General features: G+C 38.1%; 3 protein-coding genes and 2 pseudogenes across 4 annotated transcripts; 2 read left to right on the top strand and 3 right to left on the bottom strand.

The window, feature by feature from the left end:
- Positions 1–32,226: 32,226 nt before the first annotated feature.
- On the bottom strand, positions 32,227–32,670 carry LOC110217806 (oligosaccharyltransferase complex subunit ostc pseudogene; annotated as a pseudogene).
- Positions 32,671–348,696: 316,026 nt separating this feature from the next.
- On the bottom strand, positions 348,697–876,604 carry DISC1 (DISC1 scaffold protein). Of its 2 annotated transcripts, XM_078156230.1 has the most exons (13): positions 876,177–876,603; positions 797,338–798,299; positions 787,221–787,290; positions 744,144–744,291; positions 736,936–737,065; positions 728,653–728,888; positions 689,690–689,744; positions 685,253–685,355; positions 656,669–656,857; positions 455,222–455,282; positions 402,412–402,694; positions 370,186–370,303; positions 348,697–353,168 (listed from the first exon to the last, which is right to left on the bottom strand). In XM_078156230.1, the coding sequence occupies exons 1-13, from the start codon at positions 876,274–876,276 to the stop codon at positions 352,999–353,001; spliced, it is 2,625 nt and encodes an 874-aa protein (XP_078012356.1). In that variant the 5' UTR covers positions 876,277–876,603; the 3' UTR covers positions 348,697–352,998. The 2 variants fall into 2 exon arrangements, with proteins under 2 accessions (XP_078012356.1, XP_078012355.1); XM_078156229.1 differs by lacking the exons at positions 348,697–353,168; positions 370,186–370,303; positions 402,412–402,694; positions 455,222–455,282 and adding an exon at positions 531,062–531,947 and having other exon boundaries at positions 876,177–876,604.
- Positions 876,605–965,013: 88,409 nt separating this feature from the next.
- Positions 965,014–990,556, bottom strand: TSNAX (translin associated factor X). Its single transcript, XM_021000459.2, is given in 7 exon segments — positions 965,014–966,850; positions 966,852–966,875; positions 967,950–968,077; positions 982,673–982,803; positions 984,424–984,538; positions 989,648–989,752; positions 990,281–990,556. Coding segments are annotated over 7 exon segments (873 nt in total). The 5' UTR covers positions 990,297–990,556; the 3' UTR covers positions 965,014–966,496.
- Positions 983,471–983,571, top strand: LOC144458060 (U6 spliceosomal RNA; annotated as a pseudogene).
- Positions 990,557–1,075,089: 84,533 nt separating the features above from the next.
- On the top strand, positions 1,075,090–1,152,624 carry EGLN1 (egl-9 family hypoxia inducible factor 1). The gene is given in 7 exon segments (XM_021000417.2): positions 1,075,090–1,076,100; positions 1,076,102–1,076,323; positions 1,076,325–1,076,702; positions 1,136,248–1,136,367; positions 1,141,267–1,141,408; positions 1,148,983–1,149,045; positions 1,150,101–1,152,624. Coding segments are annotated over 7 exon segments (1,368 nt in total). The 5' UTR covers positions 1,075,090–1,075,722; the 3' UTR covers positions 1,150,166–1,152,624.
- Positions 1,152,625–1,153,433: the final 809 nt, after the last annotated feature.

Raw genomic sequence — 1,153,433 nt, 5'->3', positions numbered from 1 at the left:
GCTCTGAAGGAAATTCAAGATTCCAAGAGTTAATGATAAGGAGAAAGAGCATTCTAGACAAAGTAGACAGCTTGTGCAAAAGAACAGACACAGGAGCCAACCGAGTTCTCTTGGCAGCACCCCCATCCAGATATATAGATAGATATAGATACATAGATATAGACATTAGTGGCCACTAAATTTGGTTTTGTGTTTGCTGTTCCTTGCATCAATAGCTAGGAAAAATTATAGCTTGGAAAACTGGTAGATCCAGCTATTCCTTGAGCCACCCTCCCCTCCCCACCAAGAGCAGAGAGGCACCTGAATAATTATGCCTTTCCATGGGAGATTGCTAACCCAGTGGTGCTGCGTCTAATAGTTTTCCTTAGCTAGCCCAAGGTAATAAGTAGGAAAATTATTTTAAATAGAGAGAGATTGAGAAACTGATAAGAATGACATAAATTTCTTTTAGACTAGTAAAGGACATGTTTTGAGAGAGATATGCCCTTGAGGAATCCCTAGGTGTCACATTCCTGGCTTCCTTCATTCAACATTACCTCCTCTATCTTATTTTATGAAACATGTTTATTTTTTAATTACATATGGCAACTATTGATTACATGTGGATAAACTATTACACTAGTAACATTTCAATTCTCCTTAATGATAATTTTATCCTTATAAGGGTAAAGGAACTGATTGGCAGAAGATTTGGAGCATTTTGGATCTGATTTTCACTAATAAGGATGAATTGTTTGTAGAGATAAAAATGATAGAAACCTTGGGGAAAAGTTACTATTCTATCTTAGAATTTGTGATAGAAAAGAAGAGAAAAGCTGGGCATAGTCTGACGTGCACCCTAGAATTTAGATTTCCAAAAAGTTCAGAAAAAGTACAGGTAGCATCTCATAAAATTTTACAGAAGTTAGCCTGGGAGAAATTAGTAGATTTTAAGAATGAATAGAAGACAAACAGGGGAAGAATTATAATGATGAAGAAATGGGGCTGTTTAAAGATGCCAATTCATATACTCAAGGCACTCATCAACCAACAGACTTAGAGAAGATATTTGCAAATATTATCTTATTTTATTCTCACAATAATCCTGGGAAATAGGTGCTATTATTATCCCCATTGTACAGATGAGAAAACTGAGACAGAAGTTAAATGATTTGCCCAGGTGTCACAAAGCTAGTAAGTGTCTGAGACCAGATTTGAACTCAGGTCTTCTTGACTCCAGATCCAGTGTTCCATCCACTTCAATAACAAGTTGGATAACACAAAAGGTGTGTGTGTGTGTGTGTGTGTGTGTGTGTGTGTGTGTGTGAAGCATGTGCAGAAGCTATTTAATAGAAAAGAATATCAAAGAAACAACTTCTGCTTGTTTCAGATGGGACAAAGATAATGAATAACAGAGGGAAGGCAGAGATACTTTACATCTGCTCCGATTTCCTCTGTCTAGGGGAATATTCTTTAGACTGGATAGGACAAAAGTAGCTGATGTGGAGTAGGAACCCAACATAAATAAGGAGGTAGTAAATCTTATTGATTACAAGTCTCCAAGTTGATATGAACAATATACTAGTAAGCTAGGGCAGCTAGGTGGCACAGTGGATAGAGTTCTGGGCCTAGAGTCAGGAAGACCTGAGACACTTACTAGCTGTGTGACTCTGGACAAGTCACTTAACCCTATTTGCCTCAGTTTCCTCATTTGTAAAATGAGCTGAAGAAGGAAATGGCAAACCACTCCAGTATCTTTGCAAGAAAACCCCAAATGGGATCATGAAGACACAACTGAAATGATGGAACAACAGTAGCAGGAAGCTGGCAAATATGATGATTAGTGTACCAGGGATCTTTGAAAGAGTGGAGAATGGGACAGTTACTGCAAGATGGGAGAAGGTCAAAGGTTCCAGTCTTCAGGTCAGGATGAGAACAGAGCCAACTATCATCTAGCAAGCTTAACTTTGACTCCCAGCAAAATTCTAGAACTTACAATTACAGAAATATTAAATATTTAGAAAAAGAAGCTGTGATCATAAAGAATCAGCATGATTTCATAAAAAACGGATCATGCTAGACTAATCTCATTTTTTTGGACAGAGTTTCTGTGCTGGTTAATTGGGGGATGATATTAGCAAAGCATTTGACAACGGTTCTCGTTCTTGTATTAGGTAGAAAATGAAGAGATGTGCGATAGACAGCATTACTGTTAGGTAGATTCAGAAATATTTGAATGACCAGACCAAAAAAGTGATCATCAATGGCTTGATATAAATTCAGAAGGCAATCTCTTGTAGAGTACCCCAGGGATCTATGCTTGGCTTTGTGCTGTTAGAATTTTTATCAATGACTTGGATAAAAGCACAGGTAGAATGCTAATCAAATTTTCAATTGACAAGATGCTGAGAGGTACAGCTAACCTCCTGGATGACAGAGTAAGAATTCAGAAACCTTGACAGGCTAGTTCAATCAGCTGAATATGATTAAATATAATAGAGATATATGATAGGTAAAGTCTTTGCCTTGAGTCCAAAATCAAATTCTCAAGTATAGGATGGAGTTTATTTGAAAAATATCTGGGAGATTTAATCGTAATAGCAAGCATTTTTATAATGCTTTAAGATTTGTAAAGCACTTTACATATGCTAAGTATGACAGTAAAGGTCTGGAAAGGCATAGTTTGGGAGAAGTGATAGACACACTCATCACCCACTCCACCCTGCCCTTCATAGCCCTGGCAGCAGAGTGGGGAAGCAGTTAGTAATGTGCCTTTCCATGGGATCCTCAGAAGAACTCTGTGAGGAAGTGCTATTATTATCTTCATTTTATAGATGAGGAAACTAAAGTACAGTGATTTGCTTAGAGTCATACAGCTGAGGAAGTGTTTGAGGTAACATTTGAACTCAAGGCCTCCTTATTCCAAGTCCAACATTCTATCTACTATACCACCTAGCTCTCCAAAGCTTTAGTATACTTCAAGTTCAATCTGAGTCAATAGTGATAGAAAGGCAATGAGACCTTAGGCAATGCTGATAGAAACCTAGTATCCAAAAATCCCATTGTTCCTATCTTTCTATCCAGAGTTCCCCATACTTCATTTTATGAACTCCATAGTCCTGTCAAACCAGATTATTAGCTCTCCCAACTTTACATCTGATCTCCCACTTCTGTGTGAATTCTTAGAATCTTTTCCATGTGTTCTCTCTTCATCTCTACTCCTAGGTTCCAGTGTTTTCTTCACACTTAATTTTTTGTATCATAATTAGTTGTATGCATGTTCTGTCTCTCCAGGAAAAATATAAACTCCTGGAGGGTGGGGGCTGTTTTGTTTTTTCTTTGCATCTCCACATCCTAAGCACAATACTTTATCCAAAGTAGGTGCTCAAAATGTTGGTTGAATTTGAATTTGTACTCTGGTCTACTCAAAGTACTTCTGGAGTAATAATTATTATAATAGTAATAGGGGAAAGGAAGGGAAAAATGCTTATGTTGTACCTACTAATGTGCGAGACACCTTTTTAGGAACTTAAAAACCCCCCACAAATACAGCATTTTATGTTTTCAAAGTGCTTTACAAATATCTCATTTAATCTTTTTAGAATTTTATTCAGTTCTGGGCTGTCCATTTTGGGAAGGCTGTTGACAATCTAATTCAGGCAGGGGCAGCCAGGATGCCAAAGGGATTGGTAATGATAGAATATGAGGAATAGTTAAAGAAACTGGCTTCAGACTCACCTCAAGACAGTGGATTAAGTAGAACAGCTTAATTTTTTCACAATGACTTTAGCAAAGCAGAATGTAAATAATACCAAACTTAGTAACAATCAAGAAACCCAAAGAAAAGACAAAATATGTGCATTTTTCCAACAAAGAGACAACCAGAAGCCTATGTGCACTAGGGAAGTCTGGCCTGGGAGTTCAGCTCACAGAAATCTTCCAAATCAGACACCAGAGGAAAACTATGGAAGCCTAGAGCCTGAAGCTGTATAGTCAGAGCAAGGAGACAGGTGCCTGTATCAGAGCATAGCCAATGATTCTTGGATCCCACAACAGTGTTGATCTGATTCTGAAATAGAATTGGGAGTCAACAGAGCTCAGACTGGGAGGGCACTGCTCAGGGTGTATTCTGGATCACACAATCCTGTACAGCTTACAGCTCATTGTTAGAAACTGCTCCTGAGGTCTTTGAAGAACACAGTGCTATTACTCAGACCCCAGAGCAGGACCAAAGTAGGTCTCCCCACAAAGTCTCAATTTAGGAAGCAAAGCTGGAAAAAATGTGTGAACAGAATAAGAATCAGATGTTAAAGAAATATTATGAAATTAGGGACATTTAAGACAGACTCAGAGAAAGGTAATAACTACACATTCCCTACAACCAAAGCTTTAAAAAAATGAAAAATTTGACACAAAGCTCTTCTGGAATTCTAGGAGGAAATAAAATTATGGTTTAAAAAATTAAAAATGAAACGAGAATTCTAGAGGGAAAAATAGGAGACAAATAAGTACAGGAGTTACAAAACGTTGCTCAAATAAAGACTTGAAAATTAGATTAGACAAGATAAAGACTTAAAAATTAGATTAGACCAGAGACAATGACTCCATGAGACAACAATAAATACTAGAACAAAGTTAAAAGATAAAATATAAAGTATCTTTTTCCATGAAGCTGGTCTTCAATGAGTTGAAGTCACCAGGCCCAGATTTATTATATTACAGAGTCATAGATAAACTAGTAAATGTGTTTGTGGAGCCATTCTTGGAAATCTCTGAAAAATCATTAATAGGAGAGATAGTACAATATTAAAAAGAGGGAAGAAGGTAGATTCTGCAAAGTATAGACTGATAAGCTTGACTTTGATATCTCCTAATATTCTAGAATATATATGTATGTGTATATGTATATATATATGTATCTATATACACATATGTGTATGTATGTATATGTTTGAATGCTTAGAAATAGAAATGGGGATCACTAAGAGCTAGCACAGTTTCACTAAGAAGAAGACATTTCACTATGATAAGTACAATGACCAACCAGGACTCCAGAGGACTTATGATGAAACATGCTACCCACTTCCAGATAGATAATTGATGGACTTAAAGTACAGATTGAGACTTTTATTTTATTGTTTTGGATATTACCAATGTAAGTTTTTTGGTTGTGTAATTGTTTTTCTTTTTTTGCTTGACTATACCCATTTGTAACAGATTTTTGTTTTTTCTTGCTTTCTCAATGGTAGGGGGAGAAGAGATGGGAGGAGAGAAGGTGGATCTTCATTCAAAAAATCATTGAAAATAGAGCAAGTTATTACATTTGGTGTAGTTTCTCATGCTATCCTTATAGCCAAGTTGGAATATTGAAGTCATACTATCGTAATGAGCAATTACGTAGTTAGGTGGATATATTGTTTGAATGCTTGCACCTAAAGCAGAGTCATAAATGTGTCAGGTCAACTTGAGGGCAGGTCTCTAGTTTAGTGCTCTAGTGCACTGTCCTTAGACATGTACTATTCAGCATTTGTTTATTTTCTAAATCAGTGATGTAGATGGAGAAATAGACATCATGATTTTGAGATTTGCAGATGATATGAAGGTGGAAAGCAAGATGAGTTGGAATATACAAAGATTTTAATAGGGTTAAAAGGTGAGTCAAATCTAATAAAATTTAATAGAGACAAGTTTTACATCTTATTAATAGGCTCAAAAAAATTAGCTGTATAAGTTCAGGATTGGGGAGGAGTAATAGAAATATAATTTCTGTTCCTGTCTGGAACTGTTATAATAGAAATATCTGGAGATATTAATGGACTTCAAATTTAATACAAGTCAACACTGTGATAGCCAAAATATCTATTTGCAATCACAGGATGCATTAAATGAGGCATGGTACACAATAAAAAACTCTTCTAGTAATGTTATAGAGAACAGAGTGTAACAAACTTTGAAGAATTAAAATTGGAATTTACCCAAAGAGCAATGAAGAGGTTTGTAGTGGTATGAGCATTGCCCACATTTAATTGTACAAAAGAACTGATTTAAAAGATGACATGAAAGAGGGAAATGTAAGACCAGTATGCCAGTGATGGCGCAAGACTGATGGGCAGCTCAGGGACAGCCCATAATGTCAAAAGAATAGAGCAATACTTTTAGAATGTTGAGTGATCACCATGTTGAAGATTTATAAGATCCACATGACCAAAGGTTGCATAGAATCAGGCACATGAATGGGTTGTGATTAGCTTACTTTGAGGAAGTACCCATATTAGTGAGTGATCACAGACACATTTAACTATTGAAGTCCTGGCATAAGTACTCAGAACAAGGAAGGTGATAAACCTCCTGTAGTTTTTTTTTTTTTTTTGGCGAGGCAATTGGAGTTAAGTGACTTGTCCAGAGTCACACAGCTAGTAAGTATTATATGTCTGAGGCCAGATTTGAACTCAGGTCCTCCTGACTCCAGGGCCAGTGCTGTATCCACTGTGCCACCTAGCTGCCTCTAAACCTGCTGTATTCTGCCCTGGCCTGGTCACAATACAACATCTAGTGTACATGTTTAGTTCTGGGCACCTCATTTAAGAAAGGAAGTGACAACCTGTATCATATCCAGAGGGAGGAAACTAGGATGGTGAGGGTACTATAAAAATTTTCATAGGAGTATCACTTGAAAGCACCAGGGGTGGAGAGGTATGTAGTCTTGCAAAGAGAAGACTTACAAAAGAAGGTATTTGAAGGACTATTATATGAAAGATAAATGGAACTTGTTCAGTTTGGTTCCCATTGGGCAGAACCAGAGTGAATGGATAGAATCTGCAGAGAGTAATAATCTAGTGCAATATTCATATACACATAGACATATCTGTGTGTACATATATACATATACACATGTGTATGCATGTGTGTATACATATATGCATATATGTGTATACGTTCAATTAGGAATGGGCCATCTCAGGAGGTAATAGGTTCTCCAGCATTGGAGGTCTTTCCAGTGGAGGTTAGATATTTACTAGCTAGGAGGCTGTGAAGGTCTTCCTTTTCATGGAAAGAGGTGTCTGGATGATCTCTGAGAACCCTTTCAATTCTGAGATCCCATGACTCTGAGATGTTTAGCCTAGAGAAGAAGAGACATGATGGCTGTATAGAGGTCTGTGAAAAGCAGTTGTACAGGAGAGGAACTAGATTTATTTCACTTGATTATACAGGGCAGGACTAAAAACAATGGCAGTAGTTTTAAATTTAGGTTTGCTATAAAGATAATCTTCCTAATCATTAGAGCTACCTCAAAGTGGAATGGGCTGTTTCAATGCTTAGCATGTTCCCCATCTTTGGAGGTCTTCTAGCACAGTCTGGATGAATATGCATTGGAGATTTAACAAGTGTGGCTTCTGCCCCACCGAGGGATGACTAGAAGACCCCTGTGGTCATCTGTAACAGAGGTTCTGTGTTTCTTTGATTCTATGAACCAAGGAGATGGGGAGTTGTGAGGTCCCTCCATCAAATTTCATTGAAATCAGCTCTCAGTATGAAACTACTAAGGAGGAACATATGTGACAGACAGAAAGAATGATTTTATAATCCTTTGTTCACAGGTTTAAAGTACTTTCAATAGTGTCAAAAGCTTCTAAAAGTAGAAAGATTAAAGACACAGCTTACAAAGATTTGGAGCAAAACAAGTGGTGAATGTGCTTAATAACAGATATTTGGGCCCTCAAGGATATTAACATAAATAAAAATTCATCATGAAAAATAATTAAATTCTCCATTGTGGCCCAAACTCCAATTCTCCTGGGCACTGAAAAATAATGGGAAGGTTAACACATTTCTCACATTTCTAAGCATGTAATTAATTCTTGCTTACACAAAAATTACATGAAAGCAATCATTTGGAATCTGGGTATAGATGGCACATTGGATGCCAGCCTCACTGAAATAGAAAAGCAATCTGGCATTGCTGACAATGTTGTCACAAAAATATTGCATTTTTAGGAAGGGAAATTTCTCAGAATTCAATAACCACATGTTTAGCAACTAAATCATTTGTTTGCATATTGTAGGAAAGCAAAAATACAATTATTTCATTTTTTGCTGGCTAACAGGGTCTCTCAGGACTGACTGCATGGAAACATACTTCCTATTCTTACTTTTTTGTCATTTTCTCCTCTCTTCCCATCTTCCTCCTTCCTCTGTCCCTTTTCTCTTTTTCTGTTCTATCATCGATATTTTTCTGTATTTGGCTTTCTCCTTGTTCCCCCCTACACACACACACAGCTTTCCCTCTGGGGTTTTGTCTTTTTTTTTTTTTGCTTGCTAAAAGCTACTCTAGATTCTAAGGACCCAATTCCAAGTTCTGGCAGAAAAACAGGTTACCACTGAGAATTACATTAATGAATCATGGTTCCTACTAGTTTGTCTTCAATGGTGTTTCCACAAGCTGGGTCTTCACAGTCAAAAGTAAGAGAACTATAGCAGTTACTTAGATATTCATTAATTGAGAAGAAAAATGTAGGACTGGTGTTTGTGATTTGGCTCCAGGGACCGGACGTGATAAAAAAAAAAGTAGTAGAGAATTACCTTATCACTTGCATAATGGATTCCAGAAAATGGAATTCCATGGCCATTCATGATAATTGTTTCACTGCTTAGTGATCCCCATGTCATTAGGGTTCTGTTGGGTACTCCATTCAGTTCTTGGTTTAGATGGAAAAACAATCACATAGCAATGTCATGTGCCTGCAAATCACAGAATACTACCATTTCAGAAGAATGCAAAATGCAAATAAGCCAAAGGGAATAATGGGTGTTAGTAGACTTCAGCCTGTTACCAACATTGACTTAGGATGATAGGAACATAGATTTAGAATCAGAAGAGACCTTAAAGTCAAGTCCAAAAGCATTTATTAAGTGTGTACTATATGTCAGGCACTCTGCTAAGCACTGAAGATACAAATAAAAGCAAAAACATAGCCCAGAAAGCCTTCAAGGAACTCACAGTCCAATGGAGAAGACAACATACAAACGATGAATATTTACAAACAAATTATACCTAGGATACTTTTGAGGTAACCACAGAAGGAAGCCACTGGCATTGGGAAAGACCTCTTTCAGAAGCAGAAGGGATTTTAGTGGGGATTTGAAAGAAGCCAGGGATATAAAGAGGTAGAGAAGAGGAGGGAGAGTATTCTGGGCATGAGAGACAGCTAGTGAAAAGTCCACAATTTTGGGAGATTAAGTACCTTGGGCAAGGAACTGCAAAAAAGTTTATTGAGTCCAATTTCTTCATTTTACAAATGAGGAACTTGATTTCTAGAAAGGTGAAGTGACTAGTAGCATATGAACCAGAGTCTTTCTGACTATATTGCTTTGTTTGTACATGAACATGCTGCAAAAGGACCCATCTGCCCAGAAAACAAAGATAAGATTGGTTATGAAGCAATAATGAAAAATAAAAGAGAGACAGACTGAATGATAAACAGGTATCCACAATATATGGAAGGAAGCCAGTATTTATTAAATGTCTATGTGACAAGCACATAAGTACTAAGTACTCTTACAATTACCATTTCATCTGATCTTTGCAACAACCATGCAAGATAGGTGTTATTATTATCCCCATTTTATAGCTGAGGAAATTGCCACGCCTAAGTGTTGGAGGCCAGATTTGGAGAGGACCAGAGGAAGGTATACATTTATAGAAAGACATGGTTAAGATTTGCACAAAAAGAGAAGGCACAGAGAGTGTACAATGTTGCCCTGAAAGAGGGAGTATCTGCTCTCATAGGATCCATCCAAGTGTTTAAGTAAGTTTTGTTTCTGTATGTCATGTTACATTTGGGTAACAAGACTCTCCACTTGAATTTAAATGAAAGTAAACATACTTTTAAATCAATAAACATCGTGTTTTAAGAACTATCTCTAAAATTTCATGCCCTGGAGGAAGGAGTATCTGAATTTATAGGATCCATCCAAGTGTCCAAATAAGTTTTTCATCTGTATGCTATGTTACAATCAGATAACAAATGTCTCCTCTTGCATTTTAATGAAAGTAAACATACTTTCAAATCAATCAATTTTTAAAATTATTCTCAAACGCTGTAAAATACAAAACTTCATGGAAACTGTATAGACTTAGTTTACTCCTATAGTGTCAATTATCACCTCTCTACAGGTGACTTCTGTAGCTATACCTCTATCCTTACATGACATCTTTTCTGAGCCTCAATCTTGCATTTCTGACTACTTGTTAGACCTAGATTATAATTTTTCAAGCATTTTAGTAGTGTCCAACTCTTTGTGACCCCATTTGGGGTTTTCTTGGCAAAGATACTGGAGTGTTTGCCATTTCATTCCCCAGTTCATTGTACAGATGAGGAAATTGAGGCAAACAAGGTTAAGTGACTTGCCCAGGGTCACACACTTAGTAAGTCTCTGAGATCATATCACAACTCAGGAAGATGAGTCTTTCCTGACTCATGGCCTGAGACTCTATCCACTGTGCCACTTAGCGCCCCCGATTATATTTTTAACTTGAATACTAAAAGGCTATGCGACCTTTGTGATACAATTGACCACTCTTGACCTGAGTTTCTTACAAAATGAAGTGATTGGTGGGACTACATGATTTCTAAAGTACTTCCAGATTTAAAATTATGATTGTATGTTCACTGCCACACAATAGTAACATTCTGTTTTAGCTCCCTGATTCAGATTTCTTCTTACTTCAATTCATTAACCATCCACAAAGCCACCAAAATGATTTTCCTAAAACATAGGTCGGACCAACCCTCCCCATCCACTACCTGTAACTACAGAGGCTCCCTATTACCTTAAGGATCACATATAAACTGCTTTGTTATGCATTTAAAGAAAGGTAGGAGTCATAACTTGATGACTATCTGCCTCTCCAGTCTTATGGTACAGTGGAAAGGGCAGAGAGACCTTGATTGAAATATCATTTCTGGCCTTTTACCAGTATGACCTAGGGTAAGTCACTTGACCCCACTTGGTCTTAGTTCCTTACCTGCAGGCTGAAGTTTGGATTAGATGGCCTCTAAGGTGGCTTCTAGCTCTAGATTGGTGGTCCTGTGATTATGGAGCATTGCTCCCATTCACCTACACTATAATCTACACACACACACACACACACACACACACACACACACACACACATACTACTCCATTTCTCACGTCTGTGCCTTTGTACTGTAGCTTGCCATGCCTGGAGAGCAAAGAAATAGTAAAAGGACCTATGTGTACAAAATATTTATAGTCGTTCTTTTTGTAGTGCCAAAGGATTGGAAATTGAAACAAGGTCCATCAGTTGGGGAATGGCTGAACAAATTGTGATATATGATTATGATGTAATCGTATTATGTTATAAGAAATGATGGGGGGGGGGAGTTTAAGGGGGAAAAAAGCCTGGGAAGATTTATATGAACTGATACAAAGTGAGTGAGCAGAACATTGTACACAGTAACAGCAATATTATAATGTAATGATGATCAACTGTGAAAGACTTAGTTACTCCAATCAATACAATGATCCAAGACAATTGACTCATGATGAAAAATGAGAGAGAGAGAGAGGTTTTGCATGACCTGGGTATAATGGGTATCATAGTGCTTGTCTTCTCAATGGATGAGGGAGGAGCTCAAGGGATGGAGAAAATTTGGAAACTCAAAATTTTAAAAAAGGATATTTAAAATAAAGAAAGAATGTAAGCTCTTTGAATGCCAGAACTGCTTCATTTTTGTCATTTTATTTCCTGCACTTGGCATATTGTCTGGCACATAATAATCACTTAATAAACATTCTTGTTGATTGATGAATGAATTAATAATGGGTAACTACTTACTTCAGAAAACATTCCAGTCATTTGAATGTGTAAAAATTGTCAGCAACTCATTGATTTCAGAATAAAATACAAACTCCTTATTCTTGCACTTAAATCCCTCCACAATCTGGCTCTAATTTGATAATAATAGCTCCTACCTCACAAAGTTGTTGTGAGGATCAAATGAGATAATGTATGTTACTTATTTGGGGCAGCTGGTGGCAGATAGAGTGCTGGGCCTTTAAATGTATATGTATATGTATATTTATATGTATGTATGTAGGGCAACTAGGTGGCACACAGAGTAGAGTGTTGGGCCTGGAGTCAGAAAGATTCCTCTTACTGAGTTCAAATCTGGCCTCAGACACTTACTAGCTGTGTGCCCCTGGTCAAGTCATTTAACCCTGGTTGCTTCAGTTTCCTCATCTGTAAAATGAGCTAGAGAAGGAAATGGCAAATCACTCCAACATCTTTGCCAAGAAAACCCCAAATGGGGTCATGAAGAGTTGGACATGGCTGAAAAACAATTGAACGAAATGTAACTTGCTTTGCCAACCTTAAATCACTTACATAAATGGCAGTGATTGTATTATTTAATTTGTGTGTTTCCCTAACTCACACAGCAGTTTCAGGTTTCTCTGACCCCAGTGTCTAAAAATACCTGAAAATAACAAGGATACATATGATTATTTGCTTTTATTGCCATTTGGATTATTTAAAAAAGATGTAGGTTGTTAAGAACAGGTTTTACTGAGTCAGGAAAGTAATAATGCACTAAAATAAATAGATACTTTGAAATACAATAGCTATTATAATGGTAATGGGAGGCTTCATTAAGTATTTACTGCATCTATCAGTAAATATGATGTTCCATTCATCTGATGTGAAAAAGTCAGCTTTAAAATGTCATATATTTTATATACAGTTCTATTATATCAGCGATGAAAATAAATTAGAAACCAGAGCTTAAATAATGTAGTGTATTCTCCCTTTGCATTTGATCCCCTTGAACACATATTTCTGTGGAGGAATTAAGTATATTTATTGTAGGCAGATACTTGCATTCTCCTCACTTAGTAACATAGAAACCAATGAAAGGAAGTGAGGATGGCTAGCTGAGGGAAGAAGTGGCTCTCTCATTGATTTAAGTGTGTTCTTCTCTTCTAAAAGGCGTAATCTCCTTACCTTTCCCTTTTATTCCCTACCATGACCACATTTTTCTAGGATCTACTTTGTAAGCTCATAGGCCACAGGGGCCATGCCTTTTACTTTAGCATGATTCTCAAACTTTTTTGAGTGATGGAATCAGTCCTTCACCATAGATGTTCAAAAGTCAAGTCAACTCAGCATTTATTGAGAACCCACTATATGCCAAGCACTGTTTATTGATATCCTTTGTCTTTACATAAATTGTTTCCCATCCAACCCCCAGACAGCACCTTTCCTGTGACAAAGAAAAATAAAAACACCTTACTTAACAAGTATATAATATCATGTTTTATTATTACCCCTTTTCTCTGTTGTAAGGGGAAAAAATGAATGAGAATATAAGCAGACAACTGATATTGTCTACTAAGACAAGCTGACAGTCAACATATTTTTTGTTCACTGATTGATTCTAGATCTATGAATTAGGACATTAAGGCATTTTTAGGGCAGCTAGGGGTTGGGCCTGGAGTCAGGAAGACTCATCATCCTGTGTTTGAATCTGGACTCAGACACTTTAGCTGTGAGACCCTGGGCAAGTCACTTAACCCTGTTTGCCTCAATTTCCTCATTTGTAAAATGAGCTGGAGAAGGAAATGGCAGACCACTCCAGTATCTTTGCCAAGAAAGCCCCCAAATGGGGTCATGAAGAGTCATACATGACTGAAACAATGGAATACAAGATTGCAGCATTTACTTTATCTATAAAATGAAAGAAGCATACTAAATGACCTCTGAGATCCTTTTCAACTCTAAGTTCTGTGATCCTATGATTCTGTGGTTTCAAGCACTCTCTAATGGTTTTCTGCATCAGTTGTACATACAGAGCACTTGTTACCAACAGTGTTCTGCATGTGCTTGTGCATCACGATAACATTACATTTTTACATACGTGACAATTTTTTCTTCATTGCACCTGAGGCTTCCGCAGAACAGCTAGAGAAATATTGTTTTGAGAACCATAGAGTGAATATAGTGGGAACTAGAGAAATCCCCCCTCCCCTTTTTGGATGAATGAACAAAAAAGTAGTTGGAAGGGATAGAAAAGAGCATGTGCATTTCCTATTGTACGTGTTTGTAGCATCTAAGGTAGATGAGAACTTAGAGATCATCTATCTCAATCCTGTCGGAAACAATTTTTTCTTGTCTGTCTTCTTTTTATGCTCCACCAATGTCTTCTACTCCTCTTCATGGTTATTCCATTTCTGTCACCAAGACTGGAGCTAGAAAATGTCAAATGCCTGTCATGTTTCAGGAAGAGAGTCTTTTAAGGCATGCAGGTGGCAGATGGGGTTGAAGGAAAGAAGACATTTGGTATTATTTGGTCTTTGAGGTTGAGAGCAAGGTTCTCTGGAAACCATTGTCTCCAGGCTTAAATTTGCATAAATATAAAGCCATGGCAAAGTTTCATGGCAGATTCATGTGAGCTATTTCCATGCAGGAAAGGTGTTTGGCCTCATTTGTTATGTATTTCTCAAGGGAAAAAAATATAAATTAGGCTCAAGGAAGAGGAATGTCTCCACTTCTTTGAAATGGTGCAAAAGTGTGTGGGCTGACAGCCAACACTCGGTGATCCCAAGGAGGATTATCTTCTTTGTGAACTGGTGGCAAACCTTGCTTTCAGGTTTCATTGACATAATTAAGCAGAAAAAAGTTATAAAGTTATTTGTTGACACAATTAACTATCTCTTATTTACTTATACTTTCACCTTCACCCTGATATCCATCAGGAAGTCTCTTATGTCAAAACACACAATTAGTTCCCCAGCCCAGGAAAGTGTGAAGAAGAACAGCAAAATAATAAGTCAGGTTACCAGCAGCTCATTTTAGGTTGGTGTTTAGTCTAGATAAAGCCCCCAGTGTGCTTTTGAAAGGTGGAGAGGGGAGAGTACTGAGCAGGATCTTTTTTTAAGGAACTCCTACCTTCACAGAATGAATCTGGTATCGCATTTGATGTGTTATAAATTCATAAATCTTTGAAGACATATTTAACCTTAAGTAGAAGGAAAAAATCCCACAACCAACTATAATTGCTATGTGTACACACACACACACACACACACACACACACACACACACACACACACACTTTGGTATAGCTATGATTTCATTGGTATAGGCACTCTCTCCATCAATACGATAACCTCTCCATGCCTTTTTATTCTGTATAACTCTTTTTTTTAATAGTTAATGAAATAATAATAGCTAGCATTTGGTTTGGAAAAGGCATTACAAATATTATCTCATTTTATCCTTACAACAACCCTGGTAGGTAGATATTAGTTTTATTCCTACTTTACAGATGCAGAAACTAAGGTAGATAGGGGTTAAGTGACTTGATCAGGGTCACACAGCCAAAGTGTTTATAAGGCTGAAATTTAACTTAGTTTTTTTTTTCCTGACTAGTGGTCTAGCACTCTATATACTGTGCCACCCAGCTGCCCATTCTCCCATAAGCATTTCAGGAGGACCTGCTCAAACTCACAAATATTATAGCTTTGGAATGAAAAGGGACCTTAAAGATCATCTTTCTTAACTTGTTTATTTCATAGATGAAGAAACTGAAGCTTAAAGAAGTCACACAGGTAATAAAGCAACAGAGCCTGCCTTCAGACTAGTGTCCTTTCCACTTTATCATGCGTTCGTCCCAGGATTATAAATTAAGAGCTGGAAGAGACCTTAGAGGACATCTAGTCTAACCCCTCTCATTCTACCAATGAGAAAACTGAGGCCAAGAGATACTAAGTCAAGCCCAAGATTCCATAGTTACAAGTGACAGAGGAAGGATTTGAACTCAGCTCCTTAGTCTTCAAGGCCATCATCTCATTTCATTTGTTTCTCCCAACAACCCTGTGACACAAATGCTGTTATTATCCTCACATTACAGATCAGGAAACTGAGTCTCAGAAAGTCTTAATGACTTGTCCAGAATCATGTAGCTAATAAGTGCCTGAAGTGGAAATCAAACCCAGGTCTTTCTGACTAAAAATCCAGTGTTATATCCAACATGCCCCATTATTTCTTGGTAATTATGGATTATGAATACCTTCCCTTCCTTCAGGGAGTGACTCAGGTGTTACTTCTTCCATAGGGTCTTCCTTGTTCCCCAAACTAGTTTTGTATCCTCTCTCTGATTCCTAAGTGCAAATGTTGGGACCCAAGAAATTGTCTTGGGACCTCTTCTTTTTGTCTATATAATCTCTTTGTGTTATCTTCTGTTCCTATGAGTTTAATAATTGCCTCTATGCAAATGACTCATATTACATATATATATAGTATATATGCATGCATGCACATATGCACATATGTGTATGTATATATGTGTGTCTCCCACTCTAATCTTTCTGTAGAAGCCCATTTCCACTTAGATTTTCCCACCAACTCCTCTGATATATGCCTCAAATTGAACTTATCATCACCCCTTTGAACTTCTTTTTCTCATTTTTTACATTTCTGTAGATTTCATCAGCATCTTTGGAGTCCCTCAGGTTAAAAATCTTGGCTTCATCTTCAAATCTTTTTTCTCCCTTACTACCTACATCTAAGGAATTGTAAAACCCGCTGATTCTATTTACTATAACATTTCTCCCATCTACTTGCCTTTCTCCATTCACACGACCATCATTCAAGTCGGGGCCCTCATTACTTCTCACCTGGATTGTTAAAATAGCCACCTAACTAATCTCTCTGCCTCAGTCCTCTCTAATCTATCCTTCACTTAGCTGCCAAAAGTAATCTTTTTTTCCTTGTACAAGTCTGATCATGCCAGACCCCTGTTCTAAAATCTCCCTTTTCCTTTCAGGATAAAATATAATCTCCCTAGCCTGAATTTCTCTCACAATCTGGCTCCCACCCTACCCTTCCAAACTGATTTCATTCACTCCTTTTTATATGCTCTGAAGTTGAGTCAAACTGAACATTCTACCTCCTGTGTCTGTGCATTTCCCTTGGCTATTCTCCGGGTTGGAATTTACTCACTGCCCTAGCATTTCAAAATTTACTCTGCTCCATTCAGGCACCAACTCCTCTTTGAAGCCTCAACTGAGACCTACCTCCATCTTCCTTTCCTCAAATTTTCCTTGGGCTCTTTGTCTGGAAGGGACAATGTGGCATAATGGATAGAAGGGTAGTCTTAAAGCAGGAATACTGGGTTCAAATCCAGCATCTGACAGATACTGGTTGTGTGTGACTCTGAACAAGTCACTTTAACTTCTAAGTGTTCCAGGCAACTCTCTAAAACTAAGTTGAGATTCAGTGGCCTGAATTGGTGGAGGTATTTCCTACACAAGTAAAATCACAAAACCAGTCCCTATCTCTGCTTTACTTGGACTTCTACACACTCCCCATCATTCCTCATTGTGCTGTATACTCATCCATGTTCTTAAGATGTCTTCCCCAGTAAAATGTATGTCCCATGAGGACAGGGATTGTATTTTTAAAAAAATCTTTGCATTTCCAACACCTCATGCAATAGATTTCACATTATAGATGCTGCAAAAATGTTTGTTGGATAAAACTATATAAATATGTCATTTCTTTTATTGCCCATTAATTTGTTCTGGCCCTACCTTTTGTATTTGTCTCACTTGCCTTATGTCATCTTTGCATGAGCACATATCTAACAGAATTAAAGAACTTCAGAACTAGACGGGACCTCACCAGCCGTTTTGACCACCTGTTGCGTAGAAAACAATCTTTTCTAAAATGTACATGAGAGTGGTCATCCAAACTTTGCTTCGGGGACTCCAATGAGAAGCAGTCTGTTCTACTTCAGGATAGCTCTAATGATTAGGAAGTTTTTCCTCACACCAGTCCTAATTTGATCTCTTAAGCATCTTTTCCATATTGTTCCCAGTTATTCCCTCTGGAAACAATCAGAATAAGACTAATTCCTCTTCCTCATGACAGCCTTTCAAGTAATTGAAGACAACTACCATATCCTTTCTTGAACCTTCTCTAGACTAAGCATCCCCCCACTTCTTTCAACTTTTCCTCATCTGGCATGGATTTGAGGCCCTTCACCCTTCTTTTTGCTCAATTTGGGACACTCTCCAGCTTATCAATGTAATTTCTAAAATATGGTGCTCAGACCAGAACACAGTACTCTTCATGTCCTGTTCAGGGCAGAATTCAGTGGCACCTTCTAATTCCCAGAAACTATGCCTCTCAATTTGAGGCAGCTAGGTGACACACAGGATAGAGTCCGAGGCCTGGAGTCAGGAAGACTCATGTTCCTGAGTTTATACATGGCCTCTGAAACTTACTAGCTGTGTGACCCTGGGCAAGTCATTTAATCCTGTTTGCCTCAGTTTCCTTATCTGAAAAATGAGGTAAAGAAGGAAATGGCTAACCACTCCAGTATTTTTACCAAGAAAACCTCAAATGAGGTCATGAAGTGACATGACTGAACAACAACGAAAAAGGTCTCTCAACTCAGTGTAAGATTTCATTAGCTTTGGGGAGTTATTATATCACACACTCATATTGATCTGAAAACACTGTGAAAATTCCAGATTTTTTTAGTTAAACATGTGAGCTTTTTGAGGGCAGGGTCTTTAGTCTCTTTTTGTATTCCCAGCACTTAGCACAGTGCCTGGCACATCATAGGCATTTAAAAAATGTTTATTGATTGATCATGCCTCCTCCACCTTGTATTTGTGAAGTAATTATCTTAAAATGAAATGTAAGGCTTTATATCTTCCTGAATTAAGTTTTACATTATTTGATTCAGCCCAATTCTTTAGTCTGCCAATATATTTGGATCTTGACTCTCATCCAATGTGTCATCTATCCTACTTAGCTTTGTGTCATTTCTGAATTTAACGTGTATACCATTTCTACTTTTGTCTAAATTATTGATTTAAAAAAGACTAACTAACTAGCACACAGATCTGTGTAGCACTTAACTGAATTCTTCTTTTCAAGTTTATATGGAATAATTAATCATTACTCTTTTATTTAACCAATTGTAAGCAATCTAAATTGTACTATCACCTCTCCCCCATCTCTCCGTTTCCCCCCTCAAGAATAGCATGAAAAATTCTACCAAATGCTTTCCTAATGTCTATTAGATCGTGATGCTTAAACTGGAAAGAGCAAAAAACAGAAAGAAAAACTATAGACCAACTTCCTTAATAAATATTGTTGTAAAAAATTTAAATAAAATGCTAGCAAGGAGATTACAGCAATATATCACAAGAATCATACATTATGACCAGGTGGGTTTTATACCAGGAATGAAAGGCTGGTTCAATATTAGAAAACTATCAGCATAATTGAGCTTATCAATAATAAAACCAACAGGAATAATGTGATTATTTCAATAGATGAGAAAAGGCTTTTGACAAAATATAACACCCATTCCTATTTAAAATACTAGAGAGCATAGGAATAAATGGAGCTTTCTTTAAAATGATATATAGCATCTATCTAAAACCATCAGCAAGCATTATCTGTAATAGGGATAAGATAGAAGCCTTCCCAGTAAGATTGAGGTGAAGCAGGGACACTCAATATAACCATTATTGTTTAATATCATATAACAAATGCTAGCTATGGCAGTAAGAGAAGAAAAAAATTGAAGGAATTAGATTAGGCAGTGAGGCAACAAAACTATCACTCTTTGCAGGTGATATAATGGTATACTTAGAGAATCTTACAGAATCAACTAAAAAACTAGTTGAAAGAAAATGTTAGATTGTAATCTTTATGAAGTCAGTGACAATGGTGACTACTCTTTTATATCTTTTATGTCTAACCTTTGTTACCTTGAATACAATAGGCAACTAACTAATAAATGTTAATTGAATCCTGGCTCTTGTAGATACTGAAGTGTCAGTAGTGGTAAAAAGCGTTAGTAACATCACTGGTTTTAGAGGTAAAAATACGAGTAATCTGTCAACAAGCATTTATTAAGCCTCTACTATGTGCCAGGCACTCTGTTAGGTGCTAGGGCTAAAAATACAAAGCATGAAACAATCTCTTCTCTCAAGAAGAGTATGTGCTATTAGAAGAGACAACAGGTACATACATACCTACATAGAAAATAATTAGAATGAGAATAAATTAATAAACACAAACAAATATAAGGTAGTTAAATAGCAGTTGGGCAAAGCAGGACAGCTTTCATGTAGAAGGTGTTGCTTGAGCTATGTATTGGAAGAAAAGAGAAATTCTACAAAGCAGAGATGAGGAGGGAGTAAACCCAATGGCATTTTGGAGATCTGTCCATCCAGAGATTATCTATGGAAACTGAGCCCATCCATTTCTTAAGAGCCAAGGGAAGCTCTTCCCCTCCCCTTCCCACTACACGTTCATGGAGAACAGTCAGTGTAAATTAAAGCAATGAGACTGAGGAGATATCAGTGTCCAAAAAGGCGTACTTGGACAATGGCTGAAGAGGCATTCATGGTAGAGGCCACTGAGGAACTGGAGGAGTATGGGTCATCAGCAGTGTTGGTAGCTGAAATGGTAGCTAAAGAAGATGGTTAAAGAAACATGAGGAGAGGTTTCAGGTTCCTCCCTATGAGTGTAGGACTTGGGACCACCTTCCTGTATCTTGTATGTAATTTCAAGAATGGAAATGAAATTTCTGACACTAAAAGGTGTCATGGAATCACATGCTTTTGATGACTTGAGGAAATCCTATATTATAGAGTCCAGCCCTGTTTTATAACATCTTATATCACACTGATTAGCTCTCTAGTCATTGATCTGGGCAGGGAAAAAAAGAAGAAAAGAAAAATTACTACTATTACATTTTTAAAATTTGGAAATGCATGACATACACCAAAATTACAAGCCAGAATTTTTAGATCTCCTTTATAGTATGCATCTTTGCCCATACCTGCTCAGAAAATGGGGACCAGTCTAGACTTTCAGGTATTTGAACCGAGCCAATCAGGAGGTAGGGATGCTTATGTCTTAGAGACACCAGATTTTCTTCTGAGAATGATCCAAATTGAGAGGCACTGCCTACTGAGAAAGGAATTGCTCTGGGAGGCGTATCTCGCTACAGTGAAGTGCATGAGAAGAAGCACTGAGGATAAGTTAGGCAAACACCGGTGCAGCTGCCTGCACTTCTTTTTTTAAAATAATATTTTATTTTTTCCTGAATTACATGTTAAAACAATATTTAAACATTTTTTAAAAGTTTTGAGTTCCAAATTCTATCCCTCCCTCCCAAGGCTTCTAGTCCTAACCTCTCCTACTTCATCTTACATCCATGTTTTGATATGTTTGTGTTTAGTGAGTACCATATAGCTGTTTGAATTAATTAAATATAGGCCTTAAAACATTTTATAATGACTCTTTCAGGATAGATTCTTTTGGAAATCCCACCAATTGTTCTCAGTTGCAGGATTTTGGAATCTTAGATGGAGACCTGAGTAACTCTGTCAGTGCTCTACCCTGGAAAGTATATTTTTTTAAAAATACTTTGCATATATGTATTTTGTGTCTAGAGCATGGTATGATAGAAAAAGAATTAGCCTTAGACTCAGGAAGACTTGAATTTAAGTGTAGCTTCTAGTGCATAGTAGGAGAGAGCAATGGTGTAGTGGAAAGAGCACAAAACTTTCTTCTTAGATTAAAAGTGATGAAACCTGAGTTCAAATTCTGATTTTACCATCTACTATCTATGGGCTCTTGGGCAAGTCACTTCACTTTTAGAGGCCTCAGTTTCTTCTGAAGAACAACTGAAGGGGATAGATTAGATGACCCTTCTAGATTTATGATCTAGGGCCTCTCTGTGCCCTTAGTTACTCCTGAAAACTTTAAAGAGGATAACGATTGCTGATTTGCATTGGTAGAATATGTTTCTTTGACAATAGTTTCTAAACAAATGAAATGTTGTTGTTCAGTCATTTTTCAGTCATGTCTGACTTCACATGATTCTTGGCAAAGATAGTGGAGTGGTTTACTGTTTCTTTCTTTAGCTCATTTTATAGATGAGGAAACTGAGGCAGAGTTAAGCGACTGGCCTAGGGTCACACAGCTTTGAACTCAGGAAGATGATTACTGATTCCAGGTCTGGTACTCTAACCACCATGTCACCCAGCTACCCTACATACATAAATGCAATATAAAAATATATATACACATATATGTTACATAGATATTATATAATATTACAAATCATATATATATGTATATATATATACAGTGTCCCCCTAACAGAATATAAGCTCCTTGACTATTTATTTTTGTTTTTGTATCTCCCCATCACTCAACACAGTGCCTGACACATAATAATAATAATAGTAATGATGTTGATATTGATGATGATGATAACAACCATTAACATTTATACAGCATTTATTATGTGCCAGGTACTATGCTAAGTGCTTTACAATTATTATTTCATATGATCCTCACAACAACCCTGAAAAGTAAGCCCTATTATTATTTCCTTTCTACAGTTGAGGTAACTGAGGCAAACAAAGGTTAAGTGATTTGCCCAGGGTCACACAGTCAGTAAGTACCTGAGGCTGAATTTGAACTCTTGTCTTTCTGACCCAGATCTGTACTCTATTCACTGTGCCACCTAGCTGTCCCATGACTTCCTAGACACTTAGTAAATGCTTGTGGAATAAATGAATAGCTGGGTCGACAAAATCTGTTATAAGGGAAATCCTTTGCATCCTACAGGTACCTCAAGAACAAAGAGCTTTTAGCTCATGGAAGGAAAACCCAACCAAAGCCCATTAAGAGCTAAAATAGAAGCATCACTGATCTCCTAGTCAAAACATCTCATTAGATTTTTTGTGACTACCCACCAAGATCTACCATATCTCTCCTGGTAGTGAGAAGCTACATCATTTTTAAGGTATAGGGAAACTGGCTTACCAAAGATAATATTGTTGGAGAATCTACCAAGGGGAAACTGGTGCCTGCTTTATTTGTTCTTCCCACCCCCAACAGCTTCATGTACAAATGCAATAGACGCGCCTGAAAACAAATCTCTCCATACAAGAAGCCGTAGATTATGCACACCCTTAGATGTAGCTGGCAAAGGCTCAAAATGATAAATCATGTCAAGATAAGGAAATCATTTGGTTCTTTAAAGTTGAAAGGAAAATGTGATTTAAAATGTCATCCTGTGGATAAACGAGCAGGTTTCCTATAATCAGTGGCCCAAAATAAACCATATTGTTGCAGGGAGAAAAGCTAACAGATGTTTAAGACAATGAAGGAAGGCTGAAAATATCTCCAAATATCTAAACGGCTTTTTTAATGTCTATTGATCTGAAGAAAAGGAGAGTGAGAGGCTCATGTTTATTTTGCAAAATAATGTCCTGATCAAATCCCAATGCTCCTATGGGACAGATGAATCCTATGACATGTATATATTGGTCCTGATAATCTCTACCTTGTAGCTTAGAAGAGAAACTACTAACTATAAACATAAGATGTCCAGTACTTTAATCTAAAAAGACATTGCTTACAGTAGAAGGGAATTTCATTATATAGCTTCACAATAATAGACTGGAAATCCCAGATAAGCCAAAGGCAGGAAGATTGGAGAGACTGAGCACATTTGGATTCCAAACATATTCTGTAACCATTTCGCTTTGGGATATTAAATAGGGGGTTCTTTTGGGGATGGAAGCAGTTACTATTGCCACATTTAACTGCTTTCCTGCTGAAATAACTTCTCTTTCATGAAGGACTTTTAGTTTCTCACTGCCTCTTTTGTACTCTCTGCTTAGAGCCTAGAGGGAGCACACACCCACACTCACATGCTCATTGCCCCCCCTCCCCTCCCCTACCCCAGAGTAAATCCAAATACAGAACCAATAGGTGAGAGATACTAGAATCTCCCTCTTTGTAGAAACTGGGAAAGGGCTGGAGGGGGTGACCACAAGTAGTAATACCACAAGGGGTCATGGCAAAACAATATGATAGGGTCCAGGGCCCAGCAGAAAAGAGTTCAGAACCACTTTCTCATGCATCCATCATTCTGAAGACTGGGGGATAGAAATGGATATTTGAGTCAGGATTTGGAGTTGGAAATCACAGCTGAGCCCTCTGATGCCTATGTCCTGTGGTTTTCGAAGGATGCTCTGGCCACATTACTTTCTGCTCCTCTCTTCTAAACTAAGCTCAGAATGGCAGACAGAGAATAGTTTGGGCAGAACCGCAGAAGAGGGTCTTCTTCTTCCTGCTCTAGATGGGCTTTTTACAAACAATTTTCAACTTTTTAAGAAGGAGGCAAAGCCTTTCTGGGTATTCTGAAAGGTGCTGCAATTTCCCCATGCCATAAGACAAACTTTGCAGCTTCCTTGGGAGATGTCTGCATGATGTTTCTAGGGTCAAGCCCAGGGCTCTTTCTCTGTCAGATGGGTGACCACAGTGTTGAAGGTGGGGAGAAGCAAAGAGGGAATTCTTTCAGGATCTTTAGTTCTGTTTCCCTATTTCTAATCAAATTTAAACTGCCTTGAAACTCTAAGTCACCTTATCCTCTTATTTTGATAGCTAAGTAGAGTGGTTAGCATGCTGAGTTTCCTGGCCCAGTCACTTACTAACTGTGTGACCCCAAGCAAGTCACCAAACCCTGTTTGCCTCAGCTCCTCATCTCTAAAATGAACTGGAAAAAGAAACGGCAAACCACTCCGGTATCTTTGCCAAGAAAATCCCAAATAGAGTCACAAAGAGTAGGATACAACTGAAACAACTGAACAACAACAAAACAAACTATGCTAAGCACTGGGGATACCAAAGGAGATAAAAACGACAACAACAACAACAACAACAACAACAACAAACCTCTCCCTGCCCTTAATGAACTCACAATCTACAAAAGAAGACAACCCGCAAACAAACAAATACATACAAACAAACTACATGCAGGATGAATAAGAAATAATCAATGGAGGGAAGGCACCGGGATTGAGAGTTTGGGCAAGGCTTCCTATAAAAGATGGCATTTTAGTTGAGACTTAAGGGAAGCCAGGGAAATCAGTAGACAAAGTTGATGGGGGAGAACATTTCAGGCATAGGAGATGGCTAGATAAAATGCCCAAAGATAGAGATAAAGAGTCTTATTTGTGGAACAGCCAGAAGACCAACGTCCTAAGATCTGAGAGTACGTGTTGGGGAATAAGGTATAAGAAGACTGGTAAAGTAGAAGGACACTAGATTATGAAGAGATCTGAATAGAAACAGTGTATTTCATATGTGATCCCTGCTAGGGAGCCGATGGAATTTATCGAGTATGGGTGAATGATCGGGATAAGTCCTTTACATCCCATACTTAGGGTGTTTATAACTGGTCAACTTGTGGCCCCAATAATTGTTCATCAAACATCTTCCTTAGAAAGGATGATGGAGGGGAAGCTAGGTAGCACAGTGAATAGAGCTCTGGCCTTGGAGTCAGGAGGGCGTGAGTTCAAATCCAGTCTCAGACACATGACACTTACTAGCTGTGTGACCCTGGGCAAGTCACAACCCCGATTGCGTCACCAAAAAAAAAAGGCAAAAAAAAAAAAGAAAGGATGATGGAATATAGAACCTTTTTTGAACAGAATCTGATGGGGGCAACCAAGCATCTGGAAAATGGTTGGTTGTTGTCCTTTGTGCCTGAAGAGGATCAAAATGGCATCACTATGTTGGGGTTGAGGTACAGTGTATCTGACTGGTTGATCAGTCCATTATAAGCTTGGAAGGCTCTACCACATGTCGGATACCAATAGTCTACATGAACATTTGGAGTGGAGATGTCTCTAAATATGCATATCTCCTGTTTCTTTTGAGCTACTACAATTCTGCTTTACTCATAGAGCACAGTACCTTCTTTGATGAGGGCATACCACTCTGGGTGGTCCTGTTCCAGTGTCTTCCATCTCTCACAATCAATTCCAAAGTTCTTCAGAAAGGCCCTGAGAGTGTCCTTCTATTGCTTCTTTGAAGCTAACCTCCATGTGAGTGCTTGCCTTGTGCAAATTCTTCATAAAATAGTCTTTTAGACAAATGTACTTTTGGCATTCAAACAACATGGCCTGTCCATTGGAGTTGCGCTCTCTGTAGTAGAGTTTGAATGCTTGGCAGTTCAGTTGGAGAAAGGACTTCAATGTCTAGTAACTTATCTTGCCAGGTAATCTTCAGAAGCTTCCTAAGACAATTCAAATGGAAATGATTCAGCTTTCTGGCATGACACTGTCCAGGTTTCACAGGCATACAATAATGAGATCAGCACAATGGCTCTGTAGACCTTCAGTTTGGTAAGCAGCCTAATACCTCTTCCCTCTCACACTTTCCTTTGGGGTCTCCAAAATACTGAGTTAACTCTGGCAATGTATGCATCAACATTATTATCTATGTATACATCTTTGAGAAGTATACTGCCAAGATCAGTGAACTTAGCCACAGCATTCAAAATTTTTTCCATTTGCTTTGATGGTTCCATGTATGAATGGTATGGTGCTTGCTGGTGGAGAACAGCTGGTTTTTTGCATGTGTGGTGTGTGTGTGTGTGGTGTGTGTGTGTGTGTGTGTGTGTTAATTGTCAGGCCAAAATTAGCACAAGTGGCAGAGAATCCAGCCTCAAAAGCTGCATTGAGTGCATAATTATCTACAAACAAAAAGTTATAAACCAGCTTTCCTTCTGTGTAAGCATCAGCTTATAGACTTTTCAAGTTAAATAATTTACCATCAGTGTGGTAGCTGACCTTGATGCTGTTTTCATCCTCATTGAGGATATCTAATAACATTGCTAAAAATATCATGCTAAAAAGAATGGGAGCAAGTACAAAGCTCTGCATTGATGACTGAGAAAGTGTGAGCATCATCTATTATCTAGAACCCATGAAAGCATGCCATCATAAAACTGATGTACAATAATGACGAACTTCTCCAGGCAACCAAATTTTGCCATTATCTTCCACAAGCCCTCATGACTGACAATATCAAAGGCCTCGGTCAGATCAATGAATATTGTATATAGACCTCTGTTCTGACCCTGGTGTTTCACCTGGAAATGTCAGGCAGCAAACACCACATCAATGATTCCTCAGTCCTTTTTGAAGCCCCACTGGCTCTTGGATAGATTACCATCTTCTAGTGAAGGATCAACTTATTACGGAAGACTCTGGCAAGAATCTTGCTGGCAATGACTAAGAGAAAGAACTCCCTCCCCCCACCCCATTGTCATAGAACAACCTATTTCCCTTTCCTTTATAAAGATGGATAATGGAGGCCTCCTTGAACCCCTGGAGAATATCCTCCTCTTGCCATATAACCCTGTAAGATTTCAGTCAGCTTTTATATGAGCAGTGAATCCACCACCTTGTAAATCTCACCTGGAATAGAATCAGCACCAAGTACTTTACCACACAAAAGGAGCCTAATGACATTCACTATCTCCTCTTCAGTTGGAAGTTTAGCTAAGAAGGGATTGACTTCAGCCTGAGTTATGCAGCCAGTGGCTTCAGCATTGGTTGATGGTGGTCTGTTGAGAATGCTATGAAAGCATTCAGCCCATCTCTCCACTGTCATGTCCTTATCACTAATCAATGTGGAAAATAGAGGTGGAGATAGAGGGAGGATTAGAGACCAGAGACTTATGCTACTCAGTCATTATGTGCTTTTGTCCTTTATTAGAATGTATAGGTTTGAATTCAAGTCTTCCTGACTCTGGGTTCAGTGTTCCAACCACTGCTGCACCCTGCTACCTGATGTGAAGAACAGCATTTAGGTCACCAAAATTGGGCTTAGTGTGTGGAGGGGAGTAATGTATAAGAAGTCTGGAAAAGAAAGATGGGGCCAGGGGAAGGCTCTGTGATTTCCTCAGGGTTGGGAAGCTCCCTCCTACTGTATTACTTCCCTTCACTAAGGCAGCTCTCAGCCCTTCAGTGACTTAAAAATCTTACTTCCTTTCAATTTATCTTGTATATACCTACATAGTTGTTTACATATTGTCTCTGTGACTGTGAGCTCCTGGAGAGCAAAGACTATCCTCATCCCCCCTTCTTTATATTTCTAATGCTTAGCACAGTGCCTGGCATACAGGTGCTCAATAAATGTTTACTCACTGACTGACCACCACTATTACCTGCTCCCTAAAGGTCTGCATTAACTGTCCAGAAAGACCAACTTAAAGAATGAATCCTCCTAAAAGCTATTAATATCAGAAGTACACATTTATTAAGTGGCAGACAGTGCACCAGTGAACTAGTGGACTAGTGAAAGGGTCATATGAATATATTCATTGCACATAGAGATAGCCTCCTATCCCTAACCACTGGGTTTAACTGCTTAGGGGCCACACCTAAGCCTACCAAATATGGCGGTGGCTGAAGGCAGTTTCAAGGATGCATCTAATATTATAGCCTTCATACTGATTGAGGGACCTCTACTCCAAAGCTAGGAAGGATTCTTTAAACGAGTTCAAGGATCTGTCCAGCATTGTTCAAAAGGTAAAGGGAAAAGAGAAGTATGTTCTGAACTGGAAGGTAGCAAGTGAACAAGATTGTTTAAAATGTATTGGAGGCTGAGGAGGCAAAAAGGGGGGAGGGGGCCGTAACCTAAACCTCTTGAAAAACAGTACAAAAAGCTCCTAGATCCTAGAAGGAGGCTAAGTCCGTAAGAAGGTAGGAAGAGAAGCATTAGTGATGAAAAATGACCTGAGTTCCTTAGATATCTCAGGAATAGTTAGACAAGACATGTCTGTACCGGTCCAAACTAAAGAGTCCTCATTTTCATTCTCATATTCATGAACAGTGAAACAATTGTGCTACCCACTAGCGGCCGAGACAAAACCCACTCATTGCAGTGAAGGACAAACGCGTTTGCTCGTTCAGTAGTACTGGTGTCTGGTCTCTAATCCTCTCCCCATTTCCTCTTTATTTTCCAGATATTTGGATACCCAGTAATATTTTGTTTAAAAAGGGTTTTATGATCCAAAATCTTTTCCAAAGAAAATACTTCATGAAAAAATTAATGGGACCACAAATTGACCAGTTATGAGTCTTGGAGGTGTGAAATGCAAGGAACTGAGAAAATGAATAGAGGTCGTTCGGTGAGCCAACAAGCATTTTTTAAAGCACTTACTATGTTCCAGGCACTGTGCTAAGCTCTGGTGATACCAAGAAATGCAAAAAATATGGTCCCCATGAACATTCTAATGGGGGAGACTCTATGTAATTAACTATGTGTAAATAAGACATATACACAGTAGATGGAAAGCAATCTAAATCTAAACTAATTTATCCTAGAAGGTAATTTAAAAGCAGAAAGCATTAGCAACCAAGAGTACCTGGGGGATCGAGCAGAAGGTGGGCTTTAAGCTGAGACTGGAGGGTAAAAAATATAAATGTTTTCTGTAGTAAATAAATCCTCATACAACATGTATAATTACAAGCTACAGCTGTTGTCTGTATACATTGGATGAAAAGACAAATGAAATAAATTAGGGAGATATTAAATTTCTAGAAGCAGTTACATTTTATAGGAGACAGAGTACTTGTCTTGACATTGGGATGAACTTGGTTTGAAAACCTCCTTTGACACTTACTGGCTATGAGACACTGAGGAAGTCATTTAACTTGTGTCTCAGGTAATTTCCTACAAGAAATCTTTTAAGTCACAGAAGGATAGAGGGAAGTGACACACTGGGAGGGAATTTCCTAACCTTGAAGAAATCACAGGTCCCCAACCTATCTTTCCAGACTTCTTACACATTACTCCCCTTCACACTCCAAGTCCAGTGTTAATGGCCTATATGCATTTTCCACATAAGGCAGCAAGGTGCAGCAGTGGCTGGAGCACTGGTCTCACAATCAGGAAGATCTGAGTTCAAATCTAGCCTTAAACACTTAATAAGCTGTGTGACCTGGAGAAATCACTTAACCTCTGACTGCCTCAGTTTCTCCATCTATAAAATGGGTATAATTATAACACCTACCTACTTGGGTTATTGTGAGAATCAAGATATTCATAAAGCACTTAACAAACCTTCAAGAGACATATATTTATTAGTTATTCTTATTTCCCATTTCCATGCCTTTGCATTGGCTGTCCTTCATGCTTGGAATGCCTCTATTCTCACTTCTAGTCTTAGTCTCCAATACTCAACTAAAGAGCCAGCTTCCATCTAATGCCTTGTGTGGTTAGCCCAGGTGCTAGGTTTTTCTCTCCAGTGTTACCTTGTATTTGCTTTGGATGTATGTGTGTGTGTGTGACTACGTAGAAGCAGCTTGGCATGGCAGAGAGCAAGCTGACTTCAGAGTCAGGAAGATCTGGTTTCAAGCACATTCTCTGACAGTGGCTCAGTGACACTGGACAGGTTACCTGACCAGTCTGTGCTCTGGGCAACTTTTTAAGATAATAAACTAAACAGAAGGTGCCAACCTGCATTCTTCAAAGGGAGTTCCCAATGCCAGTGCAATCACAGGTTGCATTCCTATTAGATCATGTATGCGTGTATGCATGCATGCACATGTGCACATATATGTATATGTGTTTATATGCATATCGTTTGTATATCTGTGTTCATGCATATATGCATTACAGGCATATGCAACACATTGTATATATGTGTACTTGTATGTATATTATAGCATGTGTATCTGTACTTATATGCAAGCATGCATGTGCACATGCATGTTGTATATATGTGAATGTATGTGTATAATGCAGGCATTTGTTTATGTATGCATGTGTGTCTACATGTATGTGTTATGCATGTGTCTACATGTATGTGTTAAACATGCATGTGTGTTCATGAATGCACACATATGCATGTGTATTTACATATAGGTACACGTACATGTGTAGGTATATATGCACACATGCTGTCTCCCCCATTTAAATATATGCTTTTTGAGGGGAAGGACTTTCACTTTCGTCTTCATGTCCCCAGGCACCCAGTGTGGGGCCTGTGATCAATAAATGCTTGCTTGCCCACTGGATTGGTTGACCTTTGTACATTACATTTCTGTTTTGAATTCCTTTGTGATTTAATTGAAGTTAAGCAACAGTGCATTTCTTTACGCCTTTTCCATGAACGCATTAAATGCACTTGATGTAAAGTCTAATAGGAACCAGCCTGAAGATCCCACGCAATTAAAACCATGTTCCCAGTTACTGTCTCGTCCTCTTCTGGGTGGCAGCAACAAGAGACCTGCTTTACTGAGGCAGCAGAAATTGCAGTGAGAAAGGACAGTCTGCAACATAAAATAGCCTGTGGTGTGTCTCATTCTGTATTCCAGTGAAAATTGTAGTTGTGCTGGGGAAAACAGAAATAGAATATAGCTAATCTAAATATCCTAAGAATTATAACTTGAATGCACCTTAGAGCTCATCTATTCCAGCCACCTCATTTTATAGATGAGGAAACTGAGGCCCAGCAAATTAAATGGCTGTCCTAAGGTCACACAGTTACATTTTTGGGGGCACCATAACAATAATAGCTCGACTGTATTTTGCACTTTACAGTTTATAAAACGCTGTCCTTATGATAAGCCTGCAAGTATTCTCATTTTACAAATGAAAACACTGAGGTTGTAAGCAGGTTATGTGACTTTCCTAAGGTCTCATAGCCCATGAGTACCAGAGTCAGGCAGGGATTATAAGATCAGAGGTAAAAGGGACCTGTCTTCAGCTTTGGGGGACACTAGGACCACTGTCTAGAAGTTTCTTCTATCTTTGTCTTAAGGCAGGACTTCAGAGACCATTTAATTTAAGCCCTCCTTTTTCACAGACTTTGAAAGCTATACTTAAAATAATGTAGGGTCAAGGCAAAGCTGATCCCCTCAATAGAGTCATCAGCTCTATTATAGGTGTTCTGGTTTCCCAAATTTACTTGTGCACATCTTCACCACAAGTGCCTTTTTCCTGAAAAGGTGAAAACAGCCTTGTAGAAGATAATGAAATGTTGTATTCAATACATTCATTATACAAAGGAAAATATTTTCCCTGAAAAATAAGGGGAAAATAAGGGGACAGAAGTGACTACTTGGTCAATGTGGAAAAGCAGTGGTGCTATTACTATAATTATTGTATCACATCAATGGGACCAAGGAGGTTTTCTTTTCCAAAAGATAGACCAAACCTTTTGCATTTTTACACTAGACCTTTCATTATATCACTCTGAGACATAGACAATCCATGTTCCAATTTTTTGTCCTGGAGAGCAGGAACAGCCTCTGAAATGTCATTAAAAGGGGCAAATTCAGTTACTATTGTGTCTTCACAAAAAAAGAACTCTAGCCCAATAGATAGCCCAGCAGTTTCAAGAACATTTTCTCCATGAAGAAAATCAAAAGGACATTCACACAGTCAATGCATAGAAGAATGAACCTATTGATCCTGGGAGTATTTGTTGCCTCAGATAGGTCTAGGACTATGAAATCTAGACCTCTTATTGTAAACAGGAAACTAGTTGCAAGTCCTTCCATAATATATTGTCCATTTACTCTATATGACAAGAAAGCCACCAATTTCTGGTGTCCATGTCCATCTGTCATAGATCCAACATTAGGAGGTTCCATAATGTTATCACAAATTATCTGTCCAGTGATAAGACAGTAAGACACCATCACTAGAGAGTGCACCACCATAGCCAGTGGTATATAAGCCCCAGACGGCTTCTTCAGCTTCAGGCTGGGACACTTGAGAACCACAAAAAGCATGTAGTACAGCTTCTCCATGTTGGTGGTGGCGTCTCGAAGCCCAGACTCCCTCACTCCACAGCACTGGCCCTAACATTGCCCCAGTTCAATGTTCTTTACTTTGGGCCAAACCTATTATGATATAAGTAGCCATAGTGTCCATGGGTGGCTCTCTGGTTGCACTGAACTCTTGGAGAGGTGCCCTACCCAGGCTGACCCTCCCAGACGATACCTGCTCTGGACCAAGCAAACTTTCCCTCTTGTGTAGTAACCTATTTCCTCTCTCTGTTCAGCTTCTGTTTTCCAAACTAATCTGATAAAGATATTTAGTGCTAATCTTTAGCGGGCACTAATGGCTTTATGGCTCATCTCTCTCAGATAATGTATTTGGAAATTTAATGAGGGCCTCTGGAGAAATTGCCTTTACTACAAAGAATAACACAAATGGTGGGAATTTTAGACACTGAGCTGGCTGTTAAGGAAAACATTTTAGGGTAGGCAGGCCTTTGGGCATCCTTCAAATTAATCAATCAGCCAATGAGGGTATCTTAACTAAAATCCCACTCCATAGGTGATCAACTACTCATCTTGCTAATAGGGCCAGATCTGATCAGCTATTCAGTGGGGATTGGGGGAAATCTTTAGTTCATGCAGATGACAGTCAATCTAATTCATTCCAAAAGCACTTATTAAGAACCTACTATGCCCTGATGTTTGGGGTGGAGGGAGAGGCTTATAAAGATGTGAAGCAGGGAGGAACACTCAAAACATTAGATAACACAGAAAATACAAATGCCCCAAAAGATAAGAATGATAAGCCCAGACCAACAAGGTAAAATTCATTAAGATAAATGTAAAATTTTACATTTATGCTTTTAAAAAATGAATTACTTAAATACATGGTGGGGAAAATTTATGTAGAGAACAGTTTATATGAAAATAAATTAAGGGTTTTAGACATAGCTATAAGTAGCAATTCTGACAGAGTAATCCAGTTGAGGTGGGGAGAGATCTTGAGATACTGCTCTGTGTGGGATGAGACAGAAATCTTGGTACATTCCCCTCAGGGTGCCATGCAGCCACTTCTAAGAGAGCTACCATGAAAGAAGAGGAGCGAGACCAGTGGACTGCAAAAAAGCCCACCCTATTTTTTTTTTCCTATTATCATGTACACAGTTAATTTGTCCAATTATTTCCACGTCATCTCCACCATTAGATTGTGAACACTTTGAGTGCAGAGATCATATTTCTTTCTTTCTTTCTTTCTTTCTTTCTTTCTTTCTTTCTTTCTTTCTTTCTTTCTTTCTTTCTTTCTTTCTTTCTTTCTTTCATATCCCTAGTGCTTGGCACAGCAGTCATTTAATCAATGTTATTGACAGACTGACTGATCACGTTTTATTTTTCAGTTGTGTTCTATACTTCATGACCCCATTTGGAGTTTTCTTGGCAAAGATACTGGAGTGGTTTGCCATTTCTTTCACCAGCTCCTTTTATATATGGGGAAACTGAGGCAAACAGGGTTAAGTGATTTGCCCAGGGTCACATAGCTAGTAAGTGTTTGAGGCCTGATTTGAACTTGGGGAGATAAGCTTTTTCTGACTCCAGGCCTGACACTCTAGCCAGCATACTGCCTCACTGCCCCTGACAGATCATACTTCTGCTTTGCCCATTTTTTTTTCTCTCTTCTTTTCATCTTTAATGCTTGGGGTCTTAGAGTGGCTAGGCTGTGGGTACCCATATCAGTCTGATACAGTGAGATTCAGAAAAAGATACCAACTTAAAATCCATCTACAAACTCATTGCCATAAAATACATGTGTGAATTAATTTTTAGGTTTTACTTTTAAAAAAGTGAAATTTTCCCATCCAGCAAAGCTATTTGGCTAGATTTGTCATTTTAGGCAGTCCTAGCTCAGGTCAGTCTAATGATTCAGCTTCAGGACTGGAACAAAGTAAAATACTCATGAATCATAAAATTCAGTAAAAGTAAATTTCCATATAATAGGATCAAAATGGATACAATTAATAATAAAAAGAGACAGTGCGCCCCTCCACCACTAGATTCACTAAGGCAGCAGCTGTGGGTCAGAGAGAAGTCCTACAGGCCAGCAGGAATTCCATTAAACCTCAGGAGCAGAAGCTCCCCATTAGACTGCGCTTTTTATGCCTCAGGCAATAAGGAAGCAATACCCTAGTCCCCAGACCAACCAAATCCCAAGAATAGACTCTTTGCTCTCTTACAGGGAAACCGACTAAGTCTACTTAAAACAGATGCCTCTCTGTCTGTGTTATATTTAAGTCTCATGTGTATGTTAGATATATACCCTCAAAAAGAAAAAAAGGTTTGTTTATTTATCCGCATGAAACACACCAATATGAAGCAGTGGTTTGCAGTTCTTTTAAAGCAGTGTATTGTTTATATCACCTCCATTGCTAAATACACCCTTCCCCTTTTCCCTCCAAAAAGCCATCCCTTGTAACAAAGAATAAAAAAGAGGAAGAAAAAAGGCAGTTCAGTAAAACTAACAGATCAGTTGAATCTGACAGTATACCAACTTTTCACACCCTTAATCTCCCATCTCTGTAAAGAAAGGAGGGAAAAATAATATTCACAATGACTATAACAATGTAAATGGAAAGAATAATAGCTCCCAAAAGAAAAATTGCAAATTATAAAGAACAAGCATGGCCTATCCCCCCCAAAAAAAGATATCAGTAGAAATCCCTACCCCACTCCTTTGCACAAATGGGAGGTCTCTGCGTATGGAATACTTCATATATATTTCAAGCTTTTTTTGATGAATTGATTGGTTTTGCTGATTTTTCTTTCTCTTCTCTCTTTTTTTCCTGTCTTTTAAAGTGTTATTTGCAATATGATATGGTTCTCTAGGAAGGGCAAAGGGAAGGGACACTGAAAGAAAATGGATGACGTTAAAACAAAAGATTGCAATAAAATTATATTTTAAGAAAGCAAGGCACATTTCCTCCTCCCTTCTTCAATATCTCCAGTTTTTTTCTTTTTTAATGAAGAAGCAAAAGGTAAACATAAAGATTTACTTAAAAAAAAATTCTAGTTTTATTGACGTCCAACTGGAACTGAGAACACGAATAGGATGCCTTTTAAAAAATAGCATTACTAAGTTGTTTTCCTGTAGTGAGTGAGCTACAGGCTATTCTCCATGGCCAGCCCTAGTCATGGATTGACTTACAAATGAAATCATATTCTGCCAACTCTAGGCCTCTTGGTGAGCTTCTGTGACTACAAAGTGGAAAGAAATCACAGCTGCACGCTTGAGGATTTTATAGCTTAGCTTGAAGAAGGCAAGATGACATGTTAGTTGGAACTACTGAATATTAAAATATTTCAGTAATTAATTCATAGTTTTCTGACTTCCATCATAGTGACCTCATTTGTAAAAAAGGGTTGGACTAAAATGACCTTCTAATTTTAAATCTGTAATCCTATGAACCTCTGACCTTTCATTCTTAGGACAATCTTGATCCCTTTTTATGTTTTTCTTCTTAGATTCTTTGGAGTCTGTCTTATACAATGAGAAAGAAGCCATTTTCTTTCCTCATGTGTCCTAAGGGGTGATGGCCTCCTCCTAGAAGCTGATCATTGACATTACAGCCTGTAGCAACATATGGTGAGACTATTTTGATCAGCTCATCTGTAAAGTAAGGAAATGAGTTAAGGGCAGTCTAACCCTCGAGTTCTGTGGCCCTTTCCCAGTGCAGCAACTTGGATTTCAGATAAAGCCTCATATTCACTATAAAATGGTAGGTTAACTACCTGATGAGAGAGAACTTTTGAAGCCTCCTTATTTTATCTTATCAAAGAAAATGTCTTATTCTGAACTTCAACACCAAAAAAGAGCATTTGCATACATTTAGTATAAAACAAAAACAGGATTCTATAAGAAAGTGTAAATCAATAGTTCATAATGTTTGTTTAAAATAAAAGGTATATAATAAATTTTCATGCTAGTTTCAAAACTGTTCTGCTTTTCTGTTTCTTTTGAAATTCTTTCTATTCTCTTCTGTGCATCTTAAGAAGGTTACAATGGTCCTCTCTTTTTTTCAGGGGGGACATCACCCTTTACAACAACTTTCTCAACAATACCATCATTCTGTAACCTCATTAGCCAAGACAAAGTCCTTTAAACAAATAAGAATAATCAGATAGTCAGACAAAATGAAGCTTCACAGTGGCCCTGTCTGAAAATGTGTATTTCTGTACCTTGTGTTCATTACCTCTTTGTTAGGAGGGGGTGACATGCTTCATTTTAGGTCCTCAAAGGACATGTTTGGTTGATAAGAATTATTCAGTCTTTAAAAACCATTTTTCTTTACAATGGTAACCATAATTAACTATGTCAGGCTTATTGACAAGACAATTTAAAATGATCCAAGTTCATTATTATTCTGCCACTGCAATTGTAGTTATAACATTTTTGTTGTTCAGTCATATCCAACTCTTCATGATCTCATTTGGGGTTTTCTTGGCAAAGATACTGGAGTAGTTCACCATTTTCTTCTCCAGTTCATTCTGCAGATGAAGAAACTGAGGCAAACAGGATTAAGTGACTTGCCCAGGGTCACACAGCTAGTAAGTTTCTGAGGCCATATTTGAACTCAGGAAGTGATTTTTCCTAACTCCTTCCCGGCACTCTATCTGCTATGCCACCTAGCTGCCCAGTTTTGAAATAGCTTATGCTTATACCCCTAGTCAGAGAACAAAGAATTTTCTAACAATAATCTAAAGAGTTGACATCCCAGGCCTTCTCTAGGAAAGGTCACTCTTCAGGGTGCCTCTCAGGGCTGTCTCACACCCTCAAGCCATAAACAAATGTGCAACTAGGAAAAGTAAGGACAATGTGTTTATTTCGAGTTAGATTACATCCCTCAAATTAGACCTGAGTAAAAAAAGGACACAATCAGAAATGGGTTTCAATTGCACCTAGATAAAATAAGGCAAGAGACAGAGGTAAAGACCATTAATTCTTTGTGTCTTGCTTTTAGCACTCCAGCTGAGTACCTGAGTGTCAGATATATATAGATATATAGATATAGATATAGATATAGATATAGATATAGATATAGATATAGATATAGATATAGATATAGATATAGATATAGATATAGATATAGATATAGATATAGATATAGATATAGATAAATATAGATATACACACACACATATATACATATATATTGCACACACACAGACACACACATACACACACACACATGCACACCAGACCAGTCATATACCTCTGCACTTGTCTGTTTAGAGAGTATCTCTCATGGTCTTTTCTGGAAGCTTGTGTTTGAAGAAGGTGACTATAGATATTATTACCACTAGTCACCAAGGTTACTCTGCTGTTCCATGTGTCTTGGTGGTGGGGAAGACTCCATTAGCTCCCTCTTGTCTCTTGTCTCTACTCTCTCTCCTTTGGGATCCTTAAAATTACTTCTGTACAGGGGGACAAACACTATCATTTTGTTCTTATATTAGGTTAGATTCCTATCTTCCCAATCTGGAAAGAAATGCAACTCACAGGGTCTTTGTGGCTGGTGTAAACCTTGCAGAAGAACTGTACACAATGTTGCTATTCTTAGGTCATTTGCTCTGTTTCTTCTTACTTCTGCTCACTCTATATTAGCTCATACTACCTGGGATTCTCTGAAATTGTCTGATTCATTATTGCTTATGATATAAAAATATTCCAACATATTCATATATGATAATTTGTTCAGTCATTCTTGAATAATCTAAGAGGCAATCTAAGGCAACCCTTATTTCTAATCCGTTTCTTTCTACCCACAATCACCTTTCTGACCACTCTTGGGGTTCCTCTGGTGAGCCCTTCTCTCTTGCTCCCACTAGACAGAGCCTTCTATGAGCTAGGCAGCTCAACAGATAGAGCACTGAACCTAGAATCAGGAAGACTTGAGTTCAAATATGGCTTTAGACATTTTATAGCTATATAGTAACTCTGGGCTAGTCACTTAACATCCACCTGCCATAATTTCCTCAGCTTTAAAATGGGGATAATAATAGGATCAAATGGAAACTATTTGTTAAGTGCTTAGTACAGTGCCTGGCAAATAATAGGTGCTTAATAAATGCTTGTTTCCTTTCTCCTCTTCCCTAAAGATATTCCTGTCATTCTCTGGTCTAGCTAGAAGGCTGCTCTGTCCTGGCACTGGCTTTGTTTGGGGTCTGGGAAGGAGAAAGGCAGTTAACATTTTGTGCAGCTCTAGGATGGAAGAATTATTAGATTTTTTGATCATTTTTTGGTGAACCTGAGGGTTTTGCTTGAGTAGATATGTGGAGTTGGGATATCTGCCCTGGTTCAGCTGACCATTTGATATTGATTACAGTGTTGGGTGGCCCTTTGTTGGGTGGTATTTATGAAACAACATGGATAAGAATCACTCAGGATGAGAAATCGGAAAGAGTACATGATTTTCAATAATGAAAAGAGCAAGAACTTTGAGTAAATCACAAATTCATCAAAGTATCTAATTTTGTATATATACACAGCATCATCTCTAGCATATAGTATGTGCTTAATAAATACTGGTTGGTTGATTTCTATTCAGTTAGATTTAACATTTATTATGCAATGTGTTCATATATTGAATTATATATGCAATTTTAAAAAATTATTCATTTTTAGTTTTCAACATTCACATCCACAAGATTTTGAGTTCCAAATTTTCTCCCCATCTTGTCCCTCCCTCAACCCCAAGACAGCATACATTCTGAATACCCCTTCCCCTAATCTGTCCTTCCTTCTATCTCCCCCCTCCTCTTATTCCCTTCCCTTTCTATTTTCCTGTAGGGCAGGATAGCTTTCTGTACCCTATTTCCTGTATATCTTATTTCCCAGTTGCATGTGAAAACAATTTTTAATATTTGTTTTTAAAAGTTTGGGCTCCAAATTTTTTCCCTTCCTCCCTCCTCACCCACCCTTGCTGAGGAGGCAAGCAACTTGATACAGGTTATACCTGTATAGTCATGCAAAACACTTCCATAGTAGCCATGTTGTGAAAAACTAAGTATATTTCCCTTCATCTTATCCTGTACCCCATTTATTCTGTTCTCTCTTTTGACCCTGTCTCTCCTTAGAAGTGTTTGCTTCTGATTCCCCCTCCCCCAGTCTGCCCTCCCCTCTATTATCTCCTTGCTCTCTTGTCCCCTTCCCCTCCCCTATTTTTCTGTAGGTTAAGATAGATTTTCATACTCAATTGAGAATGTATGGGATTCCCTCCTTAAGCCAAATCTGATAAGAATAAAATTCACTTATTCCTTCTCACCTTCCCCAGTTTCCCCTCCACTATAAAAGCCTTTTCTTGTCTGTTTTATGTGAGGTATTTTACCTCATTCTACTTCTCTCTTTCTCCTTCTCCCAGTATAATCCTCTCTCGCCCCTTAATTTTATTTTCCAGATATCACCCCTTCATCTTCAACTCATCTTGTCCCCTCTATCTATCTATCTATCCATATATTTTTTCCTTCCAACTGCTCCAATACTGGCAAATGTTTCATGAGTTACAAATATCATCCTTCCATGCAGAAATAGTTCAACCTTTATAAGTTCCTTATGATTTCTCTTTCCTATGTACTGCTTCATGTTTCACTTGAGTCTTGTATTTGAAAGTTGAATTTTCTATTCAGCTCTGGTCTTTTCATCAAGAATGCTTTAAAATCCTTTATTTCACTGAATGTCCATTCCTCCCCCCCCCCCCGCTGTGATTCAGTCCTCTGACACCTGCTCCAGGTTTGCTGAGGCCTGCTTTGCCTGCATGGCCACACTGAACTGCATTTCTCTCCCAGCATGGTGTGATAGACCTTTCTAATCAACAATCCAGGTTGTCTTGGGCTGGACATTTGTTTCACTCTGTCTTTTTATGGGTTCTACTGCTCTAGAATTTGTTTAAAGCCGTTTTTTACATGTGTTTGGAGGGATTTGGTGGAGATCTCAAGCAAGTCACTGCTTTTATTCCACCATCTTGGCTCCGCCTATGTGATGTTTTAGGGAACAGGAAGAGGAGAAAGATGTATTGAAGAATTCTATGTTCAGTTACCCTAGATTCCAGAGTTTTGTATAATTGACTACAAAGTAAAAGTAGAGATGTAATTCATAGCCCTAGGAACTAATGAGGTCCTAACACATATTTTATTATTTTTCCCCATAAAACCAGCTAGTTCTAGTTTCCTTTATTCAATTTTTTCTTTCAATTTTATTGATCTCTCTTTCGATTTTCGGGATTCCAATCTGGTGGGGATTTTAGACATGTCTAAGTATTCTGAAGTTCTACTCATCTCCTTATCTTCCTTCTTGTTTATTTTATGATTAGATTTATCTAGTTCTTAAATGGGAAATTAAGTTCCTAACTTAATAGTTTTACTGTCTAATAAAACACTAATAGTTTTACTTTGCATTTTCTCCTGTAACTCATTTAACTTTTTAACTTTTCCTTCAAGGATCTGGATGTGATGACATTTGGTGCTATGTTCCATATTGATATTACCTCATTGTCTATGGTTCTTTTTAGCAAAAATGTACTTTCCCTGAATGTCTCTGTTAATTAGGTTCTTTTTGCTTTTGCTTTGTCTCAGATCATGATTGTTACTCCTGATGTTTTTACTTCAGCTGGAGCGTAGTAGATTCTGCTCTAGCTCCTTTTTTTTTTTAACTCTTTGGGTGTGGGATTTTTTTTTTCTATTTCAAATATGTCTCTTGTAAACAACATATTTGTTGGATTCTGGTTTCTAATCCATTCTGCTATCCATTTCCATTTTATGATGAGCTCATCCCATTTACATTCAAAGATATTATTGCTAACTGTGTATTTCCCTCCATCCTATTCTCTCTTTATTGTTTTTTTTTACTCTGTTCCCTCCTCAAAAATTGGTTTAGCTTTTAATCACTGCCTCCCTTAATCTACTCTTCCTCCTCCCTCTTACCATCTCTCTCTTTCTGTCAGCCCCTTCCTCTCCTACTCCCCTATTGGGTAAGACAAATTTCTATACTCAATTGTGTGTGTGTGTGTGTGTGTGTGTGTGTGTTTGTATAGTTTCTTCTTTGAAGCTGTTGAAATAAGAGTAAGGTTCAAACATTGCCCACTATCCCTTTCCCCCTCAATTGTAAAAACTCTTCCTTTTTTATGTAAGGTAATTTGTTTCATTTTTCCTCTCTCTTCTCTCTTCTCCCAGAACACCCTTCTTTCCCAACCTTCTATTTTTTTGAGATTATCCCAGCATAATAGACTTACATCTATGCCCTCTGCCTATATAGACTTTTTCTAACTGCTCTAAAAATGAAAAAAGTTCTTAGGAGTTACAGATTTCATCTTCTTATACCAGAATGTGCAGTTTAACCTTGTTAAGTCCCTTATGATTTCTTTTTTATGTTTACCTTTTTATGTTTCTCTTGAGTCTTGTGTTTCAATGTCAAAATTTCTTTTTAGCTCTGGGCCTTTCATCATAAATGCTTGAAAGTCCTCTATTTCATTAAATATCCATTTTTCCCTTTATGTAGGATTATACAGTTATGCTGGTATTTGGTTATTCTTGATAATAATCCTATCTGCTTTGCCTTCTGGAATATTATATTCTAAGTTCTCTGTTCCTTTATCATGGTAATTGCTAATCTTGTGTAATCCAGAACTGGTGCTACTGTTTTTGAATTATTAGTTTCCGGCTGCTTGCAGTATTTTCTCATTGACTAGAAGCTCTGGAATTTGGCTACAATATTCCTGGGAGTTTTCATTTGGGAATCTCTTTTAGGAGGTAATTGGTAGATTTTTTTTCTTCAATTTTTGCTTTGCTCTTTGGTTTTATGATATCTGGGCAGTTTTCCTTCATAATTTCTTGAAATATGATCTTTAGGATCTTTCTTTGATCACGGTTTTCAGGTAGTCCAATATTTTAAATTCTTTCTCCTCTATTTTCCAAGTTAGTTGTTTTGCCAATGATATAGTTCACATTTTCTTCTATTTTTTCATTCTTTTGATTTCATTTTCTTGTTTCTTGATGTCCATTAGGTTCCACTTGACCAATTCTATTTTTTTCTAGATACTATTAATTACTTTTTAAAAAAAAATTAATTTATTTTGATTTATCAACAATCATTTCCATAAACTTTTGAGTTCTAAATTTTTCTCCCCCTCCCTCCCCAAGATGGCACGCAATCTGATACAGGCTATACATATACATTCCTATTAAACATATTTTCAGATTAGTGATGTTGTAAGTAAGAATTGGAATCAATAGGAGGAACCATCAGAAAGAAGAAACAAAACATAATAGAAGAAAAAAATAGCAAATTGTATGCTTTGATCTGCATTCAAACTCCATTCTTTGGATGTGGATAGTATTTTCCATCATGAGGCCTTTGGAGATTTCTTAGATCCTTATATTGCTGAAAAAGATGAAGTCTACCAATATTAGTCATTGAACAACGTGGCTGTTACTGTGTACAACATTCTCCTGGTTTGGCTCACTTCACTCAGCATCAGACCATACAAGTCTTCCCAGGTTTTTCTGAAGTCTGCCTCTTCATCATTTCTTTTTTAAAAAAATTTAATTAATTTATTTTGATTTATCAACAATCACTTCCATATGCTTTTGAGTTTAAAAATTTTCTCCCCCTCCCTCTCCCCTGCCCAAGACAGCACGCAATCTCATATAGGCTATACATTTACATTCCTATTAAACATATTTTCACATTAGTGAAGTTGTAAGTAAAAATTAAAACCAATAGGAGGGCCCACTAGAAAGAGGAACCAAAGCTCACAGAAAAGAAAAAAAAATGATAGCAATTCAACTTCCGTAGTTCTTTCTTTGGATGTGGATAGCATTTTCCACCACGAGGCCTCTGGGGGGATGTCTTAAATCCTTGTATTGCTGAGAAGGGTTAAGTTTATCAATATTAGTCATTGCACAACGTGGCTGTTATTGTGTACAAAGTTCTCTTGGCTCTGCTCACTTCACTCAGCATCAGGCCATACAAGTCTTTCCAGGTTTTTCTGAAGTCAGCCTGTTCATCATTTCTTATAGAACAATAGTATTCCTTTACATTCATATACCACAACTTGTTCAGCCATTCCCCAATTGATGGGCATCCTCTCAATTTCCAATTCTTTGCCACCACAAAAAGAGCTGCTGTAAAATTTTTTGTACACATGGGTCCTTTTCCCATTTGTGTGATCTCTTTGGGATATAGCCCTAGAAGTGCTATTCCTGGGTCAAAGGGTATGCACATTTTTATAGACCTTTGGGCATAGTTCCAAATTGTTCTCCAAAATGGTTGGATCATTTCACAACTCCACCAACAATGCATTAGTGTTCCAATTTTCCCACATCTTCTCCAACATTTACCATTTTCCTGTTTTATCATGTTGGCTAATCTGATAGGTGTGATGTGGTACCTCAGAGTTGTTTTGATTTGCATTTCTCTAATCAATAGTGATTTAGAGCATTTTTTCACAGGATTGTAGATGGCTTTAATTTCTTCATCTGAGAACTGCCTGTTTACATCCTTTGACCATTTATCATTTGGGAAATAATTTGTATTCTTATAAATTTGACTTGATTCTCTATATATTTTAGAGATGAGGCCCTCATCAGAGACATTGGTTGTAAAAATTCTTTTCTAATTTTCTACTTTCCTTCTAATCTTGGTTGCATTGGCTTTGTTTGTGCAAAAACTTTTTCAATTGAATGCAGTCAAAGTTATCCATTTTGCATTTCATAATGTTCTCTATCTCCTTTTTGGTTATGAATTCTTCTGTTCTTTATAAATCTGATAGGTAAACTATTCCTTGCTCTCCCCGTTTGCTTACAGTATCAGCCTTTGTATCTAAATCATAAACCTAATTTCACTTTATTTTGGTATATGAGATTTTGATCTATGCCTAGTTTCTGCATCATACTCTTTTTCAGTTTTCCCAGCAGTTTTTGTCAAAGAGTGAGTTCTTATCCCAGAAGCTAGGGTCTTTGGGTTTATCAAGTAATATATTACTATATTCATTGACTACTGTGTCTTGCATACTTAACCTATTCCACTGATCCACCACTCTGTTTCTTAGCCAGTACCAAGTAGTTTTGATGATTGCTGCTTTATGATACAATTTAAGATCTGGAGTGGCTAGGCCACCTTCCCCTGCATTTTTTTTTTCATTAATTCCCTTGATATTCTGGACCTTTTGTTATTCCAAATGAAACTCATTATTATTTTTTCCAAATCTATAAAATAACTTTTGGTAGTTTGATTGGTATGGCACTGAATAAGTAAGCTTGGCCTACCCATGAGCAACTGATGTTTTTCCAGTTGTTTAGATCTGACTTTATTTGTGTGAAAAGTGTTTTGTACTTGTGTTCATACCGTTTCTGGGTTTGTTTTGGCAGGTAGGCACCTAAATATTTTATAATGTCTACAATATATATTGTTCCCTCTTAAACACACTCCTGATGAGAGTAGGGTTCCAGGTTTAAAAAAGTTATTTTCTTTAGTGAATTTTTTATACCTTTTTTACTAAAATGTTAAATCTCTTTTCATAATTTTCTTGCATTGTGCTCAATTCTTTTCCTACTTTCCCCTCTGCCATTCTTATTTTATATTTACATTCATTTTTGCTCTTTTGAAAGAAATGTATTTCTTTAGGTTTTCTAGGAGTTTTTCTTGGGCTTGTGTCCAATCTACATTTTTCTTTGAGGCTTTGCTTATAGTTGTTTTTAAGTCATTGTTTCTTCTGAGTTGTGTCTTAAGTTTCCATGTCACCATAGAAGATTTTTATGGTCAGGTTCTTTTTTTGTTGTTTGTCCTTTTTTCAGCCTAGTACTTGAATTTGAATTTTATGTTAGAGCTGGGCTCTGCCTACTTTGGGGAAGGGGGTGGCTGGCCTGATTTTCTGTGGCTAGATCCTGGGGTCTGCAGGTTTTTTGTATTTTTAAGTTGTTGTGATCCAGTCGAGTTCTGGTCACTATTCCCCCAGTATGCACTTTGGTCCCTACCCAGGTAGGGTCTCTGATCTCTCACAATGATGTACTATAATTGCTCCTCTCCACCCTGGAACCAAGACCTAGAACTGGGTAATGAGCAAAGGTATTACCAAATGGCACTGGATCCTGTGCCCAGTACTAACACAGGGGTCCCCAGTAATATCTTCCTGATCAGGTGTTTGGTCCCTTTACTATCCTTAGATATTGGGTATTCCTGGCATCACTGTTGCTGCTACTACCACAGCCACTGCTATTGCTACCTCCATGCCCCACAACCACAGCCATTTCTGCTATGCTGTGCTCTTGGCCAACTCCCATTCCAGTGTTGTAGACCTCCCTTTCTGCCCTTTATGGTATCCTGGCCTGGAAAAATTAGACATTAAGACCTTTTTTGTTATCCCACTCAAAATTTGATACAAAAGACCCCTTATTTATAGGGTTGGGTTGGAAGAGTGCAGCAGAAATGCTGAATTCACTCCACCATCTTGGCTCTGCTCCCAAGTTCCCCTTTATCAGAGGTCCTTAGGTTGCATGACCACTCATTAGGGATTCTGTAGAAGGTCTTATTTCCATTGGGCAGGATATTGGAATAAACTACCTCTAATATTCTTTCCAACTCCAGGTTTCTAGGGAACTGAGCAAACTTAAGTAAAATTAGACTTTCTTAGACCAGGAAACATAGGCAAGTGTTTTCTCAATTGTACCAAGTATTTAGTAGGAAAATAAACGCCTATGAGCCTCACTTTTGTTTTATACTTCTCTGCTTTCCAATATACTACTGGACATATAGTAGGAAATGGAACAGCATTTGCTGACTGATTGAAGAAGTTTATGCCTAGAGGGATCCTAGAGTACTCTATCAGTAGATAGAATACTGGGTCTGGGGTCAGGAAGACCTGAGTTCAAATCTGTCCCAGACACTTACTGGCTTTGTGACCATGGGCAAATCACTCAACCTCTCTCTGTCTTAGTTTCCTCAATTGTAAAATGGGCATAATGATAACATCTTCTTCCCAAGATTGTTGTGACATAATGACAAATGACATAATGTTTGTAAAGTGTTTTACCTAGTGCCTGACATATAATAGGGGTTAATAAATGCTAGTTTCTTTTTTTATGGTCATAGAATCTCTGCTATATAAAATCACATTTGGGGCAGTCCATACACATCATAGAAACTTGGCATATTAACAACAGAAAAAGCCATGTTCTAGACTCAGAACAATATAGTAGATAGAGTGAATTTGGAGTCAAGAAGATATGAATTTAAGTCTAGCTTCAGATTCTTACAAACTATGTGGCAAGGGACAAGTTACTTAAATTCTCTGATGCTTAATTTCCTCATCTATAAAATGGGAATAATAACACCATCTAAGGGTTGTTGTGAGGACCACCAGAGAGTATACACACACACACATACACACACACACACATGCACATACATACACACACATACATATACATATATATACACACACATACATATATATACATTATTTTGAAAACCTTTAAAGCACTATATGAATGTGAGTTGTTATACTGTTATTTTTATTATTATCATTCTAATTATATATTAGATGGGATTAAGACATAAATTGGAGTTTATATCCTGATATTTTGCTTCATATTTAAAGTTCTACATACTTTTGTGCAGACTGATAAAATAATTGTTATTTGTAGTTGAATACAATATTTTTTATTTTAGACTTAAATACTAAAACTTAAATAAACAATAAGAAGAGAAAAAAGAAACATATAAACTTAAATACCAAAACTTAAATACAAAATAAAAAATAAAAAGATAGCATTGTCATGTGTGCAGCAGAATGCAAGAGAGGATTCAAAATACACAGCAATGAATTTCTATTTCAAAAGAGCCTATATGATAAATACTACTCATTGTGTTCAGAACTGTTCATCTTTTCTTTGCTTCCTTGAAAGTTTTCTTTTGTTCTTTGCTGTGTACTTTTTACTTTATTCTTTTTTCCCCTTCCTCCCCCCAGAAGGCTACAATTAAGAGCAGAGGTGTTATACATACACACCCACACCCACACCCACACACATATACATACACACGTGTATAGACATACACACAACAATATATATACATACATGTGCCCATACATCTATACATTACCTATACATATACTTAGTTATCTGTAATCATACTCATATATAAAATATACATTCATATGCATCTATTGAAGACTGTACTATACTTATTTGTCCTCTGTTTCTCTGAGGGTAGATAACCTTTTCCTGCATAAGGCCAAGTCTTTCCATATTTTTCCAAGTCCACCAGTTCATCATTTCCTACACCACAGCAATATTCCAACTTTATACTGTCTAGTTATTTAAATAGTCCAAAACAACATTAATGAATATGGCTGACACATAGTATAGTTTCCCTATTTTTCTCTTTGATTCACTCTATTTTAGCATTAACTTTTTCTGAGATGATGATTATCACCCCTGTTCCTTTTTCCCTAACAAATTCTTCTCCTGATCTTTATTTTATGTTTGTATGTTTTTCTTATTTCCTATCCCTGCTGACTTCTCTACTTTACTTCTGCTCTGCTACCTTGCCCTCCTATTACTTAACCTACCCCCATACTCCTCCCTGATTCTCTCCCCCCTCCTTATCCCTTTAGCATTTTGTTTCTTCCTGAATTTAGAAGGCTTTTATACCTTTCTAGATATATATGTTTTGTTCCCCCTTGAGCCCATTCCTGATGAAAGTAGGTTTTCTGAACTACCAGCCCTTCTTCTCCATCTAATTCCTCTATGTTGGTTCTTCCTCTTGCACCTCATTTGTATAATGGCTTTTTTTAGCTGTTCCTAAATGGTTTTACTTTTAAAAATCACATCATTCTCAGGTCTATCCCACTCTTTCTTATGAACTGCCCAATTATTAACAATAATCTGAGACATATGTTTTACATTTTCTCATATAAAAAGTAACTAGTCTGTCCTTATTGAATCTCTTGTCTTTGATATGTACCTTATATTTCTCTTGGATCTTATATGCCAAATCTCCTATTAAGTTCAGGTTTTTTGTTTTGTTTTGTTTTTAGGTTTTTTGGGGGTTTTTTTGGGGAGAGGTTAAAATTTTTTTTCAGGTTTTTTTTGTTAAGCAAAATCCTGAAAGTTTGACAATTCATTAAATGTCCTTTTTTTTCTATTCAGGATTATGCTTAACTCTGCTGGGTATGATATTTTCAGCTGCAACCCCAATTCTTTTGCTCTTCAATGTATAGTATTCCAAGACCTATTGTCTTTTAGTGTCACCATTGCTAGATCTTGTGTGATTCTAATTATGGCACTGCCATATTTAAATTTTTTTTTCTTGCTGCCCATAATATTTGATCATTGAACTGGAGGTTTTGGAATTTGACTATGATATTCCTGTGGGTTTTCCTACTAGGATCTCTTTCAGGTGGTGATTGGGGGATTTTTTCTATTTCTGCTTTCCCCTCCTAATGCTGCAGGACAATTTTCTTTACTTATTTCTTGTATTATTGTATCAAGATTCTCTTTTTGATCAGAGTTTTCAGTTATTTCAATTATTCTTTCTTTTCTGTCCAACATAATTTTATTTTTAAAAGTCTTCTCAATATATCAGAACATTAAGGATACCTTCTTCTAATCTTGAAACCAGCAAGATTAGACAGAAAATTAAACTTAATTTTTTCCATTAGTAATTTCTTTCTCCTCATAATTGTACTTAAGGAATAAATTCATAATTGTTTTCATAGAAAAGTGGGCACAACCTGAAAAGCACTTTTCTTAATGAAAATAAGCAAGAATGCATCATGTCACAGTACAGCTGCAGCCCGTCCTCTCCTGAAATGTGTATTCTCAGCTAACAGCCCCCTTGGATGCCACTCCACAGGCAGAGGGCAGCCCTCAGCTCCCAGGCTAGGATGAGGTTGGGCAGGGGGTCTGGAGCCATGGCTTACCTGCTAGAGAAGACAACACCCTGGAAGGGAGAGGCCACATGTGCGCAGGCCCAAGGACCCTTTCCTACAGTAAGCATGTTGTGAGCGGGAGGTGCTGCTGTTACCACCACGCTGACAAAAGCATGGCTCACCTCCCAGGTGCCAAATACCAGGGGCTTGGATTCCATAAGACAATGTACCAATCAACCATCAGTAAGGATTCTGCAATTTCCAATGTGACATAGGGGAAAGTAGGGGACTGTTTAGTTGCAAAATCCTCTAAACAAAGTCTGGATTTGTGAGGCCATGTTCCAAATTGAAGCCAGCTTGGCAAAGTAAAGAATGTAGACCAAGCCTTTCTCTGGACCAAGTGCTTCCTCTATTAGTGGTTCAGACTATTACCCTTTTGGAGTCAGAAGGAAAGACCTAAAGCAGGTTCACCTGCCATTTTCACAAGAAAGCCTTGTTCAAGTGTAGAGTTTGACTTAGCATCCTATAAAGGCAGTCACCAAGAATGTGGGGAATTCCCACCAAGAATGGGAACACCAGCCACAGTCACACTGTGGGGACCATCACCCTCCCAGGGACAGGATGAATGAGACAATCAATGGTGCTAAGACTGATATCTGCTGCCTGAGTGTCCACCATGCCAGGCATGCTGAGATCTGGGCAGAAGGAAGGGGATGCCCAAGTAGAAGACATGGGACCTGCCCTCAGGATCTTAGAGGTTGGCAGGCTGAAAGCGTTTAAAGAACTCTTGGAAACCACAGCCACGGTTTGTTTGGATTCAGAGCATTTGATTTCAGCCTGAGGGCCACATGACCAGTTCTTTTACCCTGGAAATCTTCATGTTTTCATGAATCAACCATAAGAGTTTCCCTCTCCTTCCCAGGCTTGTAGTCTGATTATTCTTATGTTTCTTCTTCTTGATCTCTTCTTCAGATCAGTTGTTTCTCTTATGATATGTTTCACATTCTCTTCTTATTTTTTCATTCTTTACATTTTTTTAAAATTTCTTGGTTTCTTATGACTTCACTGGCTTCCCTTTGTCCAATTCTTAATTTTCAAGGAGTCATTTTCTTCCTTAAGATTCTAGATCCTCTTTTCTAATTGGTTGACTTTCTTTTCATAATCTTCTTGTTTTTCTTGGATTCTTTAAAAAAGTTTTTCCTCAATCTATCTCTAGTCCTGGGGTATGGGGAATGATGCTTCCGGCCTCAGATCCTCCTTCAATTCTCCCCTCTGGCCTGGAACTTAAGCCAAGGCCTCCAGCCTCCTATAAGCACCCACAGCCAGCAGCATCTCCATCCCACTGCTTCTGCACTCACCACGCATGTACCGGTTCCTTCTTATCCAGGGCTGCATCTCGGCAGTACAGCTGTCTCTGGCATCCCTTATCAACAGAGGTTCCCTCAATTTTCCCTGACGCAGACACTCAACTCCCCTCACTATTTAGGAGGTAAAAGTTCCTGTGGCTGGGGCTGAGGCTGCCTTTGAACCAAGCTAACCCCAGGGTTCACTGCTTGTTATTTAAGCAGAACTAGCCTGGAGGTGTTTATTCTTCACAGAGACCAGACTTCATCCTGAGATTTTTCTTCAGATCTCCGACTGTCCCAGGAGGACCACTGTTCTGTCCCTACTCTTATTTATTTTTAACCACTCTATGCTCACCCTTAGGCACTATTTTATCTCATTTGTGGGGAAAATCTGGAAAGCTTGGAATTTTCTAACCTACTCCACCATCTTCCCAGAATCCTCTCCAGTTGAATATAATTATTAGAATATCAGCTTATTCTCTGTAGACTCATATATATATCATCCTCCTCCCACTTGATTTTATCTTGTCCAGGTCTCTATATTTTGAAAGCACTTTATTTCATGTGGCTTGGAGTTTATGAATATTTGGGATGAGTATTTAGAAACATTATTAAAATATTATTCTTTAGATTTTATGAAACAATGACTCAAGTGTCTGATGCCAGCATAGTTTATTGATCGAGTTTTCCAGAATATTTTGAGGCCTGTGTTTGTAGTACAAGGATTTGTTGTCTGCCAGTACATGAAAGATAGTAAACTTTTGATATATAATTTCTAACTGTGAGGTCACGTCTTGTGAGACTTTTAGTGTTTGTTAAATCTTTCAGCAAACTGTCGCACAGCTTACATTATTTCCTTCTGAAGCCTCCCTTTGAGTCACCAGAAAGCTTAATATAGGTTTGTGTTGGGTTTGTTGCTTATCTTTTCATTAAAGTCAGGACAATATGTTTCCTGGGTTCACATCTCTCTTTCCCTCTACTATTTCAGGGAGCTAGTTGTGGAGAACATTCATGGAATTCAGAAAGCCTTGAGCTCCCAGACCAGGGAAGAAATTTTTTTATTTTCCTACCCACTGAGCAAAGATTGGCCCCTCTATTCTACAATACATTATGAAAAATATCTCCACAGGCCATTGTTTCCCCGTTGTACCCATTACTCTACAGCAAACACTTCCTCAGAATCTTGTAAAAGTCAGCATATTTTATCTAAAGACAAAACCTATTGTAAAAGTACAGACAGCAAATAAACAAGGCTTAAGAGAACAGGAAACTCCAAAAAGTAATGCTAGTTCACAAGGCAGTGATAAGGCAGAGGGAAGTCCAGAAGGAAAGTGGATATGTTCGTGATGTCTCAGAAGTAATTAGATGTAGTCGGCACAGTCAGCCAATCAGAAATTTCTTTCCCAATAGTTCACTCCCTAAGCACTTCAGCAAACTAGGCAGGGATTCAGGTGCTCACAATTCTAGTCAGATGGGTTAATATCATCCTTTCTCTTGTTATTGGCTCCCACTGCAAATGCCTGTAAGTATAGTCTCAAATATATTGAGCCCAGCTGCTTTACCCTTCTCTGTGCTGTTGATATTGTTGTTTCTACTGCTGCTGCTATGTGGTAAAGCAATGAACAGATAGACAGATAGACAGACAGATTTTTTTTTAAATAGCCACCCTACTGCTACTGGTTCTGCTTAGTAAGCCAGTACTGGCACTGTCCCTCAGGGTACTTTTTGCCAGGCTGTCCCTGGCCTAACCTCAAGGGCACTCCAAATCCCTCTCTTATTTAGAACTTCCACAATGCCCAACTAGAGTTCAACCTCTTTGACCTGTGAAGTCAGCAACATGCTCCCCTTGCCCCATAGGGTTGGGGGGTACCGTGTCTGCAATCTACATTGATTGCTGTCTGGGCTCTGTAAGGATAACCCTTGTATAGTTTCTGATCTAGTCCTGAATTTCCATCATAAGCCCTTTGATTCTTCAAATCCATGTGACTAAGTCAGTTTGAAGCTTCTCTGCTGGCCTATTGTTATCTAAATTTGGGAGGACCATGGAGGGCCTTTTTGTTCTGCTTCTTTTGTTGTTATTGTTGAGTTGTTTCAGTCATGTCTGACTTTTCATGACCCCATTTGGGTTTTTCTTGGAAAAGATACTGGAGTGGTTTGCCATTTCCTTCTCCAGCTCATTTTACAGATGAGGAAACTGAGGCAAACAGGGTTAACTGAGTTGTCTAAGGTCACACAGCTAGTAAGTGTTTACAATCCAGATTTGAACTCAGGAAGATGAGTTTTCTCGACTTCAGTCTCAGTACCACCTAACTGCCCAAGAAGTCTTGTGTAGGGAAGGAAAATAATGAAAGGGGGGAGTCCTCAATTTCTCTACTTGCAAAATGAGGATGGCCTCCTTTGTATTCCATCTACCTCAAAGGAATGCTGGAAAGATTTTAATATGTCTGTGGGATAGATTGAGCTTCCTGGAGTTAAACCTTTATAAGCTGAACTTATTACATCGAATCAAAAGAAGGTGTAATCACTCACAAAGAAATCACATTTATCTAATGATTAATCCAGCCAGATGAATTAGAGCAAGAAACCAATATTAGGGAGGTTTGAAATTGGATCCTTTATTTTCTGCAAAATATGTATTTTGATTTTCATTTCCTGTTTTGTTTACCCTGCTGAAATGGGGGAAAATGAAAAAAAAAATTAAGCCTCTGGCAAAGATTACGTTAAGACATGCTCACATTAAAAATCATATTTATTCTCTTAGCTCCTGGTGACCTCTGCGATACTGTGGGTATTATTCACTGTGTCCAGGAAAGCCAGGGATCAGTGAGCAGAGCAGATAGACTGGGCAGCTGGAATTTTATGAGTTTGTTTTGACAGTACCAGAGGCACTTGTCCACATTACTGACTAATGGCTTGCATGAACATCTCAGTTTTTCCAGTCCTAATTCTCTCACAATCCTTAGCGGGTAGGGGAATGGAGAGGGCCATTACCCTCTCCATTGGAGGGAGAAAGAAACTGCAGGTGCATCCTTTGGATGCCTGCTACTTTCTATCTGGTTTGGTTCTTCTTTCACTATGAAAGGAAGGCTGGAGAAACACTGTGGAAAATCTCGAAAACTGTAATTTTTGAATGTGACCATTCTGTATAGCACTGAGAGGAAGTAATCGTGTTGATGGGTTAGTTGGTGCTAGAGATATTAAGTACTCAAATGGAATAATCAGGCTATCTATGAAAAGAAATGACTCATACGGGGCAGTGCCTAATGATGAACATGGCACCTATAACAAAGGAGTAAACATTAAATAAGGAAATAAAATAAGGAAATACTGAATTGCCACACTTATGAATGCATACCTTTTGATTAAGCAGCAAAGAAAGCTCTCACTTCAACCAGGACCATAGAAAGGCATTTGATATTAATGGAAGGAAGGAAGGAAGAGAGGGAAAAACAAGGAAACAAGCATTTATGAAGCACCCACTATATGGTAGACACGATGCTAAGCCCTTTATGATATTGCCTCAGTTGATCCTCAGAACAACCCTGGGAAGCAAGTGCTATTATTGTTATTTTACAATTGAGGAAACTAAGGTTAAATTACTTGCCTAGGGTCACATAGCTAGTAAGTGTCAGATTTGAACTCGGGTCTCCCTGACTCAAAGCCCAGAACCCTATCCACTGTACCCAAACCACTGCACCATCACCTAGCTCCTCTAGGCAGCTTCAGAAATTTGGCACAAATTGTAAAGGAGGAGATCACTCCCTTTCCCTTTTTTCTATCAATATTACTAAGTTGAGAATCAACATTAAACCACTGACATTATCTAATGACCAGTTAAAACCATCATGGGTTGACCTGATGCTGATTAACATTCCAGGAATGCTGGAAGATGCTAAATTCATCATCATTCTCCTTTTCCTGTCTTCTTCAAATTTACCCTTAGAAAGTCCTGGCCTATAGTTCAGATAATTCTGATTCCAGAAACATTGGAACAAGAATAGTCAATACTGAATTTGCTTCTTTGTATTTTCCTTGATACCTTATAAGTAAAGGTGAGTTGTGGGGATGGGCGTGGACTTCCACCTGGGGTCTGAAAATCACCAAATAGGGCACTGTTCCAGTGCAGTTATAGGATTTTCAACCCATTAGCTGAGTAAATCTTTAATTTTTTCTTAACTTACTTAACACAGAGAGTGTCTGTTCTTTCTAGACCATTTGAAACAATCATATTTTCCAACTCTAGTGCTTCAAGATAAATCTTTCAGAAACAAGGAAAAATACAACTGTGATATATACATTATTGTTTTACATATTGGCATTAATCCCTTATGACCTATGGTCAGTGATCTCAGTTCAGTCATATTCAACAAATGTGAGTGCCTACTATTTTTTGCAGGTGTTTGCCTTCGCCATAATAAAAATAACCAAGATGTGGTTCTATCAGTTACTGGCTTACGAAAATCTTACTTTCATTTTTACCTTTCAATTTCCATCAACTGCTCTGCTAGGTTTCAACTCCAGGAACATCTTGCTTCTCCCAGGATAAACTGATGACCTGAAATCTCGTCATCATGGAGATCGATCTAACTTTGATACTCATCACCTTCTCAACAAACTCAGCAGCCTCTCCCTTCTGATTAGAAGACTAGAGAGCAGAGCAGTAAACTCTTCCCAAAGCCTTCAGAGGGCCCAGAACTTTCCAAATTAACTAATTTCTCATCATCTGTTCTTACAGGAACATACTCCCAGGCCACTACCCTCTGGTGTCACTTCTCTCTTCTCCCCACCTTTTCAGCTTCCCTTCGTGTATTGTCTTTCCTCATTGAACTATAACCTTCCTGAGGGCAGGGCTTCTCTTTCTTTTCTTTATTTGTATCCCCAAAGCTTAGCACAATGCCTGGCACATAGTAGAATATTAATAAATGTTTAATGACTATGCACTATGAACTTCTTAAGAGGTAGCTGAGTCAGAGGGGTTGTGGTCTGCTCACACCAGCAAGAAATAACTTTAGCTTATTAAAGGGACAAAGGGATGTTCATCTGGAGCGAATGCCAAGGACAACTAACTTTCCTTTTCCTGATGGAGCTAAGCTCTTGTTCCTCAACTGAATCATTTGGCATTTATGATGCCTGTCCATTCTTGATGTCTCATGTTGTCTCAAGAACTGTTCTCCTGTGGTTTGCACCAGGAATCTAATCTCACATTGACTCCTTAAGGTCCACTTCTCTGTGACTCTTTGGTAAGGAGGCTATCTCCCTCTCTGATTTAGCTTAAGTTTAGTGCTTCTGGTCCCTGTTTTTAATCCAGGATTAAGGTTTTATCTTTGAGTAACTTCCACCTAGTAATAAACTGCCTTCCCAGAGCTTCCATTCTAAGGCGGCTTTGAGACTCTTCAGTGCCACTGGTGCATTGAAATGTTGGTCTCCAAAATTAAAAGAAAATTATTTTGTTCTTGATTTCTTCCTTTAACTGAAATCCCTACCTAGTTCCTTGTTCCAGAGACCAACAATGTAGAACTCAGAAACCAGCGCCTAAATTAATTTGGGTTTATTGCCACAAATGCAAAGTTTAGAACCTGTCAATTTCTACCAAAGTTTCTATTTGATCTTGGCCTGTGGATGGAGAATTGATTATGGATGACTATAGATGTACATATGCAAGACATAAGTAACAGCAACAACAAAATCACCACTGTTTCAACAGATAGAAACTATTGGTAAATCTCATAAGATTTCAGGGATCCAAAAGGCCTTAGGTAATTGTATAGTTTGTACATAGTAATGGCAAAATTGTTCTATGATCAACTGTGAATGACTTAGCTATCCTCAGCAGTACAAAGACCCAAGAGAATTTCTAAGGACTTATGATGAAAAATGCTATCTACCTCCAGAGAAAGAACTGATGGAGTCTGAATGCGGATCTAAGCATACTATTTTTTACTTTTTTTCATGGTTTTTTTTTGCTCTGTATTTTCTTTCACAACATGACTAATTTGGAAATGTGTTTTGCATGACTGCACATGTATAACCTATATCAAATTGTTTGCCTTCTTAGTGATGGGAAGGGGAAGAGAGGGAGGAAGATAATTCGGACATGAAATTTTAAAAAATGAATGTTAAAGAATGTTTTACCTGTAATTGGAAAAATAAAACATTTAAAGACCTTAAAAAATAAAATTGTATAGTTCAGTATTTTTATCTTACAGAGAAGGAAACAGGCCCACAGAGGTGATTTAAATCCATTCATTTATTCAGTCAATAAGCATTTATTAAGCTCCTATAGTTCTATTGTGATTCTAAGATCAATGTTCTTTGCAGGGAGCTGTTTTCTTTTCCTTACTCATGATTGATAAAAGATGAAATGGAGATTTAGCAAGGTGCTTATTTAATTCTGATATTGATATAACCTGTCATACTAGACCCCTCCCTTAGAGAGAAGAAGGGGAGGGGGGGTCTTATTGACTAAGACAGAGAATAGTTCATGAATGTATAACCTGATCAACAAAGGAATACTATTATGTCACATATATGTCCTTATCCAGTTTACTCATGATTTATACATTTGTACTCTTTCTGGACTCCCTTTTCCAACTCCTTCTTGCGTACCTGGTAGGCCGGATCCCCAGAAGCAGCCAGTTTCTACTCTTGTCATAGTTTGAGAGATAATGCTGAGAGGTTGGGGTTTTTAACACTGTGGCTACTGAGTTCCCATCTGATATGCTCATTATTATCAATAAATGAGTAGAACTCTGTTAATTTTTAGAAAAAGGATTTCCTAAAAAAGACATCACAAGAACAATAGTTACAAAACGATCCCTCTAAACCTAGGACATAGCCTCCCCTTGCACACACAAAGTCTCTGGGGAAAACAGAATACAAATACAAAGGCAGTAAGACACGTAGGTAAATGGTAAGCAGTTCTCCCAACTCTTGGAAGTCCTTTTTGTTCCTTTTCCAGGGGTTTCCTTTAGATTGAGTTCTCTGCTAGACTCTGGGTCTATGACTTTTAGGGCTTATAGCTATCATTTGATATGTCACATGACAGTCACTCTGCAACTGATAGGGAGACTTCACTACCCATGAAACCACTGCTATCCTCTAGCAACTTTTTCCATGTCCATCTGCAGGCACTTTCTCTCTCTTGTCATCCATCCTTATGAGTTGCTAGTGGGACCTCTGATGACTCTTTTGACTATTCAAAGCTCACAAAATCTAAACCAGATCAGTTCCACTTCTGTTTACTTAGTTGGCTAATATTAGGGAAAAACAAGCACAAAAGAAATAGAGGTACCATATACTCACAGCCATATGGTGCTTGAATCAGAGAATGCAGTTTACTGTCACTCCCCACTCCAGCAATTCATCATAGTCCTTGCCTCACTTGCCCCAGGAAGGCAAAGACCAAAAGCATGACAGAGGTGGTAGATCACTCCTTTTGCATCACATTTAGTTCCATCTCAATAGCTCATGCACATACAAGTATATAAAAATATTTATAAGGAAAATACAAAGTAATTTTGGTTTTTAGAGAGGAGAGAAAGTCTCATGGAAGAGGTGGCACTTGAGTCATCTTTGAAGGAAGCTAAGGATTCTAAGAGGTTATGCTGATATACATTCATACCTGAGCAAGATTGAGATTCAGGGAGAAGGTGAAGTGAATTAGTTCTTTTATTCTTTTTGTATGCATGCATATACCATCAGATGCTTCTAATGCATTCAGCAAACCTAATTGTTAGTAGGGGAGTGTGGAATAATGTTTCTTTCTTGAGATTCTAAACTGGATAAGCACAGCTAACCCTAGTCCTCTGGTTGTAAGTCCTCCTGAGCCCTGTGTTTATGTGACTTCCATCAAATTACTTCCTCCTTCTGTGAGTCTGTATTCTCCTGGGTAGAAGTAGAGAATTGGTAATATTAAAGATGCTAATGCTGAGCTGAGAATTAAGTGATTTCAAAGTCATGCAAAGCACTTTGCCAATATAAAGTGCTGTTGAAATGGGTAATACCAGTCAATTAAAACAAAATCAGTTAGGCAAAGAACCTGTTCCTAATATTTCAAAGAGTCACTGCAATTAGCTTTTAAAAAATTATTTCATTATCTCCTCCCTGTCAATTTACCTGCCTTGACCCAATGTAATTTCATTGACTCAAGGGAGAAAAACTCACTACTTCTCTCTGGAGGCTATTCCACAGCCTAATAGATCTTACTCTTTAAATATTTCCTCCACTAACTAGCCTGTACTCTCCTTCTGACCACAGTAATAATAATCTGACAATAGAGGTGAAACTGTGAGACCTTTCCATGATGACTTATAACAGGGCGCCCTATCTCCTGCAGCATTGTGAGCAGAGACCGTGTCCTATCTAGAGCTTGGGTTCTTTGTTCATCAAAGTTTTCTGGTGGGGTCAGCTCATGATGACAATAACTTACACTTGTACAGTGTCTGACATCGATCATGTGCTATACATTGGACAAGTGATTTAGAACTAGAAAAAGTCTTAAAGGTCATTTAATCCAGTCCCTTCATTTTATAGATGAGGAAATCAAGGCCAAGATAAGTTATTTAACTTTCACCTTTGGCTCCAAGAAGCTGTAGTGTATGTAGCAGCCACACCCTGATAAAACCATCTTTGCAGATGGGCCAAACCAGGTTGAGGGTAACAGACAGTCTCAAAGCCATTGGACAGTTAGGGGATATCTACCCCAAGCACGTGAAGATTTTCCCTGGTAGAATGGGTAGATGAGAACAATTCGTTCCAATGGCCATGAAGGTGACTGAAGCAAGTTTGGTCAGACATGGAAGACACCAAAATCATCCACTGCATCCTGGACCATCACTAGTCATCCTGACTTTTGTCTTGCCACTGGACTTCAACTCTGGAAGAGAGAGTGAGGCTGATGACTTTGCTCAACTCTGCCTCACTTAAATCCAATTAATGGGCAAGTCAGAATCTCACCCCATGATGTTATTGGTCCTCTTCAAAAATGAAGGAGAAACAACAACAACAATACCAGGACTAAACTATAGATCCAGGATTGAATCTTCTAAATCCAGCATGCTTTCCATTATCATACTGTGTCTCAATACCTAGGGGACTATAAGGGCAATTACCTCAGTTTTATAGACAAAGCAGCTTAAGCTTGGAGATTAAATCACTTGTCTCAGGTTACACATCTAGTAAGCGAGAGAACCAAACTCAGGTATTCTGACTGCAAGTGTAGTAGGGTTTTTTCCCCTATTTTCACCATTCAGAATTTAGTCACCATCAGTTATCAAGCATAATTGAGTGATTGTATGCTATAAATCAGAAAAAGACCTTAGAGATCATTCGATCTAAATCTTCTAGCTTAAAGACAAGGAAACTGAGTCCCAGAGAGGTAGAGAGACTTGACCATTAAGCTATAATCGAAGGAAATCATAGAGTTTTTGTTTGAGACAATACGAGACAAAGAAACAAGCATTTGCTCAGGAATCAGAAGACCCAAATTCATATAGAAGTATGTATAGAATGATTTTACATGTATAAGTATGAATGTATATTTGTGTGTGTGTGTGTATATATGTATACATATATATACACACACATACATATTTGTGTCTAATGGTAGCCATCTCTAGGGCAAGGGGGAGGGGAGAAAAAGAAAAAAAATTTTACATGATAATTTTATTATTTATTTAAAAGGAATAGCAAGTTGTAAATAATAGATTTGCAGTTTCATGTGCAATCATCTTTTTTATACTATGTTATGGAAGTGCTTGTTTTATTCCATAAATTAAAAATAACATTTAAAAAATTAAAAATAAATTCTACTTCTGATGCTTTCTACCTGCTTGACCTTAGCAAGTTACTCTATTTCCCCAGTTCTCAGTTACCTCATATGTAAATTAAGGGGGTTGGACTACATGACCTCAGAGGCCCTTTCCAGCTTTAAATCTGTGATCCTGAAACAAAGTGTTTCATTTTTATATTGCCTTTTCATGGGCAGCAGGGGATCCTTTCTACTTCCCCTCTGCATTGACATCTTTTTAAATATAGACCCTGGGAACTGTGCCGTGCTATTTTCCCTTTTGCTTTTAAGATTACATTAGTTGGTTTCTAAAAGTCCTGCTAAGACACTTTTCTAAGAGTGAGCTTTACTGTGTGCTCTGTTTTCCAAGAATCACTAAGACTGGAAGAAGAAAGTAATACATTATGTGAACATGACCAAAGTTCTTTTGTGCTTTTTGTTTTTTTTTTTTGGTCAGAAATTGGGTCATCAATCCTTTTTTTCCTCCCCATGGGAATGAGGGCAGAAGGAGCTGCATGGTAGAGAAACCTCTTTTGGAGGTCAATTTGTATAGTGTGGGAATCTGTTCAATGATGAGAGTATCAGCCACTTCTTATAGTCACAGAAGTAATGTATACTCATCAGTATTATTGATGAATGTCATTATACCTTATTCTTTCTCTGACAACTAATGTGAATGAGAGTTACAGGGTGAAAAACTAGAGGGTATGCCTCTTTGCTGTAGTAAATGGTTTAGCTATGGACCCTATGGAAGGGGTTAAGAAGCAGTTTGATATAGTGAATAGAATGTTTCTTCTGGAGTCAGAAATATTGGAATTTGAATATTGCCTCATATTCAGACATATATTAGCTATGGAACCCTGGGCAAGTCAGAAGATCCTAGGGAGAACATGGCCATTAACTGCAGAAGATAATAAAGCATTGATGGGTTGCAATCTACACCACTGAGGGAAATAACTACACTTTTGATCTCCAAGTCCTCCCTCACCTAATACTGGATTCTTATGGTTTTATTTTTATTGTTTTATCTACATGTATAAAAGAAATTACTGGCTATCAAAAAATTAAGGAAAATACAAGGTTTCATCTTTACTTTAATAGAATATAAACAGAGGCCATTCTCAACTTTGTTATAGAGAGCCAGAAAACAGTAAATAACCACAGAGAACAAAAACTTTTTCAGGCAGTGTTAACTGAGGTAGAATTTCCTTAAGAGGATGCTATATGGGTTATGCCACAGGGGAGAAGGAAAGTGAGGTTTTTAGACATGGTTAAAGAAAACACCCTTGTGTGGCTAAATATAGTCTTAGTTGATGGACTGTGTGTTTATTTCCTTGGTTTCTAAAAGTATCCCTGGGGAAGAGGTCCCTAAGGGAGAAAAATATGATCTTTGGGGATGCTATGTAGTGAAAAGCAGAGAAGGATCCAAATGAATCAGTGAAGGTTCTGGGAGGAGGGAATCAGTGCATCCTGGACTCTCAGTTTCACAGAGACAAATCGAGCTAGGAGGAAGTGTATTTACAGTCAGAGATGTAGAATGTTCCCTAGAGAGGGTGAGACATAAGGCTTCTTTCCAAGGCTCAGCTGTGAATTATGGAAGAATATGATATGGGGACAATCCTGTGAGGGCTGGGCATTTCATCTGGGATTAGTTAGATAGATAGATAGATAGATAGACAGACAGATAGATACACATATATACACACACATATATAATGTGTATATGTATATGTATATAGCTGTATCTACATATAGATCTATCTACATATAGACATAGAGAAAGACAGAGACAGATAGATGGAAAGAAAGACAGAGACGAGTGACAGGGAGAGGGAGGGGAAGAGAATTTTAAAATTTATATTGCCATTCTTTCAGAGAAAATGATCCCCAACTTCACAGAAGTACCCCCTTCCCCACCACGTTCTCTTAGACTTTGCTGCTGAGTATTGGAAAGAGGTAAATGACCTCCTTGCCCCATCCAAACAACATTTTGCATTTTTAAAAATTATAAATACACTTCTTCCCAGTTACCAGCTTGATTTGTCTCACTAAAATCAGAGGTAAAAAAGTTGAAATAGGGTTTGTGGGCTATCCTCCCCCAAAAGGATTAGTATGAGAAGTGATGACAGTAAGGAAGAGGTTTGAAAAGGGAAGGAAGAATGCTTCCTGTTTCTCTCTCCCTCCCTTCCCTTACCTAGAGATTTGCTTTCAAAAGAGCTGCAGCTAATAATTCTAGTTCCTGGGGCACATTCATTTAAGGAGGATGAGAGTGGCTAAGGTAGGACATGAGTCTAAGTTTATTGTTTCCCTGTTCAAAAGAGTATTTAGTGTCCTCTGGGGTAAAAACACACACTCAGCCTAGCTTTGCAGGCCCTGACAATCCTTCCCTTTTTAGTTTTATTTTCGTGCACCATAAGTTTCAGCTAAACAAGGCTCCCTTCTAGCTTCTGGGAATCTTGTGTTTTATCTCTTGCCTTTGTGGTTTTCTCTATTCTTGGAATGCACTTGACCTTATTATGGCCGTCTTTTAGAAAGGCTTGGTCTAGGTGTCACCTCCTCCATAAAGCTCTTTCTTGATTTCTCCTTCTAGTAAGCAGTGCTTTTCCCCTTCTCAAATTACTTTATGTTGGCTTGTCTGTGTACTTGCTGTGGGTCCCTAGAAGAATATAAGCACCATTCTATCAGCACCCAGAACTTTTCCCCTCACCTGAACTTACTAAGGCCTTGAAAGGATTCTACCCCGGGACCAAACCCCTATTGAAAATAAAAATTGACCTGACCTCATTCATCGGTGAGTTCATCAAACTCTTCCCTGGTCATACCTTCCCTATCCCATTGATTCTGAACCTCCAACTTAAACTCATTCTCTGTTATGCACTTTTTGACCTTTTATTCCCTTTTCCTCTAAGCCAACCTCCCTAATATCCCACTCTAAAGCTAGCCATCCTTTCCACTGCACTCTCTGGAATGCTTGTTCCATAGATAACTTTCTTTCTTCTTAAATCTTTTCCTTTCCCACTCCTTCCATCTTCTTTTTCTCACTAAGCTTTGACTTCCTTACCATGACAGCTTCCCTAGTCTCTTTTTCCAGCCCTTGTTGCACTTTCACTGATTCCACTCCCTGCCCCAACTCACTGGTTGAGGTGGAGGAGTTACAATACTTTTTGCTCCACATTGGCACACCCAAGTTCTCCTTCCACCATTATTACTAGGTAACTTTGCCTCTTTTGAGATTATTCAATCCAGATCAACTACCCAGTCAAAATTCTGGTAGCTATTGTACACTGACCTCCAGAATGTTTTCTTAATAAATTCAGTGCCTGGCTCATAGGTTTTTCTCTTCTCTTTAACTCTTTTTTTCTTTTTTTAAAATTTGTTTTGTTTTGTTTTTCTTTTTAATTTATATATTATTAGTTTTCAACATTTACTTCCAGAAGATTTTGAGTTCCAAATTTTCACCCCATCTCTCCCCTCCACGCACCCCAAGATGGCATGCATGCTGAATATCCATTCACCTAGTCTGCCCTCCCTTCTATCTCTCCCCCGCTTCTCTTATCCTCTTTCTCTTCTATTTTCCTGTAGGGCAGAATAGATTTCTGTTCTCCATTTCCTGTATTTCTGATTTCCCAGTTGCATGTGAAAACATTTTTTTAAACATGTGTTTTTAAAACTTTGGGTTCCAAATTTTCCCCCTCCCTCCCTCCTCACCCACCCTCATTGAAAAGGCAAGCAACTCAATATAGGTTATACATGTGCAGTTATGCAAAACACTTCCATAGTAGACATGTTGTGAAAAACTGACTCTATTTCCCTTAATCCTATCCTGTCCCCCCATTTATTCTATTCTTTCTTTTGACCCTGTCCCTTCTCAGAAGTGTTTGCTTCTGATTACCCCCTTTCCCAATCTGCCCTCTTCTCTAACATTTCCCTGCTTTCATGTCCCCTTCTCCCCCTATTTTCCTGTAGGGTAAGACAGATTTCCATACCCAATTGAGTGTGTATTTTATTCCCTCCTTAAGCCAAATCCTATGAGAATAAAATTCACTCATTTGCTCTCACCTTCTCCTGTTTCCCTTCCACTGTAAAAGCCTTTTCTTTTCTGTTTTTTTGCGAGATAATTTACCCCGTTCTACCTCTCCCTTCCTCCTTCTCCCAGTATAATCCTCTCTCATCCCTTAATTTTATTCTCCAGATATGACCCCTTCATCTTCAATTCACCCTGTGCCCTCTATCTATCTACCTGTATCTATATCTATATCTATACATACACATAATTTTTTCTCTCCAACTACCCTAATACTGACAAAGGTCTCATGAGTTATAAATATCATATTTCCATGCAGGAATGTTAACAGTTCAACCTTAATAAGTCTCTTATGATTTCTCTTTCCTGTTTACCTCTTTATGTTCCACTTGAATCTTATATTTGAAAGTCAAATTTTCTATTTAGCTCTGGTCTTTTCATCAAGAGTGCTTGAAAGGACTCTATTTCACTGAATGACTATTTTTTCCCCTGAAGGATTATACTCAGTTTTGCTGGATAGGTGATTCTTGGTTGTAATGCTATCTCCTTTGCCCTCCGGAATATTATGTTCCATGCCCTGTGGTCCCTTAATGTAGAAGGTGCTAAATCTTGTGTTATCCTGATTGTGTTTCCAAAATACTTGAATTGTTTCTTTCTGGCTTGTAATATTTTCTCTTGACCTGGGAACTCTGGAATTTGGCTACAACATTCCTAGGAGTTTTCCTTTGGGGATCACTTTCAGAAGGAGATCTGTGGATTCTTTCCATTTCTATTTTGCCCTTTTCTTCTAAAATATCATGGCAGTTTTCCTTGATAATTTTTTGAAAGATGATGTCTAGGCTCTTTTTTTTTTTTTGATCATGGCTTTCAGATAGTGCAATAATTTTTAAATTCTCTCTCCTGGACCTATTTTCCAGGTCAGTTGTTTTTCCAATGAAAGTTTGAGAAGCAAGTAAGAGAAGTAGACAAAAAACTGAGAGTGATGCAAGAAAATAGTGAAAAACAAGTCAACAGCTTGCTAAAGGAGACCCCCAAAAAATACTGAAGAAAATAACACCTTAAAAAATAGCCTAACCCAAATGGCAAAAGAGGTCCAAAAAGCCAATGAGGAGAAGAATGCCCTAAGAAGCAAAATTGGCCAAATGGAAAAAGAAGTCCAAAAGCTTACTGAAGAAAATGCTCCCTTAAAAATTAGAATGGAGCAATTGGAAGCTAGTGACTTTATAAGAAATCAAGACACTGTAGAACAACTCCAAAAGAATGAAAAATTAGAAAACAATGTGAAATATCTCATTGGAAAAACAACTGACATGGAAAGTAGATCGAGGAGAGAGAATTTAAAAATTATTGGAGTATCTGAAAGCCATGATCAAAAAAAGAGCCTAGACATCATCTTTCTCTTTAACTCTTGCCTTCATCTTAGGGGACTTCAATTCATTCTCTCAAAGAACCTAACTTCACAGTTCCTTAACTTATTCATTTTATATGACCTAGTCTTTGACCTTCTTATTCACACAGAAAAATGGTCATACCCTTTATCTTACCATCACCTACAAATGCACCGCTTTCATGTTCATGAACACTAAAATTCCTTAATCTGATCAAAAATTATTGTCATTGCATTTCTCCCCCACCTTACAACCCCAAAACCTGTTTTTTGGCATCACCTTAACATCCAGTTCCTTGACTCCTCAGTTCTTTCCCAGGTAATCGCTCTTGCACTAGCTATACTCTCTTCCCTTCCCCATATTGACCCCATGGCTAACTGGTTCAATTCTATATTGTCTCCTTTTTTTGAGTTCCTTGGCTCTTGTCATATTGCCAACATTGCCCTGCAAAGCTTTATCCTTGGAATACTTCTAGCACCTGCCACCTTCACTCTCACTACACCAAGACAATCCTTTATACCATTGCAATTAACTATCCAATTCACCTTAGCAGCTCTTCTCAACTTTTTTATCTCTATTCAAATATCCCATGGCTCCCCTTCCTCCTCCCCTTTCACCTGATAACCTTGCCTCATATTCCACTGACAAAATGATGTCATTCACTGAGAACTCCCCTTTTCTCTTCTTTCTCCTCTCACACCTCCCAGATGCTTTCTGCCACTATCTCCTTCTTCACTTTTGTCTCACACAAAGAAGTAGCCCTTTTTCTTGCCAAGACAAATCCTTCTAGATGCAAAACTAATCCAGCCTGTCTTCTCCAGTTGATTGCCTCCTTCTTTATCCCAACTCTTTCACCTATCTTCAGTCTCCCCCTGTCTGCTGGCTGCTTCCATATTGCTGACAAACATACCCATGTGCATCCTCAAAAAGTCCTCACTTGATTCATCCATCCTAACTAACTATCCTTTGACATCTCTTCTAACTTTTGTGGCTAAACTTTTTGAGAAGACCATGTATAATTGACACATCCATTTCCTTTGTTCTCACTCTTTTTTAACTTTCTATAATCTGGGCTTTGACCTTATCATTCAGTTGAAGCTGCTGTCTTTAAATGTACCAATGACTGTTAATTGCCAAATCTGATGAGCTTTTAAAAATCCTCATCCTTATGGGGCAGAGACAAGATGGTGGAGGAAAGGCAGCAACTCACCTGAGCTGTCCCCAAATACCTTTCAACACCTTTAAATAATGCATAAAACAATTCAAGGAGCAGCACAACCCACAAAAGGATGGGGTGAAATAATTTTCCAGCCAAAGATAACTTAGAAGGTCAGCAGCAAAGGTCTCTCACACCTGGGTGGGAGTGAAGCACAGTCCAGAGCAGACCATAGCCCAGCCCTAGCGCACTAGGAACAGACCTTGGGATCCACTGAATCAGCAGCAGCAGCAGCATCTGCTGCTTCTGGAGCTCTCAGTCCACAGACAGGAAGGGGATAAAACAACTAGTCACAAAGAGATTATAGGGGTCTCTTTGCTAGCCCTGAGGTAGGACTCTGTTGCTTCACCCATACTCAGATTAGGTTGCAGTCTTGGATGCCAGTCCCAGGGCAAGGAGGAGCACTAGCACACCACAGCTTGTGGCCCCAGTGGAGCAGGGACCCTCAATCACAGTTCCAAGGCAGAAAAGAGTGCTTGTGGTTGCTCACAGACCACAGCACAGGCCAGGAGAAGAATAAACATCTCTCCTTCTACCATACTACCTTGGAAAAACTGAAAACTTGCAGGTCCCTAAAAGTATCTCTGAAAACAGCTACGCAAAACCCCTGAAGCTTGAGACAGTGCTTCCTCCACCCTGGGAGGCAAGCCTTACTTTAACAAAGTCAGGATATAGGCTGGGAAAATGAGATGCGACAGGAAAAAATTCTGACCATATAAAGTTACTATGGTAACAAGGAAGATCAAAATACACACTCAGAAGATGATAACTAAGTCAAAGCTCCTACATCCAAAGCCTCCAAGAAAAATATGAATTTGTCACAGGCCATGGAACTGCTCAAAAAAATTTTTGAAAATTAAGTAAGAGAGGTAAGGGAAAAAAATTGAGAAGAGAGATGAGAATGATGAAAGAAAATAATGAAAAATGAGTCAAAAGCTTGGTAAAGGAGACACCAAACAAAATATCCTGAAGAAAATAATACCTTAAAAAAGAGACTAGGACAAATGATAAAAGCAGTACAAAAAGCCAATGAGGAAAAGAATGCTTTAGAAAGTAGAATTGGTCAAATGGAAAAGGAGGTACAAAAGCTCACTGAAGAAAATAATTCCTTAAAAATTAGAATTGAACAAATAGAAACTAATGATTTTATGAGAAATTAAGAAACAATAAAACAAAACCAAAAGAATGAAGAAAAACTGAAGACAGACAATGTGAAACATCTCATTGAAAAAAGCAACTGACCTGGAAAATAGATCCAAGAGAGATAATTTAAAAATTATTGGACTACCTAAATGCTATGATCAAAAAAAAGAGCCTAGACATCATCTTTCAAGAAGTTATCAAGGGAAATTTTCCCAATATTCTAGAACCAGAGGGTAAAAAAGAAATTGAAAGAATCCACCAATCACCTTCTGAAAGAGATCCTGAAATGAAAACTCCCAGCAATATTATAGCCAAATTCTAGAGGTCCCAGGTAAAGGAGAAAATATTGCAAGCAGCCAGAAAGAAACAATTAAATATCATGGAGCCACAGTATACCTGAGTATAATCCTTTAGGAGAAAAATGGATATTCAATGAAATAGAGGTCTTTCGAGTATTCTTGATGAAAAGACCAGAAATGAATAGAAAATTTGACTTTCAAATACAAAACTCAAGAGAACATAAAAAGGTAAATAGGAAAGGAAAATCATAAGGGACTTAATAGGGTTAAACTGTTTACATTCCTGCATGGGAAGATGATATTTATAACTCATGGGAACTTTCTCATCATTAGTGCAGTTAGAAGAAATATATATATAGACAGAGGACACAGTTGTGAATTGAACATGATGGGATGATATCTAAAAAATGAAATAAGGGGTAAGAGAGGAATGTACTGGGAGAAAGGAAAAGGGAGAGGTAGAATGGGGTAAATTATCTCTCATAAAAGACCCAAGAGGGGCAACTAGGTGGTGCAGTGGATAGAGCACTGGTCCTGGAGTCAGGAAGATCTGAGTTCAAATATGGCCTCAGATACATAATTGCTTCCTAGCTGTGTGACTCTGGGCAAGTCACTTAACCCCAATTGCCTTACTAAAAAAAAAAGAGGCAAGAAAAAGCTTTTACAGTAGAGGGGGAAAAGGAGATATTAATGAGGACTGAGTGAATCACAATCTCATCAGAATTGGCTCAAAGAGGTAATAACATACACACTCAACTGGGTATAGAAATCTATCTTACACTACAGAAAAGTCAGAGGGGAAAAATATAGAAGAATAAGGGGATGATAGAAAAGAAGGCAGATTGAGAGGGGGGTCATCAGGAGCAAAATGCTTTTGAAGAAGGACAGGGTGAAACAGAGAGACAATAGAATAAATGAGGGAATAGGAGGGAGGGAAATACAGTTAAGAATAGTAACTGTGAAAAAGAATTTTGAAGCAAGTTTCTCTGACAAAGGCCTCTTTCCTCAAACTTATAGAGAACTGAGTCAAATTTATAAAAATAAGAGCCATTCCCCAATTGATAAATGATCAAAAGACATGAACAGTTTTCAAATGAAGTTATCAAAACTATCTATAGCCAAATTTAAAATAAATACTGTAACTCACTGTTGATTGGAGAAATTCAAATTAAAATAATTCTAGGTACTACCTCATATCTATTAGTTTGGCTAATAGGATAAAAAAGTAAAATGAGAAATGTTGGAGGGGATGTGGGGAAAATGAGACATTAATTCACTGTTGGTGGAGTTGTGAATGGATTCAACCATTCTGCAGAACATCTAATTTGAGAAGGGTAATAGGCAGTTGGAGATGTGAGTCTAGAGGTTAGAAGAAAGATTAAGGCTGTCTAAGTATATCTGGAATCATCATCACAGGAACGACAGTTGAAACCATAGGAGCAGATGAGATCACCAAGTGAAATAATATAAAAGGAGGAGAGGAGAGGGCCCCCAGAACAGAGCTCTGTGGAACATCCATGCTTAGCAGGCAAGACCAGGATAAAGATTCATCAAAGAACACTGAGAAGGAACAGTCAGACCAGACCATTTTTAGCCTTTTTACCTTATCCTATCTCCACTCCCCCACTCTCTCCAATAAAATCTGTGATGCAGGGACACTGGCCACCCTGTTCTTCCTATCACAAAATATTTCTTCTCTCAACTTTGTGCATCTTCACTGTGTGTCCCTCATGCTAAGAATGCTTGCCATGCTCATCTCTTCCTCTTGGCTTCTTTTATATCCCTGATGATATCCTGCATTCTGCAAGAAGTTTTTCTTGATTTCCTGTACTGTTAATGCCTTTCCTCTAGTAATTATTTCCAATTTATCTGGTACTTATTTCATTTGTTCATGCTGTCTCCCCCATTAAACTGTGAGCTCCTTGGGAGCAGGGACTATCTTTTATCCTTCTTGGTATCCCAATCCTTACACAATGCTTGGCACATAGTAAGTACTTCATATATGTGTATTGTCTGACTGACCAAGGGATAGGATTGTTTCATTTTTGTTTTTGTAGTATCATGCCCTGCATATAAGTATTTGTTGGCTTATGCTGAATAATAAGAAAGCATTAAATTTACTATTAGGTAAAGCATTTATTAAATGCTAATATATTATATATCAGGCACTGTGCCAAGTGCTATGGATACAATTGCAAGCAAAGAAGACAGATTGTATCTTAATGAAGCTTATATTCTGCAAAGAAAGACAAAATATGAAGGGTAACCATGGGTGGGGGGTGGACTAGGCTGGTGGTGAGGAGACAGAGCACTATAGAGAGTAAGATGCACTGAGAGTGATCCTCACAACTCTATAGTAAATAATAAGGAATTATTAGTCCTACTCTTTACAGATGAAAAGGCTCAAGGAGGTCAGGCAGCTTGTCCAAGAACACTGGCCAAATAACTGTTGACTAGGATAAAAATTCAGATTTTCTAGCTTGCAATATTTTTTTTCTATAAGCCTGCCTTCTAAATACTGGTGAAGTGAGTGTGGGAATGAATGAATGAACCATGAATTAGCCATGCTTAGTTTAAGAGAGACGGGGAAAAGCAGATTACTCTACAGATGGGCCAAGTGAGAGACAGCAGATGGCTGCCACCTGAAGATGAAAGTGTGCAGTTGATAGTGTAATGTCTCCTTTCATTTGGTGTTTAAGTAATGATTTTGATTTAAATATCCAAAGGAAGGGAATTTGGTATCTGCTAGTTCAACATAATTTTTCTCACGACCATCCCAGGTTTATAGACTGTGACCATTTTGTTTTAACTGTGCAGTTACAGTGCCATTTCTTCCCCTCCCCCATTTCATCAGAATTTAACTCCACATTCCAAATTTCTGTAAGTAGAATTGCATTGAGATTATTAGTGATGGGAGTGGGGTGAGGAGGCATTGGAGGAGAATATAAACTGGAGGCCTAGATTTAGCTTAACATAAGAATATGATTTCAATTTCAATATGGCTATTAATAGTTTTGTCTTGGTGTCACTGAGCAATAATCTTTATTTTTAACTTGAATATAGATATTTGGAGCTAATAACTAATCCCCAAGAAGAGAAGCCTCGTTTAGTACCTCCAAATAGATGGATAGGTAGGTAGATAGAAATATTAGATGGATAGGAAAGAAAGAAGCTAGGTAGGAAGGAAAGAAAACCCCAAATGAGCTCACTAAGAATCAGGCATGACTGAAACGACTGAACAATGACAAATTTATGACTCCGAAGACAATGTTTTTCCCCACTGTATCACGTTGTCTCAAAAGCAGTAGCATCCATTTTCTCTTGACATTTACAATAATTAGAGGTAACTGACCTAAAGCACAAATGCCAAAGGAAGAACTCAGTCTGAGAGTCCTGAAGGACTGCCATCTCTTCCCCTCCCCCACTTCATTCCCAACATCCAGATTCAACAGCCAGCGCATTATTTACTTTGAAGAGTTGGGAGTCAAGGCACTAACAATCCCCTCCCCCTCCTCCTTATGCCCCCTCCTTGCTCATTCAGTATTAGAATCAGCCAATGAGAATTATACAGGCATCGGTTTATTGCTGCATGCATGGGAACACACACACACACACACATACACACACACACACACACACACACACCCCATACTAGAAGGAAGAAACAGCTAGAACATTGACAGACTATTTTTTGAAGGAGTGTCAATTCCTAATCTAGATATTTCATCAGATATTCAAAGCTGTCTCCAGTTGCTAGACAGGTGAATTGAGTCAAGGAAATATTATAAAGATATTACAAAGACATCAGCTCAGCCATTGTTTTCAAAAGTGCTATTCTGTTCCTGAAACATTGATCTAATCTGTTCCTTTCCTCCACGGCAACAGTGAAATTTGAACACAGACATACAAACTGGTTGGACCATCTTGACTGGTTGGATTATAGCATTTAATGTCATTTCTGTTGACTTGGCAATTTATCATGCATTGTCTTATGGCACCTTTTTTTAAAATATAGTTTTGAGTTGTTATTTAAATCTTACACATTTGGCCATTTATATCTATCACCCCATAAGGACTGTAAGGTCTTTCATAGTAGGGACTGAGTTTGATGTTTACTTGTATCCCCACACAAAGCTTAACACAATGACTCACATATAGTAAAATATTGAATATTCTATATTCTAATATTCAAAATATTAAATAAATATATAATCATCAGTTGATATCCAAATAATGAGAACTTTTAAGTAGCCCCCCCCAAAAAAAAACAATCCAGATAGATGTAGAGGAGAAATCCTGACCTCTATTTCCCACAATGCTTAGGGCTGAAAGATACTCTTTCAATAAAGGATACTCTCTAGATTACATTTTTCAGAAGGCCATGTATGAATCCAATATATAGTAGTGTTTCCTGGTGTGTACTCTAATGGAGGGAAAGAATCTGCAGCATGGTTGGTTGAAAGGCAGCATTTGAAGCCAAATGAGCTAAGTTATGGTAGAGATGGGAGTGTTAGGGGAGGACACAGAGGTGAAGACCTTGCTATCACATTCTGAAAGCCTGATTTTCTGTCTGGTTTCTGAGAATTGACTCCAGTGCTAAGTAAGATAACTTACTAAATTGTTGCACTGAGATTGAAAAGGAAGTGTTTAACCAGAGGAGCTTTGAACTCTAACCTTCAAGCAGTGCCATGAGTAATCTGTGTGACCCATTTCTGCCATGTTGAAGAGACAGATGGGGAGCCAGTGGGATTAGTTGGGTGGTTAACTAGTGTTTTCTTGGAAGCATGGGAGTTGGTAGCTCTTCGGTACAGCTGCAAGGAATATTTTCTGCCTGATTCAGTTCTTTGTTATTAATTCTCTTGCTATTCTGTGTCACTAAATGACTTTTGTGCTGAATTCTTGTGGCATCTAGCATAGTCTAGAATACATAAGCATTGGTGAGAGCTTGCAGGTGTGGATTTGAATAGATTATGACACAAACAATATTTTGAACTTGGGTGTAGCTGAAAGGGATGCTGTACATACAAACAGAATATTTGAAGCCCTGACCTCTTTTTAGCTTGCTTATTCTCTTTTTCTTTAGTCACCAGCATCAGTTACCTCTCTAATATCTGCTGCTCCTTTAGTATTTCCCTAGGGCCAGACTGGCCCTCTCCCCACTCCTCCCTCCTCCCACCCCCAACAATTAACTATTTTAATAGCTGGTCCTACGTGTCCTGATTTTATATTCTGCAGTAGCAGCCACCCCTGAACATGATCCCAATCTCTTTGGGCTTTCTTATGCATGCAGACTACATGCCTTAGGGCACAATGGCCTTGTTGGGAAGTCTGAGTTTCATACAATATTATCAACCAATAGGAAATAACTTAATGCATAGAACTTTTACCTATTACTCTGACAATGAAAGAATACCCATTTGTGTATTGTGTACCCCACACAATCTGGGTAATTTTTTAAACCATCTAGGGATATTATATTTTACCTGGAAATGAATAGAGAGGCCCAATGCAAACTTGGAGTAGTCTATATAATGATAATAAAAAAAATAATTGCTAGCTTTTATATAGCACCTTAAGGTTTTCAAAACACTTCATAAATATTATCTCCTTTAACCTCTCAGCAACCCTGGGAGGTAGGTGCTATTATTATCTACATTTTTTACAGATGAGGAAACTGAGAGAGTTAAGTGATTTGCCCAGGGTCACATTGTTAGAAAGTGTCTAGAACAGATTTAAACTTGGGTTTTCCTAACTCAAGTTCAAGCACTCTATCCACTGTACCACCTAGCTGCCTTGATGTGTGGCAAGACCTGAAGAGTCTCAGAAAGTGCCTGAGGACTCAAGGGAAGGAACTGGATTAGAGATTCATTTTTCAATTCTGTTAGAACAGCCATGCAGGCAACACAGTTGGTGTGTCAAGGTGGAAGGAAAATAGATGGAACTACTGAGGTTAATGAATCTTCTCCCAAATAGAACCTATCAAGGCAAGTCTGCCAATTGTTTCCAGGCCCACTCCAACTTGGAATTAGTTGGCTCACTCAAGGGCAGCTGGGTGTGCTGTTCTTACAGCACCACGATCTTCAGGAAGTTTTTAGTGAAGACAGTGTAAATGATTTTTCTACACGTCATGACTATTGACCTGTCTGATATCTCATCACTCTTGTAGAAGTCAAAATGAACACGGGAGACAAGTCCTGTGGGAATACATGTAAGTCAACTTGAATAAGAGGTTATGGGCCTTGGAATAGATGGCAGAAACATCCCTTTTTTGAGGGGGAGGTGTTCCTAAGATAGTGTCTTCACAGGTTATTAACAGCAAGAAATTGATGGTCCTGGGTTAACAAGATTATAGTTTGAAGCCAACACCTTTCATCATTACAAGTACAGGATGAGAGGAGATGCAGTTAGAAAATGGTTCATGTGAAAAAGCTGAGGGTTTTAGGGGACTGTAACTTTAATATGTATCAGTAGTGCAAAGTAAAATAAAACAAAAAACCCAAACTTTTTTAAAGGATAGCATAGTATAATGGAAAATCATTGGATCTAGAATCAGAAGCCCTGGGTTCCACACTCTTTGGGCAACAATTTCCTTAGCTTTAAAATGAAGGGGTTGGACTAGAAGTTTTCCAAGGCCAATCCAATGGTCCCTCCTTCTCTACCACTGACTAGGTATGTGACCCTAAGCAAATCATTGAACTTCTCTGCACCCTTGAGTCTGCTTCTCTAAAATTAGAGCAAAGGTACACTACCTACATAACAAAGTGATTATGAGGTCCAAATATAATTATGTTAGTGAAATATTTTATGTTTGTAACCTGAGATTCCAGTCAAGCCTAAACATTTTGCATGAGACTCTCCTTATTGGTGGAAAGAATGCTAGGGGTTACATTCTGTGATTTTGTGAGGGGCAGAATTGTTGTGAGAGCTTTGAAGGACAGAAACATTTTTCATCCTTCTTTGAGAGTGAGACTCTCACAGTTCCAGAATCCCTTTGGTACTGTGTCCAAGGAGTTGAAAGAGAAAGACTCTCTTGTAGACATGTGAGGGAATCCAACTCTTCAACATCTTTAATTTCCTACTTACATCCCCAGAAATTTCTCCTTGGATGAGATTAGAGCCTCTCTCTTGATGGAGTGAGATCCCAGCTCACTCCCATCTAAATAGAGGTCATTCATTCTTGTGTATTTTCTGGCATATTCTAATCCGTAGAATTTCTCTAATTTGTAGAAGTGTGGTTACCAGCCTGCTACTCCCTCCCCCCACCCCAGCTCTTTTAAGTATTATCTTTTAATATTAGACTCTAAAACAGGGACTGTCCTTGTGTTTGTATTTCTATCCCCAGTGCTTAGCAGAGTACCTAGCACATAGTAGGTCCTTAATTAAATGCTTGTTGCCTGCTTGCTTTCTCTGCTTTCTGTTTGTGATATGCATGGGCAAATGACTTTATTTACCATTCACTATTCATGATGGTCTTTTGTGTAATTAGCATTTGTCCAGAAAGAATCAAACTGGTGTTACCTAAGAGCTGTTATCTCTCCCTTCCCTCTTTTAAGGAACCAAGAAAGAAAGCAGCTTTTTTTGGTTCATTTTGAAACTAAAATTTTGTGTCCCTACATCAGCAATTTTTAGGGGGCAGCTAGCTATAGTTTTATGCCAATATACCTGTCAGACAAGAACAGAGTAGCCAGGCTTCTCTTGCTACCTTGAAGCAGGAATCACAATCTCTCTTGGAGAGGATATTTATTAAATTCCAGAGGTATTTATCAGTGTCTTCCTTTACTTCCTGTCTATATATCTAGACATCCCATGTGAACATATGTAAATTGCATTGACATCTTACGCACACTACATAGAGCACAAAGCCCTCTAAAATTTGGAGCTCAATGTTACATTGCAGTAAGGGCAATAGTTTTGGAGTCAGAAGACTTCTGTTCAAACCCTAGTTATATTATCTATCATCTCTATGACTTTGAACAAGTCATTTAACTTCTGGGCCTTCTGTAAAATGAAGAGGTGGAACAAATGCTTTAGAAGACCCTTCCAATTCTTTGATCTTTTGAATCCCCACCTTTGCCACTCACTAGCTATATGACCTTTGGCATATCACTTAACTTTTTGAGCCTTAGTTTCTACAGCTGTAAAATGGGGATAATCTTATCCATACCACCTACTTAACAAAGTTATTGAGAGGAACCAATGTAATTATATTTGTGAAGTGTTTTGTAGATGAAAGTGTGCTTAATAAATGTAAACCAAATGAAATGATGTATGAAAATTTCTTTACAAGCCTTAAACTGCTGTATAAGTGCTAGCTATCATTATTAATGATAGTAGTATTATTAGACGGCACTAATAGTAAAGTGAGAATACTGTCCTGAGCAAGGAAGAAGTGCAATATTTGAGTGGTACTTTGCTTTGGTCAGGCTACATCTGGAACATTTTGTCCATTTCTGGGCAGGTATTTTAAAAGGGAAATTGATGAGCTGAAACATGCCTAGAGAAGGGCAACAGGGATGGTGAAAGGAATAGAAACCATGCCATATGTGCAAAATTTGCAGGAAGTAGGAATGTTTAGCTTATAGACTGCTTGAACCAATTAACTCTGAAAGAGATCAATTACACAGTAATAGGGAGAGATTTGGGAGAGGGTCATAAGTCTGTCTGGGAAGCCTGCTGCCATCACCTGGAAGGGGGAAAACACCTAACTATTAGATATTTTAAGGGCAACTTCTCTATTGTTAGGGTGGCATTGCAGGGTGGTTGCTCCTATTCTCATAATTTTTCTTCCACGTGATACATGTTCTGAGAAGAATACACTTTCTGTGCTCTGGACTTTGGAACAGGTAGAGGTGAAAAAGGTAGGGGGAATAAAGTCCTTATACACACTGAAGTAAGTATAACTATTCCAGAAGGTCACAAAAAGCCCCAGTTCTGATTTTTTAAATGTGGCACTCCAGATTTGTCTGAAACAGATCATGTTCCTGTGGCTACCGCACAAGCCTGGCATGTGGGATGCCAGGGAGAAGTTAGAACAAAGAATGTGATCAGGCGACACTATTGACTATAACAGATACGATAATGTTAGCTTATTGGGTACAACCTTTTTAAAAAATTGACTTTAAAAACACCTTTAAAAAAAACTAATGGCCCTGGCCAAGGGGGAAAGAAGAGGATAAAAGAAATCTATGACAAAAGGAGATTATTCCATAGTCAGTCCAAAGGCTCCCTGGTTAGCCCTGTGTGGGACAACATACGTGGGCCTCTAGAGTTCTTGAGGCATTTTCACAATTTCAACCTGCGTCACACTGATGAGTTGAGAGCCAGTTTTCCCAGTAAATGTTATCTCACCCAAGTCATAAAGTGCCCCTTAGCCCATCCCTGATTTCTCAGTGCTCCCAGAGATCTAAAGGAGAGCCATGAAATCTTCAAGACTTCCTTCAGCTGACAAAGCCTGGGGGTCATCAGGGGCCAGAGGCATACATAGCCTTTGGTGCTCCAGGATCGCTTTTTCTTTTTTGAATGATCAGTCATGTCTGCCTTTTTGTAACCCTATTTTCTTGGCAAAGATACAAGAGTGGTTTGCCATTTCTTTCTCCAGCTCATTTTACAGAGGAGGAAAGTGAGGCAAATAGGGTTAAGTGATTTGCCCAGGGTCACAGAATCTATAAGTATCTGAGACCAGATTTGAACTGAGGTCCTTCTGACCCTAGGGCTGGTGCTCTATCTACTGCACCACCTAGCTGCCCCAGCACTCGTGTTTATATAGGTCTAATCTAGTCTGATGACACTCACTAATGCAAAAGCCCTCCTAAGCCTTTGATGAGCACTTTTTAGGAACATTTATCATCATTCTCTCTCACAAACCTGGTTACCTATTGAGTCTGCTTAGAACTTAGAAGGGCCATAGTAGTCTATGACGTTTAAACCGTGTTCTCTGAAGTGTTCAAGATTACAAAAGAAATATCTAGGTTCCATTAAGAAAGGTTCTAATGATGCCTTTAAGTTCCAGGACATATTGAACAATAAGCAAAGGAAGGCCTCTGTTACTACCTAAATGACTGGAAGGAGTTCCAAAGCATCAGGTACAGAAACAGGTAGAAGACATTCATGTTGCTTTAATTATTAAACATTTCTTACACAAAGACCCTGAGTATCCTTCAACTTTCCAGAGATCATTGCCATATCCCCCTCACCCACAAGGAGAGGAAAATAGGAGGATGTTATCAGGAAGCTCTTCTTAGCAAAGCAGAGTAGACAATGCTGGGGGTGGGGGGAAGGTGGAGAGCAAGAAGAATTATATTGCCAGGTGAGTACACTGGTATTTCTGTCCATTCCAAGGTTCCATTGATCTGGCATATTTAAGAAGAGAAAATAATGCTGACACTGCTGGCAGCTTGGGACTAGCCGTTCTGTGAGTGTAGAGAATTCCACTGAGAAGTGAAAGCCAGAAGGCATATAATATTATAGTTATGGTTACGCTACCTATACTATTCATGAGCCCTCCAGTGTCTGCCCCATTCTGTATGCTTTTTTTTGTTTTGGTGCTTCCTACTGCTACATTGACCCTCATAGTAAGGCAACTGGGAGGGTAGATGGTGTATATTACCCCCAAGGTGTCACATATGCTGTGGCCACACATTGTTCCATATTCTGGGCATAGTAGTTTAGGATAACCCTGTTTGGTAGAAGTGGTACACCTATTAAATCCTGGCAGAGACTATTCCCTTCTGAGGGTATGCACAGTGGGAGCTAAGGGTATGACAAAGTCTTAATTATCACACTAAATTCTTGGGCATAGGGTACTGTGTAACTACTTAGATAATCTACTGAAAGAGTGAGAAGTTGTCCTATCTTGCTTAGATTAAAACCTTTGATTAGGAAAGAACATGACAGAGAAGGGGATCATTTGGGATCACTCAAAACCAACAAACTTTGAAAAGGGGGCTTGTATTACAAATACTTTTACCTCTGATTTAAGCAAGGGCAAAACTGAATAAACAAATTCTTCTATAAGCAGGAATTACTTTTAGATGCTTTCCCCTTACCTTTGAAGCTCTCAGTAAATCCTCAAAGCCTATGTGTTCTGCAAAATACCTTTTGATGAATTGAATTTGGACTTGTTTATTATGCTTAGTTCAAGTCAGAGGAAACATAGAACAATCTGTGTTAGAGAAAAAGAAGGAGCAGTAACAGAAAACAAAGGTAAAAATAGATCTAAAATATGAGGTAGCCCAAAGATTTTAGTGCAATTTTAAACTACATTTTATACAGCTATGTAGGAAAAGTTAATAGCCAGTGATTGGGTTATTGATAATTATAATATCTTCTCTGTCTTCCCTTAACCCCTGTTCCCTTTCTCTCTTTCTCTTCTTCTTCTTCTCCCTTCTCTTCCTCCTTTTCCCCCACCTCTGTTTTCTTTTCTCTCCCCCTATACTTCCCACCCTAGAAGTATAGCATATCCTTACAACCTAACTCCATGCTTATCAGCATGGAAACTGAGACCTCTTCTGTTTCCAACTTGGACCAGTTCACTCCCCCTTAGACAGCCTGCTGGCCACATTCCCAGGAGTCCACCATATTGGTACTAGACTTAGTGCAGGCATTTGATTGACTTGCCTCACTGTAGCTCAGAAGTCCTAAATTCAAGAAATCCATCAGCTTCAGTCTCCCCAGTAGCAGAATTACAGGTTTGTGCCACCATGCCCAGCACACTATATTTTCTAAAGAAAAAAAAAATCAGTACACATGAGTAGACAAAGAATATTTCTGTTGCAAAGGCTCCATAAAAGTGAAGCCTCAAAGGGGAATACAAATTGGTCTCATGCCCAAAAACTCTTGGAAGAGCTCAAAAAAGATTTTTAAAATCAAATAAGAGAGGGAGAAGAAAAATTGGGAAAAGAAATGAGTTATGTAAGAGAAGTCAACAACTTGAGAAAAAAAGGACAAAAATTGACTGAAGAAAACAATTCCTTAAAAATACAATTTGCCAAATAGAAAAAAAAACACTGAAGAAAACAATTTTTTAAAAATTACAATTGGCCAGATGGAAAAAGAAGTACAAAAGCTAATTGAAGAAAATAATTCCTTAAAAATTAGAATTGTGCAAATGGAAGCTAATGACCCTGTGAGACATCAAACAAAATCAAAAGAATGAAAAAAATGGAAGAAAATGTAAAATAACTCATTGGAAAAACAACTGTCCTGTGAAATAGGTCCACAAGAAGTAATTTAAGAATTATTGGTCTACCTGAAGGCCATGATAAAAAAAAAAAAGAGCCTGGACAGCATCTTTCAAGAAATTGTCAAGAAAGATTGTTTTGATATCCTAGAACCAGAGGGTAAAATAGTCATTGAAAGAATCCACCAACCACCTCCTGAAAGAGATCACAAAATGAAAACTCCAAGGAATATTGTAGCCAAATTCCAGAATTATCAGGTCAAGGAAAAAATACTACAAGCAGCCAGAAATAAATAATTCAAACATCAAGTAACCACAATCAGAACTACACAAGACTTAGCAGCTTCTACATTAAAGGACTAGAGGGCTTGGAATATAATATTCTGGAAGGCAAAGGAGCTTAGATTACAACCACAAGTCACCTACCCAGCAAAATTGAGCATAATCTTTCGGGAGAAAATGTGGACATTCAATGAAATAGGGGAGTTTTAAACTTTCTTGATGAAAAGACCAGAGCTGAGCAGAAAATTCAATCTTCAAATGACTGAAGAGAAGTATAAAAAAGTAAACAAGAAAGAAAAAAACATGTTATTCAATAAGGCTAAACTGTTTGCACTCCTACATGGAAAGATGATACTTATAACTCTTGAGAACTATATCTCTGTTAGGGCAGTTAGAAGAAGTATACATAAACAGAGGGTGTGCTTATAAGTTGACTTTGATGTGATGATATACAAAAAATAAATTAAGGGGTGAAAAAAAGGATTGTACTGGGAGAAGAGGAAAGGGAGAGGCAGAATAGGGTAAATTACATCACATGAAGAGGCACAAAAGATCTATTATAGTAGAGGGAAAGAAGAGAGGGGGTGAGCATTTTCTGAACCTTACTCTCATCAGATTTGGCTCAAAGAGGGGATAACATACACTCAGTTGGGTATAGAAATTTATCTTACTCTAGAGGGAAGTAGGAGGGGAAAGGGGAAAGAAAAGGTGGGGTGGCACTGATAAAAGGGATGGCAGATTGAGGGAGGTGGTGGACAGAAGCAAAATATTGGTGAGGAGGGAAAGGGTGAAAGCAGAAAGAAAAGTATAAACAGGGGGAAATAGGGTGGAGGAAAATACCTAATTAGCAATCATAACTGCGAATGAGAATGGGATGAACTCTCCCATAAAATGGGAGCAGATAACAAAGTGGATCAAAAATCAGAATCCTACAATATGTTGTTTACAGGAAATGTATTTGAAGCAGAGATATACACACAGAGTAAAGGTAAAAGGCTGGAGCAGAATATATTATGCTTCAGTTGAAGTAAAAAAAGCAAGGGTAGCAATCCTGATCTAATAGATCTAATTAAAACAGACAAGGAAGGAAACTACATCTTCCTAAAAGGTACCATAGACAATGAAGTAATATCAATATAAACACATATGCACCAAGTGGTATAGCATCCAAATTCTTAGAGGAGAAGTTCAGGGAGTTACAGGAAGAAATAGACAGCAAAACTATACTAGTGGGAGACCTCAACTTTGCTCTCTCAGAATTAGATAAATTTAACCACAAAATAAACAAGAAAGAAGTTATGGATGTGAATAGAATTTTAGAAAAGTTACATGGTAGACCTCTGGAGAAAGCTGAATGGAGATAGAAAGAAATATACCTTTTCTTTGGTGATACATGGCACCTACACAAAAATTGGCCATGTATTAGAGCATAAAAACCTCACAATCTAATGCAGAAAGGCAGAAATATTAAATGCATCCTTGTCAGATCATGATGCAATAAAAATTACATGTAATAAAGGGCCATGGAAAGATAGATTAAAAATTAATTGGAAACTAAATAATCTAATCCTAAAGAATGAATTGGTCAAACAACAAATCATAGAAATAATCAATAATTTCATCAAAGAGAACAATAATGAGGCAATATGCCAAAATTCATGGCATGTAGCCAAAACAGTTCTTAGGGGAAATTTTATATCTCTAAATACATACATAAATAAAATAGAGAAAGAGGAGATCAATGAATTGGGCATGCAACTAAAAAGGCTAGAAAAAGAACAAATTAAAAATCCCCAATTAAATACGAAATTAGAAATTCTGAAAAATCAAAGGAGAGATCAATAAAATTGAAAGTAAGAAAACAATTGAACTAATAAAATTTAGAGTTGATTTTATAAAAAAAACCAATAACATAGGTAAACCTTTGGTTAATTGAATTAATTAAAAAAAGACAAAAACCAAATTGCTAATATCAAAAATGAAAAGGGTAAATTCTTCACAAATGAAGAGATTAAAGCAATAATTAGGAGCTACTTTGCCCAACTGTACACCAAGAAATCTGACAATCTAAGTGAAATGGATGAATATCTGCAAAAACACAAATTGCCCAGATGAACAGAAAAGGAAATAAAATAAATAACCACATTTCATTGTCAAATTTATTTGCATAGAGTTGGGCAAAATAGCTCCTAATTATTGTTTTAATTTTCTCTTCATTGGTGGTGAATTCACCACCAATTTGGTTTTCTTCTTTCCTTTACCAAATTACCAATTTGGTAATTTGGTTTTCTTCTTCCTTTTTTTAAATTAAATTAAGCAAAGGTTTACCTATATTGTTGGGTTTTTTTTTTCATAAAACCAGCTCTTAATTTTATTATTACTTCAAAAGTTTCCTTAATTTCAGTTTTATTAATCTCTCCTTCAGTTTTCAGTGTTTCTAATTTGGTATTGGGGATTTTTAATTTGTTCTTTTTCTAGTTTTTTTTAGTTGCATGCCCAATTCATTGATCTCCTTTTTCTCTGTTTCATTCATGTATTCATTTAGAGATATAAAGCTTCCCCAAGAACTGCTTTTGCTGCATCCCATAAGTTTTGGTATGTTTACTCATTATTGTCATTCTCTTGATAAAGTTATTGATTATTTCTATGATTTGTTGTTTGACTCATTCATTCTTTAGGGTCAGATTATTTAGTTCCAATTAATTTTCAGTCTATCTTTTCATGGTCCTTTATTACATATAACTTTTATTGCATCACAATCTGAAAAGGATGCATTTAATATTTCTGCCTTTCTGCACTGGATTGTGAGGTTTTTATGTCCCAGTACATGGTTAATTTTTGTGTGAGTGCCATGTGCCATTAAGAAAAAAGGTATATTCCTTTCTATCTCCATTCAATTTTCTCCAGAGGTCTACTATATCTAACTTTTCTAAAATTCTATTCACATCCTTAACTTCTTTCTTGTTTATTTTGTGGTTAGATTTATCTAGTTCAGAAAGGTGGAAGTTGAAATCTCCCACTAGTATAGTATTGCTATCTATTTCTTCCTGTAACTCCCTGAACTTCTCCTCTAAGAATCTGGATTCTATACCACTTGGTGCATATATATTTAGTAATGATATTACTACATTGACTATGGTGCCTCTTAGCAGGATGTAGTTTCCTTCTTTATCTCCTTTAATAAGATTTATCTTTGCTTTTGCCTTGTCTGAGATCAGGATTGCTACCTCTGCTTTTTTTTTTTTGCTTCAGCTGAAGCATAATATATTCTACTTCAGCCTTTTACCTTTACCCTGTGTGCATCCCTCTGTTTCAAATGTGTTTCTTGTAAACAACATATTGTAGGATTATGGTTTTTAATGGCCGTATTTCAGAAAAAGAAACTGAACGAGCCATCAATGAACTCCCTAAGAAAAAATCTCCAGGACCAGATGGATTTACAAGTTAATTCTACCAAACATTTAAAGAACAATTAATTCCAATACTATACAAACTATTTGAAAAATAGGCTAATGAGTCCTACCAAATTCCTTTCATGACACAAATGTAGTGCTGATACCTAAATCAGGAAGAGCCAAAACAGAGAAAGAAAATTATAGACCAATTTCCCTAATGAAAATTGTTGGAAACTTTTTCAATTTTAAAATTAAAAAATGTTACCAAAGAGATTACACCAATTTGTCATGAGGATAATACAGCATGACGAAGTGGGGTTTATATCAGGAATGCAGGGTTGGTTCAATATTAGGAAACCATCAGCAGAATTGACCATATCAATAACAAAACCAAGAAAAATCATGTGCTTATCTCAAAGGATGCAGAAAAAGCTTTTGACAAAATATAGGAGCCATTCCTATTACAAACAGTAGAGAGCATAGGAATAAATGAACTTTTCCTTAACATGATAAACAGTAGCTATCTAAAACAAACAGCAAACATTATATGTAATGGGGATAAGCTAGAAGTTTTGTCAATAAGATCAAGGGTGAAACAAGGATGCCCTTTATCATCATTACTATTCAATATTGTACTAGAATGTTAGCTTTAGTAATAAGAGAAGAAAAAGAAATGGAAGGAATTAGAATAGGTGGTGAGTTAACAAAACTATCCCTCTTTGTAGATGATATGATGGTATACTTAGAGAATACTAGAGAATAAATTAAAAAACTACTTGAAATATTTAAGAACTTTTGCAAAGTCACAGTATATAAAACAATCCCACGCAAATCATCAGCATTGTTAACAAAGCCCAGCAGCAAGAGATAGAAAGAGAGATTCCATTTAAATAACTGTAGACAATATAAAATATTTGGGAGTCTACCTGCCAAGACAAACCCAAGAACTAAAGGAACACAATTACAAAACAATTTTCCCACAAATAAAATCAGATCTAAACAATCGGAAAAATATCAATTGCTCAGCCTACCGGCTGAGCTAATATAATAAAAATGACAATTCTACCTAAATTAATTTACTTATTCAGTGCTGCGCCAAACTCCCAAAAACATTTTATACAGCTAGAAAAAAAATAACAATATTCATTTGGAGGAACAAAAGGTCAAGAATATCAAGGGAATTAATGGGGAAAAAATGGGAAACAAGGTGGGCTAGCTGTGCCAGATCTAAAATATATTACAAAGATGCAATCTTTAAAACTATTTGGTACTGGCTGAGAAATAGAGGTGTGGATCAATGGAATAGGTTAGGTATATAAGACATAGTAGTAAATCATTATAGTAATCAATTATTTCATAAACCAAAAGACTCCAGCTTCTGGGATAAAAAATTCACTATTTGACAAAAACTACTGGGAAAACTGGAAAACAGTATGGCAGAAACTAGGCATAGACCAACATCTCACATCATATACCAAGATAAGGTCAAAATGGGTACATGATTTAGACATAAAGGGTGATACCATATGTACATTAGGAGAGCAAGGAATAGTTTCTCTGTCAGATCTATGGAGAAGAGAAGAATTTATGACCAAACAAGAGGTAGAGAACATTATGAAAAGCAAAATGGATAACTTTGATTACATTAAATTGAAAAGTTTTTATACGAGCAAAACGAATACAACCAAGATTAGATGGAAAGCAGAAAGCTGGGAAACAATTTTTACAGCCAGCTTTTCTGATAAATGCCTCATTTCTCAAATCTATACAGAACTGAGTCAAATTTATAAGAATATAAATCATTCACCAATTGATAAATTGTCAAAGAATATGTGCAGGCAGTTTTCAGGTGAAGAAATTAAAGCTATCTATAATCATATGAAAAAATGCTGTAAATCACTATTGATTAGAAAATTGCAAATTGAAACAACTCTGAGGTATCACCTCACACCTACCAGATTGCCTAATATGACAGAAAAGGAAAATGATAAATGTTGGAGAGATGTGGGAAAATTGGAACACCAATGCATTGTTGGTGGAGTTTTGAACTGATGTAACCATTCTGGAGAGCAATTTGGAACTATCCGAGGGCTATAAAACTGTGCATACCTTTTGATCCAACAATACCACTACTAGGTTTGTATCCCAAAGTGATTATAAAAAAAGGAAAAGGACCCACATGTACAAAATATTGATAGCAACTCTTTTTGTGATGTCAAAGAATTGGAAATTGAGGGGATGCCCATCAATTGAGAAATAGCTGAACAAGTTGTCATGTATTAATGTAATGGGACACTATTGTTGTATAAGAAATGACCAGCAGGATGATTTCAGAAAAACCTGGAAAGACTTATATGAACTGATGCTGAGTGAAGTGAGCAGAACCAGGAGAACATTGTACAAAGAAACAGCAATGTTGTACTATGATCAACTATTATAGCCTAATTCTTCTCAGCAATACAATGATCCAAGACAATTCCAAAAGACTCATGATGGAAAATGCTATCCACGTCTAGAAAAAAGGCTATGGAATCTGAATGCAGATTGAAGCATATGATTTTCCCTTTTTTAAAAAATTTTTTCTATCTTGTGGTTTTTCCCTTTTTTTCTGATTCTTCTTTCACAACATGACTAATGCAGAAATATGTTTAACATGATTGTACATGTATAACTGTATCAGATTGCTTGCTGTCTTGGGGAGGGGAGAGAGAAAAAAATTTGGAACTCAAAATCTTATAAAAATGAATGTTGAAAACTATTTTTACATGTAATTGGAAAAATAAAATACTATTAAGTGGAAAAAATTTATTGACGCTTTTTGATTTTAGATCACCATCAGTTTTGGACATATTCCTTCTCCTCTTTCCACCTTGCAGAAATATAATTGAACCTTTCTTTGTAACCAAAAAAGGAACAATTAAGCAAAAAGAATGGCTGTTAAGTATTATGTTTGACAATGTATACAACATTTTCTCCCTGTTGTCCTCCACTTTTCTGCTGATAGGGAACGTTGCATTTTTTAGATGGTCAACAATACCTTATTTTTATGTTGGCCTACATAGGATGGGCTCTTTGATTAGAGTTATCATCAACTTTCTCCACTGCCATGCTATCATTGTACTACATGAAGAAATAATCCACATGCAACTACAAACACATACGACCCCAGTTGTTAGACCCATATTTCATCAAATAATCATACTTCTTTGGTCCATGATGATTCTTCTTCAACTTCTGTAGTTTCCAATCTATTATGACATTTATACTTTAACTATAATGCTTACTATCTACATTCATATTGTCACTATTTCTTGAAATATTGACATTTCTAGGGCATTTTGTTAATTTAACAAAATGATAAATCAGGATATTTGAAATTAGGACTATCCCAGAAAATCTAGGATATATAGTTTCCATACTTATTAAAACATTTAGATATAGAAATAATTTAATATCTTTATATAATAATAATATAACCTGAGAGAAAAGGATAACTGAAAGCACTAACAACTCTTTTATCTATAACACTTGAAGATTTACAAAATGTTTTATTCGCTGTAACAATGTCTTGGGGCAGCTAGGTGGTGCAGTGGATAGAGCTCTGGCCTTGGAGTCAGGAGGACCTGAGTTCAAATACAGCCTCAAACGCTTGACACTTAACTGGCTGTGTGACCTTGGGCAAGTTACTTAACCCTGATTGCCTAGCTAAAAAATAAACAAATAAATAAATGAATGAATGAATGAATGAATGAATGAATAAATGCATGAATAAATGAATATATAAATAAATAAAATGAGTTTTAAAAAAAATAACAAACAATGCCTTGCACACAGATGGCCATTAATAAATATTTGTTGAATTGCGTTGAACCACTTGAGATAAGCAGTGCAAAGAATCAGGAAGATCTGAGTTCTAATCTAGCCTCAGATACTTACTGGCTGTGACCCTGTGCAAGTCACTTAACCTTTGACTGATTTAATTTCTTCCACTTAAAATGGGGATAATAACAGCATCTGCCTCTCAGAGTTATTGTGAGGATTAAATGAGAAACATTTTTTAAAGAGCTTGATGCAGTGATGATATAGTATCATAATAGATACTATATAAATGGTTTTTTAATTTTTCCTTCCCCGTCCTCCCATCCCCATTTTCTAGATGAGAAAATGGAGGCTGAGAGAGCTTAAATGACTTGCCCATTCTGACATGTCTGGTATCCTACAGTATGTTCTAAGACTCAAACCTAGATTTCCTGACCTCAAACCAAGAGCTATTTCTACTGCTCCACATTGTCAGAGAGTGATGCCTTATGGCGAGAATAAATGCTACTGTAGAAAAAGTGGAACATAGAATCATAGCATATTAGACGTTTGAGTGATATTGAAGCTTATCTGGTCCAAACATCCCATTTAACAGGTGAGGATATTGACTCCCAGAGATCACCCTCAGACAAACATCTTAAGTTAGTAGATAGTTTAGATTAGAAGCTAAACCTCTTTATCCTTTAGCCCATTGTTTTTTCTGTTATGTCTGGCAACCTACAAGAGTTCTGACTAAAACTAAGTTGTGTGGCCTTCTGTGTACCCAGGCAAGAATATTTATTTGAGGGGATGAGTTATTAAGGCATGATGTTTGCATCTTGATACAGTCCAGAGATAAGAATTCACAGGGATTTGTGCGATTATAGCAAAGGCAAGCAAAGAAGATTGAAATGGAAATGAGGAAAGCTTGAATCTCAGAAAGCTGGCATAGAGAGGAAAAAAGCTTTTTTTTTAATGAGTCTTAAAAGAAACACTAATAATAACAACAAAAGGACAGGGATAATCTTGGAACTTGTACCATTAAATATTCCCTGAAAAAAATTAGGCTACATCAGCTGGCTTACTCAAAATCCTCTTGAAGGATGATGAGAGAAAACCCCCCAGAAACAAAAGCAATGGATCCCCAAAGGGAATGACAAATTGCAACAATAGGAGATGACACAAGGAAAGCTGAAGACTTAAATGAACACAAACAAAATGAACATCAAAGGATGCATAACACCTAGCAATCCAAAGAAAGAAACAGTGGCTTCCCAGCACCCACAGAAACCCATCTATGACAAGGTGCATACTAATGAGTCCTCTCCAAATGCCACCTTAGTTTTCCTATCCATTATTCATGGCTTCAGTTTCTGGGAAGTGCCACACTGCAAAAAGCAAACAAAAAAAAACATGATTGGGAGAGAGGTGATATCTGGAGTGAGGGAGGGGAAATGTTGGGGGATGTTTTCTTGTTAATGGATTTATTCCACATTTATCCACTCATACAGCAAATGTTCACTGAGTGCCTACTATGTGTGAGGGACAATTTCCCAATGAGATTCTAAGAGTTACCATGGCACATGTTCTAGAAAAGTAGGGAGGAGGCAGGAAGCTTCTGGAGAGTTTCTAGCAGAGACAGATTTTTAAATGGAGGAAAAAAGTAGTAACAGAGGTGATGGTGATGATGATACTGGTTTACATTTGTATAATACTTTCTAGTTCACAAAACAATTGGAAGAACACTGTCTCAGGAGTGAAAGGAACAGAATTTAGATTTCTCCTCTGAAGCTTAATATTTATCTGGCCTTGGACAAGTTATTCAGATTCCCTGGGCCTCCGTTTCATAATATACAAAATGAAGAAGTTTACTAGATGGCCTCTGAGGTCCTTTCAAGCATTAGAATATAATTCTATGATCTATAAATCCTAAAGTTCTAGAACTGAAAGAGACCTTGGGACTCATCTAATTTATCTCTCTTAATGATGGGCAAATCCCCCCTAGAACATTACCAGCAATTGTCCATCCTAACTGCAATGTGATGAAATATATAGTGAAAGCATTATTTCTGCTGATTTTCAAATAAGGAAATAAATTTCCTTGATAAATATCACATAGTGTGTTCTAAGACACAAACCTAGATTTCCTGACATCAAACCAAGAGCCATTTCTACTGCACCACATTGTCAGAGAGTGATGCCCTATGGCAAGAATAAATGCTACTGTGGAAAAAGTGGAACATAGAATCATAGCATGTTGGAGGTTCGAGTGATGTTGGAGCTTGATAAATTGTTTCTAGAATATTAGACTACTCTTCTGGATATCGTGCCTTGCATTCTTTACCTTGCAATCTTTATTTGTTTCACTTTTTGCTGTTTTCAGTCAAAGTAGAGCTGAGCTTAGACATGACCCCTCATTCAGTCATCTCACTGGGACTTGAAAAATGAGTCCAAAAGATACAGGGGAAAACTATATGATAGGAAATTTGGTATGAATGTTTTATGCAGGAACAGGAAATTCTACCAGTCATTAACATTTATTAAGTATCTACTTTGTTCCAGGAATTTTGATGAGCCCTTGGGGGTACATAGAAAGATAGAAATAGACCCTGCTATCAAACAGCTCACAACCAAATGGAAGAAACAACATGCAAATACTATGTACAAACTATGTATGGGATAAATTGGAAATAATCAATAGAGGGAAAGCATCAGAACTCAGGGACCAGGAAAGGCTTCCTGTAGAATATCAGATTTTAGCTGGCATTTGAAGGAAGCAAAGGAAGCAGGAGGCAGAGATAAGGAGGGAAAGAATTTCTAGGTAGGAGAAAATGCCTGGAGATAGGAGATGGAAAGTCTTGATTGAGGAACAGAAAGGAAGTCAGTGTCACTGGATCTCAGAATACAGGGTGGAGAGGAGGTGTAAGGTGTAAGACTTGAAAGGTGTGTGTATGGACAGGTTATCAAGGGCTTTGAACGCCAAGCAGAAAGTTTTATATTTGATCTCGGAGATGATGGGGAGCCACTGAATTTAACTGAGAAGGGGATGATGTTGACATGGTCAGATATGCTTTAATATCACTTGGCTAGCTGAGTGGAGATGGATTGGAGCGCGAGAGACTTGTGGTAGGAAGACCAATAGGCAGGCTACGGTAATAGTCTAGGCATAAAGTGCTAAGCGCCTACACCAAGATTGTGGCAATGTCAGAGGAGAGAAGGGAGCATATGTTAAAGATGTTCTAAAGGTAAAATTGATAGGCTTTGGTAGCAGATTAGATAGGGGTGGGATGGGGCAGTGAGAGAGTTAGGAGTTGACTATGTTACCTAGATTTTGAGCCTGGACAACTGGGAGGGTAGTACTACCCTCAACAGTAATAGTTAAGTTTGGAAGGGGGAAGGAATTAGGGGAAAGATAATGAGTTTAGTTTTGCGCATGTTACATGTAATATGTCTACCAGAAATACAGTTCAGTATGCTCAATAGGCAGTTGGGATGTGAGACTGTAGGTCAGGGCTGAATAAGTGTATTTGAGAATCAGCAGCATAAAGATGATAATTGATTCTATGGGACCTGATGAGATCACCAAATGAAAAAACTACTATATATAATGTTTGGGATTTGATTGACCCATATTTGAATGGGACATCAGAAAGCATTCCATTCAACCTCCTAATTTTATAAATAAATGTAAGGGTTGGGATCATGGAGTCAACCAATCACTCCACTGCACTTAAAGAAACTAACAAAATACTAGAGTTTTAATGCCTTTTTTAGATTAGAACATCCCAATTAAATCAATTAAACTGAGGCACGGACTTGGTGTGAACAGGGCCTAGCTGTCTCCACTATTTCATTCAATCAAGGGCATTAGACCAGACATGAAAAGTACTTGATCACTTTGGAAGGAGAGAAAGCCTGGACAAAATGGACCTATATTTGGATTGGCTGAAGAAACACAGTTGTGTCGTATGGGTTTTATACAAAATAGAACAATTTGGATCCCAGGATTATGGTTGTCTAGAGAAGAGAGCAGTTCCAGCCAAACTTCTGATAGGGAATCACATGAGGAGAAGGAGGAAGCCTCTGCCTCTTGTCCCGAGGATGGTCTTGTGAACTTTAGGGAGTTGTTGGATCTGGACATCTCATCAGCATCCTAAACTGTATGCCTGGAACAGCAGTGGCTGGCAACAGTGTCTGCATTAGGAGCTGAGGATAAACCATGTACAGTGAAAGGTGTGTCTCTTCAAGACACTTAAATTTTTTTTGATTTTATTTTACTTTTATTTTTCTCATTTGCATGTTAACAAAAATTTTAAGATTTTTTTAAAATTTTGAGTGCCAAATTCTCTTCCTCCCTCTTTCTACTACCCCCACCTGAGAAAACAAGCAACTTGATATTGATTATTTATGTGCAGTCACGCAAAACATTTCCATGTTATCCATGTTGCAAAAGAAAACACAGACCAGAAAATGAAGTCAGAAAGTTAAAAAGTATGCTTAATCTGCACTTATATGCCATCGGTTCTTTCTCTGGGGCTAGATAACATTTTTCCTTTGGAATTATTTTAAATCATTGTTTTGGATCATAGCTGAGAATAGCTGTTTTTCATAGTTGATCATCGTATAGTGTTGCTATTTCTGTGTACAATGTTCTCTTGGTTCTGCTCATTTCACTTTGCATTAGTTCATATAAGTCTTTCAAGGTTTTTCTGAGAGCATCCTATTTGCTGTTTCTTATAGCACAGTAGTATTACATCACAACCGTATACCATAACTTGTTCAGCCATTCCCCATTTGATGGGCATTTCTTCAATTTCCAATTCTTTGCTACCACAGAAAAAGCTGATATATATATATATATATACATATATATATAATTTATATGTATACATATATATGTGTGTGTGCATATACACATATATTTGTACATATGGATCCTTTTTTCTTTGATCGTTTTTGGATACAGACCTAGTAGTGGCATTGCTGGGCCAAGGGGCATTCTATAAATATTTTTGTACTTCAAGACATATCTTGGCTTCTCAAGGAGCCCAGGAGAAAGCTATACCATGCCCGAGGAGAACTTCATGAGAACCCCACAAATTGAGGAAAAAACTTCTAACACCCAGTAGATAGATTAACCCCTTTGCCACATGCCCTTTCTAAGCTTCAGTACATTTCCTCTGGATCTATATGTACTTTCAGGATGTAGCATCAGACTTAGAAGGGATAAAGATTTTGTACCAACTGCTATCGTTGCTGCTGTTGAATTGTTTTCAGTTGTGTCTGACTCTTTGTGACCCCATTTGGCATTTTCTTGGCAAAGATATTATAAGAATTTGTAATTCCCTTCTTCAGCTCATTTTATAGATGAGGAAACTGAGACAAACAGGGCTAAATGACTTGCCCAGGGTCACACAGCTAGGACCAGATTTGAACTCAGGAAGATGAGTCTTTCTGACTCCAGGCCCAACACTCTAATCCTTGCACAGCATAAGTGCCCTTCTTGCTATACCACTTTATTAATACCCCCATGCCATCTTAGTAAACACCCCCTTTCCATAAGTTAATTAATGCTGGCTGACTACTTGATGTAAACTGATAATAATGGGAGAAATACAATGTTGGAGGCTTATGATCTTTAGCATTAGGAAACCACTTACAACACCTCAAGCTAGCCCTAATACTCTGAGGGGACAAGTAGTAGCTGCCCTCTGGGGACTCAGCATACCACCATGAGGGGTTCCAGAACATATACTATGCAAGGAAACTGGGACCCAGGAAGATTAATTGCATGATGTGTTGGTTAGTTTATTTTAGTTTTCTCTTTTTAAAAATTCTTTGTCATAAGGGATGTCTCTCTGAGAGGGGAGGAGTATATTGGGCAATGTGTGTGATGTAAAAACAAAAAATAAATTTTTTTTAAAAAAAGGAAATGAGAAAATACTAGCTAATTTCTTTCTCTGGATTGATTTTTTTAATTGTCCCCTATTCTAGGGTGATAATAAGATAATTGTGATCATAAGAAAACCGACAGAGACAAAAAGAAAAAAAATTGCAAAGGAAATGACAAATTAGTAAAGCGTTCTTTCAAGAAATCTAAAAGAATTTGTTTATTTTACAATTTAAAGTAAGAAAACTTACCCTACAATATGCTTGGCAATGCTATTCAAATTCCCACATAAATCAAGGTCTTTGAATAGCCTTCTCACCTCGACCACTCTTTTAATCAGAATTGTAAATAGGTAGTGATCCATCTATTTTCCTTTCCCAGACCAAAAAAAAATACCAGCATCATCAACCTTTCCTCATCCATCTAATTTTCCAACCTTTCCATCCTTTTCGTTGCTTTTTCTCTTTCATTTTTTCATAATTAGTTGGCATGTGGCACCACTCTGCCTTTCCAGTACTTTGGGAAGAACTGGGACAGCGACTGGCTGCTCCTAATTTTATCTCTCTGGTAAGAATGTAAACAGCTGGAATTTGCTCCAGTGCGTGGGCCAATCCTGTTGCATGTGAGAGGGAGCAGTCTCTATCCCTGAGTGTTACCACACCGACCACAGAATTGTGGGCTCTGCTTTCCAGTCTCCGAACGAACACAGATGTTTCTTATAATCCCTTTGCCTGTTTTACATAAAAATGGCATTGAAATTATAGTCCCCCAGATCAACTTCTTATAATGGTCAGGTCTTCTAAAATGATTAGCATGAGAAGTCCCTTCTTGAACACTAACAATTCTACATGATGAAATGTGAAGATATGGCCAATGGGGTGGAGTAGATTTTCCTGATAACTCATTTACTTATCTGTACTCAGCATAAACCAATACTAGTAATGCCATAGCTATGGTGCCCATACAGAATATATGCATTCGATTCTGTAGCTGGGCAGATATGCATATATTCCTCATATAGCTGCAGTATCATACACAGCCATTTTGAAGTCTGCTGGTATTTGCCCCTAGCTTCCTTCAAAGCTCAGCTCAAATGTCACCTCCAGATGAGGTAACATTTCCTCATCAATCAGAGATCATTTATCAAGCTCTACTATATGCTAGGCATTGTTCTTTCCCAACCGCCCAAATAACTCCTCACCCAAACTACCTTGTATTTTACTTAGCTTATTTTTTGTGTATGTGTTGTCTCCCCTGATTGAATTTAAAGTTCTTAAAAGCAAAGTGTTTTGTTTTGTCTTGGCATATAGAAGGCACTTAAATGATTATTGATTGATTGGCATGGGGGGACAAGAATAACACCTATATTGTTGGCAAACTGTGTCACAGTTACACTGTATTTCAGAAGATGTGAACAATGTGAAGGTAGTGAAAAAGATTCTGGCTTGGAATTAGAGGGTCCAGAATTAAACTTTGCCATTTACTGCCTGTGTGACTTTGTCAATTAATATGCCTTGGCTTCAGTTTCCATATCTATAAAATGAAAGAGTTGAAATGGTGACTCATGACATATATTTTTGCTCTGAATCTGTGATCCTGTGATTTGTCTAGGGTGTTTCTGAGACTGTGTAATTATGGAAATAATTATGCATAAGTTTTTTTTCAGTCACGTTTGACTCTTCATGACTCCATTTGGGGTTTTCCTTGGCAAAAATACTAGAATGGTTTGCCATTTCCTTGTCCAGCTCATTTTATAGATAAGGGAACTGAGGCAAACAGAGTTAAGTGACTTACCTATGGTCACACAGGTAGTACATGTCTGAGACCAGATTTAAACTAAGGTTTTCCAGGCCCAACACTCTATCCATGGGCCACCTAACTTCCCATATACGTTTTACCAGATTTAGTAATGATGCTAACAATTGAAATATTTCAGCAGTGATATTTTAATTTTCTCATTGATCACATAAAGCCCTCCTTTCTTCCATTCTCCTCTTCTCACTTTCCTTTTCTTTCTCTTTTCCTCACTATGTCAAAGAAGAAAGAAAAGGGAAAGATCTTGGGTCAGTCACATCAAGAGACTGAAACTCAGTTTCCTCATCCATAAAATAATAAAGGTGGACCAAGATCCTTTCTAAAATCTTGTTATTTCGATAACAAGTAAATATATGTTAGAAGGATGATAAAAGATGTCTGTAAATAAGTCCCTGACTTCTAGAGTTTTTGATAGCAAGAACACAGAAAAATAGGAATTGTAAGATGTTGTTTATTTCAGAGTAAGATGAAAGTGTAACAAATCTGATTCAGAAACTTCTCCCAAACCACAGACCATTTGCCATTGGTCACTTTACTAATTTTGAAGAGAAAATAAACTGGTTTCATCACACTGTTGAGTTTCTTTGTGATGGAATACCATTGTGCTGTAAGAAATACTGAGCAAGTTGATTTTAGAAAAACATGGAAAACCTTGCATGAAAGAATGAAGAATGAAATGAACAGAGACAAGAGAAAGTTGGATGCAGTAACAACAATATTGTTCAAAGAATTACTGTGAATGACTAAGCTATTGTGATTATTATAAACATTCAAATCAATTATAAGGGACCCATGAAGGAAGATGGTAGGTAGGGAAGGAGGGAAGGTAGGGAGGGAGACAGCTTGGAACTTAAAATGTAACAAAAAATAAATTAAATTTTAAAAAAAGAGAGAGAGCTTCTTGGGACAGGGAGAGGTGGTTCAGTGGGAGCTTTTTGAAAATGAAGACTGTGGATATATCATTTGCTTTACACAAATTTATTCAAAATACCGGGATCAGTGGCATGTATCTCTAGTACAAAAGAGGAACATGGAAAATTGGGGGGGGGATAAAAATTTGCTTCAGTTGCATCAATAAGAGAAACAGCATGTAGCAGTGGATAGAGTACCAGGCTTAGGCTCAGGAAGGCCTGGGTTCAAATGCTGCCTCTGACAGTTGCTAACCAAATGACCCTGTATACATATCTTAACTTCTATGAACCTCAGGCAACCTATAAAAGCTTAGCTACTAATTGATGGCTGAAGTTATGATCTATTTTTGTGGTATGTGTTCCCAAACTGGGGGTTCTCTATGCAAACCTTTTGTGCATTCATATTATTAACAAGGTTTGGCAGTGATCTGAAATTCAGTCCAAATCACCGATAAGTATGAGGTTCATCTGGGCTCCCCCAAGTAAAACTTTGTTAAGAGGAGCCACCTCCAAACAACTATCATTAGAAATTCTAGGTCTAGGCGGCAGCTAGGTGGTGCAGGGGATAGAGCTCTACCTAGGAGTCAGGAGGACCTTAGTTCAAATCCAGCCTCAGACACCTGACACTTACTAGCTGTGTGACCTTGGGCAAGTCACTTAATCCCAATTGCCTCACCAAAAAGCAAAAAAAAAGAAAAGAAAAAAGAAATTCTGGGTCTGTGGTGCTTGTCCAACATACACACAACAGTAGTAATAGCTAATATTTTAATAATCCTTTAAGATTTGCAAAACACTTTACATATATTATCTCATTTGAAACTTATAGTTCTATGCATTTGGTACCACTATTATTTCCATTTCACAAATGAGGAAACTGAGGCTGAGAGCAGTTCAGTGATATATGCAGGATCACATAGTAAGTATCTGAGGTAAGTTTTGTCAGGTCCTTCTTACTCCAGATCCTCTACCCACGTACCACCTACCTGCCAATGTGCCAATGGATTTGCTCAATTGGCTGCCTATTCAACTGCATATATACTAGTCTGGAAGACAGACACTTTTCTTCTTGATTTTTCCTCTGTAACTTGTTAGCCTAGTTTCTGAAATGACCACAGATTTTGCTGTGGAGGCCTTGTAATTAATGTGACAAGGCTTAATGGAGTCGGATCTGTGCCACCCGGAAACAGAAATATCTGTTTTAGCTCAACAAACTAGGGATCCCTTTTCCTTCTGGATTGTGACAATATTCAACGGTCTTCCTTCAGAGCCAGGCTGCTTTTCTTCCAAGATTCACCCTGCTTCATTTCTGTTTAAATATGGACCAGGTGGAGGTCCGTAGATGCTGGCCTGTACCTGGCTTGTGGCTGCTCTGCTAGAGCATCCTTACAGGTTTGGGCATCATGGCAGAAGCACAAGCACAGATGTCCATTGTGGCTTCTGTTGCATCTTCACAGTTACAAACAGCTTCCCAGTTTAATCTCTTATTCTTCATAACTACCTTTTCAGGCTACTCATTATTTCATCCTCCTCCCATAGTATGGAAAGTGATAATTCCTAGTTATCCAAGCCAGGATTCACACTCAGGTTTCCTGTTTATCCTATAGTCAGGCTTAAAGGTAACAAAATGTATGGCTCTTCAGACATCAGAACAGATTTCTCTCTTACTTTCCCAGGTCTGGCAACAGCACATGCAGTCATTCCCATGTTCACATTCTCTGCACGAGGAAGAACATCCCCAGAAAGGACATCCCACTTTTATCCTTGATTTGCTTGTCTAAATACTCATAGCCACACATTACCCAAACTTCAGGGGATCCTTTGAAAATCACTGGAGTTTATGGTTATCCAAGGACACATGTCTGATTTAAATGGAACTTTAAATCTAATTCATTTCATATTTTTCCAAGTTTATACAAAACCTACATTCAGGCTATACATTATCATCAACTCTCAATTGTCCATGCATTAATTACCCAATTTAGGGATTATCTGTGGCTAATTGTTTTTATCCTAGGTCAGCTTCCCTAGCCATCCAGGACATTCCCAGTTGTTTCCATCCACTACTAAAGCTACTTTGTGCTCTAGGATGTAAAGCAATTTTAATATTACCAGAAGCAAAGTATTATTAGGGAAGTTAAGTGCTCCACTTATTTGTCACTCCATAATCTTCTGCATAAAATAAAGCTATCTTTCATCTTTGTACAGAGAAAGAGAATATGAGAAATATAGATGCAGAGAAGAAGAGAGACAGACAGAAAGGTAGACAGAGAGATAGAAAAACAGATGGATGAGAGACACACACACAGAGACAAAGAGAGAACAAGGAATATATATATATTATATATATATATATATATATATATACATACATATATATATACATACATATATATGTGTGTGTGTGTGTGTGTGTGTGTGTGTGTGTACAGACATGTATATATGTGTGTATATATGTATTTTATGAGAGGCAGTGTGATTAAAAACCTGTCCTCAGAGTCAGAACAACCTAGATTCAAGTTTCTCCTCTGACACATATTGGCTGTGTGCCCCTAAGCAAATCACTTAAACTCTCAGTGCCTATACCAGTGAAATCATGGAATCAGACTGTTTATCTCTCTCTCTCTCTCTCTCTCTCTCTATCTATCTATCTATCTATGTTCATCTATCTATCCACAGAGAAGCAGAGAAGATAGGAAAGAGAAGAGAAAAAAGCTTTTTAAATCTAATCAATTCCATCCCAGAACTTTTTTTAACTTACAGTTCCCCACCCCTCCCACTCACACCCCCAATTTGCTCCTTTTTGACAGCTGACCTTTTGAAGTGCCCTTCCTAAGCCTAATAAGCTCATCTAAGCTAGTAACTTAAAATTACATTAGTCCTTTGAAAAAGTTCTATAGGAACCTTTAATGCTGTAATGTAATAGGCTCAGGGGAATCCCAAGTAAGGCCTGACCTGTGATACAGATGTTTTATGCTAAATGGATCTATAATATTACATATTTCAAGATTCTGTAATGTTCTCCCATTTGGAATTAAATCTGTCTTATTAAATTTCTCCATGCCTGGGATGAGTTGAAGGTGAAGCAAGAGTCATTTTCTTGGGGAGCAGGGAGGTGGTGCAGTGGATAGAGCACTGGCCCTGGAATCAGGAGGACCTGAGTTCAAATCCAGCCTCAGACACAAAATATCCCCTAGCTGTGTGACTCTGGGCAAGTCACTTAACCCCAATTGCCTCACTAAAAAAAGAAAAAAGTCACTTTTTTTATGTACACTAGACACTGATTTGGACAGGTGGAGAGTTAATGTTAGCAAACTTTTCAGCCAATAGTACGTGTTTTGTAAAAAAGAGGTTCCCATTTCCCAGATTTAGGCATAAATAATAATAGTAGTAGTAATACTAATGTGTTTATATTGTCCTTCATTCTTCAAAAAACAATATCCTTTGCTGTTACATTACCTTAATTTCAAGTATACTTCTTCCCCTCCTCACAAGCCATTTATCATGCCAAAAATAAAAAGAGAAAAAGGGAGGAAAGTTGTTTTTTTTTTAAGCAGAAGTACCCAACATATCAGTTGAGTCTGACAGAATATATAATTTTCCACACTCAAAGGTCCTCATCTCTGCAAAGAAGGGAGGGAGCTTTACTTTCTCTTTTCTTTGGGACCCAGTAGGATCATTATAACTTCACAGCTGTTGTTGCCATTGTTATAGCCAACATAAGTATTATTTCCCTGATTCTGTTTACTTCACTTTGAGTCAGTTCAGATCATCTCCCCACGCTTCTCTGCATCCTTCTTGTTCATCATTTCTTAAAGCTCAATAAAACTATCCTCCTACTTATATATGTGTTAAGCAATGGTAATTTGTTTTCAATTCTTTGCTATTACAAAAACCACTTGATATTTTCTCGATTGCTTTCATATACGTTATCTAACTTGACCCTCATAAAAAGTTTGGGAGGCAGGTAAGGCCCCTTCTCCAGCTGTTGAGTTCTTTCCCAGAGCTTTCATTTATAGGAGTACCCAGGCCTGCCATGCTCACTTTTAACCTGGCTCTGCACTTGACTCTATGGACTTTTAATACCTTGCTTCCTTATGGATATCTGACCTACTCCTCTTCTACCATGAGTTGTGTTCCTCTATCACAATGTATGATCCTTGAAGATAGAGATTATCCTTCTCTTAGCTTGTATTTTTATTCCCAGGATTTAGCACAGTGCCTGACTGACTAGAGTAAGGAGGGGCTTAAAAAATGATTAATCTAATATAATCTAAGGCCTATTTTTAGATGAGGAAAATTGTACCCAGAGGGATTAGTTGTAAATATCACATAAGCAAGGGCAGAAGAGAAACTAGAATCTAGGTTTTTTGACTCTTCACTCTAGTACCATTGTCTCTTAAGCACCCAAGGTGATCTCTCAAGACATAGGAGAGGGCATGGCAGAAGGAATGTCTTTTCTCCTCTAAGGCTGAGAGGAATAGACCCTCCTGATACCGAAGGCAAGATCAGTGTCTAACATCGTTTTTCATCTTTCCCAAAAAAGAGTTTGGGAGGATGAATTATGTGATATCTGCAAAACCTCTTGAGCTTTTCAGAAGAAATACCAATAATTGATTGAAATTATGCATGCATGTCTCTGAGAACGTTAGAAGATTTTGTGGATGATTATTTTATATATCCAAATTCTACAGTATCTCTAGGAGGAAAGCCTAGAGAAATTACTTCTCCATTTTATAGATGAGGAAACTGAGGTTCAGAGGAATAAAGCCAATTGCTCAAGACAGCTGGGCAAGCCAATAGCAGAGCCAGAAATAGCCTAGATAGCCTGTCTCCTACCCTAATGCTCCCTCCTGGGAACTATGATTGTCTTTACATAGTGTATATTGCAAACTGTTTTCTGTTATTGCCTGATGGACATCAGGGAGAATGAACTCAGCAGAGAGAATGTATATTAAAGTCTGCACAAGCAGGCGGAAAAAACATGAAATAATTCATCCAAAGTAATAAACCATTTGGGCAACTGTTCTAAGGTTGACATTTGTGTGTTTACTGGAATTGCAGAGAGTCACTAGAGATGTTGCAATGATAAAAGAGAGGGCAGTGTGTGCTTGATGAGAGAGTCCTAGGAAGCCCTAAAGCTAATTTTGAAAAATGACTTGGAAAGATTTATATAATTATGTTAGTCAGTATCTCCATGGTGTGTGAGAGTGAACATGGTTTATGTGTTACAGCCCTTTCAAATAAAGCCCACTGTGTCTAAAGCACAGAGGATGGGCTCTTTAAAGACTAATTTCTCTGTCCAGCAGATCTTAGGAAATTCCCTGTGACACATACAGTCTCTTAACAGAAATGGCCTTTTTCACAGAATCACAGGATTTGAGAGATGGCAGGGACCTTTGCTACCTAGGGTTAGCCGTCTAGTCTAACCTTTACCCACAAGAAAGTCCCTTATAATATAATCAACAAGAGCCCACCCAACCTCTATTTAAAGGAATCTAAGGAGGGGGAACCCATCACCTTCCCAGGTAGGTCAGTACATGTTCAGATAGCTCTAATTATTAAGAAGTGTTTTTTTTTCTTCTTCTTCTGACATTAAGGCTAAAATTGTCTCCTTTGCAGCTTCTACTCATTGCTCCTGGTTCTGGCCTTTGGGTCAAACAGAATAGGAATAACCCATTTTATAGACGACAAATCTTCAAATAATTAAAAATGTTTATCTGCTGCCCCTGTTTCCTCACCCAGTCTGCTCCAAATTCTTCGATTGAACCTCATATAACAAGGACTCAAGGCCCTTCAGTCTTCTGATTTCCTTCCTCTGGACACCATCTAGCATATCAGCGTCCTTAAACTGTGGTGCCTAGAACTGCACATAATATTCCACGTGAAGTAGAAGACAGAGCACAGGGGTCCTATGACCTAGAAGTGAGGCCTATCTTAATGCATCTCAAGGTCATGTTAGTTTTTTTTTTCTTCCTCCTTTTCTTTTTCCTCTTTGTTTCCAAATATGGATTGTGGGGAAAAAAAGACTTCAAGTTGGAAAAGCAAGCAATTATTTTTGAACAGGGGAGCCAAGGCTCACCTTCAGTTTCTTGCCATTAGCTGTGTGTAAAATTAGTCACCAGAGTCTACCCTTTTGAAGGAAAACTTAAATCTTGCTATGTGATTATATTTTAACACATTTGTTCTGTGTTGTTCATTCATTTCAATTGTGTCCAACTCTTTGTGATGGCATTTGGGGTTTTCTTGGCAAAGATATGAAGTGGTTTGCCATTTCCTTTTCCAGCTCATCTTACAAATGAGGAACTAAGGCAAATGGGGTTAAGTGACTTGCCCAGGGTCACATAGCTAGTAAATGTCTGAAGTCAGATTTGAACTCAGGAAAATGAGTCTTCCTGATTCCAGATACTGCACTCTGTCCACTGTGCCACTTAGCTGCCACTAATACATTTACCTGGCAGGAAATTGATGGCACCCTTTGGAGTAGCATCCTAGATCTCCAGAATCTCCTTCCTGCCTTTGTCACTAATGTTCTCTGACCTCCTATAATAATAATAACTCACAATTAATCTAAAGTGTCTTCAGATTCATAAAGCACCTTTCATGCCCTATCACATTTGCTCTTCACAATAATCCTACGATACACAAACAGCTGGATTTTACAAAAGAAGAGGCTCTAAGAAAGGAAACTATTTGCCTAAGGTACATAGCTATTCAGTGGCAGTGATTCAAATCCAGTTTCTCTGACTCTAAACTGGGAGTTCTCCACCCCACCATATTATTTTTTTTTGTAGCACTGTCTATCAGTACCACACAATTTTACACTCAAGCTATATTATCTTCTATCATTTCATGTAGCAAAGTAGGATAGTGAGTAGGTCTGGCTTCAAAATCAAAAAGATCTGGGTTCATATTCTGCCTCTGAAATATACTAAACTAGCTTTTTGACCCGATGTGACTCACTTTAAACTTCTTAGTATGCTAGGCAACTCTCTGAGACTATAAATTGAAGAGAAGGTGCCAGAGTGCTAACCAGAATTGATAGAGGGAGTTTCTTCACTTAGAAGTTGTCTGCAGCAATGAACTCACAGGTCTAGGTTAAAAATTCATTTCATGCATATTATTTTTATCTTTCCAACTAGAATGGAAGCTCCCTGAGACAAGAAAACCTAAGTGGGTTATCCTATTTTATTACCTTGCAAAATGCCGAAAGCATTCAAGATTCTAGATGAATCCTAATAGATCAAATGAAAATCACGTAGAGTGAAGAAGTGCCAACTCCTGTGGACACTTCTTTCTACTCGGCACAACCATCAATCAACAAACATTTATTAAGTGCCTACTATGTGACAGGGAGATGAAATAACTTGTCAAAATCATTTGGTTGTCCCTGCTAACTCATCACCTATTTGTGAAGCTATGAAGCAAAAACCCCCAGCTAACCAAGAGTGAAACAAAGACTAGGAAACATCATTTGCCAATGAAGGCAAAAGAAAAAAAAATCAGTCAGTACCAACCTCAATTACATCCTTTGTGTTTCCAGCTATTGGTTTTCAGGCTCTTCTGGGAGTTCTTTGGAGCCTTGTGAAAGTAAAATAGAATGAGGGTGGGCAATATCTATGTTAAGTACTTTTCTGGGAGAACTTGGCATAAGCTTAAATTCCTAAACTAGGAGGCTGAGAACTGGAAAAAGGTCTCTCCAACAAAGACTATTGTCTCTAATCTTTTGTTTTTTAAGATTTATCCACAAGGAACCTTGGACTGAAAGGACATTACAAATTCATACTAATCACAAGGTAAGCAAATATGACCTCCATTTGACAGACAAGAAAATAAAAACAATGAGATACTAAAGGATTTTTTCAAGTTGTATCTGCTGCAGAAATGAAATGAGAGTTCATGTATTTAGACTCTCAATTGGGTATTCTTTCCACTAAACTATGTTTTTGAATTGAAGTTTCCAATGCATTGTGGACTTTATAACAAACATATCAGGTCATCCTCTTCAGAAAAAAAATTATTTCATTATTTAATTATTTTAAACTTTCTTTTCTTTTTAAATTTTGAGTTCTAATTCTTCTCCTTCCCACCTCATTCCCTACCCACTGAGAAGGCAAGTAATGTGGCATCAATTATACATGTGAAATCATGTAAAACATATTTCCATATTAGCCAATTTTTTAAAACCAAGAAAAATAAAAGAAAGTGAGAAAATTGTATTTCAGTTTGCACTCAAGAGTTCATCAGTTCTCCCTCTGGAAGTAGATCACTTTTTTTTTTTCATCATGAATCCTTTGGAATTGTCTTAGATTAGTGTATTGATCAGAGTAGCCATGTCTTTCAAAGTTGATCATCATTACAACATTACTGCTACTGGGCACAATGATCTTCTGGTTCTTATCACTCTACTTTGCATTAGTTCACATAGGTCTTGCCATGTTTTTTGGAAACCACTCCCCTTATCATTTTTTATAGCACAGTAGTATGCCATCACACCTTATTCAGCCATCTCTGAAATGATGAGCATCCCCTCTATTTTTGCCACCACAAAAAGAGCTACTATAAATATTTTTGTACATATAGGTCCTTTACCTTTTTTTTTGATCACTCTGGGATACAGACCTAGTAGTGGTATTGCTGGGTCAAAGGGTATGTGTACTTTTATATCTCTTTGAGCCCAGTTCTAAAGTATTCTCCAGAATGGTTGGACCAGTTCATTTACACCAGCAGTTCATTAGTGTACCTATTTTTCCCTCATCCCCTCCAGCTTTTGTCATTTCTCATAGGGGTGAAGTGGTACCTCAGAATTGTTTTGATGTGTATTTCTCTAATCAGTATTGATTTAGAGCTTTTTTTTATATGACTATTGATAACTTTGATTTCTTTTTCTGAAAACTGCCTATTCATATCCTTTGACCATTAATCAGTTGGGGAATGGCTCTTATTTTCATAAATTTGACTCAAATTCTGCACTCAGTATAGATTTGAGAAATGAGGCTTTTATGAGAGAAACTGGATGTAATTTATTTATGTTACTTCATTGTCTATAGTCCCTTTTAACATAATGTAGTTTTGCTTTGTCTGAGATCATATTTGCTGCCCTTGCCTTTTTTGCTTCAGCTGAAGCATATTAGACTCTACTCCAGCCCTTTATTTTAATTCTGTGTATCTTTCTGTTTCAAGTTTATTTGTTGTAAATAACACATTGTTGGATTTTGATTTCTAATATGTTCTGCTATCTTCTGTTTTATAGATGAACTCATTCCATTCACATTCACAGTTATGATTACTAACTTTGTATTTCCCTCCAAACCATTTTCTTCTGTTTCTTCTCTCTCTCTTTTTATCCTGTCTCTCCTCAAAAAGAATTGTTTTGTTTCTTACTGCCTCCCTTAAGCTATCCTTCCTGTTATCATCTCCTCCCTTTCTTTTATCCCCTTCCCCTGCTATTTCCCTATTGGGTAAGTTGAATTTCTATACACAACTGAGTGTGTATATATGCTCTTTTATGTATATATGTTCTCTCTTTGAACCAGTTCTAATGAAAGAGAGGTTAAAGCATTGTACTTGGGGCAGCTAGGTGGCACAGTGGATAGAGCACTGGTCCTGAAGTCAGGAGGACCTGAGTTCAAATCCAGCCTCAGACCAATAACTTGACACTTACTAGCTGTGTGACCCTGGGCAAGTCACTTAATCCCAATTGTCTAAAACAAAGAAACAAACAAAAAAGCATTGTCCTTCCATTGTAATAGCCTTTCTTTGTGTGCTTCTTTTATGAGAGAAAAATTTCCCCATTCTACCTCTCCTTCCCTTCTTCTCCCAATGTATCCCTCTTTTTCACACCTTGATTCTTTTTGGAGATCATTCCAACATAATTGACTAACACCTATGTTTTCTGTATATGTAAACTCTATTTAGCTGCCCTAATAATGATGAAGTTCTTAGGGATTATGTGTATCGTCTTCCTGTAGAGGAATGTAAACAGTGTAACCTTATTGAGTCCCTTATTATTACTCTTCTATATTTACATTTTTTAATACTTTCTCTTTAATCTAGTGTTCGAATGTCAAATTTTCTATTCAGTTTTGGTCTTTTCGTCAGAAATGCTTGAAAGTCCCCTATTCCATTGAATATCTATTCCTTACCCCTCCACCCCGATGAAATATTGCACTCAGTTTTTCTGGGTAAATTATTCTTGGTTGTAATTCTAGTTTCTTTGCATTCCAGAACAGCATATTCCAAGCCCCTTTGCTCTTTTAACATTCAAGCCACTAAATCTTGTGTGATCCTGACTGTAACTCCATGATATTTGAATTGTTTCTTTCCAGCTGCTTGAAGTATTTTCTCCTTGACTGAGGAACTCTGGAATTTGGATATCATATTCATGGGAGTTTGGGGATCTCTTTCAGGAGGAAATTGGTGAATTCTTTCAATTTCTATTTTATCAACTGGATCTAAGACATCCAGGCAGTTTTCCTTGATAATTTCCCAAAATATGATACCTAGGCTCTTTCTTTGATCATGACTTTCATGTAGTCTAATAATTATTAAATTATTTTTCCTTGATCTGTTTTTCAGGTCAATTGTTTTTCCAATGAGATATTTCACATTTTTCCTTTTTTTTTTTATTCCTTCAACTTTGTGTTATTGTTTCTTTATGTCTTGTGGAATCATTAGCGTCTACTTGCCCAATTCTAATTTTTAAGGAATTATTTTCTTCAGTGAGATTCTGTACCTCTTTTTCCAATTGGCTAATTCTGCTTTTTGAGGAGTTCTTCTTTTCAGTGGATTTTGTGCCTCCTTTACCATTTGGCCAATTCTGTTTTATAAGGTATTATTTTCTTCAGTATTTTTGTGCCTTTTTAAAAACTAAGTTGTTAATTCTCTTTTCATAATTTTCTTTCATCACTCTCATTTCTTTCCTAAATTTATCCTCTACTACATGTATCTCTTTCTTTATCTCTTCCAGAAATTCTTGTTGGGTTTTGATCCAGTTGGCATTTTTCTGTGAGGCTTTTTTTGGTAGCTGTTTTCACATTGCTGTCTTCATCTGAGTTTATGTCTTGGTCTTCCCTGCTACCATAGCAGCATTTTTTGGTTAAATTCCTTTTTGTTGTTTTGTTGTTGTTGTTTATACATTTTTCCAGCTTTTTTTCCTCTTTTTTTACTTTGAAATGTATGTTTAAGTTGGTCTTTCTTCACCTGGGTTTGGTGAGGCATGGTCTCTGGGCTCTCTCATGTCTTAGAGATGCTTACAACCTCTAACATTGTAAATTGCCAATAAGGTGCTGACATTCATTGGTCATGTTCTTCACTACCATTTCCCATCAGACCTTGAAGGAGATGACCCAAGACCCTTAACCCAACAGCCCTAGGGAAAAGCAAAGCTTCTGGGCCAGTATCTTCAGCCATCATCTTGGGAAGCCCCTGTGGAGATGCAGCTTGGCAACAGCTCCTGCAGGTGCTTCAGCCATAGCTACTGAAGATCCAGAAAAGAAAGCTCTTGCCACCAAAGTCCTTGGCACTGTCAAATGGTTCAAAATCAGAAACTGATATGATTTTAACAGAGGAAGTGCCATTAAAGAAGAAACATTATCATCTGCTTTGTCACAGCAGTCTAAGAACCATGGAACCTTTCTATCTGGTTTGCAACTGAAACCTTCCATGTGTTGTCTCCCTCATTAGAATATTAGCTCCTTGAGGGCAGGGATTGTTTTACTTTGTTCTTAGTAGTGTTCAACTCTCTTGGACTTATTCTCTACAATGCCACAGAAACCTCCTCATCCTAGAATCTCACATCTCCCCTGGATTTTCTCACATTGAAATTACCTTCCATCCCTGTGACCTCTTCTTCTGGTTGGGTGGTTCCTCCCAGAACCTGCATTTAAGGATTATGCTGAGGTCAACTATTCTTCCCCAGGAGGAACACTGGACTTTTCTAGACTTGCCCTACAATGCTCCCACTGTCCTTCTCCAGCCTCTTCAACTTCCTTTTATGGGTTATCTTCCCCCATTAGAATGAAAGTTCCTTGAGGGCAGGAACTTTTTTTTTCTGCTTGTGTTTGTATTCCCAGTGTTTAGCACAGTGCCTGGTACATAATAAGATCATAATAAGTATTTGTTGTCTTAACTTTTCTATTTGTACCTGCATTGTTTAGCATAGTGTTTTGTACATAGTAAATGTTTAATAAATGCTTCTTTCATTCATTCAATGATAAAAGAATTTCCTTACCCAGGAGTTTCCTATGTCAATGAAATTACAGATCCAATCCCTATGATTTACCCCTATGAGCTCTATATATTCAGATTTAATAATGAGAGTGCATGTGAAGGCTAGGTAAATAATGTCTAGGAAAAATGAAATTTCACCTTAGTTATTGACTTTCCTCATATGTGCTTTTGACTCTTCAGAATGAATTTACCCGTGGTACTTATCCACATAAGAAATATTTGTCATGTTATGCAAACCTGGATTAGTCAACCCAACAAGCCATTTTCCCCCCTTCCCTACTTTTAAAGCCATGTTGTCTGTTTTCATTCACCAGACAATAGTTGATCCAAATGTACCAGTCGCTCTTTAGGTTGTCCTGGCTCCCCACCACTATGCATCTATTTACTAGATACTGATAGAATTTTCTCCCACCCCATGATATTGGTAGTGTTGTGCTGGTAAATATTTAACAACACACTCTCTGGGTGTGGGGAAATTTGCATGACATACTTTTAAGTTTAATCTTATTATTAATATTTTCTTCATCATATTCTTATGAATAGAAATCAAGAAAACAATAAATTGAGCCTTGATTTGTAGTGTTTGTGAATTTCAGAAGTATAAATGCTCACAATGAAAATTTTATATATGGTTCTCACGAATCAGTAGTAGGTGATTCCAGAACAACCCTATATAGGTATTGGAAGTTTTAGAGTATTTTTAGTTACTACTTCTATATGTAGACGAAATCAAATTTCTATGTTCTTTAAATGCAGATGTTATGGCTTTCTATAATTTTGAAAAATAATTATTAGGCTTGAAACATTGAGTGTATTTGATGGGGTACAGGGGGTTTCCAGGACTTGTACTCCATCATATCCTCACCTTGGTCTGCTTAAGGAATAATAAATGCTACTTCTGTGTTAAAAAAAATAATGTGTTAATACCCTTTGCTGATGTTTTTTATATCACAGTTATTTCCTGACATGCTTTCCCTGCTGCTTTGAAGCCTCTCTTGAAATAAAGAAAAAGAGTTAAGCAAAACTGGAAGATACCAAGAAATGCAAAATTCAACAACCATACTCCCAAATCTTTGGACTGAGAAAAGTAATGTGTATTTTGTCTTCTGCTCTCTGGAACCACATTGCAATCAATTTGAGGTCAACTTCGTTTAGAGTCATTTTCATTTATTCACATTGAGTAGTTGTGTAAACTGTTATCTTGCACCTGATTTATTTATTTGTTTGCTTGTTTGTTTGTTTGTTTTGCTTTATATCACATTATAGGCAGCTTCCCAGGTCTTTGTGCATTCCTAACAATTTTTTTATTTCTTAAAGTGCCAAAATATCATTTTACGTTGCTATCCCACAATTTATTTAACCATTCACCAAATGACAGCTCTTACTTTGTTTCCATTTTTTTCTACCACAAACAGTGTTATTATAAATATTTTGGTAAGTTTGAGATCTTTCATATGTCTTTCACCTTCAGCATAAGGTCAAATAGTGGGAGTGCTAGGTCAATGGAATTGAACACGAGTTATTTTCCATGAATTATTCCAACTTGTTTTCTGTAATGTCCATATAAGTATCCTTTTAGAAGTCCTGTCTGCCTTGCAAAGAAGCCTAAGTCTTTAAAGAGAAGCCATGGCCATTATCCTGACCTATGTCTTGCCACTATGACTCTGGAGGAGAGAGTGAAGGTGATGACTTTGCTCAGCTCTGCCTCACTTGAATCCAATTCACTTGCAAGTCAAGACATCACACTCCTAATGTCATTGGTCCTCTTCTAGAATGAAGAATAAACAGCAATCTCTAAATGGTAGTGGCTGCCCCCCTGGGGAACAAACTGGCCAGTTCCAGTTGGGCAATACTGCTATTTTCTTCTTCCTTCCTTCCTTCCTTCCTTCCTTCCTTCCTTCCTTCCTTCCTTCCTTCCTTCCTTCCTTCCTTCCTTCCTTCCTTCCTTCCTTCCTCTCCACCTCCTTCTCCTCCCCCCCTTTACTCTCTTCCTTCTTTTCCTCTTCTCTTCTCCCTCTGAAGGGGATTTGGACTTTTGGGGTGCTGGGACCCCAAGATCGTGGTACTGGGCCCTGCTGAATGAATTCAACTCAACTCTTTTTCAGCCAGAGGAAAAGTTTATTAGTGATAAATCTCATTGACCAGGTGACCCCCGTAAAGACAAGCAGGCATGAGAGGTTCTCAGCCTTGTGGGCATGAGATTCTCAGCATCTGAATGGGGGCTAAGGTGGATCTTAAATACTAAAGTAACTTTGGGTGGCCAGAGAAGGGGGTTGGGAAAAGGGTCTAGGTAAGAGTTCTAATTGGGGAGGTCTGAGAGATTGAATAGACAATGGGAATAGATAATGGAGGGAACAGGAAGGCAGAAGTTTGAAAGGCATCTGCACAAAATCAAGGTGGGGCTAGGACTTTCAAAAGGAGATAAGGGGAATTGAGAAGGAACAGTTTGAGAACAGAGAGGGCCTTTCAGGGGCCTATAGATAAAAGGGAGCCAGATTCTTTTAGGGCACATCTGAATAAGATTAAAAGGTAAGGCTAAGGCTTTCAAAGGGAGATGAGGGTCTGGGGCCAGTGAGTCAGATTCCCTTCGGGGCAAAGGGAGAAGATCTTGGTGTGGGCCCCGCCCCCATCACCTCTGGCAATGTAGGAAGTTATATCCTTACGTGTGGGTGCTCTTTCCAAAGAAATAGAAATTTTGATTGCTCATACTTCATGGGATAACTGGGTTTGGGGGCTAATTTTTCCCCCTACTATTTATTCTATAATTATATTTTTTTTAACTGAGACAATTCTTTTGTCTCATGTTGTTTTCATTTATAACTTCTTGAAGAATAGCTCTGAAAAACAGGCTTTCATAAAGCCCATTGGGATTCAAATAGAGCTACTTGACTATGCCTTTAAAAAATCATTCTGACTTTCACTGATTGGCCAATCCAATCTTAGGTCCTTAGCCCAAGCCACACTTGCTCATTGTTTAGATTTTGATGGCTCAGAGTGAGTTTAAATAGCAATTGTTTTTATTCTGGCCAGAAACCCTGAAGGTCTTACCCCTCCCAGATTGATTCTTTTGTGAAGGCAAACTAGGCCATCTTTTGCCTCAATTCTTACTTAGCTTTTAATCACTGAATGGGTGTTGCCTCAGACACTGAGACCTGGGAAAGACCTTAGCTTAAAAGGGCCAAGGTCCCCCACTGCATCCTGGGCCATCACCAGTCATCCTGATCTATGTCTTGCCACTGGACTCAAATGACTCCTGAGGAGAGGGTGAGGCTGATGACTTTGCACAGCTCTGCCTCACTTAACTCCAGTTCATTTGCAAGTCAAGACATCACCCTCCTGATGTCATTGGTCCTCTTAAAGAAAAAGTACAACAGTCTGGCTAGAGGGTGATGGAATTTTTGACCACACTCACTCACAAAGCTCAACTATTAAATCATAGAGGTGTTCCAATCAATGATGAGGCTCACATTGAAGAAATCATGGATCTTTAAGCATTTATTAAGTACCTATGGTATTGTAGGTATATACAAGTTTCTGTCTTAAGTCTTCACTGTTTTTCTTCTATGCTATCTCTCTTGGTGATCTCATCAACTCCCAGTGGTTCAGTTATTATTTCTATGCAGATGTTTCCAATATCTATATATTGAGTCCTGGTCTTTTTTCTGAGTTACAGTCCTGCATCCCTAACTGCCTATATATGTTTTAAACTGGTTGTCTCATAAGCATTTCGAACTCAGCATATCCAAAACAAAAACCATCATTTCCCCTTCAAAATCCTCCCTTCTTCCCAACTTCACTATTATTGTCAAGAGCACTATCATCCTCTCAGTAATCTAGTCTTGATGAGGGCAGGGCCCAAGCCAAGATCTTCACCCTTTGCCCCAAAGGGAATCTGAGTCACAGGCCCCAGACCCTCATCTCCCTTTGAAAGCCTTAGCTTTACCTTTTAATCTTATTCAGATTAAAGGCCCTAAAAGCCTCAGGCTCCCTCTTGTCTATATAGGCCCCAGAAAGGCCTTCCTTTGTCTCCTTTTGAAAGTCCTAGCCCCACCTTGATTTTGTGCAAATGCCTTTCAAACATCTGCCTTCCTGTTCCTCCATTATCTATTCCCATTGTCTATTCAATCTCTCAGACCTCCCCAATTAGAATTGTTACCTACACCCTTTGCCCAGCCCCCTTCTCTGGCCACCCAAAGTTACTTTAGTATTTAAGATCCACCTTGGCCCTCATTCAGATGCTGAGAGTCTCATGCTGAAAAGGCTGAGAACCTCTCATGCCTGCTGGTCCTTATGGGCGTCACCCGGCCTATATGTTTTACCACTAACAAACTTCCTCTGGCTGAAGAAGATTTGAGTTGAATTCTTCCAGGCAGGGCCTGGTACTGCGATCTTGGGGTCCCAGCACCCCAAAACCCCTACACCTCTTCAGTCTCACACCTGTGTCATCCTTGACACTTCACTCTTATGCATCTCACACATCCAATCCAATGCTAAACTTTGTCAATTTCACCTCTATGTCTCTCATATATGCTCCCTTCTCTACCTTCACTTAGTTATCAAACTGGTTCAGGCCCTCATCACTTCTTGTGTGGACTATTGAAAATGCCTTCTAATTGCTCTTCCTGACTCAAATCTTTCTCCACTCCAGTCCATCCCCCACTCAGCTGCCAAAGTGATTTTCCTAAAGCATAAGTTTGATCACATCACTCTTCTATCCAATGAACTCCAGTGGTTCCCTATTACTGCTGGTATCAATATAAAGTATGAGCTTAATATATGCTTATTGACTGACTAATTAAGCTAAATGGCTGGGGGAATTTAAAGTAGTTAAGTATTGGCCTTTACCACAGAGAGTGCAACAAACTAACTACAAAAAGAAAGGACTCTGAGTAAGTAATTTACTAGGCAAGGGGGTTTTTTATACTAATGCAATCATAGGCAGCTCCCCAAAAGTGCCTGTGCAAATACATTTTTAAAATTTAGGAATATCGTTTATTTCTATCACCTTAATTTCTTTTTAAAAATTTTTGGTTCTGAATTTAATGAATACCAAAACAAGAACATTTTCATATGTGAAGTAGAACAGAAATAAAATTATGTGAAAATTATCTATTTGTGCGTGTGTGTGTGTGTGTGTGTGTGTGTGTGTATACACACACATGTATTATTCCTTCTCTGGTCTGAATGAAAGTAAGGTTCATGTAAAACCTACTCCCTGTACCTCTTCTTCCATGTTTATATCATCTTCTCATCACATACCTCAATTATATGAGAGAATAAGTTGCATTCTCTTCTACCCTCCTTATTTCCTAGTATATTCCTTTTTCATTCTTGTTCCTTTATTTTTTATACTTTACATCACCAAAATGTAACAACTGCTTCTAAGGTCTTTGTCATATTACCTCTATATCCTTGAAGATATTAGGGTTCTGAGGGAACCCTTGCTTCTCCTCCATTAAAATGCTTCACCATCATATAGTACCTTCCAATGGCTTAAATGCATAAACCTTTCTATGTTTTTCCTGAGTCCTGTATTTGCTTTTTAAGGCATTCTTCTCCTCATTGGCTTTTTGGACTTCTTTTGTGAATTGGGTTAGGCTATTTTTTAAGGTGTTATTTTCTTCAGAATTTTTTTGGGCCTCCTTTAGCAAGCTTTTGACTTGTTTTTCATTATTTTCTTACAGCACTCTCATTTCTCTTCCCAGTTTTTCCTCTACTTCTCTTACTTGCTTCTCAAAATCATTTTTGAGCTCTTCTATGGCCTGGGACCAATTCATACTTTTCTTGGAGGCTTTGGATGTAGGAACTTTGACTTTGTTGTCTTCTTCTGGTTGTATGTCTTGATCTTCTTTGTCACCAGAGAAAGATTCTATGGTCTGACTTTTTTTCTGAGGTTTGCTCATGATTTCAGCCAATTACTTGAGTTATCAACTCTTTGTTAAGGTAGGAGTCTGCTTCCAGTGTGGAGAATGCACTGTCCCAAGTTTCAGGGGGTTTGTGCAGCTATTTTCAGAGATACTTCTAGGTACCTGTAAATTTTCAGTTCTTCCAAGGTGGTATGATAAGGGGCGAGGTGTTTACTCCTTTCCTGGCCTGTGCTCTGCTCTGTGAGTGACCATAAGCATTCTTTTCTGCCTTTGAAATGTGAGGAGGATTTTCTCTCACCACCACTACAAGCTCCACCACACCAGTGCTCCTCCTCACCCAGGACCACCACCCAGAACTGTGACCCAGATCCAAGCACAAGCAAAGCAAGGGAATCCTGCCTTAGCAAAGAGATCCTTGCAATCCTCCTCTGATCAGCCACTTGATTTCCCCTCAGTCTGTGGACTGGAAGCTCCAGAAGCAGCTGCTGCCCCAGGACCAAGCACAGGGACCGGGGCTGGGACCAAGCTTTTCTCTCACCGCAGTTATAGACTTTTCCTACTGACCTTCCAAGTTGTCTTTGGTGTTCTTGGCTTGAGAAGTCTGGAAACTGCCATGGCTACATGTGATTCAGTCCTCTGAGGGCTGCTCCAGGTTTGCTGAGGTCTGTTTTGCCTGTGCACCCACGCCATACTGTGTTCCTCTCCCAGACTGGTGCACAATATACCTTTCCCATCAACCATCCAGGTTGTCGTGGGCTGGAAATTTGTTTTACTCTGGTTTTTTTGGTGGGTTCTGCTGCGTTTGAATTTGCTTAGAGCCATTTTTACAGGTATTTGGAAGGGTTTCCTGACTCCTGTATTTGCAACTCAAAGTACCTACTCAGCTCTGGCTGTTTTTTAGAAAACCTCTACTTTAAAAAAAAAAAAGTTCATTTTCCCCTCATAAGATTATACTTTACCAGTTAGATTATTATTGTTTGTAAGTCTTGCTTTTGCCTTCTGAAACATCTTATCTCAAGTTCTCCTCTCCTTTATAGTGGTAACTTCTAGATGGCATTTTAGCTGATTCTAGCTTTTTATTACTTGAACTCTTTCTTTTTGTGTATTTTCAGTGTTTTGGCTATGGCCTTCTTGGGGATTTAAATTTTTTTTTAATGAGGTTTGTTTCTATTCTATCTTTCTCTTTGGTTCTAATAAATCTGGTCAGTTTTTGTTCATGATTTCTTAAAATGTTATCTAGGGTTTTTGTGGTCAAATTTTCAGGAAGGCTCTTAGATTATCACTCATCAATCTATTTTCTAGGTCATTTTTTTATAGGAGATATTTCACTTTTTTAATTTTTTTAGTCTTTGTATTTTGTTTTAATATTACTTGTTGTCTCAAAGAGTCATTGATTTTGGCTTGGTTCAATCAAATTTTCAAAGAATCTTTTATTTGAGTAAGGTTTTTCTTTTTCTAATCCTACTTCTTTTCTGAAAAGTTCTCATTTCATTTATATGATCATTTAAAAAACTCTCAATTTCTCCCAAGAATTCCAGTAGACTTTATAGCAAAATTAGTGTTTTTCTTTGAATGATGATATGATATATTCTTTTTCCCTCCTAGGTTTGTGCCTTGAGCTTTCCGGTTCTGTAATACTTCTTTATCAATGGTATTTCTTTATGTTTATACCTAATTTATACCCAACTTTGTCAGGGCCTGGCTCTGTGTACTGTGAGGCCTTCTTTAGTCCCAATCTGTATTATCCAGGGTATAAGTAATAAGCTCTTCAAAGACCTCAGGAGCAGTTCTAGCCAAAACACTGTGCCAGTATGGACTTTGTGCAGTAGAGTAGCTGTGATCTTTAAGTGGTCTGCTCTGGGGCATTCTAATGGAGAGGTTGTTTGCCCTAGAGTAGTATTATCCAGGGCATACTCTGATTGTAGCTCTTCCATCTTAGCACTGCAGTCTTCTGACCCCAATTTGAGGTCAGAGTGACACAAATGAAGCCCTGGGTCCTTGGCTGGATAGTGATCCAGAATACCCCAGCACTCAGTTGCAGGCTACAGGCTTCCTTGGCTCTCTCCTGATCTTTATGCTGGAAGACTTTCTGTGCACTCCAATTGGAGGAGCTCTGGCTGGATTCCTTGCCTAGGGCCTTCAAGCTTCTATTTGTCACTTGGTGTCAAGCTAAGCTGGAGAAATTATATACTGTAAGTTCTCCTTAGGAGTCTTGTCATTTCTTGGTCTGGTGATGTTTTTTTAAAAATCCTTTCTTGAGTAGTTGTGGGGTTATTAGACTGTTTCCTCTGATTCCACCATCTTGAAGAGATTTCTCTTCACCTTTATTTTCAAAAATGTCCCTCTCCCTTTCACTCCTCAGAGAGCCATCCATTATAGCAAAAGAAAGAGACACATACACACACAGAGATAGAGACACACACAGATAGAAACACAGAAAGACAGAGAAAGAAAGGGAAAGACAGAGAAATATGGAGGGGAGAGAGAGGGAGAGACAGAAATATGGAGGAGAGAGAGACATGGGAAAAGAGAAAGAGAGAGAGAGAGAGAAGGAGAGAGAGAGTAATCCATAAAAGTAAACAAATATATCAACTGACTCTTACAGCATGTGCAGTGTTCATACCTAGAGGCCTCCATCTCTTCCAAGAAAAGAAGGAGGCAAATTTGCTCTTCTTTTCTTTGGCTTGACCATTATAATCATAGTGTTAGGTTTAGGGTTTTTTTTTGTTGTTCTTTCCACATACATTGTTGTATTCATTGTGTACAGTATACTGTTTTCCTGCTTCTCTTTACTTTTCTTCAGTTTGTATGTCTTTCTATATGCCTCTCTCTATTCCTCATAGTTATCATCTCTTTCAGCCCAGAAATATTCCATTACATTCATGTCCCTCAGTTTGTATAGTCATTTCCCAATCAAGGGGCATCTACATTGTTCCTAGCTCTTTGCTACTACAAAGAGTAGAAATATGGATATTTTGATGTATATGTTTAAGCAATACTTTTAAAATGTGTAAGTTCTGTTCTTTCAACAAGGCCCAGACTAAAGCCATCTCCTCCATGAAGTCATCCCTATCCAACTCCTTTGAATTCCTATAGAGCTTATTATCTATTTCTTTTTTGTCATTTATCATATATTACCTTGCAGTGTTATCATTTTATGTATGTATCCTTTTCCTCCAGCTAGATTTTCAACTTTTTGAGAGCAGAGGCTGTTTGTCTTGTCCCTATTAAAGTGTCCTATCCATAGTAAATACTAAATATTTCTATTTCCTTTCCCTTCAATATAGCTCTCTTCCTAAGTCATAGTCAATTAGATCAAGGTATAGTCTCATCAACCTACTAACTCAGGAAATTCATCTGGCAGAGAAAAGAAAGCATTTTTATTTTTCTGTTTTTCCAGTATGATTTTACATTATTTCCTTTCACATTATGTTCTGGGTCAGACTAGCCTACTTGCCATTCCCTATTTATGAGATTCCACTTTCCACTTCTGTGTATTTGCCCATGCAGAGAATGTTCTCTCTCATCATTCCTGACCCTCGGAATACCTAGCTATCTTCAAAGACCTAAGTATTACCTCTTTCACAAGGTCTTTTCTGATCCAGAAAGTCATTAGGGCTCTCTCCACCCTGAAATTGCTTTTATTTACTTTGGATAGATTAGTTATTTCCTTATCTGTGTACAAGCTGTATCCTCCCAATCAGTTTTGTTTTGCTTTTGTGGCTTCAGTGCCTAGCATATTGCCTGACATGGAGTAGATATTTAATAATTGCTTGTTGAATTGAATGTTGAATTGACTAGGTAATTTTAAGTTTCTGTTATTGCAATCCTGGGAACAAATAGCTTCTTTCTTTCCCTTTCTTCTAAGCTAGAAGAGTTGCCTTGAGAAGTCTGGTCAAACAGAATGACAGCTTGTAGACCTATGTGTATTTTACACAGCTTGACTTTTGCTGACTCCTTTGGGAGAGAGGGAAAAAAAAGAACAGTGCTCAAGCATGAAAGAGAAAATATCTCTCCTTCTCATCCACTTTCTCAGCCTTGAACTTTTCAAGGGAGTCACAGATGCAGTTTCTGCTCCCATGAGATACTGACCACATAGCATGGGAAAAGCCTTATTTAGACAGAGACATGTGCTGGTCAAGGGTTAGTGAGTGAGCAAGTAAGAAGACAGCCTAGATTGCTCTACATTCACACAGTTAAAGCACGCACTAGAAGCTTGAGTCTGTTGCACACTGCTGCTTTGGCAGGTGATAGGGTGAGTTTGGGATTTTCTTTTGGGGCTCTAGGGACAGGAGGTACACGGCAGTGGTTGTGGTAAATGTCCCTTTGGCTTTGTTTTAAAACTTTTCATACTTCAACTCTTCCTCTTTGTAAAAAATTAGGGGAATAGTGTTCTGATGCTGCATTTCAAGTCCATTTTCTTTTTTAATCAGGACCTGGTACGGTACTAAGAGAACTTGAGTTCAAACTCTACTTCTGTCCTGGCTATACCTGTGGCCTTTGACAAGTCACTTGACCTCCATGAACCTTAGTTTCCTCATTTATAAAGTGAAAGGGCCAGATTTGCTCTTTGAAGTTTCATTCCAGCTCCTGACCCATGAGCCTATGATTGTATTTTAATGGTTGACAGCCCAGTCCTCAGAGCATGCACAATATTCCCTACCTGTTTCCAACAAACATGCAGGGCTTGGTAACTCCAATTCTGTACATACATAATGAAGAGGCTTTTCCCTCTACATAAAGGAACATGGAGGGATCTTCTGACTCTTTCCTGAGGATGACAAGCCTTTTAATTGTCTGCTGAGTTGGAAATGAGTGTGTATAGAAAGGTCTGAGTGGATGATCTCTCTTTTCTCTCCTGTGATCGATTTTGGGGAGGAGAAAATAAAGACTGCTGCAAGCTTCTGGGGAGTGGTGTTAGGGGTGGGGAAGGGGCAGTAGCTTTTGCTGCATCTGTCTCCTATCTGCTTGCCATGTGCCAGTGGATACATTGTGCCTCTGTTCCTGTTGCGTTTCTATTTTCTGGATCATAAGTTTATGATTATCCTGAGATGGAAGTGCCTAGGCAACTAGTGAGACTGGAAGATCCATAAGAGTCATTCAAGGTACCTTTGATAACCAGAGTCCCAGTTTATGGCAGCAGTAAATGGAGTGCAGTGATGAAACAGTATAGTATCCCTGAGTAGCAACCAATCCAGCAAGGACCAAGCTCAGTTAGGCAAGGGGAATATCTTGTTCGTGGGCTATGCCATGCCTCAAAATGAACTTGGTGAGAACTCCTTGCCAAGGCCAGGCGGTATGCTGCTCCTGGGCTGGGGATTGGATTACAGATACCACTTTAAGTATGAGAACATAACTGGGAAAGGAGCTTACCCTCTCAGTTACATAGATACTACATAGCCTGTACATAGTCATTTACTTCCTAAGGAGCAAGTAGTTATATAGAACGGTAAGTGTTCTTCCAGTTTGAGGGAAAATGTTCTCCTTCAGTCCCTGTTATGCTTTCAAAATAAATATCCCTTCATAAAAGTTAATTATTATTAATTTGATAGTTTATATTGGGGAGATGTTAGCTAACTAAATAATATTGTAGAGGGAACACATCAGATAGGAACCCATGAGTGGTAATATTAGAAGCCACAACCTATCAGGGTTACCACTACAACTCTGAGGGAAGCAGAAACCAGTCAACCCCTAGGAACTAAACCTAGTTGTACTTGTGAGAGTTGGGATAATGAGGGTAGGGCCAGAGTTAACTATCACCTTGTGATTTCATTGGTTTTGAGTATCCACCATTGTAGATAGGTATTTGCTCTATAACTTACTGTCTTAGATAGTTGTCTAGTATACCAAAAGGTTAAGTAACTTGACCAGAGTCATTCGACAGGTTCCCTATCTGTGATGCCACATTGCCTATATTTTTCTGCCCATTACTAGTTGAAAATCTGTGTTAGGTAGAAGAGGACACACCCTTTTGTTAACACCAAAATACACCACAGGACTTGTTAGGTTACTAATTATCTGGGTTTCCAACAGATCTTCTATGTCCTTTGGGAACTATGGTTCCATTTCTGCCAAGTCTTGCCGGTGAGGCATGTTTCTTCAAGTTACTCCTTGAGGAGGCTTATGGGAAAGTTTGGAAGAAGCTCAGGCAGATCCCAAAGGAAATGACTATATAACATACAACTTTCTGTGAGTCCCTACACTGAATTCCCCAAGTCCTCAGCCTTGAATATTTCCAGTAAAAGTTGCCTGGGGACCTCGTCCCAAGATGAAATGGAACATTGATTACCTTTCTAGGAGGTCATAATAGTATGCACACTGTGACTTTTACCTGTTCTTGAATGCCTGTGGGCAAATGAGTATTTAGCAAGCATGCATGTATGTGTTTAGTACCAGCCCCTTCCAGCTGTGGGTGGTGCAGGAAGTATAACATAGACAATAGATAGTTCTGTGGAATGCAGTGCCAATTATCAAGACTGAGACGTGTTCTGAGCATTGTCAGTTCTCATTTGATGATGGCTTGTGATGGGCTTGGCACAAATCTGAAGTAGCTATGCTCCTGGACTATCAGGAGCATCCCACCTAGAATAGCAAGGTAGACACATGAAAGAAAAAGTGTGGGGGAGAAAGAAGCCAGAAATATGAAAAAGCAAAGAGATGGCCAAACGTCAGTTAGAATAAATTATCTTCTTATCACTTAATTTTGATGGAGGGCTGATTGTGCATTAGGGACTGCTCTAAATGTGTGTGTGTGTGTGTGTGTGTGTGTGTGTGTGTGTGTGTGTCTTTTTAGACAGTAAGATGCATTTACCTTCTGGGGAAATTGGCTTGAAACTTGAGTGTGTTCTATAGATGCATTTGTAAATGCTTCATTTTCTTGAGGAGGCTGTCTAAATGGCAGGATCTGCTTACCACAAAGCAAGGTGATATAAAGTGGTCAGTCCATCTTTGCTAGGACCCCTCCACCCCTAGCTTGGTCTCCCTAGACTCATAGATAGAAAAAAAAAACCTCTTGGCAATAGTAGGAGTCTCCTAAAACCACAGTTTTACAGCTGGAGGGGACCTTAGAGATCATCTAGTTGAAAAACCTGAAACCCAAAGAGAGGCAATGACTTGCCCAAGGTCTCACAGGTAATAAGCATCCAAGGCAGAATTCAAACTCAGGTCTTTCGACTATTCCCCTGTACCACACAATGGAACTTCCTCATCTTTTTACTACCAAGCCTTTGAGTGCTTGCTAATCTGATACTTATACTCTTGATCGTTGTCACATCTGAAGATAATTGTTGGTGGTTATTGACAGCTTTGTTTTCCGTGTAAGTGGCTTATATTATTGGGATATGAAAATTCAGTGTTCCTAAGCTATGTTCTAGTCCTTGGTAAAATTGAGAAGGATGCCGACTGTCTTTCTTTTTCATTCCAGAAGTCCTTTCCCTCCCTTCTCATGTGCCTGTTAGCTTCACATGCTCTTCTTTTCAAAGCCTGATCTCAAGAAAGTATCTGATACTCATTCTGATTAAGAGGGAGGTGATCAACTACAGGTGAAAGTATTACATCATAGAGGACAGTCCTGTGTGTACACATGAATGTTGGGTCTGTGAGTCCAGTGCTGTCTACAGCCTGGCCTTCTGGGCTGGACAAAAACTTTATCAAGCCAAGTCACTTTCTCTTTTGTTGTTTTCAGGGCCATCTGCTCCCAACTGCTTTTGCCTCCCACAGATGTTGCTAATTAGAGAATGGACAATAGGGCCATCAGGAAAGAGAAATTGAGGTTGTTTAGCTTCGAGAAAAGAAATTTAACTTCTTAGTCACTGCTTTTAAGTATTTGAAGGGTTCCTTATGATAAGGAGGATGTGTCACTGTTCCCCTGCTTCTGTAGAGTCCCACAAATGGAAAGGATATGGAAATGAGTTTCAGGAAGAGAGAGTTTAATAATACAGGAGGGAAAACACCTAGACTGTGAGGGTGATTCTACAAGGAAACTGAGGCTCCCAGGGAAGATCAGAGAATCTTTATCCCTGGGATCTTTGAATCATAGGAAAGACAATCTCCCTTTGACTGCTTCATTGTTGATCCACCTGGAGATAGAGGTTAGGCCAGATGACTTTCCGTGATTCTTTCCAGTTTCTCCATTCTGTGAAAGGGCCAACATGATAGAGCGGAGTGCTTGTTGGCATTAGAGTTAGAGAAGAAGGTTTAAACCTGCTTCTTCCATTTACTTGTTTGACCTTGGTCAAACCATTTTTAATCTCTCTGGGCCTTAGTCATTTTTTAAAATTCAGATGACCTTTAAGGTCCCTATCACATGAGGTCCTTACCAGTCCCTACAGATCTATGATTTGAAATGGACAATATGTCAAAACAATTCTGAATAGCAACATATTCTAAAGGACTTAAAAGAATTAAGCACAGACATAAAGCAAGGCAGACAGAGGGCCTCGATGAAACTTCAGGAATCTGAATATCTTTTTTATATCTGTGGTACAATGGATAAAGAATTGGCCTTGGCACAAAGTAGACTTGAATTGGTCAGTCAGTCAATAAACATTTACTAAACACTTGCTATATGCCAGACACTGTGGTAAGTGCTGGGGATACAAAAAAAAAAGGCAAAAGACAGTCTCTGGATAACTGTGGGGACAAGTAATTTCATTTCTCAGTGTTCTATGGAACTCCTTAAGATTAGCTTTCAGAGAAGGTGCCAATGTGCTTTGGTCGAGGGAGTTTCCTCATTCTGGAATTTCCTATTCCAGGCCCAGTCCCCTATGTTACCTTTGGCATTTTCCTTTCTCTCACTTCTCATATTCAATTAGTTACAAGATCCTGTTAGTTCTACCTTTGCAATATCTCTTGAATCTGCTTCTCATTCTCTAGTATAATGGCTACCTTCCTAGCACAGTCCTTTATTACTACCTGCCTAAATAGCAACAATAGTCATAGGATTATAGGAGCAGATTTAGAGTAGGAATGTGTCTTAGACCTCATTTCCTAGACATTATTTTTATCTTCATTATCTCTTCTCTATAAGCCACCCTTCTTCTGTTGCCTGACCAGTTTTCCTAATGCGGAGATTTGGTCAGATCATCCAATGCTTCTTTGTAATACTGAGTAAATTTCAGTTTTTTCAATCCATTGTTCAACATCTGGAATCACCTTATTTTTCAAGCCTCTTCTCATAGGATTCCATTCCCTGGATTTCAGGCTCCAGCTAAACTGTCTGTCCCTCTGTCTTGCTTATCCTCTTCTCTCTGCCTGCAATGTTCTTCTCCCCTTGCTCACCTGAGCTGTTGAATTATTGCCTGTTTTTCAAAGCCCAACTCAAAACAACCTCCTCACTTAAGTTTTCCCTTGTCTTCATGGTTATTGTCAACAATGGTCTTTTCCCCCTGGGATCTTATACAACATTTTACTTTAAACTTTTCTAACATACTTTATCATGCACAGCTTTGTATTATAGTTTTACTCCAATAGATGCCTGATTATGGTATGTCATTGATTATGAGTTCTCAAGAACTATGGCCATGGACCACAAGTCCTAGCAGCTCCTGCCAAGTTAGAAAGGCTTCAAGTATGGGAACATAGATATGGCAAAGGACTGTATGTCTGTGGTCCAAGGACTAGCCTAGCTAAATTGAGAAAAGTTCAGTCAACTGGCCAAAGAGTGATGAAGTTTTTGGCCATGACAACTCTCAAAGACAAAGGTCACAGATGTTGTTGAGGTTTCAGTGGAAGGTATACCCATTCTAATGGAATCAAACATCTGTTGAGCAACTTGTTTATCCAGCCTGAAACTCTAAGGTCTATGAGGGCAAGTTACTCTACCTTATCTAAACGTTGTGTCTTACTCACCTCCTAGCAAGTTTCTGGATGAAATAGTGGTTTAATCAATACTTCGTATTTTTTTGTTTTTAATAATAATCTCTGTCTAGAAGGAAACCTTGGATCAATTTACTAGAGATAGATGTATGTGTTGTCTTAGCCTAGTGAAATGAGAAGGTGGAAGGATATAGAGCTAGCAGGGACTTAAGAAGCTGTCTAGCCCAACCCCTTCATTTTATAGATGAAGAAAACTGAAGACCAGGGAGGCTAAATCATTTGCCCATTGTCACACAGATAATTCCTCATTAGATTATAAGCTACTCATTATATTGTGAGTTTCTGAAGGGCAGGAGCTGTCTTTTGCCTTTCTTTGTATCACCAGCACTTAGCACAGTGCCTGATAAATAATTTGAGATGAGTCATTGCTGTTCAGTCACGTTCAACTCTTTGTGATCCCATTTGGGTTTTTCTTGGAAAGGATGCTGGAGTGGAATGGTTTGCCATTGCCTTTTCCAGCTCATGTTATGGATCAGGAACTTAGGCAAACAGGGTTAAGTGACTTGCCCAGTCTGGATTTGAACTTATGAAGATGAGTCTTTCTGATTCCAAGCCCAGTCCTCTATCCACTGTGCCACCTAGCTGCCCTACCTGACACATAATGTGTTTATAAAAAAAAAATTTTTTTTTGAAAGTACTAGGCCTAGAGTCAAGAATACCTGAGATAAAATCCAACCTCAAATACTAGCTATGAGACCCTGGGCAAGTCATTTAACCTCTGACTCCTTCAGTCTCCTCTTCTATAAAATTGAATAAGAATAATAATAATACTACTTCCCAAGGCTGTGGTAAGGATCAAATGGGATAATAATTGTAAAGTGCATAGCATGGTGTCTGGCACATAGCAAATGCTATATAAATATTAGCTATAGCATCATTAATTGACTGACTAAAATGCTGGAGTGTTTTCACCAAGGTCCTGTGATTCTGGAGTCAGTGTTCTTTCATACTGTCATGCTCCCAGGTGAATCTGGCATGACATTCAGGAAACAGAGATACAAATACTGTTTATAAGTCTCCGGGTCCCACTCAACAATAAATTTGAACTTTATTAGTGCTTGAGTCCTTGGGATGGAGGCAAAGGTAATGTCCCTTGGCCTCTCCCTGCAGATGTAGCACTAGAAGCAAATGAAGTAGGAAACATTGGCTATTCCATAAGATAAATTTGAGAAGGACAGGAATCAAGGCCTTTTATGACCCTCCCCTCTGTTCTTTGATGTTGAAACCTCCTGCTCTTGACCATCTGTGCTAGAGTTCATCTGAAATGCTTCCCAGTAGGACTCAGAAAATTTTAATTCCTATTCAAGTTGCACATGTATTAAAAAAAAAAACCCTCACATCTACAGGCATTTATTTTGATATTCTCAGAAGGGTTAGTTTCACCCTTGGGATATGTTGGTATTGCTGAACTTACACCAAGGCCTCTGATACAAGGGTGAGATATAGAGAATGGAATCTTCCTTAAATAAAAAAAAAAGCCTCAATAAGGTAAGGTCTGATGAAGATCCCAGGGAACCACTGCCTCTTCTATGCATACCAGTAGGATCCTAGAGTCTTGGAAAATTTATTCACTTCAGTTGTGTTTATACTTGTTGCATGAAAGAAACTTAATTATGCTGGCTCACAACAATTGGACATGGTGTTTTGAGAAGCAAGATAATACCTTGCGTTTGTGGTTGTCATTATTTGCCTATGTGACAGAGTTACAAGCAGGCTTTATGGTAGTTTATCTTTAAAAAGGTAGTGTATGAGTGTCTGTGGGAAAATCAAGTTTCTTTCTGGAAGGAGAGTGTCAAATTCATTGTCAAAAATCGAGACATCTGACGGACAAGTGGTTTCTGGGAGACCTCTGCCTTCTTTTCCAAAAATGAAGATTTGAGAAGTATTTAAGAAGTACAAACATTCTAGCAAAGGATAAAGGATAACTGGTATTATATATATATATATATATATATATATATATATATATATATATATATATATTCTATAAATAAATATTCCTTAACCTATATATTTACCTAGGTAAAGATTTGTGGCACCTGTTTGGAGGCACTCTCTGTTAGTGCCAACTTGACAAGTTTGTTTGGTTTTTTATTTCAAGTTTTTAGGTTGTGTACTCTTTGTTTAGAGGAAAGTAGGGGGCAGGTAGGGGAAGTCCTTGAAAGACTTTGGACTTATCTATAGTTTAGAAATTTCTGGCTTTGTCAGAAATTTAGTTATCTCCTTGCTTTCTTGGCTTTTAGGTATACTGGATTTGGAATGAAAGGATCAGATTCTACCTCTGCTACTTATTAGCTGTTTTCACTTTGGGCAAATTACCTACTCTGGGACTTAGTTTCCTTATCTGTAAAAGAAGAGGATCAGAATAGATGATGTCTAAGGTCCCCTTAATATATAAATCTATTACAATGGAATCATGGTATGCCTTGATAATGTGTCATATGTAGGCTACAAATGGCGTGAAAAATAGAAAACAATTTCTCCTTCCCTTGTAAGAACCAAAGGCATGTAAGCAGTCTTTTCTCGTGCTTATTATAAAAGGTCATAAGTCTAACATTCTCAAGGGACCTCATCTATGTCAAAGGATTACAATTGGAAAGGAAAACTAGGGTATTTCTTGAGTAATGACAGTGTCCTGCCAAGTGTATCCAGGTTGATTTGACAGCATATATGTTTCCTTCTAGCTGGCTTCCTTCAGGCCCTATTTCCCCCTATTCATATATCCCCCTTCTCTTCTGTCTTACAATTCCTTTTCCCTGTATTTTCTTTTCAGCCCAGGGCCTCTTAAACCCATAAGGATGTAAGTGCCATCTGGCTACTGGAGCTGTAAGTGACCACTGGTTCATTAGTACTCTTAACCTCCCCCTCATCCCTTCCAGGAGCAAGAACAGTTTGTTTTGTTTTGTAAAATGCACACAGGTCAAGATAATAAGCACTCTATCAGTAATAAATGAAACGGAAGATAGGAGCAAGCAAGTCAAAAGAAGATGAGGTGGAAAGCAAGCAAGTCAATTTTCATTTAATTGCCCTCATATCCATAAATGTCAAAGGAGCAGCAGCCCTGGAAGGTTCATATTCAAAGAGTAGGGAAGAAAGATAATGGTGGGAGAACCTCTCATGGAGGAAAAAGGAGAAGATGCCTGGTTTAATAAAAACAAAGCTTGCTCATGCCACTCAAAGAATGAAAGACCCCTTGTTATTGACATCCGTGGATATCTCTAGGGTTGTGTTCACATAAAGATCAGTTTGAAAACAGTCAGTGATTCACTTAAAGTCAGTCAAACTGTAGAATGTAAGCCCCTTGAGAACAGGGATTCTTTCTCTTCCTTCCTTTCTTTCTTCCTTCCTTCCTTCTTTCCTTCCTTCCTTCCTTCCTTCCTTCCTTCCTTCCTTCCTTCCTTCCTTCCTTCCTTCCTTCCTTCCTTCCTTTCCTTCCTTCCTTCCTTCCTTCCTTCCTTCCTTCCTTCCTTCCTTCCTTCCTTCCTTCTTTCTTTCTTTCTTTCTTTCTTTCTTTCTTTCTTTCTTTCTTTCTTTCTTTCTTTTTCTTTTCTTCAGAAAAGTAGCACAGTGCTTGACATATAATAAATGATTAACAAATGTTTGCTCATTTGAACTATTGAAACCAACTTTTGGACAGATAACAAATTTAGGCAAACTAGTTATGAATCAGTTATGAAAGCTATTCATCAAAACTGGTTTTTAAATTAATGATTTGGTTAACCATAGCCTTTTCTTTCTTTCCTTCCTTTCCTTCCTTCCTTCCCTTCTCTCTCTCTCTCTCTCTCTCTCTCTCTCTCTCTCTCTCTCTCTCTCTCTCTCTATCCCCCCCCACCTTCTCTTCCTCTCTCCTCTCTTTGCCTCCCCTCCTCTGTCTCTGTCTCTCTCCTTAGGGGATATAAGAGGGAAAAAAAAAGTTTGATAATTTCATCTATCTGTACCAAGTTCATCTTCACTCATCAGTAGAATAACAATTTAAAGGAAGGAGCATTGTTAAGTGGGGCAAACACCACACTGATGGCTGTGGATGACCGCCAGATTCATCTCTGCCATTGATCCACTTTGTGGCCATAGACAGACCCCTTTTCCTCTCATTATAAAATGAATAGTTGAATAAAATTATTTCTAAGGCATTTTCTATGTTTCTAAGCAGATGATATTATTTAAGTATATTTCATTAATCCCAATATAATAGATTTATAAAGCTTAAGGATTATTTTATTTTAAATGTGTATTTTTCTTTTTAAATCAAATGAGGTAGCTTCCACTCCAAAACTGATTTGTTGCTATTTTGTTTTACTTTGATCTCCATTACACTGAGGATGAAGTTATCAAGAAATCCAGTATAATTCTATTATAGTCACTATGATTTGAAACTTCCTATTTGTAATATATAAAAATTAATAAAATATTTCTGATTTTTAAAAAGTTTACCATGTCTGTTGATCTGATGTTCCTTTATTGTTACAATTTAAGGAATTTGTTGTTTTCTTAATGCTGTCATTTTCTTTAAAATCCATGTGAGACTGATACGATGAAATTAAATAAAAAATCCTATTAAGGAATTAAGTTACTTGGTTTGCCCAATTCCAAATTACTACTTATTTCATTTCTGTGTTGACCTAATCTGTTTTCTTAACATTGTACAAAAACACTGCGAATATCTAATCAATTCAGTGAAAAAAAATCAGCCAAGTTATTAAGTTTTGAACAGCATATTGTCCAAGCAATCAGTTGAGTGATTTTTTTCACTTTTAACCCAGTTATATATTATTCTATAAAAACATAGGATGAATTATTTTCAACATTTTGTTCTTCTCACTTAGTTATACATCAATTAATCAATCACCAATAGGCATTTATTAAGGGCTTATTATGTATCAGGTGCTGGGGATACAAGAAAAAAAGTGTAAATAGCCTAAAGGAACTTATACTCAGTACTCCAAAAGATTTATGATCTTATAGATATGGGCTGCATTCTCCCCTGTACAGATCAAAACCCATCCACACTTCATCCCTTGAAATTCTTGTCCATAATCTTCCATAAATCCCCCTCAGAAGATATACCTTACATTCTGGAGAGTTTTCTCTAGTCTTTTTATATCTCCTGCGTACCATTGACTTGGTCTGGCCAAATTTTGTCACTTACTCTCATCATATGATAAGCTTAGCTCCTTTTTTGATCATACATTTCCTCAATGAGATCCCAGAGAGCAGAGTGCTAGAGTTGGAGTCAGGAAAGACCCAAGTTTGAATGCAGCCTCTGCCTAGTTATGGGACTGTAGAAAAGTCACTTAATCTCTCCAAAACTCAATTTCCTCCTCAGTAAAATGAGGATGAGTATAGTATTTACTTGGATGTCACATAGGCATCTCAAACTCAGCAATCAAGAACAGAACTCACTGCCTTTCCTCTTAGCCAATCTACTTTCCTAATGTCCCTATTTCTGTCAAAGGCACCACTATTTTTTCAGGCATCCAGTTTTGCCAACTTGGAGTCACCTGTAACTCTTCACTTTCCTTCTCCAATAACCTGGCATATCCAGTCACAAAAATAAGTTTTCCACTGTTGGAAAGGGCCTTGGGAACCATCTAATCCAACTGATACTTTGAACCTCCATTACTGCATATCATACAAGTAGTTAGCCAGCCTTTGTCCAAAGACTTGCAGGGAAGGATAACTCACAACCTCCTCAGGATGGCCATTCTACTGGCTGTTAATTTTTCCTTTCCATGCTCCAGGCAAAACACCCCAGGTGCTTCAATCAATCATCATATGACATAGATTCTAGGTCCTTCACCATCTGAGTCCCCTCTTCTGGAAGTCTTCAGCTTACCAAAGTTCAGCCGAGGATGTGGTGCCCCAAACTGAATGCCAAACTACAAATATAGTTTGACCAGTACAGAGTATATGGTTGCTATCACATGCCCTTATCATAGAAGTTCTTTTTCTCAATGAAGCCCAAGATTCCACTAGGTTTTTTGGCTAGCATATCACATTGTTGACTCATAGAGAGTTTGCAATTCACAATAACTCCCAGCTATTTTTTAGACAAACCATCTCTAAACTTGCCTCCTTTATCTTGTACTTATAAAGTCAATTTTTTGAACCTAAATATAAAACTGATTTATTCTCATTAATTTCATTCTATCATATTTAGCCCAGTTTTCTAGCCTGTCAAGGGCTGTTTGGATCATGATTCAGTTGCCAAATCTTACTGATTCTATATTCACTATAGCTATCCTCTTTTCTTTAGTCACGTGTCTTCTACCCTATTCCAGACCCTCATCTCACTGCTAGGTGGCACAGTGGATAGAGCACTGGCCCTTAAGTCAGGAGGACCTGAGTCAAATCCGGCCTCAGACACATAACACATACTAGCTGTGTGGCTGTGGGCAAGTCACTTAACCCCAATTGCCTAAAAATTAAAAAAAAAATTAAAAAAGGGGTAGCTAGGTGGCACAGTGAACAGAGCACCAGCCCTGAAGTCCGGTGGACCTAAGTTCAAATTCGACCTCAGACCAAACACTTGACACTTACTAGTTGTGTGCCCTTAGGCAAGTCACTTAACCCCAATTGCCTAAAAAAAAAAGTTCCTGCAATAGTTCCTTAATTTGTCTCCTCACCTTGAATGTCTCTCCTCTCCATGGCACCCCTTAAATAACTGCAAAACTTTTATTCCTAAAGCATAGGTCCAAACATACTATCTCCCTGCTCATGAATCTACAGTAGCTCCCTATTGCCTCTAGGATAGAATTTTTAAAAAAATTGCAATTTAAGTTCTATACAATCTTTCTCCAATCTCTTTCCATACTGATTTGTCTTTCAGAATTCTGCATTCTAGCCAAACTCTCTTACATTCTACTTCTCAAAGGGAACATTCAATCTCCTACCACCACAGGGTAAAAAATCCTTGCACAGATTATCCTTCATCTCTGGAATTCTTCTGTATATCTACCTCTTAGTTTCATTCAAGGCTCAGCTTAAGTTCCCCCTCATACATGAAGGCCTTCCTGATCTTTTACTCTCTGTCTCTTTCTATCTCTGCCTTTCTCTCTGCTCTCATCTTGTTAATGTCCTCCTCCCTACCCTAAGATTACTTTACATTTACTTTGGATACTTTCTATTTATTTATTTGAGAGTGTGTTATTTCCTCCAAGTAGAATGTAAGCTCCTTGAGGGCAGGAATGTTTTTTTTCCTTTTTAGCCCTAACATCTATCACATCATCTAGCATATAGCAGTATCTTTTAATTAATGCTTTTTAAATTTAATTGATTAAATTTCCTGTTAGGGTTATGAGGATCGAATAAGAAACTATATCTAAAGCATCTTGTCATCCTTAAAACTCAATAAAATATCAGCTTTTATTATTCTTGTTATTCTTGTTATTTATTTTAGTGGGGAAGCCATCATTATAAATATACTGTGGCCAGCTTACACCTACTCTGTGTTTCCACTGAGTTTGGGTAACCCACAACTTTGATTTTTCAGAGCCTAACTCATTCATCCACTGTAGTGTCTCAGATTTGTTTACTGATAAACAAAATAAATGAACTGGTTTCCCAAGTGTATGTCACAGTCCAGACAGTAAACATTTTTCATTCATTTATTTATTTTTATATATGGATGTTAGGTTCAGCTCTTGTGAGTAATCATGGTTCTCACTGAGAAGGCCTTGTATTGCTCTAGGGCTTGATGGCAATGAACACAGTATCATATAGATATTGGAGCCTCTGGAGGAGGTCCCTGTCTATAGCATATCCTTTCATTTGGATCTTGAGTAGGACATCTTCCATAAGAGTGGTTGTTATCCACTTGTAAGAATGTTTTCTTGGTTTATTTCTCATTTTTCCTCAATAATTATAAAACAAACCATAACATCTGATTTTCTTATTACAAAAAAACCCCAAATTATTCAATGTCAGTGTATGTTGTTTGAGATTCCCTACCACCACCCTTGTACTGTTAGCATTTGGAATTTAAAATTTAAAATTTTATTTGGAGATATTTAAATTCTTTTTTTTTTGCCCCTCAAACCTATTTTCACTTTTCCTCCTATCAATTTAATATGCAGTTCTCATTCATCTTGGCTTTTACCTGTAACTACCTAAATTGCTTCCATTAATGTCTCTAAACATATCTGGACTGCCACTGGTGTGCAAATAAGCCTCAATTTCAATTTTAATGATTTTTTGAAAATCCTTCTGGATAATTAAAGGATTACTTATTGGCCAATTACTCTTGTTGTTAGTTTTTTTAATTTAATATTTTATTTCCCCCCAATTACATGTAAAAACAACTTTCAACATTCATTTTTGAAACTGAGTTCTAAATTCTCCACCCTCCTCATTGAGAAGACAAGCAATGTGATATAGGTTATACATGTGTAAGCATGCAAAATATGCTTTTCTATTAGTCATGTCATAAAAGAAAACATACAACAAAATAAAAACCCAAGAAAAATAAAGAAAGTAAAAGAAGTGTGCTTCAATCCATCAGTTCTTTCTCTGGGGATGGATAGCATTTTTCATAATAAGTCCTTCAGAGTTGTCTTGGATCGTTGTATTGCTTAGAGTAGCAAGTCATTCACAGCTGATCACCTTACAATATTGCTGTTGCTGTGTAGTACAATGTTCTCCTTGTTCTACTCATTTTACTTTGCATCAATTCATGTAAGTCTCTCCAGGTTTTTCTGAGAGCATCTTGCTCAATATTCTTTCAATTTCTATTTTATCCTCTGGTTCTAGGATATCAGGGCAGTTTTCCTTGATAAGTTCTTGAGAGATGATACCTAGGCTCTTTTTTTGATCTTGGCTTTCAGGTAATCCAATAATTTTAAAATTATCTCTCCTGGATCTGTTTTCCAGGTCAGTTGTCTTTCTAGTAAGATATTTCATATTGTCTTCTATTTTTTTTTATTATTTTGGTTTTGTTTTATTGTTTCTTGTTGTATCATAGAGTCATTAGCTTCCACTTGCTCAATTCTAATTTTTAAGGAATTATTTTCTTCTGTGAGGTTTTGTACCTCATTTTCCATTTGGCCAATTCTATTTTTAAATGAGTTCTTTTCTTCAGTGAATTTTTGTGCCTCTTTTTCCATTTGGCCAATTATGCTTTTTAAGGAATTCTTCTGTTCAGTGAATTTTTGTATATCTTTTTCCACTTGGGTAATTCTGCTTTTCAAGGCATTCTTCTCCTCGTTAGGTCTTTGTGCTTCTTTTACCATTCAGTATAGTCTGTTTTTCAGCATTTTTTTGTGTCTCCTTTACCAAGCTATTGACTTTTTTTGATTTTCTTGCACCACTCTCATTTCTCTTCCCAATTTTCCCTCTACCTCTTTTACTTGATTTTTAAAATCCTTTTTGAGTTCTTCCATGGCTTGAGATCAATTCCTATTTGTCTTGGAGGGTTTGGACTTTGGAGCTTTCTTGGAGATTTGACTTTGCTATCTTCTTCTGAGTGTATGTTTTGATCTTCCTCATCACCATAGTAGCTTTCTACGGTGGAATTTTTTTTTCTGTTGTTTGTTCATTTTCCCAGCCTATTTCCTGACTTTAACTCTGCTAAAGTGGAGTTCTGCTTCCAGGTTGGAGGGTGCACTGTCCCAAGCTTCAGGGGTTTTGTGCAGCTATTTTCAGTGCTACTTCTAGGGAACTGTAAGTTTTCAGGTTTTGCAAGGTGGTGTGATCTAAGGAGAGGTATGTTTGTGCTTGTACTCCTTGCTTATGCTTTGGTCTGTGAGCAATCACAAGCACTCTTTTCTGCACTGGAACTATGAAGAGAGTTTCTTCTCCACTGCAGCTGCGAGTTCTGATGTGCTGGTGCTCCTCCTTGCCCTAGGACTTCCATCCAGGATTGCAGCCTTGATCTGACTATGGGCAAAGCAGCAGAGTCCTGCCCCCAGTGCCAGCAAAGAGACCTCTGACCAGTTGTCCAACCCCCTTACCATCTGTGGCCTGAGAGCTCCAGAAGCAGCTACTGAAGCTGCTGATTACTCATTCCCAAGGCCCTGGTTTTCTGGGGCCTAATCTGCACTGGCATTGGACTATGCTCCACTCTCAGCCTGGTGTGACATCATATCCTGCCAAACTTTTAAGTTGTCATGGGCTAGGAAATTATTTTATCTTGTCCTTATGTGAATTCTACCACTTCAGGATTTGTTTTAGGGTATTGTTTAAAGGTCTCTGGAAGTGTTCGGGGGAAGAGCTCAGGCTAGTCCCTGCCTTCTTTCTGCCATCTTGTCTTTTCCCTCTCCCTCTTGGTTTATTTTTAAACTTCGAATTGAGTTGAACTGGATTATAATCTAAATAAATCTATTGTTAGCATTTTTCTATCCCATGTCTCTATCCCTTGGGCTATAAAAATAATCAATTCTGACATTTGTATTATGGGTTACTGAAAAATATGTAACATCCTTTTCATTTTTTAATTTCCATGTATCAATCGGGCCAGTTCTGGAAGTACTGCATATCTTTTAGTTTTTCATTATAATTTGATCTATTGTTCACTATGAGTCATGTTTCTTTATAACACAACCAGTATATGGTTGAAAATCTCTACCCTAAATCAAAGCTGATATTCTGAGTGCTATTGTTTTTTAAGAGTTTTACTGATAGGCACATGTGAACACGTAGAATATTATAATTATTTATCTTAGCATTATCTCTGGTGAATGTGCAGGGTTGTAATAGCTAGGTTGCACAGTGAATAGAAAGCTGGATTTGGAGTCAGAAAGACTTGAGTTCAATCCAGCCATAGTCATTTACTAGCTATATAAGTCATTTAGACTCTACCTGCCTCAATTTCTCCATCTATAAAATAGGGATGATAATGATATCTATTCCCAGGGTTATTGTGAGGATGAAGTGAGTTAATATTTGTAGAGTGCTTTGAAAAACCTTAAATCTTTACATAAATTCTGATAGTAATGATGATGATGATAATGGTGATGGTGGTGGTGGTGGTGATGATGATGATGATGAAGAAATTTGACTGATAACTAGGCTAACCACTTTTCTGAAGATTAGAGCCTGGGTAGGAAACTCATAGTCTGATAGCATGGCATAGAATACAGGACTGAGAGTCAGAAGTCTCAGGTTCATCTTGGCTCTACCATTAGCTGACTGCCTCACTTTCAGACTTGACTTTCTTATCTGTAAAATTTCAAGATTGAACCATTAAATCATAAAGATATCACTCAGATCCAAGATTCATTGTTTACTTCAAGGGTTGCTATGATATCGTTTTACAATTTTTTTAATTCACTGTGAATTTCTGTTCCTGTTTTGCTCTTTGGATCAGTTTTTATACCCTGTAATAATTCTAGAATGGATTTTCCCAGAGCTTCTATACTAATGAAGGATTGCCAGTGTTGAATACCTGTTTCACTGAACCAACATAGCATCTTTTCAGCCTATAAAGGTAGAATCCTTTTTCCCTAGCTCCCCCTCCCAGGAATGGGTTCTGGTGTTGCAAATTAGAGGGAAGAATAACAGGAAAATGATAGAAAAAGTGTAGGAAAGAAAGGTGCTATAGGGATTCAACTCCAGTGCTAGAGTTCTCAGGCAGCTAGGTGGTACAGTACATAGAGTGCTGGGCCTGGAGTCAGGAAAACTCATCTTCTTGAGTTCAGATCTGGTCTCAGACATTTACTACCTGTTTAACCTTGGGCAAGTCACTTAACCTTGTTTGCCTCAGTTTCCTCTTCTGTAAAATGTGCTAGAGAAGGAAATGGGAAACCACTTCTATATCTTTGCCAAGAAAACCCAAAATGGGGTCATGAAGAAATGGGGTCAGTCAAGCATGACTGAAAACAACTACAGCTGTCATTAATAGCAAAAAAAAAATTATATTTTTGAATCCTCTCCCTTTCTTCCCCCATTAATTCCCACTAGGCAGGTATTGTTTACATGCCTTTATCTTTGCCCTCCTAGCCCACTGTTTCCAACTATTGCTTTGTTTCTGTAGTACTGTTTTGTGAAACAGGCAGCAAGAATCCTCTCTTAAGTGGAGTGAATTCTAGCAGCATTAATGTGATCACCTAAGAAGGCGACATTAGAAGTTTTCTGTTCTCTCATCTATCCACCTATTAGTTCAAAATAATATAGAACTTCCTAATTTTTTTCAGCAAGTTAATCCTCACTTAGTTCCATGATCAGGAGATAATCAAAATATGATAACAGTTGACAAGAACTTGGATTAAAACTAGATAGAGCTTGTATTAGAAAGTTTTCCTCTAATTTATATGACATGGTGATGTAGTCTTACTGATTAGGAGTTGGTTTGGGGTCATTATAAAAATTGAATTTGGATGAGTCAAGTGGCAACATCGTATAACTATGTACAAGGTTATCTCTCCATGGATGGAACCAATTTTCTTGGCTATCTATCAATACTTTGAAGCTTCCAAGCCATACTTTGATGCTTGGATTGATAAATTCACAGTCTCTTGCACTCACAGTCTAAGGGAAGAAACAATATACATATGGATAAGTTAAAGATAATATGAGTCAAATCAACCTGAAACCCAAGTACATACATTAAGACCCTTGAAGAACACGGCCAATATAACATTGGTTCTATTCACTACTGCTAGCATTATACAGGAATTCTACTTGAAAAAAAACTGATATTGCCTGAATACAGACTGAAATGCACTATTTTTCACTTTCTTTCATTCTTTTTTTTTTATTTGAGTCTTCTTGTACAAAATGATTAATGTGGAAAAGTTTTACACATACAAATGTGTATCTAAACATGTATATCAGATTCCTTACCACCTCAGAGAGGAGGGAGGGGAGGGAGAGAGGGATAGAATTTGGAACTCAAAACTTTAAAAATGTTTAAAATTGTTTTAACATGTAATTGGAGAAAATAAAATATATTTTGAAAAAGAGAATTCTACTGCATTGAATACGTTCTCGAATAATTTATAACATTTGTTGATTAAACTTTTATTTTCTTCATGCAATCTGAGGTGTCACCTACAAATTTCACCTGAAGAAGTCCCTAAAGGTCAGATATTCCCTTTTCCTTCCTTCTCTCTGTGAGGAAAAGTAGTATTGGAAATATTTGAGTCATTTGTTTCAACTTCAGGATAAATCATCATCTACATCACAGTGTGTGTTAACATCTGAGAATAACAAAAAATTAACCTATTGTTTTGCTTTGAGAGTTACATTATTAAATAGTACCCCCAACAATGTGTTTTTGCTAAAAAGTAATAATTCACCATTAGGGGGCTGCCCAGGGGTATTAAGCTGCCATGGAAACTATCTGGTAATAAAAGGAAATCTTTCACTCTTCCCTCTAAGGTGACTTTCCCGCAGCTATTTTCCACCATTTGGATGGAAAAAAGAAAAAGCATAGAAGCTGTATATTTAATACATTCTCCATACTCAGTAAGTTGCCTGTTACTCAAGTGCAGCTCTGAAGGAAGATTCTGGCTTCCATCTCTCCATGATGACAGACTGATCGTCAGGCACTCCACCACAGGCACGATTAGAATGATAAGACTGGCTCCACACCCAGGAAACCAACAGATGCAGGTTTTCCCGGACTTAAAAAGGAAAAGGAATTCCAAAGTTGTAGGCTCCACCCTGACCTCCAGCTCTCTGGAATTCATCTACAAGAACCTGGGATTTCAGAGTAGAGCTCAGCTGTTATAAGGGGCCTGAGGTCAGAAGAGGTGACCTGTGAAATAAATAGGTTCCACTCAGACCTGAAGCATGTGCATTGGTATAGAATTAAGGAGACAGGGAAAGAGAGAAGTTGTTACAAGTGTTTCCTAAAAGGGATCAAAATGCTGATAGTATAGGAACATGTGGACAGAAGAGGTTGAGGTCTGAGATGGGGGTTTTTGTTTCTAAACAGCTAGTGTGAAAATGGAATGATGCCCTTGAATCAAAATGTCTGTATTTTTATTTATCAACTCCCGAGAAAAAATTTCGTCTTAGAAACACAGAACATCTATTATTTCAGAAAAAAAGATCACATAATAAACTTTTCAGAAATGATGTGGAAAGAGCACAGGCTTAGGAACTAAGAGACAGGAATCAAGTCAACAAACATTTATTAACTGCCTACTGTGTGCCAGGCACTGTGCTATATATTGAAGATTCAAAGAATGGTAAAAATAGTCACTGCTTTTAAGAAGCTCACAGTCTAATAAGTCATGGGACAGGATTGCATGGGACAGGATTGGAATATCTGATTGTGTCTTAATTCATCATCTGCCAAATGGGCATGTTAATACCTGTCCTATCAACCCATAGGGCTGTTATGAGTATCAAATGAAAGTTCTTTGGAAAGTAAACAACACCATGCAAATAAAAAGTGTGTCATTATTTATCAAATGAGATCATGAATGTAAGGTAGCTTTCCAGCCTTAAAGCTGATCATAAAAATGCCAGTTATTATTTTTTAAGAGTAAGTATGGTATTGTAAATAGAGGACTTTACCCTGGAGTCAGGAATATTTGGGTTTGAATTTTGCCTATGACTTGCTGTGTCTGTGACCCCCCTCAGACAAGCAACTTAACTGCCCTGGGTCTTAGTTTCCTCCTCTGCAAAGTAATGGGTTAATGGGGCATGGTGGGTAGAACACTGGACTTTGAGTCAGGAAGATTTGGGTTCAAATCCCACCTTGGACACTTGTCAGTTATATGATACAGGGCAAGTCACTTAACTTCTTTGGGGATCAGTTTCCTCATCTATATTAGTAAGAGACTCTAGGGTCTGTAACTTCCCTTCAAGTACTAAATGTATTGTCTTAGCATTGTATGAGTATATAGCCTTTGAGGTCCCTTTCAGCTTTAGGCATATGATCCTATGAACATCTCAAGTCTGCAAAACTTTCAGAACACGTGCTGACCTGCAATGATAGAGAATTTTCTCAGTTTCCTCATCATGAGTTTTCATATCAATGAAATCCCAGGTCTAATTCCCATTGCCCCCTCACCCCCAAAAATGTTATTTAAACTTGATTGTTCTGGAAGTTTCATAATTTTTGCCCTGCTTGTTATCATTGCCATAATCACACTTTCATTCCTTTTCCACAAGTTAGATCCAAAAGAAAATGAGCTAGCTTCCCAAAAGAATAAGAGCCATCTTCCTAGCAAAAACCAACCCAGAGAAACTTTTGGAAGTACTAACGATTAGGAGCAGGCTGTATAGTTTATATGGTTTATACGCATTTTTTCATATGTTTATATGCACTTATATGTATTAATATGTATATTATTTGTATGGTTTATAGATTTCTATCATATTCCTTAGTTAACATATAAGCAATCAGTATATTATCCAACCAGTATGATTCAGGGGCATTATGATTTCCTAACTAGAGTGCTGAACTTAGAGACAAAAAGATCTAGATTCGCATTCCAATTCTGACATTTAATAGTTGTGGTCAAGTTGCTTAACCTCTCTGAGACTCAGTTTTCTCATCTGCAAAATGGAGATGACAATACCTGTCATTTCTATATCCCAAGATTGTTGTGAGGCTCAAATGAGCTATGTGTAGCCTTAAGAACTAGAAAAAATAAATTATTATCATTATATCACTGATTGGCATCTAAATTACAAAAAATCATTCCATCATTCCATAGACAGTTTTGCTTTTATGTTTTCATTGTGAACTTCTATGCTTTGTATTCATTCATTTCAAGTATAATTGAGGAATAAAGAGGAATCTAATAAGCATTACTAAAATGCCTACTATGTGAAGGTCAGTGCTAGGCCTGGGGAATCAATCCAAGGACAAAAACAAAGCAGTGTCTGCCAAGGAGCATAGAGCAGGCTGGGCAGAGGCTGGACAACAATTTGTCAGCTATGCTATAGTGGGGATTCCTTTCATGTATTGATTAACTATGTCACCTAGTTCTCTTCCAAACTTTCAAATTTTATGATTTTGTGATAGGATTATTTGAGGAAGGAAACTTGAGAGATTCAGATAAGAATCCAGTAGGAATTCTTATTGGCTGTAGTAAGAAGTGTCACCTGATGGGAACCTTGTTGGGAACCAGGAATCCCATAAAAACAGAGGTGAGACAGGAGTTCATTCTGAAGAGGTCTAGGACTTTGGGGCCCTGCCTGAAGGAATTCAACTCAAATCTTCTTCCAGCCAGAGGAAAAGTTTATTAGTGATAAAACACATAGGCCAGGTAATGCCTGTGAGGACGGGTGGGCATGAGAAAGTCTCAGCCTTTTGGGCTTGAGATTCTCAGCCCCAAATGGGGGCCAGGGTAGATCTTATATACTTTGGGTGACCAGGGAAGGGTCTGGGAAAATGGTCTGGGTGGGAATTAGGATTGGAATGTCTAAGAGATTGAATAGACAATGGGAATAGATAATGAAGGTACTGAGAGGCATCAGAATGAGATCAAACAGGTGGGGCTAGGGCTTTCAAAGGGAGATGAGGGGCTGGGGCCTGTAGACAAATGGGAGCCAGATTCCCTTTGGTGCAAGGGGCAAAGACCTCAGCTTGGGCCACACCCCATCAATTCCAGGCAAGGGAGAAAGCCTGTACAGAGCAAGGATGGCCTCTGCCCAGCCTACTCTATGCTCCTTGGCAGACACTGCTTTGTTTTGTCCTTGGATTGACTCCCCAGGCCTAGTACTGACCTTCACATAGTAGGCATTTTAGTAATGTTTATTAGATTGCTCTATATTCCTCCATTATACTTGAAATGAATGAATACAAAGCATAGAAGTTCACAATGAAAACATAAAAGCAAAACTGTCTATGGAATGATGGAATGATTTTTTTAATTTAGATGTCAATCAGTGAAATAATGATAATAATTTATTTTTTGTAGTTCTTAAGGCTACACATAACTCATTTGAGCCTCACAACAATCTTGGGATATAGAAATGACAGGTATTGTCATCTCCATTTTGCAGATGAAAAAACTGAGTCTCAGAGAGGTTAAGCAACTTGCCCATAACTATTAAATGTCAGAATTGGAATGTGAATCTAGATCTTTTTGTCTCTAAGTTCAGCACTCTAGTTAGGAAATCATAATGCCCCTGAATCATACTGGTCGAATAATATGCTGATTGTTTATATGTTAGAGAAAACAAAATGCAGAAAAGATGGACTCCACTCCCTTCTTTCTCCTATCTTCCTCTCGTTAAACCTTCCCTTCAAACACTCACTACTATAATTTCTTCACAATTTGGCTCAGAGCTGAATGCTAAATGCTTTATTAAACACTTGACATTGAGCAGCAATACACCAACTACACATGTTTAGTAACTATTTACACAACATTAATTAATTTCATCCTATTAATTATTGTTAACAATTTTTCAGTCACTTTCTCTAAGTCCTCAGCAGGATTCTTGATTCTTTTATTCTCATTCACATTACTTCTCATATATATGGTCATGTTAGTATGTGTTCTATTCTTCAGATTTTTTTATTTTTTCTTTTTTTTACATTTCATATCATAAAGTCATTTCCAGATTTTGTTGTATTTCATATACTTGTCAGACTGAATTGCTTTATAGTGGTCTATCGTGTTTTCTGGGTTTCAGTGTTTTCATCTATAAAATGAAGTATTTCTATTCTTTTCTGCTTTAGTATCTTCATCCAATAAAATAGACAGCACTTTCCAGTGCTTTCTCAATTCAGTTTCCAGTAGATATAGTGAAGTTAGTAGGCATAGTTAAAGTACTGCATAAGACCCCTAACAAAATCATTTAAAGAGTTAATCACTTTTTTTTGGGGGGGGGAGTTAGGTGGGTTATACGCTTTCATAGTGAAAGTCTGATCTCATTTGTCAGCCCCAAGAGCTGCCTACAGAAGCCACAATGAATCCCCCCTATTACCATAGTTTCCAATTTGGGCCATTCTCTTGGTCACCCTAATTGCCTGTGCCATTCATCAGTCTCTCCAGGTACCATGTCATCTCTCAGATAGTCAATGTCAACACCTTTGTCAGTGAATGGCCCTTAAACAATAGTTGCAAGGGGCCAAAGTAATGAAGGGAACAACATTGAACATCCTCACTGTGTATATTACAAAAGCACACCACCTCAGCCTTTTTAGCATTGTGAAAAACACTACACCCAACAATTATACACTTTTGTGATCCATATGCACTTTTTAATTAAGCAAGTATATCAAACCTAAAAAGACACTGGGTCAAAAGCAGACAAACTATATGAGCCTACTTGGGATAGAAACAGTTTTAATTGATGCAATTTGCAGCCATTTAAATGTTTCATATTTGGTTATTAACACTGCAGGGAGGGATCCTGTGTTTTGGGCTGACATGCTGGCTTGAAAGGAACTTCTGGATGGGAGATTTTTTTTCATGCTTAGGTTAAATTTGGCCTGGTGTTTACAAAGACTTGTTTGGGTCTAGTGCCACCACCAAGAAAAAAAGCTCTTAAGCACTGATATTTTATTTTCAAATCTATACTAAAAAAGAGCAGTAATTAGAAAAAGAACAGAAGATTTTTTAAAAAAAGACAATTCAGAGGTACTATTTTAGACTCAAGGAAAAATCAGAGCTCTGTTAGCAAAATGACTACTCCTTTATATTATTTACCAATTTTTCTAACAGGACATTATCGAGTATGGTGCTTGCATTTCATAATTAGAGAATGTGTACTAAATCAATTGTTTAATTAGAAAATCCTGGCCAGCAGTGAAAGGGAGACTAGCTTGGGCAAAGCATTTCCTAATTCTGTTTTCTGGTCTCTAGGCACCATTGTGTTTCTTGGAGTCTTTTTCTTTTTCACTTTTTTTTTTATCTACATCAATCTAGATTTTGCCCTGGGGGATTGGGAGTGAAATGCAGGATGTTGTGGAGCGAGGCAGAGGGCATACAGAATTGATTATTCAGCTGTTCTTATCCCCTAAGGACAGAACAAGAGAAAATCAGCCAAAATTGCAGCTGAGGGGATTCAGGTTGGATATGAGAATGAACTTTCAGACAGCCAAGATGATTAATCACTGGCTATCATTCCCAGGAAAGATCTTGAGATCATATGATAGTGAACTCTTCCCATTGATCTACATGTGCTATTCCCTGCACAAAATGGGAGAGTGGATTAGATGACTATGGAATACCTTCCTTCTCTAGTCTTGCAGATCATTTTTGAAAATTGTTAGATAGCAAATATTCTTATAATCAGGAAATGTTGCCATTGAAGGGTCATAGGATCATAGGCTTAGAGCTGGAAGGGACCTTAGAGACCTATGAATCTAACCTCCTTATTTTACAGATGAGGAGACTAAGGCACAGAGAGGTTAAATGATTTGCTAAGGGTCACACAGCTGATATGTATTTGAGGAAAGATTCAAATTCAGATCTTCCTGACTCAGTTCCACACTGTACTCATTATGGTATCTACCTACCTGAAGGGATCTTAGAAGTTTTATAGTACAACATCCCGTAATTAGAAGAAGCTTCTATTATAGGAAGCCTCTTTTGAATATACCTGATCAGTGACCATCTAACTCCTGCTTGGATACTTCCAGAGACAGGGAGCTCATTTTATAACAAAGCAGTCCATTCCTATATTTCAACACCATAGTCAACAGACATTTATTAAGCACCTATTATTTTAACAGGAATCCCACTCAAGTACAGAATCATACTACTACTAAGGTTCAGTGTAGGGGCTAATATACATCTCAAGCCCCCCATTTGGTGAATTTTTCTCCATCTTGACCCAGCAGCCCTAAAATCCCAGAAGATCTCTCTGCTCTTTCTCTTCTTTCCTCTTATTGGTCAGTTCCTTCCAAAATCTCCATTTTAAGGAAAGTGCCATGCCAGCCATCTTCTCTGGGCTCTGTTTCTGTCTCACCAGACTTCTTTTCCCACCAAATCCAGCAGCCTCCTCACTTTGGAAGATCATTTATCTCCTTGCAGTCCACTCTTCTGATTGGTTGGTTCCTTTTGGACCCTCCATTTTAAGGCAAGTGCTCAGACTAGCCATGGTTACTCCTGACTTTCCAGATTTTTTTTCCCTTCCCCCTCCCCACCACGTGCTTTCCTCTTCCTTTTATGTGTTGTCTTACCTCATCAGAATATAATCTCTTTGAGGGTTGGGACAACCTTTTTTTTTTCTTTTTGGATTAGTACTAGTACTTTGCATAGTACCTGTCAAATAGATTAAATTTGTTAATAGTGCTTCATAAATGCTTGTTGATTTGATTTATTGGCTTTATACCAAAGTTCAGATAGGAACCAGATATTAAATAACAAAACATTAAATTAATTCAGAGTAACAAAGTAAAAAAAAAATAGAAATTCAAGAGATGGAGTCATTGTTAGTCCTTCTCATATTCCACCCCCCTTCACAAATGAATACAATCTCTTCCAGACTCCTACTCCAAAGAGGGAAGAAACAAATTTCCAGGAAACTCATGTTGTTAGGTGAGAAAATGTTAATTGGTGGCTGGAACACCTCTCTGGCCAGTATTCTTATGGTTCTGACTCTTGCCAGCCAATTCATCTCTCCCTTTTATAGACTGATTATTCAGTTCTTCTCTGGAAGACAGATGTATAGTGGATTAGAATTTATATTGTGTGTGTGTGTATGCCCTACTCTTAGTTTTTGTCCTTCCCTCTTGAAGAGGACCAAAATGACATCACTATGCCAGACACAAGTTGCAGTGCATCCAGCTATGACTGATCAGATCAACATGAGCTCAGAATGCTCTATTACAAGTCAGGTACAAATAGTTCATGTGAACATTTGGGATGGATTCTCTAAATTTGTGCATCTCATATTTCTTTTGAGCTGCTTCAATTCTGCTTTGCTCATACAGCACAGCACCGTCTCTGATGAGGGCATGCCATGCTGAGTGGTCCTGTGCCAGTGTCTCCCATGTCACCCAATCAATTCCAAAGTTCTTGGGAGAGACTTTGAGAGTGTCTTTGTAACACTTCTTCTGACCACCATGTGAACACTTGCCCTGTGTGAATTCTCCATGAAATAGTCTTTTTGGCAAGCATTGCATGATTTTTGTGTTCAGAAGCCCTAGATTCCCTGGTCACTTAATGGAGAAAGGGTTACTGATAGTAATAATAATAGCTTTTGTAGCACTTTAAATTTTGCAAAGTGCCTTACAAGTAGTATCTCATAACAACATTGTAAGGTAGGTACTGTTATTGTTCCCATTTAACAAATGAGAAACTGAAGCTGAGAGGAGTTAATTGTCTTACTCAGCACCGCAGAGCTAACAAGTATCTGAGGAAAGATTTGAATTCAGGTTTTCCTGATTCCATGTCCAACACTATCTAGTGAGGCACCTAATTATCTGTGGTATGAGGACTCCAAGCTTACATCGACAGGTTTGACTCCTTCACAACAAATGCTAGTTATACCAAAGACTATCACAAGTAGTAAATAATGAGTAAGATCACTTATCCAATTCAATGACACCAGAAATCTGGAAAGTTCTGTAGTTTGGAATATACCGTAAATTTCACAAGAGTGAATGGATTCTCTAGATTGGAGCAATTTCAGGCAAGGGAAATTTTTCTGAAATTCTAGGAAGACCAACTAGAAATCATATTGAGGAGCTGACTCTCCCTTACAAGTTTGCAATGGATTCTTTCTCTTTCTCTTCCCTGGAGTGCTGAAGAGTTTGAAACCACTAATAACCTTTCTTAAAGCAGGAATGAAGAAAGTCTTTCCTCTCTAAAGCTCTGAAACTGTCTATTCCTCACATAGACATGCACTATTGAGTCATCATTCCTTCCACAGATAAAGAGTATCTTATGCAAAATGCTCCAGGCTTGGCTGGAAACTCAAGTTATGCACTTGAGGAAAATAATCTTGTCCCTCTTAAGTATTCCATTCTTTAGACTGCACATTTCCAGTGCCTTCAACTCTTTATCATAGGATAGTTTTTAGTCCCTTTGCCATCTTGTTTACTTGCTCTGTATGTACTCTGGTACAATTTTGTGGCACTTGAACTGAAAAATTGGCCCGGCCGGGTTGTGGGACTGAATGAAGAGACAGGTGGATTCATGATGGGGCCTCTTTAGTGGTCTAACCACAAGAGCATCAAAAAAAGATGCTATATGTGAAGTCCTTCTCAAGCATGAAAGTACTGTATAAAGGCAAGTTTCATCAATGGTCTAGTGGGTAGAGTGCTAGATTCAAGAGTGAGGAAGACCTGAGTTTGAATCTCAGCCTTTTTAGTAATTCAATGTATGAACATCATTTTCCTCCTTTGTAAAATGGTGAATGATAATACCATAATACTTCAAAAAAGTTGTTGTGATGATTTAATATAATAATGTATGTGCAGTTCTATGTAAATATTAATTGCTATTATTGCCAATAAAAATGTTGACTAGGATGGTGATAAAGCCTATCCTGCATTGGAGAAATCCCTTCATTCTTCCACCTAATTATATATTTATTTAGGTCTCATTTCTTCATTTCATCCATAAAGCTATGGATGATTGGTATGTATTAGGTGCTTAATAAAGGCTTCTGGACTTACTGACTTGGTCATAGCTCTTGTGGAAAGCCAGATAAACCATGTCAATGACATTCCCCTGATCTATCATTCTAATAACACAGTCAAAAAAGGAAATGAGATTGATTTGGCATGCCTTGGTTTCAGTGAATCCATGTTAGCTCTTGGTGAAGCATTCCATTGGACCTCCAAAAATCCCCTCCCAATTTACCTTTCCCTATGATCAACCATTCCCCATATCACCATGCTAAAGGAACATAAGCACTGAGTCACAGTCCCCACAAACACATTCTCATAAATTATTATGCACACAGGAAACAAAGAAGGGAGGCAGAGGATACTACATTTTTCATTAGGTCTCAGGCATGTAGACCAGGGATTTGGTTTCTGGTTGCTTTAAGAATTGGATGCAGAATGCTTAAAATCTATAAGTGTTAACACTGGGTCGTCTGGAGCCAAAGACAATTCCCTGCTCCATAAGGCTATTGTTTCTGTTCCATCTTTGGGAGTCTCAATGGACTCCAACTTCCTCCACTTAATGGGTACTACTTGGCTGCATTGGACTCTCATAGAAAATTATATTCTCAGATGCTAGTCTTCCGTAGAATATAAGAGTTAAAGACTTCAGGGGACAAATCAAAAAAGGACACTTGGGTTTTACTGCTTCCCAGCTAAGAAGAAAAGTTATTTCTTAAGTGTATAAGAAAACAGTGCTCTGGGGCATCAAAAGATAACTTCTTTGCTCAGACTGCCCTTTGAATCCATGGAGAAAGCAGGCAGCTACTCACCAACTCTTCTGTGAGTTCTTCATGCCCCAGCTTTTTCAAATAGTTTGTAACCTGGGGTCACTCATGCATTAACTTTTAGTCTCTCCACAGGATTTAGCTCCAATTTCCCCAGTATAAATGTTATGCTATGAATCAGACTCAGGGCAGACCCTTTGGGAAGCAAACTACATGTGCCGAATACCTAGAATCTTTCCCTTCACAGCCCTGACATGATCCAACTCCCCGATCTGGGAACTGGAGGCTTGGTTTCTGCTGCTTTTGCTAAGTCATTTGCTCAATTTTTATTTCTTTTGATGATCTTAATAAACACTTGAAGGCAAGCATTGACTTTGCTGTTTCTGCTTGGTGTCTTTTTTAGTTAAGACCCCGAGAAATGGGTTGTGAGTTTGTTCGTTTTAAGACTGCCTAATTTCTCCCTTGTCATAGATGTGATTTTTTTTCATTGTTTTTCCATCTCTGTTGAGGGAACACAAGAGAAACAAATGTTTTGGGGAGTGGGATTTGTTGAAGGTGGAGTATTTTTCAGCACTTTCAGAAAAGAATCCTAAGCATCCTATTGGATGCTCTGTTGAAAGTTTGGTCCAAATACACCAAGTGAGATAATTAGAGAACACCTGGTCCAGAGTAGTCATAATTCATTCCAGCAAGGGCTGTAGACATTCTGAGGGAGTTTTCATTGGGTTATTTAGAATAGGAGTACAGAATTCTATGCTTTTCAGGTTCTGATGTGATAAGAACTAATTCATCTGGCGAAAGGAAAAGAGATGATTGAAAGAGGAGAATGAATTCCTTGGATGTGAAGGGAAAGATTATGTGTGTCTGTTATTGAGAATATACTTCAAAGGCTGTACCCTCTCTGGACACCCATTGAAAGCTTGTTGTTTGTCAGCCAAACAAATATATTGTTCATAGAGTGTGGATCTGTTGCCAGGTCTATCCTTTCCTGTTTGCTTTAAGCAATAATTGTTCTAAATGACCAGCAACTGAACTCTAGAAAGCCAGGAGAAAGGATGGTTAAGGGCAGAGGTGTCAAAGACATGCTGGCAGCAAGCCCACAACCCTCCCAAGCACAGTTTGAACGAGAATAAAATAAAATTGAGATCTATTTACAAAATAAATAAAAACACAATAAAATGTAGATAATACTGATATGTATTTTTTGTAAGGCAGCAATGTTTCCATAATTAGGGCCTTTTCCAGTTGGCTTCTGATCTATGGTTTGCCCTCCTCATTCAATTCAATTTAATTTAATTGAGTGAGTATTTTTTGAGTAACTACTCTGTGCTAGGCACTGTGGAGGGATTTAAAGGAAGAAGAGGCTGAATTCCTGGACTCACTGGTGTCTGGTGGGTAGGTGACATTCATGGCACATGAGGAAGCATTTAAAGGTCATTGATATAGACACACTAAATTAGGTTCTTAGTGTTAGAGGTCACCTAGTGCAATTCCTTCATTTTGCCATTGAAAAAATTGAGGCCCAGAGAAGCTAAGGTCTTCTGACGGAGCACTCTTTCCAGTGCATCATGGGACCTTCCTTGATCAAAATACTATGGAGTCTCTGTTACGCAGTAACTTATACTAGACAAATGACATTTTGTTGTAAGGTAAGAACATAAGGAGATATTCTGTGGGGTACAGCTTTCCCCTTCTGGGGTCTACCCCATAACCAGAGTCCCTTAACTGAAGTGAAGGGCTAATTACCCTTTCTACAGACTTGACTGTGACCATGGTCAGGGTGGATTCTATGCCCTTGCACTCCCTGCCCCATGCAAATTTCTACCTTCAGCAATTTTTGCCCTAAGAAAAATATCTCTGCTAGAACTCCATTCTGAAGATTTTGGAAATGTTTATGACTTGGACTTCCTTGGTGTTCAGCATAGGAGAGTGAATTAGTAAGATTTAATGGGTGAGAAAAGAATTAGCTCTACTTGCTGGTCTGCAACTGATATGTGGGAGGTCGGGGCTGAGGGAAGCACCATCATTCGGGTCATGCTGACATCAAAAAAGTGAAGTAGAAAACTAGCTTCTCTCTCTCTCTCTCTCTCTCTCTCTCTCTCTCTCTCTCTCTCTCTCTCTTTCTCTCTCTCCTGAAATAACGAGTGGGTGAAGACAGAATAATTAAAGTCTGAATTATCAGGTTGGCTTCAATTTTTTAACTTCCTTTTGCCAGTGTTGATCAATTCTTTCTAAATTTCCCTATTTGAGAAGTAGGAATAATATTTTGCCCCTTTTTCTTCCCTAAATTTAGGATTAGAGATTTAGAACTGGAAGTGATCTTAGAAGCTGTGAGAAGCCAGCATTTTCCTGACCCCATCATTTAGGTGAGACTAGGTCTTCTCCAGCTGGGCATCTAGATGGTGCAGTGGATAGAGTGCTGGGCCTGGAGTCAGGAAGACTCATCTTCCTGAGTTAAAATCTGAGTTCAGATATTCACTAGTTGTGTGACTCTGAGAAAGTCACTTAACCTTGTTTGCCTCAGTTTTCCCATCTGTAAAATGAGCTGGAGAAGGAAATGGCAAGCTACTCTAATATCTTTGCCAAATGGGTCACAACAAGTTGGACCTGACTGAACAACAACAGTTTTTCACCTAAAAGTCAAGAAAGCTGTCCCCAAGACTTCATTGACCCAGGCTCAAGCCACCTAGCTGTTGATAGCTGCTAACTGTCTCAACTCATTTTTAAGTGGCTTCTTGTTCACTGAAGGGCATGAAAGGGCCACCCACATGGAGTCTAGGATTTGAAGGTCAATCCTGAGACCTCCCATGCACCACACTATGCCCTTTGACACATACGTGTTTCCATATGGGGACAAGGAAATCTAGATCTACTCGAGCTGAGAACTGTATCTTTACTGAGTACCCTTTCTGTGCCACAGCTAAGAAAACGTTTTGTTAACTGTTGAATGATACATACGTGTCTCATTTCATTTGGATTTTAACCTACACTACCAAGAGATCAGCATGAGTCAAACCCAACCCATCACAAATGGTGCAGCTGGTAATTGGAACACGACTGTTTCGTGGTATTTGAAGTAAGAGAAAATCATTGCAAATGCAGAGGATGGGAGGGTCAGACGGCCAGCTACGACACGGCGGCATGTTGTAAGAAGGGCCTTTCTGTTGGTATATGGAGCCCTCTCAATGAAAAAGAGCAGGCCCTCACTGATGTGGAGTGATTAGCTTAGCGTGGGGATAGAGGACTCTGACAGAAAAGGTAAAGAAAACACGAGGTCCAGCATTTCTTGGTTGTCTGCATTCCTCTCTAGGCTGCACCCTTACTCTCCACAGGACTTTTTTCTAATATGCCATTGAAACTCCTTCACTGTGGAAGCTCACTCTACCTCTGGCCTAATTTTCTCATTGGAAGTACCTTCTGCCCCAGCCTCCTCTCTCTTTGATTGACTAGTTCCTTCTAGAACCTCCATTTTAAGGAGGCCCAGGCCAGTTATATCTACCCTCCTCTCTAGACTATCCTTCTGATAATCTGCACAGGACTTTCTTTATCGTATTCCAATGCTGAGTAATTTCCCCTCACCTGTTCCCCCTTCTCAGTTTCCTTTTGTCTGTTGTCTTCCTTGCGTTAGAGTGTAAGCTACTGGAGAGCAAGGACTGCCTTTTTGTGACTTGCCCAGGGTCACACAGCTAGTATGAGGTGAGATTTGAACTCAGGTCCTCCTGACTCCAGGGCCACTACTCTATCTATTGAGTCACCTAGCTTCCCAGACTGTCTTTCTTTTTGCTTATATTTGTATTCCCAGAGCTTTAGCACAGTACTTGACACACAGTAAGTGCTTAATAAATGCTTGAGGACTCAATTCACTTTTGGCCATCCTAAAGAAAGTAGAAGAAATACTTATAAGAAAGCTTCAAAACTGTGCAGTATAAGAAAGCTTCACGTAAACTGTCCCAGTAAAATCAGCAATTAAAGACAGAACTATTGCTTTTTAAGGAAAATATAACAAAAGCCTAGGAACATCAAATGATTCTAGTAACCACATCAGTAGGGGGGGAAAAGTGCTGATAGAGATTAGCACCAAGAGGCTATGGGAAGGACCAGTAGGCTACTGGTGCAAAGAACAATCTCAAAGCCAGGGGTTTTAATGTATCTCCTGAGATCAGAGCCCTTAACAAATGAGAGTTGGGGGGGGGCGGCAGCTAGATGGCACAGTGAATAGAGCATTGGCCCTAAAGTCAAGAGGACCTGAGTTCAAATCCGGCCTCAGATACATGATATGCACTAGCTGTGCCATCCTGGGCAAGTCATTTATCCCCATCAACTCACCCCCCCAAAAAAAAAAAGAAGTGAGAGTGGGGATGAGACTTGGGAACCCTCACTGTTGCTAAAAGTCTTGAACTCATCCTATTTAATATTTAATATAGATCAACTCATTTCATAGAGTTTAAACCAGAATGCAGGGATTTAGGGTGTCCCCAAATGCAGAGATATATTTAGATAGCTCAAATATGATCTGGCATTCTATGTTTTTGAAGGAGACTGGTTTCCACCTTAGGTAGAGTATGAAAATTGCCATGACCAGGAAAATCACACTTTTGCTCCCTTGCTTTGATATTCAAGGGCAGTTAGTGGTGCAGTGGGTAGAGTGCCAGGCCTGTATTCAGCAAAATTATCTTCCTGAGCTCAAATCTGGCCTCAGAACTAGTTGTGTGATCCTGCGAAAATCATTTAACCTTGTTAGCCTCAGTTTCCTCAACTGTAAGATGAGCTGGAGAAGGCAATGGCAAACCACTCCAACATCTTTGCCAAGAAAACCTCAAATGGGGTCATGAAGTTTGACATGAGAGAAAAGACTTAACAACAAATGTTTGGGTTCAGCATGAAATCTACTTTCCTTGGTTGTTCCAGGTAGGAAGCATCCCATCTTAGACCAGCAGGGTCATACTTAGCTTATTCCTGGCCAGGCTAGTTCCTTCCCTCCAAACACTTGTTACACAAAAGTCAATTACAGTTAGCTAGCAAGCAGGCCATTTCATTTTCTTAAATGAACAGAAATCCATGTCAATATGTCCTAAGGTTTCCAGGAAACTATATGAACTGTTAGGCAGTTTGACCTTTAGCCCACTAGACCAATCAAGTCTTGGAGACAGCTTTCTTGGACCTCAGGAAAAGAGCTAGCCTAATCTTCATGACAAGGGAGTAGAGGGTTGGGGAAGGCGAATGACCTATAACGTTTACCCCTTGCTTGCAAGGTCCTAAGAACCTTCTACAGAATTTTCTACCGTTTAAATGACTTTGACATTGTTACTAGACATTAATCTCTTCCTTTCAATGTTCCCCAGACCACCAGCCAGTACATTCTCTTCTATGATAATTCTTATCAAGGAAAGAATACAAAAACTCTGCCACTTTAGAGGACTTTACAAAGAAGCTGGCCCATTCTATCTCAGCATTTGGATAATGACTCATCAGTACCTTCATCCAGGAATTCAGCATTTATCAAGTCAGCTACAATCTTCCAGGGGATTATAACCATCAATCAATCAATAAGTATCTTGATTTCCAGCACCTGCCCCTCCAGAGATTGCTTAGAGTGGACTTTTCCAATGAGATCAATCTTTCCTTGGTTGAGTTGAGATTGTGTTTCAGTCCTGAGTCAGTGTTCATTTACTCTTGCGTATACTATTCTCTACCCTAAGCTGTATAACTTCCCCAATTTCAATTTTACCATTTGCTTCGTTAAATATGCTTGCCGCTACTGATGTTGTTGAGACATTTCTGTCTTGTCTGACTCTTCGTGACCCCATTTAGGGTTTTCTTGGAAAAGATGCTAACATATTTTGCCATTTCCTTCTCCAGCTCATTTTTTACAAATGAGGAAACTGAGCCAAACATGGTTAAGTAACTTGCCTAGGGTCACACAGCTGGTAAGTGTCTGAAGCTGGATTTGAACTTGGGAATTCCCGACTCCAGTCCAGCACTCAACGTATTTCCTACCTAGCTGCATTTTCAGCTCAGACATCCATAAACACCACAAATCTGTGCTTGATTTATTGCTTTGTTGATCGTCTAGGCTTAAAGTGATGAAGAAAATGTTAATAACACAGATTAAACCTGAAAGTGACCTGTGTGCACTTATTTTTCAGGAGTTGGCTGTTAAGCACTTAGCAGCACTAAAATATAAACTGGACTGGTAAATGAACCAGACTAAAGGTCCAGACTAATAGGACTTCTTGGAAAAGGAGGCAGGATTTGGGGCAGGCCTTGAAGGACAGATGTGATTTAGATAGGCGAGGAAAGAGGGAAGGCATTTCAGGAATACACAAAATCCCAGGATAGCTCAAGGAGCTGCAACTGTAGGGTGAGTACAAGTCATTGCAAGAGCATTTCAGCCAAGAACACTCTGGTGAATAGAAGTTAATTTTAAGTAAGAATGAGCCGGGAGTTATATTATATGCACTCAGAATAATTTATTCATTCTATGAACTGTTAGGGAGGAAATCAATCCTCTGGAGACTCATGAGAGCATATACTGGGGCATCCAAGTCCTTGCCTGTGGAATTCTGTGGCAGAGAGAATATAAGTGCTGTTGTATCCATTTAAGAGACAGAGATGCAGAGATGTGGCCTGAAGACATGGTGAAAGACTGATCAGAATAATGTGATGCTTCCATTTTAATTATAATTTTTCAGTAACTAACTTCTAAGTGGTTCCTTGGTCCCTCTCTATGTAATGTAGGTGTTGAGAGAAAGAGAATACTTTAATTAAGCTAAAGATTCCATACAGCAGGCTTCCAGGTGGTAGTTAATGTACATGAGACCTAATATAGTTGCCAGTATACGCAGCTCAAAGTACCGGAGGCCCCAATAGGAAGGGGTCCAATTAGTCTATCCCAGAAATTCTAAAAAAAAATTCTAAAAAATAATAATCCCTTATCTAAAGGCTAGAAGAATGAAGTACTGAAAAGCAAAGCAATGAGAGAAGTGTCTGTGACCCGGGAAGTAATACTATACTGCTTAACTCTAAGTCAGATCTCATACTTAGTAGTCATATAACTCTGGGTCATTAACAACTTAAGTGTCTCTGAGACTTAGTTTCTTCATCTTTAAAATGAAGATAATAATACCATAGCACCTACCTCTGGGGCTATCATGAAGTTCAAATGGGATCGTGCATATAAAGCATTACTGCAAACTTTACAGAATTATGTAAATGCCAGTTATTATTACCTACCCAGTATAAGGCAGCATCAGGGTTCACTGGGGATATAGTAGAATGCCATCAAGGTACTTTATAGTAAAGTCTTTTTATAAATTAATAAAACCATCTAAAAATTTTACCTTCTTCCCACCCCTCTCATTCAACACGTTGATCATTGCTTATGGTAATACAATTCAATTCAATTCAACACATTATTAAACACCTACTCTATGCAAGGCACTATGCCAAGTTCTGGGAGTACTAAGACAAAAAGTGAGATAGTCCCTGACTTCCAAGAGTTTGCATCCTGGAGGACTGAGTGCAGTGGGAGAATCAACATGTGTATAAGTTAAAAATGAACTATATACAAAGTAATATAAGGAGACAGAAACAGAGATGGAGAGAGACAGACAGAGATGATGGGAGCCAAACTATGGAGGGCTTTAAATATTAGGCTGAGGATTTTGCATTTTATCCTAGAATCAATGAGGAGCTATAGAAAATTTTTGAATAGAGTATGATGTGGTCACATCTATATTTTAAAATGTCAATTTGGTAGCTATATAGAGCAGTATGTCAAACTCAGATAAAAACAGATCTTTGCAGGATGAAAAATGAGTTAGAAAAATACAAATTAACATTTAACACAAATTAACAATGTAGCATTCTCTATGTTGTATTACATTTTTATTTATTCCGTTAAACATTTCTCAACTACATTTTAATTTAGTTCAAGCCCCACTTTGGTGAGTCTGACACCTCCTTTTAAATGACAAAAAAAAATCTGTAATAATCTCAAATTCTTCTGTAGATTCACTACCATATCACCTCTTTCCTTTTGTCTGAAAAGATGAGATGTCCTTTCTCCTTTCCAATGCTAATCCCTCTACTTGTATTTTTAATTCCATCCCACCCATCTTCTTGATTCAGGAGTTTACTTTTAAACCATCCCTTCTATCTTCTAGCTATCTTCTTCCCTGGCTCCATTTCCTCCTGCCCAATAAATAGAGACATACTTCAAGGCTCACTTCTGAGGGTGTCTTTTCTCCATTTCTATCCTTATTCCCTCAGAAATCTCATAAACTCTAATTCCAGCTATTATTTTGATATATGATATGATATAATATATAATATATTGTTATTAATATGTATTATATAACATGTAATAACTCCTCATCTACACTGATGCCACTAATATGGACCTCTCTCCTGAATTGCAGCCCCAAATATTTGTTTCTGACAGTTTGGGGACCTTTCTATTCTTGTCATGAAAGGCAGATGTCTATGCTAACAATACCTAGGATTAGTCTTGATATTGGGAGTAAGTGGGTAGGTGGGATAGAGACAGGAACTGTGATTTAATCAGTACTTTCCAGGCAAGGAAATTCTTTCTCCCAGAGAAGGTCAGTATCCTACAACTTAGATTTTTAAGGCAACTAATTACTTTGAGAATTTGCCCAGGGTTATGGAGCCAGTATGTTTGAGAGGCAGTATTTGAACCCAGGCTTTGTTTCCTTTGCAGCTAGTTCTCAATCCACTATACGATGCTGCCTGGTGGATAAGTAGAGGGTAATTGAGTTTTGTGTCTGGAGTTTAGGGAGGATGAGAGCCACCCAGGTTACTTCTCTCCCCTCTTCCTTCAGGCATAGAATAGCAATATGTGCTAACTTGCTGAGAGGATTAAAGTAATAATTACAGAGTGCTTTGAGCTACTCAGAAAGAAAAAAGAAAGAAAGAAAAAAGGAAAGGAAAAGAAAAAAGAAAAAAAGGTATTTTTGAAATGGAGACAGTGTCCAATTAATCCCTCCATCCAGTGGCTGTGTACATTCCACAGCACAATGTGGAACTCAGCTTTTATAAACACTCATGTAGTGTGTTTATTGTGACACCTGGAGTATCATAAAGGCAGCTCTTACTAGACTTTGAATGCTGGAAATTAAGCTCATGTCTTGCATGGATGGAAGCATGCAGCCCTGGTGAATGCAGGCTTATAAATTTTACAACACCCATGAAATCATGCTTTTGCAACAGAAACATTACTAAGATGGTTAAACCAGACCCCTCAACTCCCTTGAGGGAGATTTTGATGCCCATTTATCTTAGAATCAGGCACTATTTACAGCTATAGTAGCTATCTATATGCAGGTGTATATGTACAGAAATGAAAGCAGCATGAAACACACAGGATATTTAGAAACAATTAAGCAGGCCTCTACCTACGGTTAGATGGTCCTAGGAGAGCAGAGCCAGCTTACTCATTTAGGAAAACATTACTTCCCTCAAAAAATGGTTCTCTCCAGAATAATTGTTACTTTCCGAAATTTGCAAATAATATTTTGGGGGAAAAAAGCAATTGCAAATTCCCTAGGGCTGAAAATAACTGATTCTATAATATGGCAGGAAGTCATCACACTGTGATGGCTAAGACAAATGCCTTCACTCCTTTTTATATGCCTGAAGACGTTGCCGAATAGTACTCATCTCTGCAGCACCTAGGGGAGTTTATATATGGCAGTTCAATGTAACATAAAATGTTACAGTGTATATTCTACCTCATTTAGACTTTCTTTTCCTTATAAAAGTTTATTGACCCCTTCAGGGGCTCAGATAAATGTTGCAAACTCCTCACATTCCCCTTCCTGTATTGGAAACATGTTTCTACAACTGAAAGTTTCTATTCTTTCAGACTGTCATGTCTCAGACTCTTCTCTGTTTAGTTGGGAGCATCTGAAGGGTTTTGTATGCTTTCATGTAAGTCAGATTCCATCAGAATTTTAAACTTTGTTTTGAGAATCAGATGTGGTCTTGCACATAGCAGATGCTCAACAAATATTTCTCAAATGATGAATACTATTTTATATGTTCTCTTCTATTCCTCACAACAAAGTAGTGGAAAGAGAAAAGGACTTAGATTAAGAACCCTGAACCAAGATCCCAGCCCTGGTACGTACTCGCTCTGTGACTATAAATAAGTCACTTAATCTCTCCAAGCCTCAATTTCTTCATCTATGAAATGGGAATAATATTCATAGCAACGACTTCATATGACTGTTGAGAGAAAAATATTTTGTTAACTTTCAGTCAGTCAATAAGCATTTATTAAGTACCTAAGTGCCAGACACTGGGCTAAGCACTGGGGATACAAATAAGAAAAAGAAAAAAAATGGAGCCTGTCCTCAAGGAGCTTACAGTCTAACAGGGGAAGACAACACACAAAAGGCCCAAGAAGGCTGAAAGGGAGAAGGTAGATCTGGGGAAGGTACTCAAAGCAGGAGCATGTTGGAAAAGTCAGAGAAATCCCAGAGTACTGCAGCCAAGTGAAAAATGACGTGTTCTGAGCTAAGCTCCTTCCTTATATTCATTCAATAAGTGAATAAATGGAAAATGTGGATTCAGAGGCAGATCCTTAAGCTCCATAGTGCTAGAGGGATTGGTTTTTATTCTTGGTTTTACTACTTAAGAGATGGTAGTGTGGCACAATGGTAAAAGTCAGGGGAGCCAGAAGACCAGGATTCAATTCCTCCTGACACTCATTACCTGTGTGATTTGGGATAAATTGTTGAACTCCATCCAGGCCTCAAATTCCTTATCATTAAAATAAAATGGTTAGGCTTCTATATGACCTTTATGGCCCCTTTCAGCTTGAAATCCATGATCCAATTAGTACTTGTTTCCCTCTCATCCAATGTTAGTTAGAGTGAAATTATGATGCAAACACTCCTTAGCTTCTGTTCCAGATGTGAATGTTAAAATGTTTATACAGCAGTAACAACAACTACTTAAAATAACATTAGGTTTAAGGTTTGGAAAATGCTGTATGTATATGATCTCATTTGATACTCACAGAAATCCTTTGAAGTAGGTGCTATTGTTGTATACATTTTACTCTCAGACTCAGAAAACTTAAGTGACTTGACCAGGGTCACACATTAAATAAGAGAAGCAGGATTCATACCCCAGGTCTTCCTGACTTTATGTTCAGTGCTCTAAGGGAGATTAGATCAAGATAGAAAGAAAAGTTCCAACTTGCTTAGGTTAGTCTATTGTAGGTATTTTAGAGCTGTTATTGAGTAAATTAACTTCGCCCTCTCAGAAGACTATGGAAAGTTTCCCTTCACACCATTCTTAGGGCATTGAAAATTCCTAAATTGGAAGAGATGGAACTTGCTGACTAGCTAAACTGGAACTTTCTCTTTTGATCCATTCTGTTGTCAGGCATAGACAATCTTTCCTGAAATTACATCCATACCAGTGTAACACAGGCTACCCAGAAGTTATCCCTTCCTCTCCCTATGTGACCAGCCCACTTCTTAAGTTCTTGAGTCTTTCAAAACTGTTTATTTTTATAATATTATTATAGCACAAACTGTGCTTCTGGTTCTGCTCCCTTTGTTCTGCCTTGGTTCAATGTGATATTCAAGTGAAGCCCACTTCCCCCACTCCTTCCTAGTTTGTATAGACTTCTATCTGTGCCCCTGATAATGTGATATGTCCCCTCTTCTTCCTTCCTTTTTCTTCCCTTTGTTTTCCCCTTCCCTTATTTTCTTTTTTTTTTAAGATCATCAAGGTGTAATAAAAATCACTCCCAGAGTCATCATTATGACCCTTGACCCTGACATCACGGTTCTTAGAGGATATATGTATCATCTTCCTTTGTCCCCATTAGAATGTAAACACTTCTTCCTTCTAAAGGGTGACTGCTTATTCATAGTTACCTTTTATGTCTCTGTTCCTGTGTTTATAGTTCAAAACTTTGACTAAGGCCCAACTTTTCATCTGGAATATTTGTAATTTCTCTGTTTCATTAAAGGTCTATTTTCTTCCCATAGGATTATACTGAGTTTTGCCGGCTAAATTATTCTTGGTTTTAAAACTATCTCTTTTGCCTTTTGGAATATCATATTCCCTGCTCTCCAATCCTTTCGAGTGGCTGCTGCAAAGTCTTGTGTAATCATAACCATGATTCCTCAGGTTAACATCCTCATATAACTGCTTTCTTTCTGGAAACTTGCAAGAATTTTTTCTTCCACCAGGAAGTGTTAGATTTTGGCTATGATGTTCCTAGGAGTTTTCATTTGGGGATTTGATTCAGGAAATGAAACAGTACATTCTATTTTCACTTTGATCTCTGGTTCAAAGAAAATCTGGAAAGTTTTCCATCATGATTTCTTGAAATATAGCCAGGATGTTTGTGGGAGTAGGGGGCAGGGGAGTAAGAAAGGGCCATAGCTTTCAGTTAGTTTTATGAGTCTTAAGTTATCTCTCCTTTATCTGTTTTCCAGATAACTTGTTTACGATATGAGATAACTTACATTTTCTTCTATTTTTTCAATTATTTGTCTATATTTTCAATATGTCTAGATCTCATGGATTGGACAACAATAGGTCCCTGTCCAAGCACCATTCAACATTTATTTTTGGGGCCCTTCTGGCTCAGAGTGAATGTAAATAGTAACTATTTCTCTTTCGGCCAGCAACCCAGAGGGTCTTCCTCTCCCAGTTTGATTTTTTTAAAGGGCCATTCCTTGACTCACTTCTTAAAGAGGCCTATTTACTGAATGGGCATTGCCTCACTCAAAATGAGAACTTGAAGACCTTAGCTTAAAAGGGCCAAGGTCTCCCACTGCATCCTGAGTCATCTCCAGTCATCCTGATTAATGTCTGGCCCATCTGTTAATTCTTTTTCCAAGTTTCTCTCCTATAGTTGTTATTTCTTTTCCAATTCTTTTCTCTAGTACTCTCATTTCATTTGCACTGTTGTTAATTCTTGCATAATTTAATAATAAGAAGAATAATTAATAATAGCTAACATTTATGTAGCACTTTTTGCTAGACAGGGTGCTAAGTGCTTTACAATAATTATCTCATTTGATCCTCACAACAATCCTAAAAATAGGCGCTATTATTGTCCTCATTTTACAGACAAGGAAACTGAGGCAAAAAGAGGTTAAGTGACTTTCTCAGGGTCATACAGCTAGTAAATATCTGAGACCGGATTTAAATTCTGCTCTTCCTGACTCTAGGCTTGGCACTCTATCCACCGTGCCACGTAACTGCTTCAAAGAAAGAAATAATTTATTCTAAGAATTTGGATTTATACTCCTCTTCTGGGTTTATGTTTTGGGTATCTCTGGTCTCATCTTAACTCTTTATTTTCTCTCTCTCCCTCTCCTCTCTCTCTCTCTCTCTCTCTCTCTCTCTCTCTCTCTCTCTCTCTCTCTCTCTCTCTCTCTCTCTCTGTCTCTGTCTCACTTTTAGCAATCTGAGTAACCTTTCATTCCTGACCTTGTTAAGAGCTCTTTGTGGGATCAGTCTGTGGGCCTGTCCCTTGTGGGAGATTCTCCTGCACTGTCTTCCTGGCCTGGAGGCTGAGTGTAAGATCTGCTCTGGGTGACCCTGGACTACAGGTTTTGAATGCTGAGTTCATGCTGAATCTGCATATCCTTCCTACTCCCATTTTTATTTTGTACATGACTTTATAGGACTTAAACTCATTGCAGCTTCTTGCATTTTTTTTGCAAGTCCTTACTTTAGTTTCTCATTAAAATCATTCACAATGTTATTGCTAGATCTTATTTTTGAGAGCTTCCCAGTCCACTTAGGGTCTCAGGCAATGAAATCATACCCATATTTTCTTTTAACAAAAATCAAATAAAAACCAAATTCATCCTTTGTTTTTGAAGGGAGTTTGAGGCACAAGCACTACATTTCAAACTGTCCCTAAGTCTGTTTGAGTAGTGACATGAGCATTTAACATGATAGATGTTATACTTGGCAAATTTGCAAATGACATACAGCTGGGGGAGTGGGTTATAGGAGTAGGAACAGCTAATATATTGACATATGACAACTAAGGATATAAAAAAAACTTGACAGGTTTAAAAATGGGCTGAATCTAATAAGAGAAGCAAATCTTTAATTGCATAGTTGGGTTCAAAAAACCAGCTTCACAAATATAAGATGTGGGAGATATGGCTAGACAGCAGCTTGTGTTAAAGAGACTGGGAGTTTAGTGATTACAAACTCAATATGGATCAACACTGTAAGTGGAATCCAAAAAGAGTTAATGTTTTTTGAGGCTGAATTGAGCATATGGGAAGTGACAGTTGTGCTACATTCTGTCCTGGTCAGGGCAACTAGGGGTTGCAGTGCATAAAGCACTGGGCTTGGAATCAGGAAGACTCATCTTCATGAGTTCAATTTGGCCTCAAATACTTACTAGCTATTTGGCCTTGGACAAGTCATTTAACTCTGTTTGCCTCAGATTCCTCATCTGTAAAATGAGCTGGAGAGGAAATGGCAAACCACTCTAGTATCTTTGCCAAGAAAACCCCAAATGGGGTCATGGAGAGTCAGACACAGCTGAACAACCACTGTCCTGGTCAGACCACATCTGGAAAATCTCCTCAGTTCTTGACACCACATTTTAGGAGAGGGCATTGCCCCACCTCAAAAAAAAAAAGATTAGGAGTGTGTCCAGAACAGGGATTCAGGAACTTGTCATATGAAGGAACTGGGTGTGTTTAGCCTGAAAAAGAGAAATGGGATCAGGGGAGGAAGCAGTGAGTAATGAGGGGGTGTAGGAGAGTAAAACATAATGGATGTCTTCAAGCATTTCAAGAAATATCATGCAGAAGAGGTATTAAACTTGATTTCCATGGCCTTAAAGGGAAGTACTTGGAGTAGCTGGTGGGGTATTTGCGAAAAGGAATCTTGGCTCAATGCAAGAAAAATGTTCCTAAGAATTAGAAATGTTTCAAAATGGTGTGAACTGCCTTAGGGGTGGTGAGGTTCCTCTTACTAGAGTCTCTCAAGCAGGAGAAAGGCATTTATCAAGGATGTTGCAGAGAAGATGCTCTTTCATGTATGGCTTAGACTGCTTGATTTCTGTTGTCCCTTCCAAATCTAAAACTCTGAGGAATTCGTGATTCTGTAATTCACACTGAACAAAATCTCTCAACCTGTGCAAATAAACCCATGGTTTTCAGAAGCAAACCTAGAGTAGTAAATGATCTACCTATCTTAAGGCATCAATTCTCATATTTAAAAGTCTTTTAGTGTGGCTCTAAGTATTGGTAACTATAATGCTGAACACACTCCAAAAATCTCTTTAAAACATTCATTCATTTATTTATTTATTTACTTATTCATTCATTTATTCATTCATTCATTCATTTATTTATTTATTTATTTATTTAATTATTTTCAACATTCACTTTTATAAGATTTTGAGTTCCAAATTTTTTCTCCCTCCCTCCTCTCCCCCCTCTCCAAGATGGCAAACAATCTGATATAGGCTATACATGTACAATCATAGTAAACATATTTCCTACATTGGTCATGTTGTGAAAGAAAAATCAGAACAAAAAGAAAAAATATGAGAAAGAAACACACGCATTCAAGAGAAAATGGTATGCTTTAATCTGCATTCAAATTCCATCGTTCTTTCTCTGGATGTGGATAGCATTTCCCATGATGAGTCTTTCGGAATTGTCTTAGGTCATTGTATTGCTTAAAAGAGCTAAATCTGTCAAAGTTGGTCATCACACAATGTTGCTGTTACTGTGTACAATGTACTCCTAGTTCTGTTCACTTCACTCAGCATCAGTTTATGTAAATCTTTCCAGGTTTTTCTGAAATCCACCTGTTCATCATTTCTTATAGCACAATAGTATTCTGTTACATTCATATATCACAACTTGTTCAGCCATTCCCCAATTGATGGGCATCCTCTCAATTTCCAATTCTTTGTTACCACAAAGAGCTGCTATAATTTTTTTTGTATATGTGGGTCTTTTTCCCTTTTTTATATCTCTTTGGGATATAGACCTAGTGGTGATGTTGCTGGATCAAAGGGTATGCGCAGTTTTATAGTCCTTTGGGCAGTTCCAAATTGTTCTCCAGAATAGTTGGATCAGTTTACAACTCCACCAACAATGCATTACTATTTCAATTTTCCTACATCTTCTTCAACACTTGTCATTTTCCTTTTTTGTTGTATTACCAAATCTAATGGGTGTGAGGTGGTACCTCAGAGTTGTTTTGATTTGCATTTCTCCAATCAATAGTGATTTAAAGCATTTTTATATGACTACAGACAGCTTTAATTTCTTCATCTGAAAACTACCTGTTCATATCTTTTGATCATTTATCAATTGGGGGAATGACTTTTATTCATATAAATTTTACTCAGTTCTCTATATATTTTAGAAATGAGGCCTTTATCAGAAATCCTGGCTGTAAAAATTGTTTCCTAGCTTTCTGTTTTCCTTCTAATATTGGTTGCATTGGCTTTGTGCAAAACCTTTTTAATTTGATATAATCAAAATTATGCATTTTGCATTTCATAATGTTCTCTATCTCTTGTTTGGTCACAAATTCTTCCCTTCTTTGTAGATCTGACAGGTAAACTATTCCTTGCTCTCCTAATTTGCTTATAGTATCACCCTTTATGTCTAAATCATATACCTATTTTGACCTCATCTTGGTAGACAGTGTAAGATGTTGGTCTATGCTTAGTTTCTGCCATATTTTCCAATTTTCTCAGTAGTTTTTGTGAAATAGTGAGTACATATCGCAGAAGCTGAAGTCTTTGAGTTTATCAAACAGTAGATTACTATGGTCATTGACTACTATGTCTTGTGTACCTAACCTATTCCACTGATCCACTGCTCTGTTTCCTAGCCAGTATCAAATAGTTTTGATGATTGCTGCTTTATACAAAAATCTTTCTTAAATGATACTTAAAAAAATAGAAAATGTAAGTCAATTTGTGTCCAAATTTGTATCATAGGTCATTATTCAATAATATCAATTTTAGATTTTTGTTTTCATAAAAAAGTTTGTTTCATTCAAGCAATTTTATTTTGTTTCTTTTGTAACTCAGGCTTGTCTGGACACTGCCAATTCATCTAACATGGAGGCACCCTTGAGGGGTCTTTGGAGCATGTCCAGATTGCCTAACCTGGAGATCTCTGTGTCCCCTACCACTTGGGTGGGGGTAGGCTCCTTTGATTGGCTACCTGTGTCTTTACAACTGGCAAGATTAAGCCATTAATTCTTCTTTGTTGCTCTCTTCCTCCACTCTCTTTTTGGCTGCATTTATCTACTATGTCCAGAGAGTGATGATGACTGAATCAGTGACAGGGGAAGAACTTTCTTCCCCTGCCATACCTCTCTGAGAAATGGACTGGGTAGGGTCTGCTTCTGTTCTGTATTGTTTGTCTTCCTCAGTTTCAGGTGCCAGAGGTGATCCCCATGGGAGTTTGAGCTATGATAACCTTGGATTCAGGATTCTTGGTGGGAAAATACAGTCAGTTAGCCTGTCACGGAAGCCTTAGAAACCAGTGTGCCTAGTACTTGAGCTCAAGGAGGATTTTTGACTTGGAACTGGGTCTATAGGAAACAAGCTAAGGTAAGCTATGAAATTAATCCCTTTCCCCAGAGACTGAGGTAGTACAAAGGTAGGTGGGGAGAGGAGTAATTAAACTTCTCACGTGTTGGGTAAGTTTGTATATTTGTGATTACAGCTTTTGAAGTCCTGATTGCAATGAGTGAATATTTATAGCAATTGTTTCTGTTTTGGACAGAAACCCTCAGGGTCTTCTCTTCCCAGATTTATGTGTGTGTGTGTGTGTGTGTGTGTGTGTGTGTATGTTTGACTAGATAAAAGAGGCCATTCTTTACCTCATTTCTTACCTAGCTCTAATCACCAAACCGACATTGCCTTAGTCAAACTGAGACCTGGGAAAGGCTGTAGCTTAAAAAGACCATGATATCCCATTGCTTTTGGGGCCATCTCCAGTCACCCTGATCTGTATCTTGCCACTAGACCCAGATGGCTCTGGAGGAGAAAATGAGGCTGGTGACTTTGAGCAGCCCTCCATCACTTAAATCCAATTCATTTGCAAGTCATGGCATCACCTTCCTGATGTCATGGTCTTTATCAAGAATGTCAGACAAACAACAACAACTAAATAGCTTTTGAAGTAAGTATTCCTTTGTAAAAGCTAATCTAATTGTTAGGGGATAAATAGAACTGTGGCATGGGGGACTAACCCCTACACTTGTGGGGGGCATCTTAATTGAGACTGAGCCATTTGCAGAGAGCCTAAACACTCCCATATACCCAATCCCAATATATTCAAGGATGCCAGAGAATCCTGGGGGAATGGTGAAATGCAATGTATGTGACCTTCAGATAGTTGGGGTCAGGATGGGCAGTGACAATTGTCTGTTTGAATATCAGGTTCAGCAATTCTGTTCTCAGTCATCTCTCTTATATTTTGATTTGAATGTAAGAACACTTGTAAATTGAAATTATTTGGGTCACTGTTACATGTTAGCTTTCTTTGTTCCTCTCTCTTCTCTCCTAAGCTTACAAGAGGCTTTTCACAAAAGGAATTAGGAAAAAGGAAACTAAGCTCTGAATTTTAGTATATAGAGAAGCAGCTTATTAAAAACACAGTATTGTGGATCTGGGACCGATGCCTGCTCCCCTCACAGCTAAGAGATTAATCTCTCCCTATGAGGGTTCTTAAGAATCATTTGCAGAAGAGGCATTTGAAACGCTTCAGAAATCAGGAGAAATTTTATCCAACAATGAGTTGGCCCAGGAGCCTCCAATTAGACATATATTTCATCTGTATCCATTGATGTAAATTCCAGTCTGAGAGTCTGGTATTAGGCCACTGAATTGTAAGCACTCCTCACCTACTGGAGAACTTGCTGTTTTGTTCCACGATACTAGAATTCCACCATTTACATTAAGCTCATCCTTAAATTGAAAGCTCCTTGAGGACAATTTTTAGGGTTTCTATTATATACCTTATGGATTATAGAAGATAAGTATTCAAATAACTTAATTGCAGAATTAATAATGAGTCTGTCTGATCTGGCTGAGGGTATATGATTTGGTTCCTTGAAGAAACCAGAGTTATCCCAGGATACCCAATGGTGACAGGGAAAATATTCTAGCCTAAACCTCTTTTAGCAAAACAGTAATAGCTGAATATAGAAACCATTATTCAGGTAATTCAGATAAAAATGATTCATTCTGTTTGCTTATTCTTTGAAATTATATTGATAATAGCCTCAATTCCTTTCTTCCATTTAACTGACTTAGGTCTTCCCTTATATTCACCTCCTTAGGGTCGTGAAGGCTTCATCCCTAAAAGGTATATGCAGGCATGATTCATTATTTTTCTTAAATCATTGTTGAAGAGGAAGAAGTGAAAATAGTCTGAATGTGTGTGTGTGTGTGTAGTGTGGGGATAGGGGTGGCCAGGATTAGGTAACTACTTACTGGAGGAAACCAAAGTGACATTTGGGTTCCCTGGGATAGATGGAAGCCAAATCTCTCAAACTTGGCTCTCTCACAAAGAGAGGCTGAAGGAAGGGTGAACAGGGGAACCTACCCACTTCTGAAGCTCTCTTACCTCTAAGATACAATTTGCAGAAAGCCAGCTAACCCTGACCAGGGCAGCCACAGTGGTTCCCAGGCTGCTGCTGCTTAAAAAACATGCCTTAGTGCACAGATGTGTGATCGCTTTTGAAATTGGTGCAGTCTCTTCCCACCTGCTGTGCTTCATTTCGGAATCTGTGCTTTCATTTAAAAGACAAAGCCTGATTAGCTTTTCATCTGTGAACCTTATTGCATCAATTGCCACCCAGAATTGCAAGTGTTTTGGATTAGATGGGGGTGGGGGAGAGAAGAGAGGGGAAAAAGCTTCCTGCTTCTCCTAGAAGGCCTTCTCTTTTAGCTGTGTTCAGTGATGACGGCCAGTGGGGAAGCATTGGGTAGCCAAGCCCACCCTGCAGCTTTGTTAAACTCTCTCAACCCAAACAACTCCAGCAAAAAGTCTCTGATGGAAAGCCCAGAGGATTCAACAATGAATGCTGTGTTATGGCCATGAGACGAACGACTGGGGAGGAAATTCAAGGCTATCAAGGATTCAGCAGGACTTAAATGGATATTCAATGAGTGGTTGGGACAAATACACACACACACACACACACACACACATACACACACACACACGCAGAAGATAATGATGAACAGTTTTTAAAATGAAAGTCAAGCAGATCAGGAGGCAAAAATGCTAATAGGAACATGCCTCTACATTGGAAGTAGCCAGATGCTGCAAGGCCTGAGTAGTTAGGGCTGCAAAGGAATGTAACCCATTCCAAACAACAACAAAAACAAAAACAAAAAAACCAAGCACCCTCCAAAAATGAGAGACCAACAGATTAAATATCCTACAGTTGCTTCTCATAATTAAAGTTTTCTGTCTACTGTCATCCAAAGCTATCTTAGGCAGACAGTGTGGGGAATACCATCTATCTAATATGCATCTATCAAATCACTAGGTCAAGAAAAGAATGGTCCCTAGGAATTCAAAACAGAGTTAGGGAAAGAGACTAGAAACTAGATCTGAAAGTCCAGGAGAAGAGACCTGGAAAGAACATTAAAGGTTAGGATCATAGGTTTAGGACTGAAAAGGATTTTAGAGATCTTCTAGCTTCTTCTTCATTTTATAGATGAGGAAACTGAGGCCAAGAAGGGCTATATAGCAAGTGGAAGAGCTGGTATTCAAACCCCAGTCCTGTAATTTAAAATCCAATTCTTTTACAATCAGACAATAACTAGCTCTCCTTCTTGTTTGCTTGTTGCTAGAGAGCTGTGGCTAGAGGGGGTCTTGAGTTATTCAGCACTAGGCTCAGAATTGTGCTAGTTGCTATGGGGTCAAAGGCTTTACAACTAACAATTAAGGGCATATGGCATAGACTCATGACATCATCAAACACTCAGATTGCATGGTATATGATTAAGTAAAAATTGCATGGTGACAATATGTCAGCCTCATGTACATTCTCCATTATGTTTTGCTCTGTTCTGAATGGTGAGGACTCCTCAGATCAGTCTGTCTCAGACAAAAGTCTATAGGTTAGGCTCCATCACAGTCCACTAGTATTGTGCAGTTCTTTAGGATGTCCTAGACCATGGCACAAAGACCAACCACCCCTGAAAATATAAACTGGTAGGTCATCATAATAGGACTCCACTTTCTAGGGAACATGAAGAAGACAGACCTACTCTGATCTGACTGAAGCTCTCTCCCTTAGGTAGAATGCAGGAAACCCAAAAGGAATGTGGATTAAAGGTAGGTTATCAACTGCTGCAAGGATGCTGTCAGATTCTAGGGTCTTGCCTCAAAGTTACTGACATATAATATCTGAGTGACCTTGGATTAGTTATTTTAGCTATTGAGGCCTCAGTTTTCTCATCTGTAAAATGAGGGTATTGGACTGGATGGATTGTAAGGTCCCTTTGAGCATTAAGTCTATGACTCAGTTATCCTCTGGTAGAACTATCCAATCTCAGTTCCTGCACAATGGAAAACCTCAATGAACTGCACTCCAGAAATGCAGGGATGATAACCAGCAGGGGAAGAAGCCTATCTGCTGGTTATCACAGTGCTTGCCATCATAAGTGGACAGCCTCCACCCTTCCTGTCCCTGTTGGTAACCAGACACACCCTGCCAAGGCAAGAAGCATGCCCTGCCTCTTTTGTGTAACTGGTAGAACTACCTATCCATTCATTATTTCATTCATTTACTCAAACCCCTTCTATGGCGGTGGTCTGCCTGTTCCTAGATAAGCATATATGCTTGGGAAAATCTCTCTCATCTCTCTCTCTCTCTCTCTCTCCCTCTCTCTCTCTCTCTCTTCTCCTCCTCCTCCTCCTCCTCCTCCTCCTCAACCTCCTCCTCCTCCTCCTCCTTCACCTTCTCCCCTATGGTTTGTATCAATATAAATCTGCCAAATTTGTTTGACCTTCAGCAGTCAGTAACAACATAAGAAAAAGAAAAGCCTCCAAAAATTCCAAATAACATTAGGATTACAAGACAGTGCTAGAGCAAAGAGAAGAAGACAAGAAAAAGGGGAAAAATAAGTTAAAATGCTAAGGAATTTGAAAGTTTAGAATTTGGGTCCTTTACTTTCTCCATTCTTGATTTAATAAAAAGGAAGACTATTTCTCCCATTCTAGATTCTATAGTATGTGTTTGGAAAAGAACACTAACAGTTATAGTATACTTATACTATAAGTATACTTAAAGATTTAGAAAAACAGATAACTAGAAGGTACCTTAAAAAGTCATTGTATTCAAAGCCCTATTTTACAAAGGAAGAAACTGAGGCCCAGAGAGGCTGACTCATGAAAGGTCACGCAACTTATGCTAATGAAACTAAGTGACAGACCCAGTAAGAGACTCCAGGGGACTGGTACTCTGTTGCTTCATTCACTCATTCCTCAAATATCTATCAAGTGCCCATTCTGAACAAGATATTTCTTTCTTTGCCTGTGTTGCTCCCATGCTCCAGGCTAATGTTTGGCAGGTGGCTGGTGCCCGCTGCTTAGTCCTATGTCCTTTCCAGTGACAGGCATCTTCCTCTCCCTGCTTGGCATCTTTGTTTCTGCCTGGCTGACCCTACCTGCTGTCTGCCTTGTGTGGCAGGGCTAGTACTAGCAGAGGTCATGACTGAAAAGCTTTGGGTAGTAGCTTCCGGGATGGATATATTGGCTGACTCCTCCATGAAATCTGACAGCCCCAGCCTCATGACTATCTCCACACAGGAGTCATGGCCAACTCAGAAATCACAATCATCAGTAAATCATGCTCTGGCTTAACCAGAAACAAATTCTGGAAACATCATTCCCCTTTAATGTAATGTTTTTACTCTAAAAATTTCTCATTGTCCATAGTATGGTATAGTAGAAAGAACAATATCCTGGAAAAAAGAAAGAAAGGAAGGAAGAAAGAAAGAAAGAAAGAAAGAAAGAAAGAAAGAAAGAAAGAAAGAAAGAAAGAAAGAAAGAAAGAAAGAAAGAAAGAAAGAAAGAAAGAAAGAAAGGAAGAAAGGAAGGAAGGAAGGAAGGAAGGAAGGAAGGAAGGAAGGAAGGAAGGAAGGAAGGAAGGAAGGAAGGAAGGAAGGAAAAAGGATGGAAGGAAAGGAGGAAAGAAGGAAGGAAAAGCAAAAAACAAGAACACAAGCTCCTTGAGAGCAGAGACTATTTAATTTTTGTCCTTGTATCTCCAGTGACTAGCATACCTGAACATAGTAGTTCCTTAACAAATTATTGTGGATTAATTTTGGTGGGGGACTAGAGCTATTTTTCCTTGGTGTGGGGAATACTTTCTGATGAAAAGACTCCCTCAATAAATGCATATGAGAACCACTGTCCAACTTATCTTAGAGAGTTTCCTGAGGACACTGAGATGTTGTCTACTTTCTAGCCAGTATGTGTTACAGATGAGATATAAACCCAGGCCTTCCTGTCTCAAAGATTTATTCTCCATACACTGCCACAAACTGTCTCTCAGCTGATTGATAATTGGGATATTAGATATTCTTCTTCAAATTGGTTTTTACTGTGTGGAGAGTTAAATGATACTCTTTCGAATGGTTACAGATCTCATTTAGAAGCCTTTGAAATTCTCTAGACATAGCTATAGCCCCTAGATCTAGTCCATCAGTCCATGTATCTTAATGAGACACACTGCATGAATGGTAAAATGGCCTCACAATTGAATAGGAGCAAGAGAACAGGTGGTTTTATGTTTGGGAACTGGCAGGATGCTTTACTGGGCCCAAGCTTCCCCTTGAAGTAATAGCCTCTTTAAAAAAGTCACCATTCTTCCATGCCCTGTGGCTATGAATAATAGAATGCTACAATCTCTGAAGATTTTTTTTTTTTAGGCAACTGGGGTTAAGTGAGTTGGCCCAGAGTCACACAGCTAGTAAGTGTCAAGTGTTTGGTCTGAGGCCGGTCCTGACTTCAGGGCCGGTGCTGTACCCACTGTGCCACCTAGATGCCCCCCAAAGATTTAAAGTTTTAAGCCAACCAAAAGGCAGAGGAGAACCATGTGGTAGGCATGAGGAGGCCATAGTACATTATCAAGAAAGTGCTGCTGAGGAGAAATGAAATACAGTGCCTTACATATCAATATTTTTAATGGAATTGGATATAATTAAATAGGAAATGGTTTAGTGAGAAATATATAAATATAAGTAGAACTCAAAGAAAATAGAGATCCATAGGGAGTTAGCTTAGCTAGGGAAGACTGTGTGAAGGAGCATTTTGAGCTGAGCCTTGAAGAATAAAAAAGAACACTCAACTTTTTCTGAAATGGGCTTCAGGATTGGAATACCTCCATAGGCAGGCAGGGTAAAATCTGATGTCAAGTGGCTGCTGTTCTCCTCAGCACACTTGTCCTGAGTGTCTGTGAAACAGTTTCCATTGTAGCCTTATAAGTGCAAAGACACTGGTTTTGGAGCCAAAGGACTGCGTTAAAATTCTGCCTCTCACTCTTACTACCTGGGTGACCTTGGGCAAGTCACTTTATCTCCTTAGGTCTCAGTTTCATCCACAGCAAAATGAGATTGGCTTAGATGATCTCTGATGTCCTTTCCAGCTTTAGATTTATAGTCCTAAGCTATTGAATAAATTTCCAATTGGGTTTTGGAGCAGTCCTGCCTAGGGAGGTGTTAAACAAAGGATGTTCACACATTTCTGATTTCTTCCTTTCCTCTTATTAGGACCAATTAGAGACTCTAGTGGAAGAAATGATTTTTTTTCTTTTGCATATTTTCATAAAGTTTGCTCCCTAGTAGCAAATCACACAGAGGAAAATGACATAGTAGAAAGATAAAATGAAGATAACTACATCATAGGGTAAAAGTAACACTTTATAAGTGATAGCTTTTTAAAAAAAACCCTTTTTTCATAAACTGAATAATAATTTCAAAAAACAATGAGAATTAGAAATAAAGATAAAGTCTTACATAAAATCATAAATGCCAAATAGTTTACAATCTGATAAAGAGAAATAGGTATATACATATGCACAAAATGTATGTCTGTATACACATGTATGGTACATATGTGTATACATACACATACATATACACATACACACAAATTCAAACATGATAATAATATCTTATTTACTTGGTGTAGCATACTGATTTCTTTTCTACCTGTATGCACATCTTTTAAAAACTATTTTCAATGTCTATGCTGTTACTGCAAACCTGAAAGTGATACATAAATGTGAGCTATTGTTCAGACTGTGCATTCTTGACATTAACAGATGATATAGTGGTAATCTGAGGGCTCTATAGTTGGAGGACATCCTGAGGGGTCATCTGGTCCAGTCCAAACAAACTTCTAATGCAACTGGGACAGATGGCTGCCCATCAATAAGACAATGGGAGGTTTTCAAGTTCTTTTGGATGAAAATTATATTTAGCATAAAGTATAACAATCCCTCAAAATCCACATAAGGAAGGGAATGTGGATATCATCTTGTAACCACTAATTCCTGTCTCCCTACAAGTGAGAATTCCAATATGAGAAACCCATTAGTTAGGACCTTTGAAATTCAAGATGACAACATAGCCAAGATATCTAAGAAACTGACACAAATTTATAAGACTAGTAGCCATTGCTAATGAATAAATGGCCGAAGGATATGAATAGGAAGAAATCTAAGCTATCAAGTAACATATTTTCTAAAAATTCTCTAAATCACTAATAATTAGAGAAATGAAAATTTGAGGTTCTGCCTCATCCCCATCAGATTGGTAAAGAAGACAAAAGTGGAAAATGAGAAATGTAGAAGGGACTGTAGATTAACAAGCACGCTAGTAAGCTGTTGGTGGAATTCTGAATTGGTGCAGTCATTTTAGAAAGCAATTTGAATCCATGCCCCTAAATTCACTAAACTTTGGTCTTGTTTATGCCACTACTACATCTATTCCCCAGAGATGAAAGAAAAAAATAAAAGGATTCATGGGTAAATATGTGTGTGTGTGTGTGTGTGTGTATGTATATATATATGTGTGTGTATGCGTGTGTATCGGTTCTTTTCACAGTAACAAAAAACCAAGGGGCTGTCCCCCATTGGGGAACAGATAAATAAATGTTGGTATATGAATGTATCGTGTTATAAGAAATTTTGAAATGGACAGTTTCAGAGGAAACAGAAAACCCATATGAACTGATGTCAAGAGAAGTAAGAGAGCAAAACTAGGTCAATTTATACAATGACTACAACATCATGTAAAAGGAAAAATCTACAGTAACAACAATGTAAGCAAATATTTGGAGTTGTAGACATCAGGATTTCTGAAGGGCCACCACTGGACATAATTGTATCACAAAAGACACAAGAGTACTTCCATCCAGCTGTGACCATGATAGTGTTTAAACTTTAGTTTTACATTTGCAAGGGAAGGACTTGAATAAACCGTTCCATTCAGAAGGACAGCTTTCCTCCACATCAGTGAAAAGACAGTGTTGTTCAAGGCTCCCCCATCTGAGGTATCTCCAGCTAAATCTTTGGGTTCTGATAACTACAGGCTTCTTCTGAATGGGCTCCAGTGAATGGCAACCCCCTACAATGCTAGACCTTGCACGCAAAGCATCACGGTGGAGTGAAACTGCCTATGGAAGCAGATTTGCTCAAATTTTCAGCAGCAGAATTTCTTAAGGTTTGTCTGCTCAGAATATGAAGGATGCATGCAGAATATTTCACTTGTGTCAGCAGCCCCAGCCCTGTTTCATTCCAGGAGCAATTAATGGACTGTGCCTTTAACTCTTCCCTTTCCCATGGCTGAGTAAGCTCTCTTTTGTCCACTTATTGTATGTGTGTGTCTGTGTCTGTGTGTGTGCATACACACACACACACACACACACACGTAATTATATTACACGTGTGTGTGTGTGTGTGTGCACTTATTGTATGTGTATGGAGTATTTATTCTAGGGATGTATGAACATAGTCTACAGCCTTCTCTTATCTCCTCCTCACTTTCAGTATTTTGCTCTTCTTAATCCTTTGGAAAAATATTGCAAGTGGGTCTTGCTGTTGCTAAGTGCAAGTTGGGGTAATTGTAATCACTAAGACCCAGCAGCTTATGTTTAAAAACAACAGTGAACATTGGCCTGGACTCATCCTGTAACCCAGAACATTTTCAGATTCATCTCCAGGTCTATGATTGTTTCCCCCATCAGGTTTGCCTGCATAGAGAAAACATAAAAATACACTGTCATTAATAGATTATCATAACAGAGTGCCATTACAGATTTGCCCTGAGAAAAAGAAGAGGATGGTGCCATGTTTCGTTCTTCATCAATTCAGACAAGTCTGCCTAAGTTTCTATAAATTTTTCATATTTTCTGCTTCTTATACCTTAGTAATATTCCATTAAATTTATATATCACAAATAGTCCAGCCATTACCATATCCAATGGGCACTTACTTTATTTCCAAGTGTTTTTTTTTTTACTCTAATAGTAGACTATGTTGGTATATATGGAATCCTTCCTTTTGTCTTTGAAATAGGTATTACCAAGTAGTGGAGTTTCTGGGTCAAAGAGTATGAGCACTTTAGCAATTTTTCTCACAGGACTTCCAAATTTTTATCCATAATGGTTGAATCAATTCTCTGCTTCGTCAAAGGTATATTGTTGTGCCTGTCTACTGTCCAAGATTAACCATTTTCCTCTTTTGTCATTTTTGACAATTTGCTGAGTTCAGCAGTGTGTTAGAGTCAGCTTTTATGGGCTTGGAAGAGCTGATTGTTAAATTTTTAGCATAAGCATTTACGCCTTAGAAATTAGTAAATGCTATAAACAATTAACATTGTTTTTATTGATTATCTAGAAGAGAAAATCTTAATACAAATTAAACAGTGTGGTACGTGATTTTTCCTTCAAAGTGCCAGTTAAGCATCAACCAGCACATCCCTGGATGAGCTGTTAGTTGAAATTTCAAAGGTTTAAAATTTTTTCATCTAACAATTGGTGATTTGGAGCAGTATTTCATATGATTGCTGATATTTTGAGATTTTTGTTTTGAAAACTATTCACGTCCCTTAGGGAATGGCTCTTTTTTTCTTCCCAGCAAATTTTGTTATTCTCTCTAGCTCTACAAACCTTTGGTGGTTTAGTAGAGCACTAAATCTGCAAATTAATTCAAGTACTACCATTTTTACTACATTAGTGTGGCCCAACCATGAGCAATGAATGTTCCTCCAATTATTTGTCTTCCTTTATTTTTGTGAAGACTGTTTTGTAATGGTATTTATATACCTTGTGTTTGTATTAGGAGATAGAGTTTCAGATGTTTTATGCATTGAATGTGATTTATTTGTGGAGAATGGAGAGGGTAACAACCTGTAATCATGAAGACCTGTGGTCAAATCTGCTCTTAGACACTCACCAGCCGTGTGACCCTGGGCAAGGCACTTAATCTCTATTTGCCTCAGTTTTCTCATCTGCAAAATGGGGAAAATAATAGCACCTACCTCTCAGGATTGTTGTGAGCTATTTAGCTATCATTTCTTCTTTTTTTGTTTTGTCACTACCATATACAGAAATGCTATTGATTTCTGTATTTTTTTTATCCTTCTACTTTACAAAAAACTCTTCATTTTCTCAATTATTTTCTTTGCTTAATCTGTGGACTTTTGCAAGTGAGCCTATATTTATGCTTCATTTTCCTGACAATATTGGCCTGAGGTAGTGTGATGTTCTAGACAGAAACCTGACTCAAGTCAAAGGATGCATACATGCCTTCTTCAACAGTCTTAGTCATTTGGAATAAGGAGCTGGAAAGGACTTAGAGATCACTTAAGCCAATCCCTTCATTTGAAAAATGAGGAACTTTATCCCTGTGGAGGTCAAGTAACTTGCAAGGATTTACACTGTATATCTCACACCCAGCTCTAGCTTTCCTTGGAAAGCTCTCTTGAAAAGGTTTTCCTAATCTATTTGTCAATTGTTGACCCTTGGTAAGGCCTCACTTGGGGGAGAGCTGTTCATATCTTTCATACTACTCTACAGTAGTCAGTCAGAGGCTCTTCTCCCTTTTCTCTGAGGTCTCAACATCCTCAAAGTCCATTCCACAAATATTAATCTTTTTAAGGTTGACTTAAGATACCTATTCACTCCCAATAGCACCATAGTGATGGAGATAAAAAACCTGGTCATGTGATAGGGGTCATTTTCTCAGCAGCAGTTTCCTCATCTATAAAATGGGGATAATAATAACACCTACCTCACAAGGTGGTGAGAATAAAATGATATGTAAATCACATTGCAAATCTTAAAGTTCTATGTAAATAAATTCTTATTTAAATGTTAACAATTATAATTAGCTAACATGATGATAAGGTAAGGGATAATGATTGGTGTTCCCTTTGTTTTGGGTGGGGATCCCTTGAATTCATATTGGTAATCTGAAAGAGATTAGGACATGTTAACTATTGTTGCCTATGTTCATCTAATTGCTTATATGTGGCCCTGAATCACCTCATGCTTGGAAAGGCCTTGTGTCTTGCTAACAATTTCCTTGGTCTGAAACGTCTTAGGGATATTGTTCATCCTGGCAGAATTGGATAATATATCACAATGAGCTCTTGTCCAAAAAGACCACTCAGAAGTTCTCTCATTTGTCAACATGACAGCTGGCAACATGGCCATTCAATGCCTTGTCCAGGAGCCTTAGATTTTCCTCAGATATCTCTTTCCCCAAAGAGTATTGTTATGTCTTGAAACCTTCAGAGCTGCTTATTGTTCAAATTGAATAGTATTGGTTGGTATTTATAATAATAAACTGTTTCAGCCTCAGTTTCCTTATCTGTAAATTAGTATCATCATTTTGCTTGTCTTCTAATCCAGGCTGCTCCATATCAATAGGGAAGGTATTAGTGCTAATCAGGTCTAAAAGAACAATATTTAACCTCTTTGTCCATGTATAAGTTCCAAATGTATATATCCTTAACTGGCTTCTAAAAGCTTGCCTCAAAGAGTTTTATTGGCCTTTACATCTTAGATGTATTGCTTCAAGACATTACTATAATGGTAAGGTTAACAGTTGTCCTAGGCTGGGTGTTAAGGGCTATTGAACATATCACCACATATCTCTTCAGATCCAAAATTTTAATGATCAGGTTCTCTCATGATGATTAGTCTCCAAGAAACACTTATCATTGCCCAAGCTAAGAATTCATTCAACAGAAGACTAATTTGTGAGTAGAATGTCTCTCTATTTTTAATAAGAAATACATAAGTCCATTCATTGAAATCACCTATCTGCTCAGGGCATCTCTTTTATAGTGGGTAGATGCTATAAGCAGAACAAAATTATATATAGTTTGTAAATTATAGACATAAAGTTACTTGATGAACAAAGAAACACCCCCCAAAAGGAATGCACATTAGACTAATCAAGTTTTATTACTAATCTACTCTATCATCTTAGACAAATTATTTAGCTTCCCTGAACCTTAGTTTCCTTATATATGAAATGAAGAATTTGGAATAGATAATCTCTAATGCTTTTTCTGACTCTAACATTCTATAATCTAATATTGTCTTAGTCTTTTCCAGTCATCATATAGTGACAATATTATTATGGGACTGTTATGAGAGAGTCCTGTCAGATTCTGTATCTGTATGCCAAATTTCTGTTTTCTGAAATGTGTACAAGGGAAGAAATGTGAAAGAGCAAAAACTGAAAATAGGGAAGAACTTTAATAAAAAAAAGAAAAGCTCTCTAATTGATTCTTGTAGGTATCTTGTAACAAAGGACTAAAGCAGAGGCTACCAGTCAAACTCATCTCATCAAAGACTGAGAGAAATTTTTTTAAAAGTCTGTTGTTTCTCCAGCTTCCCCTCCTTGCAACTCCCCAGTAGGCACTAATATATTCTGTTTGCTTCTTTTACCTGAATGTTTCTCATATCCTTATCTAGTATTAAATATAGAAAAGCCAGAGTTTAGCTGGATACACACAAATTTAAACCTGAACAACAAATCAAACCTTTATTTTAATGCTAGAAATGTTCTTAACTGGGGGCTCTGAGCTATTGTCATTGTATCATCTCATTAAAAACTGCATAAAGCACTAAAGGAGGGGGTTGTGTCAGTCTGAGGGTCATCACATTACCCTTAAGTTCAAATTATTGGTTGTTGTAACAGTATGAGATTGATTAAATTTCCCCTTTCCTGCTGTGAGAAAGGAAGATGCGGTAGAAACAGATCAGGCATAGATGAAAAGACCTGGAAAACAATTGATAAATGGTCAAAGGACATGAACAGGCAGTTTTCAGATGAAGAAATGTAGTCACATGAAAAAATTCTCTAAATCACTATTGATTAGAGAAATGCACATCAAAACAACTCTGAGGTACCACTTCATACCTATCAGATTGGCTAACATGACAAAACAGGAAAATGACAAATATTGGAAAAGGTGTGGGATTGGAACACTAATACATTGTTGGTGGAGTTGTGAACTGATCCAACCATTCTGGACAACAATTTGGAACTATGCCCAAAGGGCAATAAAATTGTGCATACTTTTTTACTCAGCAATACTACTTCCAGGTCTGTATCCCAAAGGATCATAAAAATGGGAAAAAGTTCCACATGTACAAAAATATTTATAGCAGCTCTTTTTGTGGTAGACAAGAATTGGAAATTGAGGAGATGCCCATCAATTGGGGAATGAGTGAACAAGTTGTGGTATATGAATGTAATGGAATACTATTGTTCCATAAGAAATGATGAGCAGGCAGACTTCAGAAAAACCTGGAAAGACTTACATGAACTGATGCTGAGTGAAGTGAGCGGAACCAGGAGAACACTGTAATCAGTAACAGCAACATTGTGTAATGGCTAACTTTGATAGGCCTATCTCTTCTTAGCAATGCAAGAATCTAAGACAACTCCAAAAGCCCCATGAAGGAAAATGCTATTCACATCCAGAGAAATAAATTTCTTATGGTTCCTCCCATTGGTTCTAATTCTTCTTCACAATATGACTAATGTGAAAATACGTTTAATATGAATGTGTATATAGAGCCTATATCACATTGCATGCTGTCTTGGGGTAGGGAGGGGAGGGAGGGAGAAAATTTGGAACTCAAAATCCTATGGAAGTGATTATTGAAAACTAAAAATTAACTAATTAGTTAATTTTCAAAAATTAGGAGAAAAGAAAAGACTAGGGAAGATCCAACTTTTTCTTATCCAGAAGGGAGAATAGAGTAGAATGATCAAGTGCCTTTCATAACACCACCCATTGATATTACATACAGTAAGCAAAACTCTAGACTAGTGGCTTCAAACTATATTTTCATATTCATTTTGTTTATAGCTCACACCTACTATCTAAATCTTTGTTTCTTTTTATAAAAACTATATTATGACCTACTTGTTCAACTGAAAAATAACACAAGATAGTCTATGGTTAAGCACAGAACAAAGGTTATAGAAGTTCGAAGAAGGAGTTACTATGGGCTAAAAGATCTCAAAAGTTAAACTCCTTGGTCTATAGTTTGAGTACTCCATTCTCTTTCCTTTAAAAAAATTGGGACATTTGCCCTTCTCCAATCCTTTGATACATTTCTTACTCTCTAGTCTTTCAAACATCATTCAAAAATATTTATTAAGTGCCTACTGTGCACCTGGCATTGTGCTAAGTGCTAAGGATATGAATAAAGGTAAAAGATGGTCCTCTCTCTCAAGAAGCTCACAGTCTAACAGGGAGGTGCAACATGTTAAAATATTTCCAGCTATATTCAGGATAAAATGGAGATAATCAGCAGAAAAAAGACACTAGCATTAAGAGAGATTGGGAAAAGCTCCCTGTAGATGGTAGGGTTTTAGGTGGAATTTGAAGTAAGCCAGGTGAGCCAGAAGACAGAGATAAATATGAAGAACATTCCGTACATTGGGAATAGCCAGTAAAAATGCCTAGAGTTGAGAGATAGAGTATTTTGTTCAAGGAATAGCAAGGAGGCCAGTATCATTAGATTGCAAAGTGTATGGTGATGAGTAAGAAGTAAAAAGATTGGCAAGGTAGGGGCAGGAGTAGGTTATAAAGTGTTGTGAATGCCAAACAGAGGATTTTATATTTGGACCGAGAGGTGATAGGGAGTCACTGGAGCTTAGGGGTTTGACATTGTCAGATCTGTGCTTTGGAAGATTACTTTGACAGCTGAGTGGAAATGGACTGGAGTAGGGAGAGACTTGAGGCAGGGTGACCAACTAGCAGACCATTGCAATAGTCCAGGCATGAGATGATAAGGTTTGAATGTTAACAATGGCTGAGCAATCACAGCTGGAGAGATTTTTAAAAATAACGTTGTTCAAGGCTTGGGATGGGATCCATTTCATACTGAAAGTACCACTGTAATTTTACTATTTACTTAAGGCCATGTTTCTAGGAAAAATCTGAAGTTCATAAACATAGAACAGTTATCAAGCATGGTAGAATGATAAGTTAACTACAAGTCTCATCCAATCAGTACTTCTCAATGAGGAGGTAACAAAGGGAAACAAGGGTGGGGAGGTAGATGTAACACTAAGTTGCTCCATCTAGTCCTCCTCTGAGTTTTCCCTGCGGGATTTCATAACTTTTTCTCCTCAAATGGTTATGACAAAGTATGGTAATCCACACCCTATTGAAATCAAAGGGAAGAAAAGGAAAATCTAGAACAATGGAGATTTACAATCAATCTAAAATGAAGCTGTAGAAATAAAGAAATGAGCATAGTAAATAAATAATCAAATCACAGAATCTAAGAGTTGGAAAGGGCTGTAACGGCCATGTGGTCCAACCCATATAAAGAGGGCATCCTCACTATAATAAATCTGACAAGTGGTCATCCAGCATCTGGTTGTAGACTTCCAAGAAAGGACATCCTACCATCTCTTAAGGCATCCCTTTTGGACATCTCTGCATATACATTGCAACATCTTCTACAGAGACTACATAAGCCAGGACTTGTCTCTTTGCCCTGTGTCTACATGAGACTGTCCTAAATGGAGTATCAGTTGAATTAGTTTTGGGCCAATTGCAGTTTATTGATCACTTCTGTCTTTCCTTCTCAAGCTTCTGGCTGAATCATCTGACTTGTAACTCACCCTAGCACCCACCCTCTTAGAACACTCTTATCTGAGAAGAAACCCAGCCTTATATCCTCAGTTTCCCAAGAGACAGAAACAAAAGAGGAAGTTAGTCTTTGCTTTTTGCCTTTCATTTCTAATATCTTCTGGGCAGCAACATGATGTGACACATTCTTTCATCTACTTTTCAGTGATTCTCCTTAGCCCACTGCTACTTCTTCCTTCAACCTGTTTTGTACCTTGTCTGGAGTTCTCCATTATATAGAGAGTTCTCAATACCTTCCCTCCACTCCCTCCAAACCAGTCAGTGTGAGTACAGTAGCAGATATCCACCCTGGATTGACAGCAAAGAAGTAGTGGGTAGAGAAAAATGGTTCCTAAGCACGAGTGTGCATGTGTGTGTGGGTGTGTTTATTTCAGCATAGTGAGCTACACCTTTTCTTTTGAGTGAGGAATGAGGTATGTAGGTTAGGGACTCCAGGGAACTTTGCCTGGTGTGGGACTCCTCCTAAAGTGTGATGCAATATGGAATCTGGCCCATGAGACATAACTTAGTAACTAAGCACTTTTAACAACTCACCTTGCAATGTTTTCCTTGTGATCCCGTGAGGTCCATAGTGTGTTTTATAATGATTTTGGACTGGAGCAGTAATTTTGTTGATATGGGGAACTCCCAGTGAGGAAACACCCTCTATCAATGCCAATTGGTACCTTCTCTGCCTGAGAGCACTAAAAGGCTAAATGATTTGCCCAGGTCACCTAGTCTCTATGCGTCAGAGGTGAGATTTGACTCTGGGACTAGCTCTCTACCCACCACGCGATGCTGCCTCTGTCCCTATTTTTACAGATGAGCAAAATCAAGTCAGAGGGTGAAGTGCCTGACCCATCATTATACATCTAATACATATTGAAGCTGGGATTTGAACCCAGGTCTCTTGACTCCAAATCCATGATAATGTCTACTACATCTCTGTGACAATCAATATTAAGGCAGTGTCATTTATAAGATTATTCATAAAATCCCTCTATAGAGCAGACATTAGTGGAGTGGAAAATGGTGAGGAATGGAAAAAGGTATGGAATCATTGCCATCAAATTATTTGCAAATTGTTGGATTAGAGTCACTCTCTATTGTTGGGTACCTGGGAACAAGACCTGGGCCTCCCATGACCAATTGAGGAACTCTTTCATTAGGGTGCTTTGAAGCCTGTTCTAACTAGCTCAAGAAAGTTGATTGTTAAATATTCAGTGTGAGCATTTACACATTGGAAATCCTCTGCAAACTACAAATCGAGGATTAATTTATTTTTCAACTTATTGTCTAGACTTAAAAAATATTAATAATGTAGACTAAAGTTAAAAAGGACATTTTTCCCTCAGAGAGATGATTGTTAAACATTTACAAGAACACCTATCTTTCTTCATAATCACTGACTAGGGTCAAATGGTTTACTATTTTTGATTAACTTATCACTGAACCAAAGAAATTCAGCAATTCCCACAGGACTCACTTAGAAGAATATGGGAAATGAAAAGATCCGCTTAGCCAACCAGTGAATCATTCCACCTAGTTGGGATTAAGATGGAAAGAAAAACATGATGGAACTCATCAAAACAGTGTGATAAAGAGTTAAAAGGGGGCTCAAGAAGAGCTGAGAAAATACTTCAAAAGAAGTATTTGTTTGCAAGATTTTTGCCATGTTAATGATTACCATCAGGTAGCACAGTGGTCAAAATGAGAAGGGAGTACTTAGTTGTTTCCTTCTAAGGCTGAAGTGTTTTAATAAAGGCAATATGGGAGAAATTACAAAACCAGGTATCCTTTAATAAATCAATCACAAAGTATTTATTAAGCACCTACTATAAGCCAGGTACTATGCTAAGTGCTTAGGATACAAATACAAGGGATAAAACAATTTCCTACTTACAGGGAGCTTAACATTATAAAGGGGGAAGCAAGGAAGAAATATACGAGTATATCCACAGAAGTTAGGAAGGGCTTTCTCTCTTTCAGCAATTAATACACCAGTTCGCAAAGCCCTTCCTTCTCTCATACCAGGTAATCTCTAACTATACTAGCAAAAAATAAAAGTGACTTTTTTCATTACTGGATCAAAACTGTGCTCTGGTAAACTTTTTCCTTCCCACCCCTTCCATATCTCTTCTCTCTTTCACATCCATCAAAACTCTTATTGGGCTATAGGAAGCTGCTTTCATGCTCCCCCCCCCCCCCGTCCACCTCCTCTATTTGCTTCTTCCCAGTTTTTGGCCCTTCTTCATTTCCTCAGTCAGAACTAGGCCATGAGGATTCATGAGTAGTTAGGGAAGTGAGACCTATTTGCCTGCCTTCCTGTAAATGTACTTATGAAATGATTCTTACCATGACCTTTAATAGAATCCCCTGTGTTTATGCAGACTCAGTTATAAACTGACTTCCCATGAAAATGAACAGCTTCCTATTAAGACTTTTATAGTATGCAAGTCCTGTCTTCCAATATCCATCCCATAAATGGCTTCCTTTGCCTTTCCATTGAGTCACCATAATATAACCAAACACAGATCTATTTCAGTTCAAAGCATTTTAAATCTTATCATTTCTTCCTTAGTTCTAAGCTCTATGAAATATGGAAAAAAAAGATCAACTTTTAGAGTGTAATGGAAGCACTGACCTCTCCTCTGCCAAACTATGCCTAGCACTTGACAGTCACTTAATATATGTTCACTGAACTAAATAGAATCTAATTGTCTTGTCCAGGGATACAGTAGCCCAATGGGAATAGGATACCCCTGTCAGGACCCCATACTTTTCATTTAGGGCCATAATCTCATTGATAGGTCTCACAGCAGTATCTCTAAAGCAGGCAGATGATTGGGCCATAGGAGGGAGTTTGCTGCTCTGTTCTGTTTCAAAACAAGGAGGCCTTAAGGAACACCATGGCAGGGATTATGCTGAGGCAGAGGTGTTTCCATCTTCCTAATTGGAATAAGGCTGCTGCTATTAGCAGATTTTCTCCTCCACAGTTAAGAGATTATTTACTTAGGAGAGAGAGACAGAGCTACAGGTTCTTCTTAATAACACCATTAGCTTCCTCAGGCCCAGAGAGGGAAAAAAAAAGAGAGATGAAAGCCAAAGACCCCTGTGACCTCTGCAAGCTTCATGACAATCTCAAGAATGATCACAGAGCCTTAAGAGCTGGAGGGGGATGGAGGGGTCATCTAGTCCACTCTCTCACAGAGCAGGTGAGAATGGGATCTTCCCTGACAGCTCTGCAGACAAGGAAATTCATCCACTCACTCCAACATGGGGATCAAAATTAAGCCACTGTATTCTTTTCAAAGGGATGGGTGGCAGCTGCACTCACTAGAATGAGAATTGATCTTTGAAGAAGTCAACTCCTCTTGAACTCTTAGACAGAAAGTAAAGAGGACAGCAAAAAATGATGATGGGAGAATATAAGCAGAAAAGCCCTTCCCCATCCTGTGAAGAACAACCTCAATCCCCCTTAAAAACGGGCAGTGTGGTACAGTATGCTGAATTTGGAGTTAAGGGGCTTTTGTTCAAATCCGCCCTCTGGCACTTACTGGCTCTATGACTTTAGATAAGTCACTTACCCTTTCTAGGCTTTAATTTCCTCATCTATAAAATGGGGGTGGGGTGGTGAATTTGACAGACTCTAATATACCTTGTGGCTCTAAATTTATGAATCAATGAGTCTATGAATAAAGAAAGTCCTTTCTGAGGAAAGCACTCCACAGGGAATAAAGACTCTCAGTATGTTTCTAAAAAAAAGATCTCACAGTATCTTCTAGTTTTGGGGGCCAATCTAAAGTGGAGCCTCACCTAACCACTGATTTCGCATCTGTATGTTATAATGCTCATAAGCAGTGCCTCAGAAAAGCCCAACAAATCAAACAATAAACTCAGATTCCTTAAAAGAGGGACATTTCGCTATCCATTGAAGGCATAAAGATAAGTAGTATCCACATGAAACCAGTTGCCCTCTACCTTTCCCTTCACCCTACCACATCCTTCATTTCCCTACTGTTTTTCTTTTTGCTTGAAACAGCCAATAGATATGTGCACTGAATTATGATAATAGATTCACATTTGATGAAGGTCTTAAGAAGTCATCTCCTCCAAATTCTCCATTATATAGATGACTAAAATGGAGTCCAGATACATTAAGTGCCTTGTCCAAAGTTACAAATTGACTAATTAACAAACATTTATTAAACACCTAGTAAGTGCCAGGCATTGCGCTCAGCACTGGGGTACAAAGATAGAAACTAAATAGTCCTTCCTTGCTTATAAGGAGTTTGCTAAGATAGCAAGGGGCAGAGAAGAGACATGAATCCAACTCCTATGCCTCCAAATCGAGTACACCTTCTATACTGTTTTGTCAGACATTTATAGGATTACAGATTTAGAGATCTAAGGCACCTTAGAGGCCATCGGCTCCAACTACCTAATATTACAGATGAAAAAAGCCTAAAACAGGGAGATTTAATCAATTGTCCAGGGTTGCATAGCTAGTAAATCTCCGAGGCCGTAATTGAATCTGGGTTGTCCTGAATCTAACTCCATTACTCTGTCCACTATACCATATCATTCATTTTTTCCTACAGAAGGAGGAACCAGGTGCTTAGGACTCTTATTTCTAAGGTCTGGTTTAAATTCAGAAGATAAAGTTAAAGCAAGTCTTAAATTTCACGTAGAGGATATGACCCTTTTTTATGGTTTTGTAACTGCATGTTACACAGACCCTTTTCTAAAGAACTTTGGCACATCCTTTCAAGAAACAAAAAAAACCTCCAACTTTATAGCATGCATCCCACAACCTACAACCACATATACTAGGCAGAAATTCAAAAGCACCTTCTCCCCTTCTCCCCTTCCTCATATTATAGAATCAAGTCATTTCCATATATTAACTACGTTATTTGATAAGAGATCATTCAATTCAATTCAATTAATTGCATTAGAGCTGGAATGGATTAGTTTTAGTTCTAGAAGGAATTTTGAGCCTGTCCAATAGAATCCTATATTTTTCAGAGGCACTTCCATTTTCCAGAGAGAAGAAGTGATTTCTCAAAGGTTGTAAAAAAGAAGTATGTGGCAGGGGCTGGATTTGAACCCTGATCTGACTCCAAAACGAAACCTTTTCAATTTAATTTTAAAAAAAAGCATCAAGCACCTATTATGAGCAAAGCAGCATAGGATGCTGGATAGACAGCTGACCTCAGAGAGTCAGGATAACCTGGGTTTATGTCTCATCTCTGATACATGTCGCTCAATCTCTCAGTGTCCCAACCAGCTCTCCAAAACTGTAAGGTGTAGAGCTCTCACTAATCTGCATTAGGAGAGGTAGTTTTCTCATTCACATTTTGCTTTATCAATGAAATTTAAGTTTAGGAATGCTCAAAGAACAAAAAAAGTGTATAAGGCAGTGTGCTGGCTATTAAGGATGTAAACATGGACAAATGACACAGTTCCCTCAACAAACCTAACTGGGCGTGGCATGGTGGTGGTAGAGGATGGATATAAAGTGAACACAAATAGATGAAACAAGTGAGAATGATCCAGCCAAACTGGCCTCTCCTCTTCCTCACAAATATCATTCCATCTCCCCATACAGACTCTTTCCCATGCCTGGAAAACACTTCTCTTTTTCCCTGTGCTTCATTTCTTCCTTGAAGATACAGCTCAAATACCACTTTCTATATAAAGCCTTCCCAATTTATTTCCCTGCCCCAAGTGCTAGTGACATCCCTCCCTCTTTATATTAGCTACCTTCTATTTATTCAGTTTTTATTCATCCTCTCTATATTTATATACGTACATGTTGTCTCTCAATATAATGTAAGCTCCTTGAGGGCAGGGACTTTTCCATTTCTGTCTTGGCACCTCTAGCATATAACACAATGTCTGGCACATAGTAGGCATTTGATGGAGGTTTGTTGATCTACTAATAAGTGAACAGGATCTGTTAGAGAGGCACATAAGAGGGCACCATTTATATTTGGTGTATGAGGAAAGAATCCAGAATCTACAATGCAAGGTAAGCTCATTGGAGGAGTTGGCACCTGCAGCATTTAGTGGAAAAAACACTTAATTTGGAGGAAGAAAGACTTTGGTTTTACTGCTGGGACTCTTAGTAGTGATATAACCCTAGATTAGGCACCTAACCTCTCTCAACTCTGAAATGAAGCTAATAATAATATTATGAAGCCCAAATGAAATAATATATGGAAAGGGTTTTGAAAACTGTATTTATGGTTTGCAAATTGTTGGTTCTGCTATAATACATCATTTGTCTTTCTAAAAACCATTGCAGTATGCAAAATCTTGAAATAATAATGACAGGGCTTGTGGGGAAAATGGTGTTTGGGACACAAATCTTAAAAACTTCATTGGTGATATGTAAGGAAAGATAGGAACCTAATAAAAACAGTAGCAGTCCTATACATATTACATGATTAAGAAATAAAAAAAATACTACAATTGATAGAGATGTCTATTAATTGCTCCAGGCCATAGGGCAGGTGTGGGTCAGTGGCCATGGAGGAGGATGGAGTGTGGGTAGACTTTGTCTGGGATACAGAATAACCCTCCTCCAACCTCCTCTTACTACACCAGAAAAAATACAACAAATATGGTGCTTTGCCTTGAAAAAAGACCTGAAGTTTATGGAAATGGGAATTGAAAACATTGCAGCTTATGAGTTATTCTGAAGAGGTACAGTTTTCTTCTTTCTTGTTATTTTGCTGGAACAAAATTTTCAATAGCCAAAGTCAAAATTTGAATTACGTTCAAATCACCCTCTAAAATATTAATCATGTTGGAACAAATTCTCATTTTCAAAATTAGTGTTATAACAGAACTGACTATAGATGTTAGCTTTTTGTATTATTATTATTATTATTATTATTATTATTATTGCTTTAAAAGATAATTGGAAGTTCATACAAGGGCGCCATGTTCCACTGGAGTTCTCAGATTATTCAAGTCAAATCAGAAACCAATCACTAAGTGACTACTATGTGCCAAGCATTGTGCTAAGTGCTGGGGATAGAAAGAAAGGCAAAATAAGGAACTCAAAATATAATTGAGGAGAGAAGAGACAACATGCAAACAACTCTATACAAATAAGATATATACAGAATAAGTTGGAGATAACCAATAGAGGAAAAGCATTAGAATTAAAGAGGGTCAGGAAAGGCTTCCTGCAGAAGTTAGAGTTTTTCCCAAAAATGGGGTTTCAGTTGCTACAGGGAAAAGCTTTGATCATCAACAATGCTATGCAATTTCCTAAATGCAATTTAGCCCCCTCTCCTCTTCCTATCCAACTTGGGGTCCAAATTACTGTCAATGGGCTGTGGTTACCCTAAATGTATGAATTTACAGACTAATTCAATGAGCTGCTGATCCAAATGCATGTGATAATCTAAGCAATATGCATCCTTCATTCATTTGGTTTTGCCCATGTGGATAGCTAAACTTCTTTTCTTGGCTATAGATCTTATTGATCAGGGCCTTTATTCCAGGAATCTCTTTGCAGTCAGCAAAATATCACCTGGAAACAGACACACCTGGTGGATATCATCTACTTGATGAAGCTGTGCTATGCATAGTACATCGTCTATGACATTGGTAATTACCTTGGTGGGTATAAGTCTCCCTTTTTTGTCCCTCATTTGAAATTGCTAATTAGAGTATTATTGATTAAAGATATCTCTGTGCTGGGAGAAAGAAAGAAAGAAAGAAAGAAAGAAAGAAAGAAAGAAAGAAAGAAAGAAAGAAAGAAAGAAAGAAAGAAAGAAAGAAAGAAAGAAAGAAAGAAAGAAAGAAAGAAAGAAAGAAAGAAAAAACAGGATTTTAGCCAATACCTGAAGGAAGCCAAGGTCAAGAGATAGAGACAAGGAGGGAGAACCTTCCAGTCATCAGGGAATGAAAGTTCATGACTAGAGAAGTGTTTCTAACTTTAAAATCTTATACTTCTTAGGGGAGAAAGAGAAATAATATCATAGATTTAGAGCATAATCTTGTCCAACCCTCTCCTTGCACAGATGAATAAACAAGGCCAACAAAGGTGAAAAAACCTACCCAAGGTCACGCAGAGTTGTGTGTTATAAATGGCATTTACATTTCTCACTGAAGCATGAGCACTGTTATTCATCCATTAAAAGAAAGTCATACTGTTTGCATTCTTTCAGGATCAAACCCAGGTTGACTCCAAGTTCAGGGCTTTTTCCGCAACACTGCATAAATACAAGATGTGCTTGCCATAGGCACAGGCATAGCTTACCTTTCAATCACATAAGCCATCCTCAGCTAGGCTGATTTTACGTATAGATTACAGTACTGGTATGAGATGGCTCATGCACCAAGATCTGAGGAAAGTATCACCAACAAGGTACCCTCTCACACCCAGGGCTGATATTTTGCATTTAAATTTTTGCTTCAGTTGATAGGTTTCAGCAATCTCCTACAGCAGGCAGAGCTTTCCCTATAAATTCTGCATCTGAGGAAACTCAAGACAGCAAATTCTTCCTGCTTAGGTCAACATTAAGTGGTGTTCAAAATATTTCCTCCAGATCCACCTGTTTCAGAGAGAAACATATAAATAAATGCTATTGGTACTACTTCCACCCACTTCCCAGTTCACATTCTCTTTTGGGGATTTGCCATCACAGATGTGGAAGACATGCACATAATCACTGGAGCATGAGCGCTGTTGCTCACCAATTAAAGGAAAGCCACAAGGCTTGTTTGCATTCTTTAGTAATCTAAGTGAATAAATGTGAGAAAGGATATGTGCACACATGTGAGGTGAGAAGGGTGGAGGCGAGTGGGAGCGAACAGAAGAGTGATGAGAGAGCAGGTCCTAAGCAAGAGCAGCATGCATTGTTACTTGTATAATTTAAGCAGATCCAAAGGGGAAAAAACAAAGGAAAGGGAAGAAGCGATACAGAAACCTGGGAGAGACAGGGAACAGCTATGAAGAATTCAGCATGAAGGCTAATGTTATTCCTCTAGTAATAATAATTATACTAGTAATAATAACTAGCATTTTTACAGCCTTTAAGGTTTGTGGAGCTATTTACATGTTTGAAAATTAAAAGGGTCAAAAAGTTATTAAACTTAAACATAAGTTATTATGTGGTTTGGCTAACTAGAAATCTTCTGATTCTAAAGTCAAATTATTTAATAGTTTACTGCTTAATCTGTGTGGGCTCCAAGATTTTAGAAGCAAACCATTTATAAAATGTCACCTTCTTAGTATAATTTAGCTTGTGGGTGTAGGAAATGCTGAATTTGAAAGCTAATGGAGGCTTCCTGGATCCTCCTGAGGTTTTGAGCCAGTTGCTGCTTGCCATTTGTAATACAGTATTTGTGAGCTACTCCATCTATTGATTTTTCTGAATTAGGCAATTTTGACTCATGCCTTCTGAGAAAAGAATAATAGTACATCAGTTCTACCTTGGGTCTCCATGCCAAGCCTCTCCAATGTAGTAGGATTTGGCAGAGATGATACTTTCCTGGAATAGCCTTTGAGAACTCAGGGTCACCTCCACATCATGATGGGACATTGGAGCAGGCCCTTCACGGAGGGAAGATTTATTTTATATGAACACTTAAAAAATTCACAATAGATTTTCCTTAAAATAGGGGTGAGGGAAAAAAGGAAGGCTGTAGCCAAGGTTTTACAGCAGTGATGAGTCAGAGAGAGGGACCAGAGGTTCCTGAAATAAACTTCACCTGCTTCAGTATTTTGTCCTAAATTCTCAGGGGGAGATGTATTCATTAGTCCATGAGTCTATACATATCTACCTGGAGGAATAAAATGATTTTTTGCTAAAAATTATCCCAAAAAGAGAAAAGTAATTTTGTCCATAGTTTTAAAAAATGTCATATTACAAATTTGATAATCACAACAGATAGAATCATATAAATGTATAAAATGTGGAATAGAATTCTATTTAAAGCTTCATCATTTAATAATATACTATCAAGTAGAATACAAGCTTCAGGAAGGCAGGGATTATTTCTGGATCTTTTGCATCCCTAGTGTTGTGCACTTGGTAAGTGCTTAATGAATATTTGTGGAATTTCATTGAACTAAATATGTAAACAGAAAACAAGCAAGAAATTTATCTTCTCTGTATCCTTTTCCAAGTAAGTCAATAAGAATATTTTAGCCGATTTTAATTTTTTAATTAACAGAAATCTATTTACTTTTTCTTTCACACACTACCTCACTGGGAAAAAAAGATAAAAGAAAAACAAATTCTTTGTAATGAATATGCATCGTCAAAAAATGAGCTGTTATACAGAAATGTGTGTGCGATTCTGTACCCTAAATTTCTGTCAAGAAGTGAATGGTACATTTCATCATGAGTCTTCTGGAATCATTGACGGTCATTACATTGATCATAGTTTTTAGAGCCTTTAAAGTTGCTTTTCTTTACAATGTTGTAATTGTATAAATTTTTTTTCTTCCTGTTTGTTTCATTATCTGGGCATTGTGCTAAGAACTGTGAATATAAGGAAAAGCAAAAAACACGATCTCTGACCTCAAGGAGTATATATTCAAATGGAGGAAATAACATGCACGTCACTAGGTACATACAAGATATATACAAAGAAGATGGAAAGTAATCTGAAAGGGGAAGGCATTCTCTGTTGGAGGAACTAGTAATAGCTTCCTGCAGAAAGTGGGCTTTGAGCTGAGGCTTGAAGAAAGCCAGGGTGAAAAAGAGGGGAGGTGAGGGAGCATCAAATTTGAGGCATGGAGGGACAGTCAGTGCAAAGGGCCCCCAAACGGGAAATGGAGTTTTGAGTCTCAGGAACCATAAGTAGTTTAGGGCTAAGAGATTGTGGAGTGTGTGCAGTAGAGCAAAGTGTAAAAAGTAAAGAACCAGTAAGAAGATTGGAAAGGTCAGAAGGGGCCAAGCTAGGAAGAACTTTAAATGGTAAGCAGAGGATTTTGTTTTGGATCATGGGAGTTGGCCTTCATTTCGTTTTCTTTAGAAGTGGACAGTATGCTTCAACATGGATTCTCTGAAATCATGGATGGTCATTGCATTGATCGTAGCTCTTACATCTTTCAAAGTTGTTTTTCTTTTTCTTATAGTTATTTTTCTTTACAGTGTTTAATTGTATAAATTCTTTTTCTCCTGCTCATTTCATTCATCAGTGTATTTAAGTCTTCAAAGTTGTTTTTTTCTATAATGTTGAAGTTTACTTCAACTGTTTACTTCATTCTGTATCTTTCTCTGCTTCTTTGAAACCATCATCTTTTCCCTCATTTCTTATAGCACAATAACATTCTATCACATTCAGATACCCTAACCTATTCAGTTGTTTATCAATTGGTGGGCATCCCTTTGCTTTCCAGTTTTTGTTCATGGACACCAAGTTAATATATGTCAGGGGCAGGCCTTGAGCCACCTTACTCCTGACTTCTCAGGATGCTATACCAGGATGCCTGTCTACATTAATATAATATATTCAGCCATTCTCCAGTTGCTCTGCCTACAATTTTATTTTTGGTATACACATAAGTACAGTTTCCCCCATCTTAGGCTGATAAAATAACACATACAAAATTAAACACAAGAAGACATCGACTGTGTCCAGTGGTCCCTCTAATTTGTTTAAAGTGCGAATTTAAAAAAACAACATGCCATGTGATCATTATAGTATGATGGTTGAACATATGAGAAGTGAGAGTAATCATAATCCAATGAAATTTGCTGCAAAGCTAATCTAACAAAAGCTTAATGAGATGCAAAATTGTTACTGAATTGCTTGGTAATTGGGGGTAGCTGGTAAGCAGTTCATGTAAATGCTAGAACTGGTCTTACCTTTATGCAGCCAAATCAGCCATCTGATTGACGAGGGGTAAAGTGGAGGAACGTAACCAGGTAGAGCAGGAAGAGTCTTTAAGACCCCTCCAGAGATGGTTGCATCACTAAACCACCATGCCCATAATCCAGGTGTCTTTTTGCTCCATGATAGGTATGCCTTTACAAAGTGTTCTAAAAGTCTTAAAGCTGTTTTCAGCTTTCATAGCTTAAAACTGCATAAAAATTTTGAAACATCATATCATGGGAACTGGTACAAGAAGTAAACCAAGATCCCCCATGATACTTAGATTAAAGCAAGGTACGCTGGTTTCAGGAAGCGAGTATCTGTATATTTTTCTTTTCTTACCTCACTGCCTCCCCACCCCCTTGCATTTAAGACCAGCCTTACATAGGTGGTCTGATTTCAGTAAAAGAAAGCCCTTTTCCCCTTGCCATCTCCACCTTTCCTCTCCCTTGCTCCTCCCACTCATACCAAATCCCTCCAAAGGGAACTTTTTTTTTTCTCCCAATAATAAGCAAACATCATGGGTAGAATTGTAGCATGTGAGGTGTGGGATCACACAACTAGTAAGTATTTGAGGCCAGATTTGAACGCAGGAAGATGAGTCTTCCTGACTCCAGGTCCTGAACTCTATCCACTATGCCACCTCGCTGCCCATAACAAATATACCTCTTTGCAATTTCTACCTGTGCCTCCTAATTTTGTTCTTTTTTGGGGGTGGGGGACGTGCAGCCTCGAGGCCACATGTGACCCTTTAGGTCCTTGAGTGTGACCCTTTGACTGAATCCAAACTTCACAGAACAAATTCACTTAATAAAAAGATTTGTTCTGTAAAATGTGAACTCAGTCAAAAGACCACACCCAAGGACCTAAAAGGCCACATGTGGCTTCAAAGCCCCTGAATTTCTAGCTGGACTTAGGTAGAGAAAAATGAAATTTAGTAGGAATAAAGGTAAAATTCTAAATGTGGGTTTAAATTCTAAATGTGACTTGTATGGACTGATGCTGAGTGAAGTGAGCAGAACCAGGAGAACATTGCACACAGTAACAGCTATGTTGTATGATGACTAACTTTGATAGACTTAGCTGTTCTCAGCAATGCAACGATCTAAGACATCTCCAAAAGTCTCATAATGGAAAATGCTATCTACATCTAGAGAAAGAACTATGGAATTTAAATGCAGATAGAAGCATACTATTTGTTCTTTTTTTCCCTCTGTTTTGTTTTGTTTTGTTTCTTCTTTCCTGTCATTCCTCCTATTGGTTTTAATTCTTCTTTACATGACTAATATGAAAATATGTCTAATAGGAATATATATGTAGATCCTATATCAGATTGTGTGCCATCTTGAGGATAAAGGTGGGAAGGGAGGGGGAAAAATTTTAAACTCAAAAGCTTATGGAAGTGATTGATGAAAATTAAAAATAAATTAGTTTTTAAAAAGGCAAAATCAAAATTCAAGATGGAGTAGATATACTGAAGGATCAGTTTTTAATGGACTCTATGCTCACTACACATCTATAGACAATAATGCAATAAAGTGCCAATTAGAAACAAAAATACATCTAGAAAAGATGTTGACCTATGTGGAGAATTTTTTAAATGGCTTGTTGAACAATGTCCAAATAAAAGAACAAATTCTAGAAACAATAGCAAATTATATTAAAAATAATCACACCACCATCATCTTGCTCTCTTGTCTCTCTCCAACAGTCACCACCACCTCCAGCTGCCTGCCTCAGACTTGCTTTCTGGCCAAGGTGGATGAGATGGTGTTGTAGGTCAGTCATGACCCTCTCTCCTCACCACTCCCCCTTGCCCCCACCCTAGCCCTGCAGAGAAGTTTCAATGAAGGAGAAACTGTCTTTCTTTGGACCTTATCAACTTCAATCCATCAACCAGAGAAGACCTAGGAGCAATAGAAAAGAGTTACAAGGGTCATAGGGATTTTGGAGAGGGCATTCCTATATAGTCCATTGAGCAGATACAGTGTAAGGTAGCAAGCTTCAACACCAGGAAGATGCAGATTCAAGTCTGGCCTCTGACACATATTGGCTGTTGGGTACTGGACAACCTAACTTAACTTCTCCATGCTGTAAGGCGCTCTATTGGTCTGTAACCTGCTACGGTGTTAACTTGGTGTTAGCAGAGGGAGTTTCTTCATCTGGGAGTTCTCTATAGTCAAATCAATTCAACAAGCATTAATTAAACCCCTGCTATATGGCTGGCATTATACTAAGCCTTATACTAATGAATCATTGGTCCAGGACTTTGGATGAAAAACCCCCTGAGGTCCTTTTTAGTTCCAAGTCATATCTTTGCTTTAGGAAGTCACACATTCTTTAGCATAAATGGCCCCAGTTCCTTTAATGGGTCTTCTGAGAGCTTGATCTCAAGTTGCTTCCCTATCTTGGTTTCCCTTCTCTGTACACTGTCTAGCTTATTAATATCCTCAGACATTCTGTGTGCTTAGAACTGGGCATAACATTTCCAGATTGGTCCAAGTTTGGAAGAATCTAGGACTTTCACTTCCTTAGTCAAAGCCTTTTGCTTTTCCTAATAAAGCCCAAGATTACATTTACTTTCATAGCTTCTATATCACATCGTTGATTCATATTGAACTTTCTGTCTTAAAATCACACCGTTCTCAGCTAGACTGCTGTCTAGCTACATCTTCCTCATCTTGTATTTGTATACCTAAATTCAAGTCTTTATAATTTTTTGTATTAAATTCAATAAGGCAACACTCTTTTCCTTCTCCTTATAACTGATTTTATTGTATTAGCTTCAGAATTTAATTCTTGAGAGCTTCACATCCCTGCTGGGTTAACATACCCTATAAAACAGGGGTCTTTCATCTTTCACTATAGGGTCTTAACATACCCTGTAAAACAGGAGTCTTTCACCATTTGTGTGTGTGTGTGTGTGTGTGTGTGTGTGTGTGTGTGTGACAGATCCCTTTGGCAATTTGGAAAAGCCTAAGAACTCCCTTCTCAGAATAACGTTTTTAAATGCATAAAATATATAGGATTACAAAGGATAGCGATCGTATTAAGATAGGGATGTATTTTTTTTCCTGTCCGTGTTCATGAATTGAGTTACTTGGACTCCAGAGTATTTAACACAAGGAAAATCAGACAAATCAATTGAGTAAAAGTGTGCATTAGAGGCATTCTTAAATCATAGACCTTTCAGAACCCCTGCTTTAGGATTTTCAGAATAGGATACTGCTTATCCTTTTTCTGAACTCTCAGAAATCTACTATTCTAAAAACTAAGGGTGTTTGTCAGATGATGTCTGGCTTTCTTGTCCTCTTTCATAATATCTAAGATGGTGTACAAATTTCCCCTTATACTTTCTATCATTTCTACCCCAACAACTAGCTCTTCCTCTTTGATAGAAATTAGATTCAAAACCAAAGTTCCTTGATTATGACACCATTTAAAGGATGAAAAATTATTTTCCAGGCAAGTAAAAAAGTAACAATTGTTAGCTGTTCTGCTTTGGTCTGAGAGCTCTCCAGGAGTTGTCAAGATAATTGATTACTTCAGGGACATAGACTATCTTTGGGGGCAGCCTGTGTTCAGATCCATACAATATTTAAATTCTGGGCTGTTCAAAAGGAATGGTTATCCCCAGGGATAATTATATCAAAGAAGATTATAATTCTGCTTAAACTTAGACAAGCTGGAAACATTCAGTGTCATCTTAATGAAAGATTTCATGAAGATTTGCTGGTAAGGAAATAGATTTAGAAATGAGAGGCAGGAAAAGGCTATAGAACAGAAATGGACCAAATTAGTTAAAGCTTATAGCAGAAGAGCTAGGAAGTGGGGAGAACAAAGAGATAATGCCAGCAAAAGGGGTTAAAGAGAATAAGCAGGGCTTTTTACTAATGTATCAGGGGAAAGAAGATATTGGAAAGAAAATAAGCCCACTAATAAATCAGGATGGGCATGAAATTAATGGGGGCTCTGGAATGGCCAAGATATTGAGCTCGTTCTTCAAAGCCATCTTTTGCAATAGAGATGAAAAAAAGGGAAATACAGACAATGAGGAAGTAATGAAGACTTTGCAGAAAGTAGCTATTGACAAGAAAAAAATAGCAAAGAAGCCCTGGCACCTCTAAGTGTGCAGCTAAGAACGAGCAGGGTCAGTGGATGTCTGAGTGACTGCAGGGTGAGGATGAAATAGTTGATGGAGTGATTGAAACACTGAGGATTGTCTTTTAAATCAGAAAAAGCTGAAAGGAGGAGAAAGAGGTGAGCAGAGATACAAGACATCTGGCTGGGTGGATAAAAGAAGAGAAAAGGAAAGGTGAGAGGCAGAAAGGAAGGAGAATAAGGGCAAAATGGTCCTGGATTAAGTTCCATGTTAAATACTAGCCAAAATAATGAAACATATAATGGGGAAGATCTGAGCAACAAAAAGAGAAAGAAAGCAATATGTTTATTAAAGTCAAATCATACCAGAAATGAGCTTTTATTCCATAGTAAAACTGCCAAAGTGGTACTGCAAGACATTGATCATGTCTGCTTGGATTTGTAATGTGTATTTATGGCAAAACACTGGAAGGACATATTAGTTCATTAGCTTTCAAAACAGTTTATAATTTCTCACATCTGTCTTTTGAGGTATGGGATATTTACAAGGTACTAAGCACAGGTCAGACAAAGGTATCATTTGAGACATCCTTCACTCATATGTGGGGCTCTTGGAAAAACTACTAGAGTCTCAGGGTGTTTTGAGTTTCCACATCCATTCAAAACTGCAGCTTATGAGCTCCCACTGGTAGGTTCACTTTTGCTAGATAGCCAGAGGACACAATTAATTCAAATGACAAACCTTTAGTGAAATAGTATTTTAAGAAAAATAACAAAGAACAACCCCCCTTACAAACCTGGGGCACACTCCCACCCAAACACAAACATGAGCAATATGTGTTGCATGTATTTGCATGTATTACTTTTTGTTCTGGCTTCATTTCATGTGCATATCAAGCCAGAGAGAACCTTGAGAATTTCTACCTCTCAATCTGTTGTCTGGGACTAAGTAGTGCATGCAAAGAGGTCTTGCAAGGAGGCACATATCCAGTTAGTTAAGCATTGAAGTGCTTACAATGGGCCAGGAACATGCACGGAGGGGCAAATCATGGCTGTGATGTAGTAAGACCTTCCGGTGTTATCACCATGTTGCTCTCTCTGGGTTTGCCCCCATGCTGGACATTGCTTTCTGCTGTGTTCTGCTGTGTCTGTGCTTCTCATTGAGTGTTATGTCTCTGCTGCTCCCCATCTCTCACCTTCTCTTGGGCTTTTCTTCCCTTTTTTGAACACAGAACCCCCTGATCTGTGGTAGATAATGCTACTGGCTACCATTTTCATCTCTTCAAGGCCATGAGTGATCCATCTCAGCTATAGACTCCTAAGCTGTCATGACTGGAAAGTCTGGTAAAAATGGGCTCTTTTGTCATAGCTAAAGGCTAAGAATTACCACATCCAAGTAACAAAAGCCAGGCAGAGTATTCCTAAGATAAGACTGTCTTTAAAAAAATCTTAATGCAATACTTTGTCCCAGACAACAGATTGAGGGTTAGTAATTCTCAAGGTTCTCTCTGGCTTGATATGCACATGAATTTAAGCCAGAACGAAAAGTAAGCAAAGGAGGTAAAATGATCATTTTCCATTCACCCAGCCCAAATCACGATTCAGAGCTAGAAAGAATCTTAGAGGCTGTCTAGTCCAATATCTTCATTTTACAGAAGAGCAACAGAAAAGCCCAAGGGCGTTAAGTAACTAGTCTGAGAGACAGGTCTGGAGGCAGCAAAAGTCTATAGTTTTGAGCTGTCATTTTGGTTGGTAGGAAAAAAGTTACTGTCTCTCTACAAAAAGACATTTAAAAAAAAACAGAATTACTGTCTTCAAGGAGCCCATAATAGAGATAAAATAATAGAATAGTATAAAAGATAGCATGTCAGACTTAGAGCAGGAAGACCTGAGTTCAAATCCCACTTGAAGTGCTTAGGAGCACTGTGATGGTAGGCTTCAGTGATCTCTGGGCTTTTTTTGTCTCATATTTAAGATGAGGGAAAATGATACCTAGAGCACCTACCCCCAATAATGAGACTCAAATAAGGTAATGAATGAAAAATTATTTGTAATAAAAGCTAGCAAAAATGCCATCAATCTTCATCATCATCATAATAATAGTCTTCATTATCAAAACAAAAGAAAAATATAAACTGTTTGAAAATAATAATAGAGGAGACAGGAATTTATTTCAGTCCATGAAATCAGAAAAGGCTTCAAGAAGGTGCTGGTGCCTGAGTTGGGTCTTGAAAAAAGAGTAGTATATCCACAGGCAGAAGTGAGGAGAGGAGGGAGTGCATTCCAGGGATAAGGAACAGCTTATGGGCATGCTCTGATGTCAGATAGTGACGGTCATCAGTGCATCCCTGTCCCCCTGCAAAGGTGTACAATGACTTCCTGCTTCCCTTTTACACCCAATGCCCCTCACTGTTTACCACTGTATGGGCTTCTCTTTTCTTCCTCCCAAAGCATCCTATTCTAGGACTTCCTCTCCCTCTCCCTCTCTTCTCTTCCATTTTCTTTTTTTTTTAGCAGTTCAAACAGTATTATATTTTTTACAACTACATGTAAAGACAATTTTCAACACTTATTTTTTGAAAGATTTTGAGTTCCAAATTCTTTTCCCTCCTTCCCTCCCTTCCCTCCACCTTCCCCAAGACAGCAAGCAGTCTGATATAGGTTATGTATGTGCAATAATGTAAAACATATTTTCACATTAGTGATGTTGTGAAAGATATCTTCTCTTCTCTTCTCTCTTCTCCTCTCCCCTCCCTCCCTCCCTCCCTCTCTCTCTCTCTCTCTCTCTCTCTCTCTCTCTCTCTCTCTCTCTCTCTCTCTCTCTCTTTCTCTTTCTCTTTCTCCCTCTCCCTCTCTCACTCTTTCAAAACATTGCTTCGATGTCTCATATTTTCAATGTCCTGTGTCTACCAGGAAACTAAAATTAAACTATGCCAGTTAGTATTCATAGATTAATTCATTAACTTATACACTGGTAAAATATTTACATTTTAAGAAAGTCCTTCTGGAGATAATTCTTTAATTTAAAAAACTGACTAATGCCAGAGATTGCACTTACTATGTGTTAAGCATAGCTTTCTTTTCTTCTTTTTTGGCTTCGATTTTTTTAATTCTTTCTTTCTCTTCTCATTTCTTTCATTTTTAAATTTTTCTCCTTCCTTTTCTCTCTTCCTCCATTCCTCTTTCCCTCCCTCCCTCTCTTCCTTCTTTCCTTCCTTCCTTCCTTCCTTCCTTCCTTCCTTCCTCCCTCCCTCCCCCCTCCATCCCTCCCTTCCTTCCTTCCTTCCTTCCTTCCTTCCTTCCTTCCTTCCTTCCTTCCTTCCTCCCTCCCTCCCTCCCTCCCTCCCTCCCTCCCTTCCTTCCTTCCTTCCTTCCTTCCTTCCTTCCTTCCTTCCTTCCTTCCTTCCTTCCTTCCTTCCTTCCTTCCTTCTTTTCCTTCCTCTCCTTATTTTACCTAGGCAGGAAGTACAGGGTCCACTTACAGGTCTGGTCCTACTATTCATCAGCAGCTTTGACCTGCTCTGTTTTTGACTTAAGCTGGTTTGCCCATCCTTATGGCAACCCAGACCCTTCTGTTCCTGGAAGTACATCAAACTGATGCCAGACTTAGTGTAGAGACCCAATCAGCATCACCTACTGTAACGCAGAACTCCAAGCTCAAGAAATCCTCCAGCCTCACCCTACCTGGTAGCTGGGTTACAGACATTCACCACAGTGCCTGGCTAGGGACTGCTTTCTTGATTTAATAGTATACCTTCTCCATGAAAGTGAAAAACCATCCCAGTAGATCCTCACTGGGAATTCCTTCACTCGAAAATCATATGGTAGGAAGTTCTCTAAGTAACATTTTACTTCTACCACCCCCAGGCAAACAAGACTATTAGGATCTCCCCTGAAACCTTCACATTCCTGTAGTACTCACGAACAGGTCTTCCATGCCCCCTGAGGTTTCATCCATCACAGGGCACCTGCTCGCACAGAGGGATATTGAGAGTAATAAGGGAACATCATCACTGCAGGATGTAGTCTCAAGCATGTATAGTGGATCAGGTTTCAAAACCATTGCTTCTAAAGAGTACAAGAATGACACTTTCACATGTTTTGTCTCAGCAGAATGAGAGTAGCTAGGCTACAAGTCGCCGGTGCTAATGGATTGTTAGTGATGCTTTATAGACTTCGTGATTGTTCTCCTGCAAGTATAATGACTGGTGATATGCATCTCCCCATGCTTGCATCTTCTTCCTTCACTGAAAGTCCCCATATTAATACAGAGATGTGTGTCTGGTCCTGTCTCCAGAGTCAATTAAGGCAATATTTGAGGGTATTTAAGTCTTTGCATATTCCAAAAGTCATGTATTGGAGGCAGCTGCCTTTGAGAAGAGTCGCCCTTACCCAGGTTATAAAGAGTCATTACCTAAAGCAGTATTAGTAGCATGGAGTAGCCACGTTACATTTGTGTTCTAACCTTGTAAATTAATTATGATATCCTATCTTAACTGTAGAAGAGAATTTTGTGGTAGAAGACTTTATTTTAATTGCAAGAAACAATAAGATTAGAAGTTGAAAGAGTTAATAAACATCGTGCATTTTTTTGGGCTATAACTTTACTAGATTTGTTACAACACACAGATGAAATCAGGCATGTATTCATTATTTAACCCAGCAAGTATTTATTAAGCACTACATCTTAGGCACCGGTAATCCAAAGACAAAAAAGAACCCTCCTCTCAAGGAAATTATATTTTTTCCAGGGGAATAGCATATATACAAACAAGCACAAAGTGCTTTTAATTTTTGCAGCTATTAATTTCTCATCTGCTTTTTTTCTTAATTTGACTTGTTTTGTATTTAAAGAATTCAGTTCCTTGGAATCATAACTGGGACTTTTTGCATTTGCAGCAAATTTATTTGAGTGACAGGGCAGCATAGCAACACAAAGAATAATTCTGATTGTGAAATTTGGATAGGTAGTAAGCAAAGAAGGGCTTAACAGAAGGATCCCAGGCCAGGGCTGGCAGAAGACTTTGAGGCAAGTGGTTGCTATGAAAAAGAAGCATACCTTCCTCTCTGCCCACCCATCACCCCAATATTATTCCATACTGGTTATAGTTCTGGGATTTCAATACAAAGACAATGCATATTACTCATAAATTTGTGTAAGAAGCTTTATGTGGTGCTTGTGTAGATATGTGATGATAGTAAAAGGAGATCCTATCTCTTGCAACTTGCATGAAGTATCACTGTGGGACATCAACATTTTCTGAATACATTGTTTGCTATATCCCTTCTCCTGCCTCAAAACTGCCTGCTTCATTTCACTTGTATTTCTGTCTAGATTCAGGGGAAACACCACTGAGATATGTTCTGCTCATTTCAGCTAAATTGGGCAAGGCAAGGACTGATAATCTCAGAGATTTTGCTATTTCCTGCTCTGCTTCCTGAATGGGAGCTTTTGGAGTCTTCCTTTAATCTAATGGGTCTATAATGCAATAACAATGGAGAATCCTGACATTTCCACTGTATTTGCCATTTTTAGCTACACTTATTGATTCTTCTCTATGCATACTCCTCATATATTGTGGGTAGATCTAATTAAATACAGGCATTTGCACATAAACGCAGGTATGAAAGCATAAATAATATACCTTGTTTTTCAATAGGTACTCTCCCAAAGAGACACTGGGGAATATATATATATCAAAGTGGAAGATAATAGCAGATAAGTCATAGAGACAGACTCCAAAAAGGAGTGAGGAGAGGAAGAAATGAAGAACAAAATGGTATTATCACAAGGAATGATCATATTTCATGGTAAACTATGCCATATTATTTCTCCATGAAATTAAAGTTCCAAGTACAATTATACTTCATTAATCCAAGAATGTGTGATTTCTGTCAAGGTGGTCTAGTCTTTCTGACAGGCTTTCAGTGTCCCTTCACTGCTGCATATTGTAACACCTTTAGGGACTGAGTGGTCTTTGAAAGTCATTGTCACAAAAAAAAAATCATCCCACTGAAACTAAATAGCTCAATGGACAGAGTTCTGGTTTACAGTCAAGAAGATCTGAGTTCAAATCTGACCTCAGAAACTTACCTCTATCTGCCTCAGTTTCCTCAATTGTAAAATAAGGATAATGATAGCACCTAACCTCCCAGGGTTGTTGTGAGGATTAAATGAGATATTTGTAATGTGCTTATCACAGTTCTTGGAACAGAGTAATTATTTAATTTTTCCTTCCTTCTTTCCTATGGATTATCTAGTACCAGCTTCTCCAAACTAAGTGAGACTGATCTCTGGATGACAGACATTTAGTTTGTCCCCAGTTTCAGACTTAGAGTCTGTCCAGTATTTCAGAGCTGCCAGAGCTTACATTCCATTGTCATAGAATTTGGGCACCCAGGGTCATCTTCAGTGTCTGGCACATCGTAAACACTAAATAAGTGCTTGCTGACTGACTGATGCTACTATATCATCAGTAATGTAGGTGCTATGAGTTGTTTTTGATGAGTGGTAATAGGTTCACATTAATCTGTTTCCCCAGTCCCTCTTAAGCAAGGCCTTGCATCTTCAAGATGGGATGCTTGAGTTAGGAATGTTGTCTTTGTTCAAACACACAGAGAAAGCAACTGGCCCTTACAGAGAAGGAACTCCAGACCTTGCTTTCATCAATCTCATGCTCTAACAAGCTGCCCTAAAGTTTTTCAGAATATTTGGCATTTGAGAATCTCTGTTTCAGTTAGAAATATTAATTCTTCCCTACCAATGTGTGAGCTGCCCCTTGCTGCTCCAAAATTTCTTCTAAACTACTCATTGTTTGACCTTCTTTACTCAATAAATCCTTTATTTTCTCAACTAGTTCCCAGCATGGGGTATGTAGCTACACTGTTTCCTAGATTCAGCTTCCTACTCATTGGATTTGGTATTTTTGAATTATCCCATAGATATGAGTGGTCTCCCTAGCCCTGATCTTACTATGACATGTTTTGCAGCCTCCTAATTCTTTCATTTGCCTTTTTATTATCCTTATAGTGTCCTTATTTTTATTCTCTAGGTCTACTCCTAAAATTAGGAGACCTCCCATGTGTTTCCAATTCAAAAGCATCACAATGTTTTTCAAGCAATTTATACCCTTCTCTGGTCAACAGATTGATGCATAATGGCTATATTCCACAAACCCGTAATAGAGAAGTAAAGTGGACATGCAATATTATAACACAATTAATATAAGAAGCAGATGCTGTAAGTGGCACTTAGCAAATAAGAGTAAAGCAATTATGCAAATTAGCAATGATGACAGCATTCCATTTTCACACCAACAGGCAACTAAATAATGTTTAATGTTGTAATTGGCATCATGGAATTCAGGCTTTCACATGCAAATTCAGCATAGCAAAGTAGCAGAATAGATGCTATGGACGCAGTTACAAAGAGGAGACTGAAAAATTAAATACTAAATGAAAAGAAAAACAATGTTCAAAACAAAAAGAGAAATAGGATTCAAAACAAAAAGCAAACAACACTTCAGTGAGATAGAAAAGAAAATAACATAAAAGGAGGCAAAATTGTACTTCAAAAGAAAATGAAATTTTGTGCCAAAATTATAAAATCTGACAAGAAGCCAATCAAAATTATAAAATTCAACAAATAAGAAAAATCTTCCCAATGTTAGCAAAAGTGATGAGGTAGCTAGGCAGTGCAGTGGATAGAATACTGAATTTCTATAGATCTGGCCTCAGCTGGGTGACCCTAAGCAAGTCACTTCACTTGTTTGCCTCAGTTTTCTTATACATAAAGTAGTACCTGCATCCCAGTGTTGTTGTGAAGATCAAATGAGATAATTATTGTAAAGAACTTAGCACAGTGCCTGGCACATAGTAGATGCCGTATCAATGTTAGCTATTGTTATTAAATGAAATAACTAATGTAAAATAATTTGTAACCTTGAACGAGGATACAGAAAAGTTGGTTAATATTATTTTGAATCTTCCCAATATTAGCAAAAATTCAAGTTAGGTTCAACTCTAAGACCAAACCATTAAAGAAAAAAATGAAATAACATAAAGATCATACAAAATGAAAATTCTAAAAAAAATCTAAAATGTAATTTTTGTAGGAAACTTCCAATTTCTATAGCAATAATTGTGGGAAATTCTCTTTAAAAGAAAGAATTAAAGTAGTATATAAACTGTCAAGCAAAGAAAAAAAAAGTTTAAGGAAAAAAGTTGAAAGAAATTCTTCCCAGAGGACAAGCTTCTATTTCTAACAGTGGCTGGGATAGGAGTTATTTCTCCCTGACCCTTAGTGTGGACAGAACTACTTTTTCCCAGATACTCTTTTGGGAATTTCCTTGAGCATGACTTTCTCTTCATTAGCTTCTTCTTTCTCTCTCTATTCCTGGGGAATGAGGTGGATGGGCTCTTTAACCTGACAGAAGATGGGAGGAGGGAAGGGGACGACAATATAGGGAAATTTACCTGAGGCCACTGTCTTAGTTTGGCTTTTCCCAGCTTCTAATTTATCAAGTCTTCTCCCACCAGAATAATGCTGACTCTTTTTGTGTCCAGGGGAATCCAGCATAATCCAAATGCTCTTAACCTGTTCTCTGCTTTTGGGGAGCTTCTATATAATACTATGTAGCAATAAAATTTCTGGTTCATCTGAAGCCCGTAGCTGGTAATCCCAGCAATTAAAAATCGAGCCTCCCCTTTGTGTGCCTTGGTGGGACCACAGTTTTACCCAGCTACTGTAAACATCATCCACCCACCCCATCCAGGACAAACAGGCGCACAAGGAGCAAATTGATTTCTGTCAAGTATATGTGGTGACATAAAAAACAAGGATTTTTTTTTTTAGGCAGCTGGGGTTAAGTGACTTGCCCAGGGTCACACAGCTAGTAAGTGTCAAGTGTTTGGTCTGAGGCCACATTTGAACTCTGCTCCCCCTGACTCCAGGGCTGGTGCTCTATCCACTGTATCACCTAGATGCCCCCAAAAAGAAGGAATTTTTAAGATGGGAAAACAAAACAAAATAATAATTCTTCTCTCCCTTGAATGTATGGATTAGTGAGCTGAAGGGAAACAGAGTAAATAAGATCACCTGCTCTGTTTTCAGTTGCCCGAAGGTATAGTTCTATGCATCAGCTCTGTCTTCTTCCTTTATCCCGAGTTAACAATGTATGATATTGAAATAAAATTTAAAAAACAACATATTTTAAAAAGTATTTGTTCAATTGTTGGTACTTGTTATATTAGATATCAGGCTATTTGTTATATCAGAATATCTTAGCAATTCTGATTATGTGACTTCATATCTTCAAAACCTACAATAAGCCCCTAGGGCCTGCAGAAAAAAGTCCAAACTGCTTAGCCCAGTATCTAAGCTCCTTCATACTCTAGCCCTGACCTACCTTTTCTGTCTTATTTCTCTTTACTTTTTTTGCACATCCTCTATGTTAGCCAAGCAGGACAACATTTCATCTCCTAAATATGTCCTGTGATTTTCTATTTCTGTGCTTTTGGACACACTCTTACATCAACCTGGAATGCCTTTTCCTTCATCTCTGCCTAAAACTTAACCAACATTCAGTCCCATCTCAGACTAAATCTTCTCCATGAAAATTTCCCTGATTCTTTTTCTTTTCTATTCCCCCACCCTCAAGCACTGGAAGTAAATTCTACTTTTTCTAGGTTCCCATAAGGATTTTGTCATATCTATCCTGAAGCACTCCATTCCTTTTGATATTTTCTTCATTGTTTCATTTCTTCTGCTAGATTGCAATACTCTTAGGGTGAAGTAGGGAATACCCTGTCCTCCGAATCTCCTATAATGCTTCACACATAGTAAGAATTGAATTAATGATCATTTGATTGAATTGAATTGAGTGTAGGGTTTTAAAATAAAAAGAGGTAGGATTCAGAAGAAATCATGTCAGTGGTATTTTTACCAATTACCCTTCCCTTTCCCCCTTGATTCTCTACATAGCCTATCTTGATTCTCGTGTTTTCTCTTAATCCTGCACTCACCCCAATACCTCTGTTTACCCTATGTGGAGTTAAAATAAGCATTCAACAGTTTCTGAGCTCAAGAGCTAATAATAAATCATGAGTAAGAGGCCTTGGCAATATTTTTCCTTCTCATCATAAAAGCATTGGACAAATTTCCCTAACCAGCACGTTGCTCCAAGCAATGGCAGAGCTGACAAGCTCAAAATTAGTAGTCAGGAAACCCTGAGTTTAATCTCAGCTCTGTCACTGACCTACTGAGTGACTCTAGGAAAACTGTAAATCTCTATGGGACTCAGTTTCCTTCTCTGTAAAACAGGGTCAATAATGCCTGTCTTTTCTAAATCTAAGGGTGGTTTTAAGGATCAAATGTGATTCTTGATATAAAAGCTCTTCAAATATGTAGGTATGTACATGCATATATATGTCTGTAATATAGTACAAATTGGGCAATATTATTATAATATTATTAAAATACTTCTTTAAATCAGACTAGTGTAGTTGTTGGAACAATACCATGAATGTTATCAGTCTGTCCCATGGGAAAAGGGGGGGACTAGCATAATAAAGGCACAGCCTATGACTAAGTTCATTCCTTACTATGGGCTAATGGTATTCTTGTGATATATTTATCTTTTTCTACAAAGGAGTTGCATCACTCTGTGGGTGATAGGGAATGACCTAGATCACATCCAGAAGTAGAATAAAATAATAACAATTTATATTTGTATAGCACTTTCCACATGCATTATGCCATTTGAACCTCACCACAAACCTGCGAAACTTAGGGCCAGTTGTCATTATCCCCACTCTACAGATAGGCATATTTAGGTTAATGACTTACCCAAGGTCACACAGATGATGAGTATCACTGAAATACACCTGTGGGCAATGAAATGCTAGTAGCAAGAGCACCAGACTTTGCTCAAGAGACCTGGCTTATGAGCACTTGATTTGGCATCTAGGGACTTGATTTCAACTCTCACCTCTGTTACCATTACTTACTATTTGACTTTGGATTAAATTGCTTCATCCTAATGGGTCTCCATTTCCTCTTCTATAAAATGAAGTAGTTGGGTTAGGTGAAATACAACGTTTTGTCTAGTTGTAAATCCACTGATTAATTTGTATTCTTTTATGAACATGTGCCATGGTGGTGCTTAGACATTTGAGAAGATAGTATGAACTATGTATAGTTTGAGGTTCTGGGAAGTATTATTACTGCAAATTTCTGTGTATCCCTTCCCTGTATTCTATAGGTGGATTGGATTATGAGTGCCAGTTCTTGCACCATACACAGGTATGTTCTGCTTGGTTCTAGAACAAGCAACTTCATGGAGATTTGGAAAGAGCTAGTTTCCAGTGTGACTGAGGTATGTGTGCTATGTGATGATGAAGAATTCTGAATGGCTGTGTAGCCAGAGGAAGTTACAGGGGTTGCTGAGACAAAATTGAGTATAAATACTAAAAGGGTAACATTCTTGTTTCATTCCATCTATGATTTGAGTGAGGCAGGATGATTTGAGCTGTTCCATGAGAGTCAGGAAAGGGAAAGGCTAGATGTGAGCAGGTGACCATCTCTATCTATATTTGTTCTTTCCTGGTCTTCAGTGGCTAATTATTCTATGATAGAAGTATCCAGGTGAATTCAGAAAAGCCACAATTTCCATTATGATTGGATCTGAATAACAGTAGTATCTGTAGCCAGTAGAGGAAGAAGGTAATATCAATCTACCTAAAATAGATTCAGAAAGATAGTGACAGCAACTTTAGGGATTGTTACCCCTCACGGTGCAAGAAGTACCAAGTATGGATTCAAGAGAGGCACAGATCCTTGGAACCCCAATGTTTCCAAGTAGCTGTTTGGTCTGGAGCCAAGTAGAAATATGTGTGCATGCTCCAAGGAGTGGCCCCTGTGCACTATGCCACTTATATTATACCAAGTTTTCTGATGGTAGGAAGGCAGCTTGAGAAACAGGGTTTTGCATCTGTGTTTTTCCTTCTTTAGTATTTATTGCATCCTATAGCAATGCTTTATCCAGTTATCTGTGGCTAAAGAGTTAATTTTGTAGCAGAGGCTGAGCCTCTGATGATAAGATCAATCTGAGAAAGGCTGGGCTACATTTATTATAAGGCTACTATTATATGAAACTTTGTCTCAACATGCCAAGGGCATGTTTGAGAAGCCTTGTGTGTAATGACAGATGCAGGATGAGAAGCCCAGTCTTCTGACTCCTGGTTCTGTGTTAATACCCCTATAAATACTGCCTCTCTTAAAAGAATAATTGTCAGAAGCCATATCTGGAAAAACTAAGTGCTGAGTGAAAGGGAAAAATAAAAGGATTTGAGAACAAGAGGATGAATTTCCTTTCTCTTTTGCTCTCATCAGGCAAGGTGAGGTTATTCTGGGATCATGTACCAGATCTTTTCACCACTCACTCTATAACAGATGTAGGTCCACTCAGACGCAATTCAACATCTCAGTCACAGCAAGTCATCTTGCAGTCTCTCGTGTTGCTGGTGGATTGGCTGGCTTGCCTTGTTAGAGGAAAGCCCCCAAATAATTCCCTTCAGAGGGACTCTAAAGATTGTAAACAGACTGCACCTCTGGCCCAGTTTTGAATGAATCCATGAAGGCTGATGGCATTCCCCCACAGCTGCTTCCATTTCAGAATGATCCAAGTTCACTTGTGGACTGCTTGGTTGCCTAAAATTCACCCACCATCAACACAGGATAAAAACCAGATCAGCTGCCCCATCCACCACTGACATATGCTATTCAAGTGCTCAAAACCAGGGAAAGGATGCTGTCAATTCATGCTACTGAGTTTCTGTTATTGTTTCTTCGTCTCAAGGGTTCCTCCACCCAGCCCCCTTTCCCTTTCATGAAGAGTCTTGAATAGAAAGCAACTAGTGGCTGATAACCATGAAAAGCAAGGTCTAGGGGCTGCATGCTTTTTCATGTCATTTTCTGTTCATTGACTTCATAATAAACTCTGGAGTTTTGAGCCTAGAGTCCAAGGTTCTCCTTTCCAGACACCCTCCACTATTCTGTAATAATGATGAAACTTTCACTTCAGTTCAAGGTGATTTATTCACAGCTTCACATAAAAACCTAGTTTTTAACCTGTCACCTTAACTATGCTTATACTGTTTTCCCTGCCTGAGACACCATTCCCCCTCTTCTTTACCTATCCAAATTCTGCCCAGCCTTCAAGTCCCAGCTCATCTCTGACCTCTTCCTGGAGACCTTCAGACCCGAGTTGTGTTTCCCTGCTCTGAAACAGCGTAGTCCTTATCATCTTGCACGTTAGGCACTGCAGGACTCTAATTGATGGTTGAGAATCAAATCAAATGAATTTAACCTTAATATGCATTGCCTTATATTATTCATTAATTATCTTTTCATGTTTCTCTGTCTTTTTTCAATTAGGCAATATGTTCTTAAGGGGCATCAATGTTCTTACAACCGGCACGCAATAGCATGGTGACTCACAAATGGTCAGCATTCAATAAAGTCTTCTGGTCATTCTTGAGGTCAGGAACTGTCTTTTTTTTTTGTCTTTCGCTAGGCAGTGGGTTAAGTGACTTGCCCAGGGTCACACAGCTAGTAAATGTCAAGTGTCTGAGGCCAGATTTGAACTCAGGTCCTCCTGACTCCAGGACCAGTGCTCTATCCACTGCACCACCTAGCTGCCTAGGAACTGTCTTTTAATTCTTTTTGTATCTACAGTACTTAGCACAGTGCCTGGCACATAATAGGTGCTTAATAAAGGTTTATTGGTTGATACATATATATACATATATACATATATATAATATATATACATAATAATATATACATATTATTATGTAAACATGTGTATCTTAATGATTATTATATGAAATATACATATATGTGGGTATATATACACACTCACATAACAATGGCTGATATATGTATGCTTATACAGAGGTATATATACATATGTATAAATACAAATATATTGATACACATTTATATGTTTGACATATACACATATACTAACATATATGTGACTAATGTAACAGTAGTTGATTGGTAACTAATCAACTTTGTTGAGTGCTATTTATGAGTTACTGTGTTATACTGTGGGAGTTGTAAGAACATAGATATGGTCCCCAACCTGAGGAACATACTATACATCTATACACACACACACACACACACACATACATATATATGTATATATATATATATATATATATATGTATATATATGTATATATATATATATATATATAGAGAGAGAGAGAGAGAGAGAGAGAGAGAGAGAGAAAGGTGTATATATATATTATATATATATATATATATGTATATACATATGTGTGTACTTACATACATACATACAGCACAGTGCCTGGCAACTCAGTTCAATAAACATCAATTAAGCACCTACTATGTGCCAGGCACTGTGCTAAACACTGGAGATACAAACAAGAAAAAGAAAGACAGTCCCTGACCTCAAGAAGCTCAAAGTCGAATGGGAGAAGACAGTAGACTAAAGGAAGTTTAAAGTGTGGGGAGGGACCACCAGGAGGTACCTGGCACACTGGCATAATGGTCCATGGAGTGGAAATCAAGGACAGCTGATGATGGATAATGGACAAGCTGCAAACTTCTGAGGCTTTGGGAGGAGTTTATTTCTCTGCCCTTTGGGCTTCATCAGAAGTGAAAGGCAGCTCAGGGAGTTAAGAAGGCATTGAATATCAAAAACTGAGTCAGTCTGTGTGATGATGAGATTTCATGTGATCAACTGATGCTAGAGGAAGTGTATATAATGTTCAAAGTCTGCCTTCGATGCTCATGTAGTGACACCATGGATTCACTTTCCCAAAATGAGACTGGTTACATTTCTCCTTCAGGGTTCTAGGGATACTCGTGAGGGGTGTGTGTGTGTGTGTGTGTGTGCGTGTGTGTATCGGTGTGTGTCTGTGTATAGGGGGTTATAGTTCCTGATGCTATCAGCTTGAGCTTCCATTGCAGTGTATCTTCCTTACTGTTAACCATCAGTGATTAATGCTTCCCCCAGTTTCATTTACTCAATTAACATCAATTAACTTTAACTTGGGGGTATTTAATTCAAATGTATGGCAAGAACAAAAAGTTACAAACATTTCTCCCCAACACCAGGGTCCATGCTTTACCCTTATACCACCTTTGGCCCCTAGAGAGAGTGGGCTCAAACTTACTTTAACTTCTATACGGTATTCTCCCCACAAAGTCTTGATCAAATGGGAGAAAGCCAATGAATTAGTGAGTTTGCCTTTCTGCTATTGCTGAGCAGGTTCATTCTAATTACTCTGGACTTCCATTCCTCACCATCTAGCTTCTAACAAATACCAACATGGACTTTAGCTCCTTGACTTCTGGGGGCTTGTGCCTCAGACCTTTCAAATCTCACAAGGTCACATCTATCTATGATCATCTTCACCTAAAACATAGGAAAGAACCAATGCCGACAGGTTAAGACAGAGCTGTATTCAGAAACCACTCACAGGCCTTAGATGGGGAAAGTCAGACAGCTCACACCATTCACAAGATTAAGGTATATTTCTCTCCTCAAACACAAAAAGGGAGGAAAAGAATAAAAACAAGATTCTTGATTTTACTGGTTAGTAGCCTTTGAACGTGTGTATCTCAGTTCTGGCCATGTAGGTATTCAAGCAGTTCTCTTTATCATGTGGTTAGCTAATTGGAACCAGTCCCAGGATTCCTGCACATACTCCAAATTTGACAGCAGGGAACCTCTATTAAAAATCTTTGTGCCTGTCTCTAAGCATACTCCTCAGCCTCTCCCATGGGGAGATTTACTCCCACCTCCTTATAACCTTCCCTCCTATACTCCTCCCATTGAAAAATAATTTACCCTCTTCTGCAAATCAGCTGGAATATTTTGACCACATTGTCTACATTCCCAACATGGAACTCTTCTTTGGGGCTTCAGGGAGGCATAGGCATTGCACTTTCACTTGCTTCATTATTTTACTTGTTCCATTAGACTTTTAGCTCTCGAGGGCAGGAACTGTCTTTTGCCTTTTTGATTCTTCTGTGTTTAGCTCAGTGTCTGGGCACATAAAAAGCACTTTATAAATGCTGATTGACTGATTGATAGATTGATTGATTGCTTTACTTGCTTCCCCAGTACCGTATAAGAAAGAGTCTTAAAACAGTCAAGGCAGTGACAATTACAAATGTCCCCAAATGCAAAGTTTCTCAGATTCAATAAAGTAACATTTTACAAAGATTCCCAAAGATTACTACTTGCTTGGTATTTAATAAATACATGTTCTGGTGTTCAAAATGATCTTCTTCAACCCAAACACAATAGAGAAAGAAGAAAGCAAAGAAAATCATCTTCTATCTCAAAAGAAAATTTTGTTCCTTTGGATTTTCCCACGTAGTATGGATCTCTTCCCACTGGGATCAGAAACTTTGGGTTGACTGAAACCCTCAGGTGAAAAATCAAACTATCTTGGGTGAAAATATTCTTATGGTTACCTCAATGCATATGACATCAACTGAGGTCTGGACAAAATCTCTATCTATCCTTTCTATACAGGGCACATCAGAATGTCTCCAGTAATCCCCGTTACCATAGGTCACACATACCTCTTGAAGTCGACTCAAATTTCCTCTGGGTCCTTATACCGAAAGGTACCTGAAATTTACCCACAATTGATCTCAGTTATTGCAAGGGTACTACTATTGGAATTCTAAGCTCCCTCAATAAAAGGACTAATAGGCTCTGTTAGTCTAAATAGATAACAAGTTCAAATGAGTCCTAAACAAAAGTGAGGCTCCTGAGAAAAGAGATTCAGGTTGATTACTTCAAATTTCTACGCCAGTAAGAAAATCTTACCTTATATGTTGGCTTAGGGTAAGACAATAAGGAAAGCAGTCTAAGTCTTCATGAACACACACACACACACAAACACAAACACACAAAGATTACCCAACTAGACGCCACTATTTTATTCATATTTCTTTTGTTAGCCTCAATATTAATACTTATAAGATTCAGAAATACAGCAAATACTAGTTCTCAAAAATCTGAGGAATCAAAACATACAAAACTAATCTCAAAAGGAACTGACTTGTGAGAGAATCACACAGGAAAATGATCGCACAATTAAAAACTAAAACAAAGAGATTTTAAACATATTTTTCCTAGTAGATCCCCAAAATCAGAGTATCCAATAACTAGAGTCTCAGGAGGAAGTAGTTCTCCAGGGTCTCCTCAAGAATGTAAAGGGTCCAATTATATCCCAGAGGAGAGTTCGCATTTAGCAATCATCGGGTCTCACTCTCTCAGAGCAATGCTAGCCAAACCCACTAGCTCAATGACCTTGGTAAAATCACGTAATCTCCTTAGGAATCAATTTTCTCCTCTGTAAAATGAGAGTTGGATCAGAGAGCTTCTGAGTTTCCTTCTACTTCTTAACTAATGGTATTATAAAGGTATTTTTCCCCAATAGAATGTAAGTTCCTTATGGAAAGGGACTGTTTTACTTTTCCTTTTATATCATCAGTGCTTAACAGATATTAGGTGCTTAATAAATACTTCTTGATTACTTGATTTACTGAATTTCTTTTTTTAAATTTCATTTATTTTTAATTTATGGTGCAAAATAAAAATTTCCACAATATAGTATAACAAAAAAAAAAGATTGCACATGAAACTGAAAATCTATTATATGAAACTTGCTATTCCATTTACATATATAATAAATATATATGTCATTTTTTCTCCTTTTTTCTCCCCCCCCCCTTAGAGATGATTATTGAATTTCAATCTAAGTAATGAAAAACAATGGCTTTATTACCAACAAGACCCAGCAGGAAGAGAGAAAGAAATTTCATTTAAATTAACTGAAGACAACATATGATACTTGGGAGTCTACCTGCTAAGACAAATCCAGGAATTATGTGAACATAATTCTATGAATACAATTTTCACACAAATAAAAACAGATCTAAACAAATGGAGATTAATTGCTCATGGGTAGGCCAAACCAAAATAATAAAAATGAAAATTCTACCTAATTTAATTTACTTATTCAGTGTCATACTGAATCAATTTACAAATCAATTTATAAAAATCAATTTATAAAAATCAATTTACAAAAAAATCCTTTTATACAGCTAGAAAAAAATAACAAAATTCATCTGGAAGAACAAGAGAATATCAAGGGAATCAATACAAAAAAACAAAAATTAAGGAAGGTAGACTAGCACTTACATATTTCAAACTATATTACAAAATAGTAATTGTCAAAACACTCTGGTACTGACTAAGAAATAGAGTAGTAGGTCACTGGAATAGCTTAGGTTCACAATAGGCTCCAGTGAATGAACATAATAACCTAGTATTGATAAGTCCAAAGATACAAGCTTTGGAAGTAAGAACTCAACATCTGACAAAAATTGCTTGGAAAACTGTTTGCTAGGAAAACAGTTTGGCAGAAATTAGGCATAGACCAATAACTTCATGCCATGTACCAAGATAAGGACAAAATAGATAACTTATTTAGATAAAAAGGGTGATATAAATAAATTAGGGGACCATAGAAAACGGTACCTTTCAGATCTATGGATAAGGAAAGAGTTCACGACCAAACAAAAAATAGAGGGTATTACAGAGAGTAAAACAGATAATTCTGATGGCATGAAATTAAAAGGCTTTTGTACAAATAAAACTAATGTGGCAAAAATTAGGAGGAAAATGGGAAATGAGGAAAATATTTTGCAACAAATTTCTCTGATAAAGGCCTCATTTGTCAAATATATAGGGAACTGAGACAAGTTTATAAAAATAAGAGCCATTCCCTAGTTGATAAATGGTCAGGGGATATGAACAAGCAGTTTTCAAAAGAAAAAATCAAAGCTATCAATGGCCACTTGAAGAAATGTTCTAAATCACTTACTGATTAGAAAAATGCAAATGAAAACAATTCTGAGATACCATCTCATACCTATCAAATTGACTAACATGACAGAAAAGGAAAATGGAAAATGTTGGAAAGGATGTGGAAAATAGGGACACTAATGCATTGTTGGTAGAATTGAGAACTAGTTCAACTGTTCTAGACAGCAATTTGGAACTGTGTCCAAAGGGTTATAAAACTGTGAATACCTTTTGACTCAGCAATACTACTTCTAGATCTGTATCCCAAAGAGATCAAAGAAAAGGGAGAAAGACCCACATGTTCAAAACTATTTATAGCAGCTCTTTTTGTGGTGGCAAAGAATTGGAAATTAAGGGGATGCCCATCAAGTGGGGAGTGGCTGAACAAGTTGTGGTATACAATTTTGATGGAATACTGTTGTGCTATAAGAAATGATGAGAAGGTGGATTTCAGAAAACCCTGGAAGGACTTATAAGAACTCATGAAAAGTGAAGTGAGCAGAACCAGGAGAATATTGTTCACAGTAATGGCAATAGGGTAAGGAAGACCAATTGTGAAAGACTTAGCTAATCTGATCAAGACAATAATCCAAGGTAATTCTATAGGCTGCATGATGAAGAAGGCTTTTCATTTCCAGAGAGAGAACTGATGAACTCTGAATTCAGATTGAAGCATACTTTTTAAAAATTACTTTATCTTGATTGTTTTTTTTCTTTTACAAATGGCTAACATGGAACATATTTTGCATGACTTCACATATATAATCAAAATAAAATTTATTACCTTCTCAATGAAGGGGAAAGGGTGGGAAGGAGGGAGAGAATTTGGAACTCATTATTTTGAAAAATGATTGGTAAAATTTTTGCATGTAATTTGGAAATATTTAATGAAATAAATAAAAATAACTAAAAAGAAGAAAAACACTAGTTTTCACCACCTATGTTTCTAACATGCTTTATAAGAAGCTTTACTACACTTTAGTTTTGAATCTGAGTAGGGGAAAGGTTTTGTAGATTTTCTAATGTCTAGTGTAGTGCATTCACATATAACTTCCTCATAGATATTTGCTGAATAAATGAATTCCATGAAATAGCGTGAAAATATATTGTCCTTGGGGAACAATTCCTTAAGATAGAATGAAACCTGATTTCCTCCATCAGTGGACTGGAATGGAATGAATTAGCCCTCTGTCGTGTCTGCACTAGTAGCACTTTCATAGACCACCTAATGAGATGACATTCTTCTGCCATTGTTTTCCTCCCAGAAGCTCATAATTATTTGCCAAATTTATTAAACTCAGCTCAAAGCAATTCAGCAAGCAAAGCTACCTGTTTGCAGGTGGCCATGCAGCATCCTTGAAGCAAAATCAAGCTGGCATAGTTAATTTCCATTTGTTTCTGTGCCTGAGAAAATAAATATTAACGTCATTGCTATTTATGTTTGTATAAATGTAGATGCCACATTATATCACATGAGCTATAAAATAAGTGCACTTACCTATAATAATGCATTTGTTTAATTTAGGTGCTAAATATAAAATAAATTATAGCACAAACATGGAAGAGAATTATGAAAATGAAATCTGTAATTTCTTGCAATTGCCCAAGAAGGGAAATACAGTAAAATATTAATGCCTTTTGCAATAGTCACTTCTGTTGAGGTAATTTTTTTTAAAAAAATTGCTGTTTCCTCTCATGATAACATTTCCTTTCTAAATCTACTTACCAAATTCAATTAAAGATAACGGTACTCATCCTTTTTACCACATCAGTACCTGGGTTTATGGCATATAGACAATGTATTTCAACTCTCACAAATACAGGATCATTGAATTTTAGAGCTGGATGGGCCTGGTCTCACATTCAGGTCCTTTATCCTCCTGAAGGACCAGGATCAAAGAGTTGAGAGTCAGTGAGTGAACATTAAAAAAAAAAAGCAAAAAAATACTAAAAACCTACATATATCTCAGGCAGAATAAAATTCAGTCAAAAATCTGGGGGGAAGCTGATAAACAACAAGGAAGACATAAAAACAAAAGGGAAGACAGGTAGCAAAACATCTAAATGACTACAAATGTCTGTAAATAAATATTGCAGGAAAAGGGAAATTTAAACATCACCTGCAGATACAGAGGACCCAGGGATTCAAGAGAGCGTGGAACTGCAGGGAGAACAGTGCAAAAGAGAAATCAGAATCTTGAACAAAGCTAAAATGAAACAAAATGTACAAATTGTGGCCTGTGCAGAATAAATATTTAAAACAGGAAAAATATGAATACCTAGCAATAAGTTTTTCCAAAGAATGTAAAGACAGAACAACAGATTGGTAATACAAATATGCTGACATGAAGTACAGTAAGAAAGAAGAAAAGCAAAATTAAATAATATTTTCAAAACATATGATCTTTGTGCATGGAAAACATATTGATCTCTAAGACAGGATATCTAGTGACAGCCTAAGTTTATGCTTCCCAGGAGAACACAAGTAAAAAACTCTAAACACTATATTGAAAAAAATAAATGAGATTAATAAATATATAAATAAGCAAATGAATAAGTAAAAAAGTAAATAAACAAAAATAAGTGAATAAAATAATAAACATATATAAATAAATAAATGAATAAAAGAAGAAAAATATCCACAATTTCTGAATATTCAAAATAAAGAACCAATCAAGAATTGACAGGTTGCCTCCAGAAGAAACAAAAACAACAACAAACCTCTATGTCATAAACTCCAAGAGACAGTTAACCATGTTTGCCTCAGTTTCCTCATCTATAAAATGATATGGAGAAGGAAATGACAAACCACTTTGCTAAGAAAACCCCAAATAGGATCACGAGTTGGACAAAAGACTGAAATTATTAAACAACAAATCCTGTACCTACTAGAAACCACAAAAGAGAATGGAATAAATATTTCAAAGAGCAAAGATGCTCAAGATGGAACTCAGAATAGCATACCCTGGCAACCTGATCCTAATCATGAATCAAAAAGAGATGGAGGTTCCATAAAAGAAAGGCATTTGAAACATTACTATGTGAGTAGCCAAGTTGTGAACAAATTTTTCAACTTGTAAATACGTCAAACAAAAGTATGACAAATAAATACAACTACCAAGGAAAAATCAAGTAATGAAATAAATTTCCTCATCTATAGAAACTATTGAAAGAGAAAAAAAAATCTAGAAAGAGAAACACACCTACTGGGTTTAAAAAAAAAGTCAGAAGGATTTTATTAAGAGATTTCTTTACAAAGTGCACAAGGGAATAAAGAGGATAGCAGAACTTAAAGATAGAATTGATGGAGGAATTGCCCTGATGCATTGTGAATTAAACCTCACGACTCTTCTACCCCCACTTCCCCTGAAAGTGGCTAAATTTGTGGAACTAAACAGCAGAAATGGAAGAGGCATAAAGAGAGGGGGAGGTAAAAGACAGAGGAAAACATTTGATATGACTTAGTCAAGAAATGGCAAAGAATGAAAAGAAAATAATTCCTATAGCCTCTAAGCAAGCAGTGAGGCTATAATTGTTTCTATTTATGTAGCCCTTTACAAATATTATCTCATTTGATCTTCACAACAACCCTGTGAGGTAGGTACTGTTATTCTTCTCATTTTACAGTTGAGGAAACTGGGGCAGGGGTTAAGTGATTTGCTCAGATTCACACATCTAGTACCTGAAACAGATTTTTTTTAACTCAGTTCTTCCTGATTCTTGGTCTAGTACTGTATCCACTGAGGCATCTAATTTTATAAATATAAGAGATAAGATGGCAAAAGGACGGATTGAAACAGAGGAAAACAAAGTGAGAATTTCAATTCAGTGGTGGGAAGGAGTCCCATAGAAGAACATGTCCATGGAGGGAGAAATATATTCTGCAATGGGAGATGGAAACCTAACCACAGATCTAAATTACAGGGATTTGGTGATTAAAGACGTCTGAAATAAAGGTATGCCTTCTTGGACAAAATCCCTTGGAGCAACCAATATTCAGAAGAGTGGGAGAGTATGGATCCATTAAGATTACATGGCAAATGGGAAAGGAAATGACCATGCGGAGGGCCAGAAGTAGAAATGGACCGCATAATGAGGGACACAGGATAGTTTCTACCACAGGGCAATACATCTATCTTCTCTATCTCCTGCAGGAATAGATATTTCCAAAAATAAGACACAATAAAAATAAGATAGAGAGGAAAATCTACAAGGCAATAATGCAAAATATATTTAGAAAAAGGAGCTCAAAATTGTAACTTTAGAATCTTTAATCCCATGATGAACACAAAGGGACTAAAAAGGAAAAAAAATATATAAAACCCATGAATCCAACACTAAGGTTTAGACTAGACATAAAGGAAAGAAAATTAATTAGGAAAATAAATTAAAGGAATTATTTTTTTTAAAAAGGTGCAAGAGAATGAAAAAACCCTAATAAATACAGGAAATTGAAAGGGAAGAATGGAAGTCAGATTTTAATTAAGTACTTGACTGAGAAAAAAAGAGTGGCAGAATTATATAACTAAATAAAAGGAGGAAATGAAATTCTCAAGTTAGAAAAGGAAGCAACAAATGGCAAAGGGTTTGAACTTAAAGGGAAGAGAGACTGTGGGAAGAGGGTTGGCTTATGGTACATTAAGCAAAAATAACTAAAGTGATTACCCTGCCCCAAAAAACATCTTCCTAGAAAAACTACATTAGAGATAGAAATAGAGGAAAATATAGACCTACCTCTGAAATGTGAATAGATTAAACAATCTAATATAAAGGAAAAGGCCACAGATTCGATAAGAAAACAAAACCCCACAATCTTTTACTTATAAGAAATACACCCCCCCAAAAAAAAAGCATACACAAAATAAAAACGAGAACCTGAAACAAAACTTATTCTGCCTCAGGTGAATTTCAAAAAGCTGGTGTTTAAACTATGCTATCAGATAAAGCAAAATACAATAAAAAAATGATAAAAATAGACAAAAAGCCAGTACTAATGTTTAAAACTTATATGCTCAAAATACCATAGCATCTAAATTTATAACAGAAAAATTAACTGAATGATAAGAAAACATAGATCATGACACATTCATCGGTAAGAGACTCTAATGTCTGCTAATTTTGGACAGAGTTAACATAAGGGTGGAAAAAAAGGGAAAATAAATAATTGAATAAATTGTTGGAGAAACTAGAGCTAATTTTTGTGGCATTTTATAAATGGAACCACCAAAAATACAAATATTTCTTGACATCATATAGAACTTCTACAAAAATTGACCAAGTTTTAGAACAAGGAGATATTGCAAATAATGTAAAAATGCGGAAATAATAAACATATTTACCAACTATAATACAATAAAAATTGGAATCATTTCAAAGAACACAAGCAAAAGAGATAAATTCAATGGAAGGTTTACTATTGAAATCCTAAATAAGAAATGGTTCAAATAATAAGTCACAGAAGCACTTGATAATTATAAGAAAGAAAATTGCAATGATAAAACAGTATAACAAAATATCTGGGATTCAGCTAAAGCAATCTGGGGTGGGGAGAAGGCAGGAATTGTATCCTTACAACCAAATAAAAGTTGATAAAACAGAAAAGGGGAGGATAAATGAATCGAAGATACATTAAAAAAAATAGGCAACATGAACCCAGAAGAGTTATAGAAAAGCTTATCTTGAAAATTAGAGGAAAATGCAGTAAATAAATTAGACACTAAAGACCATGGAATTAAAATTAAAAATTTAAATTTAAATTTAAAAATTAAAAATTTAGAGCTGATTCTTTGAAAAAACTAACAAAATTTGTAAACTTTTAGACAATCTCATTTAAAAAGAGGGTAGAAAACTCAAATCAACAAAATAGCAAATGAACATGGTGAAATCAAAACAAAACTAGAAGCAATAAAAAATATTATCACGACTTTTTATGTATAGGTATGTGCTAACAAAATTGAGAACAGGAAAGATATAGATTACCTTAAAAAAAATCCAAACGAACAAAAGTCAAGTAGAGAGCGTACTTAACCCAATTTCCAATTTCAGAAAAGGATTTAATTTTTTTCTATCAAGGAACCACCATGGGAGCAGGTAGAAGGAAGAATCTTCTGCTCCTGCTAGATGCATAAGAAAATTCTGTCAAGCTTTTAAAAAATAATTAATACCAACAAGATAGAAATTATTCTCAAAAACTGAGAAAAAACTTCTCTACTAGAAAATCTTTTCATTAGAAATATATATATGTATTTTTAATACTTATATCAGGGAAGGATAAATCAAAGAAGAACCATAAGCCAATAGTATTAATGAATATTAACTTTTAAATATTAATAAAAATAAAACAGACTATAGAAATTCATTCAAGAAATCATTCATTACAACAAAATTGGATGCAATTTTTCAGGTACGCAATAAAGTTTCAACAAATGATTATCTCAATAGATAAAGAAAAAGCCTTAAACAACACACTTGCGATAAAAGCCTTACAAAGTATGGGAATAGAAGAATCATTTTTAAAATATCACATACATCTTTTTTAAAACCAAAGCAAGCATCATACACAAAAGGAATGCCCTAAAGCTTCCCCAATAAGTATGGAGTAAAGCAATAATGTCCACTCTCTCTGCTATTATATTTCTATCTTGAAAATGCTAGCAATATAAAAGAGAAAAAATTAATGAAGATAGATAAATAAGACATAAATCATCCCCATTCACTGATGAAATCATGGTTTACTTAGAAGAACCTAGGAAACCCACAAGAATACTAATTGAGGGAATAAATAGCTTCAGCAAAGTCACAGGCTACGAAAAACGCCCTCAAAAACAAGCAGGAAAAAAATCCCAGAAGCAGTAATTAAAAAAGGGAAATCTCATTTTAAGTAACTACAAAATACATAAAATATTTGGAAATCACTCTACTGAAGCACATTCAGTTCTTGAGTAAACTCAGTTACAAAGTGTCCTTAAAGAAATAAAAGACAACTTAAATAGCTGGAAGAATATTTAGTACTCTTGGCTTGGGCATGCCAATATAATAGTATTATCAAAGATTATTTGTTGTTTTAATGCTGTTGGTTAGTCAACAAACATTTATTAAGCACCTACTATGTCTCAGGCACTTCACAGTGAAATTATCGAAGGGAAACTTCATTGAACTCAATAAAATAATAACACAATTCCTTTGAAGGAACAGAAGACCTAGAATATCCAGAGAAATAATGCAAAAAGTATAACTAAAAAAGATGGTAGCACTTCTAGACCTCATACTATATAATAAAGCAGCCATCATCAAAACCGTTTGGCATTGGTTTAAAAAATACAAAATTAGAGCAGTAGAACAGAGTGAAGTAAGCAGAGCCAAGAAAATAATATATATGATTACTAAACGCAAATGAAAAGAACAGCAACCATAAAACTATTAGAAGTGCTAGGAAATGATGAAGAATGATCATGAACTGAAACGTGAGGTATGAGAAAATATTTCTACTTTGGTTTTGAAACACTGCCTATATTTTCAGTTATTTTAAATGTACCATTTGTTTTTGCTTATTCTTTTTCATTTCTTTCCAACTTTGGCTTTCAAACATTGCATATATTTTCAGACATGTTAAATTATTCATTTAAAAAAAATTTGGAGGCAAACAGGGCTAAGTGACTTGCCCAGGGTCACATAGCTGGTAGATGTCTGAGACCAGATTTGAACTCAGGTCCTCCTGACTCCAGGGTCAGTGCTCTATCAGCTGTGCCACCTAGCTGCCCTTATTCATTTGTTTTTGCTGATTATATTTATCTTCTTACTCTTTAAAAATATGTATATTTTTGGTATAGAGAATGACAATGGGAGGTCAAAACACAAAATACAAAGGGAAATTTGGTGATTTATATACAAAAATGTCAATAAAATGTATTTAATCAAAGAATATATCAAGTAGTTATGTTTTATAATACTGAGATGAAAAATCATCCTTGCTTTATCCCATATTTGTTGGGGAAGTTTCCAGTTTTTCATTATCACAAATAATGATGTCTTCATTTTAAATAAATGTTTTTAATCAGGGAGATAAGGGCCTTCCTATGACCATACTTTTAAGGGTTTTTCCAAATAAATGAGTACTGTATTTTGTAAAGGTCTTTTCTGAATCTGTTGCTATAACCATGTGCAGTTTTATATTATTAGTTATGCTTATTATTTTCCTGATATTGGACCATCTTTGCATTCCAGCATAAATTCAGCTAGATCATAGGAAGTGTTTGTTGTTGTGTTTGTTTGTTTTGGATGCATTGTTAGAGTTCTTTATTAAGATCCGTCATACATGTTTTCATTAATATTAACTTTTTTTCTCAGCTGTTTTCCTTTTAATCTTAGCTTTATTAGATTTATTTATGCAAAACATTTTACATTTTATATAATCAAAATCACCCATTTTATCTTCTGTGATGGTCTTTATTCTTTATTTGGAACTTTTCTCCTATCCATAGATATGACAGGTAACTTTTTTAATGTTACTGTAATTTATTTATAATGTGACCTTTTAGATCTAAATCACACAACCATTTTGAGCTTATCTTTGTACAAGCTGTGAGGTGTTGGCCTATACATCTAATTTTTCATGCTGCTTTCCAATTTTCCCAGCAGTTTTCCTCAAATAGTGAGTTGCCATCCCATACTTGGAGTCTTTGTATTTATAAAGTACCAGGATATTAGATATATTTTCTTCTGAATGTTTGGTACCTATTCTATCCTATTGATTGATTTCTATTTTTTTAAAAAATTGGTACCAAGTTGTTTTAATTGAAGAAATAAAGGTAGTATCGTCATTTTATCATATTGTCTCATCCTACCCATGAGCAATTAATTTTTTTTTCCTATTTAGGTCTATATTTATGTAAACAGGAGTTTGGAGTTGTATAGGGCAGGTAAGTGGCACAATTGATAGTACATCTGGCCTGGAGTCAGGAAGATCTGAGTTCAATCTGATCTCAGACACTTACTAGCTCTGTGACCTTGAACAAGTTGCTTAACCCTGTTTACCTCAGTTTCTCATATATAAAATGAGTTGGAGAAGGAAATAGCAAATTACTGTAGTATCTTTGCCAAGAAAAACCCAAGTGAGGTCACAAAGAATCAGACACAACCAAACAACAATAACAAATTGTATTTATATGGTTTTTGCATGTATCTTAAAAGGATTGATCCCAAGAATTTTATATATTCTGTAGAAATTTTGAATGATATTTCACTTTTTATCTCTTCCTGCTAAGTATTTTGTTATTATAGAGAAATACTGATGATTTTTCCTGATTTATTTTATATTCTGAAAGTTGCACTGAATTTATTAGTTATTTAAATTGTTTGTGTGTGATTCTGTAGAGTTCTTTAAGCATACCATCATACTATCTTTGGAGAAAATTTCTCTAATAAAGGTCTCATTTCCACATTATATATAAAGAGTATGCAAATGTATAGGAAAAAGAGGTATTCCTGAATTGATAAATGGTCTAGGGATATGAACAGACAGTTCTCAAAGAAAGAGCCCCGGTCTATTTATAATCATATGGATAAATGTTCTAAATTATTACTAATTAGAGAGATGCAAATTAAAGTAATTCTGAGATTTCATCTCATACCCATCAGAGTAGCAATATCGACCAAAAGAAAGGAAAATGAAAAAATGTTGGAGGGGCTATGGAAAAAAAGGCACATTGTACTGTTGGTGGGCCTGAAGGATTTATGGTACAAAATGAGACATATATATTTGCATATAGCCAGGGAAAGAATTTGTTTTGTTTGATTATGCATATTTGTTAAATGAAATTTGTTTTTCTTCTCTTTTTATTCCCAATGGAATACTGGAGGGGGTGGGCAGGCCTAAGAAGGAGAGAAAATATATTTTTTGAACTTTTTTTAATAGGTAGGACAGTGCTACAGATTTGAAACGTATCTTCAGAGGTGGTCAATGTATTATTACTTTTACTTAACTGTTTTACTTTTTACAAGAGACCCCTTATGAAGGAGGTAATCAGTAAATGTTTATAATGTAAAAACAAAACACTGCAATAAAACTTAGACAACATTAATTAGAGAAATTGACCTATGGTTCTTTTTCTCTCCTTTACTACTCCATGGCTTGGATATCAGGACCATTTTTGTCTCATAAAAGCAATTTAATAGAATATCTTCTTTCTCAATTATTGAGAATAATTTTCTAGGAAGGTACTAATTACTCATTAAATATTTAATAGAATTCCCTTGGAAATCCATCTGGACCAGGGTTGTCTTTTCTTTAGTAGTTCATTAATGACTTTTTAAATTTTTCTTTCTGAGATTGGATTGCTTAATGTCTCTCTTTTTAAAATTAATTTGTATATTTTTCATTTTTGTAGATAATGTATTTTAAATCTCAGTTTTTTTCTGGTATATAGTTTTATTTATTAGCTTCTGATTACTCTTTTAAATGCCCCCTCTTCATTGTGAGTTCACCTTATTAAGTTTTGACATGTATAGTTTTACTTTCTTGCCCATTTTTTAATTGGAATTAGCTAATGGTCTATTGATCTTGATAGCCTTTTAAAAATTTATACTTTTTGTTCTTATATCACCTTCCCTTCAAAATATATCCTTACCCAACAAACTACCTCTTGTAACAAAGAATTAAAAGGAGAAAAAAGTTAGTTATGCAAAATCAGCCAGCATATTAACTGAGTCTGACAATATATGACGTTGTACTTCTATAACTCAACTCTACAAAGATAGGAAAGAGATGCATTTTCTTAACTCTTTTCCAGGACCAATTTTGTTGGTGATTATAACTACATAACATTTAATTTCATTTTGGGTGGGTGAGTGGAGTGTTTTATTCCATTTACAATGCAATAGTCATGCATATTGCATATTGTTTTCTGCTTACTTCATTCTGAATGAGTTCACCTAAGTCTTTCCAAGCTTCTTGGAATTCTCCACATTCATCATGTAAAAGAATATTTATTGATATCTTTTGATCTCATATCACCTTCATCGCAAAATATCTCCTTCTGTCCTCCTTGCAACAAAAAATAAGAAAGAGGTGGCGGGGTTGGGGGACAGGGAAATCAATTTAGCAAAAATCATCAACATGTTAACTTAGTCAGAGGTTCCACTGTTCCATATCCATAGTCCTCTCCCTGTGCAAAGACTAGAGGAAGATGCCTTTTCTCAACTTTTCTCTGAAGTTAGTTTGGTTACAATTGTTGCACAGAGATGATGATGATAATGGTGATGATGATGATGATGGTTGCAGTTTATTACACAGAGCTTAGTCAACTATTTTATCCTTTCTGTTTACATTGTGGTAGTCATTGTGTATGCTGTTTGCCTGGTTTATCTGACTTCACTCTATAGCAGTTCACATAAATCTTGCCTATTCCTTGGTCTGCTCTAAATTTAGAATTTCTTGTGGCACAGTAAAGAACTATTCCACTTATGTCTGTAGCATTTTCAATAATTTACCACTTGTTGGGTGTCTACTGTGTTTCCAATTCCTTGCTATCACACACACACACACACACACACATACACAATCCAGTTATGAATATTTTGGGGGACTTATATTTCATAAACTGTTAGTGGCATCTTTGGGCCAAAGGGTATGGATGTATTTGTCTAACTCCGTTTTCTTTAGAGTTATTATAAATGGTTTTCTAAAATGGTTGGATAAGTTCACAAATGCATCAACAGCATAGTAGTACACCTATCTTTCTGTAGCCCCTCCAATGCTTACTATTCCTATTTCTTGTCATCTTTGCCAATTTGTTATGAGGTTAAACTTCAGAGTAATTTTGATTGGATTTAGCTTATCTCTAATAGAAATATGGAAAAATCTTTCCAACAAGTCAGAAAAAAGGACAAACTATTAACAATCAGTAGCAATCATTAATAGTTTGCAGTTTTTTTCTGAGACTTCTTTTATTCTTATCCTATAACTACTTACTCATTTTTGACAGTTCTCTATGTATCTTAGATATCAGACTCTTCTCAGAGAAAACAGATACAAAGATCTCCCCCAATCAATGCTTTATTTTATTTTACTAGCTGCATTGATTTGCTTATGAAAAAGTTTTTCAATTCACTATAATCAAATTTACACATTTCAAATTTATGAATACTTCTAGCCTTCATTTAACTAAGAATTAGTAAAAATCTCCCATTCTAAGTATGAAAATTACCTGACCTTATTCTCTTCTATTTTTCTTACAGTGAACTTTTATATTCAGGTCACAGAACCATTTTGAGCTTATTACATTATGTAGCATAAGGTATTGGTCTAAATACAATTTTTGCTAAACTGTTTTTCAATTTTGTAAGAAATTCATGTCAAATATGGAGTTTTCCACAAAGACTTTATGTACTCAGGTTTATTAAAAATGAGGCTATTGAGTTTGATTATTTCTTGCTTATCAAGTTTGTTCCACTACATTACTTTTCCATTCTAAAATTTTGGTTTTTCTAAACGATGTTATTATTATTTTGTTGAGTGATACAAAACACCCCTTTTTAGCATGATTGGCATAGCCTAAATATGTAAATAAATTTAGGCAATAGTCATTTTTATTAAATTGATACACCCCAACCATAAATTGATTAATTTTTATTTTTTAAATCTGCTTCCTTTAATGCCACATATTAAGTTTTGCTTTCTTTTTTATCCTACCGTGATTTTCAGTTTTATTGGCAAGTTTAGTGTAGTTACTTTTAAGGTTATCATTGTCAGATTTGTGGTTTCCTCCTGCAATTTGTCAAATTTTTCCCTTTCTCTTTCATGTCAGCATTTAGTCCCTATGATAAGCTTTGCTGAAAATAATTTAATTTCAATCATTTCCCATGAGGTCTCCATACTCTTTCTTCACATTTACCCACCTTATCCTATATTCCTGAATTTACTTAAATTGTGTCTATCTCTCCTTCCCTTCTTACTTCACCCTACCCCATCCCCATCCATGACATTTACCTCTCCCCAGTCCAATAAGAATATGGCACAAAATCCTCCTCCCAACATACCATACCCAACACACTCAGCATAGGCCCTAAGGAACAGTATTGATTGCCATCCCAAGGGATTAGGGGTCCTTCCTGGGTAAGGACCAGAGTGCAGATCAGAACAGCAGTGACCACACCTCTCCCCAGATCACACTATCAATTGTGAAAAATTTAGCCACTGTGATGAGGACAATGATCCAAGATAATCCATGGACCCATGATTTTAAAAAATGTTATTAGCCACCTCCAGGAAGAGAACTGATGAACTCTAAATGCAGATTGAAGCATACTTTTTAAAACTTTGCTTTATCTTATTTTTTTTTTGACTGTGTTTTCTTTTGGAATATGACTAATGTGGAAATACATTTTGGATAACTTCTTGCTTTCTCAAGGAGATGGAGAGGCAGAAGGAAGAGAGAATTTGGAACTCAAAATTTTTAAATAAATGGCTATTTTTTACATGTAACTGGGAAATATTTAATGAAATAAGAAACTGTTTTTACAAGATAAGACAAATGAAACCCATTACGAGGTCTCTGTTCTCTACCTCAATAAGCCTATGATTAAACAGCAGTTCATGCATCCCTCTCAGGTGAAGATCAGCTTTTTACTCTCTTACTTCACCAAACCATCTCCTCCACTACTCTGATTCTACTCTCCCACCATTTTCCTTTCTTCCTGAGAGATTAAAGAAATTAGTATGTCTTTTCTCCCTGTACTCAAGTCAGACAGGAGTATATCTCAGCTACCATCATTTCTTGACTCCCCCTTTCCCACTTGAGTAAATTCCTTTTGTATTACCCTTGCCCCGAAGGGTTCACTTGAAGGTAAATGTGAATTTACTTTATGAGACATTAATTAAATTCCTTCTCTTTTCTCTTTATGACTCCTTAAATTCCCCCTAAATTTTTATCTCTTTGATGATTTCTTTTTGATTGGTCATTACCCTTGTTAAATTAAAAAAACAGAACAAAACAATAGCATGAATGAATGCATTTCATTCCTCAGTTTTTTTCTTTTTAACTTTATTTTTAATCTTTCTTTTCTTCATCTTGTTTGGTGAGTTTGTAGATTGAATATTCTACTCTCATTCCATCACTACCACCAGATAAATATCTCTCTCTCTCTCTCTCTCTCTCTCTCTCTCTCTCTCTCTCTCTTTCTCTCTCTCTCTCTTTCTCTCTCTCTCTCCTCTTTCTCTCTCTCTCTCTCTCTCTCTCTCTCTCTCTCTCTCTCTCTCTCTCTCTCTCTCTCCCCCTATCTCTCTCTCTCTCTTTCTTTTTCAGATTTATGTTTTTTCATTGGGTGTTAAGTACCCCAAACATCTTTACTTGTCAGAAAGTCATATTCCAATCTTTTTTTTTCTTCACAGATAAACAGTAGTCTTAGTATATTCATATTTATTTTACTCTGAAAGCTTTTTCTGGGCTGATTGAAACATTTGTTGTTTGGCATTGTAATCTTAAAATTAGACAACTACATGCCTTGATGTTTTAGGTTTCTCTCTGTCAGCAACCTAAGGGTTCTATCAATACTCTACTATTTATTTTCACTATATCTAGGCATTTTTTCACATTCCCTGAATTAAATTTCACAGGACTGTAATATCATAGATCTAGAGCTTGAAGGGATTATAGAGACCACCTCATCCAACATCTTCATTTTACAGCTGAGGAAACTGAAGGCCAGAAAGCCGAAGTGACTTAGCTAAAGTGCCAACACTGGTATTTAAACTGGGGTCTTCCTGACCCAGAATCTGGTATTCTATCCACTATGCCATACATTAAGGCCTTTTAATTTGTTGTACTTATCAATCTTTGAATTATTTTTGCTCATTCTCTGTTCAAAATCAGAGTTTTATTTCTTATCGTATCATATGCTGATATTTTCAGCTGTTCTGTTTTTCCCAACTTGCTTCTGTTCTACTAGATTTTCTTCCACTTCTTTAGTTTTGAGTTTTAGACTATGTCATATTTTTTTTTCAGCATCTCTACTATTTTGAAGAGATGCTCCATTGTGTGTTCTAAATTGTCTATTCTCTTGTTTGATGTACTGGATTTCTTCTTTGAGAGCTACAATTTCCAAAATTTTACACTCCATTTTCTTCTTTTTGAAAGTTTTATTTCTCTTGAATCTTACAAGTATTTCTTGCTTCTGTTTTGCTGTCTCTGAGGTAATCTGTAGAATTTAATTTTATGCTCTCTTTGCTTTTTTGGCTCATTTCCCTTTATAGTATCCTATTAATTTACTGTGGCACGACCTTTTCTATAATATTTACTCATTTTTTTTCTTTCATGTTGTTTATCTGCTTGGAGGCTGGGCTTGTACCTAGTCTTTCTTATAATTATTTTTTGCTACATTTTGTCTTTCCCCCTTTCTTTCTATACCTGGTAGTTTGTATCAGATATCATTGTTTGATTCTTCCCTCATCCTCTGTTGTTTCTGATGCTATATAAAAACTAATTTATGACAAGAACCCAGGCTACATAGTGAATAGAGCATAAGGCCTGGTGTCAGGAAAACCTGAATTCAAATCCATCCTCAGATATTTACTAGCTAGATAAGGCTGGGCAAGTCATTTATCCTCTCTCTGCCTCAGTTCCCTCATCTGTAAATGAGGATAATAATAACATATATCTCCCAGGGTTGTTGTAAGGATTAAATGAGATAATAATTGTAGAACACTTAGTACAGTTCCTGACACACAGTAAGTGCTATATAAATGTTAGCAATTTTTTATCATTTGTCCAGCTGTAGACACTTTCTAGCTATGTTACCATGGACAAGTAATTTAACTTCTATCAGCCTCATTTATTTTTTTCACCTGTGAAATGTATGAACCGAATAGCATCTAACTCATGTGGGTATCATAAGGCTCAAATGAAAATACCCTTCACCAACCTCAAAGCACTGTATAAAGGCTACCTTTTTTTTTTTTTAAAGAAGTTACCAGGAGTAGAAAAAATAAATGATATCTTGACCACCTAGAGGGCCTTCAGAAGATTCACCATGAATGTATGGGAGATATATCTCTGTGACAAGAAGGGGATGTATGTATTGTTTTCTTAGAGTCCATACTAAACTTTCTAAAATTGAATTAAGACAAGATCAATTTTTATTTATCCATTGTAAGTTGAACTCTGCTCAAAAAGAACACATAGAAACATGTTCCTAGTTCAATTTTCATATTTTGTTATTCACTGTGACCTTTGGTGGGTGATAAATGGAACCTAGGTGACAGCTTACCAGGCCTAACTCTATATGTCTGTGATAGAGATACCGAAGAATTAAAGAGGGAACAGTTGGGGTCTGTCTTCATGCTGTTGCTATTCTTTTGACTTGCTGAGACACTAGATTCCAGAATTCCAGTTGATAGATTATAATTAGTAGAATTCACCTCAGAAAATAGGATTTAAGATTGTATTTTCTGTCTACCTCCTTTAAAAATCTTATCTAAAAACAATAGATACTTCATTTTTCTCCCTTGTTTCCCTGTCATACTATGACAAGAGTGATAACAGAAAGGGCAAGCTGGGAGAGGGCTAATGAGGCATCTAACTAAACCATATGGTCCTGGAATCATGGATCATAGATTTTGATTTGGAATTACCTTAGAGGTCATCTAGTCTATCCTTCTCATTTTACAGAGGAGGGAACTGAGGCCTAGAGAAGTTAAGATACTTGTCCAAGGTCACATAGGTAGTGTCAGAGCCTTGATTTCAACCCCTGCCCTCTGATTCTAAATCTTATATTTCCTCCCCAAAGAATCATGATGTTTTCTAGATATTATTTGTTGAAGCAAACACCAGATCAAAGGCAATGGCTTAACTAATAATATATAGACATCTTGGAAAGCTTACAAAAGTAGAATGTAACAGGAAGTCATCATGGGGTCAAAACAGACTAGAACAGCTTAAGATAGGAGGCTGTGACATTAGGAAGGAATAGGTGGGTAGTGTAAAGCCCAGTAGATAAAAACCCAGGAGCCAAGAGGGTTAATAAATGCATGACAGAGCAAACAAATAAAGAAGAGCAACACTAAGGAACAAGATTATGAAACCTGGTCCTTAGGTAGGAGCTATTTCTTCTCAGTCCTTAGTAGATTGAGCCTGATGTGGGTGTGTGTGTGTGTGTGTGTGTGTGTGTGTGTGTGTGTGTGTGTAGTTAAGAGAACAAAGGAATATATTTGCAGATGGGAAGAGGCAGGGTCCCCCAAGCACTGGCTGATCCTGATTGGAGAAAGGTCAGAAGGCTAGGAATTCCAGGGGTTCATATGCCATATAAGGTAAAATTCTACTATGAAAAAATCAGCACATTATCAGTAAAGACCAAATGTTTGTTAAATTGAAATAATTTGAATTGAATAGAAGAGATTGATTTTAAGGCCACTGTAATAGTCCAGACTAGTAGTAATAGAAGCTTGTACTACAGTGATGGCAATAGGAATAGGGAGAAGACAAATAGATGCAAGTTATATGACACAGGAATTAGTAAATTATTTAGATGTTTGACAAGGGATAGAGAAGAACCCTGAGGTTTAAAATGTGGAGGAATTGGGTGAATAGTGGTGCCGTGGACAGAAAGGCATATCTGAAGGAGGAAAAGGTTTATGGGTTGAGATATAGGAAAGTTTAGATATCAACATGATGAATTTGAACTGACAGTGAGAACATCTGGACTTCTGAGTGAAGCTATCATTTCAGTAGTCTGGGACTCAGATCTGGGGCTTAGTACAGAGAACATAATGAGAAATTTCATAATCATCTCTACAGAGGTAAATGAAACCACACAGCTGAACAAGATTGCCATGGGATTGAGTATCACAAAAGAAGAAAGCAGGCAAGTGGAAAGCCTTAGGGAATACCCAACTTAACATGTCAAGAAGACGATGAGAAAGAAGTAGAGAAGCCAGAGGGGTAAGAAGAGAATCAGAACAGTATGGTTTATATGATTCCAAAGGAAGAGAGAATATCCAATAAAAGGGAATGATAAATGCTGTAGAGCAGTTCTCTGTGAAGCCTTCACTGAAAGTCTGCTCCACAAGGATCTCTCCTTGAAGTCAGGGATTGTTTCATTTTTGACCTTGTTTCCCCAGGGAGTGCACAGTGTGAGGCATATGATAGGCATTTAATAAATGCTAGTTAATTAATTGATTACCTTCCAGGCATCTAATTAGCCATAATGTTCTGCGCTACACATTTCCCTCAGGATTATATTGTTTCCTACTTTTCTTCATTTTATTTATGAATTTCATCTCTCCAACTAGAGGGGGGGAGAGGCAGGACCTGTATTTTCTGTTTGTTTCCCCCATAGCACCCAGAACAGAACTGAGCACAAAGTATTTGCTCAGAAGTACTTGTTGAATATAACTTTGAAACATTTTGCAAATGCTAGCTCCTCAGATCATCAATCATAGAATCTTAGAATCTTACTGTTGGCAAGGAATCTTATACCCCTATCTAGTCCAACCTCTCTCCAATAGATAAGCTTCTCTACAAGATCTTTAATAGTTGGTCATTTAGCTTTGACAGCCTGTTCTACTATTAGAAAGTTTGAGTTGATTTGTTTTAAAAGCTTCCACACTCACACACCTTATTGAAACAAAATTGTGCTTCTAGGGCAGAGCCAAGATGGCAGAGTAAAAGCAGTGACTTGCTTGAGCTCTCCCTGAAACCCCTCCAAATACTTATAAAAATGGCTCTAAACAAATTCTAAAGCAGCAGAACCCACAAAAAGACAGAGTGAAACAAATTTACTGCCCAAGACAACCTGGATGATTGATGGAAAAGGTATATCATGCCAGGCTGGTAATGTAGCACAGTTTGGCTTGGGCACACAGGCCTCAGCAAACCTGGAGCAGGCTTCACAGGACTGAATCACAGGCAGCTGTGGCAGTTTCTAGACTTCTCCACCCATGAACACCCAAGACAACTTAGAAGGTTAGTGGGAAAAGTCTGTATCTGTGATGAGAGAGAAGCCCGGGGTCCCAGATCCAGTCCCCAAGTGTAGCCCTGTGGTGGCAGCTGCCTCTGAAGCTTCCAACCCACAGACTGAGGGGGAATCAAGTGGCTAATCAGAGGGGTATTGCAGAAATCTCTCTACTGGTGCAGGATTCTCTTGTTTTGCCTGTGCTTGGATCTGGGTCACAGTTCTGGGTAGTAGTCCTGGGGTAAGGAGGAGCTCTGGTGTGGTGGAGCTTATAGTGGCTGTGAAGAGAGAATCCCCCTCACAGTTCCAAGACAGAAAAGAATGCTTGTGGTCACTCATACATCAGAGCACAGGCCAGGAAAGGAGTAAACACCTCACCCTTGATCATAGATAGCACTTTGGAAGAACTGAATATTTACAGGTCCCTAGAAGTGTCTCTGAAAACTGCTGCACAAAACCCCCAAATGTTGGGACAATACATTCTCCACACTGGAAGCAGACACCTACCTTAACAAAGAGTTTATAACTCAAGTAATTGGCTGGGATCATGAGCAAGCAGTGCAAAAATAATGAGACCATAGAATCTTACTTTGGTGACAAAGAAAATCAAAACATACAGCCAGAAGAAGACACAAAAAGTCAAAGCTCCTACATCCAAAGCTTCCAAGAAAAATATGAATCAGTCCCAGGCCATGGAAGATCTCAAAATGGAGTTTGAGAAGCAAGTAAGAGAAGTAGACAAAAAACTGAGAGTGATACAAGAAAACTATGAAAAACAAGTCCAACAGCTTGCTAAAGGAGACCCCCCCCCAAAAAACTGAAGAAAATAACACCTTAAAAAATAGCCTAACCCAAATGGCAAAAGAGGTCCAAAAAGCCAATGAGGAGAAGAATGCCTAAAAAGCAAAATTGGCCAAATGGAAAAAAGTCCAAAAGCTTACTGAAGAAAATACTTCCTTAAAAATTAGAATAGAGCAATTGGAAGCTAGTGACTTTATGAGAAATCAAGACACTGTAAAACAAATCCAAAAGAATGAAAAAATAGAAAACAATGTGAAATATCTCATTGGAAAAACAACTGACCTGGAAAATAGATCCAGGAGAGAGAATTTAAAAATTATTGGACTATCTGAAAGCCATGATCAAAAAAAGAGCCTAGACATCATCTTTCAAGAAATTATCAAGGAAAACTGCCCTGATATTTTAGAACCAGAGGGCAAAATAGAAATTGAAAGAATCCACTGATCACCTCCTGAAAGAGATCCCCAAAGGAAAACTCCTAGGAATATTGTAGCCAAATTCCAGAGTTCCCAGGTCAAGGAGAAAATATTGCAAGCAGCCAGAAAGAAACAATTCAAGTATTGTGGAAACACAATCAGGATAACACAAGATTTAGCAGCTTCTACATTAAGGGACCACAGGGCATGGAATATAATATTCCAGAGGGCAAAGGAGATAGGATTACAACCAAGAATCACCTACCCAGCAAAACTGAGTATAATCCTTCAGGGGAAAAAATGGTCATTCAGTGAAATAGAGGACTTTCAAGCATTCTTGATGAAAAGACCAGAGCTGAATAGAAAATTTGACTTTCAATACAAGACTCAAGAACATGAAGAGGTAAACAGGAAAGAGAAATCATAAGAGACTTATTAAGGTTGAACTGTTTACATTCCTGCATGGAAAGATGATATTTGTAACTCATGAGACCTTTGTCAGTATTAGGTAGTTGGAGGGAAAAAATTATATGTGTGTGTAGATAGAAGATAGATAGATAGATAGATATATAGATAGATAGATAGATAGATAGATATAGATAGATAGAGGCACAGGGTGAGTAGAAGATGAAGGGGTGATATCTGGAGAATAAAATTAAGGGGTGAGAGCGGTATTATACGGAAAGAAGGAGAAAGGGAGAGGTAGAATGGGGTAAATTATCTCACATAAAACAGAAGAAAAGGCTTTTGCAGTGGAGGGGAAGTGGGGGAAAGTGAGAGGGAATGAGTGAATCTTATTCTCATTGGATTTGGCTTAAGGAGGAATAACATACACACTCAATTGGGTATGGAAATCTACTTACCCTACAGGAAAATAGGGGGAAGGGGACAAGAGAGCAGAGGGATGATAGAGGGGAGGGCAGATTGGAAGGGGTAATCAGAAGCAAACGCTTCTAAGGAGGGACAAGGTCAAAAAAGAGAATAGAATAAATGGGGGGCAGGATAGGATGAAAGGAAATATACTTAGTTTTTCACAACATGACTACTATGGAAGTGTTTTGCATTATTACACATGTATAACCTGTATCAAGTTGCTTGCCTTCTCAACGAGGGTGGGTGGGGAGGGAGGAAGGGAGAAAATTTGGAACCCAAAATTTTAAAAACGAAAGTTAAAAAAAATTGTTTTCACATGCAACTGAAAAATAAGATATACAGGAAATGGGGTATAGAAATCTATCCTGCCCTAGAGGAAAATTGAAGGGGAAGAGGATAAGAAAAAGGGGAGAGAGATAGAAGGGAGGGCAAATTAGGGGAAGGGGTATTCAGAATGCATACCATCTTGGGGTGGGGGGAGGGATGAGATAGGGAGAAAATTTAGAACTTAAAATCTTGTGGAAGTGAATGTTGAAAACTAAAAATAAATAAATAATTTTTAAAAATTATGTGCTTCTAGTTATTTCTATCCACTGGGACATGAAATAAATGAGAGATATCAAATGTATCTAATCCCTCTTCTAGATTATAGTCCCTCATTAATTTGAAGACAGCTACCCTTCCCTGTCGTGGTGGTGGTGGTAGTGATGGTAGTGGTGGTAGTGGTAGTGGTGGTGGTGATGGTTCTTTTTGTGTGGCTGAACAAGTTGTGGTACATAATTGTGAGGGAATACTACTGTGCTATAAGAAATGATGAGCTCAATGATTTTAGAAAATCATGGAAAAACTAGCATGAAATAATGAAGAGCAAAATGAGCAGAACCAAAAGAACATTGTATAGAGTAACACCAATATTGCTTTAATAATGACTTTGAGTGAATAAGTTATTTTGACTATTATAAAAACCCAAATTAACTATAAAGGACCTTTGAAGAAAGATACTATCTGTATCCAGAGAAAGAACTGATAAATAGAAGTGTGTATACAATAATTTTACATATGTGTGGCGTGGTGTCAAGTCCTCCGCTATCATCACCTTCCTCTTCAAAACTTTCTTCAGGTTCTCAGTGTCTTAAAGTGTGATGTTCCGATCAGCTCTGCAGTTGTGGGCATTGTACCTCTGTTAATGCAGCTTAAGCTTTAATTTTTAATTATCAGCTTTTAAGGAAACTGTTCCACTCCACTAGTGCATGTTGAATTTGCAACCATCTAAGGCCCACAGGGCTTTTTCATATTAACTGCAGCTAAATCACATCCTCCATATGCCATATTTGTACTGGCAAAAATTTTAACCTAGTGTTGGTCCTTGAAAGGGACAGCAATAAATAATACACTCTTAGATTTATCCCAGGACTGAAGTCAGGAAGACTGAGTTCAAATCTGGCCTCAGATATTTACTTGCTGTGTGACCCTGAGCAAGTTGCTTAATCCTGCTTACCTCAGCTCCTCATCCGTAAAATGAGCTAGAAAAGGAAATGGTAAACCATTCTAGTATCTTTGCCAAGAAAACCCCAAATAAGGTCACAGAGAGTTGGACACAACTGAAACAACTGAACAACAACAAAGACTTATCCCATCATTCCAAACTACCCATTTCTCTTTAGATCCTAATTCTGTCATACTCAATATTAATTATCTCTCATTTTTGTTGTCACCCAAAGTTATGATAATCATGTTACCTGTGTCTTCTGAATCAAAGCTGCCCAGAGTAGGGGTCAGGCAGAGCCTTCGAGCAATCTCTGTCTTCATATTAAGTTTTCAAAGAATTGACATCTGAGCATTGACAAACATCATCTAGTTGTACTTATGATCTTTCTAGTCTTCTTTCACCTTGCTCCCTGCAAAAGAACTCTGTGATCAAATGGCATGGGATTCCTTACAGTTCCTCACACAAGATGTTACATTTCCCTTCTCCAGGCATGTTCACTAGCTGTCCTCTGTGCCTGGAATTCCATTCCTCCTCATCTCCTCCTCTTGGCTTCCCTGGCTCCATTCAAGTCTCAGCTAAAATTCTTTTACAAAAAGTCTTTCCCAGTCCCCTTAATATTAGTGCCTTTCTTCTGAAATTATCTCCAATTTATCCTGTAAGCATCCTATTTGTAGACAGTTTTTGCCTCTTGCGTGCCTCATGAGCTCCTAGAGAACAAGAACCACGTTTTTGCCTTTCTTTGTATCTTTTGCACTTAACTCAATGCCTAGCACACAGTAAACACCAAATACATGCTGATTGACTGATTTGTTGACTCTTGTGCCATGTGAGACAACCTATCTTTTTTGTTATCCAGGATGTCACCCTAGAACCTTACCTTGTTTTCCAACTCAGAAGCATTTTATTCTTTTTCTGTTCCCTAATGACTCTTTCAGTTGCTCCAGCTTTGACAGGTGGTCCATCAAAAAGTTTCCTCCACTTCAATGACCTCTCCCTGAACTTTGCTAGTGCGTATAAGAGTTTCAAACTTGGTATTTCTCCAGAATATCCAAACAGACAGAGGCCATCATCTGTCACTCTGTGTTAAGAGGGGTAGGGGACCCTTCTGCTAAATAGCAGTATGCCAAATGGCGGCTGACAGTCAAGTGTTAATCCATATAGTATATACAGGATATACAGGATAACTTTTGTATATACATATACCATGTAGCTTTACTCATGTTTATACAAACAATACATGTAAATTATGCATGCACTAAGTATGTGTTTATATGTATTTAACTATGAATAAAGATTGTGCATGGTTGTATAAATGGAGTAGGCATCTTGACTGATTTCATAGAGCAGTAGCTAAATAACAAAGGCTGTCATAAAAAGGCTAAAAAAAACTAAATACATTTGTTCAAACAAATGTGTACAGGGCCTGGAGTGACAAATGTATTTGATATATTTAAGGACCCCCACAATTTGAGGCCCACTTCCCTTTTCGAAGTTGTTTCATATTACTCCTCTTTCCAATTAAAAAAAAAACCCTATTGGCTGTCATATCCCTTGCCTTTGCATCTTATCTGTGGGGCTGTCCCCCATGTCTGTAATCCTTTTCTTCACAGCTGTCTCTTAGAAACCTCCTCATCTTCCCACAAAGCATAGCTCATGTGCCACTTCCTTCATAAAGACTTTTTAGACCTCCAAATTTCTGGTGTTCTCTTCTTTGAAATTCCTTTATAGCTACATTGCAACTACTTATCTATGTATATGTATATAGTCGAGGAAACAAAGGCAAACAGATGTTATAAGTGACTTGCCCAGAGTTACAAAGCTTGGAAGTGTCTGGCAAGGTTTGAACTCAAGGCTTCCTGACTTCAGGCCCAGTGCTCTCTCTACTGTGTCACCTAGCTGTCTCAAATAAAAAAAAAACAACAACAACAGAAGTTTCAAAAAGAATAAGGTGCCAATAAAATAATATGTGATCCCAGAGTTATGTGATCAGACCTATACTTCAGAAAAGTCACTTTGGCAACTCTTTGGAGGAGGGCTCGGTGAAGAAAGACATGAAATAAGGATGCCAATTAGGGAGTTATTGCAATAGTCTAGGCAACAAGTAATGAGGGCCTGAACTAAAGGTGGCCATGTGAATAGAAAGAAGAGTACAGTTGCAAAGGATGAGGAGGCAGAAATGACATATGGTAGGTGATTGAAAAGGTGGAGTGAGGGAGCATGAGAAGTTGAAGATGTAACTGAAGCTGTGAATCTGAGTGACTTTATAAGTCTGTGGTTGGGGTCAATGGTATGAGGAGAACAAGAATTTTCCCAGTGGCCAAGAGCATGAATTTTCCCAAGGCACTACTGTGAGTGCCCGGGTAGCAATTAGGTTTTAATAGTTCTGAGAGTCCAACACCAGGCTCAGAAATAAGAGAGATGAAGAGTTTGTGCAGTAGACAGAGGGGAAGAGTGGGAGAGTGCTGGGGGGAAAAGCTGGGTATGGTTGATTTGGAGACAAGCCCCCAAACCTCTTTATTATCTCTAGTGGAACAGGTGGAATACAACTGATCTTTCCACATCACATTTCCCTTAGGGTCAGGACCATATCATAACCCCACAGAAGACCTGGTGTCCACCTTGGAAACCACTGGAGAGTAATGATAGAAGATGCCTGGAAAGAACTGTTTAGTTTTATAAATCTGTGTCATGTAACCTGAGACAGTTGCATATAGTTGATACCCTAAAATTCCTTTACACTAGGACAATAGATTGACCCTGAACTTGAACTTGCTTATGTGCTAAGCACAGGTGAGCTTGGAGCATGGGTCAAGTTAGCCAGCTTACCTTGGGACAGCATTTCCATTGATCCTTCTCTTTTCCATCAGGTCCCAACTATCTATTATCATTTATGCCTTGTGCATGCCTATGGTGCTAGGTGACAAGATAATCCCAGCCCTAGTGGGTAGGATGGTGTAGATGAAAAATTAGGAAAGTGATGTTGAATCCAAGAACATAGTTAGTGGAGGAGAAATACCACTTTCTCACCAAGAGGCCATTGCCTTCATAGTGACAATGGAGAATTTACTAGAGTATCAGCAATGTAGAAAATGACTAGAACACTTTCCATTTAAGGGCTTCTCTTGGAGCTAGAGAGGACCAAGGAGAGAGGATTGTCCATTTCATCACAATTAAATAGGCAGACAGTTCCTGTTAGGGTAGGGGGAGAGTATGATTGAAGATCATGATTGAAGAGAGTGAGACACCCCTGAAACATCACCTGAACTACTTCCTGCCATAGATCCCTCCAACAATCAGCAGCCTCCAGAGATCAAGAGAGCAACTTTGCTGAAAGATCAACGTTCTTTTAAAGTTAGGATGTAAGCAAACAAAAAAGGCATCCAGGGAGTTGTAGGGCAGAATTGTAGTTTATAAGGCAAACAATTCAGCCTAAACCAGTCAGAATAATACACGTTACACACATAAATCAAACAAACAGTCTGGAGAAATGATCTCAACGCACCCACAGGTAATTCTGTAAAGATGCCCTTAAGGGCAGCTACTTATGATCCATAAAGTGGTGAATTATAGACACATAGTTTGGGAGTTCATAGCTCATCTTTCCATAGCAGTGGGCTAAGTACTCATAGGACTCTGACATGACATATGGTATATTATCACTTTGAGTAGGAGATTAGTAATATTGTAAATCTAGTTTCAACTATCTATTATTATTCTATACATAATTTTTACTAAAGAATCAAAATAAAGCAGCCTATGGCATGGCCTTAGGCATCCACAGAACAGGTTTTAATCCTGGACCTCAATAATAGGCTATGAAGTCGTAAAAATCTATGATTATATACATCAAAGAATCTTAAAGTTAGACAGGCATTAGAGGTCACCAAGTTCCCCCTTTCTCCCAGAGTATCAATCTGTTCCACAACATACTCATTACCCATCCTCTATTTGAACTCCCACCAGAAGCCACTTCTTGACCCAGAGACCAGTACACTCAGTGACTTACAGTACTACCTTGGATAGGGCTTCAGCAGAATGTGTTCAGGGTTTTATCCTCCTCTGCAACCCTTCTGTCTGCACAGTGATTCCTTTTTCTCAGCAGATTTCATCTCCCATTATCCTCAGCTGGTCTTCCCAGTCATTAGTCCCTTATGCTGTCATTATTTGTCAGAGCTTTTCTTCCCTTTTTTCTCATCTATCATTTTATGACTAGCCCTTTCACTGTCCTCCCCATATCTGCCTTTTCAGCATAGAGAAGATGGAAGCTATTCCATTTCCCAGGGGACCAGCCAGGTTTTGAACAGTTGTCCTAGTTACTAATAGCTCAAATACAAACTTCCATTACTCTTAAACCTTCTTTTGTGCAGGTCTCAGATTTGAGAGGTCTCTTGGTGCCTATAGAAACATCCTAAATAAGTTTGGATACTCTCTCTTTTGGGAGTTTTTGTGATACTGCTTTCTCTTGTTTCTCTTCCTACTTATCTGACTGCTCCTTCTTAGTCTACTCTGCTAGATTTTCATCCATGTTATGTGTCCTAACTCTGGATACATACCATGGCTTTTTCCTGGTCTCTTTTTTTCTTTTTATCTCTATGTTCTCTTACTCATAAGTTTTCATGGATTTAATTACCATATCTATGTGAATGACTCCAGATCTGTATATCCTGTTCTAGTCTCCTGATCTCTATTCCCACCCCATCAAGTGCTTATTGGACATTTCAAACTGGATATTCTTTAATTCAAACTCAACATGTTAAACACATAACCCATTATCTTCTCCAAATTCACTCCACCACCAAACTTCCTGATTTCTTTTTTTTTAAAATATTTTTAATTTATGGAATAAACCAAGTATTTCCATAACGTAGTATAATTAAAAAGATGATTATATGTGAAACTGCAAATCTACTATGTATAAATTGTGGTTTTTTCAAACATTCAACAAAATTGTCATGTAAATTTCTTTTTTCTCTTCCGTCCCCCCCCCACTCTAGACATGGCTGCCATTAGACACAAATAGATATAGATACATACATACATATGTATATACATAGATAGATATAGACTTATCTAATTCTATACACACTTGTGTTTATCAGTTCTTTCTCTGGATGCAGATAGCATCTTATTTCATATGTTCTTTATAATTAATTTGGGTATTCATAATAGACAAAATAACTTATTTGCTCAAAGTTATTCTTAAACAATATTGCTGTTACTATATACAATGTTCTCTTGGTTCTGACATTTTGTGCAAGTCTTTCTGGTTTTTTTTTAATAAAATCATTGAGCTTGTAATTTCTTATAGCGATAGCATGGTAGTTGTCTATCACTATCATATACCACAACTTGTTCATCCATTCCCCAATTGATGGGCATCCTCTCAATTTCTAGTTCTTTGCCACCACAAAGAGAGCTTCTATAAACATTCTAGAACATATAGGATGCTTTTAATATTTCTGCTTTTCACTATAAAAATTTTACATACTAGTATGTGGTCAATCTTTGTAAAGGTACTATGAACTGCTAAGTAAAAGGTATATTCCTTTCTATTTCCAGTCAATTATCTCCAGATATTTATCATATCTAGTTTATCTAAAATTCTATTCATTAACTTAACTTCTTTCTTATTTGTTTTTTGCTTAGATTTATCTAATTCTGAGAGGGGAATATTAAAGTACCTCACCATTATAGTACTACTCTCTATCTCCACCTGTAATTCATTTAATATTTCTTTTAAAAATTTAGATGCTATAGTATTTGGTACATATAAATTCAGTATTAACAATGCTTCATTGTCTACTGTACCTTTTATCGAAATGTAATTACCTTGTTTATCTCTTTCAATTATATTTATTTTAGCCATCATTTTGTCTGATATCATAATTGCTATCCTTGCTTTTTTTGCATCAGCTGAAGCATAATAAATTGTACTCCAACCCTCCATTTAAACTCTGTATCTCTGATTTTTAAATGTGTTTCTTGTAAACAGCATATTGTTGGATGCTAATTTTTAATTCATTCTGCTGTTTCCATTTCATGGGTTAGTTCATCCCATTCACATTTAAAGTTATAATTGTTGTTTGTAAATTCCCTCCATCTTATTTTTATTCACTATTTTTCCTTATCAGCCTCTCTTTTCACCCTATTGAGGGCACCTTATCTTCTCCCCTTGCCCTCTTATTCTTTAGTTTACCCTCCCCTCTAAAAGAACCTCCCATATCTATTCACCCCACCCTCTAAATTTTAATAAATACACCCCTATAAAGCACCCTTCCCTACCCTGTCCTGCAGTTTTCTTACCTCTCTAGGAGTTCCAAAGACTTCTGACCCTCTTCAGATGTATGTATGTGTATACACACACACGCGCGTGCGCACCACACACACACACACACACACACACACACACACATACATGTTGTTTCCTCTTCAGCCCAAATGAGAGTAAGATTCCATTTTACCATCCCTCCATCCCCACCTGCTTCCTCTGTATGAGTTCTTCCCTCCATGCCCTGTTTTTATGAGATAATTTCTCCTTTTAACTTTTTCTTACACAATTTTGTTTTTTTAGAATCACTTCATCATACACAACACAGCCTCAACATTTCTTTCAAACTATCTTGGTAATCATAACAGTTTTAAGAATACTATGACTACTAATAATAACTAATAGTTACTAATATTAATGACATGCTCATATATCATAAGCATATAGCTTAACCTTTAGCAGTGCCCTATAATTAGTCTTTAATGATTTCTTTATATTTCTTATGTATCTTCTGTATTGAATTTTCCATTGAGTTCCAGTCTTTTGGTTACAAATACCTGAAAGTCTTTCAGTTCATCAAATATCCATTTTTTTCCATTCAGGATTATACTCAATTTTGTTGGATAAGTTATTATTGGATGCAGCTCCAGCTCCTTTGATCTTTGAAATATAATGTTCCAAGACCTATGGTCTTACAGTGTAGTAGCTGCTAGGTCTTGTGAAATCCTAATTGTTTTCCCATAGTATTTAAATTTTTTTTCTAGTTGCTTGCAATATTTTTTTCTTTAACCTGGAAATTTTTAAACTTTTCTATGACATTTCTGTAAGTTTTCATCCTGGTATCTCTTTCAGGTGGATTCCTTCTATTTTTAGAAGGTGAAGACCTCCTTATCCTAGAACTTCAGGGAAATTTTCCTCAATAATTTCTTGCAATATTTTATCCAGATTCTTTCTTTGATCATAACTTTTATGTAGTCTGACAATTCTTTTATTGTCTCTCATCAATCTGTTCTCCAGATCAGTTGTTTTTCTAAAAAGATGTTTCAGATTCTCTTCTATTTTTTCTGGTTTTAGTATATCTTGGTATCTTATAATGTCATTTGATTCCACTTGCCCAATTCTAGTTGTCAAAGATTTATTTTCTTCCTTAAGATTTTGTTTCTGTTTTTCTAATTGGTTAACTTTCTTTTAATAATTTTCTTGGATTGTTTTAATTTTTTTTAGTTTTTCCTTTTTCTCTCTTATTTTATTTTTTATTTTCTTCCTAATAAATTTATCTTTCATTTTCCAATTGATTAACTTTCTTCTCATAATTCTCTTGAATTGCTTTTTTAAAGTTTTTTTCCTTGTTCTCCTTATTTGATTTTTGAATTCCTTTTAAAGTTCTCCCAAGATATCTTTCTTGGGCTTGTGACCACTTGATGTAACTCTTTAGGGTAGGAATGGCTTTTTTTTAACCTCATTATCTTCCTCTGATACGAAGCCAGAGCTTCTTTTACACCCAAGTAGCTATCAATGGTCAGGGTTTTTTTTTTCCCTTGCTTACTCATTTTTATTTTTAATTTGTCTTATTTTATCTTTAGCAGCTTAGTATTATCATAATCAAGTTTTAATCCCAAGTTGTGGATAATGTTGACCTAAGCCTCAGGTCCTCCCTACTTTGTTTTCTGAATTCTGTCTGGAGGCTCATCCTCAGGGATGCCTCTCTTCCTCCCCTAATCCCCAACCATACTGTCCTGGAAATGTACTTAATCCCTGTGGGTACCACACTCACAAGGTCTGTGCTCTCTCCTCCCCCTCCACAGAGATAGCCCAGGTTCACATCTGGTGAATACCACTAGGTCTGACTTCTAGAAACAGTATAGGGGTCCTTCAATCTTCCCCCACTCAACCTCTGCTGTTCTTTAGATGAAAGTTTGTGAGGTAGAAGTTCATGAAGAGAAATTTCGTGAGCCTGAGAATGATGTGAAAGTTGAGGTGAAATTTCTTGAGACCTATTCTGCTTCTCTCAGGGTCTACAGTTGGTTGATTCAGTGGAGTCAGCCTGGAGCTGTTTACACTTCTCTCAGACCAAACCTCAGCCCATGGAGTCCTCTCTGAGGTCTTTCAAGTTGTCCTCCTTGGATAATTGCTTTACCCCTTTATCTTTGCTGCTCTACATTCATTTTGTGGCAATTTACTGTCTGTTTGCAGGGGAAATCTGCAGAGCCTGGAAATTTCTGATCTACTCTGCCATCTTCCCCCTTTTTCTTTCAAGGACACCGACAGTCTTTCAGTTTCCCAGATTCACAACCTCTGGTTACATCTCTGACTTCTCATTATTGCCTATGCTATATATCCAATCAGTTACCATATCTTGACATTTCTACCTCCACAACATCTCTAGCATCTGTCCTATCTCTCCACCTATTCAACCATCACCCAAGCACAGACTGTAGCCACCTTTTGTCTAGAGTATTTCAATAGCCTTGTTTTCCATTTCTCAAGGCTATCCTCATTCTAATTCTTCTTATACACGATTGTCAAAATAATTTCCCTTAAGCAGAGATCTGACCATGTCAGATTCTCCTATTCAATAAATTTCAAAGACTCCTCATTAATTCTAGGGTCAAATATGAAGTCCTCTGCTTGCATTTAAAAATTGTTAGCAACCTAGTCCTACCCTACTTTTCCAATCACTTTATTAACCTTCCTACACTGTATGGTCTGGTCAGACTGGTCTGCTTACTGTTCTTTGTACATGCTACTCTATTAGCCATCTCCTTGATGGTGCACTGGCAGTCCTCAATGCCTAGAACATACTCTGTCATCACCTCTGTGTTTGCTATTGGCTTGGACAAAAGGACTTATTTACCGTGTGTGGTCTTTGTGTAATTGGCATTTGGTCGGAAGCCTTGAATATAAAGCTTTCTATCAAGAGCATGACTTGAACCTAAAAGTTATTTCCCTTAGACTAACATTATTCAAAAGCAGTAGATAGATATAATTATAACCCAGTACCTTTTTCTGAGGAGCAGAGTCACAATCCTCTAGCACCAATCTCTTGCTTGCCTTGATGGCAAGAATCAAAGTTCCCTTTGTAGAAGAGAAAACTCTAGAAATATCTCTTCTTGTCTTTCTGAAAGCAACATTTGGATAGACTCATATGGACACATATAGCATACATAAGTAACACACACACTCACACCACATTCCCCATACACAAACATACCCTACAGCAGTTACTGACCTCTTGACTTGCCTTAATGACAATTTTATCTTTCAGAAGGTAGAGGAAACAGCAAGGAGAAAATCTATTCTTGATCTAATTCTCCCTAAACAGGGGGAATTGGTTACTGAGGTAGAAATGATGGAAATCTTTGGGGAAATGATCATTCTTCTCAGAGTTTGTGATAAAAAAAAAGAAATCTAGGAATATTCTGACATGCATCCTAGTTTTAGAAAAGCTGATTTTAAATGGTTCAGAGAAATAATGGGTAGAATCTTATGGACTAAAATGCTATAGGGGAAATTATTTTGGGAGATACTCAAGAATGAATTTCTAAACACACAAAAGGAAATAATTAGAATAAGGGGGGGGAATGGTATTTGGCTGAAGAAATTAGTGTGCATTACAGGAAACTCACCAAACAACTTATATTTTAACAAGAAATATTTGGAAGATAGAAGCAAGGCCAAGAAACAGAGAATGAATATAGGAACATGACATGGTCCTGTAAAAATAGCATCAGAAGTGGCAAGGCTCAGAATAAGCTGAGATTAGTATGGGAAACTTAGGACAATGAAAACAGAAGCTCTGATACTTGTCTCTCTGAAAGTTTGTTTTCTTCTAACTGAGGCAACACTTTTATCAGCCTCTCTTTATGTTCTTCTAGAGTCTTCCCAAAGACAATGATGTTATCAAGGTATGCCATTTAATTGAAGAAACTTTGTCTCTCACTACATTCTCCATCAAGGAGCAAGCAAATGCTCCTGAGATGCCTTTGAGGTATGTGTTTAAATGGGCAAAAAATTCATCTAGATGGATGAAAAGTCTTCTCTTTTTATCATTCTCTACTATGTGGATCTAGCAATAGCCACTACACATATCCAACACAGAAAACCATTAGCTGCCTAGTAGGAAGCCCTGTCTCTGATACATACTGGCTATGTGACTCTGGGGATGTCACTTAATCTCTCAGGATTCTAGACAATCTCCCAAGACCCTAAGTTATAAGGAAGGTGCTGGCCTGAATTAGTAGAAGAAGCTTCCTTACCTATGAGTTCCATTGATCACTGAAATCACATGAGCAGTCTCTATCCCTATCCACCTCTCATTTGTTGGTGTGTGTGCATCTTTCTTAGGGTTTCATGAATGTTCATTCATTCACTTCTTCACAAATATTTGTTGAACACCCATTATGTAAATGGCATTGTTGGAGATGCAAAGGAGCTTAAGTTGTGACTCCGACTCCTGAAGTTTATTTTATGTTATTGCTGCTGCTCTCGAAGGTACAGATTCACATTCCATTGTCAGAGCCTAATGATGTTTTACAGAGCTTCTGGTGAAGAGTTTCTTTTCCTTTTCATTCTCCTCTATGTCACGTTCTTCCACTCATCAGCCTCTTGATGCTGGCTTTGATTTCCCCCTATCCCTTCAGAGTCTTTTCCTTTCTGGCTTCCAACTTTGATTTGTCCTATCCTGTCCTGAAACCCTTCATCTTCTCTAATATGCTGGAGGTTAGAGAGATTTTTTATGATACTCTTTCATCTTCCAGCAATAGAGCTAACCTTATATGTGCAGTACATATGATTGTTGACCATCATAGGTTCAAAAAAATAAGTCAAAGAACAAACAAACAATAATAATGACAACAGAATTTAATATAGTACTTTGAGGTTTGCAAAGGGCTATACAAATATGTCATTTTATCCTCACAACAACTTTTGAAGTTGGTACTATTATTTCTCCCATTTTAGATGAGGAAACTGTTGCAGACAGAGTTTAAATGACTTGATCAAGATCACATAGCTAATAAGTGTCTGAGGCTGGATTTGAACTCAAATCTTCCTGACTCCAGGTCTGCTTAGCTTAGTATTTCATTTGTTCTTCACAACAACCTATGAGATAAGCAATCTATTGATACAAATGCTGTTATTTTACCCCACTTTACAGATAAGAAGAAATTAAGGCTAAAGGATATTAAGTGACTTACCCAGAGTCATATGATTAGTAAGTGACCCACGTAGGATTAGAACTCAGGTCTTCCTGATTCTAAGTACAAAATTCTATACATTATGTCACTAAACTACCTCATAAGGAAATGAATATGAAATGTGAATTCATGATATTAATTAGAACTGGAAAAGGTGTTAAGATAATTTAGTGCCAAAGGATCTTAACCTGGGGTTCATGAACTTGGTTTTAAAAACAAATTATTATGACCTCATTTCTCTATAATTGGTTTCCATTTTAATGTTATGTATTTTATTTTAGGTATTTATAAACATTATTCTGAGAAGGGGTCCATAACATAAAAGATTAAGAATCTCTAATCTAGTTCAATCCTCTCATTTTATAGATAAAGGAACCTGAGTCTCAGAGGGATTCAGTAACTTGCCCAAGGTCATACAAATAGTAAATAGCAGAATTAAGATTCAAATTCAGGGTCCTCTGACTCTGATTCTAGTTTTCTGTCCCCTATATCACACTGTTTACAAGTTATCTCTATTGTCCTCAATTGTTTTTAAATAAAAGGGATTGGGTGAGATGTCCCTGTAGCATGCTATGAAATTTCAGGTTAATGGTAGTTCTGTAACTGTAAACTATTGCCTTTCTGTGTAAAGAATATTAATGATATAAAATTTCAAAGTCTAATTCTGAAGTTGCTGTTGAGTTGCTTCAGTCGTATCTGAGTCTACATGACTCCATTTGGGATTTTCTTGGCAAAGATACTGGAGTGGTTTGCCATTTCCTCCTCCAGCTCATTTTGCAGATAAGGAAAGTGAGGCAAATAGGATTAAGTGACTTGCCCAGGTCACACAGCCAGTCACCACCTAGTTGTCCTAATTCTGAAGTTGGCTATGAGCTGATAGTCAAATTGCAGCCATGAAAAATTAAGCATACCCATTTCAAAGCTCCCTTAAAAATCTGTAATCATTATGTAAAGGCCATGCCAGGAAATAGAACTTCATCCAGCAAGAAAAGCAGTATACTTAGATCATATCCTTGTTTGTCTACAAGATTAGAGTCATAGAATATTAGAATTGGAAGAGGTCCTACATGTACTTTAGTCCAAATTCCCTCCTAATGCAGGAACCCCTGAAGACTACTATAAGATACAGACTAAAACACCTTTTCCTAGAAAAGAGGCAGAAAACAATTCTCAGAGAATCAAGATAGGTTATGGGATAGGGAGCCAAGAGAACTTGACTTAGAATTCCTTCTCAGACACTTGGTAGTTGTGCAACCTGGACCAAGTTGTTTAACTTCTCAATTTCCCAGTTTCCTTGTCTGTAAAGGGCTGGATTTGATAGTCTCTAAGGTACCTTGCAGATCTAAATCTATGATCCAAATTTGGAGCTGGAAACTTTGAGATCTTCAAATCCAGTTCCATCTATTTTCTGTGTATTACACTGATTTAGTAGCTTCAATATCAATTGCCAATCAGTCTTAGCAATTGAGTCACTTAGGAGCAGCCTAAATGAAAATCACTAATTTACAAGACTGGAGAAGTAGGGAGTAAAAGACTGGAGGGGTTAGTGGGGATAGATATAGTGTCAATAATGATAAATGTAATTCTCATAAGCAATTGATATTCATGACCAAATCAAACATAATTTTTATGTCATAGAAGTGGGAGGGGGCTGGTAATACATGGAATTTATACTCTTTAACATCTGGAATGACTCAAATGCTTTAGTGTAAGTAGTTTGTGAATTAAGATGCTAACGTTCCAGGAAATCTCTCTGGTGGATCTGGCACCATTACAGGTCTTATTCTAAACAAAAATTCTTCTGATGAAGTATGTCCCTGAAAATGTGACTTCAGCACATAAAGCATGAAGATTCAAGGACAGTCTGGCCTCTGTGGCTTCAAATTTTCCATCACCAAAGTTTTCTTGTACCATAGGATTATAGGTTTATATGACTGAAAGTGACCCGTAGGTGCCATCTAAGCCAATTCCTTATTTTTACAAATAAGGAAACTGAGGCCCAAGGATGCTAGGGGACTCACCTAATCTGCCAGAAGCAGATTTTTAAGCCAAGTCTTCCAGACTCCATGTCCAACAAGTTACCTGTCATGCAAGGCTACGTCATGTTTGTTAGGTAATATCTGGCTACCATTTACATAGTGCTTCAAGATTTAAAGGACATTTTACAAAAATTATCTCCTCTGATGAGCACAATAATCCTGTGAAGTAGCTGTTATTATTATCTCCATTTTATAGCTGGGGAAACTGAGGTAGCCAGAGGTTAAGTCTCTTGGCCATGTTCATGCAGCTGATATGTTTCTGAGGTTGAATTTCAACACAGGCTTTTCTGACTTAAGGTATCTTCAAGGATCAAGGATCACAGTGTGATCACCATTCACTCCATATATGCCATCACTCCCTTCTTTTTAGGAAATTCTCTGAGCCTGTAATCTTCCTATATTTTCTAGGTCATAGATTTTCTTCCTTGCTGCAGAGGAGAAAGACAGTATGTCTTGAGGTGTGTTTGTTCAGAAGTATTCCAGAAATGACCTTTCTGATGTTCTTTTCAGTCTAGAGGAGGCAGTATCTGTGGTGTAGAAGTCTTATAAAAGCTCTTAGAATGAAGATTTCTAAGGTTTTCTGTTCCTCTGTCTCTTGTAGTCTGCCACTCCCCCAGGATAGATAGGTTCTCTAGGGAAACAATTTCCATCCCTCCACGACGTCATAAAGTGAGGTTTCTCTTTTCAGTGTCTGAAAATGTGGGTCCTTATGGGGGCTGGGATGTGGAATGATTAAAGAGAGAAAGTGGAACCTCTGACTAGATTTTAAGCTCCTCCAGGCAAGGGTCTGTTGTTGTTTTTCAGTCATGTCCAACTCATTTGGGGTTTTCTTGGCAAAGATTCTGGAGTGTTTTGCCATTTCCTTCTCCAGATTATTTTATAGATGAGGAAACTGAGGCAAACAGGGTTAAGTGACATGCCCAGGGTCACACAGCTAGTAAATTCCCGAGGCCAGATTTAAACTCAGGTCCTCCTTATTCCAACCCTAGTGCTCTATCCACTGTGCCGCCTGGCTATGGTAGACAAAGGATTATGTGTTATCTATCTTTGCATTTCCCCCAGCACTTGGGATAGAACATAATGAGAGGGTACTAGGTGAATATTTTTGTAATATTTAATGTTTCACACTAAAAGGGAAAACACACAGTCTCTCTCTGTCTCTCTGTCTCTCTCTGTGTCTCTCTGTCTCTGTCTCTGTTTCTGTCTCTTTCTCTCTCTCTCTCTCACACACATACACACACACACAATAACTTTACTATAGTCTTGCTGATTGATAACTAGAAGACAGGAATTTGCAACACTGAATAATCTTTCCTAAACTATGTAGACCTAGGTCCTTTCAAATTTCCTAAGCCATTAATCATTTCCATTGCTTTTATGCATACTGTTTTCTTTTATCATAATCTCATATTCTTATCAAATGCCTATCAAAGTGAATATCCCATAGATGTCTCCAATTCAGCAAGTCTGAAAGAGAACACATTATGTATTCCCCCACATCCACCCTTCCTCCAAACTTCCCTATTTCTATCAAGGGTACCATCATATTTTCAGTCTCTCAAATTCATAGTCTCACTGTAATCCTCAACTCCTCATGTTCCTTTACTTCACATAATTAGTTACTAAATCTTGTTGGTTCTTCCTCCATGACACTTCTCATTATCCATATAGCTACCACCTTTATTCAGGTTCTCCTAATTTATCTCCTGGACTACTGAAATAGACCCTAAAGGGACTACCTGACTTAAGTCTCTCTCCTCTCCAATCTACTGGTGGCAAAGCTATCAAAACTATTTTCTTTACATCCAGATCTGATCATGTCACTCCTCCACTCAATAAACTGCAGTGACTGACTATTACCTTAATATCAAATGTAAATTCTGCTTGGCATTTAAAGTCCCTTACAAACTGACTGAAACTTATATTTCTAATATTATACAATATTTATCTCTCTATTCTGGCCTTCTTCTTGTTTTTTGTTAATGAAAGTCCATCTTGGATCTCTGTGCCTTTGCTGTGCCTGTGAGTCATGCACTGCCTCCTCACCTTCACTCCTTAGAACTCCTCGTTTCATTCAAAGCTCAAGTACCATTGTCTGCTACTAGTGACCTGTCTTTCAAAACTAACTTATATTATAAAATGTGATCCTACATGTGGAGTGCTTTGCAAACCTTAAAGCGCTACATAATTGTTAGCTATGATTGTATACACATACTGTATACACAATACACAAGATATTGCATTGTATATAGAATGTAAACTACATAAGTGTAGGGAGTATTTCAATTTTGTCTTTGTAGCCCTGGCTCCTACTACAGAGTCTGGCATACAGTAAGTACTTAATAAATGCTTCTTGAGTATCAAACTTTCATTTCATATTTCAAAATAAAACCTTGTTCTCTAAATTCTAACCAAGAAAAATGTCCATCTCGACATTTGTCCTTTCTAATGAATAACAGAAATATTAATAAATGAATTAATAAATAAATAACAAGCTAACAGAAATATTGAATTAACATCTTTGCAGAGTTCTCTAAGCGGAAAAACCTACCACTTAAAACTCTGAGATCTTTTTGAGGTCTTCTTCCCTCACTATTTATTCATTCATTCATCATTTGGTCGAGGCATCCAGAGTAATTATTTTCAGCTTGAATCTTAGAAATCATATTAAAGAAACAATGTCAATGTGCTAATGGCTTCAAGGGAACTGGAAACTAGACCACCCTTGATGTAATCACCCAAGGTACAACCCAGGACAATGCTTTACAAGAAACTCTACCAGGATCTCAAAGAGGCAATTAATGCAATCGATTTAGCTTCACATTTGTCTTGTCTTGAAAATTATTGAGTCATTAATCTTAGCAATGTCAAGACATTGTCATCATTGAATCTTCAACTAAATTAGTGCCAGAAGGCAATATATAAGAACAGGAGTCACACAATAGAAGAATAGACTATGGCAGTAAGGAATACTGAAGCAACACACTCATGCAATGTTGGGAAAATTTAGCAAGCTAGTCCAATTTAGAATTGCTCCCAGTAACATTTGGCATGGGCTTTGACTTATCTTTTTAAATGTTTTAAATATAGCTTTGCTGAAGAATAAGAGGCTAGAGAGGCAAGGCCAAAAGACAGAGCACTGAAATTTTCATTATTAGACTAGACACGTTAAGTCTAACTCCATCATTGTACAAGCTTGGAAAGAACAGGACCAACATTTTTCATCAATGCTTGAACTTATATTGGGTCTGCTCTCATCACCAGATATCAATTATTTAAGCCCTCAGCAGTAACAAATATATTTTCTTTTTATTCTACCTCCCTTCCTCCCTCCCTCCTTTTTTTTCCTTCCTTCCTCTGTCTCTCCTTGTCTTCCTTCCTTCTTTCCTTCTTCCTTCCTTCCTCTTCCTTTCTTTTTTCATTCTTTCCCTCCATCTATCCCTCCTTCCTTTCCCACATCATTCCTTCTTTCCTCCCCTCCCTCCCTCCCTCCCTTCCTTCCTTCCTCCAGCATGTGTTTGGCACTGTGTTCCATTCAACAAGCATTGATTGACCACCCATTATCCAATGGATTATAGTTCTACAGAAATCAATGAGAGATAGGAAAGTCAGGTGAATTCTGAAGACCTAAAGATAAGGTATTTCAATGAGACATTATCTAAAGAAATCTAAATGGTCGCAAACTAACTTAAATTTTAAAATGACACATCTCAAAGATGTAAGCAAGTTCAGGTAATGAAATAAGCACAGAAACATAAAGGAAATATTAAAGGAAATAGGGGAAATCACAGAACGATTTAGGACAGCTACCCAGGGTGAATGGAATACTGATAACTGGTAACAGAAAAAATACAGAGCTGCTCTTATGTTTTGTTTCTCCCTTTTCTGCCAAGACTTTTAGATTGCAGAGGATAGAACAAAATGGTTGTACCCCAAATAAGTAAGGAGATAAAAGGGAGCACCTAGCTGTTCTCAATGAGTTCAAGTCACTGGGCACAGGGACTGTCCTTAGGTACTGAAATAACTAGTGCATGTGATCAATGAGCTATGGAGGTGATCTTTGAAAGAGCTGTAGTACTTTAAAAAGGTCAAAGTCCTGATTTGCAAAAAGGGAAGAGAATAGAATCTGTAAACTAGAGGCTGATGGGCTTAAATCTGATTCCTGGAAAATACAGAATGTATTATCATTTCATTTTTTCTTGGTAATTCTATTATTTACTGTCTTATATTTACTCAGACCTAACTGATGAGAAATCAGTATGTGTGTATATATATACATATATAATATATGTGTGTGCGTTTTACATATATATGTGTTTTCTTAACATTTACCTATGAAATTTTCTTTTTAAAAATTAGTGACTTTTGTTTTTACAGCGGTTCATTTCTCATTTCCCTTAATCATTGACTCAGTCTATTTTTTTTAAAAAAACAAAGATTAAAAAGGAAAGAGAAGGTGGCAGCTAGGTGGAGCAGTGGATAGAGTTCCAGCCTTGGAGTCAGGAGGACCCAAGTTCAAATCTAGCCTCAGACACATGACTGTTTGACTGTGGGCAAATAACTTAACCCTGATTGCCTCACCAAAAAGGCAAAAAAAAAAATTTTTTTTAAAGGAAGAGAAGCCCAGGTTTATGACACGAATTCCAATGCTTTTTCTGTTACATCACACTACTTTCCTATCCCCTATGGGTTAAAGGGGAGGGAAGGAAGAAGGGGAAATCTCTTTCTTCTTCCTCTCAAGCTAAAGACATTACTTGGGGCTATTAAAGGATAGGCTCAGTTTCTTTGCTCATGGGCCCAAAATTTAAATGTACACTGAGATTGCACACCTAATATGATATAGACTCTACAAGGAATGCTTCATCCTTCACCTAAGTTATCTCCAGTTCAGAGTATGATAGGACTCTCTCCTGGACATAATACCAAGCTGCACAGATGGTGTTCCCATCTGACAAGGAGGGTTTTCTTGGATCTGTTGGCACTGTGCCCAATGAGATGGAAAACATGAACAGAACAGATTCAGGGCACTTTTGTCCTCCTAAAATAAGCAGTTCATTTTTTAAGGAAGGAAAGCTCATTTTACTAGCATCAATTACTTGGCAGCTGTTTCCAACATGGCTGCCACAATTCTGAGAATCTATGATTCATCCCTTTGGCCTTGATAGGGCCATGGAATTTCCAATGGGAGTTATAAATGTCACTTTTCATACTCAAAGCTTCCCAAAGTTCTATGCAAATCCACAAGTCAAAGCCTGCAAATTCCATGACAATGGAACACAAGAGTTGCTATTCATTTAGAAGTTGGTCAAACACTCCTATCTAATCCAGACTATGCACTGCAGAAATAAAGACTGGGAAACAACTTAGGTCATTCAGTCTCTCCTCTGTGACCTGAATGGAATTTTTTCCTCATAGATTTTTCTCTGTCTCATTTATTTTTAATTACTTCTAATTGTAATTACTTACAATTTTTCTGGTACTTGCCTAACTGGTAGAGAAGGCAGAAGGTTTTGGAAAGCACACATATGCACAGGTGTAACCATTTTATAAAGAATTGCTCTCTAATTACTATGCATGTCTGATATTACACTCTTGTGGTTGGTCCATAAAGATAACAAAAGACTTATTATTTAACTTTAAATAGCAGAGATTTCAGAACTGTAAGGGCTGATCCATATTTTAGATGACAGTAACAACAATAATGGGAGATAAAACCAAAGCGTGTCTAAAGATATCATTGTAAAGGATTCACCTCAACAAGTATATATGGAGTGCCTGTTATGTGCATAGCTATATTGCCATATTGCTGCTTTGGGGAATACAATAAAATCAATAAGTGAAAGGCATTTAAGTGTATCATTAACATAACCAATTTCAGAAGAGGTAGGCTAGCATAGTAGATAAAAGGTCAGTCATGGAGCCAAGAAGACCAAATCATGCCCCTGATACATGCTAGCTATGTGACAAAGAACTAGCCCTTGCCTAGAGACAGCTAGGGAGTACAATGGATTCAGTGCTAAATCTGAAGTCAAGAAGCCTTGAGTTCAACTCCTGCCTCAGACACTCACTAGCTGTATGACTCTGAGCAACAAGTATTTATATAGCACTTTATGTATGTTATCCTCTTTCATAAGTGTTGCCATTCTACGAGTGACAAAACATTTCACTTGTTCCACAGGGCTCAATCTTTAAAATTAACTCAGCCCTTTAAAGTCCTCCATTTTTGTTGGTCAGTCATTTCAGTTGTATCTGACTCTTTATGACCCTATTTGGAGTTTTCTTGGCAGAGATACTGGAGTGATTTGCCATTTCCTTCTCCATTTCATTTTATAAATAAGGAAGAGGAGGCATATAACAGGCTTAAATGCTTGCCCAGGGTCCCACAACTAGTAAATGTTTGGATTTGAACTCAGGTCTTCCTGACTCCAGGCTTGGTGCTCTATCCACTGCACTACCTAGCCGCCCAAAGTCAACCATAACTAGCATCAACCATGCATTAGGAATGAATTATATGGTCCTGTGAATACACAAGACTGATGATTTCTAGCATGGTTACTTTTTATAGACTCATATTTTAATGCAGAAACTACAGAAATTTCTTGAAAAGGTCTGTAATAAAAATCTGAGTCATATCACTTTGCTCAGTCAGAATTTGTGGTCATGTGATATTTGGAGCTTTTGTCATTGTTGTTTTTGGAAACTGGTGATTTGAGTCAAAATCCTTGTGGGATTTTGGTCTGAATAACTCAGAATAATTTTTTTAAGAATTTTTTTTCCTGCTACAACGCATACATTTCCTATCCTTGTTTACCTGGAGAGATTTTACAATTCTGTCTTTAGCCTAGACCTTTGAGGTCCTATAGTCAGATTAATAAAGATGTACAGCAAGGGTTCTTAAATGAAGATGTCTGTAGCTAGATTTCGAGGGCTTCCATGAACTTGGATTAGAAAAAAAAAATCCAATTTTATTTTCACTAACCTCCAGCTGAAATGTAGCATTTTCTTTAATGATGAATGTAGATAACAACCATTAGTCTGAGAAGGGGTCCATAGACTTCACCAGATTTCCAAAGGGACCCATAACACACAAAAAGGTTAAAAATGGCTAGTCTAAAAATGAAGAGGGGCCCATTCATCAAATCTACACTAACAAAATGCATGATGAAAATTGATGAACCCTACAGAGGAAAAACACACACAAATTAAATTACTTTCAGAACATAATGAAACAATAACAGAGATTTTTCCTTGAAGCTTAAAATTTCCTTCCCAAATCACCTTCTTTGTTTCCATAAGAGCCCTTTGATATAGCTAGCTAAGGTATAAAAATACAACTAATCATTGTCAACTTTATTATAAGTGAAACTGAGGCACAACAATGCAATGAAAACAATGCATTTTATAAGATCATTGTGCTATCTGTTAGTCAGTTAATCAACAGACATTTGTTAAGGGCACATCAGGTGCCAAGCCCTGCGCTGAATTCTAGGCATATGGGGGGGGGGCAAAAACAGTATTTCTCTTAACAAAGAACTCATATTCAAATAAGGGAGACAACATGCAAATATGGACATACAAGAAATGTATAGGGCTAGGAGGAAGGTAATCAGAGGAGGAAAAGACTTGAAGGTAGGGAGAGAAAGTTTTGCAGAAGATGAGGTTTGATTTGAGTCTTGAAGGAAACCAGATAAGTTTGGAGGAAATGTATTCTAGGCATGCAGGACAGTCAGTGCAAATGTCCAGATTTAGGAGGTAGTATACCATGTGTGAGGAACAGCAAATAGGCCAATCGGGCAGAGACAATGAGTTTAGATAAGGCATAGTGCCTACCCTCAAGGGGCTTACAATCTAAGGGATGTATGACCCATAATCATATAATTATAAGACATAATATTGCATGAAAAATCTATTAGAAAGTGAAAACAAAGTAATATGTAAGGTCTGATAGAGAAGGTCATTACTAACCTAGGAGATGGAGAAGGCATCAAAGAGAAAACAACATTTGAGCTAGTCTTTAAAGGATGGGCAGGAATTTGACAGCTGAGTAGGGATGGAAAGAGGATATGCTAGGAATACTATGGCAAAAGGCAGAGAGGTGGGAGAATAGAGCATGGTTTCTTAGCTCTGTGTGTGTGTGTGTGTGTGTGTGTGTGTGTGTGTGTGTGTAATATCCTTTTGGCAATCTGATGAAAACTCCAGACCTTTGCCTTAGAATGTTTTAGGTACATAAAATACACAGGATATAAAGAAAATCAATGACATTGAAATATTTATATATATCATACATACAAAGACACATGCATATATCATATAGGAATTATATATGCATATGTGTATGTGTGTATATATGTATGCATCCATACACACAACTGTATACCAAGTTCAAGAGGGCAACCAGTTTAAGAACACTGATTTGGAGGACGGTCAGAAGCACAGAGAATAGTCCTATTTTGTTTTATTTTGGGATTTTTTGAACATATAGTACCTAGAGGTGTGAAATATAAAATGAATCTAAAAAGACAGAGTTTGGAGCAGCAGATTGTGACAGAGCTATAATGCCAGCCAGAAGAGTTTGACCATTACTGAACGAGCATTAGGGAACCACTGAAGGGTTCTAAATAGTCAGTGAATCAACACTTACTACGTGCCACGCACTGTGCTAAGCACTGAAGATGCAAAGGAAGGCAAACATATGGTGACTGTCCTCATGGAACTCACATTCTAATGGGTGAGAAAATATACAAATAGCTCTGTACCAGATCTATGCATAACAGATTATTCTGGTAATGATATGAAGAATATCTCTGAGAGGGGAAAGAGGAAAAGTGGGAAGACCTGTTCTGAGGCTATTGTAATAGTCCAAAGGGTGATGGGGCCTACTAGAGTAGTGGCAGTAGGAATGGAGAGAAGAGGACATTTGTGAAAAATGTTAGAGAGGCTAAATTACTATGCCTTGGTACTGATTGGACATAAGAGGTAAGGAAGGAAAAAAAATACCTATTCTCATGTACTGACAAGAACTCAGTGACACAGTCTTCCTTTCCTGATGGTTTGTAAAAGGGTATTACAGCTCATCTCTATAGTTATAGCCGTAGGTGTCAGGAAGCTTGTGTCTGGCTTGAAGCAAATTCATTATGCAGTAGTTTGAAATTAAAAACAAAAATAGATAAATTCTAGCTAACTTAAAACTTGATTCAATTTACAAATTCATTTTTTTAATGCAGTTTGTAAATGTTGTTGTTCAGTCATTTTTGACTTTTCATGACTCCATTTGGGGTTTTCTCGGCAAAGATAATGGAGCGGTTTGCCATTTCCTTCTCCAGCTCATTTTATAGATGAGGAAACTGAGGCAAATAGGGTTAAGTGACTTTTTCCACATCTAGTAAGTGTCTGAGGCCAGATTTGAACTCAGGAAAAGGTGTCTTCCTGAATTCTGGTTTAGTACTCTATTATGCCAATTAGCTGCCTAGAAGCGATACATAGTAACTAACATTGAAACCCTAAGAAAAGATGCAAATTAATCCTGTTTAATAATAACAGCTAACCTCAACACAGCAGTATAAGATATGCAAAGTACTTTTTAGATATTGTCTTATTTGATCTACTAACTATGTTCTGAAGTAGGTGGTAGAATTATCCCATTTTTATACGTAAGGAAATCAAAGTAGACAATTTAAGTGACTTGTCTAGGGTCACACAAGTTTGTGTCTAAGGCAGGCTTTGAACTCATGACTGACTGACTCCAACTCCATCTCTTTACCCACTATGCCATTTAGTTTAAAAGAAACAGAGATATAAAAATAAAATAGTATCCAAATTCCAAAGTGGAGAAAAAAATATTTAAAAAAACACTTACATCCCCCCTTAAATAAATGTAAGCTCCTTGAGGGCAAGACATGTTTCATTTTCATCTTTGTATCTGCAGGGCCTAACACAGTACATTCCAGATAATGGCTTACTGATTAATGGATACAAAAATTAAGTTTTCACTCATGACTATCAAAAATATATATAGTACCTGAAGTGAATGCATGGCTTAAAGGCTTGGGGATGGGGTATCATTTGTTTTCAATTTCTAGTCTCTTCTTTTAATAGTGGACATAGATATTTCATGATACTCCTTCTTTCTGGGAAGTGGACCCATATGATACACTATTTTCCCCCTAAGAGTCAAATAATTAGAGTAAGAAAGCACTTAAGAGGTCATATAGCTGAAAACTACAGTTGACTGAGAGTTTACTCTAAGAGGCCTCCAATAAGTGGTCATCTAGATTTCCCTGGAAGATCTCTAAGGAGGAACACAATACCTCCTGGGGTAAACCCATTCCACTCAGAGATAATTCTAATTGTTAGGAAATTTCCTTTACATTAAGTCTAAATCTGCCTAAATCTCCCCAATTGTCAACTTTTTTCTGTGTTGTCTTTCCCTAGTAGTGGATAACAACTGTCTTGTGATTTTTTGTTCTTGTTTTGTTTTTGTATCCAAAGCACTTAAAACAGTGCCAGCTATATAGGAAGTCATCAATAAATGATTTATCAACTTATCTTATACTGCTGGCTCATATTGATCTTCCAATCTGCTGAAACCCTAGATAGATTTTTTCAGACAAACTGCCATCTACCCTTCTATGAAGCAAGAGCTTAATAAATATATGTTGAACCGAACTCAAATCTAGCTTGTCAAGGCCACTTGAAATAAAATTAAAAGCACAATTTGAAATAAATGAATAGCCAAAAAGCCATGGGAAAAAGGGAAGAAGAAAAAGGTATTTGGAACACACACACACACACACACACACACACACAGAGTCTTCTTGAAACTTCCAGGTGTTAAGTGTGCCTATTTAAAAACTGATACTATAAAAAAAAGCAAATGAACACTAGCTAGTTCTATGTACTCTATCCCCATGGCTTCCTAAAATTGATGATTGTTGGGAGGTGGTACAGCAGAGAAGAGATCAGGCTAGTTCAGAGCCAGAGGACTTGGGCTCAAATTTTGGATCTGCTACTTCTATACTTGAATGAGTCGCTCTAATTCTCTGGACCTCATCTGTAAAATGAAAGGATTAAATTAGATCATCTCTGTGTCCTCTTCCATCTTGAAATCTGTGATCCTGTGATCTTGCGGCAAGATGTCACAAAGTTATTTTCCCCTCACAATTCCTGATCGGGATGTATGAGATCCGGAAAAGACAGAGCTCTCTCAAATGGCTGATGCTACAAATTCCAAATAGAAACGAAAAAGGGGGGAGGGAAGCTTGAGGAAAGCTAATTTTATAGGAGAATATTTCACCCTCAGGCAGTTTGTGTGGCAGTGAAGTGAAGGACCAGCCAGCTGATCTTTGGTGGCAACTCTTACCATCACCATGGCAACAGAAGAAAAGGGAACTAGGAAAGATGCAGCCAATTCCTATACTAATTTCATTGTGTTTCCATTTCTGGGGAACAAATATTTTTCTCAGAAGAAATTGGGCCATTAAAAAGCAGTTATGATCAGTTGCCTTCACCAGCTCTGTCTGAGCTTCTGTTATATCATGGATGAATTACGGTATTATTGAAAAGGGACACTGAAGAAGACTCCCGGCTTCCCTTTACCCTGATGCTAGAATATGACAGGTGGCCACATTGGGGAAAAAATCTGAGACGATTCATGATAGAGATATGGACGTTGGGGGCAGGGAGGCTAAGAAGAGCATGAGTTTGCCAACCCAGAGATCAAACAGTGGCTCTAAAATGGTTTCATACATTATATATGATTAGAAGAGAGCCCCTCATTGTCATTGAAGTTTTCACCTCAGAAGCTGCCTCCTGTTCTCCATGCTAGAGTTTTCAGATACAGCCTGTGAGTGAATGAGAGGGGAGTGGGTGAAGAGAGACAGATAGAAAGACTGAGGAGATAGAGAAAGTGAAGAAAGAGAGAGAAGAGGGAGAGAGAGAGAGAGAGAGAGAGAGAGAGAGAGAGAGAGAGAGAGAGAGAGAGAGAGAGAATTTCATGTGCTAGTGGTGCGGTGTTGTGTTTTTTTGTTTTGTTTTGTTTTTGTCTCCTGCACCATGTGCTATATATTTTTTTTTACCCCCTTTCCATCATTAGTCCCTTGTTCAAGGTTTGTGCACAGCAGGAAACAGGGAAACAACTGGGCTCAACAAAGCATCATAAAAAGCCTCCCAGCCCTTCTGGCCCAAGGTAAAATAAACACAGTAACACTTCCAAGAAACAAATGATCAAATCATAGTGATTAGATGCAGTTCTTAATGGCCACCACTGAAAATCACAGGGTCCACAGACAAAAGTCTAGACAATAGCAAAATAGGTGGTATTGAATGTGTAGAGGGTCCACCATCATAGTTAGAATAATTAAGGTTAAGTTTCTAGAAGAAATGTGACTAATCTAGATTGCCTACATGGCACATCACCTCCTGAGCCACTGCAAGCTCCCCCCACCCTACCCCGAACACACAAACACAAGAGGAAATTGTTCCTAGAGGCTCTGGGCAGGTCTGCCAAGCAATAACAGGCTCCATTCTTGGTTGTCATTCATTAGTCACATAGGGTTCCACATGCAGAGTATGTGAAAGGACACACGCCGTGGCTACAAGTAGGGATTCTTTAGGAATTTATTTCAATGTGTACTAAACACTCAAATTGTGTGATTTGTTATAGGGAACCCATTAGGGTTCCTGCCTTCAGGAATCTTACAATCTAAGGTCTCTAGTTCCCTCTCACAGAAGCATTAAACACGTGTCAATACTTGGACACCTCACAAAAATGTGTTTGGGGTGTGTGTGTGTGTGTGTGTGTGTGTGTGTGTGTGTTTCATTTAAATTTAATTTTTAGCATTTCTTTTAAATCTGGAAAGATATTTACTCTAGAATTGCCCTTAAAGATTTCAGCTAAAGTTAAAAAGAGCAGTCAGAACCACGTTTACCTTATTTTATTTGAACATAAATTATTTCATTTTTAATTTGTGGAATAAAACAAGCATTACCATAACATAGCATAATAAAAAACATGATTGCACATGAAACTGCAAATCTATGAAGTACAACTTGCTATTCCTTTTAAATATATAATAAACCTATCATGTAAATTTATTTTTTCCTTCCCTCCCTACCCCCCCACCCTAGAGATAGCTTCCATTAGACACAAATATATAACATATATATGTGTGTGTGTGTGTGTGTGTGTGTGTGTGTGTGTGATTATCCTATACATACTTCTCTATCAGTTCTTACTCTGGATGCAGATAGCATCTTTCTTCATATGCCTTTTTTTTTTTAGGCAATTGGGGTTAAGTGACTTGTCCAGGGTCACACAGCTGTAAGTATCAAGTGTTTGGTCTCAGCCCAGATTTGTACTCAAGTCCTCCTGACTTCTGGGCCAGTGCTCTATCCACTGCACCATCTAGCTGCCCCATATGCCCTTTATTTATAATTTGTATATTTATAATAATCAAAATTAGTTAGTTGCTAAAGTCATTCTTAAACAAACTGCTGATACTGTATACAATGTTCTCTAGAGAACCATAAGTTTAAATTGTGAGTGTTACACTTTAATATTTGCAAAATTATCCCATGTAATCTATTCTTCTCTGAGAAGTTAAGTAAGACCATATGGTCCCATGGTATCTGCCATCACTTTGTAGGTTGACATTCTCCTAGGCATTATTCATATAAAATTCAGGTAACTATTACCAGGTGAATGGTACTGATTTGACTGTTGAGGCCATATATTTAGGTTTACCTCACCCAGACTAGGATAACTGAAGAAGACTGAAAATAACACAGATTCATTTCAATTGTAATATATGCATACATACACACATACATATACACACATATATGCATATATGTATATATGTATGTTTGTGTTTATATATTTTATATGTGTATTCATATATATTATATATATATGTACATATATAATATGATATTTTGTCAAAAAGAGAATGAATCATTAACAAATTTCTAATGACCAAGTTTGTCTTAATTTTATTAATTTGTTTTACATACTAAAATGAAGATATAATATAGAACAAGATTTAAGAAATACAAACACCTAAGTAGACACTTCAATTAATATTAATCACCACTTAAGTCAATCTGGGCTTTCCTTCCTTTCTACTTTAGAGGGAGAAAAGTTACTTGGGTTTTTGGTTTGGTTTTTTTTTCATTTGTTTCAAGTTTTTTGGTTTTTTTTTTAATACATGGTGCTTTTGGTGCCAAAATACCTGGGTCTTATGTTTGTATACAATTGTCAGAGTCACACCACTTCTGTCTACTCCTTGATTCTCTGTTCACCTTGGCCTTTTTTTTTCTTCTTTCACTATTTTGGAACTTCAAAGTGATAGTCAAATCCCTTTGTGTTCACAGTTTATGAAAGAAAAAGTCTAATTTGTTATCTACTGTTAGGTCTAAAGTAATATACAATGCTTCCAAGGGGAAAATCAGCCTTTAACTATACAGCTTCCTCTAGTCTGTGACTGAGTCCTTCAATTCCTCCTCCATCCTTTCTAGTTTACTATTGCCTTCAAGGTCAAAAGAAAGAAAGAAAAAGTGACTACAAAGTGATGTTGGGCCAAGTCCTTGACATTCTCTCTTCTTTCAGGAAAAGGTTGTTCTATATGCTTTGCCACATACGGTAAATTGCCATGCTTACATGCTCTTGTAGAGTGTCTTTTAATTTTTTAGGATACTATCATGTTTTACCTTCAAAATTTTTATTGTAAGCCTGAGAGGCAACTTGGTGTAGTGGATAGCAAGCTGGCCTCAGAGTCACAAGTCCTTTCTCTAATATTTAATCATTATATAACACTCGGCAAGTTGCTTAAGCTCTCAGAGTCCCAGGACGTGACCCAGATGGAGAGATAGACAGACAGATGGATAGATAGATAGATAGATAGATAGATAGATAGATAGATAGGTAGATAGATAGATAGATAGATAGATAGATAGATAGATAGATAGATAGATAGATAGATAGATAGACAGAAGATAATAGACCAGTAAGTAGACAGATAGGTAGATAGATAGATGGACAAACAGACCGATAATAGGTAGATGGAGACAGACAGGTAGATAGATAGATAGATAGATACATACATACATACATACATACATACATACATACATACATATACATACATTGATGGATGGATAGATAGACAGGTAGATAGGTAGAGGGAGATGGGAGAGAGAAGAGGGGGAGGGGAGAGAGAGAATAGACAGGCAGATAGATAGATGGATAGATGGATAGATAGATAGATAGACAAACAGACAGACAGACAGATGGATGGATGGACGGACAGACAATTTATTAAGCCCTTATTATATTCCAGGCACTGTACTAAGCCCTGGAGATAGAAATACAAAACATAAAGGAAGATAACACCTGAAGGAGAACTGGAAGGGAAAGTAATGGAGAACTGAGATTATGTTTGTGGTAGAATGATATGGAAAGAGTGGTTAAGAAGTGACTCAAAGGCTTGACTCTGGGCAACTGAAGGTGAAACCTACCTATCAGAGCCCAGTATCCCAGAAGCAGAGTCTAAGGTCTTGTTGACAATAAGGTAAGTATGATGGTAGAAGTGCAAGCAATACGGTTTAGAAATGGTGGCTGAGAAGTGAAAACAACATCTCCAAATTTATTTCTACAGAGTTGAAAGATACTTTGAGGAAAGCCTTGACACATGGAGAACAGATAGGGTTAGGACTCTTTAAGGGCACTGACCCTCAGAGGGCAACAGAGAGCTACATATAAGAGGAATTCCATGAGGGTTCCGCAAAGGAAGAAAATAATTTCTAGTAATCCAGAACTGTGAGTTACTCTTTTGCCCCTTCTATATCTATACAGTTATCCCTTCTACATCATTAGGGTGAGGGGTGTTGCACCCCTGTGATTTGGAAAATCCACATAAAATTTTTGGCCCTCCCTTCACACCAGAGGAGAAGTCTGAATTATTATGGTTTTAAAAGATAAAATATGTTGATATTTCACAATATTGAAACCATGATAGGGAAAGTTGCAAAGGGGAAAATATAACTGTATATGTATCTTACCACCATCATACTCTACAATGAGTCTGCTTTTCCAAGGATCTGTCTGTACTTTACAGTGACTGTATCCCTGGTTTGGGGAAGCTGTTTTTATAACTTCTGTCTTTGCTGTACCTTCTTAGTAAATAGCCCTTTGTTAAAGCAAATTGAGACTATTGACTATAATCCCAAAAAGGGACTTGAGTGACTGTACTAGAAATGCCCAGAGCCTCTCAGGGTTACCCCAAGAACCATAAGAAAAGGAGCCACTCTGAGTAGTTAGCCAACGTAGTTTGCAGGGTGAAGCCCTGGAGGTATTGTACAAAATTATTACTACCAATTTACATATTAGGAAATTGAAGCTCAGAGAGTATATATGATTTACCTATGGTCATATCAGAGGTGTCAAATTTACAGGAACCAGATTAAAATATAATGGAAAATGCTGAACAAAATTAATAAAAAATGCAATACATCATAAATAATATTAATTTGTAGTTTTCAAAGTCAGTATGTGACCTGCAGGTATTGTTTCTATTTGAGTTTGATATCACTGATACAGATAATAAGTATCAATGAAGAGCTCAGTAAATTTAGCATATCTGGTATTATTCCTGAACTATCCATTTGGTTGAGTGTCTTATACCATTTTATATCTAAATAACTATTATTTTCCCTGCTCTTGGTATTTCAAAACAAAGCAACTTTTTCTCTGTTTCCTTGATTCTTGTTGTATGTTTTCCAATATCTTCTTAGAGATAATGACAATTAAACCATGTATTCTTTAACAGATCAATGATCTAACTTGCCTAGGTGTTTCATTTCTGAATAATAAAATAAATCAGGTGCAAAGGTTACTAGAGGGGACACCAAACACATTTTATGCAGATAGGTCACAGCACTGATCTATTTGTATCTTTATGAGATAGAGGAAATAATCCTTTACTCAACTAACTAAATTCCTTCCTTCTTCCTTTTCTCCCTTCCCCGTTTTCCTTTATCCCTATCACACACAATTCTAAATGGCATAAAAGACAACTGAAAGCAGATTAAATGTCATACCTTCATAGAAAATATGTAACATTTTCTTAAAGTTAATTTTTTCTTACAAATCTCTATCACTGGAAATATGAGATAATACTTTTTAAGCTAAGTGCCTCCAAGCTAAATAGAAGGGGCATTAATTAAACCATTTTAAAAGAAGAAGAATAGAGGCATTCTGCAGGATTGGGTGGATGCAAGCGTCCAAATAAGGCAGTTGGTTTCAGTGTTACTCCTCATTTGTTCACATTGTGACTTCATTACTTTTTAGGCTGTCATCTGACTTGAGAGGCAGTGTAATTCAATGAAAGCACACTAGACTTTTAGAGTGAGAATCCCTGGGGAAAGCCATTCCATTATTTTAAGCCTCAGTTTCTTCATCTGTAAAATGGGGATGAAAACATTTGCACTACTTATTTCAGTTATTATGCTTTGTCATGAGTATTCTGTTTGCCCATAAGTATATCACTCCATATGTTTGTCCCTCCATTTCCTCATATGTAAAACGGGGATGATTCTTGAGCACATCTCATCTGGAGCTTCATCTCTTACTCACATTGGCTAGCAGCTCAGAGGCTGGTAACTACTCCTTCCTTCAAGATTCTAAGGATACTTGTGAAAGACTGTGGTTTTTTGAGTATAGTCATTATGACCATTAAATACAAAATGCATACAAAATACATTGTAAACCATAAAGATTTATACAAATGCAAGTTATTTTTATTCTTGAATTACATTAGCACTTATAAGATTGTCAGCTTCTGCCTTCTTGCCTTCAGTTAAGGCAAGTTGATTATGTTATCTTCATTGGCTATTCATTCATATTCCAAAGAATTAGTTTTCCCATAAATACAGTTTTTGAAAATACTTTTATTGATATCTTTTGTTATTTATATTACTTAAATTTCCCAATGTATCCCTCTTCCTTCCCTTTGTAGAAGACTGTCCCTTTTAATAAAGAACATAAAGACAGGAAAATAGAGTTTAGCAAAACTTACCGACACATATTAAAAAAAAATTGACATTATATGCTGTGTTTCACGCCCAGAATCCTCCACCTCTGCCAAGAAACAAGTGAAGTTATCTTTTCAAATTTCTTCTTTGGGGCAAAGCTTAGTCATTACTCATTTATGTAGTTAACTGAGTCAAAGGGAATAACATACCTTCCCCTCGAATTATATTATCTTCTTTTCATGAGGAGCCCAAGTCATGCTCACCTTACTCCTAGGTCCCCTATACTCTCTATTTCCTTGCCAGTAGCATTCTCACCCAGGAGATGCCTCTACCCCGAGGTCCAATCCTACCCTTTCCAGCTCCCCTTTGTGTATCATCTTCCTCCAAACTCCTTGGTGGGGAGGGACTGTATTGCTAGCTTGTATTTGTATTCCCAGCACTTAGCTATTCCCTAGAAGCTAAGCAAGGTAGTAGATAGAGTGCTAGACCTTGAGTCAGGAAGACTTACTTCACATCTAAATTCAGATATTTACTAGTGTTTATATTTACCTTACTTTACTTCTGTCTGCCTCAGTTTCCTCAAATGTAAAATGGGGACATTAATCACACCTATCTCCCAGGGTTATTATGAAGATCGAATGAAATTATATTTTAAAGCTCTCTTTGCAAACTTTAAAGCACTATGTAAATTTGAGTTATTATTATTGTACATGTTCTATATATCTAAATTCTTGCTTCACTACTTCAATGAATCTGTGATCTTATCAATGTATGTTGGTATTCAGGGGAATGATGTACATGGTAACTTATTCATCTCTATCCATCCTGTGAAACTCTTATTTATATTTTGCTGTAAATCTGTCAGAGGGAGGGAGACATGTAACATGCTTTGAGCCTTCCCCTCGATCTCTTGACATTGCATAGATATCAATGGAACCTGCAAGCTATTCATTCATTATATTTCACTGTCCATATGTGACTTTCCCATCTTTTTCTCTGGTCATATATTTCTCTGATGATATCTTCTATGTCACTTCTCTTAGGCAAGTCCCCAACTGTAATAGCCAAGATATTTCTTAAAAAGTAGAAATAATGCTTTTTTATGATGTAAAAAGTTCTTCCATTTTTCAAGTTTAATTATTATGGTAAAGTATCTATTTCCCAGTTACTAAGAATGCCTACAGAGGATTCATCATGTTTTCCTCCGAAGCCCATTCCTCTATCTAATTTCCTGCCAACATCCCTCCAGTCATGCAGGTTCACAACATGGGAGTCATCCTTGACTCCTCCCTCTCCCTCAGTCCCCCATTCCCTTCTATCCAATTGATTGAAAAGTCCTATTGAGTCTATCCAAACATTTTGTTACTGACCACCACTTAATTCATGGCAGATCATCTCTCCCTTGGACAAATGCAATAATAGCCTCTTCATTTGACTCCCTGCCTTCAATTTCTCCATGTTCCATACAGCAACCAAAGTGATACTCATAAAGACAGAACTGACCGTGACCACTGCTCAAAAAGTTCTAGTGACTCACTGTTGCCCCCTAGAAATTTAATATAAATTCTTCTCTTGGTTACTTAAAACCCTTTAAAATCTGGCTCCTGCTTACCTTTCCAAGTTCATTACTTTCTACTTCCCTTTACACATTCTACATTCCAGACAAACAAGTCTACTTGCTGTTCCCTGTAAATGATTTTCCACCTACTACCTCTTTGTCTTTGTGCACACTATTTTCTTTTATCTTCAATGTACTCCCTCCTTACCTCTGCCTATTAAAACCCATTTTTGTTATTGTTCAGTCATTTCTGATTCTTCATGACCCCGTTTGTAGTTTTCTTGGCGAAGATACAGGAGTGGTTTGCCATTTCCTTCTCCAGCTCATTTTACAGACAGGGAAACTGAGATAAACAGGGTTAAGGGATTTGCCTAGAGTCACAACGCTAGTAAGTTTCTGAGAGTAGATTTGAACTTAGGTCTTTCTGACTCCAGACTTAGTGCTCTATCCACTATGCCACCTAGCTGCCTGAATGGGATGGAAGATTTTCCCGTTGTTGAGTTGTTTCAGTTGTGTCTGACTTTCTGTGAGCCCACTTGGGATCTTCTTGGCAGAGATGTGGGAATGATTTACCATTTTATAGATGAGGAGCTGAGGCAAACAGGATTAAGTGACTAGTCTAGGGTCACACAGCTATTAGGTATCTTGGGCCATATTTGAACTCAGGTCTTACTCCAGACCTGGCACTCTATCCACTGTACTACCTAGCTGCCCCACTACAATCCCTGGCTCCCTTCAAAGCTGAGCTCAAGTGCTAACTCATTTTTTTGTTGTTCAGTCGTTCAGTCTTTTTCTGAGTCTTTTTCTGACCTGAGCTATACGCACACAGGTATGTGTCATTTCAGTCAATAGAACATGAGCTCCTTAAAGATTAGAATTTTTTTAAATCTTTGTATCCCCAGAGCTTAACACAGTATCATAGTAGGAATTTAATAAACATTTGTTGATTAATGATTTGATCCTCCACTCTAATGTCTTATTATAACGTGGAGGTTACCCTGAATTCTTGACAATTAGTGTAATACCAGCTCTGGAAGATTCTGATGATTCAGTGATGGCCTGTGTGTCTCTCATCTAAAGACCTAAATGGGTAAGTCCAGATGGTTGGTTGGTTACCACATGGTGTGTTTTGTTTTGATTTGTTTGGTCAAACAAGAGCCATCTGTAATAGTAAAGAGAACATTAGTTTTGAGGAGAGAAGATCTGGCTCTAGACCTCTATGGGGTGAGTCAATCAGTCAATAAACATCTATTAATCAACTGCTGTGTACCAGGCACTATGCCAAGCCAAAAGACCTCAGGGAGCTCACAATCTAATGAGAAAGACAATAGCAAATATCTACAAAGAAGCTACATGCAAGATAAATGGGAAACAATTAAGAGAGAAAAGGCACTAGAATTAAGAGGAGCTGAGAGAGGCTTCCTAGAGAAGATGGGATTTTAGCTGGGACTTAAAGAAAGCCAGGGAAGCCAGAGATGAGGAGGGTCAGTATTCCAAGTGTGGGAGATGGCCTGAGAAAATACCCAGAGTGAAGAGATAGAGTTTCTTGTTTGTGGAACAGCAGAGGCCCGTGTCACTGAAGAGTTTTGACTACATTATCTTTAAAGTATATGACTCTATGAACTCATTAAGCCACCTAGGATGATGGATTGAGGTCAGAATCTGCATTAGCAGAGGGTACACCAACAAGAACAAAAAAATAGTGGAACCTTAAAGTATTAAGCTGTTGTCATAAAAATAATATAAGATCTAGATAAAGGTTTAAAGAAATCAAAATAACTGGATACAATTTCCCATTAATTCATATCTGTTAAGAATTATTGCTTACCTTAATAACAGTTTTCCCTAAAGCTTTAATAGAACACTTTGGAGGCGGGTGGAGGGGAAAGTTACACTGAATATTTTTCTCCCTCTACTCAAAAGCAGAGCTCATGTTACTTTTTAAAGGTAGCTAGGTGGAATAGTGGATAGAGTACTGGGTCCAGAATCAGGAAGACCTGAGTCATAATCTTGCCTCCAACACTTACTATCTGTAGGACCCTGGGCAAAGCACTTAACTTTTCAGCCTCAGTTTCCTCATCTGTAGAATGAGGATGGTAATAGCACCTACCTTACAGCGTTGTTGTGATGATCAAATGACATAACATCTATAAAACAGTTTGAAAACTTTTAAGCTAACATAAATATTAGCTATTGTTATTATAATTATTACTATTAATTTTTGTATTTGAAATAACTTTTGTCCAAAAGCTAGTATAGGCATCTTATCTTCTAGGTTTTAGCTCTCATAACAAAAAATTAACTGACCACCTATAATCTTTTCAGGGAAAGGTCCCCTATTTGCTCTTCCATGTTTCCTGTTCAATACCTGTTTCTTCTCTCATCTTTGGATCAAACAAAAGGATGGAGGGGGAGAAAAGATATACAGCAGGGTGAGAGCACAAACCTGGGTGACATCCATGTACCTTGATTCCAAGTCTAGTGCAAATGCTGTCTTCATGGACCTACGTTACCTCCCCATGATCCAGGGTTAGGCTCATGACCTAAAGTGTTGAGATCGTTTTTGGATTTCTATTAGATCACACCTTTGCAAATTTGACTGGTGCATTTCCCCCCTTGTATACATTAGCTGGTCTTTTGAGCATGGATGTATGTTTTTACTACTTCTTGTCAAAGAGGAGTTATCCTCTCCTCATTGGACATGGAGCAATAAAAAGCCACAGGGGCCCATTTGAGGGAGAACCCCTCTCTGTGAAACGGAGACTGGAGACTTTGGCTTTACATGACCTCTCTCTGAACCCATCCTAAACTCAATTGTTCCTGTTGAGAGATAAACTTAACGCTCTCACCAAGCAAAGCATAAATTAGATCTCACTTAATGCTTACTCTTTAATCTTTTTTATGAAACAGCTGCTCCCAGTTAATTGTTTCCTTAATCAATGCAGTAAAAAATTCAGGACAGTAGAGGAAAAACTGACCAAGTAGCATTGCTTTGAATCCAAATCCTGGTATGTCAGGTTTCTGCTGGGTGGCCAGAGATTCCGTCCACAGTGACAAATTTTCCCGAAGGCTGAAAGCCCCTGGGATTGAGAACCTAAAGTTCTGTGGGCCTGCTCCAAGGAGAACTTGGAAACCCAAATGCCACTATGGAAGAGCCAACCCCATCTGGAGAATATAGCATCACCTACAGATACAGGCAACATGGGGTCCTAGGTAAAGCAGGACTCAGGCATTGGAAAATTAATCTAATTTTAACGGGCCTCAGCTCTTTAAGACCAAACAGACTTTGATAGAGGTGGGGCTAGTTGTTTAGACCAGGGCTTCTTAAACTTTTTCTACTCACCCCTTCAGTGTTTCCTAAACTGACCCTATGGTTGTGACCCACAGTTTAAGAAGTGGTGATTAGACGTTGAATGGTTCCAGATTAAATGAACAGATAAGTCAAGATAAGTCAAGTTAGAGCAACATGCTTTCTTCAGGGCCATTAGTCTTACTAACCTGGACTGGATGCCTTTTGGAGCTCTTCCTCATACATTATAAATATCTTGTACTATTCTTGTATAGAAGATGAAGGGATATGGACTTGACTAGAGGTGTCAACATATGGCCCATAGACCAGTGCTACTGAAGCAGATTAAAATGCAATTGGGAAATATTTAATAAAATCAATCAAAATACAATAGAAAACAGAAGAAAAAAACCCTCCAAGAACTACGAGGATTTGCAATAAGTGAGCAAAGGCAAAATAAATATATGAATGTGATGGAGTGCTATGATGCTGTAAGAAATGAGGAAACAGGTTATTTTTTTAAAATGGCCAGAATTAAACTGATGCACAGTGAGGTGAGCAGAAACAAAAGAATAATTTACATTCTCACATTAATATTTTAAATTAATAATTTGAGGACTTTTATAAACGGATAAAGAATGAAATGAGCAGAACTGAGATGGCAATTTATGACAGCACTATAAAAATAAATGTGACAAATTCTGTATTGCTCTTCAATAGAATTATAAAGGGAAGCTACCATTATTACAGGTTGCGTTAACTTTCCTACTCAAAGATACCTCTGTGTGCGTGTGTGTCTGTGTGTGTGTGTGTGTGTGTGTGTGTGTGTGTGTGTGTGTGTGTACAGAAGACTTTGCGGGGAATTTGCTTTGCTCAATGATGTATATTACAATAAATCTGACCTTTTTGTGTTGTTAAATGCTTAACAACTGGTTCTTCGGGAAAAATGTATGTAGAACACATTTGTAAGTTTAATCTATATTATCCATATTTTCTCAACTCTAAACAATCAGGAAAACGATAAAGCAAGCCCTGATTTGTATCATTTGCCAATTTCCAGTGTAAATGCTTACACTGAACATTTGACAATTGACTCTTACCAACAGGTTTGAGCTGGCTCCAGCACACCCTGAGCCAGAAACACCAATTTCCCTGTGTTACTTTTTAATTATGTTATATCTGATTCTCTCTACATTCTGTATTGTTCTTCATCAGTAGAATTGCAAAGGGAAGGAACTATTATTCCAGGTTGCATTAACTTTCCTATTCAAAGACACCTATAGCAATCAACTTAGTTAGGGGTTGAATGTTGAAGCGCTCTTCTGACCCAAATGGCCATACAACTCTGGAAACAACTAATACTGATCTCAGAAGCTAAGCAAGGTCAGATTCAGTAGTGTTTGGACAGGAGACCATCTGTGAAAAACAGGTGTTAGATTTCATTTATTTATATTTGGGTGTATAATAGAGTAATGCTATAAACATAGTATATATTAATTTTTACGAAAAAATTGATGAAGTCTCTGAGGCTATCTTGGGAGTAAAACAAAAGACATGTGGGCTAAATGACATTACAGTTAGATGAATTTATAACTGGCTGAACAAAAAGAGTTGTCACTAAGAGTCAATGTCAGATTGATGGGTGGTCTATAATGGAGTATCCCAAGTCCTTGTCCTTGTCCTTGTACTGTTTCACATTTTTATCTCTGATCTAGAGAGAGGCAGAGTCAACATGCTTATTAAATTTATAAACTATGTAAAGCTAAGGGAAAGATAATGTATAACGTAAATAAGGACCCTAAAAGATCTTGACAAATTCCAATGATAAGAATCATATTAGATTACATTAATTTAATAAGACTAAGTGTCAAGTGTTACACTTCGGTTAAAAAATCAACTTCAGAAGTACAGGATGGAGAAACAATTGATAAATATCAATGAATGGGACTGAAAGTTCAATATCAGTCAATGGCGTAACATGACAATCCCCAAAGCAAAGATAATCCCCAGCTAGACTGAGGGGCATAGTGTTCAGGAAAAGGAACCATATTCTGCCATATTCTGCTCTTATCAAACCATGTTTGGAATGCTAAGTTCTGTTCTGAGTACCACATTGAAGAAAGGACATCGAAAAGTTGGAATGTCTAGAAGAGAAAGACAAAGGTAGTGAGAGGACGAGATTATGTCATAAGATCATTTAAAGGAATTGGAGATATTTGGTCTTAAGCTGATGATTAAGGGGGAAATGATAGCTGTCTTCAAGTATTTGAAAGGTTGTTTTTGGGAAAAGGTTTAAGTGGTTTCACTTAGCACCATTTTAAGAACCATAAAGAGGGCTGACTATGGAGACAGAGGAGCTGGATTTAAATCCTACCTACAAAATTTACTACCTTCATGACTTTGGAAAAGTCATTTAGTCTCTCTGGGGCTCAATTTCCTCACTCATAAAATGAGAGGTTTGGATTAGATGGCTTCCAACTCTTATCTCTGTGATCCTATAAGTCAATCTGTTAATAATTTCCTATTTTTCTTGTGTATATATTGTTTGTATATATTTGTTACATGCTGTCGCCCCCATTAGACTGTAGCTCCTTGAGGGCAAGGATAATCTTTTACTTCTTTTTGTATCTCTAGAGCTTAGTACAATACCTAGTACACAGTAGGAATTTAATAAATGGTTATTGATTGCTTGATCTATCAAGCATCTATTGTGTTTCAGGCACTGTGCTAAGTGCTGGGGATAAAAACCTTTCAATTGGTAAGAGATAGATTAGGATTGATATAAGTGGAAAATTTGCTAACAATAAGAAATATTTAAAAGCAACATAAAGTACTTTGGGAAATAGTGAGTTCTCTTTCATTGGAAGGTCTTTAAGCAGATGCTGAATGACTATTTGTTAACAAAGGTGCAGTGGGGTAATGTAATCTGATCAGAGTGGGCCACTCTTTCCCCCTCCTAAGGGAGATAAGAGGAAGCAACAAATAGACAAAAAGAACAGGAATTACTAATAGGACCATAAATGCAGCTCTTGACACAAAGGGAATTTTATCATTCCCTCTCTTCATCTTCATCTAGCTTACTCATGATTGGTCTATTGAAAGATGTTTAGGGTCTACCTGTCCAAGGTTATCAGCTTTGTAAAGGGCTCCAGTTCTCTTTGTCTACCTCAGCTATCCTCAGCACAGACCACTCAAAGCCATTCCATAGTTCTAGGCCATGTTATTTTTCAGCTTGGAAATACCACAACCAATGGTGAACTTGGGTTGGTGGTAAAATTGATTAGTCCATGTCTTCTTGTTTCCTTTTGTGTATGCTTGGATTCTCAGTGATGTATAAACAAACTATCAATAAGGCCTATATTTAAATTCCTTGAAATCCTAGATTAGATTAGTATAGAGAGTACCTGTATGGTGAAATATGAGTTAGATGAGATCAGAGGTTCTTAACCTACTGTCTTTGAACTTGTTATGTCAATATTTTGAAAACTTTCAATAAAATTGATTTCCTATGTAATCTCATGCATTTTATTTCAGGAATTTAAAAATATGATTCTGACGGGGGAATCATAGGTTTCCCCAGACCTTCCAAGAAGTCCATGACATGCAGAAAAACAGAGAACCACCTGGACTAGACAGTGTCTGAGATCCCTTCTTCTGCCAAGATTCTATGATATCCATCTCTGGCACTCTGCTCCATTGCTCTCCCTTTCTACTGTTCTAAGACTGCTAAAGGAACAAACCAGTCTTTGGATAATACCTTGTGTACTCAAATCCTATCGAATGGTTATGGGTACTTCCTGGCTGAACTAAATTGAGTATTTTAGAATCATCAAAATGAAGGAGGCCACCAATCTACCATCTTTGAAAAGGTCATGAAACTGTTAGATTAATCTAGGTATTCCTGCTTCAAAGTTCAGGAACTCCCATTGGCAGGAGAAACCAGTCTCTGGCCTCATAATCCACAAGATACAGGGACTATTTAAGAGTATTGACTAATAGGAGGAGATATCCTTGAATATGACTTGGTCCCCAATATCTTTATGATTTGGGAGATCCAAATGCTGAGCCAGAGCAGTCCTTTGATTATTTGCTATTCGTAGGCTTTACATGACAAACAATCAACCAATCAGCTCCAAGTATTGCCATCAATATTGGTGGCTTCCCTGCATCCAAATAGCCACCAGTCAAGTCTTTCTTCTCACATCCTCCCATCAGACTGTATAGGTAATTGGATAATAGGTACCTACATCTAGTAGGGCAGTTTTGTCTCTACCATAATCAGAGACAGGGCCTCTGAGAGAAGCTATGGAAAAGAACATTTAACAAGTGTTCATTCAGCTACCTACTGACAATTAGAATTAATTCTTCTAGAAGAAGAGGAGAAAGTCATACAACAAATTCCAACTTCTAAATGCACTAGTCTCTCCCCTCTCCAATCCATTCTTTGCACAGTCGTCCAAATAATTTTCCTGGGTGAAAGTCTGACTCTATCATTTGCTTTCTAAATAAACCACAATGATTCACAATCATCTCAGGATCAAACACTGTATAATCGCTGTTTTGCTTGAAAAGTCCTTCACAACCTGGAACTGACTTTACTTTCCAACCTTATGATACCTCACTCCCCTTCCTGAACTTTTTGGTCCAGTCAAACTGGTCTTGCTGTTCCTCACACATAACATTCTGTAATCCCAAGTTAGGCAATACCAGAGCAATGAATGTAGGCTAACCACAACAGTCGGGTAAAAGCCAGGGACTGGTTCAGTTTGCTAGCCCCAAGGCTTCAATAGAACAGATGTCTAGCTAGTTCCTGGGCTAGACTAGAATGTGTCTTCTTTCTTCTACTTCTTTTCCTCCAAAAATCTGCTACAATACCATCGTCTATATGACACTTGACCCCTCTAGCTACTATCTCCTTCTCTTCCCCCTCTATTTATTGAATATTTTTAGCATATACTGATTTATGTGCATGTTGTCTCCCTGATAGAATATGACCTCCTTGAGGACAGGAATGTTTCATTTTTTTCTTTTTCTATTATACTTTATGATAAATGAAAAGCCTGAGAGACAGTGTCTGGGTAATTAATAATCAATTTATTAATTAAGCTAACAAATAATCAATAAATTGATGGTCAGTGGTCTCTCTCAGTAATTAAAAACAAAATCATGAAGATCCCTGAAATCTTAAATACTTTTTGGAAAAGGAGATTCCCCTGACAGGTGAAAATCAACCCTGATTGGTGAACAATTAATGAGGGTGGAGGAATATTATTGAGGAGGTGGGCTAAAAGTCTCCAGCTTCTTCTACTGAGAATATGACTGGATCCTGAGACTCAGCTGCCTGTAGCAATCTGGACAAAGGAATCCATCTCTAATGGAGGGTTCCAAGGACGGGCTCATTTCCTTGGGGCACAAACTCACCTAGGCTGGATTTTGTTTACACTTTAAGCAGAATGAAATTCTTCTTGTTGGGTATGGGACTGTCCAAGATCAAGGAGCATGTACCCCAAGGATTGGGGCAATTTCATCTATCAGCAATGTCCTTCAGAGACTGACTGAATGACCTTCAAGTGCTCCTCTCTGAATGAGGACATTGAAAGGAAAAATCTCAATCCTAATTTAATCATTGGTTATTAGTGTAATAGAAAATAATGATTTTCTCAATACAATGAATGTTTGTTTGATTGTCACCATGAATCTATAGCCCCTTCCACTGAGATCAGACCCCTTGGAGCAATTTTGGATGGCTAAAATACCTACCACACTGAATGTCCAGAGTTGGTGAGAATACAAATATCCGAGGTAGGTATAGGGAGGCAGATGAATGGAATGACATGATATGGTGATATACAGTATGTACTAATGTCACTTTGCCCATAAAATGCATTGGCTATGTCCTGACACCTCATAAATATCCACTCTACCTAAAAGAGGCATAGTATCTAAGACTTGAAAGGAATTAGTCCTAAGGCCCTCTTCATCTGGCCAAACTACATCTAAAGTATTATGTTCAACTCTGGGCACCACATTTTAGAAAGGACAAAGATGAACTTGATGGTGTCCAGCAGTAGACATCCAGGATGATATAAGGCCTTAAATTCATGCCACATGAGCATCAGTAAAAGAACCTAGAACTGGTTAGCCTGGAAAAGAGAAGGCTTACAGAGAACATAATGGCTTTCTGCAAGTATCTGAAGGATTTTCATGTGGAAAGAGACTGGAATTTTTCTGTTCATATAACTTAGCCCCTTCCTACCTTTCCAGTCTTCTTATACATTACTCTTCTCCATGTACTCTGCTATCTAGTAACATTGACTTCCTCACTATTCCTCAAACTCTATACTCTAAACTCTTAATCTGGGTATTTTCACTGGCTGTCTCCCATGCCTGGAATGCTCTCCTTGCACATCTCTGCCTCCTAGATTTCCTGGCTTCCCTGGCTTCCTCCAAGTCTCAGCTAAAAACCTCTCTTCCAAAAGAAACTTTTCCAAATTCCTCTTAATGCTATGCCTTCTGTCTGAAATTATTTCTAATTTATCTTGTATGTAACTTTTTTTGCACATAGTCATTTGTATGCTCCCTTCCCCAACAGATTATCAACTCCTTGAGAGCAGGGAATGTTTTTGCCTTTCTTTGTATCTTCAGTCCTTAGCGGATTTGCCTGGCTTATAGTAGGCATTTAATAAGTTGTCAACAAGCCTGTCAACCTGACTTGACTTGTTTGTCCTCAGAAAGCCGTGGTTGGCACAATTGGCAGACTTTGCAAAGACACATATTTTTACCTTGATATAAATAAAAACATCCTAATAGAGCCTTGACAAAGTAGAGCAGACTGCTTTGGGAGGTACTGTATTTCCTCTACCTCAATGAAGGTCTTCAAGCCTTTGGGTATGTTATAGAAGGGACTATTGCTGAGGTATGGATTTAATAACTGACCATTGAGTTCCCTTCCAACTCTGATATTCAACGATTCTTCCAGGATAGTCCTGGAAGACTGATAGACTGATTAGATAGATAGGTCTTCTAGGACCAACCAGTACATGACTGTATATTTGAATGATCACTATTCACCCAAAAAGTAAAAAAAAAAAATGAAAATGGCTTTGTCATCATCCAAGAGCATGGAATAGCAGATGGGCAACCCACTAGAACCCACAAGAATGTGAAAAGATGTAGAGGAAATTCTCTAGATTGGGTAAACTGTCCATCTTCTGATTGTTTCTCTACTCAGTTGACTTCAGTTGGTTTGCTCTTCCCTGTGAATAGTTCAAGAAGGATTGAGTAGAAGTCCTAGCAACTGGAAGGATATCAACATGGAGGAGAAGGGATAAATCTTTTACATTCTACTTCCTCCAAAAGAACTGAGATAAAACAAGGAACTACTATTATTCTTGGATAGTCCTCTGTTTTTATAATTCTAGTTGGACCATGCCTATTTATTGCTTTGGAATCCCTCAAGTTTGGAATGTGCTTTCCACTGAGATCATCCTCTTCCCAGCCCTCTTTCTTTAAAAATCCCCATCTGTGTCAAATTTGAACTTGAGCAGGATCTGTTTCTGAGATCAGCTCGTCATGGTCTGCAATGTTCTTGCCCTCATTTTCTCTCTCCCTCTCTCTTTCTTTGGGTTAGTTGGTTGATTTGGTGGGTTGAGGGGAAGTGTTTACATCTTGAATTCTGTCCTTTTCATCTGGGCATGTTCTGGTCGTGGAAACCAGGGTGGGGGATTAAAAAAGAAAACAACAGGCTATTCATCTCAATGTGCTTAGCCCAATGTAATGCGATAAATATATTTTTTTAGGGAAAAGAGTAGTTGCACTATAAACAGAAACATTTCAGCCATCTGTTCCAAACCACTTCCAACATAATTACATAACACTGAGACTGATGGCTTGCTGTTTTATCCAAATATTTGGTGGGGAGGGTGACACTCTCCAGGGATGTCATAGCCTAACCACTGCTTCCTGCCTCATTAATTCATTTATCAGTTTCCTACAGCCAATTAGGAGCAGTAAAATATCAGGGCTATATCACCTCAGCACAAATCTTTCCCTCAGATAAACCTCATTTGATATTCTGGGCTAAATCACCAACTCAAGAAATCTATTCGCTTAGCATCTTCCATGTCTGATTGTTTATATGGCAGGGTAGGTGACAAGGGCACACTAAAGTTCACCCTGAATGAATGCCCACAAAGAGATTCAGAGAAGAATTCTCCAGCCAGCTTACAAAATCATTCATCAATCTCAAGTGCTTACATACCTTACTTCTCACTCTGCCCCTTTAGTTTGTAAACATTTGGAAGGTTTGGTTTCCAGGCTGCCAGCCAGCAAGGAGAATAGATGTACAGTTTAACCTATGTGTTTATATCAGTGGGTGAACACTACCAGCGGGGTATGCCCATTCATTTCTGCCCTGCTTGGGGGAAGGGCATCTCTCATTTCAGCCTCTCACCACTTTTCTCAGTCTGAGAGGTAACTGGGTGAAACACCTGTGCAATTTAGATTTCATCCTAGGCTCCAGGCCCAAAGGAAATGGGGCTGCAGTCCTGAATATCCCCCACTTCTCTGACCCTAGAATAATTATTACTCAGAACAGGTCTCTTGCCAATATGGCCAAGCTTAGTTACCTGATTGGCTTCACCTGGTCATTGTATTAGATCAGGTGAGGAAAAACAGGTGAGGAATCTTCGGGCTCGAGGCCACGTGTGGTCTTCTAGGTCCTTGGGTGCAGCTTTTGAACTGAGTTCAAGGTTTATAGAACAAATCTTTTGATTAGGGGGATTTGTTCTGTGAAGTTTGGATTCAGCCAAAGGGTGGCACTTGAGGACCTAGAAGGACACAAATGTCCTCGAGGCTGCAGATTCCCCGCCCCTGGTCTAAGACACTGTTGCAAGTGAAGTGTTTTGCTTACCGCAGGGGACAGAATAGAAAAGGTGAACAAAATCCAGTTCTTCCTGAAGTCCCTAGGATGAAACTCGGGTCACACAGAGTATTATAAACTATTTACTCTCCCTCCCCAATGCAAAAAAAGACAGGGTATGGCATTATTTTTTAAAGGTCTTTCTTTCTCACCCACCTACTACATCCATTGCTTTTTAGCCAAAACTGTTGTGAGGGAAACCAGCCTGGGTCGGAATCTCTAGCTTAAGGATGCAAATTGTTCTGACAGTAAGGAGGGTGAAAGGTCACTCTAACATCTGTGCAGTATTCACAGACATTACTCTATTGCTTCCCACCCCATCCCTCCTGCTGTTCTCCCAACCCTGTCATCCCCACAAGCCCCTGGGAATTAGAGCAAATCACAACAAGCATGCAAGCTTAGGCCACTGCACCATTGTGGAGAAACAGTCTGATTCAGAGTTGACCTCTAGGGGCAGAATGGCAGGCTTTGGAGACCAGGGCCAGGAGAGACAGCTGAATGGAATTCAGGGTGAAGGCTATTGGCATTCCCACGTCAGTGAGGCAAGGTTATGGCACACACATCTGAGGAAGAATGTTTGAAGCTGCCGGGCCTTGCATCCCACGCCCAAACTAATAGCTGGAGTAGTGATGGGAAAAGGGAAAGTTGCTTTGAATGCAATCCAGACCCAAACCAGAAGTTATTTCTGTTGTTGCAATTCATGCTGCTGAAACTCCTCTTCGACCATCACTCTTTCTGACCATGTGGGGTCCAGATGGATCTTCTTGACTAAGGAGTTTTTTTTTTGTTTCCAGACCCTACTGATAGAGAGAAAAGTGACATGAATTCTTCTAGCAGTGGTGGTAGCAGCTGACATTGATAGAGGACTTGACACATATCCTTTTATTTGATTCTCTCTGAAACCATGTGAAGTAGGTCATGTGGGTATAATTAGTCCCATTTTAAGGATGAGGAAACAGAAGCTCAAAGAGGGGAAGTGGTTGTCTGATGTCCCACAATTGGTAAGTGACAGGGGCAGAGCTTGAATCCAGATCTTCAGGATGGAAAAGAGAGAGAAAAAAAAAGAAGGAAAGGAAAAGAAAGGAGGGAGGGAAGAAAGGAAGGAAAGAAGTAAGAAAGGAAAGAAAGAACAAGGAAGGTAGGGAGGGAAGGAGAGAGGAATGGAGGGAGAGAGGGAGAGAGAAAAAGAAAGATGAAGGAAGGAAGAAGGAAAGAGAAAGAAAGAAGGAATGAAGAAAGAAAAACAAAAGGATGAAAAAAGGATGAAAAAAGAGAAAGAAGGATGGAAGAAAAAAGAGAAATAGAGAAGAGAAAAAGAGAAAGAAAGAGGAAAAGGAAGGGAAGAAAAGGGAAGGGAAGGATGTGTTTTTGAATCCCATCTTTGATGCTTAATTACCTCTATGACGTTGGGGAAGTAATTTAACCTCCTTGAGCATCAGTATCCTTCTGGGTAAAATGAGGGGATTGGACTAAATGACCTCTGAGGACCCTTTCAGGCCCAGATCTACAGGACTATGATGCTATGATCCTATGTCATCTTTCCCTCCTGTATTCACAAGCTTGCTTAAGATCCTCACCAATGTGGTCACTGTGCTAAGACCTGGGAGCAGAGCTGAAGCCTAAGAGATGATGGCATTTGGAGAGTGGAGAAGAAGGCATGGAGGAACCAATACAAGCTCTGAGCAGGTGAGAAAGGTAAGACTGGAGCAAGTGGGAAGACACTGAGAGCCGAGCTTGGTGAGACACTGAGCTCAGCCACTAACCATAAGGTGGACATTTACTTAAAGGCAGAACAGAGACAATCCACTGGCTGAACATCACAAGCAAGGAAACAAGCATGTATTAAGCACCCATCATTTTCCAGGCACTGAGCTGGCTTTATAAATATTATCTAATTTGAGTCTCGGAACAACTCTGAGAGGTAGGTACTATTATCCCCATTTTATAGATGAGGAAACTGAGAAAGACAGAGGTGAAATAACTTAGGGTCACTCAGCTAATAAGGGTCAGAGGCCAGTTTTGAACGTGGGCTCTCCTGACTCCAGGTCCAGTGCTCTATGCCATGCCACCTCGCTGCCTCACAAGACTGATAAACTCCTTTCTGCTCTACATAATAATAACTAGAACTCTAATGACAATTTCACTTTGCCCATGTTTCTTTAGCACTTTTAGTGAGTTACATTTGTACATACTTACTATTTACATATGCCTTTCAAAGTGCTTTCATCACATTTTCTGATTGTTATCCTCACACTATAGCCACAAAGGTCAGCTATTTTTATTATTATGTTACAGATGGGTGAGCTAACACTTAACTGATGTTAACAAGACTCCTTCCCTGAGTGTTCATTCCACATTGCATCCTGAGATCCATTATCTCCATCCCTATTATTAGAAGCACAAAGTGATTAGAATTAATCCTATTTCATACAAATATAATGCCAGTTTGAAATGAAATCTGACCACTTTCCAGGAAGGGAAAATCAGTCAATAATAATCAACAAACATTTATTGGGTACCTATTAGCCATAAGAATCTATCTGCTGCTGAGCTCTGAGAGGATAAACGTACATGCAAGAGGAAATCTCTGCCTTTAAGGAATTTAGACTCTAGCAGAGGAAATAATACATTATGCTCAGAAAATCATAATCATTCAGGGAAATAAATGGCAAGTGTCAAATGAGTGAAACAAAATAAAAGGTGTTATAGAAATTCAGAAGAAGGAAAGCTCACTTTGGGCTGGGGAGGCCTCTCTTCAATTTTCTTCTGCCAAGAAGAATGGTTTTTGGACTAGAAAGGAGAAAACAAATATGGGCAATAGGGAAGTGACGCCCCAGATAATTAAGGAAAAAGTACTGAGATACTGAAAGAACTGACAGACGTTATCACTTAGTCATTGATCACTGATCTTTGCAATATTGGGGAGAATGGGAAAGATATCACAGGGTTGGAAAAGGGCAACTGTAATGATTTTTAAAAGAGAAAATAATAGAGCCTGCAAACTATGGGCCAGTGAGGTTGAATTTGATTCTGGGAAAACTATTAAATTTATTATTAAAGGGATGGTTAGTGAACATCTAGAAAAGAAAGATGTGATCAAAGACAGAGAGGCTTCATCAAGAAAAAGCCTTGCTGGATAAATTTCATTTCCTTCTCTGACAGGATTGCTCAGAAGAATACTGTTAAGTTGGTTGCCTGGGTTTTAGCAAAGCATTTGATAAAATATGTAATGCTATGGAAAAGATAGGGAGATATGGGCTAGATGTAGTACACTTGGGTAGATTTAGAGCTATTTGAGTGACTAAATCCAAGGAGTAGTCATGAATGGATTGGAAGGTCTCTAATAGAGCACTATTCAACATTTTTATCAAGGACTTGGAAAAAGTATGTACAGATGCTATGGTTATGAAATTTATAGATAACACAAACATGAGAGGGATAGCTAACATAGAGGATTACAGAGTGAGGATTCCAAAAGTTATTAACAGGTTAGAACGTTAGACTTAAATAAGGTGAAATTATGCTCAGATTAAAAAAATCAATTTCACAAATACAAAATGGAAGTGACATGGTTAGATGTGTAACAAAAATTTTTAGGGGTTTTAGGCTTGTTATGTACCAGTCAACGTCTATTGCTGAATGAAATCTTTTTAGATTTCTTTAAAAAAAATAACTCCAGGGGCAAGTAGGTGGTGCAGTGGATAGAGTACCAGCCCTGGAGTCAGCAGCATCTGAACTCAAATCTGGCCCCAGACACTTGATACTTACTAGCTGTGTGACACTGCACAAGTCACTTAACCCCACTGCCTAACCAAAAAGCCAAAAAAAAAAAAGACCAACTCTGAGAGACAATTGGTAGAGACTGAGTTTAACTCAGAGTTCTCAGACAAGCAATGGCTGATTTTAAATATGAAAAACTGCTATATACTAGAAAAATAGGGACACCAGACTTGCTGTAAAATTAAGGAACAAATATAATTTATATGATCATAGATAAAAGATGAAAATTTGATTATAATTCATAAATTAAGCTAGGGTTATTCACAATGATGTTCCAAAGTTTGAACCCAGAGAACTAAGAGGAGAGAAGAATGAGAGACTTAATAACTTCATCAGGTGAGTCTGAAGCAGCAAGTGATGGATACCACAATTACTGTTAAGTAGTAAGCCTAGCTGAGAATAGGAACAGCTTGGAAACAGAGAATCAGAAAAGTCATCCATTGGATGAACTAACATAGGTGTGATGTGCTTGGTGCAATTGTAGTTAAGCAAAGTTTGGATCTATTCAACTTATCAGGAGAAGCATTTAATCCACACAGAAGCTACATTTATTGCATTTATCCAGGAACTTTTATGGATAATTTCTGAGACAGAAACGAGACAATGAAGTTTTACAATTTCAGAGTTCTAAGTTACCTTAAGTACATGCATTTTCCTCATTTATGTGGTTCTTTGGAAGGTTTCTTTAAGCGTATCCTCACTCTTCCTTACAGATATAAATTCATTGTTGAATTTATGTGTGGATTGTGTCACATTTAATTTTGATTAAATTGCTTTAGTATATAAGTGCCTATGGTACTCTTATTTCTTTTGTTTTATTGCTAAGTAAATGGTTGTGTTTAAGATTTAAAATTGTCACGGCTGTGAGTAGCTATTTGCATAAATAGAAATGCACTGGCGGGGGCTCAAGAGCTATAGCAGCGAACGGGGATGTCTATCCCCTCAACAGATTTTCCCCATTGAGAGAATTTGAGTGTATCTGTGTGGCAGTGATTCTCTGATCACTGGGAGCCAGCCCGAGAGCAGGTTGGAGTGAGTGAAACAACCTAGCGGATGAATAGTTGTTCAAATGTCCATGTGAAAAGAATAAGCTACTACTTAAAAGATTACACCATGTCAGGACTTACTGATGAAACTGCGAATGTTTTGCCTGGAGAAGAAAAGAGTCAGAAGATACATGATTGTTTTTACTTCCTTCCTGTACTAAAAGGACTATCACATGAAAAAGGAATTATATCCTCTTTGGTTTGGTCCTAGAGGACTGAGTCAGTAGTATTAGGTGGATATTGCAAAGAGGTAAATTTATAATTGATTTAAGGAAAAACTTGATGACAATTAGAGCTATCTCAAAGTGGGATTGGTTGGTTTGGGAAGTGATGGGTTTCTTCTCCTTGGCCATCTTCAAGCAAAGACTAGATGATTGCTTGTTAGGTAGATTGTAAAAGAGACTCTTTTTCAGATATAGATTGGACTAGTGAGCACAGAGGCCCCCTTTAATTTTTAGGGTTTTTTTATTCTGTAACCTTTAGAGCTATAAAAGCATTTTGCAAGGTTGAAACTAGAACCTTGATCTCCTGACTTGCAGTCCAATGGTCTTTTCATCACACAAATCCATTTCAAATGGGAAAAAAATGGTGTCATAAAAGTCACAAAAATGGGAGAGCAGGAGGATAATAGAGATTATTAATGTAACTAAAAGAGAGGGAGAGAGAAGGTTCTAAGGAGAGATTGGTGTTATGCCATGGAGAGCCTTGATTACCAAATTAAGGAGTCTAGACTATATTCTGTAAGCTATGAAGAGAGCATTGAAACCTTCTGAACAGGGGAGAAATTCCAGTGGCCTGGCAATCTGCCCAAGTCCCACGTGGCTCTTAATTCCTCCTAATTTACTCCATACTATGATTATAATCTTCAAAAGGTGTACACACTTTATAAAGGGACTCTGAAAAATAAGCTGGCCTATTATTCCTTTAATGCAGAACAATATCTCAGTTCTTGGTATTTCAATCTCCTTTGTGCCTCAGTCTTCTCATCTGTAAAAATGTAGATGACCCCTAGAGGTCCTTATCAGCCCTAAAATTCTATGAGTTTGTTGAAAATTCTTTCAAACAGAAAGAAATCCAAATTGATTTTAAAGACCTTCTTCCCTCCCCCTCCATAACAGATCTCCTTTGGTAAATCCGTTCCAATAGATAACAATCACATTGCCAAGAACACCTTTCACAAAGGTAACATTTTTACTCTTGCTGTTTCCTGAATAGAGCTCCTTCCTCAAATTCCACTTGAACATAACATTCTGTGACCTTAGAGGGATATCCTCCCCACCCCACCAAATCAGCTGGGAAATCTTTATTACAGTCTGCAAAAGCTTTCCTTACCTGACATGTTCCCTGGCTTCTCCTGCTTTAAATCTGTATACAGCAAGGCACAGTTGTGATCACAAGTACAGTATTTTCTATTCAGTTCAACCAACCAATATTCATGAAGCAGCAAATATTCAATTCAATCAACAAATGTTTCATGACAAGACAGTGGAGCGGATTAGCATGGGATACAGAGAAGAGTACTGATGGTCTCTTGCCTTTTAGAACTTACAATCTAGTAGAGAAGATGAGACAAGAACAAAAATATAACACAAAAAGAAAATGCTTAACATTTGTGCAGCCTGTGGTCCTCTAGGCTTAGTCTAATTCATTTTCAGGACTTAGGTTCAGGGTGACATGGTTATATTTGGGACCTTGGAGATCTTATATCCTATATAGGACTGCTGCTTTCAAATTCACAAAAGGGAAAATATCATATCTTTAAAATGACAGAATTTAGAGCTGCCCGAGCCTTAGAAACCACTTAGTATAATCCCTTCATTTTACACATGTAAGTGGGGGAGGGTAGTCCAGCCCACTTCAGTTAAATGCAGGTCATACTTCCCAATCAATCAAACCAGGTCTGAACAAGTCCTTAGTCAATTTCCAAGCAGTAAAGTATTTGCAACCCTGGATACAGGAAACGATTGGTTTAAAGAATCAGGCACTCCTCTGGGCCATTATACAATTCAACAAGACAGTCAGAAAGCTGGAATTCTAGCAACTGCTTTGGGAACTTTTAGGCTTGTGAATGTCTTGAAGAAGTATTCTTATATAAAAAGGGCAAAAGGGAGAGGAAGAATGAGCCCTCTACACATACCTAGCACTGCTATTAATCAAGTGATCTGTAAGATCACCAACTCTCAAGTCTAGCGGATAATCTATACATAAAAGGAAGTTCATGAAAATTCCATAAAAGGAGAAGAAGATTTCCTATGATCAGGAACTGTGAATTCACCATTTAGCTATATGACCTCTATAAGCTTGAGCCCATTTTCCTAAAGGACCTCATGTATACATGGGGAGAATGTGTTCCCAGTTGGGGGAGATGTTTCTGTAACAACCTTCCTTACTATTCCATATGAATAAATATCCTCCCTTTAAAAGCTAATTAAGTCTGTGACTGAAAATGAATGGGGGTCACACTGTATGGGTGCTCACTACAGTAATGAAATCCACAACCCCTCAAGGTTACCTTTAAAACCCTGAGGGAAGAAATAATCACCCTCTGGGAACCCTGCCTATTAACGTGAATAGGTATTGGAGAAGTAGCTCCTGAGAAGGTTCTACCTATATAATGAAACCAAAACCCACAATGATCTTCCCAAAGTCAATCAAGCAATCAAATCCAAATCATCTGATTCCAAATCTAGGGTCCTTGTCATGACACTCTCTTGCTGCCTCCTCAATAGTGTCTAGTGTGATGTGATGCCTATCTAAGGCATCGGATCATAACAATTAAGATGACTGGATTTGGGGTTTGGAGGAACCTAGGTTTGAATTCTACCTCTGATAATTACTCTGTCATCAGGGGCCAATTGCTTTATATCTCTCAGCCTTAGTTTACTCATTTGAAAATGGTACTAATGATACCTACATTATGCAGAGCACTTTGCAGACCTTAAAATTCTATGTGATATCATCATTGTACCTTACAATAAATTGATATACTGTCTGACACTTTTCTGCTTGGTTGGCCTATTGAGACTCACTACACTTAAAGGAACAGCCAGTGGAAAATATCAAAGGTAGGTCTGTATGGGGATTTTATGGATGAAAGAGAAAAGAAGGTGAAAAACGGGTGGCATGTTGATGGAGCCTGGTATCCTCTCCTCGGCCACTCAGGTAAGACTGCCATGCTCAGGCAGGAAAATCCACCCCTTCACCATTACCCAAAAAGGAATCAAGGCATAATTAAGGAGAACACCAGAGAAAGTGGAGCAGAGCTGTTACCCCCTGGGAGCAGAGCTAGTGACAAGATATAGCACAGCAAGGAGGCAGCTTACAGCTGAGCCATGGAGAGGTTACTGGGGTTCCTACCATCCTTAGAGTAATGAGTTAGAAACCTAACTTTGGGTGTTACAGATCATGTGAGTGAAAGTAATTGTTTTATTCAGCTTCTAATGGGGTTAAACTGAGAATCATACTTCTGAGATTTTGGCTTTTCTGCCTGCCACAGAGGGGTTGGAACAAGGAGAGAACTGCTCCTGAAGGATGTGTTGATATTATCCATTTCTAATACTTGGATTAAATGGGTTACTCACAACTTATACCTATGTACATCCGCTAAGGACATTGTAACAGGTATCAAGAAGATGAAAAAAGAGTCAGAGTAAGAAAAGTGGCTCATGGATTTGATTGGATAATCTGTACGTCATACCTCAGATAGGAAATCACAAAAAGGTGGCTGTGAGGGGATATACTGCCATCGCCCAGAGGGTCTGAGAGGCGGGAGGAGCTAAGCTGAGGTCTCTGGTGTCGGATGGAGTACAGGACAAGTGGAATCACTGCTTAATGGACAGTCCATGTTTCGATCTTTACCACTGAGGACTAACAGGAACTGGTCACAGAGCCCTCCTGTTGTCACATGTTATTATTAGCTGAAAAATGAGGGAAAAAATAAATCTGCCAATCTTCATCTACTCAAGGCCAAGTAACCAGTTTGATTGATTTTCTCCCCATGGAATTGACCCAATCAATAAGTTTCTTTGGCATCATGTCGACACAGGCTGTTGATTCAATCAATTCAGTTGAGGGGAGTGGTGGGAGAAGCGGAAGCAACAGTCAAATGTATTGTTTGACTGAACCAAAGATCAATTTAAGCAAAATGGTTTCCCAAGCACACAGATGCTCTGCATTGTTCTCTATGTGCCATCACCTTTGCATACCGCCAGACTCTTTTAGCTCCCGAAGGTACACAAAGACCCACACTACCTTTCGTATAGCGTCCTCCGGCTTAGCTTGTTCGATGTTATTTTGGCAAAATATCGTCCAAAAGCCTTTGGCCCCAGTACCGTTGCTCTTCCTGGGGCAGGGTAGGGGTGGTGGGGGAAGCACCCACACCATTGCCTCTGACCTACAACTTTGAGGATCCCATCATTAGCTAGAGTGAATTTGCTTCCCTGTCCTAGGGTTTTCCTTTGTGGGATAAGCGACAGAAGAAAATCCAATGGGAGACACAAACAAAGAAAGAGCTGGCTTTTCTTTATACATGAACCCTTTGAAGGGGGTTGGGGGATGGGCAAGGAGCTTAAACCATGAAAAAAGTTGCTCTGCTGGATTCCCCCTCACCCACATCAATCTTTGGCTGATTTGTGTGTTTAGAGATATTTATTTTCTCGCCTGTGTCAGATTCATTTGAGCCCCTTGTGCTTTGTACTTGAAAGACCCTTCAAAGGTTGACATCCTTTCAGAAGTTTGAGCTTAAAGCTTCTTTTCTCTCGCTCCCTCTCCCTGGTTGCTTAACATCATGGTGGGTTTAGGTGGATTATCTGTTTTCCCACTGTGGACTACCATGTCTTGCAGCCCTAGATGATCTTAGGATTCCAAGCAGGGTCCGGCTTAATTCATGGCCATCTCGGGGATGCCTCGCTGCAGGGCTGGGAAGGGGGAACCAATGATACTGCTGTGTTTTTTAAATTTGAGCTATTTTTTTAAAAGTCTTTATTCATATGTTATTTTCTAATCCATATAGAAATCAGTTCTTCCTTAATCTCATTAGTTTTTCCCTTTGCTATTCCTCTAACTCCCCACCCCCACCAGGCATATTAGAGGTGGGGGAGAAAAAGAGAACAACTACAGAAGTAAAAAGAAAGCAGAACTTCTACCCAAAAAGTGGGGAAATCAAGGCATCCACAAGTACCTCCCACATGTGCCTTTTTAATGGCTTAGGACAGATATAATAATGATATAGTTTTCAGAAAGAGTTTTCCTGACTAGCACTCTATCCATACTGACACTTACTTACTAGGTGCTAGCTTTAATCTACTGCTGGGTGCTAGAACAGAGTGTTAGGCCATAGAACCAAGAAGACTTAAGTTCAAATCCCGCCTCAGCTATTCCTAAGCTTTGTGATCCTGAACAAGTCCCTTTACCTCTCTGTCTTAGTTTTCTCATCTGTAAAACAGGGATAATAAATAATAAATCTGACTTCCACAGTTATCGTGAGGATGAAATGAGTTAGCATGTATAATGTACTTTATGAACTTTAAAGCACTATATAAATGCTAGCTATTAGTATTAATAGTTATTATCTCCATTTGTAATTAAGGAAATTGAGGCTTAGGGGAATTAATCAACTCATCCAAGGTTACACAGTCGGTAAATGACCATACCCAAACCATGTTTTTCTATTCTACCATGCAGCTTCAGTGCCACAAAATTATAAGATTAAGGGGGCAGCTAGATGGCGCAGTGGATAGAGCACCGGCCTGGAAGTCAGGAGGACCTGAGTTCAAATATGGTCTCAGACACATAACACTTACTAGCTGTGTGACCCTGGCAAGTCACTTAACCCCATTGCCTAGCCAAAAAAATAAAATAAAATAAAAAATGAAAAAGTGAAACCCTGGTTTAAGAAAAAAATCTTTCCCAGTCAAAGGATGGAAATCTCTTTGTGCAGTGGTAAGATCCCTGGCTGTGGAGCCAGAGAACCTGGGCTGAAAATCCAGCTCTGACCCTTGCTATCTGTATGGCCCTGGCCAAGGCATTTAACCCCTTTGTATCTCATCTTTAAAATAAGCAGGACTAGATGATCTCTAAAGTTCCCTTCAGCTAAGTACTTTGATCCCCTCTGCCCCACCTCCTCCAAGGGTGCTAGCAATACTTCCACCCCAGGTAAAAGATTGAGATAAGTTTCTGCCCCGTTTTACATCCTCTCATCTTCCAGACTGTGAATGCAGCTGTCTATCAAAGTTTTGTTATTGGAAATATGGAATCAGATACATGGTGAATTCCCCTAGACCTCTTCCAAATGGAAATTCTCCCTAGCGATGAGGCACAATGAGGATTTTCCCATTCAGTTTCCTGGATGTCATCCTGCTGTGCTCTTTTGTCCTTTGACATATGAAATGATACTAGCTGTATGTACCATGTTGACACAAGGGGGAAATGGTGTCCCTTTAGCCCATTTGGGTAGTGGTAGAACATTTGCTGTTGGAGTCGTTCTCACAGTAGTTGGAAAGTTATTGATAAAATACACATGCTGCTTTTTTTCATCTTTCTCTCTTCTCCCATTAGCACATTTAACATGGAAGAGTTAAGAAAATTAGCTTTGTCACCTCGAAGGCATTGAAAATCCAACCTGGTGGGAATGGCGCATAGAGCTAATAGAGCATAGCACAAATTACAGTTCAATATTCTTCATACCTATTCCCTTACATTTCTTCATTTTACTTAACCTGGAAACTGTCATGGATGGCATGGTAGCCCCCATTTCCTCAGCAGTTAAAGATCTAGAAAGAAAGTTCTCTCCATCTGAGTCCTTGGCGCTGACAAATGGTTGGACACCAGGAACGGATGTGTTCTCACCAGTGGAAATGACATTCAAAATGATCTGTGAGGCAGCCAGGTGGAGCAGTGGATATAGCACCAGCCCTGGAGTGAGGAGGATCCGAGTTCAAAGCTGGCCTCAAATGCTTCCTTGACAGTTACTAGCTGTGTGACCCTGGGCAAGTCACTTGCCCTGATTGCCTCAACAACAACAACAAAAAAGACCTGCTTGGCGTTCCCTTAGGACCCATGGGCCCCTCCACCTGAATTTCTCCATGCATTGTCTCTCTCATTAGAATGTGAGGCTTCTGAGAGCAGAGACTGTCTTGTTTTTCTCTTGTGTCGTAGACCTTTGCACTATGGTTTTGAGTCAGCACTTGAATTTTTTTTATTTATTCATTGTTATGTGTCTCCTCCCTAGCCATTTTCTGTCCTAAAACCTGTTTATTCCCTTATTTTACTTCTATCTAGACTCAAGAGAAGATGGAGATCTCATTTGCTCTGATTCAAAGAATTTCTGAGTTCAGCCTCATTGTGGATTGCCGATGTGGTATTAGCTCAGCTAATAGCTCAGAGCTTACCTAGATAAGTCTACGAACTCCCAACAGCATTCCTAAATTGGTAGGACCTCCCAGTAGGACCCTACCTCCTATGAATAAGCCAATCCTGTCTTAAATAAGTGACACAAAGCCTGAATTCTGGGTCAGGGTGCATGAAACTCATACAACAAGGAAAGGAGGGGAAGGTCACCAGGGACCATGTCCTTTGGTCCTATGACCCTGCCAGAAAAAAATATATACTGCAGGAATGATCCAAAATCACAGCACACTGAACAACCCCAATAAACAGAACAGTCAGATATGATGAGGTATAACCAGCCAAGGGCTGGTCCCATTTTCTGGTTATAATTCATTACATCTACTTTCAGGGAAATGAGATGGAGTTACTCCACTAAGTCTCTGCACTTCTTTCACATTGACTAGCTGTTTCCCAGTGCCTGGTACATGGCTGGAGTCATATCTATTACCAAAGAGACTGGTATTGCCTCAGGAAGGTGACAGGGGCTAAGGGTACTTCCTATTCAGAGAGAAGGACAGATTTCCTCTCCGTAACTGCTAGGACTGTCATCTGTGTCTCCATTCTACTCCTCCATCCTCCAGGTCAACAGAATTTTCCTCAGATACTATAGTTTCAATTAGTTATGTCTCTGAACATAAAGTTAATAAAGGTTTGTTGAATTGAATTGAAGCAGAAGATTGGAGACAGTCTTTTGAGATATTGATTTCCTTCTTCTTTTTCTCCTTTGACTCCTGTTCCTATCCTAGGACGGAAGCAAGCAAGCAAGCAAGCATTTATTAAGCACTTATTATGGGCCAAATGCTATGCTATAGACAGGGGATACAAATGCATACAAGCAAAGAAGAAAGACATTCTCTGCCCTCCAGTGGCTTACATTCTAATGGGGAAAGATAACACACAAAAGGACAAAATGTTATTTTCAAATTATGCAACTTGTAAGAAGACTATAGCCAGAAATCTATATCTAGCACTTGCTTCCTGTCTCCATCTATTTTTTAGAATACTATTTAGCTGGGACTACCTGGACCTCCCCTGGTCAGGATTTGGCCATACCAAAGGCCATGTTGCTGTTCAGTCATTTCTCAGTCACGTCCAACTCTTTGTGACCCCATTTGGGATTTTCTTGGCAAAAATACTGAAGTGGTTTGCCATTTCCTTCTCCAGTTCATTTTACAGATGAGGAACTGAAAAAAACAGGGTTAGATGACTAGCCCACAGCTAGTTTGAGGCCAGACTTGAACTCATGAAGATAAGTCTTCCTGATTCCAAGCCTAGTACTTTATCTACTGCACCACCTAGCTGCCACCAAAGGCCATACTAAGTTTTGATAAGTGCTTCAGTGATCAATAACTTGAATCATGCAGGGTCAAAGGAATGTTTTACTAATGTGATATAATACACACATAAAATAGGAGTTAAAAATAAAGAGTATACAAAGAAGAGGTGCAGAATTTAAGTACAAGATAAACATCTTAGCAATGATCTGAAGGCCCTATGCAGTCTTCCATTTCCATTTCTTTCCCCCTTTCAATGATAAATCTCCAATCACCTCTTTCTCTCCAAATTGAGATTTTGGGAGACTGACAACTCCGTTCTTTGCATCTACCCTTCCACTTGGCCATATCATACATTAACTTTTAATTTCTCAGTGTCCCTATATCTACGAAACTATTCTTCTACTCATCCAAGATAGAAAAGAAATGTAAACAGATCGTTAACATTAGGCACCATAAAAAAATTTTGAAATCTATTTCCTTAAAGTTTTTCACATAGAATTTTAAGGACTTGGTAAGCAGTAGGGAGCTACTGGGGACTGTTGGAGAGGCAGGGGCTTCCCTCAGGCTACAGCTACCAGTTTTGGATACTTATGAGGTGGTCTTTAAGATTCACTGAAACACTATACACATTTTCAAGGGAGGAATGTTGGTCTAAGGAACCTCTTCAGTCTTGTAATTCCTGCCTAGGCTGAAATCTTGGAGTGATACAACAAAGGGGTGGTGTGAACATTGCTTCAAGAAGTTACCAAAATTCCTGAAGCACGAAAAACATTTAAACCCAGCTTACTGACGATTACACTTTTTACAATAGCCCACTTGGTCTGGCCTGTTTCTAATTCAAATCAAACCAATATATATTCAACACCCATTATATGTTGTCCCAGCTTTCCTATCTCTCCAGACTCTTTCGCCTCACCTCCCCCCATCCACCTTCTCACCTGGAGATACTTCTGCCTTGCTTCCTATTAGTGAGATCCTGCCTGGAAGCCCCATTAGAAACCACATTTGAGAAGGGCCAGCCATTGGTTTACTTTTCTCCCAGCCCTATTGGCTCCACTACTGACTCTCTACATTTTTCTATTTCACCCTCCTCACCCTCTTTTCAGCTCTCTTTTATGAGATGTCTTCTGTTCTGTTTGTATTTGCATATCCAGCACTTAGCACAGTGCCTGGAACACTACCGTGTTTAATAAATGCTTTGCCTATCTGTCTATCTGAAGAGGTCTAGAGGTTTTGGGGTGCTGGGACCCCAAGATCGCGGTACTGGGCCCTGCTGAATGAATTCAACTCAAATCTTCTTCAGCCAGAGGAAAAGTTTATTAGTGATAAATCACAGAGGCCAGGTGACGCCCATAAGGACAGGCGGGCATGAGAAAGGCTCAGCCTTTGGGGCACGAGAGATTCTCAGCTGGGTGACGCCCGTAAAGACGAGCGGGCATGAGAGGTTCTCAGCCTTGTGGGCCTGAGATTCTCAGCATCTGAATGAGGGCCAAGGTGGATCTTAAATACTAAAGTAACTTTGGGTGGCCAGAGAAGGGGGTTGGGAAAAGGGTCTAGGTAAGAATTCTAACTGAGGAGGTCAGAGAGATTGAATAGACAATGGAAATAGATAATGGAGGGAACAGGAAGGCAGAAGGTTGAAAGGCATCTACACAAAATCAAGGTGGGGCTAGGACTTTCAAAAGGAGATAAAGGAAGGCCTTTCTGGGGCCTATAGACAAGAGATAGCCTAAGGCTTTCAAAGGGAGATGAGGGGAGTCGATTAGGAAATTTGAAGGTTTAAGGGTTTTTCTGGGTCCTGTAGACAAACAGGAGCCAGATTCTATTCAGGGCAAGGGTTGAAGGTGCATCTGAATAAGATCTAAAGGTAAGCTAGGGCTTTCAAGGGAGATGAGGGTCTGGGGCCTGTGAGTCAGATTCCCTTTGGGGCAAAGGGTGAAGATCTTGGCTTGGGCCCCGCCCCTATCATATCCATCTATCTATCTATCTATCTATCTATCTATCTATCTATCTATCTGTCTGTCTGTCTATCAATCTGTCTAAAAGACACTGGATAATGAAAACATATAAACTATTGAGGACTGTGTCTAGGGCAAGGTCACTGGGTCTTTTTCCAAGGGCACTAAAATTTAAAGAGTGCAAAATTTTAAGACATACTTCTTCAGCAGCATGGAAGTGATTAGAGTAGCTAATTCCCTTTCCTTTGTCAATAATTTTGTTAACATTCTTATATTAAGCTCATGAGAGACAGCCTGGCATAGTGGATACAGAGCTGCCATTAGGGTCAGGAACACTAGGGTCCAAGGACCAACTCTACACATACTGTCTATGGGACCTTGGGCAGCTCAACTAACCTTTCAATGTTCTAGGTGCCTCTCTGAGACTATAAGACAGGTGCTGATAAATATTGGTAGAAGGAATTTTTTTTCTGGAAGTTCCCACACCAGTGAAATCACAAGTTCAGTACATACATGCACATATACACACATGTGTATACACATATATGTATATTTATATATACATACATGTGTGCATGTATGTGTGTGTGTATTCATAAGAGAAACAAGAATGCTGGATGGATAGCAGTCCTCAGAACCAAGAAAAGCTGGGTTCACCATATGCATAAAAATATTTATAGCAGCTCTTTTTGGGAAGAGAGAGAGAGAGAGAGGAGAGAGAGAGAGAGAGAGAGAGAGAGAGAGAGAGAGAGAGAGAGAGAGAGAGGAGTATCTTCAGCAGTTGCTGGCACCCAGTCCTTTTTCAGAACATATCTTAGGTTAAAAGTGAAACATGACAGCATTTCCTGTTGCTATATATTCCTTAGTGCCTTTAAATGGAATTGTGATGGTCCATCAGATAAATCCTTTTGAGTTAGAAGTATACTGAGTGAACGGACTGCAGTGAATATCTCACATCCACAGAGGTTTTTCAGGAAACAATCACCCTAGGCATTAAAAATAATCTGATATTTTCACATTTAGAGAGTCTTTCAATTAGTAACAGGAATTACACCACAGCTATTGAGAACCATGACCACAGTATGAAGATGACAACTTAATGGATGTCCCTTAAACCCATCTGATATGCTTTTTTTTTCAGATGTCAGCTTCAGGGGAAATGAAAACACTTTCCAACAGATAAACAGAGAATTCTAGTTAATGACAAAACTGTGTTGAAAAATCCTGAGGAAAACTTCCTCTGGAGGACAGGAAAGAGGTAGGAGGAGAAACCACATGTGCAGAAGAGCTGATATAAAAATCATAATATTGATTGCTTCTAGCTCAAATTTGATTTTTTTTACCCTTGTTAAACTACAGAGAGATTAGACTATGCTGTGAAGCCATCCTTTAGCAAACTTGAATTTTTAATGTGGTATTTGCTTTGAGTGAGGCAGAAGAACAAGAGTTGAGGACCATTGCATTTCTTTTCAATGATTCTTTTTTGAAATATTGTAGTTTATAAACTATCAAAATGACCTTTTAAAATGTGCCATAAGTGTGCTCATCTTTTCCCCCAGAACAGTTGAATATAAAACTGCAACTGGCATTATTGATGAATGAAATTCATAATTATATAACCACGTCTGGAAAGAAAGAACATTTAGCCCCATTTTACATATAACAAAAGAGGCCTCATTGGCCAAGTGGAATCAGCTTCATTTACATGTGGGTCAGGAACAATTCCCCTGTGAATCAGTGTAACTGGCAGATACTGTCATGGGTATGTTGTCTGAAGTCCTAAGCTCACACAGATAGTAAATAACAGAGCAAGGATTTCAACTAAGATTCTGTGACTGCAGTCAATGCTTCTTCGACAGCACCCATTCTCCCTCTGCAGTTCTTAAAGCAGTCTGCACTCAGTACTTGGAATGGATCAGCAGGGGAAGGGTAACCAGCCGGCAGGAAGGAAAGTGACCTGGTGGAAACAGGGAGTTCCTAGGTTGCTATTCATGGAGGCAAAGAACGGCCTTCTATGCAAAAAGGCCAATGCTCATCTGATATCTGCTAGCCACCTATTGGAAAACCTTGTTATTTCAAAGATTCAGGTATTGATCGGACTTTGAATGGAGATGACCAATGTATTTATCAACCAAAAAGGCACTGAAAAAAGTCACATTTGGGAGGCTGTTTGGCACCACAAATTCCCTCCTTCCTCCTTCATATTTTCTCAGTTCCTAGAGGAAATGTAAGCCTAAAGAGAAAAGACGAGATGATCACGTAACAACAGTAAGGGCTACCAAATGGATAGCCATTATCTCACACTAGTATTCACATCAGATCAAATAAATGCAAGGGAGGCCACCAAGAACTCTGAGTGGGTTCCTTGCAGCAGATTTTCGGGAAGATAAGAACAAGAGTTACACATGGTGGGCAGGGATGGATGGGTTGAATTTTGCAGGGGTGTAAGGAATGCCTTCTTTCATGAGATCAGAAATTCACTAAAGAAAATACCTTCAATTATATCAAGAAATATAAGCAGTGAGTTGGGGTTGTGGCAGCAGCCTAGTCTTTATTTTTCCTTTGGACTTAAAATCCTTCAGCCCCAAATCTGAACCTTGGAAGGAAAATAAATCTGAACCGTAAATGTCACCTTTCAAATACTGGGCAGGTAATTTCCATTTCCCTTCCTCTCTTCTCTGTCTGCCTGTCTCTCACACAGCTGTCCTGTAGTTCATTTAAAAACAATCTTTTGCTTTAAGTGACACTGAAAGAGGAATATTAGCAGAACGGGAGGCTAATTAGTGTTGTCGCCAGTTTCTGTACAACCCTAAGTAAATGGGGTGAGTGTCTCAAAAGGTTAATGGATATGAACAAGGGTGACAGTGGATCAGAACCCATGTGCTTGCCTAATTCTCGACCCCACTTTCACTTAAAATAAAGACATGAGGGCAAAAGAAGAAGGAATTATTTTTATAAATAGATGAGCTTTCTATTGATTAAAGAATGGTTAAATAAATTGTGGTTCATGGATAATGGAATGTTGTTGCATTATAAGAAAAAATTAATATGAAAAATTTGAGGGAAGTGTGGGAAGACTTCTGTGAAGTGATATGAAGTAAGCAGAATCAGGAAAAGAATATACATAATGGCTACAGCAATAATGAGATGAGAAAAAAATATTCTATATAATTATAAGGACCAAATTTGGCTCCCAAGAAGAGATGAGAAAACATCCCCCTTTCCTTTCTTTGCTGAGGTGGAGAATGCTGTGTGTGAAACATTGTGTATACATATCAGTGCCTAACATAGGGCCTGTCATTTAGCAGGTACTTAATAAATGCTTGTTAATTGATCCATTGATTGGTAATGTCAGAGTCTGTCAATGTGTTAATAAGTTTTATAGAACTGTTTCTTTTTCCTCCTTTCTTTTTATTTTCTGGTCCAAGGGATAGCTCTTGGCCCCAGAGAATTGAAGAGAGCTATATTTAAAAACAAAAAAAGGTGATATAACAACAAAAAACATAAATGAAAATTTTAAATATTTTTAAAATAAGTACTCCTAGAAAATGAAAAATGGATTAAATAGTCACTGAGGTCTCTTACCACTCTGAAATTCTATGATTCTGCAAAATTTAACAGTATAATTTGTAAGTAGGTGTGTATATATATATATATATATATATATATATGTATATATATATACTATATATATATACATATATAATATATGTATATATATATGTGTGCCTTGTGTATACATGTATAAAATGTTAGCAATATAATATGTGTTATATATAATATACATATATGTGTATATGTACCACATAACATGCATATACATATGTATATGAATATAATGTGTAGGCACACATGATATACACATATATCACATACATATGTGTACACTCATTATGTGGTAACTTTCCTGGAGCTGAATTAAGACTATGGCTAGAAGAGATTATATTTTTCATAAATTATCACACAACTACAATTAAAATTGCTTCAAATGGAAGGAGGTAAGGTGACTAAAAAGGATGTTGTTTTCTGGGTAATGTCCTTAAGAAAAAGAAAAGCATTCTTATGTAGAGACCTGAGAGAGATCAGGCTAGATTTGTTGCTATGGAAAGTAGGACAAAGGGCATCAGTCTTTCAAGTCTTCTCCAACAATTCCTGCCTTTGTGATTTGCATAGAACAGAGAAGCATGATGGAGTGAGGTTGAAAGCATTTTCCTCACATATTTTCACCCAATTCTTTTTAATATATGTTTTTGATGCATTAAAAAAAACCATTTCTGTCACTTCTCAGTAAATCATTCTTCATCCCCCAATAGAAACTTCCACTGTGACAAAAAAGAAAAAGAAGAAAATTGAAGGGGTAGAAAATAACAAAGACAACATGGTGGCCCAAGTTCTAGATCAGGTTTTGTCGTCAGCTAGCTGTGGCCTCTCTAGATCTATTTGACCATTTGTCAAGTAAGGTCAGACTACAAAATCTTTAAGGAAGCTTCTCATCTTCCACTTGTGGACAGAACACACAGGTCCTAGCCTAGACCAAAACTGCAACGATAAACATTTGTGTTTATAATTCTTTCATTGCAGTTTTTTTAAAAAAGCCTCAAGCCAAACCCATATTCCATGGTTGGGGAAGGCCTCTTTTCTTCACCAAGGAACTCCTAAATAGGAGTCAAGGTGTAGTGCTGGGGGAGACCAACCCCTTTCTTTGTACCATCTGGCTTATTATGCCCCTACTCCAGGTCCCAGGGAAAATATCTTAAAGATAGTTTCGGGTTAGCTGAAATCTAGGGTCTCCCCAAAAAGGATTAGTAAGCTCTATTCTAGAAAAGTCACTCACTTTCAAGTGAAGACATCATTTCCCGATGACCTTGGTCCTCTTCAAGAATGAGGACAAACAACTCAATGTACAAAGTAGCAGATGTCAGGAGTTACAGGGACTAGACCTATGATTTCATTGATATAAAAAAACTCTTGAAGGAAATGCCATCTTCCAACGCATCAGCAACTTTTCTCCAACTTATAGTCAGAGACAGTTGCCTAGATCACTGAGAGTTTAAGTGACTTGCCCAGGGTCATACAGCCAGTACTTAGCAAAGGCAAAACTTGAACCCAGGTTCATTCCTGACTAGTAGGCCAGCTTTCTATCCATTACTCCACATTGCTTCTCTGTATTTTCTCCATCACAAAAGAAATGTTTTAAACAAACAATTTTAAAAGATTCAAATAGTACACAAATACTTAACCATTACTGCTCTTCTACTCTCCTGGGAAATAAAGACTCTTGGAAGATTTGTGGAACTGCTGAACAGATATTTCACTCTCACCTTTGACCTGTACTGTCTGTGCAACTCACAAGCGCATGTTTACATACTTACTGGGATGGTGCTTTCATACGCAATATCATCCTTGACATGGTTTCTTCTTCTATGAGGTTTTTTGTTTTGTTTCATTTCATTTTGTGTGTGTGTGTGTGTGGAGATTATGTCCTTCTGAGAAACCAGCATCTAACCCAAGGAGTTCCTAACATCTGCAACTCATGAGGTTGCTTCCAAGGCTTAGAAATACCTATATTGAGATCTCTGTTTGGTCAGTTACACTCAGGGAAAGAAATATAAAGCAGAATAGGCATCTAATGTCTTGAGGTCCAGTCTTGATCTTTTCTAGGCAAGCACATATTCTCTATCATACAGATGTCATTGCCATTGTTGGCTTGAGGGCTGGGAGGAGGGGAAGAGGAGAAAGATCCTCTAGTTCTTAATAGGAAGTTCAAGGTAGATGTTGCCTGAGTTCTGACCAGAGGAAGAAAGAGGGATAAGATTATATTCTTCCCTTTTAAAAATATACTGAATGGGTGGCCCTTCTTGACCCAATGTCCAAAGCTCTTTGGCACAGCCATCCCCAGCTCAGTTAAGAGTACCAAGAGACCAATCAGGAGCCTCTCTTCAGAAATATCTTTTAGCAAGAGGACAGAGAATATGGTCATCCCTATAAAGCTAATTCTCCATTGTCATGCTCCTGTTATACCTACAAGAAGCCTCAAAATCAATTGAGTGTTCACTCAGCACCGTGCTAGGCAATGGGAGTGGGGATAGAGGACCGATGCCAAAGATTCAATTCAATTTTTTAAAAAAGGTATTGAACAGATACTATTTGCCTGGTACTGTGCTAAGTGTTGGGGATAAAAATGAATGAATTAAAAAATGATTAAGAAGTTTAAAATGTATTAAAGCTTATTATGCACTAAGCACTGTGATAAGTACTGAAGATATACGTGGAAAAAAAGAAGAAAGTACCTGTTGTCAAGAAATTCACAGTCTAATCGATGAAGACAATGCATTTAGAAGAATTGAACTGCAGAGTAGATGAAAAGTTCTAGCTATGCTATGGGTGAACCAGCAGGACAGATTTCAAGAACCAGGAGCACAAAGGCTAAATCAGGGTATCTGTCCTGCAAGGCAGAAAATTTGGAGGGCAATGGGCTACCACCACTAGGAAGGAGGAGAATGGGTCTAAAGGCTGGAGTGGAGTGGGGATTCTGGCCCACCCAGGTGGGGATGGAGTATTAGCGTCTAGTTAGAGAAGGAAAAAGAAAAGGTATTCTTTGGCAGGAATATTAGGGAGTAGAGTCTGTGATGATTTGGGAATGAAAAGGTTGTTCCTGCTTATGGATAAATGGCTAGTTCCAGCTGATGAACTCCAGGTACCATATACAAAGGAAAAACTAAAACAATCCTTATTCTAAAGAATGGTGGTTCTCTTATAAAAATAATAAAGTTAGGAAAAAGGATGAGTTTGGGGAGGTGGAGGTAGAGATAATGAGTTCTCTTTTAGACATCTTGAACTTAAGATGTCCTTATGACACTGGGATCATGATATCCAACACAGTTGATGGCATGTGAATGAAGCCCATGAGAACTTGGGGAATTACCTTCATAGATAGGAGCCAAATTCCAGCACCTGACACTTATAACTTGTGTGACTAGGTAATCTCATTTTTTTTTCCTTTGTAAAAGGAGAGTATTGAACTAGGTGGAATCTGAAGTTCCTTCTAGCTTTTATATTTGTGTTCCTGTGAACCCATGGATGCTGAGATCAACAAGAGAAAGTCTAGAGAAAGAAGAGAGCCAAGGATAGAGCTTTGGGGGTAAAGCCACACGCAGGGGAAAGATCATGGCTGAAAAAATCCAGCAAAGTAGATTAAGAATAAGCAGTTGTACAAGTATCAAGCAATCAAACAAGTATTTATCTAACAATTATTATGTGTTAGTCACTTTGTTAGTTATTGGAGATATAATGACAATAATGAAACAGTCTGCCCTCAAGAAGCTATCGTTCTATTGGGTCAGACAACATGTAACCATCCCCCTGATCACACCTCCCTCCTAAAAGGAGAAACAAGGAGAGACAGGGTTAAGAAAATTCAGAAAGGACAGGTGATCAATATGGAAAGGGGGTCTCTACAAATGTCATCCAGAATTTGAGGATGAGGCCGGAAAAAAGGCCAGTAGATTTAGCAATAAGTAGGTCATCAGTGACTTTATACAAAGCTGTTTCAGTTTGAGTGTTGGTGCTGAAAGCCAGGCTGCCCAGGATTGAGGAGGGAGTGGGTGGTGAAGAAGTGGAAGCAATAGGTACAAAACTTTTTTTCTCTAAAAATTTGACAGTGAAGGAGAGGAGAAATATAGTAGAATATCATGAAGGAGTGGATGAGGAAAGGGAAGGTGTGTGTGTGTGTGTGTGTGTGTGTGTGTCTTTTTGTTTGGGAGTAGAGAGAGGGAGAGAAGAAGAGAGGACTGGATGGAGGGAGGGAGAGAGAAAGGGATGGTTAGAAGGAGGGAAGGATAGAGACACAGACAGGTAGAGAGAGAGAGAGGGAGAGAGAGAGAGAGAGAGAGAGAGAGAGAGAGAGAGAGAGAGAGAGAGAGAGAGAGAAGGAGAGGGGGAGACAGAAAAGGAGAAAAGGGAGGGAGGTGGGGAGCCTAAGACAGGGGTGGGGAACCTGTAGCCTTGAGGCCACATATGGCCTTCTAGGTCCTTGGGCTCAGCCTTTTGACTGAGTCCAAGTTTTACAGAGCAAATACTTTTATTAAGGGGATTTCAGTCAAAGGGCCACACTTGCGATCTCCCCACCCCTGGGGAGGTCTAACAAGATTTACAATCTAAGTCGAAGTGGACAGTGAGGAAAAAGGAGAGGGGAGGGGAGGGGAGGACCTGGCTAGGATAGGAGAGGACAAGAGAGGAAATGGGAGGGGAAGGAAGAGAGAAGAGAAGAATGGTTGATAAGAAAGAGAGTGATCACTGAGGAGACAAAAGAAGTTGGTATAAGCAGAGAAGTTAGTTTTCACAAAATTTTCCTTTAAAACTGGGAGACAGAGAACAAGGATGAGAAACAACAATGAAAGGTTTAGAAGAGTATGCGTAGAGGCTTCATGCTGACCAGACTGAACCTTCTCAGCAAAGAGGGAAACATGGTTATCTGCTGAGAGAAAGGAAGGGGTCATGGATCTGGTAACTTGAAAAGAGAAGGCAAGATTTGGAACAGCAACTGCAGTGACTGATTGAGTGCTCATATGACTTAAAAGATTGTTGTGCAGTAATCAGGACCCGTTTGAATTAAATAGAAGAAATGTGTAGTAGACCTAATCAGCACATGCTTTTTCTAGCATTGTTCAGCAGCATGAGGTGGTAGGACAGATGGTAGGAATTACCAGATTTAAGGGTTAGAAGTACAGGAACAGTAGGATGTCATGGGTAAGTCACTGTTTTATTCCTGGTATTTGTACTCCTACTGCCTAGCATGGTGCCTGGCACATAATAGGTATTAATAAATATTTATGGATGGGTTGACTGATGGAGGTGTGGGAGTCAAGGGTTATTGAAATAGATGTCCATCATTAAAATTTCTTAGGAAGGACAGTAAAGTCCTAAGACAGAGAATGATAGATTCCCAGTTGACAGACTAGAAGAGTAAAGAAAATCAAACTATGAGAAGTCAAGACAAGCATAGAAGGAGGAGAAGTACAAGGATAATAAGTGGTGGACAGGGAAGAGAATTACAGAGTTCAAAACCTTGGAGATGGAGTACTTTTGAATGGTCACCCAGATGGGGGTCTGAAGTAAAGTGGGAATCCAGGTCATAAGATAAAAAAGTTAAAAGAAATGTGGAGACAAAGCTTAGAAAGGTTATCAAAGTAAACTAACAAGAACTCTACAGGTCTTGTCAAACACGTGACCTGTGGGCCACATGCCATCCACAACCCAACTGAGCACAACCCAAACCAGGTTAAAATACAATTGGAAAAGATTTAACAAAATAAATAAAAATGCAACTGAATGTAGATAATACTCTATTTCAAAATTAAGTGAATATGCCACCAACAATGGTCCTTACATATGGATTAGTGGCCCCAGTTTCTATTTGAGTTTGACACTATTGTTCTACTCTACCCCTTGCATTTTACAAATCAAGAAATGGAGACTCACCCCCCAAAATTAAGTATCTTGCCCATGGTTGCCCTGTTAATAGGAGGTCAAGTGGGGATTTAAATACAAACCTCACCTCTAGAGCTGGCACTCTAGCTACTGAACCATCCTGCATCCAGTCATAAGCAGTTAGAGCTAAACAGCACCTTAATGAACATGTAGGAATATAAGATTTACCACCAGAGGGGCATTGTTAGTCACCAATCTGAGCCGGTTCACTAAAGCACTAGACCCACTGTGCTCACTTTGGTGCTTATATGATCTACCCAATTATAGAAGTAGTTCTGGGGAAGTATCAAGCTTTCTATGATTCTAAGAGAATGAAAAACCTTCTTGCACCTTAGTTTTTCCTCTTTTTGAGGGACTGTCCTCTTCAGGCTTAGTAGCAAGTGCTGGCGTCAGCTCCACTACAGAAAAGGCAAGTGCTACTTATTAGGGCTTGATTTGTGCTTTTTTTTTTTAATTGTCTAGACTTCAGAAAGTGATGGAGATGATGTTAACATTGCAGATTAAATTTGTAAGTGTGCCCTGTGTTTTTAGAGAGGCAGTTGTTACCAGCTCAACTCTGCTTAATAATGCAGGTAATATGGATTCAGCCAACCAAAATTAGTTCTTGTTCCCCAACCTAACAGAAAGCTTATTTTTGCTATAGTTCCCTGGACCCTTGTCATATGACCTTAACATAATTGAGTCATCCTTCCACACAGCATGTTTGGTTACTATGCTTGTTACCATGATCACAATTTTACTCTTTTTTGCATAGAATTATCTAGAGGAATAAACAATACATAATAAGTTATCTATTGCATTGGCTATGTGCTCACAGCTTCTCCAACCTAGACCCAGATTACCCCCAGCAGTCAGTATGGGTACATTCTGAACCCAGAGTTCTAAAGGCACAATTGAATTTTTTTCATTCCCATCACAGTTACTCCTAGAAGTGGGTAAAGGAGTATAGGAAATATAACAGGGTTCATAACCATTTGACTTACAGAATCTAGTAGTGCCAGTCATTAGATGGATGATTCAGGAGATCTGGATCTGGCACTCAGCTTCTCTTTGTAACACAGGCATATGAGTTCAAGAGAAGCTCCGGATCAGACAGAACCTTCTATAACTGGTGATTTTCCATGGTGTTGTCTGATCATTGACAGGGACTTCTGACACCTTCCAAGTTAAGCTAGATCCTCTTGTAGCAGGAAGAGTGAGCTAAAAGGTAATCCTTGGAAAGGAGGGTCTGCCATTCTTCTTGCCTCTTTTCTCTGACCTCCAAACCTTTTAACACCTCCCCATTCACTACCTGGACTCACAATTTCTACCAGAATGCTCACTCTTGCGTCTGACATGGCTGCTGAAGCCCAGCTCACTCCCCAAAGAGAGAGAAGGGCCCAAGATCAAGAGAGAGGCTAGCCAAGAAGATAGGAATTAGGATCTTACAAGTGGAAGGGATTTTATGTAAGTCTTACTATGTCACTTCCCAGCTCATGAGTTCCAGTGGGCTCCAGCAGCTTCTTTATAACCTCCAAGATCAAATAAAAAGTATTTTGGGGAGAGTGGGAAGACAGTATTTAAAGCCCTTCCTACCTTTCAGTCTTCTTATAAACTTCCTTACTTTTATGCCCTATTCAGCTAGACTGATCTATCTGCAGTTTCTTGGACACTACACCCCATCTCCTTTCTCTGAGCATTTGCTTTGCCTGTATACCAACAATGGAATCAGCTGCCCCCTCACTTCCTTCTAGTTTCCTCAGTTTCCTTTTATCTCAGCTCAAACCCCATCTTATTTCCTGGTCCCAGTAGTTGCTAATGCCTTCTCCATTTCAGATTGCCTTTTTTGTTTTATATATATATATGTTACACGTTGTCACTTCTATTAGAATATCCTTTCCTTGAGGGCAAGGATTGGTTTTTATTGTCTTTTTGTTTTCTGTTTATTTTTTGCCTTTCTTTGTATGCCCAGTGCTTAGCACAATGCCTGGCATAGACAAAATGTTTAACAAACGCTTGTTGACTGACAGACTCATAGATTTAGGGATCAAGTCTAATTTTCTCCTTTTGCAAATAGAGAAACTAGGTCCTAGAGAAGTGAAATGATTGGCCCAAGGTCACAAAACTAATCTATGAAGACCTGGAAGTAAAACCCAGTACTTTTTTTTTCATTATTACATCATAGTATGATAGAATTTAGAAATGGAATGAACTTTGGACATGATCTAATGATAGTAACATAGATTTGGAGTGGATGAAACCCTACATGTCATACAGGCCATCTCCTTCATTTTAGAGATGAAGAAATTGAGGTCCAAAGCGAGAAAAGGAATTGTCGATAAGCAGTTGGACAATTGCTTCTTTCGTCACTGTACAAGGTTGGTCCTGGTTCTAACACAAGATCCAACCCACTGGGGCAAGGGTGTCATCCTTTCATGGAGCCCAGTTTGATACTGCTCTGGATCAGAGAACCCTTCATGCCCCTTCCTTCCAACTGTTGAATTATGTCCCCTGAAGCAACATTGCCTGCTTTTTCTCAGACGTTGCTGACTTCAGGAAAGATAAGAAGGACATCCCAAGGGATCACCCTGGAGTCCTATTAGTAATCAACCTGCCTGCTCAAAAATCCTTAGGAAAACTTCCTTTGGGGGATAGGAAAGGTTGAGGGATGAGGGGAGCCATATGTGCAGAAAGAGATGGTGGAATAGCCCTGGGACAGCTGGACTGAACAAACACAGATGGACTTTGTTCCTGCCTGGTGGGGGTTAAGTAGGAAGAGAGTCCAGATCCATGAGTGGTTTGATTTTTCTCTCTAAGCACAATTAACCACCCAGAGCTAAGCCCTCCAGAGGCTCACAAGATTCTGTCCTCAGCTCTTTACCACCTGCTCTAACCCTGAGTCCTGAGGTCAAACTTCTGACCTCTCCCCCTCCTCTCCTATCCATGCTTCTTCTAGGGACTAGTCTAGTGAAAGGCACTGAAGGTGACATTCCCAGGGGCCACAAAATGATCCAGTCATCACGTTTCTATGAATCTGACAGCCGTCAGGCTAACAGCAGTGGACTTGTCTGTTGCTTCTGTGATGGACAGGCCTGGGGAAAGGGGATCTCATTTCGAAAGCAAATTAACCTGCCCCATTAAGGAAAAGCCTTCATTTGTCCTCTCTCCTATCTTTCCTTGCACCTCTCTTCTTTTCTATTTTCCATCTTTCATATCTCTCTTCTTAAAGAGATAAGAGCCTAATCTGATTTGCAAACACATATAGGATGGGTTAAATTTATGGGCAAGTAATTATAGGGAGTTATTTTTTTAAATCATTATAGAGGTAGGTTTCTTTCATACTATTCACATACTTTTGCTTCTGATAGTATTTATCTATGTGTTATTTAACCCCTACTTTCTTCCATAAATGATTTGTGATGGCATACAAATAATAAATGACTAAGTGATTAAAACTAGACAATTAAAATTCAAAACAGAAGAAAACCTAGGCAAAAGCTACAAAGAAATCATTGTGCTTGGAACATTGATTGAGTTCATTACTATTGTTAAGCATTGAATTTAATAATTCTGGATGGGAAGGTGATGTTATGGTAAATATGTTATTATTGTAAACAATATGGTTTTAGAAAGAAGCATATAAGTCTGTCTGGAAAGATCAAGTTTTTCTGTTACTGAATTTTAAGATGAATTATCAATAACTACTAACATTTATATGGTACTTTAAAGCTTGCACAACACTTTGCATCAATAACAACATGAAATAGTGATTCCTGGTATTATTATTCCCATTATACAAATTACTCCCATTTTGTAATTATCTTACCCATGGTCACACAAATAGTAAGTATGCGAGTGAGATTTGAACCCAAGTAGTCCTAACCCCAAATCCATTGCATTAGCTAGTACTGTATAATGTCTTGTGTAAGTCATTACTTCAGGAATATTAGGAGTTTATTGGATAATGTCTTCCCCTAGGATTTTGTGAACTACAGAAACATTTTCCAAAAGGACGGAATGATAATGTTGCATATGTAAATATTAAGTACAAACTTTTAGAAATGTACTAGAATACATTTAAAGCAGCAACACAAGAACCCTTTTCATGTAGAAGAAAGCTAAGTGGCCCTTTGATGTTTGATTCTGATTTTTCACTTTACCATGGGGCTATGCAGAAAGCAATTCTCTAGAGAAATCCTATTAGGGAAGTCAATTTGATTTTACTTTATTTTTCAACAGTTAACCCCCATCCAAGTTTTTCAGGTGCCTCAAGGAGATTACAAAGTATTACCTACAGAGGGAACAAAAGTTAGTTAGCATCCAGTCAATTCCAATAACATTACAAAAAACTACATAATACTTTTATTCATTGTTCATATTGCATGTTGGCAGACTGTTTTCTGAGCAGATCTGGTGTGAGTTTTAGACCTCTCCAGAAGTCTCTCAGCCATACATACCAACTAAATACATCCCATTAATAACTCACATACCCTTTATTGCCCCCTTTAATTAGTGCTCAGTGGTGAGAGATGCAGATCAGCATTTTTTGAATAATTTGGAAGAACTCGGTGTACGTGTTCCCTTTTCCCTCACTGCTCAATTCTTTTCTTACAGATATCCCTGTAGCTCCACTTTTCCTAATTTCTATGGCCTTTGAAAGTGAAGGAAAAGGGAAGCTAGGAGTAGTGGATAGAGCACCAGCCCTGAAGTTAGGAGGTCCTGGGTTCAAATCCAACCTCAGACAGCAATATGACCCTGGAAAAGTCACTTAACCCCAATTGCCTACAAAAGAAAAAGAAAAATGAAGGAAGAAGCCAAGCAGAGGCCAGCACAGACATGGAACACCATTTCCCCAGCTCTGGCTTTCCCTTTATACCTTTATATACTAAGAACAATGAGCCTCTAGATAGTCAACAAGTTCTGAAGCCAATGCAAGCATTTATTAAGTGCCTGCTATGTGCTAGGCACTGGGCTATGAATTGGGGATACAAAAAAAGGCAAAAATAGAGTCTGTTCTCAAAAAACTCACCATCTAATGGGAGCAATGACATGCAAACAACTACATACAAATAAGCAATATGCAAGATAAATTAGAGTTTATCTATATATATATATATAAGTAAAAATATTTATATCTGTACATATAGATAGATAAACATACAAATGTATATATCAATAGATATCTAGATAGAATATTTAGAGATAATCTCAAGCATGAAAGGCTTCTTGCAGAAGGTATTTTAGCTAATATTTTAAGCCAGAAAAACCTATGGACTGTTTCACTTTTTTTCATATTCGTATCCCCAACTGTGCTGAGAAATTTAGTTGTTGTTCAGTTGTTTTAGTTGTGTCCAATTCGGTGACCCAGATTAGGGTTTCCTTGGCAAAGACACTGGAGTGGTTTGCCATTTTCTTCTCCAGCTCATTTTACAGATGAGGAAACTGAGACAAATAGGGTTAAGTGACTTGCCCAAGGTCACAATCTAGTAAGCGGTTGAGGCTGGATTTGAATTCAGGTCTTCTTGATGCCAGGCTTGGCACTCTACTGTACCACCTAGTTGTCAGTGCTTACATATGATGAAGAGAAGGAGGAAAAGATAGGCTTCTCGACATAATAGCATCAGACTGAAAAAAATCTAAAACGGTTTTCTCTGATTCAATCTCTCTGCCTTGTTTTAGCTTTTATTTTTTCTTTTGCTTTTTTCTAAAGTCATGAAATCTGGTAAGATCCCTATTCTTTCTTAGTGACATTAAGTGAGCACAGGCCACTCAATCTTCCCTCTCTCTGCCATATGAAAAGCACATTGGAATTGAAGCCATCAGATACAGGCTCAAATTTCATCTCTGCCACTCACCAGATGTCTCTTTGACCTTGGGCAAGTCACTTAACCTCTCACCTATAAAAATGAGGGGGTTGAATTAAATCACTTCTAAAATCCCTTCTAGCTCAAAATATATGATTCTGTGCAAGTGTGGACTAAATGGGAAGACTCAGAATATAAACTAATCTTTTGAGTTCTTGGGCTTTCTTTCTGTCTTTAAAGTAGCCACTCGTTAATGTAGATGCATCACTCTACTCCTTTCCCCTTTCCATTAAATGAAAGCTCTTTGAGGGCAGGGATTGTTTCAGTTTTTAAATATTTATCTTCCCAATTGTGCCTAGAATAGTAACTTACATGCAGCAGATGCTTAATACATATTTGTTGAATTAAATTGAATTTTCTCTCACTTCTATTTTCAGAGGAAAAAATGCAAGATCCTATGGACTAAAATATAGGGGTTATAGGAGAGATAGGAGGGATAGGAAAGTCAAGAATGAAATTCTGAAGACCTAACAGGAAGCAATTTTGATATGGAAGCATAAAGGGGAAGGTAATAAGCATTTATATAGGATCTACTATGTGCCAGGAGTTATGCTAAACACTTTCCAAGTATTATCTCATTTTATCCTCACAAAAACCTTACGAGGTAGGTGTTGTTATTATCCCCATTTTACAGTTGAGAAAACTGAAGCAAATAGAGGCTATGGAACTTGCTCAGGACTCTATGTGAGGCAAGATTTGAATTCAGGTCTTCCTAACTCCAGTTCCACTGCTCCATTGTACCCCTTAGCCAGGCTCATAAGAGACACAAAGGGAAATATATGAACAGTCAAATGTGGATGCACAGGAAACTAACTCATCATCCAACTTACATATGAAAGAAGAAATGTACAGAAGATGACAGCAAGAGCAAGTAATAGAGGATGAATACAAAAAGGGTCCATGGAACTGTAACAATCATGTTAGGAATGCTAATGCTCAGAATGTGTTTTGTTTCCCAACAAAAATGGGAAAGAGGGAAAGAGAAGGAAAAATGAAGAATAGAACCACTCTTCAGGGGTGAATAGGACAATAATGATGATAACTGACAACATATAGAAGACATTGTTGCTTGATTTTCTTTCTCTGCCAAAGAAAATGACCTTTGTTTTGGAAATTTTAGAAAAAAAAAACACAATACCTAGTAGAAAGTTAATGAACAAGGTAAGTAAGAAGATGACAAAAAAATTCCCAATTGTCCTGGTTAAGTCACCTGGCAAAGATGAGATATATCCCTATGTACAGAAATGACTGGTAGAGATGCTTGCTGAGCCACCATCAAAAATACTTTTTAAATGATAGAGAACCAGCTTGTGGAATAAAAACTCACTATTTGACCAAAAAAAATGCTGGGAAAACTGGAAAATAGAATGGAGGAAACTAGGTATAGACCAACATCTTATACCATATGCCAAGATAAGGTCAAAAATGGGAACATAATTTAGGCATAAAGGGAGATACCATAAGCAAATTAAGAGAACAAGGAATAGTTTACTTGTCAGATCTATGGAGGAGGGAAGGATTTTTGACCAAATGATATAGAGAGCATTACAAGATGTAAAATGGACAATTTTGATTATATTAAATTAAAAAAGGTTTTGTATAAATAAAACCAATGCAACCAAGATCAGAAGGAAAGCAGAAAACTGGGAAACAATTTTTACAGCAAGTGTTTCTGATAAAGACCTCATTTCTCAAATATATAGAGAACTGAGTCAAATTAGTAAGAATACAAGTCATTCCCTAATTAACAAATGGTCAAAGATATGGACAGGCAGTTTTCAGACAAAGAAATCAAAGCTATCTATAGTCATATGAAACAATGCTCTAAATCACTATTGATTAGAGAAATGCAAATTAAAACAACTCTGAGATACCATGTCACACCTATCAATTGGCTAATACGACAGACAAGAAAAATGATAAATGTTTGAGAGGATGTGGGAAAACTGGGACACTAATGCACTGTTGGTGGAGCTGTGAACAGGTACAACCATTCTGCAGAGCAATTTTGAACTATGCCCAAAGGGCTAAAAAACTGTACACACCTTTTAATCCAACAATACCACTACTAGGTCTGTATCCCAAAGACATCATTAAAAAGGTGAAAGAATCTATACATACAAAAATGTTTATAGCAGGGTTTTTTTGTGATGGCAAAGAATTGGAAATCAAAGGGATGCCAATCAATTGGGGAATGTCTGGACAAGTTGTGCTATATGAATATAATAGAATATTATTGTGCTATAAGAAATGATGAGCAGAACCAGGAGAACATTATACACAATAACAGCAACATTGTATGATGGTCAACTATGAATGACAGTTCTTCTAGGCAAAACAGTGATCCAAGACAATTTAAAAGACTCATGATAGAAAATTCTATCCACATCCAAAGAAAAAATTGATGCAATCTAAATGCAGATTGAAGCATACTATTTTCACTTTCTTTTTTTTTTTCTTTTGGTCTGTTTTTTTCTTTCACAACATGGCTAATATGGAAATATGTTTTACATTATTGCACATATAATCTATATCAAATTGCTTATTATCTTAGGGAGGAGGGAGAGGGAGAAAATTTGGAACTCAAAATTATTTTTTAAATTAATGTAAAAATTATTTTTACATGTAATTAGAAAAATAAAATACTACTTAAAGAGAAAAATAATAATAAAGAGAGCGAAGTATCACAGACTGGGGAAAGGTGAATGCTATCCTAATTTTCAAGAAAGGAAAGAGAAAAGATTCTGTTAAACTATGAACCAATGAGCTTAACTTTGATTATTGGTAAAATTCTAGACTGGTTTATTAAAGGTGTGGTTAGTGACCTTCTAGAAAAGAAAGAGATGATTGCATACTCATTATGTCTTCTTTGTTTCTATTTTTAGTATTAGGTACGTCTAAAAGTCTTCTCCCTTAGTCTCTATCTGAAATGATTTATTACTCAATGTACCAGAACTATGCTGTTTCTCTTTTTCCCATATAATATAGCCCTGTGGTACAGATCTCTGGAAGAGCATGAAATGAGTCTTCATTGTACTTGCAAAAGCTTTTTTTAGCCTGGCCCAAAAAAAACCTGTCCTTATCATTTCTTTCACTGAAGTCTTTGTCCTTTGGCTTTGCTTCATCTACCTCTTGAATGGTCCATTTTGAATTGTCTTTAAACTCAGTTTAACATGCATTTATTAAATGTCTATAATATGCCAGGCACCATGCTAGGTGCTGGAAGAAGTATTTAAAAGAAACAAAGAGCAAGCATGTGTCTGTGCTTGGCCAGTAACATTTCCCACCACCATCCCACCTCCTCCTGAAGCCTCTGGTCTTTGGCATTTGCTGTTCTCAGAACTCTCCATAATAGGCCCTATACTATGAAGTTTTTCATTTCCTTCCTATGTACCCTACTCACTAGATTCTTGGCACTGCCAAAAACCCTTTTGGTTTTGTTACCTATTACAAAACCATTTTGTTCAATGTTGAATTCATAGGTATGCTAATCTCATTCTTGTTCTTTGTGATGCTTTAATTATGGTCACTGAGTGAGAAGTTTAATGATCAACCTAGCTAAGTATGGAAAAGCTAATCTCTAAAAAATTAGTGACCAGGTGATGAATTGTCTGACCATTGTAAATAGCGAAACAAAGAAAAATTTTGAAAATTTAGATCAATCTTACATTGCACCCTTCTATTCCCACAGAAATGGTAGTGGAATGACGGAAATGAGAGTAGATGGTAATAAGAACAGTTTTTGAACCACCTACAAATATTAATTTAAATGTAAGTATTTTAAATGTGAGCTCTTTATGTAATGATCAATAAAATGACAATATTGGAAATATTGAATTATATTAAATTAGAAATTTTCCTAATAAACTAAAAGAGAAGGCAAAGGTTGTTTAAACTAAATGAAAGAATGACTCACAAATTCTCCTCAGAGAGGTAAGTAAAGGAGTTAATGGAGGTGACTTCATTGATCATTTAAAGTAGGGGATCTTTATGTGGGATATATGGACTTATTTTAAAAATATTTTCATAACTATGTCAATAGCATTGTTTTTGTTTTAATCATACATGTTCTATTTTATTCATATTATTCTGAGAAAGGGTCTGTATGCTTTATCACACTGTCAAAGGAATGTATGATACAAAAAAGGTTATAAATCCTTCTTGACTAAAGGAATAAAGAAATATGATTTCATGGGATGCTTTGACATCTCATCTGGAAGGGTTGTGATAACTGTAAGTAAAAAGATCGCGATAAAAATAATAGCTTTGTATGCACCAATATGCTAAGGAAGTCAAAGAAAGAGAGAAATGCTGTGAAGAAATTGACAAGACCCTTCAAACCAAATTGATAAATACTTTTATTCTTAATGACTTTGGCATGGAGTGGGGTTGGGAAGATGGCAAAAAAAAAAAAAAGTTGTTGAAAAATACAGTTTGGGTTTAAGAAACATGAAGCCAGTAACTGACAGATGATTTCACAGCCTCACATCTATAGACTATGAATGCTTTCTTCAAGAAGAGATTTGGAAAATTTAAGAGCACTGAACATCATTAAAATGAAATCAACTTATTTTTAAGAGGAAACAACCAGTTAATAACATGAGAATCAGATGTTTGCAGTTAAATTATCACCTTAATAGAGCAAAGGTTAAAATTAACATCAGATTAGAAAAAAGGAAAAAGATAAAAAGAGTTGGCATGCATTATAGCAGCTCCAACCTGACATATTCAAATAAGCTGATGAAAAATGGGAAACAAAAAAAATCAGAAGTAGTGACCTGATTATCACAATTTTGTGTAGAAGTTTAACTATTATAAAGCAACACTCATGAGAAATCCCCAAAAGACTAGATGCCAGCAATCCAACAAACATTTGATCTCTTTTCCAAGCAGATAGACATGGCAGCCAAAGTCAAAACCAATTTAGAATGCAAACTAACTTGTAAAGTACCCTAAAACAACAAAGATAAGGAAAGGTAAAAATCTGCAGAAAGCTTAGAATGAAACCAAATTAAATCATGTTATCCCAAGAGAATTCACAGGTCAAATTGGCAAAAGGACAACAAAGAGACAGAAAATGTAGCAGATTTGTTAACATTTCTATATATTTTTTCATTGTCAGTGGTAGTGGAACCAATACTTTTGAATTCTAATGTCTCATTGCTCTATGTGATATAAAGGAATGAACAAAAAAAGCATTTATTAAGTGTTTACTAAGTTCCAAGAACTGTGCTAAAATTTCTGTGGATACAAATACTAAAAAGAAGACAGTTGCTATACTCAAGAAGTTTATGTTCTAACAAGGGGAGACTACAGCTTGTAGAGTAGAGGTGGCCACAGCACAGCATTCGGGCTTGAAAAGTTGCTAGGAAGATGAGTGGAGCCACAAGGAAGAAGACTGACATACTCTCTTGAGTTAGCAAAGGCAATATTAACTTGATTATGGTGCTAGACCTGGAAAGAGGAGTGAGGATGGGAGTAGAGGGTCTTGCACAAGAAGATGACATTTTTCTCCCCTATGGCTAAGTGTCAGATGGGAAGATGGCCAGGCAATACAAGAAGTAGAAATAATACTTAAAGTGAGGAAGCCAAAAAGGGTAGCTGGACTAGACCAAATGAGCGTGGAGATCTGTGTTGGAGACAGTACAAAATTGAAAGTACTGAAGAATCATTTCAAAAGATCCCTCTCAGGGAGGAGGAGGAGGAGGAGGAGAAGGAGAAGGGAGGAGAAAGAGAGAGACACAGAGAGAGAGAGACAGAGACAGAGAGACAGAGAAAGAGACAGAGAGACAGAGAGAGAAATCATAGATGATATTACGGCCAAAAAAAAGGTCATTGGTATATTAATGACCAATTCACCTCCTAGTATAATTCATTCAACCAATCATTTATTTATTTGGCTAAATATTTATTAAACACACTCTGCAATGGATTGTGCTAGTCTCTGAGAATACAAAGAGAGAAATATGAAAGACCTTCAAAAGAGAGAAGGGTATATAATATAATAAAGTATCTAAGCTAATAATCTAATAAAAGGGAAAGATATGTAGAAACAATTCAAAGAGAATGAGATACAAAAGAAAGATACAGTATGAGAAAATTTGAAAGAGAGATCACTATTATGTGTGAGGGTCAGAAAAGGTTATATGTAGGAGGTGGCTCCAGAGTCAGACCTTAAATGAGTCTAGGTAGAGGTGACAGGTAAGGGCATCTAAGTGGTACAGTAGGTAGAGTGTCAGGCCTGGAGTCAGAAGACTCATCTTTGTGAGTTCAAATTGAGTCTCAGACACTTACTTGTGTGTCCCTGGACAAGTTATTTCACCCTGTTTGCCTCAATTCTTCATCTGTAAAATGAACTACATAAGGAAATGGCAAACCACTCCAGCATCTTTGCCAAGAAAACCCCAAATGAGATCACAGAGTCAGATGTGACTAAAAAATGACTGAACATTGGTGAGGGGTATGGATATAAGCAAAAGCAAGATGGAAGAGGGTAGTAGGAGAACAGAAGGGTGAGCAAGAGAAAAGCACTGATCAAAGAAAACAGCTATTTCATTAGTTATGGCAGTGTTTAAGATGACAGTTTTTTAATAAAGAAAATAAAAGACATACATTTTCATATGCATTTTAACAGCTATGACAAAATGTTCCAAGTTATTTGAGCTATTTTTTTTTCGTTCTAAATATCTGAACAAAGAGTAGCAAACAGCCAAGGCTACTTTCTTGCATATGGGCTCTTCCAGATCTCACAGGTATTTGCTTCTGCCTGGTCTAGACAGTTTAAAAGCCCCATTTGACTAGAAAGTGGGGTTAAAAAGCAGCATAGAATGAGAGAAGGCTAAGAAGGTCAGTTGGAAACAGATTGTGGAAGCAAGATCTGGAGTTTGTATTTTATTCTGAAAGCAAAGGAGAACCACCTGAGGGAAGTTTTTAGTGGAAGAGTAATGAGGTGCTTGGAAGATTGAGAAGAATGGATTGGAGGGAAATGTAGTAACCATAAAATTGAATTAAATTCTTTCTCCTAGACAGAGTTAGTTTAGAACCCTAACCCCACTTTGGAGAATTCTGTTCATTTTGTTTGAAAAGAAGTACCTAATTAGATCCTAAATATGAAGAAGAGCAAAGCGTTCTTTTTCAAAAAGGCAATTCTTTCTCTCCCTCTCCCTCTCCCTCCCCACCCCTCCCCCTGTGTTTCAAATAGAAATTGTTTAAGTCTGGAAGGAACATGATCTGTAAACCAAAAAAAAAGGTCACCTTTCTGTATGGCTTACAAAGCATTTCTTCAGAACCCTTGTTGAGAAGGGCCACCTCTTTTTCATCAGACTGGTGTAAAGAAGAGAATGGGGAATGATGTCAAAGTGCTACCTCTTCTCTTCTCTTCTCTTCTCTTCTCTTCTCTTCTCTTCTCTTCTCTTCTCTTCTCTTCTCTTCTCTTCTCTTCTCTTCTCTTCTCTTCTCTTCTATCACTTCCTCTTCTTCCTCTTCTCCCCTTTTCTTTAATTTTCTTTTCTTCTCCTTTCTTTTCTGGGGAAGTTGGTGGTACAATGGATAGAACAGCCACAGAGTCAGGAAGGCCTGAGTTCAAATCTGGCCTCAGACACTTACTAGTAGTGTGACCCTGGGGAAGTCACTTAATCTCTGTTTGCCCCAGTCTCCTCAACTGTAAAATGGGGATGATAGCAGCAACTATCTCCCAAGGTTGTTGTAAGGATCAAATGAGAGATAATATTTGTAAAAAGCACAGTGTCTAATACATAGAAGGTACCATATAAATGCTTATTCCCTCCTTCTACCTTTCTGAGTCTCAGTTTTCTAATCTTTAAAAGGAATTCTGAGAAGGGAACAATACTTGAGGGGCATAAATAAGGTAAAGACTGAACTGGCACAGTTGAGAACTGGTAGGGTGAATCTGAGATAGCTTTTAAAGGGTGGCAACTTTAAAATATTTATTTATTTATTTATTTTTAGTTTTCAACATTGACTTCCATAAGATTTTGAGTTTTTAATTTTCTCCCCCTCCTTGATGGCATGTAATCTCATGTAAGCTCTACTTATACATTCATATTAAGCATATATTCACATTAGTCATGATGTATAGAAGAATTAGAACTAATGGGAGGAACCATGAGAAAGAAGAAATAAAACAAAACAGCAAAAGTAAAGGAGAGCAAGTAGTATGCTTCCATCTGCATTCCAACTCCATAGTTCTTTTTCTGGATATGGATAGCATTTTCCATTGTAAGTCTTTTGGAGTTATCTTAGATCCTTGCATTGCTGAGAAGAGCTAAGTCTATCAAAGTCAGTCATCCCACAACGCGGCTGTTACTGTGTACAATGTTCTGGTTCTGCTCACTTCACTCAGCATCAGTTCATATAAGCCTTTCCTGGTTTTTTCTGAAGTCTGTCTGCTCATAAATTTCTTGTAACACAATAGTATTCCATTACATTCATATACCACAACTTGTTCAGCCATTCCCCAATTGATGTCCATCCTCTCAATTTCCAATCCTCTTAGGTTGGCAGCTTTTATAAGAATCTTGCCTCATACTCTACTGAGTATGTCACCATGAAGTTCCTTTTCTCCCTTTTTCTACTTCTCATGCTCCTTTGACATCGTTCCCCACTTCCTTCTTCACACCAGTCTGATGAAGAAGAGGTGGCCCTTCTCATCAAGGCTAACCCTTCTATGTGTTCACTTTATCCTAACCCCTCCTGTCTCCTTTAAGAGAATGTTCTCTCAATCATCCCATCTCTTCCTCTGCTCTCTCTGTCTATTGGTTCCTTCCTTGCTGCTTGTAAACACATCAGACTGTCCTCCTCCTAATAAGACCTTCACAAAGAGGATGTGAGTCATGATGACCCTTTCATTTTATTGGAATGAGTGGGAAAGTCCTCATAGTATTTCAGCGTCCTCAGGGGAAGCAGAGCATGCAGGGAAAGACCATCTGATTAACTGACCATAAGTAAGAAGAGGAGCATGGGGAAGGGGAGGCAGCTGGCAAAACCAAACTAGCCAACAGGAAGCCAACACTGCTTATCCAACTAACTGACGTTAGGATTTGAGCAACTTTTGGAAACCTGCCCATCACTCAAAAGCATATTAGGTGTAAATCTGGTTAAAATAGTGTCACCTTCCAGTCTCCAACACACATGCCTCTAGGGTGGCTCTGAGTGTCACCTTGATTTGGACAGCTGTCTGCCTCTCTTGCAGAAGAGCCAGAAGAGAGTAGAGCAGATGCTATCCACAGGAAAAAATACAGGAGAAAGGAAAGGCATTTTTTGATAGTGATATCACTGTCATCCAGTAATAACTGAGTCATATGTGAACAGTATCTTCATCCAAAGATCTAAGATGAATTATTAGACAAAGTTTGCAGCTTCAGCTTATCTGTGGGAAAATGAAAATGTAGGTGAGAAAAGCTGAAGTGACAAAGGCAATTAATGTCATAGTCAGGAAGACAGACTAAGGCTCCTGCCCTGAGCCCTATGCATTAGACTGTTAGAAACAAGTAAGATCAAAAGTGCATTGGACCATTCTGATCCCTCAAGCTAACACCTTTTTTACTCCATTCTACAATATGTTCTTTCCTTTGATTGATGGCTTGATGTCCATACACAGGGAAGTCTCTAATGGCATTCTACAGGTCTTTCTCTCTCTTTGTACCTGTTCAGTTCAATATATCTATCAGAAACTTTAAAAAGACATAGGTAGCATGCTTCTCCAGTCTGTGAATGACGAAAAGGTAGAAGTGATAACTACCACCTCCGGTGACAAAATCAAGATTCAAAAAGATCTTGACAGGTGGAATGAAAAGCAGAGCTAACAGGAGCAAATTCAGACTATCACTAAAGGTCAAAACATTAATTGCATAAACTCAAGGTTGGGGAGACCTGGCTTGCTGTGAAAAAGACTTGGGGGTTTTAGTTGAACACAATTCAGTATAAGTATGGTAATACAAAATTAAGTGGTCCCTGCTCTCAATGAGTTAATATTCTATCAGGAGAGATACCATGTACATAAATGAATATATACAAGATATATATGAAAAATAGAGGGTAATTGGGAGGGCTGGGGAGAAGAGAGACAATAATAGTGGAGAGGATTGGAAAAAGCTTCATGTAAGCAATGGTTTTTGAGCTAAGCTTTGAAGGAAACTTGGGATTCAAAGTGGGATAGGTCAGGAAGTAGTACATTCTATGAATGGGAGTGGAAAAGGACTATGTGCAAAGACATAAGAGTAAGAGACAGAATGTCACGTGGGAAGAACAACAAGAAGGCCAGTTTAGATGGGCGGTACAGCATAGGAAAGAGAGAAATGGTATAATAAGACTAGAAACGTAGATTGGAGGCAGGTTGTAAAGGTCTTACAATGCCAAATGAAGGCATTTGTATTTGGTTCTAGAGGTAATAGGGAGCCACTGGAGTTTATTGAACAGAGGAATGACATGGTCAGACCTATGCTTTAGGAGTATCACTTTGACATAGTAATACCATGACTGCCAAAAAAAGAAAAAAGAAAAAAAAACCTCAACAAGGTGAGTGGCAGTGTAGCAGTCAGACTGCAGTTATCAGTACTGCTGGGTCTGTAACATGTAAAATATGGTGGCTATGTTTTAAGAGGTACAATAATAAACTGGAGTATATACAGAGAAGAATGACTAGGGATATAAAGGGTCTGACAACAATGTCACATAAGGAAAATTGGAAGGCAACAATGATACTCAGCCTGGAAAAGGAAAGCTATAAGTAGACTGTGACTGTTGTCTTCTCACATATATATATATATATATATATATGTATGTATGTATGTATATATATATGTATATATGTATACATACATATATATACATATATATATATATACATATATATATATATATGGAGCTATTGTAGGGGTTTGCTCCAGTCTCTGTAGCCCTAGAGAACAAAACTAGAAACTTTCAGCTCAAAATAAGGTAGAGCTTTGTATCTATTAAGTCTGTCCCCAAACAGATCAGGCTGTCATTTGAGGTAATGAGCTGCCCATCACTTAATGACTGACCATTTGTCAGAGATATGATAGGACAAGTTTCTACATTAAATTTGTGGTGAACTCCAATAGCCCTTCCAACCTTCAAGTTCCATGACTCTAACTCTTCCTCTTCTAGCAGCCTCCATACATACTGTTCTTCCACTCCTTTCATCCAGTCACTGCATTCAATCTTTTTGCTCAACATTGGAGAAGACTTAGATTGTTCTAAAACACCAGTGACCCTTCTATCCTCTTCCCTTACAAGGTATATTCCTTACAAGTGCTGATCACAAGAAGCTAATTCTGTACCATCTGCAGAGCACACATTTCCCTCCCCAGTACGAGGTTTCAAGGATACATATGCAGGCAGCCCCAGGGCTAGCGGTGCTGTGTCCCAATAAGTTTTGCACATGGTGGAGCCCAGAAGCTATCGGGAAGTTTCAGAGGAGCATATGGCAGAGGGAAGCCACCCGTGGAGATCACAGAAAGGAGCAGAAAGCACAAGGGGACTTCATTTTCTACTTAGCTTGGACTGCAAATACAAAGTTCCTGTCAGATAGGGAGAGTTGATAAAAGAAAAAATTAAAAAAGGGGAGGGGGTAGTCTAAAGCAAAACAGTTTTGAGGAGGGATAGGGTGAAAGGAGAGAGAGAATAGAATAAACAGGGTAGGGAAAATAGGAGGGAGGGAAATATAGTTAGCAATAGTAACTATGAAAAAATTTTTGAAGCAAGTTTCTGTAATAAAGGCCTAATTTCTCAAACATATAGAGAACTGAGTCAAATTTATAAAAATAAGAGCCATTCCCCAATTGATAAATGATCAAAAGATATGAACAGTTTTCAGATGAAGTGATCAAAGCTATCTATAGCCATATGAAAAAATGTTCTAACTCACTATTGATTGGAGAAATGCAAATGAAAACAATTCTGAGGTACTACTTCATACCTATTAGATTGGCTAATAGGAAAGAAAAGGAAAATGACAAATGGTGGAGGGGATGAGGGGAAAATGAGACATTAATGCACTATTGGTGAAGTTGTGAAGTGATTCGACCATTCTGTAGAGCAATTTGGAACTATGGCCAAAGGGCTATAAAGCCATGCAGACCCTTTGATCCAGCAATCCTGCTACTTAGTCTGTATCCCCAAAGAGATAAGTTTTTAGAAAAAGAAAAGAAAAGAAAAAGGACCCGATGTACAAAACTTATCTATAAGCAGCTCTTTTCAGGGATGCAAAGAATTGGAAATTGAGGGGATGCCCATCATTGCGGCATGGCTGAACAAATTGTGGTACGTGGTTATGATTGAATACTATTGTGCTATAAGAAATGATGAGCAGAATGCTCTCAGAAAAAAATGAAACTTAAATGAGCTAAAGCAAAGTGAAATGTGCTATGGTCAAAGTAACAGCAATATTGTAAGATGATCAGCTGTGAATGACTTAGCTATTCTCAGCAATACAATGATCCAAGATAACCCTGAAGGGTTTATAACGAAAAAGTACTATCCATACAAAGAGAAAGAACTGATGGTGTCTGCATACAGATTGAAGCATACTTTTTTTTAACTTTGCTTATTTTTCTGGAAGGTTGGGTTTTTGGGGTTTTTTTTGTTTTTGATCTATGTTTCCTTTCATAACATGACTATTATGGAATTGTTTTGCACAAATACACATATATAACTTACATTGAATTGCTTGCCTTCTCAATGGTGGGGTGGGGGGCATGTAGAAAGGGCGGAACAGAGAATTTGCAACTCAGAGTCTGAAAAATGAATGTTAAAAATGTTTTTACACATAACCGGGGAAAATAAAACACTAAATAAATGTAAACAAAAAAAGAAGAAGAAAAGGTGTCATGCTTCCATCTTCTGAGCATGAGGAGTACCACTATTGAATAAGGACAATGGATGGCCCAGTTGTAAACTTGGTTGGGGAGTGGGTGGAGAGGAAGGGAGGAGGGAACATTTATGAAGCATCTACTATATTACAGCTAGGTGGCATAGTGGATGAAGTGCTGGCCCGTAGTTAAGAAGATTCATTTTCTTGAGTTTATGTCTGGCCTCAGACACTTACTAGATGTGTGACCCTGGACAAGTCACTTAACACTATTTGTTCAGGTTCCTCAACTGTAAAATGAACTGGAGAAGGAAATAGCAAACCACTCCAGTATCTCTGCCAAGAAAACCCCAAATGGGATTACAAAGAGTTGGACATGACTGAAAACAACTGAACAACAACAAAAATATTACAGAATACTGGAGTATTATGTTATTCTTATCCCTATTTTATAGTTGAATAAACTGAGGCAGACAGATGAAATGACTTGCCCAGGGTCCCACAGCTAGGACCTGTATGAGGCTGGACTTGAACTGAGGTCTTTCTGACTCCAGGTCCAGTGCTCTGTCCACTGCATTACCTAGCACCTAGGCAAAATTTGTCTTCCATGGACCCATACTCCCATACCAACAACTGTTAATACCATCCTCTGCTTTTGCCCACCATCCTCTTCTCCATCATCATCACTATCATAATCATCATCAGCAGCAGCAGCATCCCTAGCATTTATATAATCCTTAAAGGTTTGCAAAGAACTTTGAATGTTATTTCATTTTATTCTTTCAAATGCCCTGTGAAGTTATTTAGTCATTTTTCAGTCATGTCCAATTCTTTATGACCTCATTTGGAGTTTTCTTGGCAAAGATACTAAAGTAGTTTGCCATTTCCTACTCCAGCTTATTTTACAGATGAGGAAACTGAGGCAAACACGGTTAAATGACTTGCCCAGAGTCACACAGCTAGTAAGCTTCTGAGGCTGAATTTGAGATCAGGAAGATGAGTCTTCCTGCCTCTAGGTCCAGACCTCTATCCACTGTGCCACCCAGATGCCTACTCCCATTTTACAATTAAGAAAATCAAGAGGTTAAATTAATTACCCAGGGTCAAACAAATAGTTTGTCCTTGGGGCAGAATTTTAATTTAGATCTTCCTGATTATAAGTCCCACACTCTTTCCTAGCCACTAATACAGACCTTTTGTTTTATTACTAATGCTCAACTGACTTTTTCTGCTAAGGCAGGGGTGAGGAACTGACAGTCTTGAGGCCACACGTGGCCTTCTAGGTCCTTGGGTGTGACCTTTTGACTGAGTCCAAGTTTTACTGAACAAATCCTTTTATTAAGGGGATTTGTCCTCTGAATTTTGGATTCAGTCTAAGGCCCTCACTTGAGGACCTAGAGGGCCACATGTGGCCTTGCTAAGGTGTTAACTGAATAACTCAGGTTTTAGCTGATAAAGTAGTGGTTTTGAGGCATATTTAAATTTCCTAAATTGTCGCCAACACTAGAAAACTCAAAGTTTAAGGAAATGCAGCTATCATGGTGAAATGATAGGTAGTGGCGCTTCATCTGAGGGCAGGACACTTATGGATCACGCCTGCAAGTCACACCACCAAGGAAGTATGCTACCCCTAAGCCTGGCCCTGAGAAGGATTTTCATTTTGGTGAGCTGCTGGTGGCAAGAAAGTGAGACTTACATTTTTGCTGGTCTAATGACTGCTAGGGGCTATTACTAAATCTCTTCTGACAGCCCAGTAACCAGAAGAAGTCCTCACAATAAAAAATGAAGTCTGTCACTCTTCTTTCCTGACTGATAAATGAAATTTCTGGCCAGCAAATATGGAAAGCTAATGTTGAGTAATCAGGCACTCTGACCTCCTTCTGGGTACTGGCTTCCCTTAGGAATGGGAACCAGGGAAAAGAGGATGTTAATTAGGAACACATTCCAATTAGTCCTTTTTCTTAGTAGTCAATGTTAGACCAATTTTTTTCCTAGGTCAGAAACTATACCTGGAAATAAATGAGATTATTGAGCCTTCTGCTATAGACCCAAAGACTTAATCAATATTGAACTTCAACTTGTGGTAACAGGTCACATGGGAAGTTCTGAGACCCACTGTGTCAAGAAGCATACTTTGGGTGTACCCTAGGGCCTGACAGGACATTGATACATACTGTAGTAGACTGGTGGTATAGAAAGAGAGGATGATGATGATGATTGTGACCAGCTTTAAGCCAAAGTGTGAAGTGGGGAAACGCCGGTGCTCCCTCTGGCGCACCTATCAGAACCTCGTGGATTCCCCTGCTGTCCCAACATTACTATCAATCCTGCTAAGGTGTTCGTTAGTAATTTAGTTATTAGGTAACATTAGCTCATTTCATTATTAGAGAGCTCTCTAATTGAACCTAAGAGAGAAATATAAATACATTTTTTGAGAGAACTGGACTTCAGCTAGAGGGAACAGTGGTAGAGGGGAGTCTATTATGCAGTGGAAAAACTGATGGACTTGGACTCATATCCTGGCTTTAACATTAGCTCAGCAACCATGGGCAAAATGATTTAATGTCTATCAATGTCAGTTTTCTCATCTGTAAAATGGGAATGATACTGTCACCACCTAACTTACTTGACTGAGAAGAAAATTTTATAAAACTTTAAGTGCTCTATTAATGTGAGTTGTTTGTTATTAATATTGTTATAATTATTGAAAGGACTCTGAGGGACTAAGTTTAGTCTTAATTCTAACACTAACTAGAGACATAACCTTAGGTAAGTAATTTTTCTTCTCCCGGCCTTAGACAAAAAAAATGAGGAGTGGAAATTGACTTCTAAGGTTCTTTTCACTTTGAAGAGGCTATGCTTCTTTACTCAAGTAATGGGATCTGTTCTCTCCACTTTTGTGTCTGAGAAAAGTATAGGTATGGGTAGATAGCTGGATTCAGGGTATGCTTGATAGGAAAATAGACACCAGTAGGTCTCTATTTGGCGGGTCTTGAAAAGTTCTCAAGAGGAAAAGAGGCAGAGAGAGACAGAGACAGATGGGGGTAAGGGAGAGAAAACAGAGAGAAACAAAGACATACAGAAAGATAAAGAGCAAGAAAGAGAGAGACAGCAATAGAAAAACAGAGTCAGAGAAAGAGGAGGAGGAGAAAGAGGGGAGAGAAAAGAAAGGGGGGAAGAGAGGAAAGAGGGGAAGAGAGAGACAGAGAGAGACAGAGACAGAGAGAGACTCAGAAAGATAGAGAGCAAGAGAGAGAGATGGAGACAGAGACAGAGAAACAGTCAGAGAGGAGAGAGGGAGGAAGAAGCATGTGAAGACTTTCCCCAGCAAAATGGGTGGATGAGAACAATTTATTCCAATAGCCATGAATATGGCTTAAGCAGGCACCATGGAGTGCTTAGAGATTGGTCGGGCATCAAAGACACCAAGGTCATCCACTACCTCCCAGACCATCACCAGTCATCTTGACTGTGGTCTTGTCACTGGACTTTGATGACTCTGGAAGACAGAGTAAGTCTGACGACTTTCTACAACTCTGCCTCACTTAAATCCAATTCATGCACAAGTCAACACATTACCTGTGATGTCATTGGTCCTCTTCAAAAAGGAAGGATGAACAGCAATCTGTGTTGACATCTTATCTCCCTAGTAGAGAAGGATGCTCTGGAGGCAGCTCATGAGAGCCTATTGTTAAACTTTGGAATGAGAATGTATTTATACCTCAGAAATCAGCAAAAGCTGAAAATCAGGCCTTCAGTTATTGTTTTATTGATGGTCTAAACTTAAGAAAGTAATGGAAAAATATTAATAGTGCAGAATAAACTTTACAGTGAAAGTATGTTTTCAGAGAGAGGAGTATTAAACAACTCTCTAGCAGTCCACTGCCAGTAGACCATAAGCAACTTGGGGGGCTCTTATCTTCTCCATTTTTGTGTTGGCCAAAAGCTAAGCAAAGGCCAATGAAGTGTACATGATGGGAAATGTTTCTTTTTACTATTCTTGCTATCCTACTTCATTAAATGTGTTTTGCTTTAAACTATGCCCTCTTGTTGCCTGTTAAACACCCCTGTAAGCTCACGAGTAGTGTTTTCAAGGAGATGCTTACCCACTGAGTGCCTGGAACCTAGGGTAAACAGCTTCAGGGAGTCCATATGTGATGGGAGCAACATTTGGAATTTGAATCTCCCTTCAGTGCTTGTCATGGTGCGTTAAAGATTTACAAACCATTTGTTTCATTGTATGATGATGAAGAATTCCAGGAAGCCAACTTCAGAATTAGTAAGGGATTGGATTGTGACTTAGCTAAGTGAGCTTTAGGTGACATATTTGAGCATCAAACAAAGGAAATGGAAGTAGCAATCTACAGTGAAGGTTCAAATCTGCCAGAACATTCCCCACCCCCCCCTTAAACTCAATGGCACCAATTATAGGCCATCAGAATCGGTAGGCACCGATAAGAGTATAATTATCCCCTCAAGTGACGTGGGTCCTATTTTTAACCAAGTGGGGGTAGGGGAGGAGGAAGACACTCTTCAGGGTGGCTGTGTCACTCTTTGGTTTGGCTTGTCTCAAGATGGCCCTTCTCAAAGCAATCACATTTCTTCTCTGTGCAGTCACTGAAAGCAACATGGTTTCTTGACCCATATTAGAAGCTGCTTAATTAGAAGGAATATCAAGATGTTATTTTGTTTTTAAAGAATATCAATTATTTATTTAACATGATGGAAAAGAAGTGAGTTGTGGATGTTTCCTTTTTAACAATAGTCACTTTATATACTCATATTGTGTGTGCTCATTGCATGATATATACTTTGTGAACACAATTACATTTGTACACAAACTAGGTACTGGAATTAGACATCTTATTGTTGTATATACCTGTTCCAAAGAAATAAAAGCCCAGTGCCTCAAAATACTTGAACTTTATTCAGAATGAAAGTGTTCGTTCCCAAATGCCTCAGCTGGCTATATCTAGGAGCATGTTACTATCACCACACAAAATACTCAACTAGATCTGGGATCTCATTGATGTCAATGTTCCCTTCAGTAATGCAGATTGTAACCCATCCATGTTTATACATCCTACATGACTCTTACACATGTGCTCCCACAAATTTACCATAGGGGAAGTACATAACATGCTGGAGGCCTTTCTCTCTTTTTCCTGACATTGTAAGAAGATCAGTGGAGCAGGGACCATCCAACCTTTATCCCTGCTTTCTCCCCACAATTAGTCCATCTTTTCCATCATGTATTTCTTTGATTATATCCTTTATTCTGGTTTTTCTTCATAGGTCCTCATTCATTATGTGTTACAGCCTTCTCACATCTACCATGTGTCTTGCCATTACTAATTTACATTAACTTTTAATTCTTCAGGGACTATAGGGATCCATGATTCATAGTATTACAACCACTAGCAGAATATAGAATAGTTATATTTTTTTAAATGGGCCTTTGCTCCTGGGAAAATTTAGGGGTCATTAAAAAGATTCTGCAGTTTCTTATAGTCTTGACCTATGTCTTGCCCCTGGACTCCAGTAACTCGGGAGGAGAGAGTGAGGCTGATGACTTTGCACAGCTCTGCCTCACTTTAACCCAATTCACTTGCAAGTCAAGACATCACCTCCTGATGTCATCGGTCCTCTTTGAGAACGAAGTCCGAACAAAAACAATAGGCAATTCAACCTGCTAACACTGCTTATGCTGGAAAAGTAGCTGTGCTATTGGTTGATTTAGCTTAACTGTTTTTCTTTGTTACAAGAGAGGGTTCAATAGGGAGGAGGTGAATGAGGGAAATGACTACAAGATAAAGGCAAAAGGTAGCAATAAAACTTAAAGGGGGAAAGCCAATAAATCACGAGCCTACGAATGTTAAGAAGATTCATCTGGGAGAATTTACAGAAAAACTTGGAAAGGAATCACACAGGATAAGAAGGTGTGGAAGGGTTGCCATCTGGAGGGAGTATTTACACCTTTAAAATCATGGATCCATCAAAGAATCAAAATAAGAGTGTTTAGGAAAATGGAAGCTGAGTGAGAAGGCATTCGTCTTAGGTATGAATCTGGTAGTACTCTTTTATTACCATACATGCTTGAATAACTACTAATATATTGGTGTGGGAGTGAAGTGGAAGGGTGAAGAGGAGACTTAGATTCCCCAGTATTTGACCTAAGAAGAAAATGAATTTCAGAGTATTGGAGAACTTTCATTCTCTTCATGTCTTATGTTGTTTCATGATAAAAATAGCCTACATCCCAGTAGGCCTCCATGCTGTGGTGATGGGCACTAGGCCAAGGCAAGACTGCATCACTTCCCAACCTATCACTGGTTTTCTTTAAGATATAAAACACAAATCTGTATCAAGGCCCCTATTTGGGCATTTAATCAAATTATGTTTAATTTTCTTTAACCCGAAGGGAGTCAATACATGTCCCTATGTTAATTTAACTTGTAAACCATAAAGTTGCAATTTACCATTAGAACTGGCCCTCTGGAAAATGATGAAGCAGGCGACTTTTGTCTTCTGTGGTTTTCATCCCTTTACACTCAAATCAGCATTCTCTCATATCTCCCATTCCTCATGTTATAATCCCCCCTTCTTTCCAATCACCCCTAACTACAATTTATTGGGTCAAGAAGAGCTAGTTATTGAAATATATTCTCAATAAGAAATTGTTTCATTGCCTTTTGGGAAGGGGTGGCAGGAGTAGCTTATTCAATAATCTATTCAAGGTCCAGCCTGAGAGTCAGCTAGACCTGGGTTCAATATATACTGGCTTTATAATCATACCCAGTCACTTTTCTCCTCAATGACCCAGACAAGATTCTTTATTTCCAAGTGATTTGATGGCAGGAATTCTCTGTACCAGTGAAACCAAAGGTCTGGACCCCTGCCTCTCCAAAGACCCACCATTTCCACCACCACCAAATTCAATACTAGACTTTTTGCCCCCTAAAAGCATTGTCCAGCTTTTTGTATTTATCCCCAGGGAATGAGTAAAATGGAAATTTCTCTCATTAGAGTGGTATAAAGGGGTGAGCAGAAAAGTATTTGGTAGAAGGCATTGGGAAGAGATTCTTACTAATAATTACCTAATAAATCTGGTACTCACCATGATTAAAAGGAGTTTTCACTTACACACATTTGCCATGCCATCGCTTGGTGCAACTGTACAGAAATTTTGATAACAATTGAAATCTATATAGTGCTTTAAGTTTAGCCACAGAGTTTGCATATGTTAACTTATTTGATCCTCACAATAACACTATGAGGTAGGTACTGCAAGTATTATTACCCCCACTTGGCAGATGAGGAAAATGAGGCTCACATAGGTTAAGAGACTTGTCCACAATCACACAACTAGTCAATTTGGGGGGGTAGGCAGGATTTGTACAAAGAATCCACCTCATTCTAAGTCCAGATCTTTTTCCTCTACACTTCTCCAACAAACAAATTATAAAGCAATCAAAAACTGGGACATACATCACCCTCATTGTTCTTTTTGCCCTGGAACCATGCAGAGGTGGGAACAGGCAGCAGAGACAGTGAGGCTCAGAAAGCCATTGTCTTTCTGCTGCCCAGTTCAGAAGACAGAGTACTAGTAATAACTTACTACTATTGATACAACTATAAAGTAATGAGAGGCTGTGTGTGTATATACAGATATACATACACACACACACACACACACACACACACACAGATACCCCAGAAGGTATACATCCAAAAGAACTCCACCCTTAAAAAGTAGTCCCCTTTGGGATATCATACACTTCTCCCAATAATGCTTCCACCACTTAAAATATTTCTGGAACTTTGGAAATTATTTTCAGAAACAGTTGACCCAAGAAAACAAAGCCTTCCTACTTTATTGATATGTTTCATTTTCTTACCTGACATGGCATTACACAGCTGGACAATCCCTCTTATGAACCAGAATTTGATCCAAATGCCTTAACTCTTAGCTATTTGAAAAAATCAAACCCATGCTCAAAGGAAGAAGATTTGCTCCCACTGACAGTGGTGCATTCTGGAAAGAGAACTAGTCCAGAAATCAGAAGACCCATCACTGGCCACGTATCTTTAAGTACCTCACTTCCTCCCTGACTCAGTTTCCTCATTTGTAAAAGGAAAGATTTCAACTAGATGATCTATTGAAAAATGCTTTAAGCAGTCATTTTGTCAATCAATACACATTCATTCAGTGCCTACCTTGTGCCAGATACTATGCTAAGCACTGATGATACAAAAAGAGGCAAAAGGCTGTCCCTGCCCTCAAGGAGCTTACATCTTAATGAGGGAGATAACAAGAAAATAAATGTGTACAAACCAGCTGAATACAGGGTAAATAGAAAATAATTAAGAAAAGAGGGGAAGCATTGTTGGAATAAGTTTCTAGCTTTCCGAGGCAATGGAATAAACTCATTGGGGTGTGTGAACTCTAGATTTATTAAAAATCAGTCATATCATTTTATTGTTTTTTGTATGTGCTTAAGCTGCAACTACACTCCACAAGAGAAAGAAGGAGTGAAAAAAGAAGACTAACAGAGTTGCATAGAGACCTGAAATATAAATAAGAGAGAGGATGCAGAAAGTCAAAAGTAGGCCAGCTTATCCAAAAGAATGAAGGTGGAGAGTTAATAATTTTAGAACTAAAATCATCAAAGCAAAAAAGCAAGGAATTAAGTGCAACTTTCAAGAGACAGAAAAGGAAATAGAAATACATCCTCTAATACATTAAGCTTTAAAAAAGGATAAAGGAAGGAAGATTTCCTTTCTTTATCAAAAGAAGAGTGAAAGCACTTAAGAAATGGTGATACTGAAAAGGCTGAGGTTTTTTCAGAAGCTTCTACCAGCACCTCTCATCCCCCTCTATGCAAGTGGGTACACACTCACACCTACCCACCTATATATGCACACACACACACACACACACACACACACACACACACACACACCCCCTCCCTAAAGGAACAGCTGTGATCTTGCTCAATGTAGCAGGTAGCATCTAGAATCAGTAATTCCTGTTGAATCTGGAAAAAGGATAGATTTTTTTTTTCAGAACTGTGTAATGTGTTCCAAAGCACAGGCCTGATTAACTTTTCTCTGAGGATACTTAAGAAGTTGAGGGATGTAGGAGCAGCTAGGTGGCGCAGTGGATGGAGCCCCAGCCTCGAAGTTAGGAGGACCTGAGTTCAAATCTGGCCTCAGACCAAACACTTGACACTTACTAGCTGTGTGACCCTGGGCAAGTCACTTAACCCCAATTGCCTAAAAGCAAAATAAAAAATTTGTCAAAAAAAAAAAAGAAGTTGAGGGATGTAATAACAGATCCACTGGAAATTATCTTTGGTAAATTTTGAATGAGTAGCACAGAAAAAATAGAGTTTGTAACTTCATTTTTAAATGGTGGAAAAGATAAATAACTGGAATATTATTTATTCCTTTGGTAGGAACTTCTTATTAAATATAGCAAAAGAAATGTAGTAGTATCCACACGTGTAGATAGGCCCATCTGGGTCAAGGGCCTGTTCTTGTGTGGCTCAAAGGGAGGCAAAATAGACATCTCTAACCTCTTCTCCCCCCACCCTTTTCCAAGGGATATTCGCATTCCTAGTAGGAGGGGAAGCAGGAAGTTGGGGCCAGAAGTCTCTCTCTCTGGGGTTACCAAGCTAGAAGTGCTTCTATCTGTTTCCTTAAATATTGTACATCTAGGGGATATGATCAAGTTCAAGCTAACTTTTTATTGCTTTGTCATTTTAGGGGGAAGGGAGAATACAAGTTTTTATATCCACTTTCCCACCAAATACCAGCCCACATATAGCAAATAGCAAAGAAACTCGTTTATCCAAATCATAATAAAACAGAAATCAGAGAAGATACACATAGGGAAATATATAGACCAGTCAATACAGAATGAAGCAGCTCTCCCAGTGGGAGCAAGGTAGCTCAGCTCAACCAAGAGACAGGGTCCTGGATCTCACTCAAGGGGAAGCTCCCCAAGTTCTAGTGTAGTGAACTGGAGACAGAGACATGATGAAGAATGCTCGCTCCTTTTAAGTCTTCCCAGTGTCTTTTCCTTCAGCAACCTGAAGTGGGGTTGGCCTCTTTCCTCTTCTCTCTTGAAGCTGGAAGCACATGAAGACTCTCACTTGGTCAGGCCTCCCTCTTGAAAAGTCCCCAAAAGAACTGAAGATCTCTCCTCCCACCAACTCTGGTCCACCCCTCATGCAGGGCAGGGCTTTCATTTCTACCAATAAGAGAACCCTGTACCAATGAGCTTTGGGACAAGGATTGCACAAATATCTACCACATGCCCAACACCACACTAGGAACTGGGAATACAAAACAGGCCTGTCCTCAAGGAGTTTACATTCTGCTGTGGGGAAAACATTTACACAGATAAGTCAGTCTATACAGGTCTTTGCAAAATATCTACAGAGTAATACAAAGTATGCAGGCATAAGGACTAGACCTCTGATTTCCTTAGTATGGGGAGCTCCTGGTAAGGCACTTTCTCTACCTTCTCTGCAAATTCTATTCTTAGAGAATTGCCTATAAATGATTTATTTACTAAAGATCACTCAGCCTGTAAGAGTCAGAGGAAGGACCAGAACCCAGGTCTTTCTGGATATGAGGCCAATTCTCTCTCCATTATACTGTTCGGTCCATAAATATTTATTAAGTTCTTCTCATGTGCCAGAGACTATGTATGCTAAGCACTGGGAAGACCAGGAACGGGAAGAAAACAAAGCAAAACCTATCCTAAAGGAGCACAGATTCCAATGGAGAGAGGTGGGGGAGAGACAAGTGAATAACTACTATACCTACATACGAGATATATACAGAATAGACAGAAGGTAACCTCAGAGGGAAGGCATTGGGCAGGACATTTAGGAAAGGGATTCCTAAAGAAGGTGGAATCTTGAAGGAAACAAGAAAAGCCAAAGAATAAAAGTGAGGGGACAGAGGATTCCAAGCATGGGAGACAGCCAGTGGAAAGGCACAGAGCTGAGGGGTGGAGGGTCTTATCTGAGGAACAGGAAGTAGGTCAATGAGGCCAGAAAGCATGGAAGGGAAAAAAGTGTAAGAATATTGGAAAAGCAGAAAGAGGCCAGTTTGTTAAAGGCTTTAAATGCCAAACAGAGAAATTTATATTTCCTCATGAAGGGGTAAAGGACCATTGGAGTTTATTGAATAGAGGGGAAATGTAGTCAGAACCTTGCATTAGGAAAATCTCTTTGGCAGCTGGGGTGGGGGGGATACATTCTCTCTGTACAAAGTATGTACTTATGTAAAAGTACATAGAAATAGCACCCACATATGAATAGGAATTTCTGTTGTACTTCAAGGTAACTCTTGACAAGGTTTCTGTGTATTATGTCCATTCATTTCAGTTGTGTCTGATTCTTCATGGCCCTATTTGGAGTTTTCTTGGCAAAGACACTGGAGTGGTTTGCCATTTCCTTCCACAGCTCATTTTACAGATGAGGAAACTGAGGCAAACAAGGTTAAGTGACTTGCTCAGGGTCATACAGCTAATAAGTGTCTGAGGCCAGATTTGAACTCATGTCTTCCTGACTTTAGGCCTGGTGCTTTACCTACTGTGCCGCTTAACTGTTCCATTCTATATATTACAGACTCCTCTTAACTTCTAAACTTGATGTCCCTCATTGATACTGCTCTCTGCTCAAATTATCTTGTCTATACTTACATTTCTACTTATACTCCCCCAGTACAGTGTAAGTTTCGTGAGGGACAATTTCATGTTTGTCTTTATATTTCCACCTACTGAAGTGCCTTGTACAGAATAGACACTTAATAAATGCTTGTTTAGTGGTAACCAGGTGGTATAGTGGATAGAGCACTGGGCCTGGAGCTAAGAAGATCTAAGTTCGAATCCAACCTCAGACACTTACTAGTTGTGTGACCCCGGGCAAGTCACTTATCCTTGTTTGCCTCAGTTTCTTCATCTGTAAAATGAGCTGGACAAGGAAATGGCAAACCATTCTAGGATCTCTGCCAAGAAAACTTCAAATGGGGTCACAAGGCACAGGACACAACTAAACAATTACGATAACAATACAATACTTTATGGTTTGCTATACCTTTACAAATACCTCACTTTTATCCCCACAACAGCCTTGAGAGATAAGTAACATTATTACACATGTTTTACAGATGAGGAGACTGAGGCATGCAGAGGTCAAGTGACTGCCCAAGGTTACAGAGCTAGTGAGTGTCTGAAGCAGGATTTGAACTCAGATCTTCCTGACTTGAAGTCCAGGGTTCTTTCTACTGCTTTACTAGCCCACAGGACATCAGTACTGCTAGGAAATGGACTCTCTCTACAGACACAAATCACAACCTCACTGTAACTTAACTAGAAGGTCTTTGTGAAGTACCATGGCCAAAAAGTGTTATCACCCAGCACCTAACCTAGGGAGGAACCTCTTTGAGTTTCACTACTCTGGTTCTCTAACCCTGAGAGTCTTCCCCTCCCTTGATGTTCTTTTTTGTTTTTTTTTTTTTTGAAGAGGCCATCCCTTGACTCACTTTTTAAATAAGCCTATTCACTGAATGGGTGTTGCCTCACTCAAAATGAGAACTTAGCTAAAAAAGGCCAAGGTCTCCCACTGCATCCTGGGCCATCTCCAGTTGTCCTGATCTTTATCTGGTCACTGGACCCAGATGGCTTTGGAGAAGAAAGTGAGACTGGTGACTTTACACAGCCCTCCTTCACTCAAATCCAATTCAATTGAAAGTCATGTCATCATCTTCCTGATGTCATGGCCCTCTTCAAGAATGAAGGACAAAACCACACAATCTTGGTGACAGACATAAATCAAATACTGGCTCATATGTAAAGTCTTTCAAGTTTGTTAGAGTCTGTTAGTACTTGCACTCTCCTGGTCCAGCTCCAAGAAATCTGGGGTCACTTCTATGCCATAAGGAGGCATTAGGAGAGGTCATAAGTTGGGGAATACAGCATAGCATTTCCAAGTGTCTAGAGGAAGAAAGAATACTAAGAGGAAACTGGCACAACTCTGTGAAAAATATACCTAGTCAGAATAATCTGTTTCCTTCTACACAACTGAGATAAGCCACATAGATCATAAGGAGAGGAGAGAAAATCTCATCTCTTGTGGAAAAGTAGAAAGAGAACTAGACCTGCATTCAAAAGACCTGGGACCAAGTTCAAATCCTGTCACTGCCTAGCTGTGAGACTTTGGGCAAGTCACTTGACTTTTCTAAGCCTTGGTTTTCTCATCTGTAAAATGGGAGCAAGAATAGAGATGTTCTTACATTTATAGTTTATATTTATATTTTGTTGTTGTTCCATCATTTTCAGACTTTGTGGCCCTTTGTGGGGTTTTCTTAGCAAAGATACTGGAGTGGTTTGCCATTTCCTTCTGCAGCTTATTTTGCAGATGAGGAAACTGAGGCAAACAGGGTTTAAGTGACTTACCCAGGGTCACACAGCTAGTAAGCATCTGAAGCCAAATTTCAACTCAGGTCCTCCTGACTCCAGACCTGGGCTTTTAGCTACTTCACCACCTAACTTCCCTGATATTTCTATTTACTTCCAAGCTATTCTTGTAGCTCTCTGATGAGCTCATAGGTTACACCTTTCCTTCCTGCACCTCATCCCCGGCACTGCCTTATACACATACATGAGCTTTAGAGCAGAGGTTCTTAATTTTCAACCTCGGTCCAGGACCCATGGGGTTTGTGGATAGATTTCAGGAGGTCCATGAATTTGGATGAGGAAAAAATTACATCTCTATTTTCACTAACCTCTAATTGAAATTTGGCACTTCCTTTAATTTCTTAAAAGCATTATTCTCTGAAGGGTTCTATAGACTTCACCAGACTGCCCAAAGGGTCCATAATGCACAAAGTTTAAGAACCCTCCTTCATCAGTCAGTCATATGATCAATAAGCATTTATTAAGCACCTTCTGTATACCAGGTGCTGTGCTAAGTGTTGGAAAGTCTTAGAAAGTTATAAATCAGAATAATCTGAGTGGACAATTGTTACCAACTGGGTAGATACGGGAAAATTTCCTGAAAGAAGCTCTTGAATTGAGTTATAAAGGATGGATAGCAATTCACAGGCAAAGAGAGAAAGAGAGACAGAGAGACAGAGACAGAAAGAGAGTGAGAACACTCCAAGCATAAAGAACATCATCCTTTTACCTAGTCCTTTCTTTCAATTCTCAGAGCTTGGACTCAGCTTTGTGCTGAAGAACAAAAAGGACTTAGCACTTATAGGTGTGATATTTGCTTAAAAACTGCATCTAAGAGCGTCGGTGGGAACTGATGGAATACCTATTCCATACCCTCCTTTCTTTGTATTTCCAAAAACCCAATAATGGGAAACACAGTTTTCCTCAGGACAGACAGACAGACAGACAGACAGACACACACACACACACACACACACACACACACACACACACACACACACACATACACACACACACACAAAATCCTTATTCTTTTCTAAATCTCAAGGTAAGGATCTCTCTAATAAACTTCAGCTTTTCAGTCTAATGTGAAAAAACTTCATAAGCTTGCCCTTACAAAGTTAAAAATTGCTGCTTAGCAAGACAATCATTTGAAGCTTTCTTTCTTCCCCTTTCCTGACTCTTGTTGTGAGAGCAACAATAAATCAGAAATAGTGTTGTTTTCATTGTGTAGTAGATGGCCATTGTACAAAGGTCTTTTTAATTTTCCATGCCTCCCACAAGATACAGCATATCATTTGTCTCCCTGCTATACTCCTGATATTTTTCTTATTATCTCTGTGATACTGTGTTGCTTTTTTATTACTGCCTTTTTTAAATCTTCTCATACCATGAGAGTATTTACCCAAATGTATCATGAACCATTCAGTTTTTCCTGCTTTCTTCCTTTAAGGTCTTCCAATCCATGACTTTGTAAAGAACACAGAACTCTCAGGGTCTATACAAAACCTCAGACATTTCCATCTAGGCCCCCATCAGTGGTTTAGAAAGAAAGCCCTTTAGCATGGGGTTTTCAGTTTTCGGAAGAGAGCAGAACAAGTGTACATTCCCAGTTTTAGAGCTATCACAAATGTTACTGCCCTGAAAAAAAAAAGCTGAAGCCTTCCCACTGAACATATTAATATCTTAGTTCTGGTCTTATGTTTAATAGGAGAGTAAATGAGGAAGATACTATAGGATTATAAATTCCAAATGATCAATATACACACTTTCAGAGCAGAAGATAGAAAAATACCGTCATCCATACAGAATCATAGCTTTTGAGCTAGAAGGGATCTTAGAGGTCATCTAGAGGACATCTTAGATGTCATTTTAGAGATGAGAAAAATGATACCATGAAAGAAGAATTGACTTGTCAAAGCTTATGCGGTGAAAGACTTGAGAATTGAACCAGATCTACTGACTGCTAATTTAGTGCTCTTCCCATTGCACCACAGAGCCCCTAATAACCCAAGCCATAACTAGGAATTCTGAAACCTGAAGAAAATGCAATTGGATGGCTAGAAATAAGAGGGTAGACCCTAAAGTAGGATCAATCTTATGCGTGGTTGAAGTAGAGTAGAAAATGAGGTCATGAGAATTGAGGCTGAGAAATCAAAAGACCAGGAGAGGGAAAGAGACAAAGGTTGGGTTGGAAAAGCAGACTGTGAGCCAAGGGGAGGAGAAAGAATGGCGTAAGGTCCACAGATGACCGCAACAAGGATCCAGACAAACTGGCATGAACTTTAAAAGAGAAGCAGAAGTTGCTGAGAGCCGCAAGTTGGCACAGTGGATAGAGCACTGGGCTAGGAATCAGGAAGACTTGTGCTTATGAGTTCAAAGCTAGACTCAGACACTTACTAGCTGTGTGATCCTGGGAAAGATACTTAACCCATTTACCTCAGCTCTTCATCTGCAAAATGAGCTGAAGAAAGAAATGGCAAACTGCTCCAATATCTTTGCTAAAACACCAAATGGGGTCGCAAAGATTTGGACAAGGCTGAAACAACTGAACAACAACAAAGAAGTTACTGAGTGATTGTGGCAAGGAAGTTACAGTGAAGAACAATGGTTATTATGATAATTCCTCTTCCCATGTTGCTCATGGTGGGGCATTTTGCTTTGTTCTTATCCAGTAGGAAGGTACATGAGGCATAGGGCCCAGTGTTCAAGGGGAATAGCATTCCAGAATCACAGGAAGGAGACACTGATTTTAGTGTTTTGTGGTGGGTTAGGTACTGGAAGCACACATCTCAGGATTTAATAATTGGCATATGCAAGACAGCCCCAGTTGTCCTAGGCTACTTTCAGCTCTGCCATGGATTATCATGGGTCATCCACTTTTGAATAAAAATATTCAGGAATCTTATCTGGGACACATACCTTTATTTTAAAATGAAAATTTTAACCTGAAACATCATATGACATCTTCATGTTCACCCTCTTTTTGATGATAGATCTCCTTGGTTAGGTCATCTTCCTCTTGTCTAACCCTATCTTCACTGAAGGAAAACTCTTTCTTATTTGATTTAGAACATGACTATTATGACCAAAGGGCCAAGCTGCAGGTGGAGTTGTGGGGTCAAAGGATCACAGTTCTAGAGCTGGATGAGACCTTAGCTATTTAGTCCATCCCCATTATTTTACATATGAAGAGACTGAGGTCCAAAGAGGCTGCATGTCTTCCTTCAGGTATTACAATAAGTGATGGATTAGGGGTTCCAACAAAGGTCCTATGACTCCATGTTGGGGTGGTTATTTCCATGGTTGAGAGTAACTGACAGGCCTCAAACTTGTTGGTGAGTTAGGGGATGTCTACCCCAAGCATGTGAAGACTTACCCTGGCAGAATGGGCAGATGAGAACAATTTATTCCATGGCCATGAAGGAGGCTGAAGCAGGCACTGTGGCATGCTTAGAGCTTGGTCAGACATTGAAGATGCCAAAGTCATCCACCCCATCCTGGGCCATCACCAATTGTCTTGATTTTTGTCTTGCCATTGGACTTCAATCACTCTTGAAGAGAGAGTGAGGCTGACACTTTGTGCAGCTCTGCCTCATTTAAATCCAATTCATGCACAGGTCAAGACATCACCTGTGATATCATTGGTCCTCTTCAAAAATGAAAGATGAACAACAACTCTACCATGGGGAAAAAGTAATACAGTTATAAGAGCAGACTGACAAGTGGTCAAAGGATGTGAATAGTTTTCAGAGGAGAAAATCCAAGTTATCAACGGCTGTTTCAAAAAATGTTCTAAATCAGAGGCATCAAACACATGGCCCTTGAACTATGTGTAGCCACAACACTCCCAAGTGTGGCTCAAATTAGATTAAAATGTAAATGGAAAATATTTCATAAAATAAACATACAATAAAACATAGATAATGACACATTTTAAAACTCAGTCAATATGCTGCTATGGTATGGATTACTGAAGTGATTTCTATCTGAGACTGACACACTGCTCTCAATCATCAATAATTAGAGAAATCAAAATTAAAACAAACTCTGCAATATTACCTCATATCCACCAAAGATGACAGAAAGGGAAATTAATAAATGCTGGAGGGACAATGGGAAAATAGGTACATTAATACACTTTTGGTGAAGCTGTTTGGAACAATGCCTAAAAAGTTGATAAACTGTGTGGAACCTTTGAACCAGTGATATTGCTACTAGGTCCATTCCCAAAAGAGATCATAAAAAGAGGAAAAGGACTCAGATGTACAAAAATATTGAGAGTAGTTCTTTTCACCATGACAAAAAACTAGAAACTGCCTATCAATTGGGGGATAACTGCATAAGTTATGGTATATGAAGGTAATAAATACTCTTATGCTATAAGAAATGATGAAGGGGATGATTCCCCAAAAAACCTGGAAAGATTTGTGTGATCTGATCCAAAGTGAAATGAGCAGAACCAGAATAATCTATGCAATAACAAAAAATATTGCAAACAACTTTAAAAGGCTTAGGAACTCTGATCATCACAAAGACCAACCACAGATCCAAAGGACTCAGGATGAAACATACCATCGACCCTATTGTTGTTGTTTGTCCTTCATACTCAAAGAGGACCAATGACATCACGATGTTAGGGTCAAGGTACAATGTATTCAACTGTGGCTGATCAGTCTATGAGCTCAGAAGGCTCTGCTCCAGGTTGAACACAAATCGTCTGTTTGAACATTAGGGATGGAGATATCACTAGATTTACTTTGTGCTATCATAATTCTGCTTTGCTTATAGAACACAGTACCTTCTTTGATGAGGGCACACCATGCTAGGTGGTCCTGTGCCAATATCTCCTATGTTTACCACCCATCCCACTCTCTCTCCAAATATAGAGGTAATGGACTTGGACTACAAGTTGAAACTTGTTTTATCTTCCTTCCTTTCTTGCTTTCTTCCTTCCTATTTCTTTCCTTCTTTTTCTGTCTCTTTTTTTTTTTTTGGACATTGCTAATGCAGGAATTTGCTATAAATATATACGTATGTAGATTTGTAATGGGTTTTGTTTTTCTTGCAAAGTGCTTTGCAAACCTTAAATGCTTTCATCCTCTTATAAGGGGGAGGTGGGAGGGAGATGATTCTGAACAGAAAATGAAATAAAATAAAAAGTAATGTCATTTAAACATTGGGCACATGTTAAAGGCAGAAATAACCCAGTTTTGACACAACTGATTTCATCAGTCTGACCACACTGGTCATTGATGTGCAACATCACAGTATCTTTTCAACTGATCCATGCACAACCAATGATATTACAACTAAGGGATTAAGGGCATGGTCACTGACTCTATTTCCTTAACAAAATCTAAGTTGGATTTTAAATATGTCATTGCATCAAATAAAACTCTAATTCTAGATAGCCTAATGATTTATAGTATAAGCTGAAGATCAAGGAGTCTTTAGTTTGAACATTGAAATTTTTCAGTTACTTGTTGGGTAAGCTACCTAATGCTTCTATTCATTTTTCAGTTCTTCAATTTATAAGAAAACTAATTTTTACTTGCTAATATCAAGTATCTCTTTAGACTGCCATTACAATGGGCAGTCCTATGTTTTCCTGGGGGCAGATAATTACCTGTTACTTCTCTATAAAATATTACCCAAAAATTATTAATTCATGAGAATAAATGAGTTATTTAGAAGCTATCATGTAATCTACCACTAGTGAAAGAGGATTTGCAGGTATTACGTGGACATTATTTTGCATAAGAGTTTCTGAGCCAAACTTTTTTAGATGAATTATATGCTTCAATTATCTATCATTTCATTAACATGCATAGATGTAGACTCTAACTCAATTATGCCTTTCCATCCCAAGTAATTCTTATCCATGTCCTCACATTATATCTCCAGAGAGAATCTGCCCTATGCAGTGGAGACCTTTGTCTAGATCTCTTGATATTTTGTCATTTTGGTGGAGCACTTGGGTGGTCCATCTGTCATCTCTTGTGTTCAGTCAATGAGTCAAAAAGCATTTATTAAGTGTTCACTATGCTCCTAAGTACTATGGTAAACCCTGGTAATACAAAGAAAAACAAAAACAAGAATCCTGCCTTCAAGGAGCTCACATTCTAACAAAGGAAACAATATGCCAATAACTGTGTACAAGACAGATATAATATAGACAGAAGGCAATCTCAGAGGGATGGCAGGGGGTAAGAGGGAGACCAGCAACAGCCTCCTGCAGAAGGCACTTCTCTTCCTATAATACATTTCTGGAATTCTATCCCTCATGTTATTATACACCTTAAACTAATTAATTAGAGCACTGCCAGATACAAGCAAAAATAGATTTTTGAAAAATATTGTTTTGTTGAAAATATTTTCATGATAAAGAGAAGAGTACTATTTCAATCCCCTAAATGACAAATACATGAAAACTATACAACCTTTAGAGCATCTGCAATCAAGAAAAACAAAAAATTACAGTACACCAAGTTCTCACATCAGTTTTTATTTCATTTGATTAATAAGTCAACTTAATGGAGTAACAAATTATAAAATAAAATTTACAGAACAAATCAAACATGAATAATTAAAAACCAAAATTATTAAAAATATACAGGCATGTAATTATTAGCAGATAAGCATAGTGGATTTGCTCTTCACTTTAGAGCTGAGATCATAATGCTTGTACATATCCCTTTATTGGAAAATGCCATCAAGATTGTGAATGTTGAAGGTTGACTAGTATAGGACAAGGTTTGTTTTTCTGTAGAAGGACTTGGTTTCATCACTTCATGTACCTAGACTCCAGGTCCTAGAGGATGTTACTGGCACCCTTCCAAGAGGGGGATTTGTACATTTTGTTCTGTCTCCTCTTGATATGGAGATTCAGTAGGTCGTGTGTGGTCATTATGTACCTCCTTCATGTGCAGGTTACTATTACCCAAGGCTGTGGATCTAAAAGAACCATGGAATATAGAACAAGTGGAGGACCTTAACGTTCATGTAGCCCAAACACCTTATTTTATAGATAAGTAAACTGAAGTCAAAGATGTGAAGAGATTTGAAAATTATACTAATAGAAAATAACAGATCCAGGGCATAAAGAATCATGTTCATAACAATAGTCATCATTTACATAGTACTTTTAGGTTTCCAAAGTACTTTACAAATGTTATTTCATTTATCCTTATAACAATGCTCGGAGGTAGGTGCTATTATTATTCTCATTTTTCAGATGAGTAAAATAAGACAGAGATTAAATGACTTGCCGAGGGTCACACAGCTAGCCTTAAGAACTTAAGTCTTCCTAATTCTAGCTGCAGTGTTCTATCCACTGTGCCACCTAACATTTTAGAGTTGGGAAAGGATTGAAGTGGCCATCCCAGTCCAACCCAAACCTGAGAAAGAATCCCTATTACTAGGCATATGCCCAAGTGGATATCAAGCCTCTGCTTGAAGATTTCTAACAAGGGAGAATCATTCTGCTTATGGATAGCTCAGAAGTTTCTTAATATCAAAGCTGAATTTACCTTTTTGCAACTTCTGTCCCCTGCTCCTGGCACTGCCCCTCTGGGCCAAATAATACACACATTAAGCCCTATTTCTATGAGATAGTTTTTCAAATACTACAAAATCTGGTCCTCTGACTCAAGGTCCAATGGAAAACCTCCCTCACACCCCAGATTCAAAGAACCTGGGCTACAATCCTCCCAAATGTGTGACCTTGAGCAAGTCATTAAAGTCCCCTAGACCCCAGTACCCTTCATCTGTAAAATGAAAGAATAGATCTAGACTTCTGAAGCCCCATCTGCTTAAGATTTTGATCTGTGATTCTAAGGCCAGCATCAACATCTTCTCATTCTCTGTACCTTATTTGGATGAGAGAAACACCCATATTCCCTGGGGTTGTTAATGCCATTTTATACACCCTGGGAAGGAAAAGTCAGATTTCTTCTTTGGAGAGAGCAGTTTCCAATATAACATAGTAAGGGGATTCCAGAAATGATCGATGTAGTAATGTCATTTGGAGAGAAGGCCGTGGGAACATGCCTAAAAACTTGGAACCTATAACTTATTTATAACACTGACTCCCATATAGGTGCGGGTGTACAAGGTGTGCCATGAAAAACCCCAAGTTTTCAGTACATCCTCTACTTATGAGAAACAATGTAGCTTGTTCACTCTTTGTATCACTACACATGAGTACTTAACAGCATTTACTTTGGCTTGTGGCTGACACCATAGAAACTTCTTTTAACTTTCATATTGAGTTCTACCTGTTTACGGGCTGTTTTCCAGTTGCTCTGCTAAAAGCTGTCTTCATGGTATAGCCCAGGAACAAATGTTCCTGAGCCCATCAGGATCAAAGAGGTAAGGGAGGTGTTTTGAAACCTGCCAGACTCTTGAACCCATCAGGTACAGAGTAGATAGGGAGATGTGACCTGAGGGCTGCTGGCTGTTTAAAAGAGAAATAGGTTTAGGTAGAGTCTCTTAAACAAGTCAAATATCAAACCCAGATGAGATATAATATAAAATATATGATCAAATCAGCTCTGAGGTACTTCCAGACTTAAAGATATTCTTAAAAGCTGGTCCATGATCTTGAAGAAGATGACAGTAGTCATTAGAGAAACAGAGAGTTAAACTGAGTCATACATTCACTGTGAGTTCCATGTGACTTGGATAATCTAGTATGTATTTTCAACTTCATCCTAATTGTACTTAATCAAGTAGATTAATTTTTTTCTCAATGATTTATAGACTAAGGGCACACAGACATCTAACTTTGTCAGTACCCATACAGAGAAGTCTAATTTCATTTTCTACAATCAGTTTTTTGCTAAGTTTGTTTTAGTTATCCAAATAAAGAATCCATATTTAGAAAGATGGGAAATAGAAATCCTAACTCTTTTTGAGGTTTCCTTTACTTTCAACGAAAAACAAAGCCAAAAGTCATAATATCTTATAAATACATTAGCAAATAATTCCAGTATGGCCTTTTCACTAAATATGAATAACCCAAATGCTCAATAAAACAAATAATTTATTTAATTATTAAAATGACTTTCCACAAAAAAGGTATATACATATGACTAAATTTTAAATGCTAATTATTTTCTACTGGGGAGGTGGGGGAGGAACTTTTGTTGTTCAAACATTTCTGACACTTTGCGACTCTGTTTAGGGTCTTCTTGGCAAAGATACTGGAGTGGTTTACCATTTCCTTCTCCAGCTCATTTTACAGATGAAGGGACTGAGGGTTAAGTGACTTCCTTAGTGTGACATAGCTACTAAGTATCTGAGGCCACATTTGAATTCAGGTCTTCCTTACTCCAATTCTAGTGCTTTATACACTGTGCCACCTAGCTACCCTAGAAGGAGGAGGAGCAACAGAAATCATCAAATTCAGGCATTATGCTTTCTCTTTGCCTTGTATTCTCAGAAGCTGATCGTTAATTTAAGTAAAGGCATTTATCTGGATTAGAATGGAAGTCTTTTCATGTGCTAATAGGTTCAAACCAAAGCAGGACCATTGTTAAAAGCCAAAACAGAATAAAATCAATTTGCAGAATATTCTTGCTTCAGTATGGCATCGGGCCAGGTAAGAGCTCAGGACAATGTCTGGCCTCAGATTTGTGGGGGAGCTTATGGTCTTTAGCCAGTCAATAGATGAAATCTCTTCTTGCTATATGCCAAACAGTCAGTGGTTAGGAGTCCCATTTTTGTTTCAGTTAGAGGACTGAGAATGAAAATAACCTAACTGGGTCAGTATATTATAAGTCTCTTCTGCATAGCTATTTTATCAAGAGTTTAACACTATCTTGATTTTGTGGAAAGGAAGGGCACTGGACTTGTAATGCTAAAAGCTGTTATTGAACACTGTGTCATTTATGGGTGGGTTTTCACTTCCATTTCCTGTCTGACAAATCAGTGAAAAAGATCAGGGAAGAAAATGAGACTTTTGTAAAAGTCAACTCATATATCATCTAATCCCTTCAATGCATATATCCTTTAGAGCTGAGTTTCAGAATGTAGAAAAAGCAATCAAAAGCATTGGGAAAAAAAAAAAACAAAGGGCTAAGCAAGAAATCATCTCTTTAAAAGATAATTAGGCATTTACACAATAGCGGCTGCTGTCATTTTAAAAGAAAAAAACACATTTTAGGTTTCTGGTGCTAAATTCTTGTGAGTCATAGGTAAGTCACAGAAGAAATAAGATGAAAAGCTACTCAACATTCTGAGGTTAATTATCTCTGTTATATAATGTGCCTCTAGGAAAATGCAGCCCAGGCACAGGTGGGGAAAAATTGACTACTGTTTGGATTTCTTTTTTATGAGAAAACATTTTTAGTGTGGTACAAAGCAAGAAAATGCAGTGGGAGGGGGAGAGGCCAGTCATCTGTCAGGATTCCTGTCTCTGAAGGGGTGGGGGGGGGGCTGGAAGGGAAATACTTGAACATCATTAATCCTGAGCAGGGAAACCATGGTTAATAACATGTTTGAGGTATCTCTATTTCCCATTCTAAAGGAAAATCAGTATCTCTTTCCCTCTGCCACCATATTAATTTGTAGTCTCCCCAATTCCAGTTACCATGCATACTTCATGGAAAGCTGTTTTCCTGATCTGTGCTAGCCTGTAAGAATCAGCATAGTCCTCTTCCAATGGTCTTCCAAGACTCCAGTCTCCATAAATTCTTCAAGAGGATTCATTAAGCAGAATGTGAAGAGGTGTGTCCAGCTTGGTGCGTGAGAGGGCTCAGTTACCCGAAGCAGCCCTCTGGGAACTGGGATTTATGAAACTGTGAAACTGTCTCCTCTCCCACCTCCCCCATCATTTGTCCAGCCGGGGTTTTCTGGACACCAGCTGGCACACAGGAAGTCTCCGGCCTCTGCTGGCTGAAGCTGCACAATCATGGCCTGCAGAGTTTCCTTCACCATCTGGATCTCCCTCTTGAGAGCTTGTGCACACTTTGTTAAGGAATAAATCTAAAGGTGATTGGCAGCCCTCTTCACCCTCCTAGTTATTTAATAGACTGTTGTTCAACTGCTTGGAGCAGATGGGCTCTGCCATCTAATTGCAGTTTCAAGTTCTTCCAAATCATAGGGATTAAATATTAATACATACTTTATGCTTTAAAAAAAAAGGGAGAGATTGCAATTTCCATAAAGCCTGAGGTCATTAACCATCTTAAGCGAGTTTTTTTTAAGCTAAATAAAATTAACATTTGAAAAAAGAAAAGTAGATTTAGAGTTGAAAGGGATCTTAGAAAGCCATTCAGTTCAAATGTTTTTCTTTTCTTTTGTTTTCTTTTTTTTTTTTAACAGATGTAGACACTGAGCCACAGAGATGTTAAATGATATATACCCACCAGGGCCACACAGCTATTTTAGGCAGGATTTGATCCTAGGTCTTTCTGACTCCAAGTCTAGTGTCTGATTCACTATATCATACTGATTCTTTAAAAGATATATCTGATGGGGTTGGGATGTAGACCCCAGAAAGGAAAAACCCTGGACTTTCCCACATGGCCAAATCTCTGGCATTCCTGTGAGGCTATAATCCCATCAAATAGCCTTTCATTGTGGGATTTTGTAATCTCCCAATTCTCCACTCTCCCAACTCTCTGTTACCCTTAACCTAACCTAGCCCTCCATTATCTTACCTCACTATGCCCCCTGGCCACTTCCCACCCTTAATCCTAGGTAGGCTCCATTCTCCCTTGGCCATGTGGTCCAGGTCCCTTGGCCACTCCTAGATCTCTCCCACAGTCTTTCTGTATATAAGGTCCATCTTGCCTCCATGAAGGTGTTCAGATTCTTATAATCTAGACAATAGCTCACTAATGTTCAGATTCCTTAAGAGTCTGGCCAATACAGCAGATGTTTTAACAAATCTTGTCTTTGGCTGAAAGAAGGCTTGGGTCAAATTCTTTCAGGCAAGACCTGCATGTCATGATTTTGGGGTTCCAGTACCCCTAAGCCCCTAAACCTCAACATGTCTAGGTTCCTAAAAATGACAATCCAAGGTAATTCTCAGAGAAAGGAGTATACCATGAGAGCCTTTCTGAAGACACCTAAAGTTTGAAGAGCCTAGGCTTGCTAGGGAACCCAGAGCCATTGACTTATTCTTAATCATTCCTCTACTCTTTCAGGTTCCTTCCTTGCAAAGCAGGGAAAGAATACAAATTTAACTCCTAGTTGGTAAGGAAAAACGTGTCAGAACAATCACAAAGCACCCAGCAAGTCTGAAGGGTGAGTGAAGAAAGCTTAGTGGTCCCACACAATGGACCACATCATGGCATCTGTAGCAGGTGAAAGTTATGTATTTCATTTCTAGAATCTGCTCCATCTACTGCCTAGTAATCCCCACCTTCCCTTTGCTTCCTTGCTCCTTCATGGGAAGGAACATAATAGGACCCATGTAGGATGAGAGTCTAGCCCAATGCTCTCTGTACCTAATTCATGAGGTACTATAGGGAAAACCAGAACAAGAGGCTTAGACAAGTGAGGCATTTAGCAAGACTAAAGGCAAATAATATCATGGAAAGAGCGGTGGGCTTGAAAACAGAAAATACAGGTTCTGGCTTTGTTTCACACACAAGCTATGTGACCATACTCATCATTAATCTCTCTGAGCCCATGTTTCCCAACCTGTAAAATGGGAGAAACTGATAAGTGGTGCAATGAATGGAGTGCCAGGCTTGGAGTCAGGAAGACTCTTCTTCATGAGTTCAAAGCTGACCTCAGACACTTACTAGCTGTGTGCCCCTGGGCAAGTCATTTAACCCTGTTTGCCTCAGTTTCCTCATCTGTAAAATGAGCTCGAGAAGGAAATGGCAAACCACTCCAGTACCTCTAAAACCCCAAATGGGGTCACAAAGACACAACTGAAAAAGGACTGGAGTATTCAGATATGACGGCTTCTGAGGTCCTTTTCAGGTGTGAGATTCTGTGTTTCTGTGAAATGCCACCTCTGTGACCTCAAGCAAGTAATTTAACTGTCCTAAACGTCAGTTTCCCCATCTGAAAAATGATGAGGTTCTAAGATCCGTCCTATCTCTCAATCTTAGAATTTCAAACTGAATATTTCAGAGGGGACAATAATTTCCATATCAATATTGTCTCACCTAATCCCTGTTTATACTGTGCATATCACCATGGTCTAGGACTAGGAACACAAAGGTTCTGTGAAGTTTGGATTCAGTCAAAGGGCCACACTTGAGGACTTAGAAGGCCACACGTGTCCTCAAAGCCATAGGTTCCCCACCCCTGGACTAGTACATTTACTTTAGTTGCATCCCAGATGTAAACTGACTTCTTATTTCCTACATTTTAGTTTTGGTCTTCCAGTTCTAGAGAATCCAAGTTGGGTTTTTTTTTCCTAAATCTCCCATTTTGCATCAGTTTCTCTCTCCCTAAACTCTCTCTAATAATTTCACATATTACAAATAACAGCTTATCAAAGGTAATTAAATCTCAGAAGTTTGTCAGGATTCATAAACTGCCTAAACTTAGGACCTACCAGTTATAAATAGCAGAACTTTATGATTAAATTGCAACTTGGTATTCAGTCTGAGGCCACTTATCCTTCCCTTTGCTTCCAGTCTTGAGTGCATCTACTGAAGAGAAGTGGTCCAGGGAAACAGAATCGCTGCCATTTTTAAAGGCAATTTTGTATTTCCTTCTTCTCTGCACCTTTTCTTTCCCCCATCCCGACCCCATTCCTCTTAAATTCTTAGGCAAGGAAAGAAATGTATGTAAATTACACAAATGATGAAGTCTAGGGCTGCCAAAAGGGTTTTCAGAGTGGTATGGGGTGACTGCCTAGGAAGGAGTCATTTGCATAATTTCCCGTGATCCTCTGGAGATGAGCTTTACAAAGAGAAACAGAAAGCTTCTACAGTCGTAACCTAAGGGTGTCTTTCTCTCAAAATTGGTCTGACATTGTAGTTAAGTTAAACAAGAGTAGAGATGGAACTGACTCTATGGATCTTTCTAGATCTTCTTGAAATCATAATAACAAATAGTCCTTTGGGTCTGCAGAAAACATGTTCCTCACAATAGTCTTATTAAAGTTTTTGTCCTTGTTCAGTCATTTTTCAGTTGTGTCTGACTCTTCATGACTCCATTTGGGGTTTTCTTGGCAAAGATACTGGAGTGGTTTGCCATTTCCTTCTCCAGCTTATTTTACAGATGAGGAAACTGAGGAAAACAGGGTTAAGTGACTTGCCCAGGGTCACATAGCTAGTAAGTGTCTGAGGCTAGATTTGAACTCATGAAGAAGTATCTTTCTGATTCCCAGCCCAGCATTCTATCCACTGCACCACCTAGCTGCCCTTAGGTGGGCTCTCTAATTCGATTCTTACTTAAGGTATCAACTTTCTACTGTCTATTTTTGTTCTAAATCCCCAAAGCAAATTGTCTATATTTTTCTTGAGGACCTATCATTTTCTACCAAGTATTTCAGTTATTCAGTTACTTTTCTCATCTCCCCTTAGCATGATAAACTCCTTGAAGGCAGGACCTATCTCCCACTTCACTTTATACTGGCCTAACCCACTATCTATTCTACCAATGTACACAGATGGTTTTTTGTGCCATGTTTTGGTAACCACTGAGCTAGCTTCTTATAAAACATCATGAAAAATGGCACTTCCGAAGAGAGAAAAACTAAATGGCTGAATTGTATTTTAGAAGAAAAAAAATCCCTTTTGAATGTTAGCTTTTGGTGACATGCATACATTAGAGTTGGTTAAGTCTAAAAAGAAAAAAAAACACTCACCCATCTAATGAAGATATAGCTTCCTATAATGCATTTACATTATGATGTTCCTACAACATATTTATTTACCACTGAGTGCTGCATTTATTTCTAAGCTGGATAAATAATTAATTTTATACTATACTTCCTTAAGTATATATCATATCTTGCCACTCCAACCCCTACACTAGTAGATTGTAAATTCTTTGAGGATGGAGACTGTATTGCTTCTCAACTTTATTTTTACAATGTCTAACACAGTAATATTTAATGAATAATTCAACATAATTGGATTTTTTGAAACAATGAAATGGGTAACTAACTGGAAACCTGTTCACTCTTTCAAAAGATGACTGGAGGGAGTAAACGAAGGTGAGTTTTCCATTCATCCAGCCTAATTAAATTCATATGGACCAATGGGAAACTCCCCCTCATTTATTGATCCACTTCTCAAAGCAACAGATGGTTCCTTAGGCACTATTGTGGCCTCCAAGAATGAGACACACAGTCAGGTCCACAAAGATTTGCAATTCACACACACAATAGAAAATCAAATTCCCTCAAAAGCAAGCAGAGATTCTTTCCCCAAGCACCAAAAACACTTAAAAAAAATTCACCAGTTATGTAATAAATACTGTTTGAACTTCAGTTGCTCAGCAGGGATTAAAATTCCACACAAGTCCTTGAGCAAAGGCAGGACTGGCCCTGCCTGGCCAAGTCATTCTCACACCCCCCTTATCTGCTCTTTCCTACCCAGAGAGGACAGCACTCCTCTTCCCTCAGCTCTGAACCTGGCCTTCTGGGTCCTGGATATGCCTACCACACCCTGAGGCAGGGCTGTTTTCAGTTCTTATACATATGTTCCAGTTCAGAAAAAAAACTGGGGATCCTTTCAACATTTTCTAAGTACACACAGGCTTTTTGTTTATTTGCTTTGTTTACCATAGAAATACAGCTTCACCCCTAGCCTCCCACATCATCATTGTTTTATATTTTCAAGTGTCACTGATCCCTTTTATTAATAATATGCTAGCATTATTAAAAAATTATTAATTACCCAGAAATTATGTCTTTCAAACTTTTTATGTTACAAGACTCATCTTCATGGGTTCAAATCAGGCCTCAGATATTTATTTGTTGTGTGACTCTGGCCACATCACTTAACCCTGTTTGCCTCAGTTTCCTCATCTGTAAAATGAGCTAGAGAAAGAAATGGCAAGCCACTCTATAATTTTTGCCAAGAAAGCCCCAAAGTGAGTTCACAAAGAGTCAGATATGACTGAAAAATAAGCGAATTGACATCCAAACTGTATGAGAAAGGTGACACACTTAACCTTTCTAAGCTTCAATTGCCTCATGTGCAGAATGGGAATACCTGTACTACTCTCTTCACATTATCAATAACTAGTATTTATATAGGGCTTTAAGGAGTGCAAAGTGCTTTACATATGTTATGTCATTTTATCTACACCACTACCTTGGGAGGTAGGTCCTATTTTACAGGTAAGGAAACTGAGACACAAAGAGGTCAAGTGACTTGCCCAAGGTGACATAGCTAGAAATCATATGATGCAAGATTTTAACTCAGGTCCTCCTTATTCAAAGTCCAATGCTCTATCCACTCCTCCACCTAACTGCCTCCTAGACTTGTAATTTTACTGGTATAGAGAATTCCTGGGTAGTAGAAACTCTTTCTGCTTATATAGATTGACCCCTTCTCTACAATTTATGATCTTGGAAAATTGTTTAGAGAAATGGCATGTTAACTTGCCTAAAGAGCTTTCCCATGGTCACACAGCCAGCGTGTGGCAGGGTTGGGTCTTCCTGTCTCAGAGGCTACCTCTCTATCCACTGCCTCGCCCTTCCCATGATTGCTATCTAAAAATTTAAAAAGTGCTTTGTAAAACATAAAGTGTTATATTAATGTGTTGTTATTTCATAAACACAGTATACTCAAAGTTTGGAGGAGAGAGCGATCACTCCCCAGTTAAAAGTGGAGGAGTGGTAGACAAAGACTTCCTGGGAAAGCTGGTACTTAGAGAAAACTTCAGATTTTAGCAAGTAGAGATGGAGGAGGAGGAGGAGATTTCAGGCGTAAGAAAGAATAGAGCATGTTCTGGAATAGTGAGTGGGTTAGTTTGGCTAAAGCATAGGGTACCTTAAGGATCATAGGGTGAAATTAGGCCAGGAGATTATTGGGGTAGACTTTAAATGCAAGTCTGAGGGATTTGAATTTTATGCTGTAGGGATTGGGAAGCTTCTGAGTAATGGAGTAACAAATAGGGATATTCATCAGAAAAATGAGAAAGGCTTGAGGCAGAGAGACCATTTGGGAGGCTATTGCAAGAAGATTGGACAAGAGATGGAGATGATAGTTAAGCAAATGAAAAGGAATAAATGTATGTGGGAGATACTGGGGAAGCAGAATCAATAGAACGTGGCAGCTAATGAAGGAAGAATCAAAGATGCAAGGTTTTGACCAAGGATGTTTAGGAGTTTCATAATTAAATGAGAATGCTACATGGTCCTTTGTAGATAAATGTCCAATCTCTACAACAGTCACTAGCCCATACTATTATTGAAATCACACTGGCAATTCTTATCAAGTACTGTTGTTATAAAGTGATGAAATATAGTGGGAAACAGTGATGGGTTTGGCATAAAGAAGATAAAAGCATCTTCCCCTCCTGACACTTGCTACTGGCACTATGCTGGATGAAACATTTAACATCAATATGCTTCCAGCAACTCCCTGGTGCCCTTGGAAAGCATTCTAGCCCTAACATCAGAAAATCTGGATTCAAATCCCATCCCTGACTTAATATGCATGTGTGATTTTGTGTGCTTCATTTTCTTCATCTGTAAAATAATTCCTTTAATATCCTGTGTCTATGAACCTATGACTGACCCAAGTCATAGACCAGTTATGTTTAGTGCCAGGACACGGAGCTCCCACACTGGGAGTTCCCTATACAGAGGAAATCAAAGATCCTTCTGACTGGAGAACTTTTCAGGTACTCTCAACATGGAAAATGAAAAACAATGATATTCAATATGTAAATTTCCTACTATGCATTTTTAATAAATCAAAACCACAGTGCACTGTGGCTTAGGTAGAATTACTTAATGAAATCAAAAGAAAAGTAACAATCCCTATGCAATCCTTTATCTTTTTTTTTAGACAAGTCTTTTCTTTCAAGCACACACACAATTCTATACTCTTGATCTAAAAGGAAAAGGGAGACAAATCCAGAGTCTGACTTGAAGGGTTTGGCAAACTTTTGGAATTTCTAGCTAAGTTTTAATTTGAAACAAGAGCTTTTATTTGCTCTAAAAAACCTCCAGAAAGTCATGGAAATACGCCTTTCCATTTTAGGGGCACCATATGCCCCTTGAATACAAGTGCCCCATTGGAGGAATTCAAAGCTTCCTCCTGTGTGTATTTACTCCATCTCAGTGACACAGAACAAAAGCCTGAACTTCAGAGAATAAGTCTGGGTTCAAACAAATTTCTGCTGGCTTCAGCACTCAGACCCAGATTCCCAACCCTAGTTTTGCAGTATCCCTCGGTCATTTCCAGGAATCTCAACAGGTGTTAACAAAATTCTCCAGGAGAAGGAGAGGAATTTGCCCAAAACAGCTTTTCAATGAAATTTTAAAAATAAATATTCTTTCATCTGGCAAACCCATCTCATCTGCAGATAGGTGCATCTGTCTGCTAATGAGCCCTACCAAAAGCCTTAAAAGCATTTAAAGGCCATTGCAAAGCAACTGAATCCCCACACTTTGAAAGAAAGCCAATTAGCTACAACTGTGAAATTTCAAGAACTTGTGATAAATACAACAAACAACACAGTGAAACACATTAGAAGGCACTTGTGACACATTATTAAGACTGATAATTTGCCTTTGAGAAAGGCCAGAGAACTAAATCCCATTTAGGGTAGGGATGAAAGGTAGAGGTATGTTTATATCCCTTATTTGTAGCAAGAGTCAATAATCGTAATGGTCTTGAATAAATCTCAAAGTTCCTACCAGATCCAAGGACAAGAGGCTTATTTGTAGATAGTTATGTATTTACACGTAAATGGAAATATGACCCCAGGCAAGTCATGACATCTCTGTGCCTCTATTATAAATCTCAGAGAAGGTGCCAACTGTATTGGCAGAGTTTCTTCAGCTGGAAGTTCCTTATGCCAAGGAAATCAGAAGTCCAGTCCCAAACACTTATCCCTATGTGCCAATATGTGATTTTTCCAGAAAAGGGCTGAAGAAGAAATTCACACAGTTTTCTTAAGAAGGTGAATTTGGATATTAAAAGTCAATGTTCAAAAATAGAGTAAGATAAGATACTTCACAAAGCTGGGAATATTTGACCTTGAAGTTAATAAAAGGCAAGCTTATGACTAGCATGGACAATAAACCTTGCTCGTTCATCCTCATTGTTTTGGAAAAGGCCTTATATCAATTGCAGTGGGAATAGGAATTTTTTTTAAAAAAAGGGAGAATACTACTCTGGTCACTGTTGTTGTTTGTCCTTCATTCTTGAAGAGGACCATGACATCAGGGAGATGATGACATGACTTGCAATTGACTTTGATTTGAGTGAGGGAGGGCTGTGCAAGGTCACCAGCCTCACTCTTTCCTCCAGAGCCATCTGGGTCCAGTGGCCAGATGTAGATCAGGATGGCTGGAGATGGCCCCACTGTTCTGATAAACATGAGTAATAACCAGTTCTCTGTGCCCTTAGTGGAAGCTGGATTCCAAGCTAGTAGGTGGTACAGTAGATAAGAGTGCCTGACCTGAGGTAAGGAAGACCTGAATTCAAATCTAGCTTTAGACATTTACCAGCTGCAAGGGCTTGGACAAGTCATTTAACCTCTGTCTGCTTTGGTTTCCTCACCTGTAAAATGGGTATAATAATAGCACCATCTTCCCAGGTTAGTTGTGGAGATAAAATGACATAATTGTAAAGTGCTTTGCAAACTATAAATGAGCATTATTACTATGATTTAGATTTAGAGATGAAAGGGACCTTAGAGGTCATCTAATACAATTCTCACATTTTACGAATGAAGAAACCAAGGCCCAAAGACATGAAACCATTAGTTAAGGTTACACAGGAATTAAATTTCATATTATGATTTGAACTCAGGGAACTCTGACTTTAAATCCAGCTCTTTCTGGGCCTTTTCTCAGTCCTCATTCTCCTTGACCTCTCTGCAGCCTCTGACATTGAAAATCACCCTCTTTTTTTTTTTTGAGGCAATTGGGATTAAGTAATTTGCCCAGGGTCACACAGCTATTTAAGTATCACAGGTCACATTTGAACTCAGGTCCTCCTGATTCCTAAGGTGGTGCTCTATCCATTGTGCTACTTAGCTGCCCCTAAAATCACCCTTTTCTCGATATGCTCTTCTCTCAAGGTTTTCAGGGCACCACTCTCTCCTGGTTCACCTCCTACCTATCTGACCACTCCTTCTCAGTCTCTTTTGCTGGATCTTCATTCAGGTCACATCCACTACCCATGGGTGACCCACAGGATTTTATTGTTGACCATCTTCTTTTCTTCTTCTATAATACTTTGGTGAGCTCATCAGATCCCATGGATTTAATTATCATCTCTACGCTGATGATTCTCAAATCTAGTTGCCCAGCCCTAATCTCTGTGCCAACCTCCAGTCTCACATCTCCACCTGCCTTTCAGACATCTCAAACTGATTATCTCATAGACATCTTAAACTTACCTTGTTCCAACACTGAACTCATTATCTGTTCCCCTAAATCTTGCCCTATCTCCAACTTCCCTGTAACTTATTGAGGGCACCATTATCCTCCCTGTCCCTCAGGCTCACAACCTAGGTGTCATCCTCCACTCCTATCATTTCCCAAGCCACCCCATATTCATTCTGTGGCCAAAGCCTTTCCCTTTCACTGTTGCAACATCTCTCAAATACACTCCTTCCACTTCTCTGAGTAGCGGCTACCACCCTGGCGTAGGTCCTCATCACCTCCCACTTGGACCATTGTAATAGCCTACTGGTTATAATGGTTGTAACAGCCTACCACCTGTCACAAGTCTCTCTCTATTCTAGTCCATCCTTCATTCGGCTGCCATAATGATTTTCCTAAAGTGCCAGTCTGACCACCTTACTGCCATACTCAACAAACTATGATGGCTCCTTATCACCTCCAGGATCAAATACAAAGCCTTTTATTTGGTATTTAGTCTTTTATAATCTAGCTTCACCCCACCCCATATACACAAAATCACTTTCCAGTCTTCTTACACCTTACACCTCTCCATGTACTCTTCAGTCCAATGACGCTGGCTTCTCTGTTGTTTCAGGAAAAGAAAAAAAAAAGTTCAAGGGATGGATGCAATTTCTCAGTCCTGGGCATTTTCTCTGAAATACCCCAGGCCTGAAATGCCCTCCCTTCTCATCTCTACCTCCTAGCTTCCTTCAAGTCCCAGCTAAAATCCCACTTTCTACAGGATGCCTTTCTCAATCCCTGCTGATTCTACTGCCTCCTTTCTGTTAACTACTTTCTATTTATCTTGAATATAGCTTTTTTGTGCAATTTGTTTACTTGTCTTTTCTATTAGACTGTGAGCTCTTTGATGGCAGGGATTATCCTGTCTTTCTTTGTATCCCTAGCAGTTAGCACAATGCCCAGCATATAGCAGGTGCTTATAAATGCTTATTGACTGATTCATTCTTGCTATACCATGCAACCCATATAAGGATTCCAGTCTGAAACAGTCTCTGGAGGTTGGAATCTGAAGGTCTTCTCGGGCTCTGAATCAGCACTGGGCATCAACACTGGTCCTGGGCCACCTGAATTGTTTATATCGATTGTTGTCTGCTTTTATAAGACTGGAAGGGCATGCTTTACTTGTCAACTGCTTCCATCCCTCCAGGCCTGCTATGGAGATGAGTCAATTTCCTAGAGTCCAGGACTCAATTAATCGTCCAAACTTGGGGATTAATTTAAGGCTTCATTACAGAATCATAGAATATGAGGATTAGAAGGGACCTCAATAACCATCCTGTTCGGCCCATATGTTAAGTAAATTCCTACCGTGGTATAGCTGACAAAAAGCTTCCCCATAAAGACTGTCAAAGAGAGGGAACTCACTTTTGAAGAACACTAATTGTTAGGAAGTTATGCCTTTAAGGATTACTCCTGACACTCTTCAAGACTTAATTCAAATTCTCAAGATTGAAACCAAGTTCATACTTGAGAAACAGGGCATGGGTATTCCTTTTGTGTTATTTTTTACCTAAATCATCATCATCATCATCATCTTCTTCTTCTCTTCTTCTTCTTCTTCTTCTTCTTCTTCTTCTTCTTCTTCTTCTTCTTCTTCTTCTTCTTCTTCTCTTCTTCTTCTTCTTCTTCTTCTTCTTCTTCTTCTTCTTCTTCTTCTTCCTCTTCCTGCCCCAAAACTAGTACTTACATTACTTTGATGATCCCTCGTTTGGACAGAGCTAAAGGATCATAGGATTAGGTTTTCATGTTGGGGAGAGTGCTCAATTTGAAGTCTTGACAACCTAGGTTCAAATCTTGACTTTGCCAGTTGCCAAATGTGTGACCTTGGATGAGTCATTTAACATATCTAGGCCTCAGTTTCCTCATATATAAAGTGGTTAGACTAAAGGACCAATAAGGCCATCTAGAGCTAGAAGGGATTGGACCACAGAAATATTCTAGTCCAACCTCCTTATTTTACATAGGAGGAAACTGAGACCCAGAGAGATTAGCTACCTAAAATCACATTGTAAGCAGGTTGGCAGAGGCAGGATTTGAACTCATGTCCCTTGATTCCAAATGTAATACTCTCTTCCCTCTAATGCCTCTACCTACTTTCATGCCTGTCTTTTCCTTTTGCCCTGGGCACTTTGCTGCCCAGTGCTTCATTAGGAGCTCCATAGGTAACTCTGCAAGAAATCATGAAGTGCAGAATGTCTGGCCTCATAATTACCTTGGGCAGAGGAAAACCACCTCTGATTAAAATGATGAAAATAACCTGTCCTGCTTAAGACACATGGGCAATGGATTGTGGTTAAAGTGGAAGAAGGAAATGTGGTGTTCTCTTATCAAGCCTGTCTCCAGTATTGAGCTGTGGCTTTGAAGACTGGTGACCTTGATTAATTGAAGACCTTTTTGCCATTGCTGGCTCAAAATCTTTTTAACCCTTCCAAGGCAAATTAGTGAAATGAGTAAAATGCAAATTTTTTGAAGTATTGGAGAGAGGGGTAAAATAGCTTCCATCATCCTAGAAAAGGTTACCCTCAAAACATCCAACTTAAGATGAATAACAGCCAAAATTCCAATAAAAAACAAAACAAAAACAAATTTCAGGGAAAAAAACCTGTTGTTGATTTAAGGTAGGTGACCTGGAAAGATAAGAATCAATACTGAAGCAATCATCCATCTATGCAGTGATGTGTCTGTTCTCAAAAGAGCTAATCTTTGAAAAGCTGGCAGCTTCCAAACTGTCTCAGATAATAACAGCTCATATTTATATGTCTCTTAAGGCATAAAAGTATTTTATATATGTTATTTCATTTAGTACTCACAACAACCCTAGGAGGTAGATGCTATGATTTATCTCCATTTTACAGATGAGGACACTGATCCAAATATAGATCAAGTGACTTGCTCAGGGTGACACTCTTAGTAACTGTCGGAGAGAAGAAGGATTCCAACTCAGATCTTCCTAACTTCAAATTCTTCCATATAGTAGCTGATACACATTTTGGATACTATTTTACATTTGTAGAGCGAATAAAGGTTTGAAAATACTTTCCGCATTGCAATCAACAACTCTATGAGTTACACAGTAATATTATCCTCATATTATAGATGAAGAAACTGAAGTGTAGAGAGGCAAAGTGAAAAGAGAAGCCCACAGCCACATAGTAAGTATCAGAGGTGGATCTGAAATAGGGCTCTTGAAGCCTTTTAATCCATTTACAAAACAGAGTCATGAGCTAGTATTGTTGGCTTAGGAAAGGTCCGAGGTGACTCAGGAAAATCCTACCTAAGATATTCATTAAAATGGTCAATGTATTTTCTTGCCTTTCCCAAACACTTTGCACATTAAGAAAGCTGAATATTATTTTAAATGACCTTGGAATTTGGCCTAGGGCTAAATATCCATTGAGGCTGGAGTCAGGGCAGGGGAGAGAAAAATACATGAACAGAAGACAATTATTCCTATTGACAAAGACCAGTGTCAATAATCCAATAATTAAGAGGCCAACATGTTTTTTTTCCTTCCAATTTGGACCAATCATACTGCATTTGTTTTGCTATCAATCTACCTCCTATTTATATGCAATATGCAAGAAAGCTAGTAACAAATTCTTTGGTAAAGTTCTAAAAGAAAAATTTAATTCTAAGCTGAACTGATTCCTGAAAAACTCAGTAGCATTTAAATTGTACTGGATATGCTTAACTATATGACTACTTACCATTTATTGAGGGCTAACATCAAACTAGGTAATATACTTCTGAAATGGATCCATCATCTGATTAAAATATGATAAATAGTTTTTTGAAAGACATGTTTGGCTAGTCCAACCACATAGTGGACTATATAAGAGCCTTCCATCCTCTACCAGCAATTGTTAATGGGGCACAGAGATACCTAGTGGAAAGGTAGATCTTGTAACCAATCCATCATGCGCAGAAGGCCTCTCATTATGTGGTGTGTCCAAAGAAAAACCTTCTGTATTTTCAACATCACAAAATCTTTAGATGTTAGGCTGGATCATAACTTCAGCCCATAGGAGTAATTTCTGGATATAAAATGATAAGGCGAGAAAAATTCATTCTCTCTCAAAGCAGTCAGGGATTGTCTTGCAGAAGGAGAAACACCTGTTTATAAGCTTTTTGTTGTTGTTGTTAGAAACAGGTGTGGGGGTCAGAACTCTACTGGGGCCATTTACCATAGATGAACTCCAATGGCTCTGCTCACATCTGGGTTTGATAGGTGAGAGTATTAGGCAGGATCAGGACTGTAGAACAGCACTGATGTAATGACGTCCTAACACCTGAGCTCTGATCATAGTCACTGTACACAGTTGGTGGGAGAATGGATAGAGTAAAGGGCCAAGGAAGGGTCTGGGGAGCCCTGTCACAGTCTGTCTGCAGCAGTCTGATGATCTTTTGTGCTCCTAAAAATTCTCTATTTGTTCTATATGACCCTGATTTCTTACCCTTTGAAAGAGGGAGTTAGGAGCTTATATGACATGGCTGCATTCCTGTAATATCAGAGTGAAGGTCTTGTTTTGTTGGTTACTTTTCAGCATGGCCTGGATTACTCCAAAGCCCAGGCACAGACTGCACTTAAAAGAGCATCTGAGTGATGGCTATGAGGATGATATCTGTCATAGATTCAGACTAGGGCTATATCACATTCTTGATGACTGCATTCAATCTTCTACCTATAAGAGAGGCACTGCCAAGCAGGAGGCAATGGGACACAACAAATGTTATAGGTGTTTATTTCTGCTTGGAAGAGAGTTTTCTAGACAAAAGCTTCCCAGCTAACTGTCAAGACAGATTCCCAGGCAAGAAGTTTACTGACTGGCAGCAAAGCTGCCTGTCCTTGAGTGACCAGAAGGCAACAATATAACACAGACCAAGAAAACCAATTGAGAGCATACATTATGATGCTGTCGGGCCTCATTGTAGATGCAGCCTCACTTAAGAATGGATAAGAATGATTTTCATTCTTTTAATATTATCATTGTGATTTTAATATTTTTAATTGCCTTAATTACTATTATTAAAGTTGGAGGCAAGGACAATTTAACAATTCAGCTGCAAAGGTGACATCAAAATGAGCTCAATATAGTTTTCAATTTAGTATGCAAAAAAGCATTAACAATAATGAAAGGTATCCCCACTTCTATTGGCTCTTTGCTTTTCATTATTTGATAATAACTAATTCATTTTCAACCATCCTTCATCCCATAGCTTCACTTTTTTTAAAAGTTAAAGGATGAAGGAAGGGTAAAACATTTGTGCTAAGAAGTGATTCCTCCTCCAATACCTGTTAATGTAAGACACAAAGGCGATGTCAAGGTGTTACAGTTACTCAAGGGCTAGACTTGGAGTCAGGAGGATGTGAGTTTGAATCCTGCCTCAGGTTCTTACTAGCTGTGTGACCCTAGGCAAATCACTTACCATCTCAGCCTCCATTTTCTCATCTGCAAAATAGGGATAATAATAGCACCTACCTCACAGGGCTGTTAGGATCAATTTACATGCATCAAATGCTTTACAAACTTTAAATGCTAGTCATGATGACGATGATTTTGATGATGATGATGATGATGATGATGATGATGATGATGATGACAGCAAAGAGAAGTCTCAGGACTCAAAGGCTTTTTATAGCATTCCAAGAAGGAACTGAAAATGCTACAATATTAAACCAATGTGTATACAAGACAATACTTACATTTTCTTCCATCGCTTAATCAATAATCATTCATTAAGCACCTACTATATGCCAGGAACTGAGGATACAAATATGAAAGAGAGACTGACCCTGTCCTCTAAGAGATTATATTCTACATCTAATTCTTGCTGCAGAATTGACACCAAAACATGAGGTATGACAACATGATAATTACATAGCAGAAGAGTGAAAGACCAACATCGCAGAATCTCAGAATTGGAAGGGACCTCAAGATCCATTTGTCCAATTTATATCTGAGCCAGAAGACCTTCAATTTCAATCAGCATTCCTGACAAGTAGTCAGCCAGCCTGCATTTGAAAACCTTCAGCAAAGAGGAATATACCACCTCCCAGGGCACTCCATTCCACTTCAGGGCGGATCTGATTACTACAAAGGTTGTTTTTATATCAAGCCTTTCTGTAACTTCTCCCATTAGTTTTAGTTTCATTTCCATCAAAAGCCAAGAACAACAAATCTAATACCAGACTGGTGGCTCAGTGGACAGAAATGGACTTGGAATCAGGAGGAGCTGAATTCAAATTTAGTGCTAGATATTTATTAGCTGTGTAACCTTGGGCAAGCCACCTAACCACCATTAGCCTCAATTTCCTCATCAATAAAATGGAAATAACATTTTACTTACCTACCACAGTTGTTATGAGGATAAAATGATCAATAATTAACATATGTAAAGCACTTTGCAAGCCTTAAAACACTATATAATGCTGTTGTTGTCATTATTACTATGACCTCTTCCACATGACAGCCCTTCAAATACTTGGTGAGAGCTATCATGCTCTCTCTTTTCACCTGCTCTACCAAATCTTCTATTCTTCAGACTAAACATCCCCAGTTGTTTCAACTGATCCATGTATAGCATGATTTTAACTCTCCCTATTACCCTGGTTGCGTTTCTCTGTACATCCTTCAGCCTGTCAATTCCCTTTCTAAAATATGGTACTCACAACTAAACATATTACTTGAGCTGCAGTCTGAACAAAGCAGAGTTTAGTGGAACTACAAATCCTTCATTTGAATGCTTTATTTCTAATAATGCATCCTAAATATCACATTAACTCTTTTCTTTTTTTTTTGGGGGGGGGAAGCAATAAGCAGTTGTGCTATACTATTAATTCACTTAACTTGGAATCTATTACATTCCTCATGTGTTTTTCACAGAAAAAGTAGTTGTACTCTCCCCATCCATTCATATGAAGTTGGACTTTTTAACCTATGTATAGAACTTTCCCACTTGTTCCCATTAACTTTAAATTGTTGAGAAACAGATTTTGACTCAATCTAAAGATAAACTTCCTAACAAGTAGAATTTTGCCAAAGTGGCAAATTAGTGGGGAAAGAGTGAGAGGAAATAAATTACCAAGCAGTGGCTATACAAGTGGTAGATGGATGGCTACTTATCACTGATGATAATAGATGGGATTCTAGCTCAGGTATGGGTTGGACAGAATGACCTCTAAGTTCCTGGAGAATCTACAGTTCCAAATCCCTATTATTTCCTTACCTGGAGCAAGAGGAAACTTATTGTATGTTATGATTGATTTGTGATTGATTTCCAAGATCTTAGAGGTGCCTCCCATAGAAAGTAATAGAAAAATCAACTTGTTTCCAACTGCTGTATTACTCATTGATCATGATTCATTTTTAGTTGTTTCCTTTTTTTTTAATCTGGAGTTATAACTTGGCAGGTGGTAAATCTATACAAGATTAAAAGGATATGAATAAGACCTTCATCATGGCTATAGATTGCAACATGAAGTTGATCTTCCAAATACAATAACTTTTCACTTATGGCTTCACATTTTTCTCTCAGTTCTAGAGAAATAATGTAAGATTCCTGTCAAAAGAAGAAAAGACAAAGGTCACTTATTCATTATATATTGCATTGGAGAAAGCATCTACTGAAAATGTTTTGCTGTCTGGCACATTATGGGAGACTTTCCAATAGAACCAACTTTTATACCTCATCTGGATCTTATATTCAGTCAGTAAGTCTCTCAATAAACATTTATTAAGGGCCTATTATGTGCCAGGCTAAGTGCTAAGGATTCAAAGGCAGGCAAAAGAGAATCCTTGCTTTCAAGAAATTCGTAGTGTAATGGGGAAGACTATGAAACAACTATATAAAAATAAATTATATATGGGATAAATTGAAGATAATCAACAGAGGGAAGGCACTAGATTAATAAATCCATAGGATGTCAGAGGTAAATAAGAACTTAGAAATAATTTAGACTTAAATCTTAATTCTTTTTCATAGTCTTAATATTCTTATCCAGGTATTTTTCCATATGAATTTCAAGATTTTATCCAATTCTTTGAACTAAGCTGTTAATATTTTGATTGGTATTGCATTAAATCTTTGTTAGTTTGTGAAATTTTGATATTTTTAATAAATATGCTTGACCTAACTCCATTTATTCAGTTGTTCCTCAATTTCTGTCAAATTTTGAAGTTGGCTTTGTATAGGTCTCCTGTATGTCTTGATAAGGTAATGTCCAAATAATTGACATAATCATTTTCATAAAGGGCATTTCTCTTAGTAATTGTTTGTGTGGATTGTTGGTTGTAGCATACAGAAATGAGATGCTTTTGTACATTTGTACCTCCTTTTCCATCTAATAACATGATCAGACCTATGCTTTAAGAAACTCCTTGGAGAATGGATTGAAAGGAGCAGTGGGTAAGAGATGGGGCGGGGAGACTAATTAGAAAGCTAATACATATGCGGCTCCAGCAGAGAGGTAATGAGGGCCTGAACCAGAGTGGTGGCTGTGGGAAAGAAGACTAGGAAGTGACTTACAGTAGATATTGTGGAAGTAGACTCAACAAGATGCCAACTGATTAGATGTGTGGGGCAAGAATAAGAGTGAAAAGTTAAGGATGCCTTTAAGACTGTGCAAATGCATGACTAGAAGGACAGTAGTAGCCATGTGAGAAATAATGATGCTTGGAAGAGGGATAGGTGTTAAGGAAAAGACAGTTTTTCTTTGGATATGTTGAGTTTGAGCTGTCTTTAGGGCATCCAGTTCAAAAGTTGTTGATGTTGTACGACTGGAGCTCAAGGGGCAGTTTAAGGCTGGGTCTATAGGTCTGGGAATCATCTGCAAGGAGATGATGATTAAACGCATGGGAGCTGATGAGGTAACCAAGAGGAAGTATAGAGAAAATTGAAGAGAACCTGGAAGCATATTCATAGTTAGGGAGAGGAAGAGGGGACAACCACCAACAAATGAGATTGAGGGGCAGTCTGACAGGTAGTAGGAGGATTAAGAGAGAACAGCATCACAAATGTGGAGAAGAAAATACACAGGAGCAGAGGGTAGTCAGCAGTAAAATGCTCAGAGAGGTCAAAAAATGAAGATTGAGAAGAAGACCCATCATATTTGGCATTTCAAAGATCATTGGTAACCAGAAATAATTTCAGTTCAGGGTTGAGGCTGGAATCAAGTTCACAAGGGGTTGAGAGCTAAGGGAGAAAAGAGTCAATTGAGACAATGAGAGTAGACCAATTTTTCTAGGACTTTGGCTATAAAAGGGAGGAGAGATATGGAATAATAGCTTGAATAGATAGTAGAGTATGATGAGGATTTTTTTAAGGATGAGAGTAGGAAGTAGGCAAAGAGTCAATAGTTATGGAGAGATGGGAATTTAGGGAAGGGGCAGAGGATAGGTGAAGTGTAGATGCAGGATGATTGGCCTTGGTGAGGAGAAGGACCATGTCCCCATCAAAGATTGAAGTAAAGAAGGAAAGAGTTGCGGATGACCCCAATGGGTTGGTTATATAGAGAACTTGTGATGAATAGCCTGTATTTTCTTAGTAAAGCATGAGATAAGATCTTCTGTTGAGAGGTAGGGGGAGGGAGGGATGTACAAAGGCTTGAGGGGAGAAGAAAGTTTGGAAAAGCCTCTGAGAGACTCGCAATAGAAAACCAATTAGAGAGGAGTAGAAGCATTGCCTTGTGCTGAAGTGAGGACTCAGCTGAAATTCAGTAATATAAATTACTAGTGAACCAAGTTAGTATAGTTGTATAACTTCTGCTGCAGCACATGAGTAACATCAGAAGAGATGGATGGTTGGAGGAAAGGGAAGAGGCATTTGAGAGTAGAGGACAGTGTAACAATGAAGTGATTAAAAATAGGGATAAGATTTGGAAGGAAGGAAAATGAAGCTACGGATGATAGCTTGGAAGACTATTGAGGTACGGCTGATGTACTGGAGTTCCTAAAGGGGATGTAGAATTAATTTGGAAGGAGGGGAGCACAGGGAGAGGTGGAATGATGGCAGACTATCGCTAGATAAATCTCAGGATTCTTGATTATGGAAGTGGAACACTTGTGTGTAATTGTGAAATCAAAAGAATGTGGCCATTTCTGTGTATGCTTGTCATTGAGTGAAGGAGTAGGACCCAGGAGCTGAAGAGACTGAGAGAAGAGTGATAGGGCCTGTACTAGGGTAGTGGCCACCTGAGTAGAAGAAGAGGACAGATTCAAGAAATGGTCATAGAAGTAGGCAACTAGATGGAGCAGCAAATAGAGTGGAGTTTAAATGCTAGTTATTAAGTGGAATTGAAAAGTCATGACAACTAATTGGATAATTGGGCTGAGGGAGAACAAAAGGACACTGGAAAGTTAAGAAGGAGTCAGACTATGAAGGCTTAAAAAGCTCTGCTGAGAATTCTGCATTTTATCCTAATGGGAACAAAGAGTCACTAAAGATCTTTAATCCAAGGAGTGAGGATGGACAGAAGGAAGAGTAAAGAATGAATCAGAAATTGCAAATTTGTGTGGCAAGAAGGATGGTGATTACCTGGACAGAAATAGGGAAACTTAAAGGGGGAAGTGAATGAGTTCTATTTTGGACACGTTGACTTTGAGATGCCACTTAGGTATCTGAGTAGAGATGTCCAACAAGCAGTTGGTAATGTGGTACTTGAGTTCAAAATAGAGATTAGGACTGGATTTGGGAGCCATTTCAGGAGAGATAATCATTTTGCCTATATATAGTTTTGCTGCTACTCATACATGACATGCCATCTCTGTTTCTGTGCTTTTTTTTTTCTTTTTGCAAGGCAATGGGCATTATGTGACTTGCCCAGGATTACACATCTAGTAAGTGTCAAATGTCTGAGGCCAGATTTGAACTCAGGTCCCCCCAACTCCAGGACTGATGCTCTGTTCACTTCACCACCTAGCTGCCCCTGTGTGCCTTTTTACTGGCTGTCCCCACTGTCTAGTATGTGTTCATTCTTTAAATCCACCTCTTGGAAACCCTAGCTTCCTTCAAAATTCTGCTCAAAAACCATCCCTTTCATGAGGCATTTCCTGTTGTCTCCCCTCACCCCAATGTCTAGGACCTCCCATTGAAATTGTCTTGTACTTACTTTGTACATACTTTTGTACCTGTTCTCTCTCCCTAATCTCCCCCCACCCATCTTATATTAATATGTAAGATTCTTAAGGACAGGGATTGATTTTGTCTTTTTGTGTATCCTGTGTTTAGCACAGTGTCTAGTGCACAAGAGATAATTAATGCCTACTGAATTTGATTGATGAAGCATAAGCAGTTCTAAGGGCCAAGCCATGTGCTTTGTTTCCATTGGCCAAGGCACACGATTAAATAAAAGTGTTTTTTTATCACAAATTTATAATTATGCCTTGATGTAACATCAAATCTGTAGCTTCAACATGCCAAATTATTTCTTCCAATGTATCTTCAAGGTCAAGAATAATCTTTTCACCAGAAGCTAGAAAGAAACTCAGCAGGGACAACAAAATACATTCAGTACCATCCAATCCCCAAACTCATCTTTTATAAAAATAATATTACTTAGTTTTTATGCAGGTGAATATTCTCTTTGAGGGAATTTTGGTCAGATTCGCAATAGCATCAATAGAAAATATTTCAGTGATTTGGTTACTGAAGCCCTGTGACTGTGGACAAATTGGTAATCAAATCACTAAGATGGTTTTTCAATCCATCTGTCATATACCTAAATATTTTGAAAGAATAAAAGAGGAAGGGTCAGGAGACAAACATTTATACAGCGCTTATTATGTGTCAGGCACTTTACAAATATTATTCCTTTTGATCCTCCCAATGACTCTATGAGGTCTGTGCTGTTATTATTTTCTCCATTTTAAGGTTGAAGAGACTAAAGCTGAGGTTCAGTGATTTATGCAGGTTTACAAAGCTAGGAAGCATCTCAAGCTGTATTTCAACTCAGATGTTTCTGACTCTAGGCCCAGTGCTCTTTCCACTGAGCCAACTAGCCAAAGTCATTAGACACTATGACTCTAATGAGCTCCCAAGAGAACGGCAGAATTTCAAAGTGAACAAGTTGTAGAAACCTAGACCAAACAAATAAACAAGAAATGCTAAACCTTCCATATTTGTTGTTCAAAGGAGCCTCTTTAAAATTAGAATTACTTCATGAAAGCTCCAAACCAGTTCCAAATGCCAGTTTTCCAAAACACTACTTATCTGAGGAGGGAAAAAAATTTATTTACATACAGCCATAAGCTTAAGCTTGTATTTACTTTCCCCTCCTAGTTCACATACCAAGAGAAACAAATACATTGGGTCTTGAGAGTAGTTTGCTTTGATGGGTAAAAGCTACATATACGTATATACACACACACATATAATTATTTCTCTTTCATTTTCCCACTAAGCTTCAGAAAAGTAGTCTGCATTTTCTAGTCAAGATGATGGAAGAATGAAATGTTTAAAGGGAGCTAGATTCTTCATATACCCCTTAAAAAGAAAGAATTATGTCATAGTACACTAAAAATCCCCACAAGAAAATAAAAATCGACTCATTAAAATTAGTAGAATGACAACACAATTTTTAAAGGCAGTACAGAGAACAACTGAATTAACTATAGTTCCAGACGTAACACAGATAGTAAAAGAAACAGTGCGAGATAATCCTAAGAGATATTCTCAAACTGATAAAGTAAGACAAACTTCTTTTTTTTTTACTTTTAAAGTCCTTCATATCCTGGCTCCAGACTATCTTTCCAGTCTCATTACTCCTTCTCTCACATTTTGTGATCCAGACAAACCAAGCCAATCTTTTCCACAGACATGGCATTCCAGCTCCCATCTCTCTGCCCTTAAACTGAATTTTCCTTGTTCTTGGACTGCACTTCCTACCTCACAAAATCTCTCTCTTTAAGATGTAATGTAGCTCAAGTTGCACCCTGGACCACCTCCAATCATCCTGATTGTTATCTGGCCACTGGACCCAGATGGCTCTGGAGGAGAAAGTAAGGCTAGTGACTTTGTACAGCCCTCTCTCACTCAAATCAAAGTCAATTGTAAGTCATGTCATCATCTCCCTGATGTCATGGTCCTCTTCAAGCATGAAGGACAAACCACACAACCACATACAATGTAGCTCAAACACCACCTTCTGCATGAAGTCTTTCCTGATCCTTGCCATTGCTAGGATCTTCCCTCCCAAATTAATTTCAATCAAACTACTTTGTATTTATGTCTATTTTTCTCTCTAAATATATTTTGCATATATATGTGCTTGGTGTCTCCTCCATTAGAATGTAAGTTCCTTGAGAGTAAAGATTGTATCATTCTTCATATTTATATACCAATTCTGGTACTTAGCAAACACCTAAGAAATGCTTGTTGCTCTATTGACAAATTAAATATTTTAGTAAATTAATAAATAATTAGCACTGATAAGAAAATCACAAGACCAACTTAGAGAAAAGTGAACTTTAAGAGAGTAAAAAAAAATGCATAAGAAAGTCAAATTAAAAAAGATAAGAGGGGGAAAAAAGATGCAGAGGAAACAGTAACAAACATGTCCAATATGGGGAATATAATAGAAAACCTGAAAAAATGCTATAGGAATAATCAATAATCAACTTAGTACAACTTTATAGGCAAAAAAAGAACAAATTAAGGGAATGGAGACATGAAAAAAATTATTGAATTATCTAAGAAACTAGATAAGATCAAGCAATAGACAAGAAGACAAGTCAAGACAAATCTCAGAATTACTGACACCACAGAAAATTTAGAAAAACAAGAATCTGGACATGTTATTAAATGAAGGCAATCATCAGAGAACTTCCCAGAATTAGCAAAGTTAATCTTTGATATACAAACAGAATTCACATGATCCCCAATACAAAAGAATACCAGATTGTAAAGATAAAGGGAAAATAATTCAAATTTCCAAGAGATAGAAATTATTTAACAAGGATCATTAAGCAAGATTATAGCAGACTGTGAAACCAAAATTAGAAGAAAAGCAATAAGATGAGATAGAATTTTTACTACCAGCGTCCCTGATAAAGGCCTCATTTCCCAAATATAAAGAGAAATGAATCAAATTTATAAGAATACAAGTCATTCTTCAATTGATAAATGATCAAAGGACATGAACAGTCAGTTTTCAGAAGAAGAAACTAAAGCTATCTGTGGTCATATGAAGAAAATGCTCTAAATCATTATTGATTAGAGAAATACAAATTGAAACAACTCTGAGGGTGTTTTAATCATATCTATCAGATCGGCCAATGTGACAGAAAAGGAAAATGATAAATGTTGGACAGAGTATAGGAAAATTGAAACACTAATGGACTGTTCGTGGAGTTGTGAACTGATCCAACCATTCTAGAGAGTAATTTGGAATTATGCCCATAGGGCAATCAAACTGTGCATACCCTTGGTCCAGCAATACTACCACTAAGTATGTATCCCAAAGAAATCATTAAAAAAAAGGAAAAGGACCTACATGTATGGAAATGTTTATGACAGCTCTTTTTGTGGTAGCAAGGAATTGGAAATTGAGGGAATGCTCATCAACTGGAGAACGGCTGAACAAGTTGTGGTATATGAATGTAATGAAATGCTATAGTGCTATAAAAAATGATGAGCCAGAGGATTTCAGAAAAAACCTGGAAAGAATTACGTGAACTGATGCTGAGCAGACCAGAAGACATTGTAACAGCAACATTGTGGGATGATTAACTCTGATAGACTTAGCTCTTCTCAGCAATACAATGATCCAAAATAATTCCAAAAGACTCATGATGGAAAATGCTATGCATATCCAGAGAAAGAAATACAGAGTCTGAATGCAGATCTAGGCACACTATTTTCACCTTTTTTTTTTTGGTTTTTGGGGTTTTTTTTTTTGCTTGTCCCTTTTGTTCTGTTTCTTCTTTCACAACACAACTAACATGGAAATATGTTTACTTGATTGTACATGTATGTTTTGGTGAGGGGGTTGAGAAGGAGTGAGGGAGAAAAAAATTTGAAACTCAAAATTCTTATCAAAAATGAATGTTGAAAAGTATCTTTATATGTAATTGGAAAAAATCAAATACTATTTAGCAAAAAAAAATTATAGTGGACTTTTTGAGCAAGACAAGGGCTGATTGGAGAAATTTAAGTACCACTTATGCAAAATTAAGATGCATATAACTTGAATCAAGAATTATCTATCTAATAAAACTTAGTATGATGGTTTAATGCCAGGAGATATATCATAGGATTATAGTTTTGGAGATTGGAGAGGCCTTAGAGACAATTCAGTCTAACATGTTATCATGTTACAGATGAAGAAACTGAGGCCCAGGGAGGTTAAGTGATTTGCCCAAGGTCACAAAGGTAGGAAGCATCAAAGGCAGGATTAGAATTCATGTCTTCTGACTACAAAGCCAATGTTCTATCTATTCAACTGTGGACTTTGAAAATCAATTGGACTGAAAACTGTGCAGGGTGTCATATATACTTAAAATAAGTTTTCTAATAGTTAAGCCTCTTAGCTAGAAAGAAAAATAATAATATTAACAATAATAACGATAGCTAACATTTATATAGCACTTACTATGTGCCAAGCACTGTGCTAAGCACTTTATAATTATTATCTTATTGGATCCTCATAACCACCCTGGGAAAAAGGTGCTATTAAAAAAATCTCATCTTGCTCAAATTGAGAGTTACAAGGAACTTCAAAGACCATTTGATCTGACCTATAACTGAAAACAAAAGACTTCTACGGTCTACCCAACAAGGAACCACCCACCCTTTGATTGACGACCACCAATGGGAGGAATCACATTCCACTTTGAACTACCTCTAATTATTAGGGAGTTTTTCCTTTCATCAAGCCTAAATTTGCGTCTTTGCAAATTTCACTTTGTTCCTACAAGTTGATAAAAATGTGAGAACTCTGAGGGAGGAAAAGTCAGGAGAGGAAGGAGGTGGGAAGATGATCTGCAAAATTTCTTTGATAAAGGCAAAGTCCGAATTAAAGAAACCTAAATAATTATCAGCATGCCAGAAGTACATTATATGGAATGCTTTTCTCATGTTTGGGTTAGTAACAGAAATAATAAGACTAAGGAAGTGTGTTTTCCCCTCCAAGGGAATGACTGAATAAAAGACAAATCTAGCAATCGTAAAGTTAAATGTAAATGAACTAAACTCATCAACAAAAACTACTACTACTACTACTATTACTACTACTACTAATATATTTGTCCTGACTAGAAAGGAGGGAATTTTAATCAAAGAAATGGGAGGAAGTTATTAGAGACAAAATTGTAAGTTTGATTATATAATAATATAATAGAAAATAGAAAAAGTTTGGGCAGCAAAAAACAAAAAAAAAAACAAAACACCAAAACCCAATACCAATATAATTAAAAGGTAAGAAATAGATTAGGGAGTAGTAAGTATACAAGCTAAATTGAATTTTATCAGATCCTTATCTCCAAGATCAAATATAAAATTCTTGTTTGGCATTCAAAGCCATTCATAACTCCTACCCACCCCACCCCCACATATCCTTCCTAGTCTTCATATACTTTACAACTCCTAATGAACTCTAAGATCCAGTGATATTGACCTCCTTGAGGTTCCTCTAGCAAGATACTCCATCTCCTGTCTTCCATGTGGAGAACACTCTCCCTCCTCAACTCTTCCCCCTGACTTCCTTAAGTTTCTTCATTTAGTCATTTTTCAGTTATGTCTCACTCTTTGTGATCACATTTGGAGTTCTCTGGGCAAAGATACTGGAGTAGTTTGTTGTTTCTTCACCAGCTCATTTTACAGATGAGAAACTGAGGCAAACAAGGTTAAGTGACTTGCCCAGGGTCACATAGCTAGTAAGAATCTGAAGCTAGATTTGAACTTAAGTCTTCCTGATTACAAGCCCAGTACTTTATCCACTGAGCCACCTACCTGTCCTGGCTTCCTTAAAGTCCCAGCTAAAATTCCACCTTCTACAGGAAAGGCTTTCTGGGGTTCTAACCTTTCCCTCCTATCTGTGAATCCCTCAAAGTGGCTCCAACCCTAAAACAACCTGGATCTGGAGATCCTCCCAGGAAACTGAGGTAGTTAGGGCACCAACCTCAGGTTTAAGCATTTACTTAAGACCAATGTCACAATACCCTTTGGTGTCCACGGACACATCCTCAAATCTACCCTAGAAAAGATTTAAATTTTCAAGCTAGTCTCAGAACTTCATAGCAGTCCATTGGTACAATAAGAAGCCAGGACTAGGGAAGTCTGTGCACTTGTGATAGGAATCTAATAACCATCATGAAGATGCTCCTCTCAATACAAACACATATGGACAATAATGCTTTTTACTTGTTGCCAAGAGAAGCAATGACTAGCATAATATGCCCAAGAAACATAGCCATTAGTACTATAGGTATAAAAATGGAGGAAGTTTTGTATTTAATCCAGTAATTATCTTCTTGTTTCTCTTTCTGGGACAAGGTAAGCCCTATATCACTGAAGTCCTCCATCTAGGGCAATTTCTTCCTTTTATGAAAACAGAAAGGAGTTGAGCCTGGTTTATAGTCTCATGATATATCCATAGTTAACATCATGTAGCATAGTACTTGACCTTGTCCTATATAACTTCTCTGGGACTCAGTTTCCTCATCTGTAAAATGAAGCATTGGAATTGATGGTCCCTTCCAACTCCAAATCTGTGATCCAGTGATCCTTCTCCCAGATCACCAGAGAATCTTCTGATCTCTCTCTTCACTCTTGTCCTCCATAGATTTCATTGTTGTTGTCTCTTTAGTCCACTGTTTTACCCAATTTGTGACCATTAGGTAAGCACTCAATATACCTTTACATCTATTTATTTGGTTAGACCTCTTCCAGAGGTGGGAAGATTGAAGTGGCCAGGCACTGTGGTAGGCACTGAAGTGGCAAAAAGTCTCTGCTCTCAAACAGTTTCCATTCTACTTGAATACTAGGAATAACTAAAAGCTTGAAATACTGATACAAAAGTGGATTTTTTAGGTATAATGGATCATCTTGCTGGAAGTCCCAGAAGGTATTACTCTAGCAATGCTTATGAAAGGTTTTTTGGAATGAAGTAGAACAAATTATTTTTGCAGTTAGGGTGACATTAAATAACTTTCTAAATTCAAACTAAATGATATTTCATTGTCTTATTCCTGGTATCCTTTTTTTTTTCCAGTTTGGGGTAATAACAGGAGAAGTGACTGAGCAAGTATTCTTAGATAATTCAGTAAAGAAGGGGTTCTCATACATTTATTTTAAGTACTGCAATTTCATTTTCTTTGACAGAGTCACTAAACTAATATGCCAATGGAATACCAACATATATTATGCTTGAAAAAGTCTCTTATGCTACTATTCTGGATCAGGTGGAAAGATGTACTGTATCTGTGACCTAAGTCTCAAAAAAATTTTTGAACTACTAGTCTAGTAACACTGTGAAAAAAGAAAATAAGTTAAGCCTGGCATGACTCTTCTTGGAAAAAGACATGGTGGCTCTTAAAGATCACAAAAATCTTCAACACCACATTTTAAGAAATTATAAAAAAAAGATTTCCAAGGAATATGGGAACCCAAAGTCAGAGTTTAGATTGATAAAATCTATAGTCATCACCATAAGAGAACTCTAATGTAACACAATCAGAAACATGATTGCTAAGCTTCTAAGCTCCTAGGTCAGAGGAAAATGTATTGCAAGGAGCTAGAGCTGTATCATATGCCAAAGAACACTAGTTAGCACTGTCACAAGCTATGATCAACTACATGAAATGAAAGAAAAAAATATAGCAGGGTAAAGGAAAATGGCTTACACCCAATAATTATTTATTCAGAGAAGTTGAACATGATTGTTGAGGAGAGAAATATTTTTTTACCAGGATTGATTATATTTAAGCATTCCAATTGAGAAAACTAGGCCAGAACTATCTTTAAAAGGTATATTTCATGACAAAAGAACTTATAAAAATTAAACTTAAAAAGGCCAAGTGTTCTGAAAGGGAGAGAAGAGATTATTGTCCCTTTGGAGTTCAATTAACTCTAAACATATTGAGGAAACCAGCTACAGTTTGAGTGTTCAAGAAACAAATAAAATAGAGTGAAGGATACTATAGAAAAGATGAAAGGAGAAACTAACTCTTTCTTTGACTTAAGGGACAACAAGAGAAGATTATTCAAGCTTAGAGGTGGAAGTGGTGGTGGGAGGGGCAGGGATCTAACAAATCTCAATCTTTTTTCTATGCAAAACAAGGGAAGGTTTAAAATAAATAAATAATCATTTTAGAATATTTCCACAAATAAAAGTCAAACTCATTGGTCTCAAATTAAAGCACTAATCTTTTAAAGCAATAATAATAACAATAATAATAATACCTGACATTTACATGAAAACACAAAGTTTTCAAAGAGCTTCACATAGATTGTATATGCAAAGCAATTTATATATTTTTACATATATTACACTTGAGTCTCACAATCACTCTGTGATACAGGTATTATTATTCCCATTTCACAGATAAGGAAATGGAGACTAAGCTGCTGAAAGTCTCTAAGCTAATATATCAGATCCAGAATTTAGAAGCTACAAACTAAGATATAAGACATAAACATTTCAGATACTTTGAAGCCTTAATAGCTGGAATGGGCACTGCTTTCTAAAAGCAGCTCATCCTAAGCTAGGGCTTAGGCAGCAGCCAGATTTCTAGCTCTTGAGACTCAGTATTCATTCTATTAATAGCTATCTAAAATTCTGACTCTATCTGCTAAACCCGGTTCTCTTAAAACCCCGGTTTTCTGGACTCTTTACTTCTCTGAATTTAATCTTTCCTAGGCCTGAATGCTCCTTATCTACTTAAGAGATGCAATATGGAAGGTGCAGCCAAGACGGCAGAGAAAAGGCAAGGACTCACCTGAGTTCTCCCCCAAACCCCTCCAAAACCCTTTATGTAATGATACTAAACAAATTCTACAGTGGAAGAACCCACAAAAAGAGCAGAATGAAATAATTTTCCAGCCTAAGACAACTTGGAAAGTTGGCAGGAAATATCTATTGCACCAGGAGAGAGGAGCAGACTCTAGCTCATGCTGTGCCAGTACACACTGGGCCCCAGCAAGCCAGGAGCAGGCCTTAGGGTGACTGAATCAGTGACAGCAGGGGTGGTTTCCAGACCTCTCAGCCCACAGATGCCAAAGACAACTTGGAAGGAAAGGCCTGTCACACCTGGGTGAGAGTGCAGCATAGTCTATACAGGCTGCACCAGCACAGCCCCAGCCCCAGTAAACTAAGAGCAGGCCTTGGGAACCACCGAATCAGCAGCAGCAGCTGCTTCTGCACCTCTCAGCCCATAGACAGGAGGAGATGATAGGGGTCTCTTTGCTAGAAGTAGGGGCAGGACTCTGTTGCTTTGCCCGTACTTGGATCCTGGTCACGGCCCTGGGTGACAGTCCCAAGGTGAGGAGGAGCACTAGCATAGCAAAGCTTATAGCTACTGCAGAGCAAGAACCCTCCTCACAGTTCTAGAGCAGAAAAGAGTGCTTGTGGTCATGCACAGACTAGAGTAGAGGCCAGGAGAAGAGCAAACACCTCTTCTTTGATCATACCACCTTGAAAAAACTGAAAACTTACAGGTCCCTAGAACTATCTCTGAAAACAGCTGCACAAAACCCCTGAAGCTTGGGACAGTGCTTCCTCCACCCTGGAAGCAGGGCCTTACTGTTACAAAGAGTTAAAAGTCAAGTAATAGGGCTGGGGAAATGAGCAAACAACTGAAAATAATTCTGACCCTAGAAAATTACTATGGTGATGAGGAAGATTAAAACACATACTCAGAAGAAGATAACAAAGTCAAAGCTCCTACATCCAAAGTCTCCAAGAAAAATATGAATTGGTCTCAGGCCATAAAAAGCTCAAAAAGGATTCTGAGAAACAAGTAAGAAAAATAGAGGAAAAACTGGGAAGAGAAATGAGAGTCATGCAAGAAAATCATGAAAAAAGAGTCACCAGCTTGAAAGGAGATACAAAAATAACTGAAGAAAATAACACCTTAAAAAAGAGACTAGGCCAAATAGTAAAAAAGGTACAAAAAGCCAGTGAGGAAAAGAATACCTTAAAAAGTAGAATTGGCCAAATGGAAAAAGCACAAAAATTCACTGGAAAAAAAAAACTCCTCAAAAATAGAATTGGCCAAATAGAAAAGGAGTTACAAAAGCTCAATGAAGAAAATAACTGTTTAAAAATTTAGAATTGAGCAAATGGAAGCTACTGACTTTATGAGAAATCAAGAAACAATAAAACAAAGTCAAAAGAATGAAAAAAAAAGAGAGAAAACAATGTTGGAAAAGACCAGTTGGAAAAACAACTGACCTGGAAAACAGACTCATGAGAAATAATTTTAAAATTATTGGACTACCTGAAAGCCATTATCAAAAAAAGAGCCTAGACATTATCTTTCAAGAAATTATCAAGAAAAACTGCCCTGATATGCTAGTTTCAGAGGGTAAAATAAAAATTGAAAGAATCCACCAATCACCTCCAGAAAGAGATCCCAAAATGAAAACTCCTGGAATATTATAGCTATATTCCAGAACTCCCAGGTCAAGGAAAAAATATTTCAAGCAGCTAGAAAGAAATAATTCAAGTATCATGGAACCCCAGTCAGGATAACACAAGATTTAGCAGCTTTTACGTTAAAGGATCAGAGGACTTGGAATATGATATTCCAGAGGGCAAAGGAGCTAGGAATACAATTAAGAATCACCTACCCAGCAACTCTGATTATAGTCCTTCAGGAGGGAAAATGGAAATTCAATGAAATAGAAGACTTTCAAGCATTCTTGATAAAAAGACCAGAGTTGAATAGAAAATTTGACTTTGAAATACAAGACTCAAGAGAACATAAAAAGGTAAACAGGAAAGGAAAATCATAAGGGACTTAATAAGGTCAAACTGTTTATATTCCTACTTGGGAAGATGCTATTTGTAACTGATAGGAACTTTCTCATCATTAGTGCAGTTAGAAGGACTATATATAGACAGAAGGCACAGGTGAGTTGAATATGAAGGAATAATATCTAAAAAATAAAATTAAGGCATAAGAGAGGAATGTACTGAGAGAAGGAGAAAGGGAGAGGTAGAATGGGGTAAATTATCTTATATAAAAGGGCAAGAAAAAGCTGTTACAGTGGAGGGGGAGAGGAGAGAGATGAGTGGAAGCGAGGGAACTTTATTTTCATTAGAATTAACTCAAATTGGGAATAACATACACACTCAATTGGGTATAGAAATCTATCTTACCCCAGAAGGGTAAGAAAGCACCACAAAGTAGGAAGTAAAGGGGATAAGAGAAGAGGGTGTGGGTAATCGAAGGGAGGGCAGATTGAGGGAGGGGATAGTCAAAAGCAAATCACATTTAAAGAGGCACAGAGTGAAAGGATAGAGAGAATAGAATAAACAGGGAGGGCAGTAGGATGGAGGGAAATACAGTTAGCAATAGTAACTGTAAAAAATTTTTGAAGCAAGTTTCTCTGATAAAGGCTTCATTTCTCAAACATATAGAGAACTGAGTCAAACTTGTAAAATTAAGAGCCATTTCCCAATTGATAAATGATCAAAAAGATATGAACAGTTTTCAGATGAAGTCATCAAAGCTATCTATAGCCATATGAAAAATGCTCTAACTCACTATTGATTGGAGAAATGCAAATGAAAACAATTCTGAGGTACTACCTCATACCTATTAGATTGATAATAGAAAAGAAAAGTAAAATGACAAATGGTGGAGGGGATGTGGGAAAAATGAGACATTAATGTGCTATTGGTGGAGTTGTGAACTGATTCAACCTTTCTGTAGAGTAATTTGGAACTATGGCCAAAGGGCTATAAAACCATGCATACCCTTTGACCTAGCAATATCACTACTAGGTCTGTATCCCAAAAAGAGATTAAAAAAAATAGGAAAAGGACTTATATGTACAAAACTATCTATAGCAGCTCTTTTCTGGATGCAAAGAATTGGGAATTGAGGATGCCCATCAATTGGGGAATGGCTGAACAAATTGTGGTATGTGATTATGATGGAATACTATTGTGCTATAAGAAATGATGAACAGGATGCTTTCAGAAAACCTGGAAAGAATTACATGAGCTAAAGCAAAGTGAAATGGTCAAAGTAATAGCAATATTGTAAGATGATCAGCTGCGAATTGCTTGGCTATTCTCCACAATACAATAACCCAAGACAACTCTGAAGAACTTATGATGAAAAATGCTATCCATCCCCAGGAAAAGAACTAATTGTGTCTGAATACAGATTGAGGCATACTTTTTTACTTTTCTTATTTTCCTGAGGTTTGGGGGGTGGTTGTTTTTTTGGTCTATGTTTTCTTTTGCACGACTATTATGCAAATGTTTTGCATGACTACACATGCATAATGTATACTGAATTGCTTGCCTTCTTAATGGGGAGGGGGAGAGAGGAAAGGAGAGATTTTGGAACTCAATGCTTTAAAAAACAAACGTCAAAAATTGTTTTTACATGCAACTAAGGAAAAATAAAATACTAAATAAAAGAAAAAAAGAAATATTAATCCTTTAAAAAAAAAGATGCAACATGGCATAATGGAGAGACTGAGGGAGCTGGAATCAGAGTAATCTGGGTTCAAATACTGAATCTGAATCTGCCTTATTGTATTTTTTATTTGTTTTTGTACACTTATTTTGCTAAACATTTCCCAATTACATTTTGATCTGGTTTAGGCCACCCTTGGAGTGTTGCAGGACAAGTATTTGACACCTCTGCTACTAGATCTTTACCCAGTGATACAGGAGCCAATTCCTTAAAAAGGACAAAAGGACTTCCAATTTTTAATCATCTGACACTTTTATACCCTATGGGATGGGTCTTTTAAAATATCTTGTTCATTTTCCTGTAGTCACTCGTTTCTTATTTCTGGGGCTCTTGAAGTTGAATAAAAAAGATTGCTAGTCTCATTCATTTATGGATATGAATGAAATTCAATGGGGGCATCTTGATAAGAATTGGATGTGAAAGGGCAAAATATTATTTTTTTTCAAGACTAACATTACAGCAAATTAAAACAACTCTAAGGTACTATCATATGCCTATCAGATTGGCTAATATTACAGAAAAGTAAAATGATAAATATTGGAGGGGATATGTTAAAACTGGGATAGTAATGCACTTGTTGATAGAGTTGTAAAACTAATCCAACCATTTTGGAAAGCAATCTGAAACTATAAATCTATAAATCTGTGTGTACTCTCTTTGACCCAGTGACACCACTACTAGGTCTAAATATAGACTGAAGCATACTGTTTTTTACTTTCTTTCTCTTTGTCTCTCTGTCTGTCTCTGTCCCTGTCTCTTTGTCTCTCTGCCTCTCTCTTGTTTCTGTCTCTCTCTCTCTTTGTTCAAGTTTTCTTCCACAAAATGACTAATATGGAAATTTGTTCTCCATGACTGCACACATGTAACCTATATCAGACTGTTTACTGTCTCAGAGAAGGGGGTGGAAAGGGAAGGAGGGAGACAAGTTGGAACTCAACATTTTTAAAAAAGAATGTTAAAATTACTTTTATATGTAATTGAGTAAATAACAAATATTATTTTAAAAAAGACTAACATTACAGAGAAACCAGTGAGGTTTGTGGTTGACAAGAAAATTAAACAAACCCTAGCAATTTTGTTGCTGTCAAGTAAGTAAAATAAAGGCAAAAATTTTGAACAAAAGATTTAAGAAAGTAGCTAATGGTCCCACCAGCTTTCCTTTCCCTTCTGTCTTTGGCTATATTGATTTGTGGGGTTACTGAGAGTTTTATGGCATCAAATGAGGGCATGTAACCTTCGCCTTACTTAATTCTTTATTGTTTTGTTAGGTAGAGTCCCCAAAATGATTTCAAGAGTCTCAGAATGACAATCTGAGACTTGACAGGAGCTAAAAATAAGTTTTATGTCCAGGTGAGACTGATAGCTAGGGCCATAGATTTCAGGTGGTAGTGGTAGAAAAGCAGAAGAATGAACTTTTAAAAAAATCCTTTCCTGAGGGCTTCTGCTGGAATTGTTAGGTGCCTGACTGGCAATTAATGCCATAATCCCTAGGTCAGGGGTGGGGAAACTGCAGCCTCAAGGCCACATATGGCCCTCTAGGTCCTCAAGTGTGGCCCTTTGACTGACTCCAAACTTCACAGAACAAATTCCCTTTAATAAAAGGATTTGTTCTGTAAAACTTGAACTCAGTCAAAAAGCTGCACCCAGGGACCTAGAAGGCCACATGTGGCCTCAAGGCCCAAGGTTCCCCACCCTGAGTCTATACCCTGAGATCAGGAGGACTAGAAGAGTTTAAACCTCTCCCTTTTAAGGGACATCTTCACCAGCAGCTATTCCCCGCAACAGTAAATCACAGAAAACCAGAGCTGATGGTGTGAGGAAGCTGAGCACCAGCATGTGGCAGCAGAGAAAAGTTGGGTGAACACCTTAGCTAGAGACCAGCAAGGATTCTGAGCTGCCATTATGCGACATCTAGCAGCCTATGCATGCCGATGAGGGAGCAGAGACATGGTGCCAGGTGAGGAATGGCAGAGAGGACATCAGCACCTTCGTGGCATCAGAAGTAGGAGTTTTCTGGGTCACACATTTTCCTTGGCCACACATGACCTTTTGTGCTTGCTTTTTCAGGTATGTTCCCTTGAAATACTCCCTATGTTCAGGTGCCTTTTGAATGTCTTCCCTGGCCATATGTTCTCCCATATGGATGCCACTCTATATATGACACCTGGTAGCAATTATTCTCTGTCTTTGGATAACTGCTCCACCACTGATGAGTGGCAATTTGCAGGACAGTACAGAAAGTGTCTGATTTTATATTCTTGGGCTCAAAGATCACTATAGACAGTGACTGCAGCTATGAAATTAAGACACTTGGTCCTTGGGAAGAAAGCTATGGAAAAATCTGGACAGCATACTAAAAAGCAGGGACATCATCTTGCATACAAATGTTCGTATAGTTAAGGCTACGGTTTTTTTTTTCCAAGTTGCAACGTAAGGCTGTGAGAGTTGGACTATAAGGAAAGCTGGGCACTACAGAATAGATGCTTTTGAATTGTGGTGCTAGAGAACACTTCTGAGAGTCCCTTGGACAGCAAGGAGATCAAATCAGTCAATACTTAAAGAAATAATTCAGGCTATTCATTGGAAGGACAGATACTAAAGCTAAAGCTTAAATACTTGGCCACATAATGAAAAGATAGGACTCATTGGAAAAGCTTTTGATGCTGGGAAAGGCTGAAAACAAAAGGAAAAAGAGACAGCAGAGGATGAGATGGAAAGGCAGTGTCATGGAAGCAACAAATATGAGTTTGGACAGACTTCAGGAGATAGTGGAGGACAGAAGGGCCTGACACTCTATGGTCCACAGGATCACAAAGAGCTGAACACAACTGAACAACTGAACAACAGCACCCTATGGGCATGGGGCTCTTTCCTAGTTACTTAATTTGATAACATTGTTTGATTGAATTTCTTTTGCTTTGGACTAATGTCTCTTTTATGTCTTTCTATGGCTTAGTAAAAGAATGACATTGATGAGGATTTCTAAACTATGGTTTTGAGTAGGTACTGACCCAAAGAGGGGCTTAGAGCTAGTTTTCTAGAGGTCGACATGTGGGCATGGAAGGGGGGGGAAGGCAATGTTCCAAAATTATATTGATTATAGTACTTCTTCCTTCATGGGGTTATTACATTTTTAAGTACTATAAATACCATATTTATCTTCAGGCATGCCTCATTCAGAATTCATTTTAGCCTTAATTTTATATTGCTTTCCTTTCTGTCTTTTCATGTTCTTTCAGTAGATTCTTTCCCATTTCATGGTATCTTTCAAAAATAAGAATTGGAATCCCTTCAAGAACAAAGCAGAAAAGAGAACTATGACAGCATGCTTATTTTTGTACAGAAAGGAATAGTGGGTATGCATGTGTATATATACATATACATACGTATATGCATTTTAAAGGTAGATGCCTATATACATACATACATATATACACATATACATGCTTTCCTTAACAGTACTTCCAATGATATACCTTTCTTCTGGTTGGCTTGCAAAATAGATATATTTACAAAATTTCATTGATAGTTTTATGTTTCCAGAGTTTAGAGTTGAAGAGGTCCTGAGATGGAACGAGCATTACTTAAGCACCTGCCATGTGTCAGGCACTGTGTATTTTATGATCTCATTCGCTCCTCACAACAACTGTGGGAGTTAGATACTATTACTATACCCATTTCACAGATAAGGAAACTGAGGCAGGCAGCAGTTGGTGGTGTTTGTTTCTTTTTTAAATGATTCAGGTCTTCCTGACTCCAGGTACAACATTCTACCGTGCCACCTAGCTGCTTCATTTTATGAACGAGCAAACTGAGACCCAGACAAATGAATTGACTTCTTGAAGGCCATAAAAGTAATAAGTAGGAAACAAAGGATTAGAACTCAGGTCCCCTTACTTCAAGTCCAGTGTTCTCTCCACTGTGACATTTCCATACTGGCCCTCCACACCAGTGCAATTCAGTAGCGCCAAATCAGCTAGGCAATCTTTCAAATATAATTTGCCTAACTCAGTTCATGATCAAAACCTGTGGACTTGGACATTCAGCCAGAGATTTTTCAGCTGTGCTGAATTAAAGCTGATGTCAAATTTCTCTCTTGCCTGCCAAAAGTCAGACAGAGTGATTTAAATAGAAAATGGGATTTCCTTTGTTGGACAGCCTTTTCCCATTAGAATCCTTTTCAAAAAACATTTATCTGTAAAAGTTTATCCTCAGACCAACATGTACACATACACAGTCCATTGCCAGCCTGAACAAGTGCCTAAACCACATAGACTGTGGTGAATCACATGGTTCCTCATCATATAATCAGTGTAACAAGAGATTTATCATCTAGTCAGAGTTCTCATAACAAGAGCTATGTTCTTGCCTAGGATTTCTCCTAAGGAAGGCCATGTTCTTACCGGTTTGGTAAATATCAGTATTTAAAAATTTAAAAACTACAGCCTATATTCAAAAGAGAAGGATAAAAATGCAATTTGTTGTGCTAAAAATAACTGTTGTGAGAAGTAGGTAATACTCGGTTAATGTTAGTGTCTCCCATGTGCATGTCTACAATAAGAACATTACAGATTTATGACTCTTCTCCTGAATAGGAAATGAATTTATATTGATTGTTTATGTTAAATGACCATTTTGATAAGATGTGATAGAATAGAACATGAGCTCCTTTAAGGCAGGGCACAAAGCAGGAAACCCTGTGGATTGATTGGCTGCTATAACTGATAGCTTCATCTGTGAAAAGTTTGCATGCTCAAAGGATCACATAAACCTTCAAGAAACTTACTGAACCATGGAATATTCACATGCTATATCACAGGGATTAATAGCAATTTCATGACTCTACAAATTCAGATGAGGGGAAAATACTCATTTATTTTCATTAAAATCTGGATGATATTTGGCATTTTCTTCAATTATTTAAAAATATTATTCTGGGAAGGGGTTCATAGGCTTCACTGCACTGCCAAAGCAGTCTATGATACCAAAGGGAAAAAAAGGTTAACAACCTCTGAATAGCAGAAATTAAATATTTTGGATGTTATACCTAGATGAAAATGGTTCAAGAAGATTCAAATAACTTCAACACAGAAAAACTGGAGCACCAGCTCTGAAGAGATCAGCCAAGTGCATGAGGTAAGGCCTCCCAGTCTGACTACAAAATATTGCTTCGCTAATTTTAATCCTAATCACACAAAATCAACAGATATTTATTCCTGGTTCTATTATAAGGAAGGCTTCTCTAATATCTCAGAGATTTGCGATTTTATCAGTGTGGATGCTTGTTCTAGCCAGACCTTTCCATTCCTTAGAATAGGTGGGGATAAAGGGATGATCATGTTCTATAATATCAAACTGGCCTTACACTCATCCTTATAATGACTCACATACCAAATCTTATCTTATTTAGTCAGATGATAAAGCAGCTGTTAGGTGTATAGTAAACTTTACACAATAGGAAATGGCTGGCTAGTTACCCATGAGGGCTTTCAACTACACTCACACAAATGGATATTAGCACTATGAATACCTTTTTCAATATGACAGATAACAACACACACACACACACACACACACACACACACACACACAAAAGTACAAAGATTTCACTTGAGGCTTAGGATTTTCTGTTCCATTTTTAAGTCTCCTGGCCTTTATTGTAGTTTGAAGTAAACCAGATGTAATTACTTCCAACCATATGCTTCCCTGTTGCATAAAAGTAATTTTTTAAAGATCAACATGGAAAAAAATCCAGCCTTGAGTTTGTTTGTTTTTTTAAATAATTGCTGTGTGGTATAATTTTTAGAAGCATATTATTAAAAAATAAGGTGATCCATCCAGCACATTAAGTGCATTCAACTATGGATGCTTACGTGATTTCCCCCCCCTAGTAATTCATATTGTTGAGAAAACATTTAACTCAGATAAATGACCATCTGCACTAAATATCTTTAACAACCTGTTTAGAATGTATTTCAGAATAAATGTTAAACATCTCACAGGAGACTGTTATCATATCTGTGTAAATCCAATATATGCATAAAGATGGACAAATAAAGCCTGAAAAGGGTTAATCTTCTCTCTCTCTCTCTCTCTCTCTCTCTCTCTCTCTCTCTCTCTCTCTCTCTCTCTCTCTCCCTCTCTCTCTCTCTCTCCCTCCCTCCCTCCCTCTCTCTCTCTCCCTCTCTCTCTCTCTCTCTCTCTCTCTCTCTCTCTCTCTCTCTCTCTCTCTCTCTCTCTCTCTCTCTCTCTTTCTCTCTCTCTTATCTAGATATACGTTCCGGACTCTCTTACTTGGAAGGAAGACTCACAGTGAAGATGTATTTGTTCTGGACTCCCACTGTTGATGAGATTGTGGATCTGCTAAAGTATCTGTAGTATGTCACCTGCAAAGTAACTACTTGGATATTTCCTTTGTGCATACTTTCTTAAATAAAAAAGGAAGAAAAAGTCAGAATCATTGTGGCTTCTTTTAATTGTCTTTCAGTCCTTTCATGGTGCTGAAAAGTTTTCTCTCAGAGGACAAAACTAAAGGTAGTGGTCCAAAATTGGAGAAAGATGAATTTAAAATGGACAAAAAGAATAACTTCCTGCTGAGGTGTGAATGCAACTTGGTCAGGGGATTCTAATCTCTTTAGACAATCACCATTTTAATGGAAATCGCTGTCTAGTGGGACAGGGAAACATCTGGAAGCCCAACTGTAGTGTAGAAGTACAATGGGCTTCAGATTCATTTGACTAGCACTACTTGTGTGGATGCTGTCAGTCACAGACATAGATTCCTTTCTCTTTAGTATGTTTTACTTTGATTGCCAAGGGTGAACCAGCCAGAGAGGTTTCTCAGCCCTCTGTTGTTGATGGGGGGGGGGGAATTTGTGAAGTAGACACCCCAATCCATAGTGTGACCAGCAGTCAAAAGTTCTGGTTATTTAATACAAGAAATCAGCTCTTTGGAGGGACAGAGAAACCATAATGTTGGAGCCTTTAATTCCAGGGTTTGGGTTGGGGGGAGTATTTCAGTTGTGAGGAAAGGTGTTCTGTTTCAGAGGATATGCCATTCAAATAACCCATTGTGAAGAAATAGTTGCCACATTGATGAAAGGGAAACTGTGAAAACAGAATCAAACACTGACCTTCAATGATGCTCAGCTCTGGCATTTAAGATAGAAATAAAATTTGTATCTCCAAATGGTTTTGGAAAGAGTACACGTGAGATTTAAGGAAAACAGTGCACTTTGTTCTTTTGAAAAGACACTCCTACTTTACTTACGGTCCAGTAGATATCAATATTTGCTACTTGGATCACACATCCTTCTGAGCTAAGGTAACATGTCTTTGAGGGCCAATTGTGACTTGATGCAGGAAGAGAGACACTGGGTATTCCTGCTGATATGGAGCTGACTTCTTTAATTAATGACTGGCAGTCACAACTGCAATCAATTTCGAGAACAACATTAGGCAGTTTAATATTTCAAACAATTTCAGATACTCCAAAAGAATAAAGGATCTTTTGTGACATGGAGACAGCTAAAACTATTGACTTACTAAAAGGATAAGATGGTCCATTAGGGCATGAGCAGCCAAGAGCATTCGGGGGATTATTCCCAACCACCACCCACCCCATTATGTAGATCATTAAGTAGCATTTACAATGGAGGGAAAAGAAAGTTAGCTAGCCATTAATTTGCTACCACCAGAAGCTCCAATACTATAGAGCTGAGGTTCGGTGGTGGTGAAGCGGGCTAAAAGAAAACGGCCAATGAGAAAGATGCAAGAGTCAAGAAAGGACAGAATAGAAGATGTGAAATTCTTTACCAAAAAGATATGTTGCCTTGGGTAGAGAACTAATAAAAACCTCCCAGAGCATGGAAATCCAACTTATGTCTAGTGCCTGTTTATAGTTTAAGGAGGCAAGATGATCTAATGGGCAGCTAGACACTAAGTGTCAGTTCTTTGCTTTCTCAGACTTGGCCTGAGATCCTTCCATATTCTTTGACTTTGTGGATTAATGAACAGAATGGACATGATATAAAATGTTGGTTGTTAGTTTATGCCCTGGGGAATACCCAGGCCAAAATGAATATAGCTCAGCTACTCCTGGGAAGGGGACCTTGCTAGTTGAGTTCTACAGTCATTGTCTTGAATAGGGAGCTGGACCTAGAGTCAGGAAAACTTGAGTTCAAATCCATCCTCGGACACTTACTAGGCTTTGCGACCTTAGGCAAGTAACTTAACCTCAGTCTGACTCAGCTTCCTCAGCTGTAAAATGAGGATAACAATAGCACCTACTTCCCAGGGCTGTTGTGAGGATAAAATGAGATAATATTTATAATGTGCTTTGCAAACCTTAAAGCACTGTATAAATGCTAACTATTATTATCATCGTTGATTAATTTGTTTCTAAGCCTTTCCCTTTTCTTCCAGATGAAAATGGTCTCTCCTTTTCTCAAAATTTATTGTGCTTTGTCTAGTTCTCTCCTTTGCCTCCCCATCACATTTTAACGTATATTTTATTTTAAAATATGTCTTAACCTCCTCCTACTTCTCTTGCACATTAAATTGTAAACTTCTGGCAGAAGACTTTGAGTTCCCCCAAGTGGATGTATTATGGTGGGGTGGGAGGCATCATTGTACCTATAGAAAGATCAGTGTTTGGGGTCAAAGGAACTAGGTTCTTATTTGGGCTCTGCCAATTAAAAATACCTATGTGATCTTGTCAATCGGTCTCTCTGGGACCTACTTTTCTCCTCTGTAAAGTGAGGAAGGTAGACTTTATTCTCCGAGCTTTGAATTTATGTCCTACGACTATATCAGTTTCCATCTTTGTGTCCAACACAGTGTTAGGCTTGCAAAAGATCCTTAATAATAAATGTTTGTTGATTTGAACTGGGTTCACATGTGATATTTATGCATATGCTATCCGCCCCCCCCCCAATAGAATATAAACCCTTAGGAAGCTTTACCTATGCTGTATTTCTTACCTAATCCATAGCTCCTCTGTCATTGATTACTGAAATTTGTGCATAGATTGTGGCCAGCCAAAATTTCTTTCAGTGGTAAAAGTAGTCACTAAGAATTCCCTCCTTCCCCTGCCCTGTCCATTTTCATCAAAAATGTTAAACTATTTTTAAACTACAAAATGCCACAGTTATTCACGGTGCTACAAGGTTTAAAAACCATAAAAGTGGTTCCAGGCTCCTGGAGGAGGCATGCCAGCAGATCAGAGGAGTTCACTTCCTTCCCTTATTCCAGGCAAAGGAAACAGCAAATTATTACCATGACTTTAGTATGGGAACAGAGAGGCTAACTTAACATTCCCCACCTAGGGTATGCCCACTGGGGCTGCATGTATGGTGCAGCCTGTCTGACTTCCCTTTCTTTCTTCCTAAAGATAGAAGACAGGGAAAAAAATGAACCAATCTGCAGGTAAGTAGGAATTTACCCTGTGGTTAAACTCCAAAATGTAAATATTTGAGTTAGGAGGAGTGACAAGAAATCATTTGGCCCAGCCTCCCCATTTTCTCAATGAGGTACCCAAGGCCCAGAAAAATTTCCCCAAAGCCACATACCTAGAATTGTCCCCATATACGGAATTCACTCCCACTTCACCTCTGTATCTTCACATCTCTGTTTTCTAACTCTGCTAATGCTATACCTTCTACATGAAATCACTTTTTTAAATCTTACCAGCTACTTGTGCTGTTATCTTGTATTTATTCTCAAGTCATTCTGTATATTTTTTATACATGCTTACTTTATACACATGCTGTCTCCTCCAATAGAATATAAGCTCCTTCAGGTTAGGGACTGTTTAATATTTATTTTGTTTTCATATTCCAGTGCCTGGCACAAAGTCTATGTTTAATAAATGCTTAATGATTGATTGATTGACAGCTAGTAAGTGAAGTGGGGACTAGAACCTGGGTCTGCATTTGTTAGGGAGAGAAAAGAAGAAACATTTTGTGGTTTGGAAGCCTTGTCTCTGAAATGAGAGGCATTCTTCTTTTGATGACTTCAGGCATTCATACTAATGGAAATAAGCAAACTGTAGCTACTGCCACCACCCCCTCCCTCTCCCCATCCCTCCCCCCAAAAAAACCAACAAACTCAAAACAAAACAAACTTGGCGTGGTCAAGGATCTATGCAAATAAAACCTGGTTGTTTACGGGTGGCTTGCTTTTAATTTATTTCATAATTCAGTCACACAGAGCATTTCCTTCACAAGATAGGCTCCTCTAATATTGTGCTCCAGTGACCTGCCCAGGGTGCTTTTTAGTCTAGGTAAGAAGCTCTCTTTACTAGGAATTCCTGGCTATGGGTGGTGAGGGCATGGGGCACGGCTGGGAAGGATGGAAGGACTGAAGAATGAATGTCACTGTCCCTGAAGCATAATGTGAATTGAATTCATTATGTAACCAAAGCAAAGGCAAGACAGGCAGGAGACAGGAAAGACAGAATTAAGTAGATATTGTGACCAGAAGGACAACAAATATAAAGGAGACGCTTTACAGCAGAGAAATTTGGCTTTCTAATTTCCTCTGCTCCATCCTGGCCCCATTCAATATCTGTAAGGGCTATAAACCTGAGCCAACAGTATCTGATTGTTTCCACAGCCCTTTGAGATAGTTGAAGGAAAGGTACAATGAAACTATAAAAGATGTCTATCCCCTGTGAGGGAGGGAATAGAGGATCTGCCCAAGCATAGTGGCAGTAAGGTTTGCTCCATAGCCCAGTCCAAGTTCTTGTGCCCTATCATTCAGCAGCTAGCTCACTTGGCCTTGGTGTACTCAAATGTAAAATGGAGGAAAGATATTTACTAAACAACCATATAAAGACATTAAGAGAAATATTTTTTAAAAGAAGACGAAGCAATAAAACAGAAAGTCATTTTATAATCCTTACCAGCCATTAAAAATTGGGATCATAGAGTATTCAAGCTAGAAGAGACTGGAATAATCACCTACTCCCCTAATCCTCCTTTTATGGGGGGTTGTTGTTATTGTTGCTAGTGCTGAACATTCCCTCTACCAGGGCACTTACCTTGGCTTCTTAGACATTATTCTCTCTTGGTTCTCCCCCATCCTTCACACAGGTGACTTCCAAGAATCTGCCTTGGGTTCTCTGTTCTTTCTATACTTTCTTCCATGACGCTCTTATCTGCTTCTGTAGACGTCATCTCTATGCAGATAACTCTGAAAACTTATATATCCAGCTCTAACCTCCCTCTAGAACTCCAGCACTGCATCACTAGCCGCCTTTTGGGCTGTTCTGCACGGATGCCCCATCAACTCAATCTCCAACTCAATATGTATCAGACTGAGCTGATCCCCATTCACTCCTAACCTGTTTTACCTTTAAACTCTGGGAATATTACAGATGTAGCACTAAGGTTTACAAAGTCTTGAAAAGAAACTGAAGACCTTAAGGGAAAAGGTTTTTGTCTCTGCTAACAATTTAAGACAATGTCTTCGGAAAGGGAGAGCAGATTTTGGAAGTTAAGATCTAGTTTAGAAGACTGAGGTTTGAAAACGAGGTTTTTTTGGAGTGACAGATTAAAATATAGGAATAATGGGCTCTTGGTAAGAGATAGAGTAAAGTATCAAGGGATGGTAAAAATATATTTGCCTATAATCTTTAAATCTAATCTAAAAGACTTTAAATCGAAAAGGAAAGAGAAACTGCAATTAAAGAAAAACTTTCTCTGTTTCTTCCCCCTTTTCTTCTTCTATCATATAATATACATATATATAATATAGCATTTAATTATACATGTATATAAAATGTTCTATATGTATACATGTGTGTACACACATATATATCAGACACAAAAAATCTAAATATGTTTTAAATTATTTTGGGGCAACATATATAAATATATGCACATACATGTATACACATGTATTTATTTTTGTTTGGTTTTAGACCTGTAATTTCATTACTATAGGGAGTTCCTTGTTTTAGGACTCCTTCTATCAATGCAAATCAGCACCCACTTAGCAACTTTGGGTCTTAGAGAGTGGGAGGCACTAAAAGGTTATAAAACTAACCCCAGTTCACATAGCCTACAAGAGACAGATGAAAGACCTGAATCTGGATCTTCTTTACCCTGATGGGTAAACCACATGATGAAACCACAACCCCTTTTCACAAATGATGAAGCTGAGACCCAGAAAGGTTTAATGAATTGTCCATGACCACACAGAATGGAATGGCAGAGCCAGCTTGGATTCAATCCAAAATCCTCTGCCAGATTCCAGCTACATCAAGCTGTCTCCCAAAGTAGTCAAGCCAAGGGAAGCTTAGTTCCCTTAGGAAATCCCATACAAGAATCAACTCATTTCCTGGAAGGTTTGAGACAAGCTTTCCAGCCATAACCTTTTGAAAAGAAAACTGGGGTGCCATCCCCACCAGGGAGCTGACTTGAGCTGTATTTAAGTAGAAAACTTCACAGACATTTTAGCCAAAAGGCCACCCTTGAGTGCCCAGGTTTCACTGACCAAATGCTTATTTCTAAATATTTGAATGAAGAGCAAGAACAGCTTTAGAATGAGGCCTCTGGCTGTCATTTTCCTTCCTTTTCTTGAGTGTTTTAAAATCCCATGAGCCAAATACAAATTCCATTATTCAATGTTTCTCTTATTTGTCATTTCCATTCCTCCACTTTTTAGCTCTGCTGGTCTTAGACGGAAACAAGCCGTAGAGAATATGAAAGCTTCTGAGAGGCTTATAACAGCTAAAACCTCCCCCAGACATAGCCCTTCCCTTGTGCCCTATGAGGGAAGGGAACTCTTTCTCATACCCTCCCCAGAACTTCAGGTGGCAGTTACAGTGGTATATCATTTCCTACCCAGCTGCCCTCCTTTGGCTTTCTCCATCACATCCCCCAGAACCTTGTCACCCTGAAGGATTCAGCCTTGGTACTCATACCTCATACCTCATCAGTGCCCTCTGGCCCTCTGATTGGAAGGCAGAACAAGGAGTTCTTCCCCAAACCTCCATTTAAGAAGGACACTCAGGCCAGCCATCTCTCCATTTCCCACCAGTCTGTATTCTTTGAACTTCTCCTTATGCAGTTGAGCTGGGTGCCTCTCTCACTACCCACTTTTCAGTTTCCTTTTGGGTACTGCCTTTCCTCACTAGATTGTAAGCTCCTTGAAGGTAAGACCTTTCTTTTTCTTATTTGTCTTCCCAAGCTCTCAGCACAGTGTGGTGAAGAGATGCTATATAAATGTTTATCAACTGACTGTAAACTTCTTGAGGGCAGGAACTGTCCTCTCTTTTGTATTTCCAACCCAGCACCTAGAACAATGTCTGAAACATAGTAGGTGCTCAATAAGCTCCTAAGCCAATTCCAGTCTTCTTTTAATTATACTATTCTATTCTGTTTCTTTGCAGAATAGGACAAAACTCTAGAGACTTGACCCTACTTTTAGTTGAACAATGCTGTGACCTCCCATGGTCTCAAACTTAATATTGCAGTCCCCTCTCGTTTTGCTCACCATGACCTCCGATCCTTTCGATGGATTCCTAGTAAGTGCCCCACTTGTTTAGGGTGCTTCTCCACTCTATCTATGTGAGCCCTCAAAGGCTTTCTTTCCTTTACAGGGCTTATTTTAATCTATCACAACAGCCACAAGTGCCACCTGCCAAGAGTGTATTAGACAAACGGTGAAGTGACCAAGCCTCGAATGAATGGGGACTTCAATAACTCAGGTAACAAAAAAAATTGAAGTTGTCTGTAGCTCAATTTAGAGTGTAATTTTATTAAGTCATCAGGGATTGCAGAGTGTAATAATGGTTGACTTTCTTGCAAAATTAAGTCACAATCGGGTATTCATTTTCCAATGGCTGAATGCAATGCCTGTGAAAATCACACTCCCTTTAAGCACACCTTTAATTTCTATCAGTATCTGCTTCATTAAATAAATAAACATATATACACATACATATACATACATATATGTATATATATATATATATATATATATATATATATATATATATATAAAAGCACCTTTGAAAAGTCGCTTGTCCCACATGCAAGGCAGGGCTGTGATGTGATAGGCCTTACTCAGCATCTTGCTTACTTATTGTTTATGAATTTGATCACTGGTTGATTGTAAATGTTTTGAGTGAATCAGCATATCCAATATCAAAAGCAACACATTAAAAGTGTGTTTCTTTTAGCCTCACCACACGCCCTTCCCCACCCCTTAATACACAAAAAACCCTAGGAATACAGCCAGAGGAGAGCTAGGGATCTTCTCATCATGGCACTGAAATTGGAAGACACTCCAGCAGCCTGTTCATTTAAAGATTCACATGGTGGGAGGAGAAAGGGAAGGTAGAGGGAAATGCTTTCTCTTTCATCTAAAACAGAGTAAAGATTATATGAATCCAAGCTTCAATTTTCCTAAAAACATACATTCAGGATAATCAAAAGATGTGCCTGAAGAACTCTGATGAATGCAATTACCAGAAGTTTGATGATAAAATCATTCCCACCTCTCAGATATGAAGTGAAGGGCTACGGGAGCTGAATGAAACATGTATTTTCAGATAAGGATGAAATATGAATTTGTTCTGCTTAACTACACATATTTGTTACAATGAAAGGCTTCAATATGGTGGAAGGGAAAAGTTGTTTGGGGAAGAAATGGGGAATGAGAGTGATTAAAAAAGGAAGACAGTAAAGACCAATGAAACATTTAAAAATACACAAAAGAGAGCAGAAACAAGTTCAGAGGGGGTCACAGATGAGCAGAACATATTAAATTTAAAATATACTTAAAAACAAGCTGTACAATATAGAGATTTCTAGTTTCACATACATTTCTTTTTCTGTTCTTCTTTGTATAAGCAGAGGTTAATGACTGTTGAGGTGGATGATACTTTTTTAACAAAGATACAACCACGCCACTTCCCATACTCAATTAATTCCAGTGGCTCCCTATTTCCTTTAGGATAAAATACCAACTCTTCCAATTGGCTTTTATAACCCTTCAGAATTTGACTCTAAGCAACCTTTCCATCCTCAGTGGATATTAATTTCACCCCTCTCAAAAAAAGAGGCCAGACTAGCCTTCAGTGTTGTCTGTTTTGTTTTGAGGTCTTTAGGGAGGCAAGCAGGGTTAAATGACTTGCCCAGGGTCACATAGCCGATAAGTGTCTGAGGCTGGATTTGAACTCAGGTCCTCCTGACTCCAGGGCTGCTCCTGTATCAACTGTACCACCTCGCTGTCCCTTCTCTTTGTTTCTTATGCATGACACTCCATCTCTCATCTCTGGACCTTGCTACTAGATGCTGTACATGCCTGAGGGATTCTCCAACTTCACCTCTCTTCTTTCAAGAAACAGTTCAAGCACCACCTCCCAAATGGAGTCTTTTCTGATCTCCCCAAATGCTAGTGCCCTCACTCTTTAACTACCTTATATTTAAGGACCTAGGATTTATTATGTATATACATACATAAGTAAGTATAATATATATAAGTAGGTATATACACATATATGTGTGTGTATAGCAATACACATATACACACATAAATGTGTATACATTTTATATATACACATATGTGTATCTACATATATATACACATGCGTACATATACATATATACATACATATGTATATATTTTGTGTATATACAGACACACATATATATGCATATATGTGTGTATATGCATATATCCTTATTGTCTCCCTGATTATAATATGAACACCTTGAGGACAGGATTGTTTCTTCTCCATTCCTATTTAATTTCATTTCTATTTATTTATATGTCTAGCACCTAACACAAAGTTTGGCACATAGTAGGTGCTTAATAAATGCTTGGTGATTGATTGATCTTTGTTAGGTTTATAATAAATAAATTTTAATTTAAAAAAAGATGTGCTTGAACCAGATTTTTAGAGCCCAGTGTAGAACCCATCTTATACTTGGCAACCTGAATCATGACAGTCTGGTGCTCCTGGGGAAACTCCATCCTTGGGAAAGCCCCTTAGACAAATCTGGGTACCTCTTTCTGTTCACAGCCACCACCCTGAATGGTGGGGTACAGGGTTGTTTGCCTCTCCTCAGACAGCTGACAAAAGGGTTTCAGTTCATCTTCTGAAATGGGCCTCGGGAGGAGAGAGGTGACAGAGGCAGGAGCAGGGGTGGCCATCTCGAAGCGGTCTATCTGAATCTCCTCTCCTTCCGAAACACTGCTGCTGACCTCTTGAAGCTGGAAGCCCCGGATCAAAAGTTGACAAGCTTCCAAATCAGCTTCCCACACTCTTTCTAGAAGCTGACTCCTGGAGCTGAAACAATAACAATGTAGAAACACACACACATGTACACTGAGATTAACATGATGGAGTAGGTATCAAATGAAGTCCATACCCTGTTCTCTTCTACCCTGTAAACAGAGGGCTGGATACATAATCACCCCCAAGAGGGGTCTACTTGATTTCATATACCACCTCTGACACTTAAAACCTGTGTGATTTGGGCAAATGATTTTATCACCCTATAACTCAGTTATCTCATCTATAAAATTGGGAGGCGGACTAGACGACCTCCAGGGTTCCTTCCAGTTATAGCTGATGTTCCTATGACTTATCAGTATACCTGCGTATGTGTGTATATGCATATGTATATGTGCATGTGTATGAATATGCATGCATGAGTTTATACACAAACATGTATGTTTATGTGTTTGTATATATGTATGTATATGTGTGGTTATACATGCCTGCACACAAACATACATGCATGTGTATATACATGCATGTGTGTGTGTGTGTGTGTGTGTGTGCATGTTAGTTGCCATCAAGTAACTGAGAATGACCTCATAGATTAAGGGCATCATGTTATTACAGGTAGAAAAAGTGATAGGTCAAGCCTTAGGATCTGATTTTGAGTCTTTGTTCTCCTTTTTGCCAGCTATGTGATCTTGGGCAAATCAATTCCCCCTTCAGGGCCTTAGTTTCCTGACCTGCTGAATGAAGGGAGTAGGTTAAATGATCTCTAAAGACCCTTCCCCCAAACTCCTACTGTAATTGCCATCTGTCACTCCCAATGCACCACTTAATCATATGATTTTTTTATTTCCCTCCATGCATTCAAGTCTTCACCCAACAATAGATGGTAAGATAGAGATGATGACATTCACTCTTTTGTAACCTTCACAACACACAATGACATATGGCAGGAGTTTGACTGGACCTAAATGGATTGGATTGATATTATTCCTGAAAGGATGGGCACAACTATATTTTCCGACAACTTTTTTTTCCAAAGAGAAAAAGTTCCTCCTTTTGTAAATAATTTGCTACTAATCACTTAATTACACTAACTTTATGCCTTCAAGACAGAAATTATTTTGAGGGTAGAGAAGATGGAAGGAATCCTAGAGGAGGCTCGGCCTGTTATAAGCAGAATTTGGGGATACATGCACTTATCCGAACAAAAACCAAGGTTAAGCCTCCAAAAATGTCTCGTGCTGCAAGCCAAGGTTTTGCAAAATAATTGGGGGTGGGGAGGGTGCTGTGTGCTCTATGGTGAGAGAAATACAGAGGCAGAAAATTACAAAATTACAGTGCCTTATGATGGCCCACTTAATACTTTCTTCAGACTGTGGGTTGGTTTTGGTTGTTTTTTTTTTTAAATTTCAACTTGTTGCATCTGTTTCTGTTCAACTAAATAGTGGTTGATTTCACATTTTTTAGAAACTTTGCTCTTCATGCGTAGGATGGTAATTGTGTTGTTAGTAAGAAATCCATCAAATGAGCGACTCACTGCTACTTGGGTCTTGGAGAGCTGCGGTGGGGATTTTCAATGTTCTCCATGCTTCTGGCCAGTCCAAAAGCTTCAAGCTGTAATGTTTGGGGGAGTTCATGTGTGGGCAACTGAGATTCAACCACTTGGCCAGCTCACTGGACTATGACTGCCTGTCCAAGGTGAAATGTGCGTGAGATCTCCTAACTGTGGCTTGAATAACAGTGGGGAATTATGTTAATGAGAGGCAGAAAAGCCAAGGCAGATGCTGCTGTGAAAGGCTATGTTCCATCCAGTAAACACTCAACCCAATAAGCCAAAATTTTTCCCCTAGAAGATGGCTTCTGCTAGATGCTGCTCAGGACCTACACCAGTAGGCATAGTTTTTTTATGTAGCCAACAGGCATATAGTAAGGGAATGTGTACCATGGAAAGGGCATTGAGTTTAGAGTCAGAGGACCTGGAATTAAATTGAAACTCGCTACATGCTACATGTATTACTTTGGGCAACTCATTCATCTTCTTAGGATGTTAGATTCCTCATCTATAAAATGAGGTTGTTGGACCAGATGGCATCCATCTCTTTCTGCTCTATGGGGGAAAAATTAGTTGATATTTTTTGTTTTTTCTTATTTTATATTTAAGTTTATGTTTCTTTTTCTTTTCTTATTATGTATTTAAGTTTTAGCATTTGTCTAAATTTTTTTTAAAAGAACAAATAAATAAGTGCAGACAATATAAAGTAAAAAAAAACCACACAGAGGATTTTGGGTTTGTATCCTGAATGGTAATGCCAACCTGCTGTCATTAAAATCTTTTAGCTGAGAATGGTGAAGGACTTAACAAAGAAACAAACAAAAACATCTAAATATGAAAAGAAACACTAAGTTGAAGTGATTGAAAGCAGGCACAGCCAAAATGGATAATAGCCTTCCTTCCCAGCAGGGATATTAAAAAAAAAAAAAGAATATACTTGAATCTAAAATAGCCTAAGGCTGGCTGCCATCTTCAGTGATGGGTAACCTAGAAGTTGGAATGCCTATGCAGACACTCTTAGTCATGAACTATCTGAAAAAGACACAGTCATTCTGGAGGTGAGACTACCCAATGAGCAAGTATCACCCTAACACTACAAAGTCTAATTCTACCATGGCCCATCTTTATAGCACTAGTAGCTTCTCAGTAACATATGGGAGGCATACATAAAAAAATTAAGTTTATATGTTGATATCTACGTCTGTGAACGAACGAAAAACCATTATTAAACACTTATTATGCGCAAAGCACATATCTACATCTGTGTATATCTCTGTCTATGCCACAGGGGAAAATGAATCTCTTTAAAATAAGTAGAGTAGAAAAGCCTTTGGGTTTGGGGATTAAAAGATTCATGTGAAAAAAAAATAAAGTGATGATCTTTCATTTATTTATTTTTATTTTTAGGCAGTTGGGATTAAGTGACTTGCCCAGGGTCATACAGCTAGTAAGTGTCAAGTTGTTTGGTCTGAGGCCACATTTGAACTCAGGTCCTCCTAACTCCAGGGCAGGTGCTCTATCTACTACTCCACCTAGCTGCTCCCAAAGTGGTGATCTTCAAGGTCCCTTCCAACTCTGTCTAAATCTAGGTTCCTAGTGATGGTGAGGTTCTCCATATACTCACATCCTAAAAGAGGGTGTGTTATAGAAAAAGATTTGGCGTCATGAAGACCTGGGTTTGAATCCCTCCTCTGAAATTTACTTGCTATGCTACCCTGGCTAAGTCACTCAAACTCTCTAGGTCTCAGTTCCCCATCTGAAAAATCAGGAAAATTACCTGTAGCACTTTCTTTGTTGTGAAAACAAATGAGATAACATATAGAAATTACTTTGCAAATCTGAAGGCAGTATACAAATACCAGCTATTACTATGACGAAGCAGTAAGGTATAATACAGGCAGCTTGGTGATGCTGCAAATAGAGAACCAGGCTTGGAGTTAGGAAGACTCATCTTCCTGAGTTCAAATCTGGCCTCAGATACTTACTAGCTGTGGGACTCTATGCAAGTCACTTAATCCTGTTTGTCTCCATTTCCTCATCTGTAAAATGAGTGGGAGAAGGAAATGGCAAACCACTCCAGTATCTTGGCAAGAAAACCCCAAATGGGGTCATGAAGAGTTGAACACAAATGAAAATGACTGAACAACAACAAAAGCATGGTGTAATGGATGGAGAGTCAGGAAGACTTGGGTTTGGGTTCTAGCTCTGGCACACACCAGCTGTTTGACCTCTGGAGAGGCACTTAACTTCTCAATTTTTCAGGTAACTCTCTAAGACTATATGTTGCAGAAGAGTTGTTGATATATGTTAGTAAAGGTAGTTTTTCTGTCAGGTCTTCCCTACACCAATGAAATCATAGACCTGATTCCACTTGCCCCTAATAGTTATTATAGTATCATTCTTAAGACTTGCCTTAAACCCCAAAACATGACAAAGCCTCTCACTGAAATCCACAATAATTTGCCTCTATTTTATAGAAGAAGAAACTGGGACTCTAAGAAGTTCTGGATCTTACCCAGGGTCACAAAAATAAGTATGGTACAAGATATAAGTAAATGTCTGAGGAAGTATTGTAACTAGACCTCTTGACTCCAAACCCAGAATTCTAGATGAAAAATCCATACTGCTCAGACTTTGACATGTAATTGCCTTGTGGGCCCATTAAAAAGTAGTGCCTTTTTAGTAAAAGTACTTTTTTTTTAGTAAAAAGTGTATCTTAGACAAGTTCTGAAGATAGAAAATAAGTTAGATAAGGTTTGCATCTGGGAAACTAAAGCACTTTCAAGGATACTAAACTGTTCCTGCAAAAGTCAATGTCTTCAAAACCAACATCCCTTGAATAATGGTTTGGTTTTATTTTCAATTACGACTTTACTGGGGCAGCTTGGTGGCACAGTGGATAGAGTGCCCAGGCTGAGGTCAGAAAGACTCATCATGTACCACATCACACCTATAAGATTGTCTAATGTGACAAAACAGGAAAATGATAAATATTGGAGAAGATATGGGAAAACTGGAACACTAATGCATTGTTGGTAGAGTTGCAAACTGATCTACAATCATTTCTGGAGAGCAATTCTGAACTACGTCCAAAGAAAATTATAAAAAAGGGTGCATACACTTTGATCCAGTACCATTACTAGATATGTATCTGAAAAAGATCATTTAAAAAAGGGGGGGGAAATGGCCCACATGTACAAAAATATTTATGGCAGCCCTTTTTTTGTGGTGGCAACGAATTGGAAATTAAGGAGATGCCCATCAATTGGAGAACGGCTGAACAAGTTGTGGCATATGAAGGGAATGGAATACTATTGTTCCATAAGAAGTGATAAGCTGGCAGATTTCAGAAAAACCTGGAAAGACTGATGCTGAGTGAACTGAGGCGAACCAGGAGAACATTGTACACAGTAACAACAACATTGTGCGATGACCAACTTTGATGCACCTAGCTCTTCTCAGTAAGACAATGATCTAAGACAATTCCAAAAGCCTCATGATGGAAAATGCTATCCACATTCACAGAAAGAACTATGGAGTCTGAATGCAGATCAAAGCATACCATTTTCTTTGTTGTTGTTGTTGTTTTTCTTTCTCATGGTTTTTCTATTTTGTTCTGATTTTTCTTTCAAAAAATGAATAATGAGGAAATATGTTTAATATGATTGTACATGTATAGTCTATACCAGCTTGCATGCTGTCTTGGGGAGAGGAGAGAGGAAGGAGAAGGGAAATTTTAGAACTCAAAATCTTATAAAAGTTAATGTTGAAAACTAAAAATTAATTAATTAGTTAATTTTTTTAAAGATCATCTTCTTGAGTTCAAATCTGGCCTCAGACACATACTAGCTGTGTGACCCTGGGCAATTCTTTTAACCTTGTTTGTCTCAGTTTCCTCATCTGTAAAATGAGCTGGAGAAAGAAATGGCAAACCATTCCAGTATCTTTGCCAAGAAAACCCCAAATGTGGTCACAGTCAGACACAACCGAAATAACTGAGTAACAAAAATAATTTTATTGGTACAGGGAACTCTACTTGAGGAAACTCCCTATACCAATATGGATCTGTAATTGTTCTTCAATTTATTATCTAGGATACTGAGAGGGTAAGTGACCTGCCAAGGGTCACTGGACCAGTAAGGGTCAGACATAAAATACGAACCCAGTTCTTACTGACTATAAAGCTAGCTCTCTCTTCACTATACCATTTTGCTGAATGATATTATGTGATTGCAAATAATATGATTGCAAATAGTATAATACCACATTCTCTAAAGCTACAAAATACTCAATGGATAATGAAAATGCAACAATGTGAAAAAGCCTCCAAAGACTTAATCCACAACCTCACCCATCCACGTACCATTGTTAGCTTATACCAATAATGCGATATTAAAATACTTGATGAGAGCTACAACAAAGAGAATTGTAGAGGTGACGGTCCCATTGTCCTGTTCTCTAGCACAGGGCACAGCCTTGTTATGTTGCTGCTCAGTCGTTTCAGTTGTGTCAGACTCTTCATGATTCCATTTGGGGATTTCTTGACAAAGATACTGGGAATAGTTTGCCATTTCCTTCTCCAGCTTATTTGACAGATGAGGAAACTGAGGCAAACAGTGTTAAGTGACTTGCCCAGGGTCACATAGCTAGTAAGCTTCTGAGACTGGATTTGAACTTGTATCTTCCTGACTCTAGGCCTGCTACTCTATCCACTGCACCACCATTTATGGTACCACATTTTAGTAAAGATTGGCAGACTGGAGGTATGTGCATAGGACCATTACAATAACAGTGAGATGATTAGACACTATGTCACATGAGGATCAGTTAAAGAAACTGATATTTTGCCTAGAGAAGAGCAGATTGGGAGAGAGGAGGTGTAAGAGATGTCTTCATGTGTTTGAAGACTTGCCATTTGGAATAAGGATCAGACTTATAATGTCCTCTGGAGCCAAGCAGAAGTTTAAACATCTGACTGTGTCATTCAAGGTCTTCCACAATAAGGCTCTATCTTATCTGTCCAGCTTTTTTCCCCTTTAATATAGGGTATGTTCTGGCAAAAAATGAACTATTTTTAATTTTCCTACTCTTAGCCTGCCCTCTCTCACCTTCATGGCCTTGCTCATATATTCTGTCATGCTCAGAATAAATTATCTTATCACTGCCACTTACCATGCCTGAGCAACTCACCTCAGAGTTTCCTCATCTATAAAATGAGGAGGTTAAACTACATGATCTTTAATGTCCCCACCAGCTCTATGTCTTCCCTCAAGGCCCCAACCAGATACCACCTTCTCAGTTAAGATTTCCCTGACCCCATCTGCAATGAACATGACCTCTCCCTTTTCAAATCTCTCAGAGCACTGTCTGATTCTTCTGTTGTTGTTGTTCAGTTGTTTCTGTTGTGCCTGACTCTTCATGACTATTTTTGGTTTTTCTTAGCAGAGATACTGGAGTGATTTGCCATTTCTTTCTCCAGTTCATTTTACAGATGTAGAAACTGATGGGGTTAAATAACTTGCAGAGGGTCACACAGCTACTAAGTGTCTGAGGCCTAATTTGAACTCAGGAAGATCAGTCTTCCTGAGTCCAGGCCTGGCACTCCATCCACGGCACTATCTAGCTGCCCTGATTCTTTTACCCTTGTGTTATAAGAGTAATTATAAAAATAAAAATTATTATTATTAAGTACCTAAGAATGAATATCTAGAAAGATATCATCTAGTGGCAAGAATTATATACCAGAAGCTCACTATGTTTCATGAATTAATAGATGACAAATCTCTCCAATATAAATACAAACCTTCAAGTATCTTTAAAATTCAAAAAATAAACTATATTAGAATTGGAGCATAAAACTATTCCCCACAATTACCTAGATAGATATAAAACTACCCCATAAAAATTTAAGACTGGTAGATGCTTCCATACCTCATAATACCCTGAACCTACAAAATCCATGGAAGTGAAAGCTCTCAAAATACTGAGACCTAAGAGGAACAGGATGAAGTCCCCATTGTCTAGTCTGCTATTGGACTAATCCAGAAGATGCTTGCAGTAACCCTATAGAAGGAGATAGCCTCATACCCCAATAATTTTTCATTCGACTGCAAAAAGCAATTTACCATACATTGACCACCAAAGAACAATCATAGTAGAAAGACTTGGCCTTTGGATCATATCTAGTTCAACTCCACTGAATAGAAGTATAATGATGAATTCAACCAACAAGCTATCCTGAAGCCATATAATTACCACAGACTAGACTGTTGTTCATAATCACTTGGACACAGCATCAATCCATAAAAATGCCAGGACAGCATTTCTAACGGATGGCGCCATCCCAAATACTCATCCTTTCCAAGCTAAATAGAATAAAAAACTTTCAAAGCAAAGAGATCAACATCATGGGGGAACCGGATGAGGTACAGGTCATCCTTGTTGTTTTGTCTTCTACTGGGATTGTGCCAAGGATGCCATTGCTGAGTCTACAAAGGATGAGTTTATATCCTAATATTTTTTATTGGGAAGCAACCATTTTATGTCATTGGGAAAGAGCACATAGGACATGGTATATAAAGGAATAATAACAGGATGGCTACTTGTCTGAGGACCAATTCTATTCTGAACCCCATCAATAAAGATGAGAAGGATGTGATAAAAAAAAATTGTAATAATGATATCTGAACTCCAAAGCAAATATGAAAAGAACTAGATAAGATAAACTGCCATTTATAGAGAGTTTTAAAGATTTAGAAGACGTTATACATATATTACCATTTGTGCCTCATCACAACTCTGTGAGGAAGATGCCATCATTATTATTATTATTATTACCATTTTACAGATGAGAAAACTGGGGCCCAGCATCACATAGGTGGCAAATGTCTGGGGCAATATTCAAACCTAATATTTGTGACCTAAGGTCCATTACTGTCCATTACATCATAGTTCCTCCACTTATTTGTGTACCCACTGTGTACATTATACTCAAACTCCCTGAAGATAGGGACCGTAATTTTTCATCTTTGTGACTTACATTGTGTCTTGTATACTGTAAGTGCTTAATACATGTTTAATGAATTTAATTGCTCTCATGTAGAAACAATATGTAGAAGTTTCAGAAATGCAGATTGCTCCTTGATAAAGGAGAAATTGTCCAAACACCTAGCTCTTTCCCAAAGTGGAATGGAGGCCTACTCAAATGGTTGACCAGTTGTTAGCAAGCATTCCTGTTCCAGCACAGATGGGCCTTGACGGCCTCTGAGGTCCTTTCCAACTCTAACAATCTGTGATACTCAGTGGTTCCTTCTAGGGCTGTTACAGCAGTCTCAAGTAAATCAATTCTAAAGGAAAATCTTAGTGAAGAAAAGGTGGAAGAAACTTTTAAAAAATCAATGAACCAGTGATTTAATTGGCAATCTCTTCAATGGACCATAGAAGGTGGGAGCTGATGGGGACCTTATTGATAATTTTATTCAAACCCTTATTTTTTTGATGAGGAAACTGAGGCATAAAAAGGCAAGGTGATTTCAGTCAGTCAACTAGCATCCCCAATATGGAAAGTCACTGTGCTAAGCTTTAAGAAGACAAAGAAAAGTCAACAACAACAAAACAACAAAAATAGTCTACGCTCTCAAGGAGCTCACAGTCTAATGGGGGAGAGAATATGCAAATAACCATGTGTAATCTAAATACAGGATCAATTAAGGATGGTCTCAGAAGGAAAGCACAAAGATTAAGAAGGATTGGGAAAATGATTCATGTGGAAATGTTTTGCATGATTGCACGTGAATAACGTGTATCAGATTGTTTACTTTCTCAGGGAGGGGAGAAGGAAGAGAGGGAGGAAAGATATGGAACAAAAAAAACCCCTACAAATATTAAAAATTGTTTTACATGTAACTGGAGGGAAATATTTGTTTAAAAAGGATTGAAAAGGTGAGACTTTATAGAAGGAGAGACTTTAGATGACACTTAAGGAAAACCAAAGAGCAAAAATGAGGAGGGAGAGTATTCCATTCCTGGGGCACAGCCAGGTAAGATGCCCAGAGTTGGGAGATGGAGTGTCATTGAGGAACAGCAAGGAGGCCAGGGCTAGATCCAAGAGTAAGTGGAGAAAAGTCAGTTAAGGAGACTGGAAAGGCAGGAAGGGGCCAAGTTATGAAGGGCTTTTAATTCCAAACAGAGGGATTTATATTTGATCCTAGAGGTAGCCAGGAACTGCTAGTACTTTTTCAATAGACATGATGTGATCAGACCCACAGTGTGTTAGTGGTAGAGACTTTGGGATCTTAGAAATGAGCCCAATGATTGATTACTGGATCTCGGAGGCTCTTTCATTCAGGTCTTTAGTCTATATATGCTGCAAGCGAGCTCCCTTTATTAAGCCACAGCGAGAACATCAAATATGCATGTTCGTGAGCCCAATGGTCTTGAACTTTTCCAAAGCAAACAGTTGCAGCACAAATAGTCCTGATGTTCCTGAAGCCCTTTTCATTCCCTGGGCAACAGCTGCTTCATCTTCTATTCAAAAAACTTGCTATTTTTAGAGAGATTGAAATGTTACTCTTCAACTTTTACTGTTTCCCTTGAAAGAAAAATTGACACAATTCTCCACTGGGAGGTGCTTTTTTGGATACTGTCTCCTTTAGCGTGCTTCCCAAAATGTCACTTAACTGAAAAGGTATATAAAAGTACAAAGGGTCTAGGGAAATTCTTGAATGATCTAACTAAAATAGACCAGAGACTTAGAGGTTGGGGAACACGGGGGTACATCTTTGCCCCTCAAACCTCCCCTCTTCTAAACTTTCCTATTTCTACTGAGGGCATCACCATTCTCCTCCTCACGTTGGTTTGTAACTTTAGACTCATTCTTGATTACTCCTCCCTCCCCTACATTCCTCACCTATAGTTCTACCTTCCAAACATGTCTCTGCTAGGCACTGGGTATAAAAAGCCAAAAAAAAAAAAATGAAATCGTCTCTGCTCTTGAGGAGTTGACATTAGAGGGAAGGGACAACATGTACTTCCATTGGCAAGGGTGATTTAATTAATTGCTCTTAGTATAAAGCAACTTTGAGAGGAGGAGAGAACAATGGAGGGGGTTCAGAAATCTCTCATGTAGTGGAAAAAAAAACAAATGTTGGACTGGAATCAAGAAAGGCCTGGTCTCTGCCTCACACAAGCAGCCTCTGACATACAACCTGTATGACCATGGACAAATTACTTAACATTTCTGAGCCTCACTTTCCATTTCTGTAAATTGTAGACAAAAACTGTAGTACCTACGTCATAGGGTGATAGTGAGGATCAAATGAAACAATGTTTTTAAGTGCTATATTAATGTTGGCTATCATTATTATTATTTTATAGGGGGACACTGAACTGACACCCCACTGTGATACTTTTAAGTACTAGACTAAAAAAATTATGGGTATAACTCCCCAAATCTCCAGCTACCATATTATCAATAAATCATTCATGAGTTTATCTAGATTCTTCTTGAATAATATGAACATGTGTGTATGTGTGTGTGTGTTGTACATACAGAGGCTGTAGGAAGAATGGGGGGAGAGAGAGAAAGGGAGAGAGGGAGGGAGGGAGAGGGGGAGAGAGAGAGAGAGAGAGAGAGAGAGAGAGAGAGAGAGAGAGAGAGAGAGAGAGAGAGAGAGAGAAGTAGGGATGGGGACTAGATCTGTGATTTCACTGGCATGAGACACTCCAAGCTGGCACTTTCTTTATAACTTGTGGTATTAGAAAGTTATTTAGAGCCCTAAGAGGTTAAATTATTTACTCAGGGTCAGTGAGCTAGTTTATGTCAGAGGTGGGATTTGACCTCATGTCTTTCCAGCTATGAGTCCTGTTCTCTATCCTTTAAGTCTCTGTCTCTTTGTTTGTCTCTGTCTTTCTCTCTACATATACACACACACACATACACACACACACGTATATGATATGTGTATACACACACATATGCACATGCATGTATATATCATCTATATAGGACAATGATTTCTTAGCTTGCACATCCATTTTAAGTTAATGTTTTCTGAATCATTAAATACTGTGAAGGAGAAAACATTACCAGTGATTTGCTGAAAGTAACACCAATAGTCAAGGGCAGAGCAGGACTAGAACCCATGTGTCCAAACCTGTAGTCTAGAACTCTTTCTATTCCATCACGAATCGGAGTACCTGGTTTCTGTCCTTGGCTCTGTGACCTTGAGCAATCCCCTAAGGTCTCTTTGTCTGTTCCCTCATTTGTAGCTCTGGGCTAATAGTAACTCCCCCACCAGTCTCTCACAGAGTAATTCTGAGGTTCAAAGGAGATAAAAGATATAAAGGTTGCACAGTGATAGGCAAATGTAAGCTGAATATATTATGATGTAAAGATAATTCTTTCCATCCATCCCAGGATTAACATGAATTTATTCTGTACTTGCATCTAGCTCATGCCATAGAGGACAATCACTGCAATAATCTGTATGTATGATAGTAAGTAGGGAAAATAACTTTTTCTAATGAATGACTCAGGTCTGTTTATATCAATTAAATTCCTCAGATATTAGATTAACAGAGGCTTCTCTTGAACAGTGTGGACTCCATCCACCTCAGAAGGGTCAATTGGCAATATTTGTGGAAAAGATAGTTTGCCCACTGAAGCCTCTTTCTAGGTTTGATAACTTTGCCCACATTTGTTCAGTCTTTGACCTATGGACTAAATTTCCCTGGTTCACATAAAAGTCCCTAAGGTAACCATATGGGGCTCACTACTTTGGCCCAGTGTAAGCTGGAAGTCAGAGAAACAGGCTTCCTATTAAGAGCACTGCAGACATACAAAAGTTACATTTAACTTTTGATAAATGAAAACATATGCTTATGTAAGGGCGGCCAAAGAATTTTAAAGGGAAACAGCAGCAAGACAAGAAGACAGCATTTCTCATAAATCACACTGCAGCATATCTCATGGATAACTTCCAGTAGTTTCAATGGGAATGGGAAAAAAGAAACTGGCCACTCACTGTGGGTAGTTCTTTATCTCTGCCCCTAGAAGAGTGGCTTCCCAGGCAGAGCTTCATTGAAATGAAAGCCAAGAAAGTGAGACAGAAAATGAACCTGTACATAATAAAAGCTTGTCTCTTACAGACAGGCTGTCCAAATAGTTATGAGAGAAGGAATTACAGCTAAATAGAAACACATACAGGACTGACTAGGAGAGGATGATGAGAGAAGAAAGTTAAAATTTACTTACAAATTCTATGTTTTGCTCCAAAGAAGAGATGCTAGAATGTACCCTCCCTTCTCTTCTTTGCAGAAGTGGGGAACTTTGGGGGTGAAACATGATAATGGCAGACTTGATTGATATGTTAGTTTTGCTGATTTTTTTGTTTGTTTTTTGAGATCTTTTCTTATAACAGAGGCTTGCTAGAAGAAGGAGGAAGATTAGGGAAGGAATATTTTGGGAAATATAGGTGATAAAAAAAACAGAAATTACATAGAATTTTAAAATACAAAAACCTGTTATGTACATTGGTTCTTTTAAAGGGATGAGCTTGGGAGCTAGATGGAAGACTCATTTTACCCCATGATATCTCAGGTGTGGTTTCCCTAGTACTGAGTCTCCAGGTCCTTGATTCTGGGAAGTCTAATCATACATCTATTACTGAAAGACACCTTCGAGGCCACCTCATCCAATCATCTCATTTTGCAATTAAGGAAAACAAGACCCAGGGATAAGAGAGTTGATCAAGGTCAGATTTGAACCCAGTCCTCTGACTTGAGAGCCAAGGCTCTTTCTACTCTTTGCATTATCTTCCCTCCTGATGTATAATCATTACCCTTTAACCTTCCTCCCTCCCCTAGCCACCCCTGGCGAAGGGCAGCCACTCACCCAGACCTGCAAAGCAGCAGAGACACTGTGAAGAAGGGAGAAAACATGAGTTCCTGAAGGCTGGAGGCAGGAATGGTGAACAAGAAACTTTGATTGGCACACTGTGTAGCACGAATGCAGAGTATGGGGCATGGCAGAGAAATTCCTAGCCTTCAAAACCAAGAGGCCTGAAGAATGTCCAGCTTTGGACAATGGAAGACCCGAACTAAACTGAGCAAAGAAAAAGGGAAAATAGGAGTAGTAAATACTCCATGTGACAGACTGTCAGCCTGGCACCTCCGTGAACAGAGGTGATGAAGCAGATAGACAGCAGCTGCAGAAGAATGTGACAATATTACAGAGAGATGCAAACCAAGTCACATATGGTTTCCTCCCAAACAGTCTTGTCATTAATTTACCTTCCTGTATTCCTCCCGAATCAACACTGTATGGGACGGGAATGGGTGGATTGGTATGCTGGAGCAGAGAGGAGGGGGCATGTTCCATCTCTGAGTAGCAGAAGACAAGGTTGTAACATTACCAAGTGTTTGTTCTTGTCTGCTGTCATTCATGCCCCTGAGAGCCATGACCATGGTCCCTCTCCTCTGGGATGGAGTGTGGCCATCCTTCTCAAATATGTATTAGGCATTCTGTGTTTGTGACACTATATGTTTTCCTGAGAAAAGCAAGATCAACCACAAAGGTCCCTCATCTTCTGAATTTTTTAGGAACTGAACCAAAACCACTTGGAAATTCAGGGAGATAGCTATCTCTTTTTCTTATGCTCTGTCACTAGACTGGTCTTAGGTTTTAGAGGGCCCTATAAAAAACAAAGATAGCTATTGTTGGTTGGTGGGAAAGGAGTATAGTACTACAGCATGTACAGCCTTTTTATTTAGGAAGATTTAATAGAAGCAAGGAGATAGATGAATCCATAGTAGAATGTAAGCTCCTTGAAGGCAGGGCCCATTCCGATTTTGTCTTCATATCTATAGAGCCTAGCATAGTGCCTGGCACACAGTAGGCACTTATTTTTCACTTGATTAATAGGATCTACAACTTGGAAACCAGGTAAAGCAGAACTTACAAGTCCATCCTTCTAAGCCACAGAAAGGAAGTCTTTGTGATGGGCTATCTGGGCTGTTGTAACGTGCTGAATATTTTCTCTTAGCCATTATTGACCAGTTTTCTTACCTTTGACTGCCTGCACTCTCTTGACCTTATTCCAATGATTTGTACAATGTACGTAAAGTGAGTTAACTACTTATTATAGCATTCTATCACCATTGGGCTAGATCTCATAAAGCAAGACAGATATATTGAGTAGGTCCTCAGAATTTGTCTTACATCCTCTCTTTTAGAGACTGATGATAAGCAAAGTCAAGAAACAGTGTCAAGGGTTGAGTAAAGATCAGATTCAAGAAGGCAGCTAGGTGGCGCAGTGGATAGAGCACCGGCCCCGAAGTCAGGAGGACCTGAGTCCAAATCAGGCCTCAGACCAAACATTTGACACTTACTAGCTGTGTGACCGTGGGCAAGTCATTTAACCTCAACTGCCTAAAAAAAAAAAGAAGAAGAAGAAGGAACTTCATCCTGACAGGAACCATAGGCATGGAGCCATGAAAGGATCTGAGTAGATATTAGGAAACTAGAGGCAATACTCGCTACAGTACATACCATGATAAATGATTGTGGGGTGAATTTACATGGCCATCACATAAGAATGGCCCACGAACAAAGAAGGAACCACCCACCTGTTTTAGTCACCCAGGCACCTCTTAGGTCTCATCATCTCTGCTCAGCATTCTAGGAGTGCCCTTGCTGACATCACCACTACTATATGGGGTTTTCTCAGTCTCATCCCCATGATGGCAACAAAAGAGCCACCGCAGAACCAAGAGCCTTCTCCCCTCCTCATTTACTATGTTACCAGTAATAGTAACAACAGCTAGGACTTATACGCTGCTTAAGGTTTACAAAGTACTTTATAAATATTATCTCATTTAATCCTCATCACAATCTTGGGAGGTAGGTGCTATTATCATCCCCATTTTACAGATGATGAAACTGAAACAGGTAGCAATAGCTTGCCCTGGGTTATTTAGCTAGTGTCTGGGGTTGGATGTAAACTCAGGTTTTCCTGACTCCAGGTCTAGTGCCCTGTACCCTGTGCCTCCTATCTGCCTTGTATTGTGGTAGAAGATGAGCTCCTGATTATTGAATGACTTCAGTCTTCACTGCCATCTAAGCACAGTCATTCTACAACATGTAATCCTCCCAGGAAGGCCACACTACTCTGATGCTGGTTGAACACAAAGGGCAAACTTAAGACGGAGGCAAGCCAGATAAATTCGATCAAGATATTGGTGAATCAGAGCTTTGAGAATTAAAGGAGGAGGAAGCAACTGAAACCACTAAAAGTGACCCCCCCCAAGCAAGCACTCGTTAAGGTCCTACTGTGTGTGCTAGGCAATGTATTCTTCTACTGTGCAATGTATTCATCAGGACACAAAGGCCAAAGAGAAACAGTCCTTAATCTCAGGGATTTTATGTTCCAATGGGAAAGATAACACATATAGCTATAGCTATATGCAAAATACACACAAAGCAAATACTAAATAGCCTTGGAAGGGGAGGAACTAGCAGCTAGAAGACCCTAGCAAGGCTTTGTGCAGAAGGGAACACTTGAGCTGAGTCTTGAAGGAAGCTATGGATTTTAAAAGGTGGAGGTAAGGAGAAAGAGCATCTCAGCTATGCTGGATAGCCACAGAAATGGAAGTATTGGCATAAGGAACAATGACAAGGCCAGTATAGCTGGACCATAAAGTACGTGGAGAGGAATAATATGTAAAAATGTTGGAAAAGTAGGTTAAGTCTAGGTTGGTGTTAATCAAATAAGAATAATTGGACTTGAGTGATTAGCTGAGTAGGACGTTGCAAGAGGAGGCCATGAATCAACACTACTTGCATTAACTGGACTTTCAATTTGTTCCTCCCTTGTCTCCAGCCATCACCTCCATAACATCACTGAACATCTTCCTACCTGAACAAAAAAACATGCTTAAGAGAAGGGTTTTTTTGTTTGTTTGTTTGTTTGTTTTTGTTTTTGGCATCATGGATCCCTTTAACAATTTGGTAAAGCCTGCAGATCTTTCCTTGGAGTAATGCTTTTAACCATGTGAGATAAAATAATAAGATTACAAAGAAACTTGTCATTTAAAATACAGTTATCAAAATACTAAGAAGTGGAGTTCACAAGTCCCAAGTTAAGAACCCCTACAGGAATATCTGTCCCTGGGGCCCCTCTACCCTGATTGGTCTCTCCCAGACCACAAATCTAGAAAAGCCCCAGACATGCTTCACTTTACACCCACTTCTCATGAGATCTCTTCATGCTCTCCTATTCCTTCCCACTCCTTTAGTCCTGGAACTAAAAAACATGATCTAATTAATTAATTAATTAACATTCCTGCAATTTTGAAAACCAAAGTGTTACTTTCTGGCTACCACTCATGTGTTGTCTCCTCTATTAGAATGTAAGCTCCCTGAAGGGAAGGACTGTCTTGCTAGCTTGTATTTATCTTCCCAGCACTCATCACAGTGCTTGGCATAAAATGTTTATTAAATGTTTGTCAATTCATTTAATGAGGTGAGGCAAGTAAGTCACACTCTAAATGACCACAGCAGGTCTGGATCCTCATAGCCAAAGGTTTATGCTAAATGCACACGTGCGCATGCACATACACATACATGAACCCAGTGCAAAACTAACTAGTCTGACTTTTCAATATTAGACAGGTGTATCTAGATATCTGTAAGATGTTCTTTGAGTACCTGACTAACTTATTTACTGATACCTAAAAACTATGAAGATAACAATAAAGACCTTATTTCATTAAGAGATGTCTCAATGCCCATCTTTATGACAGATAATCTTGTGGAACTTCTATTAAAAAAAATCAATGTAGCTCACATTTGTTGCCATCCAGAAGTTAACTTGGGAAACATCTAAATTGGCCTTGTTTCTACCTTTCTGCCCTATGAACAATGAGGTTCAAATAAACATCTGAAAATAATGCACATTTATTACAAATAGCACCCCAATTATAAGTTGTAACATGGTATTCCAATATGGCATTCCAATCCAAGCTCCAATAGTTAACAAGAGAATGGATATGGCTAGACCCCTCTTACTTTTCAGATGTTCACTCATTTTCCCCACTTAGATTCACAGCTCCAAATAGGGGAATCTCAGTAACATGACTGGAGTTGGGAAATACAGAAGCCATATCTTGTTCAGGCTTATTTCCCTGAAAGTTCTATGGATGTGTATTCTTGGGCATCCACAACTGTGTAGTATATACCTGTTACTCATAGCTCCCAATCCTTGCATCTGTGGCCTCTACACAGCACCAGTAGGTTGTAGTGGCTTCTCTGGTTCCCTCACTTACCTCAAGAATCCTCTGGGAAACTTACCCAACAGCTGCCTCCTTTCCTTAGGACTGTCATAACTTGGCCATGCCTGACATTCCTCTATGTGACTTGCCTTTTTTTCTCTCAGCAATCCATTTTTGTCTTCCAATAAATAACTGAGCTTCCAGACGTTATGGGAAACTCAAATCCTTTACTATTATGTCTGATAAATCTAACCTGGACTTCTACCACCACAAAAAATAAGAAACCTTCATGCTTACATTCTCATTTTTTTCAAAGAATCTTTTCTTTTTCAAAGAAGTCCTCCATACTCCATGCCCCAGAGACTGCTTCACCTTCCAGCCCTGGAATTCATACCTCAGAGGTACCCTCTACCCCTGTGCCCCTTCCTCTTAGTGGATGGCTCCTCCCAGAATCTCTAACTGAAGAGGGTGCCCAAGCCAGCCATCTCTTCATTTCTTACCAGGCTGCAGTTTTGACACCTGAGTACCAACTCCTCCTCTCTCCCTTTTCAGCTTCTTTTAATGCATTGTTTTCCTCCATTAGAATGCAAGATCCTTGAGGGCAGGGACTGCCTTTTTGCTTGCATTTATATTTCAAGGGTTTAGCACAGGGCCTGGCATAAGGTAAGTGACAGTTGTTAAATGCTTGTTGACTGTTGTGGACTGATTGACAAAGAGGTGACTCAATGACGTTCTAGTGGAAAAATGAACAAAAGCATAGTTTCTTCACTCTTGTCACCCGTCATTTCTGGGAAACTAGATTCAGCAATGGGAACTGTGACAGAAAAGTACAGATGCTTAAATGGAGCAACTTTTCATAAAGAATGTGAGAGAGATAAAGGATTTATTCAGATGGGGGAAATAACCAGCTTAAAGTTTCAAAGGCAGTTTGAAAATTTTGCAATTTGTTCCAACAAATTCATTGGCAAACAAATTAAATAAAATATGACTCTTAAACCTTTGCTTTCAGTAGCAAGGTAAATGTGAATGAGTAGCTAGCTATGTGTCTTTTGTAGATCAAATGCTAAAAAGGTGAAACATCGTTAGAAACTGAAATTCCTCATAGCAGGGATATGCATCAACAACTCTATCCCCAGTACACAAAGTATCATAAGGGCAGAGATCTAAATTGAAGTCTAAAAATAGCCTGATAAAATTATTTCCTTCTTTCCCTCCAAGAGAGAGTGAGCAAGCTGACATCAATATCTTGAGGGCACAACTGACTTCTGGGATATTATGTGAAAGTGCCGATTATGTAACTACTCTTTCTGCGCTCAAAGTGACTGCTCCAGAAAATAAGGAGGGAAGAGCAATTACACTGTTGCCTGAAAACCAATAATGTATATTTGATTATGATTATTAATGAAAAAAAGATGATAGACTGCTGCGTAAAAAGCGACCACTAAGTGAATTTGGATAAGACCCTGAGAGGGGAATTACATATATCTTTTTTGTTTTCTTTTCATCTCCCAACCAGTCATTTGAATATGACACCAAACTTTAAGCATAGACTGTCACATTCCTATCAATATTCAATGCCATTGCACTAGTTAAATTATCTCCACTGGATACACCAAATGACAGGCTTCTTGCTGTGGGGGATTATCTGCACTTTGATTCTAAACGTGAGCTAGATGAAGTGGGGGAGCTGGTATGTCAAATGCAGGAAATTAAGTAATTTTCAAGGAAATCAGAAAGACATTTTGCAGCAAATATTTACTTCCCTGTTTATTTCTTACAGCTACCGTACATACATTACCTAATCTGCAGCATGTTGAATTTATTGATTCCATGAACAAAAGGAGATTCTCATTCTAAAGAAAACAATGGGGCATGCTTTTTTGATCTGCTGATAAAAAAAAAATACTACTGTGACTCTAAGTCAGTCTGCCTTGAAGGGATATATTTAACCTTGATGGATGAGAAGAAACATGGCATGAAAAAAAATTCTCTTATCATAGAATACACATCCAAAGCCAGTTTCCCAAGATCCTTTGCATTTCTGATTTCACAGAATGCCTTCAAGTTTAACACAAAGACAATAACAACCTATAAGCTGATTGTTATCTTCTTTAGAATCGTTTTCAAATATAACATGCCAAGAAAAGGATTCTGAGAGGTCTAGGTTATAAGAATGCACCCTTGCTCTATGATGAGGGCTTCAGTTGATTACCTTATAGATAGCTGAGCCTGGTTCTAATTCAGTTTATGAGAAGTATTTCAAAACTGCCATCTCTAAGAAGCACTATTTTCAGAAAGGGGATCATTCAATCATAAAAATCAGGATTCCACTAAAAGAGACCATTTGAGCTTTGAACACATTGAAACAGAGATATTTACCTAATGATAATTTCTATACCTGGTATTTCTCCCTGTGATATCATGGGCTCATGGTATTCTATAACCTCCCATGGTATCACTCTTTTCCTCCATCAGGAAACTCCAATTCTTGCCACTGTTTTTTTTTTGTTTGTTTCTTTGTTTCTTTGTTTTGTATTGCTGCCATCACTTCAGTCTGGACTGCTTCCATATGGTAAAGAAAATTGATCCCCTTCCTTTTCTGCTACTTCCTAAATCCAGCCAAAGACACTTATAGCTTTATGACCTGGACAAGTCACTTAGCCCTGTTTGCCTCAGTTTCTTCATCTGTAAAATGATCTGGAGAAGGAAATGACAAATCACTCCAGTATCTTTGCCAAGAAAACTCCAAATGGGTTCTTGAAGAGTTGGACACAGCTAAAAAGTGATTAAACAAGAACTAAACTCAAAGTGCTTCTTTCCGTTATATGATGGTCAGGGAACTCAAGTTTAGAGATGTTTATCCTCAAAAATTTGGCCACCAGGTGATGATTTTATTAAGACCAAAGTGCCTTGAGTAGCTTGTGGAAGAAAATAATGCTCGACAATGTTCTTGGAACAGAAGACAGGTATGTCAGTATGGCTGTACCCAGTGTGACATTATTCCTTTCACACCTCCCACCACTGCAGGAGCAGCTAGGAGGGTTGGGGGAGAGGGAGGTGATTGATTACAATTCCTCAAAGATATTGAGAAATATGAAGAAGTGGTCAGATTACTGGGATACAGTGAGATAGATGACTAAGAGCAGCCCTGTGCTAAGGTGTGGCAAGACAGTCAGTTCTTACAGTGAATCATGTTACTTGGTGTGAGAAAATCAAGTGAAAGCTAGGAAAAGGCAAAAGAGCCTCGCAGATAGGTTGGGGGTAGCACTGCAGTATTTGCCTTGTGTGACATTAAAGTGACAATTCATCATCCTCTTCTATAAGGTTTATTATTTATTTATTTATTTATTTATTTTGTGAGGCAATCAGGGTTAAGTGACTTGCCCAGGGTCACACAGCTAGTGAGTGTTATGTATCTGAGACTGGATTTGAACTTAAGTCCTCCTGACTCCAGGGCCAGTGCTCTATCCACTGCACCATCTAGCTGCACCCCCGTAAGATTTTTTTAAACAAGCTCACTAAAACAATGTTGTCTTCAGTTGCCACATCTCTCTGTGTGGCGAGGCTATCTAGTGTTTGCTGGCCGAGGTGGTTTGTAGGTTTTGTGGCTGCTGTCTATAAGGACTATTCCATTTTTGGCTTTGTATCACTCCCTGGCAGACAGTAGGTGTTTCATAAATGCTTGCTGATATTGATTGAATATGGCGGTGATGAGGATCAAGGGTATTCATTCATCTCAGTCAAGGTTCAGTTAACAGGGTTAAGTGACTCACCCAGGGCCACACAGCTAATGAGTATCTGAAGCTGGATTTGAACTGAGGTTTTCCTGACTTCTAGCTGCCCACTCACTTCTTAGAGAAAATATTAAAACAGATATCAAATTAGAAGAATAAAAATGAGATGTGGTGTGAAATGAAAATAACTACAACCCAATGTATTTTTTAAAAATCTAAAACAATTTTTTGCCAAGCAGAGATGTGGCAACCAAAGGCAACACTGGTTTAGAACTTAAACTCACTTGTAAAGCTTTAGGGAGCAGGATGGTCATGTTACAGGCCCCCTTCCAGCCAGATGTCTCCCACATATACACCAAAATTATTAAGAGTATTTCTTCATAAAAGGTTGAGAATCAATAGAAAGAAAAAGAAGTTTACGGAAAGTTTGGCATGAGCTACAATTAAAACAGATGAACCCAAGAGCATTTAAAAATAAAATTGGGTGGAAGAAAACAAGATGAAAAATGGAAATGGTTTTTATAAACAACTCTTTTCTCCATTGTAATAGCCGAGCTAGCATGTTTGTACTCTATTATCACAGCTCCTAACGTACTGTCCTACAATACAAAAATGGCACAGAAGGCAACAAAAGTGGAAAGATTAGCAGGGCCAGACAAAATATGCACAAAAGGAGGCTTGTGATTTTGAGGGTGTTGAAGTATCCATTCTCAAGACCTCTAGAAAAGGGGAGAAAAAAACATAGATACTAATACTATAGAAAAAAGGCAATTAAGAAGGTACATATAATTATTGCCTTAGATGTCTACTTTCTTCTCTCTACAAAAATCTTTAAGAATACCTTATACATGAATTGAAGGCATCTTTGATGAAAATATAAGATGGGAATAGGCAGGCTTTCTCAAAAAATATTTTTGTAACATAACACATTTTACGATATAGTACCACAATGACTAAAAGGAAAAGAGAACACAAAATCTCAAGGTGCTTATTGTTCGTGCAATTTGTTTGCAAAAAAAGACAACTGACTAGACAAAAAAAAAATACTATAGCGTTAAATGCTCTCCTCTAACACTTAGGTACTAGAAGCTGGTGGGGTAAGGGTAGTCTTCCTGTAGGAAGTGATACTTAAGCAGAGCTTTGAAAGAGACTAGGGATCCTATGAGGTACAGGTAAGGAGGAACAGCATCTCAGGGCTGGGAGACAGCCTGTGCAAAGGCCTGGAGATGGAAGATAAAGTCATACATGTGGAGAATAACAAGCAAGCCAGTTGGGCCAAAAAGTCGAGTACATGAAGAAGAGTGATTTTCAAGTCTCTAAGAAGGTAGGCTGGAACCAGACTGTGAAGGGCTTTAAAAACCAAATAGGGGAGATTGCATTGTATCCTAGAAGCGAGAAGGAGCCACTTTAAGAATACCAATTGGCAGTTATGCGGAGAAGGGACTAGAGACTACGTTCTAGCCATGACTTAATGAAGGCTAAGGTGGTGGAGATGAAAAGAGACAATGGGAGTGCATATTATGAAAGAAGAATTTTTAAAAAATTTGGACAATATATGAAATGCAAAAGAAGGAAGGAGAATTCAATTTCATCAAGCATTTATTTAATACCTAGTATATACTAGGAACTTGAAACACAAAGAGAAATATAAAACCATCCCTGCTGTTAAGGAGCTTACAATCTGGGAGTTTTGGGGACAAGAGGAAGATATACTCAGAGAAGTGAATACAACATATGGAAAAGATAGCTAGAGAAAGGGAAAACTAAATTTTTGAGGCTGGAGTGAATGACACTGTCAAAAGAAACAGCAAGGGCTGGAGGCAGAACTGACTCTGGGGAAAAGTGACTGGGCAACTTGCTAATTCTCTGAACTTGGACAAGGCATTAAATGGTCATGAGCTTCTACTTCTATATCTTGTAATATAAAGATCAAAATAAATGTCCTACCAACCTCTCAGGGTTGTCATGAGGATCAAATGAGAAAATGCTACATGTAACATGTAAAGTACTACTCAAATGTAAGATTATTACTAATATTACCATATGTTCACTGAAATCTCCAAGGAGATGAATGGTAGGGCAAGAGTACCGGTCCCATTCAGTTGACAGGAGGAAATAATTCTTAATGTAAAGGATTAATATGGAGAAATGATGAGGAGAGAAATGGACAGATAGACATGACAATGAATCAAAGTAGACTGGCCCCCACAATAAATGTGACTACAGTAACAGGTCAGGGGTCAGATCCCAGACTCTTCCCCTCTCCCTCCAAACTCCTAAAGAATCATCAGCCTTATTAATGGTGTGGCAAGCTCCCACAGTTGACCCTGAAATCCATACTTCCCACATTTTTTCGACATGATACCTTAAGATTTCTATAAGATCTCCCTTTGATTGACTGTTCTGGAGTGGTAGGAATCAGTCAAGGGCTGTTCTTGAACATCAACACTAGTAAAGTTCCTTCAGTTATATGGACTTCATTGTGACTATTTGCAACCTTTGCTATCTTGGCTAAAGGTGCTTCCAAGGGAAAATCAAAGAGTTCAGAGTAGAAGTGAAGAGGGACAGGGTTCTAAGACAAGAAGGGAGATTCCACTTCCCCACTATCACCAACAACAAACCCATACAAGACAGCCATGATTCTTTATATCTGTACAATTGCTTCACAGTTTACAAAGCACTCCACATTAGGGAACTAGGAAACATAGTGAATAGATTGCTGGGCCTGCAGCCAGGAAGACTTGAGTTTAAATCTTACCTCCAATACTTGTTAGCTATGTGACCATGGGCAAATCACTTAATCTCTGTCTGCCTCATTTTCTTCAACTACAAAATGGGGATAATAATAGCACCTATCTCCCAGGGTTGTTGTGAGGATAAAACAAGATTATATTTGAAAAGTGCTTAACACAGTGCCTGGATTACAGTAGATACTTAATAAAAATTTGTTTCCTTCCTTCCCTATATAATGTCTCATTTGATCTACCCCATGAAGGCATCTGAACAGATCTGTTATTTTCCCCATTTTACAGAATAGAATCAAATAATGTTAGAGTTGGAAGGGATTTCAGGAGTCATCTAATCTAACCTGTACCTAAATGGAATCCTTTCCAGCATAACTAGTAAGGGATCATCCAAACTTTGCTTGAAGACCTCCATTAAGAATAACTCCCTCCATCCCAAGAAATCCAAATTCATTTTTTTGTTGTGGTGGTGGTAGTTCAGTCATTTTCCTTCATGTCTGACTCTCCATGACCCTGTTTGGGATTTTCTTGGCAAAGATACTAGAGTAGTTTGCCATTTCCTTCTCTAGACTATTTTATAGAGGGGGAAACTGAGGCACATGGAGTTAAGTGACTTGCCCAGGATCACACAGCTAGCAAGTGTCTGAGGCCAGATTTGGATTCAGTAAGATGAATTTTCTAAACTCCAGGCCAAGCACTCTATTCACTGCACCACCTAGCTGCCCAATCCATCTATGAGTAGCACTAATGGTTAGGAAATTTTTCTTTATGTCAAGCTTAAATCTCCTTCACAGTAACTTCATAGTTTCATAGATCTAGAGCTAAAAGTAAACTCAAGTCTTCCATTTTAACTGAGGTCTAAGCTAAAAGACTTATTCAAAATCTTACAGGTAATGAGCATCAGAGGTAAGGTTTAAATAGAGGACCTCTGACCCTAGAGCCAACATCCTTTCCATTGTATCATTTTATCTCCTTATTACTCCTATATCTACCCTCTGAGATCTCTCTTCTAACAGAAAGTCCTTTAGATATTAAAATACAGCTGATCATAGCACCACTAAGTCTTCCCACATTCAAGCTAAAATATCCCCCAGTTCCTTCAAATGATCCTCTGATGGCATCATCCTGAGGCCCTTCACCATCTTGATTATTTTCTTATTTCTTTCCTATTTACTTTAAAGTATGAAACTCAGAACTGAGCACTAAACTCCAGCTGTGGTCTGAACAGCATAAATTACTGCTGGACTATCACTTCCCTTGAGTCTAGAAACCATGCCCATCTTAAATAGCTTAAGATCATAATAACCTTTTTGCCTGCCTTATCATCCACTATAGACCCACTTACTGAGCCTATAGTACACTAAAACACACAGGTCTTTTTGTTTGTTTGTTTGTTTTCCTGCAGAGAACTGTTACATTGCTATACATCTCCCATTTTGTACTAGAGATGTTGATTTTTTTAAACTCAAGTATCATATTTATTAGATTCAGCACAGTCTAGCTTATCAAACTTTTAAAAGATTCTGATTCTGTTATACAAGAGGTTAATCAATCCTCCTAGCTTTGAGTCAAATGCATATTTGATACCATATATGACTTCTTCTAAGCACAGATCCATAAGGCTACACTAGAGACCTTTCAAGTTGACATTAAGCTATATCAATGATATACTAGAAAAAGCATTATCTCTAGGATAAGAAGACTTCTGTTTAAATCTCACCTCTGACGCTTACTACTTGGATGACCTTGAAGAAGTCATCTCTTCCTCCTGCCTTCCCATACGTCCCAGATAAAATCCCACTTTCTACAGAAAGCCTTTCCTGATCCTTCTTTATTCTAATGCCTTCCTTCTTTTAATTATTCCCAGTTTGCCCTGTATATAATGTGTTTGTACACAGTTATTTTCATGTCATTTCTCCTATTAGATTGTTAGTTCCTTGAGAGCAGAGATTGTCTTTTATCTTTCTTTGTGCTTAGCGTAGTGTATAGTACATAGTAGGTACATAATAAATGTTCACTAACTAACTGACCTAAATTCCCTGGGACTCAATTTTCTCACCTGTTAAATTGAGGTCGTTAGACTATAGCCTCTGAGATACCTTCTAGAGTTAGATCTAAGATCTTCAGACATTCCATTAACAGTTAACAACTCTTTGGGTCCGGTTATTCAATCAATTCTTGTACTGCTAGCTAATATGGGACTTTCCATCTTCTTAGAAGAAAAGCATGAGACACTTAGTCAAATGCTGTGTTAAAATCTAAATAAACTATATCAACAACATTCTTCTGATCTATTAATCTAGTAACCTTATCAAAAAAGAAAAGAGTATGGTTTATTCTTGACAAAGACCTTTGTGATCACTGCTTCCTTTTCTAAATGTTCACTAACCATCCCTTTGCTCAGAATTTCTAGGATTTCATCAAAAATTGAAGAGAAAATTGTTCACCATAGTTTGTAGATAACACCTTTTTCTTCCTTCCTCTACCACATTTTTTTTTAAATTGGGACATTTAGCCTTTTCCAGTACTGGTGTACTTCTCCCAACCTACAATATGTTTCAAAACCATTGACAGTGACTCAGCAATCTCATTTGCCATTTTGTGTGTGTGCGTGTGTTTGTGTGTGTGTGTGTGTGTGTGTGTGTGTGTGTGTGTGTTTAACCGGTTTCCTGTGATATAGTTCATTTGGTCCTAGGGACTTGAATCCATTAAAGGAAGTTAGGTGCTTTCTCACTATCTCTCTATCTTGAGTATCAACTCCCTTTTATAATTTTTTGTTCTGTCCTGTCCAATCCCAAAGTTCATTCTCTTTGGCATAGACAGCAAGTAAAGGAAGAGATGAATAGCTCTACCTTTATTCCATTATGTTATTATCATCTCATCTACTCGAAACAACAGTCCTACCCCTTCCCTATCCTTCTCCTCCCAAACATAGCTAAAACAATCCTTTTGTTGTCTTAAGTGTTCCTTGCATGAACTCACTATTATTACAGTACTACTCATGTTATTGTCTTCATCCTATGTTACCCACCCTTGTTTCAATCTTCTACATGTCTTTTTGAAATTTTAGTTGGTCAATGAGTTCCAGAGTTTTGGGTTTGCTTTGTTTTTTTTTTAAGATAATTTTCCATTTTCTCCTTTAGGAATAGTTTCTGTTTCAGGCTTCAGAATTTCATTCTTAAGAGCTTCCTATCCCTCATGGACTGACTGCCCTAGTAAAATTTTAATCCATAAATTTTATCCTTTCTCTGAACCCTTTGACATCTTCTCTTCCCTAAACTTCTAGGTTATATATCATATTATTCCCCAATCTCCTTTGTCTCTCACAAATTTTAAGATAGAGTAGTTACTTCCCCCCAAAATTTCCATCATTTATTATCACCTTAGAAACTTGCTCTTCAAGGTTGATGATAACCAAATTCAGAATAGAAGTTTCCTTTACTTTTTAAAGGATAAGATTATCATTAAGACAAGACAAGTTGAAGTGATGACTCAAAGATGTTAGTGACTTGCCACATATTGTATCATTAACAAATAGTAAAACTGGGACTCAAATCCAGCTCTTCTAATCCTTAATCAAGTGCCCTTTCCCCTGCACCAGGGGACATTCAAATGTCTTCCCTCTCCCCTCTCAGAAACTAAAAGGTCAGTTTCTTTTTTTATGTCTTCATTTTTTTTTCATATAGCTCTTTGATGTCCAAAAATTTCAATATGCTAATCCCAAATTACTTATGGTACACTACCACTGACTCTGGTCCCTGTCCTTTTAGCAAACAGCTGTGGAAGCTGACCAAGTTCCACTTAAAAGGTGAAAATGAAGTCTATTGTTAATTTTATCACCATCACTAATAACCGTCTCCATGTAAAGAGCTAATTGAAATGCCAACACCACAAATACTCAGTTCAAGTCGAAGTTTTAAAAGCCTATTTCTTTTGTAGACTTAAATGTCTTATGATAGGCAGTTAAGCCCCTCATCACTGGAGACATTTAAACCATGGTTATATGGCTATCTATTGAACTGCTATAGAAAGAGTTTCTACATTTAATGAGAGACTGAACTAGAGGCAACAAGGAGCAATGGATAGAGCACTGGACTTGGGTTCCAGATGATCCATGTAGAAATTCCACCTAAAATACTTACTAGCTATGAGACCCTAGGCAAATCACTTAACCTCTGTGGCTCTGTTTCTTCATCTGCAAAATGGGGGAGGGGTCAAACTTGATGACCAATAGCAGCCCTTCTAGCTCAAAATCTATGATTCTGTGGTCCCATGGAGTCTATGATCCTCTGGTCATTTTACTGCCAAGACATAGTCATGGTATCATTTTGCTCATCTCCATAGACTACTTCCCTATATTGTTGTTATTGTTATTCAGTTGTTTCAGTTGTGTCTGACTCTTCATGACCCCAATCGGGGTCATCTTCGTGGCAAAGATACTGGAATGGTTTGCCATTACCTTCTCTAGTTCATTCTACAGATGAGAAAACTGAGGCAAACAGGGTTAAGTAGCTTGCCCAAGGTCACACAGTGCCTGAGGCTGGATTTGAACTCAGGTCTTCCTGACTCCAGGCCTGGTGCTTTATCCACTGTACCACCTAGCTGCCTCCACTTCTGTTCATCCTAACTCAATTGCATGGTTTAAATATCACATCTGCATTTCTTATTCATGTGTTTTCCTCTGTAGGAAAAACCATAGAGCGAAGGAACCTGGTTCTTGTATTAAAACTTTTGCAATAACCCACACTGTTCTCAGAGCCACAGGCACAAATGTGGTACTAACAGAGATGCAGAAATAGTTGTGGGCCACATAAAAATGTCACTATCTCAGAGCAAGAGGGAAGAAAGGAGGCTTTCAGTAAGGGCCTGGTGGCAATGCCTTCCAAAAGCTCAGTGGTATCTTCTTTTCAAGAGCCACAGGCAATGCACTGAGTATCAACAGCAGATGCCTTAAGGCACTGAGTATTTGGGTCAAGGTCAGCATTTGAAAAAACAGTTTTCTAGAAGTAAAGCTATAATGCCTCAAGCTAATTTAAAGCCCTATGGTCATAAACATCTTGTTAATGGATAACACCATTATTAATAAATATCTAATAATAAAAATAATAATAATAGCAATAACTATCTCACAGGTTCATTGTAAGCATCAAATGAGACGACAAAGGTAAAGAAGCACTATGCAAATGCTAGCTATTATTATTGTTATCATTACTATGAAGTGTACAATCTCAGAAATCCAGAACTGATTAGCTGTGGTGGGGAAATCAATTTTATATCTAATCCATGTGATTATACCAGAATTATTTCAGAAACAATAGGTTTGAGGAAGAATCTGAAAGGAGCAAAAGTGATGCTCATTTCATGGCATACTCTAGAGCCAGAAAAGAAAGCTTGTTCTTAAAGGAACATTATAATTTGAGTCTTAAAATCAGCCAGCTCTGGAAAGTAAGAAAAGATGCACTGGTAGCTTTACTTCTTTCATTGCTGTTGATTAGCCTGACGGCTTTTGGCCCTTCCAATTTTGGTGACAAATAAGAAGAAAGGACTTTTTCTTGAAAGCATATGGTTCTTATCTTGATGCTCCCAAATGTCAATAAGGTCATCAACAAATTACTTGCAGTATGTCCAATTTCCTTTGCAAAGAAATCTGTATTGCTTTTGTCATTATATCTCCAGTGCCCGGCATATAATAAGCACTTGATAAAACTGGAAAGATCATCTGGTTCAGCTCACTCATTTCACAGTTTAGAAAACTGTGGCCTAGAGAAAAGTGGTTTGCCCAAGGTTACATAGCTACTAAACAGGAGAGCTCAGAATTTTAATATAGATCCTCTGACTCCCTGATCCAGTGCTACTTCTCGTACACACACGCACACACACATGCACTCTGCATCCTCTTCATCTTCATCCTTGTCCTCTAAAAGCTTAGCTTTCCAGATCACTCTTTGTCACACATTATATATTCTCAACACCATTTTCACAACATGAATGATGCCACTATGGATCTGTGTACTTAAAATCATCTGATAAGCAGGACAACAATACTATAAAGAGTGGCTTCTACTATATTTTGCGCCCTTTGGAGTAAAGTACTGTATATATTTAAGGTATTACTAGTTGACACGTTTGACCTTGCACAGAATTGAGAAACTATATCTCCTTCCCTTTTTTGGCAATAGTGAGAAACTAGGATTGTGTAGCACTGCACAGAATGTTAGACATGATTCACACACTGATTAATTTTGCTGAACTGCTTTTTATTCCCTCTATCTTTTTCATCTTTACTATAAAGAATGGCTCTCTGGGTACAGGAGGAGAAGAGATAGTCAGAAATTAAGGTGATGCAAAGACAAAAGGTATCAATGAAAATAAGATTTTAAAAGATGTCATTGGTTTAGTTATCATAACAATAGCCCAGCCTTGAAACCCACCGAAAGAAATCAGTAGGCTATTCAAACTGCATGTGGCTTATTAAAAACATATTTGATTCCATCCTAATTATCATCACCACCCTGTTCTATTTCTAACCATCTATAGGGCTTCCCAGATCACTAAGCTAAAAGGATAGAAGCATCTGCCAATGGTAGACTAAGTTCCCCTTTCCCTCCCCATATAGATTCCTATAAAAATCAAATGAAAATAGAAGAGGGAAAAAGAAGAGGCAAATATGTAAATTTGTCTTCTAGGTTCATTGCCTGATTTTCATTAGATCCACCCTGATTTCTTTTAGGCTGAGGACACATGAGCCAGCATTCATTTTCATTCAAATTCAACAAAATTACCAACAGCCTCAATTATCATGGCTCAGGGTCCATCTTGCACGTGCTGTCATCATCAGAGTAACTATTTTCTCTTTCAATCAAGCCCAAATTCCAAAGTGATTTGGAGGTTAAACATCCAGAAAGCATCCTGCATTTCACACACTAAGCTCCTAGGCAAAGCCTGCCCTGCCTACTGAAACCCATCCAGCCCTTCCAATGGGCTCCCCACATGTCAGTGCCAGACATGTTGCAGATCACAGTTTCCCATTGCTCTCCTGGCTCAGCTTGACCCCTGCTTCATTTATGAGATGTGAGGAGATCACAGCTTGAAGTGCTAAGATTGTGGGGAGTGTAATTTGATAGCCATATACACTTAGGCCAGGAAAAATATCCTCCCACCACAAATGGCTGCAGTTTTCGAAAGCTCCCTGTGGTTCTAGTGCCAGGCATACAGAGTCAGAACTCAGGCAGGAGCTGTTGGTGGGCTCATTTGCCTGTTTATAATTGGCAGCCTGCTTTTCCATCTTGTGCCTGTTACTGGTGACCTGTTGAGTCCTAGCATCGACCTCGGCACTTATTTTTTCTTAAGAGTATTACCTAATGCCTGTCTTCTAGATTCCTTCCAAAAATGAATGCACTGCAATCCCTAGTGGCAGGAAAATATTTATTCCCTTCACTGTGGATTTGGAGGCAGGTAACGATGGGCGACTAGCCCATTGATTCCCAGTGAGTTGATCCAGACTTGAACATAAATAAGACTTCAGTTCTTTAAAAGGGTAAAAGAAATCTAATATCCAAATTTAAAGAAACTTTCTGGGTATGTGTGTATATGTATGTGTGTTTTAACTGGACCTGAATGTCACCAATATTGGGAGATCTCAGTAAGAATATTCCTCTACCAATGCAGATCAACACCTTCCCTGACACTTAAAGTCTTAAGAAAGTTGCCTGGGACACTGTGAGGTAAAGTCACTTGCCCAGGTGGGAAGAGCAGAACTTGAATGCAGATCTTCCTGACTCTAAGGCCATCTTTACATCTACTGTGTTACAGTACCTTTCTTTTTTTTTATATTACTGGTAACATTTTAGCACTGCCTGCTCTGTGGAGAGGGGGAGGAAGTGGCCGTCAATGTGATGGAATTTGAGGAGGACCTGGAGGGGCTCCCCAGGTCAAAAAAGGTCACTGGCACCAGTTAAGCCATCTTGATACCTGGAAATGCTACCATTGGACAGTTGGATAAAGATTTTACCTGCTAAAGGTTCTAATGAAAATAAATACTTGTAATGAAATCACATAACAACTCTCTTGGACAACAATTATATTGACATAAAGACATATTTTCCCATCCAAGTTAATAGAATTCCCCAAATATATCCATGGATGAAGGGGTCTGGGGACCCCAAGTTATGAACCCACTGATCCAGTCCAACCTTAACCAAAAAATCCCTTCTCCAACAACAATTGGTTGTATAGCCTCTAACTGAAGACCCTCAAAGAAGGGGAATTCATTACATGATCTGAAGCAGTCTATCCACTTTGGGAAAATTTAATTGCTATGAAACTTTTCCCTGTATCAAACTTCTGTCTCTTTGTAATATCTACTTGTTGCTCCCACTTCCATTCCCTAAAGGCAAGCAGAATAGATCTAATTCCTTGAGAGCTTACAAATTCTTGAAAATACCATTGATATCTGCATCCAGAGAAAGAATAAACAGAAATACATGTAGAATAATTTTACATATTACATATATTACATATATACATATACACACACACCTATTTGTGTCTAATGGTAGCCATCTCTAGGGTGGTGGAGAGGGAAGAAAAAAAGAAAAAGAAATACTTATCATTAGAGGCAATGAGGTGGTACAGTGGATAGTGCACTGAATGTGGTATCAGGAAGATCTGAGTTCAAGTCCTCACAGCACTATTGTGAGGAACAAATGAGATAATTTTTGTAAAATGCTTAGCACAATGCCTGGCACATAGTAGGTGCTTTGTAAATGTAAATTCTTTTATTCTGGGGCAGCTAGGCAGAACAGTAGACAGTCCATAGGGCCTGGAGTCAGGAAGATCTGAGTTCGAATCCAGCCTCAACCTTCCTAGTTGTGTGACTCTGGGCAAATCACTTCATCTCTGTCTCAGTTTCCTTAAATGTAAAATGCAGATGATAACAGCATCTCCCTCGCAGGGTTGCTGTGAGGATCAAATGATGTAATAATCGTAGTGGGTAGCCCAGTGCCTGGCACATGCTGCTGTTCGCTCGTCTCAGTTGTGTCCAATTTTTTCTGATGCCATTTGGGGTTTTCCTGGAAGAGATACTGGAGTGGTTTGCCATTTCCTTCTCCAGCTCATTTGACAATGAGGAAACTGAGGCAAACATGGTCAAGTGACCTTCCCAGGGTCACACAGTTAGCAAGTGTCTGAGGCCACATTTGAACTCAGGTCTTCCTGATTCCAGGTATGGCGCTCTAGACACCATGCCACCTAGCTGCGCCAAAATGAAGTCTAGCCAGGTTAAAAAAAAATAGCAAAAAAAAAAAAATAGCAAAGACAGGATTCAACTCAAGCAATGCTCTCACTCCTAAATCTATACTCTGTTTTATCCAGCTGCCTCTTGGGAGAGATAACAAATTGACCTGTTAACTCCACAGACTCTGAAAGGGAGTGAGTCTATATTAGTCTGTTAGATTAGTTATCAGAGAGCAGAGCCTCAAGGGGAATGGGCCAGATGTCAGGTAAATGTTGATAGAGATGTGGGGAGGCTGAGGAAAGCATGGGGTAACCTGTGGGGACCCAGGGCAGCCAAGATACAGCATGAAGACACTGGGTACCTGAGGAAGAGGATGCTGAAAGGGAAAAACAATGGATTGTATTCATCTTATAAATAGTGTGTACATACAAATGTATTTTTAGGTTCTGGTCGTTTTCTCTGGCTGTCTCCCATGCCTAAAACCTTCTCCCTCCTCCGCTCCACTACTGGCCTCTCTGACTTCCTGGAAGTCCCAACTAAAATCTCACCTTTTACTAGAAGCCTTCTCCAACCCCTCTTAATTCCATTGACTTCTCTCTGTTAATTATTTCCTATTTATAGCGTATATTGCTTGCTTTGTATATATTTGTTTACATGCTATTACCCCCATTAGACTGTAAGCTCCTTGAAGGCAGGGACTGCTTTTTGCCTCTTTTTTGTATTCCCCAGTACTTAGCATAGTGCCTGACATATAGTAGGCACTTAATAAATGTTTGATTTATTGACTGACCTGAGCAACTAGCACAGGGCTTGGCACATAATTGGTGCTTAACAAATACTTCATTGACTAAGACAGGGCAGTGCCAGAATCAAGGCATCAACTGCTTCAAAACTTTGCCCAGGGCTGGTCCAAAGCACTAATGCTATCTATCCCCTATAAAGAACATGTGGAGACCATGCTAAAGATCATTTTCTTTTCATATTAAAGCTTTTACTTGTATTTGCCCCTCATGCAGAGAACATGGCTCAGGGAATGTTCTTTCATGTTGAGAAATAGTTTCTCTTTCATACTCCTAAGCCCCAGTACAAGGGGAAGGCATCTGAGTTTATAAGGGCAACAGCAAGATGAGGAATACATTTGAAAACACTAAGGCAGTCACTTTTGCTAACACCTACAACTTGAGACCTTATTTAATGGGGGGTTTTTTTTGGGGGGAGGGATATGGGTCTAGGATTTCATAAGTATAAGGAATTCTAGCTGTGGATACTTGCATCTGTGGAAAGGGCCAACTCATTTGCAACTTAGAGTCTTAGACAATTGTCTGAGGTACTGAGAGTGCCTGATTTAAGGACTAGATTTGGAGTCAGGAAGACCTGAGTTCAAATTATGCTTCAGATACTTACTAGCTGTGTGTAGGTCCCTGGGCAAGTCATTTAATAGCTCTCAGCCTGTTTTCTCATCTGTAAAATGGTGATAATAATAGCCTCTATCTAATAGGGTTGTTGTGAGGATCAAAATAAATAACTTACGAAAAGTGTTTTGTAGGGGGCAGGTAGGTGGCACAATGGACAGAGCACCGGCCCTGAAGTCAGAGGACCTGAGTTCAAATCTAGCCTCAGACCAAACACTTGACACTTACTAGCTGTGTGACCCCGGGCAAGTCACTTAACCCCAATTGCCTAAAAGAAAAAAATGTTTTGTAAACATTCAAGTGCTATATGACATCTAACTATTTATTATTATTGTCATTGTTATTATCAATCAACACTACTTGAACCCAGGTCTCACTCCACGAGAAATCTCTCCTACTACAGCACACTGCCTCCTGAGATAACGGAAAGAGGACTGGCTGTGAAGTCAGAGGACCAAGGTTTAAATCCCAGCTCTAGAATTTACCACCTTTGTGATTTTGGTCAAGTTGTTTAACTTCCCTGGGTCTCAGTGTTTCCATCTTTAGAATATGGAAGTTGGACTAGAAAGCCTTTGAGGTCCCTTCCAGTACTTGATCTATGGTCCTATAGACATTAATAGGATGCCTTCAGTTTCCATTTTTATTTCAGGAAGCCACTGTGATTTAATAAGGAGCCAAATTCTCATTTCTAGTAACCATGGCTGTTGTCCAGGAGAATCTTATCTGAGGAGAATTCACCATTAGAATGTAATCTAAGACACCAGAAGCCAGACATCATTATCATCATCCCTATTACATAAGCAAATGAGCATTGACAGCCTTGGAGGTGGGGAGGAGGGGAAGAAAAAGGAGGGAAGAAGCTAAAGCCACATTTCCCAGGAAGTTGGTTTCATTTGAATAAGCTTCTCTGAAGGATGCCACTTTTAGATGTGTGAAATCAGGTGATACATGCTCCAGGTTAGATATACAGAACTGTGCTCTTGCCTACCTTTGGAAAATAGGGCAGCAAGAGATCTCAAAGAAAGGTCTCTCCCCTTCATGGTCTAGTAAGCAGGCAACTGCCCAAATCAGCACACCTCGTGTCAAAGCCAGACTGTTCGCTTCTGAGCATTCTTTTTTTTAGTAGCTACAAAAAATTGACAAATGCCATCCTCTGAGCAAAAACAAACATTGCTAAGTAGCAATAAATCAAGGGAAATGTGGAGGCTGAGAGCCAATTAAGAGGGACTGTTCGGTGTTCATTTGCAAAGTGAGATGGCCCTGCCTCATTACCAGTCTGCACAGGAAGAATATATCCATCCCGATGCCACAGCTTGTGAGAACCAAGGGGTGTTCATTTATTTTCTCATTTCCAGAATAATAAAGGAAATAACTCAATCAAATGGCTTTGTGTAATTGTCACAAGTCATCATCTTTGTTATTTCCTTCTCCCCAGTCTCCTAAATAATTGTATGATTTCTATCAAGGAGATTTAAGGAGAAAGGGGGAAAAAAGCACAACTCAAAGGTCCCGTTTTTGTGATGAATGGAAGCGACAGAATTATCTTCTGAGGCTTAGAGTACAGTACAATCACATTAAATTCCCTCAGCTCAAGAAATGTCATCTTTACATCGGCTGCTACAGGGAGAGAAAAAAAATGTTTTCGCCTGAGGCAGTTGTGATAAGGGATTTAAGGCCCAAGAAAGTGTGGGCCAAGAGATATAATGGGAAACATCCCAGCATCTAAAGTGTCTGTAGCTCCCTACTTTGTCACTAATGTTCTCACACTTGTTGTGTGACTCCAGGAAGCTGGGGAGTGGGACCGTACAAGTGGGAGAGGGAAGCTGGGGAAGAAAGGCACTAAAATGAGTCATCAGAAAGTTTATGTGCAATATTTTCTCTAACCTACATTTGGCAGACTGCTGGAGAGCTGTCATCAGTAAAGTAAGAAAAGTGCATTAAGAAGATGCTTTAAAAATGACCCCACATACGGGGCAGCTAGCTGGCGCAGTGGATAGAGCACCAGCCTTGGATTCAGGAGGACCTGAGTTCAAATCTGGCCTCAGACACATAACACTTACTAGCTGTGTGACCCTGGGCAAGTCATTTAACCCCATTGCCTAAAATAACAACAACAAAAAGAAAAAAATGGCCCCACGTGAGAAATGGGTCCATGAAATGTTCCAAGGGGAGTTTTACTTTTATTAATCATATAGCTGGAGTTAACAGGTTCATCACCCATTGGCAAATTAAATTATCATGCAATCTTGACAACTCTTCCTTGAATCATTAAAAAGCCTTGTCACTTAATTAATGATAAATTGGTTCTCTACCTACTGGGGTTCCACTGACACCACAATTAATTTTTCCTTTAGATTTTCTCAACTCTTCATTTTGACTGTGAGAACAAAAAACAAATAATGCAATGAAGATCTCAAGGTTTCTGATCCCCCTATCCCTTGAAATCTTCTGATTTGGGCCATTTTTCAATTAACTGAGATTTGAATTTGCTGCAGGAAGCCAATCCTGTTTGTTCCCATATTTTTTGCTAATGGCCCCTAAAATTACTTTTCATCTACTATGCAAATATTTCATATCTATTTTTCTGTGTACCTACTGAGTGGTCCCTCAGCCCTGAGAAAATAAGTTCCTTGAGGGCAGGGTCTATTGTGTTTCTCTCTTTGTATCCTTATAAAGCACAATGCCTGGCACATAGTAGACAATTAATAAATGTTTGTTGAACAAATGTTGAATTATAAAGTATGATGGATGTAGTGAAACGAGTCCACTATGACATATTCTGGCATTTCTAAGTGTATAGAGACATGAATAGTATGGAATCATAGAAAAAAGAAAACATAAATAAACACAATTCTACCCAAACTTTTTCCCTCAGTACAATAGAGTGTAACACAGTGTCTATAAGAACTGGTAAATCTTTCTTCCCTAGTTATCATTCATTTTTAGCTTTGGAAGTCAATAAATAGATAACTGATTTCAATGGGCAGTATCAGCATGTCAGTGGTCTCCTAGTCCAGGAAGTATTCGGTGAGTCTCAATTCTTCTTTTTTTCCTGCTCTACCATCCAATCTTTTTTTTAAATAAATCTTTCCACTTTCAGCTTTAATCTCCTCTCTTCAATGAGTCCATTCTCCCTTCTTTTGTTTTTAGCTTTAATGGTGAGGACATATATATATCAATGCATACAATTATGTGCTTGGTGCAGCCTTTCCCAATCCTCTCTCACTGGGAATTAATATTTCCTCTCTGGAACCTTAAATAGCACCTTTCACCTCATCATATCCCATTCTACATTATATTTATTAAACAATTATTGCAAATGTACATGTCTTCCCCCTACTCCCAAAGACTATGAGCTCCCAGAAGCCAGGATCCTTTCTTGATTAGCTTTGCTAGTGCTCAATAAAAAGTGTTTAATAGCGGAAATGCATAAATGAATGAAGGATAAACAGTTTTGATGATAACAATGGATGCTGGGACCAGTGAATTATTAGCTTAGTATTGCTCAGGTAGTAAACTTAAGTGTAAATGAAAAGCATAGTTTTTCAAGCTATCACTTTAGCCCTGGTTCTTAGAACTCCAGAGTTATATTTTCTACTTAATAAACATTGTCCAACCCAATCCTGGATTATGCCTACCATCAACCTTAATCACACATTGCTAAATGAAGCTACAGATAATCATGTACCTATGTCACCTAGAAGCAGTACAATTTTATTTTACCTACTTTCAAGTGGGCCTTCAATATAGCAAGACAGCCTTTTACTCATCTGTAATTGGTTCTCTATATTCTGCTACCTACAAAGACTGTTTTAAGCCTCTCTCTCTCTTAGACACTCCCTTACCATTTCCTTTCTCACTTCTCCCTTTGCTGAGAAGCTTACCTCATATTTGATTGAAAAAAGGGACTATTGGGAGCTTCCTTTCTTAACCTTCACTACATCCCAAAGTCTTTTGAAATCATCACTCATTAATTCTCTCCTTTCCTAGGGTCTCTAACAAAAAAGTAATCCTTCTCCTCACCACGACCAAACCATTAAATGAACCACTAATTGCTTTTCGAGCAGATCATTCCCATATCATACTTTCCTTCTCTCTAATCTTCAATATCTCCATATCTACAGGCTCCTTTTATAAAGCTAACATTCTCAAAACTCTGCTATCCTAAAAAACAAAACAAAATGAAACAAACCTTATTAGATGTTACCATCCCCTCAGGCTATCAACCTATATCTCTCCTTCCTTCCTAGCCAAACTCCTTTGAGGGGATGTCAGTACTCTTTATCTTTACTTTCTCCCCCCTCACTCACTTTGAGAACTTTTGCAATTTGGTGTCCTACCTCCCCATTCAATCAAAACTACTCAATGCTCTCATCAAAGTTACCAATTATCTCTTAATTGCCAAATCCAATGGTCTTTTCTCAATTCATATCCTTGATCTGTCAGTAGCAAGGCACAGTGAATAGAGTATTGGAACTTCTTTCAGAAACACTTGAGTTCAAATCTGGCCTCAGACACTTACTAGCTATGTGACCCTGTATGCCTCAGTTTTTTCAACTGTAAAATGGGGATAATAATAGCACCTACCTCATAGAGTTGTGGTGAGGATAAAATGTGATATGGAAAGCACTTAGTACAGGGGCATATAGTAGAATGCTTAATAAATGCTTGCTCTCTTTCCCTCCCCTCTCTCCCAACCCTCCCTGATTCTCTCTCCTTTCCATGTTTTTTTTTCTTCTTCTCAATACTGTTTTCTATTTCTCTTAGTTCTTGTCTTATCTGACCACTCCTTCCCAATCTCCTTCACTGGTTCATCATCCATATCATGCTCCCTAACTATAAATGTTCCTCAAGGCTGTCTAGGACTCTCTTCTATTCTTTCTGTATCTTCTCATTTATTGACATCATGAGCTCCAGACAATTTATCTTTATTCAGAATACTCCAAAATTTACATATCCATCCCTAGTCTCTCTTAGACCAAATTTCCTTCCCATCTAGCCATAGATCTAAGGTCCTATGATCCCACAAAATAAATAAATAAAAATAAATAAATGTTTCAGAGGGTTGTAAGTAGCATGGAGTGAATGTAAACCAAGAAACTGTTTACCTAAAGATTAGTAGGAATAACATCTTGCACAGTGTTTGAAGGTTTCCAGGCATATTATATCATTTGATTCCTGTATCAAAACTTTGAAGTGGATAGCCTATGCTATTATTCCATTTATACAAAAGGAAGGGGAAGCTCAGAGATAAAATGACTTGCCCAAAATGAAGCTTTTTTTTTCTTCACCGAATAGGTGTGGTTGTCCTTCCTTCTCCTCCTTTATGGCCATGATTCCTTGGGCTTCCAAATTCTCAAATGTGAATCAGTTAAGACCAGAAGACCTCATGATATGATATGATACATGGACTAGTAGACTCTAAAGCTGGAATCTCAAATAAGTGGGAAGTTTTGGGGTGGATACAGGTCACAGAGCCCCAAGGAATGTTATGCAGCCCTTTGTCTCTTTATTTAGATTCAATATTGAAGAAGATTAATAAATCCCTGTGAAGTAAAACAAATTTACATAGTAGTGGTATAAGTAGATCAATCATATGTACCTACAAGAAATCACCATTTGGACTTGAGATCCTTTCTGAAAAGAAAAGGGAATCAAGGTCCAGGAATCAACTCTCTTGGACAACCTAGGCAGATTTTAGTGTGAAGTAAAAAAAAAAAAAAAAAAAAAAAAAAAGAGGGCGGGTCTCTTTTGGATCATGCATGAGGAAGGCTCTAAATGCTCTCAATTACATTGGTAATAACAAGAGGAATGCTCTTGAATGGAAGTTTCTTTCTTCTTTCTCTTTTTTTCTCCCCCCTCCCTTCCTTTCTTCCTTCCCTCTTCTTTTCTTTTTTTTCTTTCTTTCTTTCCCTTCTCTTCTCCCCTAGGCCCATGGTCTTCTGACAAGAGATGTTCTTATTTTCCTTTTTAAAAAAATAGACTTGATATTAAGAACAAGGTATCTGAGATAGGAATGTTCTTGTCATTTTTACCCTAAAACAAAAGCTTTCTTACTGAGAGAAATTAAGGGCTTATAAATGGAGATAGCTTTGGGGATTTTTTCCTCTAAGCAACTGCATTTAGTCCTTGAATAATACATAATTTGGACATTTTAGGGAGGAAAATTTCTGACTGAAAGTATTAAATCACTCAGAGATCTGAAAATAAATTAAGAAAATATAGCACCATAAGATTATTACTAATTATAATGTCATTTCCTATTTAATTTTCTCTTAATAACATTATCTCAATGCCTACATAAGTTATTTTGATTATCCTTCCCTCCTCCACCTCCTGAGCTCCCCTTTTGTATATTGACTTCCCTCACTAGAATGTAAGCTCCTTGAGAGCAGGAACTATATTTTCTCTGGTATTCTTATCTTTAGCACTTAGAATAATGCCTGGCAGATTGTGAGTACTTAATAAAGGTTTGTTGACAACTGACTGCCCATTGACTAGCTAACTTAGCAGAGTGTGTTGTCATTTATGAGGTAGGGGAAGGGAACCAAGTAAGGAAGAGAGGAAGGGACAAGGACCAGAAAATCAACCCAAAGTCCACACTCTGTTCATGACAGGTCAGTAGCATCTTCTCACAAGGAAATCAGTTTTTCTGGCAACAACATTTGAGGGCATCTTGGACTGGGTATGGGGAGAAGGGAAGGGGAAAAGAACCAGCATTTATTAAGTATCTATCATCGTCCAGTAACTGTGTGAAGCATTTTACAAATATTATGTCCGATGATCCTTGTAACAGTCCTGTGAGGTAGGTGATGTTACTGTTACATTTTATGGTTGAGGAAACTGAGACTGGAAGAGGTTATGTGCCTTGTCCTGGTTCATACAAAGTAAGTTCCTGAGGCTGGATTTGAACTCGTCTTCCTAAATCCAGGTCCACTGTACCATCTAGCTCCCCAAATTATCTCATTTGATATTTTTCATAGCATTTTTATAGTTTATATATGTATAGCATTTTTTAATAAAATTAACATTTTCTTTTTGAGTTTCAAATTCTCTTCCTCCCTCCAGCTCCACTCGTTGAGAAGGCAAGCAATGTGATACCTATTATACGTGTGAAGTCATGCAAAACATATTTCCATAGTGGCCATGTTACACCCCCCCCCAAAAAAAGCAAGAAAAATAAAGTGAAAAAAACTCTGTACTCAAAGTTCATCAGCTCTCTCTCTGGGGGTGCATACCATCTTTCATCATCTCATTTGATTTTCACAGTAACCCTGGGAGGTAGGTTCTAATATCATCTCCATTTTACAGTTGAGGAAACTGGGGCTGACAGAGGTTAAGTGACTTTCCCAGGGTCATATAGCTAGTAAGCATCTAAGTCAGATCTACATCAGGACACATCTCATTTTTCTTTTTGCATTTAGAGACCAAAGCTAACTGGTTGCTTCAAATCAAGAATAGATTTCTTCCTCTATAGGAATTCTGAGGAGGGAAAGATCACTATGAACTGGATAACAGAAATCCTGGGTGATTAAATGACTTGCTGATGGTCATAGTATATGACAGAGGTAGGATTTGAACCCAGGTCAGAGAATCAAAGACATAGAAATTTGAACTGAGTTTTGAAGATTGGGATCAATTTTGCATAGTGGAGACAGGCAGAAGGGCAGCATGTAGCAGAAAGAATACCATACTTGCATTCAGGTCATTTAGGTTTGAATATGAATGTATTCTATAAGGCACTGGACTTGGAGTAAGGAAGACCTGAGTTCAAATTCAGTTTCAGACACTTACTAGGTGTGTGACTTTGGGCAAGTCACTTTACCTCTGTCTTCCTCAGTTTCCTTTTCTATAAAATGGAGATAATATTAGAACCTTCTTTATTGGGTTGTTAAAAATATCAAATAAGAAAATATATGTAAAATATTCTGTAAATCTTAAAGCTATATAAATGTCAGTTGTTATTAATACTAGCTACCCTTTAACCACGCTGAACCTCCATTTTGAAACCTTAAATAAGGATGATAACAACAACACACTTACATAATACTTTAAAGTTTAAAACCATTTTCCTTCCAACAAGTCTGTAAGGTAGACAGCAGACATATTAAATCTCCATTCTATAGACCAGAAAATAGTTTAGAAGAGATTAAGTGATTTGTACATCATCATAATTCAAATACCTGCCTAGCTAGGCTATTGTGAGAAAAATACTTTGTTAGCTATTATATGGATGTGAGCTATTATTACGACATATGGGGAGGATTCATAGGCCAAGATGAAAGTGGATGGCTTCCCTGGAACAGCATGAGAAAAAGTACAGATGCAGAAAGGCCAGTAAACTCCAGGAGAATAAAATAGACCTTTGTAGATAGAACAGAAGTTTCATAAATAAACCAATTGATAAGCATTTCTATTTCCTCATTTTCTACGTGCCAAATACTTTGCTAGCATTGCAGATTAAATGTAATGGGGGAGCAGACTGGCCAACGAAAGCCAGGTCCTTTGAGAATGCTTAGATTTGCCCTTCATGGTGGGTTAGACAGAGAATGTGCCAGGTATTTCTTGTTTGGTTCCAATCCAACACATGAAACTTTAGGGAGGCAGTTTCCAGCTATGAGTGACTGAGAGGTTGTCGTCATGAGGCCAAAAATCTTTCTAATTTGATTTGGAGGCAGAAGGAGGGATGACTCAGAAGAGGCTGAGCCAGAACTAAGTATGCACGCAAAAGGTTTGAGCAAACGATCCTTCACTCATTTCCCTGGAGTCTTTCAAGTGAGGAGGGTTGCTTTGAGTTGCTGGGTATGTTTTTGGCCGGGAAGAGAGCTTCCCCACCACCCTACCCTAGTCGAAGTTACCTCCCTTTCTTTTGTGAGTTCCCAAAGTTTAGGAAGTCGATTAGAATCATCAAGAGAGGTTCCACTGGCAAGCTGATCGATTAGTACAGCTCATGATACGCCTGCAGATAGAGGTGCCTGATACTCCCCCAAGGATAAAGAAGCTTCAGGGAATACGACCTCTTGTGAAAGAGAGTAATGCTAGCTAAGGACTCCAGAAAAGCACCAATCCTCTGAGACCAGCATACAGTTATGCCTAAGGGAGAATGTTCTATAGGGAGAAAAGAATTTCTAGAGACTGGAGGAAGTAGGTACCCCTGAGCCACATGCATCTTATAGATAGATGTCTCAGTCTTTATTGTATTATAAGTTTGAGATCTCTGTCCCTGGGGATCTTGTATTCATGTGCAAAGGAAGAGTTTGCCTCCAAGATGGGGAAAATGTATGTTTCTGTTCTGCCTTCTCGATAAATATCTTTTTCTAGAAACTAATTGATATATATCGGCGGGCTCACATGATGGGGGCTCAGTAGCATCATATTATAAGCCATAAACCCTCAGGATTACACTTAGCACTCCCAAGGAAGAAGTAATTCTTCATACTACAGATAGAATGTAAGTTTCTTGAAGGCAGGGACTATTTCATTATATTGTATAGCACTTTCCAGTGCAGTGGGAGTTGGTGGGAGTACTACACAAAAACTGAATTAGTCTCTGCCTTCAAGAAACTTATATTCTATGAGTGGGAAAACACATATACATTAAGTATATATGAAATATATGCATTGAATGTAAATACAAGATAAGACAGCTGGCAGGTCAGGAAAACACTCATGAAGGAGATGTATTTTGAAATGATTTTGGGAAATCTAAAAAGCAGAGGTGAAGGAAGGGTTTCTTCCAGGAATGGAAATACCCTACAGAGGAACAGATATAGGTGATAGAATGCCATGTGTGAAGAATAGGAAGGAGGTTAGTTTATTTGAACTATAGAATAATTGAAGGGGAATAATGCATGAATCTACAAATATAGGTTGGAGTCCAATTGTTAAGGATGTTAAGTGCCAAGAGGAGCTTGCATTTGATTTTCAATAAATTGAAGCGCATTGCATAAGAGGTGATACAGTCAGACCCATGTTTTAGGAAAATCATTTAGGCAACTGTGTAGAGGAAGATGGATTGGAGAAGGCAGAGGCCTGAGTCAAGAAAACCAATGAAGAGGCTATTGTGGGGCAGCTAGGTGGCGCAGTCGATAGAGCACCGTCCCTGAAATCAGGAGGACCTGAGTTCAAATCCAGCCTCAAACACATAATACTTCCTAGCTGTGTGACTCTGGGCAAGTCACTTAACCCCAATTGCCTCACTAAAAAAAAAAAAATTTAAAAAAGAGGCTATTGCAATAGTTCAGGACAGAGGAACTGTGTTAGAGTAGTGGTTATATGAGTGGAGAGAAAGGAATGGACATGTGAGAGATGCTGTGGAGGTAGAATCAACAAGACTTGTCAATTGATTTGTTATGAGAACACAAAGGCAGGAATCAGAGAGAGCAAGGAGTCAAGGATGACTCTAACTTGCTAAACTGGGTGCTTGGAAGAATGATTCCCTGAACAGAAATAGGAAAATTTGGAAGAGAAATAATATAGGGAAAGAGTTAAAGAATTCTCTTTGGGACATGTTTAGTTGGATATTCTTATGGGTTATGTAGTCTCAAGAGTCCTATAGGCAGTTGATGATATAGGACTAGAGCTCAGGAATGACTAGCAGAACAGTGGGAATTAATGTTTGAAATGTAGTTTAAAGTCAGATTCTGGAAGGTTTTGAATGCCAAGGGACTAGAATGTGTCCAACAAACAATAGAGAGCCATCAAAAGTTTTTAAATAAAGATAAAATTTGATGAAATTGTTTTTGGGAAGATTAATCTGATTTGCTGGGTAAAATGGAAGATACCCAATACATGCTAGGGATAAGGAGATAAACAATCACCACATATCAAGGAGTGAGTGATTTTATTTATTTTTTTAAAGACTTGGCTTTTTTATCTTGCTTAGGCTAGATCTGCAGTGGCTAATCACAGGCTAGATTTCAGCATTGATTGGTATAGAAGTTCTGACCCACTCCATTTTCTCTACCTGGGATTTCCCCCCCACCCCCTCCCCACGCCTTCTCAGGGAAGAGAACTCACCTCACCTTATTGGCTTAGCACAATTCAGCTTAGAACTCCCAAAAGCAAGCAATCCAATAACCTCAGCCTCCCCAGGACCACAGATTACAAGTGTAAACCACTAGGCATAGTAAGAACTACCTTAAGGGTGGCTCAAATAAGCCCAATATGCAAATGAGTTAACCCTAAGACCACTGGGCCCATTCCCACTTTACCTTATAAGAAACTCTCCATTTGACTCTGTATTGGGGAATGGCATAATCTCCCAACTCTAGCATCCTGAGATTGTACGTCATGCTCTCTCCTTATATAAATGGCGCTGTGAGGCCAAGGACCCTCCTCCTTTTTTCTCTCCTCCACAAACCCAGTCTCACTTCTGAGCCTGAGCTGCAACTGAGTCCTGAGTACACATTCTTCCTTAATCTTTGAACCTCCACAGGGCTGCCTCTTGAACCTGAGGCACCTCACTCTAACCTCAGGAGCTCCCTGACTCATTCTAAGGCATGATGCTACTGAAAAGTAGTTACCTAGGAAATTTTGTAATCCTCCTATCCTTTTTTTGTTTTTAAATGAAAAGTATAATGTCTAGCACCTTTGGGGATCTCATTCATTCCTAAGCCTTGCCTATGAAGCAAATCAAAAGCTCGAAGTCCATTGAAAACACCAGCACCACTTAGTGAAGATTAGTAGCAGCACACCTAGAATAAAAATTTTCTTATGCCTTCAGTTGTCACGTTGTTAAACTCTTCAGAAGTGATTACGGGGCATGAACTTCTGGACAAAGATCTTACCTGCTAATCCAGGACACCCACCTCATTTTTTTTTCCACTCTGTCCTGTACTCTCACCTGCCTTCTCCAATCATAGCCACATTTTTCCTTTCACAATTCACTTCTACTATAAACCAACCAAGCTGGAGCCCTTATCTCTTCTCTCCTCTTGTAATAGCCCCCAAATCCTCCAGCCTACTCTCTATACTCTTTGTAAACCACCTTCTTTATCACTGCCTGAATTATTGTCCTAGCAAGCTACTTTGATCATGTCACTCAAAAACCTTCCGGGGGTCCACGATGCTGACTGAAAAAAGTATAAACTCCTGATCCTGGCATTCAATGCTCTCAACAATCTGGTCTCAATCTTACTTTTTAGTCTTATTTCATACTACTCCCCTTCTTGTCAAACTGAATTACTCACCATCTGTATTATTGCCCTGCCCTCTCCTATCTCTGTGCTCATGCCATCTGTTCTTCTTAGAATCCTCTCCATCCGTTGTGGTTCCACTCCTCCTTTTAGGTCCCAATCAGGTACTAGATTCTATAGGCCACTTTCCCTGATCCTTCCTCCCACCTTCCAGCTAAAAATTTCCCCATTCTCTTCAGTTTCTCATAGCACTTTTGGGGGTTCCTTCTTTAAAACTTAAGGTGAAGACAGCACATCATGATGGGGAGGGGTCTATGTGAAGCCATATAGTATCCTATCCCTGTTTAGGCAATCTCATTTGTACATGTATTGCTATGCCCATTGCAACTACCAGTTCAAGTAGATAGAAGGTAGCTAGGGGTATTTGAGTTCACCATAGCTGCCACTACTGAGAAGGAAAAAAGACCAGCAAGAGACCCCAGTGAGACCCCTCTCCCTGTCTTACATCTGTATTAACAACATAAAATAAAAATTAGTTTCTAAAATTTCAAGTAAATTTCTAGTAAGATTTTACAAATCTTCATTATTTCTTTATGACATTAAACATACCTCTGATCTGCATTTACTAGCTTCATGATAATATAGATCAAATCCAGGTGTGGATTTCTTAGGTAGGCTGTGATCTCAGCAAGCAAATGGAAATACTTTTGGGAAATTGAAAGAAAGAGAGGGAGAAAGGAAACGCATGTATGTACATGCACATATATGCATGTAACACATCTGCCTGGGGTGGGAGAGACTTGGTCCACCCATGCTGGAAGACATGTTATCTACTACTTGATAGCAATTGATTTTCTTCCAGAAACTTTCGGGAGGTTGGAAATAAAATCTATAGGAAAATGCAACCCATCTATGAACCTAAGAAATGATGTCTCTTTGAACTGTAGATTTAACGGAGAATAAAACCAGGTTTGATTACGAGGGCCAAGAGACTTAAATTTAAAGTTTTGGCAACTCTAAGCCTACAAGAAAAGGAAGGGCCCAGGCCTCCACCGTCAAAGCAGAAAGCTTTCACTTTCCTGGCTCTGTTGCACACCATTAAGATTGGAGAGCAAGGAAAACAGATGACAGGGTACTCAGTCGCTTCATGCAGGCTCGGCTTCTGCCTCCTTGGCAGGCCACTCTCTCTGTGTCACAGGGCAAAGTTTAGTTAGTCACTGGCTCTGGAAGGCTGCACAAAACTAGGTCTTCCAGCTGCTCTCTTCTCCGAACTTTTTTTTTTTCACTGTAGGCTTGATAAAAAACAGGCAGCCTGGAGCATATGGAAATGATAACAAACACAAATGAGACCTCTCCTTTAGGTAAAAACCCAGATATTAAATTAGAGAAAAGGAGAGGCACATTTAGGCAACTTTCCCAAGACTCCTGATACCCCAAAGCAAATCCCATTGTGAATAAATTCTAGGGGACCATCTTGGGCCTTAAATATGCAGTTTGGCTGGTAGTATAATGGATGTCCATGAAATAAATGCCAACTGTGCCCTTCATTTACCATTAGGCAAATTCCACCTGATCAGACATAGGATTTTGTATGAGGGCATGAGGAACCTCCATTTCAGCAAATAGCCACATTAGCCATACTCAGAAGCCTACTCTCCTGACTTGACTCTCTTTCCCCCACCCCCATATTCCCCCATTTTTTCAGTTTTCTTTTATGTGTGGTCTTCCTTCTTTGAAATCTAATCTTCAGGGTAGATACTGTCTTTTTTCTTGTAGTTGTGTTCCAGTGATTAAAACAATGCCTTGAACATACTAAGTGCTTAATAAATGTTCTATCAGTCTATTGATCGATCTACATATCAATCAGTCTGTCTATCCATAAAATCCCATTCCTATAAAGTACTCAGTAAGGACAACAAGCAGGCCTCCATTTTATCCTGCCATCCTGGACACCTAGCTTTTCATAGCTTTAAGCGCTTCAAAGTAGGGACAAAAACTTTAATTCCACCTCATAAAGTTGTTTTGTTTGTTTTCAAAACAGCAAATGATGAATTCTAACTCTGGCTCCTAGGCACTAGCCCACATTCAGTTCACAAGTATTTTGAGCTTGTGATTTCCAATAGGCCTCAAAGAGGGGTAGACTGAGGTTTATTCCATTTACTCATGAATTTTTCAACCATCTAGTTTTTAAGATAAAAAAAATGCATCTTTATTTCCTCTGGTTTATCTGCCTTTTAACAGGGGATGTGCAAAACCTACTGAGGAAGCCCATTCAACTTTTGGATAGCTCCAATCATTAGGGAAAAAAAAAATTTTGACATTAAACCCCAATGACTCTTCTTTGCTGCTCATACACTTTTCTCTTAGTTCTGTCCTCTAGGACTAGGTTGAACAAGCCTCCCACATGACACCCTTAAAACACTTGGACAAGGCTGTCATATCATTCACTCTCCTAAATCTTTTCCTCAAGCTAAACATCTCTAATTGCTTCAATGGGTCTCTATTCTGGCCACTTTCCTCGCAAACTTTCCATTTTATCAACTGTCTTCCTAAAATGAGACACCTACAACTCAACAAAATACTTCAGGCACAGCCAGATCAGAATAGTACCCTAGAACTATTCTTCGTCATCCTGGACATTGCAGTTCTTAACGTAACTTAGGAATGAATGAGCTTTTTGGCTGCCATGTTAAATAGTTGACTCATATTGAACTGGCAGTCCATTAAATTCACCAAACTTTTTCAGGTAGGTTACTTATCTAGCCATTGCTCCCCCATTGTGTACTTATGAAATTTGTTTTAATTAAAATGTAAGCCTTTACCTTTATTCCTATTAAAAGCCATCTTATTGGATTCAGCCTCACATTCTAGTTTATCAGGATAATAACAGCTAACACTTACATAGCACTTACTATGTGCTAGGCACTATGCTAAGAACTTTACAATTATTACCTCAGATCCACCAATCTACCCAGGGTGGTAGATTTAATTATTATTTCAATTCAACAGACAAAGACTCTGAGACAAACAGAGGTTAAATGACTTACCCAGGGTCATATAACTAGCAAATATCTGATACTGAATTTGAACTCACCTTCCTGACTCTGGATACTTAACTACCCTTAAGATCCTATGTAACATTTAGTTATACCTCCCAAATTTGATATATACTGTTTCTGCCCTTGATTGATGGATGAAAATTGGTGAAAATGGCAAAAAAAAATCATAGTGAAAAAAATTATACATGGGCAGTCAACTAGAGATCTTCCAAAAGCTGACAAGATAAACAATATATCTCCATTTTCTCAGTAGGTTATGTGGGGCTATGAATATGGAATGTAGTATATGCTATCAGGTACCTATCAGATATAGCTACTATATTGGTGCCTTTGTTGATTTTGCTTAAGTGTTTTTCTTCCTTTACAAGGGAGGGTTCAATAGAGAAAGGAATTAAGGTAATGTAATGAGGGTGTAAAAACAAAAAGCAACAATGAAGTATTTTAAAGTTGAAATTGAACCACGAATGACTAATCTTTGCTTCTGGCTTTTCAGCTAGTTATCAAGCCCAACTATCATCTAGGCTACAGCTCTCTATCTTTTGCACAAGCTTGAGAAAATAGGTGTTTGCTTCTCTACTCCATGCTAGGAGAGCCAAGGAATCTCAAGTTTCTTCTCCCTTCTCCTGGGCAGCAGACGTGATGGCCATAGCACTGATAATGATGGGGCATAAGCCCAAGACACACATCTCCTTTCATATGCATGGACACATGTATGTTTGGATGTCAGGTATGTCATGTTTTGATTGATTTTAGAAATAAGGAAGAAAGGCTGATATACTACTACGTCTAGTATGAAAAGTGATCATGGCATGTGTGTGGTAAGTGTATTTTTTTCTAATTTTAAAAAGGTTGCAGAAGGGTACAAAGGATTTCAGGAAAATGCCCAAAAGAAGATAACCAGGAAAACACTCTGACTCAGTATCCCCAAACTGTAGGGAAGGAGATGAGTCAACATCAAGCCAGGGCACCTGACACCAGCATAGGTCCTAGAAGTGGGAGACACTCCTCATATACTCTTTGCTGCCTCATTGTCACATTGATTCTAATTCCTCCCTTCTTCCTGGTACCCAAAGTTCCTCACGGGGAAGCAAATGGTAGGTCTGTGATTTAAAGAAGTTGCTTGCAGATTGTTAGAAACAAATATGGCCTTATTAAGATTTCAGAGTACAACTCAGGAATATGATCTCCCCTCTTACATTCTCTTAAGGGAAAGGTATCATTTTAGCCATAGTGTCTATGTGAGTAGACAATGCTTTAAGAAAGAGTCTATTAGTGGGTCATTTAACAATTTCCAAAATAGTAGCAAAACTGTCTCCATTAAAATAAATAACTACCTAGGAAGAAGGTCTTTATTATGTTTCAGAACTTGCTTTCTTAATTAGGAGCAGATCCTAGTAGCTGAGATTTATTGGTTGCTTTTTTTAAAGGACATGTTTTCAGGAACTGAAAATTTCTTGACATGCTATAACATCATGTACGTTTTTCAATTCTGCATTCCTACTTGAGGCAAAAAAGAAAAAAGAAACCAAGAATTTTCATGCTGGTTTTGATTTCGGATTCAAAACAGGACCTACAATGTACATTTTTTCATTGTTCCAAAACATGCATGAACTGGTTTAAAATCCACAGGACCCCCTCAGCCATGACAGTAGAAGGAAAACAGAATAAGATACAAATTCAGATCTTAACAACATCAACAAGATTATCCTTCTTACTCTGAAATATGAAATCCACACTGAATTTCTTTCTAGTCTCAAAATTTAGGAATGTATTTATTGGTTCCCTCCCTCAAAAAAAAAAAAAAGGAGTGAAAAGGGGTCGGGGAATGAGCATACATGATACCTGCTTTCCCCCTGTGTTCAAAGCCCCTCTATTAGCTTGTTTACTTCTTATAGAAAGTGATTGTACTCTATTGCATTTCCAGGACCCCCCACAATTAGGATTGGCATGTTGAGGGTGGCATTAATTTTAACTAAATTTTACTACAAGCAAACTATTTGGGAAGCCCTTTCCCACCTTTTCAGTCTTCTCACACCTGGGGAACTCTCAGGAGGCCAATATGGCCTCCTGAGAGTTCCACCAACAAGACACTTCATCTCTCATCTCTAAACATTCTCTTTGGCTGTCCCCCATGCCTGGAATGCTCTTCCTCTTCCACCTCCCCAGCTGACCTTCCTGGCCCAGGAAGCCTTCCCCTGCCCCTCCTAATTCTAGTGCCTTTTCTCTGTTTATTATTTTCTATTTATCTGAATATAGCTTACTTTGTATATATTTGTTTTGATGTTGTCTTCCCCATTAGACTGTTAGCTCTTTGAGGTCAGGGACTGTCTTTTGCCTCTTTTTGTGTCTGCAGGGCTTAGTGCAGTGACACATGGTAGGCATTTAAGAAATGTTTGATTGATTGAATTCAATAACGGGACTTCATCTGTGTACTATCCTCACCTGCACAATTTATCTTCCAGTATTTCCATGTACTTCACAGTATTTTCCTTCACACTGTTCTCTGTTGGAAAAAAAAGGGTAAAGTTAATATAAGAAAGTGTATAAATTAACCTAGAGCACTCAAAAAGTAAAGATGTAAAGAGTAAAGATGTCTTATCCTATGAGGAATCCTACCCCTTCAACTTACAGATTTGAACTGAGGTTCAGAAGGGTTAATTGACTTGCCAGGTACCTTCCACATGTAAAGCGTGCTTACCTATAGTACCTCATGTTTGTGCCTCATCCAGGAGTCAAAAAGCAGGATTAGTAATTATCAGAAGATAGAAACCAATGGAAGAATCAGTAGCCATATTACTAGGAAAGTACCTGTGAGGTTCACTATTGCTAGCATTATCAGCAGAGAATTCAAATAAACAAAACATGTTTGGTCTTACTCTACTGCTCAAGGTTTGAAGGTGCATGAATTCTTTGGGGTGGGGGACACCTTTCAATTCACCAAAGACACAGTGCATCTCTGGTTGGTAGGTTGTAATTGCTGGGTATCTTGTCTCTGCATTAGGTATCACACTTCTACTTTCTACTAGACATTACACTGTCTCTTCTCAGCATCTCCACTAGTCTTGTGGTTGCCCAACTTCTCTTTACTACCACATTTTGGGTTTCTGCTCTTCAGGGTCATTGTGTGTGTGGGAGTGGGGAGAGGGCTATCAGTTCTCTGAAAGGAGGCAGTGACTAAAAAGCCTCTCCCTCACAAGGTAGATTGACAACTCTTTTAGTTTATGCCTCAGGTTATGAGTCCTACATTTAGCCACAATAAACAAAACACAGCTGGAATGCCCTCATACTAAGATTCATTATATTCTTTTGACTATTTCTGATACTAATTTGAAGCCTATGGTCCCCAAAAAACTGTATGAAGTAGAGTTAGAAAATTCCTTTTAACTCCTGTTGGATCCCCAATACAGGTCCTGTGCTTCCAGCACCCATTTTGGGTACTCTGCCCAAAAAGTTCCCACAAGAGCTGTGTAGAAGCTAAGACTACCAAGTTGGGTGGGTTGGTTGGTTGGTGGGTTGTTGTTCTTCATTCTTGAAGAGGACCAAAAATCACTCTATTAATTTTGTTGTTATCGCTCAGTTGTGTCTCTTTATAACTCAGGTTTGCTTGGCAAAGATACTGGAGTGGTTTGCCATTTCCTTCTCCAGCTCATTTTACAGATGAGGAAACTGAGGCCAACAGGGTTAAGTGACTTGCCCAAGATCACACAGCTAGTAAGTGTCTGAGGCCAGATTTGAACTCAGGAAGATGAGTCTTCTGACTCTAGGCCCAGCACTCTATCCACTATGCCACCTAGCTGTCCCAAGCCTAGTTGCCTGCTAACACCCTCCTTGAATATCAATGGGAAAAAAGTTTAGCAAGAACAAAAGGAAAGTAAAGCAGGTCAAACAACTGCCTCACCTCCCTGCCCCCCACCCCATCTTTATTCACATTCCTGTTTTATTATACATATCTGCCAACAACAACAAATCTCTGGCTTTTGCTCTGTCTTCTGGTTAGCACAATGACATAGCAATATACCTGAGTGGGTGGGGGTTTTTTTGTTTTTTTTTTTTTAATTAGAACAGCATTCTCTAGAGGTCACTTTGAAAATACATTCCTGAAGACAAATCCTTTCCTCATTCAACCACCTGAAGCTCCAGTGAATCTTTGGTATCACTTTCACTAGACTAACATAAAAAAAGCACAGGTAACTTTGTGTGCCAAATGTCTGCCATCCTTCAGGTTAAAACATTTTGAAAATGTATTCTATTTTACTTACTAGCAGTGTGATCATGGGCAAGGTAGATCATCTCTCTGAGCCTCAGTTTCCTCATTTGTAAAATCAGGATAATAATATTTAGACTACTATCATACAGGATGGTTTTTGAGGAAAGCACTTCATAAACCTTAAAATACTAAGCAAATATAAGTTATTATTTCTTCAAGCATTAGGCTTGAAATATTACTTTGGGGCAAAAAAACAGAATCTATTCCACAATCCAAGGTCTCAAAAGTAAAAACATACATTTAAATTCCTCCAGACATTCACATGAGGCAGCACAATATTATTATCTCAATTTAGGTGGAGAGAGTTAGACATATTGTTCTAAGTCAATGTTTATTGACTGACTAACTCCCCATGGAGGGAACAATGGTGACCTAGAACTATTGCAAACCTGGTTTTTTTCTTCTTCTTTCCTCATTTGTTTCTTCCCTTTCCTCCTTCTTCTTCTTTCCTCTGTCTATTCCTTAAATACTTTCATGCTCTTCATCTTTCATACCTGACCAGGCATCTATAAGACAGTGGTTCCATGATTGTGTATGTATAGGCATCAATTTTAGGACTCAATGGAATGAGGACAAGTCATTTGGGTCAAGTTCTATGACTCCACAATGGAGTTGAGAGTAAAGAGAACATGGTAGTCAGTGGGGTTCTGAGGCTGTAGGCAATTCTTGGGTGAGAGGGAAGTTGTCTTAATCCCTTCTCTCATTTTAAATATTCATTCATTCATTCATTCATTCATTCAATCAATAAAAAGTAGTAAGAGCCTGTTGAGTGCAAAGCACTCACTGTCCAAGGTACTGTTTTATACGTAGATGTTTTATATTTTAGGTAAGATACCCAAGGGAATGACAGCCATAATATACATGATTACATGATAAGTGCATTAGAGAGTTTCAAAGAAAAGTGCTATGTGAGGTGTGAGGGAAATGTGAAGAGGAAGGGAAGCATTTGTTTGGTAAGACTACAGAGGGGCCTGTGCCATACAAAACTGGTGCCCAATAATATAAAACACTTTAAAGACCACAGAGGTATAGTAACTACCATACTAGTCTGGTGCAAAAGTATCTTTGAAGTGAACAGAAATCTTACTGCACCAAGTCAAATTAAGTCCACAAACATTTTATTACAACAAAAGGTAAAAGGCCCTGCTCTCAAGGAGCTCACATTCTAGTGTCACTTTATAAAAACATATGCAAGATTATAAGATAGACAGTTGGAAGTAGTCTTGAAAGGAAGGCACTGAGATGAAGGGAGATGAGAAAGTCTTCTTGAAGAATGTCAAACTTTAGCTAAGATTTGAATGAAGCCAGAGAAGACAGCAGACAGGAATGAGAAAGGAGAGTTCTAGGCATATGGCACAGCCAGTGAAAAATCTCCAAAGATTTTCTCTAATTACTCACCTTAACTAGTATTGTAAGAGAGATTGTGACAAGAGGAGGTACAGTTTACTTTGGAATCAGGATGATTTGGGTTCATTCTTGGCCCTAACATCTAGTAGTCCTGTGACCTTGGTCAACTCAACCTCTCAGTGTCCCAGACAACTCTTGTTTGCAGTGAGTAGAACTGGGTCTACACTCAGGAAGACCTGGAGTTCAAATTCAACTTCAGACTCTTACTAGCTGTGTAATCCTAGGCAAGTCATTTAACCAATCAGAGAGGTAAAGTGATATACTTAATGAGTATCCTTGCCTGAAGTCTTTTCCTTGGATAACCCATCATCCACTAAACTTTCAAAGTAATTATTCTTATAGTATAAGTCTGATCATATCCCTCTCTTGCTCAGTAAACTTTGGTAACTCCCTCTAGAATGAAAAGACAAATTCTTCATCATGAACTGAGAAGTACCACACATATTGAGAACCTGGGATCCTCCTACACTGTCCCAGTTGGGGCTTAGAAGAAGAGCCTAGCCTGTAGGGAGAAGGAGGAATGAAGACACGGTACAAGCATGATAGCCTGGCAAGAGGGTAATGAGGGCACGTGTGCAGTTATCATGGTAATCCGATTAGTACCTAAAGCTGTCAGCACTCAAGGAAAGTTTCCCCCTAGTTAAACTTAAATTTATAAATTCCTTTCAACTCTATCAAGTCCCAACCTCTCATTTTCTGATGCATAAACTGAGGTTCAGAAAAGTAAAGTGATTTATTCGATGTTGTACAACTGGTCAATAGCAGTACTGGCTCAAGAATCCTGGTTTCATTATAGGTAAAAAGTTAGGTTTCTGTTATTGTTTGGGTGCATGTTATCAGTCACCATTCCATATATTCTATTGGTTGTATTTTTTCTGTAGCATCTAGTTTCTTGAAGGTAGGATTATGTCTCTTCTTTCTTTGTTTTCCAGTACTTACAATGGAATTGTAGCTCGAGCTTTCTTTTTTAAAAATTTTATTTATTTTATTCTGAACTTAAGACATAAAACAAGCATTTCCATAACACAGCAGAATGGGGGTGTGGAGATGATTGTACATGAAATTGCAAATCGATTATGTACAACTTGCTATTCCCTTTAAATATACAATAAAGTTATCACGTAACTTTCTTTTTTTCCCTTTTTTCTTCCCTCCTTCTCCCCTCCCCCAGCAATATCATTCTCAGTACAAAAATTAAAAGTTGGATCAGGCTAAGTGGAGGCAAGGGCAAAAAGGTTTCCTTGTATTATTTTCCTTATACAATAAGAAGGCTCAAGCATTTGTCATGATAATAATTCAGGAAATGAGGACTAGTCAGGCTGACACTATCAGATTAACAAAGTAACTTCTGGGAACCCCATCACCACCATCACCAATTAATAACAGAATGACCACAGGGACCTTGGTACTATACTAGACCTGAAGAGGAAGCCACCAAGGGCATCTCACTTTATCATTGATCACTGAATACTGACTGAGCATGAGACATTTTCCAGGACAAAAAAAAAAAGTCTCTCAAATGATGCACCTTGAAAATGAGGCACAGCCCCATCTTCTCAAGGAAAACAGTTCTCAGATTTCAAGAGACCTTGTGGATCAATTTGGATAAAATTAGCTTTATTTTAATGGAAACTCCTAGCTAAACAAAGGAGATGAAGGGAAAAGGAGCCACCCCAATGGAATCGTCAGAAATTTTTGAAATCAGCAAAGCTATATTGTTCTGCATTTGAATGCAGAGTGATTTGATAGCAAGATCTTTAGTTCATTTAAGGAATGGAACCAGACATGGATATTAGCTGTTGAATATAAGTCTGAAGTCTAGGTATAATCTATGAGGTATAAAATGGGTGACTTAATCAGATACACAAAAGAACATGAAGTGGGCTAAGTGATTAAGGTCAGTTGCTCATTCTACTTAATTCTGTGAGACTAGCTTATGTACCTATTGACAAAATCTAGGAAGTGCCATACTGCCAGTCAGACCAGACATTTATACACAATTCAGAAGAAGATAACTAGTTCTGGCCTTCACTGAATCTCACATCATCTGCCTCCTGTCTCTCCTTTCTTCCATCTATCCTTCACAGAGCTTCCAAAGTGATCTTCCTAATGCATTAATTTGACCATGTCACTGTGTTGCTGAAATTATTCATTTGACAAGAATTTATTAAATATTTACTGCGTTTCAGGCACTAAGGTACAGAGATACAAAGAAAGACAAAAATAGTCACTACCCTTATATTCTTAAGGAGCTCATATTCTAATGGAGGAGCAATATATATAAATATGCATTATAAGATACATATAGATTAGATGGAAGATAACCATAAAGGGGAAGATTCTAGCAACTTGATGACCAGAAAAAGCCTCCTACAGAAGGTATTAGATTTGAGTTGAGTCTTAAAATAAGTAAGAGACTTTAAGAGGCAGAAATGAAAAAGAAAAACACTATAGGCATGCAAGGGAAAAGACAGTGAAAAGGCAGAATGATGGTTTATGGCATACATCATGTGCAGGAGATAAGGACTAAGGCAGTATGGATGGATCAAAGAATGTGGGGAGGGGAATAAAGAGCATAAGAAGACTGGAATGGTAAGAAGGGGCCAGGTTGTGCAGAGGCTTCAGTGACTCCCTTTTGTCTACAGGTCAAAAGGCAAACTCTTTATTTGGCAGCTGGAGTACCACAATTTAGCTCCAACCTTAGGCACTCAATTTACGTTATAGTCAACCCAAATAACTAGAATAAAGGTTATCTGAAAGGTGGGGAGTAGGGGCTGAGGAATATGAGCAACTGTAAAAACATAAAATAACACAAATGGAACTTAAATGCAAAAAACATAACAGGATTATGGTCATACCCCACTGCAGCTAGCATGGACTCCTCAGAAACAAGACAAGCTGGATGGGGAGTCACTGGAGAAGGAAGAAAGGAGCGAGCATGGAGTCTTTACAGAGGATAGACAAAATTGCAAAGATCAACAGACTTGTCCAGGAAAAAACTACAGGGAGGTAGAGCCAAGACAAAGGAGTGAATGGGAGCATTAAAGGCTAGCTTGCCCTTCTCACACGCACACACATACCCTTCTTCAACAAAGATTGAGATAATGTACTAGACTGAATTCTGATTGGAAAAGTCAAGAAGAAATCCCATTGAGTTATTTTATTTCAGTCTAAGGTGGCTTAGGGAGACAGATAAAAAGTTCTGCAGACATTGGGGAGGTGGTCTGGCCATGAGCCTTTAAAAGAAGAAGGCTGTGTTCCCAAGTCCAGGGAAAGAGAGAGAACTGAGACGGGGCACCAGGTCAGGAAGCATTGGGGCAGAAAGAGATCCCAGGTGATCCCTGAGCAAGCATTGGGTACAGAAACATATGCCATCCAGCAGCTCTGTTGCCCACTACCCATTTCTGAGTCATAGATCCAGTGTGGAGAGAAGTAGTTGTGAGCTTTGGGCCTAACTATATACTGAGCATGAGACAGGTTCTGGGAATTAAATGGTAGCTGTATGTCTCTGGTCCCAGGAACATAATCCAGTGTTCCAGTCCAAAGAGGAACCACGAGTTCAGTTGCTTTGAACCTGCAAAACCTTCCAGTGGGCCTATATAATGGCTAAGTACAGCAGCAGTCTACTGAAACTCCTAACCAGAAACAAGCTAGTATGGGGTCATTTACTCGCAGAATTCAGACCAAGAGGGCAGTGAAAAGACCACTCCCTCGATCATACTATATGGGGGACCTTGAAAGCTTGAAGGCCTCCAGCTAGAGCTGTGAAAGGAGCAGGAGGATGTAAAAGGATAGAATCAGGCCAGATATACCCTTCCATCTCCCAAGAAGTGTGCAGAATGCAACACTAACATAAAGTTCAAAGTGAAGAAGTAGGCTGGAAGAATGAGTAAACAAAAAAAGGATGTGACCACAAAGAGCTAGTGTGGTGACAGGGAGCACAGAAGAAGAGAATGACTCAAAAAATATATACAATTGAAGCCTCAAAGAAAAATGCAGCTTGGATACAATCCAACAAGAATTCTGAGAACAGTGAAAGAAGAGGCTAAAAATTATTTTAAAAACCAAAGAGAGCAGTAGAGGACCTAATGGGAAAAGAGACAAAAGCAAAAGAAGAAAGATATAAAAATTAAGAGTTTGGAAAAAGAGTTCCTTTGCTTACTAAAGACACCTTCTTGAGGATAATAATACTGACAATTAGAATTGGCCAAATGGAAGCTCCATGAGACATAAAGAAATAAGAAAATAAAGTTAAAAAAAACCCAAAACTTCAGGGGTAGGGGTGGAAAAAATTTGAAATGTTTCATAGGAAAAGAAAACTGACCTAGAAAATAAATTAAGGTGAGATTATTTTCAGGGTTTCTTAAACTTTTGTCCATTTGCAACCCCTTCAGTGCTTCTTAAACTGTGGGTCACGACCGCATAGGGTCGTGACCCATAGTTTAAAGAAGCACTGAAAAGACTCATTGGACTTCCTGAAAGCCATGGACAGATAAAAAGCCTAGACATCATATTTCAAGAAATCAAAAGCAACAATTGTTCAGGCATCTTAGAATCAAAGGACAAAGTGGAAATAGAAAGTATCCACTGATCATCTGACAGAAACCTTAAAATGAAAATTCCCAGGAATAGTATAGCCAAAATACAGAGCTCTCAGGTCAAGGGGAAAATATGGCAAGCAACTGGAAAGAAAGAATGCAAATGTGAAGGATCCACAATCAGGATCACACAAGATTTAGCAGCTACCACTAGAAAAGAATGGAGGGCTTAAAATAAGATATTCTGGAAGGTAACGAATCTAGACTTACAACCAAGACTAATATATGCAGAAAAAACTGAATATAATGCTACATGCGGGGGAGGGAATGGGCATTTAATGAAATAGAGGACTTTAAGCATTCTAGATGAGACATGAGTATTGTTGAGTATTCTCTTAAGTATTCTAGATGAAAAGACCAGAGCTGAGTAGAAAATTTGATACAAAAACAAGGAATAAAGAGAAGCATAAACAGATAAACATGAATGAGGAATCAAAAAGGACTAAACAGGGGTAAACTGTTTACATTCTTATATAATAAATGGCATGTGTAACCCCTCAAAATTTTGTCATCACTGGGGTAATAGAGGGAGTCTAACTACAAAGATGGCCTAGGTTTGATTGTCTTATGTCTCCATGATCTCAAAAGAAAAATGTAATGATTGGGGAAGAGGAGTACACTAAGAAAGAACAGAGGGGAGAGAAGGAATAGGAAAAATGGAGTACACAAAGAAGAGTTTATACAACAAGGAAAGGGTAGCAGGAACAGTGGACGACACAAATCTCACTTTCAGCTGAACTGGTCAAAGGAGGGGGAAAATATATATTTGTTTTTTTATACACACACACACACACACACACACACACACACACACACACACACACCTAATGGAGGGTATATCAAGGGAGGAATTAGGCAAATGCAAACCAGACTTTTAAAAAGGAGGCAGGGGAAAAAAAGAAGCACAAGAGAATTGGATGGAGGGAAATACACAGTTAGCAATAATAATTGAATGAGAACGGGATGAATTCATCCATAAAATGGAAGAGGATGAGAAAATAAACTGAAGAAAAACCACAACTCAATAATATGCTATTTAAAAGGAATATACCTGAAACAGAAAGAAAATGCAGAGTTAAAACAAGGTGGTCAAGCAGAATCTATTATGGTTCAGCTGAAGCATGAAGACAGGGCTGGCAATCATAATCTCAGACAAAGCAAAAGCAAAAGTGTGACTAATTAAATGAAATAATACACTAGGAAATTACATTTTGCTAAACGATACCTAATGAATTACTATCAATACTAAACATATATGCACTAAATGGTATGGCATTTAAATTATCAAAGGAAAAGTCAAATGAATTATAGGAAGAAATAGATAATAAAATTATAATAGCAGAGGGCCCAATATATCCCTTTCAAACCTATATAAAGTGAACAAAAAATTAACAAGAAAGAAGTTAAGGACTCAGATAGAATTTCACAAAAGCTAGCTATGATAGGTCTGTGGAGTATTTTAAATAGAAATAGAAAGAGTATATCTATTTCTCAGCTATGCATGGCATATTCATGTATTAGGATATAAACCTCACAAACATGAAGAAAAGCAGACATATTGAAAGTATCTTTCATTGACCATAATACCACAAAAATTACATTCAATAAAAGACATTTGAAATAAACATTAAAATTTAATTGGAAATTAAATAACTTAATCCTAAAGAATGGGTGAATCAAAGAAGAAATCATAGAAATAATCAACATTTCATTAAAATAACAACAACAATGAGACAACATATCAAAATTTATGTGATGCAGTCAAAGCAGTACTTAGGGAAAACCTATCTCTAAACTCTTTTATTAATAATAGAGAGAAAGAGCAGATCAACAAATTAAGCATGCAACTAAAAAAACTAGAAAAACAAAATAATTAAAAACCCTCAGTTAACTACCAGAACAGAAATTCTGAAACTAAAAGAAGAGATAAACAAAATTGAAAGTTTAAAAATAAATTAATAAATAAAACTGGGAGCTGTTCTTTTAAAAAGCAATAAAATAGATAAGCCATCAATTAAAGAAAAATCAAAGAACCAGTATCAAAAAATGAAAAAGGTAAATTCACAACCAATGAAGAAAAAATAAAAGCAATTATAAGGAGCTATCTCACTTAATTGTATGCCAATAAAAGTGACAGTCTAAATGAGATATATGAATAATTACAAAAATATAAACTGGCCAGATGAACAAAATAGGAAACAGAATACTTAACTATCTTGGGGGGGGTAAACTGAATAAGTCATAAATGAACTCCCAGGGGAAGAAAAAAAGAAGACAAGATGCATTTACAAGTGAATATAACCAAATACTTACAGAACAATTTGTTCCAATATTGCATAAGTTATTTTAAAAAATAAACAAAGAAGGGATCCAACAAAATTCCTTCTATAACACAAATATGATCTTGATACCTAAACCAGAGAGAGTCAAGACAGAGAAAGAAAAAGCTATAGACCAATTTCTCTGATGAATATTGATGGAAATTTTAAAAATAAAATGTTAGTAAAGAGACCACAGCAATATATCACAAAGATTAAGCACTATGATCACACTAGATTTATATCAGGAATACAGGATTGATTCACCACTAGGGAAAAAAACTCTAAGTATGATTGACTATATTAATAACAAAACAAGAAAAATCTTTTGATCACTTTAGCAGATGCAGAAAAGCTTTTGACAAATCGTAACACATTTCTGTTTAAAACACTAGAAACCATGGGAATAAACAGAGTTTTCCTTAAAATACTAAGTATTATTTATCTAAAACCAAAAGCAAGCATTATCTGTAAGCAGTACATCATAGAGTTTTCTTTTCTTATCCAATGTCTATCTTTTTCATTTTGTTGGACTGTTTAATTCATTTGTATTTGAAGTTACAAAAGTTAGGTTTATATTTTCCTTTATCTGTCTCTAAATTTAGGTGTTTTTTTTCAAGTTGTAATTTTTTCGCCTTTCTTTAAACACAGTATTCTTTGCCTTTGATTATCTTTTTTTAATCTTTTTTTTAAGGCGACCCTCTTCTTACTAGTTCTCTTCCCCTCACCCCAATTTTCTCTTTTTGTTTGTTATCCCTTTCCCCTTAGGGTTTTGTTTAATTCTTTCTATCTGCTTATATATTTCTTCTCTTCTTTTTCCTCTCAGTCAAGTAGATTCCTCCTCCCTCTCCTCCCCTTCGGTCAGTCATGTTTATTAGTATTTTTTTTTGTAATTCATTTTTGCATCCCTTTCCAAAAAGAATTTCTTTCACTCTCTTCATTATCCATCTTCTTTGTTTCTGTTTAGTGTAGGCCCTCCTTTTCTGATTCATGGCGCCTATAGTTATCTGGCCTCTCTCTTCTTTCTGTATTCTTCAACATTCAATTAAAGCTTCTGAGATATCTATTCTAGGCTCTTCCCTTTAGGCGCTTTCTGCCATTACCTTATAGGATTGACCGTATTGGATTCCCCTTTTCCATTGGCCTCCCTCCCAAAATAATGCCAACTATTGCAGGTGCCAGACAGCATACTGTCTCATGGTAGGGCCCTTCCCTTACTACTGATCATAATAGCATAGATTCAGAGTTGGAAGGATCCTTAGACATCATCTAGTCCAACCCCTCATGTTTACAGAGAAAAAAATCTGAGGCCCAGAGTAGGAAGGCGACTTTCCCAAAGACACAATTAGTAGCACTGGGATTCAAACTTTTATCTTTAGACTCCAATCCAGCATGCTTTCTACTGTTCCAGTAGAGGATATGGTCTAGTACTTCAACTTTTCCTAAATACTCTTTAGCATAGACAAAAGACCTATAAAATGAAGAAAAATAAAACCAAAAACATGAAATGGGCCTCTAGAGAGTTCATAGAATCATATGGACCATATAGTTACTCTAATATTCCTTATCTTCAAATAATGCTTTACTGTTTATTATGCACTTCCAGGCATATCATCTTACTTGCTTACAGAATAGGAAATGGAGCCTTGCTAAAATAAAGCAATTTGAGCAAGCCCAGGATTTGAATACAGGTCTCTTTACTCCCAGTCAAGCATTCTATCCAAAGCATCAACAGGATTCTAACTCATCTCTTTGGCTGCCACTACTCACTCTTGATTATCCATACTAATGAAAAGGAATAAAGGCTTATATCACTTAAAAGATTCAAAAAATCACTGCATTTTTGGTTGCTTTTTTTTTTGCTGTTTCTTTGTTTGCAACAGCAACATCTCCCCAATCGCATTTTCCTTTGACTCATCTTCAAATATGCTCTTTTTATACCAGCACACCTGTGGCTTGCTGGAATACTAGAGTGACTCTGGAGTCAGAGGATTGACAATGCCATGTACTACCAGTATGACCTCAGCTATGGTCATGCTGGGGATCCATCTTCTTATTCTGAGGGCTAGAAGATGTCTAAGGTCCTTGCCACCTCTAAATCTTATAACAGCATACCAAGAGAAGGCAACCCCAAAGTGTGTTGTTAGGTGGTAAGAGGAAAAATGCCTGGAGTTAAATAATGACTGTGGATAATCCACAAAGCAGAAACTTGAGGATTTACTGTAGAAGGTGGAAGCTTTCCCTGCCCAATTTTTCCTTTGAGTACTGTAAGCACATCTATCAGTTTACAGCTCTCTGTTTCCTGGCAGAGTCTTTGAAAGACCACACAGTCTCCAAACAATAGAAAAACACCAGATCTGTTCCAACCTATAATACTTAGTCCACTCATTACAGATTTCTATATATAAAAAAATTTTTAACACCCAAAACAGAAATAATCCTACTAAACTTTTAAGCCCATATTTACCTATAAGCTGCAAAAAGTTTTCTGCTACTTGCTAAACTGTGGCTCAAAAGTTCAATGGAGTCTGAATGCAGATCAAAGCATACTATTTCAATTTTCTTTTGGTTTTTTGTGCTTTTTTCCCCTTTTGGTCTGTTTCTTCTTTCACAACATGACTAAAATGGAAATATGTTTTACATGATTACACATATATAACCTATATCAAATTGCTTACCATTTTAGGAAGTGGGGAGGGAGAAAAATTTGGAACTCAGTTTTTAAAAAATGAATGTTAAAAATTGGCTATATATGTAATTGGAAAAAATAAAATGCTATTTAAAAAACAGATTGCTCTCTGTGATTAGAAGCAGTGCTCTTCATCCTAATACCATTGCTTCAAGACCCTTGAACATTAGACATTACCTCTCAAGGACTTATTATTCCTGATACAAATATCAGTTTAAAAAAATGATTCCTTTTGTGGTAGGGAGAGGCATGGAAAAGGAGGCAGAGGAAGGGTGACGCTCTGGGAGACCAAACCTGCTTTAAACTTCCTTGCCAGCTGATAGATGGTGAGTGCTTATGTTACATAAAAGATAAACCCCAAGTTCCAATTTCACCTGCTGTGCCTGTCACAATTTAATTGGATATGATCTGATACAGTAATTCTCACTTTCCCAGTTCAGTCCTGCCCCTACACGTAATCTCACAATGCCCTTGAAACACACGGCTTAATAAATCAGCGCTATTCAATGACAAAAAAGTAAAATACAAGCACACCAGTTAGAGAAAGCAGGTCAGTGGAAAGCTAACGCAATCCCTTCAAAGCAGCTTCTTACCAGCAGGTTCCCCACACGTGGGCCCTCACCAAATGTTTTAGCTAAATGCAAAGACACAATAACTTTCAGCAGCCCTCCCTGCTGATAGCAGTAGGCTGTGACTATATTCTTGCTTTCTAGTGCATATAATTGATAGAGTTGCTTTGCTTAAATTTTTTTTTCTTGTTGTTTAGTTGTCTTAAAATTCTATTTATTTCACTTGCCAGGAGTAAACATTGGAAGTTTTCCATTCCTACAATCTTCCCTAAGCCAGGTACCTATGTACATACATATACACACCTACACGTATTATGAAAACACGTGTGTATGTGCACACATACTCATTGAATAGGGTAGTGGAAGAAGTTAGATTTGGAATCAGAAGACTGGGATTCAAACAATGACTTTGACAATACCCATGGGACCCTGAACAAGTTACTGGGCCTCATTTTGGCCATCTGTAAGATGAGGGGATTGGGCGAGATTTCTAAAACAGTTCCTTTCAGCCTTCAATACTACACCCTCTGATCAGCCTATTGTGAGCTGCCATTTATTCTACTTGATGACAGAGTAAGGAACAAAGTTTTAGACTTTGTTTTAAGAACAGAACAGCAGTTTTCCAACTGGCATATAGAAATCACATCAAGATCTATAATTAGTCTTCTTAGTGTGGCAGACTTGAAAGACTACTAGGTTCAGAGACCAGGTTTTGATTCTTAGCTCTATTATTTACTAGCTGTGTGCCCTTGTGAAAAATTCATTTCTCTGAGCCTCAGTTTCCCTGACTTTAAAATGGAGGAAATAATACATGTACTTGTTTCATAGGCTTTTTATTAGGAAAGTGGTTTGTCAAACGTAAAGCATTATAGAGCTATCATTATTCCCTACTTCACAAGATTATTGTAAGGAAAGTTATAAACTTAAAAAGGACTAGGTAGAAAATGAATTTATCAACATCATTCCTACCATTATTATATATATGTATGTATAAATTTATGCATCTTATAAACAGTCATTATTAAAGTGTAAAAAAAAAACTTTGTCTGACATTAGAAAAAAAATTGAGGGGTTATCCTAACGTCATCTAAGACTATATTACATTGAAGAATCAAAGGGCTCTTTTCCATCTAGTGTAATGGATTACCCCAGGTCGTTGTTAAAAGGTAGCAAACCAGCATGGTCCTATCAGCGTCCAGAGCATACTGGGTCTAAAGTGTTAGTCTGAGCTATTGCCCTTGAAAGATAAATATTGGCACACTCAGCAGGAATGCCCTGATGGTGCTGTGCCGTGGAGGCAAGGGGGGCTCTTTCTGGGCTCAGGAGGGCCCTCACCATATGGAGCTTCAGGAGTTGAAGTCAACACCTTGGCCTGCCTTTGCAAGTAAGCAAGCAGTCAGCACATGTGGCAGAATGAAAAGCACAGATGCAACCTGCTCCATGAGGCCAACAGATTTCAACAGGGGAGGTAGAGGTGGGAAAACTTAGAACAACAACCTGAGTAATTACATGACCTCCGGGTGTGGCTTTAGATAGATATTGTGCTGCTTTAGTCTAATGGTTAAAAAAATACAGAAGGGAGGGGGAAATAAAAATCAAGAGAAGAGAAAGAAGAGAAAGAAGACAATGTTTACAAACTCCCATCTGTATACACCATGGGCATCAACTAAAACTATCAGTATTAGTTTACAACAGGGGTTCTTAATCTGAGGCCTATTTTTTTTTAATATTTTGGTAACTGTGTTTCAATATAACTGGTTTACTTTGTAATCCTGCGTATTTTATCTTATGCGTTTAAAAACTTTATTTGGAGATGGGGTCCACAGGCTTCACCAGACTGCCAAAGGGATCTGTGACACACACAAAAAAGATTAAGAACCGCTACACTGAAGATGACTGTTCACTTCCCTTTTTTAGGCCCTTTGTTAGATGTGCGATTTCTTTGGTGAGTACAGTTCCCCTTCCAATACAAGCTGCAATTCATCTCTATCTTATTAACCCAAGAATGTCTCATACAAGTATAACCATAAATCCTCTAAAAAGGATCTACCCAAAACTAGAAATAATCTTTCTCTCTTAGTACTTCAGAGTAATACTCGGATTATACATTTGTTACCCTGTATATTCATTACATGGCAGCTAGGTAGTGCAGTGTCAGAGTTCAGATCCAGCCTCAGACACTTACTAGTTCTGTGAACCTGGGCAAGTCACTTAACCCTCAGTTTCTCATCTGTAAAATGGACTGGAGAAGGAAATGGCAAACAGCTCCAGTACCTCTGCCAAGAAAACACCAAATGGGGTCACAGAGTCTGACATGGCTGAAAAACGACTCCACAACAACAACATATTCGTTGCATGACTGGCTCACCTTCTTTTCTGATAATCCACATCCTTGGAAATGTTTTATGCCACTTTTCATGCTTGTCATTGTTAGTAACGTGTTACATCATGCTTAAGCTTATCATGCAATTTCCATTGGTTTTGGGTTATCTATAATTTTAGTTCTAAGCATTTGATGGTCTCCAATGACTCATGGTCATACAGTATCATTGAAAGACAAGGCAGTTAAAGAGATAGGCTTTGGAAGTATTGAGCACTGTCCTATTCATCAGTTATTTTTGTTTCTGTTGTAATGTGTGCTCTGATAACAACATAGTGGAATCTGCTTTTTAAAATGTTTTCTAAAACAAAAAAGAAAAAACAACTAACCAACTTCATACTGTGGAAAATACAGATCAAAAGTGAGCTGTACTGTTTTTAAAAGTCAAAACTAACACTACCATTGGTACAAAGTGTTTCCTGACCAGGTGTTAGCTTGCAAGTCATTGTGAAGTGCAAGGACAGATTGCCAAAACTTTTATTTACATTATCAAAAAGTTAATACCTATACTCATTACTTATAGTCCTCAGAGACTGCATGGTGTAGTGGAGAGAGCTTGGACAAAGTCAGGTGACCTCTATGTACCATTTACATTTGTATAACTGTGGGCAGGTCACTTAATCTCACCAAGCCTGTTTGCTCAACTTTCAAATGGGGAAGACATTATATGTAGTCTTCATGAAAATGTTCTGAGGCTCTAAAAGATCACCTGCATAGAATGTTCTGGAATGGTAAAGCACTGTAAAAATACCAGCTCCATAAGGGGAAGGGTTGTTTCATTTTTGTCTAGTGCCTAGCACATAGTAGGTACTAAATTGAATTGTACTGAATTTTGCATGTAAAGGCACAGATGGTGTGCTCATCAAGTTTGCATAAAACAAATTCAGGAGAGATGGCAAACATACTGGATAAGATTAGGCAAGGCTCAAAGGGATCTCAATGGGCGAAAACATTGAGCTGAATCTAATAAGATGAAATTCAATAGGGATAAATGTCAAGTCTTACACTTCAGTACAAAAAATCAACATCACAAGTATAGGCATAGGTAGGTATAGGCATAGGTAGACAACAGCTGCTCTAAAAAGCATCCGGGGAGGGAGTTTAGAATGCACAAAAGTACAGTAGGAGCAAGCACTGTGATCTAGTACCTAAAAAAAAGGTTAATATGATTTTGGGTTGCATTAAGAGGGATAGAGTTTCCAGAGCCATTAACTTCATAGTATCTCCCTCATTGAGAGTATAGTGTTCAGCTCAGGGTGCCATGGTTTAAGAACGGAATTGAAAAACTGAAGGATGTCCAGAGGAGGACAACCAGGATAGTAAAAGGCCTTGAATCCAAGACATGTAAGGATCAGTTGAAGGAACTGGGCACATTTTGCCAGGAGAAGAGAAGGTTTAGGGAACCTGATAATTAAGTTCAAGCATTTGAAGAATTGTCTTTTGGAGGAGAGATTAAACTTGTTCTTTTGTGCCACAGAGAGCAGAACCAGGAGTAATAGATGGACCCCAATTTAGGTTTGATATCAGGAAGATCTTGCTGACAAGTAGAGCTGTCCAAGAGAGGAAAGGGTTGCTTAGACAGAGGATGGGCTTGCTGTGTGGCCTTGGGCAAGTCACTTAAACCTGTTGGCTTCAGTTTCCTGATCTGTAAAATGAGTTGGAGAAGGAAATGGCAAACCACTCCAGTACCTTTGCCAAGAAAATCCCAAATGGGGTCACTGAGTTGGACGTGACTGAAATGATTGAACAACAGTAGTTATGTAATAGTGATGAATCCTTTCATGTATGGGTCAAACGAGATGGCTGCCGAGGTCCCACCCAATTCTTGAATTCTGTGATGATTCTGTCACTATTATCTGGAGTTTGTCATAGCAATTGGTGAAACAGGAAAGATACAAAATGGTCCACAGTCTAATATTTTCACTTCTAATTCCACAGCAAAGGTGGTAGAGTGGCAGAAAAGTGGAGAGAGTGTGATAAACTCATATGATTCTTAGATGGACTAAGCATTAATTTAATTGTTAGATACCTTAAAGTACAATATTTACCCCATGATGGATAGTTTGAAACTGAGCCACATTATCACAGATATTCTTGCTATATGTGAAGCCAAAATCCATCAGGATGTTGCAGCTGAATGGAAATACAGCCCACAAGTTCTCCTCAAAGAATCAAATAAAGGAATTGGAGGAGTTGAGTTCATTAGGTGTCCAAAGTCAACAAGACATAACCTTTAATGGGTCATCTCACTTTGCAGTGCTCAAAATGAGCATTAGCAAAGAGATCACCGTGAAGAAAACTGTAGCTTCTGTCAGCTGAAGAGGATAAAGAATTAGAGATGTTCTATGATGAACTTGATGGGATCCAAACTGAGTCAACATTTACCCCTATACTTAGTGACTTCAACACGAAAGTGGGCAAAGGGAAGGAGAGAGAAAATTCTACTAGGAAATTTTGTTTAAGAAACAAACAAAAATATGAAAGAGGCCAAAGAGTTGTGGATAATTCAATATTTTCATTTTTGCATGGCAAGAAGACTTTCTTTGAGAAGAGAGTTGGAAGATCCTAAAATGGTGACTACCAAGTACTATGGTGGGGGAAGGAGAGGGAAAGGGAGGGACAAACAGAATAAACTATTGTTTAAGAAACAGAAAGTAATTAGCTACCAGTGACTGGGGAAGGGAGAGGAGGGAAGGAGGAAGGAGGGACAGAGAAGAGAGAAGAGAGAGAGAAGAGAGAGAGAGAGAGAGAGAGAGAGAGAGAGAAGAGAAGAGAGAGAAGAGGGAAGAAGACAGACAAGGAGGGGAAGAAGGAGAGAGGAAGAAGGAAGAGAGAAGAGAGAGAGAGAGAGAGAGAGAGAGAGAAGAGAGAGAGAGAGAGAGAGAGAGAGAGAGAGAGATATTCCTGTATCAATTGTTGATAGATAGTAGAGGCCAATAAATCTTAATCAACCATCATTAGTTTAGTACCTACTATGTGCCAGAAACTGTACTACATAGTAAACAGAAGGCTAGAATTGTAGTCAGGAAGACCTGAATTATAATATTGCCTCAGAGACTTAACTAGTTAACTAGCTGTGCTACCCTGGGCAATAACTTCACTTGTTTCCTCACCTGTAAAATGGGGATAATAATATCACCTGCCTCAGGGTTGTGTTGTGAGCATTGAATGAAATAATATATCTAGAGAGTGCTTTACATGTCTTAAAGTACTATGGAAAGTTAGCTATTATTATTATTACTAGTAATATAAATAACAAAGTAAGAGTCTCTACCCAAAGGATAAAGATGAAAAGACATTTCATGTAATTACTGGAGATCGTCCTGACTTGTTGAAACAATGGATAAAGGTAAAGGCATTCACTCTATCCATTACAACATTTCTTAGAGAAATTTAAAGATCTGAAGAAATTGGCAAGGAGGAAGTTTGAAAAGGGGGCGGGGGTAAGAAATTGCCTCAGCTGACAAATACTTGATCTCTTTGCCAGTTAGAGGAAAAGTACATAAACTGAATTGCAAAATATTACAGAGTAAGCTTATGGAAGATTATAATAAATATTGCTTGACATAACAACAAGGAAGGAAAGAGGGGGAAAGAGAAAGGATAGAGGGAGGAGAAAGAGAAGGTTTGGTGGAAGAATGAAGAGGGAGATGGGGAGAGAGAAGAGGATGAGAAAGAATAAGAAGGGGAGCATGAGAGGGAAAGAAAGAATAATGGAAGGAAAAGGAAGAGGAGGCAAAGGGGAGAGGAAAAGAAGGAAGGTGTGGGACAGGAAGAAAGAGAATCAGTCCAGGGAAAACCTGAGTAATTCTTATCTCCAACATCAAAATACAAAGTATCAGGTAAGAAAAGACACTAAAGTCACAAAGTCTTACAGGAAAATACCACTTGGAGTAAAAACAAAACAAACCAAAAAAACCTCATTTCTCCACTAAGATATGAATTCTCAAATACTTTTCTACCAGCAACTTGTAGATAATTTTAAAATGTGCAAAGAAGAAGGAAAAAGTAACTCTTATCAGCTGTGAACATGACATTACAAAACAGCTGAATTTCAGCTTAATCAAAACATTGGCCAGGGAACATAACATTTGGTTTTCCGCAGAACTAGGAAATGATGTGTAGAATGTGATACACCAACAGCTTGCTGCTGGGAGAAATAGCAATAACTCACCAACATAAGCTCATGGAAGAGTCAAGGGTCCTGCAGCTGGCCATCCTTCTGACTTAGAAATTTTGTAAAAAGCTGTGATGGATTGAAGTAAAGGAATTTGTATTCATTAAGTTTCTACTGTATGCAAAGTAAACTAATGTATATTCATTAAGTCTCTACTATATGTAGTGTTAGGTGCTGGGGAATACAAAGTTATGATAAGATAATTCCCATGGCCTCATGGAGCTTAAATAGTATAATTTAAAATAAAACAAGATAAAGGAGGAAGTATTAGAAGGAGCACTGGATTAAGAATGGGGGTGAAGGGTGGGGTTCTGGGATCAAATTCTGGTTTAATCATGCATTATCTGGTTGGTGGGGTTTTTTTGTGTTTTTTTTGTTGTTGTTTTTTAGGCAATTGGGGTTAAGTGACTTGCTCAGGGTCACACAGGTAGTGAATCATGCATTGTCTGTATGGCCTTGGGCAAGCATTACATCTTTCTGGGGCTTAGTTTCATCACTTGTAAAACATGGGGTTCAAAATGTATGAATTATAGCAACATTGCTATTGCTTCCTTATTCATGCAACAAAATGCTGGGAAAGCATAGCTATAATAATAACACTTACTATGTGCCAGGCACTGTGCTAAGCACTTTGCAATTATTATCTCATTTGATCTTCACAACACCCCTGGGAAGTAGATGTATAGTATTTTACCCATTTTGCAGAGGAAGAAACTGAGGGAAACAAATTAAGGATCACTTAGCTAGTAAGTGTCTGAGGTCACATTTGAACTCAAGTCTCCTTGTCTTCAGGCCCAACTTTCTATCCACTTTGCCACCTAGCTGCCCCCTGAAAAGGAGACATAGGAAATGGGAGGAGAGGTTTTAATAGATTAACTTTCTTTTCTTTTCTTTTCTTTTTTTTTTTTTTGATATGGTTACTAGTTCAGCAGATCTGTCATAGACATGGACAGAGTTTGTATGGCACTTGACTAAGTCTTTCATGACATCCTTGTGGACAAGATAGTAGGATGCGGGCTACAAAGTAATATGGTTAGGTGGCTTTGGAACTGGTTGAGTATTAATAAATGAAATGACAGCATCCTGAGGGAAGTTTCTAGCAGAGTGTCTTAGAGATTTGTTCTGCGTCCCACTCTGTTCAACAATTTTATCAGTGACTTGGATGAAGGGAAATATAGAAAGCATTCTCCTCAAATGTAGGTGGCATGAAGCTGGCAGGTATAACTAAGATGTTGGATGAAAGAGTTAAGATCAGGGGGAAAAACAAATTTCACTGAGTTGGAACAATGGATTAAATACTAAGGTGAGATTTACTTTAATAGCTTTGTGGGCCTGTATCTCATCGATATAGGTTTGCTCTCTGATGCTGCAGATCCCAAATGATCTGTACCTCCTTGTCCTGTGCGCCTCTTGCTCTATGAGGAGATCCACCCAAAGTCTTGGAGGTCTTCTCCTAGGTCTGTCTTAAAATTGCATACATATTAACAAAGCATACCAACAGACTGTCCATCTATTATCCATCAATTTCACCACATGACAAATCCATCTATTCCTTTCTTGGTCATCCATTCCTTCCCTTGCATAATTCTTCCTTTGTACTATATTGTAGTTTGTACATGCTTACTATGCACCTCTCTCCTGCTTTTTATTTGAACCATACCATAAAGTCTTCAAAGACTGTGGAATTCCAAAATCCACTGAACTTTAACATTGTCAGAAGAATAATGATGTTAGACCTTTGACTTCATTGATAAACTTGAATGTTAAAAGCTTGCTCTCCTCCTCTTATTCAAGTTTAGACCCAACATTAACTCTTGGTGCTTAGCTAGCCTGGCCTTTAGAAAGCAGATATATAATCTGTTTGGCAGTCAACGTGAAGTTATTCTGACATGGTGAAATCTCCCATAGATTGTTCTCTGCTAGCACAATCTTCAAGAACCCAGATACAGTGGAAAAAAACACTGGTTTAAAGTTAGAGGACCTGAATTCAAATCCCAGCTCAGTCACTTAATCCTTGTGTGACCTTGGGAACATTCATCAGTATTTCTGGGACTCTGTTTCATATGCAAGTGAGGGAGTTCCATTAGAGGGTCTCTACGACTCCTTCCAGTTCTCAATCTATGATCCCATGACTTGGGTTCCAATTGTAGTTCTGCCATTTTCTACCTTCCTCTAGGGTTACAGTTGATGAGGACCCACAATAAAATACCTGTAATGGACAATGACTTTGTGTTAGTAAGAGTCAAAGAATGAGAGGAAAAACACATACAGGTCACCCGCTCCTTGAAGAACAGGCTGCTGGATTCTCACTTGGACCTTCACTAAGACACATCAATGGCTCTTACATTGGACTAAGGGCTATATGTCCCACAAGAGGCCTAAAGGATACCTATGGTAGTGATCCTTAGGGGTCATGGCAGCTGAATTTAGAGGAAAAGGAATGCCTCATCTCTGCTTACTGTCCTTGTCATGGAGTCACAGTATATTTAATTTAAAGAGTACCTTACATATCATCTAATCTAACTCCATCATTTTAGGGATCAGAAATTCCTTTAACCTCTCTGTACCTCAGTTTCCTTATCTGTAAAATGAATGTGAATGAATGATTGAATTGTAACTCCAAACAAGATCTAGACCCTGATCTACCATCCTAACTGATGATGTATCCTTCCAACCCCCCTCAAAGGTACTGAACTTCTAACAGCAAAGAAACCAAGAGAAAGAGGTGGACATCACCTTGGCACTAATGTAATTGGTGAGCCTTATTCTCTGCATGAAAAAGAAAATAAAAGCAGCAATGCCACAGAGAAAGTTGTTTAATGTCAGGAAAAAATCCCTCTGAGGCAAAAGTTTTGGATCAGGAATAATAATCATCACTAACTAGACTATTCCAATAGCTTTTAGGAAAAATGCAGAATCAAAAATATTTTTAAGTGATGTTCATCTCTTGCCACCACTAACTCATAGTCAAATTTCTAATGAATGGAAATAACCAGCACTGATCAATACTTTTGGGTATTTCAATCTGTGGACATGTCAGTGAATTATAGGCATTACCAATTTACAAATGGCTGTGTTCCAGAAGTTCATTGATGATGGATTGCTTGGAATTTGGGATACATTTTCCCACAGTAACAACATTATCCATGGTGGTTAGATTCCTAGGCTAGACCACAAAAGCCTATTTAACCTATAATGTACCAGCAATGTAATACTAATAGTTCTCTTTCAACCACAGCTCACCCCTATTTATAACTTTATTTCTATTGGAAAATGCATTCTTGTCTTCAAGTAGCTTATTTAGTAGGCAGCTAAGTGACACAGTGGATAGAGTGCTGGGATTGGAGTCAGGAAGACCTTGGGTTCAAATCTGGCTTCAGACACTTAATAGCTGTGTGACCCTGGGCAAGTCTCTCTCTGTTTGCCTTCATTTTCTCAACTACAAAATGGCATGACAGCCATATTTCCTAGGGTTGCTATGAAGGTGAAATGAGGTGATGCTTATAAAGCACTTAGAACAGTGTCTGGCACATAGCAGATGCTTAATAAAAGCTTGTTTTCTTCCTTCTTATCATGTGTCAGCCAGACATTTTATGGTGGCAAAATATAGAAAAATACTAAAGAAACACTGAAGGTGTCAGGTCGTAGAAAAAGTGCCATAATTCCTCATTATGATATGATGATTATGGAATTGGTTGAGAGAGCTCTAAGTAAAATGGCAGAAAGGAAAAATTCTTACCTATTGGGATGCCAATATGCAAGAAAATGAAGGGGCTGGTTTCTCCTACCACAGTGAAGAGAATGCACAAATCTTACCTCATGTCCTCTGGCAGCCTGCCGTGGCACATGAAATTACTATTCTGAGGGTCTTGTTACTTAAGTACCCTGTCCCAGCATTCACCAACCCACTCCCAACACTGAGGGTCTAGGAGGGGGGTGACAAGCCACCTTTCTGCTCTCATAACTGTCTCTTTTGACAAAGTATCCCCACCTCAAGTCAACTTTTTTTTCTTTCTACCCCTGCTGAAAAAATTCCTACTTACACTTTTCTGGCTAGGCACTAATGTGTTATGATTGAAATTAACTTCTAGTTTTTGCCTCTGGATATTGGACCATGTGAAAGCAATGTATTAAAGAAAGTCAGAAAATACTGTATCATCTTCAATAACCTACTAAAAGTCCCTTTCTTGTAGTCAAGATGGAAGAGAAAAGGCAGCTACTCACCTGAGCTCTCGCCAAAACCCCTCCAAACACCTTTAAATAATGCCATAAAATAATTCCCAGAACAGCAGAACCCAAAAAAACGGTGGGGTGAAATAATTTTCTAGCTAAAGACAACTTAGAAGATTAGCAGGAAAGGTTTGTCACACCTGAGTGAGAGTGTAGCACAGTCCAATACAGGCTGTACCAGCACAGACCCAACCCCAGAAAACCAGGAACAGGCCTTGGGAGCTGCTGCTACTTCTGGAGCTCTCAGCCCACAGATAGTAAGGAGGTCAAACAACCAGTCAGAAAGTGATTACAAAGGTCTCTTTATGAGCATTGAAGAAGGACTTTTTTGCTTTGCCCATACTGAGACCTGGATCACAGTCCCAGGTGGCAGTCCCAGGGTGAAGAGGAGTACTAACACACAGAGCTTGTGGCCACAGTGGAGTTGGACCCTCATCACAGTTTCAGGGCAGAAAAGAGTGTCTGTAGCCACTCACAGACCAGAGCACAGGTCAGGAGAGTAGTAAGCATACCTCTCCTTAGATCACATAATCTTGGAAAAACTAAAAACTTATCGGTCCCTAGAAATATTCTGAAAACAGCTGCACAAAATCGCTGAAGCTTGGGGCAGTGTGTACTCCATCCTGGAAGCAGAGCCCGACATTGGCAAAAAGTTAAAAGTCAAGAAATAGGCTGAAAAAATGAGCAAACAACTGGAAATAATTCTGACCACAGAAAGTTATTATACTGACAAAGAAGATCAAAACACCCACTTAGAAGAGGATAAAAAAGTCAAAGCTCCTACATCCAAAGCCTCCAAGAAAAATATGAATTGGTTTCAGGCCATGGAAGAGATCAAAAAGAATTCTGAAAATCAAGTAAGAAGGGTAGACAAAAAAATGGGAAGAAAAATGATAGTGAGGCAAGAAAATCATGAAAAATGAGTCAACAGCTTGGTAAAAGACACACACACACACACACACACACACACACACACACACACACACATACACACACACACACACACACAAATCCTGAAGAAAATAATACCTTAAAAAACAGACTAGGCAAAATTATAAAAGAGGCACAAAAAGCCAGTGAGGAGAAGAATGCCTTAAAATGCAGAACTGGCCAAATAGGAAAAGAGGCACGAAAATTCACTGAAGAAAAAAAAGTCCTTAAAAAGTAGAATTGAGCAAATGGAAGCTAATGACTTCATGAGAAATCGAGAAACGATAAAATTAAACCAAAAGAATGGAAAAAAAAAGAAGACAATGTGAAATATTAGAAAAACAACTCACCTGGAAAATGGATCTAGGAGAGATAATTTAAAAATTATTGGACTATCTGAAAGTCATGATCAAAAAAAAAAAGAGCCCAGACATCACCTTTCAAGAATTTATCCAGCAAAACTGCTCTGATATTCTAAAATCAGAGGATAAAACAGACATTGTAAGAATCCACCTCCTAAAAGATATCCTAAAATGAAAGTTGCCCAGAATATTATAGCCAAATTCCAGAGCTCCCCAATTAAGGAGAAAATATTGCAAGCAGACAGAAGGAAACAATTCAAGGATCATGGAGCCCCAGTCAGAATAACACAAGACTTAACAGTTTCTACATTAAAGCATCAGAGGACTTATAATATGATATTCCAGAGGGCAAAGGAGCTTGGATTACAACTAAGAATCACCTACCCAGCAAAACTGAATACAATCCTTCAGGGGGAAAAATTGATATTCAATGAAATAGAGGACTTTCAAGTATTCTTGATGAAAAAATCAGAGCTGAGAAATTGAGAGGATGCCCATCAATTGGGGAATGGCTGAGTAAGTTGTGGTATATGAATGTAATGGAATACTATTGTGCTATAAGAAATGATGAACAGGTCAACTTCAGAAAAACCTGGAAAGACTTGTATGGTCTGATGCTAAGTGAAGTGAGCAGAACCAAGAGAACGTTGTACACGATAACAGCCACGTTGTGCAATGACTAATATTGATAAACTTACCCTTCTCAGCAATACAAGGATCTAAGACATGCCCAGAGGCCTCGTGATGGAAAATGCTATCCACATGCAAAGAAAGAACTATGGAAGCAGAATTGCTATCATTTTTTTTCTCTTCTGTTGAGTTTTGTTTCCTCTTTCTAATGGTTCCTCCTATTGGTTTTAATTTTTACTTACAACTTCACTAATGTGAAAATATGTTTAATAGGAATGTAAATGTATAGCCTACATGAGATTGTGCACCATCTTGGGGAGAGTGGTGGGGAAGAAGGGGGAGAAAAATTTTAAACTCAAAAGCATATGGAAGTGATTGTTGATAAATTAAATTAAATTAATAAAATTTTAAAAAAAGAAAAGACCAGGGCTGAATAGAAAATTTGACTTTCAAATACAAGACTCAAGAGAAGAATAAGAAGGTAAACAGAAAAGGGAAATTTTAAGGGACTCAATAAATTCAAACTGTTTACATTCTTACATGGCAAGTTGATACTTGTAACTCATAATAACTTTCTCTTTATTAGGGCAGTTAGAAGGAGTATATATAGACAGAGGACACAGCTGAGTTGAATATGAAGGGATGATAACTAAAAATAAAATAAAAATAAGGAGTGAGAGAGGAATGTACTGGGAGAAAGTGAAAGGAAGAAGTGGAATGGGCTAAATTATCTCACATAAAAGAGGCAAGAAAAAGCTTTTATAGTAAAGGGGAAGAAGGGGGAGAAGAGGGAGAGTGAGTGAACCTTACTCTCATCAAAATTGGCTCAAAGAGGAAACAACATACACACTCAATTGGGTAGAAAAATCTATCTTACCCTACAGGAAAGTAGGAAGAGAAGGGCATAAGAAAAGGGTGTGATAGAAGGGAGGGCAGATTGGAGGAGGGAGTAGTCAGAAGAAAAATACTTTTGAGGAAGGACAGAGTGAAAAGATAGAATAGAATAAATGGTGGGGGGGATAGGATGGAGGGAAATACAGTTAGCAATAGTAACTGAGAAAAAAAATTTGAAGCAAGTTTCTCTAATAAAGGCCTCATTTCTCAAACTTGTAGAGAACTGAGTCAAATTAATAAAAATAAGAGCCATTCCCCAAATGATAAATGATCAAAAGATATGAACAGTTTTCAGATGAAGTCATCAAAGCTATCTATAGCCATATGAAAAAAATGCTCTCACTAGTGATTGGGGAAATGCAAATTAAAACAATTCTGAGGTACTACCTCATACCTACTAGATTGGTGAATAGGACAGAAAAGGAGAACGACAAATGTTGGAGGACATACAGGGGGAAATGAGACATTAATGACTGTAGAGTTGTGAACTGATTCAATCATTCTATAGAGCAATTTGGAATTATTCCCAAAAGCTACAAACTCTTTGACCTAATAATACCACTACTAGGTCTGTATCCCCAAAGGGAAAAGAAATAAAAAGGAAAAGGACCTATATATACAAAAAATATTTGTAGCAGCTCTTTTCTGGTAGCAAAGAATTGGGCATTGAGGGGATTGGACATCAACTGGGGAATGGCTGAACAAATTGTGGTATTTTATTATGATGGAATGCTATTGTGCTATAAGAAATGATGAGCAGGATGCTCTCAGAAAAAACTCAAAAGCCTTACATGAGCTGATGCAGGGTGAAATGTAAGTGTACAAAGTAGCAATAATATTGTACAATGATCAATTGTGAATGATTTAGCTATTCTCAGCAATACAATGATCCAAGACAACTCTGAAGGACTTATGATGAAAAATGCTATCCATGCCCAGGGAAAGAAATGATGGTGTGATGGTGTCTGAATACAGATTGAAGCATACTTTTTTTACTTTATTTTTCTTGAGGTTTTGGTTTGGGTTTTTGGTCTATGTTTTCTTTCACAACATGGCTAATACGGAAATGTTTTGCATGACTACACATATATAACCTATATCGAATTGCTTGCCTTCTCAATGAGGAGGTGGAAGTGGGGAGGAAGGAAGGGAGAGAATTTGGAACTCAAAGTTTTTAAAATGAATGTTAAAAATTGTTTTTACATGTAACTGAGGAAATAAATACATTTTTAAAAATTAAAAATTTTTTAAAATTAAAAATAAAAGTCCCTTTCTCCCTCCCAATGAACATATACTAAGGAGCATAAGATGCATGGACAGTTTAAGATAGCCTAATATAAATTGCATATACAGGAAACTAAATGAGAACAATTTTCTCTGCCTCGTTCAAATTATGCACTAAATGCCTAGATTCATAAGACATAAATGAGAAGACGACATTTAAAATCTAATTTTCAAAATGTAGGTCCTAAGGCACAGCAGTTAGAAATGCATTTACACATATAATTGTACCTACAAATACTTAGTGACAGAATCTAGGGCCTGTTGGCTAATGCAGTCCTTTGACTTGTCACAGATCCTCCCCCATGGAATCACATGAAGCCAGATCTTTTTTCCTTTGACCTCCTTTTTCTCATTCTTCTATCCCTGTCTTGATTCTTGGCCCTCAACTCCATATTTCCTTTCTTTATTTCTTCCTTAATTTATTCCTTGCACAATTATTTAAAAGATCAGTGCATTTAGAGCTATAAGAAAGTGTTAGAAACCATCTTAGCAATTAGTGGATGGAGTGCTGGGGTTGGAGTCATGAAGACCCAAGTTCAAATCCTTTCATAGATATTTACTAGCCATATGACCCTGGACAAATCATTTCCATTTTATTTTGTTTTCAGTCCTGAATTTTCTCCCTTCTATCCCTTTCTCTCAACCATTGAGAAGGCCAGAAAAACAAAACCCATCATAAATATAGGCAAGTCATTTAGCTTCTCATTACCTCAATTGTTGTTCAGTCATTTCAGTCATGTCTGACTTTTCATGACCCCATTTGAGGTTTTCTTGACAAAGGTACTGGAGTGTTCTTAACCTTTTTGTGGGTCATGTTGACACCTTTGGCTGTCTGGTGAAACCTATGGATCTCTTCTCAGATTAATGTTTTTAATGTACAAAACAAAATATGTAGGATTACAAAGGAAATAAATTATACTGAAACATAATTATCAAACTATTTTTAAAAATAAGTTCATGGACCCCAAATTTAGAAGCCCTGTTCTCATTCCACTACTAAGTATATACCTCAAGGGGGTTATTGATAAGAAGAAAAGGCCCATATACTCCAAAATGTTTATAGCAGCACTTTTTGTGGCAGCAAAGAACTGGAAACAAAATAGATGCCCATTGGGAATGACTAAATAAATCGTGGTACATGAATGTAATGGAATATTAATGTTCTGTAAACAAAGATGGATACAATCAATCCAGAGAAGCATGAGAAGACAACATGAACTGATGCAGAGGGAAGTAAACAGGGCAAAGTGGCTCTACAATATAAATGGAATATAAATGGAACATAGAAATAGAAAGAACAACCATAAAACAATTTTTTAAATGAACATTGCAGAATTACAAAGAAAACGTATGGTCCCAAAGAAGATATACAAGAAGGTATTTCCCCCTCACTTCTTTGCAGAGCAGGGAGGTCGATGTGTATGGAACATATTGCATATATTTTCAGACTTCTTTAAATGCATTGATCAGTTTTGCTAATTTTTTTATTCTACTTTTTCTTTAAGCAATAGTTTTTGCTATATGGGATGGACATCTGGGAGGGGAAAGGGGGAAGATATTGAGAGAAATTTGGGTGATACGAAAACAGGAGACTGATAAAAATGTTATTTTGTTTTTGGTTTCTGTGTTGTTTTTTTTTAAAGAACTCCTGTACTAATGGAAAGGGAAAACCTTGTGTAGTGGGTAACACTGGTAATTAGCAGCAGCTTTCTCTGTGTAAGACTTTGGCAATTGGACTTCATAATATTTTTGGCAGGTGTAGCCAAAGTTAAAGCCCCTGTACTAGAGAATAAGGACTCTGATTTTTAAAAATTATATTTGTAAGGTGACCTATTTGGTATACTTATATACTCATAATGTTAGAGATGGAAGAGTTCTTGGTGGTCACTACTTCAACCTTCTCATCTTACAAAGGCAGAAATACCTCATCCAGGGTAACTCACATTTAGCAAGTGCCAGAGACAGAACTCAAACCCATGTCTCCCAATTCTTTATGATATGCTCTTTTCTCTGACCTCCCTATCAGTGGCTCCTCCCACAATTACCATTTGATGTTGATAATAACAATATAAGATACAGGAAACCCAGTATGAAAAACAAAACAAATAGTTCTGTTTCTTATCTTCGAGGTCAAACACTGCAAAAGGCCCATAATATTTATCCACTCCAGGGACCCTGAACTCTAGAGAAAGTCACAAAATCAAACTGATTCCATCCACTACAATTTGTAGTATACAACCTCAGATAGGCCCTCCATGCTGTTCGACAATCCTAGTCTATCTTTAAGGATTCCTTCTCTCATTCCTCCCAATCAATCCTCCAAATATTTTCATCCCTTCTCACCCTTAAATGCATCATCCCTATCCTTACACCAAATATTCTTACCTCCTAGTTCACTGAGGAGATTTGAGGATGTCAGATGTGAATTCCCTAGGATTTCCTCTTTCCAGTATTCAAAAATTTTCAGTGAATTCATCCAATCTTTTCTATTTCCCTCTAGTCAATAAATCAATTGACAAGAATTTATCAAACACCTATTATAGTCCAGGCACCAGTTCCTGGGGATACAAAGACAAAAATGAAACAACCCTTACCCTTGAGGAGCTTACATTCTAATGAGAAAAGACATCATGTAAATATAGAATATATTATAAATAATTATAAATTATAAACCAATAAATATATATTTATGTATATTATATTATAAATATGAATATCTATGATTGTATAATATTCATATACTACATTATATTATCAATATGTATGTTTATAATTAAACTTACATTATAAATATGTGTTTATAATTATATTTATATATTACAATATGTATATTTGTGATTATATTTATATTATAACTATATTTGAAGTTATATTTCTATTATATTATAAATATGTATATTTGAAATTATATTTATAATAGTATACACTTACATGTATATATTATATATATATATTACATATTACATATACATAGATAGAGATAGATATTTGTGTCATATGTATAAAATGTATGTGTATGTTTTACATATACATGTACACATAAAATTATGTCCCAAGCACATATAAACCAGAACACTGACTGGGAAAGGAAGACATTACTGGTGAGGGGAAATTGGAGGGGAATGGAGACCAAAAGACATTCTATATAAGATAGCCCTTGAGTTGAGTCTTGCAGAAAAGCATAGCATCCAAGAAGAGGTATCCTTCCTCCTCACTATGGTGAATTCTGCTATTCTAGATGTTACTCCATTCTACCTCCTCCAGCAATCATTTCAATGAGGTTTCAGGGAGTTGGCCTCTATCTATACCATGTGGAAACAGTTTAGTACCACTAAAAGAGACAGAGGACAAGAAGCTTTGGAGACAGAGGGAAAGGGTTCAAACCCTAATTTATGCTTACTGTCTGTGAGAACCAGGGCAAGTGACTTAATTTGTCCCTTGCTCTTGATTTCTTCATCTTTAAAATCGGGTTAGACTAGATGAGGGACCTTTTAGATCCTTTGATCTTGTTACCTGGCATCCACAGGGATATTAGACACCTTCACTCCTTGGAATTTCTGGCACCTGTCTAAGAAGCACAGGTCAGAATTTTCCAAAATTAATCAAAGACCAAACAGTGTCTTTACAACTTTAACTTGATATAATTTAATTTCATCAACTCAATCAGGCCCCACTGTTGCAGAGGATTCTTCATATAAAAACAGGATTTTGATTCCATTTTTGCTATCCTTCCTGCTTAGGATTACCTAATTTCAGTTCCTGAATATACCTCAGCGGCTTGGCTACCTTAATATCTGTCTGTCCATTGCCCACACGTGCTATGTCACAGGGGGCAATGCTTCAATGCTGTCAGACTGGCTATCTTCCAGGACCGTCAGTTAAATACACATGAGTTTGATTTTGAAATAATCAGCTTGACTTTCATCTCCACATGCATATTTTCTCTCCTGTTGAGTCCAACAAAAGACAGAAGATAAAACCCTTTCATAACCAAACCACTGAGAGATTAGTCCTCCTGACATCTGCATGCAGAAGAAATCCTGTTGGACATACGCTTCCTACTTTTGCCTTAATTTCTTGCTCTTTGTTTTAAGTATTTATAATAGGTTAGATACAAATGTGTTTAATAAGTTAATGTCCTACAGATTCAGGAAGAGTTCAGTTTGAAAGTATTGGCTTAAGACGATCCCAAAAAAACTATCTTTTCTAACAAGATCAGAAAATACAATTTTTTTCCAGCAAGTTATATATAACCTGTTCAGCAGTATGATAAAAGGAGGATATAATGTTAATAGAAGACAGAACCTGTTAGACTGCAGATTAAAGTGTAATTTTCATCTCACATTACTGTGTGCATGAGGGATTGTAGTATCTTTCTTTCCGATACCCTTTTCTGTCAGCAGGCTCAGAGATAAGCATGCTGTTTCTTCTTATCATAGGGATACATTATAAAGAATGTGAGCTAACTGGTGACCTTTTTGACCAAAAAAAGATGAAATTTAATACCTGTTTTGGATTATACAGATAGTAAAAAAAAAATCCCCCTTACTATTCAGAACCTCATTTTGCTTTTTAAAGGAAGTTGGCTTTGAAAGCTAATTATTTTGGAATTTTATCCATAGCAACATCTCATATTAGACTTATTTCCTCACTTCTCCTTAAAATAACATGCAACACATTCTGGATTCCAGGTAGCCAAGGGCCCGAGAAATTTATTTTGGTGGCAAGTTTTCAGTGCAATCTTACCTCCAAACTCAAGAAGTGTACTTCATTCTAGCTTCCTTCATTCATGTTTTACTACTGTGATTCTCAAAGGATATGCCATAGCTGTGAGTTTTGCTAGGGATACTACAGAATTTCACATTTTCTGTTATTGGAGATCAAAGAAAATCTTGTAGGTAACTTTGTTCTAACTTTTACTTCCCTGGTGTACGCAGCATGGTAAGCGTAATATTTACAAAATAAATAAAACTTGCCAGTTAACATACACAACACCAACCTCCAAATACATCAGACCTTGAATTCACAAAGAAGGCAACTACATTAGCTTCTCTTCCTGATGGCCTGATGAGTACATGCAAGTCTCTCTATTTTCTTACAGTGTTTCCGGCTTAAATGTTCAATGAACTACAAAGAATGCGAAGAGTATGAGGGGGAAAAAGGGAGAATCACTGGCTTACTATAACTTGAAATGGAAATACAAAGCACTCACCAGTACTGCTTGGCTCAAGCAATGGGAGGGACACATCTGGCAGTCCTGCAGGCTTCTTGGCCTCACCATACCTTTCTCAATTTAGTAAGTATTTATTAAGTGCCTACTGTGTACTGAGCTACTTTCTACCTTCAAGAAATTTACATTCTACTAAAGCTCCACCTAGGGCTTATAATTAATTGCTTATGACCAGTTCAGTCATTTCAGTTTTGTCTGACTCTTAGTGACCCTATTTAGGGTTTTCTTGGCAAAGACACTGGAGTGGTTTGCCATATCCTTCTCCAGCTCATTTTTATAGATGAGGAACTGGGGCAAACAGAGTTAAGTGACCTGCCCAGGGTCACACAGCTAGTAAATGTAAGAGGCTGGATTTGAACTCAGGTGTTCCTGACTCCAGGCCCAGCGCTCTATCCACTGCACCATCTAGCTGCCTTATGACCTGTGGAGCAGTAAGAGGTTGGACAAAGCTCAGGAAAGGCTTCTGGCTACCAGGATTTCTGCCTGTCCAAGAGTATACTGCTCAAGTACACCCATCTTCTTTGCGTATACTCTTGGTCTTCAACAAGGGCTCTGCAATGTGCTGCCTCTCTTTTGTTCTTTCCTCAAAAACTTTTTTTTTAAATTCTTCTGATTCCTAAATTGGGTGGCTTTAAGATCCAAAGTAAATTTGTCTAATCACTACAGTGTAGCATAGTGCAAAGACAGCTGGCCTTGGATCCAGGAAAACATGAGTTCAAATCACATACTAAACATGTAACCCTAGGCAAAGTTACTTCCCCTGTCATGGCCCTCGTCAACTCTCTAAGATTATCAGTTGTAGAGAAGGTGTTGACATGCATTTGGTAGGGACAATTTCTTCATCAGGGTATACAATTAAATCATAATGTTAGTCATTACCTATACTCTGTTCCCAGCTTTAAGGGCACAGATAATAGATAACACTAAGCCTGACTCTAAAATAGGGCTGAACAAGACCAAATGGACTCACTTGCGTACATGCAAGCTTAGCCTCTGATACCGTGCAACTAGATTTAGAAACTGACATTTAGCTCAGTTTCTCTACCTAGATAATGTAGAGCAGAGGTGTCAAACACACTCCGCAGGGCTGCCAGATCAGATTAAAATGTAACTGAAAAATGTTTAACAAAATATATAAAAATACAACATAGATAATGTTAATTGGTGGATTTTTAAAGTTAACATGCAGCCAGCAGTGACTGTTTCCATTTAAATTTGATACCACTGATACGGAAAAGAGAACTGAACTTGGTATCTACCGATTTGGGATGAAGACGATAATTAATTGACTCCAGCAACTGTAAAGCTATCCAAAATGGAGTGAGCTACAGTTAATTCACTATTAATCATTCTTATGAACAGAAGCTAAAATTTAAAAACAAGGCCATGACTACAATGGGGCAACCAGCTTTGTCTCAAGGTGGTGAAATTTAGAGGATGCTCACATTTGAACTTATTATTAAATGAGGAAGCTACTAGGTGGCCTGATTTCTCACCCAAGCTTCTGAACTCCAAATGAGCCCCTTTGATCTTCACTCATGCTATTTTTTCCATTTACCCCCCACCATCCCCCAACAGGATGTGTCCTAAAGTTGATTTTTAAGGACTATTTCATACTGTTTATCCTGGATTTCCAAAATGTTTTGTGAAGCTTGCACTATGAGAAAAAAATATCTATTCTGGAAATTACTTTAATTGGGTTTTACAAACGAAGTCAGAGATAATTACTAACACATAGACACATATACATGTGTGCATATATACACATGCATATACATACACACATGACACATGTACACACATGTACCCATATACTTGTATGCATATACACATGTACATATACGTGCATATACACACATGTGGATACATACATAATATACACGCGTGTATATACATATATGTATTAATATATACATACACATATACACATACATATGCATATATATATATTTAAACACATATTTCTCCTCCCTGTGACTTCTTTCCATATGTCCCAACCCTAAATTTTAATGCATTGTTCATAATTTGGAGACAGGACAGAGGTAGAGTGCAGGAAATACAGAAAGTCCCCAAAGCAGGGAAAGAACTCAAACAACCAATTGGTTTACTTTATTAAGGTTACAGTCATTACCAGGCTTATAGAATGGAAGTCAGAGACTGTGTCAGCCCCCAGCAATGCCCAAGTCACTTTCCTGGAACAGGGAACCCCCCTTTGGATAGAACCATTATTCTAAAGGAAAGAAAACTTACATAGAAGAGTTTGCTTTGGTATTTATTCTGCTAGATCATTCATTGTTAAGGATCCCTGTGATACAATGCTGTGCCTTTATGACACATTTACAGGCTTAACCCTCTTAAGTTTCCTGCTTTAGTTGACTGGTAAGGCTTTTAAGAGCCACCTTATTGCTGGATGGTGGAGTTTTCCTCATGTGGACTAATTTCCTTTGTTTTCACAAGGTTGTTGGAAAAAACAACATTCTCTCTTTCCAAGAAAAAATAAAGAACCCACCCAACACTGCTCCCCAGTGGCTCCATTTCCTCTATCACTTGCTCTCTATCACAGATCTTGCTTGCACATTGAGTACTCAGAATATCTGATGTATCTCTGTGGGCTAAACTCCACTTCATGGGTCTGCCAATAGAGTAGACTCTATGGTATGAAGATGTTATTAACTCACTTTGACATGATCCCACTTTGCTCCGTGTTGGCAGGATGGCTCTAATGAATGTGAGCACATTGAGACTGTGTCATTTATCTCTTTGGCTCATACCCAGTCACAAGTTAATCCCTGCAGGCTGTTCAAACAACAGCAGGGAGAAGAAACAAACCCTGTGTATCAATTTAACCAAGTCATCTGGCTAGTTCCTTGGATAGAAACCCTGAGTACTGAAGTATTGCCCTCCCCAGACAGGGAAAGACTCTGTGGACCAATGAGTACACTCACCACAAGTGAGGCATATTCATATTTCATCATTCATTATTTTGAAAATATGAGCTCTGTATAGGGAAGTAAATTATTCTCATTCATTCAGGAAAAAAAAGCGGTTAAAGTTTTCCCTAATTTGACCAACAAATTGAGAGCTGAGGTAAAAGAAAACTTAAATTACTCATGGAGTAGTAATTTTTCCATCCAATTAGGTATCAGCATTTATAATGCATACCTTCTCACAGCTGTAGAGAAACTTACACTTAACACAAATTAGAACTGCAAGGATTCCATCTTAGTGGGGATAATGTTTCTACTGGGGTTTATGTCACCATTTTGTTTAATTATTTCCCTTTTTTCCCACTTAGCTACACCATTAAATGACAAAAAGAATGAGCTAAACTGATCCCAGAAACCTCAACAGTACTTACTCACAGTTAGCTAATAGGACATTATATCTGCATTAGTGTGCTCCATATACACTCGATTAATTAGCTTGGGGGGATGTGGAGAAGGGAGGTGAGTATCATTCCTATAAAACTATATGCAGGGTGTTAGGTAAATTGGATTATAGCTCAGCTTTGGTGATAAAAACAGAATTTTCAAAGAAGTTAAGTAAATAGCTAAGAACCAATCAGCATTGCAGAGCAGGTATGGGGAGGTGGAACAGCAAGAGAAAAACAGGATGATGGAAGAAATCAGAGTGCTTTCTCCAAGCCAGGGACAGGCAACTACCCATCAGTGCTACTGAGTGATATTTATGACAATTGCTGCAATTTAAGAAATTGTTGTCCCCATTCATCTCTTTCTCTTTTTCTTCTTCCCTTTTCATTTGTTTTTCTTTCTCTTCTCTCTCTTTTTCTAGGTGATAAAATAACATAAGCTTTCTGAGTCTTGATTTTGTTTATTCAGTGGGAATAAGAATACCTACACTATTGACCTCAAAAGTCGTCACAGGTAAAGCACTTAATAAATCTTAAAATCTGATTTGGAAAGCCCGTGTTATTCCCCTTCACACACATTATGGTCTAGCCAAACTGGACTTCTTGCCATTCCTCATGCATGGCTTTCCATCTTTTATCTCTGTATCTTTCCACTTAGTGCTCCCATGCCTGAAATGGCCCCCTGCCTACCCTTTACCTCCTAACTCTTAGAATCCCTTTTTCCTCTAGGATCCAGTTCAAGTGACACCTGCATGAAGCCTTTCCTGATCTCCCAGCTACTAGAGTTCTCCTTACCAAATTTAATGTCTTTATTTTGTACATGTATCTATGTAAATATATGCATACAGACATAGATGATGGGAGAATATGCAGATATCTGCATAGATTTGCATATACATATACATATATACATATACATATACATATACATATACATATACATATACATATACATATACATATGCATATGCACATGCACATGCACATGCACATACACATACACATACACACATACACATACACATACACATACACATACACATACACATACACATACACATACACATACACATACACATACACATACATATACATATACATATACATATACATATACATATACATATACATATACATATACGGTCATGGAGTTGAGCAACCAATTACCCCATCCCACTTGAATTGATAAGAGGCTAAGTCCACTTAGTTCTAATACATTTATCTGGTAAGAGCACTTCTGAGTGAATTAATTAGAATTAGATTAAACTTCTTGAATCAATCAAATATAGTTCAACTACATATAATAAGAAATATGTTCTCATTGAGTGAGAGACTTGTTGATGCTCTATGGAGTTTGTATTAAATCAAGGAGCTTCTTTAGAATAGACAAAATTGAACAATCCAAAAGAAATTGAGTGTACCAACTAAAGCCCTGATAAAGAATCATCTGAGCAATGGGGAGAAGTGAAACTTCAGACCTCTGCTTCAGTCTTAGTATCTTTCCTCCACCATGACCAGAGGAGAAACTTGTGACCTTCAGAGATCTGGAGGACTCTGGACTCCTCAGCTTTCCCAATGTCCCTACAGAATCCCTGCAATAGTTGATGGCAGTGTCTTTAACAGGAGCCAAGGACAGACCACTCTGCAAAGAGCCCATCAGAAAAAGCTACATCATATGGTATGCTGTAAGGAAAACATCTTGAGGGCTCCAGAAGAAAGACTACTAGGATGTGTAAGTTATCCCTTTCAACACATATACTCTAAGCATGAACACATTTTCTCCTACAGTCTGTATGTATTGTCAGGTAAATGGAAAATATTTGTATCATTCTCTACCAACTATACCAATTTTATTGCTGTAGTAAAAATAATCCTTTCTAAAAGTTAATTAAGTCTAGTTGACCGTCATCAACTAATTGTTGTTATTCATCCTTCATTTTTGAAGAGGATGAATGACATTATGAGTGATGTCATGCCTTTGTGCAACTCTGACTCACTTAAATCCAATTCATCAACCAATAAAAATGGCAGGAAGCACACAGGTGGGGGGGGGGATGCATTATAAGTTATAGCAGGAGATGAACAACCCTGAACCTGTTAGGGCTACCCCCCTGTACTCTAAAGAGATAAGCATCATTTGTGCAGTGCGGGTAAAGCCTGATGGTGTTAGTAGAAGCCAGGAGAGTAGCTTCAGAATATTTGCTACAAATATTATATAGAAAGATGTTGTTTCCCTGGAGAGAATAAAAGGTCCTTGAGGTCAGGCACTGTTTCCCTTTTAGCTTGTATCCTTTGTACCCAACCTAGTTCAGTATGTGGTACATGGTAGACAATTATTGATTGATTTACTTAAGGTGCTTTATAAAAGTGAATTATGATTTTCATTTCTTCTCTATTGTCTATGCCTCTCTTCATTTTAATCTTACCCCACTGGTATAAATCAGAGTTAAAAATGTTTCTGATTTCTGGTGTAGGCTCATAAAGGGATCAAGTGGGGGACTAATGAAACCCTGTGGAGGTTTTTAATGGTCTCTGAAAAGTTTGTGGAAAAATGAAACCACCCTCAATCTCTTTTCAGTGGCTTTTCCTGCTGATGGCAGAACTCTAAAGCTGCACTCCCAAGGCATTATTTCCCTAATCTTTTAAAGTCTAACATTTTCAATGTCAATTTCATTTAAAATCTAAAATTTTTCAGGGCTTTAATTCCCTTTCCCTCTCCTATAGCTTCCCTCCAAATTTTTTTTTACAAATATAAATTTAGAATTATATTTTATATACGATTAAATGCTTTTTTAAAAAAAAGTTAAAGGCATTAAATTCAATTTTGTGGCCATCAATGCTTTGGAAAGATGGAGCTAAACTGGGAATGATGAGAAACTGGACACTCTGGTAAATCACTTTATTCAGTGATAACAGTAATAATTCTGAATATTTTTGGAATATTTACCGAGTTATTTTTTATGTAAGTATTTAAAATAGTGCTTTTTGTAGCAGCAAAAACCAGAAGCTGAGGGCATAATCATCAATTAGGGAATGATTGAATACTACAGTATGTAAATGTAATAGAATATTATTGTGTTGCAAGAAATTATGAATAGATTGGTTTCAGAGAAACCCTGGAAGACTTGAATGAACAGATGCTAAGTAAAATGACCAGAAAGAGGAGAATAAATTATACAATGATGACATTGTGAAGACATAAAACTTCTAAAGATGTGAGCTATTTTGCCTGTGCAGCTAGGCTTTTCTATGGAGGGCACTGCTGTTACTTTAAAACAAATGTTATTAGATATCCAAGGTTGTTACTATATGACACAGGAGTGAACTGGAGCCTGATCATATTGGCCAACTGTGAAATTTTCAGTGTAGCTTTATGTCATGGAAATAAGCAAATGCTACCAATTCATGGCTTAATTTATCATTTTGTTAATTGTCTACTCTTTAAAAAGTGGAGAAAATGCTAAAAATAAATTTAGATGAGTATCATGTATACATTCTTTCTGGAGAGCCTTAATCTCTGGGGCTTTATCCAGTGATCTGTTTAATAAACTATAAGGTTTTGTTGATTAGTCAATTAGTTATGTCCAACTCTTCATGACCCCATTTGGGGTTTTCTTGGCAAAGATACTAGAGTGGTTTGCCATTTCCTTCTCCAGTTCATTTTACAAATGAGGAAACTGAGGCAAACAGGGTTAAGTGACTTGCTCAGGATCACACAGCTGAGGCTGGATTTGAACTCAGGTCCTCCTAACTCCAGACCCAGCACTTTATCCACTGTGTCACCTAGCTGCCCTAAACTATATGGTATATTCCTCCAAATAAAATGAGATCTGGTTTATTGTCTCCGGTACTGAATAATTGCCAAACTGTCAGTGTACAAATGGCATCCATGTTTCATCCTTTAGCCAGAGCGCTGCCACTGGCATCACATACAGAAAAGAGCTAATTGCCACTTCAAATACTTCTTATTTGGGAGGTTAACAACTCATCTGTTTCATTTTTCACTTTGGGCTGACACACTTGGCAAAAACACCCCTTTCCCAGAAGAATTTCATTCAAAAATGTCACAGAGTAAAATAGATGTTCTTTTCCCTATTCTCAGCACAATCCACAACATCATTGCTATACTTGGCCTCAGAAAATACAGAATCCCATTTCCACACATTTCTTCACTTATGAACACTTATCTATATGATGCCTAGCCAGAGACTATCCTGGGGCAGCAAAAGGCTGCGTAGAGTTCACCATGGTAATGGGGGAAGATGTATTCCCAGGAAATCCAAATTCCCTTCTCACGGTAAGCTGCAGAATGCTTTTTCCTCATAGAAACAATTTTATGAATGAAAGGTTCCCAGAGTATCTTTGTAAACATAGTCCATTTGTAAAGTATGGGGCTGGGGGATACAAAGATGTTAAAATGGCAGTCTGCCCTCAAAGAGCTTCCAATTTAATTGGGTGGAGGGAATATCCAAATAACTGTACTACACTTTGTCACATGTTTAAATGCATACTCTAGTGGCATGAGAAATTCAAGGAGATCAAGGCTTCAAGGAGAAATTGGCATTTGAGCTGGGCTTTGAAGGCAGAGAAGAATTTCAAGAGGTGAAGAAGTAGAGAAATTGGAGAAAAGCAAATAGTGTAGTTCGGTAGGAATATAAAGTAAATAAAGCAGAATAGCATAAAACAGGCCTGGAAAGGTAAGCTGCAGCAAGATTATGCAGGACCTTGAATGCCAGAATAAGGAGCTCACATTGTGTTCAATACACAATGGAAAATCAGTGAAATCTTTTGATCAGGAGAGTAATGTGAGCAAACCTGTGCATAAGCAAGATTATCTTGTCAACTGCATGCGCAGTGGTCTGAAGAGGGAGAAGATTGAAGAAATAGGGCCCTCTTCTCTTCTCCCTCTATTCTCTTGATTGGTGATTGCATCAATCTTCATCTCTATGTAGATGATTCTAAAAATCTATACTGTATATCCATCCCTAACCTCCTCTGATTCCTAGTCTCATATCGCCAACTCCCTCTTGGACATCTGTAAGTGATAACCCATGGACATCTCAAACTCAACATGTTCAAAAATGTTTATCATTCTCCCCAAACCTTTCCCTTCTTCCAAATTTCCCTATGACTGTCAAGGACACCACCCTCCTTCCAGTTATCTAGCCTTGCAATATTGATATCATCTTCAACTCCTCTCTCCCACTCACCCCACATATCCAATCTGTTGCCAAGCCTTATCATTACTAACTTCAAAAACATTCTAACTTATGTTCCCTTCTCTTCACTCACATGGCTACCATCCTGGTGTAGACTCTCAACACCTCATAAATGGACATTTGGCTTTAAAAGCCAAACAGAGGATTTCATATTTAATCTTAGAAGTAAGAGAGAGGTACTGCAGTTTATTGACTGGGGTGGGGGATGTGAGATGGTCAAAGTTGTGCTTTAGGAAATTGACTGGCAGATGAGTGGAGGATGCTTTAGAGTAGGAAGGGACTTGAGGCAAGGAGAACAACCAGAAAGTGATTGCAAAGGTCCATTCATGAGGTGATGAGAGTCTACACCAAGATGGTGGCCATGTGAGTAGAGAGAAGGGAACATGAATCAGAAGTATTTTTGAAGTTAGAATAAGACTGGCAACACATTGGATATGTGGGGTGAGTGGGAGAAAGGAGTTGAAGATGATACCAATATCATAAGCCTAGATAACTGGAAGGTGGATGGTAGTCCTAACATTTATAGGGAAATTTGGAAGAATTTTAAAGCTCCATTATTAAGTAAAATAAAATGTAAAAAAAAAAAACCCTCCTATATAAATCACATGGTGGTACCAAGGTTAAAAGAAACTGGCCTAAACTCTCAGGCAGCAGCCTTCTATAGGCCTACATGAGGAAGACAATGTTCCACTCCTTGTATTCTGAAGTACATTGTAAGACTGATGACATACACGTATTTATGCTGACTGGCATAATGTACAGTTTGGGCCCTGTCTGAGAACACAAAAGAAATGAGGTCATGAGGCACCTAAATGTACATAATCTTTGGTTACTTCAGGCTTCAGGCTCCATATTCTCTTAATGCTGACTCTTCTACCCATGTCATAGCAGTCTTTTTTCAATCACCAAGAAGCCAGGAATGAGAATACTGTAGGGGGAAAACAATTATCTATTGGATATTAGGCAATAGTTTACCTGGCTTAAAAAATGATAGGAGGGTAATGAAGAGTATTTTCCTGCCCGGTATTCCAGAAAGATTATCTTTTTGTGCCTTGCTAAACCAAAAGATCAAAAACTTTCAATGGCTCCCTATTGCCTCTAACAGAAAATATGAAGTCTTCCACCTGTCATTTAAGTTCCTCTACACTCTGTCTCCCACATACCTTTCCAGTTTTATTTCATATCAGTCTGCTTCATATAATTTCTATTCCAATCAGACTGGCCTACTAAGCTATTCCCTGTGCATAGCATTCCATCTGTTGTCTCCATGCCCTTCTACCAAAGGTCGCCATGTCAAGAATGAACTCTCTCCTTATTTATGCCTCATAGAATCCCTAATTTCCTTCAAAGCTCCACTGAGGCGATACCTCCTACCTGAGGCCTTTGCTGATATGTATAATTGTTAGCATGCTCTACTTCTTGAAAATTCTTTGTATTATTTTGTGCATCTTCCTTATTTGTGTGTATTTACCCATATTGTATCATGCCAGTAGACTATAAGCTCCTTGAGGATAGATTTTATTTCATTTTGTCTTTGTATCTCTAGTGCCTTGAATGTAGCAGATACTTAACATGTCTGTTGGATTAAATTGATTCAAGCACATTCACTCCTCTTCCCTTTCTAACCTTACTACTGAGGGGAAGGGAAAGAGAATAAGCATTCATATGGCAGCTACTAAACTAAGCACCTTACAAACATCTCATTTCATCCTCCCAACAACCCTGTGATGTTGGTGCTGTTATTATTCCCATTTTGTAGTTGAAGAAATTGAAGCAAATAGAGATTAACTGACTTGCTCAGGGCCACACAACTAGTAAGTATCTGTGGCCAAATTTGAACTCAGGTCTGCCTGACTCCAGGTCCAGCACTCTATCCACTGTGCCATCAGCTCTCTTTATCAAGGAAAGGCTAAAGCAACTCATTCCTCTCTGTCATAAACTGTAAGTCAAGTGAGTAACTATTTATTAAGTGCCTACCATGTGCCAAGCACTGGACTAAACTCTATGGATACAAATACAAGCAGAAAGAAAAACAGTTCCTGCTCTCAAAGAGTTAACATTCCAACAGACGAAGACAACACATAAAAAGGAGCTAAAAAGTGAAGGGTAGACAGAGAGTACTTGAATGAGTATGGTAGAGAAAACCTTGAGAGTCAGGAGTAGAGCCTATAGAAAATAAAGACATGACTTCCCCAGGCATTTCTCTTAAAAAAAAAATAAATCCTGGAAGGAACCAGACAATAAAATGAAGGGGATCGAGGGGCAGAGAATACTTCCGGGGGAGAATTCTAGGGATACAGTGAGTTTCCAAGGTAAGAAGACTTCTGTGGCATAGAGAGAAAGCATAGAAAGTCAGAGATTGAGCCCAAAGAGGAATGAAGGCATGGCTGATGTGGGTATTTTCCTTAAAATAGAGGTTCTGGGAAGAACCAGGTAGAACCTTAATCCTATTCCATCTTGCCTTCAATGATTTTTAAAAACTCCTCTCCTGTTAATTACATTGGCAATATTGGTCTTCCTCACCCAAATCAATTGAAAAACAGTTGGCACATTTCCCCAATTTATCTATGGTAAATTCCTTCCCTGTAGCAATTCTGGTTAAAAAAAAAAGACAATCTTATACATTGTAATAATGGACATGTCTTTTCCTTGAAGCTAATCTCCTGCTTCATAGCAGCATTTAAAAGTTTCATTAAACAGGAGATATAAAAAAATAACAACAATATAGAGGCGGACTAATAGACAACAGAATGAGTGATTCAATTTATTTGTGATGTCTTATGGTTAAAAATACATTCATTTGGCTGAGAGGGACAGTATTGTGATTGAGACTATTTGGGGACAGGATTTCCATTTTTGTCAGAAGTGTGGAGAGGTATGTTGGAAAGGAAGGACAAAGAATACAGTGATATCAACCAATGTTGGCTCTTTTCAAATCTGATCCATTTCGAACAGAAGAGAGTCTGTCTTCCCACATCAAGGGTGCACATTGGAAGGAATGACTTCCCATCTAATGGTATTGCCCTCCACTAAATACCATCATCTGGCTCCCAACAATGAGAGTCATATCTTAAGAAACGACAGGGAGACAGGCATAGGTTGGTAAATTAGCATAATTGAATAGTATTGTGCTACTGGGAGACTATGTGGAACAGGGGAGTACAATCCTGGATCACAGTGGCAATGTGCTGTCCTTTACATATAAATATGATGCATCTGAGGCATAGTCAGAAAAGCTTGAGCTGAGTCATCTTGTCAGTCAAGCCACAAGAACTTCTAAGGTACCTTCCACATGTCAAGTACAGTGCTGAGGACACAAAGACAAAAAATGAAACAGCCGTTGCCCTCAAGGAGTTTCCATTCTAGGCATATGTAAATATATAAGTATATACAAAATAAATGACAATTTGGTGGATGAAGGTGCTAGTATCTGAGGAAAGGGAAGGAGCAGGACAGGTTTCAGAAATCCAGGTAGAACTAGATGGACTGTAGCATGGGAACACGTAATCATTCATACAGACTGACCCTGTCCATATACCTCACATCAATCTACCAGAGACTTTATGCAGAAGCTGGTGCTTGATCTGAGTCTTAAAGTAAACACAACACTCTAATAGGCAGAAGGATGGAAGCGTTATATTCCAGGAAAAAAGGGCAACCAATGCAAAGGAAGCTGTAAAGGATTTATAGGTCTCTGGCCTGATAATCTCTTCCTCAATAATAACTGATTATGACCAGCGGGGCATGGGTGGGTAGGGACAGGATATATGTGTTTACACACACATATATTGTATACTATGTTACATGTATATATAATATGCATTATGTTGTATTATACAGATAGAATATATAATATATACCCAGATGGACATGTAAATATACATTTATATATTTGTGTATATTTTATGTTATAGAACACATAGTCTATATAAACATACATAGATACCTTAGAGATATCATCTTGTCCAACCACCCTCACAATTCCATCTTTGTAAGGGAGCCCCGGACAGCACAACAATCAATCATGAACAGACCAGTGCTAAACACAGTAGAAGAATGATCTTCTTGTCCCTGCATACTATGCTATTATTTTTCTTTATGGCCATTTTAGCATAATGAGATACATCTAATGAAGCCACAGCTGTGAGTCTGACCTCTGGAGAAGGCAATTAATGTAGCTTTTCCCTGTTCTTTTGACTATAAATGGCAATGCTAACCAAGCTATCTTAAAAATATGTGTATATATGCATATATGTGTGTTTGATGTTTATTTGCATATAGCCACCAATCTTAAAATATGTGTGTGTCTATATTCATGTGTGTATACTATAATATAGTCACATATTATAATCACAAATATGCACATATAATATGCATTGTACATATATATATGTACAATATAGTATATAAATGTTATGTAATAATATACCTATATAATATATACATATTTTAAGATGTCTGACTGGATATCTATATATTACACACATGTATATATGTGTGTTTACATACACATATACACACTTTTTGCACATATATACATTTTGTCCTTTATCAATGTGACGGTAATTAATTATGCACTTTGTATCCTATGTTCTTTCTCCTATTGTTTTCTTTCTATTATTTTCCATATCTCTACCTCTTGAAAAAGTGGGTTTCCTTCAAGAATTAACTCAAAAGTAATTGCTCATCCATTGGGAAGGAGTTAAATAAATTATAATCCATCAATATAATGGAATATTGCTATTAAATGAGAAACTAATAACATGATAAAAACAGAAAAAAAACAAGACTTAAATGAACTGATGCAAAGTAGAGCAAGCACAGCCAAGAATATAATATACACAATAACTATAGTAATGTAATAGAAGAACCACAAAAAATTTTAAAAAAACAAATGTTAGAAAATTACAAAGAACAAGCAAGGTCCTAAGAAAGAAATGTAAGAAGACACCTCCCTTCATTTCTTTGCAGTGGTGAGAAATCCATGGGTTTGGGATATTGCATGTATTGTCAGATTTTTCAATGTATTGATGCCATTTTCTCTTCTTCCTCTTTTTTCCTTAAAAATATTCTTCATTCTATTATGTTATATTCCAGTAAATATATATCCAGGAGTGGATCTCGGGGAGGGAAGTAGTCCAAATTTCTATGTAGAAATTTGGGTTATATTAAAATATCAACAAAATCAATAAAATTTTATTTTGATGAAAAATTCAGCTGAAGTGTCACCTTCTTCAAGGTTCCTTTCATGTCTTCCCAACCCCTAAATGCAAATAGTTTCCTATCTATTATTATTATTTGTATCTGTTCTATATGTCTTGCATATAACTATATTTACATATACTATCTAGCCTGTTAGAATGTAAGATCCTTGAGATCACAGACTGTTGTGTAATGTCTTTATATCCCCTCCCCACTATACACACACACACACACACACACACACACACACACAGAGTGCTTAGAACAGTGCCTGGCACATTGTTAAGCGCCCAATAAATGAATATCAATTGATTCTTGAATTTCTGTTTCTACCTTCTATTGTTATATAGCTTTTCCCATTTTTCTGTTTTGTCTCTCCAACTAGATTATAAAGTCCTTTAAAAAGCAAACATTTTCTAGTTCTTATAACCTCTTTGTATTTTTCACAACACCTAGAAGGTTGGTATTCAATACTTTTTGTTAATTTGATAAAACCTGGAATGGAATGTCTAGGAGGTATAGAATCTCTTTTCCTGAAAAACTTATGGGACAGGACACCTCTCTTCATGGGATGCCTTGGGGTCAGGATTTGAAGGGAAGGGAACAGACTTGTGAGTCTCTGATTTCTATAACCCTGGCAGGATAACTCAGCGCTTGTTGCCCTGCCCCAGATAATAAAGGATCTTCTTTCTTCCTGTTCATTCTTAGGCTAATAATCCAAACACTATTAGCCATCCCCCGAGGCTATCTGAAAATTGGGTTATGAAAATTCACACATGCAACATGACTCGGTATTAACACTGTTAGCAAAAATTGCAGTGCATGAAAATTATTGCTGGGATATCTGAAATTCTTAAAGGAAATTCCAGGAAGCCATGAGACTTCTAGGCAGTGCCAATGGAAAATGAAACATTCCACCTTCTAGGAAAGCCTCTATTTTCTTAAGTTATTTTCAAAAAATGAGATCACAAAAGGGGAAGAGGAGTCATATTAAAATCCTGCTTAAATGATAGGATCATTCTGCCCATCTTCTCTGGAGCTATAACAATGCACATTTCTGTAAAACTTTGGGATTTACAAAGCACTTTTCTTATGACACTCCCGAGATATACTTTCCTTATTTTACAGATGAGGACACTATATCTTATAAAGGTTAAGTGCCTTGCCCCCAGGGTTATGTCAATTAGTAAAGGTCAAAGCCAGATTCAAATCCATGTTTCCTAACAAGTACAGAATGCCATCCACTGTTATATAGCCTATCAGTCTCAAGCACTGGTTGGAGAAACACCTCTGTCACCTCCCACAGAACTCTTAGGCAGCATCTCTGTTCTGATTTCTTCTTTCTGGCTGCATTGCCAGTAGATAGATAGATAGATAGATAGATATATACCCTTTCAGTCCTCATTTGAGTCTGAGCTCCTAGCATGAGGACATATGATCATTCACAGATGACTGATCCTGTCCCTACATCTCATGTCAGTTGAAATGCCCTAGGCTGCAGTCAAGCTTTCAGCTGGCACAATTTAATCACATTAAACTAGTTTTCTCTGTGTTACAAATGTAAACTGATTTCAGTAGGTATAATTTGTTAAATTGTTAAAAATCCTGGTTCTTAAAGTTTTGGATACTTGATTCATATTTTTGATTTTTGAATTTCAATTTAGGTTGTTGGGGTTTTTTTTAACATTTTAAATTCTGTGCATTTGTGCAATTAAACATAACCATTTCTTATTGGTCTATATTTGAAGTTGACTTTACAAAGCATGGTCAAACAATAAAGGAGAATTTATTTGGTTATTATAGAATGCATTCTGTCTTTTCCCCACTTTTTCTTATTCCTCCCCACTCCATCTGGAAACAGAAATGTTAGATTGCTTTTGTTATTTCAACAAGTTAATTTGCAACACTACCCTTTACTTGGGGGTAAGGCAAGCTTAGACTGCAAATCTCTAATCCTAACCTTTGATTTTCCATTGACAACTGCAAGAGGAAATTTTGAACAAACACCTAAAGACAATTCCTATCTCCATGGTCACAAAGTACAACTGTTACTTGTTCTAGGGAGGGAGATAAACTGCCAGAATGACTTTTAGACAGGTGGTTTCAGAGTCTCATACCCATGACTGCTTCAAAAGAAAGAAACCACAAGAACCATGTGAACTCTATCATTACCCCAATTTCCCTGGGCCCAAGGACAAATGTTGAAATGACTGGAACTTGTCTGAGAATCTGAGCAAAAGAACCATAAAAACATCGCTGTTCATGTTTGCAAAGGGCGCCGCATTTTGTCAACACAAGCAATAGCTTCACAACTCAACTGGGAGGACTGACTCTGATGGTGTGCTTTTATTTGATTTATAAGATTAACCAGGCTCACCAATTCCATTGCCTTCTTTCTTCCTCTGGGAGCCTTGAAATGACCATATTATCCTTGTTTCACATACTCAGACATACATTCACTTCCACCCAAGGATACGCATTCTGCTCAGCATGACACACAAATACTTGGGTAGATTTTTCAACTGAAATATTTTTGTTTTGTAACTATGGTATTGGCTGTGCCCTTAATTCAACAATAATGCTCCTCCAGATTCTAACATGCTGAGTAAATACAAAGCCAATCTTTGTATGCACAGCTGTATGTGTTTGCTCGACAGCTAATGTATCAGGAATAACTGCACAGAGGCCATTCTCCCAAGAACAGATGGGATCCAGCAGAAGGACAAGCTGTCACAGGTCAATCCCTTCTTCCTTCCCCTTCCTTTATTTTTAATATTTCTCTTCAGTTCACTTATTCCTCTCTTTATTCACTTGAAAAAAATCCTTTATTTTTCCTTTAAATATGTATTAATGTGACAAACTTTTAAATATCCAAGATTAAATTATTGCACTTACAGGGGAAATAAAGAGATATTGGAATAGGTGATATGAGCACATAATACAGAAGAGAAAGGCAGATAAAAGAAATACAACATGACTGTCAAAGGAATATAAACACATATTTAGTTGTACAAGTTTAGAAGCCCACACAATGCATTTTCAAAAGCTCCTATACTGCCTTCTCTCAGTGCTTTGTTCTGATGATAAGTATTTCTACTGGCAGATCTTGGATTTCCATCTTCCAATTATTTCCAATTCCCATGTATCCCCTACTCAGATTTAATTCACAACTCTAGTGGAATCACAATATGAGAGCCACATACCAATCTTTCTGCATCTTCTTCTTAGAATAAGAATGCTAATTTCTTATTATAATATTTATCCTTAGAGGATAAATATTAAATTCTAGAATTTTGGGACTGGAAGAGATTTCAAAGTCATCTAGTCAAAACTCATCCAAAATAGAAATCCCATCTATAATATCACCAACACTCTGTCATTCAGCCAATGATGGATGACTTCCAATGGTAGAGAGCTCACTATACCTCAAGGTGGCCCATATCAGAGGACAGCTAGGTGGTACAGGATAGAGTGCTAGGCCTGGAATCAGAAAGACTCATCTTCCTGAGTTAAAATCTGGCCTCAGACACTTACTGCCTGTGTTACCCTGAGCAAGTCACTTAACCCTGTTTGCCTCACTTTCCTCACCTGTAAAATAAGCTGGAGAAGAAAATGGCAAAGTTACTACAATATCTTTGCCAAGAAAACCCCAAATAGAGTCGTGAAGAGTTGGACATGACTGAAATGGCAGAGAACAACAACAAAAGCCCATACTATGTACAGATAGCTGGGGTTGGGAAGAATTTTTTTTCCCTGTGTTAAGCCAAACTTCAACGCTTTAATCCTACTTCTGACCTGGCCCAGGACCAAGTAGAGTATATCCAATCCGTCCTTCATATGGTAACTCTTCAAATACTTGAAGATATCTTTCATATCACCCTAAGTCTTCTTTTCTCTCATAAAGGGCTAGACATTTCTTGTTTTTTCAAGCAATCCGTACGTGACATGGTTTTGACTCTGCAAAATATTCTAACATTCAAACAGAGTATATTACAAGAGTAAAAAGGCTTCTTCAAGCAAGTTGGTTGAGTCAGAAACTGAAATGTTACTCAAGTATGTGAAATGATAGGAATGGCTGCTGTCCATATAGCCCCCATACTTTCAGGCCAGGAAAAGGAAGGCACATGTTGCAAGGTGTTCCTGGGGCGGAGAAGGGAAGGGGCAATGGGCTGGAGAGGGAGTTATGAAAAGTTTTATATTGGGATTTGGAACTTATATTTAAGCTCCTAACTGCAACACAGAGATATCACTGGGAGTCAAAAATGAATTATAGAATTCTAAAATTATTTTAGCCGGGTTGAATATTATTTTTACACACAAGATTCTGCCTCTTTGTGAGTGAAACTGCAAAGAGGTACTACATATGGCCAAAAACAGTTGCCCCAACTGGAGTTCCTTTTCAGTCCAGGTCCAACCAGAGATTAAAAACCTATCAGAAATGTTCTTCCCTTTCAGTTTCATCATTAATATTCTCAATGTTGTATATCTGCTACAATAAAATTAAGAGATTAGCTAAGGAGGAGTTTAAACCAAATCCCCATGCCAAAGTTACTTGTACTTACCAAAAATCAGGCATTTATGTGCCTGTTATATAAATGCCACTCTGCAAAATGGTTTTTCTTGGGGAGACACTAAATTATCCACATTCTACCTTAAAATTCATGTTTAAGATGCTTTAAAAAATTTAAATAAGAAAATAAAATTTTCAGATATCTGAGGTGTATATCTGTTTGCTATGATCTTTAGCATATTTTAATTTTACTGAAATAAGTGATGACACTGATAATTTTTAATATTAAATTAAATGTAAAAAAAAGCAAAAGGCTATTGACAAAATAGTCTTTAACAAAAGAAAACTAGGAAGATTAGTGTCATTGAGTTGTACATAAATTGTACTTATGATCCAAAAAGAAAATCAGTCTATGAGGAAAAATGAACTTTCCTACTTCTCTTAACCATTATTATTCATTCATTGGCAACAAATTTTCACATAAACAAAAGGAGAAAAGCTATTAGAAAAATCTGTTAGACAAGTTTGGCTACAGGACGGGGAAACCACATCCCCTCACAACTAGGGTTTGCGAGGGATATCTCCAATCTCTGCAGATTACAGCTTTATATTGAAATCTCTTTACAGAAAATTTTGTAATATAGGACATTTGATATAAAATTCATGAAATCAAGCCTTAGGCCACCTGTGGGTTGGCTGCATCTAAGAATACAAAAGTTGACTATTAGTGGCATGCTCTTACTCCCTGTCATTTGAACACCTCTTTCTTCTCTCGCCTCCATTTCTTTCTGTTTCCAATCTCTCCTCTTCCAGTTTTCTTTTCCTTTTCACTTTGTTACTCTCTCCTTTCTTTCTGCTAACTTTTTTATGCCCCTCTGCCAAAGAAATAGACACATTAAGAAAGAAGCCTGTAACTTTGGTTGGAAATAGTTTGTTACAATCACAGATTAAAGAGAAATGATGTCTTTAAGAGACAGTATATCCCAAAACATATCCACCAAACTTTAGTGACTAAAGTACATACATTTAACTCCTAGAAGAGCTATTCAGGCCCTTGCTCAGAGCATATCTTCTCTTACTTTGCACAAATTTATTTTTGTATCTTACTACCTTTTCAGATTACATGTAAAAACAATTTTACATTCATTTTTTAAAAATTTTGAGTTCCAAATTCTCTCCCTTTCTCCCATCCCCCCTTATTAAGAAGGCAAGCAACATTATTGTTTGTACATTTGAGCTTATACAAAATATATTTCCAAATTAGTCATGTTGTGAACGAAATTGCAAAACAAACAAACAAGAAAAATAAAGTGTTCTTTGGTTTTTTATTTTAATTCTGCTTCAATCTATATTCAGAATCCACCAGTTCTTTCTCTGGAGGTGGATAGCATTTATCATCATAAGTTCTTCAGAATTGTCTTAGATCATTGTATTGCTGAGAATAGCGAAATTATTCACAATTGATCATTGTATAATATTGCTGTTACTGTATGTGATGTTCTGGTTCTGCTCATCTCACTTTGCATCAGTTCATGTAAGTCTCCCCATGTTTTTCCTTTTTTAAAAATTTTTTTTATTAATTTATTTTGATTTATCAACAATCACTTCCATATGCTTTTGAGTTCAAAATTTTTCTCCCTCTTCCTCCCCCCCAATCTCCCCAAGACAGCACACAATCTGATATAGGCTTTACATTTACATTCCTATTAAACATATTTTCACATTAGTGAAGTTGTAAGTAAAAATTAAAACCAATAGGAGGACCCATTAGAAAGATGAAACAAACTTAACAGAAGGTAAAAATAAGTGATACTGATTTGACTTCCATAGTTCTTTCTTTGGATGTACACAGCATTTTTCATCCCGAGGCCTCTGGAGATGTCTTAGATCCTTGTATTGCTGGGAAGGGTTCAGTTTAACAATATTAGTCATTGCATAACGTGGCTATTATTGTGTACGAAGTCCTCTTGGTTCTGCTCACATCACTCAGCATCAGACCATATAAGTCTTTCCAGGTTTTTCTGAAGTCAGCCTGTTCATCATTTCTTACAGAACAATAGTATTCCACTACATTCATATACCACAACTTGCTCAGCCATTCCCCAATTGATGGGCATCCTCTCAATTTCCAATTCTTTGCCACCACAAAAAGAGCTGCTATGAATATTTTTGTACATGTGGGTCCTTTTCCCATTTGTTTGATCTCTTTGGGATATAGCCCTAGAAGTGCTATTGCTCAAAGGGTATGCACATTTTTGTAGCCCTTTGGGCATAGTTCCAAATTTTCTCCAAAATGGTTGGATCATTTCACAACTCTACCAACAATGTATTAGTGTTCCAATTTTCCCACATCTTCTCCAACATTTATCATTTTCCTGTTTTCTCATCTTGGCCAATATGATAGGTGTGATATATTTTAGAAATGAGGCCTTTATCAGAGAGACTGGTTGTAAAAATTCTTTCCCAATTTTCTACCTTCCTTCTGATCTTACTTGCATTGGCTTTGTTTGCGAAAAAAGTTTTCAATTTAATGTAATCAAAATTATCCATTTTGCTTTTCATAATGTTCTCTATCTCCTGTTTGGTCATGAATTCTTCTTTTCTCCATAGATCTGATAAGTAAACTATTCCTTGTTCTCCCAGTTTACTTATGGTATCAGCCTTTATATCTTAGTCATGAACCCATTTTGACTTTATTTTGGTATATAGTGTGAGATTTGGGTCTATACCTAGTTTCTGCCATATTCTTTTTCTAGTTTTCCCAGCAGTTGTTTTCAAAGACTGGGTTCTTATTCCAGAACCTGGGGACTTTGGGTTTATCAAATAATAGATAACTATAGTCATTGACTACTGTGTCTTGCATATTTAACCTATTCCACTGATCCACCTCCCTATTTCTTAGCCAGTACCAAGCCGTTTTGATGATTGCTGCTTTATAATACAATTTAAGATCTGGAATTGCTAGGCCACCTTCCCCCACATTTCTTTTCATTAGTTCCTTTGATATTCTGGACCTTTTGTTTTTCCAAATGAATCTTGTTATTATTTTTTCTAACTCTATAAAATAATTTTTGGTAGTTTGATTGGTATGGCACTGAATAAGTAAATTAGCTTAGGTAGGATTGTCATTTTTATTATATTAGCTCGGCCTACCCATAAGCAACTGATGTTTTTCCAATTATTTAGATCTGATTTTATTTGTGTGAAAAGTGTTTTGTAATTGTATTCATAGAGTTCCTGGGTTTGTTTCAGGAGGTAGACTCCTAAATATTTTATAATGTCTACAGTAAGTTTAAATGGGATTTCTCTTTCTATCTCTTGCTGTTGGGCTTTGTTGGTAATATATAGAAATGCTGATGATTTATGTGGGTTTATTTTTATAGCCTGCAACTTTGCTAAAGTTGTTTATTATTTCAAGTAGTTTTTTACTTGATTCTCTAGGATTCTCTAAGTATATCATCATGTCATCTGCAAAGAGTGATAGCTTTTTTCTTCTTTGCCTATTCTAATGCCTTCAATTTCTTTTTCTTTCTTATTGCTAAAGCTAAGTTTCCAGTACAATATTGAATAACAGTGGTGATAATGGACATCCTTGTTTCACCCCGATCTTATTGGAAATGCTTCTAGCCTGTCCCCATTACATATAATGCTTGCTGAAGGTTTTAGATAGATGCTATTTATTATTTTAAGGAAGACTCCATTTATATCTATGCTTTCTAGTGTTTTTAATAGGAATGGGTGTTGTATTTTATCAAAAGCTTTTTCTGCATCCATTGAGATGATCATGTGGTTTCTGTTGGTTTTGTGTTGATATGCTCAATGATGCTGATAGTTTTCCTAATATTGAACCAACCCTGCATTCCTGGTATAAATCCTACCTGGTCATAGTGTATTATTCTTGTGATAAGTTGCTGCAATCTACTTGCTATATTTTGTTTAAAATTTTTGCATCTATATTCATTAGAGAAATTGGTCTATAATTTTCTTTCTCTATTTTGACTCTTCCTGGTTTAGGTATCAACACCATATTTGTATCATAAAAAGAATTTGGTAAGACTCCTTCTTCACCTATTTTCCCAAATAGTCTATATAGTATTGGAATTAATTGTTCTTTAAATGTTTGATAGAATTCACATGTAAATCCATCTGGCCCTGGAGATTTTTTCCTAGGGAGTTCATCAATGGCTTGTTCAATTTCTTTTTCTGAGATGGGGTTATTTAAGTATTTTACTTCCTCTTCGTTAATCTGGGCAATTTATATTTTTGTAAATATGTATCCATTTCACTAAGATTGTCAAATTTGTTGGCATATAGTTGGGCAAAATAATTCCTAATTATTGTTTTAATTTCCTCTTCCTTGGTGGTAGCTTCGCCCTTTTCATTCTTGATACTAGTAATTTGGTTTTCTTCTTTCTTTTTTTTAATTAAATTAACCAAAGGCTTATCTATTTTATTGTTTTTTCATAAAACCAGCTCTTAGTTTTATTTATTAGTTCAATAGTTTTCTTAATTTCAATTTTATTAATTTTTCCTTTGGTTTTCAATATTTCTAATTTGGTGTTTAGTTGAGGATTTTTAATTTGTTCTTTTTCTAGTTTTTTTAGTTGTATGCCCAATTCATTAATCTCCTCTTTTTCTATTTTATTTATGTAAGCATTTAGAGATATAAAACTTCCCCTAAGAACTGCTTTTGCTGCATCCCATAGGTTTTGGTATGTTGTCTCATTATTGTCATTCTCTTGAATGAAATTATTGATTGTTTCTATGATTTGTTGTTTGACCCAATCATTTTTTAGGATTAGATTATTTAGTTTCCAATTATTTTTTAGTCTATCTTTCCATGGCCCTTTATTACATATAATTTTTATTGCATCATGATCTGAAAAGGATGCATTTAATATTTCTGCCTTTCTGCATTGGATTGTGAGGTTTTTATGCCCTAGTACATGGTCAATTTTTGTGTATGTGCCATGTACTGCGAGAAAAAAGTATATTCCTTTCTATCCCCATTCAGTTTTCTCCAGAGGTCTATCATACCTAACTTTTCTAATGTTCTATTCACCTCCTTAACTTCTTTCTTGTTTATTTTGTGGTTAGACTTATCTAGTGCGAGAGGGGAGGTTCAGGTCCCCCACTAGTATAGTTTTGCTGTCTATTTCTTCCTGTAACTCCCTGAACTTCTCCTGTAAGAATTTGGATGCTATACCGTTTGGTACATATATGTTTAGTAATGATATTACTTCATTGTCTATGGTGCCTTTTAGCAGGATGTAGTTTCCTTCCTTATCTCTTTTGATTAGATCTATTTTTGCTTTTGCTTTGTCTGAGATCAGGATTGCTACCCCTGCTTTTTTACTTCAGCTGAGCATAATATATTCTGCTCCAGCCTTTTACCTTTACCCTGTATGTGTCACTCTTTTTCAAATGTGTTTCCTGTAAACAACATATTGTAGGATTATGGTTTTTAATCCATTCTGCAATCCGTTTCCTTTTATGGGAGAGTTCATCCCATTCACATTCACAGTTATGATTACTATCTGTGTCTTTTTCTCCATCCTTTTTCCCCCTATTTATGCTTTTCTTTCTCCTTTTCCTTTCCCCCTTCACTAGTGTTTTGCTTTTGACCACCGCCTCCTTCAGTCCCTTCCCCCTTTTATTATCCCTTTCCCTTTTCTTCCCCTTTAGTCTTACTGCTTCTTCTCCCTTCTCCCCCCTTTTCTTTCCCCCTCCCTTTTCTTTCCCCTTTTCCCTCCTACTGCCTATAGGGCAAGTTAGATTTCTATACCTAACTGATTATATTATGCCCTTCTTGAGCCAAATCTGATGAGAGTAAGGTTCAAACAATGCTCCCCCCCTTTCCCTCTGCTGTAATAGGATTTTGTGTCTTTTCCTATAGTGTAATTTACCCTTGTCTGCCTCCTCCTTTCTCAGTATTTTCTAAGATCAGATTGATCCACTTATTTGGATCCATTTAACCCACTTGATTAGATTTTTTTTATCATTACATCAAAGTCAACTAATATCCACCCTCTTTATGTATACTCCTTTAACAAGGTGTAATAACAATACAGTTCTCAAGGGTTGCAAGTCTCATATTCCCTTGTAGGGGTTTAAACAGCCCCCCCCATTAACAACATATTGTATCCTTCTGTCCCATTTACCTTTTTAAGTCCTTCTTGAGTCCTGTACTTGAAGATCAAATTTTTTGTTGAGCTCTGGTCTTTTTATCAGGAAAGTTTGGAAGTCTCCTATTTTTTGAATATCCACCTCCTCCCTTGAAAAATGATGCTCATTTTTGCTGGGTAATTGATCCTTGGCTGCATTCCAAGCTCCTTTGCCTTAGGAATATCATGTTCCATGCCCTGGTCTTTTAATGTAGAAGCTGCAAGGTCCTGTGTAATCCTGACTGTGGTTCCATGATATTTAAATTCTTTCTTTCTGGCTGCTTGCAGCACCTTCTCTTTCATCTGGTAATTTTGGAATTTTGCTATTATATTCTTGGCATTGTCAATTTGGGATCTCTTTCAGGTGGTGATCGGTGGATTCTTTCTATGGTTATTTTCCCTTCTGGTTCTAGGACTTCGGGCAGTTTTCCTTTATGATTTCCTGAAAGATACTGTCCAGGCTCTTTTTTCATCATGATTTTCAGGTAGTCCAATAATTTTTAAATTGTCTCTCCTGAGTCGATTTTCCAGGTCGGTTGTTTTACTGATGAGGTATTTTACATTTTCATTATTTTTTCATTTTTTTGTTTCTGTTTGACTGATTCTTGCTCTCTCATAGAGACATTAGTTTCCATTTGTCCAATTCTAGTTTTTAACAGATTGTTTTCTTCTGTTAGTTTTTGTACTTCCTTCTTCAACTGGCCAATTGTGTTTTTTAGGGACTTGTTTCCTTCATACTCTTCTGTTAGTTTTTGTACTTCCTTCTTCAACTGGCCAATTGTGTTTTTTAGGGACTTGTTTTCTTCAGTGTACTCTTTGTTAGTTTTTGTCTTCCTTCTTCAATTGGCCAATTGTGTTTTTTAGGGACTTGTTTTCTTCAGTGTATTTTTTTTCCAATTGGCCAATTGTATTTTTGAAGGACTCTTCTACCTCTCTCATTTGACTATTAAAATCCTTCTTGAGCTCTTCTAAGAAGGCTTTTTGGGCTTCAGACCAGTTCATATTCCCTTTTGTTGTTGCAGATGTGGGTTTGTTGACAATGTTGTCCTCTTCAGAATTTCTGTCTTGATCTTCACTCTTCTCATAATATGAATCTATGGTATTTTCTTTTTACTCATGGTGTTTCTTTATTCCCAAAGAGATTGAGCAGAGGGACTGACCCAAGCTTCTTGTGTTGGGAGCCTAGGTCTTGGTCACTGGCTTTGTGTGCTGGGGCCTCTTATGTTGGCAATTGGAGGCTGTAGGTTTCTGGCAGCTTACCTTGTGTTGGGCTGGAATCAGCAAGGCTGGAACTTTCAGGCAATTCTAGGTTGCCTGCTTTTCCTTTCCTTTAGCTTTCTTCAGCTCCTTTTAGATGGGTGCTGCAGGGTGTTTATCTGCCTGGGGCCCCCCTGCAGTGTTGTCTCCCTCATTTCTGCTAATGCACTGGGAGATTCCTTTGCAGTAGAGTGCCAAGGCACCTGGTGGTTTTCTGAGGTGGTTTCCACAGGTTCCCCCCACCCTCACTGAGGCACTCGGAGGTCCAGGTGTTGGTGTTTGCCTGTTCTACCACCTGGGCTTCAGGATTTCTTCACAATTGGAGGCTGCAGGGCTCTGACAGCTCACCTGGTGTTGGGCTGGAACTAGCAAGGCTGGGGTTTAGGAAGCCTTTAGGTTGTTTTCTTCACCTCCTTTCAGATGAACGTGGCAGGGTACTTATCTGCCTGAGGCCCCTTGTAGTTCTGCCTCCCTTATTTTTGCTGAGGCACTGGGAGACCCATTTGCTGGGCTGCTGCACTTCTGCTCCCCATCTTTCCTCTAGTTCAGCTGTTCCAGGGTTTTTTTCTGGGGTGATATTTTCTAGGATTTCAGAGGTTGATAGGGGAGAGTGGGAGCAACTACCTTTTCACTCCACCATCTTGGCTCCCGGAAGCAGAACTTTCCCCAGGTTTTTCTGAAAGCATCCTGCTCATCATTTCTTATAGCACAGTGGTATTCCATCACAATCATATACCACAAATTGTTCAACCATTTTTCAGTTGATGGGCATGCCCTCAATTTCCAATTCTTTGCCACCTCACACACACACAGACACACACACACAAACTGTTATACATACAGATTTTTTTTCTTTTTTGATCTCTTTGGGATACAGACCTGAGTAAAAAGGAGTGCACAGTTTGCCCTTTGGGTATAGTTCTAAATTGCTCTCCAGAATGTTTGGATGAATACACAACTCTATCAACAATGCATTAATGTTCCAATTTTCACACATCCCCTCCAACCTTTGTCATTTTCCTTTTCTGTCATGTTGGCCAATTTGATAGGTATGGTACCACACTTTCACTTTAATTTGCATTTCTCTATAGTGATTTAGGACATTTTTATACGAGTATAGATAATTTTGATTTCTTTTTCAGAAAATTGCCTGTTCATATCCTTTTACCATATATCAATTGGGGAATGACCTATATTATTATCAATTTGATTTAATTCCCTCTACATGAGAAATGAGCTTTATCAAGAGAAACTTACTACAAAATTTTTTTCCCCATTTTCCTTTCTTTCTAATTTTGGCTGCATTGATTTTGTTCATGCAAATGCTTTTTAATTTAATGTAGTCAAAATTATCCATTTGTATATAGTAACAGCAATATAGTTTCAAGACTGACTTTGAGGGGGCAGACCCAAGATGGTGGTGTAAAAGCAGTGACTTGCTTGAGCTCTTCCCCAAACCCCTCCAAACACCTCTTAAAAATGGCTCTAAACAAATACAAAAGCAGCAGAACCCACAAAAAGACAGAGTGAAACTAATTTCCAGCCCAAGATAACCTGGATGGTTGATTGGAAAGGTATATCTTGCTAGGTGGGGAGAGGAATGCAGTTTGGTGTGGGCTCGCAGGCAAAACAGGCCTCAGAGAACCTGGACAGGCCTCAGAGGACTGAATCACAGGCAGCTGTGGTGGTTTCCAGACCTCTCAACCCACGAATGCAAAAGACAACTTAGAAGATAAGTAGGAAAAGTCTGTGACTGTGGTGAGAGAGAATCTTGGTCCCAGCCCCAGTCCCTGAGTGCAGCCCTGGGGCTGAGGCTGCTTCCTGAGCTTACAGCCCACAGATTGAGGGAAATTTAGTGGCTGATTAGATGGGGATTACAGGGATCTCTTTGCTGGTGCTGATGCAGGATTCTCTTGCTTTGCCTATAGTTAGCTCTGGGTCACAGTTCTGGGTGGCAGTCCTGGGGTGAGGAGGAACACTGGTGTGGTGAAGCTTGTCATGGCTGTGAATAGGAAATCCTCCTCACAGTTCCAAGGCATAAAAGAGTGTTTGTGGTCACTCATAGACTAGAGCACTCGCCCTTAATCATACCACCTTGGAAAAACTAAAAATTTATAGGTACCCAGAAGTCTCTGAAAACAGCTGCACAAACCCCCGAAAGCTTGAAACAGTACATTCTTCATACTGGAAGCAGACCCCTACCTTAACAAAGAGTTTATAGCTCAAGTAATTGGCTGAGATCATGAAGAAACAAAGGTGCAAAAAAAAGTCAGACCATAGAATCTTTCTTTGGTGACAAAGAAGATCAAAACATACAACCAGAAGAAGACAACAAGTCAAAACTCCTACATCCAAAGCCTCCAAGAAAAATATGAATTAGTTCCAGGCCATGGAAGAGCTCAAAAAGGATTTTGAAAGGCAAGTAAGAGAAGTAGAGGAAAAAACGGGAAGAGAAATTAGAGTGATGCAAGAAAATAATGAAAAACAAGTCAACAGCTTGCTAAAGGAGACCCCCCCAAAAAAAATGCTGAAGAAAATAACACTTAAAAAAAGGGGGGGAAAAAAAGAACACCTTAAAATAGCTTAACCTAAATGGCAAAAGAGGTCCAAAAAGCCCATGAGGAAAGAATGCCTTAAAAATCAAAATTGGCCAAATGGAAAAGGAAGTCCAAAAGCTTACTGAAGAAAATATTTCCTTAAAAATTAGAATGGAGCGATTGGAAGTTAGTGACTTTATGAGAAATCAAGACACTGTAAAACAAATCCAAAAGAATGAAAAAATAGAAAACAATGTGAAATATCTCACTGGAAAAACAACTGACCTGGAAAACAGATCCAGGAAAGATAATTTAAAAACTATTGGACTAACTGAAAGCCATGATCAAAAAAAGAGCCTAGATATCATCTTTCAAGAAATTATCAAGGAAAACTGCCCTGGTATTTTAGAACCAGAGGGCAAAATAGAAATGTAAAGAATCCACCAATCACCTGCTGAAAGAGATCCCCAAAGGAAACCACCTAGGAATATTATAGCCAAATTCCAGAGTTCCCAGGTCAAGGACAAAACATGGCAAGCAGCCAGAAACAATTCAAGTATTGTGGAAACACAATCAGGATAACACAAGATTTAGGAGCTTCTACCCTAAGGGACTGGACAGCATGGAATATAATATTATGGAGGGCAAACGAGATAGGATTACAACCAAGAATCACCTACACAGCGAAACTGAGTATAATCCTTGAGTGGAAAAAATGGATATTCAGTGAAATAGAGGACTTTCAAACATTCTTGATGAAAAGACCAGAGCTGAAGAGAAACTTTGACATTCAAATACAAGACTCAAGTGAAACATGAAGAAGTAAACAGGAAAGAGAAATCATAAGAGACTTATTAAGTTTGAACTGTTTACATTCCTTCAGGGAAAGATGATATTTATAACTCATGAGACCGTTATCAGTATTAGAGTAGTTGGAGGGAAAAAATTATATGTATGTGTATAGATATATAGATAGATAAATAGAGGGCACAGGGTGAGTTGAAGATGAAGGAGTGGTACTTGGAGAATAAATTTAAGAGGTGAGAGAGGATTATACTGGGAGAAGGAGAAAGGGAGAGGTAGAATGAGTTAAATTATCTCACATGAAACAGAAAAGAAAAGGCTTTTACAATGCAGGGGAAATGGGGGAAAGTGAATGAGATGGGGAGAAAATTTTGAACTCAAAATCTTGTGGAAGTGAATGTTGAAAACTAAAAATAAATTAATTAATAAAAAAATTTTTAAAGAATGACTTTGAGTAAATACACTATTTGATGATAATAAATACCCACATTATAAGGAGATTGAAGAAAGATGCTGTCTACATCCAAAGAAAGAAGTGATAAGTAGAAATATGTATATAATAATTTTACATATGTGTATATACCTAGTTGTGTCTAATGATGTGTATATGTATATGTATTGTTAATGTATACATAATACATATATACATATATAAATACACAGACAGATAGGCAGCTATTTGTGTCTAATGGTAGCAATCTCTAGGGCGAGGGGAGAAGGAAGCAAAAAAAATTTTACATGGTGATTCTGTTGAATATTTGAAAGGAATAGCAAGTTGTACATAGTAGATTTACAGTTTCATATGCAGTCATCTTTTTATTATACCATGTTATGGAAATGCTTGGTTTATTCCACAAATTAAAAATAAAATTAAAAAATCATTATCCATTCTTCTCATCTTCCCCTCCACTGCAAAAGCTCTTTTGCATTTCTTTTATGTGAGATAATGTACCCCATTCTACCCCTGACTTCACCCTTCTCCAAGCACACCTCTCTTTTTCACCCCTTATTTTTATTTTTTGATATCATCTCATCATAGTCAACTCACACCTGTGCCCTGGTCTATGTAAACTCCTTTTAACTGCCTTAATTCTGATGAAATTCTTAAGTGTTACAAGTATTATCTTCCCATGTAGAAATGCAAACAATTTCATCTTATTAAAGCTCTTATGATTTCTCTTTCCTGTTTACCTTTTTATGCTTCTCTTGAGTCTTGTATTTCAAAGTCAAATTTTCTATTCACCTTTGGTCTTCTCATCAGGAATGCTTGATAGTCCTCTATTTCATTAAATATCAATTTTCCCCCCTGAGGGATTATGCTCAGTTTTGCTGGGTAGGTGACTCTTGGTTGAAATCCTAGCTCCTTTGCCCTCTGGAATATAATATTCTAAGCCCTCCAATCCTTTAATGTAGAAGCTGCTAAATCTTATATTATCTTTCTATTATTCCACAAGAATTGTTTCATTATGGATTCTTGCAAAATTTTTTCCTTCACCTGGGAGCTCTGGACATTGGCTATAATATTCTAGGGAATTTTCATCTTCTGATCTCTTTAAGGAAGTGATTGGTGGGTTCTTTTAAGTTCTATTTTACTCTTTGGTTCTAGGACATTAGGGTCGTTTTTCTTGATAATTTCTTGAAAGATGATATCTAGGCTCTTTTTAATTTTTTTTTTATCCTGGCTTTCAAGTAGTTCAATAATTCTTAAATTATCTCTCCTGGATCTATTTTCCAAGTCAGTTGTTTTTCCCATGAGATATTTCATATTTTCTATTTTTTTTCATTCTTTTGATTTTGTTCATTGTTTCTAGATATCTCATGGAGTCACTAGTTTCTACTTGCCCAATGATTACCTTCAGTGAGCTTTTGTATCTCTTTTTCCACTTCTCCAATTCTGCTTTTTGAGGAATTCTGTTCAGTGGATTTTTGTGCCTTTTGTCATTTGGCCTTTTCATTTTTATAACATGTTATTTTCATCAGCATTTTTTGTGCCTCCTTTACCAATCTGTTGGCTCTTTTTTAATTACTATCTTGCCTCATTCTCATTTCTTTCCACAATTATTCCTCTACATCTCTTACTTGATTTTTAAAATCCTTTTTGAGCTCTTCCAGGAATTCTTTTTTGAGAGACCTGAGACCAATTCACATTTTTTCTTTGAGGCTTTGCACGTAGCTGTTTTGATTTCCTTTTCTGCTTGTGAGTTTGTGTAGTAACTTGTAGTAACTTTCTGTGGTCAGCTTCTTTTCTGCTATCATTTGCTCATTTTTCCACCCTATTTTCTTTACTTTTAACTTTATGGTAAAGTTAGGCTTTTTCCTGAGATGCAAGGGGCACTGTTCCAAGCTTTGGGATTTTCATGCTGCTGTTTACAGAGCTAGTTCTGGGAGTCTGCAAGTTTTCTGTTCTTCCAAGGAGGTATGATTTAAGGAAAGGTGTGGTCACTGCTCTTCTAACCTGTGCTCTGGTCTTTGAGCAACCACAAGCACTCTTTTCTTCCCTGGAATTTGTCCAGCTTCTCTGGATTCAGTTTCCTGCTAGTGCTCCTCCTTTTCCTGAGACTGCAACCCAGAATGTCGTATTGGCAAAGCAACCAAATCCTGCTCCCAATGCCATCAAAGGGTGCCCCGTAATCTCCTTCTGACCACTTGTCCAACTCCCTTATCATCTATGAGCTAAGAGCTCCAGAAGCCACCTCTGCTGATTCAGTTGTCACCAAGGCCTGCTGCTGGCTGTATATACAGGGTGTATACAGCATGCTCCAGTGCAGCCTCCACTGGACTGTTGCACCACCCTCATCCAGTGAGACAGACCTTTCTTACTGACCTGCTAAGTCACCTTGGTCCGGAGAACTGTTTTACCCTATCCTTTTGTTAGTTCTGCTGCTTCAGAATTCATTTTCAGATGTCATTTTAACATTGTTTGAGGGGCATTTGGGAGAGTTCAGGTTAGTACTCTGCCGTCTTGGCTCCACTCTACATTTTGCATGAATTTCTAACAAGTCTTGTTATCTTATTTTCAAGTTGTTAGCAAATTAAAAGTCAGAAAAACAAAGAAAGGTAAGGGGCTGCTATAGGCTAACATTAAGAAGTAATAAAAAAAATTATAAAAAACCTATGGAAAGCAAAAACAATAATTTGAAAAGCAGATCAATCTAAGGTCAGTTGGTATATAGATAAACAGCCTATATATTTCAATAGACATGTCAATAGACATCAAAAGCCTTACTCTGGGTAGCATGGAGTTGTCTCAGCTCTGCCACTTACTAGCTATTCAAACATACCACTTTATGAACTTTCACATCGATGAGAAGGAAATAATTTTACCTGCCTTGTCTATCCCACTGTCTATGAAATGAGATCATAGGATGCTAGATATGGAGCTAGAAAGGAGTTCAAAAGCCGTCTAGTCTAATCCTTCCATTTGTAGATGAGGAAAGTGAGGCACAGAGAATTTGATAATGGCTAATAATAATAATAGCTACTTAAGGTTTGTAAAATGCTTTACAAATATTATTTCGTTTGTTCCTCACAACCACTCTAGGAGGTAGGTGCTGTAATTATCTTCATTTTATAGATGGGGAAATTCAGGCAGACAGATGTTAGATGACTTGCCCAGGGTCGCATGGTTAGTATCTGAGGCAGGATTCAAACTTACGTCTTCCTGACTCCAAGCCCAGAGCTTTTTCCATTGCATCACCTAGCTACCTCAAGTTAAATGACTTGTCTGAGGTCACAAAGGGTAGGATGTAGGATTTAAAACCCAGGTCTTCTGACTCCAGAGTCAGTGCTCTTTCCACTGTACCACACTACCTTAGTGGATGTTAAAAACACTTTGAAAACCATAAGATACTACAGGAATTTAAGGCATTGTTACTTTAAATGATGTATATAATGATACTCTTGAGTCACAAAGAAAAGATTAAATTATGTTCAGTATATTCAGAGAAAGGCAAGGAAGCCTATAATACAATTTGGAAAGATTTTAATCAAAAATGGTTAAAACATAAGTATTTGGGGCTTAAAGAAATATCCTTTACTTATATGGAGGAAAATGGCTCTTTGGGAATACTCCTTCCCTAAGGTTTTCGATTTTCAAGGTTTTAATATACATGGAGATTTTCACTATATTGCATAGTGAATTGAGAACTGGGCATGGAGTACCATATACCTGAATTCAAATTCTATTTCTGAGATTAACCATCTATTTATAGGTCTGGGCAAATTGCTTAATTTCTTTGAGGCTCAATCTGGAGATAAATTGGAATAAAAGTAGCAACTTCAAGGGATGGTTGTGAGAGTCAAATGTGAAGATGAATGCAAAGCATTTAGTGAGCCTCAAATGATCACATAGATGTTAGTTGTTTTCCATATGCACATGCAGTATTCAATTAACAAATGGGTTATGTTACACAAGTCTGGAAATCAATTGTTTGGAATTTGGAACATATTTATCCTGGAAACAACATTGTGCTTAAGTTCCTATGCTGACTCCTCGAAACTAATTTAATTCATAATGTGGCAGAAATACTATATATCTGTAGCAAAAGTATTAGAAACCACGCTGCTGTGAAAGTATAGTATATTATTTCAGCCACACACATTAGGCTGTGAACTCCTTTAGAGTAAAGACTTGTCTTTTGCCCTTCTTTGTACGCCCAGGGGCTTAGCAAAGTGTCTGACACATAATAAGTGTTTAATAAATGTTTATTAACTGATTGACACAGCTCCAACACATGGAACGAACCATAGAATTTCCTAGAAATAAGGGGGAATGGGCTTCCAATAGTCCCACTTGAGTCAGCTTCTGTTATCAGACTCATTCACATTAAAAGAAGAATGAGAGAGAGAGGAAAGGAGGAGGAGTAGAAGGAGGAGGGAGAGAGAGAGAAAGTGAGAGAAAGAGAGAGAGAGAGAGAGAGAGAGAGAGAGAGAGAGAGAGAGAGAGAGAGAGAGAGAGAGAGAGAGAGAGAGAGAGAGAGAGAGAGAGAGAGAGAGAGAGAGAGAGAGAAATAATGTGGGGGAGAAGGAGAAGAAAAGGGAAGGCTGTAATGGTGGGAGTAGCAAAGTAGCAGATTTCATACTGCTCAAAAATAAACACTTTCTTGCTTTGGTATCTTACTTATGCTATCACTATATTACATCCATAGTCCCCTCATCCCTACAGACTAGGGTTGCAGAGCACAACTGCAAACAGAGGTAAAGGAGACAGGAATTTTCTGAAGGTGAGTTTCTTCTATAGCACAAGACAGAGCTTTGTGAGTCAAGGGTCAGAAAAAGTCAAACGATTCTCTCATTCAACAAGGGGTCAGAGAAACTTGGTCAGTCCCCAGAAAAACTTTGTAGTTTGAAGTTTCCAGAGATATGAAGGGCTAAATATAGAAGTTATAGGCAGGAGATAGAATGAGCAGCTAGAAGAGGATAGGCTTTGAGGATTAGGCAAAACATTATCGTTTAAGCTCAAGGAGAAATCTCAGATACTGGAAGAACAAAGAAAGTTTGAGCCTTCTCTTTATATACTCATCATCTTCTGGGGACTTGGATAGTTTGATGCAGGCACGTGTTCACGAAGTCATCCTCCCTTCTCAGTTTTCCCTACATTAACTTCAGCCACACAGGTCCTCATCACCACTAATGTTACCGTGGGTAGATGGGATGCTCATCTCTAATTAGAGGTAAATCATCAAGCAGATTCTTCAACAACTTTTCTTGGTCAAGCAGATATTTCATGATATCTCAAAAAGAAGATTCTGAAAGAATGAAAAAGATCTCAGGCAGTATTATTACCAAAGAAAAGGGATCGATAAGACATCAGCAACTACTGAATCATATTACTACTTTCTTGTTTTCATAAAATCTTTATGTGAATGATGTATGTATGCATCAAAAATATCCTTGAAGGAAATGAGAGCAGGAAATAAGGCAAGCTTTGTCGTACTCTAACCTAGAAATTGTTGTCATGTGTCAATGATGAAGCAAACACCAAGGCAGAGGATGGACAATTCCCATCTGGGGAGAGAGACATAGTACAAATTGGAATTTACAGAAGTTTAAAGCAAAAGGGAGAGCAGGCTGTTACCAAGATTTCTTTGGAGTGATGCAATCCAAGGGACTGAGATAATAAGAAAATACTGTTGGAGAAGTTGAAGTGAGATTCAGGGTAGATCAATACTGGATCAAAAAGCAAGTTAGGAGGCGTACTATTGGTCGAATTTGACTCATCTCCCCAAAACCTTTGTCCTTCATATTGGCTGCTTGCATCCTTCCATCCATGGCCTTTGCTAATGTACACTCTCTGAGTGGATGTGCCAGGCCCCCTCCTAACTCACTCATCCTGGCATAAGCATGGGCTCAGACAATCTTGCAGATATTTTTTCCGTAACTCATATCTTTTATCACAAAATGGATTGGGAGGCATAGGGAATAGAAAAATGATAATAGCTATTTTTGTCATTATATAATTAGCTATATATTATCATAGTAGAAGGTAAGACTCTGCTTTGTCTATTGCTTATGATGCAACAACAACAACATCAACAATAACAAAGCATTTGGTTCAGTAGAACAAAACTCAGCCTTAAAGGTTCTTATCAAACAAGGTATCTCTCACACAAATATTCAAATTGTACGATTCCACGTCATATGTGATCGCTTCAAGAACTCCACTGAATGAACAGCAGCTACGCAGTTCAGCAAAAGTCACCAGCATCATGAAGATCATCCTGTTCAAAGTCCATAGAGAAAAGAGATTCTAAAACTGATAGCAATCCCAGTCCAGATGCACCTGTCCACAGATGGAGTTGTGCTGATTTCACTGAGCCCCGGGAAATTATACGGCCTCCTGGATGAGATTCATAATCCCTGAAGAGATCAATACAACTATTCACAGTGGAAAAATTAAGTGAATGAAAAATGCACATTATTCAGCTTGTGACATGAAAATCTGATAGACAGGCCATTGAATTAGTCAATCATCATATAGTATGCAGCTGGGTAATAAACTTGAGTATAACATTTGGGGAATTATGAAGCACTTCCCAAGATCTCAAGTTTCCCCATTAATCCTAAAGCCTATCTTTCTAACACCAATACTTTCCCACTGAAGCTCTCTGACTATGAATCGTGAAATATACCACGATCTCAGATGAATCCCAATTGCAGGTTATCCAAATGGCAACGAAAAGACATGTGACTGATGCAAACAGCCTGCAGCATATCACCAATCATGAGACAGGTCATACGAAAGACATCATCAAGGATACATATGATTAGAAATGGAAAAGAGTTATGATGAGGAAAAAGTAAGAGGAGTGAGTGATAACACAGAGACAGTCCAAGTGCTATCCTATTATCCATAAAACATTAAAAGAAAAAGAGACTGGATTCTTATAATTACATCCTATAACACTGAAAGTAACACCTTAGGCTAATCTTCTATAGAGGATTTATATGAAGATACAAACAAAGATGAGACATAAGAAACAAGATACAACCAGGATGAGAAGATATGAGTGGGTCAGTCAATAGTTAATAAATATTTCTTAAGGGTCTACTATGGTCCAGGCAATGTACTAAGCCCAGAAGATACAAATAGAAATATAGACAGTCCCTACACCCAAGGAGCTTACAACCTAATGGGGCTAGACCATACAAAAAAGAAAGCTGAAACATCAGAGGAATGGGGGAGTGGGAGGGCATAGAAAGTACCCTGTCTGGGGCCACAATGAAGAAGTCCAAAAGCAATGTAGCTCATGGGAAATGAGGAGAAGACTGTGCTGGGCCCCCTCCTTAAATGGACCTCTTGCCTTTACACTCCAGTCAAAGGGTGCAATCAGAGGGGCATATGGGACTGATGAGATGAGAGTACCAAGGCTGATTTAATCTTGCAGAATAGTTAGATTTCCCAATGATAAGTTTCCTTGAGAAGGAGTGCATGATAGAGAAGTCTATCTTGGGTAGTTTTACCTCCTGTATCAACGGAGGGGATACCTATACCAAAGAGATCAAAAATCCATTGTGATTCTCCCCCAACAGTTTTACTGTTTCTCTAAACTTTAAAACCATGACTTCTCCAATGCTGACTCATCCTGTAGAATTTTCCTTGGTACCATGGCCTTCTTACTTATCCTGAAACAACCTACCTCTCCCCTGAGGCCTGCTCACCCTGGAATTTTCATTCACAAAGCCGGCTTCCCTTCTCCCAATGGTGAGTTCTTCTCGGAGCTTCTATTTTGTAGAAAAGGCCCAGGCCAATTTGCCTTGATTCTTCTCTCAGTCCTATTCCTAACTTTCTGGACTCCTTTGGGGTTGCTGACTTCCCCCATTAGAATGTAAACTCCTAAAGGGCAGGGACTGTCTTTTTTTATTTGTATTTGTATCCCCAGTGCTTAGCACAGAGTCCAGCACATAGTAATAATGATAATAATAACAATGCTTACTATGTGCTAGTCACTGTGTGCTAAGTCCTTCATAATTATTACCTCATTTGATCCTTAGGACAATCCTGGGAGGTAGGTGCTATTATTATCCCCATTTTACAGATGAGGAAACTGAGGCAGATTGAGGTTAAGTGACTTGCCCAGGGTCAAATAGCTAGTAAGTGTCTGAAGCAGGATATAAATTTGTGTCTTCCTGACTCCAGTCCCAGTGCTCTATCTACTGAGCCACTTAGAAGCCTAGTAAAGCATTTAATAATATATGCTTGTTTCTTTTCTTCCAATAAAGTAGGTATTAAAATATGTCCTTTGTTTGTCTTCTTCCATCTCTTAACCTGAAAGGAAGGTTCTTCCCCTCTCTCTCCAGGTTTTCCATATTAAGTCTTAGATTAGCACATGGCCTCCCTGACCAGTAAAAGTATGGAAATCTTCCTTTCCTGAATATCTACTTTATTTCTTCATTTCTTCCCTCTTTCAATTTTAGCTGATCACTAAACAGCTCCTTCTTCAAAAACTGATTTTATATGGCTGCTGATGTCTCATTATCGTCATCATTCTGCAAAGAACCCAAACTATTCTTGGTGAAGTAACTGAAGGGTAGTAGCATGAGTCATTCAGGAGTCTAAAGAAATCAACCTTCTGGCTACAAGAGGAAATGAAACATACAAACAATGCTTGTCTCTGCAGATGCTGAACTTCATTCATTATATTCAGCAATATAGCCTTCTGATTTTATTTTATCATTGTGATAATCCTTATGGGAGTCCCCATAACATATATCACACTACAGAGGTAGCTAGAATTGGCCTGAATGTCTATCAGACATCAGAAATTTCTACTGCAAAAATGTTAGAAACACAGGGATCCACGTATGCAGACAAATATGATTTACCACTTCAATGAAGCTCTTCCAACAAAAACACAAACAAAAAAACAACTTTGACTCTAGGGGGAAGAGTACATAACTGTTTTCCATTGAGAGAAATTATTATTAATAACCAACGATTTGAGAAGATCCAGAGTTCCTCCTTTTTCTAAAGTCTCTGAAGGTTGAATTAACTTTTTCCTCAGTCTGGTCAGACCCCACCCAACCTTACAAGGAATTTAATCTAAGATAGTGAAGCCCATTGTGCTCCCCAGGTTTGGGTGGGGATAAATTCTTTGATTAGATTGCCCAAGGCTAGGGGTAATTTAGAAGTAAATGACATAATCAAATTTTATTAAAATAGGTCCAGTCCCTCATTGTAATATTCATTCTCTCATTAATTATTAACCAATCAGAGTTGATTGCCACACTCTGGAACACCCACTTTTCTAAGGGCATATGAGCCACAAGCCTACAACCATGAGGGTCTTTGGCATACAAGAGTGCCACTGACCTCTTTCATCAAAATGCTAGCATTATTAATAAAATTACTAAATACCCAGAAATCATGTCTGTCAAACTTTTTAAACATCCCACCATTTTGCCATTACATTGATGATTCTATGAGACAAAGAAACGGTGAGGGACCACAGCCAATCTGTCAACAAGTATATATTGAGTACCTAATACTATGCCTTCTATTGTGCAAGGCTCTATGAACTTTTTTGGTTTTATTTGTTGTATTTTGATAACTATATTTCAGTACCATTGGCTTCCTTTGTAACTCTGCGTATTTTATTTTACGTATTCACAAACATTATGCTGAGAAAGGCTCCACAGACTTCACCAGACTGCCAAAGGGAGCATGACATATGATCCTACTTTAGGAGATAATTTGCCAGCTGTATGGATCTGTGACTATAGAGGAACCTGTTTATCCAGAGCAGCTGCTTGGTCACAGAAACTTGTTTAAGAAAACTTAGGTACTACTGGAAAACTCAATTTCTATTTCAGAGTAATATAAACTCAAGGTCCCAAGTAGATTTCAAACTTTTAACAAGAACAATAGTCTAAGATACAGCTGTTGAATCATACTCAGGGCATAAAGAAACAAAGCATTCTAATTGTTTTAAGGATTGGGATGGGGGAAGAAGGAAAAACAGAAACCTCTTTTATTTGGGGTGCCATGGTGCCATGGATTATACAATGTAATGGTAAAATGGAAAACAGAATTCTTTTACACATGGCCACCTTTATCTACTTCACTCCCTAGCCAACCACCTTTGGAGGTAAATTGCAAATTTTTAGAAAGCCAATTCTTTTTACCTACCACACATGAAAATCAGCCCATCTTCCTATTGTGCTAAAGCGAAGTCTTCGCTTTAAGGGGCAAGTCTATTTTTTATTTCTGTGAAGGCTTGCTAAAGCTTTGGATTGGGACTTAGGAAACCCATGTTCTATTCTGGGCTCTTGTCATTAACTAGCAGTGCAACTAAAGACAAGTCAAGTCACATCATCTATGGAGGCCTCAGTTTCCTCACTTTACTAAATGATCTCTAAGGCTACTTCTAGCTCTAAAATTTGATGATTCCATGAAACAAAAGAAGAGAGTTAAGGACCACAGTCAATCAATCAAACAAGCTTATATTAAGCACCTAATACTATGCATTTTACTATGCAAGACATTAGGAATACAAAAACAAAAACTGAAATGCTCCCTGATTTCAAGGAGCTTAGAATCTATCAGATAAGACATGTCCAGAACAATATAAAAATATTTATAAGCATATGCAATATGCATAGATAAAAAACAAAACAGACTTTTAAAAATCCTTTTGAAATTCAAATGGAGATACTCGACTAGGCCTTTAAAACCCAAAATACAAGATGATTTTAGTGATGAAGCACTAACTCCTAGGGGAAACGGGAAATACTTCATACAGGAGGCAGCATTGGAACTGAGTTCAGAAGAAACTGGGGGCAAGAACACCTAGAAAGGGAAGTGGTGATTTCAAAGAGCCAGCAAGGCTTCATCAAGAACTGGTCATGTCAACCTGACCTCATCTCCTTTATTGACAGAATTACTAAATTACTATATAACAGGAATTCTGTGAATATAGTTTACCTAAATATAGATTCCTCAGACAGTATCTTAGCTTGTGAAGAAGATACAAAAATATGGATTAGATCAAAATAGAGTCAGATGGATTCTGAGCTGGTTGGATGGCTGGTCTCAAAGAGTAGATGAAAGTGGTTCAATGTCAACATGACAAGAATTCTCCAGTGAAGTGCCTCAGGGGGATCTCTGCTTGATCTTGTGCTATTTAACATTTTTACAAATTACTTGGTTAAAGGTATAGTTGTCTTCAAATGTGCATATGACACAAAGCTGGGTGAGATGGCTAACACAGAGAACATGGGGATGAATCTGATGCAATAGAGATAAATATTTATGTTTTACAATTGGGTAGAAAAATAATCTTTACAAGCATAAGATGGAGGAAGCATGGAGAGAGAGCCGGTGTTCTGAAAAAGATTTAGAGGTTTAATTAACTAAAGATCAGTGTGAGTTAGCAGTATAATGTGGCATCCAAAAGAGCTAATAAGATGTTAGGCATAGCTTCAAGGAATAGTAAGGCAAGTACAAATCCTCTGCTTGGCATTCAAAGCCCTTCATAACCTAGTGCCTTGCTGCCTTTTCCAGTCTTCTTATTCCTTACTCCTCAACATGTACTCTTTAACTGGCTGTTCCACAAATAATTCTTTTACACACGGCCACCTTTATCCACTTCACTCCCTGGCCAACCACCTTTGCAGGTAAATTGCAAATTTTTAAAAAGCCAATTCTTTTTACGTACCACATATGAAAATCAGCTCATCCTCCTGTTGTGTTGAAGTGCAGTCTTCTCTTGAAGGGGAAAGCCTATTTTTTATTTCTGTGAAGGCTTGCTAAAGCTTTGGATTGGGACTTAGGAAACCCATGTTCTATTCTGGGCTCTTGTCATTAACTAGCAGTGCAACTGAAGACAAGTCAAGTCACATCATCTACGGAGGCCTCAGTTTCTTCACTTTACTAAATGATCTCTAAGGCTACTTCTAGCTCTAAAATTTGATGATTCTATGAAACAAAAGAAGACATTTCACATCTTGACTCCCAGCAGTCTCTCTGGCTGGCCCCTATGCCTGGAAAGTTCTCCCTCTGCTATGACTATTGGCCTCTCTGGCTTCCTTCAAGTCCCAACTAAAATCCTACATTCTACAGGAAGCCTTCCCTAATCCCTCTTAATTCCAGTGCTTTTTCTCTTTTAATTACTTCCTATTTATCCTGTCATTGGTACAATTTGTACTCATCCACCCATTCCACAGGGGGAAGTTTTCACATGCTTGGGATAGATATCCCATCAATTCAACAGTGAATTTGGAACTTTTCAGTTACACTCAACTTTGTTTAGCCTGTCTGCTCAGAAGGTTTATTAGGGTGTGGCTGCTGTGCATACTATAGCTTCTTGGAGCCACAGGTGAGAATTGGGTGAGAGATGGACACCAAAGGTAGATGAGCAACTCCAAAAAGGGTTCAACAAGCCCTTAAACCAGAGGTGAAGACAGCTGAAGCAGGTGCTACGGAGCTCTTAGAGCTCCATCCGAAATTGAAGATGTCAAGGCTCATCCACTGCATCCTGGGCTATCACCAATAATCCTGATTTTTGTCTTGCCACTGTACTTCAATGGCTCTGGAAGACAGACTTTGTGCAACTCTGCCTCACTGAAATCCAGTTCGGTACAAGTCAAGGCATGGTGTCATTGGTCCTCTTCGAAAATGAAGAATAAACATCTATCCTGTAAATAGTATGTTTTGTATATGTTTGTTTGCATGATGTCTCCCCCATTAAATTGTAAGCTCCTTGAGGGCAGGAACTGTCTTTTGCCTCTTTTTTGTAACCCCACCACTTAACACAATGCCTGGCATAGAGTAGGCACTTAATAAATCTTTATTGATTGACTGATGATTATATTCAGAATTTAATTCTTGAACATTTCACATTTCTCCTGAGCTAACTTCCCCCACAGCATTTCGATCTACGGGATCCTACTTATTCTTCGTCTGAACACTTTAAAATCTGTTTTCATCAAAACCTAGGGTGCAAGTCAGATTATACATTGATTTCCTCCCCTCTATCATAAACTCTAGGGGGGCAGTAACTACTTTTCATCAGGGTTTCCATCACTTCCACCCTAGCAACCAGCTGCTCCTTGTTAGTGAGAATCAAACCCAGAATAGAATTTCTAGCTGTTGGTTCGTCCACCTTTTAAGGAAAGAAATCACTCTGGCAATCCTTTGTGATTCTGGGAAGAAGGGAATGACCATAGAAAGTTGCAACAGACACTTCAATGTGAACTCAGGAAAGCTTACTTCTTTTCCCCAGGAATAATGCAATGATTAAAGGGGACATAGCTCTTGAAACAAAATAAGGGATCCCCAAACCAGAGTTCCTACCTTGACCACTTCAGTGTGTAAATTTGGACAAGTCATTCATTCATTCACTCTATGCTTCCTATGTGCTCTAAGTGTTTCTGTTTCTGAGGAACATGATAGAAGAGACTTGTGTTTGCAAAGCAGTTAAGCCAATTAAAAACATTGTTTGTAATGCTCTTTCAGTTCTTTATCAAACCAAACCCGGTGGTGCTTGGGATCAAATGTCTTTCCAGTGGACCAGCTGTGACTCTAGTCTCTGACAATGGCATTGTCCCAGGGTAGAGAATGTAAGCCAGTCTGGCTCTGGACACAAAAGGCTTGCGCTCAGATTTTGCCTCATTTCAGTCAGTTGATAACAGCCATCTTCTCCTGAGGGGCAATGAGGAAGAGGAAGATTAAACCACAAGGCCTGAAGGACATAGAAGGACATAGAAGTTAAAGGGGAACAGATGAGATTTAAATCCAAAGCTCTGGCCAGCCCAATTCAGAAGAATAGACTCTATATTAATATTTTAATACATTTTAAAATGTGTTTTCCCTCCCAATTGCACAGCTTCAGAAGCTGTTCCTCAAAGAATGAAATCTTCAACCTAAACACACTACAATAGTTTATATCTTTCTCTCTGTATCAGAGAAATCCAATAAATATCATTATGTGCATCTGGTGTATATTGCAAGAATTAGAAACGTAATGTGCTACAGAGAACAACAGAGAGCAGAATATTAATATCAGAAGGCAAGGGCTCCAAGTTTTGTCACCCCCAACAAAACCATTTGGCACCACATTTTCACAAGCACGTTTCCTTCTTATTGGCAATGACAAGAATGACAGACATGCCACAAAACAATAATCAAGAGCTCACACTTAGATGCTAAAAATATACTTTGGTGTGATTTTTTTTTAATCTTTAATTTTGTTGCTAATGATAATGATCATTTAAAAAGATGTAGTAGGAAATCAAATCTCATGCTTCAATAGGGGAGAGAATAAAGCTCTAAATGAATACTTATTGCTACGAGGGCAACTCCATCCTTAAAATTAATCAGTGATCCTTGGCCATATGAAACCAGAGGCAGCATTTTAATTAGTTAAGTACTCGCTACTAAGCATACAGGGGACAAGACAGGATTCATTGCCAGAATGAGGACATAGATTATACTAAGCCAGTCTTCCAATAGGGAGAAACTTTTGGCAGACTCTCTACTCATGAGGAAAAGGATGTATTGGCAGAACCTTAACCCACACCCAAACTCCTGATCTATATCTTGAAGACCAAATAGATGATGTTTTGAGCAAAAAAAATAAATAAATAAAACAAAATAAAATAAAATCCTATCTGACAACTCCTAGGGAGATTCCTTTTGCAAAAATGACCTCTTCATTCCTTTCTGGTCCATTTGCTTATTAGCATGAGACCATTAGAAACTACAGTCAATTTGATCAACTACTTCTGTAGTTCTCATGGCCAAGATATTGCTTTCTCTGAGATTCTGTTTGGATTTCTGGTGGAGCTACTCTTCGTTGGGTTTATCTGTTGGGTTTCTCTGAGTCCAAGGTATTTCTTCATTGTGAGGTAAACACAGAAGAAAAGAGGAATTCCATCACAAATCAACTAACACAATAGTTTGTTCTATTTACTCATAGCTCTAGCCTCAGGTTCCTCATTGGGGGTTGGTGCTTAGGTCCTAATATACTCCCTTACATACTTGTGGATACCCCAGGGGTGTCCTGCATGGTCCTGAGTGTGGTGGCTAAGATGAGGGTCTGCTTTCTTCCGGAGATGTCTGCCCTTGGCTCTTACTATGATCAAGGCACAGGATGCCTGGATACTGCATCAGGCTAGATCTGCCTAGGGGCTGTTCTGGCTCTGTTTCTTGCTTCAGCTGAGGCTCTGGGTCACTCTGCTCAAGGTCTTAGACTGGCCCTGCCTCCTGCTGGGGCTGAGGCTCCAGATTCCCTGTATATTGGGTGCTACTCTGACCCTATTTCCTGTTCTGGCTGAGCATGTGGGGCCACCCTGCACTGGGAACTACTATGATTCTGTCTTCTGATTTAGGATCAAGCTGTTAATGAGTGGGCTTCATCCTAGATTTTCTCCACTCAGAACTTTCACAGGATTCTATCTATCTATCTATGGATAGATAGACAGACAGACAGATGATAGATAGATAGATAGATAGATAGATAGATAGATAGATAGAGAAAGGAAGTAAGAAGAAAGAAAGAAAGAAAGAAAGAAAGAAAGAAAGAAAGAAAGGAAGGAAGGAAGGAAGGAAGGAAGGAAGGAAGGAAGGAAGGAAGGAAGGAAGGAAGGAAGGAAGGAAGGAAGGAAGGAAGGAAGGAAGGAAGGAAGGAAGGAAGGAAGGAAGAAAGAAAGAACTGGACTCAATAGAGGAGTTGATACCTCATTATCTTTGTGGGGTTTTTTAATCATTACTCCTTCTGATGAAGTTTTAATGCCTTACTGGGGTGTTTGTGGGGGATCTGGGCTCCTCTGAGACTAAAACACTGCTATCATTCCACAATTTCCCATTGCAGATTTGTCATCATCATCATCATCATCATATATGTCAACCAAAATATATATGTGACTACAAAAATATTCACTAAAATTACATAACCTTCCTCATTGTACCCCCCAGGTCTTCCTGAGAGGAAGCACAATGGAATGGATACAGTGTTGGAGTTAAAGTCAGGAAGACCTGGGTTCAAATCCCCCCTCAATCACTTAGTAGCTATATGATCCTGGGCAATTCATTTAAGCTCTTTGGGACTCTGATTCTTTATCTCTGAAATGAGGAAGTTGGATTTAATTACTTCTAAGGTCCTTACTAGCTCTTAATATATGATTTGTGAAGCACTTTGTGAGCCTTGAATTCTACATAAATTTCAGGGACACAACTATTCCTGGCAAAGCATATGCCATCTTAGTAGTTAAAAGAACTCTAGTCCAAATTAACAGACAATTGACATACTCCATAAACAAATATGAATGAAGAGAAAGAATGGGAGAGAAGTAGAGAGGGAGGAGGAGAAGGAGAGAGGGAAGTGAAAAAAGAAGAGAGGGAGGGGTCAAGAGAAAGAGGCACACAGAAGAAGAAGAAGGGAGAGAGGGAGAAGGGGGGAGAAGGATATGGAAGAAAGGACAAGGAGGTAGAGGAAGGGAAAGGGAAGGAGAGAGAGAGAAATACATTCTTTCAAAAAGATATGGAGAGACTTATATGAACTGATGCAGAATGAAGTGAGCAGAACCAGAACAATTTATTCTATTATAGCAATGTTATAAAATTAATAATTTTGAAGACTTTTATAAATGGATGAAAATGAAATGAGAACCAGGAGAACAATTTATATTGTAAAGACAACACTGTAAAAATAGATGACTATAAAAGCTATAAGAACTAAGACTAGCAAAAGAAGCATTTATGATTCCAGAATCTGGAATGATGATGAGACATACAACAAAGAGATGATAGACTTAGGAAGAGAGAAAGAAGGAAAAAGAGAAGAAAATGAGAAAGAAGAGACAAATAAGGAGACAGAAAAAGAAAAGGAAGAGACAGAAACCAAAATTAAATCTAGGCCAAGATAACATATAGATTCATTTCTGTACTCTCCTTGGCATGTAGTTTATACTATATTTTCATTCCCTTGCTAATATGGGGCTTTGTGTCACTACATCTAGGAACCCTCACCAATAAAATGAGGAGGTTGGAGCAAACAACCTCTTCATCCCTTCCAATTCTCAATCTATGATCCTGGATGCCATCAGCAGCCTATAAACTCTAACAGAACAGACACTATGTCTTAGTTAACATTTATATCACACACACACACACACACACACACACACACACACACACTGCAATACTTTGTATACAATGAGCACTTCATAAATGTTTCTTTTGTGTTGGAATGAAATCCATAAAGTAGGTACTCAATAAAGGTTATCCATCTTGAACGAAAACCCTCAAGTACATTTTTACCCAATCCCATTTTTTATGTTTAATATTTGTTTTCACCAAGATATTTGTTTAAAAGAGAACTCCCCTGCTAGTGCTAACATTCCTTAACTACCCTCCCGCCACCCCCTAAGGAAACTGTCCCTGTATCTGTTCATGATCCAATATTAACTGAACCTATTATCACAAGATGTCAAGGGAGTATGGGTAGTGGGACGTTGTCAGAGACTAAAATTAAGCCAAGTGCCTTAGCATTCTAACAGCAATCAAAGGTTAGAGATTACATAGTGAATAAGACTGCAAAGTGTCACTTGTAAGGAAGTTCCTCAGATGGTACAAATATTCTGAAGACTGCTACACACATACATACACACACACACACGGAAGGAGAAGGTGATTGAGTCAGTACAATGTGAGTGAAAGAAATGGTCTGGCCTTATTCCATAGATGATAACTGAAACTATCTGAACCAGACAGTTCATCTGAAAAAATAAATAAATAAAACCACCTCTGAAGCCCAGAGAATGGTGGAATTAAGGATAAAAGATGAAAAGGTACCATTTGCTCAAAGAAAAAGAATGATGACAATGCACTGATCCAGGTTCTCATATTCTGATGGAAGCCGCTCTCATGCTATTCAGCCTATTTAAGTCTGGGTGCAGCATGCCCTGGAGTCAGCAATTTAATTCCCATCCCTGAAAATTGCATTTGTAACATCTTATAGTATATCAGGTAGGAATAACTTGATCCTGAATGAAACTATACACAGAGTGACACAAAATTTTTCATGAGTCGATTTTTGCTCTCTGCTCAACTGCTTGGTCACTCTATCAGAAAATGACATAACTGCTCTGATCCCAATCCTCTTCTGTAATGCTGGAATGACAGAACTATAACCTTTCTACAATCCTTATTATTAGGATCATATTATTAGGATCTTATTATTCAAGCTGAAAGGGATGTGAAAGATTGTTGTCTAATCCTTTCATTGCACAGATGAGGAAACAGAAACCTAATGTGGTAAAGTGACTTGCCCAATGTCACACAGGAAGCATGGGGCAGAGGCAAGATCCTAACCCATGTCTCTGACTCCAAATCCAGTGCTTTTTTTCCATTACATCAAAGAGGAACAAGTTGGATAAGAACATGGGTCCTCTGGTGTCAGATCATGTGTTCCTTCTACTGCACCACACTGTGTCCCAAAGGAAAGAGACATGGAAGTAGAGGATCATATAAGAAAAATCAGGGTATGAAAATTCTATCAAACATTTAAAGAACAATTAATTCCAATACTATACAGACTATTTGGGAAAATAGGTGAAGAAGGAGTCTTACCAAATTCTTTTTATGATACAAATATGGTGCTGATACCTAAACCAGGAAGAGTCAAAAGAGAGAGAAAATTATAGACCAATTTCTCCAATGAATACAGATGCAAAAATTTTAAACAAAATATTAGCAAATAGATTACAGCAACTTATCACAAGAATAATACACTATGACCAGGTAGGGCTTATACCAGGAATGTAGGACTGGTTCAATATTAGGAAAACTATCAACATAATTGAGCATATCAACACCAAAACCAACAGAAACCACATGTTCATCTCAACAGATGCAGAAAAAGCTTTTGACAAAATACAACACCCATTCCTATTAAAAACACTAGAAAGCATAGGTATAAATGGAGTCTTCCTTAAAATAATAAATAGCATTATCTAAAACCTTCAGCAAGCATTATATGTAATGGGGACAGGCTAGAAGCATTTCCAATAAGATCGGGGTGAAACAAGGATGTCCATTATCACCACTGTTATTCAATATTGTACTGGAAACATTAGCTTTAGCAATAAGAGAAGAAAAAGAAATTGAAGGCATTAGAATAGGCAAAGAAGAAACAAAGCTATCACTCTTTGCAGATGACATGATGATATACTTAGAGAATCCTAGAGAATCAAGTAAAAAACTACTTGAAATAATAAACAACTTTAGCAAAGTTGCAGGCTATAAAATAAACCCACATAAATCATCAGCATTTCTATATATTACCAACAAAGCCCAACAGCAAGAGATAGAAAGAGAAATTCCATTTAAACTTACTGTAGACAATAAAATATTTAGGAGTCTACCTCCTGAAACAAACCCAGGAACTCTATGAACACAATTACAAAACACTTTTCACACAAATAAAATCAGATCTAAATAACTGGAAAAACATCAGTTGCTCATGGGTAGGCCAAGCTAATATAATAAAAATGACAATCCTACCTAGCTAATTTACTTATTCAGTGCCATACCAATCAAACTACCAAAAAATTATTTTATAGAGTTAGAAAAAATAATAACAAGATTCATTTGGAAGAACAAAAGGTCCAGAATATCAAAGGAACTAATGAAAAGAAATGCAGGGGAAGGTGGCCTAGCAATTCCAGATCTTAAATTGTATTATAAAGCAGCAATCATCAAAACTGCTTGGTACTGGCTAAGAAAGAGAGTGGTGGATCAGTGGAATAGGTTAAATATGCAAGACACAGTAGTCAATGACTATAGTAATCTATTATTTGATAAACCCAAAGACCCCAGCTTCTGGATAAGAACCCACTCTTTGAAAAAAACTGCTGGGAAAACTGGAAAAGAGTATGGCAGAAACTAGGCATAGACCCAAATCTCACACCATATACCAAAATAAAGTCAAAATGGGTTCATGATTTAGATATAAAGGCTGATATTATAAGCAAACTGGGAGAGCAGGAAAAGTTTACCTATCAGATCTATGGAGAACAGACGAATTCATGACCAAACAGGAGATAGAGAACATTACGAAAAGCAAAATGGATAATTTTGATTACATTAAATTGAAAAGGTTTTGCACAAACAAAACCAATGCAAGGTAAGATCAGAAGGAAGGTAGAATTTGGGAAAGAATTTTTACAATCAGTATTTTTGATAAGGGCTTCATTTCTAAAATATATAGATAATTAAGACAAATTTATAAGAATATAAGCCATTCCCCAATTGATAAATGGTCAAAGGATATGAGCAGACAGCTCTCAGATGAAGAAATTAAAGCCATCTATAGTCATATGAAAAAATGCTCTAAATCATTATTAATTAGAGAAATGCAAATCAAACAAGTCTGAGGTACTACGTCACACCTATCAGATTGGCCAACATGACAAAACAGGAAAATGATAAATATTGGAGAAGATGTGGGAAAATTGGAACACTAATGCATTCTTGGTAGAGTTATGAAATGATCCAACTATTTCGGAGAACAATTTGGAACTATGCCCAAAGGGCTATAAAAATGTGCATACCCTTTGACCCAGTAATAGCACTTCTAGGGCTATATCCCAAAGAGATCATACAAATGGGAAAAGGACCCACATGTACAAAAATATTCATAGCAGCCCTTTTTGTGGTGGCAAAGAATTGGAAATGGAGAGGATGCCCCATCAATTGGGGAATGGCTGAGCAAGTTGTGGTATATGAATGTAACAGAATACTATTGTTCTATAAGAAATGATGAACAGGCTGACTTCAGAAAAACCTGGAAAGACTTGTGTGGTCTGATGCTGAATGAAGTAAGCAGAATGAAGAGAACATTGTACACAATAACAGCCACGTTATGCGATGACTAATATTGATAAACTTAACCCCTCCCAGCAATATAAGGATCTAAGACATCTCCAGAGGCCTCGTGATGAAAAATGCTATCCACATCAAAAGAAAGAACTATGAAAGTTGAATTGCTATTTTTTTCTTCCGTTGAGTTTTGTTTCCTCTTTCTGATGGTTCCTCCTATTGGTTTTAATTTTTACTTACAACACCACTAATGTGAAAATACGTTAAATAGGAATGTAAATGTATAGCCTATATCAGATTGTGCACCATCTTGGGGAGGGTGGTGGGCAGGAAGGGGGAGAAAAATTTTAAACCCAAAAGCATATGGAAGTGATTACTGATAAATCAAAATAAATTAATAAAATTTTTTAAAAAAGAAAAAGCATGGTAAAAGCATGATATAATGACTTTCCAAGAAAACACTGAATTGTTAAGAAATCTCTCCTTATTCCAGTACAGATACTTCATAATAATCACCTATAGGCCACACACAGAAGGGGTGGTGACACCTCTCTAAGAAAGTAGCAAGGTTATTTTTTTTTTGATGGGGGAAGTTTTTTTAAATGTCAAGGTATTTTGGAACAAAAATCTTTCTGCTAAAAAGACTTGTTTCAGCCCAATTTGCTATGCTTCTTTAGCAAGCTTACAAAATGTTAGCAACCTACTTGGTAAGAAAGAGGTCACTAGACACATTTCATGAAGGATGATAGTGGGTGTTGACCACCATCATTTGACATAGCTGGAGGTTACTGAGAAGAATTAACAAGCTTTAACAAAAGTTCTGTGAAGTTTGGATTCAGTCAAAGGGCCACACCAGAGGACCTACAGGGCCACAGGTGTCCTCGAGGCCACAGATTCCCCACCCCTGTGCTAGATCATAACATAACTGCTTTGAAAGCAGAGGAAACTATAGGAATCCAATGTGGTTCTCTACCTTCCTCTTCAGAAGCCACAGTGGTCAGAAGCAGACACCTATTGAGGTTTCCTTTCAACTAAGGAAACAAATTCTGCTTGTCCATTTGGATGAAATTACTCCATGGATAACTTGGGGGCAGGGTGAGGTAGGGTAACATAAATGAGGTTTTTCTTTAAATATAATGTACTTTCATTATTAAAATACCATAACTAATCACATGAACACAATGTTAAAGTTACAAATTATCCAGTCCAATGTCTACCCATTCTCCCTATGGCACTCCTGAGAGTAGGTTATCCAACAAATGCTTGAACACTATCAATTATAGGGGACATGCTTTCTGATGAGTCATCCCATTTCACTTTGGGGCAGTTCTACTTAGAAAAATTTCCTTTTTTTTAATTTAAAATCTATCCCCCTCTGATATCTACTCATTGGTCCTTGTTCTGTCCTCTCAGGTCACATAATATATCTCATCCCTCTTTCACATAATAGCCTTTAAGTTATTCAAGGACAAGTATCAACTTCCACTCTTCTGTCCTCCTGCCAAATTTCTCCTTGAAGCTATACATTCCTAATGCGCTCAACTGTTATTCATAAGGCATGAGTCCCCTCTAACCCTCATTGTAAACCTCCAATTTGCCACCATCCCACTTAAAATATGGTGACTTAGGTTGAACAGAGGATTTCAGATGTGGTCTGACCAGGGCAGAGGTATTATATCCCTTGATCTGTGCACTAGATGTCCATCAATTCAATATGTTTTCCCTAAGGCATTTACCATTCAGATCACATTGTTGGCTCAGATTGAACTTATAGTCAATTAAAATGGCAGGGCATTTCCCCCATATATTTCTATTAAGCCAGTTCTCCCTGACTTCACACTTGTGCAATTGGTTTCCTAAACCTAAATGTAGGACTTTACATTGATCCCTATAAAATCTCATGTTTTTACTTTTAACCCATTAGGACGGACTGTTGAAATCATTCTGAATATTGATTCTACTATCCAGTGTATTAGCTATTCCTCTCAATTTTGTGTCAGTTCTAAATTTTATAAATACATGGCTTTAATGTATTAATCCAAACCACTGATAAGATGTTGATAGGACAGTGCCAAGGACAGATCCCCTGCAACAAGCCTTTAGAAACCTCCACATACATTTACTCATTAATACTTTTTGGATAAAACTGTTCAATCAACTATACATCCATCAAACTATATTACCATTCAGCTCATACATCACCACCTTTTTCATTAGAATATTATGAAAATTTTTCATGAAAAACAGACTATCACAAGAAATTTTGTCAAATGCCTTGCTGAGCCAAACATGATATTATGTTAGCTACCTGATCTACCAGTAACATAATTTTAAGCAAATGAGTGTGGATCATAACTTGGAATCAGATGAATTAAAACTGGAAGGACACTTAGGGGTCCTCTAATACAACACTTTTTACAGATGATGAAAATATGAGGAAATGAAGCCCAAAAAGATGAAATGACTTCAAAGGTCACTTAGAAAAGAAATACTAGAGCAAAAATTTAAAACTCATGTCTTCTGTCTTGTTCTTTTAATCAATCTATACTGGTTTCTAGTAGTCATTGTTTCCTTTTCTTATGTGCTTACAACCTATCCACTTAATAATCTTTTCTATTATTTTGTGGGACATGGTTAATAGGACTCCACTGGGAAAATTCCTCCTCCCCCCCCCAACCCAGCTGCCATTGTTCAAAGCCCATACTTCATCTCCCACTGAACTCTTCATTAATCTATCCCTCTCAATCCATCTCTCCCACCTCCCAATATCCCTTTCTAAAGCTAACCAACCCTTGCACTGTGCTATTTGGGACGTTTACTTCACTGGTAACAAACTAGCTTTCATCTTAAACCTTTTCCTTTTCTCTCCTTCTGTCTTCTTGCACTCACTGAGACCAGACTCCCTCCTGATGATACAGCTTCCCTAGCAACCCTCCAGCTCTGCTTGCATTTGCACTGATACTCACTGACTCACTGGTTGTGGTGGGGGAATAGAAATATTCCTTGCTACCTATCATCACTCCCTGGCTCTCCCTCTACCACCATCAAAGATCTTTTCCTGTTAGACCTCAGTCTTAGATTATCCACCCCGGCCCCATCTACTGCTCTTACTCACTCACATGCTGCCAAAAAAAGTTGGAGAAAATCACAAAATTTGCTGACCAGATCCACTACAGATTTAAGGTAGGAAATCTGACAACTAGGCTTTCAATGCGGCAAGACAATCCTTTAATTCTTTCTGTATAAACTTACTATCCTGCTCAGCACAGCAAATTTTCTAAACCCTTTCAACCCTTCTCAAACCTCCCATGGATTCCCCATCCCACCTTCTGAGCTGAGAACCTTGCCTCATATTTTACTGAAAAAAAAAAACCTGAGACCATTTGCAGAAGGTTTCTCTCTCTCCCCCTTCATTTCATATCACTCAAATGCCTTTTGTCACTATCTCCGTCTTCACCACTATTTCACATGAAGACATTGCCCTTTTCCTGGCCAATACAAAACCTTCTAATGTACAAGTGTTTTCCCTTCCACCATGTCTTCTCCAGCAGATCATCCCCTCTATCATCCCTACTCTCTCATTAAATTTTCAACATCTTCCTATCTACTGCCTATTTCCCTACTGCCTACAAACATGCCCATATCTCTCCCTTATCCTTAAAAAACCCTCCTTTGATCCAACCATCCCCATTATCTACCCATCCTATATCTCTCCTCCCTTTCATTGTTAAACCCCTTGAGAAGGCCATCTACAGTAAGTGCCTCTACTTCTTGTCCTCACACTCTTGACTTAACTATTCACAATCTGGCTTCTGACCTCATTATTCAACTGAATCTGCTTTCACCAAAATTACTAGTGATCTCTTAATTGCCAAATCTAATAGCCTTTTCTCATTTATCTTTCTTGATCTCTCTGTATGCAATCTTGGACACCATCAACCACCCTCTTTTACTTGATGCTCTCTTCTCTCTATGTTTTCATGGTTCTGTTCTCTCTGTATTCTCCTCTTTCTCATCCGATCAATCCTTCTCAATCTCCTTTGGTGGATTTTCATCATGGTCATGCCTACTAATGGTGCATGTTCCTCAAGATTCTGTCATAGACCCTCTTCTCTTCTTTTTCACTATTATTCTACTTGGTGATCTTATCAGCTCCCTTGAATTAAGTTATAATCTCTATGTAGGTGATTCTTAGATCTACTTGTCTAGCCCTGAGCAAGTGGATAGAGGCCCTGGGCAACTCACTTAACCCTGTTTGCCTCAGTTTCTTTTTTTTATAAATTGAGCTGGACAAGGAAATGGCAGATCACTCTAGTATCTTTGCCAAGAAAATTCCCTCCAAAAAAGGGGTCAGGAGGAGTCAGACATGCCTGAAAATGACTAAATAACCACCTCTCTCCAGACCTCTAATTTCACATCTCCAACTGCCTATAATAGGATGTCTGTAAGTGGATGTGTCATAGATATCTTTAACTCAACATATCCAAAACTGAACTCATTAGTCAGCCCACCAATCCTTCCCCTCTTTCTGACTTCCCTCTCATTGTCAAGGGTAAGATCATCATCCCATTCATCCAGGCTTACAATCTAGGTGTGTTCCTAAACTCTTCACTTTCTCCTCCCCTATATCCAATTAGTTGTCTAGTCCCATTGTTTCTACCTTCACAACAGATATGCTCTCCTCTTTCCTCTGATACTTCTACCACCCTAGTGTAGCCTCTCATCACCTCATACTCACATCTTTGTAATAGCCTACTGGTTGATCTCTTGTATCAAGTCTTTCTCCACTTTAGTCCATCTTCCACTCAGCTTTCAAAGTGATCTTCCTAAAGCAGAAGTCAGACCATGACACTCCATATTCAATAAACTCCAGTGGCTCCCTATTACCTCTGAGATCAAATACAATATCTTTTGTTTGGCTTTTAAAGCCCTTTATAACCTGTGCCCTTCCTACCTTTCTAGTCATTCTAAACCTTATTCCCTTACATGTACTCTACAATATAGTGACACTGGTCTCCTTGCTGTTACTTGCATACTTGTTATCTCCCAGACTCTGAGCATTTTCAGATGTCTCCACACCTATAACATTCTCTCTTCTCATCTCTCTTCCCTGACCTCCTTCAAGTCCCAGATAAAGTCTCACCTTCTGCAAGAAGCCTTTTCTAGTTCTCCTCAATTTTAGTTCCTTCCCTCTGAGATTATTCTCATATTATTCTGTGGATAATTTTTTTTTTGCACATAGTTGTTTACATGTTGTCTCCCTCATTAGACTGTGAACTCCTTGAGGACAGGAATTGTCTTTTGCCTTTATATTCCCAGCATTTAGCATAATTCCTGGCATATAATGTACACTTAATAAATGCTTGCTGGCTGACTGACTCTGGTTTTGAAGAACAGAAACATGCAAAAGAACTTTTAGAGATAGTATGGTGGTTGTTGTATGGGTGACACAAGTATATGAAGGATCATTAAAACTCGCAATAATACAAAATTAGTCACACCAAAGCACAAAGGATAGTGTGGTCAAAAATAATAAAAAACATTGCCAACTGCTTGTTGACTAACAAAGTATATCTGTGAAACAGCTTACATAATCCCTAAAAAAAAAAAAAGCAAAGACCTTCTAAGGGACCTGGCAGCTGTTTGATTCCTCTAAAGGGTAGCACTGTCTTCTTGAAGTTGGAAAACCAAAACAACCTACTTATATTGGTGGGAAGAAAAGTGATTTCTTGGGCAAGACAGCACAAAGAACACAGTTTTCAAGGTTGGAAAATGGTTATTTTTAGTGATGAAACTAATTTTTTTTTCATTCAAGTCTAGCTATACTAAACTCATCAGAAGAAATCCAAGTGTACACACAAGATCTGGGCATCTTCTACCAGGCAGTTAGGTAGTATAGTGTATAGAGCATTGGCCCTGGAGCCAGGACTTGAGTTCAAATATGGCCTCAGGCACATACTAGCTGTATGACCCTGGGCAAGTCATTTAACCCTGTTTGCCTAAATTCTTCATCTGTAAAATGAACTGAAGAACAAAATGACAAACCACTCCAGTATCTTTGCCAAGAAAACCCCAAACTGGATCACAAAGAGTCATATGCAACTGAAATGACTCACTAAATATATCCACCACCACCCCGAAAAAATGTTTTGGGAATGTTTTTTTAAGTGGCCCTGGGAGGCTAGGGAGGAAATGATAAATACTTGTGACTATATTGATATACTTCAGAATTGTTCTGGAATTACAGAAATTCACAAATAAAGGTGGAATATTGCAATATAACCTTACACTATATCGTGTATCATTAAAAGTTAAGAAACGTTTCCAAGAAATGGAGGTAAATATGTTCTAATGGCCTGGGAACTTGCCTGACTTAAATGTCATTGAAAAATCTCTGGGCTATAATCCACTAGACTTGGAAAAATAAACTTACTAAAAGCTATAATTGATAGCCAATGTGATAAAAGCATTATTTTATAAAGAATTTAAAATGTGTCAAAATCTTGTGAATTCAATGCCAAATGGTATAAAACAAGTGACTGTCAGAAAAGGACATATTGCATATTTAAAAGGATTTTTTAGGATGCAAAAGGATTTATTGTAGGTCAATACATTTATTTTCCTTTGTTCCAGTTAATTTACAACATGGTAGGTGAGGTCAGCACATCCATACAGTCACACAACAACTGAATCTTCAGATAATTTTTGTGACAGCAGGTGGTGATCACTTTGTGTTCAGAAAGACTGGTGGAAGTAGATTGCATAGTCACTGGTCAAGAAGTAGACTGCAAAATCACCAGGCTAGAAAATTATAACTGATAAGAAAATTCACTGTAGGAGCATCCCTACCCAATAATTTCCACAAAGATTCAGTGAAGCTTTAAAAACAGATGGTCAAAGTCTACAGGCAGCACTTTGTCCCACTCACTGAATGCATCAGTTGGCATGAGATAAAAATCACAAATGGAGCTTTACTAGAGAAAGAAAATGCTGAGCATAGCACCCAAAGTAAATAAAGGGAAAATATATTTGGTATGAAGACATCACATGTAGCATAACCTGATCATTAGAACATAAGAATACGTGAACAGAGCAAAAAGCATCAGCCATATTAAATTATTCTACATGAAAGGCACTTAATAAAATATTTATTGACTAATTTACAAAACTTTAATAAATCATAAAAAAGAAAACAATACATGTAAAGACTAAGTCCAATAGGATGAATACTAAAACGGAAGCTGATCAGTGCTGTAGACTGAGCACTGGACCAAGAGTCAGGAAGATCCAAGTTCAAATCCAGCCTCAGACAATGACTAGCTGTGTAGTCTTGAACGATTCACTTAACCTCAACCTACCTCACTTTCCTTGTCTATAAAATAGCGATAATAATAGCACCTAACACCTAGGGTTATTGTGAGTATTAATGTGTTTGCAAAGTGCTTTGCAATTCCTAAGGCACCATATAAATGCTATTATTATTATTAAAATGGAAGGTAATGTCCAAGTCATATCTGTCAATATCTTCCTAGCATTTAGGGTTATTGGCCAACATTCACAGTGTGGGGTCTGGGTTATGACAGAGTACTTGGCAGAAATTTATCTGTGCTGCATCATATGAGATGAGGAAATTCAAGCCCATTCAAGGAATCTTAAAAACTTAGGGAGCAGACCAGTGTGGTAAACAAAACACAAGCCAGATCACCTTCCACAATCCAAAACAACACCCAGAATGAATTTCCAGCAAATTTCATGATACTTTTCAAAAATAAATGAGCTTTTGTTTGCTTTCACAAATAGGATATTTTGAGAATGGTCATCTAAAGGCAAAATATTTTCTCTTCCTACTTGAATTACTAGTATAGACTTCCTTCTTTTTATTCAATAGAAGTTATTCAGGTTTTATTGATTTTTGTTGTTTGGTTGTTTTTCAGTCATTTCTGACTCTTCGTGACTTCATTTGGGGTTTTCTTGGCAAAGATAGTAGAGTGGTTGACCATTTCCTTCCCCAGCTCATTTTACAGAGGAAGAACTGAGGCAAACAGGATTAAGCGACCTGTCCAGGGTCTCATAGCTAGTAAATGTCTGAGGCTGGATTTGAACTCATGAAGATGAGCCTTCTTGACTCCAGGCCCAGAATTCTATCTTCTGTGCCACCTAGCTGTCCCAAGTTTTACTGAACTGATGGAATTCCTCAATAACTGAAGTATGAAGCAAGGAATGTGTTTTTCCCTTGGACTCCAAAGACCTTGAAATCAGTATAGATCCAGAGAGCAATTATCTGAATATTGATAGCATACCCTAGGGCCACAAAAAACATTTTGGTCTTGATTGATGGTTGCTATGGCTTCAGAAAAGGAAATATTTGTCAGTGATCTACTAAGACTTTTCCTTTTATAAACAATTCCACAACGTCCACCACAATTTACATGACAGGCAGAGGGAAAAGAAGTGGATTATATTTAGCTATGGTCAAAGGAAGACTGAGGATTTTCACTGGAAATGCAAGGAGGTATCTTCTATGCTGAAAGGAGGAATAAGGGAGAACAGATCTCTTGACATTTCATTGATCCTGCAATGACAACAGAACACTGAAAAGGAAGAGAGGTGATCTCATAACATTTTCTTTTCTTCCACAAGTGGTCTTCAGACTGTCACATTCTTGTTCCAAACTTTGAAAGAACATTCAGAAGTGAGAGCCATGAAGTTTGGACAATTTCAGGATCTCCCTAAATCCTAAATGATTGGTTCAAGCTGGAGGATCTTTATTTAGTTTATATATGCCGCTTGAACTAATCTGGTTGCCTAAAAAGCCTATTAGTCATTTTCAATCATCAGTGGTTTTGCCCTTTATAATGAGCTACTTCCATCTGTGGGTATGGGATGGGAAGGGGGGAGGGTGTGGAGCAGAGAACAGTAGACCATTACTCTGATATCCTAAAGAAGGGAACCCTTTCCATAAGTAGAGCAAAACCATCTGCCACAGAATAAAAGGTTCACATACTTCCCTCAATTGAAGAATGGGAAGGAAAGAAGTCAGCCACAGATCACAGAATAGTTCCAACAACCCTCCTGGGTTGAAGAATTGAAATTGGAGGGGGTGAGGAAGATGGGAAAGAAGGCAGGACAGAAAGAGAAAGTCAGCAGCTACAGAAGGAGCCACTACTTTGATACTACTGATTGGTCCCTCTGTCTATCTGTGTCTCCTTGAGCAGGAAGAACCAGCTGTCTCAAACCACGGAAATGACTGAACAGGAATTTATATTGTAAAACAAGAACTAAATGGCAACTAGTTTTATTTTATTTAGGCTTTTTTTCCCTTTTTACCACATTATATTTAACATCTTCATCTTATTTTATCACTTGGGATTTTAAATCATTGTTTCAAACTTAGGCCAGAAGTGACAAAAATTACAGGTGAATTTAAGTACTATCCCAAATTGTGTTTGTGTTTAGTAATACACATGTGCAATTTGGATGACTCAAAAAGAGTGTCTGCACCCTGGTAAGGAGAGGAACGAGGGTTATTTCAATTGCCTTCCCATATTTCTTTTTACTAAAAACGCAGGCACATATTTTCCTTATGGAAAATCCTTCCTTAATCACTCACTTCACCTGTAATCTTAAAATGTACAGAAAGTACCCAAGGACTTTGAAGGATTGCACAAGCAAACCACAAAGAGAGGAAGCCTTACCAGCAATATTTAATCAGTAATTCATTCAGGGGGTATCACTCTTTGTTTTTTGTGGTTTTGTGGGGGGTTTTGTCCATTTTTGAAGAGGAACAAAATGACTTCACTATGCTAGAGTCAAGTTTTACTGTGTCTAGCTGTGGCTGACCAGACCGACACGAGCTTGGAATGTTCAACCACAGGTCGAGCACAAATAGTCCGTGTAAATCTTTGGGGTGGATTCTCTAAGTTTGTGTATCTTGTGTTTCTCTTGAGCTACTTCAATTCTGCTTTGCTCATACAGCACAACATCTCTGATGTGGGCACGCCATGCTGGGCAGTGCTGTGCCAGTGTCTCCCATGTCACATAATCAATTCCAGACTCTCACAATCTCTGGAAGGATGGTTAGACTTTGAGCTTCAGCTTGTCAGGTTTATAAACAAGATTTCCACACATTGAATCTTTCTCCCCTCATTCACCCTCCTTTTTCCTTGTCATACAAAGCTAATGTCACTTAAAAAAAAGATTCAATCAACAAACATTTACTAAGTGTTTATGATGTGCCAGACACTAAGCTAAGTTCCGAGGATACCAAAAAAAAATAAAAAAAGATAACAGTCCTTGTCCTCAATGAGCTTACATGCTATTGGTATTTACATGTACATAACTCTGCTACCTGGGCAAGTCACAGTAACCTCTGTCTGCCACAGGGATCATAAAAGCACCTGTCCCACAAAGTGATTGTGAGGTTCCAGGGTGAAAAGATTTCTATAGCATGGTACAGAAAGTACTGTAAGGATGGCATCTAATGAATGTCCCTGGAAGAGTGGTGACTGACAGCAGCATCTGCATTGTGAGCTGAAGACAAACTAGACACACCATGAAATGTCACATCAAGAGTTTTTAAGGATCCCAGCAGAAAGCTACAACATGTAAAAGGCAAACCGCATGAGGACCTCACAAAGAAGAAAAAAGACTTCTAGCAGTGAGGAGCTCTGTGTTTACCCCATTTCCACCTGAGCTCTCTAAGGTTGAGCCCACTTTCACCCTGGATTCTTGTGGGGACTATTTATACCAACATATACCACCTTAATAAATACCCATTTCTAAAAGTTAGTTAACTCTGGCTGAGTAATTGACATAGACTGATAAACAACAGAGCGTTTGTTTGCAATTGGGAGCTCATGAGCTAGAGTGCTCAGGAAGCCTCCCTACCTCCAAACTGAAGTAGTAGCCACACTGTGGATCCAAACCCTAAGTGCAAGTGGCAGTTGGGGGAATGAGCGCAGGAGTAGGTGTTAGATTTGCATCACAAATCTGGGCACTCTGACACTTTAGATGAAATGTGATTGGAATTAAGCTTTGCCCCTCTATGACATGCCTGATAATTATGGTCTGGACTTTCTTCCTGAGCTGCTGGTGGGACATATAAATCAGATCTAAATCTGGATGCATAATTTCTAATCTAACTTTAATAATTACAGGAGCCTCATGGCCATCTCCTTCTATCCCTTCATCCTCAGTCTCACAAACACACAGCACACAAACACACACACTTAAAAATATAAACTATGATTCAGCTTTAAAAACTTCTGTGGCTGTGTCATAATAACAGAGGGTGAGCAACTGGGGGCAAGATAGCAAATCCAATTAATTCCTTGCCGGTGGGCAAACAACCTTATCAGATATTTTCTTTCAGCCCTAGCAGAAGTTTTGCAAGATAGATCCCACCTGTCAGTTATTCATATGTGTTTCTATACAAAATCTCTGAGGCAGCATATTTTTTTTACTCCAAGCTAAGTTTCATTAAAATGCTGGCTACTGCCAGCTGGTGTCAAACTGTAACTTTGCTAACTAGGCATCAGTTAAAAGGGCCAGCAATTCCTCTGTTTCATAAAGACAAGCACTGCTAGGTATTACTAACAATTTCTAAAATTTGCTGAGTTAAGAGGCAACTGACCAGGTGGAATACAGAAGGCAGGAAATCCTAGGAGTGGCAGTATGGGGCAAGGGGGAACCTCCCTATTATATTCACTCACAACTCAATTATTCTTTACTTAAATACATCCTTTCCCCACCTCCAGAAGGGTTCCTCCTACAATATTGCAGAAGTTCATAAATCCTTAGTGCTAGAAGGGACCTTAGTACAATCCTGCCATTTTACAAAGAAAGGAACTAGGGCTTGGAAAATGAATGAATAAAAAAGCATTTATGAAATGAAACACTCAAAATTCCCCAAGGTCACATGGTGATAGAACCCAAGTCCTCTTAATTCTTTCCATTATCCAACCTCTTTCTCTAGATGTTAAAAAGTTGCTAGAATTATAACAGTTAAGATCAACTAAGCATCAGCAATGTTTATGCCAAACAAATCACAGCAAGAGACTTCCGTCTCTTTGAGTCTCATATTTGCTAGTGGTTTCCTAAAAAATCACTGTATCTATTTTGGATGTATTTGGTATATGAATATGAGTATCAACGTCTACACTGATGGAACATGAGTTTCTCGAGGAACAGGCACTATTTCATTTTGGTCTTTTTATCACTAGCACCTAACACTATGCCAAGGATCTAGTAGACATTTAATAAATATTTGTAGATTAATTAGAAATAATCACAGGCATTCAGCATTGGAAGGAGCCTCAAGGATCATCCAATCACATCCATTCCTGAATAATAAAATATTCTATTTGATACATGATAATAAATGGTCCTTTAGCTTTTGCTTGTCTATTTCTGGGTCCAAGCAGAGTGCCCCCAGAATATTTGGGGAGTAGGAGGCAAGGAGGTACAGAGAAACATGATAATTGTCTCTGAGTGTTGGGGGATGATAAGACTTTTTATATTTGGACTCAGACAGCCAAGAGATTATATAAGTGGACATTTCAAAATGCCACATTTCAACTCAACAGGAGAGGAAGAAAGAGAAGAGAAAGGAAAAGTATTTATTTAGCACTTTAAGGTTTATGAAGTACCTATATTAAATGAGATAATGCATGTAAAGAAAAAACTTCCTAATTAGAAATATCTAAAACTGGAATAAATTGCCTCAGGAGGTAGAGGAGTTTTCACTAGAAGTATAAGCAAACACTGAATGCTTTTAAGACTATTATCAAACAGGATTTATGTTTGGGTTCCTATCATGATTGGATTAATTAGCTTCTGAGATCCCTTTCATCTCTGAAATACTGTGTTTCTGAAATATCCCTCACAGAAGGGTCAGTCACCGACAACCAAGGATTCATCTTTCCTTTCTTGGACCAGTACCAGATGGCCACTCTTTCAGAAGAACCCTCAAGCCAGCATTTTGAATTGAAGCATAGGGAAATATTTTTTTGCTCTATAGAAAGAGCCTGAAGCATATTAAAGAGCTCCAATAGTCCAGTGAGCTATCTGTTTCCCCTCTTATTCTGTATCATATTCTTCTACTCTCCAGACACAGGTTTGGATTTCCCTCTGTACCTTTGGTTTCTTTTTCTTTTCTGTTTTCCAACTGAAACACCTATTCAATATTTTTCAAAGAACACTTTCATTGCCTAGAATAATCCACTAAGAGGAATTTCTTCTTATCCCTTCACCCTTTCCTCTAGCAGGAAAATAAACCTGCATTTTGCACATGTACGCATAGTTGTTACTTGGCTCTGGAAGAAATACAAATACAACATAAGCTCCTCACATCACCAATATTCACTTCGCCTTTCATACTTGCAGAAATAAATCCTCAGTTTCTTGTGGTTCTTGCTGCTAACTCTAAGATGTAATTGGTGTGGCAAATTCTACCTGTTCTAGGCATAAGAGGTACCCAAATAAGAATTTTTATAGCAAATTTTTTCTTATTTTTCCCTGCCCTTTTTCTTAGTATCTGGCACTACTTGCCTAGGTGCATTAAGCAGGTTCTCACCAATGTCCTGGTGATAGTAGTAGCTGCCCTCGACTCTTTTTGTCTCTTCCTTTCTCTTCTCTCATCACATATCTGATGCTGTCTCTGTATCTCGCCCCTTTACTATGCCACTGCCTGCAGCGATGCATTGGGGCAATTCTTCAGGATTCTCCTTTTGTTACTGCTCCTGTTTTCTTTGAACCTGAGTGGCAAACATTCTGCTTTCTAATCAAGAAGAATGACAGAAGTGGGGACTTACTGAACTAACCTCATAATCTTAATGGTACCTACCTGGCACATACACTGACCCAAAATTAAAGTCCTATTAATATCTGTTGATATGTTCATGTCTCCCTTCTCCATCCCCAAATACCAGACACAGAGCTAAGGCTAAATGCTGAGGCTCAATTGCTCATAGTCCTCTAACTTAAGCCCTATATGACTTTGGATGTTTCACCCCAGTTCCAAAGATACTACCTATGGCCTGGCTATTTATGAGACTGCCTTGGGACTCTGATCAAGGGTTCATTAGCAAACATATCATTCATGGGAAAAAGTTGCTATGGGGTGATAAGCCCTTTCTCACTCAGAAGATACTATATGTAGACATTACATAATAAACATTATTTATTCAAACCTTGCCTGAAGGTTATTTATAAACAGAAAGGAGACAGACTGACTAGTTAAATGAGAAATGAACTGCTTTCAAAAGAACTAAAAAAAAAAATCAAACATATCAAGTTCTGCCTTAAATGACACACAAGTCTAATTCCAAGGAAGCCAGCTTCTTTCTTTTTCTTTCTTTCTTTCCATTCCTTCCTTCCTTTCTTCCTTCCCTCTCTCCCTCCCTCCTTCCCTCTCTACTTCTTTCCTTTCTCCCTCTCTTCATCTCTCTCTCTTTCTTTCTTTCCTTCTATAATAAGACAAACATGGTTGGACTGGGGGGAGAAGATGGTCATAGGAGGAAGAATCTCAGAAATCACTTCCCATATGATGGCTAGAAACCACAGAGTATGCAAAGCCAAAAGAATGATTCTTCTTTCCCAAAGAATTTCTCATGACTTTAGCTATTCTTAATGATTATTTCTTTTCCCAGACAGAGACATTGGATCCATGCCCTGGAAAAGTCTAGTTTGACATGGGATAAACAACACACTCAAAGGAAATGTGAGCTTTAAAAAAATTTTTTTCTGACACTTGCTCTCACCAGTTGAATTACAATTTGCAAGAATGTTAACAGAGAATGAAGTCTTGCTTACAGCTAGTATTCCTTGAAACTGGGCCTCAGTTGATGCTGGTTAGACCTCACAAATTCTGGTTTCCCTGAGATGAATAGAAATCTGTGGCTGTATAGGCCTGCCAACATTTTACCAGATGATTCATTAAGCAGTCTCCATGTTGATCTCTCTGACTATATGATAAGTGAACAGCAAACTGCTTTACCTGTCAGGGTATACTGCGGTACAATGTTAGTGCATCTTTAAGGTCATAGATTTAGAGCCTAAATGACCTTAGAGAAGCTAGATGGCTCAGTATGTAAAGTACTGGATTTGTGGTCAGGAAGATTTGAGTTTGAATCTTCTTCCAGCCTCAGTTTCCTCAGCTGTGAAATGGAGATAATAAAGGCACCTACTTTGTTGTGAGGATCAAAAGAGGAAACATGTAAAAAGCTTTATATAAATGCTAGCTATTATTAGAAACCACTGAGTTCAACACCCTCATTTTACAAATGAGGAAACTGAGGCAGAGAGAAGTTAAATAGCTTTCTGAAGTTCACACAACTGTTAAATATCAGAGATGGGATTTGAACTCAAACTTTCCTGACTTCAAGTTCACCACGCTATCCACTGCACTATACTGCCTTTCAACCCCTTTGTCTTCCTATTAGTGTGTTATTCTTTTTGAGTTCCCATAATCGTTTGTTGAAGGAATTTCAAGAGCAAGGTAAACCCAAAATAGTTCTTTTCACTAATGAAGTACTTGTAGGGTTGACGATCTGCTTGTCCCTTCCATATTTATCAATTCCAACACAACACAAATAATACCCTATGAACAAAGTAGCAGAGGAATAAGTCAATTTGTTACCTTTTCAGACAACTTTCTGATTCTTGGAAATTAAAATTTGTTTTTTGACTACAAACTATGTAGCTCTTGTAGTTCCTTGATATAAATTATTAAATTATAAAGCTCCAGGCCATAAGCTTGTAGAGATTCACCAAATAATTGACTTATAAGTCATATGATATAAGTACAAGTATGTGCAAAATAAATATAAAGAGAATAAATATAACAATATACAAAGTAGCAAAATGCATAGTAATTAGGGAGGAAGGACATTAGCAGATGGTGAAAATCAGAGAGAAAGTCAGAGCCTTTAGGTAAAAAATGGTGCTTAAGGAGAGAGTGTGTTCTAGGCATGGGAAAAGGTCAGTGTGAAAGTATAGAGTTAAGAGATGTGACAGGAGCTAATTTAGAACTAGATCACTCAGTGTGGAAGGGAGAGTAAAGTACAATGAGAGAAAGGTAAGTTGGAGTCAGATTGAGAAGGGCTCTAAAAGATAAACAGAAGAGTTTATATTTGACCATGCAGAAAACAGGGAACCAGTGGAATTTATGGAGTAAGGGAATGACATGGTCAAATCTGTACCTAAGAAAAATCACTTTGGCAGCAGCGTGAAAGATGGACTTAAGGGAAGGGAGAACAATCAGGAGGTCATGGCAATAACTGAGGTGAGGGATCACTAGGGCCTGAACTAAAGCTGTGGCCAAGTGAGTTGAAAAAAAGGGTGATTCGTGAGAAATGCTATAGAAGTAGAAATGGCAAAATGACATGTGGGGCAAGGGAAATCTGAGAATGACACCAATGTTACAATACTAGGAGACTGAAAAGATGGTGGTGCCTTTGACAGAACTTGGGAAGTTTGGAAAAGGAATGGTTTGGGAGAGGAAGAAAATGAGTTCTGTTTTGGACAAGCTGAATTTGAGTTGTCTCTGGGAAAATTAATTTGAAATGTCTAATAAGTAACTGGTAATAAGGGACTAAAGTTTAGGGAAGAAACTGGGGAAAGAACATATAGATATGTTATCTGTCTAGATAGCTGCCCATGCCAGCTGATGAGAAGAGGAGAAGAAGGAAGAGGAGGAAGAGAGGAAAAATGGTGAGGAGAAAGAAAAGGAGGAAGATGAGAAGAAGAAGAAGAAGAAGAAGAAGAGAAGAGAAATGATAATGATGACAACTATTGATTTTTTTTAAATCATAGATGGTCATTGTATTGATTATAGTTCTTGCAGCTTTCAGAGTTGCTTATCTTTATGATGTAGATATTGTTTAATTTGTTCTCCTGATTCTGCTCATTTCATTCTTCATAATTTTATTATAATCCTCAAATTGTTGCAATGCATTGTAGAAGATAAGAAAAAATGGGATCAATAGGGAACATGTAAAGGGTGGACCAGGGGTGGGGAACCTCAAGGCCACTTGTGGCCCTCTAGGTCCTCAAGTGTGGCCCTTGGACTGAATCCAAACTTCACAGAACAAATTTGTTCTGTTTGGATTTGTCAAAGTTTGGATTCAGTCCAAAGGCTACACTTGAGGACCTAGAGGGCCACATGTGGCCTCAAGGCTACAGGTTCCCCACTCCTGGTGGTGGACCTTGGCATGAAGGTCTACCCCATTGTCAGAGAGTAGTGAAATGGAGGAGAGACTGGGGATGATTTCAAGAAATTTTGAGATAAAGAGAAGAGGAGAGAGAGAGCTCATAGAAAATGGCTTCATTTTCTCAGTAGATAAGAGGTGACATCCTCAGCTAAAGGAAAAGGTTAGGAGGAGGTATGTGGGGCTTGAGGAAAGAAGAGGTTTGGAATAGCTTCTGTGGGGGGTAAGATGGAGAATCAATTGCTGCTGTGAGAGGTCAGTTACATAACATGAACTTAGATAATATCTAATCAACACTCTTATGTGAATTCCTGCATCACTGTTCAGCAGCATATAAGGAGCAAAAGAAGTAGTCAGTTGCTGGGAGTGAACCATACTGTAGGCACAGATTAGCATTCTCTACCAATGAGAAGAGGCTCATGCTGAGGATTGGTAAGTGATAAGAGGCAATAAAACAATGGGGCAAGGAGTTCAAGAGCAGATAGCAGTCTAGAATTGCAATGGTTCATCATAATAGTATGCAAATTATCCAGGACCATGCAAAACTATTCAATTTACTGACTTAAACAATAAACCTTAAATTCTTACCTCAGTAAAGTGTGTTTCCCATACATGCAGCATGTATGTGTCCACATGGGTCTAAGTATAGCTCACAGGGAGGTATGAATAGATATATCTAGAGTCTCCTTTACCCACTACTCTCCAAGGCAGACTGATTCCTGCCATGTGGGAAGCAGGAGGTCGGTTACACAAGGCTAGCTGCTCTGCTGTCTTCAGAAAGGGGATGCCAGGTTAGAACATATGTGTGTGTGTGTGTGTGTGTGTGTGTGTGTATACAGAGAGAAATATAATGTATATTCCTATATACACATGTGTTATATACATATAGCCATACACATGTGCACGCATGTGTATATGTATGTGCACATAAGTGTGTGTGTATACATGTGTGTGTGTATTCATACTAAATACAGTTAGTCTAGAAGAAATAATTTTTAGATTCAAGCTATACTCTTGGCCACTATCCTTTTAATGGGATAGTAACACAAGCTTAGGCTCAAGTCTCTTCCTATTAAATGTCAGTTACACAAAAACCATCACACAAGTGAAGAGCAAATAAACCAATTTATCCTAACTGACAGCAAACAGATAGAAAAGAAATTACACAGATCATATTTACCAAACAATACACAGAGCGAATGAAATCTCCCCCACCAAAAACAAAATATCTCACTTGAGCACAGAGCTCACTCAAGGGGAAATTCCCTAAAGTCTTTAGTGTGGTAAACTGGAGACAGAGACATGATTGAGGTGCTATCTCTTCTACATGTTGATGTCTTTCCAGTCTTTCCTTCCAGGGACTCCTTACTAAAGAGAGCCTGGAATCATGTATGTTTTCTCTTGAAGCAGAAAGCCAAAAGAACTAGGATCTCTCTTCTCCCAAGCTCTCACCAACTCTGTCCCTCATGTACACACACAGCATCAAGTCCTCTACCAATGAAAAGAGTCTTATGCAAATAGTGTTGAGCTCTGGGTTATGACATCTTTACAAAAAGGCTTAACAGACAATATGTTCTCCTTTTGCTGTCATGATTGGTTTTACATGATTAGGGACTGAGTTTACAAGATTTTGATGTAATTTTGACACTTTTTTTTTATTTCAGTGGTTGAGTCTTAGGACCCTTTTATGCCATTAAAAATTATTGAGCATCCTCCAAAGATGATACCACTGTGCTCTTGTTGACAAGAGATTTCCACCATAAAATCCTATGCAGCAGACCTTATGTGCCCTTTTGCCATTGGGAGAAGTAGGACCCTTTGGCACCATGCTTCATCTATTAATTAGCGAGATATACAACTCGAATGGCAGAGGAAAATATTTGCATTGCCTATTTTTCCTTAAAGTGATAAAGGAGCAGAGGCTATACAGTGGAGCCAGAAAAGCAAAGGACTAGGAATCAGGAGACCTGGGCACAGGGCCCAACTCTACTCTAACTAGGTTCATGACCTTGGTTCATATCACTCAGCTTATTCAGGTCTAATTTTACTCATTTGAAAAATGGAGAGGAGGAACTAGTTGATTTATTATTGTTGCTGTTGTTATTGTTATTGTGGGCTATAGCTATCAATATTTACTGTAGTAGAAAATAAAGTGTTTTAGTATTAAGAAAATAGTTTTGACTTCATGAACTCCCTAAAAGGGTCTCAGGGCATCCCAAGACCACAGTTTTAGAACCACAGCCTTAATTCATCACAAAACCATACATTTATCACATTAAATATTAAGTATGCTTTTGATTAGCAGCCCATTTTTTTCCAAGCTTAGCCTTCATTATAGCCCAGAGTTTTTCAATGGGGTTTAAACCGGGCAAGTTCCCAGGCCATTAACGCATGTTTATCTCCATGTCTGGGATACATTTCTTGATCTTTCATTATATATGCCATGGTAAAAGGAAGCATTCTATTTCCATTTGAGAATTTTTGTAATTCTATTGCTATATGTATGTGTGTGTTTGTATGTGTGTGTGTGTATATATGTGTGTATATATGTATATGTGTGTGCATGTATATGTGTGTATGTATATATGTGTGTGTATATATGTGTATGTATGTATATACACATGCATATATGTGTGTGCATGTATATGTATGTATGTATATGTGTGTATATGTATGTGTGTGTATATATGTATGTGTGTGTGTACATATATAATTTCTTCTACAGGAATAAGATGTCTAAGTCCACTGAAAACGAAAAATCCCCACAACATTTCTGAGTGGATGTTTTATATTTTGGTAAAGATTTCTAGATATTACAAGTTTATTTGGATTTCTTATGACAATGGTTTTGATATAATCTTGAATAAAGTTAATTTCATCAGTAACAATTACCCTTTTCTAATGTTTTTATCAAATTTGTATTGTTTTATCCATGATAATAATTATCTTTATTCCTAACCAAGTTAGCAATTGGCTTTGGTTGTTGTTAGTTTTTGCTGGCATTCCTTCTGTTCTTCCAACTTCAAGATGCAACTACCATGCTGTACAGGATCCAACTTGCAGGTCCCTCTGAAGGTGTTTCTTTACTGTCTGGGGAATAATAAAGCCATTATGTAGCAATTGCTTGTCAGTTCTTTGTAGGGGATTTTTGTTTGTTTTCAACTGTACTTTCCATTATGCTTCACTGCCATTGATCCTGTCCCATTGTGGGCCAGAATGTCCTTAAAATTCTTGACTTTTCCACACCAACAGCCACTGCAATATCTCCAATAGTCATTGCAATATGCTCTTTAAGAGCCACAATGAGGTTGAAGAATAGGCTAAGAGGGGCAAAGCAGAAAGAGAAATGAAATTATAATACAGAGAAAAAGAGGTTCTCTATTAAATCGCTAAAAATTAAAGTTATGAAATCATTGTTAATTTCTGATCTGAGTCCTTTCCACTGCAATTTAAAACCATGATTTCAGGGTAGCTAGATGGCTCAGTGGATAGAGCACTGGCTGTGGATTCAGGAAGAACTCAGTTCAAATCTGGCCTAAGACACTTGACACTTACTAGCTATGTGACCCTGGACAAGTCACTTCACCCCATTGCCTTGCCAAAAGAAAATTTTAAAATGTTTTTAAAAATAAAAAATAGACAATCATAAACCTATGATTTCAGGTTCTTTCCTTGATGAAAATAGAATAGAGATGCTTAGAACTATCTATGCAATCTTTCTTCATGCTAAATGAGTTATTAAACCACCTACTGAATGTAACCTTTTCAAAGGAAAAATAACCCAAAATGCAGAATTATTCTATAATAATATAAAAACAATGTAAGCTCAGCCATGCAGAAACATATGGGTCAAAGGTGTTGTGAACACACATAAATTACCACTGCGTTCTAGTTGACAACAGATTTGCATCACAAAATCCTATACAGCAGACCTTACGTGCTCTTTTCCCAATGGAAGAACTGAGAGCCTTTTGGCACTGTGCTTTATCCTCCACTAACAAGTGAGATAGCCAGTTTGAATGTCAGAGGAAAATATTTGCATTTCCTAATTTTTCTTAAAATGGCAAGTATTAATATCATCATCATTAGCTAGCATTTATATAGCATGTTAAGCTTTGTAAAGTGCTTTACAATGGTCTTTAAGCTCCATTCCCTGTTCTAATAATCTATAGATCTCTGGGTAAAGCTATAACCATGAATCAGTCTTGATTCACATGTTAAATTCACTCTAATTCATTAGTGGAGACTGATGCCCAGAGCTACCACATAGCTTGTCAATAGCCTAGAAACAAGGAAATTAGAAATGAAAAAGCCATCTCAGGTCATCTAATCCATCTTCCTGGGGTCAAGATAAGCTTCCGTACCACAAAATAATCTGCAGCTGTGGAACCAGCCTCATTTTACACATCCCATGTGACGGTTGAAGATTTCTCTATGTTTAATGGATCTTGTCATCAGGAAGAGTCCCTTGACATTTAAACTAAATGTTCACTTTCTTCATTTCATCTCATTACTCTTAAGGGAAATTTACAAAAGGCCACTGATTTGACCTTATGTTCAGACAACTTCCACCAGTCAATTCACTAGTGGTACTATCTCTCCTGGGTGTGACATTAGACTAGTCTCTGAACTGGGGATAGCCTTATTGACTATTGTTCAGCACTTAGAAGTGCCAGCCTGGGCAAGAGATCCCAGTAGCTAGTTGGCAGCATTCTCAAACATGGTACACTAAAAGGTCAAGCTTCAACTCTTTCTTTGGGCATGAGCTAGGGAACCTCAGGCAAGTTTGGTAACCAACGATCATGTCCCCTCCATCCTTCCCCACCCCACCTCTGCTCAAACCAATACTTAAATGCAGCATTCACATTCCATTTAATTATTGACTTAAACCAATACCTTTGATCTCTTGAAATCTGAATTCTCCTAACTTTATCTCAAATCCTCAAGAGGCTGAATCCAGATGTATTTTTATTAGTCATAGGAAGAAGTTACCCTCCCCTATGCACCTCTAGATCACACAAAATTATCTAGACCAACTCCTCCATATTGTAATTTAGAAAACTGAGGCACAGAGGTTAAGTGAATTGACCAAAGTATAAAGTAGAAGAACCAGGACCCGAACCCACATACCCTAACAGTAGATCCAGCAATCTTCTCATGCAATGCTACCTCCTGCACAGACACCATGAAATCACATCAGCCACATTATGCTGCAAGTGCATAATAGGCATAGAAAAAGAGATTAACTAGGATGAAAGTTGAAAGATCTGGGATCCTATTTTGATTTAACCAGTGTGACTTCCTCTGTAATGTTGTATAAGTAACAGCTTCCCTCTGCCTCACTTTTCTCTTTTGTAGAATTAGTCAGCTACCTGTTTTCCAAGTCTTCCTAACTTTGACTGTCTCATTTGAATTCTATTAAGTACAATGAAATAAACTTCTGTAATCCATGCCTCAGCAACCTAAGTTTCTGCTTTTTTAGAGTAAAAATTTGTCCAGCAAAGAGAAGAAATGTACTTGGCATAGTCATCATTTGAATCTACTCCTATGGACCCGATATCATTTAGTCAGTTAAGAAGCATTTATTAAGTGCCTACTGCATGCCCAGTAGTGTTATAAATGCTGAACATCACAATAATTGTTATCTTGACTTTGTAATTCTTTTTTTTAAACATTTCCCAATTGAATTTTATTTATATGTATGTATATATATATAAATGTATTTATTTTTAGTTTTCAACATTTACTTCCACAAGATTTTGAATTCCATATTTTCACCCCATCTTGCCCCTCCCCCCACCCCAAGATAGCATGCATTCTGAATACCCCTTCCCCTAGTCTGCCCTCCCTTCTATCTCTCCCCCCCTTCTTTTATCCCCTTCCCCTTCTATTTTCCTGTAGGGCAGGATAGACTTCTGTACCCATTTCCTGTATTTCTTATTTCCCAGTTGCATGTGAAAACATTTTTTTTAAACATGTGTTTTTAAAACTTTGGTTCCAAATTTTCTCCTTCCTCCCCCCCACCCACCCTCATTGAAAAGGCAAGCAACTCAATATAGGTACATGTGCAGTTATGCAAAACACTTCCATAGTAGACATGTTGTGAAAAACTAACTCTATTTCCCTTAATCCTATCCTGCCCTCCCATTTATTCTATTCTTTCTTTTGACCCTGTCCCTCCTCAGAAGTATTTACTTCTGATTACCCCTTTCCCAATCTGCCCTCCTCTCTATCATCCCCTGCTCTCTTGTCCCCTTCTCCCCTATTTTCCTGTAGGGTAAGACAGATTTCCATACCCAATTGAATGTGTATGTTATTCCCTCCTTAAGCCAAATCCTATGAGAATAAGATTCCCTCATTCCCTCTCACCTTCCCCTGTTTCCCCTCCACTGTAAGAGACTTTTCTTCTCTGTTTGTGAGATAATTTACCCCATTCTACCTCTCCCTTTCTTCTTCTAGTATAATCCTCTCTCATCCCTTAATTTTATTCTCCAGATATGACCCTTAATCTTCAACTCACCCTGTGCCTCTCTATCTATCTATCTATCTATATCTACATATATATTTTTTTCCTCCAACTACCCTAATACTGACAAAGGTCTCATGAGTTATAAATATCATCTTTCCATGCAGGAATGTAAACAGTTCATCTTCAATAAGTCTCTTATGATTTCTCTTTCCTGTTTACCTCTTCATGTTCCACTTGAGTCCTGTATTTGAAAGTCAAATTTTCTATTCAGCTCTGGTCTTTTCATCAAGAATGCTTGAAAGTCCTCTATTTCACTGAATGACCATTTTTTCCCCTGAAGGATTATACTCAGTTTTGCTGGGTAGGTGATTCTTGGTTGTAATCCTATCTCCTTTGCCCTCCAGAATATTATATTCCATGCCCTGTGCCTTTAATGTAGAAGCTGCTAAATCTTGTGTTATCCTAATTGTGTTTCCACAGTACTTGAATTGTTTCCTTCTGGCAGCTTGTAATATTTTCTCCTTGACCTGGGAACTCTGGAATTTGGCTACAATATTCCTAGGAGTTTTCCTTTGGGGATCTCTTTCAGGAGGAGATCTGTGGATTCTTTCAATTTCTATTTTGCCCTCTGGTTCTAAATATCAGGGCAGTTTTCCTTGATAATTTCTTGAAAGATGATGTCTAGGCTCTTTTTTTGATCATGGCTTTCAGATAGTCCAATAATTTTTAAATTCTCTCTCCTGGATCTATTTTCCAGGTCAGTTGTTTTTCCAATGAGATATTTCACATTTTTCTAATTTTTCATTCTTTTGGATTTGTTCTACTGTGTTTGATTTCTCATAAAGTCACTATCTTCCAATTGCTCTATTCTAATTTTTAAGGAAGTTTTTTCTTCAGTAAGCTTTTGGACTTCCTTTTCCATTTGGCCAATTTTGCTTTTTAGGGCATTCTTCTCCTCATTGGCTTTTTGGACCTCTTTTGCCATTTGGGTTAGGCTATTTTTTAAGGTGTTATTTTCTTCAGTATTTTTTTTGGGGGGGGGTCTCCTTTAGCAAGCTGTTGACTTGTTTTTCATGATTTTCTTGCATCACTCTCATTTCTCTTCCCAGTTTTTCCTCTACTTCTTCTTACTTGCTTCTCAAAATCTCTTTTGAGCTCTTCCAAGGCCTGGGACTGATTCATATTTTTCTTGGAGGCTTTGGATGTGGGAGCTTTGACTTTGTTGTCTTCTGGTTGTATGTTTTGATCTTCTTTGTCACCAAAGTAAGATAATATAGTCTGACTCTTTTTGCGAGGTTTGCTCATGATCCCAGCCAATTACTTGAGTTTTAAACTCTTTGTTAAGGTAAAAGTCTGCTTCCAATGCGGAGAATGTACTGTCCCAAGCCTTGGGGATTTGTATAGCTATTTTCAGAGAAACTTCTAGGGACCTGTAAATTTTCAGTTCTTCCTGGCCTGAGCTCTGGTCTTTGAATGAACAGCCACAAGCAGTCTTTTCTCTCTGGGAACTGTGAGGAGGGTTCCCTGTCCACAGCCACTACAAGCTCCACTGCCAGCATTCCTCCTCACCCCAGGACCACCACCCAGAACTGTGACCCAGATCCAAGGACGGGCAAAGCAAGAGATTCCTGCCTTAGCTCCAGCAGAGATCCCTGCAATCCCCCTCTCATCAGCCTCTTGATTCCCCCTCAGTCAGTGGGCCGGAAGCTCAGGATACAGCCATCGCCCCAGCACCCACTCTCTGCGCTCTGCACTCTGGAACTGGCTCTGACCTAGCTCTTGTCTCACCGCAAAAACAGACTTTTCCCACTGACCTTCTAAGTTGTCTTTGGCGTTTGTGGATTGAGGAGTCTGGAAGCCACCACAGCTGCCTGTGATTTGTTCCTCTGAGGCCTGATCCAAGTTTGCTGCAGCCTGCATGCCCAGGCTGAACTGCCGTCCTCTCCCCACCCTGCTCAATATGCCTTTCTGATCAACCATCCAGGCTGTCTTGGGCTGAAAATTTGTTTTACTCTGTCTTTTTGTGGGTTCTGCTGCTTTAGAATTTGTTTAGAGCCATTTTTATGGGTATTTGGAGGGGTTTCACGCCGCCATCTTGGCTCTGCAACCCCCCCCCAATTGCATTTTAATATGGCTTGGGTGATTATACTACATGGGGCCTGTGGGCCCCCAAGTTTGACACCTCTGAGACCACTGAGAGGTTAAGGGACTTGCCCAGGGTCACACAGCTAGTGTGTGTCCGAAGTGGGACTTGAAGCCAGGTCTTCCTTGCTCCAAGGCCAGCTCTCTGATCCTGTAATTCTTTAAAGTAGGATCATTGGTTAGTTTAAGTGCTAGAAAGAACTAGAGATCACCTAGTTCAACCGCCTTGTTCTACAGATGAGGAAACTGAGATATGTAATTAAGTCATATAGTAAGCAGCAGAGTTTGAACTCAAACCCAAATCATATGACTCACAATCTAGTGCTATTGCCACTATACCATGGTGCCTTAACAACCCACATAAAAGGAATCTTGCATAACCTGCAAAGATTCTTGGAGACCAGTGTGTTTCTCATTGATTTGTATCCATATTTATTCTCAAAGAATGTCCAGTAATCCACTGATGATAATGATGATAATAATACCAGCTGGAGACAGTAAGATGGCATAGTGGATACAGCTCTAGGCCTAGAGTCAAGAAGACCTGAGTTTAAACCTGGCCTTAGACTTTTAACAGCTGTAGGACCTTGGGCAAACCAGTTAGCCTCTATTTGCCTCAGTTTCCTCAACTGAAAAATGGGGAATAATAACAGGGTTGTTCTGAGGATCAAATAAGATAATATTTGTAAAGCACAGCATGTGCCTAGTATGTATATATGTATGTGTGTGCATGTATACCATTCCCCTTAGTCTTTCCCTTCCCCCTTCCAGCTCAAATTTCTTTAGCACAAAGGTTTTTAACCTTTTTTATATCATGGATCCCTTCTCAGAAAAATGTTTTTAAATTATTAATGAAAATAATATTCTTAAATGCTAGCTATCATTAAATGCATGCAATAAAATATGTAGGATTACAATGGAAGCCAAATCTATTTAGAGTTATCAAAACATTTTTATAAAAAAGATCACAGACCCAAATGCTCTAACACTTTGCAAAGCATTTTCCCTTGGGTAAATAATCATGTGGAGCAGGTAACTCAAACACTCAAAGTTAAAAGGAATCTTCATCTCATTGATTCAGGAGTTTCCTCAGACTATGCAGATTTTGAGCCATTCATACCTGCCCATATTGTATGACTCTTCTCTATGTCTTCCCAAATGTTTGCTACAAGAAGTCAACCCAGAATGAAAGAGATCTCCTTTGTTCATAAGTGCACCATCAGAATGCCCTCTGGCCATCAACCTGACACCCCTTCCTCTCACCAGTCCATCTTCTCTTTCTGTCAAGTCAAGATGAATCAAAAAGTTCCAATAGGGTCTGTGCCAGGTCCTACGTCACACAATTTCTTGATGACATCCTTTATTCCTGTTCTTCTTCAAAGTTCCTCACTGGTCATATATTCCACCCTGCTCACATGCACCATGGTGCCTCTCTATGGCCTTCTGCATGATGCTCATCTTTATTTCTTTGGAGGAAATGTTGTTTCAGGTCGATAGATTAAGGACATCATATTCTAGGTAGGTTAATTAAATTATGCTCTAAGTAAATTAAGGAACTCTTATTAGCCCTGTTTTATAGATGAAGAAATTAGAGCTGAGAGACAGAGGCAGAGAGAGGGAGAGAGAGAGAGAGAGAGAGAGAGAGAGAGAGAGAGAGAGAGAGAGAGAGAGAGAGAGAATTTTCCTAAGATCAGCTAAGTAGCAAGGGACAGAGCAAGTTTTTGGACCCATGTCTTCTGACTCAGAATCTGGTACTCTTAACATCACATTATATTACTCCCTGGTAGTCCATGAGACTCCTCAAAGTTATTTCATCGACCAGTCTCTCAAAATTTATTATGTAATAATGTCTTTAATTTTGTTTCTGATAAAAATAATAGTTTACTTCTGGTTCCCCTTATTAATGTCTCATAAAAATAATCCCTATTCTTACTGACTAGGGTAATTTGATATTTGTTAGTTTGTTTTACAAGAGCAAATTGAGTAGGCAATCTTTTGTCCTGCCAAAGTAGTATTTGGACTGGATATATCTGAATGCCATTCTTTCGAGATTATACAAGTAATGATGCCTTATGTAAAATTTTACAACAGTGTATCATCCATATCAAGACCCCTCTCGAAAGACCTCTATATTTACTGAAGGTCCCTTCCTTTCACAAATCTTTCCCTTTTTCCCACCTCACCTGCACTCCCCAAGGCCTGCCAGAGTATTCTGGGCAATGGTTATGAATTGGTCTCATGTTCTTTGATAGCTAACACTCTATTAAACCTTGCAATTTCCAAATTGAATCTCATTTTGTTGTTCCTTGTTAATATTCCTAACCTCCCTAGGTGCTTCTCCCATAATCTCCTCATTCTTATCATCAGTTTCAATCCCTCTCAATATAATATACTATAAAAATTTCATTAGAGGACTGTTTACTCCCTATTTCAAATCATTAATAGAGCTGTGATACAAAACCAGACCTATGACATCTCTCCCATTCTTTTCCCCTAAACAGAGGTACTGTCATATATTATCATTATTGTCATCCTCAAATTGCTTTTTCACATGCCAAGAACACAACTTCTCATGAGCAGTACAGATGGAAAACACAAAGGAAAGTGATTGATCCTGACCCTCATTTGGGGAAAGTGAGATATTCTACTGAAGGGATGTCTTTCCTCCTGTTTGTCATGCCTAAAATGCTCTCCCTCCTCATTTCTTCCCCTGGAATTTCTAGCTTTCTTCAAGGCTCACTTTAAGTGCCACCTCCTACATGCAGCCTACCTTGATCACCCCAGTGACTAATACCCAACCCCTACCAGAAATTGCTTCATGATTATGTGTATGTATTTTTATTTCCTTAACTTTGTACATGTTTTCTCTTCCAATAGAATGTAAGCTCTATGAGGATAGGGACTGATTCATTTCTGTCTTTGTATCTCCTCTGCCCAGCACAGGGTTAGGGACAAATTAGTACTTAACACTTGTTTGATTGAATGGCTTAACTCTAGAACTAAGAGACATAACTAACAGGTATAGTAATGTGGAGTATAGCTTGGAAGAAGAATGAGATCAAGAGCTAAGACTGGGCACCTACTGCCTCACTGGGCAGGTACTATGAGATACAAATTGAATATACTGGGATAAAAATGGAAAGTTAAGATAGCCCCTCCTCTCAAGCAGTTCACATTCCAACAGGAAGTGGTTGTTGTTATTTGCTGTTTATTGTTTGTCCTTCATTCTCAAAGAGGACCATGACATCAAGGAGGTGATGTCATGACATTCAAGTGAGTTGGATTTAAGTGAGGGAGGGCTGTGCAAAGTCATCAGCTCCACTTTCTCCTCTAGAGCCATCAGGGTCCAGTTGTAAGATACAGATGCAGTAGGAAGCCTTGGCCTTCTTCCAATAGGGGGAAATAACACATAAATGAAGTATAGATACATGGCAATCCAATGAACCAAAAAGAAAGATTCCAACATTGGGAGTGATGATAGAGCAGAGAGTGGAGAAAGTAGTATGTAAAGTATACCATGGAACTAGAACTCCTTCCCATCTCATGCCATAGATTTTCCAAAGCTTGAATAGATTTCTTTGAAATTGGATTTGAGAATGGAAAAGTAGATTTAAATCCTGGTTGTGGTATGTATTTACTATTTGTGTGACCTTGAACAAGTCATTTTACTTTTTTAGGCTACAGTTCTGTCATCTAATAACACAGAGATATATACATATGTATATGTATATACATATATGTATATGTGTATATAGACCTATATATATATAAATTAGCATATATGCACACTGATGAATATATATGTGTTGTTGTATTTATATACATACGCATATGTACACATACATATACATACATAGTACTTTGAGATTTGCACAGCATTGTCCTGATAATAATCCTATGACGAAGAAAAATCTAAGTATTATTACCATCTTACAGATAAGGAAAATGGGGGCCCAATAGGTGAAATACCTTGCTCATGAGCCCACAGTGAGGAAGTGTGAGGTATAATTCCAAGTCTACTGATTCTGTGCCCCATACTCTAAATACATCCTTCTACAAACTCTCCAAAAAGAATTGGAGCAATTCTAACCTTACAAACTATAGCTCCTTACTTAGCTTGATAGGACTTGGAGCTAGAAGATACTTTAGGGATCACTGAATCCAACTCTCTCTTTTTACAGATGAAGAAACTGAGTCCCAGAGCTCCAAAGACATACAGGTAGCAAGTAAATTCCCAGAGCTGGGGTCCTGGGAAAAGAGACTGAAGATATACCTTTGGGTACTGATTAGTTTTAAACATTACCCCCTGTCTTTTGTCCTACATGCTACTCACCTATCTACTCTTGCCTTTAGTTTTTTCATCTGCAAAATAAATACAGTACCTGTATTGTCTCATAATGGGTATATTACAAGGCTGAATTCAACTGTAAAATGCGTTGAAATTTTCTATGGTAATTTGAAACTTGTATTATATCTTGATCTTTAAAAATCTGTTAGAAATAGTTTTATAGTTTTAACCCTCATCAAAAACTGAGAGAAAAGCAACCACCAATTTTCTGGATCATTCCCTATGGACCTAAAAATATAACACCCTTATATGGCCTTGTATATGAATGACATAAGGAATTCTCATGTGTTTGGTTTCTCAACTGTCCCTATATAGGAAATAAACTGAAATTCATAAGAAAGAATATGGAATGAATCTTTATATGCAGTAATGGGGAATAATACAGAATGGGAGATTACTTTAGAGAGGTAAAAGAAAATATTAAAATCGAAAGCACATGTCAAAACCAATTTTGTAAATAATTGCTTATCTAGAGTACAAGAAACCTGTCTCTGAAACATGTACTTATCTTCAAAATATACACTCACCCCAAACAATAAACTCTGTACTGAAAACGAGTTTAGCGGATGAGTAATTTAATGAGAATTTTCTTCTACTAGATTTGAAAATATTTTCAGGATTCTGTTTCTGTCATCTGGATTGGTGGAAAATAAAAATGAACTTTAAAAAAAAGAACAGACAAAAAGAAGCACATAAAGATGAAGAGTATATAAACAACAGCAAAATCTGTAGTGGTGGTAGGCAAAAAAAAAAAATTATAAGAGCCAGATTTCAGGAAATGGTTGTCATCCTGATTCAGAAAGACTGGCTCCCCAACGCAGGATGTAGATACTCTGAAGGTAAAGAATTTGTGTGAACAAATCTTCACTCAACATCTTATTAGACTCTTGGGCGTGTTAGGACAAAAAAAAGATTTTAAGTGACCTTGGAACACTGGACCAGCCTGTATCTCAGGATCAATGGCTGACATTCAGTAGCCCTTTGGTAAAATTAAATCAATAAAGGGAGCTAGGAGAAATAAAAAAGTAGTTTGCAAACAAATTGGAAGAAATAAGATTACAATAAGAATGAGGGGCACACACATTTTTTTTCATTACAGAGCGAACAGAAGAAAGTCAGTGTTAACAGAGGAGTTAACTGTGGACTGTGTAACTCAGAAGAACCAATGAAGTCTAAAACTCCCCTCCAAGACATTAGTATTGATCACCCAAGACCATAATACTTTCATCTACAACATCTGTCATCTTGCCTTTATGCTGCTAATCAGGAGTGCTTTGTGAACTTCTTAAGTCTGTTGAATCTCAATGACATTCAGTCATTGCATTAAAAACCAAAAAGAGATTGGGTTTTTCCCAGCCTTAAAGAGACAGTGGATTTTGCAAGTCACATCTCAAACACATGAGAGCCACCTCCAGTCGTCCTGATCTATATCTTGCCACTGGACCCAGTTGACTCTGGAGGAGAAAGTGAGGCTGTAACTTTGCACAGCCCTCCCTCACTTAAATCCAATTCACTTGCATGCCATGGCATCACCTCCCTGATGTCATAGTCCTCTTCAAGAATGAAGGACAAACAACAATAACCTTGAACACATACTAGCTTTGTAACCCTGAATAAGTCATGGGAATTTTCAGTGCCCAGGGCTTACTGTAAGACTATAAATCGCAGCACATTTGCTAATCTGAACTGGTAGAAGTTTTGTCACTGGGAGTTCCCTATACAAAATGAAATTATAGGTCTGGGCCAAAAAAAAAAAGAAAAAGAAAGAGAAAAGGGAAGTCACGATGCTCTCAAATTCTGAAAATTAATCTATTCCAAACAACCAGACCAATAACTCTTCTGATTAGGATAGGTGGGAGTGACAAAATGGTCCATGGAATGGCATACCAACAGAAAGAAAGAACCTTGAACTAATAAAAAAGCCTTAGGTTCTTGACCCACCTCTGGCAACTAATTAGCAATGGAGCCTTGCACAAGTTATCTACACCCCAGGCATCAGTTTCCTCAACTGTAGAGGGAAGGGATCAAGCTAGATGATCTCTAAGATCTCCAGCCTCTAATAATTAAATTTGATTCTTATATGTCCTGAGCAATTTATCATATTAGTGCCAGAGAGAGGCCAATGGGGATGCTAACAACCACCTATGATAGACATTTCTTTTCTCCCCTCTCCTTTGTCTCTCTTTTATTCCTCAAGTTCATCTCTTTTTCCACCTTTCCTGATTATGCTTTGAGGCTGTAGCATGACATCCCAGGAGTCGGGAACCTTCGGCCTCGAGGCCACATGTGGCCTTCTAGGTCCCTGGGTGCAGTCTTTTGACTAAGTCCAATTTTTACAGAAAAGATCCTTTCATTAAGGGGATTTGTTCTGTGAAGTTTGGATTCAGTCAAAGGGCTGTACTTCAGGGCCTAGAGGGCCACATGTGGCCTTGAGGCAGCAGGTTCCCCACTCCTGCCTTATCCTTTTTAATATCACTTATGGGTTATTAATATCTAGGTCTAGAAACTCACAGGGATGTGGTAGAAGGACCAAGTTTGGGACAGAGGAAATAAAGTCTGTAGACCATATGGTGGGCCTACTATTTACAACAAATGCTCAGCTATTTAGGGGCTGATTATCCAACTGCGTTGTCTAAGAATCTTCTTTCTGAAAAAAGGAGGGAAATTCCAGATGGTCAATTTTGCTACATTAGCAGTTCCGATATATGGGGTTGATGAAAGATGGTATTTAAACTAAAGCTTAAATTGAAATATTGTAATAATCTATGAATTCTGGTCTGGACATTCTAAAAAAGCAATTTGGAACATGCCCCAAAAGCCACTAAATTATGCATACCCTTTCTTTGACTCAGCCATACCACTACTAGGCCTTAACCTCCCAAAGAGATCAAAGAGAAAAAGGATACGTATGTATAAAAATATTTATAGAAGCTTTTTTATGTTATAGCAGAGAAGTGGAAACGAAGGGAATGCCCATTGGTTGGGGGGTGGGGATTGCTAAAGAAATTATTGTACTGGAAAATAATGTAATTTTACTGTATCCTAAAGAAGGACTAGAAAGATAGCTTCAGATAAACCTGGGAATAAATTAACCCGCTTCAGAATGAAGCAAGCAGAACCAAGAGAACAATGTATAAAATAACAACATTGTAAGGAAAAACAGCTTTGAAAGATTTAGGAACTCTGATCAATGCAATGACCAAATACTAATTATGAAGTAGGCTATCCACTTCCCAGCAGAAAGGAGATGGATTCAGGACACAAAATTTTTGGCCAATGTAGGAATTTGTTTTGTTTGACTGTGTATATATGTTACAGAGTTTGGTTATTTTTTTTCTTCCTTCTTGCCCCCTATTTGCAAGGTGGAATAGGGAAAAAGTAGTGAAATAAAAGGTAAGAAAAGAAAAGAAGGGAAAGGTGGTCATTGAAGACTTTTTTTTTAATGCACATAAGAGGACAGGAGGAAAGTAAAAAAGAATCATAGATAAACACAACAACTCTAAAAGTTACATGTAGAATTTGTTACTTAAAAAGAAGAGCAAGCTTTGCATATAGATATTCAGAGTTTCATAAGCAATTATCTTTTTCTGTTTAATTTGTATATGGAAAGGCTCACTTTATTTAATGTATTGAATTCAGAGTTTTAAAAAGCTCTTTTTTAAAGCAATCTATAGATTCCAATTATCAAGCCTTTTCCTGCCCCCAATTAGCAAATCTATAGATTCCAATTATCAAGCCTCTTTCTGTCCCCAATTAGCAAAGATAATCAAAAGTTGGCCATGAGGGGGCTGCTGTCCTGAGAAAAGAGGGACAAAGATTTTCCAAGGCACATTTTCTAATAGCCTTCTGTCTATCTGGAGTTGTATGAAGAGGCTGCAGAAGCCGACGATCAAATACATTTTGAATCATCTGGGAAATTCTTTAATCTAAATAAGATACAAATGACAGCAAAAAGTCCTTCATGTGGCATAAGGACAATTTCTCTTGAAGTACACTCAGGAGTCATATAAGATAACATGGATTATTTTGCCAATTCAACATAACTAATAGGTCCATACAGAGTAGGTCAACACAGACACATAAAGGAGCTCTGGCCTTGGAAGCTAGATCTGGGTTCAACTCTCAATTATGCCATTTACTAGCTGTGGAATCTTGGACAAATCACATCACCTCTTAGAGGATAACAATACCTACACTACCCACTTCATTGAGCTATTGTGGGGATCAAATTTCAAATATATGTATAAAGCACTTCGTGACCATGATGAACAAATCCTACAGACTTAACATATTATTATTTTTAGATGGTTAAATTCATCAACACAGACTGGTATAATGGAAAAACTAATGGCTCTGGAGACAAAGGACCTGGGTTCAAATCCTACCTGTGTGATCTTGGGCAAGTCATTTGACCACCTTGGGCCTTGGTTTCTTCATATGTAAAATGAATGAGTTAAACTAGCTAGCCTTTGATGTCCTCTTTAGATCTATGTACAATTCTATGACCAGAAAAACCTATGTATTGTCAGATCTGCATTCCCTATAAAGAACTGAAATCTTTCATGGAATTCTGCCACCTAGTAAATAATCTATCCGTTGGTGCTCTGATAAACAAGAAATTCAGGAACAAAATCGACAAGGTTGAAGAGAGTGTCCTTCTGGGAAAGAAGGCAGAGGGTGGTATAAATAATATGTATGTATATATACATACACACACACACACACACACACACACACACACATGCAGAGAGAGAATGCCTATATGCAGAATAAATTTTGTTCAATTGTTTTCAGTCATATCTGATTCTTTGTGACTCCATTTGGGATTTTCTTGGCAAAGACACTGGAATGGTTTGCTATTTCCTTCTCCAATTCATTTTACAGATGAGAAAATGGAGGCAAACAGCATTAAGTGACTTGCCCAGGATCACACAGCTAGTAAGTGTCTGAGATTGGATTTGAACTCAGTTCTTCCCGACTCCAGATCAGGCAGCTCTATCCACTGCACCACCTAGCATAATATATATATATATGTGTGTGTGTGTGTGTGTATGTGTGTGTGTGTGTATGCATATCTACTTATCTAGAAAGTCCCATAGCTAATAAATAATAAGTCACTTGACATTCCAGAGAAAATTACTATATCCATCTGAGAGTTGCCCTGCTTTGCCTCACAGCAGTATTTGAGTATGAAAGTATGTTATAAACTGTACAGTGTTTTATAAATGTCAGTTATCATTACTATTTTTATCTTGTAAATTTCAGAGCTTGAATTTAAGGAAATTGGGTTATCAGCTCAAAATAAAGGCCCTTATTTTGTTTGTTTGCAGTCATTTTTAAGTAAAGTCAGAGTTTGGTAGTCAAGTGTTAATTTAAAAGTTTTTAAAATGTACCCCAAATTCTTTTTTTTTTTAAACAAAATAAACCAATTCACTGCTTGGAAGGCCACAGCAACAGCTTGGTTTGTGAAGAACCTAAAATGACATCATATGAGGGAAAATATGCATTTAATTGCTAACATCTGAAAAATAAGCCTTCGTGACAAACACTGCCATAAAAGTAAAGCTATCTGACACTCCTGACACATCTTCCCTGCAAGCATTACCCTGGTCTTTTCAGAAAGTGTAAACCACACTAGGCATCTCTCTGGTTTCTCTCAGCCATCCTTTCCAGTCCTCTGCAGTAAGGCTGACTCTGCCATATGTGAGACTAGTGTACTGCCTCTAGAAAAAAGGCCCTTGTAGAGACAGACTCTGGAAGAATCCATTCTTCCATCATCGTTCCTACCACAGATGTTGGAGAAAAAAAATAACCACAGGTCATTTCTCCATCACACCTTCCTGCCTGACAGGCAGAAAGGTTTGGCCTGGAGATTATAGTAGTTGGGTTCAAATTTCAGCTCTGCTGCTTTCCACCTGATTGAATTCTATAATCAGTCCAACAATAAGTTCTTATTAAGAAGCTACTATTAAACATTCAAGACACAGAGTCAAAAGTGAAATAGTGCCTGCCCTCAAGGATCATCTAATTCTATGGGGGAAGCAACAGGTACTCTTAAGTATGTACAGGTACATACAAAGTAGACAGAAGATAACTGAGTGGCATAGTGGATAGGATACTGGGATATCAGTCAAGTATCAGTCACGTGGAGTCAAGAAGACCTGAGTTCAAATACAGATTTAGTGACTAGCTGTGTGACCCTAGGCAAGTCACTTAACCCCTATATGCCTCAGTTTCCCCATCTGTAAAATGGGAGTGATCATACTAGCACCTATTTCCCAGGATTATTATGAAGATTAAATGAGATAATAATTGTAAAGTGCTTAGCACAGTAAGTGCTATATAAATGTTAATTACTGTTGTTATTTTTTGGCAGCTAGCTGGTACAGTGAATAGAATGCTGGGCTTGGAATCAGGAAGATTCTTCTTCATGAGTTCAAATGTGGCTTCAGACACTAAGTAGCTATGTAACCCTGGGCAAGTCACTTACCTCTGTTTGCCTCAGTCTCCTCATTTATAAAATGATCTAGAGAAGGAAATGGCAAACCATTCTAGTATGTTTGCCAAGAAAACACCAAATGGGGTCATGAAGAGATAGGACATGACAGAAAATGACTGAACAACCACAAAAACATTGTTCTTATTACAAAGGCAGCATGGTGTATTGAACAGAGATCCTATCTCAGAGTCAGGATGACCTAGGTTCAATTTCTATTTATGACACATAAAATCACACACTCACAGATGTAGAGACGAAAGAGACATCAAAGGCCATCAAACTGCAGCCCTGTTGTCATTTTATAGAGAAGGAAACTGAGTCTTAGGGAGATTAAGTGACTTGTCCCAAATCACCCTGGTAGGAAGCATCAGAGTGACTCTGGGTAAATTACTTAACTTCTCAGTGTCCCTAGACAACTGAATTCATGGATCTGGCCCAAAAAATAATAACTTTTTTTCAAAAGCATATAAATAAAAAATCAAGGTAACTTGGAAGATGGAGGAATCACTATTAGATGCAGATACCAGCAAAGGCATGTAGGAGGCAGCCTTTGAGCCAAGCTTTGAAAGAAGCAAGGAATTCTAAGATCTGGGAGGGATGAAGGAGGGTATTCCTAGGGACAGCCTGGGCAAGTCAACTCAACAAGCATTTATTAAGAGCCAACTACATACCAGGCACTCTGCTAAGCACACCAAAACAGTATATGGTAAGTCATGTGTGAGGAAAAGCAAGAAGGCAGTTTCGTTGAACTGTAGAATTTATAAAGGGGAATAATGTGAAAATATAGGTTGGAGCCTGATTGTAAAGGGCTTTAAATACCAAACCTAGGAGTTAATGTTTGATCCTACAGGCAATAGGGAACCACTGCAGCTTACTGATCATAGAAGTGACTTGGTCAGAGCTGTGCTTTAGAGAAATAATATCGCTTGACTTATCTTCTCCAGAGAGAGTCACTTTTATTTCTTTGGGCCTCAGTCTCCTCATCTATAAAATGAAATAATTGCTTTAGATAATCTTAAAGTTCCCTTTCAGTTTGAAATCTCAACACTTCACTACTCAACCATTCAAACCTCACTACCATTGACTCAGGGTGGAATGTTAGATATTAATTAAACCCATCCCACTACTCTTTTTTCACTCACCTTCCCCCTCAAAAAAAAAAAAAAAGAAGAAAAGAGAAAGAAACAACTATCCCTGCTGTACTGATTCCCAGTCCCAGAAAGAATCCTGGTTATAAAGAATATGAACAGGTTAGAAAATTATCTAGCACCTGTGCTAAATACAGACACCACATGGTTCTAACACATTGAAAATTATGAAGGTTATATTTAAGCAGATGTTTTGTTGGGCGGGGGGAATGGGAGGAGTAGATTGTATAGAATCAAACCTTTTTTATCCAGTGTAAAAATGACTCAAAAATCACACCTACTTATAGATGTTCTATTCTGATAACTAAGTCAGACACCTTGTAACCATCAGGTAGGCAGTGTCTCTTGTCACCTGACGAGTTATCTTCTTAAGAATAAAATTCACAGATGGCACCCTTGTTCTTGCAGGGCAGAACTGGCTACTCTAAAAAACAATGGTAGTCATGTTTTCATCATCCTGGCCGCTTTCTCTAGAAGTGACTCCCTAACCTCAACAGCATCACAAAACCTAGGGAGCTTCTTAGGACAGGACCAGACACAGAATATAGGTGGTTAGAGCTATAAAGAGCTTAGAGATCCTCCAAGCTCAAGCCCTTCATTTTACAAATGGCTAAAACTGAATGAAATGTCTCATTTGCTCAAGGTCATTCAGCTAACAAATGTCAGAGTTGGGAATATTAGGTACAAAGGTCAGCATTTTCCCCTCAAAAACAAAAGCATTTAAGAAAATTGAGATGGGAGTTGGGAGAAACAGAAAAGTAGGCCCTTGGAAAGGGGGTACTGCAAAATGATAGGGAAGCTTAGGTGACCTCGTTGGGCAAAGGAGTGGAGCAAGTTTAATCATCTTGTACAAGGGAAGGGAAGGCTATGAGACAGAGACCAGTAGATCAGTTGGTCAATAAACATTTATTAAGCACTACGTTAAATGCTCAGCAAAAGCAAAGTAAAATAAAAGATCACCCCTGCCCTCAAAGCGCTCACAATCTAATGGAGAGGAAAACATGTAAATGACTTTGTACTGATGTGTTCAGGATAAATTAGACATAATTAACAGAGAGAAGGCACTAGAATTAAGAGGGATTGGCAAAGGCTTCCCGTAGAAAGTGGGATTTTCCCTGGGGCCTGAAGGGAAACCAGGGAAAGTAAAAGGCAGAAATAAGGAGGGACAACATTCCAGGCATTGAGCACAGCTAGTAAAAATGGCCACAATGGGGAGATGAAGTGCCTTTCCCATGTCACTCGAACTCAGAATATACTGGCGGTTACAAACTGTAAGAAGTCGAGAAAGTCAGGGTGATAGGGTAGGTTAAGAAAAGCTTTGAACACCAAACAGCTGATTTTTCATTTGATCCCAGAGGTGATAGGGAGCTACTGTAGTTCACTGAGTAGAGGACTGACTTGGTCAGATTTGCTATTTAGGAAGATCACCTTGACAGCTGAGCGCAGGGTGAACTGAAAAAAGCAGACTTGTGACAGGCAGACCAACCAGCATGTCATAGAACTATAAATGGGGGAGTGTGCCCCCTATGTCACTGACCCTAAGCTTTGATCATTCCACCCTAGTTATGGCCCTATGAACCAGACTGATTAGTCAAGACTTACTGGATTTTAAGACTGTTTTCCTATGTCCAACCACAAATGCAACTCTGACATTTCCAATCAAGATCTTCTGGATACTAAGTTAAACAGTTGGTTATTAGAGTAGTTCTATAAATATACATTAAATATTATTGTTAAGATATATTAAATGTTGTGTATTTATTTTAAAGCAAGTACATCTCTCTGGAAAGATCTGTTTAATGCATTGGCCCAATCTAAAAGGCAAAGTGCTGACTGATGGATAACACAATGATAACATATGGGAGAAATGGAGATCTGCTGTGAACCACTTCTTGTTCAAGGCTTGTAAAATTAATACCTCCTGCCTGCAAACTTTAAAGGAGTTCTGCTACCAATCTAATTAATAAAAAGGGTCTGTACCATCTTTCTGGTACTCACTGATGGACTTGAATGAGAAGCCTGGTGAATAGGCTGATGCTGATCCTACTGGGTCTCTTGCTGTGCTTTTTTTTAACTTCCCGCTCATTCTCAAATCCTGCTTTTCCAGACCTCCACTGTTGTGCCATGGGAAGACTTACATCTTCATGCAATCTTAACTCTTTTGTGCTACCTGAATAAATTATTTTTCCATCCTTTCCCATCTAAAAAAAATATTAGCTGAATATTAATTTTTTTTCTTTAAATCTCTCATTTTGGAAAAGCATGGGATGATAGTATGATAACCAACCATACATGAGCATTAGTAATGAAAGATTTAAAAAAACAGATTTAAATAAAATATCCCTCATTATCATACTTAATTCTTATCTTCTGCTAGGAATGCAGCCATCTGGAGTCTTACACAAAGGTGGGCATTTTAAAAGCACCTATATAACATGCATATAATGCAATGCAAAGCCTAAAAAGGCATTCTCAAACCAGGTCTGAAGAAAAAAGGTCTTATTATTGAAGAGGAATGAAATTGTTGTGATTTATCTGTTATTTTCATTCTGCATTTTACTGCAATCAAAACTTGTTATCTGAAGTTGATAAATGAAGTCTTGGAAGTGACATATTTCTTTTTGAAGTTCCATTCCATAAATTGTACCCCTGTAATACACCAAAGTAACTCAAACACATGCTGCTACATCGCCCTCTTGTGCCCAAAGAAAGGCAATGAAATTGTGGCCCTAACTCCCTTTCTGTGCAAGAAACCCTATCATTACTTTAATTACTGATTAATTAGACAATTTCATCAAGGTCAGAAGAATACAACCAGAGCATAAAGGCTACAAAGTAGAAAGTGTACCTTTTTTTTCTTTTCAATGTGATACAAATATGATTTTTAAAAACCATTCAATTCTCCAAGCGCTAATCCAGAGCTTGAAGCTCTGCCTACACAGAGTTTTAGGACTGGAAGAAAACTGAAAGCTCCGTTTTTCTACATAGCTCACTACTCTCTTTCATTTCAGAGATGAAGAAACTGGCCCAGAGATGTTATGTGACTTCACCAAAGTCATCCAGAGATTTAGCGCCAGTCAAGACTAAAACCTAGGTATCTTGACCCCTTATTTCCCTGCTTTTCCCATCTATGTCATTCTTCCTAACAAAACAGGTTTCATCACTTTAAGAAGGGATTATCTAAAGTTTTGGGACTGTAATCAGGAATACCTGAGTTCAAATTCTGCCTTAAACTCTAGGGCAAATCATTAAATCTTTCTAAGGATCAGTTTTCTCATTTATAAAATGAGATTGATAAAACATCCACCTCACAGGGATGCAATGAGGATAAAATAACATGAGCAAAAACACTTTAGAAACCTTGAGGTATTTATTTAAGTACTAGCTAATATTATTGGAAAAGTTCTTCTTACATATTTTGTAAGCAGGATGGTAAGTAGAGATCATGCTTATTTAATGATAGCTAATACATCATTGGATGCTAGGCTACATATGTAATATATCATAAATTATGTATATGATATATTACATATCTCCATATCATATATAGGTTTTGTGTCATATAGTCCAGTATCAAGGCCTTAAGGAACAACCTCCAAGATCCAACCTACCAGTAGTTGAGACTCAGAAGCATTCCAGTGGTTATGCCCACACACACACACACACACACACACACACACACACACACACACACACTCATACACACATATGTGTATATGGATATTTGTGCACATATATCATACATCATTGGATACTAGGCTACATATGTAATACATCATAAATTATGTATATGATATATTACATATCTCCATATCATATATAGGTTTTGTGTCATATAGTCCAGTATCAAGGCCTTAAGGAACAACCTCCAAGATCCAACCTACCAGTAGTTGAGACTCAGAAGCATTCCAGTGGTTATGCCCGCACACACACACACACACACACACACACACACACACACACTCATACACACATATGTGTATATGGATATTTGTGCACATATATCATACATATATGTGTACCTAGATAACATGTGTTCTATATACTCCAAATAGACTTATCTGAAGGGATGGCTTAGCATAGTGGATAGAGTACTAGACCTGGAATCATTAAGACCTGGGTTCAAAGCCCATTTCTGACTTATTAGTGATGTGATCATCTACAACTGGACAATTTGTTTAGATTCTGTAAGCCTCAATTTTCTCATCTTGAAATACTTCTGTGATGAGTGAAGCCAAGATGGCAAAACAAAGGCAGAGATTTGCCTGAGCTCTCCTAAATTCACCTCCAAACAACATTAATGCCTCAAAACAAATTCTGGAGTGGCAGAACCAATAAAAGGATGGGTTGAAACAGTTTTCCAGGACAAGACAATTTGGAAGGTTGGCAGGGAAGATCTGTGTCACTGAGGTGAGAGTAGACCACAGTCCAGCCATTCCAGAACAGGTCCTGCCCTGCAAGCAAGCAGCAGTCCTTAGTAGCCACTGAGCTGGCTGCAGTGATTTCCAAAGCTCTCAGCTCACAGACCATAAGAGGGTTGGAGAACTTATCAGAAGGAGATTACAGGGGACCCTTTGCTGGCACTGGGAGCAGGAATCCGGTGCATTGCCCATACCCAGTTCCAAGTCACAGTCCTAGGGTGAGGAGAAGCACAAGAAGAAACCAGAACTGCAGTTCCAGAGCATTAAAGAGTGCTTGTGGTTACTCACAGACAAGAGCACAGGCCAGGAGAATAGTGACCACATGTCTCTTTAGATCACACCACCTTGGAAAAACTGAAAACTTACAGACTCCCAGACCCAGCTCTGAAAACAGCAGCATGAAAAACCTAAAGCTTGGAACAGTGGCCCCTCAACCCCAGAAGCAGAGCCCAACTTATCATGAAGTTAAAAGTCAAGAAATAAGCTGGAAAATGACGAAACAACACAACAAAAGAATCTGACCATAGAAAATTACTGTGGTAACAGGGAAGATCAAAACACAAACTCAAAAGAAGACAACAAAATAAAAGAAGCTACGTGCAAAGCCTCAAACAAAAATGTGAATTGGTGTCAGGCCCCTGAAGAACTCAAAAAGGATTTTAAAAATCAAAAAAGAGAAGGAGAAGAAAAATTAGGAAAATAAATGAGAGTGATGCAAAAAGAAAAAACATGAAAAAAGAGTAAACAGCTTGGTAAAAGACACACAAAAAATACTGAAGAAAATAACACCTTAAAAACAGAATAGGCCAAAAAGCAAAAGATGTACAAAAAATTCACTAAAGAGAGGAACTCCTTAAAAAGTAATGTTGGTCAAATGTAAAAGCTCATTGAAGAAAAAGAATTCCTTAAAAACTAGAATTGGGCAAATAGAAGCTAATGATTCCACGAAACAACAAGAAACAATAAAATCATAAGAATGAAAAAACGGAAGAAAATTTGAAATATCTCATTGGAAAAACAACTGACCTAGAAAATAGATCAAGGAAAGACAATTTGAGAATTATTGGACTACATGAAAGCCAGGATCAAAATAAGATCCTAGACATCTTTCAAGAAATTATCAAAGAAAACTGCCCTGATGTCCTAGAACCAGAGGGTAAAATAGAAATTGAAAGAATCTACTAATCACCTCCTGAAAGAGATCCTAAAGTGAAAACTCCCAGAAATATTATAGCCAAATTATAGAGCTCCCAGGATGAGGAAAAAATTTTGCAAGCAGCCAGAAAAAAATTCTAATATCATGGAGCCACAGTCAGGATAGCACAAGATTTAGTAGTTTCTACATTAAAGAATCCGAAAGCTTAGAATAAGATATTCCAGAAGGCAAAGGAGCTGGGGCTACAACCAAAAATCACTTACCCAGTTGAAACAATTAACAACTTCGGCAAAGTTTCAGGATATAAAATAAATCCACGTAAATCATCAGCATTTCTATACATACAAACAAAGCTCAACAAGAGGAGATAAAAAGAGAAATTACATTTAAAATAACTGTAGACAATACAAAATACTTGGGAGTCTACCTGCCAAGATAAATCTAAGAATTGTATGAGCACAATTACTTTAAAACACTTTTCACACAAAGTCAGATCTAAACTATTGGAAAAATATTAATTGCTCATGGGTAGGCCAAGCCCATATAATAAAAATGATAAATCTACCTAAATTACTTTACTTATTCAGGGCCATACCAATCCAACTACCAAAAATTATTTTATAGAGCTAGAAGAAAATAACAACAAACTTCATCTGGAAGAATAGAAGGTCAAGAATATGAAGGGAATCAATGGGAAAAAAATGGGAAAGAACATAGCCTAACAGTTCCAGATTTCAAACTATATTACAAAACAGTAATCATTTTAAAAATCTGGTACTAGCTAAGGAATAGAGTGGGGGATCAGTGGAAGAGATTAGGTATGCAATACACACTAGTAAGTGATCATAGTAATCTAATGTTCTCACTATTTGCCAAAAATTGCTGAGAAAACTGAAAAGCAGTTTGGCAGAAACTAGTTATAGACCAATACTCACACCACATACCAAGATAAGGTCAAAATGGGTTCATTATTTAGACATAAAGAATGATATCATAAGCAAATTAAGAGACCATGGAATAGTTTACCTGTCAAATCTATGGATAAGGGAAGAATTTATGACCAAACAAGAGATAGAAAGTATTACAGAATGCAAAATGGATAATTTTTATTACATTAAATGAAAAGGTTTTTGTAGAAACAAAACCAATGCAGCCAAGATTAGAAGGAAGGCAGAAAACTGGGGGGGGGGGAGAAGAGGTGGAAATTTTGTAGCAAGTTTCTCTGATAAAGGCCTTATTTCTCAAATATAAAGAGAACCAAGTTAAATTTGTATATATTATACCAATTCCCAATTGATATGAACAAAGGATATGAGAAGGCAGTTTTCATATAAAAAAAAATCAACACTATCGATAGTCATATGAAAAGAATTGTTCTACATCACTATTCACTAGAGAAATGCAAATTGAAAGAACTCTGAGGTACCACCTCATTGGCTAGTTTGACAGAAAAGGAAAATGACAAATGTTAGAGGGGATGCGGGAAAATTGGGACTCTAATACACTATTGGTGGAGTTATGAATTGATCCAACCTTTACAGAGAGCAATTTGGAACTATGCCCCAAAGGCTAAAAAACTATGCATACCCTTTAAGCCATCAATAACACTGCTAAGTCTGTATCCCAAAGAGATTTTAAAAGGCGGGGGACGGGAAAAGGTCTTACATGTACAAAAGTATTAATTGTAGCTCTTTTTGTGGTGGCAAAAAATTAGAATCTGAGGGGATGCCCATCAATTGGGGAATGGCTGAACAAGTTGTGGTATATAATTATGATATTATTATGCTATATAAGAAATAATGAACAGAACCAGGAGAACATTGTAACTAGTAACAGCAATATTATATGATGATTGGCTTTTGGTAGCTTCCAGGAGCCAAGATGGCAGAGCAAGAAGTAAGTCTCTCTCACCCTCCCTTATTGACCTCTGATAGCTCAGAAAGTATCGACCCAGGAAAAACCCTGAGCCAGCAAAAAGACAGAGCACGGTAGTCTTATAGCCCAGGAAGCTTGGGGGATTAACAGCAAAGGCCCCTCTCACTCTGGGGGAGATGAAGCAGTATAGGCTGGGAGGCATTCCAGCAAGCCAGCACCTCAGCATACCAGGGAGAGATCCTGAGACCCAGGTTGGTGGAGCAGATAATGCCAACACCAGGAACCCCCCCCACACACACACACACACAGAGCTTCAATGCAGGCAGGGAACTGGTAGACACCAGCTTGGAAAACCACCATGGGCAACAGCGTTATCCAGCACCCAAATCACCCAGTGCCTCAGCACAACTCTGGGAAGCACAACTCCACAGGCAAAGCTCCAGACTGACAAACACCTACCAGAAGCAAAACATCCCTGTGCAAGGCTTGGGCTAGCAGCAAAAGAAGCTTGGGTAAGTGCCCCCTTCACTCCAGGAGGAGAACTCAACATTTTTTTTAAAGTCAGGATAGAGGCAAACACCATGAATGAAAAGCAAAAACAGAAAATGACCATAGATTCTTATTTTTGGGAAAGGGAAGATAAAAGCACAAAATCAGAAGAGGGCAACATTGTCAATACACCCACATCAAAACTTCAAAGGAGAGTATGAACTGGTCTCAAGCCCAAAAAGCCTAGTTGGAAGAGCTCAAGAAGGATTTTAAAAGTCAAATAAGAGAGGTAGAAGAAAAATTGGGAAAAGAAATGAGAAGTATGCAAGAGAGAGTCAATGGCTTGGAAAAGGAAAGACAAAAATTAACTGCAGAAAACAAGCCCTTAAAAAGTAGAATTGGTCAAATGGAAAAGGAGGCACAAAAACTCACTGAAGAGAAGAACTTAACAAGTAAAATGGGACAAATGGAAAATGAGGTTCAAAATCTAAGAGAAAAAAAAACAACTCATTAAAAATTAGAATTGGGCAAGTGGAAGTTAATGACTCTATGAGAGAACAAGAATCAGTCAAACAGAAACAAAAGAATGAAAAAAATAGATGAAAATGTAAAATACCTCATTGGTAAAACAATGGACCTGGAAAATAGATGCAGGAGAGACAATTTGTATATATCATATATAATATATATATATATATATATATATATATATATATATATATATATATAATATATATATATAATATATTATAAATTTCAGGTAAAGAGCCTGCACAACATCCTTCAGGAAATCATCAAAGAAAACTGTCCTGAGGTCCTAGAACCAGAGAATAAATTAGTCATCCAAAGAATCCACCAATCACCTCCTAAAAGAGATCCCAAATTGAAAATGCCAGGGAATATTGTAACCAAATTCCGAAATTACCAGATCAAAGAGAAAATACTGCAAGCAGGCAGAAACAATTTAAATATCATGGAACCACAGTGAGGATTACACAGGACCTTGCAACTTTTACATTAAAAGATTGAAGGGTTTGGAATATGACATTATGTAAGGCAAAGGAACTTGGATCACAACCAACAATCAACTACCCAGCAAAACTGAGCATAATCTTTCAAAAGAGGATATGAATATTCAATGAAATCGGGGACTTTCAAGACCTTCCTGATGAAAAGACCAGAGTTCAACAGATAATTTGACCTTCAAATATAAGACTCAAGAGAGACATAAAAGGGTAAACAGGACAGAAAAAAAAACATTATTAATAAAGGCAAACTGTTTACATCCCTACAAGGGAAGATGACACTTGTAACTCTTGAGAACTTTAACATTATGACATTTAAAAGGGGGTTTAGACAGAAGGTGTGGGTATAAGTTGATTTTGATGTGATGGTAAAAAATCTAATTAAGTGGTGAAAAGGGATTGTACTGGGAGAACAAGAAAGGAGGCAGACATGGATAAATTACATCACATGAAAAGGCATAAAAACCTAATGCAATAGAGGGAAAGAAGGGAGGGAGATGAGCATTATTTGAACCTTACTCTCATCAGATTTGGTTCAAAGAGGGAATAATATAATCAGTTAGATATAGAAATCTAATGTCCTATAGGAAGTAGGAAGGGAAAGGGGAAAGAAAAAGGAGGGGGTGAATAGATGGGAGGGAAGAAGTAGAAAGGGTAAAGGGGAAATAAAAGGAAGTGGCTGATAGAAGAGACAGCAGACTGAGGGAGGCGGGTGGTAGAAAACAAAATTCTACTGAGGACAGAAAGGGAGAAAGGAGAGAGAAAAGCACAACTGAGGTAGGGGGATAGGCAAAGAATTGAAAACTGAGAGGATACCCATCAATTGGGGAATGGCTGAACAAGTTGTGGTATATGAAGGTAATGGAATACTATTGTGTTATAAGAAATGATGAGCAGGCAGACTTGGAAAAACCTGGAAAGACTTGTATGGACTGATGCTGAGTGAAGTGAGCAGAACCAGGAAAACATTGTACACAGTGACAGCCACATCATGGGATGACTAACTTGGGTACACTTGGCACTTCACAGCAATGCAAGAATCTAAGACAACTCCAAAAGACTCATGATAGAAAATGTTATCCACGTCCAGAGAAAGAACTATGGAGTATGGATGAAGATGGAAGCATACTATTTGCTCTCCTTTTCCTTTGCTATTTTGTTTTATTGCTGCATTCTCATGTCTTCTCTCATTAGTTCTAATTGTTCTTTACATCATGACTAATGGGAAAATATGCTTAATATGAATGCATAAGTAGAGCCTATATCAGATTGCACACTGTCTTGGGGAGGAGAGGAGTGGGAGAGGAAGAAAATTTTAAACTCAAAATCTTATGGAAGTGAATGTTGAAAACTAAAAATAAATTAATTAATTATCAAGGGGAAAATATTATATGATGATAACTGTGAATGACTTATAGCTGTTCTCAGCAATACAATGATTTAAGACAATTATGAAGGACTCGTGATGAAAAATACTATCCACCTCCAGAGAAAGAGCTGATAAAGTCTGAATGCAGAATGAAGCATTCTTTTTATTTGTTTTATTTTTCTTCAGGTTTTTTTTTGGTCTGTGTTTTCTTTCACAACATGACTAATATGGAAATATGTTGTGCATGACTGCACATGTTTAACCTATATCAAATTGCTTGTCTTCTCGAGGAGGAGAGATGGGAGGGAGGAAGGGAAAAAATTTGGAATTCAAAATTTTCAAAAACGAATGTCAAAATTTTTTTACATATAATTGAAAAAAAATTGAAAATAAAGAAATATCTGTGCATGCATAATACAAATATATTAGTGTATATACAAATATATTTACAGTAGATATAAATTTTCTGTGCCATAGATATAAGATGTATCAAAAGTTTAGTGAAGTTCTAAGCTGCTTAAGTTCTAAGGCCTGACTTGAACACATTTGAAAAGTCTTATTACCATTTTAAGCTACTTAATAGCTTCAGTAAAGCTTAAACAGCTTCAGGAAAGCTAGTCTTAAATAGCTTAAAATAGCACTGGAACATGCTGCATATGTCACTACTGTATAGCACACATATAGCTAATGTGCCTAGTGTTTGCCAGGCACTCTGTTAGGCACTGAGGACATAAAAACAAAACAATTCTTGGCTTCAAAGGGCTTATACAAAGGAGGGGGCGAGGAATCAACATTGGCACATCTAAGTAAACACAAAATATATTTAAAGTAATTTCTGGGGAGCCAGGTTACAGGTCTAATATGAGGATCATTTTGTTGACAATACAACAAGGGCACTGAAGAGAACAATGGAAGTGTAGAGAAGAATTGGGAGAGATGGAGTTGACATCAATGCTAGCCATAACTTAAAAATAATATTCTAGATGTAGTCTGACCAAGGCAGAATATGACAAGACTCTCCTCCTACATTCTGGACACTTTATCTTAATTAATTCAGCCTAAGATGATATGAGATTTTTTTTTTAGCTGCTACATTCCATCATTACTCATATTGAGCATACAGACCACTAGACTTCTCCCTCCCCTGATCTTTTTCCCATAAATTTTTATCTAGTTGTATTTTTGAAATGGCTTTTTTTGTACCCAGATGTAGGATTTTACATTTGTCCCTGGCAATTTCATCTTATTAAAATTCAGTTTGTGGTTTTAGCCTATTTAACAGAGGACTAGCCAATGAGACCAATTGTTACAAGCATGCACAGAGTGCTTGGCTGATGCAGCTCCACATGTACTTTGGAACATGCATAGATATTCTGTAACTTGTTCTTAGTATGATCAAATGAGGAGGCAAGTATTAAGCCATTGGTGGGAGGAGAGGCCTCAGGACTTTATCCTTCTATCAGAGCTACCACAAATGTGGCCCATCAGTGCATGGCTCTGGTGTTGATTCCATCCCTGTTGTGTCTATAGTATTACCACTTTTAGTTGAAAAAGACTGGAGTTGGATACAACCTTGTGAACTTTGAAAAAATCAGGGAAGCAAGCCACTAAGAGATCCAGGAGCAGATTCCGTGCTAGATTTTGTGACCAAACACGCCAGCATCAAGGCCCCAAGGAACCACCTTCAAGACACAGCCTCTGAGACTCAGAATCATTCCCTTGTTATGTCATATTTGGATGGGAACAATTGATGTAGAAACTATGTTAAGTCTGAGCCCATTTTCCCCAAGGAGAAGGTGCTATAGGCAGAGTGTATTCCCAGATGTTGAGGAGAAATGTTTGTACTCTTTTTCTTGCTAAATCTTCAACGTAAATACTTCTTTGTAAAAGCTATTCAGTGTTCATTGGTTAAATGGAAATTGACAGTAGGGGATACCACACCAGAATGGTAACTGGAACCAATGGTATTAGAGGAGAGATGCAATCAACACTTCAGGGGTACCCCTAGACCTATGAGGCAGAGATGTAGCTGGCCTTGTACTGGAACAGTTAGTCCAGAGTAATAACCATACCATCAAGATATTTTTGGATCTGAGGAAAATTAATATTACACTGTATCACTTGATAATTAATATTACTCTGTAATCCATTCCTTTTTTCCTATTTGGTCAAAACCCTCTCTCTCTTAGCCTAACTCTAAAGGAGACCTCCTGGCCATCACCAGTGATCTTGACTTCTGTGCTGCTGCTAGACTTCACAACTCAGGAAGAGAGAATGAGGCTGATGACTTTGTGAAACTCTGCCTCCCTTAAATCAAATTCCCTGCAAGTCAAGACAATACCCCTCGATGTCAATGGTCTTCTTCAAAAAAACAAAGGGCAAACAACAAGGTATGGTTGAGGAATGTGATCATTCCTCACTAAGGAAAAAATCTGCTCTTTAGCCATCAATTTAAAGTGAGGATCCCCTCCTTCTATTTACCCCTTACTCAGAGAACCAGCTTGGTCTAGGCCAGGAGTGGGGAACCTTCGGGCCTCAAGGCCACATGTGGCCCTCTAGGTCCTCAAATGTAGCCCTTTGACTGAATCCAAACTTCATAGAACAAGCCTTCTATGGAGAGTAGCATGTGGCCTAGAGGTCCCCGGTTCCCCACCCCTGATAGGCCCTCTCCAGGGGATGACTTTCCTGTTCTTGCTTCCCCTTTTCAAAGTTGGAGTGAATTGGTCTCCAAGGGGAAGGCTAAATGGGGGAGATACAGATCAGGGTGGTTTTGTTTTCTAGCCAAGATTACTAGAAGCCATTGACAATCATCAAGCAATTGACTTTCTTTAATTGCCAGAGTAAGGTGGCATCATTCATACCTGAAGGCCAACTCACCTACCAATCTGGATTGGTAAGACATTAATAAAACATTTTAGTATTAAATTAGTATTTAGATAGGTATACTCTACCTCACAAAGCACTTTGTAAATGTTTTCTGGCTGAGTCCCTCGACTTATGCTATGGGAGTGATAAATTCTCTTTAAAGACATTCATTCATTCAACATATATTTATTAGATTCCTATTGTCTATATCCTGATACTAGACACACAGAAACGCATGACAGTCTCCATCCTCAAAATGCTTATAATCCTTGCAAAGGATTACAAAGATGACTTGCAGAGATAACAAATGCATGAATCCTCATGTGAAGCAGTAAAATAATAATTGGGCTACTAATCCATTAATCCATAGGATCCTTTGGGGCCACATCTTGATTCAGTTTTTAAATGCAATATTATCTATGTTTTCTTTTACTTTCTTTTATTTTGTTAAATATTTCCCAATTGGATTTTAATCTGGTTCAGGCCACATTTGAGAGTGCTGTGGGTTGCATGTGGCCTGTAGGCCACATGTTTTGACACCTCTAGCCTAGAACTATTGGTGAAGACTTCATAAACAATTAAGGATTTGAACTGGACCCTAAAAAAATAGGTAGAAATGAACAATGGCCAGCTGGGTGAAGGGGAAGTAAAATATGAAAAAAAAAATCAATCAATATGTATTTATTAAGCACCTGCTGTGTGCCAAGCACTATACTAGGTATATTCACTCATCCAAGAAAAGACTGATCTACTTTTAACAGTGGGGAATAGTCAGATAACGATAGATAGGTAAGGTGGAGCTAGATTATGGAAGAATTTAAAAGCCCTTCTGGGGAATTAAAATTTTGTCTTATCAGCAATAGGGAGCCACTGGTAGATATGAGCTTGGGAATGACATCAATCAATCAACAAGTAGTTATTAAGTGCCTGCTATGTGCCAAACACTGAGAATACAAATATAAAGAATGAAACAATCCCAACTCTCATTGAGCTTATACATTCTAACAGGAAAAGCAATAAACATATGTAAGTGGATAAAAAACATATACAAGGTATTCCAAAAGTTTAGTGCAGTTTTAAGCTTTAATGAGTTCAAAACTGCATTAGCACTTTTGGGACACCTTGTATAAAGAAAATAAATACAAATTAGTACAGAGTAGTTAAATACAAGGTAGTTTCAGTGGGAGTAGGGCACTAGCAAATGAAGGGATCAGTAAAGGAAATAATAATAATAATAGCTAGCAATTATATAGAGCTTTAAGATTTGCAAAGTACTTTACAAATATCTTATTTTATCCCCACAATAACCATGGGAGATAGGTGCCATTATTATCCCCATTTTACAGATGGGCTGAGGCAGACAGAGGTTAAGTGACTTGTCTGTGGTGTCGCAGCCTATATATGAACTCAGATCTTCCTGAGTCCAGGTATTTGAGCTCTGTTTAAGGAAACACAATATTCTGTGAGGCAGAGGTAAGAAGGGAGTATATGCTAGGCATGGGGGATAAGGCAAAGGCATGAAGACAGAGCATGGAGTATCATGTGGGAGGAACCAGAGAAAAGGCTAATTTTTTCAATGAGGTTGGAAGGTAGTATAGGGCTTTAAAAGAGAGTTTATACCTGATACTAGAGGTAATAGGATGTCACTAGATTTTATTGAGTAGAGGAGTGACATTGTCAGATTTTCACTTAAACAAAGTCACTTTGGTAGCAATGTGGAGAACAGACAAGAAAGAGACTTGAGACAGAGGGACCAATTAGGAGACTGTTGCAATAATCTAGGCAAGAGATGAAAAGGGCCTCAACTAAAATAGTCATTGTGTAGGTATAGAGAAGGGGCTGTGTTCGAGAGATGTTATTGAGGTAGAAATGGCAAGATATGGCAATTGAATGGATATATGGGGTAAGGGAGAATGAGGAGTCAAGGATAATGCTGAGATTAAAACCTGGGAGACTGAAAGAATGGTGGTGCCTTTGACAGAAATTAGGAAGTTTAGAAGATGGCTGGATTGGGGAGGATGGGGATGTAATGAATTCTGTTTTGGGCATGCTGAATTTGAGATATCTCTACATGTCTAGTTTGAAATATCCAGTGGGCAACTGGTATTATGAGACTCAGGGAAGAAAGCTAGACATATAGATCTGTGAGTCATCAACAAAGATAAGATAAGTAAATCCATGGAAAGTGATGAGGTCATCAAAAGATAGAAAGAAAGGAATAGGGGACATAGGATAGAGCCTTAGGGAACATCCACATTTAAGGGATATGGTATAGATGATGAATCAGCAAAAGGAACTTAGAAGGAGAAGTTAGACAAGAAGAAGTTGAAAAAGTAATGAGAATCATAATTATAATTTTTAAATGAACTTAGAAACAGAACGAGCTGAATTGTTTTATTAACCTTGAAACTTTTCAGGAAGGATACCTCAAAACCAGTCAACTAGCTAATGTTTTCACATTTCTTTTCAGTGTACTAGAACCTGAATGCTTCTGTGCTATGTGAAGCAAGATCCAAGGCTCACTGTAACTGGTCCAAAGGTCCCTGACAGCCTTGTAGGCTAATACAGAGAGATCCTTTTGAAAGCTGCCTTACATAAGCCTTTCACCTAAATTCACTGAAATGTTCTGTGTCTCTTGATTTCAAAGACAGCAAAAAATAGTAACAGAGGTTGGAAGCTGTTATAATGTTTAGAATTTTCAGAGCTGTTCTCTTGGAATGTTTTATTTACCTAGGAAGCAACAGCAGTGGCCCCCACAATAGTAATAATAACACCGCCACCACCACAAAGATTCTGCAGAGGGTTAACAAACAAACGTTGTATCTAAGTGGGACAAAACTCCCCTGCATTCATTTCCCTTTACAGAGTTATTCTTAGATGGCCAGATGTCTATTCAAGTTTTGTTAGTATCAACTTCATAATGGAAGAGCCTCATAGAGCTACCCCACAGAACAATCCCTGCTGCTGGTTTTTCAGGAATTCCGTCAGTTTATAAACAGAGCCACCCTTTGCCATGACCTCTTTCTAGAAACTCCCTAGCTCTTAGCTTCATTCAGTTCTTAAAGTAGTATCTCACATTTCCTGAACTATGTCAAAGATAGAGAGCTTTATCATGAGATCAGAATAAGAAAGATAAGAAACTGGAAAAAAAAAGATTAAATCAACATTTTGCACCAGTTGGTAATTAAAGTCATTCTTTCAACAGCAAATAATTTACTTAGTCTTTGTACTGCCTTACTACCAACAACCCACCTTCTTCTCACCCCCTGAAAGAAATGGAACATATAGAACCACAGATATGGAAAAGGTTATTATGGTTGTTTCTTTTAGTCTTTTTTTCTCTTGGATAAATGATGGTTAATGTCTATCAACCAGCTAATGCATGTGCTAATTAATAAATCATTCCTGCATTCACACTTTTAAATTAAATTAAATTAAATGCAACAAACATTTCTTCAGCATTTACTATGCAAGATTCTGTGGTAGGTGCTAGGGATACAAAGATGGGGGAAAAAACTGTCTTCCTCATCAAAAACTGGGGAAGTGATGACATGGTATGATACAAGGTAGGGGGTAATTGGGACAAAAAAAGCATTCCAGACAAAGTGTTCTAGAAGTATTTTAGGTGAAAAAGAATGCATTTATCTAAAGAGATCTCCCAGAAGAAATGACTCTTGAGCTGATGCTTGAAGGAAGATAGAGATTCCGAAAACCAGAAAAATAATAATGAAGTGCAATCCAGCCACAGGGAACAAGCTTATGGAATCAAGCTAAAGATAATTTTGTCCAAGGAATTATGTCTTTCCTGAGGGCTTTGAGTATACCAAAATGGTATTTGTTGAACTTATCACAGGGATATATTTTATTTGTGCTTACTCTCATTTCCATGACTAGCTGCCCAGGTCGTACTGGTGTCTAATCCACTATGCTATCCACTTTGGAGAGTTAATTCCACTGGGGCCACCTTCTTGCCATTCACCCTGCTGCTGAACCCTTTGGATCTTCAGAGACTATATGCCCTGGGGGACAGAATCCGTCAGCTTTGAAACTATATCCCTAGATTGACTAGAGAAATGCAAATCAAAACAACTCTGAGGTACCACATTACACCTATCAGATTGGCCAAGATGACAAAACAAGAAAATGATAAATGTTGGAGAAGATGTGGGAAAATTGGAACACTAATGCATTGCTGGTAGAGTTGTAAAACGATCCAACCATTTTGGAGAACAATTTGGAACTATGCCCAAAGGGCTATAAAAATGTGCATACTCTTTGACCCAGCAATAGCACTTCTAGGGCTATATCCCAAAGAGATCATACAAATGGGAAAAGGACTCACAAGTACAAAAATATTTATAGCAGCTCTTTTTGTGGTGGCAAAGAATTGGAAATTGAGAAGATCCCCATCAATTGGGGAATGGCTGAACAAGTTGTGGTATATGAATGTAATGGAATACTATTGTTCTATAAGAAATGATGAACAGGCTGACTTCAGAAAAACCTGGAAAGACTTGTACGGTCTGATGCTGAGTGAAGTGAGCAGAACCAAGAGAACATTGTACACATTAACAGCCACATTGTGCAATGACTAATATTGATAAACTGAACCCTTCCCAGCAATACAAGGATCTAAGAATCTATCTCCAAAGGCCTCCTGATAGAAAATGCTATCCACATCCAAAGAAAGAACTATGGAATTTGAATGCAGATTGAAGCATGCTATTTGCTATTTTTTTTTCTCTTCTGTTGAGTTTTGTTTCCTCTTTCTGGTGGTTCCTCCTATTGGTTCTAATTCTTACTTATAACTCACTAATGTGAAAATATGTCTAATAGGAATGTTTACGTATAGCCTGTACCAGATTGTGTGCCATCTTGGGGAGGGTAGTGGGAAGGAAGGGGGAAAAAATTTAAACTCAAAAGCATATGGAAGTGATTGTTGATAAATCAAAAATAAATTAATAATAAAAGAAAAAAGAAAGAAAGAAAGAAACTATATCACTAGAGCCCATGAAGTGCTCATTGGTGAGAATGTGAATGCAAACTCAAATGGTCCACCATAGCGAGGTGACTCCAACTATGCTTCACATTCCAATCCACACTAACCATTTTCTTGAATTCTCCCCTTTGTCTCATTATAGTCTCCACCACCACCACCTGTTTTTCTGTAAGTCATAATCAAATCAATTCAGCTAATGCTGCTGGTCCCTATGACTTCCCAAATCCCTACCCGACCATCATGCCTCTTTATATGTTATCTCCCTCCATTCCTTGACAGCATGAACTATTCTCCCTTTCCTATCTCTATTCCCAGCACTCAACACAATGCTTGCCACATATTAAGTGTTTAGTGAACACTTTTTTCATTCATTAGGTTGACAACAGAAATATCCACATGCATTTTAAATGCTAATTTGCTGATCATAGATATATATTGATCAATTATTGGACTCCAGCTACACAGTATAACAGATATATGATAGAGGGTTGGATAAGCACAACCTTGACAATTTACAAAGGAAAACATGTTTAAAATAAGATAAAGAAGGACTGCAACTAACTATAGGTAATTTCAGAGAAATAGCGTGGTGTGGTATAAATTATACTGGACAAATCCTTGCTCTGCCACTAACTAGAAACATGACCTTGGGCAAAGAATTTCATCTCTATGAACCTCAGTTTCTTTGTTGAAAAAATGATAGAATTGCATTATGTGATCTTCTTAAATCCCTTTTAGGAAATTATCTGAATCTACTAAAAACAACTGTAACACGTGGCTTATGCAAAAAATTACTTAATTTACTAGTGAAAAAGTCTAGACCATGAGTGATATTGAAACTCTAATTGAAGTCAATAGTGTGAAAAATAAAATTAGAAAACCAATTGCCCAAATCTGACATACCACCTCCCACCTCCACACCTTTGCATAGGAGGTCATATAAACCTTTTGCGCACTCCCCCCTCCTCTTAAAATCCATAATTTCCTTTAAGCCAAGTTAGCAAGCAGATATTAAGCACTTTCTATGTGCTAGGTACTGTTCTAAGTGCTAGAATACAAATTCAAGCAAACAGAAAAATAATCCTGTCCCTCAGGGAGCTTACATTCTGTTGGAGGAAAATAACAAAGGAGAAGGCACCCACACTGGAGCATGGTGGAGAAGTCCAAAGAGTCAAGAGTAGAGCTTGGACAAAAGTGATGGAGTAATCATGGCTGGCTTAAAATGGAGTTTCTGGGAGGAATTCATCAATGGAAGGAGGGGATCTGTAGTGTGAAGAGATCTTATAGGGTAAGAAATCAGCTGAGACATGATAAAGAAGCCCCAAAGAGCTTGGAGGTATTACTTTTCAGATACCTCTAGTTACATGGAAAGGCTCTCCTCCTTTTTACAGTATCTTAGATCTATTTATCTGTTTAAGTATATCAACCTTCTTACCCCTGCCACTATCTACCACTTCACCTTAAATCAAGGGACTATTCTTTCTTGGTCTGTCTGTGCCCATAGTGCTTTGCATATAAGTGCAGAATAAATACTTGATGAATGAAAGAAGAAAGGAGTGAATGAGTGAGTGAATCAAACGCATTCCTTGCTTATTCTTTAAGGAATGAGCCACAAATATAACAGGGGATCATAGGATTTTGTGTAAAAATTTTTAAAAGATTTGTTGATGAAGAAGATGCAAAAATATTTGATCTGTAGATATTTTTGTCAATCACAATAATAGGACTCTATACTCAGAGTATCTGACCAGAAATTTTCCTCTGATTCTTTTCAAATACTCACTTATTTACTCCAGTAAGGCGAAGATGTGGTAGATAGCCTTATTTTGCTAATTATGAAACCAAAAGAGCCAACTCTAAATTAGGGAAATAGAAGAATATGTATAATCCAAAGTATGACTAGTAAGACTCAATGATAGAAATGGAAAAAAATGGGAGATATTTTTCACCAAGGATATCTTCATCTTGCTCCTCTCCCACTCTACTGCAAAATCTGAAAAATTGAAAAGCTGAGAATATTTTTATACTTTTAGAATCTGGAATAACAAACTGATAATTGTCTTTATGTCTCCAGTTTCTAATCCATTATACAGTAGATGCTTACCAAAAGCATGCTGACTTGAATTACTAAAGTGTTCATTTATATATTCCTATCCAAAGTATTTATATATTTCTACTTCTCCAAAATGATTTCTAAAAACTACTCAATAGGAAAATTTTCTAGTAAAACTATGTGCAATATCAGATCATTAAAAGGCTTCTGTTTTGAAGACAGCAGTATAGTACAGATTTCCAATGAAAGAGTTGTGTCTCCAGGCAGCATTGACTACTTCACCAAGAAGACATCAATTTCTTTTTAGTTATGGGCTTCTTCTTGCTGATTTTTGATCTCTAGGTTAGTGGATGTACTCCCATGCTCTGAAAGAGGCCTCCAAGGACTGCTGTGAACATTGGCAGATGTGGTCCTTTCTTCCTATAGGGATCGAAAACAAAAGCTAATTTCCCTACTGGTTCAAAAAACTCAGAACAAAGTGGAATAAGAATAAGTCTAAAGGTGCTGTCAGCTGGACTGGACTGAACTGTCCTGTAATCTATGAATGGCCAGAGCCGAACAGAGCAGGATAGAGACAGGAGAGTCAGAAATGAAGCAGAAGTTTAATTTCAAAGTGAAAAAAAGGCTTGTAAGCAACGACCTATGTGCCGGGCTCCCCACCCCCAGGGAGAGGGAACTTGAGGCAGCATGGGGAGATCTCAATACTTACACCAATGGCTGCACAGTGGGCTACAGACCTTACAATGAGGGGTAACAGCAACAATGAATAAGTTTGATTCGTAGCAGGGCTTTATGACTGGAACATGGGTACTTGTCTGACCTTGTCCAGGCTGGTCAAAGCAATACAACAATTATGGGATTTTGCCAAAGGGTGAGATCATCCAGAGGGTAAGAGCAAAGGATTCTTGTTATGCCAAGCTCAGGGCACAACTTGCTTGCTAGGCCTTAGCTCTAGAAAACAGGGTGTCTCCCAATATTTTGACAGTGTTAAAGTTGGAAGAACTTGAAAAATCTGTCCCTTCCTCCTGACTATGTGACCTTGACCTCCACAGAGTAAGAAGGGAAAAAAGCTCTACTTCTTTATTGAAAGGTAAGAATTTAAATGAAGTCAGCCTGTCCAATTATATTTGAGTTGCACTGACATATTTTCACATATAATTACATAAATCATAATTGAATATTTACTAATCCAGTATTTTGAAGTAACTTGCATCCAGTAAACCACAGTAGAAATAGGAGGGCTGTGGGGCTAGAGAGTTGTTTGCATTTATCTCCATGTTATATTTACACTTGGCTCCTATAAGATATTTTACTCCCTCCCCCTCTCTTCCATTTCCACAAACTAGTAAGATCAGCTCCTAAAACATGGAAGCCTTTTTGCTACAAATTATTCAGAGGCAAGAAATGTGAATTACAAATACTGTTAAATCAAATTCACATTTTCAAAGGCACCTTGGGTGGTCAAATACATCCTGGAATGTAAGAAGAGTCCCATAGACAGTACTAAAAATTCTTCCTGGGTATAAATTGAATCCAAAATCTAAATAAGAAAAAGCCCACAAGAAAGCCTTTTACTATTGTGCCAGTCCAATAAATAGCATTATGCCACTGGCTTATTCTAATCAGCAGTCTCAAGGAATCAAACACTGAAAGCAATTGTGTGTTTGTACACACATACATACATACATACATACACACACATACACACACACACACACACATATACCCATATATGTAAATGACTTCATAGAATCTCAGAGCTGGAAGAGATCTTAGAAGCCAATTTTTCAAGAGGTACACTCACATATATGTACATATTCACACATATGTTATATACTCAATCATATATGTCCTTCTTGTTTCCCTGTAAACTCCTTGAAAGTAGGGATTGCTTTATGTATTGTATTTGTGTCCTCAGCCCCTAGCACAGTGTTAGTCAAAGCGTAATAAATGCCTTTTGATTTTTGGGTTGATTGCTATGATGTACTTATAATGAAGCTATGCTGGCTTATGATCACCAAGTTCTTTTCTAAATAGTTCACTTAATATACCCTTAAAAATACATTCTAGAATTTTGCCAGGAATTAGCACTTTTCAAAAAAGTGCTATCACTTCCAGAGTCAAATACAAAATCCTCTGTTGGCTTCTAGAGCCTCTTCCTGCCTTTCCAAACTTCTTACACCTTACTCTCCTCCATCCAGTTACACTGCCCTTCTTGTTATCCTTCAAACAAGGAATTCCATCTTCCCCACTCTGGGTATTTCCCCTGACCATCCATCTTGCCTAGAATTCTCTTTCTAAGCCTAGAATGGCTTTCTTTGTTTCCCTGGTTCTCTTCAAGTCCCAGTTAAAATGTTTGCCCATATTTGTTTACTCGCTGCCTCCCCTTTTAGACTCTAAGCTCCTTGAGATCAGGGACCAATTTTTTATCTTATTTTGCATCCCCAGTACTTAGCATAATGTCTGGTACATTTTTGTTGTTGTTCAATCATTTTCAGTCATGCCTGAGTCTTTGTGACCCCTTTTGGGGTTTTCTTGGCAAACATATTGGGATGGTTTGTCCTTTCCTTCTCCAGCTCATCTTACAAATGAGGAAACTGAGGCAAACAGGGTTAAGTGACTTGCCCAGGGTCACACAGCTAGTGTCTGAGGCTGGATTTCAAATCAGGTCTTCCTGACTCTAGATCCAGTAGACTATCCATTGTACCACCTACCTGCCCCTCCTGGCATATGGTAGGCATTTAATAAATGTTCATTGTCTTGATTAAATATAGAACTGTGAAAGACATTACAAAGTATGTAAAAAGTAACCATAGTATAACTGCTCTCTTCAATAAAAAAAAGACTTGAAAGCATAAAAAAATAAAATTTTAAAGTGCCAGAAATGCTATAATAAAATCGCTTAGTGCTTAGTTGTAATGCTCCTTAAACATTTTTTCCACAGTTTCAAAACCTTCAGAAATTTTCGTGATCCAGAGGAAACTGCCAATTACTTAAGGCAATTTTCACAACTTCCTCTCCCACTCCCCACCCCAATCTTTTCCCAAATGTGGTTCAATGAAAAGAATGCAGGAGTTGAAACCAGAGCGCAAAGGCTTGAATTCTGACTCTGCTGATGACCATCTTGACCTTGGACCACATTGTAGACCTTGATTTCCCCATCTATAAAGTGAGGGGTTTGGATTGTATCATCTATATCTCTTCCAGTTGTCAATTCTATGATTCAAAAAGACAGAAGAATTCCATGCTCTCATATAGCCACTCTGTATTCTCTGACTAAAGTCCTGAAATGCATTGTAAAGGCCAAAAGGTGGACAGAAGGAAGGAGGAGCTGGAACATGGGCCTTCGCTAATCCACCATCTGGGTATTCAGCCTCTGAACAACTCTGAATTGGCAGAAGACCCCAGGTTTCCTGAGTTCCCAATGGTGAATGTTCTCTCCTATCCCATGGTGTCTCATTTCCTTTTGGAAAAGCATTGTCAAGGTGTAAGGGGGTGAGGGAAAGTGCACGCTAAAACTTACATGGAATATACCTAGAGAAAGACTCTAAGACAGGTCAAAATGCAATGAAAATATTTTAAACAGGAGACAGAGAAATTAAGGTCAGAGGGGAAAGGAAATCACACAATGGAATGAAATGGAATGGCTTAGACATTTTGATAATGAAAACGAAGGAAAAGATTGGGGATGTGAGTTAGGAATTGAGGCAGGATAATGAAAATGAACATAGGGGGAAATGCTTCAAAGGAAATGGAGATTCTGAAAAGGCTCGAGCTCACCTTCTCAGTGTGCTAATTCCCAAAAGAGGTAGGGAAGTAGGGAGGAGAGATTTAGGTGTTACTTTTTACATCCTTTATGGAGGTGTAATGGATACACCAGTATCATCTCCTACATGATCCTACAGAGATGGAATGAGCTCATGAGGACTCCCCAAGGGTTTCTAATGATGAGTGAGCCCCGAGAAACTGTGACATGTATTATAATACGGAAATATCTTCTGGGATTTGGATACTCTTTCTTGCATGGAGGGAACTGAGACCATTCAATATCATTTTTCAAGGTTGTATTGGCGGCTCATAAAATGCTGTACACACCCAAGCACTGGTTTTCCTAACATTTTCATTTTCCCCAGGCAATTAATTCAAGTACTGCAAAAGTAACATAGCAGGGGTTACTAAGTGGGCCAAATGCCAGAAGCATGAGAATAAGGTAACACCTACAGAGTACTCCTCAGAGGATTTGAACATGTGGAGATCTGGGGTTTGTAACATCTTTTATGAAAATAAAGAGAAAAACAGAGAAATGTTCGAAAGAATTCCAAAGCTGTCACCTCCAGCTTCTCACAAGAAAAAAGTATCTGGTAGAGATGAATTCCTAGTTCCCTTGAAGGCTCATCTCAAGTCCCACTTCCTACAAGAGGTCTTCCCTAAACTCCTTTATTAATGCCCTCCCCACTCCAAAATTAGTTCACAGTTATTTTGTACATATATCACATTTACTTACATGCACAGATATTGTTCCCCTGCAGGAAAAAGAAGGCTCCCTAAAGGCAAAGATTGCTTTATTTGCATTTGTATATCCTCAGCCCCTAGCACAGACCCCTCCACACAGCAGGTGCATAATAAAAGCTTGCTAATCTAAATGGAGGGCAGCTAGGTGACATGGTAGATAAAGCCCATTGCCTGAAGTCAGGAAGACTCATCTTCCTGAGTTCAAATCTGGCCTCAGACACTCGCAAGTCACTTAACCTCGTTGACTTCAGTTTCCTCATGTGTAAAATGAGCTGGAAATATCAAGCTACCCCAGTATCTCTGCCAAGAAAATTCCAAATAGGGTCACAAAGAGTCAGACACGACTAAAACAACTGGACAACAGTAACACAACAAATTTGAATGGATGTGAGGAAAAAGAATGAAAAGGCTGAAAGATGGTTAGAAGGAAGCATGAGACTAAGACGGAAAAAAGGCCTAATTACCAATGATCAGAAAATGTGGCTTTTCTGGTAATACCAAGAATGGACATTTATATCATAATCGATCTTTGGTCATAATGAGAGGTAGTGGGGTATACTGGAAAGAGGCCTGGCTTTGGAGTCAGGAGGAGAAATGGGATTCAAGTACTGCCTCTTACTCATATTAATATAATGTGAGACCATGGGCAACTTAACCTCTTAGTGGCCAAGCCAACTCTCTGAGATTCTAAGTTACAGAGCCGGCAGCATCCATTGGCAAAAGTTTCCACACAATTTCCCTACCCATGAAATCATGGGTCCTGGGTAAAATTAAAAAGGAAGATCCAAAGAAAACTTGTAAGCTCTGCAAATGCAAGAAGAATATTAATAATCAGTCCTAAAATGAATAAATTGGAGGATGCGATCTTCAAAACCCAAACACAGTAAAATAGTCTATCTCCCTGGGGAAAAGATGATCAATTATTTAATTTGATTGGGTTTGAGTAATTATTACCATTATTACTGTTACTGTTGTTATTATTATTATTGAATTGATAAGGCCAGCTGATTGCCAAACTGTCAAAGAGCATCATTCCAGATTACCTGGAAATTGTGGACCAGCAGAATGAATTCTTATTTTTTTCCCAACTGCTAGGTGAGGCAGTGGATAGCTCACTGGGCCTGGAATCAGGAAGACCTCAGTCCAAAGCCAATCAAAGGCACATATTAACTCTGCGACCCTGGGTCTTAGTATATCATGTGTAGGGAGGCTGTATCTTATGGTGGAAAGAGAACTGAATCTAGAGTTCAAATTCTGGCTATGCCAGATATGTGACCTTAGAAAAGCCCCTTAACCACTTTGAGGCCCAGTTACCCTTTCTTGAAAATGAAGGTGATGGGTGGGACTAGTTCTAGATCTATGATCCTCAGATAACTACAAATCATTCTTTAATTTAGGCTATTTCATTTTCAGACATAATAAAAATCAATGCCAGATTTCACCAGTGTTCTATCTAGCAACCCTGGTTCCCTGGATTACATCAAAATGGGTGCATCTTGCCCTAGCCACAAATTGTTTTCTATTGAAATAACTCAGTTAATGGAAGATAAATGTTGCAAATTAATCTCAATAGTCAAATAGTTCTATGATCTCAATGATGAGTTACTACCCAGAGCTGTGGTTTCTGAGAGCTGATTGTGAAATTTTCATTATGAACACTGACACCTTGAAAATCAACAAACACTACAAATCAGGGCTTGATTTATTGTTTTGCTGATTGTCTAGACTTAAGAAAATGACAGAGAAAAAGTAATGCAAATTATAACTATAAGTGTATCCAGCCCTTTTTTGGGGATGGGGGAGGAGCTGGTTATTAAATGTTTACCAGCACACCTGTGGTCTTACCCAAAAGTATTGCAGATTACAATCCATCCATGTCTGTCCATTATATAAGACTTTTATCCATGTCCTACCCTAAGCTCACTGAAGTTGATGCAAAATGCTAGGGAGTTTTCTTGATTTTTCTTTACATGAACAAATAAGTAAATGAGATGAATTAAAGACACTTGGAATTTTTAAAATCAAAGGCATTTTAATTTGCTTGGGAGATCAGGGGAAAAGGATTTTGCTTTTAAATCTGAGGCTGGACTCGAGGTCAATAATAAGATGCCATGAAAAGAATGTAGGAGGAAAACACCCACACTGACCAGTTCCCTGTTATTGCAAATCTACCATGTGTTCTTTACCACACGGTATGCAATCTCCCTTGGCTGTCTCCAGTTAATTAAAATAAACTAAGGTCTTAGTATGACAGGTTTCCAACCTGAAGCCTAAGCCTTAGGTTTATGAAATTAACCTTCCAAGGAATCATGGGAGCAAATCAACAGATGTGAACTAATTGTGCTCACCATTAGTTAACTAAAGGTTATAACTGAACATGTGGTTCACTGAAATAACAAAAGACAATTTCACAAACTTTCACAGGTTTTATTTCCAAAAGGCTTTTAAACAAATGATCTTATTATTTTAACTTCACCATATCATATTTTAATTTCCTCTTCATCCTTTTGATCAATGACTGGATGATCATCTGGCTGACCAAAACAGTCCTTTCCACCTCTAAATAGGTAGATATAGTTGACCTTTTGTAGATGAAAGAGGGTAGATTCATGCACGATGAAAGTGGAACTAAATTACCTCTAATATGCCTTCTGACTCTAGAATTCTGTGACTCTGTCATTTCCTGTTAAGGAGAAAGGAGTAGATATGTCTACTCTAATTTTACAGATGGGGAGTTAGAGGTACAATAAGGGCAAATAATGAATTCAAAGAAAACAATTTTCTTTTCCCACCTGAAGGTGGGTACTTAAGTCTACAATGTGACTTCAAATTTCTTGAGGAACAAAATTCCCAAAGCATTACAAGAAGTTATTCTTTGAAAAAGGTGTACTTCCAAGTAGCATATCACTAATACGTATTTGGAAAATCTAAAGTGTCATCTAGGTCATCATCTGTAGTTTAGAGAGGAGTAGTGTTACAAGTATTGTCTGTCTTTGGCAACATAATAACTAGCTATTGATACCAGGTAACCTTCTAACCACTGGAATGATGAATTGGGGCATAATAATGCCTTTCTCACTCAGCTCCAGGCAGAACAACAGGTCTTCAGAAGTTGTATGCCAAGTAATAAGCTTTGATCAAGGAGGAAGCTTTCTATTGCTGGCAATGAAGAACATCTTTGATTCAAATTTAACATCAGAATCATGTAACTACAAAGATGGGGATGAAACAGAACCATAAAGATGACAAAATAAATACATTCTTCAAATATTTTCAAATCTTCAACTCTTCAAAAAAGGTATTACACATCAGATATGAAGTTACAGCTAACTACATAAAAGAAGAAAATAAATGAGTTAAATACTTTACGAATTAATACTGGAGAACTCTAAATACCCAGAACACTCACTCAGCATGCATCATCCCCCATTGACCTCCCCGTGCATTTAACAAAAGCCAAATGACCCTCAAAAGTCTGTGCCCAGAGCCCAAGCTTAGGACTCCTACCTCTGCAGTGACTCTGACAGAATATCCTTACCCTACCTCATACTGCAAGAAGTCACAGTGGCTGATTGGGACCAACCATGTGCAGAACAGGAGAACAGAGGGAGGAACTGTGTGGGGTACCAGCATTGGCGGCTGCACCAGGCCTGAAGGACTGAAACCCAGCTAGGAATAGCCCTAGTCCTCAAAAGGTTACAGAATGGAGGGTTCCAGGCAGGAAAACACTATATCCCCCAACACAAGGATGCTGAGGCATTGCAGCACAGGTCTGGGGTCTGTTTATCAAGAAAAGGGAAAGACCAAAAGGTGAATAATAAGACAATCCCCACTATTTCCCCCCAAAAAAATCCTGAAAAACCAAAGATAACAAGAGAAATAGTCTTAATAAAAGCCCAGTACACTGGCAAGTTAATCAACAAAGTATTCAAAGATCATAACAAAGAATGGGTGAAGAATCAAAGAAAATGCAAAGTTCTCTTAACATTATAATATGAAACAAAGTGAATCAATACTGCCTGATGAAAGACCATAGACTCCCCAAAGAGCGTGGAACAATAAGAAACTCCAAAAGAAAAAACAAAACAATGAATGATTTATGGAATTAGGAATAAATATATCAGAAATTAGAGCCCTCAAAAGAGAAGTACAAAATACAATTAGCATATTAGAAAAAAAATTGAGCCTATAATGGAGAATCTCTCAAAATAAGTGAAAGAGAGATTAATGGATCTGTAACTCAAAAATACTGAAGGAGAGGAAAATTTAGCAGTAAAGAAGCAAAAGCTAACATATGGATTTTAAACATATGGATTCTATATACATAAAAGCAACTGACCTTGAAGAAAGGATGTGCACAGACAACTTAATAGACCTCCCAGGAAAGCATCCCAGGGAAAAAAAATTTTTTTAAACTAATCTCTTGAAAATGTGGAAACCATCTCCAGATGGCCCTCAGTTTTGGCATAGAGCTTAAAATACAGAAGATATGATGTGATCTCCAACCCTTAGGGCCACTGAGAGGCAGACTTAGATTCTAGCAAGGGGGAATCTGAGGACCTAATTAGACCAGAAATAAGAGTCATGGCTTAGTGATGCAGAGCTCTCCTAAGGAACTTCCTCTTTCCTCTTCTGTTTTGGAAAACAAAGTACCAGGCAGCAGCAAGGAGAACCTACCTGTTAGCCCAGAGACAGGCAGTTGTGTTACTATTCACCATTCCTCATAGCTGGACAGAAGAATGTCTCTGTCTCTCTCTTCATCTCCTCCTGGCTCTCTATCACTCTCTGTCTCTGTCACTCTTTGTCACTTTCTCTCTCACTGTCTCTCTGTCTTCTCTCTCTCTCTCTCTCTCTCTCTCTCTCTCTCTCTCTCTCTCTCTCTCTCTCTCTCTCTCTCTCTCTCTCTTTCTGTTTCCCTCCTCCACACTGCCCTCAGGAGTTGGGAAGTCCATGAGGACATGTGTCAACATGCCTTTAACTAGACCTAGGAGAAGTTAAATCCAATTCTACTTACAATAATGGTAATATCTTACATCTTTAAATATTACTATTAGGAATTTTTGCAGTTTACGGAAGTCATTTAGATGGATTTGCATGTTTATGCTAAACTAGAAATTTCCCCTCAAACCCATTTGCTTGCTAGCCCTCATCAAACCAAGTTCACTCTCTTCTCTTTTGCCCTCTCTTAAAATTCTCTCTTTATTCAGTGGGATTCACCAACTCTCCTATTGTCTGTTGCTAAATGAGATGGTAAAGCAAAGAAGAGCAAAGGTAGAGAAACTTGAGTAGGTCATAGCATTTTAAAAACACAAGTCAAGTACTCTTAACCCAACACGGAGGAGAAATTTGGGCAGTGTTTTCCTCTAAAGTATATGTATTCAAGTCTATTTAACAATAAGCATAGTTCACACATTCTTAGGTAGATGAGAAAGTAAAGTAGGATCAACACATCTTAGTGTATTTTGTTGATATATATCAGGCAGCATGATTTGACCTCAAGGACATCAAAAGTTATACAATTACAGTTGGTATAATAGCTGGGCCCTGTTGTACTCTGAAATATAGGGTGGCCATTCAGGAAAACACAGCAAGTAAAGGAATAACTGCCATACTCCTGAATGTACTGTCTTTTCCATCGTTACATCTTGTTCTTTGTTCCCATTTACTTTACCACATTTCACCTGGTTCACTGCATTTCATATACTCCACCACATAAACGTACAATCCATCCAAGAGAGTAGAGAGGTTACAGTCAAAATGGGGTAACTCATCTCCTGCTCAATAATTCTAGTAGTTGATGGGCTGTTTAATCTCATGCAGCTTGGCAAACATCTGTGTGTGTTTATCTTCACCCAAGCCTTTAGATTATGCACTAGGCCAAATTTCCTGACTAGAAGTACAATATTCAAATATTCATTCATGGAGCTTTAATCTGAATGTCACGATTTTGGTGGACTAAAACAAAACAAAAGAAAACCCATCTCATGCCTTTCCTCCCTCCCCCTACCCATTCTGCAAAAAACAAAGAAAAAACCCCAACAAAATAATAACCAGGATTTGAACACTGGAAAGAATATATAAAAGATTTCTGGCCCAATGAACAAAGGTATGTTTGAGAAGTTTCAATTAACTTATCAATTAACAACTTAGAGAAGGACAGACATCAGAATATCTTGAGTCATGAAAATGAATAAATTGAAGAGGACCAGGATAGAAAAGGAAATGTCCATTTGGGCACAATGAGCCAAGAAACCAATCTCAAGGCAAACCAAAGAAGTTGTCCTTGAGAAACAGGAAGCTGTATTAATGAATATCTATATTAAATTATTTATTAAACTAGATGCTCAAGGGAAAAAGTCCCTTACTATATATGAATGGAAAAGTATTTATTAAATGCTGAGTATGTAGGATCCTAGGCATTGTGCCAAGTGCTAGGAATACAAATACAAAATGAGAAAATTCTTGTCCTCAAGGAGTGTATGTTTTAATAAGGGGAGATAGCACATATAGAGAAATAGTGGCTAAGGGATGTGCTGGTGAAGGATGTCCAAAGGGTGGGAGATTGATGAAGAGGGTTGCCAATTGGCATGCCCTTACAGAATCAATGATGTTATGATAATAATAGCATTAATTTAGCAGTTTTACATATTTTATTACATTATCTCTCTTGATTATTGTGCCTAGAGCAAGAGTTAGAAAATGGTGGGGAGGGTGGGGCAAGGGGAGAAGAAGGCAGATAGGGATAAGAAGGCAGGGGTTTGCATATTATAGAAGGCAAATGGCAAGATGGCTGGTGATGATGGATGGATTTGATGTGAAGAAAGCATGGTCTGGGCTTAGCTAGTAGACATAGTTAGCTTAGTATTTAGTATTTAATATAGTTTTATGTATACATAGCATAGCTTAGCACCATGCTAAGCACTAGAGGTACAAATATGAAAAAGAAAGATAGTGCCTACTCTCTAAAATCACTGAGCTCATCATTTCTTATAGCACAGTAGAATTCCATCACAATCACATACCACAACTTTTTTAGCCATTCCCTAGTTGATGGGCATCCTCACAATTTCCAAAGACTTGAACAAAATAACGAAGAGAGAAATGAGCAAAACCAAGAGAACATTTTATACAATAACAGCAATACTGTTTTAAGGATAACTTTGAGTGAATAAGTTATTTTGTCCATTATAAATCTCAAATTAACTATAAAGGACATATGAAGAAAGACACTATCTGCCAGAGAAAGAACTGATAAATAGATGTATAGAATAATTTTACATATATATACATATATGTATGTATACCTATTTATGTATGGTGTAGCCATCTCTAGGGCAGGGGGAAGGGAAGAAAAAGGGGAAAAAAGAAATTTACATGGTAATTTTGTTGTATATTTGAAAGGAATATAGCAAGTTATGCATAGTAGATTTGCAGTTTCATGTACAATCATCTTTTTTATTGTAATATGTAATGGAAATGCTTGTTTTATTCCACAAATTAAAAATAAAATACAAATAAAAAACAATCTAATGGAGGAGAAACAACACACAAAAGATAGCTAAAAAGGAGTAGTGGGAAGGTAGCTGGCATAGGTGTATGGAGAAGTAGAAGAAATCCAAAATGAGTGCAGCCAGGTGAGAAATAAGGAGATGCCTGAGGAGGACATGTGAGATGATGCCAATGGGAATAGCCCATTCTATATTCTCATTTTTATTTTGCTTTTGTTTTGTTTTGATGGATTTCCTCAGTCCTGCTTGCAAAGACAGCATGATTTTATTAAGGAAATCCCAAAACCTCCAGAAATTATAATCTTTATTCAGTCCTAACATTGCTACCTAGAGTTTTTGATGCATCACAGAATGGTTTTATTTTTCAAAGCCGAAGGTGGTAGAACTGGGTTTTGTTTGTTTCTTTGTTCTTAAAACATCACACCTAAAAATCATGCTCAAACAAATCACAGTATAAGCTTTTAAAGTTGCTGTAAGATCAAAAACTGAACCCATAGCTATATCTGTTAGGCAGAATTCTTACCCTTTTAACTGGGGATTTATATAGTCAGAGAAACTTAAATCTAGTTGCAAGCCTATTTCCCTTTCACTAAAAGAAAAATGTTTTCTACTTCCACTCATTATCGTTTATATTCTGACAAATGCATTCTCCTCTATAATCCTCTCTCCTGATTGTATCTCATAGGGGAGACTGAATTGGAGGCTATCTTAATTATTTTTCAGCCTGATGGGTTAAATGCAGGACTATAATTCAGTACAAGACTAATAAGCAAAGAAATAAGATTGAAAACATGAACCATTCCAACTCAAACAGAACTTAAATGTGGCTGGTTAAAACTTCCCATCTAAGGAGTTAGAAGACCAAAGTCTTATTTCCAGCTCTACCAGTGACTACTGAGTATGATCAAATCATCCCCTTTCTCTATGGCCTCAGTTTTTCCATCTCTCAAACCAGGTATCAAATAACAAATTTTGATATCTGACTACCTTAGATACGCTAAGGAAATAAATCATGAAACTAGTTCTCCAACTTGGGGTAAAAAGCCATAGAGGAGAATCATGGGAAGACAGAGAACAAAAGTCATGTAAGTTCCTATACATTCATTTCCTATGCCTGTCCATATTATTCTTTTGGCAGCTAGCACATATGAGGAAGGCTGACATCAGCCTACAACTTCAGATCCTTCATAATTAAAAATCAGGGTGCTACCACAGCCTTAGACTTGGGGGGAAGGGATGAATTGAGAACAATTAAATAAACCTGATTCCAAATGGAACCCTCAGTCATTGCATCATGAATTAGCCATATTTTCTCAGAGAAGAAAGATTAAGTTAATCTTAAATTTGGTTAAATGTCAAATTGACTTGCCAGATATTGAATGGATTCATACCAACATGGTATCTTCCAGTCACATCATCTTGACAAGCAGATTCCCATCCCAAAAGTTGATTCTCATCTTGGAGAGTTGCCCAAACCCATCTCTTCTGCCACAATAGCTTGAGAAGAAGATGAAACACACTCAGAGAAACCTTCTGTGCCTCTGCCTGGAGAGATACAATCTATGCTATCCTCTCAATCCTAAATAGTTTATGTGATGTATATTCTCAAAAGATTACAATTCTTCAATCTATTCAAATAGTGATTGAAGATAGCTAAGGATCTCCCTCCTTCCCTTCCACATGCCCCCAAACACTTTCCTATGTATCTTATGAAGTTCACATAAAAGGTTTTGTGTATGTTGTTCTGTTTTTGTCTCAAGTTTACAATCCCTCTGGGAGGTAGAAGTAGCCATATTTGTACTCACTGGGAAGACTAGATTCCTCTCCAACCATCAATCTAGCCATTGAGCAAATACATCTCACTGGCTGGGTAAAGAAGTAAAGTCTGAGCTTTATACTAACATAAACATTTTCCCTGCTTTGCAAGTAAGAGGTAGGTAGCTTGGGATTGTAGCTGCTGTATTCAGTGATATACAGGACTCAGGCTTTCTCTTGATACATAGAGGAAAAGAAAAAGGCATCCAGACTTGGAGTCTGGAAGACCTGAATTTGAATCCTGGCCTAGAAACCTTTGAATTACGTGACCCTGGATCAATCAATTAACCTCTATCAGCCTCCATTTTCTCATATGTAAAGTGAGAGTACTAAAAGGACCTACTTCACCACATTATTTTAAGGATCAAATTGGATAATATCATCATCAAATCACTAGCATTTACATAGTACTTTAAGGTTTGCAAAGTGCTTTACATATATAATCTCATTTAACCTCTCCAACAATCCTGTGAAATAGAACTATTATTATCTCTCTATTTTGCAAATGTCTCTCTTATCCCCCCATATTCACTCTGTTACCAAGGGCTGTTGATTTAACCTTCATAACATCTCTCATATATGCCCCCTTCTCTCCTTTGATCTTGACAACATTCTGGTTTAAGCCTTCATCAACTCATGGCTGGACTATTAAAATAACCTGCTGGTTCTCCCCACCACAAGTCTTTGCCTGTTCCTTTCCACTCCCCACTTGTCTGTAAAATAAATCTTAAAAGTGCAGGTCTGACCATCTCACACACACACACACACACACACACACACACACACACACATATTCAATGAATTCCAGTGGCTTCCTCTCACCTCCAGGATTTAATATAAAATCCTCTGTTTGACATTTGAGGCTCTTCATAACCTGGCCCCCCTCTCACCTTTCCAGTCTTTTAACACTTTACTCACCTGTATAAAGTCTGTGGTCCAGTGACACTGGTCTCTGGCCGTTCCTCACACGCAACACTCCTTCACCTGATTGGCATTTCCAACTATCCTTATGCCTGGAATGTGCTCCTCATTTCTACTTCCTGGTTTCCATGGCTTCCTTCAAGTCCCAGCTAAAATTGCACCTTCTCCAAGAAGCCTTCTCTGATCTCCCTTAATTCTTTGGCCTTTCCCCTGTTGATTATCTCTAATTTACCTTTTATTCATTTTGTTTCTATATAGCTGTTTGCATGTTGTCTCCCCCATTAGACTTAAGTTCAGGGGCCATCTTTTGCCCTTCATAAACCCAGTGCTTAGCACAGTGCCTAACACATAGTAGGCGCTTAATACTTGTTGATGACCTGATTTGAGAAAACTGAGGTTTAGACTATATAAGAATTTTGCAATCCTTGAAGTGTTAATGAATGCTAGCTATTATTACTAATAAAAGCCAAATAATGCCTCTTTAAAACACATTTATACATCTTAACACTGGCATCTGCTCCTATGAATATTATATATACCTAAAAGAATAAAGTGTTCTCATGATCCTCTAAGAAAGGCTCTTGGTAAATACACTGACAGAGCCAGAATCAGAAATGCCATGTAAGGTTAAAAATATTAACAATGGCACTGATTCTGAGGTTTGCAAATTTTCATTCATTATCTCATTTGAGCCTCACCTCCTGGAGAGAGAAGACTCACAGTTATTATACCTGTTCTACAGATGTGGAAACTGAGGGCCAGCTGTGGTTTGCTTGGAGTCACATGGATAGCAAGTATCAGAGGTAAGATTGACTGTTTACATGTCATATTCTCCCAGCAGAAGCAAGTTATCTTTCTAAGGACGGAGACTACTTTTCTTTTCATCTTTCTTTTTTTGTTTTGTTTTGTTTTGTTTAGGCAATTGGGGTTAAGTGATTTGCCCAGGGTCACACAGCTAGTAAGTGTCAAGTGTTTGTTCTGAGGCCAGATTTGAACTCAGGTCCTCCTGACTTCAGGGTTGGTGCTCTATCCACTGTGCCACCCAGCTGCCCCCTCTTTTCATCTTTCTATTCCCACCATTTAGCATAGTAAATGTTTTGGGCTTGAATTCAAACCCAGGTCCTTAACTTCAAGTCCAGTCATCTTTCCACAGCACCACATTACCTCTCAAGCATAATAGTAATAGTAATTGTTAATATTATTGCTCATTAAGCAGAGGCAGTGAGGCTAGCCTCAGAGTCAGAAAAGCCAGGGTAGAAATCTTGCCTCTGATGCATACTGGCTATGTGACCCCAGACAAGTAGCATAGACTCTCAGGAACCTAGAAAGAGATCTAATATTATTATAAATTGCAGAGCAGATATCAATCTGCTTTGGCAAAGAGAGTTCCCTTGGAGTTCCTTTTATCAAAAACATCATGGATCCGCTCTTCCGTTCCCCTTATCCCTCCCAAAAAAGATGTTAATTAAAGAACATACACAAAATAGGAGCCGTCAGTGGCTTAAGTATGATGCAGAGTTCATGAAGACAAAATACTTTCTCTATGGGAATTAGTCACTCTACCTTGCTATCATTATTCATTATCAGTAAACATTTATTCAGCACCTATTATGTGCCAGGATCTATGCTAAGTGCTGGGGATACAAAAAAGAGGCAAAAGGTAGTGTCTGCCTTCAAGGAGTGTACAGTCTAGCGGGGGAGAAAATATACAAAGCAAACTATATACAGGACAAATAGGAAATAATTAACAGAATGAAGGCACAGGAATTTAGAGAGTTTGGGGGAGGTTTCCTGGAGAAGGTAGGCTTTTAGTTAGGACTTAAAGGAAGCCAGAGAGGTCAGTAGTTGGAGCAGAAGAGCCAGAGCATTGCAGGCATGGGGGACAGCCAGAGAGAATGCTCAGAGAAGAGAAATGGAGTGCCAGGAGGCCAGTGTCACTGGATTGAAGAGTATGTGTTGTGAGTTAAGGTACAAGAAGATTGGAAAGGTAGAAGGGTTCTAGATTATGAAGGGCTTTGAATGCCAAACAGAGGACTTTGTATTTGATCATGGAAGTGAAAGGGAATCACTGGAGTTTATTGAGTAATGGAGTGACATGGTCAGACCTTCAATTTAGAAAAATTACTTTGCTGGCTGGAGGATGGTTTGGAGCAGGAGAGACCTGGGCATACTGACCCACCAGTAGGCTATTGCATTAATTAATTAAACAATTGTGATGTGAGGAGGGCCTGCACTAGACGTCAGAGGAGAGAAGGAGAGCATTTGGGAGATGTTGCAAAGGTGAAATCAACAGGTCTTGGCAATAGCTTGGATATGGAGTGTGAGAAATAGTAAAGAATCCAGGAAGACTCCTAGGTTGAGAGACTGAAAGACAGGGAAGATGGTGCTACCCTCTACAGGAATAGGGAAAGTAGGAGAGGGAGGGTTGAGGGGGAAACATAATGAAGAATACCATTTTTTTTAAAAGGCAATCAAAGATCCCAAAGGACAAAAAGTCTTACCCCCTCATTCAACAGATTAAGAAATTTGTCCTCAGGTAAGTTAAGTGACTTGCCTAAGGACAGATGGATAATATGTGCATTGAAGAGCAGTGAACCTATGTCATCTGCCTCCAGAGCCAGTATCTTCCCACTCTAACAAACCTGCCTCCTGTCTTTAAATAACAAAAATAAACTATAACTGTCTGCACTATTGTTTTTGGTGCATGATACACTCCATCTCCCAATGCTAAGAATTTTCATTGGCTATCCCTCCATGCCTGGAATTCTTTCCCTCTTTGTACTACCTCCTGGATTCCCTAAAATGCCAACTGAAACCCCACCTTCTATACAAAACCTTCCTTGCTATCTCCCTTAATTCTAGCACCTTCCCTCTGTTGATTATTTCCAATTTATCCTGTACATGGCTTATTCATACATAGTTTGGGGCATGTGAGCTCCTTGAAAGCAGATGTTGTTTTTTGCCTTCCTTTGTATACCCAGGACTTAGCACAATTTCTATCAAGAAGCAGATACTTAATGTTGTTCGTCATTTCTGAAGACCAATGACATCACAGGGAGATGTATTCTGTGTTGACTTGCTTGTGATTTGGATGTAAATGAGGCAGAGCTGCACAAAGCCGCCAGCCTCACTCTATCTTCCAGAGTCATTGAAGTCCAGTGGCAAAACAAAAGTCAGGACAACTGGAGGACAAGTGGATGACCTTGTCTTCCATGTCTGACCAAGCTCTAAGTGCTTCACTTAAGTTGCCTTCATGGCCTTTGGAACAAATTATTCTCATCTCATCTGCCAGGGGAAAGTCTTCTTCATATGTTTGTTTGAGATAGACAGCCTGGCCCAGATGCTTTAATAAATGTTTATCAGCTGGTTGATTGACTGATCAATTTGTGTCTGAAGAGGCTTTACCCAACCTGCAGACAATAAGCTGAACAGAACAAAAAGCTAGAGGCTCTGGTTTTCCCTAAAAATAATAATAGCAGCTACCTTTCATGGTGGTTGTGAGGATAAAATGAAATAATATTTGTAAATACATCACAAATCTTAAAGTACTACATAAACGCTAGTTGTTGTTGTCATTTATTGTTATTACTTCAAAGACCAAGAAATAAAAATCAAAAAGATCGAATATGGTATTTTATTCGTGTTTAAGGGAGTGTCTGCTTCCTTAAAGGGAAACTGCCTCTATTATGCATATTTGTATATTAATTCAGACATTATGCTTTTAGATCTTAAAATCTTCAGAACAGAGCAAATTCTTCTATGTGATATATACTCTATCCATGGAGAAATCAAAATGCATTTCATAAGAGACTGACAACTTGCATTATATTCATCCAGGGCCAACATCCCTCAAGTTTCTTTTTCTCAGTGTTCATACTCAAAACAGTTGTTTTTGAATATTCCTTGTCAATGTCAAAGCAAAGATGACATTTGCTATTTCAGACAACTATGTAGGAAGAATTTTTGCTCATTCAAATGAGAGGTTTATGCAATTCGGGAAACTGCATTTTGTTTTCAATAATTCCCTCTCTGGCAAGTCTTTTAGGTAAAGAGGGGATGCTGCTTTGATCATTCATTTCACTGACAGGTTCTTGGAAATGCAACATATTTAAATGAAGTAGAAGCTTGGAGGTCACTAGTGGCCCCATTAGGTACAAAGTGATCACAGCCTCCTTTCCCTTTCTGCTTTCCCCATCCTTACCCCATCCTGAAACCACTGATAAAGTTAGATATGATGAGACCAGAGACAGAAGCAATTACTGGAGTCTTTTCACTGCTATGAAATACGTAAAATTTGTTTTTTTGACCTTCCACTTTTCTTTCTACGCCCATCTTCCCAAGATACTGTGCTCATAGTTTGTTAACAAAACCCTTCCTAAGAAATAAATTATTAACTAACGAAATATTAGCTCTTCCAAAAGCGTACACATTTTAATAAGAAACTTCATTTTCTAAAAAGATTCTTGGAAAATATTTAGAAATAATCCAAAGAAATTAATTTCTAATGAAGAAATTTGAGGTGTTGTGACAAGTAATGTCAGAGACACATTAGAGCAAGTCTGCCCCTTTGCCTGTCAACTCACACTGTGGTCAAAAAGTTAGAGTTGGACCCTTCCGGGCATTACAGTGAGCTCACACCCAGTATATTTGCTTTTGCAGCTCAAGTGTTGAAAGGGCTAATTTGCTTCTGAGCCAATGTGTTATGATTAAAATTATAATAGCTAACACTTATACAGTACCTACTATGTGCCTGGCACTGTGCTAAGCACTTTACAATTATTATCTCATTTGATCCTCTGGGATCCTCTGGGACAACTCTGGGAGGTAGGTGATGTTATTATTGCCATTTTAAGGAAACTGAGGCAAACAGAGGTTAAATGATTTGCCTAGGGTCACACAGCTAATAAGTGTCTGAGGCTGGATTTAAACTCAGGTCTTTCTGACTCCAGTCCTGGCGCTCTATCTACTGTATCATCTAACTACCTAGATAGAGTTATACTAGAGAGAGGTACAAATCCAGGAAGTCAGAAGACCTAAGTTCAAATTCTATCTGAGACACTTAATAATTGCATGATTGTGGGCAAGTCATTTAATCTCTCAGAGCCTCAGTTTCCTTATCTGTAAAATGGCAATAATAACACTTCCACAACCTACCTTACATGGTTATTATAAGAAAAATGCTTTGCAAACCTAAAAGCACTATGTAAATGTGATGAATTATTATTATTCCTAAAAACTTAGGCACTGAATCACAATATGGGCACACATAGTTCTGTGTTACAAGGTATAAGTTATGAACAGCTTGAAATGAGAAAAGAAATTTCAAATGTTTTTTCCAAGCACAACTTTGTCTTTAAATCTGTTGTCAAGAATGACCAGAAGGGGCATCTAGGTGATGCAGTGGATAAAGCACCAGCTCTGGAGTCAGGAGGACCTGAGTTCAAATCCAGTCTCAGACCAAACACTTGACACTTACTAGCTGTGTGACCCTGGGTGAGTCACTTAACCCCAATTGCCTCACCAAAAAAACAAACAAATAAATAAATGTCCTTTATAAGAAAGAAAGAAAGAAAGAAAGAAAGAAAGAAAGAAAGAAAGAAAGAAAGAAAGAAAGAAAGAAAAGAAAGAAAAGAAAAGAAAGAAAAGAAAAGAAAAGAAAAGAAAAGAAAAGAAAAGAAAAGAAAAGAAAAGAAAAGAAAAGAAAAGAAAAGAAAAGAAAAGAAAAGAAAAGAAAAGAAAAGAAAAGAAAAAGAATGACCAGGGATGTTGGAAAGGATATAGGACTCTGGAAGGCTGGAAAGCAAAGTTTCAGAGCCAGCTCTGCCACTAGTTAGCTGTACATATCCAAAAGTGGCCCAGGCTTCACAGGGTTAACTGGAGCAATTGATGATGTAATAGGCAAGTCCCTGGTAGCAGAGAAGGGGGTCAATCTTGTTAAAGGCTCAAGGTCCTTCATTGCACAACATTCTATAGTGAAGTGAGAAATGAATTTCTAGCCTCAACAACTGATCACCTCATCATTACTCCTTTTTACCCCTCCCACCCAACTACACTCATTGAGGTTCAGTCCATAGGATATTTGAGAGGGAGAGAAACAAAACCACAGCAGTTTGAGGGTGAAGAAAGGAGCATCCTGCTCCTAGAAGAATGACCAATGGAAGCAGCTGTTCAAACAAAATCATGTGAGTTCAGGAAAAACCATATCCCTAATATAAGATGGATATAATGAAGCCAGGAGCCAAGAGTTTGATACTGAAGGGATTAAATGCAGGGTTACAGTTCAGAAGAAAGCTATCTGGCTGGAATAGGTGATTCACCAACTAGTGTTTTCCCTCCATAAGATAGTACAGAGCCCATAAAGCCTAAAGGCATTTCTCAGCCAGCTGTATTGTACTTACCATTCCCTACCCCCACTCCCTTCTGAGTCAATGTGTTATAATTAAAATTATATTATCTAACATTTATATAGTTTTTTCATGTTGCCTTCCTCTATTAGATTGTAAGTTCCTTGGGGGCAGGGACTGTTTTTCTATTTTTCATTTGTATCCTAAGCACAGATCTGAGTGCCTAGCACATAGCAAGTATTTAATGAATGTTTATTAACTATTAACTGATATTATTGATCTAGTATCAATCAAGCAATAAACATTTATTAAATGCTAGGGATACCAAAAGAAATAAAAGACAGTTCCTGACCTCAAGGAGCTCACAATCTGATGGAGGAGACAACAGGCAAACAAATATACACAAAACAAACTATATCCAGGATAAATAAGAAATAATCAACAAAGGAAAGGCACTAGGATTAAGAGAGGTTGGGAAAGGTTTCCTGTAGAAATTGTTGTTTTTGTTTGTCCTTTATTCTCCAAGAGGAGCATGAAGTCAGGAAGGTGATGTCATGACTTGCAAGTGAATTGGATTTAAGTGAGGTAGGGCTGTGCAAGGTCATCAGCTTTATTTTTTCCTTAGATGTCATCTGAGTCCAGTGGCAAGATAGAGATCAGGACAACTGGAAATGGCCCAGCCCTATAGAAATAGGATTTTAGTGGAGACTTGAAGGAAGTCAGGGAAATCAGGAGACAGAGATGAGGAAGGAGAGCATTCCAGGCATAGAGGACAGCCAGAGGAAAGCTCAGAGCTGAGAGATGGAATGTCTTCTTATTGGAAGAGGTCAGTATGTAACTAGATCAAAGTTGCATAGTGGGGAAAGGTATAAGAAGACTGGAAGATAGGAGGGGGCTAGGTTATGAAGGGCTTTGAATGCCAACCAGAATACTTTGCATGTGATCCTGAAGGTGACAGACAGCCCTCTGAGTTTATTGAGTAGGAGAGTGACATGACAGAACCTGAGTTTTAGGAAAATCACTTTGTTCACTAAATGAAGGATGGATTAGCAGGGGATGGCTTCTTATCTCTCCTTTCCCAAAGCAAGTTATTGTATTAAAAACTATGTATTGAAGAACTCAAAAAATTTATGGCAACCAGGAAGCTTATCAACTATTCTACAATCTTGGGACACCACCTCAACTCCTGTTCCTCTGTGTGTCAATGAGGCTGTCTTATGGCCTCCCAATTCAGGTCTGGGTGGAGGAGCAATAGCAGATCTGAATAATTTTGGAAGAATAACAATCTATCAAAAAAGACCAAGTCTATCAATGAGCAATAGGAGGGACCTAGCCATTCCAGAGAGTAAGTTGGACCCATTGAATTAATTCGGCACATTCACATTATGAAGTGAAGATGCCACTAAGGAAACTTGGCTTTAGGTGAGGCCAACTTCGTGTTCGTCTTAAGAGCATAAATAAGCAACACATACTATTGTTACCTCTTGTATTGACAACTGTTGAAAACAGAAAGAACTCTTATCATCAGGAACAGGTGTGGACACATTTGGGAAAATTCATGAAATTTAAAGCCATTCTTGGGGAACTGGGAGATCAAGCCATAAGAAGAGAGTAGTCTGAGTCGTCCAAGCTGAGAGACAAGTCCAGAGAGGTAAGAAAAGATGAGCAAATGAGAATTGTATACAAGCAATGAGAAATGGAATCAGACAGAGGCAATGGGCACTGACTATACTTTGGCTGTCACAGCCTTATTTTCCAGGTCCCTACCCTGTAACCTGCCTACCAAGAAAAATGATTATTTCTTTCTTGTATTAATAACTAATTATCGAACCAGGACAAAGGTTTTTTTTCCTTTTTCTACTTCCTCATCCAGAAATCAACCAGTGTGGGAAATCTTCCTCAAAGACTTATCCAGCATGGATGGCTAAGATCTAATCAAAGACAGTAAAAGAAATTTTACATTTAGTCAAATGGGTGGATTCCTGCTCATTGTGTTTGCTCAGAGTGGTCTAGGAAAATGTGGATTTTCCCTTTTGTCAGATAGGTGATAGGAAATTGATAAATCTCTTTGACCAAGACTTGGATGATTCAAGTCCCATACCTCAAGATCCTCATTGGAATATAACCCAGCTTTCATTGTAATAGTCATTCTCTCATTAACTATTGACCAATCAGAGTTGATTGCCACCCTCAAGAACACCAAGGGCATATAAACTCTGAGCCCACTGCCATAAGGGGGCTTTGTCATTCAAAAGTGCCACTGACCTCTTTTATTAATGACATGCTAGCCTTATTAATAAAGTGATTAAATTACTCAGAAACTATGTCTCTCAAACTTTTAAAATGTCACACTACCAGCACTAAATCATGAAGGAGCTCAAAATGTCAGAGATGAAGGGAGAATGACTATCTTGGGCAAGTCACTCACCTATCTATATTTTCCTAACCTGAAAAAATGAAGGAGTTGGACAAAATGACTTCTAATATTCTCTCCAGCATTAATATTTTAGGATTCTAAAACTGAGTTATTTAGTAACCCAATGGAGAGGTAGCCTTCAGTACAAACATAACATAACAAATATAACTCACTGATTAGAAAAAATATTTTGAGAATTTAAATTTAATTTTTAATTTAAACTTAAATTTAAATTCTCAAAATATTTTTTCTAATCAGTGAGTTATTGCATTAAACTCTTTATCTTAATATTTGTAACTGATTATGATTTTAACTTGTCAAAAATTCTCTAGTTTCTCACTGCCTTTGGATTACTTCTTTCCTCTCCAATTTGAGTCTTCAATGGGGAACTAGTTAATTATAAGCTTCCTAAATTTCCCTCAAAGTCATAGGTCCTTAACCTTATTTGTGTCACGGACCTTTGGAAGAGTCCTTTCTCAGAAAAAAAAATATGCAGAAAATAACATACAAGGGATTACAAAGGAAATCAATTATATTGAAATACCATCATTTATTGAAATAGTCAAGGAAAATAGGTTCACACACTTTAGGTTAAGAACTACTACAAATTCTGGTGTTATTATCAGGTCCTCAGTCTCTTAACACACACACACACACACACACACACACACACACACACACAATCTTTTGGCAAGTCCTATAGATTCTACCTTCATAACATCTTTTATCACCTTCCTCTTTCCTCTGAGACTGCTACCACCCTCCTGGTCAGTCTCCCCCTGGTTAGTCAAATCTTTCTCACCCCAATCTATCCTCTAACTCAGCTATCAAAGTCCAGTGGCTCCCTATTGCCTCCAAGAACAAATTTTAAAATCCTCTGTTAGACTTTAAAAGCCCTTCATAATCTAGCCCCTCTCCATCTTTCCACTCTTCTTATACCTTACTCCCTTCGGCATCCTCTGTTATCAGTCACCTTCACTTCTTGGATTCCCTGGTTTCCTCCAAGTCTCAGCTAAAAGCCCCCCTTCCATAAGAGGCCTTTCCCAGCCCCCCCTAATGCTGGTGCCTTTCCTCTGAGATTACTTCCAATGCACCATTTCTGTACATAGTTTCTCGTTCCCACTACCACCCCTCTTCTTTAGATCATGAACTACTTAAAAGCAAGGCCTGTTTTTACCTTCCTCTGTATTTCCAGTGAATAGTCAAATCAATAAGTATTTATGCTAAAGACAGAAAATAGTCCCTGATTTCAAGATGCTCACAGTTTAATGGGGAGACAACATGCAGACAACCATACACAAACAAGGTATATACACGATAAATTGGAGATAATCAGAGAGATTATTATCAATGCACAGAAAAGATTAAGAAGGATGAGGAGAGGTTCCTCACAATGTCTGTCACATAATAGGCACTTAATAAAAGCCTGTTGATAACTTGTCTAATATAAAAAAATTCCTGGCCTGTCTTTCTATCCCTTTCATTGTTGTCTAGTCATTTTCAGTTGTGTCTAACTCTACGTGACCCCTTTTGGAGTTTTCTTGGCAAAGATACTAGAGTGGTTTGTCATTTCCTTCTCCAGCTCACTTTACAGATGAGGAAACTGAGGCAAACAGGGTTAAGTGCCTTTCCCGGGGTCACACAGCTAGTTAGTATTTGAGGCCACATTTGAACTCAGGTCTTCTGGACTCCCGGCCTGGGGCTCTATCCACTTTACCTTCTTGCTGCCTTCTTTATCCACTCCCAGCTAAAACTTTCTCTTTGAATTGAAGTGACTTCTCTGAAGCTAACACTTTAATTCTTATCCATCACTAAAAACAATAGGGGGAAAACAACCCTTGGCCTAGGAAATGAAAACCCAGCTAGAACTTTCAGAGCTTCTCAAAATTCAGATAGGATGGTTAAATTTCCTCCAGGGCTATGATTTTTCCTCTGCCTTTTTACGTGTTTTTTTTCCTTCTCTCAAAGGGGCTACCCCAGACCCCTCCCATCTGGTGTTTAACTTAATCTGTTTACAACAACTTCCCAGAAAATTGACAGTCCTGCTTAGCTTCAGAGCAGGCTTAGGTTACAACCAGAAGGATTTTTAAAGAAACAAAACTAAAACTTAGAACAGAAGTCAAACAACATTTTAATTGGTTTCATGACAAGGTTCCTCTAGGGCCCAGATTGGCTACCAGAAGCTCTTAAGTGGATATGGAGCAGCATTTTTTAGCCAAAATAAACCAGTGAACCTGTACCTGAGTGTTGACTCATCTCATTAACACTCAAATGCATTATAAGCAGCCTTACCCAAGAAGCAAAGCTCAAACCTAGAGTATTTTGTTTTTAAGTCTCTCCTAAATCATCCCCCTCCCCCCCCCACATGCACACAACATGCAAAGCACAGGACCACTCCCCTACTAGGGAGTTCCAACTGGGCTTCCAGTCCTTAATCAGCAACTACCTATTCAGCCCATCATTTTCCTTTGGAGCCCCTGTTGCCAAGCCTCCCTCCTCCTATCTTACCTTCTTCTAAGACCTTAAGGCAAGTTTTCCCTACTCGATCCAAAATAAAGTTTAGCTAATCAGTTAAACCCACCCTATTAATGGGAGTTCTTTCCAGTATCAAGACACATACATACCTGGTCTTTCAGGAGAAAATTAGTATTCATTGGTCATAAGATCATTGATTGAGAGTAAGAAGGCTTCTGGAGGTGATCTAGCCCAACTTCTTTGTTTTACAAATGAGAAAACCCAGACCTCTAGAGGTTAAGGGAATTGCCCTACATCATACAGCTACTAAGAGTCTGAGATACTTCCGAGCTGTGTGACCCTGGGCAAGTCACTTCACCCTGTTTGCCTCAGTTCCTCTTCTGTAAAATGAGCTAGAGAAGAAAACGGCAAATCATCCCAGTATCTTCACCAAGAAAACCCCAAAACAGGGTCACGAAGAATCTGAAATGACTGAATAACAAATTACTATTATCATTGTTGTTGTTTTAGGGTTAAGTGACTTGTTGTCTGCCTCACTCTCCTCATCTATAAAATGAAGATAATAATATTTCCCAGGATTGTTGTAAGTATAAAATTACATAATAATTGTAGAATGGTTTACAAACCATAAAAATTATTCCATATAAGGACTGCTTGAAAGAATTGGACACATTTAGACTAGAGAATACAAGAGATTGGGTTGAGATTGCTATTTCCAAATATTATTATTTGAAAGAAATTAAACTTTCTGCACACGGCCTCAAAGGGTAGAACTAGGATCAAGGGAGACTTCCAGAGGCAGAACCAAAATGGCGGAGTAGAGAAAGCATTCAGATGAGCCCTCTCAACATTCCCTTCCAAACAACTTTAAAATAATGCCTCAGATTGAATTCGGGAGTGGCAGAACCAAAAAAAAAAAGTCAGAGTGAGACATTCTTCTAGCCCAGAACAACTTAGGAGGTTGGAAAGAGAAATCTGTGACAAGACAATGGAGGCTGGCCCAAATCCCATGTGGGTCAAACACTAGTGGTGGGACTAGGTGTTGGTGACACTAGCAGCCACAGCTTTGGGAGCTCTCAAGCCACAGATGGTAAGTTGAGCTGGCAACTGGTCAGAAAGAGATTGGAGGGGACCCCTGTGCTAGCACTAGACACAGGACAATGCTGTTTGGCAATTCCATTGCCTATACCCAATTCTGGACCATAGTTCAAGGGCAGAGAGGAGCACTTTCTGTCAAGAGGGAGTGGAAGTCCTGAAGGGGAGCATTGTTTTTGGTCATGAGAGATCAGGAACCCTTTAGAACAGCATCATTTACAATTCCAAGAAATCCCAGACACTGAAGAACAGTATCAATTCCAGTCCCAAGGGATAAGGGGTTCTTTCTAGGAAAGGATCAGAGTGCAAACCAAGAGAGCAGTGACCATACCTCTTCCCAGATCACCCTACCTTGGAAGCAGTGAAAACTTCTAAACCCCAAGAAATAGCTCTGAAAATTGTAGTGCAGAAAAAACCTAAAGCTGGAGATAGTGACCTTTCTACCCTCTACTTCTGTCATGCCAGCAACAGAGCCCAACTGTACCTTAAAATGCAAAATCAAGAAATAGGATGGGAAAACAAGCAAACAACAACAACAAAAGAACCTGACCATAAAAATCTATTATAATGATGGGAAAGATGAAGATACAAACTCAGAAGACAATAAAGTCAAAACAGCTGCAAGCAAAGCCCCTTCCAAAATACAAATTAAACACAGAAAGAACTAAAACAATATTTCCAAAATCAAATGAGTGGTAAAGGGAAAATTAGGAAAAGAAATGAAAGAAAAAGGAAGAAAATTATGAAAAGAAAATTAACAGCTTAGTAAAAGAGGCATAAAAGCACTGAAAAAAAGAACACCTTAAAAAATAGAGTTGGCTAAATGGAAAAAGAGGCACAAAAGCTCACTGAGGAAAATAATTACTTAAAAATTAGAACTGGGAAATCAGAAGCTAATGACTCCATGAGACATCAAGAAACAATAAAACAAAGTCAAAAGAATGAAAAAAGAAGAAGAAAATGTGAAATGTCCCATCCAAAAAAAAACTGACCTGAAACAGAGATCAAGGAAAGATAATCTAAAAATAACTGAACTACCCGAAAGCCACAATCAAAAAAAAAAAGAGCCTAGATATCATATTTCAAGAAATTATCAAGGAAAACTGCTCCAATATCCTAGAAAAGGAGAGTAAAATAGACATTGAAAGAATCCACCAATTACCACCTGAAAGAGATCCCAAAATGGAAATTCTCAGGAATACTATAATCAAATTCCAGGGCTCCCAAGTCGAAGAGAAAATAATTCAAGCAGCCAGAAAGAAATCATTGAAATACTGTGGAGTCCCAGTCAGAATCACCCAAGATTTAGCAGCTACCATGTTATGAGAGCAGATGGTTTGGAATATGATATTCCAGAAAGAAAAGAGCTAGGATTACAACCAAGAATAATTTACCCAGCAGAGCAGAATATAATCCTTCAGGAAACGTGGATTTAATGAAATAGAAGGCTTTCAAAGATTTCTGATGAAAAGACCAGAGCTGACTAGAAAATCTGACTTTCAAATGTAAGATTCAAGAGAAGTACAGAAAGGTAAACATGAAAGAGAAATCATAAGAAACTCAATAAGGTTAAATTGTTTAGCTTTCTACATGGGAAGATGATATATAGATTTTCTGAGAACTTCATCATTATTAGGGCAGTTAAAAGGATTCTACACAGAAAGAGGGCATGTAAATGAGTTGATTATGTCGGGATAATATTTTTTAAAATGGATAAGCAAGAAAGAGGGACACCCTGGGAGAAGGGGTAAGGCAGAGGAAAAATGGGGGAAATTATCTCACATAGCACAATGAAGAGCTTTTACAGTGGAAGGGAAATTGGGGGGGGTGGATGAGGCAATACTTTAACCTCACTCACAGCTAATTAGTTCAAAGATATGTATACATACTCAATTGGCATTATATATCTATCTTACCCAATAGCAAGTAGGAGGGAAAGGGGATAAGGGAAAGGCAGGGGGTGAAAAAAAAAGAAGGGCAGATAAGAGAATTTAATAGCCACAAGCAAAACAGACTTTAGAGGAGGGACAGGATAAAAAAAGAGAGAGAAGGATAAACAGAAGAAAATAGAATGGAGGGAAATGAACAGTTAGTAATAATAACTGTGAATGGCATTGAACTCACGTATAAAACAAGCAAATAGCAAAATTCATTAGAAACCAAGATCCAACAATTTGTTGTTTACACTTGAAACAGATAAACACACACAGAATTAAACTAAGGGGCTGGAGCAGAACCCATTGTGCTTCAGCTAAAACAAAAAAAAAAAGTCAGGGGTGGCTATCATAATCTCACACAAAGCAAAAGCAAAAATAGACCTAATTAAAAGGGATAATCACAGAAACTACACCACTTTGCTAAAAAGTACCATAGGCAATGAAGTAATATCAATACTAAACATATATGTACCAAACAGCATAGCATGCAAATTCTTAAAGGAAAAGTTAAATGAATTGCAGGAGGAAATAGACAGTAAAACTGTACTAGCAGAGGACATCAACTTAGGATAATCTAACCATTAAATAAATAAGAAAGAAGTGAGAGAAATGAATAGTATCTTAGAAAAGTTAGATATGATAGACCTTTGGAGAAAAAAGAATAGGAATAAAAAGGAATATACCTTTTTCTCAGCTGTATATGGACCCTTCACAAAAATTGACCATGTATTAAGGCATATAAAAACCTCATAACCAAATGCAGAAGAGCAAAAATATTAAATGCACTCTTTTTAGACCACAGGGCAATAAAAAATACATTTAATAAAGGGCCATGGAAGCATAGATCAAAAATTAATTGGAAACTACATAATCTAATCCCAGAGAGTGAGGGTGTCAAAGATTAAATCATAGAAACAACCAATAATTTTATTAAAGAGAATTACAACAACGCAAGAACATTCCAAAGTTTGTGGAATGTAGCCAAAGCAGTACTTACAGGAAAATTTATATCTGTAAATGTGTACATGAAAAAGGGAGCGAGAGAAAGAGCACAAGTTAATGAAGGAGTTGGGGTTCTTGAACTAGGATATCCTCCTCATTGGATGCACGGGTGGCAGATTTTTGCCACTTACTATTCCACTTTGATGTAGTAGTGATTCCAGATAGGGCAGGGGGAGTGCATGTTGCCATTCCTGGAAACCAACACACATGGCAAATGTTATGGCAGCCAGTCTGGGAGACTGTACCAGGAGAGAGTACATTACGTGGCTCAGCAGACATTAATACAGGGCATAGCTCTCCCAACTGCCAGTCCAATATCTTCTAAATACTCAACTGCAATATTTCTCTGAAGGTCATATAAACTCCTTCATGATAACTGGAGAGATTCTTAAACAAATGCTTGAGTCCTACAAAAGACATCCTTTCCAAAACAAAATTCAATCATTAAAAATTTGTGAGTATTTTTTAAGACACTAAGCAAATATATATAACAACTTTTTAAATGGATTCAAATGTCTATTTAAATTCATATCAAACTGAACTTGGGATTTAATACATGACTGCAAAAGACACTATCTATGGGTTAACATCTTTAGGCAAAAAGAAGGAAGAAGTTAAAAATAACTGCAAGAAAATATACCATACAAATTCTAGCTAACTCAATTCAATAGACATTTAATAAGTATGTACTATATGCAAGAACTGTAGGAGATATTGGGGCATAGGAGGAAGAGGATTTACAAGGATAAGTAAAGCACGATCCCCACCCTCAAGGAATTTACAATCAAGATGTGTTTCAGATGCTTTTAAACTTCTCAATTTTTTTTCCTTGTGTCATTCTGTACTTTAGAAATCTCAGCTTAAAAATACATATAATTTCCTTATAGTATGGAAAAATATTAAGGTCATTAGACTGGAAAGTATTTTGTAAGATTATCTAGTCACGCTTTCCTGCAGATATTCATATTAGCCATTCCAGACAGATTATTATCCCTGACTGAGGACACTGCAGAATTATGGACAAAAATTATGACAGCATGGTGCCTTACACACTGTAAATGCTCTATCAATATTTGCTACCTGAAAAGAAAACATTTTTCCCTTTTTAAGGAATGCAGTGGAATGCAAAAAGCCTGTTGCCTAATAAAAACAAATAATTTTTAAATGAGATTTCAAAACTACTACAAAGTACAATTGCCACAGACTCTTTATTCAACGTTAATGAATGCACTTCAACCAAAGTTTTATCCAGCAGTTAAGTCATTAAATTTTTAAAGAATAGGAAATAAAAGGTTTCCCCAACAACAGGTAGTCAGCAAAGTGGTATAGGTAACAAAAATATAAAATGTCAGAAAATTCACAGAGAGAAATGTATTAAATTATTTATGGTGGTTTTTTTTTTCATTCAAAGGAGTAAATAGCTGTTTGTTCTTATGGTGTTCTTTTCAAATCCACTAGAATACTTGGAATTCTAGTTCTTGCTAAGCCAGGTGTGGAATGAATGGTCTTACACTTTCCCTTTTCTCTGCCACACACACACACACACACACACACACACACACACACATACTCAGATATTACCACCACCACCTCCACTTGTCCCAGGTTTCTAGTAATTCTACTTTTTGTAGAATTTGGTTCTGCAGCAGTTGTCCACCTACCACTCAGTAACAAAGAAAATTCTAAAAGTAATTATTGTAAGAAGACAGATTATGTTTAATGCAAGAAAGGAAGATCAAATTCCTGATCCCTCTTCCTCCCTCCCATCCACCATGATGAAGGAAACAACTTTCCCTTCTCCTCCCAACCCTCCTAACCCCTCCAAAGCTAAACGGTTACTGGTGATGATGCCCAGTTTCTTCAACAACACACTTTGGGAGGAAAAAGAATACAATGATGCTAAAGCACTATTACAAACAATAATGTTGAGCAGAAGTAATCTTGTCCTATTTGTCTTAGACCAATTTGATGCTATGGCGACCCCCCTAATACATCATTCTTCAAACATGTCCATATCTGTAAATGTATAACTATGGATGAACTAACAGAGTGTATATTGGCAATTAGGTGTAAACATCTATGCCTTGGGATTTGAAATATTAAAATGGCTCCTTTCATTTGCACATAAGTCTCCTAATGTATTTTGGAAAGACAGCCATGAACCAGTTTATATATCTAATGGAAACTAGCAAGACAAGATGACCTTTTTAATTGTCATTATGAGAAGCACAATTGCCAGTGACTTTGAAACATATGGTAAACTTCATTATGCTCAAATATAATAGTTTCTACTTTGGGGCTCATAATGAATATTAATGTGAGGGCTCTCAAGAAAAAAAATCCCCGGTAAATTTTATATTGTGTGAAACCTCTTATAAATACTAAAGATCAGGGTTATTTATAGGCTTCAGGCTTTTTCATGAGTACTAATAAATATTCCATTAAAATGACAAACTGTTATGAATAATCATAGAATTTTAAGTCTCCACTAATGATCACCTCCAGTATGTAACACCAGGTCAAGTGCCAGAGAACAAAAAGACTTTGCCTGTAAACTCAGCATAAACTCTGGCAGTCAAAAAGAACACAAAGAACAAACCCAAAGCAAAATCAGTGGGGCCTGTTGTGACAGAGCTTCATGGAGTAAACTGTGTGTTTCAGAGCTGCTGTTTGGATATGTGGGAGGTGGCTTTCCTTATTAAGAACTGTTCTGAGATCATGGGAAGTTGAGAGACGGCCAGAAAGGTAAAGGATGCTGTCAGGGGTGGGGGTGGTTTACAATGTAGGGCATGGGGGAGCAGCTGAGTGGGAGGAGAGGGGCACAGGATGTTGCAAAGGTAGAAGGGATGTCTAAGGGGAGGAGGCAGGTGAGAGAGGCAAGGAAGAGTGGGAGGAAGAGATGGGAATGGTGGGAAAGAAAGAAAACCAACAGCTGCTTCAGTCAAGAAGGTGTTTTCATGATGCCCAAATCCTAGTAATTTAATATGATTACGTATCCTTAACGAAAGGGAGATCTTTGGCTTAATTATCCATGGAGAGAAGAGGAGATGACTGTTACAAACTGCTCTCAACAGTTCTCAACAAAAAACCAGGTAATGGTTTAAAAGGTCATCTTGTCTGGCATTGTTCCAAGACAAGACTTCCTTTTATGGATAATTCCCATTAACCCCCTTCTCCTTAATTTCCAATTTCAGTGACAAAGTACAGTGTAAGAAAGACACCCAACTTTCATTAAAATGATAAACTGTAGTTTCCTTTCTGAGAATGTGGCCCTGCTGTGTGATTTTTGAAGCTGTTTGCCAACTTATCCAGTTAAGAAAGTTACACGTCCCGGCCTTAGACATTTGACACTTACTAGCTGTGTGACCTTGGGCAAGTCACTTAACCCCCAACAGCCTCACCAAAAAAACAACCAAAAAAAAGGTTACAAGTAAACAGAAAAAGATCAGAGAGCAAACTCTTGAAGATTTGTGCTATATCACACGGGGGGAAGGGAAGGTGATGGCCTGATGGCCTAAGATGCTTTTAGCACACTTGTGCATTTAACAGCTTGTGAAAACTTGGAGTAAATCCAGGACAACAGAATTTGAGAGTTCACAAGAACTTTGGTAGGCATGTATTCCAGCCCATAGTTGAAAGGAAGCCACACAATAACATACCTGAAGAGTGATTATCTAGCTTCTCCTTATACAGTATCTAAATCTAATCCATTTCATTCTATTTACTTTGATACTTGGACGTATCTAGGATCTCAATGACATGGGTACACCCTTCCCCGGTATACACTGTAATCTGTCTTTGGCTTCTCATCCTGTGAGATTGATTCTTGGCTTTACCATTCTGTAAATGGTTGGGGTGGGGCACAGAATGGGGGAATAGAGGAATAAGTATATATATATATATATATATATATATATATATATATATGTATATGCCTATTATGTGCCAGGCAACTGTACTAAGCACCTTTTACCAATATTATCTCATTTGAGCCTCATAACAACCCTGTGGGGTATTATCCTCATTTTATTCTTGAGGAAACTGAGGCAGACAGAGAGGTTAAGTTAAGTTATTTGTCTAGGGTTACACAGTCAGTCAGTGTCTGAAGCTAGATCTGAATTCGGGTCTTCTTGACTCTAGGCCAGTGTTCTAACCACTGCACCATCATCTGCCTTAGCATCCAATTTCCTGGGGCTTTCCTCTAGATCCCTTGACGTTGTATGGATATCAGTGTAGGATATTATTGCATGAGTTATATGGCCTTGCCCAACTCTAGCCTTGGATTGTTCCCACCATGCGCTGATATTCATATGATACTGAACTGAGCAGAAGAAAATTATGAAACCATGCTGACTAAATCCATTACTAATTTACATTACATAATCTCCACTAGGCCTTCACTGCAACAAGCCATTCTATTCCTTCTTAATCAATTCATTTTCCTACTCTCAACAATGCTTGTTCTAAGCTTTCTCATCTCTCCTCAAGCCTCCCAGGGCATACTCTTCCTCTACCCTCTCAGCCAAGCATTTTATCTCAAAAAAAATAGTAAGACCATTTGTTATGAGCTCTCTGTTCTCCTATCCTCTTCATCTAAACTCCATTCAGGTATCTTCCCTGAATATCATCTTCTTCACTCCAGTCTTGGATAAAGACATGGCCCTTCTCTTTGACAATCCCCTCTTCTCACAACTACTCCAGCAGATTACCCCTACTTTCATCTCTACTCTCTCCTTCAGTTTCTCTGTAACTTCTAGCTCTGTCCCCACCATCTACAAACTTGCTTATATTTCCCCCATCCTTAAAAAACCCTAACTTTACCCTAACATATTTCCTAGCTACCATTCTCCATCTTTCCACCCCTTCATGGTTAACCTTAGGAAAGCCATCTACATTCAATGCTTCCTCTCACTTTTTTCTAAACCCTTTGTAATCTGGTCTGATCTCATAACACAACTGATAATATAACTGAAAAAAACACTCTGCAAAGTTACTAGTGATCTCCTAATTACCAAACTGAATGTCCCTTTCTCAGTCCTTATCATTCTTGACCTCTCTGCAGCACTTGACAATGTTTATCATTACCTCCTCCTGGAAACTCTCCCCTCTAGATTCTCCTCTAACCTCCCAGATTCCTTCTCCTCAGACTCCTTTGCTGGTTCCTGACCTATGTCATGTCTGCTAAACTTGGGTATTGATTGATCCTGGGCCTTCTTCTATTTTCTAGCTTTACTCTCTTACTTGATGACCTCATCAGCTCCCACAGATTCAATGTTCATCTCTTTGCAGATGATTCCTAGATCTACAAATCCAATTTTTGCCTCCCTCCTGAGTCATGGTCTCACATCAATTAACTCTCCATCTCCAGCTAGATATGTCATAGGCATCTCAAACTCAGAATATTCAAACCAGAGCTCATTCTCTTTTCCCCTAAATTCTCCACCTCTTCCCAATTTCCCTACTACTATCAAGTCACCCAAGCTTATAATGTCAACGTAATCCTTGATTCCTCAATCTCATTCAGCCTATATATCCAATTTATTGCCAAATCTTCTCATTTCTATTTTTACAACATCTCTCATAGTACATCCCCTTCTCTTCACTCAAACAGACACAACTCTAGATCAACCCTTCAATAGCCTTCTAATTGAACTCCCTGACTCATATCTCTCCCCACTCCAATAAATCTTCTACGAAGTTGCAGGTGTGAGTTTTCTAACGCACAGATCTGACCATTTTCTATCCCCAACCCCACCCCCAATTCAATGAACTCCAATGGCTCTTTATTACTTGCAGAGAAAAAAATTTCATATGTATGTATATATACATATATATATATATATATATATATATATATATATGCGTGTGTGTGTGTGTGTGTGTGTGTGTGTGTGTATAGATATAGATATCTATATGCCTCTCTGGCATTTAAAGTTATTAATAACCTGGACCCTCCTTGTGCCTTTTTAGTCTTTTCAGACTTCATTCCACTCCATGCACTTTACAATCCAACAACATTGGCCATCTTCCATCACCATGACCTTGCATTGGTCATCTACCACACCTGGAATTCTCTGTCACCTCACCTTTGCCTCTTAGTTTCCCTAGCTTCTTTCAAAACTGAATTTAAACCCTCTCTTCTAGAAGAGGCCTTTCCCAGTCCCACAGTTCCTAATGCCTTTCTCTTTCAGATTGCTTCCCCTCTACCATAAATATGCCTTATATGCACCCAGTTATTTACTTGGCATCTTCTCCATTCGAATATAAGCTCCTTGAGGCCAGGGACTATTTTGTATTCTTTGTATCCTCAGTGCTTAGTAAAATGCCTGACATATAGCAAATACTTGATAAATGCTTGTTGACTAACAGACTGTCTGGCTACATAACTGGCCCGCCTTCTTTTCCAGTCATACCTTTTCCTGTCATCTTTTACACTCTGATTTAGTCAAAATTCTTCATTGTCGATGTGTAAGCAGCCACCAAGGGTCTTTTCATTGCCTTTGGTGTTGCCCTCAAATTTAATTACATTTGAAAGACTGAAAGTCACTCTAATAAATATTTGTTGAATTGAATCAAATGGTCCTACTTTCAAAGTCCCTTTATATACTAAATTTATCATTCAGAGGCTCCAGTCTAATGACTATAAATGTAACCACTCAATAAGTATAAAAAGTGAGACAATGAGAATTTAACTGCAATACACACTACTTTCCCAGAGTAAATAAAATATCTGTCTACCGAAAGAGTCTAAAAGTCCCAGAACTCACTGAATTCAATAAACATTTATTAAGCACCTACTGCACCTGCAAAATACTATCTTAGATTCTGAAAATACAAAGATGAAAAGCAATCCAATCTTTATCCTACACCTTTTGTGTGTCATGGACCCCTTTGGTATTGTGGTAAAGCCTACAGATCCTTTCTCTCATTATATTTTAAATGCATAAGATACAATCCACAGGAAAATAAAGGAAAGTAATTACTTCAAAATACAGTTATCAAAAAAAAATTTTTAAACAAGTTCACAGAACCCAGATTAAGAGAATCCCTTGCCCTAAAGAAATGTATAATCCAATAGAGGGGATAAAATGGAAACGAAGGTAAGTATAATAAAAGGCAGGGTGTGATCAATGCAAGATCTAGACATCCTATCACAAATTTGAATTTTTTTTAATGATTTTTTAAAATTTAGCTGATGGTTAGATGAGGGAAGCCTTCATGGAGGAGGCAAGCCCTGAGCTGATCTTTGAAGGGAAATTTCAATAGACAGCCACGGAAAAAGTATATTCTAAAGCCAGTTGCTATAAACACACAGAGGTAGAGGAGGACAGAAGGCAACTAGGTAATAGCTAATAGTCCAGATTAGCTGAACATAGAGGAGAGAAAGGGAACAAAGATTTATTAAGCACCTACTACCCGGGCTCGGACTTAAACACTTTAAGTGCTTTACAAGGATTAGCTTATTTTATTGTCACAACAACCCTATGAGATACTCGCTATTATTACCCAGATTTTACAGTTAAGACAACTGGGGCAGACAGACACAGATCTAAAGTTTCTGGAGCTTAAATTTGAACTCAAGTCTTCCTGACTCCAGATGCAGCACTCTATTCATTGTACCACTTAGCTGCCTTTAGACAGAGAATAGAGAATGGAGTGAGGAAAAATAAACCTGGAAAGGGAGGTGAAAACCAGGTAGTAGAAGGCCTTGAATGCCAATCTAAGTAGTTTCCATTTTATTCTAACAGCAAAAGCTTTGCATCAGGGAAATGACAGTCAGATTTGTGCAGTAGAAAGATTAATTTGGCAATAATGTCAAAGATGGATCAAAGAGGTAAGAAACTGGAGAGAGACAAATTCATTAAAATGTTATTATAGTAATTCATTCACAAGATAAGGGAAAGGTAAATGAAAAGATCACCAAAGAAAAACTCCAAATAATTGAACAAAACAGTGACAGTTGTGGAGAAAAGAATATGAAACTTATTTCCTTCCCTTTCTCAAAGCAGACAGGTGTGAAACTACCATGGCAGAAGGCAGTTTACATTGTTAGACAGGGTTTCTGTAGCAGATATTTTTGCTTAATTATTTTACTTTGTCATAATAGAGTACCTAAACTAGGGTGTTAACCAATAAGGATGGAAAAGAGAGAATCATAAGAAGAGCCATTATGAAAGAGAATCAGCAGAGCTTAGTAACTGACTGGATATTGGAACTGAGAGAGAGAGAGGAGACAACGACAACTCCATGACTTCAGTTTGAGGTATGTTGCAATGCCAGCAAGACCCCCAAATGGAGATGTCCAGCAGGACCTTAGCACATGTAGGCTTCGCACAAAGTAAGCACTTAATAAATGATTACTCAATTGAACTGAAAATGTAGGATTTGAACTTAGAAAATAAATTGTGTCTAGATACACAGATTTAGGTGTCGTCTTTATAGGGCTGATCCTTGAGATCATGATAACAGAGGAAATTGCTGAAAGAATATGTAGAAAGTGGAAAGAATAGAACAAAGGACAAATCTTGGGGGTAATCAATCAACAGGCATTTATTAGGTGCCTGTTGATGCATATCAATCAATGTTTAGGGTGTTGGAGATAAAAATGCAAAAATGAAATCATTCCTGCCTTCGAGGAATTTATATTTGAATAGTGGCAACATGTACACATGCAATTATATGCAGAATGAATACAAAATGAATACAAGATTTTTGGGGAGAGAAGGCAGGTGGCTAGGAGGGTTGGGAAAGGTTTCATTTAGAAGGTGGCATTCGAGCTATTTTAAAGAAAACTAGGGATGTCAAAAAGTGGAGTTGAGGAGGTAGAGCATTTCAGGCAGGAAGAACAGACAGTTTAAAGGCATGAAAATAAGAGATGGAAAGTGGTTTGTGGACCATAGAGTGCACAGAAGGTAGTAAATGTCTAAATGTATGTTTTATGTATTTATACATAAAGTTATTTATGACTTGAAATGTAGGAAGAAGCCAAGTCATGGAGGGCTTTAAATGTCAGATAGAATTTATATTTAATCCCAGATGTAATCAGAAACCACTGGAGTTTGTTGAGTGAGGGAAATGTGGGACTAGCCAATGGGCTACCAAGTTTCATTCCAATTCCTCTGAGCTTGTCTCATGTTAAGGTAGCCCAAGTTCACAGGATACCAAAAACAGAACCAGAAAAAGAGTTCAAGGATCCAATCATATAGTGTCTTCTTAGAATAATTCCTTTCAGAGGCTTTTGGGGGGGGGCATTAAATATATAGTAAATATAACTGAGGTAAACATATAGTAAATACAAGTATTTGCCTCATTGCACCAAGAGATATCTGTGATGGTTCAGTAAAATGGTCAGATAGTAGTTGGGTAAACTTGCCATTGGCTATGGACAATAAAAAGAGCCAAAAAGGCAACTCAGTTTAAATGTAATCTTAGTTAAACATGTACTTATTTTGAAAGGATGATTTAAAAAAAATACTTTGCAACAGTGATGTCAGCAGTATAGTGATTAAATAAAATTATGTTCTATAAATATGTTGTCATTTAAAATATGAGAGAATTTTTTGTCATAAATATTTGATTATGCAAAGTCAGTAGGTCTTTAAGTAACCATTGATGGTTTCATTTTTCTCCATAAATATTAAATTGGAGTGCCATCATTCATGCTGAACTGTCCTCCCAGCTCCCCCCTTCCTTAGGAGTCAGTCCCTTCCCAGTTCTTTAAAAATTGTTCCTATGTTCTAGAGGGACCTCTACTGTAAAAGGGTGCAGGCCTTTGGTGGAATAGGGTAGACGAAGAGGAAACATGAGGACAGCAGGAGGACAAAAAAAAATCTATTGGCAGGCAGACAGACTATTGCTACCACCCCACCTTTTTCTGTCTTTACTTTGCAAAAAGTTGTTTGCTTATTTTAAATCCAATGGCAAACAAGGATGCCGCTTACTTCAGCACTCACTCTTTCATTTCCAAGTCTAAGACAGCTTAATGGAAGAGAAATTATGAGGCTAAAAGGAATGAAATATAACACTGAAAGCTAAAATTTAAGACTAGGCCAAAGAGAATAAAAGGGAGGTGAAGGGGGAAATCTCCTTACACGAGCACTGAAAAATATGACAGCCAGGGCAAAAATTCCAATGATGAAAGTAGAACTTATTGGGATGAATTCAACTCAACAAACATTTAGTAAACACCTACCTTGCCCAGAGCACCATGCTAACTAGTAAGAGAGTTGGGGGGGGGGGATTGGTTAGCTAACACTTGGTCCCTGCCTTCATTTTACAGTATAGAAGAAGAAAAAGATTAAAAAAAAAAGAAATTTAATATACAATATAACATGAATTCATCTTGTTTAGTCATTTTAAGTCATGTCCAATTCTTTGTGACCCCATTTGGGGTTTTCTTGGCAAAGATACTGGAGTGGTTTGCCATTTTCTTCTCCAGCTCATTTTATAGATGAGGAAATTGAGGCAAACAGCTTTAAATGACTTGTCTAGGGTCACCCAGCTAGTAAGTATCTGAGGCCGAATTTGAACCCAGGAAGATGAATCCTCCTAACTCCAGGCCCAGCACTCTATCCACTGAGTCCCCTAGCTATTTTGTAGCTCACCAAAGAAGTGCAAAACAAAGAACAACCAGAAGGCAGAAGGATGTCATTCCTGATGGGAGATGAAGGTAACAATGGCATTTGAGGTGAGCTTTGAAGGACGTGTGAGAATTCAACAGGAAAATGTGGAAAAAATATTTATTTTAGACCAGGGAAACAGTATGTGGAAAAGTACTGGGGTGAGGTATGTTTGGGCGACAGGAAGCAAAACTAGCAATGCTTGTTTGACTCACAACAAAACACCCAGAAGTGATTTGAAGTGAACTAAGGTTTTCAATTCACAACCCAAATAAGTGCCCAAGATCCTAGAAACATATTCATCCCAGGCTTGTTTCAGGACTCTCAGCTCTCTTCTCATTCAACCTTTGGAAAGAAAGGATTTGCTTTTTAATAAAAAAAAAACCATGCAATTCATCATGAGGGCGGGACATAGCATCCATGGCTGAGAATAAACAATGCAGATCTTTTTTTTTAAATGCTATCTGCTTCATAAAGCATAAGTTCTAGCCAATTTATTTCAGGCATGAAAAATTGGAGGTATACATACATATGAACAAACAAGCACACACAAACACACACACACACACACACACACAAATCCACTGTCTCCTATCAGTGTACTCAATGTAACATAAATGGACACTTATAGAAGTGACTGCAGTAAGCTTTTTTTCTTAACCAAGAAGCTAGGAGGACAGTGCAAGGGGAAAGAAAATCAGCCTAAGAATGAATGTCTTAAGCAATTAAAGCACCGTCACTGATAAAGAAGAGATGTGATATCATGGGGCAAACTTTTCACAATGAAAGATTGTACAATGAGGTATTTCAGATTCTGCCTTTTGGAGAAAGAGTAAGAAGGATGCCTCACTCAAAGAATACCTTGAATCTCTAATAGCTATAACAAATCTGCATGTGTCTAGCAGAAGCTCCAAAAATGCTTGTTAAATGGGTGAAATAAAGAGTCATGAAGAAAATCATAAATAACTCCTTCTTATTACAGCAGTCAGTGTAATTAATAAGCTGTTGTGGGATTCTTGTCTACACAAATTTGTTTTTAAGTGCAAATTCTAAATGTAAGTTCAATTAATTCTGTTGTTTAAATTTAAAGTATGTTTTTTCAAAGCACAAATATATAATTGTATGTGGGTAGTATCCTCGATTCAAATTCCATTCTGATTCCTCATCATGTCATAAAGGTGACCCTTTGTCCTTGAAGTTGTTTAAGAGGAGCACAAGCTCTGTTAGGCAGCAAACTTTTCAAATGCAGGCCCAGGGGACAGGCTTTGTTTCTGTCATTTGAGGACCAGACCACCAAAGCTCAGAAAGGCTTATTCCCAAGAGAATTTTTGGCCATTACAACTCATGGGCATGGATAGTTCTACCTGCCTCTGTGGGGGGAAACACATACCAATAAAATCCCAGCACAACATGCCAAAGTAGAGGTGCACAGGGCCACTAATTTTATCAAGTAGTCTGTTAGTAGTGATGATACAGTTGACCCCATTTCCAGCTGGGCTGGCATCATTTCAAGTTATAGGAATATTCCAAAATTTGTTCAGTAATACCATTCACTGGCTGCTGCCCAGGGAATACAACAACTAAACATAGGAAGTTTAGGGCTCAGCTGGCAAGTGCGAAAGGACAAGATGCTAGACTTCTATGGAAAATCTACAAAGCAGAATGTTATTTTACAGATAATCAAGTCATAAGCTGAATTCTGGGCACTACCCAATACTTCTCATGCTATGGGGGTTATCATATCAAGGCAATATGTCCCATAGTAAATAGTTCAAACTATCAGAGGATGTTTCACAGGAGAACTCTTAAGGCTGTTCTAGAAGAAGACAGAAAAACAGTTTGGATAGTTTTATCAATGAATGTGAGAAATTAGGGGAGGAAAGGAGATATGGGAAGCAATCTGCTGAAAAGAAAACCAATATAAAGATATTGATGGAATCCTAGGAAATCAAAGAGCTATGAAGAGCATTAGAGGTCATCTGATCAAAGCTCCTCCTTTTACAGATGAGAAAAACAGATGCAGAGAATCTTTCGACTTCACAAAGATAGTTAAGGACAAACCCAATGCTAAGAACCCTTTCCCCTGCTTCCCAGTACCACCATGTCATGGTTTCTCTAGTCTAAATGTAACACATGAGATCATTCAATTCTGTTCAACATATATTTATTAAATCTACTCTATTCAAAGCACTTGTGTGAGGCCTTGGGTAGAAAAAGAAAGATAAATACCATGTCCCTGTCCTCTTGGATTTTTATCAGTCTCATAGAGCAAAAAGATCACAGCTCAAAGGAGTGGTTGTCAGATTTCTGACTCCAACCCTGATGGCTCTGCTTTATTGACATATCCTTGGTTCCTATTTCAATACTCAGAAGTTATGTCATACGCACATATGACTATATATGATGCAATCCAGGTTTAGACAGAAACCTTCCCCCATTTCTCATTATGAGGTAATGATAAATTGTACAACAAATGGGGAGGGGGGAAATGAGTGACTTGATTTCTAAAAGGCCTATTTCTCATATTTTCATAGTTTTGAATTAATATTAGGGCATCTTTTTTGAGGTTCCATTCTTTAAAAACAGATGTATGATTTTATTAGTACAGGGAATGCTCAACGAGGATACTTACTCTACCAACGCAGAACAGCAGCCGTTCTATAACAGAGACCTAAGGCCCTTGGAAGTTAAGTGACTTGTCTGGGGTCACATGGTCAGAGTATATGTCAGAGACAGGATTTGAACCCAGGTCTTCCCAATTCTGAGGTTAGCTCTCTCTATCCACTATGCCAGGCTGCCTCTCATGAATTATAAATAGTAAAACCAAAATCAAAGATTCCTTGTTAACACTACTCTTCATATTCTCTCCATTGCCATCAAACTGAATCATTCCCCGCAGTTCATTGAGGGCATCATTTCATTTCCCATTTTGGTGCTTTTTCATAGGCTGTCCTCCATACCTGAAATGCATATCCTTCTCATCTCTGACTCTTAGAACCTCTCCCTGCTACTTCTATGCAGAGCTTAAGTGTTACTTCACATGGGATGTCTTTTCTGACATTATGATGCTCAGGTATAAGTGCCCTCCCTCCCCTAATCCCACCATTTACTATGCATTTACTTACAAACCTACTTGGGCTGTTTTCTTTGTACCTTTAGCATTCCTACCACCTAATGCAATAAATATTTATTAAGCACTTACTGTGTGCTAGGCACTGTACTAAGTGCTGGGGATACCAAAAGAGGCAAAGGACAGTCCTTGCCCTCAAAGAGCTTGCAATTTAATGGGAAAGACAATACGCTAATGAATATATCCAAAGCAAACTATATACAGGATAAATAGAAATTATTGAAGAGGGAGAGCACTGGAATTAAGAGGGGTTAGGGAAGGCTTCCCTAAGGAAGGTTAGGGAAGGTAGAATTTAAGTTGGGACTTAAAGGAAGCCAAGGAGGTCAACAGTTAGGGTAGAGAAAGGAAAGCATTCCAGACATGGAGGACAGCCAGGGAAAAGACCCAGAGTTGAAAGATGAAGTGTCTTGTTCATGGAAGAGCCAGGAGGCCAGTGTCACTGGATCAAAGATTATGTGTCAGGGAGTATGGTGTAAGAAGACTGGTAAAGAAAAAAGAAGAAGAAGAAGACTGGAAAGGTAGGAGGGGGTTAGGTTATGAAGGGCTTTGAATGCTAAACAAAGAATTATTTTGTATTTGCTCCTAGAGGCCATGGAAGCCACCATAATTTATTGAGTAGTAGAGTGACATGATCAGAGCTGTATTTTAGGAAAATCCCTTTAGTGGTTGGAGAATGGGTTGGAGCAGGGAAAGACTTGAGGAAGGCAGTCACACCTGCAGACGGTAGTATATCCCTGAGTATATAGTTAGGTTTAGTGTACGTACTGTTGCATATTGGAGACCTAGTGGCCTCTCTCTAGGAACCTAGGCTGGAGGGAACACCAGTGATAATCCAATTCCTCATTTTATAGATGTTACAAGAGGTGTGGAGACACATACAAAGTAGTTACATAGCCAGCTGGTGACAGATTACAACCATTTAAGCAACGAAGATAATGGAATTGGACTACGAGCCCTTTGAGAGCAAGGCTTGTGTTTTGTATACTCTACACTTAGCACAATGCTTGGCACATAATCACAGTCAACAAATGCTAGCTGACTGACACTACAAAGTGGAATTTTATACAGAAAAGATGGTTTTATAAGAATAGAGAAAGGAGAGAGAGAGAGAAATGAAATATACATTGGCCTGAACTAAAAACTTAGAACAAGGCTCCCAGAGAGGGAAGAAAGGAAAAAAATGACTCAAAGATGAAGCCTTTCTAAAAAACTGATATGCTACCACCCTCAACCTCCACACAAAAGGGAACAATTCAGGGGAGAACTAACATTCTTGCTGAGAACATTTTTTTTTAAATCAGAAAATAAAGTTTTTTTCCAAAACTTTTGTTTTTGTTCTTCACATTTCCAAATATGCCAGAAACATTATACTTATATGAGTTATACATAATACATTTTCTATACCTACACCAACAGCTTGAATTCCGATTGTAAAGGAAACTAAGAAATGATTGCATATTCTTCAAGCCCCCCTCAAGTTCCTATTCTCTCTCCTCCCTCAAAATGAGGCTGCTCTGCACCACTCTCTAACATGGTTTCAAATTTTCTGGAAGTCACAACTTTCTGGTCACACTATAACATCTGTGTTATGGTCATTTTCTCTAGTCTGTTAACCTCATAAAAAGAAGAATATTGTTCACTTTCTATAGTCAGAGCATCCAGCATCCTCACTGGAGCTCAGACTCAGGTTATGTATCGACATTTATCCATACCTGGAGATGTGGCTGTGGCTCTGCATGTGCACAAAGTTGGAGATTGTAGATATAGTTATATAGAAAAATATATAGCTACAGATATTTTGGAGGAGGCTAGGTGGGTGGCTCAGTGGAGAGAGCACCAGGCCTGGAGTCAGGAGACCTGAATCAAATCTGGCCTCAGACACTTACTATCTGTGTGACCCTGGGCAAGTCACTTAACCTCTGTTTGCTTTAATCCACTGGAGAAGGAAATGGCAAACCATTCCAGTATCTTGATGTGGTCCACGGGAACACGAAAACCAGACACAACTGAACAACAACAAAATAGATATTTTCCTCATGCCCATGATAGAGTCATATGTACATACATATATTTATACATACATATTTACATATTCATATACGCATGCTTATATATGCAAACATGGGCATATGTATGTATAGTGGGCATGAGGCAAAGTCATGAAAGATGCATCAGCTGGCATGAAAAGAAAGATAATAATAATAGCAATAATTTCATGCTTAGTGCTTTATAACTGTGATCTCATTTGATACTGATAACAATCCTGGGGGATAGGTGCTATTATTATCCCCATTTCATAAATAAAGAAACAGACAAAGAGGAGATAAAATGACTTGCCTAAGGTCACACAGCAAGTAAGTATCTGAGGCTGCATTTGAGCCCAAGTCTTCCTAACTCCAGGCTCAGCATCCTGTCCACTACACCACCTAGAGATCCTGTATCTGATGAAGGGGCTTTACCTTTCCCTTTATGATCCTTTTTTTTCATTCAATATGATGAGGTCACTAGAAAGAAGAATCTATGATTATGTCATTTTGAACACATAGGCATTTTAACCTAAAGGCAAGAGTATCCACTCCAAACCCCTAATCCAAAGTAGAACTCCTTTCAAGTTCAGCACCTCCCCCTCTCCTTTTCCATACTCCCAAAAGCAAACAAATAGAAGTTACTAAATGAGATTTCATTCATGCACAGCAAAGCAAAATATCGCCATTGGATATTCCCTTTTAGAATCCTTTGATATTACGATGGTTCCGCTGCATAGAACTCTGTTAGTTCACCAACCCAGATTTTTGCAGTACATCTGCAGTATCTTTTATACTTAGGCAGCTGGCACAAAGTGAGAAAATTCATTAACATGCTAATGATGTCCTATTTAAAATTCCAGCCCTGATTATTCTGTGATTAAATCTCTCCCCTTAACGTCTGCTTCCTTATATCTGCCTTACAGTGCGAAATCAACAATATTAATAAAGTACAATACATATTACCAATTTATACACAAGGGATGGAAAAACACTTATGTAAATCTTAATGTTTAATTTTTTTCCTGAAAAGCATATGCACCAGACAGCAAAAAGTATAATAATTTTGTTTGACCCCCCCAATACAATAATTAACTGCATACAGTTTATTTCTGTAAGTATTTAGGGGTTGAAAGATACATTTATCTTTTCATTCAATTTCCCTGCACTTAAAATGTGCATGAAATTCAAATATTCTACCCTGAAGTCTAGGGAACAGCTGAGAGTTATGCAGCACCGCCCTTTTCTCTCCCAAGAATTCCCCTTTGTGATAGATACACTTAAATCAGTGAAACAATTACATTGGCTCATCACATCCTTGCTCTTGAAGTGTTAAGATACTTTGGTGCATTTCAATCTCTTATTTTACCAAAGCTCTATTCCACTGTTTCATTCCTCTGGGCTGCCCAGGTTTGCATACTTTATTCAGACAACACTAGCAAGCATCTTATCTCTCAAGTTAAAGGCTTCAAGTACCCATAACTTCATCAAAATGGGAAATCTACTTGGAGCAAGTAGATTAACATCAAAAAAACTAAGATGTTGGCAACTGGTCACATCATTTCCTGACAAAAAGAGGGAAAAGAAATGGAAGCTGTCAGATTTTATATTCTTGGGCTCAAACATCACTGTAGACGGCAACTACAATATTAAAAGATAACTTATTCCTTGGAAGGAAAGCTGTGGCAAATCTGGACAGTAAACTAAAAAGCAGAGATATCACCTTGCTGACAAAGGTCCATGAAGTCAAAGCTATGGTTTTCCAGCAGCAATGTGTGGCTGTGAAAGCTGGACTATGAGGAAAGCTGAGCACCACAGAATCAATGCTTTTGAATTGTGGTGCTGGAGAAAACTTTTTAAAGTCCCTTGGATAGCAAGGAGATCAAATTCACTGAAAGGTAATTCAGGCTATTCACTGGAAGGTCAAACACTGAAAGTGAAGCTTAAATACTCTGGCCACAGAATGAGAAGGTGGGACTCATTGGGGGGAAAACCCTATTGTTGGGAAAGATTGAAGGCAAAAGGAAAAGGGGATGGCAGAAAATGAGATGGATCGATAGTGCCATGGAAGCAATGAACATGAGCATGGAGAGACTTAGAAAGAGTGGAAGACAGAAGGGCCTGGCATGCTGTGGTCTATGGGGTCACAAAGAGTCAGACACAATTAAACAACTGAACAACATCACTTGGAGTAAGAGTTCCAACCTGTGATTTTAATTTGAAAATGTAAATGAAAAAATTATAAATGTTTCACAACTATATACCAAACTTCTACTAGGCACAGAGCACGATGCTAGTTACTATGGGTGATATAAAGAAGGATAATTCAATCTTTCCCCTCAAAACACTTAGAATCTGGTTGGGGCCATCCCATTTGCCCAGTTATAAGGATGGGCAAGGTCAGCACACTAGCTCTCCTTCAAAAGGAGGCTAACTGTCCTCATCATGTGACAATAACAATAATGGTAGTAAATGTCATTATATAGTACTTTAAGGGTTGCCAAGCACTTTGCATTTGTTATTCATTTGACTATCAAACCAGAATGGGAGAGAGGTACAGTAGGTGTCATTATCTCTGCTTTAAGGATAAGACTCAGAATTTGCCTATGGTCACATAGCTATTAAGCATCATAGGAATTTATTTTTTTATTCAGAGGCAGAGTTAAGTGACTTTCCCAGGGCCACACAGCTTGTAAGTATCAAGACTTGGGCCAAGTTTGAACTCAGGTCCTTCTGACTTCAGGGCAAGTATTCTATCCACTGCACCACCTAGCTACCCCTTGGAGGAATTTTTTGAACACAGGCCTTCCAGAGTTTGAATCCACACTCTTATAAAATGTCAGACTAATAATAATAATTGTTAGCATTTATATAGCACTTACTGTGTAGAGGTACTGTGCTAAGTAATTTGCAATTATTATCTCATTTGATCCTTGTAACAATCCTTCAAGGTAGGTGCTATTATTATCCCCATTTTTACAGATGAGGAAACTGAGGCAAAAAGAGATTGAGTGACTTACCCAAGGTCACACAGACACTAATAAGTGTTTGAAGCCAGATTAGACCCCCAGCCTAGTATATTCCCTCTTTTCTCCATTGTGAATATTATACTTCATATTCTGCTGGCTTCCTGATTATTTTCTGCCTGATTATTATTACTAACAATAATTTGTTGGCCTTTTTTGGTTTATATCTGTGATTTCAGTGATGGGGGAACTAATCATAGGGATTTTATCCTTCCATTATTGGAGACCAGCAACTCCTCTCTAACTTAGAGTCTTATTGTGTTGTCTGGGATAATGAAAAGTTCACCACTTGTCACTTGCCCACAACTAACTATTCTGTGTGAGAGGCAGAGTCCAGGTCCTTCTGGCTCAAAGTCCATCCCACTCTATCCATTCCACTGTGATTCTTCCCATTAATAATAGAGGTTAATAAAATATAGATAATAAAACATTTATGTCACACCTTAAAATTCACAACGCACTTTCATCAGAACAATCCTGTAAGAGAGGTGGTACATGTATTATTTATAATTCCCACTGTCAGATGAAGAAACTGAAGTTCAGAGAAAATAATGTAATGTACCCATGATCATACACCTAGTGTTAGAGTCAAGGTTCAGACCCAGGTCTCTTGATTCCAAATCCAACACATTTTCTAATATGCTTTCTATTCTCACATTCCCTGTTCTGTTCATTTTGGATTGCTTCTCTCAACATCTGGTCTGATCCAGCAAGTGTTTGGTTTCTGCTTCAGCCTGTTCTCCTAGATCAGGCATGGGGAATCTGTGACCTTAAGACCACATGTGGCCTTCTAGGTCCTCAAGTGCAGCAATTTGGATTCAGCCAAAGGACTGTACTTAAGGACCTAGCAGGCCACATGTGGCCTCAAGGCCATAGGTTCCCCAACCCTGTCCTCAATTTTTGAATTCCTTTCCCTTCTGTGGATCAATAGGAAATAATTGCTGAGTATTCTTATCTCAGTCTGGCCCCCAGGATGTTGTCACAAGTCACTAACCTCTTGTCTTATGCCACTCAGTGTTGGAGTCTCAACAGGGAATGCCAAGTACTGAAGTGGATATGAAATACAGACACATAAAAATGACTAACAACACAAGGTCATAAATTGTATGTCTTTGACTTACCTTTCTAATCCTGTTGCATATTACACCTCTCTACACAATTTCCGTTTCAGTCAAATTGCCCTGCCAACTGTCATGTGTATATAATATTCCATTTCCCATGTCTATGTCTTTGTAATGGTAGTCCCCTATGTCTGGAATGTAAGTAGGGTAGTCAACAAGCATTTATTAAGTACCTACTATGTACTGTGCTGTGCTAAGCACTGAAGATAGAAAGAAAGGCAAAAGACAGTTTCTGCCCTCAAGGTGTGGCTCACAGTCTAACAAGGGAGACAAAATGCAAACAACTATGTAAAAACAAGCTCTAGACAAGATAAATAGGAAATAACACACAGGAGGAAGACACTAAAATTAAAGCAGACTGGGAAGGACTTCCTGTAGAAGGTGGGATTTTAGTTGGAACTTGATGGAAGCCAGTTGACAAAAGTAAAGAAGGAGAGAATTCCAGGCATGTGAGACAATCAGCAAAAATTGCTGGAGTCTAAAAATGGGGCGTCTTATTGAAGGAATAGTAAGAAGGTCAGAATCATTGGGTCCCAGAGTATGTGAGAGGGAAAGGGAGCATTTAAGAATGGAAAGGTGGTAGGGGCTTGGCAGATTATGAAGGACTTTGAATGCTAAACAGAAGATTTTATATTTAATCCTGGAAGTGATAGGAAGCTATTGGAGTTTATTGGGGGGGTCAAAGACAGGGTGACATGGTCAGACCTACACTTAAGGAAGATCACTTTGATAGCTGAGTGGAGGATAGATTGGAGAGGGGAAAGATTTATGGTAGGCTGATCATCCATCAGGCTATTATAATGTCCAAGTTCGATATGATGAGGGCTTGGATCAATATGGTGGCAGTGTCAGAAGAAAGAAGATGACCTCCACCTCATTAAATCTCTGTCTCTCTTCTAAGCACAAGAGTGGTTTGACTTCCAAAAGAGGTCTTTTCAGCTCCCCACATTATTAGTCCCTACATCCCCCAAATGACTTCACATTTATTCTATGTATATTTCATATTTTTCTATATACATGTTGTTTCTGATTCAGTAGAAAAAGATAAGTCCTGTGAGGCTTATTATGTGTAAGACCTGCTTTGCTTTTATCCTTGTATGCTCAACATTTAGCACATTGCATTGTACACAGTAGGGGCTTAATAAATGTTTCTGGAATTGAATCAAGGCAAAATTGAGGGTATAAATACTAAAGTATCAATTATAATCAACTTTGAATGTTTGAAGTTCATCACATATGCACCCAATGGAACAACAACAAAAAAAGACATACTAAAAGCTGGTGATTCCCTATGTCCTAAACATATACAGATTTTACCCAAGATTAAATTAATATTGTAATATAGCCCTCAGCTAAGTGACTCATAATATAAACTTCTGAAAGTAATTTAGACCATAAGCTTCTTATGAAAAGGAACTGGTAAACACCGGGGTAGGGAGGGGAGGAGAAAAATAAGAAATTTACATGATAACTTCATTACATATTTAAAAGGAATAGCAAGTTGTACATAATAGATTTACAGTTTCATGTGCAATCATCTTTTTTATTATACTGTGTTATGGAAATGCTTGTTTTATTCCATAAATTAAAAATAAAATAAATTTTTAAATTTTTTTAAGGAAGGAACTGTTTCATATTTTTCTATATTCTCAATGCCTAGCACAGTGCCTGGCACATAGTAGGCACTTAGTAAATCTTTGGTGATCTATTGATTGATTATTGATAATAATGATGATGATGATGATTGATTGATTATTGTTAGTGTTTTTAGAAGAATGAGGCACTATGGGCCATGGAGGCTGAAGAAGAAGAGCTTTGCAAATGATGTAGGCAATTCCCCTGAAATGTGTCTCCAGTGCTAGGACTTTGGGCAACAGACAAATGGGGAGATTGTCTTCCTTCAAATCCTAACTATCTTCTTCAAAAAAACCTTTCTTGAATCCCCTTGATGCTAATGCCTTCCTTCTGTTGATTATCTTCAATTAATCCTGTATGTATCTTGTTTTACATAATTGTTATCTCCTCCCATTAGACTATGGGCTCATCATAGCCTTTTGCCTTTCTTTGACTCCCTAAGACTTTACACAGTGCCTGGCACATATATAGCAGGCACTTAATAAATGCTTATTGACTGGAAGACAAAGATGTCTATCACATCAGTACTTCTGGTAGGGTAGTTAGCCATGTCAGGCAGTGGGAATGAATGCTTAATACATAGTAATGAGCAGAAAATGTGGTGAGAATGAGTAATGTGAGTATAGATGAAGAGATGGGTGGAATCTGGGAGGAGCAGAAAGGTTGGATATTCCTCGAGTCTTGATGCCTAGGTCATATTCCCCTTGCATTTTTGTTGGGGTACATGAGAGTATTAACAATTATCTGTGTTGGCAACATGGGATATAATAAATGGAGTGCTGGCATTGGAGCCAGAACAAAGTGAATTCAAATCCTTCCTCTAATATATACCGATTGTATGATCTTAGACAAGTGACTTAAGCTCTCATTTCTCCAAGCCACTCTCTAACACTATAAATTTCAGAGAAGGTCCTGACCTGCACTGGTAGAAAGAAGAGATTTTTCTCTTCATGGAGTTCCCTACACCAGTGAAATCACACTCTCTATCCCTATCCTTGTGTGGATCCAGGATGGAAACTTATCCTGTTCCAGAAGTCACACTTTGAATCCTCTGGAAAGGAAAGAATAAATGATCTGTCCATTTCTGTTCTGACCTTGAAGAGCTGCTTGTCAGCTGAGCTTAATCATCACCCCCAATCCTTAGAGAAGGGGTGCCCAGATGCAGATATCAGAACATTACACATCTGCACACAGCATTTCCCTTCCACCTACTCCAGATTTATAAATGTACATAAGACAGCCTTTGCGAAATGTGTTTTCTTGACCCACAAATCCAACAACTGGTAGAATGTGGAATGTGGTTTACCTTTATTAAAGTTGAATTTACTAAGAACCCAAATTACTCTGTTTCAATTGGGAGTTCCTCTTTTTTTCTCTCCAAAATTATTCATTTTGTTCACCAGTATCAAACAAATCCAGAAAAAATAAAGGAAAAAAAAGCACCAAAGACTATATAGCCCACCTCAGACCTGAGGAAGAAACCTTTTTACAATGTTTCTAACAAACTGTTATCCTGCTACTAACTGAAGGACCTCCAATGAGAGTTAACTCACTGCTTCTGAAGTCCTTTCTTTTTTTGGTCATCTTTCATTGTTAGGAAGTTTTTCTTTATATTGAGCCTGAATCTGACTCTCTCCAACTCTTATCCATCACTATTTTTTTCCATCTAGGTCCAGGCAGAAAAACTAATTCTTCTTCCAAGTATCAACCCTTCAAATTCTTAAAGGCCACCATCATTTCTCTCTAAATTTCTTCTCCAGGCTAAGAAACCCTAACTCCTTCAACTGATCCTTATATGGCACAATCCCTAATACTTTTGCTTTCCTGGTCACCTTCTTCTGGAAAAATTCCAGTTTGTCTTTCCAAAATGTGATGTCTGCATGTGAATACATTATTCCAGATGTAGCCTGACCAGAGCAGGGCAGGGCAGAATTAGCTCCCTCATTTAGAAAGTCTGCCTTGCAAGGCTAGGAGGTCACCTATTGGTTGCTTGAAGTTCCATTCAGCCCAAAGCACTTCCAAGCCAATGCATTTATCCCTCAACAGGTTCTGGAAGTGAATCTAGGAGAATGAACAGGAGATAGAGTGAAAAGCCAGTGCAAGTCACAAAGAAGGCCTTCATGATGATAATGAGCCATCTGCAATTTAGAATCCTCCATGGTAACAAATTCTCATTCCATTTTTTATGTTTTATTCATCACATACAAAGTACTTTGTGAAATGACAATGATGAGCTCCTCAAAATATTGTATGCTTTTTTCTTTGAAAAAAAAAATGGGGGCTATTAATGGATTTCAATACCACAACAGTTTCACCGGAAATATCTCTAGACTAAATTTGTCCATCTCTATCACAACTCCCACAATCTTAGATGCAACAGGATTCCCATTTTGTGCCAAAAATAAGGTGCTTGAAGATCATAGATTCTTATTCTTTATTCAGCTTAAAACAATTTGTAAGCCAAAGTAAATGAAAAAGTATTCATGGTGATAATTTATACTGCTTATACAAATCAAGTCAAAAGAAATCACACTCCATTTTGTAGTGTGTGGGAAGGACAGAGGGAAGGACAAGAATTCTCTGCAACCTAATTATTAATTATAGACTGATGTTATGGTGTGCAGTGGATTGTGGTGGGAAAAAAAAAACGCTGGATTGAGTTTTGGCTCTTCCACTTATACTGGCCACATGACCCCAACAAGTTCCTCAATCTTGCATAGACTTAGCTTTCTGCATCTGTAAAATGTGAATAATATTTGTACTTAATATATAATCGGTGAAAGGAAAAGTGCTCCGCAAACTATACAATGCTATACAAATGGTAGCTATTATTATTATTCAAGGATATGAACCCTCCCCTCTACCCCCGCAAAAGTATTTTATCAGCAAAGTGAAAAATATATATATAGCAGAAACAGGTACTGAATTGCTGAACCAACTGGAAAATAGAGATTAATGGGAGGGCATATTGACAATAAATATACTCTTATTGACTCATAGGACCCCATGAAGAGGAAAGAATAACTCAAACCCCTCCAAAAGTTTTCATGTTGTAGCATATGCTCTGCAGCTAGTATTCCAGTTCCCACTTAACCCAGTAGGTTCCATCCCCAGAGCTCAGCTGACATGTCTCCCTTCCGTGTTCTAGGAGTAACTCTGAGAGTGAGTGAGAGTAAATGACTTTCTAATTCTATAGCTCACTGGCTCTCATTGGTTAGCTTCCTTCCATTATCAGTTGATATCAATTAGACAATTTGCTTTTAGTTAGGAATAGCAGAGTAGGAATAGTTGGTATAAAAACATATCCCAAAAGTCCATGACATAGTCTCCAACCAGTACATACAAGGTCTAGGGGAAATTGGGCTCAAACTTGGAGTGCAGATATAACAAAGGGTCACAGCTTCTGGTTGCTAACAGTCCTTTTCTGCCTTTATTGATGTACTTCTAGAGCTCCTCTTAGGAATGGGACAAGTTCTCTGCTCAGCTTCTTGTAGAGTCTTAAAACTGCCTTTCTTCAGTGTGATCAGCTTGTCCTTGTCTTCCAATGTAAATACTTCTTTTCCATTATGTTCTGTTGTGTTGTGTTGTGTTGTGTTATGTTTTCTGTTATGGAGATGCTGCTAAGATGAGGACACTAATGGGAAGTCCAAAATCCTTTCATCCTCTGAAGTTCATAAGGTCCTTCTCTTGTTCTTTGTCCTTTGTTCCAAGTTCTCAGAAAGGACCATCACATCAAGGCCATGACATGCAAGTGAATCGGATTGAAGTGAGGGAAGGCTGTTCAAAGTCACCAGCTTCATTTTCTCCTCTGGAGCCATTGGGCCAAGTGGCAAGATACAGATCAGGGCTATTGGAGAGGGCCCTGGATGCAGTGGGAGACCTTGGCCTTTTTAAACTAAGGTCTTTAAGACATCTCAGTTTGATTGAGGCAACATTCATTCAGTGATTAAGGCTAGGTAAGAAATGAGGCAGAGAATGGCCTTTATCACCTAGTCAAAAAAAAAAAAACAATCTGGGAGGGGAAGACCTTCAGGGTCTTCCTCTAATGAAGTAGTGGAAGAAGAGGAGGGAGACACTTTCTTCCCCAGATATTTGACTGGAAGGCTTCCACAGGTAAACTGCTGGATGCTTAAATCCATGGGTTCCCAACTTGGCCAGCTATTTTATCTAAAACTCACAGAGCATGACCAGTCTTCAACCAATTCAAAAGTACTTCCTGTGAAGTATCATTTCACTTCATCCAATGGGATTTCAAGGACTTCTAAATATCAAGGTCTTTTCACACTTAGTCTAAAGTGATTGATTGATTCAGTAGAAGTATCTGGACCTAGCTCACACCTCAGGGTATGTCATCTAATTACTTACTCTAAGTGGGGAAAAGTGGTGACTGATTAACTCAACTGACACCAAACCTTAACATAGATTAATAGGATACTAGCAACATATAATCATAGCTTTAGAGTTAAAATCTGTCTTTCAAGTGAGTCTTCCTAATCCAAAAAAAATATTGTTTTTATTAATTTGGTATGTATTGATTGACTCCCTCCAAATTACAAGGCCTTGACCCTTGCTCTAACAATAAGGCCATATCTATCTATCAGATATTAATTCATTCTCTCAAGTATTTAATTTTTTTAATCTTCATATCCCTAGCTTCTAGCATAATGTTTGGCATATAGTAGACACTTAATAAATACTTACTGGATGAATGAATGAATGAATGAATGAATGAATAAGCAATTTATTATGCTAGGTAAGCCTTGCCCTCAATAGCTATAATAGCTTATGAAACTAGTCTTTTAAAAGGGATACTTCACGAATATTTTACAATTTTAGCAGATTGCTTTAGCTTGTAACTGACCAGACTAGATACAGGAGAAATGGATGCAAATTTATTTTGCCAAAGATCATATTTATTCACTTCCCAAACTCAAGAAATGGTATCTAAACGTTTAAATATACCTCAAGCTTAAACCTACATGAAGGTCCTAGGTTCACAAATAAATGGGGGAAAAAAACATATAGATAAGATGATCCTCTCTAAAAGAGGAAATTCATATTTAGCTGAAGATAGACTATATAAATGCCAACTGAGGATACAGAGAGAACCTTGGGGATCTTAGACTTGCATTGTGTGGCTATGATCCTTTGGAATAATTAATGCTGGGGTGAGGAGCATTAGCACCAGAGGGAGGGATGTTCAGAATAGCCAAAGAGAGACAAGAGGGAGATGAGCAATCAAAGAAAAAATGATCCCCTTGGAAAGAGGAAACATAAAGTGAACAGTTTGAAAAGTATGACAGTTGTCACTGAGTAAGAAAAGGAAAGAAGAAAGAATAAATGAGGAAGAAAAGAATAAGAAAGAAATGTGTTGCAGGGAAAAACGAAATGGATCAATGAGGGCTATTTTGCAGAAGATATCAGATAGGGTAGGAAATCACAATTCTAGGCAGTCCAGAAGGTCTCCAAAGAGAAGCAGAGGGAGGGATGGCTCTTCAGTTAGAGGGACTGGCAGGCACTGGAAAGAAATGTCTCAAAAGGAAGACTTTACCAGCTGCTATGGAGAAAGGCGGGAAGGTCATTCATGTTGTAGCTCCCAGATGTGGGGACCAGGCAGTGAACACTGACAGGACACACAATAGGGGAGACTAGGAAAGGCTGAGGCAAAGGAGAAGCATGCAAGAGAACAAAAATAGCTGGAGCCACTAGATGAAACAGCCAGAGCAGTCTGGGAAGGACATATTGAGTTCTGTGGGCCAAATTTTATATAATACAAACAGGAACATATCCAGAAAGGGTGGACCGGGGTAAAAAGGGTACTGGAGATGTCATATTAGGAATGTCTGAAGGAGCTGAGAACGCTTGGCCTAGAGAAGAGAAAACCTGGGGAGAACAAGAAAGCTGTTTCCAAATATTTGAAGGGCTATCATGATCTCAAAAGTTCAGTCTCAGGACATTACTGATAATGAGATTGGACTAAGACCCCACCCAGGTGGGGAAGCCATTGCGCTCTATTCAGATTTGGGTGCAGATAAATTCTTTGAATAGATTTCCCAAGGCTGGGGGTAACTTAGAAACAAATGACATAATCAAAGTTCATAGGTTCAGCTCTCCATTGTAATATTCATTCTCTCATGGATTGTTAACCAATCAGAGTTGATTGCCACCCTCAGGAACACTACTCTTCCAAGGGACATATAAGCCACAAACCTGCTGCCATGACTGTCTTTGGTCTAAGAAAGAGACAGCCAAATGGTCATCTTTTTACCAATGAACATGCTGGCACTATTAATAAAATGATTAAATTACTCAGAAATCACCTCTCTTGAACTTTTTTAAACATCACACTCTTATATAAGGACAAATTTCCCAACAAATACAACTATAGAGAAATGGATATATGTTCCCCATAACTAGTGGTCTTTAGAGGTTGGTTGGGCATATTATTGAGGCAGGTAGGTTGTGCAGTGGATAGAGTGCTAGCCTGAGGTCAGGAAGACTCATCTTCTTGAGTTCAAATATGGCCTCAGATACTTACTAACTGTGTGACCCTGGGAAAGTCACTTAACTTTTTTTTTTCCTCAGTTCCTCATCCGAAAATGAGCTAGAGAAGGAAGTAGCAAACCACTCCAGTATCATTGCCAAGAAAACCCCAAATGGGTTTCACAAAAAGTCAGATACTACTGAACCCTGAAATAATTCAGAAATATCATAGAGGAGATTTCTGTTCAAATTGAGGTTGGTACAGAAGGTTTTTGAGGTCATAGAGTCCTCAAATTATAGACTTAGAGCTGGAAAGAACCTCAGAGAACACTAACCCAACTACCTCATTTTACACATGTAGAAACTGAGGCCCAAAGAAGTCAGGTGACTTACCTATAACACAGGTAAGTAAGCATGAATGGTGGGGTCCCTTCCAACTCTGAAATTCAATGATTCTCAAAGCCACAAACACTGTGGAATTTAGACCTCAATCTCCTCTTCTTTCCAAACCGACACCTTTCCCCACCCAACTCACACATACATAGGTACCCACCTATGAAACTACCTGTGGCTTGAATGCAACATGGCAGATGCTATTTTTTATAAGCTTTTCCATTTTATTTTGATACATTTTTATGGATGACTTTTGTTATTATATCACTATTATTCTGAATGTGCCCCACTCCCATCCTCACCCAAGCCCCAGAATAGAATATTGTGATAAAAAAAAAAGCAAGTAAGCAAACCAAAATGTTGAATGCATCTGACAATGTATGTAACCTTCTACCTCATAGTCCCTCCACCCTTTCTGTTGAGAGCAGGTAGGTGTGCTTTATTATCTGTTATCTGTTTTCTGGAACCATTATTAGATTTTCTGTGATTCAGAGTTTGGCTTCCTTAGAGTGATTTTTTCATTTACACTGCTGTAATAAGTATGTATACTATTCTAGTGTTGCCTCTTTCATTCCACATCTTTCCTAAACTTTTTTCTATTGTACTTCAACAATATCTCATCATTCTCAAGCCTGCAAACAGCTTTACCAACCTTTACACACAGACGCAATTTGTTAAGTTTTAAAATACCAAAATAAGTGTCAACCAACGAAATAGCTCAAACATCCGTGCCAAAAGAAAGATTGTGCTAAATGATCAAAAGGTCATTAGTAAACTCAGAGGGGAAGGGGGGGACATGTCATTCATGAATATAACAAGACAAAAACTGACAACAGATCCAGCCTCCTCCTGTTAGTCAAATGCCTGCCAAAAACCTTCCCCCCCCCACCCTCCCATCACCAACAGGGAACGTGTTCCCTCTGTCACCCTTCGCAGCAGTATTCACATGAAGCAGCATTGTTCTGTCCCTGACACAGTCATAGCAAGCTCGCTGTCAGCCGACAGTGGGTGAACTACTTACCATAGGCAGTCTTCCCCTGCTCTATTTCTTGTCTCAGTCTGTTGTAATCTTCTTTAATGCTCTCCAATTTCCTGATGTTCCTGGCGCTCAGCACCAGCAGCTCGCTGATCAGGCCTTCCAGCCCTTCTCTCTCAGATGTTAACGACCTAATCTCCTCTGTGAGATCCTTGGCTGTAGAGAAACTATTCCCTGCAGCACATTGAGGGAGAGAGCAAAGGAAAGCAAGGTTGGTGACATTGGAAGGTTAGGCAGAGAGCCTGAGCAAGCTGGCACCACAGTCACCAAATAACAGTGGCAAAATGGGGAGCATCATTTGGAACTCAACTTCGCAAAAATCAGTGCCATAAAGAAGCAGCTTCCTTAACCATCCACCACTACAGAGAAAGAGAAAACACTGGAGGCTGTTTATAAATGGAAAGAACTGTTTCTTGCTTTGCGGGAAGTCCTATTTCACGTTGTTCCTCTTCCTTTATCCAATTGTCTTCCTAGATGTTCCCCAGGCTCAACATTCCCTCTTCCATCTCTGTGTTGTGTTCCATCATCCATCTCTGTGGATGATGGTGTGTGCCATCCACCAAGCCAAAAACACATGCTCTCCTCTCCTCTGCCTCTTAGAAACCTTGGCTTCCTTCAAGGCTCAGCTAAGGTGTTCCCTCCTATAGGAAGTCATTCCTGATTCCTCTAGCCCTTGGTTTTCTCCCTCTTCCAATTATCTTATTTTTTTTTAACAGATGGTCTTCCCCTAGCTTCCAAGTAGAATATAAGTTCCTTGAGGGAAGGAGCTTTGCTTTCTATCTTTCTACCTCCAGGCCCTAGCTTAGTGCTTTGCACACTTGGGGGAGGACTAGATCTCTGATTTCATTGTTATATGGCCCATCCAATGAATGTTTGTTAAGTGCTTACTATGTGCCAGGAAATGTGCTAAACGCTGAGGATACAATTAATAAAAAGAAAGTCAACGGCCTCAAGGAGCTTACAATCTAATGGGGGAAGTGGGGGGGGCGGCACGCGGGAGGGGGACACACAAAAAAAGGCAGGAAATGAGGGTGTGGGGGAAGACTATGGGGTATCCATTGCAGGGGCATCTTGTTCTGTGGTGCTGAAACCAGGCAGAGCAGTACACATGGAATGGAGTGAACCAAAAAGTCTAGTTTCTGCCTAAAGAAAGTTATTACATTTTCTCATTTCTTCTCTGGGACCAAAACTAGACATTATGATTGGGTAGCATTCCATTTCATCATATTGTTCTTTTCATTTACCTTGTTGTAGTAATATTATATATCGTATTATAAATATGCTTCCTATTTCATGATATATATTATACATAATATAATATGTTTATTATGTATTTTGTTATATGTTGTCATATATGAGCTTCTTATTTCATTCCACATCAACTCATATAAGTCCATGATCCTCTGAATTCTTCATATTCATCCCTTTTTAGAGCCCAATAATAATTGTATCGAATTCATATACCACCATTTCTTTAGCCATTCCTCAATCAATCATCTGGATCAGTATTTCAGTGGGAGAGATTCTCTACTGTGTATTCTAAGCTATCTAGTCTATTCTGTTATTTGTCTTCACTAATTATATTTTGAGATATTCGGATGATGTTATAATTTCCAGCCTAATACCTTCTTTTAAAAGTTTTCTTTCTCTTTTGAACCATTCTGAAATATCTAGCTATTTTTTCTAAGAACTCTGAATAATACACATGACCACCTCAAATCCACGCTATATGAAGTTCTAAGTTCCACCTCAGTATGAAACTGAAAGTCCTGTGATTGTGGACTCTGATTAGCATTCATTTTGCCTTATTTTGCCCAGTCTCAGGCTACAAATACATTTCCCAGCCACTTCCATGACATGCTTCCTAACTTCCTCTTCCTCTAACCACCATCTAACTAAAGCTGTAAGAATAGTAATAAAGTTCAAGAATAGGTCAATTAATTGCCCTATTATTCCAAACACTACTCTCTCCCTAACCACCACCTCCTTATGTATTTTCTTCCCCTAATAGAATATAATCACCTTGAGGGAAGGGACTGCTTTGCTTGCTCTTATTTGGATACTCAGAGCTTAGCACAGTGCCTGGCAAATAGTAAGTGCTACATAAACGCTATTTCAGTAGCTAGATGGGGCAGAGAATAGAGTGCTAGCCCTGGAGTCTGGAAGACATAGGTTCAAATTCAGCCTTAGACAAATTAGTAGCTGTGTGACCACCGGTAAGTCACTTAATCCTGTTTACCTCAGGTTCCTCATCTATAAGATAAGCTGGAGAAGGAAATGGCAAACCATTCCAGTGTCTTTGCCAAGAAAACCCCAACTCGGGTCATGAAGAGTCAGACACGACTGAACAACAACAAAATACTATTTCATTCACTGACGGCTAGGCAGAGTCAGTGTTTTCTGCCTGGGGAGAGAGAGAGAGGGAACATTATACTGAGTCACAATCATATGAGAAATGAGCAGGGATCTCCACAGTCAATATTGAAAGAGGAACCTAGGACTCTACTTGCATTGCTTGTGCATAGCTCCCAGGGTGGCCTGGGAGTGGGAAGAGTGACTAGAAGCTTTAAACATCTAAGCTCTGATTAAAGGCTTATACCTTTAATGGTTTTGCTGTCTTCTTATCCTGTGCACTCAGTTTTAATTACTTTAAATTTGGGACGTATTTTCTCTTTTAGAGGTTTGTATTTGGGGAGTTACCTGGAAAATAACAACTCTGCCATCTTGTTGACCACCTCCCAGTTTTCTTTCTCAGTCCCTTCACCAACTCACCTATCTCTTACCTTCCTCTCACACTATTATTCCCTGGTCAGACCATGTATGGAGTATTGAATTCACTTCTCAGACCTGCATTTTAGAAAGACATTGACAAGCTAGAGCAGATCTAGAGAAGACTGACAAGGATGGTCAGGAGCCATGTGATGATTAGCTGAAGGAACTGTAGTTGTTCCTTCTATATCATGACTTTCCCCATCTTGGCTTGGATATATCGCGGGTCAGCATAACAGATTAAATGGGAATTGTTTGGGAGTTTTGCAGAAGCTGCAGACAACACACAAAGGCCAGTAGACGATACAAAAAAAGTTTAGAAATGCATGAAATATGTGTATAGTGTTGTATAATACCAACCTATTTTATCTTTTAATACCATAATAATTCAGACTCCTTCTCTGTTATGATGGAGGGCCAAAAGATTTTATGGCGCTTTTCCAGATCTGTGCCCCTAACACTCACAGTGAGGAAAGGATAATTGTAGGTTGTTTAAGCCTTGAAAATAGAAGAGTTGGGAGGACATGATAGTTGCCTTTGAGTAGTCAAAAGGATTTGTTCTGTCCCTGAGTGAGCAAACTAGGAATAATGGGTGAAAGTTACAAGCTGGCAGACAAACTTAATGTGAGGGGAAACTTCTCAACAATTAAAGCCACCCCAAATTCAAATGGGCTACTTTGAAGCAGGGGAAGAAAGGGAAAGATATAGGAAGAAGGGAGGGGGGAAGGAAGGAGAAAGGTAAGGAAGAGAAAGGGGAAGATTGGGAAAGGGGAAAAGGAGGAGAATAAAATGGAGAAAGAAGAAAAGTATTTCCAGGAGTAAATGTGTTTGAAATAAGCAAGCCAGCAACAAAGCCATAGCACTCTGGGCTCTCCAGCAAATGGAACTCATTGCAAGTACTGGAGCCCAGAGTCCTTAATAAACCATGAGGAAGGAGAGATCATTAATTACAATCTGGTGCCATTTTTTTTATCTTGCGGAAGACGGCTTGGGAAAAAGTATAATACTCTATATGAAAGTTTTATCTCTGCAAAACGATTCCAAATTCCCAAAAGGAAAGTTTATATCAAAACCCAAGCTGTAGTGAAGTGGCACCCCATCCCCCACCATACAATTAATATTTCATAAGCATTTTGGCCTCAGATCTATGCCCATAAGGCAAACCTTGTCTGATGTAGGTCTTCACAGCAGCCAGAAGATGCCTATATCTCTGTGATAAAAATTCAGATAAGTAGACACAGATCTGTGCACCAACTACTGAAAATGCTATCAGTGAACTCCTGCCCTCAATCACAGTAACTAAAATGGGCATTTTTTTCTAAATGACACATGAGAATTGACTCCAGGAAAAATATGCTGCCCTGACTAGCAATGCTACAAGCACATTTGCTTGCTTTTTAGCATACAAAAGGTACTTGGGGATTTGCATGCATTTTTAAAGCATCTGTCAAAATATTTTATTTTGCAAATAACATAATTAAAATTCTCCAGGTTGACACCCAGACTGTTGTTCATTTTACCTACATCCTCCGTATCTTCATATTTCTGTCACACGCTATTTTCTAGGTGCTTTCCAATTATTTTGATCAGTCATTTCTTGCTACAACCCCCAAAATTGATCAGTACCTGATAGTTTCATTTTAAAGAAGATGAATATAGACAATAAACTGGGTAACTGAATGGCTTAGAGCATGGGAAGGTGGAAAGATAGAAAGATTTAAGCAAATTGTCCAACAAAACCATTTTTTACCTACCTAACTTAGACCTGAAATTCTTATCATCATTATTAGAACTTACACATAAAATATGTTTGGGAAATTGTTGAGGGACTTCAGTGATCCTAAGTTTAACACCACAAAAGCCCATATTTTTAATATTCTCCCAGTGATGTTACATGACTACAAATAATGGAATACTACAGTATTAGAAGGATTGAAGTTGTAAGTGATTTGAAAGGTAACCATAATATGTAACATGCTTCTTTGTTTATACCCGAAGGCTCTGTCCCGGGCTCACTTCTCTCTCTCTACATTATTTTTTGGTAACCTCATCATCTCCCATGCATTCAAATATCATCTCTATGCAGATGACTCCCAGATCTTTATAACCAGTCCCAATTTCCCAAACTAACTTGGAACACTTAGAATTGGATTGTCTATACATATCTCAAACTCGATATGTATAACCCAGAACTCAATATTTCCTCAAAACCCTCTCCCTTCTGAACTTCTTTATTTCTGGGGAAAGTATCCCTATCCTTTCATTCACTCCAGATTCTTCACCTCAGAGTCCTCCTCAAGGCAGCCTCCCTCACCTCACATATCTAATTGGTTGGCAAGTCTTGTCAATAGCATTTATCAGCACTTACTATAAGCTAGGCACTGTGCTGAGTTCTGGGTATCCAAATAAGAGCAAGCAAAGCAGTCCCCTTCCTCAGGGTGATTACATTCTATTACGGGAAGAAAATACATAGGGATGTGGTGGCTGGAGAGAAATATTTTGGAAGAGAGTAGTGTTTGGAGTAATAGGGCAATAAACTGAAGTATTCTTGAACCTTACAGCTATAGTTAGATGGGAATTAAAGGGAGAGGAATTGAGGCAGCATGTCATGGAGGTGGCTGGGAAATGCAGTTGTGGCCTGAGACTTAGCCAAATAAGGCAAAATGAATGCTAATCAAAGTCCAGGATCACAGAACTCTCAGTTTCATAGTGAGGCAGAGGTTAGAACTTCACATGGCATGGTTTTGAGGTGGTCATGTGTATTATTCTCTCTCTTTCTCTCTCTCTCTCTGTTTGTCTCTTATTCTCTCCCTCCCCCTTCTTTCCTTCTGTAAATATAGAAAAAAATACCTCAAAACTGCTAAGCTAAACTTATATAAACATCAAAGTTAATGACTATACAACTATTAAGTTAACAGATAATTACACAAAGTGATCAATGATTATAATATTTAAGCTATGAGAAGGATCAAAGACGTACTTACCCCCAACCCTCACTTTTGTTCTTAATTTCTCACTTCTGAAATGCAGTCCTACCTTTCATTTTCTCCAGATTAACAGCCAAGGTCTCTCAAGAATTCTCTTCTTGACAGTATGTGTTAAGCTAATTTCTCTTAGAGAACAAACTCTCTCTCAGACATCTCAGGCTCTCTCTCTCTCTCTCTGTCTCTCTCTCTCTCTCTCTCTCTCTCTCTCTCTCTCTCTCTCTCTCTCTCTCTCCACTTCTGACTCCTCAAGGAATTTTCTTTTTTAGGTTTCTTTATAACAAAGTTAAAAAGTTCTATCAGGAAAGAACTTTTCATCCTATTTTTTTCATTGCCTCACTTGGTCTCTCTGCAGTCATTACCTCAGATAACTTCTTTAGAATGACTTTAAATTGCCAGTCTCTCACCTACTTGTCATAAATACTAATTAAATTGTAACTTTCCAAGATTCTAAAGGCTCTTTAAAATAGTGTAATAGTTTCTATTTTCTCTGAGAAGAGGCCATTGAAGTAGCTACAACATTTCCATTTATTTTGTAAATACCTATTTATTTAAATATTTTTTCCCATTATTAGAACTAGAGAAACCTTTTTTTCCCATAAGCAGTGGCTCCTCCTTCATCTCTCTGTCTCTATCTGTCTCCTTTTTCTCTCCCCCCCTTTCTCTCCCTCCCTAGATACAGACAGATATCTCAAAACTGTTAATCCCCTAGGCTTATATAAATATCAAAGTTAACGGCTATACAAATTATTAAGAAGTAAACAAATAAATTAACATAATAACATAAATAAATTAAACAATAATAGTAAGCTCCTTAAGGGCAGAAGACTGTTTCGTTTCTTTGCATTCTCAGTGCCTAACATAGAGTCTAGTACATTAAAGTGCTTAATTAAATGCTTATCAATTGATTGAAAGGGGAGGAGGGTGTAAGTAGTCTGTAACACATTGGCAATAATAACTTGCAAAGAAGGAATGGCAAAAAATACATCATTAAGGACATTTATGACAAGAAAAAGGGGTGGGATGGTCAAACAACAAGACTAAGAATGACAGATAGTCCAAGCACTGCTCTATTTACTGCTCAATATGTATAAAATGCCAGATTAAAGCTGTACAGGACATTCATGGAAAGCCAAAGGATAAGATCACGAAGGATAAAAAGGCATGGATGAGTTGTAGTCAGCAACAGAAGAGAGAAGTCCACTGAGATTAAGGACTCATCAAAGTCTGAAAATGCATCAATAAGCATGATGTAATAACTACAGTAAAGAGGTAGTATGGCATGATAGAGAGCCAGCCAGCCAGCCTGCCTTGAAGTCAGGATGATGTGGGTTCAAGTCCTAACTTTGACACATACTGGTTATGTAACCATGGCCCCATTTAACTTCTCACTACCATACACAATTCTCCAACGTTGTAAGTCAGTACTGTACAACACAAGGCCCACCAAAGGATTGCCCGTGGCCTCGAAAAATGTAGAGGAAATCCTTTGGCCAGCCAAAATCCAGCCACAAGTTGTGCAGGCCTACTGTAAATTATAGACAGTTGCTCATATGAATATCTCTAGAGAGAGCTTCCACGTAAGGAATTCCCTCCCTAGATACCATCACAGGTTCAGACATTATCATCATCATCATCGTTGTAGATTACAAAGTACATTTAAATAAACACTCCAAACAACCCTGTGATGTTAGGAAGGCAACTCTTAACATCTCCAACTTTCCATATAGGGAGATTAATGTTCAGGGAGGTCATGACCACACCAAAGTAATGTCAGAGCCAGGATTCACATGCTGATCTCCTGATTTTCTGCTACTGTATACACCAAAATGAAGTCGCAGAAGAGTATGGAAAATAAGGCTGTCAACACTTTGGCTATAAATAAACCAAACATAATCAGAACCTGGAAGACATGTCAATCAAAACTACAAAAAGGCCAGAGGTTTGCCTTTCTACCTTCAGTGTTCCCTTTTGAAATAATTCCAGCCTGTATCAGAAGGGACACTCCAACTAAATTTATATGATTAATTCTTTTGTACTATTACTATCTAAATAGTTGTGCTGTTGATTTATGAATAAAGATGTGTTCATCCCATTATCAAATGAGATAATATTTGTAAAGTGCTTAACACAGTGCCTGGCATGTAGTAGGTGCTTAATAAATGCTTCTTTCCTTCCTTCCCTCCCACCCCAACCCATTTGAACAAAGAGACCGGCATGATACAAATGCAGGAGGGGGAAGGAATCTTATTTCCAGCCTAATTGTGTCTCTGTAACTTCTAACTATTGCTCCAAGTTCTACTTCCTGAAGCCAACCAGAAAAATCTAATCCCTTTTCTAGGCAATACCCCTTCAAATACTGAAAGACAGTTGTCAGCTTCCCTGAGAAATCTCCATGCTAAACATCACCAGTTCTTTCCATTAATCTTCAATTAATTAATAATTAATGTTTTCAAGGCCCTTCACCAGCCTCAGTGCCCTTCTCTGAATTACTCTCCAGATTATCAAAGTCTTTCTTAAAATATGGAGTCTGGAATAATAGCTAACACTTCTATAGCACTTTTAAGTTGTGCAAAGTGCTTTCCATGTTATTACATTTGATCTCCACAACAACCCAGTAAAGTAGATACTATTATCTCCATGTTATGGATAAGGAAACTAAGTCCTAGAGAGGTTAAGTAATTTACACATCTATACATCTGGGCCCACGGACTTGTACTTACTAAAGGCAATTAGGTTCTCTACTACTACCTTTCTTTCGGGCTTTAATCCATATTTGCCATTTGTGTTCTATCTTTTCACGACCGAGATTATTCTTTACGTTTGGGAGAACGGCAGGGAAAGGAAGCAAAATAAATCATGGGTAATCGTACCTTCTTCTGTCATCTGTTTTTATCCCATCCACTACTAGCATATGTCACATCTTTTCTTTTATTCTTTTTTTCCCCAATATAGTTTAAAATAACCCTTTCTGTTGGTAATATCTGTAAGGAGGGGGAAAAAAAGTTCATTATTCTCATTTAAATTGTGGCCTAGGAGAGAGAACTCTGGGCCTGGATTCAGGAAGACCTGAATTCAAATCCTACCTCAGACACTTACTCTAACTAACCCAGAACCTGAGAAAAGCTGGGAAAAGAACTGAATTCTTAACTATACTCTGTTACTAACTAACTCACTTCATGCCCTTGGACAAATCAATTCATCCAAACAATTTATGCTACACTTCATGGTTACAAAGTGCTTCGATCAATGAAAATCCTAAGGGGAAAACCACGCCTATACTTGTATCTACTTCTTTCACTCACTTCTCCTATGTCTATCTAACTTCTGGCCAACCAAAAATGCTCTCTCCAAGGTTACTAACTACCTCCTCCTTATTCAAATAGATATTTGATTGTTTTGGTTTGGTTTGTTTTGTTTTCTCAATCTTCATGCTTCTTAACCTCTCAAATTATTGACCACTTTTCATTCAAAGGATTTTATGAACAGTCAGGCTTCCATGGTAGTATAAAACATTTACTAGTCCACAAAATGGTTTTTTCCCACAATTCCACAATAAGATCACATTAAAAAAAACACCTAAATAAACATTTTCTATTCCTCACCAGGGCAGCTAGGCAGCGCAGTAGATAGAGAACTGGACCTGGAGTCAGGAAGACCAGCATTCAAATGTTGACTCAAATACTTACTAGTTATGTGACCCTGTTTGTCTCAGTTCCTCATCTGTAAAATGAGCTGGAAAAGGAAATAGCAAACCACTCCAGTATCCCCAAAAGGGGTCACAAAGAATAGGACACAACTGAAAACAACTAAACAATTCTTCACCTTGTGTAAATGTTGACTTACTCATGTGACTGATAAAATAAGTGGTCACAGGAAGTCGCTTTTACTTTGTGTCCAACACTGTATAGAATGTTTCCTTGGATGAGAGAATTCACACTTTTTAAAAGTTTTTGTTATGTATTTTGACTTCGGAATGTTTCATTTTCTGAAATTTTCTTCCTGATCTCTGACAGACAAAAGTTATTCTTAAATTGCAATTCCTTCTAACCTTATTAATAATAATACTAACTAGTATTTACATAGCACTTAAAGGTTTATAAAACACTTTACAAACATTATCTCATTTTCACCTCACAATAACCCTGAGAGGTAGGTGTTATTATTATCCTTATTTTACAGATAAGGAAACTGAGGTTGAGAGAGATTAAGTGACTTGCTCCAGGTTACATAGCTAGTAATAATAATAATAATAATAATAATAATACCAGCTAGCACTTATATGGTGTTTTAAAGATTGCAAAGAACTATACTACAGTTTATATATACATATATATGTATATACACACACACACACACACACACACACACACACATATGTTTAACTCATCTGATCCTCACAGTAACCCAGAGAGATAAGTGTTATTATTATTCTTATTTAACTTAGGGCTAAGAGATGTTAAGTGACTTGCCTGGGATCACACAGCTAATAAGTGTCAAGGGCAAGACAAGATTTGACTTTAGTTCTTCAGGACTCCAATTCCTGTGCTCTATCCACTACACCACTGAGCTACAATGAATTAAGGTTAATTTGGTCAGTCACTAGAAAAGAAAATTCTTCCTGTCCTGAGAGGACTCATGGTACAATTGTTCTTTACTGAAGGATCTCCATTTTTGTACAATCCATTAAGACCTAAACATTCTAAGGACCTCAAGATGGACGTCCTCCTCTATATTATATTACATTTCATTGGGAATAGAGGCACAGGTCACTTTGGCAAAAGTGTTAGAGCATGGAAAAGTCAAGGAAATGAGATAAAATAGGGACCAGTAGGCCCTCCACCTGGAGAATTTAATAAAAGTCTAAAGACCCCTCTGTATGAGCTATACCTTTACCAGAAAATATGTGTCAAGAACAGATTTCAAGTAACTCTGAGCAGAATGTGCAGGAAATTACAGTCAGAGCTCAATAATACAAATCCCTCAGTGTCTGCAGGGAAAATTGGTTTTTAAAGGTAGATATACCCCATCCACAATTTTAGAAGGAGTCCAACAAGCTTCTGATTGAACTTGAGCCTGCTCTTAACATCTGGAATAGCATTTTCCCCCATTTATAATTTTCCTTAAAAAGTATTTTCTTAGTTTTATAGGCTACCAAAGATCAACCTTCATCTCTAGCCAACAAAGCACCATTGTGTTCACTATCTTTAGATATGTAAGCACAATGATAGAAAAGGGTCAAGGGGGGGGAAGGAGGGGGTCTGTCATCATATAGTCAGATAAACAATCTTCTAGACTAATTGCTCCAGATTACCCAGATGGAATCGGCGTTCAAAAAAACATGAAGCACTAAGCACCAAAAGGGAGTTGTTGGAAGAGTTTGTTGGCACTCACGTTGAGTAAGACTTATTTCCAAGGCATCAATGTCTGCATTTCTTACATTAGCCGTCTGTGATAACAGACTATGCAATCAACAATAATGATCAAAGACATTTTTCCATTTAAGAATAAATCTATTCTATACAGAGTAGAGATGAGGGAGAAAAAATTGAGGCTTTAGATTATTTAGAAGCTCAAGGGGTATTGGCTAAAGAATGACAAGAAAGAATAAAATCACTTATAAGTAGTTAAGCAGAGAATGAAAATTAGGCTACAAAGAAAAAAGTGGGAGATCATTGCTTTGAATGCATGACTACTGTCTCCTTCCTGAACATACTCTTAGCAGAACTGCTCTTGTGTTATATCAAATCTCAATAATGTCATATAAGATGAATCCTTTCCCATACCACCACCAGACCTCATACAATCATACAATCTTCGGCTTGGAAGGGGCCTTCAGAGGTCATTCAATTTCATTCTCTTTTTTTCCCCTTTTTTTAAAATTTTATTAATTTATTTTGATTTATCAATAATCACTTCCATATGCTTTTGAGTTTAAAATTTTTCTCCCCCTTCCTCCCTACCACCCTCCCCAAGATGGCACACAATCTGATATAGGTTATACATTTACATTCCTATTAAACATATTTTCACATTAGTGGTATTGTAAGTATAAATTAAAACCAATAGGAGGAACCATCAGAAAGAGGAAACAAAACTCAATAGAAGAGAAAAAAAATAGCAATTCAAACTCCATAGTTCTTTCTTTGGATGTGGATAGCATTTTCCATCACAAGGCCTCTGGAGATGTCTTAGATCCTTGTATTGCTGGGAAGGGTTAAGTTTATCAATATTAGTCACCACACAACATGACTGTTCCTGTGTACAGTGTTCTCTTGGTTCTGCTCATTTCACTCACATCAGACCATGCAAGTCTTTCCAGGTTTTTCTGAAGTCAACCTGTTCATCATTTCTTATAGCACAATAGTATTCCATTACATTCATATATCACAACTTACTCAGCCATTCCCCAATTGATGGGCATCCTCTCAATTTCCAATTCTTTGCCACCACAAAAAGAGCTACTATGAATATTTCAAATTCATTCTCCCTCCAAAGTGGTCATGCAGCCTCCACTCAAAGGCCTTCAATGAGAGGGAATTCACAACTTCTCAAAATATTGCATGATATTTTTAGATACGTCCAATTACTAGGAAGTATTTACTTTTGTTAAGCCAAAATCTGCTTCCTTGTGACTTTTACTCATTAATCCTGGGTGTGGGTTTTGTTTTATTTTGTTTTTTGTTGGAGGCAGTTTGTTTTTTGATAGATTTTATTGCTATCTTTATATATATATATATAAAACCTACTTTTCCTTACGAAATTCTTCAAAGACAGTCACCCCTTTTAAAAAAAATGTTTTCAAAGAGGTAGAAGAAAAAATTTAGGAAAACCAATCAATGTGTTAAGAAGTCTAAAGTCATATGCAATGTTCTACACTATGAACCCTGATCTCTGTGAAGAAGTAGGAAAAAGTGTCTTTTCATATCTCTTCTTTGGGACTAAGTTTGATTATTATAATTTTACAATATTCGGTTTCTATTGTTTTTTGTTTTTTCCCTTTAAATTGTTATAGTCATTATGTATAGTTTTCCTGGTATTGCTTACTTGACTTTACATCAATTCATATAAGACTTTTCATGTTTCTGTGTAATAAGCATACTTGTCATTTCCTGTAGTGCAGCAAAGAATTAATCTCAACTGATGAACATCTACTCTTTCTTTGCTGTCATGAAAGGTGCTGTTACAAACATTTTTTGCATATATGGGGCTTTTGTTTCTGTCATTGACCTTTTTGGAGGTCATATGCCTAGCAGCAGAATCTCTGGGTATGAACATCTTTCTTAGTCACTTTATTTGCATGTTTTCAAATTTCTTCTTGGAATAGCTTTTCTAATCTACAGCCACACCAGCAATGTATTAGTATACTTCTCTTTCCACAAACAGATGGAAATTTGTTTCAAGGGAGGGGAGATTTTTCTAAGTTTAAGATCTTTCATTTTTATGTCACCTTTATTTCTGAATATATGCCTTACCTCACCTACATATCAGGCCATCTCTTGTAACAAATATTTTAAGAAGAAAGAAAAAAATCAGTTCAGAAAAACTAACCACCACATCAACTGAATGACAGTATATGCAATGTCCCACACCCATAGTCCCCCTACCACTACAAAGAAGGGAGAGGGATTCATTTTCTGAACTTTTCTGTGGGCAAAGATTGGTCATTATAATTATACAGCATTTAACTTCCTTTTTGTTCTTTCCATTTACATTATTATGGTCATTGTGCATGCTATTGTCATGGTTCTGCTTACTACCTTCTGTATCAGTTCATGTAGATTCTTCCTGTGCTTCTCTGAATTCTTTTCCTTTTTTTCCTCATTATGCCCTCCAAAGTCAAGCATAAAAAAATCAAACCCCTCTTCAATATAACTATGCTTCAGGCATTGAAGGACATTATAATTCCCCCCCACTCCATCAGTAAACAAGTAATTGCTTATATGCTAGGCACCGTGCTAAGTACTAGTAACACAAATACAAGAGAGAAATAGTATCTGTCCTCCAAAGGAGAAAAGCACATATGTGGAACAATGACCAGGAAAGAGAGTTTGAGTCTGATGATGCATGAGGATAGGAAGTAAAACTACAGGACAATCAATCGACGTGCCTTTTTCAAAAGCTATGATAGCACTGGTTTGATTATTGTTCTAAGAGTAAGAAGTGGGGAGTGGGGGATAGTATAGTCCCACAGTGGTAATAACCAGAAGACAGTTGTGAAGCATAGTTAGCTGGCTAGGACCAAGCCATGTGTATATAATGAGCTCTCATAAAACAGAACAGCATAGCCCTAAAACAGGAGCTAGAGGTCCAGTTAACTCTCATCAGTTGTCCAATGTTTACTCATATGGTACCTTCAACATTTAGTTGTACTACCCTGGATTCTGTCCAGTTTGTCTGTGGACATTCTAAAACATGGTGCCCAGAACAGGATACAATGTTTTTTATGTGTAGTCAGACCAGAGACAAGAATAATGGGAAATTCACTTCTATCATTCTAGATCTATTAATATAGCATAAAAATCATATTAGCTCTTTTTGGCTACTATACCTCATTATCAATTTATATTTAGTTTACTGTCCAATAAGCCCTTTAATTTTTTTTCACTTGAATTGCTCTCTATCCATGTCACCCCTTTCCTGTATTTTTTAATCTAAGTGAAGTAACTTACATTTATCCATATCAAATTGCATCTTTGTAGTGTTAGCCAACAATTTCAGCCCGTCCAGATCTTTTTGGATCTTAATTTTGTCATTCAATCTGTTAGCCATATCCTTCCAAAATTTGTGCAGTATCAACTACAAATTTGATAAATATGCCATTATGCCTTCACTGGAGTCATTAATAAGAATATTAAGCAGAACATGGCCAAAGATAACTCCCTGGGGTTCATTAGAGAGGTCTCTCCAGCTTGAAAATTATCCATTAATCTTTGTTGATAATAAATCCACCAGTTCAAAATCCATCAAACTGTACCACTATCCACCTCACATTTCTCTGTCTTATCCAGAAGATGTATAATACATTGATGTCCAAGGATGAGAGGAAGTGAGATATAATGCCAAGAGTAATGGGCATGACATCAAAAATTCTATATTTGAATCCCATCTCTTTACTGGTTGTGTGATCTTAGTAATTTCAACTCTCCAGCCTCATTTTTCTCATTAGCTGGTTGGACTAGATGATCTCTAAGGTCATTTACAACTCTGAATCTATGATCTCATGCTATAATATCTTTCACAATGCCTACAGCATTCTACTGTCTTACCAGTTCAGTATGTAAAAATGGGAAACAATTAATCTAATATGATTATTTTTAATGAACCCATGTGAGCTTACAGCAATCAAAACTTCCTTTTCTAAACATTCATAAAAATCCCTTTAATACATTCCAGAATTTTACAAGAATTCAAGATTAAATGCACCAGACTAAAATTTGAAATAGAAAAATTGATTAATGGAACACATTTAGTAGACAAAATCCAGAAGCAAGTGAAGACAGTAGTATGGTATTTGATAAACCCAAGGACCAACTACTGGAGCAAGGACTCGCTATTGCAAAATCTTCTGGGAAAACTGGAAAGCAGTCTGACAGAAGTTAAATTTAGATTAATATTTCAAACCATATCATAATAAGCTCCAAATGTCTCCAAATGGGATAAACATAAAGACATGAAAAAATAGAAAAATAGGTATAAATTATATTACAGCTGTGTAACACTAAGCAATCACTTAACCTTGTTTGCCTCAGTTTCCTCATTTGTAAAATGAGCCAGAGAAGGAAATGACAAACTGCTCTAGTATCTTTGCCAAAAAAAATTCCCAATAGGAGCAAGAAGAGTCGAATGTGACTCAAAATGACTGGAGTAGATAAGGAAAGAGTCTTTGATTGAAAAAAAAAGTAATAGAGAACATTACAGAAGATATGATAGAAAATTCTGAGTGCATAAAATGTAAAAGATTGGGTTTTTTTCCCCTGCAGACAAAATCAATTCAGTTAGAATTTTAAGAGAAACTGATGAGGGGGGAAATCCCTTCAGGAAATTTCTCAGCTAAAAGTCTGATGGCCAAGACAATAAAAAACCAATACAAATATATAAGAATGAAACCCATTCCCCAAGAGATAAATTTTCAAAGAATATAAACAGGAAGTTTACAATGGAAGAAATCCAAAGTAACAAAAAATTTTAAATTGCTTTAAATTACGATTAAGACAAAAAACATAAATTTAAACAACTCTTAGATTCTTTTTCACACCCATAAGATTGACAAGGGTAGAAAAAAAAGGAAAATGACAATGATTAGAGCAATACTATGACAGGCACACTCTAATATGATTTTGGTGGAGCTATGTAATGATCCAGCCATTATAGAAACCAATTTTGAACTACATTCAAAATTCACTAAACTATGTATATTCCTTTTGACCCAGAATATCACTGCTAGGCTTATACTCCAAACAAATCAAAGACAATGAGAAAGGATCGATATGCATGAAAATATGTATAGCTGTACTCTTAGTTGTAGCGAAGAATTTTAGACAAGGTTAGTACCTGTAATCTGTGGAATAATTATTTGGCCAAACAAATTGTGGTATGTGGATATTATGGATGTAATGGAATCTTATTTTACCATAAGAAATAATGAAACAAGCAGCATTTACATTAACTGATGCAAAACAAAGTGAGCAGAACTAAGAGCATAATTTTAAAACAACTCTGAAAGAGTTAGGAACTATGAGCAATGCAACAACCAATACCTACTCCAGAAGACTGAAAATGAATCCATGCTCCCCACTTCTTGGCAGAGAGTTTATAGGCTAGACATACAGAATGAGAACTATATTTTTTAGATATAGCCAATGTGTGGATTTGTTTTGAGTGACTATACTTATTTGTTACAGGGTTAGTAATAGTGGTACTTTAAAAAAAAAAGAAAAATGTCAATAAACCATTTTTTAAAATAAATACCAAAGCATAAGGAAATTCAGAAGGGAACACAAACAGGGTACTGTTTGAAGCAAAAGTTAAACTTGAAATATATAAAAAACTATTCTGCAAAAGTGGTAGTTCATTCTATTCATAACAGGGAAATGCTCATTTTTGTTACATTCATAATAACAAAATTAAATTTGAAAGTTTTTTGAACTACATACCTTATATTTCTTGCCTTCTTAATGAGTGAGGGAGGGGTAGAAGGAAAAAATAAATTTGAAACAAAACAAAAATTAAAAATGAGTAAAGAAATATATACCTTATTTCCCTTTTTGAAAATTTTTTTTAAAAAAAATGTTCCCAATTTATCCCTTCTTTCCCTTTAGGAAAAAAAAATAACCATTTTGTCCAGAACTGAAACACCTCTCCTATTCATGACAGTTCCTTAAAAATTACTGGTCGCACAAGGAAGGGGGCACGGAGCCAAGATGGCAGAGTGAAAGCAGTAACTTGCTTGAGCTCTCCTCCAAACCCCTCCAAATACCTATAAAAAATTGCTCTAAACAAATTCTAAAGGAGCAGAACCCACAAAAAGAGAGAGTGAACCAAATTTCCAGCCCAAGACAATCTGGATGATTGATCGGAAAGGTATATCATGTGGGACAGAAAGAGGAGTGCAGTGTGGTGTGGGCATGCAGTCCACAGCAAACCTGAAGCAGGCCTCAGAGGACTGAATTGCGGGCAGCTGTGGCAGCTTCCAGACCTCTCAACCCACAAATGCCTAAGACAACTTAGAAGGTCAGTGGGAAAAGTCTGTTTCTGCGGTGACAGAGGAGCTAGGTCACAGCCAGTTCCAGAGTGCAGAGTGCAGAGCCCAGAGCAAGGGCACCAGGGCAGTGGCTGCGTCCTTAGCTTCCCGCCCACAGACTGAGGGGGGAATCCAGTGGCTGATCAGAGAGGGATTGCAGGGATCTCTTTGCCAGTGCTGAGGCAGGAATCTCTTGCTTTGCCCATGCTTGGATCTGGGTAACAGTTCTGGGCTATGGTCCTGGGGCAAGGAGGAGTGCTGGCATGGTGGAGCTTGTACTGGCAGAAGACAGGAAACCTTCCTCACAGTTCCAGGACAGAAAGGAATGTTTGTGGTCACTAATAGACCAAAGCACAGGGCAGGAAAGGAGTAAACACCTCGCCCACCTTGCAAGAACTGAAAATTTACAGGTCCCTACAAGTATCTCTGAAAACAGCTGCACAAACCCCCGAAGCTTGGGACAGTATACTCTCCACATTGGAAGCAGACTCTTACCTTAACAAAGAGTTTAAAACTCAAGTAATTGGCTGGGATCATGAGCAAGCAGCACAAAAAGAGTCAGACTATATTATCTTACTTTGGTGACAAAGAAGATCAAAACATACAACCAGAAGAAGACCACAAAGTCAAAGCTCCTATATCCAAAGCCTTCAAGAAAAATATGAATCAGTCCCAGGCCTTGGAAGAGCTCAAAAGGGATTTTGAGAAGCAAGTAAGAGAAGTAGAGGAAAAACTGGGAAGAGAAATGAGAGTGATGCAAGAAAATCATGAAAAACAAGTCAACAGCTTGCTAAAGGAGACCCCCCCAAAAAAAATACTGAAGAAAATAACACCTTAAAAAATAGCCTAACCCAAATGGCAAAAGAGGTCCAAAAAGCCAATGAGGAAAGAATGCCCTAAAAAGCAAAATTGGCCAAATGGAAAAGGAAGTCCAAAAGCTTACTGAAGAAAATACTTCCTTAAAAATTAGAATAGAGCAATTGGAAAATAGTGACTTTATGAGAAATCAAGACTGTAAAACAAATCCAAAAGAATGAAAAAATAGAAGAGAATGTAAAATATCTCATTGGAAAAACAACTGAGCTGGAAAATAGATCCAGGAGAGGGAATTTAAAAATCATTGGACTATCTGAAAGCCATGATCAAAAAAGAGCCTAGACATCATCTTTCAAGAAATTATCAAGGAAAACTGCCCTGATATTTTAGAACCAGAGGGCAAAATAGAAATTGAAAGAATCCACTGATCACCTCCTGAAAGAGATCCCCAAAGGAAAACTCCTAGGAACATTGTAGCCAAATTCCAGAGTTCCCAGGTCAAGGAGAAAATATTACAAGCTGCCAGAAAGAAACAATTCAAGTATTGTGGAAATACAATCAGGATAACACAATATTTAGCAGCTTGTACCTTAAAAGACTGCAGGGCATGGAATATAATACTTCAGAGGTCAAAGAGATAGGATTACAACCATGAATCACCTATCCAGCAAAACTGAGTATAATCCTTCAGGGGAAAAAATAGTCATTCAGTGAAATAGAGGACTTTCAAGCATTCCTGATGAAAAGACCAGAGCTGAATAGAAAATTTGACTTTCAAATACAGGACTCAAGTGAAACATGGAAGAGGTAAACAGGAAAGAGTAATCATAAAAGACTTATTAAGGTTATACTGTTTACATTCCTGCATGGAAAGATGATATTTATAACTTGTGAGACCTTTGTCAGTATTAGGATAGTTGGAGGGGGGAAAATTATATGTATGTATGTATGTAGATAGATAGATAGATAGATAGATAGATAGATAGATAGATAGATAGATAGATAGATGATAGGTTGGTAGGTAGGTAGAGGGCACAGGGTGAGTTGAAGATTAAGGGGTCATATCTGGAGAATAAAATTAAGGGATGAGAGAGGATTATACTAGGAGAAGAAGAAAGGGAGAGGTAGAACAGGGTAAATTATCTCACAAAAAAAAAACAGAAAAGAAAAGGCTCTTACAGCGGAGGGGAAATAGGGGAAGGTGAGAGGGAATCAGTGAATCTTATTCTCATAGGACCTGGCTTAAGGAGGGAATAACATACACATTCAATTGGGTATGGAAATCTGTCTTACCCTACAGGAAAATAAGGAGGGAAGGGGACATGAGATCAGGGGGATGATAGAGAGGAGGGCAGATTGGGAAAGGGGGTAATCAGAAGCAAATACTTCTGAGGAGGGACAGGGTCAAAAGAAAGAATAGAATAAATGGGGGGGCAGGATAGGATTAAGGGAAATAGAGTTAGTTTTTCACAACATGTCTACTATGGAAGTGTTTTGTACGGCTGCACATGTATAACCTATATTGAGTTGCTTGCCTTTTCAATGAGGGTGGGTGGGGAGGGAGGAAGGGAGAAAATTTGGAGCCCAAAGTTTTAAAAACACATGTTTTTTAAAAAAATGCATTCACATGCTACTGGGAAATAAGAAATACAGGAAATGGGGTACAGAAGTCTATCCTGCCTTACAGGAAAATAGAAGGGGAAGGGAATAAGCAAAGCGGGGAGAGATAGAAGAGAAGGCGGACTAGGGGAAGGGGTATTCAGAATGCATGCCATCTTGGGGTGGGGGGAGGGGTGAAATGGGGTGAAAATTTGGAACTCAAATCTTGTGGAAGTAAATGTTGAAAACTTAAAAAAAATACTGGTCACAGTTTAGTAATTATATTCTTAAATTATTTTAGTACCTAAAGTTGTAGTTTATTCATGCCAGGTGACCTGAACTCGTTGAAGGCAATTCAATATTCTCTTATTATCCTCACACTTCTCTTGGATTTCAATTCTTTCTCGACTATTTTTCATTTATCATTCTCAGTCTAGAAAGGCAGCTTAGAATAGCGGCTATAGAACTAGACTAAAAGCGAGGAAGTCCTAGGTTCAAATCCTGCCTCTGACACATATTAGCTATATAACCTTGGGCAAGTTACTTGACCTCTTAGTATTTTTTTTTGGCTACGGTTAAGTGATTTACCCAGGGTAACACAGATAGTAAGTGTTACGTGTCCGAGACCGGATTTGAACTCAGATCCTCCCGAATCCAGGGCTGGTGCTTTATCCATTGAGCCATCTAGTTGCCCCAATCTCTTAGTATTTTAGGCAATTTTCTAAGACTATATGTTGAAAAGAAGGTGTCAACCTGCATTTTAGATGGATTGTCCTCATCTAAGAATTTCCTTTACTTATAAAATCATAAGTTTAGTCCCTCTCCCATTCTTATTCTAACATTCTTCTAGGTAGAGAAAACAGAATTGAAACAGGAATTGAGTAGTTTTGCTTTCTGTCATCTCTTATCTTCTTTTCCATGAAAAGCCTGGGACCTTGCTTGACCTTAGGAAGTGGGATGGAGTTAGTAATTAAGGGTTAATGAACACTGATATGATGGGAAAAATTTTCCTGAAGAAAAAAGTGCACAATCTTATAAGCTAGATGGAAACCATAGTTAATGTAAAAGAGCATGTTTTGCAAGAATGAACGAACAATCAGCACCCTATGGTTTGATCAAAAATTACATTCAACTGGCTGGAATTACTGCTTTCAAGACCAGACTGATTACACAACTGTGTATGACCTATGTGAGGAGAACTTCGCTGCCTTAACAATGTTCAAAGCATCACCAAAGTCTTGGTACTTCAAAGAAAGTTCTGACTTAAGGTCTAATATTAGTCCACAGTCACAGCATACGCTGGGGGCCAAAGGACCCCAAGCACTATGGGGAAGAAGTAGGGAGGAGATTATATTCAGACTCACTATTTCTCAATCTCTAACACACATATACTCAGCCCCACCTGGGTTTGGTCTTCTTAAACATTAGACCAGGAAAGTAGAAAGCAAATCTGTTGTTTCAACTCCAGGCTAATTCCATAAAGATTATAAAACCCCTTTGGTTCTTTCTGCTTAAGGGTTCTGGCTAAAGGCTACACTAGCATGGATAAATGTTCAATGCACTCTCTTAAACTATTACCTGAGACCCTGAAAGATCAATCAGTCATTAAATAAGCATGTATTAAGCATTCACTGCATGCTAGGCATCATGCTAAGCCCTGTGGATACAAAGAAAGGCAGACACAATCTAGCAAGATGAAGTGGCTTTCCCAAAGTCATACTACTATAACAAACAGAGCCAAGGTTCAAATCCAAGTATTCTGATTCCAAATCCAACATCTCTCCACTGTACCAGACAGCCTCTCTTTTCTCTGAAGACAGTGAGCACAAATTTCACACTTCTTAGAGACATTTGCCACTATCTTGGGTCTGTAGAACCTGCCACACCAGCTCCATAATCTTTTCCTGGCCTGGTTTTCCAAAATCATAATAAAGTGCTTTCATATCTGTGGGTTGGTAGCTCCAACACTGCACAGCTTTCATAATTTTTCAGATGTGCCTAGGTAAGGAATATTGGTGACTTTTCAAGGTCAATACTCACCTCTTGGTGAGGGACCATGTGTCCCACATAGTTAACAGAAGCTCTACAAAAACAGTCCTTGTCTGAACTAGAATTGCTATACAATGCTATGTCTATTAGTCAATGCTATGTAATAGAATCATAAAGTTAGAAGAGGCTTTGCAAATGGTTTAGCCCAACCCCTCTCATTTGGGGGGGGTGGAGATTGGGGTTAAGTGACTTGCCCAGGGTCACACAGCTAGTAAGTGTCAAATGTTTGGTCTGAGGCCAGATTTAAACTCAGATCCTTCTGATTTCAGGGCCAGTGCTCTATCTACTGCACCACCTAGCTTCCCCTCCAACCCCTCTCATTTTATTGATGAGGAGACTGAGGCCCAGAGGAATGAACTGATATACCCAAGGTTAGAGAGCCAGTTACCAGCAGAGTCAGTACTAAAACCCAGGCTTCTTTCCTCCTTTTCTTTGAGAAGCACTGGGGTTTTGCCCACAGCTCCATCATAAAAAAAAATCTAATACCAACCCATTGGAAACATAAAGCACAACATGAAATTCTTTCATGCTGAGATCAAGAATGAGAATGAAAATAGAACCTTTTGTCCTTCTCAGTGATTTCTTCCACTATATTCATCCCAAGAGCACTTAGTCCTTGGTATAACTGCAGAAAGAATGGCAGCTGCATAGCCCATGAGGACCAGAGAGAATTCTCCTTTCTTGGGTGTTCTATATCCAAGCCAAAGAATATAGCTCCTTGAACACTGAACCTCTACTTTTCCTTCCCCTCCTCAGGCACAAAGTACTCAAGGAAGAAGCCCTGAATATGGCCCTGTGTTCTTCTCTAAGACAGATGTAAATATAGTCAGACAATGGAGCTCTGGCTTTGTTAGCATAGAGTGGTCCTACCTTACAAATGGGTTTATTCAAAAGGAAGTTTTTCTAGTGGGGTTTGCAAGTCAGTTGCCTTAAACACAGAACACATTTTCCCAGAGAAACAATGTTAGAAGGGATCATTATTTTCCAGCCTACAAAAGGCAATTCAACCTATGAAGTAGCTGAAGCATTGTGTTGATAGAACTCTAGAACCTATCATCTAAATAACATGGTTTCTATTGGAAATCTATTTTCCAGGGCTGTTGTAAGGATAAAAGGAGATAATATTTATAAAGCACTTTGCATACCTTAAAGTACTATATGAACGCTAAAGTTGTTGTGGTTACTATTATTGAATGGTCATTATTGTTCAGCTGTTTCCAACTCAGGTCTTTTTAGCAAAGATACTAGAGTGGTTTGCCATTTCCTTTTCCAGCTCATTTTACAGATGAAGAAACTAGGGCAAACAGGGTTAAGCGATTTGCTCAGGGTGACACAACTAGTTAAGTTTTGAGGCTAGATTTGAACTCAGGAAGATGAGTCTTCCTTACTTGAGGCCCAGCAATCTATCCACTGTGCCACCTAGCTACCCCAAAAGGATATAACACTTCTTCATTACACTGCCTTGTTCAGTTGTTTCAGTCATGTCCAACTCTTCGTGACCCCATTTGGAGTTTTCTTGGCAAAATTCCTGGAGTGGTTTTGTCATTTCTTTCTCCGGCTTATTTTATATATGAGGAAACTGAGGCAAACAGGGTTAAGCGACTTGCCCAGGGTAACACAGCTAGGGAGTGTCAGAGACCAGATTTGAACTCAGGTTTGAACTTTCTTGCTTCAGGTCCTACACTCTATCTACTGCACCACCTACTTAAACTTTAACACAGATCTGAGTTGCCAGATTTCCCAGCTTATCAACAGGATTTTAAAAAACCACAATATTCTCAACCCACGTGCCCACATCCATTTCTTAGACATTTGAAAAAGATACTCTTCATATCTGAACAAGGTACACTGCCTCCCTCTGTTAATGGAGAGGCATCCACTTGGTCTGTATTCCTGGAGTAAACCAACTGATTGACAAAGACAAGTAGTCTAACTCAGAATCAAAATTGTGTTCAATCTTGTTCCCCCTCCTTGTAAATGGGGCAGTAATTTCAAGTAAATGACATGGAAAGCTGTTACAAGCCGGCCCCACATTCACATTTCACTGTTTCTCTGGTTGTAAATAACATGCATGACTGCGCCAAGGACCAAATTGCTCTTTAGCTGCCAACATTAGTTGTTTAATGATCTGAAGAGCAGAAGCTGCCAATTATTGTATTCCATTTTCAAATGTCATTTAAAACCCATACATGTAATTATTATACCTTTTTGTTAAATTTTTATGGCTCTTCTGAAGTTGATAGGTTTGTGGGTTCATCTAACCTATAAAACTCAGTAAATATTCAATGCCTTCATTATAGAACTAAACTACTTTCCCATGATCCCATATAATTTTTCACAAAGCTGGACATCAGTAAAGATCAGAAGGTCACAGATTGAGAGCTAAAAGGGACCTTAAAAGCCTTTACATCAGAACTGAGTCCAGAAAGATTGAGTGGCTTGTCTAGAGTGACATGGCAAGTAAACATCTAAGGCAGAATTTAAACTCAGGTCTTCCTGGCTCTAAATCTAGCACTCTATTTACTATACCAAGGGTTTCTGTTGGAGTGGCTTCCATGATCTTAGTGCAAGAGTTATTCATCTTTTTTCATGTGTCATGGATCCCTTCCCAGAATAATATTTTAAATGCATAAAGTATATAGTATTACAAAGGAAATCAATTAGAAAAAAATTTTTAACACATTCACAGATCTTAGGTTGAGAATCCTGAACCATTAGGGTTAGCAGGGAGCTGAGTCACAAGACCTGAGTTCTAATCATGCACATGCCACTAATTAGCTGGTTAACCTCAGGCAAGTGACTTAATCTATCTGTGACTCAATTTCTTCATCTGCCAAATACAATAGGCTAGCTAGACGGTATAGAGGATAGAGCACTGAGTCTGAAGTCAGGAGGACTCATCTTCCTGAGTGCAAATCTGGCCTCTGACACTTACCAGCCATGTGACCCTGGGTAAATCACTTAACCCTGTTTGCTTTAGCTCCTCATCTGTAAAACAAGCTGGAGAAGAAAATGGCAAATCACTCCAGTATCTCTGCCAAGAAAACCCCAAATGGGCTCACAGAGTCAAAAATGACTGAAATGACACACTCCCATGATTGATCCTAATGAAGGACAAAGCTCAATTGACAGCTACCTACTTCACAAAGTTTTTGTAAGGATCAAATAAAATAATGCTTGTGAAAGCACATTGTGAAGCATTATGCAAATGGGAAGTAGCATGTTGTTTTCAGAGTACCTGGTTTGCAGACATTTTGAAATATATTGACTAGTAATTATCAAATGAGGAGGATGTGTAGATTTTGAATATTCAGAATGGAAGTACACACTTCTAAGACCTACTCGCATCTCCTTGAATGGCCTTCTCAATAGACATATCTCGTTTTTTTAATTAATTTCTTTTTAACATGTGTTTTTAAAACTTTGGATTACAAATTTTCTCCCTTCCTCCCTCCTCACCCACCCTCATTGAAAAGGCAAGCATCTCAATAAAGGTTATAGATGTGCAGTCATGCAAAACACTTCCATAGTAGTCCTGTTGCGAAAAACTAAGTACATTTCCCTTCATCCTATCCTACCCCCCATTTATTCTATTCTCTCTTTTGACCCCATCCCTCCTCAGAAGAGTCTGCTTTTTATTATCCCCTCCCCCAATCTGCCCTTCCCTCTATCAAACCCCTGCTCTCTTGTCCCTCCCCTTCCCCCCTTATTTTCCTGTAGGAGTAAGATAGATAGATTTCCATACCCAATTGAGTATGTATGTTATTCCCTCCTTAAGCCAAATCCTATGACAATAAGATTCACTCATTCCCTCTCACCATCCCTCATTTCCCCTCCACTGTAAAAGCCTTTTCTTGTCTGTTTCATGCGAGATAATTTATCCCATTCTACTTCCCCCTTTCTCCTTCTCCCAGTATAATCCTCTCTCACCCCTTAATTTTATTTTCCAGATATCACCCCTTCATCTTCAACTCATCCTGTGCCCTCTATCTATCTATCTATACATACATATAATTTTTTTTCCCTCCTGCTACCTAACACTGACAAAGGACTCATGAGTTACAAATATCATCTTTCCATGCAGGAATGTAAACAGTTCAACCTTAATAAGTCTCTTACGATTTCTCTTTCCTGTTTACCTATTCCATGTTTCACTTGAGTCTTGTATTTGAAAGTCAAATTTTATATTCAGCTCTGGTCTTTTCCTCAGGAATGCTTGAAAGTCCCCTATTTCATTGAATGACCATTTTTCCCCCTGAAGGATTATACTCAGTTTTACTGGGTAGGTGATTCTTGGTTGTAGTCTCCATCTCCGTTGCCCTCCAGAATATTATATTCCATGCCCTGTAGTCCTTTAATGTAGAAGCTGCTAAATCTTGTGTTATCCTGATTGTGTTTCCACAATACTTGAATTGTTTCTTTCTGACAGCTTGTAATATTTTCTCCTTGACCTGGGAACTCTGGAATTTGGCTACAATATTCCTAGGAGTTTTCCTTTGGGGATCTCTTTCAGGAGGTGATCAGTGGATTCTTTCAATTTCTATTTTGCCCTCTGGTTCTAAAATATCAGGGCAGTTTTCCTTGATAATTTCTTGAAAGACGATGTCTAGGCTCTTATTTAGATCATGGCTTTCAGACAGTCCAATAATTTTTAAGTTCTCTCCCCTGAATCTATTTTCCAGCTCAGTTGTTTTTCCAATGAGATATTTTCACATTCTCTTCTATTTTTTCATTCTTTTGGATTAGTGTTACAGTGCCTTTATTTCTCAAATTGTCACTAGCTTCCAATTTCTCCATTCTAATTTTTAAGGAAGTATTTTCTTCAGTGAGCTTTTGGACTTCCTTTTCCATTTGGCCAGTTTTTCTTTTTAGGGTATTCTTCTCTTCATTGGCTTTTTGAAACTTTTTTGCCGTTTGGGTTAGGCTATTTTTTAAGGTGTTATTTTCTTCAGTATTTTTTGGGGTCTCCTTCAGCATCACTCTCAGTTTTTCCTCTGCTTCTCTTACTTGCTTCTCAAAATCCTTCTTGAGCTCTTCCATGGCCTGGGACCAATTCATATTTTTCTTGGAGGCTTTGGATGTAGGAGCTTTGGTTTCATTGTCTTCTTCTTCTAGTTGTACGTTTTGATCTTCTTTGTCACCAAAGTAAGATAATATAGTCTGACTCTTTCTTGTGCTGCTTGCTCATGATTCCAGCCAATTACATGAGTTACAAACTATTAAGGTAGGAGTTTGTTTCCAGTGTGGAGAATGTACTGTCCCAAGCTTCAGGGGTTTTGTGCACTTGTTTTCAGAGACATTTCTAGGGACCTGTAAATTTTCAGTTCTTCTAAGGTGCTATTATCAAGGGCGAGGTGTTTACTCCTTTCCTGACCTGTACTCTGTTCTATGAGTAACTGACCACAAGCACTCTTTTCTGTCTTGGAACTGTGAAGAGAATTTTCTCTTCCTGACCACTACAAGCTCCACCACACCAGCACTCCTCCTTGCCCCACCACCACCACCCAGAACTGTGACCCAGATCCAAGCACAGGCAAAGCAAGAGAATCCTGCACCAGCAGAGAGATCCCTGCAATTCCCCTCTAATCAGCCACTCGATTCCCCCTCAGTCTGTGGGCCGGAAGCTCAGGAGGCAGCCGCCACCTCGGGCCAACCTGGGGGAGTAGGGATGGGACCCCGCTCTCCTCTCCCAGCACCACAGAAACAGACTTTTCCCACTGACCTTCTAAATTGTCTTTGGCATTTGTGGGTTGAGAGGTCTGGAAACCACCACAGCTGCCTGCGATTCAGTCCTCTGAGGCCTGCTCCAGGTTTGCTGTGGCCTGTGCGCCCACGCCACACTGAGCTCCTCTACCTGCCTGGTGCAATACACCTTTCCGATCAACCATCCAGGCTGTCTTGGGATGGAAATTTGTTTCACTCTTTCTGTGGGTTCTGCTGCTTTAGAATTTGTCTAGAGCCATTTTTTATAGGTATTTGGAGGGGTTTGGGGGAGAGCTCAAGCTAGTCACTGCTTTTACTCCACCATCTTGGCTCTGCCCCCAACATATCTCTTTAATTTATGATGCCTTCCCTTCTCCATTGGTAAAACAGGAATGATATCATCAAATCACATTAATTAAGAAACCACTAGGTGCATGACCCCAAGCTAAGAGATGCAAGGATGATGCAGAATACATGTAGAAATATAGTTCCTGCATCTTTAAGAAGTTTGAGTTACCAACCATAAACAAACAAAAGGGTGAAGGAGTGAGTGAGCAAATGAATGAATGAATGAATAAGCAAATAAATAAACAAAGCTAATAACAACTTTGTGTATGCACACTCACATCCAATAAATAGTTATACCTTAATAAAGGAGATGTGTTATTTCTACATCTCTTTAATGGGGTGAGGCTATGTAAACATAAGATTCCATTGAAAGTGCTTTGAGATCTTCAAGTCAATAGCAGCATATAAGCAAATACCACTCAAAACCGAAAATAAAAACAAGTTGTTGAAAAAGCCTAAAGTACAAGCTCAAAGTCTTATCAACAAATATTTTCAAATGAGTCCCCTTAAACGTTTCCTTTCAGCTTCCCTTCACTTTTAATGTCCCAGTCATTTTACCTGAAACAGCAAGCATTTTGGCTTCAAGCAAGGCTGGTAGCTGGTTCTCGATTTCATTCACTTTCTTCCTCAGAGAGCTGCAGAGTTTCTGACTCGTACAAACCTAAATGGAGGTAGACAGCCAGGATCCATAATTCATTCTAGTAAGTCAAGAACAATCCACTGAAAACTCTGGAGAGTGTCTGAGTTGACAAATGGAACTCAGCATTCTATTACCAAGGGAGCCCAATGGAAACTACTCAAAAACACACAGTGGGCTAGCCCATGACTTAACCCCATAACCAATAACCAAGTTACAAAACCAGAATGGCATTGAGAAGCTACCTCATCAGGCAGCAGACCTAAACCAGACCTCCAATGGCTATGCTGAATTGTGATACGTTTTAGTTGATGCTATCTGATGCCAAAATCCACTTTCCCCAAAGTATGGATCTTATAAATTGGTCAGGGAATCTCAGTAAAATGTATAGATTTCACCATTAGGATTTTTAGTACTACTCTACACATTGCTTCTATTGTTTCTCAGATTTTAATAAAATAACAAAAATCTTACATCCCAATTATTTTTTTCTAAGTTCTCCTCAGTCTTTTTTTTTAATTTAAGAAGAAAGTCCCATATTCAATATGCACGTATCCAGGTTGCAAGGAGCCAAGTAGGCAAACACACACTCCTTCAAGTGCACACAATACTGATTGAATAACAATAGATGAGCCAATAGGGGTGTTTTCTCACTGCACAAAAGACACTGGTCTAATGAGATGCCTTGAAATTAGCAGCTATGCTCTCTCATTAGAAATCTGAGATGTGTTCAACAGCTAAAATTAGTCCAATTGGGAACGAAAAGTCCCAAACAAATATTCAGTTCTAATGCACAAAAGAGGCTAGATCTCTCCAGACACAAATCTCCCATCATTTTGATTCTTATGGACAGAAATTGAGATTATTTTTATATAGAAGAACAACCTCTGCAATCTTGATTAATATCACCCAATCATTTCCCCCTACAAACTAATGATCTTCTCCACTAATTTTTAGGGAGCGGAAGGACCATATGGTAGCATCTTCTCCAAAATAAAGCTAGTTCTGGCAGTGTCCAAAACAATAGATTTCAGTAACCTTCCAGGGCCCTGAGGTTTTTCAGTGTTACACTAACTACATGGAATTACAATGCAGATGTCCCAGATACATTTGTACCTCCAGCCCTCTCTCCTAGGGATCATGAGAGCCCAGCTGAATTACATTTTACAGTCATTCAACTAAGAATGTTACTAGGGCAGTTGAGAACATTTCTGTTAATTCTAAAACACTGGCCATAATTCTTATGTCTCATCTAATTTATGTACACTCTTTCTTATTTTAGTTAACAGCCTCTGTTAATCATAATTGGGTCAGCCACTCCTTTGTTGAACAAATCTATCTTTCAAGCTGTCACTGCTAATATAAAATGAGATTTATAAATCTCCTTATTAAATTGCAGTTGTACATACTTTCAGTTGCTGCTGGATTAATCTAATCTTCACCAATCTCCAGATAGTCTATTTTCAACTCTTTCTTCCATCTCATTTATCTCTTAATTGCTTCAGCTTTGGGCAGGTCACACAATAGGTAGATAAATGTACTGAGTGGAAGGGATATTTAAACTCTCAGTTAGAAAAGAAATTAATTAGTCATCTCTAACCCAAAGTAGCCATCCAAAAGTAGTCCACCCAAAGTAGTCCAAGGTGGACTTGAAATCACCTAACATCCCAAAGAATGGAAGACAGAAGGTCCACCTATACAAGGAAATTTATGGCTGAGTCATCAGGCTTTCTCTGGTCATATTTATAAGCTTACTTAAAATTCCAAAGAATGGAAGACATATATACCATATATAAAACCTCAGGCCTCTCAGTTGCCAGGCTTTCTCTGGCTTAGAAAAAGAAGGGCAGGGTTGTTTTCTGCCTCATGAGTGTCCCATGACCCACAAATGAAAATAATGAGTCATATTCAACCATCATTCCAAGGGCGCACAAAACCAGGACCCAAAACCAAGGTGCTGCAAGTGTCCAAACTGGTTTTAGCATCCCACTAGCATTTTTCAACTAAAAGTGGACCCTAAGGAATATTTGTTCATTCACCTTCCTACATTTACGTTTCTCAGAGTCTGCAAGAGACTGAGAAAAAGTAGTTATAACTTTTCTGTAAATTTATGGGAAGCTTTAGTTAAGCTAGGGGCAGGTGACATCGTGTGTGTGTGTGTGTGTGTGTGTGTGTGTGTGTGTGTGTGTGTGTGTGTGTGTTAAGCCAAATGCAGAATATTAAGATGTTCAACTCCAAATGCAAGTAAATTCTCCCATCTGTAGGCAGCACACTACAATGGAAAGAGCACTAATTAGAGAATCAGAGAGCCTGGGTTTGAATCCTGTCTCTGACATTTACTATCTGTTTGACCTTGGATAAGTCACATGAGTGTCCTGGTCTCCATTTTCCCACATATAAAATAAAGGAGGAAAGAGGAGGAAACAAGCATTAAGTGCCTACAATGTGTCAGACAGTATGCTAAGTGCTTTACAAATATTATCTCACTTAATAACGGTAAACTAGATTGTCTCTGAGGTTCCTTCCCGTTTAAGGAATAGATTCCTCCAACCCCACGGATAAGCTATTTGGCTTTCTGACAATCAGCATTTTCTTTTCCTGCCTCTACCAGCCCACTGTCAACCCATATCTAAGACTTGAGAAAAGGGACTGGTGCTAAGGGCCCTGGTCTCAAGTTAACTTGATGATCATCTATAATCATCTGGTATCACTTCTCAGTTTATCCACAGGTTATTTAGGGGTCTTATGCTAAGAATGCTTTTCCAGGGTTTCAGATCTACTCAGAAAATTCAATTTAATAAACATTTATTAAGTCCCTGCTGCTGTCAAACACTGTGCTAAGTTCAGTGGATACAAAAAGAAACAAAAGACAATCCCTGCCCTCAAGGACCTCACAATCGGATAGAAACTGTGCCTATCTTAGACAAATGAAATTAGATGATTTAATTCATACTTATTGGAAATACTGAATTCTTTCAAGATCAAACTATAGTTCTAGAGTGTAACTATAAAAAGTGGCCAGAGAAGTTCTCAGACTAACAGGACTGGAAAATGTACTCTTTACCATTTTTCTGTGTTTGTAAGGATGTCTGAACCCTGCTTTCTTTGTAGGAAAAGTAATTAACTTTTCATAATTGTTCCTGTACCAAAAGTCTTTTATTTTTATTTTTTTAAAGGCAATTGGGGTTAAGTGGCTTGCCCAGGGTCACACAGCTAGTAAGTGTCAAGTGTTTGTTCTGAGGCCGGATTTGAACTCAGGTCCTCCTGACTTCAGGGCCAGTGCTCTATCCACTGCACCACCTAGCTGCCCCCAAAAGTCTTTTAAAGCAAAGGAATTTAATTGTGAACAGTAGCTACTTTTTCCCATTTCGTAAAATTGGAAGATATCTCTAAAGGAAAGGCCAATAAATCCATTTCTACAGTGATCACAAGCCAGAAACACAACCACAGAGAGCTTCCCTGGCACCTGACTCCTTTAGGTTATCTTCCTGTATTACAAAATGATCTTACTAGGCTAAACTCATCTAAATGAGAGAAATCAATATTTTACTAATATGTTAATAACTAATTGTTAATTTGCAATTCATTCTTTTCCTCCTATTTTTGTTAAGATTCCACTCCTGAAAAGATCAGTCAGTTTTTGAAGGATGTAACTGAGCAAGGTAATCTTTTCCCAACCCCAAGGCATCTACCTGGGCAGGGAACCTTATTTTTGTTTACTCTGTAAACAAAGGCCAGCCTCCCCTAGATCTCTCGACCAAGACATGTCTCCTTGTCCTTGGCCCCCTCCATTAGAGTTTAGGAAGATCCAGCTCATGAAGGAGAAAACCAGCCGGAGAGAACCAGATGGAAGTGGCTTCCCCTGGCCAGATGCCTTCAGCCTGCTGAGAATTGTGATCAAGCTATGTTCTTAGCAAGAGGAGCTGAAGACTTTTAGCCACCTCCTCATTAAATGTCCGCCAATCAGGGTTGAGTTTCACTTGTCAGGGGAGTTCCCTGTCAGAAAGTACACACCTGATTTAAGGTGTTTCAGAGTCTCCTTTGGTGTCTTTGGTTACTGAGAGAAAACCACTGATCATCAACTTATTGATTATTGGCTAGCCTAATTAATAAATTGATTATTGATTACCTAGAAACTCTGTCTCTCAGAATTTTCATTTGCTACACATAGCTCTGACACTCTGTGGTCTAGACAAGAAATAGATAAAAAAGGAGACACAATATATATGTGTGCATATGTGTGTTCATAAATATGTGTATACACACACACATCCTCTCAAATTTCAGGTATATTTTAAGAAAGCAATTTCCTCATATTTTATATGTGGTTGGTAAAAATGATAGTTTGGGGAACTCACCTTTGAAGTAGTTTCTTTAATGGCCAAGCTGAGTGACTGCTCCTTCTCTTGGAGGCTAAAAGAATGGAAATAAAATGGGGAAAATTGTCTTCTTAATTAGTCACAGTTAAACACTACCAAGTAGAGAAATATAATTAAAATATTCAATAAGAAACACTATGGCCCAGGACTTTGAGTAGAGGTCTTGGAGCCAAGTCAGGAGGATATAGACTCAACTTTTCCCTCTATCATACTCTAGCTGTATGACCATGGGCAAATCCCCTTAATCTCTGAGAGATACCAGATGACTCTAAAACTATAACTTATACAAAAAGTGCAGTTATATAAAAAAACTGCTGATCTGCATGGCTGAAGAAGCTTTCCAAACTGTAAGCTCCCTACATTGATCAAATCATAGGTTCAAAACAATGATGATAATAATAATAATGTAAAGTCAATACTCAATTATCTTTCTTGCTAGGTAGAAACAGCAACAATTATCCTACCAAAAATTATTTACATTTGATTTTTAAGTGAATGCTATATTTTCCATTATTTGCGCATTTACCTGAATAGCTTAACTAAGCAAATGGTGAAATTAATTTTCATTTTCTGAGCATAGGTCTATTGATGGAGAGAGGAGGCAGCGCATGATGGCAAGGGATAAAACTGAGCTGCATATACAACTCCAGCAGAATAGTTAATAATAGCTAGCATTTAGATAGCATCTACTGCATGCCAAAGTGCTTTACAAATATTATTTCCCTTGACACTCACAAAAACCCTGGGAAGTTATTATCCCCATTTTACCATTGAAGAAACTGAGGCAGACAGACGTTAAGTGATTTGTCCAGAGCTTCAGAGCTAATAAGTATCAGAGGCTGGCTTTGAACTCCATTCTTCCTGACTGCAGGCCCAGCACTCCATCTTCTGTGCCATCTGGCTGCTCTAAATTGTCCACATGACACAAGTAGTCAATATCAACGTGGTCAAGAATTGACAAAATTCATCCTTTCCTAGAGGAACCACTTGTTCAGTGGCTACTGTATACCTGTGTTTGAGCCAGACCCTGTGGAATATATTAAATATTATAGAATTATATTAAATAAGATATGTAAAAGTACATTATAAATTGGATAGACTTCATAATATATATGCATTATGATAATACAATTATATGCTGCTTTACCGTTTTCAAGAGCAGCTGGTGGCTCAGTGGATAGAGCCTGGAGTCAGGAACACCCTAGTTTAAACCCAGCCTCAGATACTTCCAAGCTATGTGGCCCTGGACAAGTCACTTAACCTCTGATTGCCTGACAAAACGGATCTACTGGAGAAGGAAATGGCAAACCAATACAGTATCTTTGCCAAGAAAACCCCAAATGGGGTCGTGAAGGATTGGATACAACTGAAATGACTCCACAACAACAATTACAGTTTTCAAAGGGCTTCCATCACAACTACCCTGGCAAGGTAAATAGTGCAATTATTAGTATTCATGTTTTACAGATGAAACTGAGGTTCAAGCAGGTTATGATGCATCAAGGTCACACAGCTAGCAAGCAACTCAACTCCAGGACTCACCCTCAAATCTTAGGACTCCAAATATGTTGCTCTTTTTATCATACCACATATAAATATGAGGTAATCTTTTTCCTTATCACATCACCATGATCACAATACAAGGTCCTTTCTTTAAGGAGATTATAATCTAGCTAGAAAGGCAGATGCATATAAAAGCGAAATCACAATACAGGCTATAGCACAAGTGTGCTGAATATCCTTCAGTATTTCACTTAATCATCTCCTGCCTCAGTTTCCTCACAATTACCTGGACAAAGTCAGCCATAGAGAGCTCTGACCAACCACTTTGTGGACTCCCTGCACCATTTGCTCCTTGAATCTTTATCAAAAGCTGTAAAAAGGAAGAAGGCAGCATTTAAATTTAAATCTAAGTCCTAGCATAACTTAGAACAGGGAGAAGGTTAAAGCTATCGACCCAAGTCACCTCTGGGGATTATCATTTATCCCTATTCCTCTTGCAATCAATACTCATCTGTCCTGCAAAGTCTCTTGAAAACAAATTTGCATGCAGTGACTCAGTAGTAGCATTTTACAAAAGCAAGCACAGAATGTCAGAGTTACAAAGTACCTCCTAGACCATCCCAGACCTTGTCAAAATAAGTCTATTCCCCTCCTTCCTCATGATAGCTCTTTAAATTTTTGACATCAGTTATCATTTACAACACCCCCACCCAAAAAAAATGATGCCTTAGTGACCTTCACTGCTTTTATCACATTTTGATGCTCTGACACATTTATGTAGTTATCAATGCTGGTATTTCATCTACTCATGCAGACTGAAACTTTTTATCATATGTGATTCATGTCCATGACTTCCATAAGTTAGTCTTTCCTACGTGCTAGAGAGTGTTTCTTTATCTAATTAATTATAGCATTTTATTTTGAAACTCTTCCATATGCTTATCATGCACTATTGTATACTATAGTTATCTGTATTTGTGCCTCATTCCTTCTTCCAAGCCATGAGTTCCCCAATGGCTGAGACTAGGTGTTCTCCCTGTTAACAATCTACTTCTACCAAAATCATTTTCCTAAAGCATAGATATGATCATGTTTCTTCTCTGCTATAAACAAACAGATAGACAACAACCAGATAGATAAATGAATAAACAATAAAACCCTCTGGTACATAAATAGGATAAAATACAATCTCTTTAGCTTAATATTTAAGCCCTTCCGCAATCTGGTTCCAGCCCATTTTTCCAGATCCCTTTTATATTATTCTCCTTCATGCACTCTACATTCCAATGAAACCACTCTTATAGCTGTTGTCTACTCAGCCTTCCATTTTCCCAACTCTGCATTCTCAAAGGCTGTCCCTCATGCCTGGAAAGTACTCCCTCTCATCTCTGCCTTTTAAAACTGTTATCTTCCTACAAGATTCAGTGCGGATGTCACTTCTTCAGGCTGGCTTCCCTGATCTCTCTCCTCAAATATTCCTTGACCACTTTGTCTGGATCTCTTCTTTGCCCCCATCACTCCCTCTTTTGCCTCACTCTTATCTAAACCTATTATATCCCTGCAAGTACAAATGAGCTGCTCAAATGCAGGGACAGACTGGATGATATTTTATCTTGGTATCCATGACCTAACACAGTACCTAGAGCATAGTAGGCATTTAATAAATGGCTGTTTAATTGAATTGCTGCTGGAATAGAACACTTCTTGAGTAAGTTATTTTTAACTGAGGTGGCCTAAAATAAGCACTTAACACCTAACTATAAATAACCTTTCACAGGAAACCACAAAGAATAACTCGTGCATTAAGAACAGAAACAGCTAAATAATGGACCTGTTTAGAAGCACTTGGGTGAGGATAGCATTCATTGTACTGAAGATTTCACTTACCAAAATAGTATCTTTAGCATTGCCTGCACACTAAAAACAACAACAGACTCTACAGAGAGCCCACACTTTGCCCTATGCTTTATTCCTAGTGGGAATGTATGTTACATGTATCTGCAGGCAGGAGGATGGAGTTGAGTGAGGTAGGGTCCAAGTCCAATCCAGGAAAAGTGACCACTGATGAGAATTTGTGCCAGTCTGCTTAGACCCACTCTCAGGGGTCTCACATGACTCTGATGGATAGCGAAAACTGTCAGGGAATGATGGTACCCTTTTACGTATTTCACCCTTGAGACCTGATGGTCAGAGGATCAAACTTTGATAACCATTGTTGTTGCTGAGTCATTTTAGTCATGAACGACTCTTCATGACCCCATTTAGGGTTTTCTTGGCAAAGACACTGGAGTGGTTTGCCATTTGTTTCTCTGGCTCACTTTACAAGTGACTTGCCCAGAGTCACACAGTCAGTATGTGTGAGGTCAGATTTGAACTCAGGAAGATGATCATATCAGATGACAACTATATTAGCTTCTACTTGTTGGAAGAGTTGAGAAATAGTATAGATTGCATACCAACACAAAGAATTAAAAATAAATCCAGAAAATTATGGTCCTCTTTTCAAGTATTTCCTTTTGTAGGGTGGTGAAACAATTCCATTGCACAAATAGTAAAACAAGGACAAACATCATTTTATGGGGACAGTAATCACTGATGAGAACAGTTACCAAATAAGTCCAGCAAGACTCAAATCTGAAGGATTTGAACACCCTCTCGGGTGTTCCTTTTGCCCTATCTGGCCCTATCCCTGAAGACAAACTAGTCACTTCCCAAGTAGAAATGTTCATGGAGGGAGGTATTAATACAGATGACCCAGAGATGTATTTTATATTTGATTCTAAAATACTGTGCAAACTTTAGAGGCTGACAAAATCATGAGTTATTTGGATTACAGTTGGTTGATTGTCAAGCTTTTTGATTTATGCTAGGCTACTCTTAGTAGGTTTGCCTTCCTAAATTTGCTTTGCTTAGCCTAACATTTACATTAGGTCATATTTCTTCTGTTCACACTTATTGAAGGCAACAGGAGGTAGTCACAAAGCATGAGGTAGATTGTCCACAAACTGGATAATCCCAAAGTAGCTAACCTAGATTTGAATGTATTCAATTATGTCAAAAATCTGTAGGCACCTTATAAACCTGTGACAAAGATGCAGTGTGATTTCATATCAGCTTCTCTAATTGGGTATCCTAATAGAAATGTCTATTTGAGATTTGGACTATAAAATCTTGAGACTTATTTAGGAGCTATACATTTAAATAGGCTTTGCTTTCAAAGCTGTCACTTGGGGAGGATACATACTCATTTTAACAATGCCATCAAATCATTTTGGAGAAATCTTCTCTGGACTTTCTATTAAGACCTGTTTACAAGCCACAACAGAAATTCAATTAAAAGTCACATTTAATTTTTGACACAAAATAACACTCTCCCATTTGACTGCCCACTTTATTCACAGATGTGTCTCCAAGTGCCTCTTGGTAGTTACTGAAACTTAAGACCATTGCTGAAAAGCAAGGATTTGCTACCAACTAGAACATTCACAAGAACATGTCTATGTTTTTAGGACATTTCCAAGAGGAGTTTCATCAGAGACAACACAGTTGGAATAAGTGTATAATGTGACCTGTTTTAAAGGGGACATCTTTCATTTGGATATTTAAGTTCTAGTATATTGGGTTTTTAAAAGATCTGTCACTTTAATTTATAGCCAAATTTCTTATTTATCAATAAACAATTGAGTTGATTGTGTACAAGAGACTATACCATATGTTATAAAATCAGGAGAGGTCACAGGGGCTCGCTTCCTTAGGAAATTTTGGAAAGTAAACCCCTAAGAAATAAACCAGCACTAAACATCTAATACTTTTGCTGTGGATCTCCTCTAGGTAACCAGCATTAGAAACAGGATTGCATAAGGGTACTTTGGTGTATCCATGATTTCATCAGTGTGTGAACCCTTCTTTCTACTGTACAGATGTCTTTACAATGGATTGCAGTTGCTTTTGGGGGAAAAAATGACCTGGTGGCCAAACTTTTGTTGATGAACCTCTCCGGAGTTAGTTTAAATGGCCTTCAGGCAATTGGCATTCTTTTCCTTCATCTCCCTATTTTTGAATTTTTTTAATTAACAGAAATCTATATTCTCTTTCTCCTGCCACCACCACACTTTTAAAAAATGAGAGAGGGGGGAAAAGCAAAATAAATTCTTGGTAACAAATATGTATAATAAAGCAAAACAAATTCCTTCATTGGTTGTATGTAAAATGTGTCATTCTGCACTCTAAAGACATCACCTCTCTGTCAGGATGATGACAGTATGTTTCAGTACCAGTCCTGTAGAATCTTGAATGGTCATTGTAGTTCTTTTAGCTTTCAAAGCTGTTTTTTCTTTAGAGTTCTTAGATAATTTGTTCTGATTCTGCTTATTTCATTCATCATTTTATAAAAGTCTTCAAAATTTTTCATTTTTAAAATATTAATGTTACAGTATAAATTGTTTTTTTTCTGGTTCTGTTCACTTCTCTCTGCAACAGTTCTTATATGTCTTTCCATGTGTCTTTGAAATCATCTATTTGCTCATTTCTTACAAAACAATAGTAGCCCATCACTAACTTATTCAACCACAGGTAATCAAGGCTATCTCATCTATATATGGCACCAGTGGGGAAGGAAGATTCTAATCAGTATAGGGAGGGAGGAGTAAGAAGGGGAGTGTTACTGGTGTCTAGCTTTTCAAATTTTTACTTTCAATTACTTTTAATTGCTAAGCTTCTACATATGCATGCTTAACGTTCCAAGAAAAAGAAAAACCAGGATTCTACATGATAGGTGCTATATAGCAAAAAAAAACCAACACAAAACAAGAAAACTAAATGGTCTCTTTATGCTTCAGTTCGACAGATGATTAAGTTTTCTCCTTGCTCAGTTGAGAAACTGCAAAGTACTACAATAGGAGATGTATGTAGAATGTAAACTATTTTATCCAGGGCTAAAAAAAAAATGAAGCAATATTGACTGTAACCAGCAAAGAAAATTCTGTGTGAAAATGTTTTTGCTAGCAATCTAATTAAAGGACCCCCAGGTGGGCACAGGAACTCACAGAAACAGGTTTTCTATTTTCCAACAGTTTTACTTTCAGGTTAGGAACTAAAAAGGAAATTCCGGGTTCTTGTAGCTTATTTGGGGATTTACACAAGAGAAGTATGTAATGGATAGTGTCAGAAATGCCAGTGACAATAATACAGCTTCATTTTTTGCCCAAGACAAGTTTTGTTGAATAATAATTGGGGTTTGGACCTCCAAACAATCCATTTAGTACCCATCAAGATAAAAGATCAGTGCTGGAACAAGATGTTTGTACAAAGGACATAATGAGGCACTTTTAGAGCCTAGAAAAGCTTCTACATAGATGGAGGTGTTGAATGAGCCAGAATAAGAATTGGTTTAAGCCAAGATATAGCATGATATAGAGGACAAAGAGCTGGCTTCAGAGTCAAGAAGACTTGAGTTCCAGTGTTACCTCTGAGACCTACTTGGTGTAGGACCCAGGACAAATCACTTAATCTCTCTAAGACTCAAAGTTGAAGAGAAAGTATTGACTGTCCTTCTACCAGTGTTAGGAGAATTATGTAAGGGTACTTAGGGCAGGTCCATGATCTCATCAATCAGCACTGGTGGAGGAAATTTTTTCATCTGGGAGCTCTCTATAGCAATGAAATCATATATCTACTCACTCTCCTAAGCCAAGTTCCAGTCCAGAAGTGGAAATGTGCTGTCTTTCCTGATATGTGGGTATGATCTGAGTGTCTGATTGAACTATTCCAATTTTGACACAATGACAGCCACTGTATCCATTTTAGATTTCACTGTTTTCCCTTGACTAGAGCAAAGGAATGGGGAAGGAATTGTCTTTGTATCCCTAGCACTTAGCACTGTGTTTGGCAAATAGTAGATGCTTAATAAATGCTAGTTGCAGGCCAAAATACAAAACAGAACTACTTGTATTACTCAGGGGGCAGGGGAACAAAGGTCACCCTGTCCAGTTCCAGTGGTGGCATGGACCATGAAGGGCATGAAGTAGAGCTGAGGGAGTAGTTTGAAAGAAATATCCCCATCACAATTTTAACTAGTTTTAAGCCTCTGCAAGTTGCTAAGTAGACCATGGGAAAAATGATCTTCAGGGATCAGGAATGTGATAGAAATTATAGGGACCCTTCTCACCTTAACTCAGATAAGAATGAAATTAAAGGAGTCAAAGGAGAAAATGAGAAGAAATACAAGTTCGTAAGACAGATTTAAAAATGCCTAAGGGTTTCTGCTGCTGCCTGAAGTTTTTGCCACAAATGAGCTAAATCTGGTGCCTAGTGCTATCAAGCTAAAGGGTTGACAGATCCCTCCTCCTGGGGAGAAGAGGCCATGGAGTCACCGAAGGTTAGCAGAGAGCAGTGCAACAGAGCAGTTTGGATGTTCATCAGAGAAAAAAAAGAGATGCTGAGATAGAGTTCAGAGGAGCTGTCCAGCAGCAAGAAGTAGGGCAGAGAGAATAAAGCAGCAAAAGACTCCAATAAATCAGCTCACCCAGTGACATCAGCAGAGGACATAGGAGCTCCTGCAGCCTCAAAGGCAAGAGTGGACCCTGATATATGTGCTTAAGCAAGGTGTGTCCCCCTCCCCACCTGGTGCTGTGGTACCCTATACTACACATGGGACGTACCCCTGTGTACATGAAGGAAATCTTTCTTGTCATTCATCTTGCTGTACAATTTAAATGTCTTTTGCTTTGAATTAATGTGTCCTCTGGCTGTCTGGTCACACACACACACACACACACGATTTCCAGAAAACCAGACATACTTAAAAATAATTAATATGATTTTACACGCAAGGAAATAAGGTACATGACTTGCTTTACAGAGGCCCAAGGTACAGACAAAAATATATCCCAAATCTCTGATGATCATCTTATGAATCTAGGCACATACAGCCTTAGTACTGAGGGGGGTTCTGTGGGACTTGTATTATCAATCTTGGCACCTAGTTATCCATCTTCCCACATGCCTGTATGCAGTCTTTTGCCAAAATTGTGCTTTACAGTGAAACAATAGGGTTAGGAAGAACATCATTCTTTGTCTTAAAACAGATTTCTCCCTCCTCCACATTCCCCTGTCCTGCCTTCTCCTCTCTCCCTGTATAATGAAAACCAACTCAGAGATTGAGAGATTGTTACAGAGGCAGGATGGCACTACCTGCCTTCATGACAGAAAGAGGAGAATGACAGATGCCCTGGAACAGGCACAACTTTGGTCCTTGCTAAGGGGAAGAAAAAAAAGCCAGGAATCACTTGACATTAACAACCTTACCAATTACCGCTAGGCTCTGTAACCTTTCCTTCAGCTGGCAAGTGACTAAAAGTAGCCGTGGAACCAGCTTCAGGAAATAGGAGTTTTCATCTTTTGCTTGGCCCTTTCCTCTCCTTGGGTCCTTCTAACGTGGCTGCTGACACTGTCACACCTCGAAGTGGGATGTATCAAACAGCATGGTCTAAAAGAAAGGTGATGATTTCAATTTGAAGAATTCTTCTAGACTTTTGAAGATTCTGTTAAGCAAGACAGAAGACACATGTCCAGTCCAGTGGGTGAAAGTCACTCCCTATACTGAGTTTTTTAGTGTAGAGAGATATTACATGAAGAAACTCACTCTACCAACTCAAGGTTAGCACTTTCTCTTCAACTTAGAGTCTTGGAGCAATAATCCTTAATCTGGAGTCCATGAACTTGTTTTTTAAACATTTGAATAATTTTAAACATTTGAATATTTCATTATAATTGGTTTCTTTTCTAATTCTGCGCATTTTATTTTGTGTATTTAAAAACATTATTTTGAGTAGTCCACAGACTTCACCAGAATGCCAAAGGAATCTATAGCAAAAAAAAAAAAAAAAGTTAATATTCCCGCATCTTAGAGAGTTTCCTAGGGCAGTGGGAGATTAAGTAACTTGCCTAGAGTCATGCAGCTAGTGTCAAAAGTAGGAGTTGAATCTAGTTCTTCCTGACTCCAAGGCCAACTCTCTACCCAAAATGCCTCACATATCGATTATTATGGATGCTCTAAGCTGTCTTTGCTGGTGAGTAATTAAGCACAAGTTCAACTGGACCACTATGTCTAGTCAGCCCCAGATCATGTTTCATATCCCATCTAGTTATCCATCTTCCCACATGACTGCATGTAGCCTTTTGCCAAGATTATGCTTCAGAATGAAACAATCAGGATAGGAAGAACATCATTCTTTGCCTAAAAATAGAGCCCTTCCCAAACTGTGCTCCACATCCCATTCATCTACCCTGGCCATCTTTCTGTATGTCCTGCTGCTAGACACCCACTCCCTTGCTTTCCACTTCTTTCTCTGGGCAGGGTAATTAAGTCAATGCCTCCACTGTTCCTGGAAAAGGGATCAGTTGACTACAAATCATCATTGCTGTGACACTCGCCCCCCAGAACAAAACTCCCTCTTCCCCATTCCCACATATGTGTGTGTCTCCCTAATAGAAGGTAAGATGTATATTTGTATGCCCAGTACTTAGTACAGTGCTTGTCACAAAGAAAGTGCTTAATAAATGCTACTTCATTCAAGCAAGCAAAAAATCTGATGTGAAAAATGGTTAGTATTACTTGTTCAATTAAAAAAATATTTTATTAGGAATGCTATGTGCTTGAGATCCACAAAGCAACCAAGAAGGGCTTTGAGCAGAATATCCTATCATCAGATCCCTTCTGAGGAATAAGCCTCAAAAAGCAAATGTAGTAAGCTTTCAGAATCTCAAAGGGACATCAGTTTAATTAAGCAAACATTTATCAAGCCCTTATGTGCAGGGCACTATACTAGGAACTGGAGACCATACAAATATAAAGAAAATATGTGCCACATCCTCAAGGAGTTTATACTCTAGTAGGAGAATATAAGATATGTATATCTTTCAGGTATAGATTATAGGATTCTCTGGAAAACTAATACAAAATTACACATGATAAAGGTATAACCAATGTTCAAGTACTATGAGAGAGCTGGAGACTAGACTCAGGTTGGAATTCCAGCTCTGCCACTCATTAGCTGTGAGGCCTTGAACAAGTTCCTTCTCCGAGCAATAGTTTCCTAATTTGTAAGATGAAAGGATTGGACCAGGTCATCTCAAAGGTTCCCCCAGCTCCAATAGTCTGTGATATCTGTGGCTCTCCCCACTCATCTCTGCCTCCTGGATTCCTTCAAGTCCCAGCTAAAATTTCAAATTCTTTAGGATGTGTTTTCCAATCTCTCTTAATTCTAGTGCCATCTTTCTATTCATTATTTTTACTTATCCTGTATATAACGTGTTTGAACATAGTTGTTTGCATGTTGTCTCCTCCATTACGTTATAAGCTCCTACAGGCAAGGGACTGTCATTTGCTTTTCTTTGCATTCCAAGTGTGATCACATTGTAGGTACTTTATGAATCTTTATTGACTGACTGACAGACTAAGTAACTGGAAACAAATCCCTGAAGGATATGATTTCACATGTCCCCTCGAATTGCTATTGAGCATGAAAGTCTCTAAGAAATTATGCATCCAAAGGATGGTCTGAATTAGTGCTTCCCAAACAATAGGTCAAACATGCATACATTCCCCTACACAGACCCGGTTGTCCCAACATCAAAGAATGGAAGTTAGAGTCTTGGCTGGAAGAACAGAAGGGAAAGCAGTCAGCTTTAAAGCATCCTTATAGGTATGACACAAAATTTAAATAGTTTCTAAACCACTGGCTCATTAAAGAGACTGCCATGTCTGGGAATCAAAGATTTTTGTTGTTGTTCAGCCACTTTTCAACCACGTCTGACCCTTTATGAGCCCATTTGGAGTTTTGGGGGGTTGTTTTTGGCAAAGATACTGAAGCGCTTTGCCGTGTTCTTCTCTAGCTAATTTTACAGATATGAAAACTAAGGCAAACAGAGTTAAGTGACTTGCCCAGGGTCACACAGCTAGTAAGAGAATTAAGTCAGATATGAACTCGGGAAGATGAGTCTTCCTGACTCTAGGCCTGGCACTCTATAAACTAAGCCACCTAGCTGTTCCTATCAAAGATTTTGATGAATTCCAAATAGACTTTATCTACTATTTCTCTTTTTTATCTCTATGGTCTGCCACTTTTACACAAGTCACTTTCACTGGTGTGTCACAATTTGTTCCTGACAAAACCATGGCGGGTCTTTCCCAGTACCTGGGCCCCTTCCAGCTGGATACAAATTGACTTCAGATGTGTTCTAGTACATTCCCAGGTGTCAAACACCTTAACTATTTCAGTGAAAAAGATAAGCAGGAGAAGATAGAATAGAGCAGAAAGAATTGTGGATTTGGAGTCAGAAGACTGGATTTCAAGGCCAGGCTCAAGTACTTATTCCCCTGTGTCAACTTTTCCAGTCACAAAAAAGGCTAACAATTTAATCAGGGTTAGATTCCTATTCTCTAAATTTTCTCCTATGTGTGTTTTCCTAGAGTGCTTCCACCCATAGTTAACATCAATCTTTGAAGGAATGGAATCCCAGTGCTACCCACTAGATGTTGAGAGAATGAACGCTTGACCCTCTTTCTGCCACTAGACTCCGGAGGTGAGGTACATATAGAAGACTGGAACTCCCCTTAAATTTTGAACAGCATACCTGTCACATTAGGCCAATGAGAGGAATCCTGCTATATAACTCCTCAGATCTGGAACATCACAGACAAAACCCACCAAAAAAAAAATCGTGGCTGGCATAGAAATAGCTAACACTATTACAAGTTTTACTCTAACAGTCTCTGCAATCTCACTCTCAACTACCTCTACCAAGATTAAATAAGTGTTGTTTTTCCCCCAAAGCTTTTTCCATTGAAGACAGGAGAAATCAAGACTGCTACCCAAGAGGATTTGGCTTTGTCTCTGCTGCAGATTACATCAATGGGAAAAAAGAACAGAATTGCAGAAATTTTCCTAGCTTTCAGCAAAGGATGGATATGCCATATAGATCAATCAAGTGATCAATAAGTAGCCTGCACTTTTACAATTCACTTTTCTCACTGCATCTCAGATGCTTTCCAAATCACAAAACAAGGTTAGAAAAAGATCACTTTAAAAGATAAGACTAAACCCAAGAACATGTTCAAGAAAGGTGCTTTCAAAGAGGATTTAACAATAAAACACACACACACACACACACACACACACACACACACACGCATGCAACAACAACAACAACAACCTTGGGGAAGCAGAAATAGTTTTCTAATTGGTCTCCTTGCCTCAAGTCTTTCCATACTTTAAGCCTTCCTTCACTCTGCTGCCAGTGATTTTCCTGAAGTGTATACCTGAACCGTGTCACCTTGCACTCAACAAAATTCAGTGACCCCCATCTCCATGAACAAATAAGGAGCCCTCTGGCTGGCATTTAAAGCTCCCTCACAACTTGGCCCTTCCTTTCTTTCCAGTCCTTTTACACTAGACTTAGTTACACATAGCTTCTGATCCAGCTATACTGGCCTACTCTCTGTTTCTCAGACCCAACACACTATCAGTCATCTCTGTGCCTTTGTCCAACTATCCCCCATCCCTGGAATGTTATCATACTATATTTACCTGCTAGTTTCCATGGCTTCCATGTCAAATGCCTCCTTCTATAGTAGGATTTTTAGGGCAGCTAGATGTTGAAGTAGAAACAAGCCTGGAGTCAGAAAGACTCATCTTCCCAAGTTCAAATGTGGCCACAGACTCAGTTTCCTCATCTGTAAAATGAGCTGGAGAAGAAAACGGCAAAGCACTCCAGTATTTTTGCCAAGAAAACCTCAAATGGGGTCACAAAGAGCAGACACCCCTGAAAAACAACTGAACAACAACAAAAAAGTAGGCTTTTTCTAGTTCCCCCAAGTACTAGTACCTTCCCATTCACTGTGAGGTTATTTCCCATTTACTATGTTTATATCTTACATATACTTATTTATTTACATGTTGTCTGTGATTAGAACATGAGCTCTGAAGGGCAGCACTATTTTTGCCTTTGTAGCAAAGTGCCTAGCATATAGTAAGTGCTTAATAAATGTCCTGTCACAATCATGACCTCACTAAGCATAGTAATGGAGAGAACAAGACTGCCAAGTATGTTTCTCACACTGCCCACTCTGGCCATGGGAATTCTTGGAAGTCATGGGCATAAGCAAAGACATGGCCACTGGCCACAGAGATAGGGAGTAGGCAGGTAAGCCTTTAAGGTCCAGTAATCAATCCCATTCATAGAAAGGTCTGATTTAGAGTAATTTTTAAAGCAACCTAAATTTTCAGTTCAAATCAGCAACAGTTCACTTTCTAAGCATTCCCTCTGTCATTCTCATAGTTATTTTTGTTGTTGAATTGTTTCAGTCATATCACACCCTTCATTACCTGATTTGGGGTTTTCTTGGCAAAGACATGGGAGTGCTTTCCCATTTCCTTCTGAGAGAAATTATTATTTTCTATTATATTAATAACCAATTATTAAATTAGGATTGAGGTTTTTCCTCTCTCTATTTCCTCATTCAGAGACCAGCCTTTACAAGTCAGTCAGTCAGTCTCTCAAGGACATTACTGAGAGATGAAATTGCTCAAATCCTCTGGGTACAGCCTCTGCAATCTTGGATGGGACCCCACCCAACTAGAAGACCTTACAAACAGAATCTAATCTAGGTGAATTCTTCCCTTAGGAAATGAGCCCCTATCCTTGAACTCACCATTAGAATTTAGGGTAACCCAGCTTATGGAAGAGAAAACTAACCAGAGTGGTCTGGGTAGATATGGACTCCTTCATCCAGATTGCTGGAGGCAGCTGGGTCTCATGATCAAGCCACCTTCTCAGCAGGAGGAGCTGAAGACTTTTGGCCCTCTTCCTCATAAATAAGTCCACCCTCTCATTAATTGTTCACACAGTCAGGGTTGATTTTCATCTGTCAGGGTCACCTCCTTTTCCAAAGGTATTTAAACATTCAGGGACATCCATGGTTTTGAGAGGGACCACTGATCATCAATCAACTGGCCTAATTAATAAATTGACTAATAATTCCCCAGAAACTCTTGGGCTTTTCATTCATCACTTCTCCAGCTCATTTTACAGATGAGGAAACTGAGGCAAACAGGGTTAAGTGACTTGCCCAGGGTCACATAGCTAATAAGTGTCTGAGGCAAGATTTGAACTCAACAAGATGAGTCTTCCTGATTCCAGGTCTGCTGATCTATTCACTGTGCCATCAAGCCATCCCTCTCATGGTTATAGCCACCTGTATTCAAACTACTTCACCTGGTCAGAAGCTTTTCATGAGCATCTGCCCAATAACCCTTCTCCCATCTACACAGCTAGTATGGAACTGCATTCTTCCTTTCTAATTAAGTATTTAACTCATCCGAATGGACTTTCTCAGGCACTGTAATCAAACTTACTCCCTTTGCTACTCCTCAGAACGAGTTTCAAACAACTAAAACTTACAAGCCAAGAAAATAACGACTTTGCCCCCTCCTCCTATTCCCATGATATCTCATCCAAGGAAGGGGAATTTGGGACTGCAGCCAAAATTATGGGATGCCCCACATCAACCCTTGATCTCAACCCCTCTCTGGGTCACCATTTAAAGATTCCTTTTTTAGTACTATGGGAAAGTTAGTCCTGGTTCTGCCATTTACTGTAATGTGTGACTTTGGCCACTTAATCTCCATAGGCTTGTTTTCCCAATTCATGAGATTGATGGCTTGGAATAGGTGATTTCCAAGGTCCCTTTCAATTCTAGAATCCTGTGAAAAGACCACCAAATTCATTTTTAGTTACATCTGCTTCTCCTAAAGCTGGTGAGAAAAGTTTGCTAATGGACAAGCAAATTGGCTTTGTAGGAACAGGAAACTCATCACCTGTTTCCTATAACTGAAATCTATTAAAACACCTTTCGAACATTTAACAGCAAAAGAACAGAAGCTCCCATTTATACAGTACTTAAAGGTTTATGATGTACTTTCTCATAACAGTGCTGTGATGTGGGCAGTTTGAGTATTTACAGCTAAGGAAAGGGAGGTGTAGAGAATTCAAGGAACCATTGAAACATGGAGTAAATGTCAGAGCTGGGATTCAACCCAGAGTCTCTCCAGACTTTATGTCTAGGGCTTTTTCTACAATATCATTTTGTATTCTCAGCAGTACAGTTTCCTCCACAAATCCATTTACTTGTCATTTTTCAAGAACTTCTGACACTTTCTGCTTTCTAATTCTGTACTTTCAAAATATAGAAATTACAATTTTGATGTGAGTGAAGAAAATAGTTCAACCTCTCTATTGATTCTGCTAGGTATGTGATCCAGAGGCAACTCCAGGCTTACATTTCAATCACTGCCTAAGCCTGATTCCATTAATGAATACTTTCTAATTGCTTTATTTTTAAAAGAAAATTTCAGTTTCACTGATAATTAAACTTTATTTGTGAAATGTGTCATTTTTTCCTAGCTTTCTAAACACTTCTGATTCCTACCTATGTGAAGTCTTGGAAGAAAGATTTTATTTTTCCCATTGGACTTATTCTGCTTAGAGACAACTTTACCTTCGCAATTTTTGACTGGCTCCTTTCCAAGTATGCTGACCCAGTAGCTGTTGCCTGGTTAATGGACTGAAGATGCACATTGGAGGGTATCTCCAATTATGGTTCCTAAAGCCTTCTAATTAGTAAAGCAAAAGATGCTGCTTTTAATTAGTCAACAAGCATTTATTCAATGCCCACTATATACTGCCATATCTACTATCTCCATTTCTAAAGCACTGAAAATACAAAGACAAAAGCAAAACAGTGCCTGCCCCCAAGGATCTCATAATCTAGGGAGTGGAGACAACACACACATGTAAAATAATACACAAAACAATTGAAAGATAATTTAGAGAAGGAGACATTTAGCATCAATGGGAATTACAAAAGCTCTCATGTAGAATGTGGCTTTTGAGCAGGACCTTGAAAGAATTTAAGGATCCTAAGTGGTAAAGATGAGGAAGGAGGGCTTCCCAGGAATGGGGGACAAAACAACCTGTGTACAAAATAGGTGAAGAAAAATTCTGTAAAAAAATCCAGTTGGCTAAAAGAATCACAAGACAAGGATCTAAAACTCAAGTGGGAAGAGAACTCAAAGAGGAAGTTGGAGGTCTACCAAGCAGGAGTACAGGTTATAATCCATAGTAGGGATAGACAGATTGAGATGCAGCCCTGCCATTTAAGGCATGAGACTATACTTCTAACATTTAACATCACACCCCACTTGCAACACTTCCCTACTGAGAGCCAGGCTAATGCAGTCTTATAGATTAGTATTAGATAACCTGGCCTAATACTCTAGCCCTCAAAGTAACTTGAATAAGAGCCCTTCTCTGATTAAATTTACCATTAATAAGTACAGTATTTCTGAGCCTTCATTGTTTCCACCAACTATTTGAGAAGGATCTCATTGGCAGAAGGAATCTGTTCTTTTTGCTTTCAAAGGCCTTGTGGTTGTTCAGTCATTGTCAGTCGTGTCTGACTCCTTGTGACCCCATCTGGGGTTTTTTTGGCAAAGATACTGAAATAGTTTGCCATTTCCTTCTCACAGTTTAAGGGTCTAGCAACAACTAGTAAACATGTAGAAATTAGGGAGAGCTATAGCTCAAACACCCTTGGTCAGCCCAGCCCTGAATTAAGATTTGGAATGAAATTGGGAAATGAAATTACACCAGAACGCTTCCATTCCTCACCCCACCCCCAAATTGCTTTAAAATATCAAGAATAAGTGAGCAATGAAGTGAGCAAAACTAGGAGAACATTGTACATAGTAACAGCAACATTGTACAATGATCAGCTGTGAATGACTTAGCTATACAATGATCCAACACAATTTTGAAGGACTTATGATGAAAAATGTTATCTACCTCTAGAGAAAGACCTGATGGAGTCTGAATGCAGATTGAAGCATACTTTTTTAAACTTTATTTTTCTTGTCATTTTTTAGGGGGGGGTCTGTGTTTTCTTTCACAATATGACTAATAAGGAAATATGTTTTGCATGGCTGCACATGTATAACCTACATCAAATTACTTGCCTTCTTAAGGAGAAGAAAAAGGAAGGAGGGAGAGAAAGAATTTGGAACTCAAAATTCTAAAAAATGAATGTTAAAAATTGTTTTTACATGTGATTGGGGGGAAAATAAAATATTTAAATAAAATATCAAAAATGAGAGTAGGTATTCGGGCTTGAATGTGTAGAGAATTGAAAGGGAGACCAGAAGGCACCAAAATTGGCAGGTAATTAGACGTAAGGCAGCCATGTAAAGGGTGGGAAACAAAACTGGTGGAGACATAGTGAAGACTTTTTTTTTTTAATTAGCCAAAATTACTTTAAGGATGCTATCTTCCATAGAATTCACAGAGCCCTGGAACTGAGCCTGAAGAATGGGGAAAAAATAATCACAGGTCTATATTTAAAAGAAAAAAAATGAATCAACCAAGGAAGCACTTATTAAGTAATTACTTCATGCCAGGTACTGTGCTGAATACTAGGGATACAAAAAAGAGGAGAAACAGTCACTGCCCTCAAAAAGCAGCACTCAATCCAATGAGAAAGACAACATATAAAGAAATAAGCAAATACATGACACATTCAGAAGAGATAGAGGGTAAAGCAGTAGATGATTTATATTTCCAAGATCCAAGGTTTCATCATTCTCCCCATTCCTCTCCATGTAGGAATAGATGCTTTCCTGAGTTGCTGCAGACAAAATAATTCCTCACAAAGTGGCCAGACTTCTGGAACAGAACAAACGTCTCTGAACTAGGCTGGTTCCTCCCTATACACAGTCTCTCCACTATGGAAGGCCCTACCAGAGCTTATGCTCCACTGACATAGTCTTTAAGAAACCAGGGTCACTCCCATGCCACAATGAGGCATCAGAATAGGATTCCAGTGGAAGAAAAGACCTCTGTTGCTGGTTTCCTTTAAGCCTCAGATAAAATCTCCTCTTCTTCAGGATGCCAATCTCCCTTAATTCTAGCCTAATTCTTCTATTAATTATTTCCAGTTTATCTTGTCTATAGCTCATTCATACACAGGCATTTGCATACTATCTCCCCTGTCACACCATGATCTCTCTAAGATTTGGGACTGTCTTTTGCATTTCTTGGTAACCTCCAGCACTTAGCACAGTGCCCGGCACATAGCAGACATTTATGTTTCTTGACTAATTGATGAACTGACCAATAATCACAAAACACTGCAAAGTCATTATTTTGAAAACACCTTAAAGAGAACAGAGCATAGGGAAACAACTAAAATGGAGTCATCACGGAAACTCAGAACCATAGAATGTTACAGCTAGAAAGGACATCTGGCCCAGAAGCGTCAAATGACGCAGTGAGCACATGTGGCCCACGGCACCCCTGAGTGGGTTGGACAAGATTAAAATGTAACTGGGCACTACTTCACAAAATAAACAAAAATACAACAGAACACAGACAACGTTAACACGCAGCCCACGGGGATCCTTATGTGCACTCAGTGACTTCAGTTCTACTTGAGTTTGACCCCACTGACCTAATCCAATCCCCATATTTTATAGATCAGGATTTTAAGGACCAGAGAGGGAAGTAAAATTTCTAAAGTCACACAGTTATTTAAGCACAGAGCCTAATCTGGTCCTCTGCCTCTCCCTCAGCCACTTTGGATACAACAATTTCACTTCTTTCTGTGACCAGGGTCCTTAAATGTTGAAATAAAATGACAGCATAGGCAATCATTTTGGGTTTTTTTTTCTTTCCATAAGATCTATCTGCCACTAAAGTTGTCCTCTAGTGCCTCCTTGTGACACATAGGTGACCCTGGGGGTCTGGAAGGCCAATACCAACAGAACACAACTTCTAATGAATCACATACCAAGCCAGAAAGGCATTGATTATGGATTCAATGACAAACTGGGTTTCTCTTGTTTACCATCAGCTACCTAAATGCAAAAAAAAAAAAAAAGGTCCCTCAATGGTAGATCATTATCTTTTTCCCCCTAGTTATAGGAACCCATGAAGACCACATGCTTAGGCATGGAGGGATTATGATCTGGGTCCATGTCCAGATGACATCACAGGTCTTTTGAAGAGACAGCAATAAATAAATCACATTTACCTAGAACTTTGAGGTCTTCAAAGTATTCTCCTTGTAAGAGTCTTGCAGATAAGGTAGTAAAATTATGGTTTTGTTTCTCTAACGTTAAATGGTCATACCAGATAGGAAGTGTCAGAGCTGGGGTATTAATTCTTCATCTGATTCCAAGTCCAGTACATCACACTACATTGCCTCCCCAAAGTCAAGGGGTAACAGCTGCCCCTCCCCATTCAACTCAATCCAATTCAATTCAATCAACATTTAACAAGAGCCTACTACATGCCATGCACTGTGCTAAGCATTGGATAAGTACTTCTCCATGACAAAATAGGACAAACATGAGCTTATCCTATTATGTATACACATATTTGACAAATATAATCACTTAGCCATTTCAGCTCCTCTCTAAAATGGATTTTTTCCCTACATAAATTGCTCTGATGAATAGAAGACATGCCCAGGTTTTCTATGGAGAGAAAGAGAATATGCATTTACATAACACCAGGCAGTGTGCTAAACACTTTACTCATTTGATCTTCACAACAACTCTGAGGTGGGTACTGTTATTATCTCCATTTCACAGTTGAAGAAACTGAGACAAACACAGATTAAGTGACTTGCCCAGGATTGCACAGCTAGTAAGGATCTGAGGACAGATTTGAAGTCGGGCTTAGCTGACTCCAGGTCCAAGACTCTACCTACGGGGTCACCTAACTCCGTATGGCACAGATAGCAAGCTTCTGTGCTCTCACGGATTTCATGCCATTTCCAACTCATTCCTGCTTTCCCAGAACTTGAGTTCAGCTATTGTTTAGTTCCATCTTTTTCAGTAATTTCAACAGGAAGTCCTATTTCTAAGACAGCTGACCGTTTTCTGATTGACCCTGCAGGCCCTTTGGTTTTCCTGCCCTACCATAATACTCCATTTGGTCAATTTACTGCTTATTAGCCTTCATTTAAGGTTAAGCAAGGAAAAGGAGAGGAGATTAAAAGAATTAAATACATCTCCCCCTCTGTACCCCTCCAGTCACTAGAAACTTGATAAATGGCTTCAGTGTGGTAGAAATAAAATGTTTAGGCAAAATGAGATTTTCTATGAATTTTATTTATCCTTAAAAAAACAAAAATGCCAAAAAAATTTTTTTTAAGTGGGGCAGATAGGTGGCACAATGAATAGAGCTCTGGCCTTGGAGTCCGGAGGACCTGAGTTCAAATCCAGCCTCAGATACTTAACACTTACTAACTGTGTGACTCTAGGCAAGTCGCTTAACTCCAATTGCCTCACCAAAAAGCCCAAGTAAATAAATAAATAAACAAAATGCCTAATAATTCCATAGCAGGTATTTCACAGTTCTCAAAACGTTTTCATAGGAATTAACTCTTTGGAAATTGCCAGCAACTATGAGAAGTAGGGTAAAATCAGGTATCCCTAGTCCCAGTTTACAGATGAGGAAATTGAGAATAGGAATTTATCCAAGGTTATATAATTACCAAGTGGTGGAGGAAGGATAAGAATCTTGGGCTTCTAACTCTTTATCCTGGGATTCTTCCTACTGTACTACACACTGGAGTTTGTTGTTCATTCATGCTATCCCTGTCCCCCATCCAAATAATTTATTAAGAATCAGCCATGGGAAAATACTATCCACATCCAAAGAAAGAACTATGGAGTTTGAATGCAGATCAAAGCATACTATTTGCTGGGGTTTTTTTCTTCTGTTTTGTTTAGTTTCCTTTTTCTGATGATTCTTCCTATTGGTTCTAATTCTTCCTTACAACATCACTAATGTGAAAATATATTTAATAGGAATATATATGTATAGTCCATATCAGATTGTGAGCCATCTTGGGGAGGAAGGGAGGGAGGGAAGGGAGAAAAATTTGAAACTCAAAAGCTTATTGAAGTGATTGTTGATAAATCAAAATAAATTAATAAAAAAAAAGGAGAAAAATAATCAGCCATGGGGGCAGCTAGGTGGCACAGTGGATAGAGCACAAGCCCTGGAGTCAGGAGGACCTGAGTTCAAATCCAGCCTCAGACACTTGACACTGTGTGACCCTGGGCAAGTCACTTAACCCCATTGTCTAACCAAAAAAAAAAAAAAGAATCAGCCATGTAATTATTCAGGTTAAAGTAATTCTGACTAATATTTTTTCCAATTTTTGTAATAGTTATAGATCACCTAACCCATGCAGTTCCCAATTAGTGACCTACAGACCACGTGATGGCAGAGGGGTCATAGAGTCATTACCAGGAATCAAGGGTCCTACAAACACATAAGGAGATCCATAAGAAACTCTATACTTCATATAGACTAAATAATATCTTAAATATTCCTATTTTTCCCAAATACACATAGATGCTATTGTGATTAATAGAAGACAAATTCACAGAATTGTAGATTTTGACCTAGAATGGACCTTAGCTTTCACCAAACCAAATTCAACCCCCTCATTTTACAGATGAGACAACCTGGGCCCAGAGAAGTTAAGTAATTTGCCCAGATTCTCACGGCAAGTAATTGTTTAAGACCAGGATTTAAACTTGTCTTTCTAGATCCAAATCCAATACTGTAATTCACTACTCCATTCAGGTGCCACTGTCCTGACTAGCTTTCACTAAGGTTCTACAGCTTGTTATTATTCTGGGCTTTCTCAACCAAGAGAAATTTATTTAATCATTCATTCGTTCAATCATTTGTTTGTTTATTCATTTGTCCTTTGCTAAATAATACAACTACAGTGATTTTTGTGACACTCTCATGTGTTTTTGTTGCTGTTCAGTCATTTCACTCGTATCCAACTCTTTGTGACCCAATTCAGAGTTTCCTTAACAAAGACACTACAGTGGTTTGCCATTTCCTTCTCTAACTCATTTTACAGGTGAGGAAACTGAGGCAAACAAGATTAAGTGACTTGCCCAGGATCACCCAGCTAGTGAATGTCTGAGGCTGAATTTGAGCTCAGTAAGATGAGTCTTAACTCTAGGCCTAGCACTCTATCCACTGTACCACCCAAATGCCCCTACAAGTATTATTACCTCCACTTTTCCAATGAAAAACTGAGGCTAAGCATGGTTAAGAGTTTTGTGTGAGGTTACATACTTGGTAAGTGGGCAATGCAACCAATCCTTCTAACTCTAGTCAAATCCAATACCCTACATCCTTGCTTCCTCTCTGCCTCTATAATATTTCCCCCGGGGTCTCCTGGTTATTTTTCATTTTATTTCTCAAAATGCAGAACTGCAGTTATGGACTAAGGCAGTATCATATAGTGGAAAGGAGAGCTGAGCAAAGAGTCAGGTGACCTAACATTGGGATATCACTAATGGAAGCATAGTCACTTAACTTTCAGTTGATCTACATGTAAAATAAAGATGTTTGACAGAAGACCTCTAAGTTCTAGAAAGCTACATACCCTCATATTTCTAAACCCAGGTTTCTTGGCTATTTTCCAGTTGTTCTTCAGACAGAATAAGGAATGTCATGAAATTGCATACTGTGCTCTGTGGTATTCTAAAAAAACCATTCAGCTTATGTTTTCATGCAACAGTCTACCTCTGCTATAGATATGCCTGGCCCCAACCTTGCCCTCACTTTTTTCCCTTTTCTAGAAATCAGTCAATAAACATTTATTAAGCACCTATTATTTGCCAGGTACTGTACCAAGTGCTGGAGATACAAAGAAAGGCAAAACACAGTCCCAACTCTCAGAGAACTCATGATCTAGTGAGGAGAGTCACTGAAAAGCTGTTCTCCAAGAGAACACTTGCAGAGTTCTCCATTACATTGGGAGCTGCCCTGGCTGCAGAACCACCCCCTATCCTAGGATACTATGAAGCTGATTTTACAATGGATTTCTGCAAAGTCTCCTTCATGGAAGAGAAAAACTACCCTGCCAAAAGCATATCAGATCTTCTCTCCACTAGCAGGTTGAGGCAAGTAAGTGAAGGAGTCGTCCATCAGTGTCATGCTCCTGCTCTGAACACCTCTTTCCTTCCCATCCCCAAACACCGTGGAATGGAATGGAACAGAAACAAATGTACAGTGGAGACATCATAATAACAATGGCAGCTAGCATCCACATAGCACTTTAAATTTTGCAAAGCCTTTTACATGTGTTAACTCATTTAATCTTCACAATAACTGTAACAGGTAGGTGCTATGATTATTCCCATTTTACAGGGGAAGAAAGTAAGGACCAGAAAGTTTAATTGTCTTGCCCAGAGTCACACAGCCAGTTAAGTTCTAAGGCAGGATTCAAACTTAGGTCTTCCTGACTCCCAGTCCAGCATTTTCTCTCCACTGTGCTACCTTAGACATCTCAATTATTATATCTGAAGCCTTGGAAATAGTTCGTTTGAATTTGGAAACACACTATTTCGTTTTATGTTGCTTTAGGTGGGGTAGGGTGGGAAGGTGACTAGAAGTAATAATTGTAATCCACAAGGAGGCAAATTTCAGTTCAATGTAAAGAGCTGTCAAGAGGCACCTTGGCTTCAGAGCTGGGCAGCCTCTGGCACGGGCTAGCTGTGAGACCAAGGGCAAATCCCTTAAACTCTCAGGTCCTTAGGCCAGCACTCTCCCAATTATTTTAACAGTGTATCTTATCACCAAAAATTTCTGTTTATTTATAAATTACATGTATGTACCATGCTACTATATATTATGTTATGAAACATACAGAGATGTCATTTTAAAAATGAAATAAGCAATTCTTTAAAATATTTTGTTTTATTAATGATAAAAAACTTTTTGTTGTCACTAAAATATTATTTTTATCTATAAATATTGATATTAGTAGCATATTCTCTATTCTCTGAGAAGTTAATGTCCTGTATTTGCTTCTTTGAATTCCTTTCATGTCCTCATATTAACTGCTTAAAAATTCTGAGCTCTTTACCTAAATTCTTAATAATCCACAAAATAAGCCACTACTCCTTCAAATCTGTTTTAAAAATATATCATAATCACTAATGTTGTGACTGTAACTATAATCAACTTAAATTTTAAAATTCTCCCATCTAAAGAAAGGGCAGATTAACAGTTGCCATTAAAGTGTACACATGCACCAGCTCATCATATTGTGCAGTACAGTGTCTTCTGTTACATAACATTACATTAGAGACTACTTTAATTTTGTACTTTTCCAACCAGTGACACTGGCCTCCTGGATGTTCCACAAAAAAAAAAAAACACCGTCTTTCAACTCTAGGCATTTTCTCTTGCTGTCCCTCATGTCCCTCCTCTGTTCCCCCACTACTAACTCCCTAACTTCATTTAAGTCCCAACTAAAATCCCACCTTCTACAGAAAGCCTTCCCCAATTGCTCTTAATTCCAATACCTTCCCTCCATTAATCATTTCCTATTCCTCTTGTATATAGCTTGCTTTGTATATATTTGATTGCACATTGTCTCTCCCATTAAGTTGTGCGTTTCTTAGGGCAGAGACTATCTGCTTAGCACATTACCTTGAACACAGTAGGCACTTAATAAATGTTTGATGATTGATTGCTTCTATAATGAATAATATTAATCAGGTCTCTTATGATGATCTCTTTTGATGCAAAATTCACTGAAACAGAATCCCAATATATGATAAGGTTTTTATTTGCTGTGTTTCATTCTTTGACCCACAGCATTGCAAAAAAGGGGGAATATTTCCAGTTTTCTTAAAATGTGTATTATTAGAAGAGAGAACATTCAATGTATTCTAACATCCAGGTATCAGCTATCAAACAGTGTTGAAAACACTTTCTGAAAATGAAGCTCTAGATTTTTGTGTTGTGTTAAGGGACTTCAGGCAGTGGACCTCCTAAGAATCAGGTAAGACATCATAATACAAACTGGTTTCCTAGAATATCTAATAAATAGTGGTGGTGTGGACCACAATGATAGTCCAAATTTAGACAGTCATTTCAGCTATGTACATTTCAGTATTTTAAATCACAATTCTTCTTATGGAAAAAGTAAATGTTGTAAGCTAATTATTCTAAAATTTCATTAATAAATCAGTATACTCTACATGGACCCATGAATTTTGTAATACATTTTTAATCAAATTGCTTACATAGACAGGTTCTACCCACAAAAAAAAATTGCCTGGGATCTCCACAAACTTTAGGGGAGGCCCTGCTCTCCCATATCACTGAGTAGTCCTATTGTGTGGACATCTAAGTCTTCAAAAAAGCATCTTCAATAGACCGGGATATGCTGGTTTCTAAAACTGTCCTAAAATGGTGGCATCTGCAACATACCCAGAAAGATAAATCTATTTTTCCCATCATTAAAATATATGCGTCAATAATGAATGAATTCTGCTCCCAAAAAAATCATTCTCCTGGGGCCTTAGCCACCCTCCTGCTAACCTATTGGCTGCTTCAACAACCAGATATAACACATCTCTCTAGGCTGACCTTGTCAACAGTAGCAAATAGACCCAATTTATGACCTTATTAAAAATGGCAAAATATATGCAAAGAACTATAGTAGCAGAATTGTATATAAATATTGGGCTTAGTATTATAATTAGTGCTAATTATAATCTAATTATGTTATCTGCATAGCAGGGACCTCATTTGTATCTCTTTTAATAGAATCACAGAGGTCTAGAATGTATCAGTGTGAGGAAGCGAATTTCCCTTTCCAGCTCAACTGATGTAGTCACAAAATCACTCAATCACTCAACAAGCTCAGAATGTAAACACAAAATGGTAGGTGTTAAGGAATTTCCCTACAACCCCATAATGTGTGCATAGCTTCTTAATAAACCCCAGGGAATTATAGAGTTTTGGCCATTTGGGTAAAAGGCAGCTGACACCAGATAGGAAATATCTTGTAACTAGCTGACAGAATCAAGACATACCCTTGAATCTATATATAAAAACTACAAATCAGTTAAGGAATTCCCCAGACCAGAAATGGAGGATTGCAGATTCAAGAACTGAAGCCAAAAGTAGATGAAAAACCAGCTCCTGAAAGGGAATCATTCTAGGAAGAGACTTGGGGGGGTGGGGTTGCAGATGGGGATGGAGGTGTGGGTAGGGAGGAGCATTTTTTCCTTCCCCTTTTCCCATTTGCCCTGTAATTGGAGAGACTGGACCAGTAAGACTAGACAAGAGCAGAAAGACACCCAAAGAACAGATGACTATAGAAAGACAATCACCTAGAAGAATAGCTACCTGAAGACCCTACAAAGAAAGAAACGACTTCCAACACCAGGAGATATAAATAAGCTTTTATCATGTATATATCCCATGAGTGCCACACTATGATTGTACTCTAAGTCTGAGCTCACTCTTCCCATGGAACTTTGTATATTTATGGAAGGTTATGCCCATAGAGGGAATGTTCTTACTCTACCATCTCAATAAATATCTTTGAAAAAGCTAATTGAGTCTACTGGCTGATTATTAATGGGAAGCGCATTAGTGAGGACTAGTAGACAATAGTATTAGAAGTATAACCCCACATTGTTACTTCTAGAACCTGAAGTAGTAATCACACCTCTGGGCACAAAACCTGTGAGTTCAAGTGTAAATTGGAGGATTAGTACCAGAAGAAGTATTAAAAACAATATTATTGCAATATATTAACATATATAAAAATAGAGAACATTGTCCAGTCCAAATTTTTTTTTAAAAATTCATAAACTTGCCCTCAATTTAAGTAACACTAAAATATTTAAAATAAAAATTTTAAACTAAGTTTAAGAGATTTGTTCCCTACTTATATGAAAATGCACTTTTCTCTTGTCATAGGCAATGGAAAGAATGTAAAATTGAAAGGCTAGGGTCTATGCTCTGGACATCTGAATTTGACAAAAGAGTAGGCATTTAAAGTTTTTCATAACCTAGGCCCTTCTTATCTCTCCGGTCTTCTTACAATTTACTCCTACATTCTATGATCCAGCTACACTGGCCTGCTTCCTGTTGCCACATATAATATTCCATCTCCCATCTCCTTGCCTTTTCATTGGCTGTTCCCCGTTCCTGGAATTCTTTCCATATTCACCTCTACTTCTTAAGCTCTTACTTCTTACCTCTGCCCTAGCTTCTTTTAAATCCCACATTCTGTAGAAGTCTTTACAGGTCTCCATAGCTGCTAATGCCTTCCTCTCTGAAATTCCCTTACTCTGTAGACATCTTGTATTTATCTAGTCATTTACATGTTATCACTCTCATTAGGATGGGAGCAAATGAGATATAGGAAGTATTTTTGCCTTTCTTTGTATCCCCAACCCTTAGTACAGAGCCTAGCATATAGTGTGTGTTTAATTAGTCATTTTTGATTGACAGAGGGATTCTATAAGGCAGAGGTAAGAAGGGAATGGATTCTAAGTATGAGAGATGGCCAGTACAAAGGCCAGCACAGAGACAGGAAATGCAATGGTATGTGTGAAGAACAGAAAAGCCACTTTGGCTAAACAATAGTTTGCCTAGATTAGGAGGGAGAATAATCTGGAGATACAGGTTTCGACTAGATTGTAAATGATTTTAAAAGCCAAACAGAGGATAAGTAAATAAAAGGCAATTTGAGGTGGGTATATGACCAAGATGGAGGGAGGGGGCTTAATGAGTACTTCCAACAGAAATTGGTGCCTGAGCTAAGCCTCAAAGAAAGATAGGGATTCTGAGAGGCAGCACTGAGAAGGAAGTATATTTCAGGCACAGGAGATGATCTGCATGAAGACCAAGTAATAAAAGATGGAATGCCAAGATTGGGGAACAGGTATTGTTCCAATCTGGCTGAAACATAAAGTGTATTAAGGTGAAGAATATCAAGTCGGCCAAAAAAGGAAGTGGAAGCCAAGTAGTGGAGAGTTTTAAATGCAGGTCATTGAGTTTTTATTTTATTTCATGACAACACTGAGGCAGTCAATATTTATAAGTAAAGGAATGACACATAAAGGAGCAGAAGATTTAAGATGTTCAAAAGTCCATTAATTTCTTAGAGGAAATTTTGGTGAGTTGTAGTTGTTGTTTGTTTCAAAGAAGACCAATGATATTACAATGTTGGAGTCAGGCTATAGTGTTTGTGGCTGTGGCTAATCAGAATAATATGTGTCCAAAAGGCACAACCACAGTGCCTTGTGGCAACTGGTCTTGTTAGAACACTTAGAGTGAAAGTGGCTCTGGATTTGTGCCGCTCATGTTTCCTTTGTGTTTCTATGATTCTGCTTTGCTCATGGAGTATAGGGCCTTCTTTGATGCTGGCACATCATGCTACATGGTCCTGTGCCAGCATTTCCCATGTGTTACAGTTAATATTGAAGATTGTCAGAAATACTTTAGGAGTGTTACTGCTTCTTCTGACCACCATGTGAGCACTGAGGACTTGTGGAAGACGATGGTGAAATTGAGTTGCCCAAAGAAGTTCATCAACATTGTACACCAGTTTCATAATGGCATGTTCCCATGGGTTATGGATGAAGGATGATGCTCTCATGCTTTCCTAGTCACCAATGGAGTGAAGCAGGATTGTCTGCTTGCTCCCATGCTCTTTAGCATGATGTTTTCCATGGTGTCGTCAGATGCCTTCAATGAAGATAAAAATGGCATCAAGATTAGCTTCCTCACTGGTAAACTATTTAACTTGAAAAGGCTACAAGCCAAGACCAAAGTAGAGGGAGAGATGGTGCACAACTTTTTGTTCACAGGTGACTGTGCACTCAATGAAGTCTCTGAGGCTGAGATGCAACATAGTATGACTTGATTCTCTGCCACTTGTGCTAATTTTAGCCTGACAATCAATACCAAGAAAACAGAGGCGTTCCACCAGCCAGCACTGCACCATCGATATATGGAACCACTGGTCACAGTAAATGGAGAAACTTTGAATGCTGTAGACAAGTTCACTCACCGTGGCAGTACACTCTCCAGGACTGTCCATATAGATGATGAGGCTGCTGCACATTTTGCCAGAGCTAGCTCAGCATTTGGAAGAGAAGTATCAAGCTGCATACCAAACTGAAGTCTACAGAGCCATCTTGCTGACTTACACTGTTACACGCCTGTGAAACCTGGACAGTCTATCAGTACCATGCCAGAAAATTGAACTGTTTCCACTTGAATTGTCTCAGGGAAGATCCTGAAGGTTACCTGGCAAGATAAGGTACTGGACACTGAAACCATCTCTAAAGCTGAACTGCCAAGCATTCAAACTACTGCAAAGAGTACAACTCTGATGGGCTGGTCATGTAGTTCAAATGCCAAACTCATGCTTACCCAAAATACTATTTTGTGAAGAACTCACATATGGTAAGCACTTAACATAGTGGTCAGAAGAGGCAGTAGAAAGATACTCTGAAGATATCTCTGAATGTGAGCTGTTACCTTTTCATTGAAAGGTGAGTCACCACAAGCCAAGAAGCTCTGATTTAAACCATAAGAGAGTGAGCCTGAGGCTAATGTGGTAAAAAGACTGAAAAACCTGACTGAAGAGGAAAGAAACAATGAGGGGCCAAAAAAACAATTTGTGGTTGTTCAAAGATAACCATCAGCAAGACTAGTCAGCTGTTAAGATGGCATTTAGTTTCTCATTATCTGAACGAAGCAGTTCTGGCCATTGTTCTTCAGCACACCTAGTGCTTTACAGAGGTGAAGCCTCACAAACATTTCTGTTGCCCCTTTCTCCTCTGGTTTGAGAGAGAAAATTAGAAAGGAGAAAGACAGGTCCTGCAACTGCTTTGCTGCATCAAAAGAGGTGACTAGACTGACTTGCCTTGCTCAGAGAGTGAACTTGACCCGTTTTCTGTGAGCTCAGTTCTAAGTGAATGATGTAGCATCCTGGTGAATAAATAACTGGCAGCCCAAAGATGGATAGTTTAATGAACTTTGCAGGTTTCCAGCCTAAAAGAACTGATATTTAAATTAGGTAACATTTAGGTAACACATTCTAAATACGCTGTCAAGTTGAAAGCACTTACAAATACCATGTATGGAAGAGAAGAGGAATTGCCCAGATGGAAAACCAGCCAAGACAATAAGTAAGTGTCCAGACAACTAGGTGAGAGGTATGAGGATCTACACAGTATAGGCAGCCATCTCACATCACTTTCCCTGTATTATACAGGGAAATAGTGTAAAAGAGGAGAAAGGAAAAAAAGGATAGCGATAGGGCAATTCTACTTCAAATGAAGTTCCTAATCGCGTAAAACTTGAATTTCTCCTTCCCATTCTACACCTTATCTCCAAATACAAAAGTAGGATAGCCTCTGCCTTTAAAGAGCTTATATTCTAATAGGGAGATAAAATACATACAGGAGATTGGTGACAAACAAGAAAATGTTGATCTAGTTAGGAAGAGGGATTATGAGTAGAACTAGAAGGCAATAGAGTGGGATGCTCTTTCCAGTAACATCATATTATACATTTGATTGGGGGGCAGGGGAGGAAGAAAGAGAGAGAGAAGAGAGAGAGAGAGAGAGAGAGAGAGAGAGAGAGAGAGAGAGAGAGAGAGAGAGAGAGAGAGAGAGAGAGAGATGGAATGGAGTAGTAGGTGTACAAAATACTGAAAATGATGGATTTTCCCAGACTGAAAGAGAGACTAAAGGATCATGGAAGGAAGACTCCTCACCTGACAGGGAAGTCCAGGAATTTTTGCTCTCCACAGAAGAAGAGATGATTAGGGTGTTACTACTGGTGGCAAGAAAGATACTGCCTCCTAAATGTAATTGACTCACTTAAAGAGTGATCTTTCAGCAAAGATGTACCAGTTGTATGGATGTACCAGTTACCTGTACTATGGGATCTGGTGAAGGTATTCCACCTCCATTCTCTCCCCTGTTCATCACTTCTTGACTAACAGGCATCTCTACTTTTGAGAGTTTCCTGCTCTATTTAAATTTTGTTTATTGTGTATACTTTTTTGAAGAGTTTTGTCTCTATGTAAAGATGTGATTTTTCTTTCATTTCAAACTTTCTCATTTCATTTCCCCTCATAATGGACTAGACCCACATAAGGAAGAAAAGGTCAAAAGAGAACTTGAGACAATTGCCTTAGATTTAACCTCAAGGTTATATTAAATGCCTTCACTGATTGCATAAAAGGGGGCCTTCATAAGAATAGGAAATGGTGAAATTAAATAGACAGCTTGTGAAATGGAACATCTAGATGAAAACAGTTTGTAGAATGAATCTCTCCAGGCAAAACTGAAATACTTAAAAGTCAATGTACAGCTTCCTTCACTTTAAAAAAAGAAAAAAAGACAGACCTATAGTTATTAGTGAGAACAACCAATAACTGAAAGCAATATACCAGGTGGCAAATAGAAGAGAATTAAACATGGCTCCCACCTAGTTTGTTCAAAAAAAAATCTAATAAAACCAAAAGACAAGACAAGAAAAAAATATAATTCATGCTCAAGAAAGAACAGATCCTCAATCTGTCACCCAACACATTAGATAATGCATAGACAACAAAGCTCTGCAATGAAAACCTATCAATCTTCCCCTTTCCTTACTCTATTACCCACCACACACTGTGTTAATTGTGTGTAAATATTTATCCGACAAAACCAGCAGGTTCGTTTAAAAAAAAAGGTAAAGCTTGTTACAAACAGAAAACTAAAAGTCACATGAGCATCTTCAGCAAAGCAAAGCTCACCTCATCTGCTAGATTATTTTTAAAATATTATCTGCTCTTTTCTTATATAAAATTTTTAAGAACCCACTCAATAGAGAAAAAGAGAAATATTAGTGAGTGAAGATTACAAAATTACAAAATGCAAGATTAACTAATATGTTAAAAAGGCAGTTCTTTTGAAGTCTCTGAATTTCATCCAATTGGTAGCATTTCAATTACCTCAGGCCACAACCTCACTCTATTAATGAGACATTAAGCCTAGCACACAGCCTCCACACAGATATAATCCTTGGGCATCTCTACTGTGCTCAGGGATTTGCCTCATCTCTCGAAAGCCCTCTTTATTGTTTCTCTGTCTCTTCTGCCTTTAATAAGATATGTATCTGAGGAAAAGAGAAAGGTTATTGATTTTTTCAGTCAATTGTGAGCTGCTGAATTTCATTACTTCAAATCTCATTTGAAGGAAGACCTGACATCGCCCCTTGGATTATTCATTCTGCAGGGAAGCGTGTGGTATGTGGAAACAATGAACAGGGGAAGGGAGAGGCACACTGAGTGAGCTGTGTCTTCCTGGTGTACACACTGCAGTTAACCTAATAGAACTACAACAACAGCCACCTGGTTTGCAGCCTACTGCCCTCCACAGTCCATCAGCCCTGAATGAGGATCATCTCTCTGTACCAGTATTCCCTAAAGCATAGAATGTTTGCCCAGGCAGAGCATCTGCATCCAGGGGTAATGTTTGATTCATACCTTGTATGGATGGTTCATAAGGAAATATAACATGTTTGCTCTAAATACACAACCAAGGAAAATGCATCCATGAGCCTCCAGAATATATTTCATGCTTAGCATGAAAAATTTGAGGTGCTGAGAAATGAAGAATACAGGCACAATCTAACATGAGCAGGCAGACATTTCTAAATGGATTGTTAAGGGCAAATGCTCAGACTCCCATATAAGCATCATCATGATGGTAATTATTGCAATCACTTTATTATTTCTGAGGCACACATTTGTTAGGCATTGGCACAAATACATCTCTTATCTGGTTTTCAAGATACACACACCCAGCTAGCCACTAACAGTGAAAAACAAGAAAACCGCACTGGAGAAAAATGTTGTACACCCCAACTATCCACTTTGTGCTTCAAACTATATCATAAATGAATAATATCCATATTCAGGGAAGTGACTCTGAAATTGAATGTTCATCTCTTCTCTTCTACCTGTAAAGGAGAATAGGGTGAGACAAGGACAGACACCAACTTGCTTTGACAAAGAAATGAGTGGGATTAACATAATCAGGAATGGGAACCAAGCTCACAGATACAAAGCAGTCATTAAATTTAATTTTCTCAGTCTCTCTTCCTACTTTGCACTTCACAAATTGGTACAATGGAAAGTGTGCTGGCTCCTGAAGTCAGATAACCTAAATTCAAATACCGTCTCTTATACTTACCCCTTTGTGACTTTTGGCAAGGTGATTCATTTCCCCTGGACCTTAGTGTAAAGTGGGGAAGTTAGACAATATGACCTTCCAGCTCTAAAACTAAGATCTTATGATCCCTCTCACCCACACCTACCCCAACATGGTGGGGAAGGTGCTGACTGGTGTGTGACATGCTGTGGTTCAAGGTGATGGGAATTCAGAGGGAGATATTTTGTAGGCAGCCTCAGACTTCTCTCATTTCCCTTGTCATGCCAACCCACCATGCTTCTGCATACTGGATTCTATACAACAAAACACTCTGCTCTTTGCCTGTGCAAAGAAAACCCTTCTCAGCAACCAAGGTCAAACAGCAGCTCTCCTTGTCATAAGCAGGCAGCACTCAATCCCCATCCCTTTATCTCCAAGCTACACGTCCAAACAAATCATTGGAATTGTAAAACTTCTGATTTCATTTTGAATGCCTAAATGGAAAGCAAGTGGGGAAGGGGAGAAGTGAAGTTTCCCCAGCCCACACCACACTCATCCAGAGGATTGATTCTCAGTGTGCCAAGGTCACCAATGATGCCCTTCATGCAATCAGACACCTTACCACCAGTAATAGGCTCAGAGATGCCAAATGCAATTAAGAAGTTTATTTTCAAGTTCATCCAGAGCAAGAAATAGATTATTCCTTTTGAACTTCTACACTGCTACTGGAGTGAGTAAATCAGAGCCTGCTTCTCCATAGACAGCACAGAGTATCTCTGGCCAACAAGTTATAGCTACTTTTATTGGTAACAAAAGTAATGATAGTGTAAGTTGTTTATTTCTGCAGGTGTTTTATAATCATGAGTCTTTGAAAACTTTCTTCATGAGAGAATATTTTATGATTTTTTCATTTCATATGTTACCCAGCCATTCCAAGTCTTGGACAGGCCACAAACAAGAAAACATTAGTGGTCTGACTATTATTCACAGGTACACAAAGACTAGGAGATGGAACCCCCAGCTCAGCATTGTCCAAAAGAGAAAAAAAAAATTGAGATAATAACAATGATTCTGCAGCACCAACTGCAAACTCTTCCAGACTCCCTTCTTTGAGCTGGTTGGCCCACTCACTCTACTGTACTCACTTTGGCAGGTCAGGGTGGATATTTCCAGACAGGGAACCAAGGTCACAACCACATAGCTACTTGAGAGATCTTAACTCTTTCAGGTTCCTAGAGGTAACTCTAGGGTGGAAGAGGAGTGTATCTTCTCACTCCTATCACTTGTCATTATTGCTCCTGAGACTCACCAGTGTGTTCCCATTTATACAAAATATTGGTGTCACAAGGACACCACTGACTCTTAAACATGAAAAACTCTCTTGATACACAATGAACATTTAATAAACATTAACTGTTATAGAAGGGCTAAGGAGTATCCTCTCCATATGAGAATATAATTTCATTACTTTATCTCTTATGTGCTCTCATCTCTGTCCACCCTCCCACCATGCTCTTACCCCTAGGTTACATATAATACTAAGATCTGTGACTAGAAAAATCTTCACTTCTTTGCCTACTGCCATGGTCACTATAGTACAGAGGAGTGAGTTCTCAGTAGAAGTACATTTGCTGGAAAGAGATCATCTTTCCCAAAATGTCTGGGCCTAGAAAGCAAACACTCATTAGAACATACTCCCGGGACCCTATTTACCCTTAAGATGACATGCTTACGGTGCATCATAGGGACAACAGATAAGAGACTCTGGGAAGAAGAGGAAAAGCCAAGATGTGCACTTAAATTAGGTAAGAGCAAAAAACATTTGAAAGTATGGTGACATCATTCAAGAGCCCCTGCGTTTTATCATCTCCCTGAAACATGGAAAAAATACCATGGAGTAGAAAGATGAGCCAGAGTATTATAACCCCTACAGGCTTCAAGCAAGGATACCTTCACCTAAGGCTCTACTTTACTCTTGTTAGAGGAGCTCTAAAGAGCTCTCCATTTTCCAGGAATCATGAGCATCAGAAAAATTGTTTTCCTAGGCTGCTTTGTTGGGAATCAGAGATGAAGTTGAACTCATTTAGACTGAGCGTTGAAATATGTCCTTTTTTTCTCTATTTCTTCACAATTCTGTCCCAATTAAATATTTTACTATTTCAACATATGGTTCCTGACTATTCTGATAATAAAATGTAAGCTGAATTTAAATAACCTATAAATGTTCTCAGGAAACTGGGTTGGGGTTCAAGTCTAGTAAGATAAATAATAAAATATACCCACATTAAACCTTAATTCACCTGAGTCTAGAATATAAGGAAAAATAGATGGCATATCTGATAATTTATGCCTCGAATATCAACCGGAAAAGAGATTTGAATTTTTACATAGAAGTCCCCACAATAATGTCCACATAGCACAATTTACTGCACACTGACTGTATTATCAAGTGTTCTTCCTCAAATTAAACCTCACTAACCTCGCTCTTGGTGGTGTGGGACTTCCCAAAAACAAAAAGATTATTCTATATGTGATGTCCACTTCCATTAAACTAGCATTCCAAGGTGGGAAATTTTCATGAATGGGTTCAATCACTGGAGGTGTCCCATCTCATAGATTTATTATTGAATTGAAAGAGATAATCTAATCCAACTTCCTCACTTTACAGATGGGGTTACAGAGAGGTGTGCTGCTCAAGGCCACATAGTTAATAGCAGAGTCAGGACTAGAACCACATCCCTCATTCTGAGTTCATAGCTCTTTGTATTATATCATCCTCGGTACAATAAGGTTCAAATTTCTTAATCCTTTGTAGCCTGGTAAACAGTAGCCAGTTAGACAACAAGCCTTTATTAGGCAACTAGTTTGATTCTATTGGGGTTTGGGCAATTTAAATTAATTTTGCAAATAAGCATAAAAAAAAACCCAAACCCCAAAACAAAAACATCTTGACAGCCAACCCTTCTTCCTACTAATATAAGGTAAAATTAAAGCAAAATAGCCTTCTTTACCATTCACCCAGCTTAAAAGTTTGGCCACAGGGCTATGGGCAAATGGTTATTGATAAAGTGGCTGTCCCTGCCCATTCCAACTGCTTTTTATAACTTTGAGGATGCCACAGAAAAGGCAGGATAGCTAGTGAAAACTATAGCACTAGGCCTTTATTTGGAACATTTAAAATCACAGAAGGGAAAAAAAAAAGCTTACTGCTTAACCTGAGACATACAAGGGCATGCGGAGAGGAACACGGGAAAGAGGAAGCAAAAGTAAGCCTGGGTTGCAGTCCCCAAAGAGACAAGAATCCAACTAGCTCTCCAAAGGGACAGAATATGGCTGTCAAGAGAAGTGTCTGGATCTTCAGTGAAATGAGTTTATGCCACAGCAGGAGATGGAAATGCATCAATGACCCAACAAGAGATACCTGGTACCCAGGTCATGCCAAACTTTCTTCACTTTTCTGAGTTTGGTGCAGGTAAACTAGAGCTCTATCCCACACAATAGTGCTGCTCAGTCAAGAGGATACAGGTGAGATATTTTCTAGGAAGGGAGGGGCAACGTCTCTAACAGTCCATGTTTGATTGATATCCCAATGAAACCAATCCCAGTTGGTTTCCCTGAGATTTTGATGTCACAGAGAGGAAGGTACCTATTAGCAAGGTTGCTCTAGGCATAAAAGATCTCAGAAAGGGGTTGAGGAGAAATTGGCAGAAGGAAAGAGTTTCTAGGACAAACATAGCATTGCGAAAAAAAAAGGCACTAAGGCCCCAAAAGCTAGAGGTTTCTTGGAGAACAGCAGTGGTTTTATATTTACAAGTTTTTCTGAGTGATTTAAACTTTAAGTATGTTAGTCAGCCTAGAGTTCAAATGGTTCTATTACTAAACAGATTAATTAATTTTACTACAACAGATGGTGACTTTAATTCAAGGCTTCTCTCCAACATAGTAATGTACTATCTTTCATATACAAAAATGCTGCTGCCAACATAAAACATCAGTAGGGTATTATGAGCTTCTACAGCACATATTCTCTACAGTACTCCCTTTGGGACTTTTTCTGGAATTGCTATCCGTTTCGTGTGTGTACAACTTATAGAAACTATAACTTCTTGGAAGGCAAAGACCAGGTCCTATACATCTTTTGTATCTTTCAGAGTTCTAAGTACAGAGGAGGTGTTTGTTCAACGATTCCATTGTTCTTTCAGCATTGTTAACAGACATATCAAAACACCTACCCTCTCTCATCTAGTCCCTCTTGTGACTGGCCATGTCCATTTGCGAAACAATCGGCTGAGACCCTTCTTCTTCTTTACGTAGGCCCTTTGTACAGTCCATGCTTCCGTCACGTTCTACTTGATGTTGTTGTTATTCAGTCATTTCAGTCATGTCCAACTCTTCATGGCCCCATTGAGGGTTTTCTTGGCAAAGATACTGGAGTGGTTTGCCATTTCCTTTTCATTTTACAGAGGAGGAAACTGAGGCAAACAGGATTAAGTGACTTGCCCAGAGTCAGACGCCTAGTAAGTATCTGAGGCCATATTTGAATTTGAAAATGAGTCTTCCTGACTGGTACTAGTACTCTGTCCAATGTACCACCTAGCTGCCCTTACTTGACACTATCAAAATGAAAATCTACTTGACACTATCATATTTTTAATTGGTCTCACACTCTATTCTGCTCAATTGCTGCTATATTCTTATAATAAGGCATCATGGCACAGTAGATAGAACAGTAGACCTGGAGTCAGGAAGACCTGAATTCAAATGCTGCCTCAGATACTGGTTGAATATGTGATCCTGATCAAGGTATTTAATGTCTCTTAGCCTCAGTTTCTTCATCTGCAAAATGGAAACAATTATAGCACCTATCCTCACAAGATTGTTGTAAGGATCTACTGAGATCCACATATATAAAGTGACTTGGAAATTTTAAAGCACTATATAAATGTTAGTTATTATTATTCTTATCAAAGTTATTGTGTATTTATGTACTACTGCATATTTGCTCCTGTCTCACCTTGCCTGCTAGACTGAAAGCTCCAAGAGAGTAGGAACCATATCTTAATTATCTTTCTTTGAATCTCCCCCAATACCAAATAATGGTTTTCATGTAGTAGGTGCTGACTAAATGGTTGTCAAATGAATGGATAGCTATGAAATTGAGCAAATTAGAGCCTTAGCTCTAGCCATCTGAGCTACTTGCCCTGCCTAGAAAGAGTTTATGTACTAATGAGCTGATGAAACAATTTGGCAACTGGAGGGTGCCACTGCTCACCACAAGCAACAACTAGAAAATAATTAAAGAAGAAAAAATACCTCTTCATAGTTCCAGGGAGCTCCAGACTAAATGGGATCTGATAGGATAAGGCTAGCGTGTCATCCAAGGCCTTCCTGACCTCCTGCAGTTCTCCCAGGGGCACACAGCCCAGCAAGGAAGTCAGCTCACAGTCCTGAAACTGGATGAACCTTTCTTGCTCTTCTATATCCCGTCTTAATTGTTGATCTTTTGCTTCTAGCACAGACATCCTTGCTTGGAGGCCTTCGATTTCCTTCTGTAGGGGACAGGCAGAACAGATTTTACAGATTAACCCTGCTAACAGCAAACTGCTCGGCTGATAATGAGTCATTTAAATGAGAGTTAACTGTATGCACCAGAGCAGTGATGGATGCTTCTCCTTCTGAGGCAGGCAGATTTTCTGAGGTTTGCTGAACTGGAAAAATCATGCTGGCTTTACATTTCTGATTAGTTGGCATAAGGAGAAACAGTCCTCCCCAAGCATGAAATAACTGCTGGGGGCATCCAAAAATTTGACTGGAAAAATGCCATAAATGTATAAATTACTTCCATAATAGTGGATACAACGGTGAGATGCCAGGACAAGGAGCATTATCCAATGTAGTCACTTATGAAGTACATAATACCACTCAGCAGGTCCCCTCCAAACCCACCCATCTGTCCATCTGACTCCAAATGTGGGAATTGTGTGTGTGTGTGTCTGTATGTGTGTGAATAAAGACCATAGAAGCATGTCTTTACAGGGCTATAATCTGGGGCAGGAACTGGCAAACAGTGGGGACAAATCTTCCTGCCACCTGTTCCTGTAGGGCTTGTGAGATAAAATTTTATTTTAAAATGTAAAGATCATTCTTAGCTCTCAGGTCTCGCCAGATTTGACCATTAGTTTGCCCGATTTAGTGAGTACAAGCAGAGTATTGCTCTTGTCATATAAAATTACATCAATGGCGAGTACCATTTAGCCTATGCCACGGGCTCAAAAATTGAATTTCTGTCTGCATCCCAAAGAGATCATAAAAATGGGGAAAGGACCCACATGTACAAAAATATTTATAGCAGCTCTTTCTGTGGTGGCCAAGAATTGGAAACTGAGGGGATGCCCTTTCTAATTTTTCAACCATACTGACCTCTCTGTAGCACTTTGACACTGTTGACCATCCTTCCTCTACCTGGACATTCTTTCCTCCCTGAGTTTTCAAAGCACTTCTGGTTTCTCCACCTACCAGTTTGAGTACTCATCCATGTCCTGCTCCTATGTATCAGTGCACCCCAGAGCTGTATCCTAGGACCTCTTCTATGTCTAACCTCTCTCTTGATGATGTCAACCACTCCCATGAGTTCAACTATCACCTCTAAGCATATAAATCCCTTTTGCCCTTGTCCTATTGCCAGCCATGACTTGCCACACTCCGATCCTGGAATATTCCAACCATCTGCTGTCTTCACTCCTGTTCATGTGCTGCTAAATGAAGTGGGAGGAAATCACTAATCCATGCTGACTGAGTTCACTTACAAATCTGTTACCACATCTCAAGTAGTTCTATTCTACCTAATTTATCTATTATCCCATTCTTCATAGTGGCTGGTCCAAACATTTTCATCTTTTCTCAATCCCCCGACAGAGTAGTGATCAACAGGGATCAACCCTTTCTCTCCTCCTTATATGAGGACCTGCTTATATGAGGACTCTGCCTCCTACTTAACCAAAAAAACTGAGGCCATTCACCAAGAGTTCCCTCTTTTACCTTCTCATCTCACACTCCCCCAACATCATGCCCCATAATTTATCTCTTCCTTCACTCCAGTCACTGATAAGGATGTGGCCCTTTCCCAAGCCCAAATCAACCACAGCAATTCATACCTACCAACTTCTCCAACAAATTGCACATATAATCATGCTTATTCTCTAATTTTCAATTTCTCCCTTTCTACTGAGTCCTTCCCTGCTGCCCACTCCTACATCTCTCCTCCCTTTCATGAAAAAAAAACTCTTTAAAAAGTTGTCTATACTCAATGCTTCTACTTCCTCTTTTTACTTTCTTCTAAACCCTCTACAACAGGAAATCTAACCTCCTCATTCAACTGAAATTCCTCTTTCAAAAATTACCAATGGTCTCTTATCTTCAAGATCTAATTCAAATCTAATCAAAATCATTCCTCATTCTTCTTGACTTTTCTACAGCATTTACATCTATTCTTCATATCATCTCCTCCTGGATACTCGATCTTCTCTGGCTTTTCATTCTTGGTTCTCCTCCTACCTGTCTGACCACTCATTTTCAGTCTCCTTTGCTGGAAATTCACATCTATCATGACTTCTAAATATAGATGCTCTCCAAGGCTCCATCCTGAGCTTTCTTATCTTTTCTCTCTCTACTATCTCTCTTGAAGAGTTTATCATGCTCATGGATTCAACTATCATCTCTCCTTTTAATACCAGCTATATTGCTTTTGGACTCCTTTGGACCTCTCCATCATGCCTTCCTTCCCCAGGAAATTTATCATTAGGAAATCCCATTAGCCTGCAAGTTTGAATCTGTCTCCATATTCATATCTCATCAATACCCATAGCCCCTCTGATAAGAGCCTCTGACTGGAAAGCAAGGTCATGGACTCCAGGACCTCTTTTTAAGTACCCTGCTTCTGGGCTTCTCCATCATGCCCTCCATACTGGATTCTTTCTTTCCCCATTTTCCTTCCTCCCCCACTCCATTTTCCATTTTCCTTTTATATTTGTCTTCCCTTATTAGATTATAAACTCCTTGAGGGCAGGGACTTTGCTTTTATTTGTATTTATATCCCCGGTGCTTAGCACAGTGCCTGGAACAGAGTAGGCCCTTAATAAATGTTTATTAACTGAAATAAGAAGACATTCTCAGACCAATGTTAACTAGTACTAATCTAGCCTTTGAATTCTAATACCATATCACCAACTACCTAATGGATATTTTGAATTGGATTTACTATACGTATCTCAAACTCAATGGGTCTAAACTCCAGAACTCTTCCCTCAAACTGTCCTCTCTTCTGAACTTCCCTATGTCAAGGACACTACCATCTTCCTAGTTCAAACCTTAATGTCACCTTTGTGCAATACAGTGTGTGGCACTGATCCTCACTGTTCCCCCTTTAAAAAAATCTCTAGGATGGCTCTCTCACCCAACCTGCACTCAATCATACTAGAAAATTGGGGTTTCCAGGGAGAGTGGCACACTGCTATTATGGCACTCCCATTAGACTAAGAGCTACCTGAGAACAAGAACTATTTGTTTTTTGCCTTTATTTATAAAGTGCACTTAAAAATTCAGTACTTAAAACAGTGCCTAGCACATAGTAGGTGCTTAATACATGCTAGTTTACTGAATGCCACAACCCATTTTTTTAAAGATAGTGGTTAGCTCTTTCAGCAAAGCAAAAGCTCTAAGCCTAGGATTGCCCCAGCTTTTCCAGCTCTGCTTCCTTGGTTGGACTCTAAGGGTCTTTATTTCTCAGGCAGCAATTTGCAATGTAATCTCTGTAGTCTGCTTCCCAACCCTACAAGAGATATTCTCTGAACCCTAAACTCAGTTCTGGTCAGTTCCCAGAAACAAGTTTTTCTTCCTCCAATCAGCTCTTCTAGGCAGCAAAAGGCAATTCAGTCTCTGAGATCTTCCTGTAACCCAGCTCTGAGGTCTGTTCTAACCCACTCAGAAATCTGGACTTGACTAACCTTATTGCTTTAAACAGTGTCTCTTAACATGAAATGACTTGCCTCATATCAGACACATGCAAATAATATGCTAGGGAAAAAGACGTGTTGGATATCTTTACCCTGAGTAAATATGGGATGCCTTCCCATGCCACTGTGGGATGCTTTCTAGGTGTTCTTCCCACAGCTCTCCTTGTTTCTGCCTCTATTCACAAAATTATGTAATTAGAAATGTGGGTAGGCCTTATACTTAGCTAATGCCACATTCTCACTCACCGTACATATCCAATCTGTTGCAAAATGTTGTCATTTCTACCTCCACAATTCTCCACTCACATATTACTACCCTAATTGTGGTGCTCATCATCTCTTGGCTAGATTATTGCAATTATTGCAATTGCTAGATTATTGACCTCCTAATTAGAGGCGTGTCTCTCACCACTCCAACCCATTCTTCACATAGCTGCCAAAATAATTTTCCTAAAACACAAATCTCACCATACCACCTCCCCTATTCAATAAATTCTAGTGACTCCCTATTGCTGTAAGAACAAATATAAAGTTTGTTTGTTTGGCTTTGAAAGCTCTTTCCTGATCCCTGATAAAATGTCTTCTGACATTTTATTTTCCCTCTACACTCTCTGCAATCCAGAGTGTTGGCTTACCCAGTTTTCTTGGCTCACAACATTCCATCACCCATCTCCATCCATGCCTTTGAGTCACTGGCTCTTCCCTGTGCCTGCAATTCTCCCTCCCATCCCCTTGTCATCACCTCTTAGAATCTCTAGCTTCTTTCAAGACTCAGCACAAATGCAGTCTTCCACAGAAGGCCTTTCCTGATCTTCCCCCCTTCTCCCAGATAATAGAGCTTCCCCTTTGGGGTTAACTTTCATCTACTCTGTATGTACTTTGTATGTACCTAATTATTTATGTGTTGTCTTTCCTGCTCGAATGCAAGCTTCTTGTGGGCAGAGACTGCTTTTGCCTTTTTTTTAATTCCCATCACTTAGTCCAGTGACTGCCACCTAGTAAATATTCAGTGGTTGATGACTCTCTAATTTAGGTATTCGGCTCTGGTCTCCTTCCTGAACTCCAGGCTTATAGTTCCAATTATCAGTTGGACCTTTAAATTGGATACCCCATAAACATCTCAAACTCAAAATATCCAAAACAGAATTCATTATCTTTCTCCCCAAACCTACCCTTTTTCCTGATTTCCCCATTTCTAAAGGCACAATAATCCTTCAAATCTCCCAGGTTCACGACATCAACTTCTCTTCCATTCTTAACTTTCTCTCACCCCTCATATTAGTTGCTGGTGTTGTTTGTACCTCGACAATATCTCACCAGAACCTGTGTTCTCTCCACTGGCATCATCATGCTCAACCTGGTTCAAGCTCTTCTTACTTTCTTCCCAGATTATTGAAACAGATTTCTACTCATTCTCCCTGTTTTGAATCTCTTTCCTCTTCAATCCATCCCTCAAAAGACAAATTGATATCTCTAAAGCACAGGTCTAACCATGTTATTAATCTGTTCAAAAAGCTCCAGTAGCTCCTTCTTGCCTTTAGGATAAAATGCAAATTCCTCAGTTCACATTTAAAGCCCTTCACAATCTGGCTTTGACCTACTTTTCCAAGTTTACTCCATGTTCCTTTCCCCCATGCACTTTGCAACTGAGATAAATAAGCCCACTTAGTGCTCCCCATATACAGCATTCTGTCTTCTGCCTCCACAGCTTTGCACAGGCAGCCATTCATGCCTGGAATGCACTCCCTCCTTGCCTCAGCATCATAGAGTTGCTAGTTTTTTTCAAGCCTCAGGTCAAATGCCAATTCCTATGTAAGTCTCCCCCTGATCTCATCAGGTGCTACTGCCCTCCACTCCGGAAATTACTTTGTATATAATCTGTATTTACTTATATATGTACATGTATGTCTACCCCGACCCTGTCAATTCTACACCAGGAATTCTCCACACTGATTAAAAAAAAATTATAGGTCCAAACAAAAACAAAAACACAGGAATCAGAGATCAAAAGCAATTTCAAGTTCTAAGGTCACTTGAAAATTCATAAGAATTCTACTAGACATCCTTCCTAGCCTGGAAATGATAATTCATAAAATCAAAGCAAGAACAGATTATTAGGAAGGGACCAAGTATCTGACAGTATCTAATCCTCAGCTCAGTTCATGCCAAGTGAATCATGAAGAGGATTTATATTCACTCTAGGAAGGCCCTACCTCACCATCTCCATCCAAGGCTAAATACTTTCTATCAGTATACTCAAACACACTATTCCCAGAAACAAGGCTTTTCTAGGTGACTACAGTGGACCGTGGATGAACCTCACTGCCAGAAGGCAGCTACGTGGTATAGTGGATAGACAGCTGGGCCTGTAATCAAGAAGACCTGAGTTCAACTAATGCACTGTTGATGGAGTTGTGAACTGATCCAACCATTTTGGAGAGCAATTTGGAACTACACCCAAAGGGCTATAAAAATGTGCACATCTTTGACCCAGAAATACCACTTCTAAGGCTGTATCCCAAAGAGATCATAGAAATGGGGAAAGGACCCATATGTACAAAAATATTTATAGCAGCTCTTTCTATGGTGGCAAATAATTGGAAATTGAGGGGATGCCCATCAGTTGGGGAATGGCTGAACAAGTTGTGGTATATGAATGTAATGGAATACTATTGTGCTATAAGAAAGGATGAGCAGGCAGACTTCAGAAAAACCTGGAAAGACTTACATGAACAGATGCTGAGTGAAGTGAGCAGAACCAGGAGAACATGGTACACAGTAACAGCCACATTGTGCGATGACCAACTTTGACGGACTTGGCTTTTCTTAGCAATGCAAGGATTTAAGACAACTCCAACTCCTGATGGAAAACGTTATCCACATCCAGAGAAAGAACTTTGGAGTCTGAATGCAGATGGAAATATACTACTTTCTCTTCCTTTTTTTGTTGTTGTTTTGTTTTGTTTCTTCTTTCTCATGGTTCCTCCCACTGGTTCTAATTCTTCTTTGCAACATGACTAATGTGAAAATATGTTTAATAGGAATGTATATGTAGAGCCTATATCAGATTGCACACCACATTTGGGATGGGAGAGGGGAAGGAGTGAGGGGAAGAAAATTTAAAACTCAAAATCTCATGGAAGTAAATGTTGAAAACTAAAAATTAATTAATTTTTAAAACTTATATAAAACCCTTTAAAAAAAAAAGAAGACTCAGGTCTTCAACTCCAGCTTCAGGCACTTACTAGCTATGTGATCCTCGGGAAAGTCACTTCATCTCTGTTTGCCTCCATTTCCTCAACTATGAAATAGAGATAATAATAGCCCTACCTCTCAGGGTTGTTATAAAAATCAAATGAAATAATGTTTTAAAGTACTTAGCAGAGTGCTCAATAAATGTTTATTTCTACCCTCTGCCCATCTGAATCCACAATCCTATGGCTAGAGTAGTGTTTAGGGTTGAATACCAAACCAAATTACTCTGTAGAACTCTTACTATCTGCCAGTCAGTACAATTTTTTGTCTTATACTCGACTTTGAAGCATAGTCCCAGGTTTGGTCACATCCTAGGAAGCCAATCAGTGGTTCCTGCCAGAGCAGAAAGCATTAAGCTGTGAATATGAAATTGTGCATGTGTGTGTGTGTGTGTGTGTGTGTGTGTGTGTGTGTGTGTGTGTGTGTGTGTGAGAGAGAGAGAGAGAGAGACAGAGACAGAGAGAGACAGAGAGAGAAAGAAAGACAAGAAGCTTGTGGACTCTATTACTTTGAGATCCCATCACTAAGCTTCCTATCTGAGACAGACTTTGCTTCAGTGTTGAAGTCTACTTGTCTGTGATAAGTCATGTCTACTTCCACAATTCCCAAGTGTGTATCTGGTTTTAACCCATTGCTCTATTATGATTTCAACTTTGAGTGATCTCTGGCTCTCAAAGCTACAAGTCTTAAAGAGAAGACTGACTAATTACTTGTTGGACATATTGAAGATGAGTCAATAGTTAGACTGGGTCACCTTGAAAGTCTGTTTTCATAGCTAAGATTCTGTGAGTTTATGATTGCTGACCTTGGACTCACTGCTTTATACTGACCTCTAGCTGCCATCCATTCCCTACATTGTGCCATCCCAGTGACTGGCTTTTATCCATTATTTCCACTGCCTCTCCCAGCACTGGTTTATATCTTTCTGGTCTACCATTGCCCACAGTTTGGTGCAACAAAGATTTTCAAATGGGATTGTGTTTTGCAAAATTCTTTTTATTTTTAAAAAAAACCCTTCAAAGGTTAGCATGATCAAAGATGACAAATGAGCCTAGAAAACACAAAGTACATATTTAAAAGATAATGAGGTATGTCAAAAACAGGCACAAAAGCCACCATTCTCAGCCCCTCATTTATAATGAGATTCATACAACCCCTGTGACAGTTCTCTTCCAATCACTGCTTAGAGAATTTTATTGGATTCCAGCCAAAGCTCTAATTGCTACACTGAAGCAAAGAAAAGATGTCCAATTTATCCCATTCGCCTCAAATGGCTGCAAAATGACTTTACCAATAGTGCATTTTTCTTACAACTTCATCATCCCTTTACCTGCAACTGCTGTTTCTCTTGAAGAAGCCAATCTCTCCTGGTGATAGAAACCTGGAGTCTCTCCTGAACTGCAGATTCTGTGAGGTTGGTCTCCATTCTAAGCTGGGGTTGGGTTTCTTCACTGCTCACCCTTAGGAGATAAAAAAGAGTAAAACTTTGTATTGGAGCAACCTTGTAAATAAATTCTGGAAATCTTAACATCAGTAAAATGTCCTTATTGGCTTATAAAATGGTCACCATGTCTTAACATTGTAATCAGGGTCACGGAAATGTGGAATATAGGTTTAGAATGGGAAGGAATCATGGAGGTCATCTACTCTAAACTCCTCATTTAACAGAAGAGGAAACTTAAGACCATAGAGGTTAAACACAGACCTTAAGAGAGAGAGGCAGGATTTGAACATAGGTGCTCTACCTCCAAAACCAGCGCTCTTTCCATAGTACCACAGTGCCTCTCAAAAATAAGATAAGATCCATAACTTGCATTTATAAAGCAATTGCTAACATCTTCCCCTTTCAGATTACACTCTAGCTACCCTGGATATTTTTGTGTATGTATTTGGTTGTTTACATGTTGTCTCATCCATTAAAGTGTGTGCTCCTTGAGATCACAGAATGTTTTTGCCATTCTTTTTATCCTCAGACTTAGCACAATGTAAAAAATAAATACTTGTTAACTGATTGATTGGCTGATTGGTTGATTGATCTAAGGCAGAGGTTCCCAAACTTATTTGGCCTACTGCCTCCTTTAAAAAAAATTACTCAGGGCCCCCATGGAAATCTACTTTCTTTACAATTTTCTTTTTAATTTACATCATTTCAAAAAAACAAAAATAAATAAATAAATAGATTTGCATCATTTCAAAAAATATATAAAATATATTCTTAATGATGCATCTTAAATTTAATAAATTATTGTAAATTTGTGGGTTTTTCCTGAATTGAAATTCTGATGATGTAATATTGTGTCATGTAACCATATAGTATCATGATTGTAAACAAGTCATTACACACACATATTCCTGCAGATTCATGCTGGATTTCCTGACGATGTGCAACAAGCTTGCCTGCCAACACTTGCTTGTTAAGACTTGTCAGCTGACTTGACCACCAATCAGTTATATCTTGCATTTTGTGTATTTATTTGGAAAATAATGTAATCACTACAACTTTAACTCTGCTACACAACAGATGGAACATGTATGAATGGTTTTTCAAAATTTTCTTCTCTTCTTTCCTTATGCTTCCACCACCCCCTTATTTTTATTCAATGCCTCTCAATTGCATCCAAGGCTACTACAGTCACCCCCCCCATTGTTCCAGCACCCCCTAGGGGGTGGTATAGCCCACTTTGGGAACCTATGAATTAAGGGTTTTGTGTTTTTTTAAGTGTGACAAATTCACAGATGTTGGATCAGGGATCAGCAGAAAAGCTCTCTTAAGGAGCTTTTAATATATTAGGAGATTTATAAGTATGTTCTTTTTAATCTCTACCACAATCCTTTGGTTTTTATTTGAAGATAAGTTCTACTTTGTTAAAATATTGGAACATGGTCTATGTGCCTAACAGTCATGAAGCCAAAGATATCTTTTAAATTAATTATACCATTTAGTAAATCACCAAGGATAGCTTAGCCTGCAATTAAATATTAAGACTTGCTATATCTCTGTGACATCTGTCAGTCTGAGGTGTAAACTCTATCTCCTAAAAATGTCAAGTTCAGCTTTCCACCTTTAGTTCATGGCCTGGCTTCTCCCACTTCATAATTTTACATGTTTGCCTGAGAAGTTCTCACAAATTTTGAAATTTACCTAAAAGAAAGATGAAGTCTTCCCTTTTTTGCTGCAAACTACCACAGAAACTTTTATTTCTCTATATCTTAGGAAGTAAAATGTACAATTCTGACCCTAAAACCAACTGCCTCTCCTAACTCCTCAATAGAAGCTTACTAAAAGCTCTTCTCTCTACCTCCATGCATTTTGTTTCTTAAAATCCTAACATGTCATCTATAATACTGTATTGCAATTTACTTGGTCTTTATAGGAAAAATAATAATAATAATCATATTCACCTTGGACCCCCAGATCAATGGACTTTTATAGAATGATAAAGCCTCATTCTATGCCCAGATCATTTTATTCATTTCTGAATGCCTTTGACCAACTCCATTTGTTATGAACACAGAGTTTAAATATTTTACATATGTCTTGTCATCTAACTTTTTCATATATCTGACTGCAAAATTAATGATAGGAAATGTCAACAATAATCAACATTCTCCTTAACAAGTCTGCAGATTTCTTTTGTTTCTCCTACACAGCCCAGTGTCAATGGAGTTCAATAGGCATGCATTGATAGATTGAGCTCCTATACCCTTCAACCTTGCCAATTTTTGCATCTGAAAAATGGAATAATAATCATCATATACCAACAAAATGGTTTACCATTTCCTTCTCCAGTAGATTAAGGCAAAAAGAGGTTAAGTGTCTTGTCTAGGGTCACATAGCTAGTAAGTATTTAAGGCCAGATTTGAACTCAGGTCTTCCTGACTCCAGGCCCAGCTTCACTGATCCACCTAGCTGTACCATGTACTATATAACCATAGCATTCCAAGAATGTAGGGGGAAAAAAGGGAGTGGGGAGCAAGTTTGAAGATAAAAGAAAAGGCTTTCATCTTGTCTTAATTATCTGTGGAAATGGAGGGTTACAGTGACACAGATGATGGTTTTGCAGGAATTCTTTGCACCAAACTTGCTTCCTATATTGCTTTGATTAGGTTAGTATTAAGATTTGTCTGGATCTCCTAAACACATACCATCTGGATAGGGCTGAGGAAGGGGAGCTTGTCTGAAATTTAAAATTAATCACAGATGATCTATGAGATAGATATTCCATGGATGGAATTGGAAACTGGCCATATCATCATGTGTCATATTCATTACATAATCCAAATGACAGCCCCCTGTGAAATGCCAGTATTCTAAAAATAGAAACAAAGCCACAGACAGTTGCTACGATCTACTCCAGGCCACAGTGTGATCTAGTAATTAAGCAAAGTCTGGTTTTGACCATGTGTCTCCTCCTTGCTCTGCCAGGTCATTCTTCAGTGTTTTCTGACTGTGTTTGCCCTATTTATGTATAATAATTCTCAACAAGTCTCCCTCATCACTGCAAATTAGTACAATTCTGCTATAAACTAATCAGTATATAAAATGATCAAATCACTGAGGGTCAAGTATTAAAACACTGGTGTATTAGAGTGGCACTCAGGCAAAGAATGTGTGTGCTGATAGAAGCTCTATGTGTATTTATTGTCTTACATGCTTCAGTGCAAATTAGGCAGACCCTATCTAAGCACTTTTGTTTAAAAAAAAAACTTTCAACTCTTCTATTTGGTCCCCTTCACAAGAAAGGAAAAACAACTTTGAAGTTAAGATAGAATCCCACCCCCATTGAAAAATTTCAGCTGTAATTGACACAGCAGCAGAATCTGTATTCTATCAATTACACTCACCATGTGACTATTATGTGTGAATATTCCCATCACATTTGAAAAAAAAAAAAGGAAATAGACAGCCATCTGTGTATCAACTATTCCAGTGCCAGACTATTAATGTGTATGTGCTTTGTGATGATTACACATCATTGCCTCCTCACCAGCCAAAGAGTATTCAGACTTTCCCAATGCTTTCGAGTGCTCTTTGCTTTGCTAAGGGGGCCACCTCCTGAAGCCTTCATAGAGAGAATCCTGATTAGTCAGTAAAGAAGACAGACTATCCATCTTCAAGCATATCTTATTACACCAAGCATTCATTAAAAAAAAAAATATGCATACACTGGTTTCTAAAAAATTTATGCACGCCACTGGGGGTTCTTTGTCAGGCACATTGGATGCCAATCATTATACTGGGGATATGAGAAGATATTCTGTGCCACAGCTAGGATCAATGAATTTTGGAGTTGAAAAGGGACTTGAAATTATTGATCCAGAGCTAGAAGGGACCTCCGAGGTCACTTAACCCAAGCCCTTCATTTTAGATAAGGAAACTGAAGCCCAGAGAGATTGACAAAAAAACTTGCCCAATTTTATGTAAAGAATAGGTATCAGGGGTTGGATGGTAAGGACACCAAAGTCAAGGCTCTTTCCACTGTACCATATGCTGCCACCTAAGAAATTGTGTATTCCACATCATTCAACTTGAAGATCAGAAAAAACAAGGCTCATATAAGTAATTATAATAAGTTCCTTTAGGGAAAGGATAATGTCATATATCTTTATCACCCAATACCTCATGACATGTTACCCTTAGTAGGTATTTAATGCACATTTTCAGAGTGAATGAACAAATTAATATACAAAAATTGCTCTTAAGTCACTTGCCCAAAATTACAAAACTGGTGGCAAAACTTAAATAAAAAATAAGTCTACTGAATCCCAGATCTGGGGTCTTTTCATTATTCACATCTGAATTGTATTTAAAATTTTTTAAATTTCATTTGTTTTAGTCTGAACTTAAAAAATAAAACAAACATTTCTATAACATAGTAGAAAAAGAAAAAAAAAGATTGCATGTGAAACTACAAATCTATTATGCACAACTTACCACTCCTTTTAAATATGTAATAAAGTTATCATGTAACTTTCTTTTTTTTCCCCTTTTTTTATCCTTCCCCCACCCTTGCCCTAGAGATGGCTACCACGAGACACAAATGTGTGTGTGCGTAATCATTTTATACACACTTGTATTTATCAATTCTTTCACTGTATGCAGATACATGTCTGAATTATTGAGCACATACGTTACACACACACATATACACATACACACACACACACACACACAACACACACCACACACACACACACACACACATATACACCCTCTCGGTACCCAGCCCAAAGACAACAAAAGCCTTCTTGGGTTACCATGTACAAATCCCAAATCCAACTGGATTCTCACATTAGTGTAACAGATTGAAATGAAAAATAAAGTGGTAACTTAGAAAGTGACAATTCTCATCCTAGCTTTACCATTAACTTTCTGAGAAAGTCACTGGGTTTCTTTGGACCTCAGTTACCATTACTATAAAGTAAATGAAAATTCTTTACTTTTAATATCCAGTTCTTTACCAGCATTGTATTTATATGCAAAAGTTTTACCTCATAAAAAGTCATTCTATCTTTTATTTTCTATTCTGTTGATCTTTTATAGGACAATAAAGGAAGAGCTAAACTTTGACTTACTCTAAATTACACATAACCTTTTTATATTAGCAATTAGTGATTAATTACTATTCCTATTTTACCATTCTAATAGTTCTATTTTTATAGAAAGCATAATTGACTAGAATAATGTCCCATATTCCCTTTGATTCAATCATCCAAGCAATGGACAAGCATTTATTAGATGTCTACTATGTGCCAGGAGCTATGACTACAAAGACAAAAGCAAAAAAAGCCCTGCCCTCAAGTAGTTTACATTCTAATAGAGGAGACAACACATATACTATCTATAGACAGATAGATATTTACATTTATATATACTTACATTTATATGTAGATATATGAAAAACACACAAAACAGATACAAGATAACCTTGTAGGGGAATATGCAGCTAGAAGGAATGCATACTTAGGAGGAACTTTTCTCCTTCTAACACGTACTCATAGTTGAAATACCATTGTCCATTTGGTGGTAACTTAGCCAAATTATAAGCATGACATCCAGGATGAAAAAGAGCTTCATACATAAGATCCTGTACCAACTCGTACTTACAAAATGGCAGGCAGTATAACAAATTATAAGCAACAACTGGAGCTTTCTTAAAATCATAGAATAGAATGTCAGATTCAGAAGGGGCCTTGGAGATTTTCTAGTCCAACTCCTTTGAAGAAACTATGAATACAAGAGGTAATATGATTTACTCAAGACCACATAGCTAGTTAATGGCAGAGACAGGACTAGAAGAATCCAGGTCTTCTGATCTTGGAGTAGAAGAGGGTTTCCATTCTATTGTCCTTCTACTTCTTAACTGTGTTAAACCCAATAGCAGAAAAAAGGCTAAAGGGGATTTGATCCCCGTTGAAATCAGCAAAGCATTTTGGGAAAGGCACCCATGCCCTGGAGATATTTTGACTTTTAGATACAAGCTTGGAAATGTTTTGATTCTCTGATAACCAGCAGCCTCTCATCACCTCCCACCTGGACTACTGCAATAGCCTCTGGTTCAATGGCTCTCTCTCAAATGCAAAATCCTCTGTTTAATTTTAAAGCCCTTCCTACTTTTTCAGTCTTCTTATACTTTATTCCCCTCTACATACTGTGATACAATGCCATGGGTTTTCTTCCTGTCTCTCACATAAGACACTCCATCTTCTAACTCCAAGCATTTTCCCTGGCTTTTCCCCATTCCTGGAACCCTTTCCCTCTTCATCTCTACCTCCTGGCTTCCCCGGCTTCCTTCAAGTCCCAACTGAAGTCTCACCTTCTGCAAGAAACTTTTCCCACTTTACCTTAATGTTAATGCCTTCCCTCTAAGACTACCCCCAATTTATCCAGGATAAATCTCATCTGTATATAATTGTTTGAATGTTGTCTCCTCCATTAATCTGTGAGCTCCAGTAAGGGCAGGCACTATTTTTTTTCCTTTCTTTGTATCTACAATACTTAGCACAGTGTCTAACACATAGTAGGCACTTAATAAATGCTTGTTAACTGAGACAAAGAGATCGATAGTAATTAATTGGTAAGGTACCTAACTGTACCTGCTTACATTTCTATATATATTGTTCTATGTTATGTATAATCCATTTAAATCATGTTTATGGCAATAGTAAAATTTCTAGCTATTAACAGTTTTATTTTCACCAAAAAAAAAAGCCATAACTGAGAAGAAAAGCATGCCACTCTCCTATCAATTGATCATGCTTATTAGACACATAAACACTATTCACCCAAGAATACTTTCAGCTGACAGACAAGAGGTAGTTCATGAAGGAAGTGGTGCTTTGGTTGGATCTTAGAGCTTCCTTCAAGCTGCCAACTTAATCTTCCAACCTGCCAAAAATAAGGATTCTAAAAGGTGGAAATGAGGGAGGAGGAGACTGCATAAAAGTAAGTATTAGGGAAGGAAATAAAGCATATGCGAAGTGTTATCCTTGCAAAGGCAAAACTGTAAAGTGATGGTAAATGTCACAAGTACCTACCCACGTGTAGCCCAGTGCAGAGTAGATTGAACTTGGGCTCCAAAATGGTCCAAAAATGAGCTAATGGATGGATGTCTTGAAGGAAGATGGAACTTTAGGGTGCTCTTTTCTTTCTCCAAGTTTTCTAATTTTTGTTTTAATTCTTCAGCTAGATACCCAAGAGAGGAAGAAAGAAAAAAATGAAAACATGAAATTCAGGATGAATCTTTCTTTTCAGTACTTCTCACTTTTTTTCGTCTAAATCTATGGCATCAGTATAAGGAACTCCCAATGCAGAAATTCCTTCCATTGATGCAGATCTGCAACTCCTCTCTCTACAATTTATAATCTTAGCGAGTTACCCATGGCACTGAGAGGTTTAGTAACTTGCCCAGGGTTATACAAGTACTATGTATCAGATACAAGATTTAAATCCAGGTTTTCCTGACTACAAGACAGGTCCTCTATCCAGTATACTACTTCTCTACCTTGCATATAGTAGGAACTTAACAAATGTTAGTTGAATTGAATGGAAACTTGCTTCTAAATGATCTTTATCCTAATGTCATGATCTACATGTTTTCTAGACCAATGGTTTTTATTTTTCCCCTTCAACTGGCCCTCACAAAGTCTCTATTCTCCTATACATACATTTGTGTGTGTGTGTGTGTGTGTGTGTGTGTGTGTGTGTGTGTGTGTGTGTGTGTGTGTAGTCTATTATTTTTATTTATATACCACTGAACTTGGTCGTTCTTAAAAGGCTACTACCATCCAAACCCTATTCAATCCAAAAAACACTTATAAAATGCCTCTTATCCTCATGGCACTGTGCTGGGTGAGAAGGAAACAAAGATGAAAAATGGCAAAGCCCTACCTTCAAGATGCTTACATTCTCCTGGGGTAGGTGTAGAGCAGGTACAGGACAAGATGGCTCCCAAACAGGTAAATATAATGCAAGTCAGAGGGTGATATGATCAAAGGAGAGAACCAGAAAACCCTCCAGAAAAATTTAAGGAGGGAGAAACTACTTTCACTTGGGGTTTAAGGCTTCATGGAAGAAATAATATCTGAGCTAAGACTTGAAGATAAGGATTCTGAAAGGTAAAACTGAGGAAGGAATTCACTTCAGGCATAGGGATACCTACTTGGATGCCCAGAAGTAAGAGGTATCATGTTAAGTTAGAGCAGGTAGGGCAGCTAGGTGGCAGAGTAGATAGAGCACTGGCCCAAGATTCAAGAGGACCTGAGTTCAAATCCAGCCTCAGACACATAACACTTATTAGCTGTGTGACCCTGGGCAAGTCACTTAACCCCATTGCCTAACCAAAAAAAAAGAAAGTTAGAGCAGGAGTTCTTAATCTTTTTTTGTGTCATAGAGCCCTTTGGTAGTCTCCAGACCACATGTCAGAATATTTTTAAGTACACAAAATAAAATTCATAGGATTACAAAGGAAACCAATTCTATTGATATACAATTATCAAAACATTTAAAATTAAGTGCACAGATACTAGGTAAAGAATCTCTGAGTTAGAAGGACAGCTAATTGTCTAGTCTGGCTGGAGGATAAGTTGAATGAAGGAAATTAACAGGAAATAAGACTGGAAAGGTAAGTTGGAACCAAAATATAGAAGGCATGAGGGCCAACAAGTAAAAATGCACAGAATGGGGAAACTGAGTGTTGTGAGCAGTAAGTTGGCCGGTATTGCCAGATCATAGAGTATATGGAGTAGAGTAAAATATAAGAAGACTGGAAAAGTAGGAAAGGACCAGAAAACAATCAGCATGATTAACAACAAAACAAAAACACATGATTATAGCAATAGATGGAGAAAACATCTTCAATAAAATATAGCACTCATTTATGTTTAAAAAAAACAATAAAAAGCATAAAAATAAAAAAGACCTTTCCTTAATGTAATCAAAAACATTTATCTAAAACTAAGAATTAGCATTATTTTTAATGGAGAAATATTAGAAGTTTTCCCAATAAACTCAAGAGTGAAGTAACAGTATATTTGCTATCAACATTATTATTTGGCAGTGTATTAGAAATGCTAGCTACAGCAATATGGGCCCCTAAAAAAGAAATTAAAGGAGTAAGCATTGGCAAGAAGAAGACAAATTTATATCTATATGCTGACAATATTTCATTCAAAACATTCTAGATAATTACCCCAAAAATTAATCAAGACAATAAGTTCAGTACTACAGCAGGATACAAAATAAATCCATAAAAATCATCTTACTACAAAAAAAAAAAACAAGAAAAGGAGATGAAAAGAGAAATCTCATTTAAAACAATTAAAGGCATTAAATATTTTGGACATAACCTACCAAGAGACAGAAAACTTATGTAAGTACAATTTAAAACAATTTTCAGAGAAATAAAGGCAAATCTCAATAAGTAGAGGTCATCAAAATGCACGGATAGTCATTCAATGTACTAAAAATGGAAATATTTTCCAAATTAATTTACAGGATAGGAACAAACAATTTTCAAAAGAACTGCAAACTATTAGTAACCATAAGAAAGAATGCACCAAATCCTAATAAAAGAAATGCAAATCCAAATAGATCCGCCTCATACTCAGCAAATTAGCAAAGATGACAAAAGATGGGAAGTCAATTGTAGAAGGATTGTGGCACATTGATGCATTATTGGCGGAAGTGTAAATTAGTACAACCATTCTGGAAAGAAATTTGTAATTATGTAAAGATCTGGTACTGCTAAACCTAAATTACTGCTAATATAAGGTGGTAATTATTAAAACTATCTGATATGGGATAAGAAATAGAAAGGTAGACAATGGAATAGAGTAGATATACAATTATAGCAGCAAATAAACATCATAACCTTGTATTTGACAGATGTAAAGACTTAAGATTTTGGGATAAGAATTCATCATTTGGTTAAAAAAAAACACATTGGAAAAAGAAGAAAACAGTATGGCAGAAACTGGGCATGGACCAATACCTTATACCATTTACCAAGATAAAGCCAAAATGGACACATGGCCTAGATATAAAGAGATTTTACAAGAAAATTAGGGAAAAAAAAGGAATGTATTATTTATTAGACTTAAGAATAGCTAGAAAGAAAGATTAGATAGATGGATGGATAGATGGATAGACAGATGGGTAGATAGATGGATAGATGAATAGACAGATGGGTAGATGGTGAACAATTGATGAATAAACAAGAGATAGAGAACAAAATTAGGTGTAATATGGATAATTTCAATTAAGTTGAAGTTTTTGCACAAATAAAATTAATATAGCCAAGATAAGAAGGAAAGCAGAAAATTGGAGAAAATATTTTAATGATAGTTTATCAGATAAAGGTTTTATATCTAAAATACATAGAGAAATTTGTCAAATACATAAGAATACGAGTCATTCACCAATTGATAAATGGTCAAAGGATATGAACAGGCAATTTTCCAATAAAGAAGTCAAAATTATTTGTATTCATATAAAAATGCTCTAAATCATTATTGATTAAGGGGCAGCTAGGCAGTGCAGTGAATAGAGAACCTGCCCTGGAGTCAGAAGGACCTGAGTTCAAATCCGGCCTCAGACACTTGACACTTACTAGCTGTGTTACCCTGGGCAAGTCACTTAACCCCAATTGCCTTGCAAAAAAAAAACTCATCATTGATTAAAGCAATGAAGATTCAAACAACCCTGACATATCATTTTATACCTACCAGACTGGCTAAAATGATATAAGAAGAAAATGACAAATATTGGAGAGGATGTGGAAAAATTGGGGCACTAATTCATTGTTAGTAGAATTGTGAAATGATCCATTCATTTTGAAAAGCAATCTGGAATTATGCCCAAAGAATTATTAAACTACCTATACTCTTTGGCCCAGCAGTACCACTACTTGGTCTATTTACAAAGATGAGTGGAAAAAGGAAAAGAACTTTATGTTGCAAAATGTTTATAGCCGCTGTCAGAGTCGTGGCAAAGAACTGGAAATGCAGAGATGCCCAATTAAGGAATGGCTGAGCAAGTTGTGCTATATGATTGTGATGGAATACTACTGTCTATAAGAAATGATGAGCTCAATAATTTTAGGAAAACATGGAAAGACTTGCATAAAATACTGAAGAGCAAAATGAGCAGAACCAAGAGAATGTTTTACACAGTAACAGCAATATTATTTTAAGAACGACTTTGAGTAAATAAATTATTTTGTCTATTATAGATACTCAAATTAACTATAAAGGACATATGAAGAAAGATGCTATCTGCATCCAGAGAAAGAAGTGATAAGTAGAAGTATGTATAAAATAATTTTATATACATACATATGTGTGTATGTGTATATATGTATATATACATGCATACATACATACATACATTATATACACACACACACACACACACACACACACACACACACACACACATACCTATTTGTGTCTAATGGTAGCCATCTCTAGGGTGGGGGGAGAGGGTAGTGAAGAAAAAAATTTGCAAGATAATTTTTTTGCATATTTGAAAGGAATGGCAAGTTGTGCATAGTAGATTTGCAGTTTCATGTACAATCATCTTTTTTTATTGTATTATATTATGGAAAAGCTTGTTTTATTAGACAAATTGAAAATTGAATTTTTTAAAAGTAATCATGTAAAGAAATAAACTAAAATACTCATATCCTTTTTACCCATCGACAAAGAAAGGTCCCATATATACTATCAACCAAAAACAATATCACAAATCCATGAAACATGCATTGCAACTGAATTTATTACAAGAGAAAGGCACATTCATGTGAGAACTCCTTATACCAAGGAGCCTAGTGGTTCAGGGAAAACCTTGGTATTTAAGTAACAGGGAAAAGGAAAACTCATAGAAGGGGGGGAAAGGACTAATCCCTTCCCAAGGCAAAGAGAAAGGTGATGACAAAAGCTCTAGGAACTTCTAGACCATGGAGATGAGATGGTCTGCTTATCTACAAGGGTCTAAGCTGCACAAACAGTGTCTCAGTCTGGTGCAGACTGACTGGTACCTGTCTTGACTCCCAAGGACATACAAGCAGTCCAGACCGGGGCACAAACAACATATTATGTCAGCTCAGGGTGCAGAGGTGGTAGAGGGAACAGGCTTCATCCTTGACATGTTCAGAGCCTCTTGTATACTCTGGTCCAGTGTTTCTGCAAATATGACAACTCAAAAAGATAAGTTCAGGGGACCCTTTAATATTACTAAAATAGAAGTCTTTTTTGTAGTAGCAAAGAACCTGAAACAAAATAGATGTCCATTTCTTGGGGAGCAACTAAATAAATTGACATTCATGCATGTAATGGAATATTACTGTGCTCTAACTGTAGTAGAAGTTTAGTAGTCACTGGAGCACAGCAGCCAGCTTGAGACATCATTGAGTTCCAGGGTATATTCACACTCCTGCCATTATTTCATCCCCCTTTTCTTTCCTTCCTTTCTTCTTTCCTTCCTTCCTTCCGAAGGTCCTTAGAAGAAATTAGGAATGGAGGTTTCTATCCCCACTTCCAATTAATATTATCACAGTAGATCTGGAAATCTCAATTGAATTGATCAATCAATCAAAAGTAAATTAGGTATAATGACTCCCTTAATCAATTTGAAAGGATCATAGGGGCTTTGGGGCATTGGATGAAATTAGATGACACTATGACAAAAATATCTTGTGGCTGGTTGAAAAGAAAATTAGACATACTTTTGGACCTATGTACAATACAGTGAGCCAGTTTGGATTCACACATTCCAATAACAGGTCAGTCAAGTGGTGATCTAATCCAGAGGTTAAAAATCCTAAAAAGAAATTGTCCTTGGAGGAAAAATTGAGTTCTCTCTCTCCCTTTTCCCCCACCCCCACTGACTAGGTAATAACTTGGTAAATTTTGATAGATTGAAAGATCTAGAATTTCTATTAGCATTGTTACCAGTGTCTGTCCACCAGAGCAGCGGTAGCTGACAACAGCATCTACATTGGAAGCTAAGAGGCAAACAAAAGTTAAACTAGATGTACTAAGGAATGCTAGCTGCAATACTATTCAAAGGCATTGACACTCAGAGTGTAGCAGAGAGCTTAAGGGTTACTTCATTAACACTCCACAAGACAGAAAAGGACTTCAACAATGAGGAGTTCTGGGTTTATCTTTGGCCATGTGTGCTTTCTAAGCCCACTCCTCCATAAAGTCTTACTCAAATATCTCATCACAACCTGATGCCAGTAACAGTGGAAAGCAGACATATAAGGAGATAATATATAGTAGGAAGTAATTTTTAGATTAAAAGAATGGCTCATAGGTTTTCCCTAAAGGGCAAATTGAAGAGTTGACACAATCAGTCTTGCCATGTGTCCAAAGAGTATTTTGCAAATATATTACCATGAAAGAATTATACTTTATATATCAACATCCATTAAAAAAAAAAGGACAAAGACATAGAGAAACTCTACAAATTTTGCTATGAGTCCTCCATATTAAATCAATGCATACCATGATACTCAATAATTTCAATGCAAATGTAGAAACAGGTGAGTGATGAAAAATGTGTCAAAAAATTAACAAAAAGGAAAGAGATTAGAAATTTATAGATTATGCAAAACACTCATGCTGGTACACTTTTGCCTTCTTTCTTTGAGAAAAGAATCAGAATGTACTATACATGGCAAGTACCAAATAACAGCACCAAAAATAATGAAATTGATTTTAACAAATGGGAAACACCTAAAACTCAATTTCTAATTCAGCTGTCTGTGTAGTTAGACAACAACATTACTGAGCCAGAATAAAAATGAGAAAAAGATATGCAATGCAATTAAAACCATTCCAACCTGACCTTTTAAAACACATTATTGATGGTCAAAAATGTGATATAACGAGAAGCAATGACAGAACCAATTATAATAATTTCATAAATAAGTTCAACTAATATAAATCATTTGCCAAAATGAGACCAAAAGAACATAAAAAGAACTTTGGCCAGCAAATACTTACTTTGCTTTTTGAGTTTTTAAAGTAAATTTTTATTGATATCTTGTTTTCTCATCATTTATATTTCTGAATATAGTCCCCTTCCAACTCTCTCCTGAAGAGTTATCCTTTATAATGAAGACTGAAAAAAAATTGTGGATTAATCTGATCTAACTAAGAAAATGTACTGAGAGAAAAGGAAAGGAGGAGACAGACAAGGGTAAATTACATTACAGGAACAGACACAAAAACCTATTACAGCAGAGGGAAAGAAGGGAGGGAGATGAGCATTGTTTGAACCTTACTCTCATCAGATCTGGCTTAAGAAGGAAATAACATAATCAGTTAGGTATAGAAATCTAACTTGCCCTATAGGCAGTAGGAGGGAAAAGTTGAAAAAAAAGGGAGGGAGGACATAAGGGAGGGAAGAAGTAGTAAGGGTAAAGGGGAAGAAAAGGGAGGGGGCTAAATAGAAGGGAGGCAGGACTGAGAGAGGAGGTGGTCAAGAGCAAAACACTAGTGAGGAGGGAAAAGGAGAAAGCAAAGCATAAACGGGGCGGTGGGGGAGAAGGATGGAGAGAAAGACACAGATAGTAATAATAACTGTGAATGTGATATATAAATGTAGTAGAATACTACTGTGCTATAAGAAATGATGAACAGGCAGACTTCAGAAAAACCTGGAAAGACTTGTATGATCTGATGCTGTGTGATGGAGCAGAACCAGGAGAACGTTATACACAGAAACAGCTATGTTGTGCGATGACTAATATTGATAGACTTCACCCTTCTCAGCAATACAAGGATCTAAGACATCTCAAAGGCCTCATGATGGAAAATGCTATCCACATCCAAAGAAAGAACTATGGAGTTTGAATGCTGATCAAAGCATACTATTTGCTATTTTTTTCTTTTTTTGTGTTTTGTTTCCTCTTTCTGGTGGTTCCTCCTATTGGTTCTAATTCTTACTTACAACATCACTAATGTGAAAATATGTTTAATAGGAATGTATACGTATAGTCTATATCAGATTGCATGCCATCTCAGGGAGGAAGGTGGGGAGGGAGGGGGAGAAAAATTTAAAACTCAAACGCTTAAGGAAGTGATTGGGTTGTTGTTGTTTTGTTTTGTTTTGTTTTGTTTGGCAAGGCAATGGGGTTAAGTGACTTGCCCAGGGTCACACAGCTAGTAAGTGTCATATGTCTGAGGTCAGATTTGAACGCAAGTCCTCCTGAATTCAGGGCCGGTGCTCTATCTACTGTGCTACCTAGCTGCCCCAGAAGTGATTGTTGATAAATCAAAATAAATTAATTTTTAAAAAATTAATCAAAACATTGAGAAAGTCTAGCATTGTACACAGTGTTCCACATTTATAGTCCCCACCTCATACTTCAGAGTGACATTCCTTCTCAGTCTACTCCTCCAATCTGTACTCCTATTTGCAGTCTTAGTACCCAGAGAGTCTGCCTACTCCTCTACTCTAGGTTCTAGGCATAGAGATATGGAGACTGAGCACAACACTAGTTTTGTATATAAATCTGTTTATAAAAGCTTATAACGAAGGAGGATATAATATGATAAACAATGTCATTTCATAAAACAGTAAAAAGGAAAATCAGTTTAAAGACAGCTTGGTGAAAGGTCTAACCAAGCAAAGTCGCCCTGGGTGTATTTCAAAATAATGCCAGAAGGAAGACAACAAAAAGAAAAAAAGATTGAAAAGATCTGAAAAGTTATTGGGGGTTTTTTAGTAAATTTTGTTCACCATCAAGAAACTAGAGCCACTCTCCTTGAATTCTAACATCATAGTCCAGGATGTGCTTATATTGAGAGTAAAAATTACATAAAAGGGGGAGAAAGCACCTACGTACGTGCTCACGTGTACGTAGAGGAAATCTGTTCAAAGAGGACCCTGGACATAGACAAGGTAACAACTGTGAGAACATGCAGGGATACATTCATGAGAAATCTGAAAGAGGGGAAGATACAAAAGGCACAGAAAAAACCTAAGGCTTTATTAATACCAAAAGACTTGACTGAAGAGCATCAACACTCTTACTTTTCCATTTACATAATTTTTTTTAGGCAACTGGGGTTAAGTGACTTGCCCAGGGTCACTCAGCTAGTGAGCGTCAAGTGTTTGGTCTGAGGTCACATTTGAACTCAGGTCCTCCTGCCTTCAGGGTGGATGCTCTATCCACTGTACCTCCTACCTGCCCCTGTATAATTTTTTAAAAGAGATTAATGTATTTATCCATTAAGGGTATCCTGGATGACGGTATTAAACCAGAACAGATGGGCTTCTGCAAGTCACATTCCACAGTAGACCAGATCCTTACCATCATACAATTGACTAAAATATAGAGAGAGTATAAGAACTCACTGCGCTACTCTATATGGCTTGATTCATTAGAACAAAACTCCTTAAGGGCACGCATATAATTTTGATCTCAAAATTATGAAAGATTCCTTGAGAGACAGAACAGAAACTACCCTTTCCCACAACACTCAGCTCATTAATATCAGCTGAGGCATAAAGCATAAAACAGGGAGACCAGCTCACCAGAAGTATACCACAACCATCGTGGGGGAAGATTTGGAGTCCAAATTGAGGAAAGATTCTCTGTGGATGGTGAACACTCTCCAGACCTTCTCATTTGTGGATGGTTACAATTCCCAGCACACTGTAGAGCCTCCAGAATTAAAGCTATAATCACTCAAAAGAGTTTGACCCAACGTTCCAAACTGGAGAAAAAAACAGATCGAGAATTCTTATTTTCCAGACTGTAACATATACTTAGATGGACAGCCTATAGAGTTTATCCACCAGTATATGCCATTTGAACAGAGACTGTAAAAGGATGAGTTGGACAAGACAGTGAACTGGATTATTTATGGGGAATTGCAGAGCTCCTTTTATGGCCCTAATCTCCTTAAAATGAAAAAGTTCAATCTCCTTAATATGAATATTTTACTGATATTACTATATGGCTGTGAGATATGGTACTTTATAGTTTCCAAAGAATTAAAATTGAATATTAATACAGAGGGCAATGGGAAAGCAAATGGTGGGTGTGAGCAGGCTAGAATATATAAATAAAGAGCTGCCAAGAAGAACCTGAGTGAAGGACATCATTAAAGAAATATATAATCAAAACAAAATATGTCAAGAGCAAGTAAAGAAGGCCCTCAGTACAATGGATGAACTCTCTCTAGCAAAGTTATGGGAGCACATGGACAAGTTTCACAGAGGGTGGGTAGGTATGGATGATTTGCAATCTGCATGACTGGAAAGAATATCCATATAAAGGAGATCAGTTCATTCAGTTATTTCAGAATTTGGCCATCACCACCTTTTCGTTTTTAATACCATAGCAATTTCCAGTTGTAACTTCCCCCATCAAACTCTGTATCAAATTTGGTAGCATTATATGGGGCACCTAGGTGGCACAGTGGATAGAGGGCTGGTCTTGAAGTCACAAAGACTCATCTTCCCGAGTTCAAATCTGGCCTCAAACACTTACTAGCCATGTGACCCGGGCAAGTCACTTAACCATTTGCTGCAGTTTCCTCATCTGTAGAATAAGCTGGATAAGGAAATGGCAAACCACTGCAGTGTCTCTGGTCAAGAAAACCCCAAATAGCGTCACAAAGAGTTGGACACAACCGAACAACAGCAGCCTCTCTACTTCTATACTGAGAAGAGGGAAAATTTCACAATTGTTCAGTTGGTAACAAGATTGTTACTGTAATTAATCTGAGCTCAGAAATCTTTTGCTGACATTTTCGTTTATGTCAAATATAGTCACCATGCATATTGTTCTTCTGGTTCTACTTCACTCTGCATGAGTTCCTACGTCATCCTATGTTCCATTTCTGTCATTTCTTAAGATATAATTATGTCCAATATATCCATACACCACAATCTGTTCAACTATTGCCCAGTTGATAGGCACCTATTTTATTTCCAAGTTTTTGCTGCCACAGTAGGTGCTTCTAACAGATATTGCGGTATATGTAGGATTGTTTTTTGTCTTTGATCTCCTTGTGGCATGTGCCCAATTAGGGAAGCTGGATCAAAAGTTATGAACAGGCAGGAAGCTTACTGATTTTTATTGTATAATTCCAAATTCCAAATTGTATAATTCCAAAGTCCAATTTGCTGGGAAGGGGGGTCAAAATGCTGAATTCAAAATGAGGAAGGATTGGGTTTCTGATTTGTGTCCTTGGTTTTTATTGAATGCTTCACTAGAACATTAGGTTGAATCACTGCAATTCTACCAACAACATACATTTGTCTTCCCACAGCCCTCCAACATTAATTATCTACATCTTTTATCATGTTTATCAATTTGATGGGTGTCAAGTAAAATCCCAGAGTTGCTTTATTTTTTCTTCTTATTAATTTCAAACTTATATTTGTTGACACATAATGTAATATATAGAAACACATAATGTCAACACTAATTGTTCTTTTTTTTTTTTAACACTGTTCATATCTTTTAACCATTTACTCATTGGAGACTGGCTCAGCCTGACATGATTTTAACTTCTTATATATCTTGTATATGTAACTTTTATCATAGCTATTTGATGCATAGAGGTTTCTGTGTATAGAGAGTAGAGTGCTTGGCTTAGAATAAGGAAGAATTGGGTTCAAAAACTGCCTATGACACTTACTAGGAAGGAGATCTTGGGCAAGTCACTTAATTCTGTGGCTCTCAGACCTACACCAAATTGATGGAAGGAGTTTCCTATGCTGATACCATCATAGAATATTCCCATATTTGATAGAAAGATTTTTTCACCCACTCCATAGTTTCTCTTCTTATTCTAATTGCATTAATTTTATTAATGAAAAAGCCTTTTAATTTTATAGAATTAAAGATGCTACATTGTGTTTTGTAAGTTTTTTTATTCTTTTTTTGGTTACAAATTCTCCTATTAACCAAAGATCTGAAGAAAGGCATTTCCATCCATTCTCTTCTAATTTTTTTCTGATGTGACCTTTTATGCTCCTTATATTTTTGGATTTTACTGCAGTTTATGAGTAAGAAGCTGGTCTCAACCTATAGTCTGCTACATTATTTTCCATTTTCCCAGCAGTTCTCATTGAATGGATAACTTTCTCCAGTAGTCAATGTGAGATAACTTTTGGGTCTTGCTTCTCTAGCCCATTCCACTATTTTACTTTTTATTTTTAAAATACTAGCAAATAGATTGGAAATATACATTATATGTTCTATAAGATAGTGTGAGATCTGATATCAGGATTCTACTTATTTCTATTTTCCTACATTATTTCCCTTGAGACTCTAAATCTTTTATTTGTCCAATTGAATTTTAAAAAAAATTTCACCTAGGTCTATTTTTAAAAATGCAACCTTTTCCATAGTTCTTTCAAAAAGATACAAACAAGTTAAGACTGTCCTATGGCTTGTTTATTTTTTAAAATTTGTAAAACTTAATAATTAAAGTATATTCAAATATTCAAACAATATAACAAAAATTATTATATATGAAACTTTAAACTTTTTTGCATTTTGATTATTCAACATGTTCACATTAACAAGGTACCAAAGCCATACTGTTTATTTTAGTGTCTCTTGAACTTTTTCTATATTCTTTCCAGGATTTGTTGTAATAACTATAGGCTGATTATTTTAGACACAAATTGTTCCAATTAAAGAGACCAAAAGCGTGATCTTTCTTTTCCTCAACTCAGATAAGGAAAGGCATGTTGGTATAGACAATAGAGCTAATCTCCATTCAGGAGAGACCTGGGTTTGAATAGGGCCTTAGACTCTTTTTTTAAATTATTTTTAAGCAATCAGGGTTAAGTGACTTGCCCAAGGTCACACAGTTAATGAGTGTCAAGTGTTTGGTCTGAGGCTGGATTTGAACTCAGGTCCTCCTGACTTCAGGGCCAGTGTTCTATCTACCGCACCACCTAGCTGCCGCCAAGCCTTGGACTCTTACTAGTTATATGATCCTAGGCAAGTCACTTACCATTCGGTAACTCAATTTCTTCATCTGTAACCTAGCTATCTCATAAGGATGTCTGTTGACAACCCAAATATATGATGTCACAACTAACCCAATTGAATTTAATCCTTTTAGGTTTAATGTTTAAGTTAAGTGTTCTAACTTGCCAAAAGCTTTTGGGATTCTTACTCTGTTACCCAACATGTTATCAAACTTAATAAAAAGATCTGTTCTGTGAAGCTTGGATTTAGTCAAAGTGCCACACTTGAAGACCTAGAGAGTCACATGTGACCTCAAGGCCACGGGTTCCTCACTCCTGAAGGTAGAGCACTGGATAGTGTTTCCGTTAAAGTCAAAAAGATTTGAGTTTGAATTTTGCCTCAGATACTTATTAGCTATGTGGCCAGGGCCAAATTAATTTCTCTCAGCTTCAGTTTTCTCAACCATAAAATAGAGATAATAGCATTTATTTCACAAGGTTGTTATGAGGATCAAATGAGAAAATACATGCTAAGTGCTATGCAAATCTTCAAGTGCTGTATAAATGCTAGCTATTATTGTTGCTATTATCTGTTCTCAATATCTGTCATCAGCAAATTAGATAAGCAAATCATCCATGCCTCCAACCAAGTCACTAATAAAATTATTGAACAGCATGGATCCCTGGGTCCACTAAAGACCTTCTTTCAAGCTAAGATTAAAGCATAAATGACCATTCCTTATGTCCAGCCATTCATCCACTTCCAAATACACTTAATTGCATTATCGTCTAGTCAATATCTCTCCATTTGCCCCACAAAAAATAGCATAAGGAAAATGAAACAGGCAGAACCAGGAAAACAATATGCATAATTACTATAATATAAGTAGAAAGAAAAATATAATCAAAACTGAATACTATAAAATTATAATGACCAAGTTTGGCCCCCAAATAATCAATCAACCAGAGTTTATTAAGAGCTAACTGTGGGACTGTACTAAGCACTGGGGATATAAATAAAAAGGAAAAGCAATTCCTGTCCTCATGTACCTTATATGTGAATGGGGAGACAACACATACATAAGCAACTATATACAAGATATATACAGAATATATAGAAAGGAGCCTCAAAAAAGAAGACAGTGGCAGCTAGGAGGGATCAGAAAAGGCCTCCTAGAAATGCAAATCAAAACAACTCTGAGGTACCATATCACACCTATCAGATTGGCCAACATGACAACACAGGAAAACAATAAATGCTGAAGAAGATGTGGGAAAATTAGAACACTAATGCATTGTTGGTGGAGTTGTGAAATGACCCAACCATTTTGGAGAGCAATTTGGAACTATGCCCAAAGGGCTATAAAAATGTGCATACCTTTTGACCCAGCAATAGCACTTCTAGGGCTATATTCCAGAGAGATCATACAAATAGGAAAAGGACCTACATGTACAAAAATATTCATAGCAGCTCTTTTTGTGGTGGCAAAGAATTGGAAATTGAGAGGATGTCCATCAATTGGGGACTGGCTAAACAAGTTGTGATATATGAATGTAATCGAACACTATTGTGCTATAAGAAATGATGAACAGGCAGACTTCAGAAAAACCTGGACTTACATGGTTTGATGCTGAGTGAAGTGAGCAGAACCAGGAGAATGTTGTACACAGTAACAGCCATGTTGTTCGATGACTAATATTGATAGATTTAACTCTTCTCAGCAATACAAGGATCTAAGACATCTCTAAAGGCCTGATGATGGAAAATGCTATCCACATCAAAAGAAAGAACTATGGAGTTTGAATGCAGATCGAAGCATGCTATTTGCTATTTTTTTTCAATCTGTTGTGTTCTGTTTCTTCTTTCTGGTGGTTTCTCCTATTGGTTCTAATTCTTACCTACAACATCACTAATGTGAAAATATGTTTAATAGGAATATATGTATAGCCTATATAAGATTGCATGCTGTCTTGGGAAGGGAGGGATGGGGAAGGGGGAGAAAAATTTAAAACTCAAAAGCTTATGGAAGTGTTTGTTGATAATTCAAAATAAATTAATTTTTAAAAAAGCCCTCCTAAAAGTGGTGCTTAGCTATGTCTTGAAGGAAACCAGGGAATCTAAGAGGCAGAGATGAGGAAAGGGGAAGGAAGAGAGGGAGAGAGACAGAGACAGACAGAGACAGACAAAGACAGAAAGACAGAGATCACTCCAGACATGGTAGACAGCCAGTGCAAAAGCATAGAAATGAAAGATATGGGATATTGAAATAATTGCCTCTTTTTGTATCCCCAGGATTTAGCATAGTGCCTAGCACACAGTAGGTCGTTAATAAATGTTTATTGATTGATTGATATATGAAAAGGCTTCTTTAAAAAGAGTATCTAGGGCTATGAATTCTACATGACATCAAACTTTTATGGTGGTTAATTTGAAGGTTTTTTCCCTTCTTTTTTAATATAATAAGGGCATGCTCTCTAAAAGGAAGTGAAGAGATATATTGGAAAATATAGGTGATATACATACAAAAGATAACAATAAAAAATTTGACAGTACAAGGAGCTTTGTCCTATATTTTGCTAGTGTACAGGATCCCCCTATTCTTCCAGTCTGGTAATTGTGTTTAAAAAAGTGTTAAGGCTAGCCTGATATGACCTATTCTTGATGGAGCTATGCTGGCTATTAGTGATCAACACTTCCTTTTTGTTTGTTTTAAATATTGCCAGGAATCTAAGTGAAGCTTATTAGTCTATGGTTTATAAGCCCCTTACTGTTCTTTTTTTTTCTGAATATTTGAGATAACATGTGTCCTTCTCCGATCCTGCTGCACCAGTTTCCTACTATATTTCAAAAATCACTGACAATGATCTGATACATCTTCTATTCTTTCAGTACCTGAAGACGGTCATACCCTGAGTGACTTGAACTCATCAATGACAGCTAAAGGGTTTCTTACTATTTCCTTGGGTAGCAAATCCTTAGTTAGCCATTTTAATTCTATGCTTCCCAATTTAGAGATCATTTTGAGTAGTTTTTCCTTATGCTATCAGTAGATACCACCACCCTATTTACCTGAAGCAATGATCCTATCCATTGTTTGAGGTCCTCCTTTCTCCAGCAGAGCTAAAACAAATAAACAAACTTTTTTGGTTAACTTCTACTTTATCAGCCTCACCTCATTCTAAGGCTTTGTCACTAATGGTACCATTTTTACAGGACTTTGCTACACTATGGTATTCATCGTCCAGTAACTACCTAGTCTGCCATGTTCTACATAAGACTTTTAAAATTGTAATAAGGTCAAAGTCTATATCCACATTGGTCTCTTTAGGCAGCTTCCCTCCTCATCAGAATTCTTTCCTCTTTGTGGTCTCAGAATATAATTCTTGACAGCTTCCCCTTCTTACTAACTCCCTAAGAAAATTTTAATCCATGCAATGCAATCTATCCTTTTTCTGATACCTTTGAAATGCATTCTCCAAAATCTAGGATGCAGAAAAAATTATAACCAGTTTTCCTGTACTTCTCTACTACAAAATCAAATGATTTTTGTTTTATCAGTTCTAAAAATGCAAAATCCATTAAGCTTGGTATGTGTGTAATGATGGAGCTCTTGTGAATAATTCTTTGCATCCTATCATTTGGATTTATATCATGACCAACCATCCCAAAGTAGGGTTGTACACAGAGACTTATATCCTTAAAATTACTGAGCCAGCAATCTGAACAAGTAACTGTTATATGGCTTGATTCTATAAACTATAATTTTTCTTAGATATATTTAATCTGTAAGAAAAAAAGAAGAAACCACTAAACATAACAGGTTGATTGTAACATGCCCCACACAATTTAATAACAAGGTAATGGGAAATTACTACATAGTCACCCCCACAATTATAAGCCAAATCATCCATTCAACATTAACATTGCCTTGTAGAATGATGGAAGCCATTATTATCAAAATCCAAATGGATTCTCATTGAGCTTTTGGCATAGGGGTGCTTTTGCCTTCCTATGTGCACATGAAAGTATAGTGGACAATTTAAAGGATCAGTTTTCTTTTAAATCCTTGGGCTGTGCTAATAGCGCTGATGCTATTTTGGGGAAGTAATATAGATGAATGAATTCTAATATCTATTCATTATTTCTCTCACTTAATTCTTGGTTGTACTCCATTTTTGACGTCAAACCATACATGGCATCCAATTAGTTCCTATGAATAGACTTTTCATCAGCAATTTGCTCGGCTGGTATTTTCACAAAAATTTAACTGGCCATGTTTGCTTGTAAACTGTCAAAAACACAAACACATATCTTTTATCCTTTCAATGTTAATCCTTGCTATCTTCCACCTTATGAAAATTGACTGTTTTTTAGAGAAACCTCTCTCAACATGCACAACTGTTGTAACATGTGAGCACATTGTGAGGATTCAGCAACTACAATCCATAATAACAACTCAGTTTTGCATATCACTTTTAAGATTCACAAAGCACCCTCCTTACCACAGACATGTGAGGTAGGTCACATGAGTATGTATTATTATTTCCTTTTGTAGTTAAGAAAATAGATGCTCAGAAAGGGAGTGACTTGTCCAGGCTACACAGCTGGGTGGTGATAGATCAGGGATTTGGACTCAAGGCTCCTAACAAAAAGGTCTAGACCATTTTCAGTTATGCAATGTTGCCTTCATATAAACAAGTAGGTCAGACAATAAGCATTTTATTAAGTGCCTCCTATATGCCATGTACTGTGCTAAGCGCTGGGGATACAAAGAAAGAAAAAAAGACAGTCCCTGCCCTCAAGGAATTGACAGTCTAAAGGAGAAGACAATATGCAAACAAGGATGTACAAACAAGAGATATAAAACAATTTGGAGATAGAGGGAAAGCTCTAGCATTAATATGGATTGGGAAAGGCTTCTTGAATAAGGTGGAATTTTAGTTGAGACACAAAGCCAGGAAAGTTAAGGAATGGAGGTGAGGATGGAAAGAATTGCAGGCAAGGGGGAAAGCAAGTGAACACACCAAGAGCTGAGAGATGGAATGTCTAGTTTGAGGAACAACAAGGAGGCATGTCACTGTATCACAGAATATGGGGGAGGTAAAGTGTAAGAAGACTGGAAAGTTAAGAACAGAGTAGGTTGTAGAGAGTTTTAAAAGCCAAACAAAGGATTTTTTATATTTGATCCTGGAGGTGATAGAAAGCCAATAAAGTTGATTGAGTGGGGGAATGGCATGGTTCAAATCTGGCCTCAGACATTTACTAGTTATGTGACCCTGGGCAAGTCACTTCACCCTATTTGCCTCAGTTTCTTCATCTGTATTATGAGCTGGAGAAGGGAAGGGCAAACCACTCCAGTATCTTTGCCAAGAAAACCCCAAATGGGGTCATGAAGAGCAACAAACAACAAAACGTGGTCAAGCTTGAACTTTGGGAAGATCAACTTGACAGGAGAGTGGAGGATAGACTGCAACGGGAAGAGCCTTGAGTCAGGGAGGCTAACCCATAGACTGTTGGTTCAGTCATGAGGTGATCAGGGCCTCACCAACACTTCAATATTTAGCAAGTAAATTACATTTGGGGAAGGGGGGTTAGGCAATGGAGTTAAGTGACTTGCCCAAGGTCACACAGCTAGTAGTGTCAAGTGTCTAAGGCCAGATTTGAACTCAGGTCCTCCTGACTTCAGGACCAGTGCTCTATCCACTGTGCCACCTAGCTGTCCCCACTTCAATATTTAAATGGATCCGTGATGTCATAGATGTGGGAACTTCCACCAAGGTTTGAGGCCATAACCTGTCCATACCTCCCTACCCAATGTAATTCTTATCTGCATCTTCCTGCAAATCCTCCACAGAGGGGCTTCCTCTAGATCTCTAGACATTGTATGGATACCCACAGGCATAGACTCTCCATGATAAACAACCATGCTATTTTTTTTTAAATTCAGATCATGGATTTCCAAATGGAAGGGACCTTGGAGGTCATCTATTCTAATCCCTTAATTTTACTAATGAGAAAAGTGAGGTCCACAGAGCTTAAGTGACTTGCCCAAGGTCACCCAGGCAGTGGCAGAGGAGGCAGGATTTGAACATAAATTCTCTAACTCCCTAGCCAGTGCTCTTTCCATGTTACCATGTTGCTTGCACCATCTGTGTTGGAAGTAACAATGACACCAAGCCCAGAAGTCCATTCCTAGGAGTAAAGGACAAATAAATAAAGCCAATATCACCCACCCTCAGGACCAGTAAGTATTGTTCTATAATAGTTCAAGCTAATGATCAGCTTAAACTTTCCATGCAGCAGGAAAGTAGTTGGATACAATTGCATGGTCCAGAAAAAATAAAGAGGATTAAACAAATTATTTCTGCTAACCTAAGCTATTCCAGTTAGGATGAAATCCAATCAAAAAGAATGATGCAAGCTAGGACATCAGTTCTTGGAATGAAGTCAAATTAAGCTGTTTTCTATTTGGCTGAAGAACTACCATGCAAACAAAACCGTGACCTTCAAATCAAGGACAATTCCTACAGAAAGAGGCAAAGCCACAAAACAGCCACTAATGGAAGAAAAACCTCATTAATGGAGCTGCCTTTAATATGCTTGGAATCTGCAAATGGACAAGCTTCACGGGAAGTGCCTATAAATAGCAAACAGAAACAGAGGGCCACATGAAGTTTTTGTATAACTTGTCCAAGAAGCACCTATCCTAGCCAACTCAGATGTCATTCAGGTTTAGAAAGCAAAACAGAGTTAATGGAAACGTTTTCCCAAAGCAACACTCAAATGATATTGTAAAACAGGTGCTTGAGAATCTTGGGTTCCTTTCATGTATTCAAATGAATTCTTCCTATCTTTACCCAACGTCAAGGGAAGATGCCAGATAGACACACATAGAATAACATATTCCCATGGAAATACAGTTGTTACAGTGTTGGGGATATAGCAGCCATTTCCTACCCCCTCTCTTCCGTCCTGCCCCCCAAAAAAACATCCTGGGATTTTGATTCTTAAAAGAAATCCCTAAACATTTTTGGAAGTAGGGGGCTGGGAAAGGAGGGAGGTTCAGACCACTACTCCTAGGGAAAATATAGGGTTAGGTTCCTGTAAGCTTCTAGTCACGTTATTTACTTTAACACTTCCCAGAGAAGCCTCTGAATACAGATCAGTAAATTTCTTCTTCTTTTTGGGGGATGTATCATATTGTTGATTCATTAACATTGAACTAACAGCCAACAGTACTATATAACTTATGCCTAAATAAAGTTTACCTGACACATATTTTCTCTATAATGTACATCACTGCTTCTTGTACTTAGACATACTAGACAGCTCTTCAGCACAGCACATAGTGAAATCATCAACAAAAAGAATAAAAATGTGAAAAACATGGCACTAATGCAAAAAGGATATTTGTTCATAGTATGAGAGCCTGAAACAAGAGGACAGTGTCGCCTTGATCAACCTCAGTGAGGACATGCCCATGGCCATTGGGTTGACTCAAATTCTTCACCACTCTGCAGGCACATCAGTGAATGACTGTCATAGTGCCACAAATACTGACTTGGGGGTTTCAAATAAATTTTAGCAAGTAGATGAATTTGCAAAAATGGAATCTGTGAATAATGAGGATAGGCTGCATCTACATTCCCTCTCTTATTGGTTGCTTTAAGAACATAATGAAATAACAGATCTCAAAGATCTCAGAACACAGAACACAGTACACAGAAGAGTTGATTTAATCCAACAAATATTTATTAAGCACTTATACACACAAGCCCAAGCACTAGAGACCCAAAGACAAAGATAAAAGTCTATTCTGTAAAAAGAACCTATATTTTCCTTGGGGAGTTTCAACATGTACACAAATAAATACAAAATAATCTGAGGAGAAAGAAAGAGAACTAATAACTGAGGGGGCCGGGATGGAGAATCAGGAATGGCTTCAGAGGGGATATGGCACCTGATCTGAGTTCTGAATGAAGATATGTTTCTGTAATCAAGAAGAGAGTAAATTCCATACCAGGGCAGATAAGATGGGGGAAAAAGAGGAACAAATCAAAGTGTTCCGATACAGGCAGGGGAAAGTCAAGGGTGGAATTACTCAAGTCCTTTCATGAAATATAACAATCATGCATTATTTCTAGCTGTTAACATTAAAATGAAGTAGGTATTTCCTGGGACCTTCTAATCACTTGGGAAAATATTCAGAGATCAAGCTTGGACCCTGGTGTCTACCTCTTGCCTTTACAATCTATGGCACAGTAATGTATAGATTGTTGTTCCCATGTCAAACTCAAATAGAAATGAGAGCTGTACTAAACCATACATGAGACCACATATTAACTTAGAAGATCACATATTAACATTATCTATGCTTTGTTGTACTTTTATATATTTTGTTAAGTGTTTCCCAACGACTTTTTTCTTTACTAGACAATCAAAGTTAAGTGACTTGCCCAGGGTCACACAGCTACGTGTCAAGTATCTCAGATCTAATGATTTTTTTAATCTGGCTAGAGAAGTACTTGGTATTATAGCAGGCGGCACATGGTCAGAAACTGCTTGTTTGAGCTCTAAATTACATGATCTTACAAAACCAAGGAAACAAGCTGTAACATGACTCAATTCCACATGGCTTTCATCTACCAAGTAATGAGAAACTAGCCCTTAATGGTTTGTTGTTGTTGTTGTTGTTGTTTTTAAATAGCCCTTGTTTTTTCATGACATTGGAGATGCGAATAATTTCTACTTCTCACTCACACATCCAATTTCTTCTGTGCTGCTCTTCTAAAAGCACACAACCATAGGATCACAGATTTAAAGCAAGAAGGAACTTTGTTGGCTATCAAGTCCAAACCCTTCTTTAATCAAATTAGAAAATGGGTCTGGGAAAAGTCAAATGACTTACCCAGGGTCACATAGCTAGTAAGAGATGCACAGTTTGAACTTGGATCTTCCTGGCTCTAAGTTCAGCACTCTACTCACTGCACTGCCTAGTGGCCTCCACCAGAGGTTCTGCCTACAAGGACCCACTCCTGCACTCCCTCAGAACTTTCATCTTCTTCCTTACCCTTTTATGCTTTGCTACCAAGTGCCTATCTTCCTTCCCCAACCCTACTCTATCCCCTCTTCTTTCTATCTCTTTCTCTGACAATTGTAATCCAACTGCCTCTTTTATCTTTGGAAAGGATGGACTACCTTATCGTTCCTCTTACCATTCTCCATACTTTGCCATCGTGGCCCCTCACTTGCACCTACAGCCCCCTTTTCCAGTTCTCTTTTATGTGTCATCTTCCCTTTTATGTAAGGTCCTCCAGGGTAGGGACTTTCTTTTTCCTTGTATTTGTCTCTTCAATGTTTAGCACAGTGTCTTCCTTACATAGTTAATACTGAATAAATGCTTATTGACTTGACTTGATTTTGGAGCTTCCCAGACTGTAACTCCCTTCCCAGACTATCTCTTCCCCCATCAGAATGTAAGCTCCTGGAAGGCAGGACTATCTCACTTCTGCATCTGTACCCCCAGCACTTAGCCCAGTGCCTTGCCCCTCGTAAGTGTCTAATAAATGCTTTTCATTCATTCATCCATTCATTCACTCTTGTGATCACTGCCTTTTTCTGTGCACATTAATAGTCATCAACACTAGATTGTCTATTGAAATGGAAAGGGAATAGTAAAGGAATAAGTTCAAGAAGGTCCATCCTCTCTTAGCCAGAGTTGCTAATAAATACAGACTCCTGGGTTTTTAGGGGAGGTCAAGAAAACCTCTATGTAGTTAGGATGCCATATTTGGCATTCATTGTCATTTACCAGGTTTAAGTTCCCAAGGTTAACATTCCATAGGCTGTTATATCCCCTCCTGCAATTAGCATACGCTCTCAATATGTAGTGGCCATGATTAGGGACTGACTGTAAAAATAACTTCACTTCCAAGGGCATGGTTAATTGAGCCAGAGATTTAGAGCATGCTTTGCCATTCAGTTATGCTTTTTCCTATAAAAAACAGAGCTCTGTATTAAAAGAATTATGCACAAACATTTTAAGTGATTTGTTTACATGGTATCATACGGCTGGATCTGAGAAGGCTGTGGGAGAAATTTGAGGGCAGAAGAAGGGCCCATTTCTCCTTTCTCACATCCTTGGCCAGCATCCAAACAGCTGCCACCTCTCCCCACCAAAATCAAAAAATGAGATGCCACCCACATCAGAAGTGACCAAATCTTTCCAAATGCATCCTATTTGTGTGTTAATGAAGACACACACCCTTGACTCTGCCCAGATTTCTTTTAATTTGGAGGTGTCATTAAGAGGATTTGGTCCAGGATGTTGAGTCATTCATGTATGGTAATTATTTGTGGCCGTTATTACCAAAGCAATTATTTATGGCTGACAAGAAGGGAATGGATAGCTCTGAATGGAATGGACTCAAAATAACAACCCTGACTGGGACTAACAGTGTCAGAAGCACGGTGACCATTTGTGCTAGGAAACAAGGCTCATAAAGTTAATCAGAAGCATTTGTGTCAGTGTGGGTAACTAGAAGGATTCGTTTCACCTCAGAAAACACTGGGTAATCTTTCCCCTTTATGGTCCAAAGGCTTAGACAAAGAACTGGAGCCCACTGCATTTTTTGACACTCCAAGTCCAAAGGCCTGGCTTTAGAAGGAACCCTATTCACACAATTCTATTTGTATTCCCCAGTAAAATCTCATTCTCCTCCTCTGTAAAGAGACTGGACTAGATGACAAGCAGAGTTTTTTCTACCTGAGAAGCCTAAGTCACCATTTTTTTAAAAAGTCTCCAAAGTCCATTTAACAATAATAATAATAATAGTAATAATTAACACTTTATGGTTTCCAAAGCATTTTACAAATATTATCTCTTTTTACCCTCACAAATACTCTGGGAGGTAAATGCTATTATTATCTTCATTTTACATATAAGGAAATGGTGGCAGGTTAAATGACTTGCCCATCATTACACACCCAGTACCAAATGCAGGATCTGAACCCTTCTTCCTGACTCCAGTTCCAGCACTCTGTCTACTACAATCTAACAATACTTATACCATAAGACAATCACCATAACAAATATATATGCTGCTCCCCTTCACAGAACTGTTGTTGTGAGGAATGCTCTTAAGCAAATCTTAAGGAATAGAAAAATGTGCTTCATTTAGACTCCGCCTCACTGCATTTATGTATACCAAGTTACTGTCATTTGCAAGTAAATTGATGATTATTTTAAAACTTTTTGAAAACATTATATTCTGCAGAAATGTGTAAAAATGTTCATTTTAGTGCTTTGCTATAGGAAAGTAGGTCAAATCCTCAAGCTTGGCACCTATATTAATATATCTTATATTTCTTCAGCACTTTCAACTTTTTCAAAGCACTTTTTACAGAAGATGTTTTAGGAGAAGAGGCCTTTGAGGTATTATAGTTCAGCTCCCCTCATTTTACAGACAGATAATCATAGGATCAAAGTATGAGGTGGAAGATACCTCAGAGGTCTGCTTCTTTTCATTTTACAAAGGAGGAAACTGAGGCCCAGAGAGGTAGTGATTTGCCCAGAAGATATTATAGCATTAGATTTTTTTAAAGTTATTTTTCTTTATTTCATCAAATATTTCCCAATTATATGTAAAAAAATTTTAAGTCTTTTTTTTCAAATTTTGTATTCCAAATTCTTTCCCTCTCCCTCCCCTCCTCCTTGAGAAGACAAGCAATTTGATATTGATTATATATGTGAAGTCTATGGCATTTGATTTTCACAGTATCTCTATTAAGTAGGCACTGCAGGTGTAGTTGTGTGACCCTGGACAAGTCATTTAACCCTGTTTGCCTCAGTTTCCTCACCTGTAAAATGAGCCAGAGAATGAAATGGCAAATCACCCTTATATCTTTGCCAAGAAAATCCCAAATGGGGTCACAGAGTCGAACACAATTGAAAAATGACTGAATGACAGCAAAGACTGTCTGGTGTTAATGGGCAAGAACACTGGATTTGGCGTCAGAGGAACTGGAATCTAGCCCACCGTCTGCCACTTATGTTCGCGTGACTGTGGGAAAGCTCTTTAACTTCTCTAGGCCTGTTTCCTCATCTGTGAAATGAAAGAACTGAGACCTCTAAGGTCTCTTTTGCTAAAGATGTGATTCTAAATGTGTTATATAAATATGTAGGTGATTATTACTATTTGCTTCATTTAATAGATAAACGAACTGAGACTCAAAATATTTAAGTGGCTTTCCTAAGGTCACAAACAATAATTTGGCACCTGAGCTAGAATGAGAGCCCAGGTCTTATGATTCTCAGGCCATGATTTTTCCCTGATAATAATAGCTGACATTTATACAGTACTTTAAGGTTTGTAAAGCCCTTTCCACACATCGTGTCATATGAACCTTGCCACAAAGATCTTGTAAGGGACATACTAAAAGTATTAAAATACCCATCTTATTTATGTTGAAACTGAGGACCAGACAAGTTAAATGACTTACCCATGAACACACAAATAATAAATGTTAAAGGTAAAATTTGAATCCACATCTTCCTGATTCCAAATTACTATACTACATTGTCTTTTCCTCTGGTATAGACACAACCCACTCAGGCATGGATTTGGCATTTCAAGGGTAAGCTAGAGCCAAAGCAGATTCTGCTTTAGGACTACGGGTGCAGCAAGTTGCCATAATCCTGTGTCTCCAGAAAAGAACTAAATAATTGTTTAGTTGCACTTTTATCATATATCCCACAATTCCCCTAGACCAGAGATTCTTAACCTGGGGTCTGTGAACTTGCTTTAAAAAAAAAACCTTTCAATAACTCTCTTTCAACATAATTAGTCTCCTGTGTAGTCTTATGTCTTTTTTTTCATCTACAAATACTATTCTGAGAAGAGATCGACAGACTTCACCGGACTGCCACAGGGATCCAAGATACACACACAAAATCAGGAACCCCTGCTCTAGACTAACTTAACTATCTGTGGCCCAAAGGTTGAGGAAAATCACTAGGTGGCAAGAAGTGCCAGAGGACGGACAAAAGTTTAAGGAAAGGAGAAAATAGTAAGGAGCAGGGGATAGGAGAGGAAACTATAAGACAAGGAAAAGAGAGCACCAAATAAAGAAAGCAAACAATCAAAGGAAGAAAAGTCCCAAGAAAATCTCACGCTCTTGGAGGAGCTGAAGAAATCTCCAGGCAAGGAGATTTCATTACAGAGCCAATTTTATTTAAGATGAAAATCCCAGAGGAGCTAATTATAATAAAGTTTCCTGCTGTGACTTGGGTACTCAAGGCCTGATGGTTACATGGAAAGTCCTCATGTTTTATAGCTGGAGGGGGCATATTTCAAGGCCTATCTACTTCCAAACAATACACTTCTGTCAGGTTAGCGTTCTATCGAGTCTGTCGATTCAGCTCATTTTGTAGTAAGAGCCAAAGCTGGCATGCTGTAGAAAGGTCAAGTGGAAAACTGTCCCCCTTCTACCACATCATTGTCATCCACTGCTAAAGGTCATTCCACTCAATCCATTTCTGTGACCAAAAATAACAGTTACATCCTCAGAAATATAAGAAAACCCTCCCTATCCCCCTACCCTGAGCTTTTTTGGATGTCTCTCAACCACGTTTATCCAACACAAGGAGACATAGATCTACTACTTCCTATTTATAATCCTATGTAGCACCCTACAAAAGTGTCAGAGATATTGTCTACAGTGTCACAGTTCATCCTGAAGTGATAGCATATTTTTAACTTGTTTGCACAAAGAAAGGGGGCTTAAAGGCATGTTTGACTCATCATATTATATTAATAATAATAGCAAACAGCTATATGGGGTTTTAAGATTTCCATAGCATTTTATATACTTTATCTTACTTGTTCTGAACAATTCTGTAGGGGTAGGTGCTATTATCCCCATTTTATGGATGAGGAAACTGTGAATAAGGGAATATAGGAGACTTACCTAGGGTCATATAGCTTATACATGTCTTAGGCAGGATTTCAACCCAGGTCTTCTTGATTCCAAGTCCAGCACTTGACCTGCTATGCTACTCCCCCAAAATTGGAATCAAAAGACCTGAGTTTCAGCCTGAGATGCAGATGTATGAAATGGGGCAATTCATGTTACCTCATATAAAAATGAGTGTCATAAGACTTGATACCATTAAAAAAAAAATAAGACTTGGGGCATCTAGGTGGTCTAGTGGATAGAGCTCTGGCCTTGGAGTCAGGAGGACCTGAGTTCAAATTTGACCTCAGACTCTTGACACTCACTAGCTGTGTGACCCTGGGCAAGTCACTTAACCCCGATTACCTAAGGGGGAAAAAAAAAAGACAATACCATGAGGATCAAATGAAATGATACATGTAAAGCGTTTATTACTATAAAGCAGTATATAAACGTGAACTCTTATTACAATTTCTTTGAGAGACAGTGGCTTTTCCATTCCACCCCAACCCAATGTTGTGTCCAAGAAACCAAGAAATGAATCCAAGAAACCAAGAAATGAATCCAGTCTCTCAGATCTTGATTTCATTGCTATCTATTATTAAAACCATAACAGCAGTGATAACTATTGTTTACAGGAAGTATGTTCATCATTGTACAAGGTGTAAATAATATGGGTGTTCATCCTGTTAGGATGAGGAAGAGGCCTTTTAGTCACAACAGTAGGTGTCATGTACTCTTCTGCTGAGTGTCCTGTCTGGTGTCTCTGGAAAGTAGCAGGACACCAGAAAATCTCCACTGTTTACATCAATGGAGAGAGGACTTTAACAAAAGCAAAACTCAAGGCTTCATAGATAACAATCAAACAAAGAGCCACTCCTATCCTTGACCTTACTTTCATCCACTAGGGTTCGTGAACTCTGCAGTTCCTATATCTGATCAAAATCTATCGCCCTTCCACCTCTACTTCTGCCTTGCAGCTCTGCACCCTGTTCTTTGTCCTCACCATGACCTCTGGTTCCTTAACAACTCAATTCTTTCCTGGCCTATCGCACTGGCTGTATTCTCCTCCCTTCCCCATTTTGACCTTTTGATAAATCAGATTGACTCTACATTGTCTTCTTCTCTTAAGACCCTCGCCCTTTTAGCCTATCAAGGATCTTGCCCTGACAAACCCTAGCCTTGAATTCATCCCATTTTGCTACCTTCAATTCTACTTTCTGCTGAATGGAGCTAAAGAAAATTCAAAAACCATGCTGATGTGGTCCACTACCAGTTTATATTATATTACAAACTCTTAAGGGCAACTAGGTGGCAAGGTGGATAGAGTGACAGACCTGGGGTCAGGAAGATTCATCTTCTTGAGTTCAAATCTGGCCTCAGACACTTAGTAGCTGTGTGACCTTGGGCAAGTCACTTGATCCTGTTTGCCTCAATTTCCCCATCTGTAAAAGGATCTGGAGAAGGAAATGGCAAACCACTCTAGTATCTTTGCCAAGAAAATCTCAAATGGGGTCATGAAGAGGCAGACACAACTGAAACTTGGTTCACACTGGAGTAAGGGGAACCTTTTACACTTCACTCATCAATTCATTATTCCACTCACTACAGTAGCTTTTCCCAATCTTTTAGTCCCTCCTCAAGCCGAACACAGTTCCCCTCCTCAACCCCCTCATCTGAGAAACTTGTCTCATATTTTGCTGGGAAAAAAAAACCTGTAAATTCAGAGAGGTCATGCTTCTCCTGTTTCTTATTTCACATCACTCAGATGCCATCTGCTGACCATGTTGCATGATGAGGTCACATGAAGAGGTGACCCTCATCCTTGCAGAGGCAAACTCATCTATATGCACAAGTGATCCCATTTTATCCCATTTTCTGAAGCAGATTACACCCCTTTATTATCCCTACTCTCTCACTAATCTTCAATTGTTCTTCGTCTATTGGCTACATCACTATTGCCTACAAATATGCCTGTGTATCAATCCATCTTCAAAAAATTCTCCCCTGATCAATCCATTCCCACTAGCTATTATCTCAATTTCTCCCCTTTTTGTGTCTCAACTCCCTGAGAAGGCCATCTACACTAGATGTTTCTACTTCCTTTCCTCTCACTCTCTTCTTAACTCCCTGCAATCTATCTTCCAACTTTATCATTCAAGTGAAACAGTTCTCCCCAAAGTTGCCAATAATCTCTTCATTGTCAAATCTAATAGACTTTTCTCAAAATCCTTTTTGACCTTTCTATACCTTAGACACTCTGGTGTCACTCTCTTTGATAGTCTCTTCATGACATTGTCCTCTCCTCATTCTCCTCTTATCTGACTGCTCCTTCTCAGACTTCTTTGCAAATTATGCCCACTAAACATATGAGTATCTCAAGGTTCTATTGTGAGCACCCTCTTCTCTCTCTAAAATAAGGAGTTGGAGCAGAATCTATTATGCTGCAGCTGAAGGGGAAAAAAAGGCAGAAGTAGCAATCATGATCTCAGACAAATCAAAAACCAAAAATAGATTTAATTAAGAGGGATAAGCAGGAAACTACATCTTGCTAAAAGGAACCATAAACAAGTAATATCAATACTAAACACATATGCACCAAATGGTATAGTATCCAAATTCTTAAAGGAAAAGTTAAATGAATTACAGGAGGAAATAGACAGTCACACTCTACTAGTGGAGGACCTCAACCTTCCCCTCTCAGAGCTGGATAAATCTAACCATAAAATAAATATGAAAAAAGACATGAATAGAATCTTAGGAAAGTTAGCGATGATAGACCTCTAGAGAAAAAAAAATGGGAATAAAAATGAATAAACCTTTTTCTCAGCTGTGTGTGGTACCTTCACAAAAATTAACCATATATTAAGGCAATAAAAACCTTATAACCAAATGCAGAAAAGTAGAAATATTAAATGCACCCTTTTCATATCATAATGCAATAAAAAAATACCTTTACTAATGGGCTACGGAAGCACAGATTCAAAGTTAATTGGCAGCTAAATAATCTAATCCTAAAGAATGAATAGGTCAAAGGACAAATCATAGAAATAATCAGTAATTTCATCACAAAGAATGACAACAATGAGGCAACTTTCCAAAATTTATGGGATATAGCCAAAGCAGTACTTAGAGGAAATTTTACATCTCTAAATGCTTACCTCAATAAAAGAGAAAAAGAGCAGATCAATGAACTGGGCACGCAATTTAAAAAACTAGAAAAAGAACTAGAAAAATAACAAATTTAAAATCCCAAACACCAAAATTGAAATCCTTAAAATCAAAGAAGAGATTAGTAGAATTGAAAGTAAAAAAAAAATAAACTAATAAATAAAACTGGGACTGGGTTTATGAAAAAAAATAATAAAATAGATCAACCATTGGTTAATTTGATTAAAAAAAGAAACAAGAAAACCAAATACTAGTATTAAAAGTGAAAGCGGTGAATGCAACACCAATGAAAATGAAATTGAGCCAATTATTAGGAGTTATTTTGCCCAATTATATGCCAGTAAAACTGATAGTCTAAGTGAAATGGGTGAATATTTACAAAAATATAAACTGCCCAGATTAACAGAAGAAATAATAGAATACTTAAATAACCTTATCATAGAAAAAGAAATTGAGCAAGCTATCAATGAGTTCCCTAAGAAAAAATCCCTAGGACCAGAAGGATTTACAAGTGAATTCTACCAAAAATATAAGGAACAATCTCAATAATATATAAACTATTTTTAAGTAGGTAAAGAAGGAGTCCTACCAAATTCCTTTTATGACACAAATATTATTTTCATACCTAAACCTGGGAGAGCAAAAAAATAGAGAAAGAAAACTATAGGCCAATTTCCTTAATGAATATTGATGGAAAAAATCTTTAAATAAAATACTAGCAAGCAGATTACAGCAATATATCACAAAGATCATTGACCAGGTGAGATTTATACCAGAAATGCAGGACTGGTTCAATATTAGGAAAACTATCAGCATAATTGACCATATTAATAGCAATAACAACAGAAATCACATGATTATATTGTGGTGGGTGAAAGATGAAGTAACTGAGGAAACAAAAATTCGAGCTTTCAAGCACATGTATTTATTGAACAACACATGAAAATGCATAACAAATCAGGACCAGGCCTCCTCAGCTTTGGCACTGGACACCAAATACAGGGGAAGACGATGAAATAAAACCAATTCATTAAAAGAAAACAATTAAGAGGGTACAAAACTAAAGATATAAAATTAGATAATCTGATTTCCTAGTGGAGGACAGATTAGAGACTTTCCAAGTTGAGATGGGAAGAGCAAACAGGCATAATTCTCTGAAATCAGAAAAAGAGATTCCCACACCTCCCCCAAAGTGTTTGTATTCAATCGAAGGAGCATGAAAAAAATAACTGATTGACCATTAAGTGGCTAATTTTCAGATAAAACATATGGGTTGCTTGAGACGTACAATTGTGAGAAAACTTGCATCAATCTTCAAATCTGACTGGGTTTCTGGTTGGCATAACCTAGATTCTTAGTTTAGGGTCTCTAAGAAGCAGGGAGAGGTGGTTCAATTTCCCATCCATGCTGGGGTAGTTCAAACAATGCAATAAAGTTTTGATTGAATGGAATAAAGTTTTCTCACAAGACAGAAAATGGACAAGACCCGTAACTGAATAGAAAAGGAACTAAACTAGACCCAGAACCGAGTCACAAAATGGAGTCAATGTGGTTCATTCAATTCCTACCACCACTTGTTATTTTAATTCCCTCACGCAGAAGATGGCCCCTGAGCTGCATCTTAAAAGAAGAGGCTCTAAAAGGCAGAAGAGGGAGTCCATTCCAGGAATGATGGACAGCCAATACAATGGCATGAAGTCAAGAAATCCAATGTCATGTGTGTGGAACAAAGAGAAGGTCAGTTTGGTTAGATCTCAGAGTGCAGGACAGGGAGTAATGTCCAATGAGCCTGGGAAGACAAGTTGGGGCGAATCTATATAGGGCTTTAAAAACTAATCAGTAAAGTTTATATTTAATCCTAGGAGCAATAGGAAGCCACTCAAGTTCATTGAGTGGAAAACTCACCTGGTCAGATCTGCACTTAAGGAAAATTTTCTTTACAGTAGTGTGTAAGATGGACTGGAGTAGGGAGAGACTTGAGGTAAGGTGCTGAAATAATTTAGGTAAGAGGTGCTAAGTGACTGCATTAACATGGTGGTTAAGTGGGAAGAAGGGGTTGAATCTGAGAGAGATTATAAATATAGAAACTACAAGACGTGGCAGCTGTTTAGATATGTATGTACCTGTTCACTCACATATTGTCTCCACCAATAGAATATAAGTTCCTTGAAGGCAGGCCATTGTTTTTCATTTCTTAGTACACTCAGCACTTATCCCATGCCTGATACATAATGAATATTTAATTTAACAATTGACTAGACAACTGGTCTTAAAAATCTTAGCACTGGAGCTAATCTCCTTATATTGTATTGGCTTTGCAGGCTCTATGATCTAATTTCACTGCCTTAAATGTGAGCAGTGTCTGTGCCCAGACATACTCTATCCTCTTTTACCCATCACCTAGCCCACCCTACTGTACCTTCTGCTACCCCTAATCTGTCAGCAAACTTTTCCTTATTCTTAAACTTTTCAACAATCTGTCCTTTCCCTTCTTCACTTTAATGGGAACTTGACACTTATGAGAATGCCACATCTTTTATATAACCCTTGGGCTATATAGTCCATGAGTAGTTACTTCTCCTACTTCCCTCAACCCATAGGGCCAGGAGGAAGGTTATTCTTTGTTCCTCTGTTGCCACTTCTTACATTACAGTACTCTACCCTCCCAAAATGACTTTTCCCAAATGACAGTCCATGCCCTGTGCTTGCATCACCTTCTCCACATCTCTGTTGCTAAAATCTAGTAACTCTAGGTCATTCCTCTAATTTTTTCTATGACTTTAGCATCTCTTGCTCACAAACTTTTCCATTCTACCTCCTGCCATTATCCTCAGGAAATTATATTCATGTAGACAAACTGACCACGTGATATTTCAACCCTCCTCAAATCTAATGACCTTCCCTACTTCCCTTTTGCCATATACCAAAATGGCCTCACCTTAGACCTCCCTAGCTCTCTGAATTACACCCCTCTTCAACAATTAGAACACTAACCTTCTACTCTGATCACACCATTTTAGCCTGCCTTCTCAGACTCATGCTTAATCTTCTCTTCACCTGCCATCCCAATTTTCTCAGGATTTGTCCCCAACTTTGGCTTCGCTTTCCTCCATTCTACTTTGCCTCCTTGACTCCACAGTTTTTTCTTCAATTTCTCCCTAGTTACTAACCTCAAATTCCCTGCTGCCCAACCTTATGTTGTTCCCAAACTTCAAATCCTCATCCTATAACATCTCAATGATTTCTCAACTCTTGCTCCAGAGTTGCTGAGTATGAATGGATAAAGTCACAAAACTGAGTGGATTTCACTCATTACAAATTTATAGCTCAACTGAATGAATCAAAATGAACTAATTAGGTATTTATTACATACCAAGAACTATGCTAAATGCTAGGAATAGAACTGGAAAAAGGGAAACAATCTCTGCTCTCAAGGAAGTTGAGTTGATTGAGAGAGACAACATATAAAACAAAGTTCAGCTGCAGTGAGGATGGGAAGTCCCAGAAGTCCTAACAATGCAACAGCAGTACATATGGAAGGGCCCAGTGGTCCTTGGGTTGCATCAGCAAGTCGTAGGCTTATTAAAAGTAGCCCACATTTAAACTGCTAAGCCATCAACACACTTATCTGCTTCAACTCTCCTTCCCCCTCTTCAAGTATGGGATGGAGGGTAGAGATGGGAAGGGGAAGCAGTTAATAGAAGGCAAGATTTAATTAAGTGACTGGACAGCTTATAAAAAACAAATTAACTTCCACTACAGGGCCATCACCCACAACTGGTAGCAGGCAAGTAGCCACAGAAAGGAACCAAGGCACCGTGTCATTGCCATTAGACAGGGAGAAATGAATGCCACATCTTGAAATAACCATTTTAAATGAAGAAATTAAATAAGTATGAGGCAATCTCAGCTCTCTCTCTGGCAACATGGAGGTAGATAGCCATCTTATAGTAAAAGTTTAGTAGGGATTGTGTCTCTCATCCCTTTTCTTCTCCAGTCTCATCTTGGTTCTCTACTACTTTCATAGTTCCTCCTTTCCCTTTTTTTCTCTCCCTCTGCCCTCAGCAACTGAGCTGACCCCATACTTATAAATCAACAAATTTCCTAACCAGGGTTCAATTCAATTTCCTCAATGTCACCCAATGTCATTCAACAGACATTCCATAAAGCTACACAGGATAAGAGAATCTAGGTTGTGAAATTAAGCCTTCAGAGGCGGAAAATAGGCAGAGATGATGAAGAGTAAATTTTTGAATGCTGAATTACAATTTGCATGACTTAAAAATAGGTTGCTTGCCCGCTTTCCAACTATTTTTTTTTAATTTGGAAGACAGGCTTTACACAAACAAAATTCTTAATACCAAACAGAGAATGACTCTCAAATCATCTGATGGTTATTTTCTGCAGGTTGACAACCCTCACTGCCAACAAATGTCACAGTGGTAGGTGGGTATAGGTACACTTAGTGAAAACTGGGGGAGCTGTTAAGGAATATTCAGTTTCTGATCTTTCCAGGTTGGATAACACTTTGATTGTCACTTTGCCTGGCAAAGGAAGACATGAACATATTGACATGTAAATAGCCTAGATCCCTCCTCCTGAGAGTTCAGTTTCTGGCCCTTCCAAACAGCTGGTTCATATTCAATATATCCTAAAGGACATTCACTCAATGTTCTGCATTTCTAATTTCAGCAAAGTAATGAGAAGATGTAAGAATATCCACCTCTCCCACCAGTGCTCCGGAAATCAACTACGGTGCAAACAGACACAATTAGTAAGTCACCCAAGGAGAATCCAAACACAGTTCTAAAACAAATATATTGCATAGCCATCATCATTCTTTTTTTTTTTAAATAACTTTTGGCACATGGCATTTGGTTTTCATTGCATTGAAATTATGTCAATGAGAATGCTCTCAAAGACAAGGATATAATGTTTGTAATGCAGATGCAAACTGTGGTTTGGTCTCCATTACTAAAACTTTTACTAAGAAATAGAAAAGCATTGTGTTCTAGTGACTCTCCATTCTAAGGGCCAGCGTTAGGGTAAGGAAGACATGAATTAAAATCCTGACTGACATACACCGTGTGACCTTAAGCAAGTACATTTTTTAACTTCTCTGGGCCCAAGGTAAGTCTCTAAGACTACAAGTTACAGAGAAGTAGTTGGTCTGAGTCAATGGAGGGAGTTTCAACCTGGAGTTCCTCACACCAATCAAATCACAGAGCTGGGCATTAATCAAAACCAAACAAGTGAAAACAGAAGAGTAAGAAGACCCATTCTGGGATGAGTTATAAGATGAGTTAAGCAAGAATTACTTGGGACTAAAGAGATGGGAAAGTAGCAAAAAGTTGTAAGGAACCAGAGGACAAATTAGTCAGTCAATTAATTCTATCAGTTCAATCAATCAAGTTGGTGAACTCAATTTAATTATAACAGGTTTTTTAAACAATATAAATGAAATAACCAACTGATTAGCATGCAGATAAGATCAGATCAAAACAGATAAGATCAAATTATCCAGACACTGACTGAAATAACTGAAGAACTTCATTAACTCAGATGTGGTTCCTAGTCCTCTGAACCATACTCTTAAATAAAAGCAGACAAATGTTCATGTCAGAGATAAAGTTCATGCTAGAAAAGAATTAGACCTGAGGACCTGAGTCCTGGTTTTGGTTCTAACCTGACTTTCCACATAACCTTGGGCAGGTCCAACCCCTGCCCCCAGCTTTTTTACCTAGTTCCTCAGGACCTTGGTCCCTCTCTACCTCAAGGGGAATTCTAAGAGGAGCAAGGAAGGGCAATGCTAAAAGCCCACATGCCCCTTGTACAAAATGGGTTTAGAAACCCAAGGTGGGATGGTGATTACTCATTACTGGAAGGCCTCCCTCCTTCTTTCATTTGTGAGTTCTTTCGGGAACCTTCATTTTATGGAATGGTCCAGGCCTGTCTTCATTGCCCTTCTTGATGTCAATATGTCCAATTTTTCAATTCTTTTGCTCATTGTCTTCCCACATTAGAATGCAAGCTTCTTGAGGGCAAGAACCATCTTTATTTTTAATTGTTTTATGTCCCCATCATTGATGGCAGTTCCTGGCACATAATAAACCATAAATGCTTATTTCCTTCCTTCCTTTCTTCCTTTTTCTTTCTTCCTTACTTCTCTCCTTCCTTCCTTCCTACAGGTAAGCTGGCCCAAGTAGCATAAATTATTGCTCCATCCTATTAAGCCATCTGCTCCAGAAGAGGTAAATTCCTGAGGTATATAGCCTTGTCACTTCACTCAGGTTAGACCTCTCTCCTAAATTTCAACCAGAAATACATCAAACCCACAAGAAAAGCAACAAAATAGGGCTTGGGGAAATGGAGAAGGGTTGGAAATTTTTTGTCATTGTAGTACCAGTAGATAAATGGCCAAAGGATATGAACTAGTAGTTCTTAAGGGAAGAAATCCAAGCTAACCACAGACATGGAAAAAATGCCCCCAAATCACTAGTAACTAAAGAAATATATATATGAAAACAACTCTGAGATTCTACCTCACTGCCATTAGATTGGCATGACCCCCCAAAAAATTGACAGTTGTTGGAGGGACTGTAGGATAAACAGATACACATTGTTATCGGGGTTGTAAATTGGTCCAGCCATTTCATGAAGTAATTTGGAGGTATGCCCCAAAAGTCATTAGACTCAGTGTATCCTTTGACCCAGTGATACCACTCCTAGGCCCATACCCCAAAGAGATAAAAGAACACAGAAAAGGACCCATATGTACAAAAAATATTTACAGTAGCTTTTTTTCATGTAGCAACAAAGAACTGGAAACTAAGGGGGTGCTCATCAATTGGAGAATAGCTGAACAAACTATGGTATATGAATGTAATGAAATATTACTACTCTGCAAGAAATTATGGAAGGGAAGCTTTCAAATAAACCTGGGAAGACTTGTATGAACTGAGGCAATGAACAAAACCAAGAGAACAATTTTTACAGTAAGATTAACTAAGACTTCAGAACTTTGATCAATTCAATGACCAACCATGATTCCAGAGGACCAGTGATGAAATTTGCTACCCACTTCCTGAAAGAGAGATGATGAAGTCAAGGTTCAGAATGAAACATATATTCTCATACAAGGCCAATGGGGGAGTTGTTTTGTTTGATTATGCATAGTCAATATAAGAGCTTTGTTTTTCTTTCAATTGCGGGAAAGGAGTAGTTAGAGGGAGGGAAAGAGGCTGTATAGTAGGGGTACCAGTATGAAAAAATAAAAGAAAAAATGTTAAAAAAGAAGCATTTTTAAAATGCATGAAAGAGAACAGCAGAAAGGTCAGTTCAAAACAAAGCAGGACAGCTTTGAAAATAACATCGAATTTATCATATGTTTTAAAAGAAAAGCGAAGTGTACATAATACAGATTTGCAGCTTCAAGTACAAACCTTTTCTGTTCTACTTCATATATGCAAATGCTCATCTTATTGGGTGTTTAAGTTTAGAATTTAAATTTTGTTTTGTTTTCTTTAACTGCATTCAGTAGCATGTTTAACCTTGCTGCTGTCAGGTTTCCGCATGAATAATGAGCTGCCTCAACAATGGTCCAGATGATGCTAGGAAAACAGCAATTTCTACAACAGGGGAAGGAAGGCAAGCTGTTGTCACTGTCTTAGTGAATAAAGCACCTGCCCAAGGTAGGGGACCCACCATAAGGTAGCCACCAAGAAGGGAATGTAAATACACATGGCAAAAAAGACACATATATTTGTGTTTCTGCCTCAAAGGCTATAAAATAGCTAACAAATATTATCTTCAATAGTTGAGAGGCTAAAGGAACCAAATGTGTTATCTGAATACAAGGGAGGAAAGAACTTTACTTAAAACATATTTTGGTTTATGGAAGAAAAATATGAAGCACCTTATTGAAAAGCCTCAGTTCTCTACCCTATAGATAGATTTAACCTATCTGGAGAGAAACCTGATTCTATGCCTCTTCTCCTTACTCTTCACAAACCATTAGAGATAAATATATATATATATATATATATATATATATATATATATATATATATATATATGTATATATATATATATATATATATATGTATATGTGTGTGTGTATGTGTATATGTATGTGTGTGTGTATGTGTATATGTATGTGTATATATGTGTGTGTGTATGTGTATGTGTATGTGTGTGTGTGTGTGTGTGTGTGTGCGTGTGTGTGTATAAAACCTAGCTCAATTCTCTCATTTTGCAGATAAAGAAATTGAGGCTCAGAACAATAAAATGAAGTTCAAGGTGACATCACTGGTGGCAAAGCCAGTACTGAACTAGAATATAGTTCTCCTAATACTTAGTTCAACTGATACCAGGCTGTCTCCTCGTCCTTTCAACCCTAACCCTGAGCTGTATGATGACTTTCCTTAATCACTAAATCATTGCTATCATTTCCAGATGCCATGACTTCAGCATCCATCACCTCTTTCCTCATCTACTCACAGCATCTCCAATAAAATAATAATAATAACAATAACAATGGTGATAATGATGGTAATAACAACAACTAGCATTCATATTGCACCTACTATGTGCCAGTTACTGTTATCTCCTTTGATCTTCATTTATTTAGTATTATCTCATCATTAATAAGATACTTAATTAACACTGAATTAATGATTAATAACATTTAACTTAATTAATGAGATAATTTAATATTATCTCATTTGATTATATATACAATGCCTAGCACAAAACAGGTGCTTAATGATAGCATATTTCCCCTCTTTACCTTCTCCCTCTGCCAACATACTCTTGATTATATGCTGGGCTTTTATGGTTTTTTTATGCTATTCACAAGTAGGAGGGAATCCAAAAATAAATACAAATATAATAACATTAAAGAGATACAATTTGGAGTCATGTCTGGAGAGCCAGCCTTGAAGTCAGGAAGACCATAACTTAAGTCCTTCCTCTGACTCATCCTGGGTTCAGTACACCAAGCAACTAAAAACTAAAAATCATGGCTGAGTTGCTGATCTCAAAGGCAGAAAAAAAATTCAATTTGGAAGCTCCCCACACAAATGAAATCACAAGTCCAGACCTAACATTATTACTGCTATTACCACTAGTACTAGTGATAGTACTAGTACAACTAAGGGGTGCTAGGAATCAATATTCAGCAAAAGGGGTATTCAGAGTAACTTTGAGGTTTCCACAATTTACTCATAGACCCTAATCGAGTTTCTTCTCAATCCCTACTTGAGATATATCAGTATTTTTTTTTGCTTTTTGCTAAGTAATTGGGGTTAAGTGACAGGTCCAGGGTCACACAACTAGTACACGTTGTGTGTCTGAGACCAGATTTGAACACAGGTCCTCCTGACTTCAAGACCGGAGCTCTATCCACTGCACCACCTAGCTGCCCCAATATGTCAGTATTTTACAATACCATCTTGACTATTGGACAGCAACTGTCTATGATACCCTTGTGCACAACAGACTCCCTTGAGATGCCATGGACAAGTAAAATGCATAAATAATAATGTCAGCAGCACTGTTACCAGGGTATTTACGTGGCCTGAAAATGGGAAGGGAGTTGTTGTCTCTTAGACCAGAGTGATTTGGTTGATGTGTAATAATGATAATTATCAATAATAATAGGTATGGTGCTAAGTGCTTTACAAACATTATCTCATTTGATTCTCCTAACAACCCTGTGAGGTAGGTGCTATTATTATTCCCATTTTACAGATGAGCAAACTGAAGCAAACAGAGGTTAAGTGACTTGTCCTGGATTACACAGCTGGTAAGTGTCTGAGGCTACACTAGTTCTTTTGCTGATCCCCTCAGCTCCTATGGATTAAACACATTAACACAGATCATTTGGAGTCATGTCTAGAGAGCCAGCCTTGAAGTCAGGAAGACCTTAACTGAAGTCCTTCCTCTGACTCGTCCTGGGTTCAGTGCACCAGGCAACTAAAGATTAAAAATCGCGGCTAAGTTGCTGATCTGCAAAATTGAAACACGTTATTATCTCTATGCTGATGATTCTCAAATCTACCTCTCCTGCCCCAAATTCTCTGCTGAACTCCAATTTTGCATCTCCAATTTCATTTCAGATATCTCAAACTGGATGCCCTGTAGACATCTTAAACTCAACATGTCCAAAACTGAATTCATTCTGTTAACCCCCTAAGCCTTCCTTCCCTCCAAACTTCCTTACTGTAATGGAGGGTACCACCATCCTCCCAGTCCTCCAAGCTGGCAATGTAAGCATCATCCTCAACTCCTCACTATTTTCACCTCCCCATATACAATCTGTGGCCAAGTTCTGTCAATTTCACCTTTGCAACATCTCTCAAATATATTCCCTTCTCTCCTCGGATACTGCCATTACCCAAGTACCCTCATCACCTCATCACTTGAACTATTTATTGCAATAGCCTGCTAGTCAGTCTTCCTGCCTCAAGTCTTTCCTCACACCAATCTATCATCCATTCAGCTACCAAAATGATTTTCCTAGAGCAAAGGTCTCACTATGTCATACACAACCACTTCACTCAATAAACTATAGTGGCTCCCTACTCCCTCTATTACCAATACCCAATCCTTTGTTTGGCATTCAAAGTCCTTCACAACCAACTCACCACCACCACCTCATACACACACACCTTTCCAGTCTTCTTATACCCTATTCCCAACACATACTCTTTGACCCAATGAGACTGGTCTACTGGATGTTCCACAAACAAGACACTCCATTTCTCAGTATTTTATTTGACTGCCCCTCATGCCTGGAACGGTGCTCCCTACTCATCTCCATCTCTTGGCTTCCCTGGCTTCCTTCAAGTTCCAACTAAAATCTCACCTTCTACAGGAAGCCTTTCCCAATACCTTTCAATTCTAGTGCTTTCTCTCTTTTATCTCCTATTTATCCTATTTATAGTTTATTTGCACTTATTCATTTGCTTGTTATCTCTCCCATTAGACTGTGAGCTCCTTGAGGGCAGGGACTATCTTTTACTTGTTTATCTATTCTCAGCATTTAGTACAGCACCTGGCACATAGTACATACTTAATAAATGCTTATTAACTGACTGACTAGCTCACAGGATAACTTGGAGCCTAGAGCAGTAGTCACATCTGGAGAAACACAATATGTAAACCCATGAGCACTGAATTGAAGGAATATCTCAGAGGTTATCATGGCCAATCTTATGCCAGCCAATGATCAACAACCTACCAGCTCCAAAAAGTAACCTTCACACTTCCTAAACCAATAATAGGGCATAAACAAATTGGTATGTTTTCTTTTTGAAGAAAAAATAATGATACGTCATTAAAAACTGGGCAGCATCGTTAGCCATTATCTGATCCTTTTCATCAGGATGAATTAGGAGCAGGGAAAACCATGCTTACCTTCAGAGTTAAGCCAATCCTGCAGAAGTACTAAGTTCTCTACAATTAGCAGACAGTAGATGGCTTCCTATTCCTCAGCTCCACCTCTCTTGAAGAAGTCCTGAAATCTCATTAATCTTGAGGGTGTAATCATGATGAATTACTCAAACAGAATTACCTATCCTATTTGAAAACCCTGCCTCTTTCCTAAACTTAGGATATTTCACTAAGCTCTAGTCACCTGACCTTGGCATAATGGAGTCAACATTCCATAGGAACAGACAGAATATACTTAACTTAAAATGTGTTACTCTCTGGAGAGAATTAATAAAAACAATAAAACCATACATGGTTAAAAAAAAAAACATATTGACCATATGGCTGAGTACCCACTTCTGCTAGAACTAGGAAGCTCCCAGGCAGCACATGGGTTGTTCCATGGGCCATTTCGAACCCAGGAGCTCTAGAGAAGAAATAGTTTGGCATGTTAACTTGCCATGGCTATTCCTCCTATGAGCAGGCAAAGAAGGTTCAACAGTACAACAGTTTCCAGCTGATGTCCATTGCAAGCCATCCAATGATGCTAGTCATTAGATGAGGACTCAGAATCCTAGCGCCTGGTCTTGGTTGATCCCAGAGACCAAGGGCATGGACTCCAGACTGAATTCAGGATGCAGGTCATACTCCCAGGGCTTCTGCGTCCAGTTTCCTGTTGCTGATAGAGATCTCCAACTGCCTCTCCCCACAGTCAGTTCATCATTTAGGGAACAAGGAAAATGGATTCAATGCCATGACCCAAAAAGGTAAGCCTTCCATAAAGGCTTCTGCCCTGGCATTCCCATGACTTTAAAACCACTTCCAGTTGTCTAATGGCCAGGAGGAACAACACATTCTCCCCATCCCTCTGACTTTGGTTCACAGCAATTGACTCTTAGTTTCAACATCTCATCACTTCTCTTTTTCTCCTTACCAAGCAGTGAAAGCCTAGCCACTCATTGGAGAGAGGAAGAGGCTGATGACCTGGAGGGACTGCCCTGGAGTGTAGTGTCCATTAAGCTCATAGAAACACCATACGTTTTGAGCACTTTGTCTTCCTGGACAAAGAAATGGATTGGGTGTGTCTTTCTTTACACTTGTACAAGCATGACTGAGTAGTAATCTGCATCACTGGGGGAAAAAATATACTGATGAGGCCACAGTTACCATGAAGAATTAGTAGTCAAGGGGCAGCTAGGTGGCGCAATGAATAGAGCTCTGGCCTTGGAGTCAGGAGAACCCGAGTTCAAATCCAGCCTCAGACACTTAACACTTATTAGCTGTGTGACTCTGAGCAAGTCACTTAACCTCAATCGCCTCACCAAGAAAAAAAAAGAATTAGTAGACAAAGGGTAAATATAATTTCTGTGTTGTACACTTGCCTAGGTCTGTTGGCAATCAAACAATTACAACTGTAAGAAAAAGGATTCACATGTAGTTCTTTGAAGTCCTCAGAAGAATGATATTATAGGAAACTCAAATATTGCTAGTTGGATTCTGCTCAGAGATCTACTAAGACTCCTCATTTTGGGAGGACAAAGGACAGAGAAGAAAGGGGAAGTCCTGGGAAACAGAAGAGATAAGGAAGTGGGGGGAAAGCATTTACCTCTATCATAATTATCTTCTTCAACTGCTTTTTCCTGAAGTTTCTGAAGCTTCAACATCAAGGATTTTATCTAGATCAATTGGAGAGAAAAAGAAAACTAAAATTATAATACTATCCAGACATTCAGTTTCTTTCTCCCCTTTTTTAAGCTGCAACAATTTAGAAACTGTGCTCTTCTCCTTTTAAAAATAACCAGATGTACATTTTTCACATGCCAACTGTAAAATGCATGAGCTTTCCCAGAAAAAAATAATAATAATGTGGAGAAAAAGTATAACTTGAGTATAAAATCCACAGAAAAAGTTAGAAAGTTATTTTAAACAAAAACATCACATTGAGGCCTTATCTGCAAAGGGAAAAAAATGCATAATGAAAAGGAATGCTAATTTCCTGACCAAATGTTCTCTGTTCTAAAAATCACATTAAAGTTATGAATGTAAACACGCCAGAGAGAGAAGAAACACAATGGCAGAGGTTCTTATGGGTACTTAAGCTGAGGCACAGAAGGTTGTCTTGAAGACGGAGTAGGAGTTCACTAGAAAACCTACATAATGTTTTTCCGGATCTTAAAAAAAAAAGTTTAATTACTTTCTATTCAACATCCAGAGACAAAATGCTAGTGATCTAAGCATTTATTGTTGGAACATTCATTTCTAATTGTCTTTTTTTCTCAATATATAGCAAAATGGTATTATGAAGGAACCAAGAAGGAGGCTTCTATGTTGGCCTTGGCTCTGTCAATGGATGGACTTGGGCTTAACACTTGACCTCTTTGTCTCTCAGGTTGTCCATCTATGAAAGGTGGCTAACACCAGCCCCACTCCACATAAATAGGTATCTTGTGAAAATAAATGATACAATGCCTATGTGTGTTCTTCAGGTCCTATTGAAACCCAAGGTATTATCATCATTGTTATGCTTACATACTTAGAAACATGTGAGAACATCTGAGGAAATTCAAATATGGAAAGGTTGGAGGATTCCCCTAATTACATAGAAAGTCATTCAGAATTACTTTTTCACTGCAAAAGCATACCACCTCTTACTCTCCCAAAAAGAATCTGTACAATAAAAGTCCACTAAAAGGAAATCTTGAGTATAATTATGCAGAGAGCAGAAAAATGAGAGGCTGCTATGAACTGTCAGGAAGCTACAGGTGGATTAGCCTCATTTTGCCCTCCTGCCATCATAAATGACAGAATGTTACATGCAAAGCCAGACTCAGTTGCTGTGCATTAGCTGTTTTTACTTACCTGTTTTTGTTTAAAAAAAAAAAAAGAGGGTTCAATTCTAAGGAGGAGGGATTATATCCAGAAATGATTGTCATATAAAAATAAAAGATATAGGCAAGTCTTTTAATTAAAAGAACGTTTACAAAAGTACTCTCTGACTTTGTAAGGTAGAGATATCAATAGAGGTTCCCCAATCATTAGTGGAAAGGAGAAAGAGGAAGGGAAGGAGAGAGCAAGAGAGAGAAAGAGAGCTCGTGTGAGAGCACAAATAGTGCCTTCTACATTTCTTTAAGATTCCACATCCCAATGGGAAAGAATTGAACTTGAGATAAAGGGCTCTTTCGCCATATCTTTATTCCTCCACTAGCCATTTCTCAGTATTTTTTTTTAACCTACACATTTCTTGAATGGAATTCCTGCCAATGGACCCCAGGAAGATATCTGTAGCCAGCAGGTGGTATAGTTGGACTCAGGGTGAAATAAGATTTAGGTCCAAATCCAGCCTCTGAGACTTAGTAGCTGTGTAATCCTGTGTTATCTACTCTAAGCTTCCTTTTCTTCATCCATAAAATATGGATAATGATATGATAGTGTGGCAACAACTTCACCGTGTTGCTTCGAAGTCTCTCAAATGAGATCATGAATGTAAAGTGCTTTGTAAACTTTCACATGCTATATCAAGGTCAACTCTTACTATCCACACACCCCCATATGATACTGGATATTACTTAATATTATATTCCCAAGATAAATAGACCTATCCAACAGGAAGAATGAGGAGGATTTAATAATTAGAAGAGACTATGGGGGGGGGGGGGAAAGTCACTGCTCTTCGCAAAAACTATTACAGTCAAAGGATGTATAAGCCACCATTCCAATCCAAAGGAATCTTATGTGCATCATTGGATAGAATAAAGGTCAAATTAGCAGGAGGAGAAGGGTGGGATGACTTTTTGTTTACTTTCTTTTGGGACGAATTCTGAATGTCAAAAAGCCTTTTCTGAGCAACTTTTTCTAAGAGAAGGGCATCGAGACACAGTAGCTTACCACTGCTGCCAGCTCTGGCAAGCATCCTGGCACCTCCGGCATTTATTTGACCAGGCTACTTGGTAGAGGCTGTAAGTGAGACAAAGACAAGTCATAAAGCAGCTCTGTCTCTCTTCCTTGTCTTTTTGCTTATGTGTTCAATAGAATCAGGCAGAGGAAGAGACAGACAACAGCTTCAAAGGACAAGAGCAGCAATGCTCATCTTGGTTCTGATCCATACTTGCTGTGTGCTAAAAATGCTTTCATTTTTCTGGGTCTCAGTTAACTCAGCGTTAAATGGGAATAGCAATAATTCATCACAAAGTTATGAAACAATAAAAGCAGATAAAGTCTTACTGTAAAGCATCCTCACAAGTAATTGCTGCACAAAGATTCATAATCAAATTTTAATAGCAAACAGACAAGAGAAGAGGATTTTCCAGTAACTTAAAAGAGTTTTGTTTTGTTTTGTTTTGTTATTTAATTGGGGGAGAAGGCAATCTGCACCTGTGATTTGATTTCCTCAAAAGAAAGAACTTCCAACAAGGAATTTCATTCCATCAATGCAGATCAATAATTTTGTAACTTAGGGTCTTAGAGAGAGTTGTCTGAGGCACTGAGGTTAAATGACTTGCCTATATATTGAGCCCAGATATTTCTGACTCTCAGCCCAGACCTTTAACCATGACTCCACATTATGTCTCTTATTTCTGTGTTTACTTTTTGTCCCTTATGAATGACTGTCCATTCCACTATAAAAGCAGAAAATCAAGATCTTGTTGGCAGAATTTGAGCATTCCTGATTCTCAAGCTTACTGACTCTCTATCCACTCTACCATTCAAACTTCCAAAAAGTCTAGTTCTAGCTCCTTTTGAGGAGGTTAAATTGTGGGCCACAAGTTATAATCTACTCATTTGAAAGTTTATATTTGAAGGGGAAGAGGTATGGTTGGGGCAGAGGAGAAATATGATCATGCATTGTGTTAACCTTACATATGTTTCTAAATAACTAAATTGAATCAAGTACTAAATTAGAGGTGAATTAAAGCAGCCTCCTAGCCCCATGGACACTGCTGTTCCAAACCAAGCCATCCCCCCACCCCTACACACAAACATTTCCCCATACCCCATCTTCAACTTTTGATACAAAATGCTAACTTAATACCACTGGTCCTGTTGCTTCTCCAAGGACCCAAATTTGCTTAAAGGCTTCACAACCTCTAGCTTATCAAAAGCTCTCGCTATTTAGAGTGATGTGATCCACATCCCAATAAGAGGATTGGAAAAGAAGGAGAAATCTGGCTGATGTCACCAGCCTTCTTTATGCCAAATCTCATAGTCTTGAGCAGAGTTGTTGCCAAGGTAAGTTTTTCATTTGGTTAGAAGGCTTAGGATTTTGTTGTTGGGCAGGAGGGATAAGAGCGGGGTAGGGAAAAGGAAGCGGAGGCTGAGGAAAGAGGTTGTCAGAAACAATGGAAATATTCTTACTTTTTTCCTCATTTTGTCAGTACTTGAACTGGCAGCAAGACTTTTTTTTAATCACTCTCCTGTCTGAAAATAGTGTTGTTGTTGTTGTTGTTGTTGTTTTAACTGGCATTTTAAGAATGGAAAATCAAGCCACATAGTCAGTTGAGATTTCATTCATTTGTATACAAATACTGGCTCCCAGATCAAACCCTTAATACCCATGTGCTCAACCCAAAAGCTTATCAAGTCAATATCTGTGGCACGCTTTGACAGTTACAAAACCAAGCCACAGTCAACATTTTCCCTCCAATGGGAAAGAGGCTTTTGGCTCCCTGACCATGGAGACCAAAGCAAGCAGGGACTGGGGCCAGGATGCTGGGGGCTGAGCTGGACAGCTAAAAGCAAAACAGGAAGGACCTTTTAGGAATATCAATAACTTCCCTCCCCTACTTTTTCCCCATTTAATAAACATTTATTAAGCATCCACTATGTACAAAACACTATTTTCAGACATTTTCACCTAATGCATGATGAGTACAGTCAGAAGAACTGAATTCAAGTTTTGACTATCACTTCCTACCAGAGTGACCATAGGAAAGTCATTTAGATTCTCTCGGCATCAGTTTCTTCATTTGTACTGCTGGAGTTGTGCTAGATCAAGGGTTTCACACTAGACTATAAACTTGTGGGGGGTTTTTTGTTTTGATAACTGTATTTAAATATTAGTTTTTAAATCCTATGTATTTTATTGTGTGCATTTAAGAACATTATTCTGAGAAGAGGTCCATAGGCCTCAACAAAATGCCAAAGAAGTCAATGACACAAAAATTGGACTATATGATTCCTAAGGTCCCTTCCAGCTTTATATCCTATTATCCAAATCCAATGCTACAGATTATGTCCATATGTGTGCACACAAAACACACACACACACACACACACATGCACTTGCTTTACTCATAAATGAAATACATAATTCTTCAAAAAGGGCAGACCCCTCATCTCACTAGCTGATTTCCCCAGTAACATTTCAATTAAGAGATATTTATTCCTAGCCTCTAAAAGATACATCAATCAACATGCTAAATCTTATGCCATCCCAAATTGCCAATAAATCATACCTACACACCTTCCTCATATTATGAAAGTAAAGTCATAGTAATATTTTCATGCAGTTCTGATCATACTTAATGGATATTCTCTACTTAATTAACTCAAATGGGGCTTCCTATTGCCTCTAGGACCAAATATAAACAACTTTGGCTTTGAAAGCCCTACACAACCTGACCTCAATTTACTTTTTGAGGCCTTAGTATACATTCTATATACAGTAGACATTAGACATTCTACAGTCTAACCAAATTGACTATCTTACTGCTCCTCACGCACAAAACTCCATCTCCTATATTGGTTTGCCTTCAATTTCTTGAAGAGGACCAATGACATCTTAGGTTATGTCTTAACATGCTTGTGAACTGGATTTAAGAGACATAGAGTTGCACAAAGTCATCAGCCTCACTTTCTCTTCCAGAGTTCAGTGGCAAGACAAAAAATCAAGACAACTGGTCTGGAATACACTGGATGACCTCAGAATCTTTGTGATGTCTAAGCTCTAAATGCTCCATAGTGCTGCTTTCATGGCTGCTGGAACAAATTGTTCTCATCCATTCATTCCATCCAGGGAAGTCTTCACATGCTTGGGGTAGACAACTCCCTAACTCACTGATGAGGTTTAAAGGCTGTCGGTTAGCTTCAACCTGGTTAAGCCCATCTGCCAAGACAGTTTTACCAGGGTGTGGCCACCACACATGCTACAGCTTCTTGGAGTCACAAGTGAGAGTTGGATGAAAAATCAACACCAAAAATAGATCAGTGGCTCTGAAAGGGGCTCAGCAAGCCCTCATACCAGAGGTGCTAGTCCTCCCTGAATACCCCATATACCCCACCCTATCTTGGGATTTTTACATTAACTATACTTTGTCCCTGGAATGCACTCCTTCCATCACTTCCATTTCCTAGAATCTCCATTTTTCTTCAAAGCTCAGCTCAAGCATCATCTTCTACATGAATCCTAACTATTAGAATACTCTTTCCCCAACTCACAGCATGCAAATTTTTCACATGCTTTTTTGTTCACATGCAGTCTTCCCCAAGACAACAGAAGATACTTAAGGGCAGAAATACTTTGGTTTTGTCTTTCTATATCCAGTGCCTGTCACATAGGAATAGGGACTGGACCTGTGACTCCTTCTGAGTCTCCCACTCTTAGCAGATGCAATACAATACTTTTTTCACTAAACCATGTGGAGAAAATAGATGTGAAGGTCCTTAGAAAAAGTTAAGGAGTTACATCGGCACAAGGTATTGTCATCATCATCATCATCATCATTAATTAATTACTAGCATCATGATCATCTCATCTTTTTTCCAATAGGGTTCAGATAAAAACATTCCTGAGACAAGTCTCTACCTTGGTATTATTTTTTTATTTAATGTTTAATAGAAAAAAAAGAAGTCTCTGTAGTTTGATAAAAGTATTATGATGTAAACTCATGCCTTGTAAGGTTAAAGAAAGCATCTTCAGTGTGTCTCCAGTAACCCACAGGACAATAGGGATGATATGTGTATCATTCTGTTCCTACGTAAGATGATCTCCTCTGCTAGGTCTCTATATTTTAATAAGCTGTCATTTCCTGTAGCTTGGAAATTATAAGTAGTTAGTCTGGTAAGATCTATTTAAATTCTTTTTAAGTGTTTATGGATCAATATTATCCATGCAATAGTTTGCTCTATGATGGTAGTCCAGTTCATAGGTCAAGTTCTCCAGAATATTTCAAGGTATTGGTGGGATAAGGATTTGTCTTCTGTCATTTCAAGAAAAGGAATGATCTTCAGATGTATAATCCTGGCCACCTGGTTATGTCTTGCTAACTAGTCAGTAGGTGCTAAGTTTTTTTTACATTCTTGCTCATTTTCTACCATTTCCTTGCATAATCTACATTGATCAATAATTACTCTTATATAATTTATATGTAAATATATTGATTATAAATATGTTAATATAGAAATAAAATTACTCTTATTTATAATTATATATAAGATCTTACATATACCTTATATATTATATCTATATGTCTTAGATTTGATATATAAGCTATTACAAGTAGCTTATATATACTATATCTATATCAGATATAATGTTATACATAAGATCATACATATCTATCTTATCTATAATTATATATGCTCTTTTACAAATTATAAAATTACTCTTAGTATAACTGGTCTACTAGACTGATTATATTGAACTCAAAGAGGCCTTTTAAAATTTCAACACATCTCCTATTCAAAATCATTTGAGACATGGGTATTGTTTTGATCTGTTTCATTATTAACTAGACTTTCTGGAGTTTGGCAGTTAGTGCAGATTTTCAATGACCTCGGGTTCTTCAACTTTTCCCTCTTCAGATTTTAATAGCTCTTCAATTTCATCTCTTGTTTTATTCAATCAAGGCTTAATTATTCCCTATGATTGCCATTCACTGGCTAGTAGTATTTTGTTGTGTGACTTGGAACAGAAGATATTATTGATAGAAAGGAGCATGAAACCCTTCCCTAAAACTGGTAAGAACTATTTCTAATTTGGTTATGATATATAGTATATTTGTATAATGAAAGTATTCATATCTTCAGTCCATTCATACACATTCATGGCTTGCCTATTTTAATGGTCAAGGCCATATGCACTAAGATATTTCCAACAGGTGGGGTATTGTCATTTTTGATAAGTTCCATTATAGCTTGCCTTCTTATCATACCAGACTATGAAGAAATATTATCTACTCTACCATTCTCCACTCTACCATTATCACAACAGTTGTAACACCAGACTGCAAACCCAATTTCAATCTGTCTATTTCTTTGGCACTTGGGAGCAGTTGCATCACACTAACCAGAATATTAACTGAATCCATGGTATCACCAGAACTCAAACTGCCAGTATTTCCAGGTTCTAGACAGGTTGTTCCTGGCTGGGCCTGACTCGGGCCAGTTTTCTGATAGTCTAAGTTGGGTACTGGAACAAAATGAGCAATTTGAAAATCATTCAACAGTTAAGAAAAGGAGATTTATTTGACCATAACAGTAAAAGGACATTCAACAAGAATAGTCATTGAGGCTACCTTGATTTGATTTGAGTGATACTCCATTGCTTGATTTGCCATCATTTTTTTACCAGTAAAGTATCAGAAAGGGTGCCTGTAGCTCTTTGTGGGTGTTTTGTACTCCGTCAATAAGGAAGTGATGTCAACATCCTGTGCCTTCAATGAGCCAAGCAAGTCTCCAAAATGACCTCCTTTTGAGGAAAAAACTTGCCTGACTTGCATGGGGGGAGGGATTAGGATATTGCTTCTACCACTTTCTAGTCCTTGGTGATAAAGGCTTCTAAACTATAAGTAAACTATCTATATTTTTATGTATTTTCCTAAACATTTCCCAATTACATTTTAATCTGTTTCAGAAAGCACAAGCTGTTGGCAGGCCTCAAGTCTGACACCTTTGTCTAGAGGACCTTCCATTAACTTAAATTGCTTTAGAGCCATTACTGGTCAACCTAGACTTCCAGTATTAAAGAAGCCTGATAAAAGCATCACTAAAGGAGAAAGGGTAAAAAAAAAAAACATGTAACAATTCCCTGAAGGAATGACTGAATCTGGAAAAGTATCAAGAAGGACTGAATCTCAGGTCTAAATGATCAGGTCTATGTAGTGGGTAATACCAAATTTTTGCAGTTCATAGTGGGTCTCTCAATGTAAAAAGATGACCAGAAACAGAAGTAGAAATAGCAAAGGTGATAACACTTCCTTCAAAATCACTGATCTTCATCATAGACCTCCTCCTCCCTGGGAATACCATGGTAAGGGAAGAGGTAACACAAAATCTTCACCCCAAGAGAGGACTCTGAGGAAATGCCCCCTTCTTGTTTGGTAGGAGCTGGTTAGACACTTTCAATTATCTCTTATTGCCTGAAAGCAAACCCCATCCCAATGATGCCACCATAAAATGATCGCTAAGTGTTGTTCAGAGCAATATGAAAGGACCAATCAGTTTTACATTACAGTAAGCAACAGGCTACCATGGACCTGCCTTTTGCCACGGTAGCCTCAGCCTCTGAGGCCTTGTATCTGCACCCTTGGATCCCCTGGCTAACTCTTCTGAAATTCTCATCTGTGCTGTTGCCAGCACTGCTAGGGCCCAGTGCCCACTCTGCCAGAATCAACCACCAACCCCCTGTGCCAGGGCATGACAAGTGCCCTTACTGGGTCTGAGCTCTTCTGCCCTAGGCTGGGACAGAGTATTGCAGTAGGAACAGATATTATCTTTAAACCTTCCTTCTTTAAATCTATGACACACTACAGTGTAGAGATTTTGATCTGTACCATTGGAGGGTGTACTGATCTCAATTTAACCTTAGAGCTATCAGATTACTAAAGCATTATACAGGATGTCCCCCAAAGTCCCAGTAATAATTGGGAGATTAAAATGGCGTAAAGACTTTTGGGACACCCTATATAATACTTTAGTAATCTGATAGATCTAAGGTTAAATCTCCTTCCAATTATTATTTAATAGCTTGGAATGCTTCTAAGCTATTAAAGCTTAAAACAGCACTAAGACTGTTGGGACATCTGTATTATCAAGTAGGCTCATCTCATTCTAGTACTCAACCCTGCCTCCTCTCCCCCCCATTTTCCAAAATGAGCTGGACCTAGAACACCCTGCACTAGAGCAGGAAAGGAAGAATAGACAAGAGCTCAATTACTAGTATAATCTAAGCAGTTGAGGATGAGGAAAGAGCTGTTTTATTTTAAGAGGAGAGGGGAGAGTCAGGAGGACCTAAGCTCAAATCCAGCCTCAGACACTTGACACTAGCTGTATGACCCTGGGCAAGTCACTCAACCTCAATGCCTTACCAAAAAAAAAAAAAAAGAAAGAAAGATAGAAAGGAAGGAAGGAAGGAAGGAAGGAAGGAAGGAAGGAAGGAAGGAAGGAAGGAAGGAAGGAAGAAAGAAAGAAAGAAAGAAAGAAAGAAAGAAAGAAAGAAAGAAAGAAAGAAAGAAAGAAAGAAAGAAAGAAAGAAAGAAAGAAAGAAAGAAAGAAAGAAGACTGGAGTCGAGGGGAGATAAAGAGAAAAGCAGTCATTCCTCTCCCTTATAATCAGCCAGAAGTGGAGCTGCTGAAGCCTCTCCAAGGGGAATCATGTAGCCACATCACCCAATCATTTCCTGCTTTTTTCCCAGTAGGTTAATCTGTACTTTGGTCTAACCACTGAGGAACCTGTCCCCACCCCCACCCTCGCCTCTTCCACAGACTCAAGCCAAGGAAACACCAACCTTCAGCAAGGCCCGGTTACTCAGAAGGCAGTCCATCAGCACCGGCTCATATTTCTTGACCAGGGTGTCCCAAGTGTGATCACCTGCCATGATGCTGCTCTCGTAGCCTGAGGTAACTGAAGAGCCCACGGAGGAGGAACCCGGAGAACAGGAGATGGCTGCATCAGTATTCGTGAAAGAGAAAACCTCCTTCTCAGGCTGGGTACTGCCGGCCAGGAGTGTGCCCATAGGGCCTTGGGCAGTCCTGCAGTCGCAAGGCTGACAAGTGAGCCTCAGGTCCTCACAGGCTGCTGAGCTGCTCTGCCTCTTGATAGATTCATTCACGTTGGTATTTTCTGTTCGTACCTCTGTGGGACTTTGACAAGGGGGCTCTACCTCCTTTGTGGGGAGGCAACCTTCAGCTTCTCCTCGCTCCCCAGCAGATCGCAGAGAGAGCCGTATGAAACTAAAGCTTGAGTGAAAGACATCGTGACGACTAGGCGGGGCTGTAGGGGACTGCTGGCGGCCTACTTGGTCACAGGAGTTGTTTGCTTCCTTCTGCACCACGTCCAGGGAGGCCTCAAACGTACAGGGGGGTGGAAAATTTCCCAAACAAACAGAAGCAGAGGGACAAATAAGATCAGTTACATTGTCGGTCAGTTCGGTACTTGATCCTGGCTGAGACCAGAAATTTCCTGGTACACTGTGTCCTATGACCCTGCTGCCCTTGAGGATGGGATTCACAACTAAAGAGCTGAAACCCTGTCTTCTCAAAGCAGAGTCTCCCGGTCTGGCCATGGTGCAGGTCTTCAGCTCAGCCATTCTGTCCTGGCTTTGGCCCAGCTCCTTCAGGTTGAAGGGTGAGTGAGCTGCTGCAGAAAGGCACTCTATCCGGGGCCTGGTGTCTGTCCTCATATAGCCAGGCCTTCTTGCCAACCTCTTCTTCTGAAAGGAGCCAGTAGGCAGCAAGTGGTCCTGCTTACCTGGGAAAATGAAAGAAAATGACCCTATCAGTCCATTGGTCTTAGCTGAAACTACTCTTGGGGAAGGTGAGGACTCCTTAAGCTCTAGGCGAAGATGTCACAGATGTTCCATATTCCATACCTTGCTGCCACTGGCATAGATTAGCGACTAGGCTGCACAAATTATGAATGTGACCCAATATGATCATTCTTATATTTGTATGCTCTTACATAAACATTTTCTGAAACTGTTTGCTTCAGAACATTCAGAAATACCTATATATATTTTTTAAAATATATGCTATGCCTAGCAGAGCAAATGATCAGACTATTAGTTATGCCCCTAATTCAACACAAGAACTCCAGCTGCCTGCCTGTAGGTCCTTTCCCAGCTTGCAATGGAAATGGCCAGCAATGGAAATCAACTCATCTGAAGCTGAAAAGTCATAAAGCTGAAACTCAGACCATTCCCTGTGTCTACTTATTGGACATTATTTATGGAAAATAGAAGGATTTCAATTATTCAGACTCCAGGTTTCCACCCTATTCTAGCACTTAAATAACCAGCAACTAGTTATAGACTAAGTGAGAGAAGTACATATGACCACCTGATTTATGCACATTAACTTTTATATTCAGTGATGCCATTATAGAAGAGGCCTTCTTGAACGTTTCTCTACCTAGGGTTACATTACCCTTTTGTATCATTTGTTATGCCCACCTAAAAGTTCAGCTCTTCATGCAGTGTTGGGGCAGGATTTGAAAGCCATAGAGCAGACACAAATTTAAGGCTTACATAATCACACTTCAGAATTCAAATGAAATGGAAGGTATTAAGTGAAAAGTTTGGAGCAGCAATAAAATATAAGGTGATAGTAGCAAGGTTAGGGGATAGGGACCAGACTTATAATTTCACTGGTATAAGGAACTCCTAGAAGAGGAAACTCCCTCTTCCAATTAAAGACAATATCATATTTGCAGATTCTAATCTTAGAATTTCCTAGAGCATAAAAAGGTTAAGATTCTTGACCAGAATATAAGAAGTGAGACTTGAACTGAGGGCTTTCTGGCTTTAGGACCTAGTCCTCTACTCAGTATGACAGTAGTGGTGATAGTGGTGATGGTGATGGTGGTGGTGGTTGTACTAATCAATGCTATCTCAAGACTGATCTTTGAGCCCTAGGTTTTCCTTTAGGACAGCTTAAGAACTATCAAACCAACAATTTTCAACCTTGTTAGAATTTCAGTACCACATTAGTGTGTGGCTTTGTCAAAATTTTAAGAAAAAAAAATCTATGATATATTTATTTTTGTCACTAAAGTAAAAAATTATTTTCCATTGAAAAAATTTTTGAAGTACAGCAACATTCTGGGAGTAATGGGAGCAAAATTTTAAACAGAGTCAGGAATCATTTCATCCAAATAACAAAAGTAATGATCTTTTCTCTGAAAAATAGATTTGTGTGTGGGCCAAGCCTATACAAAACTTCAAAATTTACATAAGTGTGCACTGGCAAGAAGTTTTGGAATGTTGGATTGGTGTGAATTGGAATGTTCTGGTGATCGTTTCTCTGGGGATTGGTAGATCTTTGGTTTCAAATAAATGGATGCTTCCTATCACAGAGAATGATCTTTTCTCTGAAAAATAGATTCTTTTGGAGTTTTTTAATGTAAATTAATTTTATTTTTAATTTATGGAATAAAACAAGCATTTTCATAACAGCATAATTTAAAAAGATAATTGTACGTGAAACCACAAATCTACTATGCATGAATTTGCTATTCCTTTCAAATATACAAAATTATCATGTAAATTTTTTCTTCCCTCCCCCCCACCCTAGATGTAAAATTATTTTATACATATTTCTATTTATCAGTTCTTTCTCTGGATGCAGATAGCATCTTTCTTCATATGTCCTTTATAGTCAATTTGGGTATTTACAATAGACAGAATAACTTATTTTCTCAAAGTCGTCCTTAAAACAATATTGAAACATAGCTTCTTTTGTAACATTTCATGATGTCGTGTAAGAAAGTTCATTAATCAACCCTGCTCCAAAATATTTCCCTAGTCAAGCATCTTCTCTCTACCTCTAGATTAAATTTGGGGGTCTTTTGTCAGGCTTCATCTCAGGAAAGGTGAAGATAATCACTGGTCTCCACAGTGGTCCTGTCTAGTGGCAGGTCTATCCTGACAGGCCAATGGGCAGCACAGTAAGGCTGACATCTCACCAGTTTGGCAGCAATGCCATTTGTGAGCTGCCAGGTAGTGATTAATCTAAGAGAGGAAAAGTGAAGTAGAACTCAGTCTACTCATTTAAAGCACCTCCCTCATCACACACACACACACACACACACACACACACACACACACACACACACACACACACACAGAGGGCCTCTCAGATCACTAATAGGTCTGATATGCTTTTTCAGCTTCCAGATAAAACCTGCTATAAATCTGGGGTTCTACTGTAAGAGACTTCTATCACTTCTCTGTGATAGGAAACATCCATTTATTTGAAACCAAAGATCTACCAATCCCCAGAGAAACGATCACCAGAACATTCCAATTCACGCCAATCCGACATTCCAAAACTTCTTGCCAGTGCACACTTATGTAAATTTTGAAGTTTGGTATAGGCTTGGCCCACACACAAAACTTTGGGTAACTTGTCTACGGCAGACTGTTAAGACCAAGACACAAGTTCCATCAACACCAGGTCACCATTGATAATGCCCATCCTTCCCTCCTACCTTTCAAATCATCACAGAAGCATAGAATTTAGAATTAGAGGGGATGTTATAGCTCATCAAGTCTAACTATTTCATTTTATAAACTAGGAAACTGAGGCCAAATGAGTTTAAAGAATTATCAAAGGTCATAATAATGTAATAAGGATTATAATATAACATAATCGTGTAATAAGGAAAAGTAAAGTTGGGGGAAGGGAACAAGTTTTTATTAAGTGCTTACTAGGGGCTAGGCATTGCACCAAGTGGTTTACAAAGTGCTTTCATTTTATTCTGACAACAACCCTGGGAGGTAGGTGCTATTATCCCCATTTTACAGATGAAGAAACTGGAACAAAGAGAGGCTAAGTGACTTGCCTAGGATCATACAAGTAAGCATCTGAAGCCAAATTTGAACTCAGGGCTTGCTGACTCCAGGCTCAGAGCTCTTTCCATTCAACCAAGTGAGAAAGCCAGGATTCAACCCATTTCCTCTAATTCTAGACCCAAAGCCCCTTCCATTACCCTATTAACTAATCAGCAATTTATTGAATGTTATATGTATGTATAAAATGTTCAGCTTGTGGCACAATGGATAGAGAGCCAACCCTGTAGTCAGGGGAACCTAAGTTCAAATCTGGCCTCAGATACTTACTGGCTGTGCGACCCTGGGCAAGTCATTTAATCCTGTTTGGCTCAGTTTACTCATCTGTAAAATGAGCAGGAAATGGCAAACCACTCCAGTATCGTTGCCAAGAAAACCCCAAATGAGATCATGAGGAGTTGCACATAACTGAAATGACTGAATAACAAATGAATGTGTACAACATTGTGCTACGTGCTGTATAGAATGTCAAAGGCATAAATAACAAATACAACAAATATGTTTTAAGTCTCTGCTGTGTGCAGAGCACCGTGCTAGATCAAGATTCTGAGAAACAAAGACAAAAACGAAAATGGTCCTTAATATCAAGGAGCTAACAGATCTGGCTGGCTGTCTCTCTCCTCTGTTTCTCTGTCTCTGTCTCTCTCTGTCTCTCTGTCTCTGTCTCTGTGTGTCTCTCTCTCTTCCTCTCTCTCTCCACACACACACACACACACACACACACACACACACACATATGTGTATGTATGTATGTATGTATGTATGTATGTATGTATGTATAAGTATATACAACATAAAAACAAGGTTATTTGGGAGACAGGGCACTGGAAGCTAAGGGGAATAGGAAAAGCTAAATGTATCACCAGTGAACAATTTTTTAATGTCTGTTGTGTTCAGACATGTTGCCAAGCATTGGGGATAAAAAGAAATAAAAACATAGTCTGTGCTCATGAGGCACTTGAATATATCTGAAAAGAAACCTGAGACAGCAAAAAGGGCACTAACCTTAGAGTCTAAAGACCTAAGTTTGAATCCTTGGTCTGTTGCTACTAGCTCTGTAACCTGAGCAAGTCACTTAACCTCTTTGTGTCTCAGTTTCCTCATCTGGAAAATGGGTACATTTATAAGATCAACAACACAGGATTGTTGTGAAGAAGCAGCTTTGTAAATCATAAAATAAATATATTTATTTTACATGAAAAAATCAAACCAGAAATACCGTACCCAGTTCTGAGAACCACGTTTTGAGAAAGACATTGACAAACTGGAGTACATCCAGAAGAAGGTTGCCAGAGTGATAAAGGAATATTTTATAAGATTTGGGGCAGCTAGGTGGCACAGCCTTGGAGTCCAGTCTTGGAGGCAGGAACACCTGAGGTCAAATCTAGCCTCAGACACTTGACACTTACTAGCTGTGTGACTCTGGGCAAGTCACTCAATCCTGATTGCCTCACCAAAAAGAAAAAAAAAAGATCAGGTGAAGAAAATCAGGGTGAGAGAGAGGAGACTTCAGCAGACATGATAACTTAATTCCATCATTTCACAGAATCACACCAAATAATAGAATCTCAGAGCTGGAGGGTATTTCAGAGGTCATCTAATCTAATTCATACCTGAACAAGAATATAGTATACAATATACCTTCCAGCCATTGCTGAAAGAACACCAATGAGTGGAAACCCACTACACTCTAAGGCAACCCATTCACTTTTGGATAGGCTTATAGGTTCATAGGTTCATTTAGAGCTAAAAGAAAAAAAAATTAAAGTTAATCCAATCCAACCTCTTCTTTTTACAAATTAAAAACTAAGGCCGAGACAGGAGAGCCTCACCACGCAGAACCAGGATTTGAACTCAGGTCTTCTGATCCCAAACCTAGCACTCTTCCCATGGCACCACAGTTTGGTAGGAAGCTTTTCCTTACAACAAGCCCTAATTGGCCTCTTCGAAACTTTCACCCATTGGTTCTACCTCTCTGGGACCAAACAAAATAAACATAACCCCTCTTCCATAAAACAGCCATACAAATATTTGAATCTTTTACTTCATGTCCAACTACAAGTCCTCATACAGCATGTTTCCAAGGAATTTCATCATCCCAGTTACCCTTCTCTGGATTCTCTCCTGTTTATCAACGTCTTCCCTGAAATTTAGTGCCAAAAACTCAACACAGCATTCAAGAATTGGTCTGACCAGCTCATCGTACAATGAGCTGACCAGAATCCAGTATAGTGGCTTGAACAGAAGAGAGTACAACCTGGCTCTGGACACTATTCTTCCCTTGATGCAATCTATGAAAGACAAGAAGAGTAGGTAGAGAACTAGCCACATAGTCAGGAGGACTTGGATTCAAATTCTATCTCTGACACAAACTAGCTGTGTTGCCTTGGCAGTCACTTAATCTTTCACTGCTAAGCCTGAAAAATACAGAGCAGGTATTAATCTGCATTAGTAGAGGACGTCCCTCACATCAATAAAAACAAATGTCTAGTACAAAAATTTTTTTAAAGATTACATTTTTTTTTTGGCTGTCATAGAAATGGCAAACCACTCCAGTATCTTTGCCAAGAAAATTCCAAATGGGGGTCACAAAGAGTTGGACACAACTGAAATGACTCAACAACAATAAAAATCACATTGTTGATTCTTATTAACTTACAATCCACTAAAACTCCTAATTTTTTTAATGAGCAACTATCTTGTTATGTCACCTCAATCTTCTACTTGTAAAGTTTATTTGAAGGGTTTTCCCTCAAAAAAAAAAGTAGAGTTATTCTATATTCCTCTAGAAGTCACAGCTAGGATCTATGAATGTTTAGAAGCTATAGGCAACCAGATTTGGGGTAACTATAAGAAATATGTTTCTAATAACTAGAGCCACCCAACAATGGAATGGACCATTTTGGAACAGGTAAGTTCCTTGTCAATGAAAGAGTTCAAGCAGAAGCTAGATGATCACCTATAGGGAATGTCATATGGAAGAAACCTGCATAAGGTTTATAAGACTAGATGAGATGACCTCTACAACTCATCTAACTCTAAAATTCTAATTCTGTGAAGTAATACTACAAAGGAATATACTACATGCCCGATAAGTAATGCATATAGTAAATGCTACAGGACTTCAAAAGAGAAAGTGATCATTGAAGGGCCAGCACAGTTCAGGGAAGGCTTTATAGAGGAGATGGGATTAAATCTGGGCCTTGAAGGAAGGGTAAGATTTTAGTAAATATTTATCAAGTGCGTACTATGTTCAGGTCTTCTGAGGTGGAGATGACTCCATGAACAAAGGCACAAAAATTCATATGGTGTATCATATGGCATATTTAGAAGGAAATGGGGAGAGCAGTTTGGCTGAAGCAGAGAATGTGTCTAAGAGTAGCATGAAATAAATCTGGAAAGGTAGGGTAAGGGCCAGATTTTGGAAGGTGTTAAATACGGGAGTAGTTTATACTTTACCCCCATAAGCAAAAGGGATGCAATGAAGGCTTTTTTTTTAAAACAGGGGATGATATTTGCAAAGTAGTGTGTTTTAGGAATATTAACCTGATGTTAGATAGACTTAGGAAAGGGGAAGGGGAAGGGTGGACTGCAAGCAGCCCTCCAAGGGCATCGGCCTCTTTGTCTAGGATACAGCCAAAGCTGAGTGCAAAGACACAATATTAGGACTGGAAGGAAAATTAGAAACATTTTGCTTTAAAGCCCTCATTTTACATAGGTAGAAACGGAGAATCTAAGAAGTAAAATGACTTGCCTAAGGACACACAGCTAGTTAGGAGCCAAGCTGAAATAAGCAATAGTCACAGTCAGGCAGAGCCCTACAGATCAGGTAGACAATTAGAATAAAAGTTGGTCAAGGCAGAGTAGAAGGGACCAGGACAGGTACAGAGAGACCAGATGGAAAAATCCAACACAGGCAGAGACAGCAAGTAAGATGCAAGATTCTGGTCGGCTCAGTCAAAGGCAGCTTCTGACAGTGTCCCAGGAACTGGAAGAACTCTCTAGAAGAGAAATTGTTCTGAGGGGATCTGAAGTTACATTGAAAGCTTTTACGCTCAGAGGATAAATTTTTTTCAGTTGGTCCTACCCTCTCCAGAGAACCCTCTTAATGTTTGCTAGGCTTACTCCCTATTAAGCTGGGGGTCATATTCAGCAGCCCAAGAGAATTTTGTAACTTCCTTATAGGAAAGGTCCCTCTCTTTCAACATGATGGAGTTCTCCAGAAGAGTATCCCAGTTCTCCGAGGATATAGCAGGCTCTGTGGGGGGGGGGGGGTGAAGAGCGTCTTGTCCTTTGCACTGGGAAATTTTTCCCTCTTGGAACTTCCTGACACTCTAACAATGTCATAGAAACCTGATTAAAATACTATTGCAATACTCTTAGGCTTGAGGTAACAAAGGCCTAGACTAAGGTGGTAATTTTAACCTTTTAACCACACCTTACCTCCCCTTCAAAAAAAAAAAAAAAAGGAAGAAGAAAACCTTGGGAAAATGCCTTTAAAAATAATGAATCCAAGAAGAAATGAAAATTGGACTCTGGGTTTAATTATGAAAGGAATTGCTGAGCTGTTTTGCTTATCATGGAAAAAAACAATCCAATGAAATCTATATGGTCCTTTGGCTTATTATTTTTTTTAAACTTATCAAAGTGCCAGCAACATACAGAGGTTTACTGAGGTTAAAAGAATAATTCCACGTAGAAAATAATTCACTGAAGTAATTTTGTATGATTCTCCATAGGTCATCAAAGCAAGCATTCCACAAACCCCTTTAAAAATTGCTGCTACTGCCAAAAAAAAAAAATGCTGTTACCTATGCGCTATTAACACTAGGGCCTGAGCGGGAAGGAAGAGTTCCTTGAATTTTTTGGATTGCAAATAGCCAACCACACTACCTATGTTGCAAACTATGAAGATTAAGCCTTCGTGACCAGAATTTGGTGATGGGTGGGGTAGTCTTGGGTTACAGTCCAGTTTCTTCAGCATATTCTAGCTTCCAGGAATCAAACCCATGATCAGGAGGTTTCGCCAGGGTATTGGAGCAGCAGAGCCCTGAGCACAAGATTTTCTAGTGAATAAAAATCCAAACCCAAAAGAATAAAGGAATAGAATGCAAGACAGCAGAGGGGCAGAGAGAACTAGGATATAGACTAATGGTTACATTAAACTGCCTAGGTCACAGAGGAGAAAAGTGGAATAGAAAGCTATTCATACTCATCTTTCCACTTCTGCATATCTGCAACCTAGGGGAATAAAGGCATTCAGCCCCCTATTTCTCTAGGGAAAGTAGCTTCCCAACACTGAAAGAAAGTAGGCCTTCACTTTTAAATTCAAATCCACTTTACGTTATATTGGAGGATCAATAAAATCTTTGTATTCTTGTCTCTCAGTTAGAGACTACATAGTAGTAGGCTTGGTTTTGCTTGCGGGGGAGGGGAGGTTGGTTTTGTTTGTTTTAAAATGTCTTTGATGTCTTCAGTTTGTTTGTTTGCTTGTTTTTTACCATATAATCATTTCCAGGTTTGCAACTTCCCCATTCCCCTAAAGAGAATCCTTGCAACAAGAAAAAACAGCTAAGTAAAACCCAGTGATCAAAGACAAGTGTGCAACATCTCACGATTTGTTTGGTTTTTTTTTAATAGGTATCTCAGTGTTCCCTTACTTTATTTGTACCCTCTTCTGATGATAAGCATTATCCAATCTATTATTTTACAGGCCCCCTGGGGTACAGGATGACTGGCTGTCTGCTTACAACTTTAAAAGATCATGCAATAGCCTGATTCTAGTCAGATGCTGTGTGCATATCTCAGGACTAAATTAATAGACTGTTTCTTCTCTATCTCTCCTGTGTTGTTGTTGTTGTTGTTGTTGAGTTGTTTTCAGTCATGTCCAACTCTTTGTGATCCCATTTGAGGTTTTCTTGGCCAAGATATTGAAGTGGTTTGCCATTTCCTTCTCCAGCTTATTTTACAGATGAGGAAACTGAGGCAAACAGAGTTAAGTGACTTTCCCAGAGCCACACATCTAGGAAGTGTCTGAGACCAGATTTTAATTCCTCAAGATGAGTCTTCCTGACTCCAGACCTGGCACTCTGTCTTCTGTACCATGTAGCTGCCCTGTCTCTCCAGTATTGACTTCTAATCTGTCCCCCAAAAATCTGTTACAGAAGCACAGAAACTCAGGCAAGAAATCCCTATAGAAAATGGGTAGCTATCCCTTCCAACTTCTGGGGCAGGCAAGAAAACCTAGCTGAAGAAGCAAGGCACACTGAGGGAGAGATGCGAGCTAGTCTATCCCAGGCAAAGCAAACCATTACTATCACCTTGACCATCTCCCCTTGGACCCCAATGACATAGCTTAGGACCCTAAACCCAGAGCTTTATGAATAGCAATGCCCCAAGCCTTGCAACTATCATTTAGGGGAGCAATTGCCATAGAGAATGGACATACTTTCCTTTCTACAAACACCACCAAATACTTATCAATTACCACCAGTGGGCAGGTAAGCCCATAAGCCCTGGGAGGCACTTCCCAAATCACCAGCCCGACTTCCAGCCTGGCCTCCAAAGTTATCACCCTAGGAAACAACCCTTGCGAAGAAGGGCTCAGCTCTCCTCACCAACTGCCACATATGAGGCAGGCAAGCCAGCCTAGATGAAACAGCAAAAGCACCTTAAGTGAGAAATGTGAAGTGGTATATTCCAGAAAAACTGAATCAACACCACCACCTCACCTCAAACCTCAGTGAAGACAGCATACAGCCCTGAACACAAGAGCCTGGAAAATAGCAATGCCTTCCAAACCACCATGCCTGCTTCCAGCCTAGGTCCTACAGGGAGCAATTTTTGTAGAGAAGGGGTCCACCTTCCTTGCCATCACCGATACCAGCTGTTGACCAACTGTCACCAGTGGGCAAGTAAATCCAAGAACCCCAGACTACCAGCTCTTCTTCCTGCTTGGGCCCCTAAGACATCATTCCATGAACCAAACCCTACAGAGATAAAACCTGGCAAATGACTCTTGGGGTGCTGGAGCCCTACCTCCTTAGCAGCTATGGTTTGGTTATGACTCCTAGAGCCCTAGAAAATGACACTGTAAGCACCAAAGTCTTCTGTACCATAAAATGGTTCAACATCAGAAATAGGTATGATTGTCATGATAAATGACATTTAAAAATGCATATTACAATCTTCTTTGCCACTGCACCTCCTAGGACCAGGGGATTTTCCCACCTGACTTACAGCTGAAACCTCTCTGCGTTGTTGCCCTCCCTCCCCTCATTAGAAGATGAATGTTTCTTGAGAACAAGGTTCGTGGAAGGCATCAAGGGTAAGTTTCAGACCCTCTGAGTTTCTGTCTTTGTGCCATCCCTTCTACTCAAGAACCAGATGAGGGATAGAAAGGTAGGTGGACGGATACACTGATAGCGCATATATTGTTTCCCATGTGCCAGGCCCTGTGCTGAGAGGTGACTCTTCTTGGTACATATCCTTCCCTAAACAGTCAAGCATGTGCTTCTTAGGTTGACTTCTCTTGGCTGAATGTATCCCACTCAATTAGGGATCTCCTGGATCAAAATGTCAGCCTCTCTCCCCGACAGTGTCCAGACCTATAGCCTAACTCTATCTGAAAGCTTCTCTCTCTTCCCTTCTCCTCCTCAGTCGCCATCAGGAACTGCTTCTATGGTAAAACAGACCAGGAGACCAGATAGGCTTCCAAGGATGAGCTCAGGATCAGATATATAAACATATATATATATATATATATATATATATATATATATATATATATATATATATATATATATATAATATATATACAATACATTATACATACATACATCATACATATATACATATATACATATATACATATATATATATATATATATATATATATATATATATATATATATACAATGAGAGAGAGAGAGAGAGAGATGGCTAGGGACTCAAAATGCAAACAGGAAAGCGTGGAAGTACTACTGATCATGTGCTATTGTGTCCAAGGACAGCTGGCACTATGGTTTAGTGAGGTGCAGTTGAAAGAACACTGGATTTGGAGTCAAAGGACCTGTGTTCAAATCCCAGCTGTGCTGATTACTACATGTGTGATTTTGGGTGACTCACTTCAATTCTCTAGGCCTCCGTTTTCTCACATGTGGGATGAAGAGTTGGATGAGATGACCTCTAAGATCCCTCCGTAAGTATAAGATTCCATGTGGGTGAATTCTACCTCTTCTCCAAACAGAAGGCAACCCAAACATTAGTCTTCCAGAAAGTAGGAAGTCTATCATGAGAAACAACAACAACAACGGTACCTACAGGCGAGAAGAACAAGGGCCGAATGACCCTTGGGAGCTCGGCGGCCCCTATTCTCTTTCAGGTCTATCTATCTAGTTGGTCAACAAGGGAATCGTCCCAGATCTTGCCCCAGCTTCCCTTTATCTCTGATTCACAAATGTGATACTACCCATCCCTTTGAAAGACGGATCGTTTTACTAGAACACAAGTATTCACCAGCTGTGCCTGGTGAGTGGAGCCACTTTACCCAGCTCTAACATTTCAGCCTTGTTCAAAACCTAAATAGACTGTGGGTAAAGACATGGGCAAGTCTACCTATCATGGCCAGCTCAGGTGTCCAAAGTTCACGGATGAACAAAGGCTCAGCCTCTCTGGTTTCCAAAAGGCCTCTAGGGATAAACCAATGCAGATCTTTGTCTCAAAAGGCTTTGAGGATATGGACACCACTTTGCTGTATCAGCATGGCAACTAGAAACAGAAAATTCCACAGTGAAGCGTAACTGTACAGGTGTGTTTGCATCCAACTATGCTTTCGGTCCTAATCAATGAAACTGGTGAAATCTTTCAGTCTAGAAACAAAGAAAACTTCACTTGAGAGATTATTTCCTGGCCTTTGAGGCCATATTCAAAAGTTTCATGAATATTTTTAGCAGTCATTTTAGGAAATAAAACCAGATTCTACAGGAACCTCATTGTCTGCAGGGCTTCATGACATGAGATTGCTTTATGGGTGAAACAGTCTAATAATAAGGTCCTTTGTGCACATCAGCCACTATCCTTCACTCCCTGTCAGAAGACAGAAGCAGGGTTTGCTTTGCACTGAATTTCACTGTTTAAAGAAGAGTATTACATAACAACCATAACAACAATAACTCACATTTATACAGTCCTTTAAAGTTTGCAAAATACATTATATGTAAAATACATTTACAACTAATAAATATTATCACATTTGATCCTCATTAACAACATTTGGGGATTGCTAATGTCATACCTATCTATAGTTCAGCAAATTGAGACTTAAGGAAATGGAATAACTTGCCCAAAGGTCACATAGATTCAAGAAAATATCTGAAGCAAAATTCAAACTCAGGTCTTCCTGACTATTAAGGTTGAACACAGAAGAATTTCAAATTAAAAGGTGGGGCTGCCCATCCCTAATGCATATCCACACCAAAAGCAAAAAGGTTTTTTAACAATGCCATACTTTCCTATTTCCAATAATGCTTCAACAAGGCTCTGGGCACAACTCAGAAGGCATATCATCTATCAAATCAAGAAATTAAAAGTTTGAGATATGTAAAAGACCTCAGAGATCACATCCTCCAATCTCCTTATTTATAAGGTGTGAAAGCTAAATCCCAAACTGGCTATTGGTGCTAACCCAAGTTTATACTGCTTTTCGAGGTTCACAATGCACCTTGCCCCATAACAACTTTGTCATATTCAAGATTCAGCTCAAGGGCCACATTCTTCATGAAGCTTTTCCTATTCTTCCCAAGGGCTAGTGTCTTCCTCTCACAATATTATTTCCAAAGATGTGCTGGAGCCAGCTGTATGACTCACCTAACCTTCCCTACCCTCAGTTTTCTTACACGTAGAAGTGGGATAATAATAGTACCACACAATGACAATACAAAGACTAGCAAGACACAGTCTCAGACTACAGCAATAGTTGTAATGATCAAATGAGATAAGTGAAAAGCACTTTGAAATCTGTCGCCTGCCTCAGTGTAGGAGATGGATCACTTACTTCTCTATATGGGAAAAGCAAATGAAAAAGGTTGCAGATGCCCACTCTGAGCCCCATCAGGCCTTGTTATAATGGCATAGCAGTCTCAGAGCTGAATCTCGATCTGTACCCTCACCATGACCCAAAACTAATCCTTACGACTGTGAATGGAAAGTTTTTCTGAAGGCATATCTTTTTGTTCCCTCGGTAATATCTTTATATTCCCGTCTCTTATTCTTGATCCTCACGCTTTAAAACCATCGATCTTTTGACAGGCCTTAACACAGAATCTCAAAGTCATCCAGAACTAAATTTTACCACAAGATATCTTATAACATATGCCATTCTTTATAGAATCGACTGAGTCTGACACAGTTTCTTTCCTTTTGTTTCTCAAGATTGATTCTTTGGCTGATAATAAGGTGTCACATGCTGCCATTATGTGGCTAATGTTTTAATCAGGCCTTTAGGTAACCAATGGTCCATTCTATTCTAACCATTTCCATGTCAAACATGGGTTCTGCTTTGGCTTGAAGGATGGCAGTTTGAGGATCCCAGAATGGCAGATCTAGAACTGGAAAGAATCTTGGAGGCCATTTAATCCAACTTCCTTGATTTGTACATGAGGAAAGCACCTTTTGAGGTTAAACCACTTGCCAAGATCACACAGGTAGTAAGTGACAAAGGCAGGATTTGAATTCACATCATCTGATTCCAAAGCTAGAGCTCTTTCAGATATGTCACAGATGTATCAAAAATCATTAACAAGATAACCAGACACAATTTTCTGTCTCTATTTTTTTATCTATAAAGAAAACTGCTTAAATAATTAATAAATATTAGAAAGCTGAGAGAAGGAAAGAAGTTCAAGTGACTCTGGCTGTCAGAAACTCATGAATTCCAAAACTGATTTCAGAAGGGGGTGTTGAATAATTATATTAAGCATATAACATTAATAATAATAGCATATATTATTATGTCATGTTATATATTATTAGATTGTTATTGTTCAGCTGTTTAAGTCATGTTCAACTCTTCATAACCCCATTTGGGGAGTTTTCTTGGCAAAGTGGTTGGCCATTTCTTTCTCCAGCTCATTTCACAGGTGAGGAAACTGAGGCAAAAAAGATTAAGTGACTTGCCCAGGGTCACACAGTTACTAATTGTCCAAGGCCAGATTTGAATTTAGGAAGACATCTTCCTGACTTCAGGCTCAGCACTCTATTCACTGAGCCACCTAGCTATGCCATATAGAAAGATATGAGAGAGAGAGAGAGAGAGACAGAGAGAGAGAGAGAGAGAGAGAGAGAGAGAGAGAGAAGGGGGGAGGGGGTAATGTTACATTAAGGTGTGCAAAGGGCTTTACCTAAATTATCACCTTTTATGCTCACAACAACCCTGTGAAGTTGTTGCTATATTATCCCCATTTTGCAGACAAGGAAATTGAAGCAGAAACTGGTTAAGTGACTTACCCAGAGCCACACAACTAGTAAATCTGAAGCATGTCTTCCCTGTGACATCTGGCTTCTTGTTGTTAAGGCAGAAGTTAAGTCCCAGATGAACTATTCAGGCATCTGTCAATTCATTCATCATTCAAACAATTATCTTTAAGTGCCTACTACATGCAAAGCATCATGAGAATACAATGATTAACAAGACACAGCCTCAGACAATAGCAAATTCAGCCCATACTGTAAAATGCTCTTTCTGTTATTCTAGATTTGATTCCTTCAGGGCAAGGTCTGGTTCTATTTGCTAATATGGACATCTAAATGTCTGCTATATTCTGCCATGCTCTCTGTTTTCACTCAATCTATAATCTTTGCTTCATGATTGATGCCTGACCCTCGGACGTACTTGCTACATCCTTTATGCCAGGACTTCTCCATCCCCTTGACTGCTGAGGGCCTGAGAGATAAACACAGAGCTGTGTAGCAGGGTAGGGCCCTAAATCCCCAATCCCTGCATCTTTTCATCTTTCTCACGCCGTTAATTCTTGTAAATAATTGTCTTTTCCATTTCATGTAAAGTGCCACTCAAAACATCTTATCACCATCTGAAACTCCCTCAAGAGGGCTGTTTGCTACAGATGGGTTTCTCTAATGAATTTTTTAACAGTTGCCCTAATAAAAAATAGATGAACCAGAAGGAGCCCTCTTTATAGTGTTATTTCAAAACAACTAAACAACTTAAATTCCTGCTCTCATTTTTTTGCATCAAAGACTGAGAAGCTCTTCTATTCAACTATAGTTGAGGATGGCATTTTTCATCCTAATGCCATCTGTAAAGTTCACAGTTACCTTTTTAATACCATATTTTATGCACAGTCTTATTTCCATGGCTTTTTAAATGCCTTGCTTTGCATGCCAAGTTTGAAAATGTGTTTATTAATATGATATCCAACTGTCACACTTTGTACAGCAGAACAATTAATTCTCTTGCATCTTCTTTGATGGATGCTTCCCCTGTATATAGATTTTTCATACTATTCAGAATCTAAGCCTATGTCAAAGGTTTTGGCCACTTCAAACATTTGACCTCACACTGAGACAACACTGTTACTCTTCAAATTGTCTTCTTTGTAGTTCCATGGGAAAGAAATGAAGGGATTTTCCAATTACCTTAAAACTCTGTTGTAACATTGATTGGTACTGAGGGACCAGGATAATGCCAACACTATTCACTTTCCATTTTATAATGATAATCAATAAACATTGGGACAGCTAGGTGGTGCAGTGGAAAGAGTGGCTGAAGATTTATCATCCTGAGTTCAAATCTAACCTCAGACACTTACTAGCTGTGTGACCCTGGGCAAGTCACTTAACCCTGTTTGTCTCAGTTTCCCCACCTATCAAATGAGTTGGAGAAGAAAATGGCAAATCACTCCAGGACCTTTGCCAAGAAGAACCCAAATGGGGTCAAGAAGACTTGGACACAACTGAAAACAACTGAACTGAACATCTGTCCCTCAACATAACCAAGCTTGAGATCATACTTCAGTTAACATAGACTTAAGAGTTGGATGGGATGTTAGAGCTCATCTATCCAAGTTCCTCATTTTGCAGATGGGGAGACTGAGGCTCAGTGAGTCCCAAGGTCACAAAGCTAGTAATTAGCAAAGGTAGAATTTTAACCCAGGTCCTCACACTCATTATCCAATGTTCTTTGCATTAAGAGACACTTTATTATAGGATTTTATGTTCTTTTCATTCCACTGTAGAATGAAAAAGGCAGAATGAAAAGCAATAGGTGAAAGTTCCAGAGAGACAGATTTAAGTTCCATTTAAGGAAAAACCTTGAATTATTAGAATTATTAAAAAGTAAAATGGGGTAGTGGATATTTTATAATCCCCATCCTTAAAATGGGTCTTGAAAAAGAAGCTGAACAATCACTTGTTGAAGGTACTCCTGTTCAATCAGTTAATCAACAAGCCTTAATTAAGCACTTGTTATTTGCTCATACTGTGTTAAACACTGGAAACTCAAAGACAAAAAGGAAACCGCCTTGTCCTGTAGGAGCTTACATGTAGTCTTCAGAAAATCCAAGTTGGACTACAGAGGGCCTGAGGTTCCTTTTCCCTCTTCCTTTTCCCTGTGATCCTTAAAACCTGAATCACTTACTGGGGGTGCCATATTAGGATTTCCTTTTTGGTTCTAAATTGAACTAGATGGCCTCTTGAGTTTCCTTTTCCTTCTGAAATTCTATGATTCTTCTATCATATATATTCCCAGAGTCTAAGATGACATTCAGATTCCACCCCAACAGTGGTACCCAGTTTTTAAGAGGCAAATGACTACATCCAATAATTCAGCTACCACTTATTTGGGTCTAGGAATAATTGGACTGGGACTGGTTAACCTTTATCCTATCTATGAAGAAAGGAATTGCTAATGAAATTAATGATGGAAGGAAGAAAGAATAGAGTGGGGCCTACTTAGCCAACTTTAGAGAACAAATGTTTTCAGGTATCCATTTACATTCAAATGGCACAAGGTAATTACAAACCATTCTGACTATTCTTACCTTTATAGTGTCTTTTCACTATAAAACTATCTCGGCAAAGTGCTACTTTGGAGGGCAGAGGACAAATCTACTTATTAAATAATCCAAGTGTGTGTTTCTGTTTAATCAACTTTCCTGTTTTTCAGACAAACATTCTAAACAAACTTGTCCAGAAAGCTTCTGTTCCCAAAACACCCCCTTCTAGGATTTGGTATCAAGATCTTCCCTCAGTTCCAGCATAGGACCTTAAACCACAGAGGATCATCAGCAGAGGACAAGGTCAAGATGCCAATGCTGTCTCCCCAGTAGTGGCAGGGATGCAGAAAAAGGTAGGGACACTCTTAGAAGACACAACTAGCTCAGCAAAGAGAGAGACAATCACCACGTTGGAAACTTTCCAGGCAAAACCATCTCAGTCACCTTAATGTCATGCTTCCAAATTAATTGAAAATGGTTTAATGCTAATATCTGCACAAGAACCCTCCATATGGGAAAATCCTTCTTCATATGTACAGAGATGATGATGATAGCTAATATTTGTAGATTTCTACAAAGTTTGTGAAATGCTTTACAAAGAAGAAGAAGAATAGCTAACATTTATTTAGTGTCTTACTATGTGTGAGAAGGACAGCTAGGTGATGCAGTGGATAGATAGAGCACTAGGCCTAGAGTCAGGAAGATTCCTCTCTGTGAGTTAAAAGCCAGCCTCAGACACTTACTGGCTGTGTGACCCTGAGCAAGCCACTTAACTCTGTTTGCCTTAGTTTCCTCATTTATAAAAAGGAGCTGGAGAAGGAAATGGAAAACTACTGCAATATCTTTGCAAAGAAAATCCCAAATGGGGTCACAAAGAATCAGACACAACTGAAAAATGACCAAACAACAACTATGTGCAAGTCACAGTGCTAAGTGCTTTACAATTATTATCTAATTTTAGTCTCACAACAACCACGGCAGGCAGGTGCTATTATTGCCTCCACTTTACAGATAAGAAAACTAAAGTAGACAGATGTTAAGTGACTTAGCTACTTAGTTAAGTCACACAGCTACTAAGTGTCTGAGGCCATAGCGGAACTCAGGTTTTTCTAACTCCACGTACAGCTTTCTATCCACAATGGCCACTAAAGAAGGCTGACTGAGAGTCAGGATAGACCTGGGTTCAGATCCTGGCTTCTGCTTCTTACTACCTATGTGACTTCAGGGAAGTCATTGACCTTCTTGAGACTGTTTCTTCATCTGTAAAGTGGGGATAAATATCCCTCTGAATGTCTACCTCTCATGGTTGTTGCAAAGGTCTAACGAAATCATGTATGCAAGTAGCTTTGCAAACCTCAAAGCATTATGTGCATGGATACATATATACCAGCTATTATCATTTCTTATATATTTGCATTCACATATATACAAATATACTAAAAACTTGTCTCATTCCATAACATCCAAATGTTATAAGATAAATAGTCTTCATTCTCAACTCTACTTCTGAGCAGACAAAACAAGCATTCTTGGCCTATAAAGAGAGGTTAAATCATAGAATCATAGGATAATAGACTAAAGCTGGAAGGAACCTCAGAAGCCATTTTGTCTAACTTGATCATTTTATAGATGATGCCAGGAATGTTAAACAGGCACATAGGTAGTAAGGAGCAGAATCACAACTTGAACCCAGGTTCTTAAACTCAAGTAACAATGCTCTTTCTCCTACAACTATGCTGACTCTGCCAACTTTTTTTTTATTTTGCCTGGCCTCCAAAAAAAATCTTTTCCTAAAAATACTCTGTGACCCCATACATATGTCCTGAAAAACAAAAACAAATTACAATCTTTTCACTTTTTTAAATTATTATTTCATGGCAGCCCTTGAGGTTCCTGGGGAATAACTGAAAGTTTCACAAAAAATAAGGACTTGGGAAATTACCAGTAAAGAAAGTTAAACTGGTTCCTATCCAGCTTTTCCATATGTGGGGACAGCCAAGCTAGCAGATGAAGGTGAGGAAGGTGCTGGCCAGAGCAGATCCAGTGCCTCCTCACTCATCCATCAGCACTTCCCTGGTGCTGAGGAGATTAAGACAATCCTTTTGATAAAGACCTTAGAGTAAATCCAAATTGTAAACAGTGGCAAACAATTCCTGCCTGCACAGCACAGGCTCATAGTGCCAGAGCTGGAAAGGGACCATTCTAGGCACCAAGCCACTGATGAGACAGATGAGGAAACTGAGGCCCAGAGAAGTTATTTGATCAACATCACACAACTGGTAAGTGGTATAGCAGGAATGTGAACTAAGATTAATCTTCAACCCCAAAGTCAGCATTTTTTCTGCCATACCGCACTATATTAAGCCATACCCTATAAACTGCTAGGACAGCAAGGAGATCAAAACAGTCAGTAATTAAATAAATTAATTCAGACTATTCACTGGAAGGTCAGATACTGAAGCAGAGGTTTAAATACTTTGGCCACATAATGAGAAGATGGGACTCATTGGGAAAGATTCAAGGCAAAAGGAGAAGGGGACGGCAGAGGATGAGATTGATCGATAGTGTCATAGAAACAGCAAACTGAGCTTGGACAGACTTTGGGAGAGAGGGGAGGATAGAAGGACCGGTGTGCTATGGCCCATGGGGTCCCAAAGAGTCAGACATGTCTGAACAACCCAACAACAACAAAGCATTTTGCTCTCCACCACCCCATGAAGGAGGTCGAACAAGTGTTATTCACTCCAAGTTGTATATGAGGAAACCTAGACTCAAAAAGTTAGTAAACTTGTCCGTTGCTCCATGGCTAGTAAATGGTAGAACCCAAACTCATAGGTTTCTTGTACTGACTACCAGACATGAACTACTAAGCTAAGCATTATCAGTGATGATACGTCACGTTGATTGACCCTAAAAAATCATATCTGCTAACTCAGTACTTTGACCACTGACAATGGTCACCAGAATCTGGCAAATAGAAACTTGGGAAAAGTAACAATAAGTTTGCCAAGTGCTTCACATACACTGTCCCTACAACACTGTCAGGCATATGCTATTATTGCTATTATATGCCCTCATTTTACAAATATGGTAACTGAGATTAAGGTAATTAAGATTTATTTTACAAATGAGGTAACTGTGGACAGCTAAGGGGTGCAGGAGATTGAGCGCTGGGCCTGGAGTCAGCAAGACCTAGGTACAAATCTGGCCTCAGACATTTCCTTGTTGTGTGATCCTGGGCAAGTCATTTACCCCTGTATGCCTCAGTTTCCTCATCTGGAAAATGAACTGGAGAAGGAAACGGCAAACCACACCAGTATTTTTGCCAAGAAAACTGCAAATGGCGTCACAAAGAGTCAGATATGGCTGAAATAAAACTGAACAACAACTGAGACTCAAAGTTGTTAAGAATTTAGGACGATATATCTAGAGCTGAAACAGACCTTAAATGATAATCTAGTCTAACTTCCTCATTTACAGATGAGAAAAATGAGGTCCAGAGAGGTTAAATGATTTGCCCAAACTCATGGAGGAAGCTGAAAAAAAATAAAACAAGATTTGAACTAAGGTCTTCTGTCTCTTAAACATAGTTTCTTTCTGCTATATCATGCTGGGAAGCATCTAAGGTAAAATTCACACCCAGGCCTTCCATATTATCAATCCAGAAGTATCTCCACTGTGCCATACTTCCCCTTACCATAGTAGCAGTCCCTAACATAAGGAAGGTGATGAGATTATTGCTGGCCTAAAATATCACACATTCTCTGTTTCACAGAAATCTGGAAAATTCCAACTTACAAAACATGAATTAGACAATGATTTTAAAAGAATTTGGGGCTCTTTAAAATAACATGCTTTTCTGGAGCATTCTAAATTATTTTCTTTACAAAAACTTAGTCTATACATAAATTTAGAGCTAGAAATGACCTGAGAGGTATTTAGCTCAACCTTATTTTACAGATGAGGAAACTGAGACTCAGAAAGGTAAATTTGTCCAAAGTGATATTAGTAAAAAAAAGAGCTGGGATTTGAACCTAGGTGGCACAATGGGTAGAGTGCTGGGCCTGGAGTCAGGAAGACTCATCTTCAGGAGTTCAAATCTGGCCTCAGACACTTACTAGCTGTGCAACCCTTGGCAAGTCTCTTAACCCTGTTTGCCTCAGTTTCCTCATGAACTGGAGCAGGAAATGGCAAACCATTGCCAAGAAAACCCCAAATGGAGTCACAAGACTTGTACACAACTGAAAAATGCCTCAACAACAACCTCTGATTCTAAATCTAGTGCTCAACAGTGTTATTGCTTGATTAAGAATACCTCTTTAAAGATTCCTAGAGGAACTCTCTACCATTGGACATCAGCATATCCAGAAAAAGAAGAACTAGCCTTCACCTGAGATGACAGTGTGATTTCCCTAAAGTCATGGTCTCAGCAGAATGGCTGGAGTCCTGGGAAATGAAACTCTTTCATTAAACTGTTTTATCCTAAATGGTGCCACTGTTCATTATATCTGAAGATGATGCTACTGGCCCACAGTCAACCAGACTTGGATTTGATGGGTTGGTTCCCTAGTAGTCAGGATGGACTTATGCTTATCCATCCATAATCCCTTATTTTCTTCTTTAAAAAAAAAAGGGGGGGGGCAGCTAGGTGGTGCAGTAGATACAGCACCGGCCCTGAAGTCAGGAGTACCTGAGTTCAAATCTGGCCTCAGACCAAACACTTGACACTTACTAGCTGTGTGACCCTGGGCAAGTCACTTAACCCCAACTGCCTAAAAAAAAAAAATTTTTTTAATGATGAATGAAATTGAAATTTGAAACAAATGAAAAATGAAAATTTGATCTGTACTCAGAAATCTCTTTATTGCATAAGGAGAAGTATAAGCATATATTGAATCATAGATTTAGAGATGGAAGGGACCCGTGAGGGGGCGCTATGGAGAGAAGAATGTGAGTGGCAGGCAGAGGTCCACAGATAAATTTCAAAGTCCTATGTTCCAGCCTTACTTGTTGACTCTGTTGACCAAGGGCTCCCAGGGACTAGGTCTATAGTCTATGACCATAGAACAGAGCAAAGTTGACTGATTCACAGCAAGATCAAGCCCATTAATCTGGCTTCAACAACAACATGCTCTATCTAAGATACCCCACATGTCTAGATTAGACCTGATAACGTCTGATGCTCCTTCCAACTTTAAGATAGAGTGATTATAAATCACCCTTCTCCAAGCACTGAAGTGCACGATGGAGAGAGAGAATGAGAGTAGATAGATTTCCAAGTCCTCTGTCCCAATGTATATAGTTTTATTATACCCCCACACACACTAACGCATACCAAGCTTTACCCTCTCTCCTCCAAGCCATCACACATACCATTCCAATAAGCAAATATTTACGGAGAGCCTATCAGAGCTATCACTGCCAGGGGCAGGCAGCACTCCTCACATTACATATGGTGTTTTGTCAGTAGCCCTGGGAGGACTTTTCCTGGTTTATTTCATTTGAGAGACAGAGAAGTAATGTGGGAAAGGTAGAGGTTAGAGGATCTGTGAGGTTAGAGGATCTGGTTTCAATTCCCGATCTGCTATTTATTTGCTGTGCAACCTGAAGGAAGTCACTCAACCCTCATCTACAAAATGAAAGGATTGAACTAGATGATATCTAAAATCCTTCCAGCTCTAAACACTGTTCCAGGCATGGTAGGGTTATAGATAAAGTAGAAAATGTGGTCCCCCAAGGAGCTTATAATCTAGTTGAGTGATAAGAGACTAACAAATACATGAAATAATAAGTGACCTCTAAGATCATTAGAGAATAATACAAGATAGTACACAGTTAAGTAAATTCTATGGTGCAGATTCTAATTGTCCTATTATTAGTAGGGTAGGATATTGAGAAAGGGCAATTCATGTGGGCTGGCTCAGAGTTTAAAGCACTTGTTTCAATAATCCGCTGCCAAAGTTACTTGATCAGGGAAGATTCACAGACAAGGTAGAATAGTAGTAAGACCTTGAAGGATGAGTAAAATTTAGCTAGACAGGGGAAGACAGGAAGTTCCAAATTGGGTCCAGGGGAGAAGCTTCTTCAAGGCAGAAACATGATGTCTTTTACTTTATGTAACAGTATATGCCGCACTGGCAGCAAATAAGTAAGCGGTCTTCTGGAATAGGTAGCAAAGAGTGTTTCTCTAGTCAGTCAGTCAACAAGCTTTCGTCCCCCCCTCCCAACTTTGTTCATGACTTCTAGACTTCTAGACTTCAAACCCCCATGCCTCCGCGCAAAATTGAAAATGCTCCCCAAATTTTAAATTTTGAAAAGTCCATGAAAACCAACCTCCCTCTTGATAATGGTTAATAAGTCACTGCACCCATTCTCCCCACCTCTAACTCACATCTACCCCCTCACTTCCCCACCCCTCAACCCCCTCCCATCAGCCCCACCCCCACTCCCACCAAGAGACGGTGATGCTGTTTCCCTATTAAATCTGCTAAAATAAAAAACAAAAGAAATTTTTTTTTCTGAAGTTAGGATGTTAACTTGCTTTAGACACCTGGGCTCCTTCTCACTTCTTTTCTGAAAGAAAAAAAAAATCTTATTAATTTATTAAACTAAAGGTCAATGAGCAGTCTGCCTTAGACTCATATCCTTTTTTTCTCTCCTTGGCTCCCCAGAAGCAGGAATGAGGTGGAGGGGGGAGGGGAGAGAGAAAAAAAAGGTATGACTAAGTATGCAGGGAGGCAAATGAAAGTAGAAAGACCACAAGGCTTTTAAAAGGACTGAGAAAACTCCCGACGACCAGCAAGCAATCCCCTAGTAAACACAAAGGCACTCCTACTGACGCTGGCCATACATAGACCTATACTTCCACCTAGAGTTCCAGAAATCCCCTACATGTGGATTTTCTGCCTAGCAACTCTGTCTCAGTGTCACAGTTTCACAGTTTCACAATCCAAAGTCTTCTTAAGGAAGGAGTTCAAGTAGGTAAGATGAAGAAAGGGACCACTTACATGCTCAAATGCTCTAACCAGTTCCTTTCTCTTCAAGCTAGCTCTTTTCCCCCCTCTTTTGGCTATTATTCCCACCCTCCTGTAACATCCAATGCCTTTTATAAAAGCTTTATAGGAGCTTAAATAAAGTAAGCCTGTTCTCATCCAGAATGCACTACAAAACCTGGAACTAAGCCCCAGGATTAAGAGTTCAAGTCTCACCTTCACATCTTTCTGGCCATACCCACTTTGAAACAAAAAGAATAGCTAATGGTAAAGTTGTATCTTATACTTTTCCATATTTATACTTTTCAAAGGGATTTCCCCACAACAACTCTGACAGGTTTAAGACCCCACACAACACTGTTGTGAGGTAGGTCACCCAGCTTCATTACCTAGTAGTCCCCCCCTACTCATCCCTCTCATTCACCCCCATATACAAACAGTTGCCAGTTCTTCTTTATCTTACCTTTTCAACATCTTTCTCATCTGTCTCTTTCTCTCCGCTCACATGGCCACCACCACCCCTAGTTTAAGGCCCCCATCATCTCTTACCTGTCCTAACCAGTCCTTCCCTTTCTCCAATTCATCCTCCACACAGCTATCAACATGATTATCCTGACACAGAGGTATGGCCAAGTCATTTACCTACTCAAAAAACTTATTACTTCTGTCAAGTATACACTCCCCTGTTTAATATTTAAACACGGTCACAACCTGATAACACTCTATCTCTCAAGCCTTATTACATATTACTACTTCCTTTTAGGAACAGTATTGTTCAGGCAAATTAGCTTTCTTTTTGCTCCCATCTCTGCCTTTGCACTGGCTGTCCCTGGAATGCATTCACTCCCAACCTGACTCCTAAAACCCCTAGTTTCCTTCAAGACTCAACACTCACCTTGTACATGAAGCTTTTCCTGAATTGTCCCCCAATATCTTTCCCCCATTATTTTTTATGTATTTGCATTTTTTTACCTATTACCTCTATCTCTATAGATCTAGGTCATTCTAGATCTATAGAGATCTGTTAACTATAGATCTACATCTATCTGTATCTCTATAGGTGGAGCATGATCTATCAGAGAGATGATAGATAGATAGACAGACAGGTAGATAGATAGATGGATAGATAGACAGACAGACAGTTAGATGTTAGTTCCCTTCACTAGGTCATGAAACTACTTTAGGACAGATACTATTTCACTTGTCTTTGAATCCCCACCACCTAGCACAGTACCAGACACATAGGAGCTTAATAAATGCTGACTGACTCACTGACTGAATGGATAGTTTTGTACTTTGTCTTTCTGCTTCTAATCTCTCCCTTCTCCCTGTCATCCTTTAAACATTTGCCAGAATAACTCCCTAAGGGGCAAATTCCCGAAGGACAAATCCCATGTCACTTTCCTACTCAAAGCCTTCAGTGGCTTCCCATTGCCAGGAGGATAAGGTCACATCAACAAGTCAAACGCCATCCCTTTACCCCACCTCCTCCTGGATTATCACTTTGAAAGGCCTTTGGTGAGTTCCTCCTGAAACCTGCATTTTGTGGAGGTGTCCAGGTCGACCTGCTTTCGTCCCCCTCCCAACTTCGTTCATGACTTCTAGACTTAAAAATCATGCCTCCCTAGTGCCTTCCAAACAGCCCCCCCTGCTTCCTTTTTCAGCTCTCGTTTTTATGTTGTCTTCCTTTACTGGAATATAAGTTTCTTCAGGATAGGGGATATCTCTCCTTTTGCTTGCATTTGTATTCCCAGTGCTTAATAATGGTTGTCCCCTTCCTTTCTTCATTAAAAGCTTATTATGTGCCTGACAGGGATATAAGTTCCTTGACCTGTTACTTAAACCCTCCACAATCTGGTTCCCACCTGCCTTTTCTGTCTTATTTCATTCTATTCCCTGCATTAGTCTTACATTGAAGTCTACACTGCTCCTGTTTCCCAAATTCATCACTCCATCTCCTGCCTCCATTGAATTCACACAAGGCACCGTCCAAGTCTAGAATGCACTACTTCCTCATCTCCACTTCTCAGGATTCTCATCTTCCTTCAAGATGAAGGCTCAGGGGCTACTCCCTTTTTTTAAAAAAAATTTTAGGCAACTGGGGTTAAGTGACTTGCCCAGGATCACACAGCTAGTAAGTGTTAAGTGTTTGGTCTGAGGTTGGATTTGAACTCAGGTCCTCCTGACGTCAGGGCCGGTGCTCTATCCACTGTGCCACCTAGCTGCCCCAAATAGTGACGGTCAGCAATGAGCTGGTTTTTTGGTGTTATTTTTTTTGTGAGGCAATCAGAGTTAAGTGACTTGCCCAAGGTCACACAGCTAGTAAGTTTCAAGTGTCTGAGGTCAGGTTTGAACTCAGGTCCTCTTGATTCCAAGGCCAGAGCTCTATCAACTGAGCCACCTAGCTGCCCTGGCTACTCCCTTTATGAAGCTCTCTCTGATTCCACTATAGTCATCAATGTTCCTTCCCTCTTCAATTGCCCTTGTTCTATGCTTAGGACCATAGATTTTGAACTGAAAGGAAACATAAGTCTTCAAATCCAAACTACTTATTTTACTGATGAGGAAACTGAGAGCCAAAGAGCTTAAGAGATTTGCCCAAAGTCACACAGACAGTAGCAAAGCTGGCTTCATACCCAAAGGCTTTGCCTCCTAAGCCAATCTTTTTTCCACTACATAAAGACTTGTCTGTATACATGTTATATCTCCTTCTCCCACCAAAATAAGCTCCTTGAGGGCAGGGTCTGTTCAGTTTTTATCTTTAGATCCTTAGCAGCTAGCACTGTGCCTTGCACAGGTAGACACAATAAATATTTCCTGAATTGAATTAATAAATTGACAGTTAAGTGTAAAAAAGAATAAGACATCACCTTAAAAAAGGAAGCAGCTTCCTAGGTTCAGATAAGCACTTACTAGGTCTCAGGCAAGTCACTTGACCTCTCTTGGGCTCAGTTTCCTCATGAGAAAGTTAGGCTAAGCGGCCTCTGAGGTCCCTTCCCATTCTAAATCAATGATCCCATAATTGTTTTTTAATATACATTTGGTGCAATATTCATTTGTATCAAAGCCACAGAAGCTATGATACAGAGGAAAGAGTGTAAGATCTAAAATGAGAGGACCTGGATTCATTCATTCAACAAACATTTTTTAAGTACCTACTATGTATTAGATATTAGACTAGCAAGGGAGACACGAAAAAGAGACAAAAGACAGTTCCTGTCCTCAAGGAGCTTACAGTCTAGTGGGGGGGGAGAGACAACATACAAACAAATACATATAGTGCAAGTTATATACAGGATAAATAGGAAATAATTCTCAGAGGGAAGGCACTGAAATTAAGAGAGATTAGGGAAGGCTTCCTGTAGAAGGTAGGGTTTTAGTTGCTACTTAAAGAGAGCAAGGGAGGTCATCAGTCAGAATAGAGGAAGTTTCAGGTATGGGGGACAAACAGAGAAAAATGCCCAGAGCTGAGAGATGGAGCACCTTGTTCATGGAACATTAAGGAGGCCAGTGTCACTGGATCAAAGAGTATATGTCAAGGAGTAGGGTGTAATAAGACTGGAAAGGTGGGGATAGGGCCACGTTATGAAGGGCTTTGAATGCCAAACAGAGCATTTTGCATTTGCTGCCTCTTCCTATTATACCCTGCGTGACACTGGGCAAATCATTTGACCTCTCTAAGGCCTCAGTTTCCTCATTTATAAAATGAAAGGATTGGATTAAATGACCTCTAAGACACTGGAAATAATGACAACAAAAACTGTGATCTGCACAATTCTAGAAGTACCAGAGGAAGGACCCCAGCACTTTGTGGTCAGGATGTGGGCAAGCAAAGATAGGCCCACTTGGAAGAAGCACCCAAACTGATAAGATCACAGACCCACTAGAATCTTGAAGTACAGAGCATTAATGGAAGTATATAGCATATACTATTTTATCACACACACACACACACACACACACACACACACACACACACAGATATATATACATATACACATATAATACAAATATGTAGTACAGGTAGCAGAGAATTTCTTGGAGACTGTCCCACTCACTATTCTCACCAGTGTTTGCAGCTGGGAGACCCTGAGGGCTCTTGAAACATTATCACAGTGGTTGCTATCAATTTTATTTAATCTCATCAGCTTCATGCTGAGCCTAGATGGCTTGGCTGCTACTCCATAATACATTGTATGTGTAGCTACTGAGACTTGGCATATATTAGGTAATACTTAGTGCAAGAGTTGGTACCACAAAGAACCACTATAATTTTAACATCCTTCAAATCCTACAGACAGATAACAAACACCATCTCACAATACAGATCATCCACATATCCAAAGCATCTTTCTTTTTCACTAGATAATGTTGGTAATAATAAACTTATATGTGGGAAAATAAATAGGGTGATGACTACAGGCACTGGCCAACTTTGAAACAGGCTGTGTGCCCAAAGTCACTTGAAAGTCTTGTTGGAATTTGCATTTTCCCACAGAAACAATGTAGAAAATGGTGGTTGGGTTCACAGGTCAACCTATAAACATTTAGTTAACTTATAATATGCCTGAAATACAGTATTAACACTATGCTTTCAACTATATCTGACAGCTATTTATAACTTCTTTATGGAAAAATGCAATCCAAGTTTCAACTCTAAATGGCAAACAAAATGTGGCCTCCTCATCTAAGCAGTGGACAGTAAAGATTTAAAGAGAGGGAGATGAGGGTGAGAAGAGAAGGAAAAGGTAAATTCTTAAAAGTCTGCAACCTATTAGCTCTGCTTGCATAAGAAAAGGTACCTCTTTGCTTCTGTGGCTTATAAATTACAGAGTACTAGGACAGAGTCATTGCTTAAGCACAACTTCAAAGTAAGTGACAGTTATGGAATGTTAAGGAAATAAGACCACAGAGAATGGAAGAATGAGAAGTGAGATGGTCCATATAAGGAAAGGGGGTCCTGCATTCAAGGGTTTATGCAATAAGAAATATCACAACAGTGATGAACTTTTTTTTAATGGCTCTGGACTCCAACCAGAATAAGCCTTCATATATAATGGATGGAAGGGACACACACACCTCACTTAGTACAGCAGTAGCCCTTTTAACTTCTTATTAGTCAGTAATAAGCCTGAGACCTCAGCAACCATGATGAAAAGGCCCACAGTTGGAACTGATCTTGGCACCATTAACTGCTCTCTGGGAATCTTCCAACATAGAATGATGGATTGCTCATGGTGATGGCTGATGACCAAAGAAACAGAACCACCCCGAGCTTTACTGTGTTAGTTGACACAAAATGTTTGATCAGTGATGCTGCAAAGGGTCTAGTTGCAATAAACTCCACCAATAGTTTTTGATGCCAACCATATGGTTGGCTGTAGATTTGATGATGCGGGTATACAGTCAGATGTGAGGCATCAGCCTTTCATGGTGATGAATGACGCAGCCAGGCCTAAAGTTCAAATGAAATACAGGGAAGAGACCAAAAGCTTCTATCCAGAAGTATCTTCTATGATTTTGATCAAGATGAAAAAATATTGCAGAAACTTACCTTGGGAATACAAATGTTGTGATCACAGTGTGACAGTACTTTACTGACTCCCAAATCAGGCAGCAAAGATAAAGGTTCCATCACGACATGCTCAGAATCATCAATGAACTGCTATTTTGCTGTTGTTGTTGTTCATTCTTTCAGTTGTGGCAACTCTTCATGACCCCATGGACCACAGCACACCATACATTTCCATCCTCCTCTATCTCCCAAAGTCTGTCCACGCTCGTGTTTGTTGCTTGTATGATGCTTTCTATATCTCCATTCCATCCTCTGCTATCCCATTCTCCTTTTGCATTCAATCTTTCCCAACATCAGAGTCTTTTCCAATGAGCCCTGTCTTCTCATTATGTGGCCAAAATATTTAAACTTCAGCTTCAGTATTTGTCCTTCCAATGAGTAGTCTGAATTAATTTCTTTAAGTACTGACTGATCTGATCTCCTTGCCATCCAAGGGACTCAAAAACCTTCTCCAGCATCAGAATTGAAAGTATTGATTCTGTGGTGCTCAGTTTTCCTTATACTCTAGCTCTCACAGCCATACATTGCTACTGGAAAAACCATAGCTTTAACTATACAGACCTTTGTCAACAAAGTAATGTCTCTGCTTTTTAGCATGCTAAACCAATTTGCCATAACTTTCCTTCCAAGGAGCAAGCATCTTTTTAACTTCATGGCTGTGGTCACCATCTGCAGTGATCTTTGAGCCCAAGAAAATCTAACACTGCTTCCAGTTCTTCTCCCTTATTTGCCAGGAAGTGATGGGACCAGTTGCCATGATCTTGGGTTGTTTGGTGTTTTTTTTTATGTTAAGCTTTAAGCTAGCTTTTACATTCTCCTCTTTTACCCTCTTCAAGAGACTTCTTAATTCTTCTTTACTTTTTGCCATCAGAGAGGTGTCATCTGCATATCTGAAATTGTTGCTCTTTCTCCCAGCAACCTTAATTCCAGCTTTTGATTTGTGCAGTCTGGCATTTTTCATGATGTACTCTGCACATAAGTTAAATAAATAAGGTGACAATATATTATTTGAAGTACTCCTTTCCCAATCTGAAACCAATCAGTTGTTCCTTGTTTGGATCTAACTGTTGCTTATCGACCCACATACAGGTTTTTCAGGAGATAAGTAAGATGATCTGGTACTCTCATCTTTTTGAAGACTTGCCAAATTTTATGGTGATCCACACAGTCAAAGGCTTTAGTGTAGCCAATGAAGCAGAAGTGGATGTTTTTCTGAAACTCTTTTCCTTTCTCCATAATCCAGCGAATGATCGCAATTTGGTCTCAAGCTCCTCTGCCTCTTCAAAAACCAGCATGCATTTCTGATAATTCTCGGTTCACATATTGCTGAAGGCTAGCTTGCAGAAGCTTAAGTATAACTTTGCTGGCATGTGAAGTGAATGCAATTGTTTGGTGATTTGAACATTCTTTGGCATCAAGTCAGTTCATAAGAAGCAAACTGCTGAGAAGGAAGAATTTTAGCATCAGCAAAAAGAATCGGTAAAGGTATGCAACCAATCCCTCTGGTTGGAGGGAATAGAGGATGGCTAGTAGAAACCTCCTCCCGGATGCTCCATTTCAGGATGGCACCTAAGACAGATATCTCTTCAATTTCCACCTGGCCATACTCCTCTAAACTGCTAGATTTCAATGCTCAGGTACTCCCCTCCCCTTCCAGTTCTTTTTTATGGTTAATCTTCTCTCATTAGATTGTGTACTTTTGGGGGCAGAGACTGTCTTTTGCCCTTCCCCAACACTTAACATAGTGCCTGGCACATGGTAGGTGATTAATATATGTTTACTGACTCACTGATTGGCTGACCATTATTACTAATCTATATCAAAATGTGGGGGCAGGGGTGTTAATGAACAGGCCTGGTGGATTCCCAGGTGTTAGAGCAGCTCCAATTGGAGGTACCTTTTCTGGACCCACCATTGAAGACATCAACTAAATGTACCCAAAGAGAAAACATTCCACACAGCTTTTCAAAAATTGAAGGACCCAAATTTGTAGTCAAGTCTGGATGCAACAGCAGGTTAAAAATAATATTTGAGCTACTGTGTAAATCTCAGGCATTCTGAATGCTTGAATGTATGCAGAGGGAGAAAAATGAACAATTCACTTTATCAGCACTGTAAACAAGAAATGCAATTCTTGTCCTAAAGAATAAAAATCTATTTAAAATTGTCATCATAAAAAAGGACACCAATTGGCCATTTCACAGTATCTTCAAATACAAAGGACAAAGAAGAAATGGATACATGCTGGACAGTATCCACAGGAGGGCAAACAGAATAGTGAAGGACCTCAAGCACATAATATACAAAGATCAACTGAAGGAACTGGGGAAGAGAAAACCTAGGAGGAATACAACAGTTATCTTCAAATATGTGAAGGGCTGTTATGTGTAAGAAGGTTTAAACTTAGTTCTATTTAGTTTCAGAGGGCAGAACTAGAGGCAATCTGTAGAAGTTGCAAAAGGGCAAATTAAGGCTTGGCTTGGTACCAGGAAAAACTCTAACTAGCTGTCCAGAATCTGTCTGGGCCAGCAGTGGATTTTCCCTTACTATAAGTACACAGTTCTTAAATAAAGCCTAGATGAACCCCTGTTAAATATGAAATAGAGAGGAGACTATTGTTCAAGTACAGGTTAAACTAGATGGGACTAAACATTGGTCTCGTGTGGTTGCATAATGTGTAAATATGCCTTAAGAAAATTCTCGGCAGCCCTGAGATACCTTCTGACTGAAAAGATTTTGAGTAAAAGCCTATGAGCAAAAAAAAAAAATTTACAAATATCATATTCATAAGGAGATGAAGATACATTATCTTCTGAGAGTAAGTATCTGAACATGAACTTGTGTCTCACAATCCAACTTGAATGATCCATTTCCAGGAAATTAGTCTATGCAAGAACCTATTGCCTCATATTGGGTCTTACAAAGGAAGGGTATCTCTGAGCTTTAGTGACTGCCCAAGGGATACTGAGCCACTACTTTTAAAAATTAAATTAAGGAAACTTTCTCTCAGCAGTTCTATTTGTTGTAGTAAAGAACTAGAAACTAAGGGGGCACCCATCAATTGGGAACAAACTATGATGTGTGAATGTGACAGGATACTACTGTGCCATAAGAAATGATAAAAGGAATGTTTTCAGGAAAACCTGTAGAGACTTGTATGGTTCATGACTTTTTCCATGATAAAACCAAAGATGAAGTGGATGGATCAATTACTTTGAAATCTAAATCACAGTTCTGCCTCTTATTAGTTGTATAACCTTAGACAAGTCGTTTAACTTCTATGGGCTTCAGTTGTTCATTTGTTGAATGAGGAAGTTGAACTAAATAACTTCTGAGACTCCTTCCAGCTTGGAATCTATGATCCTTTTGATTCGAATTGGATCTATGATATCATCAGTGATGGTATTTCCTCCAATAATGCAGACCCAACCTCTTCATATCAACTCCTGCTGATGTTCTCCCATAGGTGTGCCCCCACAGGCCCACCTAAACTACTGGGGCCTTTCTTACTTTCTCTTAATATCAAACAAAAATCAGTGGAACATCGGGTTTTGATCAGAACTCTAACATTTACCAAGTGACTTGGGGCTAGTCATGTAACTCCTTTGAGTCTGTCAATCTGTCAAATGAGGAAGTTGTTCTAGATTAGAAGCATCAGACATGCAATACTACAACTCCCAAATGGGGCCTGCATCAGATTAAAATGTAATGAGGGAAATCTAACAAATCAATAAAAACACTACAAAATATAGTGGTTTTCTAAGTCGATATACAGTGCATAAGGATCCTTATGTATAGTGTAGTGATGCCCATTTTTATTTGAATTTGACACTACTGGGCCTACAAAGTTCTTCTGAGCTCTAACTCTGTAATAATATGACACTATGATATTAACTGTTTTTTCTTATATTCTCAAAATCTTAGATTATAAAACATCCTATAATTGAGAATACCACATGGACCAAAATGTGAAATGTGGATATAAACCATTTTAGTATAAATATAGAAAACACTGATTTTTCCCAAAAAACTGCCTTGTATAAAAGCTTTAGAATATCTATAGTCAAGGTACCTGGTACTATAACAGCCTAAATCTCATTTGTTTCCCAGAAGCAACAGAAACAGTAGCAATAGCTTTCCTACCAGTCTGGATATAAGCAGAGAAACCTGTGCTTCCCACCTCTACAGGGTAAGGAAGGTAGATAGACGTTGTCTGTCTACAGGGTCTGAGTGACTTCTGAAAGCCCAGCATGCTCTGAAATAAGGATCTCAATGCAAAGTCCTTCAACTCTTCTCCATTCCTTCCTTTCTCCCTCCTCCATTGGAGGAGGAAGAATGGAAAGAGGAAGAAGAAGCATTTTATAGTACTTTATGGTTTGCAAAGTGTTTTACATATGCTGTATCATTTTATCTTCACAACAACCTTATAAACAACCATTTTAGAGATGAGTATTCGAAGACTGAAAAAGGTTAAAGGTCACACAACTAATAAGGGCCTGAGGCAGGGCTTAGACTCCCTTCTTCTTCAGTTCAAAGCCTGACCTCTTTGCACTGTCACCTAGATGTCGATAAAGAACTGCAGTCAGCAATGGAAGAGGCCCCAGTCTCCTTAGCCCCACCAAAAAAAAGTCTTTTGCTTGCCATGCCAAATTTTCCCATTTCAGGGGGTTCCCTTATTTTTATTGTTTACCATCATATTTGTAACAGAAGTATATTTATTTCCTCCAAATAAGCATGTTTCTACTTAGAAATTGTGTTATTAATTTTCTGTTTATGCCCACATATTTGTTTCCTTTCAATGGGATTTCATTTTAGGACTGTGGCCTATATCTGAGCTAAGCCCATATATTTGGAACAGCACAGCCTGCATGCGTCTGCATACAGCACATATACACACACCACTAGCAAAGGATCCAGGTTCTTAGCTTTTCGTGATCAGCAGTACCCAAAAGGAAAAGAGATATCATTGCTGCACATTCTCAGCTGGAAAGCCCTAATCAGCTTTATTTTAAATCCATCAGTTCAGTGGTTTTGCTTGCAGGCACATTTTCAATTATCCAACTAATCTCAGGAGAAAGCCAGAGGGAAGCAAATGCCTGCCAGCATGCCCTGCAAACAAGTCAGCACTGGACTTGGCATTTTCTATATGGAGGAACATCGGACAAGCCCTTGCTCCATTTGTATGAAGTACTAGTTAAAAGGTAGATTTCCAAGTTGATCTTTGAGAGGTTTCTTTCCTTCTGCTAGAAGACAGCAAGTACTAATTTCAATTCTCAACAGGCTCTTAAAGATGTATTCACATTAGCCATAAAGCCCACCTTACCACTCTCAGTTCTCTTGCCTCCTCCACTAGAGTCATAAGTTGGGCTGAGTGGCTGTGCCATTACCCATGGGGCACTAAATTTCAATATAGTGTCCCTGTCCCATCCACAAAGCTTTAGAGTCAGGCAATGATTATTTAGAAGAGAGAGTGAGCTGAATGTAAATAAAGGGAAAGACTGAGGGAATGGTACCTATACCAAAAGAGGAAGGTGCATTCTTTTTTTTTTTTGGGAGGCAATTGGGGTTAAGTGATCTGCCCAGGGTCACACAGCTAGTCAGTGTCAAGTGTCTGAGGCCATATTTGAACTCAGGTTCTCCTGACTCCAAAGCTGGTATTCTATCCATTGCGCCACCTAGCTGCCCCTAGAAGATACATTCTTTTCTCTATGGCCACTTAAATATAAGAGATCAAGAGAATCAAGTAAGCATGCCCTGTTAGAGGGAAATACACACACACACACACACACACACACACACACACACACACACACAAAACACACACATAGACACACTTTCTGGTGTAAAAGAACAGAGAGGCACAAACTGAGCACTTTTAAAAAGTGTTGCTTTGCATGATTACACATGTATAATCTATATCAAATTGCTTGCCTTATCAAGGTGGGGAGCGGGAAGGAGAAAAGGAGAGAATTTGAAACTCAAAATTTTTAAAAACAAATGTTAAAACTTTTTTGTTTACATGTAATTGAGAAAAACATGTAATTTCTGTTTATATGTAATTAAGAAAAATAAAATTCAAATTCAAATAAAAATAGTGATTGAAGATTAAAAATGGATATCTGAAGGATACTTCAGTGGTGGATGCGGTTTGCCTTCCAAGCCAGAAGTACCTTGTGAAACCTTAGCAGAAGTCCCTGTATCACACCAAGAGACTAGCCACTGACCTAGACATTGGCCGTAAGTGGAAAAGAGCTGAAGGTGATCGCCTTGCCAGATCCTTGTGTGAATAGCTAGGGTAGGAACTCAGCCTCTCAGGGTTTTTTGGACTACTTACAGATAAGAGACTTCTACCTGGTCTGAGAAGGATTACATGGGCTGAAGAAGACACCTGCCATGGGAGCACTGAGGCTATTTAGTGCACTCAATTCTAATATTCTAATGAAAGCTTTTAAGTGCTATGTCTCGGAAGTGAATCAACAAAGCACACAGCCAGAGATGTAATGAAGATGAGAGTTTTCTGGAGGGAGGCAGGAGGAGGCTGAGCCAAGGTATGATTGTATAATTCACTCATAAAAGCTCTAACCTAAGGAAAAGAGTGAAACTAACCAAAAAGAGGCTGAACTAAAGTAAGAAAGAGGCAGCTATCATTTTGAGTGAGAAAACTTGGTGGTCACCTGAAGATTGTCCCCTGGTATTGGATGGTGCTCATAGCAGGTGGAGATGAACATTTGATTGATGGCTCTCTAATACTAAATAAAGTAAGGTACTGTGCTTTGTACCCCTTAGCTGCTACATAGAAGATCTTAACAGCAGTTGCTTTCCTTCAGGAGCTAAGCATAATCAATCACAGAATTTGGAAGTTGGAAAGGACCCCAGTGACCAGCTAGTCCAACCCATACATGAAATTAACAAGCATTTCTATTTTTTTTAATTTTTGAATTAAATACTAAAACTTAAATGCACAATAGAGAAAAGAAAAAGAAACATGATATAAACTTAAGTGCTGAAACTTAAATACAAAATAAGAAAAGAAAAAAAGCATGTCATGTGCACAGCAGAACATGAGAGGATTCAAAATATATAGCAATAAATTTCCATTTCAAGAAAGCCTATATAATAAATACTATGCACGTTTTCTTTGCTTCCTTGTAAGTTTTCTTTTGTTCTCTGCTGTGCACTTTTTACTTGGTTCTTTTTCCCCCTTTTCATTCCTTGCCACACCCCAACCCCCTCCACCAGAAGGCTACAATTAAGCATGGATATATTTATGTACAGATAAAGATTCAACAAGCATTTCTTAAGCAGCTACTATGTATGAAGTACTTCAGATACAAAAACCAGTATATATGTCTATGTAAAATATATGTGTGTATACTCCCATATATATGTGTATACATACATATATATATATATACACGTATGTGTGTGTGTGTGAAATGTTCCCTGTTCTCAAAGAAATAACTAGGTTCTGACGTACAGAATCAAGTTTGAAAAAATAATTAGTTAAAAGAGGAAGGTATAAGATGACTCCTCCTTCTAGCAACATCCTTGAACCCCTGTCCCCGACAAGTGTCTCTCTTCCAACAGGGCAATGTCTAACCATATCTCCTCCCTCAACCGAGGGAACTCCAAGCAAAGTTCCCAGTATTTGCCCAGATTCAAAAGATTCTAGTTAAGGCTCTTACCTCCCAAGGGGACTAGCAGAATGCTGGGTACATACTATGCACGTTTTCTTTGCTTCCTTGTAAGTTTTCTTTTGTTCTCTGCTGTGCACTTTTTACTTGGTTCTTTTTCCCCCTTTTCATTCCCTGCCACACCCCCACCCCCTCCACCAGAAGGCTACAATTAAGCATGGATATATTTATGTACAGATAAAGATTCAACAAGCATTTCTTAAGCAGCTACTATGTATGAAGTACTTCAGATACAAAAACCAGTATATAATATATGTCTATGTAAAATATATGTGCATTCAGTAAACACCTAGTGAACTTGTTGAACAGAAAGAGCAAAATACAGATTCTAACAGCCACAGAAGACAGATCTGAGACCATGAGTCTTACGTCTGATCCAGCCTTAAAATGGGAAGTGAATATCATTCCCTGTTGCTCTGTGCTTCAGCTACATTACCTGGTTTTCTAGGGTTCACAGTTTAGAATGGAGTTCAAATACTATTACAACATGATATTATTACAACATAAATTAAAAAACAAAATCCCTGTAGAACAAAACCATTTACAAGACAACCCAGTCCACTTAATTCACTTGTTTCAAATATCAGCCAATAAAATAAATTTAAATTGGTTAAATAAAAGAATTTGGACGACCTTTGAGAGTATACTATGGCAGTTGTGATCCCTGAGCTACATCTGTTACTTGAAAATAAACAACCACAACTATCTAGGCTGATTGTGATGTGTATTAAAAATGATATGATGATTTTCCTGGAGTATTTTTCACATTGGCTAATGAAACCTACCCGAAGCACTAGAGATAACAGAGACAACAGTGGGAGCAATACACTATCCCTTCCCACCCCCAACTCCATGCAAGTTGGGCTAGTATTTCCGTGAAGATTACACTACCCATCCTTGAGACTTGGTTGGCCCAGGGGACTCGAGGTTTGGGCTGTTATCACTTCCTGGTTGCCTCATTACAAAGTAGCCACGAGATGTTCCAGGTGCTCTCTCTTACATTTACCTGGTGGGTCATGGATAGGCTACCTGAGGAATGGAGCTATGCTCATCTAAATCACCCGAAGTATCCACAGTGCCTATCCTTGCTAATTATCCTTCTCCTTCTATAGCTAAGTAAATCTCTTTTTTATTAACTGTTGAATGACCTATGAGCATCTTGTTTCATCCTAATATCGAACCTAAATGATGATAGGACTGGCTGACTCAGGCCCAACCAAGAACAAGACAAAGCTCAAGGTAACAAAATAGAGTCTTGAGCTTTAGAAGGAATAACTAGAACCGATGCTTCATGTAGGACCAAGTTCTACAAAATAGTCGTCCTAGGCACAACAGAAAGCCACTAAGTAATAATTAGTCATTGAAAGGTCCATAACAGATCTGTTCTTTCAGATACAGAAAACAGAGGTCCTGTCCGAATACCATTTAGGAGAGTCTGAAACATAGGATTATGTCATAGAGTCCCAATATAACAGCATCAGCTGCTTTCCTAGGCAGTCATAACAGTCTGGTTTTCATCATTTGTCAGCACCACCTGTTGCTTCCTGCAGTCCATTCTCCTAACAATATTCATTGACTGTCTAAGAAATACTCCAAATCTTCAAAGAAAACACATTACCAAAAAGTCATGTAAAGCCCAGTATGAATACAGTCAAATAGGTCTGGGTGTTTCTGTTACTTTTTCTGTTAAACACTACACTTTCCAGGATACACAGGCCCAGGCCAACTAAAAATTGGTACAACAGAAAGAGTATTTAATCAGGAGTCAGAGAACCTGAGTTCAAATCCCAGGCCTACTCTTTTACTCACCTATGTTCCCATGGACAAATCACCTAACCTCTCTAGGCCTCGGTTTTCTCATTGGTAATAAGAGGAGGTTGGAATGAATAGCCTCTGAGAACCTTTCCTGATCTAAATCTATTATCTCTAAAATCTGATTTGGTCTTTCTGCCAAAGACAGTGATTCAATTAATCCATCAATAAATATAAGTCTTATTACTTCATCCCTACAGCAACATCTCCCTAGAAACATTGCCTTCCAATAACTAAGTTTTCCCTCTTCCTAAGAATATATATCTTCCTATATCTTTATTAGTTTTTCTTTTTTTTTCCTCTTTGAGTAAACTAATTCTTGCTCCCTCCCTCTACATGCCCTCATCTACAAATAATTAATATCCCCTTACCAACTGAGATTGCTCTTAACAATCAAAAAATATTACAAATTGTCCCTGACTCGGACTGTCATTTTTCAGAGGTTCCAGTTCCAAATGCCAGCTACTTCCAGAACATTACAGATCATTGATTTTAAAGTGGAAAGGAATGGGGCAGTCATCTAATCAAACTCTTTTATTTCACATATAAAGAAACTGATCCAAGAGAGATTAAGCAACTTATCCTAGGTCATACAGAGAATAAGTAGAAGTGTGAAGATTCAAACACAGGACCTGGGACAGCAGATCCAGGAAACATTCCACTATACATTTTTAAATGGAAATTTTAACAAAGTGTTCAAAGCACGTTTTAGCAATTTCATTAAAAGACCTCTAAAACCTCTGATGGGGTAGCTAGGTATTGCAGTGGATAAAGTACTGGCCCTGAAGTCAGGAATATGTGTCTTTTCCTGAGTTCAAATCCAGCCTCAGACACTTGTGACCATGGACAAGTCATTTAACTGAGTTTCTTCATCTATAAAAATTGGCTAGAGAATGAAATGGTAAACCACTCTAGTATCTCTGCCAAGAAAACCCCAAAGGAAGTCACAAAGAGACAGGCACAACTGAAAAAACTGAAAAACAACAAAAATCTCTAATGGTTGAACTTAAAGTACCAATGGCAGGGGTAGCTCAGATGTAGGAGAAGGGAAATTTTTATCACATACCCTGATATTATACAAAAAGACAGCTCAATGCTCAGCATTCTCCTAAGTCCAGACCTGCTCTCTATGCCAGACTCCCATCCAGACAGGTAATAAACTATAGAACCTGATGCTATAGAGAGCAAAAATATAATATAGAAACTAGAACCACAGGGAAGGACACTCCCAGTAATTTTCTGGAGAAAATAACAAAGAAGATGACATATGGCTTTAAATATTTTAGGATATTTATATAATAATAATAAATTATATTAATATATATTATACTTATATATTTAAAAAATCTATTTTAGTATAAATAGGATTAGGAGGAGGACCAAAGCTGGAAGGCACCTGAAGGGTACACCTCATCTGACCATCTCCTTTTACAGACAAGAAAACTGAAAGCCAGAAGGGGTTAAATGACCTACCCAAAGGCACACAGCTAGTGATCAGCAGAGCTAGAATCTAAAGCTAGAATCTAAATCTAATTCCAAATCTAGGTTTCTTTCTATTATACAACATTAAACCTAAAATTAAAGCAATATGTTTTATATACTCACAATTTTATTAGACAGAAATAAATGTGATTTTATAGACATCCCAAAGACTTGGTCAAATTAGAGGGATGATTTAATATGACAAAGAAAGAATATACCCCTCTTCAAAAGCAACAGATTTTACAGAAGAGAAAGGGAGTTGCATGTCAAGAAAGTATATGTGTTACTAAACTGGGAAGCATGTGGAGAAATTATAACATGATAGTAATAATCTACACACTGCTTACCCAGTGGAAATGGAGAATACTTTCCTCATAAAAATCATTAGGGATGAAATTTTTTGACCATTCAGACATCTGGAAACCTTGTTCTACTAAAAAAATCTGAAAGTCTTCACTTGTATTATTAATAATTTTATGTCTTTGAAAGAAAGTTATTATTCTGGACTTAATTCTAACCAACAGCAAAGAACAGATTGGTGAAATAGAAGTAACTATAACCATGGCTCAATATAAACATGTCATCTTGGAGCTCCTAATGTTAAAAGAGAGGCATGGCTATCCACATCCAGAGAAAGAATTGATGGAGTCTGAACTCAGACAGAAGCAAACTATTTTCACTTTATTTATTTTTTTCATGTTTTTTTTTCTTTTGATCTGTTTCTTCTTTCACAACTGTGACTAATATGGAAATATGTTTTACATGATTGCACATGTATAACCTATATCAAAGTGCTTACTGGTTTAGGAAGAGGGGAGGGGAAAGAGGGAGAAAGAAAAATTTGGAACTCAAAATTTTGTAAAAAAGAATGCTAAAAATTGTCTTTATATATAATTAGAAAAAATACTATTAAAAAATAAAGAAAAAGGAGCATGTTGAGCATAAGTCAGACATGTACCCTAAACTTTAAGAAAAACAATTGCAGTTTTGTTTTTTTCAAAAGAATCAAAGAAAATATAGGTATGCATCCTAGCCAAAAATTCTACAACAGGAAATTCTAAAAAAAATGAAATAATATCAGTTTAAATTTATCTAGCACTTACAGGATAACAAAATGCTTTCTTCACAACAACCCTGTGAGTTTAAGCAACGAAGTATTATTATTTCCATTTTACAGATGAGGAAATTGAAGCAGAGAGAGCTTCCCAAAGAAAGCTGGCTTTTTTTAACATTCAAAAACCAAAGTAACAAACAAAAATTCCAAAACAATGAATATAAATATATATATATATATACATACACACATATATATATATACATACACACATATATATATATATATATATATAGAGAGAGAGAGAGAGAGAGAGAGAGAGAGAGAGAGAGAGAGAAATATCACAGGCAGGAAACAAATTCAGGTCTCCTGACTCTATGTACAGTGTCAAGCAGCCCTCAATACTTCCAGGTGCTGCCTGAACCAGATTTTGAAAATTCAATAAAGCATAGATAATATCACATTTTAAAACTACATCAATATGTGGCCCACAGGGATCCTTACATATAGATTAGTGACTCCCATTTCTATTTGGGTTTGACAGCACTGTAGTATATGATCTCCACTATATCACAACAAATCCCAGTGATAAAGAAAACATAGAAGGAAATCAATGTAGCTGCACAGGGCTCAGATTTTAAAAGAACCAAAAACTAAAGAAGATAAGCACATCCAAGGATGAATCCAAATGAGTAGCATAAATCTGTCAGAACCACAGGGACACAACCACAATGGGACATAGAGGGATGCCTTAACCCTAGTGATAAGTCCTTTCCCCCATGGCTATTTGTGTGTCCCATAACTATTTCTAAGACTTCATTAAGAATAGTGCATGTTTATGTAATATTGTAAGGTTGACCAATTTCATTAAGAATAGTGCATGTTTATGTAATACTATAAGGTTGACCACTTTCCAGATAGTACATGAGTTTGGTAGTATAAGTAGTGTTGTCCCCATTTTACAGATGAGGAAATTGAGACACAGAGAGATGAAGTGATTTCCCCAAAGTCACACAGCCAGTAAGTGTTGGCATCAGACTCAGGTCTGTTGATTCAAGGAGAAGGGCATTTTCAATGATATCACACTACTGATCTGGTAAAATATCCCATTGCCAATAGATCATATCACCCCAATAGAGCACTGGACCTAGAGTCTGGAAGATCTGAGTTCAAATCCAACCTCAGACACATACTAGCTGTGTGACTCTGGGCAAATCACTTAACCTCTGTTTACCTCAGTTTCCTCAAGTGTAAAAAGGAGATAATAATAGCACTTCTTCCCAGATTTTTTGTGAGGATCAAATGAAATAATATTTGTAAAGTATCACAGTGATTAGAGCACAGGACCTGGAGTCAGGAAAACTCCTCTTCATGAATTCAAATTGGCCTCAGACATTTACTAGCTGTGTGACCCTGGACAAGTCACGTAACCCTATTTACCTCACTTCCCTCATCTATAAAATGAGCCAGAAAAGGAAATGGCATGCCACTCCAGTATCTTTGCCAAGAAAAGCCCAAAAGGAGTCACAGAGCTTCCAACATGACTAAAAAATAACTTAACACACAACCTCCCAGGTTTTTTGTGAGCATCAAATGAGATAATATTTGTGAAGCATTTAGCAGTGTCTGGCACCTAGTAAGCTCATAGAAATATTTCCTTCTTTCCTTCCTTCACTGGTCAAACTACATCTGAGATAGTGTGCCCCTTCCTGGGCTTCACACTTTAAAAGGGACACTGACAAAACTGAATAAACAAAAGAGGGTGAACAAAGTCACTTGGGTCTGGAAACTATGTCATGAGAAACAATTGAAGGAAGTGGCAAGGAGTGACCTAGAAGATTTGGGGAAATTATAACAGCAGTCTTCAAATATTTCAAAGACCATTATCTAGAAGGGGGTGTATGTTCACACTGCCTATGTCAAAGAGCTGTCATGAGGAAGGCATTTTACAAGTCTTAAAACACAATAGCAATGTCAGTAGTGGTAAGCCATGATTGGTCCATTCTCTCCAGAAGCAGGTAGATTTCAGCTCAACAAAAAAGGAACCTTCTAATACTTGGAGCTGTCCAACAATGTAAAAAGCAACCTTGTAAAATAGTGAGCAACCCAGTTCTTCAATTGTTTGAGCAAAGCTTACTTGTCAGAGTACTTTACTGTAAAGTGGATTCCCAACTGGACTAGGTGACCTTGAAATCCCTTTCTACTCTGAGCATCTATGATTCTATGAAATCTAGACATCTCCAACACATCTGCCATTTGAATTGCTAATTTTTCCAAGGAAAGGGGTTTCAAATTAAAAACTTGGCCCAGGGTCAGTAAGGATTCTGAATTGGATTTACTGAGGCAAAATGCAATTTGATCTTAACAACTGAGCCAAGATCAAGCAAAAGTCCAAGTGAAATAAAATAGCAATTGAGCCATGTGAATTAATAAGCCAATACATCACACAGGCAGGATAACTTCTCTGCCACTCATCAGAGGTAAAAAAAGGACTCATGAAATGTCACCCAGGTCGAGGAGGTATTTAAGCCATAACTCTCACAATTTAAAGAGGTCAGGGAGACTGAAAAACACTTAAGTACAAATGTTCTTCCTATATCTCTTAGAGTCCTTCTTCTGATCCCAGTTCCTGCCACACTCAAAAGAGGCCCTGACATCAGGTTTGGGGATGGAGTCACTATGTGCTGGTGACTAGGAGAGATGAGCAAGGTTCAAAGGAAATAACACCTGTAGGGAAAGACGATGTGGTCCAAGTAGTGACCATGTAGAATAAACCAGAGTTCAGACTGGGTAAAAGCAAAGCATGTCAAAATACCAAATCTACTGGGTCTTGGCAGGAAAGAGAGGGAAAAAATAGTGGGGTCAGCACAGAATTTGTCAGGGCAGCTGACCTACACAGGAGAGAAACATTAGCAAGAAGTTGGTTTATGTTACAGTACTTCCCTGCCCCAGAGAATATTCTTTGTATCTGACCCCAAGTTAGCCACTCCCCTTTCCTCACTCTAATGTTGAAACATCACTGAGGGATCATACTGAGGCTCCCAGGCTCTCTGATACCCTAAAGATAACTAGAATAGTCTCACTGGTTTTTCTCTCATTGACATCAGAGAACAAAGCAATATCTATCATCTTAGGGTTTGTTTCTTGCACATAAAGAATATTTTCTGTTTCCATTTTTAAGTTGCCTAGATGGGCAATGGTAAGTAAAAAAGTTGGTGGCATAGTACATGGAGAGCTGCCTATGAGACCCTAGGAAAAGCTATAGACCAATGGTGTCTGTTTGCCTCACTTTCCTCATTTGTAAAATGAGTTGGAGAAGGAAATGGCAAACCACTCCAGCAGCTTTGCCAAGAAAACCCTAATTGGGGTCAGGAAGAGTTGGACATGACTGAAATGACTGAACAACAAAACATATTCTACCGTATTTTTATTTATTTTGTTAAATATTTCCCAGTTACTTTTTCTTTTGGAGGAGATCAGGATTAAGTGACTTACCCAGGGTCACACAGCTAAGTAAGTTGTCTGAGCCAGGATTCGAATTCTGGTCCTCCTGACTTCACGGCCAGTACTCTATTCACTGCACCACCTAGCTTCCCCTCCCAATTATATTTTAATCTAGTTCAGACCACACTCAGGAGCCTGGTATTTGGCACCTTTGCTCTAGGAAGTTCTCAGAAACTATAAACTGCCAAACAGGTCCTGACAGAAGATGGATTTTCCTCCCCTGGGAGTTCCTTATGCCAATTAAATCACAGGTTCTAGCAGCCACAAGTTTAAGAGGATAAGAAAAGTCATGAATTCCAAGTGTCTAAATATGGCAGATCAATGATTCTAGTATTAGCGTAGTAATAACAGTCCAAAAGCCACAAATGCTTTTTTGACTGTCTGGAAGTGATTCAGGCAGTTTTCGGTGGTAAGTTAACTAGCCATGCAACCGCACCACTGCTGGGATTTCCCCTCACCCAGAAGTGCTTCACAGAGGACAAACGTCCTCCCCATTCTCCATAATCACACTCCTGTTTGACTGAGCTGACTTAAATTGACATGCATCCGGCAATCAAGGGGGATAATTCAGTTAGGTAAGACTTCTAAGGCCCCTCTAGCTCTAATCATCAAGGATTTATCTCAGGTATGCAGATGAAGGCCATCTGCATAGCTGATTTGATTTGGGGGAGAGTGAGATGGGTCAGTAGATAAAGCCCCAGGCACAGAGTCAGGAAGACCTGAGTTCAAATTTAGCCTCAGACACTTACTAGCTGTGTGACCCTGGGCAAGTCACTTAACCTCTGTTTGCCTCAGTTTCCTTATCTGTAAAATAAAGATAACAATAGCACCTATCTCCTAGAGTTGTTTTGAAGATCAAATGAGATAATAACATAGTTCTGGACACATAGTAAGTACTATGTAAATGTTAGCTATTGTGGTTATGATTTTGTTGGGATATGTGCAAATATTAAGCCACCAGTTTATCTCTTCTTTTTCCATTTCTGGGTATATAAACCACAGCAAAGCTTGGAGGTTAAATGGCTGCCCAAGGTCAACCCAGAAAGCCCAATTTCCCCCACTGTCAGAGCAGCACCCCAGAAAATGCTTCCTCAGAAGGTAGGGACCAACCCTGTTTAAATGGGATTAGGGTAGACATCAAAAAGCTTCCCAAACAGAGCAATTTTAAGAACTAATAAAAACATGGTGGTGATAAGAATGGTAACCTTAATATCGAGGCTCTTTTCTGATGCTACTGCCCAAAGGAACTATGGAGTACACGAGTTCTCCCCAAATCTGTATGAAACATCTCACATTACTAGAGCAGCAGGATGCAATAGAATTGTGGGGAAGAATGAGATCCTATACATAGACTGAGAGAAGGAAAAAGAGGGAGAGAGAGGTGCCAGGGGATTGGATTGACATAGCCTACAGGTGATACGTGGTACATAGGGGAAGTTTGCAGTTGACTTCCTCAAGACAGTATGATACGGCAGAAAGAGTAATAGATTTAGAATCAGAAACCTAAGATTCAAATTTTAGCTTTTCTGCCAACTAACAAACAAGCTGTGTGACTATATAAAAGTCACTTCATCTCTCTGGACCTCCTTTTCTTCCTCTGTAAAATGAGTATGTTTGACTAAATGATCTCTAAGGTCCTTTTGAACACTCAACCCTCTTATCCCATGACAAGATTGCCCTATCCATGGCTTTTACTCTTGTTCTTCAGTACCCCACCCCCACCACATCTTCTTCAATATAACCCATTCATTGTCATCCAGTTAGAAACAAAAGTCACTTTTGTGCTGTGTGTACAGATTTCAGGGTAGTAAATCACGTACAGGTAATAAATAAAAGACATAGCCTTAGTCTACACTTTAGTAAGTGCAGGTTAAAAAAACAATCAGGTTTTTAATGAGCTTTTCTAGTCCACTTTCTAATCATTTCCAGGCTGGCTAGGCCCTCCTTTAGGGCCCTCAAGAGTCTGTCTTACCCTGCTCCTTCCTCACTCATTGTCCTTGTCTTATTTCCAATTCCAGACCTACTTCCTTTAGCATTCCTGGTCCCTGTGGAATTAAAACCCTTTCTATCTGGATTCAAGGTCTCTCAAAAACCACCTAAACCCCAACTCAGCAAGTTCCCACTATTCCATCTGTCATAGAAAGATCCATATCACCTGCTGGATTAGCACACACTCTAAGAACACAGAGGTCAGCTAAACCAGATGCACATTTCCTAACATCACCATTGTTTTCAATATAAAAATATGAATATTAAAAGGAAAACCATTTTAGTTACTCTTAACCAAGCTATATAGATTATCCTCTACTTGCATATGATTTTTTTAATGGGGGTTTCTCCTACGAACCACCTTGATTGGAAGTATCCCTTCCATTCTTCAAACTGTGGCGTACAATAGTAGAAAAACCCTTAGACCTGAAGTTGGAAAGCCTAGGCATTTCATAGATCTAGAGTAGGAAGGGATCTCAGAAGTCATCTCGTCCAACCTCTTTAACTGAGGCCTGGAGAAGTTGTAACTATTCATTCTTCCTCTATAAAAGAATATGCATTAGTATTACTGTGTAGAATCCCAGGGAAGAAGGTCATGGCAATACAGGTAAGTAAGCATTACAGACAAGACTGGAACTTAGATCCTCTTACTCCAGAGCCTTTGTCCCACTATCTGGAAACCATACAACTATGAGTAAATCACTTAGCCCTTCTGAGCTTGTTTCCTCATTAGAATCACTGACTACAGCAGGGAGATCAAGAGTGCCATGTGAATCCAAGAAGGTTTAAAATATGAAGGACTTGGGGTAGTAAAGAGCTGGAAACTGGAAGTGCCCATTAATTGGAGGACGGCTAAACAAATTATGGCACATGAACATGATGGAGTACTTTTGTGCTATAAGAAATGATGGAGGGGAGGGTTTTAGAGACACCTGGGAAGACTTACATGAACTGATACAAAGTGAAGTGAGCAGAACTTGGTGAATAATTTATATAATATTATAAAAACAAACAACTTTGACAGATTTAAGAACTCTAGTCAACACAATGACCAAACCTGATGCTGAAGACTCATGATGAAACATGCTACCCTCCTCTTGACAGAGGTGATGGACCCTGTAGACACTGTGACATTTTTTGGACACGCATAGTCAATGTAGGAATTTGCTTCGTTTGACTATGCATATGTGTCCCAAGTGTTTTGTTTTCTTTCTCTTTCAAATGGGGGCAGTAGAAAGGTGGGTGAGAGAGAAGATGGATTTTCATTAATTGAACAAATTAAATAAAAAACCTTTTAATAAAATTTGTCAGCTTCTTGTACCAAATTCAATTGCCAGTTTGACAGCAAATGCCCCTCCAAATAAATGATTATGTAGAAATTCAGTGTCTAAACCAGAGACAGACATAGGACATGTTTAAATGAGATTTATTAGAATACCTACCTTATAGCCAGCTAGAGATAGCAGTTAAGAAAGTTAAGAGATACTCCAAATATGTGATGATATGGCAGTTTTTTCCAAGATAGCTTCCCAGCTTTTCCTTTTCCACAGGAAAAGTCTCATTTCTGAATACGTTATTGATGTCCCTCTCCCCCTTTTGGGGGCATTCTAAAATAGTAATTATGGAGAATTGGGTGTTTTCTGCAATCTCCACTTCTAAATCTATGCTTTAGTTTCTTTGAGCTCAATAACTGATTGTGGGGCATAAGAATATGGGACTGGAATGTTTCCCAATTTACTGAAGGTTAACAAACAAGGGGGATGTGGAAGATTTTATCTATGATACCACATGCTATGGGTCTATTTGGATCTAGATGGATACTTATCTATGCAGTTATAATTAAGGATGGAAAAATACCTCAGCTGCTTTCAAAGATGAAGGCAAACAAAGGTAATAAGCAACTAAATCAAGTAGACAACATATAGACATATAGAATAGTAGCCAATTAATACAGGCATGGTACTTCCCAGGGAATTCTGCCTGGCCAATGCTGGGAAAAATGACTCTCAAATTATGGCTTGTTCTCAGTGATTCCACCCAGGAATACTAACTCAAATTCTGTTGTGGAAGAGGAAGAAACAGATCCTAACAAGAAGGAAAAGGTCTTAATTATTAATATAGCTATGTATAAATATGTATATGCATTTATTTATTCTATAGTAAGCAGTACTGGTTTATTTATAGAGGTGATTAGAGCATTGGAAAGAACACTGGACCTGGAATCAGAAAGAGCTGAGTCCAAATGCTGCCTCCAATGCTTCCTAGCTGTGTGACTTTGGAAAAGCCACTTAACCACTTTCTTCCTCAGTTTCCTCAACTATAAAATAAGGATAATAATAGCATCCACCTCCCAGAGTTGTTATAAAGATAAAATGAGAGATCTGTAAAGTGTTTTGCAAATCTTTTATTGTTGTTCAGGTGTTTTTCAGTACTGTCTGATTCTCTGTGATCCCATTTGGGGTTTTCATGGCAAAGACACTGGAGTAGATTGCCATTTCCTTCTCCAGCTCATTTTATGGATGAGGAAACTGAGGCAAACAGGGATAATGACTTGCCCAGGGTCACACAGCTATTAAGTATTTGAGGCCAAATTTGGACTCAAGTCTTCCTGACTCTAGGCCCAGAATTCTATCCATTGTACCAACCCTTTTGCAAACTTTAAAGAGCTTCTAAATGCTAGGTATTATTGTTGTTGTTACTATTTACAATAACAGAGAGGAAGGATGGCACTTGTAGTTACAAAGTTCTGGGAAGCAAACCTATCCTTATACACATCATAAAAAGTCACAGAAATCACAAATCATGGCACTATAACAACTTCACCACATGTAACTCAAATGATTGTTATGGGAAAAGTGCTTTGTAAACTATAAAAATCACGTAAGTACAAATAACAATCATGCTTGAATACATCTGTGATCTTACTAATGAAAGTACTCCTCTCTCCCACCAACAACACAGATCCCAATCCATCCATATCATCTCATTGTGTACAACCTTTGTCCTTCCACACATCCTCCATAGAGGACAACATGTGGAGGGCCTCCTTCTAATTCTCTTGATATTTCAGATACCTCACGAGCACAAGGGCTGCCCATCAGTTATTTCTCACTCTTGCAACATGACCAGCCCATCTCTATTTCTAGCCATATAACTGGCTGATGACATCCTTTACACCACTTCTCCAATACAATTCTTCATTGGTACCATGTTATATCCTGTGCTATATCTACTACTCATCATATTAATTACTCTCTCCTAACTGTCTCTCCCACACAGGGGCTGTCAGTACCACAACCAACATGCCTCTGATTCACTTGTACTTGTTCTGGACCAATACAGAACAATTCCAACTTGGTAAAAGATGTAGACCTTGAATCCCTTTGCCTTTTTCCTTTCTCACTCCCACTCCTGCTCCTGTAGAATGCTGACTTGGAAATTTCCACTTTTCTAAGACTTCCCTTTTCTCAGTAGGCTTGCTTTTCCTATGCTACTGCAACACCCCAGCCTCCTTGGAAAACCTAGCCTGTGTAGTTCAAGACCTCTGCACAGAATGCAGGCTAGGAAAAGTCTTAAAGTCCCTGTGTATAGCATCCCTTTTCCCCCTGAAGATATAGATCCTGCCTCATTCACATCCAAGGAATGCTCAAGACACTGTACTGCCTCAGTTAGAATCTGACTAGACAATGAGATTGAATAAGGATATCTGAATCTGGGATTTCCTGTGCTTTTGTTTTTTCTATGGGTGAAATAAAAAGCCCTATTGACTCTGGCTTCTTTAACTACAGTAGGAACAGCATGAGCATTATCTTTAGACGGAAAGTTCTTGGACGCCTACGTTTTCTGTGAACAATGCTGAAAACAGAACACCCAAAGGAATAATGAAGCCTTCAGCCAAGGCCCCACAGTTTACCCAATTCCTTGCTCAGTGAGGATGGCTTGCTGGGGGCTTCTTGAAAATGATTTAAAGGGGGCCCATAAGTTTCCTCATTTCATTGGGAAAACAGCAGCAAAATCCTACCTTAGAACTGGGCTGTTTTTATTGGTCAAATCCGCGTCCATAATGGTTGTATTGAACAGGTTTGAACTGTGACCATTTCCTGAGTCAAAACACCTGAGAAGCCAAGCAAGATGCAAAGCTATCTGTGCTAAAGGGAAAAGACAATAGAAAAGTAACTTTGTACAGCTAGAGATATTTTAAGGTTAGAATGCCCTCTTTGGGTATGAAATTATAGTAGCAATTATACTAGCAATGCTTTCTCTGAGAACTCAGAGACAAATTACCATAAGAATAAAGAGAAGACAAAAAATTTAAATTGGGCACAATAGAGAATTTTGGACAGTGCTTATTTGACCAAGATAAAGCCCATAATCCAGGGAAATGTCAAAATGACAAATGAATTAAAGATTCAGATTGTTCTACTACTGACCAGGATATCCAAGTTATGGGAACTTTCATTTTCCCTTATAAAGTTAATTATTCTTCCACAGTATGCCATCTATTCATATTCTCCATTAAGGACACTGAGGTAACAAGACTTTAGAGAAGTCTCCTACAAAGGTATGCTTATCTTGACTACCAGTCATTATAGCAATAATAATAACTACTCATATTTCAAAGAATTGCAGAATTTGAGAGTTGGAAGGGACCTCTGTGGCCATCTTGCCTAACCCATACATGAAAGTTATCTCCACTAAGACAAAACCCAACAAGTGGTTGACCAGCCTCTACTTGAACCCACCACCCTTTAAGGTAGCCTATCCCACTTTTGGACAGCAATAATTGTTAGGAAGTTTTTCCTAACATGGAGCCTTAAGTTAGTCTCTTTACAACTTCCAATAATTGTTTCTTGTTCTACCCTCTGGAGCCAAGCAAATAAGTCTTCCACATGACAGTCACTCAAATACTTGAAAACAGCTCTCATTGCCCCCCATCTTCTCTGTTTTGGGTTAAATATGTCCAGTTCTTGCAACTGCTAGTCACATGTCGTGGACTCAAGACTCTCCTCTGGGCAGTAATTGATCTTCTCTCCACACTATTGCTTATTACTGTCCTACTTAACCTATTTTGCCCAAAAATAAACATAATACTCTAGACAGGTCTGAATAGGGCAGAGTACAGTAGGACTATTATATTCCTATGCCTAGATGCTATCTATAGAGCTTCTGTAGAATGCCCTCTTTCTTATTCTTATACCCTCTTAATACAGCATACAAATACATTGCAAATCAAAATATAAATGATTTTTGTCAAATTTTTCCGTGAATTTTGGGTTATTAGCCATATCTGAGTGAGCTGTAGTTTACCCTACATTAATGTGTATTCTATACTCTCTATTCTTTTTTTATACCATCTTAATACAACCCTGGATCATATTAGCTTTTTCTTTTTTGCTTCCTCATTACATGGTTGATTCATTTTTGAGCTTAAAGTTCATTAAAGCTCTTTTTTGAAACAGCTTCTATCTATCAAAAACTCCCCATCATATGCTTGTAAAGTTAATTTTTTTTGTACCCAACTGCAAGACTTTATATTCTCAACCTGTGTCCCATTGAGCAGGGATTCTTAAACTGGAATCTATGATCTTGTTGGGTTTTTTTAATATGATAATTGCATTTGAATTTAATTTGTTTTCTTTGTGATTCTTTGTATTTGTTTTTTAAAACATTATTCTGAGAAGTCCCATAGACTTCACCAGACTGCGAAAGGGGCTCATGAAGCAAAAAATGTTAAGAACTCCTACACTTGAGCTACCTACTGATGCTTCAAGTGAGAACTACTGTGTATCCTTTAATGTTATCTTTTTGTTCTTGTCCCTCCAATACTTCCGGATCCCCTACTTTAGTGCTAAACAATGTGGCGTGGAAATTTCAACTCTTCCATGAAGTCCTCCCTGATGACATCAACTGAAAATGTTTCTGTCCCTTCTGGAGTCTCACAGAGTTTTCTACCATTATTATTATGCCTCCACATTATATCTTTTACTGTAGTATTATGATTATTTGAGTACCTATGCTATCTTTTCTATTAGACTATAAGATTCCTGAAGGCAGATACAGTGTCTTACTCAGAGTTATATTTCTCAAGCAACTAGCACAGCGGTGACCGGGCTCAGTTTGCTTGCTCAGTGAATGAATGAATGAATGAAGATACCAAAGCAATCCATACCAGCAAGAGAAACAATCAAGAAAATTAAGAGCTAGGGTCAGCTAGATGGCACAGTGGATAGAGCACTGGCCCTGGCTTCAGGAAGACCTGAATTCGAATCTGAACTCAGACACGTAACACTTACTAACTCTGTGACCCTGGGCAAGTCACTTCACCCCATTGCCCCTCGCCCAAAAAAAAAAAAAGTAAGAGCTGTTAAGCATCAGAAATAAACAAAAGAATTACATTCATAAATTTCAAGCTGGAAGAGACCTTAGAAGACATACCAACACTGTCTTTTTATAGATGAGGAAATGGAGGCCCAGAGAAATTATAAGTGACTTGCCAAGAATCCCACAGCTAGTAGTGTCTGAGACAGAAAGTGAACCCAAATCTTTCTGACTCCAAATGTACTTGGATCTACCCATCACCCATATTGGTTATCAGATAAAACAGAGGCCACTTGAAAAAGTAAAAGTCAAAAGATCTGAGTGCAAAGCCCTGTGGTACCACTCACTACCTGTGTGATCTAGAACAAATCACTTAACTAAGTCTGAGTCTCAGTTTCCTCATCTATAAAATTATAGGTTGTACTAGGTTGCTAATAAAATGAGATTATTATTAAAGAAGAAGGCTAGATTAAAGGTCTTTTCTAGATTCTATAATCTTATTAAGTCACAAGAAAGATGTCTAGATCACTGGAGAACCTTCAGTGTCGTTAATTGTATACAGGATTAATTTGATGTGGGCTAGGAACAATATCTGTATCTTTTTAAAATTATCTTCCACCATCCACTATCCACTATCCTATTAATGTAGGGTAAACTACAGCTCACTTAGACATGGCTAGTAACCTAAAATTCATGAAAAAATTTGACAAAAATCATTTCTATTTTGCTTTGCAATATATTCCTATGCTTAATATTAAGTTTATCTGATATTCTAGGAAATCATACTATGTTAACTAAGTAATAACATGCATATCTGATCTGGGAGGCACTAAAAAGCTACTTGGCTTCCCCATCCTAGCTCCTAGCTTAATTCTTCCTCTTCCTTGATCCTGAATATAAGTAACATTAAGAAAGGTTTGACAAAGTACAACACTCTTCTATGCTAAAAACCATAAAAGTATAAACATAGAAGGACATTTTTATAAGATCATAAAAGCATTCATCTAAAACCAAACATAAATATCACATGCAATGGAAATACACTAGAATTTTTCCTAATAAATACAAGAATAAAGCAAGGATGATGTCCATTCATATTTGATATAGATCTGGAAATGTTAGCAGTAGCAGTAAGACAAGAGAAAGAAATCAAAGGCATAAAGATAAGAAAATATAGGAAAGAAAATCATCCCTATTTGCTGATTATATGATGGTTTAGTTTAAAAATTCCAGGGAATCAGCAAAAATTCTAATTAAGATACTAATAGCTCTAAAGTTTCAGACTGCAAAATAAATCTTCAAAATTAACATTATTTCTATATAATAGTAACAAATCCAAGAAGCAATAATATAAAGGGAAATCTAATTAAAATAACTACAAAATGCAAACTTTTCTAAAGATCAATATACCAAAGCACACAAGATGCTTTTATAGATTTAATTATAACATGCTTCTTTAAGAATTTAAGAATTACTGGAGGGCAATTTGGAACTATGCCCAAAGTGCTATAAAATTGTGCATACCCTTTGACCCAGAAATACCACTTCTAGGTCTGTATCCCAAAGAGATCATAAAATGGGGAAAGGACATGCATGTACAAAAATATTTATAACAGTTCTTTTGTGGTGGCCAAGAATTGGAAATTGAGGGGATACCCATCAAATGGGGAATGGCTGAACAAGTTGTGGTATATGAATGTAATGGAATACTACTGTGCTATATAAGAAATGATGAGCAGGCAGATTTCAGAAAAACCTGGGAAGACTTACATGAACTGATGCTGAGGAAAGAGAGCAGAACCAGGAGAATATTGTATACAGTAACAGTAGCATTGTGTGATGACCAACTTCGATAGACTTAGCTCTTCTCAGTAATGCAAGGATATAAGACAATTCCAAAAGACTCATGATGGAAAATGCTATTCACATCCAGAGAAAGAACAATAAGAATCTGAATGCAGATCGAAGCATACTATTTTCGCTTTTTATTTTGTTTTGGCTTTCTTGTTTGCTTATTTTTTCTTTATCGTGGTTTTTCCCTTTGGTTCTAATTCTTCTTTACAACATGACTAATATGGAAATGGTTTAATATGATTGTGCATGTGTAGCCTATATCAGATTGTGTGCTGTCTTGCAGAAGGGGGAGGGAGGGAGAGAAAATTTAGAACTCAAAATCTTATAGAAGTGAATGTTGAAAACTAAAATAAGTAAGTGATTTAAGAATTAAGAACAACTTAAATAGCTGGAGAAATATTCAATACTCAAGGCAACTAGGTGGGACAGTGGATAGAGTTCTGGGCCTGAAGTCAGAAAGACCAGAGCGCCGATCCAGTTTCAGACACTTACTAGCTGGGTGACTCTGAGCAAGGCCCTTAACCTTGTTTGCCTCAGTTTTCCCATATGTAAAATGGGTTGGAGAAGGAAATGGTATACCACTCAGTATCTTTGTTAGGAAAACTCCAAATGGGGTCACAAAGAGTCAGACACAACTGAAACAAATAAGCAACAGCAACAAAGTGCTGTGCCAGTGTTATAAAAATGACAATACTACCAAAGTTAAATGGTACTACCCAAAAGGTAAGTGAACAAAGGATATGAACAAACAATTCTCAAAAGAATTACAAGCTATTTACAACTACGTGAATGTTCCAAATCAATAATAATAAAGAGAAATGCAATCAAGATACCTGAGGTTTCATCTCACATCTTGCAAACTGGTAAAGTTCACAAAAGAGAGGAATAGTCCATGCTGGAAGCATTGTGGGAAGATAGGCAGCCTTGTGCATTGTTGGTAGAACCGTGAATTAGTACAACCGTTTTGGAAAGCAATTTGGAATTATGCAAATAAAGTGACTAAAATGTTCTTACCCTTTGACTCAAGGCTTCCATTACTAGGTTTATACCTTAAGGAGGCCATTAATTTTTTTTTTATTTCTTATATGTACCGAAATATTTATAGTAGCATTTTTTGTGATAGAAAAGAATCGGAAACAAAGCAGATGCACATTGATTGGGGAATGGCTAAAGAAAGTGTTACGTGAGTGTAATGGAATATTACCATGCGATAATAAATGCCAAATGTAATGAATAGAGAAAAGCATAGAAAGACCTGTATAAACTGATACAGAATAAAGTAAGAAGAGCCACAACATACTCAATGACTCCAAAAATGAAAGAATCACCAAAAAATCAGAAGTGAATGGGACAAAATTATAAAGAACAAACATGGATCAAAAGAAAAGACATGAGTAGACAGTCTCACTCTATCCCTTTGCAGAGGTGGGAGGTCCACAAATACTGTATATCACTTATATTTTTAGACTTTTGTGATGCATTGATCAGTTATAGTGGAGTTTTTTCCTTTTCTTTCTCCTTTTTTTCCATTTTATTTTTATTGTTAAAAAATATTTGTTATATGGTATGGCTATCTAGGAGGGGTAAGGGAAAGAATGGTGGGGGAATTATGATGATATAAAAAATACATCAATAAAAGCTTATTTTAAAAAAATAAAATAGCAACATATTTCCAACTAATACAAATATCTTTTGCAAACAGAGTTAGATTCTCTCAACTGCAAAAGCAAAGACAAAACAAACAAAGAAGCAGTATCTACTCTCAAGGGGCTCGCAGTTTAATAGAGGGACAGCATGCTAACAAATATAGACAAACAAGATACATTGAGGGATATTACAGCTATATAAATTGTGGGTAATCTCAGAGGGAAGTTATTTAGCTTAAAGGACAATTGGGAAATGCTTCTTGTAAAAGATAGGGCATTCAGGAAAGGGAGACAACCAGTGAAAATGCTTGTCAGGGGAGCGGAGCCAAGATGGCAGAGTGAAAGCAGTGACATGCTTGAGCTCTCCCCCAAACCCCTCAAAATACCTATAAAAAATGTCTCTAAACAAATTCTAAAACAGCAGAACCCACAAAAAGACAGAGTGAAACAAATTTCCAGCCCAAGACAACCTGGATGATTGATCAGAAAGGTATATCGTGCCAGGCTGGGAGCACAGTGCAGCGAGCATGGGCAAGCAGGCCACAGCAAACTTGGAGCAGGCCTCAGAGGACTGAATCTCCTGCATCTGTGGAGGTTTCCAAACTCCTCAATCCACCAATGCCAAAGACAACTTAGAAGGTCAGTGGGAAAAGTCTGTTTCTGCGGTGCTGAGAGAGGAATGCAGGGTCTCAGCTCCATTCCCCAAGAGCGTGGCACTGGGGGGGCAGCTGTGTCCCGAGCTTCTGGCCCACAGACTAAAGGGGAATCCAGTGGCTGATGAGAGAGGGATTGCAGGGATCTCTTTGCCAGTGCTGAGGCAGGAATCTCTTGCTTTGCCTGTGCTTGGATCTGGATCACAGTTTTGGGCAGTGATCCTGGGATGAGGAGGAGTGCTGGCATGGTGGAGCTTGCAATGGCTGTAGGGAGGAAACCCTCTCAGTTAAGGACAGAAAGGAGTACTTGTGGTCACTAATTGACCACAGCACAGGCCAGGAAAGAAGTAAACACCTCACCCCTTATCATACTACCTTGGAAGAACTGAAAATTTACAGGCCCCTACAAGTATCTCTGAAAACAGCTGTACAAACGCCCCGAAGCTTGGGACAGTACATTGTTCACATTAGAAGCAGACTCCTACCTTAACATAGAGTTTAAAACTCAAGTAATTGGCCGGGATCATGAGCAAGCAGCAAAAAAGAGTCAGATTATATTATCATGTTTGGTGACAAAGAAGATCAGAATATACAATCAAAAGAAGACAACAAAGTCAAAGCTCCTACATCCAAAGCCTCCAAGAAAAATATGAATCAGTCCCAGGCCTTGGATGAGCTCAAAAGGGATTTTGAGAAGCAAGTAAGAGAAGTAGAGGGAAAACTGGGAAGAGAAATGAGAGTGATGCAAGAAAATCATGAAAAACAAGTCAACAGCTTGCTAAAGGAGATAAAAAAAAAATACTGAAGAAAATAACACCTTAAAAAATAGCCTAACCCAAATGGCAAAAGAGGTCCAAAAAGCCAATGAGGAGAAAATGCCCTAAAAAGAAAAATTGGCCAAATGGAAAAGGAAGTCCAAAAGATTACTGAAGAAAATACTTCCTTAAAAATTAGAATAGAGCAATTGGAAGAAGAGTGACTTTATGAGAAATCAAGACACTGTAAAACAAATCCAAAAGAATGAAAAATTAGAAACAATGTGAAATATCTCATTGGAAAAACAACTGACCTGGAAAATAGATCCAGGAGAGAGAATTTAAAAATTATTGGACTATCTGAAAGCCATGATCAAAAAAAGAGCCTAGACATCATCTTTCAAGAAATTATCAAGGAAAACTGCCCTGATATTTAGAACCAGAGGGCAAAATAGAAATTGAAAGAATCCACCAATCTCCTCCTGAAAGAGATCCCCAAAGGAAAACTCCTAGGAATATTGTAGCCAAATTCCAGAGTTCCCAGGTCAAGGAGAAAATATTACAAGCTGCCAGAAGAAACAATTCAAGTACTGTGGAAACACAATCAGGATAACACAAGATTTAGCAGCTTCTACATTAAAGGACCACAGGGCATGGAATATAATATTCCAGAGGGCAAAGGAGATAGGATTACAACCAAGAATCACCTACCCAGCAAAACTGAGTATAATCCTTCAGGGGAAAAAATAGTCATTCAGTGAAATAGAGGACTTTCAAGCATTCCTGATGAAAAGACCAGAGCTGAATAGAAAATTTGACTTTCAAATACAGGACTCAAGTGGAACATGAAGAGGTAAACTGGAAAGAGAAATCATAAGAGACTTATTAAGGTTGAACTGTTTACATTCCTGCATGGAAAGATGATATTTATAACTCATGAGACCTTTGTAAGTATTAGGCTAGTTGAAGGGGAAAAACTATATGTATGTGTATATATATATATATATATATATATATATATATACATGTATATATATATATATATATGTACATATCTCAATAGGTAGATAGATCAATAGATACATAGATCGATAGATACATAGATAGATAGATAGATAGATAGATAGATAGATAGATAGACAGACAGACAGATAGAGGGCACAGGGTGAGTTGAAGATTAAGGGGTCATATCTGGAGAATAAAATTAAGGGATGAGAGAGGATTATACTAGGAGACAAAGAAAGGGAGAGGTAGAATGGGGTAAATTATCTCACAAAAAAAACAGAAAAGAAAAGACTGTTACAGTGGGGGGAAATGGGGTAAGGTGAGAGGGAATGAGTGAATCTTACTCTCACAGGGTTTGGCTTATGGAGGGAATAACATACACATTCAATTGGGTATAGAAATCTGTCTCACCCTACAGGAAAATAAGGGGAGAAGGAAACAAGGGAGCAGGGGAATGATAGAGAGAAGGGCAGATTAGGAGAGTGGGTAATCAGAAGCAAATACTTCTGAGGAGGGACAGGGTCAAAAGAAAGAATAGAATAAATGGGAGGGCAGGATAGGATTAAGGGAAATAGAGTAAGTTTTTCACAACATGTCTACTATGGAAGTGTTTTGCATAACTGCACATATATAACCTTTATTGAGCTGCTTGCCTTTTCAATGAGGGTTGGTGGGGAGGGAGGAAGGGAGAAAATTTGTAATCCAAAGTTTTAAAAACATATGTTTAAAAAAAATGTTTTCACATGCAACTGGGAAATAAGAAATACGGGAAATGGGTTACAGAAGTCTATCCTGCCCTATAGGAAAACAGAAGGGGAAGGGGATAAGAGAAGGGGGGAAGAGATAGAAGAGAGGACAGACTAGGGGAAGGGGTATTCAGAATGCATGCCATCTTGGGGTGGCGGGAGGGGTGAGATGGGGTGAAAATTTGGAACTCAAAATCTTGTGGAAGTAAATGTTGAAAACTAAAAATAAATAAATTTATATTAAAAAAAAAAGAAAGAAAATGCTCATCAGGATATGGCGTTTTTCTTTGAAGAACGGCAAGGAGGCCAGTATCCCTGGATCATTAAGTATGTGGAGGGGAATAATATATATAAGAAGACTGGAAAGGTAGAAAGGGGTCAAGTTGTAAAGGGCTTTAAAAGCTAAACAGAGGATTTTATATTTGATCCTGGAGGTAATAGGGTTGACCAGTCAGAATGTATAGGGATAAGAGATAGAGCATCTAGTAGGAAGGATAGCTATCAGTAAAAGATAGGCCATTTATTGCTTGAAAATCCCAATTCAGAAAATCATTGCAACATATAACTGAGATCTCAACACAAGAAAAAAAAATTAATAGGAATTCAGAGGAATAAAATAGAAATATCTTATCACAGTGCCCCTCTAACAGACCTATATAATATTCCCTCCTGTTTGGCTCATACAATCATATCTCTAATCCCTATAGAATAAACAAGGCTCTTCTATGCATAAACAAATTATTTAAGTAGGACAGGTGACAATATCAATAAGAATTTGAAAACAAGATCTCCTGGGGATTAGCCAAAGATGATCCTCAGATAATCAACCGTCTTGATTCACCTCACTTTATATGGAACAATATTCTGCCTCAAAGAAAAAGAATAACATAGCATACTCATGATACTCTACTTCTGTCAGCACTTTATACTTTTCAAGGCTCTTTTAAGCATTACCTCTTTTGAAAGAATGGACTTTGGTAATCCTAAAGCATCAAGCATTTTTTTCAATATGATCCTAGAATAAAGTAATAGAATCTGTCAGGTTTCTTAATCTAAATTCTGTCAACCAGCATATTATCTATTCCTCCTTTCCCTTCCCCTTCATGTCATCTGCAAATGGCTCAGCTGAGGATATACATTCTCCATTTGAAAAGTATGCCATTTATGTCCTAAGTGAATGCAATTCAAGTATTCAATTCAACTTTGCTAAGCACCTATATATTAATCATAATAATGATAATAATAGCATTTATATAGTGCTTTAAGGTTTACAAAGTACTTCTCAAACATTTCCTCATCTTATCCTCACAATAGCCCTAGTAGGTACCGTTATTATCCCCATTTTACGGACAAAGAAATAGAGGTTAAATCACTTGCTGAGAGAAATAATTATTTCTCTCTTATATTAATAACCAATTATTGAATTAGGACTAAGGTCTTCCCCCTTTCTATTTCCTCATTCCCTGTAGGCTATTCTGTCAGCCTTTGAAGGACAGGGCTGATAAACAGATGAAATCTTGAGCAGATGGACACCCTGGGAAAACTCAGATCTGATCAAAAGATAAAGAGACTCTAGTCAGGTGAAATCCACCCCATTCTGTTTTAGTCAGCTAGGTCTGAGTAAAGATGGACCCCCTTTTGTCTAGATTGCCCCAGGCTGGGTAGTCTGTATAAGAGACAAGTCTTTGTCTAAGACTGAGTGATCAGAGTCACTCCTCCATTAGAATAAACCCATCTCTCATTATAATATTCATTCTCTCATTGTTAATCAATCAAAATTGATTTCCACCCTCAGGAACACCCACTCTTCCATAGACATTCCAAAGCTTTGAGTGGGTTCCATGAGGTGTCTTTGGGATTCAAGAGTACCACTGACCCCTTTTATTAATTATCCACTAGCATAATTAATAAAATGCTTAATTACCCAAAAATTATGTCTCTCAAACTTTTTCTGTGTCACATTGCCCAGAGTCACACAGCCAGTAAGTGTCAAACACAGAATTTAAATTCAGGTGTTCCTAACTCCAGGTCCAACACTCTTTCCATGGCACTACCTAATCGCTTTATATACCAGGCATGGGTGCTGGGTTCACTAAGACAAGGAAAGAATCCTTGACCTCATGCAACTTACACTGTATATTCATCCAAATCGCTGGTAAAAATTATTACCAGATTAGATTCAAAGCTGGCCACTATTTGAGTTTAGTTACTCAAGTGATTCTGAACCCAAACAACTGTACTATCAAGTAATCCACGTCACTATCTTGTTCAAAAGGATATTAATTTCTTGAATAATATTGTTGTTGTTCAGTCATTTTTCAATCACATCTGATTCTTCATAACCCCATTTGGGGTTTTCTTGGCGAAGATATTGAAATGGTTGCCATTTCCTTCTCTAGCTCATTTTACAGATGAGGTAACTGAGGCAAACAAGGTTAAATGACTTGCCCAGGGTCACACAGCTAGTAAGTGTCTGAGGCCAGATTTGAACTCAGGAAGAGTAGTTTTCCTGACTCCAGGCCCAGCACCCTATCCACTGTAGCTGCCTCATGAGAGATAGGATGGCTGACATTAAATTCCTCAGTAAATTCCAAAGTGGCATATAGGCTCTGCTCAGGTTCAAGGATGGAAGAAGTATTCAATTCTTATCAGTTACTGAAAGAGGAATTGTAATATATGCAGTTGTCCAGCTTTAACAAGTTAATTTCATCAACGCAAAAGGTGTTGCAAAAGTCATCAGGCAATAGACAAGTAGGCCTTCATTTGCTAGTTTCTTTATTGCTAAATATATATATATATATATATATATATATATATATATATATATATATATATATATTATATATAATATATATATATACACACACATAATTTATATATATATGTGTGTATATATATATACATACATATATATACATATATATATATATATACACATAATTTATATATATATGGTTGGGACCTATGATTTCATCAGTATGGAGAACTCTTTGTATGGAGACTTCCTCCACAAATGAATCTTAGCAACTCATATGTAACTTAGAGTTTTACAGAGTTTCCTTTGTGGTGAGAGTTATGACTATGATGATGATGATGATGACAGGTAGCGTCTCTTTAATATGGCACTTTAAGGTTTGCAAACCCAGAATGCGAACCCAGGTTTTTTTGGCTCCAAAGTTGGTCCTTTAGGTTACACCATATTGGCTTTCATAAACAATAAAATACAAAAGAAATAAAAACACTAACCACAACTCAAAGGAATAAAAAAAAAAACTAGCATTTCCCCCCATATATATTTACACACAATACTACTATAGAGCTGAAGTTTTATCTTACATACCTTTGTATACTTCAAAGCACATGGCACAGTACTTCACACTTGTTAGACCTCATATAACTATTAATTGAATGAATGAATGTATATTAGGTTTATGAAACACAACACAACGGGGAAAGTTGCATAATTAAGGGTTAACTTGATTTTTGTAGACATACGATCTAAGTGTATGAGGTCTATATATTATATACTTTTTTAAATGTAAACGATCCTAATTCTCTCTCTACACTGTCTAGATTCTGAATCTTTTTTATGTGTCATGGACCCTTTCGGTAATCCAAGGAAACCAATAGACCCCTTCTCAGAGTAATGTTTTTAAATACCTAAAATGCATAGTATTACAAAACAAACAATTCTATTAAAATAGTTATCAAAACATTTTTCTTAAATAAGCTCAGGGTCCCCAGGTTAAGAACCCCTGGTCTGATAGAACAATTGTTCAAACCCTCACCTTCACTTTCAGTCTAATGGCCTATGAGTGTAACGAGAGACACTGAAGAATATTTCAAATTACATTGAAATGTAAAAATAATTTTCTTCATAGATTTGGAATTTTGTGGTCATTATGTAGCTTTCACAAGGACTGCTTATTGTAGGTTTCTCACTTATTAGAACCCAGCAGCTTCTTTTTAATCTGCCTGTTATTTTTCTTAAATTATTTGACCACTGCAAAAAAAAAAAAACCTTCCTTTTTCAACTGACAGCTTAAGATATGAGTTATAAGGGAAATGTTTATAATATATGCAAATCACATACATTCCTCTGTGTTAAAAATAAAGCACAATAATTACATCAAATCATCTTATCCATCAACTCACATATCAATAAGTGACAAACAACGAAAGGGGAAAAGCCGAGTTGTTGATGTATGTCATAAGACTTTAAATTTACACACACATACATACACACACACACACACACACACACACACACACACCCCATTCAAGACACAATACGCTCATTAATTTCCTAGACAACTTTGGATATTCCACCTTCCAACCTGCGAAAGCAATTAATTTTCATGTAGTGCCACCTGTCAAATGTGCATTCTTCTATTCCTGTTGTATTTCTATGCATGGGTGAACATGATCGTGTTCATGATTAATATCAATCTGAGATACACGTAGCCATGGGGAGTCAAAGTACGCACTAGATTCTGTCAACTAACTAAGAGAAAAAACCAGACACACCCAAACACCAGCCACCTGCTCAGGCAAAACATGACAGCTCTGTTAACAGGCCTGGGAACTTTATGCAATAGCTTGAAACTGGTGAAGAATAATACAGCAGTGGGGAAAAAAAGAGGTCCTTAAAAAAAATAGCGCAACAAATATCTATGATATCTGATAGCTACAATATATTAAAAAATTGACATTCAAGGCCCATTCTTCGATAGATAAATGGTCAAAGGATAGGAATGATTTTCAAAAGAAGAAATGTAAATTATCAATAACCATGTGAAAGACTGCTCCAAATCATTAAAAATAAGAAAATGCATATTCAAACAACTCTGAGATTTTCACCTCATATCCATCAAATTGACAAAGTTGATAAAAGGTAGAGATGGTCAGCTGGCATCTAGGTGGTGTCACTACGCTAACAGCATGCTGGGCCTGGAGTCAGAAAGACTCATCTTCCTAAGTTCAAATCTTGCTTCAGATGCTTACTAGCTGTATAACCATGGTCAGGTCATTTAAGCCTGTTTGCCTCAGTTTCCTCATCTGTAAAATGAGCTGGGAAACCACTCCAGTATCTCTGCCAAGAAAACCTCAAATGGGGTCATGAAGATTAAGACATGGTATGACCCTGGTCAAGTCACTTAACCCAGATTGCCTCACCAAAAAAAAAAAAAAGATTAAGACATGACTGAAACTGAACAACAATAAGAGATGAGGGGTTAGGGGAAGACAGGGCAGTGGAGCTGGGAATTAATCCATCCACTGTGGAAAACAATTTGAAATTATTTCAGAAAAGTCACTCAACTGTTTCATAGCCTTTGACCCAGTGATTCCACTACTAGGACACACACATCCACAAGATCAAATAGAGAAAGAAAAGCCTGATATAGATCCAAAATTTAATAGTGGTGCTTTTTGCAGTCACAAAACAAAGTAAGTGTCCGTAATATTGGAGAATCTATTTTAAAATATGTCATATGAATACAATAAATTATCATTGTGCAATAAGAAACGCAAATATAAGGAATTCAGAAAAAAATGGAAAGATTTATACAGACATACAGAGCAAAATAAATAGAACCAGGAGAAAAATGTATACAATATCTATAATAATATAAATGAAAAAATCCTAAAAGGCAACTGAACTCAAATTAATAGTAAAAACTAATATTGGTCCCAAAGAATAGATTACAAAACAATTATATTTCACTACTCTTGGTAGAGAAGTTAAGGACTACGGGAGTAGAATGTTGTACATGCTGACAGAGGCCAGAATTTTATCAGTCATTTTTATTAACTTTGTTTTCTTTGGCTATAAGGGAAGGTCCAATGAGGGGAATCAGGAAATGAGAATAATATGAAAAAAGTATCCATTTTATAAAATTATAGTTCATATGATACCACAGGGATTCAATACTGGCCTGACTGAGCAGTAGCCCTGTAGTCAGGAGGACCTGAGTTCACATCTGGCCTCAGACACTTACTAGCTGTGTGACCCTTGGCAAGTCACTTAACTCCAATTGCCAAAAATAAAAAAAAGAAAAAAAACTGGCCTGATTGTTAATATAAAATAAAATAAAAATAGCATTGAATCTGACAAGTATAACTCCAGGTTAAGAACCACTGGTCTGATAGAACAATTAATTGTTCAATCCCTCATATTCCCAAGGGTCCAATATATGCTAGCTTAAAAATTAAGAATTGGCTAAATTCAAGTAGTAGAGTATATTGAACTAAATTAGGCACTATAGAATACACTGAACTATTAACCAAATGGCCTGGGCTCTGTCCTAGCTCCACACAAGCTATGTAACCTTGGGCAAATCACCTAACTGCCCTGAACCTGTTTCCTCATCTGTAAAATGAAAGATTAACTTAGACAATATTTCATTTAGACAATAAATTAGACAAGAGCCCTTCTAGCTCTAACATTCTATGATTCTAGCATCACATCAATACATTTAAAAATACAGAGTCATAGATTTAAAGCTGGAAGTCAGAAGACTATCTCAGCCTAACATCCTCATTTTACAGAAGAAACAGGCTGAAGTGATTTGCCAGTGCTTATCTAAGTAGTAAGCATCAAAGGTAAGATGAACTCTGATCTTCTTGTTCCAGACTAATGTTCTTATCTATAACCTACCTCCTAATAAAATGTTGCCCTTGCTCTCAAATTTATACTTCTCTGGAAAACTTCAAACACGTCAGGAGGGTAAAAAAAAATCATCAGTCTCATAGTACACTACAGGTAGGAAACTAGAGCACAGAAAGAACACAGCAACATGAATTAGCAATCCAAAAATCACATGGCTAGTCCAACTAGAAACACAACTGTGCTATTCTACAAATGTCTCCTTTGCCCTTCTGCTCATAGTTTGTGTCTCAGTTCTCTTTGTTCCATCTCACATCTCCCCTGAGATTAGACTATGTATGAAATTGAGGGCATCCTTGAAAACATGCAAGAGATCACATCTTGTAGTCACATGGCTGCAAGAATTGTAGAGAATATAAAATCTCACTTCCTTTATTGCTCTAAGAATTATAAAGAATATAAGATCTTACTTTACTGATTTTAAGAATACATTTGACTCAGCACAGCAAAATGCAGCCTTGCAGTCTCTATTAAGACAAGGTTTGTCCCATGCAAATACCAAAAATCGCCTAAGAATCATGTTAGATGTCTTTACACATTACTTTGTTCAACCAACAAGCTATTTTGACATCAGATGAGGTGTTAAAAAGTGAGATATGTGTTTGTCGAATGTACGCACTAGTGATCTAGAAGATATCTTTCATGAGGTCCAAATGAAAGGATTTTTTTGATGACAAGATTCTCTAAATGTTCCCATTCTCTAATCACAGGTGGGTGATATCACCCCCTGGAGGGCGCTGGAGTGATCCAAGGGGGCAGTAGTAGCCTTGGGTGCAATTGGAGGTCATCGAGTAAAAATAAGGGAGCAGTGGAAGCATAAGGAAAGAAGATGAGAAAATTTTGAAAAAGCCATTCATACATGTTTCATCTGTTGTGTAACAGAGTTAAAGTTGTAGTGATTACATTATATTCCAAATAAATACACAAAATGCAAGTTATAACTGATCAGTGGTCAAATCTACCAACAGGTCTTAACAAGCAAGTGTTGGCAGGTGAGCCTGTCCAGTATTGTTGAAAAGTCCAGAATGTACTGGCAGGAATATGTGCGTGTAATGACTTGTTTACAATATAATACCATATGGTTACATAACGTAATATTGTATCATCAAAATTTTGATGCAGAAAAAAACACAAATTTAAAATAAATTATTGAATTTAAGATGCTTCCTTTTTTGAAAATTTTATGTTTTTTTGAAATGATGCAAATTTCAAAAAAAAAACATTAAAGAGTTAAAGAAGGTAGATAAATGGGGAGGGCACTGAGTAATTTTTTTGAAAGGGGGTGGTAGGCCAAATAAGTTTGGGAACCTCTGCTCTAAATGCTCTCAACTGCTGGAATGCTATAAAGCCTCCTAAGTAAAATATATATTAATGAGAAAAGAGGTCAGTATAATCATTTATAATGGGAAAACAAATTGGATGAAAGAGGAAAAGTGCCCAAAGTATAAAAGGTTTTCTAAACACATTGCTCCACATTAGCATGTTGAAGGAGATAAATTAGAATCACTATAGAAGACATGTATAACCAGAAAGCTGGGGGGAGTGGGAGACAAACATTGGGAGGAGAGGATCTTGTAGCAATAAAAGACAATAAATAGAAAATCAAAGCGGCACACAAAAGGGGATACAAAAAGAATAGGGAGAAGGTCTCCAGGGCGCTCAATGAATCCTCTATGACAGGTTCAATATATAAGCAAGGGTCATGGAGGGTAGAAAGGCATGAAGAATCCATGATCATATCACTGAAGGGAGTACTCACACCAGTGAAATCCCAAATCATTCACACAGTCACATATACATAAATTTCAAGCTGGAAGGAACCTAGAAATTATCCAGACCAACTCCACTCATTTTACAGATGAGATTTAGTTGGAAAGCCAAATCAGAGGACCTATCCAGTGACAAGGAATAAGAACAGAAATGTCATGGGAAGGTAAATACCCCAGGTCCCATTGACTGGACACCTTAGGGTCATGATTAGAAAAGCAGATGGGAGACACTTCCTAGTGCCTGTAATGGGGAGGTTTGCTAATGAAAAGGTTTTAGTCTAAGCAGCTAAACTTTGTTTATGAAATTCTTAGCTTAGGAGTATAGACTTATTTTAGCACCCTAGGTTTGGCACAATAGATAAACATACATACATAGATAAATAGATACAAAGATACACATATATTTGATGTTAATACTTTTTTATTGCTAATGAATAAAAACTAGAGTCAATTATGCTCATACAATCAGTTTCATCATTTGTTCTTGTTGTTGTTCAGTTGTGTCCAACTCTTCATAACCCCATGGACCATACTGTCCATGAGGTTTTCTTAACAAAGACACTGGAGTGGTTTGCCATTTCTTTCTCCAGCGGATTAAGGCAATCAGAGGTTAAGTGACTTGCCCAGAGTCACACAGCTACTAAGTGTTTGAGGCCACATGAACTCAGGTCTTCCTGACTGTAGGTGCAACACTCTATCCACTTAGCCATCTAGCTGCCTCAGATGCCATGCTCATATTATTGGGGCTCACTGAAATGCAGCATAAGACAGAAAGGGAGGATATTCCTAGTCTGAGTCATAGAGCCCACAAATCTAGACTAGTGATACAAGCACTATCTCTGCAAAAACGAAGCTGGGGAATAGAGGTTGCCAGCTATCTGAGAACTTGGCATTAGAGAGTTTGGTATCCCCTTGGTATATCCCCTCCCCACCCTGCCAAGACCCCTCTGATGTTGACTAGAACATAACTACTGAGTTAAGCATGGGACTGTCTAGTGCCTAGTCTTCATTGTTGATTAAGGTCAGGCTAGTAGGCAGCAGAACCCACTGATGGGTTAAGTAGTCAATCTGGGTAACTAAACAGCACCTACCATTGGCAAAAGTCCAATGAAATCAGACACAGGACAGATAAGTTTTGATAGGGATGTAGGGAGAGGGGGCAAGAGGTAGTGAGACAACTAGAACACAGGATATTTTCAGGGATTCACTGGAGTCATCTGAGCAGTCATAACACCAAGATTGAGAGAACTTGACCCTTAGTGGAAGCTGCAGTAGCAAAAATATGGAGTGAATAAGACATGGTAAAAAGCGACCTAAACCAAGGAGATTTGAGCTAAGCCTACAATTCTTTAATCCAGCCTTCATCTGGTATAAATCATAGTGAGAAACATAGCTATAACATGGCCATGGAAAATTTTTCTGGCATATACAAGAATGAAATCAGGCAAAATTTTGTATCTAGCAGTCTTTCCAGGTAAGAATAAGCACAGGAAACTGAGTCAAAGGCTGGCCTAGGTGATCTCCAAGGTCTCTTGCAACTGTCTATGATTCTGTTATTCCACCAAATAAGCCATCAATTGGCATGTGGCAGAAACTGGTTCAGTATTATTTATTTCATAGGAAATCAGAAATTATAAAATTAGATCTGGAAGGGACCTCGAAGATCAGCTACTCTTACCTCCTCATTTAACAGATTAAAAAACTAAGAATAAAAGAAGTGAATTGATTGTCTTGCCCAAGGTCATACAGGTTGTGAGTAATATGAGGTTGAAATGAACCTCTGTAGAGACACTCCTTGAAATAACAGAGAGCTTATTGAAAAGGCGAAAATAGGAGCCTCCAGAGCATGTGTATGCACATAGGTAGCCTACAAAAGAGACTACAAGAGAAACCCGCAACACTCTTTCTATATAAACAAAAGAGCAATAACTTCTAAGGGTATCTAAAAATAATTCATGTAGAATATTTGTAATATAATAGTTATAGCTGTTTATTTAAAGTTTAACATTAAATTGTTTAAATTATTGTTATGACATTAAAATTAATGTTTTAAATATTTATTTAAATATTACAATATTTAAACTATTTATCAGGGCTTATTTCAATGTAACTATTTTCTAGAACTTACTTCAATACAACTATTTATTTCTCAAAACTATCATCCCACTGTTTCTTCATTGGTTAGTTTATCATGACCTAGGTGCATCAATAACATGGGCTCAGCATTGGCAAAACAATCTGTTTAGGTTCTGTTCCATTATGTGCACTTGTTCTCGGCAGGAGCTAAGGAATTATACTACTCCCTAAAACTTTGCTATGTTACCATTTATCACTCACTTAGCTTTACAGTAGCAGATATAAACCCAACTCCTCTAACTCCAAATCAACTTGTTCTGTTTCATTTGAGCACTGGCCTAGAAGTTAGGAAACTTGAGTTCTCTTTCTTCCATCCCACTAATGAGATCTGTGAACTTGAAAGAGTATTTAACCTCTATTAGCTTTAGTCACTTCATCTGCAAAATGGGGATAATGATAGCTTACCAATGCCTGAGAGTGAGGAGTTAGACCAGTTGATCTCTGGGGATCTCTTTCTGCGCTAAGTTCTGTGATTTGATTATTCTAACTCTTGATTCCAATCTTAAAATTGGAAGAGACCTAAGAAATTATCTCGTTCACTTTTGAACAAGAATACTCCTAAAACATTTACCAGTGGTCATCTGACCTCCACTTGAAGATCCCCAATGATGGGAAATCCAGTAGCCCTTTAAGAGAGTCTTTCCTACTTTCAGATACTTCTAATTGTTAAGGAGATTTTCCTTTTACTAAGCAAAAACCCTCTGAGTCAGGAATAATGTTTTCTAAAGTCCCTGTCACATAGTCTGGACTAATTTTTCTTAAGGCCCTACCCCCCTGTACACTAGGCTAGCTTTTTCTTAAAAGACAGTGCAATATGATCCTTAAGACTTAATTGTTCCAATGCTTTAACAATTGATAAAGTTTCCTAGTGGACTAAAAAAACCAGTCCATAAGATGCCAAGAACTCAAGCTTCATGAATTCTTCTGACTAATGTGGCACCATGGCAAGAATACAGAGGCAGAAAAACTATGCCCAACTGAATCAATACCATATACTCGCTGAGTGTCCTATAATATACTAGCAATAGTATTCTATTATCCTAGTATCCTGAGTATCTAATTATATATTATATTTAGTAATTGTATGATATTACTAAGTAAACTTTCTATTATTAGTTGTTAAATGATCTACGAGTATCTCATTTAGTTTTCATACTGAATTGGAACCACCAGACCAGCCTTACTCTAACTTGGCATGTAATATTCTCCTCTCTGAAAGTTCTATCCATTGCTTCTAGTTGTACCATATGGAGTCCAGCTAAATGAGTTTAATCTCTCTTTCACATGATAATCCCTCCACTGTTTAAAAAAAAGTTTTCATGAAGAATTTAGAACTATTCCCCAATTGACAAATGGTCCAAGGATATAAATAGGCAGCTTTCAGAAGAAGAAATAAATAAACATACCAAAAAAAATGTTCACAATCACTAATAATTAAAGAAATACAAATTATAATATGTCTGAGGTAATATCTCATATCTATCAGATTGGCAAAGTTAACAAAAAGGGGAAATAACATTAACACACTGTTGGTAGAGCTGTGAATTGGCTCAGCCATTCTGGAAAGCAATTTGGAAATATACCTAAAAATCTATTAAACTGTGAACATCCTTTGACCTAGTGATACCAGTACTAGGTCTATGCCCCCAAAGAGATCAAAGAAAGAAGAAAGGGGCCTATGTGTACAAAAATAGTTATAGAAGTTCTTTTTGTGGTAGCAAAGAACTGGAAACTAAGGCAGTGCCCATCAATTGGATTGAATAAGTTATGGTATACGTATCTAACGGGATGCTATGGTGCTATTAAGCAATGATAAAGGGATGGTTTTAGAAAAACTTTGGAAAATCTATGTGAACTGATACAAACTGAAGAGAGCAGAACTAAGACAACAATTTACACAATGACAACAATGCTGCAAAGACAATTTTGAAAGATTAGAAACTCTTTATCAATGCAATGACCAACCACAATTTCAGAGGAGTCATGATAAAACGTGATATCTACTTCCAGACAAAGAGGTGATGGACTCACTCAGAGAACACACTAAAGCACATTTTTGGACATGGCTAATGCAGGAACTTTTTTATTTGACTATGGGGAGGGGGAGGGTAGAGGCAGAGAATTTTTAAATTTTAAATTTTTAAAAATTAGACTTCATACTGCATCCCAAAGTCTCCTTCCCTTCAGCTCATCTTATAATGATAGATTCCAGTCCCCTTACTATCCTGTTAGTAGAACATAAGCTCCTTAAAAATAGGGACTTTTATATTTGTCTCCAATACCTACTATAGTAACTGGCATGCAGTAGGCATTTAATGAGGGTTGATTAATTGTTTGTTTTTTTCCTCTTCCTAGATATGTTCCAATATGTCAATGTCCTTTCTAAAATGTGGTCACCCAAACTGAACATAAGAATCAAGATTTGGTTTGACCTGAGAAAATCTGGTACTGCAGCCCTATCACTGCCATTTTTGTGGACACATGGTTTTGATTAATGTAGCAGACTAAGATCATGTCAGTTACAAATACTCAACTGTACCAGCTTCTTTCCCAGGAGTATCAAACTTAACATCAGCAATTGCAGCAAAACTCCTGACCAAGTAAAGCAAGAAAGAACTAGATTAAACTATAATTGGGAAATGTTTAACAAAATAAATACCAATACAATAGAACGTCTATAATGTCAATATGTGGTTTTCTAAGTCAATATGTAGCTGTGGACCCCATTTCTATTTGAGTTTGACACCACAGCTGTAGCCCACATCTCTCCATTCTATCCACAAGGATGAATGAAGGAAAAAGTGTTTATTAAATGATTACTGTGTGATTACTACAGGCACTGTACTAAGCATTTGTATGTGGAAAAAAAACTGGTCAAATGCCTTGCTGAAATTCACGTAGTATACGTGTATACCATATGCATACTACATATATACTATACGTACATCATTGTTCTAAAAATAGTTAACCTGAGGAAAGAGGAAAGAGAAAAATAGAGGAAGAAAAAGAAAGAAAATAAAGACTTACATTAGCAAGAGATTCTGGCCTAGTAGTGGCTAAGAATAATAATACCTCCCATATCTGTAGTGCTTTGAGGCTTGCAAAGTGCTTTTCCCACAATAATCCTGTGAGGTTGGAGTATAATACAGAGCTCTAACTAGGAATTATTTTACCTGGTAGGAAGACATGGTGGAAGTGGGCTAGATCAGAGGCCATCAAACTCAAGGGGCAGCAGGCAACCTGCAAAACTCCTGAGTGTGACCCAAATCAGAATAAAATATAATTGAGAAATGTTTAACAAAGTAAATTAAAAATACAATACAAGATAGATAATGTTAATTCGTGGTTTTCTAAGTCAATGGTGCAGCTCACACGGCTGTTTCTATTTGAGTTGACAACACCTGCATAGAGGGAAGTCTGACTGCAAATGTTTTCAATAAAGGAGATGAAGCAGCCAGTGCCCTCAAAAGAACCATTTGAGCCCTCCCAGGGGTTTATTGAAAGGAGACAGTTCCCAAGGGAGGGGCACCACAGCAAGGAGCCCTAGGTATGGGGCCAGAAGGGGGATCCTGGTCACACGAAGGGTACAACCCATCAGGAGACTGCTGGGCCTCATACACAGAGATAGCAGTCAAAGGGAGGAAAGAAACAACAAAACCTTCAGTTCAGTATCCTGGGTCAAAACTCAGGGTCTCAATCCTAGTTATAGCCCAATGCACTTAGATTATATTAATTTAATTATTAAGTAAACTGAAGTATAGAAAAGGGAAATAATATACCTTCAAAGTCATACAGCCATTAGGTACTGAACCTGTTATTCAAAAAGGTCTCAACTCAAATTTTCACTAAATCAAATTTACCATTCCTTATTATTCCAAATTATTGAAGGTTTGCTTTAGCACAGAATAACTGTATACATAGTGTATATGAAGCACAGTACACATACATAGCATGGTAATAATAGTATAACCTTTTTGGCATCATGTGAAAGCTTCACATTTCTTTTATTATTGTAGTTGTTCTGTTGCTTCAGTTGTATCCGACCTTTCATGGCCCCATTTGGTGTTTTCTTGATAAAGATACTGGAGTGGTTTGCCATTTCTTTCTCCAGCTCATTTTATAGAAGAACTGAGCCAAACGGGGGTTAAGTGACTTGCCCAGGGTCACACAGCTAGTAAATGTCTGAGTATCATATTTCTTTATACACACTTCAAGGAGGTGTTGCATAATCAATCATTTGCCTTAATGAGTGTACTAATATTAATTAGTTAACTGGTTCTTAATAGTTAATTTATATAACCAGTAATAATACCACTATAAAGAGTATTGTTCCTATCACCTGTGATAGAGATGGGCTAGATTCATTTTGTCAGTACTGTCAAGGCAATATTTATTACTTGGACTACTATTCAAATATCCTTTGCTGTCTGTATTTGGGGGAAGGAGATCATGTGTAATAGGGAAGAGAGGAGAAAGAGGAGAAGGACCATGGAACATAGATTTAGAGCTAGAGGAGATCTTAGAGATCAAGTCCAACCCCATCACATTACAAATGAGGACCCTGAGGCTCAGAGAGTTTAGATCACTTGCCCAAAATCACACAGCTAGTAAGTGACTTAGTTCCTCTCACTCTAAATCTAGCATGGTTTCACTGTGCCACATTGACTGTGGGTCAGCTGAGGCCACTTCTGGGATCAGGGCATCAGAAAGGACCCTCACACAAAGTTTTGCTTAGGAACCAGAATACAAACTGGTTGATTATAATCGCAACAAAAATAATGGTCTAATGCTTCCTTTCATGAAAGCAACTCTGAATTGGTAGATATTTTTACACTCAGAAATTCTAACTTTGTTCTGATTTGATCTTTATAATATTTTAAAGATCTTCTGCCTTGTAAGCTTTTGACCAAAAAGTCATAAAATAAAATTCTGGATTAGATAATTCAAATTTCATCTATTTTTCAAACATAATGGGGGAAAATAACCTGCAAGATTACAACTAACTTGCTTCTTTCATTTCTAAATTTTCTATTGAGAATTGCTTCTCCAGACCAAACAGGAACTGTCATTTCCTCTCTGTGACAAGCACAGTCATATCTGTAATGTCTTTCTGCCCTATTGGTTTCTAAATATTCACTAAGTGCTAAGTTTTTATAGCCTTCTGTGATATGTTGCACAGTTTCTGCCATTTCCTTGTATAATCTGTATCGGGGTAGAGGACCTGTCACCCCTAATCTATATTAATCACTAAGACTTGCCTAAAAATAATGCCTAATATTCAGGCATCCCTTAGTTTAGAGGCATAATTGGACAAGTGAGCTATTCTGAATCCAAATCCTATCAAGTCAGCTAACTTCTCTGAATCTCAGGGTTCTCATCTATAAAATGAGAATAATAATGGCACCACCCTCACAGGATTGTTGTGAGAATCAAATGAGAATATGTATGTAAAGTGCCTTGCAAACCTTAAAATGATTATTTCCAATATTCTGCCATCTAGGCTTTTTGGTAAGTTGAACTGGACTGCATTATTTTTTTTCATATGTCAATCACCTAGCCTTTATTAAACTCCTATCATGTTCCAGGCACTATGCTAAGCTCTGGGGATAAAAAGAAAGGCAAAAATCAGTCCCTGCTCTCAAGGAGCTCACAATCTAATGAGTGAGACAACATACACACAACGGTGTGCAAACAAGATTAGATAGATAGATGATAGATAGATAGATAGATATAGATAGATAGATATAGATATAGATAAAGACATAGATATAGATATAGATAAATATAGATATATATAGGATGAATTGGGAATAATCTCAGTAGGAAATCACTAAGATTGAGCACTGGAGGAGGCTTCTTGCAAAAGGTGGGACTTAAAAGAAACCAGGTAAGCCAGAGGTGATGAGTGGAGGCCTTCCAGGCATACAGAACAGCCAGGGAAAACACTCTCAAGAGTCAAAGATGGAGGGTTTGTTGTAGGGTAGTATAACCATAACCATTTTAACATCACATGAAAGTTTTTCCTTCCTTTGCAGACACTTCCAGAAGGAACTGAACTGCGTTAATTGAATTCTTCAGAACTAATAGGCTACCTTAATGAAGGTAGTATCACCATTTCTGTTAACATTATTATTCTTACCACCCCTCGGGGACTCCTGCAGTGAACCCTGGCAAGCAGTATGTAGTGCCGTTAAATCAGATGTGGCCCCGCGTTAAATTGTTTACGTTGCCCAGGACTGGGGTCGGTACCAGGACTACATTTTCTCAATCTTCTCATCACCCTCCTTTCAAGCCTTCCCTCTCCCATTCTCCTCATCTCCCTAGCCTGACTTCATGGGGCCCCAGAAATCGAAGGATGGTTAAGAACTGTATTTTGCTGATCGGGCAGAAGTTGGGGAATCTCCTAGCTCTTCCTAGTACTATAGTACTCCTAAGTTCTGAGTGCCCTGCCCCCTACGACAACGACCGCTGACATAGGGAAGTGGGGAGGTGGGGTTCAATGCACAGAGAAGGGCTCTAGTCCCGTCAGTTTCCTGCAATTGATCTAAATGAAAACAAACCCCGTAGCAGTTCTCTGGTTAACATGAAAAGCTACACACCGACCCGAATGACTACGAGCGTTGTGGGCAGGCACTCGGTCCAGCCCAGATTCCAAACCACGCTGATTTACAAAACAGCCTACCAGAGCACAGACAGAGAGTTCCCTCCTCTTGTGCTTAAACCAAATAAATAAATAAACACTTACTAGTCAGGGAAAGGAGCTTTGGTATCAGGAGACCAACAGACACGGCACTCTCAGTTTTGACTCTATGTGTCTTTAGGTACGACCCTTAACTGCTCTGTGCCTCAGTTTCTCCCCGCTGTAATGGGGCGATTTGAATTGCGGTTGTTAATTTTTGCTACTTCCTGGATGTCAACTACTTCTCCACACACATCTCAGCCCCAAAATCTAATAGCCACTTTCAGTTCTCTACTCCGCTCAAATCCCTCTCAGAAGAGGGGTGGCGAAAGGCTCTACCGACCCACCCCCGCCCGTTCGGGGGAAAGGAGAGGGACGGGAGGAGCTGGAGGGACCCTGTGCGAAGCTCTGTCCTGGGTGGCTGTGGAAGTCTCTTACCAGGGCTATGACCCCCGATGTTGCTTCTGTCGCTGCCCCTCAGTTGCTCGGGGCGCTCGCCCCAGGCTGCCGGGGTACCCCGCTGCCCCCTGCCCAGCATCGATCCTCCCTCCGAGGTCTGCTACCCCCGCTGCTTCCTCTCCACCCCCGCCAGAGCTCTGGGAGTGGGAAGGCAGGGGCGGGGAGGGTGGGAGCTCCAGCCCGGCTGGACTCCTCCTCCTCTTCTCTCCCTCCGATTCTCCGGCTCTCTGTCTGCACCGCCTACTCTCCTAGGGAGACCCAGGCCTGGCCCTTCAGCCAGAGAAGCATGAAACCAGAGCCGGGAGAGGAGTGGTGAAAAGAAGGGGATGGGGGATAGCAAGGAGACTTCTTCCTTCTCCCAGGACCGTGATTTCCGTGAAATTGCAGAGCTCTCTAGCCGCCCACCAACTCCAGTGCTGGGGGCCACAGCCTTCCCTTCTGGGCTTCCGAAAGTTTGGTTTCTGCTTTCATTCAATCACTGCGCTTTGAACCTAGGAAGAGAAAATTAAGGATAAGGGAACTATGATATAGAATTTAAGGATGAAGGAATATGGCATGTCTATGGCATGGAGAATAAAAGGGAATCCCCCCAGCTTCCAAATTTTGGGAAGGGTAAAAACGTAGGTGTGTGAGGTGGAGTAGAGTGGGAGGGAAATTTCGGGGAAAAGAATGACTAATTGAATGAAAAAAACTTTATATTAAGCACCTTCAACGTGCCAGCGATGGCTTAGTGGTTAGAAAGGCATCGTCAAATAGCGGAAGGTGGTTCAGTGATTGAGTGTCCGGCCCGGAGTCAGGAACACTCATTTTCCTGAGTTCAAATTCGGCCTCCGGCACTTACTAGCTGTGTGACCCTGGGCAAGTCACATAACCCTGTTTGCTTCGGTTTCCTCATCTGTAAATTCAGCTGGAGAAGGAAATGGCAAACCACTCCAGTATCTTTGCCAAGAAAATCACAAATGGGACCAGAAAGAGTCGACACGACTTAACAATGTTGCATTACTGGACCAGAAGCCAGGAAGACAAATTCAAGTTCTGACTCTGACACATACTAGCTGGGTGACCACGAACAAGTCACAATCTCTCAGTACTTAAAGCAACTTTTTAAGACAGTAAATTGCAGAAGAGGTGTTGACCTGCATTGGTAGAGCGACTTTCCTCACCTTCCTCACTTTGTAGTTCACCAGACATTCCCCAACCTTAGGTACTAGGTACCTAAGTAAGACTGTTTCTGCCCTTACGTAGCTTACTTTACAATAGTGGGGAGCAACATATATAGGGGAGTCATAGCCAGAGAAAGAGTTTTTGTCTGAGACATCACAAAAATAATGAGTGGTTTCCAAAGGATCCATGATGAAAAACGTTATCCACCCCCAAAGAGAGAACTGATAAACTTTGAGTGCAGACTGAAGCACTTTGTTTTTCTCTATGTGTGTGTGTGTGTGTGTGTGTGTGTGTGTGTGTGCATGTGTGTGTGTGTTTTCTTTTGCAACATGGCTAACATAGAAATATGTTTTGCATGACTTCACATGTATAATTATTGCTATATTGCTTGCCTTCTCAGGGAATGAGGGAGGGACCAGAAGGAAGAAGAGGATTTGGAACTCTAAATTTTAAAAAATGAATGTTAAAAAATCAATGTAATTGGGAAATATGAAAGGAAACAAATGAAAAAATATTTTTTAAAAAAGAAAAATAATGTGAGTAGTGATGGCCATGTCCTTTCCCAGAAGCACTGATAGTACTTATTTGATCACTATTCCCAGAGAAAGAAATGGCAAAATGTTCCAAATGTTCTAGTTTGGATGAATTTGAGCCTGCAAGATACAGTCAGGTGAGTTTGTAGTTTCTCACAAATCAAGAGCTGAACCCCAAGATGGACCTTCAAAACTGAGTGGGTTAACTCACCTAAGGAAAGGAGGCTGCTGTTCCAGGTGGGGGAAGGAAACAGTGGCAAGATAATGGCAAGACAGGTAGACGGTAGGATGGAAGAAATGGGAGTATAGGTAATAGCAGCCTCATAATGAACATAACCTAAACAAAATTCAGGCATCTGAATTTTCATCAATTCCTTACTGCTGTTGTGGTGGGTCCATCACTACTCCAGATGTCTTTGACCTCTCCTTAACAGAATACTCATCCTAGGGGTTGTTTATTTGTTCCTTCAACAAACACTTAAGTGGGAGTATGGGCAGTGGGGTACATAAAGATATGGACCATGTGATAAGGCAGTTAGGTGATTTCAGAACTAATTGACAAAAATAGTGATGGGGATGTCTGTGCCACCTTGGAAGGAGGTCTCAAATGAAGTCCCAAGGAATCTGTTCTTGGCTTTGTGCTGTTCAACATTCTAATCAATAACATGGAGGAAGGCATAGATAACATGTTTGTAAAATTTGCAGATGATATATCAAAGAAAGCAACAGCTAACATGTTGAAAGACAAAAAAAATTCAAAAAGTTTCAATAGGATACAGTAATGGGCTGAATCCAATCAAACAAAAATATAACAAGGACTGATGGAAAACATTGGTTCTAATGATGTAAAAGATTTGAAGGTTTTAGAACAACGGTGTCCAACTCAGAAAGAAGTGGTGGCCACTAAACTATCCATAAGGATGGCCTCAACTACATATTGACTTAGTTTTAAAATGTAATATTATCTGTGTGTTTTGTGTTTTTATTTTGTTAAGTATTTCCCAATTACATGGCTTGGCTGCACTCAAGAATATTGTGGGCCATGTTTTTGACACCTCTGTCTTAGACCATTACAAGTTCAATATGAAGCAGTTTTAAAAAAAAGGTTAATAAGATCTTAGACACGGGAAAAATAAACAATGAAGCAAAGCTGTAAGTGATTATGTGGCAAATAAGTGGAATGGATTTTAAATGTATGCAGAATTCAGGGGCTAGAGAATCCACTGTGTACAGGAAGAACTTCACAAAGAGGATAGGACGTAAACTAAATCTTGAGAAATGGGAAGGATTTAGCTAGATGGAGAGGAGGAGAAAAAGCATTCTAGGAGGGACAAACAGTAAGAAGGTAGCTGATCTTCCTTTCCTTCAATTTACCCCTCTACTCTTGTTGGAGAATGGTAGTGGCCTAACCGCATCATTCTGAGACAAGGATCAATGAGGTAAAATGGAGGTTCAGTGGATACCTAGGTTAGGTAGATTTCAAGGTTCCAGATGGAATAATCATAGTAGATAAGGCTGGAAAGGTAGGAAAGGTTCAGATAGCAATGTCCAGAATGCAGGTTCAGGAGTTGGAATTTTGTCCTCCAGGCATCAATTAGCCATTAGAAGTTTTTGAGCAAGAAAGGGAAATTAATCAAGATCAAAATCAGCATTCATGGGTATGTGCATGGCACTCTATTAATACAAAGAAATGCCATGTTCCCTATAGTCTAGAAACATGGCATGATTTTAAAAAGATTCATCCAGTCGCAGTATTTAGGATATGACATCTAGAGCTTCCAAATATGTACCTAGAGGGATGGAGAATAATGTCAGAACAATCACCTTGATAGAATCCAACACCAAGTAATATCTGAATGATTTTTTCAAGACATGTTTGCCTTTCTTGGGAATAGATTTGGGGTAGTACAAAGACTATACTTGGAATCAGTCAATCAACTGCCATTGATTAAGTACTTACTATGTGCCAAGCACTATGCTAAATGCTGAGAATATAAATACAAGTAGAAAGAAAGGCAGTGTGTGCTTTCAAGGAGCTTACATTCTAATGAGAGAAGACAATACATAAAAGGAAGCTGAAAAGGGGCTGGGAGAAGAGAAAGGTACCCCATGAGGGAGGCATGGTAGAAGAAGTCCTGAGTGAGTCCTAGAGAAGAATGAGACATCAGTGGCCTGAGTGCCTTCCTTAAAGAGATGTTCTGAGAGGACCATCCAATCAGAGGAGGGAGAGGCCACAGGAGTTGAAGGTACTTCCAATATGTGAATTCCAAGGCTAGAGTGAAAATTCAGGGATGAAGAACTGGGATATGGTGAGGCTTCAGGATAGTAGAATAAATCTGGAGTACAGCCTGAAAAGGAATGAGAATTAGCAGAGGCAAATTTTATTCCCACCTCTGATATTTACCAGCTCCATAACTATTGGTAAATTATGTCATCTATCTGAGCAAGGTTTCCTCATCTAGAAAATAAATATAGGAGATACCCACTTCATGTGTTATGTTGAGAATCACATATCATGGGCTCCCCACAACTATCCCAGGTCTGAGGTACTTTGTAGATCAATACTCATTCAAAACCATAGCTCTTGAGCCCCTACTAAGGAATGAATGAATGAATGAGCATTTATTAAGGGCTTACTATGTGCCAAGTACTTTGCTTGATCTTCAACCAGGACATGCCTACTAACAGTGGATTTCCCCCATGGCTATTCTCCCTTCATACAATTTCACTTTGGTAATCTCTTCAACTCCCAAGGATGCAGTTATCATCTGTATGCTGAAGATGCTTGGATCTGTTTGTCCAGCCCAACCCTAACCTCTCTCCTGAATTCCAGTCTAGTTTCTCCAATTGCCTACCAAACGTCTAGAGTTAGATGTCCTGTAGACATCTTAAATTGAACTCATTATCTTTCCCCACCCCTCTCTTCCTAACTTTCCTATTACTGTCAGGGTACCACCATCCTCCCAGTCTCCTACACTCAAAACCTAGGTGTCATCCTTGACTCCTCACTCTCTCACCCTCAATTTTACTTTGCTAACATTTCCCCCATATGCCCCATTCACCACAGGAAGGGGAAGAGAATAAGCATTTATATAATGTTTACAGTGTGCCGGGCACTGTCCTAAGTGGTTTTTTTTTCAATTTTGCAAATACCTTTTCATTTGATCTTCACAACAAACCTGTGAGGAAGGTGCTATTATTATCTCCATTTTAACACTGAGGAAACCAAAGAAAAGAAAGGTTAAGTGTCTTGTCCAGGGTCAGAAAACTAGTGTCTGAAGCTATTTGAACTCAGGCCTATTTGAACTCAGGCCTGCCTGACTCCAGGTCCAGTGTTCTATCCATTGTGCCATCTAGCTGCCTCTTAAGAATGTCTACCCAGCCAGTACATCTACCCAGAATACCCAGCTAGGGTCTTCCTAGCTATCTCTTGCTATCACAAAGATACTAATGGAACACAATCCATTAATCAATAAAGACTTATTAATGAACTATCACTTGTGCCTGCCATGTACTAGCACAATTTTGGGATTATATATCTCTGATGATATCTTGTATATTTATTAATCATAATTCCTTGTTTGTAGTGTGTTACAACCTACTCGCACTCAAAACCTATCTTGCCCAGGGATCATTTCTTTGGACACCGTATTGTTCCATCATTTGCAGTCATACAACAGGATGTTAGTATTTTAAAAGACAAGACTTTGTTTCAAGGAGGAGCTTTGAGTCATTAAAAGAGCTTTCCAGTTTCCTGAAGATAATCCATCCTGCTCTCCTTCTTCTGTTCAATTCTGGGCTCAGTTCATTATCTGTGTCTGTAAGAAATTCATATATCAATAGACAAACTCCATAGGTTATCCAGCCTGCCGCATATCATAGCCTGGACAATAGAAATTCTTCATCTATTTGTTTTTTCCTCTGTCAAGAGTAAGGCTGAGAAAATTACCTATTTGTACAAAAAATATTTATAGCAGCTCTTTTTGTAGTAGCAAAGAATTGGAAATTGAGGAGATGCCCATCAACTAGAGAATGGATAAACAAGTTGTGGTATATGATTGTGATGGAATACCATTGTGCTATAAGAATGCCATTGTGCTATAAGAAATGATGAGAAGGATGATTTCAGAAAAACCTGGAAAGACTTACATAAACTGATGCTGAGTGAAGTGAGCAGAACCAGAGGACCTTGTACATAGTAAAAGAAATACTGTACAATGATCCACTGTGAATAACTTAGATATTCTCAGCAACACAGTGATCCAAAACAATTCCAAAGGACTCCTAATGAAAAATTCTATCCTCTTCCAGAGAAAGAACTGATGGAATCTGAATGTAGATTGAAGCACATTATTTTTAATTTTCTTTAATTTTTTTGTGTTTTTTCCCTTGGTCTGTGTTTTCTTTCACAATATGACTTATATGGAAATATGTTTTGCAGGATTGCCCATGTATAACCTATATCAAATTGCTTACTGTCTCAGGGAGGAGGGAGGAAAAGAGAGAATTTGAAACACAAAATTTTGAAAGACAAATGTTAAAAATTGCTTTTACATGTAATCGAGAATAAAAAAACAATTTTACAAAATAAAAAAAATTTAAGGAGTGTAAGGAAAGGAAGAATAAGGCTGAACTTTTTTAGTCTTACAGGTATTATTTAGGAGGCTCTACAGTTGGCTTGATCCATCCAAAAGCATTTATTGAGCACCTACTCTGAAGCATGCACAACTGTGACAGGAACTAAAGATATGGGAACTTACATTCTATCAGAGGAAACAACACAAGGTAGCTTAGGGAGGTAAAGCACTAAGGGTTGTGGGATCAGGACAGACTTCATGTAGAAAACAGTGTTTGAAGAAAAGAGGAATCTTCCAAGGACTTGAAAAAGAGGAAGTGAATTATTTGGCATAGGCTCTCTCCTCAATCCCATCTTTATTGGCCAATTACCCATACTGGTGTATGCCCTGTAACCATCTAAAAGTCAACATGGACAAAATATAGTTCATTGTCTTCCCACGTCACCCCCCAAATCATCCCCTCTTCCAGACTTCACTGTTTCTGCTAAGGGCACTGCCATCCTCTCAGTGACCCAATTTTGCATCCTTGGTATAATGACTAACTCCTTAAACTATCTCACCCCAAACATCCAGTCAGTTACCACATCTCATCATTTCTATACCCTCAGCATCTCTCATATCCGACTCATTCTCACTACTCCCATAGACACTGCCCTAGTTCAGGCCCTTATGGCCTGGACTATTAAAATGGCCTCCTAATCGATCTCCCTGCTTGAAGTCTTTCCCCATCTCACTCCATTCTCTAAACATTTACCAGATGATTTTTCCTAAAACACATATCTGACCATTTGACTTCTCCATTTTAGAAATTCCAGTGACTCCCTTTGTTGTGATGGTTGTTCAGTCACTTTCACTAGTGTCTGACTCTTCATGACCCCATTTGGGATTTTATCTGCATAGATACTGGAGTGGTTTGCCATTTCCTTTTCTAGCTCATTTTATAGATGAGGACACTGAGGCAAATACTGTCAAATGACTTGTCCAGGGTCATAAAGCCAGTCAGTGTCTGAAGCCAGATTTTAACTCAAGGAGATTCACCTTCCTTACTCCAGGCCCAGTGCTCTGTTCACTGTGCCAGCTAGCTGCCCAGTGGCTCCTTATTTCCTCTAAGCCTCTAAAATCTAATGCAAAGTCTTCTGCTTGATATTTTAAACTCTTCACTACCTGGCTACCATCTACCTTTCCAGATTTATTACACATTACTACCCCTTCACACACACTAGAGTAAAGTCAAACTGTTTTCTTATATACAGCTCTTGTCTCTACACTGGCTGTCCTCCATGCTTGGAATGTATTACTACCTCCCTTTCGACATTAGAATCTCTAGTTTCCCTCAAGTCTAAGCCCAAGCATCACTTTTGACATGAGGATTATCCTGATTCCCTCAGATGCTAGCATCTCTCCTCACTGCCCCCAAAAATTATCTTAATCTACTTTGTATCCATTTTCATATACTCTAAATGTGTACAATTTGTCAGCCCCAGAAAGATTGAAAGCTTCAATGAGGGTATTTGTAATGTGAAAATAAAACATCAATAAAACCATTTCTTTAAAAATTATCTTCATAAAAATTCTTTATAGATGGAAAAGTGGAGATATGGGTCCACAGTTATTGATCTTCCCTGAGTCCCCTTTTTATGGTTAATAATAATGTCAATGTTTTGTGTGTGTTTTTTTCCTTTCACTTTTGGTACCTTCTGCATACCAAAGTGAAAAGAGCCTAGGCTTTTGCAGTCAGAGTACCTTATTTCAAATCTTGCCTCTGATTTTCATTTACTGTTTGACCTTGAGCAAGTTATTTAACCCCTATGGGCACCAATTTCCTTATTCTAAAATGAGGCAGTTAGACTAGATGGCTGATACCTTGAAAATCAGTTCCTCAATGGCCTCAGCATTGTATCATCTCCAGCTGTGATCTACACCTTACATAGTTATTATGAGACTCAAATGAGGCAATTGATTATAAAGTGATTTTCAAACTTTAAAGTCCTATATAACTATCAGTTGTTGCTACTGTCATCATAAAAGTCTGTCATGCTTGATCTACCTGAAAAAGCCTGAGGTTAAGCCTGAAATGCCACTTCTTACTGGACAGTGAAAACTAGGATGTATTCTTAATGCCCTTGAAAGATGAGCAGTGATACCACAAGAGGCTCAGGTGAGAGTCAGGCTGCTAAAATTAGCAGCACCAGGGGAGGAGCCTATCCTATCATGAACATAACAATTTCAAAGAGATAGGCTCAGATGGTCGCAGTCCACAAATCTTGAAACTGCTCCTTCCCTGAGGCTGTGACCAACTTGTACCAACCCCCTCCGAACAGCAAGGGAAGGCCCTGCACAAGAATGAAGGCTATAGAATGTTAGAGATCACCCAATTCAACTGTCTCATTTTACAGATAAGGAACCTGAGGTGCACAGGGTAAAGGATATTTGCCCAGCATCACACAGGAACCCAGGAAGCAGAGAGGGTCTAGAACTTAACTCTTGGTCTTTGACCTCCTAATAACCTGCAGAACACACAGCTAAAGAGAAGAAATGGAAATTAGGGGAAAGATCTCTGATTCTGCTGAGATCAGAGAGTGATACAGAACAGAGAATCCATTGTGCTGGCTTCTTTGCTTGCTAGCAGAGTCTCTCTCAGAGATGGCGAGGCTATTGAAGGCAGTGTTTATTTTTGCTGAAGAGTTGCACTTAACTGCCAGGACCTGGAAGTACACACATACCTACTTTAGATTCTCAGTGTTGATTAGAGCTTCAGAATATATTCTTGCTAGCAAGTGTAAGGGATGTGTTTGAGGTGGGGGGCTGAAGGGTGATCAGTTTGTGGTCAGTCCTCTCCTTTCTCTAAGTACACTGTATCAGGATATCCTTTTTTCTCCCTAGACGGTCTGGTCCCCAAAACCTCAAACTTGGAGTTAGCCACAAGGCAACCCCAAAGAATGAAATTCCCCTCCCCAGTGGAGTGGATACATACATGTCTGCTTCTATAGGAAATTCCTCAGTACCTCAGATGCCAGTATTCCTTGAGCTGATTAAATTTACTCAGGATTTTTCTTCTCAGGCCAAAGGCAAGTCTATTAAAATCTCCCACAGACCTCTGTCCCAAAGTAGCCATTTCCTTTTCCTAGAGGAAGATGTCAGTACAATCTGCTGAGCACTGATTGGTCTTCTGAAAAGAGGAAGAAAGGAAAGAAAGGAAGAAGGGAGAGAGGGAGGAGGGAGGGAAGAGGGAAGGGAAAAGGGGGAAAAGGAAGAAAGGGAAGGAGGAAGAAAGAAAAGAAGGAAAGAAGAGAGAAAGGGAAGGAGGGAGGGAGGAAGAAAGGAAGCAAACATTTATTAAGTGCTTACTACATGCCAGACACTGTGCTAAGCACTGAGAATACAATTACAAGAAAAAGATAGTCCTTTCCCTCAAGGAGCTTATGTTCTAATGGGGAAAGACAACATATAAAGGAGAACTGGAAAGAAGGGGTGTAAAGGGAGGGGAGAAGGAAAGGAAAATATGTAGTTTAAGAGCATGATTTTGAAGTCCAGAAAGTCAGGAACAGAGCTGGGAGTGGAATGAAAACAGGATGATCTGTTCCCCTTCACAAAATGGAAGCTCCTGGAGTAACTCACTAACGGAAGCAAGGGGAAGTGCAGAGAGTGTAGAGGATGTTTCAAGGTGAGCATATTACTGTTCATGGACGGTAGGATGTTACAGGGTGAGAACTCAGCCACTGAGGGAAGTTTCAGAATTAGACAGTAGTAGAGGCATGGTTTCGAGGTTCGGGAGGTCATCAGTGGACTTCACCCCTTCAACTTCTTCTTATTTTATTTTTGAGAGGATTAATTAAAATAATGTTTACTACAAAAGGCTTAAAGGAGTACACAGCATCACAGCACCTGAACTTCACATTTCAGAATGTTAGGACATTCTGGCAAGAATGGAAAGAAATGGCCAAGAATCATGCCTTCTGCTCATCCAAGACCTTTTATTTCCTGTTAGAGCAATGTCTGTACACACATGAGCCCACTTTTTCCCCACCAAAGACTTCAAGGTATTTTGAGTACTATAGAATCAAACAATAGAGCTTTTTAAGGGCCACCAGGAGCAGAGATAATTAACCGCTAGGCAATAGCAACCTGCCCCCTAATTCCTTCAGGAAAAAATTATTCCCACTTCATAAAGGAATAAAAAGGCTTATTCATGTCTTTCCACACTTTATTTAGCACACTAACACTTCATCTCTGTTCTCCCTCCTAGGATTTCATCTAGTGGGCTGAGAGAGAAGAGAAGCAATAACTAACTAGTGGGGACCAATTCCCATGTACACATATATAGATGCAATGTTGTATCTACAAAAAAATAAATACAGCACACCAAAGCAATTTTCCTTAAAAGTGAAGCCTACATTCTATCCTGGGAATTCAGATTTGTGATCTTATTGATGTGGGGCATAACCTCTAATCAGGCACAATGCAATCCATCTATTCTTATTCTCTATGGCCTTTGTCCATTTCTTCCTATAAATCTTCCTCAATGACACCAACCACTGTTTTAGGGACCTTCGCTAGCATTCATGCCATTTTATGGATGCCAGTGGAACTTGCAAGTTGTCTTGGGACTGTCTATCAGTTATCAGCAGCTAAGTGGTGGAGTGGATAGAGTGCTGGGCCTGAAGTCAAGTAGACTTATCTTCTTAAGTTCAAATCTGGCCTCAGACACTTAATAACTACGTGACCCTGAGCAATTCACTTAACCTTGTTTGCCTCAGTTTCCTCATCTGTAAAATGAGCTGGAGAAGGAAATAGCAAACCACTCCAGTATCTTTGCCAAGAAAACCCAAAATGGAGTCATGAAGAGTTAGACACTGTTAAAAAAAAATAATTGAAAGAAGCCAGACAATCTAGAAGGCATAGATGAGGAGGTAAAGAGTTCCAGGCATAGGGGAAAGCAGGCGAAATGGAATGGAGTTGGAGATAGAATGTGATGTGTGAATAACAGCAAGAAGGTCAGTGTCACTGGATCACAACAGAAATGGGGAGGTGTAAGGTCCAAGAAGACTGGAACAATATGAAAAGGTTACAGAACAGAGGGCTTTAAAAGCCAAACAGAGGATTTTATGTTTGATCCTGGAGGCAATAAAGAGCCATCAGATTTGATTAAATGGGGTGTGGGAGGAGTGACATGGTCAGATTTGCACATTAGAAAGATGAATTTGACAGCTGAATAGAGGACAGACGAGTGGGGAGAGATTTGAGAGGGAGACACCAACCAGCAGGCTACTGCTATGTAGGCTGAGAGCCTTTACCAAAGAAGAAAGTGAGATTAGAGCAGTTAGGAGTGATGGCCTAAGAGAATATCAAAGGATGGAGAGGTCAGAGATAGGTACAGGAGGGGTAAGGCATGGCAAGAGCTTATTATCTGACAAAGGCTTTGGGGAGCTTTTGATCCTTGTGAGTGATGGAAAGAACAAGACTATGACCTTTCCAGCATGTCGCTGAGGTAAAGTGGAGGAGCAGGTTGTACAACTTGAAGAGACTGAGGAACTGGAAGGCTGGGGTGTTGGAAGGAACATCAACGTTTATGTTGGAACCCCTTTAGGATAAAGACAGGAATTAGAGTGAAAATGAAGACTATGAACCAGGTACCGCGCTTCTTAAGAAAAGAGGAAGAATGTCCTGGGTTAGTTAACTGCAATTAGATCTTGATAAGATGATAACTTTTAATGGAGTGGACTTCAAAGGAGGAGAGGTTGCTAAGTGCTCACCCAAGGAAGAGTCTAAACATGGCAGTGGACAGCAAGAATTAGTATGACTCTTCATCCACGACTAGTACATGGTGGGGAGGGAGGGCTGTGAGAAAAAGCTGTTACTGGACAGCTGGCTAGGGATTCAGTGTCATCTAGGAGGAGCCAGATCTCTGTGTAGAGTAGACGGAAAGAAACCTAGAAGCCCAGGCCTCTCTCATGTCCACCAACTGACTCGTAAAAGTAAATGCATTGGTCAGGACCTAGCAGCTATCTTTTCTTGTTTGTTTTAGTGGGGATAAGGGTCTATAATGTATTTTATCCTGAGCGAGCCTGAATAGGGGCCCCACATTCTAGGAAACGAAGTTAGAGATAGAGATGGAGATACAAATAAAGATAGAGAGATAAAAATGCAGATAGAGAAAGAGAAAGAAGGGAGGGAGGGAGAGAAAGAGGATTCCTCATGTTTCTCCTGGGCTCCAATTTTCCTTTTTCAAATACTTTTTGAATGTCTTCATCTCAATGTCCTGCTAAGACTTCAAATTTAATATGTCCCTTCCTATCTTCGACATTTATTCAGTTGCCAAGTTCTGCCAATTGTACCTCAGCTATATCTTTTGCACTCTCACTGCTACCATCACATTTTAAAGCTCATTAACTCCTACCTAGCCTAGTAGCCTTCTAAGAAGGTTTCTCTGCCTTTGGCATCTCCTCAGTCCAATTCATTCTTCATACAGTTGCTAAACTAATCTTTCTAATACACTAGTCTAACCTTGTTACTTCCCTGCTCAAAAATATTTGAGTTCTCCCTGTTGCCAACATCAGAACAAAAACAACCTTCTTAGCCTAATATTCCATGCCTTCCACAATGGTTCTAACCTACTTTTTCCAACCTTATTTCATATGACTCTTCATCATACATTCTACATTCCAGTCAAACCAATGTTTCACCAACTCCTCTTACATTTCCCTTCTTCTACACATGAACTTAGATCTCTCTCATTCCCAGAGTATGCTTCTTCTGTATTTCTACCTATTGGAATCCTCCTTACCTTTCAAGGGCTTGCTCAACTGCTAGTTCCTCCACAAAGCCTTTCTTGTTCTGCCCCCGATAAAAGTGCTATCTCCCTCCTCAAATGTTCTCATACCATTTTGTCTGGATTTCTTTGCACTTATCACATTCTGTTATACCATGCTTAATTTTATTTATGTCTTATTCCCTCTTTTAGAATGCAAGCATAATGCAGGCAAATACAGTGTCAAATTAAATCTTTCTCTCCCCAGGGACCAATCCTGTGCCTTACAAAATAAATACATTAAATTGAATTAAGTCAAATTGAATTGTTGATTGACTCTTTGATCTTCTCTCTTTGGAAATCTAAATATTGAACTAATGGGAATTTGAGAAATCCTCTTCCAGTTACATCGTGAATTGGGCCCTACAGGGTTAGCATTAAATAGGAAATATTCTTGTTAGTGGAAATAACAAAGCTTAAACAATTCTGGGAAATTTAATTGTCTAAAAGAGACATTTTCTTCAAAATAATAAACTGAATGAATTGGAGAAAAAACTCTAATCTTAAACTCAGGAAATAACAACAGACAACATGAAGATTGTTATTTGTTAATGCCTGGAAATAGGAAGCGAGTTCAGTTTCAAACATCACCAGATAATGCCAATGCCAAAGGATGTTATTACACTTTTAAGCTAAATATATAATATAAATAACCTTCCTTCTGCAGTACAAATTGTCTATAAGCAAATAGCGTGAGGTAATACATGGACATTTGCCAGTTAGGCTTTACATTCCTGTTCTAACCACAGGATTAACTTTAACGTGTGGCACATTTTTATCTTTCACCCAATTATTCATTTCCTTCACATATTTGAGATGCAAATATTCAAGGTCCCATATGAATAGCAGAGTTTATATGACCAATTAGCTATAGCACTGTATGGGAAGTAAGGCCTGGACTTTATTCCTAGATGAGGAGTCATCCCTAAATCTTTTCAGTGTGATGTAACAGAAAGAGTAATGATCTTAGAGTCAAAAGACATGGGTTCTAATCACAATATATCTGATGCTTTAATAGTTGTTCGATTAGACAAGTCACTTAAACTTTCCTAAGCCTCAGTTCCTGTCTTTATAAAATGGGGAAATAACATTTGCACTGTTTACTTCACAAAGTTGCCACAATAAAAATGTTTTAATTCTTAGAGTCATAGAAGTGTAAGCAATTGCCATAACCTACGGTCATTGGTTACTTCTTGACTATATATGTGAAAGAGGAACAGTGAAAAATTGCTGCATTTATAACTCCAATCTCCAGAGACTTAACACTATATACAAAGTAATACAAAGAGGACAAAGAATACACATTATCATCTCCTTTATGGTCCTTACGTTCTTACATTTCCATGGAAGTTTAAAATGCTAGTAGACAGGTTTCATCATAATGGTCTGATGTAAGCAGTCAGCATTAGTCTCTAACAGAAGAATAACAGTGTGAAGCATAGTATTTTTCACTTTCTTTTCTTTCTTTTTTGTTTGAGTTTTCTTGTACAAAATGGTTAATATGGAAATGTTTTATGTGATTGCACATGTATAACCTATATCAGATTACTTACCATCTCAGGGAAGGGGAGGGGAAGGAGGGAGACAGGGATAGAATTTGGAACTCAAAACTTAAAAAAAAAAGAATGTTAAAAATTGTCTTATATGTAATTGGGGGAAAATAAAATATTATTTAAAACTAAAAAAAGAAAAACTGTAAAGTTTTAGACTTTAGTTCAAAAAATCAACTTTATGTGTATAAGATGGGGAAGATATGATTAGACAATAATTCATCTTAAAAAGGTATTGGCATTCTAGTGGACTTTAAGCAAAATATGAATCAACCCTGTGATATATCAATCAAAGAAGTTAATGAGATTTTAGGCTACATTAAAAGAGACATAGCTTGTATGGTAAGAGCAACATCATAATCCCTGACCACAGGCAAGTTAGGCTAATTTTCCTTTAAAAGGTATTGAGAACATCCTTGAGTCAAGTCTGACTCAGGGGATTAACAGTTCAGGCTGTTGACATCACTTCCTAGTCATCTGCATACAAAGCAACCACAAGGACTCTCTGATGCTTGGCTGGTAGAAGACAATGGCTGACTCAGGCAAAGAAGCTCTGCTCAGCTGAATCAATTCAAGGTGTCTTCAATGCCTATCTTTGTTCAATATCCTTCTCCTGCTATGGCTAAGTAAATCCCTTTGTTAACTGTTGAAGGACCAGTACTGAACTACCAGAGGACTAGCCTATACATTTATAAAATATTGACTCAGGTTGGTATATACATATATGTACACATACACATAGTGTATACACACACACACACACACACATATATAAATTACATATAATATATATATATATATATATATATATTATAGATATATATTTCTGGCTTTACTGTAGAGATAATATACAACTCATATCCCATAAAGTGAATAACTATAAAGCACAATGGTCTTAGAGTTACTGGGAGCAATGAAGGCTCAAGGCTTCTGTTTTGACTTTTAATCTCTCCTAACCCTGTAGTGATAGAGAAATGACATCACTTTACTTCCCTGACTTTGAATCAGGCTAGTTTTAATCCTGTTTGATCAGCACAGCCTCTTCGCAGTGAAAAGAACACTTGGGTCAGAAGACCTGGGTTTGTGTGCTGGCTCTCATACTTATCAGTTGTATGTGACTCTGGGCAAGTACTTCTTATGACTCTCTTCCTTCGGACTGTTACTGATAACTACATTCCTGAATTTTCTTGATCTTGAGAGATATAATGAACCCTGTTTCCAAATTAATGAACCCCAAGTCAATCCCCCTCGATCTTGACAATGGGAATATAGATAGTATAATCTGGGAGAGACAGGGAGAGAGATACAGAAAGAGAGACAGAGACAGAGAGGGAGAGGGAGAGGGAAAGGGAGAGGGAAAGGGAGAGGGAGAGGGAGAGGGAGAGGGAGAGGGAGAGGGAGAGGGAGAGGGAGAGGGAGAGGGAGAGGGAGAGGGAGAGGGAGAGGGAGAGGGAGAGAGTGAGATGCGTACTTCCAATTATAAATGAAGACAAATGGTGATTTCCTAGGACGTCTGGCAATTGAAAGCTTGTTGCTGCCTGCTGCCTCTGAACTTTTTAAGGGGTCAACTTTACCAATTTCCATTTGGAAAGTTCAGAATCATTCATGTAAATTCCTATTGTGTAACATTTAATTTATTTTCCTGTATAGTTATTTGGGAATTTGCCCAGAGATTTCCAGGCTCTGGACCATCAAAATTCTCAATCTTCATTTCAATCACGTATAAGGTGTGATTCATTCCCTCTGTCACTCTTACGAATGGTCCTTGAAATATTTATAGCTTTATCACATAGCAATGACATAACAAATTCTCCCCAAAACCATTTCCTATTCATGACTTCTTTATTTCTCTTAATAGTGTCATAATTCTCCTAGACTCCAGACTCAAAACTTCAGTCAACCTTGACTCCTCCATCTCTCCCAGCAGAGCCATATTGAATATCTAATCCGTTATCAAATATAGAGTAATGAGTTCAGATCCTACCTCTGACACTAGAATGACCTCAGTCAAGTCATTCAATCTCTCTCAGCCTCAATTCCCTCATATGTAAAATCGTAACAATAATAGCACTTACCTTACAGTGTTGTTTTAAGGATCAAATAGAACAGCATACATGAAACACATAGCAAACTTTAAAGTATTACATAAATGCTAGCAGTTACTAAGCCTGGCTCATCATGTCACACAATGACTCCCTGTTCCTTAGGAATGAATCAATTCCAATTTTGGAAAGAATATGTATGCCAAAAATAAATGCAAAATGTGTGTGTGTGCACGTATGTGTATATGTGCCAAGCACTTCCAAGAAGAAGGAGTATAGAGGTCCACAATTCAGATATGCTGTATAGGAAAATCTGATCTTGCAACTTTTTCATTATTATTCACTGTGTATTGGTATCTGCAACCAGGTTCCAGTCCTATTACTATCACTTGTCTCACACCAACCTCTCTCCAAAGAGACTACAGTTATTCAAGTTCTCAGCTGCACTTACAATATATTCATAATCCAGTTATTCTCTGAGTCTCTAATCTCACCCAAATTTATACACAAAAGTCATTAACCACAATCTTTGCCTTTTTTTCCACACTAGTATATTCAAAGCTATTGGGCTCGAAAGGTCAAGGAAGATGCCATCCCCCATTCCCCCCCCCCGCATCTATGGGTCTTGAATCTGGTCCTGAATCTATTCCATTCATTTAATCAACAAGTATTTATTAAATGCCTGCTATGTGCCAGGAGCTCTATTAGGATCTAGGGATACTAAGACAAAAACAAAACAGTCCTTGACCTCAAGGAGCTTACCATTTTTGAAGAGAAACAACATGCATGCCAAAAATTATTGCAAAATGTGTGTGTGTGAGAGAGAGAGAGAGAGAGAGAGAGAGAGAGAGAGAGAGAGAGAGAGAGATACAAAGACATTTTTGTGGGAAATGACATTAGCAACTGGAATAATCAAGATAAACTTGCTAAAGAAGGTTGCATTTGGGTTGACCTTTGACAGAAGCTAGGGATTTCATTAGGCAGACGCAAAAAGGAAGTCCATTTGGGGCAACTAGATGGCATAGTGGATAGAGCACCAGCCCTGGATTCAGGAAGATCTGAGCTCAAATTTGACCTCAGACACTTGAGACTGGCTGTGTGGACCCTTCACCTCACTGCCTTGCCAAAAAAAAAAAGAAGAAGAAGAAGAAGAAGTCCATTCTATGCTGAGAGATCACTTGTGTGAAGACACAGATAGGAAATAGAATGTCATGTATGGAAAACTATAAGTAATCAAAATTTAGGGTAAAGTTCAATAAGCCTACAAAGTTAGGTTGGAGCCAATTTGTATGACATGGTCAGACCTATATATTGGGGATATCAATTTGTCAGCAATATGAAGGATGGGTTGGCAAGGAGACCAATCAGAAGACTATTACAATAGTCCAAGAAAGAGTAACTTCCAGATCAGTAGGGCTCACCCATTTACCCTGATTACATTTAATTAAAATTCAAATATAATCTCCAGTTCAATAACTTGCTAGCATTTTTAAAATGCTTACTAAAAATAACCAATCATTAGCTGCTAAGGAATTAGTTATACCTTAAATATCCATCAATAATCTCTCTATAATGCTAAATATTTTAATTTCATAAACAAGAATAATCATAAAGAAATACTTTTGGCCCCTCCCTCCAATATTGCACGCTCAGGCCTTTAAATATGGTTGCTGTGGTTTAGTTTTGCCTTGCTGTTTTTCTTTGTTATGGGTGGGTGTTCAAAGGTGGGAATTACATTGGTAAATCATTATGATATAAGCACAAAATGAGAAAATCAACCTATTTTAATAATAGAGTAAGAAAGGAAAAGGGAAAAGAAAGGGGAAAGGGAAGGGAAGAAAATGGAAAAGGGAAAGAAAAGAGAAAAAGGAAGGGAAGGGGAAAGGGGTAGAGAAAAGGGAAGGGGAAAAGACAGGAGAAGTAGAAAAAGGAAGGGAAGAGAAGGAGGAAAGGGGAGAGAAAAGGGGAAGGGAAGGGAAAAGAAGAGAAGAGAAATAATGTGGTTTTGCTGATAGAATTTTAAAACATGTTATACAAGTACATTGATGAAAGGCCTTTTGAGCACCTGGATTCATTATAGACTATTCAAGTGAGCTTTGAAGAGTGGTAGCTTCTTTTACCAGTGTAAAAAATAATATTGTTGGGGGGGTTTTGTATGAATTACTTCTAAATTGGAAAGCCAGAAGAGTAAAGTCTGTTTGCTGACTCTCAGTTTGTATGTGGTTCTTTTGGCTAAGCACTGATTGGTACTGCCCTGGGCTGATTGCAATACCCTGACATGTAATGAATAAGCCTCTATCTAGCCCAAGAAAAGATTTTTGCCTTAGACACTTAGTATAACTGTCAGCTAAATTTCCATCCAGCAGTACAATAAACCCAATTCCAAAAACAATTCAGGGGAGTACTAGAACAGAGATGCTTTCTTATAGTCAACAATTGATTAGAGAAATGCAAATCAAAACAACGCTGAGGTACCACATCACACTTATCAGATTGGCTAACAAGATAAAACAGGAAAATAACAGATGGAGAAGATGTGGGAAAATTGGAACACTAATGCATTGTTGGTAGAGATGTGAACTGATCCAATCATTTTGGAGAGCAATTTGGAACTATGCCCAGAGGGCAATCAAACTGTGCATATTTTTTGACCCAGCAATACCACTTCCAGATCAAGATCCCAAAGAGATCATAAAAATGGGAAAAGGACCCATGTATACAAAAATACTTATAGCAGCTCTTTTTGTGGTGACCAAGAATTGGAAATGCCCATCAACTGAGAAATGGCTAAACAAAGTGTGATATATGAATGTAATCGAATACTACTGTTCCATAAGAAATGATGAGCGGTATGCTTTCAGAAAAACCTGGAAAGATTTACATGAATTGATGCTGAGTGAAGTGAGCAGAACCAGGAGAACATTGTACACAGTAACAGCAACATTGTACAATGATCAACTTTGATAGACTTACCTTTTCTTAGCAACCCAAGGATCTAAGACAACTCCAAAAGACTCATGATAGAAAATGCTATCCACATCCAGAAAAAGAACTATGGAGTCTGAATGCAGATTGAAGCATATTATTTGCTCTCTTTTTTTTTTGTTAGTTTCTTCTTTCTTGTGGTTTCTCCCATTGGTTCTAATTCTTCCTTAAAACCTGATTGATGTGAAAATATGTTTAATATGAATGTATATGTAGAGCCTATGTCAGACTGCATGCTGTCTTGGGGAAGGGGAAGGGGAGAAAGGGGGAGAAAATTTGGAACTCAAAATCTTATGGAAGTGAATGTTAAAAACTAAAAGTAAATAAATAAATATTTTTTAAAAGAAAATGCACAAGTAAAAAAAAAAGAAAAGAAACAGGATAACTTTGAAAGTTCCATGTTGAATTTATTACATGTTTAAAGGAAATTTGAATTTTATTGAATTTCATTGAAATTTATTCCCAGTTTCAAGTACAACCCTCTCTTTCTATTGTACTTTTTATATAGAAATCTTCACTTCAGTTGGAGATTGCTTCATTCTGAATAAAAAAAAATTAAAATTTTTAAAAAATTATTATGCTCATTTTAAAGATAAGAAAATTTATGTTTAGGAAATGACTTGCCAAGATTACACAGTAAGTACAACAGGAGCAGGATTCAAACTCAGGTCTCCTGCTTTCAAGTCTAGTCTTTTTCCCAGGACACTGCCCTGCTCTGCCTCTCACTGCCTCCTCTAAGGACAAATTGCACTGGCTTCATAATTTTGTTTAGGGTAGACCTACTTCTGAGTGATGACTCCCTCTGCTATTAGTTGGTGTATACTCAGGAAAAGATAGATGATATACTATCATCCCTAGACATGCCTTAATTAGAAGGGTAAATTTGTTGTGTTCCCTTAAAAAAAAAACAATCAAATTCATTTCAGAGTCAAAGAGAAATGATTGGGGTTTAGAGGGTTTTTTTGGGGGGGCAGGTGTTTGTTTTTTCATCTTTGCTAAGGACCCTTCCACTCATGCAGATAACAAAGAAGTTATTACCCTGCCAGGACCTTACCCCTTACCTCAATTAAGAGGTAAGATGGCAGAAAAATAACGCCACTTAATGCCCAGCTAGCAATTTTCCCACAAGTGCAATGAGAAACCCCCATCTGTTCATTCTTTAGAGCATTCTTTTTCCCTTCAAAAATCAAACTTGTATCCTGTTTTCCATCTCTCCCACCTTGCCAGCAAGTGAAGCGATTCCATAAAACCTTTTGCTAATTGGAGGCAGCTCCCAGATTTCTGATTTTTCCTCCTATCAGAGGACTCCCTTTCCCTCCAGCAGCCCATGCCTGAAGCTGCCTCCTGGGGTTCCATCTGCACTTGCTACAGTGCTTGCTCCAAGTGCAGGCTCAGTGACAGCTCCAGCTGCCCCATCTTAGGATTCCTTGCCAGACACACATCTGGCTCATTTCCCTGAGGGCTTCTTATTTGTCCCTTGGAAAAGCAAAAAGCACACCAAGCTTATATTGCAGAGCTTACAGATGCTGGCCAAAGCACAGTATCCATTTAAGTGACTTCAGCCTAATTCTCACATAGAGCTATTTGTAAAAACTGAGTTAAGGGTCTCATGACTTGTTGGAGACTTGTTCTTTAAAAAAAAAATATCACTCCATTGGCAGAAAACTGGATAACATAATGTTATCCAGTGTATCTGTTTCTCTGTAGGTCCCCCTCACCCCTCAACATACTAATACAGTATGCCAACATAGAGGGCAAAAGGGGTGGTTTCAACCTAAACTTTGTCAGTGTCTTCACTCCATTGATCAGTATTTATTAAGTACCTAGAAGGTGTCCAACCTACATCTTTAGTGGATATCCTTCCACTGCCAAAAAATTCTTGCCCCGCCCCCACTTGCTTGTTCTTCCCAATCCTTCCTCTCCAGGAATCCCACCCACTAAATCTCTCTCCTTTTCTCTCTCTCCCTTCTCCCCAGGGCCTTCTATAAGAGGACTCCCTTTCTGTATGGCAGCCCATGCCTCCTATTTTAAAGAAAAAATATTAAGGCCATTTGGCATGAGCTCTTTCTTCTCCATTCTTCTTCATCTCATATTACTCAGATGCCTTCTGCCACCCCTGCTTCACCCTATTTCACATGAAGAAATAGCCTTACTCCTTACAAAGGCAAACCCCTCTATTTGCACAATCTGTCTAATTCCATCTCATCTCCTCCAGCAGATTACTCCCTCTTTCATCCCCACTCTACCACTTACTTGGATTTCTTCCTGGCTACTTGCTCCTTCCCTATTACCTACAAAAATGCTTGGTATCTTCCCTCCTTAAAAAACACCCTCACTTGGCACTTCCATCCTTGACAACTATTGTCCCATATCATCTGCCCCTTGTGACTGAAGTCGGTGCAAAGGCAATCTACAACAAGTGTCTCCACTTTCTCTCCTCTCATTCTCTTTTTAACCCCTTACAATTTGGCTTCTGACTTCAACATTCCACCGAAATTGCTCTCTCCAAAGTTATCAATGATCTCTTAACTGCCAAATCCAATGGCCCTTTCTCAATCCTCATTCTCCTGGACCTCTCTGCAACCTACGACACGGTTAATCACCCTCTTTTCCCTAATACTCTCTTTTCTCTAGGTTTTTAAGAACACTCTCACCTGGGTCACCTCTACTTATCAGACCATTCCTTCTTAGGCTCCTTTCTAGATCCTCATCCAAGTCATAGACTCTAACCATAGGTGTCCCCCAGAGTTCTATCCTGGGCACTTTTCTCCTCTATACTACTTCACTTGGTGGTTTCATCAGCTCCCATGAATTATATTCCCTCTAACCCCTTTCCATCCCTCTAAACTTCCCTATTACTGAATAGGGCATCATCATCCTCCTAGTCCCCTAAGCTCACAAATCGGTGTCATCCTTGACACCTCACTATCTCTCACCACCACCTCCATATGCAATCTGTTACCAAAGCCTGTGGATTTCACCTTTGCAACACCTCTCACATTTAGGAATTCATCCTCTTCTCTCCTCCACTGGGACCACCATGGTTCAAGCTCTTATCACCTCATACTTGGACTATTGCAATAGCCTGCTGAGGGTCTGCCTGCATCAAGTCTCTCGCCACTCCAATCCATTTTCCATTCAGCTGCCAAATTGATTTCCCTAAAGCTCAAGTCTTACCACATCACACACACCCTACTCAATAAACTCCAGTGAGTCCCTGTAGCCTACAGGATTAAATACAAAATCCTCTGTCTACTGTTCAAAACCCTTCATAACCTAGCCCCATCTCCCACCTTTCCAGTCTTCTTAAACCTTACACTCTGCCACATACTCTTTGAACCAGTGACAACAGCCACATTTCTGTTCCACAAACAAGACATTCTATCTCACAACTCCAGGTATTTTCTTTGGCTGTTCCCCATGCCTGGAATTCTTAATCACAAATTATAACTATTATATCCAGTGATATTGGCCTCCTTTTTGTTCCACCAATGAGACACTTTGTCTCTCAGCTCCAGGCATTTTCCCTGGCTCTCCCCTATGTCTAGAATGTTCTCCCACCTCCTGACTTTCCTTGTTGGCTTCAAGTCCCAAATAAAATTCCATCTTCTACAAGAAGCCTTTCCCAAGCCTTCTTAGTTAGTGTCTTCCCTCTTCTAAAGGCCTATTGATCCTGCAGATCATTTGCTTGTATTTGTATCTTAGCACAGTGCCTATCACAGAGCAAGCACTTAATGAATGCTTTATCTATCTATCTACCTATCTACCTATCTACCTACCCATGGGCAGCTAGGTAGTGAAGTAGATAAATGCTGGGCCTGGAGTCAGGAAGACCTGAGTTCAAATATGATCTCAGAAACTTTCTAGCTGTGTGACCCTGAGCAAGTCACTTAACCCTATTTGCCTCAGTTTCCTCATCTATGAAATGATCTCCAGTACTTTGCCAAGCAAACCCCAAACAGGGTTACAAAGAGTTGAGAACACCACCACCCCTACCAAAAGAACGGAAACATCTTGAGTGCAGTGTTATTTTGTCTTTGTATTCTATTCCCAAGCCTAGTATATAATGACTTGCACATAATATATTGAATAATCAGTGTTTGAGAAAACGAGTTGGACATTGTAGAGGCTAGAGTATTGAACTTAGGAATCAGGAAGACCTGAGTTCAAATTCTGCCTCTTACTCTTAACTGTGTGACCACAAGCAAGTCACTTAATTTCCCCAAGCCTCTCAGTTTTTCCCTCAGTTTTCTCCTCTTTACAGTGAGGTGGTTGAACAAGACCACCTCTAAGGTTCCTTCCAGCTCTGTGAAAACTATCTGTGGGGCACAGCGCAAGTGCCTGGATATGAGATAAGAACTGTACTGAAAGTCTTTGATGGCATTCCAATCTAATAAGGACAAGTAGGTAAAAGACAAGACATAAGAGTATACAGCAGTACAGGCCAAGTGCTAGAAATTTAACACTTATTAAGTCCCTTCTAGGTGTTCAGAGCCACAATAAACACCACGGATACAAAGATTTAAAAAAACAAGTCTTCGAGGAGTGTACATTCAAATGGGGAGAGTGGACTAGAAAGTGCAGAGAGAAGTAAGCTTGTGAGAAAAACTCAAAGCTTAAGAAAAGGCTCTGCAGGAGAATACACACAAGAAAGGAGGAACATGGCTGGTTAGCCTGGAAGAGTACAATGACCTTGCCCCAGGCTTAGTTTTGTTTCTGTACTTTTTCTCTTCCCCCGTCTGCCAGTGGAAACAGTAGAATCAAAGGATCACTGACCTAGGTCTAGAAGAGACATTAGAGGTCATCTAGTCCACCCCCACTCCTCTTTATTTTATGTATAAGGAAATTGAGTCCCGGAGAGATTAAGGTATTTGCCCAAGGTCATACAAGCAGTGAGTAGTAGACCCAGAATTTGAAAGACTCTACACCCCTTCTACAGTATCACATCATTGGAAATGCCACAAGCCTTTGGTAGTTTGTTGGAGGGGCAGCCTTTAGAGTGGATGGTAGGTAGGAAATTAAATCACTAGAAAATAAACAAACAAAAGGAATTCCTACCATAGTGCAAGGTATCCAATGGAGAGGCAAGCAAACCCAAGTGACCAAGAAATCATGTTGGAAAAAACTGAAATTGTAGCTAGAAGCAGCTCAGCCTGGTATTCCAGAGTCTGGGACCTACAGCAAGGACCCTCCAGGAAAGACAAAAAAGATCCTTCTAGCCAAGGCTCTAAAATACTGACCACTCCTTAGAGGAGGCTCCTTCTCTCCCCTCTCTCTAGTCCAGTGGCTGAGCCTGTAAAAGAGAGACAAGTGGAAAGCTAACTGCCCTAGAGAGGACCCTGTTCCCTACAAACGTGCCCCTTCCTACGCATTTCACTTTTCCTACTGATGGTCTGTGTATCTGAGCGAAAGTACAACCCAGGTTTAGAGGTTTATTGCTACCATTGCCACTGAGAGATTCTTCTACCTTGGAAATCTTCAAGCAGAGGCTGAATGACCATTTGTTGGCTATGTTATCAAATAACATATCCACATGACATTTCCTGCAAGGATTAGACTAGATAGTGGCTGAGGTATCTTCCAACTCTGAGACTCTATGACCCTGTGAGTCCCTGAAGGTTTCTGATTAAAAGACTGACATAGTCAGACATGTGCCTTAGGAAGATTATTTTGTCAGCTATGTAAAAAGTAACAGCGCAGGCTGTACAACATTCGGCCTGCCAAAGGATTTCAGGTAGCCTTCGAAAAATGTAGAGGATGTAAAAGAAGTAAAGACATAATGAGTGCTTTAACCCACCTTCCACTGGTCACTATTATGCCCATCATGTAAGTGAGTTGCCACTGTGCACCCTCTCCTGTTCGTCATGTAACCCGAGGCAACGAATCATTGTCAGTCTGTCTCTAGTCTGAGAGGAGTGATTTCATGATAAATAAAAATTGCAAGTAATAAGTTCAATTAATTGATATTAATTGAAAGTTCCTTTTTTTTAATATGGTTTACTTACAAAATAGTTTAATCTTTACTTATACCTTTAACTTGGAAAGTGAGCCGCTAAAGACCTATCTGCAGCCCAAAGAAATTTAGTTTATTTTAATTTTGGCCCCTACCTCCTGCCAACTTGTGGAGGTCTGGCCTAGAGGGAGAGAGACCAACTGGAAAGCTATTACAATAGCAATTGTTTTCCTAAAATAGATTTTTTAAAAATTATAGAGCATATGGATTATAGTAGAGTGCTAAAAACAAAAACTACAAATAATTTTGGAGAAAAAAGGAAGTAAGTTATCCCCCAAAAATTAAACTTCAACTGCTTTAGTATTGAAGTCCATATTCTGAATATCAAAATATAAAAATGTATATTTTTAAAATTTTTATTGCTATCTTTTGTTTTTGTATGTCATTTCCTCTTAACCTCCACAACCACCAATGAATCCTTCTTTATATCAAAAAAAGGTCACTGTAACTCAAAGTATATATACCACATTCCACATCTGCAGTCTCTCACATCGCTATTAAGTGTCCATTAACAATTCTCCAGGACCAAAGTAATTCATTACATTCATTAATGTTTGACTGCATTTTAGTTGTTATCATTTACATTGCTTGTACTTGTATATATTGTTCCTTTGACTCCTTTGCTTCAGTTTTCTAAACTGCCTTTTAGGGTTGTTGTGAGGATCAAATAAGATATTATTTGTAAAACACTTAGCAAAGTGCTTGGCATATAGTAGTTGCCTAATAAATGTTTATTGATGGAATGTCCCTTGCTCTCTCCCTTCTTTCTTTAGTCTGTTACTTCATGCATATTTTCTCATGTTTCTATTAATTTCTTATATTCACTCTTTTTTTTACAATGCTGTCAATATTTCATAGTCTACAAGTTATACAGTCATTACCTACTTTAGTTTTTTGCTACCACAGAGATTGATATTCTGAATATTTTGTTTTCCATGTTGGACCTTTCTTTCTGACATTGACTTCACTAAGGTAAACATATAGTGGTGAGAATGCTAGATCAAAGGATATGAATAGTAGCAACATTTCCTTCTTAAAAATTGTTTTCTGGAATAAGTGAACCACAGTACAGCTTCACCAATAATTTATTAGTATGTCTCTCTTCCCATAACCTCTCTATCATTAACTTTCCATTTTTTATCATCTTTGCCAGTTTTCAGTGTTGTGAGGCAAAACTTCAGTTATTTTATTTTTTAAAATTTATATATAAAAAAAACAGTTCTAAATTTCTTTCTAGTTCCCAAACCTCCAAAAGCATAGGCAAGTAAATAAATAGGATAGAAAGAGAAATTAAATGTCTTAGGAAAAGGAGTTAGATTTATCCAGGGTCATCATTACGGCCAACAGAACCTTCTTCTATCCCATAAGGAATTTCTAGTGAATATAAATTAATAAAGTATCACATTCTTAATGGATATTACTGTTGTATATATACATCTACATTTATATTTTTAATCAAAAAAATTTCTTCCATTTTTCATGACTCTTTAAGATACTGACTCAGGAAATATAAGGAAATACCCACACTAAACCATTCCCAAGTGAACCAACTCTTTTTTCATGGTAGGTGGAGAGGTCAGCATTGAAAGGAAGAACTGCTTCATCAGAGCCAAGTGGGAAAGAAAGAACAATGAGCAGGCAAGATGGAGGTAGGTGTCAAGTACTGTCTCACTCTACCTTGAAGTATAGAGAAGGTCGGTTGGAGCTTGTGTCAGGAATCAATCAATCACCAAATATTTCTTAAGTACTGACAATGTGTCAAGCGCTATGCCAAAGACAGGTGAAAGGGGTAGGGATTAGATCTGTGATTCTACTGCTGGGAGAACTCCCAGAAAAAGAAATGCCCTCTGCCAGTGCAGGTCAGCACCTTCTCTATAATTTATAGTCAGAACAGGGGTTCTTCACCCTTTTCTGTCATGGTCATCTATCGTCAGACTTTGGAGTCTGGTGAAGCCTATACCCACCTCAGAAGAATATTTTTAAGTGCATAAAGTAAATTACACAAAATTAAAAAGGAAACAGATTATACTAAAATACAGTTATCAATTTTTTTTCAATAAGAGTTTATGGACTCCAAGTTAAGTATCCTTATTTGCTAGATAAGATGTGAAGGTGACGCATGGAAGGAAGAAGGGAAGCATCTACTACCATCGATTAGCATCCACCTAAGTGCCTGTACCATGCTTGTTTTCACAGATGAATTTTACACTTAATTCCATCTGATAGCTATGCAATAGTTTCTGTGATGTAAATCACAGAATCATAGTCAGAATCTGATAGTCAGAAGGGCCTTAGAGGACATCTGATCCAGCCACTACCTGTTCAAGGAGCCCCACTAAAACATACCTCTTAGGTAGTCATTCAACCTGTTTGAAGGCTTCCAGTGAGGGAGAATCCACTACTTCCCAAGGCAACCCATTATACTTTTGGATGACTCTAATTGTTAGAAAGTTTCCTTTAAACTTAAATCTACTTCTTTAAATATCCAATTATTACTCCTTTGGGGCCAAACACAAGTCTAATGCTTGATGATGACAACGATGATGACGACAATGATGATGATGAGGATGAGGATAAGGATGATGATGATGATGATGATGATGATAGCTAGAATTTATATAGCACTTTAAGGTTCACAAAGCTCTTTACAAATATCTAATTTGAGCCTCACAACAACCCTGGTAGACTTTCAAATACTTGGAAGCAGTTTTCATGTCTCTCTTGACCTTCAATCCCCAAATCCTCTCTTCTCCAGGCTAAACATCTCAAGTTCCTTTAAGTAAACCTCAGATAGCACGCAGATAGCTTTTCACCATCCTGGTCACTCTTCTCTTGATACAACTTATTGAACTCAAAACTGAACACAATAATCCAGATATGACCTGGTCAGAGCAAAGTGTGGCAAATCTATCACCTCCTTGGTCCAGAATATGTCGTCTCTCATAATTTAGACTAAGATAACAATAGTTTTAGTTTTTTGCTGTTGTTTTTGCTGCCATGTTACACTATTGACTTATATTGAGTTTGCTACCCACAAAACCCCTGAAATCTTTTTTTCAGAGAAACCATTGCCTAGTTTTACCAACATCATTTTGTACTTGAGAAATTGATTTTTTTTTAACTCAGGTATAAAACTTTACATTCTATAATGCTTTTCATCTTATGAGAAAGGCCTCCCATAGAAGATGAGAGCTTTATCTGAGTACTGAAGACATATGGCATAGCTAATAATACAAAGGTAGAAAGACCGGAAATGGAGGGTCATAATTGAGGCATATAAGTTAGTACAGCTGTATGATAGAGAGGGTGGAGGGGAGTAAAATGATAGAAAACTGAAAAGGCAGGAAAAGGGCAGATTATAAAGAGTTTTAAATGCCAGAGGTAACAGGTAATCAGTGGAGTTTCTTGAGAAGGACAGTTACATGGTCAAACCTAAACATTAGAAAAATAAGCATGGAAGCTTAGTGAAGGTTAAATTTGAAAAATGAAAGACCTGATGCAGACAGACCAGTTAGAAGGTAATAGTCTGGTAGGAGGTAATAAGGTCTAGAACTAAAGTTGTGGTGGTATGAGTGGAGAGAAGGGGACATATACAAGAGATATTGTGAAAGCAAAAATGAAAAAATTTGACAATGGATTGGAAATCTGGAGTGATTAAGAATAAGGAGTTGAAGATCATGACCGAAGCTATGAGCCTGGGTTGCCAGGAGGAGGATGGTACTTTCAATAGTGTAAAGACTTAAGATTTTGGGGTAAGAATTCATTATTTGGTAAAAATTGTCAGGAAAACTGGAAAGCAGTATGTTGCAGAAACTGGGCATAGACCAATATCTTACACCATTTGCTAATATAAGGTCAAAATGGATACATGACCTAGATATAAAAAGAGATGGTATGAAAAAATTTGAAGAACATGGAACATATTACTTATCAGACTTATAGTTAGGTGAACAATTTATGAATAAACAAGAGATAGAGAGCAGAGTAAGGTATAAAATGGATAATTTTGATTACATTAAATTAAAAATGTTTTGTACAAATAAAACAGGTGTAACCAAGATCAGAAGAAAAGCAGAAAATTGGAGGGAAAATTTTATAGAGTTTCTCAGATAAAAGTCTCATATCTCAAATATATAAAGAACTTTGTAAAATCTATAAGAATACAAGTCATTCCTCAATTGATAAATGGTCAAAGGATATGAATAGGCAGTTTTTAGATAAAAATTAAAACAATTTATAGCCATGTAAAAATGCTCTAAATCATTACTGATTAGAGAAATGCAAATTGAAACAACTTTGAGATATCATTTTACACCTATCAGATTGACTAAAATGATTGAAGGGGAAAGTGACAAATGTTAGAAGGGATGTGGAAAAATTGGGATCCTACTACATTGTTGCTAGAATTGTGAACTGATTTAACTATTTTGGAGAGCAATCTGGGATTATGCCCAAAGAGTTTTTAAACTACCTCTACCCCTTGACCCAGCAATACCACTTCTAGGTCTATTTCCAAAGATGATTAGGGGAAAAGGAAAAGAACCTCTATGTACTAAAACATGTATAGCAGCTCTCTTTGTAGTAGCAAAGAACTAGAAATTGTGGTGATGCCCATCAATTGGGGAATGGCTGCACAAGTTGTGGCATATGATTGTGATGGAATATTACTATACTATAAGAAATGATGGGGGGCGGAGCCAAGATGGCAGAGTGAAAGCAGTGACTTGCTTGAGCTGTCCCCCAAATCCCTCCAAATACCTACAAAAAATGGCTCTAAATGAATTCTAAAGCAGCAGAACCCACAAAAAGACAGACTGAAACAAATTTCCAGCCCAAGATAACCTGGATGGTTGATCAGAAAGGTATATCACGCTGGACTGGCAGAGAAGCGCAGTTCAGCGTGGGCACGCAGGCCACAGCAAACCTGGAGTAGGCCTCAGAGGACTGAATCGGGGGCAGATGTGGTGGTTTCCAGACTTCTCAACTGAGGAACGCCAAAGACAACTTAGAAGGTCAGTGGGAAAAGTCTGTTTCTGTGGGAAGAGACAAGCTAGGTTTCAGTCCCCCAGATCCCAAGCACAGCCCCGGGTCAGAGGCTGCCTCCTGAGCTTCCGGCCCACAGACTGAGGGGGAATTGAGTGGCTGATCAGAGGGTGATTGCAGGGATCTCTTTGCCAGTGCTGAGGCAGGAATCTCTTGCTTTCCCTTGCTTTGCCCGTGCTTAGATCTGGATTACAGTTCTGGGTGGTGGTTCTGGGGTGAGGAGAAGCGCTGGCATGGTGGAGCTTGTAGCGGCTGTGGAGAGAGAACCCTCCTCACAGTTCCAAGGCAGAAAAGTGCTTGTGGTCCCTCTCCAGACCAGAGCACAGACCAAGAAAGGAATGAACACCTCGCCCCTTATCATACCACCTTGGAAGAACTGAAAATTTACAGGTCCCTACAAGTATCTCTGAAAACAGCTGTACAAACCCCCAAAGCTTGGGGAAGTACATTCTCCACATTGGAATCAGACTCTTACCTTAACAAAGAGTTTAAAACTCAAGTAATTGGCTGGGATTATGACCAAACCTCGCAAGAAGTGTCAGACCATAGAATCTTTTTTTTGGTAACAAAGAAGATCAAAACATACAACCAAAGAAGACAACAAAGTCAAAGCTCCTACATCCAAAGCCTCCAAGAAAAATATGAATCAGAGGCCTTGGAAGAGCTCAAAAGGATTTTAGAAGCAAGTAAGGGAAGTAGAGGAAAAACTGGGAAGAGAAATGAGAGTGATGCAAGAAAATCATGAAAAACAAGTCAACAGTTTGCTAAAGGAGACCAAAAAAAATACTGAAGAAAATAACACCTTAAAAAGTAGCCTAACCCAAATGGCAAAAGAGGTCCAAAAAGCCAATGAGGAGAAGAATGCTTTAAAAAGCAAAATTGGCCAAATGGAAAAGGAAGTCCAAAAGATTACTGAAGAAAATACTTCCTTAAAAATTAGAATAGAGCAATTGGAAGCTGGTGACTTTATGAGAAATCAAAACACTGTAAAACAAATCCAAAAGAATGAAAAATAGAAAACAATGTGAAATATCTCACTGGAAAAACAACTGACCTGGAAAATAGATCCAGGAGAGAGAATTCAAAAATTATTGGACTATCTGAAAGCCATGATCAAAAAAAGAGCCTAGACATCATCTTTCAAGAAATTATCAAGGAAAACTGCCCTGATATTTTAGAACCAGAGGGCAAAATAGAAATTGAAAGAATCCACCAATCTCCTCCTGAAAGAGATCCCCAAAGGAAAACTCCTAGGAATATTGTAGCCAAATTCCAGAGTTCCCAGGTCAAGGAGAAAATATTACAAGCAGCCAGAAAGAAACAATTCAAGTATTGTGGAAACACAATCAGGATAACACAAGATTTAGCGGCTTCTACATTAAGGGACCACAGGGCATGGAATGTAATATTCTGGAGGGCAAAGGAGATAGGATTGCAACCAAGAATCACCTACCCAGCAAAACTGAGTATAATCCTTCAGGGGAAAAAACGGTAATTCAGTGAAATAGAGGACTTTCAAGCATTCTTGATGAAAAGACCAGAGCTGAATAGAAAATTTGACTTTCAAATACAAGACTCAAGTGGAAATGAAGAGGTAAACAGGAAAGAGAAATCATAAGAGACTTATTAAGGTTGAACTGTTTACATTCCTGCATGGAAAGATGATATTTATAACTCATGAGACCTTTGTCAGTATTAGGGTAGTTGGAGGTAAATATATATATATGTGTGTGTGTGTGTGTGTGTGTGTGTGTGTGTGTGTGTGTGTATATGTATATAGATAGATATAGATATAGATATAGATATAGATATAGATATAGATATAGATATAGATATAGATATAGATATAGATATAGATATAGATATAGATATAGATATAGATATAGATATAGATATAGATATAGATATAGATGATATAGATATAGATAGGCAGAGGACACAGGGTGAGTTGAAGATGAAGGGGTCATATCTGGAGAATAAAATTAAGGGGTGAAAGAGGATTATACTGGGAGAAGGAGAAAGGTAGAGGTAGAATGGGCTAATTTATCTCACAAAAAAAAAAACAGAAAAGAAAAGGCTCTTACAGTGGAGGGGAAACAGGGGAAGGCAAGATGGAATGAGCAAATCTTATTCTCATAGGATTTGGCTTAGGGAGGGAATAACATACACACTCAATTGGTATGGAAATATGTCTTATCCTACAGGAAATAGTGGAAGAAGGGGACAAGAAAGCAGGGGAATGAGAGAGGAGGGCAGATTGGGAAAGGGGGTAATCAGAAGCAAACACTTCTGGGGAGGGACAGGGTCAAAAGAAATAGGAAAAAATGGGGGAGAGGGATAGGATTAAGGGAAATAGAGTTAGGTTTTTCACAACATGACTACTATGGAAATGTTTTGCATAACTGCACATGTATAACCTATATTGAGTTGCTTGCCTTTTCAGTGAGGGTGCGTGGGGAAGGAGGAAGGGAGAAAATTTGGAACCCAAAGTTTTAAAAACATATGTTTAAAAAAATGTTTTCACATGCAACTGGGAAATAAGAAATACAAGAAATGAGGTACAGAAATCTATCCTGCCCTACAGGAAAGTAGAACGGGAAGGGGATAAGAGGAGGGAGGGGACAGATAGAAGGAAAGGCAGACTAGGGGAAGAGATATTCAGAATGCATGCCATCTTGGGGTGGGGGGAGGGGCAAGATGGGGTGAAAATTTGGAACTCAAAATCTTGTGGAAGTAAATGTTGAAATCTAAAAATAAACAAATTTAAAATTAAAAAAAGAAAGAAAGAAATGATGAGCTCAATGATTTTAGAAAAACACAAATAGACTTGCATGAGATAATGAAGAGTGAAATGAGCAGAACCAAGAAAACACTGTATACAGTAACAGCAATATTGTTTTAAGAACTTTGAGCAAATAAATAATTTTGACTCTTATAAATACCCAAGTTAATAACAAAGGACATATGAAGGAAAACACTATCTGCATCTAGAGAAAAAACTGATAAATAGAAGTATATATAGAATGATTATACATACACACAAAAAAAGTATATATATATATATATATATATATATATATATATATGTATGCATATTTGTATCTAATGGTAGCCATCTCTAGGATGGGGGGGGAGAAAAAAAGGAAAAAAAGAAATTTATATGATTACTTTATTATGTATTTAAAAGGAATAGCTAGTTGTACTTAATGGAATTGCAGTTTTGTGTGCAACATCTTTTTATTATACCATGTTATGGAAATGTTTATTTTATTCCAAAAATTTCAAATAAAATAAATTTAATTTTTTTTCAATGACACTTTAAAAAATACAATAATAGAAAACTTGGAAAAATAGGAGAGTTGGGGGAAAGGACAAAGATAATGGGTTCTATTTTCAACCTATTGATGTCCTACAGGATATCCAGTTCAAGATGTCAAAAGACAGGTGGTGATATGTGACTGTGGCTTCAGAGAGAGACTAGGGCTGGATATATAGAAATGGGAATCATTTGCATAAATATCATAATTGAACCCAAGGAAGTTGATGAGATTATCAAATAAGATAGTAAAAAGCTAAAAGAGATGAGGGGGACATCAACAGATGGAAGGCATGACACAGATAAAGAACCAGCAAAGGAAATTGAGAAGGAGCAATATGATGGGTAGGAGGAAGACCAGGAGAGAGCAGTGTCATGGAAACCTAGAGAGGAGAGAGATTCCAGAAGGAGAAAATAATCAACAGTGTCAAATACTACAGAGGTTTAAAAAAAAAAAAAGATGAGGACTGAGAAAAAACTGTGAGATTTGACCATTAGGAGATTGTTGGCAACTTTGGAGAGGGAGTCTCAGTTAAATAAGCCAGAAGAGAGATTGCAGAAGGTTTAGAAGAGGGGAGTGGAGGGAGAGGAAAGCATCAAGTGCAGACAGTTTTCTTAAAGAGGTTAGCCATACAGAGGAGGAGAGATATAGAAAACAGCTACTATGTAAGATCAAGTGAGAGATTTTTAAGGACAGGGTGACATGGATGTGCTTGCAAGCACCAAGAAAGCACCCTAAGACAGGAAGAGATGAATATAAAATATTGGAGGTAAGAGTGGGAACAATCTGCTGAAGAAGACAGGAGGGAATGAGATCAAGGATGCATGCAGAAGAGGCAGCCTAGACAAGAAAGGCCACACCTTCACTGGAGTCAGGAGTGAACAAGGAGATAATGGGGGACAATGTCTGAGTGATGTGAAATGAGGTCTCCATAGTCTGTCATATTTTAATGGAAAAACTTTTTCTATAAACTTTAATTTTATCAGTTTTTCATAAACAAAATTCTTTTTCTTCCTTTCACAACCATTATGTTCATATTCAAAAGAGGCATTAAGTTGCATATTTTACAGGTTGATTTAATTATTTTTCATTTTATTTTCTGCTCCCATAGTCATATTTTAGTCTTTTCCAAACAACTAAACTACTCACATACGAAAGGAGTAGTACCTTATACTAGTGCTCACAATGATCAGAGCACCCCATACTCTACTAGACTATTTCAAGGGTTGCTGTGGTTAAAAAAAGGGGGGGGGCATAATCTAATGTGGATGAGAAAGCAAGTTACAAAAAAATTTAAAATCATGTCTTCCTTAATGGAGTGGTAAATCTTTCCCACTAAAACATTAGTATTATCCTTGCTCCCCAAAACAAAGAAATTATGAGGGTCTTTTTAAAATTACGCTATTGGTTTCGGAGTAGAAAATAGAGACTGACAAGGAAAAGAATTTCAATATTTTAAGGCTAACCAATAAAGTGACTGTGAGCCTACCCAGAACTGGCCACTAGGTGGTAGACTCTGACAACGTCTCAAATAGAACACTGGTAAATATGGAAGGTCACATTTTTTTCCCCCCTTTCAGAAGTACATAATGGGAAAAGATTAGTTCTCCGGCAACCTCTATTGATACATCCAATATACTGGTACTGTTTTAGCTGTTCTGACTCCAGGTTCCTATTCTTCATGTGCTTTTTAGTTGTACCAAACTACACAATCTGGAGGGATATACCTAATGAACTAACTTGTAGCTCAGACAAGGATACAATTTCAGATCCTCAGAAGCGAATGGACAAATGAATGGCTAATTCCTTTTTTAAGGTTTTAGGATGATTTGGTCCTCCCCATAGGTGGCCTGGATAAGATACAACAGCCCCACTTAGAGTTAATGAATTATTGGGACAATATTGCATGCAAATGATGATGCAGTCCTGGCCTACCAATGGTCTGAGGAAAGGAGAAAAAAAAATCTAAACAATGGTTTTGGTTGTGTTGATAAGTAGAGAACAAACTGTTTGCCCTTTAGGACAATTCCTTAACCCTATCTGGCTCTAGTCCAAATTTGGGAGAATATCTTTTTCAGGCTAGTCTTTGGTTCAGGACCTTGCAGAAGATAAGCACTCGATAAATATTTGCTAATTTGATTTAGTATCAAAATTATATTGCCCAGACTTGAGAGGAGTAACTTTTTTTTACACAAGAGCAGTAATTCTCAAGCTTTTTTGATGAAAGAATAAATTAATGAAAATATTTATTAAGTTACCTATTTGCCAAGCACCAGACTAAGAACTAGGGAAACAAATATAACAACAAAACAATTCCTTCCCTCAAGAAGCTTGTATTCTAATGGGGAAGACAAGACACTTAGGAGAGTTTCGTTTGAAAAAGCTATAGGGATGGAGGCTGTTTTGACATATCCTTTTCAGGAGCCATGATAGAATTGTTTTATTTTTCCAAAACTGGATAGGTGGAGATGTAGAAGTGATCGACAAGGGGTATTCATCATGTTATCTGCTGGTGAGATGACCAGGGAGTAAAGTAAAGAGCAGCTCGATGAAGTAGATGACTTAGGTGACTGTCAATGAGCACAGCACAACATTGCTCCTCTGTGGAGTGTGAGCCACTTACTCCATCTACTCCCATTAAATTCAACATAATTCACCTACTGTGTGCCCTTCTCAATGAAGAAAACAAAATACTCATTAATGAACAAGAACAGCATTACTTTTGACAGCACTCTAGAAAGAGACGCCATAAATAACAGAGGGCAGGGGGAGGTGTATGTAGAATCAAGCCGCAGACCACTGGGATTCAAGCAGCATCAGTGGTCATCAGACCATATTTAGAGAACCAGTGTACTAGGGTATCTGTTACTTACTGATAGCTTCATTGTAAAACTGATAATTCTAGAAACCTTAAATATTGGTGATTTGCTTTTTTCTTTCTTTCTTTTTTTTGAATAAAAAATATATTAAGGATTTACCTAGGCACAGTGCTAGGTACCAAAACACAAGTGAAAGAGAGATAATTTCTGCCCCAGAGAGATTACATTCTTTTTTTTATTGATTTTTATTTTTATCCTAATTTTAAAACCAAGTAGAATGGGCATTTCCACATGCATAATAGAAAAGAAAAAGAAGATTGTCCGTGAAACTACAAGCCATTGTTGTGAACAACTTACTTTTCTTTTAAGTATATAAGATTAAACTGTAGCTTTTAAAGCTATCCTGCTTATTCGGTCTTAGTTCTGGTCTTCTTTCCTTTGCTCTTTTCCCTGAATTTTTGTTAAATGCCTTAATGACCCTTCCTTCCTACCTTCCTTTCCCTCATCCTTTCTTCCTTCCTTCCTCTCTTGATATCCTTTCCCTATCTCCTCTCACTCTCTAGATTCCTCCCCACTGGAAAAAAGAAAAAAGAAAAGCCCTTGCAACATAGATAATCAAACAAAACAAATTTCTACATTGGCTGTGTCCAAAAATGTTATGTCTCCTGGAGTCTATTGCCTCTCTGTCAAGAGTGAGAAATCTTAATGGTTTTCCAAAAAATTAGCAGTCATCTAAAAAAAAATAATAATCAGGGCCAGCATGAGGTTTAATAAAACACAAGTGGTGTAGTGCAGCAGACTTAGTCATGAGACTTAGGTTTGAAACCCAGCCCTGTTATTTCCTGGTTGTGTGGCCTTGAGCAAGTCACAACCACTTTGTGCCTCTGTTTTCTCATCTATAAATGAGGATGAGAGATTGGTTGACTTGTGGTCCTTTTCAGCTTTATGATGCAGTAAAGGTAGATGTGGGGAATGTAAAAGCATGAAGCTAGATAAACTATCTATGCAAATGAAAGCATGGGAACATTAGCCATAGCCCAAATTCTGATAACATTTTGCTAAAAGAGAGAAGTAACCTCCTCCTTATTTTCATTCACAGAGATTTTTGGCAAGAAAACTGAGCTTCCTTGGTATGAATCCAAAAAGTGAAATCCCAGGACCTCCACACAAACCAAGAGACAGCAGGGGTTGATTAAGGATACCAAGTACAGCTCTCTTTCCTGATGTTACATGTGCCTGTCCTCAGTAACCAAATACCTCCTCCCCCATCGCACAAGGGAATCTATCAGTAAGAGACAGCTTTTACCAGCTGGGGAGGGAAAGGCAAAGCGTTGTTTTGATTTGACTCATTTGAATGAATAAGCAGGCAAAGGAAAAGATGTTCTTTTCCCCTCTTCCCTAGAAGCCCAGGGAACTGAAGTGGTGTTCACACTGCTAGGATGAGCTCCGGGATTATGAGGGAGCATTTGAAGCTCCCCTTTTATCTCCATGTCCTTTCCTCCTGATAACATAAAGGAGGTTGTCTCCTGGAATAAGAATTGTCTTATTTCAGTTTTAGAAGGGTATTAATGATTGAATGGGGGGAAAAAGTATTCATCAATCAGAAGCAAAACAATTAAAGCAGAATCAAGCAGTCACAGACTCAAATCCTGATCATCCAAAGTAATGGGAAAGTTGGGGATAACAAGAGTAATTGAAATTCACTGACAATCCTAAAACCTCTTTCAACTAATCATTTCAAGCTCCTTCTCCACACAGTCTTTAAATTGGATTTAGGTTTCAGATTTTAATGTGATCAAAGTAAAAAAAAATAGCATACATTCAGGTCACTCTTGTCATTCACCCCATTCCACTGATATAAAACACCTGACCATTATCTTATGCCTTAGTAGGCAGTTCTCAAGAGTTGATGAGACTGAAAAAAAAAAAACTCATTACCTGGTAGTCATTCTTTAGGCCATGAGCCTCTCATTTTAAGTCAAGTCAAAAAGCATTTAACTAGTGCTTACTATGTGCCAGGCACTGTGCTGTGCACGAAGGAAACAAAGAAAGGCAAAAAACAGTCCCTGCTCCCAAAAGCCCAAAGTCTAGTAGGGGAGACAACATGTAAATGACTATGTACGAATAAGATATATATATACAGGAAAAATTGGGAGAAAAAAATCTTAGAGGGAAGACATTAAGGGGACTAGAAAATGCTTCTTGCAGGAGGAAGGAAGCCAAGGAGGTGGAGATGAGGAGAGAGAATTCCTGGCATCAGGAAAATGCATGGAGTTGGGAGTTAGACTGTTCTGTGAAAGGAACACCTGGGCTGGTTTTCAGATGACAGACATACTAGACCTATCTTCAATCTTCGTAGCTTTGCATTTGGCATTTAAAACCCTATACAATCTGGCTCAAGCCTATTTTTTCTGATTGCACATTTCAATCACATGTTCTATGTTCAGTCTCTCTGGCTTATTTGCTGTTCCCTATACAGGACATTCAATCTCCTGGCTTCTGAGGAAGTAACAAGGAACTTTTGCAAGCTGTGGCAAGAGGTGGGAAAGATGCCCTTTGAATTCAGTGCTGGGGGACAGACAGATATGATGTGGGGAAGAGCTCATTTCTGTTGATTATTTGGCAGCTTGCAAACCAGGTAGGTGTCACAGTGGATAGAGTTCAGGCCCTTGGAGTCAGAAAGACTCATCTTTCCAAGTTCAAATCCAGCCTCAATACCTCTGAGCTGTGTGACCTCTGAGCAAGTCACTTAATCCTGTTTGCCTCAGTTTCCTCATCTGTAAAATGAGCTGGAAAAGAAAACAGCAAACTACTCCAGTATACCCCAAAAATGGGGTCATGAAGAGTCGGACATTGATGAAAGGACTGAACAACAATAAAAAACAAAATATATCAACAACAATAATCATAATAATTCACTTTCAAGAGTTATGGATAGGTGAACAATTTATGAATAAACAAAAGATAGAGAGCAAAGTTAGGTATAAAATTTAAATTAAAAAAGATATCATACAAATAAAACAAATGTAGCCAAGATCAAAAGGAAAGCAGAAAATAGGGAGGAAAAATTGTACAGATGGCTTCTCAGATAAAGGTCTCATATCTAAAACATATGAAGAACTTTGTAAAATCTATAAAAATGAGTCATTCCCCAACTGATAAATGATCAAAGGATGTGACCAGGCAATTTTCCAATGACCAAATCAAAACAATTTATATTCACATGAAAAAATGCTCTAAATCATTAGAGAAATGCAAATTAAAACAACCTTGGATATCATTTTACACCTATCAGATTGGCTAAAATGATTGAAGGAGAAAGTGATAAATGTTGGAGGGGGTATGGAAAAATTGGGACACTAATTCATTGTTGGTAGAATTGTGAACTGATCCAACAATTTCAGAGAACAATCTGGAATTATGCCCAAAATTTTATTAAACTACCTACACCCTTTGACCTAGCAATACCACTTCTAAGGTATAGCTCCAAAGATGATATGGGGAAAAGGAAAAGAACCTCTATGTTCTCAAACGTTTATAGCAGCTCTCTTTGTGGTGACAAAGAACTGGAAATTGAGGGAATGCCCATCAATTGGGGAATGGATAGACAAGTTGTAGTATATGATTGTAATGGAATACTACTATGCTATAAGAAATGATCTAGAAAAACATAGAAGACTTGCATAAAATAATGACGAGTGAAGTGAGCAGAACCAAGAAAACATTGTATACAGTAATACCAATATTTTTAAGAACACCTTTGAATGAATAAATTATTTTTACTAAAATAAGTACCCAAATTAACTATAAAGGACATAAAGAAAGACACTATCTGCATCCAGAGAAAGAACTGATAAACAGAAGTATGTATAGAATAATTTTACATATTTGTGTCTATTGTGTCTAGTGGTAACCATCTCTAGGGTGGGGGGAGAGGAGGGAGAGAGAAAGATAAAAAAGAAATTTACATAACTTTGTTGTATATTTAAAATGAAAAGCAAGTTGTACATAGTAGATTTGCAGTTTCATGTGCAATCACCTTTTCTTATTATTGTTTTATTCTATAAATTAAAAATAAAATAAATTTTTTTAAAAAGAAAGAAAAAAAGAGTTTACTAGTAACCTTAGAAAAAGCAGACTCAGGGGGAGCTAGGTGGTGCAGTGGATAGAGCACCAGACCTAGATTAAGGAAGACCTGAGTTCAAATTTGGCCTCAGACACTTGACACTAGCTGTATGACCCTGGGCAAGTCACTTCACACCATTGCCTTGCCAAAAAAAAAAAAGCAGACTCAGATTGAAAGCCAGATTGCAAAGAGATGAGAATGAATTGAATAAGAGGAGAATAAGTAGTGGCAAAGTCTTTAGATGGCTTTCCCTTGGAGTCTAACGAGAACAAAAGATGAGATATAGATCTCATAACTTCCTATCTTAACCAAGTAGTCTTGCTAACCAGGTACTAATAAGACTAGGTACAATCTCTGCAAAGGCTCTAGGATGCTGTGGGGGAGGGGGTGTAGTAGTGGGGTTGAAGAAAAAGGGATTGAGGTTGGTCCAAAGGCAAATGCAACCCCCTACCCAAGACACACATTGATGGTACGTGAGGCCAGGCCCTAGGGATGTGGTGGCAAAAGTCTGTGAAAGTGGCCAAACAAAGTATGAGTTGTCTTGCTCCAACTGACCGAGTAGGTAGAGAGTGGGAGGAACTGGCCGGAAGGATTACATTCACCCCATAGTGTGTTGTTCTCCTCCCCCACAGTAGGTATAATACTTGTCACCTATATCCTCCTCCCTATCTTTGGGAAGGCTGAGCTGATGAAGGAGGGCCAAGACCTCAAGAAGCAAGGAGGGATGGGAGGCATCATTGTTAATAGCATTCCCAGGCCCATACCAGGCAGCTGGTGGTACAGTGGATAGAGCACTGAGCCTGGAGTCAGGAAGACTTAAGTTCAAATTTTACCTCAGACAATTTTCCAATTGTGTAAGCCTAAGCAAGTCACTTAACACCTGTCTGCCTCAGTTTCCTCATCTGTAAAATAAAGATAATAACAGTACTTTCCTCCTAGGATTGCTGTGAGGATCAAATGAGATTTGTAAAAAGTGCTTAGCACAGTACCTGGCACATGGTAGATTTTTCATATATATATATATATATATATATATATATATATATATATATATAGTGTGTGTGTGTGTGTGTGTGTGTGTGTGTGTGTGTGTGTGTGTGTATTCCTATAGCTTTATATAGAGATATATCTTCCTTTAAATTTATTTATTTATTAATTTGCCATTCCAACCCAGCCCTTGACCATCTAAGAAGAACCCTAGTGGGCTGAAAGATGGCTGAGGCTCACTAGAACCAGGAACTTGATGATGGGACAAAAACTGACTCCTTCCAGACAACTACCCCCTCCCACTCACCCAGGTAACTGGCTCCCCTACTGGAGTTTGAAAGATCAGAGGCCTCTAAACTTATCATCCCTGTAGTCTTGGCAACAAGGTAGCTCAGTGGATAGAGTACAGGGCCTACAGTCAGGAAGACCTGAACTCAAAATTCAGCCTTAGACACTCACTAACTGTGTGACCCTGAGCAAGTTCCTTAAGTAACCTCTGTTGCCTCAGTTTCCTCATCTAAAATAATAGCACCTACCTCCCAGGGTTGTTGTAAGGATCCAATGAAATAATATTTGTAAAGCACTTAGTACAGTGCCTGGCACATACTAGGTGTTTTTAAAATGCTTCTTCCCTTCCCTTGTTCAGAAGAACAAGTGTTCTTGTGTCAGAGAAGTGCCAGAGACCCTCTGGAGAAGAGGCGATCCCTGGACCTGATGCCAGACTCCCGACACCGTATGTAGGCTGCTTTTACAGGTCTGGACTTGTTGGAAGAGTGACAGGTCTGGCTCTCCTACCTTCCCCCTCCAGTGAATATGCCTCTAATCCCTCCCTCACCCTCCATGCCTGTGGGGCCAATTTGGCCTCCTATAAATTGGGCATAACCTGGAATAAAGCCCCACTTGCCCCACACTGGTTAGCGCTCCGTCCATGCCCAGGCCTTTTCCCAGGCTGTGTCCACCATGTCTATTATGCTTTCTCTATTTACTCCTGACTCTTGGAATCTCTAACTCACCCCTTCAAGGCTCACCTCAAATGTCTCTTCATACATGAGACACTTTATTGATTCCCCCAGCTGATGGTGCCCTTGAAGAAATTACTCTCTTTGTTTTGCATAAACCTTGTATTTAACTACCTGTGGATTCCTTGCATCCTCCAACCCCCAGCACAGTAGAATACACGCTTCCCAAGGGCAGGGACTACATCCTTTTTGTCACTGTGTACCCAGGGCCCAGTACATAGTAGACACTTAATAAATGCTTATCGAATTGAATTCATAGGACTTGCTTGTATGCTACTGGCCTCACCTTCAAGAACACAGAATGACCTCTAAACCACGATAATGCATTGTAATAGGAATTTTGTAGAAGTTGATATACTTAGTTTAAAATTAATTTTTAAAGCCAAAAAAGGGTATACAGACCTTGCCAGCTGGGTAACTGTAAAGATCACTGGGTTATAGGACATAAAGAATGTTAAGCAACCCAAAAGATAAGAACATTGCACTTTGGAGGAAAAGATAAACTCAATAATTAACAAATGTTATTACTGTTCCATATCACCACACTCAGAAGCATTCCCTGCATTGTAATTTCATCAATGTGGGGAACTCCCAGTGTGGAAACACTTTCTACCAATACAAAGCAACAATTTTTCTGTAATTCTTTTTTAAAATTATAACTTAACAAATATCAATAAATATAAATATTTCAACAAAAAAAGGAATAGAAAATATGATTACATATGAAACCATGAATTTTTGTTATGTGCATATATATCATAATAAGAAAACAACCTTGCTTGTCAATGTTCCCCTTCTGAAATTCTTTCTTCTTTCTTTTGTGCTACCTTATAATAGCCTTAGAGCATTACTAAGGCCACTGAGAGATGACACAGTGCCCATAATCCCACAGCCAATTAGTGGTAGTACTTAAACCCAGCTCTTTTTTAGATCTAAAGTTGGCCCTCTATCCACTCAACTACACTGCCTCTCTTTTCAGTCAAGGGCTAATTTGAAAGAGATCAGAATAAATCAAGCCTGAGACACTACCTGTGTGATCATGGACAAGTCATTTAACCACTGTCTGCCTCAGTCTCCTTATCTGTACAATTAGAAGAATAATAGCACCCACCTCCCAGAGTTGTTGTGAGGTTAAAATGAGGTTAAAAATATTTGTAAAGCACATTTCGAATCTTGAAGAGAGCTGTTATCATTATTATCATCATCATTACTGCTCTGCTATATAAAAAGAGTCAATCCAGAAAAAGGTCATGTATAAATGATTTAATACCAGGTATCCCACGAATAATTATTGAATCAGAGGCACTGAAACTTTTTTTAAATAGATAATAATTCATTGAGCTTTTTATTAGGATATGAAGGTCTAGTACCTAACACTTTCTTGAGGTGACATTTTCTTTGCAAAGGTAGTTAGAAGCCAAGTATTTGTCCTGAGATCGTGCTTTCTGTATTGAAAAGATAAAGGACCTATATGTAAATAAATAATTACTCCATACTAAATGCTATGGTCAAAGGCTGACTTGGCAATGAAAACAAACAAAAAAAACATCAGATTTTTTGGCCTTTCTTTCTTAAAGTAAATTTGGAGCTAATTAGTTTTCAAGACTTTTCCTGAGGTTTTTTTTTTCCACAGTGACAAGACAAAGGGACATACTTGAGATAAAAAACAGATGTTGGAGCTTACTGGACATATGGGTGTGGATATTATATATTTATATATCCCTGTTAAAGATGGAGTTGGCCTGGCAAAAGTCCTAATAAATCAGGTGAAAGGATTTTGTCAATGGGAGGGAGGGGTAATTTTTGAAGATGAAATCTCTAAGAGTATTCTAGGTTAAATTTTACTTTTTGTGCATCTTCTAAGTATGGCTGGAATTCCCAGTGGGGTGAAATAGAATTTGGTACCATCTTAGTAGAAGTTCATCATTGTCAGTACTTTGGTCACATCTAGAATATACTTCAGTGCACACTTGCAAAAGGTCTCCCAAAATTCCAAGGTCTGCAAAAATCTCTTGAGGACATGGACTAGGCTTAAAACATGGCATTATGACCACTCAGGTTTACAATTATCATCCTTTCCCCTCTTGCTTTCATCTCACTATACCATGCTGCCTCAGAGTTGGGAAAGAATAAGAGACTTAGAGATGACAGGTCTCAGTTTCTTCTCTAGGCCCCAGTTTTTTCATCTCTGAAATAAGGAGTTTGGGCTAGATCAGAGGCTAGCAAACTACCACCTGAGGGCCAAATCTAGCCCACTGTTGTTTTGGATTTTTTTTTAATACAGTCAGGAGCTAAGAATGTTCTTAATATTTTTAAATACAATAAAATTTTATTTAAAAATACAAAATTAATACAATAAAACCTTATTTTTAAGTGTAAAAATAATTCTTAGCTATCTGACCACACAAAAAACAGGCAAGGGGCAGGATTTGGCCTGGACTAGATGTTCCTAGGTCCCTTTGCTATGCTAACAGAACACTAACGAATAACAGAATCTTGGGGATCAAGAGACCTCAGAAGACCTGGAATAGGAATCTGATCTTACAACCTACCCAACAAGTGGTCATTCAGGCTCTGCTTCAATACCTCCAGTAATGAGGAATCTCTACCTGCTGAGGCAGGGCATTCCATTTTTTTCTTACACTGAGCTGAAATGTATGTCTGTGAGACTTTTACTAATTACTCCTGCTTCTATCTTCTAGAAAGAAGCAAAAAGTCTCCTCTTCTCTGCCCCACCCACCCCTTCCCTCTGAGTTTACCTTCTATTTATACCATATATGTCTTATATGTCTATTTCTTTGCATATGGTCTCTTCCATTAAAATATGAGCTTCTTGAGGTCAGATTTGGTGTTTTTGCCTTTCTTTGTAAATGCAAAGCTTAGCACAGTGCCTAGCGCATAGTAAATGTTTAATAAATGCCCTTCAAATACTTGAAAACAGCTAGCATGCTCTACCACCCCAGTCTTCTTTTTCTCTAGGCTAAAAAGATCTCATTTCCTGCTCATGGCATAATTTCCAGTCTCCTCATCATGCTAGTTGTTCTTCTCTGGAGTATTCCAGTTTGTAAATGTCCTTCTTAAAACATGCACTGAGAATCGACATCAGTTTTCCAGATGTAGTTGAACTAGGGCAAGATACAGTGAGATTACCACCTCACTCATTTTGGATCTTATTTGGAGTTTATAGTCCACTAAACCCCGCCCTACTTCAAGGACTTTTTCATATGGACATCTCCCCCATCCCGTACTTGTGCATTAACCTCATTTCCCTATGGACTTTCAGTGCTTGGCTTTTTTTTTTTAACTAGGACAATTATCTCTTTTGTCTCATGTAGTTTTCATTTACGATTTCTTGAAACATAGCTCTGGAGGCAGCTTGGTGGCGCAGTGGATAGAGCACCGGGGTTGGATTTAGGAGGACCTGGGTTCAAATCTGGTCTCAGACACATAACTCTTACTAGCTGTGTGACCCTGGGCAAGTCACTTAATCCCATTGCCTAGCCAAAAGAAAAAAAAAAAGGAAATATAGCTCTGAAAAACAAGGCTTTGACAAAGCCCATTAGGATTTAAATGGAGCTATTTGACTATGCCTTTAAAACCAAATTACTCTGGCTCTCACTGACTGGCCAATAATAAGTCCCATCCCAAGCCTCACTTGCTCATTATTTGAGTTTTGATGGCTCAGAGTGAGTGTAAATAGCAATTATTTCAGTTCTGGCCAGAAACTCTGAGGGTCTTCACCTCCCTGAATGACTCTCTGTGAAGGCAAAGTAGGCTCATCTTTTACCTCAATTCTTACCTAGCCTTTAACTATTGAATGGGTATTGCCTCAGACAAACTGAGATCTTACCTTCAAAAGGCCAAGGTCTCCCACTGCATCCTGGGTCATCACCAGTCATCCTGACCTATGTCTTACTACTGGACTCCAAATGACTCTGGAAGAGAGAGTGGGGCTGGTGACTTTTCACGGCTCTGCCTCACTTAAACCCAATTCATTTGCAAGTCAAGACATCACCCTACTGATGTCATTAAAGGACAAACAACAACAGACTTTCAGTACAATGAAAACCCCAATGGGGATAACCTGAAAGGATAAGTAGAATAGATAAAATTTCTTTTAGGACAACTACTTCCTCCCACCCAGCCCCCCCCAGGTTTTAAGCACTTATGCTAATTTCCATGAATTCTTGATCTCATTACAATAAATAACTTAAAACAACAGCAACAACAAAATCTCTATGTGGTAATAAGCCCTGGTCAGTGGCCCTTTTACTTTTATAAATATTTGATGCAACAGTTCATCATAAGCTAATATAGATGGGTCATTGGAGCTGGTTATAATGCGATTAGACCACGATCATAGGATCATAAATTTAAAGCTGGAAAGGATTTTAGTGACCATAATGTCCACTTCTTCCCCAATTTTCCCAGGATTAGGAAACTGAGGCACAGAGACATTAAGTGACCCGCCCAAGGTCACAAAACTAATAGATGTTTGAGGTAGGATTTGAACCAGATCCTCCTGAGCCCAAGCCTAGTACCCTATCCATCAAAATATGTTGCTTCTCCAATATCCATTCAATCAATAAGTACTGACTAATTATCAAGCCCTGTACTGTTGGAAAGGGCACCTAGGTGGTACGGTGGATAGAAAGCTCTGGGACTGGAGTCAGTTCAGATCTAATCTCTAGATTACTAGCTGTGTGACCTTAGGTAAGTCACTTTAACCCTGCTGGTCTCAGTTTTCTCATCTATAAAATGAGCTGAAGAAGGAAATCACAAACCACTCTAGTTTCTTTGCCAAGAAAATCCCAAATGGGGTCAGGAAGAGTCAGAAAAGAATGAAATGACTGAACGACCACAAACAAAAGTACTAGTGGATTGAAAAAAAAAGTTTCTTGATTGGAAAACAAAAATTAAATGGTCTTCCTCCCACTTGAGGAGCCTACATTCTATTTAAGGAAGGAAAGAGTGAGAGACTAAAATGATGAAAGAACAAAGCTCTAAAAACCCTCCTCTCAGATCTACAGAGCTTCGGGATCTGACAACAAATGTTCTTGGAAGATAAAGGTGGAATATGGAAGACCTGTTACTTTGAAATCCTATCCTTTCCCTTCTGTTCCCTTCTGCCACCAACTGTTCTTTGGATTCATGCACAAATACTTCCATCTTGAGAACCAATTAGGATTCTAAGTGGTTACAAGAAGGATATGGTACTAGTCATGGAAATCTGTAACAAGAATCATGGAATTACATGGAATATTAAGAGATTTCAGCTCATTCTACCTAAATAGGAAGGCAGTCTGCTCTCATGAAGGTTACCACCAATTCAAGGAAAAAAATCAAGAATTTGCCAATGATGAGTGGCTTCAGTAACAACAGCCTGTGGAGGTCAGGGATCCCTGGAGTTCCTTGAAGGAAGAGATGGTGGTGGTGGTGGTGATGATGATGATGATGATGATGATGATGATGATGATGATGATGATGATTTCATCCTGGTACAATTGAAAGACTGTTGCTTTTCGAGTCAGAGGACCTGCATTCAAATCCCAGCTCTATGATTTTGGGCACTTTTAAGCTCTATGGGCTTCAGTTCCTTGTTTTCTGAAATGAGAGAACTGAACTGGATGACCTCTAATGTCTCTTCCAACTCCAAATCTATGGTCCTATCAACCCTATGATCTCACACGGACAGAATAAATATCTTCTCTCAAAGATCTTTCCAGTAAAGAGATTCAGCAATCTTCCTTAATTATCAATTTCAGCATTTCACAGTACTCAAGAGGGTCTTGAAAATCTATGTGCAAAAGACACTGTGCTATAAATTTCCCATATATACTTCAATACTTCAAGAATCTGTGATTTGGAGAGTTGTGGATACTCCCACCAGAAATACAGATAGAAACTCCACTATGACTTAGTAGGTGGTCTTGTTAGACAAAAAGTTCGCCATCCATCAGCCAACCTGACAATGGGCTTCTCTGAATTTAGCAAGGTTGATCCTCAGATAACAGACGCGCACTCACCAGGATTTTAAACATACCTTCTATTCTGGGCCAAGCTTGACTAAGTCTTGCCTGATGATTCAGGCTAGGGAATGGAAGAAAATTACATGCTTGTAGACCATATGACATTGAGGGGAAATAAAAGAATTTACTAAACAATAGCAGGGAAAGGATATTTAACAAGGATATAGAAATGATTCAGTTAGCCACAGGTGGTGCACCAGGGCAAAAGCAGGTGTCAAGCCTGAGAAATTCTGGTGCTGGGCTTTTACTTTAACCAGGAAGCTCCAACAAGGGTTTGAACTTTACTTCCCCTTAATAATCAAGTCTCAATCTCAAGAATTGTTTTATTACCTTGTAGGGGAAAAAAAAAGTAACCTGACTTATATGGGGTAGATGTCGCTCTATCCTATAACTAACAAAACTTGGGGCTTATTTACTCTTATTCTGCCTTAGTCAGTCAATAAATATTTATTAAGACCCCCTATTATGTCAGGCACTGTGCTAAGCACTGGGGATAAAAATAAGAAAAGAAAGGCAGTCCCTGCCTTCCAGGAGCTTACAACTGAACGGAGGAAGACAATATGCAAAAGGGAGAGGGGAGCCTGATGTTCCTGAAGTTAAAACCAAGCACAGCATGTGATGGAAAATGGAAATGAAGAAAATTAGTTTACTGCCACTGTATAATTACCTTCCATATTCATTAGTGACTTATCTTCCCTATTTATTTCTTTTTTTTTTCCCTTTTTGGTGAGGTAATTGGGTGCCCAAGTTCACACACCTAGTGTCAAGTGTGTGAGGCTGGATTTGAACTCAGGTCCTCCTGACTTCAAGGCCGGAGCTCTATTCACTGCACCACCTAGTTGCCCCCTTCCCTATTCATTTCTGAGAGGTAATGTTGCCTAAAATCTAAAGAGCTAGCTTTGAAGTCAAAACAACCTGGGTTCAAGTTCCACCTCTGAACCCTACTGACCCCTGTCATACCCTGAACCATTACTCCTTTCTTATTTATTCAGAAATGTATACTTATTTAGAATGCCTTAAGCTACATGCCAGTGCCCTGGCCTCCATGTGATGTTATTCTCAGGTTATTTGTTATGTTAAAAGGTGCCTGGCCCTTACAGGAATACCAGATGAAGTCTGAGCAGTGTGGCAGATGAAGCTGGGCTGTTGGGTACTGCACGTAGCAGCTTAACCTGCCTGAGCAGCTGTTATTCTAGACAAGCATCTATCATAGCATTTGGCAGCAGTAACAGTCCCACAGCGGTCACCCAACCCAGAGATGTCCGGTCATCCCAGTCCAATCCTTAGCATTTAAGTCCCCAAGCAGCCTACAGTAAGTTTAAAGCTGAGTTAACTGGCAGGGTGTATGTGGTGTCATTAGAGAAATGTTCTAGAGGAAGGAAGGAAAGACCAAAAGGTTAAACAAAGAAGAAGCATTTAGAGTAGCTTTCTGGAACCAAAGAGAAGGCAGTGTATGGGTATTATCCTTAAATAGACCTCAACCTTTTGGGGGTTTTTTTAATGATTATCTAATTTTTTTTCCTGATATCCTCTTCAATCACCCTGGGGCTTCTCTCATTCCAATATTTTTTAACTCACCCAATTTATCAATAGCTATAATCATAATTCTGTGAAAGTTAGAAGAGACCTCCAAGGCCATATGGTCCATCCTCCACTTATTAAAATATTAAGTAATTATTGTAAGTCTATTGTGTAACTTTCAGTTACAGTTTTCACCACAGGGCTAAAGTATACATTATACATAATAGGACACAGAATAAACTTTATTTGAATTGAATTGTAGAATTTCACCAAGATCATAGAAAAGGGAAAAGATGTTTTAGCATCTGAATGACTGGTACAAAGAAGGTATTTGATAAGCAGGACAGAGTAGGAACATATTCTGAATACTCATGCAAGATAATCCAGGAACCAAAGGAGAGAGGAAAGGGGGAAAGTGTTTAGGGGAAGATTAACAGGGGAAAAACAAAAGCAATTTTGTCATCAGAGTATACTATAGACCATCTGGAATGAAAAAGGAAATAGATAAGTTGTTTCAGAAACAGATCAAATGCCTGGCAAAGAGACATGACATAATAGTGATGAAGAACTTCAATTTTCCAGACATCTGTTGAATGTGTATGTGTATGTGTGCGTATGTGTTGGGGAGGGCTTCAAAACAGAGTGGCTAAAAACATCATGACTTGCCTTAATGATAAATTCATCCTTTGTAAGGTGGTGGAAACAACAAGGGGAAATTCTATTCTGTATATAATTTCCACTAGCAGACAGGGATTGGTTTCTAGGATGGAAATGATGGAAACTCTGGGGAGGAGGTAACAACTGCCTCTTACAGGTTAGGATGGAGAAGGATAAGAAAGTCAGAATTTGACAGGCATGTGGGACATTTGAGACTGGAGCATGAGGCAGAGGTTGAGTCTAAAAGAAATTTGGGATAAACTTGAGGTTCACATCTGTATGGAGACGAAGTTGTGTGAACTTAGGCTCACTGAAGGAGGGAATAGAAGGCTTAAGGACAGAATCTGAGAGGAATAGAGCCTCTGAGTGAGACAGATGGGAGGTAGGAAGGACAGGGAGGGGTCAGAGGAGAATTAGATAGCACAGTATTACAGAAGCCAAGGAAGGGAGTAGTCTGAAAGTCAGATGCCACCGGGATCAGGAAAAGCACTGAGGAAAGCTACTGTAACTGGCAAAGCAGTCCTTTGCAAACCTCTTTTTCAGAATTTATTATTAATATCTTTTGTTTTTCCATTGCCTCATTCCTGATACACCCTTCCACCCTGTTCCACCCAGAGAGCCACTCCTTACATAATAAAGAAGAAAAAGGGAGAGAAAAGTGCAGCAACACTAACCCAAACCAATCAAATCAGACAGAAGTCTCCCCCAGCCCAATCCCTCCCCAGCAAAGAAGAGAGGCAGGAACATTTCACAATTCTTTTCTGTGGCTAAAACTGGTCATCATAACCAGACGGCGTCCAGTTGTTATGTGTTCTTGTTCCTTGGTTTTTGCTGTTGTTATTTAGTCATTTTGCAGTTGTGTCCGACTTTTCGTGACCCCACTTGGGGTTTTCTTGGCAAAGACACTGGAGTGGTATGCCACTTCCTTTTCCAGCTCATTTTGCAGATGAGGAGATTGAGATAGGGTTGAGTTTTGGTTGGTTTTTTGTTTGTTTGTTTCACTTTTTTATTTTATTTTTTCCCAATTACATGGAAAGATAGTTTTCAACGTTCATTTTTGTAAAATTTTGAGTTCCAAATTTTTCTCCCTCCCTCTCTCCTTTCCCCCCTCCACAAGACAGCAAGTAATCTAATATAGGTTATGCACATACAATCATGTTAGACATATTTCCTTATTAGTAATCTTGTGAAAGAAGAATCAGGGAAAAAGGAAAAAAAACACAAGAAAGAAAAAAACAAAAAACAAAAAAGTGAAAATAGTATGCTTTGATCTGCATTCAGACTCCATAGTTCTTTCTCTGAACGTGGATGTAGGATTTTCCATCAGGAGTCTTTTGGAATTGTCTAGGATCATTGCATTGCTGAGAAGAGCTAAACCTTTCATGGTTAATGATCCCACAATGTTGCTATTCCTGTGTGCAATGTTCTCCTGGTTCTGCTCATTTCACTCAGCATCAGTTCATCTAAGTCTTTCTAGGTTTTTCTGAAATCCACCTCTCATGTCTTATAAAACAATAGCATTACATTTCATTCATATACCATAACTTGCTCAGCCATTCCCCAATTGATGGGCATCCCCTCAATTTCCAATTCTTGGCTCTCACAAAAAGAACTGCTATAAATATTTTTGTACATGTGGGTCCTTTTCCCTTTTTTATGATCTCTTTGGGCTACAGACCTAATAGTTGTATTGCTGGATCAAAGGGTATGCACAGTTTGGATGCCCTTTGGGCATAGTTCCAAATTGCTCTCCAGAATGGTTGGATTAGTTCACAACTCCACCAACAACGCATTAGTGTTCCAATTTTCCCACATCTCCAATTTCTGTCATATTAGCCAATCTGATAGATGTGAGGTGGTACCCCAGAGTTGTTTTAATTTGCATTTCTCTAATCAATACTGATTTAAAGCATTTTTTCATATGATTATAGTTTTAATTTCTTCATCTGAAAACTATCTGTTCATATCATTTGACCATCTATCAATTGGGGAATGACTTGTTTTCTTATAAATTTGCCTCTATGTATTTTAGAAATGAGGACTGTATCAGAAACACTGGCTGTAAAAATTGTTTTCCAGCTTTCTGCTTTCCTTCTAATCTTGGTTGCATTAGTTTTTTTTGTACAAAATCTTTTTAATTTAATGTAATCAAAACTATCCATTTTGCATTTCACAATGTTCTCTATCTCTTGTTTGGCCATAAATTCTTCCTATTCCTTGCTCTCCTAATTTGCTTATGGTATCATCCCTTATGAACAGACAGGGTTAAGTGACTTGCCCAGGGTCACATAGTTGGTAAATGTCCAAGGCCAGATTTGAACTCAGGTCTTCCTGACTCCAGGCCTGGCACTCTATCCACTGTGCACTTACCTGCCCCTTCTTGCTTCTACAGAACAGTTTAAATGGTGGGGACAGATGCAGATTACAAGAAACGAGTGAATGAGTGGAAGAGACAAAATGGGCCGGTGGCTATAGACCATATATGTCAATACTAGATGCAAGGCAGTGATAATAGACTATATACTTTACTGCTAGGTGATACCTTTTAGGAAGGGCATCAATCATATGAAGACGATATAAAGGATAGTGATCAGCACAATGAGGAAATTGGAGATTGTACCATATTATATGATATGATATGAGAATCCACTGAAGAAATTCAGGATAGCCTAAAGAAACAAAAATTTAGCAGGGCACAATCACTCCAGGATTTGAATGTAAGACAGGTTGGACAGGTTCTACTTGGCACTAGAGGGTCGAATTAGAAGTCATAGGTGGAAGTTGCAGAAAGGCAGAATTTTTTACTTGACATGAAGAAAAATCTGACAATTGGAGGTTATCTAAAAGTAGAATGGGGTGCTTTGAGAGTTTGGGGGTTCTTCCTACTTAGAGGTTTTCATTATCCGAAAGACTAGATTATTATTTATTGAGAATGATTTAGAGTGAATTGTTGGTCATGTAGTTGGACTAGATAGTGTCTGAGGGCAAGTGCTGAGAAGGGGAGCTCCTTGCCTTCCAACTTTGAGATTCTGTGCAAACCACTCATAGTTGGATAAGCATCCGAGATTTTTGAAAAGACAGACTTCAAAAAGTTCAAAGGAAAGAGCGGTAGAATCCCATGGACTAACATTCTATAAGAGAAGTAAGCACAAGAGATATGGAAAACTCTCAAGAACTAAATTCTGAAAATAAAGGGAAGCAAATAAAGTGAGCAAGAAAATTTATAGCTGTCCAAAGTATAGCTGTGCAGAGCACTCACCAACCAATAGTGATTTTTAAAAGCTAAGTTACAGAGGCTGGAAGTAAAGTAAAAATATGAAAGCATGACAGTGTTTTAAGAACAGTGTCAAGACTGCTAAAACTCAGAATGAGTGAAGGGATTTAGTCGTACTGGAAGAAAGGGAGCTTTAAAGAAGGAATCAATACTCAGGGTGGATGGGGCAATAATCATTGACAACAGAGGGGACTCATGTACTCGATTTTGCTTTTGCTTCTGTTTTTGCTGCCCAGGAGAATGACCTTTGGATTAGAAAGGAAAGAACAAAAAAAATGGCTAATAGGGAATTGGTACCCTAATACAAATAGGGAGATAGTAAGAGAGCACCTATCTACTTTTGATGAATTCAAAAAACCTGATCCACTTGAACTATATTCCTAGAAATGAAAGGAATTGGAGGATGGTATTGTTAAATCACTGTCAGTGACATTTCTAAAAGTTTGTGGAGAACAGGAAAAGTACATAAGGGATAGAAAAGGGCAAATGCCCTAATTTTCAAAAAAGAAAAGAGAATAGAACCTGCAAACTACAGGTTAGTAAGCTTGTAGTCAATTTTTGACAAAATTCTAGAATGAATTATTAAAGAAATGGTAAGACGACAGCTAGAAAAGGAAGCAGTTACCAAAAAGAGCCAGCATGGCTTCGTCAAGAATAGATAATGCCAGACTAAACTCATTTCCCTTTTCGTAGGGTTGACTAAACTAGTAGATCAGGAGGAATGCTGTGGATATAGCTCACCTGGATTTTAACCAAGTGTTTAATAAAATATCTCTTGCTACTGGTGGAGAAAAAAGGCAAAAATATAAGCTAGATGGCAGTACAATCAAGATGTAAACTGACTGAACAGCCAGGCTTAAAGAGTAATCATTAATGATTCAATAATAACTGGAAAGATCTGCATTGGAGTTCCTCAGAGTTCCATGTTTAACCCTGTGTTGTTTAACATTTATATCATGGACTTTGGGCAAAGGCTGGGTGGAATATTAATCATATTTCCAGATGATACTCAGCTGAAAGGGATAGCTCACAAACTGAATGCTAGAATCAGGACCCTTCAAAAAGCTCTTAACAGGCTAGAGCACGGGTGAAATCTAATTATATTAAATTCAATTTGGATAACAGAAGTTTTACACTTGGGTTTAAAAAAAATTGGATTTCACAAGTACAAATGGGTGAGGTGCAGTTGACTATAGTCTGAAAAAAATCTGAGAGATTTTGGTGAATTGTAAATTCAATGTAAGTCACCAGTGAAATGGGGGCCAAAAATGCTAATTCAGTCTTGGACTGCAATTAGGAAAGGCACAGCTTTCTGTAATAGAGTTAGTCCCAATGTGTGTCATTCTGGTCAAATTACAGCTAGAATAATGTGTTCAGTTCTGGATACCACAGTTTAAGAAGAACAATGGTAAACTGGAGAATATCCAGAGGAAGATAACCCCAAATAGTAAATAAGCCTCAAGGCCATGATATATGAGGATTGTTTGGAGTAACTGGCAATAGTTAGCCTAGAGAAAGGAATGATAATAGCTAACGTTTATAAAGCACTTACTATGTGCCAGTAACCATGATAAGTGTTTTACAATTATTATCTCATTTGATCTTTATAACAACCTTGGGAGGTAGGTACTATTATTATCCCCATTTTACAGATGAGGAAACTCAGGCAAATAGGTTAAGTGCTTGCCCATGGTCACCCAGCTAGAAATAACTAAAGGGAGAAAATGATAGCTATTCCCAAGTCCTAGAAAGAGTGTTAGGTTAAAATAGAATTGTTCTTTTTTGTCCTGGAATGCAGAGCTGGGCGTGAAGAGAAGACATTGCAAAGAAGCAAATTTAGCATTGAAATCATGGAAAAATGCTTACAAGTCACAGCTGTCCAAAAGTGGAATGGGCCATCTGTAAACGTAATGTCTTCTTCATTGAAGATCTTCAATCAGAAGCTAAACGACCACTTTGTCAGATATGTCATCATGGAGATTCTTTTCAGTGGTCTTAGTTAGACTAGATGGCAGCTGAGATGTCATATAACTCTGAAATTCTGTGATTCTGTGAGTTTGCTGAATTGAAATTGAAAAATGAATCAATCTTCCCTGGTCTTCTCCAAAGCTACAGTCACATTTTGGATATGGAGAGGAAGGCAGGGAAATTAGGGGAAATGACAAAGGGCTTGGCCCCAGGAGCTATACATACCTATTTGAGCATTTCTTGACAAAAAGAAGAAACAAAAGAGAAGAATGATAACTGTCCTGTGTTATTGTTGTTATTGTTTAATTGTTTCTAGTCACGTCCAACTCTTCACCCCCTTTTGGGGTTTTCTTGGGCAGAGATACTGGAGTTTTTTGCCATTTCCTTCTCTAGCTCATTTACGGATGAGGAAACTGAGGCAAACAGGATCACGTGACTTGCCCAGGGTAACACAGATAGCAGGTGTCTGAGGCTGGATTTGAACTCAGGTATTCCTGACTCCAGGCCTGGCACTCTATCTACCGCACCACCTAGTTGCCCTATATAATAAGAGCTGGCTTATTTATTATATGTTCTCACAGATTCTCCCATAAATATTTATAGATAAATCTGGTATTTATCTGCAAATTACTGGCTATACACACACATACATATATACACACATATATATGTATGCATATAGGCACATATATATGTAAATTTGAGCATTATCAACTATATTTGTAGATAGGACTAATATGGACAAGTAACCTCTTCTCTAGAGACCTCGGTACCCTCATCTATAAAATAATGGGGTTGGAATAAATGATCTCTAAGATCCCTTCTAGCTCTAAATCTTTGATTCTGGTTTTTTTTTGTCATTGTCGTTGTTATTGTTTTATGTTTGTTTGTTTTTGTTTTTTAAGGAGAAAGGGATGAAAGGTGGGGAAGGCAATTATTACATCTCTAGTACTGGGCACTAGATGGCAGAAGCACGTAGGAAATCCTTTCTCCACCAGCAGATCATTCTCAATAATATCCAAAGATGAAAATATTTTAAACTAGCTGCAAAGACAACTGCTTAGTCTAATAGCGTACAAAACTGGCAGGTTGTCCTTCTGCCAATGTATTACTTCATAGTCACAAAGAGTATTTTTAAACTACTTATCCAATTCAAATTTTAAAAATATTAAGTACCTGTTGTATCCAAGGAAGTCAACCAGTTGTGAATCATAGAAAACCACAATTTCAGAAGAATCCAAATATCAGGTGTTCCAAAGGATAATGGAAAGACCCATGGTGGGTGAAACAGGCTGCAGGATACTATCAAAAATATTCGTGCGTAACTGACATAAAGGAATCTTCAATGACATATAACAACAATAATAATGACAATAAGCATTTACAAGGCATTTGACACTATGTGACTGGCAGTCTTCTAAGTTTTTTACAAATATTATCTCATTTGATCCTCACAACAACCCTGGGCAGTAGGTGTTATTATTAAGACCATTTTACAGATGAGAAAACTAGCAGAGGTTAAATGAGTTGACCGAGGTGACACAGCTAGTAAATGTCTAAGGTAGGATTTGAACTAAGGTCTTCATGACTCCAAACTCAGCACCATCCACTGAGACACTTAGCTGCTTCATGTATTAACAGTAAAGGAAATGAACCTCATTCAGGGTAAGGTCTGAGGTCAAATTGGAATGCAGGTCTTCCTGACTCCAACTTCAACATTTTATGAGCCAGGTACACAATCTTTACATTAGACTTCTTTATAATGTTTCAAGATTCTGTTTTATAGTTTCATCTGCTGTTTCCTTTTTTCTATCCCTTGTCTGTCTCTTGGTTATTTGTTTTTCTGCAGGTAAAGGACTCTATAACAGATTATTGGAAAGTACTGAGTGAGGGTCAAGGCTAAATTCAAATATGGTGAACTAAGGCATAAAGAAAAGAAACTTGTTTCTAATCTTCTTGATCCTTATTCCTGAATCCCCGTAACACAAAAGCAGTTGTTAGCACATATATTTTAAAGACAGTCCGCTATCTTCGAGTAACTGCTTTAACATTGATTTTATTGCTTTGTTCATTCCCTTTATACATCTTCTTCTGTCTTCCTTTCACATTTGGTCAATGTTTACCAAGATGAATCCGCCCTAATTAGGCTCCTCTCCTAAAGGCAAAGAAGACTTCCTGTAGCATTGGACCAATTCAGTGTCTATTGATATTTTAAGAGTTACCTTCCAGAATGAATCTCTAGAAAATCAGTGTCGTTTTTGCCACATTAGTGTCATACTACAAAGTGACACCCTAGGACATGTTACCAAGTCAATAGGATATTGCAGTTCTGAATTCACTGAAAACTGGGCCCATGTTTACATGAAGTAGATAGAGTTAATGCACCACTAGATGTCATCCAGGAGCCAATATACTCCCAAAGGTCTAAGGTATTTGTAGTTTTTTCATGTTATACCAGTTTCCTTTTATTTCCTTTGTATTTGTCCTAGAAGATTCACCAGCACCCAAGAGAGTTCTTCTTAATGACTGTTCCAATCAGTTGCAGCTGCTTTGGGATGTGAGGGGCTTTCACAAAAGACGCAGATCATGATACCATGAGCAATAAGATTTCATTATAAGCGTGTTTCACCCCAAATTATAAAAAGTAAAAGGCCCAGAATGAGGCGAGAAGGGGATAGAGAGGCACTCAACAGTTAGTGGGAACAAGGAAGCAGAGGCAATCAAAGACAGAAGCAGAGAAATCATCTCATCAGAACCGCTGGCAGGATGACTCTCAGGTGACTGCAGGAAGAATGGAGGCTGTTCTTTAAAATTCAAATATCATACCAATCCTGATTCTTCTGGGACCCATCTTCACTTTACACACCAATATGGAGAGGGCTATGGCTTTCATTTGTTGTTGTTCAGTCATTCATGTCTAGTAAATGTCTGAGGCTGGATTTGAATTCAAGTCTTCCTGCCTCCAGGCCCAACATTCTACCCACCGTACAATCTAGATGATATAGATATAGATACAGTTATAGCAACAGATATAGATATAGATACAGATATGGATATGGATATGGATATGGATATGGATATGGATATGGATATGGATATGGATATGGATATGGATATGTATGGATATGGATATGGATATAGATATGGATATGGATGTAGATGTAGATGTAGATGTAGATATAGATGTAGACGTAGACGTAGACGTAGACGTAGACGTAGACGTAGACGTAGACGTAGATGTAGATGTAGATATACAGATATAGTCATGGCCAATTCAGAATTCTGTTTTGTTTGACTATATATATTTATAATAGGTGTTTTGTTTGTCTTTCATTCTCAACCGAGGGGTAAGTGAGAGGGAGAGAAGGCAGATTTTTGCTGATTCAAAAACATAAAATTTAACTAAAAAATGAGAAAATGTCCACATTTCAAAGTGAGGTGCTGAAAACAAATGTGTGTGTGTGTGTGTGTGTGTGTGTGTGTGTATGAGAAATGTGAAATATATACTTACTCTGTGGGTTCTGAATACGAATGGTGCTGGAGTCAGGAAAACCTGGGGTTCAAATCCTGCCTTAGGTATTTAGTAACTATGTGGCTCCCAGTAAAGCACTCAATCTCTCAGCCTGGGTTTCCTCATAAGACTGTATTATATGAGGATAACAAATGGATTAAATGTGGATAACAAATAATAGCACCTACCTCAATTGGGTTGTTGTAAGGATCAAATGAGATATTATCTATAAAATATCTTATAAACCTTACAGCATCATAGCATTATTACACATTTGGTTTTATGTATTCTGTTATTTTAAAAAAGCAATTATTTATCATGCATTTGTCTAGAAGACCCTTCAACCACAGTGTGAAAGGGAGCTAAGAAATACAAAACCCAAGCAGTCTATTGTGCTAATGGCAGTGAAGGTCCTCAGCTTTAGTCCCTTAGTAAGTCAATGTTGTACATGTCAACAGAGTTGAGCTGCTGAATGGGGACCCAGCCGGCCAGTTCCAGTTGGGTCACTTAGCTTGTCCTCTCCTCTCCTTGCCTCTTTTTATTGTAATTATTATTATTATTATTATTATTATTAAAAGGGATATCCTTTGATTCACTTCTTAAAGGGCCAAGGTCTCCCATTGCATCCTAGGCCATCTCCAGTTGTCCTGATGTATATCTTGCCACTGGACCCAGATGGCTCTGGAGGAGAAAGTGAGGCTGGTGACTTTGCACAGCCCTCTCTCACTCAAAGCAAAGTCAATTGCAAGTCGTGTCATCATCTCCCTCATGTCATGGTCCTCTTTGAGAATGAAGGACAAACTACAACCATAATCTTAAAAAGTGCTGTTTGCATACTATTTATCAAAGACTTACTTTGGTCCAGTATGGTACATAGTAGAGGCTTAATAAATGCTTGTTGATTGATTAACTTAAAGTTCCACAAAATATTCAATTTAGAGACATACTTCAGATAAATTCATAGAAACTTGATAAAGCTAAGAATTTGTCAGTGGGGTAATTACCTATATGGATTGTTTGATTCACATGGCTTTATTTTGCACAGAAAAAATGCAAGAGTCCTAACTGTTTTCTCTCCAAATGGCAAACCTATCATCCACTTCCAGGAAAGTTATTTATTTTGCAGTAAAGAGAGGCCAAAAGTGACACTCCACCCCTGTGACTTCTCCCTCTAATGGACTGATTCCTCCCACTGTTTCCATTTTAGGGAGGATGCGGAAGCCAGCCTTATCTTCATTCCTCTTAGTCTAGACTCCAGACTCTCAGGACTTTCTCTAACTCCCCAATTTTCTTTTTCAATTTCTTTTTATGTGTTGTCTTCCTTCATCATTATGTAAACTCATTGAGGGCAGGAATTGTCTTCCTTTCTGCATTGATGCCGATATTTATATTTCTAGCACCCAAAACAGTTTCTGCCACATAAGTACTTAATAAATTCTTGTTGACTTTAAAACATAAATTTTTGCTTGCGGAACCTCCTTGGCGATAGACACAGACTTAATACCCTTAAGAAATTCAAAGAACACTTAAGAAGAAAGGTTTCCTTGGAATTACTTTGTAGTGGTTTTACCAACTACCACTAACACATTTTACATTTGAAATCAGGTTGAAATTTCCCATATTTGTTCTCAATTCCTTTGTGCAATAAATGACCTTCCTCAAATTGTAAATTGTAGGGGAGTAGAAAAACCTAAAAATATAGCATACATTGGTGGACTCTGTGGCTGAAGGGACATCCAGACAAGTATATGATAAATAATTGGTTTTCCTAATAATACAGAAAAACAAATGTATGATGTTATAATGTTGTATGGTTTATAAAATATTTTGTATTTTATATAAATATTACTATTTTATTATAGTATATTGTTTTTTATAATATATTATAAATTTATTTAAAAAATAAATAAATATTGCATATTTATATACAACCCTTTGGGGAAAGTGCTATTATTTGTTATCTTCACTTAATCCATTTGTTATCCTCATATAATATAGTCTTATGAAGAAACCCAGGCAGGGAGATTGAGTGATTTACCAGGAGCCACATAGTTACTGAATACCTAAGGCAGGATACGAACCCCATTAGACTCCAGGTCTAATGCTCCAACCATTACCCCCTGTTGTCTCTCTAAGTGGCAATATTGTTGGCATTGCCTCATATCTCTCCTCATGCGGATTTGAGTTGAGGTTGGAGGGAAGAGGGCTAGAGAAGCCAGAAAATTTATGCTTTGAAACAACAGGATGAGAACATGAGCCTGGGCACATGTCAGTCAATCTACAAGCATGTATATGTTTATTATGTATTAGGCATTGTGCTGGGTATTGTCTGACAGAAGACTGGAAGCTGGACTACTCAAACTCTCCATCATGGCTGATTGCTTCTTTGGTAAACCCAAAGTTCTTCTTTTGTAAACCACAATTTTTTTCTGCTCTCATTCCCCACAAAGATAAGACCCCAAATTTCTTAGAAATTGATGTGTGGCTTCCTTAGAGTTGCTAGCATCAGACTGATTTTGTACCAAAGTTGTGGTCATTCTTGACCTTCTCCACTCTCTCCAGCCCCTGCTAATCTGAATTGCATCTGTTGGCACTTAGTCTGAAGTAACCAGTACGTGCACAAGAGGAGAGATGGTCTGCTATGATTACTTTTCAACATGAGAGGCAGTGGATCATTCTTCACCTTTATGTATACCCTGCCTGGCCCTGGCTCCCAGGAGGGTAATATGATTCACAGGTGTTATACTAATAATCTTCACAAGTGCTATCAGGTAATAAACATAACTAATATTTTTGTACCACTTTTAGCTTTAAAGACTATTTTCTTCATAACCCTGTGTCTCAACACAGAATTAGTAACGGTCAAGTCCAAGATACTGGTAGTTCAGGTCAAGGAAACAGAAAACACAATAAGATAGTAAACAAGCCAGATTTATTGAGGGAACATATTTATAATAAAGAAGGGCAGTCAGGGTGAATGGAAACAGGTAAGAATCTTCTAAGACCTGGGTAGAATTGGGCACCCAAACCTAGTAAAGCCTGGTGGGTTCTTAGGTGTGCCAAGCAGGGTGAGACATTGAGGGGAGAGTAAGGACTGAATCAGACTAATGCTGACTCAAGTTTGATGCAACCAAAAGGGAGCTAGGTGAGGCAGTGGATTGAGCATTGGACCCAGAGTCAGGAATGATGAGTTTAGATTCAGATTCAACCTAGTGAGTGACCCTGTATCACTTAACCACTGTTTGCCTCAGTTTCCTCATCTGTTAAACAAGTATAATAATATCATCCACCTCCCAGAGCTGTTGTGAGGATTAAATAAGGATTAAATTAAAATTCTTTGCAAACATTAAAGTGCTAAATAAAAGTACTAGCTATGATAATGATGATGGCAATGGTGGTGGTGGTGGTGGTGATGATGGTGATGATACTATTGGGAATAAGAATTATTGGCTAGATCAGGGGTAGGGAACTTGAGGGGCTTTTAGCCCCTTTTTGACAGACCCTTATTTTGACAAGATAATTCAGGTGATTTGAGCTCCCATGGATTTTATTTAAGTGGGGCTGAGAAGGTACCGAGGCCATATGCCCTGTGAGGTGGATTAGGCTAGCATTAAACTCATTTTATGGCTAAAGAAACTGAAGCTGTTTAATTTTAAGATTATTCTCTAACCAGTCATAGAATTTCCTGGATTGATATTCTGCCTTTAAGTATAATGGTAAATGGAAAGGGCAGGGGAGGAATGATATTGCCTCTAAGAAATTTTAAGTGCTCTTGCTTAAGGCTTTATAGTAAATTTTGTTCCCTCCCTCTCCCCCCCCCTCCACCACCACCTCCCTTCCTTGGCCTCTTTGAGATACATAAGTCTCCTGAATTATATTATGGGCTCTACTACTCGTGCTACGGGCCTCTCTTCCCCTTTTCTGAAACCCTTTAAATCTGGACTAATTTGTCAGGATTTGGAATCTTCTATGCCTAGAACCTTCCCTGCTAAATGCTTCATAGTAAAATGCGCTCCATAGTGTAGTAGGGTCCTCTCTGGCTAGTCCCTGACACTTCCCTTCCTGGGATGTCAGAGATGGTAATCAATTACATGCAAATATATGCTTCCCTATAAAAGCCATGGGCAGCTAGGTGGTGCAGTGGATAGAGTGCTGGGCCTAAAGTCAGGAGGACTCCTCTTCCTGAGTTCAAATCCAGCCTCAGACACTTACTAGCTGTGTGACTCTGGGCAAATCACTTAACCCTGTTTGCCTCAGTTTTCCTCATCCTCATTCCTCATCTGTCCAATGAGCTGGAGAATAAAATGGCAAACCACTCCAATATCTGTGCCAACAAAACCCCAAATGGGGTCATGAAGAGTCAGACAAGACTGAAGGGACTGAACAACAACAAAAGAACACATATATATGTATATATGCATGTGTCTGTATATATGTATGTATGTATGTATATATATAATATACATACACACATGCATGTACATATATACACACATGTGTATATATACACATATATAATATACGTGTGTGTGTGTCTCATTCTGCCCTCTTTTACCACTCTATCAGGATATTTCTTCATTAGCCTCCTAGAATCATAGTTAGTCATTATACTGATCAAGGTTTCCAAGTCTTTCAAAGTCACTTGTCTTTACAATACTGTTGTCATTGTATAAATTGTTCTCCTGACTCTGTTACCTTCACTTTGCATCACTTCATACAAGTCTTCTTAGGTTTTTTGGAAACCCTTTCCTCTTCATTTCTTATAGCACAATAGTATTTATCATATTTATACACTACAACCCATTCAGCAATTTCACAACCAATGAATACCCCCCATCAGATTCCCATTCTTTGCCAACTCAAAGAGAGCTACAAATAGTTTTGTACATTTTTAGTTAGAATTTTTGTTTTGTTTAGGACTAATCTCTTCCTAGGGTTGCCACTTCTTCCTTCTCTCCTTTTCCTCCTATTTTCTTGTTAAGTGAAATCTATTTCTGTACTCAAACTATGTCTATATTTTCCCTCCTTTGATCAGTCCAGATAGTGAGATTCTAGTGTCAGCCACTTCCCCTATTCTTCCTTCTTGATTACATAGGCTTTTACTTTCACACCTCTATCATATGAGATCATTTTCCCTAACTTTCCTTTCCCTCCCCACCTCCCATGTGTTCCTCTTTCCTCCTCTTACCACTCTTTTTAAAATATCATTCACCAAGACATAAAAGAACCACTCCTAGGCCTCCCAGCGAGTCAACTTAGACTACTTCTATGAACCCTGATGTTAACAGGGTCCTGAGTGGGGCAGGGCATATATATCCTCTTCCAACAGTAGAATGTAAGCAGTTTATCATTGTTTAGTCCCTTGTGAGTGTTCATTCATGTTTACCCCTTTAAGTTTCTCTTTATTCTTGTGTTTGAACTTCAAAGTTTCTATACAACTCTTTTTTTTCCATTAAGAATGTGTGGGGGGTGGGGACAGCTAGGTGGCACAATGGATAGAGTACCAGCTCTGAAGGCAGGAGGACCTGAGTTCAAATCCAGCCTCAGACACATTAACACTCACTAGCTGTGTGACTCTGGGCAAGTCACTTAACCCCAAATGCCTCACCAAGGGAAAAAAAAAAAAGAATGTTTGGAAGTTTTCTATTTCATTAAAAGTGAAATTTTCCGCTACTATGGTATTATACCTGAGTTTGACTCAAGCTCCTCTTCGCTGTAAACCTAAATCTTTTGCCTTTTAAAATATTCGATTCCAGGCTCTCCACTCCTTTAAAATGGTAGCTTCTAAATCTAATATGATCCTGACTGTGGCCCTTTAGTACTTAAATTCTTCCTTTCTGGTTGCTTACAGCATTTTTTCTCTGGCCTGGAAGCCCTTGATTTTGGCTACACTGTTTCTGGGAGTTTTCATTCTGAGGTTTATTTAGGAAGTGACTGAGTTCTTTCTATTTCCACTTTGCCTTTTAGTTCTAAGAGATTTGGACAGTTTTATTTGATGATTTCTGGAAATATGATGTCTAGGCTCTTTTTCTGGTGACGGCTTTTAGATAACCTCAATGATTCTTAATTATTTTTCTCTTCTATCTGTTTTTCAGGACAGTTTTTTTTCCTATTAGGTATCTTACATTTTCTTTTACTTTTTTGGCCTTTTACTTTATTTGAATGATTATTTATCTCTTGGAGTCACAGGCTTCCATTCTCATTTTCAGGAAATTTTTCCTTGGGCAAGATTTGTATATCATGTGCCAACCTGTTAATTCCATTTCTAATTCTTTCTGCCATACTTCTCATTTCTTTTCCAATTTTTCTTCAGTACCCTCACTTGATAATTTTTTAAACTCTTGCCTCATCTCTTCCCAGAATTCTAGTTGAATTTGTTCCTAAGCTGTTTTTTCTTTGAGGCTCTGCTTATAGATGTTTTGGAGTCGTTCTCTTCTTCTGGGTGTGAGTCTTGATTATCCCTGTTACCATAACAGCTTTTCATGTTGGATTCTTTTTTGTTCATTCATTCCTCCTTGACTTTACTTGATATCATAGCTGGGCTCTGCATACTTCTGGAGGGAATACCTGGGCTGGTTCTGTCGTTGCTTTCTTGAAGTATTGAGTGTTGGGTTATTCCAGGACCACAAGGAAAGTTCAGGATGGAAACTGCAAATTTTCCAAATTTCCCAAAATGGTCTCATCCAGGAAAAAGTCTGATTGTTGCCCCACCCTGTTCTGAGTTATACAGGTTCCTGATCTGGATTTGGGTCTGAGCTGCTGCTTGACTCGGTCTCCACCTGCCAGCTGGGAAACTCTGCTGGTTCACAGTGGCAGAACTGCAAGCTTCTCTTTGGTCTGGGATTCCTGCCCTGGGCATTCTTTTTTTTTTGGGGGGGGGCCTAGGCAATGGGGTTAAGTGACTTGCCCAGGGTCACACAGCTATTAAGTGTTATGTGTCTGAGGTCACATTTGAACTCAGGTCCTCCTGAATCCAGGGCTGGTGCTTATCCACTGTGCCACCTAGCTGCCCCCTGCCCTAGTTATTCTTCTGTAGTCTTCAGACTGGGTTAGAAGCTGGAGCTCTGCTCCTGGGGTCCAATACACACCACTGTTGCTGCTGAACTTGTCCCTCTCTCATTCCACAGGCTAGCAACAGTACCACTCGTTACGCCAGAATACCACCCTTGAGCACAGGTCCCTTCGTAAGTCAACCTTGGATCTGTGACCTGGAACTTGGTAGTAAGTGATGAAAAACCAATTGGTACCCGTTGTCCTCAAGATGCCCCAATATGAGTCTGAGACCTCCTCTTGTCCTGGTTCACAACTTCTCTTTCAGGGAATTTGAATGCTCTAGCGGCCAAGCTCCTCCTGGCCACTCCTCATACTCAGTTTCCAAAGACTTGTCTGTCTGTCTCCCAATGCTGACCTGGGCTGGAGAAATGATTCACTGACTTTTTCTTAAATTTCTCCACCAGGATTTGTTTTGGTGCATTTTTAGGTCTGTTTGGAGGAGTTAGGGGCAGGGAGGATGCTCAGCTGCACTTCTTGCTACTCTGCCATCTTGTCTCCACTCTCAACATTTTCTCACTGCCAAAGAAAAGCCTATAGTATGCCCTTTCTATCTTTTCTAATCACCCTGGTTATCATTTCAGCCTTCAGATCACTTACAAAACATGTAACATGAGCACTTTGTATGCACAGTACTCTTTATATCTTATCTTTCCCTACATGGCTTCTCCCCATCTCCCCTCCCCTAGTTGATACAGTTTCCAGAGAAGACTTTATATAACCAGGATTTAAATGGTAAATATGAGTGTGTTCCTATTTGGGGCTATTAGCAAATATAGGATGCATCAAGATACCATCCTGCTAATAAACCTTCCTGCTACAACAGCTTGAACTCCTTACAGGAATCTCAGCACTTTTCTGACTTGAAACTCTAGCACCTGGTAATAAATAGCATCTATCTAAAACCTTCAGCAAGCATTATATGTAATGGTGACAAACTAGAAGCATTTCCAATAAGATCGGGGATAAAACAAGGATATCCATTATCACCACTGCTATTCAATATCATCCTGGAAACGTTAGCTTTAGCAATAAGAGAAGAAAAAGAAATTGAAGGTATTAGAATAGGCAAAGAAGAAACAAAGCTACCACTCTTTGCAGATGACATGATGATATACTTAGAGAATCTTAGAGAATCAAGTAAAAAACTACCTGAAATAATAAACAACTTGAGCAAAGTTGCAGGCTATAAAATAAACCCACATAAATCATCAGCATTTCCATATATTACCAACAAAGCCCAACAGCAAGAGATAGAAAGAGAAATTCCATTTAAATTTAACGTAGACATTATAAAATATTTGGGAATCTACCTCCTGAAACAAACCCACAAACTCTAGCACCTGGGTGCAGAAAATAAATATATGTAAGGATAGCTAGAATGAACTCCCACCTGACCTCCACCTCATAAAAGAGAAACCCTCTCTTCCTTCTATATAAACCCTTTACTACCTCTTCAACCACATATCCTTTCTACCTTTTTTGTTGTTTTGTTGTTGTTGTTATTTAGCTGTTTTCAGTCCTGTCTGACTCTTCTTGACGCCATTTGGGGGTCTTGGCAAAGATACTGAAATGGTTTGCCATTTCCTTCTCTAGCTCATTTTACAGATGAGGAAACTGAGGCAAAGTTAAGTGACTCACCCAGGGTCAAATAGCTAATAAATGTCTGAGGCTAGATTTGAACTCAGGTCCTCCTAAGTCCATGCCAGGACTCTATCTACTGTGCCACTGCTTTCTTCCCTACCTATATTGGTTTTTTTTCCTCTTTATTTATTCTATATGCACTTATAGACATATTTGTTTTCTCTATTAGAATGTAAGTTACTTATGAGTAGCATTTGCTTTCTTCCTTGTATTTGTATCCCTATTGCCTAGCACAGTGCCTGGTGCATGGTAGGTGATTAATAATTGCTTATTAATTGCAGTTGGCTATAGTAATTCCTTTTGTTTTATATGCTATTCTAGAAACTATGACCTCTCTTGAATGTAATAGAAAAAATTGTCTCTCTCTCCCAAAAGAATTTGTATCAAAAGCAGAGTCCCCTCCTCCCAATATTTCCAACAAGGTTGATTCTCTTCTAAAACCTTTCCCCTATACAAACCATCAAAAAAAAAAAGTAATAACAGATATTAGATCCTATAAGATCTTACTTCTTCATTCAAGACCAAAACAGTGTTATATTCTTTGGGTCTTCTCTATGTTTGCCTTTGAAAGTCTTAAATTACAACCAACTAGTGGACATTAGACAAAATAGGAACATGAAGAACTAGGGGTGGTGGGCTCAGAAGGTAAGAAAAAGTAAGTAAAGATAAAGTAAGTAAACGAGAGCTAAGTAGGCTCAGAGCAGAGAGAACAAAGATAAGTGGAGAAGGTGGGGGAGGGGGTACAAAACAGGAGATTGGGTGACACTGGGACAGAGAGGAAGGGTGGAAACAGTGACCTGACCCTGTTTAGGACATAGCATATCAGCTTCATTTCCTTTCCAGAAAACTGACAGGTATGTGTTGGAAAGCACTGCCACAGCAAAATTCCCTCCTTATCAGCTGCTTTTTCCTGGGCCTCAGAATCCAGGCGCAGGCATCACTTGGTGGGAGGGGAGGTATCTCTGACGCACAAGTTGCCAAGTATTTTCCACTGCAGAACTGAGAGGCCAAACCCAGTCCGATCAGGTTGCTACCCCTATCCTGCACAGAAATGATACTAACTGAAAAAGCCTACGTGATGCACTGACATTGCTCAGGGCCCAGGTCATTCCACTCCATTTTCTAGTGTCTGACTCTAACCTTGGCTTCACCTAAGGTAATGCTGAGGTAAGTGGCTCTTCCTTTCAATTACTTGATTTCCTTATCTTCTAAAAAAATAAATGTGAGAAGATTTGTATTGGATTATGAAATCCTATAATACATGCACATACACGCACATGCATAAACACACACACGTACAAAACAGTGTCTACAATATGATTTTGTACTTAAAAGCTAACTCTCAGATATCTGCAATACGGAAGGGTCTGTAAATCTAGTCAGTTAAAATCCAGATTGTTGCCAAATCTAATTTTAATTATTAATTTCAGTCTCTTCCTCGTCCAAACTTTTAATCAAGCTGTTAATGGTTATTAAAATAGAACACAGCTAACTTTCATTGTCTGTCTCTCCTCCTATGTCATCTCTGATTGAGGTATTAACAAAACATGGCCAACCAAAAGATCCACAGCAAGAAGGAAGAGAAGGCAGTGGCCCAGACAATCTATCAACAATACAGTACACCAGCAGCTGAATAATCAAAAGTTGATTGTATTTAGTACCTGCCTCCTGAAGTGACCAGATATCCAATATTAGTCCTGCATGGAAATATCCTGTAATAATAATTTACCTAGATCCCTGTTATTTAATTAAGCTCATAAAGCTAAGAACCTTAGATAGGGATTTCACATAATCCCAGAATGTTGCTAGATGCCCCAGAATGTTGAAAGAGACCCTTCCCCACTCTTTAACCAACCAAGTACCTGCAAAACCTAAGGGAGACACTAGGAGACTGCCAAGGTGATCACAAAATGTTAGAGTGGGAAGAGTAATGTACTGTAATCCAGATCCCAAAAGAATACTATCTACAACATTCCTGTTAAGTAGAAATCCAGCCTCTGCTTGAACGACCTTCGATGAGGGAGAGCTAACAATCAAGCAGGCATGCACTTATTCAGTGACTGGTATGTATCAGACACTGTCTTAGGCACTGAGCAAACAAAGACAAAAATGAAATAGTCCTGACCTTGGGAGAAAATAATGTGTTTATCCTTTGCTCTTAAAGAGGACCATGAGATCAGGGAGGTGATGCCATGACTTGCAAGTGAATTGGATTTAAGTGAGGGAGGGCTGTGCAAAGTCACTCGCCTGACTTTCTCCTCCAGAGCCACATGGATCCAGTGGCAAGATACAGATCAGGAGGATAGGAGATGGCCCCAGAGGCAGGGGGAAAACACTATGCATAGACAGAATATATATAACATAAGTACAAAGTAATTGGGGGGGGGGATTTGAAGTTGGTGAAATCAGGAAAAGTTCCTAGGTTTTTAAAACTTCTTTTAAAAATATATTGTAAAAAAAATTGTAACATTTTGCAAAATAAGTAACAATCGTAGTTACTTCCAAAATTTTCTACTTTTGAAATAAATACCTAATTTAGTTTTGTTATAGAGTTTACTTAGAAGGCAATTGAGCTGAGTTTCGGTGGAAACAAGGGATCTAAGAGGTACAGTTGAGGAAGAAGGGCATTCTAGACATAGGGGACAGCTAATGCGAAGCCAGGGAGAGAGAAAAGGGCATATCATGTACGAGGAATAACAAGGAATATAGTCTGGCTAAACTCCATAATTCAGGGAACGAGCTGGAAAAATGCGTTGGAGCTGTTGTGAATGTCTTTAAAAGCCAAATGGAGGAGTTTATATGTGATCCCAAAGGTAAGAGAGAGTCACTGGAGTTAACTGAGTAGAGAAATAACTCAGTCAGATCTACGCCTTAGTAAGAGCACTAAAGCAGCTGTATGGAACAGAGGTGGGAACAGACTGGAGTCAGGTAAACCCCCACCTGTTTTCAATAGTTCCAGTTTCAATAGTTCTAATTGTTAGATATCAAGTTTCTATTTGTCTCTTTGCAGCTATTACCCATTGTTCCTGGTACTGCCCTCTGGAACTGAGCAGAACAGTCTAATTTCTCCTCCACATGACAGTCCTGCAAATTTATTTGGAGGCAATCAGGGTTAAGTGAATTGCCCATGGTCACACAGCTAGTAAGTGTCTGAAGCTAGATTTGAATTCAGGTCCTCCTGACTCCCAGGCAAATGCTCAATCCACTGCACCACCTAGCTGCCCACAGTCCTATAAATACTTGAAAACAACTTTCATGATTCCCCAAGTCTACTATTCTGCTGGTTACATTTCTTCAATTTCTCCAATAGATTTTCAGAAGGCATGGACTTAAGGCCCTTAACCATCATGGTGGTTCTCTAGATATTCTCTAGCTTATCATTATCCTCTTTAAAACATGCTAGCTAGAACTGAACACAATAATCTAAATATGGTCTGACCAGGACAGTGTAAAGCTACCATCTCCTTAATCCTGGAAGTTACACTAAGGCAGTCAAAAACTACTGATTTTTATTGAGTTTGCAGCCCACTAACCCCTCTATAACTCTTTTAGACAATTGCTTAACTATGTCTCTGACATATTGTATCTGGGTTCAAAAAATTGATTTCAGTAGCGTAAGGGTTTGCATTCATCTTTTTAAAATTTCTATCCATACTAAATTTAATTTGGCCCAATGTTCTAGGGCTAGGCTATCATGTATTTTTTTGGATCCTGATTCTATCAGTCAGTCAACATTTGTTAAGTGCCCACCATGTGCCAGGCATTGTCCTAAGTGCTTAAGGATACAAATACAAAAAGAAAGACAGTCTTTGTCCTCAAGGAGCTTACAATCTACAGGGGGAAGACAACACCTAAAAGGAAGAGGAGAGAGAAATTACCCAGCTTGGGGCATGATGCGGTCCAGTTCAAAGTAGTACAGCTGGTTCTGGGATAAGAACTCACTATTTAACAAAAACTGCTGGGAAATCTGAAAAATAGTGTGTCAGAAACTAGGCATAGACCAATATCTTACAGATAAAATCAAAATGCATACATGATTTAGATATAACGACTGATATTATAAGCAAACTAGGAGAGCAAAGAATGCTTATCTATCAGATCTAAGGAGAAGGGAAGAATTTATGGCCAAACAAGAGATGGAGAACATTATGAAATGCAAAATGGATGACTTTGATTACATTGAATTGAAAAGCTTTTGCACAGACAAAGCCAATGCAACCAAGATTAGAAGGGAAGCAAAAAGCTGGGAAATAATTTTTACAACCAGTGTCTCTGATAAAGGCCTCATTTCTAAAATATATAGAGAAATGAGTCAAATTTATAAGACTACAAGTCACTCCCCAATTCAGAAACAGTCAAAGGATATAAACAGACAGTTTTCAGAGGAAGAAATTAAAGGTATCTATAGTCATATGAAAATATGCTCTAAATCACTATTGATTAGAGAAATGCAAATCAAAACGACTCTGAGGTACCACATCACACTTATCAGATTGGCTAATGTGACAAAACAGGAAAATGATAAATGTTGGAGAAGATGTGGAAAAACTGGAACACTAATTCATTGTTGGTGGAGTTGTGAACTGATCCAACCATTCTGGAGAGCAATTTGGAACTATGCCCAAAGGGTTATAAAATTGTGCATACCTTTTGACCCAGAAATACTACTTGTAGGTCCGTATCCCAAAAAGATAATAAAAACGGGGAAAGGACCCACATGTACAAAAATATTTATAGCAGCTCTTTTTGTGGTGGCCAAGAATTGGAAATTGAAGGGATGTCCATTAATTGGGGAATGGCTGGACAAGCTGTGGTATATAAATGTTATGAAATACTATTGTGCTATAAGAAATGATGAGCAGGTGGACTTCAGAAAAACCTGGAAAGACTTTTATGAACTGATGCTGGATGAAGTGAGCAGAATCAGGAGAACATTGTACACAGTAACAGCCACATTGTGCAATGACTGACTTTGATATAGACTTAGCTCTTCTCAGCAACGCAAAGGATCTAAGACAGCTCCAAAAGACTCATGAAAAAAAAGCCATCCCTATCCAGAGAAAGAACTATGGAATCTGAATGCAGGTGGAAGCATACTATTTGCTCTCCTTTTCTTTTGTTGTTTTGTTTTGATTCTTCTTTCTCATGGTTCTTCTCATTGGTTCTAATTCTTCCTTACATCATGACTAATGTGAAAATATGCTTAATATGAAAGTATATGTAGAGCCTATATCAGATTGCAAGCCATTTTGGGGAGGGAGGAGGAGAAGGAGAGGGAGAAAATTTGAAACTCAAAATCTTATGGAAGTGAGTGTTGAAAACTAAAAATTAATAAATACAGTATTTAATAAAAAAAAAAAGAGTACTGTCCTCTGTATTCCTATATTAATGGGGGGAGGGGAGTAGTACACCTGAAAGGAACTGAAGAAATGGCTGGCCTGGAAGACTTCTTTAAATGGGGGCTTTGGAAGACTTTGTTCTGCCTTCCAGCCCTCCAATTAGAAGGGCAGAGGTTACCAAGGGAGCTGATGGGGTCTGAGTATCGATGCTGATATAACCTGGCAGGATGATGACTTTCCAAATGACAAAATCCAGTTAAGTTATTGTTGTTCTTCCCTCCCAGATTTGTGCCATCTAGGCAGGAGGTTCCAAAAAGAATTCCAAATAATTGATAAAAATGTTAAATAGTACAAGGCCAAACACAGATCCTTGCAGCGTGCCACCGGAGATTTCCTTTCAAGCTGACATTGAATTATTACGACTCCTTTTTTAGTATAGCCATTCAACCAACTCTAAATCCTTCTAACTGTACAATTATCCTGCCTACATCTTTCTGTATTTTCTATGAGATTAGCATGAGCTATTTTATCAAATTCTTTGCTAAACTCTAGGCAAACTATTCCCCTGATTTATCAGCTTAATTTCTCTGTCAAAAAGGGAAATAAGGTTAATCTGGTATGATTTATTCTGGATGAAGCAATGCTGGCTCTTTGAAATCACAATTTCCTTTTCTCATTGCTCGCTAACCATCACTTTATTAATACCTTCTGGAATTTTACCAGGAATCAAAGTTGAGCTTACTGGCCTATGGTTCACAGGTTCTATTCTCTTCCCTTTTTGAAAAAAACTGAAACATTTTCTCTGCTCAAGCCCTCTGATATTTCTCCTGTTCTTCACATTCTTCCTAATATTACTGAAATTGGCTCAGCAATTACACCTGACAGTTATTTCAATCAAATTATTCATTCAAGAAGAATGTAAATGCCTGTGTTCTAGACACTGAGGATACACAGATAAAAACAAAATAGTCCCTGCCCTCAAGGAGTTTATATTCTACTGAGGAAAGTACACATATATATGTAAGTAAACATGGAGTATATACAACATGAATACAAGGTGGTTTGGGTTTTTTGGGGGAGAGGGAAAGGCATTAATAGTTGAGGGAATTAAGAAAGGCCTCATGTAAGGAGGATCACATAGTTCATGTGGGCCACATGACTTGATCCAGCCAAGAACAGTTGGGTGTTTTCTTACTATCATCTTATTTATCTTGGGTATCAGTTCCCTTTTAGCCATCTTTGTTCTGTCCTTTCCAATGCAAAGATCATTTTCCTTGGCAGAGAAAACTAGAAGATGAGAATTGAGAAGCTTTGCCTTTCCTGTCATCCATTACCATCCCATCTACCCTAAGCAGTGCTTTTATACGTTCTTTGATCTTCCTCATTTCTCCATATAGCTAAAAAACTTTTCATTGTCCTCAGCGCTCCTTATCAGCCTCAGTTCATTCTGGTACTATGCTTATAGAACTATGCTGTACTTTAGTATCCATTATCTATTACCTGCCCTTCTTCCTTTTCTGATCATCTCTTCTTAAATTGTAAGTAGGTTCATAAGCTCCCAGTAAGTCCACAATGATCTTTATTCAATTCCTGTTTATCCTCCTCATTGAAATGGTTTCTCTTTGTGTCTTCAGAACTTCATTCTTTAGGAAGTTCCCTTCCCTCCTAGGCTGAGTTCCTCTGTAGAATTTTTTAGTCCATGGAAGCTAATCAGTTCCTTCCTCAGAATCATTTAAAAATATTCTTTCTCCAAATCTAGGGTGTATTATCAGACTATGCTGGCTTTTTTATCCTTTATCCCACTCTAAATATGTGTTTATGTTATTCCAGAGTATTCATTTATTTCCACCCTACCAACCAGTTCCTCCTTGTTGGTGGGAATCAGATATAGAAAATAATTTACCCTTTCTAGTTTCTCCATCTTTTGAAGGAGGAAGTTATCATTAAATTAACTATCAGTTGCTCTATTTTTGACAGAGGGCTCCAATATGACTAGAAAATTAGTCTCTGATCACTACTCTATAGTGCCCTGGTAGGCTTACACTCTCTTTCCTTGATTGCTCAAGTATCTCATCTCCTTCCAGGTTGTTTGCAATGGCAAAATTATTCTTATTCCTGCTTCCCTTGATTTTCACCTAAATATTCTCTACCATGCTTCTCCCCTCAGATTCTTGGGTTTCTTCACATCAGTAGGTATTAATAAATAATGCTGCTACTTTCTTTTCTGCACTTTGTTTCTTTTGCTAGAGCACTTATTAAGTGTTTACTATGCATTTGGCTAAATGCTGAGGATAAAAATATGAGCAAAAAAGACAGCCCCTAGCTTCAAGGAGTTTACATTCTAATGGGGGAAGTCAACACATAAAGGGGGTAGAGAAAAGAGAAGATGGTACACTTGTGGGGACAAGGCTACTGGGGGAAAGCCTGGAAAGTGAGAGGTGGAGCTAGGAGTGAAAGGAATATGTGTTGGATACATCATGAAATGATGTTTTGGACCAGAGACTCAGGAATCAGAAGAGAAGGCCACAGCATAGAAGCATCTCCAGAGTGGGGAAAATGCTAGTGATGAGGTAATAAAGTCCAGAAAGTGGAGAGTGGAATTGGGAGTGAACAAGGTAAACCCATCCAAAGCCATATTCCAGTCATGGGCCTTATCCCACCAAGCCTCAGCGATATCTAAAGTATGAGATAAAACTTATCTCCTTATGAAGGGACCTCTGCATCATCTTGACTGATGCCTGTACTTTGTGCATTTGTATATAGATATTTGGGGACATGGGTTTACTACTAGTTTCTTTTTTAGATTTTATCTTCTATAAACTTGTAGGTGTCTCAACTATTATTCTTCCTTCATTGTAGTCACTCTATATGGTATCTAATATGCATATACATAAGCAATCTTTTACTTAATCTCTTCTTTTCCATTTAAAGTTCTTTTTATTAGATTTGCAAGACTAAAAGCAAGTATCTTCTAACTCCTTGTGAGATGCATTCCACCCATGGCCAGAAGCCTGTTATTTCTACATTCTAAGCCATGGTCTACCAGAAAGCCAAATCCCATTCTTATACACAGTCTTTTACAACTAGTGGTGTACTTCTTGAACATGCTTTTTTTTTTCCTGCATACCTTGCTTTCAATGGACAAGTGATGAAAATACCACCTGTTACTCTTACAACCTTCTGTTTCTTGCACAAGATTTCATAGATTTTGGCAATATTTTCTAGTTTCTTCTGGTAGTATCATTTGGCCCAGCAAATTACCAGCAATGGGTAATGGTTGTTCATTTTGACAAGTCTTAAGAGGTTCTGTCATATTTTGTCTGTATGTTCTGGGAACCGTGCTATTGTTGTCAAAGTCAACAAAAACTATCTTAGAACCACTCCAAAACCACTAGCAACCATTCCCCCTCTCTTCTTCCTCTAACTCTTACTGAATGACCACTTATCTGACAGCACCTACAGGTTTAGTTTATCATTCCTAGGACAAGCAGCTGTTTCCTCCTCAGCATCCTATTCGTCAGGAAAAAAAAATTTCATTTGATTTTAAGTTCAAAATGTTCAGTGGTGGGGCAGCTCTATGTCACAGTGGATAGAGCACTGGCCCTGGAGTCAGGATGACCCGAATTCAAATCCGGCCTCAGACTCACTTAACCCCATTGCCTAGCCAAAAAAAGAAAAGAAAATGTTCAGTGGCTTTTCAAATTCTCGTTTGAAAGTGGTTATGAACCATAAAACAGATGAACTCTTGGTTAATGTGATTTAGAAAAAAAAAAGAAAACCAAATTATTAGTATCAAAAACGTAAAGAGTGAATTCACCACCAATGAAGAGAAAATTTAAGCAATTATTAGGAGCTATTTTGCCCCATTACATGCCAAACAAATCTAATAATTGCAGTGAAATGGATAAATATTTTCAAATACATAAATTTCCCAAGTTAACAGAAAATATTTAAATAGCCCTATCTTAGAAAAAGACACTGAACAAGCTATCAATGAGTTCCCTAAGAAAAAATCCCCAGGACCAAACTGATTCACAAGTGAATTTCACCAAACATTTTAAAAACAATGAATTCCAATGCCACATAAACTATTTGGAAAAATAGGCAAAGAGTCTTACCAAATTCCTTTGATGACCCAAATATGGTGTTGATATCTAAACCAGGAAGAGTCAAAACAAAGAAAGAAAACAATAAACCAATTTCTCTAATGAATATTGATGCAAAAATTTTAAATAAACTACTACCAAGGAAATTACAGAGAAGATTACAAACTATGACCAGGTGGGATTTATACCAGGAATGCAGAGCTGGGTCAATATTAGGAAAACTATCAGCATAACTGATCACATTAATAACAAAACTCACAGAAATAGTATGATTATTTCAACAGATGCAGAAAAGGTTTTTTGACAAAATACAACACTTATCCCATAGGAATAAATGAAGCTTTCTTTAAAATAAATAGTATCTATCCAAAACTATCAGCAAGCACTGTCTATAACAGAGATAAGCTAGAAGCCTTCCCAGTAAGATCAAGAGTGAAGCAAGGATGTCCATTATCACCACTATTATTCAACATTGTACTAGAAATGCTAGCTATAGCAATAAGAGAAGAAAAAGAAACTGAAGGAATTAGAAAATGCAATTAGGAAACAAAACCATCACTCTTTGTAGATGACATGATGATATACTCATAGAATGCTAATTCACCAAAAAAAAAACCAGTTGAAATAATTAAAAACTTTAGCAAAGTTGCAGGATATAAAATAAAGAGATATATATCATCAGCATTTCTATATATTATCAACAAAGTCCAAAAACAAGAAATAGAAAAAGAAATTCCATTTAAAATAACTGCAGACAATATAAAATACTTGGGAGTCTACCTGCTGAGACAAACCCAGGAATTATATAAACACAATTACAAAACACTTTTTACACACACACAAAAAAAGTCAGATCTAAACAACTAGAAAAATTATATATTGTTCATGGATAGGCTGAGCCAATATAATAAAAATGACAATTCTACCTAAATTAATTTATTTATTCAGTGCCATATGAATAAAATTACCAAAAACTAATTTTATAGAGCTAGAAAAAATAGTAACAAAATCCATCTGGAAGAACAAAATTGGTCAAGAATATTAAGGCAATCAATGAAAAAAATGTGAAGGAAGGTGACTCAGCCAAATAAGATCTCAAACTGTTTTACAAAGCAGTAATCATCAAAACAATGTGATACTGGCTAAGAAATAGAATGGGCCATCATTGGAATAGATTATGTACAAAATACAAAGTAGTAAATGACCATAGTAACCTAGTGTTTGATAAACCCAAAGATCTAGTCTTTGGGGTTAAGAACTCAACATTTGACAAAAATTGCTGGGAAAACTGGAAAGCAGTTTGGCTTTTCAACATTTCACACCATATAACAAGATAAGGTCAAAATGGGTACATGATTTAAACAGTAAGGATGGTATCATAAGCAAATTAGGGGAACATGGAACAGTTTACCTGTCAGATCTATGGATGAGGGAAGAATTTATGACAAATGAGTCAGAAAGCATTACAGGACGTAAAATGGATAATTTTTATTACATTAAATTTATAAATTTTTGCACCAATAAAACTAATGCAGCCAAGATTAGAAGGAGAGCAGTAAACGGGAGGGTTGATTTTTACAGCAAGTTTTTTCTGATAAAGGCCTCATTTCTAAAATACATTGAGAACTGAATCAAATTTATAAGAATACAAGTCACTCCCTAATTGACAAATGGTCAAAGGATATGAATAGGCAGTTTTCAGATGAAACAAAACCAAACTATCTATAGTCATATGAAAAAGTGCTCTAAATCACTATTGATAAGAGAAACGCAAATTAAAACAATTCTAAGGTAGCACTTCACACCTATCAGATTGGCTAACATGACAGAAAAGGAAAATGATAAACGCTGAAGAGGATGTGGGAAAACTGGGACATTAATGCATTGTTGGTGGAGTTGTAAGCTAACCCAACTATGCTGGAGAGCAATCTGGAACTATGCACCAAAGGTTATAAAATCGTGCATACCCTTGACCCAGCAATAGCACTACTACATCTATATATCCCAAGGAGATTTAAAAAAAAAAAAAAGGAAAAGTATATCTACAAAAATATTTATAAGGTTTCTTTTTCTGGTGACCAAGAATTGGAAATTGAGGAGAAGCACATCAATTGAGTAATGGCTGAATAAGTTATGGTAGGTGATTGTGATGGAATACTATTGTGCTATAAGAAATGATGAGCATGATGCTTTCATAAAAACATGGGAAGACTTACATGAATTAATGCAAAGTGAAGCAAGCAGAACCAGAAGAACATTGTACATAGTAACAGCAATACTGTACAATGATCAACTGTGAATAGTTTAGCTATTCTCAGCAATAATGCAATGATCTAAGACAATTCTGAAGGACTCATAATGAAAAATGCTATCCACCTTCAGAGAAAGCATTCATGGAGTCTGAATGTAGATCGAAGAATACTTTCTTTTTGTCTGCTTTCTTTCACAACATGACTAGTATGGAAATGTTTTGCATGACTGCACATGTATGATCTCTATCAAATTGTTTTCTCAGTGAGCAGGGAGGGAAGGACGGAAGGGATAGAATTTGGAAGTGAAAATTAGAAAAAACAAATGTTAAAAAATTTTACATGTAATTAGAAAAAAATAAAATATTTAAAGTGGAAAAAAATTAAGCAATCACAAAAAAGTGATTATGATTCCCTCTATTAATACAGACTTCTTTATCAAATCAACAAGTATTTATCAGATACCTACTATGTGTCAGGCACTATCCTAGGCACTGGGAATACAAAGACCAAAATGGAAACATTCCCTGCTCTCAATGAGTTTATATTCTTAACAACTATATATTGTCAGCCATACCTTATATCTTTTCCCTTCTCCCACTATTCTCTTACCTTGTCTTACTGTTTTTTCTTATCTTGTCCTACCCACTACTTTTCCCTCTTTGACTTGTCTTCCTCAGTTTTTCTCTTCCTTCACATTATTTTCACTCAACTTTTTTTTATATTCACCCAAATTTCTATTCCCTGTTCAATTTCTGACCTTCTTCACAATTCTAAAGTTTTCCAAATACTTTCACAATTTTCTCCTCTTAATTATTCAGCTCAAGTCCTCCTTTCACCACTTTCCTTTTGCTACCAATGGCTTACACAGACTGATTTCCCCAAATCTACAAAGGCTTCTGTAGAAGCCAGTCAACCTACAGCTATTTTACACGGTAAATAAATTTGAGCCAAATAAATAATACAAAGAGCCAATGACATTCTGGCAAAGCCAAGATATTACAAAAAAGTCACAAAAGCATATGTCATAAATGGTTGTAAGAAAATGCTGGTTAATTTGTTTGTTTTGTTTATCTGTTTAAGATATACAGACATCCTTAAAATAAAAATCCACCAAATTATTGAGTTTACGTAGCTTGCTGCAATCATTACTTTATACTCAATACTAATCCCTATTAAGGTAGCATTCCTGTCTCACAGAAAACCGGTAGACTGAGCCCATAATCAATTATTTCAGCCTTTTACATGTTCAGCCTAACAGATCCTCCAAGGATTAGCAAAATGAATTAATTTGTTTTCACTTTTCTCTCAGGTTTTGTTCATTCTCACTAAATATAGTTAAGTAAAAAGTAAAAATCATTAAAAGGTCAGGTAAGCACTTTACTTACCAGACAAGGTAAGTTTAAAAAAAAAAAAGACAAGGTAAGAGGTTAGTGGTAGAAGGGAATATGTTAGGCATAACTGACAAGTTGGTAAGAATATAAGCTCTTTAATGCCAATCAAAGAAAGAACTATGGAGTCTGAATGCAGATTGATGCATGCTATCTTCACTTTCTTTTTTTTTTCTTACTTTTCTTTTTTGTGTTTTTTTCCTTTTGTTCTGATTCATCTTTCACAACATGACTAATGTGGAAATATGATTAACATGATTGTACATATATAACACATCAGATTGCTTGCTGTCTTGGAGAGGGGAGAGGGAAGGGAAGGGGAGAAAATTTTGGAACTCAAAATTTTACAAAAATGAATGTTGAAAACTATCTTCACATGTAATTGAAAAAAATAAAATACCAAATTTTTTAAAAAGAATATAAGTTCTTTGAGATCAGGAATTGTTTCTTTTTTTGCCTTTGTATTCCCAGTGCCTAGAACAGTGTTGTACAGGAGGAAAGGGTTAGCCCCAAATTCTATAATTATTGAGGTTGAGGGGCACCCCAAAATAAAACGTTACGGTGTGAGGTGTATGTGTGGTGAGGTCACCTCCAATGAATTCACTTAGGCTGTCTCCAATTCAAGCAAAGGCATTTATTCCAGGTAACACAACACACCAAGCAGGCTCCTCTGCCCCTTAAGAGAGATGCAGCTTAAGGGAGAGCCTAGCTTAAGGCACGGTAGCAGCCCCCTAAAGGAGGCAGCCACCAAGGGAGAGGGCCGCTTCAGAAAGACTGAGCCTTAAAGGAGATGTCCACTTAAGGGGGACACCCACTAGCCAGGAAAGGCCTGGGGTTCTTATAGAGGAAAACCTACCATGGGCATAACCATGAGATAACCAGGGACATAAAGTCAAGGGGGCCCAGGCAGTAGAGTTTCAAGCATCATCTAGGCAAATCATTATTCCATTGTTCAGCCCAGGGTAGAGGGGCCCCGGTTAGTATTTCTTTGACCAGCCTACTTGAATCTCATTGTCTCCTAAAGTGGCTTTAAGTAAGTGGCTTGAGATAATGGGCTTCCCATTGACTAGTTTATTTGAATCTCATAATCAGCTTATAAGTAATATAAAAAAACTAGCTCTATGAAGAGTGGATTAGTAGGTATATCATGGAACCACACTCATTTTTACCACAGGAGAAAGGAAAGCCACAATGTGCTCTCAAATGACCCTTCTGAAACTGCAGTTAACATAACTGCAAATGGTATAAAAAGGTGATGGGCAGCCAAGAGGCACAGTGGACAGAATGCTGGGCCTGGAGTCAGCAAGACTCCTCTTCCCTAGTTCAAATCCAGCCTTTGGACAATTATTAGCTATGTGACCCTGGGCAAGTCACTTAACCCTGTTTGCCTCAGCTCCTCATCTGTAAAATGACCTGGAGAAGCAAATGGTAAACCACTCCAGTGTCCATGTCAAGAAAACTCCAGACGGGGTCATGACTGAAAAACGACTCAACAACATAAAAAGGTAAGAGTATGCAAAGAAAAATATTCATGCAAGTACTTCCCTCTTCATTAAGGAGCAAGTGATAATAGACAGCCTAAATCTCTACATGTTAAATGCTCAACAATCCATCCATTCAGTCAATAGGAGATTCATGACAGGCACTGTGCTAAATTCTCAGAATCCAAATACAAGCAAAAGGAATGATCCTGCCCTCAAGCTTATAATGTGGGAAGACAACACATGATGGGATTGGGGTAGCAGAATCAGTGACTGAGCTGAGTTGTATAGGCACTTCCTCAAATGGAGGTCTCAGGAATTTACCAATCAGAGGAGGAGGCTGTAGTAATTTTGGAGTTGCCAGTGTAAGAAGGCAGAGAAAAAATCTGGAGTATCAAAGACTGAACCAGATTGGAAAAAAACCCAGTAAACAAATTTATGGTTTACATAGTCAGAGCTCCCTAAACTAATACAGAAGAAGCAGTGATATGTAAAAACAAAAACAGCATTTATTAAACTTTTACAGTGTTCAAGGCACTTATGCTAATAATACAAATACAAAAAAAGGTCCCTGTCCTCAAGAAGCTTACATTCTAAAGGGAAAGGACAACATTTTAAGGAAGCTGAAAAGGTGGAGAGGGAAGAAGGCATTCTGCAAAGACAGGGCATTTGAGGAAAACCAGTCTAGAAGAAATGAAGCGATGGATAGCCTGAGTGTCCTTGTTAAACTGGAGGTTATGGAAAGTCATCCAATCAGCAGTCACAGTGAAAGTGGGTTCAGATTTAAGCTCTGCCATTTACTAGCTTTGCAATCATGGAAAGTTACTTCTTTGAGTTTGTTTCCTTAACTGTAAAATGGGAATAATATTTATGCCATCTACCGGATAGGGCTATTATGAGGAAAGCATCCTGTAAATCTCAAGAATGTAAACCTTTTCACTACCAACGAAAATTACAAACTCTCCTTAATAGAGATATTGAAAACTACACAAATGTTTTATAAAAACTTATTCCAAATCACTAATAAGAGAAATGCAAGTTAAAACAACTGAAGTATTACCTCACACCATGCAAACTGGCAAAGATGACAAAACCAGTAACAGTAAATGTTGGAGAGAGTGTGGGAATACCCTAATGCACCACTGGTAGAACTATGAATTAGTTCATTACCTCCAACAACTTGGAATTATGCAAGAAAAGTTACAAAAGTGCTCATACACTTTGAACTGGTCAGTGTTGCAACTACTGGGCATATTTCCTAAACAGATCAAAGACAGAAACAAAGGTCCAATATATAACAAGATATTCACAGCCTTATCTTTCGCAGAAGTAAAGATTTAGAGACAAAGAAGGTGCCCATGTATTGGGAAATGATGAAACAGATAGTGCTATATTAATGTTATGGTACAGTAAAAAGTGTTGAATAAGAAGAATAAGAGATCTCAATCCAACCATCATTTTATAGATGAAGAAATTGAAGCCACGGAAGTTAAAAGAGCTTTTTCAAATGTGCACAGCTAGTTAGTAGCAATGACAGAGCTAAAACTTAGATCTCCTGACTCTGTCTAGTGCTTCTGCCTCCTTTTTTAAACTATTGCAATTTCAAACAAATAGATTCTTTGTACCAAGAATTATGAAATTTTCCTCCATGACATAGATTGGATTAAAAAGAACCCTAAAAAGAAAAATAATTTTTATGAGCAAGTAAATATAGATTTAAAAAATGCAAAAAGCAGATGGTTTCAGCACCCATAGAACACATCTGCGATGATATCATCTATTCTGGATCAGTCCCAGGCACATCAGCAGTTCCACAGAAAAATGGGAAAATTGATGTTGCTTAGGGAACAGAGCCAAGATGGCAAAATAGCAGGAAGAAGTACAGCAAGTTCGTTCCCAAAACTTCTCCAAACCAATCTAGAAAACAAAAATCCTGATGAGGAAATACAAGAAAAAAAATCATAGTCATTTTCTAGCCCAAGTCAGCATAACGAAACAGAGGTCTGTAAATACTGGCAACAGTCCGGCCAAGACTGGGCCACATGGAACATTCTAATGCAGACAGAACCTGTGCACCAGGACCAAAAGAAGTTCCAGATCCAGTATAGAGGGCTATGGCCTTGTGTATGTTATGGGAACTGGTGCCAGTTGGCAGTTACCTGTTCCAGGTCACAAACTGAGGGTGGACTAAAGGCAAGTAAGCAGATCTTTTTGTAGTGGCAAACGATAGGAATCTGAGGCGATGGATACCCATCAGCTGAGGAATGGCTGAGAACAAATGAGATAGAATATACTGTCTGTGCTGTAAGAAATGATGCTGGGGATGATTTCAGAGAAACCTAGGAAGACTTCTAAGAAACATAGAGTGAAAAAGCAGAGCCAAGAGAACAATCTGTAAGTCAGTACAAAATTATTGGTCTGTACGATATTGTAAACACTTAGTTACTTTTACTACATAACCACCAATCATGATTCCAGAGGATTAATGATGAAATGTCCTACCCAGTTCCTGATAGCGAGATGATAGGGATGTAGTCAGAGTGCAATATGAGCCTTTTTTTTTTTAACATAGCCAATGTGGAAATTTGTTTTACTTGACCATGTGTTTGTAGCAAGGGTTTCGTTTTTCTTTTCCTCAATTGTCTTGGAGGGAAAGGTTGATTTTTGCTGAGTGGGAAAAAAAGCTGCTGCTTGCTGAGCAATTTGTTTTGCTGACATTTATCATTTGGGGAACCGGTGTGATATAATTGGGAGAAAAATATTCTGAACAAAAAAACTTTTTCAGGATATCACCTACTTCTTATCTGTTGTCCCATTTTAATATACTCTTCAGAAGCTGTTCGGTTTATGCTCCTTGGGCCTTCTTTCAATTCAGTGTCATTTGTCATTCTTAATACCTTGACTAATTGATCTCTTTTGCTGGAGGACCATGTTATTCTATCTTTTGGAAAAGATTTGTTGTCACCTTTATTTTGGGAACTAATGGCATCAGTATCTTTAAGAGTTCTGGAGGATGAAGAATTACTAGTGTTGAGGTTTAGAAGTTTAGGGGTGTTGGGACCCCAAAATCACAACAGGCGGGTCCTGTCCAAATGAATTCGACTCAAACCTTCTTTCAACCAAAGACAAGGTTTATTAAAGCTCCACCATATTGGCCAGACTCTTATGAAATTTAAGCATTTGTATCACTAATGCAAGCAGGCCCAAGATTTTAAGAATCAGAGCCCTTGGCTAGATTCTTAAAATATATGAGCCTCTCAATGGAGATAACATGGACTTTATATACAGAAAGACTATGGAAGGGATCTAGGAGTGGCCAAGTAGTTTGGGGTGACTGGAAGAGGGGTCTAGGGAGGATCTTGATGGGGAGGTAGAATGGGATAGGATCAAGGGTGGGAAGTGGCCAGGGGCCATCAGGGAGGACATAGACAATGGAGGGCTGGTTTAGGTTAAGGGTAACACAGAATTGGGAGATTTAGCCTTGGCAATAGTGAAAGGCCAGTTGATAGGATTATAGCCTCAAGCAAATGCTAAAGACTTCCTTGATCAAGTAGGAGAATTCAAGGAGGTCCTCAGACAAATGGGACCCAAATTCTTTTTTGGGGTGAGAGGAAAAGGTCTTGCCTCAGGCCCGAAACTTGTCACTAGCAGGTTCTTGAACAGCAAAAGGCACTTCAAATAGTTCCATGTTTCAAGATCCTTCTCTTCCTACTCACCAAAAGTCTATTAATATGCCTTAGACATGGGCAGTCTTGGGAATAATGGAGGCCTAATAATACATCTTGTTGCTGAGTGCAGCAGAGTCACATCTGCTACACTGAATTTTTAGATGGGTGACTCTCCACAGGATTTTGCTACTAAGTTATTACAAATACAGACAGCCTATTTGGATTTCCAAATTGTTATAGCTAGAACATTACTACTGGATGATAACATTAGCAACAAATTTGTGTGAAGTAGTGCAAAAAGAGGGGTCCTCAGAGTCAGGAGGACCTAGGTTCAAATGCTGCCTCTGACACATACTTAGTATATATGACTCCAACGCAAGTCACAAACTCCCAGACCCTCAGATCGTTCTCTAAGTCTATAAGTTAGAGGAGTTACTCATCTTTGGGTAATGGTAGAGGAAGCCTCTTCACTAGGAAGGCCCTAAACTGACGAAATCACAGGTCCAACGACCCTCCCCCCACCAACCACACACACATACACACACACACACACACACACACACACACACACACACACACACACACACACTCAAAACAAACAAGGAGGAGACAAGATGGCAGAGTAGAGGTAGGGACTTGCCTGAGCTCTTCCCCAAACCCCTCCAGATACCTTTAAAAAAATGACTCTAAACAAATTCCAGAGCAGCAAAACCCACAAAAAGATGGAGTGAAACAAATCTGCAGCCCAAGACAACTTGGAAGGCTGGGCAGGAAAAGTCTGTTGCACCAGGGTGAGAGAGGAGTACAGTCTAACGCAGACCATGCCAGCACAGAGTGGGCCCTAGCAAACCCAGAGCAAGCTTGGGGAGACTGAATCACTGGCAGTAGTAGCGGTTTCCAGACCTCTCAGCCCACAGATGTCAAAGACAATTTAGAAGGTCTGCAGCAAAGGTGAGAGTGGAGTGCAGTACAGCTCAGGACACACCAGCACAGCCCAGTAAACCAGGAGCAGGCCTTGGGAGTGACTGAACTGACAGCAGCAGCAGCCAGAGTTCTTGGCCTACAGACAGTAGTTGCAATTACTCAGAAGTTCATTCCAACTTTATTATGATTATCCACTTAATCAAAGTGTATCTTTGACATTTTGCTTATAAAAAAATACCAGTTATCCATTTAATCAAAATGTGTCTTTGACTTTTTTTCTGCTTATAAAAAATATACCAGTAGGGCAGTACTCTCTGTGGGTCACATAATGACTAAGAAAACTACATATTAACACTGTCTATCTTCTACTGCATTTTTATTTATTTTGTTGAATATTTCCCAACTGCATTTTAATCTGGTTCAGGCACAATGAAGTGTTCAGCCTACATCATCTTATGATCTGGGAATACAAAAAATAAATTAGGGAACAAGATGCTGCAGCCCATATCATCTTACGATATGGGAATACAAAAAAAAAAATTAGGGAACAAGATGACCCAACTTCTATTTCACCAACTAGCTGCAAGACTCCTACTCAAGTTAATCATCTCTTCTTTCACCTTAGATCTGTTTCCCTTATGTAAAACATGAACAGTTACACCAACATCTTTCACCTATCAACTTGTAGTTGCCAAAGCAAAACATTTTTAAATAAAGACTACAGAGTACTGTGAAATATTTAGAATATTCCAATGAGGTAAATGACTGTTTCCCTCAATTGCCACACTGATCCAGCCCCCAACATGGTTTCAGTTCTGATAAATTCTGTAGAAAGAGGTTATCCTTTTTATGATTGAAAGACGCTTTTTTCTATATTTTAAAATGGTTTTATTCAAAATATTTCATTTTAAACATTCACAAAACAATCTTTTATCAATCCATTATTTTTTACATGGAAATGATGAAAGTAAAAGGGTAAATAATATTATAAATGTAATGCAAAGTGGTTTAAGAGAAAAAAAAACCACAACATAGTAAGAGGGGAACATGTAGGCAGAGTACCTTATAGCACAGTAACAGAGACTTATTTGAAAAAGCAAACATACACAAAAGACCTGACATTAGGCACATTATACTTCCACATTCCCTTCAAAGGTTGATAAAGAGAAAGAAGCCCTTATAGTCAGGGCCAGTCTCCCAAAAATTCATTTCTTTACCAAAGTTCTCAAAACAAACTCAAATGGAAATTTCTGTATCAATTGTATAATGCCTATGCCAACATCACAGGAAATTAGCTATTCCTAATTTTAGTGTGTAAATTCCAATTCTAAATAGTACTGCCATAAAAAGGACCACCATTCTAGTTCCCAGGGGATTAGTTACAGGATTTGGCTCTGTGACTAATACTATTGCTAAAAGCACTTGGAACTGCGATGTCTTATTGCTGAATTATACATGATAATTTTTCTTTGGTAATCTCTTATATTTCAATTAACATAGTTGGACAACTATGAAGTTATGGATGAATTAAATCTCATAACCTACAACAATATTTCAATGCTATTTTTAAAAGTGATTCCTAAGAGATGCCAGAATAGGCAGGCATCAAGGTAAATCATTTAATGCATGATGGTCAAAATAACAGCCTAGCTGTAATAATATTTAATAAATAATATTTAACCAGCTCTCTTACTTTTCTTTTTTTATCAACTGTTGGCAAACATTTCATTTCCATGTGAAAATATTTAATTCTGCCCAAACTTCATAATACACATTACCTTTAGCAACAATTCAATTTCAGCTCCTCTGTGATGAAGAGCAAAAGACAGATTTCAATTCAAAATAGGATAGCTGGCACAAGTGGGTTGTTCTGAAAGATGTGTTACTGAAACACATGAATCCATATGGATTAATCAGAACATAATGTCAATTCTCACTGCTCTCACTTCACATGAATTCAGTGTATTCTCCTTTCTATTTAACTGTTCTACGTAGGTCATGGCTTTTCTAAGCCTTTGGTACCATGCTTAGACACCAAATCCATCTAGTGGCTTTGATGCAATATATTCAAATAAGATGTTCAAGACAAAATGTGAGGCTAAAAAGCCCTTTTCAGATGTAATAGAATCACCAATTAAAATTATTAATGACTTAACAAAATATTGTACAATCCATAATTCAACAGTTAACTATAATGGGAATGGCAGTGACTGCTCTATGAAATAAGTACCTCACAGAGATATGTGACAGACAGTAGTTGGTCACTGGGAGGCTCAGACAGCCAAATATGCCAAAAAATTTTAAAACAGGAGATACATGGAGTCAATCATTTCATCAGTTTTATGTACAGCAATATACAGAGTTTAAAACAGTGCAAATAATTTCATCAGGTAAAACTGAAAATATTACTAAATAAAAGCCACAAAAAGTAAAATAAAATACTAAATAACAGTCTTTCAAACTGATTTCCCTTATGGAAATTGCAAGAGTTGAATATTGCTCTTTTATGAAATACCCTCTTCACGATCAATCATTTCTGTTTTGGCTGAAAACACATCTGCTAACATGTGCTTTGGAATTTCTGAACCTCTAACTTTTAATGCATAGCATGCATTCTCTACCTTGGCGAGGCTCTGTTTCAGTGTGTATAGTTTCTTAGACACTTCATAAGGTCCTGTATTACCGATAAATGAAAACCCATCATAAATTTGACGCAAAAACTGGCTCACTTCAAAAGGGGTGTCAATGTCCCCATTTCCCACACTGTTGATGCACATCCTCATCAATTCTCCAGTTAAATCTGCCACACCCAGAAGATAATCAACAGGTGTCACCTTCAGGCTCCAAGTGCAGAGGGGGTTTATCATCTAAATCTGAGGAGATCTAATTTTTTAAAAAGTACACACAGAGAGGAAATTGTGAAAACAGTGAAAAATAATAAATTAATAAATAGTTAGCACGTAGATACTACTTCCAAACACTTTATATATGTCATTTCACTTTATTCTCATAATAACCTTGGGAGATAGGTGCTCTTATAAGTCCTATTTTACAAATCAAGAAAATGAGGCTCAGTGAATTTAAGTGGCCTCCCCAACAGCTAGCAAATGCATGAGACGGGACACAAACTTATATCTTCCTAACTCTAAGTCTAGTGCTCTATTCTTTATGCTACTTAGTTACCTCCAAAACATCAAATATAACACGCACTAAAATGTATATTGCAGCACTGAAGGGCAGATCGATCATGCTACTCACCCTCAAAATAATTAATCTATTTTGTTGATTTTAGATCAGACTGGTGATTTCACAGGTATTGGGAACACCTGATTAAGGAATACCCTCTACCAATGAAGATCAGCACCTGCTCTATAACTTAAAATCTTAAAGATAATTGCCTGAGTCACTGAGAATTTAAGTGATTTGTCCAGAGTTTCTGGCCAGTATATAGCAGAAGTCCTGCCTGTAAGACTAATTCTTAATCCATTATACCACACTTTCAGTTTTTTAAATGATTAAACCAAATACATTGACTATATTTGACACACAAAAAAAATAATGACAATACTCTAAAACAATAAGGTTTAATCACTTAAGTTTCTTCTTGGTACAAAGCACAGAATCATTTTTCCACAAATTCTATATCAGCCCTACCTTCAATACACATTAGCTATACAACTAGAGGAGTTATCTCTGAGCCCTGTTTTTCTTCATCTATAAAATATAAATAATGACACTTGCAGTAGCTCACAGGGTTATGAGGACCATATGAGACACTGCAGGAAAACTACTCTGAAAACTGTAAAACACTACATAAACATCAGTAATTATTATTACCATTACAGATAAACAACAATGGATCCTAATTACCTTCCCTGCCTCCAAAAATCTTTTTTTTTTGCAGTTACAATAAAAAAATAAACAAAATGACATAACTTAAAACAAAAAAAATCTTACAGTGTCATTTTCTTCTCTAGTATCTTCTGATATAAATACTAATTGTTTGTTGATCTCATCCACACTGATAAGTGAACGTGTTTTAATGAAGTGTTGAAAAGATACAGCTTCCACATACTCTTGAAGCCCTGAAAAGACAGCAATGAGAATCAATAAATGAAACAAATGTCCTAAAAAAGATTTAGACTGGCAATAATCTAAAGGGAAAAAACTCTTGACATCAGCAAAAGATAGTCTAATCAACAGCTACTGTTGAAATGTATCTATTTTCTTCCTACCATGTTAGTAAAGAATTGCTCTTGAAAATCTGATATCCTCAATAGATTCACAAAAATATCTACTGGAGAAACTCATAAGGAAAAGCTGATCCATAAAATTGCAGAGATGCAATAACTCTACAATGCAAAGGAACTACTTTTTTTTTAAAGTTTTTATTCTACCCATTTAAAACATGTTGATTAATAAGTCATTGAAGAGAATTCTAATGCAATCAAAACATAATTCAGGGCTTTCTTAAAATTTACTGGGAAAATAATCAAATGCATACAAAAGCATATAATCATATCTCATTCATATATATATATATATATATATATATACATATATATGTATATATATATATTCATTCTCAAAATCCCATGAACAGAATAAAACTTGCAAACTAAATTATTCATTTCACAACAATCCCCTTCTGCAGTATCAGCTGATACTATAAGTTACAACGGTAGTAACTGAGTTACTTAATTCAACAATAATAAATATTAACAATTATTTTAATTTGAGGGGAAAAAATAAAATGAAATAAAATTATATTTGTGAAAGAACATCCAAATTCACCCAAAATCATTTAAATGTGTATATAGGCATACTAAAGTATGAAGACTTTTACAAAAACTCTTAGTATCATAAATTTTCACAATTTTGAGTTTAAATTATATAATTAGAATTTCCAACATAATTTTATTCCTTAATACATTTTAGAATTATCCCTTGTCTCAAGACATGAAGCATTACAATGGCAGATTATAAAAATATCTCTTAAAAAAAACATTTTTGGACATCATTACAAAACTAGAAGACAAAAGAATCTTTTTATTAGTTAACTTATCCAGACTAATAATATAGAACTGTTAGCATCCATGTTGAATATCTAAAACACTTTTTATAACCAAATCTATTTCTTACTGGGTATCCCTTAAGAACAACACTGGAAGTAGCAGGGTTGGAGAAGCTGGCAGCTATAATGGTAAATTTATAAACATTAAGCAAGCATCAGAGTACAAAGAAAAATGGATGGCATAGTTGTGATAGTGACTAGAGGGTACTTATCAAGGCTAAAATATCCTGATTCATTTTGATCTGTGAATGACATTAACAGATAATGAAAGAATGGAAAACGGGCACATCTGGTTGATAAAGAAGGGATGGCTGATAGAACAGGACATTTTGTTCAGTAAACTACAGTAACCTACTGAGACCTGAAACATTTGCAAGATAATTTGCTAACAAAATACATTAAGATCACTCTATATTTAGACATGAAAAATACATGAGTTTCCTCACATCTATAAATAGATCTTGATTCAGCCACACCATTATAAAAAGTAAAAGCCTATGTTATATCCTTCTCATAGTCTATAATCTGCTATCTAGTGGTAACTCAATTAATGAACAATGCTCCAATGACATTTCCTTCAGACACTTCATTAACACAGGAAGAAATTATGTGGCGGGCATACAGTATTCTAGAAATGGATTCACTTCATATTATGACATATAGAAAAATACTGATCTTCCAGTCAGTCCTGGGTTTGAGTCCTAGCTCGGATTGAAATTGAGCAAATGAAAATCACGTAATACCTCAGAGCCTGTTTCCTTCTCTATAAAATTGGGGTGCCACTTCTTGTACTAATGACCTCCTGGTATGCCTAAGAGGGTCAAATGAGAATGCACATGTAAAAGCAATTTACAAAATTCTAAAGCACTACATTATCTAGGGTGAGTGGCATACCCTTATAACCCCTTCTACTGGGAAAGTTGGATCTGGTGGGTCAGTTGGGCTCAAGAGTTCTGAGCTGCAGTCCACACTAAGTCTGGCACCTATACAGTGAGCCTCTGGGAACAGTGAGCCACCAGGCTGCCCCAGGAGAGAAGACCCAGACTGGTCAGAAACAAAGCAGGCCAAAACTCCTGTGACAATGGTGATAAAGCAAGACAGGGAAACCCAGTCTTCCCTAATTGGAATGTAAGTTCCTTGAAGATTCTCTCATTTTTGCAACTGTATACCCAGCACTGAGGACAGTGCCTGGCACAGAGTAGCATTATTAAATGCTTTTTCATTCATTCATTCATTCATGTTTTCCTCACTAGAAATTTCACTGAGGATTTACTTGACTTTTCTATAAGAAATGAGAAATTATACAGCAAGAATAAACTTCTTCTACTGTTTTATACTTAATTCTCAAGGCCTCTTCTACTTCCCCTTTCCTGCCCACAGTTTCTTTTTCTTTACTTCATTTAGCATGGCCCACCAAGCCCTTCATTGCACTTTTTCCTTGGAATTGCTATTTTCCGTTACTGGTGGTTCTTTCCCATCTTCTTTGCCTTGCTTCAACAATTTCTATTTTTACTAATTTTTATCAAACTGATAGGAAAATGCTTAGAATGCTGTTGCAAAACAGTAAGCTATTTAATACTCTCAACCTACATGATATCTTCTAATTTAAGTCATCTGTTTTAAATAATTAAGCCTGGAGAATATGTGATGTCATTGCATAGGAAGCTCCCAATTAGGAAAGGAAACTCCTTCTATCAATACAGATCTTCAACTATTCTACAACTTATGATTAAGGTAATTGACCCAAGGCATGGGTTGGCTGTAAGATCTTGAACCGAGGTCATCCTGACAAAGGCCAGTCCTTCAGCCACTACACCCCCACTATCTTCTCAAGCAGTTAACGGCTAAAATTTAAGCAAATATAATTTGGAATGAAATGTTATAGTTATTTGACCTAGGAAACAATTCTATTTTCTCCAGATATAAAAATGACACTAAGTAAATTAAAACTTTCAATATTTATCTGTGATAGAGCACAATCTCTAAATTAAATATTACTGGCATACAATCATTATCCTCCCCAGAAGAGCTGAGCCTATTTTCCCTCCTAACTCTTTTATAAACATTAGGTCAGGTCCAGCAACTGACCATTTGGCCTAGTTTTGCTAGTTTTTGTGTTTCTGAATCACCATTTCATTTATGGTGCAGAGTAATCTTTTATAATATAGAAAGTTCAAGGACAGCACATGACTGAAAACCCTAAAAACCCTGTTTGGTCACATGCAGGTAAAAGGATGTTTAAACAAGTTATGTTACAACTTGATGAAAAGGACATCCGTTATTTTCACTGAATAATTCCCAAGGTGAAAAGTTCCAATCCACTGCCATATTCTATCAAACAATACCTTTCCCCTTCTGCTTTTACTTTGGACTTAATCCAAAAAGGATTATTTACAGAATAAGCTGCCAGTAAGAGAGTAGTTTATAGGCAATTTATGTAATTGTTGTTTTCCTCCTCACTCTCCTATACTGTATGATTATACAAGAAGAATAAATTTAAAATTTCTCATTTTTTTTCTATTTTTCTTTATGAAACTTGGGTAGTTTAACTACAGACTAAGAGGCTAGCAAAGATCACGAGATAAAATGAATTGTAAAGTTTCAGAGCAGTAATAATATCAGGACTAAACTATAAAATTCTTAGATCTCTAAATTTCTATCTTTCCACATTTTAATATTTTTATTTGTTTCTGTCTGCTTAAATATCTCAATTATGTTATTTTCTCTTCTATGTTACTCAGATGTTAAATGAAATAACTATGAACCAAATGACCTGCTAGCACGTCACTCTCAGGGTAAATGAGAGAGATTTTATCTAATCTCTATATTCACAAGCTTTTATTTTTCAATCTTCTGCATGTAATAGTAGCCCTATCCAGAACCCACTGGCATCTCCCTTTTACCCCCGTCTTCCTTCTTTTGGTGTCCAAGCCTACTACCCCTATTATCACTACTGAAGGAGGGAACCTGAAGCAACTACTCTAATCTAACACTTACCAGGGGTGAGGAACCTTCAGCCTTAAGGCCACACGTGGCCCTCTAGGTCTTCAAGCTCCACCCTTGGACTGAATCCAAACTTCAGGTGAAGAAGTCAAAGGGCCACACCTGAGGACCTAAAGGGCCACATGCGCCCTTGAGGCCACAGGTTCCCCATCCCTGAGTCTTAGACCCACTCCCTACTTTCCAGAAGTCATGGGCCTGTTCCCTCCAAATCACTAGTTTCAAGGCAGACATGACAGCTCATATTGCTCCAGTGAAGAGGAACATACCAACTACAGTCTTCCCAGTAAGATGGCAGATAACCAGGCCTTGTCATCTGCACCAGAGATGCCCTCTAGGACCCCTGGATATTATCATCTGCCCTGTAGCTGAACACTCCTATGTGAGTTGTCTGCCCCAATTAGAATGTGGCACTTTTCTACTTGTATTCCTTAGCACACAGTGCCGAATAAGAACATTTTCCATCATTCATTCACATACCACTAATTCACATTTTGTCAGCCTGAGCTAGACCAGACTGACATTTTCCTTTGTAGTAGTGAGAAAGATTTCCTTAGGCAAAAGGAGGTATAAAAAAAGATTTCCTCACAAATTAAGGCCATGAAAACCCTGTTTCACTTGCTCTAGACCTGTGATTTCACAAGTATAAGGAAATGCTACAAATTACAATGTCACATAAAAGCAGGCTCTTGTAAAATCAAAAGACTGTAATTATAAATGCTTGAAAGTAATGAAACTGGAGTTTTACAAAGAGCAGACTATGATTCAGACTATTCACTAAACAAAATTCTATACTCTGCAATTAGAAGTACAGTAGAACAGTTCTATTTTTCAGAGTTAACTTCCTATACTTTAAAATATGCTTTATTGAGGTCTCTTTGCTATGACATGAAAGGCATCATGGCATAATCAATGGAGAAAGAATCAGCAAAGGCTGAGCTGAAGTCCAGCCTCTGACACACACCAGGCCAATTGCTTTACCTCAGTTCCCTATCTAGTTAAGATTAGAGGATGCAAAGAAGGCGTCAACCTTCACTGATAGAAGGACTTTTCTTATCTGGGAGTTTGCTATCACAGGTCCAGTCCCTAACCCCTCTTCTTCCTATTTCTTTTTACATCACATTCATTTCTGGAAATATAGAATCCCTCTCTCCAGTAAGTGAATACTCCTTTTCAAAGAAAGAAAAAGAGTTTTCAGATGAAGAAATCCAGGCTATCTACAGGCATATGAATAAGTGCTCTAAATCACTTTTGATTAGAGAAATGTAAATTAAAACAACTCTGAGACACCACCTCATACCTATCAGATTGGCTAACGTGACAAGAAAAGAAAATGATAAATGTTGGAGAGATGTGGGAAAATCAGGACACTAATGCATTGTTGGTAGAGATGTGAACTGATCTAATCATTCTGTAGAGCAATTTGGAACTATGTCCAAAGAGCAACCAAATTGTGCATACTCTTTGATCCAGCAATACCACTACCAGGTCTGTAACCCAAATAGATCATCAAAAAGGAAAAAGGACCTATATGTGCAAAAATATTTATAGCAGCCCTTTCTGTGATGGCAAAATATTGGAAATTTAGGGGGTTCATCAATTTGGGAATGGCTGAACAAGCTGTGGTATAGAAATGTGATGGAATACTGTCGTGTAATAAGAAGTGATGAACAGGCTGATTTCAGAAAAACCTGGAAAGACTTGTACGAACAGATGCAAAGTGAAATGAGCAGAACCAGGAAACCAATGCATACAGTATCAGCAACACTGTTAGATCATCAACTATGAATGACTCAGCTCTTCTCAACAATGTAATAATCCAAGACAAGTATAAAGGACTCACAAAAGGAAAATGCTATCCACATCCAGATGAAGAACTGATGGACTTTCAATGCAGATTGAAACATACTTTTTTCACTTATTTTATTCTTTTTTGTGGGGTTTTTTCTCCTTTTGATCTGTTTCTTCTTTCATAATTGTGACTAATACGGAAATCTTTTTCCATGATAGCACACGTATAACCTATATCAAATTGCCTACTATTTTAGGAAGAGAGGAAGGGGGGGAGGGAGACAGAAAAAGTTAAAACTCAAAATCTTGTAAAAATGAATGCTAAAAATTGTCTTCACATGTAGTTGAGAAAAAAAAATACTACTGAAAAAATGAAATGCTCAACAATGTCCCAAATACGAAAAAAAAGGAAAGAAAAACAATTAAGCAGAAATATCCACTACAGTGATTATTTCTTTAAACGTATACAACAATCTGCCCTAGCAGACTCCCACCTCTCTGACATTAAGAGAAGGTGTGTTTCCTTCCCACACTTTTTTTGTTGTTGTTTTGGAGGCAATGGGGTTGAGTGACTTGCCCAGGGTCACACAGCTAGTGTTTGAGGCCAAATTTGAACTCAGGTCCTCCTAACTCCAACACTGGTACTCTATTCACTACGCCAACTAGCCGCTCCATTTCTCATACTTTTAAAAGTAAAACTATCTAATACCAAATACTAAAATTAAAACTTAGCCACATAAGTCAGTACAAACCATTTTTACGCCTAAAAGAGATGAGGAGAAAGCCAAAACAAATTTAACAAGCTCTATTTCTCCTTTACGTGAATTTTTTATCAGACTTCTATAGAAATTTGTGGGCAAATTCTGATTACACTGGCAAAAAATTCTGATTATACTGCACTTCCGTTTTCTTGGCCTAGAAATACAACAATTTGCATGAAAATGTTGGAATAAAGAAATTTGCTCAAGAACAATTTCTGTCAGACCATGTTTATATTACAACTAATTTTATTATTTTTATTTATTAGCTACCAGTCTCTAAAATGCCAAATCATTCTACACACAACTGAAATCTTCTAGTAGTGGGGAAAGGATCTGGCACATCTATTCCACCATCTGCAAGCAGGCAAACTACATTCCGTTAAACTAAAGCTGGGGGCGAGGGGGTGGCTCAGGGGATAGAGCACTGGGCTTGCAATCAGGAAGACTCATCTTCAAGAGTTCAAATTTAGCCTCAGACACTCAAGTAACTGTGTGACCCTGGGCAAGTCACTTAACCGTGTTTGCCTCAGTTTCCTCATCTGTAAAAAATAAGCTGGAAAAAGAAATAGCAAACCACTCCAGTATCTTTGCCAAGAAAACCCCAAATAAGGTCAAAAAGAGTCAGATGTGACTGAAAAATGACTGAACAACAAAACAAAGGGAAGTAACTAACAACCACTAAAAACCTGTATGGCTTCACAAAAATAGATTGTGTTAGACCAACCTCATTTCCATTTCTGACAGGGTAAAGAGAATGATAGATTAGGGAAATTCTGCAGAAATGCAATATACCTAGAACTGAGCAAAGGATCTGACAAAAAGTCTTTCACATAATCCTTTTGGAAAAGATGAAGAGATATGGGCTAGATACAATTAAGTGGATTTGGAATAAGATTAATGACCAGAACTAATCATTAAGGTGCCAGTCTCAACACAGAGAGAGATACAAGTACAACCACTCAGGGAACTTTATCAATGGCCCATTTTATCAGTAAATTCAATGAAATCTGCTTTTCAAATTTAAAGATTAAAAACAAATTGAGGGTTTGCTAGCATGTTAGATGACAAGTAAGGAATTCAAAAAATTGATAGGTTGGAATGACAAACTGAATCTTTAACAAGATGAAATTTAAGTGAGATAAGTGTTAAGTTCAACAATGGTTTAAAAAAAATAAACTTTTCATATGTAAAATGACAGAACTAGACAGTCTGTGAGAAAATAACCCCAGGGGTCTCTGTGGATTACAAACCTGATTAATCAGTAGTGTGATTAAAAAACTAAGAAAGCTTATAGTCCCACTGTGCTCCATCCTGACCATAACACAACTATTAAAGACAACACACTGCCTTCTGAAACATGACATTTTTGGATAGTTCTAAATTGTTAGGAAGTATTTCCTTATGTCAAGCGTAAAGCTCCCATTCTACAACTTTACATACTGATTTTGTTTCTGTCCTTGAGAGGTAACCAAAACAATTCAAATCCCTCTTCTATATCACAACCCTTCAAATCCTTAAAGACAATTATCTCTCTAAGTATTTTTTCAGAAACTGAGGTATTCAAATTAATTCAATAAACATATTTAAAGTACCTATGTTCTTTGTGCTAGGCAAAAAAATCAGAGTATCTATCCTTGAAAGGCTTACATTCTACTGGGGGAATACAGCATCAAAATAGATAAATAAATAAAAGATAATGTGAAGAAGAAAAAAACTAAAAACTACAAGTATTGAGAAATGCTTCACAGAAGAAAGGTCTGATCCTTATTAAAGGGGGGCATTCCTAACAAAGAAGATGGCCTGTAGAAAGACACACTATGTGAGAAAAAAATTCCAAGTACGAACAACAGCAAATAAGCCAGTTGGTTAGAATGCAGGTTGAGTAAGCTTGTAAAGGTAGGCTGGACCCAGATCATGAAAGGGCTTTAAATACCAAAGTGAATAGCTTTTGTCCTTTCTACTAGAAGCAGTAAAAGCAATCACGGGAGATTCTTGAGCAGTAGTGTGACATGGTTCTACCGTGCTTTAGGAAGATTATCATGGCAGCTCTGTGGAAAATAAACAGAATGTTGTTTCTACTCAATTCTGTCATCCTGGGTTTCTCCTCTTTCACAGCTAAACTTCTTGACAAAGCAGTCTATGACCAACGTCTCCACTTGTTCTCTTCTCACTCTCTGCTTAATCCCTTACAATAATGACCTCATCATTCCACCAAAATTGCAACCTCCGAAGTTATCAATAAACTTTTTTTTGTTTGCCTTTTGGTGAGGCAATTGGGGTTAAGTGACTTGCCCAGGGTCACACAGCTAGTAAGTGTTATGTGTCTGAGGCTAGATTTGAACTCAGGTCCTCCTGACTCCAAGGCCAGAGTTCATCCACTGTGCTACCTAGCTGCCCCATCAATCAACTCTTAACTGCCAAATTCAATGGCCTTCTCTCAATCTTGATGGCCTTGATGGTGTTAAAGGCTATATAGAGGTCAGTCAGTCAGTCAATAAACATTTATTAAGCACCTAATATGTGTCTGGCACTATGCTAAACTCTGGGGATATAAAGGCAAAAGATAGTCCCTGAGTTCCAAAGGAACTCAGTCTAACGGAGGAGATAATATACAAATAAATAAATGCATAAAAAAGTTAAAATACAGGATAAACAGGATACAATGAACAGAGAAGGCACTACAATTAGGAGGGATAAGGAAAGGCTTCCTGTAAAAGGTGGGATTTTAGCTGGGACTTGAAGGAAACTAGGGAAGCCAAAAGATGGAGAAGAAAGTGAAGAGTATTAGGCATAGGGGACAGAGTGAAAATGCTTGGAATAAGGATTTGGGGTTTCTTGTTCGAGGAACAGCAAGGAGGCCAGTATCACTGGATTGAAAGAATGAGGTGTATGAAAACTGGAAAGGTAGGAGGAGGCTAGGTTATGAAGAGATTTGAATGCCAAACAGAGGACTTTATGTCTGATCCTTGAGGCAAGACAGCTACTGAAGCTGACTGAATAGAGAGGTAACAAGTCAGACCTGCAATTTAAGAAGATCAATTTGAGGGGCAGGTAGGTGGCACAGTGGATAGAGCACTAGCCCTGAAGTCAGGAGTACCCAAGTTCAAATCTGGCCTCAGACCTAACACTTGACACTAGCTGTGTGACTCTGGGCAAGTCACTTAACCCCAACTGCCTTAAAAAATAAAAAAAAGATCAATTTGATAGCTGAGTGGAGGATAAACTAGAATGGGAAAGAGACTTTTGGGAATCTCTTGAAGTGAGACCAAACAGCAGAATATGCAATAGTCCTAGCATAAGTGATGAGGGCAGTGTCAAAAGAGAAAAGGAGATATGAGAGATGTTAGCAAGGTAAACTCAACAGGTATTGCCAAAAGACTGGATATGGGAGCTGAGAAAGTGAGAAGTTGAGGACACCTAGGTTTTGAGCCTGGGTGACTGAGAGGATGGTGATACCTTTCACTGTAACAGGGAAGTAAGGAAGAAAGGATAATCTGGGGGAAAGCCAAGTTTAAAATGTCTACAAGATATCCAGTTCACAATTTCTAATAGTTACTTGGAGATTCTAGACTGGAGGTCAGGAAAAAGGTTAGAGCTGAATAAGTAGATCTAAGAGTCATCAGCATAGAGATAACAACAGAATCCATGGAAGCTTATGAGATCACAAAGTGAAATAGTATAGAGAGAGAAGAGGGCTCAGAACAAAACCCTGTGGGATATCCACAGTTAGTGCAAATTACCACAAGAGGGGAACCAGGGGAGACAAATATCATGAAAAGCAAAAAAGAAGAGAATATCAAGGAGTAGAGGGTGATTAACAGTGTCAAAGGCTAAAGAGAGGTCAAGAAGGATGAGGATTTACAAGAGGTCATTGAATTTGAAGATTAAGAGTAATATTGGAGAGAACAGTTTGGGTTTAATGATAAGGTAAGAAGCTAGACTGTAGAGAGTAAGAGGAGAAAAAAATGGAGGCTCAGACAGCCTTCTTAAGGAGTCAGATGCAGTAGGATAGTAGCCATATGAGAATGAGTAGAAAGAATGAATGTCAGGATAAGTTATCAATAGGACTTGGCAATGACCAGAGGTGAGAGAAAGGACAGACTCAAAACTATCAAAGTTGTGAATTTGGGCAAGTGGAAGAAGAGCAATACTCTCAAGAGAAAAAATTTTGAAGGGATGGGTTGGAGGGAAAGATGATGAGTTGTTTTAAACCTGTTTAGACTATGTAAGCAGTTGGTAATATGTGATAAACTCAGAACAAATTAGATCTGGATATGTAGATGTGGAAATATAGATTGAACCTTTGAAAGATGATGCAATGACCAAGAGAATATATAAAGAAAGAAAGCTAAGATCTGAACTTTGGGGGAAAACCACTGTTAAGAGGGAGAAGATGAACGACGCTGCAGCAAAGAAGACTGAAAAGGAACCAGTAGATGAACCAATAATATTAACTAATTTTCTTATGGCAGGACCAGCAGTACTCCTTTGGATGGCATCCAGCTCGTCAATTATTTTCTTAAATGTGACATCCAGAACTGAATACGACTACACGCACGTATACATATGTACACACCTACATGACATGTGTGTGTGTGTGTGTGTGTGTGTGTGTGTGTGTGTCTGTGTCTGTGTCTGTGTCTGTGTCTGTGTATTGGTAACAAACAAAACTCTCACCAATACCCCAACTGGATGGTTTATATCAGAGGTGGGGAACCTGTGGCCTCAAGGTCACATATAGCCCTCTGGGTCCTCAAGTGAGGCCCTTTGACTAAATCCAACTTCACAGAACAAATCCCCTCTGTGAAATTTGGATTCAGTCAAAGGGCTGCACTTGAAGACCTAGAGGGCCACACTGGCCTCAAGGCCACAGATGCTGACCTCTGGACTCTATACTCTACTGTGAGGACATTATTTGCTTCTATTTCTGCCCCTTTTACACTCACTCTAATGCCTTCTATCAAGCTTCACCTACCTGGAGTCCTTCAACATTCTCATTTAAGTATGTTTTCTTATGTATAAGTATATATTTCTTTGCTATACAAAGAACTGGAAACAAAGTGGATGCTCATCAATTGGGAAATGGCTGAATAAAGTGGTACAAGAATATAATATTATTATCATGAAATAAGAAATAAATAGGAGAACTTTAAAGAAATGGGAAGATTAGTATGAACTGTCACAGACAGAAATAAACAGAACCAGAGTAATATAAGCAATTACTAAAACAACATATATTAAAAGATCACTAAAAGAAAACCAAATAGTGAGCAAATGAAAAGAAAATAGTAATACTCCTAGATAATGAAACATTATTCTCTTTTCTCAAAAGAGAGGCATGAAGCCCACAAAGACAAAACGTGGTAAACATCAGACACAGTGTACCAAGTATTTTTTAATTCTTTTTCTTTGTTATAAAAGAGGGTTCATTTTGAGATGGGAGGGTTTTATTTCCAATTACTGTATGTAAAAACAAAAAAGTATCACTAAAACTTAGGTAACACATACATATGCATTCCCCATCCCCTTTAATCAATCCTTTTCCTTTTGAATGAAGTATAACCTTGAAGAGCCACAGTCTTGTTATGGATCCCACACCACCAAGTCACAGTAATAAGTATAAGGTCAAATTACCATCCCAATTAATCAATATGTGTTTATTTAGGGATCACTATGTACTAGGTACTCCCTGCATTAGGATTACTAGTTCATCTCATTTATTACCTAAATTTTGTGTGTGTGTGTGTGTGTGTGTGTGTTGTGTGTGTGTGTGTGTGTGTATAAAGCCACTGGTTTTACGGCTGGCTCTTTTCTTGGATTTTGACTTTAGCGAATATCTAAGTGCTTCTACTATTTTTCCTAGAATGATGCTGCTATTCTCTGTATTATCTTCCATGACAGAAATATAACTAAGTAGTCTTCTTCTTTTTCCCTATTTTCTCTTATGTATTCTTGCTGTGCTTTACATAGAAAGATAAAAACTAAAAGATAAAAGTTACATGGATATGGAACTGTTTGACTGACTAGCTTCAAAGAGTGTTGGTTAATGGACTGAAGACAAAGACTTAAGTGCCAGGTCCAATATTGATTAATCTTGTAACTACAGAGACAATACTGGTATTACCTATTTCATAGGACTATTGTAAAGAAAGCAAAGTACTATATAATCATAGGGCGTATTAATGACGTCAACTTGGAGATCTCTCATGGAGCATCCTAAAGGGTCTTAGTCCTTGGCCCTTTTCTGTCTTTATTAGGCCTTTATTAATCTGCTTAATCTTCATATTCCTTTTTATATGCTTATGAAACCATGAGTTGTATAACTTATTTAACTATTAACAGTAATCTTATTCCTCTTTTTTGCTTTATTATTATTTCTGAGCAGTGCCCATTTCCTGAAATTGGAGCATGCTTTTCCCTTAAAAAAAAAATTTGTGAAAGGAGATGTAAGATGTGACCTTCAGGATAAGAAAACTACTCTGTTAAAAAAATGTGATTATATAAAAGGTAAGAAAAAGATACCATAAAAATGTTTTTGTCCTCAAGCTCATTTAAGTGCATTACAATATTTTAAAATGTTTAGAAGTATTAAATTTCTTTGAGGTACAAAGTACTGCATATGGTCTCCCCAGCCATCAAAGCCTTCAAAGGAGCAATTGTGATACAACCTCTAGTGTTGTATCTCCTCTTATCCCCCCTACAAACCTTCCTAAGTCACGCGATAGTAAGAATTTTAACCTTACTTAGAACTTGAGCTTGAATTTATGAGCTGAAATGTCTGACTGCTGATTGCATAACAACTTTCGCTATGATTATTATTGTATACCTTAGAAGTTCTACCTAAATGTGAACTATTATCATTATGAAGATGGAAAAGAAAACACATTTTCTCTTCCTGAGGTGGGTAGACGTTAGGAGAGTCCTAAGACAAATGTTACTTCCTCAGAATTCTTGGCCTTTAGAGAAAGGAAGAACCATGACAAAGCACAAAAAAGTGTTGGAAAAAAAAAGACTTATTTCAAGTATCTAATTATTAGTTTGTTTATTTAACAATCCCCTGGGACAATCTGTAATCTGCACTGATAAGAAATGTGCATTGTAGAAAACAGGCCTAACTTTTTGTTGTTTTTCAATTATTAGTGCTACACTCAATGTTTGAGCTCAAACAAGCATCCCTTGGGGAAATGCTCTGCGTGCCATTAGCACTATTCTTAATGAGGAAAAGCACAGAAGTCCTTTAGTTCAATGCCAGAATTGTTTTATCTTCAAGTCAAAAGAACAACTATTTGGAGTAACACCAAAACAAGCACTCAACAATTACAAGCAGCAAACTATTCATAAGCATCATACAGTCAGTATTGTTCTAATTATAGATTTAACACTATAGCCTGTAAAAAATCTGTCAGCAAAAATATTAACAAAAAGTTTTAATTGGCCTATCACAAACTCTCTCATTCATATTATGAGTAAAAGAAAAGTACTAAAAACTTTTTAAAATTCAACCTCTAGGGGACAGCAGGAGACCCTCGATTCCATTCATCTAAGAAAAGGATAAAAAAAATCAAGAAAAACGCTAAAAGTAGATTTTAATTCTAAGTGGGATTGAAAAGTACCTAAAATTTTTAAAAATAAAAATAAAAAGATGGTAAGTATCAATTTTGCTAATATCTTATTCTTAAACATTCCAATGGGATGATGCTTCCTTCCCAGTTCAAAAATAACATGCCTTCACACCATGAAATGTCCTTTCCTCTCTTTTCCTCTCTTTGATCTATTAGCTCACACGCTCATTTTTAGTTTCCTTTTTGTTTTTTGGGGGTTTTTTTGGTAAGGCAATTGGGGTTAAGTGACTTGCCCAGAGTCACACAGCTAGTGAGTGTTATGTGTCTGTGGCTGCATTTGAACTCAGGTCCTCCTGACTCCAGGGCCGATGCTCTATCCACTGCACCACCTAGCTGCCCCTCTAGTTTCCTTTAATTTTATTATATATGTTCTTGTTCCTATGCATCAAGAATTTGTAACTCGTTCCAGAACTAATGTCTATTTAGACTTACCTGGAGTAATAGCTCGGTGATATTGATACATATCTTCTCCCCACAGCTCTTGGGCTACTTGCTTAATCTTCTGTCTGACAGCTTCCAGTTTACTTTCTGATTCATTCATTATTTCTTCCACATCAGGAGCACTGTAATCATGAAAGTGGAGCTTTTAGATTATTAGAAGGCTGAACCAGTTTTTATTACATGTCCCATATCCTAGTATATATTAGTATGTCTAATAATAGCAATTTACATTTATGTAGCTATTTACAAAGCTATGAATATTAAATTTACAGTTAGAAAGTATTTTCCTCATAACCCAGTGAGGCAGTTACTTTAGGTATGATAGCTGCTATTTTATGGATGGTAAACTGTGATCCAGGTGAGAGAGGGTAACTTTGACCACAGTCAAACAGTTAGCAAGTGTCAGAGCCAAGGCACATCCCCAGGTCTTATAACCCCAGGTACAAAGTTCAGTATTATAAAATTATTTGTTTAAAGGAGATATATTTGAAATAATGAAAGAGAGTTGGCTCTGAAGGAAAAACCAGCTGTCCTGACCGACCCTTCCTTTTGTCACTTTTTGTTGTTGCAAGGCCTGCTATTAGAGGCAATGTTTTTGGAAATTACACCATGAGACACAATGAATAAGGATACCACACAGGGGATTTGGGGTAATATTTTTCACCTGGCAGCTGAGAAGAAAATAATTAAATCAAATCCATCTATTCATGAATAATTACACTAATTTCTGTCTCTCAATTCAAGTCAAGAATGAGAAAAGAACATATGAAAAAAGTCGAAGTATTTTCCTTGCTTATTCTAGAAGCACCTATACTAGAATCAAAACAATATGGAAAAGATTAGCACAGTCGTTGAACAAGGATGACATATTCCATATTTTCCATATTTTAAGTACCTCCTTAACACATGAGGTAAACAGGCAGAAACTTCTATTCCTTTTATAGACTAGGAAAACCAGGCACAGGAACATGAACTTAATCATTCAGCAAATATGGTCAATATCAAACCCTGAATAGAGTTAAGTCTGTAAAATCATCACAATACACAAAACTAGAGAGCAAATTTTCCAGAGACAAACTTATCCCTCAATATAAGCAACAATATATTTTAGAATAAAGAAGAAATCAATAAAATACCCTTTAAATATATCTAAAGGACAAAAGTTGTAAATTTTTTATTTCTTTATAAATGTTAATTAGGAAATTAAATTAATGTGAAAAAAATCTGTGAAAGAATCCTAAGTTTGAGATTACAAAAATATTCAGTGTGATACAATGCAAACACTTAGAGTCAGGCAACTTGGGTTTTAAGCCCAGTTTCAACATTTACTAGCTATTTTTGGTCACCTGTAAAATGTGTTGATTGATACCTGCTAATTCCTTCAAAGACGTTAGGAAAGTCCTTTGTAAATCTCAAAGTTTGTTATTTTGGGTGTTTAAAAGATAAACACCCCAGTGAACCTATATAATAAGCCCTAAACAGTTCATTATAACTACATTATCCTTCTTCATAAGATCGTTCTATGAAAGAGCTTACTAGAGCACAATAAAAAATTCAGTTCATCTTTATAATAAATATTTTTCCTTGTGAGATGTAGAAAGATTCCTTACAAAAATTTGTTTCATGAAGATTTCTTAAAGTCTTCATCATGTATCATAAGCTAGCTCTAATTCATCAATATATAAAACACTAAAGAAAATTTTTAAAATTCATGTCAGCAGAGAAATCAAAGATTGACTCACCTAGTAATCCTATGGAGAAGAAAAATTGTCCTTTTACTTTCAACAGTTATATCACGACTGAGTTTCACAAGTCTCTCATACTTGTCATGTCTAGTATCAAGTTCCTGTTGAAACACTGATAATACATATTATTATGGGCCACAAGGAGGCATATTCTGAACATATCATCTACTAAATTATAAAAACGTTTTAGAAATACAAATTAGTAGATAGTGCCTTTAAGGGCAACTACAGTTACTAGTCTTACTAATGAGACCACCAGAAAATCGTAATTAAATTGTAAACATTTAAACACTCAATACTATAAGAATTTGGCAAATTCTTGATACTAGTAATATCAAACCTTTGGGCAATAGCAGTAGCAAGAGGCAAAATAATAGGAACTAATACATATTTGAAGTGTTTTGATATACTTTATTTCATTTGATCCTCTAACAACCCTATAAGATAAATGATTTAAAGTATTATCTTCATTTGAGAAGGAAAACAATGAATTTCAGAGAGTCTTTGGAAAGCCAAGCCTTCTGAAGACAAATCTAGTGCTCCTTCCATTTAACTTTGCACAAAAGCTGCAATATTGTTGAGGGGTGACACTAGTGAGCACACCGTTAACAAATAATTAATATATACTGATTACCTATTGAGTAGAGAATATCATCTGGCTGTAGGAACATCTAAAGCCAGCAATACCAAAACTTTGACCTGAGACTAAAGAGACCCAATAGGTCACAATAAGAAGTCATAAGAATGATTCGATTTCTTGGACATTTAAGTTCAAGGTTACCTTGAGCTGAAAAATCAAGGTTTGCAATGTCTTGTAAACCTACTGATTTGTTGCACAAAGCTGTACAAATGACTGAACCTATCTTTTTTTCCCCACATGAAAAGATGACAGTAATAGGTTCACAAAACAGCATTTTACTTTTTTATAAAATGTTTTATGTATAATACCACATTTAATCCTCAAAATGCTATAAGCAGGGCAGGTAAAACATCATTTTAGAGATGAGGAAATTGAGGATCAGAGAATTTAAATCACTACTTCACCTGGATCTCATCAGTACTCATGAATTTAATTACCATCTCTATAAAAATAATTTTCAAATTCACACTATCCTATCCCAACCTCTCTACTGATCTCCAATCTCACATCTTCAACTGCCTTTCAGATATCTGGAAACTGGATATTCAGTAGGCACCTTAAATTCAATATGTCCAAAGCAGAACTCATTATCTTTCCTCCTAAAGTCATCCTCTCTTTGCAACCTTTCCTATTACTGTAGAGGGTAACACCATTTTCTCACCTCCTCAGGCTTAAAATTCAGGTGCCATCCTCAATTCCTTAATGTGTCTCTCACCCCACCATATCCAATTTGCTGCCAAGGCCTACTGATTTCACTTTTGCAACACCTCTTTCATAAGCTCCTTCCTCTTCTCTGACACTGCCATAACTCTAGTGCAGGATCTCATCACCTCACAACTCGACTACTACAATAGCCTGCTGGTGGGTCTGCCTGCCTCAAGTCTCTCCAATCCATCCTTCAATCAGCCACCAAGGTCATTTTCCTAAAGCACAGGTCTGACTGCATTATCCACCCCAAGCCCCTACTCCCACTCAATAAACTCCCTATCACCTCCAAGATCAAATACAAAATCTTTTGTGTGGCAATCAAAGACTTTCAAAACCTAGCCCCCTCCTATCTTTCTAGGATTCCTACATCCTGCATAGAGCAGAATTAGACTGAGCCAAAGATGTAGAGCTGGAAGAGACCTAAAAAGACCTCCATTTCACAGAGAAAACTGAGACCAAAAGAGGTTGAATGAGTTGCCCATGGACATACAGCATTAAGTAGCACAACTTAGAATGAATGAAGGGTTAAATATACACTTTTACTACAGGATTCCACCTTCTATTCACAATAAAAGGCATTAAAAATGTATTTTAGATGAAAACTTTTACATCAATCATACAGAAAGTGTCACCCATCTGAATCTAATGTCATGCAACAAAATCAGAGCCTCCAGAAATTAGAAGGAAGACTTCAATAAGTATTCTTTCTCGAAGCATGAAGATAAGGCAATCTAGAATATACCATACTCCTTCAAAAGAGATGTTGGACGAGACCCACTACTGCTCTCCCAGTGCTATAAGTGTTGTGGATGCCACAACCTAAATTTTAATGACGACCCTGGGTTATATGTCTATTTTGCAGAACTAACCAACACCCAGGAATATTCCTGGCACCTGACTTTTTCTCTTTGCCTTATGAGAGAGAAGGTTTGGGGGACAGGGAGGGAGAAGAGAATGAAGATTAAACACATCTACCGAGAAACTGGGATTGCTGCCAATAAATCTGTTAGGAATCTGCCAGGATGAGTGATGAACTTCGAACTGAAACACTCTCCAAGGATTATGAAAAGTACATCTAGGCCAGAGAAAGTTAGAGGACCTACGCCCTGAACCTGAGAAGGAAGCAAATTCACCTGGGAATGACACTACGCAGTGTTTGAGCTTGCCTATTAACACTGTTTTGAACAAGTTCCTTAAAAACTGTTTCTTGAAGTAGCTATGTAACATCTCAACAATGATAATGCTACATGCTATCTTACAGAGCAGTGGTATCAAACTTAAATGGAAATGGGGGCCACTAATCCATACATAAGCAGCAGCTAGGTGCTCTATCCACTGGGACTGGAGACAGGAAGACCTGTGCTCAAATCCAGCCTCAGATACTTGCTAGCTACACGACCCTGGACCAATCACTTAACTTCTGTCTGCCTTAATCCACTGGAGAAGGAAATAGCAAACCACTCTAGTATCTTTGCCAAGAAAAGCCTACGGACAGTATTAGCATGCTATGGTCCACAGTGTCATGACTGAACAACAAATCTGTATATAAAGATGCCTTTGTTCTACACACTAACTTAGTTTTAAAATGTAGTTTTATCTCTGTTTTATTGCATCTTTATTTTGTTAAATTTATTTGCCAATTACATTTTAATCTCGTTTGGGCTGCACCTCAAGTGCTGTGGGCTACATGTTGACACCTCTGCTATAGAGGCAGAAGCAACAGAACAACATTCATCCACGCAATCACTGAGGGACCCAGGATTAAGGAAAAGTCTATTAAAGAAAGAGACAAGGGACTTTCAAAAACTACCCATTATATAGCCATAAAGTGAGACCATATTTCTCAGACCTCCCCTCTATTTCCTGCTATCCCCACATGAGCCAGTTCTTGACATGGAGGTCAATTCAGGAGAGGGCAGAGATTGTCAGTCTATTATAAAATATTCTCTTAACTTGGCAAAATGTATTGATCTAAATATAGGTTACATTCTTTCCTTCAAGATCTGGTTTCTCTAATATTTGACTGTGACCTATAATAGCACCCTTCCAGATGAATGACTTAAGCCTTGCAACTCTGCAGAGCAGTAACAATAGCAGCAGCAAGTTTTCCACTAGACTGCAAACACTACAGAGTGTTAGATGCTCTGCAGCCAGTGCTCTAAGTTGAAGGAGGGAGATTCTTCCACTTGTACAATTTGAATTCCTACCTGCATCTCTGCCCAGAGTTCCCTTAGAGAGGCCTCACTTAAAAGTCAATTGACTCTCATCCCTTCCATGAATCCCTAATGATAGACCCAACCACTCGAATATGGAAAGCTTTGAATGAGGTCAGATGCAGAAAAGTAGTATCACAAATGTAAACACCTACTATTTATTTTAATGGCATGTTTTCACAAGGTTAAAGACTATAATCATTAGAATTATAGGAGTTTTAGTGAAATTTTCATATTAAAGGAGATTTGAAAACTTGACTGATCAAGTTCAAATTCTTTCACATTGATTCACCAGTGGCAGTGTGGTACAAAAACTCAGTATTTGGGAGTAAGACCTGGCTCTTTGCTAACTACTTGCTGAATGACCTTGGCTGAGCCATGTATTCTGAGCCTGCCTTATCATCTTTAAGTGACATGATATGGCACAGTGGATAGAGTAATGAACTAGGAGCCAGTAAGAATTGTGTTCAAATCTTTCTTTCTAACCTCTCCACCTACATGGCCAGAAGAAAGTCAATTAATACACACCTCAGTTTCCTCATCTGTACTATCTGTTGTACTTGCTTCACAGGGAGGTTGTGAGGCTCAAATGAGAAAGTATATATAGCATTCTGTAAACATTAAAGCATAAGATAACCAAAATGTATCATCTAAAAGAGAAAAATACATGCCATTTGTAACTATTACAAACGCCAGCCATCATTTTTACCAGCATTGATATGCATAGCAAGGCAGAGCTCCCATTATACACGCATAGCCAAAATCTAACCTATGAAAAACTAAGATCAACTATATAAGAGAATTACATTCTCTTGAAAGTCAACATTTGAAATTTAATCATTGTTGCAACTGCTACAAATTTCAAAGAAGAAATTGTGAGCAATTTAAGCAGAGTTCCAACTTTCTACTACTGATTTCTGAAATTCACAAACTGGATTGTGAATGAATAAAATGAATATTTTATTTAAAAAGTATTTTCAACACAAAAGGTACAACAGTTTAATTAAATTCTCCCTAAAACTAATGCTAAGGGAAGAATAAGTTATCTTTATTGAGAAAAATTCCCCTTGATTTCATTATACTCATACAGCAATCCATATACATTTACTGACCATCTACTGCAAGCCAGACATAATAGTAATTGAAAGTACTGTGGTTCCAGAGAGCAAGGCCATTCTAGCAGAGTCAGTCAACAATTATTAAGCCCTTAATATGTTTTAAGGTACTTCCTGGCAATCTATTTTTCCCCAACTCAAGAGGCTTGGAGCTGTAAGACAAAGTTAAAACAGTTCAGGTGTTCAAGGAGCTTGTGTTCTAATGGGGAAGAAAAAACAAACAACTAAAAAGAACAATACAAACAAAAGTATTTATTTTAAGTAACACTGTAAACCTACTACACAAAAGCCCAAATTAGTTATTTTAGTTAGAAGTGCCAAATAAAAATAGCAACTTGTCTTAAAGACTAGCATATAACTGGAAATTCAATGCACCAGAAAGTTAACCTCATCCAAAATGTCACCACTTCCTATGGTCATCTACGACCTCATTTCTCAATTTGTTTTTCCTGCCGACGTGACAACTTAACGTGTACTGTGGTTTCAAGGGTGGCCACCAAGGAATTTTTTATTTGTTTGACCAATTTGTACTTAAGAGTACTTACATTTGAAGGCCACCATCACAGCAGAAGACGAGTTAACATCTTTCCCTTCTCTTCTCTGACCATGTGGGAAATTGTCATGCTTTCGTTTCCTGAACCCTCCTGACCCTACGCAGAGAAGGTAAAAATTAGGAGATTGTGATGCCATCCCATCCCCAAGAATGGACAGAAGAGACGAAGAAAGGAATCCTCCTTTCTCACTGAGTACATGTCACTCAAGCAGAGCGCCCCAAAAACCAGGACAGGTGCCTCGGCCTTGGGCCGGGCGGGAGGGGGGGAGGGGCGGGGGGTACTTCAGGCCAATTCAGCACCTGGACCCTAGGACCCTGCGACCCTGCCTCTGCCCCCGCGGCCCACAGATCTTCTCCCTTCACCCAGGAGGGGACCCAAGAGAAGGGGAGCGAGCGGGGAGGTGGGGAAGTTGTAGTCCAACCTTGACCTCATTCCTAGCTCCCACCCCATATTCCCAGGGATGGAGGGACGGGGCATCTAAAGGAGAGGCGGATGGAGGGAAGGGTCGTCACGCTCTGGGTGGGCAGAGGAGGAAAAAAATCAAGCCAGGGGTTGGCCAAGGCCTCCGCCCTCCCTCAGACCCAAACACAAATACAAACAACACGCCTCGGCCGTGGCCTCCACCTTCTTTGTTGCTCATGTCGCCTCCCGCCGCGGGCCTGGACCGAGGAGGGGGGAGGGGGGCCTGCTTCCGCGTGGGAGGCGGATGGGGGAGGGCGCAGAAGAAGCACGTGCACACTACTGGCTCGCGCCACACACCGCAGGTCGCGAGTTCGGCGCGTTCCCGGGTGGAGTGGGACGTGAGCCGACGAGGCGTGGTAGAGGAGGGGCCCCAAGTCAGGCCTCCCTCTGGCGGCCTACAGAGCGCAGGCGCCAGGGGAGGCCATTCCGGTTCTGGAGACCTCCTCTCCTCCCACTTCCGGTTTCCCAGCACCGCCCTTTGCTTCCGCGTGGACTTCACTCTTGATTTGTAGAATTCATGCGCAGTAGCCGCCAGTCTGAAAGACTGGGGCTACCTTCTGCTCTTTCCGACTTTTCAAACCATCAAAAAAATGAACTCACTAGTTAAAAAGGGAAGAACTACCATGAGAAGGGGAGGAAACGAAGTTGGTTTTCCCGCAGGCACTCTTGAAGATGTACCACGGATTTCTCTCACTGGGGCCACCCCCTGCCTGCGGTGCATTGTGGGGGTTGTAGTTCGACTGTGGGAACGTTCTTCCCTCTCTGATGATGAGCATGCTGCAAGTCTGCAGTGAACGAGGCCCAAAGGTGCAAACTGGTTCAGAATGGTCCTAGGTGTTTAACATCCTGTTGTAATTCTCCCATCCTCTTCCCCCTCCCTCAGTGCTTGTTCCTGGGACTTTATAATCAGTGGCTCAACAAGTATCTTTTAAATGTGCCCAGCACAGTGCTAAACAATGAGATGGCAAAGAATTTTTTAAAAAAAGGCTTCTGTTCTCCAGGAGCTCACGTTCAAATAAGACAGACAACACGTAAATAAATAGAAGCTTACAAGCTATGTAGTGTAAAATTGAAAACTGATTCTAATTCTATTTTTAATACTCCCACACAGTGTTAAATCCAAACTGCTTACCTTTACTACTTCACCCTTCACCTATATTTGGCAGAAGCTTGCCTAACAGTCAAGCTTTTGTAAATATCTCCACCCTTTAGCTGGAGGCACCCTTTAGCTGGCTCAGTGGATAAAGTGCTGGACCAAAAGTCATGAAGACCTGACTGCAAATTCGACCTGAGATACATACTAGCAGTGTGACCTTGGGCAAGTTACTTACCCCAAAGAAATGGCAAACCATTCCAGTATCTTTGCCAAGAAAACCGTAGGAGGTCATGAAGAGTCAGATGTGCCTGCTGGCCAATTCACTCAATCAAAGACTGTTACTGTCCTACCTTGTTTTTTCAAAGAGGACCAGTGACCTCCTGGGATGATATCCTGACTGGCCTGTGAATTGCATTTAAGTGAAGCAGAGTTGCACAAAGTTGTCAGCCTCTCTCTTCCGGCATTGTTGAAGTCTAGTGGCAGGACAAAAGTCAAGATGACTATCGATGGCCCCGGTCATCTTTGGTGTCTGACCAAGCTTTAGGTGTTCCACAGTGCCTGCTTTACCCACCTTCATGGCCATTGGAACAAATTCTTCTTATCCACCTATTCCATGTGGTGGAAGTCTTCACATACTTGGGGTAGACCCCTGACTCGCCAATTTGTTTGAGGTCTGTCAGTTACCCTCAACTTGGTTTGGCTTGTAGGCTGAGAAGGTTTTACAGGGTATGGCCACTACACATACTACAGCTTCTTGGAGCCCCAGGTGAGAGTTGGGTAACAGGTGGACACCAAAAGTGGATAAGCAGCCCTCACACCAGAGGTGCCAGTCCTCCCTGAACACCCCTTATACCCTAGTTGTATACTATACCCAAATCTGCAGACTAATCCTATCACCCGAGGATTTTTCCCAATAATGGGGAAAAGCTGAGGTGACTCTTAACCCATCTCCTCATTAAAATAACTACCAATAAGGATCTTCCTACCTTTGCCAGGGGATGTCCACATGACCTACTGTCAGGTCAATCAGAAAGAAGACACACCTAAGCTTAAAAGACCCTGTCAGCCTTCGCTCCCATCTTTGATCACTGAGAGAGGTCATTGACCAAATTTATTGGTTACTGCCAGCCTAACTAATAAATTGATCATGTTGGGACCATTGGCTCTCATTTTACCTAAATTTTCAAACTTAGCAATAGAGAGTAGGTAACATTAATTAACACCTGGGGCACTAGGAAAGACCCAAAGAAGATGGTATTTGAGCTGTCCTAAAGGAAGCCAAGGAAATTAAGAAGTTCAAGAGACATCATTCTAGGCATGAGGGAAGCCAGTGCAAAGGTGTAAAGGAGAAGGAATGTCGAGATAGTCCTTTAAGCACAAGCACAAGAAGTATCCTGTGTTAGAATCAGATTTGGACTACTCAAGAAGACAATGAAACATTTTTCTTCTGATGACTGTGTAGAGGCTCTTAAACTCACTCTCTCCACCTGCACTAGATTATTAGGTTGGGTCTACCCTCAGGATTCCAAGAGTAATCCTAAGGAATTGTGGCTCACAAGCCAAGGTGTTTCATCTTGCCCATATCAAATGGTCAATTAACATTAATTCATTTTTACCCAAGGATATTTACTGATAAGTTATAGAAAGGACCAAAATATAACATCTTACCCCCTTTTGGCCCCCCCAAAAGTCCTGCCCTCTGTCTTCTGCATATCTACTCAGCTTCTGGGAAGATTAGATTCAAAACTTGTAAGCACTGAAGTATTTACAAAATAAAATGGGTACAAAGGCATAAAACTTTTCTTCCTTTTCCTTCAATTTTTAGAGCTAGGAGGAACCAAGGTCATACTACCTTATATTTATGTAGTTTCTTACTTTTATAAAACTTCTACATCTGTTATTTTATTTACTGTATCCTTCTGTCTCCAGGGAAAATGGTACCAAACCTAGCCTTTTAAAGAAGGGTCTGTTTTTAAAAATTTTAAGAATACTACTTTGAGCCAAATTTTACCATATAGGTATATTTTTATTTGATCCCAGAGAAACTTTATACCAACTTTATTGCTTTGTTTTTATTTTATTTGTACAAAGTAATAAAATATAGTTCAGAGTCAGTGTGTTATACTGGATAGAAAGTAGGTCTCAGACTCAAGGAGACCTGAGTTCAAGTCCAGTCTCACTAAATACATCACCTTGAACAAATCACTTAATCTGTCAGCACCCCAGGCAACTTTCTATGCCACTGAGTTATAGAAGTACTGCATTGCATATCTTTATTGGTAGAGAGTTTCCTTATTGGGAGCTCCCTGTATCAATGAACTGACGGGAATAACCTTCCCTCCCAAACCATCTCTCCTCCCCTCTCCCCAAAAAAAGCCAATATAAAATCATTCACTGTGTAGATAAAACTGTTTCTGTCCCGGATTCCCACTAAAATCCTTTAATGCACTATCCTGGCAAAGAAGTGATTCTGACAATCTTTCACACTCAGCTAGGGCCTCCACCGCCCTCACCTAAAACTGAAAATAACAAATGAAAAGGCCAAATATTGAGGCTTTTTTCTTGGGGCCATATCCCCTCAGAAGAGAAAAATCCATAAGGTCTTTCCTTCTAAAGCATGGTTTTTCATCAGAAATCATGGGCAAATGAATCACCAAATTAAGCTTTAAAAGATAGCCAAAGCTGATTCAGGCCTTTGCGAGGGTATGAGAGTTCTGACTACACAGTCAGTTAGAAAAAGGCTCTTCCCAATAATTTTGTTAGCCAATTATAGACTGTCCCCTTGTGTTTCACAATCAAGATCCTCCTAGAAGCAAGTTCATCCTTCACTTGGAGAGGTTACATCAGCCAAACAAGGGGTCCCTGCTTCACATCATCACTCATGGCTGGGAAAATGGATCCTCAATGTTTCATGTGTCAGAGGACAGCAAGTAGAGAATATTGCACTTGTTCTAGGTACATGGCTCCTATTGGCCAATCCTCCATTACGCTAGAGTTTGGACTTTTGTTTTGTTTTGCAGTTTTCTTTTAAGAGGACAATTAAACTATGTCCTGGTAAACCTAGCCAAGTGGCGGGAATCAATTATTGGCTCAATCCAATTTCTTCCACGAAATTCCCGATGTTTAGACATTCTAAAAATTATAGAATTTTCAAGGGAAAAGAGATCACCTACTTACCTCATAAAAAGTAATTTCAAAGGATGTAAATTTTTCCAAAAGAACAGATTTTTTAAAATCTACTATTTCTCTTTAATGGACCAGTGCCAGACAGAGGCAGTGTGCTGCAAAATGCCCTGTACTATACCTAGAATGAGGGAAATCCAGGGTTTGTCATGTTACTATACCCGTAAGCACTGGATCACTACGTGGATGGAAGCAAGCTCCAAAGATTCCAGGAGGTTGACCAGAATTATGAATGGTAACTCTGAAACACTCTATAGGATGGCCCCGATAGGCCAATTCCACCTCACTACATTTGCATCACCGATCTAAAACCAGAACAGACCTTAGAGTTTAGTCCAGCCCCTTCATTTTTTAGAGAAGGAAAGGGAAGTTAGGTGACTTGCTCACAGTTACCCAGGTAATGTCAGAGGTAGGATTTAAGCTTCAGTCCTCTGTTTCCAGGTTCCTCTGTGTTCTTAGTATCAAGTTGCCCCCCTAATCACATTGTTACATGTGAAAATGGGCAAATCACAACCCTCTGCATTTCAGTTTCCTCATCTGTAAAGTGGTGACAATACAGTTATCCCTTCCACACATCGACTTTCCCTATTGAAATTTCCATATATCAAGGGCAGCATAAGAAATTAAATGGGAATTTTGGGGGAGTTTTTTGGAAGCCACAGATGACACACAAAAGCCAGCAGACAACACAGAAAAAGTTTAGAAACTCAGAAATGCACAAAATATTGTAATATTATATAATATCAATATATTTTATCTTTCAATACTATAATAATTCAGACTACCATCTTCAGGCTACTTTCCAGTTTACACTCATACTTGAAAGGTTGGGTCCCCACAGGATCAGAGCCTACTCTTAGATCTATATCTTGCTACCAAAAGAGAGAGTGAGGCTAATGACTTTGCACAGCCCTGCCTCACTTAAATCTAATTCACTCACAAGTCATGGCATCACCTTCCTGGTGTCATGGTCCTCTTCAAGAATGAAGGACAAACAACAAACACAACAATGGTACCTACGTGGTTCTGTATTTCTAACACTATAACTCAATAACTCCCATTTATGTGCTTTCCATTAATTCTCAGTCAGTAGACACAGCTCAAAGCAAAGTATGTATTGTAGTTACAATGGTGTAAGTTCCATGATCAGCTATGAATAACTTAGCTCTTCTCAGCAATACAATGATCTAAGACAGAGGTTCCCAAACTTATTTGGCCTACCACCTCCTTTTTAAAAAAAGAAATTACTCAGCACTCCCTGGAAATCAACTTTCTTTAACTCTTTAATGGTTTGGGGGGGGGTTTTGTTGGTTTTTTTGATCCCTGGGAAGAGTGAGTACAAACTTAGGGTATGACAGGAGTGTGGCAAATGTCTAGGGAATATATAGCTCCTTACTATTCTAGTATTGGAGGGCCTGGAAGTCCTTTCTGTCTTTGTAGAATCTTTATCCAGCTCCTTCCTGGGAGCAGCAGTTTTGATTGATTCTCCAGCTGCTGGATGAAGTCTCTCCTCCACAAGTAAATCTGATGCCAGGCACCATAGCTGCTAGGAAGGAAACTGTTCCTAAGCTGTGATTTCTTCCTATTCTCTAGGGTTTACTTATTTAAAGCCCGCAGGGGTGTGACTAATCTGTTTGCTAGTCAATAGTGTTACTCCCTTTCACTCAAGAGAAAGGTATTCACACAGAAAGGATCTATTCAGTTCACTTTTTTTTAACACCCCCTTGTGATTACATTCTGGGCCTTCTTCTGCTTCAAAGAGCCCTGCTATAGTCTTTTTTCACACTTTTTTTTTTTGGCTAGGCAATGGGGTTAAGTGACTTGCCCAGGGTCACACAGCTGGTAAGTGTTGTCTGAAGCTGGATTTGAACTCAGGTCCTCCTGAATCCAGGGTTGGTGCTCTACCTACTGTACCACCTAGCTGCCCTGCCCTCATCATTTCTTACCTCATCTGCTGCAATAGCCTCCTAATGGGTCACCCCCCTCCAATTCATCTTACACACATCTACCAAAGTGATTTTCCCAAAGCATGGCTCTAGCTATGTCACCCCAAGACACAATAAACCCTAGTGACCCCCTATTTCCCCTAGGATAATATACAGACTCTTCAGTTTGGCATTTCAGGCCTTTATAACCTGGTTCCAGCCTACCTTTCAAGCCTCATTGTGCAGTTCTCTCTTTCATGAACTCTGTATTCCAGTGGAACTGGCTTTCTTGTTCTTTAAAGATGACACTTCATTTCCTATGTCCATACCTTTGCTTTACCCCATGCATGGAATTCACTCTCTTTTCACCTCTGCCTCTTAAAGTCCCTAGTTTCCTTAGAAGCTCAGCTAAAGTGCTACCTTCTCCATAAGCCTTTCTCCATGTCCCTACTGCTATTGCCTTTTCCCAAAATGACACATCATATTTATTTTGTAAATATTTCTATATGTCCATGTCTCACCCAAAAGAATGTTGGCTCCCTGAGGGCAGGGACTGTTGCATTGTGGGGTTTTTTGTATGTCCATCCCTAACACACTTTCTGACACATAGAAGGTTCTTAACAAATGCTTGTTAGTGGCGCAGTGGATAGAGCACTAGCCCTGGATTCAGGAGGACCTGAGTTCAAATGCAGTTTCAGACACATAACACTAGCTGTGTGACCGTGGGCAAGTCACTTAATCTCATTGTCTAGCCAAAAAAAAAAATTATTTGTTGATTGATTGCTAGTGGTCACCTTATTGGCATATAACAAGCAGAAGCTACATCCACATCTTCCTAACTCCAAGGCTGGCCCTGTAGCTACTATCCCACATTGCCTCTCTAGATAAGATAGATGGAGTAAAAGTCCTTCCCCATGAGGAGTTCATAATCTGATGGGGTAAAATGACAAATGATGAATGAGCTATGAACAAGATAAATAGGAAATAATCAACTGGGAGAAGGCACTAAAGTTAAGAGGATTTGGACAGGCTTCCTGTAAAAGGTGGGATTTTAGGTGGGACTTAAAGGAAGCCAGGGAAGCGAGGTGAGGGGGGAGAGCATTCCATACTTGGCGGACAGCTAGATGAAATGCCCAGAGTTAGGAGTTGGAGTGACTTAATTGAGGAACAGAAGGAAGCCAGTGTCATATGGTCTCTGTTGATTTTGTTATTGATACGATCAATTATGCTGATAATTTTCCTAATATTAAACCAGCCTTGCATTCCTGGTATAAATCCTACCTGGTCATAGTATATGATCTTTGTGATATATTGCTGCAATCACCTTGCTAGCATTTTATTTAAAATTTTTGCATTGATATTCATTAAATAAATTTGTCTATAGTTTTCTTTCTCTGTTTTTGCTTTCCCTGGTTTAAGTATCAGAACCATATTTGTATCATAAAAGGAATTTGGCAGGACTTCTTTACCTATTTTTCAAATAGTTAATATGGTATTGAGATTAATTGTTCCTTAAATGTTTGGCAGAATTCATTTGTAAATCCATCTGGTCCTGGGAATTTTTTCTTAGGGAGCTCATTGGTGACTTGTTCAATTTCTTTTCTTAGCTAGGGTTATTTAAGTATTCTATTTCCTCTTCTATTGATCTAGGCAGTTTATATTTTTGTAAATATTCATTTCACTTAAGATTGTTAGTTTTACTGGCATATAATTGGGCAAAATAACTCCTAATAACTATTTGATTTCATCTTCATTGGTGGCGCATTTACTCTTTTCATTTTTGATACTGGTAATGTGATTTTTTTTTCTTTTTTAAAAAATAAAATTAGCCAATGACTTATCTATTTTATTGTGTGCTTTTTTTCTCATAAAACCAACTCCTATTTTTATTTATTAGTTCAATGTTTTTCTTTAACTTTCAATTTTATTAATCTCTCCAATGATTTTCAGGATTTCCACTCTGATATTTAATTAGAGATTTTTAATATGTTCTTTTTCCAGTTTTTTAGTTGCATGCCCAATTCATCAATCTGCTTTTTCTGTCTTTTATTGATATCCATGTTTAGAGATATAAATTTTCCCTTAAGTGCTATTTTGGCTGCATCCCACAAAATTTGTGTGTCATCTCAATGTTGTCATTCTCTTTAATGAAATGATTGTTTTGTTCTTTCACATTTACCTTTTTATGCTTCTCTTGAGTCTTATACTTGAAAGTCAAATTTTCTTGAATAAAAAAAAAAGACTGAATTGCCAGATTTTAAGGATTTGTTGCAAAAATACCTGAAAACAATTTTTAAAAATTGGCATACAAAATCCAAGAGAAATATCAGGTAAATATCAAATACTAATTACAAGGGGCCTAAATAAGGACAGACTTTACTTTTTATATAAGGAAATGTAAATCATATGTCTAAGATTGTTATTAGTAATTGGGTAGTTCAGAAGAAAGATTGGGTAGAGCTGAGTAGGATGCAATACTAAAAACTAAAAGTAAAGAGTAATTGTATTATACAAATGAAATGCTAGAAGAAGAACTGATAGAGGAATTAGATGGAGGAGGAGGGCTGGTAGTTCTGGAACCCCACTCTCATTGCGAATGGGTTAAAGAAGGAACAATACAGATATAGCTAGAAGGGCATAAAAGTCTTCTAAATTCAGAAAGAAATGAAAGGCTGAGAGGATGGGGAGGGGGAAGAGGATAAGGGGGAATTTCAGGATAGGGGGAGAGGATAAGGGAGGGATCTTTGGTAGAGGGTAGTTTAAGTAACAGGAGGGCAAGGTAGTAGGTAGAAGTAAAGTAGAGGAGTAAGGAAGGATAGGAAATAGGAGATACACACCAACATAAAATAAAGATCAGGAGTAGAATTTATTATGGGGTAAAAAAAGCAGGGGTAATAATCACAATCTCAGACAAAGTGGAAGCTAAAATAGATTTAATCAAATGAGAAAAATAGAGAATCTACACTCTACATCACCCATATTAACCAATATTTAGACTATTTAAAATAACTAGACAGTATAAGGTTGGAATATTGCTATGGTATAGGAAAAGATGAGTTGGTGGACTTAGAAAAATATAGAAAGACTTGAATCTATGAAGGAAGACATTATCCACCCTCAGAGAAACAGAGGACAAACAAGTATTGTATGGTCTTACATAGATGCATATAAATGTATATGTCTGTATATGAGTATGATTATAGATATCTAAGTATATGTATGTGTATATAAGTGTATGTATGTGTATATGTGTATATATGTCTATGTGTATATATGTATCTACATAGACATATATACACACACACTTAAAAATATGTACATGCTTAATTGTAGCAGCATTCTAGGGGGAAGAGGAAGAGTAAGGGGGGGGCAGGGAGAACAAAGTAAAAAATGCACAGCAGAAAACAAAAGAAAACTTACAAGGAAGCAAAGATGGACAGTTCAAACCACAATATGTAGTATTTATCATATAGGCTTTCTTGAAATAGAAAGTTATTGCTGTACATTTTAAATCTTCTCTTACGTTCAGCTGTGCTCATGGCAATGCTTTTTTTTTTCTTTTCTTATTTTGTATTTAAGTCTATAATATGTTTCTTTTTCTTTTCTTACTGTGTATTTAAGTTTTAGTATTTAAGTTTAAAATAAGCTTTTTTTTAAAAAAGGAAAAAAAGAAAGTAAAAATTTCTATTCAGCTCTGGTCTTTTCATTACGAATGCTTGAAAGTCCTCTGTTTCATTAAAGATCCAATTTTTTTTCTCTCAAAGGATTATAAACAGTTTTTCTGGGTAGGTTATTTTTGTAATCTCAGCTTTTTTGCCTTCAAAAATATCATATTCCAAGCCCTCCTCTCCTTTAACATGCTAAATATTATGTGGTCCTAATTGTGGTTCCATGGTATTTGAATGGTTTCTTTCTAGCAGCTTGAAATATTTTCTTTTTGACCTAGGAGCTCTGGAATTTGGTTATAATATTCCTGGGAGTTTTCATTTTGGGATCTCTTTCAGGTGGTGATTGGCGGATTCTGTCTATTTTTATTTTATTCTATGGTTCTAGGGATATCAGAGTAGTTTCTTAAAATATAATGCTTAGGCTCTTTCTTTGATCATGACTTTCAGTAGTCTAATAATTTTTAAATTATCTCTCCTCAATCTATTTTCCAGGTGAGTTGTTTTTCCAATGGGATATTTCACATTTTCTTCTGGGTTTTTTTTTTCATTTTTTTGATGTTGTTTTATTGTTTCTTGATGTCTCCTGGAGTCATTAGCTTCCACTTGCCAAATTCTAATTTTTAAGGAATTATTTTCTTCTTCTCTTTTTTCATTTGGCCAATTCAGTTTTTTATCGTGTTGTTTTCTTCAGTAGTTTTTGTGCCTCTTTTACCTAGATGTTAATTGTTTTTTCATAATTTTCTTCTTTCATTCTCATTTTTTTTTTTGCCTAATTTTTCCTCTACTACTCTTATTTGATTTTGGAAATAATCTTTTAGCTCTTCTAGGAATTCTTGTTGGGATTGTGTCAAATTTACATATTTTCTTTGAAGCTTTTTGCATGTGGCCGTTTTGATTTCATTGTCTTCTTAGTAGTTTGTGTCTTGATCTTCCTTGTCACCATAGTAGATTTTTATGGTCAGGTTCTTGTTGTTGTTGTTTGCTCATTTTCCATGCTTTTTCTTGGTTTTGAACTTTATGTTAAAGTTGGTCTCCATTCCTGGCGCAGGGTTGGGGGGGAGTCACTGTATTTTTTTACATTTTTAACGTTGCTTTTTTTAGATCTAGTTCTGGGGGTTTGGAAGTTTTTTGGTGCCTCGAAGGTGTTGTGATCTGGGGAAAGATGTGATCGATGCTTTCCTGGCCTGCACTCAGGTCCTTACGCAGGACGTGCCCCTGATCCCGTGGGATTGTAATCAATGCTGCTCCTCAGTGCCCCTGCTCCTTCTTGGATGAAAGTGCTCCTCTCTGCCCTTCAGCTGTGACAGAGGCAGGTATAGGCGATGCAGCTGCCAACAGCATGTGGTTCTGCATCCAGTGCTAGCACAGGAGTCCTTTGTAATCTCTTCGTGACCAATTGTCACGTCCCCTTATAATCTCTGGCTTGAAAGCTCCCAAAGCTCCTGCCGCTTCTGATGTTACCACCTAGTCCCACCACTAGTGTTTCATTCACATGGGTTCCAGGTCAGCTTCCACCCCGCCATCACAGATCTCTCTTTCTAACCTCCTAAGTTGTCTTGTGCTAGAAGAATGTCTCACTCTGACCTGTTGTTGGCCCTGACACTCCAGAATTCGATTTGAGGCATAATTTTAAAGTTGTTTGGAGGGGAATATTGGAAAAGCTTGGCTGACTGCTTCGTCTACTCTGCCATCTTGGCTCCACACGCAGAAGTCAGAGGGTTTTTTATTAATACTGACTTTCAAAGCACACACCCATCCCTTTTAACAACCAGAAAACTTCTACAATGTAAAGTTGAATAGTCAGTCATTTATACTGTTTTATTTAGCTGTTTTCAGAAATTATAGCAGATTCAATTGTTTGTTCTAGGTAGTTATGTAATATTTTGAAACATAATTTCTGCTCTTCCTTCTCAAATGTAACTATTAGAAACTGCAACAAAGTCTCTTTAATATAAGTATTAGCAGTGCTATAAATCTATTTAAGCTGAGTAAATTCCTAGATATAGAACCTAATTTAATTAAATAAAACAATTGACAAGATAAGTTTTATTTTACCAGCTCCTGAAGAAAAAAAGCTTCTCTTGAGGTCTGTTGGTATAGCAGCTCCCAAGTTTCATCTTCCTATTAACTGGAATAACTGCTTAACTACATTTTTTTCTCCTGTCACTACTCACCTAGCACTTTTATCAGTGCTGTTACCCAGAATGTTTTCACTGCTTCCCATATATGTAACATTGAGAATGCACATTTCGTAACATGTAATGACTTCTAATAATATTTTCAGAGAACTACAAGGTGAATTCCAAGTTTCCTTTCCCAGCACTAATTTACATATAGTGTCATGCAATCTTTCTTTTCTCAGCTATGCCAACTTCTGGGAAATTAATTATAGTCTTTGTAGTGAGTCAATGCACATATAGCTGTACTGATTTTGTCTACTTGTCTTATTGCTACACCTGCTTAAATATGGTTTGTATTGGTCAGAGCATATTAAAAAAAAACCCTATTATCTGAGGAGAACAGAAAGCCAGACATTTAGTAATAAGCTATTACATAAATATGACTTCCGTCCTTCTCCTGCTACTAACCATATTGTGTTCAGAATTACCTCCATAATTATCTGAAAGCTGTTGCCTCAGTTCTAAGAACAAAGCTTCATCTCCAAAAGGACCCTAGCAAAATAGCCATGTAGATGGCTTTCTGGAGAGCATACTAAGCAGAGGATCCTAGAAGACCTGAGTTCAAATCCCACCTCAGATACTAGCTAGGTGAACCCAGGTAAGTCATTTAACATCAGACTCCTCAAAAGTAAAATAGGAATAAAAATAGCACCTATCTCCCAAGGTCATTGTGAGGACTAAATGAGATATTATTCGTAAAGCACTTAGCACAATGCCTGGCACCTAGTCGTCACTTAATAAATATGTGTTTCCTTCCTTCCTACATTTTCCTGGATACGAGGGGATATGACCTTTTACAAGGGATTTGTAGATGTTGTATTGCAAGAAAACTTTAAAAAATTCACTGATTTATAATATTTGCTAAATTCCAAACTTTATATAGTTTCTAAATGAATATTTCCTATCATTTAGCAAAAATAGCAGCAAGCATTGTTTTTTTTTCCTTAATTAAAAAATAGCAGTAATAGCTTGCATATTTAATAGTGATAATGCAGGCTTACTTATGGAGTGATCAAATCTTAAATACCAACATAATCAACACCATATACAACATGCTGTGATACATGTTCCTTGCAACCAGCTGCAAAAACCACTTTGAAAATAACATTCTAAGAAATATAGCCTTCCTAAGGTGCTTCAGAACAAGTACCATATAAATTGTTGATGGGACAGAACTGCCAAATTACTATGTGCAGGATGGTAATTGATGAATTGTGCTTCTCGCTGATGACTTTTGGCTAGTGAAATGTTCTGTGGCAGCAAACTGAAAAGATGGGGGGAGGGTGAATCACAAAAAAGGGTCATAGCCTATTTCTCTGTTCTGCTTTCAGGAAACTAGCAAAGGAGACAGTCTTTGTTTCAAAAATATTTGCTTTACTATAAAAGCAGTCAAACCCTAAATGTTCTTACATAGGAGCTTTTTTTTCAGGATATTCTCTAGGTAGGAGAGCACAGGACTGTAATTCCAAGGGGGTTTGCTTTGGCAAGAGACACTTCCCTCTTCTTAATCAGACTACTCCCTTAATTTGAGGAGTTTCTTCTTTTTCTATTAGCAGCTGCTCTAAGACCCCTAACCTTCTAATAAATAACTAAATAAAATCCTATCCAGCTTAATAGATGACGAGATACATTTAATATGCTAACAGTGATGGTGTTTTGCAACCTGCACCTACCTAAAAAATTCAGACTTTTCAGTCTGGTCCCTTTGCCCACTCTGGACTGAAGCTTTGTCATGCTTTTTTTGTTTTGTTGTTTTCTAACGGGTTGTATGGGATAGAGATAACTTTGCTCTGGGTATTTCCTTCTTTTTTAAAAAAAATAATAACATATTTTATTTTCCCCCAATTACTTGTTAAAACAATTTTAACTTTTTTTTTAAGTTTTGAGTTCCAAATTCTATCCCTCCCTCCCTCATCTTGCCCCAGACCATAAGCACTCAGATATGGGTTATTCCTGTGCACTCCTGTAAAATATTTCCATATTAGTCATTTTGGATAAGAAGACTTGAATAAAAGAAAAAGACTGAAAGAAAGTGAAAAATATCATTCTTCAGTCTTTATTCAAATATTATCAGTTCTTTCTCTGGAGGTGGATAGTATACTTCATCATTAATCCTTTGGGATTAACTTGGATCATTGTATTGCTGAGAAGAGCTAAATCATTCACAATTCTTCATCAAACAATATTGCTGTTACTGTGTACAATGTTCCTCTGGTTCTGTTCACTTCACTTTACATCAGTTCATGTAAGCCTTTCCAGGCTTTTCTGAAATCATCCTGCTTGTCATTTCTTATAGCACAATAATATCACAATCATATACCATAGCTTATTTAGCCATTCCCCAATTGATGGGCATTCTTTTGATTTCCAATTCTTAGCCACCACAAAAAGATCTGCTATAAATATTTTTGTACAAATAGGTCCTTTTCCCTTTTTTAAAAAAAAATGTCTTTGGAATATAGACCTAGCAGTGGTATTGCTGGATCAAAGGATATGCACAGTTTTATAGCCGTTTGGGCATAATTCCAAATTGTTCTCCAGAATGGTTGGATCAGTTCACAGCTCTACTAACAGTGCATTAGTGTTGGTATGGGCATTTAAATATCCATTTCCTAATTAGAATACTACCCTCAAGCAAGTTTATGTTCATTATAACCTTTACTTTAATATTTCTTTGTTTATTCACATTTTATAGTCCAGCTTCCAGCTTTACTACTCTAACCTAATTCATAAAATATGGGGGACTAAGGGATGGGGAGGGAAGAAATCACTGACTAATGAAAAAAGACATAATGGTGAAAGGCCAGGTTTGTAAAATTAGAGCTAAAAGCAGAAAGCCAGGCTCAGCAAAAGCAAAATGCCCTTCCCTTGTTTGGGTTTCAGGATAGGCCTGCGCAGTGAAAATAGGTGGAATAAAATGTAAAAAGTCCCTGGCCTGGCAGTATTCAGTCCTTCTGCTCTCCAGAAGAGTGAATTGGTTATTTTAGGTTATCTTAGAATGAGTGAGTCTGTAAGTAGGGCTGTCTCAGAAAACCTGCTTCTGCCCACAGTGGTTACAAATTGTTTCCATAGGTCCCAATTCAACCTTTGGTGTCCTGCTGGTGACTAGGGCCACCATGTTTCCCCTCATTCATTTAAGTAGAGGGCAGAGTACTGGTTCTGGAACCAGAGGATTTGGATTCAAATTCCATCCTTAACGCTTACCTCTGTGACCTTGGATAACTCACAAATCTCTCTGGGACTCAGTTTCCACAGCTATAAAATTATAGCATTTGACTAGATAGCTTCTGAGGTTCCTGCCTGCTATCTATGATCCTATCAACATAAATTCATAGAAAAAAAAAAGGAGATCGGAGATATCACTTGGAAAGATTGCAGTTTCATTAATAGAATAATAGATAATAAGTAGTAGAGTAGTAGTAAATCTACCACAAGTAACCCTTCTACCCTGAGAAGTTATAAAAGTTTCACATATCTCACTTTCTTTATCTACAAAAGAAACAGAGCTGCTAACATGCTAATTCTTGTAAAAGGCTTTTAAAGGCTTGGGTTAAAGTGATAAGTAAAAAGAAGAACTTACTATTATAAGGAAATGGGCAAGGTCAGCCGCTCATTTTTTCAATAATATTTCATTCCCCCCACCCCATTACATGTTAGAACAATTTTTAACATTTGTTTTAAGTTTTGAGTTCCAACAGCTGACTACTTTAGCAGTGATAAATGGTAGCTGCACCATGGCCTGAGATATTTCCAGTCTTTACCTTTCCAAGTTTAGAAACCTTATTATTTTAATGTATCGAGTGATCAGCCTTTGGTGGGAAGAAAAGAAGAAAGGCAGTCAATTTCCACCAATCAGAATTATTAGAACATGATTTATAAACCAGAAAAACAATGTATATATTTATTATGTGAGATACAACTGGCTCAAGAGTAAGTCTGCCTGTCTACAAAGGACACACCCTGTGTTGACAGATGATAGGTGTACTCCAAAAATAAAATTACAGATTAAAAGGCTGCTTGGTGAGCATTTGTCATTATTGTATACCCCTTCTTAAGATCAACATATTTTTAATAATATGTTCCAGTACCCAGATTTGCAGGTTATTTTTATTGATTGCATTTTAGGCTGCTTGCTTCCTCATAAATTCTAAAACGATTAGTAGCTTAAGCTAATCACTAAAATGGGCATTAGGAACAGGTTATTTCTGGGATTTTTTTTTGAATAGACCACTAATCCTATATATGGTATGCAGATTCTTATTAGTTTCCTTCTCAGAGTAAAACTTCTGTCTATCCCAAGATTTGGAGAGTCATCTTGCTATTTATTGACTACAATTATTAGATTTCTCAAAAAAAGAAGAAGAAAATCATTTATTCTCTCCCACCCCCCAATTCTTTATCCTGTTGTCCTTTTTCTTTTTAGAGATTTTATTTTTATTTCTCATGATTTTTTTTAGAAGCTTCCAATAGTTTTACATTAATGTCATGACATGGGATTACTTTGCCTTCTGTTATGATCTTCAAAATTGGAGTCTTGAAAACAATGGAAATTAGTAAGTTTAAAGTATGCGTCAAGTTCTGGATATGAAAGTTTATTTCATTTTCTAGAAATAAGAGTGATTTTTGTATTTTAGGTAATGAATTTTCAACAAAAATACTACATATAATACTTCATCTATCTCATTGATGTTAGGATTCAGGTTGATATAAAACCACAAATTTATTTTCAATGTTTTTCTTTCTTTCCATCTACTTATTAATTTTGCACCAAATATTGTTTTATGTAACAATAAAATGAATGAAGTAGATTTTAAAATTGAAGTCTTGAGCTCTAGTATTGATTTCATCAACTATTTAGCAGTTTCATTCTGGGCAAGTCATTAAAGCTTTTTTAATTTCTTTTTCTATTATGAATGATAAGACTTGTTTGTCTAGGACTGAGTTATTTGGGATTAAAGTTACTTTGAATCAGGGATTTGCCATTTTTGTTCTTAGGGCAAGCAGCAGAAAACAACTTGCTCTTAACTCAAATTTGTAATTAATGATATGAAAACAATATAATCAGTAATTGAGACAAAATCAATTGTGGTGGAAGGGGGAAAGTAATTACTACAGTGCTAAACAGGGAAAGAGTGTAGTATCACATTTTTGTGCCTGGTAAATCTTAATGTCTTGGATCAAAGCCCCAGTGGTCTTGCCCTGGATACTATCAACCTGAAATAAAGAAGACTACCAATGTAGCAAAAACTAGGATCTTTACTCAAGGCAGGGGAATTGCAATTAGCACAGAAGTTCTGGAGTGCCCAAGAAGGGTAGAGGAGACAGGGTTTAAATAGCAACAGGAAGCGAGTTTCATGGAAGGCACAGCCTAAAGCTGTTGCATAAGTTGTTTTGCATAACAACCAAAAGCCTTTAAAGGAGGCAGGGGTGGTTGGGGAGTGATGACATCAGGCCTGAACAGCAGGATCCCCAGTGAAGCAACCAGGAGTTTCGAGAGATATCACAAGACCTGCTCCGACCATGGGGTCAGGGGTCATGGTCAGGTAGCCCCTCTAACAACTGCATTCAACAATACTTTGAAGATAAAATAATAACTATGAAGCTCAGTTTGACCCACAAGAGTGACGTAAAAATACTTTAGAATAGTACTCTTGGTTTCTTCTCTTTGAAATATGGCTTTGTGAAACAGCTTAATATAGATACTAGCGATCAAGAGGACCGTGGTTTTATTTGTGTCTATAGACTTCCCAAAACCTAGCACAAAGCCTTCCTTGCATATGGTGGATAGTCATTAAATATTTGAAGATCTATTTAATTTGGTTTGGATCTATGTTAACCCTTGTGTGATGTCTACAAAAAAATGCTTAGGGCATTAGACACCAGAGTAATTCTGCTATAACATAACAGAAACGTAAGTGAAGTGCAAGAGACACAAATAAAGTAATTGTATCACTGCCTTGTTAAATTATATATAGATATATGGTTGTTAAACAATTATGTAACTGATAGTCATAATTTTTTATAATCTTCTTCTTTGTTCTTCACATTATTTAAATATTTGTATTTGTTGATGATTAAATTCACAATAATTTTTAAGAGTTAGTCTCTATTTGCAAGGAGTGACTATGACTGTGTAAGTGAATTCCTGCAGCAGTTAGCTTCCTGACTTGAAATTTACGGTTTTGTCCCTATTACTGGCAAAATACAGAAGCTACTTCTGTTTGTCTGCTGCCAAGTTTAATTTGTTTGGCTGGGGTCAAGGAAGAGACCTGTAAATAAATCAATTTGAGCAAGTGAAACAAATCAATCATATTGGGCATGAGCCAGAGAAGCTGCCTATGAAACTTGCCTGGGAAAATGATACATACCCAGCTATTTGTGAGCTCCACCCAACCTTTTGCAGGGATCACAGTTGTACGTGCAGCCATCCACGGTGAAGTTTATACACGTTTCAAATGAGGTTCAGATTGCTGCTTTGATTTGGCACTCACTGGATAAGAATGACATTACCTGTACAGCATAAAGACTTGAGCCAGGGGGACTTAAATCCCGTAGGATATTAGTCCTGCTCCCTTATTTTGTGAGAGTGGGGAGAATCATAAGCAATTTTAGATCTAGAAGGGACTGTGAGGCTGTTCTAAGTCTAGGATATCAGAAATGTTCCTTCTATTGGAATGGGAGATGAGTACCTCCAATTTTGACATTGAATTCCTGGTTAAAGGGTTCAGGGAAACTTGTAAAATCAGGTAGAATCAAATCCATCATGCATAGATAACCATTTCAGACCTAATGATTCACAAGTCTAAAGAAGAGCATTTTTGTTCTGTTTTTAAAAACTTTGGTCCCTACTAAGCATTAAGAGCATAAAAGATCTATTTCAATTACAGTATGCCTTCAGGTGTTTTTTAGCTACAGAAACTAAATTGAAATGATTACTCTGAGTCCATCTATCTTCCCTACTTGGAGTTGCATTAAAATAATATGCGAAGTTGTTCGTTCATTCAATAACAACTTCAGATGAATTTTTTACCAAGTAGGCAACATTGCATGGGGTACTTTACTTGGAGACCTCTAATGAGGTCAGCCCATTCTATTTTTCAATTATTCTAAATTGAAGTTTCTCCTTTTATCAAGTCTAAATTTGCATCATCACAAGTTCCACCCATTGCTGCTAGGTCTGACTCCTGTTGCTAAGGGGAACAAATCTAACTTTTTCCCCATGAGATAGTCTTTCAAACGGGAAGATAAGCTATCATATCTCTTCCTAAATTCTCTCTTCTCTGGGTTAAACATCATCAGCTACTTTAACTAATCTTCCTGCGGGCCTGAGGCATTTTACCATCCTCATTGCCCTCCTCTAAATACTCATTAGCTTTATAATGTCTTTTTAAAAATGTGACCTGCCCACAATAACCCAAATGTGACCTCTTTTCTGGATAGAGGACAGTGGAAGTTTCATCAATCTTGTCCTGGAAGCTGTGCCTCTCATAATGTGGCCTAAGGTCACATTAGCTTTCTTGGTTGCTAAATCACTGTACTGACTCATATTAAGTTTGCAGTCCACTGATATCCCCAAAGTTTTCCATTTTACCTATTGTCTAGCCATGCCTCTTCCATTTTATACTTAAAGCTGATTTTTAAAACTCCATTTTACATTTATCCCTATTAAATTTCATCTGATTAGATTTGGGCCAAAGTTCATAAGAACATAGGATTGTAAGTTCCATTCCCTCTATGCCATACCCAGAGATGTAGCCACTGAGGCAAGAAGGATCAAAAAGACTACAAGGGTTTAAGTCTCCCCAAAAGCTGCAAGTAGTTGGCTTTGAGAGAAACTTTCACAGAAAAGCTGAGGTGACTGTACAGAGAGACAAAGAAAAGCCAAGATGACCATATGGAGAGACAAAGAAAGGCCAAGGTGACCACATGGAGAGACAAAGAAAAGCCAGAGCATTGTTTTAGGTGCCATGTTGGACAACTGAGCAAGGAGCAGAGAAATGACCAGTGATCATTGCTCACCTGCCAGCCAGTAGCAGGAGACAATGGATAGGAATAAAATGGGACCAGAATCGAGATGCTAATCAGACATGAGAGATTCATAGGTGACTGGGACTGATGATTAGAACTGAGAGCAGATCAAGGCAAAGCAGCACAGATGGTTGCATGGACACCCAGAACCAGTCTCCAGCCCATTTGCTTTTTCCATCTTCCATACCTGGAACATTTCCCAGGGAAGCCAGTACCATTGATGCTGTTTTTCCTGCCCAGTCCCCTCACTTCCCATTTCCCCTCCAACTGCTGGGGAAAGGAAAGATAATCATTCTTCTCTCAGCTGCAGCCACTGACAGCATGGGGAAGCTTATTCTTTGCTATTCATTAGCATTACAATGTATTTGAGGCTGCTATTAAACTATTGGCTGTTTACCATAGTTTTGTTGGTCAGTGAGTACACACAGATTGAGAGAAAAGAAATTAACCCCAAAAAGGAAAGCCAATTTTCCTCAGTTCTGGCTGAGTTGGGAGCAAAGCTATGGGAAAGAAAAAATTATTTTTCTGTTAGTTTAGTAATAGATCAGAATATATAATAATAACAATAATAGTAATGAGCATTTATATAGCACTTTAAAATTTACAAAGCACTTTACAAATATTATCTCATTTTTATCCTTACAACAATCCTGGGAAGTAAGTGCTATCATTATCTCCATTTTACAAATGAAGAAAATGAGATAAACATAGGCTAAATGGCTTTCTTTGGGTCATATAGCTAGCATCTGAGGCAGAATTTGAACTCAGGTTTTTCTCACTAGCTGTCCTGTGCTTATCCGCTGTGCCAGCTAGTTCCCTCATTTCATATATGCACATATGTGTGTGTGTGTATTCATAATTACCAGACAGCCTTTGGGAACTCAGAGAAAAGCTGATATGGAAATGAGCCATAGGTACAGGTATGTGGATCAAAGGAGCAAGTATATATGTGTATATTTTGACTGTCCGGCAATTAGACAATTTCAAGAGTTGGCCAACCCTTAGCACACTAAGACATCCATCCAGATGACTACATGATCATAAATTTAGAGCTATTAGAGACCTTCAAGAGTTTCTAATCTGCTCCCTCCTTTTTTTCAGATGGGGAACCTGAGGAACAGAAAAGCTAAGGGACTTGCCCCAGGTCAAACAGGCAGTAAGTGGCAGACCTGACATTCACACCCTAGCCTTCTGACTCCAGATACTGCTGTCTTTCCGCTGTGCAGGGATGTCTAGATCTTTGTGGATCTTGACTACATCATCCAGTGTGAGCTATACTTCCTAGTTTTGTGCCAACTACAATTTTGCTAAGTATGCTAGTTATGCTTTTATCTAAGGCACTGATAAAAATGTTAAACAGCACAAGGTCAACCCCATGAATTCTACTGGAGGCCTTCCAAACTGACATAGATATAATGATTCTAGCTATTCCATCAATTCTGAATCTACTAAACCGTTCCATCATCTGACCCATGTAACTCTAGCTTTTCTTCATGAAATGTATGAGATGCTTTGTCAAAACTTTGCTAAAATGTAGGTAAACTGTATCTACAGCATTTACTTGATCTACCAGTCTAGTAACACTGTTGAACAAAAGAAATGAAATTACACCAGTCTGACCTGTTCTCAATGAAGCCACGCTGGCTGTGATCGTTACTTTCTTTTCCACGATCCACTAACCATCTCTTTAATCATGGCACAGTGGAAATAACCCTGGATCTGGAGCCAGAGGTCCTGAATTTTTTTCTTGACCTTGGATGAGACTCTTTCCCTGCCACTTCCTCTCCACTTTTTTTTTTAAATCAGGACGTTTGCCCTTCTCCAATCTTTAAATTCTTCCTTTCTTAAATTCTTTCAAAGATCACTAATAATGAGTCAGCAACCACATTTGCCATTTCTTTCGTACCTAAAATTCATCAAGGGCGGTTGAGGGCTCTCTTAACATGTCTTCTTACATCGATTTTTTTGCTTTGTCCTTTCAGTTCAAAGCTCTTTCTCCCCGGTGAGAAAATAAAAGCAAAATACAAATTGAGCTCCTCTGCCTTTTCTCCATTGGTAGTTATGTCAAAAACAGAATTCCTCTTCTCTCCATTAAATCAACCCCTCCTCCAAATTCCCTAGAAGAAATCTGTTTGAGCCTGTACTCTTGCCCTCAAGAACCTCTGGTCACTCCATTACAAGGAGAGCTACTATGCTTACAATGGGGTCAGCTGTGCCTTAAGGGCACATTATCTCATTTTGAACTTCACAATTACTATGTGAGATAAGCTCTACACATTTCCTATCCCCCTATTTTACAGCTGAGAAAACTGAGACGTTAAGGCATTAAGGGAAATAATGGGAAGGCATTAAGTGACTTTTCCCTGATAACATAATAAGCATCAGAGAGAGGGTTCAAACCAAGTCTCTCCTGACTCCAGTGCTCTCTCCCCTATAGCTGCTGGACATCAACTTTTGTATCCTTTGAGGCTTTGTTACCTACCCCCACTTCCATCTCTTGTATATGCATATCCTTTTGAAATCTTGGCTTTCTAAAATGCTTCTCACGTAGTCACATTGTTCTCCTTAGATAATTCCCTCTTTCCTTCCTTAGCAGAATCAGTTGTTCTTGATAGCTCGACATCTTTCTTGAGCCAGTTTTGTTTTTTGAGTCTCAGGGCATCATGGAACCCTACTTAACCTTTTCCTGAAACTTTTTGAAATCTACTTCCTGAAAATCTATAGGTACACACCGTACTGCCTATGGATATCTACTCTAATAAAGATGGGTCTTTGCTTCCCATCATCTCCAGTTCCCTAAGTCCATTCTTCCCTATTGGTTAGAATTAAAGTTAGAATAGCTGTTACCTTTCTAGTGTATTCCTTCAGAAAGTAGAGAAAGCAAACAGCCGAACAAATCAAGAATTCATGAGCGACTCTGCTTTTATTAGGGACAGACTTCCAGTATCCATCCATATAATTAAAGTCTTATATGACAACCAGAGCCTATTGCTAATCCAGTTTTGTGTTTTGCCTCAAAAACTAATGTTTCCTTTTGATTTTATCCAAATGTTCTCCACTGTACTGTTCCCCCTTAGTTTCCTTTATTTCCAACAGATGAATATCTTCTTGCCATATAATGTTACCCTGCCACCCTTTCTATCTCCTTTGTTCTTTTGGGAAAATGTATGCTATTTCATTGGTCCTGGCAGTCAGAATACTCCTTGCTCCCCATTGCCACTTGCAGTTCAGTCATTTTCAATTTCATCAGTCACATTTCGTGACCCCATTTGCAGTTTTCTTGGAAGAGATACTAGAGTGGTTTGCCATTTCCTTCTCCACTTTCAGACTTCCTTTACTAACATTTGCTAAGCAACCTCTTCTCCTTTCAGGATCATGATATTCAAATTTATCATCTAATCCAGCTCCTAGCTGCTGTTTTCTATTGATTTCTAGGACATTCTTCTTCTTCAGTGCTTGACTCATAGGTTTTTCTCTTCTCTGCATTTCTTGCTCTTGTATATATGGATACCCCTCAATTTATTCAGTTCTTATAACATATTCCTCCACTATAGTTAAGTTGCACACAAAGATGGTCACATCCTTGATCATGCCCTTACCCACAAGCATTACCATATTCATGGACTCTGAAATTCTTTTATCTGATAATTCCATCTTTCCCTCTTCCTTACCTGTAACCTTGGTCCTCATCATGAGCACTATTCCTTTGATCTCTCTGTTCTTTCCCAGGCTATCACCCTTGCACTGGCTATATTCTCTTCTCCCCTTCTTATCTTAAACCCTCATGAATCAACTGAACTCTATACAACTCTTCACCCTCCATTCCTTGCCCCATTTGTCCTAACACTCGTGATATTTATCCAAGCCACAAGCCTATATTCTTCTATCTTGCCACCTTCATTCCTATTCGTGTGCTGCTGCACAGAGCTCAAGGAAATCACAAAACCCTGCTGACTGAATCCACTAAAAAATTTGTTTTCTAAACTTAACTGGACCCTATTGCAACAAGGCAAACATTCCATTCCTCTGTAATTGATCCCACTCTCCATAACAGCTGATCTAAATTTTTTGTCTCTCCTCAAGCCTCCTACCACACACCTTTCACCTCCCAGCTAAGCACCTCATATTTTACAGAAAAATGGAGACAATTCTCAGGGACTTCTCCCTTCTTTCCTCCTCCTCATCTCATATTGCTTAGATATCTTTCTCTATTATCTTCTTCTTTACTCCAACTTCAAATACACAAGTGGCCCTTCTACTTGCCAAAGGAAGGCCCTCCATGTGTCCCTTTGATACTATCTTTTACTAGCTTCTTCAGCAAATTTCTCTCATTATTATCACCGTTCTCTCTCTTATCTTCAGTCTTACCCTATCAACTTACCCTATCTCTTTCCCTGCTGCCTACAAGCATGCTCATGTCTCCCCAATCCTTAAAAACTTTTACTTCATCTGATTATCACTTCTAGTTATAATCTTATATCTTCCTTCCCTTTTTGGCTAAATTCTGTAAGAAAGCCTTCACCATGTGGTGCCTCTTCTCTCACTCTCTTCTAAACCCTGTGTGATCTGACTTCCAAACTCATCATTCAATGGAAACTGCTCTCTCCCAAGTTATCAGTGATTTTGTAACTATCAAATCTAATTGCCTTTTCTCCATCCTGATCCTTTTCGGAATCTTTAAAATATTCAATGCTGTTGATCATCTTGCTCTCCTAGATGTTCTCTTCTTTCTGGGTTTTCATGACATTGCTCTCTTCTGGTTCTACTCCTCCCTGTCCGACCACTTCTTAGACTCCTTTCTTCATTTGTGTCATGTTCACTAACTGTAGGTAACCCTGAAGACTCTGTCTTGGGCCACCTTCTTTTTTTGCACACTCTCTCACTTTGTGATCTCATCAGCTCCCATGGGTTCAATTATCATCTCCATATGACTTCCAGATTATGTAGCCGGTCCTAATCTCTGTGTTAAGTTATATTTATATATCTCCAACTACCTCCTGGACACCTAGAACTGGATGTCCCAAAGGCACGTCAAACTTCACATGTCCAAAATAAAACTCATTAGCTTTCCCCTAAAACCTTCGCTTCTTTCCAACTTCCGTTTTATTATCGAGAGTACCACCATCCTCCCAGTGCCCCAGGCTCAAAACCTCACTACCATCCTGGACTCCTCACTCTCCCTCACCTGACATATGAAATCCATTGCCAAATCTTATCATTTCTACCTTAACATCTCTCATATATGTTCCCTTCTCTCTACTCATACAGTCACCTTGATAAAGGTTCTCATCACATCTCACCTGGACTACTACAATAGCCTTATAATTCATCTCCCTACCTCAAGTCTCTCTGTACTCCAATCCATCATCTACTCAACTGCCAAGGTGATTTCCCTAAAGTATAGATCAGACCATGTCACCTACCCCCTAAACACATCCCTCTGCTCAAGGAGCTCCAATGATTCCCAGTTACCTCCAGGGTAAAATATATCGTCCTCTTTTTGTTATTGAAAGCTTTTTATAACCTGGCTGCTTCCTTAATTTCCAGTCCAGCAAGCACTTAACAATCTAGTTCTACTGGCCTGCTTGCTGTGCCTTGAACAGAACACTCCATCTCCTGTCTCCAGGCCTTTACATGGGCTATCTCTGAAGTCTCAAATGCTTTGTCCCTTACCTTTGCCTATCTTCTCTGACTTCCATTAAGACTCCAAGGATTCTGTTTAAGATGACCTCCTTCAGAAAGCCTGTCTTAGTCCCTACACCTGCTAATTCCTTTCCCTTTCAGATTACCTTCATCTAGCCCTATATATCTTGCATATGCCTACTTATTGATGTGTTATCTTCTCCATTAGAATGTGAGCTTTTTGAGGGCAGGGACTATTTTTTGCCTTTCTTTGTATACCCAGTGATTAGCACATTATGTGGTACATTGTTGTTGTTGTTTGTCCTTCATTTTCTTTTCTTTCTTTTTTTTTTTTTGGTAATTGTGGTTAAGTGACACAGCTAGGAAGTGTCAAGTGTTTGGTCTGAGGCTGGATTTGAACTCAGGTCCTCCTGACTTCAGGGCCAGTGCTCTATCTACTGTGCCACCTAGCTGCCCCCTGTCCTTCATTTTAAAAGAGGACCAATAACATCACGGGATAATGTCTTGAGGTTTGTGTGTATCAGATTTGAACGAGACAGAGTTGTACAAGGTTACATAGTAAAAGCATAATAAATGCCTGTTGGCTGGCTTGCAGAGTAGTCATGAGTTGGATCCTACCAAGTTTTAATCACTCCTATGAAGTCATAGTTCCTCCATATATTAATATCTCTAGCTTATTTTTGTTTTACCTATTATCTGGGCAATAATAAATTGATGCTGAAACCCATGAGAATCCATATCTGCCCCTCTTCTCCATTATCAATCCCTGTGAATTACTGAACTACACTGTTGGAATTATTCCTCTGTCATTCCCGCTGTTCTCTCTAGTATCTGGGTTAGTAGCTGTATCTGAGTACTTTTCTCCTTCCTTTTCCCTTTAAAATCCAAAGCCTTCTTAATCATATTGGCTAGTCTCCAAACAAATACATTCTTCCCAGCCCTCTTCAGATATACTCCATCCCTGGCAAGAACCCATCATTACTGGAGCTTGTGCCAAGATCCAGAATTCTAAATCCTCTATTCTGACCTCATTGCTTTAGACAGCCTTAAACAGCTGTTCACTTCGCTGTCCTTTTCTTCAGTTAGCAACAATAATGGATACATCATCTCTATGTGTCCCTAAATTATTCAGTTTCCATCCCAGTGACTCATAATCTCTAGCAATTATTTTCAGGTTGTTTCTAGAAATATAATTTATTTACACATGAATCACTAGAAGCAGATATTAGTGCTCAGGTCTAACAAGCCTTAGCAGACTTTTTGTCACCTTCTGCTGTCACCTTCTGAATGAACAAGTCCAGGAAAGACAATGTGTGTGCTGATTGCTCCCATCAGGTCAACGTGTGGCCACCTCCAAATATCTCAGTAGAGTTCCCTACCTGTAGGACATGTTTAATTTTCCTCATTCCTTCTTCTTAGCTCTTGGTGGCATCCTGGGTCCACTTTATTCTTCATGGAACATGAAAGACTTCTTCAGGAGATCAAAATTTGTATCTTCTGTGAGACAAGCCTGTTATATTTTTACAACCAGGAAGGACCTTAGATTTCATTTAGTGCTGGGGTTCTTAACCTAGGGTCTGTGGACTTGGTTTTCAAATTTATTTTTATAACTATATTTCACTATAATCGGTTTGTAATCTTATGTACGTTACTTTGTGCATTTAAAAATGTGATTCTGTCAGACTTCATCAGGCTGCCAAAGGATCCAGCACACAAAAAAATTTGAAGAACCCCTGGACTAGTCCAGTCCTCCCATCTTGCTCCTCTAGCAGGGAATGCAGTTTGCCTATGCCAAAAATAGAAATGAGGGTAACAATCCTTATAGCACACTAAACAGTTCTCCTTCACCCAACAAATTCCTTTACTGTTTGTGAAAGGGCTAAGATGGGACCATTAAAATACTCTTCTCTTGTACTTCTTTTGTTTATGCCCAATCTCCCAGGTGTGGACAAAGGAAGAGGATAAAGGAAGAAGGTGTTAGAGGAATAAGCATTTATATGGCACCTACTATGTGCCAGCCACTGTGCTGAGCACTTTAAAACATCTCATTTGATCCTCACAACAACCCCATATGTAAGTGCTGTTATTATCCCCATTTTATGGTTGAGCAAACTGAGGCAGACAAAGGTTAAGTGACTTGCCCAAGGTCACACCACTATTAAATAAGGTCAGATTTGAACTCAAGTTTTCCTGACTCCAGGCCCAATGCTCTATCCACTCCTCCACCTAGCTGCCACAATCAGTAGTCAGCAGATCCTAGCCAGCTCCACAACTGCTCCAGATCAGTTTTCATCAGAAGGCATCTTCAGAACTTTTACAGGAAAAATTCTAAGCTCCCTCATGTCCTCCCATTTCCCTCTTTATAGAGGCAGGTTTTTATTTCCTTCCTACTAGCTTATTTCTCCTAATGAAAAGATAGATGAACTACATATACTGTATTTTTAAAATCAGTACTCTGCCCATTTTTTTCATTCTCACTTTTCATGGATAGCTCAAAGAATGAATGCATATAGACTTCTGGATCACCACGATCCTTTAGCCCAAGGGTTCTTAACCCATTTTTTGCCATAGGTCCCTTGGGAAGTCTGGTGAAGCATATGGACCCCTTCTCAGAATAATGTTTCTAAATATTTTCAAATAAGATACAAAGAACTGTAAAGGAAATAAATTATATTGAAATTCAATTATCAAAATACATATTTTTTTAAAAAAGCAAGTTCACAGAACCTAAGTTAAGAACCTTTGCTTTAAGGGTGCAGCTAGGTGGTATAGGAGATAAATTGATTGTTCTGGACTTAGGAAGACCTGCATTCAAATTCAACCTCAGATATTTATTAACTGTGAGACCCTAGGCAAGAAACTTAACCTGGATTTCCTTACCTGTAGAATGGGAATAATAATAACACCCAAGATTATTGTGAAGATCAAATGTGATAATATTTATAAAGTATTTAACCAAGTGCTTCATATAGTAGGCATTTAATACATGTTTATTTCTTTCCTTTAGCCTGATGCCACCACTTTCAGGCAAATTTGTTTGCACATTGTGATAATTGCACTTAGAATATGCAGCCTTCCTTCCAGAGGGAAGACAGAAGGAGATGAGCTCTTAAAGTTCTTTCTCAATTTGTAATTTACTGATTTGGTAAATTCTAAGTACTTCTGCTTTTAGTTCTGTTCTATTAGATTGACAACTCCTTTATTTATTTATTTATGCCTTCATTCATTCATTCATTTATTTATTTATTTTTGGTGAGGCAACTGGGCTTAAGTGATTACCAAGAGCCACACAGCTAGTGAGTGTTATGTGTCTGAGGCTGGATTTGAACTCGGGTCCTCCTGACTCCAGGGCCAGTGCTCTATCCCCTTTGCCACCTAGCTGGCCTGACAACTTCTTTAGAGCAGGACTATGGTTGTTGTTTTTTTAACTTTGTTCCCTTAGAGTCTAGAACAAAACCTTACATGTACTAAGTACTCATAAATGTTTATTGAATTGCTTACCTTTCCTGCATCTTTGCACAATGGTGAAATAAGAGTAATAGCTACCTGACAGATGTTTCACAGTCATTAGTTAATTGGTTAAATAAGTTAAGTGATTTGTAAAAAGTGTAATAAGCCCTTCAAAGGCCAATTCAAACATTAAATATCTGTCTGCAGTTAATCTAATTAGAAAAAGAAAAGGTGAGGCTTGGTAGGATACTATATCTAGATGGCAAGACCCAGATCACAGCTGGTTCTAAATCCAGATGCTTCAGAACATTTCTTTTTACATTTACAACCCCATAGTTTACTGACATTTAGTGCAGAAGGGCAGTTGTATGAAAAGTCACAAAGGAATACGGTAAGAAGAGGCTGAGAGTCTTGGCTTTGAATCTGTGACACTATCAATCTTCCCTAAAAAATATTGGCTGAGGACTAAGTAAAAAAAGAGGCAAATTATATACAGTGATTCAGTAATTCTACTTCTATAATATTTCCAGTGTCTACAAAATTAGTTATTTTAGATCAGTGCATAAATAGGGCGTGGTCACTAGCAACTTGTCCCAGGGCACTGAAATTTAGAAGGTAACAACAGAACTTCTGTACTTTCAATGGGAAAAAAAAAATTGATCACAGCATCAAGTTAGCAAGAGAAATAAGAAGCTACCAGATAGTCCCTCTTCCTTCCCTTGTAGCTGAATAAAAATGACTCAATTCTTTTTTCTGCCAAGGATGAGCCCTAAACTGTATCTAGGTCTCTCCTTCGGGGGCCAGTCCCTTAGTATACTTCTCCTTCCATGAAACTTTACTTCTAGAGGTCTGAGGTCTCTCCCCAAGCCTGCTTTGCCTACATGTTCACCTTAATTTGATTTAATTTGATTTGTGCGTATCTTTTCTGTTTCATGCACCAGAGAACATTTTGTGATGCTTGTCTCTAGAGTTAGGATTGTTAGTTACAGATCTGTTGTAGCTATGTGTTTATTTGTCTATTACTAATATTGTTTCTATTCTATAAGGGACTTAACAAACATTTTGAGTTGATAGTTACTGACTACTCTGGATTTTTTATTTATTGTATGATGACCACAGAATATGGCATCCTTTGCAACCATCAGCAAGAATATTTCTTTGGATAACTTTTACTTAATGATGATTACCAACCTTAGTAAAAGACAGTTTTATGGAAGGAACAGCTAATCCCAAAGAATTTCACAATTGGCATGTGTTAGAATCTGCAGATAGTATTCTAGTAGCAGCATCTGTTTATGGCTGTCACATGGGTGGCATTATATTCAGGACTTTGTCAGATTAACTGGAGAGAAATTAGCTCCAGTTCTACTAGAGTTCAGTAGATTGTAGGTCAAACCCAGTTATAATAGATCCCCTAGTGGTACTAGAATTTGATTATGTTGAGTAGTGCTTGCCATAAGTCAATGTTGGTGTACCGGATGCTTTTATTATCTGAGGTCAGGGGGCTGGAGAATGGAATGTTGAATCTGCACTTCACAGGCCACCAAGAAGTACACCCTTAGCTTTTGCAATATTGTTACTTTCTAGCTGCTTAGAAAGTGTTATTAGAGGATGTTCAGAATGGGAATCTGTGTATTGAAATTTAATCCTTCTTTCCTCTTCCTCCTTGCCACTACCCAACCCATAATTGTGGTCCAGGAAAAACTGCCTTTTTTCTTCTACCTCATTGTGTCTGTTTTAAGAGCAAATCTTTGTTATATAGAAGTGTTTGTTTATTTGTCTTTTTTTTAAATGTAAGCAAACTTTGATTACATCAGATTGTTGCAAAAGAAAAGTTCAACATAACAATATTATTTCCATAGCCTGGTGGATGGTGCTGATAACTGTATTGCTGATCCATAAAAATATATAGGATTTTGAAGACAAGGGTATGGGAGACAGAGTAACTAACTGTCTTAGAGTTTAAGGACCACTTATTTCCACTAACTTGTTCATCATCAACAAAATGGGCCTCAGTTCAAGTGCAAATTAAGAATGTGATAGAATGAATTCAACAAACATTTATTTAGTGTCTGTACTAGAAGATGGGGATACAAAGATGAGACAAACAATCCTTGTCCTCAAGGAACTTTCTGTCTAAGAGGTAGGATAAGATGTGTTAACAACAGCCTTCATTTAGATAGCACTTAATAGTTTGCAAAGTACTTTCTTTAATAAAAATCCTGGGGGTAGGTAGTACAAATATTGCCTTCCCCATATAGATAAGATATACAGATAAGGAAATTGAGGCTCAAAAATGTAAATTGCCTTTCAAGTGCTCTGTGACTAAGGCAGTCATAAAAAAAAAACTCATTGCATCAATATAATGTTTAGACATCCTTATAATGGGATTTGAGTCATCATGGTATTTGAGTCAAATCATTCACTCCCCCTCCCTCACAAATTCAAATATTCTGTTTCTCACAGAAAACTGGTTTCCTTAAAGGTAGATGGATTTACTAACCTTTCAAAATTGTTTCCATCTTGCCTCTGCAACCAATTAAGGGAAAGTAGATTTTAATATTTGAACATACTATCCTGGAATTCAGTATTCAAATAGCGGTACTCATCCTGATTGTAGAATTTCTGTCCTACCCTATGTTATTGTCAAACAGTTCTAAGTGAGACCCTAGAACACCCTTGGCCTTTGCCTCAATCCCTGAACTGCCCTGCATGGAGGAAAGATGGACTCAAGCATCTGTCGCTCACATCAAACTGGGAGGATGACAAGAGCTTTGTGTAACCTAAATGTGCCAAGCCCAAAGGAAGGAAAGCCTCTCCCAAGACAATCATAGACTCCCTTCCTCTCCAACAATTTCCATCATGCCTAGGCCCTGGTTACATCTCTGATTGCATCTTTTCCCACACCACTTTGGAGGTATTGGGTGCTACCCTACTTTAGGAATTAGGTGCTTTCCTAGTTGTTTCTTTCCCTGTTCATGACTACTTCTCTGTGCCCCACCCCTAAGCCTCAAGCCTTCCTTGTGTGAATTAAAATATGTCTTGCTATTAGATCGCTGACCCAACTAACTCTACTGTGAATCACATTAGCTGCAACAAGTAGTTTAAGACATATATTAAAAAATGTTTTAAAAGTTGTCTTATAAAATTGTCCTTTCTTAGAAGATTTGGATGGGTAGAAAGAGATATAACTACCCTTCTGGAAAATGTTGCTTAGATCAGTTTAGTCAGGGTCCTATGACCTCTGACATGGGCATACCCAGAATAGTGGTGGGTTTGGAAGGTGTTGAGGATGCAGCTGTCATTGATCTTGTGACACAAAATTTTCATCACCCTAATCCTTTAGTGTTCTCTGTGTCCAAGATCTTGGTCAGCTTACAGTACAGCCAATCACGTGAAATAAAGCTGTTTATGCTTTTATCTGCTGTTTACGGGCAACCTCCAAGTGGGAGAGAGTATAGCCATTGTTAAGCTATTGTTAAGCAGGTGCCACCCTCCTGCCCCCAAATCTCACCTTTCATGGGTAGTTTTGCACCATTTTGAAAAATGAGAATAATGTTTGCTTGCGCATTACCCATCTTCACTGATAAGCTATACCACTAGATGCATGGAATAATTTTTACCATTAATAACAGCTACCTGACAGCATTTGAAAGGAAATGTCATCCTTGAAACCTCTAAGCAGAGTTTCTCTGTTTGTAGCATAGCCTTGTCTAACACTAAAAAACATGCTGAACCAGATACATTAACAAGAACAGGTAGAAATAGGTTTGATCTGCCACAATGATGAATCAACAGTTCCATTAAAGTAAGACAGAATTCCAAGTTTCCCATATGCCCTGTAGCATTCAACAACACTGCAAAGACAAACCCATGGTAGAAGAAATTTAACTTAAATAAAATGGTCTATGATTTATATTAATACAGGTTGTTTTCAAGTACACAGAACCTAAAGTTTTCAGGGTTGTCATAGGGACCAAAAAGCAAAAAGCCCTGATTCACTATAAATAGTATACATGCCATTCAGGTTCCCCGATGGTAATTGGGAAAGGTTCAAATAAGGGTAAACAAAAGGATCCAGGAGCTAAAGTGGCTTCCTTATAAGGACAGGCTTAAAAAGGAAAGTTCTTTAGTCTGGAAAAAATAATCAATTTATCAACAATCATTTTTTAAGCACCTGCTATTTGCGAGACACTAGGGATACAAAGACAAAAATGAAAGTTCTTGTCTTCAAGGAGCTTACTTTCCATTGGCTAAGGATCAAAGGTCATGGTAGTCAAGATAAACCTAACAAACATCTGTTAAGGACCTCCTACTTTGCACAATCATGGGGGAGGGGGAGGCTGGGGAAGGTACAAAGATAAATAAGACTGTGTCCCTGCCCTTAAAAAGATCCCTAGAGTTAAGGAGGTGATATCATAAGCACACAAACTATAATCCAAATTAAAATGTAATTACATAAGACCCTCATAAGGAGTTCAGATGAAAGAAACATCATGATTGAGGAAGGGAACACTTCATGAGGGTAATGGCATTTGAAATGAACCTTGAAGGACACTCAGTGTTCTTTCCACTAATGCTATGTTGACCCTCCTGTGTTTGACATTCAGAAAAAATCACGGAGTCCAGTTTGTCTGGAGTACAGAAAACATAAGCATGAGTAGTATGAGACAGGGACAGAAAGGTAGTTATGAGCCAGACAGTGGAGGCGGCAGGCTGATGTAATGGAAAGAATCCTGGATTGGAGCCCCAGCCTTGCCTCTAACTGTCCATGTGACCTTGAGTGTCCCTCTAATTGTCAGGAGGTAACTCTGGGGCTCAGGTGGAAGAAGGTATAAGTGGTATAACACATGGAGCTTTTCAAACTCTCTTATGCTCTAGCTATTCAAAACGATTTCACAAATACAATGTAAGGGGTCTCCCTCCCTAAATGTTCTGAAAATTTTCCCTAGGACACCTATGTGGCTCTGGGAAACATTTCAATGTACTGGAGACTCTTCAGACTAACACTTCCCTTCTCAAAATAATTTTTTTTAAGCAAGAAATTCCTAGGATTGAAAAGGAGACCAATTATATTAAAATGCAGTTATCCAAATTTTTTTTAAAGGTTAAGAACCCTTTCAGGCTTTTAGGGGAGCCTGATGTTGCAAATAGGCTAGTCATTGTGGCTATTGTTGTTTAGTGATATCCTACTCTTCATGACCTTGTGAATTATTATCCATGGGATTTACTTGGCAAAAATACTAGAACAGTTTGCCATTTTCTTCTCCAGAGTATCCCCATTTTACAGAAGAAGAACTGAATCAAATAAAGGTTAAGTGACTTGCCCAAAGTCACACAGCTAGTAAGTGTCTGAGGGCAGATTTGAAATCAGATCTTCCTGGCTCTGGGTCCAGTGCTCTATCTACTGCACCACATAGCTGCCCCGAGTAGCCAGCCTATATGTGGTGGTGAGCAGAGCTTGTGGTGAGTGTGAATGGCATGAGTGTAAGTTCAACATCTAGTGCAAGCTGGGAAGAACCTTAGAAAGGTGGCTTCTACAGTGTTGCGGCCGGAGTCTTTTTGATTCAGTGGCCTAGTTGATGTGACTGGTTGCTGTTTACAGAACTCTGTTAATCCACGGTAATAATTCAGGCTGTTCCGTGGTATGTGCACAGTGTGTGCCAGAAGTGGAGGAAGGAATTAGTGATGATGAAGCTGTGCTAGGTCTGCCCATCTGAATTGTGCTGGCTGAGCTTATTCCCAATTCCCATTCCTAGAGAATGGTCCTGGGACACTGTATATAATACTGAGCAAGTGATTTAGCCACTCTGGGCCTCAGCTTCCTCATCTGAGAAGTGAATCACAGATACATAAGACTCCTTAGAGATCTAAAATTCTGTGATGAAAACCAGGCTAAGAAATCTGGTCTTTATTTTAAAGGTAATAAAAAGCAATTGGAGGTTTTTTAGCAAAGGTGTGGCATAATCAGAGTAATGCATGAGGAATACATAGAGATTGGAGAGAGGTGAGGTTGAAGCCTGTTAGTTAGGACTATCCTGGTTGGGAGGCTGTTGCAATAGCTCAGAGGTAATGGAGACCTGAACTCCAAGGGATCGTTCTGCCATAACGTAGACAGATGGTATAGCACACAGAAGCCAGCCTGGAATATGCCTCTGTGCCTACTGACTTGACTATTTGGGAATGATTCTCCTTCCCATGCATGTACCAAGACAAACAGGCAGAAAAAGAAGTGAGAATAATAAGGAGAATAGTAATGGGTAGAAGCATTACCAGTGACACAATAATGACACCACTGTCATAGCTGAGGAAAATATACATAGTGCCACAATTTACAAAAGCAATCTCACTGAAAGTTTCCTTTTAAGTGAATTTCTTGTCTAATAGCCAACTAGCATTTATTAAGTGCTATTATGTTCCAGTCATTGTCGTAAGCACAGGGCATACAAAGAAAGGCAAAAACCAAATAGCTCCTATTCTCAAGGGTCTCAATCTAATGGGAGAGAAAATACAACTTGGTCATACATAAAATATTCACCTTAATACACAGTCATGGGTGCATGGGAAGGAGGTGGAAAAGAAGAACATAGATAATTAAGACTGTGTGTTTGTTGTTTCAGTTGCATTTGATTCTTCATGACCCCATTTGGGGTTTTCTTGGCAAAGATACTGGAGTGGTTTGTCATTTCCTCCTCCAGCTCATTTTATAGATAAGGCAACTGAGGCAAATGGGGTTAAGTGACTTGGCTGTGGTCACACAGCTAGTAAGTGTCTGAGGTCAGATTTGAACTCAGGAGTCTTCTGATTCCAAGGCACTCTGTCCACTGCACCACCTAGATGCCCTAGTTAGGCAAACAACTATATACAAATAAATTACGTATAGGGTAAATTGGAAATGATTTCAGGAGGAACGTATTAGTATCAAGGGGAATTAATTAGAAAAGGCTTTTTGAAGAAGGTAGGATTTTAACTGAGTCTTGAAAAACAAAATATACAAGGTAGCATTACTTGATATATTTGTCAAGGTCAGTGTTAATGTTTTCTTTTCACTAGATGCATGTAAAAACTATTTTAAAATGTGTCTTATTTGCACTAATAATGAATTTTGAATATTGCCATTTGCAAGCCTTGAAATTTATCCTTTCAGAGATTCTGTCAGTTTGAAACTATTCTCAGATCTCAGAAAGTCCATTTTCTGCTGACTGAATTTTAAGTGTTTAGCCTTTACTTTTAAACTAATTCCATTTTTTAAAATGAAAATGCAAGTATAGATTTTTTAAAACACAACACATGGTTTCATGTACTTCTTTTACTTACAACTCCTGTTGCTTTAAAAGGCAGAATCCTTTAAGCTTCCCTAAGCTGCAATTTAAGGCATAAAGGCATGACTACCTTACAGGCCTCTTCTTCCCTCAACTCCATTATATATACCTGCATTCCCACAAGTGTCAGATATAGAAATCAGATTTTCCTTTTGGAATGTGGTGAAGTAAGACTCTACATAACTTGCTCTTGTCTAGAGAGCTTGTTTGTTTCAGAAGTTACTTCTGATTGGTTGGCATCCTTGTTAATTCAATTTAAGGTAAGCACCTTAATGCAAAGCTAAATCATAAGGAAAGCAGGTTATAGAACAATACTAGGCTATGTTACCAGTCACAATTCCTGCGAAATTTTCTTGAAACAAAAAAAAATCTGTTGAAATCATGTTTATATAATGTTTGTTTTGGAACATTTGCTGACTTTTTATCAGAGCCAAGCGGTTTTAAATCTGGAAATGTCAGTGTTGGCTGTGCTATACAGCCATAGTTATGTTATTATAGTCAGAGAATTTGGAATTCTTTACAATTCTCACTGGTGTAACAGTAACTTAGGGATCTCTGGAACTTGGGTTTTGCTAGCAAATAATGGGACTTGCTCTGGATGTCAATATTTTAGTGCCAATATAGCATAATTTCAAACTGAAAAGGTGACATCAATAGTAATCAGAACATCAATTAGGTTGATAAGTGCCAAGACCTAATTAACAGATAAGGATGCAGAGGGAAAAATGTGGTGAACAGCTTTTATTAAGCACAGCCATGTTGATGGATATGACTTTAGCTTCTGAAGGTAGTCAAATGAAAAAACATTTATTTAGCCTGACTATGTGACAGACCCTATGTTATGTGCAGAGGATGCCCAAAGACAGTCCCTGCTCTCAAGGAACCAGGGGAAGACAAAACAAAAAAGTAAGCTGAAAGGATGTGGAGAGAGGAGAGGTACCTTGCCTGGGGACACAATGGAGAAGTCCAGAGGGGTACAATCTGGTGGGAAAGGGATGGCTGGCCTAGGCTGATCTATCAGCCAGTCAACAAGCATTCATAAAGTCCCTACTGTCTGCCAAACAGTGCTAGTAGGTACTAGAGACATAAAAACAACAAATAAAATAATTCTCACTCCCAAGGACCTTACGTCTTATCAGGAAAGACAACAAGCATGTATATAAATATATACCCAATAAATACAAGATGGCTAGAGAGGGACTTGGAAGAATGAGAAAAGACTTCATGGAGAAGGTGGTCCTTAAGCTGCATCTGGAAAGAAGAAAAGATTCTGTGGAGCAAAGGTGAGGAGGGAGTACATTTCAGGCATAGGAACAGCCAGTGCAAAGGCAAGAAAACAGGAGATGGAGAATCATGTCTAAGGAACAGAGAGAAGGCCAGGTTAGTAGAATCCTAAAGGGAGGTAAAGGGATCAATCAAAGCCAAATCAAAAGTTTCCACTTTATGCTAGAGGTGATAGGGAGTTATGGGAGTATATTGATTGGGGTATGACATAGTCAGTTTTGCACTAAGGAAAATCACTTTGGCAGCTGTATAGTGCCATAATTCTATGAATCACAGCTCTGTCACTTAGGCTATTAGACATGGTAATTTCTATAGGGTAAAAAAAGTTTAAGTCAATTTCAGCTGACCATTTTTTATAACACTTCAGCCTTTTTTCTGAGGATTTTTTTTCTTTTATGGGAGACATTATAGTTGGACTTGGGGGTCAGGAAGAACTGGGTCCAAATCCCACTCCTGACACTAGATGTCTGACTGTGGACAATTCATTTAACCCCTTGAACCTCAGTTTCCTTGTCCATAAAATGAGAATAATAATACCTGTAGTACATGCCTCATAGGCTTGTTGCTAAGTTTAAATAAGATTTTATACATATATACATATATAAAATGCATGTGTATACAAGCATATATACATACATACATATTCATACAAGGGCCCTATGTAATACCCACAGTTAGAAGGTGTGACCTGGATGAAGGTCCAGCAAAGGAGACTCAAAAAGGAATGATCTTATAAGTAGGAGAAAAACCAGGAATAGGTGGTATCCCAAAAACCTAGAGAGAAGAAAGTATCAAGGAGAGGGAGAGCAACAATGTCAAAGACTGCAGAGAGGTATATGTATATATACATAATACACACACACACAAATAGATATCACTTTGCGAATTTTAAAGTATATAAATGTCATTATTATTTTGGCAAGCGTAATTGAGATAAGTTTTACACACTTGTAAAAAAAAAAAGGACCTGCAATTTAATTGTTATAGGGGAGCTCCAAGGGAAGAAACTCTGTCTAGCACTGCAGATTAGCAAGTATTCTATGGTTTATAATCTTAGCCAATCAATAAACATTTTTTAAAGTATCTACTATATGCCAGGCACTGTGCTAAGCACTGAGGATAGATACAAAAAGAAGCAAAAGAGTTCCTGTCTTCCAAGAGCTCACATTCAAATGGAAGAGACAACAAGCGAACAAATATGTACAAACAAGTTATCTATAGGATGTGACTAAGAGAGAGAAGATGCTAGAATCAAGTGGGTTGGGAAAGGCTTCCTGTAGAAAGTGGGATTTTAAGGGGGACTTGAAGGAAGCCAGGGAAGCTGGGAAGTGGAGAAGAGCAAGGAGAGCATTCCAAACATGGGAGATAGCCAAGGGAAATGGCCAGATTTGCAGATGGAGTTTGTTGTTCTGGAAACAGCAAAAAGGGCAGTGTCACTGGATAGAAGAGATCATATGAGGCAGTAAAATGACTAGAGGTGATGTGGAGGTGATATGGAATTATTAGGGGTAGTGGGTGTGAGGAGGTTGACAAAGGAAGGCCTGTGCTTTAGGAAAATCACTTTGGTGGCTGAATGGAGGGTTGATTGGGGTGGGGAGAGGATTGAGACAGGCAGATCCACCAGCAGGTTATTGCAAATATTCCCTGTGTGAGGTGATGAAGGCTTGCACCAACATGGGGCAGTATGGTATATTTGTTGCAAGGATGAAATCAGTGGGGAGAGGTTTCTGGGAACATGGTGGAGTAGGTCAGAAAACTTTCGGCTCTCCAAATTTCCTCCATAGAAGAAGACAAAACATTGCTTCAGAGGGAATGTAGAGCAGTGGAAATAAAGAAAAATCAGGGTAAAGCAGTTGTTCTCCTAAGACAGCCTAAGAAGACCCCCAGGAAAGACCTGACCTCTAGGGCAGAGGTTTGACCTGAGTGAAGTCCAAACACCTCCAGGCCAACTCTGCAGAATCAACAAACAATAAGCCCTGGGGGCAGCTGGGGTTGGGAGGCATTCTCAGCCTTAGAAACTTTCATCTCACAGAAAGAGTGGGGAGTCTAAGGGCTGAGTAAGAGAAGATTGAAAGACTGTCTACCATCCAGGGATGCCAAGCACAGCTATGCTGACCAGACATGTGTCAGGCTGTGCTGCTACTACGGGAGAGAAGGTGATAGCACACACCTGGTGAGTACAGTAGCAGAGGGGCAGGGACTCTGCTGGCTGTGGGCACTTGCAGGAGAGCAGAGTCCCTGGGCAGAAAGGACAGCTGTAGTTTGCAGCCACTGGAGGGACCACAGGGAATAAGATCATTTGCGGGACAGCATGACCAGGGATTCTGGCTGTGGCTTGATAGTAGAGGGGAGAGCCCAAGTTGAGCCCCTGGACAGATCTCAGAAAATAATAGGAAGAAGAACCTGAGGCTTGGGGCATTATTTCCCATGCCTTGGAACTATGACTTGATCACACTAATAGCTGCAAAAATAAACAAATAAACAAACAAACAAACGAATGAGCAAGCAAAGGAGAAAAACCCAACCGTAGATAGCTACTATGGGGCTAGAGAAGATTTGGGTTCATATTCAGAGGAAGATAATAGAGCTAAAAAAGCCACTCCTTTTTCGATGAGAAACATCAAATTGTCCCAAGCACAAAAAGATTTCTTAGAAGAACTTAAAAAAGACTTTAAAAATCAAATAAGAGAGATCAAGGAAAAATTAGGAAAAAAATAAGAGCAATCCAAGAAAACCAAGAAAATTATGCAAAGAAAGTCACCCAACTTGAAATAGAGAACCAACAACTTAGGGAAGAAAATAATTCCTTGAAAACTAGAATTGGGCAAAGGAAAGTTAATGATGTTCTAAGACACAAAGAAATCATAAAACGAAATGAAAAGAATGAAAAAATGGAAAAGAATATGAAATATCTCATCAGAAAAACAACTGATCTGGAGAACAGACCAAGGAGAAATAATATAAAAATAGTTGGACTGCCCGAAACTTATGATAAAAAAAGAATCTTGATACAATACTATAAGGAATTATCAAGGAAAATTGCCCTGAAGTTCTAGAACAAGAAGGCAAAGCAGAAATAGAAAAGAAATACACTGATCACCACCTGAAAGAGATCCCAGGAGGAAAACTTACAGGAATATCATCATAGCCAAGTTTCAAAGCTCCCAGATTAAAGAGAAAATATTGAAAGCAACAAGAAAAAAAATAATTTATATATTATGGAAGTACAATAAGGATTACACAAGACCTAGCAGCTACTTCTTGAAGTACTGTAGGTCTTAGAATACTATATTTCATAGAGCAAAGGAGCTGGAGTAACTTACTCCAGTTAAGTATAATCCTGAATGAAAAAGTGGACATTTACAAACTGAAAGACTTTCAGATATTTGTAACAAAAATAGCAGAACTTAAGGGAAATTCTGACATATGACATCCAGGAGAAATATAAAGTAAACATTAAGAACCAATTATAAGGGACTCAATAAGATCAAATCATTTAGTTCTTTTATATGAAAATATTATCAGTTCTATTATAACTGTCATTTTTATTTGGGTAGTTTGAAAGAAAGGCTTGGGCTGAGCTGAGTTTGATGGAGTGATTCTTAAAAAAAACTGTGTAAGCAAACAAAGCCAATGCAACTAAGATGAGAAAGAAGGTAGAAAATTGGGAAAGAATTTTTACAACCAGTTTCTCTGATAAAGGCCTCATTTCTAAAATATATAGAGAATTAAGACAAATATATAAGAACACAAGCCATTCCCCAATTGATAAATGGTCAAAGGATATGAACAGACAATTCTCAGATGAAGAAATTAAAGCCATCTACAGTCATATGAAAAAATGCTCTAAATCGTTATTGATCAGAGAAATGCAAATCAAAACAACTCTGAGGTACCACATCACACCTATCAGATTGGCCAACATGACAAAACAGGAAAATGGTAAATGTTGGAGAAGATGTGGGAAAATTGGAACACTAATACATTGTTGGTGGAGTTGTGAAATGATCCAACCATTTTGGAAAACAATCTGGAACTATGCCCAAAGGGCTACAAAAATGTGCATACCCTTTGATCCAGCAATAGCTCTCGCAGGGCTATATCCCAAAGAGATCAAACAAATGGGAAAAGGACCCACATGTACAAAAATATTCATAGCAGCTCTTTTTGTGGTGGCAAAGAATTGGAAATTGAGAGGATGCCCATCAATTGGGGAATGGCTGAGCAAGTTGTGGTATATGAATATAATGGAATACTCTTGTGCTATAAGAAATGATGAACAGGCTGACTTCAGAAAAACATGGAAAGACTTATATGGTCTGATGCTGAGTGAAGTGAGCAGAACCAAGAGGACTTTGTACACAATAACAGCCACATTATGCGATGACTAATATTGTTAAACGGAACCCTTCTCAGCATTACATGGATCTAAGACATATCCAGAGGCCTCGGGATAGAAAATACTGTCCACATCTAAAGAAAGAACTATGGAAGTTGAATCACTATCACTTATTTTTACCTTTTGTTGAGTTTTGTTTCATCTTTCTGATGGTTCCTCCTATTGGTTTTAATTTTTACTTACAACTTCACTAATATGAAAATATGTTTAATAGGAATGTAAATGTAAAGCCTATATCAGATTGTGTGCTGTCCTGGGGAGGGTGGGGGGGAGAAAGGGAGAGAAAAATTTTCAACTCAAAAGCATATGGAAGTGATTGTTGACAAATCAAAATAAATTAATAAATTTTAAAAAAGCAAAAAAACTATAAGGAGAGATAAAAAAAGGAGCAATTATACAAATGAGGCAAAAAAAAGATAAAATTGATACAGAGGAAGCTAGTACAGTGGAGGGCAGGTAGTGCTGAATCTTTACTCTCATTGGGAATAGGTTAAAAAGGGAACAACATATATATATCTAGGGGGTATAAAAGTCTTCTAAATTCAGAAAGAAATAAGAAGGCAAGGAGATAGGGAGGGGAGAGAGAGTAAGGGAGAGATCCTTGGACGGATGGGTAGGTTAAGGAATGGGAGGGCAAGGTAGTGGGTAGAAGTAAAGCAGAGGAATGAGGAGGGATAGGAATAGGGTAAGAAGAATAGTGAGGAAAAACAGAAAGGAGAAAAATATAAAGGTAATTATAGCTTAGAATGTGAATGGGATAATTTACCCATAAAATGGAAACTGATAGCTGATTGAAAATTTGAATTCAACAATATGTTGCTTTCAGGAAATGCTATAAAAATGGGAGATACAAACATAAAATAAAGGTCAGGAGTAGAATTTATTATATTAAAAAAGCAGGGGTAGTAATCATAATTTCAGACAAAGTTAAAGCTAAAATAGATTTAATCAAAAGAGAAAAGTAGGGAAACTATACTGTGTGTCAGCCATATTATTCAATATTGTTTTGGACCATTTAAAATAACTAGATAGTATAAAATACCTGAGAGTAAAACTGCTAAAACAGACACAGGAACTATATGAATATAAAATAAAACACTTTTTATACAAATAAAGTTAAATCTAAATAATTGAAGTAATATTTATTATTCATGAGTAGGTAAAACCATTATAATTTTTTAAAATGACAATTTTACCTAACTAATCTATTTATGTAATGCCATCTCAATTAAATTACTAAAAATTATCTTACTGAGTTAAAAAAATAATATCAAAGTTCATTTAGAAGAACAAAAGGTTAAGAATTTCAAAGAAACTAGGGGGGAAAAGATATGAAGGAAGAAGATCCACTAATATCAGACCTTAAACCATATTATAAGGTGAGAGCATTGTTGAAGTGTAAAATGGATAATTTTTATTATTTTAAATTAACATTTACTTGTATAAAGAAAAAATAGGAGGAATGTAGAAAATTGGGGGGAAACTTTCATAGTCTCTTTGTTAGAATGAAATTGTGTTGGAATATTGCTGTGGTGTAGGAAATGATGAGCTGGTTGATTTAGACAAACATGGAAAGACTTGAACTTATGAAAGAAGATTCTATGCATCTTCAAAGAAACAATGACAAGTAGAAATCAATGGTTGTAGGCAACAGACTAGGTATAGGGGATGAGAGACAGTGAGGAGGTGAGGATGACACCTAGGTTGTGAGCCTGAGGGACTGAGAGGAAGGTAGTATCCTTTGACAGTAATAGGGAAGTTTGGAGGGATGGAGGTTTTAAAGGGAAGATAATGAATTCAGTTTTGGACATATTAAGTTTAAGATGTCTACTAGACTTCCAATTTGAGAAGTCAGAAAAACAGTTGGAGATGTGAGATTGGAGGCCAGAAGAGATAGAAAATCATCAGCATAGAAATGGTAACTGAATCATGGGAACTAATGAAATCACCAGGTGAAGTAGTATAGAGGAGGAAAAGAAGAAGACTAAGGTCAGAGCCCAGTGGAATACATACAGTCAGAAAATGTGACCTCGATGTGAGTTCAGCAGAGGAAACTGAGAAGGAGCAATCAGATAGGTAGGAGAAGAACCAGGAGAAAGTGGTGTTCTGGAAACCTAAAAAGAAGACAGTATCAAAGAAGAGAGAGTGAGCAACAGTGTCAATGGCTGCATAGAGGTCAAGGAGAATGAGTATTGAGAAAAGACTATCAGATTTGACAGCTAAGAGGTCATTGTAATTTTGGAAAGAGCAGTTCCAGTAGAATAATAAAGTCGGAAACCAGATTGCAAGGGATGAGTGAGAGGAGAATAAATGGAGGCATCTATTGTAGATGACTTTTTTAAAGATCTTAGCCAAAAAAGGCAGAGTTCCTGGGATTGAGGTACTATCCCAGGGTCATCCAGTCAGGATGTGTCAAAGGCTGGCCTTGAACTCATGTCTTCCTGAATCTATTTATTGCCATATTACCTATTACTAGAACTTCTAAAATGGAACCATTTGTAGCATTGTGGTTTCTTGAGAGTGACAGGGTAGCTTACTGACTCAGAGAGTTCGACAATTTCTGTGACATAAACCTCAGGTTCTACACAATGGTAAATTGAGGGCTTAACAGAGCCGAGATTTGAGCTCATTAAGCTTAATTTACCAGATCACACTGAGTAAATAATTTATTCTTCTTATAACTATCTTCTCAGTTGCAAAAAGGAAAAAAAATACTGATTTCCAATAGTCAGTCAGTTAATAAACATGCATTAAGTGTTTTCTATGTGCCAGGCACTGTGGTAAGTGCTGGGAATACCAAAAAACCAAAAGAATCTCTGCCCTCAAGAAGTTCATAACCTATATATTAAACAAAATTGTTAGACAATTATTAAAAAGTATTTCATTATCATTAAAGGACATATGCAATATTTAGTATAATTTGTATACTAATAATTATTATTGTTTATTGCTCTTTTGAGCAAAAAAGGGAGTCCATTATATTCAGTCACCAAGTTCTCACTTTCTCAGTTTATCAGATCTGTCACTTCCATTCCATTTCCATGGTAACCTAGTTCAGATCTTTATTAGTCCGTGACTGGATTATTGTAGTAAGCTACTAATACATTTCTGATCCATTCTGCACACTACTAACAATTTGTCTTCCTAAAATACTATTTTTATGTCACACTTCTTCCCTCATCCCCACTCCCAAAGCCTTCCATTCTTCCTCATTTTCTGCAGTATAAAATCTGAACCAGTTAGCTTGGCATTCAAATTACTCTATAAATCGTCTCCAGCCTATCTTTCCATCCTTATCTCTCACTACTCCATGAACTCTATGGCTCCAGCCAAACTCATTTATTCACTACCCTTTTGTTTACTCTTGCCTCCACATTTTTGCTTGAGGCATTCTCCTTGGCCCAAATATAGCTCTATCTTTTTCCTTCATTGTCTGTCTTAAATCCCACCTTCTTCTTCCTTGACCACTCTGGAAACCTTCTTCTGAACTCCTATTACATTTATTATCTGAATCATTGTCATGACAACAGTCATAAGCTTCCTTGTGTTATTCTTTATATTGTCTTAAACTGTTGCATAAATTTATGTTGTTATTTAATTTTCTTTTTTTTTGTTTCTCCAACTAGATTGTAAGCTCTCTGTTCTATGCTTTTTTATTTTGTACCCCTCCCACTGCATTGTATTTAGTAAGCACTCAGAAAATATCACTGTCCCTGTATGTCCCATTTATATTGTATCTGTCTTATGTGTACATAGTTGTCTGTATGTTGTCTCTCCCATTAAAATTTGAAGTTCTTAAGGTCAGGAATAGTGTTCTTGCCTTTCTTTGTATTCCCAGAATTTAGCACAATGTCTAGTACATAGAAAATGCTTAATAAATGCTTGTTGACTGACTGAGTGATTGACAGGATGGTAGAGATAGAGCTGGAAGGGCCATCTAATCCAACCCCCCTCATTTTATAGGTGAGGAAACTGAGGTCCAAGGAAGTTAGATGACTTATGCAAGGTCACTTGGGTAGTAAGTAACAAGTTAGCATCTTAATCTAAATCCTCTAACTCCAAATCCAATATACAGTACAGCTTTCCATGGTTAAGTAAAACTGGCAATTCTGGCTTTTCCACGGCATGTTAGTTCCCTAATGAACTCCATGAATGTATCAAAAGTCAAATGATGGATCTATAATAGAACCCTACACCTCCAGTTATGAAATACCTCTGCTTTGTTGGGTCAGGCCAATGAAGATTATCTGATATTGGTTTTTCCTAAAGTGTCCTACCAGGGGTCAAAAATTCCTTCCTTGTCTCTGTAATGATCAGTTTGTCATCTTTGAAGCGTGACATTGTAGCAGTACTATGTTAGCTACTCTTCCAGATATTGGTGTAGCTAAAAATTACATTTAGCCTTTGAATATGTGAATGAGCCATGACAAGTGTTATGAACTATGTTAACAAACAAACAAGCTCTTGTTTATTAATCCTTAAGTTTTATTTATATACCAAAAACTGAAAATACCGCAAAATTGGGGTGGAGGGGAATATTGTGTAGGAAGATGTGTATCTTCTATAAACCTTAGAGTGATTTAATTTGCATAATATTCTATATAGTAACCAGTGCATATTACAAAATCTCCTCTAAGGTAATATTGCCATGGGAGCTAAAATATATTTAAGGAAAGGGAACCCTAAGGCTGCTTCTACATGTCACTCATAGGTGATCTTAGATTTGTGCTAATGTAGGGCAGAGAGCACTTGACCCTATTACTTATTAAATACATCATTTGGGCAAGTCATTTCACCTCTTTCAACCTCAGGCTTTTTAACTCACGTTCAAAAGGGAGATAATAATAATCTTCTTAATAATTCTGTATGTCAGGGCAGGTGTCTAACCACACTCTATTTGAATACCAAAGGTTTGAACTTCTCCAATGAATCAATCAATCAGAGGTATGAACTAGTTGTAAACAATGCCTAGGCATCTCTCTTGAATTATTATATGAGTTATTAAATTGAAGTCATAAACTAAGTGTGAACAGTCTGGTTAATCACATTGGGAAGGAGTAGAGTGCTTGGAGCCATTGGATAAAACAAGATGGTGCTATATAGGAAGTGTGTTAGGATTGATTGAAGAGTTGGCCATATCCTGTGGGGCTCAGACAAAAACATCAAGGTCATTCAGAATAGTTATTCCAATAGAGAGTCAGCTTAGTGATGGAGCAACTTCATTCAAGATGCTCAAAGGAAATTACTGCCAGGTAAATGGAAGAATCCTCTATCTTTTCCCTTTCTTGACCAAAGGATGACCTTGTAGACTTCTGATGATTTGGACTTCTTATTGGCTTAAGTAATAGTATCCCCAGAATAGCTGTGGCTATTATCTGCATCAGGAACTTGGAGATAAAATGAAGATAAATCAAATGCCTTGAGGAAAGGCAGCTACAGAAGTCCACAAGGAGCCTAGCAGAGAGCTGTACCATATTTAAGAGGAACTTCCAGAGTCACCCACAAAGAAGAGAAAAGGACTCATTATGTAATGAGCTCCCTGAGGGCAGGGACTGCCTTTCTTTTTATTAATTGTATCCCCACTGCTTAGCACCACTTGACTTGTAATAGGCACTAAGTAGATATTTATTGGATTAGATTAGATTTCTGGGAATCAGGAGCAATGAGTTATTCTCTTTGCTACATATGCTATCTAAATGAGAGGCTTATGGAAGAGTCTGCTTCTGGGTTAGGGAAATGTTTTGTGCCAATTATTCTTATTATATAGTCCTAGTATATACTCATTTTTAAAAGCTAATTAACTCAGGCTACCTAACTGATATCCACTGTTTTCTGATGGAGCACACACTAAATGGGGGCTTATTAGCAACAGTACTAAAGAAAACTACCTGAACCACTCACTGTGATACCTAGGAATCTGAGGGGGAGAAGTAATAACTGCACTCTGAGTATCAGATCTGATATTTCAAGTATGGGTTGGGAATATAAGCCTCAGACCTTGCATTATAGTGGTAATATGTGGAAGTAAATGAACGAATGAAAAAGCATTTATTAGGTACTTGATATGGACAAAAAAATTTTAAATGCTAAGGAGAAAAATAGGAAAGCCAGATAGTTTATATTCTTAACTTTACATTCTCTAGGTGAAGACAACTATATGAGGTCTCAGCTGAGAAACAAATAGAAAGACCCCATGGTCCTTAGGGTATGACAGCAAAACAAATGTTAATGCATCTTCTTTAATGTTATTTCCACTCAGATGACTCTGGAGGAGAAGTGAGGCTGGTGACTTTGAACAGCCCTCCCTCACTTAATACAATTCAGTCGCAAGTCATGGCATCACTGATCTTACTGATGCCATGGTCCTCTTCCAGAACAAAGGACACACAACAACAACAACAACAACTAATAAAACTACAGATGTTTCTGATATTAAACCATTTGACAGTTCCTAGGACTTTGTTTGTAAGACTTTTCTGTGTCTTTGGTAGTTATAAAAACATTTCCTAAGAAGCATCTACACAAGGGTAGGTTCTCAAAATGATATCTGTGTGGACTGGTCTGGAAAGTGCTTTGTAAGCCAAAAAGCATAATACAAAGGTCAGCTGTTATTACTGTTTTCTTTCTTTTTTTTTTTGTAAAATATAGATTTTGAAAAGTCCTTCCCAAAATGTGAAATTCAAGGAATTGCACCTAGTCAAGTGCTGTATCTTATACTGCTAAAAAAAAATTCAAGAAATGTTTGTTGCACTAATGAATTTATTAACAGCAAATAAACAAAAGAAATAGTATTTGGCGAATTTCAGCTTACAACTAACTTAAATTTATCTGCAAGTGGAATTTTGATTTTGTGGATTAGCTAAGGCAATTCAAGGGTCCTTTTCCATATTATCCCTCTCATGTCTAATCCATTGCCTAGTCTTAACCTTCTGCTGGCAGAATCAATCCAGGAGGGAGCCAGATATAGAGGGTCATGGAGGGAGATGAGTATTTGCCTGTGTTATATCTCTGTCTTCGCCTGTTTTGAAATCAAATGTAAACTATTTTTTGTTTGCTCTTCTTCCTTCCACTAGCACAGATAATTGAGACAGGATTGCATAAGCTGGTGAAGCCATTGGCTAAGGCAGTGGTTCTAAATCTTTTTGCAGTGGTGTAACAAAACTTCAGTGGCAACCTCAGGCCAGCAAATATCGTATGTTGATTCTGGAAATATCTGGTGTTTGGTCTTTCCCCAAATGAATTGGGCAACCCCTAATATAAAAAAAAATCCTGCTTTTTCTCTTTAATAATCAGTAATTTTAAAATGATTTTTAAAATGCTTACTAGCAATGTATCAAGTAACATAAATTTACTTTTTTAAATCTTATTTTCAGATAAACTTTTGTTTTGGATCTAGCAATATTATAAATAAATTATTTGTTAGTAAGAAGGAATAACGGTGTCATTGTTATCAATAAATATTTTGTAGTCTGGAATGATATGGGATATCACATCTATCCTTCGTTCCCCTCCCCACTGACTTATATTTTAAAAGTTCAGTTGCAGATAAATGAGAGCAAACTACACAAGATGCTGTAATTCACCAAATATCTTTCCTCTGTCGATGTGCTATTATTGAATTGTTAATTCAACAATCATTTATGGAATGCTTTCTCTAGAGGCGTAAGGCATTGTGCCAGGTTCAATGCCTTGAATTTCATATTTTGGGAAAGATTTTAGAGTGTCAATTTCCCATAGCTGGTATTGCTGGCTTCATTTCACAAAAGAGAAAATAGAATAAGAATAAAATCTGACATTTATATTGTGCCTTATGGCTTATAAAGCACTTTCTGCCATCCCTGCTCCCATCCCAGACCCCACAGTCATAATCCTAGGAATCAGCCCTTGTACAGAAATTACCTAGGAGCTGCTGCCACCGGTACTGCCACCCTAAATGGGAGGTCCTAAGCCAGCAACCAACAAGGCAACACAAACTCAGATTATGGGGGATTTTTTAAATGCATCATGTTTTAACTAAACAATTCAAGATTTTGAAATTTTTATTGTGTTCTTTTTATAAATGCTTTTGTGATTGTGCTGGAAGGATCTCATTTTTAAAAATGAGATAATAGAGATTCGATGCAGCAGATCATAAGAAGAATTTGATTTGAGCTTGCAACTGGACATTGTTATCACCACATTTACAATTCTTATGAATTTGCCACTCAGACTAAACCGGTATTTGTTTCATCAGCAGATAAAACCTTCTGTCTTCTAACTTCCCAATTTTCCCCAGTTATACACAATGGACATTGTTACTTCTTTAATGGATCTTTTTTCTCATTAATATAGGTCCTTTCTTTAATGGTATAGATCATAACCATTCACAACTTCTCATTTCCTAGAATAGAATCATAATTCACAATGGATATAAACTGGAAGAGATCTTAGAGACCACTGAGTTGATCCGCTTATTTGGCAGTTGAGGAAACTGAGGCTGAAAGAGATTTAGTGGCTTGCCCACATGGGGACCCCACAAGGTTATGTGGCTAATGAGTGTCTGAAGCAGGATTTGAACTCAGGTCTTTCTGACTAAGCCCAGAGCTCTGTCCAATGTGCCACCTAACTGCTTGAACAGTTGTCCAGGGCCTCCTATTAGTCATCTGTAATGGGGTTCAACCAATTATGGGGTTACCAGTGTTGAACTTAGACTATGTATTGGTTATTCTTTGCTCTCAATACATGACTGGACTACCTCCTTTCTTGGACAGTTATTGACGGACACCCTGTAGCTCCACTGGTAGCCTCATAGTGCCATGAGAACATGAGGAGGGTTCCCAGCATAGTGAATGAGCCTATGAAAAGACATGAACAAGAATCTCACAGGAGGAGTAGCCATGGATGGGCTGAGATCTGCACTGGAGGAGGGAATACCCAAGTTGATTAAATCACAAATTTATTGGAGTATTGACATATTAAAGATCATGAAATCCTATTAATTACTGGAAGGCTTTTTAAAAAATAGATTTTTATTTCAGGGGGCAGATTGGGTTCATTGAAAGCCCTGTACAATTGGACATGTATCTATATGACAAATGTCATTCACATAGGATGTAAAGTTTGCAAAGCACTTTAAACACATTACTTCATTTGAGCCCTGTATGTAGATTCTGAGGCTCAGAGAGGTTACCAACTGTCAGGGTCAGGATCTGAAAACACGTTTTCCTTACTCAGAGTTTAGCACTTTATCCAATATATTTTGCTGCCTTTCTGACAAGCCAGCCTTCTAATCAATTTTCCTCCTACTCAGTTTTGGTCCCAGTTCATTGCCCATCTGTAATGCCTATTCAAAGTGTAGCTGTTCATCGGTCTTTGTTTTCTTTGGTGCCATTTCCATTTCCTCATTGTTTAAGGGCCTATTAAGTTATGACTGTTATGATTCATTTCACAGCATCTGGCGTGTAGTTTCTATGATCCCTTTTATTTACATTATGAATAAGGATATGTTTGCTTCCCAGAATTTTGTAACTGTAAGTGCCATCCTTTCTTACTCTTGGGAATATATATGAATTGACATTGTTATATATATAAGGCTTTAGACATTTGCATATAAACATGTTAATTTTAAGGCACCTTTTCTCCCCATCTTTGTGTACTGGAAGTTTATTTCTCTGGTTTTCTCCCTATTTCCTCTCTTCCCCCTCTAAATCAGCATTCAGAATCCCAAGAGAGAAAACCTAAAGTCTTTGTTCTTTATTCCAAGGGAACAATCCAATGCCTTCTAAAATCTATTCCTACTAAAAACTTTGGGAAAATTCGTGCTTAATTTTTTTGTCTCACTCTTAAAAGCAGCTGAGGAAAGTCTCTCCTTTTATCAATTATAACTTCATATAAAAGTGCCTACCTCACCTGCAGTGGCCCCATGGCGTCTAGCATCATAAATAGGACTCTCCATATTCCCCTCGTTTGATAACCACGAGAAAATGGGGGACCATTCCAAACTCATACTCCTATTCCCTTCAAGCAAATACTGTACTCAAAGATCCCAAAATATCAATTTAGAAATGCAGGTGGCAGAAAACACCTTGTCCTCACCAGTCAACATCTGGAATCTTTGAAAGTCCCATCTTCATAGTTGCCATATTACCACCTCATTCTGGGGGACTACTACACCTTCACCCCAATCCAAAAGCAAATATGGAGGCCAACAGCATCTCCTGTCTCTAGGATAAAAAAAAGGCAAAAACAACCTCTGCCCTCAAAGAGCTCATGTTCTAATAGGAGGAGGTAACATGCTAATAACTAGATTCATACAAGATGTCTACAGAGTAGATGAAAGGCACTGATAGCTGGAAGGACCAGGAAAAGCCTTTTGCAGAAGGTAGGACTAGAGTTTACTATCAAAGGAAGTCAGAGAAACCAAGAGGTAGAAGTGAGAAGGGAGAGCCTTCCAGGCATGTGGAAAAGCCAGTGCAAGGATGTGGAGTTGGGAGATGGAGTGTCTTATGTGAGGAAAAACAAACAGACCAGTGTAATAAGATCACAGAGTACATCTAGGGGAATAACATGAAAGAAGAGTAGAAAGGCAGGAAAGGTCTAGTCTAGGTTATGAAGAGTTTTAAATGACAAACTGAGGGCTTGATCATTTATCCTAGAGGACAGAACTAGAGAGCTACTGAAGTCTGTTGGGTAGATAGATCACATAGTCTGACCTATGCTTTAGGAAAATCACTTTGGCAGCCAAGCCGAAGATGGACTGGTATGGAGGGATACTGGAGGTAGGGAAACCTGTTAGAAGGCTACCATGATAGTATTAGACAAGACACGATGAGGGGTTGAACTAGAGCTGTGACAAGATTTGGCAGTAGATTAAATATGTGGGGTGAGTGAGAATGAGGAAGCCAAGGATGACAATGTAGTTGTGGGCCTAAATGACTGAGAGGATGGTCTTGACATCAAAGGGAATTTGGGAAGAGTGGAAGGATTTGGAAAAAAGAGAATGAGTTCTATTTTGGACCCATTTTAGAGGTCTATATAGTACATTCAGTTCTAGATGTCCAAGGGCGACTTGTGTTGATGCATGACTGTAACTTAAGAGAAAAACTAAAGCTGAATAAATATGTCTAAGAATCATCTACATAGAGATGATTGAACCCAAAGGAGCTGATGAGATCACTGAGTGAGATAGTATAGAGTGAAATGAAAAGAGGACCCAGGACAAAGCCCTGGGGGACATCCAAATTGGTGAGTGTAACGTGAATGAAGAACCAGTGGTAAATGGAGACTAAGGAGTGGTTAGAGAGGTAGGAGGATACCAGGAAAACAGAGTATTACAAAAACTCAGAGAGGAGAGAGTATCCAGGAGGAGGTGATCAAAAATATCAAAAGCTACAGAGAAGTCAAGAAGATTAAGGATTGAGAAAAGACTATTAGGTCTGATAATTAAGAGCTCTTGAGAAACTTTGGAGAGGGAAATTTCCATTGAATGATGAAATTGGAAGCCAGATTACGAAGGTTTGAAAGAGAATTAGAGGAGAAGAAATGGAAGCAACTAGTATCACAGTTGTAGCTAGGGTGGTGTAGGGCACCTAGGTGACACAGTGGATAGAACTCTTGGCCTGGAATCAGGAAGATCTGAGTTCAAATCCAGCCTTAGACACTTGCTAGCTGTGTGACCCTGGGCAAGTCACTCCGCCCTGTTTGCCTCAGTTCCTCATTTGTAAGATGAACTGGAGAAGGAAATGGCAAACCACACCAGTATCTTTGCCAAGAAAACACCCAATAGGGTCATAAAGAGTTGGACATGACAGAATAAAGTATGGACTACTTTCTCAAGGAGTTGAGCTGAGAATGGGAGAAAATTTTTAGGATGATAATTAGTAGGAATGGTCAAATCAAGTGACAGATCTTTAAAGATGAGGAAGCAACAGGCATATTTATATGCAGCAGGAAGGAAGCCAGTAAATAAGAAAAGACTGAAGAGAAGAGAGATAATAGGGGGGACAATGGGGGAAGTTTGAAGGAAGAGTTAGGAGTGGATAGGATCAAAGGTGCTTGTCTGAATACTGTGAGATGAGAAGAGTAGAAAGGGAAACTCTGGGAATGGTGTCACTATTTATGGTGAAGATTAAGGTGAGGTCCTCAGCTGAAAGGGATGATGTATTTCAGATTGAATAATATTGAAAATGTGTGGAGTCCTAGGAAGTTTTGGTTCAATAGGTAAAAATAAATGCTTCTCTTTGCTGGCAGACACGAGATACTCCAGGACTTTACCATATTACTCAATTCAAGAATGGCCTATTAAATAGATTTTAAAATTTCCATCCTTTTGATGTTGAAATGCTTTTCATTGTTATAGTCATCCTTTGTAAATTACAGTACAGGGCAATAAAAGTGCATCACTTATTAGCTTTGGGAACAGAGCACCACGGATGCTGTATTTGCCTCTGTCTGAATTAAATCTCTTAATGCCCTTGGGGACATGATGGCCAGCTGTAGAATGCTAACTTTCTGCTTAACTAATGAAGAAAATAGCAATTTATATTGTTCAGAGATACAGGTAATTTGTAGGCATGGCACATTAAACCATACTTCCTGTCCCTAAACCCTGTCCATTTTAGGATGAAAAGAAGAATAATGATCAGTTAGTAAGAACATAAAAATTGCTATACAGAAACAAATCAACAATCCTTCAAGTCCAGTATTTTGTCTCTGACAATAGTACCAAGGGACATTTTTGTGGGAGATCTCATGTAGTTCAGGGATTCTTAAGTTTTTATGTCATAGACCTCCCTTTGGCAGTCTGAATTCTCTGAACTCCTCAGAATGTCTTTAAATGCATAAAATAAAACACATAGGATTACAAAAGAAATCAACAATACTGAAGTAGATATCAAAATATTTTTTCTGTGGACCCCACATTAGGAATCATTGCCTTAGTAGTTGTTCTCTGTGATTAGAATGTGCCCCCACAAACATTCTGAACTCCCCAATTTTCTTCCCTATTTATTCAACAAATATTAGGAAACATTTATTAAACATCTATCCTGTACATTATGTTCCATGAAGGTGGAAAATTACATAGGCTCTGCACTCAAAGAGCTTATAATTTAGTAGAAGGTTGGGGCAAACGGATAAAGCATATGCACAAATTTGATACAAAGATAGAGAGTGAAATGTTCTTAAAAGTTGGAGAGATGACTGACTTTGAGGAGAGATCAAGGGAGGACTCATAAAGGATATAGCATCTGAAGTGTGCCTTGAAGGAAGTAAAGAATGAAATCAAACAGAAATGTGGAGGGAATGCCTTTATGATGAGGCGCCACATGCACAAATATGCAGAGGTAGAAGAAAGGGTGAAATCAGAGAAAAATTAGTGATTCAGTTTGGCTGAAACATGAGGAATATAAAGTAAAATGTTATGAAATAAGACTGAAAAGATAGTTTGGAACCGGTCCGCAGAAGGCCTTAAATGCCAGAATAGCATTGTTGCATTTTATATAAGCCGTTAAAGGCTTATGAAGACTTGAGCATGAGGAATATTACTTTAGCAAAACTATGAAAAATAAATTGGCCTTCCTTGAAGACAAGGAAGAGAATAACTTATCACAATACTCCAGGAAAGAAGTAATCAGGGTCTGAGCTAGGGTATTGTTGGTATAGGTATAATGGAGGGGAAACATAAAAGACAGATACTGGAGACAGAATTCAGTTCATTGATTACTAATTGAATTATGAATATAAAAGAAAGGAAGAGTCAAAGATGTTATTGAGGTTTATGGTGAGGGAAATTAGGAAGAGGGACAGGTTTAGATGAAATGACAAGTGTAGTTTTGGACACGTTGGGGGTATTGGCAGGATAACTAGATGAAGATGTTTACTAGGCAGTCAGAAATTTGAACTTGGGATAGGATCTAGGGACAGATTAGTAATAGAGATATTGAATTGGGAGTCATTTGTATAGAAATGATTCTTAAAGACTGGATAAATTATCATGGCAGAAAGTATGTAGAGAGAAGGACTAAGGAGAGAGACTGGGGGAAGGGAAGGGTATCCTGAGTTAGGTGGCAGGAGGAAAGTGAACTGGTAAAGGAGATATAAAGGAGATATAAAAGAAAAAAATCTGAGAGACAGAAGTAAGACCAGGAGGGAACAGGTTATAGAAGCCAAGATGGTATCAGGAAGGAGGGACAGGATAACAGTATTAAAATGAGACATAAAAATCAAAGAGGAAAAGAACTGAGAGAAAAGCTATTGGTTGATAAAAATATAAAAGCGAATACAAGAAAATGAAAGTGAATACATGTTACTACTTTTAGGATCATAGACTTGGGGCTGGAAGGGACCTTATAAGTCTTCAAATCCAATTCCTTCATTTTACAGATAAGGAAATGGAGATACCAACAGGTTAAGTAACTTGCCCAAGTACAAATGGCTAATAAGTGTTTTAAAAAAAATTTTTGTTATATTTTAAGTTCTGAACTGTCTCCCTCCCTCTTTCCCCACCCTGCACTATGGAAGGCCACAGATTTATAAATAGATGTAAAACCATCCTATGCACACTTCTATTTATCATTTCTTTCTCTGGAGGTGGATAACATCTTCCTTCATAAGTCCTTTGCAGTTGATTTGAGTATTTATAATACTCAGAATAACTTGATTGCTCACAGTTATGCTTTGAACCATATTGCTGTTACTCTATACAATGTTCTCTTGATTCTGCTCATTTTACTTTTCATTACTTCATACAAGACTTTTCATGCTTTTTCTAAAAGCAACCAGTCCCTTATTTCTTACAGCACAGAATTCCATCACAATCACATACCACAACAAATCATTTTTAGGTGAAATCTGAGTACAAGTCTTCCTGATTCTAGGTCTACCTCTCTAGCCAGTGTTCTACACTGCCCTACTGGTAAGGAGGAGAGAGATAAAACAACAGCTTATGGGGATGGCAGGATAAAGGAATACCTAGAGAAGATGCAAGCATATTTATTTAGGCAAAGGAGAAATTAGGAGGGAGGAAGAGATTATCAAACCTTTCATAAAAATGTAAAAGGTCAACTAGGAATAAAAGAATAAAGTCTAAAGCTAGTTTCTCTTTCTCCCCCCTCATTTTCATAGCTATGCAAATGACTAAATGTTTCTTCTTAACCCTTTCATTATAGATCCTCTCAAAAACATATATAGATTATTCTCCTAAAGTGTGGCTGAGATAGGAAAATAGGCATTTGAGTTAGTAGTTATTGATATTTTCTCAGTTGCTTTTTGTGGGGATTAGTATAAAGTTTGTGATTTTTTCTAAGCATTTGCTACACTACTGTCTTTCAGATATCTTGAAAATCAATCCCTCTATGCCCTCAAACTTATACTGCCTCCAGCCGAGACCTCCTCTGTCCATGCTTAATCTAGTCCAGTTGCTTTTCCCATCCTTGTTGACTTCAGTGACATTCCTGCATCCTCACGCAGCCTATGAGGGACCGCCATGTTAGACTTCCAATGAAGGGGCTCCGCAGTCCCTGATGAAGAAAGTTGTTTGACATAGAAATCTTTAAAGAGTTTTCATCTGTTTGTTGTTCTTCTAGTTTTATCCTTAAATGCCCTAGGGATGATTTTGCTTATTGGAGTGTCTTGCTAAGCTTTTTGTAAATTTTTTTTTCTTGCTACTGCATGTCATTGTTTCAGTGAGGTAATGCTGCTCATAATTTACCACTGTCCTCCTTCGTAATATTTTATGTAAGAATTTACATTTTATAGCAGACCACAGTTGATTACTAGGTATAGAGAATACAAAAATGTATTGTGCTTTTTGCTTGTCTATAAAGAAATATTTGACTTAATGGTATAAAATGCTGCTTTAGAGGCTCTCCACCATGACATATCTGCCATGCATATATCAAAATTCAATTCAATCACCATTTATTAAGTACCTACTATGTGTCAGGCACTGTGCTAGGCCTTATAGATACAAAAATGAAACAGTCCTTGTCCTCAAGGAGCTTACATTAAATTTATGGGGCAGCTAGGTGGTACAGTGGATAGAGCACCAACCCTAGAGTCAGGAGCACCTGAGCTCAAATCTGAGCTCAGAAACTTGACACTTACTAGGTGTGTGACCCTGGGCAAGTTACTTAACCCTACTGCCTAGCAAAAAAAAAGAAAAGAGGAGCAGCTAGGTGATGCAGTGGATAGAGCACCGGCCCCAAAGTCAGGAGGACCTGAGTTCAAATCCCGCCTCAGATCAAACACTTGACACTTACTAGCTGTGTGACCCTGGGCAAGTCACTTGACCCCAATTGCCTAAAAATTTAAAAAAAAATTTTAAAAAAGGAAAGAAAAAAATTAAATGTGAAATGTTAAAAAGCAATTCTAGGAAATAGGCACTAGCAGTTGGAGTGGGGTGGATTGTAGAAATTTGGTTGAAAAAGATAACAAAAATAACTTTATATAATGACCCTTTAATTTTTAATAGCAAACAAAGCATAAAGATCTATGGTCACTTAGTGTCTTTATCCCTTTTGTGAAGGATGTCCAACACAAAATCCAAATAGTGATATTTATCAGATGCTCCTGGTTATAGATACATTGCATTAAGTCTTAAGGTATTATAAAGTTTCCTGTTCTATTTGGTCTCATGGCTCAGGTTGGAGCAAAGACCTAGGGTCAAAGATTTACTGGAAAATAGTACTCGGGAAACTCGGATAAGCATGAGCTTTATTACTGTACAGTGCAGCAAGCAGATAAAAAAAAAGCACACAAACACACATATGAAAACACAGAGAAGAAGGGATTCAGCCACACACAGGGCCAGGGATCACTCAGGAGAGGGAGAGAGAGAGAGAGAAAAATGTCCAGTGACAAAGATCTTGGTGGGAGTGGGGTCTGAACAGGAAGTTTTAGACCTTAAAGATGGGCTTAGTTGAGAACAGGTAATCAATGCCCAGAATGCCTCCAGCAGGGGGTATTCCTAAGCAGACCCACATGGGGGGAGAAAATTTCCCAGGTTACTTACGGAAAGCAGAATGGGGGGGGGGAATGTGAGGTGGAGTTTCCTAATTGGGACCAGAAATTGGGTGAGGGTTCAAGTTGATAATCAGGGATCCCAGAAATAGGTACTGGAGGGCAGCAGCTGCAGAAAGGTGGGAGGTCTATCCAATCAGGAGTCATAATCCCTCATATATTTGATATAGGGTGTTTGATATGAGTCAGAACAGTGTAAAAGTATTTAGCCTAAGTGACTCCATACTGGAGTCATATCACTTATACTACAACACCAAACAACATATTTCAAAAAATCTCAATTATCACACTCCTAAAATAAAATCCAAAACCAGTCAAGTTAGGCCCTGTACCTACTCAGGAAAAGCTATGTGGAAGAAGACTGTATATTGTTTACACTATGATATTCAGTTGTATGGACAATCCACAAAGTTGAGTTGATTAATCAGTACATATAGGCTGGACTGTACTCTTTGGATGGATTGTAACGTGGAATGAGAATTGAATAAGAGGAAGGGAATGATCTGGATTGCCTTTGAGGAGGACAATTAGATTGCCTTTTTTGAAACTGTACCGAGCTTACAACACCCCCAAGCATTTCTCTGAAACAAAGACCTGTCTTTGATTTAATCATCATGATGATTAGTGATGACCTTCTAACTGTGAGTCGTGCATGATATTCAGCTTCTGAGTCAAGATGGCCAAAGGTCTCAGAAATGTCTTATGAGGGTATTTGATGAAACTAAGTTCACTATTTCCTATAATTGCCTTGAGGAGAACTCGTGAACCATCCTTCCATTTACTTGTAACTTCCATATGTCCTCTAGTTTTATTTATATTGAGAATGTCAATATTGATATGTCAGTCCCTCCAGTCATATACAAACTTTGTTCATTGGACAAGAATCTCACATATAGAATCCCAACAGCTAACTGAAAGTCTAAAATTTAGATGATCTTTAATGCCCTTTGTTTCCTTTTCTGTCACACTCCCACTAAAGCAGCAGAAGTAGGAGTGGCAAAGAACTGATAGACATTAACATTATTTTTAATATTATAGATATCTTTTTAAACATTTTTTAAATATTATAGATATCTTATTATCACTTTCATTTCCAAATATGTCCCTCATTCCCTCCTCTTAATTGTTTTTTTGTTGATGTTGAGTTGTTTCAGTCATGTCTGACTGTGAGTCCATTTGGGATTTTCTTGGCAAAGATACTGGAGTGGTTTGCCTTTTCCGCTCATTTTACAGATGAGGAAACTGAGGCAAAAAGGGTTAAGTGACTTGCCTAGGGTTACACAGCTAGTAAGTGTATGAGTTCAAATTTGAACTCAGGTCTTCCTGACTTAAGGCCTAATGTTCTATCCACTGGGCCACCTAGCTTCTAACACCTATCCCTAACCTTAAAGTTTGCAAAGTACTTTCAACACAGCTGCCACAGTGATAATCCTAAAGCATAGACCTATGTCACTACCCTGATCAAGAAATTCAAGTAGCCCTCTCTCACCCCTAGGGTCAAATATAGCTTTCTTCCTTTTTTTTTTTTTGCATTTGTATCTGTCAATCATCTGGCCCTACCATTATAAAACTATAAAAAGAATTGAAAGAATATTAGTTCCAGAATTAGAGATCTGGGTTCAAATCCCACTTCTGAACACAAGCTGTCCACACACACACACACACACACTCACACACATAGAGTTTCCCAATCTCCATCTCCTAAGCCACCTTCAAAATGCATCTCAAGCACAAATTCCTCCTGGAGACCTTTCCTAATTCCCTCCCCAACCCAAAATTACCTTTTACTTCCTTCATATATATTTTGTACTTATTTGTATCTGTAAATGTTGTTTTCCATTAGAATGTAAGCTCCTTGAAGGCAAGGACTGTTTTTTGGTATCCCCTGCCTGTCCCATGCAGATTTCAAACCTAGCTCTACCTGGTTCTAGAATGCTTGATGCTACTAAGATTTTTAGTCAGGATAGAATATTTCTTTTTTAAGCTACCTTTCTATACACTAAGCTACCTTAACACAATGTTGTTCAGTTATTTTCACTCATTTATGACTCTTCATGACCCCTTTTTTGGGAGTGAGGGGTTTCTTGGCAAAGATACTGGAGTGGTTTGCCATTTCTTTTTTTAGCTCATTTTGCAGATGAGGAAACTGAGGCAAACAGAGTTAATTAACACACATACATGTATATATATATATATATATATACACAATGAGAGAAATGATTATTTCTCTTTTGTATTAATAACTGATTATTGAATTAGGACCAAGGTTTTCCCCCTTTTCTGTTTCCTCATTCAGAAATCAGCCCCTCTAGGTTATTCAGGCATCCTTTGAAGTTCAAGATTGATACTAAGAGGGAAAACTCAGATCTGTTCAAAAGGCAAAGAAATTTTAGCTCAGATGAATTGATAGATTCCAACCCAGTTATCATGTAACTTCCTTTTTTTCACCTCTCTCCCCTCTTCCCCACCCAGATAGCTACCATTAGACACTAATATGTATAAATATGTAAAACTGTACAATACATCTATCAGTTCTTTCTCTGGATGCAGGTAGTGTCCTTCACAGGTCCTTTGGGTATTTATAATAGTCAAAATGACTTGGTCATTGTTCTTCAAACAGTATCGCTTGGTCAGTTCTTAGAGCAGTATTATTATTATTATTATTATCATCATTATATATTATATTACTTTTATTAAAACAGCATTGTTGTCACTGTATACAATGTTCACTTGGTTCTGTTCATTTCACTCTTCATTATTTCATACAATTCCTTCCATGTTTTTCTAAAATCATTGAGCTCATCATTTCTTAGAGCACAGGAATATTCCATCATAATCATATACCACAACTTGTTTAGCCATTCCTCAATTGACAGGCATCCCCACAGTTTCCAGTTCTTTGCCTCCTCAGAGAGAGCTGCTACAAATATTTTAGAACACATAGGTTCTTTTCCTTTTTCCCTAATCATCTTAGGAAAACAAGCCTACTAGTAGTCTATTTTAGTTTGACACCACTGACTTAACCTCTCTAAGAGTCTTCAGATTCCTTGTCTATAAAATAAGGACAGAGGATGAGATGATCTCTAACAAGTATGATTCTAAAATAAGTCGTTCAAAAACCATGATACTTGTAGAAGATGACTCATTTGGGAAAATTTGAACCCCAAGCAACGATTTTGCTTTCTTCATTACTTCAAAGATCCCTGACTTCTCAGTTGTGAGGCACTTCCAAAGCCTTCATTACTTCAAAGATCCCTGACTTCTCAGTTGTGAGGCACTTCCAAAGCCTTTTCATCTTCTTGTATTTGCCAGAATTGGTGTTTTGCAAATCAAGACAGCCTCTGAGAAACCAGGGTCAGCTTCATGCCATGATGAAAATGGGTCTTTGGTAGAGGAATATCTGCATTATATTCCCATCTGTCTTTGATAGCTCCTTCCATGTGACTCTGCTTTATTTGTGAAAAGACTGGCTTTTGAAAAGCAACTGCCACAGGCAAACTGGCCAGTCAGCAGGTTTGCTATTATCTTTCAGTCTGGTTTTGCTCTTTCAGCAACCAAACCACACTGTGGCATTCCTTGAGCCACATGAAATGATACCATTTTTGTGACTGATTTCATGTGATTGTGAGAAGATACTCAGTGCTTTGAAATGTGCCCTTAAGAAAAGATGAAAATGTTAACATTGAAGGTAGTGAGATGGGCAATCACATAGGTTACCCAGCAGAAATTAGATTTGATTTTTTTTTCCTGTGGAATGTAGTGTATCCAAGATAAATGACTTCACTGGTATTGGGTTTAAGTGGAGGAACACGGAGGAAGAGGGTAGAGAAAACAATTGCTTTGCTAGCAAATGTAAAACTTAGTTAAATCTAAAAACCACATGTCCTACCAAGGGAAGTGAAATATACATATCTTAAAAGTAAGTATGAAAGAGAAGTTCTGATAATAACAATAGCCAGCATTTTAAGGCTTGCAAAGTGCCTTCTAGATATTGTCTGATTTGATTCTCTTAACAACTTTGTGAGGAAGGTACCATAGGTATAATTATTCCCATTTTACAGATAATGAAACAGGCTCAGAGAAGTTAAATAATTAGCCAAAGCAAATAAGTAGCAGTGGTATGGTTCTAAGAAGGCCTTTCTTAACTCCAAGTCCATAGCTCTCTGTTATGTCGTATTTCCTAATTTCAGCTGCATTTAAGAAAGAAAAATAAATTAGTAAGGAATTGGGTGACATAGTAGTAATATAAGGCTGGAAATGAAGACGCTGGACTTCTTAGTTTTGCCCCTGGGAAAGCTGGGAAAATTAACTCCTCTGGGTCTCAGTGTACTCGGTTGTATAATAAAGAAGTTAACCTAGATCAGAGGTTCTTAACCTGGAGTTTGTGAACTTGTCTGATTTTTTTAAAAAGGTATTTTGATATTTGGTATTGATATTTGCCAGAGTTTGTGTTTTGCAAATCAAGACAGCCTCTGAGAAACTGGGGTCAGCTTCATGCCATGATGAAAATGGGTTTTTGGTAGAGGAATATCTGTATTATATTCCCATCTGTCTTTGATAGCTCCTTCCATGTGACTCTGCTTTATTTGTGAAAAGACTGGTTTTTTAAAAATATAATTGGTTCCTTTTGTAATCCTATGTATTTTATGCATTTAAAAACATTATTCTGAGAAGGGGTCCACAAGTTTCACCAGACTGTCAGAAAGGTCCATGACACAAAAAGGGTTAAGAAAAAGGGTTAATATAAAATTATTTTGATATGTATGTGGAGAGAAAGAGTACAGAGATGGACTTTCAGAATTATAAGTGTGATTGTTTTCTTTATGTGGAAGCAGTTTTGAATAGTGGCAAGTCAGAGGACTTGGAATCAGGAGATTTGGGTTCAAGTTCTGGTTCTAAAGCTTTTTAGTTGTGTAACCATTGACAAATCACTTAACCTCTTAACCTCAGTGAACTTATCTGAAAAAAAGAAGATATTACTATTACCTACCTCGTGTTTTTTTGAGAAATACATTAAGAAGATATTTATTTAAATTTTTTTGTTTCATTTAGTATTTTATTTTTTAACTGTTTCATGTAAAACATTAAGGAGATCTTATTGTGAGTTGTAGTTGTGTGGTAAATACAAGCAAATGACTTTGTTCATTTATTCAAATATTTTGGAAAATATATATTAAAATACCCATTCAGTTTCTTTTAAAAATTATCTTTGCTAGCTCTCTGTAGTCATATAAAAATACTCTAAATCACCATTGTTAGAGAAATGCTAATTAAAACAACTGATGTACCACCTCACATCTATTAGATTGGCTAATGGGATAATAAGGGAAAATGTTGGATGTTGGGGGGAATATGGGAAAACTAGGACACTATTGTATTGTTGGTGGAGTTTTGAACTGATCCAACCATTCTGGAGAGCAATTTGGAACTGTGCCCAAAAGATTATGAACGAAACTGTGTATAACCTCTTATCCAGCAATACTGCCATCTATATCCCAAAGACATCCAAAAAAAAAAAAACGGGGAGGGGGGAAGAGGACCTATTTGTACAAAAATATTTATAGCAGCTCTTTTATTGGTGGCTAAGAATTGGAAATCAAAGGTATGCCCATCAATTGGGGAATGGATCAACAAGCTGTGGCATATGATTGTAATAAAATACTATTGTGCTATAAGAAATGACAAGCAGGGTGATTTCAGAAACACCTGGAAAGACTCACATGAACTGATGCAAAGTGAAGTGAGCAGAACCAGGAGAGCATTGTACACAGTAATAACAATATTGCTTGATGAAGAATTGTGAATGACTTAGCTGTCCTCAGCAATACAAAGATCTAAGACAAGGGTGGGGAACCTGTGGCCTCCAGGCCACATGTGGCCCTCCTAAGTCCTCAAGTGCAGTCCTTAATTCAGTCAAAAGGCCATACTTGAGGACTAGAGGACCACATGTGGTCTGGAGGCCGTAGGTTCCCCACCCCTGATTTAAAACAATCCCAAAGGACTAATGATGAAGTATACTATCTGTCTCCCCAGAGAGAACTGATATTGTTTGAATACAGACTGAAGCATGCTATTTTTTACTTTCATTTTTTTCCTTTTATTTGAGTCTTTTTGTACAAAATGACTAACATGGAAATGTTTTGCATGATTGCACATGTATAACCTATATCTGATTACTTGCTGTCTCAGGGAGGAGGAAGGGGAGGAAGGCGGGAGGGATAGAATTTGGAAATCAAAACTTTTTTAAAAACCCAAAAGTTAAAAAAACCCAAAAGTTAAAAAATTGTTTTGACATGTAATGGGTGTGTGTGTGTGTGTGAATATGTATTTTTGAAAAAGAAGGAAAATGGAAAGAGAAAAAAATTATCTTTGCTTAAATCAAGTCAAATTCAAGAAAAACAGCAGTTTCTCCAGGATTAGGTCAGAAATAGTCACAAACATAAAAGTGTTGAAATATTTATGAAATGTCTGTGGGTATTTATTTTTAGGGTGTGGGTGTATGCACATTCTGAAACACATGTCTGTGTGGAATTTGTTCAGCATCAGTCCTTTGATCCACTCGAACGTGTTGGCTGGGTGAAAAAATGGACCATCAATATTTAGTCAGGAGACAAGGGTTTTAACAGATACGGTAGACTACCAACTGTCTCTTCATTTTCCAAAGGCTTTTGAATTCTCCCTAGAATTCAATTTTAAGTGAGAACAAAGGACAAAGAAAGCTTATTTTTTAATGTCTAAAAATCAAAAGTTTGTAAGTTTCTATGACTTTAAAAAAAGCATAAATGATATTAATTTCAGCAAACAATATATTTTTACTAGTTGGCTCAGGTATCAAATTTATTTTCCTGACACATTTTTTTTTTAACACTTGTTCATAAAAATGATGTATTTAAATAATATTAATGCATATTTTTGCATAATATGTATTATTGTAATATACAGGATTCCTATGAGTATGTTATTTTGCTACTCATCATGTAAATTCAGTGAAATACCTAGCATTCTCTAACAGATAAGAGCCTCAATTTTATTCCTGGATCTATCTCTGTTTCTACTCTGAGGCTTAGATCAAAGAACACATTATTTGAACTATATTAGTACCCCTACCTAGACAATGTCCCTCCTCCACTTTCCATCCCCAAACTTGTATTTCAGGAAATTCTTGATAAGCTAGTCAGCTTTAAAATCCAGGAGAAAAAAAAATATAACTCTTTAGAAGGAGACACAGAAGAATCAGAATATAAAGTTTGAAAATTATAACATTCTTCATGACTTAACCTTCCATCTAGTGACCCTTCTGATAGTTCCTATGATGCTTTATGTTCAGCTACTTCTAAGTGACCTACTCAAAAGAATGTTTTTGATGGTATACCCAAGAGTCAGTGACTGATGTGTAGTTACATATTATGGCTTTAGCTACAACACAGAAAGGTGGTTTGACAAGGCAGAAAGGATATTTGATCTGCAGACAGGAAAGACATAGGTTCAAACCCAAGTTTCAAAGCTCATTAGCTGTATCATCATGGGCAACTTAAGCTCTCTGGGCCTCAGCTTCTTTATCTGTAAAAAAAAACAAAACCCAAAGGATTATAATACTACAGGTACCTATGTTACAGGTCAGTTGTGCAGAAAATGCTTCATAACCCTTAAGGGTGTTACATAAAAATACTGCCGTGATATATTCGATTATATAGAATTATAGTGTTTTTTACTGTAGGCCTAAAAACATATTCTGGAGCCCTGTATTTTAAGATATAAATAGATACTGCCAAGGCATTGATACTTTGTCTCCCTATATTTCGCCTTAGTTAGGTGTTCAAATAGATAGAGTGTCAGGCCTGGAGTCAGGAAGACCTGAGTTCAAATGTAGTCTCAGACACTTATTGTATGACCTGGGCAAGTCTCTAAACCTCTCTCAGCCTCATTTCCCTCAGCTGTAAAATGGTAATGATAATAGTACTTACCTCCCAGAGTGGTTGTGAGACTCAAATGAGATATTTGTGAAGTGCCTAATATATAGTAGTTTCTTAATAAATCCTTGTTCCTTCCTTCTCCTGAGTTAGGTGTTAGTTTCATAATCTTAATATATAGTTGGGCATGGAACCTATATATATCATGTGGTCCCTTTTTCTATTCTATGAAGATTATATTAAGTAAAAAGTTATTAATAAAGTCATAATAGCTCAGAGGCCCCTGTAAAGAAAATTCTCACCATTCAAAGAGAGGTTTGGCTCATCTCTCTAATTTAAAATTTTATCTCCAGCTAACCCTTGCCCCTCTTTACATTTAAAGCAAAAAACAGGATACTGGAAATGCTTAGGAAAAAGAAATACACACGTGTGTGTGTGTGTGTGTGTGTGTGTATTACAGTATTTGTTAGTGGTAGGGAATACACAGGGAAGTCGGGGAAAGAACAAACCTTTTTTTTTCCCATTTTCCTCAGTATTTGAAGATGTAGATACAACTGATAGTTTCAGCCCGACTCTTCTACTCCAAGATGCCTGTTGGGACCCAATGGTCATTACACTGTGAGCTCTTTGTGAAAAGGAGACTGGTTTTTTTTGTCTTTCTTTGTATCCCCAGCACAATGCCAGGCTCATAGTGGGTGCTTAATACATACTAGTTAGCCTTCCTCAAGATCTTCCTTCTCTGCTTCATCAGTCCTCCTCTCCTCTCAGTCTTTTCTTTCAGTTTCTCCTTTCAGTCTCTCTTTTCTCTGTTGTTTCTTTGCCTCCGATTCTTTCTAGAACAACTCCTTAACAATTCGAGATGGGGCTAGGGACACTCCCTACTGCCACTGCTTAGAGCTTACAGTGCCCACTCCTTCTTCTCAATCTACTCTTGTAGATTGTGCGTATCCCTTTAAGAACTCACAAGCAAGACTCAAGTCTACTTTGCAGCTCAAAGATCATAAAAGTCCCAAATTCCTCTCAGGGAAAAGAGACTTTAGTTGTCCCTCCAAACCACAGGCTCATTCCTCCAAAACACAGCTCTTAAGTTCCCATTGTGTTTGTATACCTAGAGTATAGTACAGGTCTAAGCATTTAGAAGGTGCTTAATAAATGTTTGCTTAATTGAATTGAATCCAAGTTCCTTTTTCGTCACTATACTCTAGCCAGTGTTTCTTAGATGCAGTTGTCTGTTACCATCTCTGGAAATGCCAATCAAAATAAGATTCTCATTGACCTGGTCACTGAGAAACATTGGACACTTTGCTCGAATCTCTGTGCCTTTGCTTCAACCATGGGGTACTTATTTTATATTTCCATCGTGATATGAGGCCAGTCTGCAATAAGAAGTTCCGTCTCTCACGGACTGGGAGCCTTTGACAATGAATGTAAAGAATTCCTACCCTCAACTTTAATGCAAATGTCTTGAGAGAGATGTGCGTTTCACATGTGCTGCTAGATTTGAGACATAATCTCAGGAGGTGATCTCAAATTAATCGGACAATCAAGTCTGCATCTTTTTCTGGGATAGGCCAGAGAAATAGCAGCGCTGCCATACATCTATGGGTGTGTACCAGGTTAGTGGCAACACTTACTTGCCAAGTTCCCATCAGGCGAGAATAAAAGTGAGTCATTGGGAAGCAACTCCCTCTATGATCAAAGTGAATAGACGCTTGAGAAGGGTGTCTCCATGATCTCTTTACTGTGGCTTTCAGCAAAAAAAAAAAAATTACTGCTTGCTTAAATCTAGATATAAGGTACGTGCATCTTAATCATACTTTTAACCAAGGTTAAAAAAAATCTTAGTACGACAAGATTTCTTTGAGTTCATTTTGGTACGGTCTTTCCTAAGGATAGGTGAGAGCTCAATTAGCATTATTAATAGTATTATTGACAAATCATCAGGACAGTGCTTATGTTTACACAGATGGGTAGGGCAAAACTCTAATTAAGCTTATACTTCTCTGTTTTTCTAAACTAGATTCTAGCACCTGTAGCAACACTTACTCTAAGTTTTGGGTCTTTTGTATTATTCTGTTACATGAACTGAACATCTGACTTTGAAAAAGGAATAGCTTTTGTGGGAATCAGGCTTATATTATGGTGTTTTGTCCTATGTAGTCACGACTCAATTTTAGATAGTGGTTAGGAGTCATTTTGAACAAAATAGGATTTCACTTATCGATCTTATTTTTTTGGTGAGGCAATTGGGGTTAGGTGACTTGCCTAGAGTCACACAGCTAGTGAGTGTTTTGTGTCTGAGGCAAAATTTGAACTCAGCTCCTCCTGAATCTAGGACCAGTGCTCTATCCATTGCAGCATCTAGCTGCCCATGGATCTTATTTATGAAAGCCAGTTCGAGACAAGAGGATCAATCAACAGGAGAAAATGAAATGACTTTAATCCTCTCTTTTCATAACTCAAAAGCCCTCTATGGCTGATTCTCCCATCCTCTTAGCCCCATACTTCCTTGGATTCATAGGAGCTTGGTCCTTACAGGCACTGTGCTTACTACTATGCTAATCACTTCGGATACAAAAAGAGTCAAAAGACAGTCCTTGCCCTCAAGGAGCTTATGATCTAATATTGAATTAATTGCCAAGTCTTGTTGATTCTACCTATTCAAGACCTTTCACATCCACCCCCTTCTCTAAACTCACACCATAATCACAACAGTCCAGGCCCTCATCGCCTCTTGCTTGGGCTCTTTCAATGAAACTGTGCCTTAGTCTAACCTTGAAAGACCCCCATCTCTACTTTCCTTCTTTGTAGTTGTCCCATTTTGGCTGTGTGTGCTACAGCCACTTGTATATTTTGCTATAATCCAGTCTTTAAGTATAACCTATCCAGTAGAAGTATATTAATACAAATGCTAGTCTAATGCTGTGGGAATAGCTGACTTCACTGCTGGACTTTTCTTCTGCTATGTAATGTTTGGGAGAAGTTGTAAGTCATGCTGATGAAAATCCTAAAGTAGCCAGAGCCCAGAGCCCAAAGCTAAGTTAAACTTAGATATAGATTTCCAGTTTAATCTGAAATTATATCCTGTTGTTGCCATATTTCCCTTCAGAGCCTCCTAAAGACTGTGATGATCCTATCAAGTGACTTTTCTAATTCGGTATCAGCCACTGAGTAGTGGTTACCTAGGTAACCAAGTGTTTTGAAAGCTTTGTGCTCTGCATTGTTGGTTAAAATCTGTGGCTGTATGTAGGGCTTCTTTGATGTAAACTACAATGTGACTTTATACTGTGGACTTCAGTTTTGATCAACCACCAAATATATGAATGCCTACTACATGTGTAGTGCAGTGCTTGGTGTTGTCAAGATACAAAAGTATAAGGTACATTTTTTGCCTTCAAGTAGATTATAAGATATTTGAAAGAACAAAACAAGCATGCACAAAGCGATCACCCTAAGGTCTATTCCTGTGCTCTCCTTTAGTGAGAAGACCAGGTCATAAGATGCGAAGGAACAGAGTAAGGAGGAGGGAAACATGGCAGCAGTAGGCCCTGGGGTTGCTGAATAGGATCAATGACTAAAAAGATTCAAGTAGAGCATTGTAAAGGATGCAAAGAATCTAATCCTGGGACTTGGGCTTCCCTCATTTTTGCAAGATACAAGCTCATCTCCTTGGAAACTCTCTAGATGACCCAGCCTTTGGTCCTTGGGCTCTTCACTAATACCCCTGCACAAAAACAATTGTTGTTGTTCAGCTGTTTTCAGTCAGGTCCAACTCTCTGTGATACCTTTTTTTGGGGGAAAGGGGGCATTTCTTGGCAAAGATACTGGAGTGGTTTGCCATTTCTTTCTTGAGCTCATATTACAGATGAGGAAACTAAGGCAAACAGGGTTAGGTGACTTGCCCAGGGTTGTACAGCTAGTAAGTTTCTGAGGCCTGATTTGAACTCAGGTCTTCCTAACTCCAGCTCTGGCACTCCATCCACTGTGCAACTCAGCTGCCCCTTTCCAAAATAATTACCCAAACTCTAATTGGATGCACTGAGCTAACTTGGCTCCCTAAGTTTAGATCAACTGCACCTGAATTCTAGTCATTTGTCCCTGTCACTGTCTTCATCCCTCTGATACCCTTTCCTGGTATCCTTTCCTTTTTTTTTTTTCATTACTTCTCTATCTCCACATATTGCAGACCCTAAGAATTTATTTGGTAGAATTTATTTTCGGGGGGGGGGCGGATGCAGTTATGTGGAGAAGTAGATAGAGCATGGGTTTGGAATCAAGAAGACTCCTCTTCCTAAATTCAAATCCAGCCTCAGACATTTACTAGTTGTGTGACCCTGGGCAAGTCACTTAACTCTGTTTGCCTCAGTTTCTCATCTGCAAAAATGAGCTGGAGAAAGAAATGACAAACCACTCTAGTATCTCTGCCATAAAAACCTCAAATGGGGTCATGAAGAGTTGGACATGGCTGAATAACAAAAAAAATTTTTTTAAAAGCATTAAATTTAGTGAGAATAGCAGAAATTAATTAGAAGTGTATATAAAAGAAATCTACCTAGTTCTGGACTAGGTAGGACTCTAAACATCCTCAAGTATCACGTACTAAGAATCTCCCAGGCCTCACCCAGACATTCTGACTCCCCCTCAAATAACTGAGAGTGCATCCAAATTGGGGATGTATACTCCAGGCTGTAAAAGGAAAGAAAGGGGTTTTTCCTAATGTATCTTGTTATTGTTATTATGGTATTGCGTTTAATACACATTTTTTAAAAACAAACTATGTAATAGAAGTTTATGACATAACATGCAATGCTGTTTTTCTTTGTATATTGGAATGTTCATGTTTGTTAAGTTCATAATAAATTAGAAAACATAGCATTACAGAAAGTTTGAGAAATGTATTCCATTGTACCTCTAGTTTGTATCCTCCTGCCTGCTTCTTCAAAAGGATCTTGGGATGATCTGGGTCATTTTGGTCATTGCCAAGTTTTCTATATACTTGGTTGTACTTTTACTTCTTTCTGCTCTTTTATAGATGATGATGCTTCTAATTTATGGCATCTTGCAATGCTAATATCTTTTGTTTCTTTAAAATAGAATTTTATTTTGATTTTATATCTTTTTTTGTTTTTATATCACCAACATTTCTCCCTGAATCTTTCCCTCCTGGAGAGAAATCCCTTACAAAAAAAAGAATATTAAAAAAAAAATAAGGAAAAGCAAATTCAGCAAAATCAGATACATTGAAAGAAAAACAAAACCTTGATATTGTAAGCAATGTTTCATGTCTATGGATCTCCATATTTGCAAGGGAGTGGGGAGAGATGGTTCTTCTTTGGAGGTGTACCCTTTTTAAAGAGATGACTCTTGTCACTCTTTAATTATATGAACTCAGCTAGTATATAACTTAAGCTTGAGAACTGCTACGCTTCACTACAATCTCCTTTGGAGAGTAACAATAAAGTTGGAAGTCAATTTAACGTTTATTTTTAATTTAAAAATTGACTGAATGATTTTTTTGTGGCCTCTGGCCTGAACGCTATTGTTTAGTTAAGCTCAACTGAGTATTATGATGTTGCAAAATCCTGTAATTTTGTCACTGTAGGGACTTCACTATTCCTGTATAATGAAGTATACCACTTTTTAAAATTTGACATCTTATTTTTTCCCAATTACATCTAAAACCAATTTTAACATTCTTTTTTCAAATTTTGAATTCCAAATTCTCTCCCTCCCTCATTGAAGGCAAGCAATTTGACACAGGTTATACATGTGTGGTCATGCAAAACACGTTTCCATGTAAATTATGCCGTGAAAGAAAACATAGACAAAACAAACCAACCAAACAAACAAGAAAAAAAAAGAAAGAAAACACAGACAAAAGAAAAACAAACAAGAAAAATAAAGAAAGCAAAGAAATCTGCATTCAGGTTCCACCAGTTCTTTCTCTGGAGACAAATAGCACCTTTCATCATAAGTCCTATAGAATTGTCTTGGATCATTGTATTGCTAGAAGAGCTAAGTTATTCATAGGAGATTATCACACAATATTACTGTGTACAATGTTCTAGTTCTGCTCATTTCACTTTGCATCAATTCATTTAAGTCTAGGTTTTTCTGAGATTCTGCTCATTTTTTTTTTTTAAATAAATTAATTTATTTTTAGTTTTCAACATTCACTTCCACAAGCTTTTGAGTTTTAAATTTTCTCCCCCTTCCTCCCCACCTTCCTCCCCAAGACACTGTGCAATCTGATATAGGCTGTACATATATATTCCTATTAAATGCTCATTATTTCTCATAGCACCATAGTATTCCATCACAACCATCACAACAATTTGTTCAGCCATTCCCCTCAATTTGATGGACATCCCCTCAATTTCTAATTATTTGCCACCGTTAAAAGAGCTGCTATAACCCTGATCCTAGAGTGAATAAACCTTTTATTTAAGAAAAAAAAAGAGCTGCTATAAATATTTCTCCATAAATAGGTCCTTTTCCTTTTTGTTTTTTATCTCTTTGGGATACAGACCTAGTAGTGGTATTGTTTGTTCAAAGTATATGCATGTTTTTGTAGTCCTTTGGGCATAATTCCAAATTGCTCTCCCTAATGAAGAGATCAGTATACAACTTCACCAACGGTGCATTAGTGTTTTAATTTTCCCATATCCCCTGCAACATTTGTCATTTTTCTTTTCTGTCATATTAACCAATCTGATATGTGTGTGGTAGTAACTCAGAGTTGTTTTAATTTACATTTCTCTAATCAATAGTGATTTAGACAATTTTTTCATACAACTACAGATAGCTTTGATTACTTTGTCTGAAAATTGTCTGTTCATATCCTTTGACCATTTATCAATTGGGGAATGACTTGTAGTCTTAAAATTTGACTCAGTTTTCTATATATTTGAGAAATAAGGCCTTTATCAGAGGAACTTGCTGTAATTTTTTTCCACAGTAATGATTACTATGTATTTCCCTCCATCCTGTTTTCCCCATTTATCATATTCTCTCTCTTCACCCTGTCAACTCTCAAGAGAATTTTGCTTCTAACTTTTACTTCCCCCAATCTGCCCTCCCTTCAATCAGCCCCATCCCATACCCCTCTTCTCTTATTCCCTTCCCCTCCTACTTTCCTATATGGTAAGATAGATTTCTATGCCTAAGTGTATATGTTATTCCTTCTTTCAGCCAATTCCGATGAGAGTAAGATTCACATTCCCATCTCTGCTTCTCCCATCTTCCACTCTACTATAAAATCTTTTTCAGGACTCTTTTGTGTCAGATAATTTACCCTATTCTACCTCTCCCTTACTACTTCTGTTAGTGCATTCTTTTTTCTCACCCCTTAATTTTATTTTTTTTAGACAATCATCCCATCATATTTGACTCATACTTATGCTTTCTGCCTAGGTTTAGCAGAAATACTTCTAACTTCCCTAATAATGAGAAAGTTTTAAGGAGTTACAAGGAGAAGTGTGCACAGTTTAACCTTAATGCATCCATTAAGATTTGTCTTTCCTTGCTGAGTGAAATGAGCAGAACCAAGAGAACATTGTACACAATAACAGCCACATTGTGTGATGACTAATATTGATAAACTTAACCCTTCCCAACAATACAAGGATCTAAGACATCTCCAGAGAACTTGTGATTGAAAATGCTATCCACATCCAAAGAAAAAACTATGAAAGTTGAATTGTTATTTTTTTTCTCTTCTGTTGAGTTTTGTTTAGTCTTTCTGATGGTTCCTCCTATTGGTTTTAATTTTTACTTATAACACCACTAATGTGAAAATATGTTTAATAGGAATGTAAATGTATAGCCTATATCAGATTGTGCACCGTCTTGGAGAGGGTGGTGGGGAGGAAGAGGGAGAAAAATTTTAAACTCAAAAGCATATGGAAGTGATTATTGATAAATCAAAATAAATTAATAGAAATTTTTTAAAAATTAAAAAAAAATAAAAATAGACTTTTATTAAAAAAAAAAGATTTGTCTTTCCTGTTGGCCTTTTTATGCTTTTTTTGCATCTTGTATTTGAAAGTCAAATTTTCTATTCAGCTCTGGTCTTTTCATCAGGAATGCCAGAAAATCCTCTATTTCACTGAATGTCCATTTTTCCCCTGAAAGATTATACTCAGTTTTGCTGGATGCGTGATTCTTGGTTGTAATCCTAGCTCTTTTGCCCTCCAGAAAATCACATTCCAAGCTTTCGAAACTCCTCAACCTTATGTTATCCTGACTATGGCTTCATGATTTTTGAATTGTTTCTTTTTGGCTGCATGCGATATTTTCTCCTTGACCTGGGAGTTCTGGCATTTGGCTCTAATATTTCTGGGAGTTTTCATTTTGGAATCTCTTTCAGGAGGTAATCGGTGGAGACTTTCAATTTCTATTTTACCCTCTGACTCTAGAATATCAGGGCAGTTTTCCTTGATAATCTCTTGAAAGATGATGTCTAGGCTCTTCTTTTTTTATTGTGGCTTTCTGGTAGTCCAATAATCCTTTAAATTATCTCTCCTAGATCTATTTTCTAGGTCAGTTGTTTTTTCCAGTGAGATACTTGATATTTTCTTCTTTTTTTCTCCATTCTTTTGATTTTTGTTTTATTGTTTCTTGATGTCTCATAAAGTCATTAGCTTTCACTTGCCCAATTCTAATTTTTAAGGAATTATTTTCTTCAATGAGCTTTTGTACCTCCTTTTGCATTTGGCCAATTCAATTTTTTTTAATGATTTTTTTCTTTAGTGAATTTTTGTGCCTCTTTTTACCATTTGGCCTATTCTTTTTTTTTAAGTGTTATTTTCTTCAGTATTTTTTTTGTGCCTTTGTTACCAAGCTGTTGATTCTTTTTTTTTTTATGATTTTCTTGCATCACTCTCATTTTTCTTCCCAATTTTCCTCTACTTCTTTTAATTGATTTTTAAAATCCTTTTTGAACACTTCTGTGGCCTGGCCAGTTCATACTTTTCTTTAAGGCTTTGGATGTAGGAGTTTTGACCCTGTTGTCTTCTGAGTTTGTGTTTTGGTCTTCCCTGTCACCATACTAACTTTCTATAGTCAGGATCTTTTTCTGCCATTTGCTCATTTCCCAGCCTATTCTGGACCTTCAACTCTATGCTAAAGTGGGGCTCTGCTTCTGTAGTGGAAGGGGCAGTGTCCTAAGCTTAAGTTTTTTGTGCAGCTGTTTTCACAGGTAGTTCTGAGGACCTTTAAGTTTTTAATTCTTCTAAAGTGGTATGATCTAGGAGAGGTGTGTTTACTACTCTTCTGTACTGTGCACTGGTCTGTGAGCAATCACAAGTACTCTTTTCTGTGCTCTACTCTCACCCTCATGCAACAGACCTTTCTGGCTGATCTTCTAAGTTATCTTGGGTTGGAAAACTGTTTCACTCTATCCTTTTGTGGGTTCTGTTGCTCCAGATTTTATTTTGAAGCATTATTTAAAGGTATTGGTAAGGGTTTGGAGGAAAGCTCAGGTGAGTCCCTACCTTTTCTCTGCCATCTTGGCTCTGCCTCCGAGCATACCACTTTTTAGAGTTGTTGTAACTGATGTCATCACCCTTCAGTCAACCTGGGGATAAGTCTCCCTAAGCTTGGCTAGCCTGTTTTTTGGACAACAGACATTCAGTCCATCACTGGGTCCAATACTTGATCCCTTCTCAGTTTGGTAGCAGATGTCAGAGTTTGTACTGTGCTGGTGTAGCTTTTGAAGCCCTAGGGTCACTTTCATACCAAGAATGTACTATTGGAGCATCACAGATGAAACATCAGAGGAAGATTTCAAGATCTTTTAAAGTCAAGCATTCAGTACATTGTGTCCTAACCTATCAAGTCATATGAAAGTTGTATTTCCGTGAAGGGTAGGTAAAAAATAATTTTGTGTGACATTTCTTAGCCAAGGTAAAATTATTTCTTTGCATTTGGAACAATGCATTAGAATGAGAAACCTTGAAAGTTAGGGATGATAATTTTTTTAATATTTAGAAAGCCTTCCAATTTCAGGTCATTAACTTTTCCCTATGTTTTCACCAGGAAGGAAGTAATGTAATAAGTAACCTTGCAATGAACTTAATGCAATTTCACGTACATGTAGAAATATCCAAGTCATGGATGACTGGCAGAGCCCCATGTCCACAGAAGAGCAGGTGCAACTTTCAGTGACATGTGTGTGTGTGTGTGTGTGTGTGTGTGTGTATGTGCATCCCAATATCATAGCTGTAATGTGGTTCAGATTTTTAGTTGCTTTTTTCTCAGAACTCAAAGAACATCTTCCTGTTTGTCTTGGTGAGATGCCTGTGCTATATTTGTGATTTTTTCTGTTCTCTGAAATATATTAAAACAAGATTGTCACAGATGGGGAAACACAAGGTCATTAGTTAACAGTCAGATGTTTGATTTCCTGAATGGCAAAGATACATTAAAATATTTTTAAAAAAATAATGTCTTCAAAGGAATAAATAGAGCAAACACCTAGAAGAGAGGGTACAATTTTAGTTAGAATTTCCTATTCAGGCTGTATGAGCTTTTAAAATCTTTATTCCCTCAAGTGATTCTTTACATTGTATTAAATCTCTTGAGCTTTAATTTCCAGTAAAATAATTAATAAATTAATTTTATTAATTAATATTTTTAAAATTGTGACGATTGCCTAGACAATCAAATAAAAGCTGTCACTGGGGCCAAATTAGACCAAATGGGTGGGAAATATACATCTGCAAAAGACAGTTAGCTATAGGGTAATTATCCAAATCCCATCCTTCAAATGTTTCATACAGTCAACTTAGATGATGTTGGAATCAAGAGAAGGTTGGATAAGCATTGTAAAGCACTAGACATTTCTTATTCTGTGAAGCTGAGACCCTCTGATACTTCTTGTCACAATGAACAAACACCACTCTACCAATCACCTGCCAATTTGACCCTATTACAACATCCAGAATAATGATGATGATAATGATGACAGCTAGCATTAAGTAGTGCTTCTAGGTTTGGAGAGTGTTTTATATATGCTAGCTCATCAGAAGCAAGATAGGTGGTGCAGTGTATAGAGTGCTGGGCCTGGAGTCAGGAAGATCTGGGTTCAAATCTGGTCACAGATATTTACTGTGTGACTCTGGGAAAGACAACCTCTGTCTGCCTCAGTTTCCGTAACTGTAAAATAGGGATAATAATAGGACCTGTCTTGCAGAGTTGTTGTGAGGATCAAATGAAATGCTTAGTACAACTCCAAGTAAAATTTCTTAGCACCGTGCCTGGCACACAGTAAGTGCTTAATAGATGTTTATTCCCTTCTCTCTGCTTTTTACTCTCCCAACAACCCTGGAGGGTAGGTGCTATTATTATTTTCATTTTAAAGACAGGAAACTGAAACTTAGAGGTTAAGTGACTTGAACAGTGTCACATAACTAAGTAAATAAGGCAGTATTTGAACACAGTTCTTCCAGATTCCAAGTCTAGTACTCTGTCCACTGTAATAATTATAATAAAAGCTAAGGTTCATATACAGATTGCTATGAGCTAGGTACTTTACAAGTATTATCTCATTTGATTGTCACAACAATTCTGGGAGGTAGGTGCTATTATTATCCCCATTTTTACAGATGAGGAAACTGAGGCAAACAGAGATTAAGTGACTTGCTCAGGGTCACACAGCTAGTAAGTATCCGAGGCCTGACTTGAACTCACATCTTCCTGACTCCAGGCCTGGTGCTCTATCCACTTTACTACTTAGCTGCCTCACCTAGACATTTACCTTCTCTTCCAGCTTCTAAAAAGGTTAATTCAGAGAGCTGTTTATTCTTAATTACTTATGTTCGTACAATCTTTTTCATTCTACCAGGTCCTGATTTTTCTTAGAGGAATATGTTGTCTTCCATTAATTTTGGCACTTGACTTCAGCTCTTAATGGACATTACATTAGTTTAAGCCTAAGACACTTATTGTCTAAGTAAACAAGTTTAGTTAAAATGTGATGTGGATGAGGATAAATTGTATTTCCAACAAATTTCAATTTCAGTCAACAAATACTTACTGATTGCTTACAAGGCATGGGTTTGTCCCATTTAAAGACTGTCAGTAATCGATATTTACAAGCACCTAGAGAATGCCTAGCAGCATGAGGGGGATTTATTGAGCATAGTTTAGAAATAGTTCTTATCCTTGAAGAATATTCAAAATAACATAACATACAGCATTCATTTGTTCAATCAATCTAATTCAATTCAACAAACATTTATTAAGTACCTCCACTGGGCAACAATGTTACGCTAAGTGATGGATCTACAAGGGCAAAAATAAATAGTCCTTGTCTCAAGTAGGTTACATTTTATTGAGGAAATTCTCTACCCAGATAAGTCAATGCAAGATAATTTGAGGTGGGCTTAGTGCTAACAAAGAAAAGCCTTCATGAAAGGAGCAAGGATCATCAGAACCTGAGCAGGATCTTAACCAGTACTATGACGTGAACAGGAAATGTGCTAAGTGGAAAGAGACATGGATTTGAAGGGAGAAGACCTGAGTTTGAACCCCCCTCTGCCACTTACTTGCCTATGTGACCTTGGGCAAATCACTTAGCTTCAAGTTTTCCCACCTGTAAAATGAGGGGGTTAGATGAGAGGGCCCTTCCAGCTCTGTGTGCTTTAGGAATACTGATTTGATAATGGTGTGGAGGATGTATTGAAGGGGGAAAAACTGGAGACAGGGAAATTTGATTAGGAAGCTAATACAGTAGTCCAGGCAAGTCCTACAAATGTAGAACTGAATAAGGATAGTGGCTGTGTGAGCAAAGGAAAAAGACAGATGGGAGAAATGTTGTCAAGGTGGAATTAAGAAAATTTGGTAATTGATGGGCCCAGGATATGAAAGGCAGGTAGAAGCAGAGGTCACACTAGAGTTATGTCTGGTTAATAGGGTTTGATGGTGGTACTGCCAGCAGAAATAGGGAAGTTTTGAAAAAGTGAATTTATAGGAAGAGATAAATCTTCTAATTTGGACATGTTGAGTATAAGATGCCAGTGAGACATCCAGGTGGAGATGTCCAGTAGATAGTAGGCAATGTAGGATTAGATAGAATTCTGGAAAGAGATTAGGGTTGTGTGTGTGTGTGTGTGTGTGTGTGTGTGTATACACACACACACACACACACACACACACATATATTTATAGATCTGAAAGCCATCCGTATAGATGGGAATAAATGAGATTACCAAAGAGAGGAGAAAAGAAGGAGGACCTGGGACTGAGCCTTGGGAGACACTCACACTTGTTGGACAGCATATGGGTGATGATTCAGCAAAGGGCACTGAGAAGGGACAGTTGGATATTAGAAGGACCAGGAGAATGCTCTGTCACAGAAGCCAAAATATACAGGAGGAGAGGTTGGTCCATGGTGTTAAAAACTGTGGAGAAGTCAATTGAGATAAGGCTACAGAATAGGCTATTGTGTTTAGGGTTATTTGTGGACATATAATATCTGCTTGAATACTTTGAATCACAGGAAGATCTTTACCTAATAAAGTATCTCATTTCACTGGACTCAACAGTCAGTAAAGCTTATCAAACTTTCCATTTAAAATTTCCAGCTTTGTTCAATATTCTTAAGTAGGCATAGTATGTAGAGCCACTATAGGGCTAGGCCCAAAATAGTTATTTTCCTTCCTATTCAAAGATACAATTACTGATGGAAATAAAAATATTAACTTGCTTTTGAGCAAATTCCATGCATGACAAAAAAAAAGACAGCTATCTACTTTGAAAAGCATTATTTGTTTTGCAATATGTATCACCATAGGACTTTTAAAATACCAAATGTTTACCTTTATCAAAACTAAATTTACAGATTTTTCAGAGACAATTGTCATGAACGTACAAAGTGAAGTAGACTTTAGAATCTATGGGTAGTGTGGCCAAAAAGACTGCATAGCCCAAAAGCCTTCCAATAGTATATGTTCACATAAAGCCAGCTGAAGCATCACCCAGTTCTCAGTTGCTGCTATCCATATCTATTGACTGCTGTTTCAGAATTATATATCACTTGAACAAGTCTTTCAAGTGCTTATTATACCTACCTTGTTTGTACCTCACTGAAGCACTATATATCAGTGGCTTAGCATTGCTAGGAATACCCATTTTTGTTCACTGAAGCTATTTTAGCATTATTTGGTGTTGGTGGGATAATTGAATTTCAGAACCTTGTTAATGAACCTGTCAATTGGATGTTGTATTGTTAGTTGATGATAGTAAAAAAAAAATTCCAAATTTGAATAGGTTGGGTCAGCCAATGTGAATTACTGAAATTTCAGCATTACTGATCATATGAAGTAATATCACTTACAAATTGATAACTGGACATTTCATATTTGTTTGGTCCATGCTAATTTGAAGGAATTAGCTGATAGTAATAGCATTATAATAACTAGTATTTATCTAGCACTTTAAGGTTTGCAAAGTGCTTTACATACGTCATCTTATTTTGATCCTCACAACAATCCAGTGAGGCAGGTATGGTTATTATCCCCATTTACAGATGAGGAAAGTGACACTGAGATAGTGTGACTTGCCCAGGATCACACAGCTTGTTTCATGAAAGATTTGAACCCAGGTGTTCCTGACTCAAAATCCAGCACTGTATCTATTATACCAGCATTAACTATTAACTAAACTTTCTTGGAACAAAATGTCAGCTAACAAAAGTTTTAAAATGGATGTCTTATGTGATTTAATAGATTTCAGTGAAATTTAACTGATGAGTCTCCCTGCTCATTATAAGTGGTTACAGAGTTAAGATCCACAGTCCACGAATAAACTGGGGCCCGGAGAGGTGATATGAATTGTCCAGAGTCACACAACTTTCAAGTAGTAGGGCCAGGTCCTTCAACTCTCAATCCAGTGCCCTTTCCAATATACTATATCACTACTTATGATAAGCAAATAAGGAAACCCAATATTTCACTGTCATATGAGTATTTCTTCTCTGGGTTCTTTTGACTAGCCATTTGTCAATTGATCAGCAAGGACACAGAGACAGGAATATTGGAGCTTTATTCACTCAGAGTGAGATAGGCTCCACTAACCAAATGGTTGGGGATGTATCTGTTGTAAAACTGAGGGACAAAGGATCTGCACATAGATGTGGATCTATTAAGATCTTCATGTATAGATCTAGATACATATCTATATCTATCTTTATCATTTATTTATCTTCATATCATTATCTAGCTCTCCATCTACTCTATCTTACCTATCATCCACTTTACCTAGCTCTCATTTATGTCTGTCATCTCTATGTATCTATCATCCTATTGTATCTCTATCATATTTATCCATCTCTATCTTTACATATCATCTATTTATCTATCTGTTATTGATCTATCATCTCTACCTATCATTTATCTACTCTATGTATCTATCATATTATTGTATCTATCCTCTATTCTCTATCTTCATCAATCTTTTCCTATCTATATCTATATTTATCTATATCTATATACCCTTACTTATTTACCATCCTACCCTATCTATCATCTATCATCTCTATCTCTATTATCCAGCTGTTTGGTTTTTCAGGTCCCCCACAGCAGCAAATGTCCAATTAGAACAAAATGGCCTTGGAAGTTCCTAGAGGCAGGACCCCACCTTCAACATGGCAGTGGCAGTGACCTGGTGCTGGGCTAGACCATGCTGGAGAGTACCTGGGACCAAGTTTTCAGTGTACCACCCTTGTAGACTCTTGGGGATCCACAGAACCAGATGGTGACCACTTTCACCTGGAGCATCAACCATGCCACATGGATAGTGATGGAGGAAAGATGGATATGTTTCCTCTGTGAACCTTGGGCTGAAATTGGACAATTTGTTTGGGGTCTCCAGACCTGTCCTGGGATTTGGCCTCTCCAGATTCCAAACTAAGGCAACTGAGACCATCTAAAGCTTTGAGTAAATTTTAGTCAGACAACAAGGTGAAGCTCTATCCAAGACACTTGTCACATTTACTAAGAGCCTGCTATGTGCCAGGTACTGTGCTAAGCCTTGGAGATACAAAACAAAACAAAACAAAACCCAAAACAAAAAACCAAACAACCCAAACACAGAACAACAACAAAAAACCAAAAGATAGCCCCTGCCTTCAAGGAGCTTACCATCTAATGGAGGAGACAACAATCAAATATGTTACAAACAAGTTACATACCAGATATATAGGAAATAATTGAGAGGGAAGGCACTAGAATTAAGAGGGGTGGGAAAAGCTTCCAGTAGGAGATGGCATTGTAATTGGAACTTAAAGCCAAGGGAGTCAGTATATGGGGATGAGGACACAGAACATTCCAGGCTTGGAGGGATAGGATGGGGGGAGGGGGATAGGAGAAAATGCCTGGAGTCAAGAGATGAAGTGTCTTGTTTGTTAAACTGAAAGAAGGCCAGGGTCTCTGGATCTAATAACTGTAATTTATAACAAAAATTTTAATTTAAAAAAACAGAAGTGGTTATGTCAACTATTAACACTATAAAAATTATTTAATTTTTTTCTCTTGGTTTGCAGTTCTTTAGAGCATCTATCAGTTTACTGTAAACCCTCTACAATTATTTCAAGAAAGTACAGGGATATTTGGTGCTCATTGGGGTTTATCTAGGCCTAGTACAATGTCTTGTACATACTTTAATATATCAAAAAGATCCATGATTTAATTGTGGTGGGCACTCTCTCTAACCTTCTATAATTTAGTAGACAAATCTCTGTGGTTACTGTGATCAGAAAAATGAATCTGTCACCTTGTGACTAATCTTTTGGTGATAAGCTTCTCCAAATTTAGCTATACTGGACCTTGGTTGACAGACAATACAATTTGTCCCTGGCTAGTACTCCAAGTTTTTCCAGCTTGGTAGGATCTGCCAGAGCTTGTGCTCAGCTAGTATATGGCCTTTTAGCAGCCAGGGTTGCCTCCACCTTGCAACGAGGTATGACGGCTAGACTTCAGTGGAGTTCCTAGTAAATGCTTAATTAAATATTTGTTGATAGACTGATCTATGTGAGTGCTTTTTTCCTAAGGTGAATGGAGGGAGGCTCTTTCCCTTCTCCTCCCCACCCCTCAAGGCATATTTGGCTTCCAAAAATAATTCACATTTATAAAGCACTTATGTTTGATGAGGTATTTATGACTTGTTAACATGAATGGTATTACTAAGGGGAATTTTTCTTTTTGTTCAAACCCTCCTTGTAATACATGTCCGAGTTTGGAGAGGAGCTGCCCACATAGCTTTGGATTCTATGCTTTTGAGATTTAGTCTTAAGCTTTAGCAGCTGGCTATGAAAACTGGCATGATTTAATTTTAAGCATTACTCATACATGCCAATTTTTATACAAGGTCTCATTTAAGTCGCCTTTTAAAAATTTCCTCTAATAAAAACAGCACAATAAAAATATAATGAGTACATCCTGAATAGTGATGCTTTGAGTGGATTTAGAAATGAGAAATTAGGTTTTAGGACCAGCCCCTATGCAAGAACGCTTATTTTTCGTTTGTTTTTAACCATTTCAGTTCCTTTCTGTGTTCCCATCAGAGCTAGTTCTGGTAAGCGCCATTCATTCATCTTAAGCAGGTGTTAGGAACTGAAGGTCAGTGGGATGGGGCGTGCGGGGTAGGGCAAGCACTGGTGGTGATGGTGGCCTGTGTTTGGGAGGGGTGGAATGGGAAGTGTGTCCATGCTTTTCTGTTATCTCCTATGCTTAATATTCTCCCCCCACCCCCCCACGGGGTGAGCGGGCTGGAGCTCGAGTGTATCTCGAGGCTCCGCCCCGGGCTGAGTGGAATACTGGGGGTGGGGGGAGTGGTGAGAGGACGGCCATCCAGCAGCCCACGGTCCAGCCCCGCCCGCCCGGCTGGCGGAGGGGGAGGAGGCTGGAGCGACAGCAGCCGCCGCCGCAGCAGCAGTAGCCAGAGCAGCGGGAGCCGCCGCCTCGCTGCGCTCGTGTGTGAGTGATCTCCTCCCTCCCTCCCTCCTTCCCTCTTTTCTCCTCCCCTCCCTTTCGCCCGCCCGGGTCGCGGCGGGGCCGTGGTGTACGTGCAGAGCGCGCAGAGCGAGTGGCGCCCGCCCTCCCTCTTCTCCCCTCCGCCAGTCGGGCCGGGCTGGGTTGGCAGGGCCGCAGAGGCGAGGGCGGCCGCTACAGCGTAGGTCGCGCGACCCTCGCCTGGGTCCTCGCCGGCCCCCTCCCTACCCTACTCCACCCCACCCCCCCACCGCAAGGAGGAGAGAGCTAGCGAGCGAGCGAGCGAAGGTAACCCTCCGCAGCCCGCGGTGGCGGGGATCAGGCCGTGAGGCGGCTGCCGGCTGCCGGGAGCCGGGCGGCCGGCGCTGCGCAGGGGCTGGGGCGCAGCGGAGGCGAGGGCCCGGCGGGCTGCTGCGGCAGTGCATGGCGCAGTAGCAGCCGCCTCGTCTTGCCGTCCCCCCCTCTTCTCCCCCAGCGTGTGTCCACCCTCCCGTTACTCCCTCGAGCTCTGCTGGGGCCGCCGCCGCCATGGCCAATGACAGCGGCGGGGCCGGCGGGCTGAGCCCAAGCGAGCGGGACCGGCAGTACTGCGAGTTGTGCGGGAAGATGGAGAACCTGCTGCGCTGCAGCCGCTGCCGCAGCTCCTTCTACTGCAGCAAGGAGCACCAGCGCCAGGACTGGAAGAAGCACAAGCTCGTCTGCCACGGCGGCGGGGGAGCCGCCGAGCACGGGCCGGGCGGAGGAGGCCGCCCCCAGCCCCAGCCCCCCGGGGCTACCCTGCACCCCGCGACGCCGCCCAAGGCCGGCCGGGCCGGGCTCAAAGAAGCCAGGAAAGCGCCGCCGCAGCAGCAGCCGCCGCGCCGGGACACGACCTCCCCGGAGGCCGCCGCGGCCGTGGGCTCGGGGGGCGGTGCCGCCGCCTCCGCCTCCAGTTCCCGCGGCCGCCCAGGAGGGAGCAGCCTCCTCGGCCAAAGCTGCCGTGGTTTCCGCGGCGGCGCCGCCTCCTCCTCCCGCAGCCGTCAACAATCAGGGGCCGGCGGCGGGCTCTGCGGAGGCGGAGTCCGGAAGGGATGAGACGCTGGGCCGGTCGCCGCTGTGCCCGGGCGGCTCGGCGTGCCCTCAGCTGAGCCCCCCCGGGCTTGGGGCTGATGCTGAGGCCCAATGGGCAGACGAAGCCCCTGCCGGCGCTGAAGCTGGCGCTGGAGTATATCGTGCCGTGCATGAACAAGCACGGCATCTGCGTGGTGGACGACTTCCTGGGCAAGGAGACCGGCCAGCAGATCGGCGACGAGGTGCGGGCCCTGCACGACACGGGCAAGTTCACCGACGGGCAGCTGGTCAGCCAGAAGAGCGACTCCTCCAAGGACATCCGGGGCGACAAGATCACCTGGATCGAAGGCAAGGAGCCGGGCTGCGAGACCATCGGGCGGCTCATGAGCAGCATGGACGACCTGATCCGCCACTGTAATGGCAAGCTGGGCAACTACAAAATCAACGGCAGGACGAAAGTAAGTACGTTGTGGTGGTATTCTCGGGACCCCCGCTGGGCTCCCCTTCCCCCTCCCCTTCTGCGTTACGGGCCCGCACGAGATAGCTTTCTTTAATGCTACTTGACGCCGCAGTGAGGAAAATGGAAGTGTTTGTTAGACACCGCTCCCAGGTGGGGATGTCTCCTTTTTCACCTGCTGTCGTTCACCACAGCACCTCTTTCTACTAGACTAAGGCGCTGCATCTTCTTGCAGCTGCCTCCCTCCTTTTAAAGGCCCTCAGGTACCTGACCCCTTTTCTTAGCTTTCTGTATTTGCCCCTTTCTAAGCTTGCACGCTCTGTCTCGAAACAAATTCCCTTAGTGTCTGTTTAGAGTACCCCGTGGGAGGTATTAGTAACTATCCAGAGAAAGTGCTGGTTTTGCGTCTGCCCCGGGTGTTTGCATAAGCTCTTAAATTTGAATGATGACTCATCAGATTATGCTTTACAAAGATAATTGCCTTGTACTTTTGGCAAAACGTGTCAATTGACTACAAAAATGAGGAAAAAAATCACTTAAGTAGACAGTTAACCAAAATTAGTTTCTTCTAGTGGCCCTAAAGACTCTTCCCTTCCCCTCTTCTCCTGTATCTTGCTTTTAAAGCCTCAATAAAACAGGTAATATTTTGAGCAAAACTTTTTATCAGGGATTCCTTTACCATTTGATTACATTTGAATGGGTTCCTTTGTGTTTTTCTTTTCCTGTTGTTTCTTTTGTCTCAATATTCCCATATCTCTAGTCTTTTGCCTCTTAATAAGTATAGTAAACATTGATCTTTGTATCTTTCTTTCTATAATATACTCTTGCAGTTTTTCTCCCCTGTTGTTATACGCAGAAAACACTCCCTGACTGCTTCTCTGAGCCCTGCACTATTGTCAAGAAAGTGAAAGATAAGACAAGTATGTGCTTACTAATTTGTTTTTCTGGGGCTGTTTTCAGAAAAGTATAAGCAGTGTGAGTGTATTAAACCTAAGTTGTTTATAGCTAACTTTTCCTACAGTTTTTAAAAAAGACTTTTAATACTGTCTTTATTTTGCCATTCACAATATATTGTATTGAGCATTGTGTTATAACTGAGCAGTGCTAGATTACCTCTTCTCCCCAGTATCCCCCTCCTCCAAAGCTACTTTACTTCCTTAGGTAGGGAATTTCTGGAATTTAAAAGAACTATAACAGCTTCGTTATTGAATTCAGACATCTGAAATTCAGGTGGTCTTGCCTAACAGATTTTATAGTAAACTTAATAGAGAAAGATCAATTCAGTAATCTCATAAGATTTATTTTTGGATAAAATTTATACAATAAAATTGTGCAATGGAGTTGACATAACTGGGTTATTGAAATAGTTTGCTGAGTGATAATATAGTAAGATGATTAAAGGGCACTTGGATGTAGACTGTTAGAGTGAATCTAAGGTGTAACGTTGATTTTGTGAATGAGATAAAATCCAAAATCTGCCTCGCTCTCTGCTCAATGGTTGAGCTTTCTAGGTTAGGCAGTATTGAAGGAAAGGAAAGGATGGTCTCATATATCTTTCTGTTCTTACTGACTTGCCAGGGGAAGCGGCTGCAGCCTCCAAAGCTTTTCTGAGCTCTTGATTCCCTAGGGGAGGTCGTTGTGAGGAAATGGCCACCTGCTTCCTTTGGAATCCGTTTAGCAGAAGAAACAGTGTCTACAGTGGCTTTAAAATCACTTAGCTGTAGTTAATGGAGCTAGCATGAAGGTGAAGTTTTAAGTTTTGCAGATTTGAATTTTTGTTTGTCATTGAAGTACTAGGAAAATGTAATTACAGAATTCAATCATCATTAATTCTTTTTGATGGAATTTTAAAAAATATTTGAATTTGAATTTTTTAAAAAAATTGTGTGATGGAAAAATCTAAAGGTTTATTTAGTGCTAACAAGATGAGAGTGGAAGGTCTGATTCCCTGGTAAAACAATAGTGTCTTTTAGAGAACAGCTTTGTTTCAAGGCCACTACATCCTTAACCCTGACCAAAATGTCTTGCAAGGGAACCAGGTGAGAAACTGTTAATCATTTAGCTCAACCTAGCAGTTCTCCTGGAGAAAAAAAAATATCAGCAAACAAAAAGCCAATTCATACTAGTTGTTCTACTGATGACTGATCCTATACCTAAAGAAATATACTTTATGGTCTCAGAGTATTTATATCTTTTTTTTTAAATTATGAAATGTTTACTTTAGGCAGCACTTCCAAAAGATGCTTCGTTTTTGTAATAACAAGCTAGTTTTGCTGTCATCACGAGATGAACAGGAAAGCTTGGATATAGTGAATGATTGTAAAAAGGGCTGTAATTGCTAGTGGTAATATACTTTTTAAAATAATTTTAATTTGAATATTGTAGACTGCAAAGTCTGTAGTACTCTAGGATTGGGGCATAGCTAAAATCATCATATACTCTAAACCAAAAAATTAGAATACATCATCTGACAAAGGCTCTTCCTTTTGTCCTTTGTTAAAGTGTGTGTTTTCTAAAAATTTTGACTATCCTGGAAAATCCAGCATGTAGTAGTTGCTTGTAGGAAATGTAGGTTGAGTAATAATTACAAAAACTGAGGTAAATGGTTACTTTTTTTATACAATGAAATGGACATTGACTTCTTCAGTATCACTATTTTAGAATGATTGCTGGTTTTTATACATATATGCATATATGTATGTGTATACCTACATATATATAATTAATTTTAAAGAGGGAAAGGATTATAATAGAATATGGGAGAAAAGAGAAACTACTGTGGTATATCACCAGGTTCAATCTCTTCCCATTTTACTCTTCCTGTTTCATTTCCTTTGAGCCCTTCTCATGGTGTTTTCCTCGATTTTCTATTCTTTGACAACTTCCATGCTTTTCTCCTCTGCCATTCCTCTTTTCCTAAGCTTTAAGATCTTCATGGATTCCAAGAACAACTCTTTGTTGCTTTGTGGGGAGAGGTTGTTCAGGTTATAGAAAAATGTGGAAATCTAAAATGGTATTGAGGATTGAGGGAGAGGAGAGGAAAGGAGGGCAAAAGAAAGTGCCATAAATGTTTTTGAGGATTATTTACTTCTCTTTGAGAGATTTAAAAATTTAATGAGTCACCCACGATCACTTCTCCATTTGGGAAAAAAAGTGAATTAGAATTTATTCATTCAATAACATGTATAAGATACATATCATTTTTTATTTGCTAGCATTTTTCCATAAATCTAATCTTGGGGGCAAATGAAAGTAGTTGAAATACCTTTGAAGAAAAGGAGCAAAATATGGTAAGATAAAGCAGCAAACACAGATTAATCATCCATTTTCCAGTTAGTTAGGTAACTCTCTCTTATCAGGGAGTAGCATATGTATTCATATGTAGTTCTAAAATTGATTAGAAATCTCCTTAGTGGAAGGAATTGTGGTTGTATGTAGCAGGCATCCGTGATATTAAAAAACATCTTTTTCCTCCTAACCTTTACAACTTCTGGCAGTGTTTCTGTACTGTTGGCTCTTCATATGTACAAATTAAAGGAGCTTGTTTAATAGCTGTATCAGAGTTTACGATCAAACTTCCCTATGGCAAAAGGAGCTAAGAACATTGCTAGTCAGAAAGTTATACTTAATATTGACTGCTCAAAGAACAATTTTAAGAAAGGGACTATGTTCAATTTTGAAACCTTTCAAATGTATAGTTGTAAGGTACTTTCCTACAGAATATTCACATATATTTTCAGTTTCTGTCTACGGATTTTTATTTGAAAGCTATTTACATGTAATATATTTACAATTCTTTAATCTACAGCCAAAACAGAAACAATTTCTACAGACTTTTGTCTGTTTTCCATAAACACACCAAACTTAAATTTGTATTCTTTCTCTGTTTCTTTTCCCCATTTTCTTTTCTCAGAACTCCTTATGTAGGCTACATTTCTAACTACTTATCTTGTTATATTGTTAGTAATACATGTCCTCACCTTGATTTATTTTTCATAGTCTATAGGATTTCTCTTAATTTTTTTTATGGCTCTCTTTGAATTCCCTCTGTTCCTTCACCTCCTCAATCTATTCTTTTGTCATTTTCCACTTGTGCCAGATTCTAGGTTTCTTTTCCATCTTATTTGCTTATTGTAGACCTTTTTTTTTTTAAAAGATGTATTGGCCTCCTTTGGTACTTTCTTTTCTTAATTTCCCAAGATGTTCTTACTTCTCTGAACCTCAGATGGGGCCATTTCTTTTGAAACAAGACCACTCTTTCTCCTTTCCTCAACTAGAATGATGGTCTCCCTGAAGTTATTATTCTTGCTCTTATCAAATGATCTTACATTTACTTAACTGTATACATGTTGGTCTTCTAGTTGAATGTAAACTCCTCCAGGGTAGGAACTATTTGTCATTTTATCCCCCGTGCCTGCCCTTGCACAGAGTAGGCTCTCATTGTTGAATTGTGTGGTCTTGCTGCATGGCCTACCGACATTGTTGGCTGTTTCCTTAGTTTTCCTTTACCATATTCCCCTACCCTTACCTTGAGTCCATCTTTATTTTTCCCCATTTCTTCTGAAGAGCTTCCTTTTACTGCTTTCCCCCTTTTCTTATAGCTGCAGGTGGCTTTCCTTTGGACAGATGTTATCACATCAATTTCATTTTTCCTTTCATTTTGGGTCTTGGACAGTTTACATGTCCTTTTACATAGAGGTTACATGCACCCCACCCCTGTTTTTTGAGATTGGATCTCTCTATCTTGCCCAGGTTGCAAGTATGGAAGCTATTCATGGGCTGATCCTCTTGCTTATTGGCACAGAAGCTTTCACCTTTTCTGCTTCCTGCCTGTGCTGATTTGCCTTACGTTGGGCAGCTTCATAGCCCCTCTTTGCTCTCAAGGGCTCACTGTATTGGTGCAGACATAATGTTGACACCTGATAGGTTCAGTCCCGCTGCAGCCCAGAACTGAGTCCAAGCAATCTTCCCAAGCTCAGCCTCCCCTGTAGCAGGGGTTACAAGTGTTTGTCAACACGAGTGGCAGGTAACTTCTTTTGAGAGAAGCTTGCATTGTCCTTCCTTTCCTCCATAATCCTTACAGAGGAAAAAAATGGATATACCTACAATATTTCTTGTCTTTCTTTTTCTTCATTTCTTATTTTTTTTGTTATGCTTCTCCCAGCTCCCCTCCTGCCCAATTTTCTCTCCTTTTCACTTTTAACAATGATCCCAGCCAAAGCTAAGGGAAAATATTATGTGCTCTCATAGGTTGGCTAATCTTACTGATCTAGTTACTTTTTCCTCCTAGAGCTGTGATATTTTTGTCCAATATGGAGTCACCTTTCACCTTTTGAATTGTGCATGAATTTTTACACTTTTTCATCAGTGGTAGCCATGCTTCCTCCTTCCCATCGTGTACTACCCTTATAGCTAAATCTCTTTTAATCATGTGAACAACTCTGTGTGGTAGGTATAGGTGATATCTACATTTTACAAATGAGAAAATTGAGACCGAGAGAGGTTGTGGCTTCCTCAAAATCATAAAGCTAGAAAATGGATGATATGGGATTTGAACCCAGGTCACTTGACTCCTAATCCATTTATTTTTCCACTAACAGTATAGTTTTCTCTGAAACTATTTTTGTTTTGGTGATTTCATGGGAAACAATCTCTTAGAAAGTTAAACTGATATAAAATGTTCCCAAATGGGAACTTTAAAAATATAGGACAGTTAGAAATAAGAGTCTAGGATTGAAGGACTGAATGTAATCCATGAGATTGTATGCAGGCATAGAATTTAAATTACCTTAAAATTAGAGACAAAAGAGAAGTCAGAAATAAATAAAGTATCATTTATCCTAATGTGGTATTAGATAACAAGAATTAGTAGAGGAAATGAAAAGGTGGTAAAATAGTGTTACAGTAATTTATGTTTATTATGAGTCTCGGCACTGAAGGAAGCTTAAATAATGTTCTCTTTATGCTGTTAAGAAGTCGGTAATAAGTGCAATTCTATTTATGAAGATTTCAGTCCATTTTTTTTAAGAGAAACATGGGAACATCTGGAGTGGGGAGCATCCTCTGCTGTCTGGAAAAAATTCTATCTGGAACTAGTTATTCACTAAAGATTATAGAAGCAAGTTTTTTTATTCTGGTTATTGCTTTAGAGAGCAGAGGCCTGAGGTGTCTTTGAGTAGTTTGGCTCAAAAGATTAGTGGGGAAATTCAAAGACTATGAAAGGCATGAAGTCTAATTTTGATATGGTTATTAATGCTGGAAGTAATTAACTACTAGAATGCTGTTTGGCTGAGCTGTTGATCTAAATATTATTTATGGGCAAGTTTTGCCTTTGTCAAAATGACTCTCATGTTTAAGCATTTATTGGGAGTACCTTCTTGATGATCTTTTGACAGACCAAAGTATAAGTCCTTATTAATATTGCTGTTGATTTGAGGTGTGTTGGTATGGGATGGTGAGAACATTAGTGCTATTTCTGTTCCCTGGGTTAATGAAAGTCTTAAACATCTTTGTCTTTAAAGATGAACAGGATTCACTGTTGTGTGTTTAAACTTAAAGATTTTAACCGTCTGTCCTCCCCCCCCAAACCCTTCACTCTCAAAACTAAACCTAATGTCAATAACTTGGTGATGTTTGTGTGGTTTCCAAAAGAGCTTATGAGTCAAAGCTATCATTTATTTAAACGTTGTGTTCTTATAAATGCTGTGTCAAAACATTTGAAACATAATATTAAATAACTTTGGAAAAATCTCAGTTCCATGATTCTAAGTTACAAACAATTTAAATAAGATCAGACAACATTTTCTCGTTTAATTTTGAAGCTCAGTAAATTCTTTTTAATATATATAGTTAATATTTCATGGCTCTAAGTTTATTTTGGTTACATACAAATCAATTTATAACTTGAATTTTTTTCTTGTTTTCTTAACCCCATGACTTATTTTCTATTTCGATTATTGGCACAGAAACTTTGACCTGTTCTATTTTCTACCTGCGCTGATTTGCCCTTCCTTAGATTCTCATAGGTTGGCTATGAGGCAACTCTTGTGCTTCCATGTATTTTATTTGACCTTTTATTAACTTTATGTCCCTAAAGCTTACTCAGAAAGTTCATTTTACTAGAGTCAGAAAGCAAATTCATTGGCTATGAAGCCTGTATGTCAGGCTGGAAATAATTACTTATGGAATACTGTTTGGTTAAGCTGGTGATGTAAATATTATTTATGGGCAAATTTTCCCTTTGTCAGAATTACTGTTTTGTTAGGCATCTATTTGGGTCACCTTGATGATCTTTTGACAGACCAAACTGTTCATTAATAATACTAAAATTTCTTCCTCATTCCCTTACCTTTGAAGAAAGGGTAGTGGGGGAATCTTTCTAAAATTATTTAATTTGGGTCATGTGTTCTGACATTTTGGCTATAGAACTACAAAGTTTAAATAAATTTTCTTGATGATATCTTTTACGTTTCCCTACCTTTGGGTCATGTGAACTTTTGATTGTTTAGTTGTAACTCTTATTCTTGATATTTTTAAATACTATTCTTTCTTCTTTGTTTTTGGGGGTTGTAAAGGTTAAAGAGTGGTATATACAAAATATCAAGGATAGAGTGGCTGGTGATCAAAAAGACACATAAAATTACCCAGTACAGGCCAAGGTAGTACCTGAACTTGCTTAGTAATTCTTGAGCTGAAATTTTCCAGACCTAAGTTTTAATCTGATGATTTTTCTAGGCTTGGAACTCATGCTCCATTGTGTTGTTCCTTGTTTTGGCTTACTTGAGAATGTATTCTTTACTGGAACTCTCCTAACTTCTTCAGTTTGGGGAATTAGCCTAGCCAAACACTTTTGATTGACATTGATTTTCTTATGATCACAATCACACTTTTAGTCAATAAAGAAGCTTCCTGATTGCTAGCAAAATTTGGATACTGGAATTCTTCCTCAACCACTGGTTAATTGAATATATCTTCCTTTCCATTTGCTTAAAGGGGGAAGAGGAAACAAACTCATAAAATATCAGTTGTGCAGAAATTGTGGAGAAAAAAAGAATAATTTAATCTGGTAACTATTATATATGTTTATAAAAGACATCACTTTTCTTATGTTTGTTGATGGCAGTACATATGGATATATATTAATGGATATATATTAATTACTTACTGTGTGCAAAACACTTTGTTGGGAGGTAAGTTTGGATAAGAACAAATTTCTGTCTTCAGGCAACTTAGAGTCAAATGAGTGTAAAGGAGTAGAGTAGATTCTACATTCTCCACCCCTCCCACCACCCCCCCCCACCCAATTAATATAATTAACATAAGGGCAAAGTAAAGTTTTAAATATATAAACAAGATGATCTATCCCTGTGATCTCTCTGAGGTGAGAATGTCTGGGTCAAAAATGGAATGGCTGCTTGGCTAACCATGCCTCTATGGGATTTTAAATGTCTAGAGGAATTTCAGTAGTCATTCAAGTGGTGAATAGTCCAGTCAGTCAACCAGCATTTATTAAACAAATATTTATGTGCCAGGTACTGGGTATCCAGATTTCAGGAATGAAACAATTCCCACTAACAAAGAGCTTATCCAGGTTCTGGAGTTGAAGATTCCAGTTCTACTTTTGGACCCAAGCCTTTGGGAAGGAATTACTCTTCGGGGGAAGAAGAGAGTTTCTCTCTTGCTCTCTGTATCTTCCTTTCTCTCTCTTTCCCTCTTCCCTCCGTCCCATTGACCATGTTATCAGAGAGACTGTCAGAAAGTGGATCCAGCTGGGATCAGAGATTGGACCAATAGGAGACAACATATCCAACTGGGAGCAGAGTGACAAACAGATGAGGACAATACATGTGTGGAAAGGCAGTTCCCCAAGGAGGGAGTCAACTTCAAGGATCATGATCCTTTGCACCAGGAAAGAATTCCAGCTTTGAACTCAAGAAAGGACTTCCAGCCCATAAAGTGCAAGTAGATGTGAGTTACCCTTTTGCTATAGGTGTATCCTACATGTGTGCCTCACTTCCTTTGTACTCTATGTTTGAGCTCACTTTTCATGTGGACTTGTGTGTATTTGTGGGGAAGTATACCTCAGAGATTTTGGGGGAATGTTTTGTACTAACTCTTTTTTACTATACTGTCTTAATAAATAAATACCATTGCTGAAAAGCTAATTAAGTCTACTTGATGATGATTAATAGGAAGCATACTAGAGAGGGCTTGTGAGAAACTATATGAAAAACACAGGCCTCAGAGTTACCTTTGAGAGTGATAATTAGCCACGTTCTAGGGATGTCAAAATCTTGAGTGCAAATTGGGGGAGTGATCTTCATGGGTTACTGAATGGGGATATGAGATATGCACAAGTTAATTATAATGCCATATACCAAGTACTTAAGAGAAATTCAAGCCAAGTGCTGTGTGAAGTCTGAGGGGAAGAAGTATGATTTCTAGCATTTGAAAAAACACAGCTTTTTGTGAATTAAAAGACCTATACTCAGGTTTAAGTTTAGCTTCAGGCAGTAGCAGGTGAAGCTGGGCTATCCATTTTACCTCAGGTTCTCTATTTGTAAAATAAGAGGGATATCATAACACACACACTTTCTCTCTCTCTCTGTCTCTCTGTCTCTCTCTGTCTCTCTGTCTCTCTGTCTCTCTCTCTCTCTCTCTCTTTGTGTAATCACTGGGGGGAAAAAAACCTACATAGTTGAGTGAAAGTAACCAACATACTGAAAAACTTTGACATCTGCACTGTGTCACATTCATTGTCCCCCATCTTTGTTATCTAGTATGAACTAGGCCCTTACTAAAATTCGACAGTCCTTTTTTTTCTAACCTAATTGTTGTCTTATCTCATTCACTCTGCACGGGAGCTGTTTTAAATATTTGATTCCTTCCTTAAGCTCTCTACAATCCAGCCTCCCTCTCATCTCACTTCCCTCCCCCTCCACTTTCTCAGCTGTGGACCTTGAAAGCTCATTACTAAGAAAATTGAGGCCATTTAGCCAGAGCTATCTCTTCTCCTATTCCCTTCATTTCTAGCCATCATCTCCTATTCTTTCCTTCTTGTTCCCAGTTTATGGCAGTGGTGGCCTTTCTACCTACCAAGGTCAGTCTTCTTACATATATACTTCATCCTAGCCCTTCTTGTCTTCTCCAGAAGATTGCATGATCAGTCATTTCTTCTTTCTTGAATTTGCAACCTTTCCTTTTCTCCTGGTTATTTCCATAATGCCTTCAAACATGTTCAAGTTCCCTCATCCTTAAAAAAACCTACATCCTACAGTTCCTTTAAGCTATCATCCTATTATTTCTTCTCCCCTTTTCAGTCATACTTGTCTATATTTGCTGTTTCTACTCATCTTTCTCTCCTTTCATTTATCATCCCTTTGCAGTATGATTTCCAGGCTCATCACTGACTTGAAACTGTTCTTTCCAATGTTAATGATCTCTTAATTGCTGAATGATGATTTTTTTTCCTTCGTCATCATCCATTTCATCCTTATCTGTTGTATTTTACACTGTTGACCATCCTCTCTTCCTGGAGGTTCTGTTTTCTGGATTTTCTTGATCCTAATCTTTCCTGGCTCACTTCCTGCCCATCTAACTAAACCTCCTCAGTCACCTTTGCTGGATAATCCACATCAGGCCTAGTCGGAAGTGGTCTTTAAGGTTCTGACCCAGCCCTCTTTTATTTTCCATTTATGTTCTTTCTTATAATCTAACCTCCCGTGTATTTAATTATCATCTTTATTCAAATGATTTTCAGATCTAGCTATCCATTCCCAGTTTCTCCTGAGCTTCAATCCTGCTTCAATATTTGGCAAACTGAATGACCCAGATATTCAAATTTACCATGTCCAAAACTGAATTCATTATCTGCACCCCCAAACTCTTCCCTTTTCTGAACTTCCTGTTTATTTCACACTACTATCCTTCTACTCTCCCAGCTTTGTAACCTTGGCATTATCCTCTGCTCTTCACTCTTTCTCACCCCACACATTCAATCAGTTCCAGAGCTTGCTATATCTCCTTTTATATCTCATCTCTTTATCTGATTGCTTTACTCCACTCACATGACTAACCACCACCATAGTGCAGATCCTCATCATTTCTCCTAAATTACTGTAGCAGCCTCCTAATTTGTCTTCTTGCATCTAATATCTTCCCGCTCTAGTCTGTCCTATACAATACTGTGAAAAATAATTTTCCTTAAGCATAGATCTGACCATATGACTATTCAGTCAACTCCAGTGGCTTCCTATTTTGCCATAGGATAGAATACAAACTACTCTGTTTTAAAATCCTTAATAACCTGGCCTCAGCCTATCTTTCTGGCTTCACTGAACCATACTCTTGATCTCTGTAATCCAGACAAACTGGCTTTCTCTCTTCCTCACACTCAACAGTCCATCTTCTGTCTCCTTGCCTTTGTACTGACTGTCTCCATGCCTGGACTACCTCCTTTCTGCTGCCTCAAAGTCTCTCTCTTCTTTGGAATACATCTAGGACCCTTTCTTGATTTCCTCAACTGCTAGTACCATCCCTCCCAAACTGCCTTGTATTTAACAACTTGTATGCGTTTTTATTTATTTGTGCTATGTTTATACAGAATATATTATATGTGTACTTGATTTTTGGTCTACATTAGACTGTATGCTCTGTGAAAGTAAGTGTAGTTTAATTCTTTATAATTATATTCCCATTGCATAGCACATAGTAGAATAAATGTTTTTGATTGATTTGCAAAGGAAAGGGGGTAGGTAATTGCATATTTTTTCTTTGGGTCCAAGCTTGGTTGCACTTGAAAATTTAAGATCTGGAGTGGACATGTTAAGAAGGACATTGACAAATTAGATCACACTCAGCAGAGGGTGACCAAGACTTTAGAAGCATGCTGTCATCATCATCATAATGGCTGATGTGTATACAGTACTTATAGGTTTACATGTACTACCTCCCAAGATGCCATAGAAGAATGAAGGAACTGAAAGAGAAGATTTAAGAGGGACAAAAGTAGCTGCATTTAGTTTGAGGGTGCAGATAATGAGTTGAGTTTTGGACATGGTGAATTTGAATATCTGGGACATTCAGTTTGCCAACTATTGAAGAGATTTAAGCTCATATGGTGGGTTCCAGAAAACAGGAGGTAAAAGCTACAAGGAGTTAGGTTTAGTCCATTCTTTTTTTTTTTAATATAAATTTATTTTTAGTTTTCAACATTCACTCCCATAAGTTTTTGAATTCCATATTTTCACTCCATCTCCCCCCTCCCACCACCCCAAGATGGCATGCATTCTGAATATCCTTTCCCCTAGTCTATCCTCTCTTCTATCTCTCTCCCCTTCTCTTATCCCCTTCCCCTTCTATTTTCCTGTAGGGCAGGATAGACTTCTGTACCCCATTTCCTGTATTTCTTATTTCCCAGTAGCATATGAAAACATTTTTTTAAACATATGTTTTTAAAACTTTAGGTTTCAAATTTTCTCTCTTCCTCCCTCCCCACCCACCCTCATTGAAAAGGCAAGCAACTCAATATAGGTTGTACACGTGCAGTTGTGCAAAACACTTCCATAGTAGACATGTTGTGAAAAACTAACTCTATTTCCCTTAATCTTATCCTGCCCTCCCATTTATTCTGTTCTTTCTTTTGACCCTGTCCCTCCTCAGAAGTATTTACTTCTGATTACCCCTTTCCCAATGTGCCCTCCTCTCTATCATCCCCCTGCTCTCTTGTCCCCTTCTCCCCTATTTTCCTGTAGGGTAAGACAGATTTCCACACCCAATTGAATGTGTATGTTATTCCCTCCTTAAGCCAAATCCTATGAGAATAAGATTCACTCATTCCCTCTCACCTTCCCCCGTTTCCCCTCCACTGTAAGAGATTTTCTTTTGTTTTTTTTTTGTGAGATAATTTACCCCATTCTACCTCTCCCTTTCTTCTTCTCGAGTATAATCCTCTCTCTCCCTTAATTTTATTCTCCAGATATGACCCTTAATCTTCAACTCACCCTGTGCCCTCTATCTATCTATCTACATATACATACATATAATTTTTTTCCTCCAACTACCCTAATACTGACAAAGGTCTCATGAGTTATAAATATCATCTTTCCATGCAGGAATGTAAACAGTTCAATCTTAATAAGTCTCTTATGATTTCTCTTTCCTGTTTACCTCTTCATGTTCCACTTGAGTCCTGTATTTGAAAGTCAAATTTTCTATTCAGCTCTGGTCTTTTCATCAGAATGCTTGAAAGTCCTCTATTTCACTGAATGACCATTTTTTCCCCTGAAGGATTATACTCAGTTTTGCTGGGTAGGTGATTCTTGGTTGTAATCCTATCTCCTTTGCCCTTCAGAATATTATATTCCATGCCCTGCGGTCCTTTAATGTAGAAGCTGCTAAATCTTGTGTTATCCTGATTGTGTTTCCACAGTACTTGAATTGTTTCCTTCTGGCAGCTTGTAATATTTTCTCCTTGACCTGGGAACTCTGGAATTTGGCTACAATATTCCTAGGAGTTTTCCTTTGGGGATCTCTTTCAGGAGATCTGTGGATTCTTTCAATTTCTATTTTGCCGTCTGGTTCTAATATATCAGGGCAGTTTTCCTTGATAATTTCTTGAAAGATGATGTCTAGGCTCTTTTTTTGATCATGGCTTTCAGATAGTCCAATAATTTTTAAATTCTCTCTCCTGGATCTATTTTCCAGGTCAGTTGTTTTTCCAATGAGATATTTCACATTGTTTTCTAATTTTTCATTCTTTTGGATTTGTTCTACCGTGTTGTGATTTCTCATAAAGTCACTATCTTCCAATTGCTCTATTCTAATTTTTAAGGAAGTACTTTCTTCAGTAATCTTTTGGACTTCCTTTTCCATTTGGCCAATTTTTCTTTTTAGGGCATTTTCTCCTCATTGGCTTTTTGGACCTCTTTTGCCATTTGGGTTAGGCTATTTTTTAAGGTGTTTTTTCTTCAGTTTTTTTTGGGTCTCCTTTAGCAAGCTGTTGACTTGTTTTTCATGATTTCTTGCATCACTCTCATTTTTTCCCTCCTTCCCTTACTTGCTTCTCAAAATCCCTTTTGAGCTCTTCCAAGTCCTGGGACTGATTCATATTTTTCTTGGAGGCTTTGGATGTAGGAGCTTTGACTTTGTTGTCTTCTTCTGGTTGTATATTTTGATCTTCTTTTTCTCCAAAGTAAGATTTTATAGTCTGACTCTTTTTGCGCTGATTGCTCATGATCCCAGCCAATTACTTGAGTTTTAAACTCTTTGTTAAGGTAAGAGTCTGCTTCCAATGTGGAGAATGTATTGTCCCAAGCTTCAGGGGTTTGTACAGCTGTTTTCAGAGATACTTGTAGGGACCTGTAAATTTTCAGTTCTTCCAAGGTGGTATGATAAGAGGTGAGGTGTTTACTTCTTTCCTGGCCTGTGACCACAAGTATTCCTTTCTGTCCCGTAACTGTGAGGAGAGGTTCCTCTCCACAGCCACTCCAAGCTCCACCATGCCAGCGTTCATCCTCTCCCCAGCACCGCTGCCCAGAACTGTGACCCAGATGCAAACACAGGCAAAGCAAGAGATTCCTGCCTCAGCACTGGCAAAGAGATCCCTGCAGTTCCTCTCTGATCAGCCGCTGAATTCCCCCTTAGTCTGTGGGCTGGAAGCTCAGGAAGCTCCCCCCCCCACATGCTCTTGGGAAATGGAGCTGAAACCCCGCCTTCATTTCTCAGCACCGACAGAAAGAGACTTTTCCCACTGACCTTCTAAGTTGTCTTTGGCATTGGTGGATTGAGGAGTCTGGAAACCTCCACAGCTGCCCGAGATTCAGTCCTCTGAGACCTGCTGCAGGTTTGCTGCAGCCTGAGCGCCCACGCTGAGCTGAGCTCCCAACCCGGTGTGATACACCTTTCTGATCAATCATCCAGGTTGTCTTGGGCTGGAAATTTGTTTCACTCTGTCCTTTTGTGGGTTCTGCTGCTTCAGAATTTGTTTAGAGCCATTTTTTATGAGTATTTGGAGGGGTTTAGGGGAGAGCTAAAGCAAGTCACTGCTTTTACTCTGCCATTTTGGCTCCGCCCCGGTTTAGTCCATTCTAAAGAAGAACTTCTTAATGATTATAACTTTGCAAAAATGGAAGGGTTCTATGAGATAGCTGTGGCAAGCATTCAGGGGTTCACTGACCTCTTGTCTGGGATTTTGTAAACTGCATTCATTCATTGAGTGGGTGGTTAGAGTAGATTATCTCTAGGATTACTTCAAATTTAGAGATTTTTTGATTGCAAGTTAAGGATGGCTTCAAGGTTTTCTATCTAAATGCCATCAAGGTGTAATGGATAGAGTGCTGGACTTGAAATTAGGAAATATGGGTTAGAATCTTGCTTCAGAAATTAGTTCTGAAATCGTAGACAAGTTATTTAACCTCTTAGTTCCTCATTTCTCTCTTCTGCAAAATGCACATAATACCTACCTGACTTATTTTGACTTGTCTTGTTCTTCTGGGAAGCTGTCCTGTCTTTTAGATATTGTGTTTTGCTTATATAAGAAATTGTGTATTCTTTAATGTTACTATTGCTCTTTTGCTTTTCTTTATCCAGATTTTCCTTCACTTCAGTATATTTCTAGTTTGTTGTTCTAATCTATCTTATACTTCTTTGAAGAGACTCACCACAGGATATTCATCTATTCTGCTAATTATTTCTGCCACACAGGACATAAATTCTGCCACTTGTTCTCACCTTCAATCTCTCAGGGTCTCTGATTTGTCTCTAACCATTCAGGAACATTATCTTGCCAGTCCATTGTATTTTGGGGGAGTGCACAGGGTCCTGTGTTTGATGAGGTTTTGGTTTAGTTTCCTTTGCCTTGCAATGTTCAGTTAGAGATAGTTGTGTTCTTTTAGAAGTCATCTTGCTTTCTGATTTTAATTTCTGCCCTGTTGATTTATCTGCTTTGTGCTCTAGATTTTTAATTGAGTTTTCTTCTTCCTGAGATTTTTGATGATTTTAGACTTTTTTCCTTTATACAGTCATTTCTGGTATCATTTGATATGTATATTTGCAAAAAAACAAAGCTCTGTGCAAAATCACTCAATAAAAAGCACCACTTATGGGGAAAATAGGGTTGGGGCAGAAGGCTCAAAAACTTTGATAGTAACACATTAAAAATAAAGATAGGAACCTAATGGAAATGGTAGTATAATTTTATGTTAAATGGTTAAGAAATATATAAATACTACAATAAATAATGATGCTCTCCACAGCCTTGGGCCATTGCTTGACCTGTTCCCAGGCTGCATGAGCAAGTTGGGCAGGAGAATGCCAAAACTCCAGGTCTTGGGCTAGAGGCCATGGGAAGGATATGAGGGTGCTTCCATCCAGTCCTCTTTCCATACTTCCTCTTGCACCAGAAGATATACAGTAAATATGGCACTTGACAGAGACCTTGAGTTTGTTTTTGGAAGTGGGTGTCAGGATTGGTACCTTTACCTTCAGGGTTGGACTTCAAAGCTATCACAATTTCCTCCTGCTTTGAGGAATGCACTTTTCACTGACCTTAGTACATGCCCCAACTAACTTTTGAATAGACTGTAGTGGCCCTCAACTGGATGCTTCTTTTAAATTCCAGTAGCATTTGTCACTGTTAGTTCACCTTGTTTGTCTTCTTTCCTTATAGAGAGAGTAGTAATTTCTTAACCTCTGGTGTGTAATTATTCTTTTGGGGTTGTTTTGAGAGTGGGCACTGGAGAAAATGTCTAGTTCTTTATCTTGTTGAACACATGACCCAGGCTGTTCAATCTGTTTCGCAGGATTTTTGTGAGGAAAAAACCTTTTCATACTGTAAAGTGCTATGTGAGTTGTTATCAATATACTATTATCATTTGTAGAAATAAAGTCTAGGCAATTTATTTTGAAGCTGGGTATTGAGTTTGGTTTTAATTGTGTTGGATTTGTGGTGATGGGACACAAGTGGATATAATCAGCAGTAGAGAAAACAAGGCTGGAAATGTAGATTTGCATATTGAGAGGAGTAGTTTAGTTGATATTTTGAAATACAGTATTAGTCTCTCCTGGAAAATCAAAGATCTATTCATTTAAACCTACAATGAAGCCTAGTTATATGGACCCAGCCTTTCTATTATGGCTTTCAGGACAGTTTTGAGATTTCTCCAGTTCCCTTGCATATACTTATATTCACTGTACTATATTAAGAAAAGCCTTTTATATTGTATACTTTTTACTTACATATTCAGTGAGGTAACAGAATTTGCAAAAGATGAAAACTCACTGAAGTTTCTCTAAGGAAAATGTGTCAGTTTTATAAAAAGGGATTCAAAGACCCATTTTCCTTGGAGAAACCTCAGTGAATATTCCTCTTTGCCTCTCATATACCCCTATAGTGGTTTTTCCAAACCTTTTCCTCAAGTTATTTTGAGCCTTGAGCTCCTATCTCATTTAGGAGATAAACATCTACTTTACTGAAAAGATTGAGGCCCAGTACTTCATGACCTTTCTTGTCTTTTGGCTTTAAACACCTTAAAACCAACCCCTTTGTCACACATTTGTTCAATTCTCAGAAAATGAGATGGTCTACAATTAGATCACTGATAAAACTAATTAAAAACACACCCTGTAGAAAGATTCTCATTGTTGCTTTTCTTTTCATAGCATGATTATTTCCCCTTAAACCTTCCTGCCCCACCCCCATTGAAGGATTCCTTGTAACAAAGAAAACGTTAAGCAAAATTAGCAAATGATATGACCTTGCACTCTGACAGTATATAACACGTTCCACATCTATTGTCCTATGTTTTATGATTCACCATTATTAAGAACCAAGCTTGGTTATTACAGTTAATCAAGCATTTATTATGTGCCTACTGTGTGCCAGGTGCTGGGTTTATGACAACAAAAATGAAGCCGTCTTTGCCCTGAAGGGAACTACATTCTTTTGGAGGTGAGAGAATACCTTTTAGTTCTCCTTACACCTTAGTCCCTGACATGTATTCTTTAATCCTGTGACATTGGCCTGCTGGCTATTCTACTTCATCTCTCTGCTCTGAACATTTTCTGTGGCTATCCTCCATGCCTGGAATGCTCTCCCTCAACTCTGCTTACTGACCCCTTTGGCTTCCTTTAAGTTAATCCATCTAAAATCTCATGTTCTATAGGAAGATTTACCTAACTCCTCTTAATTCTAGTGCTTTCTCCTCTATTAATTACTTTTTTTCTTGTATATAACAAATGTGTGTCGATATATTTGTTCTGATCTTTTCTCCTGCATTAGATTGTGAGCTCCTTAAGGGTAAGGACTGTTTTTTGCCTCTTTTTGTATCTTAAGTGATTAGCACTGTGCCTAGCATATAGCAGGAGCTTTAATAAATGTTTATTGATTGATACAAATAAATAGGAAATATACACAGAGTACAATACAAAATAATCTGGGAGGTTACCAGTAACTGGGGAATCAGAAAAGCCTTCATTTAGGAGGTGGCCTTTGAGGGATTTTAAGAGGCGGATGTGAAGATGCAGTATGCGCTCTGGAGGACAGCCTGAGAAGGCAGACAGGAGGTAGAATGTCATGTACAGGGAACAGCAAGTAGGCCAGTTTGGCTGGAACATGAAGTACCTGAAGAGAAGTAATAGGCAGTGACTCTAGGAAGGTAGGATGGACCCAGACTATGAAAGACTTTAAACCAGAAAGGTTATTTTATCCTAGAAGGAATAGAGACACCGGAGCTTTTGGATCATGTATGCCCTGGTCAGCCCTATCTTTGCTTTAGGATGCTTAGTTTGGAAATTGTGTGGAGGATGGATTAGAGAGGAGAGAGAATTGTGGTAATGGGACTTGAACCTGAGTGGTTGATGTGTGAATGAAGAGAAAGGGATGAAGATGATAGTCACTGTAAGGGTAGAATCGACAATACAAGCAGCTAATGACATATATGGAGTCAGGGACAGTGAGTGAAGAGTCAGGGACTTTTAGGTTGCAGATCTGGGCTACTGGAAGGATAGATGTACCCTTGACAGAAATAATGAAAGTAAGTGTTAGGGGAGATTTGAGGGAGAGAATGTTAGTTCTGTTTTGAGATGTGTTCTTAATAGCTAATCACAAAAACTTAGAAAAAAAGAATATTCAAGAAGAGAGGAGGGTAGCAAACAGTGTGAAGGTTAGGAAGGCTAACGATAAAGAAAAGGCCATTGGATTTGACAATTAAGAAGTGTTGCATTTCACCACATAATCGTTGTAGATGTTATGCCAACTTTTTGTTTAAGAAAAGGTGGGATGTGACCATTATGTGAAGCTTTAAAAAATTGTGCTGGTATTACTTAAAAATCATTTATTACTACAGTCTTCAGTGCAAGATTAGGATGCATGGAATACTTATGAATATACATTAAAATTGAATATTGACAATTCCCATGCACTGAGAATTTTAGGCTCGAGCTTATTGCAAGAGATAAATGCATACCTATATGCCACTGGTGAATACATCGCTGCTCTGTTAACCTTTTAAGTGGCGTGCTGAACAGAATTATACCATGCTATGATTATGTGACAAAAGGTCATGAACCAATTTCTGGACTGGAGGGAAAAACAGGGTTTGACCATTATGCTATGAAATATGGTAATTGGTAGCTTTGGAGAAAGTTTCAGTTGAGTGAACGAGGTCAGAAACAACATATCAAGGGCTTGAGAAGTTAGAGGGAAAGGAGCTAGAGGCACTGACTGCAGAAAGCTTTTTTTTTTTTAAACAGGAATTTAGCTGTGAAAGAGAAGAAGTATAGAGTATAGTAGCCTGAGAAAATGGTTTTGGTCAAGTAAAGCTTTTTTAAGGATTGGGGAGATTAAGCATGTGCCTAGGCAGCAGGAAAAGAGCCAACAGCATAGGAAGTGTGAAGACTAGAGAGAAGACAATTACAAGGACATGTTGCTTGCAGAGCTGATAGGGACAATCAAAGGTACATGATTGGACATGTTAGAGAGGAAGCCCACCTCTTCATCAGAGACTGGAGTAAAGAAGGAAATGGAGATTGATTTCAAGGGGTTTGAGATGTTGAATAGGGGAAAAGAGGGAATTCAAGGTCTCATTTTTCTCAGTCAGGTATGAGGTCAGCTTCTGTCAGAAGCAAGTGGTATGGAATGTTTAGGGAAAGAAGAGGCTTGGAGCAGATGCTGTGAAGAATGGGATAAAAAAAATCGTTAGAGATGAGTAACAGTATTAGCTTGTTGTAACAAGGGCTCAGTTGAGATTTGGGGTTGGATGATGAATTTGAAATTGGATAATGAATTTATGGAACAATCAACACTATTGTGCTACTTCCTCCAACATCTTCAGCAACAATGAGTAAGATCCAAGCATTGGTGAGCATAATCCAGGGTTGGGGTTTGGCAAAACATTAGCTTGATTTGACAGGGGAGCAAAGGATTTAAGAAGACAGTTGAGATTGAGAATGTTTTGCTGATTAACTGTAGGGTCAGGACTGGAAAGAGAGAAAAGTGAAGCCAAGGAAAGTAGTCTGGAATTGTACTATTAAATAGTTGGCAGTTCTTTTTTTAAAACTGTTCATGGCTTTTGACCACTTGCCCTTTGGGGTAATTGACTTTACAAAATTTTGTATAATTATTTCAATTACCTACATATCTTAAATAGTAAACTCTTATCAGATATTTGATAGAAATGTTTTTCTCATTTGACAGTTTCTGTTCTTAAGATAACTGCATTGATTTGTTTCTGTAAAAGCTTTTTCATATTATATAATCATTAGAAAAATTTTTTTTCTGTCTCATATTTGATTATTAATTCCTTTTCCTACCTCTTCTGTAGCCATCAGTCAACAAACATTTATTAAACACAAACTGTGGCCAAGATGGCAGAGTGAAAGCAGGGATTCACTTGAGCTTTCCCCCAAACCTCTCTAAATACCTGTAAAAATGACTAAGTAAATTCTAGAGCAGCAGAACTCACAAAAAGACAGAGCGAAACAAATTTCCAGCCCAAGACAGTCTGGATGGTCGACAGGAATGGTCTGTTGCACTGGGCTGGGAGAGGAGCACAGTCCAATATGGGCCGTGTTGGCACAGACTGGGCCTCAGTGGGCCCCGGAGCAGGCCTCAGGGGACTGAATCACTAGTAGCTGTGGTGGTTTCCAGACTTCTCAACCCACAAACGTTGAAGACAACTTAGAAGGTCAGTAGAAAAGGTCTGTTGGATCTGGGTCAGAGAAGAGTGCAGGTCAGCCCCAGCACAGCCCCGGGGGGGGGGGGTGGTGGTAGCAGCAGCAGGTACTTCTGGGAGATCTCATCCCACAGACGATAAGGGGATTAAACAACTGATCAGAAGGAGATTACAGGGATCTCTGTTCTGGCACTGAGGCAGGACTCTGTTGCTTTGCCCATACTTGGATCTGAGTTGCAGTCCTGGGTGGCAGTTCTAGGGTGAGGAGGAACACTGGCATAGCAGAGCTTGTGGCAGCAGTGGAGAGGAGACCCTTCTCACAGTTCTGGAGCAGAAAAGAGTGGTAATGGTCTCTCACAGACCAGAGCACAGGCCAGGAGAGTAGTATACACCTCTCCTTAGATCATAATATCTTGAGAGAACTGGAACTTATAGCTTCCTAGAAATATCTCTGAAAATAGCTGCATAAAACCCTTGAAGCTTGGGACAGTGTGCCCTCCACACTGGAAGCAGAGTCTTACTTTAACAAATAGTTGAAAGTTAAGTAATAGACTAGGAAAATGTGAAAACAATGGGAGAAAAAATCCTGACTTTAGAAACTTACTTTGGTTACAAGGAAGATCAAAACACATGCTCAGAAGAAGACAACGAAGTCAAAAGTTCCTACATCCAAAGCCTCCAAGAAAAATATGAATTGTTCTCAGGCCATGGAAGAGCTCAAAAAGGATTTTGAAAATCAAATAAGAGAAGTAGAGGAAAAATTGGGAAGAGAAATGAGAGTGATGGAAGAAAATCATGAAAAATGAGTCAGTAGCTTGGTAAAGGAGACAAAAAAATACTGAAGAAAATAACACCTTAAAAAAATAGACTAGATGAGGGCAGCTGGGTGGCACGGTGTATACAGCACTGGCCCTGGAGTCAGGAGGACCTGAGTTCAAATGCAGCCTGAGACACAGAATACTTACTAGCTGTGTGGCTCTGGGCAAGTCACTTAACCTCAATTGCCTCACCAAAAAAAAGAAAAAAATAGACTAGACCAAATGGCAAAAGAGGTCCAAAAAAGTCAATAAAGAGAATAATGCCTTAAAAAGCAGAATTGGCCAAATGGAAAAGAAGGTCCAAAAGCTCACTGAAGAAAATAATTCCTTAAAAATTAGAATAGAGCAAATGGAAGTTAATGACTCTCTAAGAAATCAAGAAATTATAAAACAAAACCAAAAGAATAAAAAAATAGAAGACGATGTGAAATATATCATTGGAAAAACAACTGACTTGGAAAATAGATCTGGAGACATAATTTAAAATTACTGGACTACTTGAAAGCCAGGATCAAAAAAAGAGCCTAGACATCATCTTTCAAGAAATTATCAAGGAAAACTGCCCTGATATTCTAGAAACAGAGGGTAAAATAGAAATTTAAAGAATCCACCGATCACCTCCTGAAAGAGATCCCAAAAGAAAACCTCCCAGGAATATTATAGCCAAATTCCAGAGTTCCCAGGTCAAGGAGAAAATATTGCAAGCAACCAAAAAGAAACACCTCAAGTATTGTGCAAACACAACCAGGATAACACAAGAGTTGGCAGCTTCTACATTTAGGGACTAGAGGGCCTGGCATATGATATTCAGGAGGACAAAGGAGATAGGCTTACAACTAAGAATCACCTACTCAGCAAAACTGAATATAATCAATGAGGGGGGAAAAATTGACATTCAATGATATAGAGGAATTTAATGCATTCTTGAGAAGCCAGAGCTAAATAGAAAAATTGACTTTCAAATAGGAGACTCAAGAGAAGCATGAAAAGGTAAACAGGAAAGAGAAATCCTAAGGGACTTATTGAACTGTTTACATTCCTACATGGAAAGATGATATTTGTAACTCATGAGACCTTTCTCAGTATTAGGGTAGTTGGAGGGAATATACATAGACAGAGAGAGGGCACAGGGTGGTTGAATATGAAGGGATGATATCTAAAAAATAAAATTAAGAGGAATTTACTGGGAGAAGGAGAAAGGGAGAGGTAGAATGGGGCAAATTATCTCACATAAAAGAGGCAAGAAAAAGCTTTTACAGTGGAAGGATGGAGGGGGAGGAGAGAGGGAATGAGTGAACCTTACTCATTGGATTTGGCTTAAGGAGGGTATAACATACACATTCAGTGGGGTATAGAAATCTATTTTACCCCTCAGGAAAATAGGGGGAAAGGGAATGAGGGTGACAGAAGGGAGGGCAGATGGGGAGGGGGTAGTCAGAAGCAAACACTTTTGAGGAGGGACAGGAGAGAATAGAATAAATGAGGGGGCAAGATAGGATGGAGGGAAATACAGTTATTCTTTCACAGCATGACTGTTACGGAAGTGTTTTGCATGACTACACATGTATAACCTATATATAAACCTATAAACCTTCTCAATGAGGGTGGGTGGGGAGAGGAGAAAGGAAGAGAATTTGGAACTCAGAGTTTTAAAAACAGATGTTAAAAATAGTTTTTACATGCAACTGGGAAATAAGATACACAGGCAATGGGGTATAGAAATCTATCTTAACCTACAGGAAAATGGAAGGGGAAGGAGTTGGGAGAAGGGGCAGGGGGTGATAGAAGGGATTACATATTGGGTGAAGGGGTAATCAGAATGTACACTGTCATAGAGTGGGGGGAGGGGAGAGATGGGGAGAAAATTTGGAATCCAAAATCCTGTGCAAATGAATGTTGAAAACTAAAACTTAAAAAAAAACCCCACTAACTGTGTCAGGTACTGTAAGCATTGGGGACAGGAAGTCAGAAATGAAAACGTCCCTGCCGTCAAGGAGTTTATCTTCTCTTGTTCTTAGTTGTGAAAAATAGCCTTTTCCGTTCTTGAATTTTTTTTATGGTATGCCTTGTTATATTTGGGTCACATATCCATTTGGAGCTTTCCACTCTCTGTAACCCTGATCATCCATCATTTTATTTCTCTCCGTCCCTCATACCTCACCTCCCTCCATCCTGAGTAGTATCTATTAGATGCTCCCATTTTCCCTACTGCCTGTTGACTTTAATATCCTGCAGCCCGACTTCTCTCTCTTGCTACTCTACTAAAACTGCTTTTTCGAAAGGCCTGCCATTTCAACTTAGCATTTAACTCGCCATCTTCCTGCTTAAATTGTTCTTTTCTCAGCGTCTCTATTTCTGTTGATGGTTCCAGTGTCACCCCTTCAGTTACTCAGGTTCAAAATCTGTCATCTTGGACTGTTTTCTTTCTTTTTTCAATCTTTTTTCCAGTCAGTTCTATTTGATTTTCAGTTCCAAATTCTTTCTCCTCCCCTCCTCCTTCCCCACCTGTTAAGAAGATAATAAATACAAACCCTAATACAAATATGAAGTTGTACAAAACAGATTTCTTCATTAGCCATGTTCTGAAAAGAAGAAAAAATCCCCAAGAAGCTTACTGTGGTTTCTTTATCTATTCTCCAGTTGATGGCATCTACTTTTGTTTCCTTTTTTTTGTTTGCTTTGTTTTTTGCTACCACAAAAAGTACTGTTATAAATATTTTGTTACAGATGGGACTCTTCTCCATCTTGATCTCTTTCTTCTTAGTTGGGAAAGATATGCTTCAATCTGTATTCTGAGTCAGTCAGTTCTCTATCTGGAGGTGGTATAACATGTTTCATCATGAGATCTTTGGAATTGTGGGTCATTATGTTGAATACTAGTTCTAAAATGCTACCATTATACTGTTTTCCTGCTCGGGAATTTTCAGTGGCTTCCCCTTTGCTCCATTTAACTAAATCTTATCCATCTTTCAGAACCTAGCTCAAATTTTTGTCTAGCCCATAAAGCCTTCGACATTTCCAGCTGACAGTTTTTTCCCCCCAGATGTCTCTAACTTAGTGGTAGGTTATTTTGGCAGTTAATCCCACAGTATGTTGTGGTATTTAATTTAAATTTGTTTTGTTTCCTCCTATAAGAATAAAAGCACTAGAAGAGAGGTTTTTTTTATAGAACTTTTATTATCAGAAAATCAGAATTACATCTGAAGCAAGCAATTTTTATAAACTATTCACCTAGACACAGTCTAATTTCTGCCATTGCTGGACTCTCCAAACATTAATGTGAGATTGTATCTTCATGAGATTGTAAACATGAAGAATCACAGTGAGTGGAATTAAGACTACTTACCCAAACAAAAACTCAGGTATCTCCAGCTAGAAAATGGAAGGTTTTATTCTAGCAAGTTGAGAGAGAGAGAGAGAGAGAGAGACACACACACACACACACACACACACACACACACACACACACACACACACAGACACACAGACACAGACACAGACACAGAGACAGTGAGTGAGTGACTGAGTTCGGCGTCTCCTACCCAGGGCAGACTGGAGTAGTGAGGCCAAGCACAAACAACAGCAGCCAATATATATAGTCTTAGACAAACCACTCGAAAAAGGTCCCCTCCCCACCTGTTTGTCTCAATCTCTTCATCCTCATTGGCTGAGGCAAGAGACTTCACAGTCTGTATTGAGAACCAAGAGATACATTTTACTTAAAACTTGCTTGAGAGCTAGAAGATTACCTTATTTGGTAAAGTTAAGACACAAAACAAAAGGGGGGGGTACAAAACAAGGGAGGGGTGGGCAGCTGGTGCACAGCCCCCATTCCCCAATAACGAAAGGAAAACTTAGGCCCCGCTCATGCTGAAGCGTTCTAAAGTAGGTGCTGTTATTATCTCCTGCAGATTCCAAGAGATCATGTCATTTGCTACGGTTCACACATCTGATACCTGAGATAGGATTTGGCCCAGGTCTTAGAGACTCGAAGACCAGCTCTTGATTTATTTTGGAAGCTGCCTCTTATAGTGTAACTTTAGATACATAATTACCACACATACAGAGATGCAGAGAATATTAGTTTAAAATCTACATACTTGCTATTAACTAATAAACTCAGTCTGTGAAAACAAAAGGCAGGACTAGTATCTTCAATAATAAGTTTGTTTTTTATGTTTATACCTTAGTAGACAGCTCTCCAAATGGGACAATAGTGGTGTTGACTTCTTGTCAGGGTAGTGGCATGGAAAAATGTTTGGACTTGGTACAGAATAAATGTCATTGTGCTGGTAGGTAGACCCAGCTTGGTCCTTCTCCAGTGTCTCTTCTTAGAGTAGTACCTGAGCTTATAGGAACAGGATGAATTTGCATCTGCTTCTTTCCAAGATACATGTTGATTCTGGAAGTTTTAGGGGAAGAATGATGAGGAAGTTACTGTCATGCATGTACCACATTGATGGGCCAAATGGAAAAGGGGCCTGAATACTCATTTATAGCCTCATACCTAATAGCTGCTTCTTGAATCAGTCACAGCTTATTTCTTGCTCTGCCTCACCTGTCAGAATGTCTCTTCAGTAGCTGTCATGTGTGGACAACTTTTTATAAAATCCTTATGATCATTTTTTAAGTATTGATGGAGGCCAGCCTTTCCTAGTAAGTCTGTTTTGTGCCTTTTAGTTCTGCTTCTGTTTCTGGGGTAAAAATAGCCTGACTTGTGGTTTACTTGGTTATTTTTAACACTAAGAGTTTGGGAGAAAGGCTTGCTTCAGAGGTCAGATGAAGCATATGTTGTTAACCAGGCCATACTTAAGTCTTCAGACTATAAATTATGGTGAAATCCAGTGAGTTATGAGAAACTTTTGGTTTCATCACAGTTTTAAGTTGAACATTAGGTATTTTCAGATTTAGTCAGCCAGGGCTTCCAATAGCAATTTTGGCAATATGTAATGTGTTAGAATAATATTTCTCTCTAATAATGCAAAATCAGCCAGTCTTGAGATCATTTATATATTCTAATGGACTGCAGTAAAAGAAAACCGTCTGCTGCCTTAAATTTTTTTAAGATTAAAATTGTTCTCTTTTAAATTTCTTGGGAGTCATTATTTGGATGGTACAGAAACTGGCCTGGAATTAAAATTGACCATGGATAATCCAGCTATGTTGAGAGAGAGCAGTGGATTATCACATTGGCCTCAAAGCTAAAAAGATCTGAGTATAAGTTTGCCTCTGACACATGTGTGATCCTGAGCAAATCACTTAGTACTCTAGGTAACTCTTTTGAAACTATGAGTTATAGATTGTAGAGAAGGTGCTGACCTACATTATTAGAGGTTCATGAATAAAGATATTTCTTATTCACGTACAAGTTCACATTTGGGGAAAGCCTGTCATTGGGGAAAACATTTCATTTTATTTTTTGAAAGGGAGGAAAAAAGGTATTGACAAGAACTGATGGGAAAACTGGAAAGCACTTGACAGTTTTGTCTTGCATCCCACACCAAAATAAGCTCAAAATGGATATATGACCTAAATATTAAAGATTCAAGCATAAAACATTTTGGAAAAGTGTAGAAGAGAGTGCTACTAGATACTTTTTACAGTTTTGACCTTGAGGAGAGTTCTTAACCAAAGAAGGGATAAAAATGGTCACAAAAGATAAAATAGATAATTTTTACTACATAACATTGAAAGGCTTTTGCATAAACAAAATCAGCATAGCTTGGGAAAGGAAGAAAATAAAAAGGCATTTATTAAAGTGCCTAGCATGTGCCAGGTACTATACTAAGTGCTGTGTAGATGTTTTCTCATTTGCTTCTCAAAACAACCTTGGGATGTAGATACTATTATTATCCTCATTTTGCAGATGAGAAAACTGAGGCAGAGGTTAAGTGACTTGCCCGGGGCTGCACAGCTAGTAAATGTCTGAGGCTGAATTTGTTATAAGGCTAACTGGGTAGTATACTCAGAAGTGAAGGTGATATAAATATAAAAGATATCAACAGATATTGAAAAGAAAAGAGAGGGAAGAGAGAACTGCCTTCTCTGCTAATGTATGTATTCTCCATCTTGCTAGGTCCCATGTCTTTTAAAAAAAAAGTTTTTGAAAAAAATATCTTTTGTTTTAACTGCCTGGATTTGCCCTGTATGCTCCTCTGTCCTGTTCCTAGAAAGTCATCCCTTAATAAATTTTTTTTTTTCCAAAAGAAAGGGATGATGAAGAAAAGGGGTAGGGAAGAATATGTTCCACACCTTGGACCCAACCTCTGCAAAGAAGCTTGGCGAGATGTCTTCTGATGTTTTTTCTTGGGGACAAGCTTATTCTTTAGATTTTTGCAGTATTTAGTTTTGTTTTATGTTTTATTTTTTTCTATTTCCATTTTGTTTTCCTGGCTGTGCTTACTTCACTGTGTATGAATTCATGAATATCTTCCTTTTTTTAAAAAATAACTTATTTATTTTTAGTTTTTAACATTCACTTCCATAAGACTTTGAGTTTTAAATTTTCCTCCCTGCCTCTCCTACTTCTTCCCTAAGATCACGTGCAGTCTGGTATAGGTTCTACTTAGACATCCATACCAAACATTTTCACATTAGTCATGATGTAAAGAAGAATTAGAACTAATGGGAAGAAGTATGAGAAAGAAGAAACAAAACAACAAAAGAAAAGGAGAGCAAATAATATGCTCTGCATTTAGACTCCAGAGTTCTTTCTCTGGATGTGGATAGCATTTTCCATTGTGAGTCTTTTGGAAATGTCTAAGATCCTTGCATTGCTGAAAAGAGCTAAGTCTGTCAGAGTTGGTCATCGAACAGTGTTGTTTCTGTGTACAGTGTTCCCCTGGTTCTGCTCATTTTAGTCAGCATAAGCTCATATGAGTCTTTCCAGGTTTTTAAATAACATATTATATGATTGTAGTTCTTAATCCACTCTGCTATCTACTTCCCTTTTATGGGAGAGTTCATCCCATTCATATTCACAGTTATGATTAATATCTGTGTCTTTCTCTCCATCCTATTTCTCCCTTGTTTATGTTTTTCTCTCTCTTTTCTCCCTTTCCCTCCTCACTAGAGTTTTGCTTTTGACCACTGACTTCCTCAGTCTGCCCTCCCTTCTGTCAGCCCCCTCTCCTTTCTTCCCCTTTACCCTTACTACTTTTTCTCTCCCTTCGCTCCACCCCGCTTCCTTTTCTTTTCCCTTTCCCCTCCAACTTCCTGTAGGGTAAGTTAGATTTCTATACCTAACTGATTGTTATTCCCTCTTTGAGCCAAATATGATGAGAGTAGAGTTCAAACAGTGCTTATCTCCCTCCCTTCTTTCTCTCTACTGTATTAGGTTTTTGTGCCTTTTCGTCTGCTTCCTCCTTTCCTCTTCTCTCAGAATGATCCCTTTTCACCACTTAATTAGATTTTTTATCATCACATCAGAGTCAACTTATACTCATGCCTGCTATCTATGTATACTCCTTTTAAATGTCATAATAATGATACAGTTCTCAGGAGTTACAAGTATTATCTTCTCTTGTAGTGATATAAACAGTTGACCCTTATTAACAAAATGTTTTTTTTTTCTTTCCTGTTTTCCTTTTTATGCCTGTCTTGTATTTGAAGATCAAATTTTTTGTTGAGCTCTGGTCTTTTCATGAGGAAGATTTGGAAGTTCCCTATTTCATTGAATGTCCATCACCTCCCCTGAAAGATTATGCTAAATCTCGCTTGGTAGTTGATCCTTGGGTGTAATCCAAGCTCCTTTGCCTTATGGAATATTGTATTCCATGCCCTCTAATCTTTTAATGTATAAGCTGCAAGGTTCTGTGTAATCCTGATGGTGGTTCCATGATATTTAAATTGTCCCCCGCCCCGGGCTGCTTGTAGTATTTTCTCTTTGAGCTGGTAATTTTGGAATTTGGCTACAATATTCCTTGGTGTTTTCAATTTGAGATCTCTTTCAGGAAGTGATTGGTGGATTCTTTCAATGATTATTTTACCTTTTGGTTCTAGGACCTCAGGGCAGTTTTCCTTGATGATTTCCTGAAAGATACTGTCCAGGCTTTTTTTTTTTTTATCATGGTTTTCAGGTAGATCAAAAATTTTAAAATTGTCTCTCCTGGTTCTGTTTTCCAGATCAGTTATTTTACCAATGAGGTATTTTATGTTTTCTTCTATTTTTTCATTTTTTTGTTTCTGTTTGACTGATTCTTGATATGTCATAGAGTCATTAGCTTCCACTTGCCCAATTTTAATGTTTAACGAATTGTTTCCTTCTGTTAGATTTTGTGCCTTCTTTTCCATTTGGCCCATTATACTTTTTAAAGAGTTCTTTTCAGTGATTTTTTGTGCCTCCTTTTCCATTTGGCCAATTGTACTTTTTTAAGGAGTTGATTTCTTCAGTGTACTTTTTTTCCATTTGGCCAGTTGTATTTTTTAAGGACTTTTTTTCTACAGTCAATTTTTGCCCTTTTCCCAACCTATTGACTTTCTCTTGTATACCTTTCATTTCTTTTCCCAATTTTTCTTCTACCTCTTTTATTTGACTTTAAAAATCCTTCTTGAGCTCTTCCAAAAGACTTTTTGGGCTTGAGACCAGTTCATACTCCCCTTTGAGGTTTTGGATGTGGGTACATTGACAGTGTTGTCCTCTTCTGAATTTGTTCCTTGATTGTCCCTGTCCCTATAATAAGAATCTATGGTCATTGTCTGTTTATGCTTTTTGCTCATAGTTTTTGCCTATTTCCTGAGCTCTCCTACTGGAGCATAGAGGGCATTGACCTAAGCTTCTTGTGCTGGGTGCCCAGGACCTGCTCATTGGTTTTGTGTGCTGGGGACTCAGGTGCTCACAGCTGGAGGTTGTAGGGTTTGGCAGCTTACCTGATGCTGAGCTGGGGTCAGAAACACTGTACTTCCCTGGGTAGGGGTGGGGAGTCTAGCTCCTGGAGAACACTTGCTTACCCAGGCTTTTTTAAAGCACTTGAATGTTTGGTTGCTGGAGGATGTTTGCTAGCCTGGAGTTGTGTTGAAGCACCAGGGGATTTGGCTGTGGGAGAATGCAGTGGTTTTCCAACCTGGTGTTTACTGGTTCCTCTGCCTATGCTGAAGCACTTGGGGGGTCGGGGTGGGGTTCCTGGTGTTGGTGCTTGCCTGTTCCACCACCCTGAGGCTCAGGATCTCCCCCTGACTTGCTGAGATGCTTCTCATCCTGTTCTTTCTATCCCTCTCCCTGGTAGAGAGGGGCCTTTCCTGTTAATCCCCCAAGCTTCCTGGACTACAAGACTGCTGCACTCCGTCTTTCTGCTGGCTCAGCTGTTTCAGGGTTTTTCCTAGGATGATACTTTCTGGGCTTTTAGAGGTCAATAAGGGAGAGTGAGAGTAGCTTACTTCTTTCTATGCCGTCTTGGCTTCCAGAAGTCTGGTCAACCAAAGACCATCCAATCTTTCATTGCTTTTCTGTATTCATCATGCTCATTGTTTCCTACAGCACAGCAGTATATTCCATTATATTTGGGTAACACAAGTTATTTTTAACTATTCCACTGCTGATGGACATCTACTTGGTTTCCAGTTTTTTTGCCATCACAAAAGGTGCTGCTATGAATATTTGGACACATGGAGAGCCTTTCATTCTGTCATTGACCTTCTTGGAACATATAGTTTGCAGTGAGATCTCTTGATCAAAGGATTTGGGCATTTTATTCACTTCATGCATGGTTCCAATTGATTTCCAGGATAGTCATGCTAATTTACAGCTTTACCACCAATGCATTCATGTGCCTGTTTTTCTACATTTCCTCCAGTATTGACTATTCCCATTAGTCTTATGCTTTCACATGTCTCTTTAGTGTTTCTGTGCTTGAATTCCTTTGTTTGGAGATGGCGATTGACAGTAGCGTATGACGCTTTGTCTTCCAGTTTGTGTTTATATCTCTTTATGTAAAATTGAGCTTGTCTGTTTGCCTATGATATGGGAAGGTCAGTGTATGAGATGATGGTGCTCTCTTTATTCATGAGTCGTATTCATTATTCTTAGTCAATGAGAATATGTTTATATTTTGTTTTTATCTGGATGTTGGCTTCATGCATTGAGTTCAGTCTTTTAACAAGCAGAAACTCACCATTAAACCTTAACAATTGTGTAACAGAATTGTCTTCTGGGTCATAAGGTGGACTAGATCAGCAGAATTCACTTCCAAATTTATTTCCTAACTATGGTGGCCTGAGATTTCAGTTTGTTTAATATCTTTCCCTTTCCACTCCTTGTCTTCTACACTCCCCTTCTCTGAACTCTAGTGTTAGGTTGTACTCTCTGAGATCAGGGAAGAAGGATGGCAGTCTGGATCAGTAAATACTTGGTGATCATATCCCCAGAGATCTGACTAAATTTTCTTTCAGTGCCAGTTCCTTTCCCCATATTTTAAGATGGTGAGAGATGGTGTACTATCAGTGTGTATATGGAGCGTTCACTTGTTTCCTGGTCAGGCCTGGTGGTGTCTGGGATCTATTCTCTGGGATGGGTTTGTTCATGTTTTCAAATCTAGCCCTTTTCTGATTGGTGTAAGAAAGAACTGTGGCATTATTTTGATGAGACCGTGCAGAGTGGATGCAGTCCCAAGCAAAGTGAGAATTCTAACCCTTTCCCCAGCTCTGATATCCTTCAGGACTAGTGATAGAAAAGAGAGGAGTGGGGTGTGGGACAGCAGCTTTGGCATTAATGAAGTTTCATCTTTCTGGGTACTTTCTGGGTTGTAAATTGAAGTCTCTGGTGATAAGAGTTGGTGAAATCTCAAAGCCGGGCATTGGATTGTGGGGCAAATAGGTTGTTGATCATATTCTAGTTCCTGAGCAGAGTCTGTGTAGTCCAGGGAGTGGTAGGTGCTGGGTTACAGCCCTTGGTACTAGTGCAGCATATCCCCTGCTTGCGTTCTTGGTAATAGTGAAGAGCAGAAGCATTAGAGAGATGATTCAGAACACAGCAGCAGTAGACTCTTCAGGCATTAAGCTCCTGCGTGGTGGACAGAGGTGGACCTCTAAACTCTGTTCTTAGTTGTGGAAACATAATATTATTTTTCCTTTATTGAGAGCACAGATCAGAATAGTTTAAGTATTTTTGGTGGGATAGGTCTATTAATTAGTCTAAGAATGATTTATTCTTAGTGTTATTCTTTTGGAAAGTGAAAGTTCTCTGAGGTTCTACAGTAACTTTAAAGCTTTTTAATGCATACCACTGGGGGGAGGGGCAGCTAGGTGGTGCAGTGGATAGAGCACCAGCCCTGGAGTCAGGAGGACCTGAGTTCAAATTAGGCCTCGGACCAAACACTTGACGCTAGCTGTGTGACCCTGGGCAAGTCACTTAACCCCAATTGCCTAAAAATTTTAAAAAAATTAAAAATTAATGTATACCACATACCAAAAAATAAATAATTATGCATGTAGGGCAAGAATGGGTAGTACTAGTTTTGACTCCCTTTGCCTTAAATCTTTCACTGGATTTGATTGACTGATAGTGGAGGTGAGAACACTTATTAAGTGGACTTTTCAGATAGTCTTACAAGTTCCTGTTCCAGTCTATTCATGTGTGAAATGGGAATAATACTGATGTCAGATATAGTATAAAATAGTTTATTAGGAGCTTTGAAGGAATCAAAACATTTTAAATTCTTAGTTTGTGTGAAAACTTGTTGAGACAATTGGGTGATGCAGTGAATAGAACACTGAAACTTTGAATTGGGAAGACCTGAGTTCAAATCCAGCCTCAGACACTAAGTAGCTTTATGACCTGGGGTAGGTCACTTATCCTCTTTCTGATTAAGTTTCCTTATCTGTAAAACATAGATAATCATAGTACCCACCTCCCCAGGTTGTCATGAGGATAAAATGAGATAAATTTGTAAAGTGCTGTGCAAATGTTAACTTGCTTCATAAATGCTAGCTATTATTGCTTGTGACTTTTCTCATTTTAAATATATTTAGAATTTGTCATGGTCCTAATGTTAATTAACATTCACTTCAAGAATCCACACGTAATTTCTGTTTCAGTAGAATGACCTCCTTTAATTAGAGCATGAAGCCCTCAGTTTCAATTAAAGCTGTTCCATTGTTGTTTCTACAGCTGGCCCATAGCCTTGCCACTGTGAGAACGGAAACTGCAATCAGTTGATAAGGGCATCTTAACCTGAATTGTGCTTATATACACTTAATGAAGTAACTGTCACATTGAGAGACATCTTGGTATTTTTTATAAGCAAAATGGAGAAGATGTAAATGAAGATTTGACTGGAGTATTGATATTAATGATCCTGGTGATGGACTGTATGAAGTTTGATGAGACTCCTAACCAGATTATTTTTAAAAACATTTTTAAATAATATTTTTTTCCCAATCACATGTAAAGAAAATTTTTAACTTTCATTTAAGAAATTTTTTTGAGTTCCAAATTTTCATCCTCCCTCCCCCTCCCTAAAATGGTAAGCAATTTGCTATATAGGTTATATATGTGCAATCATGTAAAACTTATTTCCATATTCATCATGTTGTGAAAAAAGAAACAGATCAAAAGAAAAAAAACATGAAAAAATAAAGTGAAAAATAGTTATGCTTCAATCTGCATTCAGACTGCATCAGTTTTTTATCTTTATATGGATAGAATTTTTAGTCATGAATCATTTGGAATTGTCTTGGATCATTGTATTGCTGAGAATAGCTAAGTCATTCACAGTTGATCATTGGACAATATTGCTGTTACTGTGTATAGTGTTCTCCTGGTTCTGGCCACTTTGCATCAATTCATATAAGTCTCTCCAGGTTTTTCTGAAGGCATCTTACTCATCATTTCTTATAACATAATAATGTTCCAATACAATCATAAACCACAACTTATTCAGCCATTCCTCAACTGATGGACACCCCCTCAGTTTCTACTTCTTTGTCACCACAAAAAGAGCTGCTATGAATATTTTTGTACAAATAGGTTCTCCCCACCTCTTAATCTCTTTGGGATACAGACCTAGTAATGGTATTGCTGGACTAGTATGCACAGTTTGATTGCCTTTTGGGCATAGTTCCAAATTGCTCTCCAGAATGGTTAAATCAGTTCACAATTCCACTAAGAGTGCCAAATTGTCTATATGTTGATGAATTTTTTAGCCACAGCAACTCTCAAAGATGATCTTCTGAATCACATAGAACTTGCAGTCTGCTTTGCTGTAGGGGTTACTACCTACATCATGAAATCAATATCCCTGATATTAATATCAGTCACATAAGCTACTCTTTTATTGAATTCCTTTAATGAAGTTAATTTTCCAAGCCTATAAAATACTTCCTTTCGATAATGCTACTTAAATACTCAGAAAGCTGTGGTCTCATTTATTTAGATATTTCCTCCAACAATCCAGAATCCACTCATGCCAGCCCAACCCTTGGTGATTGTTGCCTATCTCCTCCATAAGTTTTTGGTTTTGTTTTTAACGGGGGCTTTAGGCATGATATTGGAGACCTTCCTCACTTCTCTTGTCACCAAGAGGAACAACATTAAGGCTGTATACCTGTCATTTCTTGCCCTAGTCATGTGAGCACCTCATTTTCTTTTCCTTTCATACATTTCTCTAAAGACTTCTTTTATTCCTGTTGTAGTGTGCTCATTATATCCATCATGCTCCTCTCCTTTGTGTGATTTCGGTTTTCAGTTCTTCAGAGACTATTCTGTTCCATGCCTCATTAGCTTTACAACAACACTGATAGGATAGTGGTATTAAAAAGATGAGTGTGCCATTAAACAGTGAGAGAAGTTGGGTTTCCTGAGGTCAAGAGAGCTTTCTGCCTCTAATTCTGAGTCCTACTTGCTCATTGTACATACTGGATAAGCAGTAAATGATACAGTGGATGAGTGCACATTGGAGTCAGGAGAATAAGGTTCAGATTCTAGCCTTGCTTTTCAAGGGCTCTTGATCCCTGAGGCAGGTCACTCTACTTGTCTGGGCCACAGCCTCACTTGTAAAATGTGGAATGGAAGTAGAGGACCTCTGAAGCCCTTGCCATTGTGATCTTATGTTCCCAAGTTTATAACAAAGACATACTTAAGGATGTCTTAAAAAATTTTTTTTAAACAAATATGAAGAAAAATTTTGGCAACTTTGTTACAGAAACTAGGTACTAGATCTTATTACTGGTGGAAAATGGATATAAAAAAAATTCATCCTAGTTATTGGCTCTCCTGTGTACAAAATGATTACTTTTGTTCCTTTCAGTTTAATTTTAAAAGTTTCTAAATGATATGCTTTTATAGGTGACAATGCTTAATGTTATATTGACTCTACAAGTGCTGATCTCAGTTCTTAGTCTGTTATCTTCCTTCTATACCTTTTCCCCACCATTCTGATAGAGGATGTTATTAGTTATCCTTCTGTTTACACTATTGCAGTAGCCTTTTTTCCAGATGCTTTTCCTCTCATTTTTTGATTTTTTAAAATACATTTTTGATGTCATGTTTCTTACATCACCATAGTTATTCCAAGTAACCTTCCCCCTTACTCCCCCTTCCCTAAGAGCCATTACTGTTTAGTTATTTTTGTTTTTCATTCATGTCCAACTCTTTGTGACTTCACTTGAGGTTTTCTTGGCAAAGGTACTGGAGTGGTTTGCCATTTCCTTCTCCAGCTCATTTACAGATGAGGAACCAAGGCAAAAAGTGTTAAATGACTTGCCCAGAATCACCCAGTTAGGAAGTGTCTGAGGTCAGATTTAAACTCAGGAAGATGTGTTAAAATGACTCCAGGCCTGTCACTCTATCTACAATGCCACCTCGCTACCTTGTGGGCCTCCACCCCATCCCCACTCTCCACCCCAAGAACTTTCTTATTTGACAAATAGTATTTCGTAGGGAAGAAAAAAGAATTAGCACAACTGACAGATACATTAGAAAAGCCTCAAGATACGTATTATGTAACATTTGTGGACTTCCCATCTCCATGAAGGTTGGGTGTGTCTTCTCATACTTCATTTGAATCTTGCTAGATGGCTCTGTCACTGACCTGGAGTCAGGAAGACCTGAGTTCAAATTGGCCTTAGACACTTACTAGCTTCGACCCCCCCCCCCCCCGAAAGTCACTTACCCACTGTTTGCCTTCATCTACTGGAGAGGGCAATGACAGAATTTAGAATCTTTGCCTAGAAAACCCCATGGACAGAGGACCACAGAGTCAAGAAGAGTCAGACGGGACTGAACTACTGAACAACAACAAATGATCTTTATAATTTTATTGGATTTGCTTGTGTGTGTGTGTGTGTGTGTGGTTCTTTTTATTCACATCATTAGAGTTACTGAGTATATTGTTTTCTTGGTTCTGCTTATTTTACTCTGTCAGTTCATATGGAACTTTCTATGCTTCACTATATTCATTACACATAATCATTTTGTACAGCACAGTGAGAACCCATTATCATGTGCCACGGTTTGTTTAACCCTTTCTCAATTAATGAACTTTTTTGCCTTCTCCAGTGTACTTTTAATTATTATGTACATCATCTGCTGTCTCTCAGTATCTTATCCTTCTGTTAGAATGTAAATTCTGAGGATAGGAATCACAGCTAGTAGACATTTTATTTAACCTTTTACTTTAATGTTCACCTTAATCGTCTCTAGAAAGTAGGTGCTTACTTGAATGAATGAAAGCATTGGACCAGGTCTTATCTAGTCTTGAATAATAACTCCTAACCAGGCAGAGGGTATAGAAGCGTAGAAGCCACATGCTACTGGCTGTATTACTTTGTCATGCAATCTCTTACACAGCAGGAAGCCTTTTTTAAATCAAATACTTTACTTACCTCCCTCCTGTTCTCATAGCACCCTTCTACAAAAATACAGGGATGGATCTTGGTGCCTTTACTAATGTCCAGAATGAAGGAGAGGATAGTCCCACTGTATTTTGCCTTGGGTAGAATATATTTTATTGTGTTAAATTGTGAGGGCCATGTTTTGAGGCAGAGATGGATAACCTAGAGATTTCCAAAGGAGGAAAATCAATATGGGAGAGGACTTTGAGATTATACAGTATAAGGAATAGTTGAAGGAACTAGGGCCATTTAGCCTGGAGAAGAGAAGACTTTAGGGGGATGTGTTAGCTTCCTTGAAGTAGTTGAAGAACTGTCACATGGAAGAAGGATTTTTTTCTGTTTGACCCTGAGAGGCAGAACTAGATATAAGTGGAATTTCTGGGGAGATTATTAGTCTCAATATGGGGAAATGTCCTAACAATTACTTATCCCAAAGTTAAATGGACTTCATGGATAGTGGAAGTAATAGGCTCCACCTCATTAAGAAAAATTCCAGCAGATGATGGAGGACCCATTTCTGTAAGTGGGCATAATCTAGGTTGGAAAACCCTCAAACTCAAAAGGAGCCCTGAGCCTTCATTCATTCTACAAATTTTCATTGAACATTAGAGAGTAAAGCGCTAATGCTTGGTAATTTTACTTCATTGTTGATACTCAAATTCTTTGCTGAAACTACTTTAATCATTAGAATACATTGCTTAAAATAAACATCCTAAATGTTGTAAACACAGAGATATTTTCTTTACTAACATCTAATTCGCTCAACTGCTTAAATGTGAGTGTCATAACTCAACATAAATCATTATAGGATAACACAAACCTAGAAGTAGCAGGATTTCTATTATTTGGCATTTCTTTAACAATATAGTCTTATTAGAATTAAAATGCTTGACAAAAAAAAGTTTACGATCTGGGTACACATAAATGAAATAATTTAAGGGTTTTACAGAGATATAGTCATTGTAAATAGCCTAGTAAAGAAGAAGGGTGTTCAAAAACCCAAGTGCGAAAAGCCATTTTGAAAAATGGAAATATGAGAATTGTTAGTTTCTCTTTTTTTAATTAACATTTTGTGATAAAGTGCTACCCATAGAAAAGTCAAGTCAGAAGTATTTATTGATCACTTTATGTGTAAAGGCTTTTTAGAAATACCAGTGGCATTTTTTTTTAGTTTTTCTGTTAATGATCTAGCTCACATAGACTAACCTGTTACTTCAGAAGTCTCAAGTTGAAATGGCATGATGAAAGAAGTCATGCCAGTCTTATCAGAAATGTTATTTTTTAAATGCAAAATGAAATTCAAAATTTACTTAAATATTCAGTTGCTCTCCTAAGCACGGCCTTAAACATCAGGGTCAGTCTAATAGTTCAGTTAACTGATTGCATCTTTAAAAGCAGTTCATAGTGAGGTGGGAGAGAGAAAAGGAAATCTTGTCTTCTGCCCTTCTTGCCTTACAAAAAATCCTTATGAATGTGTTGGGTTTTTTTCTCAAAAGGCAGTGCTTTGGCATTTAAAAAATTTTTTTTCTTTTTTTTTTCTTTGGCATTTTTAATAAGAAGAGATAGGACATCGTAGCAGGAGTCCTGAATTACACATTCCTTTGATAATCAACTATGACATAGACCATAAAAGCAAGAAAGTGGAAGTCTGAAGGGGGAGAAAGCAATAGTGTCTTCATTCTACTCTCCTTAATGCCTAGCCTGTAAGGAAGGCTGCTAGAAGAAACTCTTTACTTCACAATTCTTCTGGAGAACTTCAGTTCCCCCTTTTCACTTTCCCCAAATGAAGGACTTATAATGAAGAATGTTATAAGTAATTTCTTTTGAGCCATGTGGAAGTGGAACTGGACTTGTTCTGTTTGGTCACAGAGGACAGAACTAGAACAGTCAAAGAAAGTTACAGTGAGGCTAATTTAACCATAACATAAGGGGTAATTTCCTAATCAGAGTTATCCAGAAGTAAGATGTACCTACTTAAGAGGTCACCCTCAATGGGTGTCCTTAAATGAAGCCTGAATAACAGTGATCAGAAGTGTTCTGTAGGGGAGATTATTGTTCAGGTACAAATTGGACTGGGCCAAGCTCTGTGACCTTTTGTGACCTTTCCAAGTTTAAGTTCCTTCATAAACAAAATGGGAGTGATACCTTCTTTGGATGTTTTTGAGGATCTAATGAAAATATATATGAAAGCATTTTAAAACTAAAATGAATGATGGTGTTACTTTAGTTATAAATTTTTTTTTGTCACAGATCTTTTTTTTATTAAGTGGGTCACTGAAACCACAACAGTGGTAAAGTGTTCACAAAGAGAGTTTTATGGAATTATTGTCAAAAATGAGTGAGTTATTGTTCTGAGAACTGAGTTAGACTCACTCCAGGTGAGGCCATTCCCGTAAGCTAAGTGAGAACATTTCAAACAATAGCCTGACTTACCTAGCCTAGCGTATGTTTTCATTTAATAAGCATTTACCTACTTCATGCTCCTTAAATATTAGAATTAGCTCTACAATTAAGCTGTTAGGTACTGAAAAACAATTTAAGTTAACCCATTTTGTGGGGCTTAAGAACAAAGCTTCTGTTTTTCATTAGTTTTAAAGTAAGGTCCCTAATAAGGCACCCCAAAAGAGGGGATGGTAAGAATAACCACATACCTTTTCTGTAAATAAAATTAATTGATTTTGTAAATAGGCAACACATACTCATGTAATTCAACTGAGTCAAATCGTCCTGATTCAAAAATTACTTTAATGGTGTAGCTACAAAGTAATGAGATTATAAACAAAAAACTCCAGGTGTACTCCAGGATCTCTGTATCTAAATTATTGTTGTGTCCTGCAGAGTGATCATGTAAAAGAATAAGTATCATTATTTTTAAGCCACATTCTTTTTCTACCAAAAAAGAGCAGTATTCAGTCAAGAAGTCACTTATCTAGTTCACTAATATTCACTTTAATTGTTTTTTGTCTGTTTCTAAAAAGAAAATCCACATCCAGAAGAACAAATTAGTAGCTGATTGGTTTTACTGTAAATTTATGCTAATTATCTAACCTCAGCTGAGCCTTTAGAGCTGCATTTCAGTCTTTTCGAGTTGGCTGTTAATGCGCCTAGAGACTTTCCAAAACAGTTTTCTTCCTAAGCTTCCAATTCTTCTTAGTGACCTCCGTTATCTTTTGCACAAATTTCCAGACCATCTATTTTGCCTATCTCATTTACTTTTCTTCCCGACTTAAGCAATCAAAAAGCATTTTGTTAAGCTTATACCATGGGCGAGAAACTATGCTTACTTAGGCTCTGGATATATTAATTTTCTGTTCTTTGCTTTCTAAGATGATGAAGTGTCTTCCTTCTTTGCCAAGTCTAATCTTTTCCCTTTTTCTCTGATTCCATCCTTTTGTCTTTCTCTCCTATCTTTTCTCATTTATTTGCTCTTGTTGCCTTTACTTTTTTTCCTCACCATCCTCACTACTTACCATTTTCAGTCTCTTCCCTCTCCACTAACTCCTTTTTCTCTACCTATATAACCACATTTTCCCTATACTTAAAAAAAAGTTTTCTTTGTACTGTCCTTTTAAGTTGTTATGCCATTTCTTTCCTCCTCTTTATTGCCAAACTGCTACACCCTTCCCAGTAATTCATTAATTGGGTGAGCATTTACTAATTGCTTATTGTGTCATTTAATTGCAAAGTACTGTGTTAGGGCCAAAAAAGCAAAAAATGAAACAATCCCTGTCCTCAAGGCACTTTACTTTTTTTTTTTTTAATGAATTTGATAAACATAAATATGAATATTTACTTATACGAAGAATAACAGAAAAAGAGGATTATATGTGATACTGTGAACATTGAATATGCACTTTAAAAAAAAGTTTATATTATACAGGACATGGTAGTTCAAACACTGCTCTTCCCCCTCCTTTTTTGGACGCCTTTCTCTCCTCCTTCCCCCCTTTCCCCTTTCTTTTTGGTATCACTGTCACTACCCTCCCTCACTCCTCTAATACACCACCCAAATAAAAGCTCTTCTTGTAACAAATAAATATAACAAATCCATGTGTTTTTTATGTCTGAAAATGTTTCATTCTGTACTTTTATTTAGTTTTATTGTCTGTGCCTTTTTAGATACGAAGCATGATTCATTATCAGTCTTTTGGCATTATAATTGGCATTGCTTTGATCATGGTTCTTCTAAGTTGTTTTCCTTTATGAATGGCTCATCGTATAAATTGTCTCACTTCACATCAGCTCTAGTAAGTTATCCCAGGTATCTCTGAAATGGCCCCTTCCTCATTTCTCATGGTGTAATAATATTCCATTAATTCTTATACCATAATTTATTTAGCCATTACCCAATTGATGGATACCCATTTTGTTTCTAAATCTACAACAAAAAGTGCTGCTATAAGTACATAGGAGTCCTTTCCTTTTTCCTTTAGGGTATATGCCTAATTGTTGTATTTCTGGGTTTAGCTATATGTCTAATTTAGGTTGTCAGTTTTGGGGAATTTTTTTGCTTGTTTGTTTTGAGTGGCAAAAGGGATTGGGGGATGGTTCCTTTCCAAAATGGCTGGACCAATTCTCAACTCTACCAGCTCTACCAGCAGTATGAATTAATGTTCATGTCTTCCCACAGCCCCCCCACCCCAACATCTGTAATTTTTCCTTTCTGTGTTCTTTGCCAGTCTGTTGCATGTGAAGTGGAACCTCAGGGTTGTTTTAATTTGCATTTCTTTTAATAATAGTGATTTAGAGCATTTTTATATGCTTCATAGCTTAGCTTTCTTATTTTGAGAACTTATTGCTCATAAGAACCATTCTCCAGTAGATAAATGATCAAAGGAAATGAACAGGATGTTCTCAAAGGACAGCATTCAAGACATGTATAAATATATGAAAAAGAATGCTTCAAATGCTAACAATAAGAGAAATGCAAATTAAAACAATTCTGAGGTTTTGCCTCACATACATCATATTGACAAAGATGACATAAAGAAAAAATTGCAGTTGTTGGGGGACTGTGGGAATTCAGGGACACTAATGCACTGCTGGTGGGAATGTAAGTTGGTCTAGCAGTTTAGAAAGCAAATTTGTATAAAAAGTCACTAAAGTGTCCATACCTTCATACAGTTTGACCCAGAATCAATACCAGTACTGGACCTGTATCCCAGAGAATTCAAAAGAAAGAGAAAAAGGACTTAAATACACAAAAATATTTATAGCAGCTCTTTTTATCGTAGAAAGAATTGACTGGAAACAAAGGGGGCTGCTGTTAATTGGGAAATAAATGACTGGACAAATTGTGGTATAGGAATGTTGTATATTATTATTTTGCCATAAGAAATGATGAAAGGCACAGTTTTAGAGAAACTTGAGAAGACATGAATTATAGAACTAGGAGAAAAATTTATATAATAACACTAAAGAAAAACAATTTTGAAAGACTTAAGAACTCTGATCAGTGTATTTACCAGCTACAACTTAAGAGGACTGATGAAGTAAGTTACCTACCTCCTCATAGAAAGGTGTTGGCCATCCAATGTGTGAGATTGTTTTTGCCTGACCACATATATTTGTTACAATGGTTTGTTTTCTTTTTTTCAGTGGTTGGGTAAGGCAAGAGTGGGAAGGAGAGGGGTACTAACCATAATGTTACATTAAAGGAAAAAGAGAAGAGTCTTGGAAGCATTTAAAACAGAATTTTAACCTTTTTTGTGTCCTGGACTCTTTTGACAGTCTGGTGAAGCCTATAGATCCCATCTCAGAATCATATTTTTTAATGTATAAAATATGTAAGATTGTAAAGAAAATACAGTTCAAAGTGTTTAAAACAAAAAAAGTTTACAGGCCCCAGATTTAGAATTCCTGAAAATGTTCAAAAGAGAACACAAGGAGTCACAAACAGACAGAATAGCCTCGAAAGTAACATGCTGAATTTATTATACCATAAAAAGCAAATTGTATTTCTGTTCTGTGTATATAGAAATGTGAATTTTTTTTTTCATTTTGGTATTTAAGTTCAGAATACAGTTTCTTAAAACTGCCTGTTCGTATCCTTTAACCATTTATCTATTAGGGAGTGGTTCTGTTGGGGTTGCATTCCATACTTCCCTGCCTTTGCGGGAATTTTGGTTCCCTCCCAAAGGGAAAAGGATCAGGGATCAGCATCCAGCCAGGAAGGTGAAAGGACATTAACTATCTTCCTTGTCTATTTGTATTCTCTCCCTCCTTATCCCTTCACCCTTCCTCCCTCTCTTTGTTTCTCTCTGGCGCTCTCTCTCTCTCTCTCTCTCTCTCTCTCTCTCTCTCTCTCTCTCTCTCTCTCTCTCTCTGTGTATATATATGTAGGTATGTATATATACACGTGTGTATATGTACATGTATGTATATATACACATACATCATAACACATATATACAGTGTGCAGTGTATAGTATATATAGACACACATAGTTATTTTCATGTTGTCTTACTCATTAAAATGTGAGTTCCTTGAGGGCAAAGATCCTGTTTTTGCTATTACTATATAGTTCCTGGAACACAATTTACATTTAATAAGTGATTGTTGATTGACTGACTGACTATACCCTCCAGATCTTCAGGAATTGTACGCTGCCGTGCCATTTCACACTAAGGGCTCCTGGTCTTTGTCTGCAGCCTATAAATGTATCCTTAGGACCAGTGGGCACTTTTATCCACCTTGCAGCCAAGACCTTCTATAAGTGTTAGCTCCCCAACTTAGAATGTGAGCTCAATGAGGACTTGGTCTGTCTCTTTCCTTTTTGTTTTCCCATTGATTCACACATAGTAAACGCGTGATAAATGCTTTTTAAAAAAAACTCATGTATTGATTAGAGACTTTTCCTGCAAAGATTTTTCCCCTATTTGAGGATTTTCCTTCTAACTACAACTATATTGATTTTGTTTGTGCAAAAAGTTACAAATCTTATGGATTTGGAATGACAATTTTATTTCCTATGGTCCTCTCTCTCCTTTGGTTAAGAATACTTTCTTAATCCATAGTTATAAAAGTTATCCTCCTACCTTTGTTCTAATGATTTGTTTGTTATGATCTTTTATGTAAGTGTTATGTGTCCTTTGGAATTTACTGTGGTATATGGTGTGAGATGTTGATCTAATCCTAATTTCTGCCAAATGGCTTTCCAGTTTTCCCAGCAGTTTTTGTTGAATAATGAGTGCTTATGGAACACTGTTCCAATATATTACTTTGCTTTTGTACCTAATCTGTTTCAATGATTAACTTTCTCAGTTTACATTCGATTGGGAAGGAGCTTGTAGATGGAAAAATAGATGCAAAATAATTTCCTGAGGGTGGGGAGAGGGCATTAACTACTGGATGGTGAAAATCTGGATGGTCCTCTTATAGGAGGTAGCACTTGAACTGAACTGAACTGAACCAGGTTGTGAAGGATTTTAAATACCAAGCATAAGAACTTGGGTTTTATCCTTGAGGCAGAAGAGAGCCACTGGAGCCCTTTTGTATAGGAGGAGAGTGCCATGGTCTGTGCTTTAGGAATATTAATTTTGCAGCTTTAAGGAAAATGAATTGGAGATGGAGAGAACAGATGTAGGGAGACCACTTAATCAGCTACTGTGATAGTCCCAGTAAGAAATGATGAGGGTCAGAACTAGAGTAGTGGTCGTACAAATCAAAAGAAGGGGCATGAATTTCAGAGATGTTGTTAAGCTAGAATCATTACCCATTCATTTTTCTTCAGCTCCTAACATCTAGCTTCTTTCTAAGTCACTCCACTGAAATTACTTCATCAGTGACCTCCGTATTATCAAATCTAATCATGTTTTCTCAGTCTAAATTTTCACGACCTTTCTGTAGTATCTGAGACTTTAACTCCCTTCTCTTCCTCTACCTTCTTCTCTCTTCCCCCTTGATACTTTATTCCCTTTGTTTCTTTCATGTTGTTCTTTCTTGGTTTTCCAGTAAATTCCTCTAAGGCATGGATCTGGCATTTCTGAATTACATATTTTCCCCTGAAACTTTCTTTTACCTTCTTCCATATACTTTCTCTCATGACAGTGCATCCATTCCTACACTTAAAAAACATCTTTATGCTCCTTCCTGAAATCCACCTTTTAATTTCTAGCTGCGTCCTTGATAATCTTCACCTGGACATTCCACTAATACTTTAAATTTAGCATATCTAAAACAGGCCATATTCCTCATATCTGCAACTTTCCCTTACTTTATTTCTGTTGCTGATGCAGCAATTTTCATAGTTACCCAAGCTTTGAAACTTCTGCATCATTTTTGACCCTCCCTCACCTCCCCACATACAACCCCTAGCCAAGTCCTGTTGATTCTGACTTTCAGAATTCTTCAGAAGTTTGTCACTATGGTTGTGTTGGATCTTTTTAATCCTTTTAGTAATAGAAATTTAACCTAAATTTTTCTTTGTGACTTTATGATTGAAGATTTCTTAATCTTTCCCTTTAACAAGAATTGCAACCTTACCTGCAATTAGAGTGAATGAAAAAGCATTTATATTAAGGACTTATGTGCTAAGCACTTAGGATACAAATAAGGCAAAAATAGTCCTTGCCTTTAAGGAGCTTACATGCAAATAGGGGCAGACTAGAACCGTGGTGAGGGAGAGGCACTTGAGTACTAAAAGTTTGAGGAATAGTGAATAGAGCCTTAAGGAAGTAGTAGATTGACTCACTTCCAGGAGCCTGGGCAGAGTCGATGTGATTATTGTCCTAGAATGGGTAGGTGGGGGGGGGCCTGTAGGCAGCATATGAATGGCAGCTGTCTAGTAATTAGCTGAGGAGTTAGGAAGTAAACTAGGGCTTGTCTGAAATAGTGATCCATGTGAGTCACTCAACAATCAAGATAGGACATTTTTCTCTTAGAGTCAGTTTTTGTTACAATTATTTTGTTTAAATGAGACTATTCTTATCAGTATTTAAAGAGAAACATGCAGCTTTATATTTGCTGCAGTAATATTTATTTATGACCTCATGGATTGTGTAACTATGTTAACGTGTATCCATGCCATCCACAAGCCATCTTGGCTAATGGATAGATCTCTGAGGTTTGCCTCGTCTCTCAGAGGAGGAGTAAAACCAAGTGTCGTGCCTACCAGGAGGTAGCTGTGGGGAGCGGCTGGGCAAGCTCCTCTGTAATTTATCTCCAAGAAGGGCACTGGACTAGAATTATCTACTGATTATTTGTCCCCCACCCCCCTTTTACATGTTTCTGATCTAGGGTTTTGTTGCTCAGCTAGATGGGGATGGAACCCCTAAAAGGAAAAGACCATGCCTCTGGGATCTAGCAAAAAGGAAAAGCCCTGGCCCTTCCCATTATGGCCCCACAACCAAACCTCCCAGCCACTGCCCACCCTTAATTCCTTCTAGACCCTGTTAAAAAGATGACCCCTGACTCAGTTCCGAAGACTGATGTCTCAAAGACTTTTTATTAAAGAGGTTGAAGTGCATCCTTTGGATTCTTGTGAGAAGAGGGCACACCTCCTTTGAAGGGAGAGTGCACCGAGTAAAGAAGCCAGAGCAAGTTTTATAGTTAGTAATTGCCTAACTCCTCCCTTCTGGATCAGCATTGGTTGTAATCCTTCTGGGTTACAGTCTTCCTTATATGCCCCACCCTTAACATACATTCTGTGCCTAGAATTGTGTTGTCACTTCCCCCCCCCCCCAAGTTGGCCTGTCTGTGCTGATTTCTTATCTACTTATGTGGAAACTTCACTCTTTCATTTCTCACAACCCCTTCTCTGTTCCCAGAGTCTTCTGTATAAACAATCCATCTTGCCTCCATTAAAATGCTGAGATTCTTAAAATCTGGCCAATAGCGAAGACTCACTAGCAATCTCACCCCAACTTGACAGCTTGGCTCTTTCCCACCATATGCTAGTTACACAAAATACAATCACAGACAGTGAATTGTGAGCAAAATACATACATCCAAGCAAACAGCCAAAAGAAATGGCGAATATGCTCAAATTGAAATATACCAAAGAATGGACAAGAGTAAATGAGCTCTTTGGCTGGGGGTGAGGTGAAATCTTATCTCAAACCAGGAAAGAAAGAATAATCTTCATTCTCAGCAGTCTCTAGAATTTTAAGCAAGTGCACAGGTGGGATGGGCCAGCTTCTCATCCATGTTTGCCATTCTAAAGTCTTTCTCTTCTCCCTGAAGTTTCCTTTATATAGGTATTTCTCCAAGAAGTAAGTTTAGAACCAGTTCCATATGCAGGTATGCAGCTTTGTGCTCTGCAGTTTCTCATTCAGTCAGGAGTCAGCTTTCCCTCTATGTAAGCAGCAACATTTACAATGCTTCAGATTTGGGTGTGAGTGTGATTGAGACCACCTACCCAAATAAAAATTCAGAGGTTTCTCTCAGTAGAAACAGAAATTTTATTCTAGCAAGTCTCTCTGGAGAATTGGGCATCACCTACCCAGGGCGGACTGGAGTAGGGAGGCAGGATACAAGCAGCAAGCAAGCAGTTATATACCCTTAGACAAACAACTCTAAGAAAAACCCCACCCTCTTGAATCTCTTTATCCTCATTGGTTGAGGTAAGAGACCTTGCATTCTACCCAGAAACTAAGAAATACATTTTACCCAAAACAAGCTTGGGAGCTAGAAGATTGCCTTATTTGGCAAAGATAAGGCTGGGTGGTGGTTACAAAACAAGGAAGGGGGTGGGCAACAGATGTATGACCCGATCACATGATTTACAGGAAAACGAAACTTTAGCTAATGCTAAAGCCTTAACTAAATTTTGGAACATAGCTTCCATTTCATATGAGAAATTTTCACTTGTCCCACACAGGTGGAAACCAGGTTACATTACAGATATTCTCCTAGCCTCTTATTTATCTTGTATTATGAAATTTAATAGGTTTACTCTCAGAAATCAAGAACATTAACAAGCAAGAATTTTATAATCATCCTCCATTCTTTGAGGTAATCGAGTGCTTTTAATAATCTTAGTTTCTGTTTAATTTTAGCTTATTTCCTGAACCAGTCATACTTTGTTTATGTACTTCATTTTGATACTTTTGATAAGAGAGATTCACCTATTTGAAATAAAATTTGATTGAAAATCAAAAATTTAACTATTACCGTGTGAAGATGCATTTCTCCAGTTAGCCCTACTGTAGTGTGAGAAGACCATAATTCCTTAGGATGAAAAAGAATGAGGGTACATAGTTTTTCTTTGAAAAGCTTTATTAAATCATGGAAATTCAAATTGTAGGTCGTTGCTTTTGGTTCTTTGTACTTTGGCTTCATGATTTGACGGGTGTAGGGTGTTCGCTTCACCCCAGGCCCTCCCTGCCCTTTCTCATCCTGTGTCATTCTTGTCTGTTTCCACAAAGATCCTCTTCTCAACATGGCAAAAAAAGTGTTTCTGGTTCTGAAACTGTCTTGGAGGTAGCAGTGTACCACTTGGACAGTTTCACTACAGAATCAGTTCACCTCTTTACTTTTTATACATGTCTTTGATATGATGGGGTTTTTGGGGTCATTTTTGTTTTGTACATCACTGTGAAACATCCTTCTCTTAGTTTGTCAGGTTGTTAACCTTGTTAGGTTTACTGATGTCCAAGACTCAAGTCAGCTGTGATTGCTTTTGTGCTTAATTCTTATTTTGGACAGGTTTGACAGGCTGTTTGGATTATGAAAGTGCCTAGGGTGCCATCTTATGGGTCACATGACCTGGAAGTTAACTTGCTTCTTCCTTAATACTTTCCTTTCTCACTTCCCCTTCTCGACTTTCCAACAAGAATAATTTTTTTTGCCTTCCTATTTAAAACATTTTGTTAAGTCATGTCATTTCATTTTTATTTTATAATGTTTCAGTTATTTGGAGGTGAATTCGTACTCAGAATAACACTGAACCCAGAAGTTAACAAAGAAAACAAACCTGAGCAGTAAACAGTAATGAAATATCTAAAGATTATACATTTTATGATATGACTAGTTCATTTCCTAACTGGAAGGGAATGTTCTTATTTACTGGCAATAGTTATAAAAGCTATGCCTTGCTATTTCAGAAGGTGAGACAATGTGGCAGAAATAGTAGGCAAAGGAAGGAGGGAAACAAGCATTTATTAAGTGCCTACTAAGTGCCAGACACTGTGCTAAGTGCTTTATAATTATCGTCCCATTTGATCCCTACCACAACCCTGGGGGTTAGATGCTGTTATTATCTCCATTTTAGAGGTACACAGGAGTATGTCTCTCAGAGGGAGACACACAGCTAGTATTATTATCCCCATTTTAGGGGTAGACTAAAGTTAAATGACTTGCCCGAGGTCATAGGACTAGTAAGTGTCCTGGGCTAGATTTGGCTTTGAATTTTCTTGACCTGGGCTTGGTGATCTATCCACTTCACCACCTATCTACTTAACAATAGAAGTAGTACACTTCAGAAGGATGATGGTTATCAGAAATGTCGATCAGGGTCCTAAGCAGTGATAATAGAGGGACCGTGGGCCACAAGAAAAAAGAAAACTAGTATATCTACTCTAGAGAGAGGTGAATAACCTCTGTCTATTTAAGCTTTCAGAATGCAGCATTAACATCATAACAGATACACTGGGACACCAATCCAGAGATTGCAATGAAATTTCATAACTATGGAGTGCAAAACTCTTGTATGGCCAAATCAGATTAAAATTTAATTGGGAATTGTACAGTATGGATAATGTTAATTTTCTGAGTCAGTATGCAGCCCACAGAGATTGTTTCTATTTGATTTTGATGCCACTGCCTTCATCTATGGAACCTTTAGTCAAAGTATAAGCTAAATGCTGCTCACTTCAGTAACATTACCAATGCTAGAGCATTACCATATTAAGGCATAGTATAGCTTGCTCTTATTTCATTCGGTTACAGATTTAGGGCTAAAAGACATTTTTGAGGATTTTAACCCAACACTGTCATTTTACAGAAAAGGAAACTGATCCCTAGAGGGGAAGAGATTTGCCCAAGATCACACATATGATACATATGCATATTAATACATATACATATCAATATATATACGGCAGAGCTGGGATTTGAACCTGTCTATGAATCCACCTATTATTATATCTTTGAGGGCAAGATTTGCATCAATTTGTATCAGTGCTAAAAAATAAATAAGGCATCACTACAGATTTTGATTGGTGCTCTTGAAAATTCTAGTGTTGAAGTTAAGATGTTGATTTTGTTCTTGTAGTTTTGGTTTTCCTCCAAAAATAAGTTATTATAAAAGGAATTTTAAGGAAATTTAATTATTGTATAAGTAGTTGGTACCTTTGAATTCTGATGTGAAAAGGTGTTTTTGTAAGCATTTGTTGAAAGTTGAGTGTAGAAGCCACTAGGAAGAAGGTGGGTGACAAGAATATTGAATTTCTCAGAATCACAAAATTTTAGAATTGGAAGAAACCTCGAAGTCATCTAGTCCAACTTATACTATAAAAAAAGGAATTCTTCCCCCTCCCCCCAAATATATCCGATAATACTTAGTCATCTATCCTTTGCTCTGAATATTTCCAAATAAAGGTGAACCCTCTACTTCTGAGAAAACTCATTACTTTTTTGGAGTTGCTCCATTATAAAATTTTTCCTTACATCAAGTCAAAATTTACCTCTTTGCAACTTTTCACTTCATGCTTCTAGTTTTCTAAGCCTTCTGGGATCCAACAGAACAAATTTAATTTCTCATCCTCATGGTAGCACTTAAGATATTTAAAGACAATAATCATACTCTCCTGAGTCTTTTCTGATCTGCCCATCTCCAGCTCCATCACTTTGTCCTAATATGACATATATACTTAAGGTCATTCACTATCCTAGTTTTCCTTCTCTGCGGTCTTTTCAGCTTATCGATGTGCTCCTCAGACTGTGATGTTCAAAACTGAACACAGCACTCTAGTTAGAAATGTTCCAGGGGCAACTAGGTGGTGCAGTAGGTAGAGCACCAGCCCTGAAGTCAGGAGGACCTGAGTTCAAATATGGCCTCGGACCAAACACTTGACACTTACTAGCTGTGTGACCCTGGGCAAGTTACTTAACCCCAGTAGCCTTTAAAAAAAAATGTTCCAGTCAGGATAGTGTACAGAAGGATTATCACGTCCTAAATTCTGGAAGCTGCGCCTCTCAGTGCAGCCAAAGAAGACCTTAATTTTTTTGGTCACCTTATCAAACAACTGAGTCATTGAACTTATTTTCTACTTAAAACAGTATGTCTCATTTGTTGTTTAACTTGTTGACTTTCTTCTCAGTTTTTATAAGTTTATAAGACCATAAGATGATAGGACTGAAGCTAGTTGAGGCCACAGATATCATCTAGTTAAGCCTGCTCATGTTACAGATGAGGAGGCTGAAACCCAGAGAAGAGAAAAGTGACTTGCCTGAGAGCATACTTCACATACATCATTATCACAGGGAAACCAGTTTCTAACATGATTAAAACGTGATTGAAAACTCTTGCTCCTGAGACCTTTCCTCTTTTTCACTAGTACAGGAATTTGAATCTAGATCTTCAGACTTCAGCCTCAGTGTGCTTTTCATTCCACTATCTATTCTATAATATGCTGTGCTATAAATATCAAGTTATAGGCCAGCTCATCTATCTTTACCCAGGTGACATGTTTAGATTTTCTTATTTTCGTTTGCTAATTATATATCTTGCATACTTAATAGGTAGAATTTCAGATGAGGCTTCCTGGGAGTAGTAGGTTTTTATATGAAAGAGTGCTGGACTTGGAGTCAGGAAGACTTGAGTTCAAATCCTGCCTCAGACATAATAATGTGACCTGATACAGGTGATTTCATCTCTCAGCCTATTTCCCCATCTATAAAATGGGGATAATTTATAACAACATGTACCTCACATGGTTGTTTTGAGGATCACATGAAATAATATGTTAAGTGGTTTGCAAACCTTGAGGTACTACATAAGTACTGGTCATTGTAATTTGTAGTAGTAGTAGTAGTAGTGGTGGTGGTGGTGGTGGTGGTGGTGGTGGTGGTGGTTTTGGATCATAGGATTATAGATTTAGAGCTGGAAAGGACCTTTTGAGATGAATTAATCTAACCTCTCGTTTTACTTGTAAGGCTAAGTTACTTGGCCACAGCCATACAGGCAGTGAGTAACAGAGCCATAATTCACACCAAGGTTGTCTGATTACACATTAAAAACCAGTAGAATATGAGGCCCCTCTCCAAGCTTTAGGTTCCTCATCTGTGAAATTGAAAGTGTTAGACTAGATAAAAATGATTCACTGCTACTTAGAATAACACAGCTTTCCACTGAATTAAAAGGTATAGATTTTACAAGGACTTTTCTGAACTAACTTGTAATGAATAAGTATCTTCAGAGTTAACATGGAATGTACACTTAAGGGACTATTTTTGTCTTTGTGGAAGTGATGGGATATCATGCTATTTGCTTCTCGCTAAAGTGACCACCACATGGCCTAGTTGTTTAAGATAATGGAATAATATATTAAATTCAAGTGAAAAATAATGAACAAGTTGCTTCTGGCAAGTGATTATTCTATGGGCAAAGGGTACAGGAATTCGTTTATGTCATATCCTGAGGACCCCCCCCCCCATTGTTTTGAAGATTTTACCCAGAGATAAAATAGTTCAGAGCTCTAGGTTTTCATTCTGACAGTACTTCTGGTATGCGGGCTTCAGGTTGCAGCTGTTTGAAAAGAGTTGTTTGAAAAGTATGGCATGTATAATTTTCAAGTTGAGGTATTTTATTTCTTCAAGTAAACATTTTTCTACATACTTAAATTGCATTAAAATCAAGTTTGTTACTATGAGAATTAAGGGAAGTACTATTAAAATGGGTAATTTCTAAGATAGAATGATCGTTTCTTACAGCATTTTAGTTTTAATAGCCTGTAAGGTGACACTTTTATAAATTTAGACAATGGGTTTCTGCAGAGCCCCTTGGAGTAGCCCTCTAAAATGTTGGAGTGGGTACATGTGGTTTACTAGGTGTGGGAGAATCTCTACCCTTCACAAATATAAACACAAAAGATAAGCATTTTCAAAGGACACATTATTGTATGCTTACAAGGGTAAGGAGAAAAATTAAGTAGTATAGAATAGTGTTAATCTTAGTAAACCTTTTCTCCCCATTTTCTTCATTAAGATAATGTCCTAAGCTGTTGAAAAATAAAAGTCATCCTTACCTTTGACTCTCTGGTGTTTTTTTTTTTTAAAAGGATGGGGTGGGGTTGGGGGGAAGTGTTTCCTGGTGGAACTTCATATTGAACAAAGCTTTTCAAAGCCAGAAATAAATCTCTTCATAGTGCATAGTGTTGTTTTCTATCTGTTAAGAAAATCTTTTAAACTGTGTATAGTTTAGTATCAAAAAAGGAAGAAATTAGCATTTGATTTGTTTTCCTCACATATAAATGTGTTGTATTCTTAACCATTTGGCTATTTAAAATTATAGTTCTTTGCAGTAGTATGGGAATACATTCAACAAAAATACAATGTAGCAGTTTCTTTCTCTTTTAAGAGAGATAAACACTTTCTGTTTTCTGGTCATTTCCCTATTCTTCAGAAGGATAACGAAGAGGTAATTTAACCTCTACTACCTACCACCACCACCACCACCATCACCCCTTTACTTGCTTCTAAATATCCCCAGAGATGGAGTTATTGTAACCTTTCTTGGTATTTAATCATTCTTAAAATCATATAATTATATGTTATATCTGACTTAAATCTCATATGACAAGCTAAGCCCATTTCTTAGTCCCATTCTTAGTGAATGGAATTTAATCCTTTTTTTATGAATTGTAGATTCCTAGTTGAAATAGGACACTAGAAGGCTTCTAGTCCAGCCTTCCGTCCAGTGCAGAAATCATTTCTATAGCCTCCCTACCAGATTGATGTTTAGTAGCATTGATACTTAGTGGCTGTTGAGGCACAAGGGAAAATGCAGTGGATTTGAAAGTCTGATCATTTGAATCGTGACTCTTTTCTTAACCTCTTGTTGCCTCATTAAGTTTACCCATAGAAATTGTAAGACTGTAATCCTGTATCTTCACTCTTTCATGAGTGAATCCATTTCATTTTTTGTCAGCCCTAGTTGTGAGGAAATTCTTCCTTGCTAAGCCCAGTCTTTCCAAAAAACTATTGCCTTTTCACATGTTATAGCCATTGATCCTGGTTCTACCTTCTGAACCACATTACTTTCTCCTCCATTATTAGCCCCTCCACATATTTGAGTAGAATGGTAATTTTTCTTCCAGCCTAAATATACTCAGTTCTTTCAACTATTCCTCGTCTAACTTGGTTTCCAAACCATTCAGGCCCCCAGGCTACTCTTCATTAATTCACCACTTGAGATATGGTCTGTGTGGGTCCAAGTGCTGTGAGAATGTTACTCAGCTCCTTGTTTTAGATAGTAGAGTTGTTGTGGTTGTCAGCCTTAAAGCACCACATAGATATGAGCTAATTTTATGATTGAGTTAGTTTTTATGCCCAGTAGGCATACAAGCAGGCTCAGCAGATATACTGGATAAGTAGAAAGCTATTGACAATGATGGCTCTCTAGTTATCATCTGTAACTTAACCATGGATTCTTTCACATGGTATCTTTTATCATTGATTAAAATTAAATAATCGTGTATTAGCAATCTTTTTATAGGCTGCTTATGGATGTGGCTGGTTCTCTTGGATAACAGGAAACAAACATTCCAGCTGCTTGTGCACTTGGAAAAGACTTTGCTGCTTGATCATAAATGCAGAATTCCTAAAAGTATTTCTTGTGAAGTAGCACAAAATATCAGTTATGAAAAGCGTTTTAATTTTGGTGATTAGGCTTATGGACCTCTGTATTAAGAAATATTAGAGGCAAGAATTTGATATTTCGGGCAATTTCCTTGCCTTATGAGAGGCCCTTTTCAGATTGACGTGATAATAAAGAGAATTGCTGCCATTCAACAAACATTTGTAAAGCATTTGCAACATGCAAGGTATTTTAGATACAAAATTAAAAAATGAATCAGACTCTGTTCTTAGAACTCATGTTCTCCTGACCAAATATAGTATGTACTCAGGTAAACAAAACTAGGTGGAGACTGAAGGGAGACGTAGGAGAACTCTTTAGGAGTATTTCGGGGGAAAAAATCAAGTATGTCTAAGCTTGGGAGATCAAGGAAGACTACACACAAGAAGGGGGCACCCCTGATAAGCCTTGAATGTGAAAAATTGACTGGAGAACATTTCGGACATGAGTGATGGCCTGATGCACAGAGCATGGCATATTGAGTTTCAGGGTAGATAACATTAATAGCACATAGGCTTTATAGAATTGTAGGTTTGTTTTTGGTTTTGTTGTTTGTAAAAAAGAAGATTGTCCACATGAGGCTTTTGCTGATTTCCCCTCTCCCTCAGCTGCTAATGCCTTCCCACCACAAAATAACCTTGTATTTGTTTTGTCTCTGTCTGTCCATATATGGTCATACTCTCTCCTCCCATAAAATGAATACTCCATAAGAAGAGGAATTGTTTCAAATTTGTCTTTGTATCACTAGTGCCTAGCTCAGGGTCTGGCATGTAGTACGTACTTTATAAATGTTTTTTAATTGATTAATATGAAATTTTTAGAAAGGTAAATAATTTTGAAGCTAGATTATGCAGTAGCTTAAATGCCAGATTGAGTTTGTAATTTATCCTAGAGGTAAATGGTAGCCTGTAGAAGATTTGGGGCAAGGGACTATTAATGTGCAGATTTGTACTTTGGGGAGATGATCTTGGAAGTGAAGTGAAGGAAAAATTGTAGAGAGCATCTTTACAGTGACTTTAAAAATATATATATATATATATATATATATATATATATATATATATATATATAAACTGTATTTCAACGTAATTTATTTCCTTTGTAATCCTATGTATTTTATTTTGTGTATTTAAAAAACATTATACTGAGGAGTCAATAGGTTTCACTAGATTGCTAAACGAGGGTCCATGGTACAGAAAGGGTTAAAACTTTTACTTTAAAGGTGGGGAGACCTCTTAAAATAAAGCTGTTGCAAAAGTATAGGAAAATGATAAGAGAGAGTGGTGGTAGTCTGAGTGGGTAGAAAGGGTATGAAGGTAAGTTTTGCAGAGGTAGAGCCAGCCAAACTTCTCAATTGATTGGATAAATGAGGAGTGGCAGTTAGGGAGAAGAGTGAGTCGAAAATAAGACCAGGGTGGGGAACCTGGGGGTCTGTAGGCCGTTTGTGGCCCTCTAGGTCCTCAAGTACAGCCCTTTGACTGAATCGAAGTGATTTGTTTTGTAAATGTTGGACTCAGTCAAAAGGCTGCACCCGAGGACCTAGAAGGCCACATGTGGCCTCAAGGCCCCGGGGTCCCTCAGCCTTGGCACAAGACCAAATGTGGGTAAATGGGAGGATGAAGGTAACTTCAGCCATCTTTTTTTTTTTTTTAAAGAATAATGATTTATATCCTTGCAATAGAATTATAATTTGTATTTGATCTATGCAGTGTGGAGTAGTAGCGGCTGGCCAGCTTTGAAGCCTGGTGTCAAATTCTGCATTTAATATTGGCTCTGTGACTCTGGGCAAGTCATTTAACCCCTAGTGCTCTATGGAAGTCTAAAACTATGCAGAAAAAGTACTGAACTGCATTGTAAAGGAAGTTCCTCACCAAGAGTCCCTACACCAATGAAATTATAGGTCAATTCCCTAATTACTTTTTGACTCACTCACCAGCCCCTCCACCTCAACATGTCTTAAAACAAACTCAGCGTTCCCCATCAGTTTTGCCTTCAGAAACTCTCACATCTTTCTCCTCCTTTCCATTCTCACTGACATTCACCACTCTAGTCCAGCCCTTCGTTACCTTTTTGCTACCTGTGCCTTTGGTCTCCATCTGCCTTTCATCTGTCCTGTGTGCTGCGATCAAATTTAGTTTCCCAAAACATTGTTCTGAACTACATCTACTCCCTGTTTAAACAAACCAAAAAACAACCAAACAAGCCTTCGTTGTCCCTTCATTGGCAATACTAAAGTTTTGACTCCTTAGCTTGACATCTGAGACCTTTCCTTATCAAACTTATCTTACAGCCTTGTTTCATACTCCTCCCTTTTATATGTTTTATGCTATAGCTGAACTAGACTATTTACTGTTCCCCAGACACACCACATACGTGCTGTGCCTTTTCATGTTTTCCCTTCTTTGTCCCCTCCTAATTGCCATCTCTACCCCATGAAATCTTTCATTTCACTCTTGTTTCAGGCTGCAAGGGAGCAATCTCCTTTCTCCTCTGATGTTTTTGAGTACTATTTGTAGTACTCCTAAGGTACCTGTCATGCAATTTAATGGAAACATAGAAAATAGGAATAGATGAAACCAGGTTATGGAGGAGAAGATGACTGAAGTAGAATAATAAGTAGGTGGAAAACAAATAAAACATACGACATCTTAATTCATCTCTACATCCTCCTTAGCATTTTCACATAATACTTATGTTGAAATGAATGAATTTATTTTATGCATATTTCCATATGTCATTTATAATATATGGTTTCCAGTTTTTTAAAACAATTATAAAATGGCATTTCCCTGAATTGTGTTTTGCATGATGGTGATTAAATACTGATTAAGATAACATTTCCTTTAATGTTAAATATAAAGTTGTATATATGCCAGATACATTATAAATGACAGTTTGGGGTATGAAAATAGCCTTAATTTCTTCAATTTTGCCCCCCAAAATGTCCCTTGTTCTCTCTTCCAAAGACTAGAATACTTCAAACCTAAGGAATGTTCTGTGAGTGAATTAGTTTTCGAAAAATGCTTTTATAATATTACATTATATTAATCTGTTGCAAACTTAGTCCTCAGTTTGGGGGCATTGGGCTTGTTTCCAGTTTTTTACTGTTATAAGTAGTACTCTATGAACATTTCCTACAAATTGCCTTTTTTCCCATTTCTAGTTATTTCCTTCAGGTATAGTCCATAAAATGGAATTTACTGAGTCAGGGTAGAAATGGTTTTATAGTTTATGACATATCACTAGATTGCTCTCTAGAAAAAGTGAACAGAGTTATAGAGCCACCAGTGGTACATAGGTATACCTTGAAATGATTTTAATTTACATTTCTTTAATTGTTAACTGAGGCTATATATTTTCCATGTGATGTACTGTCTATATTCTTGCATTTAAACTGTTTCTTTGCTTTGTCCATTTATCAAATGTAATCTGGGTATTAATCTTACATGTTTGTGTCAATTCTTTATATATTTTGGATAGTAATTTTTTATCAGTAACATTTGATATTTTTATTTCCCATTTTATTGTTGTGTTCTTTGCTTTTATTTTATTTAATTATTGTGCAAGTTTTAAAAATATATTTAAACACAAGTGATCCTTCTTCAAATATCATTTGAGTTGAATGAGTTAATGTTTGACATTATGAAAGGCAGCTTACTGTGCCCTCTTACAAAATATCTCTTGGTTCCTCTTTGTCAGAATACTGAATCTGAATGGAGTATTGCTGTAATCCATTGTGGTATTTGTGTTTTTCCAAATATTAGACCAAAATTACTTCAGATTATAGGAGTTTTATGCATTTCTGAAATATGGTGGTGATTAGATAAATTTAGAAATAGTCCACAAGAGCCACACTTGAGAAACTCCATTTTAAAGGTTTACTAACTTCTCTCCCTTTAATCGTACATTGATTTTTTTCCCCCCTTCCCCCATAGGCTATGGTTGCTTGTTATCCAGGCAATGGAACAGGTTATGTGCGACATGTTGATAATCCAAATGGAGATGGAAGATGTGTCACGTGTATATATTATCTTAATAAAGACTGGGATGCCAAGGTATGCAACTTGATTTTGAGTATAATATATTTTTCTCAGAGCCATAGATATTTAGGGTAGATCCTAATCAAAATTCTCAATCTATAATCTCACCATAGCAGAGCGCACACGAACGCGCGTGCACACACACACACACACACACGACTTTTAAAACCTTATTTTTATCATAGAAATTGGCGCACTCCACACAGTGGCTTGCTTTATTCCCAGTAGATGTTAAACTCAATGGGCAGCATTCATCCAAAATTAAATAACTGTCCCCAAAAGTTACCTTTGTTATGTTTACAACTTCCTTTAATTTTTTCTAAAAATAAGTTATGAGAACCATTTTTACAAACTCTTGAGAGGCTTTCCAGAACAAAAAAACATATATAAATACACACATGATTTTCGTATCCACCTCTGTTTCACAGACTTGGTCTTTTTTGGAGGAAAGGGAGGAGGCAAGTTGTTGCCTTTTCGTAATTTAACATGATCTATAATTTGGTAATGTAGTAGATCTCATAAAGATAGTTTATGTCTACATATAAATAAAATATATGTTTACATTCTCTTTAATGATTTAAAAAACCCTACTGTTTAAATATTGATCTTGCTTTTCATTTAAATTTAACTGATAAATAAACCTCTTTGTGACTCTGCTAGAAGTTGGAGGAAGTGGTTATTTCTTATCAGAGAAACACTCAGAAGGCAAATAACTCACTAGATTTAAGAACAAAAAAAGCCATTCCAAAAGACTTAGTATGCTGACTTTAAAATAATTTTTATTTTAAATTTTTATTTCATTTAATATTTTCCAATTACATGTAAAAAGTTTTTTAAACAGTCATTTGATATTTTCCTATTACATGTAAAAAGTTTTTTAAACAGTTGTATTCCGTCACAATCATATACCATGGTTTGTTCAGCCATTCACCAGTTGATGGACATCACCTCAATTTCCAGTTCTTTGCCACCACAAAATAGCTGCTATAAATATTTTTGTACAAATAGGTCCTTTTCTTTTTTCTTTGATCTTTTTGGGATAAGTGGTATTGCCAGGTCAGAGGGTATGTACAGTTTTATAGTCCTTTGGGCATAGTTCCAAATTGTTCTCTAGAACAGTTAGACTAGTTCACAATTCTGCCAGCAGTACATTAGTGTCCTCTCTCACCAGGGATCATTTTCTTTTTCTGTCTTGTTAGCTAATCTGATAGTTGTGAGATAGTGTTTCAAAGTTGTTTTAATCAGTGATTTAGCATTTTTTATATGACTATTGATAGCTTTGATTTCTTCTTCTGACAACTGTCTGTTCATATCCTTTGACTATCAACCAAGGAATGACTCTTATTTTTACAAATTTGGCCCAGTTCCTTATATATTTGAGAAATGAGGCTTTTATCAGAGAAACTTGCTGTAAAGTTTTCCCCTCAGTTTCCTGTTTTTTTCCTTCTAATTTTGGCTATATTAGTTTTGTTTGTGCAAAAGCTTTTTAATTTCATGTAATCAGAATTATCTATTTTACTTACTGTAATCCCCTCTGTCCCTTGTTTGGTTGTAAACTCTTTCCTTATCCATATATCTGACACGTACATTTTTCCATGCTCCCCTGATTTACTTATGATGTCATGCTTTTGTCTAAATAATTTTTTCCATTCTGACCATAGCTTGGCATATGATGTGAGATGTTGTCCTATGCCTTCTTTGTACCAAACTGCTCTCCAGTTTTCCCAGCAATTTTTGTCACCTTTTTTTTTTAAAAAAAAGAAAACTTACCTGCCAATATAGGAAGGAAGAAAAGAAACAAGCGTTTATTAAGCATCTGCTATGTGCTAGGCACTGTGCCAAGTGTTATCCAACAACTCTGTCAGGTAGGTGCTATTATTATCATCCCCATTTTATGGTTGAGAAAACTGAGACAGGCACAGGTTAAGTGACATGTCTAGGAACACACAGCTAGTTAGTGGCTAATGCTGGATTTGAACTCAGGTCTATCTGACTCTAGGCCCAGCATTTTATCCACTGTGCCCTTTAGCTACTTCAGATGTGTTTGTGTGTATACATATACATATATATTCATACACATACAGTATAGACCATCAGTGTCTTTTTTTTTTATTTGCAGAAAATTAATCGTATTATGGGTATTTTAAACCTATAGTATGGTATACTCATGGTAGTTTAGAGATTTTTGTTTAGAAAACTAGCTGAAGAAATTTTTTTTAGTTGTTATTAGTAATATATGGGAAAAAAAAGTAATTTCATTGCTGAAAGAATTTTGATGTTTTGTGTCATCTTTTAATATGCCTTCTATAAAGATTTTCAGAATGATCTTCTGAGTTTGGGAAATAAGTTCATTCCCTTGAGTCTAAAGGATAAAACAAATTGCCAGGAATTTATCTAAAACTTTGAAGATTCTGGCTTACTGGCTTGTTTTATTTGTTCTAAATTATCAAATTGCATATATCATTATAATTAATAGAAGACAAGAGTAGGACTGTTCTTATTTGACTGTTAAGGGAAAATTTTTGAGCATGGTAATAGTATGGCCTAATCTGTGGCCTTAGGCAGATTATTATGGCAGTTGTATGGAGAATGAATTGGAGATGGGGAGAGATTTGAGTATATTTTACTCCAGTGTACTGCAGTAAACCTGGGCATATTTCAGGAGTCAGAGAAAGCCAGTTAGGAGACTATTAAAATAGTCTAGCCGAGAAGTCACGAGGAGTTAGTTAAACTAGGGTAGTGGCCATATGAGTGGAAAGCGGGCACATGTGAGAGAGATGTTGCAGAAAAACAACCTACAGGGTTTGGTATCTAGTTGGTGAGGAAGAGGGAATGTTTAGGTTATGAACCTGGGTGACTGGGAGAATATCAATAATATATTCTGGTGCATCAACAGAAATCAGCAAGTTTGAAAGAGGGATGCTGTTTTGAAGGAAGTTGAGTTCTGTATTGGGTAGGTTGAGGTGTGGAGACATTCAGGTAAAGGTGTCTTATCAGTCAGAGATGTGACAGTGAAATTTAGAGGAGAGAAATTACAGTTTGATGTATAGAAGGTTTATAGATGATACTCAAACCCTTGGGAATTGATAAGATCATCATGGGAAAGAATGTAAAGAAAGAAGAGGAGTCCAGCACTGAACCTTGGGGAAACACTCATGCTTAGATGATGATCAAAGGAATCTGAGAACAAGTAATCAGTTAGGAAGGAGAATCAAGAGATTGCCGTATTATGCAAGCCAAAGAAGGAAAGGGTAGCTCTGTGGAAGTGGAAGGCTAGAAAAATGGGGAAGGAAGTGGTTGCTGACAGTTTCAGAAAATACAAAGAGATCTAGGAAAATGAAACCTGAGTGTAGGTTATTGGATTTAACAATTAAAAGAGATTATTGGTAACCAGGGAGAGAACGGGCGGTGAGTTGGCACAGTGGATAGAGTGCTGGGCCTGGAGTCAGGCAGATTCCTGAGTTCAGATGTGGCCTCAGTTGTGTGACCCTGGGCAAGTCACTTCACCCTGTTTGCCTTAGTTTCTGAGAAATGAGGGGCTGGAAATGATGAATACAAGGAATTGAACAGGGAGTAGGTGAGAAAGATGGAGCCAGTATGAAAACTAAGAATTTGGGAAAGGGACAAGAGTAAAAATAATAACTTGAAGGATCAGCAAGGTTGAGTGGTCTTTTTTGTTTGTTTCCAGAGAAACCTGAGTATATTTGTAACCAGTGGAAAAGGACCCTGTGTATAGGAAGAGGTTGAAAAGGATGGAGAAGAAGGGAATGATCAAAGGAGGCAGGCTCATGGAGGAGATGAGAAGGGATGGGTTCAAGGAGGAAGGCCATCTCATCTTTAGACTACAGCAAAGAATACTGATGAAAATGTAGCGCTCTTTGAGAGCACAGACTAGAGGAGGTGGAGATCACAGTGGAAAACTGGTTGGCATGATTGTGTGATTTTTCTCCACTAGTGTTAAGCTTCAAGGGAGCATAATGTAGAAGGCAGATATGGGAGTGACCTAAAGTTCAAAAAGGCAAGAGATTTAATGATATATAGGACCAGAGTGTAGTTGGATAAGTGCCCAACACAATAGGATAATAGGATCTTGAGCTGGACTCTTCCAGCTCAGTGATGACCTCTGAGGCCATCTAGTTCTACCTAATTATACGGTTGAGGAAACTAAGGCCCAAAAAAATTAAATGATTTGTTGCACAAATAGTAAGCTTAAGAGGTGGGATTTGAAACTAGGTTCTTTGATTTACCCAGTGTATATTTTGTATATACATGGTTGTTTGCATGTTCTCTTTCCCATTAGGCTGTGAGCTCCTTTCTTTGTACCCTGAGTATTTAGTGTATTACTTGCCACAAGTAAGTGCTTAATAAGTGCTTATTGACTTGACTCTGACTCCAGAGCCAAAGCCTTTTCCACTTAGTAGGGACTTAATGAGTGGCATCAAATGAACTAATTAACCATAGGGTCAAGGCTATGAATGTAGGAAAGTGAGGGCAGAACAGGAAGTGATAGACTAGGAGAACCTGAATGGACTACAGGATTTAAGTGGAGTGAGTTAGAGGGAGAGATAGAAGAGGATGCATCATGGGAATGGCACACATACTGGTGATCTACAAATAGGAATGACTTAATGCTTACTGAATTGAAAGTAAGTCTTGTGGAATGTATAAAAGATAAAGTAATTTTCCAGAAAGAGATCTCTGTGTAGTTTGAGAGCTCAGCAAATAGAAGTAGATCTTTGAATGATTCCTATTGAAATAAAATTCTTGTATCTTCTTTGGATCGGTTTAAGGCACTCTTATAGCTAGCTTGGGCCACTTTTGTGCTGTGCAGAGGACATACAACCCATAAAATTTTCTAAAACAATCACTGGTAATGTTGACTTAACTTTAATTGTATTGAATAATTTTTTCTAGGTAAGTGGAGGTATTCTTCGAATTTTTCCAGAGGGCAAAGCGCAGTTTGCTGACATTGAACCCAAATTCGATAGACTGCTCTTTTTCTGGTCTGACCGACGCAACCCTCATGAAGTGCAACCAGCATTTGCTACAAGGTAGTATTCCTTTAGTATTCCTTTTAAGAAAACTTGGCACAATTTTTATAAAACTTCCTTTGGGGGAAAAGAAAGGAGCACTTTGTGGATCTTAAGCCCTTATAAAGATTTTTAACTGTTAGTCAATTTTATGTACATCTTATTACTTTCATGCAAATTTGCCAGTCATATTTTGTCTTCAGTGTCTTCTTTCACTGCATATGTGTCTCTGTACATCTACTTATTGGTTCCTTAAAGAAAATAATATGGGGGAGCCAGGATGGTGGAGTAAAGAGGTAGTTACTCTCACCCTCCCTTATCAACCTCTGAAAACCCAGAAAATATCACCCCAGGAAAAAAAAAACCCTGGAACAGCTGAACTAGAAGAAAGACAGGGAACAGCAGTGCAGCAGCCCAGCAAACGGGTCTCCCAGTGCCTCAGCAAAAATAAGGGAAGCAGCACTACAAAGGGCCCCAGGCGGATAGCGGATAAGCACTCTGCAGCATTCATCTCAAGGGAGCTGAAGAAAGCAATCTAGAGTCTTCCTAAAGTCCCCGCCTTGCTGATTCCAACCCAACACCAGGTAAGGTGTCAGAACACTAGAACCTCCAGCTGTCAACCAGGAGGAGATCCTGAAGCCCAGGTGGTAGAGCAGGCAAACACCAACACCTGGACCTCCGCGTGCCTCAGTGAGGGTGGGGGAACCAGTGGAAACCAGCTCAGAAAACCACCAGGTGCCTTGGCACTCTACCTCAAAGGAATCTCCCAGTGCATTAGCAGAAATGAGGGAGGCAGCATTGCAAGGGGCCCCAGGCAGATAAACACCCTGCAGCACCCATCTAAAAGGAGCTGAAGAAAGCTAAAGGAAAGGAAAAGCAGGCAACCTAGAATTGCCTGAAAGTTCCAGCCTTGCTGATTCCAGCCCAACATGAGGTAAGCTGCCAAACCCTACAGCCTCCAATTGCCAACATAAGAGGCCCCAGCACACAAAGCCAGTGACCAAGACCTAGGCTCCCAACACAAGAAGCTTGGGTCAGTGCCCTCTGTTCCCCAGCAGGAGAGCTCAATCTCTTTAAAGGCCAGGGAATAAAGAAACCATGAGTAAAAAGAAAGTACCATAGATTCATATTATAAGAAGAGTGAAGATCAAGACAGAAATTCTGAAGAGGACAACATTGTCAACAAACCCACATCTGCAACATCAAAAGGGAATATGAACTGGTCTGAAGCCCAAAAAGCCTTCTTAGAAGAGCTCAAGAAGGATTTTAAAAGTCTAATGAGAGGTAGAAGAGTCCTTAAAAAATACATTGGCCAATTGGAAAAAAAGTACACTGAAGAAAACAAGTCCCTAAAAAACACAATTGGCAAACTGGAAAAAAAAGTACACTGAAGAAAACAAATCCCTTAAAAATACAATTGGCCAATTGAGAAGGAAGTAAAAAACTAACAGAAGAAAACAATCTGTTAAAAACTAGAATTGGACAAATGGAAACTAATGACTCTATGAGAGAGCAAGAATCAGTCAAACAGAAACAAAAAAATGAAAAAATAGATGAAAACATAAAATACCTCATTGGTAAAACAACCGACCTGGAAAATCGATCCAGGAGAGACAATTTAAAAATCATTGGACTACCTGAAAATCATGATGAAAAAAGAGCCTGGACAGTATCTTTCAGGAAATCATAAAGGAAAACTGCCCTGAAGTCCTAGAACCAGAAGGAAAATAACCATAGAAAGAATACACCATCACCACCTGAAAGAGATCCCAAATTGACAATGCCAAGGAATATAATAGCAAAATTCCAAAATTACCAGATGAAAGAGAAGGTGCTGCAAGCAGCCAGAAAGAAACAATTTAAATATCATGGAACCACAGTCAGGATTACACAGGACCTTGCAGCTTCTACATTAAAAGACCGAAGGGCATGGAACATGATATTCCATAAGGCAAAGGAGCTTGGATTGCAGCCAAGGATCAACTACCCTGCAAAAATGAGCATGATTTTTCAAGGAGGAGATGGATATTCATGAAATAGGGACTTCCAAGCCTTCCTGATAAAAAGACCAGAGCTCAACAAAAAATTTGATCTTCAAGTACAGGATTCAAGAAAGACATAAAAAGGTAAATGGGACAGAAAGATACAAAATGTTAATAAGGGCAGACTGTTTACATCCCTACAAGGGAAGATGACACTTGCAACTCTTGAGAACTGTATTGTTATTACACCATGTTAAAGGAGTATACATAAAGGGGGTGGATATTAGTTGACTTTGATGTAATGATAAAAAAAAATCTAATCAAGTGGGTTAAATGGATCCAAGTAAGTGGATTAGTCTGATCTTAGAAAATGTACTGAGAAAGGAGGAGGCAGACAAGGGTAAATTACAGTACAGCAAAAGACACAAAATTCTATTAGAGCAGAGGGAAGGGGGGGCAGTGAGCATTGTTTGAACCGTACTGTCATCAGATTTGGCTCAAGAAGGGAATAACAATCAGTTAGGTATAGAAATCTAACTTGCCCTGTAGGCAGTAGGAGGGAAAAGGGGAAAGAAAAGGGAGGGGGGATAGGAGGGAGGGAAGAAGCAGTAAGGGTAAAGGGGAAGAAAAGGGAAAGTGATAATAGAAGGGAGGAGGGACTAAAGGAGGTGTTGGTGAAAAACAAAACACTAAAGAGAGGGGGGAAAAGGAGAAAGAAAAGCATAAACGGGGAAAAAAGGATGGAGAAAAAGACAGATTGTAATCATAACTGTGAATGGGATTATCTTTTCTTTTTTTCTCTTCAGTTGAGTTTTGTTTCCTCTTTCTGATGGTACCTCCTATTGGTTTTAATTTTTACTTACAACTTCACTAATGTGAAAATATGTTTAATATTAGGAAGGTAAATGTATAGCCTGTATCAGATTGTGCTCTGTCTTGGAGAGGATGGTGGGGAGGAAGGGGGAGAAAAATTTTAAACTCAAAAGCATGTGGAAGTGATTGTTGATAAATCAAAATAAATTAATAAAATAAATTTAAAAAAAAAAAGAAAAGAATATGACTGGGGCAGCTAGGTGGCGCAGTGGATAGAGCACCGGCCCTGAAGTCAGGAGGATGTGAGTTCAAATCCAACCTCAGACCAAACACTTGACCCCAATTGCCTAAAAAAAATAATAAAAAGGGGAAAAAAAGAAAATAATATGATTAGGTAAAAAAGAAATGGGGGTTGCAGGCTCTTCTATCCTGCATCTCTCTTGCCGTATGGTTTCCTTAAGTTTGTGGCAGGTCATCCACCAGCTGGTGGATCCTCTCTGGTTGGGGGGAACAGTGGAATAAGGAAGGAAGAAGCAGAGTTAAAAATAGGAAGATAAAGGAGTGGTGGAAACTGGAAAATAGATAAGGCTTGAAATAAAAGGAAGGAAAAGAAAAGATTAGGATGGAGAGGAGTAATGGCAGTTGTGGGGTTGAGGAAGAGATCATAAAAATAGTGGGAATGATTTTTAAAATAAGATTGAGAGCTCTGGGTATTACCTGCATACTGTTCCTCTTTTCCAGCAAGCTTTTCTCTTCTACTTTTCCTGCGGTAGTGCTCATTAGCCAGCTCCTGCACTCAATGGCTTTGTTACTATGCAAGATACTGGCAATGTAAATACAAAAATTAAACAGTCTCAGCCTTCAAGGAATTTCATTCCATAAGAGGAAGGAACATGTACATACTTAAGTATGATACAATATGTACAAAAAATTAATGCAAAGTGATTTCAGGAAGAGGGGCAAAGGAACTGGCAGCTGGAGGAATGAGGATGACCTCCCATAGGAGGTGATACTTGAACCAGAGCTTTGGAAGAATTCTAGAGGTCCTCCATTGTGGCATTCTCACATCAGGCATGGAGAGCAGCCTGTGCATAGTCATGTCATCTAGCATTAAACTTTTATTCAGAGAAGAGAGGTGTGGAATGTTAACTACCTTTGAGTCACAACCAATAATTAGAATATTAGAGCAATTAGGATCTTCAGGATCATCTAGTTCAACTCTCTTATTTTATAGATGAAGAAACTGAGGCCTGAAAAGTGAAACATTTGACCACACGGGCTAGCAAGTGGCAGACCCACGCTTGAAGCTTATGTCTGACTTAGTATCATACCATAAATATCTATGTTATATTTTAAATAAATAAAATTAATTTGTGAAAAAATGGCCTCATTATGGGAAAATTTTTTTTTAACGGGAATAACTATGCTAAGGAAATATTTGGTTTAGCCAACTTAGAATTAAAGGTAGCCTTAGAAAGTTATGAATCTTCTAACACCCCAGACTTTGATTTTTTTGGCTTTTTCATGAAACTTAGAAGATACAATAAGATCAAAGTACTAGCTGCAATAGAAATAATGGAAATAATATACAGAAGTGATAGTAGTACAGCACCCTCAGGCCTTAGCACTTGCCACTGATGAGGAGTTAGAGATTCAGTGAGACTTTCTACCTGCCTGCTTTCATCGCAGCTATATAGCCCTTGTTCTGTACCAAACACTTGGTCTCTTTAATACTGAACTTTGCAATGGGTGGAGGGCTGAACACCATGTGTCATGGGGGTCAGGAAAAGGCTTGGGAAGATGCTGTGGTGTTGGGAAGTATCAGTCTCTTGCAGCCTCTTTGAAGAGATACCATATTCACATGTTAAAAGGTAACTAAAAATATAAGGCAGTAGATGATCATTAAATGACTCATAAGGATAAATGTTGTAATTACATAGAGCTAAAAGAGGCTATCTAGTCTTGCTCCTGAGCGATGCCACTTCCAGCTGGGCTGATCAGAAAAGCCTCTGTAAAAGAGGTTGTATTCCAGCTGCAACTTTGGACAGAGAAGAGGATCAGCGGTTTAGCTGGAAGAGGCCTTAGAGGTTAGCCAGTCTAATCCCCTCATTTCACAGATGAAATCATTGAGGTCTAGAGAGGTTAAGTATCAGACAAGCATCCAAGGTCAGACAGATATTACATGGCAGAGACACATTTTGAAAACATCCAAATCCAGAAATCTTTTCCACTGTGCCAGTAGGCCATTTTGGTGTTTGGTTAGCCAAGATTTTTGTAAGGCAGTTAAAGAAATAGAATAGTAAAGGGAGATTAATAAGTTTTGAGTAGAAGGTCAGGGTATGGTATAGGGGAAAGAGCCCTGTTGTGTCTTTTGACCTGGGTTCAAATCCCTCCTCTGACATTTACTATAAACTTCTAATTCCATTGGTTATAGGGAACTCCCAGCAAGGAAGGTGACATGTCAAAGTCACACTAGTTTCATCATCTATAAAATGAGGAGGTGGGAATAAATGACTTTTTAGGATCCTGTAGCTTCCCCATACATTACCAGAGTTGGCCTATAGAACAGAAAAATCAACACTAAGAATGACAGTGGTATAGTGGAAGGAAGGACACTGAACTACTAAGGACCCAGAGTGCTAGGTCCTGGTCCTAGCCATGGTATCAACACACTGTGTGTTGTTGGACAAGTCACCTAATGTCCAAGGACATGTTTCTGCACTAGTTAAGTGAAATGGTTGAATTGGATAATTTCTTAAGTTTCTTGCAGCTTAGTAATTTTTATTGTATCCTAGATTTGGCTTTTCCAAAATTCAAGGCCTACACAGTCTATTTACCTTTTCAGTATTGTCACTTGCTCTTTACTCTGTACTCTTTATTTCACCCAAACTAGATTCCTTATCCCTTATGTATGCCCCATGCTTTTCTACCTCTGCCCCTTTGTTGACATGGTTCTTTATGTCACGATTCCCCTGCCCCCATTCCTTTTAAATTCTTCTACCTATCCTTTAGAGCAGAAGTGTCAAATTGCACGTACCTAAATCAGATTAAAATGTAATTGGAAAATATAATTTAAAAAATACTTAATGTTAATATGTGGTTTTCTAAGTCAGTATGTGCCTGCGAGGATCCTGTGTACTATTTAGTTTCCCACTTTTCTATTTTTGAGTTTGATACCCCACTGCATTAGAACCCAGATGAAATATCATCTCTTTTTGAAGTCTTCCCTTTTCCCATCACTTTCCTTCTGCATCCTTCATACAATCTTTTTTTAAAATTTTTCATATAATGTATTATTTTGTGTTGTTTTTTATACATATGTCATACCTCTCTATTGTTTGTTTCATGAGAGTATGGACTGTATCTTATCTCATTTTCATATCTTTACCATTAACTAGCATAACATTTTCTATGTAGTAGATACTTGGTAAATGTTCTTTGCTATCCATGACCAGTGGTTCTAAGCTATTGGATAATCTCCTTAATTTTAAATAAAAAAATTGAGTTCAGCATTTATTAAATGCCTGCTATCTATCTACAGGCATTGTGCTTTGAGCTGGGATACAAAACTAAATAGTCCCCACTCTTCTGTTCTAATTTTGTATTTCTCTTTCCAGTCTGTTAACTTTTTATTTCTAAATTGTGTAACTTCTTTTGCAATATTTTGTGAATATGGTGATTTTTAGTTTATCCTACATTGTTGAAAAAAGAGGTGATCTATAGACAGTATTCAAGTTCCCCCTTAAAATGGCATAACTTTATTTGAATTATTTTTGTTGAAAATCTCTTTATTGTTTAGCATAATTTAAACTTTATTTGATTACTTGGAACCATCACCCATCGTTGTACTGTGTTTTAATATAGTGATGGCCTTAGGAATTATCAGGGTACAGCGAAAGTTTTCATTATGTTAAGTGGTCTCACCCTGTGTGCTTTTTGAGTTCTGGGGTCTATTTTTTATGGTGTTTCTGTTGTCTTCCTCATAGAGGTCAGTTAATAATATCAGTGTCAGTTCTTTTTTTTTTTTTTGGCTAGGCAGTGGGGTTAAGTGACTTGCCCAGGGTCACACAACTAGTAAGTGTCAAGTGGCTGAGGCCAGATTTGAGCTTGAGTCCTCCTGACTCCAGGGTTCATGCTGTATCAGCTTTACCACCTAGCTGCCCCCGTGTCAGTTCTCTAAACACCTTCTCACCTCTCTAAACAGTCTTCCTCACCTCCCTTCACTTTGGTAATTTATTGCTTTTAATCAATTAATAATTAATGTTTATATCAGATGACCAAGTTTATTAAAAGTATAGGCCCATAGGGGTTCTCCCATAGGTAAAACACATGAGCATTAATACATGGGTTTAATGACGTTTATTTTGGCGGTTCAGAGGGCTTTTTTGCTTATATCCTAGTTCTCAGCTATGTTCCTGAATGAACCAAGTTGCTGTATAAAGTGATTGTTCATTGTACTAATAATTTATGCTTAGATAAAATACTAAGATAGTTATAGAAGAATTATATTTTAGGTGGCACAGTGAATAGAGCAGTGGCCCTGGAGTTAGGAGGACTTGAGTTCAAATGTGGTCTCAGACCAGACCCTTGACACTTGCTAGATTTGTGACCCTGGGCAGGTGATTAAACCCCAATTGCCTTGCCAAAAAAAAAATTTTAATATAAGATTGCTGAGGTGGCACTCCCCCACTGCCTGTCCCCAGCCTGACATTTGCGTATTACTACATAGTTTCAGTATACTTTCATATCCATTATCTCATTTGATCCTCACATTTTCCCTTTGTTTTAAATTTTCTTCTAGGTACGCATTACAGTGTGGTATTTTGATGCAGATGAGAGGGCACGAGCTAAAGTAAAATATCTAACAGGTAATACTCAATTTGTGTTTGTATTAAAAACTTATCATTACTTTTCTTCTCAGTGATTTCCAAAAATGGATTGAACTGGGGCCAGAGAGAAGTATTCTTTATTTTCCTGAAGTTCTACATTCTTTTATTTAAAAGTGGAATGCTTATGTCTATAGCAGTGAGGCCTTTGACTAATCAGAATAGTCCAGTTCTTGCTTTCAGCATTTCAATTTAACCTTTAGATTTTATGTTTGTTAAATGTACACAAAAATCAATTATGAGTAAATACAGTTATGCTTCTGTTATGAAGATGGATTCTTTCAGCCCAGTCCCAAGTTCTGGATTGTTTCTCTTATGTCAATGATTCCACTCAGGGCCTCTTTGCTTGCTTGTGTATGTTTTAGTGGAATACTCCATTCTGATTTCAGAGAATACTCCCAAAAGCCTGCTTTCTTGTCGTATAAGAAACTGCATCCTAGCATGAACCTCCTGGGGATTTTCATACTAATCAATGTTTAGCGATTCTGATCTTCCTGCCCCTTTTATGTTTTACTGAAGTCATTAGTTACAGAAACTTTGCTGTGGAGGACACTATACTAGCTTGCATTCCTTCACAAAAGGCAGAAGTTAGAGTCAGTAAATAGACTGCTTTTCTCTTCAGAGAGTCATAGTTAGAAGGGAACTTAGAAGTCATTTAGTCCATCCATCCCCTCTCACTCATCATATGAAGAAGCTGAGTCCAAGAGAAGTTACTTGCCGAACATCACACAGAGTGGGTAACAGAACTGTGATTTGTACCTAGGGCATTTGATTCCAAATCCAGGGCTTTTGACACTACAAGAATCTTGAAGAGTCATTAATTAAGGAAGCCCAGCACTGTATTCACTGAATTTGATTGTGCTGGAGGTAACATTCTGGAGAAGGAATAATAGTTTTCAGTTAATGATTACAAAGTTAGGGTTTTGCTATCATGTGACAGAGGAATTAAATGTCGAGAAGTAATTCCCTGGAGCCAGGTGTAATATGTGGTTGCTTTTTTTTTTTTTAACTGAAATGCTTTCTTTTTCTTCCTGCAGGTGAAAAAGGTGTGAGGGTTGAACTTAATAAACCTTCTGATTCAATTGGGAAAGATGTTTTATAGAGTCTTTGATCCAGCAACACACCTACATTGATGCTGTTTATTAACTTGTGAATTTGAATAAATGGGATAAAGGAAAATAAACAACAAATCAGCATTTTAATATGGAAACCAAAACAACATTTTTGTGTTGCATCAAAAAGAAGATTTTGACTGCTGTGGCATTGTACTGTGTGACTGACTTCAAACCTGTGACTGCTTATTTGAAGACTATAAGCAATTAAAAATGACATATACATCTGGACATAAAATAAGTGCCCTACATAGAATTTTTTCATTATTATATTTTGCCAGATCTATCATCCAGCTGAATCCAATTCATCTCTCCCTTTTTTATATAGTCAAATTTGAATTTGGGGTAATTTTTGTATGACCAGGTACACTTTATCAAAGTGAATTGAGTAAAAATTACAGTATTATTCTCCAAAATAGCATCAATCTATTTTTGTAAACCTCTTCATATTGTTATCCTTTGCCCTAAAAGACCTAATTTAATGATAGTTGCCAGTAACTGAAGATCACTTTAATTTTCTTTACATTTAAAGTCAGAAAAAGGAGCACTTTAATTACCAGCTAAAAATCGGATTCTTTTGTAGTCATATCTTAAACTAATTTGAACTCTTAAAGATTGCTACTGTATTTTTTTACTTTGTCCTTAATTAAATTTAACAGGAAAAAAATCGCTATTCTACTATCAGTTATTTTATTTTAGTTCATGTTTTATAAGTTAAATCCAGAGTGGGAAGGGCTTTATCTTTTAAGTTAAATTTTAAAAATGATAATAATAATAGTGACTGGCACTGAGCTTGAGGCTATATCCAGGTTATCCTTGGCTTTGGGAACATAGCATCAAGTTCCTAAGACAAAAAAGGGCTTTCTTAGGTTTTCAGATCTACCCTGAAATTTCCTATATGTTTAAAAAAAGATGTCTCCAATTCCTAAAACTTTAAAATTTATCCATATGTTTTCTTCCTATTAAATGCCCCATTTGATCTGCAGATCAGTAGCACCTTGATTCTGTTATATAGTATCAAGGGCAAATTATGTATACATTGAGACTGAAATGCATCATTACAGGCTTAATGTGCAATGAATTTTCAGATTCTTGTTCTGTTAAAGCATTCCCCAAACATTACACTGGCCTTTGATCAGTACTGAAAAGATGTATATGTAGTAAGAAAGTTGAAATGCTTTGGTTTTTATGTTTTGGTGTTCTTTTTTACTTTTCAGAAAGAGAGGGAATGTTACTAAATCACACAAGACCTCCCTAAACTTCTGTTGTTTAAAGAATGAATTGGAATGGGTGTCTTGGACTTAAATGTTTTCCTGTGCTCATTAGCAAAGTCCACAAGGCCGTATCCACTCTCATAAATTATGGGTACACACCTGCCCACTTAATTTTTCTATCTCTGTCCTCGATTTCCTTTGCCAAAACAATGTGAGTGTACAGAAATATTTCTGTATATATTTCAATTTATGACAATTTTAGCATCTGTATAGTTTGTATTCAATTAGAAACCTTTTCTATGGAAAGCTCAGTAATTTTTATTAAAAGATTGCTATTGTTCATGTAAAACATGAAAAAAATTAATTGTTTAGTGAAACTGACAGTGGGGAGTGGGGTGGGGGTAAACATTCGGTATTGTGATCTCACTTAGGAGAACTTGCAGAAAGAACTCTCTAGCTTGTACTCAGAATTATTGTTTTTACCAAATGTGTTCCGTTTTGTTCCTCTTCCCTCCCTTCTTTCCATAAATTTGACCCAACACTTCCTCTGTAAGTGCCTCTGCCAGCCTGATCCAGGAGTGCAAGTTGTTTTTGCCATCTGGTCTGGTCTGCGGTGCAGTGCATTGCATTAAGCCACAATTAAAAAGCGCTACTTTTTTTTTAGGTTTACCAGAAGTTATATTATTTTGATGGGAGGTATGTTTGAATTTTATTTTTAGATATGTGTACAGAAAAGGCCTTTAATTTGTGAGCCCCTTTGTAATTCAAATGTATACTTCTGCAATTATGCAAAGTACCAAATTCTCATCTCTGTGTAGTGCTTGCCAGACAGATTTAACACAATGGTGTATTTTTTTTTTAAGTCTGCTTCATCATTTTTATAAATCATTCGGAAAACATCAGCAATTCAGGGCAACCATATTTTCACTGTCTTCTTAGAATTTCATAGTAGTGGGACTGTTAACTTGTCACCAGGTAGCACTTTTAAAAAAATTTTCATGACCTGTTTGTGTTTAATCCTGGTTAAAGATAAACTTCATAATGCTATTTTTATTCATGACATTAACCAGCTGTAAAACACAGACCTTTATAATAGGCAAAGAATTCAGGACTCACTTAGAAATTGCCTATAGAGTCATGTAATTTGAAAAGCAGTGTTTCATTATGAAAGAGCTCGCAAGTTGCTTGTAAAGCTAATCTAATTAAACAGATGTATAAAGGTTCTTGGAAAACTATATGGTGGTTTATTTTCAAAAGTCTGTTTATTTTAAAAGCCTGTGTCATACTAATGACTTTCTTGCCAGTGCACTTATTTGATGATGTAGTATGTAGGTGTTTTTATTGCCCTATTGCCCATTTGGACTTAGTCCAATTACTGGTATTACTATTTGTAAATTCAGTCTCTAGTGTTTTTTTGTTTGTTTTTCATTTTTGAAGGTTGGATAACAGGAAATACTTTAAAGTGTAGTATATTAGTAGAAACCCACCCCATGGGATAATATTTCTAAGCTTTATGTTTGAAGGAAAAGGAGTCTACAGGCATAGTGTTTGGATACTTAAATGTTTGTTTTTCTTTGAAAGCAAAATTATCCTTAGCTTTTTCACAGGATTTTTATAATTACTAGATAATATTTTTAAAGACATTTGTTTCTTGGTGTTCCATAGTGCACTATTTAAAATAAAAAACTACTTCAGATTCACCTACCTACTGCCAAGTAAGAATTAAGTTGCATGGACAAAGCTGTATTTTGAAATTTTTTTTCTTTATTTGAGGTTTCAGTTTATATCTTGGACTCCTGAAGGACTGACTGAGTCCTTTACAAGCTTTCATATTGTGTGAAACCCTTATAACAGAGACTCCCTCCTGACATAAAGGACCTTGGGTACACTTTGAAGAACCTCTCACTTCTAGCTTTATTGCTCTCATTAGATAATTAGTAATCTGGGAACTTGAATATTGAACACCCTCCTCCCCACAGCTTCCTTTAGAAATACACAGATTCACAGGACCCAAAATATTAACAACTTTATAAGTTAAGGGAAA

The sequence above is a fragment of the Phascolarctos cinereus genome, unplaced genomic scaffold, assembly GCF_003287225.1.
Source record: "Phascolarctos cinereus isolate Bilbo 61053 unplaced genomic scaffold, phaCin_HiC Scaffold_5;HRSCAF=322, whole genome shotgun sequence".
NCBI classification, from domain to species: Eukaryota; Metazoa; Chordata; class Mammalia; order Diprotodontia; family Phascolarctidae; genus Phascolarctos; species Phascolarctos cinereus.
Note: the sequence above shows the minus strand (reverse complement) of the source record. Positions and strands in the feature narration are given on the sequence as shown.

Bases quoted from the DNA above. Each gene is read 5' to 3' on its own strand.
- DISC1 (XM_078156230.1), bottom strand. From the start codon at position 876,276: ATGCTGGGCAGGGGGCAGCGGGGTACCCCGGCAGCCTGGGGCGAGCGC. The intron at 798,300-876,176 runs GTAAGAGACTTC...TCATTTTCCCAG, and splicing joins CATCGGGGGTCATAGCCCTG to GTAAGCAGGACCACTTGCTG. The intron at 787,291-797,337 runs GTTGGTGTTTCC...CAATTGATCTAG, and splicing joins GTAACCGGGCCTTGCTGAAG to ATAAAATCCTTGATGTTGAA.